The 1,124,217-nt window shown below is 44.4% G+C and overlaps 3 protein-coding genes and 2 long non-coding RNA genes across 10 annotated transcripts; 2 read left to right on the top strand and 3 right to left on the bottom strand.

The window, feature by feature from the left end:
* Window positions 1-45,599: 45,599 nt before the first annotated feature.
* LOC134359754 (immunoglobulin lambda-1 light chain-like) lies at window positions 45,600-51,282 on the bottom strand. The gene is made up of 3 exons (XM_063073344.1): window positions 51,234-51,282; window positions 50,805-51,146; window positions 45,600-45,922 (listed from the first exon to the last, which is right to left on the bottom strand). The coding sequence occupies exons 1-3, from the start codon at window positions 51,280-51,282 to the stop codon at window positions 45,600-45,602; spliced, it is 714 nt and encodes a 237-aa protein (XP_062929414.1).
* An 18,949-nt stretch (window positions 51,283-70,231) lies between these two features.
* On the bottom strand, window positions 70,232-80,905 carry LOC134359751 (immunoglobulin lambda-1 light chain-like). Its single transcript, XM_063073332.1, has 3 exons — window positions 80,771-80,905; window positions 80,307-80,636; window positions 70,232-70,861 (listed from the first exon to the last, which is right to left on the bottom strand). Exons 1-3 carry the CDS (start codon window positions 80,817-80,819, stop codon window positions 70,539-70,541), a joined length of 702 nt encoding a protein of 233 aa, XP_062929402.1. The 5' UTR covers window positions 80,820-80,905; the 3' UTR covers window positions 70,232-70,538.
* A 493,159-nt stretch (window positions 80,906-574,064) lies between these two features.
* On the top strand, window positions 574,065-777,637 carry LOC134359743 (uncharacterized). 2 transcript variants are annotated; one of them, XR_010021190.1, is made up of 4 exons: window positions 574,065-574,402; window positions 704,458-704,516; window positions 707,615-707,641; window positions 715,085-715,172. It is a non-coding gene; the product is annotated as an uncharacterized LOC134359743 (long non-coding RNA). The 2 variants fall into 2 exon arrangements; XR_010021191.1 differs by lacking the exons at window positions 707,615-707,641; window positions 715,085-715,172 and adding an exon at window positions 777,536-777,637.
* A 115-nt stretch (window positions 777,638-777,752) lies between these two features.
* Window positions 777,753-1,072,094, top strand: LOC134342577 (sialate:O-sulfotransferase 2-like). 4 transcript variants are annotated; one of them, XM_063040888.1, is made up of 9 exons: window positions 777,753-779,072; window positions 928,931-929,045; window positions 931,328-931,512; window positions 958,973-959,094; window positions 984,459-984,633; window positions 986,066-986,230; window positions 1,011,312-1,011,512; window positions 1,066,929-1,067,289; window positions 1,070,756-1,072,094. In XM_063040888.1, exons 1-8 carry the CDS (start codon window positions 778,652-778,654, stop codon window positions 1,067,279-1,067,281), a joined length of 1,737 nt encoding a protein of 578 aa, XP_062896958.1. In that variant the 5' UTR covers window positions 777,753-778,651; the 3' UTR covers window positions 1,067,282-1,067,289; window positions 1,070,756-1,072,094. The 4 variants fall into 4 exon arrangements, with proteins under 4 accessions (XP_062896958.1, XP_062896957.1, XP_062896959.1 ...); XM_063040887.1 differs by lacking the exon at window positions 1,070,756-1,072,094 and having other exon boundaries at window positions 1,066,929-1,068,514; XM_063040889.1 differs by lacking the exons at window positions 1,066,929-1,067,289; window positions 1,070,756-1,072,094 and adding an exon at window positions 1,013,197-1,013,249.
* On the bottom strand, window positions 891,498-916,598 carry LOC134342578 (uncharacterized). 2 transcript variants are annotated; one of them, XR_010017043.1, is made up of 3 exons: window positions 916,201-916,598; window positions 915,224-915,301; window positions 891,498-891,694 (listed from the first exon to the last, which is right to left on the bottom strand). It is a non-coding gene; the product is annotated as an uncharacterized LOC134342578 (long non-coding RNA). The 2 variants fall into 2 exon arrangements; XR_010017042.1 differs by lacking the exon at window positions 891,498-891,694 and adding an exon at window positions 910,199-910,457.
* Window positions 1,072,095-1,124,217: the final 52,123 nt, after the last annotated feature.

The raw sequence follows: 1,124,217 nt of genomic DNA, 5'->3' as shown, positions 1-1,124,217 counted from the left end.
AGAGAGAAACACAGCGAAACGGTCCAGGCAAATAGTGCAAAGCGTCAGGGTAAACCGTATGACAAAGCAGGAAGGAACAACAGATTCTTTGTAGATGCGAGCGATAGAGACCAAATATTACTTCAGACGGGAGTAGCTGAATTGTTTCAGTTGCTCCAGGCGAAGGGCTCATGCACAGCCAAGAGACACATTGTAAACCGAATAAATTGTTGCATGGAAACAAACATTGAAGATGTAAAGATAAAAAAAAATCACGTGTGCTATCCGGAGTGGGGTGGCACAGGATAACGTTCAAAGCAATTATCTTAGGTTTCCGTTCAACTGCAATTTAAGAACTTAAGCCAGGTTTTCTCTTTTAGATAATCTTGGGGGTAGTAGTTCCTTGAAAGAATGCACCCAGTGAGACTGTAGATCAAGGTCACTTTGGGGGCTTTGGCTATAGGGTGGGGTTGGTACGTCTGTTGGTGCAACTGGCGAGAGGGGAGGGTTGGGTGGATGCTTCCGCTTTTGCTTTTGCGTTGGGGGACAGGGTTCGGGGTTGTAATATCACTATCAGTCATTCTTTGGGGTTTCTTTCTTCTGGTTGACTCTGTGAAGCGTAACAATTTCAGGTTGGATGTGGATTTTTTTGATATTAAATTGAACCACTTTAAAGCCAGGAAGTACGACCATCTTAACGTTGACACCACAGTGGGCGAGTAAACGGGTAAGAGAGCGAGTGTGACGAAGCTTGAGGAGCTGAGAGGTGGGGAGACAGATATTTCTGCGCCTGTAAGAATGGAATGAATGTTCAGAAACTATCAACACCGGGCGTCTAAATGAAAGCGATGGAAGCTATTGTATAAGAAATGGCAACGCTATCACAGGGTTGGGTGGTGTCGTGGAGGAACGTCTCTAGCAAAGGCGGTGTAAGGCGTTCCTTCGCTCTGCTAGCCTGCAGTTCACCTTTGGGCAAGATGTCGCACCAGCATCTGCTTAACCCCTCCCCCCATCAGGGACACGTGAACCATAGGGGCAGGTGGGGGATGGTCGTATGAGCATCAGGAGCATATCACAAGTCCTGGTTATACGACCAACGACGCCATGCAGTTAATCTACCGAAGAGTATTGTTAATTGCTGGGGTCACTCGTTTTGTAAAGATACTTCCCAGAAGAAGACAATGACAAACCACTTCTGTAGAATTTGCCAAGAGCAATCATGGTCACAGACTTATGTTCGACCACGTCATAGGACGTGGCACATAATGACGATGACGATGAACACAAATTGGGGAGTTGCATTGAAAGGTGTGACTGTCGAGAGGCATCGATTAACGTTCAAAGAAGTGCTGGGTAAATTAACGCAGACGAAACTCCGAATATCAGCAGATAATAAGCAACCATGTTTACTGAAGTAAGTAGACGTGATGGATCGGATTCACTGGTTGCTCCGTTCCCAAACTTTTGCAGGTGATAGAAACTTTGGCGTTCGCAAATGTAAGCAGATTGCCTAGGATAGGAGGTGGAAATTACAGGCGAATAGTTTGTAATAATGTTGTGCCTCATAGTTTAGTGTCGAAAAGTAAATCACATGGAACGGGGGCAAGGTACTGGCAAATTTGAATATCTTGACTGACAGGGATCTTATACCTGTACTAGGACTTAAAGAGAAGGAAGTCATTAATTGCAGGAACCAGTGCTTAAGCCACACCCATTTGCAATGTATTCCAATGAGTTGGTTGAAGGAACCGAGTGCAATATTTCTAAAATTGCAATGCCCTGAAATTGGGTGGGATCTATTTGCCATAGAAGGGATACAAATAATTCCTGGGATTCGGGACTACTGTTTAGGAGTGACAACACGACATTCAAATTACGTATCAGTCATAATCGCGATACATGGAAAAAGACCTGAAGGTTTCAAAGGCCAAATAGTTTTCTATTTTACTAACGTTCAAATATTCCATTCTGTGGTACTCTAATGACCGAAGACTGTGAGGGTCGCTTGGGATTAAACAAAAATTACGCGGTGAATTATGAAAACCTGCTCCACAACATCCCCTGTAAGGTTTGCGCGCGAGAACGCATCTTTTGCTACGAGCGCACAAGGGAATTTAAACTGGGCACAAAAGCTTGTCTCCTTCTGCCTCACTGGCATGTTAGGTATATTTCACGGTCGTACACAATCACATTTTCGTTTCTAATGCGGACGGTGTAGACAAGGTGAAGTTTGCGAACTGGCTTATTTATACTTTTTTGTACGTCTTTATTAATTCCCTAAGCCGAATTCCAAAGAAGCAAAGGGCGTTACGCGCAAAAGATCTGCTAGTTCATTTAAGACGAAACGGTTGAAGGAAACAGTAGAAACTGCTACACCGAGACGTCATGAGGCCAGGAATGTGCAGCTCCGAGAAATACTAATGTACAATACAGAAATTGGTGTTACCTGCGTCCATTGCCGCGAGCAAAAGTTGCTGGAGAATTTGCAAGTGGGAAGAAGTGGAGTTATATTTGGAAACTTGACTCTGTAAGGTGTCATTTAGCAAGTAAGTCACATATGGGCGAGGTGTACAAGCTCATAGAGCATAGAAATCTACAGCACATTACAGGCTCTTTGGCCCACAATGTTGTGCCGATCACTTACAGGCCAGAAAATCCGACGAGAAAATCCTTCATTACTCGCTACAGGTCTGCTACGTATGTTTTGTGCGAGTGCAGATGAACATGACAGAAAACGATCAAACCCAGAGGAGATCAAAGTTCTTACTGACAGCTGTTTTCTATCTTTTAGACAATGAACAACAACGGGACTTGGTAGTTTATTATCTTTTGACTAGCTTCATGTTTACTTCCACTTTAAAATTCACTGTGCACATGTTGTTAGCAAAAAATGGCATAGCACAAGATATTTGCGCAGACTGTTCATGACAAATTAGAGGGAACATAGCTCCTACAGATGCTTTTCTTGTGGCCTGTTTTATGTTCACCCGTTTAAATAGAGCATATTAGCTATAAGCCCCTTCACTGCATTTGGAAGGTACTGACTCACTGGTAGCCTGAAGAGTTTGAGATAATGATTAATTTCAGTGGTTAATAGATTACTTAAGTATGTGAAAGGAAGAAATGTAGAAACATAGAGCGACTTTGGGTAATTCTTTCGAACATCGCCGGGAAGTTATGAAAACAGTGCCTTTTAGAACAGTAAACTTTTCAGTGACTTACAGATTTTTATTTTTACCTTATCCGATGCTTTGGTTACAAGAGTGATTGAAAGGATTTTTGTGAGTGGTGTTTACTTTACCCATCTCATCCAGCTCCATTGTTAGACGCTATGCTGATACACAAAACGTCCGGTCTTGGGGCTATCTGATACTTTTGGAGTCCTTGAGGACAAGTTCCGTGGAATAGGTAGCACAAGCAGCGAGGAGGTTTGCCCGTCCCTAATTTTTCAGCTTGGGAACACTGCGCAGGAACTGCTATTAACATGGAAGTCTCCTCTGCCAAAGCTGAATTTAAACCTAGATGCTGACTGACCTGCTGAGTTCCTCCAGCATTATGTGTGTGTTGCTTTGGACTTCCGGCATCTGCAGAATTTCTTGTGTCTATTATTTCATCCCGTATAGTCCGGCATGCAAAATGCAGAGAACACCATTTCCAGCTACTGGCCAAATGTAGATGGCGCAATATCAAATGATAGTTGCTTTTAAATTAATGATGGGACTCCAGACCCACCAATCCAGCGGTTGTTTGTCTCCCAACCGTCTTCAGTATCCTAACAGATTTAATCGAACTGCAGCCGGAGACTAATATGTAAGAACCCAAATAATCTACGCTCTGGATAATCTTCGCACTCCAAAAGCAAACTTCACAAGACTGTTAATGTAAGCAAATAAAAGACAGGCCCTGGTCAGTCAATCCGACCGTTGTGTCTGCCCAAAGAAGAGGTGGTATCTTCCATTAGCCAGAATCACAAAATTAAACTAAATTCAGATTTTATATATGAAATATTTTCCCTATTTATGGCCATTTCTCCAAGAGGACTGACACACCAAAGATGCTAAGAGCAAAATGATGAACATTTCGGATGAAGTTACTCGAGGAACTACCATTTACCTCAATCCAATGATGTATTATACATGGATATCACGCAGAAATTAAACACTATGCTGTACGTCATCTGCTTCTCCCCACCGGCTGACTAAGCAGAAGTGGCTGATGTCGATGATTACAATTAAGAAATGAGATCGCAAAGAATGCATGTAGTTGGGCGGAGAGGAACAATATTGCGAAGAATTGCTGTAAGGATTACAGTGAATACAGAATGGCATTCCCAAAAGGAAAATACTGACTGACAGACCTACTGCAGTTTTTTGAGGAAATTACAAACCAGGGTAAACAAAGGAGATGCAGTAGATTTGGCCTACTTGGATTTTCAGAAGGCCTTTGACAAGGTGCCACATGAGGTTGCTTAGCAAGATAAGAGTCCATGGAATTTCAGGGAGGTTACTAGCCTGGGTGGAGCATTGGCTGGTCGGCAGAAAGCAGAGAGTAGGAATAAAGGGATCCTATTCTGTCTGGCTGCTAGTTACCAGTGGAGTTCCACAGGAGTCGGTGTTGGGACCACTGCTTTTTACCATGTATGTCAAAGATTTGGACTATGGGATTATTGGATTTGTGACTAAATTTGCCAATGATACAAAGATAGGTGGAAGAGTGGGTAGTATTAAGCAAACAAAGAGCCTGCAGAGAGAATTAGATAGCTAAGGGGAATGGGCAAAGAAGTGGCAAATAAAATGCAATTTTAGAAAGTGTATGGTCATGCACTTTGGTGGAAGAAATAAATAGGAAGACTATTATTTAGATGGAAAGAGAACTCAAAATGCAGAGATGCAAAGGGACTTGGGATTCCTTGTGAACGATACCCTAAACGTTAACCTCCAGGTTTAGTCGGTGGTGAAGATGGCGAATGCAATATTGGCATTTATTTCTAGAGATATAGACTATAAGACCAGGGCTATGAAGTTGTGACTCTATAAGGTACTAATGAGACCACACTTGTGCACAGGTTTGGGCTTCTTATTTTAGAAATGATATACTGACATTAGAGAGGGTTCAGAGAAGATTCTCGAGAATGATTCCAGGAATGAAAGGGTTACCATATGAGCAACGCCTGGCAGCTCTTGGTCTGTATTCACTGAAGTTCAGGAGAATGGTGGGGAATCTCATAGAAACATTCTGAATGTGAAATAGCCTGAACAGATTAGATATGGCAAAGTTATTTCCCATAGCAGGGGAGTCTAGGACAAGAGGGCCCCACTTCAAGATTGCAGGACGTCCATTTAGAGATGCGGAGAAATTATTTTAGGGTCAGAGGGTGATAAATCTGTGGAATTTGTTGCCACAAGCGGATGTGGTGGCCAAGTCATTGGGTGCATTTAAGGCAGAGATAGCTAGGTTCTTGATTAGCCAGGGCATGAAAGGGTATGGGGAGAAGGCAGAGGAATGGCAATGACTGGAAGAATTGGATCAGCCCATGATTCAATGCTGGAGCAGACTCGATCAGCCGAATGGACTACCTCTGCTCCTATAGCTTGTGGTCTTATAGCAGAACAACAAATGAGGAAGAACAGAGCAAACTTTTCTGAAAGACTGTCCGAACAGGCAACGTATGAGATGTGATGGGATGATTGAAGTTTTGGATCGAGATCCTGCATTGGGAAAAAACTTTGATTCTCATGGATGGATTTGATCAAAAACACTGACCCAAAATAGTTCTCGAGTTATCAGGCTTCGGATTTACAATATATTGGCAGAGAATAGGTTTACTGGGCTTAAATAAGAGTCACACTGGTCTCAGTGAAATAAATGCAAATGTTTATGTCATCCCAGTGATGGCTTGCAACTTAGGTGTGCATTCATTTTTCTATGACTGAAGTTAAAATTCAAAGTAAATTTGATTATTTAAGTATATATGTCACAATATCTTACCCTGGAATTCATTTTCTTGCAGGCATTCACAGTAAATATGAAGAAACACAACAGAATCAGTGAAAAATGCATTCAAACAAAACATAGAAGCAATGTGGCAAAGACAATTTGTGAAAATGCAGAAGAAAAATAAGAAAATAAGAACAATAAAAATATTGAGAGCATGAGTTCTTGAGTTCTTGAAAGTGGGTCAACAGATTGTGGAACCAGTTCAGTGCTGGAGTGAGTGAAGTTATCCCCTCTGGTTCAGTAACGTTAAGGTGTAATAACTCTGCCTGAAACTGGTGGTGTGGGACCCAAGACTTCTGTATCTCCTTCCTGGTGGCAGTAGCGAGAAGAGAGCATAGCCTGGATGTTGTGCATGCTTGGTAATGGATACTGCTTTCCTACGATAGCACTCCTTATTGTTGTACTCAGTGGCTTTACCTGTGATGGACTGCATTGTGTCCACTACTTTTTATAGGCTTTTCCGTTCAAGCGCATTGGTGTTTCCATACCAGGCAGTGCTGCAAAGAGTTAATAAACTCTCCACCACATATCTATAGAATTTTGTCAATTTTTTAGCTGCCATACCGAAAAAGTAGAGGGACTACCATCCATTCCTTGTAATGGCACCTACCTGCTATTCACAAGTCAGATCTTCTGAAATGAGAGGAATTTAGTTGCTGGTCTGAAATTATAATACAGAGTAATTTGAAGTGGCTGACCCTCTCCTCTTATGATCCCTTAATGAGGAATGGCTCATAGACCTCCGGTTTCGTCCCCCTGTAGTCAATCATCAGTTCCTTGATTTTTCTGACATTGAATGAGAAGTTGATGTGGCACCATTCAGCCAGCCAGCCAGACAGGCAGACAAACCCTAATTTGACTCAAACTAATTTGTTAATCAGCAGGGATAGGCTTCCAGGTAATTTGATTGTTTGACTTGGGCAAGAATTATCAGCCAGAAGTTGCAACAACAGTTACACACTCACTTACACATTGAAGAAGAATATTATGGATTAATGCTCCTCTCAATGTGCTCTATGCTCCACAAGATCTGTTGAAATCAGAGATTTGAATTTCTGTTACATCCTGTGATTAAAAACTAAAAAAATAGTGAAACTGGGTGACACATTGTGTCAGAAAGCAGGATGTGAGCAAGAGAGCAAAGACTGAATTGTTTTCAGCCGGAAACACCAGATGTTCAGTTCTTGTCAACCTCTTCATTAGATTGTGCAATCAAAGAAGAAACTTTTTAGTCAACTCTATGCAATGTCAAGGAAGGTCTAGCCACAGAGGATATAGTGAATTCCCATAAAACCCACAACATCCCGAGGACATTCTATTCTAGGTCCTGTATAAATTCAGCTGCAGTGTTTATCTCCAGCAGAGCACAATCTCAGCTAACATTTTTGAGCAACTGTTGTTGCTGACATTAGTTGTTGCTTGCGATTGTATTGCGAAATCAGGCAGAAAAAAAGAGTGCATGCCGAGTTTTTGGCTCTGGTGATGATTGCTAAATATACCCAGGTGCTTCAGAATATAAAATAAATTTTTTGCCCGATCTTGAATAGACTTTTGAGCAAATATCCAACAACTGCTGCATTAACCACAATTACGTTGTTCATTGAGCTTACAGGTGCATTTACATGCCGCCCTCCCTGAATATAAACTGCTGGTTGTTATTGCTAATGTTGCCAAAGTACGAAAGAGCTCTTGAAAGAGTTTTCAAAACAACATACGTGTTCCTTATCCATATGAAATGCAAAATTCCGTAAATATTAAAGTAAAGAATTATTTTGAACCTCAGTAATATTGTTGACTATTATCAATTGATCTGTGTGAGGCAATTAATTGAAGATTGCATTTATCATCTCTGCACAAACACCAACATAACTGTGCTGACAGCAGGACAATGACTTAAACATGAGCTGTACTGTTCCCTTGGAACTAATACTGGTTCCGACCACTTCTCCAATTTATAACAACAATACAAAGGATCTCCCATTGTCTTTCTTCCCGTTGAAAAGATCCTTCTTCTCGCAGCCCCGAGCGTGGGAGTCTTCCTTGCAATAGTTAGTCTCCGGAGTTCTTGCTGATTTGCATTCAAAGCGCCATATTCTTATACTCAGTTCAAATGTTATGTATCAATCTCGTTGGCTCGTGATTATCTGACTGAACTGCGTGAGGTTCCTAATGGATGTAGCCAAGAGATACACAACAACTTCAGGCCTCTGGTAACTTCTTTTGTACTGTTCAACTCTGGTTCAAACCAGTAAAACCGGGTTACCCAGACACTGGCTGAAATAACGACAATACTCCTGCAAAGCTGCCACTATACACAATGAACAGTTCAGCTGAGAACGTTCTCAAGTTTAGCAGATCATTATCAGAAATTCTTAGTGTTCACATTTAATTTCTCTGATTCATGTTACAGTCATCCCACCCTGCAAAAACTCATTTCAGGGAGGTAGCACCATCAATTTGCGGGAGACTTCCGGGAGAGGTGGGATGTCTGCAATAGAGTAGCTCCTTAGCAGCTGGCCAGCTAGTTTAAATAACGTTAGCTATGCTAATAAACGAATGACACCCGTTAAACTCACCTCAACATGTCTTTTACAGTCTTAACCCACCATGGGCAATAGAAAAGTCACTGTTGCAAACAGTGCAGCGAGCAACACTGTCATTTTTTTGACCCCTATTAGGCAGGGGTACACTTTAGTGTAGTCTGAGGTGACGTACGGTTTATATTTTTTTGGAACACTCTGCCGCGGCGCGCTCTCGCTCGCTCTCTCTCGTGGTCGCTCGCGCGCTCTCAAGCGCTCTCGCTCGCTCTCTCTCGCTCTCTCTCCCTCTCTCGCTCGCCTTCGCTTTCGCTGTCTCTCTCGCGCGCGCTCTCTCCCTTGCTTTTCTCTCGCTCGCTCTCAAAAAATTGATTTCCGTGATATTGTATATAATATGCGGGCATCAGGCAGCCACTATTACTATACGGGAGACTCCCGGAAGTTCCGGGAGAGGTGGGATGTCTGATGTTATCCCAGAGCAAGAACCAGTTCATCAAACAGTTCATAACATCCTGGTTCCAGAGCAGCCTTTCAAAATGACAGACTCCATTCCTTCAAGCACATGGCCAGAACAAAGACCCCTGGCTTCTCTACTTCCACTGTCCTTGATCCATTGAAGTTCTAATCAAATCAAATAAAGTTTAATTAGCATTCAAAATATAGATGGATATAGCTGAATGAGGCCAAGCTCCCCAGGGGCCAAGATGCAAAAACATGCCCTCGCATTCAAAATGATGACCAAGGAAAAAGAAGATAACAATTTCTTAAGAAATCAAACTTTAGAAAACAAATTTAAGAAAGCAATTTAATGATTCCCAGACATCCAGTCTGTAATTTCACCATCCCGCCATTGGTGCCACCCTCAAGCGAGCCCGGACTGACTCTATAACGCAACCTGAGGACTGAGGCCTAGTTCTAGTTACAACCACGGCGACACTGCCTCCTCACCGCCTGTTCCTCACCAAATAAGGGAAACAGGTCTGAGGCAATCAATTTCCAACAGGGTCTTGCGATCGTAAAACAAAAGTGCAAGACAGTCATTCACAGTTACACTAAACGCCGCCTTTGCGTCAACTCCGGCGCCACAGAGTAAGCAGACAGCAGCACCCTAATCACCCAGGTCTACTCTTCCGAACCGAATCCAGTTTTGCCCGGCCCCATGGGCCGATTTGACCTCTCCCCAGGCCCTACCAGCCGATTCGACCTTTTCGCCGGCCTAGCTGGCTGATTCACCTATTCCGAACCACTGTCAGGCTCTTATGACACCCGGCTGGCTAGTCCTAACAGTGAGTAGCTCTCTGATGTGATCGACTTGCTGTAGAAGTAGTTCTTATTGTAAAGAATTAATACTATTCATAAAAACTTATTTAACAAGGGAAAACAAGCATCCTCGGTTGGCCCCCGAGGGGGTGCTACGTGTACACACGCCGCCATCTTACCGGAAGCTCGAAGTTTTCTTCTGTATTTTCATTTCTTCATGGACAACATATCCCCCTTTCTAATCCATAAAACATTGTAGGGATCACACTATTGTTTATGTGTCTGGGTGAAGATCCTGGAGGCTGATTCCACACTAGCTAGGAATTTGTAGTCCTGTCACACTTATACATAGAGTACAACGCTTATACACCTGGTACAAGAATAATTCGTTCGTCTGTTTTACTAATACGTGTCCTACTTCTTTTGTATCTGTCTGAAACTCATCACTCAACAAGGAGCTGGCAACAGTGGACACTGCAATGGTTGTGATATCAATAGTTGTCTACTCCACCACGGGTAAGTTGTATACGGAGGATCTTAGAGCTCTGGTTGTAAAATCCAATACTGATAATACAGAAGATGAAGCGGAAGAAAACAAAACTGTCATAGATGCTTTGATTTATTGTATCATTCACAACATTATCTATGACATAATCTTTCTGTTATCTTGCATTAACTTTAAGATAAATGGTTGGGATGGAAAGCAGAATTACTGTTTTAAGATAAAGCATCCACGTGGTACATTGAACCATAAGCAGTAGAAAAAATACTCATTCTAGAAAAATCTTGCCATGTCTATATTCCAAATTTTTCACTAAAATTTAGTAGTCAATGGGAAGTGCCAATCACGCCTACCAATGCACAGAAGTAGAAATTTATGCACTAGTGTTTCACTGTCCATGGTCCATAGGCCTCAGCAAGTCAGTGAGATGAAAGTTGTGATTCCATGAACACGGTGTATAAAAGAAAAACAGAATGCTAACATAAGAAAGACTGAAACTTTCACAAAACTCTCCGGAATGAAACACCAATTGCATGCATGACTTCAGCCTCCATCCTCGGAACCCAATTACTTTTAGCCAGCACAATGCGATTCTAAGATCATAAGATATAGGAGCAGAAATAGGCAATCTGGCCCATCCGGTCTGCTCCTTTTGTCGTGGTTTCTTGTTTCTCACAAATGACAAGGAGACACGGAAAACTCGTCAAGACGTTTGAAACTTTAATTTGCAAATGAAAGCTGAGACAATCAGAAAGCTAGTAGCTGACTGCCTGTCGAGGCTTGTATACAGCATTTTTATAGCAATTTTCCTATCTTAGCTACATTATCATATCCAGTCGGCCTGTGATTACATATCATCAATATATCCGCTCTCGACTTTCCACTATTGTTTTACTCCCCAACTTAATTATATACTAGTTTACATTTTAGACCATATGTCCTCTCATCCCTAACCACAGTTATTTCTTAATTAGTCTTGAGTTGACATACTGCCGCATATTTCATCACCTTACTCGCCACCGTTATCTTTCTACTTGATTTCATTCTAGTTCTCTTCATGAATTAATAGTGAACAGGTTAAAAGTCATGGCTACATAGTGAATACCTTCTATTGAGCTAGCAGTGGTTACATGGTAAATATAGAAAATACAATGTGTGCATTTGAGTAAATGCTGTTGAGTAAATATTATAATACATAGAAAATACAATGCATGCATTTGCATTTTTCAATATAATAAGCCCTTTGAGACCTACAGGGTCTCATACAGAGAGAGAGAGGACTGAGAGTCTATGCACAAAAGCTCAAATAAAGCCCCGCATTTACTCCCAAATTTGGGTTAAACTATAGTTTCCTGCGCTTAGGACTCAAAGCGTTCTCTCCCTACCTCCCTAGGCCGCTGAGCCAAAAACCCATCCCTTCGTATCTGAGACAGGGAAAAAGACTCAGGAGCCTTCACAGTCTAATCCCCACATATTTCATCTCTCTCCTGTTTGTCTTGCGTGTCTCGTAGACTCTACGAATACATCATCGGTGCTTCTTTCTCTGTAGGGCTCGACCCAATAATTTCCAGCAGCATCGGAAACCGTTTCATTGCAGCACGCACTACAAGCGACTTGAGGCATGGAAGAAAACAGCACAGAATGACCGCACAGCTTAGTAATACAATACCGATGGTTACTGCAATCTTGGTCAGCCATGCTCCCCACCCTCCTACTTCACTATTTAACCAGTCAAAGAACTGGTGTCCAAACCCTGCATTTTGTTTAACTTGTTTTCTTAGATTTTTCAGTTTATTCATTGCTCTGGTAAACGATCCCTCCAGACTAGTGTTATTCGGTATAAGAGTACAGCACAGTTCCCCAAATATTACACAAACTCCTCCTTTCTCTACCAATAGCCAGTCTGGTACCTGTCTATTTTGCCATGCCACTCTACTGGTTGCATCTAGCTGCTGTCCCAAAACCTCTAGCGCATCATCGGTGTAGTTAATGAATCTCTGTTGATTATAATATATATAATTTATCCACTCAACATTTTTGTTAATCACTATTACATGTATAAGTGCTTCCCAGCCCGCAGCAATCTCATTTCTTGCCTTAAACTCGTTAGGTATACCCCTCGGCTGTCCTATTCTGTCGATCCGAATTGTCAGGTTGGGCTCATATTTTCTCTTCCTCCGTTTTAGTGTCTGTTGCCTTGAGGTGTCAAACTGTATTTCAGGGGATACTACAACTTCTTGAATCAGCATAACACGCGTACATGTACCCGCCCAATTAAGGGGAAGTGTGGATCTCAGATCCCCCTCTTGTCCACACAGCCACGAGGTATCTGCTAACGGGATGGTCTGGGAGTTCAGTGCACCCTTGGGCAGAGGGGCACCTGTCTGGTATCTTCGGCCTGGGGTTACATCCCAAATCTTAACACAGTGGCCGCTGAAATGCCCAACCGAGAGGTCACCTGTCTGCGTGAAACATTCATAACTCAAATGTTCCTGCATTTTAAGCTTTCCCAATGTGAGTGTCTGGCTTCTTTTATTTATAGCCCACGGTCTGCTGTAATTACAGTTAGAGGCAAGCTTGTTTTGATCAAACTGCGAGGAAGCCTGGTATAACATACAGCAATAAGGGCACATTGGTGTGTTATCAATACATTTCTGATAACAAGGATCTGTCCTGCTACAAATTCCCGTACTGCAGGTCTTGACTACAGTTGGACACTGCCGCACACACTGCCCCCTCTGCTCCTTTCGCCATTGTGTGCAGGTGGAGGAGTTATAAGGCATGGGGGCTACGTGTTGCACCGGACTTGCCCTTGAGCATAGAAAACACTTCTGTCTCTTCATCATCCCTGCTGTAAAATTTGCCCATTGGTACCACATGTTCTGGTACCATGGTACGGAGGTAACCGTTGTGCTCCTCTTACTCCTTTCTCTCAGATTTTGTGGGATCCTAACAGTCCGATGCCACATCTGCCAAATTAATGGTCTCCAAATCTGCACAAGAGTATCTGAGTGTATCATCCCGGGGGACGGGACTGGTCACCCCCAAGTCGTCCCCATTATCTGAAAGAGTACTACCATCCATAACCCATCCTTAAGGTCTTCGGGCCTGTCCTCAGGACCAAAAAATTTCCCGTATTACTTGGTCAAGTTCCTGCGGTTCAGTATCAGCTTCTTATTGCTCCTGCCTGTCCCCTACTGTTTGTTCCTCTTCACCACTTACCTCAGGTGGCCCACCTGACTGTACCTGCGGGATTGCTCTAGCGCAGTGATTGAGATGATAGCAGGTGGAGCATCCTTCCACTTGAACTGCAGTGGGTGATGCTTTGGTTACTATAAAGGGCCCTTCCCTTCTGGGTGTGTTCCACTTTCTTCGAAACGCTCGCACGTAGACCTGATCGCCTGGCTTGATTGGTCCTTCCCCTTGATTGATCTCTGACTCTTTCTGTTTTTCCTATGCATAAATAGACTTATGTATCATAGTTGATTGCCGCACGTATTGTTTTAATTCCATTTCCAATTGTTCCAAACTAGGCCCTTTATATGGTCCTCTTCACTGGGGCACTGGCATGGGCCTTCCGGTTAACATTTCATGCGGTGTTAGACACGTCATCCGATTAGTCTGCATGCGGTAACTCATTAATGCTAATGGTAATGCATCAACCCAGTTGAGTTTATTATCTGCAGAGATTTTGTTCAGTTTGGTTTTTAAGGTCCCGTTAATTCTTTCCACCATACCCTGCGACTGAGGGTCATACACACATCCAAATCTTTGCTTTATTCTCAGTGCTTGCAGTATTAACTTGACCACTTTTTGGGTGAAAGCTGAACCATTGTCTGAGCTAATTTCTGTCGGTATCCCAAACCTTGGGATCACTTCGTTTGTCAGGAATTTCACCACTGTTTCTGCCCCTTGATCTTTCGAGGGTACTGCCTCTACCCACCTGTTGAATCTGTCGATTACCATCAACATGTATCTTTTCCCTCTTACTGTTTTTATCATGTCTACATAGTCAATCACTAGGTGTTTAAATGGCCCTTCAGGTATGGGTATATGACCTATTGGGGTTGTAATTCCTTTCCGAACATTATTCTGCGCACATACCTCGCACTGTGACAATACATGGTCTACTGAAGCCTGTAAATAAGGCGACCAAAATCCATCCTTTTTTATTTTCCTTATTACTTCCCCCCTTGCACAATGATCCATCCCATGTGCTTCTGAGATCAGGATAGTCAGTAAAGGGGTGGGAGCTACCAGTAGGCCATCTTCCGTCGTCCATAGGCCTTATGGGTTCTGCCTGGCCCCCCTTCGTCTCCACAGTGTTTGTTCTGCCAAAGTTGCCTTCCCCTGTATTTCAATTAGGTCCTCTACCATAGGTTCCAGCTCTAGACTTAACAGCGGATGTACACCCAGACGCTTTCCTGGCAGTTTCATCTGCAGCTTGATTTTCCATTGTTACTGAATCATTGCTTTTTTAATGTGCCTGGCATTTTACTATAGCCAGTGCATTAGGTTTCATCAATGCTTTTATTAGATCTAAACTCTGCTGACAGTGCTGTATGGGATCTCTATTGCTCTTTTTAAATCCTCTTTGTTTCCACACTGCCCCAAATAAATGACACACTCCATGAGCATATGCTGAATCTGTATAGATATCTACTTTCTCTCCTTCCATCATTTCACACGCTGCTGTCAAAGCTCTGATTTCCGCCAGCTGGGTGGAGCACGGTTGGGGACATGCCTCTATTCCGATGACCTTGAAGCCTGCATGATCCTGTTGCACTATTGAGAACCTGCGTGATTCCCATCGTGATCCCTGTAACAAGAGCCATCTACGAACAGGACCTTTTTATCTTCGTCCTCTAATGGTTCTGATCGTAAATCTGCTCTCAATTTAACGAATGTCATTGTTTTCCCTACACAATCATGGGGTTCTCCTTCATACCCTAAAGGTACATAATCAGCTATATTACTGGTGGTGCATCTCTGTATAGTTATATCTGGAAATATCAGTAGTATCTGATATGCTGCTATCCTGGCTGGTGTCAATACGAATTTCCCTCTTTCCAGTAATTCTGCTACCTTGTGGTGTGTGTACAGAATCACAGGATAGCCCATGGTTACGGATGAGGCCTTTTCATATGCACAGTATAGTGCCGCCAATCCCTGGTAACAAGGTGGGTACCCCTGAGCCACCTCATCCAGTTTCACACTGTAGTATGCTATCGGCTGCTTTGCTTTACCTGTGCCAGTCTCCTGCATTAGAACTGCCGTGGCATAACCTTCCTGTCGGTTGCATACGTACAGATGAAAGGCCTTCTTGTAGTCAGGCAAAGCTAATGCTGGGGCTGACTGCAATTCCTGCTTTATAGTATTGAAAGCCACTTCCGCCTCCTCATTCCACTATAGGCTATTCCTCAAGCTTGTATGTCCTGCTTCCTTCATTAGTTGCCTTAGTGGCGTTACAATTTCAGCATATTCCCCAATCCAATCTGAACTATATCCTGTCAGTCCCAGAAACGTCATCATCTATCTCACTGTCTGGGGCTTGGGAGCTTTAGTTATAGCCTTAATTTGATCTGGCGCTATCGCCTTCGCTCCCTTGGATATCACTCTACCTAGGTATTCTACCTGTTGCTTACAAAATTGCAGCTTCTTTCCAGATACCTTATGCCCTCCATGCACCAGTCTCTCTAAAAGGGTTATGGTATCCTGTTCACACTGTCCCTCACTTTTGGAGCAAATCAACAAATCATCCACATACTGTATCAATGTACTTTCCAACGATATGCCCTCTTGGTCTGCCTTTAACACTTGATTAAACACGTGTGGTGAATGTTTAAATCCTTGCGGCATTCTAGTGTAGGTATACTGGTTGTCTCTGTATGTAAATGCAAATAGGTACTGACACTGATCTGCCAGGGGAACGCCAAAAAAAGCCGAACACAAATCAATCACTGAAAAATAGTCTGCCTCTGGTGGAACATTAGTCAAGAGCATGTGTGGGTTGGGAACTACCACTGGCCAGTCCTCCACTACCACATTCACCGCTCGCAAGTCATGCACCAGTCTCCATTTAGATTTATCCGCTTTAAGGACAGGTAACAGTGGGGTATTACATGGTCTGTCTGTCTGTCCTTTAGAGTACTCCTGCCTCCAGTAGCCCCTGCATCGTTGGCGCTATTCCCTCTTCTGCCTCTGGTTTCAAGGGATATTGTGGTCTCCTGGGTGGAATTGCTTCCTCTTTCAGCTGTATTTCTACAGGACTGGCTGTTCTTATTCTCCCTACATCCCTGTCATGTTGTGACCACAGAATAGATGGTAACCTATCCAGCCTGTTATCTCTCTGCTGGCCTTCCTCCTTTCCCAATAACGTCAGGTGTGGTTGGGGAGTTACTTCAACCTCCTTTGTTGTTCCTACTATATCTATATCTACCTCTATTTTAAAATAGTTGTTGTCTCCTGATGCCCACACCTGTGGCATAATTTTCCTCCACACTGTCACGGTTCCAGCGTGCTTTACTAAGGGTCCTAGGTCTTTAGACTGATGTCCCTCATTTACCAGCAGTGTTATGTGGGGCTCAGCTTCCAGTATCCTGTATCATTTCTCCAAGAAGGTATTCCACCTGACTTGCAGGGCTGCCCCTTGTCTCCTAATTATTATAGCTTCTCCTCTTAGATGCTGCCGGTTGCCTGCCTCCTTGTGCCATCCCTCCTCTAGCTCTTCATTCTGAGTTTCGTCAAAAATCACTGTGCAATGTAACTCAGATTTGGGCGCTACAGCCTGGGGCAATATAGCCTGCACGCTCTTTTTCCATTTTTCCCAGGTTTCCCAGATCTGATCTTCTATGTCTCCTATCCAAAAGTCATTAGTTTTCTTGACGTCCCGCACTAGTAATTGAGCATTTACTCTTTCCACACTCAACCCACTTCTGGTAAATTCTAATTTTAATTCTAGTTTTAATAGGGCATCTCTGCCTAGCAAATTCATCGGAGTTCCTTTGGACATTAATATCGGCAAAACTATTCCTTTGCTGCCCATCCTTAATCTCACTGGAGCTGTACATTGTGTCAACTGTGTTTTTCCCGAGAACCCTGCAGTCTTAATAAATTTTCCTGACATGGTTAGGTGAAGGGCATACTGTGGCTGTACGCAAGTATACGTGGCTCCAGTATCTATCATCATTGGTGTCAGCTGCCCTTCTAACACAACCTGAACAATCGGTTCCTCTTCTGCCTCCCTTGTTATCACTGGGTAGTGTCCCTTCCCACCTGGGTTCTCTGGGCACCCCTAATGTCTTGCATAGGGGTTCACAGGTCCACTCGAGCCTGTGGGGTCTGGTCCTTGGCTAGACTGTGGTTCCCATCTCATTGGTTCCCGCTGGTACGTGACGGCCCATGGCTTACGTGGGCAGTCCCTTCTCATGTGTCCTGGCTGGTTACATCCCTAGCACAGTCTCTGTATCTCTCTTTCCCCTCGTTTCCTTACTGGCCCTTCCTGCCCATAACCTCTCTGCCCCCCTGCTTGGGATTTCCAGTCCTGTCTGGGCTGCTGTTTAAATCTATCCTGTCCCTGATAGGGCATTTGCAGAAAAGCTCCCCGAAAGACGTTTATTATTAGTATGGGGTTTTCTGGGCTCTGTCTTAAGGCACGACCGGTCCCTCCATATAATGGCATTTCATTCATTTCAATGGCTGTGCTTAAATCGGTCACTGCTGGCAGCACCTTCTTGCCTTTTTCTTTTTCCTTCTTTTTAAGTTCTTCAAGCTGCATTTGTATCAGCTTTCTTTGCACTTCTTCTTGCTGCTCAGTCAACTTTCGTTTGTCATTTCGATATCTCTCGACCGCATGGACTACGTGGTCCCTGAATTCCTGTGGGGTCATTGACATCAGTCCAACTACTTCTTCAAGTTTAGACTTAACTTGGGGAGGCATTGCATCCAAAACAGCATTTCGGAACATCCAGGTCATAAACGGGTTGCCTTCCACCTCTTGTTCAGTTTCCAGTCTCCACCTTTTCAAGTGATTTTCTATATAGGCTGCTGGATTTTCAGTGTCTCCCAGTGGATCCCCTTTCATGGCTTTGGGGTCCATTTTGGGTGGGTAGAGCTCCCTGAGGGCCCCCCGTACCCTCTGCCTCGCTGTGCCAAATCTGGCCCCGTCAATCAGTGTGCTGTCCGCATTCTGTATGCCAGCCACTTCCATCAACTCTTGTAGTTTGGAGGTTCCCATCAGCCTTATCAGCAGCGCCTTCAAATCTCCCATAGCCAACATTTGCCCCGTGGTTTCTTCCCCAAAGGCCCTAATCCACTTCCCTGCACCCTCATGTAGACTGGGTAGGGTGTTTTTCAAACCTTCCAGGTCCTGGGATCCCCAAGGAATATACTGTACTTGTCCCAATCCTTTTACTAACAACGGCATCATTCTCCCTTTCCTTTTCCACATCTCCTGACTCTCCTCCTCGCCTGACTCCCCATTTGTTTCTGAGCACGTTTTTACTGGCTGCCACATGATTCTTTCCGGGGTTTCCTCTCTCCCTTGGCCTCCTTGTGGAGTTCTTCCTTTCTGCCTTGAGCTAGCATTTGCTTGGGCCCGTGTGAAATCTTCAAACTCCTGTTGGAAATTCAGTCTCCGCTGTAATTTCCTAATCTCTCCCTCTGTTTCTAATATCTGCCTTTTCACTCTCTCTTTTTCCCCTTCAAGGCTTTTATCTCCGATCCTCTGCCTTCACTCTCTGGCACCCTCCCTTTCCCTACTTAACTCTTGCTCTCCCGACAAGTCTCCTTCTGCTCTGGCCTGTTCAGTTCCGTACCCATATAACAAAGATTTCTCTTCATCCCTTTTCGCTTTTAATTCCTGTAACCCTTTGATCTCTTCTTCTATTTCCCTTCTCTCCTGCTCTATCTTTGCCCTATCTTCTTCTAATATCTTCCGTAGTTCCTCCTGCTCCTTTTCGTGATTCTTTCTTTCCTCCTCGGTATCCCAGACTTTAATTTCTCCATTTAGATCCACTGTTCCTGTTATCATCGGACACTGCTTAAGGGTTTCTTTCTCATAATGGGGAGGAGGTTTTTCTACGTCTTTCAGGTCTGGGTATAGAGCCGAAGCCGGCCCCCTGTTATGCTTTTCCTTTTCTTTATCAGACTGCTCCTTTCGTTTCTCGGTGTCTTTTTTACTTACTATTAATATACTTCCCGTCTTTCTTAACCTTTACCTTTCTCCCTCCATCCTAAAGAGTTTTAACACTTCCATTCCTTGTTCCCTTTTTTCCCCTCTCTTTCCTTAGATTTATCTTTGGGTTTGTGGTTTTTAATTAGGGCTTCCATTTCCTCACATTAGCTTACATCAAACATTCCTTCTCTTGGCCATTTCGTAACCAGTTTTTCAGTTCTCTTTTCCCATTTTTCTGAAATTTCCGCGATCTTACCTTGACACACCGGGAATTTTCAGCTCAATATTTCTACTGCTGTTCCTGTCTCTGTCATGTTGTTCTCTTTTTCCTTTTTCTATTATGGTATTTTTAGAATCTCACGACTTGCGTATTTAATAATACTACTTCTCTATCTCTATTTCTATGCCTAGCCTTATGGTTTATCTCACCAGCGTATGAATTATCTATTAAACTATCTTTATTTCTTATTACGTTCTGCCCGTGCAGACCCCTACTTAGGGCGGTATCCGCAGAACCTTTTCCTTTTACACCTCGCCTATGCAGACCCTTACACTTCTGAAGGCGGTATTCACGAGGATTTTTAATTCTCTTTCCCTGCCGGTTCAGACCTTCGTTTCGTGCGAAGCGGTATCCACAGGGACTTACCAACACCACGTGGAATTTCCTTACTTAACTTATTATTATTTTATTCGTACTTACCCCCACTGCCGTGCTCTTGATTAATCCTCTTAGCCTCCTTTTATTCCCAATTCTGCCAGATTCTTTGGATCGGAGAGACCCTTTGGCAGTTGCTTCACACTTCGGAGTCCCCGAGACCCCCCAAAACCAACAGAATTCTTAGTCTGAATTATCGCAAAAAGCGCTCACCGTTTTATCTTTGGGTGCACCCTTAATTCTGTTAGCCCCGTGAGGGTTCCCGAGGGACCGGGAAGCGTCCCAATCTGCCGTTCGCTTCCTCGCGGGTCTCTATCCGATCCTGTTCGTGACGCCAATTTTGCCGTGGTTTCTCGTTTCTCACAAACGACAAGGAGACGCAGAAAACTCGTCAAGGCGTTTGAAACTTTAATTTGCAAATCAAAGCTGAGACAATCAGAAAGCTAGTAGCTGACTGCCCGTCGAGTCTTATATACAGCATTTTTTATACCAATTTTCCTATCTTAGCTACATTTTATATCCAGTCGGCCTGTGATTACATATCATCAATATATCCGCTCTCGGCTTTCCACTATTGTTTTACTCCCCAACTTAATTATGTCCTAGTTTACATTTTAGACCATATGTCCTCTCATCCCTAACCACAGTTATTTCCTAATTAGTCTTGCGTTGACATACTGCCGCATATTTCATCACTTTACTCGCCACCGTTATCTTTCTACTTGATTTCATTCTAGTTCTCTTCATGAATTAATAGTGAACAGGTTAAAAGTCATGGCTACATAGTGAATACCTTCTATTGAGCTAGCAGTGGTTACATAGTAAATATAGAAAATACAATTTGTGCATTTGAGTAAATACTGTTGAGTAAATATTGTAATACATAGAAAATACAATGCATGCATTTGAATTTTCCAATATTCCGCCATTCAATCATAGGCTGATCTAATCCTTCCAGTCATCCCCTCTCCCCTGCTTTTACCCCATACCTTTTCATGCCCTGGCTAATCAAGAACCTGTTTATCTCTGCCATAAATGCACACAATTGCTTGGCCTCCACAGCTGCTCGTGGCAACAAATTCCACAGGTTTACCCTCTGACTAAAATAATTTCTCTGCATCTCAGTTCTTCAAGGAGATCGTTCAATCATGAAATCGTGCTCTCTTGTCCTAGAACCCCGTACCCTGGGAAATAACTTTGCTATCTGTTCAGGCCTTTGAACATTCGGAATTTTCTTTGAGATCCCCCCTCATTCTCCTTAACTCCAGTGAATACAGCCAAGAGCTACCAGACGTTCCGCATGCGGTAACCCTTTCATTCCTGGAATCATTCTCACGAACCTTCTCTGAACCCTCTCTGATGTCAGTATATCCTTTCTAAAATAAGGAGCCCAAAACTGCACATAATACTCCAAGTGTGGTCTCACGAGTGCCTTATAGAGCCTCAACATCACATCCCTGCTCTTATATCGTATACCTCAAGAAATGAAGGCATTCGCCTTCTTCACAATCGACTCAACCTGGAGGTTAACCTTTAGTGTATCTTGCACAAGGACTCCCAAGTTTCTTTGCATCTCTGCATTTTGAATTGCCTCTCCATCTAAATAATAGTCTGTCCGATTATTTCTTCCACCAAAGTGTGCGACAATACACTTTCCAACATCGTATTTAATTTGCCACTTCTTTGCCCATTCCCCTAGACTATCCAAATCTTTCTGCAGATTCTCTGTTTCCTAACACTACCCGCTCCTCTACCTATCTTTGTATCATCAGCAAATTTAGCCACAATTCCTTTAATACCACAATCTAAATCATTGATATACATTGTAAAAAGCAGCAGTCCCAACATCGACCGCTGTAGAGCTCCACTGGTAACCGTCAGCCAGCCAGAATAGGATCCCTTTATTCCCACTCTCTGTTTTCTGCCGACCAGCCAATGCTCCACCCACTCTAGTAACTTTCCTGTACCGTGGGCTTTTACCCTGCCAAGCAACCTCATGTGTGGCACCTTGTCAAAGGCCTTCTGAAAATACAAGTACACCACATCTACTGCATCTCCTTTGTCTACCCTGTTTGTAATTTCTTCAAAGAATTGCAGTCGGTTCGTCAGGCAGTATTTTCCTTTCAGGAAATCATGTTGGCTTTGGCCTATCTTGTCATGTTGCTGCTGGTACTCCGTAACCTCATCCCGAACAATCGATTCCAACAACTCCCCAACAACTGATTTCAGGCTAACAGGTCTATGGTTTCCTTCCTGCTGCTCCCTCCCTTCTTAAGTAGCGGAGTATCATTTGCAATTTTCCAGTCATCTGGTACAACGCTAGAATTTATCTATTCTTGCAAGATCAACGTTAATGCCTCTGCAATCTCTCCAGCTACTTCCTTCAGAACACAAGTGTGCATTCTATCAGGTCCAGGAAATTTATCCACCATCAGACCATGAAGTTTCCTGAGCACCTTCTCAGTCGCAATTTTAACTGCACAAACTTCATTTCCCTGACACTCTTGAATGTCCAGTGCATTGCAGATGTCTTCCACTGTGAAGATTGATGCAAAATACGCATTCAGTTCCGCTGCCATATCTGCATCTCTCATTACAATATCTTCAGCGTCATTTTGTATTGGTCCTATATCTACCCTCGACTCGCTTTTACGCTTTATATACTTAAAAAAGCTGTTGTATCTTCTTCGATATTAGTTGCTAGCTTCCTGTTGTAATTCATCTTTTTAATCTGAATGACCTTCTTAGTTTCCTTCTGCAAGTTTTTAAAAGCTCCCCAATCTTCTATCTTCCCACTAGCTCTGGTTTCCTTGTATGCTCTCTCTTTTACTTTTACTTTGGCTCTGACTTCACTTGTCAATTATCAATAAATTGGTCAGGTCACTGGTCTGAGTGCTGCTGGTGCCAGGTAACCCAGTGTTACCTGTTGCATGGTCGAGTGGTCGGTGACTAAACCGACTGCCCCACCAGGCTTGCCTGGTGAGGAGGGTGGCTAGACACCCTGCAGGACGAAAAACAAGACCTGTCAAAGGGTGGATGAATCCTGTCATAGGGGCAACGGCCATCTAGCAAACACGTGCCATGAAGCGCAGAAAGGCCATCCCTTGCATCGAAGCTTGGTCTGGCTATTCACTGCAAGAGAACTTCCCCCAGCCACCTTGGACCCCACCATGCCGCTGGATCCGGGAGGGGATGTCGAGAGGGTGGGTCTAGACCTGTGCAACCCCATACTCAGCTAAAATCCACTCACGCACACTCCTTTCTGAGGAGTGGGGTACCACCCACTAACTGACTGAAAGGGACCATCATCATCCTATAGGTTGGGTAGCCAGAGAGAGATCAATTAATCATCGGCCACACTAGAAAAAAACAGGACATTGACTGTGGTCATGAAGGTCAAAGGAAGTCCCACATAACTTGGCCATTCTCTCTCAACTTCAGGGCATCAAAGTATATGGAAAGAATGCAAGTGTATGGGTTGAGTGGGATCCGGGATCAGCCATGATGGAATGGCGGAGCAGGCTCGATGTTCTGAAAAGCCTAATTCTGCTCCAATGTCTTATCTCCTATTTCCTCAAGACAGAAATTTCAGAATGTTCTTTGCATTCTTGACGTTTCAGAAGAACTCTTATGATGCATCTAATTGATGTCTGTGTGTCTGTATTCCAAATAAGAAGAAACAGAGAGGGGAAGACTTCCGGGTCATCAAGGGAATGGCGGCGTAAGGAAAAGGGCTGTCGACAAAAAAGAAGGTAAACTGCCCCAAAATCGAAATTAGACAAATACTTACTGTAGTATAACTATATTAATAAAAGGGTCAAGGCTGATGTCTAAGAACAAGATTAAAAAGTCCGCTCAGAAGGCTGATAAACACAAAGAGACGCAGCAAGGCGACGGGCCTCGCTCCCCCACGGCGAGCCAGGACGGAGATAATGAGGAGGAATCGGTGAATCTGTCTTTGATTCTCAGAGAAATTCGCGAGTTCCGACAAGATAACAACAAACAGCCGGAAGATATTAAAGGAGAAATAGTAAAAACTAATTCGAGGATAGATGAAGCCGAAGCGAGGATTGTTGGAATTGAGGAGAAGCTATAAAACGCAGAGGAAGTGATAGCAGAAATGCTAAAGCTACAAGGGCAGCTCCAGTGGAAACTAATAGACCAAGAAGTTCCACTCAAAAACGGAAAATGTGAGGATCTACGGAGTTCCCGAAGGAACTGAAGGTAAACCCGGATTGATGATTCCCTTCGTGGAGAAGCTGCTTAGAGAGAACCTTGATATACCGGCCGCAAAAGACCTACAGATAGAAAGGGCTCACCGCGCGTTGGCACCACAGCCTCCGGCAGGCGCCCAGCCCAGATCGATTCTGATCAGATTTCTCAGTTACAGAACGAAGGAAGAGGTGCTTAAAAGAGCATGGCAAAAGAAAGGTTTCATGTGGAACAACTGGAAAATCAGTTTAGACCACGACTACGCACCGGGGATTCTTGCCAGACGGAAGGAATATACGGAAACACGGAGAGTCCTGAAGGAAAACAACATCAGATTCCAGACCCTGTATCCAGCTCGGCTGAGAGTCTTTTACGACGAAGGGACAAAAACTTACGCTACGGCTGAGGAGGCAACGTCGGACCTGGCGGACCGGGGACTACCTATTAAAATTATCACCCAACCGGAGTCGCTACTGGAGAGGATTCGGCAGAAGTCGTGGCAGCCAGTGTGGCGAGGACGCTCCACACGAACCAAAGTGTCAAACTACAAGGAAAAGCTGCAAATATTCAGACGCGAATGTACAGAGAGTACAGATTAATTAAGAGAAATGACTGAAAAGACTAAATCGGACTTAAAGGTAAAATGAAAGCTGGTAGCTGAAAATAAACTGGACGGAATAACTTGAATGATAGCAATATGGTCGAGACATAAATAGGAGAAAATTCTCTATGATTATTCACACTGCTGAGGGCCCTCTAACACAGGGTGAAGATAGAGGTTATCCCTCTGAACTGAGGCGGGTCAGTGCTCAGGCCTCACCGTTGGAAGTCGGGAAAAATTTCAAAATGTTATATGTTCAAACATGTCGAGGGTGTGGTTATATGTTTTGGTTTACTGTTGAGAAGGGATTGCTTACTGTTTGGTTAGAAAAGGAGAATTTTTTTCTGTTAGAAAAAATGCAAATTGAATTGGTAAAAATAATTTCCTATAATGTTAATGGGGTTTTGAATCCAATTAAAAGAAATAAGATTATGTCTAAATTGAAAAAAGAGAGGGCACAAATAACTTTCCTCCAGGAAACACATATGAGCCAATCCAAACATGAAAAATTAAAAAGAATGGGCTTTAAGCATGTATTTTATTCATCATATAAATTGAGCCACAAAAGAGGGGTAGCTACTTTATTATCAAGTACTCTTAATTATGAACATATTTCAGAGACTAAAGACAAAGATGGACGATTTGTAAAAATTACCGGAAGAATAGAAGGTACAGAAATAACATTGCTGAATGTTTATGCTCCGCCAGGTTGTGAATGGTCATTTTATAGACACATTTTTGACCTAATGTTCAGTTCTCAAGGGGTAGTAATCTGTGGAGGGGATTTTAATATTAGGTTAAAATCCTGCATTAGATTCTTCAAGAATAGTTACTCAGAATAACCCTCTGACTCGGAAAATGAATTTATTGATGGAGGAGTTGGGAATTATAGATGTGTGGAGAGAATTACACCCCACAGGTAAAGATTATACATATTACTCTTTCCCTCATTCAGCCTGTTCAAGGATAGACTATTTCTTTATCTTTAATACAGATGGACGCAGGATAAAAATCCGTAATATTGCAACAATTGATCTGTCGGATCATAGCCCAGTCTCTATGCCTCTAATCCTGGAAAGGAAAATGGAGGTTAAATTCACATATACTCAATAACCTCAAAGTAATGGAGAGATTAAGGGGAGAAATCAAACTATACCTAGGCCTTAATGACACGGGAGAAATATCACCAGTGATCTTATGGGATACAATGAAAGCTGTACTGAGAGGAAAAATTATTTCCATTACCACTCACATGAAAAAAAATCAATGCACAAAAATTAGCAGACCTTCAAGGAAAATTAAAACAACTACAAGTTGTAATTGTAACAAAAGTAATTCTAATTTAAAACAGGAAATTAGGAAATTGCAGAGTGAAATTGATGATATTTGTACATTGGAAACTCAAAGAAATTTTCTTTACCTGAGACAGAAGAATTATGAAGTAGGAGGTAAATCAGCTAGATTATTAGCATATAAGTTACGAAAACAACAAACAGACAATACAATTCATAAAATTAAGAATCCAAAGACAAAGCTTGTGGAGAATACAATAGGGAAAATTCAAGAGAGTTTTGAAACATATTATCAAGAGCTGTACTCCCAACCCCAGGCCTCCAATGAGGGCTAAATAGACACTTTATTGAATTCTTTAGATCTAAAGTCAAGCTAACAGATTTACAAAATGAATGCCTATTTGAACCAGTAACTGTGAAATAACTGAATGTGGCCATCCCTAGATTAAAGGCTGGAAAGTCTCCAGGTTCTGGTGGGTTTACCACAGAGTGGTACAAATCGCTGAAGTCACAGTTAGCCCCATTACTACCTGTGACAAAAATACACATAGATTAAGGTGTAGCTGTCCTGTGCCGGCACCAGTGGGATCAGCAGTTGGTCTGCCACCTGTTTTCAGGAGTGAGAGAGATAAGGAAAAAAATGGAGCAGCATTTGGAGATGTTAATGAAGGGGAAGGAGAACTGTCAAGATCGGCTCCCCCTTTGAACCCTGAACTGTTTGAAGTGATGGACAGGCGATACCCCAGCAGGGGGATAAAAAGGGACAGGTTCGCTAAGGCAGGACACACACGACACCCGAGGTAACAAGACCCTGGAAACGGTGCGTCTCTCACAAGTCGGTGGGAAGTACTTGGCCATAGACGCACAGGGTGGAAAGGCACGATCGGTGGGAACCTGGTGTGTGTCCACCCTTGCCTGGGTGCCAGGTTCACCGCAGGGAAACGATCGTATCTGGAAACGGAGGGGTCACGGTCGGTGACCTCAGATGACATCACAAAGGACTCGCCCGAAAGCTGACTGCGAAGGTCTGTGTGGAAGCCTTGAATATTCATTCGTTTTGCTCTCTCTCTCCTTCCCCCCACTGTCCATCGCCACGGCAACGATTACTGCGAACTGAACTGAACTAAATTGAACTGAGCTTTGCGTCACTTTGAAACTGGTCATTTACCCCTAGACAACGATAGAGCTTGATTGATCCTGTTATCTTAATTCTGTGCACATGTATGTTTATCATTGCTGAACTGTTGCATTCATTATCCTTTTGATTAGAGTACTGTGTTGCTTGTTTCTTTAATAAAACTTTTTTAGTTCTAGTAATCCAGACTCCAACTGAGTGATCCATTTCTGCTGGTTTGGCAACCCATTTACGGGGTACGTAACATAAGTGGGGGCTCGTCCGGGATTTTGAACGCTAAATTTGTGACGAAGTAAATTGATTGGGTCAAAATTCCCGAAAGAAAGAAAAGACAAACAGCAGAAATGGAGGCTGAGGAAATTATAAAGGCGCCGACCTTGGAGGCATTAGAGGATGCCAGGAAATCGGAATTGGTAGCTGTGGCCAAACAGTTGAATCTTGCTAAGGGGAAGTCGACAATGAGGAGAGAGGAGATACACAGAGCTATCGTAGAGCACTATGTATCTAAAGATGTGTTTCCCCAAGGCGAGCTGGAGGTGGTGTCTATTGAAAATCCGGCCGGAGACGCGATACAGGTGCAGCTTGAAAAACTGAGACTCGAGCACGAGTTCCGGGTACGGCAGTTAGAACACGAAGAGAAGCAGTTAGAAAGGCAGGAGAGAGACAGAGAGAGCTGTTGGAGAGAGAAGAGAAAGAGAGGCAATGGGAGCGAGAAGAGAGAGAGAGGCAGAGGGAAAGGGAATTTGAGCTGGCGAAGTTAAAGATAAGATCCGAGCAGGGGCCTGTGCCGAACCAAGGTGGAGGGTTCCGGGCGACCCAAGAGGTTAGGCCGGTTCCCCCATTTGACGATACCGACGTGGATCGGTACTTTCTGCATTTCGAAAAAGTTGCTACAAGTCAGGACTGGCTGAGGGATAAGTGGGCTGTCTTGCTTCAGAGTGTACTGAAAAGGAGAGCCCAACAAGCTTACTCAGCTTTGTCTGCGGAAGATGCCCAGAGGTATGAGGTGGTGAAAGAGGCCATCCTCAGGATTTATGAGTTGGTCCCGGAGGCATACCGGCAGAGGTTCTGGAATGCGAAGAAGCAGTGGGACCGCACGTATTTAGAGTTTACCCGTGAGATGCAGACATATTGTGAGCGTTGGTGCGCCACGAAGGGAGTAGAGGGGGATTATGACAGACTGCTACAGCTGATCCTGATTGAGCAGTTTAAAGGTTGTGTCCCTGAGGGTATGAGACCCTACTTAGATGAGAAAGAGGCAGCCACGTTAGCCGCAACTGCTAAGTTAGCGGATGAGTATGCGTTGACGCATAAAATGAAGTTTGCCCCGAGTAAAGGCTACCAGAAGGGTAGTCAGGACGGCGCGGAGAGTCCGCCGGAAAAGTCAGAAAGTAAGCCGGGGACTAGTGAGAAGGATAAGGTAGACCGGGAGCAGTCTGGTAGGAATTCTCCTGGGGTTGTCTGTTATAATTGCGGGAAAGTCGGACACTTTGCGTCCAGGTGCTTTGCCCCAAAGAAGGAGACGGGAAAAGGAAAAACGGTGATTTCGACTGGCTGTATCGAGCTGGTAAACGAAGCACTAAGGAAGGACAGGTCTGCCAAAGTTCAGGAAAGGTGCGAGAGGTTTATCTCGGCCGGATTGGTGTCAGTGAAGGAGGGGTTAAAACCAGTTCCAGTGCGGATCTGGAGAGACACGGGAGCGTGTCAGTCAATAATACTGAAGAGTGTATTAGAGTTTAGCTCAGAGACCCAGACTGGGGAGGTCAAGGTCAAAGGTTTTGGGGAAGGGACGGAAGCCGTGGCTTTGCACCAGATACACTTACAAAGCAACCTGGTCTCTGGACTAGTCACGATCGGGGTGAGGCCCGAATTACCGATGAAAGGCGTGGAAGTCTTGCTCGGTAATGACCTCGCCGGGGGAATCGTGTTCGAAGCAGTGAGATTGACAGGTCAGCCTGCCAGCATTGAGGCCCCGCCCATGGACTCACAGGTTCATCACGGGACTGTGGTAGGAAATTTAGCTGAGACGTTTCTGCCAGCCTTGTACGAGAAGGGGGTAGAAAGTGAAAAGAAGGAGTGTAGTGAAACAAGAGGTAGTGAGGGAGCTGAGACAGACTTAGAATTAGCCAGGAAAGAATTTGTGCAGGCGCAGGAGCGGGACGAGGGGCTGATGGTTTTGGCAGAGACAGCTCTCTCTGACACAGACTTAACAAGGGAACTAGTAGGCTATTGTGTGGAGGAGGAAGTGCTAAGGAAGCAAGGGAGACCAAGTACCGTACCCGCAGATGAGGAATGTGGGGTGGTGCAAAAGAGTTATGGGGATGAGGTTTTTAACCTGGCCCACAAGGTACCCCCCGGTGGACATTTTGCGGTACTGGAGGGAACAGTTGGTGGAATCAAGAAAGAGGTTTACTGGCTGCACCGGAGGAAGGATGTTATTGATTATGGCAGACGCGAACTGAGACGGTCACAGGCTTTTGATATGCTAACAGACCTAGTCGGTGTTAGTGCGGAAATCAAGGAAGCTAGGGTCCCCCCGATAAGAGAAAAAAAAACATTTTGAAAAGATGAGTATGGTATCGACCAGATGGGAGAAGGCTATTGTTTTGGCCAGATCTGCTGATGAGGTCTCTCCCTTAATCCCCGAACAAAGCGACTCTTTAGGAGAAATAATTAAACGACTCGCACACGTGTGTTTGATTGTCCCGAGGCGATGCAAATAACTGGGACGTTGGGTGGTGTTTGTTGCACTAGGTCAGCCTAGCGAGCAACAACCATATAGAATGAGTAATTCAGTGACTAAAGGGCTGACGAACACAGAGGTGTGTATTGGCGATGTAATACGGCTGTCAAAAGCCAGCTTGATAGTGAACCTTGAAAAAAATGAGTTTGGCCACACGGAGGTCACTTACCTGGGAATTGTGGTGACACAGGGGCAGCTGGCAGCGATGCAAGCTAAAGTGCGGGCTACCTCTGACATCCAAACCCCAACAGACAAGAGGGCCCTCAGAAGGCTCTTGGAGATGGTGGGGTACTGTAGGAAGTTTTGCAATAACTCCGCGGTTACTACCCCTCCCCCTCCTACTAAACCCTTGCGAGAGAAAACTAAGTCGGAATGGGACGACCCTTGTCATTGTGGTCCGGAACGAAACCCAATGAGAGGTTACATTGATCGCAATTCATCAGTGTCTTTGGCCACTATGAAGTTTGCTAAGTTGGAGCCTGGTCTAAGGGATTGTTAATAACACATATAAAAGGAACAGAAAATATGATGGCTGTCTGTCTGTCAGGTGTTGACAACTTCAAACTCGCTGTATTAGCCAAATAGCTGATAAAGATGTATATTTGTGTGTGTATCAAATAATGTATTCATGTTTGTAATTTTTACCCCCCGGTAAAAATCCTTAAAGGGGGGAAGTGTGACAAGAATACACATAGATTAAGATGTAGCTGTCCTGTGCCGGCACCAGTGGGATCAGCAGTGGTCTGCCACCTGTCTTCAGGAGTGAGAGAGATAAGGAAAATAATGGTGCAGCATTTAGAGATGTTAATGAAGGGGAAGGAGAGCTGTCAAGATCGGCTCCCCCTTTGACCTCTGAACTGTTTGAAGTGATGGACAGGCGATACCCCAGCAGGGGGATAAAAAGCGACAGGTTCGCTAAGGCAGGACGCACACGACACCCGAGGTAACAAGACCCTGGAAGCGGTGCGTCTCTCACAAGTCGGTGGGAAGTACTTGGCCATAGACGCACAGGGTGGAAAGGCACGATCGGTGGGAACCTGGTGTGTGTCCACCCTTGCCTGGGTGCCAGGTTCACCGCAGGGAAACGATCGTATCTGGAAACGGAGAGGTCACGGTTGGTGACCTCAGATGACATCACAAAGGACTCGGCCGAAAGCTGACTGCGAAGGTCTGTGTGGAAGCCTTGAATATTCATTCGTTTTACTCTCTCTCTCCTTCCCCCCACTGTCCATCGCCACGGCAGCGATTACCGCGAACTGAACTGAACTAAATTGAACTGAGCTTTGCGTCACTTTGAAACTGGTCATTTACCCCTAGACAACGATAGAGCTTGATTGATCCTGTTATCTTAATTCTGTGCACATGTATGTTTATCATTGCTGAACTGTTGCATTCATTATCCTTTTGATTAGAGTACTGTGTTGCTTGTTTCTTTAATAAAACTTTTTTAGTTCTAGTAATCCAGACTCCAACTGAGTGATCCATTTCTGCTGGTTTGGCAACCCATTTACGGGGTACGTAACATAAGTGGGGGCTCGTCCGGGATTTTGAACGCTAAATTTGTGACGAAGTAAATTGATTGGGTCAAAATTCCCGAAAGAAAGAAAAGACAAACAGCAGAAATGGAGGCTGAGGAAATTATAAAGGCGCCGACCTTGGAGGCATTAGAGGATGCCAGGAAATCGGAATTGGTAGCTGTGGCCAAACAGTTGAATCTTGCTAAGGGGAAGTCGACAATGAGGAGAGAGGAGATACACAGAGCTATCGTAGAGCACTATGTATCTAAAGATGTGTTTCCCCAAGGCGAGCTGGAGGTGGTGTCTATTGAAAATCCGGCCGGAGACGCGATACAGGTGCAGCTTGAAAAACTGAGACTCGAGCACGAGTTCCGGGTACGGCAGTTAGAACACGAAGAGAAGCAGTTAGAAAGGCAGGAGAGAGACAGAGAGAGCTGTTGGAGAGAGAAGAGAAAGAGAGGCAATGGGAGCGAGAAGAGAGAGAGAGGCAGAGGGAAAGGGAATTTGAGCTGGCGAAGTTAAAGATAAGATCCGAGCAGGGGCCTGTGCCGAACCAAGGTGGAGGGTTCCGGGCGACCCAAGAGGTTAGGCCGGTTCCCCCATTTGACGATACCGACGTGGATCGGTACTTTCTGCATTTCGAAAAAGTTGCTACAAGTCAGGACTGGCTGAGGGATAAGTGGGCTGTCTTGCTTCAGAGTGTACTGAAAAGGAGAGCCCAACAAGCTTACTCAGCTTTGTCTGCGGAAGATGCCCAGAGGTATGAGGTGGTGAAAGAGGCCATCCTCAGGATTTATGAGTTGGTCCCGGAGGCATACCGGCAGAGGTTCTGGAATGCGAAGAAGCAGTGGGACCGCACGTATTTAGAGTTTACCCGTGAGATGCAGACATATTGTGAGCGTTGGTGCGCCACGAAGGGAGTAGAGGGGGATTATGACAGACTGCTACAGCTGATCCTGATTGAGCAGTTTAAAGGTTGTGTCCCTGAGGGTATGAGACCCTACTTAGATGAGAAAGAGGCAGCCACGTTAGCCGCAACTGCTAAGTTAGCGGATGAGTATGCGTTGACGCATAAAATGAAGTTTGCCCCGAGTAAAGGCTACCAGAAGGGTAGTCAGGACGGCGCGGAGAGTCCGCCGGAAAAGTCAGAAAGTAAGCCGGGGACTAGTGAGAAGGATAAGGTAGACCGGGAGCAGTCTGGTAGGAATTCTCCTGGGGTTGTCTGTTATAATTGCGGGAAAGTCGGACACTTTGCGTCCAGGTGCTTTGCCCCAAAGAAGGAGACGGGAAAAGGAAAAACGGTGATTTCGACTGGCTGTATCGAGCTGGTAAACGAAGCACTAAGGAAGGACAGGTCTGCCAAAGTTCAGGAAAGGTGCGAGAGGTTTATCTCGGCCGGATTGGTGTCAGTGAAGGAGGGGTTAAAACCAGTTCCAGTGCGGATCTGGAGAGACACGGGAGCGTGTCAGTCAATAATACTGAAGAGTGTATTAGAGTTTAGCTCAGAGACCCAGACTGGGGAGGTCAAGGTCAAAGGTTTTGGGGAAGGGACGGAAGCCGTGGCTTTGCACCAGATACACTTACAAAGCAACCTGGTCTCTGGACTAGTCACGATCGGGGTGAGGCCCGAATTACCGATGAAAGGCGTGGAAGTCTTGCTCGGTAATGACCTCGCCGGGGGAATCGTGTTCGAAGCAGTGAGATTGACAGGTCAGCCTGCCAGCATTGAGGCCCCGCCCATGGACTCACAGGTTCATCACGGGACTGTGGTAGGAAATTTAGCTGAGACGTTTCTGCCAGCCTTGTACGAGAAGGGGGTAGAAAGTGAAAAGAAGGAGTGTAGTGAAACAAGAGGTAGTGAGGGAGCTGAGACAGACTTAGAATTAGCCAGGAAAGAATTTGTGCAGGCGCAGGAGCGGGACGAGGGGCTGATGGTTTTGGCAGAGACAGCTCTCTCTGACACAGACTTAACAAGGGAACTAGTAGGCTATTGTGTGGAGGAGGAAGTGCTAAGGAAGCAAGGGAGACCAAGTACCGTACCCGCAGATGAGGAATGTGGGGTGGTGCAAAAGAGTTATGGGGATGAGGTTTTTAACCTGGCCCACAAGGTACCCCCCGGTGGACATTTTGCGGTACTGGAGGGAACAGTTGGTGGAATCAAGAAAGAGGTTTACTGGCTGCACCGGAGGAAGGATGTTATTGATTATGGCAGACGCGAACTGAGACGGTCACAGGCTTTTGATATGCTAACAGACCTAGTCGGTGTTAGTGCGGAAATCAAGGAAGCTAGGGTCCCCCCGATAAGAGAAAAAAAAACATTTTGAAAAGATGAGTATGGTATCGACCAGATGGGAGAAGGCTATTGTTTTGGCCAGATCTGCTGATGAGGTCTCTCCCTTAATCCCCGAACAAAGCGACTCTTTAGGAGAAATAATTAAACGACTCGCACACGTGTGTTTGATTGTCCCGAGGCGATGCAAATAACTGGGACGTTGGGTGGTGTTTGTTGCACTAGGTCAGCCTAGCGAGCAACAACCATATAGAATGAGTAATTCAGTGACTAAAGGGCTGACGAACACAGAGGTGTGTATTGGCGATGTAATACGGCTGTCAAAAGCCAGCTTGATAGTGAACCTTGAAAAAAATGAGTTTGGCCACACGGAGGTCACTTACCTGGGAATTGTGGTGACACAGGGGCAGCTGGCAGCGATGCAAGCTAAAGTGCGGGCTACCTCTGACATCCAAACCCCAACAGACAAGAGGGCCCTCAGAAGGCTCTTGGAGATGGTGGGGTACTGTAGGAAGTTTTGCAATAACTCCGCGGTTACTACCCCTCCCCCTCCTACTAAACCCTTGCGAGAGAAAACTAAGTCGGAATGGGACGACCCTTGTCATTGTGGTCCGGAACGAAACCCAATGAGAGGTTACATTGATCGCAATTCATCAGTGTCTTTGGCCACTATGAAGTTTGCTAAGTTGGAGCCTGGTCTAAGGGATTGTTAATAACACATATAAAAGGAACAGAAAATATGATGGCTGTCTGTCTGTCAGGTGTTGACAACTTCAAACTCGCTGTATTAGCCAAATAGCTGATAAAGATGTATATTTGTGTGTGTATCAAATAATGTATTCATGTTTGTAATTTTTACCCCCCGGTAAAAATCCTTAAAGGGGGGAAGTGTGACAAGAATACACATAGATTAAGATGTAGCTGTCCTGTGCCGGCACCAGTGGGATCAGCAGTGGTCTGCCACCTGTCTTCAGGAGTGAGAGAGATAAGGAAAATAATGGTGCAGCATTTAGAGATGTTAATGAAGGGGAAGGAGAGCTGTCAAGATCGGCTCCCCCTTTGACCTCTGAACTGTTTGAAGTGATGGACAGGCGATACCCCAGCAGGGGGATAAAAAGCGACAGGTTCGCTAAGGCAGGACGCACACGACACCCGAGGTAACAAGACCCTGGAAGCGGTGCGTCTCTCACAAGTCGGTGGGAAGTACTTGGCCATAGACGCACAGGGTGGAAAGGCACGATCGGTGGGAACCTGGTGTGTGTCCACCCTTGCCTGGGTGCCAGGTTCACCGCAGGGAAACGATCGTATCTGGAAACGGAGAGGTCACGGTTGGTGACCTCAGATGACATCACAAAGGACTCGGCCGAAAGCTGACTGCGAAGGTCTGTGTGGAAGCCTTGAATATTCATTCGTTTTACTCTCTCTCTCCTTCCCCCCACTGTCCATCGCCACGGCAGCGATTACCGCGAACTGAACTGAACTAAATTGAACTGAGCTTTGCGTCACTTTGAATCTGGTCATTTATCCTTAGACAACGATAGAGCTTGATTGATCCTGTTATCTTAATTCTGTGCACATGTATGTTTATCATTGCTGAACTGTTGCATTCATTATCCTTTTGATTAGAGTACTGTGTTACTTGTTTCTTTAATAAAACTTTTTTAGTTCTAGTAATCCAGACTCCAACTGAGTGATCCATTTCTGCTGGTTTGGCAACCCAGTTATGGGGTCCGTAACATACCTAACACCTTTAATTGGATCTTGCAGAGAGAAGAAACTCCACCTTCCTGGAGAGTAGCGATTATTTAAATTATTCCTAAAGAGGGTATAGATAAACTAGAATGTGGTAATTTTCGGCCAATTAGCGTTCTTAATTTAGTTAACAAATTATTTACATCTATATTAGCGCGCAGATTGGAAAAGCTTTTACCGGGCCTAATTCATTTAGACCAGAGTGGATTTATTCAGCAAAGAGAAACACAGGACAACATAAAGAGAACTCCGCATATACTGGAACAGGTTATTAAGAACGACACAGAGACAATGGTAGTGGGATTAGATTCAGTTAGTTGGGCATTCCTATACAGAGTGTTAAGAAGATTCGGCTTTCAAGAGAAGTTTGTTAAAGTAATCCAGACTTTATATGCCAGCCCTACAGCCCGAATTAAGATAAATGGGGACCTCTCTGACTCCTTTATTTTAGAGAGAGGCACTAGACAGGGATGCCCAATTTCTCCTCTCCCTTTTGCGCTATATATTGAACCGCTTGCCTAACTAATAAGACAGAACGAAATTGTAAAAGGTATCAAGGTGGCAGGGATTGAACAGTAGGTGGCGTTATTCGCAGATGATGTTTTAGTCTATCTGAGTGAACCAGAAAAATTATTTATAGGATTGTTTACACTGTTGAATGACTTTGGGAAAATATCAGGTTATAAAATAAATGTAAAGAAAACGCAGGTTATGTCCCTAAATTATACACCATCCAAAAAACTGCAGGATACATCTGATCTTAAGTGGGAAACTAAATCATTAAAATATTTAGGAATAACCCTGCAGAAGGATCTTTCAACGCTGTCACAGGTAAATTACAGGCCATTAATTTCAGAGATAAAAGCAGATATGCATAGATGGAATCTTATCCCCTTTTTAAGTTTAAATTCAAGGATAAATACCATAAAATGAATATTCTCCCTTGGTTACTCTATCTTTTCCGGACTTTACCTGTGGAAGTGGATGATAATCAATTCAGTGAATGGGACAAATGGATTTCCCACGTTATCTGGCAAGGAAAGAAACCTAGAATTCGATATAACACCTCACAGTTAGGGAAGGAAGGAGGAGGTATGGTACATCCTTGCTTGAGAAATTATTTTTATGCTTCACAGATAACCCCTCTGTTATATTGGTGTAATAGGGATATCAGGCTAGATGGAAGGAAATAGAATTTGGATTGGTTGACAATTTTCCACTACAGGCTCAATAGCAGACAAAGGATTGATGGCCCAATTGGAAAAGTTTAAAAACAGCTGGATAATTCTTACCTTAAAAGAATGGCAGAAGGTGGTTAATTCATGTGGAATCAATAACATGTTAAAACTTTTCAGATGGTGTGCATATGATACCGAATTCTTTCCCAACAGAGGAGATAAAAGATTTGAACTATGGATAAAGAAAGGTCTTACAACCTACTCTCATTTATACATAAAAGAATATTACAAAGTTTCCAATTCCTGCAGGACAAACATGGCCTAGAACACAATGACTTTTTAGGTACCTTCAAGCACCACACTATGTTAACCAGAGTTGTATACGTACAGACTTATCAACAGTAGAATTAGAATTTTTCAAGATTCTGAATTCGGCTTACAGTTCAATACTAAGTCAATCAGTTTCTCGATTATATAATGCACGTTCCCATGCTAAAAATGTAAACACATTGTATATTAAAGAGCAGTGGGAGAAAGAAGCGGGGTTGGTGCTTTCAGAGGAGGCCTGGGGGAAAATATGCAGCTTTCAGTGGTCTTTGACTAACTCTTTGACTTGCAGAGATCATTGTTGGAAAAATATTATAAGATACTTCAAGACCCCATATCAGGAAAAGTATAAAGATACAAACGTGACGTGTTGGAGAAGGTGCGGCTCCAAGGAGGCAAATCATTTCCATATATTCTGGGATTGTCCTAAATTAAGTTTATATTGGAATGGTATTCATAAAACATTAGTTAAGGTACTTAAGACCCAGATACCTCTGAACTTTGAGACGCTCTATTTGGGGCATGTATTGTTTCTTGAACAGAAGAAAGATATAAAGTTGCTGCAGGCCCTTTTAGCGGCAAGTAAGAAATCAATCACTAGGAAGTGGCTAAATCCAATGCCACCTACATTAGAAGATTGGCACGAAATTATCTTGGAAATATTTAAAATGGAAAAGATGACTTACTCCCTGAGAATTCAAAAAGAAAAAAATTCTCAAATTTGGAAAAAATGGATTGAATATATAACCCCAAAGCTAGCAGACTTTAGATGACTCTCCTAATGATTTATACTGCTCTTCTCATCAACACAGTAATATTGCCAACGGAAGCACCACTGGTCTAAATGTTTCCTGTTTTTGTTTTGTTTTGGAAAATGGAGAATCAACACAAGTAAAGGAAAAGATTTGGGAAAGGGATAAGAAATGATAAAATTAAGTAAATAAGTACATAGGGATTGGATAATGTTTGGGGGTAGGAGCAAACATGAACAAGTTAGGATATAAACACCTACAATGGTAGTTACATTGGCTTACATACAACATTTTGGACCAGAAAGAAATGGTCCAGAAGAGATGTATGGAAATTATTATTAATCCACTATTATTACTATTTTTCTTAACAACTAATATCATTACTTAGCCTAATAGAGTAGAATTTCAACTGCACATAATTATCTATTTGTGTCTAATTTCTTTTTGTATCGTCTTATTGTGTACTTAGAAATGTATAAATAACTACAGTTTTATACATATATTAAAAAATGGAAAAGGTTATACATGTAAAAAAAGTTCATGATACTTGTGAATTCCTTATCCAAATAAAAATAAAAAATTAAAAAAAAGAAGAATAAGCAACAGAGAATAGATAGGGAGTTTATGGCTGGTGAGCTTGTGGATGTGGCAACGAAGTAGTTGTACCAGGACAGGCTGCTGGTGAAGGTCACTCCTAAGAGCTTGAAGCTACCCTCTTACCCTCAGTAGTGTTGAGGTAGACAGGAGCATGTACTCCACAAACACCCCCCCCCCACCCTTTCTGAAGCTTTTTGATCTTTTGTCCTTTCAAGGTCTTTTGTTTTGTTGACATTAAGGGAAAGGCTGTGGTCACGGCACGATGTCATTAAGCTCTCTATCTCTTTCATGTACTCCGACTGATCGTTATTGGAAATGCAACACATTACAGTGGTAATATCTGCAAACTTGAAGGTAAGAGCTAGAGCAGGATCTGGCCATGAGTGTCCAGGGAGTAGAGTAGGGCGCTAACGGCGCAACCTTCTGGAGTGCCAGTGTTTAGAATAATTCTTGTGGAAGTGGGGCGGCCTATCTTTGATGACTGTAGTCTATTGGTCAGAAAGTCAAGGATCCCGTTGCAGAGGGCGGCATTAACTCCCAATGTACGGACTTTGGTGATGGATTTGATTGGAATAATCTTTAGTTAGTAAACAATATCTTGACGTCGGGGTCTTTACTATTCAAATGCTTCAAAAGTAAACGTAAGGATAGGGAGCTCCATCCCGGTGGTGAGATTGCGGTGGGTTGGGGTTATCTGGAAAGCTGAGGGTTGATGCGTGCCATGAGCAGCTTCTCGAAACACCTCGTGTTCAGTGTTGCAGCCACTGAGTTGTAGTCATTAAGATAACATATCGTGCTTTTCTTGAGTACCAGGCTGACAGTGGTCTTCTTAAAGCAGGAGGGAACTCCATCCCGAAGCAGGGAGAGGATGACATTTCTGCAAATATCCCTGCCATCTGATGCGCATGGGATCTAAGAACACGGGCAGAGACATCATCCGGGCTGGATGCTTTCCGCTGCTTCATCCTCGGAAGCCTGATCTTACGTCCCCGACAGTGAATGTACATTCACGTTCTCCGGATACTGCTGGGGTGCGTCATGTCATATCCGCTGCCATCTGCATAAAGCGTGGATAGAATCTGCCAAACTCTTCCCGAAGGGCCGTGCTTTTTTTTTGGCGAAGGTGCCCACTTCGTTTTGCAATCCTTCAAATTATGCAAGGACTGCCGCAGCTGACGGCTGGATCGAGACTCGATTTTGGACTGGCATTGTCTCTTAATGTCTCTGAAAGCTTTATGGAAGTTATAACTTTATTTCTTTTTAAGGTCAGCGGCACATGATTTTAATGCTGCAGATCTACACTTCAGAAGAAAGTGGATCTCCCAGTTCATCCACGGTTTCCGGTCTGGAAACACTTGGATGCCCTCTTTAGTAACCGTCCTCAACATACTTTCTGATAAAACCTGTGTTGGCAGTGACTGGAGGCTGAGTCTGGGGATATGGTCCAGTCTACCAACTCAATCTCATCTGCTTCCTGAGACCAGCACGGTATAACGTTCTGTTCTGGAGCCTCCCGTTTCAGCTCCTGGTGCTAAATTCAGCTTCTGTTGTTAATATTACTACTATAGGTATCGTAAACAGTTGTTAAATGTCTTGAGGTCTACTTGCTCACGGAAGATAAGTTCTTTGTTGTTAACTGCAGAATTGCCTAACGAAGGGATCTCGGTCCGAAACGTCGACTGTTTACTCTTTCCCATAGATGCTGCCTGGCATGCTGAGTTCCTCCAGCATTTTGTGTTCATTCCTTTGATTTCCAGCATCTTCAGATATTCTCGTGTTTGCGAAATAAATGCGTAATTATTATACTCGATGATAGTTACAAAATATTATTTAATGTTTTTCTGCCATCTGCTGGTCAAGATACCCATGACAGAAAGACCAGAACTATTTAGAAATGCTTTATTGGCATTTCCATGAAAATCCGTCTGTGTATGTATACCATGTAACATCTGACCGGAATCTTGGAAATCGACAGAAACGCGAATAACTGGAACTTACCGGAAACCCTCTTCAGAGGATTCCATAGAATCCCCAAAAATAAAGTTCTACTCGGAGTTCACGTGAGGTCCAGAAGTGAAGGAGAAAATCATTAAAGTCAGAGGTCGTTAATCTGGTAATCGAAGCAAGAGCGAGAAACGGGAACGAGATCAAGAGTTCGTGAAGCCTTTCATAACTGGAAAGGATTCAAAGCCATTCTCCGTCTTGCCAAATGAAATTGAGAATGTGATTTAAACATAAGTAAAACTGTAAGATTTTGCATTCTAGCGTGGCCGTGAATTATAGCAGAGACTGATGTAAGCAAATGTCCGCTATAAAAGTTGAAATGCGTGCCCCTACCACGACGATTTCAGAGAGCGGGTTGAATGATAGGAATATAAGATCATATACCTCTTAAGTTGCATGAGTTTATGAAGGTAAAGATAGGGGTGTGACCGGGCAGTGCGGAGCTGTAAAATACCGTGGTAAAAATAGGGGGGAAAGGTCGGAAATCTAGAAATGCCAGAAAAAGCAATTTCAAATGTGGTCACTTTAGTTTATTTAAGCCATGGCTTGGAGATTGTATTGGCTACGATAACGCAAAATTTAAGGGATTCCCCTGAACTCCTGACTAAGGAATGATCTGTATGGATGAATAGTTGTGTCGTTGACACGCTGTTTTTAATGAGCCTCGAGAGGACATTTCGCGGCCGTTTTCATTCTAACCAGCGAGCCAAATTCAGTTCTCACATCAATTCTATTTGTCCCGTCTTATACTATTTCGTTCTAATACATGCTTTCAGCAAGGGAATAATTTATATTGGCCAATTAATGAGCAACCAATATTTCTTTGAGGCGTAGGTGAGCCCAGAGGACACGGAGACCGGGGGTTGGAGAGGGGAGGAGAAATTCAGACGGTCACAGGCTGTACGTGCAAATTCCATACAGACCGGTGCAGATGTGACACCGCTGGTGAACGCAGCAGGCCAGGCAGCATCTCTAGGAAGAGGTACAGTCGACATTTCGGGCCGAGACCCTTCGTCAGGACTAACTGAAAGAAGAGCTAGTAAGAGATTTGAAAGTGGGAGGAAGAGGTGGAGATGAGACAGCTTCTTTACACGCAGTGTCGATATTTTCCATCTCAGGACATTCCATAGAGGTCAGAGACAGAGCTCATGTCCCCGAGAATTGTAAGATTGTGCTTAAAGCTTCCATTCGATCCCTGATTGTTCCTTAACAAACCTTGTGAATGTAAAAGGCAAGCAAAGGTAGATTACATTAGTTTTATTTCCCGCTTCTCCTCATCTGTCTATCACCTCCCCCAGTGCCCCTCCTCCTTCTCCTTCACCTATGATCCACTCTCTCCTATCAGATTCCAGCTCATTAACATTTTCACCGATCACCCCCCATCCTCAAGTATACTTAAGCCAATGTTGGATAGATTTTTGCATAGTGGGGGAATTAAGGGTTATGGGGGAAAAGCAGGTAGATTGAGATGATTTCATGGCCAGATCAGCCATGATCTTATTGAATGGTGGAGCATGCTCGATGGGCCAGATGGCCGACTCCTGCTCCTATTTCTTATGTTCTTATGTTCTCATTAGCTTCTTACTTCATTCCCCTCCCCACCTCCCACCTGGATTCACCTTCTAGTTTATCTTCCTTCCCCTTCCCCTCCTTCTTACTGGGGCATTGTCCCTCTTCCTTTCCGGTCCTGATGAAGAGTCCCGACAGGAAACTTCGACTGCTTATTCACTTCCATGGATGCAGCCTGACGTGCCGAGTTCCTCCAGCATTCTGTGTGTGATGCGCTGGATTTCCAGCATTCTGCAGATCCCTTGTGTACACGACTTGTTTATTTGAATGGAGATGGTGGGTGTGTAAATTCAGTTTATTTTAATTATTCAAGGTTTCATTGCACTCAGCGGTTCACTGCTTTTTTTTTTAACTTGGTCGGATTCGAGCAGAGAGCGTGGTTCTTCCAGATGCAACTACAACAATTTCTGTGAGTGGTGAATACAGATGACATATCGTGTCCTCAGTAAGGAATACCTGGAGGTAAAAATAATCCCATCCCCATATCTCTTCTCATCGCCGCGCACCTTCATTTTGCTTATCAAGTCTATCTATTTATTTTCTCATTTCACCAATCCACCCATATATAACCATATAACCAGATAACAATTACAACACGGAAACAGGCCATCTCGGCCCTTCTAGTCCGTGCCGAACCCTTACTCTGACCTAGTCCCACCGACCTGCACTCAGCCCATAACCCTCCATTCCTTTCCTGTCCATATAGCTGTCCAATTTAACTTTAAATGACAACATCGAACCTGCCTCAACCACTTCTGCTGGAAGCTCGTTCCACACAGCCACCACTCTCTGAGTAAAGAAGTTCCCAGTCACGTTACCCCTAAACTTTTGCCCTTTAACTCTCAACTCATATCCTCTTGTTTGAATCTCCTCCACTCTCAATGGAAAAAGCCTATCCACGTCAACTCTATTTACCCTCCTCATAATTTTAAATACCTCTATCAAGTCCGCTCTCAACCTTCTACGCTTCAAAGAATAAAGACAAAACTTGTTCAAACTTTCTCTGTAACTTAGGAGCTGAAACCCAGGAAACATTCCCGTAAATCTCCTCTGTAGTCTCTCAATTTTATTGACATCTTTTCCCTATAACTCGGTGACCAGAAATGTACACAATACTCCAAATTTGGCCTCACCAATGCTTTATACTATTTCAACATTACATCCCACCTCCTATACTCAATAGTCTGAATTGTAGAGGCCAGCATACCAAAAGCTTTCTTCGCCACCCTATCCACATGAGATTCCACCATCAGGGAACTATGCACCATTATTTCTAGATCCCCCTGTTCTACTGCATTCTTCAATGCCTTACCATTTACCATGTATGTCCTGTTTTGATTAGTCCGACCAAAATATAGCACCTCTCATTTATCAGCATTAACCTCCATCTGCTATCTTTCAGCCCACTCTTCTAAGTGGTCTAAATCTCTCTGCAAGCTATAAAAATTTACTTCATTATCCACAACTCCACCTATCTTAGTATCATCTGCATACTTACTAATCCAATTTACCACCCTATCATCCAGATCATTAATATATATAACAAAGAACATTGGACCCAGCACAGATCCCTGAGGCACACCGCTACACAGCATCCTCCAATCTGACACACAGTTATCCACCACTACTCTCTGGCGTCTCCCATCCAGCCACCGCTGAATCCATTTTACTACTTCGATATTAATACTCAACGATTAGAACCTTCCTGTCTAACCTTCCGTGTGGAACCTTGTCAAAGGCCTTACTGAAGTCCATATAGACAATATCTACTGCTTTACCCTCGTCAACTTTCCTAGTAACCTCATCAAAAAATTCAATACGATTTGTCAAACATGGCCTTCCACGCACTAATCCATGTTGACTGTTCCTAATCAGACCCTGCCTATCCAGATAATTATATATACCATCTCTAAGAATACTTTCCATCAATGAGCAACACATGAGCACCCACCTCGTTATGTTTTGCAATCAGTAGGCTGGTACTCATCTCTCCTTGCCCTGACCCTAAAGCAACTCCACCTATACAGAAAATCAGGGACAGATTTGAATCCCAGCTTTTTGTCTCCTATTTCAAAAACAACCGCCAGTCCATACTTTCAAGCAATTATACAGTTGACCCACATAAGATGAAGCCTTAGATTGATCGAATTCCATTCTAGACTCGCCCATCGTGGAATCGCCTTCTCCAAGTCACATTGCCTCACATTTCTTATACTAAATCTCCCTTTATATTTCCTTATCAAAGCAAATTACTCCAGCTATTCATTCCACCCGACTGTTGCTTACCCCAACTAGGGTAGCTACAGTATAAATTTATGAGCGTTTCAGTGTGACGTGAAACACCGAACAATTCTGCAGAAATCTAGCTCTTTCCACCGATTCTGTACTCTAGACCCCTCCCCTAGAATTCTACCGGACATAAGCTCGATTCTTCAAGGAGAATGGTACTTACGTTATTACCAGTACAGAGAAATTAATTGGAACAAATAATATGGCCCTGGCGGATGTTGTAGCGAGGTTATCAGTATTATGAAACAGTGTTTAACGAGGACGATTGTTCAAAACTGCGTGTCTGTGATTCAAATATTCTATAAAAATAAACCCGAGGTGCATAAATGCAAAACACTAAAATGCGCTTGAAAGTCATTTGACAGTTTGGAAATATATATGTATATTAATTAAATTCTGGATTTTATATCGCGTGCTCGAATACACACACACATACACAGACAGACACAGACACAGACAGACAGACACACACACACGCACACACATCTGTGAAGATTGAAGGCTGAAGGGATTTTGTTTGTCAACTAAAACACTCGAAAACGGCTATAGATGTACCACGGAGAGCATTCTGACAGGCTGCATCACTCTCTGGTATGGGGGGGGGAGCGGGGTTGTTGCTCCTCAGGAAGGTAAGAAGCTACAGAATATTGTAAAGTTAGTCAGTTCCATCTTGGGTACTGCACTTCGCAGTATTCAGGAAAAGGAGCGGTGTCTCAGAAAGGCGACGTCCATGATTAGGGACTCCAGTCTTCCAGAGAATGCCCTCTTTTCATTGTACGGAAGCCTGAAGGCACACACTCAGCGATTCAGGAACAGCTTGTCCCCTGTGCCATACAATTCTTAAATGAACTTTGAACCCATAAACACTGCCCCACTTTTGTACTATTTTAATCTGTTCAGTATGCATACATACATACCTACATATATATATATCTGTTTAGTTACCTGTTTTTATCATGTATTGCATTGTACTGTTGCTGCTAAGTTAACAAATTTCAGGACACCTGCCGGTGATAAGAAACCTGATTCTGATATTACAAAGTCATCGATCAATATAGGAGATAATAGCGATTTATTGCAAGTCTCTTGTAAAATTACACCCGTGTTCTGATCAATTCAGAACAAGTTTGGATCGGTAGATTGAAGCGGATACACTGCGCATCACCTGTGCTTTACAAATAAGATTGAAAGGTATTTATTTTCAGGAGCAACAAATCAGTACATCTATCGCTTGACTCACAGACAACCGGATCGTGCAACGTTTACTTTAACTGGGTTTGCCTGAGCCTCGTGTTTAACCACACAGGTGTAAAGATCGTGTGAGTTCCAATCTGAGGCAGACAGAGTCAGGTAACTGCTTGAACTGAATGTGTTGTCCCCCTCCAGCTGGACCCGGCTCGACTCAACGCCATTCTTCCTCGGGCTGCCGTCCACCGTCCACTCGATGTCCACAGCTCCCGGATTAAACCCGCTCACCAAGCACACCAGGGTGGCGGTGCCGTTTCTCGTGATTTCTTCAGCTGAGGGCCGGAGGACCAACACCTTAGGGGGCAGAGGATCTGAAAAATAGGAAGATGTTCAATAAGATAAACTACTGATTGACAATAGTGTCCGAAACAAGTGCCTTTCTTCGGAGATAAGAGAGACAGCACATGCTGGGATCTTGAGGAGGAGAACAACTTGCTGCAGGAATTCAGCGGGTCAGTCGCATTTCTGGAAGCAAATCGATACTTGACGCTTCGGTGTGTGTGTGTGTGTGTGTGTGTGTGTGTGTGTGTGTGTGTCTGTCTGTCTGTCTGTCTGTGTCTGTGTGGGGGCGCGCGGGGTGGGGGTGCGGTGCGGGTACATCGGAACATTGCTTCCACAGATGCTGCCTGACCTGCTGAGTTCCTCCAGAAGCTTGCTTCTTTTATTTATCGCTGCTCTGTCTTTCTTCGTTGGGTTTACAATCGACAGCGCTGGAACCGCACGAAAACCTTCATTCAACGGAACCGCATTAATACGATTTGGAAACATTGAAACGTAGAAAATTGGTGCAGGAGTAGGCCATTCGGCCCTTCGAGTCTGCACCACCATTCAGTATGATTATGGCTGATCATCCAACTCAGAACCCTGTACCTGCCTTCTCTCCATACCTCCTGATCCCTTTAGCCACAAGGGCCATATCTAACTCCCTCTTAAATATAGCCAATAAACTGGCCTCAACTGTTTCCCGTGGCAGAGAATTCCACAGATTCACCACTCGGTCCTAAAAGACTTCCCCTTTATCCTCAAACTGTGCCCCTCGTTCTGGACTTCCCCAACATCAGGAACAAATACATCTTCCTACATCTAGCCTGTCCAATCCCTTTAGAATTTTATACGTTTCAATCAGATCCCCACTTAATCTTCTAAATTCCAGCGAGTATAAGCCTAGCCGATCCAGTCTTTTTATGAAAGTCCTGCCATCCCAAGAATCATAGAGGTAGAACAGCAGAGATCTGGAAATGCAATAACCTGGGGATATTTTCAGAGCGCGACCACGTGTCAAATTCAAAAAAATAAACCTTACATTTTCAAAGAAAACAATTTGGATTAATCACACGTTTTGTATTTCAAAATTAATGTTGTTCTCAAAGTGACTTAATATTTTGGTGCTATTTCTTCTCCGTGAACGTTTGGAATGACATTTGGAATTAAAAATCCCTTTGAGGAGTGGGGATCGATTTAAAAAAGAAATGGTTACTAAGCTGTTTGCTACCTCATTGTATTTTCAGTCGAATTCCAGTTTCCTCAATATATGTAGAGTGGCGGTGTTAACAAGTTATGAATACTGATTCTGGATAAATGACTGGAAATATTCTCTAATATTGAGCACAAAATATTCAGTTCTATTCAATGTACCACCACGCTCATTTATGTTTCTGCCTCACCTTCTGCACTAATTTTGCTGATAATGACAAATTTCTATTTAACCTTCTACCAGTGTTTACCAATGAGGAGCAAGTATTCCAAATTCAAACCGGCAATCCTGTTACATTTGGAATCCGAATCGGGAAGACAGGTACAAGCAGGTATTTTCTTACAAAGCCAGGCAATACTACATATAGCTTCCCGGAGGTAATCTGTAGTTGACACCAGAAGTGCTCTGGTCATTATTTATTATTATTTATTCAGCATCCTAAAGTGCTGGAACAAATTCTCTCCTCAGTATCTGAGACAATATACCCGCGATTTGCTGCAACGTTTCCCAGATTGTGGTGCTTGGTGCACACACACACACACACAAACACACACACACAGACACACACACACACACACACACACACATACACACACACACACACACACACACAAACAGACACACACACACACACAAACACACACAAACACACACAAACACACACACACACACACACACACACACACACACACACACACACACACACACACACAGATATACCTTAATATCACACAATCCACCAACAGTGAGTTAACTGCGAAACTGGAACTGATAAACTTGAGTTCGGGAATATAAGACCATAAGACATAGGAGCAGAATTAGGCCATTTGGCCCATCGAGTCTGCTCTGCCATTCAACCTTGGCTGATCTATTTTCCCCTCCCCAGCGCCGTTCCCCAGTCTTCATCCCATAACCTTTGATTCCGCCTCCAATCAAGAATCGATCAAGCTCTGCCTTAAATATATCCAACCACCTGGCCTCCGCAGCTGCCTGTGGTAATAAATTCCACAAGTTCACCACCCTCTGGCTAAAATGTTTCGAAAGGAATATTGTGTTTCCAAATATTATCTTAAACCCGCGTAATTATGAGCCAGAGGTAGAATGGCTGCAAATGTCTGATATTGAGGTGCACTGAAAGGTAAGACAACATGTCTCGGCCATAACGCAGATTCGCGTCAGGCGCCAGTCAAGCGTTGGTTCGAAGGATTAGAAGGTTCAAATGCAACATTTTCATTGTATTCCTATTCGAAAATTGAAATGTCGGACAGGCTGAAATGTGAGCCGCTTAAAATTGTGATACCTGATTAATCTAAAATGAAGACGAAATTTGAGAGGCTGAAAAATATATTGATCAGTTTTTACAGTCGGTTTAAATCGCCAACCTTCATCAAGAGATTGACAGTAAGTACGCATATCAGAATACTATTTAATGTTGTGAGGGATGATAGGCACATCTGTCACAACCGCGGACCTTGCTGTGGGGTCTGCGCGCCCTTGCTGGCGGGCTGCGGAACGGGTTCGGCAATCACGTTCTCCCAGCCAATTAGTATTTCATTGTGGTGGTATTTCACTCACTTCCTCTCGTTTCAGTTTTGTCAAGACTTGACCAAAAGCACAGCAAACTTCAGTGCTCCCTGCTTACTGCTGTCCTGGTTCCGGGAAAGAAAAGATACCGTTTATTGTGACACTATTAAAGACTGGTATTTATTTGCTATTAAAAGCTACTGCTTCCAAGGCGCTTTGTCGGCGTTAGCTTTACTTGGAATATTCTGGTTAATGGATGATTGGTCTTGCGTTTATTGTTTTTATTTAAATTTCTGCACAGTTCCTATTAAAGCCAGCGAACTGTTGATCCGATTCAGTGCCTCTCTCTCTCGGGGCTTGGCAATAACAGCGTACCTCGTGTCAACACCCTTCGATATTAAACTTACAGTGATGCGAACCACGGAGCCAGCTATAGACTCCGCTGAAGTTCGTGCACAGGAAGTCTGACAGGATCGGTAATTCAGGCGTGTGCCGATCAAAGGGGTGTAACGTTACTATGGCATTAAGTCTCACGGGGTTCATCTGTGTGATTTCAGAGATGACTGAGATCTGCAGTAACTTGACACACTTCCCCCTAAACTGTTAATGTTCTAAACTCACGGAGTCGTTTTCATGGAAATTAAATGGTATAACATCAGGGTTTCGTGATTCGGTTTTCAGTTTTTGCTGAATAGAAATTTATGCAAAAACTGTTCAGAAACCATTCAAAAGGCAACCCGGCAGTCGGATGCTTATACAATTTAAAAGTTCAAAAGCAAGTCCATCTTGTAGTTCTGTTTTCCTTAAACCCACTTCATTCACTGGCTTTGTTAATTCTTTATCTACTTCCATTCAAACTTTCCAAGCGCACAATAAGATCTTTAATTGCAGATGGGTACTACCGGTTCTCAGATTAATTTGGTTACAGTGGAACCGTAATCTTTCTTTGGCAACACACAAAATACTGAAGGAACTTAGCAGGCCAGGGAGCGTCAATGGAAAAGAGTAAGTAGTCGAAGTTTCGGGCTGAGACCCTTCATCACGAAATCATGAGTCCTGATCAAGGGTGTCGGCCCGAAACGTCGACGGTGTATTCTTTTGCATAGACGCTGCCTGGTCTGCTGAATTTCTCCAACCTTTTGTGTCGGTTGCTTAGATTTCCAGCATCTACAGATTTTCTCGTCCCAGTAATTTTTATAATCGTCTCAAGAAATTTCAAAATAATCCTATAAATTGCGCTTTCAGAGATCCAGAAATAACTCAGAAACACGTTGAGACTAAAATTGAGTCCCAAACATTTGAAGCAAGACCAGCGGAATTTTAGGCAAAACCATAACTTTAAAAAAATTATTTAACAGTGACAAAGTGGTAACGATATAGGGATGGACTTCCAGCTCGGACTACTTACAGCAAAAACGCTGTTAACACGGTTAAGGCTCTCTATTTGCTGACGAGCACATGGTGAAAATTAGATCTTAAAGAGTTAAAGGTCCAAAGATGAAAGACATTGAACTGTTTGAACTCCGAGATTGTCATAAGAAGGGCGATAAATTTCACATTAAGTGATTTCTTAACTGGGAGTTAACAAAAATTCACAAATTCGGAAGGGGATCGACGATGAGAGGGGATTGGGGGCGAGTTAAGAAACAGAATTCAGAAGATATCAAGTTCCTGGAGTACAGAGCGAAGAAAGATAATGCGTAAATAGGAAATGTCAAATCGGGTGATACTGCAGAGGGAAAAGGGGAGAGGGGTGGGCAAGTTTCATTCTCAGCTTGGAACTTCCTTCGCACTTGTTCTGCCTCAGTCGTCCGCTGGCGAAAACTGATCTATGCTTTTGCTATTTTCTTTGATGGATTTTACAATCTATTCTCAAATTTGAAGCCAGGTAGTGATAACATGTCAATAACTGGAGCGTATGTCCTCTCAGGATTCAACGGTATCAACAATAGTAGGGGCCATTTAGTCTTGTTTTGCTTACAAACTAGTTTGAACACTGAATTCAAAACTACATCAGTACAATTTGATTAAATTTGAGCCAATTTATCTTTTTGTTGTTTTAGTGGTTTATCTTCCAAACATGAAGACAAAAAGATTACTGGTTTTCAAAACGAATGAAGGTAATGGACACAAACTATTGCTCAAAGATTTGCAATTGAAAGGGGAAAAAGCTGGAATGTTGAAAATGTACTTACTGCCCAAATTCAGTTTGGTTCCTTTCCCGAAGTTCAATCTATCATTGGCCCATATACCACAGTAATAATCGGCGACATCCCCCGATTGCAAGTTTCCGATGGTTAAGTGCATCTGGTTGCTAGATGAGTCTACGGTACCGGTAAATCGATCTGGTATTCCGGAACCTCTGCCATTGCGTTCACTCCACACGAGTCCAGGAGTGCCGCTGGGTTTTTGCCAGTACCAGTTCGCATAGTAGCTGCTAATGCTTCCTCCTGACATGGTACAAGTAATCTTTGTAGATTGACCCGGAGAAGTTGAGACAGACGGGGACTGAGTCAAAACAATCTCAGCGACTATACCTGATGAAAAACAAATTAATCATAGCGTCGTCAACCATCAACAGAATAGGAAATGTAGCGATATTATGGATTATGCATTGTACTTACTGTGGAAACAGAACACCAGAGCGACAAAACCCGGAATCCATTCAGCCATGGTGAAGGAGATGAAGGGATGCTTTGCCTCACAAGTTCGGCTCTGGGCTCCTTCCAAGCCTCCCTTTAAGTAGTCTGAAATATCGTTACGTCACAAGATATTGATTATTCATACAAATTTCTATCCACGTGTTATCAAAATGCCAAATTGTGGGCGGGACATTTACATATATTTACATAGCATGAGCCCTTCAGTGAAATTCAGAGAGAAACACAATGAAGTCAGCAGATAAGTAATAGAAAGCAGAGTAAATACTATTGTAAAACAGGAGAAACACTGGAGTCACTATAGATGTGTACGAGACAAGCCCAAATTCTCCAGTTACCTTGGCAGGAGTGACTCATACCTTGGCAAGAGTCGGGCAGATAAATAAACTTTTAAGCGAAAGCAGCAATTGGAGAGTTAAAGACGAAAAATTCCTGTGTGCTATCGGCGCAGTATACCCTTAGAATAATTATCTTAGATTTCTGCTTCAGTGAAATGTTAGTGCCTACATCTGGCTTCTCTTTTGAACATTGTTGAAATCCTTACTTGCTTGAGGATATGAGGTTGGAGCAGGACAGTATTAGCACTTCGAGCCAAGGGCACAGCGACCGAGCATAGAGAGTGACAAAGCAACAGTGAGGAAGGTTCCATGGCTGGTTGAGAAGTTGGGGGTTGGGCAAGTTGGAGGAAAAGGTCACTTCTGTGACAGTGGCAATGTGAATGTGCAAAATACATTTAAACTAGGGACAATATATTGGCTTGTCGTCAATAAATATTTCCTAAAAGGAATCTTAGACTAGCAATAAACAGCAGGCAGACTAGTTGTATGAATCAGTGCTTGGGCCCTGCTTATTTACAATGTATTTCAGTGAGTTAGATGAAGAGACTGATGCAATATTTCTAAATTTAGCAATGACATGGAACTGGCTGAATATACCTGCCGTAGAGAGGGTTCAAAGAATTCCTCCGATAGCGCGGCTGTCATGTAGATTGCATCTGCTGCATCGTCTGCATAGTAACATCTAGAACAATGAGAGTAAATCTCAATAATATTACCGCAGTGCACTGCACAAGGTTTTCAGAGTTCCAGCCAGGCTAGGTGCAGGAAAGATGTTCCCCATGGCTGAGGATTCTTGCAAAGAGAACACAGTCTCATAATACGGCAAGGGGCATTTATTTCTAAGACGCAATGAAATGTTTTCGCTCAGACAGAAGTGAATCTCGGAAATTTTCCACAGAAGTCTTGTGAAGACAAGTCTCTGAATATATTGCAGAGATAGTTCCTCATATGCAAACCCAAGCAGAGGGTGTGGATAGAGTGGAAATCGGATACTGTATTAGCCGATGAGACATGATCACACTACAATGATTACCAGCCCGGGAAAATGGCAGTGCTGAATGACAGAGTTCAGAGCTAATGTAGTGAGGCTATATGGGTGGAACAGAGAAATAAAGGGACGAGCGCGTTAATGGGATTATATTACAGACCATTCAATAGTCAGTGGGATTTAGAGGAGCAAATATTGTAGAGAATTCACGGACAGTTCCAAGTAACATAAGGTTATGATAGCAGGTGTTTTAATTCTCACATATCGACCTGGTCTCCCGTGCTGTAAAACAGCTGGGTGGTACAGAGTTTGTTACAAGTGTTCAGAAAACGTTCCTCCATCAATATATAGAGAACCCAACGAGAGAGAGCCGGTGATACTGGACTACAATTAGGGAAAAAAGGCAGGACAGGTGACTGAAGTGTGCCTCGGGGAACACTTTGGATCTAGTGATCATAATTTTATTAGTTTCGAGATAATTATGCAGAAGGATAGGTCGACCCACCGGGAAGAAAAGAGAATTTTGATGGTATCAGAGAGGATCTGGCAAGTGTGGCTCGAGACATGTTGTTTTCTGGCAAAGGAGTTTTTGGTAAGTGGGAGGCATTCGAAAGTACAAATTTGAAAGTACAGACCTTGCATGTTTCTCTCAGAATTAAACGCAGCGCTAACAGGCTTAGGAAACCTTGGTTTCGAGAGATATTGAGACTCTGTTTGAAAAGAAGAAGGGGGTGTACAGCAGTTTTTAACAGCAGGGAACAATTAAGGTGCCTGAGGAGAATAAGATATGCAAGGGAACACTTAATAAAGGAACCAGGAAGGCTAAAAGAAGGCATGAGGTTGTTCTAGCAAACAAATTGAAGCAGAATGCCGAGGGCTTCTACAGATTAATGAAGAATACAAAAGACCTGTAATGTTCAAACGGTTGGAGTGTTCACTGATATCTGTAATCTCTCGCTTTGGCAGTCTGCCGTACCCACTTGCTTCAAGCAGGCTTCAGTTATACTGGCGCCGAAGAAGAACGTAGTAATGTGCCTCAATGACTATAGTCTGGTAGCACTTACATCCACTGTGAAAAGACCATAAGACCAAACAACACTGGAGCATAATTCGGCTATTCCATCCACTGAGACTTCTCCGTCAAACCATCATGGCTGATTAATTATCGCTCTCACCCCTATTAACCTATGCAACCCTAATAAAGAACCTATCACCCACCGCCCTTAATATGCCCAATAAACTGTCCTGCCCAGCTATCTGTTGGTATCAATTCCACAGATGCTCCAGTTTCTGTCTCAAGAATTATTTTTTCTCATTTCTTTTCTAAATGGGCGTCCCTCAATTCTGAGGAATCTGATGAAGTGCTTTGAGAGGTTGGTGATGAAACATGTCAGCCCCCACCTGAGAAGCAACTTGGATCGCATCTTGAGAAGCGTCTCAACAGGGTATCAGCAGATGCCATTCCATTGTCTCCTACAAAATCTGAAGAGCGAATATGCATACGTGAGAATGCTCTTCAGTGACTACAACGGGACATTCATTCGATCAAAACTAATTAATTAACCTTGGCGTCAGTCCCTCTTTGTGTAACTGGATTCTCGATTTCCTCACTTGGAGACCCCAGTTATTTCAGATTGGCAACAATATCTCCTCCACAATCTCCACCAGTACAGGTGCACCACAAGGTCGTATTCTTGTATCCTTGCTCGACCCGCGTGTGAATCTGAGACTAAATTTGATCACCACGCCACTGTCTTTGACCGAATCAAAGTTGGCGAGGAACCAGCATGTAGCAGGGCTATTGAAAATCTGGTTGAGTGGTGTCACAACAACAGCCTCTTATTTAATGTCAGCATGAACAAGGAGCTGATTATTGACGTGGAAAGGAGGATACCAGAGGTCCATGAACTAGTTCACATCGGGGGATCAGAGGCAGTGCGGGTCAACAACTTTAAATTCCTCCGTGTTATCATTTCAGAGGATCTTTCTCTGCTGCAGCACATAGGTGCTATTACGAAGAAAACACGGCAGTGCTTCTACTTTGGTAGAAGTTTACGATCTAAAAATTTAACTATCTTCCACAGATGCGTCGTGGAGAGTAAATTGATTGTGTTGCATTATGGCCTGGAACAGAAACACCGATGTCGTTGAACCGACTGCTTACAAAAAGTAATACGGTCCAGTCCATCACGGGTAAAATACTCCCCACCATTTGGCACATACACACGTAGAACTGTCGTAGGAAAGCAGCATCTATCATGAAGAACCGCCATCATGCTCTCTTCTTGCCGCTACCATCAGGAAGAAGGTGCAAGATCCTCAGGACACACACTGCCAGGTTCAGGAGCAGTTAGTACCCATCAAATATCAGGCTCTTGAACCAGATGGGACACCTTCACTCAACTTCACGAGCCCCATTACTGAACTGTCCCTCAATCTATGGACTCGATTTTAAAAACTCTTCATTTCTTGATCTCGATATATTATTGATTATTTATTATTATAATCATTACAGTTGCTGTACTCTTTTCTCAGCTAAATCTGGTAAAACCTGAGGCGTGGGCCTAGTCAAGCGCATATATTTCTCAATATCTAGGAACGTTCGTACTATTTCAGTGGAGTGTTTCTGTGTTTGCCGAATTGCTTAATGCTAATGTGCAGTGACTTTTGGATGATACCAGCTGTAAATATTACCACGAGGACAATGTGTACCATGTTCATCTTCCACAGTTTTCTATTAGCACTTTTCATTCAGCATACTTCTGTTGTTGTTTATTTATTTATGTCTGTATGTTGTGTGTATTTGGAATGGCTGTATCTATTAAGTAAGTTATGCTGTGATATTATGCCTGAAAGGTCGTTATGGATTGTCCTATCTACAATAATGGATCAGTCACAATATAATTTGGAGGACTCTGACTCTAAAACTGGATCTCCCTTACATTTATAGTATTGTGTGTTTCTTTTATGAGTTGTATTTTAAAGCCAGAATGTGGTGAATGATGTTTGCCACTTGATTGTCCCTGTGGAAGTAATCAGATTGAGTTAAACTGTTGCAGGATCCTGTAATGTGTTGGATTGCTTCTGGTTTCTCTTGGCATTTTCCGCATTCATCTTGTTGAATTTGTTGGTCTTTAATTATGCTTTTCTGTTAAGTTTTTGTGTTAAACATCTGGTGCTGTATTGCCACATGAGTCCTTGGTTTTATTTTTTCGTGTTGTGTTTTCTTTTAAGTTTTGTGTTGTGTATTTCTTATCAGAATTATATATGCTTGCGTTGAGTGCCGAATCCAGTTTTCGTTGATGAAAATATATCGTTAGAAGTTTTATCTGACAGTTGTGTAAATTCTTTAACCCTGTTAATCCACCCCAACCCCTTCTGTCCCAGGTAGTGTTAATCTATGTACGTTCGAGTGTACGTACTGTTTTCTAGTATTTTTCATGTCAGTTCATATTGTTCTTTGCAAAATTTTCAAATTCGTTTTGGACCATGGTATTACCCCAAAAGAATATATTAATATAGGTATAGCGTAAGTGTTTATTGCCTTTGTTATATTTTTGCTATGCAATTCTGTTTTGCAGATTTTCTTAAGCCTGGTAGTAAATTCTGTAGAAAGTTTTTCTTCATCACAATATGATCTATTTTCTTTGCTTGCAAGTATCCCAGATACTTACAGGTTTCATTTTCATCCATCGGTTGTACTGTACCGTGCTGCTCTGTTTTATATATATTCTACTAGCTCTATTGCACCTTTGTTTATGTTTCATGTTCTGCACTTATCTACGGCAAAGTTCATGTTTATATCTTTAGAAAATAGTTCCACTATTTAAATTAGTTGCTTTAGTTTTACTGATAAAGAGGGTATAATTTCAAATCGTCCATGTATAGAAGGTGTGTCAGAGTATAGTTTCTTTGGTTGTTTCTGATTTGATACCATGTTTCATCATAATGATTTCATTTTGTTCTTTTTGCATTTCCATATTTTGTTGTCTTTTGCACAGTACTTGTTTGTCCATCTTGTTGGGTGTAGTCCTCAACTAATTGCATCGTGTTTATTGTATTTACTCTGAATTCCCGCAAAAAGTGAGACTCAGAGTTGTGTATAGTGATATGTTTCTTGTTGTTATATCTGCGGATGCTCCCAATGGCATGCGTCTCAAACAGCTTCTGACAGCTGAGTCCAGCGCCGCCATTCACGTATGGCTTAGCTGCTAAGCCTGGTGGAAGTGTTCCTACTTACAGGGGAAGAGGTAAAGACGGGTCACTCGCGCCGTAAACCAGTCGCTTCTGTCCGACGGGGCTCGTCATCTGTGGTTGGTTGTTCACCCATGAAAAGGAAAACGCTGATCTCAAACGCCCTATGCCTTGCCGGTATACCCACTCATTGGGAGGGCTTCGCGAGTAAATCCTGAGGAAAAATCAGGAACTGGAGTCCCTAATGTTGAGTTCAAACCTAACTGGCGTCTCCTGCGACGCCGCTTGTGCCAACCTGCATCGGCTTCTGTCATTCCTTTGGAATAATCAGCTCCGTGGTGAGGGGGAGCCTGCTACAAGCATAACAACAGCTTGCTCTGCACAGCGTACTGCCCTGCCTTCCTCAATACGTAGACAGCTGGGACACAACAGCCACGGTCGACTTCGACCAACGGAAGGGCTCCTTCATATGGTGACATATATGCACTTAGAAAAGAAATGTGTTTCGAACTTTGAGTATTTAAATGAAAAAGGATAACACAGGATAAAATTTGTCCTCGATAATCAGTGTGCTTATCTATGCATGGATCCGAAAGAGGTGGTGCAGGTCTTATATATATAGTTTTTCATCTGGATTTCCTCGGGAGCCGGGCGCAGATCTATAGAATTAAGGCAGAACAGCAGTGAAGTAATGGACTATATACGAATTACAGTGGAGGACCTTATGGGCCCTGAGCAGAGGAACTTAATTTTTTGTTAGTCACGGGTGAGGTGCCGGTGTACTGGAAGGTAGTAATATTGCTAAAGAAATCCTCGAAGAACAAGACGGCAAATTACAAGACAGTGAACTTGACGTCAGCCGTGAGTAGGTTGTTGGAAAGCATTCATAGGGACTGGATAGATAAGTATTTGGACAGACGGGGCAGATTAGGGTTTGTCAACATGGCTTCGTGCAGGATATGTTTTATCTATTCAATATAATACAGCTTTTGAGGAGGTTACCAGCGAAGTTGATGAAGGAAAGGCAGTGGATGTTGTTTACATGGACTTGACAAGGCCTTTAACAAGGCCCCGCATGGTAGGTTTGTCAAGAATTTTCAATCACTTGGCATTCAGGATGAGGTAATAAATTGGATTCGATATTGGCTTTGTGGGAGACGCCAGAGAGTGGTAGTAGGTAGATGCCACTCTGACTGGAGGTCTGGGATCTGTGCTTTGTCCGTTGTTGTTTGTCATCTACGTCAACGATTTAGATCATATTGTAGGTAACTGGATCAACAAATTTGCAGATGACAAGATTGGAAGCGTAAAATGGCATAAATTATTTAATGTAGGCAAGTGTGAGCTGTTGCACTTTGGAAGGACACAGCAGGGTAGGACTTGTACACTGAACGGCAGGCCACTGAACACTGGGGTAGAACAGAAATTTCTGGCTATAAAGAACCACAATTCATTGAAAGTGGCGTCACAGTTTGACAAGATCGTTAAGAGAACATTTGGCACATCGGCTCTCATAAATCAAAGTATTCAGTAACAAGAATGGATGTTATGTTGAAGTTTTATAAGACGTCGCTATGACCTAATTTGAGCTGCGTGTGCAATTCTGTACCTGCAGGAACAATAGCAGTAAGATTGAAAGAGTACTGAAAAATTTCCAAGGACGCTGCCAGGACTTGAGGCCCTGAGTTATAGGGAAAAGTTGTAAAGTTTGGGGCTTTATTCTATTGACCATGGAAGATTTGGTAGAGATAATCAAAATTATGAGGGATATAGACAGGGGAAATGCAAGCAGGCCTTTTTTATTCGCCGAGACAGTGTGAGACTAGAACTAGTGGTTATATGTTAAAGGTGAAAGCTGAAATGTTTAAGGAGAGGATTGCGAGAGTGTGGAACGGACTGCCAGTGGAAGCTATGCGGGTTTGATTTCAACAGGTCAGAGAAGTTTGGATACATACATGGATGGAGAGCTGTCGTCCAGGTGCGAGTCAACTAGCCGGAATAATAGATCGTCGCGGACTAGATCGGCCGCTCGGCCTTTTTTCTATGCTCTCGTGCTCTATGACTCTAAGACTAGGACGAAAAGGTCTCGAAAAGCTTCCGCTTTTACAATTCTACGTTTCAATCTTCTGGACTGTCTGCTTTTCGGTATCCTTGTGACTGGAGATAATTGAGAAGGTGTGTGTTTAATCGACGTTGCACGGAAAATGTTATCTGAAACTGTTACGTCAGTTGCTTTCCATGTGTCCTGCTTTATGTTCATAGAAACTCTGTAGTAACTTTGGAGACAATTCTTCAGAGTATCGCCGGAATTCCTTTAAAAAATCGTTGTTCATTTACGCATCCTAAAACAGAAAATATTCCACGTGATTTCAAGTTTTTATTATTCTGAAACTTTAGCTGCTGGTGTTATTGACAGTTCACCAAGTCTAGGGGTTGGATGAAGTAGTACCCGGTGTCATGACAACCAAACGACTAATATATTGGTACATTGCATTTTCTGAATTGCAAGGAATTTTCCTTAGATCGATTACAGTGAACTTCTGTGCAGTCTCTGCCTGTTCTTCACTTTCGTGATTCTTTTCCTGATGCTGCCTGTGCCAGAATGTGTCTGCAGTTCTGCGGGAATGCAGCAATCCATGCACTGAACGGCTGCTCCCCGCTGGTCATTTAACCTAGCCGCACCCAACTGTGGTCCGTATTTACTCCGCGTTTCCCCAGAAATTACAAAGCAGTCTGATCTCTGATCCCACCACGCAAGGCCAACGAGCCTTTTCATTTAATTGAGAATTATGCAGCAGCGGGGAAGAAATGGTTCAGAATGACCTGACTGGTATTTTAACATGCTTCCGTTTGCTATAATATTTTAACAAGTTAAGAGTTTTATTGGATCAAACTGTAAAGCTCTTTAATATTTTTTGTTTTTAAATCTTGTCGATCTTTCTTAATAATATATAAATGCCAATGCGTGTCTAAAATAGCGAAATATTTAAAATTCTCACTGTGTGCAAAGCTCACTTTAGAGGGTATGGACTGTACCAGTCTTCCAGAGATTCTCCGTGAGTGGGTTTGTTTTAGCCAGGTCATTTGGTTCAGTTTTTGACCACATGGTGATACACAGGGCGTCCAGTCAGAGCCTCTAGATCCATTCCGAAGTTAGGTTCAGTGGAACGAGTAATACAAGCGGTGAGGTGGGGAGTAGACCTCTTTGGGGAAAATGCAGGACAACTGCTTTGTAGGACAGGTGTTTTTGAACTAGGGAAACACTGCACAGAATCAGCGATTTCGTTCTTGCTAGTTGGAGTCCGGTACGAAATATGCATGGAACAGGACTGCCACCTACTGGCCAAAGATAGATGATACAGGAAGTAAATCATCATACCTTTAAATTAAAGGCAACTGAAAATGAATGGAATTCCAGACCGAAAATAACGTTCTTGCCTCATGACAATGCCCAACAGTCTAACAAGCTTAATGAAATTGCTGCAGAATAGTGTAAGAACCCAAATAAACTTGTACTGGATAAACTTCGCACTCCTCAAATAAACATTACGATACATTATTATGGACAAATAAAAGACGAGCAAGACCAATTAGACCGACCGGGAGGTTTGCACATACATGCGGAGAAGTCCTCCTTCAGGTAGAATTACAAAACTGACCAAAACACATACTTGATGTTGCATATCAAATATTTTCTCTATTTATGTTCGGTTGCACCAGATGCTGACGAATACGGATGTACAATTGGAAGGAAATGATTCGAGGAACAATCAGAATTTCTGTCAGACCCAATTATGTCTTGGACCATAGATGAAACGCAGAAGTTAAAACTACTTGCCGGTTATCATCTACCTCTGTCCTTCCGCTGACCAATCTGAATTTCCAATCCTATGTTTGCCCTGACAGTCAAATGATCAGAGAAGTAGACTTCCTGCAGCTTGTTACAGAATTACAGCGAAACAAGGCACCGCCATTGGACGCACGTAGAATCCAGTTCTAGAAAAGAACGATACATGTCTTCTGTGTATTTTGGACTGCGTTACGTGGAATACGAGCATGATCGTTATAGAACTACCAGTCACAATCAATATACTTTGAAGTAAAGTATCATATTGAAATTGTAATATCACAATGCCATGTGTAGTGTCTACAGCTTGTTCGACTTCCCTTCCAACAGTACCAACCTGACCACCGTGGAGAATCAGTATTTCTGGCGAATACTGATTAAAAAGATCAGGTATACACAGTTACTGTCCCATAACCTTTCACCAGAACACTCTTTCTCTTCACAGATGCTAACTGGGTGATATAGGTGACAAGAAGGTTTCGCTCCAACGTGAGCTCAATGCATTTGATACTCGCTTTGATGATCAAAACGTAGAGGCACCTTCACGAACGCCCATAGCCCTTGATGACCCCGTGTTTTCAGTCTCTGAGGCTGACATGAGAGCATCTTTCAGGAGGGTGAACCCACGGAAAGCACCCGGCCCAGACAGGGTAACTGTCCAAGTAATAAAACCCGTGCTGGTTATTTGGCTGGAGTATTGGTGATGAAACTAATCAACTCCTCCTTGAGACGTGACTTGGATCCACTTCAGTTTGCCTACCGTCACAACAGGTCACCAGCCGATACCACTTACATCGGCTCTGTTCTCAATCCTAGAACACCTGAACAGCGAAGATGCATACATCAAGATGCTCTTCACTGAGGACCGCCCGGCATCCGATACTGTCGTGCCCTCAATACTAATCAATAAACTTTAGGCCCTAGTCGCAAATACATCCTTGTACACTGGTTCCTCGATTTCCTCACCTACAGGCTCCAGACAGTTGGGATTGACAACGTTTCCTGCACAATTTCCTTCAGCACAGGTGCGCCATAAGGTTGTGTGTTAGACCACTGCTCTACTGTCTTTACACTTATGACTGTGAGACTAAGTACAGATCCAATGCCGTATTTAAATTTGTCGACGACACCACTGTCGTTGGCCGAATCAAGGGTGGCGACGAGTCAGCACATATGAGGGAGATTGAAAATCTGCTGGATGGTGCCACAAAAACAGCCTCTCACTCAATGTCAGTAAGACCAAGGAGATGATTATTGACTTCAGGAGGAGGAAACTTGAGATCCATGAGCCAGTTCTCATCGGGGATCACAGGTGGAGAGGGTCATCCACTTTAAATCCCTCGGTGTTGTAATTTCAGAGGATCTGCCCTGGATGCAGCACGTAAGTTGCATTACGAAGAAAGTACAGCAGCGCCTCTACTTGTTTAGAAGTTGCTAAGATTCAGCATGTCATTTAAAACTTTGACAAACTTCTTTAGATGTCGGATGGAAAGTGTATTGATTGATTGCAGCACAGCCTGGTGTGGAAACACAAATGCCTTTGTATAGAAACACCTACAACATGTAGTGGATACGGACTAGTCCATCACGTGTAAAGCCCTCTCCACTATCGAGCACACCTGCAGGTAGCGCTGTCGATGGAAAGCAGCATCCATCATCACGGTGCATCAGTATCCAGGCCACGCTATCTGCTCGCTGATGCCACCAGGAAGAAGGTACAGAATTCACTGTACTGACATCACCATGATCAAGAGAGCAGGTACCACTCAACCATTAAGTTACTGAACCAGACGGGATAAGTTCAGTGAACTTCAGTCGCCCCAACACTGAACTGGACTCACTTTCAAGGAGTCTTCATTTTATCTATCTATCAATATATGTATATGTATGTATATATATATATCTACCAATTTATTCAATCAATTCATTCATTCAAGTTTAGTTATTTGTTTATTTATTTCACCAATATGTTTATCTATCCATATATTAATTTATTGATGTATCCATTAATTTATTATTTCTTCTTTTTCTCTTTCTTTTTATATTTGTATCACTTGTTGCTTTTTTTGCATTTCATTTGGGTATGGTCTTTCATTGGTTCTATTATGTGTATTTTATTCATTGAGATTGGCCACGAGAAAATATGTCTCTGGTGACACATATATCCCTTGATAATAAATTTACATTGTTTTGAACTCTGAACTGAGCAGCTGGATGTGAATATATTCAAGCATTTCTAGTTATTTTTCCAGAATTACAACTATATGGGGCAGCTATTGTTAAGAACAGCATCTATTCGGGCTCTAAATGGAAAAGTATGACAGTTTTATCAGAATAGAGTCAGGGGACTGTTCCCTCACAGCAGCGCGGGTTACAGGCCTGAAGAGTAACTGAAATGATTCCTCACATATAGCCTTCATTGACCCGTTCCTGGAGGTTTCTTTTATATATTTTAATATAATTTTGAATCAATTATTAATATATTTGCGAAATATCCTGTAGTTATAGTATTACTTATTACTTAATTACTATTACTTATAGTAATTAACATAATCCATCAATTTTCTAAATAATAACTGTACCACAGCTTTTACTTTGAAATATTTTAGAGCTTTAACATATTTACATTGTAAGTGTTTCAAGTTGCAACTCTGTCCAAATAGCAACAATAAACACGGAAGAGAAGTCACTAGTTCATAACCTGCCTGCCCGCTGAACTCTGATGCAGTTTACTTTTGCCATGGTGCCTGTCAATTGTTTTGACTGGCTGACATCCTTCACTTGTATTGTGAGTTGTGGTTTGCATTTGTTTGATGTAAAAAAATGTATATTTAGATTTTTTGGTAAGTAGTCTTTCAAAAAATCACAACCCGATAAGAATTCTAATAAAGAAGATTAGCACAATGTAAAAAATCGTTTCTATAAAATTAAATATTAATTTTCAATATTCATTTTAAATAATCACAGTATGTAGATTACAGAAATAAAACATTTAAAGTGCCGTTCAGTTTTCAGGCCGTGTAAGAAAATCCTGCTCAGAGCAATGGATGGTCCACTCAGCTGTAGAACAATATTGGAGCATTGTCGCAAGGAATTGGTGGAAAAAAGAGGAAAATAAAGTGAGAGAGAGAGAGAGAGAGAGAGAGAGAGAGAGAGTTAGAGAGAGAGAGGAGAGAGAAATGGGGGGGTGTTGGAGAGAGAAGAGAGAGGGAGACAGGGGGTGGGAGGGGAGAGACAGAGAGACAGGGGGAGAGAGAGAGAATGACCATGTCATTGCATCTCTACATATCGAAAACATTCATGAAATGCACAATTCAGCATCCATGGATAGGAATAACTAGTTCACATGTCAGGCCGAGACCCTTCATCGAGTTTGAAATAAATAACTAGAGGCCATAGTTTTAAGGAGATGGGTGAGAGATTTATAAAGAGCCTGATGGGCAAATTCTCACCTAGAAGACGGTCAGTATTTGGGATGAGTTCCAAGAGGAAATGTTTGGGGCAGATACAGTAAAACATTTAAAAGAACTTGAGCAGTGCATGGACAGGTAAGGTTTACAGGTAAACGTTTAGACATTTAGGTCCTGTTGAAGGGTCTTGGACGAAGTGTCGGCTGGTTATTTCTCTCTATAGATGTGCCGGAACTCCGGAAATCTGTGTAGGTACTTCTGGATTTCCAGCATCTGCAGAATCTCTTATGTTAATGTCGAAAACATTAATACTCCTCTGATGCATAACGTTCTCCTTAAGGGAATAAGCTAGAACGCCAATATGCCATAGTTTAACATTTTGGTGGTGTGTCTGGAAAGAAAGCGAATTATGATTGACTTTGCCTCTCTGTGGTGTTTTGGAAGACGAGATTTACGCAGCTTCATTGGGCTGTATGCATGTGCATGGCTGAATTACAATTAAACTTGAACTTGAACTGGAAATTAAAGAGGTGAGGTTGCCATTACTGACGGAGAAACAGTACCACACTCAACTTTCACAAGCATTCAGACGCACGAATTTAACCAACATTAACTACCAGTTTAGTATACAAATTGTTGGGGGTTCTGTTAGGAAGACATTGAAACTCTGAACACCGTGGAACCTCCTAATGTCGAAATTTCTAGAATCGAGTGAAGAGGACAAAATAACAGTCCAAAGGTAAAATAACATAATTACATTACAAGTACCAATACAGTATTTATTAAACAACAATAAAACAGACTCTTTTCGCTCAATACACAGTACATGTGTACACATGTATCCGCCCCAAACACTTCTCTGGGTGATCATTCCATATACTGAAACCCATCTGGGTGAAATGTTTCCCCATCCGGCTCCGATTAGCTCTCTCGCGTCTCACCTTAAACCTGGGGCCTATAGTTCTTTCCTCCCCAGCCCGAAGGAAAAGACTGTACACATTCACATCGTCAAAGCTACTCCTGATGTTGTATACCTCTGTAAAACACAATCCCTTGTTGTCCTACGCTCTCCTCTCATTCCTCAGTCACTCGATTCCCGACAGCGTCATCGTATCTGAATCACATGCTCATTTGGTAGCATTCCCTAACAGCCAATTCACTTGGTTTAAGTCCCATGAATTGGACTTACAATGGACTGGTCTTCTTTTTAAGGAAAGCATAACTTTCTTCTCCACTGGAGACAATTGTGAGAATTTCTTGCTGCAAGCTGGTTTTGATAAGGTCATACGACCATAAGACATAGGATCGGAATTAAGCCATTCGGCCCATCGAGTTTACTCAGATCTTCCATCATAGCTGATTTATTAGCCCTCTCAACTCATTCTCCTCTCTTCTCCACATAACCTTTGACACCCTTACTAATAATAAAACTAACAATTTCCGCTTTAAACGTGCCCACAGACTAGGCTTCCACGGCGATCTGAGGGAATGAATTCCACAAATTCTCCACACTCCGGCTAAAGAAATTCCTCCTCACCTCAGTTCTAAATCTGGAACAAAATCCGCGAATACAGGGAGTACTCAGCAAGCCACATAACATTTGTAGTTGCAAGGGGAAAATAGAGTTTAACATTTCAACCGAATGGCGTCTACGACGTATATTTCTTTGCTTTTCTTCTCCGTTTTTGTTTGAAGATTTCTATTCCTTCCATAGGCTCTTACTTAGGGAGAAATAAAATGAGAGGAAGCTGTAGTGGGCTCATGCAGTTCTAAACGTCAATGTCACTATGGATTGAGAATGAAAAAAAAACTGAACTACCGCAAAGTTAATGACAAAAATACCAAAATTACGTAAAATTTTGTTGTGTTCAGTTACAGTTCCTATAAAATGTATTCACTCCCCCCGGATGTTTTTGATGTTTTGTTGTTTTACAACATTGAATCACAGTGGATTTAATTTGGCTCCTTTTGACACTGATCCGCAGAAAAGACCTTTTCTTGTCAAAGTGAAAACAAATCTTTACAAATTGATCTACATTAATTACAAACATAAAACACAAAATGGTTGATTGCAAAAGTATTCGCCTCCTTTAATATGACACAGCAAAACAGTACAGGTGCATCCAGTTGGTTTTAGAAGTCATATAATTAGCTTAATGGAGATCTGTTTTTGGAAGCTTGTGCACAGTCAAGGTGCTTTGATTGATTACAGTAAATATATACCTGTATCTGGAAGGTCCTGCTTCTGATGAGGAAGTATCGTGGCAAAAACTACACCATGAATACAAAAGAACACTCCAAGCAACTCTGCAAAAAAAAAAAAAAAACACAAGCCAGGAGATGGATACAAGAACTTTTTCAAGTCACTTTTAAGCCAGTCATCAAGAAATGGAATAAATATGGCACAACTGGAAATCTGCTTAGAGCTTGTCGTCCTCAAAAACTGAGTGATCACCAAGAGAACTGTGATAACTGTGACAACTCTGGAGGAGTTACAAGCTTCACTGGCTGAGATGGGAGAGACTGCGCATACAACAACTACTGCCCGGGCACTTCACCAATTGCAGCTTTATGAGAGAGTGGCAAAGAAAGCCTCTCGTTGTCTTCAAAGAGAAAGAAAAGAAGGTCACATGAAATCTCTGCTAGAGTTTGCCAGAGGTCAGCTCGAAGAAGGTTCTATGGTCTGATTGAACCAAAATGATGCTTTTTGGCCATCAGACGAAGGGCTACATTTGGTGTAAGCCAAACACACCATAATATCAAAAACACCCGAACCTACCAGGAAGCAGGGTGCTGGCTGCATTATGTTGTGGGGATTCTCCAGTGCAGAAGGCCCTGGAAAGCTTGTGAAGGTTGAGGGTAAAGTGAATGCAGCAAAACAGAGAGGAATCCTGAAGGGAAACCTAATGCCGTCTGCAAGGTAATTGTGACGTGGGAGAAGATTTGTATCCCAGCAATGGAATGACCCCAAGCAAAAAGCCAGAACTACACAGGAATGGCTTAAGACAACGAAGTTAATGTCCTAGAATGGTCAGGTCAGAGTCCAGACCGCAATTTGACAATTTGTGCTGGACTTGAAAAGGGCTGTTCGCTCACGATCCCCATGCAATCTGACAGAGCCTGAGCAGTTTTGTATGAAGATTAGAGATAAAATTGTAGTGTCCAAATGTGCAAAGCTGATGGAGACTTATCCACACAGATGCAAGAGTGTAATTCCTGCCAAAGATTCATCTACTGAATAGTGACTTGAAGGGAGTGAATACTTATGCAATCAATTATTTTGTGTTTTTTATTTGTCATTCACTTAGATCACTTTGTAGAAATCTGTTTTCACTTTTTACATAGAAACACAGAAACATAGAAAACATACAGAACAATACAGGCCCTTCGGCCCACAAAGTTGTGTCGAACATGTTCCTACCTTAGAAATTACCAGGCTAACCTATAGCCCTCTATTTTTCCAAGTTCCATGTATCTATCTAAAAGTCTCTTAAAAGACCCTATCGCTGTACCCCCACCACCATTGCCGGCAACCCATTTCACGCACTCACCACTCTCTAAGTACCCTTGACATCTCCTCTGTACCTACTCCCCAGCACCATAAACCTGTGTCCTCTTGTGGCAAGCATTTCAGCCCGGGAAAAAGCCTCTGACTATCCACACGATCAATGCCTCTCATCAGTTTGTACACCTCTATCAGGTCACCTCTCATCCTCCGTCGCTCCAAGGAGAAAGGAACGACGAGATCACTCAACCTATTCACATAATGTGTGCTCCCCAATCCAAGCGACGTCCTTGTAAATCTCTTCTGCACCATTTCTGAGGCTTCCATATTCTTCCTGTAGTGAGGCGACCAGAACTGAGCACAGTACTCCAAGTGTGGTCTTACCGTGGTCCGATATAGCTGCAACATAACCTCCCGGCTCGTAAATCCATTTCTACGTATGCCTTCTTAACCACAGAGTCAACCTGCGCAGCTGCTTTGAGTGTCCAATGGACTCGGACCCCTAGATCTTTCTGATCCTCCACACTGCCAAGAGTCTTACCATTAATACTATATTCTGCCATCATATTTAACCTACCAAAATGAACCACTTCACACTTATCTGGGTTGAACTCCATCTGCCACTTCTCAGCCCAGTTCTGCATCCTAACAATATCCCGCTGTAACCTCTGACAGCCCTCCACACTATCCACAACACCTCCAACCGTTGTGTCATCAGCAAACTTACTAACCCATCCCTCCACTTCCTCATCCAGGTCGTTTATACAAATCACGAAGAGTAAGGGTCCCAGAACAGATCCCTGAGGCACACCACTGGTGACCAACCTCCATGCCGAACATGACCTGTCTACAACCACAGTTTGCCTTCTGTGGGCAAGCCAGTTACATTTTTCACGAAATAGTCTTTTTCTGTTGATCAGTGTCAAAATGCCAAGAAGCCAAATTTAATCCACAGAGATTTAATGTTGTAAAACATTAAATCACTTGTGGCTGGGGGTCGGATATTTTTATAGACAATGTATTTTCTCATCCACGTATAGCTTGAAAGTATGTTTTTCTGTGTTGAATCAGGCTCATTATGAAGATGGTACTTTGAACATCAATTTAAAATCTAGGAAGTGGATTCCATTTCCTAAAATATAACAAAAGTGTTTGCATGATCTCCAAAGGTGGCTATTTATCAGTCAATCACTTTAGGTTAATTCCAAACCGCATGGTTTCCGTAAGCCTCCCACTCCTCAGAATGGCAGCAACTTGAGGCCAATGAATCGTAAATCGGGAACCGAAAGAAGAAGCATTCCCAGATGTCAGCGATTTCGAAATCTTGTTTCTTTTGTGCACACTTCCAGCTGCCAGTTCGGTATTATTTATTGTGAATTTAAATATGAGAGTGAGAGAGAGCTACATCCATCTGATATCGGACATTAATGCTAGGTAATGCTCTAAGACTTTTGATGCAAGAAATGTCTTTTGGCATGTTTATTGTTTTACTTTTTAAATGTTCAACATAATAATACACTTCCTTTTATTCCTAAATTTTGATAGTTTTGTTTTGTAAATCTGAGGGGCGATAGAGTCATATCAGAGAAATGCACGATTTTGCAAGATAGAAAGGACTTGAATAGATAAAACGTCTACTTCTTCTGTCCTATTCTTCTTACCTTTTTTATAGGGCATCTGTTAGTCTCGTAAGACCATGGATTTGCGCCTTGGAAGGTTTCCAGGGCGCAGGCCTGGGCAAGGTTGTATGGAAGACCAGCAGTTGCCCATGCTGCAAGTCTCCCCCCTCCACGCCACCGATTTTGTCCAAGGTAAGGGCATTAGGACCCATACAGCTTGGCACCGCTGTCGCCTCATCGCAGAGCAATGTGTGGTTAAGTGCCTTGCTCAAGGACACAACACGCTGCCTCAGCCAAGGCTCGAGCTGGTGACCCTCAGATCACTAGACGAATGTCTTAACCACTTGGCCACACGCCAACACCTATTGATCTGAAAACGGGTCGACGTTTTACAGTTCTATTGAACCAAATGCATCAAAGACAGTTCTGTATAAAATGTAAAAATTATTGGTTTTATTTCAAAGAAAAATAAACAATGCGAATGCACTGATCATGTGAATATGTCGGGCACAAGTATGTTTTTCCGTACCTACCGGGCTTGTAACTATTCAGGCATGTCAGTTCAGAGTGCCACTTGTCCTCAAACTTCAAATCACTCGATTGCACCTTTGTCTGAGTTAACAGTCTTTACAGCGATCCCCTTCTCCGGGGCTCTCTGGTCTGCTGAGTGACTGTAGTATCTTCGGATTCTGATTATAATTTCCAGAATATGCAGATTTGTATTTCCTTCCAAAATTTCAGTTTTCATTAATAGTTTTATCCAGCTCCATTCAATGTCCATTCCATCTATCCCAACACATACACAGAAGGACGCAGACCCTCGCGCGCACAGATAGAGGGAAACACACACGCACACATGGCCACACTCAAATAAACGCACAGGTTACTGCATTTATAAATGAGTCCGCCTTGCTAAGGACAAGTGGAATTTTCTAATTTAGTTACCCCCTTTCTCCAGAGCTCCATAATAATCTCACTATTCCACGAGCTCATCAAATATGGAAAAGCGCGACTCATTGGGACAGAGCCATCTGCCAGGAAAAAAAACAACAGTTTGTGAGTTAATCCAAACGACAGTTTATTATTCAGGTTCGTTTATCAAGTTTCATCGAACTTTAATTCATATTGGAGTTCGCAATATCCTCGTGAAAATACTCAACTCTTCTGATTCGACAGATTCTTCCCAAAAAAAGATATAGATTGGAAAATAAAGATTAATGGATTGAGAGTACATTTGTTATCAAAGGTATAAATTATACACCCTTGAATTTTGTCATAGCAAGAAACCCGAAAAGAACAATAAAAGATCAAGACCAACACGCAATGCGCAGAGAAAGAGAATAACAGAATAGTGAGAAGGATCCTTGATTAGGTATAACCAGATCTCGCGATCGTTGCCTGCAGCGGGGTTGCACGAGTCTCGTGGTTCACCACACACGAGAATTGCTCTTGTGCGCTCCATTCTGAGGCAGTCAGAGTCAGGTAGCTGTTCGCACTGAATGTGTTATCCGGTTCCTGCTGTACCCGGCCAGTCTCGACACCATTCCTTCTCGTACTGCCGTCCACCGTCCACTCGATGTCCACAGTTTCTGGATGAAAGCCGCTCACCAAACACACCAGGGTGACGGTGCTCTTTTTCGCGATTTCTTCCTCTGAAGGCCGGAACACGGACACAACCGGAGGTCGAGGAACTGAAAATAGAAGGAAATGTGCATTTAAGAATAAATTCATTTTTAATGGCTTTGAATTTAGAAGTATTACAACTGGTAGCAGTCGGCACTTCGTGCTCCCGCTCCTGCTCCGACATTGATAACGTCATATGGTCATGAGATATCGGTGCGGAAGTACGTCATGTGGATCTGCTTCTTTATTCCACCGTGGCTGATTTATTTTGCCACTCGACCCCAATCTTTGCCTTCACTCGGTAACCTTTAAAAGAACATAGAACATAGAATGGTACAGCACAGTACAGGCCCTTCGGCCCACAATGCTGTGCTGACCCTCAAACCCTGCCTCCCATATAAGCCCCCACCTTAAATTCCTCCATGTACCTGTCTAGTAGTCTCTTAAACTTCACTAGTGTATCTGCCTCCACCACTGACTCAGGCAGTGCATTCCACGCACCAACCACTCTCTGAGTAAAGAACCTTCCTCTAATATCCCCATTGAACTTCCCACCCCTTACCTTAAAGCCATGTCCTCTTGTATTGAGCAGTGGTGCCCTGGGGAAGAGGCGCTGCCTATCCACTCTATCAATTCCTCTTATTATCTTGTACACCTCTAACATGCCTCCTCTCATCCTCCTTCTCTCCAAAGAGTAAAGCCCTAGCTCCCTTAATCTCTGATCATAATGCATACTCTCTAAACCAGGCAGCATCCTGGTAAAACTCCTTTGTACCCTTTCCAATGCTTCCACATCCTTCTTATAGTGAGGTGACCAGAATGGGACACAGTGCTCCAAGTGTGGCCTAACCAGAGTTTTATAGAGCTGCATCATTACATTGCGACTCTTAAACTCTATCCCTCGACTTATGAAAGCTAACACCCCATAAGCTTTCTTAACTACCCTATCCACCTGTGAGGCAACTTTCAGGGATCTGTGGACATGTAACCCCAGATCCCTCTGCTCCTCCACACTACCAGGTATCTTGCCATTTACTTTGTACTCTGCCTTGGAGTTTGTCCTTCCAAAGTGTACCTCCTCACACTTCTCCGGGTTGAACTCCATCTGCCACTTCTCAGCCCACTTCTGCATCCTATCAATGCCTCTCTGCAATCTCTGACAATCCTCTACACTATCTACAACACCACCAACCTTTGTGTCGTCTGCAAACTTGCCAACCCACACTTCTACCCCGACATCCAGGTCGTTAATAAAAATCACGAAAAGTAGAGGTCCCAGAACAGATCCTTGTGGGACACCACTAGTCACAATCCTCCAATCTGAATGTACTCCCTCCACCACGACACTCTGCCTTCTGCAGGCAAGTCAATTCTGAATCCACCTGGCCAAACTTCCCTGGATTCCATGCCATCTGACTTTCTGAATAAGCCTACCATGTGGATTCTTGTAAAATGCCTTACTAAAATCCATATAGATCACATCCACCGCACTACCCTCATCTATATGCCTGCTCACCTCCTCAAAGAATTCTATCAAGCTTGTTAGACACGATCTGCCCTTCACAAAGCCATGCTGACTGTCCCCGATCAGACCATGATTCTCTAAATGCCCAGAGATCCTATCTCTAAGAATCTTTTCCAACAACTTTCCCACCACAGACGTAAGGCTCACTGGTCTATCATTACCCGGACTATCCCTACTACTTTTTTTGAACAAGGGGACAACATTCGCCTCCCTCCAATCCTCCGATACCATTCCCAACGAGGGCATAATGATCCTAGCCAGAGGCTCACCAATCTCTTCCCTCTCCTCGTGGAGCAGCCTGGGGAATATTCCGTCAGGCCCCGGGGACTTATCCGTCCTAATGTACTTTAGCAACTCCAACACCTCCTGTCCCTTAATATCAACATGCTCCAGAACATCAACCTCCCTCATATTATCCTCACTGTCATCACGTTCCCTCTCATTGGTGAATACCGAAGAGAAGTATTCATTGAGGACCTCCCTCACTTCCACAGCCTCCAGGCACATCTTCCCACTTTTATCTCCGATCGGTCCTACATCCACTCTTGTCATCCTTTTGCTGTTCAGATAATTGAAGAATGCCTTGGGGTTTTCCTTTACCCTACTCGCCAAGGCCTTCTCATGCCCCCTTCTTGCTCTTCTGAGCCCTTCTTAAGCTCCTTCCTTGCTTCCCTATATTTCTCAATAGACCCATGTGATCCTTGCTTCCTAAACCTCATGTATGCTGCCTTCTTCCACCTGACTAGATATTCCACCTCACTTGTCACCCATGGTTCCTTCATCCTACCATTCTTTATCTTCCTCACCGGGACAAATTTATCCCTAATATCCTGTAAGAGATCTCTAAACATCGACCACATGTTCATCGTACATTTCCCTGCAAAAACATCATCCCAATTCACACCCGCAAGTTCTAGCCTAATAGCCTCATAATTTGCCCTTCTCCAATTAAAAATTTTCCTGTCCTCTCTGATTCTATCCTTTTCCATGATAATGCTAAAGGCCAGGGAGCGGTGGCCACTGTCCCCCAGATGCTGACCCACTGAGAGATCTGTGACCTGACCCGGTTCATTACCTAGTACTAGATCTAGTATGGCATTCCCCTCGTCGGCCTGTCCACATACTCTGACCGGTATCTGTCCTAGACACATTTAACAAACTGTGCCCCATCTAAACCCTTGGAACTAATCAGGTGCCAATCAATGTTAGGGAAGTTAAAGTCACCCATGATAACAACCCTGTTATTTTTGCACCTTTCCAAAATCTGCCTCCCAATCTGCTCCTCTGTATCTCTGCTGCTACAGGGGGCCTATAGAATACCCCCAATAGAGTAACTGCTCCCTTACTCTTCCTGACTTCCACCCATACTTACTCAAAAGAGGATCCTGCCACATTACCCACCCTTTCTGTAGCTGTGACCTTAATTAAGAGACTAGCAACCTCTGATTTCAAGGTACCAAATGACCTGGCCTCCACAGCCGTCTGTAGCAATAAATTTCACAGATTTACCACATTGTGGTTAAAGAAATTCCTCCTCGCGTGTGTTCTAAAGGGACATCCTTCGATTTCGAGACAGTGCCGTCGGGTTGAAGATTCTTCCGTTGCTGAAAAGGCTTTTTTTACTTCTACTCCTTCAAGGTCTTTCAATATTCGGCAGGTATCAATGAGATTCTCCTTACCGCCACTCATTCATTTCAACTACAACAATCACATACTCAAACTATCAAACGCTTCAAACAGGGTACATAATCATTCACCTCCATAGGCTCTGTTGCATTTGCCCCTTCTTTACCCATTTTCCTCATCTGTCCAAGTGGTTCCTCAACCTCCCTACTTACTCAACACTGTCTGCCCCTCCAACTATGTTTCGCATCATCCGCAAATCTGGCAAGGAAGCCATCAATTTCGTCCTCCACTTTATTAACATAAAAGGTGAAAATTACCGGACCACTTACGGCCCCCTGCCAATTATCACTAGTCTCAGGCAGCCAAGTATAAAAGTGAATCCGTTATTCCAACCCTTTGCCTTCTGCCATTCAGCCAATCTTAATACGAGGGGTGATTGATAGGTTCGTGGCCTTAGGTAGAAGGAGTCAATTTTAGAAAACTGGGCACAATTATTTTTCAATATGCCCCCCTCCTACATGTACACACTTAGTGCAGCGGTCGTCGAACATATGGATCCCTTCTTTGCAGAAATGGTCCACAGCAGGGGTGATTGATAAGTTCGTGGCCTATGGTAGAAGGAGATGAACTATTAACTTCAAACTTTCTGCATTACCACTCAAAGAGTTGAACTGCACGTGCATGTAATGAGAGCGTATTGGAAATTCAGCAGGGGTGATTGATAAGTTCGTGGCCTAAGGTAGACGGAGATGAGTTATACCGCTCTCGTTACGTGCACGTGCAGTTCAACACTTTGCGTGATAATGCAGAAAGTTTGAAGTTAATAACACATCTCCTTCTGCCTTAGGCTACGAACGTGTTAATCACCCCTGCTGTGGACCACTTCTACAAAGAAGGGATCCGTATGCTCCACAACTGTTGGACTAAGTGTGTACATGTAGGAGGGGCCGACGTTGAAAAATAAGTGTGCTAGGTTTTCTAAAATGGACTGCTTCTACCTTGGGCCACGAACTTATCAATCACCCCTTGTACAGTTGGCTGTTATCTTCCTTAGCAGCTTCGTGTGCGGAAAGTCGTCAAAGACCTTCTGAAAGTTCAAGTAAACCTTTGCCTATCCTGCCCGTTGATTCCTGAAATAATTCCAAAAGATTTGTCAGGCGAGTTTTTTCCCGGAAGGAAAGAATGTTTACTTCGGTCTATTTTGTCTTGTACGTCAATGTATCCGGACGCCTCATCTTTAATATTGGATTCTAACATCTTGCAAACCATTTAATTCGGGGGAACTGGCCTATAATGCCTGCCTTTTGTCTTCCTTCCGTCTTACAAGATGGAGTGACATTTGCAGTTGCCCAGGCTTCCAGAATCGAGGGATTCCTGGTTGATCACTGCGAATGCCTCCACAATCTCTTACTCTGTTTATTTCAGAATCCTGTGGAGTAGTCCATCTGGTTGACCTGACTCATGTACTTTCAGACCATTCAGATTCCCAAGAGCCTTCTCAATTGTAATAGCGACTACATTCAGTTTTGTGCACGGACTGTCGAATTTCTGGCATCTTCCATAGCGAATACTAAAGTAAAATACATATTCACTTCATCCATCGTTTCTTTGTCTCCTACTCATATCCCTCTTGTGCGATTTTCCAGCACTCGTGCCTCTCATATATATATATATATATATGTATATCTTTAAATAAGCCTTTGCCATCCTCTTTTATTATTGGACATATAATCTTCTTTTTCATCCTTTTTATTCCTATCTACTTACTTCTCTTCTCTTGTTTTTAACAGCTTCCTAAATCCCTACTTCACATTTTTGCTGCTTTTAATATTTGGCTAATTTACCTTCATATTTCATCTTTTTTTCTCCAGATGGCTTTTTAGTTGCCTTCTGATTTATAAAAGCGTCCCAACCCTCCATCCTCTTACCAATTTATGTTGTGGTATATTCCCTCTCTTTTGCTTTTATGCTGTCTTTGACTTCAACCACGAATGTGGTATCCTCCCTTTATTGTTCTTCTTTGGGATGAACAGATCTTGGTCTTCCGAATTATTCCCAGAACTGCATCCATTACTGCTTGCCCATTATCTCTACGAGTATCCATTTCCAATCAACGTCGGTCAGCTCTTTTCTTATGCCTCTGTATGTACATTTACTACATTGAAAAAACGATACATCCGAATTTCGCTTCTCCCACTCAAACTGCGTGGCCGTCCATTATACAACGACCGCTGCCTCCTAAAGGTTGCTTTAGGTAAAACTTTCTAAAGAAATCTGCTTCAGTACACAGTAGCCAATGCAGAATTGCCTTTTCCCTATTGGTACCTTGCAGGCATTCTACAAATTAATTCCCTTGAGATCTAGCATCAAAATGATTTCCCCAATCTACTTGAACATCACATTCCCCATGATTGTCGTAAAACTACACTTTTACATGCCTTTTTATTATATCCAGTTATCAATGTACCCCCTATCTTTGCCACTGTTTGGAGGCCTTTAATTAACTCGGATTACGGTGGTTTTGCCCTTGTGTTTTCTAAACTCTACTAGCAAGGATTCTACATTTTCTGATCCACTGTCACTTCCTCTAAGGATCTGATTTCCTATTTTCTCAACAAAGCCGCCCATCTCGTCCATCCAAATATGATTTTTTTGAGCCAAGACTCGGTGATGCCACATTCATAATACCAATTTCCAACTAGGCCAGGAGACCATCCACTGTATTCAGTTTACTGTGTACATTCAAATATAACACCCTCAGTTCTATATCCAAGAACTTTCTTTTCAATTTTGTCCCCATATTGCTTGAAGTTAAATTCTAAACGTTTTATCGTATTCATTGTTCTGGAAACTTCATTAACATCTCCTCACTCTTCTTTCCTTTCAATTTATCCATGCTTCTCCAAGATGTTGAACTCATCCCACAACATTTAGGTTAAAAGTCTATCCACGGCCCTGATGTGATTCACCATGACCTTCGTCTCAGTATGTTTTATGTGGAACCCGTCCAATCAAATCAATCCTTTCCTTCCCTGGTACTGTTGCTAATGTACCACGAACTCAGACACATTTCTCCCACACTAATCATTGAACCATTGATAAGGTACACCATGCAAGGCTTATTGCGAAACTGAGGAGGCATGGGAACCAAGGGGATATTGCTTTGTAGATCCAGAACTGGCTTGCCCACAGAAGGCAAAGAGTGGTTGTAAAGACGGGCCATATTCTGCACGGAGGTCGGTCACCAGTGGAGTGTCTCAGGGATCTGTTCTGGGACCCTTACTCTTCGTGATTTTTATAAATGCCCTGGATGAGGAAGATGAGGGATAGTTTAGTAAGTTTGCTGATGGCACAAAGGTTGGAGGTGTTGTGGATAGTGTGGAGGGCTGTCAGAATTTACAGCAGGACGTTGATTGGATGCAAAACAGGGCTGAGAAGTGGCAGATAGAGATCAACCCAGATAAGTGTGAAGTGGTTCATTTTGGTAGGTCAAATATGATGGCAGAATATAGTATTAATGGTAAGAATCTTGGCAGTGTGGAGGATCGAAGGATCTTGGGGGATCGAGGCCATAGGACGCGCAAAGAAGCTGCGCAGGTTGACTCTGTGGTTAAGAAGGCGTATGGTGTATTGGTCTTCAGCAATCGTGGTATTGAATGTAGGAGTTGAGACGTAATGTTGCAGCTATATAGGACCCTGGTCAGACCTCACTCCGAGTACTGTGCTCAGTTCTGGTCACCTCACTACAGGAAGGTTGTGGATGCCATAGAAAGAGTGCAGAGGAGATTTACAAGGATGTTTCCTGGATTAGGGAGCACACGTTATATGAATAGGTTGCGCGAACTCGTCGTTCTTTTCTCCTTGGAGCGACGGAGGATGAGAGGTGACCTGATAGATGTGTTAAAGATGATGAGAGGCATTGATCGTGTGGATAGTCAGAGGCTTTTTCCCAGGGTTGAAATGGTTGCCACAAGAGGACACAGTTGTAAGGTGCTGGGGAGCAGGTACAGAGGGGATGTCAGGGGTACTCAGAGAGTGGTGAGTGCGTGGAATAGGCTGCCGGCAACGACGTGGAGGCGGATACGATAGGGTCTTTTAAGAGACTTTTAGATAGGTACATGGAGCTTGGTAAAATAGAGGGCTATCGGTAAGCCTAGTGATTTCTAAGGTTAGGACATGTTCGGCACAATTCTGTGGCCTGAAGGGCCTGTATTGTGCTGTAGGTTTTCGATATTTCTATATCACAACTCACCTCCTCATTAAGCCTCACTTTCCCACACCGACCCTCATAAACCTGGATTCTCCTAATGCTGAAAAGAAACTCTCCGGAATATATCTCCTGCTACTGGCCACAATCCCCCTTGGCAAAGTTTCCCTCTACCCGCTGGTTGAATATAATTTTCAGCCCTGAATAACAGACTTGTTATGTCCAGAATGTCATCCCCTGGTTCGAGACATTCAATCAAGAGACATCTCACATTCCTCGCATCTACACCGTGAGACCACACCTGGAGTATTGTGTGCAGTTTTGGTCCCCTAATCTGAGGAAAGACATCTTTGCCATAGAGGGATTACAAAGAAGGTTCACCAGATTGATTCCTGGGATGGCAGGACTTTCATATGAAGAAAGACTGGATGAACTGGGCTTGTACTCGTTGGAATTTAGAAGATTGAGGGGGGATCTGATTGAAACGTATAAGATCCTAAAGGGATTGGACAGGCTAGATGCAGGAAGATTGTTCCCGATGTTGGGGAAGTCCAGAACGAGGGGTCACAGTTTGAGGATAGAAGGGAAGCCTTTTAGGACCGAGATTAGGAAAAACTTCTTCACACAGAGAGTGGTGAATCTGTGGAATTCTCTGCCACAGCAGACTGTTGAGGCCAGTTCATTGGCTATGTTTAAGAGGGAGTTAGATATGGCCCTTGTGGCTACGGGGGTCAGGGGGTATGGAGGGAAGGCTGGGGCGGGGTTCTGAGTTGGATGATCAGCCATGATCATAATAAATGGCGGTGCAGGCTCGAAGGGCCGAATGGCCTACTCCTGCACCTATTTTCTATGTTTCTATCTCTCATTATTCGGAGCTTCAGGAAGCGAAGACTCAGTGTATTCATTCTTCAGTTACTGCCGAATTTATCAGCCTGCGCAATTACGCATCCGAACGTAAATCTCGATTGAAGCAAGAAAAGACTAAAAAATGCGAGGGTGTTTGCGAACCCTTAGCATTAATGTGTAAATGTTATAAACACTGCAATGAAAATTTTAAAACTTTCATAAGGGAACGTGGCTTCAGGAGAAAAAAAAACATGCAGCCAAATTCAACTGAAAATAAAACATTGTCTTTTCAGCCCTTTGCAAGTTGCAAATATTTTCGTACCTCAGAAAAGAAGGCATTAAAGTTTCGAACTAAAAGAAATTAGTAGCTCGACGTAATATAATGGAACAATTACATATGATTATGGTCTCAGTGGCAACATTCCCATCGGTGGATATCAGGACTTGGCACCAGAAGTCTGAAAAGTCGTAATCATGTTAAAGTAACTTTCTCGTGGCTCCCAAGAGTTTCCACGGGTTAAATTACGAAAACCTCTATAGAAAGTATATTCCTACGAACATGTAACCCTACCATGTTAAGATCAATCGGAGTAATTGCTACATAATGTTTCAAAAAGGTGGAAAACACTGCACGAACTCAAATTCCCGGGCAGCTGCTATTGAGAGAGGAAGAATGTTAGCCTTTTCTACCCGTCCTTGACTACTGCTGCGATTTTCCATAATTTGTATTTGTATTCTGATTCCAAAGATGTATCATATTTGCCTTTCGCGAATGGCCAGTGGAAGAGGAAAGCCATTAATAAATAAAATGCAAGTCGCGGATTTCAACGAAAGCACTGTTAATCAGAACCACATTTTAAAAAGACACAAGTCGCCGGGTCGATGTTTTATCCAACACAAATTGTCACCGACTTGAATTTGAAATGAAAAACAGGACCTCCAGGTTAATAATCTTTGGATCGCTGCCTGTGCCCCGCGCCACTGAGGGTAAGAACATGGTAAACAGCCGGCGTTTCGGCCAAGACTCTTCATTAGGACTCATGATGAGGTCCCGATGAAGGGTCTCGGCCCCAAACCGCGACTGTTTACTCTTTTCTATAGATGCTGCCTGGCCTACTGAGTTCCTCCAGCATTTTGTGTGAGACCTGACGTGTATTATCCGCTGTGGGGAACTTGTTTTTAAGTAGAGCAACGTGGGCAGATCTGTTCCACGAAATCCGCTGTGAAAAATTCCTGACAAAACTGCAATGAAAGGAACGGTAAACGCGTCGCTGAAACGATTAATTTAGATTGCGAATAAATTACTTACTAATCACATTGAGCTTCGTTCCTTTACCAAAGGTGCGTGCAGCATAACAATAGTAATCAGCAGCGTCTTCGGATTTTACGTTCGCGATAGTTAAAAACATCCCGCGTTCCGATATTTTTACAGAACCTTGTAATCGATCTGAAATTCCCGAGGGTCTGCCGTTTTTCTCAGACCAGATCAGCCGTGGAATACTGCCGGGCTTCTTCCAATACCAGCTGGTGAACCAGTTATCGATGCTGTCTCCAGACATGATGCAGTTGATCTTGACGGTTTCCCCCGGAGCGGCCGAGACCGATTTCACCTGCATCAACGTAGCAACAGCGTCTGTACCTGGTGTAAATAAAGTCCTTTTATTTAATCGAACTCGGTGCAACTGGGAAAACCAATTGCTATTCGTATTCACAGAACACATGTACGATTGGGAAACAACGTAGAACGCCAATGTTACACAGTACTGTACTTACTATGAAGACAAAGGACCAGTGCAGCGAGAACTCCAATCCACGATCTCATTCTGGAGATTTTGGCTGAAGAGCTGACTCAGAATGTTTCCGAATAGGAAGCTACTGCGTCTCGTTCTGAAAAGCATTTAAAACAGTCCGAACTTTGTTATATATGGTTTCGGTCATTAATTATGCAAATACATGCTGACGTAGCGCTGGCTTCTCATTTTGTGACAACACATACAAATCTGCACAGCAGGCACGCTTTTATATTGGAAAAGAAAGAGGTGAAAAGACTGAAATAGAGCATAGGCTTGGTGGAACTGGGGGAAACTCGAGGACCAAAGCGATCAGGCAGTTGCTAAGAAATACAATTCCAAACTTTAAAAAAACTTTGAAAGGTTGGAAAGTGAATAACATGATCGACGATTCTCAGACTTGGACAAGGAATAAAACGGACAGAAGTTTCAATTTCTTTGGATTCCATGACACAAAACAAAGAATATAAGAAAGACAACAAGGGAGAGGATATAAGAGGGTGGGTGAAGCGTGTTCTCCCAACCCTCAAACCACCTCCAATATCAATTCGACCGTGCAGCTCAACTTCAGTTAGTTGCCTCGGGGAGTGATGACGGGCCAAAGTGAAGGAACAAGCATTTTAACGCCTGTAGCGACAACCCATCTAAACCCACCCCGCTCTTTCCCAATCGATCGCTTATCCACAAATGATGTCCAACTCATTTCTGAATGTCTGGTTGAGTCTGTTTCTGAAACCTCTCCTCGTGTTCCAGATTATCACGGGTCGCTGCTCTGCAGTAAAAACATTTCGAGAAAACTTGCTACCATCTACGTTCTCGTTGTGATTTCACTCTTTAATTATACTTTGTTCACGGGTCCTTGTCCTATCATCTGATGGGACCGGGTTCCAACGTATTCTTCCTATTTGCAGTATAACCGTCGCGATCTTGTGCACTTAGATCAAAAAAATGTTCTGCTCTAGGGAACACTCAAGTTTCGCAAGTTGACGTTGTCAAGGATGAGCAAGGATGAGATAGAGTGGGAAGGAATTGAACTTACAGCCTGATTTTGCACGAAGAAGGCATAACTCTTAACAGTCGCCACGCTGTATCACCTTGGTGCTGATCCAGATATATCAATATTGAGGATGATCCAAACTGTACTACTTTGTGATGAAATGGCAAATAATGTCAGTTGTACTGAAATTTATGTTCCTTCTGCTTCCAAGATATATGAATCCCCCCTCCAAATTTATAGATTCATAGAATAGTCAAACGAAGAAGCAGAGCTACACTGACGAACCTTGGGTGATCGGGATTTCTGTGCGAGCTCGGGGACAGGAAGAAATGCTGACGCTCAGCTGTCAGTACACCCTACAGTGCACTCCGCTGCCGTTCAACGCAGCGGCGTAATTACAAAGCGTCCCATTTATTTTCCACCAGTTTAATATTAAAAGGAAAACCGAAGCATGGGTTTGCGTATTGAGCTTGTTTTATTTTAAAATTATTTTCCCACTTTAATGTTTTCTTTTATTATTACTATTATTTGTCTGTTTAGATTCAAATTGAATCGCTTGCTTCAAATATCTCAATTGACTGTTGCAGAGAGTTGAAAATAACATTGGCAACTGGAAATCCGGCATAGCCCTCCGGAAACGGGGCCTCTGGTCTGATCTCTATTCGGATTCTTCTTTGCCCTGCTAGTTAGCTGTCGGCGTTGGTGGTGGGATCACTAATCAGAGCATTCCAATCGGAGAAAAATAATCGCGACTGGCCGGGCTACGGGACGTCCAGGTGGCTCATCAATGATTCTTAAATTCTCTAGTTCTATGAATACTGCAAAAACCACGAGCGCAAAAATGACTAAATGCCTAAGCCACGGAGCATGTTTATTATTATTACTTAAAGTGTATTTTCCTTCAGCATTTACCAAGGAAAACAATATTGAGGGCCAGGAAATTAGTGCTGAGTGCATAAATGCGTTAGGGCGTTCCGAGTTCAAGGGGGAGGAAGTGTTGGGCCTCCTAAAGTGTATTAACGTGGGTAAATCCCCAGTGTCTGGTGGGATTTACCCTAGATTATTGAAAGAGGCAAAATCCGTGATTGAGGGGGCATTGACCAGTACCGTCCTGTCCTCTCTAGCCAGAGGCGAGGTCCCGGGGGACTGGGGTGTGGCTAAAGTTGTACATCTATTTACGAAGGGAACAAGGGAAAATCCTGGGGAACTATAGACCAGTGATTCTCACGTCAGCTGTAGGGAAATTAGTGGAGAAAATCATTAGGAATAGGGCATGTGAGTACTTGGAAACTCACGACCCTCTTAGGGAGAGCCAACACGGCTCTGTGTGGAGCAGGTCCTGTATTATCAACTTGACAGTGTTTTTGACAAGGTGACGAGAGAGATTGATGAGGTTAGGGCAGTAGATGTTGGTTGCATAGATTTTAGTAAGGCGTTTGACAAAGTCTGTCCTGGGAGACTAATATTTAAGATGCATGGGGTCCGTGATGAATTGGCTGTTTGGATTCAGAACTGACTTGCACAACGGATAGTGGTTGAAGGGATATAATCAAGATGGACGGCTGTAATTACTGGTGCTTCGCGGGGATTTGTCGTGGGACCTCTGCCGTTTGCGATGTACATAAATGACCTGGATGCATATGTAGATGGCCATGTTAGTAAGTTTGCGGATGATATTAAGATTGGTGGAGTTGTGGATGGTGTAGAAAACTGGCAAAGATACACTGTACTATAGATCATTTGCCAATATGGGTAGAGAAATGGCAGATGGGATTTAACCCAAATAAATGTGCGGTGTTACACTTCGGTTGTGGAAACGCTAGGAAACTGTACACTATTAAGGGCAAGATGCTTAGCAGTGGGATCCAAATTCATAGCTCTTTGAAAGTGGCTACATAGGTCGATAGGGTAGTTGAAAGGCTTATGGAATGTTTATTTCTAATAGCCGAGGTATTGAGTTCAAAAGTCAAGAGGTTATGTTGCAATTTTATAAAACTCTGGTTAGGTCACATCTTGAGTACGCATTGCATACCGTTCTGGTTGTCACACTGTTGGAAGAATGTTGAGGCTTTGGCGAGGATGCTGCCTTGTTTAGAGGGCAAGGGCATCATGTAAGGATGGATAAATTGCTTTGTTTCCTCCGGAATAGCGGTGGCTGAAGGGAGATATGCTAGAGGTTTATTAGTTTATGGGAGGGATTGACAGTATAGACAGTCCGTAGCTGTCTCCCAAGGTTAAATTGTCCAATACCAGAAGGCATGCATTGAAGTTGAGGGGGTATAAGTTCAATTGGGTTGTGAGGGGTATTTTTCTTTACTCAGAGAGTTGTGGATGTATGGAATGCTCTGCCTGATATGGTGGAAGATGCAAATGCATTAGAGGGTTTGAAGAGCCGTTTGGATAGGCACAGGGATGCTATGAAGATGGAGGGATATGGACATTGCGTTAGTAGAATGGATCAGTATTTGGGTGTTTATGATTTACTTTTTAGCTGGTTCGGCACAGCATTGTTCTGTAGTGTTCTATGTCTATATCTATATCTATCCATTACACTATTTATCTCGTCCTTTAGCACACCAGTCTCAAAGTAACAGAACATGAATGAATGTCTACACTGCCGTATTTGGAGGCATTTGCAATCCTCTCTGCGCAGAAAAAGAAATGTTCCCAAATGTTTCCCGGAATCGCAGTAAAAAGACGTCCGACTTGGGGTACTGGGGCGGGTAACTGACGCGAATGGGTCTTTAGAAAATCAACTGAGCATCCAGTTAAACTGTGGGTTGACGTTGCTTTATTACAATGGCCACCCGAGGTTTTAATTTACAGAACGGAAGGATAGAACAGCTTTTGCAACTCAGAAGTATTGAACTGCTCAATTCGCATCAAGAACAAAAGGATAAAATATGACGATATTTTTACAATCAAGATTAGGGACCAGTTCAGTATTGCTAAAAGTGGGAAGAATGGAAGACTAATTAATTAAAATGACAGCTTAACTAAATAATTCACATAGATACAGTTACCAAATTACGGAACCAGAAGAAAAGTGGTATTTTGCGCATGCTGACGGGTGGGATTTGCCACAGGTTATGGAAGGAGGAGAGATACCAGATTGCTAGGGCCTTGACCAGTACCTTCCTGTCCTCTCTAACCACAGGCAAGTCCCAGAGCCCGATTCTGCGGCATCCGGATTGTGCCAATCAGAACTGACCAGAAGACCGGTGGAATATGATGAAACGTACGGGTGCAAAGATGTCCTATCCACATGTGACTGTTTATCGGTCTGTCATGCATCATCACGTGATCGGTGGATTCCGCGGGCTTGTCCATCCATCAATTAACGTTTGAACTACTAATTCTGCGCGCGCGGACGTGTTCAGAGTTTCAGGGTGACCGCGAGTCAAGAAGAAGACCTATTCGGCTACACTGTGCACGAATAACGTCTCCGAGTTTTGCCTTAATTGTAGCAGTTAGCAACTAAAATTATCCCTAGATTTCAGGAAACGGGTAACTTGGTGACTATCCGGCGATGGAAGGGTACACCGTCGCGCAGAGTACACATCTGAATGATGGCATGTGTATGCGTGGCTGAGGAACTGGTGCAGAAAGCAGGGGCTCATATTTATGGATCATTGGGATCTTTTCTGGAGAAGGTATGGCCTGTACAAAAGGGCCGTGTTACACCTGAGCATGTGGGGGTCCGATATCCTTGCGGGCAGATATGCTGGATTTAATCAGTGGGGTTTAAAGTAACTTGGCCGGGCGATGGGAACCGGAGCGATAGTACTGAGAATGAGGAAGTTGATTTAAATCAAAGGGAAGGTGTAGTGAGACAAATGCAAGGAGTGGTTGATGATAGGGCAAATTTATTTCAACAGGATGAGTTACAATGTAAAAGGCAGACAAAATCCAAAAGGGTGAATACAGGACTGAAGGTGTTATACTTGAATGCGAACAGTACACTGAAAAAGGTAGATGAACTTGCAGCATAGTTACAGATTGGCATGTATGATGCAGTAGACATCGTGCAATTGTGGCTGGGACAAGATTAGAACTGGGACCTAACGTTCAAGGATACACGTCGCACTCACCTCAATAATATGCTAATGCTTTGAGACGCTGGTCAAGGATTACATCTGCAGCAGGCTGCCACCCACACTGGACCTCCACAATTCGCCTACCGACACAACAGATCGAAAGATGACGCAATAGCTACTGCTCTACATACCGTCCTTACACATCTGGAGAAGATGGATGCTTATTTGAGAATGTTGTTCTTGGACTACAGTTCAGTATTCAACACCATAGTCTCATCCAGGGTCGACAAGAAGCTTAGGGACCTCGACCTTGACCCTGCCTTGTGCAGCTGGATCCTGGACTTCCTGTCAGATCATTTGCAGTTTATAAGAGGGAGCTCCCTCACCTCCAACCCTCACCCTCTGACTCTCAAAACAGGAACCCCCCAGGGCTGCGTACTGAGTCCCGTCCTTTACTCCCTGTTTATCTATGACTGTATCGCCACTCACAGCCTTATCTGATTGGCTTTATCTCAAACAATAACGAGGTGGTCTACAGGGGAGAAGTCAGTTCTCTGAAACCATGATGTTAAGAAAACAACCTCTCCCTCAATGTCGGAAAAACAAAGGAGCTGGTTGTGGAATACAGGAGGAATGGAGACAGCTAACTCCGATTGACATCAATGGATTTGGGGATGACAGGGCAAACAGCTTTAAGTTCCTCGGCATGCACATCACCGAGGATCTCACGTGGTCTGCACACACCAGCTGTGTGGTGAAAAAGGCACAACAGCCCCTGTTTCACCTCAGTCGGTTGAGGAAGTTTGGTCTGGGCCCCCAAATCCTAAGGACTTTCTACAGGGCACAATTGAGAGCATCCTGACTGGCTGCATCACTGCCTGCTATGGGAACTGTACCTCCCTTAATTGCAGGACTCTGCAGAGAGTGGCGCGGACAGCCCAGCGCATCTGTAGTTGTGAACTTCCCATGATCCAAGAAATTTACAGGGTCAGGTGTGTAAAAAGGTGTGTAGGATCATTGGGGACCCAAGCTATCCCAACCACAATCTAGTCCAGCTGCTTCCATCCGGGAAGTGGTACCGCAGCATAAAAGCCAGGATTAACAGCCTCCGGGGTAGCTTCTTCCACCCTGGCCATCAGACTGACGAACCCACGCTGACTTGAGTGCACTCTATATTACATTGACTGTTCTACTTATTATAATTTATTATACTTATTATAGATTGTACATGACACATTTAGATGGAGACGTAACGTAAAGATTTTCCCTCCTCAGGTATGTGAAGCATGGAAAAAATAAAGTCAATTCATCGTAAGTTTCTTCAGAAACATAAAGTGTAAAAGGAGATGAGAATGGATAACGGACAACCGGAGAAGCAGTAATGACGGAGAAGGAAATGGCGGATGAAGTGAATAAGTTCATCAGTTTGCATCAGTATTCACCGTGGAAGACACGAGCAGTATGGTGGAAGTTCCAGATTGTCAGGGGTCAGGAGTGCCATTTTAAGGGAGAAAGTTCTTGGGAAACTGAAAGGTCTGCAGATAGATAAAACACCGGGTCCATATTGTGTATGCCACAGTGTTCCGAACGAGGAGGCTGATGAGGCTGCGGTAAGGTATTTGGTAATTATCTTTCAAGACTCATTTGATTCTAAAATCGTTTTGGAAGACAGAACAAAAATGCAATTGTCACTCCACACCTCAAAATGGGAGAGAGGCAGCAGAAGGAAATTATAGGCCAGTTAGTCTGAACTCAGTTGTTGGGATGGCACCGATTGTTACGGATGTGCTTTTGGGGTATTTGGAAACACGTGATAAAATAGGACGTAGTCAGCATAGTTTCCTTACGGGAAAATATTGCTTGACAAATCTATTGGCATTCTTTAACGAAATAACAAACAGGGTAGACAAAGGAAATTCGGTGAATGTTGTGGACTTGAATTTTCAGAAGGCCTTTGACAAGATGCCACACACGAAGCTGCTTAACAATTAAGAGCCGATGATATTACAGGAGAGATACTGGATGGAGAGAAAATTCAAAAATCTGAGGCACAGAGAGACTTGTGTGACTTGTGCAAGATTCCCTAAAGGTTAATTTGCAGGTTGAGTCTGTGGTGAAGAAGGGAAATGTGTTGTTAAAATTCATTTCACGAGGTCGAAAATATAAAAAGAAGGGTGCAATGTTGAGGCTTTATAAAACATTGATCAGTGCTCACTTAGGGCATTGTGAGCCGTTTTGGGCTATATTGGAAATGATGTGCTGACACTTGAGAAAGTTCAAAGGAGGCTCACGGAAATGATTACTGGATTGAACGGTTTGTCATATGAAGAACGTTTGAATGCTCTGGGACTTTATTCACTCGAATTTGGAAGAATGAGGGGTGACTTAATTGAAACCTATCGAGTGGTGAAAGGTCTTGGTAGAATTGATGTTCAGAAGGTGTTTCATCTGATGGGAAAGTCTAGGACCAGAGGGCACAGCCTCAGAATAGAGAGGCGTTCTTTTAGATGAGGAGGAATTTCTTTAGCTAGAAAAGACAGTTTTTGGCCACTGGCAGCTGTGGAGGTCACATCTTTATGAATATTTAACGCTGAGGTAGGCAGATCCTTGAATGGTCAGGGGTTGATGGGATGCCGGAAGAAGGTTGGAGATTGGGCTGAGAGGAATAATGGATCAACCATGACGAAATGGCAGAGGAGACTAGATGGGCCAAATGGCATAATTCTGTTCCTATATCTTGTGGCCTTATGGTCTAATGCTTCTATGCAGTCTATGCAAGAAATTGATGGCCATGTGGTCAAATATGTAAATATACCAGAGAGTTGCTGCAGCAAGAACTGTGCATTAGAATTTGTTGAGTACGTCAGTGATGTGCTTCAGAAACAGGTAATGGCATAATTGCTGAAATCCTCTTTACATATGCTAATTGATGACGCAGGTACGGGCACTTCTATACAGAAAATGTTAATGTTATGTATCAGCTTTCGACCGAAAAATGAAACGTCCGCACAAACTGTCTTTGCTGGTTTTTGTAATTGACTGCGTGAGGCAGTATCGCTATTGTTGAAGCAATAAAAATTATATCAACAACAATCTTGATATTCATTACCTGGTGATGTTTATCTCAGACGGGGCAAATGTTTTGGTTAGAAAGACTAATGTTGTGGCAGCAGTTCTTGGACAAGAAATAAAGCATCTGTCTGAGCAACATTGCGGTCTACACAGAGAAGACCTGGAATGAGAGGATGCATTGGAAAAATATGAATTATATGTATGTAGAAACATTACTACGACCTGTGTTCAACAGTTAGTCGGGTGAAAAAGAAAATCTTAGTAGAATTGGCTAGTATCAGAGAATGTGATGTTGTCTCATTTATACCACTAAACAAAGTTACATAGCTGTCAAGGCGTTTTGTCATTACTGGTTTTATGAGGATTTATGACGATTTGATCGAGCATTGCAAATAGGAAGTTAACGAATGTAATGATCAAATCAACAACTACTGCCTGAAGATTTTGGCCAACACATAATATCGGGTAGAATTAATTGTCCTTAAAAATGTTTATAATATCTGGCACGCTTTGTAAATTCCATTAGAGAAGCTGTTTGAATACACTCGAAGGAACGCAGCATGCAGAAACAAAAATGAACACATTATGGTAGGGTCTCATTATCATGCCGATACTATTTATTGGCGTGACAAAAGTAAAGGCTCTGCCGGCATCTATATGCTCTGACTTCGATTATCCGCATACTCTATACATTCAACGTGTGCGCAATCACTTGGACAAGAAATTTACTGATGACTAAGAGAATCGTCAGCTTTTAACCCTGGTGCTGTTGTGCGACTGAGAGAGAGTTATTCAGCTACCATTACGAACTACGACGGAAGCGTTGCCTAAAAAATATAGTAGAAATACTGTGATTTGAAATTTGTAATTTATGACAAGTTATTGGTACCATTAAGAGGTTGACTGATATGCTGAATTACCTGCGTAGAAACAAAGAATTTGAAGAACTATCAATCCTTGCAAACGTGGATTCAGTCTTAGGAATTCTTTCAAATGGAATCACAGAAAAAGATGACTGTAGAAGTGCAAAATCTGAATGATCCAACGAGGATTAAGGCATATCTTTCATATAACCATATAACAATTACAGCACGGAAACAGGCCATCTCGGGCCTTCTAGTCCATGCCGAACTCTTACTCTCACCTCGTCCCACCGACCTGCATTCAGCCTATAACCCTCCATTCCTTTCCTGTCCATATATTTATCTAATTTAACTTTAAATGACAACATCGAACCTGCCACAACCACTTCTGCTGGAAGCTCGTTCCACACAGCTACCACTCTCTGAGTAAAGATGTTCCCCCTCATGTTACCCCTAAACTTTTGACATTTAACTCGCAACTCATGTCCTCTTGTTTGAATCTCCCCCACTCTCAATGGAAAAAGCCTATCCACGTCAAGTCTATCTATCCCCCTCATAATATTAAATACCTCTATCAAGTTCCTCTTCAACCTTCTAAGCTTCCAGAAAATAAAGACCTAATTTGTTCAACCTTTCTCTGTAACTTAGGAGATGAAACCCAGGCATCCTTTTAGTAAATCTCCTCTGTACTCTCTCAGTTTTATTGACTTCTTTCCTATAATTCGGTGACCAGAACTGTACACAATTCTCCAAATTTGGCCTCACAAATGCCTTATACAATTTCAACATTACACCCCAACTCCTATACTCTATGCTCTGATATATAAAGGCCAGCATACCAAAAGCTTTCTTCACCGCCCCTATCCATATGAGATTCCACCTTCCGGGAACTATGCACCATTATTGCTAGGTCCCTCTGTTCTACTGCATTCTTCGATGTCCTACCATTTACCATGCATGTCCTATTTTGATTAGTCCTACCAAAATGCAGCACCTCACATTTTTCAGCATTAAACTCCATCTGCCATCTTTCAGCCCACTCTTCTAACTGGTCTCAATTTATCTGCAAGCTTTAAAAACCTACTTCATTATCCACAACGCCACCTATCTTAGTATCATCTGCGTACTTACTAATCCAATTTACCACCCCATCATCCAGGTCATTAATATATATGACAAACAACACTGCACCCAGTACAGATCCCTGAGGCACACCACTAGTCACCGGCCTCCAATCTGACAAACAGTTATCCACCACTACTCTCTGGCGTCTCCCATCCAGCCACTGCTGAATCCATTTTACTACTTCGATATTAATGTCTAACGATTGAAACTTCCTAACTAACCTTCCGTGTGGAACCTTGTCAAAGGCGTTACTGAAGTCCATATAGACAAAATCCACCGCTTTGCCCTCGTCAACTTTCCTAGTAACCTCATCAAAAAGTTCAATAAGATTTGTCAAACATGACCTTCCACGCACAAATCCATGTTGACTGTTCCTAATCAGACCCTGTCTATCCAGATAATTATATATACTATTGCTAAGAATACTTTCCATCAATTTACCCACCACTGACGTCAAACTCACAGGCCGATAATTGCTAGGTTGCTCTTACAACCCTTCTTAAACAATGGAACAACATGAGCAATACGCCAATCCTCTGGCACCATCCCTTTTCTAATGACATTTGAAATATTTCTGTCAGAGCCCCTGCTATTTCCACACTAACTTCCCTCAAGGTCCTAGGGAATATCTTGTCCGGACCCGGAGAATTATCCACTTTTATATTCCTTAAAAGCTCCAGTACTTCCTCTTCTTTAATCATCATACTTTCCATAACAACCCTTCATGTTTCCTTTACCTTACACAATTCAATATGCTTCTCCTCAGTGAATACCGAAGAAAAGGAATTGTTCAAAATCTCCCCCATCTCTTTTGGCTCCGCACATATCCGTCCACTCCGATTCTCTAAGGGACCAATTTTATCCCTCACTATCGTTTTGGTATTAATATAACTGTAGACACCCTTTGGATTTATTTTCACCTTACTTGCCAAAGCAGCCTCGTATCTTCTTTTAGCTTTTCTAATTTCTTTCTTAAGATTATTTTTACATTCTTTATATTCCTCGAGAACCTCATTTACTCCAAGCTGCCTATATTTATTGTAGATCCCTCTCTTTTTCCGAATCAAGTTTCCAATATCCCTTGAAAACCATGGTTCTCTCAAACTTTTAACCTTTCCTTTCAACTAACAGGAACATAAAAATCCCTTACCCTCAGAATTTCACCTTTAAATGACCTCTATTTCTCTTTTACATCCTTCCCATAAAACAAATCTATCTGGATTGAAAATTAATCCAGCAGTTACTTCAAACAGTGGCGGCTCCGCCCCCAAGGGGGCAGTTACGTGTCCTAAGGGTGCATTAGGGGAAATGAAAGTCGTCGGGGAAATTCAAGATTCTTCGGGACTTGGGTTGTGGTCGGCGGCACCCCAACCTGAGGCATGAGACCAGACAGACCGTTAGTAGAGGAGGCACTTCCTAACAAAAAAAAGTGTGGCACTGGACACGGGAAGAGCCGTAGCTCTGCAGTCGGTGAGCCCTCGTCTTCACAATGTGTCTGTAAGTGGGCAATCTCATCCGAACTTACCAACCAAACTTATATTATTGGAGATGTATAAATTAGCAGCTAGAGTGTCCGACAGTTCCACTTGAGTCGTGGCACGGAAAGAGTTCATTTAAAAGTTGGTTGGCCAAGTATACCCTCTCAACGTTCTCTGCAGATCTGAAGGAAACAGGTCGCGCAATAGAGCTGGACGGAACCAAACGGTGAAATAGAGCCAATCAGTGAACTTGCGGACCTCGAGGATTTCTCTTAAGATGTTCAAAGCGACCTCGTCTTCTTTGGGAATTATGATATCTTGCGGGTCAACTTGAACAATATATTTCAAATCTTACTTAAAACAATCCATCAAGCTCAAGGATCACATTGATATCGAAGCTGCAGGGCAGCGCACAGGTACCTTGAAAGCTAGATTTAAGGACTAATAAAAATTTAAAGCATGTTTTTCTCATGTTTGTCACATGGGGGACTGGTAACGGACCCGGATGCAAGACACAGACACTGAAGTACAAGGAACAGGACTTGACTAGAGTAGGGTCCTGACAGAATTCAGACCAGGAGCAGGAACAAGAACGCAGACTTGGGCTAGGGAAAGCGGGACCAGGACTATAAACCATGAACAAGGAGACAAGGCTACGGCTCCGAGCCCGAGACTGAACAAGGAAACAGAACCTGGGTCTTGCCTCGGGCTCGGACCCCAGAACCAGGCAAAGACATGACATGGTTTCAGGACAGGACGTGGCTGCGGTCCAGATGCCTGAGCTTGAAGACAGGCTGGGGTCTTGGGTCTTGAGCTTGAAGACAGGCTGGGGTCTTGGGTCTTGAGCTTGGCTGCAGGCTGGGGTCTTGGGTCTTGAGCTTGGCTGCAGGCTGGGGTCTTGGGTCTTGCGCTTGGCTGCAGGCTGGGGTCTTGGGTCGTGCGCTTGGCTGCAGGCTGGGGTCTTGGGTCATGCGCTTGGCTGCAGGCTGGGGTCTTGGGTCGTGCGCTTGGCTGCAGGCTGGGGCCTTGGGTCGTGCGCTTGGCTGCAGGCTGGGGCCTTGGGTCGTGCGCTTGGCTGCAGTCTGGGGCCTTGGGTCGTGCGCTTGGCTGCAGGCTGGGGACTTCAGGCTTGTGTTCTTGGAGCTTGGCTTGGGATCTTCGAGGCTTGGGTTCTTGGAGCTTGGCTGCGGGATCTTCGTCTTGAAATGCGGAGGCTGATAACTCGGAGGCTGGAACTGAGAGACAGACTGGGAACTGAACATCAACATAGAACCAGGACTTATCCTTCGAAAAGCCGGGACTCATCGTTAATACGACACCAACATGAGAAAGGACAGTACATAGACATAGAGCCAGGACTTATACTTAGACAAGCCCGGACTGAACCTCTCCACACCAAGGTGGGACAGGTCCACCTGTTGGGTAACAGCAGAACGGCCGGACTTACCCAACAGAGGGAACGACAAGATATTTCCCCCCGCAGGGCAACGGAAAAACGGCCTGACTTACCCCACAGAGGCGAGGACAGGAAGAGACAAACACCAAAGAACAACAGACTGCCATCTCTGCTTCGGGGTTGCTCCGAGTCGCAGTTACAGCCAGCAGCCTCCACTGTCTACGGAAACAGCCGGAACCCTTCCTAGCTCGGAGTGGCTGATGGCCACTCAGCTGGACCGGGAAACAGCTGAATCCATACGGCAAAGACTACTCCAACGAATGGCATAAATGCTCCATGATGCGGTGGTCTTCCAACTAGGCCTAGAGATCACGAATGGTTTCACTAGCCATCCATCAGCAGGTTGCTCCAAGGGGGACTGACAAGACCAACCAGCAGTCCACATTCAACCCCAAGACTACTTATATTCCAAGCCCCAAGATGGGAATCAGGTGTCTGTGATTAACTCAAGCAAACGAGGGACAGCCGGAAGACCCGGAGTCCTGAGTCCACAGACCAGACCGTGAACCAGAATGCAGTCATCACGGACCGGACCATGACAATGTTAGCATGTAGTAGACATGTTTGTTTACACTATGTAGGGCTGGAAAGTATATTGTGCCTAAGAGGGGAGTTGGCAAGTATGAAAGTACTTTAGTGAGCCGATGTCAAGTCTGAAAGAGCTTCAGGGTACCGTTGGGATAAAAAAAAATATTGGGACGCACTGATCTAGAGTGCATTTATGGTCAATGGATTTGTAATCAGGGCAGAAGAGGAAATGTTTATGAAACGCGGAAGATACAGCAGAACAGCATATTACACAACCGGTAGCTTTATAATAATTATTAAACAACAATAAAACAGCTAAAGGATATGAGAGAAGAGACTCCTCTCGCTCAATAAACAGTGCGCATGTAACACTGATAGTTCACTGAATCACACAGAACCATCGACCTGACGATGTTCAAATCTAATTCTGCTTTAAAAAAGCCCTGGGTCTGAGATTCATACAGCATGGAATACAGCCCATGGTCAAGATTCCCATCTAAGATCGTCCTATTTGTCTGCATTTGTCTCAAAACCTTTCCTATCCATGTACTGCCCAAGTTTCCTCTAAATGTTGTTAACGTATCTGCCGCAAACACTTCTCTGGTTGATCGTTCCATATATTGACGACCATCCGGGTGAAAAGCTTACCTCGGGCTCTTATAAAATTTCTCGCCTCTCTCCTTCAACCTATCACCTCTAGATCTTTCTTTCACGTTGACAAAGCCACTCCTGTTGTTATATACCTCTATAAATCATATCCTCCATTGTCCCATGGTACAATGTAGGAACTCGTAGCCTGCACAACATATCTCCGTAACTCAGCCCGGAAGCGTCCACGAATCTCAACCAAATCTTCCTTTGGTAGCATTCCCGAAGAGCTACTTCACTTGCTTTGGACTTACACTGGGCTCGTCTTCTCTTTAAGGAAAACAGCATTTTCCTCTCAATTGGAAGCAATTGTGAGAATTTCTTGACGCAAGGTGGTTTTGATAAGACACTAAGACATATGATCGGAATTAAGCCATTCGGCCCATCGGGTCTGATCGGCCAGTCCATCCTTGCTGATTTATTATCCCTCTCAACCCCTTTCTCCTGGGTTGTCCCCTTAACCATGGCACCCTTGCTAATGATGAAACCAACCATTTTCGCTTTGAACATGCCGAAAGACTGAGCCACGACAGCCATCTGTGGCAATGAATTCCACAGATTCTGCACACGCTGTCTTAAAAATTTTCTCCTAATCTTTATTCTAGATCTGAAGCAAATTGGCGAATGCAGGGAATACTCAGCAAGTCACTTAGCATCTATAGCTGTCAGGGGAATATAGAGCCGAACATTTCAACTGAATGGCTTTTCGTAAGTATACCTTGTTTGCATTTTTTCGTGTTCTGCTTAAAGATTTCAGTTGCTTCCATCGACTCTTAAGGAGAAACAAAATGACAGGAAGATGGAGAGAGACAGAGACAGAGAGAGAGAGAGAGAGAGAGAGAGGCGGGTGGATCAGATGTCGGGCATTAATAACTTTCGGTTCGTTTATTGTTTCAATTTTTAAATATAAGTCACTCTCCGTTCGGTTACCGGCTTAAACTTAGAGAAGACAGCCCTGGTGCCACATACGCCAGCCTATCCGGTGATATCCTAATTCTGTGCCACCTCCCCATCCCTTCATGTAACTCTTCAGGTTCAGACACTACTGGGGACACTTCTGGTCTACCTGGCGAGGCAACTCGGCTGTCCACAGATAGCCACACCTCCCCCCCCCCCCCCCACATTTCACCTGACTGAGCGGAAGAAGGGCTGGAAGTCTCTTCCTCAGACAACGGGGTGATAGCCAAAGGCAGCATATACCACACATCCAGGTTCTCATCCTCCGAATCAGTATCCCTCTCAGGGGTGGGGGCCGGTCTAACCTCTCCTGCCGTGGGCCCTGCAGCTGTTCCGCGTTTCTGCAGCATCTTCTTACCAGGTATAAGTTCCAAGTCGGGCTCTGGGTCTACCTGCACCTCTTGTCCAAGGGGCAGCAGGTGGTTCCGATGGAGAATATTGACAGGCCCTTTCCCATCCTCTGATCTCACCGGGAAAACTAGTAGGCTTGGCATTTGACTCTCCACCATTCAGGACTTAGGCGCCCAGCAGTCCGGCAACTTACGTTTCCCAGGTAGTCCCAAATTCCTTATGAAGTCCCGGTTTCCTGGCAGGAGCTGGGAGAACCTCACCTTTTGATCATACCTCCTCTTATTTCCTTGATTCTGCTTGGCCGTCGCGACCCCAGCTAATTCATAAGCCCTTTTTAGCTCTTTTCTCATGTCCGACAGATACTTCAGTTAAATCTTCGGTGGGAAGTCGCCCTCGTCAGTCCAAAAACAAAGGTTAATGAGCAACTTCGCCTTGCGCAAAAACATGAGTGAGTACCTGGTAGCTTCATTTCAGGCACAGTTGTAGCTGTGGACCAGGAGTCCAATATGTTGACTCCACTTGCTCTTCTTGCTGATCTCCAAGGTTCCGAGCACATCTAACAAGGTCGATTAAACCTCTCGGGCTAGGGATCACCCTTCCGATGATAGGGCGTGGTCCTCGACTTCTCGATTCCAAGCATGACCAGTAACACTTGGATGAGTCTGCTCTCGAAATCCCGTCCCTGATCACTATATATCTGCCTGGGAAGGTCATAATAAATGAAATATTTCTCCCATTGCACTTTGCCACCGTAGACGCCCTCTGGTCTTTGGTAGGAAAAGCCTGAGCATGTCTAGTGTAGTGGTCCATGAACACTAAGAGCTTCGCCGTGTTGCTGGCATCGGGCTCAATTAGCAGGAAATCCATACACACAAGGTCCAGGGGCTCCGCACTCTGCAAGTGGGACAAGGGAGCTGCCAGCCTAGGCAGCTTTCCGTCTTATGCATCGAACACACGACTTGCAGTATTCTTCAACTTCCATCTTCATTCGGGGCCAGTAAAACCGGTCTCTGAGCAACTCAAAGGACTTTTCGACCCCCAAATGTCCAGAATCATCATGAAGTGACGCGAACGGAACCCTCCAATACTTCGCCGGCAGAACCAACTGGCAAGGCCGAGGTTGGCCCGGTGGTGAAGAGACCCAATCCGGGATCTGGTTCCGCAACTCCAGCCGAGGCCATTCTCTCAGTAATGGGGGCACCATCGCATGGTTTGTCTTCTCTGCCTGAACAATGTCTCTCTTTTCGACCGCTGGCCAAATGGTACCGATGCGTGTCTCGTCTCGCTGAGCAGCTGCCAGTTCCCAGAGCTCAATTCCGGCAGTTGATGTGTTTTCAGAGCAGCCAGGTTACTGTAAGCTTGGAGAATCGCTTTATGTGAAGCTCCCAATTGATCCACCGCTCAATCTTGCCTCTCCTTTCCTTCTACCTTCACGGTGATGTCAAACTGACATATGCCCTTCACTCCTGAGGCAGGAATATTCTCCCATTCCTCGTCCCTGACCAGTCCCTCATGCGCCCGTCGGGACAAAGCATCAACATCAATGTTGCTGCTTCCCGGCCGGTACCTCAGGCTGAAATCATAGGCAGACAACGCTGCCAACTACAGATGGCCTGTGGCATCCATTTTCGCCGAGGTCAGGATGTAAGTTAGGGGGCTGTTGTCCGTCCTCAGCTCAAACTTAGTCCCGTAGCAGTTGTCACTCAGCTTATCCACCACAGCCTATTTCAATGCCCGATATTCCAATGTGCATGGGATAGTTTTTCTCGGAGGACAACAGACTCCGGCTGACAAATGCAACGGGACTCCGATCCTGATACAGGACGCCAGCTAAGCCCTCTCGGCTGGTATCCGTTTGCAGTACATACGGCAATCAGGGATCTGCAAATCTAGCACCAGCGCCTGGGTCAACTGCTCTTTCAGCGATTGAAAGGCCTTCTCACATTTTGCATCCCACCTCGGTCCAAAGAGCTTCAACGGGCTAAGATACTATCCACACTCCTGTCATCCTCCCCCCCCCCCAACCTTTCTTCCCCAAGGGAGGGTAATCGCACAGAAGCTGATTCAACGGGTGACTTTCGCGTAGCCTTTAACGAACCTCTTGATAGTAACCAAAGAACCCGAGGAACGAGTGCACAGCGCTCACAGTCTGGGGTCTTGGCCAAATGGTCACTGTCTCTAGCTTAGCCGGATCTGTAGCTACCCTGCCCATGAGACTATGTGCCCAACATAGCTAACAGACGTTTGGCAGAACTGGCACTTGTCCAGGGAAAGTTTTATCCCTTCAGCTTTCACGCGGCCCAGCACCTTCAGCAGCCTCGCTTCATGTTCTTCCAAGGTGGATCCAAACACTATAAGGTCATCTAGACACACAATACCTGAAGCAAGTTCTTATCCCCTACCGTCTTCTCCATGACCCGCTGGAAGGTTGCAGCGGATCCCAATATGCCCCGGGGAATTCTTTTGAACTGGGAAAATCCCAGGGGACATATAAATACCGTCTTCACTTCGTTGGCCTCACTCATGGGGATCGGGTAATATCCACTCCTCAAGTCTAGCACACTAAACCACTTCGCAACACTCAGGCAGGCCAGCGCAGTCTTCAATCCTCGGGACCATATACAGGTCAGGGTCCTATAGTCCACACACGTCCGTACCTTCCTATTCTTCTTTCCGGCCACTATTATTGCGGACGCATAGGCGTTTCGGCACTCGGTGATGATCCCAGCTTCCTTTAAATTACACAAATGCTGCCGAACATCTGCAAGGGCCAGCCTCCGCGACGACTTTCTAAACGGGGTGTATTCGGTCACCCCAATAGTGTGACGAGTGCTCTTTAAACAACCCACATCAAACTCATCAGTGCAAAAGACATCTTCTGGCTTCAACATCTTCTCTACCAACCTTCTGTTCCAACCCGCCGGAACCGAGGAGTCCTCGACGTTGAGTGACTCAGCGGTCAACTTTCCCCTTTTTTCAATAGTTTCCCCCCGGCTTGTCTCACAATGTCACTGGACATTACCGTCGCCAGGAACAGATGCGCCAGCGGCATCTCCCGCTTGAAGGTGACCTCCTTCTTCGTAGTGTTCCTGACAATCACTGCCACCCTGCTCGCCTGTACCACTGAATTATACTCCGGGTTACTGCTGCTACTGTTGTGGTGAATTTCACCAGAAGCCTACAGACTGTCAACACCGAAACTCCATCTGCCGAGCTTGCCAAGAGTTAGAAACATAGTAAAACTACAGCACAATACAGTCCCTTCGGCCAACAAAGCTATGCCTAACATGTCCCTACCTTAGAACTACCTAGGCTTTACCCTTAGCCCTCTGTTTTTCTAAGCTTCATGTAGTCATCCAGGAGTCTCTCAAAAGACCCTATCGTTTCCGCCCCCACCAGCGCCGCCGGCAGCCCATTCCACGCACTCACCACACTCTGCATAAAAAACCTACCCCTGACATCTCCTCTCTACTTACTTCCAAATACCTTAAAACTATGCCCTCTCGTGCTAGCCATTTCAGCCCTGGAGAAAAAGCCTCTGACTATCCACACGATCAATGCCTTTCATTATCTTGTACACCTCTATCAGGTCACCTCTCATCCTCCGTCGCTCCAAGGAGAAAAGGCCGAGTTCGCTCAACCTATTCTCATGAGGCATGCTCCCCAATCCAGGCAACATCCTTGTAAATCTCCTCTGCACCCTTTCTGTTTTTTGTAGTTTATTTTTTTTTATTAAAGTTCATCATCAAACAAACATTTCCATAAAATGTATTTCAGATATTGTACATATATATCATATAATCATATTTGCCACAAATCTCCACAAAATAGTTATCTGAGGTATACACCTATAGCAAAAAGAGCAAATACAGAACAAGCAAAAGGAGTAAGCTATGTACAAGTAGGGAGTGATCTTTTATTTTTACAACATATTCATTGATTTCTGAGAATAAAATCAGGCCTATGAGGTGTTAAGTAGTTGAACCATTTTTCTTGGTATGAATCAAATTGTTCCAACTTATGATTAACAGATACTTTATACTTTATACTCCTTATTGTCACCAAACAATTAGTACTAGAACGTACAATCTTCACTGCGATATTTATATCTGCGCTTCACACTCCCTGGATTACAAAGATTAAATATTAAAAAATAGTCAAAATTATTAAATATTAAAATTTAGATTATATATCATAAATAGAAAATAGAAAAATGGGAAGTAAGGTAGTGCAAAAAAACCGAGAGATAGATCCGGATATTTAGAGGGTACGGCCCAGATCCGGGTCAGGATCCGTTAGCTGTTCCCAAATCTGGCCGTACAAGTCTTCAAGCGCCTAAACGTTCTCCCGGAGGGAAGAGGGACGAAAAGTGTGTTGGCTGGGTGGGTCGTGTCCTTAGTTATCCTGGCAGCACTTTTCCTAAAGCGTGCGGTGTAAAGTGAGTCCACGGACGGAAGATTGGTTTCTGTAATGTGCTGCGCCGTGATCACCATCTTCTGCAGCTTATTTCGGTCTTGGACAGGACAATTTCCATACCAGGTTGTGTTGCACCCTAGAAGAATGATGTTATCTTCTCCATTTTGTAAATGTCCTTTATAATTTCCATCCATGCGTTTAAAGCTGGGCTCCCCTGTGATAACCATTTCCTGGTAAGAGTCTTTTTACCAGCTACCGGCAGTATATTCATTAAATATTTATCTCTTTTCAGCCATTCTTGAGGTACATACCCAAAATATGTGGTCTTACTTTCTAAGAGTATGTCACATTTAAAAATGTCTAGTAGGGCATTGTGTATCTCACTCCAGTAGTCTTTGATAACGGGCAATTCCAGAAAATATGATAATGGTTTGCATTTTGATTTCCACAATTTCTGCAGCAAACACGGAGGTTACTATCATAATGGGATTTCTGAGAGTGTGTAATAAAATATCTTATCAAGTTTTTCCATCCAAACTCCCTTCATTTCTGTGAACTGGTACACTTCCATTGATACCTCCATATTAATCTCCATTCTTCCTCAGATATAATTATCCCTCCTTCCTTCTCCCATTTTGTTTCAATGTATGAAGTCGAATGTGTTTTAAGATTTGACAAAATCTTATACAGGCTTGAAATCATTCTACTACCGTTATCTGAATTATATACTTTTCTAAATAACTCTATCAAACATGTACTTGCCTTGGTTACATTTTAATCCTCCTATTAACATACTGTCGCATCTGTAGATACCGATAAGAGTCTTGTTTTTCTAATAAGTGTTTCTCTTTAAGCGTTTCAAAACTGAACAGTGTTCCTTCTTTCATTATATTGCAAAGAACAGTTATTCCTTTAACTGCCCAGTCCTTAAATTTGGCATCCAGTTTATTCGGCGTAAAATCCGAGTCATATGCACACCATTTAAGAATTGCAATGTCTCTCTCTAGTTTATATTCCTTTATAATAGTTTTCCATATTTTAAGAGTCCATTTCACCCACAGATTGTCAATATTATTTATGTAACTTTGTAGGTTGTTATCAGCTAAAATTGCCTATATGGGGATGGAAAGTATCCTCTCCTCAATGTTTTTGCATTGAGTGTCATATGATGGGTTGCACCAGCATATCACAGCTCTCAACTGTGCTGCAAAATAATAATCTGTAGGAAAAAGTGGTCCCCATCCCCCCTTTTCTCTGGCTAATTGCAAAGTTTTGAGATGAACCCTAGGCCTTTTACCTTGCCATATATATCTTGATAGCATCTTGTTCCATTCACTGAATTGATTTTGGTTAATCTCTATTGGTAGGGTCTGAAAGAGATATAGTAGTCTGGGCAGTATATTCATTTTAATAGATTCAATCCTTGAATTGAGACCAAGAAAAGGAATTAGGTCCGTCTTATTATATCTTCCTTAATTTTTTACATATAGGCTGATAATTTCATTCTGATAATTTTGCCAAAGCTTTTGGCATAGTGATGCCCAAATATTTGACAGACTCTGTTTGCTATGCCCAGAGATATCTACTTCCAATTTCTCTTGGTGGGCTATAGTTATATGAAAGTAATTGGGTTTTATCTGTGTTGATCTTGTATCCTGATAATTGACCATATTGCTCAAAGGATTGCATCAACTTAGGTAAAGAGTATGTTGGTTGCCCTACATAGATCAAAATGTCATCCGCATAACAGGCCAATTTATGCTCTGTCCCTTTAATAGCAATTCCCCTGATATCTTCATTTTGTCTCATGTAGTGAGCTAATGGTTCCAGATATAATGCGAAGAGTAGCGGTGAGCATGCACAAACCTGTCTCATGCCGCTTTCTAGGGTAAAACCACTTGATTTAATAACCATTGATTTTAATTCCAGCTGTCGGGTTGTCATATTGTGCCTGTATAGTGTTAATAATTGTGTCATGGAAACCAAATCCATGTAGAATTCTGTGAAGAAAATTCCAATTAACTGAGTCAAATGCCTTTTCAGCATCCACGCTTATCACTATTGCTTCGATTTTTTTTCCTATATGATCCATAATGTGAAGTGTCCTTCGTATATTGTCTTGTGTTTGGCGCTGTTGTATAAAACCTGCCTGATCCTTATCTATCAGTATGGGTAGAAACTCTACTAATCGTTTGGCCATTATGGAGTTAAATAACCTATAATCTACATTAAGAAAGTGTATTGGTCTAAATGACTCACATTCCATTTTTTCCTTGCCTTCTTTCGGTATAACTGAGATTATTGCTTCCTTCCAGCTGGGTGGCATTTGTGCCTTTTTTAGAGCCCAGTTCAGTGTGGGGAGTAAGACAGGAATTAACTCATTTTTAAATTCTTTGTACCACTCTGCCGTATAACCATCTGAACCTGGTGACTTGCTTAATTTAGGCCTACTAATTGCAGCTTTTAGATCAACTTCAGTTATGTCCGCAGTCATCATTCTATTTTGTTCTTCGCTTAAAGTGGGTAACTCTAGAGGATTCAGGGAAGTGTCAATTTGGGTCATGCTTCCTCCTGTCACTTTGGAATATAGAGTTTGGTAAAACACTTCAAAAGCTTCTTCAATTTCACTTAGCTTATTTTTTAAAATCATTTTAGTTCTTGGATCCCTAATTCTATGAATTCTATTTTTTGTGATCATTTTCTTCAGTTTCCATGCCAGTATTTTCATAGACTTGGATCTACTTTCATAATATCTCTGTTTCAGAAACTTTAAACTTTTCCTGATTTCTTGCATAGCCAAACTATTAATTTCATTCCTGTTTTTTTAAAATTTCCTCTAATGTATCCTGTGCCCAATTCAATTTGTGTTTTTTCTAGTTCTTTCAGCTTGCTTTGTAATTCCTCTAACGCTTTATTCCTTATTTTTTCTTATATGAAGATATCCCTATAATTTTCCCTCTTAAGACAGCCTTCAGAGTATCCCATAGAACATTATCATTGTAATTGTAAATTTAAGTCACCTCCACATATCAGGAGACCTTCTGTTTCTGTTACCATAATATTAGTAATTTTCTTAACAATTTAATATCACTTCCTCTGGGTGCATATATATTCAATAGAGTAACTGAATTTCCATCTATTTTCCCCCTTACCAGAATATATCTGCCCTCCTTATCTCGCATTTCGAATACCTTTTCAAAATTTAGCTTGCTTGAGATAAGAATAGCAACTCCTCTCCTATGTCCTGATTTATATGAGGAGAAAAACAAATTAGTGAAGCCCATTCTCTTTCATTTCCCATGCTCATTATCAATTAAGTGAGTTTCCTGTAAATATATTACATGGGCTTCCTTTTTTTCATTTTTGATAGAATTTTACTGTGTTTGATGCATTTAACAGCTCATTGACATTAAAAGAAATGAATTTTACTTTGTCCTTCACCATTTGTATTTAGACCATAAGACCATAAGACAAAGGAGCAGGAGTAGGCCATTCGGCCCATCGAGTCTGCTCCGCCATTTTAGCATGAGCTGATCCATTTTCCTATTTTGTCCCACTCCCCCGCCTTCTCACCATAACCTTTGATGCCCTGGCTACTCAGATACCTATCAATCTCTGCCTTAAATACACCCAATGACTTGGCCTCCACTGCTGCCCATGGCAACAACTTCCACAGATTCCATTTATCTGTCAATATATCATTGAAATTAGCAGAATAAGACTTAATCGATCTACTCCCTGAACAAATTAGAAACAAGAAACGCGAATAATAAAAAAAGGCAACGAAGGTGTGATTCCAAGGCCAAGGTCTCTAGTAGATGACCCTGGGTTGAGCTAGAGGGAACGTCTATCCGTGGGGAATAGCCCCTCCTCCCTGTGAGTTGGGGAACTCCATTATAGAACCCATAAATGTAGGTGAACAAGTCTACGTCCATTACACAGAAAAGATTTCCCTGCGTATTCCTACCATATATATATTCTCATTCAGGTGGGGAAAAAGGAGTGAATGAATGAATAAAAAATGTGTAATATAAAATCCCCATTATAATAAGCATTTCTTGAAATAGGTACAGCACCGTGCTTTTTTTTTGCTTCCATTTATCGTATCAACACTTTTAAAGTTAGCCAAACCTTATGGCTCTTCTAGAGGGGGTGAAGGCTGTCTTCGGAAAATTCACAGTCTCTTCCTTATATTCTCTCGCCCTCCTCCCGTCCCCTGCTTTCTCAGTTCTCTTACAATTTCCCAAGCAGGTTGGGATGACTGCTCAGCCAGGCTTTCTCTGCACCCTTTCTATGGTTTCCATGCCCTTCCAGTAGTGAGGCGACCAAAATTGAGCACAGTACACCAAGTGGGGTCTGACCAAGGTCCTATATAGCTGCAATATTACCTCTCGGCTCTTAAACTCAATCCCAAGTTTGATGAAGGGCAATGCACCGTATGCATTCTTAACTACAAAGTCAACTAGCGTAGCACCTTAGAGTGTCCTATGACTTTTAGATAGCTACATGGAGCTTAGTAAAATAGAGGGTTATAGGTAAGTCTAGTAATTTCTAAGGTAGGGACATGTTTGGCATAACTCTGTGGGCCAAAGGGCCTGTATTGTGCTGTAGGTTTCTATGTTCCTATGTTTCTATAAGGAATAGGAGTGTATTATTAGCAAAACATTGGGAGAGGAATGTTCTCACTGTTTTCCTGCATGGAAAGTATGGCAATCTCTTACACAGACAGTAATTTGCAGGAGATCTGGGTACACCTGAAGTTACTGAAGAAATATTTTTGGAATCGATTCAAGGATCTGAACGATTTGGAAATTCCGGACTGGGTAACTAACCAACTTCTTTACACGGAAGAACAACAGGAAGAGAGCTTGCAAGAAGAAATGATCGATATTCTGAATCATGAAAAAGCAAATATGTGGCAAAACAACATATTACATAATAAGTAACAATGCAGTAATTATTAAACAGCAAAAGGATTTGTGAGAGCAGACTCCTCTCGCTCAATATACTGCACTGAACAATCGACCTGATGATGTTCAAAAAATTCAGCTTCAGAAAAGCCATGAGTCATAGATTCATATAGCACGAAATATAGCCCTTCAGCCCATCTGGTCTGTACCGACAAGATTCCTATCTAAGATCGTCCTAATTGTCTGTATTTGTCTCAAATACCTCTGAGCCTTTCCTATCCATGTACCGCCCAAGTTTCTTCCAAATGTTGTTAATGTATCTGCCCCAAACACTCCTCTGGGTGATCGTCCATATACTAACCACCATCTGCGTGAAAAGCTTCCCCTCTGGCTCCTATTAATTCTCTCAGCTCTATAGCGTCTTGTTCTTTCTTCCCCACTGGAAGGAAATGACAATTCGGATTCACATTATCAAAGCCACACCTGATGTAACTTACCTCTATAAACCACACTCCCCATTGTCGTACGCTACAATTTATAAACTTGTAGCCTGCACATCCTATCTCCATAAAGCAGCACCCCGGCTATGCCTTCGTATCAAAAACAAATGTTCGTTTGGTAGTATTTCCAAAGAGTCGCATTCTTTAAATCCCATGAATTGGAATTACTTTGTGCTCGTCTTCTTTTTAAGTAAAGCAGCAACTTCATCCGAATTGGAGACAATTGTGAGAATTTCATGTCGCAAGATAAGACAACAAGACTATAAGACATAGGATCGGAATTAAGCCATTCGGCCCATCGTGTCTGATCGACCATTTCATATTAGCTGATTTATTATCCCTCTCAACCTCATTCTCCTGCGTCTTCCCTTTAACCTTTGAGACCCTTACCAATGATAAACTATTTCCGATTTAAACATGCCTAAAGCCGAGTCCTCCACAGCCAACTGAGCGAATGAATTCCACGGGCTCTTTACACTCTGGCTAAAAAAATTCCTCCGTGTCCCTGTTCTAAATCTGGAACAAAATCCGCGAATCCAGGAAATACTCAGCAAGTCACATAGCATCTGTAGCTGTCAGGGGAAAATAGAGCCTAACATTTCAACTGAATGGCTTTTAGTAAGTTATTTCTTTGCTTGCATTTCTTGGTGTTCTGTTTAAAGATTTCTATTACTTCCATAGGCTCTTTCTTAAGGAGGAACAAAATGAGAGGAAGATGTAGTGCACTAGTAGTAGGCAGCCGTCGATCCCAGGGGGTCTTGGGTTTGCGCCTCTGCTGGACTGTGTCCTCTCCAGGGCGCAAGCCTGGGCGGGAAGATTTGAAATACCGGCTGTGGCTCATGCAGCGGGATCACCCTCTCCGCGTCACTGACGTATCCAAGGGAAGGGCAAGCGCCGATACAGCTTGGCACCAGTGTCGTCGCAGAGGTTGCCAAAGTGAAGTTGTAAACAACATCAAACTGCCTTAGGGACCCCGGTTCCGAATTTCTTCCTCGGGGTTTACTCCCTAAGCCTCTCCCATGGGTGGGTATGGCCGCAAGGCAGTGGAGGTTTAAAATCAGAGTTTTCCTTCTCCTGTGCGGGCTGCCGTCCAAGGCTGACGAGCCCCACCTGCCTGAAGCGAATGGTTTTGAGGCGCCAGTGGCCCACCTTTGCCTCTTCTCTTGTCAGTAGAAACAGCTCCGCCAGGCCAGGTAGTTAAGCCACAGTTCAGGGCCAAGAGTCGGACTTGGTTGTCAGAGGCTGTTAGAGACGCACGCCATTTGGAGCACATTATAGGTAGTGGGAGCTTATCCCCATTACCACTCCCGGCCATGACAACTTCAGGAACCAAGTGCACTAATACAGTATTAAACTACGATGTCACTATGGACTGAGACTGAAAACTTTTATAAGGTAATTGTCAATGACAAAAATATCAAGATTATGTGTAATTTTATTGCAACGCAAAATACTGTTGAGTATATTTATGTACTTATCCACGTATAGCTTGAAAGTATAGTTTCTTTTGTTGAATCGGATTTATTATGAGGATGGTACGTTGAAGACCAATTAAAAATAGTACCTAGAATCCGTTTGCTAAAATTGAACAAATGTTTTTGCATGCTCTCTGAATTGTGGCTGTTTACCGCAGATCATCAATCAATCACTCTAGGTTAACTCTAGAGAGGTGGCTTCTGTGAGTTCCCCGCTCCTCAGAATGGCAGCAACTGGGGTGAATGAACCATAAATCAGGAACCGAAAGAAGAAGCATTCCCAGATGTCAGTAATTTCGCAGTTCGGTATAATTTAATGAGCTTTCATTAACAGTTTTATCCAGTCCCATTCAATGTCCACTCTATCCTTCTAAACACATACACAGGAGAGACGCAGACATTCGCGCGCGCAAATAGAGGGAACAATACACGCACACATAGCCACACACAAATAAACGCACAGGTTATTTCATTTTTAAATGTGTCCGTTTTTCTAAGGAGAGGTGGAAATTTTTCATCTAGTAATCCCCTTTCTCCAGAATGCCTGAATAATCTCACTACTGAGTTCATAAAATTTGAAAAATCCCGATTATTACAGAGCCATCTACCAGAAAAGGGGAACAATTGTTGGGATAATCCAAAAGGGAAATTTATTACTCCGGGTCATTTATCAAGTTACGTCGAACCTTTAATTCTTACCGGAATTCGCAATCTTCTCGTGAAAACACACACTTCTGATTCGACAGATTCTTCTGAAAAAAAGAGATATAAATTAGAATATAAAGATTAATAGATTCGAGGTACATCTCTTATCAAAGGTATAAATTATACATCCTTGAGTTTTGTCTGTTTACAGGCAGCCATAAAGCAAGAAACTCGAAGGAAAACAATTAAAAAAAATAAAGACCAACACCGAATGCGGAGAGAAAGAGAGAAAAAAAACACAAATCATGCCAACAATAAAGCGAGCAACCAAACTGAGTGCTTAGATCCAAATCCCCGGAGCAGCCCGTGGAAATAAGACATGGTGATAAGAATTACAGAGCAGTGAAAAGGATCCTTAATTAAGTATAGCCAGATGTCGTGATCGTTGCCTGAAGCGGGGTTGACTGAGTCTCGTGTTTCACCACACGGCAGCATTCCCTGCTATGGTCCCAGTCTAAGGCTGACAGAGTCAGGTTACTCCTCGCACTGAACGTGTTGTCCGGCTCCTGCTGTACCTGGCTAGTCTCAACGCCATTCCTTCTCTTACTGCCGTTCACCGTCCATTCGATGTCCACAGTTTCCGGATGAAACCTGGTCACCAAACGCACCAGGCGGTATTCTTTTTCGCGATTTCTTCCTGTAAAGGCCGGGACACGGTTACCGCCGGGGGTCGAGCAACTGAAAATGAAAAAAAAAAGTATAGGTACGGATGAATTCATTTTTAGTGGCTTTGATGTTAGAAGGTGACAACAGTAGCAGTCGGCACTTCGTGACTCCTGCTCCTTCGTTCATAAGATCATATAATCATGTGACATTGATGCAAAAGTCATTCGGACCGGCTTCGCTATTCCATCATGGCTGAGTTATTATCCCACTAAACCCCAGTCTTTGCCTGCGCCCCGTAACCTTTGTGGCCCTGTGACCTTCGACTGATCAAGAGCTTATCAACTTCCGCTTTAAATTTATCAAATGACTTGGACTCCGCAGCAGTCTCCACACAGATTTACCACGTTCTGGAGAAAGATATTCCTCCTCCCGTCTGTTCTAAAGGGACGTCCTTGTATTCCGAGACTGTGGCCTCTGGTCCAAGGTTCTCCCACTATTGAAAACGTTCTCTTTACGTCTACACTCCATCCAGATCTTTCAATATTCGGCAGCTTCCAATGAGATAGTCCTTACCATCACTCATTCATTTCAACTACAACAAGCAGAGGCCCAAACTATCAAACGCTCCTCATACGTTAACCCTTTCATTTCTGGGATCGTTCTCTTAAACCTCCTCTGGACCCTCTCCAATGTCAGCACGTCCTTTCTTAAATACTGGTCACCATAACTCACAGGTGGACTGATCAATAGCTTATAGAGCGCTGTCCTTACGCTCTTGTTGCTATATTACAGTCCTCTCGAAATAAATGCTATCATTGCATTGCCTTCTTACTACTGACTCAACCGGCAAGTTACCTTTCGGGAATCCTGCACTAGGACTCCCGAATCCCTTTGCGTCTCTGAATTCTGAATTTCCCCGTTTAGAATATAGTCTACGCCTTTATTTCCTTTAACAAACTACATAACCTTAGACTTTCATAGGCTATGTTCCATCTGCCCTTTCTTTACACACTTTCCTCATCCTCATCTGTCTTTGTGGTTCCACAAACTCTCTACTTACTCAACACTGCCTGCTACTCCAGCTATCTTCGTATCACCCGCAAATTTGGCAAGAAAGCTACCAATTCGGTTCTCCAGATCAGTTATGTATAATGTGAAAATTGCTGGAGCATACATGGACCCCTGCCGATTATCACTAGTCTCAGGCAGCCAAGCAGAAAAGCCAAAGCATTATCCCTATTTGCCTTCTGCCAGTCATCCAAGCTTCAGTGCATGCTTTTGTCTTTTCTGTGATACCCTGAGCTCTTATCTTGTTTAGCAGCCTCATGTGCGAAAATTGTCAAAGAGCTTCTGAAACTCCAGGTGAACAACATCCACAGTAACACACACAAAATTCTGTAGGAACTCAGCAGGCCAGGCAGCATCTATGGAAATGAGTATTTTCGACGTTTCGGCCCAAAACCCTTCGGCAGGACACCATCCATTGCCTCTCCTGCCGTTGCTTCCTCAAATAATTCTAAAAGATTTGTCAGGCGAGATTTTCCCTGAAGGGAACAATGTTGGCCGGCCTATTTTGTCGTGGACTTCAAAAGACCCAGACACCCCATTTTGAATAATAGACACTAACATCTAGCAAACCACTGAATTCTTTGCAACTGGCCTATAATTCCTTGTATTTTACTTTACTCCCTTATGATAGAGTGGGGCGACGCTTGAAAATTCCCAGCCCTCCAGAAACATTCTAGAATCTAGAGATTCTTCACTGATCACTAGTCATGTCACTAAAATCTCTTCCTCTACTTATTTCATAATCCTGGGGTGTTGTCCATCTGGTCCAGGTGACTCGTGTGCCTTCAAACCATTCAGATTCCCAAGAACCCTCCCAATCGTAATAACGACTACATGCACTTCTGCTCGCTGTCTGTCGAAATTCTGGCATGCTGGTAGTGTATTCGGCAGTGAAGACTAAAATATAATACTTATTCAGTTCATCCGCCGTTTCTTTGCTCCTCGTTACTATTCCTGTCGTGCAATTTTCCAGCGATCCAATCTCGACTCTTGCTTCTTTTTTATTCCTTATATATCTTTAAATAAACTTTTGCTATCCACTTTTGTTTTATTGGCCAGGCTATCTTGATATTTCATCGTTTCTATTCCTGTTTATTTGGTTCTTTTCTCTTGTTTTTAATGACTTCCCAAATCTCGAGCTTCACATTGTTGCTGTTTTTTGTAAAATTGGTTACGTTTCCTTCATATACAACATAGAACATAGAATAGTACAGTACAGTACAGGCCCTTCGGCCCACATTGTTGTGCTGACTCTCAAACCATGCCTCCCATATGACCCCCCACCTTATATTCCTCCATATACCTGTCTAGTAGTCTCTTAAATTTCACTAGTGTCGCTGCTTCCACCAGTCACTCAGGCAGTGCACCAACCACTCTCTGAGTAAAAAACCTTCCTCTAATATTCCCCTTGAACTTTCCACCCCTTACCTTAAAGCCATGTCCCCTTGTATTGAGCAGTGCTGCCCTGGGGAAGAGGCGCTGGCTATCCACTCTACCTATTCCTCTTAAAATCTTGTGTACCTCTATTATGTCTCCTCTCATCCTCCTTCTCTCCAAGGAGTAAAGCCCTAGCTCCCTTAATTTCTGATCATAATCCATACTCTCTAAACGAGGCAGCATCCTGGTAAATCTCCTCTGTACCCTTTCCAATGCTTCCACATCCTTCCTATAGTGAGGCGACCAGAACTGGACAAAGTATTCCAAGTGTGGCCTAACCAGAGTTTTATGGAGCTGCATCATTACCTCGTGGCTCTTAAACTCTATCCCTCGACTTATAAAAGCTAACACCCCGTAACCTTTCTTAACTACCCTATCTACTTGTGAGGCAACTTTCAGGGATCTGTGGACATATACCCCCAGATCCCTCTGCTCCTCCACACTACCAAGTAGACTGTCATTTACTTTGTACTCTACCTTGGAGTTTGTCTTTCCAAAGTGTATCACCTCACACTTCTCCGGGTTGAACTCCATCTGCCACTTCTCAGCCCACTTCTGCAACCCATCAGTGTCTCTCTGCAATCTTCGACAATCCTCTACATTATCTACAACATTACCAACCTTTGTGTCGTCTGCAAACTTGCCAACCCACCCCTCTACCCCCACATCCAGGTCGTAAAGGTAGAGTTTCCAGAACCGATCCTTGTGGGACACCACTAGTCACAACCCTCCAATCCGAATGTACTCCCTCCACCACGGCCCTCTGCCTTCTGCAGGCAAGCCAATTCTGAATCCACCTGGCCAAACTTCCCTGGATCCCATGCCTTCTGACTTTCTGAATAAGCCTACCGTGCAGAACCTTGTCAAATGACTTACTAAAATCCATATAGAGCACATCCACTGCACTACCCTCATCTATATGCCTGGTCACCTCCTCAAAGAAATCTATCAGGCTTGTTAGGCACGATCTACCCTTCACAAAGCCATACTGACTGTCCCTGATCAGACCATGATTCTCTAAATGCCCAGAGATCCTATCTTAAGAATCTTTTCCAACAGCTTTCCCACCACAGGCGTAAGGCTCGCTTGTCTATAATTACCCGGACTACCCATACTACCTTTGTTTGAGCAAAGGGACAACTTTTGCCTCCCTCCAATCTTCCGGTACCATTCCTGTAGAAAACGAGGATATAAAGATCCTAGCCAGAGGCTCAGCAATCTCTTCCCTTGCCTCATAGAGCAGCCTGGGAATATTCCATCAGGCCCCGGGGACTTAACCGTCCTAATGTATTTTAATAACTCCAACACCTCCTCTCCCTTAATATCAACATGCTCCAGAACATCAACCTTACTCATATTGTCCTCACCGTCACCAAGTTCCCTCTCATTGGTGAATACCGAAGAAAAGTATTCAATGAGGACCTCACTCACTTCTACAGCCTCCAGGCCCATCTTCCCACCTTTATCTCTAATCGGTCCTACCTTCACTCCTGTCATCCTTTTGTTCTTCATGTAATTGAAGAATGCCTTGGGGTTTTCTTTACCCTACTCGCCAAGGCCTTCTCATGCCCTCTTCTTGTTCTTCTCAGCCCCTTCTTAAGCTCCTTTCTTGCTACCTTATATTCCTCAATAGGCACATCTGATCCTTGCTTCCCAAACCTCATATATGCTGCCTTCTTCCACCTGACTAGATTTTCCACCTCACTTGTCACCCATGGTTCCTTCACCCGACCATTCTTTATCTTCCTGACTGGGACAATTTATCCATAAGATCCTGCAAGAGATCTCTAAACATCGACCACATGTCCATAGTACAATTCCCTGCAAAAACATCATCCCAATTCACACCCCCAAGGTCTAGCCTTATAGCCTCATAATTTGCCCTTCCCCAATTAAAAAATTTCCTGTCCGCTGTGATTCTATCCTTTTCCATGATAATGCTAAAGGCCAGGGAGCGGTGGTCACTGCCCCCAGTTGCGCACCCACTGAGAGATCTGTGACGTGAATCGGTCACCTTTTCATCTTTTGTCTTCTTACGGCTGTTTTGGTTGCCTTCTGGTAGTTTATAAAAACCTTCCTTCCTCTATGTCCTAGTAATTTTTGTTGCGTTGATCCGAATTTTGCCTCTCCCGAATGGTGAAGTCTATTTCCAACGATCACTGCATCCTAAATGTTCATATAGGTAAAGCTCCCGAAACAAATATGCTTTATTACACAGTAGCCAATCCAGAATTGCGTTTTGCTACTGGTATCTCGTACGCATTCTAAAATTTCCTTCCCTTGGGATCTGGCCCCAAATTAATTTTCGCAATCTACCTGAATATTCAAATTCCCCATGACTATCGTAACATTGCTCATTTTACATGCCTTTGCTACCTCCGGTTCTAATTTGAACCTTGCATTCTGGCTACTGTTCGGAGGTCTGCATGTAACTTCCATCAGGGTAGTTATGTCCTCGCAGTGTCTTAACTCTACTCAGAAGAATACCGGTACCAGATTGATACCAGTCAGCGGCATGTGCTACCGGGCCGCGAGGAAACGATATGAGACAGCTGCACCTTTCCTAATTCCCTTTCACGCACTATTGAACTTGAACACAGGGTTGCCAACTGTCCCGTATTTGCCGGGACATCCCGTATATTGGGCTAAATTGGTTTGTCCCATACGGGACCGCCCTTGTCCCGTATTTCCCCCGCTAAGGTAGAACGTTCCTATAAAACCTTTCGTGCCGAAATGGCATAAAGCGAGGAAGCAATTATCATTAATTTAAATGGGAAAAATTTTTGTGCGCTCCCAGACCCAAAAAATAACCTACCAAATCATACCAAATAACACATACAACCTAAAATAACTCTAACATATAATAAAAGCAGGAATGATATGATAAATACATAGCCTATATAAAGTAGAAATAATGTATGTGCAGTGTAGTCGGTAAGATTAAGGCAAACCCGATTTGAGGGGGGGAAATCGGCACGTACGCGCATGCACGCGTCACATATGCGCACGACACGCATGCGCACGCATGTGTCCTCTCAAGGCTTCATGGTCATGGTAGTCTTTCTCGGGGTAAACACAAGTGTCTTGTCAACACACACAAAGAATGCTGGTGAAGACAGCAGGCCAGGCAGCATCTACAGGAAGAGGTATAGTCGACGTTTCGGGCCGGGACCCTTCGTCAGGATTTGACTGCACTTTTGTCCCTTATTTGGAGTGAGAAAGCTGGCAACCCTGACTGTAAAAGACATGTTGAAGTGAGTTTAACCCTACTTGAACACCACCCCCCCGCAACCCGGTCGGCCGGTCCGCAAGAATATTGTCAATATTAAACCGGTCCGCGGTGCAATAGCGGTTCGGGACCTCTGCCGTAGACAATCGCTCCATGTCTTCCTCCTTTTCTGCAGCCGTGACGCTATCTCTGATCAACAATGCTATGCCCCCACCTCTTTTTCCTCCCTCCCTGTCCTATCTGAAACAGCTAAAGCCTGGCACTCGAAGTAGCCATTCCAGCCCCTGTAGCATCGAAGTCTCTGTAATAGCCACAGCATATAGCTCCAAGTACTGATTCACGCTCTAAGCTCATCCGCTTTGTTCACAATACTCCTTGCATTAAAATAGACACATCTCAAACCATCGGTCTGAGTGCGTCCCTTCTCTGTCACCTGCCTATCCTCCCTTTCGCACTGTCTCCAAGGTTTCTCTATTTGTGAGCCAATCGCCTCCTCCTCCGTCCCTTCAGTTTGGTTTCCACCCACCAGAAATCCTCGGTTAAACTGTCCCCAATAGCCTTAGCACACCTCCCGCCAGGATTTTGGTCCCACTGAGATTCAAGTGCAACCCGTCCTTTTTGTACAGGTCACTCCTGCCCCCAAAGAGGTCCCAATGATCCAGAAATCTGAATCCCTGCCCCGTGCTCTAATCCCTCAGCCACTCATTTATCCTCCATCTCACACTATTCCTATACTCACTGTCACATGGCACAGGCAGTAATCCCAAGATGACTACCTTTGTAGTCCTGCTTCTCAGCTTCCTTCCTAACTCCTTGTAGTCTTCTTTCAGGATCTCTTCCCTTTTCCTGCCTATGTCGTTGGTACCACAACCTCGGGCTTTTCTCCTTCCCACCAGAAATAGTGGATGTAGTAGATGCGATCAGAAACATCCCGGACCCTGGCGCCTGGGAGGCAAACTACCATCCGTGTTTTTTTCTGCGACCACAGAATCACCTGTCTAACCACCTAACTATGGAGTCCCCTATCACTGCTGCCATCCTCTTCCTTTCCCGACATTTCTGAGCCACAGGGCCAGGCTCTTGCAAAGTCTGTGATCTCTCAACAAATATGTTCCTCTTAGTCTCTCGGACCTGTGGGTAGCCTGTAATATCGCCGCATTTACGTGGTCATACCTTTCTTATTTCTCACTTCAATAGACAATAGGTGCAGGCGTAGGTCATTCGGCCCTTCAAGCCAGCACCGCCAATTACTGTGATCATGGCTGATCATCCACAATCAGTACCCCGTTCCTGCCTTCTCCCCATATCCCTTGACTCCGCTATCTTTAAGAGCTCTATCTAACTCTTTCTTGAAAGCATCCAGAGAATTGGCCTCCACTGCCCTGTGAGGCACAGCATTCCGTAGCTCCACAACTCTCTGTGTGAAAATGTTTTTCCTCAACTCAGTTCTAAATGGCCTACTCCTTATTCTTAAACTGTGGCCTCTGGTTCTGGACTCCCCCAAAATTGGGAACATGTTTCCTGCCTCTAGCGTGTCCAAACCCTTAATAATCTTATATATTTCAATCAGATCCCCTCTCATCCTTCTAAATTCCAGTGTATACAAGCCCAGTCACTCCAATCTTTCAACATATGACAGTCCTGCCATCCCGGGAATTAACCTCGTGAACCTACGCTGCACTCCCTCAATGACAAGAATGTCCTTCCTTAAATTTGGAGACCAAAACTCCACACAATTCTCCAGGTGTGGTCTCAGCAGGGTCCTGTACAACTGCAGGAGGACCTCTTTGCTCCTATACTCAACTCCCCTTGTTATGAAGGCCAGCATGCCATTAGCTTTCTTCACTGCCTGCTGTACCTGCATGCTAACTTTCAGTGACTGATGAACAAGGACACCTAGATCTCATTGTACTTTCCTTTTTCCTAACTTGACACCATTCAGATAGTAATCTGCCTTCCTGTTCTTGCCAGCAAAGTGGATAACCTCACATTTATCCACATTAAACTGATGTGCCATGCCCACTCACCCAACCTGTCCAAGTCACCCTGCATTCTCATAACATCCTCCTCACATTTCACACTGCCACCCAGCTTTGTGTCATCTGCAAGTTTGCTAATGTTACTTTTAATCCCTTCATCGAAATCATTAATGTATATTGGAAATAGCAGCGATCCCAGCACCGAAACTTGTGGTACCCCACTAGTCACTGCCTGCCATTCTGAAAGGGACCCGTTAATCCCTACTCTTTGTTTCCTGTCTGCCAACCAATTTTCTATCCATGTCAGTACCCTACCCCCAATACTATGTGCTCTAATTTTGCCCACTAATCTCCTATGTGGAACCTTATCAAAGGCTTTCTGAAAGTCCAGGTACACTACGTCAACTGGCTCTCCATTGTCCATTTTCATAGTTACATCTTCAAAAAATTTCAGAAGATTGATCAAGCATGATTTCCCCTTCGTCAATCCATGCTGACTCAGACCGATCCTGTTACTGCTATCCAAATGTGCCGCGATTTCATCTTTTATAATTGACTCCAGCATATTCCCCACCACTGATGTCAGGCTAACTGGTCCATAATTCCCTGCTTTCTCTCTCCCTCCTTTCTTAAGCAGTGGGATTACATTAGCTACCCTCCAATCCCCAGGAACTGATCCTGAATCTATATAACATTGGAAAATGATTACCAATGCTTCCACCCATAACAACCAACTAGACGAGCTGTGCCTGAGCACCGCCGAGACATTTTCCCTGACTGGTAACACCACACCTTATCCTTTACTCCCTCTCACTCTGTCATGTCTAAAACAATGGAGCCTCGAAATATTGAGCAGCCAGTCCTGCCCCTCCTGCAACCATATCTCACTAATGGCTACAAAATCATAACTTCAGTTGTTGATCCATGCCCTGAACTCGTGCGCCATTCCTACCATACTTCTTACACTGAAATATTCACAGCTCAGGACTCTAGTCGCAACATGCTCAACCTTGTCCTTCCTGACTTTGGCTGAGGTCTTACCAACATCTGTCTCCTCAACATCTCCCTTAACTGTCGTGGAACACTGGTTCCCATCGCACTGCAACTCTAATTTAAACGTCACGGTGCAGCACTAGCAAACCTTCCCTCCAGGATATTAGTCTCCTTCCCCTTCAGATTTAAACATTCTCTTCTGTACAGGTCACACGTTCCCTGGAAGACGGCCTAGTGATCCATGAATCCGAATCCCTCCATCCAACAACAGCTCCTTAGCCACGTGTTAAACTGCAGAATCTTTCTATTTCTGGCCTGACTGACACGTGGCATGGGTAGGAATCCTGCGATCACAACACGAATCCTACCATTTAATTTAGCACGTAACTCCCTGACCTCCCTTTCCAGAACCTCGTCTCTCTTTCTACCTGTGTAATTGTAACCTACGTTGTCCACGACCTCTTGCTGTATGTCCCCTCACTTAAGAATGCTGAGCACTCGATCGAAGATGCCATGGACCCTGACCGAAGGCTGACTGCGAATATAAAAAGAGCAGATTGGGATAAATCTGTTTTTTTTGTCAGCACTTCAGGTGTGAGTGTTAGTCTCAGATCCCGACTGAAGGTGGGAGAGAGAGAGTGGGAAAGGAGCACATTCGGGTAAGGCTGGCCTTTTACGGCTATGCAAGCTCAATAAGTGTCGGCATCAGAAACCGAAGTTCAGATGCAAATAAAAGGAAGGTAGGGTCAAGCAGAGCGGCAATTGCTGGAGTGTCCCAGTGACAAGAATGCAAAAGCTTTGGCTTAACAGGCTACAGCCTGGACAGGCAGAGACATAGTTAAGAAGAGATAAGCTTTTTTCTTAGTACAAAGGAGTCCTGTCCTCTGAGGATACTGATCATTTCCCTGATGACTACATCTGCGGAAAGTACACTAAACTTCAGCGGTTGGTTGACCGGGTCGAGGAGTTGAATGTACTCAGTATCATTTAGGGTGCTAAATATATTATAGATGAGATGAAGAGATGAAGAGATGGTCAGATGCAGATACAGGATTCCGATGGTAGGTGTGTGACCACCAGCACGGGTAAGGGGATTAGCAAGTCATTGCAGGGTTCCCCTGTGGCCAGTCCCCTCAGCAACAAGTATACCTCTTTGGATACTGCTGGGGAAATGACCCATCAGGGCACGGCAGCAGCAGCCAGGCTGGTGGCACTATGGCTGGTTCTGAAGCTCGACAGCGAAGGGTAAAGTCAAACAGTGCGGTGGTTTTAGGGGACACGATGGTTAGGGTGGCAGAAAGGAGATTTCATGGCCAAAATGAGACACCAGGGTGGCGGGTTGCCCTTCGTGTGCCAGGGTCCAGCATGTATCAGATCGGCTGCAAGATATTCTCAAGAGGTTGGGTGAACAGCCAGATGTCGTGGTGCATATTGGCCCCAATGACAATGACAGAAAGGGGACAGAAGTCCTACATTATGAGTATTTACAGTTAGGAAAAAAGCTGAAGAGAAGGATCTCCAAGGCAGTAATCTCTAGTGCTAAGGGCTAGGGCAAATAGGAATGGGGTGATATCATGGATGAATGAGTGGCTGAGGAGATGGTGCAGGGGATAATGGTTTCAAGTTCTTAGATCATTGGAACCTTTTCTGGGGAAACGGTGACCTGTACAGGAGGGACAGGTTGCCCCTGAAACGGACAGAAACCAATATCCTGTCGGGAACGTTTGCTATTGCTACGCAGGAGAGTTTAAACTAGTTTTGCAGGGATCTGGGAACAGAAACAATGGGTCAGTAAGGAAAGGATCGGACTAGAAGGTAAATGTCAAGTAAAGTATTGAAAGGCAAAAATGAAATAACAACTATGGTGCGTCGGATCTTTTGGTGTGTGTGTATTTTAGGTAAAACTCAAAGATAGGAAGTGTGCAATCATACTGATGGGATTGTACTACAGGGGCCACCCCCTCCAAAAAAGATAGATACATCGCAAAGGAAATTACAGTGTCAGAGTAGCATTGCATATGCACAGATATGCAATTATTAAAAGAAAAGTAAGAAAGAATAAAAAATACTGTTACTTCAAAAAGAGTAGCATGAGCAGGATATCGCTTCCCTGGCTATAGGTTGACCCATTTTAGAGACTTTTGGCCGAGGGTAAGAATGACCTCACATAGTGCTCTATGGAGCAGCAGAGTTGTCTTAGTTTGTTACCAAAAGTGGTCCTCTGCTCACCCAAGGTGGCATGCAGAGGGTGAGAAACATTGTCCAGAATTGACAGGATTTTCCGTTCAGTCCTTTGTTCTACCACAGCCTCCAGTGTGTCTAGTTTAACTCCTATAACAGAGCCAGCCTTTCTAATCAGTCTATTGAGCCTGTTGGCATCACCTATGTTGATGCCATTCTCCCAACCCACCACCACATAGACGATTGTACTGGTGACAACAGACTGCTAGAACATGTGAAGGAGAGGCTTGCATACCCCAAAGGACCTCAGGCTCCCCAGGAAGTTGAGGCCACTCTGGCCCTTCTTGTATACTGCCTCTGTGTTGGTGCTCCACTCAAGCCTGACAGATAGCTTCATCCCCAGATATTTGTAGATCCTCACCACATGCACTTTCTCACCATTAATTGTACAGGGAGTAGTGCAGGATTAGTCTTCCTAAAGTCCATCACCACCTCCTTTGTCTCCCTGAATTTGAGCTGCAGATGGTTCAGCCTGCACCATTTGAAAAACTTATTCACCAGAGCCCTGTATCCATCCTCCCGTCCTACCTTTATACACCCAACTATTTCTGAGTCATCAGAGAGTTTCTGCAGATGACATGACTCAGTGTTGTATATAAACTCCGAAGTATACAGGGTAAACAGGAAGGGAGCTAACACAATCCCCTGTGGGACCTCAGGGCTGCTTATAGCCATGTCTGATACATAGCTCTGAAGCTGCATATACTGTGGTCTGCCAGTCAGGTAGTACATTATCCAGGGTGCAATGAAACTGCATAGAACAGAGCTCTCTCCCCCGGCAATGAGGGCTATATGGTATTGAAGGCATTAGGGAAATTAAAAAATAAACATGATCCTCACTGTGCAGCCCTCCTTATCCAAATGGGAGTAGGCTCTGCTTAGCAGGTATATGACAGTATCCTCGACCCCAATGTGCACCTGGAATGCAAACTGCAGGGGATCAAGGGCTGATCTGACTAGGGGTCGGAGGTGAGCCAGGACCAGCCTGTCTAGGGTCTTCATGATGTGTGAGGTCAGGACCACTGAATAGTAGTCATTCAAGACATTTGGTTGGTCCTTCTTGGGTACTGGGATCACATATGGTTTTTTCCATACAATCGGGACCATTTCCAGGCTGAGATTGACAATGGACTAGAGAACTCCCAACATCTCCTCAGCACCCTGCTCCAGGACCTTCGGGTCGCAATGCCTTGCCGTGTTTGAGTTTCCCCAGAGGCCTTCTGACCTGTGCAGTAGTGAAGTGGAGTCTATGCTGACTGGGAAATTGGTGGAAGTTGGAGGCTGGGGGATTTGAAGATCGGATGACAGCAGTTGATATGCGGAAGTGTGGACTGTAGGTGCAACTCAAGGAGGGGAAGTAAACGGTGGTAACCTGTGTTGTTCGTCCAAATATTGAACTGGAGGGGGAGGAGGAAGGCTGGAGGTGTTAGTTCTGAGGAAGCATTGGGTACTTTAGCACATAGACTGGTATGCTGTGTGAATGAGAGTGCAATTCTCAAACATACTGAAGAACTGGTTTAACTCACCAGCCTATTCACACTTGTATTCCGAGGCTGTAGCAACCGGGGCATTGAGGACAGATGTGTAATCAGATTATGGGAATGTGTAAATATGAAAGGGTTGTTGCAAGGGGGGGTATTACAACTTCCCAAGTATAAGGTAGGACCCTGTTAGTGCAAGGGGTTTATTTGGGGTACAAATTTTTAAGTGTATCGAGGAAGGTTTATTGAACCAATGTGTGGATGGTTCAAAGAGAGGAGGGCCGTATTGAGCCTGAAGTTGGCTGACGATCCTGGCCAGGTGACTGATTTTTCAGTGGGAGAGCAGTTAGGGAACAGTGACCACAAATCCTTACCTTTCAGGGTAACTATAAATAGGGATAAATATGGTCCTTGTGGAAGAGTATAGAGGTAGGATAATGGAACATTGGATGTCCAGAAGGTTGAGGATTTTATTCAAGAAGGAAAAGGGAAAGTATGTAAGGCTTCAAAAGTTAAAATCAAACAAAGCATATGAGTAGATTAAGGAGGCCAGAAACGAACTAAAGAAGGAAAATAAAAAAGCCAGGAGGGGCCATCAAAAGTTCTTGGCTAGCGGGATTAAGGTGAATCCCAGGGCATTCTATACATACATCAAGAGCAAGAGGATAAATAGGTGTGATCACAAACAAATAAAGACCAAACATTTGCTTGGATGCTGAGAATGTGAATGAGGTACTCAATGAGTATTTTGCTTCAGTATTTACCAAGCAAAATGACTGGCGAATAGCCAGTGCTGTACCCGATTTCAGAAGGGAACATGGGAAAATCTTGGGAATGATACGCTGGTGAGCCTCAAGTAAGGTGTAGGGAAATGGCTGGAGAACATTCTTAGGGATAGGATATATGAGCATTTGGAAACCCATGGCCTAATTAGGGATGGTCAGCCTGGCCTTTTGTGGAGCACATCATGTATTATCGACTAGAGTGAGTTTTATGACAAGGTAACGAGAAAGATTATTGAGGTTAGGGCAGTGGATGTAGGCACATGGATGTAAAAAAGCTACAGGGATATGGACATTGTGTTGCTAGGAGGGTTCAGTGATTGGGTGTTTTTGATTTGGTGTTTAGTTGGATTGGCACAACTTTGTGGATTGAATGGCCCGTTCCTGTGCAGTAGTGTTCTGTGTCTATGTCTGTCCATTTCTCTGGATGTCCTTCAGCACACCAGACTCATGGTAATATAGGAAAATGAATGACTACACTGCCATATTCAATGGCATTTGCAAACCTCTCCACGCAGAAAAAGATACTTTCCCTAATGTATCCTAGAATTGCAATTTAAAAAGACATCCAACCCAAGATGCTGGGCAGAGTAACAGATGTGAATGCGTCTTCAGAATGAGGTTTTGGAGTACCTGGTGACACAGGACAAGATAGGACAAAGTTAGCATGGTTTCCTTATGGGAAAATCTTGTCTGACAAATCTGTTGGAATTCCTTGAGAGATTACAAGTAGGAGAGATAAAGGGGGTGTAGTTGAAATTGTATATTTGGATTTTCAGAAGGCCTTTGACAGGTGCCACACATGAGGCTGCTTACCAAGTTAGGAGCCCAATGGTATTACAGGCAGGTTACTGGCATGGTTAGAGCAATGGAGGCAGTGGGTGAGAATAAATGGATCCTTTACTGGTTGGCTGCCAGTTTCACAGTGGTTGGTATTCTGACCGCTACTTTTTTATGCCGCATTTCAGTGATTTAGATGATGGAATAGATGGCTTTGGTGCTATGTTTGCAGATGATACGAAGATTGGTGGAGGGGTATTTAGTGCTGAGGAAACAGGTAGGGTCCAGAAAACCTTAGGCAGATTAGGAGAATGGGCAAGGAAGTGGCAAATAAAATGCAATGTTGGAAAATGCATGGTCATGAACTTTGGTAGTAGAAGTAAATGTGCAGACTATTTCCTAAAAGGGGAGAAAATCGAAAAATTTCAGATGGAACTGTACTTGGGAATCCTTGTGCAGAACACCCTAAGGTTTAACTTGCAGGTTGAGTCAATGGTAATGAAGCCAAATGCAGCATTAACATTCATTTCAAGCTGTCTGGAATACAAGAGCAGGGATGCGATGTTGAGCCTTTATAAAGCACTGGTGAGGCCTCTCCTTGAGTACGGTGAACAGTTTTGGGCTCCTCATCTAATAAAAGATGTACCGGCATTGGAGAGGTCTCAGAGCAGATTCACAAGGATGATTCCAGGAAAGAAAGGGTTATCATAGGAGGGAGGGTTGATACCACTGGGTCTGTACTCGCTGGAATTTAGAAGGATGAGCAGGGATTTCATTGAAACCTCTCGATTGTTGAAAGGCTTAGACAGAGTAAATGTAGAAAGGATGTGTCCCATGCTGGGGAAGTCCAGTGCAAGAGGGCACAGCATCAGGATAGAGTGTCGTACATTTAAAACAGAGAAGCCGAAACATTTCTTGAGCCAGAAGGTGATACATTTGTGGAATTTATTACCACAGGCAGCTGTTGAGTGTAATAAGGAAGAGCTAGATAGGTTCTTGATTGGACACAGCATCAAAGGTTATGGGTGAAGGCCGTGGCGTGGGGCTGAGGAGGGAAAAAAAGGATTGGCCATGACTGAATGGCGGAGCAGATGGCCTAATTCTGCTCCTATGTATTATGGTCTTGTGGTCTTAAACTTGACTGTGCAATGGCATGACTACAAACAGCAGGACGTAAAAACAGACAAATCTCAAGGTGCCCAATATCAATATCCGACTATAATTGATACGTTGATTATATTACTGTATATTACTGTCGTGACGTGCTGCTGTCATCAACATCCGATAGGCATTACCAGTGTGCATTATTTTTTTTATTTTAATTTAGCCCAGTTAATGATGGATTGATACGTACCATGTGATCTCCATGAGTCTGAAGGTGCTGAAGCCTAGAAGTCTAATCCTGCTAAGAAACAGAAACTATAGAAAGTGCGTCAATACAGTGTTACATACCAGGAGCATGGTTTTATTGCGTTCCCGTCAGTTCAGCAACTCCCCGTGTTGTCTTATTTGTAAAGCTGTACTGTCTGATGCATCCATGAAGCCATCAATATTGCAGGAACACTTCTGCAAAAGAAACCTTGAAAAGGCTACTTATGGAAATACACAATTCCAGAAGATGAGAGGACTTGAAAAGCGTTGAACCCTCAAGTCGTTTGTCAGGAAAGCTAAAAATGACCTTGATAGTGGTCTCATTGTTTCTTATATCATTTCCAGAATGATAGCAAAGAGTTACAAATCTCATGCAACTGGTGAAAGATTAATAATAGCAGCTGTTTCAGAAGCATTCACCACCGTTCCAAAATGGTTACCAGTATTTTAAAGTCAATTACACTGAGTAATAACTCTCTAGTTAGATGTGTTGACGAAATGAGTGAAGAAATTGAGTATCAGCTATGCACAGCGCTGCAAAAAGCAGAATTAGGGATAAAACTGTGCGAGACAATGAGGCATGCTTATGGCCTCTGTACAGTTTATCAAGTATGGAAAAAGTTTATGAAGAGTTTCACTTTAGTTAAAAGTTAAAAACAAATATCAATGGAAAATAATCTATGATGAACTCAAAAATGAATTCTGATTAGGAGCATAATTTCTTGTGCTACAGATGGAGCACCACAGGTCAGCATGCTGGTTCAGTGGTTTTTATGAAAAAAAGAAATTCCAAGTCTGTTTGCAATCCAATGTGTAATTCATCATCAACATCTCACAGCTGAAAACCTCAGCCAGTGACTTAGTATTATCTGTTCTCAACAAATTTAATACTCAGCCATTAAATAGCAGAATATTTTGCCAGGTATGCCAAGATACCAATGAAGAATTTTAACACTTGCTTTTTCACACTGACCTGCATTGGCTGTCAAAAGGCTGCTGCTCAAACAATTTCTTTGATCTTTTTGACACTGGAGTTGAATTTTTGCTCAAAGTCGACAAGAGAATAGGAAACAAGTTTGAACTTTTACATGGAGATGTGGCATACCTGGTTGACCTATATGACAAAATGAATGTTCTAAATTTGAAAATGGAGGGTGAGAATTTCAAATTAATCGAGGCAAAATGTGCAATATCCATTTTTATGGCAAATTGGAAATATATAAGCAAAACATTGGGAGAAGAATGTTCTCACAGTTTCCCTGCATGGGAAGTATGAAACTCTCTTTCATGCTTTTCGCATGGTAGCATATGGTAGACATGGTTTTACTCTGTGGGGGTGCTGTAAAGTATATAGTGTATAAGAGGGGCTTTGGCAAGTATGAAGATACTTTAGGGGGACATTGGCAAGTATGAAAGAACCTTAGAGGGGTGCTGGGCTACAAAATGTTGGAAAAGGCTGAATTAACCAATTCAGGTGCTCTAGAAATCTCAGAGTCCAACACTGTCCGACTCTCTGCACAGGCCCGAAGAATTTATTACACTGAAGAGTGTTGGTCATCAGAGGGATCTTGATGTCCAAGTTAATTGTTGCCTGAAAGTGGCTATACAGTTTGGTTGGATGGTTAAGAAGGCATTTGGCATGATTGCCTTCATTATTAGAGGCATTTAGTTCAAAAGTCAGGAAGTTATTTTGCAGCTTTATTAAACTCTGGTTAGACTGCATCTAGAGTATTGCAAACAGTTCTGTTGCCCCATTAAAGGAAGAAAGTCACAGCTTGGAAAAGGTGCAGAAGAGGTTTATCAAGGAGCTGCCTAGATTGAAGGACACGTAATATAACGAGAGGCTGCACAAAATTGTGTTGATTTCTCTGGAGTGGTGGAAGCTAAGGGAAGATCTGATCAAAGGTTGAGATTATAAGGGGCATAGGTAGAGTAGACAGGCACTTTCTTACTCCAGGGTTGAAAAGTCTAACACCAGACAGCATGCATTTGAGGTGAGAGAGGGTAAGATCAAAGGAGAAATGAGGAACAAAAAATTTACACTGAGAGTGGTGGGTTTCTGAAATGCACTGCCTGCGGCGATGGTCCAGGCAAATACATTTGGGACTTTTAAGAGCCTTTTAGATAGGAACACAAATGTGAAGAGAATGGAAAGCTGTGGACATTGCCTCGGCAGAAGGGGCTTGTTTATTTGGCCATTTGATATAATTGGTTTGGCACAACATTTTGGTCTGAAGACCCTGTTCCTGTTCTGTACTGTTCTATGTTCTATGTTTGGAGTGAACAAGGAGGTGAAGGAAGTTAGAATTAGTTAAAAATGGTGAAAATGGTGGCTACACTGGATATCAACCTTCAAAGCTCCACAGGCAGTACAGAGAGTTATTAAGTGGTAAAATCTTATTAGTAAACAATATGATTAGACAAGCCACGCTAGCTTTAATTCTCCAATATGAAGTTTAAAAATAAATGTGCAAGGGGTTAGATATCTAATCTAATTTTGATGAGAACACAATAACACATGAAAACTCTTTAGAATTTCCTGCTCAAAGGGGTGGTGGAGGTGCAGTTACTGAGCATATTCAAGCTGGTGATTATCTGTTATTTTTATATATCAGGGATATAGTCATAGTCATAGTCATAGTCATGCCTTATTGATCCTGAGGGAAATTGGTTTTCGTTACAGTTGCACCATAAATAATAAATAGTAATAGGACCATAATAGTTAAATAGTATTATGTAGATTATGCCAGTAAATTATGAAATAATTCCAGGACCAGCCTATTGGCTCAGGGTGTCTGACCCTCCAAGGGAGGGGTTGTAAAGTTTGATGGCAACAGGCAGGAATGACTTCCTATGACGCTCTGTGTTGCATCTCGGTGGAATGAGTCTCCGGCTGAATGTACTCCTGTGCCCACCCAGTACATTATGTAGTGGATGGGAGACATTGATCAAGATGGCATGCAACTTAGACAGCATCCTCTTTTCAGACACCACCGGGAGAGAATCCAGTTCCATCCCCACAACATCACTGGCCTTACGGATGAGTTTGTTGATTCTGTTGGTGTCTGTTACCCTCAGCCTGCTGCCCCAGCACACAACAGCAAACATGATAGCACAGGCCACCACAGACTCGTAGAACATCCTCAGCATCATCCGGCAAATGTTAAAGGACCTCAGTCTCCTCAGCAAATAGAGACAGCTCTGACCCTTCTTGTAGACAGCCTCAGTGTTCTTTGACCAGTCCAGTTTATTGTCAATTCGTATTCCCAGGTAACTGTAATCCTCCACCATGTCCACACTGACCCCCTGGATGGAAACAGGGGTTACGGGTACCTTAGCTCTCCTCAGGTCTACCACCGGCTCCTCAGTCTTTTTCACATTAAGCTGCAAATAATTCTGCTCACACCATTTGACATATTAGGTGAATCAAGGGAAATGTGGTCTCTGCAGCAAATTGCAATGTGGTAAAGTATCAGCCATCAACTTATTGAATAACAGTGAAAGCTTGGGGAGCTGAATGAGTGCTATTATTTCTCCTGTTCTTATTTTCTCAGCTGACTACACGACATATGAGGGGTGATTGATAAGTTTGTGGTCTAAAGTAGAAGGAGTCAATTTTAGAAAACCTAGCACATTTATTTTTCACCATAGTCCCCTCCTACACGTACACACTTAGTCCAGTGGTCGCGGAGCATACGGATCCCTTCCTTGTAGAAGTGGTCCATAGCAGGGGCGATTGATAAGTCTGTGGCCTAGGGTAGAAGGAAATGAGTTCTACAGTTCTCGTTACATGCACGTGCAGATCAACTCTTTGAGTGAAAATGCAGAAAGTTTGAAGTCAGTAACTCATCTCCTTCTACTTTAGTCCACGAACTTATGGGATCCGTATGGACTAAATATAGGAAAAATAATTGTGCCAGGTTTTCCAAAATTGACTTTCTACCTTAGGCAATGAACTTATCAATCACCCCTCATATATTAAAAGAAAACAATATGTTTTGTTCAAGCGTTAAAATTTAATTCCAAAATGCAAAAAAAAAAATACCTGTACACTCTCTGTTATTCTCTAGATTTACCTAATCAAATGCAGCCTCTCTGGGCCACACTTTGTTCTAAAAATGTACCAGTTTCTTCTAGGAATAAGCAGTAATGATTGAAAATGAAGGTAATTTCAGGTTGGCACCCTATGCCCAATGTGATGTCGCAGGGATCAGTGCTGGCTCAGGGATTGATATTGTGCATTTAGAGCAGGGCTTCCCAACCTGGGGTCCACAAATCCCTTGGTTAATGTTCGGGGCCCATGATATAAAAAAGGCTGAGGACCGAGTCAGTCAACACAAAAGTAACAGTGAAACTAATTTGAGAGGATGCAAACAAGGTGTGGAAGGAGATTGATGTGTTAAGTTGGTAGGCAAAAACGAGGCAATTGGAGTATAATGTGGACAAATATGAGTTGTTCTTTACCTGATGGAAAGATAGAATATCGAAATATTAACATTATTTAAATACACAAAAGTCATAGGCTAAAAAAGGGATTTAGGTGTCTTGTTTAAGTGCAGCCATAATAGTGAAGGCTACTTAAAGTTGATTTAGGTTGGCCAAGGTCTGAAGTGCCGGGGTGAGACGATCCAATGTAAATGAAGAAGACATTTGTCAGACTGAATAGATTTGGACCCACAATATTTGAAAAAATATCATGGAAAGTTTAAAAAGAGTGTAGGGGAAAGTGTCAGATGGATTTAAACGAACAGCTGGAACGAGAGGTGGGAATCAGTGAGTCAAAAGGAGCACAAAGACGGGGGCCACAGAGAGTCCGGCGGAGGTGAACAACTAGATGCTGATCTATAGGCGTTTCATACAGTTGGTGTCGAACATCGGAGTTTTACAGTATTTTTCAGTGTAGGATTCTGCACAAGAAGCAACCCAGTACTAATGCTGGGAATTTGAAACTCTGGTCTCTTCTTCTACATATTTTATATGTACGTGTCCAAAGGAAGCCTTCCCATTGGGTGGAAATTACCAAGCTGCAAAACATATTCAGAAGCAAGTTAACATTAAATAATATCCAACAAGGAGACAGTGGCACATATTACTATGAATTGATGACTCTTCATCTGCCACCCGCTCATGGGTAACGGAAGCTGATTGATGGTGACAGGTAAGATTTGTGATTAAGTTCATACATGTGGAAATATACAGTTTTGGGGATTTTAGTGAAATACGGCTTGCATTCATGATTACATGTTTATCAGCATTGTAAAAAGTCAGTCGAAATTCGGACTGAGTTTATGATGCCAATAATAAAAAAAAAGTTTTATGATGCCACTGATCAACAAGACTTCATTGGGATTTGGGGAGGAGGACTTTTGAGAAGGGATGTCAGCTGGATTGCTCGCCTTGATCCTTACTGTAATGGTTGTTCAGGTGTGCCGGTTTGTAGGGAGGTGAAGGCAGGAGCTGGCTATGCCAAACAGCGAGGATCATAGAGAGTGTGAGGTACAGTGTCCTTCTGCAACATTAAAGCATGGGCAGCATTTCAAAATGAATTGCCATCCAGCAAAACAAAAGAGGCTCCTGAGGAGACAGAAGGGAACCGGACAAAATATACGTGTGTTCCCCTTAAAACTGGTTTTAGAGAATCTAGGTAGAGAATCTAAAGATATTTGGCTTCATCTGCACTGTATGTAAGCATTTGAATTGGTGTGTGTGGTAGATCTAGGTTAAATTAGCCTCACTAATTTGACCTAAATATTGATAACTAATCAGAAAAATTAGCAGGCAATGTCACTGTTTCCTCTAAGCTGCTTGGGGCGTGGCTGCACAATAACTAAAATGTTCCCACCCATGTAGCCTTTGTTCCTGTACAGCTGTTTTAAAGGCAGTCCAGAAAAAGTATATGAAATGTAAAAGATATTTTTGTTGTACTCTATTTCATTATACCCTCCAATTAATGAATAAAATCAAATGCATGTGGTGTTTCTAGTTTTGATCTAAATATCACAGTGTATATATTACAAAAAAAAACATTAGAAGTGCCCGGCACTTTTCAGACCATGTAAAAATTTCCTGCTCAGAGCAATCGTTGGTGCAGGCATCTGTAAAAAAAGAGGAATCATAGGTTAATTTCTACGGAAATATATTATCAAGGTGCTATATATCACTATATTTTACATTGAAATTCATTTTCTTAGAGGCAATTACAGGAAAATAGTGAAATACAGCAGAATTTGTGAGAAAAAAAACTATAGATAAAAACTGAGAAATACACACGCACACACACAGGACAGGAAATTGGTGCGTGTGGCCACACCTCACATTTCTCGTCATTCGAATCATTCACACACTACTTACAGGGAAGCGGGTACGGGTCGAATGACTTCCTCTTTACAGCAATGGATCAGGAAAGTATATACCGCAACCCCCGATTCCCATTCTGGCGAACCGATATCCTTTGCATGGAACCCTGAATGGAATGCGAGGAATCTGGCAGAGGACAAAAGGAATCATTCTCTGCAGAGGACTTGAAAATGGCCCTTCCCCCTCAACAGTCTCCCTTCTTCAAAGTTGCTGGTGAACGCAGCAGGCCAGGCAGCATCTCTAGGAAGAGGTACAGTCGACGTTTCAGGTCGAGACCATTCGTCAGGACTAACTGAAGGAAGAGTTAGTCCTGACGAAGGGTCTCGGCCCGAAACCTCGACTGTACCTCTTCCTAGAGATGCTGCCTGGCCTGCTGCGTTCACCAGCAACTTTGATGTGTGTTACTTGAATTTCCAGCATCTGCAGAATTCCTCGTGTTTACGTCTCCCTTCTTTGCTGTTTCGTACAGAACTTCGTCCACATTGCATTGATGGTGAGGATACGAACCCCAGCTTAAAACAACACTGAAAACATTTCTTTACGGGATATGCGGGATCCCCCACTCGCCGTTTGCTTATCTAAGTTCTGTCAATGGCTACGCGCAGCCTTTTCTACATTCTCTAAACCTTGCAATAATTGAATCGCTGTGCTGAGAAGACGGCCAACAGCTGGTACTATAAAAGGCAGCACAACTCCTTTAATCAGAAAACTGCATCTGTAGCCACGTGTCCTGCCATTCCAGAAGTTAATTCAATATTTCCTGATGAGCTACCGCTATCGCAGTGTATTTCTATAATAAGAGCCCACGGGGATGAAATGTCTGTAGTTTACTCCCAGTTGCTGCTTAAAGAGGAACGCCACGCTGATGTTCCGACGCCCTCCTTCCAGCAACTGCAACTCACGATCACTGCTTTCCGACAAGTCAGTCAGCACCGAAGCAAAATAAATGCTGGGAATCTGCAATGAAACCAGAAATCGTGAAAGTCGCGTAGCGTGTTAGCTAGATCGTGTTACAAACGGAGCTTGGTTGTTGTTTCCCTTGCCGTGCATCGTCATATCATTTTGCATTTTTTAATCAGTTCGCACTCAGCAAATCTCTGCGAACCATTTACTGTTCTCACCTCCTTTTGCTTGTAACACCTTTTATCTGAATTTTGGTTCTGGTGAAAGGTGATGAGCCTCGGTGTCTGTTTTGTTCCTCACTCTGAAACTACTGTTTGATTAAAGGAATATGCCCAATTTTTCAGATTTTACTGCAAACGCCGTAACATGACTGAACAGGCATGGAAAATTTCCAGTCCAATGTGTGATTACGCCATTGAACGATCAATTGTTTCTGACACGAATGGCGCTCAGTCTTGAACCAAACATCTGTGAAACCTGAGAGGCGGAGACTAATCAATGCGGAAAGAGTTCGCTATTGACTACCGGCTGTCCCGTTTCAGGAAGGCATTCGTATTTTGTAATTTCACGCTAACTTGGAATCCGCGTCAAATAGCACAAAGTTAATCCCCATCAATATCAGGGCGACCCACCACCCAGGACATGCTCTCCTCTCGCTGTTGCTACCCAGAAGAAGATACAGGAGCCTCAGACTCATACCACTAGGTTCAGGGACAGTTACTACCCCTCAGCCATCAGACTCTTGAACCAAAGGCTGAAATCTAAGTTTAAAAGAAAGCAGAAAATGGTCGGCGGTGGGGGGTGGGTGGCAATAAGTCTGACTATGCCTTCCGCAAGAGAAACGGTCAATGATTCGGTCCTGCGACCTTTCCTCAGAACTGTGAGGGAGTCCTTCTGTTCGCTAGTCCGAATTTTGCTCTGATTCCGCCGACCAAGTTTATAAACGGGGAATCGACATGGCAGCGTCCCACTATCATGCTCTCCGCAATCACCAGACACGTATAAACCTACACTTACAAACTTATCATCAACATTAGCTTTATTTCCTGAAACCAATAGTACGATACAGAAATGTCCCGGCACTTACTGGTTCAGATGAAGCCAGCCTGCAGTGGCCCCTCCTTCGCTTTGAAACTGTTGCAGTGCTCACCCCTGTTGATATTTTAGACCTATTCAAGTCTCCGCCACTATTTTCTGACTCCTTCCTTTCCCGATACTGATACTCGACCTACACTTTCACATTAACACGGCGGTCACACACTGGCGCTCCGGGAAATGGTAATATTCGAGAGCAATCATTGAAGTTCAGACGCAGTCTCGATATTCGCGTGCAGACAGCGCTAACCGGATATTACAGACATTACATAGAGAAAAATACCTGTGACCTAACGCCTCCAATTAGCTTCTCGCTACACAGTCATAGCAAGACTTGTATGATACGCCGACCAAGCTAATTATTTATTTTCTTTATAGGCGGCACCAAGGCGCAGCAAGTAGGGACACTTCCTCCAACCCCCCGAGAAATGGGTTCAATCGCGACCGCTGAACCTGACTCTGGGGAGTTTCCGAGATGTTCCTATGGGAACCTCTTGTTCCCGCACACAAAAGACGAGCGGCTTGTGATCTTTATATCCACTATAATTTTCCCCAAGGTAAAGGGCGGGGGGGGGGGGGGAGGTAGAAAGATAATAGGAATGCATGCGAGGACAATAAAAATGGGATTGTGATAGGATTAGTGAAAATAGGTAGCTGCTGAGACAGAAACACTTCCTGCTAAACTACTTATCTTTTACCCTTCCACAATACTCTTTCCGCGTTCTGCAGGGAATAAAGCATTTTTCTGCTTATAAAACCTTTCAGCTGCTGGGTTATCGTCGGCGTTATTTTGATACAACTCAAAATTCTCTTCCACTCATTTCTTCCTTAAATATCCACCAGTTTAATTCTGTCTGAGATCATCGGTGTCTGTCCTAGATCTACAGCATCTACTGGAAAGGCAGCGAATGGAATCTATTTGAAATTAATCCTAGCAGAGATTTATTTTCTGCCTGTTTAGTTTCACTCTTAACGAAATACTACAATTAGACAAATACCGCGTTTTCTTTTGCGAACTATTTTACTCTTCTGGGTAAAAGTAACTCCGTGGTACACTGACAGCAGTATGTTAATTTTTCCCTTATTCCGGGAATTATTCGGCTATGCATGCAAGAGGAACGTTTAAGAAAATCATGGGAAATTTACTTTTCCTCCTTTTTATATTTCAGGATGAGGCATTTGTGTTCCGTTTCCTATTGTATGTTTTAGGAACCCTGGATTGTCTTCTCTCACCTTTCCCGCTCATTACCAGCATCCTCTCATCTCACTAAATTTCCTATTTACGGTCACCACAACCATTGCCCAGAGTGACATCTTCCGTATTCAGATCTACCAATCCTTCCCCAAAATCCGATATGCCAACTCTACTGACCCGCCCCCAAATCTTCCCTTCCATTGCCAGCTGTTGTCATCCTTCCCCCTGAATCCCCAGCCATCTTCCAACTTTCCAACCTGCCCCCAAACATCCCCTACTCAGCGAATGAATGTCCGCTGTCACCCTTATGTGCCCCAACCACCCGACAATTCCTCGTCCAGCCCCCAATCTTCCCACCTCCTCCTATTTAGCAGTTTTTCCCACTTTATTCCCAATTAGCGTCTTGATACATCGTATACTGGAGGTTTGTATTTCAAGTATGCTTTCCTTGTTTTAGCTCGGCATCGGTGATTTTATCGGATAAATAAAACTGGATGTTAGAAATAACACCGAACATATAACCGGAGATTTAAGTTCCCAATGGTACAAATAGGAATTTATGTTTGCTGCTACTGCTGGACGGTCAGAGAGTCGGCGACTAGCCAGCGATCCCACCGCCGCGACTGTCTTCCGATCGGCTGGTGGCAGAGCTGCTCGTCCAATGTAAGCATCAGGTTAGCAATTAAATCTGATCGCTGGTAAGGGAAAGCCTGGAAAAGATAGAGTGCAATTTAAGGTTGAGGCGAAATGCTAAACGGGCAGAGAATGTAGTTTAGAACGATGGGAGATTAATGCAAGGAATGTATCTCAAAATTTTCTTTGCAGCCTATCGGCAGAATAGTTGTTATCTCATTTACGAAAACCGATGCTATCTTTACAAAGGTGTGAATATAACAAGTCTAGCAAAGCTGGTGAAATTTCAACAGCTCTGCTACAATACGTCTACTTATTGTAGTTCTCACGTAAGGTGTTGCTTTGTTGTTTCAACATCAAACGGATATTAGTCATAGCAAGACACAATAAAGACATAAAGGTCACAATAGCCTGGCTATATAAAAACACTATTCTCTGACGGCGAATGTTCTCGCCGCGGAGTGCAGTATGTTCTGTCTACCTGCGAGCATGCTTTTAAAGTGGCTAAGATGTGTGAAATTTGCAAACGTAAATGAAGGTCATCATAGCGTTGCATCGGCCAATTATTTAACCACAGCTTTGCCTTAAATCTGTTTAATTCTGCAGTTAAACATTTGCTACTTCGAGCTCTTTAACAAAACAGTGGCAGCCGAATCATTAGTTTAGTTGAGTGTTTGGTGATTTTCCCATCTTTCATTATGTATATTATTAAGCACATCTGTAATTCTGGAGAGCAATTCCTAACGCATTTTCTGCCACATCCAAACTCCTAAACCGCCATGAATACCGCTGTAAGCCTCGCCTGCGTGTTTAGGCACAGCCATTAAACATTAGCGCTGAAAGCTGATTTGGGTTGTTGAGGTGGTTGGGGTAAAGAGCACCTATGCTTTCTCACACTTTTCCCGCAAAATAAACTATCGGCTGCGAGAAGGAGTTATATCATTGCACAGTTTATAATTTGGCTTCATTTTATGCCTGGTTATATTTAACGCCGTTATCTTCTCTGACATATTGAAGTAGTGTTTCAATGTGCCATATCATCCGACCCATACACCGGCAGTTTATTGCTCCCTGAAAGAAAGTTGGCAGATTGGCAACTTCTTTCCAATCACTGAGCCACTGATTTCCAGCGAGAATCTTGGGAAGGGACACAGGTGTCTTGCGCCCTCTGGCCCCGGGGGTTTGGGACTAATTCATTGTTAGTATTTGCAAGATCCCTGCGATTTTTCAAAGAAACGCAAAATCTATATTCTTTCTTAAACCTAGCTAACAGCACTTTCATGTACACTATATTCACCTGCTTATTGAGATGACGGAGGAAAAAAAAAACTATTGGGAAACGTTGAAGAACATACTTCTATTTTTAGTTACAGTGGAGAAAGACGTAAAGGTTTCACAAATTGAAATAGTTAGTGGGGAAGTCTTGTGGAAAGCCCGCATCACAGTAGAAGAGGTGTTGGGCGTCTTAAAATGAGTGCAGGTAAATAAACCTCCGGGCTCCTGATCAGGTATCTGTATATCCAAGAATATTGTGGAAGCGAGAGCAGAAATTGTGAGAGCCGTGGCTGAAGTATTTTCATCGTCGTTAGTGTCGGCTGAAGAACTGGATGTCATGGTCCGGTCCGTGAAATCCGCATTCTGGTTCACGGTCCGGCAGAGATTCCTTATTCCAGATTTTCCGGTTTCCCCCAGTTTCTGTTGAGGCAGCTGATTCTCGCTTGTGCTGACTTGATAAGTAGCTTCAGGATTCAGCCTCTGGCTGCTGGATTGCTCCTCTCCATACCCCCTGTCTGAATTCCTTCTCTGCCCCTTTTTCCTGAAGTCTTGCCATGCCCCTGCAACCTGTGTCTGAAGCCTTGCCTCGTCTGAAGCCTGGCTTCGCCTTGGGTCATCTGAAGCCTTGCCTCGCCTTGCCTTGTCTGTAACCCTCACCTGCTCCACTGTCTACTTCAATCACCGCAGCAAGATAAGGAACTGTCTATCGTTGTTTTGAACTGCCTCTGTGTCCATGCCTTCGCTAGGTAGGTCCGGCCGTCTGCCGCTACCTTGTGTTGCAAACCGTCTCGTCGTATTCTGCATTCTGTGTAATGAGTCCCAAGAAGGGGTCCCGCTCTGTGTTCTGTGTATGAGTTCCGGCCCTACGTCCTGTTTCCAAGGAGGGGTTCCGTCTCTGTGTTCCATGTTCCTGTCTCTCCCTCGTTTTTGTCTTTTCCATGTGTCTCGTCCAGCCCAGAAGTACCTTGCCCAGTCCGTTGCTGGGGTTCCATCGCACTGGGTTGGGGTTCCCTTGTCCAGTCCAGGAGTCTCACGTCCAGTCCTGTTGACTCTTCTTGTCCCGTAGCCACGTCTTGCCCTCGCCTACTTCTGGAGTCCGAGCCCGAGTCAAGTCCCAGGTTTTGGGTCCTTGTCCAGTCTCTGGCTCGGAGTCCAACTCCAGGCTCCTAGTTCCAAGTTCCATGTCCTGGTTCCGCTATCCTAGTCAAGTCCTAGCCCAGGCCCTGTATCCTTGTCTTGTCCAGGGTCTGTATCATGTCCAGCGTCCTTTCTTCCCCATTTCCCTTGCTTCCTTGACACGCCTAGTCCTGTTCCTAGTGCTACAGTGTCTGTGTCTTGCAGTTGGGTCCGCTCCCAGCCGCCCCCTTATGACAGAACAATCCAGCCAGACTTGGACCTAGCGCACAGACACTGTCGTTTAACTCTCGCTATCCTGGGTCATCTCCTGTTGAATTTCCCCCATCCCCCACCCGCCTGTGTCGTCCATAGTCTGGAGAAGCCTTTTGGGTCGCCAGAAGGCTCCCATAGAGTGGGGGGTGTTACCATGGTCCGGTCCAGGCTCCTTATTCCAGGTTTTCTGGTTTTCCCCAGTTTCTGTTGAGGCAACTGATTCTCGCTTGTGCTGGCTTCATAAATACCTTCAGGATTCAGTCTCTGGCTGCTGGATTGTTTCTGTCCATACCCCCTGTCTGAAGTCCTTCTCTGCCCCTTACTCCTGAAGTATTGCTATGCCCCTGCAACCTGTGTATGAAGCCTTGCTTCGTCTGAAGACTTCCCTCGCCTTGCCTCGTCTAAAGCCTTGCCTCGCCTTGCCGCATCTGAAGCCTTGTCTCGCCTCTAACCCTCGCCTGCATCGCTGTCTAGTTCAATCGCCGGAGCAAGATAAGGAACTGTCTATCGTTATTTTGAACTGTCTCTGTGTCCACACCTTCACAAGTTAGGTCCAGCCGTTTGCCACTACCTAGTGTTGGGAACCGTCTGTGTCCACGCCTTCGCTAGGTAGGGCCGGCTGTCTGCCGCTGCCTTGTGTTGGGAATCGTCTCGTCGTATTCTGCATTCCGCGTATTGAGTCCCGGCCCTACGTCCTGTTTCCAAGAAGGGATCCCGGCTCTGTATTCCATGTTGCTGTCTCTCCCTCGAGCAAGGCTCTGCGTTCTTGTCTCTCCCTCGACCTAGTCAAGGCTTCCGGGTCTTGTCCAGTCCTAGCCATGATCCAAGAATCTTGGCCTGTCCAAGCCATGGCTTTGTTTTCTTGTCTTGTCCATGTGTTTTCCCCAGCCCAGGAGTACCTTGCCCAGCCCGGTGCTGGGGTTCCCTCGTCCTGTACTGGGATTCCCTAGTCCTGTCCAGGAGTCTCACGTCCAGTCCCGTTGCCTCTCCTCGTCCTGTAGCCATGCCTTGTTCTCGCCTAGTTCTGGAGTCCGAGCCCGAGTCAAGTTCCAGGTTCAGGGTCCTTGCCCAGTCTCTGGCTCGGAGTCCAAGTCCAGGCTCCTAGTCCCAAGTTCTGTGCCCTGGTTCCGCTCTCCTAGTCAAGTCGTAGACCAGGCCCTGTATACTTACCTCCTCCTGGGTCATGAGCCCTGCGGGTCTGTGCAGTTGTATTCATTAATCGTTGCCTTGTCTGGAGTCAGGAAGCCATTGGACTTTCTGTTTAAACTTGTCAAGTTTATTTTGACTGGCATGGGTTTTCCACGTACTCTGATTATTTAAGGCAGGCTCCCAATTAGCGCTTACTGTGGCTGCTTGTGTGTTGAGAATGATTCGTCTTGTGGTGTCCCTTAGTAAAGCCACCGATATTCTGATTGAATTAGCATGAATAAACTCTTGTTTCTGTCTCTACATGGGAGTGTCCACACCTGGGTTCAGTCATCTGACTGTGCACACTGTGACAGTCGGACCCCGCCATAAATGGACCCAGAGGAGGTGCGACAGCACTTCAGACATCTGCCAGCAGAAGGCGAGGGTTCCTTCTATTCTCTGTGTTCATCCCAAGGCTACCTTCCGAGCTTCTCAAGTACATGTTGGAAATCCACGCTCCCAGCATCTCTCGTTTACGTTCAAGGTCATCAAGGTTTCCCAGGCCTCCCATGGCCCTCCAGGTTTCCAAGGACTATTAGAAGTTCCAGAGTTCAGTTTCATGCCCAGAAAAGATTCGCGAAGATGTTACAGGGACTTCATGCTTGAGTTAGAAGGAGAAACTGGAGAAGCAACGGGTGTTTTCTGTGGAGCTAGGAGGCAGTCGGATTATTTACAGAGGTATACACTGTATAATCATAGCGGTTTAGATAAAGTGAAGGGTCCCAGTCATTTCCTCGGGGTAGAAGAGTCTAAAGCTGATGTTGTAGTCTCAGATCAGAGGAAAAAGTGCAGCAAGTTATAGTAGGTGGTGAGTTTATGGAACGGGCTGCTAAAGGAAGCCCCAGAGGCGGGCGCATAAAGAGCGTTTAGATACATTTAGACAGCTACACAGCTAGGAAATGTTTGGCAGGAGATGGGTCAAACGCAAGCAAATAGGATTAGCTCAGAAAGGTACGAGTTGTGCCAAACGGTCTGTTTATGCGCTGTATAATTCTTTGACTCCATGACTCCAATACCACAATGCAGACCGATTACTACTCTCGACAGGGAAAAGACAACTTGCGATTGAAAATCCCGTCGACGTAAATTAAAATGCCAATACCTGCTTAACTATTTTAAGCATACTTAATACCCCGCTGGTGAATGCACAAATTTTAAATGTAATCAATGATCCTAGATCATTCCTAAACTGTTGCCTGATATCGTTACAACTGACTGACATAACCCGGCCTGGCACATTCTAACGATTGCTAAGGAGCCATGTACCGCTCAACATATCTAAATGAGCAAGTGATCTCCTTATTTCATGTAAATTACTAAACCACTTGGAACATTTTCGAATTGAAGAACATCATCAAAGATTCAAAGTATATTTATTAGCTAAATATGTACACAGAATACAGTCTGAGATTCGTGCTTCCGCAGGTGCCACGAAACAAAGAAACACCATGGAACCCGTTCAGATTGTACGCAAACAACCAACGTGTGGAGGGGGAAAAAGCAAATTGAGCAAACGGCAAAAAGCGTGCCAACAACACATAGAATATCAGAATCGGAATCAGAATCAAGCATGACACCAGGAGTCGAGGAGCATTCAGCTGAGTCCAGTTCAGCACCGCCCTGCTAGCCGACTGCAAGCCGCAGATCCCGCGTCCACCCCAGTCCGCAGCGATGTGCCCCGATCTCACTCAAAAACTGCTAACCCAAGATTTACGAGAATTCAAAAGCACATGCAAAATTACTCTCAAAGTCTGCTAAAACGAGTCCACAGCAACGAGACTCGCAGTTCAATCCTCGCACCGTGGAACACAAGACTCCTGCACTTTCTCCCGACAGCAGCTAGTGAAGGGGAGATAAAGACCGGTCAAACGCAAGCAGACTGTGCCGAGCACCCGCCCGCCGTCCGCTCTCGACTTGGCAACTATAATCTTACTCGATTGCTAATGCATGTGTTTTATCAGCAGTAAGTACAAAATAGTCGCCTCCGGGATCGGTGCGAGACATTAAACATTAACACTAAGGGTAACATGGCATTTTGAAATCCATAAGACCATAAGACAAAGGAGCAGAGGTCGGCCATTCGGCCCATCGAGTCTGCTCCGCCATTTTATCATGACCTGATCCATTCTCCCATTTAGTCCCACTTTCCCGCCTTCTCATCATAACCTTTGATGCCCTGGCTACTCAGATACCTATCAATCTCTGCCTTAAATACACCCAATGACTTGGCCTCCACTGCTGCCCGTGGCAACAAATTCCATAGATTCACCACGCTCTGGCTAAAAAATTTTCTTCGCATCTCTGTTCTGAATGGGCGCCCTTCAATCCTTAAGTCATGCACTCTTGTACTAGACTCCCCCATCATGGGAAACAACTTTGCCACATCAACTCTGTCCATGCCTTTCAACTTTCGAAATGCTTCTATGAGGTCTCCCCTCATTCTTCTAAACTCCAAGGAATACAGTTCAAGAGCGGACAAACGTTCCTCATGTGTTAACTCTCTCATTCCCGGAATCATTCTAGTGAATCTTCTCTGTACCCTCTCCAAATTCAGCACATCCTTTCTTAAATAAGGAGCCCAAAATTGCCCACAGTACTCCAAGTGAGGTCTTACCAGCGCCTTATAGAGCCTCAACATCACATCCCTTCCGCTATACGCTATTCCTCTAGAAATAAATGCCAACATTGCATTGGCCTTCTTCACCACCGACTCAACCTGAAGGTTAACCTTAAGGGTATCCTGCACGAGGACTCCTAAGTCCCGTTGCATCTCAGAACTTTGAATTCTCTCCCCAAGTCGTACCTGTCTCAATGGAATCCTCCTCCTGGGCATTCTGTCCTTGGAAACTACCCCTTCCCTTTCCCCCTTTCTTGAATATTCTGCAGTTTCCAAACGTTTTGCCATCTTATCCTTTGTTTCAACGCACATAAATCAGAATTTCACCAGGGAAGACATTGTATCTAAGTCAACTTCTTGTTTAGTGACAGGGATATTCTACCTATCACAACTCTTGTCCTTCTTGACCTGCCTGTCACTTTCGAAAGCAATGAAACCGCTTAACATAGAATTAATATTGATTATCCCCTCTAAAATCTGCCCGTGTAAATGCAAAGGAGACAGCCTAGCCCGGGCTCGCTTACCCGCGCACACAGATGCCTATCAGTTTGCATGCGTGGTTGAAGGAAGTTTTGTTGATGATGTACCCGACGATAATTCGATTCCGGATTTCCATTGAGTACCTTCTGCAGCAATATTTTAAGGATAAGATTATTGTCCTTTAACGGTAAGAACAATCTTCCCTTTCGTTAACTGGAATGTATTAGAACCTTTGAACCCAACACTCCCTTCCACTGGAACATCGATTCACTTTTACGTTGCATTCGAAGTTCATGATGTGGTCTGCTGTATATTAGAAGAACCAAAATTAAATTGGGTGTCTGCATTATAGAACATCTCCATTCAGTCCTCAGTGGTTACTTTGCACTTTCAATTTCTTATCCCATTAATTGCCAATCCAACACCCACTCAAACTTCACTGCTTTGGCATATTATAATATTTCAATGAGGACCTAGCTGAACTTCAGGAGCAACATCTCAGCTTGCAGCTGAGCATGATGCAGCAGCCAAGGCTCAACAATGAACTCCACGATTTCAGATAACAAGACTTTCCAGTGTGTGCAAAAGATTCTGAAATGATGCCATCGACTGATACTATTTTTTTCTATTTCCATAAATATTTCCCAACCTGGTGCATCTCATATTTCACAGTTTTTATGTGATTTTCACTCTCTGTGTGCTATCATTATCCTTCTCTATTTACACCTCCATCAGACAGATCAGCTTTAATTAACAGTTCTACTACTGTATACATTGTGTCCTTGAGTCTCAGTTTCTCGTAAGAGTGGTTCAACATTTATGTGATGACAGCATCAACCGGAGTGTAGCTCCAGAGCCACGAAAATCCTGCACCCTTAAGGTGCACTAGTCTTCTAGGCCACGTCCTTGGCAGATCTAAAAGCGGCCAGACGTGAGGCCCGGAGAGCGGGTCGCATTCCCGCAAAGAACCGATGACAGTGTGTAACTCCAGGTCTTCAAAGAACCCTGAAAAGGGAAAAAAAATATTAAAGATAGAAATGGAGCTGTTTCCGAAGATACAAACAAAAGAGTCGCCGGTAGGCGCCATCAGCCTAAGGTCTGCCCTCAGCTCAGATTCACGTGAATTGCTGCTGGTGCTTGGCCTCCTCTGGTTATCCCGACATAACCCACGGATTGATTGGTCCCTTAAAGCACTCCACGAGTGGGGACTGACTTGACTCTGTACCTGTATGGGTCGAGCTCAAGCTCCAGCCCGCGGATCCTCTCTTGTGTCAAACACTGATGTGGATCTATCCGGCCTTCCGGCTGAATACGCTGACCTTGTTGAGTTCTTCAGTGAAAAGAAGGCCACCTTCCTGCCTCCACACCGGTCATGTGACTGCACCTTTGAAATCTTACTCGGTACTAGTCCTCCGAGGAGCTGGCTCTTTCCTCTTTCTCTCTCTCCCAGAAACGGTGTCCATGGAGGAGTACATCAAGGCGGCACTGATCTTGGGGTTTATCTGTCAGTCAAGCTCGCCAGCAGGATTGGGCTAATTTTTTGTGAGCAGGAAAGATGGCAGACTCCGTCCCTGCATTGATATGCCCCCCAAACATATCACTATGAAGAACTCCTACCCTCTTCCCCTGCTTGCCTCTGCGTTCAGACATTCTCCGGGAGGAGTCATGTTTTCCAAGATAGGCATGCGCAATGCTTGTTACCTTGTTCGTATCAGAGAAAGAGTTGAGTGGAAGGCAGATATCAGCACCTCCACTGACAGCTGTGACTACCTTGTGATGCCCTTCGGACTGGCCAGCGCCGCCGCTGCTTTTCAGGCCCATGTACGATGTGCTCAGGGATATGTTGGATCGGTGCGTTTTGGTAAATTTGGACGACATTCTGATCTTTTCCCGCTCCCACCGGTAACACGTCCAGCATGTCCGGAGCGTTCTCAAACTGCTCCTCGAGAATAACCTGTACGCCAAACCAGAGAAGTGTGAGTTCTATAAAGACCAGGTGCCATTTTTGGGGTATATACTTACCACGTCTAGTGTTCAAAGGGATGAAGTTCAGGTGGTCACGGCGTGATCCAGACCATCTACAGTCAAACAACTGTGACGCTTCATGGGGTTTGTGAGCTTTTATCATGGCTTCATGCAAAATTTTAGCTCTATCCCAGCACCGATAACTGCACTCACCTGGAAGACCTCTGCAGGACTTCATTGGACAAACGAAGTAGACTGAGCATTCTCGGAGCTAAAGCGACGCTTTACCACTGCCCCAATGCTGCAACGCCTAGATCATTCATTGTCAAGGTAGATGCATCCGATGTCGGCATCACAGCTGTCTCTCTCAGCGATCTTCTGCGGATAGTCGGCTGCACCCTCGTGCCATTGTTTCCCGTTTCTTAATTTTGGCTAAGAGCAACTACGGCCAGGGACACTTAGACCCAGAGGAAGCCTTGAGACCCGGGGCAAGCGTTGAGTGCGGAAATGGCCTTGAATTTAGACGTAAGGAAAGCTCGGAACGTAGACTCGAAGCATTCGAAACATAAACTCGAAACTTGGAGTTGAGAATAGTTAGCATTCTCACGCAAAGCCGAACGATGTCAAAAGGCTACTGTTCAACTTCCCGCGGGTCCATTAATTGGCGGGATCCTTCTGTCATGATGTGCGCTGGCATTGCGGAGGAAAGACAGACTCTGATGTTGGCACAGTGAGAAAAGTTTATTTGTAACAATTCCAACAGAACATCGGTGCCTCGGCCGAACGACACCACGAGGCGTAACATTCTGAAAACTAAGACCCCATGGTTAGCGCTAATCGGGTATCCACTTAATACCAGCAATGCGGAAACCTAGAACCTATCAAAATGAAATGAACAAGATGAAACAGAAAGGACTAGGAGACCGCATTACAAAGAGCGGGTCACTCGAGGAAAACCAAGGAATGGTAAACGATTAATGACCCACTTTAAACAACAATTAACCAATGCACGTTCTCTTAAAACCTTGGAGACCTCAATGCTCTCTAGGTACCTATGTTGCAATGAGCGAATGAAGTGAACCCAGGTGAAGGACACAGGCACGGAGATTGAGTTAGGATGCTTACGCAGACGTGAACGTTGGACAGCAAATAAGAGGGATCTTGACATGAAGCCTTAACACAGAGAGAAAGAGATTCATAGGTAAATCTTTAAACTGGAGCAAAACTTAGAACGCACGGTCCTAAGCGGCCGTGAAACGTTAGTTACCACACAGGAAAAACCAACGATCTGGGGACTAGTGGTTGTAACGCCGGGGTTCTTATGGTGCAGTCTGGATGGAAACTAGGTGTGTCGTCATCAAAGAGAGTTAGAAGCAAATGGGAAATTAACGGTCAAAACCGTGGCACAATCAAAGCAAATTAGGAGAAAGATATGGAGTAACGATCTAGACCGTGACTGCATTCGCCCCCCCCCACCCCCGCAACTGGAGCCTCCAGGCGAACTACCGGTCTTGTCCGCATTCTCCCGATGGAAATCGCGGAACAGGGGACGGTCCAGGATGAAGGAGCGGGGAATCCAGGAGCGTTCCTCCATGTCGTATCACTTCCAATCGACCAGGTACTGGAGACCCCTGCCTTGGAGGCGCACATCCAGTATTCATAGAATATAGAACATAGAATAGTACAACACAGTACAGGCCCTTCGGCCCACAGTGTTGTGCCGACCCTCAAACCTTGCCTCCCATATAAGCCCCCACCTTAAATTCCTCCATATACCTGTCTAGTAGTCTCTTAAACTTCACTAGTGTATTTGCCTCCACCACTGACTCAGGCAGTGCATTCCACGCACCAACCACTCTCTGAGTAAAAAACCTTCCTCTAATATCCCCCTTGAACTTCCCACCCCTTACCTTAAAGCCATGTCCTCTTGTATTAATCAGTGGTGCCCTGGGGAAGAGGCGCTGGCTATCCACTCTATCTATTCCTCTTATTATCTTGTACACCTCTATCATGTCTCCTCTCATCCTCCTTCTCTCCAAGGAGTAAAGCCCTAGCTCCCTTAATCTCTGATCATAATGCATACTCTCTAAACCAGGCAGCATCCTGGTAAATCTCCTCTGTACCCTTTCCAATGCTTCCACATCCTTCCTATAGTGAGGTGACCAGAACTGGACACAGTACTCCAAGTGTGGCCTAACCAGAGTTTTATAGAGCTGCATCATTACATCGCGACTCTTAAACTCTATCCCTCGAGTTATGAAAGCTAACATCCCATAAGCTTTCTTAACTACCCTATCCAGCTGTGAGGCAACTTTCAGGAATCTGTGGACATGTACCCCGAGATCCCGCTGCTCCTGCACACTACCAAGTATCCTGTCATTTACTTTGTACTCTGCCTTGGAGTTTGTCCTTCCACTGTGTATTACCTCACACTTCTCCGGCTTGAACTCCATCTGCCACTTCTCAGCCCTCTTCTGCATCCTATCAATGTCTCTCTGCAATCTTTAACAATCCTCTACACTATCTACAACAGCACCAACCATTGTGTCGTCTGCAAACTCGCCAACCCACTCTTCTACCCCCCACATCCAGGTCGTTAATAAAAATCACGAAAAGTAGAGGTCCCAGAACAGATCCTTGTGGGACACCACAAGCCACAATCCTCCAATCTGAATGTACTCCCTCCACCACCACCCTCTGCCTTCTGCAGGCAAGCCAATTCTGAATCCACCTGGCCAAACTTCCCTGGATCTCATGCCTTCTAATTTTCTGAATAAGCCTACTGTGTGGAACCTTGTCAAATGCCTTACTAAAATCCATATAGATCACATCCACTACACTACCCTCATCTATATGCCTTGTCACATCCTCAAAGAACTCTATCAGGCTGGTTAGACACGATCTGCCCTTCACAAAGCCATGCTAACTGTCCCTGATCAGACCATGATTCTCTAAATGCTTATAGATCCTACCTCTAAGAATCTTTTCCAACAGCTTTCCCACCGCAGACGTAAGGCTCACTGGTCTATAATTACCCGGACTATCCCTACTACCTATTTTGAACAAGGGTACAGCATTCGCCTCCCTCCAATCCTCTGGTACCATTGCCGTGGACATCGAGGACATTAAGATCCTAGCCAGAGGCTCAGCAATGTCTTCTCTCGCCTCGCGGAGCAGTCCGGGGAATATTCCGTCAGGCCCCGGGGACTTATCTGTCCTAATGTATTTTAACAACTCCAACACCTCCTCTCCCTCAATATCAACATGCTCCAGAACATCAACCTCACTCATATTGTCCTCACCATTATCAAGTTCCCTCTCATTGGTGAATACCGAACAGAAGTATTCATTGAGGACCTCACTCACTTCCACAGCCTCCAGGCACATCTTCCCGCCTTTATCTCTAATCGGTCGTACCTTCACTCCTGTCATCCCTTTTTTCTTCACATAATTGAAGAATGCCTTGGAGTTTTCCTTTACCCTACTCGCCAAGGCCTTCTCATGCCCCCTTCTTGCTCTTCTCAGCCCCTTCTTAAGCCCCTTTCTTGCTTCCCTATATTCCTCAATAGACCCATCTGATCCTTGCTTCCTAAACCTCATGTATGCTGCCTTCTTCCACCTGACTAGATTTTCCACCTCACTTGTCACCCATGGTTCCTTCACCCTACCATTCTTTATCTTCCTCACCGGGCCAAATTTATCCCTAACATCCCGCAAGAGATCTGTAAACATCGACCACACGTCCATAGTACATTTCCCTGCAAAAACATCATCCCAATTCACACCCGCAAGTTCTAGCCTTATAGCCTCATAATTTGCCTTTCCTCAATTGAAAATTTTCCTGTCCGCTGTGATTCTATCCTTTTCCATGATAATGCTAAAGGCCAGGGAGCGGTGGTCACTGTCCACTAGATGCTCACCCATTGAGAGATCTGTGACCTGACCCGGTTCATTACCTAGTACTAGATCTAGTATGGCATTCCCCCTGGTCGGCCTGTCCACATACTGTGACAAGAATCCGTCCTGGACACACTTAACAAATTCTGCCCCATCTAAACCCTTGGAACTAATCAGGTGCCAATCAATATTAGGGAAGTTAAAGTCACCCATGATAACAAATCTGTCATTTTTGCACCTTTCCAAAATCTGCCTCCCAATCTGCTCCTCTATCTCTGCTGCTACCAAGGGGCCTATAGAATACCCCCAATAGAGTAACTGCTCCCTTCCTGTTCCTGAATTCCACCCATATTGACTCAAAAGAGGATCCTGCTACATTACCCACCCTTTCTGCAGCTGTAATAGTATCCCTGACCAGTAATGCCACCCCTCCTCCCCTTTTTCCACCCTCTCTATCCCTTTTAAAGCACTGAAATCCAGGAATATTGAGAATCCATTTCTGCCCTGGTGTCAGCCGAGTCTCTGTAATGGTCACTACATCATAATTCCATGTATGTATCCAAGCTGTCAGTTCATCACGTTTGTTCTTGATGCTTCTTGCATTGAGGTACACACATTTCAGCCCTTCTACCTTCCTGTCTTTACGCCGTTTATTCTGCTTCTCTTTCCTCAAAACCTCTCTGTATGTTAGATCTGGCTTTACTCCATGCACTTCTTTCACTGCTCTATCGCTCATGGTCCCATCTCCCTTGCAAATTAGTTTAAACCCTCCCGAACCATGCTAGCAAACCTACCTGCAAGGATATTGCTCCCCCTCGAGTTCAGGTGCAACGCATCCAACATGTACAGGTCCTACCTTCCCCAGAAGAGAACCCAATGATCTAAAAATCTAAAACCCTGCTCCCTGCACCAACTCCTCAGCCACGCATTCAACTGTCATCTCCTCCAATTCTTACCATCACTGTCACGTAGCTCTGGCAGCAATCCTGAGAACGCCACCCTTGAGGTCCTGTTCTTCAGCCTTCTGCCTAGTTCCCGAAACTCACACTTCAGGACCTCATCCCTCTTCCTGCCTATGTCGTTGGTCCCAACATGTATCACGACTTCTGGTTGCTTTCCCTCTCGTACCAGGATGTCGTGCACCCGGTCAGAGACATCCCGGACCCTGGCACCTGGGAGGCAAAAAACCATGCGGGTGTCCTTCTCACGTCCACAAAATCTCCTGTCTGCTGCCCTGACTATAGAGTCTCCAATGACGACAGCTCTCCCCTTCTCCGTACAACGCTTCTGCACCACTGGTTCAGACTCAGTGCTGGAGGCCCTGCCACCGTGGCTCACACCTGGTCGGTCGTCCCCGCCAACAGTATCCAGGACAGTAAACTTATTATTCAGGGAAATGGCTACAGGGGTGCTCTGCACTACCTGTCTGCTCATCTTCACTTTCCCCCCACTGACTGTCACCCAACGACCTGCTTCCAACAGCCTAGGTGTGACTACCTCCCTGTAGCTCTCATCTATGACTGCCTCATTCTCCCTTATGAGTCGAAGGTCATCCAGCTGCTGCTCCAGATTCCTTACACGGTCTTCCAGATCGCCCAGCCGTATGCACTTCCGGCAGATGTGACTCTGCGGGAGAGGGGAGTTCCCCCAAGACTTCCACATCTCACGTCTCAGGAGACATTGTAAAAACTAACTACGAGCAAGCTTGTCCTCCGCCCGTTCTCGTCGAAGTCTCTCGAGTCAAAGCCTCAAAGCTCCACTCCTTCACTGGCCCACTCACGCACGGATGGTGTACGCTGGATGGTCGTCAATGAACCGGGCGGGTGGCGGGGTTCGGCGGGAGGGCACAAAGATACAGGTTTCAATTGGACGACGTGAAACGCGTGATGAATCTGCATGGATCCGGGCAGTTTGAGTCTGACCACCGAGGGGCTGATGACACTCTCAACAATCTCGAATGGTCCCAGGTAGCGAGGTGCGAGTTTCTTGGGTTCATTCTTGATGGGGATGTATTTTACCGAGAGCCAAACCTTCTGCTCAGGCCGATAATTTGGTGCAGGAATTCGGCGGCGATCGGCAATCCTCCGGTTGCGGTCGGCTGATCGGAGCAGGGCCGCGCGTGCATCCTTCCAGATCTTGTGGCACCGGCGAAGATGGGCCTGAACAGAAGGCACAGCAATGTCATCTTCATGAGCAGGAAACAGAGGGTGTTGATAACCGAGGGAGCATTCGAAGGGAGACATTCCGGTGGCGGTGCTGACCAGGGAGATGAGGGCGTACTCGACCCAAACGTGATGGGTGCTCCAGGCTGCCGGGCTGTTGGCGTTTATGCAGCGTAATGCTGCTTCCAAATCCTGGTTTGTTCGTTCTGTTTGACCATTACTCTGCGGATGGAAGCCGGCAGACAGGTTTATTGAGACTCCAAGGGCTTAAAAAAAGGATCTCCTGACTTGAGAGATGAATTGGGGGCCCCGGTCAGAAATAATGTCAGAGGGATTTCCATGAAGGGGAAGACTTGATGAACAAAGAGGTCGGCTGTCTCACGGGATGTAGGGAGTTTGGGAAGGGCTACGAAGTGCACAGCTTTGGCGAAGCGGCCCACCACGGTGAGTACGGCATTGTTCCTATGTGAAGGGGGTAGTCCAGTACCGAAATCCAGCGCAATATGAGACCAAGGGCGGCTAGGGACAGGTGGGCGACGAAGCAACCCAGCAGGTGGTCGGTGGGAGGCTTTTCCGCGGGTACAAACAGAACAGGCAGAGACGAAGGAACGGGTGTCAGCGTCCATGGAGGGCCACCAGAAATGTCTCTTCAGAAGGGACAGAGTTCGATCGATTCCGGGATGGCAGGAGAAACGAGAAGTGTGCCTCCACTGGAGAACCTAAGACCGAACCGAGTCAGGCACGAAGAGGCGATTGGAAGGTCCATTGCCTGGGTCAGGTTGAGTCCGTTGGGCCTCTTTGGATATTGATTCGATCTCCCAGGTGAGGTCAGCCACTACACAGGATGGTGGAAGGGTGGTTTTGGGTTTGGGAAGGCCCTCCTCGGAGACGTATTCACGGGAGAAAGCATCGGGCTTCCCGTTCTTGCATCCCGGACGATAGGTGAGTGTGAATTTGAAACGGCCAGAAAATAATGCCCAACGGACTTGGCGGGAATTCAGGCGTTTGGCGGTTTGGATGTATGCGAGATTCTTGTGATCAGTCGATACGATGAATAGATGTTCCGCACCCTCCAACCAGTGCCTCCACTCCTCCAAAGACAGTTTGACGCCCAGTAACTCCCGGTTCCCAACGTCGTAGTTTCCTTCGGCGAGGGATAGCCGGCGAGAAAAGAAGGCGCAGGGATGGAGTTTTTGGTCTGGGCCAGAGCGTTGGGAGAAGACCGCTCCCACTTCAGAGTCGCAGGCGTTGACTTCCACAATGAATTGGCGAGCGAGGTCTGGTTGGACCAGGCGGAGGTGAAACGCCTCTTCAGCTCCGAGAAGGCTGAGTCCGCTTCGGGGCCCCAGTGAAAAGGGGTCGAAAGGAGAGGTGAGTCGAGTAAGGGGCGCTGCCACCCGGCTGTAATCCCGATAAAAGTTTGCGAACCCCAGAAATCGCTGGAGTTGCTTGAGTGTCGTGGTTTGGCCGTCCTCACTTGCCCGGTCTCAATGATGTACCCTAAGAAACTGACGGAACGGACATGAAACTCGCACTTCTCAGCCTTCACAAATAGTTTGTTCTCCCAAAGCCTCTGCAGAACCTGACGGACATGGTGGATGTATTCCTGAAGACTGCGGGAGAAGATTAAGATGTCGTCCAAATAAACAAAAACGAAACGGTTAATAAAGTCCCTAAGGACATTGTTTATCAGAACTTGGAAGACGGCGGAGGCATTGGTGAGACCGAATGGCATGACCGGGTATTCGAAGTGACCAAGAGGGATGTTAAAAGCTGTTTTCCACTCATCTCCCTCCCTTATCCTGACCAGGTGGTAGACATTTCGTAGGTCCAACTTAGAGAGAATGCTGAATCCATGAAGGGGTTCGAAAGCAGAGTTGATAAGGGGCAGTGGAAACGTATTCTTTATGGTGATGCTATTCAGGCCCCGGAAGGCAATGCAGGGAAGCAGTGAGCCGTCTCTCTTCCCCACAAAGAAGAAACCTGCGCCTACAGGGGAAGATGAGGATTGGATAATGCCAGCCCCGAGAGAGTCATTTAGGTAAGCGTCCATTGCCTCCCTTTCTGGCCGGGACGAGTTGTACAGCCGACTGGTGGGTAGAGGGGCTCCGGGAAGAAGGTCAATTGCGCAACCGTAAGAGCGGTGTGGAGGCAGGGAAAGGGCCCCTTCTGTTATGTACCCCTAGGGTTTGGACTGTCACTTTAAGGAGACAGAGAGAACTGAGACTGACTTTTGGGCTCTGTGTGAATTTCTACTCTCTGCAAAATTGCTTGGTTGCTACGGTGACCAACTCGTGTTATGATTTCTCTGCAGCGTGTTTACTTTTTACAAGGACAGTTACAGACACAGAGAAACACATGCTCGGAGTCAAGATGGATTCGATCAATGAAAGACACCAGTGAGTGAGGTCCTGGTTTAAACTTTCAGTAGCTCAAAAGGGGTGAGTTGAGATCGATCCTGAGTGTTGATAAATGACTCTCACAAATTTTCTCCAACTAGAACAAGTTTGCAGGAAGAGAAGAGAGGAGAGAAGGTTTGAAACAGAAGAAACCTAGTGACAAAGAGGTCACTGTTTTGACTCTCTCTCTAAGTAGCCCGTGAGGGTGACTTTGTTTCCATTCGACTACGAAAGTGTGATCATCACTTAGTTAATCCACAGGAGTGGGTTCTCTGGTGAGGGAAAAACCTTTATGAATACCACGTGTGTATCTACCCTTTTTCTGGGTGTGGTAGTTCACTGAAGAGAGGCACCCCTGTGGCAAATCACTGTTGAAGTTATTTCGTATGTCATGGAACTGGATAAGTCGCTATCACAGTTGTGTGTTTGGGGTAATCTTGTGTGGAAACTAATCTTGTGTGTGATAATCCTTGCCTGGGTTGGTAGTTTTACCACTTGAAGATGGTTCGTCAGTGATAAGACTACTGTTGGTGATAACCCACGCATGGATTCCGTTTGAGTTACCTGTGGCCACCGCTTTGGGATGACCCGTAGCTGAATTCGGGTGTGGTACCACTTGTGCTGAAAGGATATTCGTTGAAGATCCCTGTCGGTGATACTTCGTGTGTGGAGTGGAACAACTTCTGAGATAAACCTACTACTATGGTTATCTGTATTGCTGTCGTCGAATCTGTGGAATATCGACGTAATTGCCTCCTCACAACATTCACCTTTTGGATTACAAACATCTCACATTAATTCACCTGAGCATTGAACTGAACTATCTTACATTCCATCGTAAGACTTTATCACTTACCATCTAAGCTTGAAGAAGTTTGGGTTCTGTATTTACACACCTGTATATGCATAAATTCTGCTAACTTGTTTGATTTACCTGGTTATATATTACTGTATTGCGTAGTTACTAATAAAAATAGCATTAGTTAACAGCAAAACCAGACAGAGGCAGGGACTTTTGGTTGTAACGTAAAGTAGCTTGGATCTGCATCCAGGTTCGGGGAATGGAAGAAAATGTTGTCTGGCTCACCAGGACCCCCTTTCTACTGGTGAACCTTCCCTTTTGGCCGATAGGAACAGAAAGCAAGAAAGTGGCCGGACTGGCCACAATAGAGACACTCCCCGACTCTCAATCTCTGGAGTCGCTGTGTGGGAGAAGGACGGTTCAGTCCCAGCTGCATGGGTTCCTCTCCCGGGGCGGCGGAAACGGCCGGGCTGGGAGCTATTCTAGGAGTAGGAGGAGAAGAGAGGCATGTGCTGGTGGGAGACGGTAATGAGTCCCTTGGAATGGCCAAAAGTGGTGGACGACCAATTCTTTCCCGATGGCGTTCTCGACGATGATTGTCCAAACTGGTAGCTAGGGAGGTCAAGGAATCCAGGCTGTCGGTGTCATCTCTTGCCGCCAATTCGTCTTTCACCATGTCGCTGAGACCATTCCGAACTACCCCTTGGAGTTCCCCAACGTTCCACCCCGAGTCGGCCGCTAACGTCCGGAACTGCACAAAATATTTGGCAACACTGCGGGAGCCCTGACGGCAAGTAAGTAGACACATAGCGGCACCTTTACCACGGACGGGGTGGTCAAAGATCTTTCTCATTTCCTCGATAAAGGTGGAGAAAGAAGATCAGATATCCGGTTGATCATCCCAAACAGCTGTAGCCCACGCTAAGGCACTTACCCGCAACAACCACATGATATAAGCTATCTTTGACATGTAGGTGGAGTACATGGATTAATGCTGTTCTGACACCAAGGAGCATTGCAGAAGGAAGGCCCGGCACTTCCCCAAATCCCCAGCGTAGTGTTCTGTTTCAGGTACGTGCGGCTCTCTTGGCGGAGGTGTTGCTGACACTTAGGGAGTTGCCACTATAGGATGTCTGGGCTGGTTAGACAGAGTTCCAGGAGTGGATGGGGTAAAATGAGTGGTATACGGTTCACCTGGTCACGGATCTTCGTTACATTAGCAGACAGGGAACAGAGGTTCTCCATGACATCCCGGAGAGGTTGATCGTGCAGAGCCAGTAGGGAGCCCTGGCTGGCGAGGGCTTGTTGCAGGGCATTCGTGTCCATTGAGTCCATTGCGACCAGATCATTTTGTTGCAATGAGCGAATTAAGCGAACACAAGTGCAGGATACAGGCAGGGAGATTGAGTTAGGATGCTTAGGCGGACGTGAACGTTGAACAGCAAGTAGGAGGGATATTGACACGGAGCTTTGACACAAAGAGATGGAGTTTCATAGGTAAATCTTTAAAATGGAGCAGAACTTAGAACGCACTGTCCTAAGTGGCCGGGAAACGTTAATTACCACACAGGGAAAACCAACGATCTGGCGACTAGTGGTTGTAACGCCAGGGTTATTATGATGCAGGCCTTGATAGAAGCCAGGTGTGCCGTCATCAAAGAGAATAAGAAGCAAATGGGAAATTAATGGTCGGAACCGTGACACAATGAAAGGAAATTAGGAGAAAGATAGGGAATTAACGATCAGGACCGTGACAACCTGTACAACCCGGAGAGCTCATTACATTAATATTGCTGATGAGCACAAGGATCATGAGGTCCTAGTCCATAGCTGCCTGTAAATGGCTACACAGATGGATAGGATGGTTAAGAAATCACATGATAAGCTTACTTTTATTAGTCGAGACATTGAGCTCAAAAGTGAGAAAACTATATTAAAACTTTATAAAACTCCGCATCTGGGCTACTGCAGACAGTTCTGCTTGCACCAATATTTGAAGGATGTGGAGGCTTTGGAGGGGATGCGGAAGACATTTAACAAGATGCTGCCTGGATTAGAGGGCAAGTATAATATTGAGAGTTTGGGAAAATTGGGTTGTTTTCACTAGAGTGGCGGAGGCTGAGGGGAGATCTAATAGAGGGTTATAAGATTATGAGAGGCATAGACAGAGTAGAGAGACGGTATCTTTTTCCCAGGGTTGAAATGTCTAATACCAGAGGGCATGCATTTAAGGTGAGATGGTGTAAGTTCAAAGGAGATGTGAGGGGCAAGTTTCCGTATACAGAGAATGGTGAGCTTCTGGAATGCACTGCCTGAGGCAGTGGTAGAGGCAAATATATTAGGGACTTTTAAGAGACGTTTAAAAGGACACACACACACATACACACACCCGATTGTACCACTTATGGACACATAAGTAGTAAAATCTTATCAGTTAACAATATGGTCAGACAAGCCACACCAGCTTTAATGATCTAATATAATCATTTAAAATAATCATGCAGGACGATGGAAAATTAATCTAGTTGCGATGAGAACACAAGAATACATGAAACATCTTTGGAATTCCCTGCTCCAATGGGCAATGGAGGGACCGTTACTGGGTGTATTCAACCTGTCGATGAGCTGATTAATGTATATCAGGTGAATCAAGGGATATATGGTCTACATAGCATAATGCACTGTGGAAAAGAAGGAGCCATCAACTTATTGAATTACAGATAAAGCACGAGGAGTTCAATGGCCTACTCCTATTATTGCTTCTGTTCTTGTTTTCTCAGGTGACGTTGTTATATATATTATAAAAGCAACATTATTGCAATTTAAATGTGCAAAAACAATTACATTTACACTATCTGTCATTCCCTAAATGCACCTTTATTGATGCAGCCTCAGGACCCTGGTTTACACTGGGCAACACTTTTTTTTCGGAAGAGTATAGTAATTTCTTCCAGGGGAGTATCCAGGTGGATGCTCTGTGTTCTGATATCAAATTATTAACAACACTGGTAATCATGAATGCTACGAGCAAATAACGGAATGATGAAGTAGCGTCTGTGGAGAGAGCAATTGCTGATAATTCAATGCAAACTCACGCCAGAAAAAATGACCATTCATTTAACTCGTTGATCTTCCTGCCCTGTTCCATGTTGAATCATTTACAACATACGTACGCTAATTCTAAGAGAGAATTGCAGCACTGTAATTGAGCATCACAAAGAGGCAAATAGAATGTACAGAGATAAAAGAGATTCCACAGATTCACGACATCTTGAGCAAATACTACTTCCGGTAAGATGGTAGCACGTTTGGTCGCAGCGGCTTCTCCGCAGTCAACAAAGGTGCTCCTGTCGTATTTAAACATATTTGAACGAGCGCAAGACGCTGCTGAATATTAAGAAATTGGAAGTACTTCAGGCCTACCCCATCAGCTAGTTGCTCATTGGCGGAGAAAGTGAAAGAGCGGTGCATCGTGCTGCTGCCTGAATTTAAAGAGGTTTACAGTCTAATAGCGAGTGACTGCCTTGGTCACTTTTGCTGGGGATGGCAAGACACACTTGAATATAGTTAATGTGGAATGCTGCATGTTTGACTCTCTGATTTATTGGAGAGCAGGGGCGGACGGCGGCTGAGTACGTCTCCTCGGTCGTTATGGGGGCTGGGTCTCAAGCTGCGGTGTCACCTGTTTACAGTCGCCAGAAGAGAAGCGTCGGAGCCAGTGCGCTCCACCACGGGAGGTGAGGTGCAGCTGCCTTCTATGTGCCAGGACTAGGCCTCAAGCCGTGCTATTGCCTGTTTACAGCTGCCAGGGAGAGGCGCTGGAGGTGGGTCACTCCACCAGAGGCAATGTGGTGTGGCGTCCAGGCTGGAGATGGTTCTCACCCCTTCCCCCGCTCCCCAGTGTTCGCTGAGCAGAAGACAAGCTGTATTGTTGCCCTCTGCAGCTTTCGGCCGCATTGGATGGCCTGAGTTAGGACTCGCTTACTGAGTGGCTGTATCTTTCTGTCTTATATGCGCTATGTGTGCGACTGTTGGTACTGTGTTTTTCATCTTGACCAGGAGTAACACTGTCTCGTTTTGTTGCATTCATGAGTGTTCATCTATGGTCGAATGACAATTAAACTTCAATTTAGTTGAACTGAATTGAATGCACAAAGTGCTGAAGGAATTCAACACGACAGACAGCATCTATGGAGGGAAATGAACAGTCGACACTTCAGTCCAAGATCCTTCTGGTAGTGATTCCACAGTAACATGATTGAATGGGTTCTTGTAGAAGCAGGAAAGCTTCTTAAATGTAAAGGCAAACATAAATTTACCGCCAACACACATCAAAGTTGCTGGTGAACGCAGCAGGCCAAGCAGCATCTATAGGAAGAGGCGCAGTCGACGTTTCAGGCCGAGACCCTTCGTCAGGACCGCCACCTTTATTGTCCAGACACAGCCTTTGATTGATTAAAGAAAAGGATATTTGAAAATAATTCACATCCATTGATAATGCCTGACCTGCTAAGTTTCTGCTGCATGTGGTGTGTTCCTTTACAATTAAGACGGCAGACCTGACGCTAAACTCATGATCTACAGGACTTCAGAGGTCCTTGCCTTCTTGGATTTTTCTGCAATATGGACTACCTACAGCACGGATTTCAAAACACTGAAGATATGTCAACAGCTCTGCCTCCATAGAACCCTCCAAAATGACCAAAATGATGAATATACCAAGGGACCAGCATGCAGCTTCGAGTAACTTTTAGTCTGAATTAATACACAGGTGAATTCGCTCATATGCCGCATATTGGAGTTCTTAAACTGACCTTCTTTTCTAAGAAGACATAAGAAACTGCAGGTGCTGGAACCTGGAGCAGAAAAATTAACTGCAGGAGGAACGCAGTCTGTTAGCAGCATCAGTGGAAGCTGAGGTATGGTCTCCAAGTGAAAAGTGGACCAACTCACCCACCTCCACAGATGCTGCCCGCCCAACTGACTTCCTCCACAAACTTTGTAATTCATTCTAATCTGAGCTCTGTCGCAGAAAGAAGTTACCAGGCAGATAGGTAAAATGATTAAATAATGTGATCAAAGCTTCTTGATGGAAGCCCAGAACACCTTCTGAATCAATCCAGCATTTCTAGTAACTCCTGGGGATCCATATCCTGGGGACCATTCAAAGTGAAAAAAAAAAGCATTTGGATGGTACTGAGAACCTCCAGACTATGAAGCAGGAATATACAGAAACTGTCATGGGTGGGTGGGGGGGGGGGGATGCTGGGAATGGACACAAATGCAAGTCACAGACACTGAAGTACAAGGAACTGGACATGGCTAGAGATTAGAGACGAGACTAGAAGCAGACTAGGAGCTGGGACAAGAACACAGACTTGGGCTAGGACTAGGTTAATCAAGGAAGCAAGGGAAGTGGGTAAGAAAGGACGCTGGACATGACACGGGCCCTGGACGAGACAAGGATCCAGGGCCTGGGCAAGGACTTGACTAGGATAGTGGAACCAGGACATGGAACTTGGAACTAGGAGCCTGGAGTTGGACTCCGAGGCAGAGACTGGACAAGGACCTGAAACCTGGGTCTTGACTCGGGTTCAGACCCCAGATCTAGGTGAAGATATGACAGGCTTGGGTTCTTTGAGGCTAGGGTACTTCGAGGCTTGGGTATGGGCTCCGAGCCAGAGACTGCGCAAGGACCCAGAACCTGGGACTTGACTCGGGCTCGGACTCCAGAACTAGTCGAGGACAAGACGTGGCTCCAGGATGAGGAGTGGCAACAGGACTGGACGTGGACTCCTGGACAGAACAAGGGAACCCCAGCATAGGACGGGGGAACCCCAGCACCGGGCTTGGCAAGGTACTCCTGGGCTGGGCGAGACACATGGACAAGACAAGAACACAAAGCTGTAGTTTGGACAAGACAAGGTTCTTGGATCGTGGCTAGGACTGGACGAGAGCCCGAAGCCTTGACTTGGTCGAGGGAGAGACAGAAACGCAGAGCCTTGGTCAACGGAGAGACCGGAATATGGAACACAGAGCTGGGACCCCTCCATGGGTACAGGACGTAGGGCCGGGACTCATTACACAGCATGCAGAATACGACGAGACGGTTCATAACACAAGGTAGCGGCAGACGGCCGGACCTACCTAGCGAAGGCGTGGATACAGAGACAGTTCAAAACAACGATAGACAGTTCCTTATCTAGCTCCGGCGATCGAACCAGACAGCGGTGCAGGCGAGGGTTACAGGCAAGGCAAGGCTTCAGATGAGGCAAGGTGAGGCAAGCCTTCAGACGAGGCAAGGCTTCAGACGAGGCAAGGTGAGGCAATGCTTCAGACGAGGTGAGGCAACAGAAGGAAGGGGAGCAGAAGGGATTCAGACAGGAGGTATGGAGAGGAACAATCCAGCAGCCAGAGGCTGAATCCTGAAGGTATTTATGAAGCCAGCCCAAATGAGAATCAGCTGCCTCAATAGAAACTGGGAAAAACGGGAAAACCTGGAATAAGGAATATGGACCGATCCGTGAACCGGAATGCAGATTTCATGGACAGGACCATGACAGAAACACTGCAGGAGGTGCGAAAGGAATCAGAAACTATCCAACCTCCTGCCCCTCTATGGAAGTCTTCGGAATCACATTAGCCCCAGTCGCCATGATAGAACCCACAGAACTAGAATGTCAGTCATCATCAATCCTGAGGGCATGCTGAAGAAGATGACAAATATTTGAAAGAAGAGAAAACATGTGCAAACTACTGCAGCATCAATAACAAAAGTACAAAGTTCACAGATAATTTTATTATGGCATCGTTGAGGTATACAGAATGAAAGCAGGCCCTTAGGCCCAACGCATCTCTGCCGACCAAGATGCCTGTCTGTTAATCTCACTTGTCTGCCTTCGGCCCACATTCCCACTAAAGGTTTCCTATCTATGACATGTCCAAATTTCTTTTAAACGTTGTCATTTGACCCACCACTGCCATCCTTCTGACAGCTCGTTTCTTTTACCACCATTCTCTGTATGAAATATCTGCCCCTCGGGTCCCCTTCAAACCATTCCTATTTCTTCATAACATTGTGCCTTCTACTGTACCCTATACCAAGCCCGATAAGACAAAAAATTATAAAATACATTTAGTTACTTTTCCTCATATATTCTTAAACTACTCCCTCTTTGTTGAATAATGTGTGTGGAAAAGATGGGATATTTAAATATGTGACAAAAATGCAGCGCATCTGCAAATATATCTATAATGTTTACCTAATCGTTTTATGTCCGTTTTATGAACAATTTGTCAAAGGTTCACGTCCTGTTTACAGAACACCCGGGTCATCCGCACACCACCAATTGGTTGCAACTGCTGCCGATGATCCATACCTGAGGACTTTAAACATGAAGCGTTTCCAGATTAGATTAGATTATGAGGACACTCAGTCCTCGTTTATTGTCATTTAGTAATGCATGTATTAAAAAATGATACATTGTTCCTCCAGTATGAGAACACAGAAACTCAGGACAGACCAAGACTAAAACTGACAAAAACACATAATTATAACATATAGTTACAACAGTGCAAAGCAATACCGTAATTTGATGAAGTGCAGACCATGGGCACGGTAAAAAAAAAGTCTCTAAGTCCCGATAGCTCCAACATCTCACGCAGACGGTAGAAGGGAAAAACTCTCCCTGCCATGAACTTCCAGCGCCGCAAACTTGCCGATGCAGCATCCTGGAAGCACCCGACCACAGTCCGACTCTGAGTTTTTCCAAAAACTTCGAGCCTCCGACCAGCCCTCCGACACCGAGCACCAAGCACCATCTCTGCCCAGCGCTTCGACCCCGTCCCCGGCCACCAAGCAACATTCAAAGCCAAGGATTCGGGGCCTTCCCATCCGGAGACTTCAGATCACACAGTAGCGGCGGCAGCGAAACAGGCATTTCAGAAGTTTCACCAGATGTTTCTCTGTGCTCTCACATCTGCTTCCATCAAATCAGCATTTTACTTGACAGATTACAGATACTCATTACCGGAGAGACCGCGTACGCTGCGTCGCACCGCCATCTTCTCCTCCCGTCGCTTTGAAATATTATTATTTTCTTATACATTCTCATCAACAGAATTTGTGCTTTATTGAGAGTTCATTTCAATAAATCTGAGGATAAGCAATTAGGCATTGAAGAGTATAAACTACTGAATTTGTGTGGTGAATAAAGCAAGCGTTGCTATCGTCAAAACGCTGGTGGAATGCAGCAGGCCAGGCAGCATCTATAGGAAGAGGTACAGTCGACGTTCGCCAGGACTAACTGAACGAAGAAGTAGTAAGTGATTTGAAAGTGGGAAGGGGAGGAGAGATCCAAAATCATAGGAGAAGACAGGAGGGGGAGGGATGGAGCTAACAGCTCGAAAGTTGATTGGCAAAAGGGCTATGTGAAGATCATGGGACGGGAAGCCTAGGGAGAAAGAAAAGGGCAGGGGAGTCCAGAAGAAGATGGAGAGCAGGCAAGAAGTTATAGTGAGAGGGACAGAGGAAGAAGAGAGCGAGAGAGAAAAAAAGGCGGGGAATATATAAATAAATAAGGGATGGGGTAAGAAGGGGAGGAGGGGCATTAGCGGAAGTTAGAGAAGTCAATGTTCATGCCATCAGGTTGGAGGCTACCCAGACGGAATGTAAGGTGTTGTTCCTCCAACCTGAGTGTGGCTCCTTGTCTCAATCATGGTAAACTTCATGGTGAAGGCGAATTAGCCTGGCACTCGTGGTAAGAAATATAAGGATAGAATTAATTATTGAGGTAGTTATATCATTGAGGCTGTAGGGTTCAACATAGGAGATAGAAGGGGATAAGTGAAAGTATTTGGACTTCCAATATTCCTCAAAAGGATAACGGTGCCTGTTGGCAGAAGTAATGTATTGGCGTGATACAGTATTGGCTAACGCGCAGGAAACAGTAATTATCGAAAACGAAGGATAATTTCAGGTTGTCAACCTATGACCAATCAGCTGTCGCAGGGATCCGTGCTGGCATAAAGTATACAAATGATTTAGAGCAGAGGTTCCCAATCTGGTGTCCACGGATCTCTCGGTAAATGGAAGGAGTCCACGGTATAAAAAAGGGTTGGGAACCCCTGATTTACCGGAAGAAAGAAACTCTTCTTCGGGCTGTGGGGAAGAGTCAGATAGATTTAAAGAGAGAGAGGAGAGGTGGAAAGGGGCGCGGGGAAGGCGGGGTGGTTTCGATGAGTCGGAAAGACCACGAGGACTGGCGTCATTGTGTGTTGGGATGGAGTTGACAAAGCAGATGCTAAACTATCGGCATTCGGAATGGCTGTATGTTGGATTTCAGAGTTTTACCGTACCTTTCAGCGCCTGATTCTGCAAAAGGACCAGCCCAGTTTTGTAATGATGCTGTGACGTTCAAACTCCGGGCTCGGCTTCTGTCAGTATTTTTGAGCAAAAGTTGTTCACGATCGTTTTCAGCAGATGCACTCATGTGAGTTTCAATGTCATTGGTAGTGGTTATCACTTATTCGATTATCTCCGCTTATATTCAGAGTAGGCGTGTTGGAAGAAAAACAACTTTTCCAATGACCTGATTAACAAGTAAGTATGAATCGCAGCGCGGAACGAGTTAAGGCTTTGCTTTGCCGCCCTGGAGTGGGCGGTACTGGCAGACTTGGGCCCCACGTTGCTACTTCGATGGAGAAAGCTACTTTCAGAAAGCAGGTCAACAGCTCATTGAACCTCATTTATGAACTTATTTAGCAGCGGTTATCTCTGCAGTGCGCCAGAATCTGCGGAAACCACATCCGCCCCAAAACTTTAGAAGGTGAACAGTGATCGGTGCTTCAGACTCTGGTAACTCAAGCAAACCTCGGTTATTCCAACACTAACAGCCTCCGGTAGAGTCTCGTAAGCATGAATCTTGTTACATTTATATCAGTGTATGTATCTACTTTCTGCACAGGCTGGTCACAAAGTGTCACCGAAGGGATTCGAGTTCACCAAACCCCCAGTTATCTCACAGTGCCCGAAGGGGGGAGGGCACATCTGACCTGCAACATTTCTGCTGACAACATTCTCGACTTTGGGACTTCCGGTAGCGCTCATGGAGTGAAGTCGCGTTCTTGACTCGCTCCATTACCTCTGAGTTTTTTCTCTCTATGGTCAGCTATACTTTAATTAACTATTAAGGCATCAATTTTTACAATACTTTGAATTAAACTGAATTCTCTGACAATTGGATGATACTGAGATCGGCTATGTCTAAGAACGGGAAAGACGGCAAGGATGGTAAACCTCCGGTTAAACCGAAAGCTACGGATCTCCCTCCGACTGAATCACCGGTGACTTTGAAAGCTATATCGGAGTTAATTCAGAGGGAAATTTCAACCTCTGTTAGGGAGATGATTCGTACAGAAATTATGGGCTCTGTTAAAGACCTGATTCATACGGAAATCTCAACTAAGTTCCAGAAAATTGCCGATTTAATTGATAAGATGCAAACATGTATTGCGGAACATCAGTCGGCTATATCTGGTCTTCAAAAATCCGCGCAACAAAGTGAGCTTAAGTTGGGGAAAGTCGAAGAAACAATTAATGTAATGAAGAAGAAACTTGACTTTTTGACTTTTAAAAACTCTGACTTGGAATCTAGAATGCGACGGCAGAATTTACGAATGATTGGCGTCAGGGAAGCCGTGGAAGCTAACAACCCTATGAAATATTTCTCCCAACTTTTAAAAGATGCATTCCCTACTGTATTTCCTGACCAACCACCGCTACTGGATCGTGTTCACAGAATCCCATCATACTCGTCTAGGTCAGATAGACCTAGGCATGTTATCTTACGTTTTCATTACTTTCAAGACAAGGAGAGACTGTTTCGATTCGCTCGATCTAAAGGTTTCATTGATTTTTCGGATCTTAAGTTCCGATTCGTGGAAGATTTCAGTAAACCAATCTGGGACCAACGGGTCCGTTACAGATCCGTGATGTCGGAATTCTATAAGATGGATTTAAGACCAGCGCTGCTGTACCCTGCACGTCTAAGGATTCGCATGTTAGATGGAGCCCTTCGTTTTTTTGATTCTCCATCGGATGCCCAGAGTTATCTGGATCAACTTTCATCTTCAACATCTTAATTGCCTTTTTTTTAATTTTCTCCGTTGATCGGAGGCTGTGAATTGGTTGGTTTTAACTTTTCTGTGCCCTATTTGGGCAGAAAAGTTTACTTTCGATTTCTTAATATGGCTGCTAAACTTTCTTTTTAACTGCGTCATTTCTTTCTTTTCCCAGGGGATTCTGGGTGGTTACTTCCCTTTTGTCATCTTACGTATTTCCTGTGCGGCCTTAAATTTTGTAGTTTTTTTTAAATTTTATTCTGTTTTGCTTTTTATAATCATTTTATGTTAATAATCCTATTTTTTTTGTTGCTGTGTCTATTCATGAGTTTGAGGTTTATTGTGGTTTTTTTTTAATATATACTTTCCGGCTTTTGTTCTGTTCTGTGTGTATTTTAATTGAGCTAACTTTTTTTTTACTTATTTTTTTACTGTTTTACAATTAGCTGATCCTTTTCATATTTATACCTTTTTTTTAGGGAGCGTATACCGGAAGTCATGGGGGTAGTTTTAGCGCTTGCTTCTTTCTGGCGGGTCTGCTTTAGATTTCGCCTTGGGGTCCTGGGGTGGGGGGCGGTGGGAGGGGCTTCACGTTTTAGTTTGTTTCTCTTTGGGCTATATACATTATTGAAGTATTGGTTGCGTCCTTTTCCCCGGTATCTTTTGTATGTTCTGTTTCCTCTCCGGGTTTGTGGGTCGCGCCTATTGTCAATCCTCCTTGTTATGGGTTGACTTTAGGATTTATGGAGTCTATTATTAATTTTGTCTCCTGGAATACTAATGGTCTTAATCATCCTATTAAAAGGAAAAAAGTTTTTAAAGTGTTCCGGAGACTTAAAGCACAAATTTTATTTTTACAAGAGACCCATGTACGGAGGGGGGACAGACTACGTTTTTTCAAATTCTGGAAGGGACAACAATTTCATTCGAACTCCAATGCTAAGATTCGAGGCGTCTCTATTTTTATAGACTCCTCAGTTACTTTTATACAACAGGATATTATCTCTGATCCGAATGGTAGATTTTTATTGGTTAGTGGTTTATTATTTAATAAAAAAGTAGTTTTGGTTAATGTTTATGCTCCTAATATGGATTGTCCGGAATTTTATAAATCATTGTTTGATCAGTTTCCGAATTTGAACGAGTTTTCATTGATTTGGGGTGGAGATCTTAATACCTGTTTATCTCCAGCTTTGGACCGTTCGGCTCCTTTACGGACTTTACCTAATAAATCTGCAAATTTGATTAATTTTTTCCTTTCTGATTCTGGGTCGACGGACATTTGGCGTTTTCTGCATCCTCAGGAAAAAGATTTTTCCTTCTTTTCACATGTTCATCATTCCTATTCAAGAATTGATTATTTTTTCATTGATTCTCGTCTCATTCCTTCAGTGATTAAATGTGATTATGATTCTATAACCATTTCGGATCATGCTCCACTTAAGCTTTCTATTAAAATTATGGCCAATATACCAAACAATAGACAATGGCGTTTTAATTCGCTGTTGCTTCAGGACTCGGACTTTGTTAATTTTATGAATGAACAGATTGAGCTTTTTTTTACAATTAACCATACAGAAGATATTTCGGTTAACACTCTTTGGGACACTTTTAAAGCCTATATTCGGGGTCAGATTATTTCGTATTCCGTTGCTTTGAGGAAGAAACAGAAGCAGGAGGAGATGGTAATTGTGGACAAGATTAAAGAAATTGATAAGAAATATGTTATGGCTCCTTCTGAGGAGCTATACAAACAAAGAACTGAACTTCAAATGGAACACAGTTTACTACTCTCGTCCTCGATTGTAAACCAATTAAAGAAAACAAGAAGTGATTTTTATGTTCACAGTGATAAAATTGGCAAGCTGCTGGCTAATCAATTGAAATCTAATTATGTTAAATCTCAAATCAATCAGATTTATAACCAAAATGATCGATTGATATTGGATCATGTGGGGATTAATCAAACCTTTTGTGATTTTTATTCTTCTTTATATCAATCAGAGTCTCCTCGAGATTCTAAATATATGAATGATTTTTTAGATAAGTTAGACTTCCCTCTGATTTCACAGGATATGTCTTCTTTATTAGATACTTCCATTACAATGGATGAGATTAAGAATGTTATTTTTTCTATGAATCTGGGGAAAGCTCCTGGCCCTGATGGGTTTACCGTTGAATTTTATAAATGTTTTGCTTCTTTATTGATTCCTTGGCTCTATAAGGTTTTTGAGGCTTCTTTGAAACTTGGTAAACTTCCGGAATCTTTTAATAGAGCATCAATTTCTTTAATACTAAAGAAGGATAAAGACCCTGCTCAATGTGCATCTTATAGACCAATATCTTTATTAAATGTTGATTCTAAAGTTTTTTCTAAGTTATTAGCAAATAGACTAGAAAAAGTACTCCCTTCTATTATTTCGGAAGACCAAACGGGTTTTATTAACGGTCGTTACTCTTTTTATAATATTCGTACATTGTTAAATATCGTTTATACTCCCTCACAAAATGTTCCTGAGTGTGTTATTTCTTTAGATGCCGAGAAAGCTTTTGATAGAGTAGAATGGCCTTATTTATTTAAGGTGCTTGAAATGTTTAATTTTAGCTTGAAATTTATATCCTGGATTAAACTGTTATATCACTCCCCTGTAGCCTCGGTTCGTACTAACTCCTTAAACTCACCTTTTTTTCCTCTCTTTCGTGGTACTCGACAAGGCTGTCCTCTTAGTCCCCTATTATTTGATATTGCATTAGAACCTCTTGCAATTGCTATTCGAGAATCTTCAAATATTACTGGGATAACTCGGGGATTAAAGTCCCATAAATTATCACTCTATGCTGATGATTTACTTTTATATATTTCTAATCCTGAGAGATCCATTCCTGCTGTTTTAGAGTTATTAGCACAATTTGGTCTTTTCTCAGGTTATAAATTAAATCTTAGTAAGAGTGAACTTTTTCCGATTAATAAACATCTTCCCTTATATTATAAATTTCCATTTAAATTGATTAATAATTACTTTTCATATCTTGGGATTAAAATTACTTGTAAACATAAAGATTTATTTAAGACTAACTTTTTACCATTAATAGACCATATTACTCAACTTTCATCTAAATGGTTTCCCTTATATTTAACTTTGATTGGTCGTATTAATGCAGTTAAGATGTTTTTTTTGCCAAAATTTTTATATGTGTTTCAGGCATTACCAATTTTCATTCCTAAATCTTTTTTTGATAAAGTTGACTCTAAAATTTCTTCATTTATTTGGCAGAATAAGAATCCGAGACTGGGTAAAATACATTTACAGAAAGCTAAGAGAGATGGAGGTTTAGCATTACCTAACTTTAGATTTTATTATTGGGCTATTAATATTCGACATATGAAATTTTGGTTACTTGACCGGGACATACTATCTATTCCTAAATGGGTAGCATTGGAATTACAATCTGTTCAGGGTTATACACTTGGTTCTATTTTAGGTTCCTCTCTTCCTTTTGATTCGAAACGTCTTAAGCAGGTCTCTAACCCGATAGTTAAATATGCTTTGCGCATTTGGTTTCAATTCAGAAAATTTTTTGATCTTAATCAATTCGGGTTAGCGATTCCTATTTTAGGTAACATATTTTTTCCTCCCTCTTTTACGGATCGCGCTTTTCAAACTTGGAAGACTAAGGGTATTTTACGGTTTTTGGATTTATTTTTAGATGGTTCCCTTATGTCTTTTGAACAATTATCTAATAAATATAACTTATCAAGAATACATTTTTTTAGATATTTACAAGTTAGAAATTTCCTAAGTACTATACTTTCTTCCTTTCCAATGCTTCCTCCTATATATATTTTAGATTCGATAATTAACCTTAATCCATGTCAGAAAGGTGCATCGGCTATGATTTATAATATTATTATGAAACTTAGGAAAGCTCCATTTGATAAGATTAGGGTAGATTGGGAACAGGAATTGGGGCTTACCATTTCTGTGGATGATTGGGGGCAGATTTTACAATTAGTTAATACTTCCTCTATTTGTGCTAAACATTCCCTAATTCAATTTAAAGTGGTTCATAGAGCACATATGTCCAAAGATAAGTTAGCGCGTTTTTACTCGCATATTAATCCTTTCTGTGATAGATGTTCGGGGCAGATAGCCTCTTTAACTCATATGTTTTGGTCTTGCCCTACTTTGGAAACTTTTTGGAGAGATATTTTTAATATTATTTCTAAGGTATTAAATATAGATATCTCTCCTCACCCTATTACTGCTATCTTTGGACTACCTAAAATTTCTAGTAATCTTTCCCCTTCAGCCCGTAGAATGATTGCATTTCTTACTTTAATGGCGAAAAGATGTATTTTACAACATTGGAAAGAGCTTAATGCTCCAACTACCTTTTTTTGGTTTTCTCAGACGATTTTATGTTTGAATCTGGAGAAAATTAGAAGTAACCTTTATGATTCTTCATTTAAATTTGAACAGATTTGGGGACCTTTTATTCGATATTTTCATTTAATGTAATATTTACCCTTCTTGTTTTTTCTTCACTGTTTTAATGGAGGTCGGGATTGAGGACGTGATTTTAAGTTTAACTCTGTTTGGTTTCAAGTTAGCCCATTGCTTTGCTTTGCTTTTAGTTAGTTGCACGGTGGGTTTTTTTTTGGGGTTTTTTTTTCTTTTTTTTTCCATTGATATATATAAAATCTAGTATACTATTATGTTATCTTGGTTTCTTATGCTTAAATTACATTGTTTGTAGTATTTTCTTTTTGGTATTGTTATCTTTTGGAATTTTATTATACTTTAACATTGTATTAATGTTTATATGGCTTACCTTTTTTGTATACTTACTCAATAAAAAGATTTAAAAAGAAAAGAACATTCTCGACTTTGTAGTCAACTGGCTTCATCGATCAGAAAAGTCAACGAATCAAACATACATAATTTACATGAACAACGTATACAAAAGAAACCTTTCCACCGAGGTGGAAAATACCAATCAGCAAAGCATAATCAGAAGCGAGTTATCAATAAATAATCTTCAGCAAGAAGACAGCGGCATATATTACTGTGAACTGATGACTCTAAATCCGCCATCCACTGGGGGTTTTATGGGCAACGGAAGCCGTTTGATCGTGACAGGTAGGATTTATGATTAACTTTATACATGTGGAACTATACTGTAATTGAATTTTATTGAAATTCAACTTGCATTAAACGATTACATATTTATCAGCGACGTAAACATCCAGTGGAACAGCGGACTGAGTTCATGATCCGAAAATTTTAAAAAAAATGTTGGAGCTGCCACTGATCAACAGTACCAGCTCGGGATTTGGGGAGGAGGACTTGTGTGAGGGGGTGTCAGCTGAATCGTTCGTCCCGATCTTTCCTGAGTGTCGGTAAAGGGTGTTGAGGTGCACCAGGATGTAGGGAGGTGAGGGCAGGAGCTAGCTCGACCATACAGCCAGATTCGCAAAGTGGCCGAGAGACACTGTCCTTCTGCAACAGTAAAGCCTGGCCAGCATTTCCAAATGAGTTGTCATCCGACAAAAGCAAAGCAGGCACCTGGGGAGACGGAAGCGAACGGAACAAAATATAGGTATGTTCCACTTACAAGCAGTTTTACAGAATCAATGTAGATAACTTAAAAATATTTGCCTTCAGCTCTATTGTATTTACGTGGTTAGCATTAATGCATGTGGTGGACCTGGGTCAAGTTGGGCGCACCAATTTGACCTAAACATTGCCACCTAGTCGTTAAAATTACCAGTCAAGGCCACTTTTTGTTCCCTCTAAGCTGCGCGGGTGCGTGGCCGCACAGTACAAGCAATGCTCCCGCGCACGTCGCCTTTATTGCCGCGCAGCTGGAATAAAGACAGCCGAAAAAATGCTTACGAAACATGGAAGTTGTTTTCTTTGTTGTGCCATATTTCATGATTCCAATTCAGTTATTAAATAAAATCAAAAGTATTCAAAAGTATGAGGTTTTTTGATGTTTCTTTTAAATATTCACAGGTATCACGCAGATTTCAGGCTGTGCAACAATTTCCTGCTCAGAGCAATGGCTCATTGGCGCAACTATAAACAAAAATAGAGGGAACGTTAGTCAAAATAAATTTATTATCAAAGTGCCTATATATTACTATAGCTGCATTGAGATTAATTTTCTTGCAGGGAATTTCAGGAAAATAAAGAAATACATTAGAGTTTATAAAAAATTATACAGAAAGACTGACAAATCAATGTGCAAGATAGGTAAATAACTTCTCTCCTACACGTAATTTGTTCTTCTCATAGGTATATTCAATCAGAGTTTCTTGTTCTTCTTAAGCCCAGCACCCCCTGCGCGGCATAAAGCGCCGACAGAAGCTCGCCAGTCTTTTTGAAGTTATCCCCAGGTGTCTTACGTCTTCTAAGCGAAGAACTTCCCTCTCGCAGGGATGAACTCTTCGGAGCTTAGTTCGCGTTCCTCTCGCTCCAGTTTCATTACAGAATGGGGTTCCTAGCCCCACGCCAATTCCGCCTCTTTTTGCATTTCAATCAGAGCTTGAATCATTTTTTGACCGGTTTGAGGATACCAAATGTCAATGGTGCTCTTATGTTTGGAAATGAAGAGGTTTGCTAATTGCAGTTCTGATAACTGGACCGGCGATCACTTGATGAAAAGGGTGGATGACTGTCTTCAAACCTTTGCATAAAGTAAACACAACCGCTTTGAATCGTCCTAATTTTACTCGAACTTTCGGCTTTTATATTTAATTTTTCTGAAAGTCGTCGCACAATTTATTCAAGGATAGCCGCAGAGCTGCAAAAGCAAGCAACAACATAAACCGGGAGATCTGGACATATGATGATTTAAAGAAATAAACGGAGGAAATCTGAGATAAAACCCGAAATAAATAAGTACAGTCAGTAGGTACAGCAACAAATGCTACTAAACTATATAACTCTACTCTAATATTTTATTCATCTAATTCTATAACAGGTGCCAGGTAAAAATGTAAACACGAGGAATTCTGCAGATGCCGAAAATTCAAGCAACACACATCAAAGTTGCTGGTGAAAGCCGCAGGCCAGGCAGCATCTCTAGGAAGAGGTACAGTCGACATTTCGGGCCGAGATCCTTCTTCAGGACTAACTGAAGGAAGATCTAGAAAGAGATTTGAAAGTGGGAGGGGGAGGGGGAGATCCAAAATGATAGGAGAAGACGGGAGGGGGAGGGATGGAGCCAAGAGCTGGACTGGTGATTGACAAAAGAGATATGAGAGGATCTTGGAACAGGAGGCCCAGGGAGAACGAAAAGGGGGAAGGGGGGGCCCAGAGGATGGGCAAGGGGTATAGGCAGAGGGACAGAGAGAGAAAAAGGAGAGAGAGAGAGAGAAAGAATGTGTGTATATAAATAAATAACGGATGGGGTACGAGGGGGAGGAGGGGCATTAGCGGAAGTTAGAGAAGTCAATGTTCAGGCCATCAGGTTGGAGGCTACCCCGACGGAATATAAGGTGTTGTTTCTCCAACCTGAGTGTGGCTTCATCTTTACAGTAGAGGAGGCCGTGGATAGACATGTCAGAATGGTAATGGGATGTGGAATTAAAATGTGTGGCCACTGGGAGATCCTGCTTTCTCTGGCACTCTGTCCGATAATGTTTTGAGATCTCTTCACAATACTGTGTAATCTACATCAAATTAATTTAGTTAACAGTCTGGGTCTTTATTGAGGTGAATTTCTCTTCTTAGTGGAAGTGCTTTTTGTTAAAAGACAACAGATAACATATGCCTATCCACGGCCTCCTCTACTGCAAAGATGAAGCCACACTCAGATTGGAGGAACAACACCTTATATTCCGTCTGGGTAGCCTCCAACCTGATGGCATGAACATTGACTTCTCTAACTTCCGCTAATGCCCCACCTCCCCCTCGTACCCCATCTGTTATTTATTTATATACACACATTCTTTCTCTCTCTCTCCTTTTTCTCCTTCTGTCCCTCTGACTATACCCCTTGCCCATCCTCTGGGTTTTCCCCTCTCCCCCCTTTCCTTCTCCCTGGGCCTCCTATCCCATGATCCTCTCATATCCCTTTTGCCAATCACCTGTCCAGCTCTTGGCTCCATCCCTCCTCCTCCCGTCTTCTCCTATCATTTCCGATCTCCCCCTCCCCCTCCTACTTTCAAATCTCTTACTAGCTCTTCCTTCAGTTAGTCCTGGCGAAGGGTCTCGGCCCGAAACGTCAACTGCACCTCTTCCTATAGGTGGTGCCCGGCCTGCTGCATTCACCAGCAACTTTGATGTGTGCTGCAACGGTAAAAAATGCAGGTTCTGTGTGTTGACGCCATGCCAGCCAGTGAACACAGAGTCTGAAACACTAACGTGCGATTACCAATTGATCATTTCTCAGAATTCAGGAAACTCTCTCCTGGACCTTTTAAAAATAGATGTAGTCTGTTGTATTTTAATAAAAAGCACTTCCGCTAAGAAGAGAAATTCACCTCAATAAAGACCCAGACCGTTAACTAAATTCATTTGATGTAGATTACACAGTATTGTAAGCGATCTCAAAACATTATGGGTCATCTTGCTGCGATAATAGCATTGATCATTTTAGTTGTTTTTTTAAAGTTTTAGTTATATTTGTTGAAGTAAATATAGTTTGCTATGATGGTTACACAAATAATAGCTATTATTATCTTCATTCTTGATAAGGATCCGATTTCCAGACGAACAAATTTCAATGGCTTTACTTGCTGATGGGCATGCTCCTACCGGTTATTTTGCTCTTAGCCGCAAGGCGTTGGAATGCGAAACGTGAGTATTGTGCTTTCAGCACCAATATTAGATGCACACGCAATTTTTGCTGTAAATAACCATTATAGTCTTTATATTGTAGTGGATTTTTAACAAAATATCACGTTAAAATGGACACGATTGGCAGTCAGTTTCAAATATTGATCATGAATCTGAGAAATGTACAGGATAAAGGATCCGACTTGGCGCATCTTATCTGTCCTGGCATGTGTTTAAATACGGCAATTAAACATATGGAAGGGCGTAACACTGTAATGATTTTAAAATCAACTCTGAGAAAATATCAGTTTGATATATCAGTCGCACCTTTTATTTTATTGATCCGAGATAGAATATTAAAAGAATTCCTCCATTGATTCTGATGTCGGTACTTAACACCTTCACTGCAGTAATCAATGCTTCGCTTAGCCCTGTCATCTTGTCTCATAGTCTAATACTGTAGTATGTTTTGACTTTATTCAAAAAAAAACAATAGTCGCTAACTTTCGTCATAACACTGAAAAAGTCCTATAGTCCTAAACTGATCGGATGTTTTGTTATTTTGTTCTAAGTTTCCTTGTTTCTTTGTTTTCAACTTCTCGCTACTCAGTTCATACTGCGCAATGTCCTTCAGGTCTTTAAGAATTAGATGTTGATCATGCTTTAAATGTAACATATGAGACTGAATATCACCAGTAATGTGTTCTCAACACGGCCCAACGCATAGTTTGCGGAGATAAAGCGTAAGACCGTTATCCCTTATATTTATTTGTACTAATGACCAATGTCATTTCCATGTTTATAATAGCGTTGCTAGATTCCATGGCCTTTCCCCTTATAGAAACATAGAAAATAGGTGCAGGAGTAGGCCATTCGGCCCTTCGAGCCGCACCGCCATTCAGTATGATCATGGCTGATCATCCAACTCAGAACCCCGTACTTGCCTTCTCTCCATACCCCCGATCCCTTTAGCCACAAGGGCCATATCTAACTCCCTCTTAAATACAGCCAATGAACTGGCCTCAACTGTTTCCTGTGGCAGAGAATTCCACAGATTCACCACTCTCTGTGTGAAGAAGGTTTTCCTAATCTCGGTCCTAAAAGGCTTCTCCTTTATCCTTAAACTGTGACCCCTCGTTCTGGACTTCCCCAAAATCGGGAACAATCTTCCTGCATCTAGCCTGTCCAATCCCTTTAGGATTTTATACGTTTCAATAAGATCCCCCCTCAATCTTCTAAATTCCAAAGAGTATAAGCCTAGCCGATCCAGTCTTTCATCATATGAAAGTCCTGCCATCCCAGGAATCAATCTGGTGAACCTTCTTTGTACTCCGTCTATGGCAAGGATGTCTTTCCTCAGATTAGGGGACCATAACTGCACACAATACTCCAGGTGTGGTCTCACCAAGGCCTAATACAACTGCAGTAGTGCCTCCCTGCTCCTGTACTCGAATCCTCTTGCTATAAATGCCAGCATACCATTCGCCTTTTTCACCGCCTGCTGTACCTGCATGTCCACTTTCAATAACTTGTGTACAATGACAGCCGGGTCTCGTTGCACCTCCCCTTTTCCTAATCGGCCACCATTCAGATAATAATCTGTTTTCCAGTTCTTGCCACCAAAGTGGATAAACTCACATTTATCCACATTAAATTGCATCTGCCATGAATTTTCCCACTCACCTAACCTATCCAAGTCACCCTGCATCCTCTTAGCATCCTCCTCACAGCTAACACTGCCGCCCAGCTTCGTGTCATCTGCAAACTTGGAGTTGCTGTATTTAATTCCCTCGTCTAAGTCATTAATATATATTGTAAACAACTGGGGTCCCAGCACTGAGCCTTGCGGTACCCCACTAGTCACTGCCTGCCATTCTGAAAAGGTCCCGTTTATTCCCACTCTTTGCTTCCTGTCTGCCAAGCAATTCTCTATCCACATCAATACCATACTCCCGATACCATATGCTTTAAGTTTGCACACTAATCTCCTGTATGGGACCTTGTCAAAAGCCTTTTGAAAATCCAAATATATCACATCTACTGGTTCTCCCCTATCCACTCTACTAGTTACAACCTCAAAAAGTTCTATGAGATACGTCAGACATGATTTTTTGCTTTCACGAATCCATGCTGACTTCGTCCAATGATTTCACCACTTTCCAAATGTGCTGTTGTCACATCTTTGATAACTGACTCTAGCATTTTCCCCACCACCGATGTTAGGCTTACCGGACTATAATTCCCCGGTTTCTCTCTCCCTCCTTTTTTAAAAAGCGGGGTTACATTGGCCACCCTCCAATCCTCAGGAACTAATCTAGAATCTAGTTTTGAAAAATTATCACTAATACATCCACTATTTCTTGGGCTACTTCCTTAAGCACTCTGGGATGCAGACCATCTGCCCCTGGAAATTTATCTGCCTTTAATTCCTTCAATTTACCTAACACCACTTCCCTACTAACATGTATTTCCCTCAGTTCCTCCATTTCACGAGACCCTCGGTCCCCAACTACTTATGGAAGATTATTTATGTCCTCCTTAGTGAAGACAGAACCAAAGTAGTTATTCAATTGGTCTGCCATGTCCTTGTTCGCCATAATCAATTCACCTGTTTCTGACTGTAAGAGACCTACATTTGTCTTAACCAATCTTTTTCTTTTCACTTATCTATAAAAGCTTTTACAGTCAGTTTTTATGTTCCATGCCAGCTTTCTCTCATAATCTTTTTTCCCTTTCCTAATTAAGCCCTTTCTCCTCCTCTGCTGGACTCTGAATTTATCCCAGTCCTCAGGTGAGCCACTTTCTCTGGCTAATTTCTATGTTTCTTCTTTGGAATTGATACTATCCCTAATTTCCCTTGTCAGCCACGGGTGCACTACCTTCCCTGGTTTATTCTTTTGCTAAACTGGGATGAACAATTGTTGTAGTTTATCCATGCGATCTTTAAATGCTTGCCATTGCACATCGACTGTCAACCCTTTAAGTATCATTTGCCAGTCTATCTTAGCTAATTCACATCTCATACCTTCAAAGTTACCCTTCTTTAAGTTCAGAACCTATGTTTCTGAATTAACTCTGTCACTCTCCATCTTAATGAAGAATTCCACCATATTACGGTCACTCTTACCCAAGGGGCCTCGCACAACAAGATTGCTAACTAACCCTTCCTCATTGCTCAAGCAACAGGAATTCTGCAGATGCTGGAAATTCAAGCAACACACATAAAAGTTGCTGGTGAACGCAGCAGGCCAGGCAGCATCTCTAGGAAGAGGTACAGTCAACGTTTTAGGCCGAGACCCTTCGTCAGGACTAACTGAAAGAAGAGTGAGTAAGGGATTTGAAACGTCGACTGCACCTCTTCCTAGAGATGCTGCCTGGCCTGCTGTGTTCACCAGCAACTTTATGTGTGTTGCTCATTGCTCAAGACCCAGTCTAGAATGACCTGCTCTCTAGTTGGTTCCTCGACATGGTGGTTCAGAAATCCATCCCGCATACGTTCCAAGAAATCCTCTTCCTCAGCACCCTTACAAATTTGGTTCACCCAATCTATATGTAGATTGAAGTCACCCATTGTAACTGTTGTTTCTTTATTACACGCATTTCTAATTTCTTGTTTAATGCCTGTTATATGTTCACTGATATTGTCCCTGTAAAGTGAGTGCCCTGTATTCTGTGCAGGTATATGTGATTCAACACCTAAATAAAATGGAACCCTTTATGGTCTACACTCTTCATGTTTCTGCAGCAATAGGGTCACGTAATATGATTCACATTGAATTCTGCCTTTAATCGTTTGACCGTTTACCCCAACATCCAGTTCCCCATTGATTCAGTGTGTGTTAGACTGAGTTAAAGTTACCAATGTGAAAAGTAGTGTGCGATTATCCAGTGTGCACATGGATAACGGACTTGAGTGGAGAACCAACCTAGAGGATGTGTACAAGGGCCAGAGTCGCCTCTACTTCCTAAGGAGACTGCGGTCTTTTAGAGTGTGCAGGCTTCTCCTTCACATGTCCTACTAGTCTGTTGTCGCCAGTACCATCTTCTATGCTGGGCAATAGTATTATCGCGGGTGATGCCAACAGGCTCAATAAACTGATTAGAAAGGTAGGCTCTGTTATAGGAGTCAAGCTGTACACACTGGAGGCTGTGGTAGAACAAAGGCCCTACGGCAAATCCTGGCATTTCTGGACAATGTTTCTCAGCCTATGCATGCCATTTTAGTTGAACAGAGGAGCAATTTTAGTAATAGACTAAGACAACTGCGCTGCCCCAAAGAACACTGTATGAGGCCATTCTTACACTCAGCCATTAGGACTATAATGACTCAACCTATGGACAGGGAAGTGATGACCTCCTCCTGTTAGAGTGTTTGAGGTTATATACTTTCTACTTCTCTTGTAATATTTATATCTGTGCACTTGCAAAGCTACTGTGACACTGTAATTTCCTTTGGGATCAATAAAGTATTTATCTATCTAATGAGCCTCAGTAATATAATTTGATATATGCTGTGATAATCTACTCTATTGCTGCATGTAACATTACACAATTTAGAACATAGAACACAATACAAACTCCTTGGCCCTCGAAGGCGTGCTGACCTTTAACCCTGCTCTCCGCTGTGGTAGAGTATTTCTCAGTAAATATCAGTTAATTTACTGTATATTACAATCTATTGCACTCAAATGCTTACTACTGTTTGACACATGACTATGCTTTTCCTGCACGCATTCATGCTGCAAACGTTCTTGATTCATAATGTACAGAATTATGAATAGCTTTGATTCTCCTATACCTCTGTGGCCAATCTAGAGTTATGAAACATGAGAATGCTTCCGTGTTGGAATTATGCTTTTACGAAGGATAAGTGTAATTGCATTTGCAGTCTTGGCATAACGTTACTTAGAAATCTCCCTGGTTATTTTGTAATTTCAGAAATTCAGTCAATTGTGCACGGTAACTCGGCTCCTGCAACAACTCTGCAGGTACTGTTTAACACCACCATGTTGCTTTGTATACTGTGCATTTTTGTGTAAACAAAGTGCTATATCCGTACTTCACAAAACAAGGATTATTAGTTGGTTTTCTTCAGCGTTTTCGTTGTTTTCAATCATATTTGGAAATATGACATATTCATTAAAAGCAGCGTTATATTTGAATTAACTCCAAAATATTTTCTTGGAACATTTATCGTTTTGATATACTAAATCGATGGTCAACTGTCATGGTCCGGTCCGTGAAGTCTGCGTTCCGGTTCATGGACAGGTTCAGCGATCCTTATTCCGGGTTTGCCAATTTTCCCTTGTTCTGTTGGTGCCTTAACTGAGGCACATGACTCTCTTTTTGGGCTGGGTACATAAACAGCTTCTGGGTTCAGCTTCAGTTGCTGGACTGTTCCCTTCCCTTCCCTTCACCTTCCTCCTGAAGCCTTGCCTGCAAGATCTGCCTGAAGCGTTGCCTGCAGCCTCGCCTGCGTCCTCCCCTGTATCACTGTCAATTTCTACTGCCGGAGCAAGACCAGAGCCTTGCGGTGTCTAGATAAGGAACTGTCTTTTTGTTGTTTGGAACTGTCTCTTTATGTCCACACCTTTGCTAGGCAGGTCTGGCCGTTTGCTGTTACCTTGTGTTGGGAACCATCTCTGTGTCTCTGCCTTCGCTAGGTAGGTCCAGCCGTTTGCCGCTATCTTGTGTTGTGAAGCGTCTTGTAGTGTTCAGCATTCTGTGTATGAGTCCCGGCTCTACGTCCTGTTCCCAAGAAGGGGGTCCCAGCTCTGTGTTCCATGTTCCTGTCTCCCAAGATTACCAAGGTTCTGTGTTCTGCGTTCCTGTCTCCCAAGATTACGAAGGCTCTCTGTTCTGCATTCCTGTCTCCCAAGACCAAGTCTTAGCTTCGTGTCCTCATTCAGTTCTGGTCCCGCTTCCTGCCCAGGAGTCCCGCGTCCTGCCGTCACGTCCAGTCCTGTTGCCCTGTCATGTCTTTTCCTCACCTGGATCCGGAGTCTGAGCCTGAGTCAAGACCCAGGTTCCGGGTCACTGTCCAGTCTCTAGCTCGGAGTACTTGGCCAGGTTCCAAGTTCCTTGTTTCTCGGCCAGGTCACGCTTTCCTAGCCAAGTCCTAGCCCAAGTCTGTGTTCCTGTCCCAGCTCCTAGTCTGAGTCCTTGTCCTGTTCCAAATACTTCAGTGTCTGTGTCTTGCATTTGGGTCCGGCACCAATGGCCCACTTATGACAACAACAGCTGATAGGAGAAACAGAAATTGAAAAACAAGACAAAGCAAATAGACTGGATAAGCAATATTGTCAACGTTGGTATGAAGAAAACACACTTTTGAGGACTTAGCCAGGCTACAGAATAATTTCTACCTCATATTGCGCAAAGAGAATGGGTTTGTTGATATTCTGGCAATTAGGTTGAATTTAGGGAAAGGCAATAATATGGGGAAATGTTATATAAAATTTGACAGTGATTGACAAAATTAGAAATACCCGTATTAAATCGAAACAAAAAAACAAGAAAAGTACGAGGCATAAACTAGATGTAATAAATTGAGAAATCCTATTAAATGTATGACAGCGAACTACCATTGAGTAACTTTTAATGAAATATAGATTACTGTTAAAGCAAACGAGTCTATACAGTAGACATATATATATCTTCCGATAACATTTTAGGCACTTCTACATCACTGGATCTCAATGTAATTAATATATTTATTGATTCTGTTGGTTTCTCCAAGGAAATTTCAGGACCTGAAAGATCAATGTATGCGACTTTATCTTCTGCAACAGTGGCGGAAGCCTCGCACAACGCAGCTTTGGAAGTCGTTTATTCTCATCCTGTGATAAAAAATACTACCCATATTTCAGCAGAGACGGTATGCTGTCTTACACAATAAAATATTTCAAGCGAACTGAGGAAACAGACAGCTAGATATCGAGCTATGTGGGACTTACTGGACCGATAAACAATTAAGGGTAGATGTCCTGTTCAAGATGACACAATAGCTCTTGTGGTAGAGCTGCTGGTTCACAGCTCCTGCGACTTGTGTTCTGCTGCTGTACCTTTAGACTTTGGACATTCTCCCTCTGACTGTGTCGGAATCCTCTGGGTGTTCTGTCACCCTTCCGCAACCCAGAGATTAACTGGCCAGTGTAATTTGGACCCAATGTGTAGGGAAATGGAGGGATATGAGAACTGGGTATCTGACTAGGCCACAAAGAAATTAGAGGAAGAATGGAGTTACTCTTTATACCATCAGAGATGCGGAAACAAATTATGTCGCTTTGAATAATAATTATATAGGTAAAGGGTGAAGGACAGACATGTTATAAAGGCGAGTTAGCATTGTCTGGAAATGTGCTTACTGCTACATTCCAGATCACAGCCATGACAGGACTAAATTGCTAGAATTTGTAAAGACTAATCAATCATCTATCTATTTATGTATGTATGGATGGATAAGTAGATATATACGTGTGTGTGTGTGTGTGTGTGTGTGTGTGTGTGTGTGTGAGTGAGTGTGATAAAAGGCAATGAAACTGTCACTATTCCCTATACCTACAGGCAGAATATGCAGCTTTGAAAATCTGTAAAGCAGCCCCCAAGGCACAGAGCGGAGATGAGGATGAAATGTGTGTAGTTTACTCCCAAGTGCTGCGTAAAGAGAAAATTTAGGCTGATGTTCGGACACCCTCCTTCCAGCAACTGCAACTCGCGATCACCGCTTCCGACAGGACTTTGACCAGCAAAGCAAATAGATTCTGGGAATCTGCAATGAAATCAGAAATCGCTGAAGGCGTGTAGTGTGTTAGATAGATTGTGTTACAAGCGAAGCTTGGCTGTTATCTCCCTTGCCATGCATCATCATAACATTTTGCATTTTAATCAGTTCGCCCTCTGAGAACCATTTGCTGTTTTCACCACCTTTTGCTCCGTAACACCTTAAAGCTGAATTTCAGTTCTGATGAAAGGTCATGAACCTTGGTGCTTTTGCTTTGTTCCTCACTCTGAAAGTACCGTCTGATAAAATGAACATGCCCAATATTCTTGATTTTATTGAAAATGCCGTAACGTGACTGGCCAGGCATGGGAAATTTCCAGTCTAATTTATAATTGTACTATTGTACTTCCTGACACGAATGGCGCTCGGTCTTGAACCAAGCATCTGTGAAATGTGAGAGCCGGAGACTAATGTTCAATGGGGAAGGATTGTTCTATAGATTGCCGCCTGCCTCGTTTCACGGAGGTATGTCTATGTTGAGGTTTCACATTAACCTGTAATCCGCGTCAAATAGCAACGACATCGATCCCCGTCAACATCAGTGAGACCCACCACACAGGACATGCTCTCCTCTCGCTGCTGCCGCCAGGAAGAAGGAAATGGAGCCACAAGACTCATACCACCAGTTTCAGGAGCAGTTACTATCCCTCAATCATCAGGCTCTTGAACCAAAGAGAATGACTTCACCCAGCTTCACTTGTACCATTTTTGAAATGTTCCCATGACCAATGGGCTCACTAGTCATCTCATGTTCTCGATATGTATTGTTAAATATTTATGAATTCTATTTCTTATTTTTCTATGCAGTTTGTTACCTTCTGCACTCTGATTGATCTCCCTAGTTGGGCGGTCTCTCATTGACTCATTATGGTTACTACTCTATAGGTTTATTTAGTATTATTTAGGAAATGATTCTCAAGGTTGTATGTTGTGACATATATGTGCATTGATAATAAATTTGCTTTGAACTTTGAATTAAACACTCCCTGATTAATGAGAATGTAAATTCCTGAATCTAGAGTTCCGTGCCGACAGAGAGTGAAAATCACAAGAAAAACTCCAGATGCTGAAAACCTGAGCTAAAAAAAAAACAAAATGCTCACTGGGGTTTGGGGAAGGGATCCAATAGGTCCGGCAACTCGATGGCAAGAGAAACGGTCAAAGTTTCGGGTCTGCGATCCTTCATCAGAACGGTGAGTGACTACTTCCGTGCTCAAGTCGCGAAATCTGTTCTGACCCCGCGGTCTAAGTTTATAAACGGGAAAGCAAAATGGCAGCCTTCCACTACCAGGCTCTCCGCGGTCACCAGATACTGATAAACCTACACCCACGCACACATCACCAATACCCTGAAACCAAAACTAGGAGACAGAAATCTCCCTGCACTTATTGGTTCAGCTGAAGCCAGCAGCTACACCTCCTTCGCCTCGAAACTGTTGCAGTTCCAGGCCCCGTCGATATTTTAAAATTACTTAAATCTCATCACTACTTTCTAACTCCTTCCTTGCCAGATACTGTTACTCGACTAGCACTTCCACATTAACACGGCGCTTTCACACAGATTCAGACTCGATAGGTATTTGCGTGCAAATAGCGGTGATCGGATAAATTTACCCACAGACATTACAAGCAGAAAAATGCCACCGCAGTCTGTGGCCTAACGCCTTCAATTTGCTTCTGGCCCATACAGTCATAGCAATTCTTGTATGTTATGCACCCTAACCTAATTATTTAATTTTTATATAGATGCACCGAGTAGAGGCTCTTCCATAAACGCCAGAGAACTGAGTTGAAATCTGACCTCTGACCCTGACTCTGCGGAGTTTGCAAGCTCTCCCCGTGGGTGCTCCGCTTTCTTCTTTTCTTCTAAAGACGTGCGGCTTGTGAGGTTCATTACCACTATAATTTTCCTGAAAGCGTAGATGAATTGGGGATGGGTAGCGGAGAGAGAACGCGAATGTGAGAACAACAATAAAAAATGGGATTGTTATAGGACTACTGTAAATCGGCAGTCGATGAGACAGAAACACTATCTGTTGAGCTACTCGCTTGTTACCCAATACTCTTCCCATATCCTATGTCTGTCCGGCAGGGATTACAACTTTTCTCTGCTCATAAAGCATTTAGCTGCTGGGATATCGTCGGCGTTGTCTGGACACTACTCAAAATTATCCTCTCCTCGATGCAACTGTTCTCTCCAATGAACAGTCTTAATTATCCCACCAATTTAAATCTACTTCAGATCCTTGTTGTCTGTGCGGGATTTGCAGTATCTGGTGAAACTAAAACTGCATTGAAATGAATCTTAGTAGAAATTTATTTCCTGCCGGTCCAGCTTCACTCTTAACGATGTCCTATAATTAGACAAATACCGCTTTTTCTTTTGCAAACTATTTTACTCTTCTGGAGCAAATTAACTCCTCAGTTCACTGGCTGCATAACGTTAATGTTTTCTTTATCCAGGGAATTATTTGGCTATGAATGCAAGAGGAACGCAGAAGAAAATCATGGAAACTTTACACTTTCTTGCTTTTTCAAGATGTTTCATTTGTGATCCGTTTCCTATAGTATGTTTTAGGATTCCTGGAATGTCTTCTCTCACCTTTCCCGCTCATGAAGAGCATCCTCTCACCTCACTGATGCCCCCATTAACCAGAACTACTCCCCAGAGTGTCATTTTAGTCTCCAGATCTACCAATCATTCCTCCAAATCCATATCCCAACTTTACTGACCCATCCCCAAATCTTCCCTTCTATGGCCAGATCTCGCCATCCTTCTCCTGAATCCCCAAGCATTCACCCAACTTTCCAACCTGTCCCCCAATCTCCCCTACTCAACGAACCTATCGTCCGTGAGTACTACAACCGCCCCTCACTTCGTCGCTCAGCCCCTAATCTTCTCACCTCCCTCTATTCACCTATTTCTCGCACTTTATTCCCAGTTAGCGTCTTGAAACATCGTATTTCGCAAGTTTCTGTTTTAAATATGCGTTACTTGTTTCAGCTCAGCCTCGGCAATTTTATCAGATAAATAAAACTGTGGATGTTAGAAATAACACCGAACAAATAACTGGCGATTTAAGCATCCAGTGGTACACATAGGAATTGATTTTTGCTGCGAAGGCCGCACGGTCAAGGAGTCAGCGGCTACCCAGCGATCCCACCGCCGCGACTGTCTTCCAATCGGCTGGTGGCAGAGCTGCTCGTCCAATGTACGTATCAGGTTAGCAATTAGATCTGACCGCTGGTAAAGGAAAGAAAGAGTGCTGTTTAAAATCGGGCAAAATGCTAAACGGACAAAGAATGTGGTTAAAAATGATGGGAGATTAATGCAAGGAATGTATCTCAAAATTGTCTTTGCAATGTATCGGCAGAATAGTTGTTGCTTTTTACGGAAATTGGTGGTATGTATCCGCTCAAAGGTGTGAATAAAGGAAGTCTAGTAAAGTTGGTGAAATTGCAACAGTTCTACTGCAGTGCTTCTACTTACTGGAGTTCTCACGAAAGGTGTTGCTTTGTTGTTAGTCAGAGCAAGAGACACAAAAAGGTCACAATACCTCAACTCTGTTTTATACCATCCTCCGACTGCGAAAGTTCTCGCCATGGAGTGCAATATGCTCTGGCTACCTGCGAGGATTGTTGTTAAAGTGACTAAGAAGTGTGAAGTGTAAATGAAGGATATTTCAGCCAATTATTTAACGCAGAGCAATGTTTCAATTCAATTTAATTCTGCTGTTATAAATTTGCCTCTTCGAGCACAATCTCAAATCACTGGCTACCGAATCATTCATTACTAATTTTATTATTCTCCAATTCATCCGTTCCATTTTTTTTCAGCTTTTCAGCTTCCCATCTTCCATTGTCTACTCGACATTATAATTCTGGCAGGTAAATCATAAAGCATTGCTCCCCTGCATGTTCTGCCACATTCAGACTCCTAACCCACCATAAATACATTTTAAGACGCGCCGACACGTTTACACCCCACCATGAGCAAACAGCGCAGAAAGCTAATCTAGGGTTGGTGAGGCGGCAGTACAGGGTTCGGGTGGGTTAAACAGACCACGCTCTCTCCCACTTTTCCCATAAAATAAACTTATGGCTGCAAAAGTCATGGGTTCGTTTTTAGGGCCCCGTTATAATTGACACAGTTACCTTGCCTGATATATTGAAGTAGTGTTTTAACGTGGCAGATCATCCAACCCATATATCATAGAAACATAGAAAACCTACAGCACAATAAAGGCCCTCCGGCCGACAAAGCTTTGCCGAGCTTGTCCTTACTTAGAACTACGTGGGCTCACCCACAGCCCTCTATATTTCTATGCTCCATGTATCCATCCAGGAGGCTCTTAAAAGACCCTATTGTATCCACCACCTGCAGCCCATTCTAGGCACTCACCATTCTCTGTGTAAAAAACTTACACCTGACATCTCCTCTGTACCTATTTCCAAGCACCTTAAAACTATGCCCTCTTGTGCTAGCCATTTCAGCCCTGGCAAAAAGGCTCTGACTATCCACATAGTCAATGTCTCTCATTATCTTGTACACCTCTATCAGGTCACCTCTCATCCTCCATCGCTCCAAGGATAAAAGGCCATGTTCACTCAACCTATTCTCATAAGGCATGCTCCCCAATCCAGACAACATCCTTGTAAATCTCCTCTGCACCCTTTCTGTGGTTTCCACATCTTTCCTGTAGTGAGGGGACCAGAACTGAGAACAGTACTCCAAGTAGGGTCTGACCAGGGTCCTATATAGCTGCAACATTACCTCTCGGCTCCTAAACTCAATCCCACGATTGATGAAGGCCAATGCACTGTATGCCTTCTTAACCACAGAGTTAACTTGCGAAGCAGCTTTGAGTGTCTTATGGACATGGACCCAAGATCCCTCTGATCCTCCATAATGCAAAGGGTCTTGCCATTAATACTGTATTCTGCCATCATATTTGACCTACGAAAATGAACTTCCTCACACTTATCTGGGTTGAACTCCATCTGCCACTTCTCAGCCCAGTTTTGTAACCTATCAATGTCCCGCTGTAACCTCTGACAGCCCTCCACACTATCCACAACACCCCCAACCATTGTGTCATCAGCAAATTTACTAACACATCCTTCTGCTTCCTCATCCAGGTCATTTATAAAAATCACGAAGAGTAGGGGTCCCGGAACAGATCCCTGAGGCACACCACTGGTCAGCAGCCTCCATGCAGAATGTGACCCGTCTACAATCACTCTTTGCCTTCTGTGGGCAAGCTGGTTCTGGATCCACAAAGCAATGTCCCCTTGGATCCCATGCCTCCTTATATTTTTCAATTAGCCTTGCATGGGGTACCTTCTCAAATGCTTAGCTAAAATCCATATCTCTGGTTCTACCTTCATCAATGCGTTTAGTCACATCTTCAAAAAAAATCAGTCAGGCTCATAAGGTATGACCTGCCTTTGACAAAGCCAAGCTGACTATTCCTAATCATATTATGCCTCTCCAAATGTTCATAAATCTTGCCTCTCAGGATATTCTCCATCAACTTACGAACGACTGAGGTAATACTCACTGGTCTATAATTTCCTGGGCTCTCATAACTGCCTTTTTTGAAAAAGGGAACAACATCCACAACCCTCCATCCTCCAGAACCTCTCCCATCCTCATTGATGATGCAAAGATCATCACCAGAGGCTCAGCAATCTCCTCCCTTGCTTCCTACAGTAGTCTAGGGTACATCCTATCCGGTCTCGGTGACTTATCCAACTTGATGCTTTCCAAAAGCTCCAGCACATCCTCTTCCTTAATATCTACATGCTCAAGCTTTTCAGTCCACTGCAAGTCATCCCTAAAATCGCCAAGATCCTTTTCTGCAGTGAATTCTGAAGCAAAGTATTCTTTAAGTACCCCTGTCATCTCCTCCAGTTCCATACACAATTTTCTACTGTCACACTTGATTGGTCTTATTCTCTCATGTCTTGTCCTCTTGCAATTCACATACTTGTAGAATGCCTTGGGGTTTTCCTTAATCCTGTCCGCCAAGGCCTTCTCATGGCCCCTTCTAGCTCTCCCAATTTCATTCTTAAGCACCTTCCTGCTAGCCTTATAATCCTCTAGATCTCTGTCAGTCTTAGTTTTTTGAACCTTTCATAAACTCTTCTTTTCTTCTTGACTGGATTTACAACAGCCTTTGTACACCCCGGTTCCTGTACCCTACCATCCCTTTCCTGTCTCACTGGTAGGTATATACGCAGAACCCCACACAAATGTCCCCTGAACATTTGCCACTTTTCTTCCATACATTTCCCTAAGAACTTCTGTTTCCAATTTATGCTTCCAAGTTCCTGCCTGATAGCTTCATACCTCTCCTTACTCCAATTAAACGTTTCCCTCTCCAATGGTATGGTAAAGAAGATAGAATTGTGATCACTATCTCCAAAGTGCTCTCCCACTGAGAGATCTGACACCTGACCAGGTTCATTTCCCAATACCAGATCAAGTACAGCCTCTCCTCTTGTAGGCTTATCTACATATTGTGTGAAGAAACCTTCCTGAACACACATAACAAACTCCACCCTATCTAAACCCCTCACTCTATGGAGATGCCAATCAATATTTGGGAAATTAAAATCCCCCACCACAAGAACTCTGTAATTATTACTCCCTTCCAGAATCTGTCTCCCTATCTACTCCTCGATGTCCCTGTTACTATTGGGTGGTCTATAAAAAACACCCAGTAGAGTTATTGACCCCTTCCTATACCTAACTTCCACCCACAGTGACTTCGTAGACAACCCTTCCATGGCTTCCTCCTTTTCTGCACACGACACAATCTCTGATCATCAGTGCCATGCCCCCACCTCTATTGCCTCCCTCCATGGCCTTGCTGAAACATCTAAAGCCTGGCACTTGAAGTAGCCATTCCTACCCCTGCACCATCTAAGTCTCTGTAATGGCCACAACATCATTGCTCCAAGTGCAGATACACGCTCTAAACTCATCCACTTTATTCATAATACTCCTCGATTTAAAATAGACACATCTTAAACCATTGGTCTGAGCGCATCCCTTCTCTATCACCTGCCTATCCTCCCTTTCACACTATCTCCAAGCTTTCTCTATTTGTGAGCCAACCTCCCTTTCCTCCATCAGTTCAGTTGGGTTCCCACCCTCCAACAATTCTAGTTTAAACTCTCCCCATTAGCCTTTGCAAATCTCCCCGCCAAGATATTGGTCCCCCTCAGATTCAAGTGCAACCCGTCCTTTTTGTACAGGTCACGCCTGCCCCAGAAGAGGTTCCAATGATCTAGAAATATGAATCCCTGCCCCCCTGTTCCAACCCCTCAGCTATACATTTATCCTCCACCTCATTCTATTCCTATACTCACTGTCATGTGGCACAGGCAGTAATCCCGAGATTACTACCTTTGAGGTCCTGCTTCTCAACTTCCTTCCTAACTCTGGCAGTTATTGGCAGTTTATTGTTTCATGTTGGAAAGTTGGTAGATTGGCAACTTCTTCTGGAGGAAAAGCAGAAATCTTTCATGGAAGATTTATTTAAAGCTAATTTTTTTACCTTTAATTGATCAGATTAAACTTTTGTTTACTAAATATTCATCAATCTCTTTGTCTCGGATCGGTCGGATCAATGCTATTAAGATGATTATTTTGCCTAAATTTCTATATGTATTTCAATCGGTTCCAATTTTTATTCCAAAATCTTTTTTTGATAATGTTGATCCAAAAATTTCTTCATATGTATGGCCGAACAAAAACCCTAGGCTAAGTAAAAGGCATTTACAGAAATCTAAAAAAGAGGGGGGGCTAGCGCTCCCGAATTTCAGATTCTACTATTGGATATTCAATTAATATTCGATTTAAAATTTTGGTTACAAGACTTGAATGCAATTTCATGTCCACATTGGGTAAATCTTGAATGTAATTCGTTACAGGGGTTTTCATTGGGTTCTGTTTTAGGGACTTCGCTTCCTTTCATTCTTTCTAAATTGTATAAACAAGTGAATAATCCAATAGTTAAGCATACCTTACATATATGGTTTCAATTTCGAAAATTTTCGGGTTGAACCAATTTATTTTAGCAAATCCTATTACAGATATACCTAATTTCTTTTTCCATCCTTCCATTATGGATCAAGCTTATTTAGATTGGAGAATCAAAGGCCTAGTACGATTTCGTGATTTATTTTTGGATAATTGTTTTATGTCCTTCAATCAACTATCTATTAAATATAATTTACCTAGGTCTCACTTTTTTAGATATCTACAGGTCAGAAACTTTTTATTTTCTGTTTCTCCTAATTTTCCACACTTATATCCAATGGATATTTTGGAAAAAAATTTAGATTTAAGTCTTTCTCAGAAAGGTGTTGTAGCAATTATTTATAATATATTATGAATTTATGTCCTGATGTATCTAATAAAATTAAAATTGATTGGGATAGAGAACTTAAGATCACTGTACCAATTGAAAAATGGGAAAAAATTCTTTAATTAGTTAATTCTTCTTCTATATGTGCTAAACATGCGTTGATACAGTGTAAAGTACTGCACAGGGCTCATATGTCCAAAGATAAATTACCTGGTTATTACTCTTATATAAATTCTATATGTGATAGATGTCACTTCAAGATAGCTTCTTTAACTCACATGTTTTGGTCATGTCCTTTGTTGAAAAAATATTGGAAAGATATTTTTGATATTATTTCAATGGTTCTGAATATAGATTTACAACCTCACCCAATTACTGCTATTTTTGGATGACCGATGATATCTAATCAGTTAACCTTTTCAGCTCGTCAGATGATCGCATTTCTTACTTTAATGGCTAGAAGATCTATTTTGCTGAATTGGAAAGAGATTAACCCTCCTACCATATTCCATTGGTTTCCACAAACTATTTTGTGTTTAAATTTGGAAAAAATTAGAAGTGTTGTTTATGACCCTTCCATTAAATTCAAAAAGACTTGGAGGCTGTTTATTCAGTATTTTCATATGATGTAAGTTGACTATTTCCAAATTTAGTTTACTTCTCTGTAATTTTGGTTGAGTGGAACGGAGTCGTCGACACTAAGGTTTTCTTTTCTCTCATTTTTTACAATGTTAAAACAGTCCAGGTCTTTTTTTTAGTTTAGTTGATTAATTCTGTTTTGATTAGTTTTCTTTTGGGGGGGGGGGGTATTTTTTTTTCCTTTTTCATGATTTTTTTTAGATATTTTTCTTTGTTTCATATTATTCATTTGTATCCTATATTATTTGGAGTTTTATCATTTAAGTATTACTGTATCTGGCTTTATAATCACTCATGTTAATTATAACAATGTATTCCCATAAACTTTGTACTACTACCATGTTATGTTTGTATCTTTATAAAACTAATAAAAAGATTGAAAAAGAAAGAAATCATTCATGTTGTTATGCTGACTACCCAATAAAAAAATATTTGATTCTGTCCCACACGCATGGTTAATACATGTTCTTAATATATATAAACTACACCCAATACCTGCGAAATTCCTACAACATCTTATGAATTACCCTATCTACTGACAACCATATCAAAATAAACTGATGCATTTTCCAGGGCAACTCCCTAATCCCACCGTGGTTTTGTCTAGATTTAAATATGCTCTTTAGTTTATAGAATCGAATGAAAATAGGCTATTAAATCAGAAACAATCACGCAAACTATACCCAGATAATCTGAAATTATACGCTCCTTCATCAGTAAAACTAAAGAACTCAATTCAATTACTGGAACTATTTTCTATAGATATAAACATGAACTTTGGACTAAATAAGTACAGAACATCAAACATAAAGAAAGGATCAATTGTGCTGGTAGAACATACAAACGTTTGTAGAACAGAGAAGCAGGATACAATGCAACTGATGGATGAATATGAACCGTATAAATATCTGGGATATCAATAAGCAAAGGAAATAGATCATAGTGTAACAAAGGGACTTTTTGACAGAATTTACTTGAAGGCTTAAGAAAATCTGCCAAATAGAGCTCAATAGTAAACATATATCAAAGATAATATACACCTTTGCTATACCCATATTAACATATCCTTTTGACGTAATTTCTTAATCCAAAACCAATCCGGAAAAATTTCAAATAAAGATAAGAACTAAAATGACAAATTTTAAAAAGCATTACGTACATGCAAATGTGCTAAGATTAACATAACCTAGGGCGGAAGTGGGCTAGCTGGTGGTGTAATTCAAGGCAGATGGTCCTGAGTTCAAACACAGCCAGGTCTCAAAATGACCAGCAGCAGTATCTGCGCAGAAGAAATGCCTAGCAATCTACTTCTGTATCTTGCCATGATAAACCCTATGGTTCCATGAAGTTACAAAAAGTCAGATTTGACTAAACGACTGAACAACAAGGAACAGATGTAAGAAGAGGAATAACAGATACAAAAAAGAACACAACAGAAAGATAATATTTTAATGATATATTTTCATCATCAAAAGCAGGACTCTTCACAAGCATATGCAATTCTGGTAAGAAGCACACACCACTAAACTTAAATGAAAGTACAAATCAGAAAAAAATGAAGAAGTTATCACTGCAGAAGAAAATTTAACCAATGGATGAGCTGGATGCTCCATGGAAGACATCCCCATGATCCAGATCCACATCCAGACTAGATGTCGAATACCTGGCTCAGAGTTGGACCCCTCTTCCCAGAAACAGAGGGGTTCCTTGTGGAAATTGAGAACCAGGTAGTTAACACAAAAATGATTAAAAATACATAATAAAAGACCAACTTATAAATGCAGAAAATGCCAAGAAAAAACAGAAACAATCCAACACATTACAGGATCATGCAACAGTTTAACTCAATCTGATTAATTACACAGGCACAAACAATTGGCAAACATCATTCTCCAAAATCTTGCTTTAAAATACAAACTCATGAAAGACACCATATCTTTCTGTAAATAAAAGACTGATCCAGGTTTAGAGTCCAAATCCTACAACTTATATTATGACCAATCCATTATATTAGACAAGGCAATCCATAATAAATATCCAAATATAAAAAAAACAGAATAAACAAGGATACAGCCATTCCAAGCACACACGGCATATGGTCAGTTCAAGTCAGGTCAAGTTTATAGCCATTTAACTATATACACGGATACTGTCAAATAAGACAGCATTTCACCAAACCAGGGTGTAAAGTACTGTAGTATACATAACACACATTACACATTATAACTTATGAAAGTACGGATGAAATCTACAGATGGATTACATATAAATAAACAAACTAAAGTGCACAAATTAAATATTGTAAGGTACAGAACAGATTAACCAGTGACACTTTGCAGGCAGTATGACAGGAATTTCAGAAGCCAAATGACCTGAGGGAAGAAACCATTTCCCATCCGAACTGTTCTAGTTTTTTATGCATTGGAGTCTCCTGCCTGATGGTGTAAAATCAAAGAGGATGCTGGATGGATGGGTAGGTGGGACCCTTGATAATACTGTAGGGTTCTCAGTAATATTAGCTGGACTGTTACCTGTTAATTGCCTATTACAAAATGGTTTCTCTGAAGTGATAAACTAAAATGGTCTCTCATACTGTTAACTGCTGAGTAAGGAATTCTCTGTGGCGGTATGTTTGGCTTATAGTTAGTGATACTGGAAATCGTATTCATTTGCTAGCCAATGAAAGTCATGTTATGCTATCTCATATGTGTGTGCTCAGCTGAGGATCGGGAGCTATTACGGGAGGCAAGCGGAGAGGACGGATGTGCAGGGAATGGACAGCGGTTCCAGGGCAGCAGATACCAGACCTCGGGGGTTCAGATGGTGGCTGGAGTCTCGGAGGGACGTTGTGGATGGAATCAGATGCGTGAGCTCCAACATATTAAAATATTATGTGCACAAGACTGATAAGTTACTTATGTGGCGCCTTTTCTTTTAGTTGTTGCTACTAGCCCATCACCAAAAATTGCTATAAAGTATATCCATGACAGGAACTCCCAGGAACCAGGTACACTTAACTCCCTCTGTGGAGGAGACATACAACCACAGAGGGGGACAGTTCATCTGCACCTTCTCGAAGTCCACAATGATTTCCTTTGGTGATTCCCACTTTTAGACTTAGATTGTTCTTCTCACACTGGTCCACTCGCCACTCTACTTCCGCTCTGTACTCTGACTCAACATTTGAGGCCAACCACGACTGCATCATCTGTAAGCTTGATGACATAGTTTGAGCTGAATCCTGTGACACAGTCACGGGTTGGCAGTGTGAACAGAAGCAGGCTGAGCATACCACCCTGAGGAGTGTGAGTGTTCAGCATAATGGAACTAGAAACATTGCTTGCCCACACGGACTGATTGTGGTTTTACCATTAAGAAGTCCAGGATCCAGTTGCAAAGGCAGATGTTGAGGCCCAGTGAGGACAGTTTCCCCACCAGCTTCTGGGGTATGATGGTCTTAAATGCTGAACTGGTTGATGTTAATGCCACTGAACGATAGTCAATTAGACTGACTACTCCTCACTTTCTTTGGCACAGAAATCAATAAGTGAAATACACCAGAAATATACTGAATTAAAAAGGAAATTGAAAGACTATAGAACATGAACAAGGTATACATTGTCTCAATAGTAATATCTACAACAGGTATCATCCCAAAGGCACTACACAATTAGGTCTATTCAGCAATACTTATGTTAACTTTCAGAAAGCCACAATACTAAACATGACGAGAATAGTCAGAAGTTTTTAGCAATTGAGGGATGAGTGCACTGGCTATGCCCATCCCTCAGGTTTTACCAGCTTGAGCTGAAAAAAATTAAAATATAATAATAATAAGTAGAAGTATCCACCACTAAACGTAAATGAGAGCACAACCCAAAAATCCACAATTTTTCATTTTTATTGATTCTGAGTGCATGGTATTTGTGGCCTTTGTGTGGATGAGTCCACGAATAATGAATATTTTCGTGCAATAGTGCAGTCATTTTGGCAAATCAAAATTATTGTTTTCTTAAATCAAATCTCAAAATTAGCATTTAGTCCTGACGAAGGGTCTCGGCCTGAAACGTCTACTGCACCTCTTCCTAGAGATGCTGCCTGGTCTGCTGCGTTCACCAGCAACTTTTATGCGTGTTGTTAGCAGTTAGTACTCAGGCAAGATTTTCATTCATGTGGCATAATTTATGGAGCAATCAGAATTCAGCAGAAATAAATTCTGCAGCTTATTAAACTTCAGCATTTACTTTTATTGTCTGAACGTAGGTGGCTGATTCTCTTGGTTAAAAGAACCACAGATCAATAATCCATCAATTAGGTATCTGTCAGCACAATAACTTAGTTGTGTTCCATGACTTGATACACAGAATCACAGGAGGCTATTCTGCCCCTTAAAACTGTGATAGCATTCTATTAGATGATGGATAACCTGTAACTATTCCATATATCTACTTTTCCTACATAAACTACTACCCTTAGTTAAAAAAGATCAATCAATCTCAGATTAATCATTAACAATAGACCCAATAACAACTAGTAACACAAGAGTGAAGAAAGGAATCTGGGATAACAAATAAGATGCTGAGACCTTTCATCAGGACAGGACAAGCATAACTGATACTTGCTGAAGAGAATTCCAAATGTATCTTAACTAAATAACCTGGTCATAACTATTAGACAATACCTCATGGTCTAAGATTTTCAAACTAGTTTCTCTAAATGGCTTGAATATTTCAATCAAAGCATTACTTTCCAAATTGTAAAGAAAGTAAATTTAGTTCTCCTGGAGACTAAATATCAAACTGGTGGGATGACAGTGCACAGCCTCCTAAGCCAATGTACTCCTCCCCTAGTGTGGTACTTGGAAATGAATTACCTACATTTATATTATCAATCTTGAAAAGTTCAAAGTTCAAATTAATTTTGTTATCATATATACATGTATATGTCACCACATGCCCTGAAATTCATTTTCTTGCAAGAATCATAGTAAATACAAGAAACACAATAGAATTAATGAAAGAATATTCCTAACAGGACAGACAACCAATCAATGTGCAAAAGACAACAAACCGTGCAAATACCAAAATAAAAGAAATAATTTAATAATAATATCTTTCATGCTGCTTTCTTGCCCACCAGAAGGCATTTGACTCTGCGCCACATTCATGCTTGATAGAAGTTCTTAATATATATAAACTACACCCAATACTTGTGAAATTCCTGCAATATCTAAAGAAGCATTGTGTACTGTAATTACTGTATCCATTAACAACCAAGAAAGAAGAACCACCATTATCAAAATAAACCAAGGTATTTTCCAGGGTGACTCTTTAAGTCCACTATGGTTCTGTCTTGCTTTAAAACTGCTCTCTAATTTACTGAATTAGACAAAAATTAGGTATCAAACCAGACACAGCAAAATGAGCTATACCCTTGCACCCCTTCCATACATGGAATATTTGAAATTACTCCTTCATCAGTTAAGCTAAAGTAATTAATTCAAATAGTAGGACATTTTTTTAAGGATATAAGTCTGGACTTTGGACAGGATAAATGCAGAACATTAAATTTAAAGAAAGGTTCAATAGAGTTAATAGAATATAAAACAGAGCAGCAGGATACAATACAATTCATGGATGATCGTGAAACATATAAGTATCCGCAATATCATTAAGGAAAGAAAATAGATCATAGTATGATAAAGGAAAAACTTTTGACAGAGTTTATTGCAAGGCTTAAGAAAATCTGTCAAACAGAGCTTAATAGTAAAAATATAACAAAGGCAATAAATATCTTTGCTCTACCTATATTAATGTATTATTTTAGCATAATATCATGGTTCAAAATTGATCTGGAAAATTACAAAGAAAAATAAGAACTGAAATGACAAATTTCAGAAAACATTATGCACACTTGAACACGCTTGGATTAACACTGCCTAGCACAGAAGGGGGAGGATGAATAACAGACATTAAAAGTCTACACAACAGTCAGATAAAACTTCAAAGGCTATACTTACATTAATGATAACAGGAATCAGCACCACGCAAGCATATGCAATTCTGATAAGAAGTACACACCACTAAACTTAAATGAAAGCACAACCCAGAAAAATGAAGACATTATCACTATTGAAAAAAAAGATTAACCAATAGAGGAGCATGACCATCCATGGAAAACATCCCTATGATCTGAGCAGACTAAATGTTGACAAGGAAGCATTGACTGCGTGGCTCAGAGTTAGAGACTTCTTCCCAGAAACAGAAGAGTTCCTAGTGGCAATACAGGACCAGGTAGCAAACACAAAAAATTATGAAAAATACATAATAAAAGACCACGATGATAAATGTAGGGACTGCCAAGAAAAAAAAACAGAAACAACACAACACATTCCATGATCCCGGAGCAGCTTAACACAATATCATTACCTACACAGGCACAATCAAGTGGCAAACATCATTCATCAAAATCTTGCTTTAAAATATAAATTGAAATACAAACTCATAAATGAAATCACACATTGGTATAAATACAAGCCGGATCTGATTTTAGAGTAAGAATACCCCAAATTATATTATGACTGATCAGTTATTTCTGATAGAAGAATCCACAACAACTGTCCAGATATAATAGTATAGGGTAAACAAGCAAGAACAACTTATTTAATAGATAAAGCCATTTCAAACACACAGAAATCAGTAAGTGAAAAAGACCAGAAATATGCTGAATTAAAAGAGGAAATTGAAAGACTTTGGAATATGAACAAGGTATACATTGTCCCAATAGTAATATCTACAACAGGTGTCATCCCAAAGTCACTACACAATAGCATTAAACAATTGGGGCTACATAGCAGTACCTTTGTAAATGTTCAGAAAGCCACAGTACTAAACACCACTAGAATAGTCTGAAAGTTTCTATCAATTAAGAAATGAGTGTGCTTGGCTGTGCCTGTACCTCAGGTTTTGCCAGCTTCAGCTGAGAAAAAATAAAAAGGTTAATAACAAATACACAATAAATATCAAGAACATGAGGTGAAGAGTCCTTGAGTCCTTAGGTAGTGGGAAAAGTTCAGAGATGTTATCCCCTCTTGTTGAAAAGCCTGATGGGTGAGGGTTAATAATTGTTCCTGAACCTGTGGTGTGGGTCCTGACGCTCTGTATGTGAAATATAATATGTGATATATTTCCTTGAGACCATTGTCTGAACAGAGCCATTTTAACCCATTGAGTCAATGCCAGCTCACAGCAGAATTCCATTCCCAATTAATTGTTCCAGTAAAGCATTCTTCCTTGGCTCTGAGTTCCCGATGCATTGGCAACATCTTCTTTGTATCATGATTGCCTTCTCCTGTGGTGATCTTACAGATTCCTATGAGATTCCCCTTCACTCTTCAAAACTCCAGTGAATAATAGACCTGATCAATCCAATGTCTTCTCATACATCAATCTAACTATCCTAGTAAACCTCTGCTGCACAAATAAATTGTTGAAAGGGGATGTACTTGCTGATTTCTAAACATGTTGTTACATTTTGTGTGTCACCAATAGTGATAATGAGTGAGGATTTTCAGGGAAAGCATGCAAGAGATTCTGCAGATGGTGAAAATCTTCAGCAACACACATGAAATGCTGAAGGAATTCTCAACAGGTCAGGCAGCAACTACAGGGAGAAACAGTCGATGTTTTAGGCCAAGACCCTTCATCAGGACTGCATTCCCTCCATAACAAGACTACTCTTCCTCAGGACAAGGAGACCAAAACTGTACACAATGTCTAATGGGGCCCTGTGCAGGTGCTGCAAGATATCTATGATCCTGTATTCAAATCCTCTTGCAATGAAGGCTAATGCACCATGTGTCATTAGCACTAACGCATATAGTTACTCTGACTCTCTGCACATGACTATTACATTACCTGAAGCATCCCTTACTGATCTTGCATTCATTTGTCATTTGACTGCTCAGTGTTACATCTAAAGAACTAAACAACTCTGTGAAATTAAACCACTAATCAGACATAAAAAGTACAATGTCTGTTGGCATATCAATTACAAGGCTTTAGTTTTAATGAACTAGGCTAATTTAACCCTTGAGTACTAGCACTGATCCGCATTGGTGAATCAAAGACTTCATTTTCTACTTTTCAAATGCTCTCTCACCCTTTCCATTCACTGTGCTTTGGTGCATTTTTGCTGTCATAGTGACACCACTAAGAATGAGAGAATATTGACAGAAAACATTTCAGCAGGGTAACACTGTCAGCTTTTTGTGTATAGATTTGTTTTGTTTTTTTTCTGTCACCAATTCTTGCAATAATTCTTAAAATCTCTTCAAGTCATGTTCAGAGTTCTGCAATCATCAACCCTGTGAGTCCACATGACTGCAACTTTCTTAAGAGATTCTTTAATAAAATTGTCCAAATCCGTCACCTACTTTCCCAGAATTCCACATATGGAGGTTTGGAAAAATGGGTCGAAAAATAGCAGATAGATTTTAAACACAAGAGATTCTGCAGATGCTGGAAATCCAGAGTAACATGCACAAAATGCTGGAGGAACTCAGCAGCACAGGTGTAAGAGGGGATCCAGAATGGGTAATGGAATAAAAGGAGGAGTGGAAGGGGCAATTCACCAGAAGTGGTGACTTTATGGGATTTAATGTGGACTGGTGAGAATTGTTGTACTTTGGGAGGACAAACCGGGGTAGGACTTACACAGTGAACAGCAGGGCACAGAGGGCTGCAGAAGAAGAAAGGAGTTTGGCAATGTAGTTCAATAATACTTTGGAAGTAGCATCACAGATAACCAGGGTCATTAGGAGAGCTTCTGGCAAATTTACCTTCATAAATCAGAGATTTGAGTAAAGAAGTCAGCATGTTGCGTTGAAGTTGTATAAAATGTTGGTGAGGCCATATTTGTGGCATTGTGTACAGCTCTGGTCACCCTTTTACAGGAAAGATGTCAATAACCTTGAAAGAACACAGAGAACATTTACATCGATGTTGCCAGGAATTGAGGACCTGAGTTCTAGGGAGAGGTTGAACAGGTTAGGATTTATTACCCTGGAGTAGAGGAGAATAAGGAGAAATCTTACAGAGGTATACAAAATTATGAGGGGTACAAATATGGTGAATGCATGCAAGCTTTTCCCCCTCAGGTTGGGTGAGAATAGAACTAGAGGTTGTAGGTTTCGGGTGAAAGGTTGTATATTAAGGAGAATCTGAGGAGGAAATTATTTCACTTAGAGGAGGGGCGAATGTGGAACAAGCTGCCACTGGGAGGAGTTACAGGAGCCTGAATATTCACTATCAATGATTTAGGATTATCTTCTTCTCCTCCACCATCAGGTTTCTGAACAGAACATGAACACTACTTCATTACTCCTTATTTTTGTCCTGTTTGTTTTATAAATTAAGATAATTTTATGTTTTTGCATTGCACTGCTGCTGCAAAACAACAGATTTCACATCATATAAGACAGGGATAATAAATATGATTCTGACAATCTAATGATGCATACAACTTGCTCAGAATTGAAAAGACGCTGTTTTAATCAATCGTAATGTGATTTAAAATACTTTCCAATATTTTCCAATGATAAAATGGATTATCATTCTTCTCTTCAATTTTAGAGATCTGAAGGATATCTCAGCATTTCATTTAATAGTCTTAAGAAGCTCTCAAATGTTGTCCTTGGCTCCTCATAATGCTTAACAAATACATCACTAATTTTGCTAAATCAATAACTTATTAATTCTTATTTCTTAATGACCTGCTGATGGCTATGACTTTTGACACCTTAGCCTCATTTCTTCGCCAATCAGTTGTTGTTTTTATAGGCTTAGTTGATATACCGCATACTCATACCATATTAATGTTACCAATTCTTCCTAAATGGAAAAAATAATGATGAGATATATAGAAAATAATTATAGTTTTACGATGTTTTGTTTCCTCAATTAAGAGATTTTTCTTTAATAAATTTGCTGCAAATTTTCTAAAGAACCTCATAATCATTTTTCTTAATTTTGTTTTTTCATTTTTGAGTACCATTCCATTTTCTTTTACAGTACTATGCAAAAGTCTTGGGCACCCTAGTTTTATATATGTGCCTAAGCTTAAGATCTTTGTATTTCACTGTACATCTGCATAATTTATGGTAGTCTGTGTAATCCGAGCTATTTTTAATTCACTGAAAATTTTGCCCACTTCACATTACTTTTTTCATTTAATCTTTTCAACCATTATCTTTAGATTAGATTCAACTTTATTGTCATTGAGTACAGATACAAAGTCAATGAAATGCAGTTAGCATCTGACCAGAAATGCAAAGAATAGTGTTATTTATAAAATAAATGTGAATGAAAAGTAAGTGCTACAGCACACAAATATAAAAGTACTGAGACAGTACAGTATGGGTGCAATACTGCTTAGTACTGTGATGTGAGATTCAATGGGGTCACAGCCTCAGGACAGAAGCTCTTTCTGAGCCTGCTGGTGCGGGAGCAGAGGCTCCTGTAGTGCCTACAGGATGGGAGGAGAGTAGAAAGTCCATGGTTAGGTTGAGATGCATCCTTGAAAATGCTTTTCACCCTGCCCAGGTAGCGTTTATGGTAGATGTTCTCAATGGTGGGCAATTGGGTGCCAATATTCCGCTGTGCAGTTTTCACCACACGCTGGAGTGCTTTGTGGTCCGATGCAGGACAATTGCCATACCACACTGAAATGCAGTTGGTGAGTATGCTCTCAATGGTACAGCAGTAAAAGTCTGTCAGTATTCTGGGACAGAGGTGAGCTTTCTTCATGCTCCGCAGGAAATAAAGGCGCTGTTGTGCCTTTTTGATCAGGATGGAGGAGTTCACGGACCAGGTGAGATCCTCGGAAATGTGGACACCAAGGAATTTGAAGCTTGATACATGCTCCACTACAGCTCCGTTGATGTAGATGGGGACATGAGTGTGGCTCCTAGCATGCCTGAAGTCCACAATGATCTCCTTGGTCTTCTGGGTGTTCAGGGCCAGGTTGTTGTCGGCACACCATGTGGCCAGGTGCTGAACCTCGTCCCTGTAGGCTGTCTCGTCATCCCCTCTAATCAGACCAACCACCTTGGTGTCATCTGCGAACTTGATTATGGAGTTAGAACCATGTACAGCAATGCAGTCATAGGTGAAAAGGGAGTACAGAAGAGGGCTCAGCACACAGCCTTGAGGCATGCCGGTGTTCAGGGTGAGAGTGGAGGAGGAGAGGTTGTCTAACTTAACTGAATGGGTAAATAAACTTGCATTTGTATAAACCCAAGAATGAAAGGAATAATATATGAGGAAAGCGCAGGATATAAACATCTCAAAGAGGAAGAAGCATTCTAAATGCAGGATGACACAACTGTCGCTGACAAAGGCGGTCAAAGCTTTGTCAAAGCTAATGAGAGAGCATATAATAGAACAAGAATTAGTGGGAAATTAGAGGACTGGGGAGCTCTCTAAAAACCAACAGAAGGCAACTAAGAATTCATAATAAAGGAAAATATGAATAAGCTAGTCAATAATATTAAAGAGGATACCAAACGTTCTTCAGAAACATAAAGTGTAAGAGAGAGACGGGAATAGATATCGGACCACTGGAAAATGATGCTGGTGAAGGTAGTAATGTGAACCAGGAAATAGTGGACAAATTGAATAAGTATTTTGCATCGGTCTTCGCTGTGGAAGACACCAGTTGCATTCTGGAAGTACGGAAATGTGTGTGAAGTTGCCATTACTCTGGAGAAGGTTCTTGGGGAATTGGAAGGTCTGAAGGTAGATAAGTCACCTGGACCAGATGGTATGCACACCAGGATTCTGAAAGAGCTGGCTGAAGAGATTGTGGAGGCATTAGTAGTGATCTTTCAAGATTCAATTGATTCTGGCATAGTTCCAGAGGAATGGAAAATGCAAATGTCACTCCACTCTTCATGAAGAGAGAGTGCCAGAAGAAAGGAAATTGTAGGCCAGTTAGTCTAACCTCAGTGGTTGGGAAGATGTTGGAGTTGATTGTTAAGGATGTGGTTTTGGGTATTTAGAGACACACGATAAAAGAGCCATTAGTCAGCATGGTCTCCTCAAGGGAAAATCTTGCCTGACAAATCTTTTGGAATTCTTTGATGAAATACCAAGCAGGATAAACAAAGGAGAATCAATGGATGTTGTGTACTTGGATTTTCAGTATGATTTTGACAATATGCCATACATGATAATGCTTAACAAATTAAGAGTCCATGGCATTACAGAAAGATACTCGCATTAATAGAGCAGTGCCAGATAGGCTAGAGGCAAAGAGTTTTCTGACTGGCTGCCGGTGACTGGTGGTTCCACAGAGGCCTGTTTTGGGACCACTTTTTTCTACATTTTATGTCAATGATTTGAATGACAGAATTCAATAGGTTCATTTAATGTCAGAGAAATGTGTACAGTATACATCATGAAATTCTTTTTCTTTGCAAACATACATGAAAACAGAGGAATGCCCCAAAGAATGAATGACAGTTAAACAGTATAACCCCAAAGTCCCCACCTCAGCTCCCCCCTCTCACGCTCAAGCAGCAGCAAGGTAATGACCCCCTCCAACACCCACCAGCAAAAAAACACCAGTGCCCTCCACTGAGCATTCAAGCATGCAGCAAGTCATCAAGAAAGACACAGACTTGCAGTACCCCAAGAATTGATAGCATTGTTGCCAAGTTTGCAGATGATATGAAGATAGGTGGAGGGGCAGGTAGTTTTGAGGAAGTAGAGAGGGTACAGAAAGACTTACACAGATTCAGAGAATGGACAAAGAGAGTGGCAGATGGAACATAGTTTCGGAAAGTGTACGGTTATGCACTTTGGTAGAAGGAATAGAAATGTAGACTATTTTCTAAATGGAGAGAATATCCAAAATTCTGAGGTGCAAAGAAACATAGAAACATAGAAAACCTACAGCACAATACAGGCCCTTCGGCCCACAAATTTGTGCTGAACATGTCCCTACCTTAGAAATTACTAGGCTTGCCCATAGCCCTCTAATTTTCTAAGCTCCGTGTACCTATCCAAAAGTCTCTTAAAAGACCCTATCGTATCCGCCTCCACTACAGTTGCCAGCAGCCCATTCCACACACTCAGCACTCTCTGCGTAAAAAACTTACCCCTGACATCTCCTCTGTACCTACTCCCCAGCACCTTAAACCTGTGTCTCTTGTGGCAACCATTTCATCCCCGGGAAAAGACCTCTGACTATGTACACGATCAATGCCTCTCATCATCTTATACACCTCTACCAGGTCACCTCTCATCCTCCGTCACTCCAAGGAGAAAAGGCCAAGTTCACTCAACCTATTCTCATAAGGCATGATCCCCAATCCAGGCAACATCCTTGTAAATCTCCTCTGCACCTTTTCTGTGGTTTCCACATCCTTCGTGAGGCGACCAGAACTGAGCACAGTCCTCCAAATGGGGTATGACCAGGGTCCTATACAGCTGCAACATTACCTCTCTGCTCCTAAATTTAATTCCATGATTGATGAAGGCCAATACACCGTATGCCTACGTAACCACACAGTCAACCTGTGCAACTGCTTTGAATGTCCTATGGACTCGGATCCCAAGATCCCTCTGATCCTCCACACTGCCAAGAGTCTTACCATTAATACTATATTCTGCCAAGGAGACTTGGAAGTCCTTGTATAGGATTCTGTAAAGGTTAAATTGTAGGTTGAGTTGGTGGTGAAGAAGGCAAATGCAATATTAGCATTCATTTCAAGAGGACCAGAATATAAAAGCAAAGATGTAATGTTGAGACTTTATAAATCATTGTTGAGTCCTCACTTGGAGCATTGTGAGCAGTTTTGGGCCCCTTATCTAGGAAAGGATGTGCTGACATTGGAGAGGTTTCAAAGGAGGTTCACAAAAATGATTCCAGGATTGAAAGGCTTGTCATATGAGAAGAGTTTGATGGCTCTGGGCCTCTACTGATTGGAATTCAGAAGAATAGGGGGTGACCTGATTGAAACCTATGGAATGGTGAAAGGCCTTGATAGAATGGATGTTGGGAGATGTTCCTATGGAGGGGGAGTCTAAGACCAGAGTACCTAACCTCAGAATTGATGTGCATTTTCTTATAATGGAGATGAGGAGGAATTTCTTCTGTGGAATTCATTGCTAAAGTGGCACTGGAGGCCAAGTCATTGGGTATATTGAAGGCAGAGTTTGATAAATTCTTGATTAGTCATGGCAAGAAAGGATAGAGGGAGAGGGCAGGAGATTGGAGTTGAGAGGGAAAATGGATCAGCCATGATGAAATGGCAGTGCAGATTCAATAGTCCAAATGCTCTTATATCTTATGGTCTGATGTTCTTACTTGAAGGCACTGATGCAGATCAGGACATGAGAAGCACAGTGGAGCTGTTGGTGGAGATGGTGCCTCTCAGTACCAAAGACCTTGGTTTGATCTTGACTTACAATGCTGTCAAAGTTGAAAGTTTAATGTAAATTTTATTATCAAAGAGCACATATGTTACTAACTTGAGATTAATTTTCTTGCAGGCATTTATAGGAAGATAAAGAACTACAGTACAATAGAATAGATGAAAAACTATACTTAAAGATTGACAAACCAATGTATAAAGTCATGCAAATAAAAATAATGCTGAGAACATGAGTTGTAGAGTCCTTGAAAGTGCATCTTTCAAAAAGGGACTGTATTGGCTCCCTTACTGTTTATCCTGTATACCTCAGGTTTTAGATACAACACTGAGTCATGTCATCTGCAGAAATCTCTGATGACTCAGCAATAGTTGGGTGTATAAAGGGAGGACGGGAGGATGGATACAGGGCCCTGGTGAAGAACTTTTTCAAATGGTGCAGGCTGAACCATCTGCAGCTCAAAATCAGGGAGACAAAGGAGATGGTGATGGACTTTAGGAAGACTGAACTTGCACTGCTCCCTGTTACCATTAATGGTGAGAACGTGCATGTGGTGAGGATCTACAAATATCTGGAGGTGAAGCTGGCTGGCAGGCTTGAGTGGAGCACCAACACAGAGGCAGTGTACAAGAAGGGCCAGAGTTGCCTCTACTTCCTGAGGAGGCTGAGGTCCTTTGGAGTATGCAGGTTTCACCTTCACATATTCTATCAGTCTGTTGTCACCAGTACATTCACTATGTAGAGGTGGGCTGGAACAATGTCATCAACATAGGTGATGCCAATAGGCTCAATAGACTGATTAGAAAGGCTGGCTCTGTTATAGGACTCAAACTGGACACATTAGAGGCTATGGTAGAATGAAGGACCCGATGGAAAATGCTGGCAATTCTGGACAATGTTTCTCACTCTCCGCATGCCAATTTGGCTGAACAGAGAAGCACTTTTAGTAATAGACTAAGACAACTGCTATGCTCTAAAGAGTGCTATATGAGGTCATTCTTACCCTCAGCTATTAGGCTCTATAAGGAGTCAACCTATAGCTGGGAAAGTGATGACTCCTTCTTGTTAGACTTCTTGTAGTAACTTATTTTTTATTCCTTCTACTTCTCTTCTAATATTTTTATCTGTGCACTTGTAATGCTACTGTCACACTGTAATTTCCTTTGAAATCAATAAAGTACCTATCTATCTGTCTGTAGTTTATAGAAGCGGTGCAGTGTAGTGGTGAATTAAGTTATCCATGCCAGTTCAGGCAATAACTGTTCCTGCATATGCTGGTGTGGGACCTATGGCTTTTTCACCTCCAGTGTGAGTCTGTGTGAGGTTTGCACAGTCTCCCTCATTGGATGCCAATGTTTTCAAGCCAAGGATCGAAAGTCAAGAAAGAGGCATAAATCTCTGTCCTTACAATAATTTATTAAGCCTTACCAGAACAAAATGAGGGGAAATAAAACAATGAAGCATGAGTGTGAGAGGGAGAGAGAGAAAGAGGGAAAGGAGACCCTAGAGGAAGGGAAAAGAACAAAGAGACCAATCCAACATGGTTTTGTCATTTTATACCAGATTAACAATTCCATTGAATTTCCATAGATAATAGCTAACCAATGAGTTTGTCCATATTCAAGTAATATGATACCTACCATAGAAAGTAAGTAGTTACAAAGGAAACTGGAATCTCTACAAAACACTGTGAACAATTACATATATATAAGTGATTATAGAAAAAGTACAAAGCAAGCATAAGAAAGTTAAATTACAAGGAAGAGAACAACTACACACTCCAACCTATTACCCTGTTACTGCTTCAGTTTTCCTCCCACATCCCGAACTCATGTGGATTAACTGGCCATTGGTGAGTGGCAGAGTCTGAGGAGGAGCTGATGTGGGAAAAATAGACCAGGATTACTGAAAATACATTGTTTATGGTCAGTGTGGGCTCAGTGGGCTAAGGATCTTGTTTCTATGCTGTTCCTTTCGATGACTATAAATTTCAATATGAATGACAAAGTTTTGGTTTGTTTGAAGAGGAAATTAAAATACAATATAGATTTCTAAGTCAAGTCAAATTGAGTTTACTGTCATGTGCACAGATACAGTGAGGTAAAGGTACACTGAGAATCTTGCTTGCAGCAACATCATCAGTTGATACAGACAACACACAGAAAATAAATTATACAAGTCATGGAAGAGAGAGAGAAAGAGAAATAAGACTGTACAAAAACAAGAATAATATAACATGTCATCAGTGACAAGGCCAGGGTAATGCAATGGTTGGTATAAGGTTATTCTGTTATGCCACCCCTGTGATGATTCTAGGAATCAAGACTACAGCTGAGAGTAAACACTTAAGTTACTTGGAGTATTTACAGTTATAGAGCAGTTTGGAAATAATGGAAGTTTGATGTCGTGAGCAATATTGTGAGTCCTGTATTTAAGTGAAGATGTGCAGGCCCTGGAGAAGGCCCAGAGTAGGTTCACAAGAGTCAACTCAGGAATGAAAGGCTTGACTTATCTAGAGTGTTTGATGCCTCAGTATTTGATGCAGTTCAGAAAGCTGACAGTGAGATCTCATTGAAACCTAGCATATACTGTAGGACCTGGGTAGACTGGATGTGGAGAGAATGTTTCCATTAGTAGGAGAATCTTGTATCTGAGGGCACAGCCTCAGAAAAAAAGGGATTTCCATTTAAAATTGAGATGCAGAGGAGCTTCTTCAGCAAGAGGGTGGTGAATCTGTGGAATTACTTGAGACAGAGGGCAGTGGAAATCAAGTCATTGGGTGTATTTAAGGCAAAAACTCGGGATCTTGATAAGGGGGTGTTACGTACCCCGTAACTGGGTTGCCAAACCAGCAGAAATGGATCACTCAGTTGGAGTCTGGAGTACTAGAACTAAGAAAGTTTTATTAAAGAAACAAGCAAAACAGTAATCGAAAGGTTAATAAATGCAACAGTTCAACAATGATAACCACACATGTGCACAGAATTAAGATAACAGCATCAATCAAGCTCTATCGTTGTCTAGCGGTAAATGACCAAATTTCAAAATGACTCAAAGTTCAGTCCAGTTAGTAGTTCAGTTCAGTAATCGTTGCCATGGCGATGGACAACGTGGGGGGAAGAGAGAGATAGAACAGGAACAACTGATCATTCAGCACGACTTCACTCACAGACCGGCGATTTTTGGGCGGGTCCTTGGTGATGTCACCTGAGGTCACCGACTGTGACCCCTCCTCCAGATGCGGTCGATCCTCTGCAGTGAACCCGGCACCCAGGCAAGGGCGGACACACACCGGGTTCCCGCTGATCGTACCTTTCCACCCTGGTCGTTGTCTGATACTTCTCACCCACTCGTGAGAGGCGCACCGGTTCCAGGGTCTCGTTACCTCGGGTGGCATGTGTGTCTGTCTTAGCGAACCTGTCCCTTTTTATCCCCCTGCTGGGGTATCGCCTGTCCATCACTTCAAACAGTTCAGGGTTCAAAGGGGGAGCCGCTCCAGACAGCTCTCTCTCTCCCACGTCCCTTCATTACACATCTTCAGACGCTGCTCCATTGTTCCTTATCTCTCCTTCCCCTGAAGGCAGGTGGCAGACCAACTGCTGATGCCACTGATGCTAGCCCAGGCCAGCAAACATCTTAATTTTATGTGTATTCTCGTCACACTTCCCCCCCTTTAAAGGATTTTTACCGGGAGGTAAAAATTACAAACATGACTACATTATTTGATACACACACAAATATGCATCTTTATCAGTTATTTGGCTAATACAGAGAGTTTGAAGCTTGTCAACACCTTGACAGACAGTCATCGCATTTTCTGTTCCTTTTACACGTGTTATTAATAATCCCTTAGACCAGGCTCCAACTCAGCAAACTTCATAGTGGCCAAAAACACTGATGAATTGTGACCAATGTAGCCTCTCATTTGGTTTGGTCCGGACCACAATAACAAGGGTCGTCCCATTCCGACTCAATTTTCTCTCGCAAGGGCTTAGTAGGAGGGGGACGGGTATTGACCGCAGAGTTATTGCAAAACTTCCTGCAGTACCCCACCATCTCCAAGAGCCTTCTGAGGGCCCTCTTGTCTGTCGGGGTTGGGAGGTCAGCGATAGGCTGCACTGTAGCTTGCATCGCTGCCAGCTGCCCCTGTGTCACCACAATTCCCAGGTAAGTGACCCTCGTGTGGCCGAATTCATTTTTTCCAAGGTTCACTATCAAACTGGCTTCAGACAGCCGTATTAAATTGCCAATACACACCTCTGTGTTCATCAGCCCTTTAGTCACTGAATTACTCAAAAAATATGGGTGTTGTTTACTTGGCTGCCCTATTGTAACCACAATCACCCAACGTCCCAGTTCTTTGCATTTCCTCGGGACAATCAAACACACGGGTGCGAGTCGTTTAATTACTCCTTCTAAAGATTCGCTTTGTTCGGGGATTAAGGGAGAGACCTTATCAGTAGACCTGGCCAAAACAATAGCCTTCTCCCATCTGACCGATCCCATCCTAATCTTTTCAAAATGGTTTTTTCCTCTTATCAGGGGGCCCCTAGCTTCATTGATTTCCACGCTAACACCGACTAGGTTTGTTAGCATATCAAAAGCCGGTGACCGTCTCAGTTCGCGTCGGTCATGATCAATAACATTTTTCCCCCTGGGCAGCCGGTAAATCTCTTTCATGATTCCACCAACTGTTTCCTCCAGCACCGCAAAATGTCCGCTGGGGGGTACCTCGTGGGCCATGTTAAAAACCTCATCCCCATAACTCTTTTGCACCACCCCCCATTCCTCATCTGCGGGTACTGTACTTGATTTCCCTTTCTTCCTTAGCACTTCCTCATCCGCACAGTAGCCTACTAGTTCCCTTGTTAAAGCTGTGTCAGAGAGAGCGGTCTCCGCCACAACCATCAGCCCCTCGTCTCGCTCCTGCGTCTGCACAAATTCTTTCCTGGCTACTGCTACGTCCGTCCCAGCTCCCTCACTACCTCTTATCTCACTACACCCCGTCTCATACAAGGTTGGCAAAAATGTTTCAGCTAAATTCATGTCGGCCTCTGCAGCTTTCCTCGCCATCCGCCGAGTTACTGCGCAAACGGGATAAACCTGCGAGTCCACGGGCGGGGCCTCCATGCTGGCAGGCTGACCTGTCAATCTCACGACTGGGAACACAATTCCTCCGGCGATGTCATTACCGAGCAAGACTTCCACGTCTTTCATCGGTAATTCGGACCTCACCCCGACCGTGACTAGTCCAGAGACCAGGTTGCTCTGTAAGTGTATCTGGTGCAAAGGGACTGACTCTGTCCCTTCCCCAACACCTTTGACCTCTACCTCCCCAGTCTGGGTCTCTGAGCTAAACTCTAATACACTCTTCAGTATTAGTGACTGACACGCTCCCGTGTCTCTCCAGATCCGCACTGGAACTGGTTTTAACCTCTCCTTCACTGACACCAGTCCGGCCGAGATAAACCTCTCGCGCCCTTCCTGGACTTTTTCAGACCTGTCCTTCCCTAGCGGTTCGCTTAACAGCTCGATACAGCCATTCAAAATTTCCGCTTTTCCTTTCCCCGTCTCCTTCCTTGGGGCAAAGCACCTGGACGCAAAGTGTCCGACTTTCCCACAATTATAACAGACGACCCCAGGAGACTTCCTACCAGACTGCTACCTTATCCTTTTCACTAGTCCCCGGCTTACTTTCTGACTTTTCCGGCGGACTCTCCCCGCCGTCCTGACTACCCTTCTGGTAGCCTTTACTCGGGGCAAACTTCATTTTATGCGTCAACGCATACTCATCCGCTAACTTAGCAGTTGCGGCTAACGTGGCTGCCTCTTTCTCATCGAGGTAGGGTCTCATACCCTCAGGGACACAACCTTTAAACTGCTCAATCAGGATCAGTTGTAGCAGTCTGTCATAATCCCCCTCTACCCCCTTCGAGGCGCACCAACGCTCACAATATGTCTGCATCTCACGGGCAAACTCCAAATACGTGCGGTCCCACTGCTTCCTCGCATTCCGGAACCTCTGCCGGTATGCCTCCGGGACCAACTCATAAATCCTGAGGATGGCCTCTTTCACCACCTCATACCTCTGGGCATCTTCCGCGGACAAAGCTGAGTAAGCTTCTTGGGCCTTCCCTTTCAGTACACTCTGAAGTAAAACAACCCACTTATCCCTCGGCCAGTCCTGACTTATAGCCACTTTTTCGAAGTGGAGGAAGTACCGATCCACGTCGGTATCGTCAAATGGGGGAACCAGCCTAACCTCCTGGGTCGCCCGGAACCCTCCACCTTGGTTCGGCACGAGCCCCTGCTCGGCCCTTATCTTTAACTTCTCCAGCTCTAATTCCCTTTCCCTCTGTTTCTCCTCTCTCTCCAACTGTCTGTCCCTCTCTCTCTGTTCTCTCTCCAACTGTCTATCCCTCTCTTTCTCTTCTCTCTCCAACTGTCTTTCTCTCTCTTGCCTTTCTACCTCTTTCTCTCTCTCCCGCCTTTCTAACTGCTTCTCTTCGTGTTCTAACTGCCGTACCCGGAACTCGTGCTCGAGACTCAGTTTTTCAAGCTGTACCTGTACTGCGTCTCCAGCAGGTTTTTCAACAGACACCACCCCCAGCTCACCTTGGGGAAACACACCTTTAGATACATAGTGCTCTACAATAGCTCTGTGTATCTCCTCTCTCCTCATTGTCGACTTCACCTTAGCAAGATTCAACCGTTTGGCCACAGCTATCAATTCCGATTTCCTGGCATCCTCTAATGCCTCCAAGGTCGGCGCCTTTATAAATTCCTCAGCCTCCATTTCTGCTGTTTGTCTTTTCTTTCTTTCGGGAATTTTAACCCAATCAATTTACTCCGTCCCAAATTTAGCGTTCAAAATCGCGGACGAGAACCCCACTTATGTTACGTACCCCGTAACTGGGTTGCCAAACCAGCAGAAATGGATCACTCAGTTGGAGTCTGGAGTACTAGAACTAAGAAAGTTTTATTAAAGAAACAAGCAAAACAGTAATCGAAAGGTTAATAAATGCAACAGTTCAACAATGATAACCACACATGTGCACAGAATTAAGATAACAGCATCAATCAAGCTCTATCGTTGTCTAGGGGTAAATGACCAAATTTCAAAATGACTCAAAGTTCAGTCCAGTTAGTAGCTCAGTTCAGTAATCGTTGCCATGGCGATGGACAACGTGGAGGGAAGAGAGAGATATAACAGGAACAACTGATCATTCAGCACGACTTCACTCACAGACCGGCGATTTTTGGGCGGGTCCTTGGTGATGTCACCTGAGGTCACCGACTGTGACCCCTCCTCCAGATGCGGTCGATCCTCTGCAGTGAACCCGGCACCCAGGCAAGGGCGGACACACACCGTGTTCCTGCTGATCGTACCTTTCCACCCTGGTCGTTGTCTGGTACTTCTCACCCACTCGTGAGAGGCGCACCGGTTCCAGGGTCTCGTTACCTCGGGTGGCATGTGTGTCTGTCTTAGCGAACCTGTCCCTTTTTATCCCCCTGCTGGGGTATCGCCTGTCCATCACTTCAAACAGTTCAGGGTTCAAAGGGGGAGCCGCTCCAGACAGCTCTCTCTCTCCCACGTCCCTTCATTACACATCTCCAGACGCTGCTCCATTGTTCCTTATCTCTCCTTCCCCTGAGGGCAGGTGGCAGACCAACTGCTGATGTCACTGATGCTAGCCCAGGCCAGCAAACATCTTAATTTTATGTGTATTCTCGTCACAGGGGTTAAGGGATTCAGGGAGAAGACAGGAGACAAGGGTTGTGAAAAATCAACCATGATTGAATGACAAAGCAGACTATGGGCCAAATGGCCTAACTCTGTTACAAAATCTTATCTGATGGTCTCATGATCCTATGATGGTGGTAAATGTCTATTTCATCTTAAACACAAGAGATCCTACAGATGCTGAAAATTTTGAGTGTAAAGACTTAGATAGTGATGGCCAGTGTATAGAACTGAGAGAAGGAAAGGACAGGCTGGACAATGAAAGACATAAACATAGAAGATGGACCTTTTAGCTCACTATGTTGTGCCGAACCAGCTAAAAAATAAATCAAAACCCCCATACCCTAATGCCTCCTACCAACACAATGTTCATATTCCTCCATCTTCCTCACATCCATGTGTCTATCCAAAGGTCTCTTAAAAGCCTCTAATGTATTTGCCTCTCCCACCATTTCAGACCGCGCATTCCAGGCGTCCATCACTTTGAGACTTACCCCTCACATCGCCTTGAACCTACCCCCTCTAGTATTAGACATTTCATCCCTGGGAAACAGATACTGCCTGTCTACTCTATCTATGTCTCTCATAATCATATAAACCAATATCAGATCTCCCCTCAGCCTCTGCTACTCCAGAGAAAACAACCCAAGTTTATCCAGCTTCTCATGATAGCACATGTCCTCTAAACCAGGCAGCATCCTGGTAAACCTCTTCTGCACCCTCTCCAAAGCCTCAACATCCTTCCTATAGTGGAACGAACCAGAACTGAATGCAGTACTCCAGACGTGGCAAAACCAGGGTTGTAGAAAGCTGCAACGTAACCTCTTGACATTTGAACTCAGTGCCTTGACTAATAAAAGCAAGCATTCCATAAACCTTCTTAACCACCTTGTAGCCACTTTCAAGGAGCAATGAACTTGGATCCCACGAGTCCTCTGCTTAGCAACACTATTAAAGATTTTGCCCTTAACAGTGTACTGATTCTTAGTATTTGCCCTACCAATATATAACACCTCACATTCATCTAGGTTAAACTCTATCTTGAATTTCTCTGCACAAATATGCAAATGATCTATCACACTGTATTCTTTGTCAGTCTTCTGCACTATTGACAACTCCACCAATCTTGATATCATCCACAAACTTAGTAAGCCACCCATCTACATTTTCATTCAGGTCACTTATATACAATACAAACAGCAGAGAGCCCAGCATAGATCTCTACAGAACACTACTAATTACAGACCTCCAGCTAGAATAAGTCGCTTTAACCACTACTTGTTGTCATCTATGTGCCAGACAGTTCAGAAACCAAGCAGCCAATTTGCTGCAGACCCCATGCATCCTAACCTTCTAGATTAGCTTTCCATGAAGGACTTTGTTAAAAGCCTTGCTAACATCAGCGTAAACAACAACCACTGCTCTACTCTCATCAATCTGTCTCAGCACCTTGTCAGAATACTCAATTATGTTCATAAGACACGACCTACCCGAAACAAAGCCATGCTAGCTCTCCCTAATTAGGCCATAGGTTTCCAAATACTCATATATTCTACGCCTAAGAATTTTCTCCAACAATTTCCCTATAAATGACATGAGATTCACCGGTCTATAGGTCCCAGGATTTTCCTTTATTCCCTTCTTAAATGGAGGTGCAATATTGGCCTCTCACCAGTCCTCCAGGACCATGCCTGTGGCTAAAGAGGACATGACGATACAAGTCAAGGGATCAGCAGTCCTGTCTCTTGCCTTCTTTAATAAGCTGGGGTAAATCCCATCAGGGCCTGGAGACTTATCCAGCTTAATACACATTAGGTAGTCAACTCCTCCTCCTCCTTCATCTCTAAATATTCATATACTCAGCACTGGTCTCTTGGTCCTCCATATCCTTTTCCTTGGTAAACACTATAGCAAAGTACTCATTTGGTACCTCACTCATATTCTCCACATCCATGCAAATGTTCCCCCCTTTATCCTTGAGTGATCCCACCCTCTCTCCAGTTATCATCTTGCTCTTGGTATATGTATAGAATGACTTAGGATTCATCTTAATCCTACTTGACAAGGAGTTTGCATGGCCCCTCCTGGCTTTTCTTATTCGCTTCTTTAGTCCTTTTCTGGCTTCTTTATACTCCTCATTTGCTTTGTTTGATCCTAACTTCTGAAGTTTTACATACTTTTCTGTCTTATTCTTGACTAAATTCATCACCCTCTGGACATCCAAGTTCTCTTATCTTTCCATCCCCATCCTTCCTTCTAACAGGAACATACCTTTCCAGTACTCCTAAAAACCCTCTATATGTCTGATGTGGACTTGTAAGAGAAAAGATGTTCCAAATTAATTCTTCTTAATTCTGCCTAATTCCCTCATAATTTGCCTGACTCTAATTTGAAGTTCTCACACAAGGACTATGCTTACCTAAAGCTACGCTGAAAGTTAAGGAGCTGTGGTCGCTGTTCCCTAATTGCTCACCCACTGAATGGTCAGTCACCTGTCCAGTACACCTCTACTCTCTTTCGACCAGAAGGCTGTGGACGGCTGTCAGAGGTTACAGCAGGACATTGATAGGATACAAAACTGGGCTGAGAAGTGGCAGATGGAGTTCAATCCAGATAAGTGTGAGGTGGTTCGTTTTGGTAGGTCAAATATGATAGCAGAATATAGCAAGTCTCTTGGCAGTGAGGAGGATCAGAGGGATCTTGGGGTCTGAGTCCACAGGACACTCAAAGCTGCTACACAGGTTGACTCTGTGGTTAAGAAGGTCTTCATCAATCATGGGATGAGTTTAAGAGCTGAGAGGTAATGTTGCAGCTATATAGTTTGTCCTGGGTATGACTCTAAACTACAACCGGTGATGAGGCTCTGATTGGGGACTTTCAGAGCTTTGGGGAAAGTGGAGTTACCCCTTAGTCATTCATTGCTCCCAGGGCCACTCTGACCCGGAACAGTAGCACCTGCAAGGGTTCCTGTTCAGGATACGAGCGAAGGACAACAGCAGATCCGGCAGGTTCAGTAACTAAACTTATGACAGAGAAGGCTGATGAGCTAGGACCTCAAATGTCAATGGCTATAGTACAGGCAGGTGAAGATTTGGGAAGAGAAATGGTGATTTCTTTAGTTCGCCCAATGGAAGGCAATAGCAAACCACCGTTGCTAGATATTAGGTTTCCTAGAATCTATTTGCTAAGACCATGGTCAAACTCACAAAATGTATCACACAACAACAGCATCAAGAGGATCTTCAAGACAATTCTGAAGATGCTTCGCTCAGTAGTGTTGATTCTGGTCAGCAGGGGATCCCCAACTGTCATCAAGCTACTGCTCATAAAATTCAAGTAACACAAAAGAATATTATTGCCACTTGGAATATAAGAACCCTATATCAAGCAGGAAGATTGGACAATATGATAAATGAAATGGAAAGACTAAAGAATAACATCATGGGAATTAGCGAAATTCGTTGGATAGGAGCTGGGACATGTCAGAGTAGAAATATAACACTAATTTATTCTTGTGGAACATCCCATACTAATGGAGTTGAGACAGAGGCTGGTGGGTGAAAGGTGGAACACATGGTGTGAGGTGGATTGTGGGATGACGGGAAGATAGAACCAGGTGGGAAGGAGAGAATGGGGACTGTTGAGGTAGAGGTTGGTAGGTGATAGGTGAAACTAGATAAAGGAGGACAGCTGACAAATGACCACAGATTGACGAAGGAACAGGAAAGACTGCATAACAACAAAGAAACACAAATAGACAGATATGTGAGTGATAGGCAGATGAGGGACGGTAATGAAAGAGAAGGTGTGGAGAAAGAAACTGGGTGGATTGGTAGTATGTTGCCCTCTGAAGATGGGAAGAAGGAATGAGCTCATGTTCATCCATACCTACGGCTTGCCTGTTCACTTCTTGATTCCAACCTTAATTAAGAAATTCAGTGACTGGAATGTGTAGACGTGTTCATTGTTAGAATGATGAGAATGTATTTAGAAAAAAATTGATTTCACTCAATGAGTGGTGGGGAAGAGGAACACACTAATCATAGAGTCACAGAGTCATTGTATCATAGAGCTATAGAGCATGGGAACAGTTGGTCTAACTCATCCATGCTAACTAAAATATCTATCTACTCTAATCCCATTACCAGTGTTGGCCAATACCCTTCTCAACCTTTTCTTGCAAGTGACTGTCTAAATATCTTCAAATTGTCTTCCTCTGGCAGCTCATTCCACATACCCATCATTCTTTGTGTGAAAAGGCCCCTCATGTCTCTTTACATCTTTACCCTTCTCACTTTAAACCTATGCCCTCTGGTTAGAGACTCTCCTCCGCTGGAGAAAATTAGCATAGTTGTTAGTGCGACGCTACTATAGCTTAGGGCGTTCTGGAGTTTGGAGTTCAATTCCGGTGCCATTCTGTCCTTGCCATGGAATGCGTGGGCTTTCCCTTCGTGTTCCAGCTTCCTCCCAAAGACATACTGGGTAGGTTAATTGGTCATTGCAAATAGTCCCATGATCAGGTTAGTGTTAATCAGGGTTGTGGGGTTGGTGGGGCAGCATGGTTCAAAGGGCCAGAAGGACCTACTCGACATTGTATTGCGAAATAAAAATAAATAAATTATGTTATAAATCTGTGTAGCGTCAACCCTCAGACTTCTATACTCCAGCAGAAAATGTCAGCATATCCAAACACTTCTCCTTCCAGTTCAGGTAAGAGCCCCTTACATCTTTTCAAAGGTACATTTAATCTCAGAGGAATGTATACAATATACATTCTGAAATTCTTTTTCTTTGCACCTTCTCCAGTTTAATGGCATTCTCCCCACAGCAGGAGAACCAGTGCTGCACATCGTTTCCAAACATGCCCTTACCTACTGTAACGTTGAATCAGGTTTGTGCGTCTGGCAAATTGAGACAGAAAACGCTGACCACAAATAAGTATATTAATCATTTATTTACAAACAGTAAAAATTCAACCAATCATTTATGTTCCCCAAGTTACAGACTCTACAAAGCTGAATATTCAACAAACATACTTAGTTAAAAGCACGTGCAGAGCATACCTTCCCAATCGTCATATGCACTGCTTGCCTTAAACAAAGGAAGAGAGGGAGAAAACGTCCCACATGTGTTCTCTGTATACCAGGATATTTGAAATTGGACACCAGGCAGCTAACCAATGGTAAAAGCACCTGCAGTTTCTAAACTAACCAATCACAACAAGGAAACTTTCGACAGGCAGAAATTCCCCCACAGGACACCAACATCCGGTATAGCTGAATCATAACATCCCAAATCTAGAACTCAATGTCTGATAGATGAAGGTACGTGTGCCAGATCCCTCCCTTACTGCTCTGACTACCACTGCCCCTACTTTCAGAAATATGTACCTGCATCCTGAGGCCTCACGTTACCCTCAAAAGTGGTGGGGTTAGCAACTCCCATCACTGTTAAAATGTAACTGATGTGGCAGGCTATAGGCGGAGAGCCGTGAGGTGGGAGTAACTACAAACTGAGAACATAGCACAGTGCAGCATAGTCTGGGACCTTTGGCCCATTATGCTATGCCAACCTATATCAACCTGCTCCGTGATTAATCTAACCATAGGACCATAAGACCATAAGACATAGGAGCAGAATTAGGCCATTTGACCCATCAAGTCAGCTCCGCCATTTTACCACGGCTGATTTATTATTCCCCACTCTCCTGCCTTCTCCTTCTAACCATTGACACCCTTGCGAATCAAGAGCCAATCAACCTCTACTTTAAATATATCTAATGACATACACAGATGTCTGTGGCAAAGAATTCAATAGATTTACTATTCTCTGGCTATTAAACCTTTCCCTGACCTATGTAAATCTATTCCACAATTAATCTAACCCTTCCCTCCTACACAGCCCTTAACCCTCCACGTTGCTTATATCCATAGGCTTATCTAAGAGTTTTTAGATGTCCCTATTGTATCAGCCTCTACCACATCTGCTAGTACATTCCAGGCAACCACTGCCCTCTGTGTGAAATAACTATCTCTGATATCTCCCTTAAACTTTCTTCCATTCACCTAACTTGAAGACTATTTTAGCTAGTATATGAGTATGATGAGCTGATTGGCCACCTTCTCTGAGAATAATTATTATAAATGTTTTGCTGCAATGCAGACCAAACTTTGAGTTTATGTCTGCATGGTCACATAATTTCTACCTTTTTTGTACAGTATTGTTCGAGTTGCTTTAGACTCTGAAGCCATTTGGTCACTAGCTGGCTTCTCTTCTACAGTTTATATCTTCTCAGCTCCTCCTGTAATGTTTCCAAATTAATTCTGCTACAATCTGCTGCCTTTATTTTATCATCCCAGACCTCAGTGTAGAACCTGATGACACTGCGATTGCTTCTCTTCAAGTATTCCCTGCTCTCCAATTTGTCCACAGGCTCATTACATTACTAAATATTAAATGAAGTACATTCTCTTTATTGTCCATTCTTTTTATTAAAACAATCAGCAGCAGAAAGCATTCCTGTGTGAATTCATTTCACCTCCTCCTCTTCCTTCAATGAGAGCCCAGCCTCACTGAACCATGATTCAACTCTTTTAAAATGACTCTTTCTTTTCAATGTTCTTTATCTTCCCACATAATACCTATTGATTTCAACCTTCATCTGAATACTGAGCTAGTCGTGTTCCTTAATTTACTAACCTAGCTTCTGGAAGAAGCTTTCTGATGGCTTCTTTATTCAAGTTGGTTGGCAGACAATGCCTCCTTTTCTCATCTGTCTCCTCAGATTCCACACTATAGAGGATTTGCTTTCTTGCCACTTTAATCACCTCCCTGTGAAGTTGAAATTCTCCGTCTCAGTGGTGTGGAGGAAGAGAGGGATCTTGGGGTCCAAATCCATAGATCCCTCAAAGATGCCACACAAGTTGATAGGGTTGTTGGAAAGGTGTATGGAATGGTGGTCTAGAATAGTTGGAGGATTGAGTTCAAGAACTGTGAGGTAATGTCGCAGCTCTATAAAAGTATGGTAAGACTACGCTTGGAGGATTGTGTTTAGTTCTATTCACTTCATTATAAAAAGGTGTGGAAGCTTTAGAGAGGATGCAGAGAAGATTTACCAGTAAGGAAGCATGGGATCCAAGGGGAAATTGCTTTGTAGAACAGAAGGCAAAGAGTGGCTGTAGACAGGTCATATTCTGCATGGAAGTTGGTCACCAGTGGTGTGCCTCAGGGATCTGTTCTGGGACCCCTACACTTTGTGATTTTTATAAATGACCTGGATGAAGAAATGGAGGGATGGGTTAGTAAATTTTCTAATGATTCAAAAGTTGGAGGTGTTACGAATATTGTGGAGAGCTGTCAGATGTTACAGCGGGACATTGATAAGATGAGAACTGGCAGATGGAGTTCAACCCAGATAATTGTGAGGTGGTTCATTTTGGTAGGTCAAATATGATGACAGAATATAGTATTAATGGTAAGACTTTAGGCCAGTATGGAGGATCAGAGGGATCTTGGGGTCCGAGTCCATAGGACGCTCAAAGCTGCTATGCAGGTTGACTCTGTAGTTAAGAAAGCATACAGGGCATTGGCCTTTATCAATTGTGGGACTGAGTTTAGGAAACGAGAAGTAATGTTGCAGCTATATAGGACCCTAGTCAGACCCTACTTGGAGTACTGTATTCAGTTCTGGTTGTCTCACTATAGGAAGGATGTGGAAATCACAGAAAGGGTGCAGAGGAGATTTACAAAGATGTTGCCTGGATTGGGGAGCATGCTTTATGAGAATAGGTTGAGTGAACTAAGGCCTTTTTTCCTTGGAGCGATGGAGGATGAGAGGTGACCTGATAGAGCTGCATAAGATGATGAGAGGCATTGATCATGTGGACACAAAATACTCTGCAGATGCTGGGATCAAAGCAACATGCACAACACAATGGAGGAACTCATCAGGTCGGGCAGCATCCGTGGAAACAAACAGTCAATGTTTCAGTCGTGACGAAGGATCTTGGCTCGAAACGTTGATTGTTCATTTCCACGGATGCTGCCCGACCTGCTGAGTTCCTCCAGCATGTTGTGCGTGTTGCTTTGATCGTGGGGATAGTCAGAGGCTTTTTCCCAGGGCTGAAATGGCTAGCACGAGAGGGCACAGTTTTAAGGTGCTTGGAAGTAGGTGCAGAGGAGATGTCAGGGATAAGTTATTTATGTAGAGAGTGGTGAGTGTGTGGAATGGGCTGCCTGAGACGGTGGTGGAGGCGGATACGATAGGGTCTTTTAAGAGACTCCTGGACAGGTACATGGAGCTCCGAAAAATTGAGGGTTATTTCTCAGGTAAGGACATGTTCGGCACAGCTTTGTGGGCCAAGGGGCCTGTATTATGATGTAGGTTTTCAATGTTTCTATGCTGGTGCCTCAATTGGAAAGCATATCTTAAATGGATAGATTGAGTGAACTTGGGCTGTTTTCTTTGGAGCGAAGGAGGATGAAAAGTGACTTGATAGAGGTGTACAAGATTATCAGAGATATAGAGAGAGTGGATCGCAAGAGACTTTTTCCAGGACAGAAATGGCTAATATGAAGGGGCACATTTGTAAGGTGACTGGAGAAACATATGGTGGGAATGCCAGAGGTAAGGTTTGTACAGACAGAGTGTTGGGTGTGTGGAATGTCCTGCCAGGGGTGGTAGTGGAGGCAGATATATTAGAGGCATCGAAGAGACTCTTAGATGGATGATTGAAAACTGGATGGCTATGTGGGAGAGAACTGTGGGAGTCAGTTAAAGGGGTTAGCACAACCCAATGAACCAAAGGGCATGTATTGTACTATATTGTTCTCTGTTCTACCATATCCCTATTGTGCACCCTCTACGTGTTAACACTGATGAGAAGATTCCCCTGTCCTAGAAATGGGTTAATGAGCTTAAAGACCCCATTACCCTTGAGATTCTCTCTATTCCCTCTCTCATTGGGTAAAAAATAAAAACGACTGAAAGCACATAACAGGTTCAAGGACAGCTTCTATGCTGCTGCTTTAAGACTATCAAATGGTTCCTCAGCACAATAAGATGAACTCTTGGCCTCACACTGTTGATGTCAAGGCCAAGAATGTTCACCGATTCCTCTACTTCCTCAGGAGGCTAAAGAAATTTCCCATGTCCCCTTTGACTTTTTCCAGTTTTTATTGGTTTACCATAGAAAGCATTCTGTCTGGATGTATAACGGCTTGGCATGGTAGTTGGTCTGAACATGAAGGCGAGAAACTGCAGAGTTTTGTGACACAGCTCAGGAACCAGCTTCTCCTCTAGGGACTCTGTCTATACTTCTCACTGTCTCAATAAAGCAGTCAGCACCATCAAAGACCCCACCTACACCAGACATTCTCCCTTCTACTCTATGTGACAATAATAACTCAATACCAATACAAACGCCAGACATTTATATCAATACCATAGTGGAAAAAGATAGGATGAGCTTGTTCCAAACTAGTGTTGAGGGTCTTCCTGTCACCACCTCCCAAACACTCCCCACTAACCACGTTCTCTTTCTGCTACCCCGTTTGCCCTACTGCTCATGTATCCCTGAGGGAGGAGAATTGGAAAAGCAAATACAGGTCCAATAATTCCTGTCCTCGTCCATCAGATAACTGGTTGCAGTCTGGAAGATTTATTTGGTGATAAATCCCGACATTAATTTTTCAAAGTGCGCTGTTGTTAATGGGATTAAACAGAGAGAGTTAGAGATGAATCTTCCTCAGAAAGTAGAGGCGTTAGTGAGCTTTCTTGACTGTGACATCAATGAGGTCGACCAGGACTGACTATTGGTGATAATGGATAGTCACATCAAGGGACTTGTACGTTTCTACCCTCTCAGCCTCAGTACCATTGATGTAGACAGGACCAATTTCCTGAAGTCAATGACCAACTCTTTTATTTTGTTGACATGCCAACTTTCTTTTGATTTCCATTGTGTCTATACTTGTTGGGGTTTAAAAAGATGAGAAGTGATCTTAAGGGATTTTAACAGAATTGATACCAATGTGTCTGCTTCTTGGACAATCTAAAGCTGGGTTTCACAATACAGGGTTGTCTTTTACGATGGTATATCAAGCTCCTCAAGGTCTGTAATCAATGACTGGGGTTAGTACTGAGTCCAGTGGTGGAGCAAGAGGTTACACAAGCCACTATTACACCTCCAGCTCATTTCTAACTACCACTTTTCAATACGCACTATCAGAAATCTAAAATCTGTTGAGCAAGGAAAGTCAGATTAGCCTGCAACTCTCTACAGGACCCACTTGGTAAAGAGAAGCAGGATATGGTGCATCAATCTTGCTTCCCTTCCCCAGATGCTGCCTGACTTGCTGAGCATTTGTAACATTTTATTTCAGAATTCCTTCATCTGTAGTGTTTAATTTTTGGGCAGAGGACAATCATTTAGACCCCTCTCTAGGAGAAAGGTCATAGAGTTATATAGCATGGACCTAGGTCCTTCAGCACAACTGGTCCATGCTGATCAGGATGCCACATCCAAGCTAATCCCATTTGCCTGCATTTGACCTATAATCTTTCAAAACTTCCCAATCCATCTATTAAAAATTGTTACTGCATCTGCCTGAACCACTTCTCTAGCAGCTGATTTAACAAATATACCACCCTTTGTGTAAAAAGTTGTACCTCAAGTTGCTCGAAAATCTCTCCCTTTTCAACGTGAGACCCCAGCTCTGGGAGAGAACTGAAGGAGTTCACCCTAAAGGTAAATTGGTGCTATGGTAGCTTAGCAGTTAGCATGATGCCATTACAGCTTGCAGCGTTGGAGTTCGGAGTTCATTTCCGATGCTGTCTCTAAGGAGTTTTATGTGAATGCATAGGTTTCCTCCAGGTGCTCTGGTTTCCTTCTACAGTCCTACTGGTTAGTAGTCAATGTAAATTGTCTTGTGATTAGGCTAGGGCTAAATGGGTGGGTTGCTGGTCAGTGCAGCTCATTAGGCCTAAAAGGCTTGTTCCATGTTGGATCGCTAAATAAAAATAAATAAGTTAATTAAAAGAAAGACATAGAAGGTGCTTAGTATAGTCAAGTATTCCACCACCCCCCGCCCTTTTAGAGCTTTTCTTTAATAATTTTTATTTATTCATTTATAGTACTTTAAAGTACTTTCAATATTCTTGGAATTATGTAAAACTAAACAATTACTTGTCAACGGATTTCACTGTATGTTTTGATGTACACGTGATAAATAAATTAGAATCTGAAATAGTACACATTGTGCAATGATGCACCAGTGGTGGGGATGTGAATGCTTATTACCACGGATGTAACACCATTCGAATGGACTTTTTTATCCTGATAGAATACAGTAAAAAAAAAACACGTCCCACTCACGGAGTCCTTAAACAATACAGAATTCGAATCAAAGTTGTTATCGCTGACTTAAATAACATGAAAATTATTATTTGACTGCAGCAGTACAGCGCAAAGGCATAAAGTTACTAATAAATTACAAAAAATAATGAATAGTACAAAAAAAACAGATAAATAGCGTTCATGGGCTCATGGACTGTTCAGAAATTTCATGGTGAAGCTGTCTCAGAATCGTGTGGGTGCCTCCACCTTGATGGTCGTAATGAGAAGAGGGCAAGTGATGGAAGCCATCTTCTCAAGATGCTGCCTCTTTAAAATGGCCTTGATGGTAGGGAGGGATGTTTTGGTTATGAAGCTGGCTGAGTCGACAACTTTCTGCAGCCACTTGCGATCCCATCCGTTGGATCCTCCTCGCCATGTGGTCATGCGGCTAGTCAGAATGCTCTGCAATGTCCATCTGTGAACATTTGTCAGAGTCTTTGATGACACACCAAATATCCTCAAAATACTAATGAAGTGGAGTTGCTGGCTTGTCTTCTTTGTGACTCCATCAATGTGTTATTCTTGTTTGTCTCAAAAAATACGTGCCCAATTGAACTGAGATGTACAGTAGCAGTCCACACATGGTGGTGTTTGGCAAAAGCGTGCCTGGGCTAACAATATATTAATATGGGGCTCTGCTTTTGCATTTAAATGCTACCATTTGTTTCATTTATAGTAGGAAAGTCTTTACAAAATGACAATGACATTAAGTACCATTATCAGAGCTTGAAGTCTGAACTTCTTCAAATTGTCAACCTAATGCATGAGATACATCAAAAATGATAGAGGTGTGGAGTGAGTTGAGGTTCTTGCTTGAGGACTGGAGGACTAATATGGAGAACTTAGTCTGATCCCAAAATCAGTGGTGAACCCTCACCAACAATGGGCCATGTCCTTGATCTGGACAAACTTGCTGGGCTGCAGGAAGGGGGACTCATCGTTCTGATCCCTGAAAGGCCTACAGGGGTAGAACAATCCAGCTTGCTCCCTGCCCTCCTGCACTGGGTGATTCTATGAGTTTGAACTTTCACACTGTTCAAATTCACAAGAAGCATGATTTGGAAATAGATTTAGTACAGGAACAGATCTTTCAATCCATGGTTTTGTGTCTAACTATTATTCCTTTCTGCCTCTGGGAGTCCATATCTATCCATTCCTGCATATTCACATGCCTACCTAAGAGCCTTTTAAATTATTGCATCTGCCTCTTCACCATCCCTAGCAGAAGCTTGCAAACATTCACCATGCTCAGTGTATAAAACTGACCCCCTCATATTTTCTCTTAACTTTACCCTGTCTCACCTTAAATGCATGCCCTCATGAACTAGATAGTTTGACCCTGGAAATAGATACCAGCTGTTCACTCCATCTTTTCCTTCATAATCTTATGAACTTCTGTCAGGTATCCTCTCAGCCCCTGTGACATTTTATTCTGCATTCTGTTACTTATTTTCCTCGACTACCTCGATATACTGATTGATGAAATGATCTATATGGATAGCATGCAAAACAAAATTGTTCACTGTACCTCAGCACATATGACAATAATAAATCTATTTAAGTGAGCTTTGGTTCTCGCCCAGAGATGTGACCTCATCAGGTTAGGCTGCATTTGTGAGAATAGAATCAGAGTTCACATCAGGACGCAAGAGAATGCAGATGCTGGGACCTGGAGCACCAACAAATATTCTCGAGGAATTCAGCAAGTCAGGGAGCATCTGTGGAGGGAAATAAACTGCTGATGTTTCTAGTTGAGATGAAATTTTTGACTTACTAGTTCCTCCAGTTTCTTCTCTGGTGCTGGATGAACTCAAGCAGCATCTGTGGAGGCAAATACATCCATGGTCACTTTATTAGTTACACATCTGTATTTGTTTGTTAATGCAAATATCTAATAAGCCAATTATGTGGCAGAAACTCAATCCATAAAAGCATGCAGACATGGTCAAGAGGTTCAATTGATGTTCACACCAAACGTCAGAATGGGGAAGAAATGTGATCTAAGCGTCTCTCCAGCAGATGCTTTGCTGAGCCAAATTCCAGTGTCTAGACACTCACGTGTCTCCAGCATTTAACGTTATGGTTTGTCTATGCTTTGCACAATCTGGAATTCCAAAACCAGCGGATGATGAATCTGTGGAATTTGCTGCCACAGACGGCTGTGGAGACCAAGTCGTTGGGTGTATTTAGAGTGATTAGGTTCTTGTTTGGTAAGGGGGTTAAGGGTATGAGGAGAAGGAGGGAGAATAAGGTTATAAAATCGAGCATGATTGAATGGTGGTGAATTCTGCTCTTGTATTTTATGGTCCGATGGTGCCTGGAACAGACTGCCAGGGGAAGTGTGGAAGCAGACGTGATAACAATGTCTAAGGGGCATTGAGACAGTCAGGGAATGGAGTGATATGGACCATGTCCAGACAAATGGGATTAGTTTGATTGGCAGTATGTTTGGCACCAACAGCATGGACAAGGGTCTGTCTCTGTACAGGCAGTGAATGGAGCGACATAGACCACGTCCAGGTAAATGAGATTAGTTTGATTGGCATTGTGTTCAGCACACACATCATGGACTAAAGTGTTGTCCCTGTACCGTACTTCTATGTCTGTGTTTTACTCCTGGCTCAGTAGGAATCTCTAATATACCTGCAACCCTCAGGTTCGGTCGGTGGATTTAGTCCGGGGGAAGACTGTGTCCAGCCCCGCCAAACTTGTGAAATCTCATTTGTGTGGATGCTGCGCGATGTTTCCCCCATACAAATCAGTACCATGAGATAACAAACAGTACACCATATGCAATTAAATGATTGAGCTTTATAATTCTTAATTTGACAAAAGGGTTAGTAAAGAAAAACAAAAAGAAAAGGGCCAATTTTAATGAAATAGTCTAATGTGCACATTGGAGCTCACAGTTTTCCTGTCCGTTAGTTCTCCATCGATTTGACCTCTCCGGTCTTGCATCTTCTCTCTCTATCTTCTGCCGAACAAAAGCCCATGAATCCCTTGTTCTCAGGCACACAAGAAAGAAAACACTCCCCTCATTGGACGCTGCACATTCCAAAGCCTCCGTTATCTCTAGTCATAACACAAACACTGTTACTACAGGGAAACCATCACACTAGCAGTGAAACCTATCCCAAGGCATCACATACCATATTCAGAGTAGTCTGTGGTGAGAAAGGCTTGACCACTTTCTCATTGTTAATGCAAAAACAGTGCTGAGGTACAAATTGAGAAAGGTCAGAGGAAGCCAACATCTCTATAAATATTTATGGTCATCACTCTGAATACCATTTCCTGTAGGGAGACTGAGTTCATCTCATCATGATGTGCATTCAGAAAGCAGAATGTTGACACAACTCTGTTCAGTGTTTTATGAATTACTCATAAACAACCAAAGGTTCTTGTGAACAGAAGCCGGGGGCTAGGTTAGTGGAGTACTTTTACACTGCTAGTCACTCAGAGCTGGAACATGCTCTCAGAACAGCAAATTCATTAGTGAGTTCTGAAAGAGAACTAGACAGGTAGCAGATTGGGGAATATTACAGCTCTGGTGCTGCAGGGCTTGGAAGCTGTGTTGCTCTTTCAAACAGCAGACTGGTTTTCTTTGTTGTATCTTTTCAGGATTTGTTAAGACCCCTATTGGAGTTCTTTCACTGCTGACTCTTTCAGCAGCTGTAAATATACATGTTACAGTTGGTTTCTGGTAACACGTCAAATTCTGTCTGGGTAGCCTCCAACTTGAGAGAATGAACATTGTTCTCCACCTTCCTTTAATTTCTGCCCCCTCCCCCTTCCTCCTTCACTCCTTTTCCATTCCCCATTCAGGTTTTCCCTCTCACTCCTTCTCTTCTCCTCACCTGCCCATCACCTCACGATGGTTCCCCTTCCCCTTCATGGTCCACTGTCCTCGCCTATCAGATTCCTTCTTCTTCAACCCTTTACCTCTTCCACCAATCCCCTCCAAGATTCTTACTTCATCCCTTTGGCCCTCACCTGGTTTCACCTATCACCTATATTCTGTCCCCTCTCCCCACCTTCTTATTCTGGCTTCTGCCCCCTTCTTTTCCAGTGCTGATGAAGGGTCCCATTCTGAAACGTCGGCAATAACATCAGAATTAACTTATTTCCTGAACCAATCTGGAACAAATGTCTCAGATTCATTCTGTTGAAAGTACGCTGACTGGTCTCATCAGGATCTGCTATGACTATTTCAATGCATAGGAAGGTATGAAGATGTAGAGGGCAGTGAACTCAGCCCAGTGTATCTCTGGCACAGCCCTGCTTACAGCCTCAAGAGGGCAACATCCATCATCAAGGATTCCCACCATCTGGCCATGCCATCTCTCATAGCAACCATTGGGCAGGAGGTACAGAAGCCTAAAGTCCCACGTCACCAGGTTCAGGAACAGCTACTGCTCTTCAACCATTCAGTTTTTGGACCAACTCGCGCAGCCCGAATTACACTTTGACCACTTTGACTTTGTTTTTGTTCTTTCTTGCAAAAATTGTGTACAATTTATGTAAACTGTTTCCTGTGGCAGAGAATTCCACAGATTCACCACTCTCTGTGTGAAGAAGTTTTTCCTAATCTCGGTCCTAAAAGGCTTCCCCTTTATCCTCAAAATTTATGTATTTCGTGTGTTAAAGCTGCATATATGCTGCCAAAAGAAACTGCAGAGGGTTGCAAATTTAGTGGGCTCCATCTTGGTTACTAGCCTACAAAGTACCCAGGACACCTTCAGGGAGCGGTGTCTCAGAAAGGCAGCGCCTATTAAGGACCTCCAGTACGCAGGGCATGCCCTTTTCTCACTGCTACCATCAAGTCGGAGGTACAGAAGCCTGAAGGCACACATAAGTGATTCAGGAACAGCTTCTTCCCCTCTGCCCTAAATGGACATTGAACCCTTGGACAGTACCTAACCTTGAAACATTGAAAACCTACAGTACAATACAGGCTCTTTGGCCCACAATGCTGGGCTAAACATATACGTACTTACTTTAGAAATTACCTTGGGTTACCCATTGCACTCTATTTTCTTAAGCTCCATGTACCTATCCAGGAATCTCTTTAAAGACCCTATCGTATCTGCCTCCACCACCATCGCCAGCAGCCCATTCCACACATTCACCACTCTCTGCATAAAAAAACTTACCACTGACATCTCCTCTGTATCTACTTCCAAACACCTTAAAACTGTGACCTCTCATGTTAGCCATTTCAGCCCTGGGAAAATGCCTCTGACTACCCACATGATCAATGCCTCTCATCATCTTGTACACCTCTGTTTCTCCATTGCTCCAAGGAGAAAAGGCCAAGTTCACTCAACCTATTCTCATAACGCATGCTCCTCAATCCAGGCAACATCCTTGTAAATCTCCTCTGCACCCTTTCTATATTTTCCACATCCTCCTGTAGTGAGGTGACCAGAACTGAGCACAATATTTCAAGTAGGGTTTGACCAAGGTCCTATATAGGAGTAACATTACCTCTCAGCTCTTGAACTCTGTCCCACGGTTGATGAAAGCCAATACACCGTATGCCTTCTTAACCACCCAGTCAATCTGCGCTTTAGCTCTCAGTGTCCTATGGACTTGGACAACAAGATCCCTCTGATCCTCCACACTGCCAAGAGTCTTACCATTAATACTAAATTCTGTCATCATATTTGACCTCCCAAAATGAACCACCTCACATTTATCTGGGTTGAACTCCATCTGCCACCCCTCAGCCCAGTTTTGCATCCTATTGATGTCCTGCTGTAACCTCTGACAGTCCTCCACACTATCCACAACACCCCCAACCTTTGTGTCATCAGCAAATTTACTAACCCATCCCTACACTTCCTCATCGAGGTCATTTATAAAAATCACAAAGAGAAGGGGTTCCAGAACAGATCTCTGAGGCACACCACTGGTCACCAACCTCCATGCAGAATATGGTCCATCTACAACCACTCTTTGCCCTCTATGGGCAAGCCAATTCTGGATCCACAAGCAAGGTCCCCTTGGATCCCATGTCTCCTTACTTTCTCAAAAAGCCTTATGTGGGGTACCTTATCAAATGCCATGCTGAAATCCATATATTAAATGAATATGTATTATTTCTGTTTTTGCACAATTTTTAATTATTCAATATGTGTATATTGTAATTAATTTACTTAATTATTATTATTATTATTTTGTTTTTTTCTTCTATATTATATATTGCATTGAACTGCTGCTGCTAAGTAACAAATTTCATGACACATGCCAGTGATAATAAACCTGATTCTGATTTATGATGTTATGTGTCTGTGTGTTTGTGTTGTATGTCTTTATTTTCCTGAAATGCTGCAAGAAAGTGAATCTGAAGGTAGTATATGGTGACATATATACAGTATACTCTAATAATAATAAACTGACTTTGACTTTGGTGCTGTTGCAGGTTTTATTTTCATTGCATCTGCGCATACATGAACTCGAGCATGTATGACTGTGCTTCAGCTGTAAAAATGCACTTTCCACATGAGTGATTGTTCTGTGAGATTTCCTTGGAAAAAGAAATTGTAAAAATGTACTGTGCTGTTCTGAAAAAGAATGTACTGAAATGAACCACATTTTTCCTTTAAAGCATAATGTTAAGTTAAAGATAAAAGTAAAATCAGTTGCCAAGAGCCTTGGAGAACGGTCGGCTGAGCTATTACTCTGGAGAGTAGCAGCGACATTCTGCAAAGCTGCAATGACATCTCCTGTGCTCTTATGGTAATGAGAGCTCCCCTCACACCATTTACAATAAGCTCCTGCATCAACACCTTATCTCCAAGGAAGCTGGGCCTCAAATCAAACACACCCGTTATCTCTTCAACCCCGTCACTAATTTAAAAACAGCAGATGCTCAAAAGAGGAGAGATAAAATTAAACGAAATTGAGATAGTGATTGTCAGGAATTAAAAGAGTATAATGGAACTTCAGGGCCACTTAATGCTTTTGAAATGTCATACTTGTGATCGCAGAAGAAAATGGTGGCTTTCAGATGTGCACTGCGAATGACAATGGACGGCATTTAACATCCAATGTGAAATCAGTGGAGTCTGAATATTATGAAGTTTATATTAGAGTTAAGAGATAATTTATATTATTTATTTGCTTAAACTATACAGCAAAAAAAGATAAGGAAAGATATAACTTATGATAAAATGGACCAGCTTATTTTTAAAATACCTTCATTGACACAAAAAACAAGAATGGTGATTTCCCAGGAGGGACAGCATGTGGTCCATTAGCTCTGAAGGCCAAGGCAAGAAGAGAAACTGCTTGGCATGCTCAGACTTTGATAGCTCAAAAGTCAGTAATACGTGAATCTTCAGCATGTGATTTTTTTTGCTTTCTGGCATGTTCAAGCAGACTCACCACTCTCACTGCTGTGGAACGACTGAGCAAAGCTGCTACAGTACATAATATCTGGTGTCATCCGAGGAGATTCTTCACTGTGTCAATTGGGCTTTGGCTCATACAAACTGAGCAGCGTCATTTTGCATCCAAAACCCCAGCAGTTTCAAAGCGACCACACTGGCCAATGTGTTCAAAAACTCTGGTGTTGTCCTTGACCATCAGGGTCGCCAGCGTGGGTTTTCCTAAATAAAAAGGCAGAGGCACTTTACATTTGTTGTTTTATTTTTAAAGAACTCTTGATGCAGCAAATGCCTGATGAAGTTTGCATAGCCCTCATTAATGTACCCATCAATGACTATAGGGAGCTGGCTAAAATGGCTGATAGTCTGCACTCAGACAGGCAGAAGTGCATAGTTCCTCATCCTTTCTCTGCCTCTATAAGCTCAGTCAGCAGGGCCTCCAAATCATGCACGCCTGGGGCTGCAAAAGAGACAACACTGGGTCTGTGCTTTGCTATGAGTGCCAGGAAGTGCTGACCATCTTACAACTTCAACAGTGCCAGCACGTTGGCACATCAGATGTCTGTGAACACCATGGGTTCCAGCTGCCAGGGCCACCCACTGTTCATTATGGTTGCACTGTTAGGGTGATTCTTGCTGTGTGGCATCAGTGATCGATGCTGCCAGCATCGCCGATTAATGAGAAGGCACAGAGCAACAAAACCTCACTGGAGGCCACCAATGGCAGCAGGATCCAGACTTATGGAACATGACATGTGATGCTCTGCTTCAGAGGGTGACATTATACTTGGGTCCTTGTCCTGGCTAAAGTGGCTAGATCTCCGCTCGGCACAGATTTCTTGTGTGCCCAGGGACCAATAGTTGATCTTAAGAACTGCTGGCTTGTGGTTGTCAAGGACTTTGGGTCATTACCCTACTCCCCCAGGAAGTTCCCCAAATGGTGCATGCACCACTGCGGGTGAGTTCACTCAACTGCTGGGCAAATTCCCAAACTTTACCAAGCCCACATTCTCCAGTACAGTCACAAAACGTGGGATTGAGCACCACCTTTCCACATCTGGCCCACCGGTCCATACCTGTGCTTGTAGACTGGATTGATAAAAGCTTGCAACTGTGATGTGTTCGCTGACATGGAAAGGCTTGGCATTGTATGCAGGTTCAATAGCCCCTGGTCTTCACTCCTCCCGAAGCTCAGTGGTGTTTGCCACCCATGTGACAATTACTGACACCTTAACAAGGTCACCACCCCCAGTGGTTACCTGGTCTCACGCATCCAAGACTTTTTGTCACGTTTAGCCGGAAAGTTAACCATTTCTGAAGTTACATGCTGACTACGGTTCTTTGCGTAAATGAGACCCGCTCTCGGGTTTTCATAACAACCGTTAAGCAACACGCCAAGGGCTCGGCCTAAGAGCTCCGCACGCCTTTGGAGGACTGAGATTTCATGGCTCTGGAGACGGGGGGATCGGTGGTCGGTGTTCGCGCAAGAGATCAGTGTGTTGTGGGAGATGGAAGATCTAAGGCTGTGTGCCCAGAGACCCGAGATCTTTGGGCAACGAGCTTGGAAAAAGCGACACAATGGACTTTTAACATCGCAACTCAGCGAGTTGTTTGTTATGCCTCCCCTCTTGTTGTGAAACGGAGACACCTCTTTCTCCCTCAAAAGGGAAAAAGAGAGCCTGTGGTATGTTGGATACCGGGTGAACAAGTAGTCTTTGGAGTTCTGCAAGACTGTGGCTTTGCTGTTGCCTTGCTCACACTTGCGCGCTTGGTGGTGGGTGCCGATGCTTTATTTTGCCATTGGTGGGAGTGGGGGATTGTTGCTTGCTGCCATTTACATGTGCGAGGGAGCGGGAGCTGGGGGGGACTTTGAGGTTCTAACATTTAACTGTCATTCATTCTTTGGGGGCACTCCTCTGTTTTTGTGGATGGTTGCGAAGAAAAAGCATTTCAGGATGTATATTGTATACAGTTCTCTGACATTAAATGTACCTTTGAAACTTCTGAATAGGAGCTACCATCAGGTGCCGTGTGCTCGGGGGAAATGTATGATAATACATTTTGCTAAAAGGAACAATAGTGCAGATTATCATCTAAATGCGGAGAAGCTTCAAACTTCAGAGGTGCAGAGGGACTCAGGAATCCTCGTGCAACTCCCTCCAATAACAACACATCCTTTCTGAGGTATGGGGCCCCAAACTGTTGACAATACTCTAAGTGTAGCCCGACTAGTGTCTCAGCATTATCTCCTTGCTTTTATATTCTATTTCCATTGAAATAAATATCAACATTGTACTTGCCTTCTTTACCACAGACTCAACCTGTAAATTAACCTTCTGGTTCACAAGGATGATTCCGGGAATTAAGGGTTTTTGCAGCCTTGTACCCACTGGAATTTAGAAGAATGTGGGGAATGTTGAAAGGACTATTCAGGTTGATGTGAAGAGGATGTTTCTATGCTGGGGGTATTCTAAACTAGAGGGCACAGCCTGAAAAATTGAGTGTGACATCTTAGAACAGAGGTAAGGAGGAATTTTTTTTGCTGAAGGGTAGTGATCCTGTGATCCAAAAATTTCAGATCCAAATGGACTTGTGCAGAACATCCTAAAGGTTAACCCATAGGTAGAGTCAGTGGTGAGGGAGGCAATGTTGGCATTCATCTCAAGAGGTCTGGAATACAAGAGCAGGGATGTGATGCTGAGACTTGGTAAGGCACTGGTGATGCCTCACCTTCAGCATTATGAACAGTTTGGGCCCCTCATCTATGAATGTGCTGGCATTGGAGAGGGTTCAAAGGAGTTTCACAAGGATGATGCTGGGAACGAAAGGGTTATCGTATGAGGAACGTTTGATGGCTCTGGGTCTGTACTCACTGGAGTTTAGAAGGATGGGGGGAGGATTTCATTGAAACCTTTCGAATATTGAAAGGCCTAGACTGGGTAGATGAGGAAAGGATGTTTCCCATGGTGGGGGAGTCTAGGACAAGAGAGCACAACCTCAGGATAGAGGGGTGTCCATTTAAGAGAGAGATGAAAGGAAATTTCTTTAGCCAGAGGGTTGTGAATTTGTGGAATTTATTACCACAGGCAACTGTGTAGGCCAGGTCATTGGATGTATTTTAGGCAGAGCTTGATTGTTTCTTGATTGGACAAGGCATCAAAAGTTCCGGGGAGAGGACAGGGGAGTGGGGCTGAGGAGGGAAAAAAAGGTCAGCTGTGATTGAATGGTGGAGCAGACTTGATGGGCCAAATGGCCTAATTATGCTCTTCTATCTTATGGATTAACTATCTATTCAACTGTTCCATTCAGCCTTTGTTGGTTCTTTCAAGCTGGTGCTAGAAGCATGGCAACACCTGCAGGCTACCCCCAGCACATCCTCGGACTGTGTTGGCTATTGTCGCAAATGGCGCATTTCACTGTGTGTTTCGATGTACATGTGACAAATAAAGCTAGTCTTTATCTTTATCATTACAATGTTTACCGGCAAAACACAGGCAAAAACCCAGGACTTCGGGAGGGTTTGTCAATGATACAACAAGGCGTCTTCATCTCCCATTGGAAGGAGGTGTTACCGCACGAGGGACAGTTGTGGAATACTGGCAGATCTCTGGGTGGGGCCGCTAGGATGGAGACTGGGACAGGAAGGTTGAAGGAGCCCATCAATTCAAGAGACAACAAATTAACTTGACAAAATTAGAGATGACAGAAGAAACAAAACCATCAGACACATCGCAGATCCAAAACTCAAAATATAAACTCCGCTGTTTGACCACCTGACCTGTACTTTCCGATTTATTAATGGACAGAGGTTTCACTGAGAACGTGTCCTGTAATGTGAATTCTACTGTGCTAATAGAGTCATAGAGCACAATGGCACAGAAACAGACCCTTTGAGAGACATAGCAAGACAATTTCAATGTACAGGAATACAAGAGACTGTAGGCAGTAGTGGACGTAGTGTGGTCCATCACAGGCACAGCCCTCTACACACCATCTACAGGAGGCACTGGCTCAAGAAGGTAGAATCTGTCATCAGGAATCTCCAGAATCCTGGTTGTGCTCTCTTTCTGTTGCTACTGTTGGGCAGGAGTTACAAAATGTTGAAGTCCCACACCACTAAGCTAGAGTACAGATACTCCCTTTCAACCATTCAGTTCTTAAACCAACAGGCACAGTCCTAGCCCTCCCTCAGCTGTGGAACACTATGGACCATCTCTTGCACGACCATGGACCTGTCTGACTGAGATTTTATTAGATGCTAAGGAACATACACAAAGTGCTGGAGAAACTCATCAAGTCAGGTAGCATCTATAGAGAGGAATAAAGGGTCAGTGAAGGGTCTCAGCCCATACTGCCTGGTATAGAGGTTCTAATGCACAAGAATGAAAGAAGCTGTAGTGTGCTGAAGACTCAACCAGTTCCATCATAGAAATAAGTCTCCCCACCATCGAGGACGTCTTCAAAAGGGAGTGCCTCAAGAAGGTGGCATCCATTACTGAGAAGAGGATATGTCCTGAATGTTGCTGGTGGCACCTTTACCATCCTGGACATGTCCTTTTCTCAATATTACCATCAATGGGTAGGTAGATATAGGAGCTTGAAGAACCACACCCAACATTTTAGGAACAGATTCTTCCCCTCTGCCATCAGACTTCTGAATGGTCCATGAACACTACCTCACCACGCCTCTTTCACATTAAAATCTACCTATCTATTGTAACTTATACGAATGTTTTATGTCTTTCACTGTACTGCTGCCACTAAACAACAAATTTCACAACATATGTCAGTAATCATAAAGGTGAATCTGATTTATGACAGGAAGAAACCGGAGTACTCAGAGACACTCCACATGGTCATGGGGAGAATGTACAAACTCCTTACAGACAGTGACAGGAACCGAACTCCAATCGCTGGCACCATAAAGCATTGCCACCATACCATCCATCTACCTTGGAACTACACTTGCAGGAATCCTCTCCACACCACAGTAACACATCTGATCAGTATTAACAGGAAAAATACATCACAATATTACGTTTTTTCACTTATAAACAAGCTGTGTCATCACCCAGATACAGACATTTAAATCTGATTTTTGAGAACAATGGTATCTTTCTTCATTAAATACATTGTGAAGTCTTGCTAACAGAGGTGAGGTTCAAACCAATGTTAATTAAGATGGAATTTGCATGGCTGATTTGAGTATGGCCAATATTGTAATCTTATCACTGACAGCATGCAAACAAAACCTCACACAGTGCTTCATTTCATCAATTCAATTGCAGAATACGTTCCAAATAACAGCTTGCAGAGATTGCATCTGAAACATTATCTTCCTGTTAGGGCAGCATAATACCACAATGGATCAGGGTCATGTATCCAACTGGCACTAGAGTTTGTCATTCATTCCAAATAAGGCTGTCTCTACAGATAGTGGAGAATTCTTTACTCATTCAATGTAATTATTAGTACTTGAATTTGTGGTTCACCTCTCTGAAACCAATTTATTGTCTTTATCAGTTCTGTGCAGTATCCTCTTCCACCTATCACTTCCCAGCTTCTCACAGTATTGTGATCACCTCCCCCCCGCCCCACCAATCATCTGTCTTCCCACCAACCTCCAACCTGGTCTCACCTATCACTTGCCAGTTTGTACTCCTTCACTTCCCCCAACCTTATTTTTCTGGCTTCTACCCACGTCCTTTCCAGTCCTGATAAAGGATCTTGGCTTGTTTATTTCCCTCCATAGCCTGACCTGCTGAGTTCCTCCAGCATTTTGTTTGTGTTCCTCAACGTTTTTATCCAGGTACATGATTGTTTAAAATGTGGAGAACAAATTGAGACTTTTTATTTGTCTTATCTGATATACAACCCTGGATATGACATAATATCCAACAGCTAGAGTGCACAAAGGACATCTGTACTCTCTACACAAACTCTGCATCCATCTCACACCCAATCCCATCCTGAACCATTGTGTTCAATTTATCCCAAGATGAGTTTCTAGATCCGACACAGAGGACCCCCATTCCCATTTCCTAGATTCCGCCACCATCATTGGGAGTATCACTCTTGACTTAAGGTGTGCATGGATATTCAGAAGATTTCCAATAAAGTATGATAGAAGAAATCTGGTTAAGAAGATCACAGCACATACATTTAATATACTGATCTGTATAGAGATTCAGTTATTTGAGAGAAACAGAGTGAACAAACAGATCTCAGGTCGGTAGGCTGTGACTGGTGGGATAACCAAAGGATTGGTGCTTGGGCCCCAGCTATTGACAATCTATATGAATGGTGTGTTTGAGGGGACCAAGTGTAGTATATCCAAGCTTGCTGGCAATACAAAACTATGTGCGATCATCAGTTGGTGTGAGAGAGGGTTCAAGGAGATAAAGGCAATCTGAGTGAGTGAGCAAAGATGTGGCAGTTGGAGTATAATATTTAAAAAGTGATTATCAGGTTTGATGCATGAAACAGGAATAAGAGTATCTATTAAATGATGAGGGAATAGATGTTGTTGACCATAACAGCACAAAGGCATAAGATACGGGATATTTATCTATGACTCTATAGTGGTATGAGTAGAATTTGGTCATACACTCATGGTGTCTTCTCTGCCACTCATGTTGATCCAAAAGAAGACATAGCTGAACAATCTAGGACTGTGACTCAGTCTTACTGGTAAACAGCATATGGTGCATCTCAGCTATTGGAAACATAATCGCTTCTGTCAGAGGGTTGTAAGTTGATTTCCTTCCCGTCAGAACCCAGAGGAAACCACAAGGAGGATGTCCAGAGACTCCTTACAGAACTATGCAGGAAGTGAACTCTGAACACTGGAGCACCCTGAGCTGCAAGTGTCACACTAACTGCGACACTACTGTGGCTGCATCATCTATAACTTGTTGCTTTGTCACTGAGCAAATCTACATGGTATTGCCACAAGAAAACAGACTCCATCATCAAGAACCTCCACCATTTAGGCCATTCCCTTTTCTCACTACTATCATTAGGCAGGAGACTTCAATCCCAACCAGCAGATTCAGGAACAGTTATTAACCCTACAACCATCAGGCTCCTGAAACAGCAGGAAAACTTTACTACCTCGACTCTGAACTGATCCCACAACCTACAGACTGACTTTCAAGGACTCGACAATACACCTTAACAGTATTTTTTAAATTGTACAAATTGTTTTCTTTTTCACTTTGGTTGTTGTCAGTCTTTGTGTATAGTTTTTCATAAATTCTGTTGATTTTTAAAATCTTCTTGCAAGAAAATGAATCTCAAGGTAGTGTATGGTAGCATACTGTATATGTGCTTTGATAATGCATTGACTTTGGGTGGTGTTAATGTCTTGGTGCTGTTGGAGCTGCACTCACCCAGGCAAGTGTAGGGGATTTCATTATCCCCCCAAATTGTTCGAAGTAGATGGTGGAAAGGGTTTGTGAAATTGGGAGATGAGTCACTTGCTGCCTGATCTCCAGCCTCAACTACTACTCTGACAGCCACAGTACTCATGCAGATGTACCAAGCAGGGACCTCTGAAACTCACCAGCTGTTTGATGAACTCACGTGCACTGGGCTGTTTGATAAACTCATGCACACCGAGCTGTTTTAAGAAAACATGCCGCACTTTGTTCTCTGCAGGACCATAAGACCATAAGAACATAAGACAAAGGAGCAGAAGTCGGCCATTCGGCCCATCGAGTCTTCTCCGCCATTTAATCATGAGCTGATCCATTCTCCCATTTAGTCCCACTCCCCCGCCTTCTCACTATAACCTTTGATGCCCTGGCTACTCAGATACCTATCAACCTCTACCTTAAATACATCCAATGACTTGGCCTCCACTGCTGCCCGTGGCAACAAATCAACAAATTCCATAGATTCACCACCCTCCGACTAAAAAAATTTCTTCGCATTTCTGTTCTGAATGATCACCCTTCAATCCTTAAGTCATGCCCTCTCGTACTAGACTCCCCCATCATGGGAAACAACTTTGCCACATCTACTCTGTCCATGCCTTTCAAAATTCGAAATATTTCTATGAGGTTTCCCCTCATTCTTCTAAACTCCAAGGAATACAGTCCAAGAGCGGACAAACGTTCCTCAGATGTTAACCCTCTCATTCCTGGAATCATTCTCGGGAATCTTCTCTGTACCCTCATCAATGTCAGCACATCCTTTCTTAAGTAAGGAGACCAAAACTGCCCACAGTACTCCAAGTGAGGTCTCACCAGCGCCTTATTGAGCCTCAACATCACATCCCTGCTCCTATACTCTATTCCTCTAGAAATGAATGCCAACATTGCATTCACCTTCTTCACCACTGACTCAACCTGGAAGTTAACCTTAACGGTATCCTATACGAGGACTCCCAAGTCCCGTTGCATCGCAGAACTTTGAATTCTCTCCCCATTTAAATAATAGTCTGCCCATTTATTTCTTCTGCCAAAGTGCATAACCATACACTTTACAACCTTGTATTTCATTTGCCACTTTTTTGCCCATTCTTCCAATCTATCCAAGTCTCTCTGCAGACTCTCCGTTTCCTCAGCACTACCGGCCCCTCCACCTATCTTCGTATCATCAGCAAACTTAGCCACAATGCCATCTATTCCATAATCCAAATCATTGATGTATAATGTAAAAAGAAGCGGCCCCAACACACACCCCTGTGGAACACTACTGGCAACCGGCAGCCAACCAGAAAAGGATCCCTTTATTCCCACTCTCTGTTTCCTGCCAATCAGCCAACGCTCTATTCACGTATGTAACTTTCCTGTGATTCCATGGGCTCTTATCTTGTTAAGTAGCCTCATGTGTGGCACCTTGTAAAAGGCCTTCTGAAAATTCAAATATACAACATCCACTGCATCTCCCTTGTCTAGCCTACTTGTAATTTCCTCAAAAAATTGTAATAGGTTTGTCAGGTAGGATTTTCTTTTAAGGAATCCATGCTGTGTTCTGCCTATCTTGTCATATGCCTTCAGGTACTCTGTAACCTCATCCTTGACAATCGACTCCAACAACTTCCCAACCACAGATGTCAAGCTAACAGGTGTATAATTTCCTTTTTGGACCTTGAATGGATCACAATTAGATCATAATGATGTCAAAATTGTGTCTCTCACAACAGACCAGAGTATGTACTGAGCATAATTATGAACTCCACTTTCATAAGAACTTAGTTACTCAGAGACTTTCATAAATCTGAGGTCTGTTCACTTTGGAGAGAAAATAAAAAGGTGATCTGATGGAGCTGAAGAGTATGTGAATTAAAGATTCAGGTTATAAGATTCAAGATTTTTATGATCATTCTGCAGTACACCAGTTAAAAGGAGAATAAAATGATTGTTACTCTGAATCCAGTGCAGCATAAAAACACACAATAAGCATAAAGATCACAATAAAACAGCAATAAATAGACAAACATAAGATTACCTTACAGTATATACATAGATTGACTGTATGAACATAAAGTGACAGTAGGTATCTGAACATAAGGTAACTCAAGCAGGAAATGAGTAGTGGTGGTAGGGTGGGTTAGTGGGTGCTGGGGTTGATCAGTCTTACTGCTTGGGAAAAGAAACTGTTTTGGCGTCTAGTGGTCCTGGTGTGGATGCTGTGTAACCTCTTCCCTGACGTGAGTGGGACAAACAGTCCGTGAGAAGGGTGGGTGGATCCTTAGAACGTAGAACATATAACAGTACAGCACAGTACAGGCCCTTCGGCCGAGAATGTTGTGCCGACCCTCAAACCCTGCCTCCCATATAAGCCCCCACCTTAGATTCCTCCATATACCTGTCTAGTAGTCTCTTAAACTTCACTAGTGTATCTGCCTCCACCACTGACTCAGGCACCATGCACCAACCACTCTCTGAGTAAAAAACCTTCCTCTAATATCCCCCTTGAACTTCCCACCCCTTACCTTAAAGCCATGTCCTCTTGTATTGAGCAGTGGTGCCCTGGGGAAGAGTCGCTGGCTATCCACTCTATCTATTCCTCTTATTATCTTGTACACCTCTATCATGTCTCCTCTCATCCTCCTTCTCTCCAAAGAGTAAAGCCCTAGCTCCCTTAATCTCTGATCATAATGCATACTCTCTAAACCAGGCAGCATCCTGGTAAATCTCCTCTGTACCCTTTCCAATGCTTCCACATCCTTCCTATAGTGAGGTGACCAGAACTGGACACAGTACTCCAAGTGTGGCCTAACCAGAGTTTCATAGAGCTGCATCATTACATCGCGACTCTTAAACTCTATCCCTCGACTTATGAAAGCTAACATCCCATAAGCTTTCTTAACTACCCTATCCACCTGTGAGGCAACTTTCAGGGATGTGTGGACATGTACCCTGAGATCCCGCTGCTCCTCCACACTACCAAGTATCCTGCCATTTACTTTGTACTCTGCCTTGGAGTTTGTCCTTCCAAAGTGTATCACCTCACACTTCTCCGGGTTGAACTCCATCTGCCACTTCTCAGCCCTCTTCTGCATCCTATCAATGTCTCTCTGCAATCTTTGACAATCCTCTACACTATCTACAACACCACCAACCTTTGTGTCGTCTGCAAACTTGCCAACCCACCCTTCTACCCCCACATCCAGGTCGTTAATAAAAATCGCGAAAAGTAGAGGTCCCAGAACAGATCCTTGTGGGACACCACTAGTCACAATCCTCCAATCTGAATGTACTCCCTCCACCACCACCCTCTGCCTTCTGCAGGCAAGCCAATTTTGAATCCACCTGGCCAAACTTCCCTGGATCCCATGCCTTCTAACTTTCTGAATAAGCCTACCGTGTGGAACCTGGTCAAATGCCTTACTAAAATCCATATAGATCACATCCACTGCACTACTCTCATCTATATGCCTGGTCACCTCCTCAAAGAACTCTATCAGGCTTGTTAGGCACGATCTGCCCTTCACAAAGCCATGCTGACTGTCTCTGATCAGACCATGATTCTCTAAATGCCTATAGATCCTATCTCTAAGAATCTTTTCCAACAGCTTTCCCACCACAGACGTAAGGCTCACTGGTCTATAATTACCCGGACTATCCCTACTATCTTTTTTGAACAAGGGAACAACATTCGCCTCCCTCCAATCCTCCAGTACCATTCCTGTGGACAACGAGGACATAAAGATCCTAGCCAGAGGCTCTGCAATCTCTTCCCTCACCTCGTGGAGCAGCCTGGGGAATACTCCGTCAGGCCCCCGGGACTTATCTGTCCTAATGTATTTTAACAACTCCAACACCTCCTCTCCCTTAATATCAACATGCTCCAGAACATCACCCTCATCCTTCATGAAATTGGTGTCCCTTTCCCATCACCTTTCTGCATAAATGTCCTCGATGGTGGGTAGGCTGGTCGCAGTGTTGGGTTGTGCAGTTTTAACTACCTGCTGTCGAGGCTTCCCGTCGGCTGCAGTGCAGTTTCCGTATCACACAGTGATGCAGCATGTTAGGATGCTCCCAACTCCACCTCTATAGAAAGAAAGGGTCAGTTTGTGATACTTTTAATGGATTATTCCAGTGTGAATAGAACCAAGAGGTGTAGGATGTAACAGACATAAGGGTGTAGTTTGGATATAAATTTAATGGTTCATCTGTTCCCCCTGAGCTGGGTACTGGGTTATGACATTTGCACGTTCTTCTCAAGACCATGTGTGTTGTGGGAACTTTGGATTCTTCCCACAGCCAAAAGGTGTGCTTGAAAAAGCCGTTCGCTATTATAAAAACTATCCCCCATTGTAAGTAAGAAGCAAAAGAATCAAAAGGTGAACAGGTGAGCAAGTCTAGGGCTAGAGGAGAAAAACTGAGGTTGTGAATGGGAGTGATGAGGTTCCTCTGTTGGGATCTCCAATCAGATTCAGATTCATTTATTTATCAAAACATATATATCAAAACACACAGTGAAAAGTGTCATTCGCATTAACAACCAACGCAACCTAGGGATGTGCTGGGCAGCTTGCTAGTGTCACCTCCCATTCTGGCACCAACATAGCAGATCCACATTGTTCAGCAGAACAACACAAGCAGCAACATCAGCACAACAGCAGCAACAAAACACCAGCAGCAAAACAAGCCCCTTTCCTCCCTCCCACCACTCACCCACACGGACAGCCCACAATCCCAGGACAGACCGTCTCTTGGGTCCTTGGCCCTGGACTCTCAAAGCTCGCAGGTACTGGACCTGGACACAGTTGCAGACTCGTAGACATCAGGCCTCTGACTGTGGGACATGCTGACACAAAGGCTTTGACTATCGGGCCTCAACTTCTGCATTCACCAACATTGGTGTTCAACCTTTGGACCTCAACTTCCAGATTCACTGACTTCAATCTTCAACCTCTGGTATTGATCCCCTGTCTTCAATAAGGTTCAATAAGTACACTTAATGTCAGAGAAATGTATACAATATACATCCTGAAATTCTTCTTCTTCGTAAAACCTATGAAAACAGAGGAGTGCCCCCAAAAATAAATGACAGTTAAACATTAGAACCCCACAGCACCCCCCCAGCTCCCCCTCCCACACACAAGCAGCAGCAAGGCAACAACTCCCCCTCCCCCACTTGCAAAAAAAAACATTGGCGGCCTCCACCGAGCACTCAAAGATGCAGCAAAGCATCAAGAAAGACACAGACTTGCCGTACTCCAAAGACTACTCGTTCATCCAATAATTTGATATACTGCAGGCTGTCTCTCTACCTACTAAAGGAAAAAGAGGTATCTCCATTTCGCAGCAATAGGGGAGACACAACAAGCAACTTGCTGATTACGGTTTTAAAAGTCTGTTGCATCACTTTATCCAAGCCCTGTGCCCAGAGAATTGGCCCCAGAAAGGCTCACATCTCTGGATACACAGTCAGCAGCTAACCAACTTCTTTTATAGTCCTTTGGACCTACTCTAGTATCAATCTAGCCCTTCTCTCCTACATAGCACTTCATTTTTCTATCATCTATGCGCCTGTCTAAGGATTTCTTATATGCTTCTAATGTATCTGCCTCTACCACCACCTCCGGCAGGTCGTTCCACACACTCACCACTCTGTGTAAAAAAGCTTTCTCCTGACGTCCCCTTGTCTGTGTGTGTGAGTGGGTGGTGGTGGTGGGGGTGGGGGGGAGGTCGGCAGGATAGGGGCTTGTTTTTCTGTTGTTGTTTGGGCTTGTGTTGTTCAGCTGAACGTGGTGGGCATGCTATGTTGATGTTATCCCACAACCCGAACATCTTTGGAATGTGGGAGGAAACCAGGCGGCCTCAAACTCCTTCCAGACAGTGGCGGGTCTGAAACCCAATTGGTGATTGATTGTGCATGTAAAGCAGACTCTAACCTCTTTGCTACTGTAGCCCCTGGGTCACTTGGATGTGTACTGGCATGGCCGGCAGCACTATCCTGATCTTGTAAACTGGAATTGTGGGGCATTTAATGTGGGGGTTTAACTACTGCACTGGTGAGCCCCCACCTGTGTCATGTGAGCTTGCTTAAGACAATGAGTGCTCAAAGTCTCGATCCTCCCTATTTCCACTGGGTCACAGCCTGGCTGAAAGAATGAGAAAGATAAAGAACTCTTGTCAGAATGTGAATGATTCGATTGTGGTCAAACTCTATCTGGCTCATTAACGTCCCTCAAGGAAGGAAATCTGCCGACGTTCACTGGATCTGCTCTCAGTAGGCAAGAAACGTAATGTGAACGACTCCTAAATGTACTCAGTCTCACAAACCACTGAGTTCAAGAATGACTTGAGGAGGGAAATAAGTGCCATTGACGTCAGTGTCCCCGAAGGAATTAAGAAATACCTGTGACAGCGGAAAATTAAACATTGTGCAGCAACATCTCACAGCAGACTTCAAAGCCAGCACACTGTCATTTCACATGTGGTTTCTACTTTGATTGAATTAGATCAGGATCAGGAGATAGCAGGCAACTGCAGGAAACATAAAGTTGTGGTGGTAGGGGATTTTAATTTTCCATATATTGATTGGGACTCCCATACTGTTAGGGGTCTAGATGGTTTAGAGTTTGTAAAATGCGTTCAGGAAAGTTTTCTAAATCAATATATAGAGGGACCAACTAGAGGGGATGCAATATTGGATCTCCTGTTAGGAAACGAGTTAGGACAAGTGACAGAAGTCTGTGTAGGGGAGCACTTTGGTTCCAGTGATCATAACACCATTAGTTTCAACTTGATCATGGACAAGGATAGATCTGGTCCTAGGTTTGAGGTTCTTAACTGGAAGAAGGCCAAATTTGAAGAAATAAGAAAGGATCTGAAAAGTGTGGATTGGGACAGGTTGTTCTCTAGCAAGGATGTGATTGGTAGGTGGGAAGCCTTCAAAGCAGAAATTTTGAGGGTGCAGAGTTTGTATGTTCCTGTCAGGATTAAAGGCAAGGTGAATAGGAATAAGGAACCTTGGTTCTCAAGGGATATTGCAACTCTGATAAGGAAGAAGAGGGAGTTGTATGACGTGTATAGGAAGCAGGGAATAAATAAGGTGCTTGAGGAGTATAAGAAGTGCAAGAAAATACTTAAGAAAGAAATCAAGAGGGCTAAAAGAAGACATGAGGTTACCTTGGCAGTCAAAGTGAAGGATAATCCAAAGAGCTTTTACACGTATATTAAGAGCAAAAGGATTGTAAGGGATAAAATTGGTCCTCTTGAAGATCAGAGTGGTCAGCTATGTGCGGAACCAAAGGAAATGGGGGAGATCTTAAATAGGTTTTTTGCGTCTGTGTTTACTAAGGAAACTGGCATGAAGTCTATGGAATTAAGGGAAACAAGTAGTGAGATCATGGAAACTGTACAGATCGAAAAGGAGGAGGTCCTTGCTGTCTTGAGGAAAATTAAAGTGGATAAATCCCCGGGAGCTGACAGGGTGTTCCCTTGGACCTTGAAGGAGACTAGTGTTGAAATTGCAGGGGCCCTGGCTGAAATATTTAAAATGTCGCTGTCTACAGGTGAGGTGCCGGAGGATTGGAGAGTGGCTCATGTTGTTCCATTGTTCAAAAAAGGATTGAAAAGTAATCCGGGAAATTATAGGCCAGTCAGTTTAACGTGGGTAGTAGGTAAGTTATTGGAGGGAGTACTAAGAGACAGAATCTACAAGCATTTGGATAGACAGGGGCTTATTAGGGAATGTCAACATGGCTTTGTGCGTGGTAGGTCATGTTTGACCAATCTCCTGGAGTTTTTCAAGGAGGTTACCAGGAAAGTGGATGAAGGGAAGGCAGTGGATATTGTCTACATGGACTTCAGTAAGGCCTTTGTCAAGGTCCCGCATGGGAGGTTAGTTAGGAAAATTCAGTCGCTAGGTATACATGGAGAGGTGGTAAATTGGATTAGACATTGGCTCGATGGAAGAAGCCAGAGAGTGGTGGTAGAGAATTGCTTCTCTAAATGGAGGCCTGTGACTAGTGGTGTGCCACAGGGATCAGTGCTGGATCCATTGTTATTTGTCATCTATATCAATGATCTGGATGATAATGTGGTAAATTGGATCAGCAAGTTTGCTCATGATACAAAGATTGGAGGTGTAGTAGACAGTGAGGAAGGTTTTCAGAGCCTGCAGAGGGACTTGGACCAGCTGGAAAAATGGGCTAAAAATGGTAGATGGAGTTTAATACTGACAAGTGTGAGGTATTGCACGTTGGAAGGACAAACCAACGTAGAACATACAGGGTTAATGGTAAGGCACTGAGGAGTGCAGTGGAACAGAGGGATCTGGGAATACAGATACAAAATTCCCTAAAAGTGGCGTCACAGGTAGATAGGGTCGTAAAGAGAGCTTTTGGTACATTGGCCTTTATTAATCAAAGTATTGAGTATAAGAGCTGGAATGTTATGATGAGGTTGTATAAGGCATTGGTGAGGCCGAATCTGGAGTATTGTGTTCAGTTTTGGTCACCAAATTACAGGAAGGATATAAATAAGGTTGAAAGAGTGCAGAGAAGGCTTACAAGGATGTTGCCGGGACTTGAGAAACTCAGTTACAGAGAAAGGTTAAATAGGTTGGGACTTTATTCCCTGGAGCGTAGAAGAATGAGGGGAGATTTGATAGAGGTATATAAAATTATGATGGGTATAGATAGAGTGAATGCAAGCAGGCTTTTTCCACTGAGGCAAGGGGAGAAAAAAAAACAGAGGACATTGGTTTAGGATAAGGAGGTAAAAGTTTAAAGGGAACATTAGGGAGGGCTTCTTCACACAGAGAGTGGTGGGAGTATGGAATGAGCTGCCAGACGAGGTGGTAAATGCGGGTTCTTTTTTAATATTTAAGAATAAATTGGACAGATACATGGATGGGAGGTGTATGGAGGGATATGGTCTGTGTGCAGGTCAGTGGGACTAGGCAGAAAATGGTTCGGCACAGCCAAGAAGGGCCAAAAGGCCTGTTTCTGTGCTGTAGTTTCTATGGTTTCTATGGTTTCTATGGAAGTCCGGACATGAAACTAAACTAGATTCAGTACTAGAGTTCAAAGATATGAATTTGACTGCAAAGCTGGATCGGGTTTATACCTGGTATAAACAAGGTATCAAGTTGGGAACTGTTTCCTGGACATCGGGACATTATGACCTGGAATTCACAGAGCACAGCTCCTTCATTTGAGGGCAGATGAAGAAACCATGGATTCGTGCAATCTTGGATGTGCCTGTCAGAGTGAAATCCAAGATGCTTGAAAGAACAGGGCGGGTTTTGTTTCTGTGTCAGTATTGTTTGATGTTCAAGACATCTTCAAGGAGCGGTGCCTCAGGAAGTCGGTATCCATCATTAAGGATCCTCACCAGCCAGGACATGCCCTCTTCACACAGTTACTGTTGAAAAGGTGGTACAGATGTCTGAAGAAACACACTCAGTGATACAGGGAAAGCTTCCTCCCCTCTGCCATCCTATTTCTAAATAGACATTGAAACCATGATTATTACTTTTTATGTCTGTTTTTTGCACTCCTTATTTTAACTAACTTTTTAATAGACATATATATATATATATATATATAATTCAGTTTTGTTTTGTGCTCCACATTTACTTATCATGCATTTCATTGTGCTACTGTTGTAAAATGTCACGACATATCCCGGTGATATTAAACCTAATTCTAATTCTGATTCTGATGAGGAGTGATTCTGGAGAGTAGGAGAATAAGGAGAAATTTGACAGAGGTATAGAAATTAAAAGGGTTATAGATAAAGTTAATATAAGCATGCTTTTTCCACTGAGGTTGGGTGAGATTAGAACTAGAGGTCATAGGTCATAGGATAGAAAAATGTTGTCATGCAGAAGCAGTACATTGTAATACATAATGAATGATAAAATTAGATTATATAACTATAAGATTAATTACAATTACAGTGAAACCTTGTTAATTGGGCCACCAGTTAATTGGGTCGCCACTTACCTAGGCCACCCCTTATAGAACAAAAACTAATTGAGACAATAGCCGGGATTCCCTTGGTTTGTTTGGGGCACTATCCGCTTAATTGGGACAGAAGACTGTTGCTAAACAGCTTTTATCTAGCACCAGTCATGTGCACTTGCTGTGCTTCGAGAGAACAGTTCTTAAATAATGTCAGTTGCAAGAGTTTGTGTTCTTTGTCACAGATAGCTGTGAGAAATAAGCAGTAAGACAATTGAGAACTTTTTTTTCAAGCAATCAGGCTTGGAGATGCCACAAAATGGCCAGAAGTGAAAATGAAATGATTTCACTACTTCAACAAGTAAGGAACAATGAAGAATTTGAAGGTCTCGATGATCATCTTGAATATTACAATGAAAATGAAGATTTAGAAGGTGAAATCATCAAAGGCGTTGTATGAAGGTAGTCCATTATTTATACAAGGGTGTCTGCAGTGATTGTGTTCATTTATAGTCAATCAAAAGAACATGGCAGGGCACACTGTATTAATTCCTCTGTTGATAGCTATTAGGAACTAATAAACAGCTTATAGTACTGTGGTAGTATTGAGTGTGTTCTAACTTGTTCTGTTTTTCATTTAAATACATAATGTATTACTCAGTTAAACGGTAGTTTGTCTTATTTATATCTTTTTTAGCTATTTCCATGAAACTTCAGCTCACTGGGGCAGCCGTTTACCTGGGACAAAATGTACTGGTTCCAATACATCCCAATTAATTGAAATCCACAGTTATATATGAAACCCCTCTTTACTGGGCATCTCTAGAGGTGTAATACACACAGAATGTAGGAGGAACTCAGTAGGCCAGGCAGCTTCTGTGAAATAAAGTACAGCTAATGTTTTGGGAAGGTCTCAGTACGAAACTTCAACTGTACTTTTTTCCATAGATGCTGCCTGGCCTATTGAGCTCCTCCAACATTTTGTCTGTTGGTTGGATTTCCAGCATCTGAAAATTTTCCTGTTTGTCTCAAGAGATGCGTTCATTAGCCCCGTGCTAACAACCACTAGACTCAGCGGTGAGAGAACCACCTTTATCAGACTCTATACATCGAGGGTCGGTATGACTTAGGTCCCAGAAAACCAAGAAGTTGGGATGTCTTACCCACCCGAACCGCAATCCCTGTGAATACTGCCCCCGTGCAATTAGCTGTCGGCAAGAAATAACAGATCATACACTGCATACTATTATAAGAAAGTAATTTACAAATGTCAACCTTACCAAATAGTTAGTAGGAAAAAGAAAAGAAATTTAAAAGGGCCCATTAAAGGTAACCTAGTCCAAATACCCAGCTCCCGCAAAAAAAGACCTTGACCCACACCAGTGTCCATCACAAAACCCTCTCTGCCCAGTGTTCTCTGGAACCATCTCCTAAATCCACCATCCTGATTGGCTGACACAACATTCCTAAGTGGAACAACATAGCCCCTTATCTTTAGCTCAAACCAAACATGCTGAAAGCAGAACAGACTACTCTCACAGAACTGCTAAAAGGAAATACCTACAGCATAGCAGTAAAAATCTTAACCAGGATGTTACATAAATATAATAATTAATTTAAGTAAGAAGTGCAAACAGGGAACAAAAAAAGGGAAAGAAATATTGAGTTCGTGTACATGGGTTTATTGCCCAGTCAGAAACCTGAATGGAATGAAGTGGAAGAAGTTGTTCCTGAAATGCTGAGTGTGTGGAATCTAGTGAATTTTTGACCCCCAGATTCTTTTGGGAGTCCAGGAATGAGTGAAAACTTATTGCTTCATGGTGATTCGTTTTAAAGGTTAAGCAAAGGAACAGATGCTGAGCATGTGAACTAAAGAGAATGATTGAGATGAAGACACAGACAAGGTGGCGAATTTTGCAGAGGCTGACACTTTTATACTGAGCTAAGGGAAATTCCTGAGAACTTACAAGGACCAGTTAAAAGACACAGGCATACCATGTTTACTTACCACTTAGCCAATGAAAAATAAAGGAGATAAATGGTTATATAACTGCTATACAACTTTGCCCCCAGCTGGTGGAGACAAACACCGTATACAGTAGCTACATTCAGTCTTGCATTAATTCAACTAATACCTTATTAAAAGCCTAAAAAACAGCTAATTCCCACAAGTGTGAGGGTGAAAGGTGAAATGTTTTAGGAAAGCCTAAGGGGGATCTTTTTCGCTCAGAGGGTGGAGCAGGCTTGGAACAAGCTGCCAGTGGAAGTGGTGGATGCGGGTTCAATTGTACCATTTAAGAGATGCTTTGAAGGAGAACATGGGTGCGGGGTGAGTGTACAGAGGGCTATGATCTGACCGCTGGTCGATAAGACTAGGCAGAATGATGGTTCGGCATGGACTGTATGTGCTGAAGGGCCTGTCTCTATGCTGTAGTGCTCTGTGATTCTATGCGCTACCCTGAAATACCGTTATGTTAGTTCAAGCAGAGTTGGTGAATGACATCACTGTGATTATCCTCAGAACAGACAAGAGGCATCAGGAGGAGATGTTTGAATAGATGGAGAGAATGGGCTCTGGGTGCAAAGTCTGGCAAGAGGCATCAGGAGGAGATGTTTGAATAGATGGAGAGAATGGGCTCTGGATGTAAAGTCTGGCAAGAGGCATCAGGAGGAGATGTTTGAATGGATGGAGAGAATGGGCTCTGGATGTAAAGTGATACACTTGTTCAGCTCCACTCAGCCTCCATTGATTCAGAGAGGATCTTCCTTTCACTGACAGCTCACAAGCTCATTTCTGCTGACTTACTTCAAGCAGATTCTGAAATGTGTCAGAAAGTATTTGAATCGAGGCCCTTTCCCTGTGCATACAGAACAGCGTAATTCAATCCAATCCACTAACAGCCATCATAGTGAGACACCACTCCCAGCTGCATAGGAACTGTGGTTTGCAACAAGGTGTACAGCAAGGAGCTGTGATCTCCTCTGACTGACATTGTGTCTGTGTGCCGCACATTGTAATACCACAACACAAGAGGAATTGTGACAATTGGATCGGATAAAGCTGCAGAGGATTGTAAACTCATGCAGACCCATCATGGACACTAGCCTCCCCACCATCAAGGACACGTTGGAAAGTTGATGCCTCAAGGAGGCAGCATCTATCGTGGACCCTAACCGTCCTGGACATGCCCTCTTCTCATTACGGCCATATGTACGATTTTATTTATTTATTATTGTAATTTGTCATTTTTTATGTATCGCCACAAAGCAACACATTTTGTGTAAGGTGCTAATGATATTAAATCTGATCCTGATGCAAATTCAAACCAGAGAACAAATGGACATCACAGCTCTTGGCTTTCTGTACCATGAATTAACATGTAAATGAGGGCTTTCTTCTGTCAAAGTTCCATGCAGCAACATTCTATTATATGGAGCCTTTGAAATAGCTCAGAATATGGTGCTTCAGAAAGATGAGAACATCACCAATAGTGTGTCCTGGTCCAAACATGATGTACAGTGGCCAATTAACCATATTAATTATTTAGTTGATATTGACTGAGGGATCAATACTGCCCCAATACACTTGAGACAAGGATCAAGGATTATATGCCATATATATTGACATGTATAGTCAGGGTGAATCATACAGCAAAAATACAACAATCAACAATTACAAAGAATAAAGAATTATATAAAAATGAAGTTAGAGGTTAATGATTGTGAGGCCAAGAGTTCATCTTATCAGGCAAGAAGTCCATTCAAGAGTGTGATAACAGCAGTATAGAAGCTATCCCTGAGCCTGTGGTATGTGCTGTCAGGGTTTTGTATCTTCTGCCTGATCAGACAGAGAACAGAGAATATCTGGAGTGGGTGGGGTCTCATATTATGCTGGCTGTTTTACTGAGGCAGCGAGAAGTGTAGACAAAGTCCACGGACCAGTGGCTGGTCCCCATGATGTGCTGAGCTGTGTCCACAATTATCTGCAGTTCCTGTAGTGACATCAGGAGCAGTTGCAATACCAAGCTGATACACATTCAAAGATGGAATGCTTTTCGAGTGCATTATTTATCAGGTTTTGGTCAATGCATTGTGTAAAAACACAGCAGTGCTCGGGAAAAGACGCTGATGGAAAAGACAGCTCTCTGACTGGTTGCATCATGGCCTGGTGTGGGAACTCCAATACATGGGAACCCAAGAGGACACAGAGAGTGTTGGACCCAGCCAGTTCCATCACTGAGGACAGTTACTAGAGACGACATCCCAGGAAGGTGACATCCATCATTAAGGACCCCAGCATCCAGGCCACAGTTTCTCCCCATTGCTACCCTCAGACTGTAAGTACAAGAGCCTGAAGACCCACACAGCAAGTTTCAACAGCGGCTGCTTCCACACTGCCACTCGGTTTTTTAACTAAACTAAAAACCAATATTGCCTTAGACTATGTATATTGGATCAACTTGCATTCATGCATTATGTTTATTCTGTCATGTATAATTTTATGTTAATTTATGCTTATCTAAATCATATTTGTTCTATTTGTTATCTAAGGTGCTGCTGCTGTAAACACTAACCTCTGCGGTATTTTAACCTACATCTATGACAATGAACTTGAACTTGAAACTTCAGGCAGGGACACACCAGTTTTCAGCGTGAGTGGCTATTGTTGATGATGCTTCTCCCACTGAATTCAGGAGTTAGTCCTCTGCTTTGTGAATTGTGTGCTGCTTGCTGGGGAATACACAGCAGGCCAGAAAACAACAGTGGAGAATTAACTGCTTACATTGATGACTTTTCATTTGGCGAAAGTTTCAGCTTTGAATCTTCATTTACTGATTAGGGGTTACTAATCTGAGCCATTCTTTAAATGGATAAGCCCTAACTGCCAGAAATGCACACCATTTGGTGGGGATAGTGATGAAGCTCACAGGTTTCACCCAGATTTCAACCAACAGTTGAGATGTTCCAGTACGTTGTATGAAACTTTGGTGAGGCTGTAGGATTTTGTGAATAAAACATGCAAGAATCATTTCATATGCTTACAAAAGCTGCAGTACTTAACTTCCATTACAAACAAACCAAAAGCAGTTGCCTTAAACTGACCTCATTATGTTAGTCACCGTCTCTCAAAGTGAACGCAAAAGCGCAATAACAGTGTTTGTGGATTATTGCAGATCAACTTCTATTATGAACAATATGTGTCATCTGTTACACATTATGTTACCCTAACACAGTTCCCCCACCCCCAGAATTCACCAAAACCACCTTTGCAAGCTCAGAGTGACAGTAGGTGCCTCTGGCTCATCCACAGATTTGTTGACACACACACATGGTCATGTCATGATGCAGGAGGTATGATAGTGAAACAGGCCAGGTCCAGATGGGTGGAGGAGAGACCTCAATGATTCTGTCAGCAATCCTCATAATCCTTTGTAGGGACTTGTGGTCAGATGTCTCAATGGTTCTCCTGTAAAAGTTGGTTGGTGGGGGGGTGGAGAGAAGAGCTTCACTCACCTCAACCTCCACAGGTGGTGGAGAAGCTGCTGTGCTTTCTTGATTATTGAGGTGGTGTTGAGGGACCAGGTGAGATCATCTGTTGTCTGCACTTCCAGAAACCTAGTGCTCCTCACTCTCTCCATAGAGAAGCCGTTTATGTGCTTTGAGGAGTGGTCATCCTGTATCTCCTAAAGTCCACAATGATCTCTTTAGTCTTGAAATATTGAGATTCAAGTTGGTGCCAGCCACTCCACTTCCTCTCTGTACACTGTTTCTTCATCGTTGCTGATGAGGCCAGTTACTGCTGTGTCATCAGTGAACTTGATGATTCGGTTGGAAATTAAACTAGTAGGACAGTCTTGCATCAGCAGCATGAACAGCAGTGGGCTGAGCACACAGCCCTGGGGTAAGCCAGTGCTCAGAGTGATGGAACTGGAGCTGTTTCTGCCAACACAGACTGACTCTGGCCTTTCTTCCAAGAAGTTCAAGATCCAAGTACAGAGAGAGGGTTTGAGACCCAATAAGGCCAGTTTACTCACTATCTTCTGAGGGATGATCATATTACACATGGAGCTGGAGTCAATAAACAGCCTCCTGACATATGAGGCACCATTTTTGAGATGGGACAGGATGAAATGGAGTGCAGAGGCTATGACATCATCAGTTGTCCAACTTGAGTGATAAGCAAACTGGTAAGAGTCCAAGCTCGAGTAAGCCTGTGTGGGACAGCACGGTAGCATAGCAGTTAGCGTTACGCTTTACATCGCCAATGATCGGAAGTTCGAGGTTCAATTTCTATCACTGTCTTTCAGGAGTTTGCACATTTTGCCCATGACTGTGTGGATTTCTCACAGATGCTCCAGTTTCCTTCCACATTCCAAAGACATATGGGTTAACATTAATGAGTTATGGGCATACTATCTTGCTGCTGGAAGCTTGTGGGCTGCCCCATGCACATCCCTAGATTGTGTTAGTTATTGATAAAAACAATACATTTCAGTGTATGTTTCAATGGACATGTGACAAATAAAGCTAATCTTTAGCATTTAATCTTAAAGCCATCTGGTTCATCAAGCCTGCTCCTCTGTGCATTAAGATCCTGACTGATCTCCTGCCCAATCTTCCTCAATTATCCCTGTATTCCTTGTTTCACTTAATGTTCAGAAATACACTCAGTGGCCACTTTATTAGGTACCCCCTGTATCTAGTAAAGTGGCCACTGAGAGTATATTCATGGTCTTCTGTTGCTGTGGCCCGTCCACTTTAAGGTTTGACGTGTTCAGAGTTGATCTTCTGCACACCACTGTTATAATGTGCGGTTATTTGAGTTACCGTCACCTTCCTGTTAGCTCAAAGCAGTCTGGCCATTCTCGACTGACCTGTCTCATTAGCAAGGTGCTTTCACCCACAGAACTGGCATCCACTGGGCGTTTTTTGTATTTCCACACCTTTCTCTGTAAGCTGTAGAGATTGCTGTGTAAAAATCCCAGATCAGTAGTTTCTGAGATACTCAAACCACCCCATCTGGCACCAACAATTATTCTATGGAAAAATCACTTCGATCTCATTTCCTCCCCATTCTGAACAACAACTGAAGCTCTTGACTATATCTGCATGCTTTTATGCTTTGAGTTGCTGCCACATAATTGACTGATTAGATATTTGCATCAACAATCAGGTGTACTTAATAAACTGACCACTGAGTATACAGGTTTTGAATTAATCCAATGATTGAGTTCACAGGGTTCTAGGATAGACTGTTTCAGCCCTCTTCCCCATTCAAATGTACATGACAATAACCTCAATTTGACATCGCCTGCAGTCTCTTGTCTCTCAACAATTGAGAACTTGCCCAGGAAAGCTCTGGGCTATGGTGACAAAGCAGGGGAATGAGCATGTCTGGCAGCTGGCCTTGGGGGCTCTGTGACGTGAGGGAAAGGTCTTGGATCTGGCTCACTCAGGACTTTTCAGAGAACTTAAGCAGCAGCTGCCAATGTATGGTGGGGGTAACAGATAACCCAGGTAAAGAGCTGATCGAGGGATTATGAAAGACAGTAACTGATGTATTGTTACGGGAGGTTGAGGAAATAATTTGCACTTGGTAGGTAGGAGGTTCAAATCTAAATTTTATTGTCAAAGGCAAGCACTGGTATTGATACTGATTTATTTCTGTCACATGTACCACAATAGTGAAAAGCTTCTCTGACATAGTTTATACAGATGAAATCAATACACAGCATATCGAGTTAGAATAAGATAGAACGGTATCAATGCAGTATAAAATGTAAAAGCTACAAAGTAAGTGCAGTGTAGGTAAATGATAAAGTGCAAAATCATACAATGTAGGTTGTGAAGTCAAGAGTCCAATTTATCACACAAGAGGTCCGTTCAAGAGTCTGTTAACAGTGGGATAGAAGCTGCCCATGAACCACAAATGACCAATCTGCTTCATTAATAGATCAGACACTTCAGAGAGTGATTGAGAGTTAATTACAAAGTAAATAAGATAAACATTCAAAACAGAAATATCATTCACCCTTCTCGTTTACTTGGCTATTCAATAAAATTACAGGGATTTTTGTGTTGGCAATGCTAATTCTCCCGCTGACCTTGCCCCTTTGCCCGGTTAGTCTCTCCTCGTTCCGTCCCTGGTCTCGTTTCCCCAGCAGTTCACACACTTTGCCCTCTCGTTCTGTAGTTCTTGGGAGGTCACCACCTACACACCCCAACAGTAAAACAATTGCTAGCTTGGCTAATCAAAACAATCCCTTCAGTTAACGTGCTCTGCTGGTTTATAACTGATAAAAATAAGGATTCCAGACACAGACATTCCAGTTTCATTTATTTTCACTCACACCGTTACCTCAGTTTGTAGACAGCAGGACAGCCCCAAAAGACCCGAGGGATGGTTTGGGGCGTCCTAAAATAATATCTGTGTTAGTGGGGGCAGGCGCACCACACTCTACGCAGGTAACACCACTGGTGGGGAGGCATTATTCTTTTATATTCATCGGAGCTGTGGATAAAGATCTATAGATCTAACTAATGCATTTGTTGTGGAAGATCTCACTGGAATGCTAGAACCTCCTTTAAAATATTCCCATTCTGCGTATGAAATAATTATTTTGTTCTGGTCACGTGATTATAATCCCCCCTCCCCTCAGACCAATAGTAGAATTTCCTGGTCCTTCCGGGCCAGGTGGAGGCAGATTTAAACAACACACACAAAATGCTGCAGGAAATCAGCAGGCCAGGCGGCATCTGTGGAAAAGAGTATTGTTGATGTTTCGGGCCGAGACCCTTCGGCAGGACTGGAGAAAAAAAGCAGAGTAGATTTAAAGGGTGGTGGGAGGAGGGGAGAGAGAAACACAAGGGCGATGAGAAATGGTGAAGTGGGGTGGTGGTATTGATAGAAAAAGAATCCAGTGTTTTCCCGGCGTATAAGATGAATAAACTCTTCTCGGGCTTCCAACTAAGTACAGGGAGGGAGGGAACATCGACTCTGACCATGAGAGGCCTGCATCGGGCATTTTCATGCCTTACAAGGTGCAGATTGGAAGTCTGTGTGGGGCGCCACTCCTCGCACAGACACTAGGGCAATGTGTGATTAAGTGCCTTGCTCAAGCACACAAAACACGCTGCCACAGCTGAGGCTCGAACTAGCAACCTTGAGGTAACTAGATAAATGCCTTAACCACTTGGCCACGTGCCCAGGTACAGGTATCGATTATCATCGCAACGTTGGTTGTAAACTCTGACATCTTCAGCAGGGATGATACCTGGGCATGTCTCGTCCAGTGGTATTTATACCCCTGTCGTCTGTCCCTACTGAGGTTACAGATTTAAACCCTCAGCCTGGCTTTGCTGGAGAGATGTGGAGGTTGGAGTTGATGGTTGGTGAATAGTTGTAGTGGAAAATTAACGATAGTGTGTGACATGGAGAAAGCTTCTGTATACTTGTAAAGTTTTATACAAGTATTTGTCTGCTTATAAATATTTTTTTTCTTCGCAACTTTCGGGCAGTTTTTGCACTTGTTCCTGTGGCACTGAATAAAATCTATTTGCTCTAACGTGCTGTTGCAGCTTACCATCTGTGTTTTTTTTTCCCAATTGGTCACCCTCGTTGGGCACACCTACCCACACCTGAGAATGAGGCATACCAATCTTACTCATCTTGGTTTATAATATTCACAGTAACTGACCCCCCACAGCCTTCAGAAGAGAATTTCAGGGATTCACCACCCTCTGGATGAAGAAACATCTCCTCACAGAACATGCCGTAGAACATTACACAGTCCACAATGCCGTACTAACCTTTTAGCCTAATCTGAGTAATCTACATCTTCCCTCCCACATAGCCTTTCATTTTTCTATCATCCATGTGCCCATCTAAGATTCTCTTAAATGTCCCTAACGTAACTAGTACCCTGGGCAGAGCATTCCACACACCCACCACTCCATGTGTAAAAACAAAAAAAAAACACTTACTTTTAATACCCCCTCAATACTTTCCTCCAACCATCTTAAAATTTTGCCATTCCCCTTTTCCTATTTTCCTTTCCTACCCTGGGAAAATACCTCTTGCTTTCACTTGATTGATCTCTGCCTCCTATCATCTTGTACACCTCTATTAAGTCACTTCTCATCCTCACCTGCTCCAAAGAGAAAAGCCCCAGCTTGTGCAACCTATCCTCAGAAGATCTGCACTCCAATCCAAGCAGCATCCTGGTAAGTCTCCATTGCACCTTCTTTAAAGCTTCAACACCCTTCCGATAATGAGGCAACCAGAACTGAACACAATATGTCAAGTGTGGTCTAACCAGGATCTTATTGAGCTACCTCCTAAATGACCCAAACGTTCAGAAACTTCTCTTGAGATGGCGACCACTGGTTTGACATAACCCAGACTGAGAAACACATCCCACTTCCATTCAGTCAGAATTTTGTGCATGGCTTCTATAGACCTAGACTTACATACAGGCCAGGCTAGGTGTGGGTCCATAAGACCATAAGATAGAGTCACAGAATTAGGCCATTCAGCCCATTGAGTATGTCTTCCATTTCATCACAGCTGACCCCAGATCCCATTCAACCCTTCTCACCGTATCCCTTGATGCCCTGACCAATCAGGAATCTATCAACTTCTGCTTTGAACATACCCACAGCCTTGCCCCCACTGCAGTCTGTGACAGAGTATTCCAAGATTCACCACTCTTTGGCTAAAAAAAAAAATCCTCCTTGCTTCTGTTCTAAAAGATCGCCCCTCAATCTTGAGGCTGTGCCCTTTCGTTCTGGGTACCCCCACCAGCGGAACATCCTCTCCACATCCACCCTTTCAACATTCGGTGGGTTTCCGTGAGATCCCCACACATTCTTCTAAATTCCAGTGAGTACAGGCCCAAAATTGCCAGATACTCCTCATATGTTAACCCCTTCTTTCCCGGAATTATTCTCGTGAACCTCAACTGGACTCTCTCCAATGACAATACACTCTTTCTGAGATCAGGGGCCCAAAACTGTCGATGATATTACAACTATAGCCTAACAAGAGTCTTACAATGCCTCAGCATTATCTCCGTGGTTTTATTTTCTATTCCCCTTGAATGCCAACATTGCATTTTCCTTCTTTAACACAGATTCAACCTGTGAATTAACCTTCTAGGAGTCTTGCTCAAGGACTCCTAAGTCCTTCTGCGTCTCTGATGTTTGAATTTTCTCCCCATTTAGACAATAGTCTGCACCGTTGTTCCTTTTACCAAAATGCATGATCATGCATTTCCCAACACTGTACTCCATCTGCCAAAAAAATTCCACTTTTTGCCCATTCTTCCAATTTGTCTATGTTCTGCTGCAATCACAATGCTTCTTCACATTACCTACCTCTCCACCTGTCTTCGTATCATCAGCAAGCTTTTCCCCAAAGTCATCAACTCCACTTTCTAAATCATTGACAAATAATGTGAAAAGTAGCAGTCCCAATACTGACCCCTGAGGAACACCTTTAGACACTAGCAGCCAACCAGAAAAGGCCCCCTTTATTCCCACTTGCTGCCTCCTGGCTGTCAGCCATTCCTCTAGCCATGCCAGTATCTTTCCTGTAACACCATAGCATTTTATCTTGTTAAGCAGCCTCACGTGAGGCACCATATCAAATGCCTTCTGAAAACCTAATGATACCCACTGCCTCTCCTTTGTCCACCATACTTGTTACTTCCTCAAAAAATTCTAACAGGTTTGTCAGGCAAGATTTCCCTTTACAGAAACCAAGCTGACTTTGACTTATTTTATCATTAGTCTCCAAGTACCCCAAAACATCCTTAATATCCAATACCTTCCCAACCACTGAGGTTAGACTCTTTTATCTTCTTCCTTCTTTAAGAGTGGAGTGACATTTGCTATTTTCCTGTCCTCTAGGACCATGCCAGAATCAAGTGATTCTTGAATGATCATAATCAATGCATCTGTTCTCTCTTCAGCAACCTCTCTCAGGACTCTAGGATGTAGTCCATCTAGTCCAGCTGACCTTATCCACCTTAAGACCTTTGAGTTTGCCTTGCACTTTTTTCTTTGTAATACTGACGGTACTCACGCCTGCTCCCTGCCACTCACAGACCTCTTGCATACAGCTAGTGTCTACCAGAGTGAAGACTGAAGTAAAGTACTTATTAAGTTCAGCTGCCATTTCTTTATCCCCCATTACTACCTCACCAGCATCATTTTCCAGTGGTCCAATATTAACTCTCTCTTTATATAACTGAAAATACTTTTAGTATCTTTCTTTATATTATTGGTTATATTGACGACTACATTGGTGCTGCTTCCTTCACCCATGCTGAGCTCATCAATTTCATTGACTTACTTCAAACTTCCACCCAGCCCTCAAATTCACTTGGTCTATCTCGGACTCTTCTCTCCCCTTTCTCGATCTCTCGGTCTCCATCTCTGGAGACAAACTGTCCACTGACATCTTCTGCAAGCCCACTGACTCTCATAACTACCTCGACTATACCTCTTCCCACCCGGCCACATGCAAAAATGCCATTCCCTATTCCCAGTTCCTCGGTCTCCACTGCATCTGCTCCCAGGATGAGGCTTTCCGTTCCAGGACATCTCAAATGTCCTCTTTCTTTAAGGATCATGGTTTCCCTTCTGCCGTCATCAATGATGCCCTCACCCGCATCTCCTCCATTTCCCACACTTCGGCCCTCAAACCCCATCCTGCCACCACCACAACAGGGACAGAGATCCCCTTGTCCTCACCTACCACCCCGTCAGCCTCCAGATCCAGCACATTATCCTCTGCAACTTCCGCCACCTTCAACAGGACCCCACCACTAAGCACATCTTTCCCTCTCCACCCCTCTCTGCTTTCCGCAGGGATCGGTCCCTCCGCGACTCCCTGATCCACACGTCCCTCCCCACGAATCTCCCACCCGCACTTATCCCTGTAAGCGTAGGTGCTACACCTGTCTCTATACCTCCTCTCTTGCCACCATTCAGGGCCCCAAACAGTCCTTCCAGGTGAGGCAACACTTCACTTGTGAGTCTGTTGGGTTCATCTATTGCATCCGGTGCTCTTGGTGCGGACTCCTCTACATTGGTGAAACCCGACGCAGATTGGGGGACCGCTTCGTCGAGCACCTCCACTCCATCCGCCACAACAGACAGGATCTCCCGGTTGCCACCCACTTCAACTCTGCTTCCCATTCCCATTTGCATATGCCCATACATGGCCTCCTCTACTGCCATGATGAGGCTAAACTCAGGTTGGAGGAGCAACATCTCATATACCGTCTGGGTAGTCTCCAGCCCCTTGGTATGAACATAGAATTCTTCAACTTCTGGTAATTCCCTCCCCTTCCCTTCCCCTATCCCTATGTCACTCTGCCCCCTCCCCCAGCTGCCTATCACCTCCCTCATGGTTCCGCCTCCTTCTACTACCCATTGTGTTTCCCCTTTTCCTTCTTCACCTTTCCTGCCTATCACCTCCCTGCTTCCCCTCCCCCACCCCTTTATCTTTCCCCTTACTGGTTTTTCACCTGGAGCCTACCAGCCTTCTCCTTCCCACCCTCTCCCACCTTCGTTATAGGGCCTCTGCCCCTTCCTTCTACAGTCCTGATGAAGGGTTCCGGCCCGAAACGTTGACTGATCATTTCCACGGATGCTGCCCGACCTGCTGAGTTCCTCCAGCGTGTTGTGAGTGTTGCTTTGACCCCAGCATCTGCAGAGTATTTTGTGTTTATATTATCAGCTAGTTTGCCCTCATATGTCATCTTTCCCCACCTTATAGCTTTTTTGAGTTGCTTTTTGTTGGATTTAAAAAATTTCTCAATCCTCCAACTTCCCACTCACTTTTGTTACCTTATATGCCCTTTCCTTGACTTTTATGCAGTTCTTAACTTCCCTTGTTAGCCATGGTTGCCTTGACCTGCTATTTGAGAACTACTTCTTCTGTGGGACCTATCTATCCTGCACCTTGTGAACAATTTCCAGAAACTTCAGACAATTCTGTTCTGCCGTCGTCCCTCCCAGTATACCCCTTCAATCTGCCTGGGCAAGCTCCTCTCTCATGCCTGCCTCTGTAATTCACTTTATTCCACTGTGATACTGATACATGTGACTTCTGCTTCCCCCTTTCAAATTGCAGTATGAATTCAATCATATAATGATCACTGCCTCCTAAGGGTTCCTTTCTGTTAAGCTGACAAATAATATCTGGTTTATTATACAACACCCAATCAAGCTACTCTAAAAAGCCATCTTGTAGGCATTCAACAAATTCCATCTCTTGCAATCCGACACCAACCTGATTTTCCCAATTCCCTCATATATTGAAGTTCCCTGTTACAATTGTGACATTGTTCTTATTGCATGCTTTTTCCAATTCCCTTTACAATCTCAACCCCACATTTTGATTACTATTTGGAGGCCTATATGTGATTCCCATAATGATTTTTAACCCTTGCAGTTTTTTGACTCCACCCACAAATATTCGATATTCTCTGACTCTATGTTACCTCTTTCTCAAGATTTAATTCCATCTCTTAGCACCAGAGCCACATCACCGTCTAAGCCTTCCTGACTGTCCTTTCGGTACAAGGTATATCCTTTAATGTTAAACACCCAACTATGATCTTCCTTCAGCCACGAATCTGTGGGATGCCCACAAGATCATACCGATCAATCTCGATTTGCGCTATAAGTCTGTCCACTTTATTCCAAACGCTACATGTATTTAAGTACAGCACCTTCAGTCCTGCTTTCTTCACCCTTATGAATTTTGCCTCTGTGGTACAATTTAAATCTTTTCTCTGTCTGTAGTTGTTCACAATCATTGGCTTGTCCTTCCTAACATTCATGTTACATCCATCAGCTGCTTGTAAACCTACTGGTTCATCCTCAGCTCTATCGTACTGGCTCCCATCCCCTGCCATATTAGTTTAAACCACTCCCAACAGCTCTAGCAAACCTGCTTACAAGGATATTGGCTTTGCTGTGAATCATTGTTATCATATCATTTACATGCAGTGAGAGTGCAGATGGATCCTCAGTCTCCAAGATGGCACCCAAAACATCAATTTCAAGTTCAAATTCAAGTTTATTGTCCCCTGACTACATATATACAACCAAATGAAAACAACATTCTTCTGAACCGCAGTGCACTCACAAAACATATATCATAATAGATAAGTTAATATAGTTCAAAATGTATGTAATGTGTAGCAAAAGTAAACAGTAAACAGCTTGGCATCTATATCCAGGCAGCACCCCTTCACCACTTCACTGCAGTGTTGCATTTCTGTGCTCATACAGTATGTCTGTAGTAGAACCTGGTCTCTGACATGTAAGATTATCAGACAAGTGACACGTCTTTTGCACTGCCATGCTCTCTTCTCTCCCTTCCTTTCTCTTTCTCAATAGTACACATTTTTCTCTCCATCTCACTGTATTTCTATATATCCATTTCTGAAACGTTCATTCTCTGTATTTCCACCTGTCGATATTTCTACATCTGCTTATCTCTCCATCATTCAATATTTCTCAATAATAATATTCTGTCTCATTCTCTATATCTTTCCCTCTTTCTTATGGTCTCTCTGTATCTCTCATTGTGTCACTTCTCATATATCTACATCTCTGACTTTATCTTCCTCCCAGTACAGTATCTCTTTCTTTGTAACTCTATATCTCTGCGTCTCTCTAATTACAACTCTTTATATTTGAAATCTACCTATTTATTTCTCTGCATCTCTGTTCTTTCTATATTTCTCTAAATCTATTTTCTTCACTTTATATCTTCCTATCTATTTTTCTATGCCAATATCTATCTGTTTTCTCTCCTCCATTCCCCCTTTCTCCCCCCTCCTCTTACACTCTCTCACCCTCATCCCCTCTCTCTCACATAAACACACATCTCCCTCTGTATTTATAGGAGATGAGTAAGTTACTGTAGGTTTTGCCGTCATTTTCTGTTGCAGATTTGACAGTCTCTGTGACATTTGTTTCCAGATTGGAGGTGACAGAATGAGTGAATGGTATTGGCTGTGGTCCCTGTCCCCACCTGTGGAAGAGCAGGCTGGGGCAGGCTTGTGCTGGAGGACCTCGGAGGTTCTGTGGTTCATCAGAAGAGGCGCATTTACCAAGGGACTGGTTTAATTGTTAACACTGTGTGCTTATTTACACAGCCGTGAGTCTTCATGAACACTCCAGAATTTTATTAATGATTAAACATTCCCAAGGGCTCCTTGTGAAATCAATTATGATGAGTCACAGTCAAATGCCCATATGCGTCACTAATTTGAATAGTGTAACAGCTGTAATAATTAAACTGTTTATAGTATTTGGATTTGATTAAATCCAAACCTTTCATTTTGTTCCATCCACTTGCCGAATGTCTGCTGATGAAGATAATGTCATTTCTATTAGCCCCATCCTGACCCACCACCTACAGAGTGTCTGCTGATGAGGCTAATGTCTTTTCCATTATTCCGATCCTGACCCACCACCTACAGAGTATCTGCTGATGAGGCTAATGCCATTTCTATTATCCCCATCCTGACCCATCCACCTACAGAGTGTCTGCTGATGAGGATAACGTCATTTCCATTATCCCGATCCTGACCCATACTGTTCATCAGTTCCCTTGCCTTGCCTTTTAGTCCAAAGTCAGTGCATTGAAGGGACCCCTTTACAAAAATCTGGTTCATTGTTCGAACCCTGTACCAAATCGGTGTCTCTCTGTTACCAGCGCTGCTTCGGTTGTGATGACCCTTTGGCCGATGTTGTGCCGATCTTTTAACCTATTCGAAGACCAATCTAACGTTTCCCTCCCACATCGACCCCAATTTCCTCTCATTCACGTATCTTTTAAATGTCCCTGCATGTCTACTAGCACCTCTGGCAGTGTGATCCACCTTACATTGAGATCTAGTCTGCTTCCCTTAAACTCGATAGTCATACATGATTTAGCAGAGACGGTTATGATGGGGGTTCAGGAGAAGACCGACTCCTCAGCTGGAAGGGCGGGCGTTCTATTTCATCTCTGTGCTCTAGAAAGCGTATGGCGTGCTTGCCTTTGTTTGTCAAGCCATTGAGTTCAAGAATCGGGAAGCGTCAAGATATCGCACTGCTGGAAAATGACACTGGAGGGGTGGTAATGGCGGTGGGGTGTGCGCAAAGAAATAACGGAGGAACTTGGTGAGAATTTTGCATCAGTCTTCTCAGTCTTCACTGTGCAAGATGCCAGCAGTATGCCAGAAATGCGAGAGTGTCAGGAGGCAGATGTGACTGTTGTTGCTATTGCAAAGGAGAAGGTGCTTGGAAAGATGAAAGGCCTGAAGGTAGATAAGTCAGTGGACCAACTGGACTACACCCCCAGGGTTCTGAAAGAGGTAGCTGAAGAGATTGTGGAGGTATTAAAGTTTCAAAGTGTACTTATTAGCAAAGAATGTATAAATTATGCGACCTGCAGATTTGTGTGCTTACAGGCAGTCGCAAAGCAAGGCACCCGAAATAACCCAATTAAAAGAAATAAGACCAACACCCCGAGTGTCCACAGAAAAAAAAAGAAACAAAACAAATCATATAGAACGAGCAACAACAACAACAGTATTCTGAACCAAGCTGAGTCCTTAGATCCAAAGCCTCGGTATTCAGCTCATCATATTAGCAGGGCAAATCGCCACAAAGCTCATCAGCCAGGGGCCGTATCACAGCCTTAGCATCACGGAGAAGCCCCACACCATCTGGGCCGGTGTTTACAGTGTTTGAACCACACACTAGGACCCGGTCCCACTGCCGGTAAATCACTCCGGGTCTGGGTCTGGCCGAAGCAGCCGTTCTCGACCTCTCCAAATCGGCTCGGCGCCCAGAGCGATCCATCCTCTCCTTACGCTTAACAGCCTGCCTTTCCAGTCTATATGGGCCGGCATCTAGATTGTCCGAACCGCGAATTGAACCTCGCATTAGGGCCCGGGTCTCACCGCGGCGAGTTGCTCCAAGCTCAGAACATGCCACCCAACGATTCGCTTCAGACCTGGATTTCTTTGCCGAAGAAGGTATTCTCAACTTCTCCAATTCGGCTCGGTACTTAGAGCGATCCACCCTTGACCAGAGGTAATTGGACGGGCATCGGAACTCCTCTACCTCGTCTTCTCCTCTGCGAATCGTTCTCTCCAAGCAGCATGGCTCCAACTCCAAGTTAGTCGATTGTGCAGGGCATATCCACAAATTCGCCTTGCCTTCACTCATTGTTTGCGGTGATAATTTACTTTAAAAGAAGTGTTATTAATAATGGTTTTAATCTTTTGCTTTCATCCTACCAGTAAGCTGTCGCACGTCCTTGGTAGCACCATATGAAACCAGAAGTTCCTTATCACCAGATTCTGGAATGGTTTTGGAGGACTGGAAAATTGCAAACGTCGCTCCGCTCTTCAAGAAGGGAGGAAGGGAGAAGAAAGGGAATTACTGGGCAGTTAGCATGATTTCAGTGGTTGGGAAGATGTAGGTGTTCATTATTTAGGATGAAGTTTCTGCGTACTGGTCTCGCATGATAAAATTGTCCGAAATCAGCATAGTTTCCTGAAGGGAAATCTTGCCTGACAAATCTGTTGTAATTTGAGGAAATAAGAAGCAGCATAGACAAAGCAGACTCAATGGATGTTGTTTCACTTGGATTTTCAGAAGGGATTTGACAAGCTGCCACACATGAGACTGCTTAGCAAGATAAAAGCCCATGGTATTACAAGAAAGAAACTAGCATGGATAGAAGTTTAGCTGACTGGCAGGAGGCAAAGAGAGGAAATGAAGGGAGCCTTTTGTGATTGGCTGCCAGTGAGTAATGGTGTTCTGGAGGGGTTGCTATTGGGACCTCTTCTTTACAGGTTATATGTGATTGATTTGGATGACAGAATTGATAGTTTTGTGACCATCTTTGTAGATCATATCTAGATATGTGGAAGCACCAGTAATGTTGAGGAAGCTGGGTGTCTGCAGGAGTTAAACAGATTGGAAGAATGGGCAAAGTGGCAGATGGAATATAGTGTAGGGAAGTGTATGGTCATGCACTTTGGTACAAGGAATAAAGGTGTATTATATTTCCTAAGCATGGAAAGAATTTAAAATTCAGAGGTGCAAACAGATTTGGGAGTCCTTGTGCAAGATACCCTAAAGGTCAACTTGCAGGTTGAGTTGGTGGTAAGGAAGGCAAATGCAGTGCTGGAATTCATTTTCAGAGGACCATTGAATTGAGTTGATTTTATTACTTACATCCTTAGTATACATGAGGAGTAAAACTCTTTATGTTATGTCTCTGTCTAAATGTGCAATGTGCAATTTATAGTAATTTATAATAAATAGTATGTACAACAGGACAGTCAATATAACACAGAAATACAGTTGTGTCAGCATGAATTAATCAGTCTGATGTCCTAGTGGAAGAAGCTGTCCTGGAGGCTGTTGATCCTGACATTTATGCTGTGGTACCATTTCCTGGATGGTAGCAGCTGGAACAGTTTGTGTTTGGGGTGACATGGGTCCCTAATGATCCTTCGGGCCCTTTTTACACACCTGTCTTTGTAAATGTCCTGAACAGTGGGAAGTTCACATCTACAGATGAGCTGGGCTGTCCACGCCACTCTCTGCAGAGTCCTGTGATTGAGGGAAGTACTGTTCCCATAACAGGCAGTGATGCAGCCATTCCGGATGTTCTCAATTGTGCCCTTATAGAAAGTTCTTAGGATCTGGGGGCCCATGCGAAACTTTTTCAATCTTCTGAGGTGTAAGAGGTGCTGTTGTGCCTTTTTCATCACACAGCCAGTATCTACAGACCACGTGAGATCCTCAGTGATGTGCACGCTGAGGAACTTAAAGCTGTTCACCCTCTCAACTCCAGATTCATTGATGTCTAAGGGGCTAGCCTGTCTGCATTTCTCCTGTAGTCTACAACCAGCTCCTTTGTTTTTGTGACACTGAGGGAAAGGTTATTTTTTTGGCACCACTGTGTCAGGGTGATGACTTCTCTGTAGGCTGCCCCATTATTATTTGAGATTATGCCAATCAGTGTATTATGGTCAGCAAATTTAATTAGCAGATTGGAGCTGTGGGTGGCAACAAAGTCATAGGTGTACAGAGAGTAAAGGGGGGGGGGTGTCACATGGATGTGCTCGGAATGGACCCAAATGCGAGACACAGACACTGAAGTACAAGGAACAGGACTTGACTGGAGTAGGGACATGAATGCAGACCTGGGTTAGGAAAAGTGGGACCAGGACTAGGAACCATGGACTAGGAGACAAGGCTTGGACTCCGTGCCCAAGACTGGACAAGGACACAGAACCTGGGTCTTGCCTCGGGCTTGGACCCCGGAACCAGGCAAGAACATGACATGGCTTCAGGACAGGACGTGGCTGGGGTCTAGAGGCCTGAGCTAGGAGACAGGCTGGGTTCTTAGCTCTTGAATCTTGAGGCTGGGGTCTTGAGTCTTGAGCTTGGCTTGGGATCCTCAAGGCTTGGGTTCTTGGGTCTTGAGCTTGGCTTGCAGTTCTTGAGGCTTGGGTTCTTGAGTCTTGAGCTTGGCTGTGGGATCCTCGAGGCTTGGGTTCTTGAATATTGAGTTTGGCTGCGGGATCTTCAAGGCTTGGGTCCTTGAATCTTGAGCTTGGCTGTGGGATCCTCGAGGCTTGGGTTCTTGAGTCTTGAGCTTGGCTGCAGGATCCTCGAGGCTTGAGTTCTTGAGTCTTGAATTTGGCTGTGGGATCTTCGAGGCTTGGGTCCTTGAATCTTGAGCTTGGCTGTGGCATCCTTGAGGCTTGGGTTCTTGAGTCTTGAGTTTGGCTGCGGGATCCTCAAGGCTTGGGTTCTTGAGTCTTGAGCTTGGCTGCGGGATCCTCGAGGCTTGAGTCCTTGAGTTTTGAGTTTGGCTGCGGGATCTTCGAGGCTTGGGTCCTTGAATCTTGAGCTTGGCTGTGGGATCCTCGAGGCTTGGGTTCTTGAGTCTTGAGCTTGGCTGCAGGATCCTCGAGGCTTGAGTTCTTGAGTCTTGAATTTGGCTGTGGGATCTTCGAGGCTTGGGTCCTTGAATCTTGAGCTTGGCTGTGGGATCCTTGAGGCTTGGGTTCTTGAGTCTTGAGTTTGGCTGCGGGATCCTCAAGGCTTGGGTTCTTGAGTCTTGAGCTTGGCTGCAGGATCCTCGAGGCTTGAGTTCTTGAGTTTTGAGTTTGGCTGCGGGATCTTCGAGGCTTGGGTCCTTGAATCTTGAGCTTGGCTGTGGGATCCTCGAGGCTTGGGTTCTTGAGTCTTGAGCTTGGCTGCAGGATCCTCGAGGCTTGAGTTCTTGAGTCTTGAATTTGGCTGTGGGATCTTCAAGGCTTGGGTCCTTGAATCTTGAGCTTGGCTGTGGAATCCTCGAGGCTTGGGTTCTTGAGTCTTGAGCTTGGCTGCAGGATCTTCGAGGCTTGGGTCCTTGAATCTTGAGCTTGGCTGTGGGATCCTCGAGGCTTGGGTTCTTGAGTCTTGAGCTTGGCTGCAGGATCCTCGAGGCTTGAGTTCTTGAGTCTTGAATTTGGCTGTGGGATCTTCGAGGCTTGGGTCCTTGAATCTTGAGCTTGGCTGTGGGATCCTTGAGGCTTGGGTTCTTGAGTCTTGAGCTTGGCTGTGGGATCTTTGAGGCTTGGGTTCTAGGAGCTTGACTGTGGGATCCTCGAGGCTTGGGTTCTTGGAGCTTGTCTGCGGGATCCTTGAGGCTTGGGTTCTTGGAGCACAGAGAGACTGGGAACTGAACATCAACATAGAGCCGGGACTTATCCTTCAACAAGCCGGGACTCATCTTTAACACGACACTAACGTGAGACAGGACAGAATAGAGCCAGGACTTATCCCAAGACAAGCTGGTACTCAACTATTCCACACCAACGTGGGATAGGTCCATCTGTTGGGTAATGGCAGAACGGCCAGACTTACCCAACAGAGATAAAGGCAAGACATGTCCTCCTGCGGGGTAACGGCAAAATGGCCTGACTTACCCCACAGAGGCGAGGACAAGACAAGACAAGACCCCCTGCAGGGCAAGGGCAAAACGGCCTGACTTACCCCACAGGGGCGAGGACAAGAGACAACACCAAAGTACGACAGACAGATCCATCTCTGCTCTGGGGTAGCTCTGAGTCTCAGTTCAGCCAGCAACCTCAGCTGGCTATAGAAACAGCCGGATCCCTATCTAGCTCAGAGTGACTGGCAGCCACCCAGCTGGCCCGGGAAACAGCCGAATCCATACCGCAAAGACAGCTCCAACTACTGACAGCAAGGCTCCATGAGGGGATGGTTCCCCAACGCGGCCTAAAGATGGCAATTGGCTGCTCTAGCCTTCCACCAGCAGGTTGCTCCCAGGGGATCTTGACAAAACAAACCAGCAGCCCACACTCAACCCCAAGGTGACTTATATTACAAGCCCAAAGATGGGAATCAGGTGCCTATGATTAACTCAAACAAGGGACAGCTGGAAGACCTGGAGTCCTGAGTCCACGGACCGTACCGTTAACCGAAATGTGGACTTCACAGACCGGACCATGGCAGGGGGCTTAGGACATAGCCCTGAGGGGCATCTAAGTTGAGGGTCAGAGGGGTAGAGGTGAGGGAGCCCACCCTTACCACCTGTTATCGATCTCAAGCAGGGTGAAAGCTGAGGTCTCTGAGCTTCTTGTCGAGCCTCGAGGGAATTATGGTGTTAAATGCTGAGCTGTAGTCCAAGAACAGCTTTCTCACATAAGCATACCTCTTCTCCAGGTGTGTAGAGCTGTGGCTATTGCATCATCTATTGATTGGTTGTGTCGGTAGGCGAATTGTAGGGGGTCCAGTGTGGGTGGCAGCATGCTGTAGATGTAGTCCTTGACCAGCCTCGCAAAGCATTTGCTTACTATTGAGCTGAGTGCGACAGGATGCCAGTTGTTCAGACATGTTACCTTGGTCTTTTTAGGTACAGGAACAATGGTGGATGTTTTGAAGCAGGAAGGCACTCTATATAGGGAGAGAGAGAGATTAAAAATGTCTATAAACACACCCGCCAGTTGTGCCATGCACATCCTGAGTACTCGCCCTGGGATGCCGTCCCGTCCCGTCCCACAGCCTCATGACTGTCCACTCATTGGAAACACCTGTGTACTTCGGCCTCAGAAATGACTGAGGTGCAGGTTGCATCAGCAGCTCTCCACAGGGGCTCAGTGTTGGCGATACTGAACCGAGCGTAAAAAAGGTTTAGCTCATCTTGGAGAGATGCAGTGATGTTGGAAACTCCACTGTGTTTAGCTTTGAAGTCTGCAATGGTGTGCAGACCTTGCAGTAAGCTGTGTGTGTTGTTGGTGGACAGTTGAGTCCAAATTTTGTTGATGTATTGTTGTTTCACTGCCTTGATGAATTTGTGCATATTGTAGCTGCATTTCTTGAGTTCCTGTTGGTTACCATCAACATAAGCTCTGTATTGCGTGGTTAGTGCTGCTCGCACAGAACTGTTGATCCAAGGTTTCTGGTTTGGATAGACCTGACTAATTTCTGGGGGACAACATCCTCGATGCGCTTCCGGAAGAAACTCGTGACTCCATCCGTGATTTTGGAGACATCCTCATCATGTACGACATTCCAGTCAATGTCATCAAAATAATCCTGTAGAATGGAGGCCAATTGGTCAGACCAATGTGGATGGTTTTAACTATGGCCACCTCTTGTTTCAGCTTTTGCCTGTACTTTGTCAGCAGCAAGATGGAGGAGTGATCTGATTTTCCAAATAGTGCACTTTCCATTTCAGGGGGTGAAGGAGCGCTTTGTAAGCATTGCGGAAGGCTCAGTAGCAGTGATTGAGTATGCTATCTCCCCGTGTGCTCACCTGGATGTGTTGGCAAAACTTCAGAGAGACAGTCAGCGACGCTCTATTAGAGTCACTGGTGATGATGAAGGCAGTCTCCAGGGTGCTGATGGTCTCGTGCATTTCCTTGAGAGCCAGGTTAGTATCCACCTGTGGCGGAATATACACAGCTGTGATAATAACAGCCGTGAACTCCTTAGGCAGCCAGAAAGGTCTACACAGCAGCGCAAGGTACTCCAGATCAAGGGAACAAAAGGATTTGAGGGCATGCACGTTCCAGGGGTTTTACCAAGCATTATTGACCATGAAGCATACCCCACCTCCTTTGCTCTTCCCAGAGAGGTTTTTTGACCTGTCTGCATGGAACAGGGAGAACCCAGAGGGCTCAATGGCAGGATCTGGTATCCCCTCCATCAGCCAGGTCTCCACAAAGCACAAAATGTTGCATTCCTTGGTTTCCCACTGTCTCTCAATTTGTACAGCTTATTGTCTAAGGTCTGTGTACATACATCTACTGATACTTTTGGACACATCTTCAGTGATGTTCCTGGAATCATCGGGTGTTTTGGGTCTTTCAACATCATACAACCTCCTCCAGGTGACCCAGCTGGGGCTGATCAGACCCCAGCTTGTGTCCAGATGGCTAGCTACTTATGACTCCATGGCTCCCCTCATTTGAGCCACAGCCATCTTGAGGCCCTCTCTGCCGCATTGGTGGTACTGCAGATGGCTCTCTATATTAGCCAGGAGTATACTAGGGAGTGGTGGGAGATTAGCTCTCTGTCTCAACCTCACCAGGATGCCAGTCCTTCTCCCTTGCCTCCAGCGCCATTTCTGAGGTAGCGACGGTGTAGTAGATGAGCCTCCCGTTGATTGCGCAAGCAGGGGTTCCCAGTGTAGAAAAGGTGGCACGTAGTGGGTAAATGCCAGGTTCCCGATGTTCAGAAGAGACAGTCTATCGTATCTTATGTGACTATCAACTACTTGAACAAGAAATGTGAAGAAAATTGTAGAAATTAACAATATACTGTAAAGTCAGAATATAAGATCAAGGATGTGACGCTGAGGCTTTCTAAGACATTCGTCAGACCACACTTGGAATACTGTGAGCAGTTTTGGGCCCCTTATCTAAAAAAAGATGTGCTGGCATTGGACAGCGTCCAGAGGAGGGCAGTTGTCACTGGAATCAAGAATCAGAGGGATCTCATAGAAACCTATCGAATATTGAAACTTCTGGATAGAATGGATGTAGGAAGAATGTTTCCTATAGTGAATGAGTCTAGGGCCAGAGGGCACAACCTCGGATTAGTGTGACCTCCATTTAGAACAGAATCTTTAGCTGTAAGGAAGTGAATTTCTGGAATTCATTGCCACAGTTGGCTGTGCAGGCCAAGTCATTGAGTATACTTAAAGCGGAGATTGATGGCTTCTTGAATAATCAGGTCATCAAAGGCTTCGGAGAGAAGGTAGGAGAATAGGGTTGAGAGGGATAATAAATCACCCGTGATGGAATGGTGGAGAAGACGTGATGGGCCGAATGGCCAATTCTCCTTTTCTGTCTCATGGTCTTATTGTTAATGTTCTTCAGCACACCTCAGTAGCCTACCATTCATTGTGTAAATCTTTCTCTGATTTGTCCTCTCAAAGTGCAATATCTCACACTTATCCATGTTAAATTCCATCTGCCTTTTTTGTGCCCATTATACCAGCTGGTCACAGATCTCACTGCAAGTTTGCATAGCCTTCTTCATTGTCCACTATGCTCCCAATCTTGGTGACATCCACACATTTGCTGATGCAGTTTGAATCTAAATCATTAATAAATCATTAATGGTCTGTTCTTCATCAAATTACGGTATTGTTTTGCACTGTTGTAACTAGATGTTAAAATTATGTGGTTTTTGTCAGTTTTTCAGTCAGTTTGTCTTGTGTTTCTGTGATATCATTCTGAAGAAACATTGTATCATTTCTTAATGCATGCATTACAAAATGACAATAAAAGAGGACTGCGTGTCCTCATAATCTAATCTAGTCTAATACAGATGATAAACAACAACGAGACCAGAACTGATCCCCATGACACAACATGCTGGAAACTTCCAGGATATTGCTAGGACTCAGGGTACTGGGTCACAGGGACAGGATGGTCAGACTGCGACTTCATTCCTTTCAGCATCAGAGAATGAGAGGTGATCTTATAGAAATACATAAGATCATGCAGGGCATAAGGTTTTTACCCCAGGGTGGGTAATCAAGAACTTGAGGGCATAAACTTAATGTGAGTGTTGAAAAATATAATAGAAACTTGAGTGGCACATATATGGAACGAGATGCCAGAGGAAGTGGTTGAGGCAGGTACAATAACAACTTTTAAACTTTTAAAGGAGAGTTGGACAGGTACACAGATTGTTAAGGTTTAGAATGCTATGGGCCAAATGTGGGCCAAGGGGACAATGTAGAATTGGCACCTTGGGCAGCATGGACCTGTTTCTGTGCTGTATGACTCTGTGATTGATGACCGATTCTGAGCTCTAAATCCATCAGTTTGTTCTGCTCTTCTCCCATCCTGTGGAACAGATTGATCCCTGTCATCAACAGAGAAGGTGTTCATGTTCAAAGCAGAAGGTGACCTTCAGTAAGGGAGGCTTTGGGAGAACAGAGGAAGCTGGATATGAAGGATCAGCAGGGGGATCATGGAAACCAGGTGAGTGGACCTTCACGGTAACCTTTTACTCAAGATAGATGTTTTTACCTTGTGGGACAGTCAGAGTGCTTAGGGCAGGAACCTAGGAGTGGAATGATGGTCACAAGCTCCCAGAAGTGTGGCTGTGCTCACAAGGGGTTGCAAGTGTAAGAATGGATTTAAGAAGTCAGCAGAGAGTGGGATTGTGTTAACAAGAGATCCTCAGTAACGCCATTGCTTTTTCCCGGGGATCAAAGACGGTGGGACAGTGTTCACGAGAAGCCTTTGCAAATGTCATTTTCATCACTCTTTTATGTTTTCACCTGCAGTATTTCACTTTATTTCACAGTTCTTTAATGATAAATTAAACTGGGAAGAATGGAGCCGACTTAATTTATGACCCTCTGCAGCTTTTCTCAGTCCTGTGCAGTAGCCCCTCCATACCAGATAGTGATGCAGCCTGTCAGAATGCTCTCCGTGGTACATCTATGGAAGTTTTTCAGTGTTTTTATTGACATACCAAATCTCTCAAACTCTTAATGGAGTATAGCTGCTGTCTTGCCATCTCTATAACTGCATCGATATGTTGGGACCAGGTTAGGTCCTCAGAGATCTTGACACCCAGGAACTTGAAAGTGCTCACTCTCTCCTCTTCTGATCCCTCTATGATGATTGGTATGTGCTCCTTCATCTTACCCTTCCTGAAGTCCACAATCAGCTCTTACATCTTACTGATGTTGAGTGCCAGGTTGTTGCTGCGACACCACTTCACTAGTTGGCATATCTCGCTCCTGTACACCCTCTCGTATCCATCTGAGATTCTACCAACAATGTTTGTATCATCAGCAAATTTATAGGTGGTATTTGAGCTATACCTAGCCACACAGTCATGGGTATAGAGAGAGTAGAGCAGTGGGCTAAGCACACATCCCTGAGGTGCACCAGTGTTGATCATCAGCAAGGAGGAGATATTATCACCAATCTGCACAGATTGTAATCTTCCCATTAGGATTTAATTGCAGAGGGAGGTACAGAGGTCAAGGTCCTGTAACTTATCAATGGATACAGTACACCAGTGGTTCCCAACCACTGGGCCGCGGACCGGTACCGGGCCACAAAGCATGTGCTACCGGACCATGAGGAAACGACATGATTTGGCGATATGAAACGATATGAGTCAGCTGCACCTTTCCTCATTCACTGTCACACACTGTTGAACTTGAAATAACCTACCAAATCATACCAAATAACACATAAAACCTAAAATAACACTAATATATAGTAAAAGCAGGAATGATATAATAGATACACAGCCTATATAAAGTAGAAATAATGTATGTATAGTGTAGGTTCACTTAACAGAATCGGGAAGATTAAGCCAAAACTGATCTGTAGAAAAAAAAAATTGGCACGTACACCCATGCGCGCGTCACGCATGCGCACACAGGTGCCCGCGCAAGGCTTCATGGTCATGGTAGTCTTTTTCGGGGTATACACAAGGGTCCCGTATTTGACTGCTAATTTTGTCCCTTATTTGGGCGTGAGAAAGTTGGCAACCCTACTTGAACACCACCCCCCACCCCTGGTCAGCTGGTCCGCAAGAATATTGTCAATGTTAAGCCGGTCTGCGGTGCAAAAAAGGTTGAGGACCCCCGCAGTACACAACCGGGAGTACTTGCTTTTTGCAGACATCTACGAAAAGAGGACCACAAAGAGCTAATAACAGAAAAAATATTAGAACCTCAAAGCCTCCCTTGCACAAGCAACAGCAAAGCATCAACCACCTCCCTCCCCTACTTATTTCAGTAGGAAACATCAGCAGCCACCACCTACCAAACAAGCAATAGCAAGGCTCCTAAAGAGAGAACATAATCTGTAGTCCAAAACGCTATTGTTTACCCAAAAATTCAACATGCCACAGGCATCCTCTCTCAACAACAAAGGACAGAGGGGTGCTGCCCCTTTCACAGTGAGAGAGGTTACCAACAAAACAAACAGCTCGCTGTTACGATGTTACAGTCTGCTGCATCACTTGTATTCTGAATTGCTCTGACTCGAGAATTGGCCTCAGTTATGATAGAACCATTTAAGAGGCTCTTAGATAAGCCCATGAATGTTCAAAGTCTGGAGGGGTATGGATGTTGTGTAGGCAGAAGGGGTTAGTTTAGTGAGGCATTTAAGTACTGGTTTAATTAGTTTAGCACAACATCATGGGACAAATGGCCTCTCCCTGTGCTGTACTGTTCTATGTTCTGTGGACTTATCCAGTCCAACACAATAGCAGTGTTACCGCTAAGAAAGCTGCCAAAGACAAGGCTGTTGGGTTAGAATAGATAAGACCAGGTTCAATCCTGACCTTTGGTGTTTGGGAATAATTTGGGTGTGTTTCCTCTGGGTGCTCTGGTCTCTTCCAATATCTCAAAACCTTGTAGGCTGGGAACTTATTTGGCCTTTGTATGTTAGAAGTGATGGTAATGTGGAAAGAATGCATTATAGGGAACATTAATCAAGTAATGGAGTTACTCTATGAGTTAGCATAAACTAAATGGGCTGAATTGCCACCTTCAATGTCATGTGGAAATATGGAAGTCCTCGCTGCTGAACCTCCATGGAGACCATACCAGCCTGTTGCTAAAACTTCAGTAGAGGGAACTCTGGCTTCCATGAACTAAATTTGGGCTTAATAGTTGGTGCTCATGCCAGCTGTTAGTTTGGAGAATCACCATGAAGGTTCGAGTGTGATGCTGAGGGAATATTGTATTGTTGAATTGGCATTCTTATTCTGACAGCATGCATGTCCTCTCAAACAATGGTAGAAGATCCTGTGACATCACTGGGTAAAGTGCTATTAGTGTCTGGACCAAACATCATGCAAGGTAGCTACCAAGATTAAAGATTAAAGCTTTATTTGTCACATGTACATTGAAACACAAAGTGGTAACACTGAACTTGCTTGCATTGTCTGATTCACTGAAGTCCTTTGGGCAGGGTAATCTGCCATTCTTACTTACTCTGGTCTGTGACAGACTCCAGACTCATCCTTAACGGCTTCCTCAGTTACACCATTAAACCGTAAGACAAAGGTGCAGAATTAGGCCATTCAGCCCATTGAGTCTGCTGCACATTTCGTAAGGGCTGTCAAGCCTATTCTCCTTTCTTCTCCCCATAACCTTCAGTCTAATCAAGAGCCTATCAACCTATGCTTTAAATATACCCAATAACTTGGCCTCTACAGTTACCTGTAACAATTATTTCCACAGATTTACCACTCTCTTGCTAAAGAAATTCCTTCTCATCTCCATTCTAGTAGGTCATCCCTCTATTCATTCTGAGGTTGTGCCCTCTGGTCCTAGACTCCCTCACCATAGGAAACATCCTCTCCACATCCACTCTTTTGGGATCTTTCAACAGGGCTTCATTGATTTCACTGCCCCCCTCGTTCTTCTGAGTTCCAGTGAGAACAGGCCTCATATATGTCTTGTGCGAGGTGTGGCTTATTCTGGTTGTCTAAAGTCACTTTGTCAGGATTGGTTAGTTTAGAAACTGCACCTGTTTTTCCCATTGGTTCACTGCCTGGTGTCCAGTTTCAAATATCCAGTATAAAATAGCATGTAGAAGGGGCTTGCTCTCTCTTCCTTTGTTAAAGGCAAGTGGTGCACATAACCATTGGGAAGGTATGCTCTGCGTACATATTTAATTGTGTTCGTTGAATATTCAACTTTGTAGTTTGTCTAACTTGGAGAACATGAACATTTGGTTGAACTTTTACAGTTTGTAAATAAATGATTAATATACTTATTTGTGGTAAGTATTTTCTGTCTCACTCACCAGACCCACAAACCTGATTCAGCATTATATTTTGACACAGCTTTTTGAGCAGAAATGCATTTATTTAAAAGGTTATTTAAAAGAGAAGAATATCAGTATGTGAGATGCAGAGTCCAGGTTGGAGAGATAATAGTGAGATAATACTGATGGGTTATGGAGTGCCAGTAGAATGGTCAGACCAGTTAGATTTCACCGGGGTTGAAATGAGGGATCACATTGTTTCTATACTTAAATCACTGGGTTTTGCCAGGAGAGAGGATAGCCGCGGGATGCTTTCTGGCTGTTTGCAGTGATTGTAAGACATCAGTGTAAAATGACAGCGAGTCTTAAGAATGAATTGGAAAATCTTAGTCAGCGCTGTATTAATCTGTGAGAATCACTATCGATTGCTCAGAGTAGAGCTGCAAACTTGGAGGAAAAGAATATAGAGATAGCTTGTCATCTGACGAAGCTACAGCAATTAGATGCTACGTGCTGAGCTGGTTAGCACCTGGACCCTGTTCAGGTTTGAGCCATGATGAGGCAGGGCAATGGTCCTACTCTGGGGCTGGGAGATGGGGATGTCTGGCTGAATGATGAAAATGAGGGAGAGAGGGTAGTGTGGACCCTTCAGTTCTATCCTTGAAATTATCATCCTCTCCCCTGCATATCTGAAACAGTATGGGCCAGGCCAGTGATCACACGTTCCCACATTCACCATGGGGGTCTCCGGCCCGCGGCTTCTTCCCCTCAGGAGGGCGAGGCTCAGGAAGGTGTGGGGTTGGTGTAATGGGCATCTTTGAGACAACAGAGCTCAGAGAATTCTCTGCTAAGGAATTATCAAGTTTAGGGTACAGACAAAAGGTGGGGGAGTCTTTGGCTACATGGTTATTGGGATGAGGGGGTACTGGAGTGAGCCTATCAAATAGAGAGATGGGTGCCTTAAGGAGCCTATCACCCCAACACGAAGGACACTGCTTACTTTCCCCAGGCATAATGCATCACATTGGGATCGGGTAATAGCAGCAGTTAAACTTGAGTATCAGTCTCTTACTGAATGGAATTCAAAACCCCAAGTAGAATGGAACACAGTAGAAGGGGGCACTAAATTGCTTTGTCAGTGGGTTCTTATCAGAGAGTTACACCGAGGTAGTGGTATCCCACCGGAGAATATTGAATTAACTTCTGGAATGATAGGACTTGTGGTTATTGAGGCAGCTTTTCCAATAAAAGGGGTAGTGCTATTTTTAATAGCACCAGCTGTTGGTCACCCTATAAGTACAGTGATTCTTGTGTCATACACTGGGGTGCTCTCTTCAGTTACCTGATGAGGTAACCATAGCCGTTGGCCAGGAGCAGATGTCGTCAGGTGGTGCCCAACCTAGACAGACTGTCTTGACCCTTAACCACTATGCTCTCCAGTTGGTGGGTGAGCTGTGGTGGCCAAGTCATTGCCCATCTGCTCCTGACTTCCAGATCAAAAACTCTCACCTGCTCCATATCCAGCGAGAGGCTCTTTCTGTTTCTTCCCCTGTCCTGTGAGCTGCTCCGTTCTTGCTCTTTTCATCAAGGCCCTGCGCAGACAGCAACCTCCATGTTGACCTTGACAGGAACCCTCTTCAGTCGATCTCCACAGGGAATAGCCATGTCTGCCATCCTTTATCCCTGCACTCCTGGACTAAGGACTGGTACTTCAGGGCCTTTCTCTCATGAGGCTCCTTACATCCTTCCTCCCATGGTTCTGTAAGCTCCACCAGGATGACTTTCTTGTCTTTGGTGGACCACAGTACAATGTCTGGTTAAAGTGTGCTTTGTACCACCTATGGGAATTGCAATGTCCTCCCTACATCGACACTCATCTCCCATGATTTTGTAGTTTGCAGCAGAGTGGATTTAGGCCTCTTTGATATGACTGGCATGGCCCTCTCCTTGATGAAAATGACTGCCCTGTTTGCCCCTCTGCCAGCTGGTCTCTTTCAACACCTCTCCCGCTCCAGTGTGTCAGCAAGGGACAGCAGGACCTTATAGACAATAGACAATGGAAAATAGGTGCAGGAGTAGGCTATTCGGCCCTTCGAGCCAGCACCGCCATTCACTGTGATCATGGCTGATTATCCACAATCAGTACCCCGTTCCTGCCTTCTCCCCATATCCCTTGACTCCGCTATCATTAAGACCTCTATCTATCTAACTCTTTCTTAAAAGCATCCAGAGAATTGGCCTCCACTGCCTTTTGAGGCAGAGCATTCCACAGACCTTGTCGTGGCATCATCTATACTGACCTTGTGTTAAAGCTGTTTTGCATCCTGACAGTATGGGTGCCAGTGAACCCTGCTGACCACAAACCTTGCATTTAGGGTCCTCTCTCAGCCCCCATATGTGCAGCTCTGATGGTGTAGGGAGAGTGTCATACACGAACCTCAGGAGGAAAGGAATGTGGAAGGGCTCCAGTCTCCAAAGCTCTGCCCGAGTGATGTTGCGTTTAGGAAGATCCCATTTCATCCAGGCATCCTGTGACCCTAGCTATCTCTTGCACTTAAATTCCCCTATCATTGGAAGTGTGCTGAGCCAAGGCCTTGCCATCGCAGGCATGGGTTTCCGATGCTGTCTCTCAATTTTAGGGAGCTCACTGCCTGGTCTATGGCTGAGTTGGCAGCCTACTTTTGTCCCGATCTTGTTGTGACTCTTGCTTGGTTTGTTAGCTTGTTATCGGAGACCCTCAGTGTTAACACTGAGCTACCTTGAATTCCTCCACTACCGATGACAATGGCAGCTGTACCTGGCCTGATCTTATGAAGAGCTCCACTGAAGAAAAACTTGGAGGAATTACAAGGTTTAGAGTATACAGAAGAGGGTGTGCATAGCCAGGTATGGAAGTTGGATAAGCAGACAGGGAGTGGGGGAACCCGTATATCCTGTAAAGAAATGTTTTTAGCATTGCTTAAAGCTGGGGTCCTAAAGGAGCAGGTAAATGATGTTCCCATCCCCTCCCTCTATGCAATGTGGAGGAAGTACTGTCAGGGGAAGCAAGAGTGGGAGACTGTTAAGGAGGACGGGTCATTCCTCAAGCCCTCTGCAGATATGTTCCTTCTGTTCTCTGCTATATTCCTCACATTCCATTCAGGATTCCCTATATCCTGCACTGGAGACATTACAAATGGCTGTGCCTGACCTTCATCAGCAGTGGGGATTGTGTGTGTGTGTGGGAGGAGGGGTGGGTGGTGTTGCTAGCACATTTGTGCCTCATTGTTGTAGGGAGGGGTTTATTCAACCTGCATCTCTCTTCCCTGTAAATATTGTAAATGATTTGAACGCAGAGGAACGTGAGGGGTGGCCACATGCATCAGTTTGCTTTTGTGTGTCTTTGGCTTTAAGAGACACTGTGAATGTGTTGGGCCTGGCTCAGTTGCCTTTTCCTTCTCAGTTGTTCTCAGGTAAGTGTGCTATTTCTCTGTGAGAAATTAACTGTATGCTTTTGAGCTTCTGTAGTTCCATACCAAGTTTTTTAAAAAGGAGTACAGCCTGGGTTTTGTGTTTTGTGTTCTATTCTGTTACTTCCTTTCTTGTTTTTTTGTTTTAGTCAGTTAATTTGTTTCTTGTTTTTTTTCCATCTGTTACATGTTTATTCTGTCTCAATCTGTTACTTTGTTACTTGTCTTTCCATGCAATATAGGTTTAGGGATGATTCACATTTCATACTGGCCGTATGAAATTTAAGTTGATGGGGTAGAAATTTGGGCAACTTTATTTTGGATATGAGATGCCCATATTTCAGAAGGACATAAGCATTTGGGGATCAATTCCAGAAGGGTTGTCATGTGTTTTCTTAATACCTGGTGTGACAATATCCTGAGTTATTTGTTGCTTTGTCACAGAACTGTAGTGCAATACCTAAAATATACTTTAAATTACAGTGAGAAATATACAGTATATATAACATTAAATACATGGAGCAAAGATAGTGAGGTAGTGTTCATAGCTTCATTGTCCTTTCAGGTATCTGATGGCGAAGGGGAAGAAACTGTTTCTAAAACATTGAGTGGTGCACAGGGGAGATCTTTCGATATCTGATCAAGTTGCAAGATATGAAGATAAGGATGAGTGAGCTAAGGAGGTGGAGCAGTACAACAGGGAAGTTCCAGGGCTTCAGCAGCTGAAGACATGCCCTTCAAAGCTGGAGAGATTTGATCACACATGCAAGAATTCGAGGAGCTCAAAGAGTGTGGGGTATTGTGGGGCAGTTGAGGATTCTGCGATAGGAAGTCGTCACTCGGAGGGCAGTGAGTACATCGATCGAGCTGCCAGAGAACGTGGGGTCTTGTGGGGGAGTTGAGGATTCTGCGATAGGAAGTGGTCACTCGGAGGGAAGTAAGTACATGGATCGAGCTGTCAGAGGACATGGTTGAAGCAAGTACAGTGGTAAATTAGGAACAAGACTAACGGCATTGACTTCCACAAACTGGCCTCCCCTTGCTGTTCACTTAGACTATTTCTCCCCCAGCCCGTCTCTCTCTCCCCCCAATCCCAAAAAACGCGGTCACTGAGCGGACTAGTAAAGTGGTCACTGAGTGGATTTGGTATTCTGAACAGTAATCTCAGACCTTTAACCTTCCATTTTAGTCTCTCAGTAAAGAGCTTTTTCTTGCACAGTCCTAGCTCAGTCCTGATGAACAATGGAATTGGGTAACGTGGGATAAAATCTGATCCAGTACTGATAGCATTAGCTCTAATATTAATGTTTCTTATTTTTTCTATGAATAAGTCAACCTGTCTACTCTCAATCTCTTCCACACATTATCCCACCACTCTCCCCACCACCACAACTCCTGTCGGAGTCACCTTCTCAGACTCTCCTGTACCAAGCATCACCTTATGTACATACAATCAGTTTATGTATATAAGCAAATCTGATGTATTTTTATTTATTGTGTTTTTTATAATACTGCATCAGATCCGGAGTAATGATCATTTCGATCTCCTTTCCACTTGTGAACTGAAGAATGACAATAAACAGTCCTGACTCTTGAGTCCTATTGGGGAATCAGGATCAGATCTGTTTTATGTATTATCACTGATATACGTTGAGAAACTTGTTGTTTTGCAGCAGCAGAACAGTGCAATACATAAAAAATACTATAAGTTACATAAATAGTGAAATAATGAATAGTGAGGCTTCATGGACTGTTCTGAAATCTGATAAAGAACATAGAACAGCACAGCACAGGAGCAGACCATTTGGCCCAGAATATTGTACTGAATGAGCTAAAAAGCAAATTTAAATATTCCAACACTAATCCCTCCTACATACACAATGCCGATATCCCTCTGTCATGTGACTGTCCAAACATTTCTTAAAAGCCTCAAATGTATTTGATTCCCTTATCTCAGTTTCAATGTTTCCACCGCATCTGTTCTCAGGATGAGACTTTTCATTCCAGAACCAAGGAGATGTCTTCCTTCTTCAAGAAAGGGGCTTCCCTTCCTCCACCACCAACTCTGCCCTCAACTGCATTGCTTCCATTTCACGCACTTCTGCCCTCTCCCCATCCTCTTGTCACCCCACCAGTGATAGGGTTCCTTTTGTACTCACCTAACACCCCACCAGCCTCTGCATCCAGCAAGTAATTCTCCATAAATTCCACTGCCTCCAACAGGATCCCACCACCAAGCATATCTTTCTTCCCCCACCCCCCCCGCCCGCTTTCTGCTTTCCACAGGGATCACTCCCTACATGACTCCCTTGTTCATTCGTCCCTCCCCACGGATCTCCCTCCTGGCACTTATCCTTGCAAGTGGAAGAAGTGCTACATCTGCCCCTACAGCCCCTCCCTCGCTACCATTCAGGGCCCCAAACAGTCCTCCCAGGTAAGGCGACACTTTACGTGTAAGACATTTGGGGTCATCTACTGTATCCAATGCTCCCAGTGTGGCCTCCTGTATATCGGTGAGACCCGACTTAGCTTGGGAGACTGCTTCACCGAGCAACTACACTCCATCCACCAGAAAAAGCGGGATCTCCCAGTGGCCACCCATTTTAATTCCACTTCCCATTCTGACATGTCACTCAGGTTGGATAAGCAACATGTTATATTCTGTCTGGGTAGCCTCCAACCTGATGGCAATGAACATCAATTACTTGAACTTCCAGTAATGCCCCCACCCCCTCACCATTCTCTATTCCCATTTCCCTCTCTCACCTTATCTCCTTACCTGCCCATCACCTCCCTCTGGTGCCCTTATCCCATTCGTTTTTTCCTACAGTTGTGATAAAGGGTCTCGGCCTGAAGTGCTCTTTTCTATAAATGCTTCTTGGCCTGCTGAGTTCCTCCAGCATTTCGTGTGTCTTGCCTGGATTTCTAGCATCTGCAGATCTTCCCTGGTTAATGTATTTGCCTCTGCCACCATACCAGGGATTGCATTCCATGCATCCAGAAACTCTCTGAGTAAAATATTTTACCCCTTACACCCCCCTTGAACCAAATCCCTCTCACCTTTAATGCATGCCCTCTGGTATTAGACATTTTAATCCTGGGAAACATGTTTTCTCTGTCTACTCTATCTACGCCTCTCATAATCACATAAACCTCTGTCAGGTCTCCCCTCATCTTCCAGTGCTGCAGGGAAAACAACCCAAGTTTATCCAGCCTCTCATGATAGCACATCATGAACCTGTCATGGTCCGGATCGGGGTCCCTTTAAATTTACTTTGTTTATGTTACGATCCGGACCGTTAACTCCCTGTTTCCCTTTGGTTCCCTGTTTTCCCATGTCCCTCGGCTTTGGTGATTAGAGGCAATTTATTCTCGGCTGAACCGGTAGTTTATAGTCTCCGGCCTTCAGCTGTTCAGTGCAAGAGTGTCTGCAAAGTCATCAAAGGTACGTCGTGCCAATGTCATCTGGCCGGAGCAAACCTTGTCTCTGCCCGAATCGAGTGCCGGTAATTCGCCTTCCCTCACCGGAGCAACCCTGTCAAGTTACCTCGCCAAAGCGAGCCTGCCAAGTTTCCTCACCGAGGTGGGTCCGTCAGTTAACCCGCCAGTGGGAATCAAGAACTGCTGTCTACTGTTCCTGGGCCGAGTCGAGAGCTCGCCACTACCCAGAGGCTCCAAGTCAAGTCCTGGCTCCGGGAGCATTCAAGTATTAAGTCCAGTCCTGTCCCTGGCAGCATCCAAGTTCCGAGTCGAGTCCTGGCCCTGGCGGCAACCAAGTTCCGAGTCAAGTCCTGGCCCTGGCAGTCTGTGATTCCTGTCCTACCCCTTGTCTGAATCCCTTCTCTGCCCCTCTTGCTCTAGCCCTCGTCTGCAGCCCTCGCCTGCATCTCGGTCTAGTTCTATTGCCGGAGCTAGATAGGTACTGTATGGTGTTCTTTCGTCTTGGTCTTGTATTGTCTTCGCCTCCGTGGGGTAAGTCAGGCTGTCTTGCCGTTGCACCGTGGGGGGTCATGTCTTGTCTTGTCTTGTCCTTGCCTCCATGGGGTAAGTCAGGCTGTCTTGCCGTTGCACCATGGGGGGTCATGTCTTGTCTTGTCTTGTCCTCGCCTCCATGGGGTAAGTCTGGCTGTCTTGCCGTTGCCCTGTGGGGGGGTGGGGTCATGAGTCCCGGCCCTATGTCCTGTACCCAAGGAGGGCTCCCAGCTCTCTGTTCTGTGTGTGAGTCCCGGTCCTATGTCTTGTTCCCAAGGAGGGGTCCCAACTCTGTGTTCTATGTATGTGTCCATGGTTCCATGTACCTGCTCTCCTGAGACCGAGGCTCTGTTTTTCCATGTTCCTCCTCTCCCTAGCCCATGTCACGTCCATGCCTGGTTCTGGGATCCGAGCCCGAGGCAAGACCCAGGCACTGGGTCCTTGCCCAGTCTCTGGCTTGGAGTCCATACCGTAGCCTCTTCATGTCGCCCCTAGTTTTGGGATCCGATTCCGAGTCCTAGCCCAGACCCTTAGTCCTAGCCTAGTCGTAGTCCTGAGTCCTTGTCCAGTTGGCTATTCCTGTTCCTGCCTTGCTCTCCTGGTATTGAAAAATAAACTAAATTTAATTAACATCACAAGATGTGTCTTGCATTTGGGTCCACCATTGCTCCCAATGCCCCACAACTGTGACAGAACCAGGCAGAATCCGGGTAAACCACCCTCTCCAAAGCCTCAACATCCCTCCTATAGTGGGGCAACCAGAAATATGTACAATGCTCCACATGAGATTGTGGAGCTGTGGAGATTGTGGAGGCATTAGCGATGATCTTTCAAAAGTCGATAGATTCTGGCATGGTTCCTGAGGACTGGAAGATTGCAAATGTCACTCCGCTATTTAAGAGGGGGGCAAGGAAGCAAAAAGGAAATTATAGACCTGTTAGCTTGACATCAGTGGTTGGAAAGTTTTTGGAGTCGATTGTCAAGGATGAGGTTATGGAGTACCTGGAGGCATATGACAAGATAGGCAGAACTCAGCCAACTTAAAGGAAAATCCTGCCTGACAAACCTATTATAATTTTTTGAGGAAATTACATGTAGGCTAGACAAGGGAGATGCAGTGGATGTTGTATATTTGGTTTTTCAGAAGGCCTCTGACAAGGTGCCACACATGAGGCTGCTTATCAAGATAAGAGCCCATGGAATTATGGAAAAGTTACATACATGGATAGGGCGTTGGCTGATTGGCAGGAAATGGAGAGTGGGAATAAAAGGATCCTATTCTGGTTGGCTGCCGGTTACCAGTGGTGTTCCACAGGGGTCCGTGTTGGGGCCGCTTCTTTTTACATTGGACATCAACGATTTGGATTATGGAATAGATGGCTTTGTTACTAAGTTTGCTGATGATACAAAGGTAGGTGGAGGGGGCGGTAGTGCTGAGGAAACAGAGAGTCTGCAGAGAGACTTGGATTGGGAGAATGGGCAAAGAAGTGGCAAATGAAATACGATGTTGGAAAATGTATGGTTATGCACTTTGGCAGAAGAAATAAATGGGCAGACTATTATTTAAATGGGGAGAGAATTCAAAGTTCTGAGATACAACAGGACGTGGGAATCCTCGTGCAGGATACCCTTAAGGTTAACCTCCAGGATGAGTCAGTGGTGAAGAAGGCGAATGCTATGTTGGCATTCATTTCTAGAGAAATAGAGTATAGGAGCAGGGATGTGATGTTGAGGCTCTATAAGACGCTGGTAAGACCTCACTTGGAGTACTGTGGGCAGTTTTGGTCTCTTTATTTAAGAAAGGATGTGTTGACGTTGGAGAGGGTACAGAGAAGATTCACTAGAATGATTCCGGGAATGAGAGGTTTAACATATGAGGAACATTTGTCCGCTCTTGGACTGTATTCCTTGGAGTTTGGAAGTATGAGTGGGGACCTCATAGAAACATTTTGAATGTTGAAAGGCATGGAGAGAGTGGATGTGGCAAAGTTGTTTCCCATGATGGGGGAGTCTAGTACGAGAGGGCATGACTTAAGGATTGAAGGGCGCCCATTCAGAACAGAGATGGAAAGAAATTTTTTTAGCCAGAGGGTGGTGAATCTATGGAATTTGTTCCCACGGGCAGCAGTGGAGGCCAAATCATTGGGTGTATTTACGGCAGTGATTGATAGGTATCTGAGTAGCCAGGGCATCAAAGGTTATGGTGAGAAGGCAGGGGAGTGGGACTAAATGGGAGAATGATAAAATGGCGGAGCAGACATGATGGGCCGAATGGCTGACTTCTGCTCCTTTGTCTTACGGTCTTGTCTTATGAAGCCTAACCAGAGTTCTATAAAGTTGCCATATAACCTCCTGACTTTTGAATTCATTTTCTCAACTAATAAAAGCAAGCATTTCAGAAGCTTCCTTAAACACATGATCGTCCTGTTTAGCCACTTTCAAGGAGCAATGAAATTCGATCCCAAGATCTTTCTGCTCAGCAACACTGTTAAGGATCTTGCCCTTAAGTGTACTGTCTCCTTGCATTTGTCCTGCCAAAATGCAACACCACACATTTATTTGGGTTAAACTCCATCTGCTATTTCTCAGCCAATATCTGCAACTGATCTATATCACACTGTATTCTTTTCCAGTCTTCTGCACCAGGGGTCCCCAATCTTTTTTGCACCGCGGACCGGTTTAATATTGACAATATTCTTGTGGACCGGCCGACCGGGGAGGGAGTGTTCAAGTGGGTTTTATCTCAACATCTCTTTTACACTTTGGGTTGCCAATTTTCTCACTCCCAAATAGGGACAAAAGTAGCAGTCAAATCCTGGGACACTTGTGTTTAATCCAGAAAAGAATACCATGACCATGAAGCCTTGCAGGGGCACCTGTGTGCGCATGCGTGAGTGACGTGCACATACATGTACGTGCCGAATTTTTTCCCACAAATTGGTTTTGGCTTAATCTTCCTGACTATACTGTACATACATTATTTCTACTTTATATAGGCTGTGTATTTATCATATCATTCCTGCTTTTACTGTATGTTAGTGTTATTTTAGGTTTTATGTGTTATTTGGTATGATTTGGTAGGTTAGTTTTTGGGTCTGAGAACGCTGAAAAATTTTTCCCATATATATTAATGGTAATTGCTTCTTTGCTTTACACCATTTCAACACGAAAGGTTTCACAGGAAGGCTCTGCCTTAGTGGGGGAAATACAGGACAAAGGCGGTCCCGTATGGGACAAACCAATTTAGCCCAATATACGGGATGTCCCAGCAAATATGGGACAGTTGGCAACCCAATGTTCAAGTTCAACAGTGCGTGACAGGGAATGAGGAAAGGTGCAACTGACTCATATTGTTTCCTCGCAGCCCAGTAGCACGTGTTTTGCGGCCCGGTGGTTGGGGACCGCTGTTCTACACTATCCATAACTCCACCAATCTTGGTATCATCAGCATACTTACTAACCCACCCATCTACATTTTCATCCAGATCATTTATATACATCACAAACAGCAGAGGTCCCAGCACAGATCCCTGCAGAACATCTCTAATCACAGACCTCCAGCTCGAATAGGTCCCTTCAACCACTACTTTGTCATCTATGCGCAAGCCAGTTCTGAATCCAAACAGCTGATTTGCTGTGGACACCATTCATCTCAGTTTTCTGAATTAGCCACCCATGAGGGACTTCGTCAAATGCCTTACTAAAATTCATGTAGACAACATCCACTGCCCTACCTTCATCAACCTCTTTCGTCACCTTGGTAATCAAGTTGGTAAGACGCGACCTGCCCCACACAAAGCCATGCTGGCTCTAAATAGAGGTACAACATTAGCTACATGCCAGTCCTCCGAGACCTTGCCTGTGGTTAGAGAGGACATGAAGTTATTGGTCAAGGCCCCAGCTATCTTGTATCTTGCTATCTTCAATGACCAGGGGTTACAACCATTAGGCCCTGAGGACTTATCCACCTTAATATTCATTAGGAGGCCCAGCACTTCCTTCAGCTTGAACTCTAAATGCACTGACATATTTATACACTCAGCACTGTTGTCCTGGTCCTCCATATCCTTTTCCTTGATAAACACTGAAGCAAAGTACTCATTAAGTACCTTACTCACAATTCTGGGCATCCAAGCAAAAGTTCTCCCCTTTATCATTAAATGGTCCTACCTTCTCCCTAGTTATCGTCTTGCTCTTGATTAATGTTTAGAATGCCTTAGGATTCACCTTAATCATGCTTGCCAAGGACTTATAATGGTCCTTCCTGGCTCTCCTTATTCCCTTCCTTAGTTATTTTCTGGCTTCTTTATATTCATGTGTTTCATTTGAACCTAACTTCTGAAGCTTTACATATTTTGTCTTTTTCTTCTTGACTATGTTCCTCATCTCTCTGGACATCTAAGGTTCTCTCATCTTTCCATTCCTGCCCTTCCTTCTAACAGGAACATGCCTTTCTTGTACTCTGTGCAATTGATATTTAAACACTCTCCACATGTCTGATATGGACTTGCCAGAGAAATGGTGTTCCCAATTAATTCTTCTTAGTTCCTGCCTAATGCCTTCGTAATTTGTCCTATTCCAATTTAAAACTTTCTCGTGAACAAACCTATCCTTATCTACAGCTATCCTGGAAGTTAAAGAGTTTTGGTCACTGTTCTCTAATTGTTCACCCACAGGAAGGTCAGTCATTTGGCCAGGCTCATTACCCAACACCAGCTCCAGTATAGCCTCTTCTCTTAGTGGACTGTCCACATATTGATTAAGAAACCTTCCTCAATACACTTAACAAATTCTGCCCCATCTAAACTCCTTGCACTAAGAAGGTGGATGATGGATGGGAAGTGTTCATGGGCTGTTCCAAAATCTGATGGTAGATGGGAAGAAACTTTGAGTGCACTGATTACTATAAAGGAGGGGACGTAGGTCATTGACTACACAAAAGATCTATCTAGCCTTCCTCCTCTTCCTTACAGTCCCACGGATACTTTTCTTTTGTATACTTGAGTGCTCCATTAGAATTGGCATCCAGTACTGTTTCTAACAGTATATTTTATGTTGATGAAAGTTCTGCAAACAATCAGGGACAGAATTAGCAGTCACTTGAATCAATGTGATTGATTAAGGAAATCCATCACAGGTTTGTTAAAAGCAAATCGTGTATAACTAATTTAATAGAGTTTCTAAATGAACTAACAGTCAGGATCAAAGAGGGTCACGTGGCTGGTATAAGGACTTGTGGAAGACAAGTGCCATGTAGTTGACACAAAGGATATGTTATCTTCTCAGTATAATCAATTAATTATTAGGCTTTTCTCAATTTGCAGTTGTCTTTTACACATTGATTGTCAGTCTTTGTAGGTTTTCACAGATTTTATTGTATTACTTTGTACTACTGAGAATGCCTGCAAGAAAATGAATCTCAGGGTAATATATGGTGACATTTATGTACTTTGATAATAAATTTACATTGAACCTTGATATGAGGGAGGATTGGTGTGGGTGTAATCAGCATGGATAAAAAAATAGCTAAATAACAGTGGTAGTGAAACATTGTTTAGCACGGGGAAGTTTACAATGGAATAAATGGGGTATCAGTAATAGAGCCACAACTTTCCCTTAACATAGATTATTGACTTATACTTACAGTGGATGTATTGAATATAATTTCCAAATTTGCCAGATTCGATTTGCATCCATTTTCCCCCTTTTCTGTGGTACCTTCCTGTACTCAGCCTCTGCCACCTTCTCTACTGCCAGAGTGGGGCCCAGTACCAACTGAATCACCTCATATTCTGTCTGGGGTGTCTCTACAACCCAGTGACATGGACATTCGGTTTCCGTTTTAGACAACCTTCCCCTCCTGTGGGACTTTTCCACTTCTTCCCCCTCTCTTTTCTGATCTCTTTTTCGTTCCCTTTCCTAACACCGTCTCCAATCTACCATCTCCCCTAACGTCTCCCATTATTAGCTCCTGATCAGAGTCCAGTACTGCTACCACTTTGTGTTACTGCTTATCTCTCTCCAGCAGCTGTCTCCCCTTTCACTCCACTCTTTCTGCCTCTCTTTTTTTTCTCTCTGTCATCCACCCTATCTATCATCATCATCCACCCTGTCAATCATCTTTGTCGTCCACCGTGTCGATCATCACCGCCGTCAACCCTATCGATCATCACCGTCATCCACCCTATGGATCATCATCATCATCATCATCATCATCATCCACCCTGTCGGTCACCACCACCATCATCATCATCATCACCGTCATCCACACTATGGAGCATCATCATCATCATCATCCACCCTGTCGGTCACCACCATCATCATCATCATCACCATCATCCACCCTATGGATCATCATCATCATCCACCCTGTTGGTCACCACTGCCGTCCACCCTGTCGATCGTCATCATCCACCCTATCAATCACCACCATTGTCTGCCCTATCGATCACCACCGTCATCCACCCTATTGATCTCCACCATCTATTGGTACTATTGGTACAGAGGAACAGTAGAATTCACATTCGAAGTTGTTGGCCCGGTTTCAGTATAGTTACATTGTTGTAATGAAGGCCACCAACCACTACCTTCCAATTCCACTTCCTCCGCTACCTGATCTGCTGCACCCTGCCTGTCACCTTTCACCCCTCTTGAACTCTGACTCCTTCCTCAGCACTTCTTTTTATACCAGCCATCGCCCCTCCTACTCCCAGTCGTAATGCAGGATTTCAACCCAAATTGTTGACAATTCCTTTCCACAGATGCCACTGAGTTCCTCCAGCGGATTGCTTGGTGGTCCAAGTTCCAACATCTGCAGTCTTTTGAGTCTGTGTGTCTATATTTGTGTGTGTGTGTGTGTGCGTGCGTGTGTGTCTGTGTCTGTGTCTGTGCATGTACGTATGTGTATATGTGTGTCTCTCTATGTGTCTATGTGATACTGTTGACCGTTCATCAGCAAAACTTGGTTAGGAAATTCACTACTCAACTCGTAATTAATCAAAGCTCACACTTTGTCCTGACGAAGGGTTCCGGCCCAAAACGTCAACCGATCTTTTCCACGGACGCTGCCCGACCTGCTGTGTTCCTCCAGCGTGTTGTGAGTGTTGCTTTGACACCAGCATCTGCAGATTATTTTGTGTTCACACTTCATTGTCTCTGCACAAACAATAATGTAACTATGTTGACCCCAGGCCAACAATTTCGAACATAATTTCTACTATTCCTCTGTAGTAATAGTCAGGTCAGACCACTTGTCCAACTTATAACACCAAAATAGGGGATCTCATTTGGCCAGATGATGGATCCTTTCTACATCCAGCCCCTGACGTGGAGATTCTTCTTTGTGATGCTGGGCCTCTAGAAAGAGTTATCGATAATATCTCACTTGAAGTGTCCACTTTTATATTCGTTCCTTACCAGGTCAAATATTGCATTCTAGTGCCATTGGCTGTAGGACATCTGACTGACCTTTAACACCTTTCTATTGGCTCTGCTGCAGGCCTTGCATCCATTTACTGCCCTCTTCCCAGCAAATAACATTCAGTAATTTACGATTCTTTGTTCTCAATTAGCAACGAGCTCGAATCACTCCAGGCAGGCACCAACCCCAACATTCACAAACCTGCATGTTATATTATATCAAAGAACACCTCACAAATAAATTCTTTGGAGATCATCTTCAGTTTCGCAGATTACCTGAAGCTTCATTGTGTCTACTTTAAGACACAGAAAGCAAAGCAACTCCATCTCACAAAATGAAGGACGTCAAACAGCTCTACAAAATGTCAGCCTCCAACCCAAGCACATGGCTGGAACAAAGACAATTGGTCTGTCTGCTTCCACTGTCCTTGACTCATTTGTGTTCAACGTTTTCTTCCACATTTTAAATCTGCCATGGCCAACAATATTGTATGTGTTTGAACTCTTGAGGGCATTGGTAAGAGGAACAGATAGTGTTGACAGCCAGTGCTTTTTTTTCCATGGATAGCAATGACTAATACATATTTTAAGGTGATCGGAGGAAAGTGTGGGGGAATGTCAGAAGTAGGTATTATTACACAGAGTGGTGGGCATGTGGAACACACTGCCAAAGGTGGTGGTAAAGGCAAATACATTAGGGACAGTTATGAGACTCTTAGATAAGCTCATGGATGGTAGAAAAATGGAGGGCTATGTGTGGGAAGGAAGGGTGAGGTTGATCTTGGAGTAGTTTAAATCATTGACACAACATTGTGGGCTGAAGGGCCTGTACTGTGCCATACCTATGTTCTATTGAGTGAGTTTGTGTCTGTCTGTATGTGTCAATGTGTGTGTGTGTGTCTGTCTTTGTATCCTTGTCCCTGTTGTATTTACTATGTGTCACAGAGCTTGAGGTGTTCATGCCTTGAATCATCTTTCCACTGGACTGAGCCATCTCTGTGACCAGTGTCCCGGTGTCCCAGTGTGTGGTGGCTGGTGTACATCATACACCCTACATTAGTAGAATCCATACCAGGACATTTCCCATTGCTCAAGATGAGTGGAGGCATCATTGGTGGCTCCCTGAGAGACTACCCGAGGAGGAGAAGATCACGTGACAAATGCAGGACATTTCCTCGTTTTCACAAGCAGCTCCATCACTTTTCCCATTTTGTGAAATAATTCACTGAGTTAAAGTTGCCTCTCATGATTTTGGTTTTGGTCAGATCTTTGAAGAGCTTGATTCACTTGCTTACCAGCTCCTTAATGTACTGTCGTGATGTGTCTGTGTATAAAGGGAAGACTGACTGACTGACTACCACACTTGTTTATGTCATGATGTTGGAAGGAGGCGAGAACCCTTTGTTCTTTTTGAAAAATAAGATAATTATCGACTGTGCAAGACTCCAGCAAAGATTCCAGCAGTTAAGTGCAGCCTAAAAGAACAAGTTGATTATAAACATGAAGATTCTGCAGATAGTGGAAATCCAGAGTAAAACACACACACACATACACACAATGCAGGTGGAACTCAGCAGATCAGGCAGCAATATAGAAAGGAATAAAGTGTTGATGTTTTGGGCTGAGACCCTGTTACCAAGACTGGAAAGGAAGGCGGGAAAAAGCCAGAATAAGAAGGTGGGGATGGGGTGGGGAGGAGGACAAGCTGGCAGATGATAGTCAGGAGAGTGGGCAATGTACGTAAGAGAAGGAGGGGAACCAAAGGGAAGTAATATGCAGATGAGGAGAAGGGGATAAGAGGGGAGCCAGAATGGGGAATTGAAAAAGGGAGAAGGGAGGGGGCAGGTGAAATCACTGGAAGTTAGAGAAATCGATGTTCATGCTGTCAGGTTGGAGGCAACCCAGAAGGAACATGAGGCACTGCTCCTCCAACCTAATTATAGTTCTTTTTGGTTTTATTGTGTATAAATAGCTTTGTGCCAGTCAGGTTGAGCAATGATTTGCATATTGAATGATCACAGAAGTCAAAAACCTGCTGGAAATGAAAACAATAGCCCCTGACGAAGGGTCTCGGCCTGAAACGTCGACTGTACCTCTTCCTACAGATGCTGCTTGGCCTGCTGCGTTCACCAGCAACTTTGATGTGTGTTGCTTGAATTTCCAGCATCTGCAGAATTCCTGTCGTTTGCTCCTCTTTCTTCATCCCTGTGCTTTGCAGTTCTAGTCACTCCATTACAGAAAGCTTTGGACACGGTACACAGTGACACAAAGGAAGTGCTGGAGGAACTCGGCAGGTCAAGCGGTATCAATGGAAAGCAATAAGCAGCGGCATTTCATCCCGAGACCTGACGAGTTCTTCCAGCATTTTGTGTGTGTTACTCTGGATTTCCAGCCCCTGCAGAATCTCTTGTAGAAACGGAACATAAACTGTTTACCAGGATACTGCCTGGATTACTGGTTATGAACACAAGAGGAGGTGTATACCATGTGGCCTTTCGAGCCTGGTCTCCCATTCAATAGGATTGTGGCTGATCTGGCCATGGATTCAGTTCCATGTACCTGCCTTACCCCCATAGTCTTTAATTACCTCTGCTATGCAAAAATCTATCCAATTGTGTCTTACAACTGTCTTACAAACCCCGGATAGAATCCTATTTATATTTAATAGAAAATAACTCTGTTCTTGAAAGGAAAATAATGGTATTCTCATCCTCAGAACATTAGAAAACTATCGTTAGGTCCACATGCCCAAGATGCAACAATGTAGTATCTGTGCATTGGAATCTGACATCAGATAAGTCAACAAGACTAAGGTTCAGCGAAACTTGCTGTTTTTGCTATGCTGTGCGTTCAGTCATGTGACTGAGGATCAATCTCTACTTGAAAGAAGAATTAAACGTATGAATATGCAGCAAGAGGAGACTACTCGTCCCCTCATTTCTGGTCCACATTTAATAAGATTATGGTTGATTGCACTCTGTCTCTTTTGCACTATTTTATTGTAACTTATACTGCAGTGTCTCCTGTAACCACAGCAGGTGCAATTTTTCTGACTCCTCACTCTGCTGTAGACAATTTGTGACAGTATAGGGTTCAGTGTTTTAAAAAGTCCTAAACTCAGAAGATTTTAAGTTCTATCTGATTGTAGGTATCTACCCTCATTACAGGCAGGTTATACTGTATTATCCTACTCTTCAAAGACTAACTTACTTCCCTGTCCAGTCTCTGTGGTGAGGTCTAGCTGCCAATACCCACTATTTGATTGGTGGCTCCTCCAACCTAACTACGGGGTGATTCCAGCGAAGAAAGTAATTGAAACAGTTTATTTTAATGACACATGTTTAAATTTAGACAAATAGTTATTAACTCTAAGGGAGTAATTTAAAACTCACAAAGATTTCTAATCTATAAAAGCCTTTTGTATTAGAAGAGATTTATAAACTAGGAAGGATTTCCAATCACGGGTACAATTCTTGCAAACTAAAAGAACATACCCATGAGTTGCAGATGAATGTGTTATCCAGAATAGAAACGAAAGTTTGAGGAATGAATTCCAGTTTTCTTTCTTGACCCCTCTTTCTCTCTCATTCTCTTTGTCGTCCCTCACAGTTCCCAATGCTTTCTAACATTTAAACTGCTTTGGTACTAGTTGACATTATTTGTATGTGATGTTTCCAGGTACCTTTCTTAGGACCAAATAATTCACTAAGATGGTCTAAAAGTGTCTGGGAGCAGAGATCCCAGGCACCCAAAATTAATGCTGGCAGGCTGACTCCCTGAGTACACAAATATCTCAATTATTGATTAATCAGCTTTACCCATGACCATATTTGATGTGTTAAATCACAAGATCAGTTTGGACTGCCAGCTTCCTTGAGCTCAGTCACAATGGTTCAAATAACTTAGTCAGTGCCATCTGGCTCAATTAACATAACCCCATTGTTCTATAGTGATTAACCATGGGCCTCATTATTTACTTGTTCACAATAAAAAGCTGAACAAGGAATACTGGTTAAAGTTTATGAAAAGTTCAAAAAAACTAGATAATAATGATAGAGATCTAGAAAATTATAAAACTAGCAGGAAGGAGTTTAAGATTGAAATTAGGAGAGCCAGAGGGGTCATGAGAAGGCCTTGGCAGACAGGATTAAGGAAAACCCCAAGGCATTCTACAAATATGTGAAGAACAAGAAGATAAGATGTGACAGAATAGGACCAATCAAGTGTGACAGTGGATAAGTGTGTATGAAACCGAAGGAGAAAGCAGAGGTACTTAATGAATACTTTGCTTCAGTATTTACTACGGAAAAGGATTTGGCGATTGTAGGGATGACTTACAGCAGACTGAAAAGCTTGAGCACGTAGATATTAAGAAAGAGGATGTGCTGGAGCTTTTGGAAAGCATCAAATGACTTGGATGAGGAAGTGGAGGGATGGGCTAGTAAATTTGCTGATGACACAAAGGTTAGGGGTGTTATGGATAGTGTGGAGGGCTGTCAGAGGTTACAGTGGGACATTGATAGGATGCAAAACTGGGCTGAGAAGTGGCAGATGGAGTTCAACCCAGATAAGTGTGAGGTGGTTCATTTTGGTAGGTCAAATATGATAGCAGAATATAGTATTAATGGTAAGGCTCTTGGCAGTGTGGAGGATCAGAGGGATCTTGGCGTCCAAATCCATAGGATGCTCAAAGCAGCTGCGCAGGTTGACTCTGTGGTTAAGAAGGCGTACAAATCGTGGGATTGAGTTTAGGAGCCATGAGGTAATGTTGCAGCTATATAGGACCCCACTTGGAGTACTGTGCTCAGTTCTGGTCACCTCACTACAGGAAGCATGTGGAAACCATAGAAAGGGTGCAGAGGAGATTTACAAGGATGTTGCCTGGATTGGGGAGCATGCCTTATGAGAATAGGTCGAGCGAACCCTTCCTCCTTGGAGCGACGGAGGATGAGAGGTGACCTGATAGAGGTGTACAAGATGATGAGAGGCATTGATCATGTGGATAGTCAGAGGCTTTTTTCCAGGTCTGAAATGGCTAACATGCGAGGGCACAGTTTTACGGTGCTTGGAAGTAGGTACAGAGATGTCAGGGGTAAGTTTTTACGCAGAGTGGTGAGTGTATGGAATGGGCTGCCGGAGATGTTGGTGCGGTGTATATGATAGGGTCTTTTAAGAGACTCCTGGAAGGTACATGGAGCTTAGAAAAATAAAGGGTTTATGTAAGGACATGTTTGGCACAGATTTGTGGGCTGAAGGGCCTGTTTTATGCTGTAGGTTTTCTATGTTTCTATGGAAAGGGCATGCTGCAGTACAGTACTAGACAGCTAAGGTTAGCAATAAGCCTCTCGGGCCCTGGAAATCGAATATCCATCACACACCTGGACAACATATACGTCAGAGTGCTGTTTATTGACTATACTTCAGGATCCAACACAATCATTCCATCCAAATGCATCATTAAGCTTCAAGACCTAGGCTTCTGTAAGTCCCTTTGCAACTGGATACTCAACTACCTCATTGACAGATTGGAGTCAATAAGGACTGGTAACAACTTCTCCTCATCACAGACCACCAACACTGGTGCTTAGCCTACTGCTCTTCTCCTTAGATACAAATCACATCATGGCTAAGCACAGCTCCATTGCCATGTTCAAATTTGCCAATAACACCACTGTTGTTGGGCAAGTCATATGTGCATATGACAAGAAAGTTGATTTTGATTTTAACTATGGAACAGACCATTTTCTTTCCCAGAGTCTACAGATCAAATAAAATATTTTCCCACATTTTGCAGACTGAATATCAGTGGACTTTCATGGATGTTTACAGACGTTGCTGGGATTTAAAAACCTGAGTTACAGGGATAGGTTGATTATGGTAGGCCTTTTCCCCAGGAGCGCAGGAAAATGAGGGGAGATCGGATAAATGAATACAAAATGATGAGGGTACAGATCAGGTGGATGCTTGCAGGCTTTTCCCCCTCAGGTTGAGTGAGATTAGATCTCGAGTTCATAGGTTCAGACTGAAATGTGCAATATTTGATGGGAATCTGGGGGGCGGGGGGGCACGGAATGTCTTCACTCAGTGGACGGTGTCAGAGTGGAGTGAGCTGCCAACAGAAGTGGTAGATGCAGGTTCACTGGTAACATCTAAGAGAAGCTTAGTTAGGTAGAGAGATGAGAGGGGTATCAAAGGCTTTGGTCAGGGTGCAGGTAGATGTGACAAGATAGAAAACCATGCCAGCATGGACTAGATGGGCCAAAGGGCCTGCTTCAGTGTTGTAGTGGTCTTTAACTCCACGACTCTCTGTCCAGCTCTGTAAATCTGCTCCATGGTTACAGACATTATGATTACAGTGCCTTGAAACAGTATTCACCCCCAACCCTTTGTTCAAATAAATTAGTATTACAACCAGGGATTTTGATCAGTTTAACTGATATTTTTTATTTGTGAATCATATGCTCCTTTCTCCCAGTACTGCCCAAAAAATTGAAAATTGTGAAGCATGAAAATGTAAAAATTCAGACACTGAAATGTTAGCAGTTCAAAAGTATTCATCTCCCTCTGTTCAGTACTTAGTTGAACAACCTTTCATGACTATTACAACCAGTAATCTTTTTGGATAAGTGTCTATTATCTTTGCACAATGTAATGGAGCCAGATTTGCCCATTCCTTCTTGCAAAATTGCGAATGTGTGCCAGGTTAGATGGGGAGCAGCAGTGGACAGCAATCTTGAGGTCTTGCCAGAGATGTTTGATCAGGTTAAGGTCAAGGTTCTGACTGGGCAACTAAAGAACATCAATTTTTTTCATTTGAAGCCACTCGATGGTTGCTCTGGCAGTGTGATTTTGGTCCTGTTGAAAGATGAACTTTCTTGTTAGTTTAAGCTTTCTGGCAGAGGCGAGCAGGTTTCTATCCAGGATCTCTCTGCATTTAGCAGTGTTAATCTTCCCATCAATGCTAACCAGATTTCAAGTCTTTGCTACTTAAAAGCATCACCACTGCATGACGCTACCTCCACCATACTTTACAGTGGGGATGGTGTTACCTGGCTGATGTACAGTATTAGATTTACACCACACATACTGCTAAAAAGAAAGAATACCCTTGCCCATAAAGACTTTGCAAAGCGCAAAGATACTGTAAAGATGTGGAAGGTCGTCATTTGGTTGGATGAGACTAAAGTGGAACTTTTGGGCCTGAACACTACGTGGTACATGTGGTGTAGATCTAATACTGTGCATCAGACAAGTAACTGTGAAAAAAGGAGCATGTGACAGACAAATAAAAATTCTCAGTTACATTAATCAAAATTCCTGGTTGTAATACTCATTTATGTGAACAAAGGGTTGGGGGCTGAATACTTTTTCAAGGCACTATACGTATATGCCACCATACACTACTTCGAGATTCATTTTCTTGCACGCGTTTACAGAAAAGTAAAGAAATACTAGATAATTTATTTTAAAAATCCATAAACAAAGACTGATACTGTATATTCTACAATGCATTATGTCCCAGAGCACACAGCTAAAGGCAGCTGCCTTGTGCAGGGCCTCAGGCTGTGGTTCCCTCAGGCTTCCTGCTAGAACAGAAATCATTTACATGTGAATAGAGACTGGTGTTTGTTAGCTGGGTTTATGATTTTATTTTGAACTTCAAATAGAATCCCACTTTCTCATTCTACTTTGATCAACAAAGGGAGAGAAATACAGGGGACCAAAGAAGTAAAGTAAGCTTTAATATTCTCCTGAATTTGATATGTGTTTCTCTTCCACAGATGCTGCTTGACAGGCTGAATATTTCCAGCATGTGCAGATCTAGAGGTAGCACTGCTGCATAACACTTAACACAAAGCTCTTTCAGTGCCAGTGACATGGGTTCAACTCCTGCCTCTGTCTGTAAGGAGAGTGCACATTGTCCCTGCAAACGTGTGAGTTTCCTCTGGTTGTTCCAGTTTCCTTCCACTTTCCGAGGACGTACGGATTAGTAGGTTAATTGGTCACGTGCATGTAACAAGGGTGGCATGGGCTCATTGGCCTGGATGGCCTGTTACTGTGCTGCATCTCTAAAATAAAAAAAACATTTAATTTTTCCACTTAAATTTTTATTCCTTAATACAAATACTGCTTTGCCCTGCACTTACTACCTGTCCTTAATTGCCCAAGGGATTAGGGTGGTGAGCTGTCCCCTTCACATTGCTACCATCAGAAAGGGTGCACAGGAGCCCGAAGATACACACTGAACATTTCAGAACCAATTTCTTCCCTTCTCTCATCAGATTTCTGAACAATCAATGAACCAACCTCTGAGCATAACCTCATGAACACTCTCTTCTCCTATTAGTTTCATTCTTCTTCAGCTCTTTACCTTTTCCTCTCATAAAACTGTCTTGAATATACAGTATTAACTGGATCAGAGCCCTATAATAACTAGTATTTTCAACACTGTGTAATGGTCAATTAAAATGCCATGGGTAGAGAAAAGTAGCTCCTGTTGTGAAACAATTGTTCTCTTGTTGGATATTTAACTTTAATGCCACTGAAGAATCTTTCCTCTTTGTCAGATGACCCCACTCCCAGATGACAAGCTAATATGAAGGCTTACATTTATTTCCCAGCATTCATCATCAATATAGCTGACCTTCATCTCCGCTTCCCTGCATTATTGTCATTTTCCTTTATTTCCTCTTCATATCCAGAAATCAGCTTTCAATGAACATTGAACTGCTGGGTTGGAAAATCTGATTCTTCATCTTCTGAGCAAAGAACCTTACTCCTTGTCTTATTTCCAAAGGATTGTTGCCTACTCTAAAGTTGTCCCCATTGTTCCAGAAACTTCAGCCAGGGTAAATCCTCTCTACCCATCCACACTGTTAGGTCATTAAGAATTTAAGTTCCAGTGTGATTGTCTCCTGTTGGTTTAGACTATAGTTGTTCTCCACAACTGTTCTCAGAAGGAAAACTGCATTCCATTAATGTTAGTTACACTCAGTAGCCACTTCATTAGGTTCCTCCTTTACATTCATTGTCTTCTGTTGCTGTTGCCCATCCACTCCAAGGTTTGATGTGTTGTGTGTTCAGAGATGCTCTTTTGCACACCACTGTGGCAGCTCATGGTTATTTGAGTTACTGTTGCCTTCCTGTCAGCTTGAACTAGTCTGACCATTCTCCACTGACCTCTCTCATTAACAAGGCAGTTGTGTCCACAGAACTGATGCTCATTAGATGTTTTTGTACCATTCTTAAACTCTAGTGGCATGTGAAAATACCAGGAGATCAGCAGTTTCTGAGATACTCTAACCACCCCATCTGGCACCAACAATCATTCAATGGTCAAATTCACTTAGATCACATTTCTTCCCCATTCTGATGTTTGTTCTGAACAACAATTGAAATTCTTGACCAGTCATTATGCATTGAGTTTCTGCCACATGATTGGCTGATTAAATGAGCAAGTGTACCTAATCAAGTGGCCACTGGGTGTATTTCCTTTGTGTACGGAAGCAATCTGAATGTATCTCTGTGCAGTCTGCAGTCTCACCAAGCTCCTGTATAATTTCAGCAAGACAACATTACCTCTAATAGAATCATGAGATAGAAGTCAACATGCAATTTGTCTTCTTAATTGCTTGCTTTTCTTGCATGTCAGCAGTGACTTTTGTACAAAGGATTGTCTGTACACTGGATTGGAGGGCATGTCTTATGAGGATAACCAGATAAAGTAGGACTATTTGGAGTGGCAGAGGATGACAGCTGACTTGATTGAGGTATAAGGGAAGGAGCATAGATAAAATGACACAGACTGTTTCCCAGGGTGGGAATGACTTTTATACGGGTGCTCAATTTTGAGGCGATTGGAAGAAAGTATAGGGGGAATGTCAGGGTAGGTTTTACAGAGTGGTGTGTGCACGGAGTGTGCTGTCGGCGTGGTGGTAGAAGTAGATACATTGGGGGCATTTAGGAAGCTGTTAGATAGGCACATGGATGAAAGGAAAATAGGGGGCTATGTAGAAGGTTAGATTGATCTTGGAGTGGGTTAAAAGGTTGGTACAACAATGTAGGCTGCAGGACTTGTACTGTACTGTACTGCTCTGTGTTCTACCAGCCTTGCCCACTCTATTTACGGAAATACCCAATTCCATTTATTATATCAAGTTTCATTCTCTCTCACATTCCATCTGCCATGTTCTCACTTGGTTTGTGGATATTGCCTTGAGAATTCTTTACATACTCCTCTCTGCTTGTAGACCCATTTAGCTTTGTATCATCAGTGAGATGATTTTGCAAGGTCTGAGGGGATAGGTTTTTCCTCATTGGACAATGCTTTATTGGATACCTTTATGAATAAAACATCAATAAGACCATAATGTATAATCTCTTATCAGAAAATTAAGCAGCAATCTAGGCTGCCCTTCGGAAGTGTTGCTGAGGGAGTTTGCATCATTGGAGGCACCATAATTCAGAAAGAACAGTCCAACAATATTCCATCAAATTCCATGGCACAACTTCGAGAAGCTGAGTTTTTCCTACTGGAGGAAAATGGACAGTTAACAGTTGGATTGAAACCCTTGACCTGGACTGAGTCCAGATGAAGTACCTTGGCCAAAATATCAGCCATCAGTTCTCTTCAACAGAGCTGTCTGACCTGCCAGTTGCTCTGGCAGCTTGTTTAATCCAGATTCCTGCAATGGCAGCCTTATGTCTGAGATATTCCTGGTTGTTTTCCCCTCATATAACATTAATAACAAAAATAATCCGTGCATTGCTGTTAGTGGAAGCTTATTGTGCACAATTACTCTTTCCTGTATTCGTCTTTTAGAAATACTTCAGCTGTAAAGACCTTTGGGAACCTCATATAATCATGAAAGGACATAAACAGGATTTACTGTCAAATGGTATTATCACATTGACAGAATTTCCTGCCAGCGGGACCAATTTCTCCCAATCGAATAGTGTCATGATCACCTCAATCACTTCAATTAGATCAGCCTTCAGAGGAAATTAAGTCAGCTTCAGCCAAACAGACTTCAGGATTAACCCCCAAATTCTGGTTTTACCCAGTGAAATTAGTTCACTTTTTTTTCTGTCGATGTCACTTTCATGACCTGTTTGTTGCCCTTAAGACTTGGTGAGCTACCTTAGTGAACATCTGCAGACCTGCTTTATGAAGGTGATCCCTCCATGCTATTGGGAAGGGTTCTCCAGGATTTGGGCACTCCTGAATGAAGCTGTCCTGTTCTGAATCCAAGAGTTCTGCTGGGGAGGGGCTTTGGATCAATGAAACTGAAGAGTTATTGCCTCACCGTAGGAACTCCACGTCCTTGATTGTACCTTCTTTGTTCAGTGTTCATTAAAGAAAATGCTGGAAATACTGTAATTGGTCAATGTCTGTGGCAAAACTTAATACTTCAGTTTGGTAGTCATTCATCAGAATTAGGAAAATGCAGTCAGAGTGGGCGAATAGAAAGAACAAAGGAGGGTTGAAACATTGACTGACAAATGGTGTTGGGCTGGATGAGGATGATTGGCTTGTCTGTAACTGAATTGTCATTTAGAGAAGGCAAATAAGAAATGCCAGAGGAGTTTAAAGAATCTGGAAAATGTGACATAGAGTGGACTAATTGTTAAACTTTACCTGGTCTGCGGGCTGCAGGGAAAGTTGGAAGTCTTTACCAACAAGATTTTCCTTATTGGGAAATAAGGTACTGTTCACAAACTTGCATTTACTTTTGAGGAAACAGTGTAAGCCAAAGTCAGAAGTGTGAATTGGATGGACAATTAACAAGACAGGAGACTAGAAGCTTGGTCATCCCTGTGGACTGAGTGCAGTCACCTAATTAGCATTCAGTTTTTCCAAACTGGAGATGGAATGCCAACCACAATAAATTGTAAGCATGTAAGTGAATTGATGCTCCACATTGTAATTCACCCATATCCTTAAGTTCATTGAATATAGTGGTGTTTCTGCATCGTACTCTGTTCGCCAATTTGTGTGTGAAGCTGAGTGATTCCAAGAGGGTGAAACTCTCTTCTTCACCTAGCTTTGCAGGCCTATCTTTAATCAGCTGAAGTATATCCTCATTGTTTCTTTCCCCCTTGTCCAGTCTTGGGCCAAATACATCTACTCAATACTCTGATATGGTGCAGGACATTATAAATGTCATCATTCAATATAGCCTTTTTAAGGCCAAGATGTACTCAACTGAGCTTAATTCTGTTGCACAAGAGGAAACATCTGACATCCTGCAGACCATAAATAGATGCACTTCCTGAAGATACCGTCTCTAAATCCCGCTGATAACGTCAATCATCCTTTTGATGCTGTTATTCTTGTCTGCAGGCGAAGTGAAATGTCACAAAGCCTTTTTCAAGCTGACAGCTGTTAGGAAATTGCTCTGGGTATCAAACTGAAATTGTTCACTGGCACAAAGACTATAATGTGATGTCACCAAAAACTCTTGGTGGAGAACACCCTGACACAGTGTTGTACTGTGGCTCTGGTACACAGGATTGCAAGTGACCACAGAGGGTTGTAGACTCAGCAGGCCCATCACAGGCACAATCCTCTCGACAGTGGTGGGGGAGGGTTGTAGACTCAACAGGTCCATCACAGGCACAATCCTCGCGACAGTGGGGGGGGAGGGTTGTAGACTCAGCAGGTCCATCACAGGCACAATCCTCTCGACAGTGGGTGGTTGGGGGGGACGGTTGTAGACTCAGCAGGTCCATCACAGGCACAATCCTCTCGACAGTGGGCGGGGGGGCGGGGTTGTAGACTGAGCAGGACCATCACAGGCACAATCCTGTTGACAGTGGGGGGGGGGATGGGGGATGTGGACTCAGCAGGTCCATCACAGGCACAATCCTCTCGACAGTAGGGGTGGGGGTTGTACACTCAGCAGGTCCATCACAGGCACAATCCTCTCGACAGTAGGCGGGGGGAGTGTACACTCAGCAGGTCCATCACAGGCACAATCCTCTCGACAGTAGGGGGAGGGTTGTAGACTCAGCAGGCCCATCACAGGCACAATCCTCTCGACAGTAGGGGGGGGGGAGTGTACACTCAGCAGGTCCATCACAGGCACAATCCTCTCGACAGTAGGGGGAGGGTTGTAGACTCAGCAGGTCCATCACAGGCACAATCCTCTCGACAGTAGGGGGGGGGATTGTACACTCAGCAGGTCCATCACAGGCACAATCCTCTCGACAGTAGGGGGAGGGTTGTAGACTCAGCAGGTCCATCACAGGCACAATCCTCTCGACAGTGGGGTGGGGGTGGGGGTTGTAGACTCAGCAGGTCCATCACAGGCACAATCCTCTCGACAGTGGGGACATCTTCCAGAGGTTGTACCTCAAGAGTGCAGCATCCATCACTAAGGACTGTAACTGTTCAGGACACGTCCTCTTCTCATTCCAACCATCAAGGAGGAGGTACAGGAACCCGATGTCCTACACACAACAACTTAGGGACGGCTATCCTTCTGCCAAGAAAGAAGATGCCCTGCTCCCCCTTCCCATTGGGCAGAAGATGCAAAATCCTGAAAGCTTGTTACCACCAGGCTGAAGGACAGCTGCTGTCCCACTGTTGCCACACTCTTTGATGGACTGCTTGTACAATAAGATGGTCTTTGGCTTCACAATCTACGTTGTTATGATATTGCACTTTATCGTTTACCTGCTTTTTTAGAAGCTCTTACACTTTATTCTGCATTTTTATTGTTTTACCTTATCCTACCTCAATGCACTGTGTAATGATTTGTTTCTATATGAACAGTACACAAGACAAGCTTTTCACTGTATTGTAGTATGTGTGACAGTAATATACCAAGCAACATACATCAAAGTTGCTGGTGAACGCAGCAGGCCAAGCAGCATCTATAGGAAGAGGCGCAGTCGACGTTTCAGGCTGAGACACTTCGTCAGGACTAACTGAAGGAAGAGTGAGTAAGGGATTTGAAAGCTGGAGGGGGAGGGGGAGATGCAAAATGATAGGAGAAGACAGGAGGGGGAGGGATAGAGCCGAAAGCTGGACAGGTGATAGGCAAAAGGGGATACGAGAGGATCATGGGACAGGAGGTCCGGGAAGAAAGACGGGGGGGGGTGACCCAGAGGATGGGCAAGAGGTATATTCAGAGGGACAGAGGGAGAAAAAGGAGAGTGAGAGAAAGAATTTGTGCATAAAAATGAGTAACAGATGGGGTACGAGGGGGAGGTGGGGCCTTAGCGGAAGTTAGAGAAGTCGATGTTCATGCCATCAGGTTGGAGGCTACCCAGACGGAATATAAAGTGTTGTTCCTCCAACCTGAGTGTGGCTTCATCTTTACAGTAGAGGAGGCCGTGGATAGACATGTCAGAATGGGAATGGGATGTGGAATTAAAATGTGTGGCCACTGGGAGATCCTGCTTTCTCTGGCATACAGAGCGTAGATGTTCAGCAAAGCGGTCTCCCAGTCTGCGTCGGGTCTCACCAATATATAAAAGGCCACATCGGGAGCACCGGACGCAGTATATCACCCCAGTCGACTCACAGGTGAAGTGATGCCTCACCTGGAAGGACTGTTTGGGGCCCTGAATGGTGGTAAGGGAGGAAGTGTAAGGGCATGTGTAGCACTTGTTCCGCTTACACGGATAAGTGCCAGGAGGGAGATCAGTGGGGAGGGATGGGGGGGACGAATGGACGAGGGAGTTGTGTAGGGAGCGATCCCTGCGGAATGCAGAGAGAGGGGGGGAGGGAAAGATGTGCTTAGTGGTGGGATCCCGTTGGAGGTGGCGGAAGTTACGGAGAATAATATGTTGGACCCGGAGGCTGGTGGGGTGGTAGGTGAGGACCAGGGGAACCCTATTCCTAGTGGGGTGGTGGGAGGATGGAGTGAGAGCAGATGTACGTGAAATGGGGGAGATGCGTTTAAGAGCAGAGTAATATACCAATACCAGTTTCTGAGTAGTCCATGAACACTACCTTGTTTTCCTTTTGCTCTATTTTGTAACTTGTAGTAATGTTGGTCTTCACACTCTACTATTGCCACAAAGCAACTGTCATGGTCCAGTCCATAAAGTCCGTATTCCGGTTCATGGTCCAGTCCATTGTTCCTTATTCCAGGTTTTCTGGTTTTCCCTTGTTCTGTTGGGTGCTCTAATTGAGACACCTGACTCACATTTTGGGCTGGCTACATAAATAGCGCCTGGGTTCAGATTCATTTGCTGGACTGTTCCCTTCCCTTCCCTTCCTTCTGAAGCCTTGCCTGCTACCTCATCTACACCATCACTGTATTGCTGTCCAGTTCTACCGCTGGAGCAAGACTGGAGCCTTGCTGTGTCTAGATAAGGAACTGTCTTTCATTGTTTGGAGCTGTCTCTTTGTGTCCTCGCCTTCGCTAGGTAGGTCCAGCCATTTGCTGCTACCTTGAGTTGGGAACTGTCTCTGTGTCCATGCCTTTACTAGGTAGGTCCGGCCGTTTACCGCTACCTTGTGCTGGGAACCGTCTCTTTGTGTCCTTGCCTCTGCTGGGTAGGTCCAGCCGTTTGCCGCTACCTTGAGTGGCGAACTGTCTCTCAGTGTTCTGTGTATGAATCCCGGCCCTATGCCCTGCTCCCTAGGAGGGGTCCTGACTCTGTGTAGAGCCTCGGCCCCAAGTCCTGTTCCCAAGCAGGGGTCCTGGCTCTGTGTTCCATGTTCCTGTTCTGCCAAGACCAAGTCCCTGTGTTCCTGTTCTGCCAAGACCAAGTCCCTGTGTTCCTGTTCTGCCAAGACTAAGTCCCTGTGCTCCTGTTCTGCCAAGACCAAGTCCCTGTGCTCCTGTTCTGCCAAGACCAAGTCTCTATGTTTCCTGTTCTGCCAAGACCAAGTCTCTGTGTTCCTGTTCTGCCAAGACCAAGTCTCTGTGTTCCTGTTCTGTCAAGACCAAGTCTCTGTGTTCCTGTTCTGCCAAGACCAGGTCTCTGTGTTCCTGTTCTGCCAAGACCAAGTCAAGGCTTCGGATTCTCGTCCTGTCCATGTGCCTCATCCTGTGCAGGAGTTCCACGTCCAGTCCTGTAGCCATGTCTTGTCTTCACCTAGATCCAGGGTCCGAGCCAGAGTCAAGACCCAGGTTCCGGGTCCCTGTCCAGTCTCTGGCTTGGTGTCCTAGGCCAGGCTCCTAGTTCCTAATTCCTTGTCCTGGTTCTGCTTTCCTAGTCAAGGCCTAGCCCAGGCCCTGTATCCTAGTCTCGTCCAGGACCTGTGTCAATGTCCAGCGTCATTTCTTCCCCACTTCCTTTGCTTTCTTGACAAACCTAGTGCTGTTCCTTGTACTTCAGTGTCTGTGTCTTGCATTTGGGTCTGCCCATCAACGTCCACCTTATGACAGTGTCCCCACAAAATCATTCAGTCTTCCCCAACTAGAAGCACTAGATGAACCATGAGATCCACAATTTGCTGAGAACCAGATCAAATGCATCCAAGTCTAGTGACCAAGAATGGTACAAGCGGTCCAGGTATGACCTCTGAAAAGCCATCTCACGGGCAAAGTGGCAATTCATTGAATCAATGAAGGATGCTTGACAAATGAAACAGGGCTTGAATAATATCAACTGTTATAAAGCAAAATCAAGTGACATAGGCAACGGCAGGGCTTCACTTCCAGATGAGCTCAATGGCTTCTACGCTGACATTGACCATCAAAATACGGAGGAAACATCACAAAATCCCTCAACCCCCAGTGACCCTGTGATTTCAATTTCAGAGGCTGACGTGAGAGTGTCCTTCAGGAGGGTGAACGCAAGGAAAGCATCTGGCTCAAATGGGATACCTGGTTGAGTACTAAAGATCTGGCTGGGGAGTTCACTGAGATCTTTAAACTTTTGCTCGGCAGTCTGAAGAAATCACCGACTTCAAGCCGGCTTCAATTATACTAGTGCCTAGAAAAACATGCTAACCTGCCTCCATGTCTACCATCTAGTAGTATTTATATTCACAGTGAAGAAGTGTTTTGAAAGATTGGTGATGGAAAATATCAATTCCATTCTGAGAAATGACTTGAATCTGCTCCAATATGCCTACTGGCACAACAGGTCCACAGCAGATGCCAACTCATTGGCTCTTCACTCAACTCTGGAACATCTGGACAACAAATTTACAGATAGGGTAAATGCATGCAGGCATTTCCTCAGTGAGGTTCAGTGACTCTAGAATTAAAAGTCATTGGTTAAGAGTGAATGGTGAAATATTTGAGAAGAACATGAGGAAGAAGTTCTTCACTTAGAAGGTGATGAGATTGAGGAACAAGCTGTCATCAGAAGTGATGGGTGTGGGTTTGATTTTGACATTCAGAGAGCTATTTAGATCTTTACATGGATGGGAGGGGTATGGAGGGCTATGGTCTGGCTGTAGGTTGATGGGTCCAGGCATATTAATGGTTTGGCATAGACTAGATGGGCTGAAGGGTCTGTTTCTGTACTGCATTCTATGACTGTCTCTATGTGTAAACACCTGCTGTTTAACCTCATCAATTCTTTCATATGGAAAATAACTCAGTTTCTCTATCAGAGATGCTTCCTGCCCTGCTGAGTACTTCCAGCATCTTCTGCTCATTATATGGGATTGCATTTAATTTCCTGACTATTTAACTTTGTCATATTTGTTTTATAATTTTAGCAAGATAATAAATGTATGTTAAAATGGGAGGTAATGGGTAGATGGGACTGTTGGCAATGTCTGTCTCTTTCCCCACTGACTAATTTCCCACTGTCTGATTGTTTAAAGGAAGCAATTATTTTGTACACAGGGTTATCAATGACTTGCAGAAGTAACATTAGGCAAATTCTCATTTTCAAAACATATTTCATGCTGATAATGTTTGTGGTATTCATGGCTAGATACAGTATGTTTGATTATAGCCAGTACGTGGGTGAGTTCATGAAATGAGAATTGTGACAAACATGTAAAACAATTGTGACATTTGTAAGTATGGAAAAATATTTCTCCCTTATAGAGAAATCTGTGCAGAGTTCTCAAGGAGTACCTGTAGTGCCTTTTACCTTGACTTCAAAGCCAATGCCGTCAATATTGTAATACATCAAAATCAGAATCAGGTTTATTATCACCGGCATGTGATGTGAAATTTGTTAACTTAGCAGCAGCAGTTCAATGCCATACATAATCTAGCAGAGAGAATAATAATAATAATAAATAAACAAGTAAATCAATTACGTATATTGAATAGATTTAAATAACATGCAAAAACAGAAATACTCTCTATCAAAAAAAAGTGAGTTTATCCTGTCCTCTTCACATGCCTTGCATGAATTAACAGACAGATGAACTCCATCCCCAATTACTACACTGACAACGACGTTCCGAATTGACGTTCTTTTATGTAACAACTGGCGGTAGGGTAAAACTGACAGAAAGAAAAACATACAATCAAAAGATGTCCAAATTCCCATTATGCTAAGTACAAGGCAAGCATTAAGTATACCACAAATGATACAAAATAATACACAAGATACTGTATACAAATAAGTTCCAAATATGTCATAAAGATAGGCTACTGGTAAGCAATATGTTGCTACATACAATGTATCTTATGCACATTTTCTCACTACAGGTTAGCCAGAACATGCATGAATATTCTCAGACATCCCACCCTGCAAAAACTCATTTCAGGGAGGTCTCACCCAGAAGTCTCAACCTCATAGCAGTCTGTGGCAGTGAATTTGTTAATTTTGCAAGACATCAGATTCACAAGTGTTTTGTGAGACAGTTGACTTCTGAATTGGATTATTGTGCCAATAGCTGCTGTCTTGGTTGATGAGCAGGCATAGATTTTTGCTATTTCTGAATCAGGAAATATTTTCCTGAATATCTTGCCTGTGTGCTTACACACCTGGAATGGTAGGTTATGCTCAATGATGAAAGATGTAAAGTACACCTCAGCTCCAGTGACCTTCTCTGTCAGACTTTGATTTTCTGCTGAAAAGAACTGTGAAATACTTGAGCAGCCTTCCCTGCATTTAGCCTCCCTAATATATTGTGGTCCCTAAAAGAAATAAAAGCATAAGGTGTATCCTTATTGCAGGTGTACGCCGCTTAACGTTCGTTCGGACAACGTCCGATCACATATACTTCCGCAGTCTCTCTCTCTCTCTCTCTCTCTCTCTCCCTCTCTCTCCCTCTCTCACACACACACACACACACACACACACACACACACACACACACACACACACACCCTGCAATAGCTGGGATCAGAACATTTTTACATCAAAATGGGGGATTTTAAATGAGTGATTTAGAAGTTCTGTATCTTCAAGTTCAAGTTTATTGTCATCTGACTGATTGTCCACAAACAAAACAACCTCTGTCTGGACCACGGTGTAGCCACAATACATATATCACGCATACCACATAAAACAACATATTACCATACTATTTAATAAAGTGTAATTCAAAATGCACTTAAAGTGTGCAGCACAGGTAAACAGTTCGCTGTCCTAATGAGGAAACTTCGGTGGGGGATGGGTATTTATTAAAATTGTTTTTTCTTCTGAAAACAGCTGCGCTTAAACCCAGCCCATTGCGGGCTTTCATGTACCTGTAAGTGGAAGTGTTTCAGGAAAAAAAAACCCGGAAGAATTTGCTTACTGCGAGCGTGTTTTTAAAGATATCTTAGTGGATGATTTTGGAATTTCACTCCAATTTAAACTCCGCTCTAATCCCCTTTAAGACGCCAACACGCCCTGCCTGTGTAGGACAGCCTCGCATAGTCAGGTTGTCACCGCCAGCCTTGGGAATTTCTTCACCAGGCTTTTGTACTTCATCACCGACACTTGTCCAGATGATTTCAGCGTCATTACAGATGGCAGTAACTGAACTGATGGAATATGGAAGAGGGAGGGAGAGGTTGACTGTAAAGCCCGCCCACAGAGAAAACTGATAGGTCTGCTTAGCATAAAGAGAGATCAAGCAGGATTTATTCATTTTCTTTCTTTCTTTTTTTCTCCCTCTCCCTCTCCCTCTCTAAAAAATCAATTTCCGGGATATTTTATATAATTTGCGGGCATCAGGGAGCCGCTATCAATATGCGGATGACTCCCGGAACTCCCGGGAGAGGTGGGATGTTTGTATTCCATCTGTATTTTATCTGCACACAAACCGTTCAAATATCTCTGAATCGTGGAAATATGCATATAGATCAATAAATAATAAACCCAAAGATTACTTTTACATACTGACGATGCTTTCAAAGACCTAAACATGTCGGATGAAAAGGCCCAAGCTCTCCCTCAACTCTACATGGAGAACTGTCTTGACACCTACTGATGATGTCATCAACTAGAGACACAGATCACATGACCTAAATGACTGCTATACAAAACTACCAGCAAAGGGTGCTAAATAACAAATAAAATAACTGACTACTAAGGCAGCACAGAGGTAGTGTCCAAAGTTTCTATGTCCATTTAGGGATCAGATGGCGGAGGGGAAGAAGCTGTTCCTGAATCACTGATTCTGTGCCTTCAGCCTTCTGTATCTCCTATCTGATGGTAACAGTGAGAAAAGGGCATGCCCTGGGTGCTGGAGGTCTTTAGTGATGGACGCTGCCTTTCTGAGATGCTGCTCCCTGAAGATGTCCTGCGTAATTTGTAGGCTAGTGACCAAGATGGAGCTGACTAGATTTACAACCTTCTGCAGCTTCTTTTGGTCCTATGTAGTAGTCCCTCCATACCAGACAGTGATGTAGCCTGTCAGAATACTCTCCACGGTATAACTATGGAAGTTTTTGAGTGTATTTTTTGACATGCCAAATCTCTTCAAACTCGTGATAAAGTAAAGCTGCTGTCTTACCTTCTTTATAACTACGTCGATACGTTGGGACCAGGTTAGATTGTCAGAGATCTTGACACCCAGGAACTTGAAGCTGCTCATTCTCTCTGCTTCTGATCCATCTTCTGATCTTGAATTCCACAATTAGCTCTTTCATTTTACTGACATTGAGTGCCAGGTTGTTGCTGCGGCACCACTCCACTAATTGGCATACCTCACTCTTGTATGCCCTCTCGTCACTACTCGAGATTCTGCCAACAATGGTTGTATCATCAGCAAGTTTGTAGATGGAATTGAGCTATACCCAGCCACACAGATTATGTGTATATAGAGAGTAGAGCAGTGGGCTAACCACGCATCCCTGAGGTGTGCCAGTGTTGATCGTCAGCAGGGAGGATATGTTAGCACCAATCTGCACAGACTGTGGTCTTCCGGTTATTAGGAAGTCGAGGATCCAATTACAGAGGGAGGTACAGAGGCCCAGGTTCTGCAACTTCTCAATCAGGATTTTGCGAATGATGGTATTGTGAAACTTGGCTATCAACTTGGACACAGCAAGGAGCTATAGACCATCAGACATAGAAGCAGAATTAGGCCTCAGGTCCGCTCCAGCATTAGATCATACCTGATTTATTTTTCCGCTTAACCACATTCTCCTGCCTTTTCCACGTAACCTTTTACATCCTTACTAAAGAATTTAACAGCCTCCCTTTAAATATACTCAATGGCTCGGCTTCCCCTGTTGTCTGTGGCAATGAATTCCAGCTTCACCACCCAATTCTGTCATCTATTCTAAAAGGATATTCTTGTATTCTGAAGCTGTGCTCTCTGCTCCTAGATTCCCCAACTATTGAAAACATCCTCTCATTACCCACACTACCTGAGCCTTGAAACCTTCTGTATGTTTAAATGATAAGCCCCTCATTCTTCTCAACTGTCTCTGAGTATAAGCCTAGAAATCAACCCTTTCATTCTCAAACCTCATCTGGACCCTATAAGTGGCACTATGGAAAGGCTGAAACTTTAATGTACAATTAAATTGAATTTTCCAAATGGTTGGCATTCAACTCATGTAGTTCTCCCAACAACCCCCCCCCCCACCTCCTACAGTCACTTAGGCCCTGTCCCTGAGCTTCTGCATCCAGCTTATCATGTCGTTTCCCCACCACCCCCGACCCCACCAACACACGCACTCACTTAGGCACTTAGGCACTTGGGCCCTGTCCTGTGCTTCTTGATACTCAGGGCCCTGTTCCCACAGATCTCCGGGATCTAATCCCATGCCTCCTTACTTGGGTGATGCACATGTTCATTGTTTGAGGATGTTGTGTTTTGTAACTTCAAAACATTAAATTAATTCAATGAAAGATATGGGAGTCCAAAATACGGGTGTACTTGGTCTTTACTTTAAGCAAAATGTCCGCATATCTCATGGTAGTGTGATGACGTATGCAATTAATGTATTTTTACATATAATCCATAATGAATCATTTAAATGAACAACATTGCTTAATCAAACTATATACAAGGTTACTCAAATACTACTGAAATATTAAATACACAACTCATCCCAGCTTAGCTATAAACTCCAGCTCAACAGAGAATGCATCTCAACTATATATATATAGAATACTACATAATATAACTACTACATATGGACATCCACAGCATTGCCAATTTTTAAAATAATCCAGTTCAGGTTTAAAGATTTAATTGCTGTGGAGGGTTTCTTATTCTTGTGGGATAAAGTCTTTACTGATAAGGTGATCACTCTGCTCGGCAGGTGAAACTTGTGGCTGTGCAACAACCTCAGGTTCTGGGGCCTCCTCTGTGTTGGTTGTGGGAGTTGACTCTGAGACTGCAGCAAGTGGTTCTGACAGCTCTGGATACTTTTCTTTTCCTTCCTCCTTCTTCTAGTTTGTGCATCCTGATCTTGGGAAGATGCATTTAGTTCACTGGTGTATTCTCTTATTAATCTTTCTATTGCTCCCTTATGATCTGATCTCTCCTCTTGGTTTCCTCATTCACAACATCATCTGATGAATCCTTTGTTTTCATATCTCCATTGACTCCTTTCTTTTTGGCCTTCCATTCATCCAGCTGAGCTTTAGTATTTGCATCTACATTTACGAGCCTTTTTGTCTCCCACTTGAAGTTCATGCAATAACCGTGATGCTCACAGAGTAGAGTCTGGTTCCTGAAAGTCACAAAATCTGAATGCTTGCAACTTTCCTGAAGCCCCTTGAACTCTCTTCCAGCTTAAAACAAGCCACATTTTGCAAGTAACTGCTTGATTAACATATCAGAAGCTTTCTCAGATATGTTGCCTACAAAAGCTGTTGTAGTCAGATCACTGCTTCCATCACTTTCACATTTCCTCAGAGCTTCCTTCCTTGGTCCAATATGCTTTCCAACCAGAGTCGGCACCAATATCTGTTGGTCCTCTATTAGGCAACAGTTCATCATGTTCAGCAGTTGTGGCATCATCTAGTACCTTTCTGAATTCGCTTTCATATGGCTTCATCGTAGGGGATGTGGTTATGCAAATTGTGGATGGATTGCCAATCAGATTCTAGTTGTCTCAGCCAAACACACCCTCTCCTTGCTGGTCCTCCTGTTTTTACCACATACAAGCTCAATGTAGCTTGTTGGTTGTTGTATTTCCCTGTTACAGATGTCATTCCCACAGGAGTTATCTTTTCTCCAGTATAAGTTCTTAGCTGAAGGCTTCAGTTTATATCTTTGAAATACTTCTCAAACATTTTGTGGAATGACTGAAACAGCTGAATCAATGTCCAATTTCATTTTAATTAATTTGTTGTTCACTTCTGGTGTAAGCCATATTGCTTGTCTATTGCTAATTTTCACACAGTAAATCTCTTTCTTTTTCAATCTTTTTATTAATTTCATAACATAGAAACAAAACATAGCAATAATACAAATAGTAGGAGATATATTGTTACACTTAAAATAAGTAATTGTAAGACCAAATAGTGTAAATTAACAAAGCTCCCAATTGCGTAAAACTAACAATGAGTAATACAAAGCAAAAAAAAACTGGAAAAAAAACATGAAAAAGAAAAAAAAAATTTGAAAAAAACCAAACCCCATCCCCAAAAAGAACTAAACAGAATTAATCAACTAAATTAAAAGACTTGGGCAGTACTAACAACTTGAAAATGGGAAAGAAGAAAACCTTAGTGTCGACGACTCCATTCCTCTCAACCAGCAGTACAGAGAGATAAAACAAGTTTGGAAATGATCAAGTTACATCAAATGAAAATGCTGAATGAATGGCCTCCAAGTTTTTTCAAATTTAATGGAAGGGTCATAAACTGCACTTCTATTTTTTTTCCAAATTCAAACACACCATAGTTTGTGAAAACCAATGAAATACAGTAGGAGGGTTAATCTCTGTTCAATTCAACAGAATGGATCTTCTAGCCATTAAAGTGAGAAATGCAATTATCCTACGTGATGAAGAGGTTAATTATTTTGAATCTATCATTGGTAATCCAAAGATAGCAGTAATTGTATGAGGTTGTAAGTCTATATTCAAGACCATTGAAATAATATCAAAAATATCTTTCCAATATTTTTCCAACAAAGGACATGACCAAAACATGTGGGTTAAAGAAGCTATCTCGGAATGACATCTGTCAGATATTGGATTAATATAAGAGTAATAACGAGATAGTTTATCTTTGGACATATGAGCCCTGTGCACTACTTTAAACTGTATCAACACATGTTTAGCACATACAGAGGATGAATTCACCAATTGAAGAATTTTATCCCATTTTTCAATCGGTATATTAATCTTAAGTTCTCTTTCCCAGTCAGCTTTAATTTTATTAGAAGCATCAGGACATAAATTCATATTTGTATTATATATAATTGCTACACTTTTCTGAGAAAAATTTAAATCTAAAATTTTTTCCAAAGTGTCCATTGGATATGGGTGTGGAAAATTAGGAGAAACAGTAATTAAAAAGTTTCTAATCTGTAGATATCTAAAAAAGTGAGATCTGGGTAAACACAGTAAATCTCAAAAGCTACACAATACCAGACTCATCATTATCACATTTTTCATCAACAGCATGCAGATTAGTGCTCTTCTTGAAATTGCAACTTGACATTTTAGCATTTTCTCTTCCCTGAGCAGTCCATCTGTTTTGGTCTATTCAGCATGCTCTTCGTATGTGACCTACTTTGTTACATTTCTGCAATTTTCACCTTTAAATCTGCATCTGTTTAGTGTATATGAGCTCCTGCCATAACAGTAACACAATCTGTTCAGCCAGGCTGCTTTATGCTTGGACACCGCAATTCTATTCACACTCACTTTCATTCCTGACTGCAATCAGTTGTTTTCTGTTTACGGTTTCCATTGAAACAGCAATTTCCACTGCTCTTTTAAATGTAAACTGTGCTTCAGTTAGGAGACATTTTTGAATGTTTTCTTTTAAGGCTCCACAAATGATCTCTCAGTAGATCATTAAGCCCATTACCAAACTGGTAATGTTCAGACAATCTCTTTAATTCAGCTGCATATGCTTAAATGGATGCCTCTTCTTTTTGATTCCACATATGAAACCTAAAGTGTTCTGAAATAAATAATGACTATATTTCTAAATGTTCCTGCATTATTTTGACAATATCAGGAAAGCTCATTTTTGATGGGTTGGTTAGAGCAGTGAAACTTCGAAGTAAACTGCATGCCTTTAAACCCAATGCACTGAGCAAAAGTGGCACTCAGTTTTTATTGGCTATTTCATTTGCTTCAAAATACTGTTCCAATACTCAGTATACATGTGTAATCAAACTCATCAATCTTTCCAATGTATCTAGCCATTTCTGCTCTTTTTAAAAATGATTATTATCACCCAGTACTTGCTTTTTATGAACCCATAATCCTTCCTTTTACAGACGTTTTTTAAAAACTCGATCATGTCTTCCCTTCCAAAGAACATGTGCTGCTTTATTTCGAAGTTGCTGTCTGTGTATTTGATTTTATTTCGAATACCTCCATAAGCCCATAAGAGCATAAGACAAAGGAGCAGAAGTAGGCCATTCGGCCCATCGAGACTGCTCTGCCATTTTATCATGAGCTGATCTATTCTCCTATTTCGTCCCACTCCCCCGCCTTCTCACCATAACCTTTGATGCCCTGGCTACTCAGATACCTATCAATCTCTGCCTTAAATATACCCAATGACTTGGTCTCCACTACTGCCTGTGGCAACAATTTCCATAGATTCACCACCCTCTGACTAAAAAAATTTCTTCGCATTTCTGTTCTGAATGGGCGCCCTTCAATCCTTAAGTCATGCCCTCTCGTACTAGACTCCCCCATCATGGGAAACAACTTTGCCACATCCACTCTGTCCATGCCTTTCAACATTCGAAATGTTTCTATGAGGTCTCCCCTCATTCTTCTAAACTCCAAGGAATACAGAGCGGACAAACGTTCCTCATATATTAACCCTCTCATTCCCGGAAACATTCTAGTGAATCTTCTCTGTACCCTCTCCAACGTCAGCACATCCTTTCTTAAATAAGGAGACCAAAACTCCCCGCAGTACTCCAAGTGAGGTCTCACCAGCACCTTATAAAGCCTCAACACCACATCCCTGCTCCTACACTCTATTCCTCTAGAAATGAATGCCAACATTGCATTCACCTTCTTCACTACTGACTCAACCTGGAGGTTAACTTTAAGAGTATCCTGTACGAGGACTCCCAAGTCCCGTTGCATCTCAGATCTTTGAATTCTTTCCCCATTTAAATAATAGTCTGCCCATTTATTTTTTCTGCCAAAGTGCGTAAGCATACGCTTTCCAACATTGTACTTCATTTGCCACTTCTCTGCCCATTCTTCCAATCTATCCAAGTCTCTCTGCAGACTCTCTGTTTCCTCAGCACTAACGACCCCTCCACCTATCTTCATATCATCAGCAAACTTAGCCACAAAGCCATCTATTCCATAATCCAAATCGTTGATGTACAATGTAAAAAGAAGCGGCCCCAACACTGACCCCTGTGGAACACCACTGGTAACTGGCAGCCAACCAGAATAGGATCCCTTTATTCCCACTCTCTGTTTCCTGCCAATCAGACAACACTCTACCCACGTATGTAACTTTCCTGTAATTCCATGGGCTCTTATCTTGATAGCCTCATGAGTGGCACCTTGTCAAAGGCCTTCTGAAAATCCAAATATACAACATCCACTGCACCTCCCTTGTCTAGCCTACTGGTAATTTCCTCAAAAAATTGTAATAGGTTTGTCAGACAGGATTTTCCTTTAAAGAATCCATGCTGAGTTCTGTCTATCTTGTCATATGCCTCCAGGTACTCTGTAACTCATCCTTGACAATCGAATCCAACAACTTCCCAACCACCGATGTCAAGCTAACAGGTCTATAATTTCCTTTTTGCTTCCTTGCCCCCTTCTTAAATAGCGGAGTGACATTTGCAATCTTCCAGTCTTCCGGAACCATGCCAGAATCTATCGACTTTTGAAAGATTATCGCTAATGCCTCCGCAATCTCCACAGTTACTTCCTTCAGAACACGAGGGTGTATTCCATCTGGTCCAGGAGATTTATCTACCTTTAGACTATTCAGCTTCGTGAGTACTTTCTCTGTCGTAATTGTGACTTCGCACACTTCTCTTCCCTGCCACCCTTGAGTGTCTGGTATACTGCTGATGTCTTCCTCAGTGAAGACTGATGCAAAATACTTGTTCAGTTCCTCTGCCATCTCCTTATCTCCCATTACAATTTCTCCAGCATCATTTTCTATCGGTCCTATATCTACTCTCACCTGTCTTTTACTCTTTATATACTTGAAAAAGCTTTTAGTATCCTCTTTGATATTATTTGCTAGCTTCCTTTCATAGATAATCTTTTCTCTCCTAATGACCTTCTTAGTTTCCTTTTGTAAGGTTTTAAAAACTTCCCAATCCTCTGTCTTCCCACTAATTTTTGCTTCCTTGTATGCCCTCTCTTTTGCTTTAACTTTGGCTTTGACTTCTCTTGTCAACCCCGGTTGCATCCTTTTTCCACTCAAAAATTTCTTCTTCTTTGCAATATACCTGTCTTGCACCTTCCTCATTTCTTGCATAAACTCCAGCCACTGCTGCTCTGCTGTCTTTCCCACCAGTGTCCCTTTCCAGTCAACTTTGGCCAGTTCCTCGCTCATGCCACTGTAATTTCCTTTACTCCACTGAAATACCGACACATCAGATTTCGGCTTCTCTATTTCTAATTTCACAGTGAACTCAATCATGTTATGATCACTGCCTCCTAAGGGTTCCTTCACCTCAATCTCTCTAATCACCTCCGCTTCATCACACAATACCCAATCCAGTACAGCCGATCCCCTAGTGGGCTCAACAGCAAGCTGTCCTAAAAAGCCATCTCGCAGACATTCTACAAATTCTCTCTCTTGAGATCCAGTGCCGACCTGATTTTCCCAATCTACTCGCATGTCAAAATCCCCCACAATGATCATAACACTGCCCTTCTGACAAGCCTTTTCTATTTCCAGTTGTAATTTGTAGTCCATATCCCTGCAGCTGTTTGGAGGCCTATAAATAACTGCCATAAGGTCCTTTTACCCCTGCTATTTCTTAGCTCAACCCATAAAGATTCTGCACCTTCCGATCCTGTATCACCTCTTTCTAATGGTTTAATGTCATTTCTTACCAATAAAGCCACACCTCCCCCTCTGCCTACCTTCCTATCCTTCCGATACACTGTGTATCCTTGGACGTTCAGCTCCCAGAGACATACATCCTTTAGCCAGGTCTCAGTGATGGCCACACTATCATACCTGCCAATCTGTAGTTGTACGACAAGATCATCCACCTTATTCGTTATGCTGCGTGCATTTACGTACAACACCTTAAGATCAGTACTGCAACTCATCCCAATGGCTACAAATTTGCCCCATCACCTGCCTGTCTTTCCTGACATCTTTACTGCTCACTATCTTAGATTTATTTCTGTTTTCCCCTTCCTCCGCTCTATCATTCCGGTTCCCATCCCCCTGCCAAATTAGTTTAAACCCTCCTAACAGCTCTAATAAACTTTCCCGCCAGGATATTGGTCCCCTTCTGGTTCAGGTGTAACCTGTCCTTTTTGAATAGGTCATACTTCCCCCAGAAGAGATCCCAATTATCCAAGAATCTGAAGCCCTGCCCCCTGCACCAGTCTCTCAGCCAGGCATTCATCTGCCTGATCCGACTATTCTTGCCCTCGCTAGCACGTGGCACAGGTAGCAATCCCGAGAATACTACCCTGGAGGTCCTGCTTCTCAGCTTCCTTCCTAACTCCTGGAAATCTCTCTTCAGGACCTCCTCCTTTGTCCTATCTATGTCATTGGTACCAACATGTACCAAGACAACTGGCTGCTCACCCTCCCCTTTAGAATATTCAGGACCCGATCCGAGACATCCCGTACCCTGGCACCTGGGAGGCAACACACCATGCGGGTATCTCTGTCAGGCTCACAGAATCTCCTGTTTGTTCCCTTGACTATGGAATCCCCTACGACTATCGCATTTCTCTTCTCCCTCCTTCTCTCCTGCACAACAGCGTCAGGCTCAGTGCCAGAGACCCGGTCACCGTGGCCGTCCTCTGTCAGGTCATCCCCCTTAACAGCATCCAGAACAAGATATCTCACAGCACTTTAACAGGTCAGTAGCTGTGTCAGGTTTGTTTTAAAAATACCTTCTTGCCAATGTTATATTTTACAACTTCAAAGCATTAAATTAATTAAAGAAAGACAGGGAGTCTGAAAATACGGGTGTACTTTGTCTTCACTTTAAGCGAGGCATGTATGTATCACATGGTAGTGTGATGACGTATTCAATGAATGTATTTTTACATATAACATGTAATTAATGATTTAAATGAACAAGAATGATTAATCAAACATATATATACTGTGTGTGTGCATATAAATATATATATATATACATGTATATGTGTGTGTATCCATCCCTCTTGCTCCAGAGGCCTTCCCTCCATTGGAGTAAACATAAGAGATTCTGCAGATACTGGAGAAGAACTTGAGCAACACATACAAAATTCTGGAGGAATTCAGCAAGTCAGGCCTAAAGCTCATCCCAAGCGTGGAGGTTTATTTGCCTCTATAGATGCTGCCTGACCACCTTGGTTCCTCCAGCATTTTGTGTGTGTTGTCCTACACAGGAGTATTCGGTTCCACGGACTTGAGCCCCACTGTAGTCAGTCTTTAAGGCACACTTCTCTTGGAATTAGCGAATCTAAAAGTACATCTAACAAGTACTACTTGAGATACTTCTCCAGTATGTGGCAAAGCTATTAACAAAAATGCATTATTTCCATCTCATTATCCTATAATTTGCATGCCATCCTTGACTGGCAGGTGTCAGATTGTACTTGTATTTGCACTGGAGATAAAGGCCATAATTACATGCAGTAAAGTTCATCGGGAATCAAGTGGATGCTAAGTGCAGATCACTTCAAAGTAATTTTCCATTAAATTATGGGGTCAGTTCCTCAAACCCTTTGTTACACACTCTTTTACTCTGCAGATAAAATCCACCAGTAGAATGCAACTTTTATTTACATCCTCCTTAATCGAGATTTCAAAACATTTCCATTGCAAAGCTGAAATCAAAACATGAAACTCTCAATGGGACAGGCAGCATCTGGGAGAAAACTCATACAGTCACAGGGAGATCATACAAACTCCATACAATATCGGAGGACAGAACTGAACATGGTTGGTGTTGAACTCTTAACAGTGTCATCTCAATACAACTCACATGAGAACCAAAAATTTAATGCTGATAACTTTAGATACTATTGAGGGGGAGAACCTACCGGGGGTGGGGGTGGGGAGCCACAGTGACTGGGTCTCTAGCACTGAATCTGCTGCTGTGACTCATAGGAGCAAAGAGGTGAAGAGGACTGTAATGTTGAAAGGAGATTCCTTAGTCAGGGGAACAGAGTCAAGGTTCTGTGGGAGCAATAGACACCGGATGACATGTCGCCTCCCTGGTGCCAGGATCAGGGATGTCTCAGATCATGTCCATGGCATGCTCAAGGGCAAGGTTGAGCAGTCAGAAATCTTGGTACATATTGGCACCAATGAAATGAGAGACAAGATGAGAAGGTTCTGAATAGAGATTTTAGGGAGCTAGGTAGGAAGCTGAGAAACGAGACCTCCAGGGTGGTAATCTCTGGATTGCTGCCTGTGCCATGCAACAGTGAGGGTAAGAATAGGATGAGCTGGCAGGTAAATCTGTGGCTGAGAAACTGGTGCTGGGGCAGGGTTCAGATTTGTGGATCACAGGGATCTCTTCTGGGAAAGGTATGGCCTGTACAAAAGGGACAGGTTACATTTGAACCCAAGTGGGTCCAGTATCCTTGTGGGCAGGTTGTTAGTGTTGTTAGAGTAAATTTAAGCTAATTTTGCAGGGGGAGCAATAGTACTGAAGGTGACGTAGTTGGTTTACAAACAGGGACAATGTGTAATTGGACTCCTAGCAAGGAGAGGCTGATAATAGGGCAAAATTGCAATCAACAGAATGAGTAGCAACATAAAAGGTGGACAAAATTGGAGAGGACTGAAGGTGTTATATTTGAATGCGTGTGGTATACAGAATAAGGTCACTGAACTTTTGCAGATTGGCATGTATGATGTTGTAGGCATCACTGGATCATGGCTAAAAGAAGATTATATCTGTGAGATTAATGTCCAAGGCTACATATTGTATCAAAAGGACAGGCAGAAAGGCAGAGGAGGTGGTGTTGCTCTATTGGTAAAAAATGAAATCAAATCATTGGGAAAAGATGACAAAGGGTCAGGAGGTGTTGAATCATTGTGGACAGAGATAATAAACTGCAAGGGTAAAATGACCCTGGGTAAAGTGACCCTGAAGGGAGTTAAATAGAGACCTCCCCCCAAACAGTAGTAAGGATGTGGTCTTCAGGTTACAGCAGGATATAGAAAATCCATGCCAGGAGGGCAACGTAAAATAGTAATGCAGGATTTCAATATTCAGATGGATTGGGAAAATCAGGTTGTTGCGAGATTCCAAGAAGGGGAATTCCTAGAATGCTTATTGGAGCAGCTCATGGTTGAGCCCACGAAAGAATCAGCTATTTTGGAGAGGGTGTTGTGCAATGAACTGGAATTGATTAGAGAGTTTAAGGGGCAATTGATCATAATATGATTGTATTCACCCTGAAATTTGAGAGGGAGAAGTTAAAGTCAGATGTATCAATATTATAGTGGAGTAAAGGGAATTACAGAGGCATGAGAGAGGAGTTAGCCAGAACTGATTGGAAAACAGCACTGGCAGGGCTGATGGCAGAGCATCAATGGCTGGAATTTCTGGAAGCAATTTGCAAGGCACAGGATGTATATATCCCAATGGGGAATAAGTATTCTAAAGGCAAGATGACACAACCATGGCTAACAAGAAAAGTTAAAGCCAACTGATGAGAGGGCATATACTAGAGCAAAATGTTAGTGAGCAGTTAGAGGATTGGGAAGCTTTTAAAAACCAATAGAAGGCAGCTAAAAAGTCATTAAGAAGGTAAAGATGGCAAATGAAAGCAAGCTAGCTAAAAATATTAAAGAGGACACCAAAAGTTTCTTTAGATAAGTGTAAAAGACAGGCAAGAGTGGATTTTGGACTGTTAGAAAACAATGCTAGAGAGGTAATAATGGGGGACTGGGAAATTGCGGATGAACTGAATAAGTATTTTGCATCAGTCTTCACAATGGAAGACACAAGAGTGTGGTGGAAGTTCCAGGTGTCGGGTCATGAGGAGTGTGAAACTACCATTATGAGGGAGAAGGTTCTTGGGAAACTAAAAGGTCTGAATGTAGATAAGTCACCTGGACCAAATGGTGTACACTCCAGGTTTCTGAAAGAGGTGGCTAAAGAGATTATGGAGGCATTAATTATGATCTTTCAAAAATCAAAAGATTCTGGAATGGTACTAGAAGATTGGAAAATTTCAAATGTCACTCCGAGAAGGGAGAGAGGCAGAAGAAAGGACATTATAGGCCAGTTAGTCTGACCTTAGTGGTTGGTAAGATGATGTAGTCGATTGTTAAGGATGTGGTTTTGGGGTACTTGGAGGCACATGATAAAATAGGCATTAGTCAGCATGGTTTCCTCAAGGGAAAATCTTGCCTGACGAATCTGTTGTAATTCTTTGAAGTAATAACAAGTAGGATAGACAAAGGAGAATTGGTTGATGTTGTGTACAATACTTGGATTTTCAGAAAGCCTTTGACAAGGTGCCACACGTGAGGCTGCTTAACAAGCTACGAGCCCGTGGTATAACAGAAAAGATTCCAGCGTGGATAAAGCCGTGGCTGATTGGAGGAGGCAAAGAGCGGGAACAAAGGGATCCTTTTCTGGTTGGATGTTGGTGACTAGTGGTGTTCCGGAGGGGCCTGTGTTAGAACTGATTCATTTTACATTATATATCAATGAGTTGCATGATGGAATTGATGACTTTGTTGCAAAGTTTGTAAACAATACAAAGATAAGTGGAGGGGCAGGTAGTTTTGAGGAAATAGGGAGACTACAGGTTAAACAGATCCTTTTAGGCACATCAGGAGAATGGGCAAAGAAGTGGCAGATGGAAACTGTTGGGAAATGCATGGTCATGCACTTTGGTCGAAGAAATGGAAGGATTGACTATTTTCCAAATGGAGAGAAAATGTAAAAATCCGAGGGACAAAAGGATTTGGGAGTCCTTGTGCAGAACACCCTGAGGGTTAATTTGCAGCTTGAACCGGTGGTCAGGAAGGCAAATGCGATGTTAGCATTCATTTCAAGATGTCTAGGATATAAAAGCAAGGATGTAATATTGAGACTTTATAAAGCACTGGAGTATTGTGAGCAGTTCTGGGTGCCTTAAGTACAAGCACACACCGCAGGACAGCCATCCTCCGACTCCTTGTACCACATGCTGAGACTGGAGAGGGTTTAAAGGAGCTTCACATAAATTATTCCAGGATTGAATGGCTTGTCATGTGAAGAGCTTTTGATGTCACTGGGGCTGTGTTCACTGAAATTCAGAAGAATGAGGGGTGACCTAACTAAAACCTATCAGATGGTGAAAAGCCTTGGTAGTGTAATTTGGAGAGGATGTTTCCTGTGGTGGGAGCATCTAAGAGTCTCAGAACAGAGGGGCCTCCATTTAGAATCGAGTTAAGGAGGAATTTCTTTAGTCTTTAGTGGTGAATCTCTGTAATTTGTTGCCACAGGCAGCTGTGAAGATCAAGTCTTTATGTATATTTAACGGAGATTTTGATAGCTCTTGAATTGTCAGTGCATGAATGGATATGAAAGGTGGTGGGGGGGGGTGGGAGGGGAAGGCAGGAGACAGGGGCTAATGGAAAACTGGATTAGCCATTTAGCCATGATTAAATGGTGGAGCAGATTGCATAAACCGGATGGCCTAATTCTGCTCCTATATCTTATGGTCTTATAAACATTGACTTAAAAACTTTCAGATTGATTCAATCTCCATCCTTAAATTCTTTACCTCTGCCTCCCTGCCTCTATGGTATTGGTATATTTTTGTCAGATGTGCCCGGATAGTGAAAAGCGTCTCTTACATACTGTTAAAGTTGTTCAGATCATTACACAGTGCGTTCAGGTAGGACAAGGTAAAATAATAACAGTGCAGAAAAGTGCAGTGCAGATAAATATTAAAGGGTGATCATAATGATGTAGCTTGATGTCAAGCGTCTAATTTATTGTAAAGAGGTCTGTTCAAGAGTCTGATAACAGTGGGATAGAAGCTGTCCTTGAGCTTGCTGACACGTGACTCTTGTATCTTCTGCCTGATGAGAGAAGGAATGTCCGGGGGCGGGGGGGTCTCTTGATTTTGCTGCCAGCTTTACTGAGGCATGCTCCACCATGCCTGCAAATTGACCCCCTCAGTAACAAATTCCATTTGATATTTCTTTTCTAGATAGCAGCTTCTTCATCTGTGGAAACAGCTTATTTTCTACTTTAACGTCTCTTCTTTTTCCTTTTCAAGGTGTGTGGGTTCTGTCAGTGCCCTTGACCTGCAGCTGCACTCAAACCTTGGTTCCTCTCAGCGATGGGCCCCGCTCGCAATGCGCGGCCTGAAGACGGGCGCGCCTTTGGGGTTCTGAGGCTTTGCGGCCCTGTGGATGAGCCAGTCCTATGCTGACTGAAGTGTTGCGAGAAAAATGGAATACTGGGAACAGCGGATCAGCTGTTGGAGGGCTCTGTACGCGGATCGCTCTGTCTTTCTTTCATTGATGGAGGAGCGTTTGCTGCCGATTTTTGAGTCAGAGAACTTGGAGGGAAAAGCAACACGGCAGACCTTAACACTAAATCAGTGAGTTGTTCGTTCTTGTTGGTCTCCCCCCTCACTGTGTGACACCTGTCCGCTCCTTTATTAGGGAGAGGAAGAGCCTGTGGCATGTCAAACTGGTCTGGGGAATGATTAGTTTTTCTGTACTGCAAGATCATGGTCTCTCCTGGGGACTTTGCTATTACTTTATTAGTGGGTTGTGGGTGCTGATGCTTTTCTGCTGAAATAAGTGGGGAGGGGGGAGGGGGCTGACGCTTTGCTTTTGCCTGCGCACTGGAAGGGGGAGTAGGGGGGCTTTGGGGCTCTAATATTTTTACTGTCATTCATACTTTGGGGTACACTTCTGTTTTCATGGATTCTGCGAAGAACAAGAATTTCAGGTTGCATATTGTATATATTCACTGACATTAAATTGAGCTATTGAGCTATTCAATGCAGAATCAATAAGTTCCTTGGTAACCCACACAAAATGCTGGAGGAGCTCAGCAGGTCAGGCTGCATCTATGGAGGGAAATAGAGTCGACGTATAAGGCAGAGACCTTTCATCAGGACAGGGGATGAATGTGGAAGAAGCCAGAAAAAGAAGGTGGGGGTGTGGAAAGGGAAAAGAGTGCTCCAGCTTCTTTGTGGTGTTGTTTTTATGAATCCTATTTTGTTTTGTTGTTTTGTAGCTGCCTGTTAGAAGGTGAATTTCAAGGTTAAGTATGGTATACATACTTTAATAATAAATGTACATTTGAACAAGCTGGAAGGTGATAAATGAAGGCAGATGAGTGGGAAGGTAGGTGTGTCGGGGAGCGGGGGCTGAAGTGAGAAGCTGGGAGGTGGAAGGTGGAAAAAATAAAAGGGTGAAGAAGGAGGAATCTGATGGGAGAGGAGAGTGGACTATGGGAGAAAGGGAAGGAGGTGAGTTCCCAGCATCTGCAGAATCCCTTGTGTCAATGGACATGGAGAATCTCAGACTATAGTCCTTCTAGAGAGCCTCTTAGTGTTTGTGCAAGGACAGATCCATACATACGCAAATTGGTCCCATACAGATTCGGTTCTTCTAACCTTTAATCACATCTGTTTCACTAGGTCAATGTTTCTCCATGGTTTGAGTTCCAATGCTCCAACCACACAACAATAATGTGGGTCCAAGGAGTCGGAGGCTGGCTGTCCCATGGTAAGTGATAGAATCCTGAAGCTCCAGTTATCCAACTCAAGAGCATTGTAGGATATTCTTCGTTTCATTAGCTGCAACACCAATTGTTGGGGACTCCATCCAACTCAACTCAAGCCCGTTGAAATCCTGGTTCTCCTTATCAAGTACAACTGTAGAGCACTTCTCCAGAAGAAAACATGATTCACAATGGCTCCAGCTTCCCCTCAAGGACAATGTAAAATAAAAGTTATCTTTGACAAGGTCCCGCATGGGAGGTTAGTTAGGAAAATTCAGTTGCTAGGTATACATGGAGAGGTGGTAAATTGGATTAGACATTGGCTCAATGGAAGAAGCCAGAGAGTGGTGGTAGAGAATTGCTTCTCTGAGTGGAGGCCTGTGACTAGTGGTGTGCCACAGGGATCCGTGCTGGGTCCGTTGTTATTTGTCATCTATATCAATGATCTGGATGATAATGTGGTAAATTGGATCAGCAAGTTTGCTGATGATACAATGATTGGAGGTGTAGTAGACAGTGAGGAAGGTTTTCAGAGCCTGCAGAGGGACTTGGACCAGCTGGAAAAATGGGCTGAAAAATGGCAGATGGAGTTTAATACTGACAAGTGTGAGGTATTGCACGTTGGAAGGACAAACCAACGTAGAACATACAGGGTTAATGGTAAGGCACTGAGGAGTGCAGTGGAACAGAGGGATCTGGGAATACAGATACAAAATTCCCTAAAAGTTACAGAGAAAGGTTGAATAGGTTAGGACTTTATTCCCTGGAGCGTAGAAGAATGAGGGGAGATTTGATAGAGGTATATACAATTATGATGGGTATATATAGAGTGAATTTACTGAGGAAGGTGCAACATTGTTGAGAGGCCGACCAGGCAGTCATAGCATCTGGAATAAAATCACTTGGCACTCGTAGTGGCTGCCTGTATACCAACTCAATGACAACCACAGAGCCCCAATAAGACCCACGGGAGGTGATCATGCCAACGCTCATTGGTGAGGGAAGCCCTCAGAGCAGCCTTTAAGGAGTAGCAAAACCGCTCACATAGGGCATTGGACTGTGGTTGAAATGCCATGGTGTGATTTAGCCTAACACCAATGTTCTGGGCCATTGCAACCCAAGGTCTGATATGAATTCGGGACAGTGGTCAGAGGAAATATCAAATGGGGTGCCAAACCGAGCAACCCAGGTGCTGGTGAATGCCCTAGCCACGTCTACGTCTGTCATCGATGCTACAGGAATGACCACTGGTCATCTGGTGTAACAGTCCATGGTGGTAAGGAGGTGCATGAAACCATGGGAAGGGGAAGAGGACCAACAAGGTCCACATTGACATGGTCAACCCATCACACAAGGACCTCAAAAGGTGCCAGTGGCACCTGAACATAACGGTTAAGTTTTGCCCGCTGGCATTCCAAACAGGCTGCAGTCCAACCATGCTTGTACTTTCCAAGTCAATGACACACAAATCAACCAGTTTCTGTAAGGTCTTCCAGCCCAAATGTGAGAGCCAATGTATGGAGCTAAAAACAACCCATCTCCAGTTTGCAGGAATGATGAGGTGAGGCCGACCAGTTGGGACATTGCACAGGAGAGAAACTCCAGCTTCCTCAAACTTAATGTCAGCCAACTGCAGACCCATGACTGCTGTTCAGTAAGCCTGGACCTCTGGGTCAGCAGCTATGCCGGCATAGTCAACCCCTATGTGTATGGTTTCAACAGCTGGCCAGGAGAGGCAACCAGCCACAGCATTATTTTGCCCTTGATTTATTGTATATCTGTTATGAACTCAGATATGTAGGCCAGGTGGCATTGCTGTCCATGCAGAGCAAGGGTCTAATACCTTGGTCATCATGTGCATTAGAGGTTTGTGGTCAACGAAAGCTGTGAAATGGCAACACCCAAAACAACCGAAAATGGTGGACAGCCAGACAAACAGAGAAGCTCATGGACAAACGTGCTGTATTTCCTTTCAGGAGGACAGAGCTGTTGGCTGAAGAAGGCAAATGGCTGCCACATGCCTCTGACCAACTGCTCGTGCACAGCATTGTCTGAAGCATCAGTAGTAATTGCTATAGGTACACTGGGGAGTGGGTACACCAGTAGGGGTGCACTGGAAAGAGCTTGTTTGGTATGATCAAGTGCTCTGGTTTTGTCCGCTGACCAGTGAAGCAGTGTGCAGGAAGAGAATAAGTTCCGCAGCTTGCAGATGGAAGCAATGATAGAAATTCATCATACCTAAATAGGTTCTTGGAAATAGGTGCTGAGGGGATGTCAGGGGTAAGTTTTTCACACAGAGAGTGGTGGCAGTGGTGGAAGTGAATACAATAAGGTCATTTAAGAGCCTCTTAAATAGGAACATGGAGCTTAGGGAAATAGAGGGCTATGCAGTAGGGAAATTCTAAGCAGTTTCTCGAGCAGGTTACATGGTCGGCACAATATTGTGGGTCTTGACAGGTAGCTGGGTGACTGTAAGGAGAGGGAAGGGGAATAGACAGAATGAGCAGAGCACCCCTGTAGCCATTTCCACCAATAATAAGTATACTGTTTTGGATTCTGTTGATGGAGACAACCTACCAGGGACAAGTTGCAGTGGTTGCATCTCTGGCACCGAGATGGGACCCTCAACTCAGAAGGGAATGAGGGAAAAGAGGAGAGCAGTAGTGATAGGGGATTCGATAGTTAGGGGGACAGATAAGAGGTTCTGTGGAAGAGATTGAGAATCCTGGATGGTCTGTTGCCTCCCTGGTGCCAAGGTCCGTGATATCTCGGATAGAGTTCTCAGTATTCTCAAGAGGGAAGGTGAGCAGCCGGATGTTGTGGTCCATGTAGGGACCAATGACGTGGGTAGGGAGAGTGAGGAGGTCCTGAAAGGTGAGTTTAGGGAGTTAGGCGCCAAGTTAAAGGACAGGACCTTCAGGATAGCAATCTCAGGATTGCTACCAGTGCCATGTGCAGGCGGGTTTAGAAATAGTCAGACAGCGCAGATCAACACATGGCTGAAGACATGGTGCAGGAGGGAGGCCTTCAGATTTATAGATAATTGGGCAGTTTTCCAGGGAAGGTGGGACCTGTTCCAGAGGAACAGTTTGCATCTGAACTGGAAGGGAACAAATATTCTTGCAGGTAGGTTTGCTAGAGAGGCTCCAGTGAATTTAAACTGGATATGAGGGGGGAGGGGAACCAGAGTGTAGGAACAGATGCAGGGAAGAAGGAAGAAAAAGAAAATAGTAAAGTTGTTTGCACCGTTAGTGATAAACAAAGAGTAAGAGGTGGAAAATTTCTTACATGCACTTATTTTAATGCTAGGAGCATTATAAGAAAGGTGGATGAGCTTAAAGCATGGACTGATACCTGGGAGTATGATGTTGCAGCTATTAGTGAAACATGGTTACAGAGGGGTGTGATTGGCAACTAAATATTCCTGGATTTAATTGCTTCAGGTGTGATAGAATCGGAGGGACAAGAGGGGGAGTTGTTGCATTGCTTGTCAGAGAAAATATTAAAGCGGTGCTTTGGCAGGATAGATTAGAGGGCTTGTCTAGGGAGGCTATTTTGGTGGAATTGAGGAATGGGAAAGGTGTAGTAACACTTATGGTGGTGTATTATAGACCACCAAATGGGGAGCGAGAGTTGGAGGAGCAAATTTGTAAAGAGATAGCAGATATTTGTAGTAAGCACAAGTTTGTGATTGTGGGAGATTTTAATTTTCCACACATAGTCTGGGAAGCCCATACTGTAAAAGGGCTGGATGGTTCGGAGTTTGTAAAATGTGTGCAGGATAGTTTTTTGCAGCAATACATAGAGATACCAACCAGAGAAGGGGCAGTATTGGATCTCCTGTTAGGGAATGAGATAAGTCAGGTGACGGAGGTTTGTGTTGGGGAGCACTTCATGTCCAGTGATCACAATGCCATTAGTTTCAATATAATTATGGAGAAGGATAGTTCTGGACCCAGGGTTGAGATTTTTGATTGGAGAAAGTCTAACTTTGAGGAGATGCGAAAGGATTTAGAAGGAGTGGATTGGGACAATTTGTTTTATGGGGAGAATGTAATTGAGAAATGAAAGGAGAAATTTTGAGAATACAGAATCTTTATGTTCCTGTTAGGTTGAAAGGAAAGGTTAAAAGTTTGAGAGAGCCATGGTTTTCAAGGAATATTGGAAACTTGGTTCAAAAAAAGAGAGAGACTTACTATAAATATAGGCAGCATGGAGTAAATTAGGTTCTCGAGGAGTATAAAGAATGTGAAAAGAATCTTAAGAAAGAAATTAGAAAAGCTAAAAGAAGATATGAGGCTGCTTTGGCAAGTAAGGTGAAAATAAATCCTAAGGGTTTCTACCATTATATTAATGTAGCCCCCGGCAAGCCTCAGGGTCGCTCAGCTCACTGTTGTCTAGGAAAACAGCCCTTGGTCCAGCCAAACTGGGTAATAGTTTGTGTGGATGCTGTGTGATGTACCCCACTCTGCCCAAATAACAGACAATACACCAGATACGATTAAATGAATTACAGTTTATAGATATTTTTGGAACTATCTAATTAATAGAGAATAAAATATAAAAGGAAAATAAAAGGAGCCACACTTATCAAAGTTCAATCTCTTCGTGCACAAACAGTTGGAGCTCTGGACCCTCCTCCTTCACCCTGCGATCCCCTCGGACCAACTTGATCTGTCGCCTGGGACCAACAATGGTGGTCGACCAGAACTCCACACGTGTCCGTCTTCATCTCCTCTCCTCGCCGAACACCCTGAACCTTGGACTCTTGCTCGGGGTCCGACCCCGATAGTCAACTCATAGCACCTTGTCCATACTCTCTCTCTCTCTCTCGCGCCTTCTGCCCAAAAACCCACGCATCGCAATAACTTACAGACACACAGAAAGAATAACATCTATCCCAATTGGTTCGTTCATCCTCTTATCAATAACATAATCCAAAATAAAATGCTAGCGGGAGGAACTTCTCAGCAGTTAACATAACAAAGAAGCCATTTCAATTATAACATAACAAAGAAGTCATTTTATTTGGCCCACGCAGTAACATAAAAGAAGAAACCCCTTACATTAATAGCAAAAGGATAGTGAGGAATAAAATTAGTCCCTTAGAGAATCAAAGTGGACAGCTATGTCTGGAGCCAAAAGAGATGGGGGAGATTCTGAACAATTTCTTTTCTTCGGTATTCACTAAGGTGAAGGATATTGAATTGTGTAAGATAAAGGAAACAGGTAGGGAAGTTATGGAAACTATGATGATTAAAGAAGTGGAAGTACTGGAGCTTTTAAGGAATATAAAAGTGGATAAGTCTCTGGGTCCTAACAAGATATTCCCTCGGACTTTGAGGGAAGATAGTGTGGAAATAGCAGGGACTCTGACAGAAATATTTCAAATGTCATTAGAAACGGAGATGGTGCCGAAACATTGGCTTATTGTTCATGTTGTTCCATAGTTTTAAAAGGGTTCTAAGAGTAAACCTAGCAATTATCGGCCTGTGAGTTTGACGTCAGTGGTGGGTAAATTGATGGAAAGTATTCTTAGAGATGGTACATATAATTATCTGGATAGACAGGGTCTGATTAGGAACAGTCAACATGGATTTGTGTGCGGAAGGTCATGTTTGACAAATCTTATTGGATTTTTTGAAGAGGTTACTCGGAAAGTTGACAAGGGTAAAGTGGTGGATGTTGTCTGTATGGACTTCAGTAAGGCCTTTGACAAGGTCTCACACGGAAGGTTGGTTAGGAAGGTTCAATCGTTAGGTGTTAATATTGAGGTAGTAAAATGGATTGAGCAGTGGCTGGATGGGAGATGCCAGAGAGTGGTGGTGGATAACTGTTTGTCAGATTGAAGGCTGGTGACTAGTGGTGTGTCTCAGGGATCTGGACTGGGTCCAATGTTATTTGTCATATACATTAATGATTTGGATGAAGGGGTGTTAAATTGGATGAGTAAGTATGCAGATGATACTAAGATAGGTGGAGTTGTGGATAATGACGTAGGTTTTCAAAGCTTGCAGATAAATTTAGGCCAGTTAGAAGAGTGGGCTGAAAGATGGCAGATGGAGTTTAATGCTGATAAATGTGAGGTGCTACATTTTGGTAGGACTAATCGAAGTAGGACATACATGGTAAATGGTAGGGCATTGAAGAATGCAGTAGAGCAGAGGGATCTAGGAAAAATGGTGCATAGTTCCCTGAAGGCGGAATCTCATGTGGGTAGGGTGGCGAAGAAAGATTTTGGTATGCTGGCCTTTATAAATCAAAGCATTGAATATAGGAGTTGGGAAGTAATGTAGAAATTGTACAAGGCATTGGTGAGGCCAAATTTGGAGTATTGTGTACAGTTTTGGTCACTGAATTATAGGAAAGATGTCAACAAAATTGAGAGAGTACAGAGAAGATTTACTAGAATGTTACCTGGGTTTCATCACCTAAGTTACTGAGAAAGGTTGGACAAGTTGGGTCTTTATTCTTTGGAGCATAGAAGGTTGAGGGGGGACTTGATAGAGCTATTTAAAATTATGAGGGGGATAGATAGAGTTGATGTGGATAGGCTTTTTCCATTGAGAGTGGGGGAGATTCAAGCAAGAGGACATGAGTTGAGAGTTAAAGGGCAAAACTTTAGGGGTAACATGAGGGGGAACTTCTTGACTCAGAGAGTGGTAGCTGTGTGGAATGAGCTTCCAGCAGAAGTGATTGAGGCAGGTTCGATGTTGTCGTTTAAAGTTAAGTTGGACAGATATATGGACAGGAAAGGAATGGAGGGTTATGGGCTGAGTGCAGGTCGGTTGGACTAGGTGAGAGTAAGAGTTCGGCATGGACTAGAAGGGCCGAGATGGCCTGTTTCCATGCTGTAATTGTTATATGGTTATATGTTAGGGCCTGTAATGTGCTGTAGATTTCTATGTTCTATGTTATGTTCTAAAATCTTGTGCAGTTTTTTAGTAGGGCAGGGGAGTGGGAAATGAATAATTACTGCTACTTTTGTACTTTCTATGGAGATGCGACGGCTAAGGAAGTCAATGGTTGACAACACAAACTGGTATTTAGCAGAGTTAATAATCAACCCGTGTCAGCTTAAACGCAGAAAATCTGTGCAGAAATGCAATACGTGTTCAGGTTTAGATGCATTAGCAACAAGTTTGTCATTCAGGTAAACCAAATGGAGCCTAAGTCTTTTAATGCAGCTGTCGGAAAATCTGTGCTGCATTTTTCAGCCCAAATAGCATGCATAGAAACTCAGAGGTCAAATCGGGTTATCACAACTGATTTGGGAGTGTCTTCTGAGCATACAGACACCTGATGGTAGCCCTTAAATAGATCAACTTTGAAAACATATTAACTTTCCAGATGTGCTAAAAAGTCTTGGATTTGTGGGACTGGGTAACGATCAGGGGTTAAAGCATTGGTAATTGTCAGATGGGCAGCAAACACCATTGGATTTTGGAACCATGCGGAGGGATGAAGCTATTTGATTGGCATACAATGGAAAGTCTTTCCATGTTGGTAAGCTCAGCCTTCGTGGTTGCCAGCTTTTCAGGGTCCAGTCTACACACATGGGCACGGACTGTGGGCCAGTTGTAGGAATGTGGTGCTCGTCCCCATATTTTGTGACTGTAATGGAGAATATGGACTTGCTGAGGTTTGGGAATTCGCCCACCTGTTGAGTAAATTCATATGCGATAGTGTGTGTGCTTGACAGAGTTGTTGTGGGGAACTTACTGGGGAGCAGGGTAATGATCCAATGTTCTTGACATCTATAAGATGGCAGTTCTTAAGGTCAACTGACAGACCTTGGACACTCAGTAAATCTACACCGAGCAGAGGTCTAGCCTCTTCAGCCAGGATGAGGTCCCATGTGTAATGTTGCCCACTGAAGCAGAGCATCACCCTTGTGTCCCGTAAGTCTGGATCCTGCTGCCATTGACCCATCTAGTGAGGTTTCACCACTCTTTGCCTTCTCATCAATAGGCGATGCTGGCAGCGCACTCACCTGAGAGCTGGTGTCACACAGGAAATGTCTCCGTATAAGGATGTCCATAGTGAACAGTAGATGTCTCTGGCAGCTGGAAGTCACAGTATTCACAATCCTCTGATGTGCCGATGCTCTGGCACTATCAAAACTCCAAGGCGGCTGGCACTTCCTAGTGTTCATACCAATGTCGGTGTAGTAAAAACACAGGCCTGGTGTCATCTGTTTTGCAGCTGTAGGCACCCTTATACAGGGGGCCTTGCTGACTGGGCTTGTTGAGGTAGAAAAAGGAGGAGAAATGATGCACCACTGCCGATCAGCCATTTTAGGAGGCTTCCCAAGTCCTTCACGGGAGCCTTAGCGAGAGCTATGCAAACTGGATCAGGTGTTTGCTCCATGATGAGTTCTTTAAAAATAGAACTAGGATGTTGATTTCCCAGGAGAGACAGCATGTGATCCATTAGCTCTGATGGCTTAGCATCACCGAGGTCATACAAGGAGAGCAACAGTTTGGCGTGGTCAGACTCTGATAGTCCAAAAGTCTGTAAAAGGTGAGGTTCAGCTATTGGTATTTATCATGTTCTAGTAGACTCACCACTCTCATAGCCGTGAAGTTTCCGAGCGGCGCCACCATGGAGTACAGCTTTGTGTTGTCTGTGGACATTTCTCCCAGCGCAAGTTGGGCCTCGGCTTGTAAAAACCAAGCAACAGCATTTTGCTCTCAAAACTCCAGCAGTTTCAAGGCAACTGCATTGGCCGACATATTCAATACCTTTGGAAGCCGGAGGATTGGGAAACTTTTAAAGAGCAACAGAAGGTAACTAAAAAGGCAATACATGGAGGAATAATGAGATATGAAGGTAAACTAGCCAAGAATATAAAGGAGGATAGTAAAAGCTTCTTTAGGTATGTGAAAAGGGAAAAAATAGTTAAGACCAAAACTGGGCCCTTGAAGACAGAAGCGGGTGAACTTATTATGGGGAACAAGGAAATGGCAGATGAGTTGAACAGGTACTTTGGATCTGTCTTCACTAGGGAAGACACAGACAATCTCCCAGATGTAATAGTGGTCAAAGGACCTAGGGTAATGGGTGAATTGAAGGAAATTTATATTAGGCAGGAAATGGTGTTGGATAGGCTGTTGGGTCTGAAGGCTGATAAGTCCCTGGGACCTGATGGTCTGCATCCCAGGGTACTTAAGGAGGTGGCTTTAGAAATCGTGGATGCATTGGTAATCATTTTCCAATGTTCTATAGATTCAGGATCAGTTCCTGTGGATTGGAGGGTGGCTAATGTTGTCCCTCTCTTCAAGAAGGGGGGAAGAGAGAAAACAGGGAATTATAGACTGGTTAGCCTGACGTCGGTGGTGGGAAACATGTTGGAGTCAATTATAAAAGATGAAATTACGGCACATCTGGATAGTAGTAACAGGATTGGTCTGAGTCAGCATGGATTTACAGAGGGGAAATTGTGCTTGACTAATCTTCTGGAATTTCTTGAGGATGTAACTATGAAAATGGACAAGGGAGAGCCAGTGGATGTAGTGTACCTGGACTTTCAGAAAGCCTTTGATAAAGTCCCACATAGGAGATTAGTGGGCAAAATTAGGGCACATGGTATTGGGGGCAGAATACTGACATGGACTGAAAATTGGCTGGCTGACAGAAAACAAAGAGTAGCGATTAACGGGTCCCTTTCGGAATAGCAGGCGGTGACCAGTGGGGTACCACAGGGTTCAGTGCTGGGACCGCAGCTGTTTACAATATATATTAATGATTTAGATGAGGGAATTAAAAGTAACATTAGCAAATTTGCTGATGACACAAAGCTGGGTGGCAGGGTGAAACTTGAGGAGGATGTTATGAGAACGCAGGGTGACTTGGACAGGCTGGGTGAGTGGGCAGATGCATGGCAGATGCAGTTTAAATAAATGTGAGGTTATCCACATTGGTGGTAAGAACAGGAAGGCAGATTATTATCTAAATGGAGTCAAATTAGGAAAAGGGAAAGCACAACGAGATCTAGGTGTTCTTGTACATCCGTCACTGAAAACAAGCATGCAAGTACAGCAGGCAGTGAAGAAAGCTAATGGCATGCTGGCCTTCATAACAAGGGGAATTGAGTATAAGAGCAAAGAGGTCCTTCTGCAGCTGTACAGGGCCCTGGTGAGACCACACCTGCAGTACTGTGTGCAGTTTTGGTCTCCAAATTTAAGGAAGGACATTCTTGCTATTGAGGGAGTGCAGCGTAGGTTCACAAGGTTAATTCCCGGGATGGCGGGACTGTCATATGTCGAAAGATTGGAGCGACTGGGCTTGTATACTCGGGAATTTAGAAGGCTGAGAGGGGATCTTATTGAAACATATAAGATTATTAAGGGATTGGACACACTGACGCTGCAGGCAGGAAGCATCTTCCCGCTGATGGGTGAGTCCAGAACCAGAGGCCGCAGTTTAAGAATTAGGGGTAGGCCATTTAGAACAGAGTTGAGGAAAAGCTTTTTCACCCAGAGAGTGGTGGATATATGGAATGCTCTGCCCCAGAAGGCTGTGGAGGTCAAGTCTCTGGATGCTTTCAAAAAAGAGATGGATAGAGCTCTTAAAGATAACGGAATCAAAGGTTACGGGAATAGGGCAGGAACTGGATACTGATAGTGGATGATCAGCCATGATCACAGTGAATGGCGGTGCTGGCTCAAAGGGCCGAATGGCCTACTCCTGCACCTATTGTCTATTGTCTATTGAATCGTCCTAGGGCATTGGAGTCACCAATGTAGACTTTCACAAATAAAAGGACGTGAGATGTTTTATGTTTAAGAGAAACTGTAACTGAAAGATTTACATAATTATATCATCTTGCCCGACCAGCCTTTTAAAGTGAACCCCAACTTAATGTCGGTGTTTGTGAATTCTGCGCATTTCCATGAATTACATTACCCAACAGTCCACTCTGCATCAGTCTTCGAAAATTCAATAGATTTTAATAAGATCCCTGCTTAATTCTTCTAAACTTCAATGAGTACAGGCGACCATCAAACGTCAACCCTTTCATTCCTGGGATAATTCTTGTGAACTTCCTCTGGACCAATTATAATCTTACAGTCTTGCTTTATTGCTTTATTGGGTTGCAATAAAGGCCAGTGTGTACTGGATAAACTCTAACTTGCAGGAGGTTAAGTAAGTCCAAAGTGTTGGAATATCTAAGAGTTGTGGATCCCTAAAGATAGATATAGAAACATAGAAACATAGAAAATAGGTGCAGGAGTAGGCCATTCGGCCCTTTGAGCCTGCACCACCATTTATTATGATCATGGCTGATCATCCAACTCAGAACCCAGCCTTCCCTCCATACCCCCTGACCCCTGTAGCCACAAGGGCCATATCTAACTCCCTCTTAAACATAGCCAATGAACTGGCCTCAACAGTTTGCTGTGGCAGAGAATTCCACAGATTCACCACTCTCTGTGTGAAGAAGTTTTTCCTAATCTCGGTCCTAAAAGGCTTCCCCTCTATCCTCAAACTGTGACCCCTCGTTCTGGACCTCCCCAACATCGGGAACAATCTTCCCGCATCTAGCCTGTCTAATCCCTTTAGGATCTTATACGTTTCAATCAGATCCCCCCTCAATCTTCTAAATTCCAACGAGTACAAGCCCAGTTCATCCAGTCTTTCTTCATATGAAAGACCTGCCATCCCAGGAATCAATCTGGTGAACCTTCTTTGTACTCCCTCTATGGCAAAGATGTCGTTCCTCAGATTAGGGGACCAAAACTGCACACAATACTCCAGGTGTGGTCTCACCAAGGCCTTGTACAACTGCAGTAGTACCTCCTTGCTCCTGTACTCGAATCTTCTCGCTATAAATGCCAGCATACCGTTCGCCTTTTTCACCGCCTGCTGTACCTGCATGCCCACTTTCAATGACTGGTGTATAATGACACCCAGGTCTCGTTGCACCTCCCCTTTTCCTAATCGGCCACCATTCAGATAATAATCTGTTTTCCTATTTTTGCCACCAAAGTGGATAACTTCACATTTATCCACATTAAATATAGATACTTTGTTGATTCCAAAGGAAATTACAGTGTCACTGTAGCATTACAAGTGCACAGATACATAAATATTAGAAGAGAAGTACAAAGAATAAAAAAAAGTTACCTCAAACAGTCTAACAGGAGGGGATCATCACTTCCCCAGCTATAGGCTGACTCATTATAAAACTTAATGGCTGAGGGAAAGAACGGCCTCATATAGTGTTCTTTGGAGCAGCACAATTATCTTAGTTTATTACTAAAAGTGCTCCTCTGTTCAGCCAAGGTGGCCTCCAGAGGGTGAGAAACACAGTTCAGGATTGCCAGGATTTTTTCTGTTGGGTCTTTTGTTCTACCACAGCTTCCAATGTGTCCAATTTGACTCCTACAACAGAGCCAGCCTTTCTAATCAGTTTATTAACCCTGTTGACATCACCCATGTTGATGCAATTGCCTCAGCACACCACTGTATAGAAGATTGTATTGGTGACAACAGACTGGCAGAACATGTGAAGGAGAGGCCTGCATACTCCAAAGGACCTGTCTGCGCAGGAAGTAGAGGCAACTCTGGCCCTTCTGGTACCCAGCCTCTGTGTTTCTGCAGATGACATGACTCAAAGTGTTGTACCTAAAGTCTGAAGTATACAAGGTAAACAGGAAGGGAGCCAGTACTGTCCTCTGTTGGGCCCCAGTGCTGTTTGTAGCTGTGTCTGACACACAACCCTGAAGCTGCATAAACTGTGATCTGCCAGTCAGTCGTCCAATATCCAGGATACAATGGAAGTGCCAACCTGCATTCAACAATCTTTTCCCTCAGCAGTGAGGGTTGTATGGTATCGAAGTGGCAGAGCTGAGTGATGATGGCGCTAAACAGCAACTCCTTTGCTTGCATCTTCAGAAACAGCTTTATTTCTATCCTTGATATCTCTCTTTTACCTTCTCAAGGTTCTTTTGAAGACCCTGAACTGGAGTTACACTCTGACTTCGATTCTTTGTGGGAATGGGACCCACTCTCAGGGCCTCACGACCAGCCGCTTTTCGATATCCCGAGGACGTGGCCTGGAAGACTAATGAGCCTTCAGGGTGCCGGATTTTCGTGGCTCTGGAGATGGGCTGATTCAAGGCTGGTGGCCGCTGATTGATGCACCACGACGGAACAAGGAAGATCGGAAGCAGTGCTACGGGTGGCTGTGTGCCCAGAGGCACAGAGCTCGGAAAAAGCGATGCCACAGACTTTTAACACCATAAATCAGTGAGTTGTTTTGTTATGTCTCCCCCTCGCTGTGAAACGAGGACATTGCTTTTTCCCTTATTAGGGAGAGAGAGAGCCTGTGACCGGGTGAATGAGTAGTCTTTGGGGTACTGTAAGTCTGCATCTTTATTGATGCTTTGCTGCATATTTGCGTGCTCGGTGGGGGGGGGGTGCGGGGTGCAGATGCTTTTTTGCTGGTGGGGAAGGGGGTCATTGCCTTGTTGCTGCTTAAGCGTAGGGGGGAGCTGGGGGGGATTTTGGGGTTATACATTTAACTGTCATTCATTCCTTGGGGCACTCCTCTGCTTTTGTGGATGCTTGTGAAGAAAAAGAATTTCAGGATGTATATTGTATACATTTCTCTGACATTAAATGTACCTATTGAAGCTGATTGAAGACTCTTGAGAAATCAAAAAACATGACCCTCACAGTGCTGCCCTGCTTATCCAAGTGAGGGTAGGCTCTGTTCAGCAGGAGGATGGCAGCATCAATGACTCCAGTGTGATCTTGGTCGGTAAACTGCAGGGAGTTGAGGGCTGTTCTGACCAGGGATCGGAAGTGAGCCGGGACCAGCCTCTCTAGGGTATTCATGATGTGTGAGGTCAAGACCACTGGACGGTAGTCACTCAAGACTTTTGGATGATCCTTCCAGGATACTTGGACCGCACATGATGTTTTCCATGCAGTCGGGACCCTTTCCAGGCTGAGATTAAAACTGCACTGGAGAACTCCACACAGCTGCTTAGCACACTCCTTCTGGACCTGGGGGTTCACTCCATCTGGCCCCAATCCTTTGCCATGTCTGAGTTTCCCCAGAGCCCTTCTACCTGCTCAATAGTGAAGGTGAGTCCACACTGACTGGGGAGCTGGTGGAAGGTGAGGGATAGGGGAGGTAATGATGTAAGAGACACCCTACAGAAGGTAGTTGAGCAAAGGCTGGAGTTGAGGAGGGTTTGGGAACATCATGAAAGAGACATGAAGTGATGTGAGTCTGTTTATGTTCTTTGCCAATCTTTGTTTATGTATAGTTTTCATAAATTCTGTAGTATTTCATTATTTTCCTGTAAGTACCTGCAAGAAAATTTATCTCAGGGTTGTATATGGTGACATATATGTACCTTGATAATAAATTTACTTTAAGTTTGAATTCTTACTAAATGGTGCTAAACTTGTGATTGAGAAATGGGTCAGTGTCTCCAAAACAAAAGGCTTGAAAGAGGAAGCACTGAGGGGTGAAAGTAGGGGGTGCAATATTTTGTCTGCCGATTCTACTCCTCGTAAAGAACTGAAGAAAAGCTGCATCAGAAAATAATGCTCAGACTTCTTTGAAATATTATAGATTGTTTAACTGCATTTCTAAATGTCAGGAATTACGGCAAACCTAAAATATGTTAATATACAGAACACGGTTTGGTGCCTTGAATCAGAAAGAATGAACAGTGACTTGCCTGTTGTATGAGTCTTCCTGTACTGTGGATTACCCTGCACACACATCCAGACCACAATATCACTGTAGCTTGGAACCTGCTACATGTTTTGCTGCAGTGGTCTGAAGTCATCACAACGGACTGCATGGTTCTGTGACTTCCCATTCAGTTGTGTAACACTTGCTAACATGGAGAAGGTGCAGAGGATTGTCCAGTGGGACTGAACCCACGAATATAGGAAGGAGGATTGTGATACTTTTGAATGTGGGTAGTGAGCCTACATTGCTGATTATAAAGGTTGTGGCTCCAGCGGTAATGTCTTCAGCTATCTGGTGTGCTTCACCAGGAGACTAATGGAATTGTTATTATTGTCCCAGGTATTCAGATACAGTGAAAAGATTGCTTACATGCTTTTCAGACATATCAAATCATTGCACAGTGCATTCTAGTGGAACAAGATAAAATAATAACAATGCTGAAAAAAGTGTAACAGCTACAGAGAACACAAGAGATTCTGCAGATGATGGAAACCCAGAACAACACATTCAAGATATTGGAGGAACTCAGCAAGTCAGGCAGCATCTATGCAGGGGAATAAGTAGTCAATGTTTCAGGCCTAGACCCTTCATCAGGACAGGAAAGGAAGGGGGAGAAGTTAAGAAGATGGGGAGGGAGGGAGGGAGGGAAGTACAAGCTGGCAGATGAGACCAGCTGAGGGGGGAGGCGGGTGGGTGGGAGAGGGGTATGAAGTGAGATGCTCGGATGTGATAGGTGGAAGAGGTAAAGGGCTGAAAGAAATCTGATAGAAGAGGAGAATGAACCATGGGAGAAAGAGAAGGAGGAGGGACACCAGAGGCAGGTGGTAGGCAAAAGATGGGAAGAGAAGGAATAAAAGGGGATCCAGAACATGGAATGGAAAACGAGAGAAGGGGTGGGGGTTAAGAAATTACAGGATTACAGAAATTGATGTTCCTGCTGTAAGGTTGAAGGCTTCCCAGAGAGAATATGAGGTGACCTCATCGTGACAGTACAGGAAGCCATGGGCAGTCATGGCAGAGAGAGAATGAGGAGTAAGATAAAAAACATTGGGCTACAAATTTTTCAAAAATATTGCTTCTTCAGGATTTTTCTTGTTTATAATAAACTGAGGCGGAACAATTCAGACTACTTGTATCACGCAGGAATTTGGGAAAACAAGAAATGAAGTTTTATTGAAGAGAATGTGTTTAATTGTATAGTGGTGCTGAAGCTTGCAATAGTTCAACTAAGCTAAAATGTTTTGTTGATGATTTTCGTTTCTAATCTGTGTCTGAAGCTTCTCAATTAAGTTTAATAATCAGCCAGCATTGATGGATTCCAGTTGCCCTGATATAGTTTCTCATGACCATAGTTTCCTGGTGAAACCTTTCACCATGCTCATCACTGAGAGTGCCAAGATTTGCAGGGAAGAAATCTAAGTGGGAATGCAGCAAATGAATGGTTGTGTATGCTTGAAGCATGTTGTCAACCGGCGGCACGTAGTTTGGTGCTCTGTGATTGCCAAGAAAGTTTTCAACAACATCCTTAAATGCCTTCTCCAGTCCTACTAGAAGCTCTTCAAATTGCCTGTCACTGATGACCTGTTTGATTTATGGACCAACAAAAGTGTCTTCCTTAATCTTGGCATCAGTTATTCTGGGAGGCATCTATCTCAAATATTGAAATCTTTCACGAAAATTTTTGTGCCTGGTGAATGCGGATTCCACCCTTGCAGTTTGAACCCTGCAATTCTGCTTTTGTCTTAAACAAACCCAAGTCTCTGAGCAGGTCATTTAACTCAGACTGAGTTATCAGATGAGGCTCATTCAATATTTGTATCAGTGTCGTTTTCCATTCCTGGCTCGTGCATCTGTCTGCTCTAGACTCCATGTCCTGTTTTTCTAAAACCCGTCCTACGATACAGCACCCACCCTGCCTAAGCATGTCCAGGCATGCCTGGACAAGATAGAAAGCCTTTCAGCTTACATTGTGGGTAACATTTTAATTGACTTGAATAACAAATATCGGTGATTTCAGAAAATGATGTGTGATAGGGAAATTTGATGGCGACTTTCATGATCAGCAGCCCAAAATCCATAAAATGCACCCCAAAGTATTCAGGAAGCTAAATCTTTGTTGTCCAGTGAAATTGGTGGCCTCCAGAAAATCCTGTCTGTTACACACAGAGTGAAGGTGCTTGAAGAAGAGTCCAGCTTATCATACTAGAGAACTATTTAATAGCTTTATAACAAGAAGTTGGGAGGTGATAGGTCTATGCCTCAAAATCCCCCCCACCACCTTCCCCCTCACCTGTCACCTGCCAGCTTGTACCTCTCCTCCTCCCCCACTTATTGGTTTCTGCCCTCTTCTTTTCCAATCCTGATGAAGGGTTTTGGGCTGAAACTTTAATCGTTTATCCCCCTCCATAGATGCTGTCTGACTTGCTGAGTTTCTCCAGCATTGTTGTTCAATATTGCCAGCATCTGCAGAATCTTGTGTGTAGTTGAAAACCTTTTCTTTCTTCCCACCTCTGTCCCTTGTACTTCCTCCCCATTGCCTCCCTTTTCAAGATGCCCCTGTTAGGCACGCTTCTCCTTCTAATTGTGCTGCATCCCATGTACAATGTTTCCAAGTCCAGGAGTCCCAGGTTAATGAATATGCCTCTTATCAACAAGAATACCCCTGGTACCTGTAACACCTTTTCATACTAAATATGACATTGAGTCTAGAGATCTTCCAAAGACTTGAAAAAACCAAATGTGAAGTGACTACAAGACAGAATCAACCAGTAATTAAAACTTGTGGGTAGCAGGGTAGTGCAACAGTTAGTGCCACTATTTACAGTGGGTTCAATTCCCACTGCTGGCTGTAAGAAATTTGTGTGTTCCTCCACGTGCTCCCATTTCCTCCCACATCCAAAGATGTACATGTTAGTACATTGTGGTCATACTATGTTGGTGCCAGAACCTTGGTAATACCTGCGGGCTGCCCCTAGCACAGCCTCGGTCTGTGGTCATTCACTCAAACGATGAACTTCATGGTATTTTTTGACACATGTGACAAATGAAGCTAATCTAGATCATCTAAGAAATTCAGGTAATGGTTAATCCCTTTAAGTGGCTTTGCTTTCTGGCTGCTGCTGAATCCTTACATGTGGGTATTAATTGAAATGTTAACATCCATAATTTCAGCAAGTCTATTCAGCACACTTGCAATGTGTTTTCACTGCCCATTATAAACAGTGTGAATTTGAATGCCCAAAACGTCGACTGTACTCTTTTCCTAGATGTTGCCTGGCCTGCTGAGTTCCTCCAGCATTTTGTGTGTGATGCTGCTATCCCTATGAGTATGGTGTCTGGCCCGCTATTGTACTCACAAATAGGCATTTTACATTTAAAGTTCACACATATGGTAGTTAGAGTGTAAATACCCTTGCCAAAGAGGCAGAGTGTGTGCTAGTGTCTTAACAAATGTTATCTGGCATTTTAAATGAATAGAGTAGCCTGGTGTCCAGTGTGGCTCACAGCTGTATGTGTGCATTTTGGGACCCAAGATGTCCAAACAATAGGTGCTACTAAGCTAAATTCCTTACAAGTTATTCATACGTGCAAGGGAGAACAATTATGGGAATGAGGGAGAGGAGAAATGGAAAGACTTCTTGAAGTGCTTTCCAGTACTTTGTATTCTTTGCCAAAATAATGGAAAACTGTTTTATTATCGTCACATGCACTGATATACCATGAAAAGCTTGACTGAGACCGAGACACTACAGCTCAGAGAAAGGCCACTTGGCCCATCTAGTCTGAGTCAAAATGTTTTGCTGCCTAGTCCCATTGACCTGGACCATGCCCCTCCACATCCTTCCCATCCATGTACTTATACAAACTTCTGTCTTTTTTTTAAATACTTTATTTTCAAAATTTTCAAATAACAGTAAAATCAACTAGAACGTATAAGCTCAGACATGTGTAAAATAAAATAAGCAAAAAAAAAGAAAAAAGGGACATAATATTGAAAGGGTGCCTGTTGTACAAAGTGCTCAAAAGTGCTGAACATCAAGTCTTGTGTTACATACCTCATGGATATCTTAGGGATGTCTTACGACCATGACGTAATGGTTTTATTGTTGGAGGTCACCTGATGTAATTTTCCCGCCGATGTGAGGTCACATGATGACCTGTTCTCAACAGGTATATAAAAGGGAGACCCCAGTGACGCAGTTTAGTTTTCCAGTTAGAACTTTAGCCAGAGACTCTGTTCCGTTGCGTATTTGCTTTATGATGCAGCTTCAACTTAAAACGGTTTTACATTCTACTGTAAGGTACAACAGTGCTGGACTGGCAGTTTACCCATTTCTGCCAGAATTGTTGATGTACCTTTTCAGTAGTATTGGAGAGTGAAGACTTTATCGAAGCACAGGACCTGAAGGATTAAGAGAAGTTGGTATCGTTCGGCAGTTTAATAAAGGATCTACCTTACTGAGTCTTCGTTGAAGAAGTAGTGACCTGCATCGAAGATAACTCCCGCCAAAATAGAAAGGTAGTTCATGTAGGATTTGCTCGCCAGAAGAAAGGTCAGTTGCTTTTAAGCCGTTTATTTCCTTCGTCGTGAATCCTTTTTCAGAACCAGCAAGAAAGTCGCGTCTATGAAGAAATCCTTCTCCAGAGAAGTCTCTCCTAATTAACTGTATAAATCTCTTGGACTTTCAAATTTACCATTTTAAGAACTGTGTTTGACTTTACCGCTTTAAGAACTGTTTTTGCATTTATCGCTTTAAGAACCAGTACTGAGTGACGGTTTGTGGAATGGCCGCACAGCGGTTAATTTCCAGTTAAGGTTTTCGTTTTTTTATTATTGTTTATCAGTGTTTAATAAATGTTTGATTGTTTTATATAACCTGACTCAATTGATATTCATTGTTGCCGGTTACATAACACTTGAATGAGGGCCGTGAGAGATTAGCTGGGGGGAAATTGTTCATCTGTCCCCAGCCTTGTCTAAGTAGGCAAGAAATGGATCCCAGCTAGCTGAAAATTTTATAATTTAATTGGTTCAATTATATTCAAACTTCTCTTAATTGTTGCAATTGAATCTGCGTGCGCCTCTACGCGCGACAGCCAGTTCCACACTCACACCAACCTCAGAGTGAACAAGCTCCCTTTCAGTTTCTCCTTCAATATTTCACCTTTTACCCTTAACCTGTGATCTCTAGTTGCAGTCTCACCCATCCTCAGTAGAAAAAGCCTGCTTGCATTTACTCTATCTATGTCACTCATAATTTTGAGTAGTTCTTTCAAATCCCCCCTCCTTCTCCTACACTCCTATGAATAAAGTCCTAACCTCTTTAACCATTGAGACCAATTAGACAGGCTGCATCACTGCCTGTTACGCGGTGAGGGATCCTGCACAGGACCGAAAGAAGCTAGAGGTAGTCGTAAAATTAGTCAGCTCTGTCAGGGTACAAGCTCCAGAGTATCTAAGACATCTTCAAGGAGCAGTGACTCAGAAAGGTGATGTCCATCATTAAGGACTCCAGCACCCAGGGCATGCCCTTTTCTCACTGTTACCATCAACTAGGAAATACAGAAGCCTGAAGGCACACACTCAGTGATTCAGGAACAACTTCTTCCCCTCTGCCATCCGATTCCTAAATGCACATTGAACCAATGAACACTATCTCACTTGTTTTGATATATATTATTTCTGTTTTTGCACTACTTTCATCTATTCAATATAGCTATATATGCTTACTGTAATTGATTTCCTTTTCTTCTCTTCTTTCTATATTACCCTGTATTACATTGAACTGCTGCTGCTGAGGTAACAAATTACATGACACATACCAGTGATAATAAACCTGATTCTGATTCTGATTCTTTCCGACCTATTCAGTCCTTTAATTCAGTTTCTCAAGTCCTGGCAACATCCTTGTAAATTTTGTCTGTACTCATTCAATCTTCTTTATATATTTCCTGTAGAACAATAACAATGCAGAATAAAGTGTAACAGCTCCAGAGAAAGTGCAGTGCAGTTAAACAATAAAGAGCAATGTTGTTTCAAGGTAGATTGTGAGGTCAAGAGTCCATCTCGTTGTTGTAGGGAACTATTTAATGGTCTTTCAAGTTAAAATCTATCTTGTGGATATACTTGGACATCCTGATCAGAATACTCAGCACAGCCAGATTCCCAGTTGTAATTAAAATATCTGTTCAGCTTGACATTGCATTTTGCATTAACAGTTTCAACTAATAGCATGTGGGATATTTATTTGGTTACTGAAGACATACAAACAACAAAAATACCTCAGTAGGCAGCTCAGCAACATGGAGCTTTGGGATCCAAACATGGATATTTCATAAACAACCTGTCGAGAAAGCTTTAAGTCTCTTAATGTGCTTGAAAGGAGTGTGAAGAGCTGGAGAGGTAGAAGGTGTAATGAACTTCACATGATACAATGATAATTGCAAACTGACATGATTCAATGGAGCATTATTTGCCTTGATTGCCTTTGATAGTTCCATGAAATAGGCATTTTCAGCCTCACTGAGCCAGGCTACAAAGTTAGGTGCCAGCTCAAAGGTTAATCTGCCAATGCTGCTGAATGCTCTCTATCTAGATTCCATGATACATTCCTTAACTGTCCCCGTTCACCTGAGCATAAAAGATAGCCTCCTTTGTAAAGCCTAAATCCAATCATCATGGTCATGGTCCAGACTGAAATGGATACAGGAGAAATGTGACAGATAGGGATTCACTAGTGTGGATACAGGGATATTTAAAAAAACACTTAGATAGGAAGGTGAATGATAGAAAAATGGAGGGATATGTTGGAGAGAAGGGCTAGGTTGATCTTTGTTAAAAGGTCGCATAACATCGTGGGCCAAAGTGCCTGGATGCTGTAGTGTTCTATGTTCTTCTCTGATGAGATATCATTGATGAGGCTCTGTTATCCTCTGAGGAGATATATTGACCAGAAACATTAACTCTTTCTCTCTCTACAAATATCACTGACCTGATTTGCAGTATTAGTTTTTTTTCTGATTGTGTCACTAAGTTCAAGTTGAAGTTTAATTGTCATTCAACCATACATGTGTGTACAGCTAAATGAATCAGCGTTCCTCCAGGACCAAGGAGCAAAACACAGTACATAGCACATATAGTTACGACAGCACATGCCGTCACAAACAAATATATTAGTCCCAGTCCCTGAGTCCCCGAAATGTTCTCTCTCGCTGTACGTGGAAGGAGTCTGACGTCCCTCTACCTTTCTCACTGCACAATCCCACTCTTTATTTCGGACTAAAGGTCACATGTTCCAAACACCCACTATTCCATAGAAATATTCCCCCACACTTAACTTTGGCTATTCATGTGTCTCATTGTTCAATGAAAAAATAACTTCAGAATTAATCAGAATCAGGGTTAATACCACTGGCATGTGTCATAAAATAAGTTATTTTGCAACACTAGCACAAAGCAATACATAAAAAGTCTATAAATTACATTAATGTATATATATATCAGACACCCTGAGCCAATAGGCTGGTCCTGGACTTATTTCATAATTTACTGGCATAATTTACATATTACTATTTAACTATTTATGGTTCTATTACTATTTATTATTTATGGAGCAACTGTAATGAAAATCAATTTCCCCCGGGATCAATAAAGTATGACTATGACTATGACTATATATATATATATATATATACACACACACACACACACAGTATTAAGACATCGGTTATTGAGGGCAACTCTTAAAGAACAAAAACTAATCGTGAAAATAGTGCGGATTCACTTTGTTTACTTGGGACACTATAATGCTTAACTGAGGCAGGAGACTGTTGGCAAACAGTTTCTAACTAGCGTCAGTCACATATACTTGCATGGTCATTAGACCTTACACCATGCTTCAAGTGAACAACTTTTAAATAGCATCGTTTACATGTGTTAGTCATCAAAACACAGTGATTTTTATCACTAATTGTTGGCGGGAATTAAGCAGTAAGACAATTCAGAACTGTCTTGCTCACCATGGTTTCAAGTATTCAGGCTTGGAGATGCCAGACGTAGCTGGGAGTAAAAATTAAATAATTTCGCTACTTCAGCAAGTCAGGAACTATGACAAATTTGAAGGTATCAACAATCCATCTTGAACGTTACAATGAAAGTGAAGATTTGGAGGATGCAATCGTCACTAACATTGTACGAGTGCACCTATCTGCACAAGGTGACTGCACTGATTTTGTTCATTTAAAGTCAAAAGAACATGACGCGGATGAATTCCTCCATTGATAAGTATTAGCAACTAAAGCAGAGTTTTATAGTACCGTAATAATATTGGTTGTGTTCTAATTTGTCCTGTGTTTTATTTAAATGCATAATATGTTACGAGGTTTGTCTTTTTTTATTCCTTTTTAACTATTTCCATGAAACTGTGGCTAATTAGTGCAGCCACTTAATTGTAGTGGTCCTGATGTGTCCCAATTAACTGGAATGGAATCCATTGGATATTTAAAAACAATTAAATAAGTAGTATAAGAAGAGAGAAAATATAAAGGAAAAAATATAGTGAGGTAGTGTACATGGTCTCATTGTCCATTCAGAAATCTAATGGCGGTGGGGAAAGAACTGTTCCTAAAAAGTTGAGTATGTGTCTTCAGGCTCCAGTACCTTATCCTTGATGGTAGACAGAAATGGTCATATCCTGGATCAAAAGGAACCGTAAGAATGGACGTTGGACCTTTTCAAGAGTGTAGTTTCACCAGACATAGATCACTGATTCATTCAGGGGTGGTACAGCTGTTGGAGCCACTGCTAAGCTCTTCCAGTGACCCAGCTTCATTCCCAGCCTTGGGTACTGCATGGAGTTTGCCTGCTCTTCCCATCACTGGGTTTCCCCCAGCTGCTCTGGTTTCCTCCCAAATCCTGAAGATGTGCAGGTTGGTAGGTTAATTGGCCGTGGTGAATCAGACCCAAACTATTCGAGTGCTGAGGAGATGTAATTAGATTAGATTATGAAGACACTTAGTCCTCTTTTATTGTCATTTAGTAATGCATGCATTAAGAAATTGTACAATATTTCCTCCGGTGTGATATCACAAATCACAGGACAGACCAAGACTGAAAAAAACTAACAAAACCACATAATTATAACATATAGTTACAACAGTGCAACAATACCATAACTTGATGAAGAAGTTCATGAGCACGGTAAAAGTTCAAAGTCTCTCAAATGTCCCACATCTCACGCAAATGGAGAGAAGGAAGAAAAACTCTCCCTGCCATACCCGACCATGGTCCGACTCTGAGTCATCTGAAAACTTCGAGCTCTGATCAGTTGTCCGACACCGAGTACTGAGCATCATCACTATCCAAACGATTTGACCTCCTTCTCGGTCGCCAACAGCAGGCAAAGCCGGGGATTTTGAGGCCTATCCTCTGAAAGATTCCTGACCACGCAGTAACGACAGCAGCGAACGAGCGTTTCAGAAATGTTTCCAGATGTTCCTCTGTGCTTTCACGTCCATCTTCATCAAATCAGAATTGTCCACGGCCCCTATTTAACAGATACAATATCATTTTTCATCAGAGGGCTGCGCACGCGCGGGGCACTGCTTCTCTTCTCGTCCCGCCAACAAAGTAATTTAAGCCTAAAGTATTATAAAATAAAAAGCATAAATGCAACACCGAAAATATTAAGTAGCAAGACACAAAGATTTCAGTGCTCACTATTCTTAGTTACCACTTCATTGTTGCTGTGTCAGAGGAACTCCGAATTCTTGACTCACCCATAAAACCACCCCTGGGTCCTAAGGACCCATCACGATTTCTGGCCCTCGGTTGAAGTCCGACAGGGAAGGTCACCCCAATAAATATGAATTTCACAAGGGCATAGATACACACAGAGACAGACCAGCTCATTGATCTTTTGTTCTCATACCATTAACTCAGCCTGATTTCTGTCATTCAAACAACATGTGTTCATTAACATAGTGCTCAGCATACCCTTATAAATCAATTAGACACTGCAATGGTCACCCTTCATCCATTAGGCCACCAAAGTCTTAGACATAAGGTTCCTTTAGACATACAAAACAACATTAATATTATATATAAACAATAAGACAAATCCTAAAAAGAATCCATCAAGCCAACTTGAGAGACATTTGCATTCTAATGGTGCCTGAGACTAAGAAAAACAGCTGCTCTCAGCAAACTTTCTACAGTCACTAACAGTGTTTACTCTGTACAGACACTCTGCAAACATTACCCACTAACAGACATATAGTTCCCACATGCTAAGAGTTCAGAAAGAGTTAAATTGTCATTTGATCCTCCAGGCATTCATCCAATGTTTTACAAAATTAATTATAATGCACCCTAGTGTGTGGGTGAGTGATAGAATTAGGTGTGGGGGAGAGGGAATTGATAAAAATGTGGAGACAATAAAGCAGCATAGGCAAGGGTTCGTGTAAAAATATACTCAGTGGCCACTTCATGAAGTAAACCTGTACACTTGTTCATGAATGCAAATATCTAATTAGCTAATCATGTGGCCGCAAAATGATTGTTGGTGTCAGACAAGGTGGTTTGAGTACCTCAGAAACTGCTGATCTCCTGGGATATTCATGCACAAAAGTCTCTAGTGTTTATAGAGAACGGTGTGGATAAAAAAATCAAGTGGCAGATCTGTGGGCAAAAATGCCTTGTTAATGAGAGATGTCAGAGGAGAATGGCTGGACTGGTTCAAACTGACAGGAAGGTGACAGTAGAAAATCTGCAGATGTTGGAAATCCAAGCATCACACACAAAACACTGGAGGAACTCAGCAGGTCAGGCAGCATCTATGGAAAAGAGTACAGTCGACATTTCAGCTGGGACCCAGCTGAAGGCCCAAAACCTCAACTGCACTCTTTTTCATAGATGCTGCCTAGCCTGCCAAGTTCCTCCAGCATTTTGTGTGTGTTGAAGGCGACGGTAACTCAAATAACCACGTATTACAACAATGGTGTGCAGAAGAGCATCTCTGAATGTACAACACGTTGAACTTTGAAGTAGATGGGCTACAGCAGCAGAAAACCATGAACAAACACACAGTGGACGTCTTTACCTTATAAAGTGGCCACTGAGTCTATGCCTCTGATCATCTTGTACACCTCTGTCAAGTCACTTCTTAGCTTCCTTTGTTCCAAAGAGAAAAGCCTTAGATCATTCAACCTATCCTCATGATATCTTCATAATACATGCCCTGCAATCCAGGCAGCATCCTAGTACATCTCCTCTGCAGCCTCTTCAAAGCTTCCTTCCAATAATGGGTGGCCAGAACTGAACCCAATACTCTTGAACTTAATGCCTTGACTAATGAAAACCCACACAACATACTCCTTCTTAAACAGCCTATCAACTTGCTCAGCCAGTTTGAAGGATCTACAGTATGGACGTGGGCCATGAGATACCTTTGTTCAAACACACTGCCAAGAATCATGCCATTAACCCTTCAAACTTGACCTTCCAAAGTGAAACACTTCACATAACTGGTCTGAACTTCATTTGCCACTTCTCAGATTAATAAATAATGCTGAGAACATGAGTTGTAGAGTCTTTGAAAGTGAATCTGTGGGTTATGGAATCAGTTTAGAATTGAGCTGAGTGAAGTTATCCACCCTGTTTCCGGAGCCTGATGGTTGTAGGGTAATAACTGTTGCTGAATCAGAATGGCTATGGGGATAATCAGTCACATAAAAAAATTATCAAAGGGATAGATTATCCTTTCATAAATTTCATAATTGCAGACTTTTTCAGAACTTTCATAAATTTCAGAATTTTCATCATAGTTTTTGCCCTGGGCTCCTGGACTGGTTTCATTTGCCTCAGCACTGAACCAACTCTACAGCTGTGGACTCACTTCCAGGGACTCTGCAGATCAGTTACTTCTGTTTACCATTTACACCATTCGTCCTCTTTTGCTCATCTGAAGTTTGCTGTGTGAAGTCTTTGCTGTGTGTGCTTCCTTATGGATTCTATTGTGTCTCTTTGTTTTGTGGGTGCATGGAAGAAGATGAATCTCAAGGTTGTATATGGTGTACATACTTGATAATAGGTTTGAACATTGAGCTTTGAGATAAAATAGAGGCAGAAAAGTTGCTTCCACTGGTAAGGGGGTGGCACTATAACATAGTGGTTAGCGAAACATTATTACCGCGTCAATGACATGGGTTCAATTCCACTGCTGTCCATAAGGAATTAATACTTTCTCCCTGTGACTGTGTGGGCTCCTTCCAGGTGCTCACCTCCCACATTACAAAGATGGTTGGCATGTTGTCGACATGCTGTGTTGGTGGCAGCAGGCTGCCCCAGCACAGCCCTCAAGCTGTGGTCTTTGATGCAGATGATGCCTTTCACTGCATGTTTTGATGTAAATATGACAAATAATCTTTAATATTTTTGTGAGACCAGAACTAGGGGATATTGCTTCAAGATCTGGCGAAATAGATTTAGGACAGAGATGAGGAGAAACGGCTTTTCCCAGTGAATCTGAGGAATTCTCTGCCCAGAGAAACTGTGGAGGCTACTTGATAAATATATTTAAGACACAGATATATTTTCCATAGTGTGGGAATTAAAGTTTATGGGGAAAAGACAGATAGATGAAGCTGAATTCACCACCAGATCAGCTATGATGTAATTGAATTGCAGACTTGGCTCAATGGGCCACATGGCCTAGTCCTGCTCCTATTTCTTATGTCCTTGAGTTCTCTTTTAATCCAAGTAAAATGAATAGGTGTTTAGAAGAACATATTTTAAAATATAATTAATATTTCACACTGTATATTTCCTGATTCTCTATAAATAACAGTCAGTTTGTCATATTGAATATTGAACAGTGGTTGGAAGCTAAGGGAAAGGATGAGTTGTAGTAAGGTGAAGCAGATTTGCTATTAATTGGAGTGAATTTCAGAAGCATAGTGCAGTACAGTGATCCCAGGGTGAATGGACCTCAGTGAAGCTAAGTGAGGGCAGATGTTGACTAGACAAACAGAATAATCCTCCTACTCTCAGAATCGAAATCTGGTTTATTATCACTGACAAATGTCATGAAACACAGTGAAATATTGCAATACAGTGCAATATTTAAAAGTCAATGAATCACAGTAAGAAATATCTATTAAAATTGCCTTGATCGTAAAGAATCCCTCATTGGGAAACATGGTAACATAGCGGTTAGTGTAACACTATCACAGTGTCATTGACCTGGGTTCAGTTCCTGCCGCTGTCTGGACTGAGTTTGCATGTTCTTCCCATGACTGGACTGTGTGGGTTTCCTCCAGGTGCTCTGGTTTGCTCCCACATACCAAAGTCATGGGGGTGTAATTGGGTGATGCGGTCTTGTTGGACGTGAAGGGTCTCTTACCACACTGTATCTCTAAAGATAAACAACACTCAGAGAAGTAATTGAATTTGCTTTGACTGTTTGCAGCAGAACACCAATGGGGAGGGAAACTGGGTAACCCTGACAACAGCTTCTACGTTTCACATTTAGCTGAGTATGTGCAGAAGTTCTCATATGGGAGTGTAATTAGGCAGCCTGAGTCCATTGGACGGGACCAGAAGAGCTTGTTATCATGTTGTATCTCCGAGTCCTAAATTAAATTTTAAAAAATGCTATAGAATGCAAGCAAGAGAAAAGCTGCAGATGCTGGAAATCAAAGCAGTCCTACTGAAGGGTCGCGGCCTGAAAAGTCGACTGTTTACTCTTTCCCATAGATACAGCTTGGCCTGCTGAGTTCCTCCAGCATTATTTGTGTGTGTGTTGCTATAGAATGCAAGTCCTTCTGGACTCCATCCCCACCCAAATCCTGTTCTCAGCACGCTCTGAGGAAAGCTCTCATTGTATCTCTGGAGGTTTATCCATCATCTGTTCTGCTTTCCTTTCTTCTCCTGATCTTCAGTAACCTCCACCAGACCTCATCACATGACTGTGGTATTTGCTTACCTCATTCACTCTCATTCAACATGGCTTCCCTTTGTGAAGAGGCTTGGCTGATTTCTGTGTCATAAAATGTGTCAGGTAAATAGAGGTTTCTTTGTATTCACATCAAAATAAATGAGTCCTTGAGCGTGTTAAAATTGCATGTACAGAGGATTTATATCAGAGTTCCCAGCCTTTTTTATGCCATGAACCAACGCCATCAAGCAAGGAGTCTATGGACCAGGTTGGGAACCCCTGATTTATACAGAGAAGCTCTACCAAAAGAAATTTAAATTCCTGAGTAGTTTGTGCTAGGTAAATCCAATAATGGTTTTGTTGAAGTTAGCCTATGGGAGGTTTGGCTGAGTACCACTGGGCTGGGAGCCATTCTAACATTAAACCACTGAACCAATTCTAGGTCTAAATCAATGTTGAAAGGCAGGTTCCATTTACAAAGAAAATCTCACTTTGTGTTGGCAACTTTCAAGCTGTTATAGAGTCAGAGAGCATGACAGCTCAGAAACATACCCTTTGACCCATCTAGTCCATGCAATAGTAGTCTACTGCCTAGTCAACGCAAACGTAGTCTACTGCCTAGTCCACATAAACTTAGTCCACTGCCTAGTCCACATAAACTTAGTCTACTGCCTAGTCCACATAAACATAGTCTACTGCCTAGTCCACATAAACGTAGTTTACTGCCTAGTCCACGCCAACTTCCTCTATTGCCTAGTCCACGCAAACGTCGTCTACTCCCTAGTCCACGCAAACGTCGTCTACTGCCTAGTCCACATAAACTTAGTCTACTGCCTAGTCCACGCAAAAGTAGTCTACTGCCTAGTCCACATAAACTTAGTCTACTGCCTAGTCCACGCAAAAGTAGTCTACTGCCTAGTCCACGCAAACTTAGCCTACTGCCTAGTCCACGCAAACTTCGTCTACTGCCTAGTCCACGCAAACTTCGTCTACTGCCTAGTCCACGCAAACTTAGCCTACTGCCTACTCCATATAAACTTAGTCTACTGCCTAGTCCACATAAACTTAGTCTACTGCCTAGACCACGCAAACTTAGTCTACTGCCTAGTCCACGCAAACTTGGTCTACTGCCTAGTCCACGCAAACGTCGTCTACTGCCTAGTCCACGCAAATGTCGTCTACTGCCTAGTCCACGTAAACTTAGTCTACTGCCTAGTCCACGCAAACTTAGTCTACTGCCTAGTCCACGCAAACTTAGCCTACTGCCTAGTCCACGCAAACTTAGTTTACTGCCTAGTCCACGCAATCATAGTCTATTGCCTAGTCTCATCTAGAGGACCTGGACCATAGGCCTCCATAACTCTCTCATCTATACACTTATCCAAACTTCTCTTAAATCTTACAATTGAACTCACATCTATCATGTCCACTGGCAGCTCGTTTCACACTTGCATCTCCTACTGAGCGAAAAAGTTTCCCCTCAGATTCCCCTGAAATATTTCACCTTTCACCCTAAACCTATGACCTCTAGTTCTAGCCTCACCCCATCTGAGGGGGAGTAGCCTGCAGGCGTTCACTTTATCTGTACCCTCATGACTTTTGTCTACCTCAGATCCTCCCTCATTCTGAATCAAATTTTACCTCCAATCTGTATTCATCAGTGCCTGGTTTGTTATGCAGAAGTCACATTGAAGCAATTTGCCTTAGTTTGGATGGCACTTGTGATTATTTCCAGGTAACTGGGACGGGTGCTAATGCACTCAATTTTCAGCTCCAAGTGAAGTCAGCCATTAAATGACAGAGCTCATACCCGTACTGAAGCATGTTGCATCAGCTTAGTGGAATAAACAATGATCAGGTGACAGCCCGAAAAATAACTGAGGAACAGTTCTATCTGATTTCACCAATAAGATGTGGCTTAACAAATCTGCTGATTACCTACAGCAGAATTGATAATGCTTCCGGATAATCTCAAAGCTCTCCAACAATGTGACTTCTGCAGTCTCGTATTTTAACAATATGACACTAGGAGCACCATAGCAAGTTTAATTTATTGATTGTTTATTTATTTAGAGGTACAGTGTGGAACAGGCTCTTCCAGCCTGAAGGGCTGCAATGCCCACCAACCGCCCAATTTAACACCGGCCTAATCACAGGACAATGTACAATACCCAGCAACCCCCCAATTTAACACCAGCCTAATCACAGGACAATTTACAATGACCAATCAACCTACAAACCTGTATGCCATATATAACCATATAACAATTACAGCATGGAAACAGGCCATATCGGCCCTTCTAGTCCGTGCCAAACCCTTACTCTCACCTAGTCCCACCGATCTGCACTCAGCCCATAACCTTCTATTCCTTTCCTGTCCATACAGCTATCCAATTTAACTTTAAATGACAACATCGAACCAGCCTCAACCATATCTGCTGGAAGCTCGTTCCACACAGTTACCACTCTCTGAGTAAAGAAGTTCCCCCTCATGTTACCCCTAAAGTTTTGCCCTTTAACTCTCAACTCGTGTCCTCTTGTTTGAATCTCCCCGACTCTAAATGGAAAAAGCCTATCCACATCTACTCTATCTATCCCCCTCATAATCATAATTTTAAATAGCTCTATCAAGTCCCCCCTCAACCTTCTACGTTCCAAAGAATAAAGACCCAACTTGTTCAACCTTTCTTTGTAACTGAGGTGATGAATCCCAGGTAACATTCTAGTAAATCTTCTCTGTACTCTCTCAATTTTGTTGACATCTTTCCTATAACTCGGTGACCAGAACTGTACACAATACTCCAAATTTGGCCTCACCAAAGCCTTGTACAATTTCAACATTACTTCCCAACTCCTATACTCAATGCTCTGATTTATAAAGGCCAGCATACCAAAAGCTTTCATCACCACCCTATCCACATGAGATTTCACCTTCAGGGAACTATGTATCATTATTCCTAGATCCCTCTGTTCTACTGCATTCTTCAATGCCCTACCACTTACCATGTATGTCCTATTTTGATTAGTCCTACCAAAATGTAGCACCTCACATTTATCAGCATTAAACTCCATCTGCCATCTTTCAGCCCACTCTTCCAACTGGCCTAAATCTCTCTTGCAAGCTTTGAAAACCTATTTCATTCTCCACAACTCCACCTATCTTAGTATCATCTGCATACTTACTAATCCAATTTACCACCCCATCATCCAGATCATTAATGTAAATGACAATCAACATTGGACCCAGTACAGATCCCTGAGCAAACCACTAGTCACCGGCCTCCAATCTGACAAACAGTTATCCACCACTACTCTCTGGTGTCTCTCATCCAGCCACTGCTGAATCCATTTTACTACTTTAATACTAATACCTAACGATTGAACTTTCCCAACTAACCTTCTGTGTGGAACCTTGTCAAAGGCCTTACTGAAGTCCATATAGATAACATCCACTGCTTTACCCTCGTCAACTTTCCTGGTAACCTCTTCAAAAAATTCAATAAGATTTGTCAAACATGACCTTCCACGCACAAATCCATGTTGATTGTTCCTAATCAGACCCTGTCTATCCAGATAATTATATATACCATCTCTAAGAATGTTTTCCATCAATTTACCCACCACTGACGTCAAACTCACAGGCCGATAATTGCTAGGTTTACTCTTAGAACCCTTTTTAAACAATGGAACAACATGAGCAATACGCCAATCCTCCGGCACCATTCCCGTTTCTAAAGAAATTTGAAATATTTCTGTCAGAGCCCCTGCTATTTCCACACTAACTTCCCTCAAGGTCCTAGGGAATATCCTGTCAGGACCTGGAGACTTATCCACTTTTATATTCCTTAAAAGTGCAAGTACTTGCTCTTCTTTAACCATCATAGTTTCCATATCTTCCCTACCTGTTTCCCTTATCTTACACAATTCAATATCCTTCTCCTTAATGAATACTGAAAGGCGCACAGCACGCACAGCCCTCTGGTGAAAATGATATTGTATCCGTTAATTAGGGGCCGTGGACAATTCTGATTTGATGGAGACAGACGTGAAAGCACAGAGGAACATCTGGAGAAATTTCTGAAATGCCAGTTCGCTGCCGTTGTTACTGTGCAATAGAGAAATCTTACGGAGGGAAGGCCCCAAAATCCTTGGCTTTGCCTGCTGCTGGCTACTGAGATTGAGGTCGAATCGTTCGGACAGAGATGATGCTCAGTACTTGGTATCAGAGGGCTGATCGGAGGCTCGAAGTTTTCGGATGACTCATAGTCGGACTGTGGTCGGCATGGCAGGGAGAGTTTTTCTTCCTTCTCCCATCTGAATGAGATGTGGGACATTTGAGAGACTTGGAACTTCTACTGTGCCATGGACTGTTCTTCATCCAGTTATGGTATTGTTGCACTGTTGTAACTATATGTTACAATTATGTGGTTTTGTTAGTTTTTTCAGTCTTGGTCTGTCCTGTGTTTTGTGATATCACACCAGAGGAAATATGGTATCATTTCTTAATGCATGCATTACTAAATGACAATAAAAGAGGACTGTGTGTCTTCATGATCTAACAAAAAAGAAAAGAAATTGTTCAGAATCTCCCCCATCTCTTTTGGCTCCACACATAGCTGTCCACTCTAAGGGACCAATTTTTGCCTTTGGACAGTGGGAGGGAACTGGAGGAAACCCAGGCATTCATGGGGAGAGCATACAAACTCCTTACAGAGAGCACTGGTATTGAACCTTGAACACTAAAATGCCCCAAGCTATAGCAGTGTTTCCCCAACCGCTACACCACCCTGGTACCCTCAACAAGGGAATCCTGAAGGGAATCCAAAAAAAGGTGTGCTTCAATTTCCAGGCTACCTTAAATTTATTCATGAGATGTAGGCCCTATGGGCGGGGACCAGCAGTTGATGTCCTTCCTTTGTTATCTTAGAGGAAGTGAAGTCGAGCCACCGTCCTGATCTGCCCTGCTCCTTTGACTGGGGAGGGCATTACTGTAAGTAAAGGCAGAGATGAAAGAACACCCCTGTATTTGCCTGTCAAGAAAATCTGCAACCTGGACAGAATTGTCAGGGAGTTGTGCTCGTTTATGTCTGATCCCATGTCCATCAGGGGTTTGAGATAGTGATGCGTTTTTACTGAGTTAATTTTTATTACCCCTTGGGGGCAATATATCTGGAGGCACAGTCTTTGAGGAAGTAGAATTTATTATCAAAGTACATCATCAAATAGTACTCTGGGATTCATTTTCTTGCAAGCATTCAGAGTAGAACAAAGAAATACAATAGAATCATTGAAAATATACAAATAAAGATTGACAAACAAACAATGTGCCAAAGAAGACAAACTGTTCAAATAAAAATAAATAATACTGAGAAACTGAGTTGAGCTCTGTCATTGGATATATTTAAAGCCAAGGTCGGCAGATTATTTGCCTATGACGAAGTAAGAGGGAGGAAACTGGAGTTGAGGTGAAGATCAGATTGGCCATGATCATACTGAATGACGGAACAGGCTGTACATCTCCCACAGCTCCTATTTTTTTTATATATTAAAAAAACCAGGATCTGAGACCTCCCTCCTATCAGAAGAGATCAGATTCCAGTGAAAGCTGAAGAGAGACCTGATAAGGTCTTTACTTACTTAAGCCCATCACCCCTACTGGGGGATTGGCCACCAACCGGAGCTCACCGGAGTCCTCTGTCCTGGGACAGTTTTTCATGTTATCCCTAGGTTTAGTCCATCTTCAAAGATCCTTCCTTTCCCAGGAACATGGTCTTTGGATCTTCTGTAGCTTCAGGTTTTTGCATGATGGAGCTGCTGCCCCCATACCCAACCCTCATTCTTTCACAGCCAGGCTCAGGCCTGCCCGTGGCAGAGTGGGAAGGTCTCTAAGGTTCTGAAAAATGCAGGGTAGATGGTTGGAGGTTTGGAAAGTTCAGTACAGATGAACTAAGGGTTTTCTTATCACGGTAACACTACAGTATATCTCTGCAATTCTGTGTCTTAACATGGAAGTGTATGTCATTGTAAGAGAAAGTTAAATTTAATAGAATTCCATGACTGACTGAACAAATGATTAAATAATTATTATTCTTTCACTCTGCATATTGCTTTGGTTTGAAGCTTGTACATGTGTGTGGCCTGTTGTAATGGAGAAAGTCAACTGTTGGCATCGAAATTTAATTTGAAATTCGTGCTCACTCATGCTCTCCAGAACACCATAGGTTGACTGTAAAGGTCATTAAGTGTATTGTAAAATTGTTTTCTTCGACAGTAATAGCTCATTTGCTTTTAATGTCAACTGTGAGAGGGAGCTCCATGCTAGTTAGTTAAAGTTTATGGCCTGTGTCTTGCTGGTTTGGTGTAGGTGACAATTCTTCACTATGATCGATTGATTTCCCTGACTGATGCCCAGAGTTTACAGGAATCAAATGTTTCACTTAATAGAGCCACTAAGTTCACAGCTCCAGTGACCTGTGGTCAGTCCTAATCTCTGTTGCTGTTTGTGTAGAGTTCACATGTGTTTATTCCTCCAAGTGTTCTGATTTCCACTTTCCAAAACCTGCCAATCTGCACAATTTCAAAGTGGGGGGAAGCTGGATTACTCATGGTAAACCCTCACAGTGACAGGGAGAATGTGCAAACTCCACATAGACAGCATTGGGATTCAGAATGGAACCCAGGTATCTCGATCAAAGCGAGAGGAAGCTGGATTACTCATGGTAAACCCTCACAGACACAGGGAGCATGTGCAAACTCCACATAGACAGCATTAAGAGTCAGGATGGAACCCAGGTATCTGGATCAAAGTGAGAGGAAGCCAGATCACTCATGGTAAACCCTCGCAGTGACAGAGAAAGCGTGCAGACTCCACGTAGTCAGCACTGGGAGTCAGATGTTACCCAGGTATCTGGATCAAAAGGCAGTGACTCCACTAGCTGTGGTCTACTCCACTTTTGGCCTTTTTCACTCATTCACAGGAACAGGACATTACCACTGAGGCCAGCATTTATGTCCATCCTTGTCCCTGAGCTGAGTGGCTTGTTGGACCTTTTGAAGTAACAGTTAATGGTAAATTGGCTTATAATTATCACATGTACTGAGGTACAATGAAAAATGTATGTGGCTCTCCATCCATACAGATTAATTCATTACAACAGTCGTAGAAAAACAGAATGCATCATTGCAGGGAAAGTGTGGAGCAGTAGACAGTGAGGTACAAGGTCACAATGAGGTGGATTGTGATGTCAAGAGTTCATCTCACCACACTAGGGAAACGTACGTGTCTTTTAACAGTGAGGTAGAAGCTGTCCTTGAGCCTGGTGGTACGGGCTTTCAGGTTTTTCCATCTTCAGTCTGATGGGAGTGGGAAGAGGAAAGAGAATGCCTGGGGTGGGTGTTCAATTATGTTGGCTCCTTGCCTGAGGCAGTGAAAAGTATAGACAGTGTCCATGTAGGGGCGGCTGGTTTCCATGAAGTACAGAGCCGAGTCCACAACTCTCTGAAGTTTTCTACTGTCATAGACAGAGCAGTTACCATAACATGCATTGTCAGTCACAGGGCTGTGGGTCAGGAGTCACTCCTGGAACAGACTGGTCAACGACAGCCGATTCTCGCTCTGAAGGACTTTAGTGAACCTGTTGGGTTTTTACAGGAATCCGACAGCTTAAACATCAACATTATTGGTATCATCTTCTAACGCCAGATTGATTACATTATCTGAATGTAAATGCAAGGTGCTGTTGCAGAGTTTGAATTCAGACGTGGGTTATCATGGCTTGAGCTTTGAATTGCAAAGCAGAGTTACATTCACCTTCATTTACTGACGGAAGTTGTGCTTCTGTCAGTTTGGGTGACTGAGCAGTAGTTAGAACGATGTCATTATCGATAGGGGCATGTTAACATCTCATAATTCATACATGGCCAAGCCAGTGTTTACTGCCCATCTCTCATTGCTGCTGAGAAGGTCCCAGCTTGAACTTCTCTTGTCCTTCAGGTGAAGGTGCTCCCACAACCGGGGAACTTTGTCTAGCGTTTTCACTTAGCAATGAAAGAAAGGCAATACATTTCTCAATGGACACACACAAAATGCTGGAGGATCTCAGCAGGTCAGATGGCATAGGTGGAAAAGAGTAAACTGTCGACGTTTTGGGCTGAGACAGTTTACTCTTTTCCATAGATGCTGCCTGGCCTGCTGAGTTCCTCCAGCATTTTGTGTGTATTGCTTTGATTTCTGCATTTGCAGATTTCCTCTTGTTTGACATTTCCAAATGAGGAAGTTCTGAAACACTGAGGGACACCTGCAGGAGGCAAAAGTGTTTCCATGGTCATCTGAGTAAGTAACTCCAGTGTGTTTTCCAGATGATGCATGCTGCAGGCAAGGGGAGAGGAAATGAGTTTGTGTGATAGATAGAGTTCCAAAAATAGACTGCTTTGTCCTGGATGGTATCAAGAGTTGGATTTACTCTCATCCAATTCCAATCAGATTCTTTCTTCTTCAGCCCTTTACATTTTCCACCCATCCCAGCTTCTCACTTCAATCCCCCTCCCCCACCCACCTACCTTCCCTTCATCTGGCTTCACCTGTCACCTTCTAGGTTGTACACCTTCCCTGCCCCCATATTCCTATTCTGGATTTTCCCCCTTTCTTCCAGTCTGATGAAGGGTCTTGGCCCAAAACATCGACTATTTATTCCCCTCCATAGATGCTGCCAGATCTGCTGAGTTCCTCCAGCATTTTATGTGTTCAGGTATGCAGGCAACTGGAGAGTATTCCATCACGTTCCCTGGCTGTACCTTGTGGAGATGTAGAATTGGCCATCAAGCCCTCAAAAGTAAAGAATGACAATGGAATTCAACTCTTTTGGCAGCTTGGCCGATGGGGAAAGTAGTGAGAGCAGTTTGATTGCTCAGAGGACTGGTAATGTTTCTGCTTACAGAGCAGTCTTCATGTAAAACGTTCTCTCAAGGGAAATGATGGGATGTGAGGAATTCTGAGCCGGGAGGAGGGATGCAGCTTGAGGACACTCATGTGGGGTGGAGCATAGAGCAGTAAAACACAGTGCGGGCTCTTCAGCCCACAGTGTTGTGCCAACCGACTCATGATCAACGTAACCCCTCCCTCCTACACCGTCCATAAACCTCCAGGTAGGACCATAACCCTCATGGTCCATCACTGGACCTGCTAACCATGCCACCTCCAGCCGGGAGGTCTAGCGATCAAAGTATAAATGTATTATAAAAGTACGTATATGTCACCATATACTATCCTGAGATTCATTTTCTTGCAGACATTACAAGAAAATAAAGAAATACAATAGAATTTATGAAAAACCATAAGTAAGAAAGACAAACAACCAATATACAAAAGAAAACAAATCATTTAAATTAATTAGATAAATAAATAATAGTGAGAACATGAGGTGTAGTGTAGTTGAAACTGAGTCTGTAGGTTGTGAAGTCAGTTCAGCATGAGGTGAGTGAAGTTACCTACACTGCTACAAGAGCCCGATGGTTGAGTGTAATAAATGTTCCTGAACCTGGTGGTGTGGGACCTAAGGCTCCTGTACCTCCTGCCCAATGGTAGCAGTGAGAAGAGAGCATGACCTAGATATTGGGGGTCCTTGAAGATGGATGCCTCTTTCTTGAGCCAGCAATCCTTGTAGAAATGCTCAATGATGAGGAGGGTTTTGCCTGAGATGGACTGGGCCGTTACCCATCACTTTTTGTAGCCTTTTCTGTTCCTGGGCATTGGTGTTTCTACACCAGTAGGCTATAGAGGCTTGTTAGGGCAGAGAGATATGGAGCATTTGGGGGCATCATTCAGCTTAGCAACTGAAGAGGGGTTTGGGGTAGAAAGAGAAAGAGGCTTATTGAGATGAGAGCCAAGAACACATTTGAATTTGGTGTTCTGTGTAAAAATATTGGGGTTCCACACCACGTATGGAACTTCTTGCATCAGTTATTATGGTGCTTCTGGTTTGCAACATGGATGGCAGTAGGAGAGAGTTCCCTGTCAATGGTCTGTGTGCACAATTTAACGTGAGCTCGATTGTAATACCAAAGGCCACAGTCTGCCCTTAAATTACTTGCACTCATTTAATCAAACTGGGTTTTGCTCCAGTATGTGTGGAGTGATCTATAAATAGCTCAATTCTGCTCTGCACATCGACCCAGAGCTTGAGATGTCGCAATGAGATGTGAAAGCTGAAGGAATTTATTAATCTGACCAGGCTTTCATCAATTAATCAAGATAATGTTTCTACGCAAGGTTCTCTGGCCAGCGCCAAATATTTTACATTCTGTGACAAGCCTGGTGTAGAGAGATAATGGTTGTGTAAAGAACGCATCTTGGCTAAAAACAGTGCAACAGGCAAGTGATGAAGAAGTGTGTTTATGTTCAAGGAGGCAGGAGATGCAATTTTTATACACACTCATGTGAAGCCCATGCTTTAATTTCATTATTAAAAATAAATCAGGTCAGAGTTAGACCTCATTATTAAAAATAAATCAGGTCAGAGAAAGATCTTGAAGCATAACCCTTCAAGTGCAGTGAACATTTTCATAGAGCTTTCAAAACCTCTCTCAGAGAGAGATGATTTCAGGGTAAGCTTTGTGATATTTGCTATGTCACTATCTGACTGATTATATCACTGTCTGGTATGGAGACGCCAATGCACAGGATCGGAAAAAGCCCCAGAGGGCTGTAAGCTCAGCCAGATTCATTGTGGGTACCAGCCTCCCAACCAGTGAGGACATCTTCAAAAGGTGATACGTCAAAAAGGAGGTATCCATCTTTAGGGACCTCTAGTACTTAGAATATGCCCTCTCTTTATTACTACCATCAGAGAGGAGGTACAGAAGCCTGAAGACACACACACAATGTTTTTGGAACAGCTTCTTCCCCTCAACCATCAAATTTCTGAGTGGTCCATAAACCCATGAACAATCCCTCACTAGTTTTGTTCTTTTTTTCTACTGATTTATATATATTACAATAAGATATATGTACAGGAATACAGTGATTATTGCCTGTGCCACGTGGCAGTGAGTATAGGAATAGAGTGAGGTGGAGGATAAATGCATGGCTGAGGGATTGGAGCAGGGTACAGGGATTCAGATTTCTGGATCATTGGGACCTCTTTTGTGGCAGGAGTGAACTGTACAAAAAAGGACGGGTTGCACTTGAATCCCAGGGGACCAATATCCTGGAGGGGAGGTTTGCTAAGGCTATTGGGGTGAGTTTAAATTAGGATTGCTGAGAGGTAGGAACCAAACTGAAGAGATGGAGGAAGAGGTAGTTGGCTCACGAATAGAGAAAGCTTGGATGCAGAGTGAGAGGGAGGATAGGCAGGTGATAGAGAAGGAACACGCTCAGACCTATGGTTTGGGATGTGTCTATTTTAATGCAAGGAGTATTATTAACAAAGCGGTTGAGCTTACAGCATGGATCAGCACTTGGAGCTATGATGTTGTGGCCATTACAGAGACTTGGATGGCTCAGGGGCAGGAACGGTTACTTTGAGTGCCAGGCTTTAGATGTTTCAGAAAGGACAGGGAGAGAGATAAAAGAGGTGGGGGCGTGGCACTGTTGATCAGAGATAGTATCACGGCTGCAGAAAAGGAGGAAGACATGGAGGGTTTGTCTACGGAATTTCTGTGGGTGGAAGATAGGAACAGGAAGGGGTCAATAACTCAACTGGGTGTTTTTTATAGACCACCTAATGGAGAGACATGATCGTCCACGCCGAACGGCAAGGTACCTGAATGAAAATAGTAACAGGGTCATCGAGGAGCAGATAGGGAAACGGATTCTGCAAAGGTGTAATAATAACAGGGTTGTTGTGGGAGATTTTAATTTCCAAGTATCGATTGGCATGTCCCGAGAGCGAGGGGTTTAGATGGGGTAGAGTTTGTTAGGTGTGTTCAGGAAGGTTTCTTGACACAATATGTAGTTAAGCTTACAAGAGGAGAGGCTGTACTTGATCTGGTATTGGGAAATGAACCTAGTCAGGTGTCAGATCTCTCAGTGGGAGAGTATTTTGGAGATAGTGATCACAATTCTACCTCCTTTACCATTGCATTGGAGAGGGTTAGGAGCAGATAAGTTAGGAAAGTGTTTAATTGGGGTAAGGGGAAATATGAGGCTATCAGGCAAGAACTTGGAAGCATAAATTGCAAACAGGTGTTCTCAGGGAAATGTACAGAAGAAATGTGGCAAATGTTCAGGGGATATTTGCATGGCATTCTGCATAGGTGCATTCCAATGAGTCATGGAAAGGATGGTAGGGTACAAGAACTGTGGTGTACAAAGTCTTTTGTAAATCTAGACAAGAAGAAAAGAAGAGCCTATGAAAGGTTCAAAAACTAAGTAATGATAGGATCTAGAGATTATAAGGCTAGCAGGAAGGAGCTTAAGAATGAAATTAGGAGAGCCATAAGAAGGCCTTGGTGGACGGGATTAAGGAAAACCCCAAGGCATCCTACAAGTATGTGAAGAGGAAGAGGATAAGACATGAGAGAATAGGACCAATCAGGTGTAAAAGTGGAAAAGTGTGTATGGAACCGGAGGATACAGCAGAGAGATTGCTGAGCCTCTGGGAAGATGCTTGCATCATCAATGGGCACGGGAGAGGTTCCAGAGGATTGGAAGGTTGAGGATGTTGTTCCATTACACAAGAAAGGGAGTCGAGATAGCCTAGGAAATTATAGACCAGTGAATCTTATTTCAGTGGTTGATAAGTTAATGGAGAAGGTCCTGAGAGGCAGGATTTATGAACATTTGGAGAGGCATAATATGATTAGGAATAGTCAGCATGGTTTTGTGAAAGGCCGGTCGTGCCTTACGAGCCCGATTGAATTTTTTTAGGATGTGACTAAATGCATTGAAGAAGGTAGAGCAGTAGAAGTAGTGTATATGGATTTCAGCAAGGCATTTGACAAGGTACCCCATGCAAGGCTTATTGAGAAAGCAAGATCCAAGGGGACATTGCTTTGTGGATCCAGAACTGGCTTGCCCACAGAAGGCAAAAAGTGGTTATAGATGGGTCATATTCTGCTTGGAGGTCGGTGACCAGTGGTGTGCCTCAGGGATCTGTTCTGGGACCCTTACTCTTCATGATTTTTATAAATGACCTGGATGAGGAAGTGGAGGGATGGTTTAGTAAATTTGCTGATGACACAAAAGGTTGGAGGTGTGCGGATAGTGTGGAGGGCTGTCAGAGGTTACAGCGGGACATTGATAGAATGCAAAGCAGGGCTGAGAATTGGCAGATGGAGTTCAACCCAGACAAAGATAAACCCAGCTAAGATAGACTGGCAAATGACACTTCAAGGATTGACGGTGGATATGCAATGGCAGGCATTTAAAGGTTGCATGGATGAACTACAACAATTGTTCATCCCAGTTTGGCAAAAGAATAAATCAAGGAAGGTAGTGCACCCGTGGCTGACAAGAGAAATTAGGGATAGTATCAATTCCAAAGAAGTAGCATACAAATTAGCCAGAGAAAGTGGCTCACCTGAGGACTGGGAGAAATTCAGAGTTCAGCAGAGGAGGACAAAGGGCTTAATTAGGAAGGGGAAAAAAGATTATGAGAGAAAACTGGCAGAGAACATAAAAACGGACTGTAAAAGCTTTTATAGATATGTAAAAAGGAAAAGACTGATAAAGACAAATGTAGGTCCCCTGCAAACAGAAACAGGTGAATTGATTATGGGGAGCAAGGACATGGCAGACCAATTGAATAATTACTTTGGTTCTGTCTTCACTAAGGAGGACATAAATAATCTTCCTGAAATAGTAAGGGACAGAGGGTCCAGTGAGATGGAGGAACTGAGCGAAATACATGTTAGTAGGGAAGTGGTGTTAGGTAAATTGAAGGGATTGAAGGCAGATAAATCCCCAGGGCCAGATGGTCTGCATCCCAGAGTGCTTAAGGAAGTGGCCCAAGAAATAGTGGATGCATTAGTGATAATTTTTCAAAACTCGTTAGATTCTGGACTAGTTCCTGAGGATTGGAGGGTGGCTAATGTAACCCCACTTTTTAAAAAAGGAGGGAGAGAGAAACCGGGGAATTATAGGCCGGTTAGCCTAACGTCGGTGGTGGGGAAACTGCTGGAGTCAGTTATCAAGGATGTGATAACAGCACATTTGGAAAGCGGTGAAATGATCGGACAAAGTCAGCATGGATTTGTGAAAGGAAAATCATGTCTGACGAATCTCATAGAATTTTTTGAGGATGTAACTAGTAGAGTGGATAGGGGAGAACCAGTGGATGTGGTATATTTGGATTTTCAAAAGGCTTTTGACAAGGTCCCACATAGGAGATTAGTGTGCAAACTTAAAGCACACGGTATTGGGGGTAAGGTATTGGTGTGGGTGGAGAATTGGTTAGCAGACAGGAAGCAAAGAGTGGGAATAAACGGGACCTTTTCAGAATGGCAGGCGGTGACTAGTGGGGTACCGCAAGGCTCAGTGCTGGGACCCCAGTTGTTTACAATATATATTAATGACTTGGATGAGGGAATTAAATGCAGCATCTCCAAGTTTGCGGATGACACGAAGCTGGGTGGCAGTGTTAGCAGTGAGGAGGATGCTAAGAGGATGCAGGGTGACTTGGATAGGTTGGGTGAGTGGGCAAACTCATGGCAGATGCAATTTAATGTGGATAAATGTGAAGTTATCCACTTTGGTGGCAAAAATAGGAAAACAGATTATTATCTGAATGGTGGCCGATTAGGAAAAGGGGAGGTGCAACGAGACCTGGGTGTCATTATACACCAGTCATTGAAAGTGGGCATGCAGGTACAGCAGGCGGTGAAAAAGGCGAACGGTATGCTGGCATTTATAGCGAGAGGATTCGAGTACAGGAGCAGGGAGGTACTACTGCAGTTGTACAAGGCCTTGGTGAGACCACACCTGGAGTATTGTGTGCAGTTTTGGTCCCCTAATCTGAGGAAAGACATCTTTGCCATAGAGGGAGTACAAAGAAGGTTCACCAGATTGATTCCTGGGATGGCAGGTCTTTCATATGAAGAAAGACTGGATGAACTGGGCTTGTACTCGTTGGAATTTAGAAGATTGAGGGGGGATCTGATTGAAACGTATAAGATCCTAAAGGGATTGGACAGGCTAGATGCAGGAAGATTGTTCCCGATGTTGGGGAGGTCTAGAACGAGGGGTCACAGTTTGAGGATAGAGGGGAAGCCTTTTAGGACCGAGGTTAGGAAAAACTTCTTCACACAGAGAGTGGTGAATCTGTGGAATTCTCTGCCACAGCAAACTGTTGAGGCCAGTTCATTAGCTATGTTTAAAAGGAAGTTAGATATGGCCCTTGTGGCTACAGGGGTCAGGGGGTATGGAGGGAAGGCTGGGTTCTGAGTTGGATGATCAGCCATGATCATAATAAATGGCGGTGCAGGCTCGAAGGGCCGAATGGCCTACTCCTGCACCTATTTTCTATGTTTCTATGTTTCTATGTAAATGTGAGGTGGTTCATTTTGGTAGGTCAAATATGATGACAGAATATGGTATTAATGGTAAGACTCTTGGCAATGTGAAGGATCAGAGGGATCTTGGGGTCTGAGTCCATAGGACACTCAAAGCTGCTGCACAGGTTGACTCTGTGATTAAGAAAGCATTAGGGGCATTTGTCTTCAACATTCGTGGGATTGAACTTTGGAGCCGAGAGGTAATGTTGCAGCTATATAGCACTCTGATCAGACCCCACTTGGAGTACTGTGCTCAGTTCTGACCGCCTCACTATAGGAAGGATGTGGAAACCATAGAAAGGGTGCAGAGGAGATTTACAAGGATGTTGCCTGGATTGGGAAGCATGCCTTATGAGACTAGGTTGAGTGAACCCAGCCTTTTCTCCTTGATGCGACCGAGGATGAGAGGTGACCTGATAGAGGTGTATAAGATGATGAGAGGCATTCATCATGTGGATAGTCAGAGGCCTTTTCCCAGGGCCGAAATGGCTAGCACGAGAGGGCACAGTGCTAATGTGCTTGGAAGTAGGTACAGAGGAGATGTCAGGGGTAAGTTTTTTACACAAAAAGTGGTGAGTGCTTGGAATGGGCTGCTGGCGATGGTGGTAGAGGCGGATACGATAGGGTCTTTTAAGAGATTCCTGGACAGGTACATGGAGTTGTTGAGTTAAAGAGCTTCCTCATCTGTCATTATGGACCAAATGCTCACCACAATATTGTAATTTAAGTTTATTTTATGTATTAAGCTGTACTGCTATGGCAAAACAACACATTTCACAACATACTGTATACCTGCCTCTCGGTTTTTTTGTACTACCCTACTTTCCCTTTTCTATTTTCTACTTATGATCTATATTTTAAATTTTTAATATTTACTATCGATTTGTACTCCAGGGAGCACAAAGAGCAGAATCAAATATTGCTGTGATGATTGTACGCTCTAGTATCAATTGTTTGGCGACAATAAAGTATAAAGTATAAAGTATCTGTGATAATAAACCTGATTCTGATCTGATCATTTATCAAGTTGATCTCCTCAGTGAAAGGATGAGGAGGGACAACCAGCTCATCTTCATTGTTCATTCAGAGCCAGATAGTACTGGGGAAGGACTTGCCAAAGAACATTCCTCTTCCTCACCTCCATGTATTTTTATTTTTGATTTTTATTTCAACTTTCAGCAGGGTACCAGGCTGCAGAAACCACAGAAAAGCCGGCTTGGTGACAGCTGGACAGTTGCAAGAACACGGGACGCGGGATGATGTGTTTTGAAATCCTCACGGAGCTGGCTTTCTCATCCGTCTTTGGATATAAACAGTTGTCATTGGCTTCACTCTGCTTGTTTGCCTTCTATCATTCGCCAGGGAACACAGGATATTCAGTGATAATAATAGAAAAACAGGTTTTCACAAATGTTTCATTTCAATCTGTCTCTGTTGTGCCTTTATAATTAGCAAAACAATAAATAAGCAACAGGATTTAAAACCGTCCATAATTATTGTTATTAATTCATTAATCAGTGAAAATCTCTGCACATAATTACCATGGCATGTGAGAGAATTTTTTTAGAGGTTTGTCACCAATTTGGGCAAATACTCTGAGAAAGGTTTACCACCCCTGGTTATGGAGAAAGGACAACTAAAAATAATTCATTTTCCATGATCTTGAGGGGGGCAAGACTGAGGAAGGACAAGATTGAGGGGCTCGCGGGCCTGTTCCTGCCCTTGGTTATGTTCTGTTGAACCTATCAGCCATTGTATAATGATTTGCGCTGATGTTGTGATGCGGTGCAGAACAAAGACTTTGTCATGGTAATGCAGCCCCGGAACTGTACAGTCAGACTGAGTTTTCTAAGCGATTGCCAATGAAAGAACCAGTAACATCATGAAGGATCCCATCACCCTCCTCATGGATTGTCCCACTCTCATCAGGGAGGAGGCTATGTTGCATCCATGCCAGGACCACCAGACTCAAAAACAGTGACTTGCACCAAATAGTAAAGCTGAACAATCCACTAACCTATCCCACCACACCCCCAACTGCCACTACTTTATCATTTCCTGTTAGAGTCCCCTTATGTACAGACATTCCTGTGTTTAATGTCACTTTATGGTCATACAATCCAATCTATGTATGTGAGCTAATTTATGATTTATATTTATTGTGTTTTTTGTTATTGTGTTCTTTACTTTATTGGTTTTTTTACTTCATCAGATCTGGAGTAGCAATTAATTTATTCTCCTTTGCACTTGTGTACAGGAAATGACATTAGATCTTGAGACAGCGAAGGGATTCTGTGCAACATCAGCACCACTGCCGGCTTCATTCCAGAGATCACTGAGTGGTTTGTGTTGTTAAATCTCAGCTGGGTGAATCATTCAACCTGCCACCGGAGTTAATTAAAGCATTTTATTGTACAAGAAGTAATTTGTTGGGAAAAGGAAGGTGTGGTAGTGTCCGACTGACTGACGTGATTCATTGTACTGAATAAGTAAGGGACGTATTTGATGTTTGGTTTGACAATATTGGTTGGAAGTGAAGTAACTCCAGGCAACGGAGTGTTCAGCACCAGGGAGATTTGTCCTTGGTCTCGGTGTTTACCTGAATGCATTCTGGTGGGTAATTTTCTGATCTGAAATGTTTCTGACCACCTTGTGAACATAGTAGGCAAACTTCCAGAAGCAGCCACTCGCATAAATGCTCATGGTGTTGCCATGGTAACTTTAGTGCTCTGATCTGTAAATGGATTACATCTGGAGGGTATTTCTACAGGGGGTGATGGGTCTATGCAATGGGTGACCAGAGGTAAGTACAAATACATTTAAAAATCAACATTCACAAAATACTAGAGGAGGTCAGGATGTCAGGCAGATCAGGTTTCAGGCCTAGACCCTTCACTAGGACTGTGGAATCTGCTTCACCTGCTGAGATTGTGTGTAGCTTTTCATTGATCCTGTCGTATCTCTTTGTTCTACAAGGAATGCCCACGAGAAAATAAACCTCAGGGTGGTACAGTATATGGTGACCTATACAGTATTTACTTTGAACTTTGAGATCCTCTGGCAGTTTGTTCAAGATTTCCAGCATCTGCGGGATCAGTATCAGCTTTATTAACACTGACATATGGTATGAAATTTGTTGTTTTGAGTCAGCAGTTGAGTGTAACATATAAAAAGATACGCTAATTGCCATGTGACCATGCTGCCCCCTTGATGGGCAGAAGGGCCAGTTTCTGTGTATGATTCTAAATGATATTCTCTAGGTACCTATCAACAAGGTCTCAGCACTTACGAAACACCAGTCGTGTCATAAATCAACTGGAGTCGTAAATGTACCTCAGGATTAATGTCAGTCTGCTGGAATATATTTTATTATTTGTTAATTTATTTGTGGTAATTATACTTTCTGTGTTGTGTGTGAGTTATATGTACTGTGTTGTGCACCTTAGTCCAGAGGACCGTTGTTTTGGTTGGTGGTACACTTTATGTGTTGTGTGTGTGAGTTATACGTACTGTGTTGTGCACCTGGTCCAGAGGAACATTGTTTCATTTGATGGTATAAATGTGTAAGGTGAATGACAGTGAACTGGAATTTGAACAAGTGGTGGAGTACTGAATGAATTAGGAAATGTTATTTATCCCACTGAATGTCACAGATTCACTGTGGAAAAAGAAGGGATGTTAGAGAAAAGGGATTTAAGTCTCCAACAGTCACAAGTAGGTCTGGTGTGGTCTGCCATTTTCAGCTCTGCTTTATTCTCCAGGGTTCTGAGTGTATTGTCTTTTCAGTGTGTAGTAGAGGGCTCTCCTTGGGGAACAGGCAGCTCCATTATTCAATCAGTTTGTTTCAACGCGGTCTCTGGTCGGTGAACCAGAGTCAGAAGGAAATAATTGGAAGTATCAGCCCAACCCGTGGGAAATGGGGTGATCAGTTCCATTTGTTACATTACTGAGCTGAATTAATTTCACTCAGAAACGCGCTTGGGGACGCCGAGAAATTGGCCAGCCTTTCGAAACTTGCCAGAATTCTACAGACCTCCGGGTGAAATCTGATTCTCGGGATACCTCCCTTTTTCTTTTATGTTCCTTTCATTGTGAATAGACTGACCAAAGGGGCATTGCGTATACAGTCAAGCTACTGAGAATGGGGCACAGGCCAAGGGAGAGGGAAAGAAATCTCCTGCCTCTCCTCATCAAGTGTCTACTAAATATGAAAAATAACTTGTTTTGAGCAATGTTTATTTAGTGATTCTCACTTTTTACTAAAGAATGGTGAATTCAGAACGGTGTCACATCAGCTGTGTCAATCCTGAGGAAGTGAACATGAGCATTAGGCCTGATCTGAGTCAGAGTAACACAGTAAGAAATAGGCCCTGTGACCCAACTGGTCCATGCTGGCCAAGATCCCAGTGTCATTCAGTCCCATTTATCCAAGTTTGGCCCATATCCCTCCAGACCTTCCCTATCCTTGTATCTGTCCAAGTACAATATTAAATGTTGTCATTGTACCTGCCTCAACCACGTCCTCTGACAGCTCGTTCCACTTACTGGCCAACCCCTGGGTGAAAAAAATGACCCTCGGGCTCATATTAAATCTTTGCATCTCATCCGAAACCCTTGCTCTTTAGTTCTCAATTCCTCAGCCTGTGTGTGTTGGCTCTATCCAGGCCCCTCATTTTAGACGCGAGAATGGTTGGCCACTAGGCATGGGAGCAGAACTAGGACATTAACTCCATTCAGTCGGCTCCAGCATTTGATTATGGCTGGTTTATTTTTCTTCTCAAATCCATTCTTCTCCCTTCCTCTCCTCTTGCCCTTTGACACCCTTACTAATTAAGTACCTATCAACCTCTGCTTTAAATATACCCAATGACTTGGCCTCCACAGCTGTCTATAGAAATGAATTCCACAGATTCACCACCTTCCGGCTAAAGAAAATCCTCCTCATCTCTCTTATTGAGGGATTTCAAGTCTGAGGCAGTGCCCCCTGGTCTTAGACTCTCTGTTTGTTGGAAATGATTTCTGTATGTCAACTCTATCTAGGCATTTCAGTGTTTGGTAGGTTGCAATGAGATCCGCCTCAGTTTCCAAATTCCAGTGAGTCCATCAAATGCTCCTCATACATAACCCTTTCTTTCCTGGGATCACTCTTGTGAACCTCCTCTGGTCCCTCTCTATTGACAGCACATTTCTTCTTACAATGCTACAAGTGTGGTCTGATAATGCCTTATAAGCTCTCAACATAAGATCCTTGCTTTTATATTCTAGTCTTCTTGAATGTTGGTGTCCTGAAGATGAAAGGAGGCTGCTGATCATGTGCTGGAGTATCAGCCATTGCCCTCTACTCCTCACGTTTACTTAATCCCATCGGATAGAAGGGGAGTGCCAGTAATGTTAATTTTTTAAAATTTATGGACAGCACAGAATATGCACTACTGGTCCTTTAAGACACGCCACCCAGCAATCCCTCAATTTAATCCTCACCTCATTACAGGATTTTAAATGACAGATGACAATTACCAATTGACCTATCAAGCAGTACATCTTCGGGAGGAAACTGGAATTCCGGAGGAAACCCACGCGCTCACAGGGACAACGTACAAATCCCTTACAGGGAGCAGTGGGAATTGAACCCTGGTTGCCTGTACTTTAGAGCGTTGTGCTAACCACTATGCTACTGTGCTGCTGGTAGCAGTACCACATACTTTGAATATACACTTCCTTTCAAAGTTCAAAGTAAATTTATATCTAAGTACATATATAGAGTATGTCATTATATACTACCCAGAGATTAATTTTCTCAGGCATTCGCAGTAGAAGAGAGAAAGAAATGCAATAGACTAAATGAAAAACTACACACAAAGACTGACAAACAACCAGTGTGTAAGGATGACCTGTTGATGAATGTTGTTCCGGTCAGAGTGCCTGGGCTGAGGGTCTCTGAAGCAGAGGGAGCTGTTCCTGTGAATGGAACTACCTTGAAGATCAGCACCCGCAGGCAGCTTAAAAACCCAGCAGTACTTGCATTGGCAGGATTGGATTCCTTTACTCATTGAAATATTGACGTCACCTCACAGTGCAGATTGCTGAAAAAATATTTCCTTCATTATGAACCAAAATTCATTAGTGTGCACTCTTACTGTAAAGGAGCTGAGATTTTAGTGTCAGAAACAGAAGAAATCCAAGCAGCACACACACATAGTGCTGGTGAAGGGACACTGAGGAAGGGCCTCGGTCATTGACTGTTTACTCTTTTCCACCAATGCTGCCTGGCCTGCTGAGTTCCTCCAGCATTGTGCGTGTGTGTGCCTGAGATTGTAGCATTGTGTGTTCACAAGTTTCTTTCCTTACATGTGAATCAAGGCAGATGCGATTCAGTGACTTGTGTACATACTGTGACAAATGCTCGTGTAAAGCTTTTAATGGTGTTCTGTCAATGTCTGACCCCACAAGCCTAATTTTGCCTCATCTCTCAATTTCAAATTGATAAAATTAATATAGCTAATGTTTTTATGCTGAAATTGCTTAAAATACACATCTTTGTAGCTTCGCACTAAAAAAAGTGCAATGTATAAAATTAAACGTTACTAAGCCTGGCTATGTGGTCACGACAGAAATCTGTTATGCCTCTGGAACTTGTTCCATTTTGCTACAGACAGATGTTGTAAGTATAAAACTCATAAATAGTATGTTTGATAAAACTAAACAGACTTGACCTTCTGCGGTCAGCGTTTGTGATTGGTTGATCGTGCTGTTAATCATAAAAAGAAACTTTGAAATTACCCTGAATGAATGGCAGACCTATCCTGGGTTTAAGGTTATATTCACACACATGCACCCACACTGCTTCATGCTGCAGGGGCCTGTGGGCCCTTCCTGTGCTGAGCAACTCTGTGACTGTACTCTCATGGGCCTGGTGATGTAGATGTGGAGTTAATGTTTCCCTGATTGGGTGTTGGAAATGGGGTTGGAGTTCATTCAGGACTGAAATTGGGGTGTAGGTGTGGTGGGGAGCCTTTTTACCCAGAGAGTGGTTGGGCTTTCGAGTTTTCTATTTCATACTGTCATGGAGCTCAGTTATTGTGTATATTCATGAAAGAAACTGATCGATTTTTAGATAGACCATAGCTTATGGACTGGTCCTTTGGCCCACAATATTGTGCCAGCCTAATTAACCCAGAGCCACACACACAAAATGCTGGAGGAGAGTCTGGCAGCAACGATGGAGACGAATAACCAGTCAATGTTTCGGGCTGGAGCCCTTCCATCGATGCTGAGTTCCTCCAGCATTTTGTCTTTGTTGCTCAAGATTTCCAGCACCTGCAGAATCTCTTGTGATTATAACCTTGAGTAAACCCTTCTGTCTCCAAATGTCCATATCCCTCCGTTCTCTGAACATTCATGGGCCTATCTAAGAGCCTCTTAAACAGCTCTGTTATATTCACCTCCATCAGTGCCCCCACAGTGCATTCCCGCCACACTCCACTCTGTGATTCCTTTTCACAAACAGAGCCTACCCCACACATCTCCTTTGACCTTCCACCTCTCACCTTAAATGCATGCCCTCTAGTATTGAAAGTTTTGATCCCAGAAGAAAGATACTGGCTCTTAAACACAAGAAATTCTGCAGGTTGGGCTAGAAATCCAGAGCAATACACACAAAATGCTGGAGGAACTCAGCAAATCAAGAAGGGTTTCAGCCCGAAATGTTGACTGTTTATTCATCCCCATAGCTGCTGCCTGATCTGATAAATTCCTCCGGCACCTTGTGCAGAAGATATCAGGTGCCTACTCTCTCTATGCCTCTCAAAGTTAAGCTTCTATCAGCTCTAATAAACTGAATCCTCTACCAGATCTCCCCTCAGCCTCCGCACTTCAGAGAAATCAACTAATGTTTGTCTGGCCTCTCACAGCACAGACCCTCTAATCCAGCTAGAATCCTGGTGAACCCCTTCTGCAGCCTCCCCAAGACTAGTAATGGTATGTGGGATTATTGGAAAATTTTGCTGAGAGCATAGAATGATATCTATACCAACACGATGCCAACGTAAACAGCACATCTGAGAGCATAGAATGATATCTATACAGATATGATGCCAATGTAAACAGCACATCTGCCAACACGTGGGCTCCTTCCCTCCATCCCCTGCCTCCTGATGTGCTTATGGAAATGTCTCTTCAATGTTGCTCTCGTGCCCATTTCCACCACTTCCGCCAGCTCCTGCAGCCTGGAGTTTGCTTTACTGTGGGTGGAACAAACACGAGGGGCTCAGTGGCCTGTTCCTACTTCGGGATCTGTACAGACTCACACTTCCTCTCAGTTAAAATCCATTCCCTCTACCCACCACCACGTGCCAGGCCGGCATGAGAGGCCAACAGCAGACACAGCTCTGTGCATCACAGAGGCAGTAAGAAGTACAGTCAGAGTCTACAGAGTGGGGGCTGGTTCCTGTGATGGTCCATATGAGGGGAGCCCATAGTTAGTGGGCATAGGTCTAGGATGAGAGCAGAATAATATAAAGAGGCCTACTTAATTGTTGCTGGGAGGTGGGGGGAGGCCTTGTTGAAAACTTTTGTAGTTTTGGAGAGAACATGTAAACTCCACACAGACAGTGTAATTTATACACCAACGTTAGTAAACCATCCCAATGTGCTTCACAGGAGTGGGTAACAAGCAACATTTCACAACAAGCAGCACAAGGGGTTATCAGTGCAGGTGGCAAGATGGGGACCATCAAAAGGAAGTAGAATGGTTTGGGGTTGTGGAGGTGGTTGGTAAGGGGATGATAGTCCAGAGACAAGAGCCCAGGAAGCTGGAGGAGTGGAGTCCTATGGTTTGTGAGTGTACTGGTGCAGAAAAATAAGATAAAAATAAAACACAAGAGATTCTGCAGATGCTGGAAATCTTGAGCAACACACACAAAATGCTGGAGGAACTCAGCAAGTCAGGCAACACCTATGTAGGGGAATAAACAGTTTAGGTTTCTCACCGAACCCCATCAACCGAAGGTTGGCTTTTTATCCAAAGGTTTTTAGCCGGGCTATCAGCTTTGTTGGTTCATAGGTTTGACCTTGGTGAAAAGGTCAAGCAGAACTGGGCTTCAGTTCTGAATTGGGATGAGGTGCTAAAATCATGTTAATAAGGTCAAATGCTTGGTGCTGATTGGATGCTAAAACATGTTAATGAGGTCACATCCTTGCATAGGGTGAAAAAAGATAGATTAATTGTGTATCAATTGGGGACCTTCCATAGACCTCAAGAAAGTACACAATTTTGGTGCTGTCATTCATTGATGCAAAAGTTTTATCGCTGCCTTCAGAAAGAAAATATGTTTTGGTCAGTTTTGTTGCAAACTTTTTCATTACCATCCTTCAGAGTACAAAGATCTTGCCTTTAACTGTGCCTTTCTGTGGTTTAATGCACAGCCTGACACAGGAACAACTACCCTTTTGCCCTGAACAACCACAATTACTGAGAAGGATCAATTATCTTCCCTTAATACCTCACTGAACTGATCATGTCAAATTGAGACTCTCCCATTAGTGCACACTCTGAAACCGCACAAGAGTTTCTGCATTTCAATTGGATCAATTTGCTGCCATGAGGGGGAAGATATCAGTGAGATCAACTCTGCAATCAAGGCCCAATTACTTGTTTATGTGGTTGATCTTGAGATCTCCATCTCTCATGTCAGCAGCTGCTTGGGGTCTCTTGTCCTCAGTATCTCAAATTTGCATAAATTGGTTCGAGACTCTTTGCAATCTTTAAAGATTAGTTTAGTTCTCATTTGGCACACATACATTGAAACATACAGTGAAATGTGTTCTTTGTGCCAATGGCCAGCACAGTCCGAGGATGTGCTGGGGGCAGCCTGCAAGTATTGACATGCTTCCTGCACCAACACAGGACGGGCACCACTTACTAATTAAAACCCGTACGTCCTTGGAATATGGGAGGAAACTGGAGCACGCAGAGGAAACCCACTTGGTCACGGGGAGAACATACCAGTGGTGGGAATTGAACCCTGATCTTCCAACTGGTGTTGTATGTAGAGCATTGCACTAACCACTACGGTAACGTGCTGCCCCCTCTGCTTAAAGGCAATCACTCTAACACAATGTCTGCTCATTGTTACAGACAAAACCAGCACTGGTTGATGAGTGAAACCACAACCTGGAGCTGCTTCACTGCCTTTTGATGGGGTTAAAATTGCATTGCCTGCCTCCCCACCACTGTTTTGTAAAGCTCCCTTTCCCAGTGGGCAATGACTGATACCAGAGGACACCCTCAAATGTGAGTGGAGGAAGGTTGAGGGGTACTGTTGGAGGTAGGTTTTTTTTTATTATTATACACAGATTGGGTAATACCTGGAATGTACTGCCAGAGCTGGTGGTAGGGGAGGATACAAAAGGGAGATTTGTAGGGGAGAAGGATTAGATTGACAGTAGAGTAGGTTAAAAGTTGGCACAACATTCTGGGCTTCATACTGTCCTGGAGAGTTCTATGTTCCACTGAAGCTTTGGTCTACATTTGAGAAGCTTACAGAATGGAGTTGCTGGGCTTCCCTGTGTAACCCACAGTGTGTCAGTTCCAGGCTGAGCCAGTCCAGTGATCAACTGGTAAGTTTTCACAGTTGCAAACTCGGCAGTCGTAGGTGAAGAGCCCAGTAGCTGAGCTGTGGGAGTTTCTCATTGCAGCATCCAAGGCCGGACAGCTTCAGTCACTTTATCAATGATCTTCCTCCCAGCACGAGATCAAGGGTGAAGATTTTCACTGAGCAGTGTGTCCTGCTCACCCCACAGCTGCTTGGGCCTTGCCTCAATGCAGCAACTCTCAGACGGTGTTCAGGCAAAGGGTGAGAGGCGACAAACAGTATTTTTCCACAGAAGTGCAAGACAACAACCATCTCCAGCAAGGCAATGTATAACATTTGGGCAAGGGCTAATAAACTTGCCAAAAACAAGTGCCCAGCAGTTATAATTTTATTTGATTCAGATACAGCACGGTAACAGTAACAGGCTCACTCCACCCAATTATACTGGAGCGACCCATTAATTTACTAACCCACACATCTTTGGAATGTGGGAGGAACTCCACGCGGACACAGGGACTATAAACAAACTCTTTACAGACAGCACAGAAACTGAACCTGCATCACTGGCACTGTATTAACGTTATGTTAATTGCTACACTTCCGTGCGCCTCAATCATTTCCCACAAGTCTAAATGTGGGCACTTAATATTCAAAGGCACGTTCCCCACCATCGATATCCAATGTCCAGAAGCCAAGTAAGTAACTGCAATAAGCACTGTGCCCTCAAGAGCAGGTCAGAGGTTAGGTATCCTACAGAGGCTAACATCATAATGTCATTACACCATCTACAAGAACAAATTCAGGAATGTTCAGATTCACTCACTCATCACATCTACATCCAGACATACAGAGAAATGCATTGCTTGCATCAACGACAAATGCCACTCAAGGATGTGCTGGGGGCAGCCCACAACTGTCATGATGTTCAGCAGATCAACACCAGCAACAACGGCAGCAGCAGCAAAACAACCCTCTTTCCTCCCTCCCGACCACCCACACACTATCAGGCTCCAACCCCAGGGCAGGCGGACTTTGTGCCTCCAACCTCCACTCCCTGGCCCTGACCTGTAGCCACTGCACCAAGCCCACCTATCTCATCGAAATGTGAAAAAGCAATGAAGAAGGGAATAGTTGGACCACTAATGTACACTGTAAAGTTGTTGATGAAAAGTTCTTATTGTTATTAAATAATCATTTTATTTGTAGCTTTAAATAGATTTGAATAACTTTTGCAATCACTTGTCACTGCTTTGAATTTTCAGTTTCTAATTTCTTTCACTGTCCATTGAAAATCATAATTCTTTATAATTTTTTTCTGTAATGACCAGGAGAGGGAGCTGTGGTCTGTAAGCCAAGCAGATGGTAACCCAAGAAAGTTTGGGAATGACTAATGTAGCCTCACGCACAGGTTCTCACCAGTGCCCTGCATGAAAGTAGCTCCAATGGTACTCAAAAAGCTGGGCACCATCCAGAACTAAGCAGTGTCATGTGACTACTTCCTCTCCCTCTGGTGCCCAGTGGACCAGAGTGGGTAATATCAACAAAATGTACCACACTCACTCACACAGACGACTCTGATAGTATCTCCCAAACCCATAGTCTACACAGCCCAGGAGGGCAAGGCAGCTTTAGAGATGTGGGAGCACCACCACCTGCAGGTTCCCCTCTAATTCACTCACTGCCTGACTGGAAATAGATCGTTGCTTCTTTATTGTTGATCAACTCTCTAAAGCCTGGAACTCCGTCAATGCCACTGCGGGAGCATCTTCTTAAAGGACTGCAGGTCTCCAAACCTTCTCAGGGGCACCCAGGATGGGAAATAAATGCTCTCCTTGTCAGTGACGTCCAGTTCCAGAAACTGGAACAAAAGCCAAACTGTCACTATATGAGAAACAGGAACTATGTCACCTCTTTAACTCCCTCTCCCTTACTAAATAGAAATAAGAACCACATGACTCCTTTGACACCCCCCCCCAACCCCTTGCTAATGAGAACTAGGAACAATGTGTCCCCTTTATCTCACCTACTTCACCCACTAATGAGAAATAGAATCCATGTGACCTTATTAACCCACTCCTCCCCCCTTCCTGATGAGGACAATGAATGATGTGACCTGTTTAATCCACCCCTCCCCCCTTCCTGATGCCTAGTGAGCACCAGACTAATTGCATTAGTAATTGGTTTATTGTTGTCACATGTACTGAGATACAATGGAAAGCATTTCTTATCCTACCATCCAGACAGGTTATTCCATTCAGACATACATCAGGTAGTGCAGGTAAGACTGTTTATTTTATGTCCACACAATTGAATATGGAACGTTTCCATGGAGTGAAATGCAGTTGTCCAGTGTTACTGGAATGGGAACTTCCCAATGTGAGTTGACTTGTCCATCCAGTGCAGTTTCCCTGTCAACAAAGGGCACGAGGTCCCATGCAGAGTTTGGAAAGCTGGTGCTTGTTCTGGGATAGCATGGCCTGGGTCCTTCCTAGGGATACTGCATTGCTTCAATGCTTGGCTGGACTGGGATCCCACTGAGGCAAATCCCACCATGGCAATGTAGCGATTAGCACGATGCTGTCACAGCTCGGGGCTTGCCGGAGTTCAGAATTCAGTTCCGGTGCTGTTCTTTTTTTACAATATTTTTATAGTTTCTACATAGAAGAATACAGAGTACAAGAAAGTGTATATAAAAGGTCAAAAAAAATTTAAAAACCTACCAATTACATTATATCTATTCATAATAATCTCATTACCCCATACTCATGCAAGTTAGTCAAGTTATATTGAAATATACTAATTTATTACAAAAAAGTCTAACCCCTACCAAGAGCGAAGCTGTTTATTGAGAAAAAGGGTAAAATATCTTCTCGTATAATAAAAAATTAATAATAGCCAACATCTGAATTTAAACAGGGAATTGAAAGTTTTGAAAGTTTTGAAAATAATTCAGAAATGTTCCCCACAATGTTTGAAAGTCTTGACGAGATTCAGAAACTGAACAACGAATTTTCTGTAAATCTAAGCATGACATAATGTCACATAACTATTGAGCACGAGTAGGAGGAAAAACATCTTTCCATTTAAACAAGTGCCCTACTAGCTACAAGAGAGCTAAAGGCCAAAATATGTAAATCAAATCTCTTCACCTTGATATCTTGTCCTGCAACAATACCAAATAGGGCTGTCAGAGGATTAGGCTTAAAATCGACTTTGAAAAGGAAAGAAAAAGTTTGAAAAACTTCCTTCCAATATTTTTCAAGACACAGACAAGTCCAAAACATATGAATTAATGAAGCTTCTCCATTATTACATCTGTTACAGTAGGGAGGATATCCAAATAAAAACAAGATAGCTTATCATTAGTCATATGTACCACCTTAAATTGTATGAGGGAATGGCAAGCACATAGCGATGAAGTATTAACCAGTTTAAAAATTTCATTCTGTTTCCTCAGATATTGATGTCTCTAAATCTTGTTCCCAGAGATTCTTAATTTTGTCTAAAGGAACATTCTTTGTCTCCAGTAACATGTCATAAATTTTAGATATTGAACTGTAATGAAAAGGTGTCAAATTAAAAATTATGTCTAGTAAGTTCTTGTCTGAGCTTATAGGAAATGTGCATAATTAAGATCTTAGAAAGTCTGATTTGTAGGTATCTAAAAAAGTGAATTTTGGGTAAGCTATATTTAGCTGACAATTGCTCAACTGAAAAAAGATTTCCTCAAACAAATAGATCCCAAAAACATTTAATACCCAACCTGTCCCATTCTTTAAAAACTAATTCAGTCATGGAGGGTTTAAAAAAATTAGAATAAATGGGACTAGAAAGGGAAAATCTCAATAAGCCAGAATGTTTTCTAAATTGTATCCAGATCCTCAGAGTATGTTTAACTATGAAATTATCAGTTAGTTTACTTACAGATAAAGGAAGTGAGGATCCAAGAGAAATAATAGAAAATTTATTAACAGAGTTAGCTTCTAAATAAGCCCATACCGGACAGTCCACATGATTAATATAATATAGCCAAAACATAAGATTATGGTATATTAACTGCCCAGTCTCAAGAACCATCCTTCGACAAGCCAGGACTCATCTTTAACACAACACTAACATGAGACAGGACAGAACATAGACATAGAGCCGGGACTTATCCTACGACAAGCCAGGACTCAACTTCATCTCCACACCAAGGTGGGACAGGTCCACCTGTTGGGTAACAGCAGGATGGCCAGACTTACCCAACAGTGGCAAAGACAATTCATGTCCCCCCGCAGGGCAACGGCAAGACAGCCTGACTTACCCCACAGACGCAGGGACAAGACAAGACACGACATGACTAACCGCAGGGCAACAGCAAAATGGCATGACTTACCCCACAGAGGAGAGGACAAAACAAGACAAAACATGACCCCCCACTGGGCTATGGCAGAACAGCCTGACTTACCCCACAGGGGCAAGGACAAGACTAGACAAGACATGACCCCCCCCCCCCACAGGGCAATTGCAAAACAGTCTGACTTAACCCACAGAGGCAAGGACAAAACAAGACAAGACATGACATGACTCCCCCACAGGGCAACAGCAAGGCAGTCTGACTTACCCCATGGAGGCAAGGACAAGACAAGACATGATCCCCCACTGGGCAACAGCAGAACAGCCTGACTTACCCCACAGAGGCAAGGACAAGAAGAGACAAACACCAAAGAACAACAGACAGTTCCATCTCTGCTCCAGGGTAGCTCCAAGTCTCAGTTCAGCCAGCAACCTCAGCTGGCTACAGAAACAGCCAGATCCCTACCTAGCTCAGAGTAGCTGGCAGCCACTCAGCTGGCCCAGGAGACAGCCAAATCCATACTGCAAAGACTACTCCAACAAGTGGCAACAAGACTTCATGAAGCAGTGGTCCTCCAACCAGGCCTAGAGATCACAAATGGTTCCATCAACAGGTTGCTCCAAGGGGGACTGACAAAACAAACCAGCAGCCCACACTGTCTGTATCTTGTTTTACGGCAGTTGGCATCCAGCTTAATGGTGCATTACCACCACCCTCTGCTCCAGAATGTACACTAGACATACATTCTAAATCCCTTCACCCAATCACACACACACGCGCGCACACACACACACACACACACACACACACACACAAACCTACACTTCACCCTCCCATCTTTGACCATCCTAGTATCCTATTCCTGTTTATTCGTCATATTCTATAAAAAACCCCTGTACCCCTTAAAAACACTAAAAATACCCGGACTTGTGCTCTCTCACCCATGCCCAGCAACCTTTTTAATGTAAATTCCTGCATCCCCAACTCCCTTAATTTATTTCTCATCATCTCTCTCTGTATCCCATACTTCCTGCAACTCAGAACTACATGTTCTACTGACTCCTCTTCCTGACATTCCTCACACAATCCTGTCTGGTGTTTCCCTATCATTTTCAATGTTTTGTTTAATGCACAGTGCCCCAGCCTTAACCTAGTCCACACAATTTCCTCTCTTCTGTTTCCATTACCTACCCTAGTAACTGCAATACTCTTTTGTATTTGATATAAATGCCTCCCTTTCCCCTCCCTGTCCCATCTTTCTTGCCACATTCGGTTGACTTTTTCCCAGATTACACACTTAACCTCTGCTTTACTGATACTAATGTGCATTTCCACATTTTCTTTCTTTAACGCCCTCTTTGCCAACTCATCCACCCTCTCATTCCCCTTCACCCCTACATGTGCTGGAACCCATTGAAATTTTACCTGACCTCCCTGATTTGCAATTCTTGTAACTAACTGAAGGACTTCATAAAGTACATCTTGCCGACTGTTTGTGTGAAAAGACCTTAAACTTGCTAGAACTGAGGATGAATCTGAACATATCAATGCTTTGGATGGTCTGGCTTTCTGCACCCATTGCAATGCAACCAACACTGCCAGCATCTCCACTGTAAACACCCCTAACTTATTAGATGTTCTTCTGCTGATTCCAATTTCTTTCGCTGGTATTACCACCCCAAACCCTGTCACTCCTGTTTCAGGTTCCTTCGCACCATCTGTATAAATGTGAGTATAATCACTATACTTTTCCATCACATGACAGTTAAATACATTTACCAAATCTGTTTTATATCTTTCTTTCCTTTTTACCTCTAACAAATGCCAGTCTATGTCAGGCCATACAAGCTTCCATGGAGCTACAACCGGATAAACTACTGAAGGACTTATCCTCAGATCAAACACTCCACATTCTTTCGCGATATCATTCCCTACCCGACTAAAGGTATCCCTCTGAAACCTCCCATTTTTCCAGCACTCCTGCAACACTCCTTTAGTAGGGTGAGAATCATTGTGCCCCTGCAAGTTAGCCCAGTAGTTTGCCATCAGTTGCATCCTTCTTAGTTCCAAAGGCATTATTCCCATTTCTACCTGTAGGGCTGACACTGGTGACATTTTAAAAGCCCCACTGCACACTCTCAAGGCCTGAGCCTGAATCACATCCAGTTTCCTTATAAGAGACCTAGCTGCTGATCCATATACTATATTTCCATAATCCAATACAGATCTTACTAAAGCCACATACATTCTCTTCAAAGCTGAACAACTTGCTCCCCATTCCCTACCAGTCAAACATCTCATCACATTTATTACTTTTTTACATTTCTCCTCAACTTTCCTGATATGGTCTGCCCATGTTAATCGTGAATCAAATATAACTCCCAGAAATTTAAATGATGCAACCCTTTCTAATTCAACCCCATACATCCTTAACTTCTTCCCTACCTCAACCCTTTTCCTGGTAAAAAAAAATACAGTTTGAGTTTTATCTACTGAAAATCTACATCCCCAATCATAACCCCACTCCAACACTTCATCAATTGCTTCTTGTAGTTTCCTGATTATATAGTCCATGTTCCTGCCTCTTTTCCACAAGGCTCCATCATCCACAAACAGTGACCTACCTATATCCACTGGTACCTTTGTGAAGACATCATTGATCATAATCATGAAAAGTAACGGGCTAATCACACTACCTTGAGGTGTGCCATTTTCCACTATGTACTGTTTTGATAATTCTGATCCAATCCGAACTTGAATTTTTCTACCAAACAAAAAATCTTTAATCCAATTAAAAACTCTCCCACCAACCCCCATCTTGTGCAGTTTAATTAATAATCCTTCCTTCCACATCATATCATAGGCTTTTTCAATGTCAAAGAACACTGCCACTACTGACTCTCTATTTGCCTGGGCCTTCCTTATTTCAGTCTCTAACATAATCACTGAGTCCATGGAATTCCTTCCCTTTCTAAAACCACTCTGATAACTTGCCAGCATTCCCCTTTTCTCAAGCTCATATGATAACCTTTCTGTTATCATCCTTTCCATTATCTTACATATACTTGATGTTAATGCAATTGGTCTGTAGCTAGTGGGTTTTGACAGATCCTTGCCAGGCTTCCTTATTGGAATTACTACTGCTTCTTTCCATGCACTTGGTAATCTTCCCTCCTCCCACACTGTTATAAAAATGCAGCAACTTCAAGAGCGCTTCTTCTCCTAGATTTTTTAGCATCACAGAGCATATCAGATCTTTCCCTGGGGAGGTTGGTCTCGATCTCTTTATTGCTCTCACCATTTCTGCTAATGTAAATGGATCATCAATTATATCATCTGTTCCTTCCCTCCTGCTTAACACACCTGGGTGTTGGCTCATTATTCTTTCCCTCCTTCTTCTCCCTTCTTCAGACAAGTTTTCTGAACTGTGTATCAGTACAAATGACTTGGCCATGACCTCAGCCTTATCCCTACTGGAGACTGCAGTTTCCTCCTCAGATATCATTACTGGATATTCCCATTCCCTTCTATCTCCTCCCATCCTCTTAATCATTCCCCATATCTCTCCCACAGGTGTTGTTCTTCCTACCTTGTCGCAAAAACTCCTCCAACTTGCCCTTTTAGCTTGACGTATAGTTCTTCTCACCACTGCCTGTGCTTTCTTATATTGAACCAAATGCTGCATATTATGGGTTCTTTTAACTAGCCTGAATGCTCTATTTCTGTTTTTTACAGCCTGACAACATTCCTCTGTCCACCATGGTACCAGTTTTCTATTCATCCTATTTTTACTCCTGGGTATAGACCCTTCTGCTGCCATGATAATTGCTGAAGTCACCTGACTGTTTAATTCATCTACATTTCCAGAAATATCAATCTTTGTCAACCCTTCTTCACTCAACTTCTGGAACTTACCCCAATCAGCTTTTTCAAACACCCACTTTGGGGTTCCGCCACCTGGTCTAACTTCAACTCTTTCACCCACTGAACATAAAACTGGGTAGTGATCATTGCCTACTGTTGAAGCAGTCCAAACTCCCCAGTTACTAATGCCAGCCAAGGTATTAGACACTAACGTAATATCTAACACTGACTCAGTTCCTGTTGTTATATCTATCCTTGTGCCGCTACCATCATTCATACACACCAAATCCCTTTCTTCCATCAAATCTTCAATTACCTTTCCATTTGGATCTGTAATCTGATCCCCCCATATTGTGCTATGAGCATTGAAATCTGCACACCACACTACTTTATGTCTGTTTTGTCCTTGTATCTTTAATAGGCTGTCCAAATCCAACCTTTTACATGGATTGTAGTAGTTAATTATAACCACTCCCTCCCTTCTCTCCCACACTTCCACCACTATGTATTCCTGATCATCTCCTTTCTCCAGTACCCTATATGGTATACCTTGCTTGATTAACATAGCACAACCCCCTCCTCCCCCTAGATTTCTATCTTTCCTTATCATTGTATACCCATATACCACAAAATCTAAAGTTGGTTTCAACCAAGTTTCCTGAATACACACTACATCCGGTTTTACAACCATTTCTTTAATAAAGTGCTTGAATTCCTGGCTATTGGCCAGTAAGCTCCTTGCATTCCATTGTAAAAGAATCACCATAATTAGTATTAACCAACACATGACACTTCCTGGCTTGACTGATTACTGAGGTTCTCCCTCACTTCCTCCCATGTCAGTCATACTAACCCTAAATGGTTTACTGCTGCTTTTACCACCAGCTGAATTTTGTCACTTTTTGACTTTACCTCAGCCGTACTATTAATCACTCCTGCAATGAATGTTACTAGAGCCTTCTTGTCTACATAAATCCTGTCATTTGTTCTTTGTTGCATCTCTCGTATCCCTATTGCTCCCTGTTCATTAGGAGCATTATTCTGTTCTCTTGACATTCTTACAGCTTCTGCATAAGTGATCTTTCTTTTCACTCTTATTTCTTGAATTTTAGTCTCCCGTCTCACAACCTCACACCCACCATATGCCACATTATGAGCTCCTCCACAATTGCAGCATTTTGGTTGAACTCCTGTTCCGCACTTTCCATATTCATGATCACCCCCACATCTAGCACATCTCCTCTGCCTTTTACAGTTTTTAGCCACATGTTCAAACCTTTGACAATTATAGCACCTCAATGGCTTTGGCACATACACCCTTACTGGGTAACTCATGAAACCCAGGAACACCTTCCTTGGCACTCTTTCTTCTTCAAATTCAATCAATACTGATTCACTTTCCTTTTTCACTCCCTCCTTTGTTGTTTTCAGTCTTTGAACATTCATTACTTTCCCTCCTTTGATATTCCTCTTTAACTCCTCCATATTTATACGCATTGGTATCCCCGTGATCACTCCTTTACAACCACTGTTATGTGCTCCCACCCTCCCAGTGTATTCCACCTTGCATTTTCCTATCTCTTTTAGCTTGAGTGCTTTCTCAAGTTGTTCCTCATTCGCACATCTTACCAATAAGTTGCCATCATTAAGGACTTTTGCAAATACTATTTCCCCTATCTTATTTGTCAGAGTTGTTGTTAGCACAAACGGGTTAATTTTCTTCATATGTCCCTGAGCCTTCTCATTAAACCTAATTATGACAACACCTCCTCTCTGAGCTTGTTCATCTTCCTCACTTTCAGAGCTTTCTCCACTATCATTTCTTATTCTTTTATTCCCTTTGTCTTGGTTTTTATTCATTCGACCCCTCACTACCTCCTCATTCCCTTTATTTCTCCCTTCACAATAATCCACCTCTCCCCAGCTGCCTACCTCTGGTCCCAAGTCTCTATCCCTCTCCTTCTCCACTTTCTTTCCCTCAACCCCACCTCTTATCTTGTCCACCATTACCAGACCCACATGACCCCCTCCCAGCAATTTCTGTTCCTTCCCCACTCTCTTTCCCTCAACAGGTTCCAAAACACACTCACGCATCAAGCAAAACACAGCCAGCTTCCAGCAGCAGCCCACACTCAATCCCAAGGCTACTTATATTGCAAGCCCAAAGATGAGAATCAGGTGCCTTTGATTTAGTCAAACAAGAGTCAACTGGAAGACCTGGAGTCCTGAGTCCACGGACCGGACTGTGAACCGGAATGGGGACTTCATGGACCGGACCATGACATACACAGCATATATTAAAATAGGAATGTCGGTTTTTAATAAATCCAGTCTGATCATCAGAAATAATAGAAGGTAAAATATTTTCAATCCTAATAGCCAGAACTACAGAAAAAATTTTAGTATCAACATTGAGTAATGAAATTGGCCTGTATGAAGAGCATTCAGCTGGGTCCTTGTTCTTTTTTAGGATAAGTGAAATAGAAGCTTCATAGAAAGACTGAGGCAAGCTACCCAATTTGAAAGAATCCAAAATGACTAAGTGTAGCTGCGGTATAATTAATGAGGAAAAACCCTTATAAAATTCTCCAGAAAATCCTTCTGGACCCGAGTGCCTTCCCCGAGTGTAATGAACGTATAGCCTCGGCGATTTCCTCATAAGAAATGGGTTGATCCATCTGTTTGTAATTATCTGCAGAAAGTGCAGGGATATTTAATTGATCTAGAAAATTATTCATTACGGTACTACCTTTAGGGGAATCAGAGCTATAAAGTTTAGAATAGAATTCTCTAAAGGTATCATTTATTTCAGAGTTATCAGTTGTCCTATCACCATTAGTTCTGCAAATTTCTTTAATTTGTCATTTAACTACAGAAGTTTTTAATTGGTTGGCCAATACTTTGCCTGATTTATCTCCATGAATGTAAAATTGAGTTTTATCTTTAAGAAGTTGAGTTTCAATTGGATATGTTAACAGAAGATCATATTTAGTTTTAACTTCAACACATCTTTTATATAAAACTGGATCTGGAACTATAGCATATTTTTCATCTAATTGTTTCAATTGATTGGCTAATTCAATTTGGTGCTGTTCTACAAGAAGCCTCTGTACACTGTGGAATGCATGGGTTTCCTCTGGGTCCTCTGGTTCCTTTGGTTCTTCCAACAGTCCAAAGGCCTACCTGGTATGTTAATTAGTCATTGTAAATTGTCCCATGATAAAGTTAGGGTTGGTCAAGTTTGCTGAGGCAGCGTGGCTTGAAGGGTCAGAAGGTACTATACTATGCTGTATCGCTAAATAAATAGATAAATAAACAAATAAATAGATAGATAAATAACTTTCTACTTTTTGCTCCCAAATCATGGTAATACCACCACTCCCACCCACTGTTCATCCAAAATCAGACACCATCCTTCTTACCAAATGCCCTTGTCTATAAGCTCCCTGATTGTCTCTCAATGATTCCTGATCATCAGCTGTCCCACTCTCCCCAGGAGTATTGGGGTGTTGTGTTGAAGTTGTAGGAAACATTGGGGAGGCCAAATTTGGAGTATAGAATAGAATGAAACTTTATTGTCATTGCTCAAGTCAACAAGATTGCAGTGCTACTCCAGTCCGTGTAAAACAGATATTTACAATATATGTGGTACAGCTTAATTAAAAAGCAATCCCATGTTTGCATGCAACTAGTTACTTTAATAGTCCATAAAACATTGACAAGCCTGGGTGTAGCATTATTCAGCTGCACAACCGCCCTTGGGAAGATGCTATTTTTTCAGTCTTACTCTCTTGGCTAAGATGTTTCTGTATCTTCTACCAGGTGACAGGAGATTGAATAGACAGTGTCCAGGATGGGACAGGTCTTTAATACTGCTACGAGTGTGTTGTAAGCATCGAGATCTGTAGATTGTTTCTAGATCTGGTAGTTGAGCCCCAGTGATGTGCTGAGTTGTCCGAATCACCCGCTGGAATGCTTTGTGATCTGTCTTGCTGCAGCTAAAGTACCACACTGTCTTTCCACATGTCAGTATGCTCTCTATCACACATTGTTAAAAGTTGGCTAGCAATTTTCGGGGCTGGATAGCTCTCCATAAGCACATCAGGTAGTACAGTCACTGTTGTGACTTTCCTACTATCAAGATTGTGTTGACAAACCAAGGGAGCTCCTCAATGATGTTCATCCCCAAAAACTTGAAGCTGGAGACCTTTCCATGACATCGCCTTTTAGGGATAATGGGGCTTGTTCAGGCCCTCTTGCCTTCCTGAAGACAAAAGTATTGTGTGCAGTTCTGATCTCCTACCTACAGGAAAGATATCAATATGATTGAAAGAGTACAGAGAAAATTTGGAAGGGACTTGAGGACCTGATTTATAGGGGGAAGTTGAATAATGTAGGACTTTATTCCCTGGAGTGTATGAGGATGAGGGGAGATTTGATAGAGGTAGACAAATTATGAGCGCAAGCAGGCATTTTCACTGAGGTTGGGTGAGAGTAGAACTAGAGGTCATGTGTTAAGTGTGAAAGGTGCAATATTTAAGGGGAGCCTCTTCACACAGAGGTCGGTGAGAGTGTGGAATGAGTTGCACATTGAAGAGATGGATGCGGGATTAATTTCAACATTTAAGAAAAGTTTGGATAGGTGCATGGATGGGAGGGTTATGGAGGGCTGTGGCCTAGGAGCCGGTTGATGGGACTGGATAGAATGACGGTTCAGCACAGACTAGATGAGCCAAAGGGCCTGTTCCTGTGCTGTAATGCTCGGTGACTCGAGGAAATAAAGTTGGCTGAGGTGAGCCCTTGATCAAAATGGGTGGTGGGATGGAGTGGTGACCACAGAGATGACAACGGATGACCACTGGGATGGAATGGAGTGACCACTCGGGTGACAAGGGATGACCCTGGGAAAGAGTGGTGACCACTGGGATGACAATGGATGACCCTGGAATGGAGTGATGTGACCACTGGGATGACAACGGATGACCCTGGGGTGGTGTGGTGACCATTGAGATAACAAGGGATGACTCTGGGATGGAGTGAAGTGACCACTGGGATGACAGGGAATGACCACTAGGATGGAGTGAAGTGACCAGTAGGATGACAAGGGATGACCCTGGGATGAAGTGAAGACCACTGGGATAGCCTGAAGTGACAACTGGGATGACAAGAGATGACCACTGGGATGGACTGAAGTGACCACTGGGATGGACTGAAATAACCACTGGGATGACCCTGGGATGGAGTGGTGACCACTAGGATGACAACGGATGACCACCGGGATGACAAGGGATGACCCTGGGATGGAGTGATGACCACTAGGATGACAAAGGATGACTCTGGGATGGAGTGAAGTGACCACTGGGATGACAGGGAATGACCACTAGGATGGAGAGAAATGACCAGTAGGATGACAAGGGATGACCCTGGGATGGAGTGAAGACCACTGGTATAGCCTGAAGTGACAACTAGGGTGACAAGGGATTACCACTGGGATGACAAGGGATGACCCTGGGATGGAGTGGTGACCACTGGGATGACAAGGGATGACCCTGGGATGGACTGAAGTGACCACTGGGATGACAAGGGATGACCCTGGGATGACAAGGAATAACCCCGCAGCACATTGTATATCCCACTGAACAATTCTGAGATCTATCTAAACACCAGTTGACTTTGCTTGGGTGATTTGATCCAAATCTGGAGAACAGGGAACCATAATTTAAATTCAAAACAGTTTCCAATTGATTGTTAGTGCAAATTCACTAAAAAAAATTACACTCCTTCAATGGACAAATGAATAATTGAGATTCTAACTCCCAGTAACAAAATATCTGAAAATCCAGTAAAATGTAACACTAAGTATTGTGTGAATCAATGTAATAATGAGTGAAACTAAAGCCGATGTGAAAGATGATGGGTGATTGTGAGTTTACAGTCCTGTTCCTGTTCTTGTTCTTGCTGTCCAGTTTGTGAAGTCAGGAAGGACCACTGCAGTTCCTTGGCTAATTTCCTCTGAAACATGAGACTAAAATCAAAGTTCAAAGTAAATTTATTATCAAAGTACATATATGTATGTCACCATATGCTACGTTGAGATTTATTTTCTTGCCAGTATTTGCATAAAAATAAAGAGACACAATGGAATTTATGAAAAGTTGTACATAAGCAAAGACTGATGAACAATCAATATGCAAGAGAAGACAAATCATGCAAATAAAAATAAAAAATGAATCAGTGCTCAGCTTCCAGAGAAAATCCTGGAGCAAAGATCGATGGTGCTGAGAATAAAATAACCATTGGTTTATCAGTGAATGTTTCCAGGACTTCACGTCCTGGGTTACAGGGAAAGGTTAGGTTCAGTAAACTAGGACTGTACATTTATTTCTCGAAGCGTGTAAGGCTGAAGGGTGACGTTATCTAGGTGTATAAAATCATGAGGGGTATACAGCAGATCAAGGTGCTACGGTAGCGTAGTTGTCAGTACAATGCTGTTATAAAATCATGAGGGGTATACAGCAGATCGAGGTGCTACGGTAGCGTAGTTGTTCGTACAATGCTGTTACAGCTCAGAGCATCAGAGCTCAGAGTCAAATTGCAGTTTTGTCTGTAAGAAAGTTTGTACATTTGTCCGGTGTGTGTGTGGGTTTCCTCCGGGTGCTCTGGTTTCATCCCACATCCCAAACATGTACTGATTAGCAGGTTAATTGGTCATTGTAAATGGTGCTGTGATTAGGCCAGGGTTAAATCGGTGGGTGGCTGGAGGACACAGCTCATTGAGCCAGAACGGCCTATTACGTGCAGTTTCTCTAAATAAAAGAAAGAAAAACAATCGCACAGTCTGTTCCCCAGGGAAAGGGAATCAGATAGGACAGGGCTTGGAGTTAACGTGAAAGGGAAATGATTTTAAAGGAAATGGATGGCAACTTCACACAGGAGGTGGTATGTGATGCAGGGAGCTGCTGGAGAAAGGAGATAATGCAGTTCCAATAGGGACAATTGGATAAGTACATGGATAGGAAATGGTTCTGGGGATAGGAGTGGTTCTGGGGATAGGAGTGGTTCTGGGGATAGGAGAGGTTCTCGGGATAGGAGTGGTTCTGGAGATAGGAATGGTTCTGGGGATAGGAGTGGTTCTGGGGATATGAATAGTTCAGGGGATAGGAGTGGTTCTGGGGGATTGAAATGGTTCTGGGGATAGGAGTTGTTCTAGAGGTAAGAATGGTTCTGGGGAAAGGAGTGGTTCTGCGGATAGGAATAGTTCTGGGGATAGGAATGGCTCCGGGTATAGGAATGGTTCTGCAGGCAGGAATGGTTCTGAGGATAGGAGTGGTTCTGGGGGATAGGAATGGTTCTGGTGATAGGCGTGGTTCCGGGGATAGGACTGGTTATCGGGATACGAATGGTTCTGGGGATAGGAATGGTTCTGGGGGATAGGAATGGTTCTGCAGATAGGAAAGGTTCTGGGGACAGGAAAGGTTCTGGGGGATAGGAATGGTTCTGGGGGATAGGAATGAATCTGGGGATAGGAGTGGTTCTGGGGTTAGGAGTGGTTCTGGGGATTGGAATGGTTCTGCGGATAGGAGTGGTTCTGGGGGATTGGAGTGGTTCTGGGGGATTGGAGTGGTTCTGGGGGATTGGAATGGTTCTGGGGATAGGAATGGTTCTGGGGATAGGAGTGGTTCTGGGGGATAGGAATGGTTCTGGGGTTAGGAGTGGTTCTGGGGATAGGAATGGTTCTGGGGATAGGAATGGTTCTAGGTATAGGAATGGTTCAGGGTATAGGAATGGTTCTGCAGGAAGGAATGGTTCTGAGGATAGGAGTGGTTCTGGGGGATAGGAATGGTTCTGGGGATAGATGTGGTTCCGGGGATAGGAATGGTTCTGTGGATAGGAATGGTTCTGGGGATAGGAGTGGTTCTGGTGATAGGAGTGGTTCTGGGGGATAGGAATGGTTCTGGGGATAGGAGTGGTTCTGGCGATAGGAATGGTTCTGGGGATAGGAGTGGTTCTGGGGATAGGAGTGGTTCTGGGGATAGGAGTGGTTCTGAGGTTAGGAATGGTTCTGGGGATATGAGTGGTTCTGGGGATAGGAATAGTTCTGGGGATAGGAGTGGTTCTGGGGATAGGAATGGTTCTGGGGATAGGAGTGGTTATGCGGATAGGAGTGGTTCTGGGGATAGGAATGGTTCTGGGGGATAGGAATGGTTCTGGGGGATAGGACTGGTTCTGGGGATAGGAATGGTTCTGGGGATAGGAGTGGTTCGGGGGATAGGAATGGTTCTGGGGGATAGGAATGGTTCTGGGGATAGGAATGGTTCTAGGGGATAGGAATGGTTCTGCAGATAGGTGTGGTTCTTGTGGATAGGAATGGTTCTGGGGATAAGAATGGTTCTGGGGATAGGAATGGTTCTGGGGATAGGAGTGGTTCTCGGGGATAGGAATGGTTCTGGGGATAGGAGCGGTTCTGGTGATAGGAATGGTTCTGGGGATAGGAATGGTTCTCGGTATAGGAATGGTTCTGAGGATAGGAGTGGTTCTCAGGATAGGAATGATTCTGTGGATAGGAGTGCTTCTGGGGATAGGAATGTTTCTGGGGATAGGCGTGGTTCTGGGGATAGGAATGGATCTGGGGATAGGAGTGGTTCTCGGGGATAGGAATGGTTCTGGGGATAGGAGTGGTTCTGGCGATAGGAATGGTTCTGGGGATAGGAATGGTTCTCGGTATAGGAATGGTTCTGAGGATAGGAGTGGTTCTCAGGATAGGAATGATTCTGTGGATAGGAGTGCTTCTGGGGATAGGAATGTTTCTGGGGATAGGAACGGTTCTGAGGATCGGAATGGTTCTGGGGATAGGAATGTTTCTGGGGATAGGCGTGGTTCTGGGGATAAGAGTGGTTCTGGGGATAGGAGTAGTTCTGGGGGATAGGAATGGTTCTGGGGATTGGAATGGTTCTGGGGACAGGAATGGTTCTGGGGATAGGAATGGTTCTGGGGATAGGAATGGTTCTGGGGATAGGAACGGTTCTGGGGTTAGGAACGGTTCTGGGGATAGGAGTGGTTCTGGGGGATAGGAATGGTTCTGGGGATACGTGTGGTTCTGGGGATAGGAATTGTTCTCAGTATAGGAATGGTTCTGGGGCATAGGAATGGTTCTGGGGATAGGAATGTTTCTGGGGATAGGAACGGTTCTGAGGATCGGAATGGTTCTGGCGATAGGAATGTTTCTGGGGATAGGCGTGGTTCTGGGGATAGGAATGGTTCTGGGGATAGGAATGGTTCTGGGGATAAGAGTGGTTCTGGGGATAGGAGTAGTTCTGGGGGATAGGAATGGTTCTGGGGATTGGAATGCTTCTGGGGACAGGAATGGTTCTGGGGATAGGAATGGTTCTGGGGATAGGAACGGTTCTGGGGTTAGGAACGGTTCTGGGGATAGGAGTGGTTCTGGGGGATAGGAATGGTTCTGGGTATACGTGTGGTTCTGGGGATAGGAATTGTTCTCGGGATTGGATTGGTTCTTCGGCAGAGGAATGGTTCTGGGGATACGAATGGTTTTGAGGATAAGAATGGTTCTGGGGATAGGAATGATTCTGGGGCATAGGAATGGTTCTGGGATATGAATGGTTCTGGGGATAGGAGTGGTTCTGGGAATAGGAGTGGTTCTGGGAATAGGACTGGTTCTGGGGATAGGAGTGGTTACAGGGGATAGGAGTGGTTCTTGGGATAGGAATGGTTCTGGGGATAGGAGTGGTTCTGGGGATAGGAATGGTTCTGGGGATAGGAATGGTTCTGGCGATAGGAGTGGTTCTGGGGATAGGAGTGGTTCTGGGGATAGGAATGGTTCTGGGGATAGGAATGGTTCTGGCGATAGCAGTGGTTCTGGTGATAGGTGTGGTTCTGGGGATAGGAGTCGTTCTGGGGATAGGAGTGGTTCTGGGGATAGGAATGGTTCTCGGGATAGGACTCGTTCTGGGGATAGGAATGGTTCTGGGTATAGGAGTGGTTCTGGGGATAGGAATGGTTCTGGGGAATAGGAATGGTTGTAGGGATAGGAGTGCTTCTGAGGATAGGAGTGGTTTTGGGCATAGGAATGGTTCTGGGGATAGGAATGGTTCTGGGGATAGGAATGGTTCCGGGGATAGGAGTGTTTCTGAGGATAGGTATGGTTCTGGGGATATGAGTGGTTCTGGGGATAGGAATGGTTCTGTGGATAGGAGGGTTCTGGGGAATAGGAATGGTTCTCGGTATAAGAGTGGTTCTGGGGATAGGAGTGGTTCTGGGGATAGCTGTGGTTCTGGGGATAGGAAAGGTTCTGGGGATAGGAATGGTTTTGCAGATAGAAATGTTTCTCCGGATAGGAATGGTTCTGGGGATAGCAGTGGTTCTGGGGATAGGAATGGTTCTGGGATATAGGAGTGGTTCAGGGGTGTTGGAGTGGTTCTCGGGATTGGAGTGGTTCTGAGGATAGGAATGGTTCTGGGGATAAGAATGGTTCTGGGGATAGGAATGATTCTGGGGCATAGAAATGGTTCTGGGGATATGAATGGTTCTGGGGATAGGAGTGGTTCTGGGGATAGGACTGGTTCTGGGGATAGGAGTGGTTCTGGGGATAGGAATGGTTCTGGGGATAGGAATGGTTCTGGCGATAGGAGTGGTTCTGGGGATAGGAATGGTTCTGGGGATAGGAATGGTTCTGGCGATAGGAGTGGTTCTGGGGATAGGAATGGTTCTGGCGATAGCAGTGGTTCTGGGGGATAGGAATGGTTCAGGGTATAAGAGTGGTTCTGGGGATAGGAGTGGTTCTGGGGATAGCAGTGGTTCTGGGGAGAGGAATGGTTCTGGGGATAGGAATGGTTTTGCAGATAGAAATGTTTCTCCGGATAGGAATGGTTCTGGGGATAAGAGGGTTCTGTGGGATAGGAATGGTTCTGGGGATAGGAATGGTTCTGGAGATAGGAATGGTTCTGGGGATAGGAGTGGTTCTGGGGATAGGAGTGGTTCTGGGGATAGGAGTGGTTCTGGGGATAGGAGTGGTTATGGGGATAGGAGGGTTCTGGGGGATAGGAATGGTTCTGGCGATAGGAGTGGTTCTGGGGATAGGAGTGGATATGGGGATAGGAGGTTTCTGGGGGATAGGAATGGATCTGGGGATAGGAGTGGTTCTGGGGATTGGAGTGGTTCTGGGCATAAGAATGGTTCTGGGGATAGGAATGGTTCTGGGGATAGGAATGGTTCTGGGGATAAGAGTGGTTCTGAGGATAGGAATGGTTCTGGGGATATGAGTGGTTCTGGGGATAGGAATGGTTCTGGGGATAGCAGCGTTCTGGGGGATAGGAATGGTTCTGGGGATAGGAGTGGTTCTGGGGATAGAAGTGGTTATGGGGATAGGAGGGTTCTGGGGGATAGGAATGGTTCTGGGGATAGGAGTGGTTCTGGGCATAGGAATGGTTCTGGGGATAGGAATGGTTCTGGGGATAGGAGTGGTTCTGAGGATAGGAATGGTTCTGGGGATAGGAGTGGTTCTGGGGATAGGAATGGTTCTGGGGATAGGAGTCGTTCTGGGGATAGGAGTGGTTCTGGGGATAGGAATGGTTCTCGGGATAGGACTGGTTCTGGGGATAGGAATGGTTCTGGGTATAGGAGTGGTTCTGGGGATAGGAATGGTTCTGGGGAATAGGAATGGTTGTAGGGATAGGAGTGCTTCTGAGGATAGGAGTGGTTTTGGGCATAGGAATGGTTCTGGGGATAGGAATGGTTCTGGGGATAGGAATGGTTCCGGGGATAGGAGTGTTTCTGAGAATAGGTATGGTTCTGGGGATATGAGTGGTTCTGGGGATAGGAATGGTTCTGTGGATAGGAGGGTTCTGGGGAATAGGAATGGTTCTCGGTATAAGAGTGGTTCTGGGGATAGGAGTGGTTCTGGGGATAGCTGTGGTTCTGGGGATAGGAATGGTTCTGGGGATAGGAATGGTTTTGCAGATAGAAATGTTTCTCCGGATAGGAATGGTTCTGGGGATAGCAGTGGTTCTGGGGATAGGAATGGTTCTGGGATATAGGAGTGGTTCAGGGGTGTTGGAGTGGTTCTCGGGATTGGAGTGGTTCTGAGGATAGGAATGGTTCTGGGGATAAGAATGGTTCTGGGGATAGGAATGATTCTGGGGCATAGGAATGGTTCTGGGGATATGAATGGTTCTGGGGATAGGAGTGGTTCTGGGGATAGGACTGGTTCTGGGGATAGGTGTGGTTACAGGGGATAGGAGTGGTTCTGGGGATAGGAATGGTTCTGGGGATAGGAGTGGTTCTGGGGATAGGAATGGTTCTGGGGATAGGAATGGTTCTGGCGATAGCAGTGGTTCTGGTGATAGGTGTGGTTCTGGGGATAGGAGTCGTTCTGGGGATAGGAGTGGTTCTGGGGATAGGAATGGTTCTCGGGATAGGAGTGGTTCTGGGGATAGGAATGGTTCTGGGGATAGGAGTGGTTCTGGGGATAGGAATGGTTCTGGGGATAGGAATGGTTCCGGGGATAGGAGTAGTTCTGAGGATAGGTATGGTTCTGAGGATATGAGTGGTTCTGGGGATAGGAATGGTTCTGGGGATAGGAGGGTTCTGGGGGATAGGAATGGTTCAGGGTATAAGAGTGGTTCTGGGGATAGGAGTGGTTCTGGGGATAGCAGTGGTTCTGGGGAGAGAAATGGTTCTGGGGATAGGAATGGTTTTGCAGATAGAAATGTTTCTCCGGATAGGAATGGTTCTGGGGATAAGAGGGTTCTGTGGGATAGGAATGTTTCTGGGGATAGGAATGGTTCTGGAGATAGGAATGGTTCTGGGGATAGGAGTGGTTCTGGGGATAGGAGTGGTTCTGGGCATAAGAATGGTTCTGGGGATAGGAGTGGTTCTGGGGGATAGGAGTGGTTCTGGGCATAGGAATGGTTCTGGGGATAGGAATGGTTCTGGCGATAGCAGTGGTTCTGGTGATAGGTGTGGTTCTGGGGATAGGAGTCGTTCTGGGGATAGCAGTAGTTCTGGGGATAGGAATGGTTCTGGGGATAGGAGTGGTTCTGGGGATAGGAATGGTTCTGGGGATAGGAGTGGTTCTGGGGATAGGAATGGTTCTGGGGATAGGAATGGTTTCGGGGATAGGAGTAGTTCTGAGGATAGGTATGGTTCTGAGGATATGAGTGGTTCTGGGGTTAGGAATAGTTCTGGGGATAGGAGGGTTCTGGGGGATAGGAATGGTTCAGGGTATAAGAGTGGTTCTGGGGATAGGAGTGGTTCTGGGGATAGCAGTGGTTCTGGGGAGAGGAATGGTTCTGGTGATAGGAATGGTTTTGCAGATAGAAATGTTTCTCCGGATAGGAATGGTTCTGGAGATAAGAGGGTTCTGTGGGATAGGAATGGTTCTGGGGATAGGAATGGTTCTGGAGATAGGAATGGTTCTGGGGATAGGAGTGGTTCTGGGGATAGGAGTGGTTCTGGGCATAAGAATGTTTCTGGGGATAGGAGTGGTTCTGGGCATAGGAGAGGTTCTGGGGATAGGAATGGTTCTGGGGATAGGAGTGGTTGTGAGGATAGGAATGGTTCTGGGGATATGAGTGGTTCTGGGGATAGGAATGGTTCTGGGGATAGCAGCGTTCTGGGGATAGGAATGGTTCTGGGGATAGGAGTGGTTCTGGGGATAGGAGTGGTTATGGGGATAGGAGGGTTCTGGGGGATAGGAATGGTTCTGGGGATAGGAGTGGTTCTGGGCATAGGAATGGTTCTGGGGATAGGAATGGTTCTGGGGATAGGAGTGGTTCTGAGGATAGGAATGGTTCTGGGGATATGAGTGGTTCTGGGGATAGGAATGGTTCTGGGGATAGCAGCGTTCTGGGGGATAGGAATGGTTCTGGGGATAGGAGTGGTTCTGGGGATAGGAGTGGTTATGGGGATAGGAGGGTTCTGGGGGATAGGAATGGATCTGGGGATAGGAGTGGTTCTGGGGATAGGAGTGGTTCTGGGCATAAGAATGGTTCTGGGGATAGGAATGTTTCTGGGGATAGGAATGGTTCTGGGGATAGGAGTGGTTCTGAGGATAGGAATGGTTCTGGGGATATGAGTGGTTCTGGGGATAGGAATGGTTCTGGGGATAGCAGCGTTCTGGGGAATAGGAATGGTTCTGTGGATAGGAGTGGTTATGGGGATAGGAGGGTTCTGGGGGATAGGAATGGTTCTGGGGATAGGAGTGGTTCTGGGCATAGGAATGGTTCTGGGGATAGGAATGGTTCTGGGGATAGGAGTGGTTCTGAGGATAGAAATGGTTCTGGGGATATGAGTGGTTCTGGGGATAGGAATGGTTCTGGGGATAGGAGTCGTTCTGGGGATAGGAGTGGTTCTGGGGATAGGAATGGTTGTAGGGATAGGAGTGCTTCTGAGGATAGGAGTGGTTTTGGGCATAGGAATGGTTCTGGGGATAGGAATGGTTCTGGGGATAGGAATGGTTCCGGGGATAGGAGTGTTTCTGAGGATAGGTATGGTTCTGGGGATATGAGTGGTTCTGGGGATAGGAATGGTTCTGTGGATAGGAGGGTTCTGGGGAATAGGAATGGTTCTCGGTATAAGAGTGGTTCTGGGGATAGGAGTGGTTCTGGGGATAGGAATGGTTCTGGGGATAGGAATGGTTTTGCAGATAGAAATGTTTCTCCGGATAGGAATGGTTCTGGGGATAGCAGTGGTTCTGGGGATAGGAATGGTTCTGGGATATAGGAGTGGTTCAGGGGTGTTGGAGTGGTTCTCGGGATTGGAGTGGTTCTGAGGATAGGAATGGTTCTGGGGATAAGAATGGTTCTGGGGATAGGAATGATTCTGCGGCATAGGAATGGTTCTGGGGATATGAATGGTTCTGGGGATAGGAGTGGTTCTGGGGATAGGACTGGTTCTGGGGATAGGAGTGGTTACAGGGGATAGGAGTGGTTCTGGGGATAGGAATGGTTCTGGGGATAGGAATGGTTCTGGGGATAGGAATGGTTCTGGCGATAGCAGTGGTTCTGGTGATAGGTGTGGTTCTGGGGATAGGAGTCGTTCTGGGGATAGGAGTGGTTCTGGGGATAGGAATGGTTCTCGGGATAGGAGTGGTTCTGGGGATAGGAATGGTTCTGGGGATAGGAGTGGTTCCGGGGATAGGAATGGTTCCGGGGATAGGAATGGTTCTGGGGATAGGAATGGTTCTGGGGATAGGAGGGTTCTGGGGGATAGGAATGGTTCAGGGTATAAGAGTGGTTCTGGGGATAGGAGTGGTTCTGGGGATAGCAGTGGTTCTGGGGAGAGGAATGGTTCTGGGGATAGGAATGGTTTTGCAGATAGAAATGTTTCTCCGGATAGGAATGGTTCTGGGGATAAGAGGGTTCTGTGGGATAGGAATGGTTCTGGGGATAGGAATGGTTCTGGAGATAGGAATGGTTCTGGGGATAGGAGTGGTTCTGGGGATAGGAGTGGTTCTGGGGATAGGAGTGGTTCTGGGCATAAGAATGGTTCTGGGGATAGGAGTGGTTCTGGGGGATAGGAGTGGTTCTGGGCATAGGAATGGTTCTGGGGATAGGAATGGTTCTGGCGATAGCAGTGGTTCTGGTGATAGGTGTGGTTCTGGGGATAGGAGTCGTTCTGGGGATAGGAGTGGTTCTGGGGATAGGAATGGTTCTCGGGATAGGAGTGGTTCTGGGGATAGGAATGGTTCTGGGGATAGGAGTGGTTCTGGGGATAGGAATGGTTCTGGGGATAGGAATGGTTCCGGGGATAGGAGTAGTTCTGAGGATAGGTATGGTTCTGAGGATATGAGTGGTTCTGGGGATAGGAATGGTTCTGGGGATAGGAGGGTTCTGGGGGATAGGAATGGTTCAGGGTATAAGAGTGGTTCTTGGGATAGGAGTGGTTCTGGGGATAGCAGTGGTTCTGGGGAGAGGAATGGTTCTGGGGATAGGAATGGTTTTGCAGATAGAAATGTTTCTCCGGATAGGAATGGTTCTGGGGATAAGAGGGTTCTGTGGGATAGGAATGGTTCTGGGGATAGGAATGGTTCTGGAGATAGGAATGGTTCTGGGGATAGGAGTGGTTCTGGGGATAGGAGTGGTTCTGGGTATAAGAATGGTTCTGGGGATAGGAGTGGTTCTGGGCATAGGAGTGGTTCTGGGGATAGGAATGGTTCTGGGGATAGGAGTGGTTCTGAGGATAGGAATGGTTCTGGGGATATGAGTGGTTCTGGGGATAGGAATGGTTCTGGGGATAGCAGCGTTCTGGGGATAGGAATGGTTCTGGGGATAGGAGTGGTTCTGGGGATAGGAGTGGTTATGGGGATAGGAGGTTTCTGGGGGATAGGAATGGTTCTGGGTATAGGAGTGGTTCTGGGGATAGGAGTGGTTCTGAGGATAGGAATGGTTCTGGGGATATGAGTGGTTCTGGGGATAGGAATGGTTCTGGGGATAGCAGCGTTCTGGGGGATAGGAATGGTTCTGGGGATAGGAGTGGTTCTGGGGATAGGAGTGGTTATGGGGATAGGAGGGTTCTGGGGGATAGGAATGGATCTGGGGATAGGAGTGGTTCTGGGGATAGGAGTGGTTCTGGGCATAAGAATGGTTCTGGGGATAGGAGTGGTTCTGAGGATAGGAATGGTTCTGGGGATATGAGTGGTTCTGGGGATAGGAATGGTTCTGGGGATAGCAGCGTTCTGGGGGATAGGAATGGTTCTGGGGATAGGAGTGGTTCTGGGGATAGGAGTGGTTATGGGGATAGGAGGGTTCTGGGGGATAGAAATGGTTCTGGGGATAGGAGTGGTTCTGGGCATAGGAATGGTTCTGGGGATAGGAATGGTTCTGGGGATAGGAGTGGTTCTGAGGATAGGAATGGTTCTGGGGATATGAGTGGTTCTGGGGATAGGAATGGTTCTGGGGATAGCAGCGTTCTGGGGGATAGGAATGGTTCTGGGGATAGGAGTGGTTCTGGGGATAGGAGTGGTTATGGGGATAGGAGGGTTCTGGGGGATAGGAGTGGTTCTGGGGATAGGAGTGGTTATGGGGATAGGAGGGTTCTGGGGGATAGGAATGGTTCTGCAGATAGGAATGGTTCCTGAGTGTGTTATCTCTTTAGATGCTGAGAAAGCTTTTGATAGAGTAGAATGGCCTTATTTATTTAAGGTGCTTGAAATGTTTAATTTTAGCTCAAAATTTATATCCTGGATTAAACTGTTATATCATTCTCCTGTGGCCTCGGTCCGTACTAACTCTTTAAGTTCACCTTTTTTCCCTCTTTTTCGAGGTATTCAACAAGGTTGTCCTCTTAGTCCTTTATTATTTGATATTGCATTAGAACCTCTTGCAATTGCCATTCGAGAATCTCCAAATATTACTGGGATAACTCGGGGTTTAAAGCCCCATAAAATATCACTCTATGCTGATGACTTACTTTTATATATTTCTAATCCCCAAAAATCCATCCCGGCTGTTTTAGAGCTATTAGCACAATTTGGTCTTTTTTCAGGTTATAAATTAAATCTTAGTAAGAGTGAACTTTTCCCGATTAATAAACAACTTCCCTTATATCATAACTTTCCATTTAAATTGATTAATAATTATTTTTCATATCTTGGGATTAAAATTACTTGTAAATACAAAGATTTATTTAAGATTAACTTTTTACCATTAATAGACCATATTATTCAACTTTCATCTAAATGGTTTCCTTTATATTTAACTTTGATTGGTCGTATTATTGCAGTTAAGATGTTTTTTTTTGCCAAAATTTTTATATATATTTCAGGCATTACCAATCTTTGTTCCAAAATCTTTTTTTGACAAAGTCGACTCCAAAATTTCTTCATTTATTTGGCAAAATAAAAACCCAAGACTGGGTAAAATACATTTACAGAAAGCTAAGAGAGATGGAGGCTTAGCATTACCTAACTTTAGATTTTATTATTGGGCAATTAATATTCGACATATGAAATTCTGGTTACTTGACCAGGATATACTATCCATTCCTAAATGGGTAGCATTGGAATTACAATCTGTTCAGGGTTATACACTTGGCTCTATTTTAGGTTCCTCTCTTCCTTTTGATTTGAAAAGCCTTAAACAGGTGTCTAACCCGATAGTTAAATATACTTTATGTATTTGGTTTCAATTCTGAAAATTTTTTGATCTTAATCAATTTGGGTTAGCGATTCCTATTTTAGGTAACATATTTTTTCCTCCCTCTTTTACGGATCGTGCTTTTCAAATTTGGAAGACTAAGGGTATTTCACGGTTTTTGGATTTATTTTTAGATGGTTCCCTTATGTCCTTTGAACAATTATCTAATAAATATAATTTATCAAGAATGCATTTTTTTAGATATCTACAAGTTAGAAATTTCCTAAGTACTATACTTTCTTCCTTTCCAATGCTTCCTCCTACATACATTTTAGATACTATAATTAACCTTAATCCATGTCAGAAAGGTGCATCGGCTATGATTTATAATATTATTATGAAACATAGGAAAGCTCCATTTGATAAGATTAGGGTAGATTGGGAACAGGAATTGGGGTTTATCATTTCTGTGGATGACTGGGGGCAGATTTTACAATTAGTCAATACTTCCTCTATCTGTGCTAAACATTCCCTAATTCAATTTAAAGTTGTTCATAGAGCACATATGTCCAAAGATAAATTAGCGCGCTTTTATTCTCATATTAATCCTTTTTGTGATAGATGTCCGGGGCAGATAGCCTCTTTAACTCATATGTTTTGGTCTTGCCCTACTCTGGAAACTTTTTGGAGAGACATTTTTAATATTATCTCTAAGGTATTGAATATAGATATCTCTCCTCACCCTATTACTGCTATCTTTGGACTACCTAAAATTTCCAGTAATCTTTCCCCTTCAGCCCGTAGAATGATTGCATTTCTTACTTTAATGGTGAAAAGATGTATCTTACAACATTGGAAAGAGCTTAATGCTCCAACTACCTTTTTTTGGTTTTCTCAGACGATATTATGCTTGAATTTGGAGAAAATTAGAAGCAATCTTTATGACTCCACATTTAAATTTGAACAGACCTGGAGATCTTTTATTCAATATTTTCATTTAATGAAATATATACCCTTCTTGCTTTTTTTTTACTGTTTTTAATGGAGGTCGGGATTGAGGACGTGATTTTAAGTTTTTTAACTCTGTTTGGTTTCAAGTTAGCCCATTGCTTTGCTTTGCTTATAGTTAGTTGCACGGTGGCTTTTTTTGGGGTTTTTTTTTTCCTTTTCTCCATTGATATATATATAAAAATTAGTAAACTATTATGTTACCTTGGTACGTTATGTTTAAATTACATTGTTTGTATTATTTTTTTGTATGAATATCTTCTGTAATTTTATTATATTCTAACAGTGTATTAGTGCCTATATGGCTTACCTTTTTGTATACTTATTCAATAAAAAGATTTAAAAAGAAAGAAAGAAAGGACTGGTTCTGGGGGATAGGAATGGTTCTGGGGATAGGAATGGTTCTGTGGGATAGGATTGGTTCTGGGGGATAGGAATGGTTCTGGGGATAGGAAAGGTTCTGGGGGATAGGAAAGGTTCTGCAGATTGGAATGGTTCTGGGGACAGGAAAGGTTCTGGGGGATAGGAATGCTTCTGGGAATAGGAGTGGTTCTGGGGATAGGAGTGCTTCTGGGGATAGGAATGGTTCTGGGGATAGGAGTGGTTCTGGGAATACGTGTGGTTCTGGGGATAGGAATTGTTCTCGGGATAGGAATGGTACTGGAGCATATGAATGGTTCTGGGGATAGGAATGGTTCTGGGGATAGGAGTGGTTACAGGGGACAGGAGTGGTTCTGGGGATAGGAGTGGTTCTGGGGGATAGGAATGGTTCTGGGGGATAGGAATGGTTCTGGGGATAGGAATGGTTGTGGGGATAAGAATGGTTCTGGGGATAGCAATGGTTCTGGGGGATAGGAATGGTTCTGGGGATAGGAATGGTACTGGGGATAAGAGTGGTTCTGGGGATAGGACTTGTTCTGGGGATAGGAGTGGTTACAGGGGACAGGAGTGGTTCTGGGGATAGGAGTGGTTCTGGGGGACAGGAATGGTTCTGGGGGATAGGAATGGTTCTGGGGATAGGAATGGTTCTGGGGGATAGGAATGGTTCTGGGGATAGGAATGGTTCTGGGGATAGGAGTGGTTCTGGGGATAGGAATGATTCTGGGGATAGGAGTGGATCTGGGGATATGAATGGTTCTGGGGTATAGGAATGGTTCTAGGGATAGGAGTGCTTCTGGGGATAGGAGTGGTTCTGGGGATAGGAATGGTTATGGGGATAGGAGTGGTTCTGGGGATAGGAATGGTTCTGGGGATAGGAGTTGTTCTGGGGATAGGAATGGTTCTGAGGGATAGAAATGGTTCCGGGGATAGGAATGGTACTGGGGATAAGAGTGGTTCTGGGGATAGGACTGGTTCTGGGAATAGGAGAGGTTACAGGGGATAGGAGTGGTTCTGGGGATAGGAGTGGTTATGGGGATAGGAATGGTTCTGGGGGATAGGAATGGTTCTGGGGATAGGAATGGTTCTGGGGGATAGGAATGGTTCTGGGGATAGGAATGGTTCTGGGGGATAGGAATGGTTCTGGGGATAGCAGTGGTTCTGGGGGATAGGAATAGTTCTGGCGATAGCAGTAGTACTGGTGATAGGAGTGGTTCTGGGGATAGGAGTGGTTCTGGGGGATAGGAATGGTTCTCGGGATAGGAGTGGTTCTGGGGATAGGAATGGTTCTGGGGATAGGAGTGATTCTGGGGTATGAATGGTTCTGCGGTATAGGAATGGTTCTGGGGATAGGAGTGATTCTGGGGTATGAATGGTTCTGCGGTATAGGAATGGATCTAGGGATAGGAGTGCTTCTGGGAATAGGAGTGGTTCTGGGGATAGGAATGGTTCTGGGGATAGGAGTGGTTCTGGGGATAGTAATGGTTCTGGGGATAGGAGTGATTCTGGGGTATGAATGGTTCTGCGGTATAGGAATGGTTCTGGGGATAGGAGTGATTCTGGGGTATGAATGGTTCTGCGGTATAGGAATGGTTCTAGGGATAGGAGTGCTTCTGGGGATAGGAGTGGTTCTGGGGATAGGAATGGTTCTGGGGATAGGAGTGGTTCTGGGGATAGGAATGGTTCTGGGGATAGGAGTGGTTCTGGGGATAGGAATGGTTCTGGGTATAGGAGTGGTTCTGGGGATAGGAATGGTTCTGGGGATAGCAGTGGGTCTGGGGATAGGACTGGTTCTGGGGACAGGAGTGGTTACAGGGGATAGGAGTGGTTCTGGGCATAGGAGTGGTTATGGGGATAGGAATGGTTCTGGGGGATAGGAATGGTTCTGGGGATAGGAATGGTTCTGGAGGATAGGAATGGATCTGGGGATAGGAGTGATTCTGGGGGATAAGAATAGTTCTCGGGATAGGAGTGGTTCTGGGGATAGGAATGGTTCTGGGGATAGGAGTGGTTCTGGGGATAGGAATGGTTCTGGGGTATAGGAATGGTTCTAGGGATAGGAGTGCTTCTGGGGATAGGAGTGGTTCTGGAGATAGGAATGGTTCTGGGGATAAGAGTGGTTCTGGGGATAGGAATGATTCTGGGGATAGGAGTGGTTCTGTGGATAGAAATGGTTCTGGGGATAGCAGTGGTTCTGGGGATAGGAAGGGTTCTGGGGGATAAGGATGGTTCTGGTGGATAAGAATGGTTCTGGGGATAGGAATGTTTCTGGGGATAGGAATGTTTCTGGGGATAGGAGTGGTTCTGGGAGATATGAATGGTTCTGGGGAAAGGAATGGTTCTGGGTATAGGAACGGTTATGGGGATAGGAATGGTTCAGGGGATAGGAGTGGTTCTATGGATAGGAATGGTTCTGGGGATAGGAGTGGTTCTGGAGATAGGAATGGATCTGGGGACAGGAATGGTTCTGGGGATAGAAACGGTTCTGGGGGATATAAACGGTTCTGGGAATGGGAGTGGTTCTGGGGATAGGAATGGTTCAGGTGATAGGAGTGGTTCTGGAGATAGGAATGGTTCTGGGGATTGGAGTGGTTCTGGGGATAGGAAGGTTCTGGGGGATAGGAGTGGTTCTGGGGATAGGAATGGTTCTGGCGATAGCAGTGGTTCTGGGGGATAGGAATGGTTCTGGGGTTAGGAATGGTTCTGGGGATAGGAGTGGTTCTGCGGATAGGAATGGTTCTGGGGATAGGAGTGGTTCTAGGGATAGGAATGGATCTGGGGATAGGAATGGTTTTGGGGATAGAAGCGGTTCTGGGGGATAGGAACGGTTCTGGGAATGGGAGTGGTTCTGCGGATAGGAATGGTTCTGGGGATAGGAGTGGTTCTGGGGATAGGAATGATTCTGGGGATAGGAGTGGTTCTGGGGATAGGAATGGTTCTGGGGTATAGGAATGGTTCTTGGGATAGGAGTGCTTCTGGGGATAGGAGTGGTTCTGGAGATAGGAATGATTCTGGGGATAGGAGTGGTTCTGGGGTATAGGAATGGTTCTGGAGATAGGAATGATTCTGGGGATAGGAGTGGTTCTGGGGATAGGAATGGTTCTGGGGATAGCAGTGGTTCTGGGGATAGGAAGGGTTCTGGGGGATAGGGATGGTTCTGAGGGATAAGAATGGTTCTGGGGATAAGAATGGTTCTGGGGATAGGAATGGTTCTGGGGATAGGAATGGTTCTGGGGATAGGAGTGGTTCTGGGGATAGGAATGGATCTGGAGATAGGAATGGTTCTGGGGATAGCAGTGGTTCTCGGGGATAGCAGTGGTTCTGGGGATAGGAGTGGTTCTGGGGATAGGTGTGTTTCTGGGGATAGGAGTGGTTCTGGGAGATAGGAATGGTTCTGTGGAAAGGAATGGTTCTGGGGACAGGAATGGTTCTGGGGATAGAAACGGTTCTGGGGGATATGAACGGTTCTGGGAATGGGAGTGGTTCTGGGGATAGGAATGGTTCAGGTGATAGGAGTGGTTCTGGGGATAGGAAGGTTCTGGGGGATAGGAGTGGTTCTGGGGATAGGAATGGTTCTGGCGATAGCAGTGGTTCTGGGAGATAGGAATGATTCTGCGGATAGGAATGATTCTGGGGTTAGGAATGGTTCTGGGGATAGGAGTGGCTCTGCGGATAGGAATGGTTCTGGGGATAGGAGTGGTTCTGGGGATAGGAATGGTTTTGGGATAGAAACGGTTCTGGGGGATAGGAACGGTTTGGGAATGGGAGTGGTTCTGGGGATAGGAATGGTTCTGGGGATAGGAGTAGTTCTGGGGATAGGTAGGTTCTGGGGGATAGGAATGGTTCTGGGGAAAGGAATGGTTCTGGAAATAAGAATGGTGCTGGGGATAGGTGTGGTTCTGAGGATAGGAGTGGTTATGGGGGATAGCAGTGTTTCTGGGGATAGGAATGGTTCTGTGGATAGGAGTGGATCTGGGAATAGGAATGGTTCTGGGGAAAGGAATGGTTCTGGGGATAGGAATGGTTCTGGGGATAGGAACGGTTCTGGAGATAGGAATGGTTCTGGGGATAGGAGTGGTTCTGGGGATAGGAATGGATCTGGGGACAGGAATGGTTCTGGGCATAGAAATGTTTCTGGGGGATATGAACGGTTATGGGAATGGGAGTGGTTCTGGGGATAGGATGGTTCAGGTGATAGGAATGGTTCTGGAGTTAGGAATGGTTCTGGGGATAGGAGTCGTTCTGGGGATAGGAAGGATCTGGGGGATAGGAGTGGTTCTGGGGATAGGAAAGGTTCTGGCGATAGCAGTGGTTCTGGGGGATAGGAATGGTTCCGGGTATAGGAATGGTTCTGGGGATAGGAGTGGTTCTGTGGATAGGAATGGTTCTGGGGATAGGAGTGGTTCTGGGGATAGGAATCGATCTGGGGATAGGAATGGTTTTGGGGATAGAAACGGTTCTGGGGGATATGAACGGTTCTGGGAATGGGAGTGGTTCTGGGGATAGGAATGGTTCAGGTGATACGGGTGGTTCTGTGGATAGGAATGGTTCTGGGGATAGGAACGGTTCTGGGGATAGGAATGGTTCTGTGGATAGGAGTGGTTCTGTGGATAGGAATGGTTCTGGGAATAGGAGTGGTTCTGGGGATAGGAATCGATCTGGGGATAGGAATGGTTTTGGGGATAGAAACGGTTCTGGGGGATATGAACGGTTCTGGGAATAGGAGTGGTTCTGGGGATAGGAATGGTTCAGGTGATAGGAGTGGTTCTGGAGATAGGAATGGTTCTGGGGATAGGAGTGGTTCTGGGGATAGAAATGGTTCTGGGGGATATGAACGGTTCTGGGGGATAGGAATGGTTCTGGGAATGGGAGTGGTTCTGGGGATAGGAATGGTTCTGGGGATAGGTAGGTTCTGCGGGATAGGAATGGTTCTGGGGAAAGGAATCGTTCTGGAAATAGGAATAGTTCTGGGGATAGGAGTGGTTCTAGGGATAGGAGTGGTTCTAGGGATAGGAGTGGTTCTGGGGGATAGGAGTGGTTCTGGGGATAGGAATGGTTCTGGGGATTGGAGTGGTTCTGGGGGATAGGAATGGTTCTGGGGATATGAATGGTTCTGTTGATAGGAGTGGTTCTAGGAGTAGGAATAGTTCTGGGGATAGGAATGGTTCTGGGGATAGGAGTGGTTCTGGGCATAGGAATGGTTCTGGGGATAGGAATGGTTCTGGGGATAGGAGTGGTTCTGAGGATAGGAATGGTTCTGGGGATAGGAGTGGTTCTGGGGATAGGAATGGTTCTGGGGATAGGAGTCGTTCTGGGGATAGGAATGGTTCTGGGGATAGGAATGGTTCTCGGGATAGGACTGGTTCTGGGGATAGGAATGGTTCTGGGTATAGGAGTGGTTCTGGGGATAGGAATGGTTCTGGGGAATAGGAATGGTTGTAGGGATAGGAGTGCTTCTGAGGATAGGAGTGGTTTTGGGCATAGGAATGGTTCTGGGGATAGGAATGGTTCTGGGGATAGGAATGGTTCCGGGGATAGGAGTGTTTCTGAGGATAGGTATGGTTCTGGGGATATGAGTGGTTCTGGGGATAGGAATGGTTCTGTGGATAGGAGGGTTCTGGGGAATAGGAATGGTTCTCGGTATAAGAGTGGTTCTGGGGATAGGAGTGGTTCTGGGGATAGCTGTGGTTCTGGGGATAGGAATGGTTCTGGGTACAGGAATGGTTCTGCGGATAGGAATGGTTCTGGGAATAGGAATGGTAATGGGGATAGGAGTGGTTCTGTGGATTGGAATGGTTCTGTGGATAGGAATGGTTCTGGGGATAGGAATGGATCTGGGGATAGGAATGGTTCTGGGGATAGAAACGGTTCTGGGGGTAGGAAAGGTTCTGGGAATGGGACTGGTTCCGGGGATAGTAATGGTTCAGGGGATAGGAGTGGTTCTGGGGATAGGAGTTGTTTTGGGGATAGGAATGGTTCTGGGGATATTAAGGATCTGGGGGTTTGGAATGGTTCTGGGGATAGGAGTGGTTCTGTGGATAGGAGTGTTTCTGGGGGATAGGAGTGGTTCTGGGGATAGGAATGGTTCTGGGGATAGGAATTGTTCTGGGGATAGGAGTGGATCTGGAGATAGGAATGGTTCTGGGGCTAGGAGTGTTTCCGGGGGCTAGGAATGGTTCTGGGGATTGGAGTGGTTCTGGGGATAGGAGTGGTTCTGTGGATAGGAATGGTTCCGTGGATAGGAATGGTTCTCGGGATAGGAGTGGTTCTGGGGATAGGAATGGTTCTGGGGATAGGAGTGATTCTGGGGTATGAATGGTTCTGCGGTATAGGAATGGTTCTGGGGATAGGAGTGATTCTGGGGTATGAATGGTTCTGCGGTATAGGAATGGTTCTAGGGGTAGGAGTGCTTCTGGGAATAGGAGTGGTTCTGGGGATAGGAATGGTTCTGGGGATAGGAGTGGTTCTGGGGATAGGAATGGTTCTGGGGATAGGAGTGATTCTGGGGTATGAATGGTTCTGCGGTATAGGAATGGTTCTGGGGATAGGAGTGATTCTGGGGTATGAATGGTTCTGCGGTATAGGAATGGTTCTAGGGATAGGAGTGCTTCTGGGGATAGGAATGGTTCTGGGGATAGGAATGGTTCTGGGGATAGGAGTGGTTCTGGGGATAGGAATGGTTCTGGGGATAGGAGTGGTTCTGGGGATAGGAATGGTTCTGGGTATAGGAGTGGTTCTGGGGATAGGAATGGTTCTGGGGATAGCAGTGGGTCTGGGGATAGGACTGGTTCTGGGGACAGGAGTGGTTATAGGGGATAGGAGTGGTTCTGGGCATAGGAGTGGTTATGGGGATAGGAATGGTTCTGGGGGATAGGAATGGTTCTGGGGATAGGAATGGTTCTGGAGGATAGGAATGAATCTGGGGATAGGAGTGGTTCTGGGGGATAAGAATAGTTCTCGCGATAGGAGTGGTTCTGGGGATAGGAATGGTTCTGGGGATAGGAGTGGTTCTGGGGATAGGAGTGGTTCTGGGGATAGGAATGGTTCTGGGGATAAGAGTGGTTCTGGGGATAGGAATGATTCTGGGGATAGGAGTGGTTCTGTGGATAGAAATGGTTCTGGGGATAGCAGTGGTTCTGGGGATAGGAAGGGTTCTGGGGGATAAGGATGGTTCTGGTGGATAAGAATGGTTCTGGGGGATATGAACGGTTCTGGGAATGGGAGTGGTTCTGGGGATAGGAATGGTTCAGGTGATAGGAGTGGTTCTGGAGATAGGAATGATTCTGGGGATTGGAGTGGTTCTGTGGAATTGAATGGTTCTGTGGATAGGAATGGTTCTGTGGATAGGATTGGATCTGGGGATACGAATGGTTCTGGGGATAGAAACGGTTCTGGGGGATAGGAACGGTTCTGGGAATGGGACTGGTTCCGGGGATAGTAATGGTTCAGGGGATAGGAGTGGTTCTGGGGATAGGAGTTGTTCTGGGGATAGGAATGGTTCTGGGGATATTAAGGATCTGGGGGTTTGGAATGGTTCTGGGGAGAGGAATGGTTCTGGAGATTGGAATGGTTCTGGGGATAGGAGTGGTTCTGTGGATAGGAGTGTTTCTGGGGGATAGGAGTGGTTCTGGGGATAGGAATGGTTCTGGGGCTAGGAGTGTTTCCGGGGGCTAGGAATGGTTCTGGGGATTGGAGTGGTTCTGGGGATAGGAGGAGTGGTTCTGTGGATAGGAATGGTTCCGTGGATAGGAATGGTTCTCGGGATAGGAGTGGTTCTGGGGATAGGAATGGTTCTGGGGATAGGAGTGATTCTGGGGTATGAATGGTTCTGCGGTATAGGAATGGTTCTGGGGATAGGAGTGATTCTGGGGTATGAATGGTTCTGCGGTATAGGAATGGTTCTAGGGGTAGGAGTGCTTCTGGGAATAGGAGTGGTTCTGGGGATAGGAATGGTTCTGGGGATAGGAGTGGTTCTGGGGATAGGAATGGTTCAGGTGATAGGAGTGGTTCTGGAGATAGGAATGGTTCTGGGGATTGGAGTGGTTCTGGGGATAGGAAGGTTCTGGGGGATAGGAGTGGTTCTGGGGATAGGAATGGTTCTGGCGATAGGAATGGTTCTGGGGATAGGAATGGATCTGGGGATAGGATTGGTTCTGTGGATTGGAATGGTTCTGTGGATAGGAATGGTTCTGGGGATAGGAATGGATCTGGCGATAGGAATGGTTCTGGGGATAGGAGTGATTCTGGGGTATGAATGGTTCTGCGGTATAGGAATGGTTCTAGGGGTAGGAGTGCTTCTGGGAATAGGAGTGGTTCTGGGGATAGGAATGGTTCTGGGGACAGGAGTGGTTCTGGGGATAGGAATGGTTCTGGGGATAGGAGTGATTTTGGGGTATGAATGGTTCTGCGGTATAGGAATGGTTCTGGGGATAGGAGTGATTCTGGGGTATGAATGGTTCTGGGGACAGGAGTGGTTATAGGGGATAGGAGTGGTTCTGGGCATAGGAGTGGTTATGGGGATAGGAATGGTTCTGGGGGATAGGAATGGTTCTGGGGATAGGAATGGTTCTGGAGGATAGGAATGAATCTGGGGATAGGAGTGGTTCTGGGGGATAAGAATAGTTCTCGCGATAGGAGTGGTTCTGGGGATAGGAATGGTTCTGGGGATAGGAGTGGTTCTGGGGATAGGAATGGTTCTGGGGATAGCAGTGGTTCTGGGGATAGGAAGGGTTCTGGGGGATAGGGATGGTTCTGAGGGATAAGAATGGTTCTGGGGATAAGAATGGTTCTGGGGATAGGAATGGTTCTGGGGATAGGAATGGTTCTGGGGATAGGAGTGGTTCTGGGGATAGGAATGGATCTGGAGATAGGAATGGTTCTGGGGATAGCAGTGGTTCTCGGGGATAGCAGTGGTTCTGGGGATAGGAGTGGTTCTGGGGATAGGTGTGTTTCTGGGGATAGGAGTGGTTCTGGGAGATAGGAATGGTTCTGTGGAAAGGAATGGTTCTGGGGACAGGAATGGTTCTGGGGATAGAAACGGTTCTGGGGGATATGAACGGTTCTGGGAATGGGAGTGGTTCTGGGGATAGGAATGGTTCAGGTGATAGGAGTGGTTCTGGGGATAGGAAGGTTCTGGGGGATAGGAGTGGTTCTGGGGATAGGAATGGTTCTGGCGATAGCAGTGGTTCTGGGAGATAGGAATGATTCTGCGGATAGGAATGATTCTGGGGTTAGGAATGGTTCTGGGGATAGGAGTGGCTCTGCGGATAGGAATGGTTCTGGGGATAGGAGTGGTTCTGGGGATAGGAATGGTTTTGGGATAGAAACGGTTCTGGGGGATAGGAACGGTTTGGGAATGGGAGTGGTTCTGGGGATAGGAATGGTTCTGGGGATAGGAGTAGTTCTGGGGATAGGTAGGTTCTGGGGGATAGGAATGGTTCTGGGGAAAGGAATGGTTCTGGAAATAAGAATGGTGCTGGGGATAGGTGTGGTTCTGAGGATAGGAGTGGTTATGGGGGATAGCAGTGTTTCTGGGGATAGGAATGGTTCTGTGGATAGGAGTGGATCTGGGAATAGGAATGGTTCTGGGGAAAGGAATGGTTCTGGGGATAGGAATGGTTCTGGGGATAGGAACGGTTCTGGAGATAGGAATGGTTCTGGGGATAGGAGTGGTTCTGGGGATAGGAATGGATCTGGGGACAGGAATGGTTCTGGGCATAGAAATGTTTCTGGGGGATATGAACGGTTATGGGAATGGGAGTGGTTCTGGGGATAGGATGGTTCAGGTGATAGGAATGGTTCTGGAGTTAGGAATGGTTCTGGGGATAGGAGTCGTTCTGGGGATAGGAAGGATCTGGGGGATAGGAGTGGTTCTGGGGATAGGAAAGGTTCTGGCGATAGCAGTGGTTCTGGGGGATAGGAATGGTTCCGGGTATAGGAATGGTTCTGGGGATAGGAGTGGTTCTGTGGATAGGAATGGTTCTGGGGATAGGAGTGGTTCTGGGGATAGGAATCGATCTGGGGATAGGAATGGTTTTGGGGATAGAAACGGTTCTGGGGGATATGAACGGTTCTGGGAATGGGAGTGGTTCTGGGGATAGGAATGGTTCAGGTGATACGGGTGGTTCTGTGGATAGGAATGGTTCTGGGGATAGGAACGGTTCTGGGGATAGGAATGGTTCTGTGGATAGGAGTGGTTCTGTGGATAGGAATGGTTCTGGGAATAGGAGTGGTTCTGGGGATAGGAATCGATCTGGGGATAGGAATGGTTTTGGGGATAGAAACGGTTCTGGGGGATATGAACGGTTCTGGGAATAGGAGTGGTTCTGGGGATAGGAATGGTTCAGGTGATAGGAGTGGTTCTGGAGATAGGAATGGTTCTGGGGATAGGAGTGGTTCTGGGGATAGAAATGGTTCTGGGGGATATGAACGGTTCTGGGGGATAGGAATGGTTCTGGGAATGGGAGTGGTTCTGGGGATAGGAATGGTTCTGGGGATAGGTAGGTTCTGCGGGATAGGAATGGTTCTGGGGAAAGGAATCGTTCTGGAAATAGGAATAGTTCTGGGGATAGGAGTGGTTCTAGGGATAGGAGTGGTTCTAGGGATAGGAGTGGTTCTGGGGGATAGGAGTGGTTCTGGGGATAGGAATGGTTCTGGGGATTGGAGTGGTTCTGGGGGATAGGAATGGTTCTGGGGATATGAATGGTTCTGTTGATAGGAGTGGTTCTAGGAGTAGGAATAGTTCTGGGGATAGGAATGGTTCTGGGGATAGGAGTGGTTCTGGGCATAGGAATGGTTCTGGGGATAGGAATGGTTCTGGGGATAGGAGTGGTTCTGAGGATAGGAATGGTTCTGGGGATAGGAGTGGTTCTGGGGATAGGAATGGTTCTGGGGATAGGAGTCGTTCTGGGGATAGGAATGGTTCTGGGGATAGGAATGGTTCTCGGGATAGGACTGGTTCTGGGGATAGGAATGGTTCTGGGTATAGGAGTGGTTCTGGGGATAGGAATGGTTCTGGGGAATAGGAATGGTTGTAGGGATAGGAGTGCTTCTGAGGATAGGAGTGGTTTTGGGCATAGGAATGGTTCTGGGGATAGGAATGGTTCTGGGGATAGGAATGGTTCCGGGGATAGGAGTGTTTCTGAGGATAGGTATGGTTCTGGGGATATGAGTGGTTCTGGGGATAGGAATGGTTCTGTGGATAGGAGGGTTCTGGGGAATAGGAATGGTTCTCGGTATAAGAGTGGTTCTGGGGATAGGAGTGGTTCTGGGGATAGCTGTGGTTCTGGGGATAGGAATGGTTCTGGGTACAGGAATGGTTCTGCGGATAGGAATGGTTCTGGGAATAGGAATGGTAATGGGGATAGGAGTGGTTCTGTGGATTGGAATGGTTCTGTGGATAGGAATGGTTCTGGGGATAGGAATGGATCTGGGGATAGGAATGGTTCTGGGGATAGAAACGGTTCTGGGGGTAGGAAAGGTTCTGGGAATGGGACTGGTTCCGGGGATAGTAATGGTTCAGGGGATAGGAGTGGTTCTGGGGATAGGAGTTGTTTTGGGGATAGGAATGGTTCTGGGGATATTAAGGATCTGGGGGTTTGGAATGGTTCTGGGGATAGGAGTGGTTCTGTGGATAGGAGTGTTTCTGGGGGATAGGAGTGGTTCTGGGGATAGGAATGGTTCTGGGGATAGGAATTGTTCTGGGGATAGGAGTGGATCTGGAGATAGGAATGGTTCTGGGGCTAGGAGTGTTTCCGGGGGCTAGGAATGGTTCTGGGGATTGGAGTGGTTCTGGGGATAGGAGTGGTTCTGTGGATAGGAATGGTTCCGTGGATAGGAATGGTTCTCGGGATAGGAGTGGTTCTGGGGATAGGAATGGTTCTGGGGATAGGAGTGATTCTGGGGTATGAATGGTTCTGCGGTATAGGAATGGTTCTGGGGATAGGAGTGATTCTGGGGTATGAATGGTTCTGCGGTATAGGAATGGTTCTAGGGGTAGGAGTGCTTCTGGGAATAGGAGTGGTTCTGGGGATAGGAATGGTTCTGGGGATAGGAGTGGTTCTGGGGATAGGAATGGTTCTGGGGATAGGAGTGATTCTGGGGTATGAATGGTTCTGCGGTATAGGAATGGTTCTGGGGATAGGAGTGATTCTGGGGTATGAATGGTTCTGCGGTATAGGAATGGTTCTAGGGATAGGAGTGCTTCTGGGGATAGGAATGGTTCTGGGGATAGGAATGGTTCTGGGGATAGGAGTGGTTCTGGGGATAGGAATGGTTCTGGGGATAGGAGTGGTTCTGGGGATAGGAATGGTTCTGGGTATAGGAGTGGTTCTGGGGATAGGAATGGTTCTGGGGATAGCAGTGGGTCTGGGGATAGGACTGGTTCTGGGGACAGGAGTGGTTATAGGGGATAGGAGTGGTTCTGGGCATAGGAGTGGTTATGGGGATAGGAATGGTTCTGGGGGATAGGAATGGTTCTGGGGATAGGAATGGTTCTGGAGGATAGGAATGAATCTGGGGATAGGAGTGGTTCTGGGGGATAAGAATAGTTCTCGCGATAGGAGTGGTTCTGGGGATAGGAATGGTTCTGGGGATAGGAGTGGTTCTGGGGATAGGAGTGGTTCTGGGGATAGGAATGGTTCTGGGGATAAGAGTGGTTCTGGGGATAGGAATGATTCTGGGGATAGGAGTGGTTCTGTGGATAGAAATGGTTCTGGGGATAGCAGTGGTTCTGGGGATAGGAAGGGTTCTGGGGGATAAGGATGGTTCTGGTGGATAAGAATGGTTCTGGGGGATATGAACGGTTCTGGGAATGGGAGTGGTTCTGGGGATAGGAATGGTTCAGGTGATAGGAGTGGTTCTGGAGATAGGAATGATTCTGGGGATTGGAGTGGTTCTGTGGATTGGAATGGTTCTGTGGATAGGAATGGTTCTGGGGATAAGAATGGATCTGGCGATAGGAATGGTTCTGGGGATAGAAACGGTTCTGGGGGATAGGAACGGTTCTGGGAATGGGACTGGTTCCGGGGATAGTAATGGTTCAGGGGATAGGAGTGGTTCTGGGGATAGGAGTTGTTCTGGGGATAGGAATGGTTCTGGGGATATTAAGGATCTGGGGGTTTGGAATGGTTCTGGGGAGAGGAATGGTTCTGGAGATTGGAATGGTTCTGGGGATAGGAGTGGTTCTGGGGATAGGAATGGTTCTGGGGATAGGAGTGGATCTGGGGATAGGAATGGTTCTGGGGCTAGGAGTGTTTCCGGGGGCTAGGAATGGTTCTGGGGATTGGAGTGGTTCTGGGGATAGGAGTGGTTCTGTGGATAGGAATGGTTCCGTGGATAGGAATGATTCTCGGGATAGGAGTGGTTCTGGGGATAGGAATGGTTCTGGGGATAGGAGTGATTCTGGGGTATGAATGGTTCTGCCGTATAGGAATGGTTCTGGGGATAGGAGTGATTCTGGGGTATGAATGGTTCTGCGGTATAGGAATGGTTCTAGGGGTAGGAGTGCTTCTGGGAATAGGAGTGGTTCTGGGGATAGGAATGGTTCTGGGGATAGGAGTGGTTCTGGGGATAGGAATGGTTCAGGTGATAGGAGTGGTTCTGGAGATAGGAATGGTTCTGGGGATTGGAGTGGTTCTGGGGATAGGAAGGTTCTGGGGGATAGGAGTGGTTCTGGGGATAGGAATGGTTCTGGCGATAGGAATGGTTCTGGGGATAGGAATGGATCTGGGGATAGGATTGGTTCTGTGGATTGGAATGGTTCTGTGGATAGGAATGGTTCTGGGGATAGGAATGGATCTGGCGATAGGAATGGTTCTGGGGATAGGAGTGATTCTGGGGTATGAATGGTTCTGCGGTATAGGAATGGTTCTAGGGGTAGGAGTGCTTCTGGGAATAGGAGTGGTTCTGGGGATAGGAATGGTTCTGGGGACAGGAGTGGTTCTGGGGATAGGAATGGTTCTGGGGATAGGAGTGATTTTGGGGTATGAATGGTTCTGCGGTATAGGAATGGTTCTGGGGATAGGAGTGATTCTGGGGTATGAATGGTTCTGGGGACAGGAGTGGTTATAGGGGATAGGAGTGGTTCTGGGCATAGGAGTGGTTATGGGGATAGGAATGGTTCTGGGGGATAGGAATGGTTCTGGGGATAGGAATGGTTCTGGAGGATAGGAATGAATCTGGGGATAGGAGTGGTTCTGGGGGATAAGAATAGTTCTCGCGATAGGAGTGGTTCTGGGGATAGGAATGGTTCTGGGGATAGGAGTGGTTCTGGGGATAGGAGTGGTTCTGGGGATAGGAATGGTTCTGGGGATAAGAGTGGTTCTGGGGATAGGAATGATTCTGGGGATAGGAGTGGTTCTGTGGATAGAAATGGTTCTGGGGATAGCAGTGGTTCTGGGGATAGGAAGGGTTCTGGGGTTAAGGATGGTTCTGGTGGATAAGAATGGTTCTGGGGGATATGAACGGTTCTGGGAATGGGAGTGGTTCTGGGGATAGGAATGGTTCAGGTGATAGGAGTGGTTCTGGAGATAGGAATGATTCTGGGGATTGGAGTGGTTCTGTGGATTGGAATGGTTCTGTGGATAGGAATGGTTCTGGGGATAAGAATGGATCTGGCGATAGGAATGGTTCTGGGGATAGAAACGGTTCTGGGGGATAGGAACGGTTCTGGGAATGGGACTGGTTCCGGGGATAGTAATGGTTCAGGGGATAGGAGTGGTTCTGGGGATAGGAGTTGTTCTGGGGATAGGAATGGTTCTGGGGATATTAAGGATCTGGGGGTTTGGAATGGTTCTGGGGAGAGGAATGGTTCTGGAGATTGGAATGGTTCTGGGGATAGGAGTGGTTCTGGGGATAGGAATGGTTCTGGGGATAGGAGTGGATCTGGGGATAGGAATGGTTCTGGGGCTAGGAGTGTTTCCGGGGGCTAGGAATGGTTCTGGGGATTGGAGTGGTTCTGGGGATAGGAGTGGTTCTGTGGATAGGAATGGTTCCGTGGATAGGAATGATTCTCGGGATAGGAGTGGTTCTGGGGATAGGAATGGTTCTGGGGATAGGAGTGATTCTGGGGTATGAATGGTTCTGCGGTATAGGAATGGTTCTGGGGATAGGAGTGATTCTGGGGTATGAATGGTTCTGCGGTATAGGAATGGTTCTAGGGGTAGGAGTGCTTCTGGGAATAGGAGTGGTTCTGGGGATAGGAATGGTTCTGGGGATAGGAGTGGTTCTGGGGATAGGAATGGTTCAGGTGATAGGAGTGGTTCTGGAGATAGGAATGGTTCTGGGGATTGGAGTGGTTCTGGGGATAGGAAGGTTCTGGGGGATAGGAGTGGTTCTGGGGATAGGAATGGTTCTGGGGATAGGAATGGTTCTGGGGATAGGAATGGATCTGGGGATAGGATTGGTTCTGTGGATTGGAATGGTTCTGTGGATAGGAATGGTTCTGGGGATAGGAATGGATCTGGCGATAGGAATGGTTCTGGGGATAGGAGTGATTCTGGGGTATGAATGGTTCTGCGGTATAGGAATGGTTCTAGGGGTAGGAGTGCTTCTGGGAATAGGAGTGGTTCTGGGGATAGGAATGGTTCTGGGGACAGGAGTGGTTCTGGGGATAGGAATGGTTCTGGGGATAGGAGTGATTTTGGGGTATGAATGGTTCTGCGGTATAGGAATGGTTCTGGGGATAGGAGTGATTCTGGGGTATGAATGGTTCTGCGGTATAGGAATGGTTCTAGGGATAGGAGTGCTTCTGGGGATAGGAGTGGTTCTGGGGATAGGAATGGTTCTGGGGATAGGAGTGGTTCTGGGGATAGGAATGGTTCTGGGGATAGGAGTGGTTCTGGGGATAGGAATGGTTCTGGGTATAGGAGTGGTTCTGGGGATAGGAATGGTTCTGGGGATAGCAGTGGGTCTGGGGATAGGACTGGTTCTGGGGACAGGAGTGGTTATAGGGGATAGGAGTGGTTCCGGGCATAGGAGTGGTTATGGGGATAGGAATGGTTCTGGGGGATAGGAATGGTTCTGGGGATAGGAATGGTTCTGGAGGATAGGAATGGATCTGGGGATAGGAGTGGTTCTGGGGGATAAGAATAGTTCTCGGGATAGGAGTGGTTCTGGGTATAGGAATGGTTCTGGGGATAGGAGTGGTTCTGGGGATAGGAATGGTTCTGGGGTATAGGAATGGTTCTAGGGATAGGAGTGCTTCTGGGGATAGGAGTGGTTCTGGGGATAGGAATGGTTCTGGGGATAAGAGTGGTTCCGGGGATAGGAATGATTCTGGGGATAGGAGTGGTTCTGTGGATAGAAATGGTTCTGGGGATAGCAGTGGTTCTGGGGATAGGAAGGGTTCTGGGGGATAAGGATGGTTCTGGTGGATAAGAATGGTTCTGGGGATAGGAATGTTTCTGTGGATAGGAATGTTTCTGGGGATAGGAGTGGTTCTATGGATAGGAATGGTTCTGGGGATAGGAGTGGTTCTGGGGATAGGAATGGTTCTGGGGATAGGAATGGTTCTGGGGATAAGAGGGTTCTGGGGGATAGGAATGGTTCTGGAGATAGGAATGGTTCTGGGGATAAGAGTGGTTCTTGGGACAGGAGTGGTTCTGGGCATAGGAATGGTTCTGGAGATAGGAATGGTTCTGGGGATAGGAGTGGTTCTTGGGATAGGAGTGGTTCTGGGCATAGGAATGGTTCTGGGGATAGGAATGGTTCTGGGGATAGGAGTGGTTCTGGGGATAGGAGTGGTTCTGGGGGATAGGAAATTTCTGGGAATAGGAATGGTTCTGGGGATAGGAATGGTTCTGGGGATAAGAATGGTTCTGGGGATAGGACTGATTCTGGGGATAGGAATGGTTCTGGGGATAGAAACGGTTCTGGGGGATAGGAACGGTTCTGGGAATGGGACTGGTTCCGGGGATAGTAATGGTTCTGGCGATAGGTGTGGTTCTGGGGACAGGAGTGGTTCTCGGCATAGGAATGGTTCTGGGGATAGGAATGGTTCTGGGGATAAGAGGGTTCTGGGGGATAGGAATGGTTCTGGAGATAGGAATGGTTCTGGGGATAGGAGTGGTTCTTGGGACAGGAGTGGTTCTGGGCATAGAAATGTTTCTGGGGACAGGAATAGTTCTGGGGATAGGAGTGGTTCTGAGGAAAGGAATGGTTCTGGGGATAGGAGTGGTTCTGGGGATAGGAGTGGTTCTGGTGAATAGGAAAGTTCTGGGAATAGGAATGGTTCTGGGGATAGGAATGGTTCTGGCGATAGCTGTTGTTCTGGTGATAGGAGTGGTTCAGGGGATAGGATTGGTTCTAGGGGATAGGACTGGTTCTGGGGATCAGAATGTTCTGGGGGATAGGATTGGTTCTGGAGATCGGAATGGTTCTGGGGATAGGAGGGTTTCTTGGGATAGGAATGGTTCTGGGGATAGGAGTGGTTCTGGGGATAGGAGTGGTTCTGGGGATAGGATTGGTTCTAGGGATAGGAGTGGTTTGGGGATAGAAGTGGTTCTGGGGGATAGGAATGGTTCTGGGGATAGGAATGGTTCTGGGGATAGGAGTGGTTCTGGGGGATAGGAATGGTTCTGAGGATAGGAGTGGTTCTGGGGATAGGAATGGTTTTGCGGTATAGGAATGGTTCTGGGGATAGGAGTGCTTCTGGGGATAGGAGTGTTTCTGGGGATAGGAATGGTTCTGGGGATAGGAGTGGTTCTGGGGATAGGAATGGTTCTGGGGATAGGAGTGGTTCTGGGGATAGGAATGGTTCTGGGTATAGGAGTGGTTCTGGGGATAGGAATGGTTCTGGGGATAGGAGTGGTTCTGGGGATAGGAATGGTTCTGGGGATAGGAGTGGTTACTGGGGATAGGAGTGGTTCTGGTCGTAGGAGTGGTTATGGGGATAGGAAGGTTCTGGGGATAGGAATGGATCTGGGGATAGGAATGGTTCTGGGGATAGAAACGGTTCTTGGGGATAGGAATGGTTCTGGGAATGGGAGTGGATCTGGGGATAGGAAATGTTCTGGGGATCGGTATGCTCTGGGGGATAGGAATGGTTCTGGGGATAGGAATGGTTCTGGAGATAGGAATGGTTCTGGGGATAGGAGTGTTTCTTGGGATAGGAATGTTTCTGGGGATAGGTGTGGTTCTGGGGATAGGAGTGGTTCTGGGCGATGGGAATGGTTCTGGGGATAGGAATGGTTCTGGGGATCAGAGTAGTTCTGATGGATAGGAATGGTTCTGGGGAAAGGAATGGTTCTGGGGACAGGAATGGTTCTGGGGATAGAAACGGTTCTGGGGATAGGAGTGGTTCTAGGGGATACGTGTGGTTCTGGGGATAGGAATTGTTCTCGGGATAGGAGTGGTTCTGGGCATAGGAGTGGTTCTGGGGATAGGACTGATTCTGGGGATAGGAGTGGTTCTGGGGATAAGAGGGTTCCTGGGGATAGGAATGGTTCTGGGGATAGGAGTGGTTCTGGGGATAGGAATGGTTCTGGGATTAGGAGTAGTTACAGGGGATATGAGTGGTTCTGGGGATAAGAATGGTTCTGGGTGATTGGAATGTTTCTGGGGGATAGGAATGGTTCTGGGGATAGTAGTGGTTCTGGAGATAGGAATGGTTCTGGGGATAGTAGTGGTTCTGGGGATAGGAATGGTTCTGTGGATAGCAGTTGTTCTGGGGATAGGAATGGCTCTGGGGGATAGGAAAGTTTGTTTGGATAGGAAGGGTTCCTGGGGATAGGGATGGTTCTGGGGGATAAGAATGGTTCCTGGGATAGGAATGGTTCTGGGGATAGGAGTGGTTCTGGGGATAGGAATGGTTCTGGAGATAGGAATGGTTCTGGAGGATAGGAATGGTTTTGGAGATAGAAATATTTCTCTGGATAGGAATGGTTCTGGAGATAGCAGTGGTTCTGGGGATAGGAATGGTTCTGCAGTAGAGGAGTAGTTCGGGGTTTAGGAGTGGTTCTGAGGATAGGAGTGGTTCTGGAGATAGGAATGCTTCTGGGGATAGGAGTGGTTCTTGGGTCAGGAGTGGTTCTGGGCATAGGAATGGTTCTGGGGATAGGAATAGTTCTGGGGATAGGAGTAGTTCTGAGGAAAGGAATGGCTCTGGGGATAGGAATGGTTCTGGGGATAAGAGTGGTTCTGGGGGATAGGAATGGTTCTGGGGATAGGAGTGGTTCTGGGGATAGGAGTGGTTCTGGGGGATAGGAAAGTTCTGGGAATAGGAATGGTTCTGGGGATAGGAATGGTTCTGGCGATAGCTGTTGTTCTGGTGATAGGAGTGGTTCAGGGGATAGGATTGGTTCTAGAGATCGGAATGGTTCTGGGGATAGGAGTGGTTCTGGGGATAGGAATGGTTCTGGGGATAGGAGTGGTTTGGGGATAGAAGTGGTTCTGGGGGATAGGAATGGTTCTGGGGATAGGAATGGTTCTGGGGATAGGAGTGGTTCTGGGGATAGGAATGGTTCTGGGGATAGGAACGGTTCTGGGGATAGGAGTGGTTCTGGGGATAGGAATGGTTCTGGGGATAGGAATGGTTCTGGGGATAGGAGTGGTTCTGGGGATAGGAATGGTTCTGGGGATAGGAGTGGTTCTGGGGATAGGAGTGGTTCTGGGGGATAGGAGTGGTTCTGGGGATAGGAATGGTTCTGGGGAAAGGAATGGTTCTGGAAATAGGAATAGTTCTGGGGATAGGAGTGTTTCTGGGGGATAGGAGTGGTTCTGGGGATAGGAATGGTTCTGGGGATTGGAGTGGTTCTGGGGGATAGGAATGGTTCTGGGGATATGAATGCTTCTGTTGATAGGAGTGGTTCTAGGGATAGGAATGGTTCTGGGGATAGGAATGGTTCTGGGGATAGGAGTGGTTCTGGGGATAGGAATGGTTCTGGGGATAGGAATGGTTCTGGGGATAGGAGTGGTTCTGGGGATAGGAATGGTTCTGGGGATAGGAATGGTTCTGGGGATAGGAATGGTTCTGGGGATAGGAATGGTTCTGGGGATAGGAATGGTTCTGGGGATAGGAATGGTTCTGGGGATAGGAATTGGATCTGGGGATACGAATGGTTCTGGGGATAGAAACGGTTCTGGGGGATAGGAACGGTTCTGGGAATGGGACAGGTTCCGGGGATAGTAATGGTTCAGGGGATAGGAGTGGTTCTGGGGATATGAGTTGTTCTGGGGATAGGAATGGTTCTGGGGATATGAAGGATCTGGGGGTTTGGAAAGGTTCTGGGGAGAGGAATGGTTCTGGAGATAGGAATTGTTCTGGGGATAGGAGTGGTTCTGTGGATAGGAGTGTTTCTGGGGGATAGGAGTGGTTCTGGGGATAGGAATGGTTCTGGGGATAGGAATGGTTCTGGGGATAGGAGTGGATCTGGGGATAGGAATGGTTCTGGGGCTAGGAGTGTTTCCAGGGGCTAGGAATGGTTCTGGGGATTGGAGTGGTTCTGGGGATAGGAGTGGTTCTGTGGATAGGAATGGTTCTGTGGATAGGAATGGTTCTGGGGCTAGGAGTGGTTCTGGGGCTAGGAGTGGTTCTGGGGCTAGGAGTGGTTCTGGGGCTAGGAATGGTTCGGTGTATAGGAATGGATCTGGGGATAGGATGTTTCTGGGGATAGAACGGCTCTGGGTATAGGAACGGTCTGGGGATAGGTGTGGTTCTGGGGCATAGGAACGGATCTGGGGATACGTGTGGTTCTGTGGATAGGAATTGTTCTGGGGATAGGAATGGTTCTGGGGATAGGAATGGTTCTGGGGATAGGAATGGTTCTGGGGATAAGAATGGTTCTGGGGATAGGACTGGTTCTGGGGATAGGAGTGGTTCTGGGGATAGGAATGGTTCTGGGGATAGGAGTGGTTCTTGGGATAGGAGTGGTTCTGGGCATAGGAATGGTTCTGGGGATAGGAATGGTTCTGGGGATAGGAGTGGTTCTGGGGATAGGAATGGTTCTGGAGATAGGAATGGTTCTGGGGACAGGCGTGTTTCTTGGGATAGGAATGGTTCTGAGGATCGGTGTGGTTCTGGAGGTAGGAACGGTTCTGGGGATAGGGGTGTTCTGGGGGATAGGAATGGTTCTGGGTATACGTGTGATTCTGGGGATAGGAATTGTTCTCGGGATTGGATTGGTTCTATCGGAGTGCTTCTGGGGATAGGAATGGTTCTGGGGATACGAATGGTTTTGAGGATAAGAATGGTTTTGGGGATAGGAATGGTTCTGGGAGATAGGAATGGTTCTGGGGGATAGGAATGGTTCTGGGGATAGGAAAGTTCTGGGGATAGGAATGGTTCCGGGTATAGGAATGGTTCTAGGGATAGGAGGGCTTCTGGGTATCGGAGTGCTTCTGGGGATAGGAATGGTTCTGGGGATAGCAGTGGTTATTGGGATTGGAGTGGTTCTGAGGATAGGAGTGGTTCTGGGGGATAGGAGTGGTTCTGGGGATAGGAATGGTTCTGGAGATAGGAATGGTTCTGGGGACAGGCTTGTTTCTTGGGATAGGAATGGTTCTGAGGATCGGTGTGGTTCTGGAGATAGGAGTGGTTCTGGGGGATAGGAATGGTTCTGGTGATAGGAATGGTTCTGGGGATCAGAGTAGTTCTGGGGATAGGAATGGTTCTGGGGATAGGAGTGGTTCTGTGGAATTGAATGGTTCTTGGTGTGGATAGGAATGGTTCTGTGGATAGGAATGGATCTGGGGATACGAATGGTTCTGGGGATAGAAACGGTTCTGGGGGATAGGAACGGTTCTGGGAATGGGACAGGTTCCGGGGATAGTAATGGTTCGGGGATAGGAGTGGTTCTGGGGATAGGAATGGTTCTGGGGATAGGAATGGTTCTGGGGATAGGAATGGTTCTGGGGATAGGAATGGTTCTGGGGATAGGAATGGTTCTGGGGATAAGAGTGGTTCTGGGGGATAGGAATGGTTCTGGGGATAGGAGTGGTTCTGTGGATAGGAGTGTTTCTGGGGGATAGGAGTGGTTCTGGGGATAGGAATGGTTCTGGGGATAGGAATGGTTCTGGGGATAGGAGTGGATCTGGGGATAGGAATGGTTCTGGGGCTAGGAGTGTTTCCGGGGGCTAGGAATGGTTCTGGGGATTGGAGTGGTTCTGGGGATAGGAGTGGTTCTGTGGATAGGAATGGTTCTGTGGATAGGAATGGTTCTGGGGCTAGGAGTGGTTCTGGGGCTAGGAGTGGTTCTGGGGCTAGGAATGGTTCGGTGTATAGGAATGGATCTGGGGATAGGATGTTTCTGGGGATAGAACGGCTCTGGGTATAGGAACGGTCTGGGGATAGGTGTGGTTCTGGGGCATAGGAACGGATCTGGGGATACGTGTGGTTCTGTGGATAGGAATTGTTCTCGGCACACGAATGGTTCTGGGCCATAGAAATGGTTCTGGGGATAGGAATGGTTCTGGGGATAAGAATGGTTCTGGGGATAGGACTGATTCTGGGGATAGGAGTGGTTACACGGGATAGGAGTTGTTCTGGGGATAGGAATGGTTCTGGGGATTGGAGTGGTTCTGAGGATAGGAGTGGTTCTGGGGGATAGGAGTGGTTCTGGGGATAGGAATGGTTCTGGAGATAGGAATGGTTCTGGGGACAGGCGTGTTTCTTGGGATAGGAATGGTTCTGAGGATCGGTGTGGTTTTGGGGATAGGAATGGTTCTGGGAGATAGGAATGGTTCTGGGGGATAGGAATGGTTCTGGGGATAGGAGTGGTTCTGGGGATAGGAATGGTTCTCGGGATTGGATTGGTTCTTCGGCAGAGGAATGGTTCTGGGGATACGAATGGTTTTGAGGATAAGAATGGTTTTGGGGATAGGAATGGTTCTGGGAGATAGGAATGGTTCTGGGGGATAGGAATGGTTCTGGGGATAGGAAAGTTCTGGGGATAGGAATGGTTCCGGGTATAGGAATGGTTCTAGGGATAGGAGGGCTTCTGGGTATCGGAGTGCTTCTGGGGATAGGAATGGTTCTGGGGATAGCAGTGGTTATTGGGATAGGAATGGTTCTGGGGATCGGAATGTTCTGGGGGATAGGAATGGTTCTGTGGATAGGAATGGCTCTGGAGATAGGAATGGTTCTGGGGACAGGCTTGTTTCTTGGGATAGGAATGGTTCTGAGGATCGGTGTGGTTCTGGAGATAGGAGTGGTTCTGGGGGATAGGAATGGTTCTGGTGATAGGAATGGTTCTGGGGATCAGAGTAGTTCTGGGGATAGGAATGGTTCTGGGGATCGGAATGCTCTGGGGGATAGAAATGGTTCTGGGGATAGGAATGGTTCTGGAGATGGGAATGGTTCTGGGGATAGGAGTGGTTCTTGGGATAGGAATGGTTCTGGGGATAGGAATGGTTCTGGGGATAGGAATGGTTCTGGGGATAGGAATGGTTCTGGGGATAGGAGTGGTTCTGGGCGATGGGAATGGTTCTGGGGATAGGAATGGTTCTGGGGATCAGAGTAGTTCTGGGGGATAGGAATGGTTCTGGGGAAAGGAATGGTTCTGGGGACAGGAATGGTTCTGGGGATAGAAACGGTTCTGGGGATAGGAGTGGTTCTAGGGGATAGGACTGGTTCTGGGGATAGGAATTGTTCTCGGGATAGGAATGGTTCTGGGGATAGGAGTGGTTCTGGGGATAGGACTGGTTCTGGGGATAGGAGTGGTTACAGGGGTAGGAGTGGTTCTGGGGATAGGAATGGTTCTGGGGATAGATGTAGTTATGGGGATAGGACTGGTTCTGGGGATAGGAATTGTTCTCGGGATAGGAATGGTTCTGGGGATAGGAGTGGTTCTGGGGATAGGACTGGTTCTGGGGATAGGAGTGGTTACAGGGGTAGGAGTGGTTCTGGGGATAGGAATGGTTCTGGGGATAGATGTAGTTATGGGGATAGGAATGGTTCTGGGATTAGGAGTAGTTACAGGGGATAAGAGTGGTTCTGGGGATATGAATGGTTCTGGGCGATTGGAATGGTTCTGGGGGATTGGAGTTGTTCTGGGGATAGGAATGGTTCTGGGGATAGGAATGGTTCTGGCGATAGCAGTGGTTCTGGTGATAGGAGTGGTTCGAGGGATAGGAGTGGTTCTGGAGATAGGAATGGTTCTGGGGATAGTAGTGGTTCTGGGGATAGGAATGGTTCTGTGGATAGCAGTTGTTCTGGGGATAGGAATGGCTCTGGGGGATAGGAAAGTTTGTTTGGATAGGAAGGGTTCCTGGGGATAGGGATGGTTCTGGGGGATAAGAATGGTTCCTGGGATAGGAATGGTTCTGGGGATAGGAGTGGTTCTGGGGATAGGAATGGTTCTGTGGTTAGGAGTGGTTCTGAGGATAGGAATGGTTCTGGGGATATGAATGGTTCTGGGGATAGGAATGGTTCTGGGGATAAGAGGGTTCTGGGGGATAGGAATGGTTCTGGGGATAGGAGTGGTTCTTGGGACAGGAGTGGTTCTGGGCATAGGAATGGTTCTGGAGATAGGTGTGGTTCTTGGGACAGGAGTGGTTCTCGGCATAGGAATGGTTCTGGGGATAGGAATGGTTCTGGGGATAAGAGGGTTCTGGGGGATAGGAATGGTTCTGGAGATAGGAATGGTTCTGGGGATAAGAGTGGTTCTTGGGACAGGAGTGGTTCTGGGCATAGGAATGGTTCTGGAGATAGGAATGGTTCTGGGGATAGGAGTGGTTCTTGGGACAGGAGTGGTTCTGGGCATAGGAATGGTTCTGGGGATAGGAATAGTTCTGGGGATAGGAGTGGTTCTGGGGATAGGAATGGTTCTGGGGATAGGAGTGGTTCTGGGGATAGGAATGGTTCTGGGGATAGGAATGGTTCTGGGGATAGGAGTGGTTCTGGGGATAGGAAATTTCTGGAAATAGGAATGATTCTGGGGATAGGAATGGTTCTGGCGATAGCTGTTGTTCTGGTGATAGGAGTGGTTCTGGGGATAGGAATGGTTCTGGTGATAGGTGTGGTTCTTGGGACAGGAGTGGTTCTGGGCATAGGAATGGTTCTGGGGATAGGAATGGTTCTGGGGATAGGAGTGGTTCTGGGGATAGGAGTGGTTCTGGGGGATAGGAATGTTCTGGGGGATAGGAGTGGTTCTGGGGATAGGAATGGTTCTGGAGATAGGAATGGTTCTGGGGACAGGCGTGTTTCTGGGGATAGGACTGATTCTGGGGATAGGAGTGGTTACACGGGATAGGAGTTGTTCTGGGGATAGGAATGGTTCTGGGGATTGGAGTGGTTCTGAGGATAGGAGTGGTTCTGGGGGATAGGAGTGGTTCTGGGGATAGGAATGGTTCTGGAGATAGGAATGGTTCTGGGGATAGAAACGGTTCTTGGGGATAGGAATGGTTCTGGGAATGGGAGTGGTTCTGGGGACAGGAATGGTTCTGGGGATCGGAATGCTCTGGGGGATAGGAATGGTTCTGGGGATAGGAATGGTTCTGGAGATAGGAATGGTTCTGGGAGATAGGAATGGTTCTGGGGATAGGAATGGTTCCGGGTATAGGAATGGTTCTAGGGATAGGAGGGCTTCTGTGTATCGGAGTGCTTCTGGGGATAGAAATGGTTCTGGGGATAGGAATGGTTCTGGAGATGGGAATGGTTCTGGGGATAGGAGTGTTTCTTGGGATAGGAATGGTTCTGGGGAAAGGAATGGTTCTGGGGACAGGAATGGTTCTGGGGATAGAAACGGTTCTGGGGATAGGAGTGGTTCTAGGGGATAGGACTGGTTCTGGGGATAGGAATTGTTCTCGGGATAGGAATGGTTCTGGGGATAGGAGTGGTTCTGGGGATAGGACTGGTTCTGGGGATAGGAGTGGTTACAGGGGTAGGAGTGGTTCTGGGGATAGGAATGGTTCTGGGGATAGATGTAGTTATGGGGATAGGAATGGTTCTGGGATTAGGAGTAGTTACAGGGGATAAGAGTGGTTCTGGGGATAGGAGTGGTTCTGGGGATAGGACTGGTTCTGGGGATAGGAGTGGTTACAGGGGTAGGAGTGGTTCTGGGGATAGGAATGGTTCTGGGGATAGATGTAGTTATGGGGATAGGAATGGTTCTGGGATTAGGGATAGTTACAGGCGATAAGAGTGGATCTGGGGATATGAATGGTTCTGGGCGATTGGAATGGTTCTGGGGGATTGGAGTTGTTCTGGGGATAGGAATGGTTCTGGGGATAGGAATGGTTCTGGCGATAGCAGTGGTTCTGGTGATAGGAGTGGTTCGAGGGATAGGAGTGGTTCTGGAGATAGGAATGGTTCTGGGGATAGTAGTGGTTCTGGGGATAGGAATGGTTCTGTGGATAGCAGTTGTTCTGGGGATAGGAATGGCTCTGGGGGATAGGAAAGTTTGTTTGGATAGGAAGGGTTCCTGGGGATAGGGATGGTTCTGGGGGATAAAATTGGTTCCTGGGATAGGAATGGTTCTGGGGATAGGAGTGGTTCTGGGGATAGGAATGGTTCTGTGGTTAGGAGTGGTTCTGAGGATAGGAATGGTTCTGGGGATATGAATGGTTCTGGGGATAGGAATGGTTCTGGGGATAAGAGGGTTCTGGGGGATAGGAATGGTTCTGGGGATAGGAGTGGTTCTTGGGACAGGAGTGGTTCTGGGCATAGGAATGGTTCTGGAGATAGGTGTGGTTCTTGGGACAGGAGTGGTTCTCGGCATAGGAATGGTTCTGGGGATAGGAATGGTTCTGGGGATAAGAGGGTTCTGGGGGATAGGAATGGTTCTGGAGATAGGAATGGTTCTGGGGATAAGAGTGGTTCTTGGGACAGGAGTGGTTCTGGGCATAGGAATGGTTCTGGAGATAGGAATGGTTCTGGGGATAGGAGTGGTTCTTGGGACAGGAGTGGTTCTGGGCATAGGAATGGTTCTGGGGATAGGAATAGTTCTGGGGATAGGAGTGGTTCTGAGGAAAGGAATGGTTCTGGGGATAAGACTGGTTCTGGGGGATAGGAATGGTTCTGGGGATAGGAATGGTTCTGGGGATAGGAGTGGTTCTGGGGATAGGAGTGGTTCTGGGGGATAGGAAATTTCTGGAAATAGGAATGATTCTGGGGATAGGAATGGTTCTGGCGATAGCTGTTGTTCTGGTGATAGGAGTGGTTCAGGGGATAGGATTGGTTCTAGGGGATAGGACTGGTTCTGGGGATCAGAATGTTCTGGGGGATAGGATTGGTTCTGGAGATCGGAATGGTTCTGGGGATAGGAGGGTTTCTTGGGATAGGAATGGTTCTGGGGATCGGAATGTTCTGGGGGATAGGAATGGGTCTGTGGATAGGAATGGTTCTGTAGATAGGAATGGTTCTGGGGACAGGCTTGTTTCTTGGGATAGGAATGGTTCTGAGGATCGGTGTGGTTCTGGAGATCAGAGTAGTTCTGGGGGATATGAATGGTTCTGGGGATTGGAATGGTTCTGGGGATAGCAGTGGTTCTGGGGATAGGAGTGGTTCTGGGGATAGGAATGGATCTGGGGATAGGAATGGTTCTGGGGATAGAAACGGTTCTTGGGGATAGAAATGGTTCTGGGAATGGGAGTGGTTCTGGGGACAGGAATGGTTCTGGGGATCGGAATGCTCTGGGGGATAGAAATGGTTCTGGGGATAGGAATGGTTCTGGAGATGGGAATGGTTCTGGGGATAGGAGTGTTTCTTGGGATAGGAATGGTTCTGGGGATAGGTGTGGTTCTGGGGATAGGAGTGGTTCTGGGCGATGGGAATGGTTCTGGGGATAGGAATGGTTCTGGGGATCAGAGTAGTTCTGGGGGATAGGAATGGTTCTGGGGAAAGGAATGGTTCTGGGGACAGGAATGGTTCTGGGGATAGAAACGGTTCTGGGGATAGGAGTGGTTCTAGGGGATAGGACTGGTTCTGGGGATAGGAATTGTTCTCGGGATAGGAATGGTTCTGGGGATAGGAGTGGTTCTGGGGATAGGACTGGTTCTGGGGGAAGGAGTGGTTACAGGGGATAGGAGTGGTTCTGGGGATAGGAATGGTTCTGGGGATAGATGTAGTTATGGGGATAGGAATGGTTCTGGGATTAGGAGTAGTTACAGGGGATAGGAGTGGTTCTGGGGATAGGAATGGTTCTGGGATTAGGATTAGTTACAGGGGATAGAGTGGTTCTGGGGATATGAATGGTTCTGGGCGATTGGAATGGTTCTGGGGGATTGGAGTTGTTCTGGGGATAGGAATGGTTCTGGGGATAGGAATGGTTCTGGCGATAGCAGTGGTTCTGGTGATAGGAGTGGTTCGAGGGATAGGAGTGGTTCTGGGGATAGGAATGGTTCTGGGGATAGTAGTGGTTCTGGGGATAGGAATGGTTCTGTGGATAGCAGTTGTTCTGGGGATAGGAATGGCTCTGGGGGATAGGAAAGTTTGTTTGGATAGGAAGGGTTCCTGGGGATAGGGATGGTTCTGGGGGATAAGAATGGTTCCTGGGATAGGAATGGTTCTGGGGATAGGAGTGGTTCTGGGGATAGGAATGGTTCTGGAGATAGGAATGGTTCTGGAGGATAGGAATGGTTTTGGAGATAGAAATATTTCTCTGAATAGGAATGGTTCTGGAGATAGCAGTGGTTCTGGGGATAGGAATGGTTCTGCGGTAGAGGAGTGGTTCAGGGGTTTAGCAGTGGTTCTGGGGATAGGAGTGGTTCTGTGGTTAGGAGTGGTTCTGAGGATAGGAATGGTTCTGGGGATATGAATGGTTCTGGGGATAGGAATGGTTCTGGTGATAAGAGGGTTCTGGGGGATAGGAATGGTTCTGGGGATAGGAGTGGTTCTTGGGACAGCAATGGTTCTGGGCATAGGAATGGTTCTGGAGATAGGTGTGGTTCTTGGGACAGGAGTGGTTCTCGGCATAGGAATGGTTCTGGGGATAAGAATGGTTCTGGAGATAGGAATGGTTCTGGGGATAGGAGTGGTTCTTGGGACAGGAGTGGTTCTGGGCATAGAAATGGTTCTGCGGATAGGAATAGTTCTGGGGATAGGAGTGGTTCTGAGGAAAGGAATGGTTCTGGGGATAGGAATGGTTCTGGGGATAAGAGTGGTTCTGGGGGATAGGAATGGTTCTGGGGATAGGAGTGGTTCTGGGGATAGGAGTGGTTCTGGGGAATAGGAAAGTTCTGGGAATAGGAATGGTTCTGGGGATAGGAATGGTTCTGGCGATAGATGTTGTTCTGGTGATAGGAGTGGTTCAGGGGATAGGATTGGTTCTAGGGGATAGGACTGGTTCTGGGGATCAGAATGTTCTGGGGGATAGGATTGGTTCTGGAGATCGGAATGGTTCTGGGGATAGGAGGGTTTCTTGGGATAGGAATGGTTCTGGGGATAGGAGTGGTTCTGGGGATAGGAGTGGTTCTGGGGATAGGATTGGTTCTAGGGATAGGAGTGGTTTGGGGATAGAAGTGGTTCTGGGGGATAGGAATGGTTCTGGGGATAGGAATGGTTCTGGGGATAGGAGTGGTTCTGGGGGATAGGAATGGTTCTGAGGATAGGAGTGGTTCTGGGGATAGGAGTGGTTCTGGGGGACAGGAGTGGTTCTGGGAATAGGAATGGTTCTGGGGATATGAATGGTTCTGGCGATAGCTGTTGTTCTGGTGATAGGAGTGTTTCTGGGGATAGAAGTGGTTCTGGGGGATAGGAATGGTTCTCGGGATAGGAGTGGTTCTGGGGATAGGAGTGGTTCTGGGGATAGGAATGTTTCTGGGATATAGGAATGGTTCTAGGGATAGGAGTGCTTCTGGGGATAGGAGTGGTTCTGGGGATAAGGAGTGATTCTGGGGATAGGAATGGTTCTGGGGTTAGGAATGGTTCTGGGGATAGGAGTGGTTCTGGGGATAGGAACTGTTCTGGGGATAGGAACGGTTCTGGGGATAGGAGTGGTTCTGGGGGATAGGCGTGGTTCTGGGAATAGGAATGGTTCTGGGGATAGGAATGGTTCTGGCGATAGCTGTTGTTCTGGTGATAGGAGTGTTTCTGGGGATAGAAGTGGTTCTGGGGGATAGGAATGGTTCTCGGGATAGGAGTGGTTCTGGGGATAGGAGTGGTTCTGGGGATAGGAGTGGTTCTGGGGATAGGAATGTTTCTGGGATATAGGAATGGTTCTAGGGATAGGAGTGCTTCTGGGGATAGGAGTGGTTCTGGGGATAAGGAGTGATTCTGGGGATAGGAATGGTTCTGGGGTTAGGAATGGTTCTGGGGATAGGAGTGGTTCTGGGGATAGGAACGGTTCTGGGGATAGGAACGGTTCTGGGGATAGGAGTGGTTCTAGGGGATAGGAATGGTTCTGGGGATACGTGTGGTTCTGGGGATAGGAATTGTTCTCGGGATAGGAGTGGTTCTGGGGATAGGAGTGGTTCTGGGGATAGGACTGATTCTGGGGATAGGAGTGGTTACAGGGGATAGGAGTGGTTCTGGGGATAGGAATGGTTCTGGGGATAGATGTGGTTATGGGGATAGGAATGGTTCTGGGGTTAGGAGTGGTTACAGGGGATAAGAGTGGTTCTGGGGATATGAATGGTTCTGGGCGATTGGAATGGTTTTGGGGGATAGGAATGGTTCTGGGGATAGTAATGGTTCTGGGGGATAGGAATTGTACTGGGGACAGGAGTGGTTCCTATGATAGGAGTGGTTCTGGGGGATTGGAGTTGTTCTGGGGATAGGAATGGTTCTGGGGATAGGAATTGTTCTGGCGATAGCAGTGGTTCTGGGGATAGGAGTGGTTCTGGGGATAGGAATGGTTCTGGGAATAGTAGTGCTTCTGGGGATAGGAATGGTTCTGTGGATAGCAGTAGTTCTGCGGATAGGAATGGCTCTGGGGGATACGAAAGGTTGTTTGGATAGGAAGGGTTCTGGGGGATAGGGATGGTTCTGTGGGATAAGAATGGTTCCTGGGATAGGAATGGTTCTGGGGATAGGAGTGGTTCTTGGGATAGGAATGGTTCTGGAGATAGGAATGGTTCTGGAGGATAGGAATGGTTTTGCAGATAGAAATATTTCTCTGGATAGGAATGGTTCTGGAGATAGCAGTGGTTCTGGGGATAGGAATGGTTCTGCGGTAGAGGAGTGGTTCAAGGGTTTAGGAGTGGTTCTGGGGATAGGAGTGGTTCTTGGGATAGGAGTGGTTCTGAGGATAGGAATGTTTCTGGGGATATGAATGGTTCTGGGGATAGGAATGGTTCTGGGGATAAGAGGGTTCCTGGGGATAGGAATGGTTCTGGGGATAGGAATGGTTTTGGAGATAGGAATGGTTCTGGGGATAGGAGTGGTTCTTGGGACAGGAGTGGTTCTGGGAATAGGAATAGTTCTGGGGATAGGTATAGTTCTGGGGATAGGAGTGGTTCTGAGGAAAGGAATGGTTCTGGTGATAGGAGTGGTTCAGGGGATTGGAGTGGTTCTAGGGGATAGGACTGGTTCTGGGTATCAGAATGTTCTGGGGGATAGGAATGGTTCTGGCGATAGCTGTTGTTCTGGTGATAGGAGTGGTTCAGGGGATTGGAGTGGTTCTAGGGGATAGGACTGGTTCTGGGGATCAGAATGTTCTGGGGGATAGGAATGGCTCTGGGGATAGGAATGGTTGTGGAGATCGGAATGGTTCTGGGGATAGGAGGGGTTCTTGGGATAGGAATGGTTCTGGGGATAGGAGTGGTTCTGGGGATAGGAGTGGTTCTGGGGATAGGAATGGTTCTGGGGATAGGAGTGGTTCTGGGGATAGGAATTGTTCTGGGGGATAGGAATGGTTCTGGGGATATGAATGGTTCTGGGGATAGGAGTGGTTTTGGGGGATAGGAAAGTTCTGGGAATAGGAATAGTTCTGGGGATAGGAATAGTTCTGGCGATAGCTGTTGTTCTGGTGATAGGAGTGGTTCAGGGGATTGGAGTGGTTCTAGGGGATAGGACTGGTTCTGGGGATCAGAATGTTCTGGGGGATAGGAATGGTTCTGGCGATAGCTGTTGTTCTGGTGATAGGAGTGGTTCAGGGGATTGGAGTGGTTCTAGGGGATAGGACTGGTTCTGGGGATCAGAATGTTCTGGGGGATAGGAATGGCTCTGGGGATAGGAATGGTTGTGGAGATCGGAATGGTTCTGGGGATAGGAGGGGTTCTTGGGATAGGAATGGTTCTGGGGATAGGAGTGGTTCTGGGGATAGGAGTGGTTCTGGGGATAGGAATTTTTCTGGGGATAGGAGTGGTTTGGGGATAGAAGTGGTTCTGGGGGATAGGAATGGTTCTGGTGATAGGAATGGTTCTGGGGATAGGAGTGGTTCTGGGGGATAGGAATGGTTCTGGGGATAGGAGTGGTTCTGGGGATAGGAGTGGTTCTGGGGATAGGAGTGGTTCTGGGGGATAGGAGTGGTTCTGGGAATAGGAATGGTTCTGGGGATAGGAATGGTTCTGGCGATAGCTGTTGTTCTGGTGATAGGAGTGGTTCTGGGGATAGGAATGGTTCTGGGGATAGGAGTGGTTCTGGGGATAGGAATGGTTCTGGGGTTAGGAATGGTTCTGGGGATAGGAATGGTTCTGGCGATAGGAGTGGTTCTGTGGATAGGAATGGTTCTGGGGATTGGAATGGTTCTGGGGTATAGGAATCGTTCTGGCGATAGGAATGGTTCTGGGGACAGGAATGGTTCTGGCGATAGGAGTGGTTCTGTGGATAGGAATGGTTCTGGGGAGTGGAATGGTTCTGGGGGGATAGGAATCGTTCTGGGGATAGGAATGGTTCTGGGGATAGGAGTGGTTCTGGGGGATATAGGCTAGTTGGTTAAATGTGTGGCTACGAAATTGTCTGGGGGATATGGACCATTTGATTCAATGTGTGATTAGAAACATAGAAACATAGAAACATAGAGAATAGGTGCAGGAGTAGGCCATTCGGCCCTTCGAGCCTCAACGGCCGTTCAGTATGATCATGACTGATCATCCAACTCAGAAACCTGTACCTGCTTTCTCTCCATACCCCATGATCCCTTTAGTCTCAAGGGCCATATCTAACTCGCTCTTAAGTTTAGTTAATGAACTGTCTTCAACTGTTTCCTGTGGCAGAGAATTCCACAGATTCACCACTCTCTGTGTGAAGAAATTTTTCCTCATCTCGGTCTTAAAAGGCTTCCCCTTTATCCTCAAACTGTGACCCCTCGTTCTGGACTTCCCCAACATTGGGAACGATCTTCCTACATCTAGCCAGTCCAATCCCTTTAGAATTTGATACGTTTCAATCAGATCCCCCCTGAATCTTCTAAATTCCAGAGAGTATAAGCCTAGTCAATCCAGTCTTTCATCATATGAAAGTCCTGCCATCCCAGGAATCAATCTGCTGAATCTTCTTTGTATTCCCTCTATGGCAAGGATGTCTTTCCTCAGACTAGAGGACCAAAACTGCACACAATACTCCAGGTGTGGTCTCACCATTAGGAAATTTTCTGGGGCATATGTGCCATTTGGATAAGAACAAAGATAGGAATGTTTCTCAAACAAATGGGTCATTTGGCCAAGTCATAGATAGGAATGGGTCTGAGGGATACTCGCCAAATTTGGCAGATGGCTGCAGTATAAGTGGGCGTCTTGGTCGGCATAGATGAGTTGGGCCGACGGACTTCTAGCCATGCTGTAGACTCGATTGAAGTCGCTGCAATGTTACTTGAGCAATACATCACAGTGACTGCAGGGACATTACATGACACAGAGTGAGGAATACATTGACTACAGGGACAGAAGATCACACAGAGTGAGGAATACAGTGACTGCAGGGATATTACATCACACAGTGTGAGGAATACAGTGACTGCAGGGACATTACATCACACAGAGTGAGGAATACAGTGACTGCAGGGACATTAGATCACACAGTGTGAGGAATACAGTGACTGCAGGGACATTACATCACACAGAGTGAGGAATACAGTGACTACAGGGACATTACATCACACAGAGTGAGGAATACAGTGACTACAGGGAAAGAAGATCACACAGAGTGAGGAATACAGTGACTACAGGGACAGAAGATCACACAGAATGAGGAATACAGTGACTACAGCAACATTACATCACATGGTGTGAGGAATACAGTGACTGCAGGGACATTACATCACACAGAGTGAGGGATACATTGACTACAGGGACATTACATCACACAGAGGGAGGAATACAGTGACTACAGGGACAGTACATCCACAGAGTTAGGAATACAGTGACTACAGGGACAGAAGATCACACAGTGTGAGGAATACAGTGACTGCAGGGACATTACATCACACAGTGTGAGGAATACAGTGACTGCAGGGACATTACATCACACAGAGTGAGGAATACAGTGACTGCAGGGACATTAGATCACACAGTGTGAGGAATACAGTGACTGCAGGGACATTACATCACACAGAGTGAGGAATACAGTGACTACAGGGACATTACATCACACAGAGTGAGGAATACAGTGACTACAGGGAAAGAAGATCACACAGAGTGAGGAATACAGTGACTACAGGGACAGAAGATCACACAGAATGAGGAATACAGTGACTACAGCAACATTACATCACATGGTGTGAGGAATACAGTGACTGCAGGGACATTACATCACACAGAGTGAGGGATACATTCACTACAGGGACATTACATCACACAGAGGGAGGAATACAGTGACTACAGGGACAGTACATCCACAGAGTTAGGAATACAGTGACTACAGGGACAGAAGATCACACAGTGTGAGGAATACAGTGACTGCAGGGACATTACATCACACAGTGTGAGGAATACAGTGACTACAGGGACATTACATCACACAGAGTGAGGAATACAGTGACTGCAGGGACATTAGATCACACAGTGTGAGGAATACAGTGACTGCAGGGACATTACATCACACAGAGTGAGGAATACAGTGACAACAGGGACAGAAGATCACACAGTGTGAGGACTATGGTGACTTCAGGGACATTAGATCACACAGTGTGAGGAATACAGTGACAGCAGGGACATTACATCACACAGAGTGAGCAATACAGTGACTGCAGGGACATTAGATCACGCAGTGTGAGGAATACAGTGACTGCAGGGACATTACATCACACAGAGTGAGGAATACAGTGACTACAGGGACATTACATCACACAGAGTGAGGAATACAGTGACTACAGGGAAAGAAGATCACACAGAGTGAGAAATACAGTGACTACAGGGACAGAAGATCACACAGAATGAGGAATACAGTGACTACAGCGACATTACATCACATGGTGTGAGGAATACAGTGACTACAGGGACATTACATCACACAGAGTGAGGAATACAGTGACTACAGGGACATTACATCACACAGAGGGAGGAATACAGTGACTACAGGGACAGTACTTCACACAGAGTGAGGAATACAGTGACTGCAGGGACATTACATCACACAGTGTGAGGAATACAGTGACTACAGGGACATTACATCACACAGAGTGAGGAATACAGTGACTGCAGGGACATTAGATCACACAGTGTGAGGAATACAGTGACAGCAGGGACATTACATCACACAGAGTGAGGAATACAGTGACTGCAGGGACATTAGATCACACAGTGTGAGGAATACAGTGACTACAGGGACATTACATCACACAGTGAGGAATACAGTGACTACAGGGAAAGAAGATCACACAGAGTGAGGAATTCAGTGACTACAGGGACAGAAGATCACACAGAATGAGGAATACAGTGACTACAGCGACATTACATCACATGGTGTGAGGAATACAGTGACTACAGGGACATTACATGAGACAGAGTGATGAATACAGTGACTACAGGGAAATTACATCACACAGAGGGAGGAATACAGTGACTACAGGGACAGTACATCACACAGAGCGAGGAATACAGTGACTACAGGGACAGAAGATCACACAAAGTGAGGAATACAGTGACTGCAGGGACATTACATCACACAGAGTGAGCAATACAGTGACTGCAGGGACATTAGATCACACAGTGTGAGGAATACAGTGACTGCAGGGACATTACATCACATAGAGTGAGGAATACAGTGACTACAGGGATATTTCATCACATAGAGTGAGGAATGCAGTGACTACAGGGAAAGAAGATCACACAGAGTGAGGAATACAGTGACTACAGGGACAGAAGATCACACAAAATGACGAATACAGTGACTACAGTGACATTACATCACATGGTGTGAGGAATACAGTGACTACAGGGACATTACATCACACAGTGTGAGGAATGCAGTGACTGCAGGGACATTAGATCACACAGTGTGAGGAATACAGTGACTACAGGGACATTACATCACACAGAGTGAGGAATACATTGACTGCAGGGACATTACATCACACAGAGTGAGGAATACAGTGACTGCAGGGACATTAAGGGACATTAGATCACACAGTGTGAGGAATACAGTGACTGCAGGGACATTACATCACACAGAGTGAGGAATACAGTGACTACAGGGACAGAAGATCACACAGTGTGAGGAATACAGTGACTTCAGGGACATTACATCACACAGTGTGAGGAATACAGTGACTGCAGGGACATTACATCACACAGTGTGAGGAATACAGTGACTGCAGGGACATTACATCACACAGAGTGAGGAATACAGTGACTACAGGGACATTACATCACACAGAGTGAGGAATACAGTGACTGCAGGGACATTAGATCACACAGTGTGAGGAATACAGTGACACATTAGATCACACAGTGTGAGGAATACAGTGACTGCAGGGACATTACATCACACAGTGTGAGGAATACAGTGACTGCAGGGTCATTACATCACATAGAGTGAGGAATACAGTGACTACAGGGACAGAAGATCACACAGTGTGAGGAATACGGTGACTTCAGGAACATTAGATCACACAGTGTGAGGAATACAGTGACTGCAGGGACATTACATCACACAGTGTGAGGAATACAGTGACTGCAGGGTCATTACATCACATAGAGTGAGGAATACAGTGACTACAGGGAAAAAAGATCACACAGAGCGAGGAATACAGTGACTACAGGGACAGAAGATCACACAGAATGAGGAATACAGTGACTACAGCGACATTACATCACATGGTGTGAGGAATACAGTGACTACAGGGACATTACATCACACAGAGTGAGGAATACAGTGACTACAGGGAAATTACATCACACAGAGTGAGGAATACAGTGACTACAGGGACATTACATCACACAGAAAGAGGAATATAGTGACTATAGGGACTACATCACACAGAGTGAGGAGTACAATGACTACAGGGACAGAAGATCACACAGAATGAGGAATACAGTGACTACAGGGACATTACATCACACAGTGTGAGGAATACAGTGACTGCACAGTGACTGCAAGGACATTAGATCACACAGTGTGAGGAATACAGTGACTGCAGTGACATTACATCACACAGAGTGAGGAATACAGTGACTGCAGGGACATTAGATCACACAGTGTGAGGGATACAGTGACTGCAGGGACATTACATCACACAGAGTGAGGAATACAGTGACTGCAGGGACATTAGATCACACAGTGTGAGGGATACAGTGACTGCAGGGACATTACATCACACAGAGTGAGGAATACAGTGACAACAGGGACAGAAGATCACACAGTGTGAGGAATACGGTGACTTCAGGGACATTAGATCACACAGTGTGAGGAATACAGTGACTACAGGGACATTACATCACACAGAGTGAGCAATACAGTGACTGCAGGGACATTAGATCACACAGTGTGAGGAATACAGTGACTGCAGGGACATTACATCACACAGAGTGAGGAATACAGTGACTACAGGGAAAGAAGATCACACAGAGTGAGGAATACAGTGACCACAGGGACTGAAGATCACACAGAGTGAGGAATACAGTGACTGCAGGGACATTAGATCACACAGTTTGAGGAATACAGTGACTGCAGGGACATTACATCACACAGAGTGAGGAATACAGTGACTGCAGGGACATTAGATCACACAGTGTGAGGAATACAGTGACTACAGGGACATTACATCACACAGAGTGAGGAATACAGTGACTACAGGGACATTACATCACACGGTGTGATGAATACAGTCATTACATCACACGGACTGAGGAATACAGGGAATGCAGTACAGGGACATTACATCACACAGAGTGAGGAATACAGTGACTGCAGGGACATTACATCACACAGAGTGAGGAATACAGTGACTGCAGGGACATTAGATCACACAGTGTGAGGAATACAGTGACTGCAGGGACATTACATCACACAGAGTGAGGAATACAGTGACTTCAGGGACATTAGATCACACAGTGTGAGGAATACAGTGACTGCAGGGACATTACATCACACAGTGTGAGGAATACAGTGACTACAGGGAAATTACATCACACAGAGTGAGGAATACAGTGACTACAGGGACATTACATCACACAGAAGGAGGAATACAGTGTACAGGGATATTTCATCACATAGAGTGAGGAATGCAGTGACTACAGGGAAAGAAGATCACACAGAGTGAGGAATACAGTGACTACAGGGACAGAAGATCACACAAAATGACGAATACAGTGACTACAGTGACATTACATCACATGGTGTGAGGAATACAGTGACTACAGGGACATTACATCACACAGTGTGAGGAATGCAGTGACTGCAGGGACATTAGATCACACAGTGTGAGGAATACAGTGACTACAGGGACATTACATCACACAGAGTGAGGAATACATTGACTGCAGGGACATTACATCACACAGAGTGAGGAATACAGTGACTGCAGGGACATTAGATCACACAGTGTGAGGAATACAGTGACTGCAGGGACATTACATCACACAGAGTGAGGAATACAGTGACAACAGGGACAGAAGATCACACAGTGTGAGGAATACGGTGACTTCAGAAACATTAGATCACACAGTGTGAGGAATACAGTGACTGCAGGGACATTACATCACACAGTGTGAGGAATACAGTGACTGCAGGGTCATTACATCACATAGAGTGAGGAATACAGTGACTACAGGGACAGAAGATCACACAGTGTGAGGAATACGGTGACTTCAGGAACATTAGATCACACAGTGTGAGGAATACAGTGACTGCAGGGACATTACATCACACAGTGTGAGGAATACAGTGACTGCAGGGTCATTACATCACATAGAGTGAGGAATACAGTGACTACAGGGAAAAAAGATCACACAGAGCGAGGAATACAGTGACTACAGGGACAGAAGATCACACAGAATGAGGAATACAGTGACTACAGCGACATTACATCACATGGTGTGAGGAATACAGTGACTACAGGGACATTACATCACACAGAGTGAGGAATACAGTGACTACAGGGAAATTACATCACACAGAGTGAGGAATACAGTGACTACAGGGACATTACATCACACAGAAAGAGGAATATAGTGACTATAGGGACTACATCACACAGAGTGAGGAGTACAATGACTACAGGGACAGAAGATCACACAGAATGAGGAATACAGTGACTACAGGGACATTACATCACACAGTGTGAGGAATACAGTGACTGCAAGGACATTAGATCACACAGTGTGAGGAATACAGTGACTGCAGTGACATTACATCACACAGAGTGAGGAATACAGTGACTGCAGGGACATTAGATCACACAGTGTGAGGGATACAGTGACTGCAGGGACATTACATCACACAGAGTGAGGAATACAGTGACTGCAGGGACATTAGATCACACAGTGTGAGGGATACAGTGACTGCAGGGACATTACATCACACAGAGTGAGGAATACAGTGACAACAGGGACAGAAGATCACACAGTGTGAGGAATACGGTGACTTCAGGGACATTAGATCACACAGTGTGAGGAATACAGTGACTACAGGGACATTACATCACACAGAGTGAGCAATACAGTGACTGCAGGGACATTAGATCACACAGTGTGAGGAATACAGTGACTGCAGGGACATTACATCACACAGAGTGAGGAATACAGTGACTACAGGGACAGAAGATCACACAGAGTGAGGAATACAGTGACCACAGGGACAGAAGATCACACAGAGTGAGGAATACAGTGACTGCAGGGACATTAGATCACACAGTTTGAGGAATACAGTGACTGCAGGGACATTACATCACACAGAGTGAGGAATACAGTGACTGCAGGGACATTAGATCACACAGTGTGAGGAATACAGTGACTACAGGGACATTACATCACACAGAGTGAGGAATACAGTGACTACAGGGACATTACATCACACGGTGTGATGAATACAGTGACTACAGGGACATTACATCACACAGAATGAGGAATACAGTGACTACAGGGACATTACATCACACAGCGGGAGGAATACAGTGACTACAGGGACATTACATCACACGGACTGAGGAATACAGTGACTACTGGGACAGAAGATCACACAGAGTGAGGAATACAGTGACTACAGGGACAGAAGATCACACAAAATGACAATACAGTGACTACAGTGACATTACATCACATGGTGTGAGGAATACAGTGACTACAGGGACATTACATCACACAGAGTGAGGAATACAGTGACTACAGGGACAGAAGATCACACAAAGTGAGGAATACAGTGACTACAGGGACATTACATCACACAGTGTGAGGAATGCAGTGACTGCAGGGACATTAGATCACACAGTGTGAGGAATACAGTGACTGCAGGGACATTACATCACACAGTGTGAGGAATACAGTGACTACAGGGACATTACATCACACAGAGTGAGGAATACATTGACTGCAGGGACATTACATCACACAGAGTGAGGAATACAGTGACTGCAGGGACATTAGATCACACAGTGTGAGGAATACAGTGACTGCAGGGACATTAGATCACACAGTGTGAGGAATACGGTGACTTCAGGAACATTAGATCACACAGTGTGAGGAATACAGTGACTGCAGGGACATTACATCACACAGTGTGAGGAATACAGTGACTACAGGGAAATTACATCACACAGAGTGAGGAATACAGTGACTACAGGGACATTACATCACACAGAAGGAGGAATACAGTGACTGCAGGGACATTAGATCACACAGTGTGAGGGATACAGTGACTGCAGGGACGTTACATCACACAGAGTGAGGAATACAGTGACTGCAGGGACATTAGATCACACAGTGTGAGGGATACAGTGACTGCAGGGACATTACATCACACAGAGTGAGGAATACAGTGACAACAGGGACAGAAGATCACACAGTGTGAGGAATACGGTGACTTCAGGGACATTAGATCACACAGTGTGAGGAATACAGTGACTACAGGGACATTACATCACACAGAGTGAGCAATACAGTGACTGCAGGGACATTAGATCACACAGTGTGAGGAATACAGTGACTGCAGGGACATTACATCACACAGAGTGAGGAATACAGTGACTACAGGGACATTACATCACACAGAGTGAGCAATACAGTGACTGCAGGGACATTAGATCACACAGTGTGAGGAATACAGTGACTGCAGGGACATTACATCACACAGAGTGAGGAATACAGTGACCACAGGGACAGAAGATCACACAGAGTGAGGAATACAGTGACTGCAGGGACATTAGATCACACAGTTTGAGGAATACAGTGACTGCAGGGACATTACATCACATAGAGTGAGGAATACAGTGACTGCAGGGACATTACATCACACAGTGTGAGGAATACAGTGACTACAGGGACATTACATCACACAGAGTGAGGAATACAGTGACTACAGGGACATTACATCACACGGTGTGATGAATACAGTGACTACAGGGACATTACATCACACAGAATGAGGAATACAGTGACTACAGGGACATTACATCACACAGCGGGAGGAATACAGTGACTACAGGGACATTACATCACACGGAGTGAGGAATACAGTGACTACTGGGACAGAAGATCACATAGAGTGAGGAATACAGTGACTACAGGGATATTACATCACACAGTGTGAGGAATACAGTGACTGCAGGGACATTACATCACACAGTGTGAGAAATACAGTGAATACAGGGGCATTACATCACACAGAGTGAGGAATACAGTGACTACTGGAACAGAAGATCACTCAGAATGAGGAATACAGTGACTACAGGGAAATTACATCACACAGAGTGAGGAATACAGTGACTACAGGGACATTACATCACACAGAAGGAGGGATATAGTGACTACAGGGACTACATCACACAGAGTGAGGAGTACAATGACTACAGGGACAGAAGATCACACAGAATGAGGAATACAGTGACTACAGGGACATTACATCACACAGTGTGAGGAATACAGTGACTGCAGGGACATTAGATCACACAGTGTGAGGAATACAGTGACTGCAGGGACATTACATCACACAGAGTGAGGAATACAGTGACTGCAGGGACATTAGATCACACAGTGTGAGGGATACAGTGACTGCAGGGACATTACATCACACAGAGTGAGGAATACAGTGACTGCAGGGACATTAGATCACACAGTGTGAGGGATACAGTGACTGCAGGGACATTACATCACACAGAGTGAGGAATACAGTGACAACAGGGACAGAAGATCACACAGTGTGAGGAATACGGTGACTTCAGGGACATTAGATCACACAGTGTGAGGAATACAGTGACTACAGGGACATTACATCACACAGAGTGAGCAATACAGTGACTGCAGGGACATTAGATCACACAGTGTGAGGAATACAGTGACTGCAGGGACATTACATCACACAGAGTGAGGAATACAGTGACTACAGGGACAGAAGATCACACAGAGTGAGGAATACAGTGACTGCAGGGACATTAGATCACACAGTTTGAGGAATACAGTGACTGCAGGGACATTACATAACACAGTGTGAGGAATACAGTGACTGCAGGGACATTACATCACACTGTGTGAGGAATACAGAGACTGCAGGGACAGATGATCACACAGAGTGAGGAATACAGTGACTACAGGGACATTACATCACACGGTGTGACGAATACAGTGACTACAGGGACATTACATCACACAGAATTAGGAATACAGTGAGTACAGGGACATTACATCACACAGCGGGAGGAATACAGTGACTACAGGGACATTACATCACACGGAGTGAGGAATACAGTGACTACTGGGACAGAAGATCACATAGAGTGAGGAATACAGTGACTGCAGGGACATTACATCACACAGTGTGAGAAATACAGTGAAGACAGGGGTATTACATCACACAGAGTGAGGAATACAGTGACTACTGGAACAGAAGATCACTCAGAATGAGGAATACAGTGACTACAGGGACAGAAGATCACACAGAGTGAGGAATACAGTTACTACAGGGTCCGAAGATCACACAGAGTGAAGAATACAGTGACTACAGGGACAGAAGATCACTGAGATTGAGGAATACAGTGACTACAGGGACAGAAGATCACACAGAGTGAGGAATACAGTGACTACTGGAACAGAAGATCACTCAGAATGAGGAATACAGTGACTACAGGGACAGAAGATCACACAGAGTGAGGAATACAGTTACTACAGGGTCCGAAGATCACACAGAGTGAAGAATACAGTGACTACAGGGACAGAAGATCACTGAGATTGAGGAATACAGTGACTACAGGGACAGAAGATCACACAGAGTGAGGAATACAGTGACTGCAGGGAAATTACATCACACAGTGTGAGGAATACAGTGACTACAGGGAAATTACATCACACAGTGTGAGGAATACAGTGACTACAGGGACATTACATCACACTGTGTGTGGAATCCAGTGACGGCAAAGACATTACATCACACAGACTGAGGAATACAGTGACTGCTGGGACATTAGATCACACAGAGAGAGGAATACAGTGACTACTGGGACAGAAGATCACATAGAGTGAGGAATACAGTGACTGCAGGGACATTACATCACACAGTGTGAGAAATACAGTGACTGCAGGGACATTACATCACACAGTGTGAGGAAAACAGTGACTGCAGGGACATTACTTCACACAGTGTGAGGAAAACAGTGACTGCAGGGACATTACATCACACTGTGTGAGGAATACAGAGACTGCAGGGAAATTAGATCACACAGTGTGAGGAATAGAGTGACTACAGGGACAGAAGATCACACAGAGTGAATAATACAGTGACTACAGGGACATTACATCACACGGTGTGAGGAATACAGTGACTACAGGGACATAACATCACACAGTTTGAGGAATACAGTGACTAGAGGGACATTACATCACACTGTGTGAGGAATACAGTGACTGCCGGGACAGAAGATCACACAGAGTGAGGAATACAGTGACTACAGGGACATTACATCACACGGTGCGACGAATACAGTGACTACAGGGACATTACATCACGCAGAGTGAGTAATACAGTGACTACAGGGATATTACATCACACAGAGGGAGTAATACAGTGACTACAGGGACATTACATCACACAGAATGAGAAATACAGTGACTACAGGGACAGTACATCACACAGAGTGAGGAATACGGTGACTACAGGAACAGAAGATAACACACACAGTGAGGAACACAGTGACTACAGGGACATTACATGACACAGTCTGAGGAATACAGTGACTGCAGGGACATTACATCACACATTATGAGGAATACAGTGACTGCAGGAACATTACATCACACAGTGTGAGGAATACAGTGACTACAGGGACATTACATCACACAGAGTGAGGAATACAGTGACTGCAGGGACATTAGATCAAACAGTGTGAGGAATACAGTGACTACAGGGACAGAAGATCACACAGAGTGAGGAACACAGTGACTACAGGGACATTACATCACACAGAGGGAGGAATACAGTGAGTGCAGGGACATTAGATCACACAGTGTGAGGGATACAGTGACTGCAGGGACGTTACATCACACAGAGTGAGGAATACAGTGACTGCAGGGACATTAGATCACACAGTGTGAGGGATACAGTGACTGCAGGGACATTACATCACACAGAGTGAGCAATACAGTGACTGCAGGGACATTAGATCACACAGTGTGAGGAATACAGTGACTGCAGGGACATTACATCACACAGAGTGAGGAATACAGTGACTACAGGGACATTACATCACACAGAGTGAGCAATACAGTGACTGCAGGGACATTAGATCACACAGTGTGAGGAATACAGTGACTGCAGGGACATTACATCACACAGAGTGAGGAATACAGTGACCACAGGGACAGAAGATCACACAGAGTGAGGAATACAGTGACTGCAGGGACATTAGATCACACAGTTTGAGGAATACAGTGACTGCAGGGACATTACATCACACAGAGTGAGGAATACAGTGACTGCAGGGACATTAGATCACACAGTGTGAGGAATACAGTGACTACAGGGACATTACATCACACAGAGTGAGGAATACAGTGACTACAGGGACATTACATCACACGGTGTGATGAATACAGTGACTACAGGGACATTACATCACACAGAATGAGGAATACAGTGACTACAGGGACATTACATCACACAGCGGGAGGAATACAGTGTCTACAGGGACATTACATCACACAGAGTGAGGAATACAGTGACTGCAGGGACATTAGATCACACAGTGTGAGGGATACAGTGACTGCAGGGACATTACATCACACAGAGTGAGGAATACAGTGACAACAGGGACAGAAGATCACACAGTGTGAGGAATACGGTGACTTCAGGGACATTAGATCACACAGTGTGAGGAATACAGTGACTACAGGGACATTACATCACACAGAGTGAGCAATACAGTGACTGCAGGGACATTAGATCACACAGAGTGAGGAATACAGTGACTACAGGGACAGAAGATCACACAGAGTGAGGAATACAGTGACTGCAGGGACATTAGATCACACAGTTTGAGGAATACAGTGACTGCAGGGACATTACATAACACAGTGTGAGGAATACAGTGACTGCAGGGACATTACATCACACTGTGTGAGGAATACAGAGACTGCAGGGACAGATGATCACACAGAGTGAGGAATACAGTGACTACAGGGACATTACATCACACGGTGTGACGAATACAGTGACTACAGGGACATTACATCACACAGAATGAGGAATACAGTGAGTACAGGGACATTACATCACACAGCGGGAGGAATACAGTGACTACAGGGACATTACATCACACGGAGTGAGGAATACAGTGACTACTGGGACAGAAGATCACATAGAGTGAGGAATACAGTGACTGCAGGGACATTACATCACACAGTGTGAGAAATACAGTGAAGACAGGGGCATTACATCACACAGAGTGAGGAATACAGTGACTACTGGAACAGAAGATCACTCAGAATGAGGAATACAGTGACTACAGGGACAGAAGATCACACAGAGTGAGGAATACAGTTACTACAGGGTCCGAAGATCACACAGAGTGAAGAATACAGTGACTACAGGGACAGAAGATCACTGTGATTGAGGAATACAGTGACTACAGGGACAGAAGATCACACAGAGTGAGGAATACAGTGACTACTGGAACAGAAGATCACTCAGAATGAGGAATACAGTGACTACAGGGACAGAAGATCACACAGAGTGAGGAATACAGTTACTACAGGGTCCGAAGATCACACAGAGTGAAGAATACAGTGACTACAGGGACAGAAGATCACTGATATTGAGGAATACAGTGACTACAGGGACAGAAGATCACACAGAGTGAGGAATACAGTGACTGCAGGGAAATTACATCACACAGTGTGAGGAATACAGTGACTACAGGGAAATTACATCACACAGTTTGAGGAATACAGTGACTACAGGGACATTACATCACACTGTGTGTGGAATCCAGTGACGGCAAAGACATTACATCACACAGACTGAGGAATACAGTGACTGCTGGGACATTAGATCACACAGAGAGAGGAATACAGTGACTGCAGGGACATTAGATCACACAGTGTGAGGAATATTGTGACTGCAGGGACATTACATCACACAGTGTGAGAAATACAGTGACTGCAGGGACATTACATCACACAGTGTGAGAAATACAGTGACTGCAGGGACATTACATCACACAGTGTGAGGAAAACAGTGACTGCAGGGACATTACTTCACACAGTGTGAGGAAAACAGTGACTGCAGGGACATTACATCACACAGTGTGAGGAATACAGTGACTACAGGGAAATTAGATCACACAGTGTGAGGAATATTGTGACTGCAGGGACATTACATCACACAGTGTGAGAAATACAGTGACTGCAGGGACATTACATCACACAGTGTGAGAAATACAGTGACTGCAGGGACATTACATCACACAGTGTGAGGAAAACAGTGACTGCAGGGACATTACTTCCCACAGTGTGAGGAAAACAGTGACTGCAGGGACATTACATCACACTGTGTGAGGAATACAGAGACTGCAGGGAAATTAGATCACACAGTGTGAGGAATAGAGTGACTACAGGGACAGAAGATCACACAGAGTGAATAATACAGTGACTACAGGGACATTACATCACACGGTGTGAGGAATACAGTGACTACAGGGACATAACATCACACAGTTTGAGGAATACAGTGACTAGAGGGACATTACATCACACTGTGTGAGGAATACAGTGACTGCCGGGACAGAAGATCACACAGAGTGAGGAATACAGTGACTACAGGGACATTACATCACACGGTGTGACGAATACAGTGACTACAGGGACATTACATCACACAGAGTGAGTAATACAGTGACTACAGGGATATTACATCACACAGAGGGAGTAATACAGTGACTACAGGGACATTACATCACACAGAATGAGGAATACAGTGACTACAGGGACAGTACATCACACAGAGTGAGGAATACGGTGACTACAGGAACAGAAGATAACACACACAGTGAGGAACACAGTGACTACAGGGACATTACATGACACAGTGTGAGGAATACAGTGACTGCAGGGACATTACATCACACATTATGAGGAATACAGTGACTGCAGGAACATTACATCACACAGTGTGAGGAATACAGTGACTACAGGGACATTACATCACACAGAGTGAGGAATACAGTGACTGCAGGGACATTAGATCAAACAGTGTGAGGAATACAGTGACTACAGGGACAGAAGATCACACAGAGTGAGGAACACAGTGACTACAGGGACATTACATCACACAGAGGGAGGAATACAGTGAGTGCAGGGACATTAGATCACACAGTGTGAGGAATACAGTGACTGCAGGGACATTACATCACACAGAGTGAGGAATACAGTGACTACAGGGACAGAAGATCACAGAGAGTGAGGAATACAGTAACTACAGGGACAGAAGATCACACAGAGTGAGGAGTACAGTGATCACAGGGACATTAGATCACACAGTGTGAGGAATACAGTGACTGCAGGGACATTACATCACACAGAGTGAGGAATACCGTGACTGGTGAACATTACCTCACACAGATGATGAGGAATAATGTGAGTGGAACCACCCAAATGAAACCCCCATGGACACGGGTGAACGTACAAACTTCTTACCAGGAGCAACTGGAATTGAATCCTGTTCTCTGGTACTGAAGGGCATTGTTACCAACCTTCATACTACTGTGCTACCCCGATATAGGATCTTGATGGACTGGTGGTGAAATGGTCTGTGTGGATATCTTGCCAGGATCTTTGTGATTGAAAATGATTTTCCTGTTCACTGTTTGCACTGACTATCAAGCATCTGCTTACACTAATCTCATTCTATCTCCTCACATCCACCGCTCACCTGCAGACAAGTGACAGTTGTCATTTCATCAACCTACCAAACCGCTCATCTTTCGGAAATGGGAGCAACTAGAGCACCCAATGAAATCCACATCTTCACAGCGAGAACGTGCAAACTCCACACCGACAGCAACTGAGGTCGGGATTGAGCAACAAGGCAGTGGCTCTACTGGCCGAGCCACTGAGCTGCCCAGCTGTTGATGGGGAGAGAAGAAAGTGATTGGGAGATGATGTGTACAGGAACTAAAAACCAGCACAGACAGAGGGAGCAAATACCCTGTCTCTGTGATGTAAATACTGTGGTATCTAATTAGTTTAACTAAATCAATGTGCAATTTACCACTGAACTGTATTCACCATGTGGTAATTTTGCAGCTCTAGAAAACTCTGTGTAGACCACACTTGGAATATTCTGTTTTGGTCGCGAAGGTTAAGGAAGTTTTAGAGAGAGTGCAGAGAAAATTTACCGGGATACTGCCTGGATTAGAGAGCATGTCGTAAATGTATAGATTGAGCGAGCTCGGACTTTTCTCTTTGGAAGAAAGGAGGATAAAAAGTGACCTGTGAGAGGTGAACAAAATGATAAGAAATACTGTACAGAGTTAACAGCCAAATACTTCTTTCCTCCAGGGTGGAAGTGGCTAATACAATGGGGCATCAGTCTAAGGTGCTTGGAGGAATGTATGGGGAGGATGTCACAGCTAGATTTTTATACACTGAGGATGGTGAATGAGTGGATCACTTCAAACCATCTTCAAAGCTTCTTCCCCCAGGCAGTTCATCTGATCAAGCATTCTAATTAGACACCTCACTCTCTTCTATCTTTCACTGCATTGCACCTTAAACACTTTACCCAATTTTTATAATGCTGCTAATATTGCAAGTACATGCTGGTATTTGTGTATTCATTCCATTGACGTACTTTAACGTCTAACTTAATTTTACATAATTCTTTATTTTGTATGATTGTTGAATGTTGTTTTGTGTTGCATGTCACATCCTGACCAACAGCAGATTCTGAATAAATGTAACTGTATATGGGGAATAAAATTGATCCTTGATCACGTTGCCAGGGGTATGGTGAAGATGGACACATTAGGGACAACAGAGATTCAGGTAGATGGAATAGATGAGAGAAACATGTTGGGCTCTGAGGGAGATGTTATGTATGCGCAGAGCAAAAACTACAGTATAACAGAGTAGTATGGTTACTCGTTTTTACTGATTCTTGTTAGTATCAGTACACACTGTGCCAATTCCAGTGTGGCAGTTACGAGCCGGGCCTGCATCAAAAGACAGTGCCTCCGGTACGTATGAGGCCGAAGCAATTTGTTGCATGATCGATCGGCTGCATGTGTATTCACCATATTCTCACAATCAATCTGATACGGTATGGGAGGGAAGGGTCAGATGGATTTCAGAGAAGGTTAAAGGGTTGTCACAATATAGTGGGCCAAAGGGCCTGTACTGTGCAGTAATATTCTATGTTCTCTGTTAACTGCAAACACCTACGGGACATAAATAACTTCATGTGCGTGCACTTACGAGGTTAAACAAGATCCCACCCATTCTGCAAGCTCTGAACCTGTCAGATGGGCTACAAATTTTCAGCTTCCTAGAGAGCTCATTCCCCTTTAGTCTGTGCCTGCTCCTTAACTGATTTAATTCTGATCAAGCCTGACTATAGGAGCTGTTGTATTATAAAGGACAATCCTCAGCCCGTGAACAAACCATAGCTGGAAGCTTCACTCTCATTGAGAAGTGTTTGGAAACAGGAGGTGACATGCTGGGAAAGGGAGTCACTGCAGGGTTCTGTGAATGTTTGGTTCATTCATTAATGTTCCTGGATGTTCACTGATCTTCTCTGGCTCAGATTCTGATTTATTTATCACATGTGCATCAATACATACAGTGGAATGCATTAACTCACCAAAATGATGGTGGAACTCCGCAGGTCAGGCAGCATCTACAGAAAGGGATAAACAGTTAACGTTTCCAGCCGAGACTCTCCATCAGGACTGTAATAGTCATATCAGGGTTTTCGCCCAAAAGCTCTGGAGTTCCTGCATCTGCAGAATCTCTTGTGTTGGTGAAATGTGTTATTTGCTTTAGTATCCAACACAATCTAATGATGTGCTTTTGTCACCACATGTTCTGCTGCCAACATAACATGCGATTTAGCTGGATGAAACTGAGCTGGTTTGAACTCTTTTCACTCCCCTCATCTTCTAACGGCTTCGGAAATGTAGTAAGATTCAGAGAGTCCATTCAGCCCGTCAGGTCTGCATCACTAGTCAATGGAATCAGAGTCCATCTCCCTCTCCACTGACATTCCAGTCTTGCCTCTATATCCGAGGCACAGGACACTGCAGGTTCTGGAATCCGGAGGGACAGATGGTCTGCTCGGGGAACTCAATGGGTCAGGCAGCTTCCATGGGAGGGGGAGAGGAGGTGCTGACATTTTGGGTTGAAAGCTTGCATCAGGATCTCAGTGAGAAGGAAGGAATTGTTGACAAGTTTTGATGCTGGGATTTGACCTGAATTTTGAACAATTCATTTCCCGAGTCTCCCTCTGCAGATTCTGCTCAGCCCAATAAGGTCTTCAAGCTGATAGTTTGTTGTTTAGCTCCATGTTCCCGGTAATCGTCACGTAGTAATAATCAATTCATGTCGGTCTTTAAAGGTCTATCTGTAATGGTTGGATGCAGTTTACTTGACTGAGAGAGTGCTCCCTGAGTGTATCCCTCCACAATTACACAAACCCCTAGCTCCATGTTCCCAGTAATCCTCATACAGCTATAATCAACTCATGTTGATGTTGAAAGCTCTGTCTGTAATGGGATGCAGTTTACTTGACTGAGAGTGTGCTCCCTGAGTGCATCCCTCCACAGGTACACACGCCCCTTGCTCCATGTTCCTGGCAACCCTCACATATCAATAATACAAAACATAGAAACATAGAAAACATCCAGCACAACACAGGCCCTTTGGCCCACAATGCTGTGACGAACTACCTAGGCTTACCCACAGCCCTCTATTTTTCCAAGCTCCATGTACTTGTCCAGGATTCTCTTAAAAGACCTTATCGTTTCCACCTCCACCACTGTCACCGGCAGCCCATTCCACACACTCATCACTCTCTGCATAAAAAACTTACCCCTGACATCTCCATGAGGCAGCTTGAGTATTTAAAAGAGAGCAGTTTGACGGAGCGAGCGACATTGTAGGGGGCGACGGAGTAGAGGGAGACAGAGTAGGAAGGCTTTGTCTCGAGAGGCTTCGGCGAGCAGAGGCTGAGGATGAGCTTCACTCGAAGTCAGGTAAGGCCGGGTAAGTTCCTTTAAAAGGAGAATGGTCTGCAGCGGTATTTTATTTGAAGCAAGGAAGGCGGCGAGTCTGTAGCGTATTGGGTAGGTCATGACAGCTGAGATCGGCCCTGTGGTCTGTTCATCCTGCAGCATGTGGGAAATCAGGGATACTTCCAGTGTCCCTGACGAATACGTGTGCAGGAAATGTGTCCAGCTGCAGCTTCTGGCAGACCGTATTGAGCGGCTGGAGCTGTGATTGGATTCATACTGGAGCATCTGCGATGCTGAGAAAGTTGTGAATAGCACGTTCAGTGAGTTGGCCACACCGCAGGTAAAGGCTACGCAGGCAGAAAGGGAATGGGTGGCCACTAGACAGTGTAGCAGTAGACAGGTAGTGCAGGAGTCCCCTGAGGTCATCGCCCTCCTAAACAGATATACTCTTTTGGATACTGTTGGGAGAGATGTCTCATCAGGGGAAGGCAGTAGCAGTCGAGTTCATGGCACCATGGGTGGCTCTGCGGCACAGGAGGGAAGGAAAATGAGTCGGAGAGCTAAGTGATAGGGGATTCGATTGTAAGGGGAATAGATAGGCATTTCTGCAGCCACAAACAAGACTCCAGGAGGGTATGTTGCCTCCCTGGTGCAAGGGTCAAGGATGTCTCTAAGCGGCTGCAGGACATTCTGGAGTGGGAGGGTGAACAGCCAGTGGTCGTGGTGCACATAGGTACCAAAGATATAGGTAAAAAACGGGATGAGGTCCTACAAGGTGAATTTAAGGAGTTAGGAGATAAACTAAAATGTAGGACCACAAAGGTAAGAATCTCTGAATTACTACCAGTGCCACGTGCTAGTCAGAGTAGAAATAGGAAGATATTTCAGATGAATACGTGGCTTGAAAGTGGTGCACGGGGGAGGGATTCAAATTTCTGGGGCATTGGAACCAGTTCTGGAGGAGGTGGGACCAGTACAAACAGGACGGTCTGCACCTGGGCTGGACTGGAACCAATGTCCTAGGGGGAGCGTTTGCTACTGTTGTTCAGGAGGATTTCAACTAATGTGGCAGGGGGATGGGAACAAGTGCAGAGAGACAGAGGGGTGTAAAAAGAGGGTAGAAGCAAAAAGTAGTAAGGTGAAAAGTAAAAGTGGCAGGCCGGCAAATCCAGGGCAAAAATCAAAAAGGGCCTCTTTTCAACACAATTGTATAAGGGCTAAGAGTGTTGTAAAAGCAAGCCTGAAGGCTTTGTGTGTCAATGCAAGGAGCATTCGTAACAAGGTGGATGAACTGAATGTGCAGATAGTTATTAATGAATATGATATAGTTGGGATCACAGAGACATAGCTCCAGGGTGACAAAGGATGGGAGCTCAACATTCAGGGATATTCAATATTCAGGAGGGATAGACATGAAAGAAAAGGAGGTGAGGTGGCATTGCTGGTTAGAGAGGAGATTAATGCAATAGAAAGGAAGGACATTAGCTGGGAGGATGTGGAATCGATATGGGTAGAGCTGCATAACACTAACGGGCAGAAAACACTAGTGGGAGTTGTGTACAGGCCACCTAACAGTAGTAGTGAGGTTGAGGATGGCATTAAACAGGAAATTAGAAATGTGTGCAATAAAGAAACAGCAATTATAATGGGTGACTTCAATCTACATATAGATTGGGTGAACCAAATTGGTAAGGGTGCTGAGGAAGAGGATTTCTTAGAATGTATGCGGGATGGTTTTCTGAACCAACATGTCGAGGAACGAACTAGAGAGCAGGCCATTCTAGACTGGGTATTGAGCAATGCAGAAGGGTTAGTTAGCAATCTTGTTGTGCGCGGCACCTTGGGTAAGAGTGACCGTAGCATGGTGGAATACTTCATTAAGATAGAGAGTGATATAGTTAATTCAGTAACAAAGGTTCTGAACTTAAAGAAGGGCAACTTTGAAGGTATGAGATGTGAATTCGCTAAGATAGACTGGCAAATGATACTTAAAGGGTTGACAGTGGATATGCAATGGCAAGCATTGAAAGATCTCATGGATGAACTACAAATATTGTTCATCCCAGTTTGGCAAAAGAATAAACCAGGGAAGGTAGTGCACCCGTGGCTGACAAGGGAAATTAGGAATAGTATCAATTCCAAAGAAGAAGCATACAAATTAGCCAGAAAAAGCGGCACACCTGAGGACTGGGAGAAATTCAGAGTCCAGCAGAGGAAGACAAAGGGCTTAATTAGGAAAGGGAAAAAAGATTATGAGAGAAAGCTGGCAGGGAACATAAAAACTGACTGTAATAGCTTTTATAGAAAAGTGAAAAGAAAAAGATTAGTTAAGACAAATGTAGGTCCTTTACAGTCAGAAACAAGAAATGATCATGGGGAACAAGGACATGGCAGACCAATTGAATAACTTCTTTGGTTCTGTCTTCACTAAGGAGGACATAAATAATCTTCCGGAAATAGTAGGGGACCGAGGGTCTAGCGAGATGGGGGAACTGAGGGAAATACATGTTAGTAAGGAAGTGGTGTTAGGTAAATTGAAGGGATTAAAGGCAGATAAATCCCCAGAGGCAGATGATCTGAATCCCAGAGTGCTTATGGAAGTGGCCAAGAAAAAATGGATGCATTAGTGATAATTTTTCAAAACTCTTTAGATTCTGGATTAGTTCCTGAGAATTTGAGGGTGGCTAATGTAACCCCACTTTTTAAAAAAGGAAGGAGAGAGAAACCGAGGAATTATAGACCGGTTAGCCTAACATCAGAGGTGGGGAAAATGCTAGAGTCAGTTATCAAAGATGTGATAACAGCACATTTGGAAAGCGGTGAAATCATCAGACAAAGTCAGCATGGAGTTGTGAAAGGAAAATCATGTCTGATGAATCTCATAGAATTTTTTGAGGATGTAACTAGTAGAGTAGATAGGGGAGAACCAGTGGATGTGATATATTTGGATTTTCAAAAGGCTTTTGACAAGGTCCCACACAGGAGATTAGTGTGCAAACTTAAAGCACACAGTATTGGGTGTATGGTATTGATGTGGATAGAGAATTGGTTGGCAGACAGGAAGCAAAGAGTGGGCATAAACGGGACTTTTTCAGAATGGCAGGCAGTGACTAGTGGGGTACCGCAAGACTCTGTGCTGGGACCCCAGTTGTTTACAATATATAATAATGACTTAGATGAGGGAATTAAATGCAGCATCTCCAAGTTTGCAGATGACATGAAGCTGGGCGGCAGTGTTAGCTGTGAGGAGGATGCTAAGAGGATGCAGGGTGACTTGGATAGGTTAGGTGCGTGGGCAAATTCATGGCGGATGCAGTTTAATGTGGATAAATGTGAGGTTATCCACTTTGGTGGCAAGAACAGGATAACAGATTATTATCTGAATGGTGGTCGATTAGGAAAAGGGGAGGTGCAACGAGACCTGGGTGTCATTGTACACCAGTCATTGAAAGTGGGCATGCAGGTACAGCAGGCGGTGAAAAAGGCGAATGGTACGCTGGCATTCATAGCAAGAGGATTCGAGTACAGGAGAAGGGAGGTGCTACTGCAGTTGTACAAGTCCTTGATGAGACCACACCTGGGGTATTGTGTGCAGTTTTGGTCCCCTAATCTGAGAAAAGACATTCTTGTCATTGAGGGAGTACAAAGAAGGTTCACCAGATTGATTCCTGGGATGGCAGGACTTTAATATGATGAAAGACTGGATCGACTAGGCTTGTACTCTCTGAAATTTAGAAGATTGATGGGGGATCTGATTGAAACATATAAAATTCTAAAGGGATTGGACAGGCTAGATGCAGGAAGATTGTTCCTGATGTTGGGGAAGTCCAGAACAAGGGGTCACAGTTAGAGGATAAAGGGGAAGCCTTTTAAGACCGAGATGAGGAAAAACTTCTGCACACAGAGAGTGGTGAATCTGTGGAATTCTCTGCCACAGGAAACAGTTGAGGCCAGTTCATTGGCTATATTTAAGAGGGAGTTAGATATGGCCCTTGTGGTTAAAGGGATCAGGGGGTATGGAGAGAAGGCAGGTACAGTCTTCTGAGTTGGATGATCAGCCACGATCGTACTGAATGGTGGTGCAGGCTCGAAGGGCTGAATGGCCTACTCCTGCACCTATTTTCTATGTTTCTATGTTTCTATCTCCTCTGTACCTACTTCCAATCACCTTAAAACTGTGCCCTCTCGTGCTAACCATTTCAGCCCCGGGAAAAAGTCTCTGACTATCCACATGATCAATGCCTCTCATTATCTTATACACTTCTATCAGGTCACCTCTCATTCTCCATCGCTCCAAAGAGAAGGCCAAGTTCACTCAACCTATTCTCATAAGGCGTGCTCCCCAAACCTGGCAATATCCTTGTAAATCTCCTCTGAACCCTTTCTGTGGTTTCCACGTCCTTCTGTAGTGAGGTGACCAGAATTGAGCACAGTATCCCAAGTGGGGTCTGACCAGGGTCCGATATAGCTGCAATATTAACTCTGAGCTCTTAAACTCAATCCCACGATTGATGAAGGCCAATGCACCATACACCTTCTTAACCACAGAGTCAACCTGTGCAGCAGCTTTGAGTGTACGATGGACTTGGACCCGAAGATCCCGCTGATCCTCCACACTGCCAAGGGTCTTACCATTAATGCTATATTCTGCCATCATATTTGACCTACCAAAATGAACCACCTCACACTTATCTGAGTTGAACTCCATTTGCCACTTCTCAGCCCAGTTTTGCATCCTATTGATGTCCTGCTGTAACCTCTGACAACCCCTCACACTATCCACAACACCCCCAACATTTGTGTCATCAGCAAATTTACTAACCCATCCCTCTACTTCCTCATCCAGGTCATTTATAAAAATTACGAAAAGTAAGGGTCCCAGAACAGATCCCTGAAGTACACCGCCGGTCACCGACCTCCATGCAGAATAACCACTCTTTGCCTTCTGTGGGCAAGCCAGTTCTGGATCCACAAAGCAATGTCCCCTTGGATCCCATTCTCCTTACTTTCTCAATAAGCCTTGCATGGGGTACCTTATCAAATGCCTTGCTAAAATCCATATGCACTGCATCTACAGCTCTACCTTCTTCAAGATGTTTAGTCACATCCTCAAAAAAGTCAATCAGGCTCAAAAGGCACTTTGTGGATTTGACAAAGCCATGCTGACTATCCCTAATCATATTATGCTTCTCCAAATGTTCATAAACCCTGCCTCTCAGGATCTTCTCCATCAGCTTACCAACTACTGATGTAAGACTCACTGGTCTATAATTTCCTGGGCTATCTGTACTCCCTTTCTTGAATAAGGTAACAACAGCCACAACCCTCCAATCCTCCGGAACCTCTCCCATCCTCACTGATGATGCAAAGATCAGCGCCAGAGGCTCAGCAATCTCCTCACTCACTTCCCACAGTAGCCTGGGGTACATCTCATCTGGTCCTGGTGACTTATCCAACTTGATGCTTTCCAAAAGCTCCAGCACATCCTCTTTCTTATTATCTACATGCTCAAGCTTTTCAGTCCACTGCAAGCCAAGATCTTACAATCGCCAAGATCCTTTTCTGTAGTGAATACTGAAGCAAAGTATTCATTCAGTACCTCTGCTATCTCCTCCGGTTCCATACACACTTTTCCACTGTCACACATGATTGGCCCTATTCTCTCATGTCTTATTCTCTTGCACTTCACATACTTGTATAATGCCTTGGGGTCTTCCTTTATCCACCAAGGCCTTCTCACGGCACCTTCTGGCTCTCCTAATTTCATTCTTAAACTCCTTCCTGCTAGCCTTATAATCTTCTAGATCTCTATCACTACCTACTTTTTTGAACATTTCATAAGCTCTTTTTTCCTTCTTGACTAGATTTACAACAGACTTTGTACACCACGGTTCCTGTACCCTGCGATCTTTTTCCTCTCTCATTGGCACATACATTGGCACAACCCCACGCAAATATCCCCTGAACTTTTGCCAAATTTCTTCTGTATGTTTCCCCAACAACATCTATTTCCAATTTATGCTTTCAAGCTCCTGCCTGATAGCCTCACATTTCCCCTTACTCCAATTAAATGTTTCCCCAACTTGTCTGTTCCTATCCCTCTCCCATCGTTGTCATGGTTATCCCTCGAGGTCGAGGATGATGGTCTTCATTCTGTTGATCTACTTATAGGCTCTCAAGTGGCTTATGAGTCTAATCTTGGCTCCAATGCTATGGTAAAGGAGATGGAATTGTGATCACTATCTCCAAAATGCTCTCCCACTGTGAGATCTGACACTTGACCAGGTTCATTTCCCGATACCAGATCAAGTACAGCCTCTCCTCTTGTAGATTTATCTACATATTGTGTCAGGAAACCTTCCTGGACACACCTAACAAACTCCATCCCATCTAAACCCCTCACTCTAGGGAGATGCCAATCAATATTTGGGAAATTAAAATCTCCTACCACAACAACCATGTTATTATTACACCTTTGTAGCATCTGTCTTCCTATCTGCTCCTCGATGTCCCTGTTACTATTGGGTTGTCTATAAAAAACACCCAGTAGAGTTATTGACCCCTTCCTATTCCTAACTTCCACCCACAGAGACTCTGTAGATAATCCCTCCATGTTTCCTCCTTTTCCACAGCCGTGACATTATCCCTGATCAACAGTGTCATGCCCCCACCTCTTTTGCCTCCCTCCGAGCCCTTTCTGAAACATCTAAAGCATGGCACTTAAAGTAGCAATTCCTGCCCCTGCACCATCCAAGTCTCTGTAATGGCCACAACATCATAACTCCAAGTGCTGATCCACGCTCTATGCTCATCCGCTTTGTTCATAAGACTCTTCGTGTTAAAATAGACACATCTCAAACCATCAGTCTGAGTGCATCCCTTCTCTATCACCTGCCTATCCTCCCTTTCGCACTGTCTCCAAGCTTTCTCTATTTCAGAGCCAACCTCCCTCTCCTCTGTCACCTCAGTTTGGTTCCCACCCACAACAATTCTAGTTTAAACTCTCCCCAATAACCTTAGCAAACCTCCCCGCCAAGATATTGGTCCACCTGGGATTCAAGTGCAACCTGCCTTTTTTGTACAGGTCACACCTGCCCCAAAAGAGGTGCCTATCTGCCCCTTGCTCCAATCCTTCAGCCACACATTTATCCTCCACCTCATTCTACTCCTATACTCACTGTCACGTGGTACAGGCAGTAATCCCTAGATTACTATCTTTGAGGTCCTGCTTCTCAACTTCCTTCCTAACTCCCTCTAGTCTGTTTTCAGGAGCTCCTCCCTTTTCCTGTCTATATCATTGGTACCAATATATACCACGACCTCTGGCTGTTCACCTTCCCACTTCAGGATATCGTGGACGTGATCAGAAACATCCTGGATCCTGGCACCTGGGAGGCAAACTACCATCCGTGTTTCTTTTCTGCATCCACAGAATTGCCTGTCTGACCCCTAACTATAGAGTGCCCTATCACTGCTGCCATCCTCTTCCTTTTCCTACCCTCCTGAGCCACAGAGCCAGTGGCACAGAGGTGCGACCACTGTTTCTCCCCCCAGGTAGGTCGCTCCCCCCAATAGTACTCAAACGGGAGTACTTATTGTTAAGGGGGACAGCCACTGGAGTACTGTCCAGCATCTGCCTCTTTCCCTTCCCTCTCCTGACTGTTACCCACTTATCTGTCCCAGTGTGACTACTTGCCTATTGCTCTTCTCTATCACCTCCTCACTCTCCCTGACCAGACGAAGGTCATCGAGCCGCATCTCCAGTTCCCTAGCGCAGTCCCTTAGGAGCTGCAGCTCGATGTACCTGGTGCAGATGCGGCCATCCGGGAGGCTGGGAGTCTCCAGGACTTCTCACATCTGACACCAAGCACAGAAAACCGGCCTCACACACATACTTTCTGTCTGCATTCTACACAGGTAACCTACCTCACCACGACCCTTTATCACCGAAGACCCGTTGAGCCAAAACCTTCCTTCTCTGTCTCCCTCTACACCGTCGCCCGCTTCTCCGATGCCCGCTGTATAAATCTTTTTAAGCTCTTCGCTGTTCTCAGTGGCTGACATCCACGTGCTTGCGCAGTCGTATCCCATTCAAACCACTGAAAAAATAAATGGCCCTAATGAATCTACCTTTACCATTACCCCGGCAGTGCATTCCTCGCACCCACCACTCTCTATGTCAAAACTTATCTTGCTGGCTTCTGTGTTTTATCTTAGATTATGGATGACTGAAGGACAGGTTGTTGAATGATAAATGTTTCTGATCTCTGCCCCCCAACACTCCTTAGGGAACTACATTTAAAATTGCAACATTTAAAAGACACATGCTTGAGTACTTGTATAGCAGACGTGTAGAGGGATGTGGTCAAGCACAGGCAAATGGTCATGTGTAGGGGGGCAGTCTGGTTAGCATGGATGAGTTGAGATGGAGGGCCTGTTTCCATGGTGTATGATTCTATGGCCTGGACTGCCTGTAGCAGTTACCACAAAACACTAGAGAGACATCACCAGAAAATGTTCCAAATCCATGAACAGAGTAAGTGAACCATTCCCCAGGGAAAGGGAACCAAAGGCTAGAGGGGATATGTTCAAAGTGAGAGGGGAATGATTTGAAAGGGACCTGAGAAGTAACTTCTTCACTCAAATGGAATAAACTGTCTGAATGAGTGGCTGAGGCAGATACCTAACAACACTAAAACGTCATTGGGACAGGCACAAGGATAGGTGTGATAAATTGGACCTTATTGTTTACCTGCTTTGTAGCTGTTACACTTTATTCTGCATTTTGTTGTTGCTTTTCTCTCATGCTCTCATCATTACTTTTTTATCTACACAGTTTGTTCTGCTTTATTTTGCATTGGTATTATTTTATATTGCTCTACCTCAATACACTGTGCGATGATTTGATCTGCATGAAGAGTACGCAGGACAAGCTTTTCACTGTGCCTCGGTACGTGTGACTATAATAAACCAATACCAATACCAGGCATTTAAAGTGGAGATTGATACATTTTTGAACGCTCAGCGAGTCGAGGGTGATGGGGAACTGGCAGAGGAGTAGATGGGACCTGGGGCATATCAGCCATGATCTTATTGAATGAGGGGGCAATTCCATCTCCCTTTGCCTTGCATACTTCTGTCCACCTCATTTACTGTTACCATGACTGAACTTGGTAAGAGCCCTCTCTGCAGGCAAGGTTAAAGCACTGTAACACACATCAAAGTTGCTGGTGAATGCAGCAGGCCAAGCAGCATCTCCAGGAAGAGGTACAGTCAATGTTTCAGGCCGAGACACTTTGTCAGGACTAACTGGAGGAAGAGTTAGTAAGAGATCTCCCCCTCCCCCTCCCACTTTCAAATCTCTTACTAGCTCTTCCTTCAACTAGTCCTGACGAAGGGTCTCGGCCTGAAACGTCGACCGTACCTCTTCCTAGAGATGCTGCCTGGCCTGCTGCGTTCACCAGCAACTTTGATGTGTGTTGCTTGAATTTCCAGCGTCTGCAGAATTCCTCTTGTTTGCGAGGTTAAAGCACTGCTGCCTGCTACCTCCGACTCAGTGAACAATGTCATTACTCTGATTAAGCAGCGTGAACCCTGCCTGTGAAGCTGTGACCCAAGTACAGAGACTCCGCTGTGAAGCAGAGACAATCCCATTTAGAATTCCAGTCTCTCCCCAATGTGTAAAGCTCTGGGATATAAAAATGACTTATCTCACTCATGTATTCTTGTCCTTCCTCCCCAACTCACACTTGCTGTGATTGTCGGTGGGATCTGTCACAGCACCAACTAAATGTCAAAAACCAAAGCTGAGGGTTTGTGACTGGTTGTTTTTGGACTGTTGACCATGGTTGTGTGGTGGAGCCTGACTGCACCGTTGGCTCTCTTCAGGCTTTGTTTGTGGTGATGGTAGAAAGAGCTCCCACATAGATAGCATCTTGAGAGCAATCTCCTCTTTCTGCACAGGGAGGTTCTTGTCTAGCATTGTGGGGATTTCCCTGGAATACTGGACAGAAGCAATGTGAGAACAGGACTGATCAATATGTCATTACTCATCAGCTGTATGAATCATACATCTTCACAGAGGGCTTTTACTGAAGTCTCCTATGTAATGTTCAAAATTACTTTGTATCGTAAGTGCAGAAGAGCTGAAAGTCACTTTGACCTCATTGTTTTCTGTTCCCAAGTATGCTCATTAAATATACCTCTGAATAGAAGAAGAGGGAAGGGAGGAGGGATATTATTTCTTATCCGAAGGAAAAAATGATATTCATGCCCTCAGTTTGGAGACCCCCCGAGATGGAATATAAAGTGTTGCTCCTCCACCCTGAGGTTGGCCTCCTCTCGGCACAATAGGCAGCCATGGACTGACCTGTCTGAATGGGAACGGGAACGGGAATAGGAATTAAAATGGCCACTGGGAGGTTACGCTATTGGCAGATGGAGTGGAGCTGTTCGACAAAGCAGTCCCCCAATTTACAATGGCTCTCATCAATGTAGGGGAGCTCTGGAGAGAATAGGTGAGCCCAGCAGATTCATAGGTGAAGTGCTACCTCACCTGGAAGGACTGTTTGGGGCCCATAATAGAGATGAATAGGCAGGTTAGCACAAAGGCCGCACCCAGGGATAAATGCCGGGTGGGGGGAGATTAGTGGGGAGGAATGAACGGACAAGGGGATCACGGAAGGAGGAAAGCGGAAGGGGGGGAGGTAAAGATATGTTTAGTGGTAGGATCCCTTTGGAGATGGCGGAAGGGTTGGAGAGGAGTGGAAGACGGAGAGGAGTTGAGTGACGGAGAGGATGATGTGTTGGATGTGGAGGCTCCTGGGGTGGTTGGTTAGGAGAAGAGGAACTCTATCATTGTTGCGGAGCAACAATGTGAGGTGAGCGCAGATGTTCAGGAAATGGAGGAGATGTGCGTGAGGAAAGCATTGAGTGAGGAAGGGACATTGAAGAAAAGAAAGGACATTGTTTGTTGAAGAAAAGGACATCTCTGATATCCTGGAAACAAAAGACTTATCCTGGGAAAAGATGTGGTGGGAGTGAAGGAACTGAGAAAATTGAATGGCAGTTTTACAGGAGGTAGGAGTGGGAAGAGGAATAGTCAAGATAAACATGTAAACTGATAGGTTTATAAAGATGTCGGTTGACATTTTGTCTTCAGAGGTGGAGACAGAGAGATCGTGAAAGGGAAGGAAAGTGTTAGAAAGTTAATTTTATATCCCAGAGCTTTACACATTGGGGAGAGACTGGAATTCTAAATGGGATTGTCTCTGCTTCACAGCGGAGTCTCTGTACTTGGGTCACAGCTTCACAGGCAGGGTTCACGCTGCTTAATCAGAGTAATGACATTGTTCACTGAGTCGGAGGTAGCAGGCAGCAGTGCTTTAACCTTCCTGCAGAGAGGGCTCATACCAAACCCTGACATCCACAATTACACCTGGATTTTATTGGGTTGTAGTTTATTGGTGTGCGTTGAGTGCCCTTGACAAATCAGTAAATGTTCCAGTGACAAATGGGTAGTTAAAATCTGGCACCCACGACCTTCCCAGAATTAACAAGGCTTCTCATGATGAGATGACCTGTAGAAATTTACGGCACAGAAGGGATCTCTTCAATCCATTGTGTCCATGCCAGTTCAACACACTTCCCCACTCTCAGCGGGCAGCCTAGTTGGTTAAACAACACCAGGCACTCATCATAAACACAAGAGATTCTGCAGATACTGGAAATGCACAGTAACAAACACAAAATGCTGGAGGAATTCGGCAGGTTAGGCAGTATCTTTCAGGAAGAATGAACAGATGTTCTGGGCCTAAACCCTTCACCAGGACTAGAAAGGACGAGGAAAGAAGCTAGAGTAAAAAAAAAGTTCTCATCATGGTACTTTCTGAAAATCAAAGTTCAAATTGAACTTCTTATTAAAGTACATGTATGTTATAATACACTATCTTGAACACGGATGTTAGAAATCCAGAGTAACACACAAAAACTGATGGAGCAACACAGCAAATCAGGCAGTGCCTATGAAAAGGAATAAAAACTCAATGTCTTGGGCTGAGACCCTTCATCCGGACAAAGGCTCTCAGCCCAAAATGTCAGCTCTTTATTCCTTTCCATAGATGCTGCCTGACCTGCTGAGTTTCTCTAGCATTTTGTAAGTGTTACACTACCTTGAGATTGATTTTCTTGCAGGCATCTACAGGGAAAAAATACATAAAATGGAATTTACAGAAAACACTATACATAAACACAAAAAGATAGAGGGTGGTTTCAACAGCTGGGATCATTATGGGTAACATAAAATGGATGGAGTGATGGAGAGTGTCAGACACAGATAATGTAGAAGGGTAGGAGAGTGACAGAGAGTGATGGAGAGTGTCAGGCCCAGAATACCCTTTATCTAATGCCTCAATTCGATCTTTAGTCCAGCTATTGAGATTTGTGCTCAGGACAATAATTGTACACGCACGCATACGAACAGAGTAATCTCTTCTTTATCAATCTTTTTATTAATTTAAAAGAAGTACATATATGTAAACAAGAGGAGAATTATCTCAAATATCTATATTGATAACAATTCAAATAAAAGGTAAAATAAACATTATCAAGATCATATATAGTATTAATCTAATAATATATAATAAAAAATAAGATAATCACTTCTCCTCTAATCATTTCATAAAGAGAAAAAGGAGAAACTTCTATAATTTTTTTATATATCTAAAAAAAAGAACCCCACTATTCTCTATAAACAAAAACAAAAGATATAAAAAAAAGAGAAAGAAAAAAAAGGACTGGGCAGCCCATACTGAGAGTAAAAGCAAGAAGAAAGAGAAACTTTCTGATCAAATCCAAAATTTTGAGAAAGTAACTGAAAGAGCAATTAATCAAACCATATGAAAATATTGAATAAAAGGTCACCAGGTTGCTTCAAATTTAAAGGATGTATCAAATGTCTGACTTCTTATTTTCTCTAAACTTAGGCAGGACATAATGGAGGAAAGCCAATAGAAAACAGTAAGTGGATTAGAGTCATTCCATTTAAGCAAAATGGCTCTCCTAGGCAAAAAAGTTGTAAAAGCTATCATCCATTGAGCAGAAACAGGAATATATCCTGCTTCTGGTGGAATGATCCCAAAAATTGCTGTAAATAAATTCGGTTTTAGGTCCAAGTTCAAGACTTTTGAGAAAGTTTTAAAGACACCTTTCCAAAAATTATCTATCTTGATACAAGACCAAAACTTATGAGTTAAAGTAGCCACCTCAATATTACATCTGTCGCAAATAGGATTAATATTTGGAAAAATACAGGCTAATTTATCCTTTAACGTATGTGCCCGATGCACAAATAGATGAAGTATTTACCAAATGAAAAATTTTATCCCATTGATTATCTGAAAGTGGAACAGAGTAATCTCAAGGTAGACAATCAAGCCGTAGACTTCTCTCCACAGGGTTCAGAAGCCCTCAGCTCTTTCCCACCTCTGACCAAGGGCTGCAGACCTGCTTCTCCTTCCACAGATGCTGATTGACCTGCTGAATTTTCCAGGATTTTCTGTTTTTCTTTCAAATTTCCACCATTGTGGTTTCTTTGAAATTCATTTCCCATCGACCTCACTGCTCCTTCTTTTCCAGAAACATCAGCCTGGAGGAAGCTCGCCTCTGGTCTTCAGTGGGACTTTCACCATTCCCATTTGCTCTGTTTTTCCTGAATAGTTTCTCTTTCCCCTTCAGTTTGACCTAAACTCATCTCCGCAGCCATTATCTGTTTCTGTAGAGACAATCCCCAGCTCCAACGTATCCCACATGGATTTCTATTCAAATTCCGCCCTTCACATTTCAGATCCAGCGAGGATCATAGGCACGTTCAAAACTTCCAGCACCTTCACTAGTTCTGATAAAGGGTTACAAACCCAAAACATTGATGGCTTCTCCCTCCACAGATGCTACCTGATGTGTATATATGGGGTCTTTCCTTTTGTTAAATTTAAAATGGCTTCTCTTGTTATGTTATACTGAGGAATGCTGAGACAGTCTCTAACTAGACAGTTGCTTGGGTTATTAGAGATAGCAGGGTGCTATTAACCAATGGGTGGTCAGGTATCGTTTTGTTTTCGGATGCAATGCTGTATCATATGACTGTGGACCGGGTTTTTTTTGGGGGGGGGAGTCGGAGGAGAGACGAGGAGGACGGTGGAGAGACGGGGAGTCGGAGGAGAGAGGGGGTGGACCGCGGACGTGCGGAAAGGCTCCGGTCGATCACTCCGGGTGGTCCCGAGCAGGGAGTCGACAGGATCCGGGTGGTCGTCTGAATTCGATTGCGCGCGAAGAACTTGGACTTTGATAAGTGTTGGCGCCTTTTTTTTCATTACTTTTCTCTCTGTATCAAATTTATATTAATGCCATAGAATTAGTAACATTTATAAAGTGTACCTGTTAAAATTTACTGGGTGTGCTGGTTGATGATTGATGTTTGGGATTGATTCGCGCGGCGACCGATCCTGTGGGGAGTGTTGAGGCGGATGCTGGGTGGGATTTCCCCTACACATACACGAGCCAATATAACGGAACGTTACAAGTGGCGGCTCGTCCGGGATTTGGATTTTCGGTAAAGCTGTAATAGTCGTCGCGTTAAGTGGTGCGAAGATGGATCGAGATAAGATTGTAAATTGGTGTGAATTAGAGGACGTACCGGTGAATCATGCATGTGTGGTAAGCGGGGTCGATTATCGCATTCCGGGAGATGTACTGGTGCGAGGGTTGAGTTTGATTAAAGGTATCGGGCAGGTAGAATTTATAGCTAGAAGAGGTGGGAAAGAACTGGAGTCCAGCTGGATGTTGGTGCGGACGAGTGCTGACGTCATGACGTTGGAACTACCACCGAAAGTCCACGTCCAGGGGGAGGCGGGGCCGTGGGGTCTCCACACCCTCCCCGAGGACGCAAGTGAGGAGGTGCCCGAGGAGGAGCTAGATGAGGCCCCAGGGGAGGTGCCAGTAGCCAGGGGTGGAGGTGTGGAGTGGGAAGGCTTGGCCAGGCCCCGTACCCCTGGACGTGCTGAGACCTCTGAGTTAGCGGCTGCCATTACCTCCCTGGCGAGAAGGGTTGAGGGGCCCCGCCCGAAGCTGAGAATTTTCTCGGGAGCGAGGCCCACCCCGGAATGGGACGATGGATAGGAGATTTGGGTTGAGGATGTATCCCAGTTGTTAGAGGTGTGGCCAGTTTCGGATGAGGAAAAGAGACAGCGATTGGTGGAAAGCTTAAGGGGCGGGGCGGCCCATGTGGTCCGCGATTTGAGAGCGGAACGCCCTTCGGCTTCCCTATCGGAGTGTTTGGAGGAAGTGTTTGGACTGTCAGGAGATCCTTAGAAACATTTAGCGGAGTTTCAACAAATGGGACTGAGAAGAGGGGAAAAGCTCTCAGAATATGTTTTCCGGCTGGAAAGGAAGCTTACGGGGCTGCGGCGACGAGGGGTAGTGAGGGCGGACGAAGTGGCGAAGTTGAGGATGAGCCATATATGTAGAGGTTCCCGGGAGGATGACAGGGTGGCTTAGAGTATCCGGCAGTCATTTAAGTGGAGTTCCCCTCCATCATTCGGGCAGCTGATTAGAGAGGTACGGGCAGAGGAGAGTGCTTCGGGCCGACCAGGGGGCTCGGACCCCCGGGCCAGGTCTTCAGCGCTTCAGGAGGTGGCAGCCGGGATGAGATCAGAGAAATCCAAGGGGTCCCCGGGGGGGGGGGGTGAGGGGCGTATCGGGAGGAGAGAGGCGGCTGGTAGCGGGTGCTATAACTGTGGGAGAGAGGGGCATTTCCGGCGGGAATGTGAGTGGCCGACGGTGTGCTACAGCTGTGGGGAAGCGGGTGAGAGACGAGATGCTCCGAGGGGGGAGGGCCCCCGGGCCACTAAGAAGGGAGAGGTGTCGGGAAACTTAGGAAAGGCTCAGTGAGGGGACGGACTGGAGTCTCGGGAGGAACACGTTCCCAGAAAACAGCTATGGAACCCCAGAAAGAACAAGCCCAAATTCCTGATGGACTGGTGGGACCCCGTTCCAGCGTGTCCCTACGAATAGAGGGAATCTTTGCGAAAGCCATCCTTGACACCGGGTCGCAGGTTACCTTACTGTACCGGTCGTTCTACAACAAATATCTGAAGCATTTGCCAGTAACTCCGTTTAATGCACTGGAGATTTGGGGCATAAGTGATGGTGATTACCCGTACGATGGGTACTTGTCAGTGAAGATTGGAATTTTCGGAGGGAGATGTGGGAGTGTCGGAAGCCTTTGACACGCTGGTGTTGGTCTGTCCGGACCCGGTGGAAACCAGTAGTGCTGCCCTGCTAGTGGGGACTAACTCCCCTCTGGTGCGACGGCTCTTGGGAGCCTGTAAGAAGAAAGCGAGGGAGAACTTTCTGGAGACCCTCTCGGTACACCCAGTGTTCCGAGCGGTGTACGAAGGAGTGGGTGACCCCCAGGGGCTGGATCCTGAGTGCAAACGAGGGGCGGTGTGGTGCACTCAGGCGAGGCCTAAGGTGATACGGCCAGGGGATGCGGCATTAGTGATGGGGACCCCCAGATTCCCCGGAGAACCGCCGGGCGAGGCCCTGCTAGTAGACGCCCCAGATGACCTGGAAGGGGATTCCCGGTTCCCGGCTGGGGCGCTGGTGAGACCTGAATTGCAGAGGCCCTCAGCTGTACAGCCCGTGAAGCCCACTGGAGGAAAACTATTGGAGAACGGGGGGCGGCTGACCGAGGAGGCCTTTAATTTTGAAAACTCCCCTGTACCGCCGGCGTACAAGAGCAGGCTGGTGGAGAAGATGCTGAAATTAGGAGATGTCTTTTCTCAGGGCGAGTTTGATGTGGGATGTTCCAAGAGCACTCGGCACACTATTCGGGTGTCAAATGACACCCCGTTTCGAGAAAGGTCGCGGCGGTTGGCCCCGGCAGATGTGGAAGATGTGCGGCAGTTGAAGGATGCAGGGATTATCGCGGAGTCCCGAAGCCCCTATGCGTCCCCCATAGTGGTGGCAAGGAAGAAAAATGGGAAGGTACGCATGTGCGTGGACTATAGGACCCTGAACCGGCGCACTGTTCCCGACCAATATACGGTCCCGAGGGTGGAAGACGCATTGGCCTGTTTGAGTGGGGCGCAGTGGTTTAGCGTATTGGATTTGCGGAGTGGGTATTACCAGATTCCGATGAGTGAGACCGATAAAGAGAAGATGGCCTTTATCTGCCCCCTGGGTCTTTTCCAGTTTGAACGAATGACCCAAGGCATATCGGGGCCCCAGCCACCTTCCAGCGACAGTGGGGGACATCAACCTGCTGGAGGTATTGGTGTACCTGGACGACCTGATAGTGTTTGGATCTACGTTGGAAGAACATGAGGAGCGACTGCTGAAGGTGCTGAGTCGGCTGAAGGAGGAAAGGTTAAAACTTTCCCTGGATAAATGTCAGTTCTGTAAGACGTCGGTCAGTTATGTCGCGCACATAATCTCTCGAAATGGAGTGGCCACTGATCCGGGTAAAATAGCCGCAGTCACCACCTGGCCGAGACCTCAGAAGGTGAGCGCCTTACGCTTGTTTTTGGGGTTTTGCGGATATTACCGGCGATTTGTGAAAGGATATGCGAAAGAGTCATCCATTGAACCAGCTGTTGTGTGGTTATCCACCTGTGGGGAGGAGGAGGAAGTGAGACCGAGGTCTGGAGGTAGGAGGATACTTGAACCCGGGGGAGCCTTTTGGATTGAGGTGGGATGCTCAATGTGAGGAGGCGTTCCAATCTCTGAAAAGGGCGCTGACGCAGGCCCCAGTGTTGGCCTTTGCTGATCCCCGGAAGCCGTATGTTCTACACACTGATGCCAGCCACGACGGTCTGGGGGCTGTCCTGTACCAGGAACAGGGCAACGGATTGAGGCCGGTGGCGTTTGTCAGCCGGAGCTTGTCGCCATCTGAGAGAAACTATCCCACTCACAAGCTGGAGTTCTTGGCGTTGAAATGGACGGTGGTGGACAAGTTGAGTGACTATCTATACGGGGCCCAGTTTGAGGTGAGAACTGACAACAACCCCCTCAATTATATCCTGACCTCGGCAAAGCTGGACGCCACTGGGCACCGGCGGTTAACAGCCTTGTCTGCCTATGAGTTCAGCCTGAAGTACCGCCCGGGGAGTCGGAACATCGATGCAGATGCTCTGTCTCGTCGGGCGCACGACGAGTCGGGCACGGCCGAGGAGTGGAGGAGTGTCCCCGCCCAGGGAGTAAAGGCCATGTGTCAAGTTGGGAGTGACGGGGAAGTAGGAGCACAGATGGGAACAGATCGGGCAGTAGATCAACTGGGGGCTGACGATGACGCGCTGCCCACTGTTTACTGTAATGTGACTGCTCTGAGGAACAGGCAGCTGCCGGAGTTGAGCCCCCAGGAAGTGGGGGCGGCTCAGCGTGATGACCCGAGCATTGGCACGATCTGGTACGCGGTTAGCCGGGGTGATATGGGGCAGGTGGAGAAGGCGAAACACGCCTCCGTTCCCCTACTACTGAAGGAGTGGCCCCGGTTGAAGCTGAAGAACCACGTCCTGTACCGGGTCACGTCGCCTCCGGACCACCCCCGGCGCTGGCAGCTGGTCATGCCTGAGAAGTATTGGAAGACTGTGCTCCAGGCTCTACATGATGATTCCGGGCACTTAGGGGTAGAGAAGACCTATGGATTAGTCAAGGACCGGTTTTACTGGCCCCGGATGAGGGGGGAGGTGGAAGAATACTGTAAGACCTGTAGTTGTTGCGTCAGGAGGAAGACCTTGCTTGCGCAGGCGGCCCCGTTATCCCATTTGCAGAGTGCGGGACCCATGGACCTGGTGTGTATGGATTTCCTGTCTATTGAGCCAGACACCAGCAACACCGCGAATGTCTTGGTCCTCACGGATCACTACACTAGATATACGCAGGCTTTTCCTACTGTGGATCAGAAAGCGACTACAGTGGCGAAGGTGTTATGGGAGAAGTACTTTATTCATTATGGCCTTCCCCGGCGGATCCATAGTGATCAGGGACGGGATTTCGAGAGCAGGCTTATCCATGAATTATTGGGTATGCTTGGGGTTGAGAAATCCAGAACCACCCCCTATTGCCCGCAGGGTGATCCTCAACCCGAGAGGTTTAACCGGACCCTGCTGGACATGCTTGGCACCTTGGAGATTGGACAGAAGAGTAAGTGGAGTCAGCACATGGCCCATTTGGTTCACTGTTACAATTGTACTCGCAATGATGCTACAGGGTACTCTCCCTACTATCTGATGTTCGGACCGGAAGCGAGGTTGCCCATTGATCTGTGTTTTGGGACTGAAGCGGGGGAAATACCTTCGAAGCCATGTCTGAGGTACATGTCTGATATGAGGAGAGAGCTGAAAAGGGCGTACGAGTTGGCTGAGGCGGCAGCCACCAAGCAGAACCAGCGGAATAAAAGGAGGTATGATCAGAAGGTAAAGTTCGTCCAGCTATTGCCGGGAGACCGAGTCCTTATCAGGAATTTAGGACTACCTGGTAAGCACAAGTTGGCGGACCGTTGGGCAGCCACCCATTATGTGGTGGAGAGTCAGATGCCGAATCTCCCGGTTTACCGGGTGAGACCCGAGGACGGGAAGGGGCCTGTCAAGGTACTCCATCGGAACCACCTATTGCCTCTGGGTCGAGAGGTGAAGGTAGACCCAGAGCCCGAATGGGAGTTTACGCCTAGTACGAGGACTCTGCGAGGGCGAGGGAAGAGCCCGCTGCGAAAGAGACGGGGCCGATCCCCTCCTCGAGAAGGGATACGTCATCGGAAGATGATGATTCGGACGTGTGGTACCTGCTTCCGTTCGCTGATTCCCCGGTGCCGGGAGAAGAGACTCCTGGCCCTTCCATCACTGAGTTAGGGGAACCGAGGGAGGGTGTTGCAGAGCCGCCTGTATTCCAGCCGGGATTGGGGGAGGAGAGGGTGGAGGCAGAGCCGCCTGTATTACAGCCGGGATTGGGTGAGGAGAGGGTGGAGGCAGAGCCCAAGCCAGAGGGCTCACAGGGGCTGAGGGGTCCCGGTGAGGGGCAGGGTCGGACAGATAGGCCCGGGGGGTCACCTGGGGTGTCTGAACAGGGAGAGTCAGCAGAGGAAGTACAGAGGCCTCAGAGGAGTAGGCATCCCCCGGAGAGACTAACTTATACAGCTCCGGGAGAGCAGGGGGTGATCTCTATTGCCCTGCAAAGTTATGTCACCGCTTTATGCACCTGGGCTGGGTTTTGTGTTTTACAAGGAGCACTGGTGAACTCTATTAACGTCATGAGGGCATGACTTTTATTGGTGGGGAGAGAGTGTACGGGGTCTTTATTTTTGTTAAATTTTAAATGGCTTCTCTTGTTATACTGAGGAATGCTGAGACAGTCTCTAACTAGACAGTTGCTTGGGTTATTATAGATAGCAGGCTGCTATTAACCAATGGGTGGTCATGTATCATTTTGTTTTCGGATACAATGCTGTATCATATGACTGTGGACCGGGGTTTTTGGCGAGGAGTCGGAGGAGAGACGGGGAGGACGGCGGACGTGCGGGGGTTTTTGACGGGGAGTCGGAGGAGAGACGGGGAGGACCGCGGACGTGCGGAGAGGCTCCAGTCGATCACTCCGGGTGGTCCCGAGCCGGGAGTCGACAGGATCCGGGTGGTCGTCCGGATTCGATTGAGCTCCAACGTAGCGCGCGAAGAACTTGGACTTTGATAAGTGTTGGCGCCTTTTTTTTCATTACTTTCCTCTCTGTATCAAATTCATATTAATGTCATAGAATTAGTAATACCTATAAAGTGTATTTGTTAAAATTTACTAGGTGTGCTGGCTGATGACTGATGTTGTGATTGATTCGGGTGGCGACTGTCCCTGTGGGGAGTGTTGAGGCAGGTGCTGGGTGGGATTTCCCCTAGACATATACGAGCCAACATAACGGAACGTTACAGCTGAGTATTTCCAGAATTTCACTGTGTTTTATTTCAGTTCAGAGGACTGTCCTTAGACCGCAAGACATAGGACCAGAACTAGGCTATTTAGCCCAGCGAGTTTCTACAGCATTCAATCATAGACGTTTTATTTTCCCTCTCAACCCCATTCTCCTGCCTTCTCCCCATAACCTTTGACACTGTGACTAATCAAGAGCTTATCAACTTCTGACCCTTCTCGGGCTTCCAGCCAGGTGCAGGTATCGATTATAACCGATGTTTCAATGACAAACTCTGCCATCTTCGTCAGGGATGATACCAGAGTATGCCTCGTCCAGGGGTATTTATACCCCCATAGTCCACCCCTCCTGATTGGTTAGTCCTCATTCAATCAGGCCTCCGCTGTCCCACTTTGTTTACAATCGAATTCCAGTTCTTACTTAGAGTGAGATCTTCATCTTTGTTAAAATTCTTTTTCTTTAGTTCTATTTCAATGGCTTATTTACCAGGCGGTCCCAAAAACTATTGGTGCGGCACAGTAGTTTTGTGCCGTCAAGCTCAATCCAATGGCCATTGTGAATGCAATGTTATGCTACCACCGGTTCCTGCCGGTAGCCATAACTGATACACCTCCTATGCTCCTTGATGCGTGTTTCCACCGTGCGACCTGTCTGGTTGATATATGTTGCCCCGCATTCACAGGGAATCCTGTAAATGCCAGCTGATCTGAGACCCAGGTCATCTTTGACCCACATAAGCTGTCATCTGAGCTTCCTTCTGGGTTTATGGATGGTATTTATCCGGTACTGTATTGCTTCAGGATCCTGGCGATGCTTTCACAGACCTTGAAAATATAGGGAAGACAGGAGGAAACGACGAGTTCTTCCTCATCATTAGGTTTCCTGGTTTTTCCATTGGCCCTTTTAATGGCCAGTTGATTTCCTTCACCTTGTAGCCATTCTGTAGGAATGTCGCGTGAGTTGTCTTATTTCCTCAGGGAGACTCTCCGGGTCTGAAATAGTTTTCGAACAGTTAATCAAAGTAGAAAGAAATGCTCTACATTAGGAGGCATGATGGTGGCTGTTATTGTTGAGGTATAAGTCCATGTGAGTGGGTTTCCGATAGACGCCATGCCTGAAGCTACCATCTGGTTTCCATTGTATTAGAATGCCCAGGAACAGGAAGCAACCATTCTTCTCCATCTCCATCATAAATTGAACATTTAGATGTATACTGTTCAGATGGTCATGGAACTGTTGGAGTGCCTGGAGTCCATGAGGTCACACTATGAAGGTGTCATCGATGTATCTGAAGAAACATTTGGGGCACAAGGGTGATGAACTCAGAGCCCTCTCCTCAAAGTCCTCCATGTAGAAATTAGCAATAGCCAATGACAAGGACGATTCCACAGCCACTCCATCCAGTTGCTCATATTAGTTCCTCTTAGAGAGGAAATATGCTGATGTAAGGGTGTATTCAAAAAGGTCAATGGCAAAACCTTGATTACAGGAGGACCAAGCCGTCCTTAATGGGAACTCTCATGAACAGGGACATCATGTCGAAACTGACTGTTATGTCCTCCAGGTTCATCTGGATGTTGGTTATTGTTTTAATGAAATTGATCAAATTCGTAAGAACTGGAATTCAATTGTAAATAAGGTAGGAGAGCAGAAACCTGCTTGGATGAGGACTATCCAATTAGTAGGGATGGACCACAGGGGTATAAATACCACCAAACTGGACATGCCCAGGCATCATCCCTGATGAAGATGGCAGAGTTTGTCATTGAAAAATCGGTTATAATCGATACCTGTACCTAGCTGGAAGCCTGAGAAGAGTTTATTCATCATATATGCTGGGAAAGCACTGGATCCTTTTTCTATCAACCTCTGCGTTAAATATACCCAGTGACTTAGCCTCCACAACCATCTGTGGTGATGAATTCTACAGATTCACCACCTCTAGCTAAAGAAATTCCTCCTCATCTCCTTTCTAAATGGATGTCCTTCTGTTCTGAAACTGTGCTCTCCGGTTGTAGACTCCCCTATTTTTGGAATATCCTCTCAACCTCAGGCGTTTCAATATTTGATAGGTTTCAATGAGGTCCCCTCTCATTCTGCTAAACTTCAGCGACTACAGTTCCAGAGCCATCAAACACTCCTCATACATTAATCCTTTTATTTCGGGATCATTATCATTGACCTCTCCAATGGACCCTTTCCAATGGCAGCAATCCTTTCTTAGATTAGGGACCAGAAACATTGACGGATTGTGAATGAAATGGGAAAACTTTGACAATCCCAAGGCACATTCTTCACTGCACTGCCGCTGGGGTGCAAATTGATGTTTATATTAAACCCTGTCACAGCACCTTAAGCCTGAAGGGTCATAATAACAGACTATTCCAGATCACAAAGCTTAAACGCCCAGTTATGGCGCCATGCTATGAAGTTTGAAGATTGTATCAGATTTGTGCCTCATTGCTGCCTTCAGTTGGTATCAACAGCTAGGGGGCGACACAGTAGCGTAGCAGTCAGTGTAATGTCTTTACCTGGGTTCAGTTCTGTTGTTGTTTGTGAGGAAATTTTGTACATTCTCCCCGTAAAAACCTGGGATTCCTCCTCGTGCTCCAGTTTCTTCTCACATCCTGAAGTCATACGGGTCAGTAGGTTACTTGGTCACCTGGGTGTAATTGGGCAGTGCGGCCTCACTGGGTACCACACTGTATCTCTAAACAATATCAATATAAGAGTAAAAAACACTTCATAAAATGGGCTCCGAACTTTCTCTCGTAGGTGATTCAGAATGAGTAACAACTACAGGCCTCGCCCTTAAATCCCAGATTTGGTTTGGTTTGCTTTGATTTATTATTATTGTAACTTGTGCCCCATCACAGACACCAGACTTCCCAATATCGAGATTATTGTCACGTGTGCCCCATCACAGCCACCAGAATCCGCAATACCGAGATTATTGGCACATGTGCTCCATCACAGACATCAGACCCCCCAATATCGAGATTATTGTCACGTGTGCTCCATCACAGACATCAGACTCCCCAATATCGAGATTATTGTCACGTGTGCCCCATCACAGACACCAGACTTCCCAATATCGAGATTATTGTCACGTGTGCCCCATCACAGCCACCAGAATCCGCAATACCGAGATTATTGGCACATGTGCTCCATCACAGACATCAGACCCCCCAATATCGAGATTATTGTCACGTGTGCTCCATCACAGACACCAGACTCCCCAATGTCGAGATTATTTTCATGTGTGCCCCATCACAGACACCAGAATCCCCAATATCGAGATTATTGCCACTTGTCCCATCACAGACACCAGAATTCCCAATATCGAGATTATTGTCACTTGTCCCATTACAGACACCAAACTCCCCAATATCGAGACTATTGTCACATGTGTCCCATCACAGACACCATACTCCCCAATAACAAGATTATTGTCACATGTGCCCCATCACAGACACCAAACTCCCCAATATCGAGACTATTGTCACATGTGTCCCATCACAGACACCAGACTCCCCAATATTGAGATTATTGTCATGTGTGCTCCATCACAGACACCAAACTCCCTATTATCGAGATTATTGTCACGTGTCCCATCACAGACACCAGACTCCCCAATATCAAGATTATTGTCACGTGTGTCCCATCACAGACACCAGAATCCCCAATATCGAGATTATTGTCACTTGTCCCATCACAGATACCAGACTCCACAATATCGAGATTATTGTTACGTGTTTCCCATCACAGACACCAGAATCTCCAATATCGAGATTATTGTCACTTGTCCCATCACAGACACCAGACTCCCCAATATCGATATTATTGTCACGTGTGCTCAATCATGGGGACCAGACTCCCCAATATCGAGAACATCTTCAAAGGGCGACATCTCAAAAAAGCGGCATCTTTCTTTGAGGACTCCCATCACCTAGGATGTGTCTGCTTCTCATAGCCACTTCAAACATGAGCTACAGGAGCTTGAAGGCACACACTAAACCTTTTAGGAACAACTTCTTCCCCACTAACGTCAGATTACTGAATGGACAGTGAGTCCATGTACACCACCTCACTATAGTTAATTTCCTTTTTTTTGCTCACTTTTTGCACTACTTATTTAATTTAGTTTTTTTATACATCTCTTATTGTAAATCATAGTTATTTTTATTTTGTATTGCAATGTTCTGCTTCTACAATACAATATGTTACACTACATACAGTATGCCAATGATCTTAAATCTGATTCTGAGGTACTGTAACAAGTTTTGTTTGCATGTCTTCCAGACAGATAATTCCAAGTAGTACAAAAGATAGAAAAAGAAACAGAATGCAGAATATAGTGTTACAGCTTCAGAGAAAGTGCAGTGAAGGTTTGCTATTACAAAGGAAAAAGTGCTAGGCAAATTCAAAGGTCTTAAGGTGGAAAAGTCACCTGGGTCAGATGGACTACATCCCAGAGTCCTGAGAGAGGTTGCTGAAGAGATAACGGATGTATTAGTCATGATCTTTCAAGAATCACTTGATTCTGGCATGGTCCCAGAGGACAGGAAGATTTCAAATGTCACTCCACTGGTTAGAAAGGGAGGAAGACAAAAGGAAGGAAATTATAGGCCAGTTAGCCTAACCTCAGTGGTTGGGGAAATGTTGAAGTCCATTATTAAAGTTTTGACTAATGAGGTTAATAATAATATTAATAATAATAATAAGGTCAAATTAATAATTTAATAAATTAATAATGTCAAAGTCAACATGGTTTCTGTAAAGGGAAATCTTGCCTGAAAAATCTGTCAGAATTCTTTGAGGAAATGACAAGCAGGGCGGACAAAGGAGAAGCAGTGATGTCATTTACTTGGATTTTCAGAAGGCATTAGATAAGGTGCCACACATGAGGCTGCTTAACAAGGTAAATTCCCATGGCATTACAGGAAAGATACTGGCATAGATAGAGGAATGGCTGATAGGCAGGAGGTAGCAAGTGGGAATAAAGGGGGCCTTTTCTGGCTGGCTGCCAGTGAGTAGTGGTGTTCCTCAGGGGTCAGTATTGGCACCGTTACTTTTCACATTCTTTTGTCTATGATTTAGGTAATGGAATTGATGCCAAAGTTTGCGGATGATATGAAGATTAGTGGAGAGGTAGCAATACTTAGACCAATTGGAAGAATGGGCAAAACAAGTGACAGGTGGAATACAGTGCTGGAAAATGTATGATAATGCGTTTTGGTAAAAGGAACAATAGTGTGGACTATTATCTAAGTGGGGAGAAGGGTCAAACTTCAGAGTTGCAGAGGTACTTTGGAGTCCTCATGCAAGACTCCCAGAAGGTTAATTTACAGTTTGAGTCTGTGGTAAAGAAGGCAAATGCAATGTTATCATTTATTTCAAGGGGAATAGAATATAAAAACAAGGAGATAATGCTGAGCCTTTATAAGAAACTAGTCAGGCCACTGTTCGAGTGTTGTCAATAGTTTTTGGTTGAATATCTCAGAAAGGATGCGATGTCATTGGAGAGAGTCCAGAGGAGGTTCATGAGGATGATTCCAGGAATGAAGGGGTTAAAATATGAGGAGCATTTGGCAGCTGTGGGCCTGTATTCACCAGAATTTAGAAGAATGTGTGGGGATCTCATTGAAACCTACCGAATGTTGAAAGGACTAGATAGGGTGGATGTCAGAGGATGTTTCCTCTGGAGGGGGTATCCAGAACTAGAGGGCACAGCCTCAACATTGAGGGGTGACCTTTTAGAACAGAGGTAAGGAGGATTATTTTTAGCCTGAAGTCTGTGGAATGCTCTGCCACGGACTGCAGTGGAGGCCAAGTCCATATGTACAAACGGTATATTTAAAGCGGAAGTTGATAGTTTCCTGATCAGTCAGGGCATCAAAGGATATGGCAAGAAGGCAAGTGTATGGGGTTGAGTGGCATCTGGGATCAGCCATGATGGAATGGTGGAGCCAACTCAATGGGCTGAATGGCCTAATTCTGCTCGTATGTCTTATGGTCTTATGGTCTAAGGTACATGAGTAGGGTGCAAAGACCATTAAGTTCAAAGTTCAAAATAAACTTATTATGGAAGTATGTAAATATTACCATATACTACTTTGAGATATATTTTCTTGCAGATATTTACAAAAAATACAATAGAATTTGCAATAAACTATACATAGACACAGAGACTGACAAATAAACAATATGCAAAACTGTGAAACTGAGAGACTGGTAACTGTTCTGATGCTCAGTGCAGTAAACAGTCTTAGTAAATTCATGACAATCGATATTAAACTGGTGTATTAGAATTGGCTTATTACTGTCACATGTACCAAGATACAGTGAAAAGCTTGGCTTGCATGTTAGTCAGATCATTACACAGTGTATTGAGTATGAACAAGGTTAAGACGATAACAAATCAGAGTAAAGTGTAACAGCTACAGAGAAGTGCAGCACAGGTAAAAACTGAAGTTTAAAATCATAACGAGATAAATTGTGAGATGTTATCAGACTAGGAAACCACTTAATAGTCTTATAACAGCAGGTTAGAAGCTGTTCTTGAGCCTGGTGTTATGTGCTTTCAGGCTTTCACATCTTCTGCCTGATGGGAAGAGCGGAGTTTGGGGAGAAAAGGGAATGTCCTAGGCGGATGGGATCTTTGATTAAGCTAGCTGCTTTTCTGAGGCAGCCTGAAGTATAGATAGAGTCCATAGAGCGGAGGCTGGTTTTCATAAAGCGCTGGGCTGGGATCATTAATTACCCCTCCCTCTTCTTAAGTACCGGTAATTGAGTGCAATTTGCAAATTCCCTCACCAGAGCTAGAAATCCTTCCTGTGTGTACATTCACAGACTATGGGTGTCACTGGTTGGGCCAGCATTTATCACTCATCCTAACTTGAGTTTGATGACTTGTCCAGTCGTGGGTCAAACCCACACACTGGTCCACACTATGGCCTGTTTCCTTACATAAAGAACACAGTGATAGATTTCTACAGCAGTACAGCAGTTTCACAACCTAACCAGTCTCCCCTCTAGTGACTCTCTACACTTCCTGCTGTCTTGTTGAATCAGTCAACATAGTCAAACACCCGTCCCATCCCGGACAACCTCTCTTCTCCTCCCTTCCATCGGGCAGAAGACAGAAAAGCCTGATAACACACACCACCAGGAGGAAGGACAGCTTCTATCCCACAGTTGGGAGACCCCTGAATAGACCTTTTACCCGATAAAGATGAACTCTTGATCTCTCAAGCTCCCTCTTTGTGGCCCTTGCACTTTATTTGTCAAAGTGAACATTTTCTCTGCAAATGTAACACTGTCTTCTGTGTTCTGTTAATGTTTTCCTTTCGTACGACCTCGCTGCATGTAGGTACACAGTGATTTGAATGGATGGGAAGCAAACAAAAGCCTTTCACTGGATCTCAGTCTGTGAGACAATAATAAATTAAAGTCCAATGTTGATGGCGGATTTTTATTGCAGATTAGTTAGTTAACAAAGTTACCGAGGTGAGGTTTGACCATGTCTAATAACAGCCTAATAATGTTACTCTGAAGGTAGAGATGAGTTTTATTTGTCACATGTAATCAATATATCTTAACGTACAGTGGAGAGCATTGCTTTGAGTTAATGTCCAACACAGTCTAAAGATTGTGCTGGGAGCAGCCACATTCCCGGCACCCACGTAGCTTGCCCACAACTCACTAACCCTAACCCTAACCTTGGGAATGTGGGAGCACCCGGAGGAAACCTACGCAGATACTGGAAGAATGTACAAGCCCCTTACAGACAGTGACGGGAATCGAGTCCTGCTCAGTGAAGCCATTGTGCTAACTGTTGTGCCACCACGGTTACTGTACCTCAGAGTCTAGGATGTGTTCATCTATCCATTTCATCACCTACTCCTTGGTCTACGGTGAGTGAAAACCAGCAGATCTTTGAGAAATGGCGCATTTTAAATACATTATTTGTTACATGGCCTGTTTTTGATACACATTAAATCAAATGAAGGTGTTGACTTATTTTGTAGCTTCTCAAGTACCAATGGCCTCCACGCTGCAAACATACAAACTGCTCATTTAATAATTCTGATATTAACAGTGTCTATTATGCTCCTGTGTTTATCTGTCTTTAATGAGGCAGCATTCGATGAACAATGTTTAGTAACAAGGGAAAAGTGTCTGACCGTGAGTTATATTTGAAGAACAAATGCAATGAGCGAGATTTGTCAGACATTAGTCTCCCTGATCCTGAAGGACTGGGTGACTTTGAGCACAAAAATGTCGAATTGTGAACAAAAATTGTCCTTTCATCCTTCCCATTCACGATCCTGCCACTTTATGAACACAAGGGACACTGTTACTCTGCTGAAGCAATCGCAATTAGATATTGCCTGTAGTGTAATTGTTAAAGGAATATTGACTGGTGATTAATATACCACACAGGTAACCAGCTACAGTATTTTCTTAACCTCCATTAGCATTAAAATATGCTGTTGCTAGAAATAAGTTCGGTAATAATGATAGTTTTGTTTAACTAGTTAGTTCAAGGCCCGAGGGTCAAGGCTCCTAGAACAATGAGTCCGGAGGTCAGGGGCCCAATATCAGCAAGGCTCAGGCTGCCACCTGGGGGCTGAAGGCCCAGTGGAGGCCTGTCCTGGGGTTGAAGCTGTGTATGTCTGTGTGGATGGGTGGGGGGGAATGTATGGGAAAGAGGTTTGCTTTGTTGTTGCTTCTTGTTGTACATTAACTGTCTGCTGGTCTGCTGAGCGATGTGGGAGTGCTATGTCGGCGCCAGAAAGTGTGGTGACACTTGTGGGCTGCCCCCAGCACATCCTCAGACTGTGTTGGGTGTTCAAATAAAAGATGCATTTCACTGCAACAGGTCCACAAAGCTGCAGGAACTCAGCAGGCCAGGCAGCATCATGGGGGAGAGTAAACAGCCGATGTTTCGGTCGAGATCTTTCTTCAGGACTGGAAAGAACGACGAGAAGTCAGAGTAAGAAGGTGGGGGGAAGGGAGGAAGAAGTGCAGGGCAGGGCAGGCATATTACTCTTTTCCATAGATGCTCTCTGACCTGCTGAGTTCCTCCAGCATTTTCTGTGTGTTGCTTTGGATTTCCAGTATTTGCAGACGTGCATTTCACTGCATGTTTGATGTACATGTGATTAATAAATCCACCTAAATCTAACTCAGTTCTGGGCTCTTAAATAGAGGTATAAACTTAAATATTGTCTTGAAATAAACAGAATAATCACAGAATTTCTAGAAACACAAGATCTTCAAATACTAAAGCCGTTTTCTCCTTTCAATCTCAGGCCAGCCTGGTGCACGTCACAGAGCGTGAGAATGAAATGATATAATAGCTAAGATTTCAGGTACTGGTGTAATCAGCTACCAAAATGTTCACAATGATGAGCTACTTAACAGCCTGCCATTATATGTAGAATGTTGGGGAATGGTACAACAATTGTAGAATTACAGAGTTGTAAACACAGCCCAGTCCATCAGACAAACCAGCCTTACCTCCATTGCCTCCATCTACACTTCCCGCTGTCTTGGGAAAGCCACTAACATAACCCTCCTTTCTCCCTACCCCACCCAGTTGTTACCTTTTCACCCCTCTCCCTTCAGGCAGAAGGTATATAAGCTTGAAGATTCAAGGACAGATTGTATCCTGCTGTTATCAGACAATTGAGTGGACCCCGCAATGTTAAGCTGAATTCCTGATCTCCCAATTTAACCCCGTAGTGACCCTTGAGCATTATTTGTCTACTTGCACTGCACTTTCACTGTAACTACAACACATGGTGACACTTGTGGGCTGCCCCCAGCACTGATTTGATTGGACACGAATGACACTTTTCACTACATGTTTCCACGTATACGTGACAAACAAAACTAATCTTTAAATCTTTAACCTCCCTTTTCCACGTGGTCGAGCAGAACAAAACTAGAGGGCATAGGGTTCGGGTGAGAGAGGTAAGATTTGAAAGGGACCTGGGCAGAAACTTTTTCACACAGAGGTTGCTGAGTCTACGGAATGAGCTGCCAGAGGAAGTGGCTGAGGCAGGTTCAGGAAGCATTTGCGTAGATACATGCAGGTTGGGGTTTAGAGGGATATGGGCCAGATTGGGACTAGTTGCATAGACAACATGGCTGGCCAGATTGGCTGGGCCAAAGGCCCCGTATCATCCAGTATTACTGTATGACTCTCAGATCACAAACTGCCACATGTGTGTCCTGAGGATATACCAGACACCTCTGTAAGTGTGTGGGGAGATGTGGAATGGAGGATTTGCAAGATTGCGGGTACATGGTGTGGTATGAAAGGCGGCAGAGAAAGGATTAGTGGGAGTTTGGATGCAGTGGGAGTCAGACAGGGAACTAACACTTTCTGAATTAAAGTGTCTCTGCAAACCCATTACCTTCGGGTGACTGAATTTCAAAACTTTTGTCTCAAATGAATAAAAAGACAATTCAGACAGGATGCCTCAGGAAGCCCACAATGTTGTGCCAGACTAATTAAATTAGTAATCAAATACCCAACTGAATTAATCCTTTCTGCCGACACAATATTCATATCTTTTCATTCCTTGCACATTCATTGAGCTATCGAGACACCTCGTGAATGCCTCTATCATATTTGACAATACCACCACATTCCTGACATGCACACTGCTTTCTGTGCTACAAACTGGCACAAAATGTCTCCTTTGAACGTGCCCCCTCTAACCTTAAATGCATGCCCTCTGGTATTAGACATTTCAACCACAGGTAAAATATACTAGCTGGCTATCTGTGACTCCCATAAACTTATAAACCTCCAACAGATCTCCCCTCAGCTTTGGCCACTCCCGAGAAAACACCCCAACTTCTCCTTATAGCACATGCCCTCTAATCTAGGCAGCTTCCTGGTAAACCTCATCTGCACCCTCTTCGAAGCCTCCACATCCTTCCTATAATGGGGTGACCAGAACTAAATCCAATGCATCCTGATTTAACAGTATTTGTGGAGACGCTAGAATCTACTATTCAATTACTAGAATAACAAGGAGTGCTGAATTCATTGCCTCTCCAGATTAGAGATAGGCCCTCCGGCACAATGGGCTGTACCACTCGGCAATCCACTTATTTAACCGAAGCTTAATCACAGGACAACTTACAATAACCAATTGACCTACTAACCAGTTCATCTTTGGACTGTGAGAGGAAACCAGAGCACCTGGAGGAAACTCACGGGCTCACGGGAAGTACATACAAACTTATTGCAGAACTGAACTCCAAATTCCAACGTTTGAGCTGTCATAGTGTCACACTAACTGCTACACTACCATGGCACACCATGTTTTTATTTATTCCATGCTCCAGGTGTTGTTAAACCAGAGTGTGAAGATACGTCAAGCCACCAGAAAACTGAAGAAAAGGAAATGTGCTTCATCGAGTGTCCCTGATAGGAGTCTGACTCTGCATGGGTGTCCCTGATAGGGGTCTGACTCTGCATGGGTGTCTCTGATAGGAGTTTGACTCTGCATGGGTGTCTCTGATAGGGGTCTGACTCTGCATGGGTGTCTCTGATAGGGGTCTGACTCTGCATGGGTGTCTCTGATAGGAGTTTGACTCTGCATGGGTGTCTCTGATAGGAGTCTGACTCTGCATGAGGGTACCTGACAGGAGTTTGACTCTGCATGGGTGTCTCTGATAGGGGTCTGACTCTGTATGAGGGTACCTGATAGGGGTCTGACTCTGCATGAGGGTACCTGACAGGAGTCTGACTCTGCATGGGTGTCTCTGATAGGGGTCTGACTCTGCATGGGTGTCTCTGATAGGGGTCTGACTCTGCATGAGGGTACCTGACAGGAGTTTGACTCTGCCTGGTTGTTTTCAACACGTTTAGAAAGGTAGTTGGCACCAGATTCCCCACAGGAATTAATCCAAGCACTAACAGACAACTCTTTGTGAGTGTAGTGTGGGGTGGGTAATTGGAGTGTTAGACCACCGGCTGAACAGTCCAATTTATTTGTGACTTTGCCCCATGGAGGGAGTTAAATGCAGCTTACATTGGGGTTTGGAGCATTAAAATACAGTCTGGATCCTAATTCATGCTGAGCCTAATTCATCCAACAGCCTTCTCCTTGTCGACCTTCCATGACCACCACCCCCCACTCCAATCCTATTACCTGAGATTTCCACTCCCTTCCAACTCTGCCCTCTCGACCATCCCTGAATTTAATGTTCCACCACAGATGGAAGTGGTGAGTTCACTCCCCTCTGAAGGAAATAGTAGATTGTGGCTAAAATTAGACAAAGACGCTATAATTTCCCAGCCTTCCTTAACTTAGACATGGCCACTCCAGTATCCTTGTCCGTCCCACTGATCTACCACCAGTTAAGGTCAACTTCACAAATCCCAAAGTGCCAGCCACTAATCTCTGCTCACTGCAGCTGCTTTATAAGTAAAGACGCCACTGTGAGGTTGTTTTAATGAAAGTGAAATGTAAAGAGATGGCTGGATATAAAGTCATCAATTGAACAGAGAAGCAGACTTCTTCCCTGATTCTGGTCAGATTTAATCCTTGGAAATTCCAAATTCAAACCTCTGCTGTTAAGTATTGCATATATCCAGAAAGTTCATACTAAAAATCCAGAGATGTCTGTTCCAATAAAACCTTGCTGATGCTTTCACAGATTTTACTAACACCCTTCCAGTTTTAAACCAATGTTTAAATCCAGTTTTAAACCATGAATTAGAGTCCAGAGTGGAGGTGGACACCCGTAAACTGGTCGGTTATGAACCGCTTGATTGAAATGGATCACCTTTCCAATCACAATACACAGCAGTGGCCCAGTATTGCTTGGGTTACCAAACTGGATTTTATCTGAGCAAAGCACTTAAGAGTCTTTCTCAGCTGATAAAATACAGTAACGTGGATGTTAATTGGCTGGACTACAATCGGGTGTCTCGATTAGTTATACAGAGATGTGAGTTTGAATCCCGCCATGGTAATGAAGAAAATTAAATCCAATGTGTGTGTAAAACTATAGGTTGTCGTAGAATACAAGAGATTCTGCTGATGCTGGAAATCTAGAGCAATACAAACAAAGTACTGGAGGAATTCAGCAGGTCAGGTAACATCTACGGAAAGGAATAGATTGTCGACATTTCAGGCCAGGAACCTTCATCAGGGCTGGAAAGGAAGGGAAAGGAAGGCAGAATAAGAAAGTGGGAAGAGGAGCAGTATTGAAGCTGGCAGGTGAGACTAGGTGAGGGGGAGGATAAGTGGGTGGGGGAGGGGGATGAAGTGAGAAGCTTGGAGGTGATTGGTGGAGAAGGTCAAGGACCGAAGAAGAAGGAATTTGATAGGAGTGGACCATTAGAGAAAGGGAAGGAGGAACAAAACCAGAGGGAGGTGATAGGCAGGTTAGGAGAAGAGAAGAGGGGAGTCAGAATGGAGAATAGAAGGAGGGAGGTGGTGGGGTGGGGAGAAATTACCTCAAGTTAAAGAAATCGATGTTCACGCCATCAGGTTGGAGCCAACTCAAGCCAAATATGATGTGTCAGTCCTCCAGCCTGTGTTGCCTCATCATGGCTGTAGAGGAGGCCATGGACTGACATGTCGGAATGGGAATATGGATTGGAATTAAAATGGTTGGCCATGAGGAAATGCTGCTTTAGATTAGATTATGAGGACGCGCAGTCCTCCTTTATTGTCATTTAGTAATGCATGCATTAAGAAATGATACAATATTCCTCCGGTGTGATATCACAGAAACACAGGACAGACCAAGACTGAAAAACTAACAAAAACCACATAATTATAACATATAGTTACAACAGTGCAACAACTTGATGAAGAACAGGCCATGGGCACAGTAAAAAAGTTCAAAGCCTCTTGAAAGTCCCACATCTCATGCAGACGGGAGAAGGAAGAAAACTCTCCCTGCCATGCCCGACCACAGTCCGACTCTGAGTCCTCCGAAAACTTCGAGCCTCCGACCAGCCCTCCGACACCGAGTACCGAGTGCCATCTCTGCCGAATGCTTCGACCTCAGACTCGGTTGCCAGCAGCAGGCAAAGCCAGGGATTTTGGGGCCTACCCTCCGGAGATTCTTGATCGCACAGTAGCAGAGGCAGCAAACCAGGTATTTCAGAAGTTTCTCCAGATGTTCCTCTGTGCTTCTCACGTTTGTCTCCATCAAATCAGAATTGTGCATAGCATCCTACTTACAAATACGATATCATTTCACCGGAGAGCTGCGCGCTGCCATCTTCTCCCGCTTGTTGTGAATGGATTGAAGGTGCTTGATATAGCGATTCCCCCAATCTATGTCGGGTCTCACCAATGTAGAGGAGCACCGGTGTAGAATATCCATCAGGAAAGGAAATTTGCCACCCCTTCCTGGTCTGATCTACTTCTGATTTCAGACCAAACCCATATGGTTGAGTCTGTATTGCCTCCTGAGCTGGTGTTTAGTTCAGAGAACAGGGGCAGCTTAGTGGCACAGGTTGTAGAACCACTGCCTTACAGCGTCAGAGACCTGGGTTCAATCCTGACCTCAGATGCTCTGTTCCCACAACAAGCAACCTGCTGGAGGAACTCCGTGCGGAGCACTATGTATGACAGTGTTTTGGGTCAAGTCCTTGGTGTTAGCAAATCAGAAGGTCTGTCCTGGGACCAGCGCATAAGTGTCGTGATGAAGAAAGCACAACAGCACATCTTCTTTCGTAGAAATTTGCATAGATTTGCCATGTCACCAAATCTTTGAGAAACTTCTATAGATGTACACCAGAGAGTATCCTAACTTCTTGCATCATGAGCTGGTATAGATGTACCAATGCCCAGAGATGGGAAAAAAAACTACAAATAGTGGTGGATATAGCCCAGCCCATCATAGGAAAATCCTTCCCCACCACTGAGTGCATCTACAAGGAGCACTGCCACAAGAAAGCAATATCCATTGTCAAAGACCCACACCATCCAGCCCATGCCTGGATCTCGCTACTACCACCGGGCAGGAGGTACAGAACCATCAGGTCCCACACTACTAGGTTCAGGAACAGTTACTACCCCTCAACCAGGTACCTGAAATGGCGTGGGTAATTTCAGTTACCACAACACTGAACTGATTCTACAACCTACAGACTCACTTTCAATGACTCTACAATTCATGTAATCAGTATGATTTTTATTTGCACAGTTTGTCCTCTTTTGCAAGTTAGTTGTGTGTCAGGCTTTATCTGTTTATGTATATATTTTCATAAAATTCTATTGTATTTCCTTGTTCCTTTAAATGCCTGCAAGAAAATAAATCTCAAGGTAGTATATGTGATATACACAAACTTCGATCATGAATATATTTACTTTTGAATCAGGTTCCTGCTAACTAGCACAAAATCTTGTTCATCCCAGTGCCCTGTCCTTGCGGAGTGACACCAATTAAACAATGGCTTGTTCTTAAACATCTCAGCCCAACTTTCAATCATTTCCATTGCCAGGTGACACAATAAAGTAACAGAACTTTCAATCATTTCCATATCAGGTAACAAGATAAAGTAACAGTTAACATAACTTTCACTCACTTCCATATCGGGTGGCACATTAACATAAAGGTTAACACAACGCTTTACAAGTGCAACTGTAAGATCAGGCTTCGATTCCTGCCGATGTGTGTAAGGAGTCTGTATGTTCTCCTGTGACCGTGCGGGTTTCCTCTGGGTGCTTCAGTTTCCTCCCACATTCCAAGAGTGTACAGGTTAGGGTTAGTGAGTTGTGCTATGTTGGAGCCGGAGGTGTTACAACCCTTGCGGGCTGCCCAGCACAATCCTGGCTGATTTAATTTAACACAAATGACCCATTTCACTCTATGTTTCAATGTATGTGTGACAAATAAAGCTAATCTCTTTAAAACCTCATTAATCTTTCCCCACCTTAAAAGTGCAGTTTCCCTCAACCTTAAACCATGCTTTAGGTTTTGGATTATTCATAAATTAATCATGCCACTATTGGCAGCCGTGCCTCCAGTCACCAAGCTCTTGAAATCTCTTCCTAAACCCCTCGACCTAATTCACTCTGTCTCTCTCTCCCTTTAGGACACTATTAAAACCAAAATCTGTGACCAAGCTTCTGATCAGCTGCTTTAGTATTTCCTTAGCATCTAATCTTGTTTTTTGAATCTCTTGTAAAGCTTCTTCAACCATTTTACGATCTTAAATAGGCACAGTGCATCAGTTGTTGTTCTGTAATAATGGGAAGCGCCTATTCACAGTGACATTTTAATGCTAAGGCTTAGTTTGTACATCAGGGTATCCGAGACAGATTCTGTCAATGCTGCTATAATATTAAACTTGGAAGAAAACTAATTTTCATCTGTAAGATGGTGCTTCATGTTTAGAAAGGCTGAACAGCTGGAGAGCTAAATCTTCCTTTACCTCTTAGACATTGTAACTATTGCCAGTTTGCTTCCAATGGTATAATTTGTTGTGTGTCACTGCATGTAGCTGGTGCTGTGTCGCAGTTCCATAAATCTGACCGGAGATTTTTGGCTGATGAGGGAAATGAAGAGCAACAAACAAGTTGCTGGAGGAGCTCAGGGGGTCGGGCAGCATCTGTGGGGTAAATGGACAATCGAAGTTTCAGATCGCGACCCTTTATCTATCCTGAAAGATAGAGGGGGGTGAGGGGATGGCGAACAGCCATTATAAAGAGGTGTGGAGCAAGAGCTGGCAAGCGATAGTGGATCCAGGTGAGGGGGGATGTTAGGCAGATGGAGAAAGGAGAGTAGAAATAGAGTCTGGGAGGCAATTGGTGCTTGCCCCTGTCACTATTTTTACTGTCTTCTACCATCGCTCCTCACCTGGATCCATCTATCACTTGCCAGTTCTTATTCCAGCTCTTCCCCTTGCACATCTAAACGAGTTATCTCCCCTCTACCATTCAGTCCAGATGAAGGGTCTCCACCCAAAGTATTGACAGTCATTTCCCTCTCCTGATGCTGAATTCCTCCAGCAGATTGTTTGCTGCTCCAGATTGCAGCACCCACAGCCTCTTGTGCCTCTGGAGCATGGATTCCCAGCCTTCATTATGCCATGAAGCAGGGGCTCTGTGAACCCCTGTTTAGGAAACCCTCCTCGAGAGGAAGTGTTTTTTTAAATTAAATCTTTGTTAGAAGGTTTTACAGCATAGTTCCTAGTGGTGTGCAGATATGGGAGGTTGCACTTTGCCGTGGATGGACATGATGAAAATAAGCATAAAAAGGTAGATTTTGAGTTATTGGTGAGATCCAATAATTCTTACCCTCTCCCACAACCTTCTTATTGGGGCTTCTACCCCTTTTCTTTCCAGTCCTGATGAATAGTATTCACCTGAAATATTGACAGGTTATTCTCCTCCATTAATGCTGCCTGACTTGCTGAGTTCCTCCAGCATTTTGTGTATGTTTGCTCTGGACTTGCAGCATCGGCAGATTGTCTTGTGTCTCTGAAACACAATGTCACCATGTAGTTTCCTGTTACCTGCTGTTTCTGCACATCAGGGATTTGTAACAGGGATTCCAGAGTTATGGAAAATTGCAACATAAATGTAAATTTTTCTTTTCTTTTTCCTTCTACCTGTGCAGAGGAGATCTGTGAGGATTTTGCGCAGACTCGGGGGGGCTGAGTTATGGAGAGAAGTTGAAGAGGGTGAGATTTTCTTTCGCAAACATGAGGAAATCTGCAGATGCTGGAAATTCAAGCAATACACACAAAGTATGCTGGTGAACGCAGCAGGCCAGGCAGCATCTATAGGAAGAGGTACAGTCGATGTTTCGGGGCTGAGACCCCTCGTCAGGACTTCCGAGACCCTTCATCAGGACTGACAAAGGACTGACGTGAGTCCTGACGAGGGGTCTCAGCCCGAAACATCGACTGTACCTCTTCATATAGATACTGCCTGGTCTGCTGCGTTCACCAGCATACTGTGTGTGTGTTGCGGGACTTTCTTTCGATTGGAGCAGAGAAGAATGAGTATAGGGAGATGTATAAAATCATAAGGGGCAGAGATAGGGTGAAGACATACAGTCTTTATCCCAAGGTTGGTAAATCAAGAACTAGAGGACATAAGTTTAGAGTGAGAGGGAACAGATTTAATAGGGCAACATTTTTTTGTAAGTGGAACGAGCTGCCAGAGGAAGGGGTTGAGGCAGGGACAACGACAACATTTAAAAGGCACTTGGACAGGGACGTGGATTGGCAAGATCTAGAGTGATAAGGGCCAAATGCAGGAAATTAGGACTAGCCTGGATGGGTATGTTGGTCAGCATGGAGCAGTCGGGCGGAAGGCTCTGTTCCTGTACTGTGTGAATCTACAACGAATGCTCATCTGCCCTGAGGTGGTTTCTGCCCCTGCGCATTCCGATCCCATCCACAAGGTGAGGGGCCGCCGTCCGTGACTCGGAAAGTGGGATGGTGGGAAGAGAGATTGGGTGCGGACACAGAGCAGCTCTGGGTCTCAGGGTTTCGCTGAACCCGTTTTAATGAATGATTGTATAACTCCACCAGGGAAGTAGCCTCTGAATATGTGGAAGGTAACTGGCTGGTTCACTATCAAACCCCTGTGTCTCAGCTTCCTCGGGGGTTTCACACCTCACTTTGAATTAAATCATATTTAAGCATGAATGGATATCACTGCCTTGCAGCCATCTTCACAGAATCATGTCAACCTCGTCCACTGACAAGTGAAATCTAGTGACCTTTCAGCTGTCTGTACAAATTAAACTATCAAAATGAGAATTCTTTGCCCAGTCAGACAGTAACACATTACTTTAACCTTGCTGTAGCAGACTGTAATGGACTGGGGTTCCTCTGTCCCTTCCTTGCTCCTTCTGTGAGCACCCCTGGGTGGGAGGATGTGGATCAGCACTCTAGTGTTGCATCCAAGGTGCCGTCTTTTGGATGACACACACACTAAGGTCTCTGTCAGTCCCTGGCTCGTGGAGATCCAAGTGATCACTTCCTCTACATGCCCAAGTTTCCTCCCCCAAACCAAGGAAGTACAGGACGGTTGATTAAGAAAATAGCATTATTTTGGAAAAGAACAGAGGCGGGTGTTGGGATGGGATCCAGCCAACACTTGTCCCCCAGTCAACATCCAGTCATAGTGTCAGAAAGCCCGGAAGCAGACCTTTCGGCCCAACTCATCCATTCTGACCCTGTTACCCAGTGAGCTTGTCCCACCTGTCCACATTTGGCCCATTGCCCTCTAAATCTCTCCCACCCACGTACTGCTCGTATTATGGGTGGGTTTTTAAACATCACAAAGTGCCTGTCTCAATGGCCACGTATATGGCAACACTTGGGCACTTACATGTACATTGTGTTTTATAAGATTGCTTTCATATTTATATTTGTTGTTATCTTTATGCTCGTTGTGTATTTTTTTTATGCTGCATCAGATCCGGAGCATCATTTCGATCTCCTTACACTTGTGCAATGACGAATGGCAATAAACAATCCTGGATCACTGCTTCTGGCTGCTCATTCCAAATACACGCCATCCGCTGTGTGAAGAAGCTGCCCCTGATGTCCCTCTGCCTTCTGATGTTTAAGCCTGTGCCTTCTTGTTTTTACCATAACTCTACTGGGAATGATGGTGCAGGTCATTGTCACCCTACTGTTTGTGGGATCTTGCTGTGTACTCTGTCAATGTCTTCCTCATGTTACTACAGGGAACAGATTACAGTCAGTGCTCCAGTTGTTGTGGGATACCAGCAAAGGGATGTCGAAGATGCTATAACTATTTTGTCTTTTACTATCTCGGCCAGCATAATTAGATTCAGATTTATTTATCACATGTACGTTGAGACATAGAGTGACATACACCAATTGTGTTAATAACCAACCCACCCAAGGAAGGTTTGCATGCAGATCATCCGGTTACACGTGTTGGTGTGTGTGAGAAAGATCTGAAAATGTGTTGGAGACCACATTTTGGGTTGCACGGTGGCAGTAATTAGCGCAACACTGTTGTTACGGTACCGGTGACGTGGCGTCAGTTCCTGCCGCTGTCTGAGAAGGGTTTGTACGTTTTCCCTGTGATTGCATAGGCTTTCTCCAGGTGCTCGGGTTTTCTGCTACGTACCAGAGGTGTACCGGTCAGTAGGTGTGACTGGGCACTGCATATAATGACACAGTGCTGAACCCAAGTGCAGAGCAAGATCTCAGACTCAGACTCGAAATCCAAAGGCAAAATCACACACAAATACAAATGGAACTCCTATGATTGAGCACTGAGTGCTCGGTGCGAGGACTTTAAGCACAGACATTCCATGAAGGAACATAGTAGGCAATAGTTGGCAGTCGGAGTCTTAAATGGACAGCAGAAGCTGACCGTGCTCCGGGGAGATGGAGCACCGTAACATGAATGCCTGTCACCGATCATTCGGGCTACCATGACACCACGGGCTCATAGGCTGGAAGGGCCTGTCATTGGGCCATATCCCTAAATAAAATAAAATTTTAAATGTACTGGGGCCAGAAGCATTGGCACACATTCTGACATCAACATAGAATGTCCAATAGTGCACGACATAACTAATACAATACAGCAGAAGGGGAGATGTATTTAAGTAAACTGTTAACCTGAGACCCCCTAATCCTCTCATATGTGTGAGAAAGTTCCTGTGAGAGTGAGTTTTCGGGTAGATGATTCATTTACACTTAAGTGGCTTGGCCACCAGTCTCCTGTTTGACAAAGTACTGTGGATTGAGTTCACAACAATGTATGTCCTAAAAGCTGTGTATATCGGAATACTAGCCAGACGCTGCGGATGGAAGTGTGAAGTTTACAGGTAGTTTCGAAGACAGCCTTATCCATACTTTATAAATATTAATTGTCCTCTATGTTAGCACGTAAAATGCCAAATAAATGTATTGTGGATTTGACTTGCACTCCTAAAGGCTGTGAGTACCAACCCAGACATGTTGGTGTCAGGAGGAAAGGATGAAGTCAGAAGGTGTGATGTTTTGTATGTAGCTTCAAAAGGAAGCATTGTCTATAAATTTGTAAGTAGCGATTGCCTTTTTTGTTTAGCATATAAATATCGAGCCCACTTTGGGCTAGCAGACCTTTCTACCGAAAGCGTCTCCATCCGTATGATGCCTGCTGTACCTTGTTGTATCGAATAAAGAAGCTGCTTTGTATCTACCAGTGACTCTGTCTCTCCGGTGACTTCATCCACGTTACAACAGTTCCTATGGAGACATTTTGAAAACAAGACCATTAGCTCCTGGGTATCTGATGCCTCATTCATGCCCTGTGTATGTATGCCTATCACAACAATAAACTTGAATTTTAACTTCAGTTTTAAAGGTTTTACTTTCAAGTCCTCCATTGTTTACTTCCTCCATATTTCTACCTTCCCCGCTGCTCTTATAATCCTTGGAAACTCTACGCATCTTCAGATCTGGCCTTTTGGTCATGCCTAATTTTAAATGTTCCATCATTGTTGGCTTCCTGAGCCCCATACTCTAAAGTTTCCTCCCTAAACCTATTTCCTCCTTTGTGATGCTCCTTCAGACATATCCATGGTCGAGGAACTTCGCCTTTTTCTTCAGAGTTGGCCCAAGGCCAGATTTTGTTTGATAGCTCTCTTGTGAATTGCCTTGGGATATTTTACTATTCAGTGAAAAATGCAGTCTGGACACAAGAGAATGAAATATTTTGAAAGGGAAACATAAATGGAATTCCAATTTTATGAGGCTAGGTTATTCAAGAACTCTTTTGCACTGTCTCCCAAATCCCTGGAAACACTTTCTTCTGTCTCAGAGTTGACAGCTGAGAATGCTAGATTAGGAAGAGGCCCTCACGATTGCAAACACACTGAGCTGCTGAAGTCAATTATGTCTTTGTAGCTACTTCCCATGTTACTGTTCGATAACTCCAGGCAGGAGCAGAATCAGAATCAGGTTCATTATCACTGACATATATTATAAGACTTGTTATTTTGCAGCACCAGTACAGTGCAACAGATGAAATATACTGTATAATAAGAAATATATATATAAATTTTATATAAGTTGTGCGAAAATAGTGAGGTAGTGTTTATGGGTTCATTATCTGTTCAGAAATTTGATGGCAGAGGGGAACAATCTATTTCTAAAATGTGCAGAGTGTGTCTTTAGGCTCCTGTACTTCCTCCCTGATGGTAGGAATGAGAAGAGGGCTTGCCCTAAGTGATGGGGGTCCTTAATGATTGACACCGCCTTTTTGAGGCATCGGGTTATGAAGATGTCTTTGATGCTGTGGAGTCTAGTGCCCATGATGGATCTGGCTGAACATGTAACCCCTGTCTGCTTTTTCCAATCCGATTCCAGGTGATGCAACCAGTCAGAATCCTCTCCTCTCCAGAGTCTTTGGTGATATGCCAAATCTCTTCAAACTCCTCATGAGATGTAGCTGCTGGTGTACCTTTTTCATAATTGCTGTGCCTAGAATAGATCTTCAGAGATATCCTCACTCAGGAACTTGAAACTTAACCTCCCCTCCTCCCATTTCCACTACTGACCCCTCAACGAGGACTGGTATGTGCTCTCCTGACTTCTCCTTCCCCTTGATCAGGACATGGTGTCAGGGTGGACCATGAGTACCTTTTGGAACTCTGCATGCGTTCAAGCTCAAATGACATCTTGTGTCCTGCATCCAACTGTTGTACGCTGCTGAGGAGTGCTTTATTAAAGTCAACAGGTCCTCGACAGCGCTGTTGTGCTTTGGGAGAGGGCTGAGTCGTAGGGTGCCCCATGTTGGGGCAGTGGTACTCTGTTTGTGTGGAGCCATTCCTGTCCCTCCACCGTAAGAGGTTGGCGTGTTTGGTTTTATGTGAAGTGGACATGGAGTTTGTCTTTTTGGCTTACACCAATGACTTCTTCCTCATGGTCACTGACTCCATTGACTTGCAAAGGATGCGAGATTGCCTTTAGAACTTCTTGGCTGTGTGCTCTGCAAGCATCAACTGGGAAAAGTGTGCTTGCTGGCCTCTTGGAAGGATCATTGGCAGGTGGGCTCCTTGCCGGAGGGGTTACGACCCTTTGAGTGGAGCACCAGCACCTCCTCTGTCTGGGTGTCTACCTGACCTCCACTGAGGAGGGCTGGCCGGCCAACTGGTGAGACTTAGAGATAGAAGTCTCCGCCTGGCTGCAACGTTGGTCAGGCCTACTTCATGCAATTTCATACCGTAGGAGGGAAGACTCAATCAACTTCTGCCTTAAATATATCCAATGACTTGGCCTGCACGGCTGCCTGTAGCAACAAATTCCACATTCACCACTCTCTGGCTAAAGAAATCCCTCCTTATCTCTGTTCTAACAGGCTGTGCCCTCTATTTTGAGGCTGTGACATCTGGTCTTAGATTCCCCCACTACAGGAAACATCCTCTCCACATCCACTCTGTCGAGGCATTTCAAAATTCAATTGGCTTCACTCAGGTCGCCCCTCAGCTTTCTATATTCCAGCGAGTAGAGGCCCACAGTCGTCAAATGTTCCTCATATGACAAGCTTTTCAATCCCAGAATCATTTTTGTGAACCTCCTTTGAACCCTCTCCAATGTCAGCACATCCTATCTTAGATAAAGATCCCAAAACTGCTCACAATACTCCAATTGAGTCCTCACATATGCTTTGTGAAGCCTCAACATTACATCCTTGCTTTTATATTCTCGTCCTCTCAAAATGAATGCTAACATTGTATTTGCCTTCCTCACCACTGACTCAACCTGCAAGTTACCCTTTAGGGAATCTTGCACAAGGACTTCCAAGTCCCTTTGCACCTCAGATTTTTGAATTTTCTCTCCATTTAGAAAATAGTTTAAGCTTTTATTTCTTCTACCAAAGTGCATGACTGTTCACTTCCCGACACTATATTCCACCTGCCACTTCCTTGCCTATTCTGCTAATCTGTCTAAGTCCTTCTGTAGCCTCTCTACTTCTTCAAAACTACCTGGCCTTCCAACCATCTTTGCATTGTCTGCAAACTTGGCAACAAAGCCTCAATTCCATCATTCAGATCATTGAATTCAGATCACCTCCAACAGGATCCCACCACTAAGAACATCTTTCCCTCCCCGCCTCTCTCTGCTTTCCGCAGGGATCGCTCCCTACGCGACTCCCTTGTCCATTCGTCCCCCCCATCCCTCCCCACTGATCTCCCTCCTGGCACTTATCTGTGTAAGCGGAACAAGTGCTACACATGCCCTTACACTTCCTCCCTTACCACCATTCAGGGCCCCAAACAGTCCTTCCAGGTGAGGCGACACTTCACCCGTGAGTCGGCTGGGGTGATATACTGCATCCAGTGCTCCCGATGTGGCCTTTCGTATATTGGCGAGACCCGACGCAGACTGGGAGACCGCTTTGCTGAACACCTACGCTCTGTCCGCTAGAGAAAGCAGGATCTCCCAGTGGCCACACATTTTAATTCCATATCCCATTCCCATTCTGACATGTCTATCCACAGCCTCCTCTACTGTAAAGATGAAGCCACACTCAGGTTGGAGGAACAACACCTTATATTCCGTCTGGGTAGCCTCCAACCTGATGGCATGAACATCGACTTCTCTAACTTCCGCTAATGCCCCACCTCCCCCTCGTACCCCATCTGTTACTTATTTTTATACACACATTCTTTCTGTCACTCTCCTTTTTCTCCCTCTGTCCCTCTGAATATACCCCTTGCCTTCCTCTGGGTTCCCCCCCCCACCTTGTCTTTCTTCCCGGACCTCCTGTCCCATGATCCTCTCCTATCCCTTTTGCCAATCACGTGTCCAGCTCTTGGCTCCATCCCTCCCCCTCCTGTCTTCTCCTATCATTTTGGATCTCCCCCTCCCCCTCCAACTTTCAAATCTCTTACGCACTCTTCCTTCAGTTAGTCCTGATGAAGGGTCTCGGCCTGAAACGTCGACTGCACTTCTTCCTAGAGATGCTGCCTGGCCTGCTGCGTTCACCAGCAACTTTGATGTGTGTTGCTTGAATTTCCAGCATCTGCAGAATTCCTGTTGTTTGCGTAATATAAAACGAAGCGATTTCAACACAGACTGCTGAGGAACGCCACTTGTCACAAGCAGCCAAATCAAAAACGGCTCACTTTATTCCCGCTCTTTGCCTCCTGACAATGCTCTCTTTTCATAAACACCATGAGCTTTTAACTTGTTAAGCAGCCTCATGGGTATCACCTTGTCAAAGGCCTTCTGAAAATCCAAGTACACAACTTCCAGCAATTCTCTATTGTCCATCCTGCTTGTTATTTCTTCAAAGAATTCCAACAGATTTGTCAGAAAAGATATTCCTTGAAGGAAACTGTGCTGACTACGGACTACTTTATCATCTGCCTCCAAGAACTCTGAAACCACATCCTTAACGATCAGCTCCAATATCTTCCCAACCACCTGAGGTCAGGCTAAGTGGCCGATAATTTCCTTTCTTCTGTCTCTCTCCCTTCTTGAAGAGCAGAATGACATTTGTACTGTGTGCTGGAGAGGGGAAGGTTGAGATTTCTGAGTCTATCTTCAGATCTGAGGCAGTTCTACATAAACGGTAATAGAAATCTGGAGCTCATAATGTCAGAGAACATGGAAACAGGCCCTTCTGACCATCAACTGCCCATTTACACTAATCCTACATAGATCCTAAGTCAATTCTCCCAACACATCCATGACATCCACCCACATTCTACAGCTCCCCTGCACTAGGGGTGATTTACAATGGCCAATTAGCCCACCCACCTGCACTTTTTTGGGCTGTAGAAGGAAATCAGAACACCCGGCGGAAGCCATGAGGTCACAGAAACCATGACAGCCTACAAATTCCATACAGACAGCACCCGAGGTGAGAATTGAATCTGAGTTATTGAAACTGTAAAGCAGCACCTATCTCACAGGGAGAACGTGCAAACTCCATACAGACAGCACCTGAGGTGAGAACTGAATCCGAGTTATTGGAACTGTAACACTGCACCTATCTCGTGCCGAGCAGACATTTGAAACATTGCAGTATTAGTGATTTTAAATTATGTATTCTGGGATATGGAGCAAAGACCAAGCACTGTTGTTGGATGCTGGAAGAGTCTCAAGTGACCTGTATGAACATTTGGATAGTCGTTGAGCTTGCTACCTGCTGAGAGGCACTAAGGTTTAGCCAAATTCCATACTGTATTCCCCGTCCACCACCACATTTTTCCTGTGTAAAAAATATTAAATTGGACCTGGTGACTTACCCACATCCCAGATCGAAAGCAAATAAAGTGCCTGATAAGTGTTTTGGAAAAAGTGTCAGGTAAGTGGTGCTTTCGGTATGTTATGTTGTGAGTAATTAAAGATTGAAAGAAAAATTAGTTTTTTTTTGTCACACATACATCGAAACATACAGTGAACTGTGTCAAGGAAGCCATGGCCCAAAAGTGTCGCCATGCTTCCAACACCAACATAACATGCCCACAATCCCCTAACACCTGTACATCTTTGGAATGTGGGAGGAAACAGGAGCACCCAGTAGAAACCGATGTGGTCACAGTGAGAACATGCAAACGCCTTACAGACCACAGCGGGATTTGAACCCAGATCACGAGGGCTCTAAAGTGTTATACTAACCGCTGTGCTACTGTGAAGTAAGGCTAATGCGTCATTGTGGTTAAGTAACTGGTAGACCAGGTCAGTTGAGATGTGAATCTGAATCCCACAGCAACTGGGCAATGTAAATTTCGGTAATGATATTAATCTGGAATGTATTGGTAAAGGTCACTGTGAAACTACCACACTGGTTTGTCAATGTCCTTGAGGGACAGAATTCAGTCTGACCTGATTTTGACTCCAGTTAATATCAATGTGACTTGGTACTGAGTGTTGGGTAAGCAGAGATGTCCTTCTGCCCAGCAATGGTTACAGCAAATAAAATCAATGAAAAAAAGCCTAACTCATAAGAGAATTATGACAAAAATTCAGAATTCTCTTCCAACTACTCACATTTAGTTTAATGGGCTGGAGTTAAATTAAAGCAAGGGCATGTCCTATTGATGGAACCTTGCAAATGGTACCAATATATAACTGAATCACTATTCCTTTTGTACTCCCAGCCAGTCTCAGATTGATTGATAATTACACAATGAAAGCCCTGGATCTGATAATAAGTATTTCTCTCAGAGTCAGTCAATACCAGTAACAATGTAGATCAGCATTTGTCTGCAATCATACTCTCAAAGGCTATGTGTCATTGGCTCTGACATTGAAATCTATTCATTAATCGAGTGTGTATTTACAGGTTCCTGCACCAAGAAGATTATAATTTTGCATGGCACATTTAAAAGATAGCAACACAGAGACATTTCAGCTTGTCCTATCATGGACATTCCCTTTGTTCTACATACCCCTCCAGCAACTGCCCCCCTCCTGAAAACTAACATGCATCAGTTTCTCCCTCTCTCTATTCTACAGAACCCAAAGCATTGACAGTTACATTTTCCACAGATGCTGCCTGACCTATCGGTTTTTCGACTTTTATTTCAGATTTGCGGCATCTGCAGGTTTAATCTTCTTACATGTTTGAGGGACACTAATACACCAGGTCCAACACAACCCTTCTTTCATTGAGGTTGTGGAGGGCACTAGGAGCTGAGTGTGCCTGTCAAGTTATTTTAGATCTGAAATTGTATATATTCACATATCAAACGTTAGAGATTTGTCGGCACTTTGAATTGGATTGAATTGACTTTACATCTGACATCCTTCACGTACATGAGGAGTAAAAATCTTTACGTCTCCCTCTAAGTGTGCAATGTGCAATTTATAGTAATTTGTAATAAATATTATGTACAACAGGACAGTCAATATAACATAGAAATACAATTGCATCAGCATGAATTAATCAGTCTGATAGCCTGGTTGAAGAAGCTGTCCCGGAGACTGTTGGTTCTGGCTTTTATGCTGTGGTACTGTTTCCTGGATGGTAGCAGCTGTAACAGTATGTGGTTGGGGTGACTTGGGCCCCCAATGATCCTTTGGGCTCTTTTTACACACCTGTCTCTGTAAATGTCCTGAATAGTGGGAAGTTCACATCTACAGATGCGCTGGGCTGTCCGCACCACTCTCTGCAGAGTTCTGCAATTGAGGGAGGTACAGTTCCCATACTAGGCAGTGATGCAGCCATTCAGGATGCTCTCAATTGTGCCCCTGTAGAAAGTTCTTAGGACTTGGGGGCCCATTCCAAACTTCTTCAACCATCTGAGGTTAAAGAGGGGCTGTTGTGCTTTTTTCACCACACAAACCATGTGAGATCCTCGGTGATGTGTATGCCGAGGAACATAAAGCTGCTCACCCTCTCAACCCCGGATCCATTGATGTCAATAGGGGTTAGCCTGTCTCCATTCCTCCTGTAATCCACAACCAACTCCTTTGTTTTTGCAACATTGAGGGAAAATTTGTTGTCTTGACTCCACAGTGTCAGGGTGATGACTTCTTCTCTGTAGACTGCCTTGTTATTATTTGAGATGAGGCCAATCAATGTAGTATTGTCAGCAAATTTAATTAGCAGATTGGAGTTGTGGGTGGCATCACAGTCACGGGTGTACAGGGAGTAAAGGAGGGGGCTTAGGACACAGCCCTGAGGTGCTCCTGTATTAAGGGTCAAAGTGGCAGAGGTGAGGGAGCCCACTCTTACCACCTGCCGGTGATCTGACAGGAAGTCCAGGATCCAGCTGAACAAGCCAGGGTGAAGGCCAAGGTCTCTGAGCTTCTTGTCAAGCCTGGAGGGATTTATGGTGTTGAACGCTGAACTGTAGCCTAAAGAACAGCATTCTCACATAAGCATCCTTCTTCTCCAGATGTGTAATGACAGTGTGTTGAGCTGTGGCTGTTGCATCATCTGTCGATCGGTTGTGTCGGTAGGCGAATTGTAGGGGTCCAGTGTGGTGGTAGCATGCTGTAGATGTAGTCCTTGACCAGCCTCTCAAAACATTTGCTTATCTTTGAGTGAGTGTGATGGAGAGAAAGAGCTTACTGGACTCATGACTTCATCAAAGAAACAATTAAGATTTGCATCAGTAATGTAAGTCTTCTAATGATTGGGGGGAACTTAGTGAGTGTCCTCCTAACCTCACCCAGCAGCCTTGGTACTTTGTATTGTTCTGCACCGAAATATCCATTGACTGAAAATGTCTTTAAGTGGACCATGTGGTGAGCCTTTGTTTGAAATCTGTAAATGGGAAAAGCTGCTTGCCACAGATTAATTCAAGCTCCAGCAAGTGAAGGTCGTGTGCGTACAATGAAAAATAACATCTGTATTTTTTACAAGGCTGGATGATAATGACAAATGGACCTATTCAATTAAGCCTTTGTTTTTGAGCATGCCATTGTTGGAAGTTAGGACTGTAAATAGATTGGTAGCTTCGTCTCCCTGCATAAGGAAGAGAAGAGATACGTCTGTAAGGAACGCTGCCTGTACAAAGCAGTATCCGTTGTCAAGGGCTTCCACCATCCAGGCCAGGCTCTCTTCCCACTGTTGGTGCAGGAGCCTCAGGACTCACACCACCAGGTTCAGGAACAGTTATTACCCCTCTACCATCAGACTCCTGAATCAGCATGGATAACTTCACTCACCTCAACACTGAACGGATTCTACAACCTATGGACTCACTTTCAAGGACCTGACAACTCAATTTGTCACTATTATTAATTTATCTACCTATCTAACCATCTATTTATTTATTTATTTATTTATTTATTATCGGTTTATATATTTACTTGTTCATTATTTATTTATTCGCACAGATTGTCTTCTATTGTCCATTGGCTGTTTCTCAGTCTCTGGGTGTAGTTTTGCCTTGATGCTGTTGTACGTCTTCGTTCTGTTGTGAATTCTGCAAGAAAATGAACCTCAGGTTTGTATATGGTGACTTAGATGTACGTTGATAATAAATTTACTTGGAAGTTTGGACATCCATCAATGCTTTCTTGAGCAGCAATTTGCAGGACAAACTCAGCAGCTCGAGCAGCATCTACAGGGGGAAAGGAAATGTTAGCGTTTCAGTTCTTCATCAAGACTCACACTGGAAGACAACAGTGAGAGAGGGTCTCACACAACTCCCAACTGAGAGAGAAGAAAATCTCCTCAAATTCCACGCACCTTCAAGATACTTCACAGTGGAGCCCTAAGGTGTGGACACAAGAGACTGCAGGTGCTCAAATCTGACCAACAAGCAGTCAGCTGTCAGCTGAAAGAACTCAGCAGGTCAGGCAGTATCAGTGTGGGGAAAGGAATTGTTCACATTTCAGATCAAAATCCTACATAGGACTGCGAGAGAAGAGGTGAGATAGCCAGTATAAGGAGAAGGGAGGGGGGGAAAGGAGTCCGAGGTGATTTGTGGAGTGGAGGGGGTGTAAGATGGCAGACAGATGGTGCCAAGAGGGGAGGGGAGCAGGAAGGGAGATGGGAGACAATGACAGATGAATGATAGATGGAGAGAGACAAAGAGAAAGGCCTTTCCCTATGTTCAATTCAAATGATTTTTTATATTTAATTTGGGGACAGCAATTGTCATTGCACGTTGACTGAAAATTAAAACTCTACATTTGGTTAAAAAGCTTGCAAGGTTTAGGGTAATTGAAAGTGATTTGTACTGGACAGGGTAAACATCACCGGGCTGAAAAGGACTTGCAAATCACGAAGAGCTTTGACAGGTTGAATGCAGGAAGTCTTTCCCCAGGTCTGAGGAATCAAAAACTAAAAGGCATAGGCTTAAAGTCAGAGGAGAATGATTCAAAAGAGATCTGAGAGCAACTACTTCACACAGAGGGGGGGATGTGGATGGAACAAGCTGCCAGAGGAAGTGGTAGAATTAAAGAATCAAAGTACATTTATTACCAAAGAATGTATAAATTATACAAATTTGAGGTTTATTTGCTTACAGGTCACCAGAAAGCAAGAAACCCAAAAGAACCCAATTAATAAAAAATAGAAGGGCCATACTCGATGCACAAGAGAAAGGGGAAAAAAAAACACAAATCATGTAAACAATTAAAGTGAGCAACAACATTCCGAACCAAACTGAGTCCTCAGATCTAAACTCCGGAGCAGTCCAGAGCAGGCCCGAAGCCTCACATATCGATTCATCATATTAGAGGGCACAGAGCACAGCTGATACAATAACAATATTTAACAGATTTGGACTGGTACATAGATAAGAAAGGTTTTGAGGTATGTGGGTCAAATCCAGGCAAATGGGACCAATGTAGAAGACATCTAGGTCAGCAAGGTTGAGTTGAGCCATATAGAGCCATTTTTCTTGTTGTTAAGGGCAACATGGTAGCGTAGCGGTTAGTTCATCGCTTTACGGTGCCAGCAACCCTGGTTCAATTCCCACCGCCATCCATTAGGGGCTTGTATGTTCTGCCTGCGACCAAGCAGGCCTCCTCTGGGTGCTCCAGTTCTCTTCCACTTTCCAAAGATTTATGAGTTGGGGTTAGTAAGCTTTGGGCAAGCTGTTTTGCTGGGTCTATGGAGAGAAATGAACGGCTGATGTTTTGGGCCAGTCCTGACAAAGAATCTCAGCCTGAAACGCCGACTGTTTATTCCTCTCTAAAGATGCTGCTTGACCTCTCGAGTCCCCCCAGCATTTTGTGTGCTGCTCGGGAGGAATCAGGGACAGGAGATCGAGTCCAACCGAAAGCAATGTTCTAAAGTATAGGCCATATTAAATGGCATGTGCAAAATAAGGGAAAACCTGCATTTATATTATTCCCATCATGACCTCAGGAAATTATAATTTTAAGAGCAGTTGTTATTGGAACATAGGAAACTTGGCAGCCAGTCTACACCCATGGTAGTGGCACGCTGGTGTAGCAGCTAGCGTAACAGCATTACAGCTCAAGCGATCGGGATTCAATTCCTGCCACTGGCTGTAAGGAGTTTGACCACGTGGGTCTCCCCAGGGACTCTGGTTTCCTCCCCCATTCCAACGGCATACAGGTTGGTAGATTAATTGGTCACATGGGTGTAATTGGGCTTGTTGTGGTGAAATGCCTGTTACCATGCTGTGTCTCTAACCCCTAAGATGTACGAATGAGGGTTAGCAAGTGTGGCATACTCTGTTGATGCCAGAAGTGTTGCGACAATTGCGTACTGCCATTACAACCTCGCTGATTTGACTTGACACAAATGACGCATTTCACTGTACGTTCCAATCTTTCAATAAACACATGCCAAATAAAACTAATCTCTCACATTGTCACGCAGTTATGGTAACATTGCTTCCCGATGATATGAGTGTGAAGGGTGAATATTGCACAAACCAATGAGCTTGACCTTCTTCAGTTTGGAACAAAAGTGCCGGACGATCTGCTCTTCCATGGGAAAGAATGAGCAAGCACTTATGGTCTTATCTGAAAGCAACACCCCAGTCAGTGCACAGCTCTTTGGGGAGGCCAGTGAGACTTCTGTGCTTAAGTAGGAACTGAGCCACCCAGCGTTCGGACTTTGAAGTGAAGGGTCCACCTACAGAACTGTGTGTAACATCTCCCTCAGTTGCTCCTCAGCGCAGATCCAGTTGTAAACCCACAGTGAAGCACATTGTGCATTCATCAGTTTTCATACACTTGGGACCAGCAGAGGCTCCTGCTTAATCTTTGTAGGAGTGTGGTGTCAAATTGTTTAGGTTTAAATACATATGCATATTTCCACTGCGTTTGTTATACAGTATGTTAAAATATGCCAGAGTACTAAACCATGACTACAAAGCAACGTAGAACCAATCTAACAAAAACCTTTAAATAAACCACTACCACCGATTAATCATCCAGCAATTAACTAACCGTGGTGAGACCTACCACACTGTAAGGCAGAATTTGTGCTGTTGATTCACTTGTTTCTTAGCCCATGTTTGTATCTCCCCCTCTCTCTCCCATATAAATATAACTATTTTTGTATTTACTGCCCTTCCTTCCTGGCCTGTGGGTATATTTTCATTTACAGCTTTAATAATGAAGGAATAGTCATTGAAAAGCAAATTGTCTGGGTTTAACTGCTGTTCACCAGGCAACTGAATCCTTCTGCATTTTTCTTCCTCTGAGCTTGTCTCATACTTGCAGCTTTATCAGACTCTCTATTGTGTTTCCGTCTAATTCAGCATTCAAATGCTATCCTATGTCTCACTGTCTCTGTGCATCTGTGTGTGTGTGTGTGTGTGTGTCTGCTTATAATATAGTAAAGAGCGTGAGTATATGTGAATGTGTATGGACTCACCCGTGTGTGTTTGTGTGTATTTGTGAATGTCTGTGTATATTCAGATTCAGATTCATTCATTCATCACATGCACATTGAAATATGCACTGAAATGCATCATTTGCATTGACAACCAAAACGCCCAAGGATTAGCTCAGAGGCAGCCCACAAGTGTTATCACATATTCCAGTGCCAACACAACATGAGCACAATGTTTGGCAGAACAACAAAGCAATAAGAGCCGCAGAATAACAGCATCTAAACACTAACAGCAGTATTTGTGAATGTGTGTGTGTGTGTGTGTGTGTGAGTGAATTTGATATTTGTGAATGAGTGTGAGTGTGTATTTGTGAATGTGTATGTAGTGAGTGTGTGTGTAGTTGTGTGTCTGTGTGTATTTGGTATTTGTGAATGTGTGTGTGCATTCATGTGTGTGTGTATTTGTGTGTCTGAGTGTAGTTAGTACCCTGTATTTGCGAATGAGTGTCTGTGTGTGTGTGTGACTTTTGTTTTAAAGCACATGAAGTCAATTTTGTAATGAGCTGAAATGCAGGCAAGAGACCCTGCGTGATTCGGTGCAGATTGGAATAATGTCCAAGAAATCTGTACACATGAAAAAAATATTTTCTGCTTTACTGGGAAATGACCAAACTTTCCAGTGGAATATGTGAATGATCCAGAGACATTAGGCATTTAGAATTACGAAGCCAAGTAGAATTTCCAAGTTCAGGAAGGAAGGACCCTTTATCATTCAGAAATTATTTGGCATAACCTTTTGCCTCGGAGTTTCTGAGTTAATGATTTTTTTAACGTATTAAACGTGTAAATTTTATCCATTCAGCAGCCAAACCCAACCAGTTATCATAATTGTGCATACGTCATCATGAATTTAGTGACAAATTCATCACAGATGGTAATTAATTGATTTGAGGTTATTACTGTATTGAACCTGACATATTCTGATTAAAATGTTGCCATCACAGAATAAATTCCAGCTAAAAGAATTGTTTCATGTGATTGCAAGAGAAAAGGACTTTGATAACTGCAACTGTAATTCTTGGGTTGTCTATTAAGTATTTGAATGGACAATGGATGGCATAATACAGGCAAGTGTGTAAGATGATTGTTGGATTAAACTGAAAAGGTACCGGGTCCTTATCATTCATCAAAGGATAAAAACCACCTGCTCGTCTCCAAGACCTTAACATAACTTCATTCATGGTTTTCCCTGTTAATCACTAGTCGCATCACCGTCTGGTGGGGAGAGGCCACAGCACAGGAGCAGGAAAGGCTTCAGAGGGTTGTAAACCTAACCAGCTCCATCATGGGCGTTTGTCTCCCCAGTATCAAGATCAAGACATCTTCAACAGATGGTGCCTCACAAAGGCGGCATACATCTGTAAGGACCTCCATCACCCAGGACAAACCAGGACATCCCTCTTTCTCACTGCCACCGTCAGGGAGAAGACAATAAAACCATAAGACAAAGGAACAGAAGTAGGCCATTCGGCCCATCTAGTCTGCTCTGCCATTTTATCATGAGCTGATCCATTCTCCCATTTAGTCCCACCCCCCCCCCCCACCTTCTCACCATAACCTTTGATGCCCTGGCTACTCAGATACCTATCAACCTCTGCCTTAAATACACCCAATGACTTGGCCTCCACTGCTGCCCGTGGCAACGAATTCCATAGATTCACCACCCTCTGACTAAAAAAAATTTCTTCGTATTTCTTTTCTGAATGGGTGCCCTTCAATCCTTAAGTCATGACCTCTCATACTAGACTCCTCCATCATGGGAAACAACTTTGCCACATCCACTCTGTCCATGCCTTTCAACATTCGAAATGTTTCTATGAGGTCTCCCCTCATTCTTCTGAACTCCAAAGAATACAGTCCAAGAGCGGACAAACGTTCCTCATATGTTAACCCTCTCATTCCTGGAATCATTCTAGTGAATCTTCTCTGTACCCTCTCCAACATCAGCACATCCTTTCTTAAATAAGGAGACCAAAACTGCCCACGGTACTCCAAGTGAGGTCTCACCAGCGCCTTATAGAGCCTCAACATCACATCCCTGCTCCTATACTCTATTCCTCTAGAAATGAATGCCAACATTGCATTTGCCTTCTTCACCACCGAGTCAACCTGGAGGTTAACCCAAGTCCCATTGAGACTCCCAAGTCCCGTTGAATCACAGAACTTTGAATTCTTTCCCCATTTAAATAATAGTCTGCCCGTTTATTTCTTCTGCCAAAGTGCATAACCATACACTTTCCAACATTGTATTTCATTTGCCACCTCTTTGCCCATTCTTCCAATCTATCCAAGTCTCTCTGCAGACTCTCCGTTTCCTCAGCACTACCGGCCCCTCCATCTATCTTCGTATTGTCAGCAAACTTAGCCACAAAGCTGTCTATTCCATAATCCAAATCGTTGATGTACAATGTAAAAAGAAGCGGCCCCAACACGGACCCCTGTGGAACACCACTGGTAACCGGCAGCCAAACAGAATAGGATCCCTTTATTCCCACTCTCTGTTTCCTGCCAATCAGCCAACGCTCTATCCTTGTATGTAACTTTCCCGTAATTCCATGGGCTCTTATCTTGTTAAGTAGCCTCATGTGTGGCACCTTGTCAAAGGCCTTCTGAAAATCCAAATATACAACATCCACTGCATCTCCCTTGTCTAGCCTACTTGTAACTTCCTCAAAAAATTGTAATAGGTTTGTCAGGGAACATTTTCCTTTAAGGAATCCATGCTGAGTTCTGCCTATCTTGTCATATGCCTCCAGGTACTCTGTAACATCATCCTTGACAATTGACTCCAACAACTTCCCAACCACTGATGTCAAGCTAACACGTCTATAATTTCCTTTTTGCTTCCTTGCCTCCTTCTTAAATAGCGGAGTGACGTTTGCAATCTTCCAGTCCTCTGGAACCATGCCAGAAACTATCGACTTTTGAAAGATCATCGCTAATGCCTCCACAATCTCCACAGCTACTTCCTTCAGAACACAAGGGTGCATTCCATCTGGTCCGGGAGATTTATCTACCTTTAGACTATTCAGCTTCCTGAGTACTTTCTCTGTCGTAATTGTGACTGCGCACACTTCTCTTCCCTGGCACCCTTGAGTGTCCGGTATACTGCTGATGTCTTCCTCAGTGAAGACTGATGCAAAATACTTGTTCAGTTCCTCCGCCATCTCCTTATCTCCCATTACAATTTCTCCAGCATCATTTTCTATTGGTCCTATATCTACTCTCACCTGTCTTTTACTCTTTATATAGTTGTAAAAGCTTTTAGTATCCTCTTTGATATTATTTGCTAGCTTCCTTTCATAGTTTATTTTTTCCCTCTTAATGACCTCCTTAGTTTCCTTTTGTAAGCTTTTAAAAACTTCGCAATCCTCTGTCTTCCCAGTAATTTTTGCTTCTTTGTATGCCCTCTCCTTTGCTTTAACTTTGGCTTTGACTTCTCTTGTCAACCACGGTTGCATCCTTTTTCCACTCGAAAATTTCTTCTTTTTTGGAATATACCTGTCTTGCACATTCCTCACTTCTCGCATAAACTCCAGCCATTGCTGCTCTGCTGTCCTTCCCACCAGTGTCCCTTTCCAGTCAACTTTGGCCAGTTCCTCTCTCATGCCACTGTAATTTCCTTTACTCCACTGAAATACTGACACATCAGATTTCGGCTTCTCTTTTTCAAATTAAACAGTGAACTCAGTCATGTTATGATCACTGCCTCCTAAGGGTTCCTTCACCTCAATCTCTCTAATCACCTCCGGTTCATTACACAATACCCAATCCAGTACAGCCGATCCCCTAGTGGGCTCAACAACAAGCTGTTCTAAAAAGCCATCTGGCAGACATTCTACAAATTCTCTCTCTTGAGATCCAGTGCTGACCTGATTTTCCCAATCCACTCGCATGTTAAACTCCCCCATAATTATCATAACACTGCCTTTCTGACAAGCCTTTTCTATTTCCTGTTGTAATTTGTAGTACACATCACTGCAGCTGTTTAGAGGCCTATAAATAACTGCCATCAGGGTCCTTTTACCACTGCCATTTCTTAGCTCAACCCATAAAGATTCTGCACCTTCCGAGCCTATATCACCTCTTTCTAATGATTTAATATCATTTCTTACCAATAAAGCCACGCCTCCCCCTCTACCTACCTTCCTATCCTTCCGATACACCGTGTATCCTTGGATGTTCAGCTCCCAGAGACATGCATCCTTTAGCCACGTCTCAGTGATGGCCACAATATCATACCTGCCAATCTGTAGCTGTACGACAAGATCATCCACCTTATTCCTTATGCTGCGTGCATTTAAGTATAACAGCCTAAGACCCGTACTACAGATTTGCCCCATCAGCTGCCTGTCTTTCCTGACATCTTTACTGCTCACTATCTTAGATTTATTTCTGTTTTCCCCTTCCTCCGCTCTATCATTCCGGTTCCCATCCCCCTGCCAAATTAGTTTAAACTCTCCCTAACAGCTCTATTAAACTTTCCCACCAGGATATTGGTCCCCTTCTGGTTCAGGTGTAACCTGTCCGTTTTGAACAGGTCATAGTTCCCCCAGAAAAGATCCCAATTATCCAAGAATCTGAAGCCCTGCCCCCTGCATCAGTCTCTCAGCCACGCATTCATCTGCCTGATCCTACTATTCTTGCCCTCACTAGCACGTGGCACAGGTAGCAATCCCGAGATTACTACCCTGGATGTCCTGCTTCTCAGCTTCCATCCTAACTCCCAGAAATCTCTCTTCAGGACCTCCTCCTTTGTCCTATCTATGTCATTGGTACCAACATGTACCAAGATAACTGGCTGCTCACCCTCCCCCTTCAGAATATTCTGGACTCGATCCAAGACATCCCGTACCCTGGCACCTGGGAGGCAACACACCATGCGGTTGTCTCTATCAGGCTCACAGAATCCCCTGTCCATTCCCCTGACTATGGAATCCCCTACGACTACTGCATTCATCTTCTCCCTCCTTCCCTCCTGCACAACAGCGCCAGGCTCAATGCCAGAGACCCGGTCACCGTGGCCATCCCCTGTTGGGTCATCCCCCTCAACAGCATCTAGAACAAGATAATTGTTGCTGAGGGGGACAGCCACAGGGGTGCTCTCCACTATCTGGGCATTTCCCTTCCCTCTCTTGACAGTGACCCAGTTTTCTGACCCCTGTAGCCTAGGGATGACTACCTCCCTGTAGCTCCTGTCTATCACCTCTTCACTTTCCCTGATAAGTAGTAGGTCATCAAGCTGCAGCTCCAGATCCCTAACACGGTCTCTGAGGAGCTGCATCTCGGTGCACCTGGCACAGATGTGGCCATCAGCGAGACTGGAGGTCTCCCAGGATTCCCACATCTGACACCCTGAGCAAAGCACTAACCCTGCAGGCATGCTATCTAATTCTACAGGAATGAAACAAGAAGAATAAGTCGACTCACCCACTTACCTCGCTAAAAAAATGAACTTTTTAAATCATTAGCTCCTCCCGTTAGCTGTGAGAGACCTGCTGTTCCTGTCTGTCCGGGCCGATTCACGGTGGGGGGGGTGAGAAAAAAAGAGTTGGTGCTTCGCTCTCGCCTCTTACCGTTTACCGCTGAAGCCCGTTGAAGCCAAAGCCCTACACTCTGCTCCCACTCACTCCGCTGCCTGCTCCGACAACTGCCCGCTGTATGGGGTGGTCTCCTTTTTAAACTCTCCACACTGTCCTGTTACATCACACGCCTGCGCAGTCCCGTCCTTCTTGCACTTGAAGTTTTTAAAAAGCTGCCTTTCTTTAGAATTCAGCTCCCACGCCGCTCTGTAGTTCTGATTCAAAAGAAGGAGCAGGAGCCTGAAGACACACTATCGATGTTTTAGAAACAACTCCTTCCCCTCTGCCATCAGATTTCTGAATGGACAATAAACCCATGAACACTACTTCACTACTTTGCTCTCTTCTTGTGCTAATAATATATATAATTGCAATTAGAATCATATGTTTTATATTATAGTAATTTATAGTTTTTTTTGTGTATTTTGTGTATTTCATGACCTAAGTCAGTGATATTAAACCTGATTGTGATTCACTGTGCGGAACATGCTGCCCAACTGCCTTGGTCTCGGTTTTTGTAATTTCTCCTTTTTTCCATAGGTGCTGCCTGGCCTGCTGAGTTCCTCCAGCATTTTGTGTGTGTTGCCCGGAGGATGTTTGTGTGCTGGGAGGTGAAACGAGCAGTTACGATGCGTAGCAACACCACACACAATGCTGGAGGAACTCAGCAAGCCGGGCAGCATCTATGGGAAACAGTGAACAGTCGATGTTGGCCGAGACCCAAGCATATCCAGCATATTCTGTGTGTGGTTTGGACTTCCAGCATCTGCAGATTTTCTCGTCATTACGATACGCAGCCTGGCAGGGTTACATTGCTTGGAGACAGATCTCAATAAGATTCAATGAGATTCGCAAACACATTTTACGGACATTTTCCTTTCAGATTTTGATAGTTAAAATATTGGATTTTTACTGAACATTAGATGATTTAGGAATCCCTGTTGCAGGCGTAACTGCAATTCCTCGTGTTTGTAATCAATTAGTGCTGGTATTCATCCAGCCCAGAAATAATCTCAGTTCTCTCTCCAGTTGACAATTATTCGAAGCCTTTTGCTGTGTTAAAAATGTGAGACGTGGCCATATCTCTACTATTCAAAAATACAAGTCTCCCAAACAGAGGTTGTACGGGGGTCATTGGTAAGAGTTTGTCAGCCAGGGACGTTGTACTGTAGTACAGTAACGATTTAATGCGCCCTCCTGTGGCCAACAGTGAAACAGCAATAGAGACCGACCAGGCACCCGGAGAGTCCATGTATTCAATGCTTCCAAATATACATTTAAGCTCACACATTTGGTCTCTTTCCAAACATTTTACTTTCTTCTGCCTTCCTACTTATTCCCAGTCCTCATTAGTCCGATAATTATTCTGTGCTCTGGCTCCTAATTTTTTCTCAAAGCTCTCATAAAAACATAAAATGTAAGATATCAGAGAAGGACTATGTCATCTGGCCCCTGACAGAGTCAAAGCCTAATACATGCAAGCAAAGCCTAAATATCTGGTTAAAATGCTCATCTTGTTTTCAAATCCCTGGAGTTCAGGTGTAGGGTGCGGATCTGAAATATGAGCTGTCCATTTCCTTTCACAAATAACGCACACAAAATGCTAGAGGAATTCAGCAGGCAGGCAGCATCTATGGAAAAGAGGTTTCAGGCCAAGACCCTTCAACCATTCACAAATGCTGCCTGACCATCTCAGTTCCTCCAACATTTTGTGTGTTGCTCCAGATTACAGCATCTGCAGTGTCTCTGTCTTCCAATCCCCCAGATGGACCCGCCAATCATCTTGCAACACTCCTCAGTCCACCAATCACCTATAGCCCCTGTCTCACCACTCCCTCCCCTTCTTTCCACCAGCATCTCCCCTCTCCACTCTCAGTCCTGATGCTGGGTCTAAAACCTAAATGTCAACAGTTCCTATCACCTCGCACAAATGCTGCTCGACCTTCTGAGTTCCTCCAGCAGACTGTTGCTTCACATTCCAGCATCTGCAGGGTTAAGAGGCATTTTGTGGATTTTGATGAAATATTGTGAGCTCAGCCTATTCTAAGTGTGGACAGATGGCAGGAGGCATGCTGTCCTCTCTTTTACCTGACTGTTTACATCGTGTCTGAGCATCATAAACCCACAAAGGAAAGCTGGTCCTTTGAAGACAAAGGGCAATTATTCTGGTTACCATAGCAGTCAGGTGATGACATTACACCCACAACTGCAACAATCTTCCAAGATCTCTGGGTTTCTCCAACTCTTCCCTCCTATATGTTCCCAGTTCTCATTATTCTGATAATCATTCTGTGGCCTGACTCCTAAGTTCTGTAACCCTTCCTCAAAACCTTTTTGACCCTCATAAAAACACACAATGTAAGATGTAAACACAAAATATTCTGCAAATGCTGGAGATCTTGAGCAACTCAAACAAAAATTTGGAGGATCTCAGCAAGTCAGGAATAAACAGTCTTTTCAGGCCAAGACCCTTCGTAAGGACTGGAAAGTAAGGGTCAGACGCTAGAATAAGATAAAATATAAGATACAGGAGCAGGAGTAGGTCCTCTGACCCCCTCATAGAGACAGAGAGTTGCTTAGCATGAAAACAACCCCTTAGACCCAACTCATCCACGCCGATCGTGATACCCACCAAGCTGGTCCCATTTGCCTGCATTTTGCCCAGCTCCTTCTAAACCCTCCCTAACCATTTTCTTATCAAAGTATCTTTTAAATGTTGTTATTGTACTTGGCTCAACAGTTCTTCTGGCAGCTTGTTCCATATTCACCCCATCTTTCACCTGAAGAACTTTCCCCTCAAATCACTTTGAAATCATTCACCTCTCACCTTAAACATTTACCCTCCAGATTTTCATTGCCCTTCCCTGAGAAAAAGATGAGAAGCATTCCCTCTATCTAAACTCCTCACGATTTTATTCACCTCTGAAAGGCCACCCCTCAACCTCTTATGTTCCAAGAAATAAAGTTCTGACCCGCCCAACCTTTCCCTTTAACTTAGGAGCTTGAGTCCCGGTAGCATCCTTGTAAATCTTCTCTGCACTTTTTCCAGTTTAATAAACAAGGGATTTTGCAGATGCAGGAAATCTGTTCAATGATGTCTTTCCTAAAACAGGGAAAACAAAACTGTACATAACTCTACAAGACACTCCAGTGTCTTGTAGAACAGCAACAGAACGTCCCTATTCCATTCTCAATGGCCTGACTCATGCCCACTCTGGCATTTTATACGATAGTGGTTGATCTTTTACCTAACCACCATGTTCCTGCACAAACCACCTTTGCCATGATTTCCTCAATATCCGAACTCCATCAACCTCTGTCCTGAATGTACATGGCAACTGAGCCTCCACAGACATCTCCTTTAAAACATATCTCTTTGATGAAGCACATGTCTCAATACACACTCATATCGAATGTTATCTAAATGTTTCCTATTATGTCCCTTGTAACATTTGCTATGTCAAAGGCACTATATACATTGAATCTAATGAAAGCAAATTTCTTTGCACATTAAAGAGAAAATAACTTTTACAACAGTTCAGCATGGAGTAGATGGGCTGAAGGGCGTGCTTCTGTGCATAGTACTCTATGGTTCTGTGACTGAACTTTGTCCAGAAGCAGACTGTGACATGCATTTAAGGTAAGAGAGGAAAAGTTTAAAAGAGATAAGTGGAGCAAGTTTTTATGTCTAAAGTGGTAGGTGCCTGCATTGTACTGCCAGAGGTAGTGGGGAAGGCAAGGTGATAGTGGCATTTAAGGGACTTTTATATATAGACATGCAGGGAATGAGACTATTAAGCCATTCAGCCTTGATGGAAGTGCCGGATGCAGATGCCGGAAATCTTGAGCAACACACACAAAATACTGGAGGAACTCTGTAAGTCAGGCAGCATCTATGGAGGAGGAATAAACAGTCATTGTTGCAGCCCGAAACCCTTCATAAGGACTGGAACAGAATGGGACAGAAGTCAGAATAAGAATGTGGGGGGAAGGAAAGGAGTTCAAGCTGGCAGGTGATAGATGAGACCAGGTGAGGGGGAAAATGGTGGCTGCAGGAAGGGGATGCAGTAAGAAATTGGAACGTGATTGGTGGAACAGGTAAAGGACTGAAGAAGAAGGAATCTGATAGGAGCGGTCAGTGGACCATGGAAGAAAGGGATGGAGGAGTGGCACCAGAGGGAGGTGGTGACCAGGTGAGGAGAAGAGAAGGGATGACAGGGTAACCAGAATGGAGAGTGGTAAAAGAGAGAGGGAGTTATCAGAAGTTGGCCCAGGAAGGACATGTGACTGTGTTTTCTACAGTCTACCTTCTTCCCCATTCCTTTCCTGTCCTGACGAAGGGTCTCAGGCCAAAACATTAACTGTTTCTCCCCCTTCATAGATGATGCCTGACATGTTGATGGAGCATTGATGGTAATTTTCTGCTTCAGTCCCTGAGAGCTCTTCAGAGGGAGAATGGACCGAGAACTCACTGGAACCAGAGAGCTCTCCGGAGTGACAGAGGGTTCCCCACAGATTCACAGGCTGAGATCTTCTCAGAGAGACACTGAAAGAGATATCTCCACAGAGACAGAGGGTTCCCACAGACTCATTGACGGAGGTTGCCCTACAGAGATAGAGTTCAGTAGTGTCGGTTCTGTAGTGCCTCGGTGGGGAGCCTCTGTCAGTTCAGTAGTGTCTCTGTGGGGAGCCTCTGTCAGTTCAGTGGTGTCCCTGTGGGAAGCCTCTGTCAGTTCAGTAGTGTGTCCGTGGGGAGCCTCTGTCAGTTCAAAAGAGCTCCCCACATACACAGTACTGAACCAACAGAAGCACCTCACAGAGACACTACTGAACCGACAGAGGCTCCCCACGGACACACTCCTGAACTGACAGAGGCTCCCCACGGACACACTACTGAACTGACAGAGGCTCCCCATGGACACATACTGAACCGACAGAGGCTCCCCACGGACACACTGCTGAACTGACAGAGGCTCCCCACGGACACACTACTGAACTGACAGAGGGCTCCGCACGGACACACTACTGAACTGACAGAGACTCCCCACAAGGACAGTACTGAACTGACAGAGGGTTCCCCACGGACACACTACTGAACTGACAGAGGGACCCCACGGACACAGTACTGAACTGATGGAGGCTCCCCATGGACACAGTACTGAACTGACAGACGCTCCCCACGGACACAGTACTGAACTGATGGAGGCTCCCCACGGACACACTACTGAACTGACAGAGGCTCCCCATGGACACACTACTGAACTGACAGAGGGCTCCCCACGGGCACACTACTGTACTGACAGAGGCTCCCCACAGGGACTGCTACACCAAAGCAGTTTGACCTGATTGAGGTCAGAGCAGAACCAAATGTAACACGGGTTGGCTTTTTATCTTTTATTAACCCGGCAGCCTGGAGGCCAAGCTGTATTGAAACTAAAATTATAAAGAGTCAGTACATAAAATATGTACACAATGAATTAATTAATTACAATGAACACCGAATCAATAAAACAGGAAGCACTAATGCATCCAAGCAGAAAGCAAATTCCTTGCTGCTCCCTCTGCAATAATTCACCAGAACGTTCTACGTGATCTGTGTTGGTCCTATATTCTCAAGGAGGTTGGTCGTGTCAGTGGCTTGGAGGAGATATATAGATTGGTGGACGCCATGGCCAAGAAAGAGCACCGGCACTCTACTACGTCAGAAAGCTGAAGAAATTCAGCATGTCTCCATCAAATCTCACCAATGATTATAGATTCACCGCAGAAAACATCCTATCCAGACGTACCGCGGCTTAGAATGACAACTGCTCTGCACGTCACCACAAGGAGCTGCTCACAGCTCAGCACGTCACAGATACCCACTTCACCTCTATAGACTCTATCTATACTTCTTTCTGCCTCAGTAATGCAATTAAGTGCCCCCACACTCCCCAGACATCCCACATCCTCCCTTTTCTCCCCGTCCATCAGGTATACGTATAATACAAAAACCTGAAAGCATGTACCACCAGGCTCAAAGACAGCTTCTGCACTGCTGTTATGAAACTATTGAATGGTCTACCTGTACGACAAGATGGGCTCTTGTCCGGGTAGATGGAGCTCGTCAGCCTGAGAAAGCAGTCCATCTAAGAGAAGGAAAACTCTGATTTCAAACCTTCTCTGCCTTGCAGCCATACCCACTCATGGGAAAGGCTTCGGGAGTAAACCCTGAGGACAAATCCGGAGCTGGAGTTCCTAAGGCAGTCCGACGTTGCCTTCAACCTCGTTCTGGCAACTCCTGCAACGACACCGGTGCCAAGCTGTATTGGCCCTTGCCCTTCCCTTGGACAACATCGGTGTCGTGGAGAGGAGAGACTTGCTGCATGGGCAACTGCCGGTCTTCCATACAACCTTGCCCAGGCCTGTGACCTGGAACTTTCCAGGTGCAGATTCATGGTCTCGTGAGACTCATGGATACCACCACCACCACCACTGTCCTCGTTATGGCCTGGCACCTCACTGCCTGACTGCAGAGCAATTTTTTTTTGTAACTGCAAACTTTAGTTTGCATTCCATTATTGTTTACCCTTGTTTATGTTAAATGGTGGCTACAACCAAGTCCATCACAGCCAAAGCCAACTCTACCACTGAGCGCATCTAGATGGAGCGCTGCCACATCCAGGCCATGTCCTCTTCTCACTACCACCATTGGGCAGAAGGTAGAGACACTGGTATTTCCTCACCAGGTTCAGGAACAGTTATTACCCTAAAACCATCAAGCTCCTAAACCAATAAGGGTAACTTCACTCACCTCACTTTGAAATGATTCCACTGTCTAAAGACTCACTTTCAAGGACTCTACAATTCATGTTCTCTGTATTATTTTTTACTTGTACAGTTTATCTAATTTTGCAGAGAGAGAAAGAGAGGGAGAAATCAGGTACAGAGGCAAGTAAAAATTATATGGAGGGGGAGATAATACTGGCGGGGGGGGGGGGGGAGGTTTAATTCTCAGAACCTTGTATCAGTAATTTACTGCCTGATGGAAGACACTTCACTTTTTCCTTTGTCTCCATCCAGCCGAGTGGCATTACGGGAACACAAGTATTCTCAGTGAAAAGGTATTTCTGCTGTTAATTGCCAGCTCTGACCTTTTGTGCCAGGTTCAACTGTACCACAATTGCAGTAAGCTCATAAAACTCACGAGAAGGTTTGACAGGCGGCTGCCATTCCAAAAAGTCAGCCAGTGATCTCTGGTGATTTGGGTATCTCTTCCTCACCACACGTTACAGGGTGATTTTCACACTGGTCCACTCTCTTCTCCTATCACATCCTTTCTTCTTCTTCAGCCTTTACGTTTTCCACCTATCACCTTCTAGCTTCTTAATCCATCTCCGCCCTACCTACCCCCTCACCTGCTTTCCCTTGTCACCTTCTAGCCTGTACTCCCTCCCCTCCCTCACCTTCTTATTCTGGCTTCTTCCCTCTTCCTTCACAGGCCTGATGTGGGTCTTGGCAGTTTATTCCTCCCCATAGATGCTGCCTGACTTGTTTAGTTCCTCCAGCGTTATGTGTGTGCTGCTGTGATCGTTCACACCAATAGCTGTAAGTTCCATTCACCCTGCTGTCACTTGGGCAACTTGTTCTGTGTTAGGCTGTCAACCCTTTGAGCTCTCCATTAGAGACAATTTATAAAGATGTTGCGGAACCTGGGGACCTGACTTATAGGAAAAGGAACCACCAAACACATCTTTCCCTCCCCCCACTTTCTGTTTTAAACAGGGACCGCTCCCTACACGACTCCCTTGTCCATTCATCCCTCCTCTCTGATCTCACTCTTGGCACTTATCCTTGCAAGTGGAACAAGTGCCACACCCGTCCCTTCACCCACTCCCTCACTACCATTCAGGGTCCCAAACAGTCCTTCCAGGTGAGGCAACACTTCACCTGTGAGTCTGTTGGAGTCATCTACTGTGTCTGGTGCCCCTGACGTAGATTAGGAGACGGTTTCGTGGAGCATCTACACTCCATCCGCCAGAACAAGTGGGTTCTTCCAGTGGCCACCCATTTTAATTCCACTTCCCATTCCCATTCCGACATGTCAGTCCATGCCCTCCTCTACTTTTGCGATGAAGCCACACTCAGGGTGGAGGAGCAACACCTTATATTCTGTCTGGGTAGCATCCAGCCTGATGACGTGAAAATCGATTTCTCAAACTTCCGGTAATGCCCCACCCGTCCTTCATCGTTCCCCATTCCAATGACCACTCTCGCCTTATCTCCTTATCTGCCCATCGCCTCCCTCTGGGAGGTAATGGGCAACTTTTCTTTCTACTGTGGGCTTCTGTCCTCTCCTATCAGATTCTCCCTTCTTCAGCCTCGTATCTCTTTTGCTTATCAACTTCCCAGCTCTTCACTTCACCACCCCCCCCCCACCCAGTTTCTGTTCCTATGGCCTTGGTCTAACATCACTCTAAATGGTGGTCGCTCCAGTGCAACACTCCTGTACATCTCTGGGGACAGCTGAAGTGTTTCTACCCACGTCTTTAGATCAGAACCCACAGACTTCTGACTCCCAGGCAGTTGATTGATCCTCTCATCCACGGGCTCAGTTACATCCCAGACACAAACACAATAACAGCGATTGCTTTATGCACAGTTCTGTCCATTTTACCCAACGGAGTTGTTTTGAGAACAACCCAACATCCTATTTAGGACGTCATCAGAGAGAGTGAGGGGATTAATTTATTCAATTCATTCTGAGCTCAGTTGAAACTCACACGGTTGTGGGTTTCCTAGTTCACAGCTTCTCCTTGGATCCAATACTCTCTCCATTCCTGTTTGATTTACGGGTTGTTGTTTGGGAGTGTTCACTGTTTTACCATTTTTAATGTTTTGCCAATATATCACGGGAATGATCCCACAGAGAGTGTGGAAATTGCATTTGTGTTCAATAGCAGATGCCTCTTTCCCCACTGATATGACGATTTATAACAGCCAACACATATCCTGGCCCTTTCATTTCACATACTGGCTTTGCACTTCAATACAAGCATCTGTTCCTCTCCACTGCGTATTGATTATTTCTCTTCCACCTTCAGGCACTTCATCAGTCAAATGCCCAGAAAATTGCTTGTGGAAGGTCCTTGTTGATTTTGACGAGGACGCAAGATGATGCTGTGTGTAAAATTGTACAGTAGACTAGCTCAGAGCTAAATTGATAAGAAGCATTCAGAATTGAGAGGGCTTTTGCTGACGTTAACAAGAAGGAAACACTGTCAATGTTTGAGGATGAAACATAAGACCATAAGACATAGAAGCAGAATTAGGCCATTTAGCCCATTGAGTGTGCTCCACCATTCTATCATGGCTGATCCTGGACCGCACTCAACTCCATACACCTGCCTTCGCACCATATCCTTTGATGCCTTGACTGATCAGGAAACGATCAACTTCTGCCTCAAATAGACCCACAGACTGGGTTTCCACCACAGTCTGTGGCAGAGCATACCATAGATTCACTACTCTCTGGCTAAATAAAATCCTTCCTTACCTCTTCTAAAATGTCAGCCCTCAATTCTGAGGCTGTCCTCTAGTTCTGGATACCTCCACCATAGAAAACATCCTCCCCACATCCACCTATCTAGTCCTTTCAACATTTGGTATGTTTCTTCTAAATTACAATGAGTACAGGCCCAAAGCTGCCAACCGCTCCTCATATGTTAACCCTTTCATTCCCAGAATCATCCTCGTGAACCTCCTCATGACTGTCTCTAATGACAACACATCCTTTCTGAAAAATGTGCCCCAAAACTGTTGACAATACTCCAAATGCGGTTTGACTAGTGTCGTATAAAGGCTCAACATTATCTCCTTTCTTTTATATTCTATTCCCGTGAAATAAATGTCAACATTGTACTTGCCTTCTTTAGCAGAGACTCAGCCTGTAAATTAACCTTCTGGGAGTCTTACACAAGGACTCCTAAGTCCCTCGGCACCTCTGATGTTTGAATCTTCTCCCCATTTAGATAATAGTCCTTTAACCAAAATGCATTATCATATATTTCCCAACACTGTATTCCATCTGCCACATCTTTTGCCCATTCTAATAATTTGTCTAAGTCATGTTGCAATCACATTGTTTCCTCAGCACTACCTACCCCCCCCACCTATCTTCATATCATCTGCAAACTTTGCCACAAAGCCATCAATTCCGTTATCCAAGTCATTGACAAACAATGTGAAAAGTAGCAGTCCTAATACTGACCCCTGAGGAGCACCACTAGTTACTGGCTGCCAACCATAAAAGGCTCCTTTTATTCCCACTCGCTACTTCCTACCTGTCAGCCATTCCTCTATCCATGCCTGTATCTTTCCTGGAACAACATAGGATTTTAACTGCAGCTCCAGTTTCCTAACTCGGTCCCTAAGGAGCTGCAACTTGATGCACCCGGTGCAGATGTGGCCATCAGGGAGGCTGGAAGTCTCCTGGAAATCCCACATCTGACACTTAGAACAGAACAATGGCTCTGTAGACATACCCACTATTTTCTCAAAATTTAAATAAGAAATAAAGAATGAACTCACCTACTTACCTTGCCTCCGCCTGTTCTTGCCGAACCCTTGTTGAGCCAAAACCTTACTGCTCCGACTCAAAACTACTCTGACTTTGTCGACTCTTGTGGTACCTCTCTTTTATTATGACTGGGTTTTCTAAAGCTTTGTTGGACCTGTGCAGGAACACTTCTGTTGTGTTTCCGCAGTACTCCAATCGAAGACTCCCAACGAAAAACTTCCTGCTTTTAAAACCTCTTCGCTGGACCTACAGAGAAATGCTTCTGTTGCATCTACGCAGAAACAGTTAGAGGTGAGCTAAGGGAAATATTGTTTAGTTCTGAGGAAGAGGCACTGACCAAAAACTTTGACTGATTTCTCTTTCCACAGATGCTGCCTGATTAGTTGACTTCTTTTGATATTCCCATCAATGACAAGCAAAACCCTCCTCACCATTAAGCATGTTTACATGGAGTGTTGCCACAAGGAAGGAAAATCCATCATCAAGGACCCCCACTCTTCTCACTCCTACTATTGGGCAGGAGTTACAGAAGTCTGGGCTCCCATGCCATCCCCTATGTTTGTTCTTAATAAAGTCAAACTTGGCATGGGTTGACATTGGAACATTTTATTATTCCCTCATATTATCCACTGGGAACTGGAGTTCTTTATTATGCACATATAATAACACGACCCCCCCAAAGAAAAACAAACACAACATTATATCATTATAAACCTGCAAGAAACAATAAACCTTTCCAACAAAGAAATCTAAATTCTGTTCAAAGTCTTTTTTTCTTTTTTTTCAAGCCTTCAATTGTTCAACATTTCATCATCAATATTAATTAACAACTACAGTCCCCAGTCCACTCATAAACTTTCAATCAGTCTCTGAGGCAGTTAAATGATCCTTTTTGCTCTACTATTTGACTCCACAGGTGTATTGCTTGCATTTACTGCATTAATATTTGTGTCTTTCTGAGAACTCTGATCAACATGTTCATTTTTTACATATGCTGGCCCCTTTGGTGTACTGACAGGTGACAATCACAGCTATGGGTTCGAACTTGTGGTCATAGATCCTCATGGTTCCTTCCCAGAGGTGATCTTCAGAGTAGGTCCAGATTCCTCTTGCACATATCCTTTCATGGACCACATTCCAGAGTTCTGATCTTAGCTTTGCACTTGATCCCCAGGCTTCAGGACTGGTAAGCTTTTTACACTCTTATCTAGACACTGTTTCTGGTTTACTTTCCCTTTCTCCTCAGCCGATTTGTCATTGTGTGCTCCTTTGGCTCTCAACATGTTTTCCTGCATTGGAAGGTTACTGTATGCTTCGACCCATCAGCAACTGGACTGGTGAAAGGCCATTCTGCAGTGTTACAGTTCTGTAAATCATCAGACTTTAGTGGAAATTTTCTCACCCATCTTGTGCTTTCATCACGAGGCCCTTCATTACCTTGACCAGACACACTTCTCGACCTTTAGACTTTGAGTGGTGTGAGCTTGATGTTGAAACCCCCAAATATTTGCAAAGGACTCAAATTCACAGCTCGAAAATTGCAGACCATTGTCCACTTCACATGGAACTCCATACCTCGCCAACACAGTTTTCAGGAAAGTGATGACCGACTGTTTTGCTGGATGTCGATTGCAGTTTTGCAAACTCTGGGTAACTGGAAAACTAGTCTGTTACAACAATATGACTCTTTTAATTGCAATGAAACAAATCCACTCCAACTTTGAAGTATGCCCTGTCTGTACAGGTTGTGGTGAAAGTGGTTCTGCTTGTTGCTTTGGTCTGTGGGTAAGACATATCTTACATGAAGCAGTCGTCTGGCTGATGTCTTGGTTCATTCTTGGCCAGTATATCACCTCACAATCTCTACATTTACATTTTTCCTCACCAAAATGCCCTTTGTGTATCTTTTGGAGCACTTCCTTGCCTAGCATCACAAACCTGATCCCTTTGAAGACCATATCTTTCACTACTGGCAGTTCAGCTCTGCATGCCCAATAATCCCAAATACACATTGGACAGTCATTCTTAGCTGCTGGCCATCCTTTCCATATTGTATCATTGAGTACCTTCATTGTTTCATCTGATTCTGCTGCTTTCCTAGTCTGCTGTGTTCTATCATGAGATACTGGAAGAAAGGTCAACATTGGCCTGTATATCTGCATTAACCTCTTAGTCGCTCCTTTCTTTCTTGTCAACTGCTCGAGACAGCGCATCAGTAGAAACATTTATTTTCCCGTAGATCATATTCACATCATGTTTCTACAGCCTTATCAACATGCGCTGTATCCTCAAAGGACAGTCATTCAGTGGCTTGGATATAATTGAGACCAGTTGTTTATGGTCTGTCTCTACTTCAAAAGCTCGTCCATAGATGTACTGATGGAACATTTCACATGCCTATGTGTTGGCGAGAAGCTCTTTCTCTATCCGTTCATAGTTGGCTTCCAAACTTGTTAAACCCCCTTGGTGCCTAGGCCATAATATGTAATTATGCGGCTGCAGTAGTATTGCTTCAAAGCCATGCCGGGATGCATCAGCAAAGGCTTTAGTACACCGTTCCAGAAATTGAAACTTCGGCATGGGCTCTTCAGTTATAACTCTTTTCAGCATCTGGAAGCACTCTCTTTGTTCTTGAGACCAAATCCACTCATTTCGCTGTTCAAAGGGTGACCTAAATGGTGCTGATACCATTGACAGTCAAGGGACGATCTTAACCAGGTAAGTCACCATTCCTAAGAAACCTCTCACCTCCTCTTTGTTTTGGGACCTCTCCATGTTCTCAAAGGCTGACATTTTTCTTGGGTCAGGCTTCACTCCCTCTTCTGATATGACATCTCCTATGAAAGTCAGCATCTTAACACCAAAATCACATTTCTCTTTATTTAATCTCGAATTGACATTGTGTGTCACATCAAGCTCTTGTTTCAGTTGTGCATCATGTTCATCCTTGGTTGACCCCCAGACAATGATGTCATCCACCATTGTCTCGACACCAGGTATGCCTTCTAAGATCATGTGGATAGTTTTATGTTAGACTTCTGGTGCAGATAGAATCCCATACAGTAGCCAAAGAAAGTGATATCTTCCCTGTGGTGTGTTAAAAGTACATAGTCTCAAACTTGCTGCATCATGCTTCATCTGCCAAAACCCGGATGACGCACTGAGCTTGCTAAAATCACTTGGCACATGCAACTCGGGACATGATCTCTTGTCATGTTGGGTTATTAAGATCTCTTGGGTCTAGGCACATCCACTGGTGAGCTCTCCCAGTCTGTTGGTTCTTCAATTTTATGTTTGACATTCATCCATTCCATGCATGCTACCTCTTGTTTAAGTTTGTCTCTAAGTGGAAACAAAACTTTCTTCCATACATGGACAACAGGAGTCACTGTATCATCTATGTGAATGTTGTGTGCATCAGGTAAGCATTAAAGACATCTGTATACTCTTTCGTGATTGTTGTGTGGACGTCTTAGGTCTGTGAAGCCACTATGACCACTTTTTTCACCAGGTTGAGCTTTTCACATGCACTCAGATGTAACATTGGCTGTACTCTCTTTTCTACAACCAGTAGCTGTGACTTTAGGAATTGCACCTTGAGCCTAAAGGTCACTATACTGTTTCTTTTTACTGGAATGTTCTGTTCTGTTTAGTCTGACTCTTTTAACTTCATTGGGTAAATTTTGCTCTTTACTGTGAGAGTCTTGTAATCATTGATGGACAACAGATTCACTTGGGCTCTGGTGTCAAGCTTGAATGGAATTACTGTCTCATTCACGATCACTGGAACAATCCTTTCCATTTTACCAGCACCAGCTGTCTATGGAGAATCCACAAAGGATTCCTTCATTTCCTCATCAACTGCGTGCACCCTTCTCTTGGTAGCCCCAGCTTTGCAGCACTTTGCAAAATGATTCTTCTTCCCACAGTTATTGCAGGACTTTCCATAAGCAGGACATGTCTTTGGAATGTGACTACCTCCAGGTTTGCTGCATTTGCTGTTTGAGCCTTCCTCTGTGCTTTGCTGTTGGTTTGGGAAATGCCTCATGCATTGCTTCTCTGTTTTCACAGCATGCACTGTTGTGTCTGCCCTGTGCAGCTCCTTAGCTTGTGATCATGTGGTCTCTTCTGCCCTGCACATATTCACAGCCTTTTCCAGCATCAAATCTTTTTCACACAGTCGTCTTACTCTGAGTCCATTATCTGGAATTCTGCAAACTATTCCATCTCTAACCAGTGAGTTTCTCAAATCTCCAAATTCACAGATAAGTATTGGTGGAAGCTAACACTTTGTTTCTGGTCATAGGAAAGAAAAAAACATATCTCTCAAACGTGATGTTTTTACCTGGGACAAATAGTCCTCAAATTTTGTCATCAGGGTGTCCAATGTAAAAACTGTTTCATCAATTTGAAAGCAGATATAGATGTCCAAAGCATCTTCAGTTACAAAGGTGGGTGTAGATGGTGGACCCAAGTGCAAGACACAGACACTGAAGTATAAGGAACAGGATTTGACTAGAGTAGGGACGTGACAGGATACAGACAAGGAGCAAGGACAAGAAAGCAGACTTAGGCTAGAACATGGACAAGAAACAGGGAAACCGGACAAGAAACTATGAACTAGGAGCCTGCGCTTGGGCTCTGAGCCAGAGACTGGACAAGGACCCAGAACCTGGGTCTTGCCTCGGGTTCGAGCCCCAGAACCAGGCAAGGACATGATATGACTACCGGCTCTTGAACTTGGAGACAGGCTGGGGTCTTGGCTCTTGAACTTGGAGACAGGCTGGGGTCTTGGGTCTTGGGATGTGGAAGCTGATAACTTGGAGGCTGGAGCTCGGAGACAGACTGGGAAATGTACATCAATATAGAGCTGTGACTTATCCTTCAAAAAGCCAGGACTCATCTTTAACATGACACCAACATGAGACAGGACAGTGCATAGACATAGAGCCAGGACTTATACTTAGACAAGCCGGGACTCAACCCCTCCACACCAAGGTGGGACAGGACCATCCGTCGGGTAATGGCAGAATGGCAAGACTTACCCAACAGAGGCAAAGGCAAGACAAGACAAGACAGGTCCCCCTGCAGGGCAACGGCAGAATGCCTTGGCTTACCCCACGGAGGCGAGGACAATACAAGACAGATTCCCCCCACAGGGCAATAGCAGAAAGGCCGGACTTACCCCACGGAGGCAAGGACAAGAAGAGACAAACACCAAAGAACGACAGACAGTTCCATCTCTGCATCGGGTTGCTCCGAGTAGCAGTTACAGCCAGCAACCTCAGCTGGCTACGGAAACAGCCAGATCCCTACCTAGCTCTGAGTGGCTGACGGCCACTCAGTTGGCCCAGGAAACGGCCGAATCCATACTGCAAAGACAGCTCTGACTGCTGACAGCAAGGCTCCATGAGGGGATGGTTCCCCAGTCGCGACTTAAAATGGCAAGTGGTCGCCCCAGCCTTCCACCGGCAGGTTGCTCCCAGGGGATCTTGACAAGACAAACCAGCAGCCCACACTCGACTCCAAGGCCACTTATATTCCAGGCTCCAAGATGGGAATCAGGTGCCTATGATTAACTCAACCAAAAAAGGGACAGCTGGAAGACCCAGAGTCCTGAGTCCATGGACCGGACTGTGAACCGGAATGCGGACTTCACAGGCCCGACCATGACATCTTCACCAATTACATGCAGAAAAATATGAACTTTCAATTTTTCATCAGTCCCTCCCACTCCACCAGCAGCTAAATATTTATTGAATTGCTGTTTGAAGTGTTTCCAGTTATCAGTTAGATTGCCAGTAAAATACATTCAGTAGTTGTGGGAGGACTTAGCTTATCCATGACAGGAACTCTCGGCCTCTCACTGGAATCTCTCTTGCTGAATCCGGTGACTGCTGAACTTCAGGAACAATGTGCCCTCTCACTTTGTTGGCCATCTTCTCTCCATCGTAACAAACATCCAACCTCACTTGCTGCTCACATCAAAGTTGCTGGTGAACGTAGCAGGCCAGGCAGCATCTCTAGGAAGAGGTGCAGTCGACGTTTCAGGCCGAGACCCTTCATCAGGACTAACTGAAGGAAGAGTTAGTAAGAGATTTGCAAGTGGGAGGGGGAGGGGGAGATCCAAAATGATAGGAGAAAACAGGAGGGGGAGGGATGGAGCCAAGAGCTGGACAGGTGATTGGCAAAGGGGATATGAGAGGATCATGGGACAGGAGGTCTGGGGAGAAAGACGGGGGGGGGGGAACCCAGAGGATGGGCAAGGCGTATAGTTAGAGGGACAGAGGGAGAGAAAGGAGAGTGGGAGAAAGAATGTGTGTATAAAAATAAATAACGGATGGGGTACAAGGGGGAGGTGGGGCATTAGCGGAAGTTAGAGAAGTTGATGTAAATGCCATCAGGTTGGAGGCTACCCAGACGGAATATAACGTGTTGTTCGTCTAACCTGAGTGTGGCTTCATCTTTACAGTAAAGGAGGCCGTGGATAGACATGTCAGAATGGGAATGGGATGTGGAATTAAAATGCGTGGCCACTGGGAGATCCTGCTTTCTCTGGCGGACAGAGCGTAGGTGTTCAGCAAAGCGGTCTCTGCGTCGGGTCTTGCCAATATATAGAAGGCCACATCGGGAGCACCGGACGCAGTATATCACCCCAGCCGATTCACAGGTGAAGTGTCGCCTCACCTGGAAGGACTGTCTGGGGCCCTGAATGGTGGTAAGGGAGGAAGTGTAAGGGCATGTGTAGCACTTATTCCGCTTACAAGGATAAGTGCCAGGAGGGAGATCAGTGGGGAGGGATGAGGGGGACGAATGGATAAGGAAGTCGTGTAGGGAGCGATCCCTGTGGAAAGTGGGGGGGGGGAGAGGGAAAGATGTGCTTAGTGGTGGGATCCCATTGGAGGTGGCAGAAGTTACGGAGAATAATATGTTGGACCCGGAGGCTGGTGGGGTGGTAGGTGAGGACCAGGAGAACCCTATTCCTAGTCGGGTGGCGGGAGGATGGAGTGAGAGCAGATGTGCGTGAAATGGGGGAGATGTGTTTGAGAGCAGAGTTGATAGTGGAGGAAGGGAAGCCCCTTTCTTTAAAAAAGGAGGACATCTCCCTTGTCCTGGAATGAAAAGCCTCATCCTGAGAGCAGATGCGGCGGAGACGGAGGATTGCGAGAAGGGTATGGCATTTTTGCAAGAGACAGGGTGAGAAGAGGAATAGTCCAGATAGCTGTGAGAGTCAGTAGGCTTATAGTAGACATCAGCGGATAAGCTGTCTCCAGAGACAGAGACAGAAAGATCTAGAAAGGGGAGGGAGGTGTCGGAAATGGACCAGGTAAACTTGAGGGCAGGGTGAAAGTTGGAGGCAAAGTTAATAAAGTCAATGAGCTCAGCATGCGTGCAGGAAGCAGTGCCAATGCAGTCGTCGATGTAGCAAAGGAAAAGTGGGGGACAGATACCAGAATAGGCACGGAACATAGATTGTTCCACAAAGCCAACAAAAAGGCAGGCATAGCTAGGACCCATACGGGTGCCCATAGCTACACCTTTAGTTTGGAGGAAGTGGGAGGAGCAAACGGAGAAATTATTAAGAGTAAGGACTAATTCCGCTAGATGAACATCACCTTATATTCCGTCTGGGTAGCCTCCAACCTGATGGCATGAACATTGACTTCTCTAACTTCCGCCAATGTCCCACCTCCCCCTCGTACCCCATCCATTATTTATTTTTATACACACATTCTTTCTCCCACTCTCCTTTTTCTCCCTCTGTCCCTCTGACTATACCCCTTGCCCATCCTCTGGGTTCACCCCCCCTTGTCTTTCTCCCCGGATCTCCTGTCCCATGATCCTCTCATATCCCCTTTGCCAATCACCTGTCCAGCTCTTGGCTCCATCCCTCCTCCTCCTGTCTTCTCCTATCATTTTGTATCACCCCCTCCCCCTCCCACTTTCAAATCTCTTACTAGCTCTTCCTTCAGTTAGTCCTGACGAAGGGTCTCGGCCTGAAACGTCGACTGTACCTCTTCCTAGAGATGCTGCCTGGCCTGCTGCGTTCACCAGCAACTTTGATGTGTGTTGCTTGAATTTCCAGCATCTGCAGAATTCCTGTTGTTTGCTCACTTGCTGCTAGCACCTTTCATACTCACGCAGTCTATTTCTCAGTCACGCACCAAATTCATTTACTCTTCGTGTTCAGACCTCACGCCATCTTCAGACACCATGTTATGTTTTTAATAAAGAAAAATGTGTCATGGGTTTGTGTTAGAACATTTTATTACTGAGCTGCTGCTCAACCTGTGTACTTGCATTCCTGTCACCAGCTTCCGGTTCCGGGTGAACCCCTTGCATTTCCCACTGGGAATTGAAGTTCTTTATTACACACATACAGTAACACACCACCAGGTTCAAGGACAGTTATTACCCTACAACCATCAGGATCCTGAACCACTGTGGGTAACCTGAATCACTACTACTCTGAACTGAATCTAAGGTACAACCAATGGGCTCTCCTCTTTCAAGAACACTTTGCAATTCATGTTCTCAGTAAAATGTATTTAATTTGTGCAATTTTTCTTCTTTTGCATATTGGTTGTTTTTTTCAGTCTTTGTTTATGCATAGTTTTGTAAATTCTATTGTGTTTCTTTATTTTTCTGTGAACACCTGCAAGAAAATGAATCTCAAGGTAATAGGGACATACTTTGATAATGACTTCGACATTTTCTGTCTTTTTGTGTCAGATTTCATCATATGTAGCTGTTTTAGGAGTTGTTAAGACCCACAACAGAAAGGGCAGGAGACAGATTCAGCTGTAACTTCCCAGTGGACAAACAGTCAGAAGGGAGATTGTGCAGGATAGTGGATGAAGGGAGACGGGAGACTAACTGAAGAGTTGCTGAAGAGTCAGCAGGAGAGTATTGACCCAGGCAACCTCCTCCGAGTCCACAACAAAAGCTGGTGTGAATCCAGACCGTCTGGTGCTATTTTTAGTTTCCTGCTTGTCCATCAGTCTCTTTGGATGGAGCCTGTTTCTATCTTGACTCCATTATAGCCACAACCCAGAGCTAAAGAAAGAAAATAAAACCTGAGTTTGCAAATACACATTCCTGAAATAGATCACAGCCACAAAGAACGGACCAGTTTAATAATGGGCTTGGTGAGAGAGATTGTGTTATGCAAGAAGAGCAGACTTGTAGCTATCCAACCCCATTTAAGAATATCACCAACAGGGACACTCTGTAACAGAAGTGGAGCACAGTTCCCTGGGTAAAGAAAACTTACATGAAAAAAACAACTTAAATATCAAACGAATCTCCTCACAGTGGCTGAATGGGAATATTGTCTGGATGCTTTATCCCAAAACTATCAGCTACACTCATGGTTTATGATCAACAATAATCAGAAAGAAAATATGGCCATGAACTTGTGTTTAACTCAGCACAGAGCAGGCCAATCTGACCCTTCGAGGCACACTGCCCCAGCAACCTCTCTCTCACTCCCATGCCCCCACTCTGCCCCAGCAACCCCTCTCTCACTCCTATAGGCCCCAGGCTGCTCCAGCAACCCCTCTCTCACTCCCATGGCCCCACTCTGTCCCAGCAACCTCTCTCTCACTCCTATAGGCCCCACACTGTCCCAGCAACCCCTCTCTCACTCCCATAGCCCCACACTGTCCCAGCAATCCCTCTCTCACTCCCATGGCACCACGGTAGTGCAGTGGTTAGCGCCATACTATTTCAGCTCAGGCTGTCGGAGTTCAGAGTTCAATTCCAGTGCCTTCTGTGAGCAAGTTTGTACTTTCCTTCCCATGTGCGAGTGGGTTTCCTCCCACATTCCAAAGACGTACCAGTTAATAGGTTAGTTGGTCCCTATGATTAGGCTGGGTGAATTGCTGGGAAGGTAATACTTTACAGCACTAGTGAACAGTGATTAGTGTAACACTTTACAGCACTAGTGATCAGCGATTAGTGTAACACTGTACAGTACTAATGATCACTGTCTGAGTTCACTTCCTGTTTCTGTTTATAAGGAGTTTGCACATTCTCCCCACAACCACTGAGGTTTTCTCTGGGTGCTCCGGTTTCCTGTCACACTCCCAAGAGGCACGGGTTAGAGTCAGGGTTGGTAAGTTGTCAGTGTGTTGTGTTGGTGCTGGAAGCGTGGCCACACTTGTGGGCTTGTCCCCAGCACATCCTCGACGTAAACAGCGCATTTCTCTCTATGTTTCAATGTACATGTGGCAAATAAAGCTAATCTCATTTTAAATGGTTTATATTCAAGATAAAGGATTAAAGATTGTTTAATGTCATTTCCAGACACAAGTCTAAAGGAGAACAGAATAATTGTTACTTCAGATCTGATGCAGCACAAGAAACAACACAATAAGATAAAGACAGAGATTTTATATATATGTTTGTGAATCAATGTCAAATTAAATTCATTATCAACATGCACATACAGTGGTGTATATTAGGTTCAGGAGTGGAACCCAGTGTGCAATAACCACCAGGTTTACAGTGTCCCTAATAAAGTGGCCGCTGAGTGTATGTTATCATATGCTTCCCTGAGATTCATTTCATTGTAAGTGTTTACAGGAAAATGAAATATAATAGACTTTATGAAAAACTACACATAAACAGACTGGTGATGGTATGTGCCTCTGCGTTGCTGTACGGAGGTCTGTATGCATACATGTTTGTATATGTCCCTTTTGCCATTCACATAACACCTCCCCCTTTATTCCCATTGCTCCGGTCTCACTTTCTGTTGAAAAGTAATTATACGTAACACATTCGGCTCCCCCTGTGTGGCTCAATAAGATTTGACCTTTACCTGGCAGCACCTAAAACCAGTTGGAGAGATGGTTATTAGAGCTATGAGCCATCTGAAGCCCACATATCCACACAGCAGCTGATCTCACTAAGGGGCTCCTGGGATCTGATGAGGACCTGCAGATGATTTTTTTCTGTAAACACAATTGAAAAGATAAACTAGTATCCGTGGAGAAATGATTCAGTCAGAGCTACCTAATCCTGCATTAACTTTATGCACTGTGATTCATTGCTTTTGTCAGGTGATATTGTGCCGGCCAATGGAAAGAAAGGTCACAAGATGAGACAGGTTATAAATAGCGTGTTCAACTGTGATTCGTCAAATATGGAGTTTGATTTAAGAGGCAAAGGTTATCAAGCAGTGAGGGGATGCAGACATCACTGGTGATGGAATAAAAAATATACTTAATTGTTTGAGATTTTATTTATTTTATCCTGTATTTAGAGATACAGAGTGGACAGGCCAGATGAACTACACCATCCAGCAACCCACCTAATCAGAGGTCAATTCTGAATGACCTCCTAACCGGTACGTCTTTGGGCTGTGGGAGGAAATAGGAGCACTTGGAGTGAACCCTCGCGCCCGCGGGAAGAATATACAACTTTCTCACAGAGGACGCTGGAATTGAACTCGAAATTCTGAAGCCCCAAGCTGTAATAGTGTCACACTAACTGCTTCACTACTGTGGCGCCCAATGATAAATGAAAGATAAACTGGGAAAAAATAAATAAAATCAACACAATTCAATTCAATGATTTTGAAAGTAGTTGCCAGAATTCCAGCTTATGAGATACTAGAACAACAATTTTCTGTGTGTGGAGAGTATTCCATCATGTTAGGGGGCACCATAATGTAATGGTAGTGTGACCACCTCGTACTCAGGTTCAGTCCCACCGCTGTCTATAACGAGTTTGTACCGTCTCCCATGACTATGTGGGTTCCCACCGCTGTCTATAACGAGCTTGTACTGTCTCCCCATGGCTACGTGGGTTTCCACCGCTGTCTATAATGAGTTTGTACCATCACCCCATGTCTACGTGGGTTTCCACCGCTGTCTATAATGAGTTTGTACCATCACCCCATGTCTACGTGGGTTCCCACCGCTGTCTATAAGGAGTTTATACCATCTCCCATGTCTACGTGGGTTTCCACCACTATCTATAACGAGCTTGTACCTTCACCCCATGACTACATGGGTTTCTACTGGTGTCTATAATGAGTTTGTACCATCACCCCATGTCTACGTGGGTTTCCACCGCTGTCTATAACGAGTTTGTACCATCACTCCATGACTACATGGGTTCTCACCGCTGTCTATAATGAGCTTGTGACGTCTCCCCATGACTACGAGGGTTTCCTCCGGGTGCTCTGGTCTCCTCCCACTTTACAAAGACGTTCAGTTTAATTGGTCACATAGCTGTATTTGGGCAGCACAGGTTCATTGTGCTGGATCTCTGAACAAAACATTCCCAACTTGTGCTATGTAGATGGTAGACAGATGCTGAATATGAGGAGTTGGGTCACTCATTGCTGGATATCTAACCCCTGACCTTGTCTGGGCCTTTGGTATTTATGTATCTGATTTAATTGAACCTAGAACATAGAACATAGACATTAGAGCATAGTACAGGCCCCTTTAACATCAATCTAACCCTTCCTACCCTGATAACCCTCCATTTTTATCATCCATGTGTCTATCTAAGAGTTTTTTAAATTCCCCTAACGTATCTGCCTCAACCACCAACATTGGCAGGGTGCTCTACACACTCACCACTCTCTGTGTAAAAAAAAACTTACCTTTGACATTCTCCCTGTTCTTTCCTCCAACACCTCAAAAATATTTCCCCTTTATTAACCATTTCTGCCCTGGGGAAAAGTCACTGGTGGTCCCCTCGATCTATGACTCTCATCATCTTGAGCATTTCTATCAAGTCCTCTCTCATCCTCATTCACTCCAAATTAAAAAGCCCAAGCTCACTCAAACTATCCTCATAAGACATGTTCTCTAATCCTGGCAGCATCCTGGTAAATCTCTTCTGCACCCTGTCTCAAGCTTCTAGATCCTTCTGATAATGAAGAGACCAGAACTGAACACAATATTCCAAGTGTGGTCTGACCAGGGTTTTATAGAGCTGCAGTATTAACTTGTGGCCTGTGGTCTCCGCTGAGTGTCTGGTTCCTCGTGACTTCCAGGACATTAATTCTCGAAGATCATATCCTGTTTATGACAAGTTATGTGCTGACATCTTCCCATTTGTGATGACACACTGCCTTAATCTTTAAAGAAAATACTATTAGATAGATTAGCATGCCATGGGATTCCCTCAGTGTGCTGGGATTCTGCAGGACTTTTCTGAAGATGTTTAGATAAAGGAAGAACAAGGTAGATTCTGAATGGAGTTTCTCAGTGTCAGAGATTAGTTTGGAGAAAGCCGCTAGGCGAGACAGAATGTACTTTTGTCCCCTGTCTCATTGACCTGAAAATGGGTGGTGGTAGAAGCAGAAACATTAGAGACATTTAAGAGTCTCTTAGACAGGCACATGGATGCGAGAAAAACGGAGGACTCCATGGGAGGGTTGGGTTGGATGGAACTTGGAGTTGGTTAAAAGGTCGACACAACATCTTGGGCCAAAGGGCCTGTAGTATATTGCAGTGTTCCATGTTCTATGATCCTAAAATGGACTTCCCTCTTTTTACATCCACAAAATGGTGTCCTGTGTGTGGGACTGTTGCCCAGTCTAATGACTACGATAACTTGGGAAACCTGCATAAAGAATGGTTAGGCTGGTCTTCACCCTCATCCATGTGTGAAGCCAAACTGCCCTGCACTTTCTCTGTAACTGTAACACTTCCATCTGCATTTAGTTTTCCTTTTGTTTCTCCACACTCCACTTGTTTATGGAATTAGCTGTCTGCGAACTATGTAAACAAAAGCTTTTCACTGCATCTTGGAACCTGTGACAATAATGGACCAACTACATTAAAGTCTTTACTTGTGTGGTCCACACGGGCAGAATTTGCAATGGCCATGTCAGCACCACAGTGTCAGAGCCTGAATAAAGCCCTTTCCCCAACTCCAGTGGGTGGACGCAGATCAAGCTGTAATGGAGGTAATGAAATAGTGGGGATGGGAGTACACCAACAGCCCCAACCAATGTTGCACTTGCCTCCCAAATTGACACCTGAGTCCCAAGTGTTGTGGAAGTTAGTGGGTGAATCCTATATCACTCAGACAGTTACTCCCACAGAGGAGGAATTCACATATTTTACAAGCAAGGTTATCAGACCAACAAGACGCAAGTTGCAGTCAGTCTGTTTTGTTCGCATATATCCATGAGAGGTGTCTAGGGGCTTGTCGACCTGGACTGCCTATGCTTGTCACTAATTGTATGCAACATGAGGCATGAGCTAAGAAAGGGCCAGGGTTGTTAGACAATGCCTTTGAGTTGCACCCAAAAGAGGGGAAAATTGTAATAATCAGTGAGCTACTAGCCTGGGGAAGTGCAGAGAGACACAGACACAGCAGAGAAGTCAGAGAAGACAGTCAAACTCTCAGGGAGAGAAAAGAAGACTTTTTTAGTTCAAATAAATAAAATACTAAACAAACAAACAGGAAAATGGAGGAAATAATTACAGTACCTACATCTAGTAACCAAATAAAACCCTCTGAGACATTTGATTTCTCTAAACCAGGAGGCTTTAAGAGATAGACCAGACACTGAGAGATTTAGGGTTGCAAGCAGTCTCACTCAGGCTTCAGAAGAATTTCCAGTAAGCATGCTGATATACTAGATGGGGGACAAAGCAGATGACATCATGGTTGGATTAGGACTGATAGATGCTCAGGAAAAGGAATACAAAACAGTGCAGGATAAATTCAAAGGATATTTCACAGGAAAATGAAATGTGATATATGAGAGGATAAAGTTCAACTCCAGAAAACAGGAACCGGATGAAAAGTGTAAATGACTTCATCACAGCATTGCATGTCCTGTCAGACATCTGTACATATGGAAATCTGTGAGATGAGCTCATTAGGGACAGGATTGTTGTCAGACTACTAGACACCAAATTGTCAGAGAGACGTCAGTTGCAAGCAAATCTCACACTAGAGAAAGCTATTACTTTCTCTAGAAAGAGTGAGAATATTCATCAGTGCCAGGCAGAACTCAGGCACAAAAATGATGCTGAGGTAAGGCAGGAAGCTGTACCAAAAGAAGGGTACAAAGAAGGTGCAGTCAGAAAGACTACAGAAAAAGGTGACAGTAGAGTTCAGCTCAAGCAAAACAGACAAGTGAAACAAAGAGCAGGTAAGATGTCAAACTGCAGGAGATGTGGCAAATCTCAATTCCATGTCAAAGAGCTCTGTCCTGCAAAAGAGGTGAAATGCCACCAATGCATTAGAGTTGGCCATTATAAAAACCAGTGTCATTCAAAAACTATTCTTCAGCAAGTCAAAGAAAACCATGATTTAGATGAAGAGAGAGCTTTCCTTGTGGTTGTGTATTCAAACAGACAAGGCTAGTGACTACAGTTCAGTTGCAAAATGAGGCAGTGATATTCAAAATGAATACTGGGGCAGATGTCACAGCCATGCCCGAATATCTGTTCACAAAAGTGGTGAAGAAAACAGACGTCACATTAAATCCAACAAAGAGAGTGCTCATGGAGCCAGGGAAACATAAGCTCCCTGTGAAAAGAATGTTTACTACCTCCATCCCTAAAAATAAGAAACGGTTAAAAACGGATGTCTATGTTGATCAGAATCTCTTCTCATCACTACTGGGATGACATGCCATCGAGAAGCTGAACCTCACTGCAAGGTTGGATTTGCTAAACAATGTTCAGCGGCAGGAGAAATGCCCACAGTTGTTCACAGACTTGGGGGAACTGAAAGAAGAATATCTTATCCAATTGAGGACAGGAGTGATGCCCTACTTTCTGACCACAGCAAGGCACATACAAGTCCCATTTTTGAACAAGGTCAAAGCTGAAGTGGAGAGAATGGAGGCACTTGACATCATAACTAAAGTGAATGGACCTACTGACTGGTGTGCAGGCATTGTTCCTGTTCCTAAGCCGGAGGGCACAGTGAGGATCTGTGTTCATCTAACAAAACTGAATAATGCAGTGAGGCGGGAGAAGTTTATTCTGCCCTCTGCTGGGCACACATTGGGTATGCTGGGTGGAGCAAAGTCCTCCACCAAACAAGATGCAAAGTTAGGGTTCTGGGAGATCCATTTAGCTCTTGAGTCACAGAAGCTCCAACCTATATCACATCATATGGACGCGATGCCTTCAAGAGACTCTCTTTTGGCATCTTGTCAGCCCCTGAACTCTTTCAGATGATAAAGAACCAGATTTTGGAGGGAATAGAAAGAGTAGTCCACCACATGGATGATATACTCATCTTTGGAAGCTCAAGTGAGGAAAGTGACAAAAGGGTAGAAGCTGCAACAGGCTGGAATCACACTGAACAAAAGGAAAAATGAATTTGCAAAGTTGGAGGTAAAGTTCTTAAAGACAGTGCAACCAGATTCAGCCAAACTGGCTGGAGTTCGGAACATGAAACAACCTACGAACGTATCAGAGATCTGCAGTTTCCTTGGCATTACAAAACATGGAACAACCTACGAATGTATCAGAGATCTGCAGTTTCCTTGGCATTACGAACCAGCTGGGAAAGTTCATTCCAGATCTGGCAGATTAAACAAAGTCACTATGATACCTCCTCTCTCAGAGAACCATTTGGATCTGGGACACACCACAGGAGAAGTCACTGTAATCACTTAAAGCAAAGCTTATCTCTCTGCCAATATTGGTGTTCTTTGATCTAATCAAAGCAATCGAGGTCTCAGTAGTCTCTTCTTTTGGCCTAGGGAGAGTACTCACGCAATACTCTAGTGGTGTATGGAAACTACTGGCATATGCATCAAGAACACTGACTCTTACTGAACAGCATTATGCCCAAATTTTAAAGGAGACGCTGGCTCTCATGTGGGCCTGTGAACACTTCAGCTGCTACTGAAAGGCACTAAATTACTACTTCAAACAGACCACAAGCCACTTGTCAATATCCTCAACTCAAAGCACTTGAATGACTTCACCCCATGTTTGCAATGACTCAGAATGAGGATTATGCGATACTGTAACGACATTGCACATGTCCCCAGCAAATCTTCCGCAACACCAGACGTTCTGTCAGGATGCCATGCAAAAGTGAGGGAACGGAAGCTGACTCTGCCCTCATGGAAGATAGCAACATCCATTTAGCTCAGGTACGTGAGAGCTTTCTTGCATCACAGAATAAACTGGATGGAATTCACTCGCTTCAGAAAAAGATCAAATCTGCAGCCTGGTCATGCAATACTGTGAGCATGGATGCAGTGGTTCCAAAAGGAGCTCACAAACTCAGACCTTCCTGGCTTGAAATAGACTTACTTACTATTTTTAATGGTTTGCTGCTAAGAGGATCCAGACTTGTCATTTCTGACTCTACACACGCCAATATCATCAGCCAAATCCACTAAGGATATTAAGGCATCACAAAATGTCGCCTAAGAGCAAGGCAATCCATGCGGTGGGCTGGCCTGAGCACACAGCTGGAGAACGTAAAGCAATGGGAAGCATGCAGACAACTGCACAAAAACCATGCGGAACCTCTCAGTGTTCCTGGACTTTCCATGGCAAGTTGCAATCACAGACATTTCCAAGCTGAAAAGAGACAAATATTTTCCAACTGTGGTTTACAACCTATGGAATGTTGGGGTGTCCAAGCTGTCCGCTACATCCTCAGCAGCCGTTACACAGCACCTGAAAGCTGTACTCACTCACCATGGAATACCAGAGACACTTGTGTCAGACAGTGGTCCCCAATTCAGCTGCTCAGAGTTCAAATACTTTGTTAGGAACAATGAGTTCAAACACCAGACAAGCAGCCCACAGTACCCACAGGCAAATGGAGAAATGGATAGAGCTGTGCAAACTGTTAAGAGTCTCTTACTGAAGGCAAAAAAAAAACCCTACAAAGCACTGCTGGCTTATCACTCCACACTTATTTTGAATGGCTACAGTCCATCAGAGCTTCAATGAGCTGGAGAACAAGCCTACCCATTTCCCCCTCCCTTCTCCAACCTCACTTATCAGAATTAGGCAAAGTGAGAAATTTTGAGACAACACAGCATGAGAAAAGGACGAGCGTGCATGATCTGAGACACAGAGTAAAATCTTTGTCGCTGCTCAGGAGTGGTGAAGCTTTTTGGGTTTCAGACCAACTCACCAAAGGAACAATAGTCCGGCAGCATGGACCACGATTGTTTGTGATCAGAACATCACAAGGTGAAATTGGGTGGAACAGGTGTGCAGTTGTGTGCCTTCAAAGTCAACGAAAGGTAGAGGATGAAATAGAGTGGCCTGACCCCTCTGACAAGGACCACTTTCCTGAGGTGGATGCACTTCTTCAAGAATCTCCATCCACTCCAACACTTCCAGGAACTGAAACACAATCGGGCCATTTATCTGTCCCACCACAGAGATATAGTCCATAGCCTAACAGTTTAGGGTAAGTGACCAAAGAGTCAGAATAATCCTCTCACTTTGCCAGACTGTTCAGGTAGTCTACCCTGACCTCCATTAGGTTAGTGATTTTTAAAAGGAGTCATAATGTTGAAAACATTTCACAAAATGAGACTGCTCTAAAAAAAGGGAAAATTGGTGAAAAAGGGTGGAAAACAAAGAGAGAGAGACAGAGAGACTTAAAAACAAAGAGAAATATAATTATAATGTTGGCAATTCTATTTTATGTCGATGTGAGGAGTGTAAGTTACGTGCTGTGGGTGAAGTGAACTGAATCACTCAATTTCAGTGACTATAATTTCAATGCAGCTCAATAGACAAGAAGTACATACCCAGTTTTCCTTTTTTTTCAAGAAGGGGAGATGCTCCGGTAGTTAGTGGATTAATCCTGTGCCACTCAGTTAGACACCCCCACACGGGAGGAGTTCACAATCTGTTCAAGCAAGGTTATCCATTAAGTTCTGTTGAAGATCCTACAAGCTGCCATGCTGGTGTGCTCTGCCCTCTCCCTCATTAATGAACATACCACCAAGTGGTCCCATGCCACAGGCACAAGCTGTTCAAAGCGAAAATCAGCTTTATTTGTCACATATACGTTGAAACGTACAGTGAAGCGTGTCAATTGCATCAATGAACAACAAGAGCGAAGATGTGCTTGGGCACAGCGCGTAAGTGTCAGCATGCTTCCGTGCCAATAGAGCATGCCTACTAACCAATAAGTCTTTTGAATGTGGGAGGAAACTGGAGCACTCAAAGGACCCATATGCTTACGGGGAGAATGTACAAACTCCCCACGGAGAACAGTGGTAATTGAAGGCTGCTCGCACGTCGGACTGAAATCACAGGATCATCTGGGCGTTCATGATGATTCATCTGTGTTTTGACGATCAAAGTGAGCACAGAAAAAGCATTGAGCTCATCTGGAAGTGAAGCCCTGCTGTCACCTAAGTCACTCAATTTAACTTTATAAGAGGTGATAGTATTCAAGACCTGCCATTACTGTCCAGCATCCTTCGTTGATTCAAGTTCAGTCTGGAATCGCCACTTTGCCTGTGAAATTGCTTTCCAGAGATCATACCTGGGCCTCTTGTAACTTTCTTGGTCACCAGACCTGAATACCTCTGAGATGGCCCTCAGCAAATTGCAGATCTCATGGTTCATCCAGAGCTTCTGACTGGGGAAGACCCTGAATGATTTTGTGGGGACACATTTGTCTACAACTGTTTTAATAAAATCCATTACAACTATGGTGTATTCATTCAGATCCTCAAATGACTCCGTGAACACAGCACAGTTCTTCATCTCAAAGTAATCCCATCGACACTCCTCTGCCTCCCATGACCACCTGTTTGTTGTCCTAATTTCTGAAGCTTTTCTCTTTATCCTCTGCCTGCATGCGGGTAGGACAGCCATGTGCTCTGATTTACCTAAAGCAGTCTGGGCATGGAACAGTAGGCATTCCTTATCTTACTGTAACAGTGGTCTAAGTGTGCTGGGACCTCTGATGCTACAGGTTATGTGCTGATGGAAATTGGGCAGGGTTTTCTTCAAACAAGCCTGTTTGGAGCCCCCAACTATGATTGAGATACATCAGAGATGGACTGTTCCTTGTTTGAAGATGCCATCATGCAGTATCTCAAGAGCCTGATTATAGTTGCTGCTGGTGGTATGTAAACTGTGGTCAGGATTATGGAGGAGAACTCCCTGGGTAAATAGAACGAACAGCCTTTGACTGTTAGGTGTTCAACATCAGTGTAAAATGAGTATGACAAAACTGCCATATCGGAGAACCATTGAGAGTTTATCATGAAAGGCACACCTCTACCTTTTGCAGTTTAGACCATTCAGTAAATCAAGAAGCCTTCTGGATTGACCTCTGTATCCTGCATGCTGGGAGACAGCCAAGTCTCACTTAGACATAGAATACAACAGTGCCTCATTTCCCTCCAATACAGCAATCTTGCCCTCAGGTCCTCAATCTTGTTCTCCAGCGACTGCACATATACTAACAAGATGCTGGGTAGGGGGTTCTCATCTCTCTGTGAATCAGCCTGGCTTGGAGTCCCTCCCTCCTGGCTCACTTCCAGATAGGGCAAGGGATCCTTGTCCACTTAATAGTGCCGTACTGCCCGGTCCACTGACACCTTCAGATGATCGTGAAATCTGTAGATCATTAAGCTGATTTAAGAGTACATTGCTTAGAGGGAAATTACATGCTGCAGATTGCCGTGGGAGTAATTCAAAGAGCTATATTTAAAAGTATATTTAGAAGTAATATACATACTAATAGGGATCGCAACGTGCATCTCTGCAGGGATTTGTGTAGGAAGTTTGCTATAAATTACGGCAGATATAACAATACCGGCAGAAATATACCATGAATGATAACTAGTGCTACATTCAGGTTAGGATCAGGATTAGTGCAGATGCATCACTGGAGGCACGTGCTTTGTCATTAACTGGCACAAGGCAAATACCAGCAATAAAATGGTACTTGGAAGTACCATGGCAACTTTTAGATGGACTGAGTTGAAAATGATATGGGGAGCAATGCAGGTCATATCCACAAAACAGCTTTGTGCCTGTAAAGAATGTTCAAAACGTTTGGTTCACAGGCACTGATTATCCGTTCATCAACACACTGATGTTTCTGAAGAGTTTTCAGTGTATAAATTTGTTTGTTTCCTCTTCTCCTCACATGCCCATTACCTCCCTCTGGTGTCCCTCCTTCTTCTATTTCTCCCAAGGCCCACTCGCCTCTTGTAGATTCCTTCTTCGTCAACCATTTATCTCTTCCACCTATTCCTTCCCAGCCTCTGACCTCATCCACCCTCTCCCACCAACCTACCTTCCCCCTCACCTGGTCTCACCCAGTTTGTACTCCTTTCCCTCCCCTCACCACCTTATTCTGGCTTCTACTCTCTTCCTTTCCAGTCTCGATGAAGGGTCTCAGCCCAAAATTGTCTGTTTATTCCCCTTCATAGATGCTGCCTGACTTGCTGAATTCCTCCAGCATTATGTGTGTGTTTTGTTCAAATGACCAGGCCGCCTTTTGTGGCAGTGATTAATTCTTGTGGAGTTCCTCAGATTCTGTAGAGCCACCATCTCACAGCCCCAGAGACCTGGGCTTGATCCTGATCCCGGGTGCTGTCTATGTGGAGTTTGCAGTTCCTCAGATTCTGTAGAGTGGTACAGCTGGTAAAGCCACCACCTCACAGCCCCAGAGACTCAGGTCTGATGCTGATCCCGGGTGTGGTCCATGTGGAGTTTGCTCTCTGTTGCTGTGTGAGTTTCCTCTGGTACTCCAGCTTCCCACATCCCAAAGGCGTGCAGATTTGCCAGTTAATTAACCTCTGCCTATTGCCCTGAGTGTGCAGGTAGGGGGTAGAATTGGGAGAAGTTGGTTGGAACGTGGGGAGAATTGCAAATAGGTTTAATGTAGGATTAGTGTACTTGAGTGTTTGAGGGTCAGCACAGACTCAGTGGGCTGAAGGGCCTGCATCCCTGCTGTATAACTCTATGAGTTCCTACGCTATCCTGCAATGGTCACTTTCAGTTCCGGCTATTGAGAACAACAAGTGGAACAACAATTTTTGCAACTTCATTTCACAATTCCAAGCTGTGCTCGCATTAATGTTGCAGTTTGCCAATGCTGGAGGCTTTTTGCAACTCATTCTTCATGTTGTTAATGTAGAGTGTTCAAAATCTGCTTGGGCTCATCTGGTAAGGTTTGACAAAAGTTATTTACAGCAATGGCATCCTGGTGAGCACTGGCTTCAGCTTATTTAGTTGTATCTCACCTGCAGGTTTCTTAAAATCTACAACAGCATTCTGATATACTCAGAGATAACTGAACCAAGGGGCTTAAATCTTTTTTTTTGCAGCTCTGGGATGTGTGATGTCCTGTGCTAGACACTGAAAGTTGATTATATCTGATTTTCCTGCTTCAGGACAGGAATAGATTCTAAACTATGGCAGTGTGTCTGTAAGGTAATCCGGGGATTTGGATCCAAGTTTTGGGGTTTGTATTGACTATTGGATGCCAATGCCCACTGCAAATCTTGTGCCAAAGCCTTTGGTTTTATAAAAGAATCTCAGAAAAATTACATCAGGAGAATTTCTTGTAAGTGCGAGTTTTCAAATTTAGTCTGGGAAAAGCAATGGGGAGTTTGAACAAACTTATTTTGACCCTAAACTACCAGAAGAGTGAAATTTGTTAACAGGGTCGATAATTTTAGTGGGAGGTAGAGAAAGGCTGAAGAGATAATTGGATAGACATCCAGAAAGAGTGGGAGTTGAGGAAATCATGAAAGCGCAGATAGAACATCGAACAGTACAACACAGGAACAGGCCCACAATGTAGTGTCGGAATAATGAAGCTAATGACACCTAATCCCTTCTGTCGTTACCAACTCCTTATCCCTTCATTTCCTGCACATTCAGAGAACGTCGAACTTCGAACCATACAACACAGGACCAGGCCCTTCGGCACATTATGTTGTGCTGTAACATCAATCTCACCTTTCCCATCCACATAGCCCACAATTTTTCCTTCATTCACAATCCTGTCTAAGAACTTCTCAAAAACACCTGTATTCTATCTGCCACCACCACCCCCGGCAGGACATTCCAGACACCCACCACTCTCGACGTAAAATACAATAAAACTTGTCCCACACATCTCCTTTGAACTCCCCCTCCCGCCCCCGCCAATTAAAATGGTATTAAGCAATTCAACTCTGGGAACAAAAAAGATACTGGTTCAGGATCAGGATGTTTAGCCCATCAAGTCTGCTTCACCATTCCATCATGGCTGATTTATTATCCTTTCAACCCCATTCTCCTGCCTTCTCCCCATAACCTTTGACACCCTAATTAATCAAGAACCTATCAACTTCCACAGATCCCTGTGGCAATGAATTCACAGATTCATGTTGATGTCTCTCATAATTTTAGAAACTCAGGTATTCAGGAATAATCTGTCAAAAAATAGAACATAGAATATAGAACATAGAATCGTACAGCACAATATAGGCCCTTCGGCCCACAATGTTGTGCTGACCCTCAAACCCTGCCTCCCATACAAGCCCCCACCTTAAATTCCTCTATATACCTGTCTAGTCAGTGCATTCCACGCACCAACCACGCTCTGAATAAAAAACCTTCCTCTAATATTCCCACCCCTTACCTTAAAGCCATGTCCTCTTGTATTGAGCAGTGGTGCCCTGGGGAAGAGGCGCTGGCTATCCGATCTATCTATTCCTCTTATTATCTTGTACAGCTCTATCATGTCTCCTCTCATCCTCCTTCTCTCCAAAGAGTAAAACCCTAGCTCCCTTAATCTCTGATCATAATGCATACTCTCTAAACCAGGTAGCATCCTGGTAAATCTCCTCTGTACCCTTTCCAATGCTTCCACATCCTTCCTATAGTGAGGCGACCAGAACTGGACACAGTACTCCAAGTGTGGCCTAACCAGAGTTTTATACAGCTGCATCATTACATTGCGACTCTTAAACTCTATCCCTCGACTTATGAAAGTTAACACCCCATAAGCTTTCTTAACTACCCTATCCACCTGTGAGGCAACTTTCAGGGATCTGTGGACATGTACCCCCAGATCCCTCTGCCCTTCCACACTACCAAGTATCCTGCCATTTACTTTGTACTCTGCCTTGGAGATTGTCCTTCCAAAGTGTATCACCTCACACTTCTCCGGGTCGAACTCCATCTGCCACTTCTCAGCCCACTTCTGCATCCCATCAATGTCTCTCTGCAATCCTTGACAATCCTCTACACTATCTACAACACCACCAACCTTTGTGTCGTCTGCAAACTTGCCAACCCACTTTTCTACCCGCACATCCAGGTCGTTAATAAAAATCTTGAAAAGTAGAGGTCCCAGAACAGATCCTTGTGGGACACCACTAGTCACAATCCTCCAATCTAAATGTACTCCCTCCACCACCACCCTCTGCCTTCTGCAGGCAAGCCAATTCTGAATCCACCTGGCCAAACTTCCCTGGATCCCATGCCTTCTGACTTTCTGAATAAGCCTACTGTGTGGAACCTTGTCAAATGCCTTACTAAAACCCATATAGATCACATCCACTGCACTACCCTCATCTATATGCCTGGTCACCTCCTCAAAGAACTCTATCAGGCTTGTTAGGCACGATCTGCCCTTCACAAAGCCATACTGACTGTCCCTGATCAGACCATGATTCTCTAAATGCCCAGAGATCCTATCTCTAAGAATCTTTTCCAACAGCTTTCCCACCACTGACGTAAGGCTCACTGGTCTATAATTACCCGGACTATCCCTACTACCTTTTTTGAACAAAGGGACAACATTCACCTCCCACCAATCCTCCGGGACCATTCCTGTGGACAACGAGGACATAAAGATCCTAGCCAGAGGCTCAGCAATCTCTTCCCTCGCCTCATGGAGCAGCCTGGGGAATATTCCACCAGGCCCCAGGGACTTATCCGTCCTAATGTACTTTAACAACTCCAACACCTCCTCTCCCTTAATATCAACATGCTCCAGAACATCAACCTCACTCATATTGTCCTCACCATCATCAAGTTCCCTCTCATTGGTGAATTCCGAAGAGAAGTATTGATTGAGGAGCTCGCTCACTTCCACAGCCTCCAGGCACATCTTCCCACCTTTATCTCTAATCGGTCCTACCTTCACTCCTGTCATCCTTTTGATCTTCATATAATTGAAGAATGCCTTGGGGTTTTCCTTTACCCTACTCATCAAGGCCTTCTCATGCCCCCTTCTTGCTCTTCTCAGCCCCTTCTTAAGCTCCTTTCTTGCTTCCCTATATTCCTCAATAGACCCATCTGATTTTTGCTTCCTAAACCTCATGTATGCTGCCTTCTTCCACCTGACTAGATTCTCCACCTCACCATGGTTCCTTCACCCCACCATTCTTTATCTTCCTCACCAGGACAAATTTATCCCTAACATCCTGCAAGAGATCTCTAAACATCAACCACATGTCCATAGTACATTTCCCTGCAGAAACATCATCCCAATTTACACCCACAAGTTCTAGCCTTATAGCCTCATAATTTGCCCTTCCCCAATTAAATTTTTTTCTGTCCTCTCTGATTCTATCCTTTTCCATGATAATGCTAAAGGCCAGGGAGCGGAGGTCACTGTCCCCCAGATGCTCACCCACTGAGAGATCTGTGACCTGACCCGGTTCATTACCTAGTACTAGATTTAGTATGGCATTCCCCCTAGTCGGCCTGTCCACATACTGTGACAGGAATCTGTCCTGTCACAGTATAGCACAATACAGGGCCCTCAGCTCACAATGTTATGTCAACATTTTTATCTACTCTAAGATCAGTTGCTCTTACATAACCCTTCATTTTTCTGTCATCCATCTATCTAAGAGTTTCTTAGATGCCCTCAGTGAATCTGCTCTGCCACCAACCACAGCAGTGCATTCCACACATCTACTAATCTATGTAAAAAGACATCTCTGACATCACCCCCCCATACTTTACTCCGATCACCTTAAATTCCAGCTCCCTGGTATTATCCATGGAGGTGTGATCACTCAACTCGAGTATGATGTCCTCCGTAGGGGTTGTCTACTGGGTCCTCAGGAGGCTGTAGAGGCTGATTGGGATCCACAGATTCTGGTGGAGTGTCGGTAATAGGAAGCAGTAGCTGTGGTTAGCTGTTGGGTTTTTTGGCTGTTCAGTGTCTCCTTTCACAGCTATAACACAATTACTGGCCCCGTTCTGTTTATTTCATTCATAACACACATGGGCTTGATGTTGCTAGAACAAAATTAGTGTGTGGAAAGACATTTCTCTTCCTCAGGCTGCTTCTATTAGGTGTGAGAAAGTATTATGTCCACCAACAGCACTCTGCAATATTGGAAACAAGAGAAAATTATTTATAAGTGGTTTGGGTTTAGCATTCATTCATTTTCCTTTCCTGTTGCCAACAAGTATCATCAACTCTTAGCTAACCTCTATTTTCTCCTCGTCTTTTCAAGGGCTGAGGTTGAGAATGTGTCAGCCTTGAGCGGGAGCCCATGATGTCTGAGGAAGCATCAGGAGCAGATGGGACCTGGTGTGCTTTACCAAATTATCACGGGGGGGGGGAACGTCGACTCAGACCACGCGTCGGACATTTTCATACCTTACAAGGTGCAGATTGGAAGTCTGTGTGGGGCGCCACTCTTCACACAGACACTAGAGCAATGTGTGGTTAAGTGCCTTGCTCAAGGACACCAATACACTGCCAGAGCTGAGGCTCGAACTAACGACCTTCAGATCACTAGACGAACGCCTTAACCACTTGGCCACATGCCCAACGCTTGGTGATTAATTCCCACTCTGGGGACTTGAGTGACTCCAAAGTTATCCTGACACTGCAGTGCATTAACAAAGAGGGGACTGGACGTTAAACTAATGTGGGGGGCAGCACATTATCATAGCAATTAGCGCAACACTTTACAACGTGCCAGAGGTCAGCTAGCGGTCCAATTGCTGCCCATGTCTGTGAGGAGTCTGTGTGTTCTCTCCATGACTGCACGGGTTTACTCTAGGTCACAAAGTTTGGTTCAGTATGCTGTGGACAAGCTGTGTTGGTGCAGGAAACATGGTGACACTTGCGGGCTGCCCCTAGCACGTCCTCAATGCAAGCGACACATTTCATTGTAAGTTTTGATGTACATGTCATAAATAAAGCTGATCTCTAAGATATTTAATGTCACCAGTTTGAAGAAGTCCCAAAAATTCCGGCCAACATACATCCCTCAGCCAATGTTGCTCAAATTGATGATCTAGTCTTTGCCACGTTGCAGTTTCTGGAAGCTTGTTATCTGTAGATTGACTGTGTTTCCTACATTACAACCAATACTCTGCTTTTAACTTCTTGATGCTGGATTTTTCACCCAAAACAATTCCTTTCTAGAGCCATGTGCAAATTGGCATACGGTCAAGAAGATGAGACAGTTAAACGTGGCTCAAGGATTGGTGTGGGAGAAGTGGATTTGAATTCATGGGAAATTGGCACCAGTATTGGGGAAGGAGGGAGCTGTACCAACAGGACAGGCTACACCTGAACCGTGATGTGACCCGGATCCTAGTGAATCGCATAACTAGGGCTGTGGATAGGGCTTTAAACTAAATAGTAGGTAGGTGGGTTCAACAGATTGAAGAAGTAAAGTATAAAAGAAAAGTGTTGATAAAGATAAATAAAAAGTAAAAGATAAAAGAAGAATTAAAGTTAGAGTGGAGTGAAGAAAACTCAAGTGCAAAAGAGCAAAAGGTTACAAGCTTTTAAAAGCACAATGAGTGTAAGGGCACTTCATTTGAATGCCCACAGTATTTGAAACAAGGTCAGTGAACTTGTGGCACAAATCAGTACAAGGGAGTATGATTTAGTGGCCATTACAGAGATGTGGTTGCAGGATGGACAGGATTGGGAATTAAATATCCAAGGATATCTGGTAATATGGAAGCATAGGCAGGAAGGTAAGAGAGGTGGGGTAGCACTCTTCATTAAAGATGAGATCAGGCCAATAGTGAGAGATGATATAAGATCAAAGGAGCAGAATGTTGAATCCATCTGGGAAGAGATTAGGAATGATAAAGGGATAAATATCATCGGTGGGCGTTGTCTATCGGCCACCGAATAATAACATTACAGTGGCTCAGGCAATAAACAGAGAAATATCTGAGGCATGTAAGAATAAAACAGCAATTATCATGGGGGACTTTAACTTGCACATAGATGGGTGAATCAAGTTGGTCGAGGCAGTCTTGAGGAGAACTTCATAGAATGCCTCTGTGATGGTGTGGTAAACCATATATATGTTGTAACTGGGTTACCTGTCTGGACACGCCCCTTTGTTGACTGCCCCTGTGGCTCCTCCCACAGAGTCCTGTATAAAGGTGTTTCACCTTGCCCTTCCCCCTCAGTCCGGGGGCAGACACTCAGCATGGAGGTCGTATTGTACGGCGAATAAAAGCCTTTCAGTATTTTACCAAACCTCAGTCTTTTGCAGTTATTGAAGGTGCTTCAGATGGGTTTCTTGAACAGCATGTTACTGAACCTACGAGGGGATGTGCTATCTTAGATCTGGTCCACTCCTCCCACACCAATCCTTGAGCCACATATTTAACTGTCTCATCTTCTTGACCCTATGCTAATTTGATAATTTTATTAATTTTACTTGATCTCTCAAGAACAAGTAAAATTTGTGATCTTGTAGTTAGTAATCCTCTTGGAAAGAGTGATTACAGTATGATAGAATTTCTCATACAAATGGAGGGTGCAATAGTTCAATCTAAAAACAGTGTATTATGCCTACGCAGTGGAGACTACAGTGGGATGAGGGAGAATTTGGACAGTGTAGACTGGGAAGACAGGCTATGTGGTGGGGTGGTTGAGCAACAGTGGAAGACTTTCAAAGATTTTTCGCGATGCTCAACTAAAGTATATTCCAGTTCAAAGCAAGGATAGTAAGGATGGGAGAGCCAGTCTTGGATAACTAAGGATGTAAAAGAAGTCATCAAACTAAAAGCTTGTGCGTATAAAGTCACCAAGAGTAGTGGAAAACTGGAAGGTTGGGAAAACTTTAAAAAACAACAAAGAACCACTAAGCGAGCAATAAAGAAAGGGAAACTAGATTGGGAAAATAAACTAGCACAACATATAAAAACAAGTAGTAAAAGTTTCTATAATTATATAAAGCAGAAAAAGATGGCTAAAGTGAATATGGGTCCCTTGGAGGACAAGAAGGGGGAATTGATATTGGGTAATGAGGACATGGCAGAGGCTTTGAATGAATATTTTGTGTGGTCTTTACAATAGTGGACACATCTAACATGCCAAAGAGAGATGTTACTGATGCAGTGGGAGGTGAGGATCTTGATACAATAGCTATCACTAAAGAGGTAGTGCTGAGCAAACTTGTGGGCCTGAAGGTAGACAAGTCCCCTGGTCCTGATGGTAGGCATCCCAGGGTGCTGAAAGAAATGACAGAAGTTATAGTAGATGCTTTGGTGATAATTTACCAAAATTCTCACACCACTGTTCAAAAAAGGATGTTAGCAAAAGGCAGGTAACTATAGGCAAGTTAGTTTAAAATCTGTAGTTGGGAAAATGCTTGAAGTTATCATTAAAGAAGAAATAGTGAGGCATCTGGAAAGAAATGGATCCATCAAGCAGACGCAACATGGATTCAGCAAAGGCAGGTCCTATTTGACAAACGTATTGGAGTCCTTTGAGTATATAATGAGTGCAGTGGATAGAGGGGAACAGATGGATGTTATTTACTTGGATTTCCAAAGGTGTTCGATAAGTTGCTGCATAAAAGACTTAACCATAAGATTTGGGGGTGATGTATTAGCATGGATACAGGATTGGTTATATACTAGAAAGCAGAGAGTTGGGATACATGAGTGTTACTCTGATTGGCAATAAGTGGTGAGCGGTGTGCTGCAGGGGTTGGTGTTGGACTTGCAGCTGTTAATGATATACATTAACGATCTGGAGGGGATCAAGTGTAGTGTAGGATCAAGTTTGCTGATGATACTAAATTGAATGGAAAAGAAAATTGTGCAGAAGATACGGAGAGTCTGCAGAGAGGTATAGATAGGTTAGGTGAGTGGGCAAGGGTCTGGCAGATGGAATAAAATGTTGGTAAATGCGAGGTCATTCACTTTGGAAGGCAAAAATTGAAGAGCAGATTATTATTTAAATGGTAAAAAATTGCAGCATGCTGCTGTGAAGAGTGATTTGTGAGTGCTTGTGCATGAATCATAAAAGGTTGGTTTGCAGGTGCAGCAGGCTATTGAGAAGGCAAATGAAATGTTGGCCTTCATTGCGAGAGGGATTGAATTTAAGAGCAGGGAGGTTATGCTGCAACAGGACAGGGTACTAGTGAGGTTGCACCTTGAGTACTGCATGCAGTTCTGGTCTCCATACTTGAGGAAGGATATACTGACTTTGGAGGCAGTGCAGAGGAAATTCACCAGGTTGATTCCAGAGATGAGGGGGTTAGACTATGAGGAGAGTTTGAGTCACCTGGGACTGTACTCACTGGAATTCAGAAGACTGAGAGGAGATCATATAGAAATCTATAAAATTATGAAAGGGATAGATAATATAGATGCAGAAAAGTTGTTTCCACTGGTAGGTGAGACTAGAACTAGGGGACATAGCCCCAAGATTTGGGGGAGCAGATTTAGAACAGAGATGAGGAGGAACTACTTTTCCTAGAGAGTGGTGAATCAGTGGAATTCTCTGCCCAATGAAGCAGTGGAGGCGACCTCAGGACAAGGTTGCATAGATTTTTCAACAGTAGGGGAATTAAAGGTTATGGGGAAAAGGCAGGTAGGTGGAGATGAGTCCATGGCCAGATCAGTCATGATCTTATTGAATGGTGGAGCAGGCTCGACGGGGCAGATGGCCAACTCCTGCTCCTATTTCGTGTGTTCCTTCCCTCCAAAGATGCTGCTCAACCTGAGTTCCTTCAGCAGTTTGGACACTGATCTGATTTAAAGAATCCCGATGGGAATATGAAACTCCCATCTTTGCATTTAATTTGTCTACCTGCACTGAACTTCCTCTGTTACTGTAATACTATATTCTACATCCTGTTAGTTTCCATTCATGTGACCTCAAAGTAGGGAGTGATCAGTCTGATAGCATGCAAACTAAGTTTTTCATTGCACCTCAATACATGTGACATTAATAAACCAACTACCACTTGATGATTACTCTCGTTTGTGACAGGTGCTACTTCAACGCAAGTCTTCCTTTCCTCAGCTTTCCCATTAGATTCAGGTCTTGTCCTGGTTTGTGAGGAGGAGTGCAGTGTGTGGTGAAGTGTGCTGGTCTATTACCGGAGGGGCAGAGATGCTGAAAGTAGGAATCCACCAGAACCAAGACAAAGGAAGCAAACAACAGGAATTCTGCAGATGCTGGAAATTCAAGCAACACACATCAAAGTTGCTGGTGAATGCAGCAGGCCAAGCAGCATCTCTAGGAAGAGGTGCAGTCGACGTTTCAGGCCGAGACCCTTCGTCAGGACTAACTGAAGGAAGAGTGAGTAAGGGATTTGAAAGTTGGAGGGGGAGGGGGAGATCCAAAATGATAGAAGAAGACGGGAGGGGGAGGGATGGAGCCAAGAGCTGGACAGGTGATGGGAAAAAAGGATACGAGAGGATCATGGGACAGGAGGTCCGGGAAGAAAGACAAGGAGTGGGGGGGGACCCAGAGGATGGGCAAGGGGTATATTCAGAGGGACAGAGGGAGAAAAAGGAGAGTGAGAGAAAGAATGTGTGTATAAAAATAAGTAACAGATGGGGTACGAGGGGAAGGTGGGGCATTAGCGGAAGTTAGAGAAGTCGATGTTCATGCCAGCAGGTTGGAGGCTACCTAGACGGAATATAAGGTGTTGTTCCTCCAACCTGAGTGTGGCTTCATCTTTACAGTAGAGGAGGCCGTGGATAGACATGTCAGAATGGGAATGGGATGTGGATTTAAAATGTGTGGCCACTGGGAGATCCTGCTTTCTCTGGCGGACAGGGCGTAGGTGTTCAGCAAAGCGGTCTCCCAGTCTGCGTCGGGTCTCGTATATATAAGGCCACATCGGGAGCACCGGACGCAATATATCACAAAGGAGGCAGATTGTTTCCATCCACTGTGGCCGAGCAAAGATGTGAATGTGGAATGTACTAATAAATTAAGTTCAGATTGCCAAAAAGGCTCTTATAGAATATCATAATGACTTCAGATAACTCGTCTGTTATGATGGTGTCATCTCTCATCATTTCCCAATTATTGCCTTCTGAAGCACAGCACTGTGCCAGATGCTGTGAGGTGTATCTAAGGGGGATTAAAGTTTAGACAGAGGACTGAGTTGCCTATGATAAATTTCCAAGTTAAAAATATTTGTGTAATTGCGGGGCAATTTAATCTATCAAACCAGATGCCTGTGAGTGTGTGTTAGATGTATGTTGAGGGCAGTTTCTGGGATGTATTACTCATTATTTCAGTTGTGACTTCACAGGTGAGACTCTTGTCTCCGGCATTGAAAAGATGAAGGAAATTGGTTTATTATTGTCACATGCTTCAAGATACAGTGACAAACTTTGTGTTACATGGCACCTGTACAGATCATTTCACAACATAACTACATCGAGGTAGCGGAAAAGGAAATACAATACCAAAATGCAGAATAACTTGTTACAGTTACGGAGAAAGTGCAGAATAAGTAGAAACAAAGGTGTAAGGCCATTGGCAAAGGATATCGTGAAGTCAAGAGTTCACTTCTTTCATTGCAGAGTCTGATAACAGCAGGACAGAAACTTGAGCCTGGTTGTGCATGTCTTCAAGTGTTTGTACTTTCTGAATGGGAATAGAGGGAGGAATGTCTGGGTTGGTGGGATCCTTCTACCATATGGAAGGGAATACAAAGGAGAATGTCTGGCTTCTTTCCTGAGGCAGCAGGAAGTTTAGACAGATTACATGGAAGGGAGGCCAATTTTCATGATAAACTTGGATGTGTCCAAATCTCTGTGAAATTTCTCGCAATTTTTTTTCATCCGTCGTGATAAAGGGCCTCAGCCCAAAGTATCAGCTCCTCTCCATCAATGCTGCCTGACCTGGTTGGTCCCCCTGCATTTTGTGTGCGTTACTCTGCAATCTCTTGTGGTCTTGGACAGAACTTGAGCCACAGTTTTGCTGCACTGAGGGACAGCCATTTTACCTGATGTTCCAATTCTCAGGTAAAATATTAAACAGTAGCATAGTAGTTAATGTTGCACTTTATAGCAGTAGCAATCACTGATCAGGGTTCAATTCCTGCTGCTGCTTGTATATAGATTGCCCATTCTTCCCATGACATATGAGTTTCCTCCGGGTGTTCCTGTTTCCTCCCACATTCCAAGAAGGTACGGATTAGGGTTAGTGAGTTGTGAGCGTGCTATGAGAGCGTCAGAGGCGTGGCGACTCTTCTGCACTGCCCTGCACGAACAGCACTGATTTGGTTTGACGCAAATGACGCACTTCACTGAATGTTTCGATGTACATGTGACAAATACATGTAATCTTATCTTAGAATAATGACCCCTGAACTCTATCCAGGGGTGATGCAAATGATCCACTGGAACAGGAGGACAGGGTACATTGTGCTTGGGTGTGTATACCTATCCGTCACCACTGGTGCGACAAGCTATCCAGCTAAATTCATGTTGTTCCTTGTGGGAGCTTGTTGTGCACAAGTTGCCTGTATGTTTACTATCCTACAACATTGACTAGTTTGGGATATCCTACAAGGAATATTAAAAGGTTTTGTAGAAGTCCAGGTTTTCCTTTTACCTTCTCTGAGAAGATTTTGGGAGGAAGTAAAAGTCCGCATATCATTCATAAAGTTTAGCACTCATTTCAAGAGGTCTAGAATACAAAGGCAAGGATGCAATACTGAGACTATATGAGGCATTGGTCAGACCACACGTGGAGTATTGTGAGCAGTTTTAGGCCCCTTACCTAAGAAAGGATATGCTGCCATTGGAAGAGATCCAAAGGGTTAACGTATAAAGAGTATTTGGTGGTTCTGGGCCTGTATTCACTGGAGTCTAAAAGAATGAGTGGAGTTCTCATTAAAACTTATCAAATACTGAAAGACCTACAGAGAGTGATGTTTTCTGTGCGGGGGGGGGGAGTCTAGGACCAGAGGGCACCACCTGAGAAAAGAGGGACGCCCCTACATTCCTTTGGAACAGAGATGGGGAGAAATTTCCTTTGACAGAGGGTGATGAAACTATGGAATTCGTTGCCACAGGCGGCTTTGGAGGCCAAGTCATTGGGTATATTTAATGTGGAAGTTGGTAGGTTCTTGATTAGTAAGGGTGTCAAAAGTTACTGGAAGAAGGCAGGAGAATGGTTTGAGAAGGATAATAAATTAGAGTTGAGAGAAAGGCAGAGCAGACTCGATGGGCCAAGTGGTGCTCCTATGTCTTATGGTAAATGAAAATCGATAAGATACATGACAGATACTGGATATCTGGGCTAAAGATATCCGGACTGATTATATGAAGGTTTTGCACAGCATTTCAAATCTGCCGGAATGCAAGAAGCTGCAACATATTGGGTTCAGCCCAATACATCAGAGACACATTCCTCCACACGATTGGAAGTACGTAATTCATGCCCTGCCATGAAAAGGCAACATCCATCACTGACGATCGTCTCCATCTAGGCCAGCGGTTCTCAACCTGAGGTCTACGGACCCCTCAGTTAACGGTAACGATCCATGGCATAAAAAAGATTGGTCTAGGCTATGCCATCACCTTGCATCAGCCGTTGAGTGGGAGGTACAGATGCCTGAAGTCCTACATTACCAGCATCAAGAACCACTACATCCCTTCAGCACTTCATTCTTTAGTGAACTGTTGGAGCGATCTTGGATGAGCACATGTAGCAATTAACTTAACTGACTTCAGCCACTAGCCTTCAGATTCGAATATGCATTTGAAGATTACATTTAAAATGCAGCTCAAAATAGTAAAATGCAGGCCAGACAGACTCTCTGTCTTTCTTTTTTTGTTTTAACGATGTTCTTTTGTGTATAATTTTATATAATTTATGTTCATGTGTGTTTTCTTGTGAGTGGTGCGTCTCTGATGCTCTGCGCCCATCACGCTGTGCCCCTGTGCGTGTGGCAGCAAATTTGATTTTGACTAAAAACAGAAAACTCTGATAACACTCAGCAGGCAAGGCAGCATCTGTGGAAAGAGGAACAGAGCTGAGACCCGTCTTCAGAATTGAGTAAGATTTCCTGGCTTGAAACATTTTCCGTTTTTGTTTTCTACAGTTGCTGCCTGACCTGCTGAGTGTTTCCTGCATCTCCTGTTTATATTTCATATTAAAATTAATCCCTAGTTTCTATATTTTATACTGACTCAATGCAGGAATTTAAGTTAGCTCCTCAAAGCATGGTGACACAGGTGAGTTCACCTTGGGCCAGTAGTCAACCTAAGATAAATTAGGAATATTTCAAAGGAGAAAGAGAATGCCAAGTTTCAAAACAGCATGGCTGTATTACAGCAGTTCATGTAGTCATAGATTCACTCCACTGCTTTTTCATAAATACTGGCACTCACTGAAAAATCTCAAATGTGGCTGATATCTAGCAGCGCACACAAAGTGCTGGAGGAACTCAGCAGGCCAGGTAGTATCTATGGTAAAAAGAACAGTCAACATTTCGGGCCGAGATCCTTCGCTCAGCAGCTGCCTGGCCTGCTGAGTTCCTCCAGCATTTTGTGTGTGCTGCTTGGATTTCCAGCATCTGAAGATTTTCTCTGTTTGTGATATCTAGCAGTGTGTTTTGATATCAACTACTGACTGGGTAGAATGAATCAGGTTCATTATCATTGACACATTGTGAGATTTGTTTTTTTGTGGCAGCAATAGTGTACAATACATAAAAGAATTACCATCAGTTACAATAAGAAATGGGAAGATAAATAAATGAACAGTGTAAGAAGAGAGCAAAATGGTGAGCTAGTCTTCATGGACCATTCAGAAATCTGATGGCACAGGGGAAGAAGCTGTTCCTAAAACATAGAGTATGTATCTTCAGGTTCCTGTACCTTCTCCTTGATGGTTGGAATCAGTATTATTATCACTGAGATATGTCATGAAAGCTGTTATTTTAGATAAGTAGTGCAAAAAGAGAGCAAAAATAGTGAGGTGGTGTACAAGGGTTCAATGTTCATTCAAAAATCTGTAGACAGAGGAGAAGAAACTATTCCTAAAATATTCAGTTTGTGCCTTTATGCTCCTGCACCTCCTCGCAGATGGTAGAAATGAGTAGAGGGTTGCAATCCAAAAATTTCCCCTCACAAATGCTGCTTGATAGGATGCTCTCGCTAGAATCTGTTGAGTTCCCTCACCAGATTGTTTGTTAATAATCCAGCAGTTGAGAATACAGAGATCCATTATTAACCCCTACATGTGAAATGGAATCAGTCATTGCAGAAGGAAGTCATACAATCCGTTATGAACAGCCTTTGGAACAATGCACCACTTGGTCTCGATATATAGTGTATTCACCTCACCCTCCCCTGGGAAGTGCACCACTGCACTACAATACACCACTTGTAAACAGACATCTACAAAGTGTTCCAAATTAACTACAAACATAAAACACAAAATAATTGATTGCATAAGCATCCACCTCCTTCAAGTCAGTATTTAGTAGATGCACCTTTGGCAGCAATTGCAGCCTGGACTCTGTGTGGATAGGTCTCTATCAGCTTTGCACATCTGGTCTCTGGAATTTTTCCCGATTCTTCCTTACAAAACTGCTCAGATTGCATGGGGATTGTGAGAGAACAGCTCTTTGCAAGTCCAGCCACAAATTTTCAATTGGATTGAGGTCTGGACTCTGACTTGGCCACTCCAGCACATTAACTTTGTAGTTTTTAAGCCATTCCTGTGTAGCTTTGGTTTTATGCTTGAGGTCATTGTCTTGTTGGAAAACAAATCTTCTCCCAAGTTGCAGTTCTCTTGCAGTTTTCCTCCAGGATTTCCCTGCATTCATCTAACCCTTTACTTTTACAAGCCCTCCAGAGTCTGCTGCAGTGAAGTATCCCCACAGCATGATGCAGCCACCGCCATGCTTCACAGCAGGGATAGTATGTTTTTAATGATGTGCAGTGATTGACTTACACCAAACATAACATTTAGTCTGGTGGTCAAGATGCTCAATTTTGGTTTCATCAGATCATGCAACCTTCTTCCAGCTGACTTCAGAGCCTCCCACATGCCTTCCGGCAAATTCTAGCCAAGATTTCATGTGAGTGCTTTTTTTCCAAAAGTGGCTTTCTCTTTGCCACTCTCCCATAAAGCTGCGACTGGTGAAACACATGGGTAGCAGTTGTTGTATGTGCAATCTCTCCCATCTCAGCCACTGAAGCTTGTAACTCCTCCAGAGTTGTCATAGATCTCTTGGTGGCCTCCCTCACTAGTCCCCTTCTTGCACAGTCACTTAGTTTTTGAGGATGGTCTGCTCTAGGCAGATTTACAGCTGTGCCATATTCTTTCCATTTCTTGATGATTGACTTAACTGTACTCCAAGGGATATCCAGTGACTTGAAGATTTTCTTGTATCCATCTCCTGATTTGTGCTTTTCAATGACCTTTTCATGGAGTTGTTTGGAGTGTTCTTTTGTCTTCATGGTGTAGTTTTTGCCAGGATACTGACTCACCAGCAGTGGGACCTTCCAGACACAGGTGTATTTTTACTACAATCAATTCAAACATCCTGACTGCACACAGGTGATCTCCATTTAACTAATTATGTGACTACAAAGCCAATAGGCTGCACCAGTGATGATTTGGTGTGTCAGATTAAAGGGTTTGAATACATATGCAATCAATAATTTTGTGTTTTATATTTGTAATTAATTTAGATCACTTTGTAGAGATCTGTTTTCACTTTGAGAAAAAAGTCTTTTTCTGTTGATCAGAGTCAAAAAAGCCAAATTAAATCCACTCTGATTCAATGTTGTAAAATAATAAAACATGAAAATTTCTGGGGGGGGGGTGGTGAATACTTTTTATAGGCACTGTACATTGCTGAGATGAAACTTTAGTGCTTTGTTTCTCTCTCCTCAGATGTAGCTTGACTTGCTGAGTGTTTCTAACATCTTCTGGTTTTATTTTATTTGCTGAATTATATAATAAAATCTGCAGTTGTTTTTGTTTCAGTAGTTAGTTCCATTTTACTGCCTTTATGTTTAACCTCTCATGGTGCCAGAACACATTCTACACAATCAGGAAAACTTTACTTTCTGTGGAAGCTCAAGAGAGGTTGGACTTTGCACATCTATACTCAGGTCATTCTACAGATTGTGGTAGAGAACATCCTAACAAGCTACATCACTGCATGGTATGGAATCTACTTGGATAGTCAAAAGAGCCCAACACATCACTGGCATCAACCTGCACACCATCAAGGACATATATGCATTCAGATTAAAAGAGTATACATTTCAATTTTACTCAAAAGTACTGAGTGCTAACTTGATGTAAACCTCTTAACTTTACTTACCATATGATTGAGTTGTCTGCAACCAGTTTTATGTGTGTTCTCCTGAAGTTACAAAAGTTACTTTCACAATGTGCACACAGTAGAAAGTAATGCTGTCAGATTCACATTTCAATTTTGCGCAAATGTACTACATGCTAACGTGATGTAACCTTTTACTTTTACTTAGCATATGATTTAGAGTGGACTGCAACCAGTTTTATGTGTGTACGCCTTAAGTTACAATAGATATTTTCACAAAGTGCACACAACAGAAAGTAATGCATTCAGATTAAAAGAGTATACATTTCAATTTTACTCAGAAGTACTGAGTGCTAACTTCATGTAAACTTCTTAACCTTACTTACCATATGATTATGAGTTGTCTGAAACCAGATTTATGTGTGTGCTCCTGAAGTTACAAAAGTTACTTTCACAGAAAGGTGTTGGAAAAGGACCAGTAACATCACTGAGAATCCCACCCACCCTGCCCATGGACTGTTTGACCCATTCCCATCAGGGAAGAGGCTACATGGCAACCACACCAGGACCAGCAGACTCCAAAGCATTTACTTTCCTCAAGCAGTAAGGCTGATCAACACTTCCTCCCAGTAAAACACTCCTCCACACCCCAACTACCACTACTTCATCATTTCCTGTCAGTCACCTTATGTACAGACACTCCTGTGCCTAGCGTCGCTTTATGGACGTATAATCAACCTATGTATATAGGCTCTCGTATGTATTTATATTTGCTGTGTGTTTATTAATATTGTGTTTATTCTTTATCTTATTTTGTTTGTATATGCTGCATCGGATACCGAGTAACAATTTTTGTGTTCTCCTTTACACTTGTGTACTGAAAATTACAGTAAATAATCTTCAAACTCTTCTCCTATACATATTTACCAAATTCTTTATGGCTGAATTTGGATGAAAGCCCCACCCGTTCCGTTGAACCTCATGTCCATAAATTGCCCTGGGAACGGGTGCAGGCCGTGAGATGAGGCGATGAGTGTATCCAGTGAGTTCAGGTGTCGATTAGTAGCAGACAGCCCCTCACCCCGTGCTCTTGTGGAACTGAACCCCTCGCCTGTTTCTCATCGATTCTCTATCGGATGCTATTCCCGATTCTCTGAGAGAGAATTACCTAATCTTTGTGTGAAGGATCGCTACCTGATTGATCTTGGTTTAATGCGGCCACTCACACCTCAGTCTGGTCACCATTTCAAAGCTCTTCCGGGTTCTCCCCACGCTGGTATTTACTGGGAGATACATGTGAGGGGAGGTAAAGACGGGGCAGGAAATATTTTTCTTTGGTGGGAGACGGACGAGCAGTTGAGAGTTGATCCGCGTTAAGCGGCGTGGCTGTGCTTAATGCGCTTGCGTGCTGGCTGAGAGCCGGGGGGGGGGGGAGGCGGGGAGGAGGGGTGCGTTTAAATTCAGATACCAGATAACTGCTGGAGAAGAGAGGTGTGAGCGGGGGAGGGGGAGCAAGGTGGAATAACGAAACAACAATAATAATAATAATGAATACCAGATCCGTCGGGTGGCCCATATTTATCTCCTGAAATATCAGATGGAATTAGCCTAACTGCTCCGCTTCTTCATTAGAATCAAGACCCAAAGCCCATTGAGGCTTTTGGAGCGCGGTGTTCTTGCTACCCGAGTTGGTGAGATTATACGTGGAGTTATGTGCTCGGCCGCCACTCCTCTCCCTGGCCACGTTCGGTAGAGAAGAGGGGAGAGTACCGTGGGAGAAGAGAGCCGAACATCCCGAAGCTGCGGCGACGCCGGGGCTCCTTCCGACTTGGCTCCCGAGCAGGTAGGATAGTCGATTCGCGGTTCGGCTGAGCCGATGTCCGCGTCCGGTCGTGAGGGGCAGCTGTCCCTCGCGAACTGATGGACAACTTCAATTCGCTGGGTGACGACTGTCCCCCTTCCCGCCCCCATTCAGACCACTGTCAATTGCCTGAAATATTTAAATACTTAAATATTCTTTCTCCCTCTTCGGTTGTCTTCAACTCTGAGCTGCTTTTAACTTCGATCCTTGAAAGATTTGCTCTTTATTTACAGCAGCGTCCTTTCCGATGGAAACTCCGCCTGTTTCTTGGTTGCTCCTGCGGGATATACTGAATGGGTTCTGCCGTTAGAATGGACGGCGTGGCTCAGTCCCCGGCCGAGGGGTTAGGGTGGGAGGTCGAATGGAGAGAGGGTAAAAATAAACCATAGGTTGTTTGGGGGGCGAGGGACTGAATGCGGCGGTGAAGGAGGAACGGAGAGGGAGATAATTGGGGGAAAGGCTGTAGACGTGGGAGAGGGAGTTGTATGATGGAGTGGTGCCGGTCCTAAAGCGAGGTGTGTGGGATGAGTTCAGTTGTAGCAAACATTCCGTCTTGTCCAAACAGGCGAGGAAAACGTTTGACTTTTCCAGCTAATTGTAAATAAATATTCATTTTTAAGGTGCAGGAGCCTTGTTATAATTAAACAATACGCTGGGATGGAACAGCGCGTAAAATAGGCTGTCTGTCAATTAATCTGTCATTACAGAGGGCCGTAGAGTCCGATGAAAAACTTGAAACAAATGAGAAATCAGACTGTTCCTCGCTGACACTTTTTGACATCTGCATTGACAAACACTTCATACTCTGACTTTTATACATTCAGTGATTATAAAGTGGCGCGCACACACACACACACACTATTACAGCTCTGTGCTGTGTCGGGGATTTTTTTCTCAATGCCACAGAGAGAGAGAATCACCGCTGCACCTTGTACCTTGCGAAAGGAGCTGCTTGTAATAATGAATGGTGTCGCTTTTTCTCGCAAATAACGCTCAAGGCGAACTGCACTCTCTCCTAATAGCACATGAAATGCAACATTTTAAACCGAGGGGACGGTTTAATTTCACAGCGAACTGGAGACTACGTGCCTTTGATCGGAATCTCCCCGCAGTTTCTTTTGTAGACGTGCTACTGGGGACTGGTAATTAAATGGTTGTTATTTCCTACAGCGCAATTAACAAAACTTGTAATCAGGAGGGCGGAATTATTTGAAAGAGTTAAATATTGCAATTCCCGGCTGGGACGCGGGTTTGATCATCTCATTGAGGGCAGTGTATCGTTTACAGCAGTTGACGGCGGGGTTCACTCTGGTCCGGAGAATGCAGTTCCCCAATACAACAGAGCTGTGATGAGGCGGTTTCAGAGAGAGCGGGCTGGACTTGAGAAACGCTTCTCTGCCTTTCGCTCAGAAGTGACACAACGCCGATGGAGGAATTAGTACCGCGGGATGTTTGCTGATCATTTTAGAGAGAGTTCAAGGGCTCGATTTACCACCCCTCCCTCTGGAGGTAGATTCTTCGACGGCGTTGCTCTCCCCCTCCAGAGGGTCAGCCTGAATGTATTTCAGTTTCTGGAGCGGGACCTAAACTCGCAGGGTTTGAAGGCAATCGTGCTGAACGCCGCAGTCTCGCAGCCGTCCCCAGAGCAATCCACTTCAGCCCACGTCCTTAACTCTTCCCCTGCCGCCCTGCAAATACTGTAGGTGTTTTCTTTTAGTTATTCCTGTTCCCTCTGTGAAAGTTGGATAGAAAGTGCGTCCGCTGCCCCTTCCGTTTACAACATGAAACTTAATGCTAGAACAGTTTCAGTAAAGGACGGCATACCACCCGTGGACAGTTAAAAACAGTTCTGCTCTATTCAGACCCCTTTGGTCGGAGTGGAGGTTTTGCTTTGTTTAGAGTTCAAGGTCAATGGCTGAACTCCCGCGATTCCGCGTGGTCCCGAGAAGATGCTGTTGAAACAGTCTGTCTAGAGCAGACGGTGTTGGTCACCCAGAGTAGACCAGTACATTCGCTTCCCAACAGGGCTTTTGTTTTTCCAATGATCTCCGTCACTTCAACAGGCTCTTTATTTATAAATTAGAATTGAATTCCCTTTTACAATGTGTTGGGGTCAGGATTTGGCGTCATAAAGCACGGAAATAGGCCCTTCGGCCCTTCGTGTCCTTGGTGACCAAGGTATCTGTCTGAGCTCGTCCCACTGCCTGCATTCGACTCATCATCTCTAAACTTAACTATTCTAGTTGTACTTGACTCTGCAGCTTGTTCCATATACCCGCCACTGTGCTTAAAGCGTTACCCCTCGGGTCCCTTGCAATCATTCGCCTCGTACCGTAATGCTACCCGCTCCAGTTTTACACTCCACTCCCTTACCCTGGTGAAAAAGACCACGACTTTTCACCTTATCTGTGCCTCTCATGACTTTAGAAGCTTCCAGAACATCGTGGGGGGGGGGCGGGGGGAACCCAGCCTCATTTCTCAATCCTCCAGTCCCAGTAACATCATCTTGCCGTTGAGCTTACCACGCTGGGTCTCAAGATCTCCACTGTTCCCTCACTGTGTTCAATCTGACAAGATGCAGATCCACCAGGAAGTATTTAGAAACCACAACTAATTACCCCACTGGTGCAACTCCCCCTTCTTTCTCCCATGATCTACTCTCCACTGCTATCAGAGTTTTCTTTCTTCACCCTTTACCTCTTCCACCCATCCCCTCCCAACTTCTTACTTCAACCCCCATCCTACACCCACCCACCCCTCACCTGGCTTCACCCATCACCTGCCAGTTTCTACTCCTTCCCCTCCCCCATCTTTTTATTCTGACTTTTGCCCCCCTCCTTCCAGTCCTGATGAAGAGTCTTGACCTGAAACATTGACTGCCTGTTCCCCTCCATCGGTGCTGCCTGACCTGCTGAGTTCCTCCAGCATTTTAAGGATGTTGCTCTGGATTTCCAGCATCTGCAGAATCTCTTGTGTGTATGATTGCCACACTATGGCTGTCAGCTTTGCCCTGGGTTCCATCCCTCCTCCAGGGGGACTCTTCCCTCACCAGATTCCAGCTTCACAAGCCTGCAAAACCATGGGTGAAGGAGGAGATACTTTGCTCATTGGCCCTGGAGTTTGCAATGTTGGAAAAGAGGCCAACACCTCATCACCTCCTTTTATAAATAATATAATGACTTCGCACTGACAACCCGAGTCCAGGCAACAATGATATATTGCATTTTGGTATGAATCATCCAAGCTTGGCTGTTTCTGAGCAAACATGAAACCATAAGACATAGGAACAGAATTAGACCATTCGGCTCATTGGGTCTGTTCTGTCATTCCACCGTGGCTGATTTATTATCCCTCTCAAACCTGTTCTCCTGTCTTCTCCTTATAACCTTTGATATACTGATTAACTAAGAACCTGTAAACCTGTCCTTTAAATATACCCATGACTTTGCCTCCACAGCCATCTGTGGTAATGAATTCCACAATTCACCACTGTCTGGTGAAAGAAATTCCTCCTTGTCTCTGTCCTAAAGGAAGATGCTAAGACTGTGCCCTCTGGTCCTAATCTCCTCCACCACAGGAAACATCCTCTCCATATTCACTCAATCTAGACTGTTCAACACTGGGAGTAGCACCACACTGTAAGGGTACCCTCACTCACCACCATATGTGGCCTCAGGGTTCATCACATGACTCCTGGCACCCAGCACATCATTGTCTTCTGAAACCTCCCCACCCCAGGTGCAGAGTGGGAAGGCTTATTCTTCTTTTAGGGTGGTACAGTAGTGTAGCAGTCAGTGTAACACAATTCCAGTGCCAGTGCCTCGGGTTCAATTCCCAACGACTACACTGGTTTCCCCCAGCTCCTCTGCTTTCCTTCCATATTCCAAAGATACATGCGTTAGTTGGTCACATCGGTGGGATTGATGGTGCGGGGCCTGAAGGGCTGGAAGGTCCTGTTCCTGTGCTGTATCTCTCTTAAAAAAACGGCAAAGTAAGACTCTTCGCTGCTCGATTTGATTGTTTAATTGATGGTCAAGCCACAATTTCCCCCCAATTGAAGATGGTGTTCAAAGGAGGTGGAAAGTGTTTGATTTTCGATGCATTTTAAAAGAAATGTCCTGAACGTTTTAACAAACCAATGTCTAAACTGTTGTTTTATTGTTGCCATGTGTACCGAGATACAATGGGTGGGAGGAGAGGGAACTTCTGCCTGCCCTACAATGAGGTAGGGAAGAGAAAACATTGCAGAACATTGTGCAGTTACAGAGAAAGTGCAATGCTGGCAGGTCAATGCATAAGGGCCACAGCAAGGTCAATTCTGAAATCAGGAACTAACCTTCGGTGTACGTGGTTACAACTGTTGCAGGGTAACTACTTCATCATTGATAATCATTACCTGAGTGGAACAGGCCAGTTCTCGCCGAGGACAACAATGTTCAGCTTCACAACTGATATGTCTGAGCAAATGTGATGCTATCAAGCTGAATAGTTACAGGAATGGAGGGTCTTCGTCTTTGACCCCACACTGTGAGTGGTTACAGGAATGGAGGGTGTTTGTCTCTGATCCACACAGTGAACGGTTACAGGAAAGGAGGGTGTTTGTGTCTGATCCATACTGTGAATGGTTACGGGAATGGAGTGTGTTTGTCTCTGAACTCACTCTGTGAATGGTTACAGGAATGGAGGGTGTTTGTCTTTGATCCACACTGTGAAGGGTTACAGGAATGGAGGAGTTTGTCTCTGATCCACACTGTGAGTGGTTACAGGAATGGAGGGTGTTTGTCTCTGATCCACACTGTGAATGGTTACAGGAATGGAGGGTGTTTGTCTCTGATCCACACTGTGAATGGTTACAGGAATGGAGGGTGTTTGTCTCTGATCCCACACTGTGAATGGTTACAGGAATGGAGGGTGTTTGTCTCTGATCCACACGGTGAATGGTTACAGGAATGGAGGGTGTTTGTCTCAGATCCACACTGTGAATGATTCCAGGAATTGAGGGTGTTTGTCTCTGAACCCACACTGTGAATGGTTACAGGAATGGAGGGTGTTTGTCTCTGATCCACACTGTGAATGGTTACAGGAATGGAGGGTGTTTGTCTCTGATCCCACACTGTGAATGGTTACAGGAATGGAGGGTGTTTGTCTCTGATCCACACTGTGAATGGTTACAGGAATGGAGGGTGTTTGTCTCTGATCCACACTATGAATGGTTACAGGAATGGAGGGTGTTTGTCTCTGAACCCACACTGTGAATGGTTACAGGAATGGAGGGTGTTTGTCTCTGATCCACACGGTGAATGGTTACAGGAATGGAGGGTGTTTGTCTCAGATCCACACTGTGAATGATTCCAGGAATTGAGGGTGTTTGTCTCTGAACCCACACTGTGAATGGTTACAGGAATGGAGGGTGTTTGTCTCTGATCCACACTGTGAATGGTTACAGGAATGGAGGGTGTTTGTCTCTGAACCCACTCTGTGAATGGTTACAGGAATGGAGGGTGTTTGTCTCTGATCCACACTGTGAATGGTTACAGGAATGGAGGGTGTTTGTCTCTGATCCACACTGTGAATGGTTACAGGAATGGAGGGTGTTTGTCTCTGAACCCACACTGTGAATGGTTACAGGAATGGAGGGTGTTTGTCTCTGATCCACACGGTGAATGGTTACAGGAATGGAGGGTGTTTGTCTCTGATCCACACGGTGAATGGTTACAGGAATGGAGGGTGTTTGTCTCTGAACCCACTCTGTGAATGGTTACAGGAATGGAGTGTGTTTGTCCCTGATCCACACGGTGAATGGTTACAGGAATGGAGGGTGTTTTTCTCTGATCCCACTCTGTGAATCGTTACAGGAATGGAGGGTGTTTGTCTCTGATCCACACTGTGAATGGTTACAGGAATGGAGGGTGTTTGTCTCTGATCCACACTGTGAATGGTTACAGGAATGGAGGGTGTTTGTCTCTGAACAAACTCTGTGAATGGTTACAGGAATGGAGGGTGTTTGTCTCTGATCCACACGGTGAATGGTTACAGGAATTGAGGGTGTTTGTCTTTGATCCACACTGTGAGTGGTTACAGGAATGGAGGGTGTTTGTCTCTGATCCACTCTATGAATGGTTACAGGAATGGAGGGTGTTTGTCTCTGATCCACACGGTGAATGGTTACAGGAATGGAGGGTGTTTGTCTCTGATCCACACTGTGAATGGTTACAGGAATGGAGGGTGTTTGTCTCTGATCCACACTGTGAATGGTTACAGGAATGGAGGGTGTTTGTCTCTGATCCACACTGTGAATGGTTACAGGAATGGAGGGTGTTTGTCTCTGAACCCACTCTGTGAATGGTTACAGGAATGGAGGGTGTTTGTCTCTGATCCACACTGTGAATGGTTACAGGAATGGAGGGTGTTTGTCTCTGATCCACACTGTGAATGGTTACAGGAATGGAGGGTGTTTGTCTCTGACCCCACACTGTGAATGGTTACAGGAATGGAGGGTGTTTGTCTCTGATCCACACGGTGAATGGTTACAGGAATGGAGGGTGTTTGTCTCTGATCCACACTGTGAATGGTTACAGGAATGGAGGGTGTTTGTCTCTGAACCCACTCTGTGAATGGTTACAGGAATGGAGGGTGTTTGTCTCTGATCCACACGGTGAATGGTTACAGGAATGGAGGGTGTTTGTCTCTGATCCACACTGTGAATGGTTACAGGAATGGAGGGTGTTTGTCTCTGAACCCACACTGTGAATGGTTACAGGAATGGAGGGTGTTTGTCTCTGATCCACACTGTGAATGGTTACAGGAATGGAGGGTGTTTGTCTCTGAACCCACTCTGTGAATGGTTACAGGAATGGAGGGTGTTTGTCTCTGATCCACACTGTGAATGGTTACAGGAATGGAGGGTGTTTGTCTCTGATCCACACTGTGAATGGTTACAGGAATGGAGGGTGTTTGTCTCTGAACCACACTGTGAATGGTTACAGGAATGGAGGGTGTTTGTCTCTGATCCACACGGTGAATGGTTACAGGAATGGAGCGTGTTTGTCTCTGATCCACACTGTGAATGGTTACAGGAATGGAGGGTGTTTGTCTCTGAACCCACACTGTGAATGGTTACAGGAATGGAGTGTGTTTGTCTCTGATCCACACTGTGAATGGTTACAGGAATGGAGGGTGTTTTTCTCTGATCCCACTCTGTGAATCGTTACAGGAATGGAGAGTGTTTGTCTCTGATCCACACTGTGAATGGTTACAGGAATGGAGGGTGTTTGTCTCTGATCCACACTGTGAATGGTTACAGGAATGGAGGGTGTTTGTCTCTGAACCCACACTGTGAATGGTTACAGGAATGGAGGGTGTTTGTCTCTGATCCACACGGTGAATGGTTACAGGAATGGAGGGTGTTTGTCTCTGATCCACACTGTGAATGGTTACAGGAATGGAGGGTTTTTGTCTCTGAAACCACTCTGTGAATGGTTACAGGAATGGAGGGTGTTTGTCTCTGATCCACACGGTGAATGGTTACAGGAATGGAGGGTGTTTGTCTCTGAACAAACTCTGTGAATGGTGACAGGAATGGAGGGTGTTTGTCTCTGATCCACACTGTGAATGGTTACAGGAATGGAGGGTGTTTGTCTCTGATCCACACTGTGAATGATTACAGGAATGGAGGGTGTTTGTCTCTGAACCCACTCTGTGAATGGTTACAGGAATGGAGGGTGTTTGTCTCTGATCCACACGGTGAATGGTTACAGGAATGGAGGGTGTTTGTCTATGATCCACTCTGTGAATGGTTACAGGAATGGAGGGTGTTTGTCTCTGATCCCACTCGGTGAATGGTTACAGGAATGGAGGGTGTTTGTCTCTGTTCCACACGGTGAATGGTTACAGGAATGGAGCGTGTTTGTCTCTGATCCACACTGTGAATGGTTACAGGAATGGAGGGTGTTTGTCTCTGAACCCACACTGTGAATGGTTACAGGAATGGAGGGTGTTTGTCTCTGATCCACACGGTGAATGGTTACAGGAATGGAGGGTGTTTGTCTCTGACCCCACACTGTGAATGGTTACAGGAATGGAGGGTGTTTGTCTCTGATCCACACTGTGAATGGTTACAGGAATGGAGGGTGTTTGTCTCTGATCCACACTGTGAATGGTTACAGGAATGGAGGGTGTTTGTCTCTGAACCCACTCTGTGAATGGTTACAGGAATGGAGGGTGTTTGTCTCTGATCCACACGGTGAATGGTTACAGGAATGGAGGGTGTTTGTCTCTGATCCACACTGTGAATGGTTACAGGAATGGAGGGTGTTTTTCTCTGATCCCACTCTGTGAATGGTTACAGGAATGGAGGGTGTTTGTCTCTGATCCACACTGTGAATGATTACAGGAATGGAGGGTGTTTGTCTCTGATCCACTCTGTGAATGGTTACAGGAATGGAGGGTGTTTGTCTCTGATCCACACTGTGAATGGTTACAGGAATGGAGGGTGTTTGTCTCTGATCCACACTGTGAATGGTTACAGGAATGGAGGGTGTTTGTCTCTGATCCACACGGTGAATGGTTACAGGAATGGAGGGTGTTTGTCTCTGATCCACACTGTGAATGGTTACAGGAATGGAGGGTGTTTGTCTCTGAACCCACACTGTGAATGGTTACAGGAATGGAGGGTGTTTGTCTCTGATCCACACGGTGAATGGTTACAGGAATGGAGGGTGTTTGTCTCTGAACCAACGCTGTGAATGGTTACAGGAATGGAGGGTGTTTGTTTCTGATCCACACGGTGAATGCTTACAGGAATGGATGGTGTTTGTCTCTGATCCACACTGTGAATGATTACAGGAATGGAGGGTGTTTGTCTCTGAACCCACTCTGTGAATGGTTACAGGAATGGAGGGTGTTTGTCTCTGATCCACACGGTGAATGGTTACAGGAATGGAGGGTGTTTGTCTCTGACCCCTCACGGTGAATGGTTACAGGAATGGAGGGTGTTTGTCTCTGATCCACACTGTGAATGGTTACAGGAATGGAGAGTGTTTGTCTCTGAACCCACTCTGTGAATGGTTACAGGAATGGAGGGTGTTTGTCTCTGTTCCACACGGTGAATGGTTACAGGAATGGAGGGTGTTTGTCTCTGATCCACACTGTGAATGGTTACAGGAATGGAGGGTGTTTGTCTCTGACCCCTCACGGTGAATGGTTACAGGAATGGAGTGTGTTTGTCTCTGATCCACACTGTGAATGGTTACAGGAATGGAGGGTGTTTTTCTCTGATCCCACTCTGTGAATGGTTACAGGAATGGAGGGTGTTTGTCTTTGATCCACACTGTGAATGGTTACAGGAATGGAGGGTGTTTGTCTCTGATCCACACTATGAATGGTTACAGGAATGGAGGGTGTTTGTCTCTGATCCACACTGTGAATGGTTACAGGAATGGAGGGTGTTTGTCTCTGATCCACACGGTGAATGGTTACAGGAATGGAGGGTGTTTGTCTTTGATCCACACTGTGAATGATTTCAGAAATTTAGGGTGTTTGTCTCTGAACCCACACTGTGAATGGTTACAGGAATGGAGGGTGTTTGTCTCTGATCCACACGGTGAATGGTTACAGGAATGGATGGTGTTTGTCTCTGATCCACACTGTGAATGATTACAGGAATGGAGGGTGTTTGTCTCTGAACCCACTCTGTGAATGGTTACAGGAATGGAGGGTGTTTGTCTCTGATCCACACGGTGAATGGTTACAGGAATGGAGGGTGTTTGTCTCTGATCCACACTGTGAATGATTACAGGAATGGAGCGTGTTTGTTTCTGATCCACACGGTGAATGGTTACAGGAATGGAGGGTGTTTGTCTCTGATCCACACGGTGAATGGTTACAGGAATGGAGGGTGTTTGTCTCTGAACCCACTCTGTGAATGGTTACAGGAATGGAGGGTGTTTGTCTCTGATCCACACGGTGAATGGTTACAGGAATGGAGGGTGTTTGTCTCTGATCCACACTGTGAATGATTACAGGAATGGAGGGTGTTTGTCTCTGAACCCACTCTGTGAATGGTTACAGGAATGGAGGGTGTTTGTCTCTGATCCACACGGTGAATGGTTACAGGAATGGAGGGTGTTTGTCTCTGAACCCACTCTGTGAATGGTTACAGGAATGGAGGGTGTTTGTCTCTGATCCACACTGTGAATGGTTACAGGAATGGAGGGTGTTTGTCTCTGATCCACACTGTGAATGATTACAGGAATGGAGGGTGTTTGTCTCTGAACCCACTCTGTGAATGGTTACAGGAATGGAGGGTGTTTGTCTCTGTTCCACACGGTGAATGGTTACAGGAATGGAGCGTGTTTGTCTCTGATCCACACTGTGAATGGTTACAGGAATGGAGGGTGTTTGTCTCTGATCCCACACTGTGAATGGTTACAGGAATGGAGGGTGTTTGTCTCTGATCCACACTGTGAATGGTTACAGGAATGGAGGGTGTTTGTCTCTGAACCAACTCTGTGAATGGTTACAGGAATGGAGGGTGTTTGTCTCTGATCCACACTGTGAATGGTTACAGGAATGGAGGGTGTTTGTGTCTGATCCATACTGTGAATGGTTACAGGAATGGAGGGTGTTTGTCTCTGATCCACACCGTGAGTGGTTACAGGAATGGAGGGTGTTTGTCTCTGATCCACACGGTGAATGGTTACAGGAATGGAGGGTGTTTGTCTCTGATCCACACTGTGAATGGTTACAGGAATGGAGGGTGTTTGTCTCTGAACCCACACTGTGAATGGTTACAGGAATGGAGGGTGTTTGTCTCTGATCCACACTGTGAATGGTTACAGGAATGGAGGGTGTTTGTCTCTGATCCACACGGTGAATGGTTACAGGAATGGAGGGTGTTTGTCTCTGATCCACACGGTGAATGGTTACAGGAATGGAGGGTGTTTGTCTCTGAACCCACACTGTGAATGGTTACAGGAATGGAGGGTGTTTGTCTCTGATCCACACTGTGAATGGTTACAGGAATGGAGGGTGTTTGTCTCTGAACCCACACTGTGAATGGTTACAGGAATGGAGGGTGTTTGTCTCTGATCCACACGGTGAATGGTTACAGGAATGGATGGTGTTTGTCTCTGATCCACACTGTGAATGATTACAGGAATGGAGGGTGTTTGTCTGTGAACCCACTCTGTGAATGGTTACAGGAATGGAGTGTGTTTGTCCCTGATCCACACGGTGAATGGTTACAGGAATGGAGGGTGTTTTTCTCTGATCCCACTCTGTGAATTGTTACAGGAATGGAGGGTGTTTGTCTCTGATCCACACTGTGAATGGTTACAGGAATGGAGGGTGTTTGTCTCTGATCCACACTGTGAATGATTACAGGAATGGAGGGTGTTTGTCTCTGAACCCACTCTGTGAATGGTTACAGGAATGGAGGGTGTTTGTCTCTGATCCACACGGTGAATGGTTACAGGAATGGAGCTTGTTTGTCTCTGATCCACACTGTGAATGGTTACAGGAATGGAGGGTGTTTGTCTCTGATCCACACTGTGAATGGTTACAGGAATGGAGGGTGTTTGTCTCTGATCCACACTGTGAATGGTTACAGGAATGGAGGGTGTTTGTCTCTGAACCCACTCTGTGAATGGTTACAGGAATGGAGGGTGTTTGTCTCTGATCCACACTGTGAATGGTTACAGGAATGGAGGGTGTTTGTCTCTGATCCACACTGTGAATGGTTACAGGAATGGAGGGTGTTTGTCTCTGACCCCACACTGTGAGTGGTTACAGGAATGGAGGGTGTTTGTCTCTGATCCACACGGTGAATGGTTACAGGAATGGAGGGTGTTTGTCTCTGATCCACACTGTGAATGATTACAGGAATGGAGGGTGTTTGTCTCTGAACCCACTCTGTGAATGGTTACAGGAATGGAGGGTGTTTGTCTCTGATCCACACGGTGAATGGTTACAGGAATGGAGGGTGTTTGTCTCTGATCCACACTGTGAATGATTACAGGAATGGAGGGTGTTTGTCTCTGAACCCACACTGTGAATGGTTACAGGAATGAAGGGTGTTTGTCTTTGATCCACACTGTGAATGATTTCAGAAATGGAGGGTGTTTGTCTCTGAACCCACACTGTGAATGGTTACAGGAATGGAGGGTGTTTGTCTCTGATCCACACGGTGAATGGTTACAGGAATGGAGGGTGTTTGTCTCTGAACCCACTCTGTGAATGGTTACAGGAATGGAGGGTGTTTGTCTCTGATCCACACTGTGAATGGTTACAGGAATGGAGGGTGTTTGTCTCTGATCCACACTGTGAATGGTTACAGGAATGGAGGGTGTTTGTCTCTGATCCACACTGTGAATGGTTACAGGAATGGAGGGTGTTTGTCTCTGAACCCACACTGTGAATGGTTACAGGAATGGAGGGTGTTTGTCTCTGATCCACACTGTGAATGGTTACAGGAATGGAGGGTGTTTGTCTCTGAATGCACACTGTGAATGGTTACAGGAATGGAGGGTGTTTGTCTCTGATCCACACGGTGAATGGTTACAGGAATGGAGGGTGTTTGTCTCTGATCCACACTGTGAATGGTTACAGGAATGGAGGGTGTTTGTCTCTGATCCACACTGTGAATGATTACAGGAATGGAGGGTTTTTGTCTCTGAACCCACTCTGTGAATGGTTACAGGAATGGAGGGTGTTTGTCTCTGATCCACACTGTGAATGGTTACAGGAATGGAGGGTGTTTGTCTCTGAACCCACTCTGTGAATGGTTACAGGAATGGAGGGTGTTTGTCTCTGATCCACACGGTGAATGGTTACAGGAATGGAGGGTGTTTGTCTCTGATCCACACGGTGAATGGTTACAGGAATGGAGGGTGTTTGTCTCTGATCCACACTGTGAATGATTACAGGAATGGAGGTTGTTTGTTTCTGATCCACACGGTGAATGCTTACAGGAATGGATGGTGTTTGTCTCTGATCCACACTGTGAATGATTACAGGAATGGAGGGTGTTTGTCTCTGAACCCACACTGTGAATGGTTACAGGAATGGAGGGTGTTTGTCTCTGATCCACACGGTGAATGGTTACAGGAATGGAGGGTGTTTGTCTCTGATCCACACACTGAATGGTTACAGGAATGGAGGGTGTTTGTCTCTGATCCCACTCTGTGAATGGTTACAGGAATGGAGTGTGTTTGTCCCTGATCCACACGGTGAATGGTTACAGGAATGGAGGGTGTTTTTCTCTGATCCCACTCTGTGAATCGTTACAGGAATGGAGAGTGTTTGTCTCTGATCCACACTGTGAATGGTTACAGGAATGGAGGGTGTTTTTCTCTGATCCACACTGTGAATGATTACAGGAATGGAGGGTGTTTGTCTCTGAACCCACTCTGTGAATGGTTACAGGAATGGAGGGTGTTTGTCTCTGATCCACACGGTGAATGGTTACAGGAATGGAGGGTGTTTGTCTCTGATCCACACTGTGAATGATTACAGGAATGGAGGGTGTTTGTCTCTGATCCCACTCTGTGAATGGTTACAGGAATGGAGGGTGTTTGTCTCTGATCCACACTGTGAATGGTTACAGGAATGGAGGGTGTTTGTCTCTGAACCCACTCTGTGAATGGTTACAGGAATGGAGGGTGTTTGTCTCTGATCCACACTGTGAATGGTTACAGGAATGGAGGGTGTTTGTCTCTGATCCACACTGTGAATGATTACAGGAATGGAGGGTGTTTGTCTCTGATCCCACACTGTGAATGGTTACAGGAATGGAGGGTGTTTGTCTCTGATCCACACGGTGAATGGTTACAGGAATGGATGGTGTTTGTCTCTGATCCACACTGTGAATGATTACAGGAATGGAGGGTGTTTGTCTGCGAACCCACTCTGTGAATGGTTACAGGAATGGAGGGTGTTTGTCTCTGTTCCACACGGTGAATGGTTACAGGAATGGAGCGTGTTTGTCTCTGATCCACACTGTGAATGGTTACAGGAATGGAGGGTGTTTGTCTCTGAACCCACTCTGTGAATGGTTACAGGAATGGAGGGTGTTTGTCTTTGATCCACACTGTGAATGATTTCAGGAATGGAGGGTGTTTGTCTCTGAACCCACACTGTGAATGGTTACAGGAATGGAGGGTGTTTGTCTCTGATCCACACTGTGAATGATTACAGGAATGGAGGGTTTTTGTCTCTGAACCAACTCTGTGAATGGTTACAGGAATGGAGGGCGTTTGTCTCTGATCCACACTGTGAATGGTTACAGGAATGGAGGGTGTTTGTCTCTGATCCACACTGTGAATGGTTACAGGAATGGAGGGTGTTTGTCTCTGATCCACACTGTGAATGGTTACAGGAATGGAGGGTGTTTGTCTCTGCACCCACACCGTGAATGGTTACAGGAATGGATGGTGTTTGTCTCTGATCCACACTGTGAATGATTACAGGAATGGAGGGTGTTTGTCTCTGAACCCACACTGTGAATGGTTACAGGAATGGAGGGTGTTTGTCTCTGATCCACACGGTGAATGGTTACAGGAATGGAGGGTGTTTGTCTCTGATCCACACTGTGAATGATTACAGGAATGGAGGGTGTTTGTCTCTGAACCCACTCTGTGAATGGTTACAGGAATGGAGGGTGTTTGTCTCTGATCCACACGGTGAATGGTTACAGGAATGGAGGGTGTTTGTCTCTGAACCCACTCTGTGAATGGTTACAGGAATGGAGGGTGTTTGTCTCTGATCCACACGGTGAATGGTTACAGGAATGGAGGGTGTTTGTCTCTGATCCACACTGTGAATGATTACAGGAATGGAGGGTGTTTGTCTCTGAACCCACTCTGTGAATGGTTACAGGAATGGAGGGTGTTTGTCTCTGATCCACACGGTGAATGGTTACAGGAATGGAGGGTGTTTGTCTCTGATCCACACTGTGAATGATTACAGGAATGGAGGGTGTTTGTCTCTGATCCACACGGTGAATGGTTACAGGAATGGAGGGTGTTTGTCTCTGATCCACACTGCGAATGGTTACAGGAATGGAGGGTGTTTGTCTCTGAACCCACTCTGTGAATGGTTACAGGAATGGAGGGTGTTTGTCTTTGATCCACACTGTGAGTGGTTACAGGAATGGAGGGTGTTTGTCTCTGATCCACACGGTGAATGGTTACAGGAATGGAGGGTGTTTGTCTCTGATCCCACACTGTGAATGGTTACAGGAATGGAGGGTGTTTGTCTCTGATCCACACGGTGAATGGTTACAGGAATGGAGGGTGTTTGTCTCTGATCCACACTGTGAATGATTACAGGAATGGAGGGTGTTTGTCTCTGAACCCACTCTGTGAATGGTTACAGGAATGGAGGGTGTTTGTCTCTGATCCACACGGTGAATGGTTACAGGAATGGAGGGTGTTTGTCTTTGATCCACACTGTGAATGATTACAGGAATGGAGGGTGTTTGTCTCTGTACCCACACTGTGAATTGTTACAGGATTGAAGGGTGTTTGTCTTTGATCCACACTGTGAATGATTGCAGGAATGGAGGGTGTTTGTCTCTGAACCCACACTGTGAATGGTTACAGGAATGGAGGGTGTTTGTCTCTGATCCACACGGTGAATGGTTACAGGAATGGAGGGTGTTTGTCTCTGAACCCACTCTGTGAATGGTTACAGGAATGGAGGTGTTTGTCTCTGATTCCACACTGTGAATGGTTACAGGAATGGAGGGTGTTTGTCTCTGATCCACACTGTGAATGGTTACAGGAATGGAGGGTGTTTGTCTCTGATCTCTCACGGTGAATGGTTACAGGAATGGAGGGTGTTTGTCTCTGACCCCTCACGGTGAATGGTTACAGGAATGGAGCTTGTTTGTCTCTGATCCACACTGTGAATGGTTACAGGAATGGAGGGTGTTTGTCTCTGAACCCACACTGTGAATGGTTACAGGAATGGAGGGTGTTTGTCTCTGATCCACACGGTGAATGGTTACAGGAATGGAGGGTGTTTGTCTCTGATCCACACTGTGAATGGTTACAGGAATGGAGGGTGTTTGTCTCTGATCCACACTGTGAATGATTACAGGAATGGAGGGTGTTTGTCTCTGAACCCACTCTGTGAATGGTTACAGGAATGGAGGGTGTTTGTCTCTGATCCACACTGTGAATGGTTACAGGAATGGAGGGTGTTTGTCTCTGAACCCACTCTGTGAATGGTTACAGGAATGGAGGGTGTTTGTCTCTGATCCACACGGTGAATGGTTACAGGAATGGAGGGTGTTTGTCTCTGATCCACACGGTGAATGGTTACAGGAATGGAGGGTGTTTGTCTCTGATCCACACTGTGAATGATTACAGGAATGGAGGGTGTTTGTCTCTGAACCCACACTGTGAATGGTTACAGGAATGGAGGGTGTTTGTCTCTGATCCACACTGTGAATGATTACAGGAATGGAGGGTGTTTGTCTCTGAACCCACTCTGTGAATGGTTACAGGAATGGAGGGTGTTTGTCTCTGATCCACACGGTGAATGGTTACAGGAATGGAGGGTGTTTGTCTCTGATCCACACTGTGAATGGTTACAGGAATGGAGGGTGTTTGTCTCTGAACCCACTCTGTGAATGGTTACAGGAATGGAGGGTGTTTGTCTCTGATCCACACGGTGAATGGTTACAGGAATGGAGGGTGTTTGTCTCTGAACCCACTCTGTGAATGGTTACAGGAATGGAGGGTGTTTGTCTCTGATCCACACTGTGAATGGTTACAGGAATGGAGGGTGTTTGTCTCTGATCCACACTGTGAATGATTACAGGAATGGAGGGTGTTTGTCTCTGAACCCACTCTGTGAATGGTTACAGGAATGGAGGGTGTTTGTCTCTGATCCACACGGTGAATGGTTACAGGAATGGAGGGTGTTTGTCTTTGATCCACACTGTGAATGATTTCAGAAATGGAGGGTGTTTGTCTCTGAACCCACACTGTGAATGGTTACAGGAATGGAGAGTGTTTGTCTCTGATCCACACTGTGAATGGTTACAGGAATGGAGGGTGTTTGTCTCTGAACCCACACTGTGAATGGTTACAGGAATGGAGGGTGTTTGTCTCTGATCCACACTGTGAATGGTTACAGGAATGGAGGGTGTTTGTCTCTGATCCACACTGTGAATGATTACAGAAATGGAGGTTTTTGTCTCTGATCCCACACTGTGAATGGTTACAGGAATGGAGGGTGTTTGTCTCTGTTCCACACGGTGAATGGTTACAGGAATGGAGGGTGTTTGTCTCTGATCCACACTGTGAATGATTACAGGAATGGAGGGTTTTTGTCTCTGAACCCACTCTGTGAATGGTTACAGGAATGGAGGGTGTTTGTCTCTGATCCACACGGTGAATGGTTACAGGAATGGAGGGTGTTTGTCTTTGATCCACACTGTGAATGATTACAGGAATGGAGGGTGTTTGTCTCTGAACCCACACTGTGAATGGTTACAGGAATGAAGGGTGTTTGTCTTTGATCCACACTGTGAATGATTGCAGGAATGGAGGGTGTTTGTCTCTGAACCCACACTGTGAATGGTTACAGGAATGGAAGGTGTTTGTCTCTGATCCACACTGTGAATGATTACAGGAATGGAGGGTGTTTGTCTCTGAACCCACTCTGTGAATGGTTACAGGAATGGAGGGTGTTTGTCTCTGATCCACACTGTGAATGGTTACAGGAATGGAGGGTGTTTGTCTCTGATCCACACTGTGAATGGTTACAGGAATGGAGGGTGTTTGTCTCTGATCCACACTGTGAATGGTTACAGGAATGGAGGGTGTTTGTCTCTGAACCCACACTGTGAATGGTTACAGGAATGGAGGGTGTTTGTCTCTGATCCACACTGTGAATGGTTACAGGAATGGAGGGTGTTTGTCTCTGAACCCACACTGTGAATGGTTACAGGAATGGAGGGTGTTTGTCTCTGATCCACACGGTGAATGGTTACAGGAATGGAGGGTGTTTGTCTCTGATCCACACTGTGAATGGTTACAGGAATGGAGGGTGTTTGTCTCTGATCCACACACTGAATGGTTACAGGAATGGAGGGTGTTTGTCTCTGATCCCACTCTGTGAATGGTTACAGGAATGGAGGGTGTTTGTCTCTGATCCACACTGTGAATGATTACAGGAATGGAGGGTGTTTGTCTCTGAACCCACTCTGTGAATGGTTACAGGAATGGAGGGTGTTTGTCTCTGATCCACACGGTGAATGGTTACAGGAATGGAGGGTGTTTGTCTCTGAACCCACTCTATGATTGGTTACAGGAATGGAGGGTGTTTGTCTCTGATCCACACTGTGAATGGTTACAGGAATGGAGGGTGTTTGTCGCTGATCCACACTGTGAATGATTACAGGAATGGAGGGTTTTTGTCTCTGAACCCACTCTGTGAATGGTTACAGGAATGGAGGGTGTTTGTCTCTAATCCACACGGTGAATGGTTACAGGAATGGAGGATGTTTGTCTTTGATCCACACTGTGAATGATTACAGGAATGGAGGGTGTTTGTCTCTGATCCACACTGTGAATGGTTACAGGAATGGAGGGTGTTTGTCTCTGATCCACACTGTGAATGATTACAGGAATGGAGGGTGTTTGTCTCTGAACCCACTCTGTGAATGATTACAGAAATGGAGGTGTTTGTCTCTGATCCCACACTGTGAATGGTTACAGGAATGGAGGGTGTTTGTCTCTGATCCACACTGTGAATGATTACAGAAATGGAGGTTTTTGTCTCTGATCCCACACTGTGAATGGTTACAGGAATGGAGGGTGTTTGTCTCTGTTCCACACGGTGAATGGTTACAGGAATGGAGGGTGCTTGTCTCTGATCCACACTTTGAATGATTACAGGAATGGAGGGTTTTTGTCTCTGAACCCACTCTGTGAATTGTTACAGGAATGGAGGGTGTTTGTCTCCGATCCACACGGTGTAAGGTTACAGGAATGGAGGGTGTTTGTCTTTGATCCACACTGTGAATGATTACAGGAATGGAGGGTGTTTGTCTCTGAACCCACACTGTGAATGGTTACAGGAATGGAGGGTGTTTGTCTTTGATCCACACTGTGAATGATTACAGGAATGGAGGGTGTTTGTCTCTGAACCCACACTGTGAATGGTTACAGGAATGGAAGGTGTTTGTCTCTGATCCACACTGTGAATGATTACAGGAATGGAGGGTGTTTGTCTCTGAACCCACTCTGTGAATGGTTACAGGAATGGAGGTGTTTGTCTCTGATTCCACACTGTGAATGGTTACAGGAATGGAGGGTGTTTGTCTCTGACCCACACTGTGAATGGTTGCAGGAATGGAGGGTGTTTGTCTCTGATCCACACGGTGAATGGTTACAGGAATGGAGGGTGTTTGTCTCTGAACCCACACTGTGAATGGTTACAGGAATGGAGGGTGTTTGTCTCTGATCCACACTGTGAATGATTACAGGAATGGAGGGTGTTTGTCTCTGAACCCACACTGTGAATGGTTACAGGAATGGAGGGTGTTTGTCTCTGATCCACACTGTGAATGGTTACAGGAATGGAGGGTGTTTGTCTCTGATCCCACACTGTGAATGGTTACAGGAATGGAGGGTGTTTGTCTCTGAACCCACACTGTGAATGGTTACAGGAATGGAGGGTGTTTGTCTCTGATCCACACGGTGAATGGTTACAGGAATGGAGGGAGTTTGTCGCTGACCCCTCACGGTGAATGGTTACAGGAATGGAGGGTGTTTGTCTCCGATCCACACTGTGAATGGTTACAGGAATGGAGGGTGTTTGTCTCTGAACCCACACTGTGAATGGTTACAGGAATGGAGGGTGTTTGTCTCTGATCCACACGGTGAATGGTTACAGGAATGGACGGTGTTTGTCTCTGATCCACACTGTGAATGGTTACAGGAATGGAGGGTGTTTGTCTCTGATCCACACTGTGAATGATTACAGGAATGGAGGGTGTTTGTCTCTGAACCCACTCTGTGAATGGTTACAGGAATGGAGGGTGTTTGTCTCTGATCCACACTGTGAATGGTTACAGGAATGGACGGTGTTTGTCTCTGATCCACACTGTGAGTGGTTAGAGGAATGGAGGGTGTTTGTCTCTGATCCCCACGGTGAATAGTTACAGGAATGGAGGGAGTTTGTCTCTGACCCCTCACGGTGAATGGTTACAGGAACGTAGGGTATTTGTCTTTGATCCACACTGTGAATGATTACAGGAATGGATGGTGTTTGTCTCTGAACCCACTCTGTGAATGATTACAGAAATGGAGGTGTTTGTCTCTGATCCCACACTGTGAATGGTTACAGGAATGGAGTGTGTTTGTCTCTGACCTCTTACGGTGAATAGCTACAGGAATGGAGGGTGTTTGTCTGTGAACCCACACTGTGAATATATTGGCGGGCCACTTAGTAGATAAAACTCTGATTGGGAAGGGTTTTTCATCAAAAACTAATTTCGTGACTTAGAGGAAGCTCAACAGTCTGGACAGATTGTTCACCCTTCAAGCAAAGTAACTGTTTCACAGCTCTAGTGATTCAGATTTTGTCCGGAGCTGGGGTGCTGTCTGACTGGAGTCTGCATGTTCTCCCTGAAACCACAAGGGTTTCTTCCAGACGTTCCACTTCCTTCAGAACCAGAATCAGATTTAATATCACCGATGTATGTGATGAGATTTGTTATTTTGCTGCAGCAGTACAAAATACTAATAACTATAAATTAACTTCGAATAAGTATGGAGGAAAAATGGAGAACTGTGTGTGAGGGGATGGTTAGATTGATCTTACAGAAGATTAAAGGTTTGGCACAACATTCTGGGCTGAAGAACTTCTATTGTGCCGTACTGTGCTATGTTCTATAATATTGGTGGTCACACTACTGAAGGAACCTGGATTCCATTGATGTCTATAATTCGTTTGCACTTCCCTGCCAGTCATTGCTTGTGTGGTGAAATGCTCCTCATACTGTTGGTTCCCGTGCATTGTTTGCCCTTTATGTCATAAACACTGTTCTTGCTGTAAATTAATGTTAGCCATCAAATGAACTGCCTCATCTGAGACTGGATGTGCATCCATGGCAGGTACACTAGACTCAAAAACAGTTACTTTCCCCAAGCAGTAAGGCTGATCAACACCTCAACTCTCTAACTCCACCACTACTTTCTTATTTCAAGTTACCTGATGTACAGCCTCACATCATTTTATGAACATATAGTTAATCTATATATCTAAGGTATCTCATATATTTATTATTGTGTATATTTTTATTATCATTATTTGTTCTTTACCTTTTGTGGGTTTTTTTTGTGCTGCATCTGATCTGGAGTAACAATTATTCTGTTATCCTTACACTTGTGTACAGGAAAGAACATTAAACAATCTTGATACATCCTGAGTGTCTTCTCTGTAATGGTGTCTCACTGGTGTCAAGGTCTTTGGTGTCAGTTACAACAATGTCCAATCAACGTAATAATGGTAATGGTGCTTTGGATCACTTTAAAACCATATATTTATACTGCACATTGAAAGTTGCTTTCCAAGGTGTTCTATTCATCATGCTATCGAGCTAACAAAGGTAGTTGATGACATTGATTTATTGAAAAGGAAGTAGAGAATTTATTTGATGATACATGCAGTTGACATGCATATTGACAATATTATTTAGAGAGCAGCATGTAATCTTGCAAAGTGAAGCAGTCTATTGAGATGAGGTTAATCGCCCCTTCCAGAATCACTGGGTCACCATTGTGAGGGTCCTGTGTCTTGGGCACGTCAGCCTTGCAGATTTTCCTTGTCTTACCCAATCAGGGAAGCAGGAATTTGTAAATTGTACAGTTTTGTTTGTGCTGTGCAGACTCTCAAGTATGAGAAGACGACCTTCAGACCAATTTCTTATTTTCAATTTAACATTCCCATTCCAAAATCTTGTGTCCTGCCTATTCTCACGCCAATCCCAGTAAACTGATCGACACAGTAGCATAGCAGATAGCATATTGCTTTACAGTGCTAATCTTACAATGTTGTCACTAGAAATGTAGACACAATGTTGACAGGTGATGAAACTCTTCTCTGAGTGGAAGGTTTCTGGTTGGAATCTCTTTCAGTTTTGCGTAGATGAGCGAATAAGTGGGTACCCCTGTGAACATTCGGAAATCCCTCAGCACTTTCATGAACTGTTCTGAGTGTTGTCTGTACTTGTGTGTCTGTGATACTGCTGCAAGCAGCTTTTTCCTTTTTTCTGTATCTGCACTGTACTGTGTGCAGGTAATAAATGACGTGTTGCTCTCGTCTGAGTCACGTGGGTTTGGGGTCAAAGGTCACTCTCCGTACAGGTTCTGCATTGTTGGAGGCGTCATTGTCCTGTTCTCTTAGTGGGACATCAGGCACACCAAGACACAGTTTCAGATAAGACCAGGTATGGTGGCCACGTCAGTGTGATACGCGTGGTGTAAATGATATTGGGTGTATACCCCCTTAAGAATTGTGACATGTGACCTGCTGGTCTGTGCATTCGCTCCAGTGAACAACTTTACAGAAATAGTCTATACTTGTACACTAAACCTCAAGGAAAAGCAGCTTTACACAGTGTAAGTTCTTTTTTACATATAAATTCCCTTTGTTGTTTAAATTATTGATTACTCTCCAGACCCTGAGTGGATGAATGAGAGAGGGAGACTGAGAAGTGGTGTCAAACATGCTGATTAATGAAACTTTGAAACTTGGATCCTGTGTCTGAATCTAAATATTGTCCATCAAAGCTGTGTTAATTCTTGTTTTGCCTTCTTCAAACATTGCAGGGAGGAAAAGTCCCTTCATTATCTGACTGTGGCATGTGGTTAAGGTGTTCGACTAGCGATCTGAAGGTCATGAGTTCGAGCCCCAGCCGAGGCTGCGTGTTATGTCCTTGAGCAAGGCACTTAATCACACAGTGCTCTGCGATGACACCAGGTCCTATGGGTCCTAATGCCTTTCCCTTGGACAACATCGGTGGCGTGGAGAGGGGAGACTTGCAGCATGGTCAACTGCCAGTCTTCCATACAACCTTGCCCAGGCCTGCGCCCTGGAGAGTGAAGACTTTCCAGGTGCAGATCCATAGTCTCACAGGACTAATGGATGCCTTTACTTTATCTGACTGTGGGAACCTGCTTAAATGGACAGGAGAGGTTTGGAGTGGTATGGGTCAAACCCAGGCTATTGGTGTGCATTGTGGTCAGTATGGATAAGTGGGCCGAAGGGTCAGTTTTCATGTTGTGTTACTCTGTGACTTCATGTTTAAATTGATTGGCGCATACTGTAGACATTTTACAGCAGCTATTTGCAAAATGACACAATTTAAAAATAATTTCATTGGCTGTAATATGTTCCATGGTAATAAAAGGTGCCAAATAAATGCAGATTGTTTTTGTTTCTTTCTTGCTGTGGATTTCTGAGATTTTAATTAGAACCGTTACCCTTTTGAAAGGGATAGATCAGATAGAAGTGGGATAGATCAGATAGAATTAGGAAAGCTGTTTCCATTGGTAGGTGAGGTTAGAACTAGGGGACATTGCCTCAAGATTCAGGGGAGAAGAGTTAGGACGGAGATGAGGAGAAACTGTTTTTCCCAGAGAGTGGTGAACCTGTGGAATTCTCTGCCCAGGGAAGCAGTTGAGGCTTCCTCACTAAATATATTTAAGAAACAGTTAGGTAGGTTTTTACATAGTAGGGGAATTAAGGGATTATGGGTAAAAGGCAGGTAGGTGGAGCTGAGTTTACAGACAGATCAGTCATGATCTTATTGTATGGCGGGGCAGGTTCGATGGGCCAGATGGCCTATTCCTCCCATTTCTTATGTTCTTTTCGAGTACGTGGACTGTCTTTTGTAGGGGCACAGCAGCCCACCACAGTCTACCGACACCTCCATTTCTCACTCGCTACCTTCCGTGTGACCATCGGCAGGGAGCTCGCTGAATCTCTGCTAATTAATGCCGGGCTCGACAAGAGTCACACTGGGCAGCCTGGTCTCCCTCCAGGGGCAGATTGAACTGTCCAGACCTCCGAGCAAGGCTCATAAATGATCATCAACGTGAATTCACGGGGAAGGATGTACGGAGCCCATAAATCGGTCGTCCGTGTCTGTGTCAACTTCAGCACCGCACAAACAAAATAATAAACAGTGAAGATAAAATCTGATTTGGATTGTAGAGTTTGCATTTACACTGGATCTTCTGGTTCCCAATTCAATATGCTGATATTAAATTTGTATCCCTGTTATTTTAACTCAGGCATTAACTTCTTTTGGGTTTTATGTGAGACCAGCAGAAGGTAGATAATCCAATTCCTTTATGTCTTTTGAAATTAGCTTTGCAATAATCTTCAATAAGCGATGCCGCTCGTTGCGGGGGCTGTCCGTGATCCACTTACTCCTGGCTCGGTTTGAAGTCGTGCTCCTGGGTCCCAAGCACAGAAAATGAATCAGCGAGCGCTGTCATGGCTCACAGGCCTGGCGGTGACAGTGGACAGAGACGGTCGAGGGGCCGGGGTGGGGAGAGGAATAAACTGTACGGTGTTGAGTCGTAAGGTTCAGGAACCGTTATTACTCTTCAACTGCCAGACTCCTGACATCTTCACTCCCCTCCACACTGAACACAACCCGAGGACTCACTTTCAAAGACTCTATAACTCGTTCTCAGCTTTATTGATGTATTATTGAAGTAGTTTTTGTATTTGCAGTTTCAGTGTATAGTTTTTCATTCATTCTTTTGTATTACTTTGTTCTACTGTGAATGCCTGCAAGAAAATAAAGCTCAGGGTAGAATTTCGTGATGTACGTACTTTGATAATAAATTTGAACATGAATCTCGGGGTCGAATTTCGTGATGTATACGTAATTTGTTTTGAACTTTGAGCGGTTGGAGGAAGGCAGGGAACCAGACAGAAGGTGGATGATAGAGTGGAGGCTGTGATGGAGGTGGTAGTTGCGCGTTTGATAGCGATGGGAGAGGTTGGTCGTAGAGTCATAGGGCATAGGTCAAAGAGTCATGGGGCGTCACAGTAGTGGAGCGGTCAGTGTGAAGCTGTTACCCCTGGGGGCGTCGAAGTTCAGAGTTGAATTCCAGCGAGCTCTGTAAGCAAGTTTGTAAATTCCTTCGCGTGTGGGAGTGGGTTTCCTCCAGCAGTCTAAAACTTGGGCAGGTAGATTATTCCACACACGCATCATTCTCTGAGTGAAGAAACTCGCTTAAACATTTCACCTCTCACCCTTACCCTGTGAGCTCTAGTTCTAGTCTCATGCAACCTCAGTGGGGGAGGGGGGGCGTTCTCGTGTTTACTCTACGTGCCTCATAATTTTGTATACATTAAATCTCCCCTCATTCTCCTCTGCTCCTCTTCATTGGTTAGAATATGTTTTGGTGGTTTAACATACTCCATGTTCTATTTTAATTCGGTGTTGTGTTTGGCCTGCAATGTCAGTGCTGTATACGAGGTTGAATTACTCTAAAACTCTTCTGCCAGCATGTGATGCACCCCCCCCATTCCCCGTACCTATACTTGCATCTATCTAACAGCCTCTTAAACACACTGTCATATCTGTTTCCATGGCACCCACCACTCTGCTTTTTTAAAAGAAACTTGTCCCACCTATCTCCTTTAAACCTCATCCTCTCAGCTGAAATGATGTCTTCTGGTACTTGACATTGCGAAGCTCTGTACAAAGATTATGATTCTCTATCTTGTCCAGGGTTGTTAAAGGTACTGACGAAATATTGGTTGTCATTTCGTGGTACAACACAGTGACAGGCCCTTCCAGACCAACGAGTCTGTGTTGCCCAGTTACACCCATGTGACCAGTGCACCTACTAATCCATATGCTTTTGGAATGTGGGAGGAAACCGGAGCACCAGGAGGAAACCCACGTGGACATGGGGAGAGCGTACAAACCCCTTACAGATTGCGGCAGGATTGAGTCTGGGTTGCTGGCACTATAATAACGTTACACTAACCTCTACACTACCATGTCGCCCCTGTTGAATATGCTTTATTAAGTGGTTTTCTGCATTATTTTATAGAGTCAGAGAGTACTACAGCACAGATACAGGCCCTTGGACCTCCGAATGATCCTGGGAATGAAAGGGTTAACATAGGAGCATTTGATGGGTTGCTGGAGTTTAGAAGAATGAGGTGGGAATCTCATTGAAACTTATTGGATATTGAGAGTCCTCGAGTGGATGTGGAGATGCTGTTTCCAATAGTGGGAGAGTCTAGGATCAAAGGGCACAGCCTCAGAACACAGGGCATCCCTTTAGAACAGAGGTGAGGAGGAATTTTTTCGCCGAGGATGGTGAGTCTGGATTTATTGCCATAAACGGCTGGGGAAGCCATGTCCTTGGGTCTATTTAAAGAGGAAATTGATAGCTTCTTGATCAGTCAGGGTGTCAAAGGATATGGAGAGAAGGCAGGAGAATGGGGATGAGAGGGATAATAAATCAGCCATGATGAAATTATGGAGCAGATTCAATGGGTGGATTGTGCACCTATGTCTTATGGTCTAAGCACAGAAACATCTTGTCCATGCTGACAGGGAATAAGTATTCGGAAGTGAGTAAGTCCTATCTGTCTGCACCTGGAAAAGAGAATTCCATATGGCTGAAGTCCATGTCCCTTTGCAGGTATCCTTCCAGGGTATTGAGAATTCCATAAGTAAATTCCATAGGTAAAGAGAATTCCATACGGCTCAAGTCCATGTCCCTTTGCAGGTACCCTTCCGTGGTATGACTGCCATTCTGGTGGTAATGTCCCCATGTGAAATACAGAATAGTCAATTCCTGCTACAGAAAACTCCAGTCCTTTTTGATCAGAAATGCCCATCCTTGAGTATCTCATTAATCAGTAAATCCTCACTGCAAATTCTGCAATGGTTTCGTTGCTCTGTCGTGGAATTCAAAAACACTAATTCCCTGACCTTTCTGCTTTAGAAGCTTTTGGTAATTCAATTGACCTTAATTCTGTCCTCTATTGCTAGCCAAATGCAGATTATCACTTGATAATCCTGTCGTGATTATGTTCCCATTGTCCATCCTTCAGAGGGGTGGATAGCCCTGTCCAGAAAGCTCTGTAATAACTCACTGCCGTCAGCATTAACTGCAGTGCAGTGTTTGCAAAGGGAAGAATTTGGAGGCAGCCACCCAGTCACAGTCCAGACAGCTGTACTTCAGTAAAAGGAATACAAAGTAAACGCAATCCAAAGAGTAGGTGGAGGAATTCCTATCAATTAGTGGTGGCCTATATTCAATTGTTGATTCGGTGGTTGAAGATCTTGTCGGAATAATTGTTTACTAATATTCTTAAAACAGATGAACTCTCTATGATCTAGGTTGGATATACTTGGAAGCACATTTTGCAGATGAAGGCTCTTCAGCCCTCTATGTTGATGCTAGCTCCTTGAGAGAACCATCCAATTAATACAGCAGCCCACCTCTGCACTTCTCCCGTTTTCTCTACTTTGTCAGGACGCTAAAGGAATTTGGCATGTCCCCTCGGATCCACACCAATTTTTATTGATGCGCCATAGAAAGTGTCTAATGCAGATATATCATGGCTTGATAAGGCAACTGCTCTGCTCATGATGGCAAAAAAACAGCAGATTATTGTGTACACAGCTCAACACATCACAGAAACCAGCTTCGCCTCCACAAATCAGCAATGCAAAATGTAATGAAAAGACTTTCATAATAGCCTCATACTTCTAATAGGTCAGGAATTGGGCTTGTGAGAGTTAGGAACAGATACCCTTGTGTTAGGTGGTAATTAGAGCCAAAGAAGTTTTGTTTTCACTGAGGTGGTGGATATTGAGATTGTAGATCACCTGATTACAGGGCTCAAAGAGAAATGATGGCCAGAAGAGCGCATGTTTTGAGTAGATAAATCACAGGGATCTTCTGTACTGCAGCCAAGGATCAGGAGAGAAACCAGGGAAAAGCCTGTTAACTGAAGCACTCACTGAACTGTTGTTACAGTATTGCTTTTCAAATCTGGTCGCCTCACTACTGGAAGTAGCGATGACCTTAAGAGTGCATGCAGAGAAGATTTAGTACAGTGGGACTTCACTGGTGACCTGGAAGTATTCTCATCAGATCAGATAGGAAACAGACCTTTCAGCCCATTGAATCCCTACTGACTATCCTACGCTCACTTACACTGACCCCATGGTGTGCTGTCCACGTTCCCTTCAACCCTCCCTCCAGATTCTACCACTCACCTGCATGCAGGGGGCAATTTGCAGCAGCCAATTAACTGACCGACGTGTGGGAGAAAGCCAATGGTTACAAGGAGAGCCTGCAAACTCCACACAGACAGCACCAGAGGTCAGTGAGCCATGTCACTGGAGTTGATAGGCTGCAGCTCTACCACCTGGATCACTGTGATGCCTAAATTAATGCAAGGAACAGAATGAGAGGTCATTCGACAGGTTACAGGAGGCATAGGTATTAGGGACAGGCAGAGACTTTTTCTCAGGATGGAAATGGCTGATACAACGGGGCATAATTTTAAGATGATTGGAGAAAAGTATGCAGCTTGGCATTCAATGCCATCATCCCCTCAAAGCAGATCAATAAGCTCCAAGTCATTGGTCTCAATACCTCCTTGTGTAATTGGATCCTCAATTTCCTCACTTGCAGACCCCAGTCAGTTTGGTTTGGCAACAACATCTCCATCAGCACAGGTGCTTCGCAGGGCTGCGTGCTTAGCCCACTGCTCTATTCATTTTATATTTATGACTTGAATGCTACATTCAAATTTGCTAATGATACCACGGTCGTTGGCCAAATCAAAGGTGGCGATGAATTGGCATATAGGAGAGAAAGTGAAAACCTGGCTGAGTGGTGTCAATACAGCAACCTCTTACTCAACGTCAGCAAGACCAGGGAGCTCATTACAGATGTCAGGAGAAGTAAACCAGAGGTTCATGAGCCAATCGACATTGGACGATCACAGGTGGAGAGGGTTAGCAATTTCCAGTTCCTCAGTGGTATTATTTTAGAAGATCTGTCCCGGATCCATTACATAAGTACAATTATGAAGGAAACACAGCAGCTCCTCTCCTTCCTAAGGAGTTTGTCTAGATTCAGCATATCTAATACATTGACAAACTTCTACAGATGTATATTGATTAGCTGCACTACAGCCTGATATGGAAGCACCAATGTCCTTGAATGAAAAATCCTTCAAAAAGTAGTGGATATGGTCCAGTCCATCACTGGTAAAGCCCTCCCAACCATAAAGCACGGCTACATGAAACCCTGTTGCAGGAAAGCAGCATCCATCATCGGGGACCCTACCACCCAGGGTGTTCACCCTTCTTGTTGCTGCCATCAGGAAGAAGGTACGGGAGCCTCAGGGGACACACGACAGGTTCAGGATCAGTTACTAGCCTTTAACCATCAGGCTCTTGAACCAAAGGGGATAACTTCACTCAGCTTCACTTACCTTATCATGGAAAGCTTCCACAACTAATGGACTCTCATTCAGAGGTTTCAATAGGTACATTTAGTGTCAGAGAAATGTATACAATATACATCCTGAAATGCTTTTCCTTCGCAAACATCCACAAAAACAGAGGAGTGCCCCAAGAATGAACGACAGTTAAATGTTAGAACCCCAAAGATCCCCCCCATCTCCCCTCCCTCCCACGTGTAAGCGGCAGCAAGCAACAATCCCCACTCCCCATCAGCAAAAAATAAAGCTCACCCACTACTAGCACTCAAGCGTGAGCAATAGCAAAGACCCAGACTTGCAGTTACCCCAAAGACTACATTGTTCACCCAATAATTCAACGTGCTGCAGGCTCTCCCACTCCTAATAAGGGAGAACGGTGACTCCATTTTCCAACGAGTGGGGAGATATAACAAACAACTCATCGGTTTACAATAAGGCTCGTCATGAGGCGCCTCAGGACCCTGCTGCCCCCCTCACTGGACCTCCTGCAGTTCGCGTACCATCCCAACTGTTCAACAGACGACGCCATTGCCATCACTCTCCACCTGGCCCTAACCCACCCGGACAAAAAAGACATGTACGTTCAAATGCTATTCATAGACTTCAGTTCAGGATTCAACACAATCATTCCTCAGAAACTGATTGGAAAGCTGAGCCTGCTGGGCCTGAACACCTTCCTCTGCAACTGGATCCTAGACTTCCTGACTGGGAGACCTCAGTCAATCCGGATTGGAAGCAGCATCTCCAACACCATCACACTGAGCACGGAGGCCCCCCAGGGCTGTGTGCTCAGTCCACTGCTGTTCACTCTGCTGACCCACGACTGTGCTGCAACACACAGCTCGAACCACATCATCAAGTTTGCCGATGACACGACCATGATGGGTCTCATCAGCAAGAACGATGAGTCAGCATACAGAGAGGAGGTGCAGCGGCTAATGGACTGGTGCAGAGCCAACAACCTGTCTCTGAATGTGAACAAAACAAAAGAGATGGTTGTTGACTTCAGGAAGGCACAGAAAGACCACCCTCTGCTGAACATTGACGTCTTCTCCGTAGAGATTGTTAACAGCACCAAATTTCTTGGTGTTCACCTGGCGGAGAATCTCACCCGGTCCCTCAACACCAGCTCCATAGAAAAGAAAGCCTAGCAGTGTCTCTACTTTCTGCAAAGGCTAAGAAAAGTCCATCTCCCACCCCACCCCCTGCCCATCCTCACCACATTCTACAGAGGTTGTACTGAGAGCATCCTGAGCAGCTGCATCAGGCCTGGTTCAGAAATTGCACCATCTCGGATCGCAAGACCCTGCAACAGATAGTGAGGTCAGCTGAGAAGATCATCGGGGTCTCTCTTCCCGCCATTACAGACACTTACACCACACGCTGCATCCGCAAAGCAAACAGCGTTATGAAGGACCCCACGCACCCCTCATTCAAACTCTTCTCCCTCCTGCCATCTGACAAAAGGCACCAAAGAATTCAAGCTCTCACAACTAGACTATGTAACAGTTTCTTCCCCCAAGCCATCAGACTCCTCAATACCCAGAGCCTGGACTGGCACCAACCTACTGCCCTCTACTGTGCCTATTGTCTTGTTTATTATTTATTGTAATGCCTGCACTGTTTTGTGCACTTTATGCAGTCCTAGGTAGGTCTGTAGTCTAGTGTAGTTTTGTGTTGTTTTACTTAGTTCAGTGTAGTTTTTGTATTGTTCATGTAGCACCATGGACCTGAAAAACATTGTCTCGATTTTACTGTGTACTGTACCAGCAGTTATGGTCGAAATGACAATAAAAAGTGACTTGACTTGACTTGAAAAGTCTATTATGTCGCTTTTTTCGAGCTCTGTGCCTGAAGATCGCAAAGATCCAGGGTCCCCAGGCACACAGCAAATATTCCGACTCCCCCAACGACACACGGGTTTCCTGTGGCGACACCGACCCTTGATCCGCCCGTTACCCGAGATCCCAGGCTTCTGAATCTGTGCCGAAATCTTAGACCAAGCCTTTGGTGTGCCGAATAGTGGCCGATTGTGGAACCCTGAGAGCGCGTCCCATTCCCGCAAAGAACCATAGTCAGTGTGTAACTCCAGGTCAGGGTCTTCAAAAGAACCCTGAAAGGGAAAAATAGAGTTATTAAAGATAAAATAGAACAGTTTTCGAAGATGCAAGCAAAGGAGTTGCTGTTGGGCACCATAACTATTTAGTTCCACCTCCTCTTTCCCTCATGTTCTCAATATTTAATGCTTATTTGTCATTATGCAGTCTTCCATTGATTCATTTATGGTTATTATTATAAGACCCTAAGATATAAGAGCAGAATTAGGCCATTTGGCCTATTAAGTCTGCTCCACCATTTCATCATGGCTGATCCAATTTTCCTCTCAGTCCCAATCTCCTGCCTTTTCCCTGTATCCCTTCATGCCCTGACCAATCAAGAATTTGTCAACCTCTGCCTTAAACATACATAGTGACTTGGCCTCCAGGGCTGCCTGTGGCAAAGAATTCCACAGATTCACTACTCTCTGGCTAAATAAATTCCTCCTCATCTCCGTTTTAAAAGGATGCCCTTCTATTTTGAGGCTGTGTCCTTTGGTCTTAGACTCTCTCACCATAGAAAACATCTTCACTGCATTCACCCTGTCAAGGCCTTTCACCATTCAATGGGTTTCCATGAGGGCACCCTCATTCCTGTAAATACAGGCCCTGAACCATCAAACACTCTTCATGTGACACGCCATTCAATCCTGGAATCATTTTTGTGAACCTCCCTCGAACCCTCTCCAGTTTCAGTGCCTCCTTTTATAAGATAAGGGGCCCAAACCTGCTCACAATTATGCAGGACCTCACCAGTGCTTTCAATAGATTCAACATTATATCCTTGTTTTTATATGATTCCAGAAGAATGGAAAATTGCAAATGTCACTCCACTCTTCAAGTAAGGAGAGAGACAGAAGAAAGGAAATTATAGGCCAGTTAATCCGACCTCAGTGATGTGAAGATGTTGAAGTCAATTATTAAGGATGAGGTCTCAGGGTACTTTGGAGGCACATGATAAAATAGGCTGTAGTAAGCTTGGTTTCCTCAAGGGAAAATCTTGCCTGATAAATCTGTTGGAATTTTTTGAAGAAATAACAAGCAGGTTAGACAAAGGAGAATCAGTTGATGTTATGCAATTGGATTTTCAGTAGGCCTTTGACAAGTGCCACACATGAGGCTGCTTAACAAGCTATGATCCCATGGTATTACTGGAAAGGTTCTAGCATGGATAAAGCAGTAGCTGATTGGCAGGAGGCAAAGAGTGGGATTAAAGGGAGCCTTTTCTGGCAAGCTGCTGGTGACTAGTGGTATTCCACAGGTCTCTTCTGTGTGACTGATTTTTTACATATATGTTATATATCATTGATTTGGATGATGGAATTGATGGCTTTGTTGCAAGGTTTGCAAACGATCTGAAGGTAGGTACAAGGGCAGGTAGTTTTGAGGAAGTAGAGAGGCTGCAGAAGGACTTAGACAGATTAGGAGAATGGGCAAAGAAATAGCAGTATCGAAAAGTGTACGATCATGCACTTTGATAGAAGAGATGAAAGGGTTGACTATTTTCTAAGTGGAGAGAAACCCTGTTATTTTTGCACCTTTCCAAAATCTGCCTCCCAATCTGCTCCTCGGTATCTCTGCTGCTACCAGGAGGCCTATAGAATACCCCCAGTAGAGTAACTGCTCCCTTCCTGTTCCTGACTTCCACCCATACTGACTCAAAAGAGGATCCTGCTACATTACCCACCCTTTCTGTAGCTGTAATAGTATCCCTGACCAGTAATGCCACCCCTCCTCCCCTTTCCCCCCCTCTCTATCCCTTTTAAAGCACTGAAATCCAGGAATATTGAGAATCCATTCCTGCCCTGGTGCCAGCCAAGTCTCTGTAATGGCCAGTACATCATAATTCCATGTATGTATCCAAGCTCTCAGTTCATCACCTTTGTTCCTGATGCTTCTTGCATTGAGGTACGCACACTTCAGCCCTTCTACCTTACTACCTTTACATCGTTTATTCTGCTTCTCTTTCCTCAAAGCCTGTCTGTATGTTAGATCTGGCTTTACTCCATGCACTTCTTTCACTGCTCTATCGCTCTGGATCCCATCTCCCTTGAAAATTATTTTAAATCCTACCAGACTTGCTAGACAACTGGCTGAAGCTTTTGAAAGACGTTGTGGGGTGAATCACAGGTGACCACAGTGTTCAGGAAAATGAAATTTTATAGTCTGCTAGGAGTGGGGTTCAATGTTCCCACTTCTCAGTGTGGGTCTTGTCGTTCAACTTAAGGAGCTGAAGAGCAGAGCACGCCAGTACGTGTCCGTGGAGATGATGTGTTGTCACTCGTGCTGTGCTCTGGGTGACGTTCTACTGGTTTTCTCACCCCTAAGTACCATGATTAAATAGGCAGCTGAAAACCCTGCGAACTGGGCAAGGTCAATGTGAACAGCATCTCCAACACGAAGAGGCAACGCCAACTCTGATGTTGGGTCAGACCAGCTGGATACCCGACTCGGGGCTCCTCAAACAGATAATTTATTCCTAGTTAAAAGAAGGTCAACAAGCCCCTGTTGTGCAAAGAAAACACTTCAAAGATAATATCAAAATGAGCCTGAAGAAATTCAACATGACATTTAAAACTGGGAAGACCTGGCACTCAACAGATACACCTGAAGGAAATCTGATCTAGAGGGAGCTGCGCTGCATGAGAGCGACTTCCGTGTGCCACAGCTGCAGCTGGGAAAGGAGAGACTGAACGACCGAAAGGCCCAACCACTAACCATAGCCACCACTTTCTCCTGTCTACACTGCACAAGAATCTATCGGCTTCTACAGCCACCTGAGGAGACACCGATTTATAACCCTGAAGAAGAACATCATACTCATTCGAGTGACTGCACCGCTGAATGCCACAAACCCCATGGCTTTCTGGCCCACTTCAGATGGCAATTGGGACTCAGAATTATTAACATACAGTAAGTCCATGAAGTTTATTGTGTTGAGGCTGTAAGGTCCTGATGAATGGTCTCAGCCTGAAATGGCAACTGTTTATTCCCTTCTGTTGGTGCTGCCTGACTTGCAGAGTTCTTCCAGCAGTCTGTGTGTAGTGATTTTTAAAAAAAATACTATAAGTTACAATAAGAAGTAAAACAAAGAGTGAAAGAAAGAAATAGAGAGGTAGTGTTCATGGACCATTCAGACATCTACTGGCAGAGGGGAAGAAGCTGTTTGTGAATCGTGGAGTGTATGTGTCTTCGGGCTTCTGTTTGTCCTCCCCGATGGTCATTTTGGGAAGTGGGCATGTCCCAGATGCTGAGGGTCCTTCATGATAGATGCCACTTCCCTGAGGGACTGCCATAACCACATTGTCTAAGTGTGGAGGGCAGACTGGATAAGGACAGCATATTTAAGTTGGACCAGGATGATGTTGGGTCAAACTCATTAATTTAATGGTATTTACTGCTTGTAACCTGAGGCATTTAACCCTATTATTTTCACATGTATCAGAATCAGGTTTATCATCACCGGCATGTGTCGTGAAATTTGTTAACTTAGCAGCAGCAGTTCAATGCAATATATAATATAGAAGAAGAAGAAGAAAAAAAATAAGTCAATTACAATATACGTGTATTGAATAGATTAAAAATCTTGCAAAAAACAGAAATAATACTTATTTAAAAAAAGTGAGGTAGTGATCAATGCCCGTTTAGGAATCGGATGGCAGAGGGTAAGAAGCTGTTCCTGAATCGCTCAGTGTGTGCCTTCAGGCTTCTGTATCTTCTGACTGATGGTAATAATGAGAAAAGGACATGTCCTGGGTGCTGGAGGACCTTAATAATGGATGCTACCTTTCTGAGACACCGCTCCTTGAAGATGTCCTGGGTACTTTGTACAGAACTGTACAGTTTTGTGACTGAGGTACAGTAACAAAAACTTTGCTTTCCATGCCATCCAGACAGATCATTTCACCACATCGATGCAGTGAGGTAGGACAAGGGAAAACTAATAACAGAATGCAGGATATAGTGTTAGAGATAAAGAGAAAGCACAGCGCAGGCAAAGGTCTATGGTTGTGACGAGGTAGATTGAGAGATCTAGATTCTATCTTATTGTAGAAACCATCCATTCCAAAGTCTGATAACATTGGTCCACGTTCCTCCATTCTGTACATACTCTGTGCTTATCCAGCACCTCCGACACAAACAGCCCTACCACTCTCTCTCTACTTATTCAAAACCAGGCTGTGCTGCTCCTCTTCTGGGGTATGTGGTAGTTAGCAATTATCATAACGGTACTGTAGTGCCAACAACCCTCATTCAATTCCTGCTGCTGTCTGTAAGGAGTTTGTACAATCCCGCCATGACCATGTGGGTTTCCTCTGGGTGCTCTGGTTTCTCCCACTGTCCAAAAGCATTAATTTGCCACAGATGGGCTTGTCACAATAGATTGATTGGTCACAGGTGCAATTGGGTGGGTTGGGCTCATTGGGCTGGAAGAGTCTGTAACTGTGTTGTGTCTCTAATAAAAAATCAACAAAAATTTCTGACTGAACGACTGAAAGAGAGAAATAACAGAATGCAGGATACAGTGAGTGTCAGAGTGAAAGGCAGTGTACAGGTTTTTCATTTGGGTTCAAGAACCAGATGGCAGTGGGGACCAAACTGATGTTGAACATGAAACTGTGGGTCTTTAGGGTCCTGTACCTTTTGACTTTCGGCAGCAATGAGAAGAGGGCAGACCCTAGATGGTGAATGCTGCCTTCCCAAGACATTCCTCTTGTAGATACAAAATGCTAGAGGAACTCAGCAGGTCAGGCAGTGTCTAAGGAGAGGAATAAATAGTTTTGGACTGAGATGCTTTGGACCAGTCCTGATGAAGGGGTTCGGCCTAAAATGTTGACTGTTCATTCACTTCAATAGATGCTGCCTGACCTGCTGAGTTTCTCCAGTATTTTGTGTATGTTCTCTGGATATCTCTTGTGTTTGTGAAGTGCCTCTTGTAGCTGTTCTCCAGCACCCTGGTGGGAACTGAATGCTTGGCTCCGGATTCCAATGGAATACTTTAATCCTTGATCTACAGTAATATGAGAAGGGTTCTGTTTTAAATTAGAGCTGGGCTGTTCTCCATCATGCCTCATCAGTGTCTATCCATCAATGAATTACAATCTGATTCTTCGATGGGAACTTGCTGTGTAAGGACCAGATGCTGTTACCTCTGGCACAGCAGTGACTTTGCTTCAGAAGAACATCTTTGTCTGCAAAATGCTTTGGAACCATATAACATAGGATTAGCTATTCAGCCCATCGAGTCTGCTCTGCCATTCCATCATGGCTGATGTATTATCCCTCTCAGCCCCATTCTCCTGCCTTCTCCCCGTAACCTTTAGCGCCCTGACTAGTCAAGAACCTATCAACCTCCCCTTTAAATATACCCCATGACTTGGCCTCCACAGCCGCCTGTGGCAACAGATTTCACATATTCACCACCCTCTGGCTGAAGAAATTTTCCAATGCCAGATGTGTCAGACTGTCCGACATCCCAGGAGTGGTAACACTACACTCTTCATTTCTGCCGAGGGTGTTTTTATTCTGTGTAATGGGGCTTTCAAGCCAGTAGTTTGCTTTTGTTCTGTGAAATGTGCAATCCAGCATCAAATGAAAATGTTCAACAGAAACAATCTGATGAGCTGTCAGGTCTGTAGGGCAACAGAATGAGAACGTAGCATGAAGAAAATTCCTGTGTTCCAGCTGAAGCTGAAAGGTGTAAACATGATCACACACAGACAGAATCCCCCCTCTCTCCCCCACCTCTCTCTCTCTCTCTCTCTCTCTCTCTCAACCTCTCTCTCTCTCCCCTCTCTCTCACTCCCCTCTCACTCCCCCCTCCCATTTTATTACTTTCCCAGTAAACCCTTCCTGACTTGCATCTGGCGTGCCAATAGTTGGTGGAGCCGGGGTGAAGTTGTCCTTGGCTGCACCACACTTGCTTTAACATGGGTTTAGATGAAATTGAGGCACGATTCATTGACAGTTGCATAATTCTTGCTGTGTGGTCAGGCAGGGGGATCTCCTTCCTTGCTCCGAATACATGCTGAAGTTGTAAAAAAAAGAGTGTGGTTCTCTGCAGCGGAATCTGGTGGGGAACTCTTGGCAGACGATGCTATTTGCCAGCCTGCTAGAATCCAGTTGCCTGGTGATGGGACAAGTGGTCGGTGCTTGTGTCAGCTGCACTTCTAGGCGCGAGATGCTGTCTTGGTAAAAGTGAGTGTTACACTGACCAGCTGCTATCCTCTGTTCCACTGTCCTGAGACTCTCAATAATCTGCTGGACACTACTTACAGCACCCTGCCAGAGAAAAAAACACCTGTGACAAGTTTATTGAAACTCAAAAATGATTTAAAATATGGTGTACCTTAATTGTACAAAGACCACTAGAGACTGTATTTCCTGGAATCTTAAAATCTTTATTATATGAACCAAATTTGTGCTTAGAGATCAGTCAGTCACAGGCAGCTATTGGCAGTACAGGGTTTTGGGTCAGAAGTACAGAACAGAATGAATATTTATGGAATATAGCCACGTTTTATAAATAGCAGAAGTACTTGCCATACTTATATAATCTCCTTACCAGCTACAGTGCAATACATCAAAAAACTAAGTTACAATAAAAATCGTATATTAAAATAGTGCAAATTAATGAGGGTTCACAGACTGTTCAGAAATCTGATAGCGGAGGGGGAGAAGTTTTTCCAAAAATGCAGTGTGTCTTCCTCAGGCTCCTGTACCTCTTCCTTAATGGTAGTAATGAGAAGAGGTTATGTCCAGGATGATGAGGTCTGTAGTGATGGATGCCGTCTTTTTGAGGCACTGCCTTTTGAAGATGTCCTCTGGTGGGGAGGCTAGTGCTTACGGTGGAGCTTGTTGAGTCTACAACCCTCTGTCGCTTTTTCTGATCCAGTGTGTCGACGCCTCCATACCAGACAGTGATACAAGCAATCAGCATTCTCTTCCTGCTACAAGTGTAGAAATTTTCTAGAGTATTTGACATACCAAATCTCTTCAAACTCCTGATGAAGTGTAGCTGCTGGTATGCCTTCTTCATGCAGCTCCTCAGTCCTGCAATGCCTCAGTTATAAACATCTCAACTTATTTTCACCTTCCACTATGATCTCCATTCTCACTATCTCTAAAATTCTCCTCTAAGTAGACATCCTCTGAGATTTCTGCCTGTAGTCATTTCTGACCTCTTGTACAACTTTTTAAATACTGCAATCCACCACTGGTAGCAGTACTCTCCTTTGTCTGGGCCCTAAGTTCTAGAATTCCCTCTTTATCTCAGTCTATGTCCACACTAGACTTGGTGCGCATTTGTCCAGTTACAGACTAGAAAAACTTAAAAGGAAATTGCCAAACGAAAGACTTGGTGCGCGATTATCCAGAAACATTTCCTACAGCCATAGTCTCTTCACCGATGAAAGGGACGACAGCTACAACTAAATGCAATAAGACTTGTTGCTGGGCAAAAGTGAAATTTGCTGTTACCTCATTTGTTTACCTTTACTTTTGCCATGTCTTTGTGTATTATTTTGCTGTATTTAACATGTGCAATAAAATGAGTTACTGGGCAAAAGTGACAATTGCATCTATTGAATGTTGCACAAGCAATACATTAATAAAGCAACTTGTCTGCATCAGTGTTATCTTGTATTTCCATACAATGTTACATTAGGCTGTTACACATCTATTGTCAGATATCGTTGTTGTGGTGTTGGAGGTTGCGTTCAGGAAAACAATGAAATGCCGCACTGCCGCCACCATTTGTTCCGGCACGTCATGACAGCAATTTTAAATTAGCTGGTTACCCCGTACACACTACAACGGCCAACAGGTGTTTTCAGATTTAAACACTCTGGAGAGTGTTTTAGAATAGCTCTGTTTTAGTTGGAGGAAAACGCTGTTTCAGTGTGGACGGAGGGTCAAAACGAAGAGAAAAAGCTTCGGTTACGGATTTATCTGGCCTAGTGTGGATGCAGCCTTAGTTCAGATGCTCCTTAAACCAGAGCCATTAACTTCCTGTTGGGCTGCTTAGCCTATACAATGTTCTGGGTAAATTATTTGTCTGTGAAAGATCTTCTGAAATGCTTAATGGTGTTATTAACACTTGTAACACGTACTCCTCTGTGTTGATCAGGTCAAACACAGACAGGGAAAATACTTTGCAGAGAGTTTCCATTCAGTCAGCAAAGTTGAATCCAATGGTTTATCACACTGCCTCTCTGCCCTTCACCTTGTTAACTGTTTCTATGAAACTCTGCATAAACTCTCAGAACAGCATATTCATAGCCGACTGTCATGGTCCTTGTTTATGTTACCATCCGGACCGTTGATTCCCTGTTTTCCCGTGTCCCTCGACTTTGGTGATTAGAGGCAATTAACGCTCGGCTGAACCGGTAATTTATAGTCTCTGGCTTTCAGCCATTCAGTGCGGGAGCGTCTGCAAAGTCACCTAAGGTATGGTGTGCCGATGTCATCTGGCCAGAGCAAGCCTACTCCCTGCAGAAGTAAGTGCCGGTAATTCGCCTTTTCCTCACCGGAGCAACCCTGTCCAGTTACCTCGCCAAAGTGAGCCTGCAAAGTTTCCTTACCGAGGTGGGTCCGTCAGTTAACCTGCCGGAGGGAATTAAGAACCGCTGTCTACTGTTCCCGGGCCAAGTCGAGAGCTCGCCACTACCCGGAGGCTCCAAGTCAAGTCCTAGCTCCAGCAACATTCTGGCACCAAGTCAAGTCCTGGCCCTGGCGGCATTCTGGTACCAAGTAAAGTCCTGGCTCTGGCGGCATTCAAGCATCAAGTCAAGTCCTTTTCCTGGCGGCATTCAAGCACCAAGTCAAGTCTTGGCCCTGGCGGCATTCTGGCACTGTCAAGTCCTGGCCCTGGCGGCATTCTGGCACTGTCAAGTCCTGCCCCTGGTGGCATTCTGGCACTATCAAGTCCTGGCCCTGGCGGCATTCTGGCACTGTCAAGTCCTGGCCCTGGCGGCATTCTGGCACCAAGTCAAGTCCTGTCCCTGGTGACATTCAAGCACCAAGTCAAGTCCTGTCCCTGGAGACGTTCAAGCACCAAGTCAAGTCCTGTCCCTGGAGACGTTCAAGCACCAAGTCAAGTCCTGGCCCTGGTGGCATTCAAGAACCAAGTCAAGTCCTGGCCCTGGCAGCTTCCCAGTTCTAAGTCAAGTCCTGGCCCTGGCGGTCTGTGATTCCTGTCCTACCCCCTTGTCTGAATCCCTTCTCTGCCCCTCTCGCCTCTAGCCCTTGTCTGCAGCCCCCACCTGCACTTCGGTCTAGTTCCATCGCTGGAGCTAGATAGGTACTGTCTGGTGCTCATTCGTGTTGGTCTTGTCTTGTCTGGTCCTCGCGTCCATGGGGGTAAGTCTGGCCATCTTGCCATTGCCCGGCGGGGAGTCATGTCTTGTCCTGTCCTTGCCTCTGTAGGGTAAGTCAGGCCATCTTGCCGTTGCCCCGCGGAGGGTCATGAGTCCCGGCCCTATTTCCTGTACCCAAGGAGGGGTCTCGACTCTGTGTTCTGTGTATGTGTCCGTGGTTCCATGTATCGGCTCTCCTGAGACCGAGGCTCTGTGTTCCCATGTTCTTCCTCTCCCTAGTCCATGTCATGTCCATGCCTGGTTCTGGGGTCCGAGCCCGAGGCAAGACCCAGGTACTGGGTCCTTGCCCAGTCTTGGGCTCGGAGTCCATACCCTAGCCTCTTCATGTCTCCTCTAGTTCTGGGAGCCGATTCCGAGTCCTAGACCAGACCCTTGGTCCCAGCCTAGTCGTAGTCCTCAGTCCTTGTCCAGTTCGCTACTCCTGCTCCTGCCTAGTTCTCCTGATATCGAACAGTAAACTAAATTTAATTAGCCTCACAAGATGTGTCTTGCATTTGGGTCCACCCTTGCTCCCAGTGCCCCGCCATTGTGAACTGACTCACTACAGAATTCCAGACCCAACAATTGGAGGCAATTATTCTGTTATTTACAAACTTCTGATCCAAAGTTCGAAGTAAATTTATTATCAAAGTATGCGTGTTTCATCCAATATTACTCTGAAACTCTTGTTCTTTGCAGGCATTCACAGTTGAAAAAAATACAATAGGGTCAATGAAAAACTAAACAAAAAGACCGAGAAGCAACCAATGAGCAAAAGAAAAACAGTACAAATACAAAAGAAAAACAATAAATAAATAAATACTGAAAACGTGAGTTGTAGAGTCCTTGAAAGTGAATCCATAGGTTATGTTCAGTGATGCTTGATTTAAAGAATTCACATTGTGCTCTGAGCCCATAATCGTTTTCACACTGTCTTGAGGTTTTGGTGATCTTCCTTGTCATCTTTACTTGTGATAATGATGTTATCCAGGTAACACTGAGTGCCTGGACACCCTTGTAGCACCTGGGCTATAGCTTTCTGCCAAACTACAGGTTTGGATGCCATTCCAAAAATAAGCCTATGACATCGATAAAGCCCTTTGTGCGTGTTTATGGTGAGAAACACTTTGCACTCTTTGTCTAACTCCATTTCCAAGTAGACCTCAGCTAAGTCCATGTTGCTGAAGTGCTTTTCTTCTGAAATGTTTGCAAAGATAATCCTGGGCAGAGGGTATTGATCTATTTTCAGTAGTTATAGTCATAGTCATAGTCATACTTTATTGATCCCGGGGGAAATTGGTTTTCGTTACAGTTGCACCATGAATAATAAATAGTAATAAAACCATAAATAGTTAAATAGTAATAGAACATAGAAACATAGAAAATAGGTGCAGGAGTAGGCCATTCGGCCCTTCGAGCCTGCACCGCCATTTATTATGATCATGGCTGATCATCCAACTCAGAACCCCACCCCAGCCTTCCCTCCATACCCCCTGACCCCCGTAGCCACAAGGGCCATATCTAACTCCCTCTTAAATATAGCCAATGAACTGGCCTCAACTGTTTCCTGTGGCAGAGAATTCCACAGATTCACCACAATAATTTACAATAATATGTAAATTATGCCAGGAAATAAATCCAGGACCAGCCTATTGGCTCAGGGTGTCTGACCCTCCAAGGGAGGAGTTGTAAAGTTTGATGGCCATAGGCAGGAATGACTTCCTATGATGCTCAGTGTTGCATCTCGGTGGAATGAGTCTCTGGCTGAATGTACTCCTGTGCCCAGCCAGTACATTATGTAGTGGATGGGAGACATTTTCTAGGATGGCATGCAACTTAGACAGCATCCTCTTTTCAGACACCACCGTCAGAGAAACCAGTTCCATCCCCACAACATCACTGGCCTTACGAATGAGTTTGTTGATTCTGTTGGTGTCTGCTACCCTCAGCCTGCTGCCCCAGCACACAACAGCAAACAAGATAGCACTGGCCACCACAGACTCATAGAACATCCTCAGCATCGTCCGGCAGATGTTAAAGGACCTCAGTCTCCTCAGGAAATAGAGACGGCTCTAAACCTTCTTGTAGACAGCCTCAGTGTTCTTTGACCAGTCCAGTTTATTGTCAATTCGTAAGGTATTCCAGGTATTTGTAATCCTCCACCATGTCCACACTGACCCCCTGGATGGAAACAGGGGTCACCGGTACCTTAGCTCTCCTCAGGTCTACCACCAGCTCCTTAGTCTTTTTCACATTAGGCTGCAGATAATTCTGCTCACACCATGTGACAAAGTTTCCTGCCGTAGCCCTGTACTCAGCCTCATCTCCCTTGCTGATGCATCCAACTATGGCAGAGTCATCCGAAAACTTCTGAAGATGACAAGACTCTGTTCAGTGGTTGAAGTCCGAGGTGTAAATGGTGAAGAGAAAGGGAGACAAGACAGTCCCCTGTGGAGCCCCAGTGCTGCTGATCACTCTGTCGGACACACAGTGTTGCAAGATCATGTACTGTGGTCTGCCAGTCAGGTAATCAAGAATCCATGATACCAGGGAAGCATCCACCTGCATCGCTGTCAGCTTCTCCCCCAGCAGAGCAGGGCAGATGGTGTTGAACGCACTGGAGAAGTCAAAAAACATGACCCTCACAGTGCTCGCTGGCTTGTCCAAGTGGGCGTAGACACAGTTCAGCAGGTAGATGATGGCATCCTCAACTCCTAGTTGGGGCTGGTAGGCGAACTGGAGGGGATCTAAGTGTGGCCTGACCATAGGCCGGAGCAGCTCCAGAACAAGTCTCTCCAGGGTCTTCATGATGTGGGAGGTCAATGCCACCGGTCTGTAGTGATCGAGGCCGCTGGGGCGCGGTGTCTTCGGCACAGGGACGAGGCAGGACGTCTTCCACGGTACAGGAACCCTCCAGAGCCTCAGGCTCAGTTTGAATACATGGCGAAGTACTCCACATAGCTGAGGGGCACAGGCTTTGATCACCCTAGTACTGACACCATCCAGTCCTGCAGCCTTGCTTGGGTTGAGACGTTTCAGCTGTCTTCTCATCTGTTCAGCTGTGAAGCCCACCGTGGTGGTTTCGTGTGGGGAAGAGGTATAGTCATAAGAGCAGGATGGGGGACTGTGAGGAGGGGTAGGAGGGGAGAGTGGAATATGTGTTGGTTGGGGGCCGACAACAGATGACTCATGTGGATGGGCACGGGCCACAATGTCAAATCTGTTAAAGAACAGGTTAAGTTCATTGGCGCTGTCCACACTGCCCTTGGGTACTGGGTTGATGGTAACCTTAAAATCACCACAGATCCTCACAGACCCGTTCTTCTTGGTTTCTGGGACCACTGGCTTTGCCTCAACCTTGGACTGAATTCCTTCAGCCTTCGTACGATCTTGCTTACTGGTTACTCTATCACAGATGGTAGAAGGAACCTGAAGGGCTTTGCAAGACTTGGCTGCAGTATTTTCATTTAGCACTATTTTACCCATGATATGTTTGAGTTTTCCAATACTGCCCTTGAACGCTGTCGTGACATCATCCAGTATGTTTCTTAATTCGCTTTCATATGGCTTCATTGCTGGGGATGTGGCATGCAAATGGTGGCTGGATCTCCAATCAAGTTGTAGTTGTCTCAGCCACTCATGACTCCACAATGTTCGACCTTCTGTTTTTACCACATACGAGCACCAATGTGACTTGATGATTGTTGTATCTCACTGTTAAGAATGTCTTTCCCACAGGAGTTATCTTTTCTCCAGTTTAAGTTCTTAGTTGGATACTTGCAGGCTTCAGTGTAGTTTCTTTGAAATTGCATTCAAACTCATTTTGTGGAATATCTGAAACAGCTGAACCAGCATCCAATTCCATTTTAATTAATTTGCCATTTACTTCTGGCATAAGCCATATTGCTTGTCAGTTGTTAGTTCTTACATCATAAATTTCCAGGCTACACGGTCCTGTTCACTCTCATCATTATCAGAGTTTTCATCAACAGCAGATTAGTGCTCTTTTTGAAACTGCAACTTGACGTTTTATTTTTCCCCTGTTCAGTTTAGTTATTTTTGTCTGCCCAACGTGCTTTTTGCATGTGTCTTACTTTGTTGCGTTTTCTGCAAGTTTTGCCTTTAAACCCACATTTGTCTGGTGTGTGTGAACCCCTGCCACAACAGGAACACAACTTGTTTGGCCAGGCAGGTTTCTGTTTGGACATTGGAATTTTGTTCATGTTTGCTTTCATCCCAGACTGCAACTCCATTGCCTCTCTGGCTGTGGTTTCCATTAATACAGTGATTTCAACTGTTCTTTGAAATATAAACTGTGTTTCAGTTAGGAGCTGCTTCTGAATGCTTTTGTGTAATGTTACATGCCCCAAGGAGACCTGTTTTTTTTTATGAGAATGATGTAATGGTCTTTTGGAGGTCACCTGATGTGATTATCCCGCCGATGTGAGGTCACGTGATGACATATGCACCATTGGTATATAAGGGTAGACCCCAGATGATGCAGTTAGTTTTTAGTTTGTACATTTCCAGGTAGAATGTGCTGTGTCTCCGTTTCTGTTGCGTGTTTGTTTTTGGTACGCAGTTTCATTTTTAAAATGAAGTGTTGCGTTCTATTGCAAAATACAATATTATTGGACTGGAAATTTTTGGCTAGGTGTGCTGATTTACTCAATTTCAGCTGTAGAAGGGAGAGTGAAGACTTCATCGAAGTACAGGACCAAAGGATTGAGAGGAGTCGACATCTTTCGGCAGTTTAACAAAGGATTGACCTATTGAGTCTTCGTTGAAGGAGTAGCGACCTGCATCGAGATAACTCTTGCCAAAAGAGCAAAGAGTTCATGCAAAGGTTTGCTCTCTCTGAAAGAATTTAAGGTCAGTTGTTTTAAACTGTTTATTTACTGCCACGTGAGTCCTGTGGACAGAACCAGCAGGAAAGTCGCGTCTATGAAGAAATCCTTCTCCAAAGAAGTCTCTCCCAATTGAACGTATAAATCTGTTGGACTTTCGAACTTACCATTTTAAGAACTATATCTGACTTTATCGCTTCAAGAACTGTTTTTGCATTTAATGCTTTAAGAACCAGTGCCGAGTGACTATTTGTTGAAGGGCTGCATATCGGTTAACTTCTGGTTAAAGTTTTTATTTGTTTTTTCTTTATCGTTTTTCCGTGTTTAATAAATGTTTGGTTGTTTTTATATAACCTGTCTCGATTGATATTCATTGTTGCTGTTTTCGTAACAGTAAGATTCCACAAATTAAGCCCATCGCTGAACTGACAATGCTCAGGCTTCTCTTCAATTCAGCCACATCGGCTGAAGTAAATTCCCCTTCTTTTTGATTCTGCTTATGAAACCTAAAGTGTTCTGAAATCAACAATGGTTTTGGTTCTAAGTGTTCCTGCATCACTTTTACAATAGTAGCAAAGCTGATGGTTTGGTTCAGCAGTCAAACCTGAAGCAACTGTCTGCCTTTGAACCTAAGATGTGATAACAGCACATTTGGAAAGCGGTGAAATCATCGGACAAGGTCAGCATGGATTTGTGAAAGGAAAATCATGTCTGACGAATCTCATAGAATTTTTTGAGGATGTAACTAGTAGGGTGGATAGGGGAGAACCAGTGGAAGTGGTATATTTGGATTTTCAAAAGGCTTTTGACAAGGTCCCACACAGGAGATTAGTGTGCAAACTTAAAGCACACGGTATTGGGGGTAAGGTATTGGTGTGGGTGGAGAATTGGTTAACAGACAGGAAGCAAAGAGTGGGAATAAACGGGACCTTTTCAGAATGGCAGGCAGTGACTAGTGGAGTAACGCAAGGCTCAGTGCTGGGACCCCAGTTGTTTACAATATATATTAATGACTTGGATGAGGGAATTAAATGCAGCATCTCCAAGTTTGCGGATGACACGAAGCTGGGCGGCAGTGTTAGCTGTGAGGAGGATGCTAAGAGGATGCAGGGTGACTTGGATAGGTTAGGTGAGTGGGCAAATTCATGGCAGATGCAATTTAATGTGGATAAATGTGAAGTTATCCACTTTGGTGGCAAAAACAGGAAAACAGATTATTATCTGAATGGTGGCCGATGAGGAAAAGGGGAGGTACAACTAGACCTGGGTGTCATCATACACCAGTCATTGAAAGTGGGCATGCAGGTACAGCAGGCGGTGAAAAAGGCGAATGGTATGCTGGCATTTATAGCAAGAGGATTCGAGTACAGGAGCAGGGAGGTGCTACTGCAGTTGTACAAGACCTTGGTGAGACCACATCTGGAGTATTGTGTGCAGTTTTGGTCTCCTAATCTGAGGAAAGACATCCTTGCCACAGAGGGAGTACAAAGAAGGTTCACCAGATTGATCCCTGGGATGGCAGGACTTTCATATGATGAAAGACTGGATGAACTAGGCTTATACTCGTTGGAATTTAGAAGATTGAGGGGGGATCTGATTGAAACATATAAAATCCTAAAGGGATTGGACAGGCTAGATGCAGGAAGATTGTTCCCGATGTTGGGGAAGTCCAGAACGAGGGGTCACAGTTTGAGGATAAAGGGGAAGCCTTTTAGGACCGAGATTAGGAAAAACTTCTTCACACAGAGAGTGGTGAATCTGTGGAATTGTCTGCCACAGGAAACAGTTAGGGCCAGTTCATTGGCTATATTTAAGAGGGAGTTAGATATGGCCCTTGTGGCTAAAGGGATCAGGGCGTATGGAGGGAAGGCTGGTACAGGGTTCTGAGTTGGATGATCAGCCATGATCATACTGAATGGCGGTGCAGGCTCGAAGGGCCGAATGGCCTACTCCTGCACCTATTTTCTATGTTTCCATGTTTCTATGTTTAATGCACTTAGCAAAATTGGCACTCGCTTCTCATTGGCTTCAAAATACTGTTCCAATAGCTTAGTATACATGAGCTAATTACTTCTCATGAATCAAACTCATCAATCTTTCTGATGTAACCAGCCATTTCTGATTTTTAAAAAATGATTAGTATCACTCAGTACTCACAGTTAATGAACCCTGAATTCTTCTGTTTTACTGCCTTTTTAAAAAAAGACTCGATCATATCTGCCCTTCCGAAGACCATGTGTTATCTGCTTTTTAAAAAAAAATGAACCATCTCTCCACATGCTGGGGAGCCCTTTTTACTTGCTAATGCTTCCGCTGCATTTTATTTTATTTCAAATGTCTCACTGCGTTTAACAGGTCGGTTGTCTACTCCAGTCTGTTTTAAAATACCTCACCAATGTTATGTTTTGTAACTTCAAAGCATAGTACTAATTCAAAGAAGAGATGGGGAATCCAAAATACTGGTGTAACTTTGAGTTTACATCAAGCAAAGTGCGCATGTATCATGTGATAACATGATAACCTATTCAATTAATGTCTTTACATATAACCCAAAATTAACGATAAAAACAAAACGAGAAAGGTTAATCAAACACACACACACACACACACACGCACACACAAGATTACTCAAATGTTATTGAAATATTAAATACACAACAGGCAGGAAGTAAGAAGCAGGAAGGTGATAGGTGGAAAAGGTAAAGGATGGATTTGATGGGAGAGGAGAGAGGATGTGGAAGGAGGAGGGGCACCAGAGGGACATGATCGGCAGGTGAGGGGAAGGTGAGAGGTGAGAGAGGAGCCAGTGGGGAATGGATGTAGAGGGATGAAGGACGAGGGGGGAAATTACCAGAAGCTAGAGGAATCATTGGAGAATCCTTTCCAGCTGGAGTTTGCCTTATTGCCAATGGTAAATGCAGCAAGATTGCAGCCAGTTCCACCCAAAGTCCTTTGACCTCCTGTTTATAATGGTCAGGGTGGGGGAGAGATAGAGTGAGAGAATGACCTTAATGTCCTTTCACCATAGCACTGAATGTGTTAGCCTGTATTTTTAACCTGCTCATATTGTTAATGCAGTGCTTGAAAATATCTGAAGCAGTAATTCCCTTGGCAAAAGCAAGCCTCCAAGTCAAAATGTTGTAGATTGAAGTCCCATTGCATAGAGCTGAGGGCAGAAAACTAGGCAGGACCATTGGCGCAGGGCTAAGGGAGAGCTGTATTGCTGTCTTCTATATGAGGTAGTAAACTGACAGTTGCATGGCTGGAAGAGATCTTAGTCCATCTTTTCAAAGAACATCTCTTCAAGCATGTTATCAAGTGAAGCTATCAGGCCATTTTTACGTTGCCAATGCAAATGGACTTTGATGTTCTAATTTACAAGAGTGACTGTACTGTGTTACTGAAGCACTTTGGGATACCTTGAGGGGCTGAATTATTTTCATATAGATTTGCATTGGTTCTGCAAGTGTCAGCGGCCTGGACTATCATCCTGAAGACCCAAGTCCAATTCCCACCGCAGCGATTTAAATTCCATTCATAATCTGGAGTTTATTATTGATAACTTTTGTATTAATGGCCACAAAACAACTGGATTGTTAAAAACTTACCCAGTTTACTAATGTTCTTCAGTATATGTGACTCCAGAACCATCAATGCAATTAATTCTTAATTGCCCTCAGAAGGGGCCTAATAAGCCAAGGGCAATAAGAAGTGGGGAACAAATGCAGGTTTGCCAATAACGTCCACGTACTGAAAAAAGATTTAAAATTAACAGAATGAAGCCCAGCTTACTTGGAGTCGCCCAGCAAGGAAACAGGCCCTTCAGTTCAACACGTCTCCTCTCTATCTACTTACCTAGGTGGCTTTTATTGGCGTCAATGTGTCTGACTCAGCTGCTACTTCATTCTAAATACACAACACCCTTTGTGTGAAAGCATTGTCCCTGATGTCCCTTTTTAATCTATCTCTGATCTTAAATCAATTCCTTCTAATTTTAGCACATCCCTCCCGGGCAGAAAAGTCCCTGCCTGCGACCCTCGTGGTCTTGTGTTATTTAGAGATACAGAGAAGAACAGGCCCTTTCCAGCCCAAAGAATTGTACCACCCACCAACCCACCCATTTAACGCCAGCGTAATCACAGGACAATTTATCTTGTATACCTCTATCATGTTGCTCCTGAATTTCCTACGTTCCAAGACTGAAGTCCTTGTCTGCCTGTCCTCTTCTTGTAACCCAGGGCCCCACGTCCAGGCAACACACTGAGCACAAAATTATTTCTGCACTCTTTCTAGTTTAATAACATTTCTCCAGGGTGGCCAAAACTGTAGGCAATCTGCCAAGTGAGGCTTTGCCAGTGTATAATATATCTGCAGTATAATATTCCAACTCCTGGCCTCAGTGCTCCAACTGCTGACAGTCACTTGTAGCAAACTTTACTTGTGAAAGGACAATATTACACTTGGCATTGTACCATTTTGTTTCCTTACAGAGCAGCTGGGGGGTGGTGTCCTGGGGTGTTCTATCACAGGCTTGAGGGGAGCAAATGCCCCCTCAAATTGCCGTGACTTGCTGTAGATTTTGAAAGCTGCAATGAGTGGTGGGTTGTCGGAAGCTGGTTTCTGGAGGGATTCGTCATGGAGTCACACAGCATAGAAACAGGCCCTTCAGCCCGATGGGTTCATGCTCTGTCCAGGCTAGTCTGCTACATCTGCATTTGGCCCATAACCTTCAAAACCTTTCCTATCTGAGGACCCGTCCAAATACTTTTTAATTAGTGGCCATTGCTTCTTTGTGGCAGCTTCTCTGAACCAGGCCCTGGAACTGTCCCTGTTACCAGCACTGATCTACTCCCTTTATACCCATGACTGTGTGGTTAGGTGTAGCTCAAGTACCATCTCTAAATTTGCTGATGATACAAACGTTGTGGGTAGAATCTCAGATGGAGATGAGAGGACATACGGGAGAGAGGTAGACCAGCTAGCTGAATCATGTCACAGCAAAAACCTTGCACTCAATGTCAGTGAGATGAAAGAGCTGATTGTGGACATCAAGAAGGGTAAGATGAGGGAACACATACCACTCATAGAGGGATCAAAAATGAAGACAGAGAGCAACTTCAAGTTCCTGGGTGTCAAGAAAGGCAACGTCCATTATTAAAGACCCCCATCACCCCGGACGTGCCCTTTTCACATTGTTACCATCAGGAAAGAGGTACAGAAGCCTGTAGCCACACACTCAGCGATTCAGGAACAGCTTCTTCCCCTTTGCCATCAGATCCCTAAATGGACATTGAACCCATGAACACTACTGCACTTTTATTTATATGTGTGTGTGTGTGTGTGTGTGTATATTTTCCATTTTTGCCCTATTTTAAATCTATTTGATATATTTATTGTAATTGATGTACAGTACTTATTTTTTCCTACTGTGTTATCATGTATTGCATTGAACTGCTGCTGCTAAGTTAACAAATTTCACCACACGAGCCAGTGATAATAAACCTGATTCTGATTAGGTTGTGCTGTTGTTCTGGGAAAGGAGGGGTAGGTGGAATCTTACCTCCACGGGCTTCATTTCAGGTTGCCTGCATGGTTCTGGGGGAAAGTTGCCAGCTTATAAATAAAATATCACTGAGATGAACAATGTTGCAAATCATCTGGGGACCGCAGTGTGGATCAGTGAACAACTCTTGGAGATGAGCAGTTGATGAATTGGCTTTGTGTTTGAAGTTTGACAGTTTCTTCCATTAGTTTACTGGAAATAATAATCCCTCTGTAACTTCACTGTTCTGAGGCAGGGTGCAGCAGCCTAACAGTAAATCCTTGTCCCAGGATGGAAATGTCCAGTACTAGAGGCCATGTATTGAAGGAGAAGGGGGCAAGTTCAAAGGAGATGTACATCGAAGTGGTCATGATCTGAAATGCACTGCCCGGTGTGGAGGTGGAGGCAAATATGAAGAAGGCATCTAAGAAGTTCTTCGATGGGTATATGTGCAGAGAATGGAGGGACTGTTCCATGTTCCATGTGAATCTGACATGGGATCCTTCACTGTGTTCGCCAGGTGAGCCTGTATGGGGTGCTGAACCGATCCAGGTGGCTGACACACTCCACACCCTGGCCCTGCACCCCCCTCTGGCCGAGTGACAAATTGATGGAGCATGTGGTTGTGAAGGGGAGAGTGTGCACAGGAAGTTCACTAGGATGTTGCCTGAGTTCAAGGACTTCTCTGTTGTGCCGAGAGTTGGCAAGGTTGAACGAGAGAGGTTGAGCGGAGATCTGATAGAGGTGGGTAAGATTATCAGAGGCATTGATTAGGTAGAGAGTTGAAATCATTTCCCATGGTTAGTGGGTAACAAGCAACACACACAAAATGCTGGAAGAACTCAGTAAGTCAGGCAGCATCTGTGGAGGGAATAAGCAGTCAATGTTTTGGGCTGGTTGGATTCTATTGCATTTCTTTGTTTTGTGGGTGCCTGCAGGAAGGTGAACCCCAAGGTTTTATGTGGTATACATACTTTGATAATTTGTGAACTTTGAACCTTTGATCAGCACTGAAAAGGATGGGGGCAGAAGCCAGAGTAAGTCGGGGGTGGGGAAGGAGTATAAGTTGGCAGCTGATAAATGAGACCAGTGGAGGAGGAAGGTAGGTAGGTGGGGGAGGGAGATGAAGTCAGCATGTGAGAGACGATGGCTGAAGAAGAAGGAATCTAATAGGGGAGAACAGTGAACCATGGAAGAAGGGGAAGGAGGGACACCGAAGGGAGGAGATGGACAGATGAGGAGAAGAGAAGGGGTGAGAGGGAACCAGAAAGAGGAATGAAAGTAGAGAAGGGAGGGGGTGTAGAAGTTACCAGAAGTTAGAGAAATTGATGTTCATGCTGTCAGGTTCGTGCCTGACCATGCAGCCTGACTTTTCTAAGCTCCTACAACATTTTGTGTGGATTGCTCAAGATTTCCAGCAGCTGTTGAGTCTCCTGTGTTAGGAGTAACAAAACAGGCTGGTGTGGGTTTAAGATGAGAGGGAGGAATTTTGAATAAGTTGTATTTTTACACAGAGCGTGGTAAATATCTGACACTTGCTGCCAGAGATGGTGGAATTGGAAACAATCTCTGCATTGAAGAGGTCTCAGACAGACCTGAATAGGCAGGGCACAGAAGGATTTGGTCCTAATAAGGCAAATAGGTTTATTATGAATGGGTAAAAATGGTTGGTGTGGATACGGTGAGGTGAAGGACCTGTTTCTGTGCGGTACTGTGAGACATTACATCAGATTTGCTTTATTTGTCACATATAATTGAAGCAGAGTAAAATGTGGCGTTTGATTCGACAACCAACACGGCCCGAGGGCTGGGCCAGCGGGCAGCACAGCCCGAGGGGGTCTGGGTCAGTTCAACGATCGTGCTAGAGGCAGCCCCCAAGCTTCTGGTGCCACAATAGCATGCTGCAACTCACTATTCCGAACTGTAGGTCTATGGAATATAGGAGGGAATATAGTGTTGTGCTAACCTATACGCTACTGTGCTGTGCGTGTCCTCATGGAAAGCAGCCTTGATAAATCCAGCGAGGCTTAGACCAGTCCTCTTGCCTTTGAGTCAGGAAGCTTGTTGGGTCTATTCCCACCATGGGGAGTTGAACCAGTGTGTTATGGTCAAGAGTTTTGATCAGCCTTGAATTGGTTCCTCTGTGGTTGGGGAGTCAGATGCTTGGAGTGCCTAAAGGAGATAACGGAAATATTGCATAACTCTCAGCACTGGCCCCTAAGTTCCCATTTATATGAGACAGTAGGTCACACTCTCAGGTGGAAGTAAGTTACTCGCAGGTTACAGAGAATCATCAAGTCGTGAAGGGATATAGATAATGTGAGTGGTGCAGGGAGGTCTAGAACTAGAGGCAATAGGTTTAAGGTGAGAGGAGAAAGATTCAAAGGGAACTTGAGGGGCCACGTAGAAGATGGTGCATATATGGAACGAGCTGCCAGGGGAGTGTTTGAAAGAGTACAATGAAAGTGTTTAAAAGGTACTTGCATGCGTACATAAATAGGCAGGGTTTAAAGGTTTTATGGGGCAAATGTGGACAAAATGGGATTAGATTTAGTAGGCAACTTGGTTGGCAAGGACAAGTTGGTTTGAAGGGTCAGTTTTCATTGTGCCCAAATCTCTGACCACATGGTTCTTGTCAGACGAAGAGGGGGGTCTCGGAGAATGCTATAAAGGCATTATTCCTCACCCCAAACTATTACCCTCCTCCGTTCAACATCCCAAAAACAGGTGAATTGGCTGTTGTTTGTGGGAGCTTGCTATGCATTGTTTTGCTGCCGCTAGTCTCGAAGCTGCTTCACTGGATGGAAGACATTTTGGGATGCACTTCTTACCCACTTAAGGCCGTCACTCCTACTGGGACATAGGCTCCCAACCGTAGCTCACCAGAGTCCACTGTCCTGGGCCAGTCTTTCAAGTTGTCCCCAGGCGCAGTCCATCTTCGCAGAGTATCCTCCTTCTGCAGGGACGAGGCCTTTGGTGCTTCTGTCGGTGTTTCTGCAGCACTGCGTTTCTAATGGGATGGGCTTGTCAGCCGGGTGCAGTTACTTTGGGATGTCCCATTGTCTAAATTTAGCTATAGAAATGGAGCAGAGTCTGGCAGCTGGGAAATGTTTGGTGTCTGTAAATCGGGGCAGAGAAACTCGGATGAATTCAGAAGGAGGAACACGGAGAGATTTGCAATTCCTCTGTAAGAGCAGGAAGCGTATTTACTGATGGAGTCACCTGGGGACCAATGGCAGCTGCACTTCTTTACACTGGGAATCTGTAGCCTGAAAGAAATTAAACACTGTCAAACTAGTAACAACTTTTAGGATAAAGGATGCAATATGTGCTTTATGTAAACACTCCGGCCTGCCCTGTGCACTAGGCAGTTGGCCGATGAACAATGAAACAAACTAGGAGGCTGCTTTGCCAGGCACTCACGCTCCATCCGACACGGCCGTCCGGAGCTTCTGACTATCAGCCATTTTAACTCACCTCCGCACTCCCACGCAACATGGAGACCAGAACGAGAGGTCATAGATTAGGGTGAAATGTGAAATATCTCAGGGGAATCTGAGGGGGCACTACTTCACTCAGAGTGGAACGAGCTGCCGGCGGAAGTGGTGGATGTGGGTTCGGTTTAAGAGAAGTTTGGATGCGTACTTGGACAACAGGGGTTTCAAGGGCTATGGCCCCTGTACAGGTAAATGGAACTAGCAGAAACACGGGTCAGCATGGACTAGATGGTCTGAAGGGCCTGCTTCTGTTCTGTGGTATTCCATGACTTTGTGACATGTCTGTCCTCTGCCTCCTCTACTTCCAGGGCGAGGCTAATCGTTTAAAGGGACAACACCTCATTCTGGCTGGGAAGTCTACAAGCCAACAGCATGAGCATTTGAACTCTCCAACTTCTGCTAACCTGACACCCCCCAACCCCGTCCCTTTTCTCTCTCTTCCTGATTCGCCCAGTTCTTTTCAGCCCCACCACTTCCTTGCCGCTCCTGCCTCTGCCCGTCAGCCAGTGTGTCCCTTCCCCCGTACTGTTCACATCTGCTCCCTCCACTGCTGTACCTTTCTCTCCTACTTGCAGCATCACAGGCATATGGCATTATAAAAGCAGCATCCATAAGGTAAATCTTAATTAAATATAAATCAAACATGGAGTTTTAACAGGAAAGAACACAACTGGAATAAAACAAACAACACACATCAAAGTTGCTGGTGAACGCAGCAGGCCAGGCAGCACCTCTAGGAAGAGGTACAGTCGACGATTCAGGCTGAGACCCTTCCTTAGTCCTGACAAAGGGTCTCGGCATGAAACATCGACTGTACCTCTTCCTAGAGATGCTGCCTGGCCTGCTGCGTTCACCAGCAACTTTGATGTGTGTTGCCTGAATTTCCAGCATCTGCAGAATTCCTGTTGTTTGCGTGGAATAAAACAAAAGCAGGAAGTCCACTTAAGTGCAAAGTAGTCGCAATGGTTGTAGTGTTGCTAAATTGTGATTAGCGTTGTACCATTTTGTTCAACGTTTGGATAGTTGAACCTTGTGGGTTTTTGTACCTCCTGCCCAATGGTAGTTGGGAGAAGATAGCATGGTCTGGGTGGTGGGGATCACTGGATCTTGCCTTCTTGAGGCATAACCTCTTGCAGATAGTTCTGATAGTGGGGAAGGATGTGCCTGTGGTGTATTGGACTGAGTCCGCCATTCTCTGCTGCTGCTTCTATTCCTGCTCATTTGAATTGCTTACTAGACCATGATGCACCTATATCGAACAGTTCGTTTCCTTTAATTAATTCTGTACAAGTCAATTAATGCACCCCTTTCACTTTATGTTCTACTGAGCTCCGTGTTTCCCTGTGATGGAGAATGAACACACCTTGTTCTAACTCTCTTTGTGATTTAGGCTGGTTTCTGAAGCAATCAACAAATCTGGCGGGCACTAGGATCTCAGGGAGTTCCTTTCCAGCGTTATTGGCTCCCAGACCTGTCAGGTTGCTATGCATCAGGAGGCCAAGATAACTGTATTACAATGACAGCCGAGAAGAGACAGAATTGTCATGGGCTTATTGATTTGATAAAGAGCCCGATTACAACTCTGAAGGCTTCTATAGTTGATCACATGCAGGTTAATAAAAGTTCAAAGGTTTCATTATTGGTGTTTATCGTGCTAAATGCAGAGATTGTGAGGGCTGTTCTCCCTTTGTGGCTGCCCTGGTGTGTGATGTGTGGTTGGGGAGCTTCCTACACCTTGACTCCGTGGCTGTCATGCTCTTCATCCACCAATCATCATAATGACCTCTTGCCTCTTGGACAGGGCCAACTTTTCTCTCCTTGGAGGTGAGGAAGCTGTTTCTTCTTGAAGTTAGGCCTAAGATTAAGGAACTTATTTATTTTTATTTGGTGATAGAGCTCAGTAACAGGCCCTTCTGGCCCAGCGAGCCCATGTTGCCCAATTAAACCGATCTGACCAATTAATCTTCTAACCTGTGCGTCTTTGGAATTTGGGAGGAAACCAGGGCACACAGGGAAAGCCTGAGATAGCTGTGGAGGCCAAGTTTTTGCGTACGTATAAAGTGGAGGTTGAAAGGTTCTTGATTAGTAATGCTGTCAAAGAGTACAGGGAGAAGGAAGGAGAATGGGATTGAGAGAGAAGATAAATCAACCGTGATTGAATGGCAGAGCAGACTGGATGGGCTGAATAGCCTAATCCTGTTCCCATGTCTTATGGTCGTAAGGAGCCCACATATGGGCAAGAGGAGAACGGACAGAGAGGGATTGAACCTGGTTTGCTGGGGCCGAAACAGCATTATACTAATGTACTGTCCGAAAGCAGTGATGGGATCTGAACCCACAATTTCCTGTTTTACTGGGCAGGTGCTTTGACCAGTGAAGCCACAGACGTGTACTAGTTAGTCAGTGCCAGAAACTGGGGGTCAATTCCTGCTGCTCTCTGCAGTGCTCTGTGACTCTATGGCCTGTAAGGGAGACCCAGCTCCACAGAGCTAATGGATACCCTGTTCAGCTGGCATAATCCTTCCAGAAAGCCAGGTTGCGATCTTTGCATGTGGTTATTAAGAGGTTAACTAGCTACCAGTTCAAGGAATTAGGTTGTGAAGTCAAGAACATCCAGAACTTGCTGCTCCATTTACACCGATCCATTTTACTCCAAGATTCACGATTGTTTAATGTCATTTCCCGTATACAAGTGTAAAGGAGAACAAAATAATTGTTACTCTGGATCTGATTCAGCACAAAAAAAACAAGATAAGGAACACAAATGGAATTAAAAAAACACAATGAATATAAGATAGCTTGTATGAATAGATTGAACATATGTCTATGAAATAACGCTAGACAGAGCAGTGTCTGTAAAATACTGACAGGAGATGATAAAATAGTTGTGTTGGGGGTGTGGAGGTGTGGGTTAGTGGGTGGAGGTATTGATTAGTCTTACAGCTTGGGGACAGTAATTGTTCTCAAGTCTGGTGGTCCTGGCATGGATGGTACCGTACATAGACATCTCCCTGATCTGAGCAGGACAAACAATCCATGAGCAGGGTGGGTGGGGTGCTTTATGATGGTACTGGTCCTCTTCTGGCACCTTTCTCCATATATGTCCGTGATGGCAGGTAGGCTGGTGCTGGTGATGAGTTGGGCAGTTTTGACTACCCGCTGTAGAGCCCTCCTGTTCTCTCTGTGTAAGTCACACCCAAGGTCCAAGAACTTTCGAATATGATATAAGGGTACACTATTGCTGATGGGAAAAGGGATTGTGACCATCCTGAGTAAAATTAAACCTTTGATCATTTCCAGCCACAAGTTAGAATTATTAATTAAAATTTGAGGCAGCGAGGGAGGTTTGGTCGAAGAGGGAGATCTGATTGAGTTTCTGAAAGGTAATTGGGATGGTAGAGAACTTCATGAAAGGCATTTTCAGAGTCTGGGGCCAGGGAAGGTGGAGATATGTCCGACAACAGTGGAGCAAGTGAAATTCAGATGCCGAAGAGGCCAGAATTAGCAATGTTCAGGGATCTGAAATGGTTGCAGCTCTGAAGTTGAGCACAGAGTTGGCGAGGAATAAGGCTGTGGAGGAGAGTTAAGAGCAGATTGAGAAGTTTACAAACAGATTGTTCAACATGGAAACTGCGAACGTCTCAGGAATGATGAATGATCAGAAGTTTGGGCCGGATTGCTGTCCACAGTTTTGGATGGTCTTGTGGTTGTGGAGAGCGAGCTGAGGATACCAGGCCAGGCACGTGTTACAGAGATAGAAGCATAGAAACATAGAAAATAGGTGCAGAAGTGACGATAGATGAGGATTAGGTCAGCTGTGTGTGGGAGCTTACTGCCTGCAGAATTCTCCAATGTAAAAGATAACTAAAAAAGTAATTAGTGGGTTCACGAAACTGAACGGGAAACCCCCAGGGGCTTTGATGACACTGCATCAAAGTGAGTTCTGTTTTCTTCTTCATAGACTCCCCCCACATGCAACACTTCTGTGTTAACATGCTTATTTAAAGTCATTTGGCGGCTTTGAATGGAACGTCATAATGTGCTTCTCCCTGCTCTGTAATAACTGTGTTTTGTGCGTCGGTGATGCTGCATGGTTTTCAGAAGCCCAGCGTGAAATACGGTTGTGCGTGAATTGCGAAATAAATTGCACTGCCGATTTCCCATCTCATCCCTTTATCAGAGGTGCAGTTCAAGCATTAACCTCCATTTCTTCATCACCCTTGTTCACTGAAAGCCCCAGTATGAGGTCTCTGAAAGCAGAGATATGCTTTTTATGGCTGGTTGAAGTCAAACATATTTTAAATCTCTTTCAATCAAAGCATTTGTTGGAGAACAGAGATGATGGAAACCAGCTGATTAAGGATAGCTCATCGAATGCAAGCTATTTAAAATTGGGAAATGGAAATATCTGAAGCCTAACAGCACTGTTGCATTGTAAAGTCAAAAACAGCTGAACTGAATATTAACACTCTGGCCGCTTTATTAGGTACAGGAGTGGAACCTGGTGTGGTTTTCCACCACTGTAGCCCAACCACTTCAAAGTTCAACGTGTTGTGCATTCAGAGATGCTCTCCTGTGTAGCACAGTTGTGACATGTGGGTATTTGAGTTACTGTCACCTTCCTGTCAGCTTGAACCAGTCTGGCCATTCTCCTCTGACTTTTCTCGTTTACAAGGACTTTTCACCCACAGAACTGCTGCTCACTGGACGTTTTTTGCTTTTCACACCAGTCTTTATAAACTCTAGAGACTGTGTGTGAAAATCCCAGGAGATCAGCAGTTTCTCAAATACTCAAACAACCCCGTCTGGCACCAACATCCATTCCACAGTCAAAGTCACTTTTCTTCTCCGTTCTGATGTTTGAACAGCAACTGAACCTCTTGACCATGTCTGCATATTTTTATGCAGTGAGTTGCTGCCACGTGATTGGCTAATAAGATACTTGCATTAACGAGCAGGTTTACCTAATAAAATGGTCACTGAGTGTATTACCCTGCAGGTAACAGACACTGTCCTTTTTATCCTGCAGCTTAGTGATGGAGGCATTCCTTCTGGATTGGAGCAATCAAGTAATACCTTCCATGCTTTTGGTCAACAGCTCTGCCTTTAGTTGAACAGAGAAGTGATTGCCAATCAGTGGGGCATAAACACAAGAGATTCTGCAGATGCTGGAAATCCCGAGTAACGTATACACAGTGTTAAATAAATCAGCAGGTCAGGCACATTCCAGAGAGAGGAATAAGCATTCAACATCCTGGGCTGAGATCGTTTGAGTCTTGATAAAACTATTTATGCTGCCCAACCTGCTGAGGTCCTCCAACATTTTGTGTGTTGCCAGTCGGTGTGAGGGGGGAGGGGGAGAGAAACAGAGGAGACTCAGATCCACATACAGAAGGCAGCCTCCCTCACCCAACCCTGCCACGTCCACCATTCCCCGTTCTATGCCCAACCACACCAGTCCTGCTTTTGAGAGTCTCAAATGCTTCAGGCAAAATTAGCCGGGTGGGACTGTCCCAGACTAACACACAGAGGATAATTGGACAAAACCGCATCGACGTACATTGTTACATACATCAAAGTTGCTGGTGAACGCAGCAGGCCAAGCAGCATCTATAGGAAGAGGTGCAGTCGACGTTTCAGGCCGAGACCCTTCGTCAGGACTAACTGAAGGAAGAGTGAGTAAGGGATTTGAAAGTTGGAGGGGGAGGGGGAGATCCAAAATGATAGGAGAAGACAGGAGGGGGAGGGATAGAGCCAAGAGCTGGACAGGTGATAGGCAAAAGGGGATACGAGAGGATCATGGGACAGGAGGTCCGGGAAGAAAGACAAGGAGGGGGGGGGTTGACCCAGAGGATGGACAAGAGGTATATTCAGAGGGACAGAGGGAGAAAAAGGAGAGTGAGAGAAAGAATGTGTGCATAAAAATGAGTAACAGATGGGGTACGAGGGGGAGGTGGGGCCTTAGCGGAAGTTAGAGAAGTCGATGTTCATGCCATCAGGTTGGAGGCTACCCAGACGGAATATAAGGTGTTGTTCCTCCAACCTGAGTGTGGCTTCATCTCCACAGTAGAGGAGGCCGTGGACAGACATGTCAGAATGGGAATGGGATGTGGAATTAAAATGTGTGGCCACTGGGAGATCCTGCTTTCTCTGGCGGACAGAGCGTAGATGTTCAGCAAAGAGGTCTCTCAGTCTGCGTCGGGTCTCGCCAATATATAAAAGGCCACATCGGGAGCACCGGACACAGTATATCACCCCAGTCGACTCACAGGTGAAGTGTTGCCTCACCTGGAAGGACTGTTTGGGGTCCTGAATGGTGGTAAGGGAGGAAGTGTAAGGGCATGTGTAGCACTTGTTCCGCTTACACGGATAAGTGCCAGGAGGGAGATCAGTGGGGAGGAATGGGGGGGACGAATGGACAAGGGAGTTGTGTAGGGAGCGATCCCTGCGGAATGCAGAGAGAGGCAGGGAGGGAAAGATGTGCTTAGTGGTGGGATCCCGTTGGAGGTGGCGGAAGTTACGGAGAATAATATGTTGGACCCGGAGGCTGGTGGGGTGGTAGGTGAGGACCAGGGGAACCCTATTCCTAGTTGGGTGGTGGGAGGATGGAGTGAGAGCAGATGTACGTGAAATGGGGGAGATGCGTTTAAGAGCAGAGTTGATAGTGGAGGAAGGGAAGCCCCTTTCTTTAAAAAAGGAAGACATCTCCCTCATCCTAGAATGAAAAGCCTCATCCTGAGAGCAGATGCGGCGGACAACTCCCTTGTCCATTCGTCCCCCCCATCCCTCCCCACTGATCTCCCTCCTGGCACTTATCCGTGTAAGCGGAACAAGTGCTACACATGCCCTTACACTTCCTCCCTTACCACCATTCAGGGCCCCAAACAGTCCTTCCAGGTGAGGCATCACTTCACCTGTGAGTTGGCTGGGGTGATATACTGCGTCCAGTGCTCCCGATGTGGCCTTCTATATATTGGTGAGACCTGACGCAGACTGGGAGACCGCTTTGCTGAACATCTACGCTCTGTCCGCCAGAGAAAGCAGGATCTCCCAGTGGCCGCACATTTTAATTCCACATCCCATTCCCATTCTGACATGTCTATCCACGGCCTCCTCTACTGTAAAGATGAAGCCACACTCAGGTTGGAGGAACAACACCTTATATTCCGTCTGGGTAGCCTCCAACCTGATGGCATGAACATCAACTTCTCTAACTTCCGCTAAGGCCCCACCTCCCCCTTGTACCACATCTGTTACTCATTTTTATGCACACATTCTTTCTCTCACTCTCCTTTTTCTCCCTCTGTCCCTCTGAATATACCTCTTGCCTATCCTCTGGGTCACCCCCCCCCCCGTCTTTCTTCCCGGACCTCCTGTCCCATGATCCTCTCGTATCCCCTTTTGCCTATCACCTGTCCAGCTCTCGGCTCTATCCCTCCCCCTCCTGTCTTCTCCTATCATTTTGCATCTCCCCCTCCCCCTCCAACTTTCAAATCCCTTACTCACTCTTCCTTCAGTTAGTCCTGACGAAGGGTCTCGGCCTGAAACGTCGACTGCACCTCTTCCTATATATGCTGCTTGGCCTGCTGCGTTCACCAGCAACTTTGATGTATGTTGCTTGAATTTCCAGCATCTGCAGAATTCCTGTTGTTTGTTGTCGACGTACATTGTTGGAAGCTTTGTTTTTGGAGAGGAGTTTGAGCTGCGGCTGTGTGGTATGGAGAGTGAGGAACATAAAATGGTTGAGTGGAAGGCGTTCCTTGGTTGTCTTGTTGAGAACTGGAAGGTGGTAGCACCCGTAACCCAGACCAAGCATGAAGTGGACCGTTTGATTCTGAAGGCAGTTACAGAGGTGTGGAGAAATGTCTCCTCCCGGACTGAACACTCACCAAAGATGATCACGTGCTCCCCAAGATATAAAATAATGGTGTAAATCATTACTGCCAAGATAGTAAAATGCAATGCAGTTCTCTAGTGATGAGGAGTCACATTGGATTTTGTCTTTTTAGGATGTCGACTTTACTGGCGTGCAGGTGAACGAGCGGAAGTATTACAGAGGTATTCACAATAATGAGGGGTATGGATAGGGTGAGTGCATGCAGACTTTTTCTCCTCAGATTGGTGTGTGTGTGTGTGTGTATGTGTGTGTGTGTATGTGTGTGTGTGTGTGGTGTGTGTATGTATGTGTGGTGTATGTATGTGTGGTGTGTGTGTGTGTGTGTGTGGTGTGTGTATGTATGTATAATACACTCCCAGTGGAAGTTTCAGATGCGGTTTCCATTGTAACATTTGACAGCACTGGATAGGTGCTTGGATACAAGGGGTTTGCTGGGATATGATCCGGGTGCAGGTGGATGGGACTAGGCAGAAGGTTGGGTAGACATGGACTAGATGGGCCAAAGGGCTTGCTTCTGTGCTGGAGTGCTCTTTGATTCTATGCCAGGGGTTGCCAACCTTTTCAATGCTATGGATCAATACCATAAAGGAAGGGGTCCGCAGATAGTTTGTTGTTTTGGATTCCAGCAACCGCAGTCTCTTGTGTCTCCACTCCCAGAGTGCTGTTGGGTCAGGAGCTCCAGGAATTAGATCCAGTGATGATGAAGGAACGTCAATACATTTCCAAACCAAGATGAAGGGACACTTTCATGGTGGTTTTGTATTCAATCTCTGTCCTTGTCCTCCTTGGTGGTAGAGACCGAGGACTTTGGAGATGCTGTAAGGAGTAACTGCAAGGTATTTTACAGATGGTATACATTGCACTCAGTGTTTGTTACTGTAATCACATTGAAACATTACCTTTTACTTACAATATATTTCTACTGAAGATTGTAAACTATTGCTCACCTTTTGCTACAACTTAATGTACTTTATTGGCTCTGACTGACCTGAGATGTTTTGGGAATTGGAATCATAGGGTAATACAGCACAGAAACAGACCTTCAGCCCAGCTTGTCAACACCGACCACAGCATCCTCCCTGCTAGTCCCAATGGTCCATGTTTGGCCCATAACCTTCCAAGCCCCCTCCCCCCTTCTATGAAGTTATCAAAATATCTCTTAGATGTTGCAATTGTACCACCTTGACCACTTCCTCTGGCAGCTCATTCCAGGTATTCACTGCCCTCTGTGTTAAATCTTTCTCTTCTTATCTTGTATCTGTGTCCTCAGGTTTTGGTCTCCCCAAACCTGGGGAAAGACCCTGACAGTCCACCTTATCCATATCCCACAGAATACAGATTTTATAAACTTCTCTGAGGCCACCTCTCCGACTGTCAAAGGAATAAAGATCTAGCAAGGCGATCTCTCCCTATAACTCCATCTCTCTTGTTTGGGCAGAGTCCTCACTCGTCCCTTCTGCACTCTCTCCAGCTCCACAGTCCGTCTCCAATAACAGAGTGACCAGAGCTGTATACGATGCTCCAACTGGGGCTTCACCAGTGATTTGTGTTACTGCAGCATAATGGCCCCACTCCTGAACTCCATATCTTGACTGATGAAAGCCATTCTGCTCAGCGGCTTCTTCACTGCTGTCTTCTTGCACAGCTGGTTTAGAGAACTGTGCACTTGTGAATTCAGGTCCCTGTGCTCCACAACACTTGTCTGTGTCCTGCAATTCACTGTATAGGCCCTGCCCTGGTTTCGGCAGCCACAATGTATCACCTCACACTTTAAGTTGAAATCCATTTGCCATTCCTCAGCCCAACTCCCTGCCTGATCAGGATCTCTCTGCAGTGGTGAAGAACACCCCATGAATGCAAGTCTTTGGGGATTCCCTCTGTGTCTGAATCCAGGATCGAAGGACAGCGGGCAATGATCTGGTTAAGTATTGGTACTAGTCAGCATGCCATCACCTATGGATTGTTCCCTCCTGTGAATGTGGCCAATGAACCACACTGTGCATTGTTGAATAGATCATATAGTGTCTGAGCTTACTAATGGGGTGAAATTCCTTTGGTAATGAAGTGTTTAACAATTCATGTAAAATTTGAACTTCATCATTAAAATGTTTATCTTAAACGCACGAGTAACTGTGTTGTGCAGAGAGTAATTCTACATAAACTCACCAGTATGAATGGAATCCCAGTGTAAAGCAGCAAAGGAATTGTGTATAATATTTCAATAAAGAAATGTGGGGAGCCAGTAACACTTTATAATTAATGGTTCACATCCAAAGCATCCTCTACAGAGGTGTCATGTGCCCATTTCAAGTCCCACAGTCACTGGTCAGAAACTGGTCAGGACATTAGCAATGACACATCTGACTTATTAAGTATAAACTGATCACCAAGGAAGAACAAGTCACCAGCAGAAATCTCAGTCATAAATTCCTCAATTTATTTTCTGAAGCTTCCAACAGATTGACTTTCCCTGTCGTCCAAAATTCAAGGTTATGTGGAACAAGTTACAAGAATAGGGCAGTGATTTAAAATGGAGGTGGGAGAGACTTCTCACAGGGTGCGAAACCTGTCTGCATCTACATTTGGCTGTATCCTCTTTGGATTCATTTCGAGAGAGGAATTTGAGGAAAATGTCAGCATTGATGTGTACTTAAAACTAGCATATTTTTTCTTACAACCCAGTAATTTTGAGTTTGTTTGTTGCAACGGTAATCTGGCCATCATCTCACCACCTTGTCCATTTATTGATCGTGAATAGGGTGACTAGTATTTAACGATATGCTCATTAATTTGAGAATATTTTGTTTGAGAAAATTCTCGGCAATGTACAACTGGAGATTGGCAACTTCACCACATGTACCTGCGCAGGGTGGAATGTTTGATGGGATTATCGGGTGCTCGTGAAGCAGCCTCGAGGTTTCCACTGAGCTGATATCAGTATCATTGAAACTTGGCAGTGGAGTTGTACCAGACTTGGAAACAGATTGAACATCCTCTGAGATCGAGAGAAAAACATGACCATTAACGTGAGCCTGGTGATCTGTAACCCTCTGTAATATTGGTCTTGACCTTGAAAGGAAGGTGGCGGAAGCAGAGAAGTTTTAATTTTACACCCACTGAGAACAACTCACAGCAAATATGGCAAATAAATTAAGTATAGCTGACAGCTTTGAGGTTGACTTTTGGAATTTGGAATGTGTCGAGTCTCAATCTATAGAAATAAATCTGTGGTTATTGAAACTTCAAAACAAAATCAGCAAAGGGGATTGTGAGTCTTTAAAGTTTGATTGTTGTTGAATGAATCTTTGAAGTCAAATCAGAATAGCAAAGGAGAAATGATAATATAGACCATTGGAAAATGACAATACAGTAGTATAAATCCATGGATATTATTAGTGGCTCTGTAGTACTAGAAATTACACCTAAATTACTGTGTAAAGTTTTGTTTATCACTGTAAATATTATTCCATCTGTTTATGACCTCCTGTCCTTTAAGCTGGAATGGCTTCAGAAAGAGTTGGATGAAATACACTCATTCCAGATAGAACAGACAGCAGTGTAGCAGAGAACAGGCCTTTCAGCCCACAATGTTGTTCTGTCCTGTATAAACCTACTCTACAAAGATGGCAACTTTATTTCACTGTAAACTTTACTCACTTTCCTAAAGAAATTTAAGGATAAGGAACAGTTATTTTTCCCTTTAGTGTCATGTAATAGAAATTATTTCCAGGCCACTTCACTTAACTGTAATATTCAACTGGGCCCCTCATGATGTGAATGACAATTGTGCCCTCAGAATTCCTTGTGCAGCAATCCTTGGGGAATGTTTAAGGGGATTTATGGACCAGGCTATCAAGAGGCTCATTTACTGTCTTTGGGAGAACTAGACATGTCCAAAAGCCACCTAAGTACCCAGAAAAGTGCATAGATTGAAGGATAATCGTGTATTAATTAATGTGGGAACACAGTAGCGTAGGGGACAGAATGGTTGTGTAGCGGTTAGTACATCACTTTACGGTGCTGCAGTCACTGATCAGGGTTCAAATCCTGCTGCTGTCCGTAAGGAGTTTATATTCTCCCGTGACCGCGTGGGTTTTCTCCGCTCCAGCTTCCCACGCACTCCAAAGACATGCACTTAGTGAGTTGCGCCATGCTGTGTTGGTGCCGGAAGTGTGGCGACACGTGTGGGCTGCCCAGCACAATCCTCACTGATTTGATTTGATACGATCGATACATTTTACTGTATGTTTCGATGTACATGTGACAAAGTTAACCTCTTTATCTCTGTCTCTACAGTAACAGGAATCAGGTTAATCATCACTGACTTGTCTGGTGAAATCTGTTGTTTCTGTGCCAGCAGTATCGGGCAAGACTACGAAAAGCGACAATAAGTTACAATAAAATAACATTCATAAACAGTTCAAATAAATGTTTCCTCATTCTTAATTTTCATCATTCTACTCAACACCCCACCAAAGTCCTGATGGAATCCTTGATCTCAGACGATCACTGGCTCTGTTCCCAACTTTTACTAAATCTGCAACTTCAAATGCCGTCCCTCATTCCTCTCCCATCCCTGTTCCAAGCACTGTTGTTCCCCAGACCTCATTGACTAGTTCTTGTTCCTCATTTCCCCAATACCCACCCCAACCTAACAATTTTAACAGAAGTAAAGTTTTAGCTGGAGGAGGGAGAATATCTATATTCCCGTTGCTACTCAGTAACGGATCAGAACCAGCTGATTTTGAAGCACGAGCACAAAATGGTGACATGGTGGAATATCTGGACATCAGGTAACTTGTGCCTCATATGTCCGATGACCCTGGTTCAAACTGACCACAAACATGTCTGTGTGGAGTCTGCAAGTTCTTTCCTCCATCAAGTGTGTTCTGTCTGCGTGTTCTGATTTCCTCCCACATGCCAAAGTTGGTAGATCAATTGGTTTACTATAGACTACCCTTGGTAATGAGTAGATTGCAGGAGAATCGGGGTGGAATTGGGTGTGTGATGGTGTAGCTTGTAGAACGAAAGTTGTGAGTATGAGATTGATGGCATTCCTCAAAGACATGAATTTCTTCCTACGTTGCAAGGAAGCATCTTCGAAGAAAATGAAATGGAGAAACAAGATTCAGGATTGTTTAATGTCACTTCCAGTACACAAAAGTAAAGGAGAACAAAATAACTGCAGCGCAACTGAAAACACAATAAGATGAGGAGCACAATAGTAAATATACAGAACAAATATAAATACAGAAGGTAGCTTATGCACATTGATTGTACAACCATCAATTGACACTGGTCACAGGAGTGTCTGTACGTAAGCTGACTCTGACAGAAGATGATAAAGCAATGGTTATGGGGGTGCAGTGGGGTGGATTCATGGGAGGAGGTGCTGATCAGTCTTACTGCTTGTGGGAAGTAACTGTTTTTGAGTCTGGTGCTCCTGGCATGGACGCTACGTAGCCTCCTGCCTGATGGGAGTGGACAAACAGTCCATGAGCAGGGTGGGTGAGATCCCTCGTGACATTGCCAGCCTTTTTCTGACACATTACTGTGTCTTCGACCATGATATCAGGTAGGATGATACTGGTGAGATGTTGGACAGTTTTGACTACCTTGTAGAGCCTTCCTGTCTGCTGCAGTTCCCATACCAAGCAGTGACACAGCTTGTTAGGGTGCCCCCTGCTGCACTTCTGTGGAACAACATGAGCATGGATGTGCAAAGTCCAGCTCTCTTCAGCCTGCTCAGGAAGTAGAAGCATTGGTGAGCTGTGGCACTTTTGTGCAGGACGCCTAGTTGCAGGCATCAAACATGAAGTCAGGTCGCTCTGTCTTACCATTCATAAAATCTGACCTATCTTTGACCTGAGTTACTCATCTTCAGCTTCAATGAGGGTCATCCTGCTCTATGGCACTAGAGGATTCCATTTGGATTGTCTGAAGATTCCTTGTGTAGCTTTCTTGGTGCAGGTGTATTGTTCCATTAACAGCAAGGTTATCGACCCCTACATAGCAGAATCTAGCATGTTCCGTGTGTCCACCTGAAAGGCTGACTTTACTTGAGGGATAACTGTTGTGGCAAAGTTTTGTGAGCCCCTCCATATGAGATCATCTACTTGGCAGGCAAGTATTCAAATCACATGACATTCTGAATCTTGCCCCCTAAAATAAACAGCTGGATGCACTTGTGACATCTTTCCACCTGTTTTCAACATTATTTCCTTGACCTTTTTCTACCAGCAGAGTGACACATCTGCGAGACCACATGCACATTTTTGAGTTTCAGTAGTGTTCCTTCACAGGCAGCACAGTAGCATAGTGATCTGCGTGACACTACGATAACGCCAGTGTCCCAGGTTCAATTCCCGCTGTTGTCCGTAAGGGCGTTGGTTCTGCATGTGTTTCCTCTGGATTTCCTCCTGCAGGTTAGTAGGTTAATTGGTCACATTGAGTCGGAAGTTGAGAGGTCTGAACTGATGAAGTATCTAGGCCTGAAACAGTGACTGTTTATCCCCTCCATAGATGCAGTCTGACTTGCTGAATTCCTCCAGCATTTTGTGTATTGGCATTGGTTTATTATTGTCACATGTACCAAGATGCAGTGAAAAGCTCGTCTTGTACGCAGATCACAATCATTACACAGTGCACTGAGGTAGAACAAGGTTAAACAATAATGCAGAATAAAGTGTAAAAGCTACAGAGGAAGTGCAGTGTAGGTAGACAATGAAGTGAGGTAGATTGTGAGGTCATGAGTATTTTTCCAAATTCCAATGAGTGCTCTTCAACTTGAAACATTAGCTCCTCTTTCTCTTTGTACAGATGCTGCATGACCAGTTTTTGTTTCTGATTTCCAATGGCTGCATAATTTCAGTGGGAGAGGATTTGCTCCCTTGCCCCACACCACCTTGTCCCAGTATTTCTCCCTCATTATTACATATTAGGCTGTGGGAAAGAAGTGTTTTCCTCTACTGAGTTACAGTAACGTCAGCCCCTGATGTTGCAATAGTAACAATTTTGTGATGACTGTGACTTTAGAGGGGTGTTGGGGACAAGGAGCGGCAATGAAGGGCTGATTAACACAAGGCCTTCATGTCCCAAAGATGGAGATTTGTTGAACTGCAGTGTCAGTGACTAAAGTTGAATTGACTGAATAGAGTGAAAGGAAGGCAAAGGAAAACTGCTGATTCTGAAAGGAAAAATCTGTTCTGTCTGTTAAAAGCTTGATGGATTGGAGCTCTGAGTTCTTTCAAAACTTTATGGCTTTCAATTTATTCCATCCCAGGCCTGGGCATTTATAGTCACAATTATGTCATTTCTCTCTGAGGGCCCAACACATAATTACTTGTTCAGAAGGAGCCTTTTAAATAGGCAGTTCAATGAACAGTTGAAATCTCTTGTCAGTCATTTACAACTTACGGAGAATGGTTCAGGAGCATGCTGCAAAAGTTAGAGTGGGTAGGGGGAGCGTGGTTTGCAGGTGAAATTTGCCGTCTACCTTGGTGACAAGAACATGAAAACCTACAAAAAAGAGGTGGATACAGCCCAGTCCGTCACAGGCAAAGCCCTCCCCACCGTTGAGCACACCTACAAGGAGCTATCATCAAGCGCTCCCCACCCCTCCCCTGCCCCGTCACCCAGTCCATGCTGTCTTCTCGCTGCTACCACTGGAAAGGAGGTACAGGAGTTTCAGATCCCACACCACCAGGTCCAGGAACAGTTATTACCCTGCAAACACCAAGCTTGTGACCTAACGGAGACAACTTCATTCACCTCAAATCTGAACTTATTCCACAACCTGTGGACTCACTTTCAAGGGCTCTGCAACTTGTGTTCTGAGTATTATGATTTATATATTTCTCTTAGCTCAAGCTGGTAAAACCTGACGTATGGGCATAGGGAAGCACACTCATTTCTCAATTGCTAGGAACTTTCAGACTATTCTTGTGGAGTTTAGTATTGTGGCTTTCTGAAGATCTACATAAATTGAGTTGTGTGGGCCTAATTGTTTAATGTTATTGTGTACTGACTCTGGGAAGACATCAGTTATAGATATTACTATTGGGACAATGTATACCCTGTCATGTTCCATAGTCTATCAATTTCCTCTTTTAGTTCAGCATATTTCTGCTGTTTTGCACATATTGATTTCTGTATGTTATGTATGTTTGGAATGGCTATATCTATCAAGTAAGTTGTTCTTGCATGTTTATCCTGAATTATTATATCTGGATGGTAATTATGGATTGTCTTATGTGTAATAATGAATCAGTTATCATATATTTTGTGGACGCGGATTGTAAAACTGCATCAGACTTGTATTTATAGTAAGGTATGGTGTCTTTTATGAGTTTGTATTTTTAAATCAAGATTTTGGTGAATGATGTTCAACACTTGATTGTGCCTGTGTAAGAAATCAGACTGAGTTAAACTTCTGCACGATCCTATAATGTGTTGGATTGTTTCTGGTTCCTCTTGCCATTTTCTGCATTTGTCATCTATTATTAAGTATTTTTGATACTTTTTTTTTATGAGTTAATCACCTGGTCCTGTATTGCCCCAAGTAATCCCTCTGTTTCTAGGCAACAGCTAAATGTTAGATGTTTCTTTGTCAACATCTGTTCTGCTCAGTTCATTAGATTATCTTCCACGGAGGGTCATGTTCTTCCACTGGTTAATAGTATTATCATTATTATTTTGTATTTGCACAGTTCATCTTTTGCATATTGGTTAACAGTCTTTCTGTGTAATTTTTTATTGATTCTATCATATTTCTGTTCTACAGAGAATATCTGCAAGAAAATGAATCTCACAGTAGTGTATGATGACATATACCAACTTTGATAATATATTTACTTTAAACTTTGTGATGTTTAAAGGGCAAAGAGCGAGCTGCGGTCCCGTGGAAAGCTGAGTGCTGGTCTTTGGAAGACTTTTTGATCAACAAAACCTTCATGAGAAAAGTTCAGGAGTGTGTAGGCTTCAAGATTAGCCTTGGGAGGGCTCTGTGGCTAATGAAAGGCTGAGTGCCTGTTGTTGTTGTGTGAGCTGCACTTTTTCATGAGGCCCAAAGCTTTTGGAAACCAATGTCTGAATGAGACAAACTTAATGAAGGTAATCACACTCCAGAAAACGTTACCACGTAGTTCTCCGGGTGCCTGGGGAGGACATTTCACAAATTTAAAAAAAAGGCTGGTAGAATTAGGGAATTAAATCACAGCAGAGAAGTGTGCTCTGTGATGCCCATGAGACCCCTCCCCTTCCACCTCAACTTGTCCTTGTGTGAGGGCTCGCCTTAATTCTGACAGCTTCTCTTGGCTTCATGCAGTGAGTGACATAACGTGACAATTTCTTTCTGAATTAATTTTCAGACATCACATCTACCAACCTGCACCTCTTTGCGATGTGGGAGGAAACCAGGATACATGGGGGTGGGGGGATCCCATGAGATTGCAGAGAGAACATGCAGATTCCAGGCAGACAGCACTTGAGGTGGGGATTGAACCTGGGTTCTCTGGTACTGTGAGATGGTGACTCTAGGAGCTGTGCTTCTCCGTAATCCGTGAGCTCAGGCAAATACCTCTCCTCTGGCCCAGGTTCTGCTTCCCAGGTCCAGAACTGGCCCCATCTTACTCCGTACCACACCATCCCTTCCACTCGAGCCTCTTTCTGCAGACTCACCATGACAACAGTAACTGTTTTCTTAATTGCCATGATAAAGATACTAAACTGCTCATTATCTTTGAGAGGGAATCCAGATCTTGGTTTTTGACAGGGAAGTATAACAACAGGATATGTATCTGTATTGTGTGATTCCATGAAGAAGACAACTTTAATTACAAAGGATCTTAGCTCTTCACTTGAAGAGACATGGGAGCCTGGAGACACACACTTGACATTTTAAGAATGGCCTCTTCCACTCCGCCATCAGATTTCTGAACAAAGTTACAGTACTGTGCAAAAGTCTTGGGCACATGTAAAAAAAGAATCTGTAAAGCGAAGATGCTTTCAAAAATGAATGAAAAGTTTCTAAATATCAAAAAAATTATAGAGAGCAGTAAACAGTAAAAAGACCAAATTAAATCAATATTTGGCCAGACTACCCCTTGCCTTTAAAACTGCATCAATTCTCTCAGTTGTGCAGTTTTATAAGAAAATTGGCTGGTAGCTTGTTCCAAGCATCTTGGAGAACTTGCCACTGTTCTTCTCCAGACTTTAGCTGTCTCACTTGCTTCTGTCTCACCAGGTAACTCCAGATATCATTGATGATGTTGAGATCAGGGCACTGTAGAAGTCAGAATCAGAATCAGAATTAGTATCACCGGCATGTGTGGTGACATTTATTGACTTAGTGGCAGCAGAACAATGCAATAATTGATAATATAGAAAAAAATAAGTAAATTAATTACAATGAGTGTACGTATATTAAATAGTTAAATTAAAAGTAGTGCAAAAACAGAAATAATAAAGAAGTGAGGTAGTGTTCATGGGTTCGCTGTCCATTTAGGAATCAGATGGTAGAGGAGAAAAAACTGTTCCTGAATCGCTGTGTTGTGTCTCCTGGCTACTGTACCTCCTTCCCAGTGGCAACAATGAGAAGAAGACTTGTCGTGGGTGATGGGGTCCTTAATAATGGATGTCGCTTTTCTGAGGCACTGGTCCTGGAAGATGTCTTGGATACTACGGAGGCTAATACCCAAGATGGAGCTGACCAATTTTACAACTTTCTGTAGCTTTTGATCCTGTGCAGAAGCTTCCCCCAACTGCAACCCGCCCCCCCCCCCCATACCAGACAGTGATAGAGCCTGTCAGAATGCTCTCCACGGTACACCTGAAAATGTTTCCAGTATTTTTGGTGCCAAACAAAATCTCCTCAAACTAATGAAATATACTGCATTGCTCTGTTTGGACCAGGTTAGATTCTCAGAGATCTTGACACCCAGGATATTGAAACTGCTCACTCACCTCACTTCTGATCCCTCCATGAGGATTGGTTTGTGTTCCCTTGTCTTACCCTTCCTGAAGTCCCCAATCAGCTCTTTTGTCTTGCTGATGTTGAATGCAAGATTGTTGCTGCGACACCACTCAACTAGCTGGTAAATCTCGCTCCTGTACACCCTCTGATCTCCATTTGAGATCCTGCCAACAATGGTTGTATCATCAGCAAATTTATAGATGGCATTTGAGTGATACCTAGCCACACAATCATGGGTATAGAGGAAGTAGAGCAGTGGGCTACCACCTGAAGAACAGAGAGAACTGCAATGGTTTCTTACCATCTGAAACCAAATAGGATGCCTGAGACTTTTGCAGAGTACTGCATATCTGTGATATTAAGCCAGATTCTAATTCTGAATGATATAGTTTGTAAAATAATTGGAATGACAAATTCCCATTATTGAACAAAGTAAAAATAAATCTCAGCCTTTGACTGAAAGGTCATCAAAACTTTAACTGGGAAGATGATTAGTGACCAGAAACCATCGGTTTTCGGGAGTATGTATGTGAAAGGGGCCACAGTTTGAGGATAAATGGGAAGCCTTTTAGGACCGAGATTAGGAAAAACTTCTTCACACAGAGGGTGGTGAATCTGTGGAATTCTCTGCCACAGGGAACAGTTGAGGCCAGTTCATTGGCTATATTTAAGAGGGAGTTAGATATGGCCCTTGTGGCTAAAGGGATCGGGGGTATGGAGGGAAGGCTGGTACAGGGCTCTGAGTTGGATGATCAGCCATGATCATACTGAATGGTGGTGCAGGCTCGAAGGGCCGAATGGCCTACTCCTGCACCTATTTTCTATGTTTCTATGTTTCTGTAAAGATGGAGGCACTCAGGATTTAAATTCATGGTGCTTGTGGGGAACTGGGGATGACCAAGAGGCTGGAATTGAAGGAAGATAACGATAGCAGACGGATGTGACCCGGCAAAATGGAGAGGTGGATCAAGGTCTTTCTCACGGAACATCGACACCTTCTAGTTGATAATGTGAGTTTTCTAGGACTATCAATGTGTGTGCAAAGCTCGTTAGTCTGCCAGCACATGGAAGTGTTTATGCAGGAATGCTGCTGACTGGCACATTCCAAGTTGCAGGAGTACGCGCTGAGGGACATGCTTAAGGCTGGTGCAGCCACAGCAAGGAGTCAGTAGGAGAGGACCACCAGATAGGCTTCCTCCTCTACTGGACAGGGATGGGCTACATTGGTGAGGAAGCCCCTCAACTGATGTAGTGGTGAACACCACTGGGGTGGGGGGCACAAGAGCTATTGGTTTTAAGGAATATAATAGATCATGACATAACACATTATCGATGTAGAAAAGCTATTGCAGATTTATGCTTGTAGATATTTTTTATTGTGAATAAAGCTTATTTTGATCTTTTGAAAATGTGAAACACACGTAACATGCTGGAGGAACTCAGTAGGCCTCAGGCAACACCCCTGGAAAGGAATAAACAGTGGATATTTTGGGCTGAGACCCTTCAGCAGTGGATGTGAATCCTTTCCTGCTTCCGTTGAGCCACTGGAACAAGTGTTCAGGGGGAGTGCTGTGAAATTCCTGGCGCTGGTATTGACAGGGTCAGGATCTTGCCGGTTTTTATTCTGTCTCGTGAAGAGAAGTGTCACGTTGAGTAGAATGGTGCTGAATGGAAGTGTGTCTGACAGCAAGAGCAGCCAAGAAACTATTATTTCCTCCCCCCCAACCACACCGCGCATAAAGGGAAAAACAAACTGAGTTACTGCTTGAAATTAAAGTTGACAGGTGTGGATTTGAGAGTGCACAGGGCCACACTGGAATTCTCTCTGCCTGCTCTCAGTGGGCCATTGTCAGGTACTGTTTGGGGGCTTTGAGACTGAATGCCAGACCACGTTGTTTGAGGGGGCATACTTGCAGATTTTATTCCCACCCCCTTGGGGCACAGCCTCGGTCTTCCCCTGCTGACACCAGCCTCCGTAAGCCTGGATCTGGTTTATTAGTCTGTAGGTGCATCAAAGCGTGCAGTGAGGTGCTTCCTCAGCATTAAGGAGGACGTGCTGGGAGTAGCCCGCAAGTGTTGTCGTGCTTCTGGTGCCAACATGGCATGCCCACAATGTTCAGCAGAACAATATATAACAAGACAGACACAACATCAGCAAAACAAATCCTTTCCTACTCACACCCCCACACCCTGGCCATCGAGGATCAGCAACCCTCATTGTCAGAGCCTGCTGGCCTTGGGCTTTGGCCTCAGGAATCGCAGGTCTTCATTCTCAGCACCAGCCTCTATCCTCGGGGATCACTGGAGTCCAACATCCGTACCCTCTGACCAGTCTCAGATTTCCAGATCTGCTGAATGACCTTGGGTCCCCGGACCTGCTCCGCATGGACTCCTGACCCCAGCTCTTGCCATCCTTGACTGAGTCATTGGCCTTCGATCTCTGGGCCCAGCAACTTCAGAGATCACTGGTCCTCCCCATCAGCACTTGCCATCACACCCACACTTGCAGGCTGCCCCCAGCGTGTCTTTGAATTATAAAAAATAAAGTGGATGAGCTAGAGGATCAGTTGGAAATTAGCAAGTATGATATTGTAGGAATAACAGAGACATGGCTGCAAGAGGACCAGGGCTGGGAAATGAATATTCAAGGTATATGTCCTATTGAAAGGACAGACAGGTGGACAGAGGGGGTGGGGTGGCTCTGTTGGTGATGAATGAAATCCAGTCCCTTGTGAGAGGCGACATAGAATCAGGAGATGTAGAGTCAGTATGGATAGAACTGAGAAATTGTAAGGGCAAAAAGACCCTAAAGGGAGTTATCTACACACCCCCAAACAGTAGCCTGGATATAGGGTGCAAGTTGAATCAAGAGTTAAAATTGGCATGTTGCAAAGGTAATACTACGGTTCTTATGGGGATTTCAACATGCAGGTAGACTGGGAAAATCAGGTAGGTACTGGACCCCAAGAAAGGGAGTTTGTGGAGTGCCTCCAAGATGGATTCTTAGAGCAGCTTGCACTGGAACCTACCAGGGAGAAGGCAATTCTGGATTTAGTGTTGTGTAATGAACCGGATTTGATAAGGGAACTCGAGGTAAAGGAGCCATTAGGAAGTAGTGACCATACTATGCTAAGTTTTAATCTACAATTTGAGAGGGAGAAGGGAAAATCGGAAGTGTCAGTATTACAGTTGAGCAAAGGGGACTATGGAGCCATAAGGGAGGAGCTGGCCAAAATTGACTGGAAAGATACCCTAGCAGGGATGACAGTGGAACAACAATGGCAGGTATTTCTGGGAATAATACAGAAGGTGCAGGTTCATTCCAAAGAGGAAAAAAGATTCTAAGGGGAGTAAGGGCGATTGTGGCTGACAAGGGAAGTCAAGGACAGTATAAAAATAAAAGAGAAGAAATATAACATAGCAAAGATGAGTGGGAAGCCAGAGGATTGGGAAACTTTTAAAGAGCAACAGAGGATAACTAAAAAGGCAATACGGGGAGAAAAGATGAGATACGAAGGCAAGCTAGCCAAGAATATAAAGGAGGATAGTAAAAGCTTCTTTAGGTATGTGAAGAGGAAAAAAATAGTTAATACCAAAGTTGGGCCCTTGAAGACAGTAACGTGTGGATTTATTATGGGGAACAAGGAAATGGCAGATGAATTGAACAGGTACTTTGGATCTGTCTTCACTGGGGAAGACACAAACAATCTCCCAGATGTAATAGTGGCCGGAGGACGTAGGGTAACGGAGGAACTGAAGGAGATTCACATTAGGCAGAAAATGGTGTTGGATAGACTGATGGGACTGAAGGCTGATAAATCCTCAGGGCCTGATGGTCTGCACCCCAGGGTACTTAAGGAGGTGGCTCTAGAAATCGTGGACACATTGGTAATCATTTTCCAATGTTCTATAGATTCAGGATCAGTTCCTGAGGACTGGAGTGTAGCTAATGTTATCCCACTTTTTAAGAAAGGAGAGAGAGAGAAAACAGGGAATTATAGACCAGTTAGCCTGACATCAGTGGTGAGGAAGATGCTGGAGTCAATTATAAAGGATGAAATAGTGGCACATTTGGATAGCAGTAACAGGATTGGTCGGAGTCAGCATGGATTTACAAAGGGGAAATCATGCTTGACTAATCTTCTGGAATTTTGTGAGGATGTAACTATGAAAATGGACAAGGGAGAGCCAGTGGATGTAGTGTATCTGGACTTCCAGAAAGCCTTTGATAAGGTCCCACATAGGAGATTAGTGGGCAAAATTAGAGCACATGGTATTGGGGGTAGGGTACTGACATGGATAGAAAATTGATTGGCAGACAGGAAACAAAGAGTAGGGATTAATGGGCCCCTTTCAGAATGGCAGGTGGTGACTAGTGGAGTACCACAAGGCTCGGTGCTGAGACGGCAGCTATTTACACATTTACACATTAATGAGTTAGATGAAGGGATTAAGAGTAACATTAGCAAATTTGCATATGACACAAAGCTGGGTGGCAGTGTGAAATGTGTGGAGGATGTCGTGATAATGCGGGATGACTTGGACAGGTTGGGTGAGTGGGCAGATGCATGGCAGATGCAGTCTAATATGGATAAATGTGAGGTTATCCAATTTGGTGGCAAGAACAGGAAGGCAGATTACTATTTGAATGGTGTTAAATTAGGAGAAGGGGAAGTACAACGAGATCTAGGTGTCCTTGTTCATCAGTCACTGAAAGTAAGCATGCAGGTACAGCAGGCAGTGAAGAAAACTAATGGCATATTGGCCTTCATAACAAGGGGAGTTGAGTATAGGAACAAAGAGGTCCTTCTGCAGTTGTACAGGGCCCTGGTGAGACCACACCTGGGGTATTGTATACAGTTTTGGTCTCCAAATTTGAGGAAGGACGTCCTTGCTATTGAGGAAGTGCAACGTAGGTTCACGAGGTTAATTCCCGGGATTCCAGAACCAGAGGCCACAATTTGAGAATAAGGGTTAAGCCATTTCGAACGGAGTTGAGGAAAAACTTCTTCATCCAGAGAGTTGTGGATCTGTGGAACGCGCTGCCTTAGAAGGCAGTGGAGGCCAATTCTCTGGATGCTTTCAAGAAAGAGTTAGATAGAGCTCTTAATGATAGCGGAGTCAAGGGATATGGGGAGAAGGCAGGAACGGGGTACTGATTGTGGATGATCAGCCATGATCACAGTGAATGGCGGTGCTGGCTCGAAGGGCGGAATGGCCTACTCCTGCACCTACTGTCTATTGTCTATTGAATTGTTTGTCTTTGACACAAATAACACACCTCAATATATGTTTTGAGGTACGGGTGACAAATGAAGCTAATCTTCTTACGGATGCTACAGAAAAGGTTCTCAGACTTCAGGCTGGTCTCTGTCTGGTTGTTTGAGCTGTCCCATGGATCTGCAGAGGGTAACAGGCAGTTTCACCACAGCCTGATAGAGAATGGTTTTGCTGAGCCCGAGGATATCCTTTGCTAGAGGAACCCGTGCAACTTTGTCAGAGGTGCTGTCTTCCAGAGGAAGATGTACACTCGTGACGTCTGCTCCAAGATGAGCAGAAAGTGATAGACACAGCCCAGTCCACCTCAGGCAAAACCCTCCCCACCGTTAAGCACAGCTACAAGCAACACTGCCACAAGAGTGTAGCATCCATCATCAAGGACTCGCACCATCCAGGCAATGTTTTCTTCTTGCTTCTACCATTAGGTAGAGGATAGAGTGGCCTTAGGTCCCACACCATCTGTGATGGTATCGGGTTTGCTGACTGCGAAGTCTAAACTCATCTGGTGACTTTGAGCTCTACGGGATATAAATAGGCATGAGTAACCACACTAAAGGGGGATTTTACTGTAACTACCCAATCTTCAAAGGGCTGTTTACCCCCTGGTTATTCTCCACGGTGAGTTTAGCTGCAAAATCCCACTATTTGAGTGGTAAATCCCTTCTTACCAAAGAGAAAATACGTCCAGGTAACAAAGTAGTTTAAAAACACATTTAAATCCAAACAATATTCTTAAAATACATTTAAAATTCACAGAGGATTTCTATCTAAAACATTTCAAAATTCTTATGGAGCATTTTTATCTTATCTTGAATCATTGAATCATAATCTTGAATCCTGAAACATTATTAAACCATTTCCAAATTACAGTCCATTTTTAAAACACAAGGCATAAAGCACAAAGAATTAAAGAAGTCTTAAACTCAAAAGATTTCCAAAACACAAAAGATTTCTTGTACTCAAAGGATTTCTAAACAGGTACAATTCCTATAAACTAAAAAGACATATTGAAATAAGTCACCCATCTTAGAAACCAAAGCTGGGGGAATGGAATCTAGTTCACCCTGTGTTTCTTCCGTGATTCTTCTTGATGTTTCTTACCCCATTCCTAATAAGCCTGAACCATTCTCTACATTTATGGTATAACCCATTTCTCTCACTCGGGTAACTTCACAAGCATGTGGTATTTCCTCAGATATCCTTCAAACACAAATGGTCTAAAAGCATTTTTTTGAGATATAGATGTCAACTAAAGCTGTAAATGCCGTGAAGCTAACTTCCTTCACCACATAACGTTTCCAAACTATAAACACATCAGTTATTGATATGCTAAATGATATTATCCATGCATTCTACAAGCTTCCATTAACTAACCAATTTAAGAGTCAGCTTGTTTGTTTGAAAAAACTCAAATTAAACAACCCACTGTCTTACAATCTACCTTGATACCTTGAGCAGTTACAAAGCAGGTGCAGTGACAAGCATTTGCTTCTACACAGACAGGGCATCTGCAAAATACACAGTTTATTTACAAAGCTGTTCTACAGACAATGCTTTGTTTTAACTTCAAACTGATTACAGATTTCCATGTACATTTTAAGAACAGAAGACCAACTGTCGCTTATGACCAGAAGTTAAACAAAGCAATATAGTTGAAAGTTTACTTACAACTGTTTTTGAACTTAGAAGTTGGAGATCTATTCAGAAAACAAGCCTAGCAAAAAAAAACAAGTGAATATCCATCACACACCAGGTTCAGGAACAGATATCACCCTACAACCATTAGGCTCCTGAACTAGTGTAGATAACTTCACTCATCATAATGCTGAACAGACTCCACAACCTATAGACTCACTCTCAAGGACTACAGCTCACGTTCTCAGTTATTTGTTTACTTTTAAAATTTTCATATTGGCATGATTTATCCTCTTTTTCACAATGAATGCTTGTCAGTTGTTGTTGTATATAGTTTTCCATTGTATTTCTTTATTTTCCTGTAATGTCTGCAAGAAAATTAATCTCAAGGTAGTATACAGTGACATGAATGTACTTTGATAATAAACTTACAGTTGATATGATTAGCTATTCTAGAGGGAGGAGGCAGGTTCTGGAACCAGTGAAGAGATACTGGAACAAGATCTAAATGTGCAAGTAATGAGCTACATTAAAACACTTATCAACTTGTTTTATTTAATCAAATCCCATCATCTCATTATATTCTTGGCCACTTTCCCTTCATAAAATTCCTTCTAATTGTCTTTTACATCTATTTGCACTGTCTGCATTAGGGTAATTTACACTGATTTATTCCACAGCTCCCTTCTCCTCAGATGGAGATGTATCATCTGATGTTCCTGGGGCTTCGTGTTTCCTTCACTTGCTTTGGAGTTGTGCAACTAATGATGCTGGAGGAACTCAGCAGGTCAGACTGCATCTATGGAGGGGAATGGGCAGTTGACATTTCACCTGGGCCCATCTCAACCCAAAATATCGACTGTCCATTTCCCTGCAGAGATTCTGCTGGACCTGCTGAGTTCCTCCCAGATCCCATTGTTCAAGATTCCAGCTACTGCAGTCTTCAGTTTTGGAACTGTCCACTTACTTAAGTTGTCTTCATTGTTTCTTTTAAATGTCTTTCTCCTTTTCTTTGTTAATGTTCTACCATTTTTAAGGTGGCATCCATCATTAAGGACCCTCACCATCCTGGTCATGTACTCTCCTCACTAATACCATCAGGGAGGAGGTACTAAAGTTGGTAGATACACATTCAACATCTTAGGAGCTGCTTTTCCCCTTTCAGTATCAGGTTTTTGAATAGTTCATAAACCTGACCCGACTATTTTGCTCTCTTTTTGCACTCTAATTTTTTTGTAAATAGCTCATTGTAACTTACGGATGTTTTTGTGCATTGCAGTGTACTGCTGCAAGCAAATTTCATGACATATGTAAGTGACAACTAACCTAAATATTTATCATCTTTATCAGGACTGTCCTATGTAGAACTCTCTAAGCTCCTGCTCAACAGTAGCTGCTGGATATCCACATGGTCCAGATGGTGGACTTCTTTGATGATAGATGTTGCCTTCTTTTGATAGTGCCTCCTGGATATATCACTGATGGCAGGAGTGATGTACCAGAAATGTATTGGACTATGTCTACCAATCCCCTGTGCTTTGCAGTATAGACCATGATGCAACCAGTCAGAATACGTCATAGTTCTCATATATTTCAATCTGCATAGTTCTCAAGTAGTTAGAGGGAAAGAGGGTGAACATATGCCTAAATTATTTAGTGTCAGGATGTAATGGTCAGTAAAGTATAGTGGATCCTTAGTTTCATAAATAAGATAGAAAAACATGACATTTGTCCTGGGACCAGCACAAAACTCCCAGTACAAAGGAGATATGACAGCACCTCGACTTTCCTTGAGACATGCGCAGATTCAGTGTATCATCAAAAATGTTAACGAACTTCTGTAGATGCACAGTGCAGAATATGCTAACTGGTTGCATCATGACCTGGTATGGAAACACCAATCCCAAGAACAGAAAAGGTGACAGAAAGTGATGGATACAGCCCAGACCATCACAGGCAAAGTCCTCCACACCATTCAGCAAAATTAGAGGGAGTGCTACCTCGAGAAAATAGTATCCATCATCAAAGAACCGCACTATCCAGCCCATGCCCGCTTCTCACCACTGCCATTGGGCAGGAGATACAGAAGCCATCAGGTCTCACACCACCAGGTTCAGGAAGAGTTACTACCCTAAAACCATCAGGTCCCACACCACCAGGTTCAGGAAGAGTTAATACCCTACAACCATCAGATCCCATGCCATCAGATTTAGGAACAATTATTACACTAAAACCATCAGGTCCCACACCACCAGGTTCAGGATCAGCTGTTTCCCTACAACCATCAGGTCCCACACCACCAGGTTCGGGAACAGTTATTACCCTATGACCTTCAGGCTGCTGAACGACTGATCTTCACTCACCACAGCACTGAACTGACTGACTGTATAACTATATAACCTACAGACTCACTTTCTATGACTCTACAACTCATGTAATATTTTTATTTGAATAGTTTGTCCTCTCTTCCACTTTGGTTGTTTGTCAGTATTTGTTTATGTCGAGTTTATTAAAGATTTTACGGTACTGCTTTACTGTAAATACTTGCAAGAAAGTGAATCTCAAGGCAGCATATGGAAATGTGTATGCAATAAACTGAACTTTGAGGGATTTCAGCTGCAACATTAGACTAGAGAAACTGGGGTTGTTCTCCTTAACAAAGAAATTTGAGGAGATTTGATAGAGGTGGACAAGTTAAGTGAAGGTATTCCTTCCTATTGGTGATGGTTCAAGGACAGGGTTTTGCCCTTTAAAGGGTTTTGCCCTTTATTGGATGAAAGATCCTGAGGGGATTTGAGCAGAGAAAATACTTTACACTGTGTTGTTAAGTTGTGGAATTCATTTTCTGTAGAGGTGGTAAAAACATTCACTCAACTTTTCAAGGTGCAATTAGACAGGCACAAGGATTAATTGACAGGATTCTGGGATTTGGTATCAGAATGGGACTGATGAGATGTTATATTCAACGTGGGCTCAGTGGCCTCCTGTGCTGGCAAAATACTGATTTAACTTTTCCAGCTCAGAACAATTTGTCCACTCATTTTGACATTTCAATGTGCTTTGTTGAACTGGGTCCAGATCTGGTTCCCTTCATTTCACTCCTCCATCCATCTCCAACCACCCTACTCCTCTCACCGCTCCGCAACTATCGGACGCTGAACAAGCTCCTCACAGCTTTAGTGACCACATGAATTTCCAACTGTGGAGAAACAGTACAGAGTTGTGGACACGGTTCAGTAGATGACAGAAACCAGTCTCCCCTCCATGGCTGCTTTACTAAAGCAGTGCGAAAGGGAGACAAAGACACCACCTAGCCCAGACATTCCCTCTTCTCCGCTCTCCCATCAGACAGAAGATACAAAAGCCTGAAAGCACGTACCATCAGCTCAAGGACAATGTCTACCCTGCCGCTGTAAGACTATCGAACAATCCTCTAATACAATAAAGTGAGCACTTCACCTCACAATCTACCCCATTCTGGAACTGCTGCTTATTGTCTGCCTATACTGCACTCTCCCTGTAACTGTAACACTCTATTCTGTTCTCTGATTTTGCTTTCCTTTTGTACAACCTCACCTCATTGTGGTAATGAAATGGTCTGAAGGAACAGTAAAACAACCTCACTGTATTGTGGTAATGAAATGGTCTCTATGGACAGTAAAACAACCTCACAGTATTATCGTAATGAAATGGTCTGTATGGACAGTAAAACAACCTCACTACATTATGGTAATGAAATGGTGTCTATGGACAGTAAAACAACCTCACTGCATTGTGGTAATGAAATGGTGCCCATGGACAGTAAAACAACCTCACTGCATTGTGGTAATGAAATGGTCTGTACGGACATACAAAACAATGTTCTACCCTGCACCTCAGTACACGTGGCAATAGTAGACCAATTTACCAATTAGTTAGAAGCAAGTGTAAATCAGATGACCTAGTAGCCTGTCCAACATCCAACTGTGACATCAGCCTTGCAGTTTAGTTCACGCACTGTAATCTTGCATCTCCTTGATTTAGATGAAGGAATTAAAAATAACATTAGTAAATTTGCAGATGACACAAAGCTGGGTGGCAGTGTGAAATGTGAAAAGGATGTTATGAGAATGCAGGGTGACTTGAACAGGTTGGGTGAGTGGGCAGATGCATGGCAGATGCAGTTTAATGTGGATAAATGTGAGGTTATCCACTTTGGTGGCAAGAACAGGAAGGCAGATTACTAACTGAATGGTGGAAAGTTAGGAAAAGGGGAAGTACAACGAGATCTATGTGTCCTTGTTCATCAGTCACTGAAAGTAAGCATGCAGGTACAGCAGGCAGTGAAGAAAGCTAATGGCATGTTGGCCTCCATATCAAGGGGAGTTGAGTATAGGAGCAAAGAGGTCCTTCTGCAGTTGTACAGGGCCCTGGTGAGACCACACCTGGAGTATTGTGTGCAGTTTTGGTCTCCAAATTTGAGGAAGGACATTCTTGCTATTGAGGGAGTGCAGCGTAGGTTCACGAGGTTAATTCCCGGGATGGCGGGACTGTCATATGTTGAAAGATTGGAGCGACTGGGCTTATATACACTGGAATTTAGAAGGATGAGAGGGGATCTGATTGAAACATATAAGATTATTAAGGGATTGGATATGCTAGAGACAGGAAACATGTTCCCGATGTTGGGGGAGTCCAGAACCAGAGGCCACAGCTTAAGAATAAGGGGTAGGCCATTTGGAACGGAGTTGAGGAAAAACTTTTTCACCCAGAGAGTTGTGGATCTATGAAAAGCTCTGTCTCAGAAGGCAGTGGAGGCCAGTTCAGAGTTAGATAGAGCTCTTAAAGATAGTGGAGTCAAGGGATATGGGGAGAAGGCATGAACAGGGTACTGATTGTGGATGATCAGCTATGATCACAGTGAATGGCGGTGCTGGCTCAAAGGGCCGAATGGCCTACTCCTGCACCTATTGTCTATTCAGGTTTCTACCAATCCTGATGCAGGGTCTCCGCCTGGAATGTCGACTCTGTCTTGGCCTCCCCTGATGTTTGATGCACTGAGTTACACAGCACTTTGTCGAGGCTTTATAAGACATGGGTCAGACCACACTTGGAGTATTGTGAGCAATTTTGGGCCCCTCATCTGGGATGTGCTGGCATTGGAGATGGTCCAGAGGAGGTTCACAAGGATGATCTTGGGAATGAAAGGATTAATTTATGAGGAGAATTTGATGGCTCTGGACCTGTACTCACTGGGTTAGAAGAATGAGGAGAGATCTCATTGAAACCTATCAAATATTGAAAGACCTAGACAGGGTGGACATGGAGAGGAGGTTTTCAATAGTGAGGGAATCTAGGACCACAGGGCACAATGTCAGAATAAATCTGTCCCTTTAGAACAGAGGTGAAGAGGAATTTCTTTAGGCAGAGGTTGGTGAATCCATAGATGGTTGTGGAGGCTAAGTTAAAGGTATAATTAAAGTGGAGGCTAATAGGTTATTGATTAGTAATGATGTTAAAGATTAAAGAGAGAAGACAGGAGAATGGGATTCAGAGGGATATTAAATTTGTCATGATGGGAATGGCAGAACAGACTCGATTCTGCTCCTCTGTCTTATGGTCTTAAATACAATTTGTTTCTAATTGTTGTAAATGGTTCTATACTGAGAAATGTGTGTAGATTTTACAATATGGAACCCTGGGGAGATGGTACATTGTAGAACCTAGTTTCTTATGCCAGTTTGAAACCACAGTTCAATACATTTCTGGCAACAACTTGTGAATGGTGAAGCCAAGTTCCACACTGCTGTTGACTGACTTTCCCAATACAGTCATGTTAAAGGCATTTATCAGTTGCAGGGTCTTTCCTCTGGAAATTCCACATTAAAGACTGGTTTGGTTTATGGGCAGAGTTCACTCAAAACCTCAGGCAGATTCCAAAAACTCTGGTGAACAGGTTTTTGCCACTCAGCTGCACACTAGGGACAGTTCAGAGCCACCAATTTACCTAGCAACCTGCATGTCTTTGGGATGTGGGCAGAAACTGGAGCACCCGGAAGAAATCCACGCAGTCACAGGAAGAGCATGCAAACTCCACAAAAAGAGCATCCTTTGGCGCTACGAGGCAGCGGCTTTACCATCTGCTAGCTAGTTCCCTACAATAAATTTCTTTTTAAGGGTAATTTAAATTTTAAATCTGATTACAAATAAGTGATTGAGAAATCCAAACATGAGGAAATCTGCAGATGCTGGAAATTCAAGCAACACACCCAAAATGCAGGTGGAACACAGCAGACCAGGCACTATCTATTGGAAGAGGTACAGTCGACATTTCGGGCCAAGACCCTTCGTCAGAACTAACTGATAGTAAGAGATTTGAAAGTGGGAGAGGGAGGGGGAGATCCAAAATGATAGGAGAAGACAGGAGGGGGAGTGATGGAACTAAGAGCTGGAAAGTAGACTGGCAAAAGGGATACAGAGCTGGAGAAGGGGGAGGATCATGGGACGGGAAGCCTAGGGAGAAAGAAAGGGGGAGGGGAGCCCAGAGGAAGATGGAGAGCAGACAAGGAGTGAGAGAGACAGAGGGAGAAAAAAGAGAGAGGGAAAAAATAAATAAATTAGGGATGGGGTAAGAAGGGGAGGAGGGGCATTAACGGAACTTAGAGAAGTCAATGTTCATGCCATCAGGTTGGAGGCTACCCAGACGGAAGAAACCCAATCTGCTTATCTAAAATCTTTTTTTTTGAAGTGATAAATGCAGCAGATGTATTAGTCAGTCATGGCCATTTTGCGAAGCCATATATCAAAGGATATTTTCTAAGGTGACTTTTCAAAACTGTTGATGATGCTTTAAGATGCAATTTTATCACAGTGGTTGAAGTGAGAATCTGTGCTCAAACGAAGTTCAGCAGAAGTTGGAGTAACAAATAAAACGTGGGTCCACACCACGGCAATTTTTGGATGTATTTATTCCAAGTGGAAAACTTGAGCACAATGCTGCTAGGATTTTCCTGAAACCTGCCTGTTTTTCACATCTCCTTGCTGGCGGCAGTAATGTTGCTGCCTCTGAGTCTTTTATAACGTTACAATCCTTTAAAAAGAGATTAGATTTTGCTCTTCAGTTCAGATTGTAAAGTGGCAATGCCAGTGATGTCAGAACCTTTCTCCCAGCGTACAGCAATTAGACTGGCCTCCCAAAGCACTTAAGCTTAATAATGTACAATCCAATCTTATTTTTACCTGGAGATTAAAAAGGATCAACGAAGCCAATACATCAGTCGGGGTTTAGTCATCCAGGTCATCATAGAGTTATGCAGTGTGGAAATTCATCCAATCTGATCAGATGGTGACAAGGAAGCATGCAGGAGTGAAATAGATACAGCCTCGCACTCAATGTCAGGAAGACCGAGAAATTGATTGTGGGTTTCAGGAAGGTGAAGTTGGGACAACAACACCAGTCCTTATTGTGGAGGCAGAAGTGGAAAGGGTGAACAGCTTCAAGTTCCTGACTGTCAGTACCTTGGAAGATCTGTTTTGGGCCCAACACAAAGATTCAGTCATGAGGAAGGGATGTCAGTGCCTCTACCTCATTTGGAGTTTCAGGAGATTAGGTACGTATGTCACCAAACACTGGAAAATCTCGACACTCGTACCATGGAGACTATTCTGCATCACCTCTCTGTTCAGAGGCTCCATTACCCAGGATCGACAGAGGCTGCAGAGGGCTGTAGGCTCAGCTAGTTCCATTACAGGCTCGTCTCCTCACCATCAAGATCATCTTCAAAGGTCAGTGCTTCAAGAAGGCAACATCCACTAAGGACTCTCACGTCCAGGACATTTCCTCTTCTTGGTGCAGGAGCCTGAAGACTCACACTCAATATTTTAGGGACAGCTTCCTTCCCCTCCTCCATCAGATTTCTGAATAGTCCATGAACCCATGGACACCACCTCATCTTTCCCCTTTTGCACAATTTATTTAATTGTGTAACTCACAGTTCTTTAAAATCTACCTTGCACTGCACTGTTACTGCGAGATGTGGCAATTAATGTAATGTTTGTAAAGGAGATGGGAGGCCTGTCCTGGTGTTGCAGGACAGTTCGTGGGTGACGGACGGAGGGAGGGAGGAAAGGAGCATGTTTTACTGTTGTTTTGTTGCTTGTTGTGGTCTGTGTTGTTCTGCCGTCACTGTGGCCATGCTTTGTTGGTGCTTCAGGTAGATGATACATCAGTCAGATCTGATCCTGGTCTTTCCCATCACTGAGACAGTCACGTCTTTCCAGTAAGCAAGATGAGGGGTGGGTTGTGGATGGTAGGGCAGCAGGGAGTTGAAGGGTGGGGGGAAGCGGTGTGACGAAGGCCTGTGACTGATTACGGACAGCACATGGTGCACTCGGTAAAACACTCATCCCCAGCAGTAATAGTGACTGGGTCTGAATCAGAGCTGCTGCATGGAGCGATCTCATATGGAGGCAGCAGCAACCTGCACAGGTGTGCTGATGGTGGAGGATACCATCCTTAATTGGATAATTGAGTTAATTAGCTTTTGGTTGGTCTAGGGGGAGGGGCTTAGCAGTTATAAGCCTCAGGTTACCAAGGCTTTGAGTTTAGTTTTCTTTTGTGTTTAGTCTGAGGGTGGCTATGTATATTGTTTTTTTTCCAGTTTTTGTTTGTTTTGAGGTAAATAAAAGCACCTTAATCTATTTTTGTGACTCAAGCCATCTTGTTATTTTTCTTAAACAATTGACCCACAGTTTTTTGTGACAGGCGGTCAGGGAGGGGGGAATGGGGTTAATTGAGATGGATTGGGGTGCATGTGGCTGACTTGATTGCTTCCACCCTGAGATTTTCCCACTGTGAAACACCTCAGCTATGAAGCCATCCATGAGGACTAATTGGAGACAAGAGATTGCAGATGCTGGAATCTGCAGCAATACAGAAGACGCTCGGGGTGATCAACGGGCCAGTCGGAGCTGATGAGTGCGTCAGGACGCATCAGCGGAGGTAAACAGATCATCAGTGTTTCGGTCAACACCCTTCATCTGGACTGGGGAAAAGCAATCTCTGCAAGTCCACTGAGAAATCCAAAGCCCAATGTTTGTGAGCCTGAGTCTTCTGGAGGCAGGAGGCTGAAGAAGACACCCAGTCCTGGAGTTAGAGGAGCATGTGGGTGAGGGGGAGGAATGAGGATTGTTTTGTTGCTTATTGTGGTCTCTGTTGCTCTGCTGGACATTGTGGGCATGCTATGTTGGTGCCGGAATGTATAGCAACACTTGTGGGCCGCTCCCTGCATGCCCTCGGGTGTGTTTGGCTGTTAATGATACAGATCACTGGATGTTTCAATGTACACGCGATAAATAAACTTAAATTGTGAATGTATGGAGGGCTGATGAAACATTTGAGCTTATATGTCAATTTCCCTTTTTTTAAAGATGAGCTTCATTTACTATGTGCTTGGAAAGCTTTAGACATACAGTGCAATGTGACTTTTGTGTCAACCACCGACGCAGACTGAGGATATGCAAGGGGCAGCCACAAGCCCGCAGCCTGCCAGGATTCCAGCGCTAACATAGCATGTCCACAACTTGCCAACACCGACCCCTTTGTCTTTGGAACGAGAGAGGAACCTGGAGCCCAGGGGAGGCCCATGTGGTTTTGGGGAGAATGTACACACTCCTACAGACAGTGGTGGGAACTGAACCCCGATCGCGGGCGCTGTAACGTGTTGTGCTAACCGCTACGCTGTGGATTTCCCTCCACAGATGTTGCCTGACGTTGTGTACACGATGGGAGCTAGTCATCTCCCTGGTCTGTAAGCCTGAACAACACTCAGTAAGGTTTGAAGCCAGTTATAGATCTTGCCAATTCGTATATTCATTTCACAAGAATAAATATTTAGAGGGAGAAGTTTTGGAAGTGTTACAAGAGAATTCAACACTTTCTGGCAGTGCGTTGGTTCCTTCACATCAACCAGTTTTTGCTGGCAATTCCCTTGTGGTTTTCCCAAAATCATCACAGTAAAATACATCCTTGGGTCAGGTTGTGCATTTGAATGACGGAGTCCATAGCCGTTGCTTACACTCACTCTGAAAGCAACCATTGGCTCTCATTTAGTCAAACAGGCTGAGGAGCTTTCAGTAAGAGAAAAGAGGCTGATCAAAGGGAAGTCAGTGATTACAAAGGAAGGCCTTGGACACGATGGGTGAGACACGACGCAGACACAGACAACGGGTGGATTCCTTTAATGGAGAATGTCTGTGCATGACTTTGTTTAACCTGGGGAGGCTGATGGAGAGGCAGCCACCACATGGTCATTGACAGATCGGGGTCACGGTCCAGTCGAGAGGAATGTGGCCCCTTCAGCAATGAAAGGCTTTTCCTGCTATGTACTTGTTCCTTGAAATATTTGCCTTTCTGAAATTTAAGATCAAATGAGACCATTCGGCCCCTGGTATCCCTGCCTGCAAGGTCGGAACTCTTACTTCCTCATGGTGTTAATGGTCTACCTGGTTTCCTGCCGTCTTTCAGCAATAGCCTTGACCCATTTCTTAACTGCAAAATGACGCTGCAGGGAGATGTCTCAATCATTAATGGCAATGGACTCAGGGGAATGAGTGACAGAGAGAGGCTGTGCAGAAAGGGATTTTATTCATTGGAGCCGAGGAGAAGGAAGGACAATCTTACAAAGGTGTATAAAATCAGGAGGGGCATAGATAGGGCCTTTTTCCAAAGATTGGGGCATCAAGGACAAGAGAGCAGTTGTTTAAGGTGAAAGGGGAAAATTTTAATATAAACCTGAGAGACAGTATTTTCACTCAGAGTATGGTATGTACATGGAATGAGCTGCTGGATAACATTGTTGAGCCAGATACATTAACAGCATTTGAAAGGTATTTGGACAGGTGCTCGGGACAGGCACATTCCTCTTAATTCATCCCAGGCTCTCACACTCACCTGCACACTGGAGCAACTTACAGTCCAAACATCGCTGGGGAATTCACAGAGAGAACGTACAAACTGCAGACTGCCAGAACTGGAAAGCAGTATTAAACCTGGGTCACCAGTATTAAAACTGGTCCAACACCCCCCTGGGTCACTACCTGTGTCCAACAACCCCTGGGTCAGTGGTCAGACAGCTGTACCACAACCTGTGTCCAACACCCCCTGGGTCACAATCTGTGTCCATCATTCCCTGGGTCACTGGTCAGACAGCTGTCCCACAACCTGTGTCCAACACCCCCTGGGTCACCGGTCAGACAGCAGCCTTTGCAACCTGTGTCCAACACCCCCTGGGTCACTGGTCAGACAGCTGTCCCACAACCTGTGTCCAACACCCCCCTGGGTCACAACCAGTGTCCAACACACCCTGGGTCACTGGTCAGACAGCAGCTTCACTACCTGTGTCCAACACCCCCTGGGTCACCGGTCAGACAGCAGCCTTTGCAACCTGTGTCCAACACCCCCTGGGTCACTGGTCAGACAGCTGTCCCACAACCTGTGTCCAACACCCCCTGGGTCACTACCTGTGTCCGACACCCCCTGGGTCACTGGTCAGACAGCTGTCCCATAACCTGGGTCCAACACCCCCCGGGTCATGGGTCAGACACCCAGCAGCTTCACATCCTGTGTCCAACACCCCCTGGGTCACTGATCAGACACCAGCCCCACTACCTGTGTCCAACAGCCCTCTGGGTCACAACCTGTGTCCAACACCCCCTGGGTCACTGGTCAGACAGCAGATTCACTACCTGTGTCCAACACCCCCGGGTCACTGTTCAGACAGCAGATTCAGACCAGTGATCCGGGGGGGTGTTGGACACAGGTAGTAGAGCTGCTGTCTGACCAGTGACCCGGGGGGTGTTGGACACAGATAGTGGTCAGACAGCAGATTCACAAACTGTGTCCAACACCCCGCTACTCCCATTCATAGATACAGGATTATAGAAGGAAGATTTGTTATCGTGAGTGAAAAGATTTAAAGATTAGCTTTATTTGTCAAATGTGCATCAACATCCAACTCGGTCAGAGATGTGTATTACGATGCTTCTGGTGCCAATTCAACGTGCCCACATTAAACATTAAACATGCCCACATCTTACTACCCCTGAGTGGAATGTGGGAGGAGACCCCCATGTTACAGAGGGAGCATGCTAACTCCTTACCGACAAATTCAACCCCGATCTTACAGCTGCCACTATAAAGCGATACCCTAACCATTTCACAAGTGTGCTGCCCTAAACTAACAATCAAAATAGTAAATATCCTGCAGACACTTAAAATTTCCCATAAATACTTAAATAGGCAGCAGGAAAGCGGAGTCTTCACATTCAGATCCAGATTCTCACTGGAGGTCAGAGGTTTAAGCCTGGTTGCTGAGGGAATTCAGCCTGACACTGTCAGACTTTTGCAGAATAATGTTATTTTTTTATTCATAGTTCTAACATTTTGTATCAGTTGTTTGGCTAAAATTAATGAGTACTATTGTGGTCTGCAGTGTTTCTACCCAAAGTCTCACTGTGAATGCACATCATGAAGCAGGGGAACACACCAATGACCTGTCAGAGCAAAGACTGAGGGATGAGAAGATAATGAAACAAATAATTTGAGACAGGTGAAAGAATGACAAATATTATTCAGTGGTAAAGTCGGTAGATTAAGTGAGAACAACTAGAAAAGCGAAAGTTGAAGAATGTCTGTGATTTATTTTAATTTTCTTTACAAGGATTCTGCCAGTGAAAACCTGAGTTTTTGGGAAAGTTTGAATAAGTTTTCCCTGGAGCGTAGGAGGTTGAGGGGAGACTTGATAGAGGTATACAAACCAAACCAAAAGCCGTGGATGAACCAGGAGGTACATCGTCTACTGAAGGCTAGACCTGTGGGATTCAAGTTCAGCAACCCAGGCCTGTACCAGAAAATCAGGTATGATTTGCGGAAGGCTATTTCAAGGGCGAAGGGACAATTTTGAACGAGGTTGGAGGTGATATCAGATGCACGGCAACTCTGGCAGGGACTGCAAGACATTACTTCCGACAAAGCGAAACCCAGAAGTATGAATGGCAGCAATGCTTCACTACCAGATGAATTCAATGCCTTCTATGCACACTTTGAAAGGGAGAACACAGCTACAGTTGTGAAGATCCCTGTTGCAGCTGATGACCCTGTGATCTCTGTCTCAGAGGCCAATGTTAGTCTGCCTTTAAAGAGAGTGAACCCTCGCAAGGCAGAAGGTCCCGATGGAGTACGTGGTAAGGCTCTGAAAACCTGTGCCAACCAACTAACGGGAGTATTGAAGGACATTTTCAACCTCTCACTGCTATGGGCAGAAGTTCCCACTTGCTTTAAAAAGGCAACAATTATAGAAATGCCTAAGAAGAATAATGTGGGCTGCCTTAATGACTATCACCCGGTAGCACTCACATCGACAGTGATGAAATGCTTTGAGAGGTTGGTTATGACTAGACTGAACTCCTGCCTCAGCAAGACCCATTGCAATTTGTCTATCATCACAATAGGTCAATGGCAGACGCAATCTCAATGGCTCTCCACATGGCTTTAGACCACCTGAGCAACACTAACACCTACGTCAGGATGCTGTTCATTGACTTTAGCTCAGTATTTAATACCATCGTTCCCACAATCCTAATTGAGAAGTTGCAGAACCTGGGCCTCTGTAACTCCCTCTGTAACTGGATCCTCGACTTCCTAACCAGAAGACCACAGTCTGTGTGGGTTGGTGATAACATATCCTCCTCGCTGACGATCAACACTGGCGCACCTCAGGGGTGTGTGCTAAGCCCACTGCTCTACTCTCTATATACACATGACTGTGTGGCTAAGCATAGCTCAAACACCATCAACAAATATGCTGACGATACAAGCATTGTTGGTAGAATCTCAGGTGGTGACCAGAGGGCTTACGGAGTGAGATATGCCAACTAGTGAAATGGTGCCACAGCAACAACCTGGCACTCAATGTCAGTAAGATGAAAGAGCTGATTGTGGACTTCAGGAAGGGTAAGATGAAGGAATACATACCAATCCTCATAGAGGGATCAGAACTGGAGAGAGTGAGCAGCTTCAAGATCTCTGAGGATCTAACCTGATCCCAACATATTGAGCAACATACATCAAAGTTGCTGGTGAACGCAGCAGGCCAAGCAGCATCTATAGGAAGAGGCGCAGTCAACGTTTCAGGTCGAGACCCTTCATCAGGACTAACTGAAGGAAGAGTGAGTAAGGGATTTGAAAGCTGGAGGGGGAGGGGGAGATGCAAAATGATAGGAGAAGACAGGAGGGGGAGGGATAGAGCCGAGAGCTGGACAGGTGATTGGCAAAAGGGGATACGAGAGGATCATGGGACAGGAGGTCCGGGAAGAAAGACAAGGGGGGGGGTGACCCAGAGGATGGGCAAGAGGTACATTCAGAGGGACAGAGGGAGAAAAAGGAGAGTGAGAGAAAGAATGTGTGCATAAAAATGAGTAACAGATGGGGTACGAGGGGGAGGTGGGGCCTTAGCGGAAGTTAGAGAAGTCAATGTTCATGCCATCAGGTTGGAGGCTACCCAGACGGAATATAAGGTGTTGTTCCTCCAACCTGAGTGTGGCTTCATCTTTACAGTAGAGGAGGCCGTGGATAGACATGTCAGAATGGGAATGGGATGTGGAATTAAAATGTGTGGCCACTGGGAGATCCTGCTTTCTCTGGCGGACAGAGCGTAGATGTTCAGCAAAGCGGTCTCCCAGTCTGCGTCGGGTCTCACCAATATATAAAAGGCCACATCGGGAGCACCGGACGCAGTATATCACCCCAGTCGACTCACAGGTGAAGTGATGCCTCACCTGGAAGGACTGTTTGGGGCCCTGAATGGTGGTAAGGGAGGAAGTGTAAGGGCATGTGTAGCACTTGTTCCGCTTACACGGATAAGTGCCAGGAGGGAGATCAGTGGGGAGGGATGGGGGGGACGAATGGACAAGGGAGTTGTGTAGGGAGCGATCCCTGCGGAATGCAGAGAGAGGGGGGGAGGGAAAGATGTGCTTAGTGGTGGGATCCCGTTGGAGGTGGCGGACGTTATGGAGAATAATATGTTGGACCCGGAGGCTGGTGGGGTGGTAGGTGAGGACCAGGGGAACCCTATTCCTAGTGGGGTGGTGGGAGGATGGAGTGAGAGCAGATGTACGTGAAATGGGGGAGATGCGTTTAAGAGCAGAGTTGATAGTGGAGGAAGGGAAGCCCCTTTCTTTAAAAAATGAAGACATCTCCCTCGTCCTAGAATGAAAAGCCTCATCCTGAGAGCAGATGCGGCGGAGACGGAGGTATTGCGAGAAGGGGATGGCGTTTTTGCAAGAGACATGGTGAGAAGAGGAATAGTCCAGATAGCTGTGAGAGTCAGTAGGCTTATAGTAGACATCAGTGGATCATTTCCCAACATATTGATGTAGTCATAAAGAAGGCAAGACAGCAGCTATACTTTATTAGGAGTTAGAAGCGATTTGATATGTCAACAAATACGCTCAAGAACTTCTATAGATGTACCGTGGAGAGCATTCTGACAGGCTGCATCACTGTCTGGTATGGAGGTGCTACTGCACAGGACCGAAAGAAGCTGCAGAAGGTTGTAAATCTAGTCAGCTCCATCTTGGGCACTAGCCTACAAAGTACCCAGGACATCTTTAGGGAGCAGAGTCTCAGAAAGGCAGAGTCCATTATTAAAGAACACCAGCATCCCGGGCATGCCCTTTTCTCACCGTTACCATCAGTCAGGAGATACAGAAGCCTGAAGGCACACACTCAGTGATTCAGGAACAGTTTCTTCCCCTCTTCCATCCAATTCCTAAATGGATATTGAAGCTTTAGACATGACCTCACTTTTTTAATATACAGTATTTCTGTTTTGGCACGTTTTAAAATAACCTATTCAATATATGTTATTGATTTCATTTATTTATTATGTTTAATTTAATTTATTTTTTTCTCTCTCTGCTAGATTATGTATTGCATTGAACTGGGGATCAAACAAAAGAGTCTAGGAGAGAGGAAGTTAGTTCACAACAGGGGGATGGGAACCAGAGCAGAGAGACAGAGGGGTGTAAAATGAGGGTAGAAGCAAAAAGTAGTAAGGTGAAAAGTAAAAGTGGCAGGCCGGCAAATCCAGGGCAAGCATCAAAAAGGGCCACTTTTCAACATAATTGTATAAGGGCGAAGAGAGTTGTAAAAGTGAGCCTGAAGGCTTTGTGTGTCAATGCAAGGAGCATTCATAATAAGGTGGATGAATTGAAAGTGTAGATTGTTATTAATGATTATGATATAGTTGGGATCACAGAGACATGGCTCCAGGGTGACCAAGGATGGGAGCTCAACATTCAGGGATGTTCAATATTCAGGAGGGATAGACATGAAAGAAAAGGAGGTGGGGTGGCGTTGCTGGTTAGAGAGGAGATTAACGCAATAGAAAGGAAGGACATTAGCTGGGAGGATGTGGAATTGATATGGGTAGAGCTGCATAACACTAAGGGGCAGAAAACGCTAGTGGGAGTTGTGTACAGGCCACCTAACAGTAGTAGTGAGGTTGGGGATGGTATTAAACAGGAAATTAGAAATGTGTGCAATAAAGGAACAACAGTTATAATGGATGACTTCAATCTACTTATAGATTAGGTGAACCAAATTGGTAAGGGTGCTGAGGAAGAGGATTTCTTGGAATGTATGCGGGATGGTTTTTTGAACCAACATATCAAGGAACCAACTAGAGAGCAGGCTATTCTAGACTGGGTATTGAGCAATGAGGAAGGGTTAATTAGCAATCTTGTCGTGAGAGGCCCCTTGGGTAAGAGTGACCATAATATGGTGGAATTCTTCATTAAGATGGAGGGTGACATAGTTAATTCAGAAACAAAGGTTCTGAACTTAAAGAAGGGTAACTTTGAAGGTATGAGACGTGAATTAGCTAAGATAGACTGGCAAATGACACTTAAAGGGTTGACAGTGGATATGCAATGGCAAGCATTTAAAGATTGCATGGATGAACTACAACAATTGTTCATCCCAGTTTGGCAAAAGAATAAATCAAGGAAGGTAGTGCACCCGTGGCTGACAAGGGAAGTTAGGGATAGTATCAATTCCAAAAAAGAAGCATACAAATTAGCCAGAAAAAGTGGCTCACCTGAGGACTGGGAGAAATTCAGAGTTCAGCAGAGGAGGACAAAGGGCTTAATTAGGAAGGGGAAAAAAGCTTATGAGAGAAAACTGGCGGGGAACATAAAAACTGACTGTAAAAGCTTTTATAGATATGTGAAAAGAAAAAGATTGGTTAAGACAAATGTAGGTCCCCTACAGACATTAACAGGTGAATTGATTATGGGGAGCAAGGACATGGCAGAACAATTGAATAATTACTTTGGTTCTGTCTTTACTAAGGAGGACATAAATAATCTTCCGGAAATAGTAAGGGACAGAGGGTCCAGTGAGATGGAGGAACTGAGTGAAATACATGTTAGTAGGGAAGTGGTGTTAGGTAGATTGAAGGGATTAAAGGCAAATAAATCCCCAGGGCCAGATAGTCTGCATCCTAGAGTGCTTAAGGAAGTAGCCCAAGAAATAGTGGATGCATTAGTGATAATTTTTCAAAACTCTTTAGATTCTGGACTAGTTCCTGAGGATTGGAGGGTGGCTAATGTAACCCCACTTTTTAAAAAAGGAGGGAGAGAGAAACCAGGGAATTATAGACTAACAACATACATCAAAGTTGCTGGTGAACGCAGCAGGCCAAGCAGCATCTATAGGAAGAGGCGCAGTCGACTGCGCCTCTTCCTATAGATGCTGCTTGGCCTGCTGCGTTCACCAGCAACTTTGATGTATGTTGCTTGAATTTCCAGCATCTGCAGAATTCCTGTTGTTTGAATTATAGACTAGTTAGCCTAACATCGGTGGTGGGGAATGTTTCTAAGTTTCTATGCTGCTGCTAAATTAACAAATTTCACGTCACATGCCAGTGATAATAAACCTGATTCTGATTCTGTAGAAATTCCATGTGTTACTAAAGGACCAGAGGAGAATTTGGGTATAAATATAAACTCAAACCCAAATATAAACAATTTAAACCCCTCCTGAGTCTGGGCTCTTTAGCCTAACAAAAACTTCTCCTGAGGAATTTGTTCCTGATTCAGTCTGGTTGTGTGAGGTCAGTTTAGTCTGGTTGTGTAAGGTCAGTTTAGTCTGGTTGTGAGAGGTCAGTTTAGCCTGGTTGTGTGAGGTCAGTTTAGCTTGGTTGTGTAAGGTCAGTTTAGTCTCGATTCCTGGATTGTATTTGCTACACCATGCAGAGATGAAACCAAAGTATCTCAGCATTGTAGCAAGTTGGGGAAGGTTATTCCAGGAGCAGGAGTCAAGCTTGCTTTGTCAGTCAGTAAGATTATGATGGCCTGATCATTAGCTCTGGACTCTCACTGGCGAGTTTCTCTGTGCTAGGTGATAAATTGGAGTAGAACATACAGGGCACTGAGGAGTGCAGTAGAACAGAGGGATCTGGGAATACAGATACAAAATTCCCTAAAAGTGGCGTCACAGGTAGATAGGGTCGTAAAGAGAACTTTCGGTACATTGGCCTTTATTAATCAAAGTATTGAGTATAAGAGCTGGAATGTTATGATGAGGTCGTATAAGGCATTGGTGAGTCCAAATCTGGAGTATTGTGTTCAGTTTTGGTCACCAAATTACAGGAAGGATATAAATAAGGTTGAAAGAGTGCAGAGAAGGTTTACAAGGATGTTGCCAGGACTTGAGAAACTCAGTTACAGGGAAAGGTTGAATAGGTTAGGACTTTATTCCCTGGAGCGTAGAAGAATGAGGGGAGATTTGATAGAGGTATATAAAATTATGATGGGTATAGATAGAGTGAATGCAAGCAGGCTTTTTCCACTGAGGCAAGGGGAGAAAAAAACCAGAGGACATGGGTTAATGGTGAAGGGGGAAAAGTTTAAAGGGAACATTAGCGGGGGCTTCTTCACACATGGTGGGAATATGGAATGAGCTGCCAGACGAGGTGATAAATGCGGGTTCTTTTTTAACATTTAAGAATAAATTGGACAGATACATGGATGGGAGGTGTATAGAGGGATATGGTCCGTTTGCAGGTCAGTGGGACTAGGCAGAAAATGGTTCGACACCACCAAGAAGGGCCAAAAGGTTTCTATCATTGTTACATGTAGTGAGATACAGTGTAAAACTTCGTTCGCACACTGTCTGTACAGATTGATGCATTACAGCAGTGCATGGAGAGAGTACAAGGAAAGACAATAACCATCTGGTGTGGTGCTCCCTTATCCTTCCCACCATCAAGCACACCTTCAAATGGCGATGATGCTTCAGGTAGGTGGCATCCATCATGGACCAGTGTCACCATCCAGGACATGTCTTCTTCTCTTTAGGGAGGAGGTACAGGAGCCTGAAGACCCACATACAATGTTTGGTAAATGCTTCTTCCCCTCTACCATCAGATTTCTGAACAGTCCATGAGTCCATGAACACTAACTCAATATTTTGCTTTCTTTTTGCACTATTTATTTTTATATATTGTGATGTATAGTAATATTTATGTTTTGCACTGCACTGCCACAAAGCAACAAATTTCACGACATACTGTATGTCAGTGATAATAAACCTGACCGAAAATTCAGGTAACTGGAGATCCTGTGCAGGGTCTGTGACCAGATAAGGTGGGCACGGGCAGGGGCAGTGTAGGACATTAATCAGACGGAACCAGAGTTAGGGAAGTAGTCATTAACGTAGTCCGTTAAAAACACCATTACTGTAAGATTAAAAAAAAGTACTTTCATCATTCTAACTGAATTGTAGAAAGCCGTCAGTTTTGATGAACCATTTTAAACTCATTGGGCCGACTCAGTTTACTTTTTTATTTAATGATTTCATTAGGGTAATGGTTAATCTCTTTCCAAAGATAAAACAGATTTGTATTAATGATTGTGAAATTTAGACTAATCTTTCGTTCGAGAAAAATAATTTTGTTCTCCATTCTTATTGTGTTGTATGTACCGATGGAAGGAGCAGTTGTCACCAATCTTACTCTTGTTCCCTGTCCTTTCTTCCTAATTTTCTTTTCATTGGAAATATACACTCAGTGGCCTCTCTATTGGGTGCAACTCTACACCTGCTTGTTAATGCAAATATCTAATCAGCCAATCCTGTGGCAGCTGCTCAATACATAAAAACATGCAGACACGGTCAAGAGGTTCAGTCGTTGTTCAGACCAAACATCAGAATGGAGAAGAAATGTGATCTAAGTGGGTTTGACTGTGGAATGATTGTTGGCTCCAGACAGAGTGGTTTGAGTATCTCAGAAAATGCTGATCTGCTGGGATTTTAAAGCGCAACAGCCTGGAGAATTTACAGAGAATGGTGTGAAAAACAAAATATACATCCAGTGAGCGTCAGTTCTGAGGGTGAAAATACCTTGTTAATGAGAGAGGTCAGAGGCAAATGCCCAGGTTTCTTCAAACTGACAGGTAGGCGACAGTAACACAAATAACCACAGCGGTATGCAGAAGAGCACTTCTGGTGACAACAACACTCGAACCTCGAAGTGTAGGCGGAAGACCATGAGCATTCACACAGTAGTACCACTAAGTGTATTATCTGTGTCTGGAGTGTATGTTCCAATGAAAGGAGTAGTTGTCTCTGATTTCACTCTTACCTCTGTGCTTTCTCCTTGGATGTCTTTCTGATGCAAACACCTTTCCCCTTGTGGAGATTAGTCATTTAAATTGAAACACTTGATACCTGGGTTTGAGCTGTTTGGTTAATGTGCTTAAACCACTTCAGGCATTGCCAAAAATTCTCTCCCTTTTGACAATTCATTCTGGATTCTGGCGGTGATGCAAAGGTTAAATCACCATAGACACAAGAGGCACTGCAGATGCTGGAAGTCCGGAGCAATTAGCAGGCAACTGTGCTAACAATCTAGAAATTTCATTTAACGATTGCGAAATTTGGGTAGTTAAAGACATCAGCCGTTTTGTCAATCAGAAGTCGAGTTTATTATAAGATGCATGAGTACATGCATGCACAGCTATAATTGTCATACGGCGGTGGCTGGGAACAGACCCAAGTGCAAGACACAGACACTGAAGTACTAGGGACAGGACTAGGATACAGGCTGAGCCCTGAGGGCAAGGACATGGACAGGAAAACCGGGAACCCGGAACAGGACTGGACAAGAGAACTAGGAGCCCTGGCTTGGACTTCGATCCAGAGACTGGACAAGGACCCAGTATCTGGGTCTTGCCTCTGGCTCGAACCTCAGAACTAGGCAAGGACAAGGCTTGGCAGGCAAGCAGGACGAGGCTGGAGTCTTCAGGCTTGAGGCTAGAGGCAAGGCTTGGCAGGAGGCAGGAGGCTGGAGTCTTCAGGCTTGAGGCTAGAGGCTAGAGACGAGGCTTGGCAGGAGGCAGGAGGCTGGGGCCTTCAGGCTAGAGGCTAGAGACCTGAGGCGAGTCTTGGCAGGAGGCAGGAGGCTGGCATCTTCAGGCTTGAGGCCAGGCAGGAGGCTGGAGTCTTCAGGCTTGAGGCTAGGCAGAAGGCTGGAGTCTTCAGGCTTGAGGTTAGGCAGGCGGCTGGAGTCTTCAGGCTTGAGGTTAGGCAGGAGGCTAGAGTCTTCAGGCTTGAGACTAGGCAGGCGGCTGGGGTCTTCAGGCTTGAGGCTAGAGGCTAGAGATGAGGCTTGGCAGGAGGCTGGGGTCCAGGCTTGAGGTTAGAGGCTAGAGGCTAGAGACCTGAGGCGAGGCTTGGCAGGAGGCAGCAGGCTGTAATCTTCAGGTTTGAGGCTAGGCAGGAGACTGGAGTCTTCAGGCTTGAGGCTAGGCAGGAGGCTGGTATCTTCAGGCTTGAGGCTAGGCAGGAGGCTAGCATCTTCAAGCTTGAGGCTAGGCAGGAGGATGGAGTCTTCAGGCTTGAGGCTAGGCAGGAGGCTGGATTCTTCAGGCTTGAGGCTAGGCAGGAGGCTGGAGTCTTCAGGCTTGAGGCTAGGCAGGAGGCTGGGGTCTTCAGGCTTGAGGCTAGAGGCTAGAGACCTGAGGCGAGTCTTGGCAGGAGGCAGGAGGCTGGCATCTTCAGGCTTGAGGCCAGGCAGGAGGCTGGAGTCTTCAGGCTTGAGGCTAGGCAGGAGGATGGAGTCTTCAGGCTTGAGGCTAGGCAGGAGACTGGAGTCTTTCGGCTAGAGGCTAGAGACGAGGCTTGGCAGGTGGCAGGAGGCTGGCGTCTTCAGGCTGAGGCTAGAGGCCTGAGGCGAGGCTTGGCTGGAGGCTGGAGTCTTCAGGCTTGAGGCTAGGCGGGAGGCTGGAGTCTTCAGGCTTGAGGCTAGGCAGGAGGCTGGAGTCTTCAGGCTTGAGGCTAGGCAGGAGGCTGGATTCTTCAGGCTTGAGGCTAGGCAGGTGGCTGGAGTCTTCAGGCTTGAGGCTAGGCAGGAGGCTGGAGTCTTCTTCAGGCTTGAGGCTAGGCAGGAGGCTGCAGTCTTCAGGCTTGAGGCTAGGCAGGAGGCTGGTGTTGAGGCTATGCAGGAGGCTGGAGTCTTCAGTCTTGAGGCTAGGTAGGAGGCTGGAGTCTTCAGGCTTGAGGCTAGGCAGTCTCCTCCTGGGCAGGGCGCGGTTCACCTGGGCAGGGCGTGGTACTCCTGGGCAGGGTGCGGATCACCACCCGACGGAGGCAAGGGACAGGAAGGGACAGAACCAACCGCAGGTAACGGCAGGGTGGCCTGGCTTACCCGACGGAGGCAAGGGATGGGAAGGGACAGAACCAATCGCAAGTAATGGCAAGACGGCCTGGCTTATCTGGGTGGAGGCAAGGGACAAGAAGGGAGCTAGGTACAGGGTGGCTCCAGGAGAAGACTACAGGCAAAACGAGGCGAGAGTTACCAGCAAGACAAGGCAAGACTTCAGGCAATGCAAGGCGAGACGAGAATTTCAGGTGAGGTGAGAGTTACCGGCAAGACAAGGCAAGGCTTCAGGCGAGGAAACAGGAGGCAGAGGAAGGGATACAAGGAGTAGGACAAGAACAATTCAGCAGCCACACCCTGGTCTCTGTAGGTATTTATGCAGCCAGCCCCAACAAGCATCTGCTGTCTCAATTAGAGCTCAGCAAGAACAGAAACAGGGTAGACTGGAAAACCTGGAGCAAGGGTCGATGGACCAGACCGTGAACCGGAATACGGACTTCACGGACCGGACCATGACAATAATGAAATGTTTACTCACAGGTGCATAGCATCATATAAGCAGCATTCATGAAAAAATGTAATTTAATCATAAATTTATATATTTTTTCAAGAAAGCATACCATTGGAACAAAGAAAAAGTCCATGGTTTCGCACAGTGGTTTTAGAGCGTTGCTATCCTGGGGTAGTGCGGGTTGGTTCCACTGTATTGGTGGTCGTCGTTCACTAATTTATTTTAGTGGTGGAACTCTGATCCACTGAGCTGTAATTCATGAAGGGTCTCTTGTGTGTTGCTAACAAATTTTATCCTCCTCCTTCAAACGCTTTCTGAACCAATGAGTCTGGAACTTGACTGCAGGATGTTTTGAGTAAGTGGTGATGTGGTTCTGAGTTATCAGACTGCAAGAGTGCATTGTCCTTTTATTTTCCAGAAAGTTTTTTTTAAAAATTAACCTTCCAGACTAAGCTCAACAACCAAGTTAGGATTCAGTCGTCACTGGGAGAACATACAGTAGGTAGAATCTGGTGATGTAGTAGAGAATGTGCAAAATCATAGAACATAGAAAGGTACAGCACACGAACAGGCCATTCAGCCCACAATGTTGTGCCAGGTTATTTATGTCAGTAATCAACTAAACTAATCTCTTGCCCCTACAGAGTGTCCATATCCTTCCATTTTCTGTACATTCATGTGCAATCTGAGACACCCTTCTCAACCTACTGCACTCCAGTCTCACCCAACCTGAGGGGGAAAAGACTGTTTGCATTCACCCCTGATAATTTTATATGACTCTATAAGATCTCCCCGCATTCTCTGCATTCCAGAGAACAAAATCCTAACCTATTCAACATTGCCCTGCAACCCAGATCCTCAAGTCCCAGTAACATCCTTATGAATGACTATAAGATCTCCTCCTGTATTCAATGGTCCAATAAAAAGAAGTCCCAAACTGCTTAATTTCTCACTCTCTCCTTCACCCTCTGCTCTTTAAAGGTTCACTTTATTTGCACGTGTATATCAAAACATAGTTAAATGCGTTTGCATCAACACCCAACACAGTCCGAGGAGAAGCTGGGGGCAATCACAAGTGTCACAATGCATCCTGCGCCAACATAGCATGCCCACAACTTACTGTACATCTACTGTACAACTTACAGCTACTGTACATCTTTTCAGTGAGGGAGGAAACCAGAGCACACGTTCACGGGACAAATATACAAACTCCTTACAGACAGCAGCGGGAATCGAACCACAATTGCTAGTTCTGTAGAGTGCCACCCCTAAAATGTCAGGGCCCAACATGGGGTAAAGACCTTTAGAGTGAGGAGTGAGTACAGGAGAGGATATCTGACTTTGATCACTGCAGTGCCGCCTGGAGACAGAATTAAACAGCTGCTCTGCAGTAGCGTTGAAAATAAATGAAAGGCAGAATTAACTGGACTCAATTAAAGCGCAATCCCACGCATCAAACCCGTTGTGAAACCAAGAGACTCTTTTGTGGGCTACCAACGCAGATGGAGCATGGGGAGCCAATATCAGAATTTCTGACCTGAAGTTCCCAGGTCCCAAACTATCATATTCTGAGCAGGACAACCTCACCTCAATTGAAGTGATAATTTATGACAGAGCTGTTTTCAGTCCCATTCCCCCCATCATATACAGTACTCGATGCTGTGGAGCGACCTTATGTAATGATGGCTGCATTCAAATAACGAATGTGAATTCACCACGCCCTTCTCGCCAAGAGCACCGGCGTGGTTCCTGGTTTGTCAGGCACTCACGCTGTCGTGCACCCGGTGTGTCTCGTCCAGAGGAAACGCCCTAAGTCACAGGTGGTGACCGAAGGGCATTTCTCTGTCCAGTGGTGTGACCCAACGGTTGTATGGGAGGCCTGGAGAGCGTAAATACCCGCCTAGTGCTGATTAGTTACAAGGCGGTTGTTCAATTCTTTAATAAAATGTTATAAAATGACAAAAATTCATTCTAAACAAATTAAAATTTCTCGAGCGGCCGCCATTAAGTAATTAGCCAATGGGAGCGCTTCACACGCCACTCTCAGCCAATCACATATTAGTTCGTGCTCTGCCCTGCCCCGCCCCCCGGCCAGTGTAAACGTTCTTGCTCCGTCGCCAATTTGTTCCATTTTTCACCCATCATGTCTGGAAAACGGCCCGTAACTCCCAGTGAGGTGAGAACATGTCAGATGTCTGGGGAAAGGGCTGTCAAACTGGAAGTGAGGGTGTTAACGATGGTGATGTTGAAGAGTTACTGCATTCTCACAGTGACAGCATTCACCACCATCAGCCTCGAGAACTGGCAGAGCAACACATCCTGGGTGAATCTGAGGACACGATGGAGAGGAGAAAACACCAAGAAACCTCACCACGAAATCCATCAGCACTGGCATCACCTCAACCAGCCACTCAAATCATGGACCAGTTCATCGATAATAAATCTGACTGGGAGCAAAGCAATCAGGCAATGAGAGGAGATCTCATCATGATTCCCTGCCACCAAGAACTGCTTCGTGAGGGGAAACTTAAGATAAGGCGGTCAAATCTCGACGTCGACTTGAAGAAGAAGCCAAAGTTAGGAGAGGTCCCAAGGCCTAGTCCCTCCTCTGAGCTGTGGCCAGCGCCCACTTCCCTCACTGCTGCCACTCAACTGATGTACAGGTTCGGCCTATTTGCGTATTTGTTACTTCACGAATTACCATGTCTACATAAAATAATATATATCTCGGGTTTGATTGTTTTAAATTCAGGCACACGTGACCCTGCATAGAGCTGATTTACATGGCGCTCCACCTCCGAGGAACGTATCCTCAGCGTTAAGTAGGGTTTGAGTAGTTAGAATCTTTATCCAGTGGCTGGGTATCAGAAACTGGAGGACATGGGTTTAAAGTGAGAGGAAGGAGTTTTAAAGGGGATAGGATTCTTTTTTACAGAGAGTGTTTGATATCTGGAACTTGCTACCAGAGGAGGAGATGGAATCAGGTACAAATACTAGGCTTTTAGAAGAAGTAATATCAGGGACAACTATGGCCCTTCAGCCCATCGATTCCATGCCAACCTGATCTGCTTAGTACCATCAAACGTACCAAGACCATTGCCTTTCATACCACTCTCAGCCATGTGCCTAACCAGAGTTTTCTTAAATCTTACAATTGAACCCACATCCATCAGTTCCACTGGCAGCTTGTTCCACACTATCATCACTCTCTGACTGAACTAGCTCCCCCTCAGATTCTGCTGAAATATCTCACCTTTCACCCTAAACCTATGACCTCTAGTTCTAGTCTCACCTAACCTGAGGGGAAGAAGCCTCTGTGCTTTAGCCCTACCTATATCCTTCATAATTTTGCTTACCTTTATAAGATCTCCCCTCATTTTCCTCAGTAGGCAAGGCCCACAAATATACAGACTTAATGAGGGCAAAGGGGACTGGTATAAATAGGCTAAAAGTTCAGCATTATTGTGATCGGCCTAAGGCAGACATCCCACCTCTCCCGGAAGTTCCGGGAGTCTCCCGCATATCGCTAGTGGCTCCCTGATGCCCAGAAATTATATACAATATCTCAAAAATAGATTTTTTGAGAGGGAGAGGGAGAGGGAGAGCGAGCATCCTGATTGGTCCCTCTTCGTGCTAAGAGTGGTCCCCAACCACCGGGCCGCGAGGAAATAATATGATTAGGTGATATGAAACGATATGAGTCAGCTGCACCTTTCCTCATTCCCTGTCACGCACTGTTGAATTTTAACACACGCGAGGTCATCAGTGACCCAAGACGTGTAAAGGAATGGGTCCGTGACCCGTTTGTGAATGTCCCCGGTGAATCATCCATGTCAGCGCGGGAAAAAGATCAACTCCTCGAGCTTGCAGATGACCGCGGGCTGAAAAGTATGTTTGACGTAACATCTCTGCCAGCATTCTGATCAAAGGCAAGGCTGAATATCCTGAGACAGCCACGAAAGCACTGAAAACGTTGCTTCCATTTGCAACATTTTCTGCAAAGCGGAGTTTTCCGCAATGAATGCAACGAAAGCTAAATTGCGGAATAGACTGGACAACAGGAACCCCCTTCGAGTATCGCTGTCTCCCATCACCCCTCGATAGGAACGTGTTGTTGCAGGAAAACAAGCCCAGGGCTCCCACTGATTCAGCGATATTGGTGTGTTGCAATGATTTTATATGTTCATACGGGGAAAATATGTGCTGTGTGTTTAATATCCAAATGTTACTTAAAATGTTATGATGCTATTGACTTATAAGTGACTTATTTTTCAGTGGTCCCCATCTTCCGGGCCACGAAGAATACAGCGGTGGCCGGAACGCCCCCAGTACATCTTTAAGAAAAGAGCCGAAATAAACAAGCTAATTAATTAGGTGCCGCCCAGCACGTAAATGTCGGCCCAGATAAGAAGCGATTGCCGATTGCGTCGCCTCTGATCTAGACCGACAGTTACGTGCCCGGCGGCACCTAATCAATTACCTTGTTTATTTTGACTTTTTTTCTTAAAGATGTGCTGGGTGTGTTCCGGTTACCACTGCATGCTTCGCAGCCCGGAGGTTTGGGACCACTGTTATAGACTTATCTCTACATTCATGCCAGGAAAATATGCGCTGTGTGTTTAATATTAAATTTGTTAGATAAACCCCTTTAGAAGCAAAATTGAGTGTATCAGCCACTTGCAAGTGACTTATAGTTGACTTATCACCTATATTCTGGTGGCGTTGAACACCCTCTCCCCCGGGTCGGCCAGTCCGCAAGAATATTGTCAATATTAAACAGGTGCGCGGTGCAAAAAAGGTTGGGGACCTCTGATTTAAACCAGCTGGCTGGTTGCCAAGGAGCTACGCTTTTGATGTCCTAAGTGATGAGTCCGGACTCCCTGTAGACCGACTTAAAGTTGTAATAGTATAAATATGATAATATAAGTACATATTTTAATGTCACATTTGCTGCATATACCCAACCTGGTTTACAGATTAGACAAAATCACTAAACAAAGTATTACATATACCCTTGGAGGTTGACGGGGGTCGGGGGGGGAGATGGTTGCTACCTCCCTGAAATGAGTTTTTGCTGGGTGGGATGTCTGCAAAGGACCTGTTTGAGTGCTGTACAAATTTATACTTTCATGAGAGTTTGGGCTTTGTTTGTCAGGGTTAGACTGTAGGCCTCACTGCTTGATTCAGAAATGCAGAGGAAATTCCTCTCCTCACCCCAAGCCTTCATTACTTCACTTGCTGGGAAATGGAGGCAAACCCCTGGGTCCTGAGGGCAGACCCACCAGAATCTGCTTCCCTCAGTCCTGGCTTCAAGGGTATTTCAGATTCCCGAGCAAAGGAGAAAATGTTGGACATTCAGTGGGTCAGGCAGCATCAGTGGAAAGGTGGGGATGGGATGGTTCAGAGGAAATATCAATGATAAGGTGAGCCCAAGTGACTTGAACTAGTTAAAAGCACAGTAACTTTCTTAACACTTAAAGATTTAGGAACAGATCCACCTACTGGCCGTCATTGGATTTCTGAACTGTCCGAGAACATGAGCTCAGTATTCCCCTTTTGTACTATTTATTTGTGTTGTAATTTATTGTAATTTTGTGTCTTTGCACTGTACTGCTGCAAAACAACAAATTTCACATAAAAGTCAGTGATAATAAAGCTGATTCTGATTCTGTATTGTGTTGCTTATAAAGGGACGTGTCCAAACATGGCAGACTGAACTAATGAAAGAGTAAAATGAAGAAATTTAGGGAAAGATGCCCTTTTTTTCTACACATCTCTCCCCCATGTTCTCTGCTACTGCAAACTGAAGTTCTCTATTTCTCAGTTCTGACAAATGGACCCCGATCTGAAATGTTAATTGTTTTTCTTCCCATAGATGCTGCCTGACCTGGCAAGTGTTTCCAGCATTTCCACTTTTTATCTTGGGTTTCCAGCATCTGGAGTGTTCTATTTTTCATGAGGATGCTCTTGCTTTTTCTACTTTTCTCTTTCACCCAATAACCATGTCTATGTGTGTGCCAGCCTTATCTCCACGGACTCTGTCTACATCTCCCACTGATCTGGGAAAGCATCCAACATCATGAAAGACCCCTCCCACCCCAGATATTCTCTCTTTTAGCCTCCCCACCAGGCAGACGATACAAAAGGTTGAAAGCCTCGACCATCAGGCTCATGGACAGCTTCTATCCCACTATTGAACAGTCTCCTTGTATGATAAAGATAAACTCTTGATCACTTGTTCTCCCTTGTTGTGGTCTTGTTCCTTAGTGTCTACTTCACTGCACTTTCTCTGCAACACTTTATTCTGCACTCGGTTATTGTTTTCCCTCTCAGTACTACCTCAGTGTATTATGTATGGATTGATGTGTTTGAATGGCAAGCAAAACAAAGTTTTTCGCTGCATCTCCGTACGTGTGACGATAATAAACCAATCAGTCAATTTTATACCAACCACCCCTCCCTGCCAACTGTACCCACATAGAAGAACGTTTCCTTCTGTGAAGTTCTTATCCTCTTGTGTGTGTCTCCTTGCATTGTGGGGGTGTTATTAACTGGTGAGGCAGATAGAATATTCTGTTCCGTTCTGGTCACCTCATTGTAGGAAGGACGGGGAAGCTGTAGAGAGGTTGCAGATGCTGCCTGGACTAAACTGCATTACTTTTGAAAGTAGGTCGAGCAAACGGGGGATTTTCTCTTTGGAGGGAAGGAGGACAAAGATGACTTGATAGAAGTGTGCAAGTTAATGAGAGGCAAAGATAGAGTAGACAGCCAGATACATTTTCCCAGGGTGAAAATAGGTACTAGGAGGCGACATCATTTTCAGGTGATTTGAGAAAAGTGTAGGGACATGTCAGGGACAAGTTCCATACGGTGAGATTAGTGGGTACGTGGAACGTCCTGCCAAGGGTGATGGGGAAATGGAGGTTTCTGTGGGAGGGTATGGTTAGATCGATCTTAGTTTAATTTGAAAGTTTGGCATAACATTGTTAGCCGAAGGGTCTGTACTGTGCTGTGATATTCTATGTTTAAAAATTCAGCACAATCATGGTTAAAGAGAAATGGGTCAACTTGTCCCACAGTTGTGGGGAAAATAAATGCGGTGTCCAGTTCAGAGGTATTCATCGCATCTTTTGACTCAGCAGAAAGTTCAGAGCAAGGTACTAACAAAAGAGGAGAAATCAGCCCAGACACACTTCTGAATATCAATCCCACCCAGTCCAGATTTTACTTGTACAGTGAGCCGAGGCTGATGTGAGTTAGCTGGTTATATGGGTGACTTGTCAAGAAATGGTTCCCTTCATTTGGGATTACACTAGCACTGGGACGACTTGTCCTGGTGAAGAGTAGACACAGTTTATAGACTCCTGTATCACTAAGTATGGCCCAGTCCTCTCGGTGATGAGACAGGGGCATAGACCAGCCAGAAATACTGATTGATCAATCATGCCTAGTAGACGAGAGCTGGCTCCACACACAGACTGATCTGTAAGGAGATTCCGAGAGATTGTACATGTTGGGAACTGGTGCATATCAAACAAACTGCTGGAGGAACTCAGCGGGTCAGGCAGCAGCTGTGGAGGCAAAGGGATGGTCAACATGTTGAGCTGCAACCCTGCATCAAGACTGGGACTGTGGCCTCTGGGCTTAGTGCTGAGTCAGTGTGGAAAGGAAGGAGAGTTTGCATTTCTCTTTGAATTCCTGTGGCCAGATAAGCAAAAGAAAGAAAGTGTCCCTTCACATTCTCGACGTTCCTCTGGGCTGTTGACTGTTGTATCATGGGAATTGTGCTAGCCAGTTTGTGTGCAGGAGGATCTCAACACTGTTCTGCCTTTATCCTACCTCACCCCTTGAAAGCTAAACACTGTTGGATATGGTGGAAAATATTGCTCAGGTCACCGAGAGCTTAAAACACTGCCAAAGGATCGTTTGTCCTCACCCAACGGGGCTGATGGGGCCCATTTGTAGATGTGAAATATTCCTTTATTATTGCATTGGACTCCCAACCCTGGGCTGGGTGCTGATGTCCTGGAGTGGGCTTGAACCCTTTACCTTAGAGGGGACCTGAAAGATCCTCTCTACTTTGGTCTATATTTCTCTCATTTGCACTGATGTCGTTATAAACACAAGGGATTCTGCAGATGCTGGAAATTTTGTGCAATACTCGAACTGCAGGAGGAACTCAGCAGGTCAGGCAGCATCGATGGAGGAAGGGGGAGTGGGGGGGAAACAGTCAACACTTTGGTCCGAGACCCTTCATCAGGTCTGCTGAAGTCATGATGGTCGTGTCCGAAACAGCGACTGTTTACTTCCCTCAATAGATGCTGCCTGGCCCACTGCGTTCCTCCAGTGTTTTCTGCTTCAGGTTATTATGTTATATTTGTTTAACCTGTCATATGAGCTATGTATAATTTATGTGAAATTTTAAGGTTTTGTAATTATTGTTGATCATGTTTGTAATGTACTGCAGTGCTGCTGCAAAAAGCTAATTTTCATGACACTTATACCATGGATCTGCATGTCCATCATAATACCAGGGCAGCACAGCAGTGTAGTGGTTAGTGTAACACTATCACAGTGCCACTGACATGGGTTCAGTTCCCACCGCTGTCTGTAAGAGTTTCTACCTTCTCCCCGTCGTGTGGGTGCTCCAGATTCCGCTAAAGGGTTAATTGGTCTCATGGTGTAATTGGGCTCATTGGGCCGGAAGGGCCAGTTACCATGCTGTGTCTCTAAACAGAAATATCTTGCAGTTGAATGTGAGCTCTGAGAATCAGAATCAGGTTTACTACCACTGACAAATGTCATGAAATTTGTTGTTTCGTGGCAGCCAATACATAATTGTGTTCTTCTATCGTCGACGTTGATGAGGACCTCGACACAACTATGATGGTGTCGAGACTAGCGCGTGATTTGGATTTAAGTGAGAGAGAGTTGCGCAGCGTCAGCCTCGCTCTCTCTTCCCTGTTCCCATCTGGATCCAGTGGCAAGATAGAGTTGAGACGGCTGGAGATGGGATAATATAATAATAATAAAACTATAAATTACAATAAGAAGACACCTGTACCACCTCCTCCTCAATGGTAGTAATGAGAAGAGGGACATCCTGAGTAATGGCGGTTCTGGTTGCCGCCTTTTTCAAGCATCGCCTTCTGAAGCTGTCCTTGATGGTGGGAGGCTCGGTTCTGTTCCCTTGCCAGTTTCCCTTCCTGCTGGTTAAAGATTGGGATTGCCTGACCATGTTTTAGCCTCATTGGCACACTGGCATTCAGTGCCCACTCTGGCCCAACTAGGCAGGGGAAATTCAACCACATTGTTGGGTCCCATAAGGCCAGACTGGGTAAGGGTGGGAGAGTTCTGGCCCTGAGGAGCATTAGTGGACCTGATGGTTTTTTGTAACTATTTGGAAGCTTTTGACCACCATCTCTGAAATACAATTTATTTAATTAGTTGAATTTAAATGTGTCCTTTTCCAAGATGGGAACTGAACTTACATTGGTCTATTAATGGTGACTAGTCCAGTCATTTAACCACTATGCTTCTGTTCCAAACAGGGTTATTTCTTGTTAATTCTTTCTCACAGAGCACAGTGCTCAGACCTGGAGAAGTGGATTGTTCAGCTAGGGGTAGGATGCAATGGGGGTTGTAAACACGAAATACTGGAGGAACTCAGCAGGTCAGGACATCCTGATGAAGGGTCTCGGCCTGAAACATGAACCGTTTATTCCTCTCCATAGATGCTGCCTGACCTGCTGAGTTCCTCCAGTACTTTGTGTGTGTTGTCTTCGATTTCCAGCATCTGCTCTTGTGTTTACAATGAGGGTCATGCAGTGATGTGTGGGTTTCCTCCAGGTGCTCTGGTTTCCTCCCACATTCCAAAGACGTACTGGTGTGGGCTTGTTGGGCAGAAGGGCCTGTTACTGTGCTGTACCTCTGAATAAATAAATAAACAAATAAATAAATAAATAGAGCCCGCTGAACAACGTCACTTGGGTTTAATAAATAGAGCCTGCTGGACAACGTCACTCAGGTTTAGTATCTGAAACACACCAAATTAGATGTTTTCCACTCTCAGTCTTTGAGTCTATCAAACCATCCAGTGGTTTCACTTTTCTGTTACCTTTTGTTTGCTACATCAGACAGGTTTCTGAAGCATGAGCTCTGAGCATGACTAGTATTAATAGCTGGACTTCAAGCACAGTTAAAAAGATTAAATACTTTTGTGAACTTTCTGTTCGAATTCTCAGTAATCAAGGAAAAGTAAAACACTACTTTATTAGTTCAAAAGAATCAAAATGTATGATTTTATTCTTTTAAAAAGCCCTTTGTCACATCTGTTACTGTTAACTCCAACTCTGCAGTGCTATGAGATCCGTGAGGTTGTGTTATTTCTGTAGTTGCCGTCTCCTGGAAGAGCATCAAACGTCTCTGACTGCACAGTGAAATTCCTTTGTAACTTATCTGTCCTTGCGTCAGTGAATGTTGCAGCTCAGTAGCAAAGGACAAAAACGCAAATTTGAAAAGAAAACAAATAAGAATTTATTGTCCCTTTTCTGGTGAGTTTAGTGTTGCTGGCAACGAACATGCTGTGTAGCTGAATGGTGTAATTTACAATATATCCTGCCAGGTTCTGTTTGAAATCATGTGGCCCTGGATAGTAGCAGTTCTTACGATTTCTGTCACAGTATTTTAATAAAGACCATAGACTTGGGAGCAGAATTAGGCCATTTCTCCTATTGAGTCTGCTCCGTCATTCCATCATGGCAGATTTATTATTCCTCTCAACCCTATCCTCCTGTCCTCTCCAAATAACCTTTGGCGTCTTTACTAATCAAGAACCCATCAACCTTCTCTTTAAAAATATACTGATGATTTGGCCTCCACAGCCATCTGTGGCCTTATTCCTTGTTCTTATTCCAAGGAGTTTTGCAATTTACACAGCTAAGAGCATCAGAAACATTGAAGCATTAGTGGTCCAGTGAGCCTGCTGCCCCACCACTCAACAACATCATGGCTGATCTTGCTCCTCAACTCCACTCTCCTTCCCTATCCAATCTCAGTTGATTCCCTTGGTGTCCAATCAACCTCAACTCTGAAATCTTAATGGGTCACAGGAAGGCAAGAGGAAGCTTTTATTTATTCAGAAAAGCACAATCAGAATCTGCCTTATTATCAAAGACGTATCTTGTGAGATTGGTTGTTTTGTGGCAACAGTACTGCACAAAGTATAAAATATACTGTGAGATACAATGTGAAGTCTCCTCAAGCTCCCAAAGAAATAGCCACTGGTACCGTCTTTGCAATTCCATCAACATGTTGGGCCCAGGGTGGATGTACAGAGACGATGACACCCAGAACCCTGGAACTGCTCACCCTCTCCACTGCTGATCCCTCGATGAGAACTGGTGTGTGTTCCCTCAACTTCCCCTTCCTGAGGTGGCCATTAATGGGGGAAGGAAAGGAGTGGTTTTAAGAAAGATGTCGTTATCCGGACAAACTGCAAAGTAAATGTACAAGAATGTTGCCATGGCTTAAGGAATAAGTTATAGGAAGAGGGCAGGCAGTAGAGTTTATTCTTTGGAGTGTAGAGGACTGCAGCCCTCTGCTTAGTATGTTCCATCTGTGGGTCAGGCTCCCTATTGCTTTGCCATGCTTGGTGACAGCACCTGCCAATATCAACCCGGATATCTCAGCTCTCAAATCTTCCACAAAATCCTGTGAAACCCCTGCTGAATGGGCATCAGGTAGCTTCAGCAACAGTGGCTACTACCGAAGACCGCGCCCTGCTGTCAGAGGCCTCCCGCTCCTCCATCACGTGTTCCTCCTCGCTAACTTCTCTGAGTAACTCGATAAAAGATGGAGGAGGGCGCATCTTGTGTGTCATACGAATATGTAGAGCAATCACATCCTGTGACAGCACACCCTTCACAACTTGCTCCATCCTCAAGCAATTTCTCTCAGATAGTTGGATTCCCCCCCGCCCCCCCAAGTAGCAGCTTCTCCAACCTGAAAATGTAGGCAGGCAACTTCGCTCCTTCCTCCTGAAATGTGAGCCTAAACTTCATCCTAAGATCGCTGCACTTCCAGCAGTGCCAAAAGCATCTTCCAGAGCGTGCAGATAATTAGCTGGCGTGGCTAATGGATTTTCTGCCTTGAGGAACCTCACTATATCAGCCACTGGTCCTTTTAAGTTCTCTATCAGTTTCAGTTCTTTCATAATATTACCTGAGCTCTGCCATTCATCCAGTAACTGAGATATCTGCTCAGCCCAAACCTCCTATTCTTCTTCCCCCTCAGTTATGGGCTTGACTCCAGAGAGCACTCCCAGCCTACAGTAACTTTGGCTCTCTGGAGATGTACTTCTGCATTTATCAACCTGTGATGTAATAGCCAAAATGAGCTCAGAATTTAAATCAACTGCTGAAGAACTCATTAGACCTTTCACATCAGACAACTCCTTCCTCTCACTTCACAGGAACAAGAGCAACTTTTCTTTAAAGTTTCCAGCCCCAGCTACGGGAAACTCGACTTTCAACTCGGCACCCTCGCCTACACTCCCCTCTTCTTTGAAAGTATGGATGGTCCATTGCCATTCCATGATCATAGCTTTCCCTGATGATCTAACAGTACTTAAAACCCTAATCAACAATTCATCTGGGCTGTGGATATCCACCCCGCTCAGAACACAAGCATTAGTTACGGGCAATCTCTTTGAATTGCACCAATGCTTAATCCCTGTGGAGTCCCTGTGGAGAGTACCTTAATCACTCTCCCAGAATTTAGTACAGGTTTGAATATAAACCCACTTAATTAATTCTTAGGGCAATCACACAGCGTTCCACAAATTCAATCCCTGGTGAGCCCCCACAATGAAACCCCCTTTTACTGCACATCTCTGAAAATGTGGCTTGTTAGCCCCTTGCTTACAGCCACTGGATTCTGCAGCAAGAAACCCACCTTTCTCAGACTTCATATGTGTAGGGTGTATACGACTTTGTTCCTGCCAAACCTGTGAGGTTGAGATGTCTCGCCCAGTCAAACCCCGGTTTGTGTGAATGCTGTGTGATTTACTGCCCCCTGCAATCGTCTGTCGACAAGAAATAACAGATTGTACACTGCATACAGTTAATATGAATTATATTGAAGAATGTTAACTTAAGCAAACAGTTAATAAAGAAAAGAAATAAAAAGCAAAAAGGGCTCATTATCCTTAAACAGTTGCATGTGCACGGTGGAGCTCAGATCTTGAACTTGTCTATAATTCACGCTCTGGACCCTTGATCTGTGTGAAAGCACACAACACCTTCCGAATGTTACTCAAAATCCATCTTGAACAAATGTCGTGTCTCGTAAATCTCAAATCTGCTGCCATTGGCAGCCTCCAGTGAGGTTTCATCGCTCTTTGCTTTCTCATCAGTAGGTGATGCTGGCAGCACACTCACTTGAGCACCCATGTCACACAGGAAATGTTGCCCTGAAAAGGTGTCTATAATGAACAGTAGACATTCCTGGCAGCTGGAACCCACAGTGTTCACAGATCTCTGATGTCCCGATGCGCTGGCACTGTTGAAGCTGCAAGATGGTCGGCACTTCCTAGCGCTTGTACTGAAGCAAGCCTGGTGAAAACACAGCCCCGGTGTCATCTGTTTCACAGCTGTGGTCATCCTTATGTGGGGTCCTTGCTGACCAGGCTTACTGAGTCTAGATTTGGACAAGCTCATCGTCCCTCATCAGAGGGTTCCATTATTGAGGTGGAGAGAGGAGGAGGAATGATGCACTGCTGCATGGCTGAGTGTAGACTATCAGCCATTTTAGCAAACTCCCTATAGTCCTTCAGGGGTGCATTAGTGAGGACTCTGCAAACTGCGTCACGAGTTCTTTAAAAATAAAACAAGGATGGTGATTTCCCAGGGAAGACAGCATGTAGTCTGTTAGCTCACCAAAACCGGGTTAGGAGAGCAATTGTTTGACATGCTCAGACTCCGAAAGTCCAAAACCCTGTAAAAGAGGAGTTTTCAGCCATCAGAATTTATCGTGTTTAGGCAGATGTTCAAGCACTCATGATGTGCAATACTTTGGTGTCTTCAGTGCTGATTTCTCAGAGAGCGAGCTGGGCCTCAGCTTGTACAAACCAAGCAACGGGGTTTTGCTCCTAAAACTTCCAACTGATTGTATTGGCCAACCTGTTCAATAACTCTGGAATCATCCTATAGCATCAGGGTCACCAATGGTTTTCACAGTTAAATGAAGTGAGGTGGTTTATGTTTAATGAAACCTGGAACACATTTTATCGAACTTCAAAACCTAAACACAAAAGCGCGCTGAAGCTTTTTATGTAGCAACATCATCATGTCAGATCAACCTCGTAAAGTGAAACGCCAACTCAATGCTGGTGGTTGTGAATTATGTACATTCCACCAATTACATTGCCCTACAATATTTCTGAAAGCTGGAAGTAGGTGAGGTGCAAGTGTGTGTCGTTTTTCACATTCTTTGATGTCGTTTTTCACATTCTATTCATAAGTTGCTGAGGTGGAAAACGCAACAGAATTGGGAACCAACTTCCATGAATCCAAAGCAATTTAGCTTTTTGACATTTTCCATGTCATACTTGGCTGTATTTATCTTTTTAGTTAAATAACTGATAAAACATGTAGAAATAAAGGAGGCAATCACCACAGCAACAAGCAGGGTGGGCCGTTGCCATGGGAACAAGAGACCTCTTGACTCAAAGAAGTAGAGTTTCCCTTTGTGACAAAATCAGGTGGTGGAAAAACATTTTTGAGTCCATCTGTCAATTCATTCAAAAGAACTATTTTTAAAAATTTTATTCCAGGAAAACAGCCAATAACAAATCTGTGGACCTATAGGCCATTTCTTTGTGCCCAGTCTTTGATGAATATGTTGAAATCATGACTGCAAGGTTTTTGTATGGCAGTGAGAAAGCGATAGCCTTTCACCGAACCAGTATATTTATCTCTTCTGTCAGCCTAACACGCTTTATTAGGTGCAGTGTAATACAATTCTGATATGAAAACATTTGAACAGCCCGTAGGGTGTGGGTGGGGAACAGATCACCAATTTAAAATACAAGAGGCAACCACTGACACAAATGATAAAAGTTTGTCTCTGTTTCTGCTTTCCTTCATTTTCAATGAAAAGAGACAGGAATGCTTATGTCTATTTTCATGAAATAAAAACCCTTATTTAAAGGCAGCTAGAGCTGGGATTTTGATATTCCGAATATGTGTTTTGGATTACCTGATGGGAAGTTTTTGTTTAGCATTCAAGGGATCTGTTGCTTCTCTGTAAAATGAATCTCAATGTCCTTGGAGAAACGGGAGAGGTTTTGGGGAACCTTACTGAAAGTATCAGGATTCTCCACCTTTGCAAGGACAATAAATGTTGCCGAGCCAAAGAGAAATATCGCTCAAGATTTACAGTAGCTTTCTTATTCAATCACAGTGGAGGATGGTATCCATGGAATTGAACCTTGGAATTCTCAGCATCTTTAGAATAGGAGGAGGAAAGAATTACAGGACATTAACAAACACACTCTCGAACCCTGAGCCAGTCAGTCGTGCATAAGGAAAGGCCATCCTAGTTTATAATCTTGCCGACGCTCTTGACAGGTATCTGATGTACTTCAGCAACCGAAGCTCTTAAAGAAGATTTGCAAATCGGCTTGGCAACAGAAAGCAGAGGTTGGTGATAAATGGTCTGAGCTCTACCGAGGGAACGCTGACTGGTACAGGTCAGCAAACATCTCTCTCAACCCTTTGACATTCATGCCTTTACTGAGGGATGTGGACAGACTTTGCTTATATTTGCATAAATGCTTCTACAAATAATAACACGTTATACAGTCAAAGTCGATGTATTATCACAGTGCCTATAAAAAATATTCAACCCCCCCCCCCCCGGAAGTTTTCATGTTTTTTTTTACAATATTGCACCTCAGTGGATTTAATTTGACTTTTTTGACACTGATCAACAGAAAAACACTTTGTGTCAAAGTGAAAACAGATCAATACAAAACGATCTAAATTAATTATTAATAAAGGTATGTTGCATCCAGAATTTTCTGGTTAGCGGGTGATTTCCTTCCACACCGTTCTGACGTATTGGGAAATCGTGTACGAGGCAAGTTACAGCAACGGTTTGCCATTGCCTTCTGCTGGGTGAGTTTTTTTTTTAAAGAGATCACCAACTCTTAACCCAGCATGGATGGAGAGCATGCAAGGGTGCCAGCTGGAATCGAACACGGGACTTCTCGCCTCGTAGTCCAGTGCTGATGCCACTACGCCACCAGCTGGTTCTAATTACTAACATAAAACACAAAATAATTGATTGCATAGGTATTCACTCCTCTTTAATATGACACACCAAATCATCACTGGTGCAGCCAACTGGTTTTAGAAGTCACATAATTAGTTAACTGGAGATCACCTGTGCGCAGTCAGGGTGTTTCAATTGATTATATTAAAAATACACTTGTGTCTGGAAGCTCCAACTGCTGGTGAGTCAGTATCCCGGCAAAAACTGTACCATGGAGACAAAAGGACACTCCAAGCAGCTCCACAAAAAGGTTATTGAAAAGGAAATTTCCAAGTCACAGAATATCCCTTGGAGTAGAGTTTAATCAATCATCAAGAAATGGAAAGAATGTAAATATGCCCAGAGCAGGTTGTCCTCAAAAACTGAGAGACTGTGCAAGAAAGAGACGAGTGAAGGAGGCCACCAAAAGACCTATGCCAACACTGGAGGAGTTACAAGCTTCAGTGGCTGAGATGGGAGAGACTGCACATACAACAACTGTTGCCCAGGTGTCTCACCAGTTGCACCTTTATGGGAGAGAGGCAAAGAGAAAGCCACTTTTGGAAAAAACTCACATGAAATCTTGGCTAGAGTTTGCCAGAAAGCATGTAGGATACTCTGTTTATAAAAAAAAAGACAGCTGGAAAAAGGTTCTATGGTCTGATGAAACCAAAATTGAGCTTTTTGGCTATCAGACTAAAAGCTGTATTTGGCGTAAGCCAAACACCACACATAGTCAAAAATACGCCGTCTCTACTGTGAAGCATGGTGGTGGCTGCATCATGCTGTGGGGATGCTTCACTGCAGCAGGACCTGGAAGGCTTGTGAAGGTAGAGGGTAAAATGAATGCAGCAAAATACAGGGGAATCCTGGTGGAAGACCCAATGCAATCTGCAAGAGAACTGTGACTTGGAAGAAGATTTATTTTCCAGCAAGACAATGACCCCAAGCATAAGCAAAGCTACACAGCAATGGCTTAAAAACTACAAAGTTAATGTCCTGGAGTGGTCAAGTCAGAGCTTGATGAGTTTTCTAAGGAAGAATGGGGAAAAATTGCAGTGTCCAGATGTGCAAAGCTGATAGAGACCTATCCACACAGACTCAAGGCTCCAATTGCTGCCAAAGGTGCATCTACTAAATACTGACTTGAAGGGAGTGAATACTTATGCAATCAATTATTTTGTGTAATATATTTGTAATTAATTTAGATCACTTTGTAGAGATTTGTTTTCACTTTGACATGAAAGAGTCTTCTTCTGGTGATCTGTGTCAAAAAAAGCCGAATTAGATCCATTGTGATTCAGTGCAGTAACACAATTAAAATACGAGCACTTCCGGGGGGGGGGGGGAATAATTTTTATAGGCACTGTATGTTATACTACTCTGACATTCATTTTCTTGCTGGCATTACAGGAAAATAAAGATATACAGTAGAATTTACAAAAAAAACTATACATAAACTGACAAACACTGACAAATACAAATGTGCAAAAGAAGACAAACTGTAAATAAAAAATAATCCTGAGAATGAGAGTTGTTAAAGTTCTTGAAAGTGAGTCTGCAGGTCATAGAGTCAATTCAGAGTAGTGGTGATTGAAGTTACCCACACCAGTTCAGGAGTCTAATGCTTATAGGATTCCTGAGTCTGGTGGTGTGTGTGTAAAGATTTTTAGCTCCTGCCTGGTGCGTGTATTGAGAAAAGACCATGGCCTGGGTGGTGGGGATCTTTAATGATCGATGCTGCTTTCTTGTGGCAGCGTTCTGCGTCAGTGTATTCAGTGGTGGGAAGAGCTTTGCCTTAGTGGACTGGACTATATCCACCACTGTCTGCTGGCTTTTCTGTTCCTGGGCATTGATGATTCCATATCAGGCCATGATGTAACTAGGTAGGTTATAAAACCATCTCTTCATGTCAAACTGTCTAAGGTAAGGAAGCTCAATCATCTTCAAACTGATGGGCTGAGGGCTTCAAATGAATTTTACTGGGGGTCATGATGAGATAGTGTGATCCTCAATTTAGAGATGCAGCTGTAGGGAAAGCCAACGTGATACTAACAAAACTGCTAATCAACGTGGATTAATCTCAAAGTGAGCCTGATTGTGGATGTACAGTATATACAGGGAGGTGTGTCTGTATGTGGAATTGCTAGTATTATAAACAATGTGTGGAATAGAGTCATAGAGCTTCTGTGTCCACCCAGCTAGTCCCAATGTCCACATGTCCACATGTCCCATATCCATCCAAACCCTGCCCCTTCCGTGTAAATAAATGTTACCTGTCTTAACCGCTTCCGGCAGCTCATTCCATACACTCGCCACCCTCTGCTTTACAACTTTGCCCCATGAGCCCTTTTCAAAACCTTTCCCATCTCAATCCAAGTCCAAGTTCTTCTGAAGAAACACAAAGAAACACAGTAGCCGGCCATGGAAACTGAGTGCAGCAGACGAGAGATATATCAAACCGACGTCCCTTCCAAGTCAGAAGAAGACCAGTGCTGTTATCAGCTCTAAACCCACAGAAACCACTGGAACCTGAAAACACACCTCTACAGTCCAGAGAAGTTCTGTCAGAAGTGGTCTTCATGGTAGACTTCCGGCCAAAAAGCCATTCATCTGAAGTGGAAACAAAGCCATTCCTCCAAAGTGGAAACAAATCCAGGTGACTCACCCACGCACAAAGACACAAGGACAGGGATGCTGAACAATGGCAGCAAGTGCTCTGGAGTGACGATTCAAAATGTGAATTTTTTGGCGCAAACAGATAGAAGGGCTGGAGAGCACTGCATGATGAGTGTCTGCAGGCAACAGTGAAGCACGGTGGAGGTTTTCTGCAGGTTTGGGGCTGCATTTCTGCAAATGGAGTTGGTGATGTGGTCAGAATTAATGAAATCCTTAATGCTGAGAAGTAGAAGCAGGTTCTCATCCACCATGTAATACCATCAGGGATGTGTCTAATCAGTCCCAACTTCAGTCTGCAACAGGACAATGACCACAAACACATGGCCAAGGTCATAAAGAACTACCTTCACTGAAAGGAAGGAGGAGTTCTGTAACAGATGGTATGGTCTCCACAGAGCCCTGATCTCAACTTCAAAGATTCAAAGTGCATTTATTATCAAAGAATCTATAGAGAGTACAACTCAGATTCTGTAAACATACTTTGATAATAAATGTAGTTTGAATCTTTGAATCATCAATGCTGTCTGGGATTACCTGGAGAGACAGAAGCAAATGAGACAGCCAAACTCTGCAGAAGAACTGTGGCAAGTTCTCCGAGATGCTTGGAACAACCTACCAGCCAGTTTTCTTATAAAGCTGTGCAACAGTATGCCTGAGGAAACTGATGCAGTTTTAAAGGCAAAGGGTGGTCACACTCAATATTGATTTCATTTAGTTTTTCCTGTTTACTGCTCTTCATAGTAATTTTTTGATATTTAGAAACTTCGCATTTCATCATTTTTGTAAGCACCTTCACTTTACAGAAATTTTTTAACATGTGCCTAAGACTTCTGCACAGTACCGTTCATACAGTCAGTCTATATCTCAGCTGATCCTATGGATATACAGCCATGCTCAACCGTTACTTGTACATTGTGTGTTATTGGATTGCATTTATATTTGTTGTGTTTTGTTCATGCTGCATTGGATCTGGAGTAACCATCACTTTGTTCCCTTTACACTCATGCACTGAAGAATGACAATGAACAATTTTCAATCTTGAATAAAATTAACCTCAGTCAGATACAAACAAAATGCTGGAGGAATTCAACAGGTCAGGCAGCATCAGTGGAGGAAAATATACTGTCGACTGGACCTCAGCCAGGATGTGGTCTGTCTATTTCCTTCCACAGATACTGCCTGTCTGCAAATGGAGTAGCAGCAGTTTTGTGCTGCTCTTAGTTTTGTTTCTCTCCCCCTAGTTTAAACTTCGAATTTAAAATTTTTATTTGCTGATTCTTGAGGGGGAACAATATGTCTATGTTTACGAGGAGTGGGAAGAACTTGTCTGATCCTAGTGACAAAGGCAATGCGAAAAGGAAATATCTGATGAAATGCCACAATGGGCTGAAGATATGGTTCGGACACTGAACTCAATTAAAGATCAGAAAGGGTTAATTAAAGACCAACTGGAAAAGAATAGTAATGAAATGAAGTCATTTCTGGGAAAACTTAAAAGGCTTGGCCCACTTTGTTGTCATTGTAGGCTAGTTTGTAACCAGTGTAGTTTTGAAGTGCTGTTGTACGTAGTAAACATGACAACCAATCTGTGTACACTTGCACTTGCATAAACTGCATCTGATGTTAATCAGATGACCTGCTTTTCATACATTTTGATTTTGGGGATAAATATTGGCCAGAACACTAGGGATAACTACCCTTCTGTAAATAGGTGTATAGGTGTCTCTGTATAAAATCTCTTCCAACAGCTCACTCCTCAGGCACTGCAGCTCCTCCTCGGGTAAGCACCAGAACATCACCCCACATTGTGGTTTGACAGGAACACAGAATCCTCAGACACAGAGACTAAACTGTTGTGAGGAGCAGAACTCCCAGCAGTGCCTGTTCCAGCAGGTTCACAGTGTCATTTAAAACTTCGAAAAACTTGCTGCAGATGCGCAGTGGACGGTACCCTGACTGGTGGCAACATGGCTTGGTGTGGAAAGATTCAAAGGTTCAAAGATTCCAAGTTCATTTATTATTAAAGAATATGTAAATTATACAACCTTGAGACTTGTCTGCTTGGAATGATTAATGCCCATGAATGGAAAAAGCCTATAAAAAGTAGTGGATACAAGCCCAGTCCATCACAGGCAAAACTCTCCCTATCACTGAGCACACTTACAAAGAGCGCTGCCACAAGAAAGCATCATCCATCATCAAGGACCCCCACCATCCAGGCCATGCTCTCTTCTCGCTGATGCCATTGGGAAGGAAGTAGAGGAATTTTGGTTCCACACCACCAAGGTTACATAGAACATAGAACGTAGAATAGTACAGCACATTACAGGCCCTTTGGCCCACAATGTTGTGCCGACCCTCAAACCCTGCCTCCCATATAACCCCCCACCTTAAATTCCTGCATATACCTGTCTAGTAGTCTCTTAAACTTCGCGAGTGTATCTACCTCCACCACTGACTCAGGCAGTGCATTCCACGCACCAACCACTCTCTGAGTAAAAAAGCTTCCTCAAATATCCCCCTTGAACTTCCCAACCCCTACCTTAAAACGATGCCCTCTTGTATTGAGCAGTGGTGCCCTGGGGAAGAGGCGCTGGCTATCCACTCTATCTATTCCTCTTATTATCTTGTACACCTCTATCATGTCTCCTCTCATCCTCCTTCTCTCCAAAGAGTAAATCCCTAGCTCCCTTAATCTCTGATCATAATTCACACTCTCTAAACAGGCAGCGTCCTGTTAAATCTCCTCTGGACCCTTTCCAATGCTTCCACATCCTTCCTATAGTGAGGCGACCAGAACTGGACACAGTACTCCAAGTGTAGCCTAACCAGAGTTTTATAGAGCTGCATCATTACATTGCGACTCTTAAACTCTATCCCTCGACTTATGAAAGCTAACACCCCGTAAGCTTTCTTAACTACCCTATCTACCTGTGAGGCAACTTTCAGGGATCTGTGGACATGTACCCCCAGATCCCTCTACTCCTCCACACTACCAAGTATCCTGCCATTTACTTTGTACTCTGCCTTGGAGTTTGTCCTTCCAAAGTGTACCACCTCACACTTCTCTGGGTTGAACTCCATCTGCCACTTCTCAGCCCACTTCTGCATCCTATCAATCTCTCTCTGCAATCTTCAACAATCCTCTACACTATCTACAACACCACCAACCTTTGTGTCATCTGCAAACTTGCCAACCCACCCTTCTACCCCCACATCCAGGTCGTTAATAAAAATCACGAAAAGTAGAGGTCCCAGAACAGATCCTTGTGGGACACACTAGTCACAATCCTCCAATCTGAATGTACTCCCTCCACCACGACCTCCTTCTGCAAGCAAGCCAATTCTGAATCCACCTGGCCAAACTTCCCTGGATCCCATGCCTTCTGACTTTCTGAATAAACCTACCGTGTGGAACCTTGTCAAGTGCCTTACTAAAATCCATATAGATCACATCCACTGCACCACCCTCATCTATATGCCTGATCACCTCCTCAAAGAACTCTATCAGGCTTGTTAGACACGATCTGCCCTTCACAAAGCCATGCTGACTGTCCTTGATCGGACCATGATTCTCTAAATACACATAGATCTTATCTCTAAGAATCTTCTCCAACAGCTTTCCCACCACAGACGTAAGGCTCACTGGTCTATAATTACCCGGACTATCCCTACTACCTTTTTTGAACGAGGGAACAACATTCGCCTCTCTTCAATCCTCCGGTACTATTCCCGTGGACAACGAGGACATAAAGATCCTAGCCAGAGGCTCAGCAATCTCTTCGCTCGCCTCTTGGAGCAGCCTGGGGAATATTCCATCAGGCCTCAGGGACTTATCCGTCCTAATGTATTTTAACAACTCCAACACCTCCTCTCCATAAGTATCAACATGCTCCAGAACATCAACCTCACTCATATCGTCCTCACCATCATCAAGTTCCCTCTCATTGGTGAATACTGAAGAGAAGTATTCATTGAGGACCTCGCTCACTTCCACAGCCTCTAGGCACATCTTCCCACCTTTATCTCTAATCGATCCTACCTTCACTCCTGTCATCCTTTTTATCTTCACATAATTGAAGAATGCCTTGGGGTTTTCCTTTACCCTACTTGCCAAGGCCTTCTCATGCCCCTTTCTTGCTCTTCTCAGCCCCCTATTAAGCTCCTTTCTTGCTTTCCTATATTCCTCAATAGACCCATCTGATCCTTGCTTCCTAAACCTCATGTATGCTGCCTTCTTCCACCTGACTAGATTTTCCACCTCACTTGTCACCCATGGTTCCTTCACCCTACCATTCTTTATCTTCCTCACTGGGACAAATTTATCCCTAACATCCTGCAAGAGATCTCTAAATATCGACCACATGTCCATAGTACATTTCCCTGCAAAAACATCATCCCAATTCACACCCGCAAGTTCTAGCCTAATAGCCTCATAATTTGCCCTTCCCCAATAAAAATTTTTTCTGTCCTCTGATTCTGTCCTTTTCCATGATAATGCTAAAGGCCAGGGAGCGGTAGTCGCTGTCCCCCAGATGCTCACCCACTGAGAGATCTGTGACCTGACTCGGTTCATTACCTAGTACTAGATCTAGTATGGCATTTCCCCTAGTCCACCTGTCCACATACTGTGACAGGAATCCGTCCAGGACACACTTAACAAACTCTGCCCCATCTAAATCCTTGGAACTAATCAGGTGCCAATCAATATTAGGGAAGTTAAAGTCACCCTTGATAACAACCCTGTTATTTTTGCACCTTTCCAAAATCTGCCTCCCAATCTGCTCCTCTGTGTCTCTACTGCTACCAGGGGGCCTATAGAATACCCCCAATAGAGTAACTGCTCCCTTCCTGTTCCTGACTTCCACCCATACTGACTCAAAAGAGGATCCTGCTACATTACCCACCCTTTCTGTAGCTGTAATAGTATCCCTGACCAGTAATGCCAAACTTCCTCCCCTTTTTCCCCCTCTCTATCCCTTTTAAAGCACTGAAATCCAGGAATATTGAGAATCCATTCCTGCCCTGGTGCCAGCCAAGTCTCTGTAATGGCTACTACATCATAATTCCATGTATGTATCCAAGCTCTCAGTTTATCACCTTTGTTCCTGATGCTTCTTGCATTGAGGTACACACACTTCAGCCCTTCTACCTTACTACCTTTACACCGTTTACTCTGCTTCTCTTTCCTCAAAGCCTCTCTATATGTTAGATCTGGCTTTACTCCATGCACTTCTTTCACTGCTCTATCGCTCTGGGTCTCATCCCCCTCGCAAATTAGTTTAAACCCTCCCGAACCATGCTAGCAAACCTACCTGCAAGGATATTGCTCCCCCTCGAGTTCAGGTGCACTCATCCAATCTGTACATGTCCCACCTTCTCCAAAAGAGATCCCAATGATCTAAAAACCTAAAACCCTGCTCCCTGCACCAGCTCCTCAGCCACGCGTTCAACTGCTATCTCCTCCAATTCTTACCATCACTGTCACGTAGCACTGGCAGCAAACCTGAGAACTCCACCCTTGAGGTCCTGTTCTTCAGCCTTCTGCCTAGTTCCCGAAACTCACACTTCAGGACCTCATCCCTCTTCCTGCCTATGTCGTTGGTACCAACATGGATTACGACTTATGGTTGCTTTCCCTCTCGTACCAGGATGTCGTGCACCCAGTCAGAGACATCCCGGACCCTTTCACCTGGGAGGCAACAGACCATGCGGGTGTCCTTCTCAGATCCACAAAATCTCCTGTCTGCTCCCCTAACAATAGAGTCTCCAATGACGACAGCTCTCCTCTTCTCCGTCCCACCCTTCTGCACCACTGGGTCAGACTCAGTGCCGGAGGCCCTGCCACCATGGCTCACACCTGGTCGGTCGTCCCCACCGACAGTATCCAGGACAGTAAACTTATTATTCAGGGGAATGGCTACAGGGGTGCTCTGCACTACCTGTCTGCTTACCTTCGCTTTCCCCCCTCTGACTGTCACCCAACGACCTGCTTCCGACAGCCTAGGTGTGACTACCTCCCTGTAGCTCTCATCTATGACTGCCTCATTCTGCCTTATGAGTCGAAGGTCATCCAGCTCCTGCTCCAGATTCCTTATATGGTCTTCCAGATCACCCAGCCGTATGCACTTCTGGCAGATGTGACTCTGCGGGAGAGGGGTGTTCCCCCAAGACTGCCACATCTCACATGAGAGGCACATCACCGTCTCAGGAGGCATTGTAAATTCTAACTGCGAGCAAGCTTGTCCTCCGCCCCTTCTCATCGAAGCCTCTCGAGTCAAAGCCTCAAAGCTCCACTCCTTCACTAGCCCACTCACTCATTGGCCGCTTTCCACTGATTAGAAACAGTTGCTACCCTTCAACCATCAGGCTCCTGAAGCAGTATCAATAACTTCACTCACCTCAACTCTGAACTGATTCCATAATCTCATTATTGTTTGTTTATTTATTTATTATTTTTTAATTTGCAGAGTTTGTCTTTAGCACATTGGTTGTTTGTCAGTCTTTGTGTCCAGTTTTTAACTGATTCTAATGCATTCCTTTGTTCTACTGTGAATGCCCACAAGGCAATGAATCTCAAGGTTGTATATGGTGACATACGTGTACTCTGATAATAAACATACTTCGAACTTTGAATTTGAGCTGGTGCTGTGCTTGCTAGTCATCAGATCCAGACTCAATCTTTCCATTCAGTAAGATGCATTCAGTGGGCTGAGAGTTCTCAGTTGACTTGACAATTTTATAATAATTTTTTGCCACACTTGATCATCCTTTCCTTGTGTAGTCAGTGTGCTTTAACAGTTCCAGTTTTATACCTGTATACTGGTTAATTCTATTCTCTGTTGGAATCTCAGTACTAAAAGTATTCACAACTATGCACGAGAGATACTGCAGATGCTGCAAATCCTGAGTAACAGCACACTAAGAATGCTGAAGGAATTTAGCATTTACTAGGATTGGTCTTTGCCCGAAACAGGATCTCGGACTGAAACTTTAACAGTTTATTCCCCTGCAGAGATGTTGTCTGACTACTTGAGTTTCTGCAGCACTTTCTGTGTGTTACACACTATCATGCATGTGCTTTTACCTTAGTAACTTAATTATAAGTGAAGTTATAAGTTAATTATGACTGTTTGGAAAGTTAGGGGTTTGATGTTCTTACAGCTATTTCTTTTATTCACGTTTCAGGTTGCTATAAATCTCTCCTTGGATCAAGAGTGCAGAATCACAATGGCAATGGCTACCTGGTGAGTGAAATTATCGCACTATGTAATGGCTGTATGTACTCTGAATGTAAGAGAGGTGTTGTCTCGTCTTGGAGGTCAAGTGAAACTGCATCAATGTTGAGTTTATTACTGAATGCACAAGTATCTGTGTGCACAGGTGCAATGAAAAGCTTGCTTGCAGGAGTGTCACAGGCATCTAGCATCACATCCAAAACATTCACAACAAAAACAAAAATTAAACAAGAAAGAACACAATTAGAACAAAATCGCAATGTCCATTTTAGTGCAAAGTGGTCAAAGTGTTCATGGTGTTGCTGTTCTGAGGTTGTGATTAGGGTTGTACCTGTTGGTCCAAGCATCAAGTAGTTGAAGGGAAGTAGCTGCTCTTGAACCTGTTGGTGTGGGACTTCAGGCTTCAGTACCTTCTGCACAATAATATCTCTGAGGACATGACATCTCCTGGATGGTGAGGTCTTTACTATAAACGTGATATCATGGAGAGAGTAGCCTCATTCTTCCTCAGCGTGTTCTTTCTTGATGATGACCTGCCTCAGGAAGAGTAACTCTCACACACAATGCTGGAGGAACACATCAGGCATTGTGTCCCAATATGAACACATGTGAACACATATGAACACATCACACATGTGTCCCAATCCTCAGTTCCTAATTCCTCCAGCATATTGTGTGTGTTACTCCGGATTTCCAGCCTCTGTAGAATCTCTGGTGTTTCTGTCTGAGGAAGAGGTTAGGGTGAATACTTTTACAAGTGAATGAATAGCTCTGGGATGGTGGTGAATTATCGTGGATTGTTTCAGATAACAGACACTGACACATATTGTCTGTGATATATTCCCTTGATTGGCTATTTGAACGCATTGCTTTCATATCAGTTGTGCTAAGTTGGGAGTCTGTATACCCTTGAGACAAAATGGTATCGATTTGAGCCGTATTCCTGAGTGTGTTTTACTGAGATTTTCAGTATTTCATTTTACTCTCAATGCCCCTTTACCTCTTATTTCTCCACTCCAATATCAAACATCAAATCTAAGTTACTTGCTTTACAGTGTGACCCTTTCCAAACTTTGCCACTTCCCCAGGGGAGAGAGGGGGACAATGGTTTGTGTATGTGTCATGAACAGAGCAAATTAATATGAACAAAATGTAACCTGCAGAGAGTGTTTAGTGGTTTGCATGTGACATTGTGCCGATTTAAAAAAAAATTACCCCCTTGGAAAGTATTCAACCCCCTGCAGAAAGGGTTTGGTGGTTTGTATAGGATATGTGAATCTTGTCCATTTAAGTCTGAGATGTACTCAGCATCAGTCAATAGGTGAAAATGACAACTGCCCTGTCCCTTTCTCCCCTGCTTGGATACTGTACCATATTTCCATAGATATTAACATGGATGTTAATACTGTACCATATTTCCATAGATATTTGCATGAATGAAAGAAAAGTGAAGGGATATGTAGGAAAGAAGTGTTAGATTGATCTTGGAGTAAGTTAAAGTTCAGCACAGAATTGTGGGCCGAAGGACCTGTACTCTGCTCTATTGTTCTGTTCTATGTACATTGTGGGCTGAAGGGCCTGTACTGTGCTGTACTGTTAGGTCACCTTGTGATAGATCTCCATTTGGTCCATTGAGTCCCAGGCTGGTTCATTTCCCTATTCATTTTTCTCTAACCCATTCTGCTCATATTTTTAACAATTATCCCAGATTCTGTCATTCAACTACACACCAGAGACTAGTTACAGTGGCCAATTACCTGGCCATCTACATGTCTTTCAGATGTGACAGTAAACTGGAGCACCTAGAGAAACTGTTTTCTTTTGTACATTTGTCAGTCTTTATTGATTTTCGTAATTTCTATTGTATTTCTTTATATTCTTGTAAGGAAGAAAACAAATCTCAAGGTAGTAAATGGTTACGTATGTGTGGATTGATTAAAAATTACTTTGAATTTTGAGCACACGTGTTCACAGGGAGAACATGCAAACTCCACACAGACAGCACCAGAGGTCAGGATCAAACAGGGCAACTGGAGATGTGCCATAGTCTTCGGTTTGTTGTCAGCTGTCACGTAATGGGCTGCTCTCTCCCTCGAGTCAGACAGTTTTGAGTTTACAGGTTCAAGGATGAACATGATTTTCCATAATTACATGTATTAGGAGTTTGCTGTGGTGTGTAGGTCAGGCTGCAGCATGCAACAAAATACAACATCCAATAAAGAGTAATATAAAATATCAAGTTAGAGATTAAACCACAGATATGGAGGAAAATGTGCATAAATACATAAATAAGTGTGTAAACAATATAAACAGCATTATAAAAAGTGGTTTGAAGTGTTCACAGTGCAGTGATGGGTAATAGATAGACGGGGGTGTGGAAGTACCAACTAGAATGGTTGCTCAGATTAACTACCTGAGAGAAGAAACTTTTAGGATGGTATGAATTTATTGTTTTAATAGCTTTCCAGAAGGCAGCTTTTAGAAAAGACAGTGGGTTGTGTCTGCAACAGTTTTTCCTGCCTGTTTCTTTGCCCTGGACACGTACAAGTGCTGGACAAACAAGTGAGCAGACACTCTACTCTGGAGATTGGAAGTACAACAGTTCAGCTTGCCTTTCCAATCCCGGACTGCGGGAGCACTGCCCAGCTAGAGCTTCCATATTTCAGATCCATTGTTAATCTAACAGATCCCATAACAATAATTCAAAAGGCAGGTGGGTTCTCCCTGACTGGTATTTAGTTCTTAATGAATATAATAACAAGTTATTTGTCTCAGAGAGTGGTTGGTGCGTGGAATGCACTGCCTGAGTCAGTGGTGGAGGGAAATACACTAGTGAAGTTTAAGAGACTACTAGACAGGTATATGGAGGAATTTAAGGTGGGGGGGTTATATGAGAGGCAGGGTTTGAGGGTCGGCTCATCATTGTGGGCCGAAGGGCCTGTACTGTGCTGTACTATTCTATGTTTAATTATGGATTTTGGCTTGTGGGAGATTGCTGAACACAGCTGGCTGAGGAAGCTTGATACTATTACATCAGTGACTGCATTTTAATTCCCCTTCCTGTTCCACCATGTTTGTCCATGGCTGCCTCTACTGCCACTCTCAAGTTGGAGGAGTAACGCCTCATATTCCGTGTAAGTAGCCTGCAACCTGACAGCATGAACATTGATTACTCTAACTTCCAGTAATTTTGCCTCCTTCCCCCACCCTCCTTCTCTCCCAATTCTGGCTCTCCTCTTACCTCTACTTCTCACCTGCCTATCACCTCCCTCTGGTGTCCCCCCTCCTCTCCTATCAGATTCCTCCTCCTTCAGCCCTTTATATTTTCTACCTTTCACTTCCTTGCTTCTCACTTCATTCCACCTTCACTACCCACCTACCTTCTCCCTCACCTGACTTCATCTATCACACTTGACAACAAACATTTTGCTTCCCAAATGCTTTTGGGCGCATCTTATGGATTTTGGGCTGCTGATTATGAAAATTACCACAAAATTTCCATATCATGCACCATTGTTTTTAAATTGCCTTTTTTGTTATTTAAATTCATCATTCAAGTCAATTAAAATCTTGCCCACAACATAAGCGGAAAGGTTTTCTACCTTGTCCAGGCAGGGTGGATGCTGCATGGCAGGACGGGATTTAGAAAGGGTATGAAAGCACCATGCACACATCATTCTATGCATTGTGTTTGCATGTATATCGGTTTGTGGTCGCGTTGATGCACATGGTCTACGTGTGTAATGTATTGTGTGTACTCATTGTAATAAAGTAATTGTATTTACAGGAGTACTTGTGTTGGCAAAATGTCTCACCAGTGTTAATAGTCATGATACTTCTGTTATATTTGTGGCAAGTATGCTTAGATCTCAAAGACGGAGCATGACTCCTCTTATTAACAAAGCCTACGAGCTTTACTTTGGGTGTAAGTTTGGCAACAAAAGCAAGGCCTAGGCTTCTCACATTTGTTGCGCAACTTGCACTGTTGATCTTAGTGCTTGGCTCAGAGGTACTCAGAGATCAATGCCATTCGCTGTCCTGATGATATGGCGAGAGCAGAAGGTTCATGTGACAGACTGCTACTTCTGTCTGACCAGCGTCTGGTTTCTCTGCTAAACAGCAAATCCATTGAATACCCGAATCTCCCTTCAGCTGTGAGACCTGTGCCACATGATGATGGTCTTCCAGTATCGAACCCATAAGAGACATGGAGTCTAGAGGAGGCAGACGAAGATGCCATGTTGCCCGAGCCAGGAATGGAAAACAACACATACTGATACAGGTCTTGAACCCTTTGTGTCGAGTGAGCCTGATCTGATAACTCAGTCTGAGCTACATGACCCGGTCAGAGATTTGGGTTTGTCAAAGGCAAAAAGTAGAATTGCAGAGTTCAAGACTGAAAATATGGAATCTTCTGTTGCCAGGCACAAAAATTTCCAAGAAGGATTTTGATATTTGAGATAGATGTCTTCCAAAATAACTAATACCAAGATTAAGAAAAGTATTTTTGTTGGTCCACAATTCAAACAGGTCATCAATGACAGGCAATTTGAAGAACTTCTGCTGGGACTGGAGAAAATTGCATAGAAGGCATTCAAGGATGATATTGAAAGTTTTCTTGGCAACCACAGAGCACCAAACTACATGCCACTGGTTGACAACATGCTTCAAACATGAAAAACCATGAAGTGTAACATGCCACTAAAGATACATTTTCTGTATCCCCATTTAGATGAATTCCCTGCAAATCTTGGCATTGTCAGTGATGAGCATGGTGAAAGGTTTCACCAGGACATTGTGGTCATGGAGAAATGGTATCAGGGCAACTGGAATCCATCAATGTTGGCTGATTATTGTTGGACAATTAAGCGAGAAGCCTCAGACACAGATTAGAAATGAAAATCATCAATAAAACATTTTCAGCTAAATTGAACTATTACTAAGCATCAGCACCATTATGCAATTAAACAAATTATATTCAATAAAAGATCATTTCTTCTTTTCCCAGATTTCTATGTGATGGAAGTAGTCTGAGATTATATCTGAATTCAGGGTTAAACAGTCTAGTTTCTCACCAAAGGTTTCAGAGGAAGCCACACTTCTGTAAAAAAATTGTTGTCCAGTGTCACCTTCTAACTTGTACTCCTTCCCCTCCCCACATCTTCTGATTCCAGTTTCTTGCCCTTTCCTTTCCAGCCCTGATGAAGGGCCTCAGCCTGAAACGTGACTCTTTATTTCCCTCCATGGATGCTGCCTGACCTGCTGAGTACCTCCAGCATTTTGTGCATGTTACTCTGGATTTCAGAACTGCTGCAAAGTACTTTGCAGTGACCTGAAAACTGTATCGATGCAAGACTTCATTTGTTTTTTTTCCAGCAACCCTTGAGTGTGTCAACTGTTTGGTTGTTAGTTTTAAGAACTGCAGGCAAAATATAAATCTGCCAATGTTTGGCAGGGCCATAGATTGTCAAAGCCATCCCAGAGCAGTTTTAAAAAGGCTTTCAATCAGAATTGTCCAACCCAGAGGGTCTTTCTACTAGTATTGAAGGTCAGAATGATTCTAAAAATACATTACACAGTTAGCATACCAAGTAGCAAAATCAATATGTCAATATAAAGTACAGGAATCTAACCAGCTTTAGGTTTTCCCATAAGACATAGGAGCAGAATTAGGCCATTCGGCCCATTGAGTCAGCTCCTGTATTCTATCATGGGTAATTTATTATCCCTGTCAACGCCACTCTCTTGCTTTCTCCCCCATAATTTTTGACACACTTACAAATCAAGAACCCATCAACCTCCACTTTAAATATACCCAATGACTTCATCCTTCACAGCCGTTTGTGGCAACAAATTTCCACAGAGTCACCACTCTCTGGCTAAAGGAATTTCTTCTCATCTCTATTCTGAGGCAATGCCTTCTGGTTCCAGATTCTCCCAATAGAGGAACTGTCCTGTCCATGTCCATCTCCTCGATTTTAAAGGAAGAGAGATTCTCTTGAAGGGGAATGAGTTCAGGGAAGCAGATCAGGAAGGCTCATGGCAGGATGTGTGATACAAGTGTGATCACTACAAGTATAAACAATGCAGTGGTTTTGCTCTGATGTTTCTGAGTTGTGGGACAGGCTTGGGGAATCATGAATTAAAAGTCCTTGATGTATTCGCCTCTACCATCACCCCAGGCAGCGCATTCCAGGAAACCACCAGACTCTGCTTGCTTGCTTACTTGTATGCATTAATAAATAAATAAATTTATTTATTCGCCCCTCACCTCAAATTCATGCCCTCTGGTATTAGGCATTTCTACCCTGGGAAAAAAATACTGTCTACTGTATATATGCCTCTCATAGTCTTATAAACTATCAGACCTCCACGCACCCTCTGCCTCTCCAGAGAAAACAACCCAATATTGTACAACCTCTCATTATAATACATGTCGTCTAATCCAGGCGGCATCCTGGAAAACCTCTTCTGCACCCTCTCCAAAGTCTCAATATCCTTCCTATAATGAGGCAACCAGAACTGTGTGCAATTGTCAGGATGTGGCCTGACTAGAGTTTTATAAAAGCTGGAACATAGTTCCTGGCTTTTCACTCAATGCCTCGACTAATAAAGGCAAGCATGTCATATGGCCTCTTAACCAACCTTTCAACCTTCGTAGCCGCTTTTAGCGATCTATGAACTTCGACCCCCATGATCCATCTGCTCATCATTACTGTTAAGGGTCTTGCCCTTAGCAGTGAACTGTCTCTTTATATTTTACCTATCAAGGTGCAACACTTCACATTTGGCTCAGCTAACCTCCACCTGCAATTTCTCTGCCCATCTGCAACTGATCTATATCCCATTGTATCTTTGCCAATCTTCTCTGCTATCCGCAACAACACCAATCTTCATATCATCAGTAAACTTACTAACCCACCAATCGACATCTTCATCCAGGCCATTTAAATACATCACAAGCAGCAGAGGTCCGAGTAGAGATCTTTGTGGAACACCGCTAACCACAGACCTGCATCTAGAATAAGTGCCTTTGACCACTACCTCTGTCTTCAATGGGCACTCAGGTTCCAAATCCAAATATTTAATTTATCATGGATACCATACATCTTAATCTTCTGGATGAGCCTTTCATGAGGGACCTTGTCAAATGCCTTACTAAAATCCATTAAGCTACATTCATGCCTGTACCTTTATCAATCACCCTGGTCACCTTGTCAAAAAACTCAAATCAAGTTAGTAAGACATGACTTGCCCTGCACTAAGCCATGCTGACTCTCCCTAATTAGACCGTGAGTTTCCAAATGCTCATAAATCCCATCTTTAAGAATTCTTTCCCATAACTGATGTGAGACTCAATGGTCAATAGTTTCCAGGATTATCCCTGGTTCTCTTCTTGAGTAATGGAAAATTAGCTACTTGCCAGTCCTCCAGGATCTCGTCTGTAGCTAGAGAAGACATGAAGATATTGATCAAGGCCTTGGCAATTTCTTCTCTTGCCTTTCTCAATAACCCATCATGCCCTGAGAACTTGATACGCTTAGAGACCCAACACTACCTCCTACTTTACATTGAAATGTCCAGCATATTAATACACTCGGCACTGATCTTCCTACTCTCCACATTCTCTGCATCCATGTAAATGTTCCTCCCTTTATCCTTGAGAGGTCCTCCCCTCTCCCTAGTTATCCTCTTGCCCTTGATGTATGTATAGAATGCCTCAGGATTCTCTTTAATCCAACTTGCCAAGGACTTTTCATGGCCTGTTCTGGCTCTCCTAATTCTCTTCATCAATTCTATTCTGGCTTCTTATCATCCTCAAGGGCTCTGTTTGATTCCAACTTCCTAAGCTTTACATACTTCTCCTTGACTAAATTTATTACCTCTCTCAGCATCCAAGGTTCTGTTAACTTGCCATCCTGTCCTTCCTTCTGACTGTAACATACTGTCCTGTAATTCTGTGTCAGGTTTTAGAACAAACCATTGAATGGAGGTGGTCATTACCAAAATTATCAATGACCTTAGGCTCAGCACTGATGCCAATGGGTTCTCAGTTAAAATTCACCAAGGTCCTTCCACACAATTGACCACAACGTTCTCCTAGATCACCTTGAGAACTGGGTTGACCTCTCTGGTACTGCCCTTCATTGGTTTCACTCATATATCTCAGAGAGAACATTTTTTTGTCTGTCTTGGAAGCTATTTTTTTTAAAAAGATATGATGAAAGTTTTTGGTGTTGCTCAAGGAAGCAGTCTTGGTCCCCTACTCTTCCCCTTAGGAGGCATCATGAGAGAGTACTAACTTGATTTCCACAGTTATGCAGAGACATACAGTTGTATATCTTGGTTGAGCCCAATGATGACAGCACCTTATATTCTCTGACTTCTGGTATGGCTGATATAAATAAATGGTTGAGCAATAATTTCTGAAAACTAAATGAAAATAAAACTGAAATGATTTTAGTTGGTTCCAAAGCCAAAAGAGATAAACTTCTTGATAAACTAGGGATCCTGGCTCCCCTTGGTAAAAGCAGAAGTACAAGGCTGGTGTTATCCTTGATTCAGATTTGAACTTTAAATCCCACATCAAGAAAGTGACCAGAACAGCATTTCTACGCTTAAGAAAAATTGCAAATATATGTCCATTTCTGTCACCTAATGATACGGAAAAACTAATTTACATCGTTCTGTCAAATAAACCGGACTGTACTAAAAGTACAGTGCACTTCTAACTGGCCTTCCCAAGCAATCTATTGATAAACTTTAACTCATTCAGAATACTAGACTTTCAACTCTGCATTGGCTTCCTGTATGTTTTAAAATTGATTTTAAAGCTCTCTTACTTGTTTTCAAAGCTCTTCATTGTTTGGGTCCTGAGTACAACACAGAATGACTTTTGTTTTATAATCCTGCTCGAGCTCTCAGGTCGTCTTCCACCGGACTCTTAAATTTAAACAATCTGCCTCAAAAAAAATTGGCAGCTCAGCTTTTTTGAACTGTACTCCTAAACTGTGGAACTCAATACAATACCTAAAACTATGAGGGATGAAGATTCAGGTGACTCTTTTAAACACCAGCTCAAAACTTTGCATTAACTAACATATTTTTATTTTTTATTTTTATGTTTGCACTTTATCCTATCGTAAAGCACTTTGAACTACATTGTCTGTAACAAAAGTGTTTCATAAGTAAAGAATTTGTTTTTAGTTTTTTCTCTGTTAAAGCTGGTAAAATCTGAGGTATGGGCAAAGCCACGTACATTCATTTCTCAATTGCTAGGAACTTTCGGACAATTCAAGTGGTGTTTAGTATTGTGGCTTTCTGGAGATTTACATAAATATTGTTGTGTAGGTCTAATTGTTCAATGCTATTGTGTAGTGACTTTGAGATGACACCAGTTTTAGATATTGGACATTGTATACTTTGTTCATGTTCCACAGTCTTTCAATTTCCTCTTTTAATTCAGTATATTTCTGTAAGTTTTTTGCTTAATGATATATTTTTGGAATGGTTATATCTATTGAGTAAGTTGTTCTTGCTTGTTTGTCCTGCATTATTATATCCAGACAGTTATGATGGATTGTCCTACCTGTAATAACAGATCGATCATCATATAATCTGTAGGACTCTGACTCTAAAACTGGGCCAGGCTTGTATTTATAGTAAGGTATTGTGTCTTCTATGAGTTTGTATTTTAAATCAAGATTTTGGTGAATAACGTTTCCCACTTAATTGTGCCTCTGTAAGTAATTAGATTGTGTTAGAATGCTGCAGGATTCTGTAATGTTTCAGATTGTGAAACACTGCAGTTCTGTCGGCTGCGTGAGTCTCAGGAAGGCAACCTCCGGCCCCGCCAAACGTGTGAGATTGAGGCCCGAGCTCACCTCGAACCCTCTGTTTGTGTGGATGCTGTGTGATTCGTTACAAAGGAGTGCCCCGAAATAACAGACAGTACACTGCATACAATTAAAAGATTTAGCTTTATGATTCTTAATTTGACTAAAGGGTTAGTAAAGAAAGAATATAAAATGACAAGAGCCCATTTTAATGAAATAGTGTAATGTGCACAAGTTGGAGCTCACGGTTTCCCCTTTGCTGATCTCGCCCTGGGTTTTAACGAATTACGGCCCCGAATTACGTGCACAAGTTGGAGCTCACGGTTTCCCCTTCGCTGATCTCGCCCTGGGCTTTAACGAATTACGGCCCCGCTCCAGGTTGACTCCTACGACCTCTTCTCCCCAGTGTCTTCTCTCTTCAATGCCTTAACAAAAGCCCCAAGCTTAACTTTAGTGTCCCTCACCAGAGAAACCTCCCCTTAATCCGGCCATCTTAATTGGATGGCACACAATCTTCCTATCTCTTATCTTCGACAGTAACCCAACCAAGCAGTTTACACAGAACAGCACAAAATGAAATACAGAACAGCATAACAGTTTAAAAAAAATGAACCATGGCATTACAGTTGTTTTTGGTTTCTCTTGGCTTTTCTGCATTTATCATATAAAATTTGTTGGTCTTTAGTTATGTATTCTTGATATATTTTTTGTCTTAACCACCTGGTCCTGTATTGCCTCAAGGAACCCCTCTGTTCCTGGGAAGGGATTTCCAGTGCTAAGCCAGGTGTTCGATGCTTCCTTGGTGACATCTAGTCCTCTCAGAGTGTGGGGATGTCTTCTATGGAGGGTCATGCTCTTCCATTGGTTAACCTTTTCTTGAATAGTGATAATGTCTTCATTTTTTGGTTTGTGCTTTCATTAAATTTATGATTTGTACTTCTTACCAGAATTGCATATGCTCGTGTGGAGTGTTGAACCTGTTTTCATTGATGTAATTGTATCCTTAGTGTTTTCTAAGATTTGCCATTTCAGTTCTTATTATTCTTGGTAAATTTTCTAGATTGGTTTCGGACCAGGATATTATGCCAAAAGAATATGCAAATGTGGGTATAACGAAAGTGTTTATTGCCTTTGTTATATTTTTACTATTGAGCACTGTCTGGCAGATTTTCTTAAGCCTTGAAGTAACTTCTGTTGAATGTTTTTTTTAATCACGCTATGATCTATTTTCATTACTTGTTGATATCCCAGATACTGATATAGAAAACCTACAGCACAATACAGGCCCTTCGGCCCACAAAGTTGTGCCAAACCTGTCCTTACCTGAGAAATTAACTAGGGTTACCATACACTTCTATTTTTCTGAGCTCCATGTACATGTCCAGGAGTCTCGTAAAAGACCCTATCGTATCCGGCTCCACCACCGTCACCGGCAGCCCATTCCACGCACTCACCCCTCTCTGCGTAAACAAACAAACAAGCAACAACAACTTACCCCTGTCATCTCCTCTGTACCTACTTCCAAGCACTTTAAAACTGTGCCCTCTCATGCTAACCATTTCAGCCCTGGGAAAAAGCCTCTGACTATCCACATGATCAATGCCTCTCATCATCTTATACACCTTAAATATGTTTCATATTCATCCATTAGTTGTATCCTGCTGCTCTGTTTTGTATTCTGTTAGCTCTACTGCTCCTTTCTTTGCGTTTCATGGTCTGCACTTATCCAGTCCAAAGTTCATATTTACTGAATACCTTTAGAAAGCAGTTCCAGCATTTGAATTAATTAGTTTAGCTTAACTGATGAAGGAGCATATAATTTCAAATCGTCCATTCACAGAAGGTATGTCAAGCTATAATTCCTTTGGCTGTGTCTGATTTGATATCAATTTTCATCTGATTCAGTCAACTAGAGAGCAGGTTTTAAGCTAGACAGAACCATAGTGGGTTTACCAAGTTTCCCTGGAAAATGCCTCAGTTTATCTTGACAACAGTAGTTGTTCTTTTCTGGTTATTAATAGATAGTATTATATGGATAATAATATGTTTATAAATAGTTAATTGAAAGTTATTATCTTTTAAATTTATTTTTCTCAGCTCAATCTGGTAAAACCCGAGGTATGGGCGTAGCCAAGTGCACTGAAATTTATTTCGAATGCTAGGAACTTTTGGGCTATACTAGTGGTGTTTAGTATGAAGGCTAGCTGGAGATTTGCAGAAGTATTGCTGTGTAGGCCTAATTGTTTATTGCTGCTGTGCAGTGCCTTTGGGATAACACCACTTGTAGATATTACTATCGGGGCAATGTACACCCTGTTCGTCTTCCATAGTCTTTCAATTTCCTAGTCTAATTCAGCATATTTCTGGTGTTTTTCACTTATTGATTTCTGTATGCTATGGAATGGCTTTATCTATTAAATAAGCTGTCCTTGCGTTTATCCTGTATTTTTATATCTGAACAGTTATTATGGATTGTCCTATCTGTAATAACAGATATGTCGTAATATAATTTGTAGGACATCCGACTCTCAAACTGGATTTTTATTATCATTACTAGTAGTAATTGTATTAATTGGGGCCTGTTACTGTGCTGTATCTCTAATGTGACGCCAAGCAGAGCTATCGGACGATTGATGCTGATGAGAGAGATAAGAAAGACAATGGAGAAACATTCAAAATGCTAATAAGAGAGAAGAGAGGGATTAATGGAAAAGAAACACAATTCAGAATATTGACAGACCGGTTGCTTTGAACCTGAACTGTTTGAGGTTTGATGGACAGGTGATACCCCAGCAGGGGGATAAAAAGAGTAGGTTTCTAAGGCACGCAACACACCACGAGACCACGAGACCCTGGAAAGAGCAGTGTATCCCCACAAGTGGTGGGAGTTTGGAGGTCCCGTTTGCGGGAACCAACCAGAGGCTCACAGGGTGTAAAGGTACAATCGCTGGGAACCTGGGGTGTGTGTCCGCCCTTGCCTGGGTGCTAGGTTCACCATGGAAGAACGATCGTATCCGGAACGGAGGGGTCACAGTCGATGACCACAGCGGGATTAGAAGACATAAAAGGGTCTGCCCGAAACCAACTGCGAAGACATCAAAGGTCTGCCTGAACCAAATTGCATCTCTCTTTCTCTCTCTCTCTCTCCAACGGTACAACAACAGCGATTGCTGCGAACTGCACTAAACTGAACTGAACTCTGCTTCACTTAAGACTGATTATTTTACCCCTAGACTGCGATAGAGCTTGATTGATTCCTATTACCCTATTTCTGTGTACATGTGTGTATCATCATTGCTAACCTGTTACATTGATATCCTTACGATTAGAGTACTGTATTACTTATGCCTTTAATAAAACTTTATTAGTTCCTAGTAATCCAGACTCCAATGAGCGTTCCATTTCTGCTGGTTTGGCAACCCAGTTACGGGGTACGTAACACTAAATTTAAAAAAATGAAATCGAGTAGATAAATTGTTACTCTTGTGCATCAATCTGTGGCCAGTCTCTGCAAGCTCACAGTGATGTCACTAGATATTCATGCACACCAGCCCTTGACTGGCTTTATAACAGCTCTCAGCCCAGCAGCTAACATTAAGTGACATTTAATATTTAAGAACTCATTAAAGTGCAGCCACGGGCGTGAAAGATATCACAAGCTAAGCCTCAGATGCAATAGACAACTTGATAAGTTTACGGAGTTGGAGTTAACAGAAGAACCCAAGTAGAGGAGAGGTCTAATTGAGTTTGACAACCTTTCCTTTTCATAAAAAAATCATCCTCACTTAGGTTTTACATTTTTCCTGCTCCGCTTACTATCTACTTGCCTGGGTTGTTCTGTGTCCCAGTCTATACCTATAACATATACTCAGCTCTTGGTTTCAGTCCCTGCCTGGGGAAATACAGGTCTGTATATCAGCCTGGTTGTACTTAAATCCTGTTGAGTTGCAGAAACATCAGTATCTCAAGATTAAGTACCCTCGCTATCCAGGACATGCCCTCTTCTCATTGCTGCCATCGGGGAGGGGCAACAGGCACCTGAAGACCCACACTCAACATTTTAGGAACATCTTCCCCTCTGCCTTCAGAACAGACACAAACCCGTGGACATGACCTCATTATCCTTCTTTCGTACTTTCAGTCTATCTAGATGTTATATGCCATATATATAAATAAAACGCACACATATAGGGTTTTCATGGCAAGGTACAGAAGTAGATTGCCAACTCTTCCTTCCATACAGATACTGCTGCTGCCCAGGTTGGGACCCGGCTGGGTTTGAACTCAGGACCATCTGCCTCGAAGTGCAGTGCTGATGCCACACTGCGCCACCAGCCAGCCTGGAAACAGCTCAGTGCAATATATAAAGTTACTACAACACAGTGCAAATGTCCTAGACACCCGGGCTATATATATGTGCCTTAGACTTCTGTACAGTGCTGTATGTATATAAACATTTTTTGTCTATCTACTTATTTATTTATTTTTGTGACTCACTGTAATTTTTTTTCAGTACATTGTATTGCTTCCACAAGATAATAGATTTCATGACATGTATCAATGACAATAAACTTGATTCTGATTCAAAATTAAAATGAGATTGTTTGCTGTTGAGTGTGCACAAGGAGAGACAGTTCTGACCTTGTGCACATAACTGCTGGTCCCTGTATCTGACTTCTAGAACATTGCATATGCAGCTGCTTCCAGGAGATTTCTGTTTTTGCAGAGCTGATTCTTTTTCCATTCATATTTAAATAACTTCAAGCTATCTTATTGTTCTGAGGCTTGTTTAACAGACAGTGCGGTTTGACTGAAGAGAAACTTCCTGTTTGTTTCTGTTCAAAGTGCTTTGCTGTGGCTGTCGACTCTGACATGATCTTTGCCACGTGCTCTTTCCAGAGGAAGGACTGAGATGTGATGTGTAAAACCTTACTCCTGGAGTAAGGCCCTCCTGAGGCCGTTGGCCTGGGTGGGGGAAGAGATCAGATGCTTCCTGTCCACTTAAATGTTTCCAGCTCACTTTGTTTTTATTTCAGACTTCCTGCATCTGCAGTTTTTACTTAAACTTTCATTCTGAATCACATTTGATGCTGGGTCCAGTGCTTATCCCAAATGTTAATAGAAGGATAATTATCTTGTTGCTATTTGTGGGAGCTTCCTGTATTACTGGCTCGACATCACAGCAGTGACTTTTCTTCAAATGTCGACCATAAGCATTGGTGTGGATGGCATGGTAACACGGTGGTTAGTATAATGCTACTCCAGCCCTAGCAACTGGGGTTCAATTCCTGTTGTTGTCTGCAAGGAGATTGCACATTCCCCCCATGACTGTGTGGGTTTCCTCCTGGGCTTCAGTTGCCTCCAACATCCCAAAGACACATGGTTGGTGGGTTAATTGGTTACATGGGTGTAATTGGGCAGTGGGGGCTCATTGGACCAGAAAGTTCTTGTCACCGCACTGTATATCTGAATAAGTAAATTAAATAAAGCTATCTTGGGCATCCCCACTGGATGAAAGGGGAAGGAGCCAGGCATGTGTTTGTTTCAGCAGGTAGTGACCGGTGGATGAGATCTGGTGCTGTTAAAAGTCAACATCACTGATGAGCCACAGGAAACAACCCCTTCAGCCCACCCGATCCATGTTGGCATTTTGTCCATCAGCACCAATCCCATTCGGGCTTTATCATTCTCTGCCTTACCTACTGCAGTGTCTGTCTAAATGCCTCTTATTGTAGTGATTGTATCTGATTCCACCACCTCCTAGGGCAGGGAGTTCCAAATATCAGCCATTCTCTGTATGGAACAAAAACTTTTTAAAAACTCCATCCTCTCACCTTAAACCCATTCCCCCTTTGTTTCCAATACCCCTTTCATGGAAAACAGATTCTGTCTGCATCTTCTATGGATCTCATCACTTGAGGTACTTCCAGCAGGTCACATCTCGGCTTCCTTCCCTCGAGGGAAAACAAGCACAGCCTTTCCCATCTTTCCCCAATAACCAAAATCCTCCAGTCCAGGCAACATCCTGGTGTTTCTCCACTGCATTCTTTCCAGTGCAATCATTTCTTTCCCATCACGTTGATGTCATGACCAAAAAAGTTCACCAACGCCTCTACTTCCTGAGGAGGCTAAAGAAATTCGACACATCCCCATCAACTCTTGCCAGTTTATATTGATGCACCATAGAAAGCATTCTGCTGGGTTCATTACAGATTGGTATGGCCACTGCTCTGCCCGTGACCACAAGAAAGTGCAGAGAGATGTGGACACAGCTCAGCACATCACAGGGATCAGCCTCCCCTCTGTGGACTCTGTCTGTACTTCACTCTGCCTCTGTAAAGCAGCCAGTTTAATCAAAGACCCCACCCATCCTGACCGTTGTCTCTTCTCCCCTCTCCCGTCGGGCAGGAGATACAAAAGCCTGAAAGCACGTATCATCAGTTTCAAGGACAGCTTTTATCCCGCTGTTATGGGACGCTTGAACGGACCTCGCGTAGGATAACAGTACTGGTGTTGGTTTATTATTGCCACCTGTACCAAGGTACACTGAAAAGCTTGTCTGGCATACTGCTTATACAAATAAGCCATTACTCATTGCATTGATCTCCAATAAGGCAGAACATTAACTCTGTAGAATAAAGTGTAAAAGCCACTGAACAGTGCAGTGCAGACAAATGATGAAGTGCAAGATCATCGGGGGGAGAGAGTGAGGTGAAGAGTCCACCTGTCAGCATCCTGTCTGGATGAATAATGGATCTCTTGTAATAGTAGTGTGAACACTAAAGATGTATGATGTTCTCCTGAGGGGTTGTCTATTGGTGGGTCCTCAGGGGGCTGTAGAGGCTGATCCAGGATCCACATATTCTGCTGCAGTGTGGGCAGGAGTAAGTGGTGGCTGGGGTTAGTGTTTGGGCCTTTTGGTTGTTCAGTCTCCTCTTTCACAACGGCCACTTGTACTCTGCAGCGCCATTCTCCTATAGCATCGCTCCCTCCTGAACAGATTTCTTCCAGGTGTATCTATTGAGTGCATTGTCTTCCCAGTTTTTAGATGTCATGTTGAAGGTCTTCAGGCTCATTTTGATGTTATCTTTGAAGCTTTTCCTTTGCACACCAGGGGCTCACTGACCTTCCCTCAGCTGTGAGAAGCTGAGACCTCCACATGGGATCGGGTCCAGCAGCGAATGTAGTTGGAAAGGAATTGTCATTGTTTCGGGGTGAATCAAAACCTGCATCAAAAGACCAGTGAGAAGCCCTGCATTTGGTGCTGATGCAGGATTTTCACCTGAAACACGGACAATTCCTTTCCTCCTTTGGATGCTGCTCGAGCCAGTGGAATTGCCCAGCAGTCTGCTTTGTGCTCCATGATGAATTCTGAACTTTCAGAACTATCTTCTTCCTCCTCTCCCCCCCCCCCAATCCCCCGTAACCTTTGTTATGAGAGGTGACAAACTAAGGAGAGACCTTTGGGGAGTCGCACGATTTTCTGGACATGACTGAAATACGCAATGACAGAGTTGATGCACAAGGTCATAGAGCGACAGATGAAAATGCACAGCAATTTGTCAGACACCCTGATCGTGCACACGTAAAGAAAAAGTCTGTTCACACTTGTATCAAAATTTCAGTCTGTCCTAAAACCGGAGTGAGAGATGGAGGGAAACCTTTCTTACCTGACTTGTATTGACACTGGATTCATAGGAGACTGTGCATGTTGGAATCTGGAGCTACAAATAATCTGCTGGAGGAACTCAAAAGAATTGTTGATGTTTCAGGTCAAAAGCTAGTGTAAGGTTTCGACTTGAAACATCGATGATTCATCTTCTCTCCACAGATGCTGCTCAATTGGCTGGCTTGCTCCAGCAGGTTGTTTATTCCCATGGAAGTGACATTGTAATTCCACGGCAGCGATGTCCTGACACTGGGGAGAATGACCTCTGATAACCATCACCACCTTCCTGTCTGTGAATCATGACTCCAACCGCCAGAGGGTTTTGCAGCAGCAAACAGTCTTCAGGAGGAATTTATTGGATCCAGCAGCATCTGTGGGAGGAGAGGAACATGGATCAGAGAACAGTAAAGCACAATACAGGCCTTTTGGCCTATGATGATATGCCATCAAATATCAATCTGAATCTTCCCTCCATTTTTCTTTCATCGACGTACCTACCTAAGAATCTCGTAAGTGTCATAGAAACACAGAAAACCTACAGCACAATACAGGCCCTTCGGCCCAGAAAGCTGTGCCGAACATGTCCCTACCTTAGAACTACCTAGGCTTTACCCATAGCCCTCTATTTTTCTAAGCTCCATGTATCCATCCAGGAGTCTCTTAAAAGACCTTATCGTTTCCGCCTCCACCACCACCGCCAGCAGCCCGTTCCACGCACTCACCGCTCTCTGCATAAAAAAAAACAAACAACTTATCTCTGACATCTCCTCTGTACTTACTTCTAAGCACTTTAAAACTATGCCCTCTTGTGCTAGTCATTTCAACCCTGGGGAAAACCCTCAGACTAGCCACACGATCAATGCCTATCGTCATCTTATACACCTCCATCAGGTCACCTCTCATCCTCTGTCGCTCCAAAGAGAAAAGGCCGAGTTCACTCAACCTATTCTCGTAAGGCATGCTCCCCATTCCAGGCAACATCCTTGTAAATCTCCTCTGCACCCTTTCCACATGGTTTCCACGTCCTTCCTGTAGGGAGGCGAGCAGGGTTGAGCACAGTACTCCAAGTGGGGTGTGACCAGGGTCCTGTATAGCTGCAACATTACCTCTTGGCTCTTAAACTCAATCCCACAGTTGATGAAGGCCAATGCACTGTATGCCTTCTTAACCACAGAGTCAACCTGCGTAGCAGCTTTGAGTGTCCTATAGACTCGGACCCCAAGATCCCTCTGATCATCCACACTGCCAAGAGTCTTGCCATTAATGCTATATTCTGCCATATTTGACCTACCAAAATGGACCATCTCACACTTATCTGGGTTGAACTCCATTTGCCACTTCTCAGCCCAGTTTTGTATCCTATCAATGTCGATGTAACGTCTGACAGCCCTCCACACTATCCACAACACCCCCAACCTTTGTGTCATCAGCAAATTTACTAACCCATCCCTCCACTTCTTCATCCAGGTCATTTATAAAAATCACAAAGAGTAGGTGTCCCAAAACAGATCCCTGAGGCACACCACTGGTCACCAACCTCCATGCAGAATATGACCCATCTACAACCCCTCTTTGCCTTCAGTGAGCAAGCCAGTTCTGGATCCACAAAGTAATGTCCCCTTGGACATTAAGTGTCCCTAATGTATCTTTTGTTGTGGCAGTAGAGTGCAGGATTTTTAAAAAGTAGTATGTTACAATATAAATATGCAAGAGAGGAGTAGCGCAGTAGTGTTCATTGCAGGAATTGAGATGGCAGAGAGGAAGAAGGTGTTCCTAAAATGCTTAATGTGAGTCTCCAGGCTCCTATGCTGCCTTCTACCTGATGGTGGCACTGAGTAGAGGCATGTCCTGACTGGTGTGGGTCCTTCGTGATGGATGCTGCCTTCCTGAGACATCACCTTTTCAAGATGTCCCAGATCAGGAGTTCCCAACCTGGGGTCCACAGACCCCTTGCTTAATGGTATTGGCCCACAGCATAAGAAAGGTTGGCAATCCCTGTCTTAGATGGTGAGAAGGTTAATACCCGCAATGGATTTGGCTAAATCTCGAAACCTCTGTCTATCCAGTGATTGGAGACTCCCTGCCAGGAGGTGATGTAATAATAAAGGTTGAAGATTAGATTTATTCATCACACGTATATTGAAACAGCGAAATATCAATGAAATGTGTTCTTTGCGCCAAATTAAATCAGCAAAGGTTGTGCGGGGGCGGGGGGGGGGCAGCCTGCAGGTATCGGCACACTTTCAGTGTCAATACAGCAAGTCCACAGCTCACAAATTCTAACCTGAACTGTGCATCTTGGAATGCAGGAGGAAACGAGAGCACCAGTAGGAAATCCACGCGGCCATGAGGAGATGGTACAAGCTTGTTATAGACTGCGGAGGGGATCGAATGCCAATCAGTGATTGCTGGTGCTTTAAATTGATTGAAATATCCGCTACGGTACCATGCCGACCAAATGGGAATGTGATGGTCAGTATGGGTGACTGAACTTGCTCCCATGTTGTGTGACACTGTTACTTTATGTAAACTGTTTCCAATTTTTTCTGGTTTCAGAATTCTATATGTTGATCTGAAGCCCAAGGTCCACCATATTGTAAGGAATTCTGAAGAAATGTCTTTACCCAGTGAGAACGTGGAGCCGGATAGCATGGAGAAGGATCAGTGTTAATATTTCTGTGTTACAGAGTGACTAGGTAAACATATGAGTGTTTGTTCATTCTCTCCATGACTGTGTGGGTTTCCTCCAGGTGCCACAGTTTCCTCCCACATTCCAAAGACACATGGGTTAGGAAGGATTAGTAAGTTGAGGCTGTGTTATGTTGGTGCTAGGAGCATGGTGACGCCTGCGGGCTTCCCCAGCACATCTCGGATGATGTATTTTGCTGTACTGCATGTTTCAATGTACATGTGACAAACGAAGCTAATCTTTAAACTTTACAAAACTATATCCGAAATTCCATGTTTGGTCAAAAGCCCAGTATTGTTCTATTTCTATGTTAACCCCTCCCTATAGATTAGGCCCTCGCATTCTGGCGGTGTTCTGGTGAATCTTCATTTTCTGAGAACCCACTTTAAGAACATATCCTCAAGCTCCCATTTTCAAATGAAGTGCTGCTATTTCCAACCTGACTCGCCCTCTGCTCCCACATTCAAAGTGGGTCAAGGTAATCTGGATTGGCCATCAGTCTGTCAACAGATTGGGGTGGAGACATTGACACTGGTGTTCCTGCAATTTTCAGATTGCCCTTGTCCTCATGAGAGCAGTGGGCTATCAACAAAGCTGAAATAGATTGTAATTGGGAAGTCAGGTTTAGTTAGGTCCCCTTGACATTGTAATTTTTCGGATGTCTCCATTTCGCCAGAGCTGTAGACCTTTGAGAGGAATTGGCATGAGACATCCACATTAAGAAGAGAATGTGGGATGGAGCACCAATTTCTTAAATATAGAAAGTTACAATGGTCAATGCTTCAGACCGAGGCCCGTCATCAGGACCTGAAGGGTCCCAGCCTAAAATAACGACCATTTATCCCCGTTCATTGCCGCTGACTGACCTGCTGAGTTCCTCCATCATTTCGTGTGTGATGTCCCTTCCATATGCTCTGTTTACACTTCCTGCTGCCTTGCTACTAACATAATCAAAGATCTCTCCCACCATAAACATGCCCTCTTCTCCCCCTTCCATTGAGCAGAAGGTACAGAAGCCTGAAAGCACGTTCTGCCAACTTCTGTCCCACTCTTACTAGACTATCAAACAGTCTCCTCGTGCACTAAAATGGACTCTGAACCTGACAACCTGCCCCACCATAGCACTGCATCTTACTGTGTGTCTGCACTTCACTTTCTCTGTGACACTTTACTCTGTATGCTTTCATTGCTCTTCCCTTCTACTGCCTCGATGTACTGATGTGATGAAATAAAGGCTTACAAAACAAAGTTTCTCACTCTAGCTTGGTACCTGTGACCACAATGAACTAATTTACCATCAGACCCAGAACCATGGATTGTGTTTCAGTTGTTTAACACAGGACCTAGTGCTCTCTAGGTACACACCGAGGCAAACATTGACCGCTGCTTGGAAAATCATCAGGTTGGTGAAAAAGAAAACGCCCAGGTCTTCTTTAAACTTGCTGGCCTTCCAGCTTGGGGAGGGGTCCACTAGCGAGCACTGCCATGGTTGGGACAATGTCCTGAGGGATGCAGGCGAATCCCGGCAGACAGTGTCAGCCGTGCTGCCCTGAGGGAACTACATCGCTTCTACTGGGAACTATGGAGGGGATGGGGTCTGGCCTCATCCAGGTAGGTTGGACGGTGTTCTGGCTGCTAGGGGGGGCATGGGTGGGAACTGGTCCCGATCCTATTACGGTGGGTGTCGGGAGGATTCGGGGAAGTGGAGGGGTTTCGGCTGCACCACCACCTGATCGGCTGGAATTGCCTGTCGGACACAGGCCTCGGGAGACCATGCGGGAGAGGGTCCCACACAACGTGAGCTGTCTCATGGGAATGCCCGCCGTGCTGACCCGTGACGATCCAAAGCGTTTCTTGTTTGGGCTGCTCCCGCTCACCTTGCACTTCTTTGCCTTCGTCTGCCAACCAGACTCGCCTTGGCGGTCTGTGTTACCATCTGACAGCGGAGGCAGTCCCCAGTGGAAATCTCTTCATGCAGGGGTCCTTCCCCCTGTACATTGGGGACCCAGGGTGGAAGGTGTTGCATCGGGCAGTACCGCGCACCAAGTCTTTAAGCGGGTTCACTGATACCCCATCTACCTGTCCATTCTGTGGCCGGGAGGAGTCAGTGTACCACGCTGAATAGGAGGGTGAGAGGTTGCAGCCCCTGTGTGAGTATCTGAAGGGGCTGCTGCTCAGGTTCTGGTTGCACTGCGGCCCCGCGCTCCTCATATACAGGCACCTGGTGCGGAAGGCAGTGAGTCGGGAGGAGGATCTGCTGGTGGGCCTGGTCCTGGGCCTGGCCGAGACGGCCATTCATGGGTCCTGGGCCTGGCTGAGACGGCCATTCACGGGTCTGGGTCCGGGGCCTGGCCGGGACGTCCATTCACGGGTCCGGGGCCTGGCCGAGACGGCCATTCACGGGTCCTGGGCCTGGCCGAGATAGCCATTCATGGGTCCTGGGGGCGAAAAGTCGAGAGTGCTGCCCAGGCCAACTGCCTGCCACTCTTCCGAGGATATGTTTGTGCCCGGCTGTCCTTGGAGAGGGAGCATGCAGTCACAATGGGCACATTAGGGCACTTCCTGAAGTAGTGCCCCCCCCCCCGGGTATTAATTGTCTAAGAGACGGTTGTAACCATATTTTAATTTGAGTGTACTCACTGGATTGTGCCTTGTGTATTTGTCATGTAAATAAACTTTTATAGTTTTGTAAAAAAAAATGCACTTAAAGCTGTTCCATGAAGGCGTTGAGTAGATAGGTTCAGTGTAATGATCTCTAAAGCTTAATCTCTGCTGGAGTTTTTTGTGATGAAAATGTGATGCCCTGCCACTATAGCATGAATTTATTTTATTTCGAGATAAGCAAGGTAACAGGCCCTTCTGGCCCAACGACATCACCCAATTACACCCATCTGACCAATTCACCTACTAACCCGTACATACTTCGTGTGCCTGGAGAAACCCCACACTGACATGGGGAGAATGCAGAAAATCCTTACATTTGATATTCACTAAATGATTATAATGAATATTCAGAGTGTTAACTGAATATTTAATGTGCTTGGCAGAGTGATGAAGGCACCGTAACACCTTAGGTTGTTGCTGAATGAAAAGCATTGTAGTGTAGATTTGCCCCGAAGTGACAGCTTGATGAAGAGATTAATCTCCAGTCCAACAGGACATCACAGCATCAATGGTGGATGTTCAGGGACAGAGACTGTTGCAAGAAAAGATGTACAACAAATAAAGATGTCCATCATCATAGAACCCCACCATCTGGTCCATGCCATCTTCTCACAGCTGCCATTGGGCAGGAGATACAGAAACATGAGCTCCCACAACACCAGGTTCAAAAACATCTTCTTTCCTTCAACCATTTGGTTCTTGAACCAACCACCAGCTCAGTATAACAACACAGTAACCACTTTGCCCTACAATGACCTATGTCCTTTATGTTCAAAATGTGCTCTCCCTTGAATAGTTTTCGTGTAGTATGACTAGTTTATGTTTTTCAATTGATGTGTGCATGCTTTTATTGTGAAAGCTGCTTATATGATGCGATGTTCCTGTGATGCTGGTACAAGCAAATTCCTCATCGTGTACGTACGCACATATACTTGTGAAAGTGACAATAAGCTCGACACTTGACTATTGTTTGATGATGAATAAGGAAACAGGTGCAAACCCAAGGAAACTGAGTGGCTTTACAACCCATCTCCTCCACCAACGACTCTCACTGAATCCTAACCCGATACAGAAATTGACACGCTGTTAAAGTCCTACATTTGTAGCCTATGCCTTCAGTGAATAATTTTCAGATTTGCCATCTAACCCACGTACCGTTGTTTTTATTACTTCTAATTGACGCGCTGTGGATTTCCTGTTTAAGAGAATGAACCCACTCACTTTCCTCACTCACCTCCAGTTATCTTTGATAGTAGAGGGTTATTATAGAACACATGTCTCCATGGCAATAAGAATTTCTTGACTGCTAACAGCACACCAATGAGGCAATGGAACTGCTGATTATCAAAGGATACAATTCTCTTCCCCTTCATAACCTGTTCCGTTGATACAGGGATTACGGAGCAGAGAGTGGACATATTTCTTTGCTTACACCCATCAATATTATGTTTTCCCATTGCTGACCAGCGAGAATAATGGTCAACTCCAGTGCTGTAAATCTTTTATTTTCTTTATAACTGTTATGGGGGATGAAACTATATGTTTCACTCAGAAAAAGAAACTGCCTACTTGCTTCACTGGCACCACAGGAGTGGTGGCCCTGCCACAATGCACTTCATAATTGAAATGAGGGTGAAAAGTTTATTAGAGTTTATGTGTTCAAGTGTGCATTGCCTGGCTGCTTTGCTGTTAATTGAATATAAATACCATCCATTAAAATTTTATGTGGCTCGCCGGGTCTTGCTGTGCATAAGCACTTGCTGACTGTCTATAATGCAGTGTGCTTTGTAGAATTTAGCTTTAAGAAAGACAAAGGAAGGGAATAGTGTTGGTTCGAGACCTAAACACAAGAGGTTTTGCAGATCCTGGAAATCCAGAGTGACACACACAAAATGTCGGAGGTCAGGCAGCATCTATGGAGAGGAGTAAAGAGTTGACATTTCAGGGTGAGATAGGGTCTGGTTGGTGATAGGTGAAAGGAGAAGAATTGGAATTTGCCTTTTTGTGGCAGTGATATAGTACAAAAACATAGACATTGTTTTAAGTTACAAAATAAACACAACATATCGGGTTGAAGTTGAATGATAAGGTAGTATTCATCTCTTCATGGACAGTTCAGAGATCTGATGGTAGAGGGGAAGAAGCTACCCCTAAATCTTTGAGTGTGTTTCTTCATGCTCTTGTACCACCTCCTTCATGTTCATAATGACATAATGGCTTGTTCTGGGTGGTGATGGCCCTTAATAATGGATGTCACTTCTAGAAGACGTCCTTAATGGTCAGAAGACTTGTGCCCATGATGGAGCTGGCTGACTCTACAACCCTCTACAGCCGTTGGGATCTCCATGCCAGGCAGTGATGCAACCAGGCAGAATGCACTCCACTGTAGATCTGTAGAAATTCACCAATCTGGTGACATACCGAATCTCCTCAAACTCCTAATGAAGTGGAGCTGCAGGTGTGCCCCCTTCATGATTGCATCGGTATGCTGGGCCAAAGACACATCCTCTGAGATGTTGACAGCCAGGAATTTGAAGCTGCTCACCCTTTTCACCACTCACCCAACACTGAGGGCTGGTGTACGTGTTCCTGACTTTTCCCTCCCGAAGTCCGCAATCAATTCCTTGCTGTTAGTTCCTCAGCATGAACATTGAAAGTTCAACGTTGATACCATTTACATTGGCACCCGTTGGTGTGAGCACTGAGAAAGGAAAGGACAAGGATGGTGCAGTGGCACAGCCAGTAGAGACTCTGTCTTACATCCCCAGTAACCCAGGTTCAGTCCTGACCACCAGTACTGTCTCCTTGCAAGTTACATTTTATCCCTGTGACCTTGTGGGTTTTCTCCCACATCCCAATGACACGCAGGTTGGGAGATTAGTTGGTCACTGTGAATTGTCCCTGGGGTGTCAGTGAGTGGAAGGAGCTGATGAGAATGTGAGGACTGGAGTGGAACTTGTGTAAGTGGATGGTCAGTGGTTAGCACTGACTGGATGGACTGAAAGTGCTGTTTCTCTGCTTTATCATTCAGTGGTCTATGACAACAACTTTCCACATGCAATATGAAATCTTAATTAGTGAAATGTAGACTAGAGTTACGTGGAACAGATGAGAGAAAATCTGCAGATGCTGGAAATCCAAGCAACACACACAAAATGCTCGAGGAACTCAGCAGGCCAGGCAGCATCTGTGGAAAAGAAAGTACAATCGATGTTTTGGGCTGAGACCCTTCGGCAGGACTGGCGAATTGAAAAGATGAGGAGTAGATTTAACATTTGGGGGAGGGGAGAGAGAAACAGAGGATGATAGATGAAACCAGGAAGGGAGGGGTGAAGTAAAGAGTTGGGAAGTTGATTGGTGAAAGAGATACAGGGCTGGAGTAGGGGGTGTCTGATAGGAGAGGACAGGAGGCTGTGGAAGAAAGGAAAGGGAGGGGGAGCACAGAGCGTCTAGGCCCAAAATGCCGACTGTACTTTTTTCCATAGCTGTTGCCTGATCTTCTGAGTTCCTCCAGCATTTTGTGTGTGTTACGTGGAACAAACTGTATCCTCAGTCAGATTGGTGGCTGGGGAATCCCAGCACTGAGCCAGGTCTGAGCATAGCTGTGCTGGAATTTGTGTCCCAGCCTACTGACTTTCATTATTGTCTTGAGCCATGAAGGAGTCAGCTGATAGAGGGAAGTAAAGGGGTGGAATGCTTCAAGGGTTTGTTGAAAGAGGAACGATATTACTGACCGGATTCAGCTTGTGCTGGCACTTGCTGACCGATTCATCTACACTGAGATCTCTGAACATCACAAGACCAACAGGCGAGGTAAGAGCTTTAGCACTGATAATTTATTGGGACGCCATAAAACAAACTGACAGTTCCATGGTACTATCTACCTTCTCTGGTTCAACACTCTGCTGGAGGAACTCAGCAGGTCAAGCAGCATCTCTGGGAGGGATGCGGGAAGGAGTCATCGATGTTTTGTGTCAGAATTCCACGTCACCAACCTCGGAATCTGCTGCTCCAGATTCCGACGTCTGCTGTCTCTTGTGAGACCACCTCCGGATATATCAGTGCTTTTAAACTGTTCTGACATTGACGAGGACGCAGTTGACCAAGTCATACACAAGATGATCCCAACGTGATAGTGACCTTGCTTTGTGATTTTGAGCGAGCGATAAATATCAGCTGGAGACAGTGTCCCAGTTCTTCTATGGGTTGGGAAGTGCAACTCTGTCATCTCAGGAGGCTTCTTATCCACCAACATGACCTTCAGGTGTACAGTGTGGTAAATGGATGTAAATACCCCAGCTATCATGATGGGATTTCAATCTGCCTCCGGATTAATTGCCTGGAATTACTAGGCTGTCGTACGCCTGTAAATGTGCAAAGAGTTCTACGAGCTCGTTTATGGCGTGGTGTGTAAACCCAACAGCTACACAGTGATCCATATCTAACAGAGATTGTGCTCTTGCTAACCTCCCGCTGGACAATCAACAGTGTGATGCTCCTTCGTAGCTGTTCCAAGGCATCGTCCTAATGTGCCTCTGTCACTGGAGTAGAGCTCCACAGCCTCCTGCTTCAGACACAAGCATGTCTCCACTGGTAAGCGGGTGTCATGGTAACGGAGCGGGGTCCATGCAATGCTTTACAGCGCTAGTGATTGGGGTTCAATTCCCACCACTGCCAATACTCTCCCCATCACCAGCTGGGTGCCCCACATTCCAAAGAGGGTTAGGGTCAGTGTCACTGAGTTGTGGGCATGCTATGTTGGTGCCAGAAGCATGGCAACTCTCGCAATCTGTCTCCAGCTCCTCCTCTGACTGTGTTGGTCACTGACACAATGACACATTTCTCTGTACTGTATGTTTTGATATGTATGTTGCAAAGAAAGCCAATCTTTACTTCATCCAATGAGCACTAACTGGCCTGGCCCTGTATCAGTCTCTGGTGAGCCCTGATTTAACAGCTGAAAACAAAATGTTGGAGAAACTCAGTGGGACAAGCAGCATCTTGGTGGGGGAGAGGAAGTGGCAATGTTTCAGATCGAGACTTTTCATCAGGAATACTTTGTTTTTGCTCCAGATTCAACATCTGCAGTCTCTTGTGTCTTCCAGTTGTATAACTGGATGCGGACAATTGGTTTGGATGCATCTGAGCTAGAGAGAAAAGAAAAATTAATAGGTTTCTCTCTCCTGATCACAGTCCCTTTATAGAATGTGAAGTCATTTATAGAATGCAAATATGTGAAGTGTTTTATGTAATGTCTACACAAGTATGTGTGCACTTGTGTCTGTAGTTGGGGTGAGGATTGGTTGTCAAGATCAAAGACCTCATTTTTAATGGGACGTCATTCTTGACAAGCCTGTCACCAGAAGGTCCTGTCAAATTCGGCTAGCCTGTAATTTAATGGTCTGCTTTTAGCTTAATGTCATCTCAGTGTCTCACTCTCATGGCTTCAGTGAACTGATGACAAAAGTAGAATTATTTACTAATGAGTTGCACAAGAGGTTGCTGTGGGACCATTGCAAAGTTCTAAGTAAATGTATTATCAAAGTCCTTATACTGTATGTTTTGGGTGGCGGGGTGGAGATACGTCTCTAACAAAGGAGGTGTAGGGTGCTCCTTCCCTCTGCTAGTCTGCAGGTCACCCTTGGGCAAAGTGTAGCACCTGTTTAGCCGGCTGATTAGGGTCACATGAAGCCACGGGATCAGGTGGTGGATGGTCGTGTGAGCAGCCGATGCATATCACAATCCTGGTTATACAACCACTGATGCCAGGCAGACAATCTCTGAAGAGTATTGACAATGGCTGAGGTCACCCATCTTGTAAAGACACTGCCCAGAAGAAAGCAATGGCAAACCACTTCTGTAGAAAAATTTACCAAGAAAAATGTGGTCAAAGACCATGATCGTCCATGGCATACAACACAGGATATGATGATGATATACTGCCTCAAGATTCATTTTCTTGCATGCATTTACAGGATAAAAGAATTGTAATATAATTTTCATGAGAAATTATATAAATAGGAAAAGACTAACAAACAACCAATGTGCAAAAGAAGACACACTGTAAAATAAAAATGATACTGAGATCATGAGTTGTAAAAAGTCCAGCACCAACATGGGAAAGTTTCCTGCATCTACCCCTTCCACAGCCATCAACATTTATAACCTCAGTCACATTTTTGAGATGTGGGAGGAAACCAGAGCATGCGGAGGAAAGCCTCACAGTCACAGCGAGCACATGCAAACTCCACACAGACAGTGCTCGAGGTCGGGATTAAACCCAGCTCAGAGGCCCTGTGAGAAATTGGCTCTTAGCCATTAAGTCACTGTTTGTTTTGGCAGTGCAGCCTCTTTGTGTGTTGCCCTTATCCAACTCTCCCGACACCAGCTTCCTCTAAAAATCAGCAGGATGGTTCACCTCAACTATGTGTGGTTCCAAGTCCCGTGATTTTTTTTTATTAAGTGCAATCGTGAACAATAGCTAGATCAGAAATGCTGATCAAGTCAACTAGTTCCCAAAGAGAACTCTGATAGGCCAATCAGCTGGTTCACTGCTGCTCAGTGATAGAACACAAAGAAATTATATGTACAATTAAGAAACATTAAAAAATAGTAGAATACTGGAGTCATGATGATCATGATGAAGTCTGCTGGAGAGAGACATTTATACACATGCTGTCCTCCATAATTCAAAGAGATTGAAGGATAAGGTTGCAGGGTGACAAAACGTGGCAAAAGCACTTGGAACTAAAAACTAATCCCTACTGGGAGAAAACAGCACCTGTTCTTTCTGCACTGTTCTCCAGCAGTTTAAGGACTAAGTCCAGCCGGAACGTAACTCACAAGTGCTCTTGAAAGTCGGGTATTAACTCTACCTATCAACAACCAAGCATTGCCATCCTGGTCCCCTTCATGATAGCTTATGAAGAAGCATGTGACTTCCCTCTCAGAGATGATAGGTGTTTGTGCACTCGACTCTTGAAGGCTTGGACCCCATTGTCGCAGATGTTTCCAACCACAACATCTGGAAGGCTGTTCCAAATTCTGATAGCACAGTGAAGGAATCTTATATCCAGTGTGTAGGTTCTCGCATCAGGCATAGAAACAGCATGTGCAGGCATAGATAAACTTGATCGTGTGGTGCGCCATCTCTCATAAGGTGAAGGCAGCATGGTGCGACGGTCTGCAGGGCTGTGGCTGGTGTGCATTTTATATAGCACAGTAGCTGCAGCAACCTGTCGTCTGTGGTGTAAGCTACTGGTGGCTATCTTCTCACAAGCTGTGGCCTCATCTACACCTATAATCCTGAGAGCCTTTCTTTGAATGGAATCAAGCTGGCTGAGGACACTCTGTGAGGCTTTCATCCATGATAAGCAGACATACTCTATGATGCTTCGTACCTGGGCTTTGTAAACCGTGGCTCTGCCCAATTTGTCTAGTTTGGTTGCTACTTTCCACAGAGCTCCAAGCCTTTGTCTAGCCTTGTTTGAAATAGTGGAAAGGTGTTTATCCCACACCAACTTGCTGTCAATATTAACACCAAGGATTACTAGCTCCTTCTTTAAGTCCAGCTTGCAGTTCGCAAAATACAGGTCGGGGTTAGATGGATTCCTCTTCCTAGATATCACCATCGCCTTGCACTTAGTAGGCTCAAAGGTGACATTCCAGTCGTCTGCCCAGGCTTTCATCCTGTCAAGATCCCTATTCAGGCCTGCTGCCACTGTATCACTCTCTCCTGCTCTAATGGGTGCAAATAGTGTGGAGTCATCAACATACAGGTATAGCTCGTTACTGCATGCATCAACCAAGTCATCAATAAAGATGGAAAACAGAAGTGGCCCAAGTATTGAACCCTGTGGTACAGATGCATTGATGGTTGAAGAATCAGAAGCCTGACCAGAGATGACAACTTTGACGGTCCATCCGTGAAGGTAGCTCTGCAGCCATCTAAGCAGCTTTTCAGATATTCCTTTGGATCTCAGCTTACCACAGAGTCCATTATGCCAGACCTTGTCAAGTGCTCCTTTGATATCCAGGGCTATGACACACACTTCTCCACCTTTGTCTAAGAAGGTGTTCCATGTTTGAGATAAGGTGGCGAGGAGATCGGCTGTACTGTGATCAGGTCCAAATCCATACTGCCTACTTGAAATTAAGTTGTTACGGAGTAGGTAGTTCTGAACTTGTTTGTGGACTGCTGCTTCCATTACCTTGCTGATGACACTGAGTAAGGATATGGGGCGGTAATTTGTAGGATCAGCTCTGGAATCCAGCTTGTGTACTGGTGTTACTGATGCTATTTTCCATTGTTCTGGGAATACACCACTCGAGAAGTATAGCTGGAAGAGGTGGCAGAGAGGACTTGCAAGTTCTGCACTGCATTCCTTTAAGACCCTAGTTGGAATCTGGTCAGGGCCAGATGCTTTATCAGGCTGAAACTATTGCATAATTTTCCTGACGTCTTTAGGTTTGAAGATGATTTTGTTCAGCGAGGTGGTAGTAAGCTGCTTGACATTTGGTGGCTGGTCATTAGCATTTGCGAGCTGACATCCTAGTCATCTAGTCATCCTCTTGGTAAATCTCCATCAATACTTCAGTACTGAGTGTGGGAATTAAATCGCAAGCAGACCCTCTCAAAACTTCTCAGTGGGCTTGAGATACTATAATCCGTCAATTGTTTAGTGGTGAGTGAGCATGGGAATTAAAATGCGAGCGAGCCCTTCTGGACCTTTGCGGCAGGCTAGAGGTATCACGGTTTATTAGGCACTTGGCAAGGGCCGATGAAAAGAATTTCAAAATAAGTAGAGTGGTCATTATGGGAATGGATAGGGTTAGAATGTGGAGTTTGATGCTTTGTCTCAAATAGGCTTCAGCAAGAGAAGGCCTCCCCCTTCACCTAGTTATCTCAAAGTCAATGCTAACATGGCAACTTTGGAATTGGAATTGGTGTACTATTGTCAAGTGTACTGAGATATAGTGAAAAGCTTGTGTGTGTTACAGTGAGTAACACACACAAAATAGTGGAGGAACTCGGCAGGTCAGGGAGCACTGATGGAGGGAAATAAGCAGTTGACGTTGTGGTCTGAGACCCTTCACCGGGACTGGAAAGAAAGGGGGAAGAAGCTGGAATAAGAAGGTGGGGGGAAGGGAAGGAGAACAAACTGGCAGATGGTGGGTGAAAGCAGCTGAGGGGGAAGGTGGAGAGATGGGGAGGGGAAATGAAGTAAGAAGCTGGGAGGTGATAGGAGGAAGAGGTAACGGCTGAAGAAGAAGGAATCTGATAGGAGAGGACAGTGGACCATTGGAGAAAGGGAAATTGGGGGGGGGGGAGGGAACCAGAGAGATGAAGGGCAGGCAAGGAGAAGAAATGAAGTATGAAGAGAGCCAGAATGGGGAACAGAACAGCAGAGAAGTGGGAGGGTGAGAATTTTCCAGAATTGGAGAAATTAATTTTCATATCAGTAGGTTAACAAAAACAATGAGAATAGAGAATAGAGTGTAATGATTACAGAGAAAATGCAGTGCAAGCAAGTAAGAAGGTACAAGATCATAATGAGGTACTGTAGGTTGTGAGGTCTGAAGTCCACCTTATCTGGTACAGGAAGGAGGTGCAGGACCCTGAGGTCCCACTCCACTAGGTTGAGGAATAATTATTACCCCTCATGATATCCGATCCCAGGTTCTTTTAGGAGTCCAAGAATGAATTGAAAACTTGTTGCTTCATGGTTGTCTATCATAACCTTAAAACAAAGAAGCAGGCACAGAGCATGTGCCCATAGTTACTCCTAGGAGATGAGCAGAAACTAAAGAAGCAACGAGCTAAGAAAAAAGATGGCAATTTTTGTAGAAACAGGCACTTTTACATTGAGTGAGTCAAATTCCTGAGATAAGGGAGAGCCTATTGGAAGACACACAGGTATATCAGGACTAACAATTAGCCAATGGAAAATGAAAGGTGGTAACCCATTGTGTAATTGTTACATCATTTTGCCACTAGTAGGCAGAGCCTAACACCACATATTGTGAAAGATGCAGGTTAAAAATACAAGTTATATGTTAGTGAAGCTACATATTCAGTCTTGCTAAAACTCATTAATTCAATTAACACATTTATTAAAAGGATAAAGAACAATCAATTCCAACAATCCCTCCATTGATTCAAAATCAAACATTTAAAATCATAACTTCTGAAAGTTCAGAGACAGAAAAACTTAAAGTATCTATGTTGCAGAGTAAGCAAAAACATCTTCAGTTGTATAATATCGAAGAATATATGCATGTTCTTCAATGTTTATAGCATTATGTCACGATTGGATACATCAGGCACACTTATACAAGTTTGGATTATTCTGTTGATGATCGCCTTAAAACAAACACAAACTTAGATTATAATATTGCATATTAATATGAATATTAGGACTTTTAATATTGAGTAACCCCAGCTTCTATGAATGAGTCGAATTAAATGAAACCCATCCATCAGTTTGTAGATCTTTAAGAATGTGGTCAGCCAGATTAGTTATATCGTCATACATTTGTATTTGTACAGTTTGTCTTCCTGTGGTACAATTTAATATCAGAGAATGTATACAGTATACAGCCCGAAATCCTTACTCTTCAGAGACATCCACAAAATGAGAGAAAAAACCCAAAACCTCAATGGCAGAAAAATCCCAGAGTCCTCCTCCCCCCTCCCATGCACAAGCAGCAACAAAAGTATCAACCCTCCTTCCCCCCCCCTTACTTCAGCAGGCATCAGCCCCCCCACTACCAAACAAGCAATAGAAAACACCGAAAAAAAGTCCATCGAAAATGACTGTCCATCCTAACACTTCACTATCTCAACAGGCTCTCAATAATAATGGGGGGGGGGGAGACAGAGAGAGAAAGAGACATATTATTCCTGTCATAGTGGGAGGGTAGACCAACAGCTCACCGTTTCGATGTTACAGTTTGCAGTGACGCTTATTCGAGCTCCCTGACTCGAGGTCCAGCAGAGTCACTCTCTCTCTCTCTCTCTCGCTCTCTCACTCGTGCAGAGGCCTCCGACTGATGGTCCCGTTATCTTCCTGTTTTAATCTCGCGCGACAATTCAGTTGGTGTCATCGGTGAGGTATTGTCTCATCCTGAAGACACATGTCTTCCAAGCTGCCCCTGGAGATATCGAAGCACAGGCCGCTCAGTGAGTTCCAAACAGCGAGAACCCACTGTCCATGAAGAAAGCAGTCTGAGTGCAACTCTGTTAGGGCCCCAGACACATTGAAAGGGAATAAAGAGACATGAGAACAGGAAATTTAAACTGTTTTGCAAATGAACTGGAAGAAGTCGCACAGGTCTGCAAAAACTGCTGGCACCATCTTTAGTTCCTCCCATCAGGATCTATTGCATATTAGTTGTTTGTCCATCTTTGTGTGCAGGTCTTCACTGATTCTTTTGTGTTTCTTTGTATTCATTGCGAATGCCAGCAAGAAAATTAATCTTACTGTAGTAAATGGTAATATATGCGTACTTTGATAATTTTTTCTTTGCACTTGGAGCATATCTTACTAGGGAACTATTCAATTGTCTTACATCAGTGAGGTCGAAGCTGTCTTTGAGCCTGGTTTACGAGCTTTCTGGCTTTTGTAGTTTTGCCCCAATGGCAGGGGGAGACGAGAGAATGCAGGTGTGATCTTAATTTACATTGGCTGCTTTACTGAGGCAGCAAGAAGTGTAGATGAAATTCATGGAGGAGATGAGGGGAATTGAGAGGAAGTTGCCTTCCTTACTACTTCTTTACAGACTAGGTCATGAGTAATAGGGTAGACATTTACACCTCAAACCAGCACTGCCATTCACTGCAATCAACGATGACCCACACAGTCCCCTTTGCCCAGTCAATCCCTCAGATGAAGGATTGGATTGGAAAGGAGTTTCAGAAAACAAAATCAGCTTTGTAAGGCTTTTGAGAGCCTTTCCATATCTGCTCGTCATCACATTGAAGATTCTGAGATCCTGCTGTGTATTTATTGGCCTTCCCCTGCACTCTCACCTGGATCGTGAGCCAGTGATTTCACTAACTCTCAAGTGCTGTGGGACATCCTAGCACAACTACAGAAATGTGAGCTCATTCCACACGCCTAGTGCTCAGTTGACACTGTTCAATCAGGTCTCTTAGCCAGCAGATGATGTTGTGGTAATTTAGGCAGCCTTTTTCTCAAATCTCAGAGCTCTGTCCTGTTGGCATGGAAATGGTGGTGTTTATGTTGCAAGGTGATGTTTTCAGCTGTCAGGCTGATGTAAGAGCAGGACACAGTTGTTTTATACTTGCTGCTTGTGATTTCTTCATTGGTGGGGTACCTGCTCTCACTGGCCAGTGAAGGTCTAAGTATGAAAGTAGCAGTAACAACACGGAGCATAGAGCAGAACCAGGGGCCAAGAGCAAGCACAAAAGGAGGTGTGTGTGGCCTGGCTCTTACCTCAGTACGTTGGCTCCTGCTACTTTTACTGAAGGATTGTGAGCAAGGAAACCACAGAGATAGGCACTCAATGTCAACACATGTAACTTGCCTCCATTTCACCCGGCACCCATTGTTAGCCAGAGTCAGGAGCAATGGAACGTTTTAAGCCTGTGACTGATTGAAAGACATTTTCTTTGGCAATGAGGCAAAGATCAAACAACTGAGACTATCAAACCACTTAACCACGTGTGGAATTGCACCCTCCATCTTTTAAGTTCATCTACTCATTGTGAACATTATTGGCAGGACCTGGATTCATTGCCCACCCTAACGATCCTTCAGAATGTGGCAGTAAGTCATTCTGCTGAGCTGCAGCATTTCCTCTGGCGAACATAGATCCATGGACTGCTGAGTAGAGAGTTCATTGACAGTAAAAGACTGGGCAATTTATTTCTATGATAAGATGGTGTGTAACTTCCTATATCTTGCAGCTATTGTCCCTCACCTACTTGAGCAATGCTGTTAATGAAGACTTCTTGAGTTGCTGAGTGAACTGTGTCCATGGGGTGATAAAGTTTAAGGGAATGGGGGATTCTCAGATTCGTGTAAACAATGGATTCAGTACTGACTATGTCTGTGACTGCAGTGTGTTTGAATAATGTCTCACAGCTGCTTTCTTTGGAGCAAGATAAGTGTTAAAGTTCACCCAGAACCACATAATATGTCTCTGGGCTTTTGATTTTGACAAAAAGCAGTACCTGATGGAAATTAGACAGAACATTTCTTTCTTAATTAAAGCACAAATTTGACGGATGTTCTTATCTTTGTTCTTAAGTTGTGGCTCCAGCAAACCAGGTAGGACATTCCTTTCTTTAATTAAGGTGGCTGGAGTGTCTAACAAATTGATTGTACTTTTGTATCAATAGTTCATTGACTTGGCTAGAATAGTTATCAAACTGATTGTTCTCTGTATCAATAGTCCCTTGACTTGACCGGAATAGTTATCAAACTGATTGTTCTCTGTATCAATAATCCATTGACTTGACTGGAATGGTTATCAAACTGATTGTTCTTTTGTATCGGTGGCCTTATAACTTCTGATAATTCTGACATCGGGCAGTGAACTGGTAGAACCGCCGGGGAGATGAGAAAGGGTCTCTCCCTGATGTTGGGTCCAAGTTCACTCGCTGGCTGAGCTCGAAGAAATATACGGGTGAAAAGATAAGTAACGGTCCTTTTGTGCTGTCGTTATTTGATCCAGCAAAATTACGTTTACAGGGGCACACCGCAGCTATGGTGCAGAGTTGTGAACAGTGAAGGTGGAAGATAGAGCGTGGATCAAGTAGGCTACTTTAACCTACATGATGTTGAACTTGGTGGGATGGGTGGGCGCTTGGTTCCTTGTTGTTGTTGTTCCATTGAACACTGTAGGCATGCTATGTTGGTGCCAGAATATGTGACGACACTTGCAGGCTGCCCCCAGCACATCCTAAGGTTGGGTTGGCTGTTAACACAAATGACACATTTCACTGTATGATTCGATGTACGTGTGATAAATAAAATGAAACTGAATCTGAAAAGTGAATTTTTGTACTCATTTAGGCAAATGGAGTGTATCCTAACATGAGTCTGAGCTGTATTATAAATCAGGAACCCCAATGGAGAACTACAGAATACGTTTCACCTGTTCACGATTGTTTAATATCATTTCCAGTACACAAGTGTAAAGCCGAACAAAATAATTGTTACTCTGGATTCAATGCAGCACAAAAAACACAATAATAGTTAAAAAACCAATACGTATAAATAGGTAAGTTAGTTTTTATACTTAGATTGACTGTATGTCCATAAAGTGACACTAGGCATAGCAGTGTGTGTACATAAGGTGACTGACAGGAAATGATAAAGTAGTGGTGGTGGGTGGCAGTGTGTGGAGGGGTGTGTTAGTGGGTGGAGGTGTTGATCAGCCTTACTGCTTGGGGAAAGTAACTGCTATTGAGTCTGGTTTTCCTGGTGTGGATGCTACGTAGCTTCCTCCCTGATGGGAGTGGGGCAAACAGTCCATGAGCAGGATGGGTGAGATCCTTCATGATGTTACTGGCCCTTTTCTGACATCTTTCTGTACTATATATATGTCCTGGTAGCAGCAGCGGCCTTGGTAAAGCAGCCAACATAATCAAGAGCTACCCACCCTTGACGTTCTCTCTTCTCCCCTCTCCTGTCAGGCAGAAGATCCAAAAGCCTGAAAGCAGGTTCAGGGACAGCTTCATCAGTATTCAAGACTGAGGATTGATTAGTGTCAATCTTCAGTACTCGAGAATAAAAGAGAACGAATTGATTGTTACTCTGAATCCGATGCAGCATAAAAAACATAAATATAAATATGAAAGCAATTCTATAAGATGCAATGAGCAGTAATGTGACAGTGCATGGAGAGATGAAGGGGGTTGAGGGGCTCTGGAGAGGAGTGGCTGATGTAGATGCAGAGGTGAAATAGTTCCCTAATGCAACACGATAGACTCCTGACCCGTTAATATGCCTTCTGATGATATTGCATCTCGCTGTGTACCCCCACTGTACTTGTAACACTATATTCTGCACTCTGTCATTGTTTTACCTTGTCCTACCCTCAATGCACTGTGTAATGAATTGATCTGTACGAATGGTATGCAAGACAAGCTTTTCACTTTACCTCAGTGCGTGTCCATAATAAACCAAGTTACCAATGTCCATTGTCTGGCTCCTGTGCTCTCTGCACTATTGAAAATATTGTAAGAGCTCTGAAAGCTTTTCCTGGAGAGCAGTTGTTAACAACAGTCACTGGGTAATAACCTGTCAGAACAATTTGCTGATTCATTGCTGAATTTATTGGATTTTCCATTGCATTTAAGGTTACAGTTCCTCTCCTGCTTCTGTAATGAGAGCAATTTCATTCCTTTATTGTTGTTGACTTGACACTGGGTGATCAGAGCTTCCTGCGTCTGATTCCAGCAAATTTACTGAGATCACCATTAGGTTGTGATCCTTAACCAATGTTGTTACTTGCTAATGTATCTGTAGCAACAGGTACCAAGTGGTGGGGGAACTCAGCAAGTCAGGCAGTATCTATGCAGAGGAATAAGTAGTCCATGTTCCAGAACAAGGCCCTACTGTTTATTTCCCTTGATCTGCTGAGTTCATCCAACATTTTTTGGGAGTTGCTCAAGATTTCCAGCATCTTCATCTTGGTGTTTATGATGAATCAGTAGAACAGGTTTGCCATTCATTTAAATTTGAGCCATACTTACTGACTTACTTGGTGCCGTAGCTCTTAAGTGGAGCATAGGTCATCAATGACCTCGCAAGTCCATCGTCCTCGATGGTATGGTTGGAGTTCATCAATGCTTCTGTCATCCACTATACAGTGTATTGCCCTACACAGCTTCACCAGAGCCCTTACCCATTTCCAACTCTCACAACGGGGACTTTGAGAGGCAAATTAGAGCCATGGTGAACCTTTCTGTTCAGAAATTTCTGGGCGGCTGAGTTTTAAACAAAGTTGCTTGTTTAAGTATTTCTTGTCTCTGTTGGAAGTAGATCTCATGGGTTTGGTAGTGGAAGCAAATATGATAGAGGTCTTTAAGAAGCTCTTCAATAAGCACATCAATGTACTGAAAATGGAGGCATATGGATGTGGTGACTTAGTTAGCAGTTTAATTGCTAGTAGAAATAGTTTGGCACAACATTGTGGATCAAAAAGCCTGTTAGTAGTAGTAGTAGTAGTAGTAGTAGTAGTAGTAGTCATACTTTATTGATCCCAAGGGAAATTGGTTTTCGTTACAGTTGCACCATAAGTAATAAATAGTAATAGAAATAGTAATAGTAATACTACTGTTAGTAAATAATAAATAGTAATAGTCATGGAAATAATAAATAGTAATAGAATAATAGTAGAAAATAGTAATAAATAGTTAAATAGTAATATGTAAATTATGCCAGTAAATTATGAAATAAGTCTAGGACCAGCTTATCAGCTCAGGGTGTCTGACCCTCCAAGGGAGGAGTTGTAAGGTTTGATGGCCACAGGCAGGAATGACTTCCTATGACGCTCTGTGTTGCATCTCGGAGGAATGAGTCTCTGGCTGAATGTACTCCTGTGCCCACCCAGTACATTATGTAGTGGATGGGAGACATTGTCCAAGATGGCATGCGACTTAGGCAACATCCTCTTTTCAGACACGACCGTCAGAGAGTCCAGTTCCATCCTCACAGCATCACTGGCCTTACGAATGAGTTTGTTGATTCTGTTGGTGTCTGCTACCCTCAGCCTGCTGCCCCAGCACAGAACAGCAAACATGATAGCACTGGCCACCACAGACTCGTAGAACATCCTCAGCATCGTCCGGCAGATGTTAAAGGACCTCAGTCTCCTCAGGAAATAGAGACGGCTCTGACCTTTTTTGTAGACAGCCTCAGTGTTCTTAGACCAGTCTAGTTTATTGTCAATTCATATTCCCAGGTATTTGTAATCCTCCACCATGTCCACACTGACCCCCGGATGGAAACAGGGGTCATCGGTACCTTAGCTCTCCTCAGGTCTACCACCAGCTCCTTAGTCTTTTTCACATTAAGCTGCAGATAATTCTGCTCACACCATGTGACAAAGTTTCCTACCGTAGCCCTGTATTCAACCTTACTGTAATGCTCTATATTTGGAAAGGACTATTAAAGAAAGCCTTAGAATCAGGATATTTATTATTGACGTGTATCATGAAATTTATTGTTTTGTGGCTGTAGTACAATGCAAGACATTAAAAATGCAGTAATTTTTATAAGAAATATAAATAAATAAATACATAGTGTAAAAAAGGAGCAAAAATTGAGGTTGTGTGTGTGGTCCATTCAGAAATGTGATGGTGGATTATTCCTAAGCATTGAATGTGTGTCATCAGACTCCTGTACCTCCTTCCTCTCAGGGAGTCCACACCCCAAACTATTGAATTATAATTCTTTTCTCACTAAACCTACCAATTAACTCAAAGGCCATCCCGAGATTTTAACGCCTCTACCTACAATATTAAAGACACAATTCAAATGAGCTGTGGGTTTTTGAAGGAGTTGTGTATACAGCCCAGTCCATCCTCAGAAAAGCACTCCATACCATTAAGCACACCTACAAGGACCGTTGCATCCATCATCAAGGGTCCCCACCATCCAGGCCACGCTCTCTTCTCGCTGCTGGTATCAGAAGGAGGTACAAGGGCCTTGGGTCCCACACCGCTAGTATCAGGAGCAGTTATTACCCTACAACCATCAGGTTCCTGAACCAGCATAGATAATTTCACTCATCTGAACTATGAGCTGAATCCACAACCTACAGACCCACTTTCAAGAACTCAACTATTCCTGTTCTCAGAATTATTTATTATTATTATTATTATTATTAGTTTTTTCTGTATTGGCATAGTTTGTCTTCTTTTGCTCATTGGTTGTTTGTCTGCAGTTTTTCATTGATTCTGTTGTATATTTGTTCTACCATGAATGCCAGCAAGAAACCGAATCTCAGTCATATGTGGTGCCGTACACAGTACGTACTTTGATCATGAATTTACTTTGACCTTTCTTGGTCCTGTTGAACAGTAAGGATGTACATGTTCTTTGTGTGGAGAGTTTTGGGGAATATGACCTGACAACTTACAACCCTGACTTCAAAAATGAATCTTCCGTCCCGATTGAATAGCAATGCTGATTTGAGTCCATCTCCCCTCACAATCTTTGCATTTTATCAAATTATTCCAACACCTTCAATCATGAATTCCCCTTGACATCTTACATTTCAATTAAGTGATGACCTTGAAAAAATGTGTAATTGATTTTAAGCGCCAACATTTTCCCCAAGCTTTTAACAGGTTTTGATGTCTCATGCTTGAATAACGATCCCATAACAATTGATTTAAATTTTTCCTTTTTATGTCCAGATATCTGACTGTGCAAAAATTCTGAAGCAATTTCTGAAGGATACATTATGCATACAGAGTGTTTAAGACTACAGTCATGTTTTCCTGGTATTGGCTTCCTGTCCATCAGAAAGAAAGTTTCAAATTCTCTGCATTGGTTTACTTAACAAGAACCTATTTTGCTTTTTCTGCAGTTATATGTGTTCAGGTTTCTGTTGTTCCTGACATCTAAACTTAAGTACAATTGGAGAAAGAGTCATAAGACCATAAGACATAGGAGCAGAAGTGGGACATTCGGCCCATCGAATCTGCTCTGACATTCTATAATAGACAGATGTAGCAGGGGAACAGGCCTTTCGGCCCATCGAGTCTGTGCCAACCAGCAACTGTCCACTAATATGTTAGTTAATCTGCTGACTGACCGTAAGACAAAGGAGCAGAATTAGGCCATTCACCCCATACACCATTTAATTGTGGCTGAACCCAGATCCCATTCAACCCCATACACCTGCCCTCTCACCATATCCTTTGGTGCCCTGACCAGTCAGGAACCTATCGACCTCCACTTTAAATATACCCACTCTATGGCAGTCTATGGCAGAGCATTCCACAGATTCATCACTCTTTGGCTAAAAGAAATTCCTCCTTTCTTCTGTCTTAAAAGGTCGCCCCTCAATTTCGAGGCTGTGCCTTCTAGTTTTGGATACCTCCACCACAGGAAACATCCTCTCCACATCCACTCTATCTAGTCCTTTCAACATTTGGTAGGTTTCAATGAGATCCTCACGCATTCTTCTAAATTCCAGTGAGTACAGGTCGAAAGCTGTCAAACACATGTCATATGTTAACCCCTTCATTCCCAGAAACATCCCTGTGAACCTCCTCTGAACTCTCTCCAAAGACAATACATTCTTTCTGAGATAAGGAGGCCAAAACTGTTGATAATACTCCAAGTGCGGCCTGACTAGTGTCTTATAAAGGCTCAGCATTATCTCCTTGCTTTTATATTCTATTCCCTTGAAATAAGTGCCAATATTGCATTTGCCCTTTTTACCACAGACTCAACCTGTAAATTACCTTCTGGGAGTCTTGCACGAGGACTCTAAGTCCCTCTGCACCTCTGATGTTTGAATTTTCTCCCCATTTAGATAATAGTCTGCAATATTGTTCGTCTTACCAAAATGCATGATCATACATTTCCCAACATTGTATTCCATCTGCCACTTTTTTGCCCATTCTTCCAATTTGTCTACGTCTTGCTGCAATCGCATTGCTTCCTCAGCACCACCTACCCCTCCACCTATCTTTGTACCATCCACAAACTTTGCCACAAAGCCATCAATTCCACTATCTAAATTATTGACGAACAAAGTGAAAAATAGCGGTCCCAATACTGACCCCTGTGGAACACCACTAGTTACTGGCAGCCAACCAGAAAAGGTCCTTTTTATTTCCACTTGCTCCCTCCTGCCTGTCAGCCATCCTGTATCCATGTCAGTACATTCCCTGTAATGCCATGGGATTTCATCTTGTTAAGCAGCCTCATGTAAGGCATTTTTTCAAATGCCTTCTGAAAATCGAAGTGAATAACCTCCACTGCCTCTCTTTTGTTCACCCTACTTGATACTTCCTCGAAGAACTCTAACAGATTTGTCAGTCAAGATTTCTCTTGACAGAAACCATGCTGACTTTGACTTATTTTATCATTTGTCTCCAAGTACCCTGAAACCTCATCCTTAATAATTGACTCCAACACTTTCCCAACCATTGAGATTAGGCTAACTGGCCTAAAAATTCCTCTCTTTTGTCTTCCTCCCTTCTTTAAAGAGTGGAGTGATATTGGCAATTTTCCAGTCCTCTGGGACAATGTCAGAATCAAGTGATTCTTGAACGATCATAAACAATGCATCCATTATCTCTTCAAAAACCTCTCTCAGGACTCTGGGATGTAGTCCATCTGGTCTGGGTGACTGGTCCACCTTAAGACCTTTCAGTTTGCCTAGCACTTTTTCCTTTGTAATATCAGTGACACTAACTCTTACTCCCTGACACTCACAGACATCTGGCATGCAGGTATTGTCTTCCACAGTGAAGATTGATGCAAAGTACTTGTTAAGTTCATCTGCCATTTCCTTCTCTCCCATTACTACCTCACCAACATCATTTTCCAGTGGTCCAATATCAACTCTCACCTCCCTTTTATTCTTTATATAACTGAAAAAAACTTATACTGCTTTATATTATCAGCTAGTTTGCCCTCACATTTAATCTTATCCCTTCTTATAGCTTTTTTTAGTTGCTTTTTGTTGGATTTTAAGTAATTCCCAATCACCGACTTCCCACTCACTTTTGCTACCTTTTATGCCCTTTCCTTGCTGTCATGCAGTCCTTAACTTCCCTTGTCAGCCACGGTTGCCTATCCCTACCATTTGAGAACTTCTTCCTCTGTGGGATATATTTATCCTGCGCTTTGTGAACTATCCTTAGAAACCTTAGCCACCTCTGCCCTGCCAGAATCCTCCTCCAATCCACCTGGGCAAGCTCCTCTCTCATGCCTCTGTAATTCCCTTTATTACATTGTGATGCTGATACATGTGACTTATGCTTCTCCCTCTCAAATTGCAGTAGGAATTCAATCATATTATGATCACTGCCTCCTAAGAGTTCCTTTATGTCAAGCTGACTAATAAATTTGGTGTTATTACACAACACCCAATCTAGATAGCCTTTCCCTGAGTAAACTCAAGCACAAGTTGCTCTAAAAATCCATCTTGTAGGCATTCAACTAATTCCCTCTGTTGCGATCCAATACAAACCTGGTTTCCCAATCCCCTTGCATATTGAAGTCCCCCATTACAATTGTGACATATACATTATGACATGCCTTTTCCACCTCCCTTTGCAATCCCCATCTCACATCATGGCCGCTTATTTTTTTACCCTTGCAGTTTCTTAATTCCACCCACCAAGATCTGACATTCTCTGACCCTATATCACCTCTTTTTCAAGATGTAAATCCATCTCTTACCAACAGAGCCACACCACCACCTATGCCTTCCTGCTTGTCCTTTCGATACGAAGTATATCCTTTGATGTTAAGCTCCCAACTATGGCCTTCCTTCAGCCACGTCTCAGTGATGCCCACGTCATACTGACCAATCTCCAACTGCGCCGCAAGTTCATCCACCTTATTCCAACTACTACACACACTTAAATACAACACCTTCAGTTCTGCATTCTTCACCCTTAAGAATTTTGTATCTGTAGTACAATTTAACTCTTTACTCTCACTGCATTTGTACCCAGTCATTGGCTTGTCCTTCCTTACATTCATCTTATATATTACATCATCTACTTGTAAATCTGCTGGCTCATCCTCAGCTCTGTCATACTGGCTCCCATCCTCCTACCATATTAGTTTAAACCACTCCCAACAGCTCCAGCAAACTTACCCACAAGGATATTGGTCCCCCTCGGATTCAAGTGCAACCCATCCCTTTTGTACAGTCCCACTTACCCCAGGAGGTCCCAATTATCCAGAAACCTGAATACCTGACCCCATTCCAATTTTTCAGCCATGCATTTATCTGCCAATTCATTCTATTCCTATCCTCACTGTCGTGTAGCACAGGCAGCAATCCCCAGATTACTACTCTTGAGGTTCTGCCTCTCAGCTTCCTTCCTAACTGCCTGTATTCTGTTGTCAGGAACTCCTTCCTTTCTCTACCTATGTTATTGTACAAATATACAATGACTTCTGACCACTTACCCTACCTTTTCAGGATATTGTGGACGTGTTCAGAAACATTGTGGACCCTGGCACCTGGGAGGCAAACTACCAATCGTGTTTCCATCTTGCATCCACAGAATCCCCTATCTGCCCCCCTCACCCTCCATTAGTCAAATCTTTCATATTTCCCACATTTCCCTCAGCTTCTGCCACTCACCCACACGAGGAATGCTTCACAGTGGCCAGTATAACTCACCAACCTGTACGTGTTTGGGAAGTGGGGAGAAATGGGATGTGGGAAGGAAAAGGAGCACCCGAGAAAGCCACACAGACACAGGAAGAACAAACAAATTCCACCCGGACAATGTCAGAGGTCAGAATTGAACCCAGGTTCCTGGCACTGTGAGGTAACGGCTCTACACCCTGGTCCACTGGGTCACTCTATAGTGAGACAACAGCCCCCCTCCCTGGGTCAGTCTATAGTGAGACAACAGCCCCCCTCCCTGAGTCACTCTATAGTGAGACAACAGCCCCTCTCCCTGAGTCACTCTATAGTCAGACAACAGCTCCCCTCCCTGAGTCACTCTATAGTGAGACAACAGCCCCCCTCCCTGAGTCAGTCTATAGTCAGACAACAGCTCCCCTCCCTGGGTCAGTCTATAGTGAGACAACAGCTCCCCTCCCTGAGTCACTCTATAGTGAGACAACAGCTCCCCTCCCTGGGTCACTCTATAGTGAGACAACAGCTCCCCTCCCTGAGTCACTCTATAGTGAGACAACAGCCCCCCTCCCTGAGTCAGTCTATAGTCAGACAACAGCTCCCCTCCCTGGGTCAGTCTATAGTGAGACAACAGCCCCCCTCCCTGAGTCAGTCTATAGTCAGACAACAGCTCCCCTCCCTGGGTCAGTCTATAGTGAGACAACAGCTCCCCTCCCTGAGTCACTCTATAGTGAGACAACAGCCCCCCTCCCTGAGTCACTCTATAGTGAGACAACAGCTCCCCTCCCTGAGTCACTCTATAGTCAGACAACAGCCCCACTCCCTGAGTCAGTCTATAGTGACACAACACCCCCCCTCCCTGAGTCACTTTATAGTGAGACAACAGCCCCCCTCCCTGGGTCACTCTATAGTGAGACAACAGCTCCCCTCCCTGGGTCACTCTATAGTCAGACAACAGCTCCCCTCCCTGAGTCAGTCTATAGTCAGACAACAGCTCCCCTCCCTGAAAAACTCTATAGTGAGACAACAGCCCCACCTCCCTGCGTCACTCTATAGTCAGACAACAGACCCCCTCCCTGGGTCACTCTATAGTGAGACAACAGCTCCCCTCCCTGAGTCACTCTCTAGTCAGACAACAGCCCCACTCCCTGAGTCACTCTATAGTGAGACAACAGCCCCCCTCCCAGAAAATCCGAGGTAACATTTCAGCTCAATGACTTTTCTTTTGACACCATCAGTATATCCTTCTTTTGTTCCCTCTCCTACCTGTACTCCTCCTCCCCTGCCCCACATTACACCATTTGCTAAATTGTTAAATTTATTCAGGAAGAGGTTAGATACTGTTCTTAAGGTTGGAGGGATGGAGGGTAAGAACTGAGCCGGACAGAATTTCAATGCTCAGCCCTGATGATAAAGAGTGGCAGAGTAGACTTGATGGGTCAAATGGCCGACTCCTGCTCCGATTTTCCATCTGTTATCTGTAATGAAACTTAAATATTCCAGCTGCCGTGGTGTAACTTGGTTCCATATGAATCTTTTGGGAACATTTTTAAAAAAGAATTGTCAGAGACGCTCAACAGGTCGGCCGGCAACTACAGAGGGAAGGAGATGCTGGTATGTGGCAAGAAAAGGGGTGATGGTGAAGCAGGTGTAGAAACAGGACATAGTGAGGCGGAGGTGCTAATGATTACATGAATGGACCAGTAGAGAACAGAAGTTATTGTAAGAAAATGCTTTCTGGTTTAGGAATAGCAGAAGAAAGATGGAGACCCCAGAGATTAGGCTTGTTCTCTCTGCAACAGATGCCATCGCAAATGAATCTGATGGAGCGATTTAAAATCGTGAAAGCTTCAAACAGTAGGCAGAGAGAAACTGTTCTCAGCAGCTGAGAGATATGTTGAATAGGTTAGGACTTTCTTCCCTCGAGTGTAGGAGAATGAGGGGAGATTTGATAGAGCTATATAAAATGATGAGGGGTTGTGATAGGGTAAATGCTTTTTCCACTAAGGTTGTGTGAGTCTAGATCTACAGGTCATGGATTACGGATGAAAAGTGAAATGTTTGTGGTGAACCTGAGAGGAAACTTCTTCACTCAGAGGTCAGTGAAAGTGTGGAAAGGCTGCCAGCAGAAGTGGAGGATGAAGGTTCGATTTCAACCAAGTTTGGATGAGTAAATGGATGTAGGGGTATGGAGGGCTGTGGTCCAAGTGCAGGTTCATGGGACAAGGCAGAATAATAGTTTGGCATGGACTAGATGGGCCAAAGGGCCTGTTTCTGTGCTGTACTGTTCCATGACCCTGTGACTCTATGTGCAGTTAAGGACCAAAGGTCTAAAATGACCATGATTGGCTAAACAATGCAAAGCAACGTTTTGTCTTTGTTTTTGTACAGAGAGTGGAAGGTGTGTGGAATTAGCTGTCAGGGGTGGTGCTGGAGACAGATACACGAGGGACATTGAAGAGAATCTCAGATAGGCACATGGATGAAAGAAAAGTAGAGGGCTGTGTAGGAGGGATGGGTTCGATTGGTCTTGGAGTAGGTTAAAAGTTCACACGTTGTGGGCCAAAGGGCCAGTAGTGTGTTGTACTGTTCCATGTTCTGTGTCTAATGTTCTATATTCAATGTTCTGTGTTGGTGATTGGTTATAATCCAGAATACAGTGCCGGTGGAGGTAGATTTGATTGTGGCATTGAACAAGAATTTGCAGAGCTCTGGGAAGTGGGTAGAGGAGTGGACTCTTCACTCTTGACAATAGACAGCATTGACTCAATCGGCTGAGTAGCCTCCTTCTGTGCTGCAACTCTTTGTGCTTCTGAGTGTTGATTCCTGTCACAATCACCAGCCTGGAGTTCTGTATTCCCGTATCCTGGAGTGTAAAGAACCAGGAGGTATTGTCAGGATAATGGATCAGCTCTGAGATGAGGAGGGATCGACACTAGGAGGGCTGAAGTTTTTCGGGATTCTCTAGTGCAGAGGTCTGTTGGTGGCCAGTTGCTTAAAGTGGGGATGAGTGAAATGTTTTGGGATATTGGAAATAGGCAGGAAAGTGGACAGTATACTGGATCAACAATGATATCATTGAATGAAGATTCAGACCAATAAAGATGTACAGCCTGTTCCTTCATCCACTTTGTGTTGCTGAAGGGAAGATTGGCTGATCACTGTACACTGGAAACTAACTTCCCCGGCCACACACTGACATAAAATTTCCAGCCCTGTTAGGTGCTAAATGCTGAGCCTCTCAGTCCTACGGACAAATTAAAATGAGTGGCAGTCTAGCTGCAGGGTTTTGCTTAGAGCTGGCTGTTCTGCAAAACCTTCCACTTCACTGAGCTTCCTCAGCTGAGATTCATAACCAAATGTACATTAGTATTAATGGAATTTTTCTCTGGTCTTTCATAAATTATGGAAGGAGCTGAAACAAGCCAGACATCATTCACACTGGAGTAATTCTTGTTTCAAGCCCAACACCGAAACTCAGCTCTGATGTGGAAATATGTCACCACTCTTTCAACATTGCTGGGTTCAGACCCTGGAGCTCCCTCTCTAACGGCGCAGTAGGAGCAATTTTAACACAGATTCAAGAAGGTAGCCCACTGCCAAATTCCCAGGATGGGCAGTAAATAGTGGTCTCGCCAATGATGCTCACATTCTGTAAATACAACCCCCAGATGAGCTCATAGGCTTCTAATTCCATGCATAGTTGATGGAACTGTGTCTGTTGTATAACATACTGAATTGCAGCATGAATTGATAATTGATTTACCATTGTCACATGTTCTGAGCTACAGTGAAAGTCTTGTTTTTGCATGTTATCCATACTGATTATTACAAACAAAAGGCCATGGACGTAGCACAGGGGAAAAACAGTAACAGAACACACGATATACTCTCACAGTATTGAACTGGTTGGCCCAGCTAACCTTTAATGACAACATAGTCAAGTTGTGTCAGCTCAGATTTATTGTCCTGTTCAGTCCCAAAGTCCCAGGATCCCTTAGTGTCCAAGCCAAAACTGGGAATGATTGAAATATTGGGGTTGCACCATCTCAATGTGATAACAATCAACAGATCTTTGAATGCTTATTCAGTGGCTCAACACAAACAAACTGGTGCAGTGCTGGCAGTAGGTAGAACTTAACATTTCACTGCATTGTTTTAGTTTGAGTATGTAGGAGTTTTTTGTTAATATGCGGTAAACTGTGAAATGCATCGAATTTTGTTTTTGATAAAACACAAGTAAATCAAAATTGTGTATAATAACAATTAGAGACCAATCTTCAGGATTTAATTTAATTATGTCATAGACCAGTACAGTTCAGTACAGACCCCTTGGTCCATGATATGCCAACTAACCTAAACTTACTCCACAATGAACCTAACCCTTCCCTTCTACACAGCCTGTACTCTCCATTTTCTATACACCTATCTACGACACTCTTATAAATCTGTATTGTACCAGCCTCTATCAGCATCCCCAATAACGTGTTCCATGCACCCACTGTGACGTATAGATCTATTTCTTTTAGAGCAATGACTCCTCTTGGCACTATGTATGATCTGTGGTCTACACATGCTTATTGATCTGTTGTCTGTGCATGTACACTGTTCCCTCGCTTTTTCTCTCTTTCTCGCTGCAGTATGAATACACCAGTTAAAGTCATCTCCTATGTGCGTGCTTTTATTTAGTTGATATGTAGTTGTGCACAGACACAACAAACTGACGATGAGTACGAATCTGAATGTCAGAATATTACCAACTGCATCGAGAATTACGGGATGAAACAATGAGAGTTAAGCAGTACAGAAAGCCGTCACGGACACTTAACAAAGGGATGCATGAGTAACTGTATAGCACACTGTGAAAGATGCAATTAGCAAAGTTAAAGTGAAAATAACATGGCAATGGCATCATTTGGGAAAGATGATGAATTTGATGGTGTTAATGAAGCCTGGGAGTTGTATATCGAGAGCGTGGAAATGTATTGTAACGTGAACAACATGGAGGAGAAAAATAAAGCCCCGACACTTCCTAGCTTAATGGGTGCTGGGACGTACAGTCTCTTACCCAACTTAGTAACCCTTGCAAAGCCAGCAAGCAAGATCTTCAATGAAATTGTTACAATTTTACAAAATCACTTGAGCTCTAAACTGCTGGTAGTAGCTGGAATTTTAGATTTTACAAAAGGAAACAGTCAAAAGATGAAAGCATTTCTAAATATGTTCTAGGACTGTGCATACTTTAGAGATGGACTTTCTGATGGATTAAGGGACGGACCTCTATGTGGCATGCATACTCAAAACACTTAAAAGAGGCTACTGTCAGAAAGAGACCTAACCATAAAACAGACATTGACCATTGTAATATTGTTAGACACTGCAGCAAAGGGTGCAGCAGAACTATAGAAAAAGAGGTTAGAATGTGAAATGCAAAAAATATTCCTGAATGATGCAAAAAAACCAAAAAAAAGTATCAATGTTTCAAATCATTGTAACTGGCAAGAATGATGAAGAGCACCTCCAGAACCTTGGCTGAGTGAGTATGGTCTGCATGCAAAGAGAGAGAATGAAATTTTCAAGAATGAAATCTCACATTGTGGGCATGTCATTGACAAGCATGACTTATATAAGTCAAAAGACAAGACTGAAGCAGTTCTGCAGGCATCCAAACCTGAAAATGTGTCACAACGCAGGTCATACTTGGGCCTTGTAAACTACTACCACAGGTCTCTCCCAAACATTGCTACTGTGCTGCACCCATTGAACACACCGCTACAGACAGGAGCAAAATAGGAGTGGTCAGAAAGATGTGAAAGATTATTCAAGGAAACAAAGAGACTAATAACATCAGATGAACTGCTCACCTATTACGACCATCGCTGCTCATCAGACTGGCGTGTGATGTACCCCCTTATGGCACTGAAACATAAACACATAGAAAACCTACAGCACAATACAGGCCCTTTGGCTCACGATGCTGTGCCGAACATGTACTTATTTTAGAAATTATCTAGGGTTACCCATAGCCCTCTATTTTTTAAGCTCCATGTACCTATCCAGGAGTGTCTTAAAAAACCCTATCGTATCTGCCTCTACCACCGTAATTGGCACCCATTCCACACACTCACCACCCTCTGTGTAAAAAAACTTACCCCCGACATCCCCTCTCAACCTACTTCCAAGCACATTAAAACTGTGCTGTCTCGTGCTAGCCATTTCAGCCCTGGGAAAAAGCCTCTGACTATCCCCACAATCAATGCCTCTCATTATCTTGTACACCTCTATCAGGTCACCTCTCATTCTCCGTCACTCCAAGGAGAAAAGGCCAAGTTCACTCAACCTATTCTAATAGGGCATGCTCCCCAATCCAGGCAACATCATTGTAAATCTCCTCTGCACCCTCTCTATAGTTTCCACATCCTTCCTGTAGTGAGGTGACCAGAACTGAGCACAGTACTCTGAGTGGGGTCTGACCAGGGTCCAATAAAGCTGTAACATTACCTCTTGGCTCTTAAATTTAATCCCATGATTGATAAAGGCCAATGCACCGTATGCCTTCTTAACCACCCAGCCATCCTGCGCAGCAGCTTTGAGTGTCCTATGGATTCGGACTCCAAGATCCCTCTAATCCTCCACACTGCCAAGAGTCTTACCATTAATACTCTGTCATATTATTTGACCTACCAAAATGGACCACCTCACAGTTATCTGGGTTGAACATCTGCCACTTCTCAGCCCAGTTTTGCATTCTATCAATGTCCCGCTGTAACCTCTGACAGCCCTCCACACTATCCATAACATCCCCAACCTTTGTGTCATCAGCAAATTTACTAACCCATCCCTTCACTTCCTCATCCAGGTCATTTATAAAAATCACGAAGAGAAGGGGTCCCAGAACAGATCCCTGGGGCACACCACTAGTCACAGCCTCTATGCAGAATATGACCCGCCTACAACCACTCTTTGCCTTCTGTGGGCAAGCTTGTTCTGGATCCACAAAGCAATGTCCCCTTGGATTCCATGTTTCCTTACTTTCTCAATAAGCTTTGCATGGCGTACCTTATCAAATGCCTCTCTGAAATCCATGTACACTACACCTACTGCTCTACCTTCATCAACTTGTTTAGTCACATCCTCAAAAAATTCAATCAGTCTCATAAGGTGCGACCTGCCTTTCACAAAGCCATCCTAATCATATTTTGCCTTTCCAAATATTCATAAATTCTGCCTCTCAGGATCTTCTCTATCAACTTACCAACCATTGAAGTAAGACTCACTGGTCCATAATTTCCTGGGCTATCTCTACTCCCTTTCTTGAATAGGGGAACAACATCTGCAACCCTCTAATCCTCCGGAACCTCTCCCGTTCCCATTGATAATATAAAGATCATTGCTAGAGGATTAGCAATCTCCTCCCTTGCCTCCCACTGTAGCCTGGGGTATATCTCGTCCGGTCCCGCTGACTTAACCAACTTGATGCTTTCCAAAAGCTCCAGCACATCCTCTTTCTTAATGTCTATATACTCAGACTTTTCAGTCCACTATAAGTCATCCCTACAATTGCCAATGTCCTTTTCTGTAGTGAATATTGAAGCTAAGTGTTCATTAAGTAACTCCGCTATCTCCTCCGGTTCCATATACACTTTTCCACTGTCACACTTATGACGATATCCTGAGTTATTCATTATGGACTGCGCTTTTAAAAAGAGAGAGAGCGTGCAGCTGTACAGCACAAACAACTTGCTACTGAGAGGTAGAGGAGTGAAGACTGCTCACTGTTTGGGATTTCTGCAAGGACACTGCCAGCTTCTGAGTTCCTACAGAGAGAGAAGGGAGGAGCTACTTGATGGACAGCTGGTGTTCAGCACAACAGTATTTAAACCAGAGTAATTGCTTGTTTCACAGGACAGGATGCAGTCGCACAAGGGTGTGGTGAAATTACCACTGTCCTGTTCAGGTGACCACAAGCGTGAGACTGAGGATCGATTGAGAGGAATCGATCTGTGATTATTAGTGTGAAAGAGCAACCCTGTGGAGTCTACTAGTGTGTCTAACCTTTGCCTGGGTTGGTAAACTATCACTTGAAGACGGTGCTCTTAAGTTGGTCAAGTTTGGCTAACTTAGAAGTTTCAGATGACAACTGGAAGAATCAACAGCATCGGCTTACTCAGACAACCACAACACCTCTCTTTGTCCATCGCTACTCAACTCAATACCACGAACTGAACTGATTTCATTTACCCATCATCCCATCATCGTAAGACTGTATCCATTTACTCCCTAAGCTTTGAGAAGCTTGACTTCTATATTTCCATACTTATATATGCATGAACTTTGCTAACCTGTTTGATTTATCTGGTCTTATATTACTGTATTGTGTAGTTACTAATAAATACTATTAGTTAACAGCAATACCGGACTCCAAGGTGTTTTCCATTTCTGCTGGTTCTTTAACCCATTACAGGGTACGTAACACACTTGATTGGTCCTATTCCCTCATGTCTTATCCTCTTGCTCTTCACATACTTGTAGAATGCCTTGGGGTTTTCCTTAATCCTGCTCGCTAAGGCCTTCTCGTGGCCCCGTCTGGCTCTCCTGATTTCATTCTTAAACTCCTTCCTGCTAGCCTTATACTTTTCTAGATCTCTTATCATTGCCTAGTTTTTGAAACTTTCGTAAGCTTTTCTTTTCTTCTTAATGAGATTTTCAACAGCCTTTGTACAACACGTTTCCTGTACACTACCATCCTTTCCCTATCACATTGGAAAGTACCTATGCAGAATGTCACACAAATATTCCCTGAACATTTGCCACATTTCTTCCATACATTTCCCTGAGAACATCTGTTCCCAATTTATACTTTCAAATTCCTGCCTGATAGCTTCATATTTTCCCTTACTCCAATTAAACGCTTTCCTAACTTGTCTGTTCCTAACCCTCTCCAATGCTATCATACAGGAGATAAAATTATGATCACTATCTCCAACATGCTCTCCCACTGAGAGACCTAACACCTGACCAGGTTCATTTCCCAATACCAGATCAAGTACAGCCTCTCCACTTGTAAATTATCTATATATTTTAGGCTTGTAGGCTTATCTATAAACCTTCCTTGAACACACCTAACAAACTCCACCACATCTAAACACCTCGCTCTCGGAAGATGCCAATCAATATTTGGGAAATTTAAATTTCCCACACCTTTCCAGAATCTGTCTCCCTATCTGCTCCTCAATGTCCTTGTTGCTATTGGCAGGTCTATAAAAAATCATCTAGTAGAGTTATTGACCCCTTCCTGTTCTAATTTCCACGCACAGGGACGAGGAAATCTGCAGATGCTGGAATTTCAAGAAACACACATAAAAGTTGCTGGTGAACACAGCAGGCCAGGCAGCATCTCTAGAAAGAGGTACAGCTGACGTTTCGGGCCGAAACCCTTCGTCAGGACTAACTGAAAGAAGAGCTAGTAAGAGATTTGAAAGTGGGAGGGGGAGGGGTAGATCAACAATGATAGGAGAAGACAGGAGGAGGAGGGATGGAGCCAAGAGCTGGAAAGTTGATTGGCAAAAGGGATATGAGAGGATCATGGGACAGGAGGCCTAGGGAGAAAGAAAAGGGGGAGGGGTGGAAAAACCAGAGGATGGGCAAGGGGTATAGTTAGGGGGACAGAGGGAGAAAAAGGAGACAGAGAAAAAGAATATGTGTATATAAATAAATAATGGATGGGATACGAGGGGGAGGTGGGGCATTAGCGGAAGTTTGAGAAGTCAATGTTCATGCCAGACAGAATATAAGGTGTTGTTCCTCCAACCTGAGTTTGGCTTCATCTTTACAGTAGAGGAGGCCGTGGATAGACATATCAGAATGGGAATGGGAGGTGGAATTAAAATGTGTGGCCACTGGGAGATCCCACTTTCTCTGGCGGACAGAGCGTAGGTGTTCAGCGAAACAATCTCCCAGTCTTCATCGGGTCTCGCCAATATATAGAAGGCCGGATCGGGAGCACCGGATGCTGTATATCACCCCAGCCGACTCACAGGAATCTCCCTCCTGGCACTTATCCTTGTAAGCGAAACAAGTGCTACACATGCCCTTATACTTCCTCCCTTACCACCATTCAGGGCCCCAGACAGTCCTTCCAGGTGAGGCGACACTTCACCTGTGAGGCGGCTGGGGTGATATATCAGTTTAAATGTAGTCAAGCCTGATGCATTTTGGAAACTAGTCCAATGGACTGATGAAGTCGTAATAGAACTTTTTGGCAGCAATGAACAAAGGCACTGTATGTTTGGAGAAAAAAGGGTGCAGAATTTCATGAAAAGAACCCTCTCCAACTGTTAAGCACGGGGGTGGGTCGATCATGCTTTGGGCTTGTGTTGCAGCCAGTGGCACGGGGAACATTTCACTGGTAGAGAGAAGAATAAATTCAATTAAATACCAGCAAATTCTAGAAGCAAACATCACGCCGTCTGTAAAAAAGCCGAAGATGAAAAGAGGATGGTTTCTACAACAGGATAATGAACCTAAACACATCTCAAAATCCACAATGGACTCCTCAAGAGGCACAAGCTGAAGGTTTTACCATGGTCCTCACAGTCCCCTGACCTGAATATCATTGAGAATATATGGATAGACTCAAAAGAGCAGTGCATGCAAGACCGCCCAAGAATCTCACAGAACTAGAAGCCTTTTGCAAGGAAGAATGGGAGAAAATCCCCCAAACAAGAATTGAAAGACTCTTAGCTGGCTACAAAAAGCGTTTACAAGCTGTGATACTTGCCAAAGGGGGTGTTACTAAGTACTGCCACGCAGGGTGCCCAAACTTTTGTTTCGGGCCCTTTTCCTTTTCTGTTATTTTGAAACTGTAAAAGATGGAAATAAAAAAGTTTTCTTGCTTAAGATATTAAAGAAATGTGTCATCTTTAACTTTATGCATTTTGGAAATCAGATCATCTTTTACTCGCTTAGCTATTCACAGTAACAGAAATTTTGACCAGGGGTGCCCAAACTTTTGCATGTCACTGCAGACTTCAAGGGTACCTAACAACACAGTTATGCTGCTGGCTTGTCCTGTCATCCACTACTGGCAACAGAAGAACAGAAGTCTTCATATTGTGACCCAGCAGAATTATTCCACACTGCATTGGTGGACCAGTTGCTGGTAACAAATTCTGAAACAGAAAGGGAAACAGGGAATGTCCTGACATTGTCAAAAGTCTATGAAATCACCATGCAAGGATGGCCAGCTCAAGGTAACCCTATCTTTCCAGATTTCTCAATGAGATGAGACCAACTGTCTGTATGTCAAAGAATGCTGATGTGTGGATCTCATGTTGTGGTCCCCTCTAAACTGTGCACCAGAGTGTTAGAGAATCTGCATGAAGGATACCTGGGTACAGTCAAGATGAGGAGTCTCACCCAGAACTACGTGTGGTGGCCAGGAATAGATAAACAGATTGAAGACTTGGCCAAAAGCTGTTTGGAATGCTATAAAGTTCAAAATGCACCCTGACAGGCACTGTTACACCTGTGGGAGTGACTGTTGTCACCATAGTAAAGAGTGCATATTGACTTTGCCAGGCCATTCATGGGCTCCATGTTTCTGATTGCTGTGGATGTTCATTCAAAGTGGCTGAAGGGTAGACCAATGAAGTCAACCACCTCAGCAAAGACTGTGTCTGCCCTGAGGACTATCTTTGCCAGAAATAGCTTAGCAGAACAAACTGTGAGTGACAACGGACCACAAAACAAGTCAGAAAAATTCTGAGTGTACGTGACTAACAATGGCATCAAACATTTCATGTCAGCTCCTCACCACCCAGCTATGAATGGATTAGTTTTATACAAACCTTCAAGAAGTCCATTAAAGTGCTGGACAATGAGGACATTTCTCCACAGGAGAAAATGGACAACTTCCTTTTTGTGTATCGGAACTCCGTTCATGCGACGACAAATCAAACAGCTGCAGTGCTGTTCATGAGCAGGAATCTGAGATCCCCCATAGACCTCCTGAGACCAGACCTCCGGAGAGAAGTGCAGAGTGAACAGTTCAATCAGTTGCCAAGTGAAGCAGCAAGGAGTTTTGAGGATGGACAGGAAGTCCGAGCATGTGATTGCCGATAAGGCAATTGGAGACCCGATAGGATAGTTACAAGAACTGGACCTCTGATGTACACAGTGGATGTTGCAGATCAGACATGGAGATGTCATGTGGACCAGATACTGGATGCTCAAACGAAGAACACACCTAATTTGATTGCATCCAATAAGACGGACACATTACAGTCACCAGATTTACCTCTCAGTGATGATCATGCCACTGACAGCAATATGACACTGGAAACTGACAACAGTGTCTTAGACAAGACACCTACCAAACCTGATGCTGCTCTATAGATCCAGAAACGCTATCCTGAAAGAAACAAAAGACTGAATCTTTAGAACTGTGAAGTTGTTACGGAATGTTATTGTGAAAGCACATTTACTTAGGAATATGGGTTGTGAAAGGGAAATTGAATGTTTTGTATTATATTCATCTAAAAGGGGAGGCAGTGTAATGTATGGATCTATTGCTTTTAGAGCAATGACTCCACCTAGCATTATAACTTAGCCACGAACATTGATCTGTTGTCTACGCATGCACATTGTTCTCTCTCTCTGTCTCTCTCTCACGCTCTCACTCTCTCTCTCTCTCTCTCTCTCTTGCTCTCTCTCCCAGTTAAAACCTTCTTCCACATGTGTACTTTTATTGAATTGATATGTGGTTGTGCACAGACACAACACCCACCACTTCCTGTGTGAAAAGAACCTACCATTGACATCTCCCCTAAATTTTCCTTCACTCAACTTAAAAGGATATCTTCTGGTATTGGCCATTGTTCTCCTGGGAAAAAGTTACTGGCTCTCCACCTTATCTATGTCTCTCATAATCTTAAACATCTCCATCAAATTGCCTCTCACCCTCCATCATTCCAAAGAGGAGAGCCCTACCTCACTCAACCTATCCACTTAAGATATGTTCTCTAATTCAGGCAGCATCCTGGTAGATCTCCTCTGCACCCATTCTAAAGCTTCCACATCCTTCCTATAATGAGGTGACCAGAAGTGAGCAGAATACTCCAAGAAAGTCTTCAGTTCCAACAAAGATTCTGTATATTTGCAACAGCCCATTGTCCTTGTTTTCTGATTTCCAACTACCATTGCAAACCTTCATCATTTCCAACACCACTCTTGTGGAAGTCACAGCAAGGCAAGGGTTAAGTAATATCCAAGCAAGGTAGGCTGCAGATAGAGTGCAGACAGCCCAGGTAAGAAATATGTCTTTGAAAAGTATAGCTTCCCTTTTTACAACAGCAAACTGGAGCCATTTGGCTTACTGCGACGAGGTTAGGATGTCAGGGGCACCCTCACCAGCTCGGGGACAATTACCTTACGAACTTTAATGTAGCATCAGTTGTTAACTTGTAGTTTCTATTGATTTTTAGCACTTGTATTGTGAATGACAATTGATCTTCCAAGTAAGGAATTCAAACATCCACAATTTACCAGACAGTCAATATCCATAACAGCTAGTCAATTCTGTATAAAAATGCCATTTCTCTGTTCAGACTTCAGAACAGTGTGGTGACAGGGGCCACACTTCTCCCTGTGCAAAGTAAATAAAGTGTGAGTTTTCAGAGTTGAGTTAATTGGTGACGACACGCTGATGGGCAGGTCCCACAGTCGAGCGGTGTTGGTGATGAGAGCCACGTACGGTCCTGTCAGTGCAAAATGACCAAGAATGCCACTTGTGTATTGCTGCCTCAGAGATTGATCGGTGAAAATTAAAGCTTTCTTTTTGTTCCCAGGTGAGTCTTGTGGTTGAAAGTTAACATTTAAACCCTAGGGATCAGGCAAGTGAGAGGGGAACATGAAGTAAGTTTGGGGTGTGGGAGGCACCCTCATTAGGCACAGGAAAGTAGATCAGTACTTGTGGAGAAGCAAGATTGTATTTATTTATTGAGATCAGCGTGGAATAACCCTTCCAGCCCTTCAGGCCACATTGTCCAGCAACCCCCGATTTAACCCTAAAGAGTTAAAAGATCCAGGTTTAGTAATCGTTGAAGAGCAAACCCCATGAGGGTGGTAGGATATGGTGTAGGGTCCTCAATCTAAAATGTTTAGTGTCCCAGTTCACAGATGCTGTGTTTCCGTTTAGCATTTCCGACATCAGCAGTTTTTAAGATTTTCAGGGGTGACAGAGTAGAAACATAGAAACATAGAAAATAGGTGCAGGAGTAGGCCATTCAGCCCTTCGAGCCTGCACCGCCATTTATTATGATCATGGCTGATCATCCAACTCAGAACCCCGCCCCAGCCTTCCCTCCATACCCCTTGATCCCCGTAGCCACAAGGGCCAAAAAAATTTTTTTTGTTCTCATCGTTTCTGCTAATGTAAATGGATCATCAATTATATCATCTGTTCCTTCCCTCCTGCTTAACACACCTGGGTGTTGGCTCATTATTCTTTCCCTTCTTCTTCTCCCTTCTTCAGACAAATTTTCTGAACTGTGTATCAGTACAAATGACTTGGCCATGACCTCAGCCTTATCCCTACTGGAGACTGCAGTTTCCTCCTCAGATATCATTACTGGATATTCCCATTCCCTTCTATCTCCTCCCATCCTCTTAATCATTCCCCATATCTCTCCCACAGGTGTTGTTCTTCCTACCTTGTCGCAAAAACTCCTCCAACTTGCCCTTTTAGCTTGACGTATAGTTCTTCTCACCACTGTCTGTGCTTTCTTATATTGAACCAAATGCTGCATATTATGGGTTCTTTTAACTAGCCTGAATGCTCTATTTCTGTTTTTTACAGCCTGACAACATTCCTCTGTCCACCATGGTACCAGTTTTCTATTCATCCTATTTTTACTCCTAGGTATAGATCCTTCTGCTGCCATAATAATTGCTGAAGTCACCTGACTGTTTAATTCATCTACATTTCCAGAAATATCAACAAATATCAGAGTGAAAATACTGAGCTGGTGTTCATTGGATAGTGGTTGTAAAGAAAAGATATCATCTCCTGTGTTGTTTGTGTGTGTGTGGGCAGGGAGCTAGTTTTCGTTAACCTGTAATGAAACACTAGCTCTGTTTCCCTCTCCATAGATGCTGACTGATCTGTTGCGAAGTTCTATTTTTATTTTAGATTTTCAGTATTTGTTTTTTTTTGCTCTTTGATGGATTTTATTTGTTGATGACATTAGTGTCGCTGAGCCAAGGCAGGTACACTCAGTCGACAGAGAGACACGTCCAATTGAATAATGGAACAGGTTTCCTGAGGAATCATACCCATTTGATCTTTACAAATACGAAGAAGCTCTCCAGGGTACAATGCCTGCTGTGAGATAGTAACCTGGATGAAATCCAACATCTGGACAAGGGCAGATGGAGAAATATCCTGTTAAACACAGCAATAGTTATTTTCAGAAAGCCACTGTGAAAGGTAAATAAAATACAACTTGAGTCCTCAGTTTCTTTCCCTAGGATGATGGGAAGTGATTTTGGAAAGGAATTCGATTCAATTCAGTTTTAAATGTCATTCAACCATAAATGAATACTCACGAATACAGTCAAATTAGACAGCGTTACTCCAGAGTCAAAATGCAAAACACAGCACCAGCAGTCACACACAGCACAAAGTATACATAGTACGCATAAGATACAAGATGCAGCCACTCAATTCAAAGAGTCCAAACTCAGGCCAGCCAACATTGCCGCAATCTGCAGATGACCAGAATAGAGCCTGTCATCTGCCGAATGAACACTGGAGGGCAGCACCAACTCCAGCCTGGATGCTGCACCACACTGCCCCTGGTGGAGTGCTCGGGTTCCTATGCTTCTCTCCCAGCAGCTGCAAACAGGTAACACCGTGGCTTGAGGCCTAGTCCTGGCACATACAAGATATCAGTAATACAGTCACACAAAATACATATGTACATAGCCCAGACCTTGAGACCATTGTTCTGTGGAGCAAACACTTGGGGGGGCAGATAGGGTTGCCAACTTTCTCACTCCCAAATAAGGGACAAAAGCAGCAGTCAAATACGGGACACTTGTGTTTATCCCAAGAAAGACTACCATGACCATGAAGCCTTGCGCGGGCACCTCTGTGCGCATGTGTGATGTGCCGATTTTTTTTTCTACAAATCGGTTTTGGCATAATCTTCCCGATTCTGCTTTTACTATATGTTAGTGTTATTTGGTATGATTTGGTAGGTTATTTTTTGGGTCTGGGAATGCACAAAAATTTTTCCCATATTAATTAATGGTAATTGTTTCCTCGCTTTACGCCATTTTGGCTTATGAACGGTTTCATAGGAACGCACTACCTTGGCGAGGGAAGTGCGGGGCAAGGGCGGTCCAGTATGGGACAAACCAATTTAGCCCAATATACGGGATGTCCCGCCTAATACGGGACGGTTGGCAACCCCAATGCTGTGCCACACCATCCTCGGTGGAGCATGCCAGTTGTGTTGCCTCTCACCCAGCAGCTGTTAGCAGGGGACCCCATGCCCTGATGCCTAATCCTTGCTACAGCCGAGGCCTCACAGTGTCCCTGCCATCCACCCCTGCTCTCGGCCAATATCAGTGACCCGAACTTGCAGTATTCCACATTAACAATGTCCAAAGGTTCTTGTGATCACAAGAAAAGTGTCGACGACAGTCACTTGCTATTAGACTGTAAGCCTCCTTCAACTCAGCCAGCAGCACCATATGCAGCTCCTTCATTATATCCACCAGCAGCAACTCATCGACACGGTAGACCTGCAGTACTTCAAGTTCTTAATATTCAGCAGCAACTTGCGATCATTAAAGATGTTTAAATAGGACAGTAGCACCTTTTGCTGACCCTGTAGAAGCTGCTGTGACTGAACCCGCTGCCATTTTACTGGAAGGTTTATGATATAGTTTTAATCTTCTGACAGTCCTCTGACACGCTGGCCAACTCCGCCGACACCTAGTCCAGCTACTCTGATCATCGAGCGGCTTACTGATAGGATAGACCTGCAACACCCAAAGTTCTTGGAGTCCAGTATAGCTTTGCGATGTAAAAATCACATTTAACAAAGAAAAAAAGAAAGATAAAACAATAAGATTAAAATATAGCTTTAATCAGAACTTCTCTTTGGTATTTATTTCGTGAAATTTGTTTTTTTGAGGCAGTGGTTAGTGCAATATGTAAAATATACTGTAACTCACAATAAGAAATATACATTCAGTGGCCACTTAATTAGACACAGGAGTGGAATCTGGAGTGGTCTTCAGTGGCTGTAGCCCATCCACTTCATGGTTCCACATGTGCATTCAGAGATGCTCTTCTGCACATCACTGTTGTAACCTGTGGTTATTTCAGTTACTGTCGCCTTCTTGTCAGCTTGAACCAGTCTGGCCATTCTCCTCTGAAATCTCTCTCATTAACAAGGCATTTTCACCACAGAACTGCTGCCCATTGGATTTTTTCTGTTTTTGCACCGTTCTCTGTCAACTCCAGAGCAGGAGTTCCCAACCTGTGGTCCATGGACCCCTCAGTTAATGGTACAAGTCAATGGTATAAAAACGTTGGGAACCCCTGCTCTAGAGACTGCTGTGAATGAAAATCCCGGGAGATCAGCAGTTTCTGAGATACTCAAACCACCCCGTCTGGCACCAATAATCATTCCACAGTCAAAGTCACTTAGATCCCATTTCTTCCCCATTCCCCAAACAGAGCATGTTTGGTCTGAACAACAACTCTTATGATTGTCTTTATGATTTTATGCACTGAGTTGCTGCCACATGATTGGCTGATTAGATATCTGCATTAACGAGCAGGTGAGAGTTTCTCTGTGGTGTTGTTTTGTGGAGCTAACCCAGTACGACCCTGTGTATTTCCAGTAGCAATCTGGGTTGGTGTTCACAATAATGAAACTACATTCCCTGACTCTCTCAAAGTGCTGCGGATCAATGCTACAAAGTCTGCTGGATGTGACTTGCCACTGTTGTGCTGACCCACATTCTGATGTCTTTCGAAGCTCTAAGCACGGCAGTGCAATGCATTTCCTGCAAGGACCACCGAATCAGGCTCATTATCCACAACTTAAAAGACGGTGAGATGTATAAGATGATGAGAGGCATTGATCGTGTGGTTACTCAGAGGCTTTTCCCCAGGGCTGAAATAGTTGCCAGAAGAGGCCACAGGTTTAAGATGCTGGGGAGTAGGTACAACGGAGATGTCAGGGGTAAGTTTTTTATTCAGAGAGTGGTGAGTGCGAGGCATGAGCTGCTGGCAACAGTAGTGGAGGTGGATACCATAGGGTCTTTTAAGAGACTTTTGGATAGGTACATGGAGCTTAGGAAAATAGAGAGCTATAGGTAAGCCTAGTAATTTCTAAGGCAGGGACATGTTCGGCACAACTTTGTGGGCTGAAGGGCCTGTATTGTGCTGTAGGTTTTCTATGTTTCCAAGTGAAATTTGAGGCTTTCTGGCAGAGCAAACTCAGGAAAATAAATAGTGCAAAAAAAAAGGAATAACAAGGCAGTGTTCTTGGGTTCATGGGCCATTCAGAAATCAGATTGTTGAGGGGAGGAAGTTGTTCCTGAATCATTGATTGTGGGTCATCAGGCTTTGGGAAGATAGGGCTAATCTTTCTCCCTGATGGTAGGAACAAGGACTGGGCATGTTTTAGATGGTGAGGGTCCTTAATGATGATAATGGATGCCATCTTTTTGAGGCATCACCTATTGATAACAGCATCAATAACACTACCTCATAAATTCTTTTGTCACACTGGTTACTTTTTAAAAAAGGAATAATGAGGTATTACTCTTTCTTTCCAAGTCTTTTTATTGTATATATATATAAGATGAAGTTATATATATATATAGGAAAAATAACGAGTACATCGAAGTAACAACACTTAGAATGCCTCAAAAAAAAACTTCATCTTAAAGATTGAAAACAAAATTTTGTGATAACAAAAAAAACCTACTAAGCAGGAAAGTGAGAAAAAAAAGAGAACCCATTAGGTGTACAACCCCGGAGCCATGCCTCATACAGAAAGCTTCTAAAAATAAACATCAAACCACCAGCAAGAAAAGAAAATATACTAAAACAATTTACAATTAGATCGTGGAAAAATTATATCAATTAACTCAAATGATAATAACGAGCAAATGAGCCCCATCTTTTCTCAAAATCAAATAGTTTCAAAGGTTCGACTTCTAATTTTCTCCAAACTAAGACATAGCATCACTTGAGAGAACCATTGTGACAAAGTGGGAGCTGATGTATCCTTCCACTGCAACAAAATGGCCCTCCTAGCTATCAATGTAACAAATGCAATAACATGTTGGTCAGACACAGAAATACCATGAATATTTTGAGGAATTATTCCAAAAAGCACAGTTAATTTATTAGGTTGTAAATTAATTTTAAGTGCTTTAGAAATTGTTGAGAAAACCGACTTCCAGAACTGTTCCAATATAGAACAAGACCAAAACATATGTGTCAGTGTAGCTATCTCAGTTTTACATCTACCACAATGACTATCAACATTAGGAAAGATTTTAGAAAGTCTCTCCTTTGTCAAATGATAACGATGTACAATTTTAAATTGAATCAATGAATGGCTAGCACAAATTGAAGAAGAGTTAACCAATTTCAATATCCGCATCCAATCCTCCATCATAAAAGTCAAATTGAGTTCCTTTTCCCGATCCTGTTTAATGTTAGACAAAGGACGCTTATCCCATTGTAATGATAAATTATAAATTCTTCCAATAGAACCCTTAATCAAAGGATTCATACTCATAATAGTATCTAACAGGTCAGCCTCCAATATGTAAGGAAAATTACTTAAATATATTTGTAAAAAAAGTCTAACTTGAAGGTATTGCAGAAAGGGTGAGTATGAAGGAGAATATTTATCAGTTAATTGTTCAAAGGACATCAATCTATCTTCTTTAAATAAATCCAAAAAAGAATTAATACCTTTATTTTTCCAAAGTAGAAAAATTGGATCACTCAAAGAAGGCTTAAAAACGTAATTTCGGTAAATTAAACTACAAAGACCAAGAATTAGTAAATGTCATTTACAAAAATTGAAAAAGGATAGAGGTCTTACTTTGCCTAATTTTAGAATGTATTATTGGGCTGTTAATCTGCGATCTATGTCTCTTTGGTTACACTACGTTGATAAGGCTGATCGGCCAGTTTGGGTAGATCCGGAACTAAAAGTTGTGAAACAGTTTTATCTAACTTCGTTATTGGGGCTCCTTTACCTATGCAATTAGATAAAGTTGTTAATTTAAACTTATATCCTGTGATTAAATATTCTTTACAAATTTGGCTCCAGTTCCGCAATTCTTTTAATCTTACAAAATTTTAACTTTGTAGTTTAATGAGGTATTACTCATCGGTTTGTGGACCGTTCAGAAACCTGATGGCAGAGGCAATGAACCTGTTCCTTAAGCTTAGAGATTGGGTCTTCAACCTCCTTCCTCTCTCTGATGGTAGTAACAAGAAAAGGGCACATCACAGATGTTGATGGATGCCTCCATCTCGAGGCACTGACTTTTGAAGATATCCTCTGGTGTGACGGATCAACCCTTTGCAGCCTCTTGCGATCCTGTGCGTTGGAAGCTCCACCAATCGGAATGCTCTCCACTATATTGAGGCCCTCCATTGGTCAGGGTCAATCATAGATATTGTGTACCTGCACTATTGTCTTCATGATACACAAGCTAGTACATGAGCCAGGGCAGTACGAGATGGAGAGCAAACTGTTGCCCATGCAGCAGGCTCCACCTCTCTACACATCTGATGAATACAAAGGAATGGCAGAGACTGATACAGTTTGGCACCAGTGGAATCGCAGGAGTTGCCCATCAGCGTTGAACACAATATCATAGGACTGCCTTATGTACTCCAGCTCTGGATTTTTCCTCGGGATTTCCTCCTGAAGCCTTGTTCATGAGTACGTATAGCTACTATGCAGTGGAGGTTTGAGATCAGAGTTTTCCTTCTCCTTTCAGGAGAATCAAGGATTCCCAGCTGTTTTTATGCCACAGACTGATACCACGAAGCAAGGGGTCCATGGATCCCAGGTTGAGATCCATTGTTCTAGATGTGCTGCCAACCCCATTTCCTCGAAGCGGCTGGTTTTAAGGTGTTTGTAACCAGCCTTTGCCCCTTCACAGTAGAAATAGTTCTGCTGGGCTTAGTAGCTGAGCCACACAGGAGCTGGATTTGGTTGTCCAAGGCTATTTGAGAAATGGGAACATTTAATAGGTAGTGGGAGCTTATCCACACTGCCTCCCCTGGCTACGGCAAACTTAAAGAACCTCAGTAGAAATTTGCAAGAGTCTTTGCTGACACTAAATTTCCTCAAACTCCTAATGAAGCAGAGGCACTGTAAGTTCTACAAGGTAAACCTTTAAGCAAGCAAGAATAAAAGAGAGGAATTTATTAGCTGTTTTCTGTGATAACAATACAAGAAATAAACATTTCAGAATCAATCTGAACCAATTGGGAGAAATTTCCTTACACAAGCAGGGAAGTGCTGTGGTAGTTGTTGTTCAGGCCACATGAGATTTACTACATACAGATTTGATCTCTCTCTCTAAACAAGGATAAGCTTGCTCTCAAGGGATGGGAGGGAGAATTCATCAGCTTCATTCTTGGATGAAGGAATTGTTCTCAGTATTAGATAGATTTGGCCTTCATACTGTGAAGTTTAATGTATGAGAGTGTCCTCATAAACATAAACTTTAAGAAGGACTGATTATAGAATATATACCAAGGAGTTGTATCTCCTTGTGGGGCACTCTACAACAGAGGTGCAGTTTTAAAGGTGGTGGATACTCATGGTAAGAGAACGAAGAGGAGTTTCTTATGTCTGAGGGTTATGAATCTCCGGAATTGCCACCCCAGAGAGCAAAGGTGGCAGAATCATTGAATCAAGTTCAATTTCAAGTTTATTGTTATTTAACCATACACGTGTATACAGCTAAAAGAAGCAGCGTTCCTCCATGGTCACAGTGAAAGATGCAGAGCATACAGTCACACACAGTGCACAGTAAATATAGTTTCAATAGCACATGGAGTAACAAAATGTTATTAGCACAAGTCCCCGAGTGGCAAAGCTTGAAGATTAATGGTGCATGGAATGTTGTCTTGGAGCCACGTTTCGGCAACTTCAAGCACACAGCAGTTCCTCATCTCTTACTGAGTCAACTGCAGATGAAGGCAATCCAGCTTTTCTCCCAGATGGAGAAAGGTTACTGTTCATGTCAGGGATCAGGCAGAGTCAAGGCCACGAGGCACAGAATCGGCCATGATCTCACTGAAGAGGGAGCAGACCTAAGGGACCGTGTGGTTTGTTCCTGATACTATTGTATACTCTCAGTCAAATTCGGCATTAACTGGTGGTAATTTTCACTGGAATTGCTGACATTTTGCAAGTTTGTTTACAGCTGGAAAATGCAATCCCTGATCAATAAAGGTAATTTCCACTTTGGGGTTATAAATTGACATTTGCCATAATTCAGGATGTTCTTCAGATGCTTTAAATCTTGACCAGCACATAAAATATCTGGGGGAAACAGCAGATCAGGCAGCATTTATGGAGGGAAATGAACAGTCGACCCTAAGGGCCAAGACCCCTGATCTAGACTAGACAGGAAAGGGGGCACTAGCCAGAATATGAAGGTAGTGGGAAAGGAAGGACTACCAACTGGCAGATGATTGGTGAGACCAGGTGAGGGGGAGGTGGGATGAAGTAAGAAGCTGGAAGGTGATAGGTGAAGAGGTGAAGGGCTGAAGAAGAAGGAATTTAATAGGAGGGGACAATGGATCATGGAGGACAGTTGGCAGGAAGGGAACCAGAGGGAGGTGATGGGCAGGTGAGAAGAGAAGGGGCTGAAAGGCTTCTTACTTTATCTTCTGTCCCCCATCCATACACTTTCCTACTCACCTGGACTCACCTATCACCATTCTCCTTCTACTCCTTCCCTCCACCCACCCTATTCTGGCCCCTGATCCTTTCTGTCGTGCACTTGAGTAAATATTGTATATATGTATATATGTTGGTTGATTAAAGATTCTTATTTGTTTAAATAATTCATTACAGGTTACATGTAGAAATACTTGAATTGTATACATCATCACACTACCATGTGATATGTGCATCCCTCGCCCAAAGTAAACTTGAAGTTTGACACACATTTCGGACTCCTGTGTCTTTCTTTGAATTAGGTTAATGTTTTGAAGTTACAAAACATAGCACTTTCTTTTCCATTTCTGAAGAGGCTTGTTGACTGTTTATTCCCCTCCTTAAATATAGCCTGACATACTGAGTTCTCCCAGGGTTTTGTGAGTTGCTCAAAATTGCCATATTATCCTCTCTTTCTCCCTCTCCCTCTCTCTCTTCTCTCATTCTCTCTCTCTCCCTTCCTCTCTCCCTCTCACCTTCCCCTCTCTCCCCTCTCCCCCTCTCTCCCCCTCCCCTCCCCTCCCCTTTTCTCTCTCTCTTCCTCTTCCCTTTCCCCCCATCTCCCCTCTCCACCTGTCTCCCTCTCCCCCTCCACTCTTCCCCATCTTCCTCTCTCCCTTCCCCTACCTCCTTCGTCCCCTCTCCTCCTCCCCCTACCTCCTCTCTGCTTCTCTGCCTCTATGTTGGTCACTACATTATTTTTGTACAACACACATCAAAGTTGCTGGTGAGCGCAGCAGGCCAGGCAGCATCTCTAGGAAGAGGTACAGTCGACGTTTCGGGCCGAGACGCTTCCTCAGGACTAACTGAAAGAAGAGCTAGTAAGAGATTTGAAAGTGGGAGGGAGAGGGGGAGATCCAAAATGATAGGAGAAGACACGAGGAGGAGGGATGGAGCCAAGAGCTGGACAGGTGATTGGCAAAGGGGATATGAGAGGATCATGGGACAGGAGGCCTAGGGAGAAGGAAAAGGGGGAGGGGAGAAAAACACAGAGGATGGGCAAAGGGTATACTGAGAGGGACAGAGGGAGAAAAAGGAGAGAGAGAGAAAGAATGTGTGTATATAAATAAATAACGGATGGGGTACGAGGGGAAAGTGGGGCATTAGCGGAAGTTTGAGAAGTCAATGTTCATGCCATCAGGTTGGAGGCTACCCAGACGGAATATAAGATGTTGTTCCTCCAACCTGAGTGTGGCTTCATCTTTACAGTAGAGGAGGCCGTGGATAGACATGTCAGAATGGGAATGGGACGTGGAATTAAAATGTGTGGCCACTGGGAGATCCTGTTTTCTCTGGCGGACAGAGCGTAAGTGTTCAGTGAAATGATCTCTCAGTCTGAGTCGGGTCTCACCAATATATAGAAGGCCACATCAGGAGAACCGGACGCAGTATTACGCCCCAGCCGACTCACAGGTGAAGTTATACACTTCCGCCGTCTCCGTCTCCGAGCCTACTTCTTCGGCAAGGACTCTTCCACCCCCACCAATGACCCCTTCTCCCGTCTTCAACCCTCCTCTTCTTCATGGACACCCCACTCTGGTCTTCTGCCTGCTCTGGATCTCTTTATTGCTAACTGCCGACGGGACATCAACAGTCTCGACTTCACTGCACCTTGTCCCCATTCCAACCTCACTCCTTCGGAACGCTCTGCTCTCCACTCCCTCCGCACTAATCCTCACCTGCCGATAAGGGGGGTGCTGTTGTAGTCTGGCATACTGACCTCTACCTTGCCGAGGCACAGCGACAACTCGCGGATACCTCCTCTTATTTACCCCTCGATCATGACCCCACTAAGGAGCACCAGGCCATTGTCTCCCACACCATCACCGACTTTATCCGCTCAGGGGATCTCCTATCCACTGCTACCAACCTTATAGTTCCCACACCCCGCACTTCCCGTTTCTACCTCCTACCCAAGATCCACAAACCTGCCTGTCCTGGCCGACCTATTGTCTCAGCTTGCTCCTGCCCCATCGAACTCATTTCTGCATACCTCGACACTGTTTTATCACCCCTTGTTCAATCCCTTCCGACCTATGTTCGTGACACTTCTCACGCTCTTCAACTTTTCGATGATTTTAAGTTCCCTGGCCCCCACCGCTTTATTTTCACCATGGATGTCCAGTCCTTATATACTTCCATCCCCCATCAGGAAGGTCTCAAAGCTCTACGCTTCTTTTTGGATTCCAGACCTAATCAGTTCCCCTCTACCACCACTCTGCTCCGTCTAGCGGAATTAGTCCTTACTCTTAATAATTACTCTTTTGGCTCGTCCCACTTCCTCCAAACTAAAGGTGTACCTATGGGCACCCGTATGGGTCCTAGCTATGCCTGCCTTTTTGTTGGGTTTGTGGAACAATCTATGTTCCATGCTATTCTGGTATCTGTCCCCCACTTTTCCTTCGCTACATCGACGACTGCATTGGCGCTGCTTCCTGCATGCATGCAGAACTCGTTGACTTTATTAACTTTGCCTCCAACTTTCACCCTGACCTCAAGTTTACCTGGTCCATTTCCGACACCTCCCTCCCCTTTCTAGATCTTTCTGTCTCTGTCTCTGGAGACAGCTTATCCACTGATGCCTACTATAAGCCCACTGACTCTCACAGCTATCTGGACTATTCCTCTTCTCACCCTGTCTCTTGCAAAAACGCCATCCCCTTCTCGCAATTCCTCCGTCTCCGCTGCATCTGCTCTCAGGATGAGGTTTTTCATTCTAGGACGAGGGAGATGTCTTCCTTTTTTAAAGAAAGGGGCTTCCCTTCCTCCACTATCAACTCTGCTCTTAAACGCATCTCCCCCATTTCACGTACATCTGCTCTCACTCCATCCTCCCGCCACCCCACTAGGAATAGGGTTCCCCTGGTCCTCACCCACCACTCCACCAGCCTCCGGGTCCAACATATTATTCTCCGTAACTTCCGCCACCTCCAACGGGATCCCACCACTAAGCACATCTTTCCCTCCCTGCCTCTCTCTGCATTCCGCAGGGATCGCTCCCTACACAACTCCCTTGTCCATTCGTCCCCCCCATCCCTCCCCACTGATCTCCCTCCTGGCACTTATCCCTGTAAGCGGAATAAGTGCTACACCTGCCCTTACACTTCCTCCCTTACCACCATTCAGGACCCCAAACAGTCCTTCCAGGTGAGGCAACACTTCACCTGTGAGTCGACTGGGGTGATATACTGTGTCCGGTGCTCCCGATGTGGCCTTTTATATATTGGCGAGACCCGACGCAGACTGAGAGACCGCTTTGCTGAACATCTACGCTCTGTCCGCCAGAGAAAGCAGGATCTCCCAGTGGCCACACATTTTAATTCCACATCCCATTCCCATTCTGACATGTCTATCCACGGCCTCCTCTACTGTAAAGATGAAGCCACACTCAGGTTGGAGGAACAACACCTTATATTCCGTCTGGGTAGCCTCCAACCTGATGGCATGAACATCGACTTCTCTAACTTCTGCTAAGGCCCCACCTCCCCCTCGTACCCCATCTGTTACTCATTTTTATGCACACATTCTTTCTCTCACTCTCCTTTTTCTCCCTCTGTCCCTCTGAATATACCTCTTGCCCATCCTCTGGGTCCCCCCCCCCCCGTCTTTCTTCCCGGACCTCCTGTCCCATGATCCTCTCGTATCCCCTTTTGCCAATCACCTGTCCAGCTCTTGGCTCTATCCCTCCCCCTCCTGTCTTCTCCTATCATTTTGGATCTCCCCCTCCCCCTCCAACTTTCAAATCCCTTACCCACTCTTCCTTCAGTTAGTCCTGACGAAGGGTCTCGACCTGAAACGTTGACTGCACCTCTTCCTACAGATGCTGCTTGGCCTGCTGCATTCACCAGCAACTTTGATGTGTGTCACAGGTGAAGTGTCGCCTCACCTGGAAGGACTGTCTGGGGCCCTGAATGGTGGTAAGGGAGGAAGTGTAAGGGCATGTGTAGCACTTGCTCCACTTACAAGGATAAGTGCCAGGAGGGAGATCGGGTGGGGAAGGACGGTGGGTACGAATGGACAAGGGAGTCGCGTAGGGAGCGATCCCTGCGGAAAGCAGAGGGGGGGATGGAAAGATGTGCTTAGTGGTGGGATCCGTTTGGAGATGGCGGAAGTTACGGAGAATTATATGTTGGACCTGGAGGCTGGTAGGGTGGTAGGTGAAGACAAGGGGAACCTTATTCCTAGTGGGGTGGAGGGAGGATGGAGTGAGAGCAGATGTGTGTGAAATGGGAGAGATGTGTTTGAGAGCAGAGTTGATGGTGGAGGAAGGGAAGCCCCTTTCTTTAAAAAATTATTTTTGTATCTGGGACAGCAACTGCAGAAGCTGCAGGGAGTTGTGTGCACAGTTGAGTCCATCACCTCTACCAATCTCCTCTCCCTTCACTCCCTCTACACTTCCCACTGTCTCGGGAAAACAACCAATATAATCAAAAACTCCACCCCCTCCCCCACCCCAGACATTCTCTCTTCTCCCCCCTCACATTGGGCAGAAGATACAGAAGCTTCAAGTTCAAGGACAGTTTCTATCTCGCTGTTACCAGACTCTTGACTGGACTTATACTCTAAACGATGAATTCTTGATCTCCCAGTCGACCTCGGGACAGACCTTGCATTTATTTGTCTCCTTTGTCTATTGCAGCGACACTATAATCTGCTTTCTGTTTTCTTTTGTCTACCTCAATGTACTTCAGTGTGGTATGATTTGGATGGGGTGTTTTTCTCTGCATCTCGTTACAATATACTTCAGTGTGGTATGATTTGTATTGGGTACTTTTCTCTGTTTCTCGTTATGTGCGACAATAATAAACCATTGTCTTGTTCTCTTGCAGAGGTGAATCCTGGTGGATGAGGGTCGAGCTGCTGGAGAGAGACTGTCTCAGACTTGCTGCTTCTTACCCCTGAGTCCCCCCCCCCCCCGTGATCTAAACAAGCTTTGTTGGTATGAAAGGAAGGGGGTGGGCAATGGGAGAGTAGCTTGGGGAGAGGGGGTGATGGAATTGGGTGGGAAGCAGGGTCTAGGGGTATAAACTCCACAAGGTAGAAAAGATGCCCACAAGAATGCTGTGTCTGCCATTCAAAGGGAAATTGAGAAACGTGTCTATTCATCTGCTTTCAATCAGTCTCCATGCTCTTTAATTACCAGATAAACTTCCTCAGTCACTAGTCTGTCTCAGGGTTTCCAAAGAATTTAAACAGGGAGCAGATATCAAAATACTTTGCTAAGACAGCCCCTGAGTGGAATATAAAATTACAGCCTGCTCAACCAGTCACTATCTCAGTAGATAGAAATTTGGTCAACCGGATAACCATCTCCAGGTGGACCATTGTTGGGGGTGAGTGAGGGGTGAAGGCAGGTTAAGGTGAGAAAGGATTTGGGTCTGTCTGTCCCTTATTGATGGAGGGATACAATTAACTCCCTGAGTTTGATGACAATAATAGTGAAGTTGTAAGCGATTGGCCTGGAGGTTTACGAGGTTCATTTGGTGACTCTCTCCTGACACTGAAAGGTTTACGAGGCTCGTTTCGTGACTCTGTCCCGGCACTGAAAGGTTTACGAGGTTCGTTTGGTGACTCTCCCCTGACACTGAAAGATTTACAAGGTTCGTCTGGTGACTCTCCCCGACACTGAAAGGTTTATGAAGTTCGTTTTGTGACTCTCCCCTGACACTGAAAGATTTACAAGGTTCATTTGGTGACTCTCCCCTGACTCTGAAAGGTTTACGAGGCTTGTTTGGTGATTCTCTCCTGACACTGAAAGGAGGCACAAAACAGATGAAGCACAAAGTTGGGAGAAAGTCGATGCAGAGCAACACGACAATTGTGTGGCTGCGCTAGCCGTGGATTACAAAATATTTTGTACCTTTTCTTTCTTTGGAATGCTTGTCTGAAAGATCTATATTTTTACATATTTTTACGACGCACTAAAGGAAAGTTATGTGTTGGGAATGGCCAGACTAGCGATCAAGATACATCGCTGCTTCCACAGGAAGCCATTACGATTCTTCACCTTCATTATGGTTTACCTCATGGCTGGAAGTCTGTTGTTCCTGCACTCAGGCTTTGTAGGAGACAGCACTGTCGCTGGGAGGGCCTCACCCCACAGAGTGGGGGCACCTCACACAGCCTTGGGTTCTCCTCGTGGCCTCCAACATTTCTCCTTCCTGCCCTTCGGGAGGGCAAATCAGGAGGCACCACGGAAGGAGCAGTGGCCGGCCCTGCCTCCAGCCCTGCCCAGAAGGTACGGACCGCCGTGGCTGAAACCAGTCTTGCAGGACGCCCTGGACAAGCTGAGATCTGGGGAGCCCATCGGAAGCTGGAGTCGAGCGTTGAAGGGGAAAATGTCGAGGGATCAGGAAGAGAACAGAGGTGGGTGAGATCCTTCAACAGCAACAATTGCTCTTATACCTGACCTTCCTTTCATAGGAGTAGAATGGGTGGAGGGTGATGGCAATAGATCTCATCCTTTCACAAACTTGTTGGGATTAACACACAAGATGCTGGAGAAACTCAGCAGGTCAAGTCACATCTGCAGAGGGAAATATATGGTCAACGAATCGGGTCAAAACCCTTCATCTGGACTGAAAGAGTAGAGGGCAGATATCTGGAAAAAATTCAATTATAGTGAATAAATATGTGTATATATAAATGTATTAGAGTGGAAATAGAGACAGGCAGGGAGGTGATTGGTGGAGATGACAAAGGACTCTAGATGGTGGAATCTCATGGGACAGGACGATGGAGGATGGAATAAAGAAACTGGCCCTTTGTTCTATGTTTCACCTTCCTCTCCCATCAGATTCCACCGTCTGCAGCCCCTTGTTCCCTCCACCTGTCACCTTCCAACCTCTGTCCCTATTCCCAATCTCCCCTCCTCCATCTCCCTGTCACTCCCCCCTCACCTGATCCACCAACCTCCTGCCAGTTCTTGCTCCAGCTTTCCCCCTCTGCTCTTTATACCGGACATCGTCCCCCTACTCTTCCAGTCCAGAAGAAGGATTTCGACCCAAACATTAACTGTCCATTTCCCTCCACAGAATCTGCCAGGCCTGCAGTGTTCCTCCAGCTTTTTGTGTGTTGTGTTAAATACAGAGTTCACTTCTGTATTTCTGTTGCACCTCCCAGTCCTGCAGATCCAAGCAATCACCAGAATCCTATCCGGACCTCACCAAGTTTGAACACCTTCCCTCTGAACACATCTATTTAATTCCTCTCTGCCTTTGTACATGGTAACAACTTCCAAATCCTTTCAAAACTTTTGCTTAACAATTGACTACCTACTAAAACTGGAGAATCTGTGCAATATAACTGTAGGTTGTGTCCTTTTCAGTTTGTGTATTGGAGATGGTTTGTGACTCAGTTATATTGTTATCTGTGTCTGCATTGGAGATGGTTTATGACTCAGTTATATTGTTTCTGTGTGTGCACTGGAGATGGTATGACACTCAGTTATATTCTTTCTGTGTACACCAGGGATGGACTGTGATTCAGTTATCTTGCTTTCTGTGTGTGCACTGAAGCTGGTTTGTGACTCAGTTATATTGTTTCTGTGTGTACACTGGAGATGGTTTGTGATTCAGTTATATTGTTTCTCTGTGCGCACTGGAGATGGACTGTGATTCAGTTATCTTGCTTTCTGTCTGTGCACTGGAGATGATTTGTGACTCAGTTATATTGTTTTGGATCTCATTTGTGTTCATGTGGGCCTATTCTGATCTTCAAGCTGAATTATTAATGACCATAAAATCATTGTTACAATTTATGATAATCCTGCAGTTAAGTTATTTTGTAATGACAATTAGCCCTGTCAGATATTTGGTTGTCAGTGTGGAGGATACTGAGTGTGTATTTATACTGTGTATGAGTTTATGCTGAGTATGAGTTTATACTGAGTATGTATTTTGCAACCATTTGTCTGTGGGAGGAAACTGGAGCACCCGGAGGAAACCACTGGTTGAACATACAAACTCCTTACAGACAGCGGTGGAATTGATTGAATCCAAATCCCTGGCACTGTAAGAGTGTTACGCTCTCCGCTACACTACTGTGCCATCGCCATTACAGACAGCGGTGGAATTGATTTAATCCAAGTCCCTGGCACTGTAAGAGTGTTACACTCCCCGTTATGCTACTGTGCCGTCACCATTACAGACAGCGGTGGGAATTGAATCTCAATCACATCGCAATATTACGGGTGGTGTCAAGTGTTACGCTAACTGCTACATTACTGGGATTTTGTTATCCCCAGAGTTAGCAAGGGTTTTAGTTTGAACCATAATCGAATTTCAGTTTGAGAAAATGAAGATGCAATTTGATTAAACTTCCAGCTTGTATCTGTTGGATTCCGTTTCTGTTTTTGTGAATTTTTAGCTTGTATATGTAAGCGACGGGGTTTGAAATTCTGAGTCTGTTGTGTTTAATTTTACTGGCTGTGTCTCTGACCACTCTGATAGTGCTATGGATTGTTAAGTGTATAGTTTCTGTATGTTAGTGCTGGGGTTTGAAATTCGGAGTTTGTTGTGTTTACAGGTGTCCCCCGCTTTTCGAATGTTCGCTTTACGAAACCTCACTGTTACAAACGACCTACATTAGTTACCTGTTTTCACCAACAGAAGGTGTTTTCACTGTTACGAAAAAAGGCAGCGCGCAAAAAAAGCAGTGCGCGATAAAAGGCAGCGTGCACCCTGAGCAGCTAAGCTCCTCCCCCGGATTCGGAACTGCATTCTCACCGGCATTGCTTAAACACGTGCCTGTGATCAGCCGTTAGCAAGATGAGTTCTAAGGTATCGGAAAAGCCTAAAAGAGCTCGTAAGGGTGTTACACTTAGCGTAAAACTAGACATAATTAAGCGTTTCGATCGTGGTGAACGAAGTAAGGACAAAGTGAGTTTGGGTTGCGGAAGCTGATGAAGATGATGTTGGAGAGGTTTTGGCATCCTATGACCAAGAACTGATAGATGAAGAGCTGATGCAATTGGAATAGGAAAGGATAACAATCAAAACCGAATGCAGTAGCGAATGGACTGAAAGTCAAGTCGTCCAGGAACTGAATATGAAGCAACTGCATGAGATGGTAGAAAAATGCCTGAAGATAAGCAGTCAAGCATACTGTCATTTTTCAAGCCTTCCACATCAGCCACAGCAGAAGATGAACCTCGACCTTCGACATCGAGGTAGGCAGACATAGAAGAAGATGACCTGCCTGCCCTGATGGAAACAGATGACGATGAGATGACACCGCAGTGTCCCACCACCCCAACCCCCGGGCCGTGGACCGATACATTGCCGCGGAGAATGCAGCAGTAGCCAGGGTGCACCCAACACATCTTTAAGAAAAAAGCCGAAATAAACAAGCTAATTGAACATAAATGTCGGCCCAGATCAGAGGCGATTGCCGATTGCGTCACCTCTGATCTGGGCCGACATTTACGTTCCGGGCGGCATCTAACTAATTAGCTTGTTTATTTCGGCTTTTTTCTTAAAGACGTGCTGGGTGCGTTCCGGCCACAGCTGGACCCCCGCATGCTTCGCGGATCAGTATCAGTTCGCTGCTCGGAGGTTGGGGTCCACTGCACCACCCCAAACTCCGACAATTCAGTCTAACACACCATCACCAATGTGCTCGGCGCTGTCTTCCCAATTCCGGTAAGTGATACTACACTGTACATACATTATTTCTACCTTATATAGGCTGTGTATTTTTATGTGTTATTTGGTATGATTTGGCAGCTTCATTGCTTGAAGGTTACTGGAGAGAGTTTTTCTGCCGAGAGCTTCCACGAGATTTTTGTTACCAAGAACAGTGCAGCAATGATTGTAGAAAAGTACTTCTACTTTATATAGGCTGTGTATTTATCATATCATTCCTGCGTTTACTATATGTTACTGTTATTTTAGGTTTTATGTGTTATTTGGCATGATTTGGTAGGTTTTTTTTGGGTCTGCGAATGTTCACAAATTTTTCCCATATAAGGAAATGGTAATTGCTTCTTCACTTTATGACATTCTGGCTTACGAACCGTTTCACAGGAACGCTCTACCTTTGGATGGCGGGGGAAATCTGTAGTTCCAACTATTTCAGTTTTTATTTTAGATTTTCATCAGCTGCATTATTTTGTTGAGACAAGGTACTGAAGTTACTTTGGCCACATGCAAAAGATCATTACATTCATCTGAAACCATACCCTGTGTCAGCGCCGTGACCTCGCTGACTGGCCGCGTCACTGCTGTGACCTCGCTGACTTACTGCAGAAACTTATTTGACTCTTATTTATTCAATAATCTTTTCCAGATGTACAGCACTTTGCCAACAAAATGCATCAAGAACATATGTGCCTGGGAAGAAACTCTGGCAACTTCTAACAAAAATAATTAGCGGTAATTAGCATGCAAGGGAAATAGTGAGGGAGAGCTTCACAACATGTCTCTGGTGGCTGACAGAAAGAAAAGCCTTTGTTGTGTATTTAATATTTCAGTAATGTTTGAGTAATCTTGTGTATATATTGGTTGGTTAAGCATTACTGCTCATCTGAATAATTATGGGTTATATGTAAGAATATGTGAATTGCATATGTCATCATGCTAACACATGATATGGTTGCACCTCGTTTAAAATAAACACAAAGTTAGACCCACGTTTTGGACTCCCATGTCTTCCTTTGAATTAGTTTAATAATTCAAAGTTACAGAACATAACAGCTTTAATTAAAGAACAGAAATTATTTTACCTTTCAAAAATCTTAAATGATTTGCTAAGGGCGTCTTTCCTTGTAGTCATTGACATTCCCTGTTTATGTCCCTTCTACCTTAAGATTTCTCCTGGAGATTTGAAGCGAGGTTTGACAGTTTCACTACCACTTGGAGCCTTGAATGCTGAAATATTACATTATGGATAATAAACAGAAGCTCCCCCCACCAAACCTTTGCCCCCCCCCCCAGTGCATCCCTCACACATCGTCCTCTGATAGGGAAACATAACATCCCATTAGCAGTACAATCACACAGACCAACTAAAGCAACTGAAAAAAAACAATTTTCTGGAAGCTTCCCCAACTTACTGTGCCACCCGTGGGTTGGTTGTCCGTTGCATCAAGAAGTGAGGGAGGGCCCAGGAGCAAAGTTCATCTGATGTGTGGCCGGGAACAGAGTGTAGCCACCAAACTGGCACAGGTCTGTAATGAGGACAACTCTAGGTGACTTCCTACCTTGCCCTTCTTGTATTTCAGGGATGTCTAACCACCTGGCTGTCGAATCAGAATCAGAATCACTGACATATGTTGTGAAATTTGTTGTTTTGTGGCAGCAGTTCAGTGCAAGACATAAAAAAATACTTTAAGTTACAATAACATATCAAATAAAAGAGGAATAGTGAGGAGGTGTAAATGGGCCAGGAACTGTTCAGAAATCTGAACAGGTTTATACAGAGATACGGGAAGTGACTTGAAAGAGGTGTGTAAAATGATAAGAGACATCGATAGAGTGGACAGCCAGAGACTCTTCCCCAGGGCAGAAATGGCTAATACAATAAGAACAAGACATACTTGTAAAACTGATTGAAGGGAAGTATAAGAGTATATGTCAGATACATTTTTAAACAGAGAGTTGTAAGTGCAAGGAACACACTACTGGGGGTCATGATCGAGGCTGATGCGTTAGGGACATACAGAATTTTGTGGATAGGTACATGGATGAAAGAAAACTGGAGGACTATGTGCGGGGAACGGTTTGATTGACTGTAGAATTAATAAAAAGGTCAGCACAATATTGTGGGCTGAAGGGCCTGTGGTGTACTCAATGCTCTATGTTTTACAGAACATTATTTTGTTCTTAACTTCAGAAGAGTAGGTTTGGTATTCTTTTGTCAGGAATGAAGCTTGGCAAGGGTAATTTTATTTTGAAAGTGTTCTTGTTATTTTTGGTTTTACACTATCACAGTGTGAAACATATGCTGGGATCTCTTGAGAAATTATAAAGGAATTGAAGTTGTATTAATGCAAGCATCAGTTCTTCAAGAGGAGAACTTCCATGACTGGTTGTGTACAATGTCTTACAGCATCTCCACACTAATGGAGGGCTATGTAGGAGAGAAGGGGTAGATTGTGTACAATGCCTTACAACATCTCCACACTAATGGAGGGCTATGTAGGAGAGAAGGGGTAGATTGATCTTAGAGGAGGTTAAAAAGTCGGTAGAACATCATGGGTTGAAGGGCCTGTACTGTCTGCTAAGGTTCTATGTTCTAGTTAAATCTTTGTTCAATTCACCAATCTCAAAGAATGCAGTGACCCATATTTTGTCTTCAATGAGGAACGAAGACAGTTGAGACTTTCAGTGCCTTCACAATCACTTCTCCAGAGAGAGAGAGAGAGAGAGAGAGAGAGAGAGAGAGAGAGAGAGAGAGAGAAAGGTCATGGCCCAGGGATTCCCATGAGTCATGCAAGAATGTTGCATTTCTTCAAGAAAATTTTCAGCACATCCATGAACGTAGTTATGGATTGTGATTGAATTTGAATAAGCAGTAAGAATTCTGGCATGCTGATTTTCTGTCTGCCAGACTGCGGTGAGAGTGGGAGATGGTTGGGAGTTATTGTGATGCTGATCGCAGCACCTAAACGTTTGGGTCAAAAGTCCACCCTTCACGGTTGGTGCAAGGAAGCAAAGGGACAAGTATTAAAACTGTAGTCATAGAGCACTACAGGTCAGAAACAGGCCCTTCAGCCCATCTAGTCCTTGCCACCCTGGTTTTCAGTCTAGTCCCACCTACCTGCACCTGGACCTCCATATCTCTCAGATCCTTGCATCTCTCCAGTCTTCTCTTCAGACTTGCAGTTGAACCACTTCCACTGGCAACTCATTCCACAGTCACACCACCCTTTGAGTGTAGTATTTCCCGAATCAGGTTCATGGTCACAGGTGTATATTGTGAAATATGTTGTTTTGCAGCAGCAGTATGGTAAAATATCCAAGAAATAAGCCCCCCCCCTCAGATTTTCCTTAAATATTTTACCTTTCACCCTACACCTATGACATGTAGTTCTAGTCTCAGCCACCCTGAGAGGAAAAAGCCTGTAACCATTCACTCCATCTGTATTCCTCATACCACTGGCCGGTGGGCTCGGGAGCTTACAATCCCAAGGTGCTAAGTTCCTGTTTATTCTAGTCTCACCCATCTTGAAAGAATAAAGCCTGTAACCATTCACTCTATCTGTATTCCTCGTACCACTGGCCGGTGGGCTCAACAGCACACAATCCCCAGGGTGCCAAGTTCCTGTTTATTCTAGCTGTAGTCGGTGACCTGCAGGCAGTAAATCTTACTCTAGTCACAGACACAACAGCACCGAGCCAGCCCACTGTAACAGTGTTGACCACCACAAACCAATTACTCTAATCCAATCTTGTTCCTCTCTCATTCCCATCCTCTGTCCCTAATTCTCCAACACCCACCTACATTAAGGACAGCTTAGAGACTAAATGCTGGAGGAACTCAGCAGGTCAGGCAACATCTGTGGAAAGAAATACAGAGTTGATGTTTCAGGCTGTGACCCTTCATCAGGATTAGACCTGAGGAAGGGTCTCGGTCTGAAACAGTGACTGTTTATTCCTTTCCAGAGATGTTGCCTGACCTGCTGAGTTCCTCCAGCATTTTGTATCTGTTGGTCTGGATTTCCAGCATCTGCAGAATCCCTTGTGCTTGTGTGAAGTTTACAGATACCAGTTAACCTACCAACCAACACGTTAACCTTCCTGGGCATGTGGGAGGAGACAGGAGTTACCTGAGAGAACCCATGCAGGTTAACCTACCTGAGCATGTAGGAGGGGACAGGAGTTACCCAAGAAGACCCATGCAGGTTAATCTACCAGCACGTTAATCTACCTGAGCATGTAGAAGGAGACAGGAGTTACCTGAGAGAAACCATGCAGGTTAACCTACCTGAGCATGTGGGAGGAGACAGGAGTTAACCAAAAAGACCCATGCAGGTTAACCTACCAGCACGTTAACCTACCTGAGCATGTAGGAGGAGACAGGAGTTACCTGTGAGAACCCATGCAGGTTAACCTACCTGAGCATGTAGGAGGAGACAGGAGGTACCTGAGAGAACCCATGCAGGTTAACCTACCAGCACGTTAACCTACCTGAGCATGTGGGAGGAGACTGGAGTTACCCGAGAAGACCCATGCAGTCAGAGGGAGAACTTGCGAACTCCTCTCAGGGAGCACCGGAGGTCAGAATTGAACCCTGCTGACGGGAACTACAGTTTGTGACAGCTGCATTAAATATTGTGATTTGTACCGCGGTCAATGCCAATATAACAACAATTTAGGACAGAATGTGAAAATTGATGCATTTTCCTTTTCAAAATGTTCTTTCTTAGTAATCAACAATACCCAATTTTTCCAACCAATGTCAATAAATGTACATTACCACGGGCTGAATCAAAGATAAAACCCAGCTTAATATTAGTGATGATGTCCTTGGCTAGGTGGCATTGCAGTGCTTAGAATAATACAAAACTTATAATTATTTGTTTTGAAGGAATACGCTTTGATTCATGGGAAGTATGGATAGCTGTTGTTACATGCTCAAGGAGATCTGTTTTTTTTTGTGAGAATGATGTAATGGTCTTTTGGAGGTCACCTGATGTGATTTTCCCGCCGATGTGAGGTCACGTGATGACATGTGACCCATGACTATATAAGAGTCGACCCAGGTGACGCAGTGGGTTTTTTTTTAGTTTGTAGATTTCCAGGTAGAACGTGCTGTATCTCCGTTTCTGTTGCGTGTTTGTTTTTGGTGACACAGTGTCATTTTTAAAATGGAGTGCGCGTTCTGTTGCAAAATACCATATTATTTGGACTGGAAATTTTTGCTAGATGTGTTGATTTACCCAATTCCAACATTGGAAGGGAGAGTGAAGAATTTATCGAAGTGCAGGATCGAGGGATCGAGAGGAGTCGGCATCGTTTGGCAGTTTAATAAAGGATCGACCTTAATGAGTCTTCGTTGGAGTAGTAGCTACCTGCATCGAGATAACTCTTGCCAAAAAGAGCAAGGAGTTCATGCAAAAAGGTGCTCTCTCTCTCTAAAGGAATTTAAGGTCAGCTGATTTAAACTGTTTATTTTCGGCATCGTGAATCCTGTGAACAAGACCAGCAGTAAAGTTGCGTCGGTGAAGAAATCCTTCTCCAGAGAAGTCTCTCCCAATTGAACGTGTAAATCTGTTGGACTTTTGAAGTTATCGCTTTAAGAACTATATCTGAATTTATCACTTTAAGAACTGTTTTCGCATTTAACGCTTTAAGAACCAGAGCCGAGTGGCGAGTTGGTGAACGGCTGCATATCTGTTAACTTCCGGTTAAAGTTTTTGTTTGTTTTTTTTAATTGTTTATCAGTGTTTAATAAATGTTTGGTTGTTTTTATATAACCTGTTTCTATTGATATTCATTGTTGCCGTTTACGTAACACTGTAAATTAATTATTGTCTCCTCGCAACTAAATGTTTCACACATGAACTCTGGTGTATACTGAAGCATTGTGAGACCAGCTTGTCTTCATATTGCATTGGGCACTGGAATTGCTGTTGCTCTGTGTTTCATTGAGCAACATGTCCTGATTTACCAGCTGCTGGCATTCATGAGTCCTTTCAAACATGCCGCTCATAACTCCACTTATATCTAATGTCTCCTGCTCCCAGTCCTGAGGAAGCCCTGAAAAATGAGGTGGGGATCTCACTGAAACCTACGGAGTATTGAAAGGACTCGATAGATTGTACATGGAGAGGATGTTTCCAATCGTGGGAGAAGCTGGGACTGGGGGAGCACTCTCAGAACACCAATACTTCCTTTCAGAATAGAAATGTGGAGGAATTTCTTCAGTCATAGGATGGCGAATCTCTGGAATTTATTGCCACAGATGTTTGTGGAGAACAAGTCATTGGGTAGATTTAAAGTGGGGGTTGATAGGTTCTTGATTAGTAAGAGCATCAAAGGTTATGGGGAGAAGGCAGGATGTTGGGTTGAGAGAGATAGTAAATCTGCCATGATCCAATGGCGGAGCAGAGTCAATAGGCCGAATAACCTATGTCTTATGGTCTTGGCCTGAAACTTTGACTGTTTATTTCCCTCCATAGATGCTGCCTGACTTGCTGATTTCCTCCACATTTCACGACTGAAGAATATCTTCTGTTGATCTTCTGCAGGATGTGAGGGGATGTGATTTCAAGCCATCTTGCAGATGATGTAGAACACTCGTGGCTTCATGGAATGTGCATAAATATAAAACCATGAAGGAAACCACTAACATTATCCTGCTAAGTGGAAGACTTGGGGGTTTGGCAGTAGCTGTCAAAGAATATTGTTCGCCTTACCTTGAAGATGGGATGCACTTGCAGACATGGTGCACCAGTTTTGGTATCGGTATTAGTATTGGTAGCTAATTGCTTTTGTCTTCGGTCATTTATTGGCATTGTTATTGGTAGTTTATTGGTGTGGTATTGGTAAGTGATTGGATTGGTAGGTTGTAGGTTGTGGTATTGGTAGTGGTATTGATAAGTTATTATATTGATAGGTTATTGGTTGTGCTATTGATAAATTATATTGGTAGATTATTTGTAAGTTATTGTATTGATAGGTTATTGAGATACATTTGTCAATGATAAACCTTGTGAAAAGCTTGTCTTGCATATGTGTTCATACAGATTAAATAATTACACAGTGCATTGAGGTAGAACAAAGTAAAGCAATAACAATGCAGACCAAAATGTAAAAATGACTGAGAAAGTGCAGTGCAAGTAGACAATAAAGAGCAAGATTATAACGGGGTAGATAGTGAGGTCAAGAGTCCATCTGTTTGTACAAGACATTCATTCCAGCTTCTGGTAGCAGTGGATAGAAGCTGTCCTTGAGCTTGCCGGTACAGTTTAAGATGGCGGTGCTGATGACCAGCGACTACTTATTGGTGGCAAAATATGATCAATGCTAACAATGGAGAGGCTAGCAATGGCGGTGGCAGAGGTGGAGGCGGCTGTGAGAAATTGTCAAAGAAAATGGAGGAGTAGGGAAGGCGTGGTTGAGGCAAGTGGAGGTGGGGTTGAAGCAGAGTCATGGCCTTCCCGACAATGAGGGAGGTCCCAATGTCTGATTGATTTAAACGTTGGGCCAAGTTGGAAATGTCAGCAAGGGCCAAATCATGGCAGCAGGGTTCAGGCCCTAAGCAGTCCAAGACCGAGGACTGACCCAGTTTGGACGATGTAAGTACTGGGCCAGATTGAAAAGGTCAGGCTGTTGGGACAGGAGGTGAGGCGAGGGCTGGTTCTGCTTGCTGCTGAGCAACATTTACTCAGCTCTGCACTGAACTGAGGCTGTGGCCTGTTACAGTGATGCCTGGCTTCACGTCCGAAGTCCCACCACATTTACTCAGCTCTGCATTGAACCAAGGCGGTGGCCTGTTACAGTGATGCCTGGCTTCACGTCTGTAGTCCCACCACATTTACTTGGCTCTGCACTGAACTGAGGTAGTGGCCTTCTCCAGCTGCAGTGATGTCCTGTGACAGTTCAGAAATCAGTGATTGTATTTGGACATCCAAGTCGAAATATGATTGTTCTTATTCTTTCATCTTCAAACTCTGTCCGCTTTTGCCTGAGCAAATTCCTTCACGCAGTATTGGATACATTGTACCCTGATGGTGAAATGCCTCTCTTCACTGCAGGTTTAATCTTCGTTAGACAGGGAGACTAACGAGAGGGCAGGGAAATAACTAGGCCATGCAAAATCTGTGTGAGGCACGCTATATTTACAGCTCAAACAACATGAAGCCTACTTTTCAAAACCTGGAAAGCCATAATGGTTGAGCAGATTAATGGGTTATGAATGTTAATTAGATTAATTAAAAGTCTTTTTTTGCTAGAGTTCCAAACTGGATGTTTTATGAGTCCAGAACTGTTGTGATGGGAAATATATGTGCACTATAAATAGCAAATCCTGTCAGTCTCTCTAAAGGGAAAAGTGAGGTGAGTTTTATTTCAACTCAATGCATGTTTTATTTATTTAAGATTCAAATACAGAACAGTTCAGTATATACTTTCATTATATGTCATATTATTACAATTATTTAACAGTAGCACCTCCTCAGCTATCATTTGTCTGCAACCCTTGAGCAATAGTTCATGGGGTTTGAACACAGATTCTAATATCGTTCTGCAATGTGTGAGAATGTGAGCCTTACCCTGAGAACACTTGCCGAGGTTGCACACAGCTTCAGCACAAACCTTAGCACTCAGTCCTGGGCCCTAGTGCAGGCAATTTGCAGTACAGTGGATTCTGTTTAATTGGGCCTTTGGTTAATCGGGGCAGCTGCTTATTTGGGACAACTCTTAAAGAACAAAACCTAATCGAGAAAATAGCCGGGATTCTCTTCATTTATTTGAGGCACTTTGCTGCTTAATAGGGACAGGAGACTGCTGCTGAACTAGTGCCAACCACATGTACTTGCCTGGCTGTTCGATAATGCCCTGTGCTTCAAGTTAACAGTTTTTAAGTAGCATCAGTTGCATGTTTGTGTTCAAAAAGCAGCGATTTTAGTCACTGATAGTTAATGAGAAATAAGCATTAAGACAATTCAGAACTGATTTGCTCACTGTGGTTTCAAGCATTCAGGCTTGGAGATGCCAGAAATGGCCTGGAGTGAAATTGAAAGGATTTTGCTACTTTTAGGAACTATGAAGAATTTGAAAGTATTGACAATCACCTTGAATGTTACAATGAAAGTGAAAATTTGGAGGGCATTCAGCGAAGGCAGTCCATTACAGTATCTGCACCAGGTGTCTGCATGGATTTTGTTCATATACAGTCAATCAAAAGAACATGACAGCATACACCCGATGAATTCCTCTCAATAACTATTAGGAACTAATGCACAATTTTATACTACTGTAATAGTATTGGTAGTGTTCTAATTTGTTCTGTATTTCATTTAAATACATTATTTGTTATTCAGTCAAATGGTAGTTTATCCTTTTTTATACATTTTGTTTTGTTTTGTTTGCTTTTTGATTCTGTACAGTGAGAACTCAGGGAAATCGGCATCAAATTCCCTGTATGTGTCCACATACTTGGCGATAATAAAGGATCTTGATTCTGATTCTGATTTTAAACTATTTTGGGGAGGAGAAGATGGCAGCATGACGCAGCACGTGCAGCCACTCCGAAATGATATCAGTATTTGTAAAGTAGATACCGTGCACAATCCTGATTTGATGCAGACAGACGTGAGAAGCACAGAGGAACATCTGGAGAAACTTCTGAAATGCCTGCTTCGCTGTTGTTGCTACTGTGCGATCGAGAATTTCCAGAGGGGAAGGCCCCAAATCCTCGCCTTTGCCTATTGCCTGTTGCCGGGGCCAGGGTCGAAGCATTTGGCAGAGATGGTGCTCGGTGTCAGAGGGCTGGTCGGAGGCTCGAAGTTTTCGGATGGACTCAAGAGTCAGCTGTGGTCGGGTGCTTCCAGGGTGTTGCATCGGCAAGTTTGCGGTGCTGGAGGTTCATGGCAGGAAGAGAGTTCTCTTCCTTCTACCAATTGCGTGAGATGATGGGACTTTCGAGAGACACTGAGACTTTTTTTTTACTGTCCCCATGGTCTGTTCTTTATCAAATTATGGTATTGCTTTGCACTGTTGTAACTATATGTTATAATTACGTGGTTTTTGTCAGTTTTTTTAGTCTTGGTTTGTCTTGTGTTTCTGTGATATCATTCTGGAGGAACATTGCATCATTTCTTAATGCATGCATTACTAAATGACAATAAAAGAGGACTGCGTGTCCTCATAATCTAATTAAAATCTAATCTATTTCCATGAAACTTCAGCTAATTGGGGCAGCTGCTTAACTGGGTCAAAATGTGCTAGTCTGGATGTGTCCCAATTAACCGGAATCCACCATTCTTGGTAATGGACAAAACCTTGCTTAGGGACACCAGTGAGTTCTGGGCTTCTTTCACCATGTCAATGGTTTCTCTACAGCAGCTGACACTGAGAGTCCCCGATGACAACACTGAGCATATGACTAGTGGGGTACCGCAAGGCTCAGTGCTGGGACCCCAGTTGTTTACAATATATATTAATGACTTGGATGAGGGAATTAAATACAGCATCTCCAAGTTTGCGGATGACACGAAGCTGGGTGGCAGTGTTAGCTGTGAGGAGGATGCTAAGAGGATGCAGGGTGACTTGGATAGGTTGGGTGAGTGGGCAAATTCATGGCAGATGCAATTTAATGTGGATAAATGTGAAGTTATCCACTTTGGTGGCAAAAATAGGAAAACAGATTATTATCTGAATGGTGGCCGATTAGGAAAAGGGGAGGTGCAACGAGACCTGGGTGTCATTATACACCAGTCATTGAAAGTGGGCATGCAGGTACAGCAGGCGGTGAAAAAGGCGAATGGTATGCTGGCATTTATAGCGAGAGGATTCGAGTACAGGAGCAGGGAGGTACTACTGCAGTTGTACAAGGCCTTGGTGAGACCACACCTGGAGTATTGTGTGCAGTTTTGGTCCCCTAATCTGAGGAAAGACATCCTTGCCATAGAGGGAGTACAAAGAAGGTTCACCAGATTGATTCCTGGGATGGCAGGACTTTCATATGAAGAAAGACTGGATGAATTGGGCTTGTACTCGTTGGAATTTAGAAGATTGAGGGGGGATCTGATTGAAACGTATAAAATCCTAAAGGGATTGGACAGGCTAGATGCAGGAAGATTGTTCCCGATGTTGGGGAAGTCCAGAACGAGGGGCCACAGTTTGAGGATAGAGGGGAAGCCTTTTAGGATCGAGATTAGGAAAAACTTCTTCACACAGAGAGTGGTGAATCTGTGGAATTCTCTGCCACAGGAAACAGTTGAGGCCAGTTCATTGGCTATATTTAAGAGGGAGTTAGATATGGCCCTTGTGGCTACAGGGGTCAGGGGGTATGGAGGGAAGGCTGGGGCGGGGTTCTGAGTTGGATGATCAGCCATGATCATACTGAATGGCGGTGCAGGCTCGAAGGGCCGAATGGCCTACTCCTGCACCTATTTTCTATGTTTCTATATACTGAGGTAGTGTTCATGTGTTTAATATCCATTCACAAATCTGATCGTGGAGGGGGAAAAGTTGTTCCGAAAACATCCAGGCTGTCTCTTCAGCCTCCTGTACCTCCTCTCTGATGGTAGTAAAGAGAAAAGTGCATGCCCTGGGTGGTAGGGGTCCTTAATGACAGATGCTGACTTTATGAAGCATTGCCTTTTGAAGATGTCCTCGATGGTGGGAAGAGTCTACAGCCCTCTTGAGTAATTTCCAATCCTCTGAAGAGGTCTCTCCATACCAGACGGTGATGAAAAAAGTTAGAATATTCTCCATCGTCTATCTGTAGACATTTGCTAGAGTCTTTGGTGACATGCTGACATCTCTAACCTATACCTTCTTGGCAAAAGCGCATCCTAGAAGAAGATGAGCAACATTCTTGATTCCAGCATAGTCAAGCAGGAAATGTGGAGTGTGGTCAATATTTCAAGTAGTTCTATAGGAACTGACCAGAATGACCTTTCTCACCATTAACCAGTCTTATTGCACATTTCAGTGAGTGTTCAGTTAGTGAATTCACTCCAAATGTCAATGGTTAGATAAATAGTTCTGTTGAGCTCTGAATATCAGTCATAGGTACTGAACAATCGATTTCCATGAAATTTTATGTATGTTTTTAGATTGCCAGTTTTTCTATGATATTTTTACATATGTTTTTAGATGGCCAGGAATTAAATCTTAATTTAATTCCTGCTACCTACCACTTAGGGCTTTTGAAGAGCTATCCCGAGTTTTTTTGTATGCTCTATACTGGAATTAGACGGGAAATGAACATAGATGAGAAAATAGATGTTGAGTCTGAATGGAGAAGTGAGAGCACAGAGCATCGAATAGTATCACACAGGAACAGGCCCTTCAGCCCGTGATATCTGTGCTGACACTGATTCCAATCGAAACTGATCCCGTCTGCCTTCTCCCTACCCACCCAGCAAACTGCCCTTTCCATAAACTCACTTCCAGAAAGTGCTCTAGGGTAATTAAAACCAAAGACTTTGCACCATTTTCAAAGTTTCTTCTCCCAGGCTGTCAATCCGATCAACTGTTCTAGTTAGCCACCCCACCCCGATCTAGTTTACACGTCAGTCACTGTACTGTAACCACTTGTGATAATGCTGTTTACACTGTAAAAACATGCTGGTATTTATTAAAGTTGCTGGAGAAGGCAGCAGGCCAGGCAGCATCTCTAGGAAGAGGTACAGTCGACGTTTTGGGCCGAGACCCTTCGTCAGGACTAACTGAAGGAAGAGCGAGTAAGAGATTTGAAAGTGGGAGGGGGAGGGGGAGATCCAAAATGACAGAAGAAGACAGGAGGGGGAGGGATGGAGCCAAGAGCTGGACAGTTGATTGTCAAAAGGGATATGAGAGGATCATGGGACAGGAAGCCGAGGGAGAAAGAAAAGGGCGGGGGGGGGAACCAGAGGATGGGCAAGGGGTATAGTGAGAGGGACAGAGGGAGAAAAAGGAGAGAGAGAAAGAATGTGTGTATATAAATAAATAACAGATGACATACGAGGGGGAGGTGGGGCTTTAGCGGAAGTTTGAGAAGTCAATGTTCATGCCATCAGGTTTGGAGGCTACCCAGATGGAAATATCAGAGGTCTTCTGGAAAAACATTTTGATGTCTTCTTCGTCATCAGTGCTGGGCTCAGCCAGGTCCATCACAGGTTTATCTCTCCCCACCATCAAGGACATCAACACGAGGTGATGTCGATGTCTCAGGAAGGTGACGTCCACCATCAGGAAACATGGCCTTTTCTCACTGCTGCCATGAGGCAGGAGGTGCAGGACCCTGAAGATCTGATCCACAGGGCAGGAGGTGCAGGACCCTGAAGATCTGATCCATGGGGCAGGAAGTACAGGACCCTGAAGATCTGATCGATGAGGCAGGAGGTGCAGGACCCTGCATATCTGATCCATGGGGCAGGAGGTGCAGGACCCTGCATATCTGATCCACGGGGCAGGAGGTACAGGACCCTGCATATCTGATCCACGGGGCAGGAGGTACAGGACCCTGCATATCTGATCCACGGGGCAGGAGGTACAGGACCCTGCATATCTGATCCACGGGGCAGGAGGTGCAGGACCCTGAAGATCTGATCCATGAGGCAGGAGGTGCTGGACCCTGCATATCTGATCCATGGGGCAGGAGGTGCTGGACCCTGCATATCTGATCCATGGGGCAGGAGGTGCAGGACCCTGCATATCTGATCCACGGGGCAGGAGGTACAGGACCCTGCATATCTGATCCACGGGGCAGGAGGTACAGGACCCTGCATATCTGATCCACGGGGCAGGAGGTACAGGACCCTGCATATCTGATACATGGGGCAGGAGGTGCAGGACCCTGAAGATCTGATCCATGAGGCAGGAGGTGCTGGACCCTGCATATCTGATCCATGAGGTGCTGGACCCTGAAGATCTGCTCTTCAAGGTTCAAAAGCAGCTTCTTCCCCACTGTATTGACCCAATCTGAAAAACCCAAATACCAACTCGGACCATATTTCCCTCAGTTTAGATAAAGTTTCGCTTTATTTGTTACATGTACATTGAAACATACAGTGAAATGGGTCAACAGTCCTAGGATGTTCTGGGGGAAACCCACAAGGGTCACACACTTCCAGTGCCAACATAGTGTCCACTACTTACTCACCCTGACCAGTACATCTTTGGAATGTGGGAGGAAACCGGAGCGTCTGGTGGAAACCCACACAAAGAAGAACGTACAAATTCCTTACAGACATCAGTAGGAATGGAACCGCTCTCACTGGTGCTGTGAAATGTTGTGCTAACTGCTACACCAGCATGGCACCCATTGTTTATGTTTATTTTTGTTTGTTTTGCTGTATAAATTATAAATGTCAATTTGTGTTGGACACGTTTGTGATGTATTGTGCTGCTGTTGCTACCACAAGCTAATTTTCATGACAATTATACTCTGGGCATGTAAACCATGGCAATAACGTTAAAAACAAATAAACATGAACTCGAATAATGTAGGAAAATATGATGGACTGAATGTCCTCCTCACTGTTTCATCCTACGATTCAGTATCTGTGACATTATCCGTAAAGGTTGTGGACGTGTTGTGTTGGTGCCAGAAATGTGGTGACACTTTTGAGCTGCCCAGCACAATGCTCCCTGATTTGACTTGGTGGAAACAATGCATTTCTCTGTATGCCTCGATGTATATGTGACAAATAAAACTGACCTTGAAGAGAGCAAGTTAATTTCTGTGGTAAATTTTGTTTCCCAATTATTGTCTGTTTTATTAGCCTTGTGTGTACATGTAGCAGGAAAGTTTAAAGTAAATTTATTCTCAATATGTCATCATCTTCTACCCTGAGATTCATTTTCTTGCAGGCGTTCTCAGTGGAAAAAAAGAAATACAATAGAATCAGTAAAAATCTATACTGAAACAAAGACTGACAGACAAACTGCAAATACAAAATGGGTAAATAAATAAACAACACTGAGAACATGAGTTGTAGAGCCCTTGAAAGTGGGTCCAGAGGTTGTGGAATCATTTCAGTGATGAGGTGAGTGAAGTTATTCACGTTGGTTCAGGAGCCTGACAGCTGAAGGGTAATAACTGTTCCTGAACTTGCTGGTGTGGGACCTAAGGCTCGTGTACCTCCTTCCTGATGGAAGCAGCGAAAGATGGACAAGACCTGGATGGTGGGGTCCTTGATGACGGACGCTGCTTTCTTGTGGCAGTGCTCCTTGTGGATGTTCTCAGTGGTGGGGAGGGCTTTGCCTGGGCTGGACTGGGCTGTGTCCAGCACTTCCTGTAGTCTTTTCTGTTACCATGACTATTGTGACAGCTTGGAAATTAGCAACAGTATTATAGCCAGAGCCTTGTATGTTTTGATGTAGATACCAACGTCAATACTAATTATGTTGCTATGGCGCTTAGGGAAATCAAGATACATTGTTCAGCAAAGCATGAGAGCAGATAAACAGCAGAGTACACTGAGAGGCAGAGCTGGGGTGAAGGCTTGACATGTTTTGATGCATTCATGTAGAAGCAGTGTTTGAAAGCAAGGCGGATTACAATTATCACCCCTGTTTGAAATGTCCCTTTTTTTTTCAGTTCTGCAGTTTGCTGCGTGCTCAAAGAGAAGGGCAGGATGTGGCTGTAATCTTCCTGTCATCGTTTCCTGCAGGTGTCCGTGTATCGGGATGTTGTTCCGGGAAACTTCTCTGTCGGGTGATCTGCTGACACTGTTGGTCTGTGAAGTGAATGAGACACATGAGACTGAGCAGAGTATACCAGAGACAATGGCACATCAGGGGCAGCAAACTCTCCATCTCTGTGTCCATGTCCATGTATCGGGATACTGTCCTAGGAAACCTCTCTGCCGGGGGATCTGCAGACACTGATTGGGGCAGCAAACTCTCCATCAAGCGAAAGTGAGCTAATCACCAAAGGCAAATGTCGAAACACATTTGAGGCTTTCATGAGAATGCTGGTGGCAATGGGAGCTGTCACACGTGAACTTTTGTCCTTCGGGGTCTCTCCTAGATCATAAAAGATGGAACATTACAGCCAGTAGTCACACGTTTGCTGTGTGTTAGGCTTGGGGACCCTGAGGCAATCTCCACCAAACCCTTCCCTCTTTTTTCCTGTCTTTAACTTGGTTCCTGTTTCCTTCTTTCTGTCTCTCCCCTTCTCTTTCCTTGTCTTTGTCTCTATTTGTCTGATTTCCATCTTCCCACTCTCTCTCCCCTCCTTCTTCCCCAACCTCTCCCCTCTCCCTTTCCCTGTCTCTTACTCCCATTCCCTCTCTTTCTCCACTTCTCTCATTCCCCTTGTCTATGTCTCTCTCTTCCTTTGTCTTTTTCCCTATTTTCTCTCATTCTCCCTCTCCCTCTTTCCCTCCTCCCACAACACTGATTAAGTAACGTGGTATTCTGAATGAATTGTTCATAAAATCTTTGGAAAAGGAAAGGGCTGCATTTCAGTAGCAACTTTCCCGGTTTGAGAATGTATGAATATACTTTGCAGCCAGTGACACCTTTCTAAATTGTACTTACTCTGTACTTGACAAATTTGTCTTCTGCAATTCTTGTAACAATAATTTCTTGTGTGTGTGTGTGTGTGTGTGTGTTTGTTGGTGTGTATGTGCATGCATACATGCTTATGTACTTGTTCTCCGTATCAAAGCCCGTTCCCCAACTGTCTGGAACCTCTTTGCCTCTGGATGAAAATCTGAAGATCTCACCCTGTCGACACCACTCAGTGACCAGTATTCAAGAACAACATCACTGTAATGGGTTCAATGCCTCTGGATGAAGATCTGAAGATCTCACCCTGTCGACACCACTCAGTGACCAGTATTCAAGAACAACATCACTGTAATGGGTTCAATGCCTCTGGATGAAGATCTGAAGATCTCACCCTGTTGAAACCATTCAGTGACCAGTATTCAAGGACAACATCACTGTAATGGGTTCATGCACGGGCATCTTCCGCCCCTTCAAATGCTGGAGGGGAAGAAAGTATCTTCAGTTCCACATGGTGGCAGAGCAGGTAGAGCCGCTGTCTCTCAGCTCCAGTGACCTGGGTTCAATTCTGACCTCTGGAGCTCTCTGTGTGGATTTTATTTAGGGAAACAGCCCAGTAACAGGCCCTCTGGTCCAATGAGCTCGCACTGCCCAATTAACCAACTAACCTGCATGTCTAGTGAATGTGAGAGAAAACCGGAACACACGGAGGAAACTAACATAGTCGTGGAGAGAACGTACAAACTCCTTACAGACAGCAGTGTTACTGAACTAGGGTCATTGACGTTGTGATAGAGTTCCACTAACAGCTACATTACCATTCCACCCTCAAGGAGAACAAACAAACTCCACATTGAGGAGGGGAGGAGAGACTGGGAAGGTTCAGAGAGAGGGGGAGAACATAATGTCTGAGAATAAACAACCATGGGTATGCTGTTGCGGAGGAAGTAAGGGAACAAATTTCACGACACTTGCCGGTGATAATAAATCTGAGGCTGAGGTAAAGGGACCCCAGTGGAGGAGGTGGAAGAACCAGTGGCAGTACAGGAGGAGGTGTAGGCAGCCACAGCTGAACAAGTGCAGGAACTGTGCTTTCAGTCAGACACTGCTGATTTCAAAGGCGTTAAACAACAAGTTGAACAAAATGTTCCCACTCTGGCTCTCTGATTCGGAAAGGTTTGTAATAAGGCAATCGTTTCAGTCACCCTGACCGCGTGGGCTTAAGGGCAACATGGTAGTGTAGTGGTGACTGTAATACTATTGCACTACCAGTGACCCGGGTTCAAATCCCATCGCTGTCTGTGTGGAGTTTGTACGTTCTTCCCGTGACTGTGTGGGTTTCCTCCGGGTGATCCGGTTTCCTCCCACAGTCCAAAGGCATTTGGGTTGTAGGTTAAATGGTCACATGGTTGGTATTGGGCAGTGCAAACTCATTGGGCTGGAAGGGCCGCTTACAGTGCTGTATCGATCAATCAATAAAACAATAAATAAACTGATCAGTCAAAGTAGATGGATAAAAAAGACAGCCCAAGCCTTTCATCCACTGCACACCACATATGGGGGTACTTTTCCTATTCAGAAGCAGGTCACACTCTAAAAGTGATGACAAACACACGGACATCTGCAGATGCTGGAAATCCAAAGCAACACACACTCCTTTCCATAGATGCTGCCTTCCTGCTGAGTTCCTCCAGCAGCTTGTGTGTGTTGCTCTGTAAGAGATGCTGTGGTCTTGCAGACGTGCCGATGTACAAGTACAATGTTCCCTCCTGACAGGGAAAATCCCACCTGCCTCTTATTATTGTCTTGCAATTACCTACCGTCTCTCTGCAGAAATAATGAAAGCTGGAACCTCTGTGTGTGTCTCCCTTCTCAGCAGTGGAGGGTGCAGCAAGTCCACTAAGTGATGACTATTGATCGGTTGACTGCTTTACCAGGATCAGAAATATGAAATAATTGCATTCCTTTCTGACTGATGAACTCAGCATCACCTCTCTCCCTGAGCCAGGTGACACAGCATTTAATAGTCTTTTCCAGATGCATTGATTGCCGGCTATCTTTTATCAGCTTTTGTCAGACCGGTTCCCTGACATGAACCTCACCGCTTTGGACTTCCTAGGGTCGATAACCATCTGCTTCAAATGCAATAAATGTTTCTGTAGAAGCACATCAGGACTCAATTGAAACGTAAACATTCTATACAGAATAAGCTGCAGCCCATTGTTGCGTTCAGAATCAGAATCCCGTTTATTATCACCGGCATGTGACGTGAAATATGTTAACTTAGCAGCAGCAGTTCAATGCAACACATAATCTAGTAGAGAGAGAAAAATAATACAATAAAGCATAATAATAAATAAACAAGTAAATCAATTACGTGTATTGAATAGATTTTTTAAAAATGTGCAAAAACAGAAATACTGTATATTTAAAAAAAAGTGAGGTAGTGTCCAAAGCTTCAATGTCCATTTAGGAATAGGATGGCAGAGGGGAAGAAGCTGTTCTTGAATCACTGAGTGTGTGCCTTCAGGCTTTTGTATCTCCTGCCTGATGGTAACAGTGAGAAAAGGGCATGTCCTGGGTGCCGGAGGTCCTTAATAATGGACGCTGCCTTTCCTGAGACACCGCTCCCTAAAGATGTCCTGGGTACTTTGTAGGCTAGTGCCCAAGATAGAGCTGATTAGATTTATAACCTTCTGCAGCTTCTTTTGGTCCCCTCCATAGCAGACAGTGATGTAGCCTGTCAGAATGCTCTCCACAGGAGTTTTTGAGTGTATTTGTTGAAATGCCAAATCTCTTCAAACTTCTAATAAGGTATAGCTGCCGTCTTGCTTTCCTTATAACTACATCGATATCTTGAGACCAGGTTAGATCCTCAGAGATCTTGACACCGAGGAACTTGAAGCTGCTCACTCTCTCCACCTGATCCCTCTATAAGAATTGGTGTGTGCTTCTTCGTCTTACCCTTCCTGAAGTCCACAATCAGCTCTTTCGTCTTACTGACGTTGAGTGCCAGGTTGTTGCTGTGACACTATTCCACTAGTCGGCATATCTCACTCCTGTACGCCCTCTCCTCACCACCTCAGATTCTACCAACAATGGTTGTATCGTCAGCAAATTTATAGATGGTATTTGAGCTATGCCTAGCCACACAGTCATGTGTATACAGAAGGTTGTGCAGTGGGCTAAGCACACACCCCTGAGGTGTGCCAGTGTTGATCGTCAGCAAAGAGGATATGTTATCCCCAAACTGCACAGACTGTGGTCTTCTGGTTAGGAAGTCAAGGATCCAATTGCAGAGGGAGGTACAGAGGCCCAGGTTCTGCAACTTCTCAATCAGGATTGTGGGAATGATGGTATTAAATACTGAGCTATAGTTGATGAATTACATACTGACGTAGGTGTTTGTGTTGTCTAGTGGTCTAAAGCCATGTGGAGAGCCATTGAGATTGCATCCGCCATTGACGTATTGTGGCGATAGGCAAATTGCAATGGGTCCAGGTCCTTGCTGAGGCAGGAGTTCAGTCTAGTCTTAAGCAACCTCTCAAAGCATTTCATCACTCTCAATGTGCGTGCTACCAGGCAATAATCATTAAGGCAGCCCACGTAATTCTTCTTTGGCACTGGTATAATTGTTGCCTTTTTGAAGCAAGTGGGAACTTCTGCCCGTAGCAGTGAGAGGTTGAAAATGTCCTTGAATACTTCCTCTAGTTGGCTGGCACAGGTTTTCAGAGCCTTACCAGGCACTCCATCAGGACCTTCCGCCTTGCGAGGGTTCACTCTCTTTAAAGACAGACTTAACGTTGGCCTCTGAGATGGAGATCACAGGGTCATCATATGCAGCAGGGATCTTCACAGCTGTAGTTGTGTTCTCCCTTTCAAAGCGTGCACAGAGACGCTGAGTTAATCTGGTAGTGAAGCATCGCTGACATTCATGCTGTTGGGTTTTGCTTTGTAGGAAGTAATGTCTTGCAGACCTTGCCAAAGTTGCCGTGTATCTGATGTCACCTCCAACCTCATTCAAAATTGTCTTGCCATCCTTGAAATAGCCCTCCACAAATTATACCTGGTTTTCTGGTACAGGCCTGGGTTGCCAGACTTGAATGCCACAGATCTAGCCTTTAGCAGATGATGTACCTCCTGGTTCATCCACGGCTTTTGGTTTTGGAATGTGCAGTAAGTCTTTATCTGCACTGTGCCAGGAACTGTGTGAATCCATCACAGTGTCTCATAGAGATTGAAATTCATTGATAACTAGCTGGTTTGCATTTATATTTTTAAATGGTGATACATTTGTTATATATTTTTCAGAATGTGTTCCAGAAGTGTACAAGATTATGAATTAAGATAGGGCAGGTAGTCAGAAGCAAAAACAAGAGCCAAAGGAAGGATTTTTAAAGGGGGTCTGAGGATATTTTGTTTTACACAGAGTGAGAGTGGTTGATATCTGGCGTACAGTGCCAGAGGGGACAGTGTAGTCAGATGCAATCTCCATGGTTTTATGTGGTACCATGGGAAACGGGCTGGTTTCGCTGTTGTCTTGTTCAGTTCTGTTGCTTGTGTTCTTCCACTGAACGTTGTGGGGACGCTGCGTTGGCACTGGAAGCTTGGTAACACTTGCGAGTCGTCCCCAGCAAAACCCTGGGTGTGTTGGATGGGTGACACATCTCACTGATTGTCTCAATGTAGATGTGATTAATAAATCTGACTCTTTCGGAGGCACAGCATACTGTATAAGTCAGATATTTAAATAGGCAGGTCATGGGCCACAGAATTAATGTGGACAAATGGGATTAGTTAGATGGGGAAAGAAAGGGAGCATGGATGTGATGGGCCAAATGGTCTTCACCTCCACGTCTCACTGCATTTTCCACCCAGTGGAGTAATCTTGAACTGTCGTAGGAAGCAAGCTGCCACCTACTGCAGTGGGATAATGTGATGACCGTTAAGAGTCAGGAATCAGCAGCGTCGGTGATTCTGGAGTCACACACATACATAGTGGCACAGTGGCACAGCTGGTCGAGTCGCTGCCCCACGGTGCCAGAGAACCAGGTTTGATCCTGCCCTCGGGTGCTCTCTGTGTGCCCTCCTTTGACCCAGCCATCTCCCACTGGGTCCTCTGGATTCCTCCCACATTCCCAAGGACTTTGCATCTCAGTATTGCCATTTGAAAAAGCCCCAAGTGTGTAGGTGAATTGTTGAACCTGAGGAAATTACAGTGATGAAGGGCTTGTGGAAATGGGTGGTTAGTGGTCGGTGTGGATTCAGAGAACCAAGGGCATAATCAGTTTTGTATCTCTCAATGTCTCAATGCCAGGCTGGTTAAAGATGGCAGATTTCCATCAATGAAAGACATGACTGAAGCAGATGGGTTTTCATGATAAACTGGTGATTTTATTGTTTACCAGATTTTTTTGAGGTCCAGGTTAATTCTTGCATTTAAGCTCCAAGCTGCCATTCTGGGAATGCAAACTCCTGTCTCCAGATCTGCAACTGAAGCCTCTGCCTGTCAGCTTGACACATGATCCTGTCCCACAAGGTTTGGGACGAGTTTGCCATCTCTCATTCCAGGGAAGGTTTAGTCTTGGTGTCTTGGTATATTTGCAGGGGGGCAGGGGATAGTTCACCAGCATAATAATCCCCCTCATTCTCCACCAGCTGAAATGAACCAAACACTGGGTAGCACAGTGGAGCTTTGGGTAGAGCCTCTGCCTCTCAGTGTCAGAGATGAGGGTTTGATCCTGTCCTTGGGTGCTGTCTGTGTGTGGAGTTCACATGTTCACACGGTGACTGCGTGACAAGGTTCAAAGGAGATGTGAGGGGCATTATATACTTTTACATTGGATAGTACACAATTCACTATATATAATGTACTAATAATACACTCAAATATTATTTAAAAAGCACTTTGATAAGGACATAAAGGGCCGGACCTTAGAGGGATATGGGTTCAGAGGGATATGGATCAAATGCAGGAAATGGGGACTAGCTGTGTAGCACCATGGTCTGCAAAGACTTGTTGGGCTGAAAGGCCTGGATCCATATATTGTTCTATAACTCCATGTACTGAGGTCCAGTGAAAACCTTGTCTTGTCCACTGTCCATACAGATACAACTGCACTGAGATAGAATATGGTCCAGTGAAAACCTTGTCTTGTCCACTGTCCATACAGATACAACAGTGCACTGAGATAGAACACGATCCAGTGAAAACCTTGTCTTGTCCACTGTCCATACAGATACACGGTGCACTGAGATAGAACACAGTCCAGTGAAAACCTTGTCTTGTCCACTGTCTGTACAGATACAACGGTGCACTGAGGTACTACACAGTCCAGTGAAAACCTTGTCTTGTTCACTGTTCATACAGATACAACAGTGCACTGAGGGGGTACATGGGAAAAGAAGAACAGAATGCAGAATAAAGTGTAACATCTACAGAGAAAGTGCAGAGCAGGTGGACGTGTGGGACAAGTTGTTTACACAGAGTGAGGGCTGGGTGTCTGAATGTGCTAGGTGGAGGTGGAGGTGGAGGCAACTCCACCTGAGGTGTTCAGGAGGCTCTTACACAAGCACATGGATGTGCAGAAAATGTAAGGATATGGACACAGTGTAGGCAGAAGGGATTACGTTAGTTGGCCACTTGACAATAATTTAATTACTTTGGCACAATATCTTGTGCTGAAGGTCTGTTCCTGTGCTCTACCGTTCCATGTTCTCTGATGTAACAGGTTCACATTCAGTAACGGCTCAGTGGCTAAACGATTCGACCTCTGGTCCGCAGACCTGAGTTCCGATCCCCACAGCACAAGAAGCATTTGCCTTCTGTTAATAATCAAGTATGAAGAAATAAAAATCGTAACCACAGAACTACCAGATCCTTATAAAATTTAATCTGGTCCACAAGCGTCACAGGGAGTAATCTGTCACCTGTACACATCTCTTGGTGTCTGATTCCGGAACCATTTACGATTGAGGGTTGAATCTGAGAAGCCCTCTAAAATAACCCTGCACACTGGACATGTCAAAGGTAAATAGGGATGGGAAGTAAATGCTGGTCTTTCCATAACAGGTCCTGCAAATAAAAAAAAAACATCAGATGATAGCAGACGATGGCACTTGCTGAACAATGTACCTTCAGAGATTTATGATACCAAAATGAAATAAGGTCCTATATTTATTACAGTGACTTATACCTCTGCTGGCTAAGCAAATTTTCATTATAATGTAGTTTTCGATTAGGAACTGGTCCCATTGTTCCATTTTACAAGTACAAATGTATAAATCTAGTTTTCTACATTTAATTATTTACCACTCTACGCACACTTTCTGAGACCCAGAGCAGATAACCAAAGGTGACATTTCAGTACAGTAAATGGGATTGTTGCTCTATCAAAGACACTGTATGTCAGACGTACCATTAAACTGAAGTGAGTGTAAATGATATCAAGGCTTTAGTTCAAAGGGGAGTGACCTGACCAATATTTAGACATCACTGTCACTGACTTCATTAAAACATGTGTGGATGAGTGTACGCCTACGAGAACTACGAGTACATTCCCAAATCCAAAACTGTGGATGAACCAGGAGGACTGTAGTCTGCTGGGGATAGGATCTGTGGCATTGCAATCTGGTGACCTAGGTCTGTATAGGAAAACCAGGCTTGATTTGCGGAAGGCTATTTCAAGAGCGAAGAGACAATTCTGAGTGAGGTTGGAGGTGACGTTGGAAGACTGTCAACTCTGGCAGGGTTTGCAGGACATTACTTCCTACAAAGCAAAACCCAATAGCATGAATGGCACTGAGGCTTCACTCCCAGACGAGCTCAATGCCTTTTCTGTTCGCTTTGAAAGGAAGAGTAAAGCCAAAGCTATAGGGATCCCTACAACATCCAGTGACCCTGTGATCTTTGTCTCAGAGGCCAATGTCAAGCTGTCTTTCAGGAGAGTGAACCCTCACACAAGTTGAAAGGCCTCGATGGACAATATGATAGGGTTCTGAAAATCCGTGCCAACCAACTGGCCTGGAGTGTTCAAAGATATTTTCAGTTTCTCATTACTACAGTTGGAAGATTCTACCTGCTTCAAAAGAGTAACAATTATACCAGTGCCCAAGAAGAGCAGTGTGAGCTGCCTTAACGACTGTCATCCAGTAGCACTCACATCTATGATGAAATTCTTTGAGAAGCTGGTTATGGCTAGAATCAACTCCTGTCTCAGGAAGGACCTGGACCCACTGCAATTTGACTATCGCCACAATAGGTCCATGGTGGATGCAACCTCATTGGCTCTCCAAGCAGCCTTGGATCATCTGGACAATACGAATACCTATGTCAGGATGCTGCTTATTGACTACAGCTCAGTGAAATCTCAGATGGTGATGAGGGGGTGTACAGGAGGGAGATATACCAGCTAGTTGAGTGGTGTCACAGCAACCATCAGCAAGACCAAAGAGCAGATTGCGGACTTCAGGAAGCATAAGAAAGAAAGCTTGTAGGCGCTGCGAGAGGGAGGTGATAGAGAAGGGATGTGCTCAGACTGATGGTTTGAAATGTGTCTGTTTTAATGCAAGAAGCATCATGAACAAAGCGGATGAGCTTAGAGTGTGGATCAGTACTTGGAACTATGATGTTGTGGCCATTACAGAGACTTGGATGGCTCAGAGCAGGAATGGTTACTTCGAGTGCCAGGCTTTAGATGTTCAGAAAGGACAGGGAGGGAGGCAAAAGAGGTGGGGACGTGGCACTGTTGATCAGAGATAGTGTCAGGGCTGCAGAAAAGGAGGAAGTCATGGAGGGATTGTCTATGGAGTCTCTGTGGGTGGAAGTTAGGAACAGCAAGGGTCAATAACTCTACTGGGTGTTTTTGTTATAGACCACCCAATGGAAACAGGGACACTAAGGAGAAGATAGGGAGACAGATTCTGGAAAGGTTTAATGATAACGTGATTGTTGTGGTGGGACATTTTAATTTCCCAAATATTGATTGGCATCTTGCTGGGACAAGGGGTTTAGATGGGGTGCAGTTTGTTAGGTGTGTTCAGGAAGGTTTCCTGACACAATATGTAGATAAGCCTACAAGAGGAGAGGCTGTACTTGATCTGGTATTGGGAAATGAACCTGGTCAGATGTCAGGTCTCTCAGTGGGAGAGCATTTTGGAGATAGTGATGCAACCCCATCTTCTTTACCACAGCATTGGAAAGGGATAGTGTCACAAAAAATTGTGGGTCAGTTGTTTAAGAAAAATAACCAGATGGCTTGAGTCGCAAAAATAGATTGAGGTGCTTTTATCTACCTCAAAACAAGACAAAAACTGGGGAAAAAAACATATATATATATATAGCCACCCTCAGACTAAACACAAAAGAAAACTAACTCCAAAGCCTTGGTAACCTGAGGCTTATAACTGCTAAGCCACTCCCCCTAGACCAACCAAAAGCTAATTAACTCAATTATCCAATTAAGGATGGTATCCTCCACCATCAGCACACCTGTGCAGGTTGCTGCTGCCTCCATATGAGATCGCTCCATGCAGCAGCTCTGATTCAGACCCAGTCACTATTACTGCTGGGGATGAGTGTTTTACCGAGTGCACCATATGCCGTCCATAGTCAGTGACGGGCCTTTATCACAGATAGGAACAGACAAGTTAGGAAAGTGTTTAATTGGAGTAAAGGGAAACATGAAGCTATCAGGCAGGAACTTGAAAGCATAAATTGGGAACAGATGTTCTCAGGGAAATGTACGGAAGAAATGTGGCAAATGTTCAGGGGATATTTTGTGAACTTCTGCATAGGTACGTTCCAATGAGGAAGGGAAAGGATGGTAGGGTACAGGAACCGTAGCGTGCAAAGGCGGTTGAAAATCTAGTCAAAAAGAAAAGAAAAACTTACGAAGGGTTAAAAAAAGTAGGTAATAATGATAGAGATCTAGAAGATTATAAGACTAGCAGGAAGGAGCTTAAGAATGAAATTAGGAGAGCCAGAAGGTGCATGAGAAGGCTTTGGCAAGTAGGATTAAAGAAAACCCCAAGGCATTCTACAAGTATGTGAAGAGCAAGAGGATAAGACGTGAGAGAATAGGACCAATCAAGTGTGACAGTGGAAAAGCGTGTAGAACCGGAGGAGATAGCAGAGGTACTTAATGAATATTTTGCTTCCGTATTCACTACAAAAAAGGATCTTGGCAGTTGTAGGGATGACTTACAGCGGATTGAAAAGCTTGAGCATGTAGACATTAAGAAAGAGGATGTGCTGTAGCTTTTGGAAAGCATCAAGTTGGATAAGTCACCGGGACCGGACGAGCTGTACCCCAAGCTTCTATGGGAAGTGAGGGGGGAGATTGCTGAGCTTCTGGCGATGATCTTTGCATCATCAATGAGGATGGGAGATGTTCTGGTGGATTGGAGGGTTGTGGATGTTGTTCCCTTATACAAGAAAGGGAGAAGAGATAGCCCAGGAAATTATAGACCAGTGAGTCTTTCTTCAGTGGTTGTTAAGTTGATGGAGAAGATCTTGAGAGTCAGGAATTATGCACATTTGGAGAGGCATAATATGATTAGGAATAGTCAGCATGGCTTTGTTAAAGGCAAGTCGTGCCTTACGAGCCTGATTGAAGTTTTTGAGGATGTGACTAAACACGTTGATGGAGGAAGTACTCCATGCAAGGCTTATTGAGAAAGTAAGGAGGCATGGGAGGCATGGGATCCAAGAGAACCTTGTTTTGTGGATCCAGAACTGGCTTGCCCACAGAAGGCCAAGAGTGGTTGTAGACGGGTCATATTCTGCATGGAGGTCAGTGACCAGTGGTGTGTCTCAGGGATCTGTTCTGGGACCTTTACCCTTTGTGATTATTATAAGTGATCTGGATGAGGTAGTGGAGGGATGGGTTAGTAAATGTGCTGATGATACAAAGGTAGGGGGTGTTGTGGATAGTGTGGAGGGCTGTCAGAGGTTACAGCAGGACATCGATAGGATGCAAAACTGGGCTGAGAAGTGGCAGATGGAGTTCAACCCAGATAAATGTGAGGTTCATTTTGGTGGGTCAAATATGATAGCAGAATATAGTATTAATGGTAAGACTCTTGGCAGTGTAGAGGATCAGAGGGATCTGGGGGTCCGAGTCCATAGGACTATCAAATCTGCTGCAAAGGTTGACTCTGTGATTAAGAAGACATATGGTGCATTGGCATTCATCAACCGTGGGATGGAGTTTAAGAGCTGAGAGGTAATGTTACAGCTATATAGGACTCTGGTCAGACCCCGCTTGGAGTACCGTGCTCAGTTCTGGTCGCCTCGCTACAGGAAGGATGTAGAAACTATAGAAAGGGTGCAGAGGAGATTTACAATGATGTTGCCTGGATTGGGGAGCATGCCTTAGGCGAATAGGTTGAATGAACTTGGCCATTTCTCCTTGAAGTGACAGAGGATGAGAGGTGACCTGATAGAGGTGTATAAAACGATGAGAGGCATTGATGTTGTGGATAGTCAGAGGCTTTTTCCCAGGGCTGAAACAGCTATCACGAGCGGGCAAAGGTTTAAGGTGCTTGGAAGTATATACGGAGGAGATGTCAGGGGTAGGTTTTTTTTGCAGAGAGTGGTGAGTGTGTGGAATAGGCTGCCGGCGACGGTGGTGTAGGCGGATACGATAGGGTCTTTTAAGATACTCCTGGACAGGTACATGGAACTCAGAAAAATAGAGGTCTATGGGTAACCCTAGGTAATTTTCAAAGTAAGTACATGTTCAGCACAGCATTGTGGGCCAAAGGGCCTGTATTGTGCTGTAGGTTTTCTATGTTTCTATGTAAGATGAGGGAACACAGACCAATGCTCATAGAGGTATCAGAAGTGGAGAGAGTGAGCAATTTCAAGTTCCTGGTTGTTAATATATGAGGACCTAGCATGGTCCCAATATATCGTTGCAGCTATGAAGAAGGCAAGACAGCAGATATATTTCATTAGAAGTTTGAGGAGATATGGTATGTCACCTGAAACACTAGCAAGTTTCTACACATGTACCAAAGAGATCAATCTGACAGGCTGCATCACTGCCTGATATCAGGAGACTACTGCACAAGATTGATGTAAAGTGCAGACAGTTGTAAAATTGATTAGCTTCATCATGGGCATAGTATCAAAGACATCTTCAAGGAGCAATGCTTCAAAAAGGCAGCATCCATAATCAGGGACCCCCAACACCCAGGACATGCTCTCTTCTCATTGTTGCCATCAGGAAGGAGGTACAGAAGCTTGAAGGTTAACACTCAGTGATTCAGGAACAGCTTCTTCCCCTCTGCCATCTGATTTCTGAATGGACACTAAACCCTTGGACACTACCTCACTACTTTTTTATTTCTGTCTTTGCACTACTAATTTAATTCAACTCTTTAATATATATGTACTTACTGTAATTTTTCCATATCTTCATGTATTGCATTGTGCTGCTTCTGCAAAGTTAACAAATTTCACAAATGTATTAAATCTGATTCTGACTCTGAAGGAAATTGTTTGATCTGTGTTATAACTTTCCTCCATTTTAAAATGTTCCCCTCTAGGGAAAGTTACTCTTTTTTCCTAATTATTGAATAGCAAAGCAGTCAAGATCACAACATGGGAACAGATCCTTCGACACATTGCATTTATGCTAATCAAGCCTTCATTTCCACTAGTTCTTTCTTAATTCCAATTTATTCTCCTCATGTTCCCATCAGTTCCCCACAGGCTGTACCACTGATACTCTACATGTAGCAGTAGTGCGAGCACTTGAGCATGAGGTTCTCCTAAGAGGTTGTCTATCAGGTGGCTGTGGAGGCCAGTCCAGAATCCACATACTGTATCCAGGATGTTTAGCTGGGTCCCTTAATGGAGAATGCCTGTGCGTAACTTTATTTATCAGGGGAGGCTGATACACAGTCCTTGACCGATCAGGCTCAGGGTCCAGTGGCGTGGAATGCAAAATGACTGGGGACCCTTCATACTGCAGCCTTCCTCTGTCTTCACCACCATTGTGACGTGTCATCATCTTCCGCCAACTCTTCCACTGAGGTCTTGGTTGGATAATTTTTTTTGTCTGGAACCTCCCGCTTGACCTTACCACCATGGGTGACCCTATAATGAGCAAAGCAGCAGAAGGCTAAGCTCCAGATGACATTGCTTTCGAGATCTCCGGAACTCACAAGACTCCACCGCAACAAGGTGACAATCCTCGGAGAAGAATAGTAGTCAATCAAAGTCAGCTATTTCATTATGGTCTCAAAGGGAAGGAGTATTTAGCTAAGCAAAGTGCCTTGAGAGCTCAATCCATAGCTTTATCATTTTCACTTTGGCAGGTGGTAGAATGGGATGCACGTGTTTGCATCTCATTTTTGAAGGGATATTTTCTCTCACTGACTAATTCTCCCCAGATCTTGCATCAGTGTTCAGGACCAAGATGACTCTGTGGATGACACTTCCTGCACATTTGGACACTGAACCGAGATGACTTCGCATCTTGCCACATCAGGCAATGGGACAATTTTGTGCAGGAAGAGCTATGAAAGGAGGAAGCAGTGGAGTGGAGATGTGGTAGGAGGAGACTGCCGTAAGTTTCCTCCCTGTGCTGCACATAACTAAAGCCTACCTTTGCTTATAGAATCTCACAATGCAGAAGACCATTCAGCCCATGTACCTATCCCAGCTTTTTGAGGGAGCAGAACATTTTATGAACCCTTCATATTCTGTATATCTGAAATAAAAGCAGAAACTAATGGAAACTCTCTGCAGGTCAGACCACATCTGTGGAAAGAGAAGCTATTAATGTTTCAGCTGGAAAAGAGAATAGTTGTGGTGAAGGTGGAAAAAGGATGGGATTAATATTTCAGGTTCAAGGCATTCTATCACAGCTGGAAAAGAGAGAAAATAGTTGGAGTAAAGGTGGGAAAGAGATGTGATTAATACAAAGCGGAACCCAATAGTATGATTAGCAGCAATGCTTCACTACCAGATGAACTCAACTTCTTCTATGCACGCTTTGATAGGGAGAACACACCTACAGCTGTGAAGATCCCTGCTGCACCTGTTGACCATGTGATCTCTGTCTCAGAGCCGATGTGAGACTTTCTTTAAAGAGAGTGAACCTTTGCTAGGCAATAGGTCCCAATGGAGTACCTGGTAAGGCTCTGAAAACCTGTGCCAACCAACTAGTGGGAGTATTCAAAGACACTTTCAACCTCCATTGCTACAGGCAGAAGTTCCCACTTGCTTCAAAAAGGTAACTATTATACCAGTGCCAAAGAAGAATAATGTGAGCTGCCTTAATGACTATCCCCCAGTAGCACTCACATCGACAGTGATGAAATACTTTCAGAGGTTGGTTATGACTAGACTGAACTCCTGCCTCAGCAAGGACCTGGACCCATTGCAATTTGCATATCGTCACACTAGGTCAACAGCAGACACAATCTCCATGGCTCTTCACACGGCTTTAGACCACCTAGACAACACAAACACTTAAGTCAGGATGCTGTTCATTTAGCTCAGTATTTAATACCATCATTCCCACAATCCTGATTGAAAAGTTGCAGAACCTGGGTCTCTGTACCTCCCTCTGTAAGTGGAACCTCGACTTCCTAACCAGAAGGCCACAGTCTGTGCAGATTGGTGATAACGTACCCTCCTCGCTGACGATGAACACTGGCGGACCTCAGGGGTGTGTGCTCAGCCCACTGCTCTACTCTTTGTATACACATGACTGTGTGGCTAGGCATAGCTCAAATACCATCTATAAATTTGCTGACGATACATCCATTGTTGGCAGAATCTCAGGTGGTGACGAGAGGGCGTACAAGAGTGAGATATGCCAAATAGTGGAGTGGTGTCGCAGCAACAACCTGACACTCAACGTCAGTAAGACGAAAGAGCTGATTGTGGACTTCAGGATGGGTAAGATGAAGGAACACACACCAGTCCTCATAGAGGGATCAGAAGTGGAAAGAGTGAGCAGCTTCAAGTTCCTCGGTGTCAAGATCTCTGAGGATCTAACCTGGTCCTAACATATTGATGTAGTCATAAAGAAGGCAAGACAGCAGCTATACTTTATTAGGAGTTTGAAGTGATTTGGCATGTTAACAAAATCACCTTTAGTTGTACCATGGAGAGCATTCTGACAGGCTGCATCACTGTCTGGTATGCAGGGGCTACTGCACAGGACCGAAAGAAGCTGCAGAGGGTTGTAAATCTAGTCAGTTCCATCTTGGGTACTAGCCTACAAAGTACCCAGGGCATCTTTAGGGAGCGGTGTCTCAGAAAGGCAGCGTCCATTATTAAGGATCTCCAGCACCCAGGGCATGCCCTTTTCTCACTGTTACCAACAGGTAGGAGATACAGAAACCTGAAGGCACATACTCAGCGATTCAGGAACAGCTTCTTCCCCTCTGCCATCCGATTCCTAAATGGGCTTTGAAACTTTGGACACCACCTCACTTCTTTTAATATACAGTATTTCTGTTTTTGCAAATTTTTAAATAATCTATTCAATAAACATAATTGATTTACTTGTTTATTTATTATTATGTTTTATTTTATTTATTATTTTTTTCTCTCGCTGCTAGATTATATATTGCATTGAACTGCTGCTGATAAGTTAACAAATTTCATGTCACATGCTGGTGATAATAAACCTGATTCTAATTCCGATTTAATGTTCAAGACACTTCATCATAGCTGGAAAAGAGAGAGATTAGTTGTGAAGGTGGGGAAGGGATGGGATTAATATTTCAGATTCATGGCACTGTATCACAGCTGAAAGACAGAGAGAATAAGTTTAGTTGCAGTGAAATTGGAGGAGGGATGGATAGGACAAAGGAAATTATCTCTTAGGGTGAAACCAAACTCATCAATGTGCTAGTTACATGCCAGTTATGCCTCTTTGTGGGATGTATGGTTATTGGCAGAGCTAACGGCCATACACCGCAGGTCAGACTTTACTACTGGAGAGAAACACTGAGCCAAACCACAATTCTACCATCCCCCACCTCCCCCCTCACCTTCTCTAGTACTAAAACTTTGTCTCCTCTCTTCCCTGGTTCTGACGAAGGTTCTCAGTCTTGAAACATTAACTCTGCTTCTCTTCCAACAGATGCTGCCTGACCACTAATTATTTCCCTCATTTTCTATTTTTCTGGAGTTGTAAAGTCATAGCTCAGAGATAAGGGCTTTTCCGCCTGTACTTCTCCAGACTGACTGAGTTGTACCGTACAGTCAAGCTAATGCCATTTCCCAGCACTTGACCCATATCCCTCTAAACTCCTGGCATCGATATACTGTACCTGTCCACATACTTCTGACCTGTATCTTAACTCTATCTAATATATCTTTGAACAAACAGTTATATATTTTACACTCCCCCTGCTCCTAATAGCTGTCTAGATTCTTTTTCCGTTCCATATTTATCCAGTTCCTTTTCTGATTTACAAACTTATCCTTCTCTCCACAAAGTTGCACAAAAGAGTTTGATCTTCGACCCCGGTGGCAGCAACTGAAAGATAAGATATTCATTTGCTACCCAGGACAGGCCAAACACATTTTGTCAGTCCTCTACCTAATTAACAATGTCATATTGCTGATGACAGTTGTGAGGCTGCATGAACTTACATTATAGAAAAGAAATTCAAGTTATCAATATTTATGTGTTTTTTGTTCTGTTAAATGCAATGTTCTGCCAGTTTTATCTTTCCTTTCCATTTTGATTCCATTTTGTGGTTTTTATCTTATTAATTTTTTAGAAACTTGTTCTTTAATTCAATTTTGAAGCCCACATTTGTTTTATCGAAGGCAAAAGGTCAATGTAGACCTTCGAGCCACAGAGTTGTAGAACACAACAGCACAGAAACAGATCCTTTGGTCCATCTAGTCTATGCCACACTATTAATTTGCCTAGTCCCATTGACCTGCACCTGAATCATAGCGTTCCATACCACTCCCATCCATGCACCTATCCAAATTTCTCTCAAATGTTGAAATCAAACCCACATCCTCCACTTTCCAGTGGCAGCTCGTTCCACACTCTCAGCACCCTCTGAGTGAAGAAGTTTCCCCTCATGTTCCCCTTAAGCATTTCAACTTTCATCCTTAACCGTGACCTCTAATTCTAGTCTCACCCAAACTCAGTAGGAAAAGCCTGCTTGCATTTACCCTATCTATATCCCTCATAAGTTTGTATACCGCTATCAAATCTCCTCACATTCTCCTATACTCTAGAGAGTAAAGCACTAACCTATTCAACCTTTCCCTGTAACTCAGAGAAGCATAGAAACATAGAAAATCTACAGCACAATACAGGCCCTTTGGCCTACAAAGCTGTGCCAAACATGTCCTGGCATCCTTGTGAATTTTCTCTGCATTCTATGAACCTTAATGATATCTTTGATGCAGGTTGGTGACTAAAGCTGCACACTAAATTAGACCTCACCAATATTTTATACAACTTCAACATAACATCCCAACTTCAGTACTCAGTACTTTGATTTATGAAGGCCAATATGCCAAAAGCTTTCTTTATGATTCCACCTACCTGGGATACCACTTTCAATGAAATATGGAACTGCATTTGCAGATCTCTCTGTTCTACTGCACTTACCACTCACCATGTAAGTTCTACTCTGGGTTGTCCTTCCAAAGTGCAACACATCACACTTGTCTGCATTAAATTCTATTAAAATCCTCCTCATTATGAACACCTAGGAGTGGGTCCAGATGAGGTTTATGAGAATGATCCCAGAAATGAATGTGTTAACATATGAAGAGCGTTTAATGGCCTGTACTTGCAGAGCTTAGAAGAATGAGGGAGGGTTTTATTGAAACCTACCAAATATTGAAAAGCCTAGATAGAGTTGATGTGGAGAGGATATTTTCAATAGTGGGGGAAGTCTAGGACCAGAGGGTACAGGCTCAGATTAGAAGGATGTCCCTTTAGAACTGAGATGAGAAGAAATTGCTTTAACCAGTGGGTGGTGGCCCTGTGGAATTCATTGCCGATGGCTGTGAAGGCCAAGTCATTGGATATATTTAAAGTGAAGGTTGATAAGTTCTCGATTAGTAAGGGTGTCAAAGGTTACGGGGAAGAAGGCAGGAGAATCGGGTGGTGAGAAATGATGGAATGGCAGAGCAGACTTGATGGGCCGAATAGCCCAATTCTGCTCCTATGTTCTATAGTTTTATGGTCTCATGGACAATTCTCATTTGGCTCTTGGTGTACCTAGTCATTTTCACGCAAAGCAAAGAGTTGTTACTCCATGTTCAAAAAAAACAACATCCCTTATGTTAGCAGAGTGAACAGATTTGTCTGGCTCCACTGGCTCACTTGTTTGTTCTGTGGTTGTAGTCCCTCTGCATAGTTTCCTGTGGAATTAGAACAGGGTGATGAAGATTGATGTGACTGCCAGAACACTTTAAAGGTGCTTTTTTAGAATATCCTTTCCCCACTCTCCCCACCTCTCTAATTCTCAGGCTGTTCATTGTCACCGGGTTCGGATATGGCCCAAGTGCAGAGTGACAGACACTGAAGCAGGTTGATAGATCACAGACTTTAGTTCAAACAGAGTTAAAAGGGAAAAGAAAATGGTAAGTGCTAGGCCAAACAGGGCCGTCAACTAAAACTCTCAAATGGAAAATGAAGCCTACACCACGGCTGAAAGGAATAACTAAATATAAAATGATTATTGCTAGTCTTCAGACTCAGTTGACTCGACGGTGCATTTTCTCAGGCAAGGCTAAATGCAAGCAGGCAGCGAAGCATTGCTGTGTCCAAGTCTCGACCAATACTATGACTGAATGATCGAAATTAAATACTATCACAATGAAATAATAATTAGCTGACACGTGCATATTCATGAGCGCAATTGCCGTTATGTGCTGAGCTGCCGAATTCATGGTTGTGATACTCCTGGGGAATTTAAGCCCAGCCAGATAGTAAACTTTTACAAATAGTACTCCTGACGTGTGTAACAAAAGTCAATAAGACTGCGCAGATTTTGAAGGAAGGAAAATGATTAAGCTCCTCTCTGATTCGTAACTCAGCTTGTCACGATAATTAAAGCTGGCACTTGGAATATCCCTAACAGATGGTTGGGAAAACTTATTGTGAGTCAGAGCAGATGTACGTGTTCCCTCTTCTGTTTCAGGCCACATGTGATGTGTCTGAGACAATTAATGTTGAAGGAAGTGACCTGTTTCTGAAACTGATGTGAACGGGTCCTGACGGGCTTGGATTTTGCTCTCGGGAAGAGATGCTGATCAGGATGGAGGCGGGTCTCGACTGTTCCTGCCAGTGGGGTTTGTGTTCACCGTCGTCTGGCGCAAAGCTGCCCCCCCCAAGTGATGTGAGAAGTGGCACTGGATGTGAAACTCAGCTGCAGTGATTTTTGTTTAATTGAGAGGCCCTTCAGGCCTTTCCAGCTGCACCACCCAGCAATTAATCTGAGCCTAATCACAGGAAGAGTTACAATGACCAATAAACCTCCCGACTGGTGCATCTTTGGACTGTGGGAGGAAACTAGATAACCTGGAGAAAACCCACGCAGTCACGGGGAGAACATACAAACTCCTTACAGATAGCGGCGGGAATTGAAGCCGGATCTCCTGTACTGTGAAGCGTTGTGCAAACTACTATGCCACCCCAGGGAAAGAGGGAAAAAAAAAATCCTCAGTCAGTAGCAGGAATGTCTAACACGGTCATCACCAGCACTTTGTTGGAAAATGAGAGTTATTACATAACGGGAGGATGTGAGGCAACGGGACAAGGTACTGTAGTGGTTTTGAAAGGAAAGACATTATCCTGGCTGACAGCAGGCAAACAGACCTGCCAAGCTGTGAAAAAGACAGTTCTCGAGCAGAGTGCTGTTTCTCGGCAGGCAACCTGCCAGTCACAGACTGGTGGAAGCAGTGGTCGCTGTTCTCGGGTGGAAGTTATAAATGATGGACAGAGGTTTTTACAGCAGCACAATAAGGCTGCTGGTGATTTCTGAGCTTAACACGGCTTGCTTACAGGAGGGGAGAATGCAGGGAAGCAGATGAATTAGTGTTGTAGTCACCTTTAGTCACAATGCTTTGTACATACAGCTCATTTTACACAACTCTTTCAGAAGTAAATGTTACTTCAGTATTCCCAAAACATGCACCAAATATCAGCAGCAAAGGGAAAGCACATTGTATTTGCTTTTATAAATGCAAGAGATTCTGCAGATGTGAGTTTTGAGCAACACACCCACAATGCTGGAGGAACTCAGCAAGTCAGCCGGCAACTATAGAGGGGAACAAACAATCAATGTTTTGGACAGTCCCCACCCTCAGCTGGAGTGAGTAGAAAGAGTCAGGATATTTTGATGAAAAGAATTCTGAATGGCAAAATAGACAGTGGCTGAATAACATATACTGAGTGACTGAACATCCTATTGAAGGGTCACGGCCCAAAACATCAACTATTTATTCCTCGCGGTCGATGCTGCCTGACCTGCTGAGTTCCTCCAGCACTTTGTGTGTGTTAGGCTGAATGGCAGATTCAATTTTCTATATTCACTCAATAATTAATTGGAAAAACCATTTTAGATAGTTCCAATCCTTTTCCTGAGTTTCTCACTCAGAGTTCAACCATAAAGAGTGGAGTGGGTTTTAGCTCCAGGCTCTTTCATGTGTGGTTTAATGAGAAATTTAATGAAGTTTGAGCTCATCATCATATCCTAAAGACTGAAGTCTCCATGAAGGTCAGAGCCAATTATAATCCATCATTTTATCAACTTCACAGACCGCTTATTTTTCTTTAGAATGGCTTTTGAGGAGTGGCTGTTGAAGTTCATCATTCACAATAGAAACAGAGGTCTGACCACAACCAACAATCAAATCAGGAACCTTGAAGAAAGACAGAAAGTTAAATTTGCATTTATTTGGAGCCTTTCATAAATTTGGGGCATCTTTTAGCAAATTAATTACAGTTGCTAGTGTAGACCTGAAATACATCCATCAGCTTCTAGGCAGCAAGTTCTCACAAACAACAATATGTTCACAACTGTTAGTTTTTTTATTAATGTTGTTCAAACTTTAAAGTGAATTTATGATTAAAATATGTATGTGTCAACATGTACTACCTTGAGTTACAGGCATTCATGGAAAACAAAGAAATACAATAGAATCAATGAAAAACTACACACAAGGAAGGACTGTCAAACAACCAATGCGCAAAAGAGGACAAACTGTGCAAATAAATAACACTGAGAACTTGGGTTGCAGAGTCCGTGGAAGTGAGCCCATAGGTTGTGGAATTAGTTGAAAGTTGAGGTGAGCGAGGTTATCCACACTGGTTCAGGAGCCCCATAGATGAAGTGTAATAATGATCCTGAACCTGGTGGTGTGGTACCCAAGGCCCTTGCACTTCCTTTACGATGGCAGCAGCGAGAAGAGAGCATGACCTGGATGGTAGGGGTTCTTGATGATGGATGTTGCTTTCTTAGTGGTGCTCCTTGTAGATGCTCTCAGTGTTTGGGAGGGCTTTGCCTGTGATGGGGACAAAGCAAAAGATGAGATCCCTTGGTAAATATTTTGCCAGTTTCACAGGACCTCCTACGTCCTTTCACGATTCAAGAATCAAGTTTATTTCTCATGTGTACATTGAAACATACATGTTCTGCTGTCTTCTGTGTTGTTTGCTTTAAAGACCGGCACACCCTCGGGTGTGCTGGGGGCAGCCCGCAAGTGTCAACACGCATTCCGGCGGCAACATAGCATGTCAACAACGTTCAGCAGAACAGTGCAGAATGCAGCAAATTGGAACGTTCCAAGCAATGAAGCAACAACAGCAAAACAAGCCCCACTTCTCCCTTCCACCCACCCATTCATCCCAGTATGGGCCATCTTGGGTCTCCAGCCTCCAGTAGATTCAGACCCAGCCTCACAGACATTGGGCTTTGACTTTCCCAGTGGACTCTCAAAGATTCTCAGACTTGGTGGCTCTGACCATCAGTCCTTGATTTCCGGACTTCTAATTAACCCTCAGGCCTTGATACTCAGCACTGATCCCAGGACAAAGGGAGCAGATTCTGGGTGAGCTCATCTGAAATGAGGCATCAGCAACAATGCAGCGGTCCCTCTGCCCCACTTGCTGGACTGCCAATCCGGGTTGTATGCCATCTAGTGTCTCATGGCCCAGCACTGGGAAAAGGTCCACTCATGTCATTTTAAGATTAGAGGTGAATGGTTTAATAAGAATCTCAGGTACAAAAGATAAACGGAGCAACACACACTAAATACTGGAGGAACTCAGCAAGTCAGGCGGCATCTACGGAGTGGAATAAACAATTAGCGTTTCAGACTGAGAACCTTCATCAGGATCAGAAAGGAAAGGGGGAAGAAGGGAGAATAAGAAGTTTTGGGGGGGAGGGGAAGGAGTATCAGCTGGCAGAGATGGGTGAAGCCAGGTGGGTAGGAAGTGAGAAGCTGGGAGGTGATCAGCGGAAAAAGCTGAAGCAGGAAGAATCTGATCGGAGAGGAGAGTGCACCATGAGAGAAAGGGAAGGAGAAGGGGCACCAGAAGGAGGTGATGGGCAGAGAAGAACAGAATGGCTAAGGGGGATGCTAGAATGGAGAATAGAAAAAGAGACAGTGGGAGGAGGGAAAAATTACCAGAGAAATCGTTCTTCCTGCCATCAAGTTGGAGGCTACCTGGATGGAATATGAGCTCCAACTTGAGAGAGGACGGGAGGGCATGGGCCAACATGTCAGAATGGAAATGGGAAGTAGAATTAAAATGGGTGGACACTAGGAATTCCTGTCTGTTGTACGTAACCAGCTGCCAGAGAAAGTGGTTGAAACAGGTATATCAGGTACACTTCTGAAGTACGTGGGCTCTTATTGAGATGCCAAGAGTTTGGAGGGATGTGGGCCATGAGCTGTGAAATGCAATTAGCATGAACGAGGGTCTTGGTTGGCGTGGACAGCTATGGAAGAAGGGCCTTTCTCCACACTGTACACACGATGACCCTAAGAGCCTGTCTTCTTATTCAGTCCCTCTGGATCCGGGATGACCTGCTTCCGGTCACAGCTGGCTAACAAGGCCAGTTGAGTATAACTGGGAGCAACAGGATCCAACTGCCACTGGAAGGTGGCATCCAACACTGAGGACCCCCACCACCCAGGACATGCCCTCTTCTCATTACTACCATCAGGGAGGAGGTACAGGAGCCTGAAGACACACGCTTAGGATCTGCATCTTTCCCTCTTGTCATCAGATTGCTGAATGGTCCCATGAACAGTACCTCACTATTTTGGGTCTGTATTTGCACTAATAAATATATACAGCAATGGCTGAAGAGTTGACAGCCACCAGCAGTGCCTAGGAGTACCTGGGGTGGTGTGTGATGGCAGCGTTCAGTCCATAAGCTTAAGTGGCAAGCTTGTGATTGAGTTGACTGCAGGGATAACGTCTCAATTCGCACCATTTGTCACAGTGAGGTTTGCCGCCCTTTAATCAGTCACACTGTGGTTCTGTGACCCCAGCTGCCATCTCTATTGAGAAACAACATGACAAGCTCATTCTGCAAGAGTTCCTGTTGCAAGAACAACCCGTCAGTCATTTACACAAAGGGTATTCAATCCATCAGAGCAGCCTCTTTCTTCAAAGGAACTATTTTGGACACTGCCTTGGCAAACAGCGCTAGATTACAAGGACAACAGCACAGACATTTTGTTTTCAGTGGTGGGGCAGGGGATGTGTATCTGGGCATTGTGAAAACGTCCTGCATTTGTTGCCCACCCAGTAGTGCCCGCGAGAAGGTGCTGGTAGTGTAGAAGGTATTTGTGAAGAAGGTCATTGTAGGTCACAATAGGATATACACGGGATGCAGAGCTGGGCGGAGAAGGGACAGATGCAGTTAATTGGGTGGTTAAGAAGGTGTATGGTGTGTTGGTCTTTATTAGTCTGGTGAATGAGTTCAAGAGCCAGGAGGTAATATTGCGGGTCTATAAAATTTCAGAGTATTGTATATTGGGTTTGAGTATTGTGTTCTGTTGGAGTACTGTATATTGGGTTTCAGTATTGTGTTCAGTTGGAGTATTGTACACTGGGTGTGAGTATTGCGTTTAGTTGGAGTATTGTACATTGGGTGTGAGTATTGTGTTCAGTTGGAGTATTATACATTGGGTTTGAGTATTGTGTTCAGTTGGAGTATTGTATATTGGGTGTGAGTATTGTGTTCAGTTGGAGTATTGTATATTGGGTTTCAGTATTGTGATCAGTTGGAGTATTGTATATTGGGTGTGAGTATTGTGTTCAGTTGGAGTATTGTATATTGGGTTTTAGTATTGTGTTCATTTGGAGTATTGTATATTGGGTTTTAGTATTGAGTTCAGTTGGAGTATTGTATATTGGGTGTGAGTATTGTGTTCAGTTGGAGTATTGTATATTGGGTTTCAGTATTGTGATCATTTGGAGTATTGTACATTGGGTGTGAGTATTGTGTTCAGTTGGAGTATTGTATATTGGGTTTCAGTATTGTGATCAGTTGGAGTATTGTATATTGGGTGTGAGTATTGTGTTCAGTTGGAGTATTGTATATTGGGTTTTAGTATTGTGTTCAGTTGGAGTATTGTATATTGGGTGTGAGTATTGTGTTCAGTTGGAGTATTGTATATTGGGTGTGAGTATTGTGATCAGTTGGAGTATTGTATATTGGGTGTGAGTATTGTGATCAGTTGGAGTATTGTACATTGGGTGTGAGTATTGCGTTCAGTTGGAATATTGTGTTCATTCTGGTTACCTCAGTATTGGAAAGGTGTGAAAGCTTTAGAGAGGGTGCAAAGGAGATTTTTCAGGATGCTGCCTGGATTCGAGAGCATGTCTTCTGAGGAAAAGATGAGCCAACGTGAGCTTTAGGAGATTTACCAAGATGCTGCTGGGATGAGAGACCATGCCTTCTGAGGAAAGCATGGGTGAACTTTTCTCTTTAGAGTGGCAAAGGATGAGATGTGATTTCATAGAGGTGTATAAAATTATGTGAGACATGGACAGTGTGAACAGCCTGCACCTTTTTCCCAGAGTGACAATGGCTAATACTGGAGGAGCAACGCACATAAAAGATGCTGGTGAATGCAGCAGGCCAGGCAGCATCTATAGGAAGAGGTAGAGTCAACGTTTCAGGCCGAGACCCTTCGTCAGGACAAACTGAAAGAAGAGTGAGTAAGAGATTTGAAAGTGGGAGGGGGAGGGGGAGATCCGAAATGATAGGAGAAGACAGGAGGGGGAGGGATGGAGCCAAGAGCTGGACAGGTGATTGGCAAAAGGGATACGAGAGGATCATGGGACAGGAGGCCTAGGGAGAAAAAAAAGGGGGAGGGGGGAAGCCCAGAGGATAGGCAAGGGGTATAGTGAGAGGGACAGAGGGAGAAAAAGAAGAGAGAGAGAGAGAGAGAGAGAAAAGAATATATATATATGTATGTATGTATGTATATAAAAATAAATAACGGATGGGGTATGAGGGGGTGGGGCATTAACGGAAGTTAGAGAAGTCAATATTCATGCCATCAGGTTGGAGGCTACCCAGACGGAATATAAGGTGTTGTTCCTCCAGCCTGAGTGTGGCTTCATCTTTACAGTAGAGGAGGCCGTGGATAGACATATCAGAATGGGAATGGGACGTGGAAATAAAATGTGTGGCCACTGGGAGATCCTACTTTCTCTGGCAGACAGAGCATAGGTGTTCAGCAAAATGGTCTTCCAGTCTGCGTCAGGTCTTGCCAACATATAGAAGGTCGCATTGGGAGCACCGGACGCAGTATATCACCCCAGCCGACTGACAGGTGAAGTGTCGCCTCACCTGGAAGGACTGTCTGGGGCCCTGCATGGTCGTGAGGGAGGAAGTGTAAGGGCATGTGTAGCACTTGTTCGGCTTACAAGGATAAGTGCCAGGAGGGAGATCAGTGGGGAGGGATGGGGGGGACGAATGGACAAGGGAGTCACATAGGGAGTGATCCCTGCGGAAAGCGGAGGGGGGGAGGGAAAGATGTGCTTAGTGGTGGGATCCTGTTGGAGGTGGCGGAAGTTATGGAGAATTATATGTTGGACCCGGAGGCTGGTTGGGTGGTAGGTGAGGACAAGGGGAACCCCATTCTTAGTGGGGTGGCGGGAGGATGGGGTGAGAGCAGATGTGCGTGAAATGGGGGAGATGCGTTTGAGAGCAGAGTTGATGATGGAGGAAGGGAAGCCCCTTTCTTTAAAAAAAGGACATCTCCCTCGTCCTGGAATGAAAAGCCTCATCCTGAGAGCAGATACGGCAGAGACGGAGGAACTGCGAGAAGGGGATGGCATTTTTGCAAGAGACTCAGGGTGAGAAGAGGAATAGTCCAGATAGCTGTGAGAGTCAGTAGGCTTATAGTAGACATCAGTAGATAAGCTGTCTCCAGCGATAGAGACAGAAAGATCTAGAAAGGGGAGGGAGGTGTCGGAAATGGACCAGGTAAACTTGAGGGCAGGGTGAAAGTTGGAGGCAAAGTTATTGAAGTCAACGAGCTCAGTATGCGTGCAGGAAGCAGCGCCAATGCAGTCATCGATGTAGCGAAGGAAAAGTAGGGGACAGATACCAATACTGTATAGGTTAGAAACATGGATTGTTCCACAAAGCCAGCAAAAAAGCAGGCATAGCTAGGACCCATACGGGTGCCTATGGCTACACCTCTAGTTTGGAGGAAGTGGGAGGAGCCAAAGGAGAAATTATTAAGAGTAAGGACTAATTCCGCTAGACGGAGCAGAGTGGTGGTAGAGGGGAACTGATTAGGTGTGTTACTTGAAATTCCAGTATCTGCAGATTTCCTCATGTTTGCGTAATACTGGAGGATACCAGTTTAAGTTGAGTGGAGGAATGTTTAGGGGAGATGTCAGAAATAGATTTTTACACAGACGGTGGGGATCTTTCACAATCACAGTGTTGGTAACTTCACTCACCTCAGCTCTGAACTGATTCCACAACCTACAGACTCACTTTCAGGAACTCTACAACTTATGTTCTCAGTATTATTTACGTACATGTTTTGTATTTTCACAATTTGTCTTCTTTTGCCCATTGGTTGTTTGTCAGTCTCTGTGTGTGATTTTTCATTGACTCTATCGTATTTCTCTGTTCTATTGTGACTTCCTACAAACAAATAAATCTCAAGGTAGTATATGGCAGCGGTCCCCAACCACCAGGCCGCGGATCGGTACCGGGCCGCAAAGCATGCGCTACCAGGCCGCGAGGAAACGATATGATTTGGCGATAGGAGTCAGCTGCGCATTTCCTCATTCCCTGTCACGCACTGTTGAGCTTGAATGCATGCGAGGTTATTACCTGCGCGTCATCCATGTCAGCGCGGGAAGGAGATCAACTCCCCGAGCTTGCAAATGACAGCGGGCTGAAAAGTATGTTTGACATAACATCTCTGCCGGCATTCTGGATCAAAGTCAAGGCTAAGTATCCTGAGATAGCCACGAAAGCACTGAAAACGTTGCTTCCATTTCCAACATATCTCTGCAATGAATGCAACGAAAACTAAATTGTGGAATAGACTGGACATAAAGAACCTCCTTCAAGTATCGCTGTCTTCCATCACCCCTTAATAGGATTGTCTTGTTGCAGGAAAACAAGCCCAGGGCTCCCACTGATTCAGCGATATTGGTGTGTTGCAATGATTTTATATGTTCATACGGGGAAAATATGTGCTGTGTGTTTAATATCCAAACGTTACTTAAAATGTTATGATGCTATTGACTTGTATAACCATATAACAATTACAGCACGGAAACAGGTCATCTCTGTCCTTCTAGTCCGTGCTGAACGCTACTCTCACGTAGTCCCACCGAGCTGCACTCAGACCATAACCCTCCATTCCTTTCCTGTCTATATACCTATCCAATTTTTCTTTAAATGATAATACTGAACCTGCCTCTACCACTTCTACTGGAAGTTCGTTCAACACTTACTTCAAGCTCCCTTGACAATTGACTTAGCGCTATATTCATGCAAGGAAAATATGCGCTGTGTGTTTAATATTAAATTCGTTAGATAAACCCTTTTAGAAATGAAATTGAGTGTATTAGCCACTTATCACCTATATTGCGTTCGTGATTAACACCCCCCCGCAAACAGGATCGCCAAAAACGATTTGTAGAAAAAAAATCGGCACGTACATGCATGCGCAAATCACACATGCACACTGGTGCCCGCACAAGGCTTCATGGTCATTGTAGTCTTTCTTAGGGTAAACCCAACGTATTTGACTGCTACTATTATTCGTTGGCACCCCTACCTTCCCCCTTCCCCCTCCCCCTGGTCGGCCGGTCCGCAAGAATATTGTCAATATGAAACCTGTCCGCAGTGCGAAAAAGGTTGGGGACCCCTGGTATGTGGTGAATCGTATGTACTTTAATAATAAATTTAGTTTGAACTCCGAAATTTGATGGATTTTGCCTTCTGGAGACAATGCCTCATGTGGATATAGTCAATGGTGGGGAGGGATTTGGGGGTAGAGTATTGGGCAGAGTCCATTCTCTGCAGCTTCTTACAGCAATGGAAAACAAGCCCTTTGGCTCAACTCATTCATTCTGACCAAGTTACCCATCTGAGCTGGTCCCTCTTGCCTGTGTTTCGGCAGCATACTGTCGCTAGTCTCATTATGTATTGTTTTAATTTCCTGTCCCAATATCTCTATTCCAACGGGGAGACCAAATGGTTGATCACAAAGCTAGTTCTAGGGTGTATCTTCTAAAAGGAGTCGAGAGAGAGAACTGCAGAGCTGAAATGGTGATGTTATAGCCACCAGGAACTCAGGATCCCAGAAGACTGGAGGGAAAACATATTCTTTTAGAATCACAGGGCTGGAGCAGACAGAGGTGGTCAAGGATATTTATGGTGTGTTGTTCTGATGTCTGGTCCTCACTGTGATTGCCAATACCTCGGTTAGTCACATACACCTTGCTGCCTTTTGTTATATGCTGTCTTTATCACTGTCTGCCACCTTAACGATGGGTCAAAGCAATATTAGCTGTGTGGCTGGCCTTTCATGGCTTTTGTCGCTCTTTGCAAAGTAAAAGGGATGAAAGCATTAAATAGACATTTTATCGGAGATAGCACAACAGTGTCTTTACATGAAAGCTATAAAGTTAAGTGAGCTGTTGCTGCTTCTCATTTATAGTGCCACGATGTGTTGAATTTATATTGCATCTGCTTTCTTTACCAATTAAAGTAAACGATAGGCATTAAACTATCTTCTCCTTCCATTTGTTCCATCGCTGCTAATTTCCCAACTTTAGTTAATGCTGTTACTTTACTAACATTGGGGAAGTGTTAATGCAGCAATTGTGAACTGTTTGTCATTAAGCAAGCACTAAAATTACTGTGATTTCTTACTTTATTTCCTTTAAACTTCCTTTGGAAGCTCAGAGGTTTGATCCCAAGATCAGACCAAGCTAACTCCAGGCAAAATCAAAATAATAGGTATGATGGATCTACTCGTTTGAAATGTGTATATTATAATGCTAGGAGTCTGATGGGTAAGGCTGATGCACTCAGAACATGGATCGACCATTACTGAAACTTGGTTGAGAGAGGTGCAGGAATGGGTGATAAATGTACTAGGTTTTCAAAGTTTTAGGAAAGATAGAGGAAGAGGTAAAAGGGTAGGGGAGGGAGTTGTTCTACTTACCAGGGGCAATATCACAGCTGCGCTCAGGGAGACAAAATGGAAGGGTCAGACTCTTGAATCCATTAGGGTAGAACTCAGGAATAGGAAGAGTGCAATCACTCTGATGGGATTGTACTACAGACTCCCCCAATAGCCACTGGGACATTGAGGAACAGATATGTAATCAGATTAGGGAAATGTGTACAAATAATAAGGTGTTGTCATGGGGATTTCAACTTCACTTGTATAAACTGGGGCCTTCTTAGTGCAAGGGGTTTAGATGGGGCAGAATTTGTTAAGTGTATCCAGGAAGGGTTCATAAGTCGATATGTGGACAGTCCACCAAGTGGACCTGATGTTGGGTAATAACCCTGGCCAGGTTTCTGAACTTTTAGTAGATGAGCAGTTAGGGAACGGTGACCGCAACCCCAGGAAAGGTATGTTCCTGTTGGAAGAAAGGACAGGGATGGAAAGATAAGAGAACGTTGGACGTCCAGAGAGGTGATGAATTTATTCAAGAAGAAAAAGGAAAAGTATATAAAGCTTTGGAAGTTAGGATCAAATGAAGCACATGGATATAAAGAAGTCAGGAAAGAACCAAAGAAGGGAATAAGGAAAGCCAGGAGAGGTCATGAAAAGTCCTTGGCAATTGGATTAAGGTGAATCCCAGGGAATTCCATATATAGATCAAGAGCAAGAGGATAACTAGGGAGAGAATGGGACCACTCAAGGATAAAGGGGGTAACGTTTGCTTGGAAGAGGAGAATGTGAGTGAGGTACTTAATGAGTACTTTGCTTCAGTACCTACCAATGAAAAGGATATGGAGGACCAGGAGGTCACTGCTGAGTGTATAAATATGTTAGGGCATTTACAGGTGAAGGAGGAGGAAGTGTTGTCCCTCATAATGAATATTAAGGTGGATACGTCCCCAGGGCCTGATGGGATTTACCCCAGGTTATTGAAGAAGGCAAGATATGAGATAGCTGGGACCTTGACCAGGACCGTTGTGTCCTCTCTAGGTGAGGTCCCAGAAGACTGGTGAGTGGCTAATGTTGTACCACTATTTCCGAAGGAAACAAGGGAAAATCCTGAGAACTCTTGGCCGGTGAGTCTCAAGCCAGATATAGGGAAATGGCTGGAGGACATTCTTAGGGGCAGGATGAATGAACACTTAGAAACCGATGGCCTAATTGGGGAGAGCCAGCGTGGCTTTGTGAGGGGCAGGTTGTGTCTTACTAACTTGATTGACTTTTGTCAAGCTGATGAGGGAGACAGATAAAGGTAGGGCAATGGATGCTGCCTACATGGATTTCTGTCAGGTAGTTGACAAAGACCCTCATGGGGGGCTAATCCAGAAGGTTAAAATTCATGGGCCATGGCATATTGGCTGCTTGGATTCAGAACTGGCTTGTGCATAGAAGACAAAGGGTAGTGGTTGAAGGGACTTATTCAAGCTGGAGGTCTGTAATTAGTGGTGTTCAACAGGGATCTGTGCTGGGACCTCTGCTGTTTGTGATGTTTATCAATGTATGGGTTGAATATGTAGATTGTGGGTTAGTAAGTTTGTGGATGATACCAAGATTGGTTGAATTATGAATAGTGTAGAAGACTGGCAATGAATACGGCATGATATAGATCAGTTGCAGGTATGGGCAGAGAAATGGCAGATGGAGTTTAACCCAGATAATTGTGAGGAGTGTCACCTTGGTAGGGCCAAGGAGACAGTACACCATAAAGGCATGACCTTTAATGGTGTTGCGAGCAGGGAGATCTTGGGATCCAAGTTCATAGCTCCTTGAAAGTGACTACACAGTTCAATAGGGATAGGGTGGTTAAGAATGCTTGCTTTTATGAGTCAAAGCATTGAGTTCAAAAGTCAAGCAGTTATGTTGCATGTGCAGAAAGCAAGACTGCGTCACTCAGCATTTGTGTGTGTGGTTAGAGTGGGCACTCCCATTGTGACAAGAGACATCGATGAGCCAGCACTTCACACTGGGAAGCAAGGTCTTGAATTAATGCTGTGGGGCAACTCGTTGTCCAATGCTTTGCTGGAGTTGTAGAGTCATACAGTGTGGAAACAGGCCCTTCGTCCCATCTGATCCATGCTGAGCAGAATTCTCATCTGAGCTTGTCCATTTGCCCATGTTTGGCCTATATCCCTCTAAACCTTTCCTATCCATGTACCTGTCCAAGTGCACTCTAAATATTGTACTTGCCTCAGCACTTCCTCTGGTAGCTCATTCTAAATGTACATTTTATTCTATATTTGTACTTTAAACTCCACTTTATTTTTTAAATCTAATTCTTTATTCTTTATGTCTCTATCTTTTGTTGCATGAGCCCAGAGCAGCACATCACAGCAAATCCCTCATGCATTTGAATGTATATGGTGAATACAGTTGACCCATCATCTTCGAATGTTTAAAATTCATCCAAATCAATGCGTCTGCTCTAACTCCATTCTAACAATGTGACATAAGATTAATTTTCCTACATTGTAGCTGCGAGTACTCCTTAAAAAAAAACTGTCATTGGATGTGAAGCACTTGACAATGTCTAGGAGTTGTAAAGACACGATAGAAGCACGAGTCTATTCACAGAGTGAAAGCAATGGAGCTGAGTCAGTGCCTGACATCATTGTCTCAGGCTGTTCAACAGCTTTAATCAGAGATATAATTACTCCTGTCCCTCTAGACTGTTACCATGCTAATTGTCCTTCACATATTTCTGCAGACTTTTCACTTAGAAAATTTGATAATGAAATTTTATCTATCAAGGCCTGTACTGCTGGAAATAATCGGATTCACTTTCTCCATTTTAACTGAAACTTGCAGCTGTGTGAAGCAAAGAATCGGCTGGCAGTTTTCGCACCTCTAATGGATTGCCCAGACAGACTGTGGGGCTGTACCTCACAGCACTTGTGACCCAGTTGAATCCTCGTCTCTGACACTGTCTAAGTGGAGTTTCAACGAACTCCTTCTGAACTTGTGAGTTTCCTCTGGATCAGGAGTTCCCAACCTGGGGTTCATGAACCCCTCAGGTAATGGTGTGGGTCCATGGACCCCTCAGTTAATGCTGTTGGTCCACAGACCCCTCAGTTAATGCTGTTGGTCCACGGACCCCTCAGTTAGTGGTGTTGGTCCACGGACCCCACAGTCAATGGTGTTCATCCATGGACCCCTCAGTCACTGGTGTTGGTCCACAAACCCCTCAGTTAATGGAGTTGGTCCATGGACCCCTCAGTTAATGTTGTTGGACCAGGAACCTCTCAGTTAATGTTGTTGGACCAGGAACCTCTCAGTTAATGGTGTTGGTCCACGGACCCCTCAGTTAATATTCGGGGTCCACGGACCCCTCAGTTAATATTCGGGGTCCACGGACCACTCAGTTAATGATGTTGGACCATGGACCCGTCGGTTAATGGTGTTGGTCCAGGAACCTCTCAGTTAATGGTGTTGGACCACGGACCCCTCAGTCAATGGTGTTGGACCACGGACCCCCTCAGTTAATGGTGTTGGTCCATGGACCCCTCAATTAATGGTGTTGGTCCACGGACCCCTCAATCAATGGTGTTGGTCCACGGACCCCTCAGTTAATGGTAGGGGTCCACGGACCCCTCAGTTAATGGTAGGTGTCCACGGATCCCTCAGTTTATGGTGTTGGTCCATGGATCCCTCAGTTTATGGTGTTGGTCCACGGACCCCTCAGTTAATGGTGTTGGACCACGGACCCCTCAGTTAATGGTGTTGGTCCATGGACCTCTCAATTAATGGTGTTGATCCATGGACCCCTCAATCAATGGTGTTGGTTCACGGACCCCTCAGTTAATGGTAGGGGTCCACGGACCCCTCAGTTAATGGTAGGTGTCCACGGATCCCTCAGTTTATGGTGTTGGTCCACGGACCCCTCAGTTAATGGTGTTGGTTCACGGACCCTTCAGTGAATGGTGTTGGTCCACGGACCCCTTAGTCAATGGTGTTGGTCTGCGGACCCCTCAGTTAATGGTGTTGGTCCAAGGATCCCTCATTATTGGTGTTGGTCCACGTATCCCTCAATTAATGGTGTTGGTCCAGGAACCTCTCAGTTAATGGTGTTGGTACACGGACCCCTCTGTTAATGGTGTTGCTCCACGGACCTCTCAGTTAATGGTGTTGGTCCACAATCTCTCAGTTAATGTTACGGGTCCACGGACTCATCAGGTAATGGTAGGGGTCTGTGGACCCCTCAGTTAATGGTGCTGGTACACGGACCTCTCAGTTAATGGTGTTGCTCCACGGACCTCTCAGTTAATGGTGTTGGTCCACAATCTCTCAGTTAATGTTACGGGTCCACGGACTCATCAGGTAATGGTAGGGGTCTGTGGACCCCTCAGTTAATGGTGCTGGTCCACGGACCCCTCAGTTAATGGTATTGGTCCACCGACTCCTCAGTTAATGGATTTGGTCCACGGAGCCCTCAGTTAATGCTCGGGGTCCACGGACTGCTCAGTTAATGGTGTTGGACAATGGAACCATCGGTTAATAGTGTTGGACCATGGACCCGTCGGTTAATGGTGTTGATCCAGGAACCTCTCAGTTAATGGTGTTGGTCCACGGATCCCTCAGTTAATGTTCGGGGTCCATGGACCGCTCAGTTAATGGTGTTGGACCATGGACCTATCGGTTAATAGTGTTCGACCATGGACCGGTCGGTTAATGGTGTTGGTCCAGGAACCTCTCAGTTAATGGTGTTGGACCACGGACCCCTCAGTCAATGATGTTGGTCCACGGACCGCTCAGTCAATGGCGTTGGACCACGGACCCCTCAGTTAATGGAGTTGGTCCATGGACCCCCAATTAATGGTGTTGGTCCACGGACTCTACAGTTAATGGTGTTGGTCCCCGGACCACACAATTAATGGTGTTGGTCCAAGAACCTCTCAGTTAATGGTATTGGTCCACGGACCCCTCAGTTAATGTTGTGGTCCACGACCTCTCAGTTAATGGTGTTGGTCCATGGACGTCTCAGTTAATGGTGTTGGTCCACAAACCCTTCAGTTAATGTTAGGTGTCCACGTATCCCTCAGTTAATGGTGTTGGTGCAGGAGCCTCTCAGTTAATGGTATTGGTCCACAGCTCCCTCAGTTAATGGTGTTGCTCCATGGACCTCTCAGTTAATGGTGTTGGTCCACGGATGTCTCAGTTAATGGTGTTGGTCCACAAACCCCTCAGTTAATGGTTTTGGTCCACAATCTCTCAGTTAATGTTATGGGTCCAAGGGCCCCTCAGTCAATGGTAGGGGTCCGTTGGCCCCTCAGTTAATGGTGCTGGTCCACGGACCCTTCAGTTAATGGTGTTGGTCCAGGACTCCCTCAGTTAATGGTGTTGGTCCACGGACCACTCAGTTAACGGTATTGGTCCACGGACTCCTCAGTTAATGGATTTGGTCCATGGACCCCTCAGTGAATGGTGTTGCTTCACGGACCTCTCAGTTAATGGTGTTGGTCGACGGACGTCTCAGTTCATGGTGTTGATCCACGGACCCCTCAGTTAACGTTTGGGGTCCACGGACCGCTCAGTTAATGGTGTTGGACCATGGACCCATCGGTTAATGGTGTTGGACCATGGACCCGTCGGTTAATGGTGTTGGTCCAGGAACCTCTCAGTTAATGGCGTTGGACCACGGACCTCTCAGTCAATGATATTGGTCCACGGACCCCTCAGTTAATGGTGTTGGACCACGGACTCCTCAGTTAATGGTGTTGGTCCATGGACCCCTCAATTAATGGTGTTGGTCCACGGACCCCTCAGTTAATGGTGTTGGTCCACAGACCAGACAATTAATGGTGTTGGTCCAGGAACCTCTCAGTTAATGGTCTTGGACCACAGACCCCTCTGTTAATGGTGTTGGTCCTTGGACCCCTCAATTAATGGTGTTCGTCCACGGACCCCTCAGTTAATGGTAGGTGTCCAGGGATCCCTCAGTTTATGGTGTTGGTCCACGGAGCCCTAAGTTAATGGTGTTGGTCCACGGACCCCTCAAATAATGCTGTTGGTCAATGGACCACACTATTAATGGTGTTGGTCCAGGAACCTCTCAGTTAATGGTGTTGGTCCAGGAACCTCTCAGTTAGTGGTGTTGGTCCACGGACCCCTGAGTTAATGTTGTGGTCCATGACATCTCAGTTGATGTTACGGGTCCACGCACCCCTCAGTTAATGGTGTTGGTCCATGTATCCCTCAGTTAATGGTGTTGGTCCAGGAACCTCTCAGTTAATGGTATTGGTCCACAGATCCCTCAGTTAATGGTATTGGTTCACGGACCCCTCAGTTAATGGTGTTACTCCACGGACCTCTCAGTTAATGGTGTTGATCCACGGATGTCTCAGTTAATGGTGTTGGTCCACACACTCGTCAGTTAATGTTAGGGGTCCACGTATCCCTCACTTAATGGTGTTGGTCCAGGAACCTCTCAGTTAATGGCATTTGTCCACGGATCCCTCAGTAAATGGTGTTGGACCACGGACTCCTCAGTAAACAGTGTTGTTCCATGGACTTCTCAGTTGATGGTGTTTGTCCACTGACATCTCAGTTAATGGTGTTGGTCCACAAACCCCTCAGTTAATGTTAGGGGTCCACGGAACCCTCAGTTATTGGTGTTGGTCCACAAACCCCTCAGTAAGTGGTGTGGGTCCACAATCTCTCAGTTAATGTTATGAGTCCACGGACCCCTCAGTTAATGGTGTTGGTCCACACACCCCTCAGTTAATGTTAGGGGTCCACGTATCCCTCAGTTAATGGTGTTGGACCAGGAACCTCTCAGTTAATGGTGTTGGTCCACGGACCCCTCAGTTAATATTTGGGGTTCACGGACCACTCAGTTAATGATGTTGGACCATGGACCCGTCGGTTAATGGTGTTGGTCCAGGAACCTCTCAGTTAATGGTGTTGGACCACGGACCCCTCAGTCAATGGTGTTGGTCCACGGACCTATCAGTCCATGGTGTTGGTCCACGGACCCCTCAGTTAATGGTGTTGGTCCATGGACCCCTCAATCAATGGTGTTGGTCCATGGACCCCTCAATTAATGGTGTTGATCCACGGACCCCTCAATCAATGGTGTTGGTCAATGGACCCCTCAGTTAATGGTAGGGCTCCACGGACCCCTCAGTTAATGTTCGGGGTCCATGGACCACTCAGTTAATGATGTTGGACCATGGACCTGTCGGTTGATGGTGATGGTCCAGGAACCTCTCATTAATGGTGTTAGACCACGGACCCCTCAGTCAATGGTGTTGGACCACGGACCCCTCAGTTAATGGTGTTGGTCCATGGACCCCTCAATTAATGGTGTTGGTCCAAGGACCCCTCAATCAATGGTGTTGGTCCATGGACCCCTCAATTAATTGTGTTGATCCATGGACCCCACAATCAATGGTGTTGGTCCACGGACCCCTCAGTTTATGTTGTTGGTCCACGGACCCCTCAGTGAATGGTGTTGGTCCATGGACCCTTCAGTGAATGGTGTTGGTCCACGGAACCTTCAGTGAATGGTGTTGGTCTGCAGACCTCTCAGTTAATGGTGTTGGTCCATAGATCCCTCAGTTTATGGTGTTGGTCCATGGATCCCTCAGTTTATGGTAGGTGTCCACGGATCCCTCAGTTTATGGTGTTGGTCCATGGATCCCTCAGTTTATGGTGTTTATCCAAGGACCCCTCATTTAATGGTGTTGGACCACGGACCCCTCAGTTAATGGTGTTGGTCCATGGACCCCTCAATTAATGGTGTTTATCCACGGACCCCTCAATCAATGGTGTTGGTCCACGGACCCCTCAGTTAATGGTAGGGGTCCACGGACCCCTCAATTAATGGTAGGTGTCCACGGATCCCTCAGTTTAAAGTGTTGGTCCACGGACCCCTCAGTGAATGGTGTTGGTCCACGGACCCTTCAGTGAATGGTGTTGGTCCACGGACCCCTCAGTCAATGGTGTTGGTCTGCGGACCCCTCAGTTAATGGTGTTGGTCCAAGGACCCCTCATTATTGGTGTTGGTCCACGTATCCCTAAATTAATGGTGTTGGTCCAGGAACCTCTCAGTTAATGGTGTTGGTACACGGACCCCTCAGTTAATGGTGTTGGTACACGGACCCCTCAGTTAATGGTGTTGCTCCACGGACCTCTCAGTTAATGGTGTTGGTCCACAATCTCTCAGTTAATGTTACGGGTCCACAGACTCATCCGTTAATGGTAGGGGTCTGTGGACCCCTCAGTTAATGGTGCTGGTCCACGGACCCCTCGGTTAATGGTATTGGTCCACCGACTCCTCAGTTAATGGATTTGGTCCACCGACTCCTCAGTTAATGGATTTGGTCCACGGAGCTCTCAGTTAATGCTCGGGGTCCACGGACCGCTCAGTTATTGGTGTTGGACCATGGACACATCGGTTAATAGTGTTGGACCATGGACCTGTCGGTCAATGGTGTTGGTCCAGGAACCTCTCAGTTAATGGTGTTGGTCCATGGACCCCTCAGTTAATGCTCGGGGTCCACGGACCGCTCAGTTAATGGTGTTGGACCATGGACCCATCGGTTAATAGTGTTGGACCATGGACCGGTCGGTTAATGGTAGGGGTCCACGGACCCCTCAATTAATGGTAGGTGTCCACGGATCCCTCAGTTTAAAGTGTTGGTCCACGGACCCCTCAGTGAATGGTGTTGGTCCACGGACCCTTCAGTGAATGGTGTTGGTCCACGGACCCCTCAGTCAATGGTGTTGCTCTGCGGACCCCTCAGTTAATGGTGTTGGTCCAAGGACCCCTCATTATTGGTGTTGGTCCACGTATCCCTAAATTAATGGTGTTGGTCCAGGAACCTCTCAGTTAATGGTGTTGGTACATGGACCCCTCAGTTAATGGTGTTGGTACACGGACCCCTCAGTTAATGGTGTTGCTCCACGGACCTCTCAGTTAATGGTGTTGGTCCACAATCTCTCAGTTAATGTTACGGGTCCACAGACTCATCCGTTAATGGTAGCGGTCTGTGGACCCCTCAGTTAATGGTGCTGGTCCACGGACCCCTCGGTTAATGGTATTGGTCCACCGACTCCTCAGTTAATGGATTTGGTCCACCGACTCCTCAGTTAATGGATTTGGTCCACGGAGCTCTCAGTTAATGCTCGGGGTCCACGGACCGCTCAGTTATTGGTGTTGGACCATGGACACATCGGTTAATAGTGTTGGACCATGGACCTGTCGGTCAATGGTGTTGGTCCAGGAACCTCTCAGTTAATGGTGTTGGTCCACGGACCCCTCAGTTAATGCTCGGGGTCCACGGACCGCTCAGTTAATGGTGTTGGACCATGGACCCATCGGTTAATAGTGTTGGACCATGGACCGGTCGGTTAATGGTGTGGGTCCGGGAACCTCTCAGTTAATGGTGTTGGACCACGGATCCCTCAGTCAATGGTGTTGGTCCACAGACCCCTCAGTCAATGGTGTTGGTCCACGGACCCCTCAGTCAATGATGTTGGTCCATGGACCCCTCAGTCAATGGCGTTGGACCACGGACCCCTCAGTTAATGGTGTTGGTCCATGGACCCCCAATTAATGGTGTTGGTCCACGGACTCTACAGTTAATGGTGTTGGTCCCCGGACCACACAAGTAATGGTGTTGGTCCAAGAATCTCTCAGTTAATGGTGTCGGAACACAGACCCCTCTGTTAATGGTGTTGGTCCTTGGACCCCTCAATTAATGGTGTTCGTCCACGAACCTCTCAATTAATGGTGTTGGTCCACAGACCCCTCAATCAATGGTGTTCGTCCACGGACCCCTCAGTTAATAGTAGGGGTCCACGGACACCTCAGTTAATGGTAGGTGTCCACGGATCCCTCAGTTTATGGTGTTGGTCCATGGACCCCTCAGTGAATGGTGTTGGTCCACGGATCCCTCAGTGAATGGTGTTGGTCTATGGACCCCTCAATTAATGGTGTTGGTCCACGGACCCCTCAGTTAATGGTGTTGGTCCACGGACGTCTCAGTTAATGGTGTTGGACCAGGAACCTCTCAGTTAATGGTGTTGATCCACGCACCCCTCAGTTAATGTTCGGGGTCCACGGACCGCTCAGTTAATGGTGTTGGACCATGGACCCATCGGTTAATGGTGTTGGACCATGGACCCTTCGGTTAATGGTGTTGGTCCAGGAACCTCTCAGTAAATGGTGTTGGACTACGGACCTCTCAGTCAATGATATTGGTCCACGGACCCCTCAGTTAATGGTGTTGGACCACGGACTCCTCTGTTAATGGTGTTGGTCCACGGACCCCTCAGTCAATGGTGCTGGTCCACGGACCCCTCAGTTAATGGTATTGGTCCACGGACCCCTCAGTTAATGTTGTGGTCCACGACCTCTCAATTAATGTTACGGATCCACGGATCCCTCAGTTAATGGTGCTGGTCCACCTATCCCTCAGTTAATGGTGTTGGTCCAGGAACCTCTCAGTTAATGTTATTGGTCCACGGATCCCTCAGTTAATGGTGCTGGTCCACGGACCCTTCAGTTAATGGTGTTGGCCCAGGACCCTCTCAGTTAATGGCATTTGTCCACGGATCCCTCAGTAAATGGTGTTAGTCCACGGACTCCTCAGTTAATAGTGTTGTCCCATGGATTTCTCAGTTGATGGTGTTGGTCCACTGATGTCTCAGTTAATGGTGTTGGTCCACAAACCCCTCAGTTAATGTTAGGGGTCCACGGAACCCTCAGTTATTGGTGTTGGTCCACAAGCCCCTCAGTAAGTGGTGTTGGTCCACAATCTCTCAGTTAATGTTACGAGTCCACGGACGCCTCAGTTAATGGTGTTGGTCCACGGACCCTTCAGTTAATAGTAGTGGTCCACGGACCCCTCAGTTAATAGTAGGTATCCATGGACCCCTCAGTCAATGGTGTTGGTCCACGGACCCCTCAGTAAATGGCGTTGGTCCACGGACCCCTCAGTTAATGGTGTTGGTCCATGGACCCCTCAGTTAATGATGTTGTTCCACGGACCTCTCATTTAATGGTGTTGCTCCACGGACCTCTCAGTTCATGGTGTTGGTCGACGGACGTCTCAGTTAATGGTGTTGGACCAGGAACCTCTCAGTTAATGGTGTTGATCCACGGACCCCTCAGTTAATGGTGTTGGACCACAGACTCCTCAGTAAATAGTGTTGTTCCATGGACTTCTCAGTTGATGGTGTTGGTCCACTGACATCTCAGTTAATGGTGTTGGTCCACAAACCCCTCAGTTAATGTTAGGGGTCCACGGAACCCTCAGTTATTGGTGTTGGTCCACAAACCCCTCAGTAAGTGGTGTGGGTCCACAATCTCTCAGTTAATGTTATGAGTCCACGGACCCCTCAGTTAATGGTGTTGGTCCACACACCCCTCAGTTAATGTTAGGGGTCCACGTATCCCTCAGTTAATGGTGTTGGACCAGGAACCTCTCAGTTAATGGTGTTGGTCCACGGACCCCTCAGTTAATATTTGGGGTTCACGGACCACTCAGTTAATGATGTTGGACCATGGACCCGTCGGTTAATGGTGTTGGTCCAGGAACCTCTCAGTTAATGGTGTTGGACCACGGACCCCTCAGTCAATGGTGTTGGTCCACGGACCTCTCAGTCAATGGTGTTGGTCCACGGACCCCTCAGTTAAAGGTGTTGGTCCATGGACCCCTCAATCAATGGTGTTTGTCCATGGACCCCTCAATTAATGGTGTTGATCCACAGACCCCTCAATCAATGGTGTTGGTCAATGGACCCCTCAGTTAATGGTAGGGCTCCACGGACCCCTCAGTTAATGTTCGGGGTCCATGGACCACTCAGTTAATGATGTTGGACCATGGACCTGTCGGTTGATGGTGATGGTCCAGGAACCTCTCATTAATGGTGTTAGACCACGGACCCCTCAGTCAATGGTGTTGGACCACGGACCCCTCAGTTAATGGTGTTGGTCCATGGACCCCTCAATTAATGGTGTTGGTCCAAGGACCCCTCAATCAATGGTGTTGGTCCATGGACCCCTCAATTAATTGTGTTGATCCACGGACCCCTCAATCAATGGTGTTGGTCCACGGACCCCTCAGTTAATGGTAGGGGTCCACGGACCCCTCAGTTAATGGTAGGTGTCCACGGATCCCTCAGTTTATGGTGTTGGTCCACGGACCCCTCAGTGAATGGTGTTGGTCCATGGACCCCTCAGTCAATGGTGTTGGTCTGCGGACCTCTCAGTTAATGGTGTTGGTCCATGGATCCCTCAGTTTATGGTGTTGGTCCACGGACCCCTCAGTTAATGGTGTTGGACCACGGACCCCTCAGTTAATGGTGTTGGTCCACGGACCCCTCAATTAATGGTGTTGATCCACGGACCCTCAATCAATGGTGTTGGTCCACAGACCCCTCAGTTAATGGTAGGGGTCCACGGACCCCTCAGTTAATGGTAGGTGTCCACGGATCCCTCAGTTTATGGTGTTGGTCCATGGATCCCTCAGTTTATGGTGTTGGTCCAAGGACCCATCAGTTAATGGTGTTGGACCGCGGACCCCTCAGTTAATGGTGTTGGTCCATGGACCCCTCAATTAATGGTGTTTATCCACGGACCCCTCAATCAATGGTGTTGGTCCACGGACCACTCAGTTAATGGTAGGGGTCCACGGACCCCTCAATTAATGGTAAGTGTCCACGGATCCCTCAGTTTAAAGTGTTGGTCCACGGACCCCTCAGTGAATGGTGTTGGTCCACGGACCCTTCAGTGAATGGTGTTGGTCCACGGACCCCTCAGTCAATGGTGTTGGTCTGCGGACCCCTCAGTTAATGGTGTTGGTCCAAGGACCCCTCATTATTGGTGTTGGTCCACGTATCCCTAAATTAATGGTGTTGGTCCAGGAACCTCTCAGTTAATGGTGTTGGTACACGGACCCCTCAGTTAATGGTGTTGGTCCACAATCTCTCAGTTAATGTTACGGGTCCACGGACTCATCCGTTAATGGTGCTGGTCCACGGACCCCTCAGTTAATGGTATTGGTCCACCGACTCCTCAGTTAATGGATTTGGTCCACGGAGCTCTCAGTTAATGCTCGGGGTCCACGGACCGCTCTGTTATTGGTGTTGGACCATGGACCTGTCGGTTAATGGTGTTTTCCGGGAACCTCTCAGTTAATGGTGTTGGTCCACGGACCCCTCAGTTAATGCTCGGGGTCCACGGACCGCTCAGTTAATGGTGTTGGAACATGGACCCATCGGTTAATAGTGTTGGACCATGGACCGGTCGGTTAATGGTGTGGGTCCAGGAACCTCTCAGTTAATGGTGTTGGACCACGGATCCCTCAGTCAATGGTGTTGGTCCACGGACCCCTCAGTCAATGGTGTTGGTCCACGGACCCCTCAGTCAATGATGTTGGTCCATGGACCCCTCAGTCAATGGCGTTGGACCACGGACCCCTCAGTTAATGGTGTTGGTCCATGGACCCCCAATTAATGGTGTTGGTCCACGGACTCTACAGTTAATGGTGTTGGTCCCCGGACCACACAATTAATGGTGTTGGTCCAAGAACCTCTCAGTTAATGGTGTAGGTCCACAGACCCCTCAATCAATGGTGTTGGTCCACGGACCCCTCAGTTAATAGTAGGGGTCCACGGACACCTCAGTTATTGGTAGGTGTCCACGGATCCCTCAGTTTATGGTGTTGGTCTATGGACCCCTCAATTAATGGTGTTGGTCCACGGACCCCTCAGTTAATGGTGTTGGTCCACGGACGTCTCAGTTAATGGTGTTGGACCAGGAGCCTCTCAGTTAATGGTGTTGATCCACGGACCCCTCAGTTAATGTTCGGGGTCCACGGACCGCTCAGTTAATGGTGTTGGACCATGGACCCATCGGTTAATGGTGTTGGACCATGGACCCTTCGGTTAATGGTGTTGGTCCAGGAACCTCTCAGTAAATGGTGTTGGACTACGGACCTCTCAGTCAATGATATTGGTCCACGGACCCCTCAGTTAATGGTGTTGGACCACGGACTCCTCTGTTAATGGTATTGGTCCACGGACCCCTCAGTTAATGTTGTGGTCCACGACCTCTCAGTTAATGTTACGGATCCACGGATCCCTCAGTTAATGGTGCTGGTCCACCTATCCCTCAGTTAATGGTGTTGGTCCAGGAACCTCTCAGTTAATGGTGATGGTCCACGGACTCCTCAGTTAATGAATTTGGTCCATGGACCCCTTTGTTAATGGTGTTGGTCCTTGGACCCCTCAATTAATGGTGTTGGTCCACGGACCCCTCAGTTAATGCTGTTGGTCCACGGACCACAAAACTAATGGTGTTGATCCAGGAACCTCTCAGTTAATGGTCTTGGACCACAGACCCCTCTGTTAATGGTGTTGGTCCTTGGACCCCTCAATTAATGGTGTTCGTCCACGGACCCCTTAATTAATGGTGTTTGTTCACAGACCCCTCAATCAATGGTGTTGGTCCACGGACCCCTCAGTTAATGGTAGGTGTCCAAGGATCCCTCAGTTTATGGTGTTGGTCCACGGAGCCCTAAGTTAATGGTGTTGGTCCACGGACCCCTCAATTAATGGTGTTGGTCTATGGACCCTTCAATTAATGGTGTTGGTCCACGGACCCCTCAGTTAATGTTGTGGTACACGACCTCTCAGTTAATGTTACGGGTCCACGCACCCCTCAGTTAATGGTGTTGGTCCATGTATCCCTCAGTTAATGGTGTTACTCCAGGAACCTCTCAGTTAATGGTATTGGTCCACGGACGCCTCAGTTAATGGTAGGTGTCCACGGATCCCTCAGTTTATGGTGTTGGTCCACGGACCCCTCACTGAATGGTGTTGGTCCATGGACCCTTCAGTGAATGGTGTTGGTCCACGGACCCCTCAGTCAATGGTGTTGGTCTGCGGACCTTTCAGTTAATGGTGTTGGTCCATGGATCTTTCAGTTTATGGTGTTGGTCCACGGACCCCTCAGTTAATGGTGTTGGACCACGGACCCCTCAGTTAATGGTGTTGGTCCACGGACCCCTCAATTAATGGTGTTGATCCACGGACCCTCAATCAATGGTGTTGGTCCACAGACCCCTCAGTTAATGGTAGGGGTCCACGGACCCCTCAGTTAATGGTAGGTGTCCTCGGATCCCTCAGTTTATGGTGTTGGTCCATGGATCCCTCAGTTTATGGTGTTGGTCCAAGGACCCCTCAGTTAATGGTGTTGGACCACGGACCCCTCAGTTAATGGTGTTGGTCCATGGACCCCTCAATTAATGGTGTTTATCCACGGACCCCTCAATCAATGGTGTTGGTCCACGGACCACTCAGTTAATGGTAGGGGTCCACGGACCCCTCAATTAATGGTAAGTGTCCACGGATCCCTCAGTTTAAAGTGTTGGTCCACGGACCCCTCAGTGAATGGTGTTGGTCCACGGACCCTTCAGTGAATGGTGTTGGTCCACGGACCCCTCAGTCAATGGTGTTGGTCTGCGGACCCCTCAGTTAATGGTGTTGGTCCAAGGACCCCTCATTATTGGTGTTGGTCCACGTATCCCTAAATTAATGGTGTTGGTCCAGGAACCTCTCAGTTAATGGTGTTGGTACACGGACCCCTCAGTTAATGGTGTTGGTACACGGACCCCTCAGTTAATGGTATTGCTCCACGGACCTCTCAGTTAATGGTGTTGGTCCACAATCTCTCAGTTAATGTTACGGGTCCACGGACTCATCCGTTAATGGTGCTGGTCCACGGACCCCTCAGTTAATGGTATTGGTCCACCGACTCCTCAGTTAATGGATTTGGTCCACGGAGCTCTCAGTTAATGCTCGGGGTCCACGGACCGCTCAGTTATTGGTGTTGGACCATGGACCCATTGGTTAATAGTGTTGGACCATGGACCTGTCGGTTAATGGTGTTGTTCCGGGAACCTCTCAGTTAATGGTGTTGGTCCACGACCCCTCAGTTAATGCTCGGGGTCCACGGACCGCTCAGTTAATGGTGTTGGACCATGGACCCATCGGTTAATAGTGTTGGACCATGGACCGGTCGGTTAATGGTGTGGGTCCAGGAACCTCTCAGTTAATGGTGTTGGACCACGGATCCCTCAGTCAATGGTGTTGGTCCACGGACCCCTCAGTCAATGGTGTTGGTCCACGGACCCCTCAGTCAATGATGTTGGTCCATGGACCCCTCAGTCAATGGCGTTGGACCACGGACCCCTCAGTTAATGGTGTTGGTCCATGGACCCCCAATTAATGGTGTTGGTCCACGGACTCTACAGTTAATGGTGTTGGTCCCCGGACCACACAATTAATGGTGTTGGTCCAAGAACCTCTCAGTTAATGGTGTTGGTCCACAGACCCCTCAATCAATGGTGTTCGTCCACGGACCCCTCAGTTAATAGTAGGGGTCCACGGACACCTCAGTTAATGGTAGGTGTCCACGGATCCCTCAGTTTATGGTGTTGGTCTATGGACCCCTCAATTAATGGTGTTGGTCCACGGACCCCTCAGTTAATGGTGTTGGTCCACGGACGTCTCAGTTAATGGTGTTGGACCAGGAACCTCTCAGTTAATGGTGTTGATCCACGGACCCCTCAGTTAATGTTCGGGGTCCACGGACCGCTCAGTTAATGGTGTTGGACCATGGACCCATCGGTTAATGGTGTTGGACCATGGACCCTTCGGTTAATGGTGTTGGTCCACGGACCCCTCAGTTAATGTTGTGGTACACGACCTCTCAGTTAATGTTACGGGTCCACGCACCCCTCAGTTAATGGTGTTGGTCCATGTATCCCTCAGTTAATGGTGTTGCTCCAGGAACCTCTCAGTTAATGGTATTGGTCCACAGATCCCTCAGTTAATGGTATTGGTCCACGGACCCCTCAGTTAATGGTGTTGCTCCACGGACCTCTCAGTTAATGGTGTTGGTCCACGGACGTCTCAGTTAATGGTGTTGGTCCACACACCCGTCAGTTAATGTTAGGGGTCCACGTATCCCTCACTTAATGGTGTTGGTCCAGGAACCTCTCAGTTAATGGCATTTGTCCACGGATCCCTCAGTAAATGGTGGTGGTCCACGGACCCCTCAGTTAATGGTGTTGGACCACGGACCCCTCAGTTAATGGTGTTGGTCCACGGACCCCTCAATTAATGGTGTTGATCCACGGACCCTCAATCAATGGTGTTGGTCCACAGACCCCTCAGTTAATGGTAGGGGTCCACGGACCCCTCAGTTAATGGTAGGTGTCCTCGGATCCCTCAGTTAATGGTGTTGGTCCATGGATCCCTCAGTTTATGGTGTTGGTCCAAGGACCCCTCAGTTAATGGTGTTGGACCACGGACCCCTCAGTTAATGGTGTTGGTCCATGGACCCCTCAATTAATGGTGTTTATCCACGGACCCCTCAATCAATGGTGTTGGTCCACGGACCACTCAGTTAATGGTAGGGGTCCACGGACCCCTCAATTAATGGTAAGTGTCCACGGATCCCTCAGTTTAAAGTGTTGGTCCACGGACCCCTCAGTGAATGGTGTTGGTCCACGGACCCTTCAGTGAATGGTGTTGGTCCACGGACCCCTCAGTCAATGGTGTTGGTCTGCGGACCCCTCAGTTAATGGTGTTGGTCCAAGGACCCCTCATTATTGGTGTTGGTCCACGTATCCCTAAATTAATGGTGTTGGTCCAGGAACCTCTCAGTTAATGGTGTTGGTACACGGACCCCTCAGTTAATGGTGTTGGTACACGGACCCCTCAGTTAATGGTATTGCTCCACGGACCTCTCAGTTAATGGTGTTGGTCCACAATCTCTCAGTTAATGTTACGGGTCCACGGACTCATCCGTTAATGGTGCTGGTCCACGGACCCCTCAGTTAATGGTATTGGTCCACCGACTCCTCAGTTAATGGATTTGGTCCACGGAGCTCTCAGTTAATGCTCGGGGTCCACGGACCGCTCAGTTATTGGTGTTGGACCATGGACCCATTGGTTAATAGTGTTGGACCATGGACCTGTCGGTTAATGGTGTTGTTCCGGGAACCTCTCAGTTAATGGTGTTGGTCCACGACCCCTCAGTTAATGCTCGGGGTCCACGGACCGCTCAGTTAATGGTGTTGGACCATGGACCCATCGGTTAATAGTGTTGGACCATGGACCGGTCGGTTAATGGTGTGGGTCCAGGAACCTCTCAGTTAATGGTGTTGGACCACGGATCCCTCAGTCAATGGTGTTGGTCCACGGACCCCTCAGTCAATGGTGTTGGTCCACGGACCCCTCAGTCAATGATGTTGGTCCATGGACCCCTCAGTCAATGGCGTTGGACCACGGACCCCTCAGTTAATGGTGTTGGTCCATGGACCCCCAATTAATGGAGTTGGTCCACGGACTCTACAGTTAATGGTGTTGGTCCCCGGACCACACAATTAATGGTGTTGGTCCAAGAACCTCTCAGTTAATGGTGTTGGTCCACAGACCCCTCAATCAATGGTGTTCGTCCACGGACCCCTCAGTTAATAGTAGGGGTCCACGGACACCTCAGTTAATGGTAGGTGTCCACGGATCCCTCAGTTTATGGTGTTGGTCTATGGACCCCTCAATTAATGGTGTTGGTCCACGGACCCCTCAGTTAATGGTGTTGGTCCACGGACGTCTCAGTTAATGGTGTTGGACCAGGAACCTCTCAGTTAATGGTGTTGATCCACGGACCCCTCAGTTAATGTTCGGGGTCCACGGACCGCTCAGTTAATGGTGTTGGACCATGGACCCATCGGTTAATGGTGTTGGTCCAAGGACCCTTCGGTTAATGGTGTTGGTCCACGGACCCCTCAGTTAATGTTGTGGTACACGACCTCTCAGTTAATGTTACGGGTCCACGCACCCCTCAGTTAATGGTGTTGGTCCATGTATCCCTCAGTTAATGGTGTTGCTCCAGGAACCTCTCAGTTAATGGTATTGGTCCACAGATCCCTCAGTTAATGGTATTGGTCCACGGACCCCTCAGTTAATGGTGTTGCTCCACGGACCTCTCAGTTAATGGTGTTGGTCCACGGACGTCTCAGTTAATGGTGTTGGTCCACACACCCGTCAGTTAATGTTAGGGGTCCACGTATCCCTCACTTAATGGTGTTGGTCCAGGAACCTCTCAGTTAATGGCATTTGTCCACGGATACCTCAGTAAATGGTGGTGGTCCACGGACTCCTCAGTTAATAATGTTGTTCCATGGACTTCTCAGTTGATTGTGTTGGTCCACTGACATCTCAGTTAATGGTGTTGGTCCACGGACCCCTCAGTTAATGGTGTTGCTCCACGGACCTCTCAGTTAATGGTGTTGGTCCACGGACGTCTCAGTTAATGGTGTTGGTCCACACACCCGTCAGTTAATGTTAGGGGTCCACGTATCCCTCACTTAATGGTGTTGGTCCAGGAACCTCTCAGTTAATGGCATTTGTCCACGGATCCCTCAGTAAATGGTGGTGGTCCACGGACTCCTCAGTTAATAATGTTGTTCCATGGACTTCTCAGTTGATTGTGTTGGTCCACTGACATCTCAGTTAATGGTGTTGGTCCACAAACCCCTCAGTAAGTGGTGTGGGTCCACAATCTCTCAGTTAATGTTACGAGTCCACGGACACCTCAGTTAATGGTGTTGGTCCACAAACCCCTCAGTTAATATTAGGGGTCCTCGTATCCCTCAGTTAATGGTGTTGGTCCAGGAACCTCTCAGTTAATGTTATTGGTCCACGGATCCCTCAGTTAATGGTGCTGGTCCACGGACCCTTCAGTTAATGGTGTTGGCCCAGGACCCTCTCAGTTAATGGCATTTGTCCACGGATCCCTCAGTAAATGGTGTTAGTCCACGGATTCCTCAGTTAATAGTGTTGTCCCATGGACTTCTCAGTTGATGGTGTTGGTCCACTGACGTCTCAGTTAAAGGTGTTGGTCCACAAACCCCTCAGTTAATGTTAGGGGTCCACGGAACCCTCAGTTATTGGTGTTGGTCCACAAGCCCCTCAGTAAGTGGTGTGGGTCCACAATCTCTCAGTTAATGTTATGAGTCCACGGACCCCTCAGTTAATGGTGTTGGTCCACAGACCCCTCAATCAATGGTGTTGGTCCACGGACCCTTCAGTTAATAGTAGTGGTCCACGGACCCCTCAGTTAATAGTAGGTATCCATGGACCCCTCAGTCAATGGTGTTGGTCCACGGACCCCTCAGTAAATGGCGTTGGTCCACGGACCCCTCAGTTAATGATGTTGTTCCACGGACCTCTCATTTAATGGTGTTGCTCCACGGACCTCTCAGTTCATGGTGTTGGTCGACGGACGTCTCAGTTAATGGTGTTGGACCAGGAACCTCTCAGTTAATGGTGTTGGTCCACACACCCGTCAGTTAATGTTAGGGGTCCACGTATCCCTCACTTAATGGTGTTGGTCCAGGAACCTCTCAGTTAATGGCATTTGTCCACGGATCCCTCAGTAAATGGTGTTGGTCCACGGACTCCTCAGTTAATAATGTTGTTCCATGGACTTCTCAGTTGATGGTGTTGGTCCACTGACATCTCAGTTAATGGTGTTGGTCCACAAACCCCTCAGTAAGTGGTGTGGGTCCACAATCTCTCAGTTAATGTTACGAGTCCACGGACACCTCAGTTAATGGTGTTGGTCCACAAACCCCTCAGGTAATATTAGGTGTCTTCGTATCCCTCAGTTAATGGTGTTGGTGCAGGAACCTCTCAGGTAATGTTATTGGTCCACGGATCCCTCAGTTAATGGTGCTGGTCCACGGACCCTTCAGTTAATGGTGTTGGCCCAGGACCCTGTCAGTTAATGGCATTTGTCCACGGACTCCTCAGTAAATAGTGTTGTTCCATGGACTTCTCAGTTGATGGTGTTGGTCCACTGACGTCTCAGTTAATGCTGTTGGTCCACAAACCCCTCAGTTAATGTTAGGGGTCCACGGAACCCTCAGTTATTGGTATTGGTCCACAAGCCCCTCAGTAAGTGGTGTGGGTCCACAGTCTCTCAGTTAATGTTACGAGTCCACGGACCTCTCAGTTAATGGTGTTGGTCCACAGACCCCTCAATCAATGGTGTTGGTCCACGGACCCTTCAGTTAATAGTAGGTGCCCATGGACCCCTCAGTCAATGGCATTGGTCCACGGACCCCTCATTTAATGGTGTTGCTCCACGGACCTCTCAGTTCATGGTGTTGGTCGACGGACGTCTCAGTTAATGGTGTTGGACCAGGAGCCTCTCAGTTAATGGTGTTGATCCACGGACCCCTCAGTTAATGGTGTTGGACCACGGACCCCTCAGTCAATAGTGTTGGTCCACGGACCCCTCAGTTAATGGTGTTGGTCCACGGACCTCTCAGTCAATGATGTTGGTTCACAGACCACACAATTAATTGTGTTGGTCCAGGAACCTCTCAGTTAATGGTGTTGGACCACAGACCCCTCTGATAATGGTGTTGGTCCTTGGACCCCTCAATTAATGGCGTTGGTCCACGCACCACACAATTAATGGTGTTGGTCCAGGAACCTCTCAATTAATGGTGTTGGACCACAGACCCCTCTGATAATGATGTTGGTCCTTGGACCCCTCAATCAATGGCATTGGTCCACGGACCCCTCAGTTAATGGTGTTGGTCCATGGACCCCTCAGTTAATGGTGTTGTTCCACGGACCTCTCATTTAATGGTGTTGGTCCACGGACGTCTCAGTTAATGCTGTTGGTCCACAAACCCCTCAGTTAATGTTAGGGGTCCACAGAACCCTCAGTTATTGGTGTTGGTCCACAAACCCCTCAGTTAATGTTAGGGGTCCACGTATCCCTCAGTTAATGGTGTTGGACCAGGAATCTCTCAGTTAATGGTATTGGTCCACGGATCCCTCAGTTAATGGCATTGGTCCACGGACCCCTCAGTTAATGGTCTTGGTCCATGGACCCCTCAGTTAATGGTGTTGGACCACGGACCACTCAGTTAATGGTGTTGGTCCATGGACACCTCAATTGATGGTGTTGGTCCACTGAACCCTCAGTTAATGGTGTTGGTCCACGGACCCCTCAATTAATGGTGTTGCTCCAGGAACCTCTCTGTTACTGGTGTTGATCCACGGACCCCTCAGTTAATGTTCAGGGTCCACGGACCCCTCAGTTAATGGTGTTGGTCCACGGACCCCTCAATTAATGGTGTTGGTCCAGGAACCTCTCAGTTAATGGTGTTGATCCATAGACCCCTCAGTTAATGTTCGGGGTCCACGGACCGCTCAGTTAATGGTGTTGATCCACGGACCCTTCAGTTAATAGTAGTGGACCACGGACCCCGCAGTTAATGGTAGGGGTCCAAGGACCCCTCAATTAATGGTGTTTGTCCAGGAACCTCTCAGTTAATGGTGTTGATCCATAGACCCCTCAGTTAATGTTCGGGGTCCACGGACCGCTCAGTTAATGGTGTTGATCCACGGACCCTTCAGTTAATAGTAGTGGACCACGGACCCCTCAATTAATGGTAGGTGTCCACGGATCCCTCAGTTTATGGTGTTGGTCCACAGACCCCTCAGTCAATGGTGTTGGTCCACGGACGTCTCAGTTAATGGTGTTGGTCCACAAACCCCTCAGTTAATGTTAGCGGTCCACGGAACCCTCAGTTATTGCTGTTGGTCCACAAACCCCTCAGTTAATGTTAGGGGTCCACGTATCCCTCAGTTAATGGTGATGGTCCAGGAACCTCTCAGTTAATGGTATTGGTCCACGGATCCCTCAGTAAATGATGTTGGTCCACGGACCCCTCAGTTATGTTAGGGGTCCACGTATCCCTCAGTTAATGGTGATGGTCCAGGAACCTCTCAGTTAATGGTATTGGTCCACGGATCTCTCAGTTAATGGTGTTGGTCCACGGATGTCTTAGTTAATGGTGTTGGTCCACAAACCCCTCAGTTAATGTTCGGGGTCCACGGACCCCTCAGTTATTGGTGTTGGACCACAATCGCCTCAGTTAATGGTTTTGGTCCACAATCTCTCAGTTAATGTTACGGGTCCACGGACCCCTCAGTCAATGGTAGGGGTCCGCGGACCACTCAGTTAATGGTGTTGGACCACGGACCACTCAGTTAATGGTGTTGGACCACGGACCCCTCAGTTAATGGTGTTGGTCCATGGACCCCTCAATTAATGGTGTTGTTCAATGGACCACACTATTAATGGTGTTTGTCCAGGAACCTCTCAGTTAATGGTGTTGGTCCAGGAACCTCTCAGTTAATTGTGTTGATCCACGGACCCCTCAGTTAATGGTGTTGGACCACGGACCCCTCAGTTAATGGTGTTGGTCCATGGACCACACTATTAATGGTGTTGGTCCAGGAACCTCTCAGTTAATGGTGTTGGACCACAAACCCCTCAGTTAATGGTAGGGGTCCACGTATCCCTCAGTTAATGGTGTTGGTCCAGGAACCTCTCAGTTATTGGTATTGGTCCACGGATCTCTCAGTTAATGATATTGGTCCACGGATCCCTCAGATAATGGTGTTGGTCCAGGAACCTCTCAGTTAATGTTACGGGTCCACGGACCCCTCAGTTATTGGTGTTGGTCCACAAACCCCTCAGTTAATGGTTTTGGTCCACAATCTCTCAGTTAATGTTGTGGGTCCACGGATCCCTTAGTCAATGGTAGGGGTCTGTGTACCCCTCAGTTAATGGTGTTGGTCTACGGACCCCTCAGTTAATGGTGTTGGTCCACGGACCCCGCAGTTATTGGTGTTGCTCCACAGACCTCTCAGTTAATGGTGTTGGTCACGGACCCTTCAGTTAATAGTAGTCGTCCATGGACCCCTCAGTTAATGGTAGGTGTCCACGGATCCCTCAGTTTCTGGTGTTGGTCCACGGACCCCTCAATCAATGGTGTTGGTCCACGGACCCCTCAGTCAATGGTGTTGGTCCACACGCCCGTCAGTTAATGTTAGGGGTCCACGTATCCCTCAGTTAATGGTGTTGGTCCAGGAACCTCTCAGTTAATGGTGTTGGTCCACGGACCTCTCAGTTAATGGTGTTGGTCGACGGACGACTCAGTTAATGGTGTTGGACCAGGAACTTCTCAGTTAATGGTGTTGGACCACAGACCCCTCAATTAATGGTGTTGGTCCACGGACCACACAATTAATGGTGTTGATCCAGGAACCTCTCAATTAATGGTGTTGGACCACAAACCACTCTGATAATGGTGAATTCCTTGGACCCCTCAATTAATGGTGTTCGTCCACTGACCCCTCAATTAATGGTGTTGGTCCACAGACCCCTCAATCAATGGTGTTGGTCCATGGACCCCTCAATTAATTATGTTGGTCCACGCACCACACAATTAATGGTGTTGGTCCAGGAACCTCTCAATTAATGGTGTTGGACCACAGACCCCTCTGATAATGATGTTGGTCCTTGGACCCCTCAATTAAAGGTGTACGTCCACGGACCCCTCAATTAATGGTGTTGGTCCACGGACGTCTCACTTAATGGTGTTGGTCCACAAACCCCTCAGTTATTTTTAGGGGTCCACGTATCCCTCAGTTAATGGTGTTGGTCCAGGAACCTATCAGTTAATGGTATTGGTCCACGGATCCCTCAGTTAATGGTGTCGGTCCACGGACCCCTCAGTTAATGGTGTTGCTCCACGGACCTCTCAGTTAATGGTGTTGGTCCACGGATGTCTTAGTTAATGGTGTTGGTCCACAAACCCTTCAGTTATTGGTGTTGGACCACAATCGCCTCAGTTAATGGTTTTGGTCCACAATCTCTCAGTTAATGTTACGGGTCCACGGACCCCTCAGTCAATGGTAGGGGTCCGTGGACCCCTCAGTTAATGGTGCTGGTCCACGGACCCTTCAGTTAATAGTGTTGGTCCACAGACCACTCAGTTAATGGTGTTGGTCCATGGACCGTTCAATTGATGGTGTTGGTCCACGGAGCCCTCAGTTAATGGTGTTGGACCACGGACCCCTCAATTAATGGTGTTGGTCCAGGAACCTCTCAGTTAATGGTGTTGATCCACGGATCCCTCAGTTAATGTTCAGGGTCCACGGACCACTCAGTTAATGGTGTTGGTCCACAGACCCCTCAATTAATGGTGTTGGACCACAAACCCCTCTGATAATGGTGAAGTCATTGGATCCCTCAATTAATGGTGTTCGTCCACGGACCCCTCAACTAATGGTGTTGGTCCACGCACCACACAATTAATGGTGTTGGTCCAGGAACCTCTCAATTAATGGTGTTGGACCACAGACTCCTCTGATAATGATGTTGGTCCTTGGACCCCTCAATTAATGGTGTTGGTCCACGGACTCTTCAGTTAATAGTAGTGGTCCACGGACGCCTCAGTTAATGGTAGGTGTCCACGGATCCCTTAGTTTATGGTGTTGGTCCACGGACCCCTTCGTCAATGCTGTTGGTCCACGGACCCCTCAGTAAATGGCGTTGGTCCACGGACCCCTCAGTTAATTGAGTTGGTCCAGGAACCTCTCAGTTAATGGTATTGGTCCACGGATCCCTCAGTTAATGGTGTTGGTTCACGGACCCCTCAGTTAATGGTGTTGCTCCACGAACCTCTCAGTTAATGGTGTTGGACCACAGACTCCTCTGATAATGATGTTGGTCCTTGGACCCCTCAATTAATGGTGTTGGTCCACGGACTCTTCAGTTAATAGTAGTGGTCCATGGACCCCTCAGTTAATGGTGGGTGTCCACGGATCCCTTAGTTTATGGTGTTGGTCCACGGACCCCTTAGTCAATTGTGTTGGTCCACGGACCCCTCAGTAAATGGCGTTGGTCCACGGACCCCTCAGTTAATGGAGTTGGTCCAGGAACCTCTCAGTTAATGGTATTGGTCCACGGATCCCTCAGTTAATGGTGTTGGTTCATGGACCCCTCAGTTAATGGTGTTGCTCCACGAACCTCTCAGTTAATGGTGTTGGTCCACGGATGTCTTAGTTAATGGCGTTGGTCCACAAACCCCTCAGTTAATGTTCGGGGTCCACGGACCCCTCAGTTATTGGTGTTGGTCCACAATCGCCTCAGTTAATGGTTTTGGTCCACAATCTCTCAGTTAATGTTACGGGTCCAGGGACCCCTCAGTCAATGGTAGGGGTCCGTGGACCCCTCAGTTAATGGTGCTGGTCCACGGACCCTTCAGTTAATGGTGTTGGCCCAGGACCCTTTCAGTTAATGGTGTTGGTCCACGGACCACTCAGTTAATGGTGTTGGACCACGGACCACTCAGTTAATGGTGTTGGTCCATGGACCCCTCAATTGATGGTGTTGGTCCACGGACCCCTCAATTAATGGTGTTGGTCTAGGAACCTCTCAGTTAATGGTGTTGATCCACGGACCCCTCAGTCACTGTTCAGGGTCCACGGACCCCTCAGTTAATGGTGTTGGTCCACAGACCCCTCAATTAAGGCTGTTGGTCCAGGAACCTCTCAGTTAATGGTGTTGATCCACCGACCCCTCAGTTAATGTTCGGGGTCCACGGACTGCTCAGTTAATGGTGTTGGTCCATGGACCTTTCAGTTAACAGTAGTGGTCCACGGACCCTGCAGTTAATGGTAGGTGTCCAAGGACCCCTCAATTAATGGTGTTGGTCCACGGACCCCTCAATTAATGGTGTTGGTCCACGCACCACACAATTAATGGTGTTGGTCCAGGAACCTCTCAATTAATGGTGTTGGTCCAGGAACCTCTCAATTAATGGTGTTGGACCACAGACCCCTCTGATAATGCTGTTGGTCCTTGGACCCCTCAATTAATGGTGTTCGTCCATGGACCCTTCAATAAATGGTGTTGGTCCACGGACCCCTCAGTAAATGGCGTTGGTCCACGGACCCCTCAGTTAATGGTGTTGGTCCATGGACCCCTCAGTTAATGGTGTTGTTCCACGGACCTCTCATGTAATGGTGTTGGTCCACGGACGTCTCAGTTAATGGTGTTGGTCCACAAACCCCTCAGTTAATGTTAGGGTCCACGTATCCCTCAGTTAATGGTGTTGGTCCAGGAACCTCTCAGTTAATGGTATTGGTCCACGGATCCGTCAGTTAATGGTGTTGTTCCACAGACCCCTCAGTCAATGGTGTTGGTCCACGGACCTCTCAGTTAATGGTGTTGGTCGACGGAAGTCTCAGTTAATGGTGTTGGACCAGGAACCTCTCAGTTAATGGTGTTGATCCACGGACCACTCAGTTAATGTTCGGGGTCCATGGACCACTCAGTTAGTAGTGTTGGACCATGGACCCTTCGGTCAATGATGTTGGTCCAGGAACCCCTCAGTTAATGGTGTTGGACCACGGACCCCTCAGTTAATGGTGTTGGTCCATGGACCCCTCAATTGATGGTGTTGGTCCACGGACCCCTCATTTAATGGTGTTGGTCCACGGACGTCTCAGTTAATGGTGTTGGTCCACAAACCCCTCAGTTATCCCTCAGTTATTGGTGTTGGTCCACAAACCCCTCAGTTAATGTTAGGGGTCCATGTATCCCTCAGTTAATAGTGTTGGTCCAGGAACCTCTCAGTTAATGGTATTGGTCCACGGATCCCTCAGTTAATGGTGTTTCTCCACGGACCTCTCAGTTAATGGTGTTATTCCACGGATGTCTTAGTTAATGGTGTTGATCCACAAACCCCTCAGTTAATGTTCGGGGTCCATGGACCCCTCAGTTATTGGTGTTGGACCACAATCACCTCAGTTAATGGTTTTGGTCCACAATCTCTCAGTTAATGTTACGGGTTCACGGACCCCTCAGTCAATGGTAGGGGTCCGTGGACCCCTCAGTTAATGGTGCTGGTCCACAGACCCTTCAGTTAATGGTGTTGGTCCACGGACCACTCAGTTAATGGTGTTGGACCACGGACCACTCAGTTAGTGGTGTTGGTGCATGGACCCCTCAATTAATGGTGTTGGTCCAGGAACCTCTCAGTTAATGGTGTTGGTCCACGGATCCCTCAGTTAATGGTGTTGGTCCATGGACCCCTCAGTTAATGTTTTGGCCCACGACCTCTCAGTTAATGTTACGGGTCCACGGACCCCTCAGTTAATGGTGTTGGTCCACGTATCCCTCAGTTAATTGTAGGGGACCATGGACCCCTCAGTTAATGTTGCTGGTCCACGGACCCCTCAGTTAATGGTGTTGGTCCAGGAACCTCTCAGTAAATGGTGTTGGTCCAGGAACCCCTCAGTTAATCGTGTTGGTCCACGAACCCCTCATTTAATGCAGTTGGTCCACATACCCATCAGTTAATGGTGTTGGTCCAGGATCCTCTCAGTTAATGGTTGGGGTCCACAGACCCCTCAGTTAATGGTGTTGGTCCAGGAACCTCTCAGTTAATGGTGTTGGTCCACGGACACCTCAGTTAATGGTTGGGGTCCACAGACCCCTCAGTTAATGGTGTTGGTCCATGGACCCCTCAGTTAATGGTATTGGTCACGGACCCTCAGTTAATGGTAGGGGTCCATGGACCTCTCAGTTAATGGTGTTGATCCAGGAACCTCTCGGTTTATGGTATTGGTCCACTGACCACTCAGTTAATGTTCTGGTCCACGACCCCTCAGTTAATGTTACGGGTCCATGGACCCCTTAGTTAATGGTGTTGGTCCATGTATCCCTCAGTTAATGGTAGGGGTCCATGGACCCCTCAGTTAATGGTGTTGGTCCATGAAGCCCTCCGTTAATGGTGTTGGTCCATGAAGCCCTCAGTTAAAGGTGTTGGTCCAGGAACTTCTCAGTTAATGGTGTTGTTCCAGGAGCCTCTCAGTTAATGGTGTTGTTCCAGGAACTTCTCAGTTAATGGTGTTGGTCCACGGACCCCTCAATCAATGGTGTTGGTCCACAGACCCCTCAGTCAATGGTGTTGGTCCACGAACCCCTCAGTTAATGGTGTTGGTCCACGAACCTCTCAGTTAATGGTAGGGGTCCACAGACACCTCAGTTAATGGTAGGTGTCCACTGATCCCTCAGTTTATGGTGTTGGTCCTTGGACTGCTCAATTAATGATGTTGGTCCACGGACCCCACAATTAATGGTTTTGGTCCACGGATCCCTCAATCAATGGTGTTGGTCCACGGTCCCCTCAGTTAATGGTGTTGGTCCAGGAACCTCTCAATTAATGGTAGGGATCCACAGACCTCTCAGTTAATGGTATTCGTCCACGGACCCTCAGTTAATGGTAGGGGTCCACGGACCCCTCAGTTAATGTTGTGGTCCACGTCCTCTCAGTTAATGTTACCGGTCCACGGATCCCTCAGTTAATGGTGTTGGTCCATGTATCCCTCAGTTAATGGTAGGGGTCCATGGACCCCTCAGTTAATGGTGTTGGTCCATGGACCCCACAGTCACTGGTGTTGGTCCATGGACACCTCAGTTACTGGTGTTGGTCCACGGACCCCTCAGTTAATGGTGTTGGTTCATGGACCCCTCAGTTAATGGTGTTGGTCCATGGAGCCCTCAGTTAATGGTGTTGTTCCAGGAACCTCTCAGTTAAAGGTGTTGGTCTAGGCACATCTCAGTTAATGGTGTTGTTCCAGGAACCTCTCAGTTAATGGTGTTGGTCCAGGAACTTCTCAGTTAATGGTGTTGGTCCACAGACCCCTCAATCAATGGTGTTGGTCCACAGACCCCTCAGTCAATGGTGTTGGTCCACGGAACCCTCAGATAATGGTGTTGGTCCACGAACTCCTCAGTTAATGGTGTTGGACCACAGACCCCTCTGATAATGATGTTGGTCCTTGGACCCCTCAATTAAAGGTGTACGTCCACGGACCCCTCAATTAATGGTGTTGGTCCACGGACGTCTCACTTAATGGTGTTGGTCCACAAACCCCTCAGTTATTTTTAGGGGTCCACGTATCCCTCAGTTAATGGTGTTGGTCCAGGAACCTATCAGTTAATGGTATTGGTCCACGGATCCCTCAGTTAATGGTGTCGGTCCACGGACCCCTCAGTTAATGGTGTTGCTCCACGGACCTCTCAGTTAATGGTGTTGGTCCACGGATGGCTTAGTTAATGGTGTTGGTCCACAAACCCTTCAGTTATTGGTGTTGGACCACAATCGCCTCAGTTAATGGTTTTGGTCCACAATCTCTCAGTTAATGTTACGGGTCCACGGACCCCTCAGTCAATGGTAGGGGTCCGTGGACCCCTCAGTTAATGGTGCTGGTCCACGGACCCTTCAGTTAATAGTGTTGGTCCACGGACCACTCAGTTAATGGTGTTGGTCCATGGACCGTTCAATTGATGGTGTTGGTCCACGGAGCCCTCAGTTAATGGTGTTGGACCACGGACCCCTCAATTAATGGTGTTGGTCCAGGAACCTCTCAGTTAATGGTGTTGATCCACGGATCCCTCAGTTAATGTTCAGGGTCCACGGACCACTCAGTTAATGGTGTTGGTCCACAGACCCCTCAATTAATGGTGTTGGACCACAAACCCCTCTGATAATGGTGAAGTCATTGGATCCCTCAATTAATGGTGTTCGTCCACGGACCCCTCAATTAATGGTGTTGGTCCACGCACCACACAATTAATGATGTTGGTCCTTGGACCCCTCAATTAATGGTGTTGGTCCACGGACTCTTCAGTTAATAGTAGTGGTCCATGGACCCCTCAGTTAATGGTGGGTGTCCACGGATCCCTTAGTTTATGGTGTTGGTCCACGGACCCCTTAGTCAATTGTGTTGGTCCACGGACCCCTCAGTAAATGGCGTTGGTCCACGGACCCCTCAGTTAATGGAGTTGGTCCAGGAACCTCTCAGTTAATGGTATTGGTCCACGGATCCCTCAGTTAATGGTGTTGGTTCATGGACCCCTCAGTTAATGGTGTTGCTCCACGAACCTCTCAGTTAATGGTGTTGGTCCACGGATGTCTTAGTTAATGGCGTTGGTCCACAAACCCCTCAGTTAATGTTCGGGGTCCACGGACCCCTCAGTTATTGGTGTTGGTCCACAATCGCCTCAGTTAATGGTTTTGGTCCACAATCTCTCAGTTAATGTTACGGGTCCACGGACCCCTCAGTCAATGGTAGGGGTCCGTGGACCCCTCAGTTAATGGTGCTGGTCCACGGACCCTTCAGTTAATGGTGTTGGCCCAGGACCCTCTCAGTTAATGGTGTTGGTCCACGGACCACTCAGTTAATGGTGTTGGACCACGGACCACTCAGTTAATGGTGTTGGTCCATGGACCCCTCAATTGATGGTGTTGGTCCACGGACCCCTCAATTAATGGTGTTGGTCTAGGAACCTCTCAGTTAATGGTGTTGATCCACGGACCCCTCAGTCACTGTTCAGGGTCCACGGACCCCTCAGTTAATGGTGTTGGTCCACAGACCCCTCAATTAAGGCTGTTGGTCCAGGAACCTCTCAGTTAATGGTGTTGATCCACCGACCCCTCAGTTAATGTTCGGGGTCCACGGACTGCTCAGTTAATGGTGTTGGTCCATGGACCTTTCAGTTAACAGTAGTGGTCCACGGACCCCGCAGTTAATGGTAGGTGTCCAAGGACCCCTCAATTAATGGTGTTGGTCCACGGACCCCTCAATTAATGGTGTTGGTCCACGCACCACACAATTAATGGTGTTGGTCCAGGAACCTCTCAATTAATGGTGTTGGTCCAGGAACCTCTCAATTAATGGTGTTGGACCACAGACCCCTCTGATAATGCTGTTGGTCCTTGGACCCCTCAATTAATGGTGTTCGTCCATGGACCCTTCAATAAATGGTGTTGGTCCACGGACCCCTCAGTAAATGGCGTTGGTCCACGGACCCCTCAGTTAATGGTGTTGGTCCATGGACCCCTCAGTTAATGGTGTTGTTCCACGGACCTCTCATGTAATGGTGTTGGTCCACGGACGTCTCAGTTAATGGTGTTGGTCCACAAACCCCTCAGTTAATGTTAGGGTCCACGTATCCCTCAGTTAATGGTGTTGGTCCAGGAACCTCTCAGTTAATGGTATTGGTCCACGGATCCGTCAGTTAATGGTGTTGTTCCACAGACCCCTCAGTCAATGGTGTTGGTCCACGGACCTCTCAGTTAATGGTGTTGGTCGACGGAAGTCTCAGTTAATGGTGTTGGACCAGGAACCTCTCAGTTAATGGTGTTGATCCACGGACCACTCAGTTAATGTTCGGGGTCCATGGACCACTCAGTTAGTAGTGTTGGACCATGGACCCTTCGGTCAATGATGTTGGTCCAGGAACCCCTCAGTTAATGGTGTTGGACCACGGACCCCTCAGTTAATGGTGTTGGTCCATGGACCCCTCAATTGATGGTGTTGGTCCACGGACCCCTCATTTAATGGTGTTGGTCCACGGACGTCTCAGTTAATGGTGTTGGTCCACAAACCCCTCAGTTAATGTTAGGGGTCCACGGATCCCTCAGTTATTGGTGTTGGTCCACAAACCCCTCAGTTAATGTTAGGGGTCCATGTATCCCTCAGTTAATAGTGTTGGTCCAGGAACCTCTCAGTTAATGGTATTGGTCCACGGATCCCTCAGTTAATGGTGTTTCTCCACGGACCTCTCAGTTAATGGTGTTATTCCACGGATGTCTTAGTTAATGGTGTTGATCCACAAACCCCTCAGTTAATGTTCGGGGTCCATGGACCCCTCAGTTATTGGTGTTGGACCACAATCACCTCAGTTAATGGTTTTGGTCCACAATCTCTCAGTTAATGTTACGGGTTCACGGACCCCTCAGTCAATGGTAGGGGTCCGTGGACCCCTCAGTTAATGGTGCTGGTCCACAGACCCTTCAGTTAATGGTGTTGGTCCACGGACCACTCAGTTAATGGTGTTGGACCACGGACCACTCAGTTAGTGGTGTTGGTGCATGGACCCCTCAATTAATGGTGTTGGTCCAGGAACCTCTCAGTTAATGGTGTTGGTCCACGGATCCCTCAGTTAATGGTGTTGGTCCATGGACCCCTCAGTTAATGTTTTGGCCCACGACCTCTCAGTTAATGTTACGGGTCCACGGACCCCTCAGTTAATGGTGTTGGTCCACGTATCCCTCAGTTAATTGTAGGGGACCATGGACCCCTCAGTTAATGTTGCTGGTCCACGGACCCCTCAGTTAATGGTGTTGGTCCAGGAACCTCTCAGTAAATGGTGTTGGTCCAGGAACCCCTCAGTTAATCGTGTTGGTCCACGAACCCCTCATTTAATGCAGTTGGTCCACATACCCATCAGTTAATGGTGTTGGTCCAGGATCCTCTCAGTTAATGGTTGGGGTCCACAGACCCCTCAGTTAATGGTGTTGGTCCAGGAACCTCTCAGTTAATGGTGTTGGTCCACGGACACCTCAGTTAATGGTGTTGGTCCACAGACCCCTCAGTTAATGGTGTTCGTCCAGGAACCTCTCAGTTAATGGTGTTGGTCCACGGACACCTCAGTTAATGGTGTTGGTCCACAGACCCCTCAGTTAATGGTGTTCGTCCAGGAACCTCTCAGTTAATGGTGTTGGTCCACGGACACCTCAGTTAATGGTGTTGGTCCACGGACACCTCAGTTAATGGTAGGTGTCCACTGATCCCTCAGTTTATGGTGTTGGTCCTTGGACCGCTCAATTAATGGTGTTGGTCCATGGACCCCTCAGTTAATGGTATTGGTCACGGACCCTCAGTTAATGGTAGGGGTCCATGGACCTCTCAGTTAATGGTGTTGATCCAGGAACCTCTCGGTTTATGGTATTGGTCCACTGACCACTCAGTTAATGTTCTGGTCCACGACCCCTCAGTTAATGTTACGGGTCCATGGACCCCTTAGTTAATGGTGTTGGTCCATGTATCCCTCAGTTAATGGTAGGGGTCCATGGACCCCTCAGTTAATGGTGTTGGTCCAGGAACCTCTCAGTTAAAGGTGTTGGTCCAGGAACTTCTCAGTTAATGGTGTTGTTCCAGGAGCCTCTCAGTTAATGGTGTTGTTCCAGGAACTTCTCAGTTAATGGTGTTGGTCCACGGACCCCTCAATCAATGGTGTTGGTCCACAGACCCCTCAGTCAATGGTGTTGGTCCACGAACCCCTCAGTTAATGGTGTTGGTCCACGAACCTCTCAGTTAATGGTAGGGGTCCACAGACACCTTAGTTAATGGTAGGTGTCCACTGATCCCTCAGTTTATGGTGTTGGTCCTTGGACTGCTCAATTAATGATGTTGGTCCACGGACCCCTCAGTTAATGGTGTTGGTCCAGGAACCTCTCAATTAATGGTAGGGATCCACAGACCTCTCAGTTAATGGTATTCGTCCACGGACCCTCAGTTAATGGTAGGGGTCCACGGACCCCTCAGTTAATGTTGTGGTCCACGTCCTCTCAGTTAATGTTACCGGTCCACGGATCCCTCAGTTAATGGTGTTGGTCCATGTATCCCTCAGTTAATGGTAGGGGTCCATGGACCCCTCAGTTAATGGTGTTGGTCCATGGACACCTCAGTTACTGGTGTTGGTCCACGGACCCCTCAGTTAATGGTGTTGGTCCATGGAGCCCTCAGTTAATGGTGTTGGTCCATGGAGCCCTCAGTTAATGGTGTTGTTCCAGGAACCTCTCAGTTAAAGGTGTTGGTCTAGGCACATCTCAGTTAATGGTGTTGTTCCAGGAACCTCTCAGTTAAAGGTGTTGGTCTAGGCACATCTCAGTTAATGGTGTTGTTCCAGGAACCTCTCAGTTAATGGTGTTGGTCCAGGAACTTCTCAGTTAATGGTGTTGGTCCACAGACCCCTCAATCAATGGTGTTGGTCCACAGACCCCTCAGTCAATGGTGTTGGTCCACGGAACCCTCAGATAATGGTGTTGGTCCACGAACTCCTCAGTTAATGGTGTTGGTCCAGGAACCTCTCAGTAAATGGTGTTGGTCCAGGACCCCCTCAGTTGATCGTTTTGGTCCTTGGACCCCTTAGTTAATGGTGTTGGTCCATGTATCCCTCAGTTAATGGTAGGGGTCCATGGACCCCTCAGTTAATGGTGTTGGTCCATGGACCCCTCAGTTAATGGTATTGGTCACGGACCCTCAGTTAATGGTAGGGGTCCATGGAGCCCTCAGTTAATGGTGTTGTTCCAGGAACCTCTCAGTTAAAGGTGTTGGTCTAGGCACATCTCAGTTAATGGTGTTGTTCCAGGAACCTCTCAGTTAATGGTGTTGGTCCAGGAACTTCTCAGTTAATGGTGTTGGTCCACAGACCCCTCAATCAATGGTGTTGGTCCACAGACCCCTCAGTCAATGGTGTTGGTCCACGGAACCCTCAGATAATGGTGTTGGTCCACGAACTCCTCAGTTAATGGTGTTGGTCCAGGAACCTCTCAGTAAATGGTGTTGGTCCAGGACCCCCTCAGTTGATCGTTTTGGTCCTTGGACCCCTTAGTTAATGGTGTTGGTCCATGTATCCCTCAGTTAATGGTAGGGGTCCATGGACCCCTCAGTTAATGGTGTTGGTCCATGGACCCCTCAGTTAATGGTATTGGTCACGGACCCTCAGTTAATGGTAGGGGTCCATGGACCTCTCAGTTAATGGTGTTGATCCAGGAACCTCTCGGTTTATGGTATTGGTCCACTGACCACTCAGTTAATGTTCTGGTCCACGACCCCTCAGTTAATGTTACGGGTCCATGGACCCCTTAGTTAATGGTGTTGGTCCATGTATCCCTCAGTTAATGGTAGGGGTCCATGGACCCCTCAGTTAATGGTGTTGGTCCATGAAGCCCTCAGTTAATGGTGTTGGTCCAGGAACCTCTCAGTTAAAGGTGTTGGTCCAGGAACTTCTCAGTTAATGGTGTTGTTCCAGGAGCCTCTCAGTTAATGGTGTTGTTCCAGGAACTTCTCAGTTAATGGTGTTGGTCCACGGACCCCTCAATCAATGGTGTTGGTCCACAGACCCCTCAGTCAATGGTGTTGGTCCACGAACCCCTCAGTTAATGGTGTTGGTCCACGAACCTCTCAGTTAATGGTAGGGGTCCACAGACACCTTAGTTAATGGTAGGTGTCCACTGATCCCTCAGTTAATGGTGTTGGTCCATGGAGCCCTCAGTTAATGGTGTTGTTCCAGGAACCTCTCAGTTAAAGGTGTTGGTCTAGGCACATCTCAGTTAATGGTGTTGTTCCAGGAACCTCTCAGTTAATGGTGTTGGTCCAGGAACTTCTCAGTTAATGGTGTTGGTCCACAGACCCCTCAATCAATGGTGTTGGTCCACAGACCCCTCAGTCAATGGTGTTGGTCCACGGAACCCTCAGATAATGGTGTTGGTCCACGAACTCCTCAGTTAATGGTGTTGGTCCAGGAACCTCTCAGTAAATGGTGTTGGTCCAGGACCCCCTCAGTTGATCGTTTTGGTCCTTGGACCCCTTAATTAATGGTGTTGGTCCACGGACCCCTCAATTAATGGTAGGGGTCCACGGACACCTCAGTTAATTGTAGGAGTCCACGGACACCTCAGTTAATGGTAGGTGTCCACTGATCCCTCAGTTTATGGTGTTGGTCCACGGACCCCTCAGTTAATGGTTTTGGTCGAAGGATCCCTCATTAATGGTGTTGGTCCAGAAAACTCTCAGTTAATGGTGTTAGTCCACGGACTCCTCAGATAATGGTGTTGGTCCACAGACCCCTCAGTGAATGGTGTTGGTCCACGGACCCCTCAGTAAATGGTGTTGGTCCACGGATCCCTCAGTTAGTGGTGTTGGTCCACGGATCCCTCAGTCAATGGTGTTGGTCCACAGACCCCTCTGATAATGGTGTTGCTGCATGGACCCCTCAGTTAATGGTAATTGTCCAGGAACCTCTCGGTTAATGGTATTGGTCCACGGACCCCTCAGTTAATGTTTTGGTCCACGACCTCTCAGTTAAAGTTACGGGTTCACGGACGCCTCTGTTAATGGTGTTGGTCCACATATCCCTCACTTAGTGGTAGGGGACCATGGACTCCTCAGTTAATGTTGCTGGTCCACGGACACTTCAGTTAATGGTGTTGGTCCAGGCACCTCTCAGTTAATGGTGTTTGTCCACGGACCCCTCAGTTAATGGTGTCGGTCCACGGACCCCTCAGTTAATGGTGTTGGTCCACGGACCCCTCAGTTAATGGATTTGGTCCACGGACTGCTCAGTTAATGGTGTTGGTCCACGGACCCTCAGTCAACGGTGTTGGACCATGGACCCCTCAGTTAATAGTGTTGGTCCACGAACTCCTCATTTAACGGTAGTGGTCCACGAACTCCTCAGTTAATGGTAGTGGTTCACAGATCCCTCAGTTAATGGTAGGAGTCCATGAATCCCCATGTTAAAGGTTGGGGCCTACGGACCCCTCGGTTAATATAGGGGTCCATGGACCCCTCGGTTAACGGTAGGGGTCTACAGACCTCTTGGTTAATGGTAGGTGTCTAAGGACCCCTTGGTTAATTGTAGGGGTCTACCGACCCGTCGGTTAATGGTCGGGGTCTAAGGACCTCTCGGTTCACGGTTGGGGTCTAAGGACCTCTCTGTTAATGGTAGGGGTCCAGGCACTCCTCGGTTAATTGTAGGGGTCCAGGGAACCCTTGATTAATGGTAGAGGTGTACTGACCCCTTGGTTAATGTTTGGGGTCCAGGCACCCCTCGGTTAATGTTTGGGGTCCAGGCACCCCTCGGTTAATGGTAGGAGTCGATGGACCCTTCGGTTAACGATTAGGGTCGATGGATCCCTCAGTTAATGGTAGGGGTCGATAGACCCCTCGGTTAACGGTAGGGTCGATGGCATAAAAAAGATTGGGAGCTCCTGCTCTGGGTGCTTTGGTTTTCTCCAACACACAAAGCAGCAGGTGCTGGGTTGTTTGTCTGCTGTGAACTACCCCAGGTGAAGGTGAATGGCAGAACTGGAACTGGAACTGGTTTGTTCTTGTCACCTGTACTGAGATACAGTGAAAAGCTCCTCTTACATACTGTCCATATGGATCAGATCATCACACAGATAAAACAATAACAATGCAGAATAAAGTGTAAACGCTACAAGCAAGTGCAGTGCAGGTAAACGATAACATGCAGGATCATAACGAGGAGATTGTGAGACCAAGAGTCTGCTTTAGTGTCTCTGGTGTCCATTCAAAAGTCTGATAACAGTGGGATAGAAGCAGTGCTTCAACCTGGTAGTATATGTTTTCAGGGTTTTGTTCCTTCTGCCTGGTGGGGGAGGGGAGAAGAGAGAATCAGGAGGGGAGGAGTTGGTGTGAATATGGGGAGAATAGAACGGGATTAGCGTAGATGGGTGCTTGATGGTCAATGCAGACTAGGTTGGACCAAAGGGCAAGTTTGCACGGTGTGGCACTCAGTAACTCTGACCGGTGAAGAAAATCACTGACTTCAAAAAAAACATTTTTAGTGGTGACAAGGATGTGTGTTTCAAGACTCAGTTTGGGTCTAACATTGAGCTGGATGTTAAATTTCGTTAAGAATGTTTCCACAATGAGCCATCCGATCTTTCTGCCTTTTTAAAAGCTTTATAAATGAAAGTCTCTGTCACTGGTTCATGTGAATTGATGTGGTTTGGAAAGTGTGAAGAGAATAAATGTTCCATGAAGGGAATGTTGTCGTTTTATTCCTTTGCTATAGATTCCAATTTAACTGCATCAGATGCATTCAGTCTTGAACACAGCTTGGAATTGTGATGTTAAATCATTTGTGACCAAAAACCACGGTGAGGTCTGTGTAAATGAATCAATTCCAATTGAATGATTGGCTGCAATTTTAATCAGCAGTTACTGACACAATCAATTAATCTTGCCTTCATTTATTATGGGGCCAGTTGCTCAGAGACTGCTCGACCCAGCCTGGCTCCTGCTCTGAGGTGAGGAATGAGGAGGCACCAGATCTTTGGCCTCATGAGCTGAAGAGAGGTCTGATTTATTTGCCAGTGAATCAGCAGTTCAGTGCAATTGTGATTTAGTCCAAGTTGAGGATTATGTACTTTGAAATAAATGAGATTTTGTGTGATTTGAGAGTGGGTGTGGACAAATAATTGATCCAAAACAGACGCTTGTCCAGTGGAGGTATCTTATAAACTTAATATTTCAATTCCAGTTTTCCACATAAGTACCACCAGGCTCCTGAGCAGCTTCTATCCCACTGTATGATGAGGGAGAACATCTGATCTCTCAATAACACACCCACAGTGATGAGGAATTCAGCAGGTCAGGCAGTATCAACGACGAGGAACAGACAGTTAATGATTTGGGCTGAATCCCTTCATCAAGACTGGAAAGGAAGCGGGTAGAAGCCAGAATAAGAAAGTGGAAAGGGAGGGGAAAGTGATGGGTGATAGGTGACGTTCCCAGGAACCCTCTCTCACTGCTGTAATCACTAGTGTTCTCTCATTCCTTGACCTTCTGTTCACCCAGCATCACTACCAGAGCAATGGGTCCTTTCAGGGGATTTGTCACCCATCACCTTCCAGCTTTCCACTTGCACTTGTAGATACTGGTTTTCTTCAACCCGGGATCTCCACTTTGTTTATTAATGATATCAAATTAAAACAAATGCCACCTTTTGTCCGTCAGGGGTTTGTACATTCTCACTCCTCTGTGTGCTCCGATTCCCTCCATCATTCCAAAGAGTCTAGGTCAGTAAGGGTTAATGAGTTGTGGTGTCAGAAACAGAGCAACACTTGCAGGCTGCTCCCAGACAGTTTCAGACTGTGTTGGATGTTGATGTAAATGATGCATTTCACTCTATGTTTTGATATTCAGGTAACAAATAAAGTTAATTTTTAAAACTCTCAGTCTTCATCCAGGTGGTTGACCCTGAATATTGCCCATTCCCTCTGCTTCCCGCTGAATTAGGCCCGCAGTTTGTCTTTTAATCAGGAATGTAATGATGGGTTTCGTACAGCGTATGAAGACAATGCACTGTCCCTAGAATACCACAGTACAGGTGTCCCCCGCTTTTTGAACTTTCGCTTTACGAAACCTCACTGTTACGAAAGACCTACATTAGTTACCCATTTTCGCTAACAGAAGGTGTTTTCACTGTTACGAGAAAAGGCAGCGCGCGAAAAAAAGCAGTGCACGCCCCAGGCAGCCGCTCCTCCCCGGGATTCGGAACTGCGTTCTAGCCGGCATTGCTTAAACACGTATCTGTGAGCATCCATTTGCAAGATGAGTTCTAAGGTATTGGAAAAGCCTAAAAGAGCTCGTAAGGGTGTTACACTTAGCGTAAAACTAGACATAATGAAGCGTTTCAATCGTGATGAACGAAGCAAGGACAAAGTGAGTTCAGCTTGTGGAAGTTGATGAAGATGACGTTGAAGAGGTTTTGGCATCCCATAACCAAGAACTGATAGATGAAGAGCTGATGCAATTGGAAGAGGAAAGGATAACAATCGAAACCGAATGCAGCAGTGAACGGACCGAAAGTGAAGTCGTCCAGGAACTGAACGTGAAGCAACTGCGTGAGATTTTCGCTGCAATGATAAAGTACGACATTAATTTTGAAAAGGTACGTAGGTTTAGGGTATATTTGCAAGATGGTTTGAGTGCTTACAAAGAACTGTATGATAGAAAAATGTGCGAGGCTAGCAGTCAAGCATACTGTCGTTTTTCAAGCCTTCCACATCAGCCACAGCAGATGAGGAACCTCGACCTTCGACATTGAGGCAGACAGACATAGAAGAAGATGACCTGCCTACCCTGATGGAAACAGATGACGATGAAATGACACCTCAGTGTCCCACCACCCCATCCCCTGAGCTGCGGACAGATACCGCTTCGTGGAGAACGCAGTGGTAGCCGGGAGGCACCCAGCACATCTTTAAGAAAAAGAGCCAAAATAAACAAGCTAATTAATTAGGTGCCGCCCGGCACGTAAATGTTGGCCCAGATCAGAGGCAATTGCCAATTGCCAATTAGGGCGGCACCTAATTAATTAGCTTGTTTATTTCGGCTTTTTTCTTAAAGATCTGCTGGGTGCGTCCCAGCCACCGCTGTACCCCTGCATGCTTCGTGGATCGGTATCGGTCAGTGGCCTGGAGGGTGGGGGCCATTGCACCACCCCAACCTCCGATGACTCAGCCTAACACATCATCATCAGTGTGCTCGGCGCTGTCTTCCCAATTCCAGTAAGTGATACTACACTGTACATATATTATTTCTACTTTATATAGACGGTGTATTGTTATGTGTTATTTGGTATGATTTGGCAGCTACATAGCTTAAAGGTTACTGGAGAGAGTGTTTTTGCCAACAGCGCTTGCGTGAGATTTTTGCTACAGAGAACAGTGCAGGCAATGATTGTAGAGAAGTATTTCTACTTTATATAGGCTGTGTATTTATCATATCATTCCTGCTTTTACTATATGTTACTATTATTTTAGGTTTTATATGTTATGTGGCATGATTTGGTAGGTTATTTTTGGGTCTGCGAATGCTCACAAATTTTCCCCATATAAATAAATGGTAATTGCTTCTTCACTTTACGACATTTCAGCTTACGAACTGTTTCATAGGAACGCCCTACCTTCGGATGGCGGGGGAAACATGTATTTTAATGGACAACATATATTTTTGGAAGTATAATACAGGATGTTCTAAAGGGAATTTTGAAAGGTGTTAAATGAATGAAAGTCTTTGTTTTCTTTATTTCCTGCACATTTGAGTTCCAGTTTCTTTATAAAATAAAACTCAGGCACTGACAGAGGTAAAGTAGCACATTATTACTGATAATATTTTTCAAAATAAGGAAGCCCGAGGAATTAGTCCTGTGATTAATAGGATGCTTTCCACTCAGACATTGACACTGGAATAAGACTTAATAATTCAGGTCCAAAGCTTCAGGAAATCAGGCTTGTTTACTAAAATATAAACCTTGCACAATGAAGATACCAAAAATATACCAACAAGGTGCAGGAGTACAATGTTTATGTCCTTGGAGGCACTATACAGCAGTTCAAATCTCACCAAGGCAGTTTGAGGAATTTCTATTTGGATATAAAAATACAGAATTGTCATCATCATCACTGCTTCACCCAATGAGGTGGAGATATCATGGTGCACAGGGGATGAGTCATCACTGCTTCACCCAATGAGGTGGAGATATCACGGGGGTGGGGGGGTAGCATGACTCATCACTACTTCAACCAATGAGGTGGAGATATCACCGGGAGGTGTGGTTGACTCTTTTCTGCTTCAAACAATGAGGCGGAGATATCACAGGGGGGATGACTCATGCCCATAAAATAAACTGCATCAAACAAAATCAGTTTAAGGTGAACAAGGCTGGGGGTGGGGTGATATCTTGTTCTCTCTGATGGTGGTGAGAGTGTGGAATGAGCTGCCATTGGAAGTGGCAGATGTAGGTTTGATTTCAACATTTAAGAGAAGTCTGGATAGGTACATGGATGGGAGAGGTGGGGAGAGCTATGGTCCAAGTGTGGGTCGATGGGACCAGGCAGAATAATAGTTTGGCATGGACTAGCTGGGCCGAAGGGCCTGTTTATATGCTATAGTTCTCTATGACTCTAGTTTAATCAGACAAAAGAGTCTAATTTAAAGAACGATGGTAAGAAACTGAAGCAACTTCCCCTGATACAAGCGGAGCAATTTCTCCAGGACAATAGAAGATTGATCTCAGTCACTTACAGCAGTGGAGTCACGAAATGAGACGGGTGAGGTTGGATTTACCCTCTCATCTCATGGCCCGGTCAACAGCATTGAGGCTGGATTCAGGCATAACAAGTGCTTGGAAATGAAAGGCTATTGATCAAAGCAGGCACTGAGCTGTTGGACAGTTGGACGGACCTGTCCGGTTTCTGTCCTTACAGTTTTCTGTGGTTTGCAGCTGACAGGTATCAGATGACGGCAGGTTGGTGTTGTATTGGATTGTCAGTCTGTTTCCTCAGTGTGAAGTCCATCCAGGTTTAGCAGCAACATGATGTGGAACATTACAGCACAGTACAGGACCTTCAGCCCACAATGCTGTACTGAGACTTTCACCTACTCTAAGATCAATCCTGCAGAGCCTTCCATTTCTCTATCATCCATGTACCTATTTATTAAATGCCCCTAAGGTATCTGTCTCTACCCCCACCCCTGGAAGGACATTCTACGCACCCACCACTCTCTGTGTAGCCCTCTTACATCCCCCACCCCTGTGCTTTGCTTAAAATTATGCCTCTTGTATTGGCCATCTCCACCCTGGGAAACAAGTTTCTGCCTATTCTGTGAAGGACTATTTCATTTCAGAGACTCAGTAATAGTTTGTTGAATGAGGTTACAATTATAAACCTGTCCTTTGGTGTGTAAACTATGAAAATAACTCCTCATTTATCTCTCTTACTGAAGTCTTAGTGCTATCAGTAAGTAAAACCTTGTCATTGAAAACTCGCCAGAGTAGTTGATGGAAGTTCAGTGGATGATAAAAAAAAACTGCATCAGCTATTGACAAATGACACCAGAGTAAATTACATTGTGAACTTACACTGACTTACAGACAGGGGCTCCTGGGTATTTGATGGAGACACCCTGGGCAAGTTTTCTTGCATTGTTTGGGTGTACTAAGCCCCCTCCTTTACTCTCTGTACACCCATGACTGTGATGCCACCCACAGCTCCAATCTGCTAATTAAATTTGCTGACAATACGACATTGATTGGCCTTATCTCAAATAATAATGAGGCAGCCTTCAGAGAAGAAGTCATCACCCTGACACTGTGAAGTCAAGAAAACAACTTCTCCCTCAATGTTGCAAAAACAAAGAAGCTAGTGCTAACCCTATTGACATCAATGGATCTGGGGTTGAGAGGGTGAACAGCTTTAAGTTCCTCAGCATATACATCACCAAGGATCTCACGTGGTCGGCTGTGTGGTGAAAAAAGCACAACAGTGCCTCTTTCACCTCAGACAGTTGAAGGAGTTTGATATAAGTCCCCAAATCCTGAGGACTTTCTACAGGGCACAATTGAGAGCATCCTGACTGGCTGCATCACTGCCTGGTATGGGAACTGTACCTCCCTCAATCACAGGACTCTGCAGAGAGTGGTGCGGCCAGACCAGCACATCTGTAGATGTGAACTTCCCATGATTCAGGACATTTACAAGGACAGGTGTGTAAAAAGGGCATGAAGGATCATTGGGGACCCATGTCATCCCAACCACAAACTGTTCCAGCTGCTACAATGCGGGAAACGGTACCACAGCATAAAAGCCAGGACCAACAGGCTCTGGGACAGCTTCTTCCTCTAGGCCATCAGACTGATTTGTTCACGCTAATGCAATTGTATTTCTATGCTATATTGACTGTCCTATTGTACATACTATTTATTACAAATTACTATAAATTGCACATTGCACATTTAGACAGAGACATAACATAAAGATTTTTACTCATGTATGTGAAGGATGTAAGTAATAAAGTCAATTCAATTCAATTCAATAAATGTTTGGGCAACATGGTCGTGTAACAGTTAGCATAACGCTTTACAGTGCCTGCTGGAAGACTGGGGTTCAATTCTTGCTGCTGTCTGTAGAGAGTTTGTGCACAAGTGAGATAGATTGGCAAGCTGAGGGGTGTTACCACTTTGCACTCAACATCATAATTGATGTGGACTTCAGGAAGGGGAAAGCAGGGGAACACACACCAGTCCTCTTTGAGGGGCTAGCAGAGGCAAGGCTGAGCAGTTTCAAGTTCCTGGGTGTCAACATCTCTGAAGATCTATCCTGGGCCCAGCATATTGATGCAGTTACAAAGAAGGCACACCGGGGGCTAAATCTCATTTGGTGTTTGAGAAGATTTGGTGTGTCACCAGAGGCTCTTGCAAATTTCTACTGATGTACCATGGAAAGCATTCTGACTGGTTGCATCACGGTCTGGTATGGCAGGGTCACTGCACAGGCTTGGAAAAAGCTGCAGAAAGTTGTAAACTCAGCCAGATCCAGTGTTGGCACCAGCCTCCCCACCATCCAGGACATTTTCAAAAGATGGTATCTCTGATGAAAGACCTCCACCACCCATGATGTGTGCTGCTCTCTTTGCTGCCACCAGAGAGGAGGGACAGGAGCCTGAAGGCTCACACTCAATGTTTTAGGAAAGCTTCTTCCCACCCACCATCACATTTCTGAATGAGCAATGAACCCTTCAGCAATACCTCACTGTTCTTGCTCTATTTTTACACTACTTACTTAATTTTATATATATATTATATTATATCTATCTATCTTATGGTAATTATAATATTTTATTGTATTCTACTGTACTGCTGCTGCAAAACAACAAATTTCATGACATATGTCAATGATTATAACTTGATTCTGATGCTGACTGTCACCATGTAGGTTTCCTCTTGGTGCTCTGGTTTCCTCCCACGTTCCAAAGACATACATTTAGAGCTAGTAAGTTATGGGCATGTTATGTTGGCACTGGAAGCACGGCGGTACTTGCAAACCCTCACTAATTTGATTTGATTTGACGCATATAATACTTTCGATGTACATGGACAGATAAAGCTAATCTTTAAATGATCTTCAAATCTTCGTATGAAAGCAGTTTTCAAGAAAGGAAATAAGTCCAGTTGTGGTAATTATTGAAGGGTCTCTCTGACATCTGTCACAAGGAAAACCATTTCAAGGGTTCTACTCTACTGGACCACAGGGCAGTTTCTGTCCATTCAGATACATGGTCTTCACCATGTACTGAGCCCAAGAATATGTCTTGGACTCATTGTGAGGGGTTATGGAGGTCCCTTCTCAACATCAGTTGTCCTCAATAATTCATTACCTTTCCCCATCTGCCCTTGGATGCTATGGTAGCTGTGATCTTCAGAATGGATCCACATAGGATCCTGTACAAGTGCAACCTGGAGTGAAGTAAGGCTGTGCTCTTGCACCAGCCATCTTCTCAGTCTTTTTCACTATATCACAACACCTCAGCTGAAACAGGTTTCCTGGTAGAAAGTGGGAAATTTCTTCAGCCAAAGGGTGGTGAATTTGTGGAATTTGTTGCCGCGTGTAGCTGTGGAGGCCAGGTCATTGGGTGTATTTAAGGCAGAGATTGATAAGTTCTTGATTGGACATGGCATCAAAGGTTACAGGGAGAAGGCCGGTAACTCGGGTTGAGGAGGAGGAAAAAAAAGGATCAGCCACGATTGAATGGCGGAGCAGACAAATGGCCTAACTCTGCTCATATGTCTTATGGTCTTATGGTCTATGGTCTTATGGTCTAATTCAAAATACTGTTGACTATCTCAAGGGCATGCTTTGCAAGTACACAGGAGCCCTGTATAAGCAATGGAAGAAGATGATCTGTAGAAGCAATAGAGGTTACCACAACAATCTCATTATTCTACAAAACGAGAGCGGGTGCAAGTCTACTTAATCCTGGTGGATTGCTTAAGAAGGAAGAGGACATTGACATGCTTGCTGGGTCTAAGGCAAACAATAATGCACACTTTTCATAATGTATCAAATAGAGCAGTGGAGATACCAACACCCTCCTCTTTATTCCCCTTCAGAATCATGCTTGCTTTAGTGATAATAAGTTGTGTGCACTTTTACTCACCGGGTAACCAGCTCACACAGATAAAAGTTGTCCACAATATAACCAGAAGGCTATGTGACCCTTCTGTCCACCCACAACATTCCCCATCCAAAAATAAGAACAAGACCATGCCTTGTCTCGACACTTTTGAAGGTTACTGATTGATGTGATTGGCATCTCCTTGGTACTGCCAGTGCCAAGGCACATTGCTGTGGGTGGTGGTGAGTGTTTGGTTTACAACTGCTGTACTAAATTGGGCTAAGGAAAGCTTTTGATTCATCTATTCGCATTGCAGTGGATGGATTTTCTGCTCTGAACAACTATCATGGCTTAGTTCAAGCTTGATATTGCTGCTGTCACTTTGATTTACCCACGTTAATGTGTGCCATCCTGACTTCTATTTGGTCTCTGTTGACCAGCGGAGAGGGAATCCCTCAGGACTGGACGTTTTCTGGAACGTGACTGGCTGGGTAAACGTCCTTGGGCCACAAAGTTGTCTCCATTTAGAGACTTGAGGGCAAAAAATCTGGGGTGACACTGCATTGCGATGCTGAGTGAGGGACTGATGGCTTTTGAAGCCTCGTGGAGATAAAAGAATCAAAGTTCAAAGTAAGTTTATTATCAAATTTATCAAAGTGCATATATGTCACCAAGATTCATTCTCTGGTGGGCATTCACAGTAGAACAAAGAAATACAACGAAAAACACACACAGAGACTGACAAACAATTGATGTGCAAAAGAAGACAAACTGTGCAAATACAAATAAATAAACAACACTGAGAGCTGAGTTGTTGAGTCCTTCAAAGTGAGTCCATAGGTTGTGGGATCAGTCCGGATTTGACGTGAATGAAATTACAAATCATATTTTCAATATTATTTGTTTTTTACTTTCTTAATATGTCTTCTTTTGCACATTGGTTGTTTGTAAGTCTTTGATTATGTATAGATTTTCATTAAATGTACTTATTTATTTTCCTGTAAATGCCTGCAAGCAAATGAATCTCAATGTAGTATAACAAATACATACTTAGATAATAAATTCACTATGACTTTGACTTTGAAATATTGAGGCTAAAGTGTTTTTGACTGTTAGTTTTCCTTTGGTTTAGGTTGTTCTTTCCTTTGTTTTGTGATACTTGGTTTAGTTGGAGGAAAGTCAGGCTCTGACCTGCTATGTTGCTTGATTGAAAATCAAACAAACACAAAAAACTGCAAATGCTGTGAAGCTGAAAAGATGCTGGAAATACCCAGCAGGTCAGGCAGCAGCTGGGCAGAGAAACTGTTAAAGCTTCTGGTTGTCGGAGGCTTTTTGTTAATGGAGGAGAAATGGTTCTCCCACATGAGGTCCTGTAAAATAATGACGCCCAGGATCTGAATGTTGAAACAGTCTAGCTGTCAATTTATTTTCGATGAGTGGGCAGAGGGGAGACACATTTCTAGTGAAGTTGACATGCATCTCCATGGTTGTTAGGACATTCAGCTCCAATTTGTTGTGATTGTATGCTGCCAGTTTGCGCTGTGAGTGTTCTCCCTAACGTCATGGACAGGGTACATCTCTCACAGGATGGCACTGAAACTGTTCATTGTCATGCTGCATTCTGTGGGATCTCACTGTGCACAAGTTGACAGCGATGTCTACTTTCAAACTGTGACTATTCCAAAGTGCAAAATATTTGGGTTAGGGTTAGGGCATGAGAAGAGATTGAAATGCATTTCTTTATTTGGATGGAACGTAGGCACAGATTTTCATTGTACACAATTTAACAAGCTGAATGGGCTAAAATACTTCTGATTAAAGTAGTTTCTGTGCAATAAGTTTAGAGCACCATAAAACCCTGGTTACACCATACTTGGAGTACTGCGTTCAGTTTTGGCACCTCATTATAGAAAGGATGAATAGGTTTTAGAGATGGTACAGAGAGGATCTGAATGCTGTCTGGATTAGAGATCTTGTCTTATGAAGGTAGGTTATATGAGCTAGCGGTTTTCTCTTTGGAATGAAGATGGATGAGAGGTGACTTGAAAGACGAAAGCAAGATGATAAGAGATATAGTTCGACTGGATAGTCGGAGACTGTTTCACAGGATGGAGGTGGCTCATATAGGGGGTGTAATTAAAAAGCCATTGGACAGAAGTTTATGGGGATGTCAGACGCAAGTTTATTACACAGAGAGTGGTGTGTCCATGGAATACACTGTCAGGGGTGGTGGTGGAAGCAGATACATCGGAGACATTTAAAAGATTCTTAGATAGGCACAAGGATTATAGAAAAATATGTGGGAGGGAAGGGTTAGATTACTCTTAGAGTGGGTTAAAATATTAGTACAACAACATTGGTTAAGGACTTGTACTTGCTATAATATTCTGCATTCAATGTTCTATGTTCTCTGAACATCCCTGGACTCTGGATCTATTTGACTCAAGTAGACAACTTGATAATGACCAATTATGATCATATCTTTGTTCTAAAATATTCCTCTGTCCTTACTAAAAAGAGTTCAAATGTACAGTGTGACTGAAACTTGAACCCTGAAGTGAACTAAAGAATATTTATAAATATATATTTATCAATTTTCAGCAGAAGTTTACAAAATAAAACAAAATATGCATAACAACATAAGTGTAAATTAAGGGAAATAAGTTCAAGGTAGAATTAGAGTTTTTGAGGTGGGTTCAAGAACCCAATGGTAGTGGGGAAGAAGCTGTTGTTGAAACTTGAGGTGTGGGTCTTCTGTACCTCCTGCCTGATGGCAGCAGCAAGAACGGAGCATAACCTAGATGGTGGGGGTTCCCAGATGGTAGATGCCACGTTCCTGTGACCGATGTCTTCGATGGTGCAAAGAGCTCACATTACTGAATGTTTCTAAGCAGTACTACTACTGCATATTTTTTTTCTCCTGTAAGGACACCAAAGGAATGGGGACTTTTTTGTTTGCAAAAAAATGAGATTGGTATGTCTAAAATCACAGGATGTCCTTCACAGTTACTGATTCAAAAAATACATTCGGTGGTCACTTTATTAAGTACAGGAGGTACCTAATAAAGTGGCCACTGAGTGTATATTGTAATCAGTTTTTTAAATATACCACCAAATATTGTATGATTATTATTGCTATCCTGAATATTTATTTATTAAAGGAGAACTTCCATGAAGTTGGTTTTGGTACCTGAAGGATTCCTGTACAATTATTTAGATTTATCAATGATTGGGCTGGAACACCATGATATAGGGCTGAGGCTCCTGTACTTGCCAGAAAACTCAGAGGGAAATACAATCATACTTTTTAAGAATCTGTTGTGATGAGATAGTTCTCCACAGCCAGCCTTATCCTAATTGACTGGAGCAAGAAGCAACCTGGAAAGCTTTGGCAGTTTCTCCAAGGCTTAGTCAGCTGTCAAATGTATTAATAACCATCAATGTCTCTGAGATCTAAAACTATTAAAATCAATGAAACCATCAAAGCATTTTTATAATTATTACATTACAAAAGCATAAGGCATGTTAAATCATTGATACAAACTTAGACCAAACATTTGTTTCTTGTTCTTACATAGAAACACACATCCGAAGTTTTTGAACTTTGAAGTTATCACAATGACAGCTGCAAATTAAAATCAGGATATGAGCTGTAAGACAACTTAATAGACTGAGGTTAAGGGTGATAATCCTGAATATTTTCTTGTCGCAGACTCTCAGTGGGAAATGGGAGGCCCAAGGGATTTGAAATCTCAAGTTTTGACATTTTCCAACTTGTGATAATCCATTTAGCAGAGAAGAACAATGAGAAGAAGATGAGGTCAAGACACTACAGTGAATGTGGCATCTGTAATGAAGCTTCGGAATATGTTTAAAGGAACTCGTGCCTGTGTGAGACTGAACGGTGTGATCTATGGCTGTGTTGATTGCTTGTGGAGGCTGAAATTTAGTACACAGCCCACCAGTGTGCACTCTGGCAAATTAACTGCCCTCACACTGATCTTTGTTAATTCCTGACAACAGGGAATTATGGAGACTTTATATTGTAGAGCTGCCGGCTTGACAACTGATACATAATTCATTTCCGATGCTAGGTTATTAACCTTGGAGTAGTGGTTAAGTGTGAAGGCAAAGCTGACATGTTCGGTGCTTATGAGAAAAGAAACTGTTTCCAGTGCATGGAGCTTCAATGGCCAGGGAGGAGGAGGATTTAAGGTAATTGGCAAAGAGAACAGGAGGGGGCATGAGGGAAAATATTGTTACACGGTGTGTGGTTGGCACTTAGAATGCAGTAGCTGATGGAAACTCAGTGGAAGCGATGGGAATGTAATCGCGTAAATACTTGAAGAGGAGAATCTTGCCAGAGGAGTAGGAAGTCCATCACAGGAAAATAAACCTGGAGAAATATAGAAAGAATAGGCCGCACAGCTCCTTGAGCCTGCTCACCATTTAATAAGGCCGTTTCTAGAATCAAGGGTGACAGATTCACACAATACAGGAGGAGGCCCTTCTCCCTGCCAGCCCTGATGACTGTCTACGCCAATTCAATTTGCCTGTAATAGACTCATATCCCTTTACAACTTTCCAGTCTATGTACCTGTCCACATGCATTTTGAGAAGGCAGAATCAACCATCAAAGATCCCCACCATCCAGGCTGTGCCGCCTTTCTACAGTCATCAATGGGCAGGAGGTACAGAACCTTGAGGTCCCACATCGTCAAGTTCAGGGACAGTTGCTTAACTTTGGTCCTTGAACCAACTGGCATAGTCACTGAAGTTTAGAAACACCACGACTACTTTGATCACTTTGATCTAAAAGGGACGATTTTTAATTCCGACCATTCTTTCTTGTAAAATTTATGTTAATTTATGTTTTCCTTGTGTATGTTGTATCTTTAATGCTCCGTGTCTGTTCATGCTACAAATAAGGTTTTCATTACCCCTCTGCATACATATTCTTGTGCACATGGCAATAAACTGAACCTTGACTTTAAAGTTGATCTTGGTCTCAGGTCCACTTTCTTCAATTACAGGTTTCCCCTGCCATCTGAAGGTAGAGCATTCCTATGAGACAGCTCGTAAGCTGGAATGTGGTAAAGTGAAGAATCATTTACCATTTATTTATATGGGAAAAATTTGTAAGCATTCACAGACCCAAAAAATAACCTACCAAATCATGCCAAATAACACATAAAGCCTAAAATAACAGTAACATATAGTAAAAACAGGAATGATGTGATAAATATACAGCCTATATAAAGTAGAAATACTTTTCTACAATCATTGCCGCACTGTTCTCTGTAGCGAAAATATTACGCAAGCGCTCTTGGTAGAAACACTCTCTCCAGTAACCTTTAAGCTATGAAGATGCCAAATCATACCAAATAACACATAAAAATACACAGTCTATATAAAGTGGAAATAATGTATGTACAGTGTAGTATCACTTACTGGAATTAGGAAGACAGCGAGCACACTGATGATGGTGTGTTAGGCTGAGTCGTCGGAGGTTGGGGTGGTGCAGTGGTCCCCAACCTCCAGGCTGCCAACCGATACTGATCCACGAAACATGGAGTGGTGCAGCGGTAGAAGGGACACACCCAGCATATCTTTAAGAAAAGTTGAAATAAACAAGCTAATTAATTAGGTGCCACCCGGTACGTAATTGTCAGCCCAGATCAGAGACGATTGCCGATTGTGACGCATTAGGGTTAGGGTTAGCCTATGATCTGTCGCCTCTGATGTGGGCTGGCATTTATGTGCTGGGTGGCACCTAGTTAATTAGCTTGTTTATTTTGGCTTTTTTCTTAAAGATGTGTTGGGTGCGTCCCGGCTACTGCTGCATTCTCCGCAGCAATGTATCGGTCCGCAGCCCGGGGGTTGGGGTGGTGGGACACTGGAGTGTCATCTCATCATCGTCTGTTTCCACCAGGGCAGGCAAGTCATCTTCTTCTGTGTTTGTCTACCTCAATGTCAAAGGTCGAGGTTCATCGTCTGCTGTGGCTGATGTGGAAGGCTTGAAAAATGACAGTATGCTTGACTGCTTAGCCTTGCTCATTTTTCTATCATACAGTTCTTTGTAAGCACTCAAAACATATTGAAAATATGCCCTAAACCTACGTAGCCTTTCAAAATTAAAGTCACACTTTATCATTGCAGTTAAAATCTCATACAGTTGCTTCACATTCAGTTCCTGGACGACTTCACTTTCGGTCCGTTCACTACTGCATTTGGTTTCGAATGTTATCCTTTCCTCTTCCAATTGCATCAGCTATTCATCTATCAGTTCTTAGTCATGGGATGCCAAAACCTCTTCAACATCATCTTTGTCAACTTCCACAAACCCAACTCACTTTGTCCTTACTTCGTTCACCACGATCAAAATGCTTAATTATGTCTAGGTTTACGCTAAGTGTAACACCCTTACGAGCTCTTTTAGGCTCTTCTGATACCTTGGAACTCATCTTGCTAATGGCTCTCCACAGGCATGTGTTTAAGCAATCCCGGCTAGAATGCAGGTCTGGGGGAGGAGCCTGGCTGCTCGGGGTGCGTACTGACTTTTTTCGTAACAGTGAAAACACTTTCTGTTAGCGAAAACAGGTAACTAATGTAGGTCTTTTGTAACAGCGAGGTTTCATAAAGCGAATGTTCGAAAAGCGGGGGACACCTGTATTTTCATAACCTTTGGCCTTCCTGTAGACCTAAAACCCAACAACTATGAACGTTCTCAATGAATCCAATTCCAAAGACTCACACCTCCTGAAAAGAAATTGCTCCTCATTGCCTTAGATAGTTAGCCCCTGATTTTGAGACATTGCCCCCTGGTTTTTGACTCACCCACTCAGAGATAAAAACATCTTCATGAATCTTCTCCTTCAAGTCATCTCACAGTCTTGTATCTAAATGAGATTAGTCCTTGTTGGTTGGAGTGAATGGGTTCACCTGTTACAGTTTCATCATGTTTACTCCAGGGACCCTAGTGTTTTGTCTTCAACAAAGTGAAGACTGAGTCAGTGGGCCGAGCAACCTCATTCTGTGTCATTTTATGATTAATGATCATTATCTGGTCCAAGTTCAGGACATCAATTCTATGGAATTTATCATTAAACTGTTTATGTCATTATAGAGCTACCTTTCAGTCAAGTCCATTTTCAAGATTTATAAAGCAGAGCGTCACACAGTTTTTTCAGAGTTGGACAATCCACGTCAGGAGTGCGTAAAATGAGCTAGCTTTTAACCGGGGGTGATCGAGATTTTAAAGGCAGAGTTTTGTGTCAAGTTCTCTGAGTTGAGGAGCAACCAATCAGCAAGAGGGATTCATTAGAAAGGCCAATAAAAATAACTCAAGTGCAAACGGTGTGGCCATTCTTGAGAGTGTGCCAGTGTTTCCAGTGGCTTTGGCTTATCAGACTTGAGGTGAGGTAAATTGTCTTGTAAGTTACTCTCTCTCTGTGTTCTTATTTGTTCATTTCCCATCTGTTAGGGCATCTCCTTACCTGCCCATCACCTCCCTCTGGTGCTCCTCCTCCTTTTCTTTCTTCCATGGGCTTCTGTCCTCTCCTATCAGATTCCCCCCCTTCTCCATCCTTGTATCTCTTTCACCAATCAACTTCCCAGTTCGTTACTTCACCCCTCTCCACCTCCTGGTTTCACCTATCACCTCGTGTTTCTTCCTCCCCTTCTCCTACCTTCTTATCTTTTTTTTCCTCCAGTCCTGATGAAGCCCGAAAAGTTGACTGTACTCTTTTCCATAGATGCTGCCTGGCCTGCTGAGTTATTCCTGCATTTTTTGTGTGTTGCTTGGATCTGCAGATTTTCTCTTGTTTGTGAAAAGGGTGAATACAGGACTGAAGGTGTTATATTTGAATGCACGCAGTATACAAAATAAGGTAGATGAACTTGCATTACAGTTACAGGTGGGAATGTATGATGTTGTGGGCATCACTGAATCGTGGCTAGGAGCTTACTGTCCAAGGATACACATTGTATTGAAAGGACAGGCAGGAAGGCAGAAGGGGTGGCATTGCTCCACTGGTAAAAAATGAAATCAGATCATTAGAAAGAGGTGTTGAATCATTATGGATAGACCTAAGGAACTGCAAGGGTATGATGACAGTTATAGACGGACCCCAAACAGTAGTAAGAATGTGGTCTACAAACTACAATGGGAGACAGAAAGTGGATGCCAGTAGGCCAACGTTACAATAGTCATGGGGGATTTCAATATGCAGGTAGATTGGGAAAATCAGGTTGGTTCTGGATTCCAGGAGGGGGAGTTTCTAGAATGCCTACAAGATGGCTTTTTAGAGCAGCTCCTGGTTGAGCCCACTAGGGGATCAGCTATGCTATATTGGGTGTTGTGCAGTGAACTGGAATTGTTTAGAGAGCTGAAGGTAAAAGAACTCTTCTGGGAAAGTGATGACAATATGATCGAATTCACACTGAAATTTGAGAAGAAGAAGCTAATGTCATAGGTATCATTATTACAGTGGAGTAAAGGGGATTACAGAGGCATGAGAGAGGAGTTGGCCCGAATTGATTGGAAAAGAACACTCTCAGGGATGATGGCAGAGCAGCAATGGCTGGAATTTCTGGAGCAATTCAGAACGCACAGGATATATACATCCCAAATAGGAAGAAATATTCTAAAGGCAAGATGACACAACCGTGGTTAACAAGAGAAGTCATAGCCAACATAAAGCCATAGGGCAAATAATAGAGCAAAAGTTAGTGGGAAATTAGAGGATTGGGAAGCTTTTAAATACCAACAGAAGGCAACTAAAAAAAGTCCTTAAGAAGGAGACTGGAGAATAATATGGAAGTATCAATGGAAGTGTACCAGTTCACAGAAATGGGGGGAGTTTGGGTGGAAAAACTTGATGATATTTTATTACACTGTCTCAGAAATCCCATTATGATAGTAACTCTCCTGTTTGCTGGAGAAATTGTGGAAATCAAAATGCAAACCATTATCATATTTTCTGGGATTACCCTGTTATCAAAGACTATTGGAGTGGGATATATAATGCCCTACAAGACATCTTTAAATGTAAAATACCCTTAGAGAGTAAGACCATATATTTTGGGTATATACCTCAAGAATGGTTGAAAAGAGACAAATATTTAATGAATGTAGTGCTGGTGGCTGGTAAAAAGACCCTTACCAGGAAATGGTTATCACAGGAGAGCCCAACTTTAAATATATGGATGGAAATTACAATGGGCATTTACAAAATGGAGAAGATAACAACATCTGTTAATCATAAGTTGGAACTATTTTATTCATACTGGAAAAATGATTTAACTACATAAAACCTCATAGGCCTGATTTTATTCTCACAAGTCAATGAATATGTTGTTAAAGAAAGATCACTGCCTACTCTGTACATAGTTTTCTTCTTTCGATTGTTCTTTCTTTCCTCTCTTTTCTATAAGTGTATACCTCAGATAAATATAATGTGGAGATTTGTGACAAATATGATTATATGATATATATGTACAGTATCTGAAATACATCTTATGGAAATGTTTGTTTGATGATGAAATTCAACAAAAAATAAATTACAAAAAAAAAGGTAAAGAAGGAATAGGAACGTAAGCTAGCCAGTATTATTAAAGAGGATAGTAAAAGTTTCTTCGGATACATTAAGTGTAAAAGGGAGGCGAGAATGGATATTGGAGAGTGGAAAACGATGCTGGCAACGTAGTACTGTAATGGGAGACAAGGAAATGGCGGATGAACTGAATAGATATTTTGCATCAGTCTTTGCTGTGGGAGACACTAACGGTTTGCTGGAAGTTCCATGTGTTTGGGTTCATGACTGTATGACATTACCATTATTAGACCATAAGACTATAAGATATAGGAGCACAAGTAGGCCATTCGGCCCATCGAGTCTGCTCCGCCATTCAGTCATGGGCTGATCCAATTCTTCCAGTTATCCTCACTCCCCTGCCTTCTCTCCATACCCTCTGATGCCCTGGCTAATCAAGAACCTATTTATCTCTGCCTTAAATACATCCAATGACCTGGCCTCCACAGCCACTCGTGGCAACAAATTGGACAGATTTACCACCCTCTGACGAAAGTAATTTCTCCACATCTCTGTTCTAAATGGATGTTCTTCAATCCTGAATTCATGCCCTCTTGTCCTAGACTCTCTACCAGTAGAAATAACTTTGCCATATCTAATCTGTTCAGGCCTTTTAACATTTGGAATGTTTCTATGAGATCCCCCCTCATTCTCCTGAACTCCAGGGAATACAGCCCAAGAGCTGCCAGACGTTCCACATACAGTAACGCTTTCATTCCTGGAATCACTCTTGTGAATCTTCTCAGAACCCTTTCCAATGTCAGTATATCCCTTCTAAAATAAGGAGTCCAAAACTGCACAAAATACTCCAAGTGTTGTCTCATGAGTGCTTTATAGATCCTCAACATCACATCCCTGCTCTTATATTTTATGCCTCTAGAAATGAATGCCAGCATTGCGTTCGCCGCCTTCACCACCGACTGAACCTGGAGGTTAACATTTAGGGGTATCCTGCACAAGGACTCCCAAGTCCCCTTGCATTTCTGCATTTTGAATTCTCTCCCCATCTAAATAATAGTCTGCCCATTTATTTCTTTCACCAAAGTGCATGACCATACACTTTCCAACATTGTTATTTCACTTGCCACTTCTTTGCCCATTTCTCTAAACAATCTCTCTGCAGGCTCTCTGTTTCCTCAACACTACCCGCTCCTCCATCTATCTTTGTATTATCGGCAAACTTAGCCACAAATCCATTAATCCCATAGTCCAAATCATTGACATACATCGTAAAAAGTGGCGGTCCCAGCACCGCCCCTGTGGAACTCCACTAGTAACCAGCAGCCCTCTAATCCCACTCTCTGTTTTTTGCAATTAGGCAATGCTCCACCCATGCTAGTAACTTCCCTGTAATTCCATGGGCTCTTATCTTGCTAAGCAGCCTCATGTGTGACACCTTGTCAAAGGCCTTCTGAAAATCCACTGCATCTCCTGTGTTTACCCTGCTTGTAATTTCCTCAAAAAATTGCAGTAGGTTAGTCAGACAGGATTTTCCTTTCAAGAAATGGTGCTGGCTTTGGCGTATCTTGTCATGTGCCTCCAGGTACTCCGTAATCTCTGTCCCTAACAATCGATTCCAACAGCTTCCCAACCATTGATGTCAGGCTAACAGGTCTATAGCTTCTTTTCTGCTGCCTCCCACCCTTCTTAAATAGTGGAGTAACATTTGCAATTTTCCAGTCATCTGGTACAATGCCAGAATCTATCATGCTTGAAAGATCATTGTTAATCCCTCCACAATCTCTTCAGCTACTTGCTTCAGAACCCGAGGGTGCATTCCATCAGGTCCAGGAGATTTATCCACCCTTAGACCATTCAGCTTCCCGAGCACCTTCTCAGTTGTCATTTTCACTGCACATACTTCACTTTCCTGACACTTTTGAATATCCGGTATAATGCAGATGTCTTCCACTGTGAAGACTGATGCAAAATATGCATCAGTTCCTTTGCCATATCTGCGTCTTTCATTACAATATCTCCAGCGCCATTTTCTATTGCTCCTATATCTATTCTCAGCTCTCTTTTACCACTTATATATTTTAAAAAGCTATTAGTATCTTCTTTGATATTAGTCACCAGCTTCCTTTCATAATTCATCTTTTCCTTCCTAATGACCTTCTTTGTTTCCCTCTGCAAGTTTTTAAAAGCTTCCCAATCCTCTAAATTCCCTTTGGCTTCCCTGTATACCCTCTCTTTTGCTTTTACTTTGGCTCTGACTTCACTTGTCAACTACGGTAGTATCCTTCTTCCATTCAAAAATTTATTTGGAAAATATCTGTCTTTTGCTTCCTTCGTTTTTCAGAGAAACTCCAGCCATTGCTGCTCTGTTGTCCTTCCTTTGGTGTCCCTTTCCAGTCAACTTTGGCCAGTTCCCCTATCATGCGAGGGAGTTAGATATGGCCCTTGTGGCTACGGGGGTCAGGGGGTATGGAGGGAAGGCTGGGGCGGGGTTCTGAGTTGGATGATCAGCCATGATCATAATAAATGGCGGTGCAGGCTCGAAGGGCCGAATGGCCTACTCCTGCACCTATTTTCTATGTTTCTATGTTTCTATGCCATTGTAATTTCCTTTATTCAACTGAAATACTGACACATTGGAATTTAGCTTCTTCTTCTCAAATTTCAAAGTGAACTTGATCATGTTGTGATCACTGTTCTCTAAGGGTTCCTTAACCTTAAGCTCTCTTATCACCTCCGGATCATTGCACAACACCCAATTCAGCACAGCCAATCCTTTAATGGGCTCAACAACAAGCTGTTCTATAAAACCATCCTGTAGACATTCTACAAGTTCTCTCTTGAGGTCCTGTAGAGGCCTGGTTTTCCCAATCTACTTTCATGTTAAAATCCCCAACAATTATCATGACATTGCCATTCTGACATGCCTTTTCTATCTCCTGTTGTAATTTGTAATCCACATCCCGGCTGCTGTTTGGAGGCCTGTATACAATTGCCATTAGGGTCCTTTTACCCTTGCCATTTCTTAACTCAGCCCATAGAGACTCTACACTTTCTGATCCTATGTCATCCCTTTCTAATGATTTAATATTATTTCTTATACACATGGCCACACTACACCCTCTGCCTACTAGCCGATCTTTCCGAGACACCATGTATCCTTGGACGTTCAGCTTCCAATGGCAGCCATCCTTTAGCTAAGTTTCAGAGATGGCCACAATGTCATACTTGCCAATCTGTAGCTGCATGCATTTTCTGTCCAGTATTTGTAGTTTTCTGTTTTAACTGCACCATACCTCTGTTGCTCTGTAACTCATCCCACCGGTTGTGATTATGCCTCATCTCCTGCCTGTCCTGTTTATCATCTCTGTTGCACGCTACCTTTGATTTATTTTAGTTTTCCCTTTCCTCAGCCCTGTCACTCTGGTTCCCATCCCTCTGCCAAATAAGCTTAAGCCCTCCTTAACAGCTCCATTAAACCTGCCTGCTGGGATATTGGGACCCATTTTGGTTCAGGTGCAACCTGTGCTTTTTTGTACAGGTCATACCACCGCCCCTCTCCCCAGAAGAGGCCCCAGTGATCCAGAAACCCGAAGCCCTGCCTCTACACCAGTCTCTCAACCTTCTCAGGGAGAAGGTTCATGGGAAACTGAAAGGTCTGAAAGTAGATAAGCAACCTGGACCGGATGGCGTACACCCCAGGGTTCTGAAAGAGGTGACTGAAGAGATTGTGGAGCCATTTGTAATGATGTTTCAACAATCACTAGATTCTTGAATGGTTCTGGAAGAATGGAAAATTGCAAATGTCACTCCACTCTTCAAAAAAGGAGAGAGGCAAAAGAAAGGAAATTGTATGCCAGTTAGTCTAACCTCAGTGGTTGGGAAAATGTTGGAATTGATTGTTAAGGATGTGGTTTCAGGGTACTTAGAGTCACAGAATAAAATAGGCTATAGTTTCCTCAAGGGTAGTCTGGGGTGACGTACGTTTTGTATTTTTGTTTGGAACACTCTGCCATGGCGCGCGCTCTTTCTCTCTCTCTCTCTCATGCTGTCTCTCTCGCACTCTCTCTCTCGTGGTTGCTTTCTCGCTCTCTCACTCGCACGTTCTCTCGCTCTCGCTCGCTCACTCACTGTCAAAAAAATTGATTTCCGGGATACTGTATATAATTTGCAGGCATCAGGGAGCCACTATTAATATGCGTGAGACTCCCGGAACTTCTGGGAGAGGTGGGATGTCTGACATTGGTTTCCTATTCATTGCTCCAATTTACTCGCAGACTTCAAAACCATGCAGGTCAATAGGGTAGCTGTCCTGAGTGTGAGAGGGTCTTGGGAGAGGAGTCAATATGGGAAGAATAAAAGTTGGATTGGTGTACGACTGGTGTATGTTGGTACTTGATGGTCATCACAGGCTCAGTGGGGCTATTTCCCTGCTGTAGGACTCTGTCACAGAAGTAAGGTGTCTCCAGGCTTGAGAACGTGACTAGCTAGTTGGAGGGAGGGGACGGCATGTGGTGCAGAGGTCCTGAGGCAAGCCTGAGGCAGAGGTAATGATTGTTCTGTCACATGTAGGAATGAGAAAGTGGATGCAATAAAAGAACAGAAGTACCAAATGCCTTTCTCACACCAGGATGTCCCAGAGCCAAATGGCCATGTCTAAGATGTGTGTGACAAGGAACGAGGGTTTCTTTAAATGTTGATATTACCTAATCACACACCGTCTTAAAATATGTCCTGCATTGAGATATGTATGTCAAAATAGATGACTAGAGATTTTTCACATTGTATTCCATCGGCCTTGACCATTGTAATGTTAGAAATGGAGCACACAAGAAAACTAACAGATACCCGTTTTGTTGATAATGAATGAAAGGATGAATATTGGTCGGAGCACAAGGGAGAACATTCCTGTGTACATCCACCTTAGAGAGAAGAAGGTGCTTGTCATCGCAGTTCCCTCAGCACTGAACAGTCAGGGTCAACCTGGGGTTTTATACTCAGGTCAATGATGTGCTTGGCCCTACTGATTTGACTGAGGAGCTTGAAAGCTATGATTCCAAGTTTGCTAACAGTCAACATTTTGGGCCAAGGACTGTCATCCATCCTGATGAAACGTCTCAGCCTGAAACGTCGACTGTTTATTCCTCTCCATAGATGCTGAGAGCCTCCAGTGTTTTGTGTGTGTCACTCGCCATTTAGGAATCAACTGCATTGTTGGGTGTTGAGATGCATGTAGGCCAGATTGGGCAAGGATGGCAGATTTTTGTTTCTGAAGGACATTCGTGAACCAGCTGGGATTTTACAACAATCTGTTACCTTTGCAGCCATCATTACCAACGAAATTTTATAAGAACATGTTCCAGAATGTTAACTGAATTTAAATTCCACAGCTGTCACTGTGGGTTTGGTCTCGAGTCTCTGGATTGTTAATACAAGTCTTGATGTACCAGTCCGGCAATCTAACTGCTGTACCACCAGCATAGTCTAATGGCTGCTTTCATTATCTTAAATATCTCCACCCCCTTGGTCTTCCATCTGTCCAGTTGATGAACATATTACAGGCAGGAGTTTATGAGCAGAAGGAATCATCCTCTGTTTTTCAACTCCGTGAGCATTTTCTGTTTCTCACACTGAGCCTGTAGGTTGTGTTGTCAGTTCAGCGTTGCGGTGCGTGGTTATCCACGCTGGTTCAAGAGGCTGATGTTTGCAGGGTAAGCCTGGTGGTTGAGGTGGGCACCATAACATCATTTAAAAGACAACTGGACAGGTACATGGATAGCAAAGGTTTGGGAGGTTATTGGCCAAATGTTGGTGAATGGGACTAGCATGGATGGGGCATCATGGTCAGCATGGACCAGTTGGGCCAAATGGCCTGTTTCCATTCTGTATAACCGTGATTCTATGCCTCTAATGTCTTCCTTTGCACATTCCTTTTTCCTGAACTGTCTGGTATAACTTATATCTATTTATTGTCTGTGTATTGTCTGAACCTACGGATCCTTGGTGCTGCTGCAAGCCAAGTTTTTTCTCTGCATCTGTGCCTCACTGTACTTGTGGACATGAAAATAAACTTGACTTGGACTGGTACTGAGAGCTTCTCCTGTGGAATGTGATTGTATAGTTCTGTAGAACCTGTCAGCTTCAGAGCATTCGAACCGTCCAGTTTATACTCCACAAGGCTCTCAGTCCAGTCAGCTCGATGACAAAAATATAAATTAGTTTCTTTTCATAACAACAAGAGATTCTGCAGGTCCTGGAAATCCAGAGCAACACAAACAAAATGCTGGAGGTCAGTCAGTATCTAAGAAGAATAAACAGTCAACTTTTCGGGTTGAGATCCTTTATCTTCTTTGTTAAATAAAGATATTTTGAGCAAAAAAATGGACAATGCACCATTCAAAATATCAGTGAAATAAACGACAGTAATAAAAATGCAGACTGTACTGGTCAGGTCAGTAACTGAGTAACAATTGAGTAGCAGTTGAGACTCTTGAAAGATGCATCTTTCCATTTCAAATTTATTCAGCTCTATCAGCAGTTTGTGTTGGATTCCATTGTTTGAGGTCTTGCCTGTTCTTAGATAAATCATTAGGAAAATCTTGGCATGTGGTGCATTAATCTTCCAAGTGAAACTTGGCAAAGGAACATTCCATTTCATCTGTGAAATCCTGCAGAATCCCCTCCTCTGAGCAAGGCTTGGCACGGTGCGCTGAAGGTATAGTTAGAGGCAGGAATGTGAGAGTTTGGTGGGTTGTGTTCAGGCTCTGACCATTCCTGTCCGCGGCCGGCCACTGATTCCGCTGGCTGTATGTGTCAGACATGTTGCAGAGAGCAGATCCAGGCACAGGCGCTGAAAGCTTTGCATCTTCAGTTTGCCAGTGGGGAATAGACTGAAGCTTGTTAGTTTGTATAATTCATCAGGTCTGCGTCAAGGGGAGCAGATGTTTCCTTACCGTACTGGCACTTGACACGGAGAGTCTTTTTTTAAACAGCTGGATTTTTTTAAAAAAAGAATGTAAGGTAAGATCTAAATAAAACAAAAATATTGGGAAAGCCTTGGATGGGTCTGGAGTTGAGCGATTCCATGAGGAGTTGACAGCAGGGTTTTCCCCAGGTTGCAGTAGGTCTCTCCTCCCGTGAGCTGTTCATAAAACGAACAATCTGCAAGTTGGAAAGGTAGCTGTGAAGTGAGTTCCTTCACAGAGAAAATGCCTGTGGCTGGCAAATCCTTTCGCTGCTCTCCCAAATGTTCACTCGTATGTGTTGGAATTGGTTTATAGTTTTCACAGGTATCGAGGTACAGTGAAAAAGCTTGCCTTGAATACTGTTCATACAGATCAGATCATTACATAGTGCATTGAAATAAAACAAGATAAAGCAGTAGCAATGCAGAATTGAAGTGTAACAGCTACAGAGAAAATGTGGTGTAGATAAACAAAAGTGCAAAATCATAACAAAGTATATTGTGAGGTCAGGAATCTATCTTACCAACTTTAAAAAAAGTCCATCCAAACTGATCAGTCTGTTATAGATATCCCTGCAACACACACAAAGTCCTGCCAAAGTGTCTCAGCCCGAAACATTGACTGTACATTTTTCCATAGGTGTTGTCTGGCCTGCTGAGCTCCTCCAGCATTTTGTGTGCATTGCTTGGATTTCCAGCATCTGCAGATCCTCTCTTGTTCCAGATATCCCTGGGTCCCTTTGGATGGGAACATTGCAAATGTAGTCTCAGAATCGAAAAAAAAACAGAAAACAGGGAACTAAAATCCCATGCACATAGCAGTAATTTGTGCTGATGGCATGAACATTGACTTCTCAAATTTCCGCTAATGCCCCACCTCCTCCTCGTACTCCTTCCGTTATTTATTTATATACACACATTCTTTTTCTTTCTCTCTCCTTTTTCTCCCTCTGTCCCTCCCACTATACCCCTTGCCCATCCTTTGGGCTTCCCCCCCCCCTTTTCTTTCTCCCTAGGCCTCCCGTCCCATGATCCTCTCACATCCCTTTTGCCAACCAACTGTCCAGCTCTTGGCTCCATCCCCCCCACCTCCTGTCTTCTCCTATCATTCTGGATCTCCCCGTCCCCCTCCCACTTTCAAATCTCTGACTAGCTCTTCTTTCGGTTAGTCCTGACGAAGGGTCTCAGACCGAAACGTCGACTGTATCTCTTCCTAGAGATGCTGCCTGGGCTGCTGCGTTCACCAGCAACTTTGATGTGTGTTATTTGTGGTTAGGAACCTGGTAATGATTCGAAAATGGTCTGACTGCTGGAGGAACTCTGCAGGCCAAGCAGCATCTGGTGGGAACAAGGAACTGTCGACATTTCGGGTTGAAAACCTGTGTCGGGAGAGTGGAGGGGGGAAATAATTGCTTTAAATTGGATAAGGGGAGCACGACAGCGTAGGGGTTAGTGCAATGCTGTGTAGCACCAGCGATCGAGGTTCAACTCCTGCTGCTGTCTGTAAGGAGTTTGTACATTCTTCCCTTTGACCACGTGCTTTCCTCTTGGTGCTCTGGTTTCCTCCCACATTCCAAAGAGGAAAGGGTTATGGCTAGTAAGTTGTGTGCATGCTATGTTGGTGCAGAAGAATGGCAACACTTGCGGGCTGTGTCTAGTGGGTTATCATCTGCAAGGGCCATTGTGTTGGTCATTAATGGGAATGACGTATTTCAATGTTCAGTACAAAGCTAATCTTTGAGTGATGATGGGGGCAAGGAATGATTGGTGGACTGAGGCTGAGGCAGGAGGGGGTATTGAGTGATTAAACAGAGGTGAGGGATGATCAGTGGACTGAGGCAGGAGGGAAAGATGGAACAGGGGTGAGGGATGAGTGGTGGGCTGAGGCAGGAGTGGGTGTTGAGTATTGATAGTTATTCTCATTGTCTTTAATTTGAGACATTGCGTTTGTCCCTCCTCGCCTGGCCTGAGTTAACAATGATCAGAGCTACTTTACCCTCTCCCACCTGGTGTTTGTGTCAGCTCTTCTCATTGCCACCGTTAGTGAGGAGGTACAGGAGCCCGAAGACACACATGCAACATATCAGAATTACTGGTAGTTTCTTCCCCCCCATCATCACATTTCTGAATGGACAATGAAACCATGAAAACTACTTCACTTTGCAATACTTACTTAATTGATTAATATATATATTTCTTAACCTAATGTATAGCTTTATTATTATTTTGTATTGCATTGTACTGCTGCTGCAAAACAACAAATTTCACAACATATGCCAGATATTTAAACTGACTCTGATTCAGATCCTGTCTGATACAACCTTTAATGTTGTAATATTTCTGACATAATTTCTGAGATACTTTCCATTTGGTCAGTCTTAATAAACTTTTTGCTTCAATGAAGCTTCAAATGGAAAAATACTTTTGAGTCAATTACACGTTCACAATGCTGTGTATTCCAGATGGGAGATAAAAATTTCCAAAGCTTCCCACCACCTGTTCAGTTTTGATCACTGATGAGTAGCACAGACACAAGTTCACGACAGACTGCTCCTGAAGTACCAATGTCTGATGTCAAGACGGAAGAAAAAGAAGAAGAGGAAGCAACTGAGCCAGAAACTGTGGAATAAAACAACAAATTAAACAAGAGGTTCAAAAATGTTGTTTTGCTTGTTTGCTAGACTGGTGATCTTTCTGTGTGTATTTTTTTCAACAGTTTTTGACTCAATAGTTAATGATTTTTGGAGCCTTTATAACAATATTATCACTATGAATGGTGAAAATGACAGAATCAAAGGCACCTCTCCGTGTCTCTCAGTGTTTTCACATAGAACACTACAGCAGAGTACAGGCCCGTAGGCCCATGATGTTGTGCCAACATTATAACCTACTCTGAAATCAATCTAACACTTCCTTCTTGCAAATATCTTTAGATTTTAAGTCATTTGTGTGCCTATCTAAGAATTTCTGAAATATCCCTAATGTATCTGCCTCTACCTCTGCTCCTCACAGGACTTTCTACACACCCAGCAATCTCTGTATAAAGAACATACCTCTGACATACCCTCACCAATCTTTCCTCCAATCACTTTAAAATTACGCCCCCCTCGTATTAGCCATTTCCACTCTGGGGAAAAGTCTCTGGCTATCCATTTGATCCAAGTCTCTTATCCCCTTGTACACCTCTATCAAGTCACCACTCATCCTCCTTCACTCCAAAGAGAAAAGCCCAAATTTGCTCAACCTATCCCCATAAGACTTGCTCTCAAACTCAAACAGCGTCCTTGTGAATCTCTTCTGCACGCTTTCTAAGGTTATATAAAGCTCTCTATTTCTCTGAACCATGTTTCCCTGCTGGGATACCATGGTTAGTTTCTGGGATTGTGGTTACTTGTTTTCCTCTGTGCAGATAGCTGATCCCATTGATGTTGGTTCAGTCAGCCATTCCTTACAGTATCTATGTGGCTGGAAGGTCTTACTTTTATGGTAAAACCCTGTAAAGCAGGAAAGTAAAGCCAAGTCAAGATCACATTGATGACAGCAGAAGAATGATGCCCTCACCCTCATCTCCTCCATTTCCCGCACTTCGGCTCTCACCCCATCCTCCCGCCACCACAACAGGGACAGAGTTCCCCTTGTCTTCACCTGCCACCCCACCAGCCTCCGGATCCAGCACATTATCCTCCACAACTTCCGCCACCTTCAACAGGACACCACCACTAAGCACATCTTTCCCTCTCCACCCCTCTCCGCCTTTCGCAGGGATCGGTCCCTCTGTGACTCCCTGGTCCACACGTCCCTCCCCACAGACCTCCCACCTGGCACCTACACCTGTCCCTACACCTCCTCTCTTGCCACCATTCAGGGCCCCAAACAGTCCTTCCAAGTGAGGAAACACTTCACTTGTGAGTCTGTTGGGGTCATCTATTGCATCCGGTGCTCCCGGTGCGGCCTCCTCTACATTGGTGAAACCCGATGCAGATTGGGGGACCGCTTCATCGAGCACCTCCGCTCCGTCCGCCAAAACAGACAAGATCACCCAGCAGCCACCCACTTCAACTCTGCTTCCCATTCCCATTCAGATATGTCCATACATGGCCTCCTCTACTGCCATGATGAGGCTAAACTCAGGTTGGAGGAGCAACACCTCATATGCCGTCTAGGTAGTCTCCAGCCCCTTGGTATGAACATTGAGTTCTCCAACTTCCAGTAATTCCCTCCTCCTCCCTTCCCCTATCACTATGGCACTCTGCCCCCTCCCTCAGCTGCCTATCACCTCCCTCATGGTTCTGCCTCCTTCTACTACCCATTGTCTATTCTTTCCTCACCTTTCCTGCCTATCACCTCCCTGCTTCCCCTCCCCTACCCCTTTACATTTTCCCTTACTGGTGTTTCACCTGGAACCTACCAGCCTTCTCCTTCCCACCCTGCCCCCACCTTCTTTATAGGGCCTCTGCCCCTTCCCTCTACAGTCCTGATGAAGGGTTCCGTCCCAAAACGTTGACTGATCGTTTCCACGGATGCTGCCCGACCTGCGGAGTTCCTCCAGCTTGTTGTGAGTGTTGCTTTGACCCCAGCATCTGCAGGTTATTTTGTGGAGCAATCCCGTTCCCTGTTTCCTATTCTCCCCACATCCACATCATCTCCTTCCTGAATCTACACTCACCTACACACCAGTGACATTTGTAGTGGCCAATTAACCAATCAACCCACATGTCTTTGGGATGTGGGAGGAAGATGGAGCACTTGAAGGAAGCCCACACGGTCACAGGGAGGATGTACAAACTCTACATAGAGAGCTCCCGAGATCAGGATTGAACCAGCTTCCTCTACTGGCTGCCCTGGATAGCAGAACTCTCAGAAAGTTAATCAGATCAAATGTGACTACCAATGGCACTCTAGGGGTTGAACATCTTGTGGCAAGTGACTCCCCAAAGTGCTTCTACTGTGTACAAGACAGAATTCAGGAGTGTGATGGAATATCTCCACTTGCCGAAAGATGAGGCTCCAACAATACTCAAGAAGGTCAGTGACAACTAGAAAAACTAACATGATTGGCTGCCCACTGACCATCTTAAAATTTGTCTCTGAACAGAAATGGACTCTTTGACCCAGCACTTCCACAGCAAAATCTTGCCAAGGCTTCCTCAGCAGACCCGTGACTCCCGTAATTGTTGAGGGTGTCAGCCGCAGATGAACAGGAGCACTTCAATGTCATGCACCAAACTGACTTGAATGTATATCACTACAATTCCTCTTTCATATTGCTGGGTCAAACTTTTGGAACTTCCAGCCCAATAATTCCACAGAAGGATATTCACCACATGATGGCTACAATTCATGAACTGTCACTTTCTCAACAGCTGTTATGGACGGGCAATGAATTCAGACTTTGCCCACCTTCCTTGGAGAAATAATTTGTTTCCCAATGTGACCTTTTACTTTCAGCCTGCAATCTAATGAACAGTGACCGATTTCTGCTCTTCACAAAGGTGATGATTAAGGGTATTCCAACTTTCATGCCTTGATTGCTTCCCTGGATCTCTCGATCAGCTTTAACAACTCATACATCCCTGAAAAATAACATTTCTGATCATGCCGAAGGTACATAGGTTTATAGAGTGATGCAGCACAGAAACAGGCCCTTTGGCCCATCTAGTCTGTGCTGAACTATTGTTCTGCCTAGTCCCATCGACCCACAGCCAGACCATATCCCTTCACACCCCTCCCATCCATGTACAGATCCAGATTTCTCTTCAGTGTTGAAATCAAACCCACATCCAGCGCTTACACTGGCAGCTTGTCCCACACTGGCACCACCTTCTAAATTAATCATTTCTTCAGATAGATACAAAGAGTGCTTAGAATGTGATATTCACTACACATGAAATAGTTCAGCCAACAAGGTTAGGGACTTGCTGAAGGACACTAGATGAGTATTTGAGATAAAAGGGATGGAAAGAGATGCTGAGAGACAGAAGAGGATACAACTGACCAAGACTCATGCAGAGAATGAACTCCAGTAGAGACAAGCGAGACCAAATGGTTTAGTTCTGAGTTGCAATTTGTGTAATTACACACAATGTGAACCTTGCATCTGTAATTTTTCAGTCTGATCGGATTCTCAACATTTCCCAAATCAAATGACTAACAATTCAGCTGTCTAGTGAAATGTAGGTTTCCCAGGTAATGAATTATTAGATTCGTCAATCCATTGTTTTCTAGTGTAAACATTGTGCTAATTGTATCTGGTTGACACTTTCACTCGGTTTGCAGGGATAAAATTGTGCTTACAGTCAGGATTGAAGCAGAAGGTTTCTGCTTGCTGGGGACATTAGTCAACGAAACTCAAAGATAAAATCTTATTTGCTGATGTGAACAACTCCAGTGAAGACAAGCTGGGAAAACTGATGTCTCCATGGTAGAGAAAGCTTAAGGCTCTGGAAGGGATTGGATTGCAAACAGTAAATGATTTTAGAATAACACAGCATGAACACAGGCTGTTCTGCCCATCGAGCCCATTCTAACGAGCTGGCACTACTTACACTAATCCCATTGTATTCTGCCCACCTTTCCCTCAACTCCCCTTTAACACTACCTTGCATTTATTACTTTTCTGTCTTTCTCTCTGTTTGCATGAACATTATTATGTTAATTTTGTTGTGTGAGTTATAATTTATGTTATTTTATGTTAATTTATGTTTGTCTTATTTATAACGGACAGAGCTGCTTCCTCATGGCATCCACACCCTGGCTGTGACAACAAATTTGAACTTGAATTTGAAATTCCCTTCAGACCTTGCCACTCAGGGCCATACACAGGGGCAAATCAACCTACCAATTTTAAATTGCAAAGCCCTGAGAATTCCCCTTTTAATGGGAACACTGTCCAGCAAGGGATGAAAACTTTCACACAACTATGTTGTTGAATTTAGCTTCTGGTCCATTCTAAAGTATGGCAGACAGAGTCTTTAGCTCTGAAGTTCTAGCTGAAGCTGAGATTGGTCAGCTGATGTTCTCACTCCTGACTGCTGTCCAATCACATTTTGGATTTGTTGAGTCTCAGTGGGGAGTGAGAAATCTAGGCCAGAGGTCTTCTCATTACAACATACATTTCTTAAGCTGATGGCATGAACATTGATTTCTCTAACTTCCAGTAATCCCTCCCTCTGTCCTCTCCCCCCCCCCCACCTTTGTTTTCCCTCATCCTGGTGGCACTTTTACTCCTTGTGTTCCCCTCCCTCAACCTCATGACCTGCCTATCACTTCCCTCTGGTTTCCCACCTCCTTCCCATTATTCCATGTTCTACAGTCCTCCCCAATTAGATTCCTCCTTCTTCAGCTGTTCACCCTTTCCACCTATCATTTCTTAGCTTCTTACATCATTCTCTTTCATCCCCACTCCCCAACCCACCTATCTTCCCTCCTCACCTGAACTCATTTAATACCTGCCTGTTTGTCGTCCTCCCCCTCCCCTTACTTCTTATTCTGGCTTCTTCCCTCTTCCTTACCAGTCCGGACGAAGGGTCTCAGCCTAATACATCAACTGTTCATTTCCCTCCATAGATGCTGCCTGACATGCTGAGTTCCTCCAGCATTTTGTGAGTGTTGCTTATAGATTCCGTCATCTATAGAATCTCTTGTGCCAATATTTCTCAGAAGGCAGGATGAAGAGAAATTTATTTAGAAAGCTGTGTACATTTGATGTAAGGCTTGTCAATACTGAGACGGAAGTATATTTGGACACTAAGTGAATCCAGGAGTATGGAAATTGTTTGAGAAGGTGGAGTTGAGTGATACATTGGACCATGATCTTATTGAAGATAGAAAATCCTTCCCATCATCAAGGACATATATATAGAAAGATGCCAGAAAAAGGCCAGTAACATCATGAAGGATCCCACCCACCCAACTCATGGACCGTTTGTCCCACTCTCATCAGGGAGGAGGCTATGTAGCATCCACACCAGGACCACCAGACTCAAAAGCAGTTACTTTCCCCGAGCAGTAAGGCTGATCAACACCTCCACCCACTAACCAAGCCCTCCACATTCCAACCACTACTACCTTATCATTTCTTGTCAGTCACCATATATACAGACACGCCTGTGCCTAGCATCATTTTATGGGCATACAATCAATCTATGTATTTGAGCTATATTACGTATTTATATTTATTGCATTTATTTTTATTATTATGCTATTCCTTACCTTATAGTGTGTTTTTTTTTTGCTGCATCAGATCTGGAGTTACAATTATTTCTTTCTCCTTTACACCTGTGCAATGGAAATGACATTTTTTAGGCATCCGTTAGTCTTGCGAGACCATGGATCTGTGCCTGGAAAGTCTTCACTCTCCAGGGCGCAGGCCTGGGCAAGGTTGTATGGAAGACCGGCAGTTGCCCATGCTGCAAGTCCCCCCTCTCCACGACACTGATGTTGTCCAAGGGAAGGGCATTAGGACCCATACAGCTTGGCACCAGTGTCGTAGCAGAGCAATGTGTGGTGAAGTGCCTTGCTCAAGGACACAACACACTGTCTCGGCTGGGGCTTGATCTCACGAGCTTCAGATCGCTAGTCCAATGCCTTAACCACTTGGCCACGTGCCCACTTTACATTAAATAATCTTGAACTCTTCAAGTCTTTAACACCTGGGTCTAAGGTTGTTCATCTTTAGATGGTACTGGTGTCACCATGTTCAAATGATTAATGCCCTGGACACTGAAGCCAAAAACATAGAGGAAGGATTATTGGAGTGTTCACATCTTTCTTCCCATTCACTCTGAAGACGTTCCTCTCTCAGGTTGCTTGATCGACAGTGCAGAATAATTGTGTGTATTGGCTGTCCACTTGACTTGAGCAGGTTAAGTTGGGAACCAATACAGAGAATGATGAGAGCCTGGGAAGGTTATGTGAGGGACTGATGAAGTGTGAGACCCTGGAGGGTCTTGTGGTTCTGTCTCCATAAAGGAATATTGTCAAACTGCCCCCTCCCACCCCACCTGGGAACTAATGGGTAGTTAAGAAGCTCCAACATTTCCAGCATTTGAAGGGAGCTCAGAGTGAGCTCTCATGTTGACTGTAACCTTCCCCATTATGTGAGGAGCCCCCTGGTGTACCAGAGGGATCACTGAATTGACCTCAGCTGAGAAAAGTTGAACATTTGTACCATCAGAGCTCTTGGTTTGGAAGAAAGATCAAATTTGATATTGAATCAAGATTGAATTAACATAGACATTAGAGCAACAAACAATCTCTGGAGGAACGCAGTGGGTTGAGCAGCATTTATGGGGAGAGGTAGTGGCTTGTCGTAAAGAATTGTTGTGTTTTAGGTTGAATATTCCAACATCAGGCCTTTATACCATCTTTTTATTTCATAGCAGCCATTATATAATTATAGTTTTCATTATTTAGTGCGTAGCATCCAAAGGCTGGTGGATTTAATGCTCCTGAATAGACTGCATGGGTTATACTGTGTACAGTTCTGGTCACTATATAATGGAAAGACTACATCGTGGGTCCTGAGTTAAGGTTTAGACCAGAAATGGTGACATCATTCTACTCTCAGTCCGTATGAAAGGCCTCGACCTAAAACATCGATTGTCCATTTCCCTTCACCGATGCTGCTCGACCCACTGAATTCCTCCAGCAGATTGCTTGTTGCTCCCGATTCCAGCATCTGCCGACTCTAACATACAATGGACATTAGTTTCAGAGTAACCTCTGAAATGAAGGAATGACAGCCTCCTGGGCAGATTCACATCGCACGACCACCAACGTGTCATCTCTTCTGCAGAAGCTTCTGAGTTTTAGCAAAGAATCATGCTCAGAGTATTGCTATAGTTTTATTTACACAAATCTGTCGAAGTAAAAGCGAGATTAACTCAAGATTAACTGGATGTCTGCTGTTTACAAAAGTAAACTTCTGGGGATTATGTGAAGTGCAGCACTCTGAATTTTTATAAAGCTTGAAGCAGGACTAGGAGTCCCAGAAAGTTTACGTGGATTATGCTGCTGTAATTCCCAGGGAGATGTAGAAGTTGTCCTGGCAGATGACCTTTCATCTTCATTAACCATCTGTAGACAGCAACCTCACCAGTCTCTGCCAACTCTTGCTAATTGCGATTTAATAGATGGAACAATTTGTGAGCCCAGTATGCATGTGAGTTTGGTTTAAAATGTCAGTGCTTTTCTGCTGACCCCCAACAGTGCACTTTGACCCATTGCTGTGGAGCATGCTTACACATTTGCCCCATAACACCAAGGTCCTGTGTGTGTGTGTTTTCCAACAACTGGCAGATTTAAAGTCCCTGGTTAGATTGCTCTTGTAGTAATGTGTACAGTTCGGGCCACTATACAACTCCAGGACTACAGGAGCGTAATAGAAAACTCAGAAAGAATAAATAAATTTCCTCCTGGAACTCACTATCAGGCTTTAAAACAAAATAATTTTACACCATCTAGAGATTTCTTCCCCCAGGCAGTTAATGTGATCAACCATTCTGGTTAGCCTCGCCCCCCACCCCCGCCATCTATTACCCCAGTCACTACACTACACTTTAATTCATTTTTTATAATCCTTTGTGGATTTCAGCTTAAGCTTTTCTTCTGTACAAGTTATGACTCAGGGAGAATGTCTGTGGATCAAGTTGACACTGGGGTTTGCTAAGCTAATGTGGGTCAGCATTTACTCCAAGATAGAAAGGAGATCTATTATATAAAGGATCAAAATGAATATTCTGCTCATTTTGTCGGACATAAGGTGGAATGGGTAAAGGAAGAACGCACACAAAATGCTGGAGGAACTCTGCAAGTCAATCAGCATCTACGAAAAGGAATCAAGTGTTGAGGTTTTGTGCCAAGACCTTTCATCAGGAGTTCCTGCAGCATTTTGTGTGTGTTCCTCTGAATTTCTAGCATCTGCAGAGGCTCTCATGTTTAGGTAAAGGAGGGTTTTTATACAGTCTGTCCATAACATACAGTACATTGAAGCTCTAGGTTTAGAAATCAAGTAAACTGCAGATGTTGGAAGTCTGAAAGAAATACTAAAAATACCAGAAACTCTCAGCAGGTGAGACAGCATCTGAGTTACTGGTTCAGGGCAGTGAACCTTCCTCAAGGATAAAATGTTAAACTCTGTCTCCCTTTGCACTGATACACCCAAACCTGCTGCATGTTTCCTGCACGTTCTGTTGATTTGTTTGAGATTTAAGGTCTATTAGGTGTGTATCACGAACATTCAGGACTAAAAAATTAATCAGCTCTGGTAGTCTTCAGGAATAAGACAGTAAGACATAGGAGCAGAATTAGGCCATTCAGCCCATTGAATCTGCTCTGCAATTCAATCATGGCAGATTTATTTTCTCTCTCAATCCCATTGTCCTGGTTTCCCTCTGTAACCTCTGATGGCCTTACTAATTAAGAACCTACCAACTCTTATTTTAATGACCTGGCTTCCACACTGTCCATGGCAATGAATTCCACTGATTCACCACCCTCTGGCTAAAGAAATTCCTCCTCATCTCACAGAGTAACTTCCCTCCATTGTTTAACCCAGAAATAAGCCTTGCATTTTTATAGCACCTTTCATAGCCACTTCTGAATCCTTCAGAGCTCTTTGTAGCCCTTTATTTTTGGAAAGAACAGCTCAATTTACACACAGCAAACTCCTACAAACATCAATCTGACAATGACCAGGTTTCGGATTTGTAGAGATATTGATTAATACAGAACACCCAAGGACGACTTCTTTGAAAAAATGACAAGCAGAATAGATGAAGGAGAGTCAGTCAATGTTGTGAACTTGGATTCTGAGAAGGCTGCTTAACAAACTCTGAGCCCTAAGTATTACAGGAGGCAAGTCTAGCATGGATAAAGCAGTGGCTGATTGGCAGGAGGCAAAGAGTGGGAATAAAGGGAGCCTTTTCTGGCTGGCTGCAGGTGACTAGTGGTGTTCCACAGGGGTCTGTGTTGGGACTGATTCTTTTTACCTCATATGTCAATGATTTGGATGATGGAATTGATGGCTTTGTTGAAAAGTTTGTAGATGATACGAAGATAGGTGGTGGGGTAGGTTTTTTGAGGAAATAGGGAGGCTACGGAAGGATTTAGACAGATTAGGAGAATGGACAAAGAAGTGGCAGATGGTATACATTGTTGGGAAATGCATAGTCATGCATTTCAGTAGAAGAAATGAAAGGGTTGACTATTTTCTAAATGGACAGAAAATAAAACATTCTGAGGCGCAAAGGGACTTGGGAGTCCTTGTGCAGGATTCCCTAAAAGTTAATTTTGTAGGTTCAGTCTCTGGTGAGGAAGGCAAATGAGATGTTGGCATTCAATTCAAGAAGACTACAATATAAGAACAAGGATGTAATGTTGGAACTTTATAAAGCACTGGCGAGGCCTCGCTTGGAGTATTGTGAGCAGTTTTGGGCCTTTTATCTTAGAAAGGATGTGCTGAAACTGGAGAGGGTTCACAGAAGATTCATGAAAATGATTACAGGATTAAACGGCTTGTCATATGAAGATGGTTCTAGACCTGTATTCACTGTAATTTAGGAGAATGAGGGGTGACCTAATTGAAACTAATTGAATGGTGACAGGCCTTGATAGGAAAGGATGTTTCCTATGGTAGGATTGTCTAAGACCAGAGGACACAGCCTCAGAATAGAGGGGTGTCCTTTTAGAATGGAGATGAGGAGGAATTTCTTTAGCCAGAGAGTTTGTGGAGTTCATTGCCATGGGCAGCTATGGAGGTCAGGTGTTTATGTCTATTTAAGACAGGGGTTGATGGATTCTTGACTGGTCAGGGCATGATCGGATACAGAGGGAAGGCAGGACATCGAAGCTGAGGGAGAAATGGAACAGCCATGGTGAAATGGTGGAGCAGACTCGATGGGCCAAATGGCCTAATTCTGCTCCTATATCTTGTGGTCTTATGGTCCTATCATCCCTCAGGATAGCCCAAGGGATCCTTTATATCCACCTGACAGAATATGCGTGGCCTCAGTTTATGTTCATGTGTAATGTAAGATCTCCTATCAAGCAATTCTCCTGAAAACTCCAGAGCAGGTGTGAGCATTTAAACGTGGTGGAGTGGAATTTGAATCAAGAATCTCAGTTCAGAGTTCCAGCTCCTCAAGCAGAGACAGAAAGGAATTGTACAGCGGTGTAACTGAATCAGTAATGATTACCAGTCCAATTTACCCAATGGTACCCAGTCAGAACTGAACTCCTCCCATCTGTCCTCGTTCCAATCCCACTCCCTCATCTGAAGAGCGGTCTGAACCATGATCAAATCTCACAGCAGAGTACGGTGATGGGAAACTCGAGTGGTTAAGCCACTTAACTTGTCGATGCTAAGAACACCCTGTGGTAAGGAAATTGGATGGTTGCCTCCTTTGGCACTGCTGATGTGGACAAACTGCACAGAGAGAGAGTTTAGTTCATTTGTTCCAGGTATCACATGTCAGAGCAAGTTAACTACAACATGACCAGAAAGATCGTCAAGTTAAAAGATCTATTTTGCAATCTGTGAAATAAATGCCTTACCCTCTGAGGTAACCGTGTGGGGGGGAAAAAAAGCTACAAGTGATCCAACTGAGATTACAATCCACGACGTTCAGCTTCAGATGCATCTGTCTGACACATTACACTCCTCACGAAGAGTAAAATCCATGTGCTCAAAACACGTAGACTTTCCAACCTTGCCTGTTGTTTTAACCCAAAGGGAAGGCAGGAAGCTTCAGTTCTACAATGCTGGAAAGCACTCTCCCCTCATATAGAAGAGTAAAATACCTGATGTAGTTACAGATCCTAAGCTGATTTAAAGGGACAAATAACAGGAATTCTGCAGATGCTGGAAATTCAAGCAACACACATAAAAGTTGCTGGTGAACGCAGCAGGCCGGGCAGCATCTCTAGGAAGAGGTGCAGTCGACGTTTCAGGCCGAGACCCTTCGTCAGGACTAACTGAAGGAAGAGTGAGTAAGGGATTTGAAAGTTGGAGGGGGAGGGGGAGATCCAAAATGATAGGAGAAGACAGGAGGGGGAGGGATGAAGCCAAGAGCTGGACAGGTGATAGGCAAAAGGGATACGAGAGGATCATGGGACAGGAGGTCCTGGAAGAAAGACAAGGAGGGGAGAGGGGACCCAGAGGATGGGCAAGGGGTATATTCAGAGGGACAGAGGGAGGAAAAGGAGAGTGAGAGAAAGAATGTGTGTATAAAAATAAGTAACAGATGGGGTACGAGGGGGAGGTGGGGCATTAGCAGAAGTTAGAGAAGTCGATGTTCATGCCATCAGGATGAAGGCTACCCAGACGGAATATAAGGTGTTGTTCCTCCAACTTGAGTGTGGCTTCATCTTTACAGTAGAGGAGGCCGTGGATAGACATGTCAGAATGGGAATGGGATGTGGAATTAAAATGTAGGCCACTGGGAGATCCTGCCCCCTCCGGCGGACAGAGCGTAGGTGATTTAAAGGGGTGTGGTTTTGCTGGCCTGGACTTCGATTACACTTACAGCTGTAAATGTTAATGAAAAAATGCCGTTGCTAGGTTTGTGGAATAAGAGCAGAGACCACTGGATACACACTGCAGGTTAGAGAGTATCTGAACCAGGGGTGACACGGTGTTGTAGCAGTTAGCGTTACACTGTTTCAGCGCCAGTGACGCGGGTTCAGTTTCTGCCGCTGTCTGTCAGGAGTTAGTACGCTCTCCCCGTGACCGTCTGGGTTTCGTTTGGGTGCTCTGGTTTCCTCCCACATTCCAAAGGTGCACGGGTTTGTAGGTTAACGGGTCACATGGCGCAACTGGGCGCCGTGGGCTCATTATCACTAAATAACGGTAATTTACCGAGGCAGTGGGGAGTGTAGACAGAGTCCGTGGAGGGGAGGGGAGTTTACATAAAGTGACACTGGGCCCGATCATCCGATGTGTGCTGAGCTAAGTTTAGCCGAAAGGCGAGTGTGGAGGGACATCCCAGCAGGTAATTATCTTCCTGAGCTGGACAAAGGGGCAAAGGCCTAGCCACGAGTGCTGGCATCTGTCTGGAAAGTACAGTCAGTCAGATAGAGGGGGAGCTGGACATCCGCTTCTTGAGGAACGGAAGAGTTGAAAGGACGATACAGGAGAACGGGTGCATCTTTCCTGCCTAACGGGAGCACCAAGTTTCATCTTCCTCCAAGAGAACTTGGAGACAAATTTCAAACGTGTTCATCTCAGAACACAGAATATCACAGCAGTGGACCAGGCCCTGTCTGTGCTGAACTTATTAAGCTAATGGCACCTAATCCCTTCTGCCTGCATGTAGAATCATCGAGCACTATTGCACAGAAACAGGCCTTCGGCCCATCTAGTCTATGCCAGCCTGGTCTGCCTCATTCCATCTACCTGTAACCAGACCATATCCCTCCATACCTTTCTCATCCCTGTGTTTATCCAAACATTTCCTAAGTTTGACAATCGAGCCCCCACCTACCACTTCTGCTGGCAGCTCGTTGCACAGTCGAATCACCCTCTCCATTCACTGCACATTCACGTGCCTGTCTGATAAAAGCATTAAACGCCTCTGCCACTAACCCAGACAGCGCTTTCCAGCCAGCCATCCCTTTTTGAAAGAAACACTCAAGCTACCTTGTAAAAGGATGTAATCTGCTCCTCCATTAGGACTACATTATTCCATTTGTACATTTTATTTTTTTATAATGTAACAGAAAGACTCTATCAAAATGAAAAATGTATACAGCCTGCCATTTCCTCCTGACCTCTCCCAGCAGCAGGTACATCAATTTGAAGTCTGGAAGCTTTATTAAAGATATATTTCTCTCTGCTGCCCTGACCTGGGAGAGCAGATGATGTTTTCCATCACATTTCCTTCATGGTCCGTCTTTAAATCATTGCAATACATCGTGAAACGACGTGAAGTTACTTCCCCATTGGTCAAAGCATCTGCAGAATGTTCTTGATCACTTCCCCAAGGATACAGAACACTTACGCTGGAATCACCAAACAGGGGGAATTAAACTTGTGGCTCTTTGCTGTCCTTGCTTGGACGGTCATTCACTGGAATATGGTGGGGTGCTGTCCACCACACCCAAATGGATAATGTCACTCGGAAACCACCTGACTTCTCCCTCCTCCTTTCCGTGGCTTTTTTAAACTGCTGCTAACAGTCACAGAGTCAAACAGAATAGAACCAGGCCATTCAGCCCTTCAGTCCATGCCAGCCAGGACTCCCATACAAGTTTGTCCCATTTGCCGACATTCCAAACTTTTCCTACCCATGCACCTTTTAATTTTGTTATATTGTTCCTACTTCAACTACTTCCTTTGGCAGTTCATTCCATATACTCACCACCCTCTGTGGGAAACATAATTGCCACTCAATTCCCGGTAAAATATTCCCCTTTCACCTCAAACTTCTGCCCTCTAGTTTTTGATTCCTGACCCTGGGAAAAAGTACTGTGTGCATTCACTCTATCTATGCCCCTCGTGATCTTATACACCTCTATAAGATCACTCCTCTGTCTCCTACACTCCGAGGAGTGAACTGCAAACCTGCTCAAGCTCTCCCTGTAACTCAGTCCTGGTGATATCCTTGTCAACCTTCTGTGCTCCTTCCAGTTCAGTAACACTTTCCTTTCAAGGGGCGACCAAACCTCCAGATTCAGGATTGTTCATTGTCATTCATCAGTACACAAGTGTAAAGGAGAACAAAATGATTGTTACTCTGGTTCCGATGGAACACTAAAAAAAATAGCATAAGGAACACAATAAAACACAGTAAATATAAATACATCAGATTTAACTGATCCACATAGAATGATTGTATGTACACGAAGTGACAGTAGGTGCTGGAGTATCTACACATAAGGTAACTCTGAAAGGAAACAATAAAATAGAACCAGAGGTCATGGGTTAAGGGTGAAAGGTGAAACGTTTAAGGGGACTATGAGGAGGAGCGTCTTCACTCACGGTGGTGAGGGTGTGGAACAAGCCGCCAGTGGAAGTGGTGGATTCAGGATTGATTTCAACATTTAAGAGAAGTTTGGATAGGTACATGGATGGGAGGGTATGGAGTGGAGGGCCATGGTCTGGGTGCAGGTCGATGGGACTAGGCAGATTAATAGTTCAGCATAGACTAGATGGGAAGAAAGGCCTGTTTGCATTCAGTAATATTCTATGACTGTAGTGGTGGTGGGGGTGTGGGGTGGTGTGGTGTGATAATGGGTGGATTTAATTAGTGGAGGACTGAACCCAAGATTTAAATTTATTAAGATATTAAGGAGGTGTACAAACGAAATCTCATCTACTCACAACCATTATCAGCACAGAGAACCGTGCTTCAGCTAGCATTGTTTTACAACTTTGAAGCCCAATTTACTCACCATAATGTGTCCATCGTTTAATTCCCAGAACCTGAAGTGTTCTAACATTAAAATGCTTTGCACAAATTTAATGTGTCCTTGTTAACATTTAAAAGTAGATCTAGCAAAATTTAACAAAGATGTAAAAAAATCAAGTTATAAATCTGTTACAGTATTAATAGGGAATAACTTACAGCACAGTACAAGCTCTTCGACCCACAATGTTGTACCAAACCTTTAACCTACTCTAAGATCAATCTAACTCTTCCCTCCCACATCGAATAATCTGCAATCTCTGTTCATCTGACAGCAGTAGAGTCCCCAGCCCGCTGGAATAAGTGTATATAACTGTGGTGACATCACTGTACCAAGGAGCTGTGAAAGCGATTGGATAATTTCCCCATCAATTAAACTTGCTACCTGAATTACTATACCTGACTGAATGCATGCACTTTATTTCAGAATATCAGATCACAAGAAATAAGAGCAACAATTCCAAGGTGCTGAGCTCCGGGGATGGATATAGCTTTATACAGATGTAGATACATCACGTTATACACCCTTCATCCGGCCCATCAGTACCACAAAGATGTCCATCTACTTGAATCCACTCACCTGCAGTTGCTCATATCCCACTAAACCTTTACTAGCCATGGTCTGTTAAACATTGTAACTGTTCCCACCTCTACCACTTCCTCTGGTACCTTGGTCTATATCCCCCAGCCTCTGTGTGAAAAAGTTGTGCCCCAGGTCCCCTTTAAAACTTTTCCTTCTCTCCTAAACCCCATGGTCTTTAGTTTTAGTCTCCCTATTCTGTGAAAGACTTTGACGATCAACCCTGTCAATGCTCCATATAATTTTATAAATGTCTGCAAGGTTACATCTCGGCCTGCTTGTAAGTAGAACATAAGGGAGTTGATTTGAATAGGGTGACTAATGTTAATTAGAAAGGTAAATTTAGCAAAGGCTTTGCTATGTTTCTTACTAATCCCAGCAGATTTGTGTTCTGATTAGTAGTAATTTAAAATCAAATCAGCCTTGGTTTTTAGAGAATTTACATTTAAAAATTATTCCAATTTATTTGAAATTTGTAAATGCTGTCCTTGGCCTGACGCTTAGATCTTCAAAATCAGGTTTATTATCACTGACATATGTTGCGAAATTTGTTGTTTTGTGGCAGCAGTACAGTCAATAAAATATACAATAAATTATAATAAGAAATATATTAATGTTAATAAGTTCCAAAGAAAGCAAAAAGATAGTGAGGTGACGTTCATTGTCCATTCAGAAATCTGATGGTGGATGGGAAGAAGCGGTTACTAAAGTGCTGAGTGTGTCAGGAGTCTTCAGGCTCCCGTACCTCCTCTCTGGTGGTAGCAATCAGAATAGAGCCTGTCCGGGGTGGTGACTGAACCATTCAAAACAAAACATTTAAACATTTCCTTGAATCTTAATCTCAAGAGAGGGATACGAAGAATGGAAATGAAGTTACAGTTGTGTGAAGCTTTGGTTAGCTCTATTTTAGAATTTAGCGGTCAGTCCGCACACCACTTGTAAATCGAAAGTTGCTCTAAGAAAGTTGTCCAGTTGCTGAAAATGAAAGAAGGAAAAATCATTTCAGTTATGAAACGGTAGACAAAGGGGGTAAAAGAAAGACTCAAGAAATCAGTTAAACTGAGGAATGATCTCACAACCTACAGACTCACTTTCACAGACTCTACAGCCCATGGGCCTACAATCCGTGTTCTTAGAATTATTATTTTATTTGCATAATTTGTCTTCTTTTGCACATTGTTTGTTTGTCAGCCTTTGTTGATGTAAAGTTTTTCATAAATTCTATTGTATTTATTTTCCTGTAAATGTCCACAAGAAAATTAATTGTGATTGTCTATGGTAACATAAACACACTTTGATAGCAAATGGACTCTGACTGGAGTTTGATTTTGAACAGAAGAGAGAAGACAGAAATGATGGGGTGGGGCTTTACAAGTGAGTGTCCCGTTCTTGTCTTCTCTGTGTTCCTGTCAGGCTCCTCATTTAGCTCCCCCGTCCCCAGGTCAATCCATTCATTCGGGAGTGGCTTCTAATGTCTTGGCCACAACTTATAGAAGGCAAATTCACATGAGACTTTCAAGGACGTCAGAGCTCAGATCTGGGGATGGAAAGTAGCAATTTCTTACCATTAGCCTCATAGTGGAGAGCCCTGGGGTTATAATTTACTCATCAGAAATGGTGGGGAAGAATGTTTTGTTTATCATTCAGGAATGGTATTGAGGATCTGGGGCCTAAAGCACAGAGAACATTGTTCATGGACAAGGCTTCTTGCTACCTCGGTAAAGCTCTTTGGCAGGACCCACCAGGGTAGGTCTTACACAGTGAATGGCCAGGTACTGAGGAGTGTGGAAGAACAAAGGGATCTGTGAATACTCGTCTATGGTTCATTGAAAGTGGAGGCACAGGCAAAAAAGATCATCAAAAAGCTCCTGATACATTGGCCTTCATACATCAAAGTACTGAGTACAGGAGATGCCATGTTATGTTGAAGTTGTATAAGACGTTGGTAGGGCCTAATTTGGAGTATTTTGGCAACACACATCAAAGTTGCTGGTGAACGCAGCAGCAGGCCAGGCAGCATCTCTAGGTCTCGGCCTGAAACATCGACTGTACCTCTTCCTAGAGATGCTGCCTGGCCTGCTGTGTTCACCAGCAACTTTGATGTGTGTTGCTTGAATTTCCAGCATCTGCAGAATTCCTGGTATTTTGGGCGGCTTTGGTCACCTACCTACAAGAAAGATTTGGATAAGGTCGAAAGAGGACAGAGAAAGCTTACAGGGATGTTGTCGGGACTGGAGGACTTGAGCTATAAGGAAAGATTGAATAGGTCAGGATTTTATTCCTTGAAATGGAGAAATTGAGGGGACGTATGATAGAGTACAGATATGGTAAATGCAAGCACACTTTTTCCACTGAAGTTGTGTGGGACAACAACTGGAAGTCATGGGTTAAGAGTGACAAGTGAAAAGTTTAAGGGAAACATGAGGGGAAACTTCTTCACTCAGAGGGTTGTGAGAGTGTGGAACCAGCTGCCAGCACAAATACTCCATGTGAGCTTGATTTCAACATTTACGAGGAGTTTGGATAGGTAAATGGATGGTAAGGTTATGGAGGACAATGGTCTGGGTGCAGGTCGATGGAACTAGCAGTTTAAGTGCTTGGCATGCACTAGATGGGCTGTAGGGCCTGTTCATGTATTGTATTTTTCTACAACTCTATGACTAACAGTGTGGGCATGTGGCCAAGTGTTTAAGACATTGGACTAGCGACCTGAAGGTCGTGAGTTCGAGCCCCAGTCAAGGCAACGTGTTGTGACCTTGAGCAAGGCATTTAATCAGACATTACTCTGCGACAGCATTGGTGCCAAGCTGTATGGGTCCTAATGCCCTTCCCTTGGACAACGTTGGTGTCATGGAGAGGGGAGACTTGCAGCATGGGCAACTGCTGGTCTTCCATACAACCTTGCCCAGGCCTGCGCCCTGGAGAGTGAAGACTTTCCAGGCGCAGATCCTTGGTCTCGCAAGACTAACGGATTCCTCTACTTTACTTTATGACTAACAGTATTCTTGAGTACAGGGTGGAATAGCAATATAGAGATGATTATGTTATCTTTCCTTACAAACCAGAAGACCATTTGGCCATCCTCTCCATGGACTCTGTCTGTGCTCCTTGCAGCCTCAGTAAAGCAGCCAGCATAATCGAAGCCCCCACTCGCCCCGGACATTCTCTCTTCTCTCCTCTTCCCCTGGGCTGAAGATACAACAGCTTGAAAGCTGGTACCACCGAGCTCAAGTCAGAGTCTAACCCGCTGGGGTCAGACTATTAACAGTTTCCTTGTACAATAAACTGGGCTCTCGACCTCACAGTCTATCTCGTTATGAGTTTGCACCTTGCTGTTCCTGCACTGCACTTTCACTGCAGCTGCTACACTTTATTGTTATTCTTTTACCTTCTGCTTCAGTGTAAGGATCTGATGTGTATGGACAGTATGCAAGACAAGCTTTTCATTCTATCTCAGTATGTGACAATAATAATCCATTCTAATCCAATTCCAATTCCGATCCATTGAGATTATGCCAATAAATCACATCACCTGCTTATTTCCCTCTAACCTTCTCTGCACACTGAATAAATATTGCGTTCAGTTTTGGTCATCTTGCTATAGGAGACATGGTTAAACTGGAAAGAGTACAGAAAAGATTTACTTTTTGGGGTTTTTTCCCTTTTCTCTATTGATATATATATATAAAAATGAGTATACTATTATTTTACCATATTTTTTTATGTTTAAATTGCACTGTTTGTATCAATTTTTTCTTCTATATTAATATCTCCTGTAATTTCTAACAGTGTATTAGTGCCTTTATGGTTTACCCTTTGTATACTTATTCAATAAAAAGATTTAAAAAGAAAGAAAGAAAAGATTTACAAGGATGCTGCCAGGACTCGAGGAACTGAGCTATAGGGAGAGGTTGGTCAGGCAAAATAACTGTTTGGCATGAAGTAGAGGGGCCGAAGGACCTATTTCTGTGCTGTACTTTTCTCTGACTCTGTGTCCCACGACATCTACTTCCACTCCCAGCAAACCTCAGAGAAAAAAGCCTGTTTGCATTTACCCTGTCTATACCCCTCATAATTTCGTATACCTCGATCAAGTCTCCCCTTATTCTCGTACACTGCAGGGAACAGTGTGGCATATAATTAGAAATAAGACAGATAAATATGAAGAAAAGCTTTAACAAAGAGCGGGGCTCTGGAGTAATAAATCACTTGCTGCCATAACCAGTGCCAGAGAAAGTTAGCTCAGGAAATCCACTGACAGTTTCTCAATACAAGTACTGTAGCAGAGTGTTCCTTGTTGTTGGGGAAAATGAGCACATGAGAAGTCCATTGTGATAGACTATTATTCTCATGCAAATCCACACTTTGTTTATTGAGGTGTTAATCATAATGCATTTTCGTGGGGAAAAATAATAATCATAATCATGCAAAATACGTATTACAGTGAGAGAAGGATATTCTATATACTGCTGGTATGATTAAACATACCAAAGGGTCAAAGTCATTGACTGCTGTTGTCGGAGTACATAAGAATGTTATGCATAAAATGCTAATTTGTTGTGATGAGAGTCTCTCTCACTGGTTAAACCTGGTTATTAGCATAGAGATGCAAATAAGCAGCAATTTGAACACCTATGCATCATAGTAATTATCCAGAGTTCTTTATGAGCTCCCGGTACTTCAATTGAGATTATATCCCAATAAAGAGTGTAAAGAAACCATTATCCATTCTGCCCACAAAAGAGCTGGTGATATAAACAGGAGTCACAGGCCATTCAGCCCAACTGCTTTCTGCTGGTACAGTGACCGACGGGACATAACGTGCTCACAGTGACCGATGGGACGTATCGTGTCCACACTGACTGATGAACGTAGTGTGTCCACACTGACCAACAGAACATAACGTGCCCACAATGCTCAGCAGAAAAATAAGCAAAAAAAAAGGTCACTAATCTTAATGGAACAAATACATGTGAAACACTAAGGTCTTGCTCAAATGTCATCGAATCATAGAGCACTACAGCACAGAAAAAGGCCCTTCAGCTCATCTAGTCCATGCCTAACTGTTATTCTGCCTAGTTCCTTCGATCTGCACCTGGACCACTGCCCTCCAAAACTCTCCCATCCATGTACTTATGCAAATCTTCTCTTCAAGTGTTGCAATGAAACCTGTATCCAGCACTTCTGCTCTCAGCTCATTCCACACTTGCACCACCCTCTCTGAGTGGAGTAATTGCCTCTCAGGTTTCCCTTGAATATGTCACCTTTCACTCTTAGATCTAGTTCTTGTCTCAGTGGAAATAGCCTTGTATTTACCCTATCTACATATACCCTTTCATAATTTTGTGTACTTGTGTCAAGTGTCCCCTGATTCTCCCACACTCCAGGGAACAAAGTCCTAAGCTATTCAACCTTTCCCTGTAAATCAGTACCTCAGGTCCCAGCAACACCCGTGTAGACTTTCTCCATACTCTTTCAATCAAATTGATACCTTTCCTCTGGGTAGATGACCGTGTCACCAGGAGATAAATCCAGGTGACATTTATAGATGCTCATTGAGAAGTTGCCGTATGGGATGCTGAAATCTTTTTTTAACATCATCTTTGCAAAGCATTCACAGTTCACATACGGTGTAGTGTCTCCCTAATGTACAAGGGACAGCCCAGTGTTTATCCACAGCAGAGAGACATGACTAGTAGTGCTGATGCCTCACAGCACCTGAGACCCAGTTCAATCCTCACCTGGGGTGCTGTCTGTGTGGAGTTTGCAAGTTCTCTCAGTGACCAGAGATTCATTGAGATTCATTTTCTTTCAGGTATCTATAGAAAAGTAAAGAAATGCAATAGAAGTTACAAAAAAAACTGTTAAATACTGACAAACAACCAATGTACAAAGAAAACAAATTGTGGGGGGAAAACTATTGATAACAGGAGATGTAAAGAGTTTTTGAAAGTGAGTGTGTAGTTCTTAGAATCAGAGTTGAGGTGAGTGAAATTGCCCACGCCGGTTTGGGAGCCTGGTAGTTGCAGGGGTAATAACTGTTCCTGAACCTGGTGCCGTGGGACCTAAGGCTTCTGTACCTCCTTCTCTAGCGAGAAGAGAGCATGACCTGGATGGTGGGGGTGGGTCTTTGATGATTCATGTTGCTTTCATCTGGCAGTGCTCAGTGTGAATGTGGTCACTGGTGGAGAGGACTTTGCCTGTGATTGGACTGGGCTGTATCTGCCACGATCTGTAGTAAAATGTGAATGAGTGGTTAATGGTCAGTACTCACTCAATGGGCCAAATGGCTTGATTCCAAGCTGATTTTTTCTATTACTTCTAGATAGATAGATAGATATACTTTATTAATCCCGAGGGAAATTTGGTTTCGTTACAGCCGCACCAACCAAGAATAGAGAGTAAATATAGCAATACAAAAACCCCAACAATCAAACAACAAAATGCAAACTATGCCAGATGGAAAATAAATCCAGGACCAGTCTGTTGGCCCAGGGTGTCTGACCCTCCACAGGAGGGGCTGCACGTTCGATGGCCACAGGCAGGAACGACCTCCCGTGCTGCCAAGTGTTGTATCACGGTGGAATGTGGCCGAAGTCCAACAGTAAAAAGTTCAATGTCCAGTCTGCAAACACGTTCCTTGATCGTAATATACCCCAGACTGCACCATCCGTTGTTAACCAGATCAGTAAGCACCCCACTCCTTCACGCCGCTTACCACTCTCGGTGCACTTCCGGTCAGGCGGAACGGTATTAACAATCGAACTCCTCTTCTCCAAAAGTCTCTGTTGTCTCGACCCGGTCCTCTTTCCTCGGCTTTGTGATCCCCGTCTGTGTGTTTTCCTCCGGATTTCAGCAGGGGTGTCTGCCGCTCTGTTCACTAAGCCGGCCGGAATTTGCTGGTCCGTGGGATACACAATGCGACCTTGTTTCTGTCCCACGTATCGGGATGTAACCATTTCCAGCGCTAAAGAAAACCCAAATAAAACTCTCTTTACCAGCATATTAGAGAGGGTGCAGCTTTGTCGTGTTACTGTGAGAAAAAAAATACAAAAAATAACGTAAATTAAAAGTAAGAAGAAGAAAGTAAAAGAATAGATCAGAACGGCTGTACCAGGCTGCATGCATGACCGGCACATGCGCACAAAGTAGATGGAATGTATATCTATGACTTCTATAACCATTGCTTCAACATTAAGCAAAGTTAAATTCAAACCCTCACGATAAAAGCCTGTTCTGTATCAGAGAGACAACACTCACTCACTCACTCATAATGCATCCATCTGTGCCATTCTGTCAGTTATTACCTTTTGTCCTGTAAGTTATATCTGTGTCAAATCCGGTGTAACACACAGTGTCTACTGGCTCGGCCAGAGTATATTGTAGGGAGTAGTGTTGTCAATTACATAAAGTTCAAAGAGAAAGTGCCACTACCTCTATGACAAACTTCCTGAAGGACTGAAGCACTATCGGAGAGGACATCTGTCAGTTGTGTTCAGGAACTGCTTACGGTGCAGTCTAGTTGGTGAGAGGCCGGTGATGGGGATAGATCAGTGCACGGCCCAGTTGGAAGAAGCTTTGAACACACCTCTGTGTTTGTGTTCATCAGTGAAAGCAATGGGAACGGAAGGTATATTTTCCACTTGGCTGCCCTGATGAGAGCATCAAGTAATTTTAGTGTAAGTACGTATCAGGAATAGTTCCCACTGTTTTACTGTGACACGGGGTTGGAATCCCCTGTACTTTAACAAATGCAGTGCTTCGCACATTCAGGTCAGTTGTGCACAGTAGTCATTGCAGTAAAGTTATGAAATAACTCCAGACATGGATGCAGAAGTACAGACAAACACAACCACACAGTCGTGGACACATATTCAGACACACAGTATCTGTCTGTCTGTCTCCCTCTCTCTGTCTCTCACACACACACACACACACACACAATCTATTTCCATTTTCCCATGCTTTCATCAATACTGCCCGCCTCCCAGGGGAATGGATACGATTTGTGCACATTTTGAATAACCTTGACCAATCCATTTGCGTGTGTGATTGCTTCCCAACCCCACTGCTGAGAGGGCTGAACAACAGGGTCAACCCACTAAATGTAGAAGTACGAAATAACAATAATAACAGAGAGAATGGCAATCTGTCAGGAGGTTTGATCACACCTTTAATCAGTGGGAGCTATTGCCAGAACTTTCAGCTTGGGTCAGGTGAGATTGCTGATGCAAAGAGGAAAATGTTCATACCTCGACCCCCTGATTAGTATTGGCTTCCTCTGAATGCACCAGGGCAAAATTCAGTAGTACCAATGAAGACAGGTATCCACTCGCACACCTCATAAGCAACAAGAACCAACGTGTTTGAATTGTAAAATGAAAATCTGCCACAGTAGCATAGCCATTAGTGTAACAGTATTACAGTGCCAGTGACCCAGGTTCAATCCTACCACTGTCTGCAAGAAGTTGGTGCGTTCTCAGCATGACCACATGGGTCTTCCTCTGGGTGCTCCAGTTTCCTCACGTATTCTAAAGACGTATGGATTAGTTAGTCACAAAGATGTAATTTATTATCTGGAACATGCCACCCAAGGAATTGTTGTTAACAGGCGCCATCTTGTCTGGTAGGGCTGTTTGGTCTTGACAGGCCTGTTATCGTGTTGTATATCTAAATAACAGTCTCACTGGGTCTGGACAGACCTGTTATTGTGTTGTATATCTAAATAACAGTCTCGTTCAATCTGGACAGGGCTGTTATTGTGTTGTATATCCAAATAACAGTCTCACTGGGTCTGGACAGGCCTGTTATCCAGTGGTATATCTAAATAACAGTCTCGTTCAATCTGGACAGGGCTGTTATTGTGTTGTATATCCAAATAACAGTCTCACTGGGTCTGGACAGGCCTGTTATCCAGTGGTATATCTAAATAACAGTCTTGTTCAGTCTGGGCTGGCCTGTTATCGTGTTGTATATCTAAATAACAGTCTTGTTGATGTGAGAATCTGGGAGCTGATGGGTGAAGGAGGTTAAAGGGCTGAAGAAGCAGGAATCTGGTATGATAGAGAGCGGACCATGGAAAAAAGAGAAGGAGATGAGATAGTGGGAGGCAATGACGTCACAAGGGCAGTGGGGGAAAAGAGAAGGCATGAGAGGGCCATGAAAATGAGGAATGGGAAAGGGAAGGGGGAAAGTAAAAAAGGGGAGTATTCAGGATCGGAATCAGAATCAGGTTTAATATCACCTGCATAGGTCATGAAATTTGATAACTTTGTGGCAGCAGTACAATAATGACAGCATGATAATAGAGAAAAGACTGCGAGTTACAGTAAGTGTATATATGTATATGAAATGGGTAAAATAAGTAGTAGAAAAACAGAAATTGTAAAAAAGTACTGAGGTAATGCTCATGGTGTGTGGGCACGTGGCCAAGTAGTTAAGGCTTTGGATTAGCGACCTGAAGGTCGTGAGTTCGAGCCCCAGCCAAGGCAACGTGTTGTGTCCTTGAGCAAGGCACTTAGTCACACATTGTTCTGCGACGACACCGGTGCCAAGCCGTATGGGTCCTAATGCCCTTCCCTTGGACAGCATTGGTGTCATGGAGAGGGGAGACTTGCAGCATGGGCAACTGCTGGTCTTCCATACAACCTTGCCCAGGCCGCGCCGTGGAGAGTGAAGACTTCCCAGGTGCAGATCCATGGTCTCGCAAGACTAATGGATGCCTTCAAATGCTCATGGGTTCAATGTCAATTTAGGAATCAGATGACAGAGGGGAAGAAGCTGTTCCTGAATTGCTGAGTTTGTTCCTGCAGGCTTCTGTATCTCCACCCTGGTGGTAGCAATGAGAAGAGGGCATGTCCTGGGTGGTGGGCGTCCTTAAAGATGGATGCCGCCTTCTTGAAGCAATGCTCCTTGAAGAAGTTTTGAATACTACGAGGTCAGTGCCCATGATGGAGCTCGCTAATTTCACAAGTTTCTGCAACTTACTTTGATCCTGTGCAATAGCAACCCCCGCCCTCCCCTGCCCCATCCTCCCCATACCAGACGGTGATGAAGCCTATCAGAATGCTCTCCATGGCACATCTGTAGAAGTTTTTGAGTGTTTTGGATGACAAACCAAATCTCCTCAAACCCCTAATGAAATCTAGCTTAAATATAGTTGCTGTTTTGCCTTCTTTATAACTGCACCAATATGTTGGGACCTTCAGATATATTGACATACAGAAACTTGAAATTGCTTGCTCTCTCCACTTCTGATCCCTCTATGAGGATTGGTTCACGTTCCCTTGTCACAGAGATGTTACTCATTATTTTATCTCCCTCATGTACTTATAAGAATAAGAATGAGCAGCACAAATAACCTTTTTGGACATAAAATGTTGATCTAATTCAGCTTGACTTTCTCTCCATGATCCTTCACTTTCACATCACCCCAACAATATATATATAAAAACTTTGGGATTTTGTTTCTCACTGTTTGAAGCAAGACGAGTTTCTGGAACTGTATCCAGAATATTAAACTCCAGTGCTATTGAAGGACAAAAACAAGCCCCAATGGAGAGATGTTTGTCGCGTAGCAGCAACAACACTAACAAAAGCCAACCCTTACAAGCTGAAACCTACTGAATCCCTTCCCACACACCTCCACCTGAATTCACTGGTGGTACAATTCATTGATGTTTTCATCACCAAAGCTAAACCTTTAAGAGGTTGCGGAGAATATTTTATAATTAGAGAGCTTGGGAACTTTACGTTGGGATCCCATATGCATTCCCTTCCACTGCAGGTTTCAGGAGTCACGTAGTTCTGAAGAAAAATTTTAACAATTCTCCTTTATTGCTTTTCTACGTTATGTTTATGGTATCTCTTTAAATTTTGCTTTGTTTTGTGCTCATGCCTTTATTGCAGTGGAAAGCTGAGATTAGTCCATCAGAAAATTCAGACAGTGTTTGAATTCTCGGAACAGACACCTGGAATGTGAATGGGTCCGGCTGAACTGGCACAATTAAATCTGATGAATGAAGTGCCCATTGGAATACAAAGCTTAACAGACTCATATCTCAAAGGGATGGGCCATTTAGTATGTGAGGCAGGGTCTCGTGGTGGTCCAAATGATAGCTTCAGACTAGAATTATTATGTGCATAATAATAATAACTTTCAACTGGATTGCTCTGCCTCAGAAGGAAGTGGAGGCCGATTCTCTGGATTCTTTCAAGAAAGAGTTAGATAGAGCTCTTAAAGATAGCTGAGTCAAGGGATATGGGGAGAAGGCAGAAAAAGGGTACTGATTGTGTATGATCAGCCATGATCACAGTGAATGGCGGTGCTAGCTCAAAGGGCTGAATGGCCTACTCCTGCACCTATTGTCTATTGTCTATTGAATTCCCAAATATCATTCCTTCATGGTGAGATAGGAGATAAAGTGAGATAAGAAATGCTTGGAGCCAGCAGATTCCCATTAGGGTGAAGGGCAAGATGAAAATTGGGAAACCTTGGTTCATTAGGCATGATGAGGATCTGGTCAAGAGAAAGAAGGCATCTACCTGATTAGACCATACTTGGAATATTGTGTTCAGTACTGGTTGCCTCATTATAGCATGGATGTGGAAACTTCAGAGAGGTTGTAGAGGAGAGTTACCAGCTGTCTGGACCTGAGGACATGTCATATGAAGACAGGTTAAGTGAGCCAGGGCTTTTCTCTTTGGAGTGAAGGAGGATGAGAGATAACCTGACAGAGGTGTACAAAATGATCAAATACATCTTGAGTGGATACCCAGAGAATTTTTCCCAGGGCTAATACAAAGGGCATAATTTTAAGGTGATTGGAGAAAAGCATAGGGAGAATGTCAGAGTGGTGGGCGAATGGAAAACACTGCCAGGGATGATGTTAGAGGCAGAGAGATTGTACACCTCTGACTTTCAGTACAAATCTGAGTCTAGTCACTTGCAGAAGTTCTCTGATGACTCTGTGGTGGTTGGGTGTAACAGAGATGGGCAGGAGTCAGAGTACAGAGGACTGGTGGACAGGTTTATGGATTGGTGCAGGAGGAATCACCTGCTACTGAATGTGGCCAAAATCAGAGAGATGGTGATTGATTTTGGGAGGAAGAGGACTGTGACCAGTCCTGTATACATTTTGGGAGAAGAAGTTGCAGTGGTGGAGGAGTACAAATACTTGTGTGTTCACCCTGACAACAGACTTGACTGGAAAACCAACACCAAGGCTGTTTACAAGAAAGGGATGAAAAGACTCTATTTTCTAAGGAAGATGAGATCCTTCAATGTGTGCAGCAAGATGTTGGAGATCTTTTACCAGACTGTTGTAGCGAGTGCAGTCTTCTTTGTGGCTTTGTCTTGGGGGAGTAACATCGGTGTTGGTGATGCAAAAAGGCTAAATAAACCCATCAGAAAGGCTGGATTCATCCTTGGCTAAAACCCAGACTCTTTTGAGTTAGAGGTGGAGAGGAGGTCACTGAACAAACTGTCACCCATTGTGGACAATCTGGCACATCCTCTCCATGCCCTACTGAATCAGCAATGGAACACCCTTTCAGACAGACTCATTCAGCTCTGCTGTCACAAAGATTGTTACAGAAAATCTTTCCTACTAAATGCAATAAACATATACAACAGTTCATCTCTGTATATTTATTATTATTATTATTATTAGAGACATTTCAGAAACTCTTAGATAGGCACATGGAAAAGTGAAGTGCTCTGTAGGAGAAAAGGTTAGGTTGACCTTTGAGTAGGTTAAAGGGTTGGCACAACATCGTGGGCCGAAGGGCCTGTATTGTGCTGTTCTATGTTCTGGATGCCACACCTAGGCAGCTGAGGTCAGAGGATTGAAAGGATTTAGTGCACATTCAAGAAGGGAATTAGGAGGGCATAAAGAAGTCATTATATATTCTTCCAGGGTCAGGGGCTGGAAGTTGGAGGCCCAATGTGTACAAGTCTGAGTGTCTGGGACCAAGGACTGGAGATGGCCTGTCCTGGGTTGGAGACCAGTCGTGTGTATATGTGAGTGAGCGGGTGGGTGGGTGTGTGTGAGTGGGTAGGTGGATGTGTGTGTGATTGAGTGGTTGGGTGAGTTTGGGTGGATGTGTGTGTGATTGAGTGGTTGGGTGAGTTTGCTGGGTATGTGTGTGAGTGAGTGGTTGGGTGAGTTTGAGCGGGTGGGTGTATGTGTGAGTGTGTGTGTGTGTGTGTCTGTGGTTAGGTGTGTGTGTGTGTGAGTGAGTGGTTGGGTGAGTTTGGGTGGGTGGGTGTATGTGTGAGTGGGTGTGTGTGTGTGGTTGGGTGTGTGTGTGTATGAGTGAGTGGTTGGGTGGGTAGGAGTGAGTGTGAGTGGGTGTGTGTGTGTGTGAGTGAGTGGTTGGGTGAGTTTGAGTGGGTGGGTGTATGTGTGAGTGGGTGTGTGTGTGTGGTTGGGTGGGTGTGTGTATGAGTGAGTGGTTGGGTGAGTTTGAGTGGGTGTGTATATGTTTGAGTGGGTGTGTGTGTGTGCGCATGTGTGGGTGTGTGAGTGGGAGTGTGGGAAAGGGGCTTGTTTTGCTGTTGTTTTGTTTTGTTGTCTGCTTGTGCTGTTCTGCTGAACATTGGGGGCATGCCATGTCGTGTGGCAACACTTGCGGGCTGCCCCCAGCTCATCCTGAGGTTAACACAAACATTTCACTGTATGTTTCTATGTACCAGGATACAGTGAAGAGCTTGTCTTGCATAGTGTTTACACGCATCAAATCATTACACAGTGCATTGAGCTAGAATATATCATTAGAAAAACAATGTAGAATAAAGTGTAAGGGTTATTGAAAAATTGGAGTGCAGGTAAACGATAAAGTACGAGATTGTAATGAATGTAAGGGCAAGGGTCCATCTTATTACACAAGAGTCTGATAATGATGGGATAGAAGCTGTCCTTGAGCCTGGTGGTACATGTTTTAAGGATTTTATACCTCTTGCCTGATGGGAGAGTGGAGAAGAGAAACTATTGATCAACTGAAAATGTGGGCAAAGGAATGAGAGATGAAATTTAACTCAGACAAGTGCAGGGCAATGCATTTTGGGAGGTTGAAATAGGGCAGGGCATGGAAAGATAATGGCAGGGTCCTGGACAGTGCTGTTGAACAGAGACCTCAGGTACATAAATACATTCAGCAGAAACATAGAAACACAGAAAATAGGAGCAGGAGTAGGCCATTCGGCCCTTCGAGCCTGCACCGCCATTCAGTATGATCATGGCTGATCATCCAACTCAGAACCCTGTACCAGCCTTCCCTCCACACCCCCGGATCCCTTTAGCCACAATGGCCATATCTAACTTCCTCTTAAATATAGCCAATGAACTGGCCTCAACTGTTTCCTGTGGCAGAGAATTCCACAGATTCACCACTCTCTGTGTGAAGAAGTTTTTCCTAATCTCGGTCCTAAAAGTCTTCCCCTTTATCCTCAAACTGTGACCCTGTAGATCCCTGAAAGTTGTATACATAGTGGTGAAGAAGGTATGTGGCATGCTTGACTTCATCAGCTTTAGTACTGAGTATAGAAACAGATATAGACCATCTCACTCCTTCATATAGAAACAGGTGCAGTCCATCTCACTCCATATAGAAACAGGTATAGACCATCTCACTCCATATAGAAACAGGTATAGACCATCTCACTCCTTCATGTAGAAACAGGTGCAGACCATCTCACTCCTTCATATATAAACAGGTATAGACAATCTCACTCCTTCATATAGAAACAGGTATAGACCATCTCACTCCATATAGAAACAGGTATAGACCATATCACTCCTTCATATAAAAACAGATATAGACCATCTCACTCCATATAGAAACAGGTATAGACCATCTCACTCCTTCATATAGAAACAGCATTGGACCATCTCAACCCCTTCATATACAAACAGATTAGGACCATCTCACTCCTTCATATAGAATCAGGTGCAGACCATCTCAGACCTCGATATAGAAACAGGTGAAAACCATCTCACTCCTAAAGCCACTCTTCGTCAGTGATTGAGGTTCAATTCCCGACACTGTCTATAAAGAGTTTGTACATTCTCCTGGTGATCGTATAGGTTTTCTCCGTGTGCTATGTTTTCCTCCCACTTTCCAAAGATGTGTGGGTTAAGGATAGTAAGTTGTGGGCCTGTCATCTTGGCACCAAAAACATGGCAACACTTTCGCGTTGCCCCCAGCATATCTTCTGATTGTGTTGTTCATTGACGCAAACGACACATTTCATTGTATGTTTCAAAGTTTTGATGTGCATGTGACAAATAAACAATTTAAATATTTATCTTTATTTAGATATTGGCAGTTACACATCCCAAACTCATCTGACAACATTAATATCAGTAATGCATCAACACAATACCAAAAAGGGCAGTTCTCTGTTTAGGGCAATTGAGTAGAACGAGTGAAGGTGATGCCCATTTGTAAATATACCTCCCATGCATTTTCTCAGCTGGTTCAGTGCAACCAAGATCTTCATTGTAAGGACCACAATCTGTTAATGACTTTGTCGTTCAATTGTTTCCTGATGGAGATATTGATTGCCTGGTTTGGTGCCTGTCACATGTTCCTCACTGAGTTCACACTTGCAGCTCTTGCAGGGAGAGTACATTTTCAGCAGTCATTCATTCCAAGTCCTGCAGTATAATGTGTGTGAGACTGACAGGACAGCCAGCACCGTTTTCTCAGGCCAGAGATGGTGAACACCAGGTGGCATAATTTTCAGGTGATTGGAGGAAAGTATAGGGGTGATGTCAGCTAGCTTTTACTCAGAGTGGTGGTGCCAGGATGGTGGAGACATTTAAGAAACTCTGAGGTAGGCAAATAGATGGTAGTAAAATGTAGGGCTATGCAGGAGGGAAGGGTTAGATTGATCTTGGAGTGGGTTAAAAGGTCTTGGACTATGTTATAGGAAAAGATTGTATTTCCTCAATGTATTATTAGGAATAAAGTTAATTTTTTAAATTAAAAAAAAGTCAGCAAAATATTTCTGAGATACTACATTTTATCACTGGAATGGCAGAACATAAAAAGGGAGGATTTAGAAATCTTTTGGCCAAGCTCATTGTTCCTGGTTGGACCCCATTGGAAACTTTGTACACCGGGCACTCACTACATCTTCCAAAAAGTTATCAGTCTTAGGAGGGCAAAACCATTCCACCCAAGCTCACTACAGCTCCTGGGGTTAGATTATCTAGACTAGGCATGTGTGATCTTCAGGGGTGAATAATTTGAGACGTTTACGATCTTGAAATAAATTGACAGGGAAACACTAATTATAATAAGAAATAGGTCCTTTACTCTTTTGAGTGAATGTTCCACCTCTGCTTTCAGCAGCCCTGGTTCTCAGATCTTGATGGGGATGTTGCTTTTCGTCAAAGAGGCATAGAGAGAAAGTCAGTCTGCACAGGTTTAAATCTCATCACATCCTCTGTAGGAAGAAGAGTGGGGAATAGGAACCTACTCACTCATTTACTAAAGCCTTCTCTCCTATTTTAAGTTCCATTCAATGTGCCCTCTGTATCCCGAGCTTCCCTAATTAATATAAATCAGTGAATATCCATGGCCATCCTACATGGAGAATACCAAGGATTCCCAAACTTCTGAGTGAGAAAAGAATCCTTCTCACATCATTCCCAGAAGTTCCACAATTTACACTAAGACTATACCCTAAGTACTTGGTTGAGTTGTATGAGGGACTATGGTCCAGGTGCAGGTTGACTGGGGCTAGTTTTGAATTTGTACTAGAGCTTTCATTCAGCTGGGACTATGCAGAATAACAGTTTGCACAGACTAGATGGGCCAAAGGGCCTGTTTCTGTGTTATAGTGCTCTATGACTCTCTGACTCTTGCAGGAGAGGCGCTCAATATCTACACTGCCAAACACTATTAAGAATTCTATATATTTCATCAAGGTTTTCTAAAGTTGAGAGGTTTGTGTCTTACATTAATCAGTGGACTATTCTCCCAATCTGTAAAGTGAGCATATTTGTTGTTAACTAAAGGAACCAAAACTGTACAGAAATTTTGCATGGGCCATTTGTAACCATTACTTGGAAGCTGTCAAATTCTTCAATCCCTTTCCACCTGGAGCGCATGGGGCTCGCAAACCCAATAATGCCAACTTCATTTACTCAACGTGGCCAGCAATTTGATCTAAGCTGCTCTACGATTAAAAAGGAAATTAAAAACATAAGCCATCCTGTCAGTGTGTTTGAACAAGTGGTTAATCTGCTAATCTTCCCCATTTTTCAGCAAATTCAACAATTCTAATCTTTAATTTATGAATAAGATGCTCTCCAGCCTCACAAATCATGACTCTGTGAAGTTAACTTTAAAACCAAATTAGCATGAGGTTGTTTATACAAGGGTTTATGATAAATAGGTCACTGTGTGACACAAGAGTATTTGCTGTAATTACTCGGTGCCTTTTGGAAGAATTCCAGTTTCCTATGTTTAATATTCATTGAAGAATTCCCTGAGATTCAGTGAAACTTAATTTACCATCCGTCAGAGATCTATATATCTAGAGCCCCAAAATCCAGGACTAACTCAGTCAGAGTTAAAAACACAATCCTTTTAAAATATTGATGTGCAGTCTTTTTCTGCTTTAGTTATCATTGAATTTCATAGGATTCCTGGAACTCTGCAGGGAAATGACTTGTTATATTTTACGGGACACTTAAAGAAGAGATTAGTCTTCTGGGATCTTATCATCTGGTTGTCTTACCTGCTCCTGGTTCCCCCTCATGTGTGTTGCATTTCTCTGGGTTAGTTACCAAACCATTTTTATTGTTACCCTTTCCACTATCTGGTGTGTTTTAATAATAGTGGTATTTCCAATGATCTCCGCAAGATATTTCACAGAATGCAAAAAGCAGTAAATATTCAGCTTACACATTACTTTCAACCACAAAAATGCCAGTCAATGTCTATCTGCAATAAGAGAGCTCAAAGACAAAATCAAATTTATTATCAAAGTACATATATGTTACCACATTCTATCTTGAGATTGATTTACTTGCAGATAAATAAAGAAATACAATCAGATTTTTGAAAAGCTATTCAAAAGCAATGACAAAGAACTGATCTGGGAAAAAGATATTTAACAAGCACTTGGATTGGTAGAGGTGGGGGAGGCTGGGCTGGTGATGGGCTGAATGTGGGCAGAGAGGATGCTGCGGTCAGTATGGACCAGCTGGGCTGAAGGGCCTGTTTCTGTCTGTAACACTCTATGACTACTTAACATTTCTATCCTGTGGAAAAGATTCTGTTTGACTACACTAACTAAACTCACTATCAGGGTCCTTCATAGAGTGCTGGCCAGTTGCTTTGCACAAATGTAGTTGGGATTCTCAAAACTGGAAGCGAGGAAGGGAACTGGTGATGAGGGGGAATAGGAACTAGCCTGTACTGGGAGGAAGGGTTAACAGTTTCCACTGATTGTATTGTTTCAGTTCAGCACTGATTCCTTTTCTATTTCCTTCCTCCTGATGAGGGATATTTACAAGAATCAGCAAACATTACAAGTCTTATCCAAGTTGCCTTGCTTCAAGCTTGGAAGGATAATCTTTCCTGAAATAGGTGTCCTGGGTAGGCAAGGTGGTGAAGAAGGCTTTTGGCAAACTCGTCTCTCAGTGGAGTTTTGGACATCCAGGACTGTTTGGGAGAACAAGAGACCATGGAACCCAACAGGGACCATCTTTTTGTCTTTATGCCTGTTCCTGACATCCTGAATGACAGCACAGCCCCCGTTAACATTTCAGAAATACATGCTCCCTGTCATTATCACAGTCTGTCCATGCACCACAAGTAAGATGTCCATGTCTGCCTCTGTTCCAATTTGCAGCACTGTTGATCACCTGTAACTGGCATGCTGTGAAACAGAAGAAGTTTTATCATGAAGCAGCAGTGGGAATTTTTCGCCCCAGGACAGAACTTGTGTCGTGTGAGGGAGGGGATCTCATTGAAACCTATCGAATATTGAAAGGCCAGGTCAGAGTGTTTGTGGAGAGGATGTTTACTATAGTGGGTGTCTAGGACCAGAGGGCACAGCCTCAGAATAGAGGGACGTCCATTTAGAACAGAGATGAGGAATTTCTTTAGCCAGAGGGTGGTGAATCTGTGGAATTCATTGCCACAAACGGCTGGGGAGGCCAAGTCATTGGGTGTATTTAAAGTGGAGGTTGATAGGTTCTTTATTCGTAAGGATGTCAAAGGTTATGGGGAGAAGACAGGAGAATGGGGTTAAGACAGATAATAAATCAGCCGTGATGGAATGATAGAGTAGATTCAATGGGCCAAATGGCATGATCCTGCTCCAATGTCTTATGGTCTTACGATGAACCTGCACACTGCATCTTCAAGTTTTAATTATTGGTATTGTGTGACAATTTGTTTACTTTCTTTCTCTCTATCCATCCTAGCAAGATATATCGGTTGTTATCTCGACAGCAACAAGCAGAGGGCATTAAGGGGAACAGCGTTCTTTGACTACAGAAAGATGACCATATTTCGTTGCCAGGACAACTGTGCTGAAAGGTAGGGTCATGGAATTCCATTTACTGTGTATGAGGGTGGTGAACGAGGGCAGGAAAATCTCCGGGGCTGGTAATCTCAGAGTCATAGAGCAGTACAGATCATTCGGCCCAGTGAGTCCATGCTGACCCTGGTGACGTCCGGCTCGTCCCAATTTCCTGCATTCGGCCCGTCTCCCTCTCAGCCCCACCTCTCCATGTCCCAATCCAATTGTTTCTTAAACACTGCTACTGTTCCTGCCTCAACCACTTCCCCTGGCAGCTCTTCCCATTCACACCTTCCCATGCGTGAAAAATTACCCCTCAGGTCCCTTTTAGATCTTTCCCTTCTCACCCGAAAGATAACCCCATTTTGTTGCCAGGAGAACTGTGCTGAAAGGAAAGGTCTTGGAATTCCATTTATCATTCTCTTTCATTCATGCTCATCTCTGTAATAAGGACATAATAATGCATGAAGGTATTTAACTCTAAGGAGACAACGACAATTTGTTTATGCTCTGCTTCACCAGTTTCTTTGGAACTTAATTAGAAACAAAAAAACCAAGAGCAAGATAGAAGAATGATAAAGAGCCAAGGACATGGACGTGGCTGGAAAGACAGGCCCATTTTGTCCATTCAAATTTCCCTTGAGAAAGCGACTTCTTGAACAAGTGCAGCCCTTCCAATGACTATACCCCAACGGTACCAATGAGGAAGAAATTCCAGCTTTTAGATCCAATGGGAACGAAGGACCAGTGACACATTCTTTTTCTCTCTCTCCTTTTTCTCCCTCTGTCCCTCTCACTATAGCCCTTGCCCATCCTCTGGGCTCCCCCCCCTCAGCCTTTACTTTCTCCCTGGGCCTCCTGTCCCATGAACCTCTCATATCCCCTTTGCCAATCACCTGTCCAGCTCTTGGCTCCATCCCTCCCCCTCCTGTCTTCTCCTATCATTTCGGATCTCCCCCTCCCCCACATTTTCAAATCTCTTACTAACTCTTCCTTCAGTTAGTCCTGACGAAGGGTCTCGGCCTGAAACGTCAACTGCACCTCTTCCTAGAGATGCTGCCCGGCCTGCTGCGTTCATCAGCAACTTTTATGTGTGTTGAGTGACATATGAAGCTGTGTGACCACCAAGAACAGGAAAATCTCCGGGGGTGGGGTCCCCAGAGTCACAGAGCAGTAGAGCACGAATTCAGGCCCTTCAGCCCAATGAGTCTTTGCTGACCGTGGTGACCTTCCAGCTTGCTCCAATTCCCTGCATTTTCCCATATCCTGATGAAGCCCACCTCTCCAGGTCCTTGATCACAGCTGTTATATTTAAAGATGATCCCTTGATCCCACAAGCTACCTCGGTCATGACCCTTGCATCTCACTGTCAGCCTGCACTGCACTTTCTCCGTAACTGTATCACTCTATTCTGCATCCTGTTGTTGCTTCTCACTTGTACTACCCAATAGACTTATGTTCTGAAATTATCTGTTTGGAAGCCGTGCAAATTTAAGTTTACTACTATATTTTGGTACATGTGACAATAACAAACTAATTTACCAATTAGTTAGATTCCTAAACTGTGAAGTTTGTCCATTTTGAAATGATCTTTTCCTTGTGTGCCATTCTGTTGCCCTGCTGCTGATGTGATAGAGTGACCGAGAGATACAACACAAATACAGGCCCTTCGGCCCATTGAGTCTGTGCTGACCATTTATGTTAACCCTACATTAATCCCACTTTATTCTCTGTACATTCCATGAATTTTGCCCGGATTCTACCGCTCACCTACACACTAGAGGCAACTTAGGCCAATTAACACACCTGCCCACGTGTCCTTGAGATGTGGGATGAAACCAGAGCAACCAAGGGCAAGATTAAAGATAAAAGATCAGTTTCATTTGTGACGTGTAGATTGAAACATTGAAACACAGAGCGAAAAGCGTCGTTTGCATCAATGACCAGCACAGTCTGAGGATGTGCTGCAAGTCGAACCATGCCTCTGTTGCCAACACTGCACGCCACAGCTCACTAACCCTAACCCGTATGTCTGTGGAACATGGGAGGAAATCAGAGCACCCGGAGAGAGCATACACACAACTCACGGATCACAGCAGAATTGAACCCCAATTGCCGACACTGTACAGTGTTACACTGACCACTCCGCTACCAAACCACCTGTATAGGAATCCACATGGTCACTGGGAGAACATGCAAACTCCACACAAACAGCGGCTGAGGTCAGACCTGAACCCAGGAGGATGGAGCAGCGGGGTTGCACCACCGTGTTAACAGCCTCTCTCATTTGTATCTGCAGGGGCTATCAGTACGCGGGCCTGGAGTTCGGAGCTGAATGTTACTGTGGACACAGGATCCAAACCCAGAACACCACTGAGTCCGAGTGCAACATGGAGTGTAAGGGGGAAAAGAGCAGCACGTGCGGAGGCCCAAACCGGCTGTCCGTCTACCGACTGGAGCTGACCAATGACTCCGCCAGACGCTGTAAGCCCAGTAACAGTTGTTCAGCATGTTCACAGTCCATTCCCTCCATAGCACTGAAGTGTGAAACGTTCTCACACATATACACCAACTTCTCAATCAAACACTGCGCAGAGCGACTTCTCTTGTCTTTAGGTGGAACAGAGCTGGTTGGGCAATAACCTGTCAATCATGCCTAAAGACCCGGGAATGGGATGATTGAGAAGATCTGATTTACAAAATTCAGTCTGCTGTACTGTACATAATCACCCCTCCCCCTTTCATTGCTGGATCAATAATTACCGAAACACTTTGCAGTAGTTTTGGTGATGAGTTCCTTTTGCTGGTGTTTGCAAAATGGACCATGTTTTGCTGTTAGTTTAGAATCAAAATCAGATTTATTATCACTGACATATGTCAGTAAATTTGTTTTTGCACACTCAGTGATTCAGGAAGTTTCTTCCCCTCTGCCATCAGATTTCTGAATGGACATTGAACCCAAGAACATTATCTCACTAGTTTTTATTTCTGTTTGTTTTTGCACAACTTATTTTAACTTACCTAATATATATCCAGAGGCATGCAAAAGTTTGGGCACCCCTGGTCAAAATGTTTGTCACTGTGAATAGCTGAGCGGGTAAAAGATGAGCTGATTTCCAAAAGGCATAAAGTTAAAGATGACACATTTCTTTGATATTTTAAGCAAGAAAACTTTTTTATTTCCATCTTTTGAAGTTTGAAAATAACAAAAAAGGTTTGGGCACCCTGCATGGCAGTACTTAGTAACACCCCTTTGGCAAGTATCACAGCTTGTAAACGCTTTTTGTAGCCAGTTGTAGTCTTTCAATTCTTGTTTGGGAGATTTTCGCCCATTTTTCCTTGCAAAGGGCTTCTAGTGCTGTGAGATTCTTGGGCCACCTTGCATGCACTGCTCTTTTGAGTTCTATCCACAGATTCCCGATGATGTATTAGACCCAGGAGAGATCTTCAGAGATATTGACATCCAGCAACTTGAAACTGCTCTCCCTTTCCACAGCTGTCTCCTCAATGAGGACTGGCGTGTGGTCCCTTGTCTTTCCCTTCCTGAAGTCCACCATCGATTTCTTTGATTTACTGACGTCGAGGGCAAGTTTGTTGTTGTGACACCTCTCAACCAGCCAGTCTTTCTCACTCTTGGATGCCTCTTTGTCACCTTCTGAGATTCTGCCTACAACAGCTGTTTTTTCAAACTACAATCACAGGTATCCTGGAAAGAAATGGAGTCTTCCTGTGCTGTTTCACAAAGGCAATCAAGCTTTAATGGAAAACATGGTACCAGCCGTGGGGTCAATAGGAAAGCCAAATATGCTGGAAACACTCAACAGGTCAGCCAGCATCTGTGGAAAGAGAAGCAGTCTTACCGTTTCAGGTCAAAGATCTTCCCTCAGAGCTGGGCCAACAGTTCATTCTGTTAGAAATATTCCCGTTGTCCTATCCAAACCTCCTCTTTCTCAGTTCTGATGAAGACTCTGTGACCAGAGGTTTTAACAGCATCTCTCCACAGCTGCTGCCTGACCTGCTGAGTATTTCCATCATCTTTTCAGCTCCACAGTATTTGCAGATTTTTTTTTTGTGATTTTCAATCAAACAACAGAGCAGCTCAGAACCTGATTTTCCTTCAACTAAACCCAAGTATCAGAAAATAAAGGAGAGAGCTACTCAAACTAGAGGAAAACTAACACTCAAAGACACTTTTGCCTCAATATTTCAAAGCCAAAGTAAAGTACGTATTTGTTACCGTATAGAAACCTGAATTCATTTGCCTGCAGGCATTTACGGGAATATAAATAAACACAATACATTTATGAAAATCTATACATAACCAAAAATTGACAAACAACCAATGTGCAAAAGAAGACATTGTGTCAATAAAAAATAAATAATACTGAGAATATGATTTGTAACATCATTCACGTCAAATCTGAACTGATCCCACAACATATTGGCTCACTTTCAAGGCCCTCAACGATCATGTTCTCAGTGTTGTTTGTTTGTTTGTTTGTTTATTTATTTATTTGTATTTGCTCAGATTGTTTTCTTTTGCATATCAATTGTTCGTCTGTCTCTGTGTATAGTTTTCACTGATTCTATTGCATTTTTTCATTGAAAAAATTATTTCAAAATTAAATATTAATTGATGCTAAATTTTTTATTATGAATGGAAACAATTGTATTGTAGTTAACTGACTACGTGTGAAGTCTCATCTGCATTCAGGGTGCAGGAACAGCAGTGCTTAAGTCATTTATATTACGTCTGGTTGAAGATCAAATGTGCTGATGAACTTTGTCTGGAGACTTGAGAGAGTTATCCAACAAATCTATGCATAATTTAAAGACAATAATTACAGTTACTTTCCTAATAATAATCTTGTGTTCTTTCAGAATTATTTTTAATTACTTTTACCTTCGTTAGCGAATTATCATTCAGTTCCATTTTCCCCCCGCCCTGGTGTTATTAGTCTCATGTTACTGCTTCTGTAACGGGGGTAAGTACTGTATTGGCCAATTCTCCGTGGTTGGACAGGTTCACCCTTGGCTGTTTATTCTCGATGTACTCGATGTGAACAGGGGAAATGTGGAATGTTCGGTTTAATTGCAGTGACATATTGACCAAATGGAATGGGTATCAATTAATATACAATAGGCAATGCCCTTTGTAACTTGGGAAGGGTTTGAAATGATCCCTGAAGTCCTAGTTCCATTTTCTTCAATGCCTTTTCATTCACATTAAACTAGATACTGCACACTGCAGTGTTCTATTGACCTTCAGTTCAGTTTCAAACTACATGTCCTCATCAAAGCTTTAGACCATAAGACCATAAGCATAAGGAGCAGAATTAGGCCATTCAGCCCATCGAATCTGGTCCACCATTCTATCATGGCTGATTTATTATCCCTCCCAACCCCATTCTCCCTGCCTTTGCCCCATGACCTTTGACATCCTTGCAAATCAAAAACCAATCAATCTCTGCTTTTAATATACCCAGTGACTTGGCCTCCATAGTGGAAATGGCAGTGAATTTCACACTCACCATCTCTGGCGAGAGAAGTTTGTCCTCATCAGTATTATAAAGGGTTGTCCTTCTATTCTCTGGTCCCAGACTCCCTCATTATCCTTTCTGCATTGTCTCTGTCTAGGCCTTTCAATATTCGATAGATTTCCCCACTCATTCTTTTAAACTCCAGCGAGTGCAGGACCAGAACCATCAAATACTCCTCATACATTAATCCTTTCATTCCTAGTATAATTCTCGTGAACATCCTTTAGATCCTCTACAACTCCAACACATCCTTTCCTACATAAGGGGCCCAGAATTGTTCATGAAACTGCAAGTACTGTCTTTATTAGATCTGCAATTTATATCGTCACCTGAGTCAGACACAGATTTCTCTCATTGACTGACACTCACTCAGACTATACTCTGTGACACCTGTGTGTCTGTGCATAACTACCTATCAACTAAATAAAAGCACACATGCGGGAGATGGTTTTAACTGGTGTATTCACAGTGCAGCGAGAGAGAGACAACAACGTCCATGCATAGACAACAGATCAATACGTAGTGCTAAGAGAGGTGGGGGGGTGGGTGTCATTGCTCTAAATGAAATACTTTACTTTATACTTTATTGTTGCCAAACAATTGGTACTAGAAAGTACAATCATCACAGCGATATTTGATTCTGTGCTTCACACACCCTGGATTACAAATATTAAATATTAAAAATAGTAAAAATTAGTAAATATTAAAAATTTAAATTATAAATCATAAATAGAAAATAGAAAAATGGGAAGTACGGTAGTGCAAAAAAACCGAGAGGCAGGTCTGGATATTTGGAGGGTACGGCCCAGATCTGGGTCAGGATCCATTCAGCAGTCTTATCACAATTGGAAAGAAGCTGTTCCCAAATCTGCCTGTACGAGTCTTCAAGCTCCTGAACGTTCTCCCAGAGGGAAGAGGGACGAAAAGTGTGTTGGCTGGGTGGGTCGTGTACTTGATTATCTTGGCAGCACTGATCCGACAGCGTGCAGTGTAAAGTGAGTCCACGGACGGAAGATTGGTTTGTGTGATGTGCACGATGTACATCATGTTCACGATCTTCTGCAGCTTCTTTCGGTCTTGGTGGTGCCATGCATTACAACATCCACTACATCAAGACCAAAATCCAGATGCTGCTCTATAAATCTTTCTGGGATTTTGGTCCTTTATGTTTCACAGTCACCTGCATCTCCACTGAATCCACCTTCCTGCCCCGTCCCTTCATCATACCCAACCCTCTGGTGGCAGAGCTATCATTACAACTACATTGCATTGGGTATAAGCGTTGGCAAGATATTGCAGTGGTAGAAAACCCTGTTTAGGCCATGTTTGGAGTACTGTTTGCAATTCTGACTGAGCATTACAGAAGGATAAAGAGGCTCTGGAGAGGGTGCAGAACGGGTTCACTTCAATGTGGTCTCGATCAGAGAGTGAGTATCAGCTACAAGGAGAAGATGGATTAAACTTGGAACAGGTTTAAGGACGATCTGATAGAAGTATGTAAAATTATGAGAGATATAGTCAAGGTGAATAAGAAGAGCCTTTTTCCCAGCGTGGAATTGTCAAAAGGATTGCTCAAATATTTTCTATTTATCAGAATCAGGTTGATTATTCCTGACAACATACATCAAAGTTGCTGGTGAACGCAGCAGGCCAAGCAGCATCTATAGGAAGAGGCGCAGTCGACGTTTCAGGCCGAGACCCTTCGTCAGGACTAACTGAAGGAAGAGTGAGTAAGGGATTTGAAAGCTGGAGGGGGAGGGGGAGATGCAAAATGATAGGAGAAGACAGGAGGGGGAAGGATAGAGCTGAGAGCTGGACAGGTGATAGGCAAAAGGGGATACGAGAGGATCATGGGACAGGAGGTCCGGGAAGAAAGACGGGGGGGGGGTGACCCAGAGGATGGGCAAGAGGTATATTCAGAGGGACAGAGGGAGAAAAAGGAGAGTGAGAGAAAGAATGTGTGCATAAAAATAAGTAACAGCTGGGGTACGAGGGGGAGGTGGGGCCTAGCGGAAGTTAGAGAAGTCAATGTTCATGCCATCAGGTTGGAGGCTACCCAGACGGAATATAAGGTGTTGTTCCTCCAACCTGAGTGTGGCTTCATCTTTACAGTAGAGGAGGCCGTGGATAGACATGTCAGAATGGGAATGGGATGTGGAATTAAAATGTGTGGCCACTGGGAGATCCTGCTTTCTCTGGCGGACAGAGCGTAGATGTTCAGCAAAGCGGTCTCCCAGTCTGCGTCGGGTCTCACCAATATATAAAAGGCCACATCGGGAGCACCGGACGCAGTATATCACCCCAGTCGACTCACAGGTGAAGTGATGCCTCACCTGGAAGGACTGTTTGGGGCCCTGAATGGTGGTAAGGGAGGAAGTGTAAGGGCATGTGTAGCACTTGTTCCGTTTACACAGATAAGTGCCAGGAGGGAGATCAGTGGGGAGGGATGGGGGGGACGAATGGACAAGGGAGTTGTGTAGGGAGCGATCCCTGCGGAATGCAGAGAGAGGGGGGGAGGGAAAGATGTGCTTAGTGGTGGGATCCCGTTGGAGGTGGCGGAGGTTACGGAGAATAATATGTTGGACCCGGAGGCTGGTGGGGTGGTAGGTGAGGACCAGGGGAACCCTATTCCTAGTGGGGTGGTGGGAGGATGGAGTGAGAGCAGATGTACGTGAAATGGAGGAGATGCGTTTAAGAGCAGAGTTGATAGTGGAGGAAGGGAAGCCCCTTTCTTTAAAAAATGAAGACATCTCCCTCGTCCTAGAATGAAAAGCCTCATCCTGAGAGCAGATGCGGCGGAGACGGAGGAATTGCGAGAAGGGGATGGCGTTTTTGCAAGAGACAGGGTGAGAAGAGGAATAGTCCAGATAGCTGTGAGAGTCAGTAGGCTTATAGTAGACATCAGTGGATAAGCTGTCTCCAGAGACAGAGACAGAAAGATCTAGAAAGGGGAGGGAGGTGTCGGAAATAGACCAGGTAAACTTGAGGGCAGGGTGAAAGTTGGAGGCAAAGTTAATAAAGTCAACGAGTTCTGCATGCGTGCAGGAAGCAGCGCCAATGCAGTCGTCGATATAGCGAAGGAAAGTGGGGGACAGATACCAGAATAGGCACGGAACATAGATTGTTCCACAAACATTATTCCTGACATTTGTTGTGAAATTCGTTGTTTTATGGTAGCAGTACAGTCCAAGGCATAAAAAGTTACAATCAATTGATCAATCAATCAATAAATAAATAAGTAATGTGAAAGAGGAACAGTGAGGTAGTGTTCATGGATGGTTCAGCATTCTGATGGCAGAGAGAAAGAAACTGTTCCTAAATCACTGAGTGTGGGTCTTCAGGCTCCTACGTCTCTTCTCCAATCGAAGTAATGAGAAGACAGCACATCTCGCGTGGCGAGGATCCTCAACGATGGATGATGTCCCCTTCTTGAGGCACCATATTTTGCAGATGTCCTCAGTGGTGGGGAGGGTTGTGCCTGTGATGGAGATGAATGAATCTCTGACCCTCTGATGGTCTTGTGATCCTGTGCTTTGGAGCCTCCATACCAGCTCTGAGAGAATGGGCAGAATGTGGGATATGCAGGTTGGTCACTGGCACAGAAACAGGTGAAAGGTCATGTTGTGATCAGGATATCATGACTACAATGGGATATAAATAGCAGATGATCAAGATGCTGAGGAACTCAGTGGGTCAGGCAGCATCTGTGGAGGGAAATAGTTAACATTTCGGTCGAGACCCCTCATCTGAACCCTCCGTTTGCCTCCACAGATGCTGCCTGACCCACTGAGTTCCTCCACCAGCTCAGAGTCCTGGTCCAGATTCCAGCTTCTGTCATCTCTTGTCTCTCTAGAATAGAGATAGTTTAGGTGAAATGGAGCTTAATGTGAGGAAGTGTGAGCTGATGTTCTTACTAAGTAGAATCAAAAAGCAGACTGTCAACCTAATAAAGAGAGATTGTAAATGAGTGAATTGTGGCGGGATTTAAGTGTTCTTTTGCATAAATCAAATAAAACAGTTGCCAGGCAGGTGCAGTGAGTAAAGTAGGGTGAAGACAGTATATCGGTCTTTATTGTAAAGGGGTTGGAGTTTCGAACAGAGAATCGTTGTTACAATAACAACAACTTCTCACTCAATGTCAACAAAACCAAAGAGCAAGAAGCCAGAGGCCGATGAGCCAGTCCTCATTCGGGGATCAGAGATGGAGAGGGTCAGTAACTTTAAATTCCTTGTTGTTGCCATTTCAGAGGATCTGTCCTGGGACCAGCATACAAGTGCCATCACAAAGAAGGCATGGCAGCAGCTCTACTTTCTTTGAAGTTGGCGTAGTCATGTCATCTATCTTTGAAAAACTTCAGTAGAAGCACAGTAGAGAGTGTCCTGATTGGTTGCACCATGGCCTGGTATGGAATAGAAAAGTCTACAAAAGGCAGTGGATACAGCCCAGCCCGCCACAGGCAAAATCCTCCCCATCATTCAGCACATTTACGTGGAAAACTATCACAAGAAAGCAGCAGCCATCGCCAAGGACCTCCACCATTCTCTCTTCTCTTCTCGCTACTACCAGGAGGTACAAGAGCCTTAGATCCCACACCACCAGGTTCAGAAACCATCAGGCTTCTGAATCAGCATGGATAACTTCACATACCTCAATTCTGAACTGACTTCACAACTGTAGCAACACACGTAAAAATTGCTGGTGAACGCAGCAGGTCAGGCAGTGTCTGTACCTCTTCCTAGAGATGCTGCCTGGCCTACTGCATTCACCAGCATTTTTCATGGGTGTTGCTTGAATTTCCAGCATCTGCAGATTCCATCGTGTTTGCGTTTTTAAATTCACAACTATAGCTTCACTTTAAGGACTCTACAACTCATGCTCTCAGTATTATACAGTCAGAGAGTCATAGAAAAGCACAACACAGAAACAGGCCCCTGTGCCCATCTAGTCCATGCCAAAACCATTTAGGTTTAATTTTTAGATTTTAGATTATGAGCAATGTTCCCTCTAATGTTTAGTAGTCAGTGTGCGCAAAAATCTTAAGTTGTGCAAATTTTTTTCCTGTGACAAAAGTATGTGCACATTGAATGCACACATGGTGCAGTTTATGTAGCTTTACAAAATATTTGACATAAAACTGCACAGAATAACAACAAAATAACATATTTAAGTCACTCAGTTATTTTTTCTCTCTCCTGTCTTTGGCATTTACCCATTCTTTGTAAACTCTATCTAGACTAATCTACATAACTCCATCCAATTGATATGGTCTTACTCTCAAAGGGTATTTCACATTTAAAGATGTCTTGTAGGGCATTATGTATCCCATTCCAATAGTCTTTGATAACAGGGTATTCCCAGAAAATATGATGATGGTCTGCATTTTGATTTCCACAATTTCTCCAGCAAACAGTGGGGTTATATATTTTGGGTATATAATATGAAATTTTGGGTATATAATGGTTGAAAAGAGGTAAATACTTAATGAATGTACTGCTGGTGGCTGGTAAAAAGATTCTTACCAGGAAATAGTTATCACAGGAAATGTATGGATTGAAATTACTATGGACATTTACGAAATGGAGATAACAGCATCTGTTAATCATAAGTTGGAACAATTTTATTCATACTGGAAAAAGTGGTTTAACTACATAACACCTCATAGGCCTGATTTTATTCTCACAAGTCAATGAATATGTTGTAAAAAAAAGATCACTCCCTACTCTGTACATAGTTTTCTTCTTTCGATTGTTCTTTTTTTCCTCTCCTTTCTATCAGATAAATATTATGTGGAGATTTGTGACAAATATGATTACGAAGGTAAAAAATACACGTGAACTAAGATATTCACTGTCCTGTGCTATCACCAGTGCGATCATCAGTTGATGTGCCACCTGTAGATCAACTGATTATATAATATATGTACAGTATCTGAAATACATCTTATGGAAATGTTTGATGATGAAATTCAATAAAAAATAAGTTACAAAAAAAAAGAAAAACTTGGACAGGTACATGGATGAGAGGTGTATGGAGGGATATGGTCCAAGTGCAGGTCAGTAGGACGAGGCAGAAAAATGGTTCGGCACAGCCAAGAAGGGCCAAAAGGCCTGTTTCTGTGCTGTAATGTTCTATGGTTCGATGATAGCTTTTGATTCTCATTAACATATCCAAATGACATTCACCTAAACAGTTTCTCAGCTTGTTTTTGAGTTGATTCATTAGGCTAAGACCTCGTTCACAGTCTGTACTAGATGCAAGAAAGGTTCCCCCAATGTCCATCAACTGTGCAAGGTCGCAAAACTGTTCATTTTGAAGTACAAATGCCACCGTTTGAGCAAAGTTTGAAATCAGTTTGGATTTAATTTTTTCTTGCACGGAAAATTTGAAATCATTAAACTTTCTAACTGCTACAGTATTTTAACTTGTTCATCGCCAAGTGTGAAGTCACAATCTGCAATTGCGGAGAAATCAAAAGTTGACCATTCTTGTACCTCATCTTCAGGAAGCCTATCTTCTAAATGAACACAAAGACTATTTATAAAAGTCAACAGCGAACTTGTATCTACTGTGATGTTTTCTTCGCGTTGTTGGCTTAGCAAAACTTTAACTTTGTCATTCCACGAAACATTGTCTCCGAGATCCCGGAACAGGAAAGGTGAGGTGACGTAAATTAGTGACATGCATTGTGGTATGTGAAAAACCGACTAACTAGTTAACAGAAACATTTAGCTGAAAGATTATTTTCAATAAGTATAATTATTAATTGCTACATTATTTTAGGTAACTAACCTTTTGTGCGCACAGTAATTTCCCTTGTGCACTGGTTGAAAAACGTGTGTGCGCACACACACGCACAACTTAGAGGGAACATAGATTATGAGGACACTCAGTGCTCGTTTATTGTCATTTTGAAATGCATGCATGCATTATGAAATGATACAATGTTCCTCCAGAGTGATATCACAGAAAAACAGGAGAAACCAAAGACTAACACTGACAGAACCACATAATTATAACATATAGTTACAGCAGTGCAAAGCAATACCATAATTTGATAAAGAACAGACCATGGGCACAGTAAAAAAAAGGTCTCAGAGTCCCGATCGACTCCCGAGTCTCCAACAGCAGGCGGCAAAAGGGAGAAACTCCCTGCCATAAACCTCCAGGCACCGACAACTGCCAGTGCATTGGAAGCATCTGACCACAGCCAATACTGAGTCCGTCCGTCCAAAAACTTTAAGCCTCCGACCAGCCCCTCCAATACAGCCTCTCGAGCGCCATCCTCTGCTGAGCGCCTTTGACCTCGCCCTGGCTGCCGAAGCAAGCAAAGCCGAGGATTCGGGGCCTTCTCCTCCGGAGATTCCGGACCACACAGTAGCAGCGGCAGCGAAGCGGGCATTTCAGAAGTTTCTCCAGATGTTCCTCTGTACCCTCACGTCTGTCTCCATCAAATCAGAATTGTGCACAGTACCCTACTTGACACATAACAAATATCATTCCCGGAATGGCCATGAGCGCTGCGTCGCATCACCATTTTCTCTTCCTCCTCCAGTTTAAGCTGCCTACTCCCATCGACCTGCACCAGGGCCATAGCCCTCCATACCCCTACCATTTGTGTACCTATTCAAACTTTGCTTAAACCTTAAAATTGAGCTTGTATCCACCACTTGTGCTGGCAGCTCATTCCACACTCTCACCACCCTCTGAGTGAAGAAGTTTCCCCTCAAGTTCTCCTTAAACTTTTCACCTTTCACTCTTAACCAACTACCTCTAGTTGTAGTCCCACTCTTGCATTTACCCTGTCTACACCCCCTCTGAAATCTCCTCTCAATCTTTTACAGTACATTCTAAGGAATAAAGTCCTAACCTGTTCAATTTTTCCTTATAATTCAGGTCCTCCAAACCCAGCAACATCATTGTTAATTTGCTCTGTACTCTTTCAAGCTTGTTTACATCTTTTCTGTAGGTAGATGATCAAAGCTACATACAATACTCCAAATTAGGCCTCACCAATATCTTATTCAACTTCAACATAACATACCTTCTCCTGTACTTAATACATAGATTTATGAAGGTCAATGTGCCAAAAGCTTTCCTTACGACCCTGTCTGCCTGTGATACTATTTTCAACGAATTATGGAGTTGTTTTCCCAGATCCCTTTGTTTTACCACAGTCCTAAGTGCCCTGCCATTCACAGTGTAAGACCCACCCTGGCTGGTCCTACCAAAGTGCTACACCTTGCACTTGCCTGCACTAAATTACAATGGCCATTTTTCATCCCATTTTTCCAGTAGATGCAGGTCCCTCTGCAAGCCATGATACCTTTTGTCGTTGTCCACTACACCCCCAATCTTGGGGCCATCTGCAAATTTGCTGAACCAGTTAACCATATTATCATCCAGATCGTTGATATAGATGACAAACAACAATGGACCCAGTACTGATCCCTGCAGCACTCCAGTCAGAGAGGCAAACCTCTACTACTATTCTCTGGCTTCTCCCACAAAGCCAATGCCTGATCCAGTTTCACACATAAAAGTTGCTGGTGAACACAGCAGGCCAGGCAGCATCTTTAGGAAGAGGTACAGTCGACGTTTCGGGCCGAGACCCTGATGAGTCCTGATGAAGGGTCTCGGCCTGAAACGTCGACTGTACCTCTTCCTAAAGATGCTGCCTGGCCTGCTGTGTTCACCAGCAACTTTTATATGTGTTGCTTGAAATTCCAGCATCTGCAGATTTCCTCGTGTTTGCGCCTATTCCAGTTTACTACTTTATTTTAAATGCCAAGTGACTGACCTTCTTGACAAACCTCTCATGCAGGACCTTCTCAAATACCTTTCTATGTAGACAACATCTGCTGTCTTGCCTTCATCCACTTTCCTGATAACTTCCTCAAAAAACTCAGTAAGATTTGTTAGACATGAGCTACCATGCATGAAGCCATGTTGACTATCCTCAATCAGTCCATGTCAATCCAAATACTTGCAGTGTTTATGAAAAGTATTTACCCCCCGCCCCCGCAACTCCCATTGGAACTTTTCAGGTTTTATTGGATCACAGTGGATTTAATTTGGCTTTTTTGACACTTTTTGACTCTGCCTTTAATGCCATCATTCCAAATAAACTGATTCCTTAGCTCCAGAACCTGGGTCTTAGCACTCAGATCTACAGCTGGATCTTCAACTTCCTCACAGACAGGACCCAGGCTGTAAAAATAGGGGACAAGCTCTCCTCTACAATCACTCTGAGCACCGGTGCCCCACAAGGCTGTGTACTCAGACCCCTGCTGTACTTACTGTACACCCATGATTGTGTAGCCAAGTTTCCATCGAACCGAATACATAAGTTTGCTGATGACCCAACAATTGTAGGCCGTGTCTCGGGTAATGATGAGTTTGAGTACAGAGAGGAAATAAGGAACCTGATGGCATGGTGCGAAGACAATAACCATCCCTCAATGTCAGCAAGATGAAGGAATTGGTTGTTGACTTCAGAAGGAGTAGCAGACCACGCGGCCCAATTTACATTGGTGGTGCGCAAGTGGAACAGGTCAAAAGTTTTAAGTTCCTTGGGGTCAATATCACAAATGACCTGACTTGGTCCAACCAAGCAGAGTTCACTGCCAAGAAGGCCCACCAGTGCCTTTACTTCCTGAGAAAACCAAAGAAATTTGGCCTGTCCCCCAAAACCCTCCCTAATTTTTATGGATGCACCATAGAAAGCATTCTTCTAGGGTGCATCACAACTTGGTACGGAAGTTGTCCTGTCCAAGACCGAAAGAACTGCAGAAGATCGCGAACACGGCGCAGCACATCACACAAACCAATCTTCCGCCCGTGGACTCACTTCACACCGCACGCTGTCGGAGCAGTGCTGCCAGGATAATCAAGGACACGACCCACCCAGCCAACACACTTTTCGTCCCTCTTCCCTCCGGGAGAAGGCTCAGGAGGTTGAAGGCTCGTACGGCCAGATTTGGGAACAGCTTCTTTCCGGCTGTGATAAGACTGTTGAACGGATCCTGACCCGGATCTGGGCCGTACCCTCCAAATATCCGGACCTACCTCTCGTTTTTTTTGCACTACCTTACTTTCTATTTTTCTATTTTCTATTTATGATTTATAATTTAAATTTTAAATATTTACTAATTTAACTATTTTTCATATTTATTTGTAATCTAGGGAGCGGGAAGCGTAGAATCAAATATCACTGTGATGATTGTGAGTTCTAGTATCATTTGTTTGGCGACAATAAAGTATAAAATATGATCAACAGAAAAAGACTCTTCATGTCAAAGTGAAAACTGATCTCTGCAAAGTGATCTAAATGAATTACAAATAGAAAACACAAAATAATTGATTGCCTATTATTCACCTCTCCCCCCTTAATATGACACAACAAATCATCACTGGTTTTACAAGTCACATAATTAGTTAAATGGAGGTCACTGTGTGCAGTCAGTGTGTTTCAATTGATTGTAGTAAAATTTACCTGTATCTGGAAGGTCCAACTGCTGGTGAGTCAGGAAGACAAAAGAACACTCCAAGCAACTCTGTGAAAAAGTATTTGAAAAGCACCAGTCAGGAGATGGATAGAAGAAAATTTCCAAGTCACTGAATATCTTTTGGAATACAGTTAAGTAAAACATCAAGCAACGGAAAGACAAGCAGCACACATCAAAGTTGCTGGTGAATGCAGCAGGCCAGGCAGCATCTCTAGGAAGAGGTACAGTCGAAGTTTCGGGCCGAGACCCTTCGTCAGGACTAACTGAAAGAAGAGATAGTAAGAGATTTGAAAGTGGGAGGGGGAGGGGGATCCGAAATGATAGGAGAAGACAGGAGTGGGAGGGATGGAGCCAAGAGCTGGACAGGTGATTGGCAAAAGGGATATGAGAGGATAATGGGACATAATGGGGAGGGGGGAAGCCCAGAGGATGGGCAAGGGGTATAGTGAGAGGGACAGAGGAAGAAAAAGGAGAGAGAGAGAGAGAGAGAGAATAAATAAACAAACAAACAAATAAATAAATAAATAACGGATGGGGTACGAAGGGGAGGTGGGGCATTAACAGAAGTTAGAACAATCAATGTTCATACCATCAAGTTGGAGGCTACCCAGACGGAATATAAGGTGTTGTTCCTCCAACCTGAGTGTGGCTTCATCTTGACAGTAGAGGAGGCCGTGGATAGACATATCAGAATGGGAATGGGACGTGGAATTCAAATGTGTGGCCACTAGGAGATCCTGCTTTCTCTGGAAAGAATATGGTACAGATTAAATCTGCCTAGAGCAAGCTGTCCTCAAAAACTGAATAACCATGAAGAAGGGGATGAGTGAGGGAGGCCACCAAGAGACATATGCCAACTCTGGAGGAGTTACAAGAACAACTGTTGCCCAGGTGCTTCACCAGTTGCGCTTTCTGGGAGAGTGGCAAAGAGAAAGCCACTGTTGAAAAAAAACTCACATGGAATCTTGGCTAGAGTTTGCCTGAAGGCATGTGGGAGACTTTGAAGTCAGCTGGAAGAAGATTCTATGGTCTGATGAAACCAAAACTGAGCTTTTTTGGTCATCAGACTAAACACTGCACACCATCCCTACCGTGAAGCATGTCAGTGGCTGCATCATGCTGTGGGGATGCTTCACTGCAGCAGAGCCAGGAAAGCTTGTGAAAGTAGAGGGCAAAATGGAAACAGCAAAATACAGGGAAATTCTGGAGGAAAACTTGATGCAGTCTGCAAGAGAACTGCAACTTGGGAGAAGATTTGTTTTCTAGCACCAAGCCAAAGTTACACAGAAACGGCTTGAAAACAGCAAAGTTAATGTCCTGGAGTGGCCAAATCAAAGTCTAGACCTCAATCCAATTGAGAATTTGTGGCTGGACTTGAAAAGGGCTGTTCACTCACGATCCCCATGCAATCTGACAGAGCTTAAGCAGCTTTATAAAGAATAATGGGGAAAAAATGCAGTGTTCTGATGTGCAGAGTGGAAAGAGACGTAGACTCAAGATTGTAATTGCTGCTAAAGGTGCATCTACTAAATACTGGTTAAAGGAGGTGAATACTTATACAATCAATTATCTTGTGAATTGAATTGAATTTTTTGAATTAACTTGATTTCTTACATCCTTCACATACATGAAGAGTAAAAATCTTTATGTTACATCTCCATCTAAAGGTGCAATGTGCAATCATAGTAATTTATAATAAATAGAACAGTCAATGTAATATAGAGTATACTCAAGTCAGCGTGAGTTCATCAGTCTGATGTCCTGGTGGAAGAAGCTGTCCCGGAGCCTGTTGGTCCTGGCTTTTATGCTGCGGTACCACTTCTCGGATGGTAGCAGCTGGAACAGTTTGTGGTTGGGATGACTTTGGTCCCCAGTGACGCTACACCCCTGTCCTTGTAAATGTCCTGAATCATGGGAAGTACACAACTACAGATGTGATGGGCTTTATATTTGTAATTAATTTAAATCACTTTGCAGAGATCTGTTTTCAATTCGACACAAGTCTTTTTCTGTTGATCTGTGTCAAAAAAACCAAATTAAATCCACTGTGGTTAAACATTGTAAAACAATAAAACATGAAACCTTCTATGGGGAGTGAATACTTTTTATAGTCACTATATATATATCTGTTCCCTGAGAATACCTTCCAATAACTTTCCCACAACTGATGTCAGACTCACCCACCTATCATTTCCTGGTTTATTTTTAGAGCCTTTCTTAAACTGTGGAACAACATTGGCAATCCTCCAATACTCTGGTACCTCTCTTGTCACACATACCTCAGAGAGCAGGTCTCAGTTCAATATTCCACTGAGTTACAAGAATGCCAGACTCCCTCAATACATCAACCCTGATGTTCGTACTCAACCGCTGGAGTAATTTTTTATTTATTTTGATATACAGCACAGTAACGGGCTCTTCCAGCCCAACAAGCCCATGCTGTCAAAATACACCCAAGTGACCAATTAGCCTTCTAACCCAGGCATCTTTGGCATCAGTTGCATGAAATTCCTTACAGACAATGGTGGGAATTGAACCCAGGTTACTGGCACTGTGAAGCGTTACGCTACCAGGCCATCTCAATATTTGACCCCACAGCCTTCAGTATCTGAAGTAAGATTATCACCCACTGAGGCGCAACCGATGGACTTACAAAGATCAGCCCAAATGGATCGGAGGTCTTTACTGAGCTGACATTGTTCCTGTGCTCTTTACCTACAGATAGGAAGTATTCAGATATACAATCCCTCATTACAAATTCCACAATCATTGCGCTTATGTATGTAAAAGGTCATTAAAAACTAATGATATCTTGCCTATTTTCAATTTCTGTGCAGCCTGTGATGAAAGAAATGTTATAAAATTTGATATATTGTCCATTATTAGGCCCAGTACCTGTAAATAAATCTGAAACATCCTTACAGCCTCCTCGTGAGAGTAATTAAAATGATACGTGGCTCTCCTTTCTCAGAATAAGGGGCTGGCATTTAGGACTCAGAAGAGCCTTTGGTCCCACATCACCAGGTTCAGGAATAGTTATTACCCTGCGATCATCAGGTCCCTGAACTGGCATGGATAACTTCACTCACATCAAATCTGAACTGATTCCACAACCTGGTGACAATCGAGTGCGGCCTATCCAATTCCTTCTGCCCCAGCTGCCTTTCTCTGCAACTTCATATTTCTAACTTTCCCCTGTTGACCTGAAATATTACCTCAGTTTATATCTCTCTATAAGTGCTGTGTATTTATGACATTTTATGTTTTTGTTGCTGAAAATAACACCTGTTGTAAAGTTTGTGGAGGGAGTGAGCAAAGGCACTAAGGTAGCACGCAATGAAGGCACCATGGTCTTGTCTCTGTCCATAATTTATTCTTTCATCCCTTCTGCGTAGATACGTCAGAGTGCCTGGACCATTTTAAAGAGAATGAAGCTTTTGAGTTAACTGTGAGCTTTTCTTGAATAGATGCGGAGCAGAACAATGTCTCTGCAAAATCAGCTTGCAGCCTGAGTTTCTTCAGTCACGTTGGACGCTACCTACTGCATCTTGCACTTAATGAATTCACCCATTTCCCAGCTGTTTGTTCAAAAATGAGAGGCCACAGGGTTAAGCAGATGGATTCAGGGATAGTTTGCTTTCAGATATACTGTATGCTTCAAAGAGCTTCTTTGACACATTGGAATCTGGGGAAAGAGGAGTTAGTTTAACAAGCAAAATCTCTGCTGTTTATTTCACTTCAGTTGTCTCAATACTTCTTCAAATTCATTTTCCAATATTGTTTTATAATTGTTCTTCAACATGGACATTGTGAACTTCCCATGTAGAGAGCTCACAACAAGCTCTACTGCAGCTTCTATTTAAAGATTCAACGATTAGTTGCAATTATCACATTTACATCGAAGCATACATTGAAATACATTGATTGCGTCAACAGCCAACACAGTCTGAGAATTGTGCTGGGGACAGCACACAAGTGTCTCCACGCTTCCAGCACCAGCATAGCATGTCTACAACTTCCTAACCCCGACCCAAATCCGAACGTCTCTGGAATGTGGAAGGACCTGGAGGAAGTCCACACAATCATGGGGAGAACATGCAAACTCCTTACAGACAGCGATGGGATTGAACCTGGATCGCTGACACTGTAAAACATTGTGCTAACCACTAGGTCAATATGCCGCCTGAGTAACTCAGCATTAAAATTCTCATGTGCATTTTCAGTGATATGACCCTCTCCTCTCTCTCTGTAAACTCCCCAATCAGCACTAGACCCTCCCTTACATCATTAATTCCTAATGCGACAGGTCTCTAATCTTTAATCCAATATTGACAGCCATGCCTTCAGCTGGCTGGATCCTGACATCCTGAATTCTGTCTTTTAACCCCTCTGCTTCTCTCTCCTCTTGTTTGAATGAAATACACCCAGTGGCCACTTTATTAGGTACACCTGTACGCCTGCTTGTTCATGCAAATATCTAATCAACCAATCGATGGCAGTAGGTCCATGCATAAAAGCACGCAGGCATGGTCAAGATGTTCAGTCGATGATCAGAAGAAATGTGATCTCAGTGACTTTGACCATGGGATGATTGTTGGTGCCATACTGCGTGTATCTGAGTATCTCAGAAACTGCTGATCTCTCGTGATTTTCACGCACAACAACCTCTAGAGTTTACACAGAAAAACAAAAAAGGCATCCAGTGTGTGGCAGTTCTGTGGGTGAAAATGCCTTGTTCATTAGAGAGATCCGAGGAGAATGGCCAGACTGGTTCAAGCTGACAGGAAGGTGACAGGAACTCAAATAACCATGCATTACAACAGTTGTGTGCAAAAGAACGTCTCTGAAAACAACACATCTCCTGAACCTGAAAGTGGACGGGCTACAGCAGCAGAAGACCATGAACATACATTCAGTGGCTACTTTATTACCTACAGGAGGAACCTCTAATAAAGTGGTCGCTGAGCATATTTACACAAACTTACCTCTTTGACTGAGGTTGTTCCAGATGGGTCATTAGCTCCTTATTTTGCTTGATCTATTGTTGTTGTGATTGATAATGTTACACTGAAGCACCTTGAAATAGTTCAGTGTGCCAAAGAGACAATGTAAAGCAGATTGTTGTGGTAATGTGGAGGCTTTGAAAAATCTCTCCAGAACTCACAGAGGGTCCTTCCTGCCAGCTGAATACAAAACAAGCACAGCTCATAATTGGTTTCCATCGCCTTGATTAAATTACAAAAGGGAGATTGTAGGATATCGAGGAAACTGGAAGGGTTTTGTGTGTTAAATTCTTCCCTGACAGCAATTATATTTGTTTAGTGAAGTGTTATTCCACCAGGGAAACAACTTACCGTCTCTCAGCAATCTCAGCTTCCCACTAAAGACATCCTGCTTCTCGAGAATGGATTCACCAGCACGTTTTCTCTGGAGATGTTTTATAGGTCATACTGGTAACTCAGCTTTAATTAGAACTGCTGATAAATGAATTCCCCTTTTTGGTCTGTGCATTATTACTCATCTGAAGATTTCAGCAGAAGACTGTTTACACCTTCCACATGGCGCAGTTGACTCCAGACTAACTTGTTTGCCTTTTCCCGGAAGTGTGGTAACTCACTTCCCTGAAATGGGGCACCACGGTAGCGTAGTGGTTAGGGTGATGCTGTTACAGCTTGGCACATTCCAGAGTTCAGAGTTCAATTCCAGCACAGTCAGTAAGGAGTTTGTATGTTCTCTCCTGAACTGTGTGGGCTTCCTCCCACAATTCAAAGACCTACTGGTTAGTCGGCTAATTGGTCATTGTAAATTGTCCTGTGATTAGGCTAGAGTTAAATGGTGGGTTACAAGGCCACGTGGCTCGTTGGGCTGGAAAAGCCTATTCAGTGCTGAATTTCTAAATAAATTCATAATAAATCTTGGAGACTGTCAGCATTACAGGCACACTCTGAAAATTCAGTATCTCAATAAAGAGCTGGGAAGTTATCCATCCCTGACATCCAATTAGAGCCATAGTGAGTCATAGAACATGGAAATAAGCCCAGTGGCCCACCAGACTCACACTGACTATCAATACTAATCCCATAACCTGAAATGCCTGAGTGATTCAACTGCTCATTCAGCTACTTTCTAAGCGTGCTGAGAGTACCTGAGTGCAAAGCAGAAGCCATTAGAGGCCCAGATGGGTTTTTACAACAGTCCAGTAGTTTTACTGTCACCGTTACTGAGACTCACTACAATTCCAGATTTATTTAACGAGCTGAATCGAAGTCCCCAGCTGCTGTGCTGGGATTCGAACTCGCGTCTCTGAACCAGTGGTCCGAAACACTGGCTGCTTGCTCAGTAACTGCACCTCGCAGTCAGCCCAGGCATATGCTCTCAAGTTCCCGGAGTAAGATCCACATCTGCACGGCAGAGCAAGGGTCTGACCCACTCGGACAGGACTGACACCTGAGCAGAAACCACAGAATAAAACAAAAAGCAAATGTATTAAAAGTATTTTGACCACCTTGTGATTTTCCAAGAATTCAATCAAGCGATACTAGCTTCAAATAAATCTCTGTGTGGAGTAGCACACGTGTTAATTTGTTTGCACGACACTAAGTGAAATGTAATTTAGTTCTGAATACCTTAGTTCAAGTAGATGGTAATGATTGTTATTTAATACATCATTTTCTGTAATTTGCTTCTCCTCTGAGGCGTACATTAGCATTTACTCAGTCAGTCACTAGAATGACATAATCAGCTCCTTCAATCAATGTACAGAATATCAGAATGGCTCACAGCAATAGAGGAATCAATCCACTCACGTGGGTAACGGCTACCAAAGACATTGAAGGGGGATTTTTTTGATGTGACAGGGACATGCATCAACAGATCGCCGCCACTCCCCCACGTCCCTACGCTGTGCGTGATCCGATGCTCTTACTCCTCCTTTGTCACTCTATTCCACCCCCATGCTGTATCGGAGTCAGGCCCGGAGATGAGACCCTTTTTGTCTATAAGTTTTTCATTTCCCTTTGTGACTAAAATCTGGAGAAAGGTACAATATTCAAGAATTCCAGAGATTGTTTAATGTTATTTCCAGTACACAAGTGTAAAGGAAAATGAAATAATGTTTTCTCCGGACCCAATGCAGAACAAGAAAAAAACAATAATATTAGGAATACAATAAAAACAGTAAATATAACAACATAAGATACATATCTTATTCACATAGATTGACTGTATGTCCATGAAGTTACGCTAGGCACAGGATTGTCTGTACGTAAGATGATGACAGGAAATGATTAAGTGGTAGTGGGGGTGTGGAGGGTGGGTTAGTGGGTGGAGTTGTTAATCAGCCTTACTGCTTGGGGAAAGTAACTGCTTTTCAGTCTGGTGGTGCTGACGTGGATGCTACGTAGCTTCCTCCCTGAAGGGAGTGTGTCAAGCAGTCTACGAGCGGGATGTGGGATCCTTCATGATACTACGGGCATTTTTCCAGTCCCTTTCTGTATATATGTCCCTCATGCTGGGTAAGCTGGCACCGGTGATGCACTGGGCTGTTTCAACAACCAGTTACAGACTATGTTCCCTCTAAGCTGTGCACGTGTGCGCACTCACACACATTTTTCAACCAGCGCACAAAGGAAATTACTGTGCGCACAAAAGGTTAGTTACCTAAAATAATGTAGTAATTAATAATTAAACTTATTGAAAATAATCTTTTAGCTAACTGTTTCTGTTAACTAGTTAGTCGGTGTTCAAATACCACAATGCATGTCACTAATTTACGTCACCTCACCTTTCTTGTTCCAGTTTGTACAGCTGCATCACGGCGGCAGCCATGTTTGGCAGACAGTGTTCATATCATAAAGTTTACAAAGATCTGTTTCAAATCCTGTAGATAGCTTACTATCCAGTTATGTTATATGGCTCAGAATGTTGGACAATATCTAGTAACATGAGGAAACAAATTGTAGCAGCAGAGATGTGGTTTTTGAGGAGGATACAAAGAATATCATGGACGAAACGAATATCTAACGAGGATGTCATGAACAGAGCAAACACAAAAAGAGAAATAATGTACGAGATCATGAAAAGGCAACGTAACTTCATTGGACATGTGATAGGAAAGAAGAGTTAGAATGCACAGTAATTATGGGAAAGATTGAAGGGAAGAAAGCAAGAGGAAGACAAAGACAAATGATGATGAAGACAGCAGCCAGAGAACTAGAAATGAATATCAATGAATTGATGCACTTGACCCGAAACAAGAGTGTGTGGGCCATGGCAGTCAAAGCTCAAACTGGGTGTGGCACCTGATGATGATGATGGGATAGCTTACTAAGTTTTTATTGAAAAAAATATTGATTCACTATGTCGAATTCAAAAGAAGCGAAGAGCGTGAAGTGCTAAAGAACTGTAAATTTGTTTAAAGTTGAATGCCTTGACAAAATAGTAGAAACTGCTACACGGAAAGCTCATGAGGCCATGAACGTTCAGCAATGAGAAATATTTATGTATGATTCAGAAATTGGAGCTATCTGTTTGTATTGTTGTGATGCAAAAGTTGCTGGAGAATTTGCTAGTGGAAAGAAGTGGGATGATATCTGGAAACTAGACTTTTTGAAGCGTCATTTGGCAAGTAAATCGCAAGTTCGCTGTTGACTTTTACAAATAGTCTTTGTGTTCACTTAGAAGAAAGGTTTCCTGAAGGTGAGGTACAAGAATGGTCAGCTTTTGATTTCTCCGCAATTGCAGATTGTGACTTCACATTTGGCGATGAACAAGTTAATGCCTTATGTCTAAAATATCATGATTTTCCAACTGAAAATACTGTAATAGCTAGACAGTTTAATGATTTCAAATTTCCCGTGCAAGAAAAAATTAAATCCAAACTGATTTCAAACTTTGCTCAAATGGTGGCATTTGTACTTCAAAATGAACAGTTTTGCGAACTTGCACAGTTGATGGACATTGGGGGGAACTTTCTTGCGTCTAGTGTGGACAGTGAGCGAGGTTTTAGCCTAATGAATCAACTCAAAAACAAGCTGAGAAACCGTTTAGGTGAATGTAATTTGGATATGTTAATGAGAAATAAAAGCTATCAATTGGATGGAAGTTCTATTAGTCTAGATAGAGTTTACAAAGAATGGGTAAATGCCAAAGACAGGAGAGAGGAAAGAATAACTGAGTGACTTAAACATGTATGTTATTTTGTTGTTATTCTGTGCAGTTTAATGTCAAATATTTTGTAAACCTACATAAACTGTGCTCTGTGTGCATTTGGTGTGCACTTACTTTTGTCACAGGAAAAAAATTTGCACAACGTAAGATTTTTGTGCACATTGACTACTAAAAATGAGAGGAAACATTGGTTACCGAGCCCTCCTGTTTGCTGCACTATGAATGTCACCGTGCAGTAATGCAGCATGGTAACATGCTTTGTACTGCACTTTGTAGAAAATCGAGATTCTTTTTGGTGGTGATGCAGGCATGCATCAGCCATAGTCTATCACTCACCCACATTGCTGCCTCTTGTTTTATCAGATGCTGGTTCTCCTCCTCTGTCCACCCCCATTCTCTATACAGGTTCCAGAGATGAGACCCTCAATGTCTATACAAATTATAATTTCTATTGGTCAGATAAAACCTTGAGGAAGATGTAAAACAGACTGATTTTTCACTATTGGTAAATTTGATGTTGTTACAGTGAACAACAGAATCAGTTGGCCAAAGAGCCTGTTGCGAACGGTATGCTGGCATTTATAGCGAGAGGATTCGAGTACAGGAGCAGGGAGGTACTACTGCAGTTGTACAAGGCCTTGGTGAGACCACACCTGGAGTATTGTGTGCAGTTTTGGTCCCCTAATCTGAGGAAAGACATCTTTGCCATAGAGGGAGTACAAAGAAGGTTCACCAGATTGATTCCTGGGATGGCAGGTCTTTCATATGAAGAAAGACTGGATGAACTGGGCTTGTACTCGTTGGAATTTAGAAGATTGAGGGGGGATCTGATTGAAACGTATAAGATCCTAAAGGGATTGGACAGGCTAGATGCGGGAAGATTGTTCCCGATGTTGGGGAGGTCTAGAACGAGGGGTCACAGTTTGAGGATAGAGGGGAAGCCTTTTAGGACCGAGGTTAGGAAAAACTTCTTCACACAGAGAGTGGTGAATCTGTGGAATTCTCTGCCACAGCAAACTGTTGAGGCCAGTTCATTAGCTATGTTTAAAAGGAAGTTAGATATGGCCCTTGTGGCTACAGGGGTCAGGGGGTATGGAGGGAAGGCTGGGTTCTGAGTTGGATGATCAGCCATGATCATAATAAATGGCGGTGCAGGCTCGAAGGGCCGAATGACCTACTCCTGCACCTATTTTCTATGTTTCTATGTTTCTATGTTTATGGAGCATGATTCTGTGACTTGACACTCAGTGGCCACTTTATTAGCTACACCTGTTCACCTGCTCGTTAATGCAAATATCTAATCAGCCAGTCATGTGGCAGCAACTCACTGCATAAAAGCATGCAGACATGGTCAAGAGGTTCAGTTGCTGTTTAGACCAACCATCAGAATGGGGAAGAAATGTGATGTAAGTGACTTGCACTGTAGAATGATTGTTGGTGCCAGACAGGGTAGTTTGAGTATCTCAGAAACTGCTGACCTCCTGGGATGTTCACACAGCACAGTCTCTAGAGTTTACAGAGAATTGTATAAAAAACAACAAACATCCAGTGGCAGTTCTGTGGGCAAAAATGCCTTGCTAATGAGAGAAGTCAGAGGAGAGTGGCTGGATTGATTCAGACTGAAAGGAAGACGACAGTAATCACATAACCACACATTTCAACAGAGGTGTGCAGAAGAACATCTCTGTGCACAACAGTGGATGGGCTACAGCAGCAGATGACCACGAATGTGCTGTACACTCAGTGGACACTTTATGAGGAGGTACTTAATGAAATGGCCACTTAGCGTATACCGCTGTCGTTTAAAACTATAGACACCGGAGATTCTGCAGATGATGGAAATCTTGAGTTACACACTCAGAATTCTGGAAAAACTCAGCAGGTCAGGCAGCCTTTACAGAGGAAAAGGAATGGTCGATCTTTCAGGCTGAGACCATTCAGTGGGACTGATGCTTCCTGAGTCCCAGCTGAGCTCCTACAGTACTTTGTTTGTGTTTAGAATCGTGTTGGGTTGGGAGGAGAGATGGTGTTTGGAGGAGTTTGAGTTTGAAGTGGGGTCCAGACCCACATTTGATCAGAACCTTGAGTACAGGTAGTATCGCCCTGATATACTGCCTGCACATCAGCCCCACAGCAGTGTGCAGAAATGGAACATCTTCATTAATCTAGCTTGAGTGGCTCATGATCTGCTTTGAAAGTGTTGAAGCAGTGTTACTACAGGTGTACACTGTGGAGTTTCATTACTCATTCCTGATGGCGAGATCACATTCTGCAAATATTACACATTTAACAACCAGTGATTTCATAGTGTAGTGGAGTTTCTTTATTCATTTCTAATGACGAGATTACATTCTGTGAACAGTGTATAACCAGTGATTTCACAGTGTAGTAGAGTTTCTTTATTCATTCCTGATGATGAGGTCACATCTTGTGAATGTTACATGTTTAATAGCTGGTGAATTCATTAATGGTTTGTAAAATGGCAATGAAAAGAAACTGATTCAGAACAGAGTGGGGGAAGCCGGTAAAATTGGAGTTGAAAGAGGACCTCGATTTGTTGAATACAAATCATTGAAAGCAGTTCTGTGTTTTGACACCAAGTGGAAAGCTTTCACTCCACTTGGCGTTCTGTCTGTTGTTTCTTCAGTTTCCCAGCAGCTTAGATTCAACTTTACTTCTAGGGCCATAACCAACAATTTTTAAAGAAGCCTCTATAATTTTACCTGATGAAGGGTTACCGAGATGTTGACTGTTTATTCCTCTCCATAGATGCTGCCTGACCTGCTGAGTTTCTCCAGCACTTTGTGTGGGTTCTCTGGGTTTCCCTTGTGTCTGTAATTTTACACAAACTTTCTGTCCCCGTTTTTATTTTGCTGCTGTCTCAGCTCAGCATCGGTCAGAGTTACTCAGCAGAGCCGGAGAGACTCTGGAAACATTCCAGCTGAGGTTTATAAAGCATTGGTCAGGCCGAATTTGTTTCAGCTCAGCATCAGTCAGAATTACTCAGCAGAGGCTGAGAGACTCCAGAAACATTCCAACTGAGGATTATAAAGCATTGGTCAGGCCGCTCTTGGAGTATTGTGATCATTTTTGGGCCACTTATTGAGAAAGGGTGTGCTGGCATTAGAGAGGGTCCAAAGAAGGTTCACAAGAATGATCCTGAGATTGAAAGACTTAATACATGAGGAGAGTTTGATGGCTCTGGGCCTGTACTCACTGGAGTTTAGAGGAATGAAGATGGGAGTGAGGGAATCTCATTGAAAGCTATCGAATATTGAAATGTCTAGATAACAGGGCATGCAGCGGATATTTCCTGTGGTGGGGTAGTCCAGGACCAGAGGCTACAGCCTCAGAATAGAAGTTCGTCCCTTTAGAACAGAGATGAGAAGGAATTTCTGTAGCTAGAGGGTGATGAGACTGTGGTGGAATTCATTGCCACAGACAAATGTGGAGGCCAAGTTATTAGGTATGTTTATATACAACATAGAACATAGAACATTGTAACACAGTACAGGCCCTTTAGCCCATGATGTTGTTAAATTCAATCTAACCCTTTCCTCTTATATAGTCCTCTGTTTTTATATCATCCATGTGCCGTCCTAAGGTTTCTTAAATGCCCCTGTCATATTTGCCTCTACCACCACCCTGGCAGGGCATCTCACACACCCACTACTCGATGTAAAAACCCTACCTCTGTCTTCCCCCAATGCCCTTAAAGTTATACCCCCTTGTATTCGCTATTTGGCACTGAGATAAACTCTCTGGTTGTCCACTCAATCTATGCCACATATCATTTTGTACGCTTCTATCAAGTCATCTCTCATCTCCCTCTTTTCCAAACAGAAAAGCCCCAGCTCACTCAACCTATCTTGATTAGACATGCTGTCTAATCCAGACAGCATCCTGGTAAATCTCTTCTGCACCAACTTAAAGCAGAGGTTAACCGGTACTTATTTAGCGATAGCATCAGTGACACAGGGAGAAGGCAGGAGAATGGGATTGAGAGGGAAATTAAATAAGACATGTTCAAATGGCAAAGTAGACTCAATGATCTGATTGCTCTAATTCTGCATTTATGGTCTTGTTGATTTCTCTTGCAATGACTCATCTTTTGGGTGTGACACCCCCTCCTGACATCATTGTTTTGTCCTATAGAAATACTTGTACTGCTGGAGTCATTTGGTATCTGATATTTGCATGTTGAGAGTTCAGTAGAGGAACTGTATGGGAGACAGACTCAATGTTTGGCTGTAATAGCACTACAGTTCAATTCCAGCAGTATACGTAAGGAGTCTCTGTACATTCTCCCTGTATAATGTGTGGTTTTTCCTGTCTGCACTGGTTTCCTATTGCAGTTCAAAGTCGTACTGTGTAGCTTAATTGGTCATTATAAATTGCCCTACGATTAGATTCGGGTTAATTGGGGTTGTTGAGGTTACTGGGACAGCATGGCCAGAAGGGCAGAAGGGTCTACTCCACACCATTTGCTAAATAATTAAATAACGCTGAGAACATGAGATGTCGAGCCCTTGAAAGTGAGTCCATAGGCTGTGGAATCTGTTCAGTGTTGAGGGGAGTGAAGTTCAGGAGTCTGATGTTGATAGGGTAATAACTGTTCCTGGACCTGGTGGTGTGATCTTGAGATTATTAACCATTAGACACATGCCTACACAAAAGAGAGTGTATAATGTTCACTCTGACTTCCCATCTTCTTTGATGTCTGGTTCCAGATGGCAGTGCCTTGTTCCGAGGATGTTTCAAAAGACCAGCGAACGTTTCCCTCGCCCTGCCCACCAGCACCATCCTGCTGAACATGTCCGTGCATAAATGTGTGGACCACTGCACCGAGAAGGTAACTTACCACCCACTAATTTACACTGCAGTAGATACCTACTGAAGGATTTGGCATTGAAACTCTCGGTATTGCTGTCATTGTTCTGAAATGAAAAGGCAAAAGGAAAGTCTGGACAAACTTGGATTGTTTTCTCTGGAGTGTCAGATGCCAAGGGAAGACAAACGCCAAGGGGAGACCTGACAGAAGACAGATGACAAGAGGAGACAAATGCCAAGGGGAGACCTGATAGAAGACAGATGAAAAGGGGAGACCTGATAGAAGATAGCTGACAAGGGGAGACCAGATAGAAGACAGATGAAAAGAGGAGACCAGATAGACGCTTACAAAATGTTGAAAGACATAGGTGGGGCAACAGTCAGAGTCCTTTTCCCAGTGTAGAAATGTCAAACACTAAGGGACATAGGTTTAAGGTGAGAGGAGGAAAGTTTAAGGTTTATTGGGAACCTAAATTGGAATTTCTTCATTCAGAGGGTGGTGCGGAACAATCTCCAACTGGAAGTGGTGAATGTAGGTTCAAAGTGAAATTAAGAGAAGCTTGGATAGGTAAATAACTGGGAGGGTTATGGATGGTTATGGTCCACGAGCAGGTCGATGGGACGAGGAAAAATAACAGTTTGTCATGGACTAGATACACAAAAGGGCCTGTTTCTGTGCTGTCGTGTTCTGTGATTCTGTGTGTAAGGGAAGTTTTACTAACATGGAGTTTGGGAGGGGACTAGAGTACACTATCAGGGAACGTGTTTGAAATACAGGTACGATGGCAATATTTAAAATAATTTAGACAGATACATAAACAGGCTGGGAATGGAGGGACACTGACAATGTGCAGGCAGTTGGGGATTAATTTGACTGGTATCACAATCAGAACTGACCTTTAGCCAGAGGGTGGTGAATCTGTGGAATTCATTGTCACTGACAGCTGTGGAGACCAGGTCATTGGGGAAATTTAAAGCGGAGGCTGATTGGTTCTTGATTAGTAAAGCAGTCAGAGGTTACGGGGAGAAGGCAGGAGAATCGGATTGAAACAGAAAGTAATTTCGTTGTGATAGAATGGCAAAGCAGACTCAATGGGCTGAATGGCCTAATTCTGCTCCTATGTCTTATTGCCTTGTGGAGCTGGTTCCTGGTCCTCCTGACTATACAGGAATAGACTCAATGGGCCAAGTGGCCTAATTCTTCTCCTATGTCTTACTGCCTTGTGGAGCTGGTTCTTGGTCCTCCTGACTAAGGATGTCCCATCAGAAAAATTGCACAGTGCACCCTGGAATAGGATTACTTCAGCTGGTAAATTGGTTTATTTTTATCACTTGTACTGAGGTCGAGTGAAAAACTGAGTTTTGTGTGTCATCCATACAGATAATTTCATCTTATCAGTGAAGACAACTGCAGAATGCCTACTACACAGAAAGTGCAATGCAGACAGACAATAAGGGGCAAGGTCATAATGAGGTCAAGAACCCATCTTAATGTATTGTTAAATCGTCTTACAACAGTGGGATTGAATTTGTCCTTGAGCTTGGTGGTGTGTGTTTTTAGACTTTTGTATCTGCGCAATGGGAGGTGGGAGAAGATAGAATATTGCCCATGGTGGGTACAATTGTTGATTGTGTTGGCTGCTTTACCGAGACTGCAAGAAGTTTGGACAGAGTCCATGGAGGAGGAGTTGGATTTCATGATGTGCTCAGCTGTGTTCACAACTTTCTGCAGTTTATTCCGGTCTTGGGCAGAGCAGGTGCTAACCCAAGCCCTGATGTATGTGGACCTGATGCTTTCTAAAGTACATCGGCAAGCTGTGATATATGTGAATCGGATGTTTCCATGGTCCATCACCGAGCTGTGATACATGTGGATCGGATGTTTCTAACGTCCATCACTGAGCCGTGATACATGTGGATCGAATGTTTCTAACGTCCATCACTGAGCCGTGATGCATGTGGATCGGATGTTTCTAACATCCATCACTGAGCCGTGATGCATGTGGATCGGATGTTTCTATCGTCCATCACTGAGCCGTGATGCATGTGGATCGGATGTTTCTATTGTCCATCACTGAGCCGTGATGCATGTGGATCGGATGTTTCTATCGTCCATCACTGAGCCGTGATGCATGTGGATTGGATGTTTCTATCGTCCATCTCTGAGCCGTGATGGATATGGATCGGATGTTTCTAACGTCCATCACTGAGCCGTGATACATATGGATCGGATGTTTCTATTGTCGATCACTGAGCCGTGATGCATGTGGATCGAATGTTTCTAACGTCCATCACTGAGCCATGATGCATGTGGATCGAATGTTTCTAACATCCATCACTGAGCCGTGATACATGTGGATTGGATGTTTCTAACGTCCATCACTGAGCCGTGATACATGTGGATTGGATGTTTCTAACGTCCATCACTGAGCCGTGATGCATGTGGATCGAATGTTTCTAATGTCCATCACTGAGCGGTGATACATGTGGATCGGATGTTTCTAACGTCCATCACTGAACCGTGATGCATGTGGATCGAATGTTTCTATCGTCCATCACTGAGCCGTGATGCATGTGGATCGGATGTTTCTATCGTCCATCACTGAGCCGTGATACATGTGGATCGGATGTTTCTAACGACCATCATTGAGCCGTGATGCATGTGGATCGAATGTTTCTATTGTCGATCACTGAGCCGTGATGCATGTGGATCGAATGTTTCTATTGTCGATCACTGAGCCGTGATGCATGTGGATCGAATGTTTCTATGGTTCATCATTAAGCTGTGATGCATGTGGATCGGATGTTTCTATTGTCCATCTCTGAGCCGTGATGCATGTGGATCGGATGTTTCTAACGTCCATCACTGAGCCGTGATGCATGAGGATCGAATGTTTCTATTGTCGATCACTGAGCCGTGATGCATGTGTATCGAATGTTTCTCACGTCCATCACTGAGCCGTGATGCATGTGGATCGGATGTTTCTAACATCCATCACTGAGCCGTGATGCATGTGGATCGGATGTTTCTATCGTCCATCACTGAGCCGTGATGCATGTGGATCGGATGTTTCTATTGTCCATCACTGAGCCGTGATGCATGTGGATCGGATGTTTCTATCGTCCATCACTGAGCCGTGATGCATGTGGATTGGATGTTTCTATCGTCCATCTCTGAGCCGTGATGGATATGGATCGGATGTTTCTAACGTCCATCACTGAGCCGTGATACATATGGATCGGATGTTTCTAATGTCGATCACTGAGCCGTGATGCATGTGGATCGAATGTTTCTAACGTCCATCACTGAGCCATGATGCATGTGGATCGAATGTTTCTAACATCCAACACTGAGCCGTGATACATGTGGATTGGATGTTTCTAACGTCCATCACTGAGCCGTGATACATGTGGATCGGATGTTTCTAACGTCCATCACTGAGCCGTGATGCATGTGGATCGAATGTTTCTAATGTCCATCACTGAGCGGTGATACATGTGGATCGGATGTTTCTAACGTCCATCACTGAACCGTGATGCATGTGGATCGAATGTTTCTATCGTCCATCACTGAGCCGTGATGCATGTGGATCGGATGTTTCTATCGTCCATCACTGAGCCGTGATACATGTGGATCGGATGTTTCTAACGTCCATCATTGAGCCGTGATGCATGTGGATCGAATGTTTCTATTGTCGATCACTGAGCCGTGATGCATGTGGATCGAATGTTTCTATTGTCGATCACTGAGCCGTGATGCATGTGGATCGAATGTTTCTATGGTTCATCATTAAGCTGTGATGCATGTGGATCGGATGTTTCTATTGTCCATCTCTGAGCCGTGATGCATGTGGATCGGATGTTTCTAACGTCCATCACTGAGCCGTGATGCATGAGGATCGAATGTTTCTATTGTCGATCACTGAGCCGTGATGCATGTGTATCGAATGTTTCTAACGTCCATCACTGAGCCGTGATGCATGTGGATCGGATGTTTCTATTGTCCATCACTGAGCCGTGATACATGTGGATCGGATGTTTCTAACGTCCATCACTGAGCCGTGATGCATGTGGATCGAATGTTTCTATTGTCGATCACTGAGCCGTGATGCATGTGGATCGAATGTTTCTATTGTCGATCACTGAGCCGTGATGCATGTGGATTGGATGTTTCTATCGTCCATCACTGAGCGGTGATACATGTGGATCGGATGTTTCTAACGTCCATCACTGAACCGTGATGCATGTGGATCGGATGTTTCTATCGTCCATCACTGAGCCGTGATGCATGTGGATTGGATATTTCTATCGTCCATCACTGAGCCGTGATACATGTGGATGGGATGTTTCTAACGTCCATCACTGAGCCCTGATGCATGTAGATCGAATGTTTCTAACGTCCATCACTGAGCCGTGATGCATGTGGATCGAATGTTTCTATTGTCGATCACTGAGCCGTGATGCATGTGGATCGAATGTTTCTAATGTCCATCACTGAGCGGTGATACATGTGGATCGGATGTTTCTAATGTCCATCACTGAGCCGTGATGCATGTGGTTCGAATGTTTCTAACGTCCATCACTGAGCCGTGATGCATGTGGATCGGATGTTTCTATCGTCCATCACTGAGCCGTGATGCATGTGGATCGAATGTTTCTATTGTCGATCACTGAGCCGTGATGCATGTGGATCGAATGTTTCTATTGTCAATCACTGAGCCTTGATGCATGTGGATCGAATGTTTCTATTGTCGATCACTGAGCCGTGATGCATGTGGATTGGATGTTTCTATCGTCCATCACTGAGCGGTGATACATGTAGATCGGATGTTTCTAACGTCCATCACTGAGCCGTGATGCATGTGGATCAGATGTTTCTAACGTCCATCACTGAACCGTGATGCATGTGGATCGGATGTTTCTATCGTCCATCAGTGAGCCGTGATGCATGTGGATCGGATGTTTCTATCGTCCATCACTGAGCCGTGATAAATGTGAATCGGATGTTTCTAATATCTATCACTGAGCCGTGATGCATGTAGTTCGAATGTTTCTATTGTCGATCACTGAGCCGTGATGCATGTGGATCGAATGTTACTATTGTCGATCACTGAGCCGTGATGCATGTGGATCGAATGTTTCTATGGTTCATCATTAAGCCGTGATGCATGTGGATCGGATGTTTCTATCGTCCATCTCTGAGCCGTGATGCATGTGGATCTGATGTTTCTAGCGTCCATCACTGAGCCGTGATGCATGTGGATCGGATGTTTCTATCGTCCATCTCTGAGCCGTGATGCATGTGGATCTGATGTTTCTAACGTCCATCACTGAGCCGTGATACATGTGGATCGGATGTTTCTATTGTCGATCACTGAGCCATGATGCATGTGGATCGAATGTTTCTAACGTCCATCACTGAGCCGTGATACATGTGGATCGGATGTTTCTAAAGTCCATCACTGAGCCGTGATGCATGTGTATCGAATGTTTCCTACGTCCATCACTGAGCCGTGATACATGTGGATCGGATGTTTCTAACGTCCAGCACTGAGCCGTGATACATGTGGATCTGATGTTTCTAACGTCCATCACTGAGCCGTGATGCATGTGGATTGGATGTTTCTATCGTCCATCACTGAGCCGTGATGCATGTGGATCGGATGTTTCTATCGTCCATCACTGAGCCGTGATGCATGTGGATCGAATGTTTCTATTGTCGATCACTGAGCCGTGATGCATATGGATCGAATGTTTCTATTGTCGATCACTGAGCCATGATGCATGTGGATCGGATGTTTCTAACGTCCATCACTGAGCGGTGATACATGTGGATCGGATGTTTCTAACGTCCATCACTGAGCTGTGATGCATGTGGTTCGAATGTTTCTAACGTCCATCACTGAGCCGTGATGCATGTGGATCGAATGTTTCTAATGTCCATCACTGAGCGGTGATACATGTGGATCGGATATTTCTAACGTCCATCTCTGAACCGTGATGCATGTGGATCGGATGTTTCTAACGTCCATCGCTGAACCGTGATGCATGTGGATCGGATGTTTCTATCGTCCATCACTGAGCCGTGATGCATGTGGATCGGATGTTTCTATCGTCCATCACTGAGCCGTGATACATGTGGATCGGATGTTTCTAACGTCCATCACTGAGCCGTGATGCATGTGGATCGAATGTTTCTATTGTCCATCACTGAGCCGTGATGCATGTGGATCGAATGTTTCTATGGTTCATCATTAAGCCGTGATGCATGTGGATCGGATGTTTCTGTCGTCCATCTCTGAGCCGTGATGCATGTGGGTTGGATGTTTCTAACGTCCATCACTGAGCCGTGATGCATGTGTATCGGATGTTTCTAACGCCCATCACTGAGCCGTGATGCACGTGGATCGGATGTTTCTATCGTCCATCACTGAGCCGTGATACATGTGGATCGGATGTTTCTATCGTCCATCACTGAGCCGTGATGCATGTGGATCGGATGTTTTTATCGTCCATCTCTGAGCTGTGATACATGTGGATCGGATGTTTCTAACGTCCATCACTGAGCCGTGATACATGTGGATCGGATGTTTCTAACGTCCATCACTGAGCCGTGATACATGTGGATCGGATGTTTCTAACGTCCATCACTGAGCCGTGATACATGTGGATCGGATGTTTCTATCGTCCATCACTGAGCCGTGATACATGTGGATCGGATGTTTCTGACGTCCATCACTGAGCCGTGATACATGTGGATCGGATGTTTCTAACGTCCATCACTGAGCCGTGATGCATGTGGATCGAATGTTTCTAACGTCCATCACTGAGCCGTGATGCATGTGGATCGAATGTTTCTAATGTCCATCACTGAACCGTGATACATGTGTATCGTATGTTTCTAAAGTCCATCTCTGAGCCTTGATGCATGTGGATAGGATGTTTCTAACGTCCATCACTGAGCCGTGATGCATGTGGATCTGATGTTTCTGACGTCCATCACTGAGCCGTGATGCATGTGGATCGGATGTTTCTATCGTCCATCACTGAGCCGTGATGCATGTGGATCGAATGTTTCTATTGTCGATCACTGAGCCGTGATGCATGTGGATCGAATGTTTCTATTGTCGAGCACTGAGCCGTGATGCATGTGGATCGGATGTTTCTAATGTCCATCACTTAGTGGTGATACATGTGGATCGGATGTTTCTAACGTCCATCACTGAGCGGTGATGCATGTGGTTCGAATGTCTCTAACGTCCATCACTGAGCCGTGATGCATGTGGATCGGATGTTTCTATCGTCCATCACTGAGCCGTGATACATGTGGATCGGATGTTTCTAACATCCATCACTGAGCCGTGATGCATGTGGATCGAATGTTTCTATTGTCGATCACTGAGCCGTGATGCATGTGGATCGAATGTTTCTATCGTCCATCACTGAGCCGTGATGCATGTGGATCGAATGTTTCTACTGTCGATCACTGAGCCGTCATGCATGTGGATCGAATGTTTCTATTGTCGATCACTGAGCCGTGATGCATGTGGATTGGATGTTTCTATCTCCATCACTGAGCGGTGATACATGTGGATCGGATGTTTCTAACGTCCATCACTGAGCCGTGATGCATGTGGATCGGATGTTTCTAACGTCCATCACTGAACCGTGATGCTTGTGGATCGGATGTTTCTGTCGTCCATCACTGAGCCGTGATGCATGTGGATCGGATGTTTCTATCGTCCATCACTGAGCCGTGATACATGTGGATCGGATGTTTCTAACGTCCATCACTGAGCCGTGATGCATATGGATCGAATGTGTCTATTGTCGATCACTGAGCCGTGATGCATGTGGATCGAATGTTACTATTGTCGATCACTGAGCCGTGATGCATGTGGATCGGATGTTTCTATCGTCCATCTCTGAGCCGTGATGCATGTGGATCTGATGTTTCTAACGTCCATCACTGAGCCGTGATGCATGTGGATCGGATGTTTCTATCGTCCATCTCTGAGCCGTGATGCATGTGGATCTCATGTTTCTAACGTCCATCACCGAGCCGTGATACATGTGGATCGGATGTTTCTATTGTCGATCACTGAGCCGTGATGCATGTGGACCGAATGTTTCTAACGTCCATCACTGAGCCGTGATACATGTGGATCGGATGTTTCTAACGTCCATCACTGAGCCGTGATGCATGTGTATCGAATGTTTCTAACGTCCATCACTGAGCCGTGATACATCTGGATCGGATGTTTCTAACGTCCATCACTGAGCCGTGATACATGTGGATCGGATGTTTCTAACTTCCATCACTAAGCCGTGATACACGAGGATGGAATGTTTCTAATGTCCATCACTGAGCCGTGATACATGTGTATCGTATGTTTCTAACGTCCATCTCTGAGCCGTGATGCATGTGGATCGGATGTTTCTAACGTCCATCACTGAGCCGTGATACATGTGGATCTGATGTTTCTGACGTCCATCACTGAGCCGTGATGCATGTGGATCGGATGTTTCTATCGTCCATCACTGAGCCGTGATGCATGTGGATCGAATGTTTCTATTGTCGATCACTGAGCCGTGATGCATGTGGATCGAATGTTTCTATTGTCGATCACTGAGCCGTGATGCATGTGGATCGGATGTTTCTAATGTCCATCACTTAGCGGTGATACATGTGGATCGGATGTTTCTAACGTCCATCTCTGAGCGGTGATGCATGTGGTTCGAATGTCTCTAACGTCCATCACTGAGCCGTGAAGCCTGTGGATCGGATGTTTCTATCGTCCATCACTGAGCCGTGATACATGTGGATCGGATGTTTCTAACATCCATCACTGAGCCGTGATGCATGTGGATCGAATGTTTCTATTGTCGATCACTGAGCCGTGATGCATGTGGATCGAATGTTTCTATTGTCGATCACTAAGCCGTTATGCATGTGGATCGAATGTTTCTATTGTCGATCACTGAGCCGTGATGCATGTGGATTGGATGTTTCTATCGTCCATCACTGAGCGGTGATACATGTGGATCGGATGTTTCTAACGTCCATCACTGAGCCGTGATGCATGTGGATCGGATGTTTCTAAGGTCCATCACTGAACCGTGATGCATGTGGATCGGATGTTTCTGTCGTCCATCATTGAGCCGTGATGCATGTGGATCGGATGTTTCTATCGTCCATCACTGAGCGGTAATACATGTGGATCGGATGTTTCTAACGTCCATCACTGAGCCGTGGTGCATATGGATCGAATGTTTCTATTGTCGATCACTGAGCCGTGATGCATGTGGATCGAATGTTTCTATTGTCGATCACTGAGTCGTGATGCATGTGGATCGGATGTTTCTGTCGTCCATCTCTGAGCTGTGATGCATGTGGATCGGATGTTTCTAACGTCCATCACTGAGCCGTGATGCATGTGGATCGGATGTTTCTATCGTCCATCACTGAGCCGTGATACATGTGGATCTGATGTTTCTAACGTCCATCACTGAGCCGTGATGCATGTAGATCGAATGTTTCTAACGTCCATCACTGAGCCGTGATGCATGTGGATCGGATGTTTCTATCGTCCATCACTGAGCCGTGATACATGTGGATCTGATGTTTCTAACGTCCATCACTGAGCCGTGATGCATGTAGATCGAATGTTTCTAACGTCCATCACTGAGCCGTGAAACATGTGGATCGGATGTTTCTAACGTCAATCACTGAGCCGTGATACATGTGGATCGGATGTTTCTAACGTCCATCACTGAGCCGTGATACATGTGGATCGGATGTTTCTAACGTCCATCACTGAGCCGTGATACATGTGGATCGGATGTTTCTAACGTCCATCACTGAGCCGTGATACATGTGGATCGGATGTTTCTAACGTCCATCACTGAGCCGTGATACATGTGGATCGAATGTTTCTATCGTCCATCACTGAGCCGTGATACATGTGGATCGGATGTTTCTAACGTCCATCACTGAGCCGTGATGCATGTGGATCGAATGTTTCTAATGTCCGTCACTGAGCCGTGATACATGTGGATCATATGTTTCTAACTTCCATCTCTGAGCCGTGATGCATGTGGATCGGATGTTTCTAACGTCCATCACTGAGCCGTGATACATGTGGATCTGATGTTTCTGACGTCCATCGCTGAGCCGTGATGCATGTGGATCGGATGTTTCTATCGTCCATCACTGAGCCGTGATGCATGTGGATCGGATGTTTCTATCGTCCATCACTGAGCCGTGATGCATGTGGATCGCATGTTTCTATTGTCGATCACTGAGCCGTGATGCATGTGGATCGAATGTTTCTATTGTCGATCACTGAGCTGTGATGCATGTGGATCGGATGTTTCTATCGTCCATCTCTGAGCCGTGATGCATGTGGATCGGATGTTTCTAACGTCCATCACTGAGCCGTGATGCATGTGGATCGGATGTTTCTATCGTCCATCACTGAGCCGTGTTGCATGTGGATCGGATGTTTCTATCGTCCATCTCTGAGCCGTGATGAATGTGGATCTGATGTTTCTAACGTCCATTACTGAGCCATGATACATGTGGATCGGATGTTTCTAACGTCCATCACTGAGCCGTGATGCATGTGTATCGAATGTTTCTAACGTCCATCACTGAGCCGTGATACATGTGGATCGGATGTTTCCAACGTCCATCACTGAGCCGTGATACATGTGGATCGAATGTTTCTATCGTCCATCACTGAGCCGTGATACATATGGATTGGATGTTTCTAACGTCCATCACTGAGCCGTGATACATGTGGATCGGATGTTTCTAACGTCCATCACTGAGCCGTGATGCATGTGGATCGAATGTTTCTATTGTCGATCACTGAGCCGTGATGCATGTGGATCGAATGTTTCTATTGTCGATCACTAAGCCGTTATGCATGTGGATCGAATGTTTCTATTGTCGATCACTGAGCCGTGATGCATGTGGATTGGATGTTTCTATCGTCCATCACTGAGCGGTGATACATGTGGATCGGATGTTTCTAACGTCCATCACTGAGCCGTGATGCATGTGGATCGGATGTTTCTAAGGTCCATCACTGAACCGTGATGCATGTGGATCGGATGTTTCTGTCGTCCATCATTGAGCCGTGATGCATGTGGATCGGATGTTTCTATCGTCCATCACTGAGCGGTAATACATGTGGATCGGATGTTTCTAACGTCCATCACTGAGCCGTGGTGCATATGGATCGAATGTTTCTATTGTCGATCACTGAGCCGTGATGCATGTGGATCGAATGTTTCTATTGTCGATCACTGAGCCGTGATGCATGTGGATCGGATGTTTCTGTCGTCCATCTCTGAGCTGTGATGCATGTGGATCGGATGTTTCTAACGTCCATCACTGAGCCGTGATGCATGTGGATCGGATGTTTCTATCGTCCATCACTGAGCCGTGATACATGTGGATCTGATGTTTCTAACGTCCATCACTGAGCCGTGATGCATGTAGATCGAATGTTTCTAACGTCCATCACTGAGCCGTGATGCATGTGGATCGGATGTTTCTATCGTCCATCACTGAGCCGTGATACATGTGGATCTGATGTTTCTAACGTCCATCACTGAGCCGTGATGCATGTAGATCGAATGTTTCTAACGTCCATCACTGAGCCGTGAAACATGTGGATCGGATGTTTCTAACGTCAATCACTGAGCCGTGATACATGTGGATCGGATGTTTCTAACGTCCATCACTGAGCCGTGATACATGTGGATCGGATGTTTCTAACGTCCATCACTGAGCCGTGATACATGTGGATCGGATGTTTCTAACGTCCATCACTGAGCCGTGATACATGTGGATCGGATGTTTCTAACGTCCATCACTGAGCCGTGATACATGTGGATCGAATGTTTCTATCGTCCATCACTGAGCCGTGATACATGTGGATCGGAATTTTCTAACGTCCATCACTGAGCCGTGATGCATGTCGATCGAATGTTTCTAATGTCCGTCACTGAGCCGTGATACATGTGGATCATATGTTTCTAACGTCCATCTCTGAGCCGTGATGCATGTGGATCGGATGTTTCTAACGTCCATCACTGAGCCGTGATACATGTGGATCTGATGTTTCTGACGTCCATCGCTGAGCCGTGATGCATGTGGATCGGATGTTTCTATCGTCCATCACTGAGCCGTGATGCATGTGGATCGGATGTTTCTATCGTCCATCACTGAGCCGTGATGCATGTGTATCGCATGTTTCTATTGTCGATCACTGAGCCGTGATGCATGTGGATCGAATGTTTCTATTGTCGATCACTGAGCTGTGATGCATGTGGATCGGATGTTTCTATCGTCCATCTCTGAGCCGTGATGCATGTGGATCGGATGTTTCTAACGTCCATCACTGAGCCGTGATGCATGTGGATCGGATGTTTCTATCGTCCATCACTGAGCCGTGTTGCATGTGGATCGGATGTTTCTATCGTCCATCTCTGAGCCGTGATGAATGTGGATCTGATGTTTCTAACGTCCATTACTGAGCCATGATACATGTGGATCGGATGTTTCTAACGTCCATCACTGAGCCGTGATGCATGTGTATCGAATGTTTCTAACGTCCATCACTGAGCCGTGATACATGTGGATCGGATGTTTCCAACGTCCATCACTGAGCCGTGATACATGTGGATCGAATGTTTCTATCGTCCATCACTGAGCCGTGATACATATGGATTGGATGTTTCTAACGTCCATCACTGAGCCGTGATGCATGTGTATCGTATGTTTCTAATGTCCATCTCTGAGCCGTGATGCATGTGGATCGGATGTTTCTAACGTCCATCACTGAGCCGTGATACATGTGGATCTGATGTTTCTGACGTCCATCACTGAGCCGTGATGCCTGTGGATCGGATGTTTCTATCGTCCATCACTGAGCCGTGATGCATGTGGATCGGATGTTTCTATCGTACATCACTGAGCCGTGATGCATGTGGATCGAATGTTTCTAACGTCCATCACTGAGCCGTGATGCATGTGGATCGAATGTTTCTAATGTCCATCACTGAGCCGTGATGCATGTGTATCGTATGTTTCTAACGTCCATCTCTGAGCCGTGATGCATGTGGATCGGATGTTTCTAACGTCCATCACTGAGCCGTGATACATGTGGATCTGATGTTTCTGACGTCCATCACTGAGCCGTGATGCATGTGGATCGGATGTTTCTATCGTCCATCACTGAGCCGTGATGCATGTGGATCGGATGTTGTTATCGTCCATCACTGAGCCGTTATGCATGTGGATCAGATGTTTCTATTGTCGATCACTGAGCCGTGATGCATGTGGATCGAATGTTTCTATAGTCGATCACTGAGCCGTGATGCATGTGGATCGGATGTTTCTATCGTCCATCTCTGAGCTGTGATGCATGTGGATCGGATGTTTCTAACGTCCATCACTGAGCCGTGATGCATGTGGATCGGATGTTTCTATCGTCCATCACTGAGCCGTTGTACATGTGGATCTGATGTTTCTAACGTCCATCACTGAGCCGTGATGCATGTGGATCGAATGTTTCTATTGTCGATCACTGAGCCGTGATGCATGTGGATCGCATGTTTCTATTGTCGATCACTGAGCTGTGATGCATGTGGATCGGATGTTTCTATCGTCCATCTCTGAGCCGTGATGCATGTGGATCGGATGTTTCTAACGTCCATCACTGAGCCGTGATGCATGTGGATCGGATGTTTCTATCGTCCATCACTGAGCCGTGTTGCATGTGGATCGGATGTTTCTATCGTCCATCTCTGAGCCGTGATGAATGTGGATCTGATGTTTCTAACGTCCATTACTGAGCCATGATACATGTGGATCGGATGTTTCTAACGTCCATCACTGAGCCGTGATGCATGTGTATCGAATGTTTCTAACGTCCATCACTGAGCCGTGATACATGTGGATCGGATGTTTCCAACGTCCATCACTGAGCCGTGATACATGTGGATCGAATGTTTCTATCGTCCATCACTGAGCCGTGATACATATGGATTGGATGTTTCTAACGTCCATCACTGAGCCGTGATGCATGTGTATCGTATGTTTCTAATGTCCATCTCTGAGCCGTGATGCATGTGGATCGGATGTTTCTAACGTCCATCACTGAGCCGTGATACATGTGGATCTGATGTTTCTGACGTCCATCACTGAGCCGTGATGCCTGTGGATCGGATGTTTCTATCGTCCATCACTGAGCCGTGATGCATGTGGATCGGATGTTTCTATCGTACATCACTGAGCCGTGATGCATGTGGATCGAATGTTTCTAACGTCCATCACTGAGCCGTGATGCATGTGGATCGAATGTTTCTAATGTCCATCACTGAGTCGTGATACATGTGTATCGTATGTTTCTAACGTCCATCTCTGAGCCGTGATGCATGTGGATCGGATGTTTCTAACGTCCATCACTGAGCCGTGATACATGTGGATCTGATGTTTCTGACGTCCATCACTGAGCCGTGATGCATGTGGATCGGATGTTTCTATCGTCCATCACTGAGCCGTGATGCATGTGGATCGGATGTTGTTATCGTCCATCACTGAGCCGTTATGCATGTGGATCAGATGTTTCTATTGTCGATCACTGAGCCGTGATGAATGTGGATCGAATGTTTCTATAGTCGATCACTGAGCTGTGATGCATGTGGATCGGATGTTTCTATCGTCCATCTCTGAGCTGTGATGCATGTGGATCGGATGTTTCTAACGTCCATCACTGAGCCGTGATGCATGTGGATCGGATGTTTCTATCGTCCATCACTGAGCCGTTGTACATGTGGATCTGATGTTTCTAACGTCCATCACTGAGCCGTGATGCATGTGGATCGAATGTTTCTATTGTCGATCACTGAGCCGTGATGCATGTGGATCGAATGTTTCTAACGTCCATCACTGAGCGGTGATGCATGTGGTTCGAATGTTTCTAACGTCCATCACTGAGCCGTGATGCATGTGGATCGGATGTTTCTATCGTCCATCACTGAGCCGTGATACATGTGGATCTGATGTTTCTATCGTCCATCACTGAGCCGTGATACATGTGGATCGGATGTTTCTATCGTCCATCACTGAGCCGTGATGCATGTGGATCGGATGTTTCTATCGTCCATCTCTGAGCCGTGATACATGTGGATCGGATGTTTCTATTGTCGATCACTGAGCCGTGATGCACGTGGATCGAATGTTTCTAACGTCCATCACTGAGCCGTGATACATGTGGATCGGATGTTTCTAACGTCCATCACTGAGCCGTGATACATGTGGATCGAATGTTTCTATCGTCCATCACTGAGCCGTGATACATGTGGATCGGATGTTTCTAATGTCCGTCACTGAGCCGTGATGCATGTGGATCGAATGTTTCTAATGTCCGTCACTGAGCCGTGATACATGTGGATCGTATGTTTCTAACGTCCATCTCTGAGCCGTGATGCATGTGGATCGGATGTTTCTAACGTCCATCACTGAGCCATGATACATGTGGATCTGATGTTTCTGACGTCCATCACTGAGCCGTGATGCATGTGGATCGGATGTTTCTATCGTCCATCACTGAGCCGTGATGCATGTGGATCGGATGTTTCTATCGTCCATCACTGAGCCGTGATGCATGTGGATCGGATGTTTCTATTGTCGATCACAGAGCTGTGATGCATGTGGATCGGATGTTTCTATCGTCCATCTCTGAGCCGTGATGCATGTGGATCGGATGTTTCTAACGTCCATCACTGAGCCGTGATGCATGTGGATCGGATGTTTCTATCGTCCATCACTGAGCTGTGTTGCATGTGGATCGGATGTTTCTATCGTCCATCTCTGAGCCGTGATGAATGTGGATCTGATGTTTCTAACGTCCATCACTGAGCCGTGATACATGTGGATCGGATCTTTCTAACGTCCATCACTGAGCCGTGATGCATGTGTATCGAATGTTTCTAACATCCATCACTGAGCCGTGATGCATGTGGATCGAATGTTTCTAATGTCCGTCACTGAGCCGTGATACATGTGGATCGTATGTTTCTAACGTCCATCTCTGAGCCGTGATGCATGTGGATCGGATGTTTCTAACGTCCATCACTGAGCCGTGATACATGTGGATCTGATGTTTCTGACGTCCATTACTGAGCCATGATGCATGTGGATCGGATGTTTCTATCGTCCATCACTGAGCCGTGATGCATGTGGATCGGATGTTTTTATCGTCCATCACTGAGCCGTGATGCATGTGGATCGGATGTTTCTAACGTCCATCACTGAGCCGTGTTGCATGTGGATCGGATGTTTCTAACGTCCATCACTGAGCCGTGATACATGTGGATCGGGTGTTTCTAACGTCCATCACTGAGCCGTGATGCATGTGTATCGAATGTTTCTAACGTCCATCACTGAGCCGTGATGCATGTGTATCGTATGTTTCTAACTTCCATCTCTGAGCCGTGATGCACGTGGATCGAATGTTTCTAATGTCCATCACTGAGCCGTGATACATGTGTATCGTATGTTTCTAACGTCCATCTCTGAGCCGTGATGCATGTGGATTGGATGTTTCTAACGTCCATCACTGAGCCGTGATACATGTGGATCTGATGTTTCTGACGTCCATCACTGAGCCGTGATGCATGTGGATCGGATGTTTCTATCGTCCATCACTGAGCCGTGATGCATGTGGATCGGATGTTTTTATCGTCCATCACTGAGCCGTGATGCATGTGGATCGAATGTTTCTATTGTCGATCACTGTGCCGTGATGCATGTGGATCGAATGTTTCTATTGTCGATCACTGAGCCGTGATGCATGTGGATCGGATGTTTCTGTCGTCCATCTCTGAGCTGTGATGCATGTGGATCGGATGTTTCTAACGTCCATCACTGAGCCGTGATGCATGTGGATCGGATGTTTCTATCGTCCATCACTGAGCCGTGATACATGTGGATCTGATGTTTCTAACGTCCATCACTGAGCCGTGATACATGTGGATCTGATGTTTCTAACGTCCATCACTGAGCCGTGATGCATGTAGATCGAATGTTTCTAACGTCCATCACTGAGCCGTGATGCATGTGGATCGGATGTTTCTATCGTCCATCACTGAGCCGTGATACATGTGGATCTGATGTTTCTAACGTCCATCACTGAGCCGTGATGCATGTAGATCGAATGTTTCTAACGTCCATCACTGAGCCGTGAAACATGTGGATCGGATGTTTCTAACGTCAATCACTGAGCCGTGATACATGTGGATCGGATGTTTCTAACGTCCATCACTGAGCCGTGATGCATGTGGATCGAATGTTTCTAATGTCCATCACTGAGCGGTGATACATGTGGATCGGATATTCCTAACGTCCATCACTGAACCGTGATGCATGTGGATCGGATGTTTCTATCGTCCATCACTGAGCCGTGATGCATGTGGATCGGATGTTTCTATCGTCCATCACTGAGCCGTGATTGATGTGGATCGGATGTTTCTAACGTGCATCACTGAGCCGTGATGCATGTGGATCGAATGTTTCTATTGTCGATCACTGAGCCGTGATGCTTGTGGATCGAAAGTTTCTATGGTTCATCATTAAGCCGTGATGCATGTGGATCGGATGTTTCTGTCGTCCATCTCTGAGCCGTGATGCATGTGTATCGGATGTTTCTATCGTCCATCACTGAGCCGTGATGCATGTGTATCGGATGTTTCTATCGTCCATCACTGAGCCGTGATACATGTGGATCTGATGTTTCTTACGCCCATCACCGAGCCGTGATGCATGTGGATCGGATGTTTCTATCGTCCATCACTGAGCCGTGATGCATGTGTATCGGATGTTTCTATCATCCATCACTGAGCCGTGATACATGTGGATCTGATGTTTCTTACGCCCATCACCGAGCCGTGATGCATGTGGATCGGATGTTTCTATCGTCCATCACTGAGCCGTGATGCATGTGGATCTGATGTTTCTAACGTCCATCACTGAGCCGTGATACATGTGGATCGGATCTTTCTAACGTCCATCACTGAGCCGTGATGCATGTGTATCGAATGTTTCTAACGTCCATCACTGAGCCGTGATACATGTGGATCGGATGTTTCTAATGTCCATCACTGAGCCGTGATACATGTGGATCGAATGTTTCTATCGTCCATCACTGAGCCGTGATTCATGTGGATCGGATGTTTCTAACGTCCATCACTGAGCCGTGATGCATGTGGATCGAATGTTTCTAATGTCCATCACTGAGCCGTGATACATGTGGATCGGATGTTTCTAACATCCATCTCTGAGCCGTGATGCATGTGGATCGGATGTTTCTAACGTCCATCACTGAGCCGTGATGCATGTGGATCGGATGTTTCTCACGTCCATCACTGAGCCGTGATGCATGTGGATCGGATGTTTCTATCGTCCATCACTGAGCCGTGATGCATGTGGATCGAATGTTTCTAACGTCCATCACTGAGCCGTGATGCATGTGGATCGGATGTTTCTCACGTCCATCACTGAGCCGTGATGCATGTGGATCGGATGTTTCTATCGTCCATCACTGAGCCGTGATGCATGTGGATCGAATGTTTCTAACGTCCATCACTGAGCCGTGATGCATGTGGATCAGATGTTTCTATCGTCCATCACTGAGCCGTGATGGATGTGTATCGAATGTTTCTAACGTCCATCACTGAGCCGTGATGCATGTGGATCGGATGTTTCTATCGTCCATCACTGAGCCGTGATGCATGTGGATCGGATGTTTCTGTGGTTCATCACTGAGCCGTGATGCATGTATATCAGATAATTATGAACTTAGAAACATGGTGAAAAGGAGGACTATTCTTTCCCCATCATATCTACAGATGACACTGGATCTTCTATGCACCTATTGGTCATCAAATTTTACCTACACTGATTTCTGCTCACGAGTCTTTAGATGTTGGTGTGATTTGATGTAACACCTTCTTATTTCAATTCTTGGAGATACCATGCTGTAAGTCACTGCCTGAGTCTGAAGTGTGATTCACATCAGTCCCCAGCAGCACATAATACTTATGAAGAAAGACTTGCTTTCCTTTTGCACCTTTCAGAACCTCTGAACATCAAAGCGCTTTGATTTCCTACCACCAAGCCCATGCACAGGAATCAAGAGGTTGTTGACAACAGTCTGAAAGTTTCATGGACACCAAACTTACCTTTTTTAGAAAAGATTCAGAACCAGAATCAGGTTTAATAGCACTGGCAAATGTTATGAAATTTGTTGTTTTGTGGCAGCAGTACAGTGCAATACATAGTAATAAAATATTACAATAAGAGGTATATTGGGTGTTGGCGTGTGGCCAAGTAGCTAAGGCATTGGTCTACTGATCTGATGGTCGCTAGTTCGAGCCTCAGCTGAGGCAGCGTGTTGTGTCCTTGAGCAAGGCACTTAACCACACATTGCTCTGTGACGACACCAGTGCCAAGCTGTATGGGTCCTAATACCCTTCCCTTGGACAACTTCGGTGGCATGGAGAGGGGAGACTTGCAGCATGGTCAACTGCCAGTCTTCCATACAACCTTGCCCAGGCCTGCGCCCTGGGAACCTTCCAAGGTGCAAATCCATGGTCTCACGAGACTAACGGATGCCTATAAAAAAGAACTATATATATTATATATATAAAAGAAGTGCAAAAAGAGAGTGAAAAATAGTGAGGTGGTGTACCTGGACTCATTATCCATTCAGCAATCTGATGGTGGAGAACAAGGAGCTGCTCCTGAAATGTTGAGTGTGCATCTTCAGTCTCCTGAACCCCCTCCTTATGGTGGCAATGAGAAAAGGGCATGTCCTGGGCGATGGGGGTCCTTAATGATGGATACCACCTTTTTGAGGCATTGCCTTTTGAAGGTGTCCTCGATGCCGGGGAGGTTGGTGCCCGTGATGGATCTGACTGAGTTTACAACTTCCTGCAGCTTTTTCCGATCCTGTGTTGCGTCCTCTCCATACTAGACGGAGTGATCCAGATTTATTCAATTGCTTGAATTATAATTCTTCTGCTACCCTGACAGGCTTTGAACCGAACAATGCAAGTCTCTTGATACTTGTCCACTATCTTAACCGTCCTGTTACTCTGTCCTTAATTGGAGATGTGCTCAGCCAGGTGAAGTAATGGCACTGAGTGATGATTCATCCCACTCTCTCAGCCAGTAATCGGATACAGGCAAAACAACTAATGCTCCAATTGTATTTCTACTTCAAAAATTTGAAATCTATTTGCCATGTTTCCTCTGTCCATACAGCCTTTAAAGTCTATTGATTTTAACCTTGTTTTATGAAATATTACATTTAGATAATAATGGGTTTGTGTTGGAAACACCCTCCTGTCGAAATAAAGTGAACCTGTCTTGTTAAAAGAGAAATAAGTGTGTCGACTGAGGGTGATCCCAGGATGTTCCGAGACTCTTGCAGTTCAGCTGCGATCACACAGGCATAACTTTACAGTACAGAAACAAATCCCCTTGTCCACTGAGTAATGCCAATATCAAAAACCTATTTTACCCTAATTCTGAGTAACACGGACAATACAAACAGTAAGCCAACACAAAGTATTTTATACTCCTCACATTGACATCTATCACTTACCTGCACACTGGGAATAATTTACAATGGACAATGAATTACCCCGGATTCTATCACCCACCTGCACACTGGGAATAATTTACAATGGACAATGAATTACCCCAGATTCTATCACCCACCTGCACACTGGGAATAATTTACAATGGACAATGAATTACCCCAGATTCGATCACCCACCTGCACACTGGGAACAATTTACAATGGGCAATGAATTACCCCAGATTCGATCACCCACCTGCACACTGGGAACAATTTACAATGGACAATGAATTACCCCAGATTCGATCACCCACCTGCACACTGGGAACAATTTACAATGGGCAATGAATTACCCCAGATTCGATCACCCACCTGCACACTGGGAACAATTTACATCCATTAACCTGCTCAGCATTGATCTGTGTGAGAAACCCACGTGGCCACCATGAGAACCAAAGGCTGGCATTGAAACTGGACTGCTGGAGATGTGAAGTTCTGGCTCTACTAGTTGCCCCCCCCACCCCCCGTGCTGCTCACAGTTGTGCTGTATGAACTTTGGATACACAGAAAGCTCCCACAAACAGCAAACTGTGTAAATGGACAATGTTTGGCATCTGAGTTTCACAGGAAGAGATGTATCTGGCATACGTTTCCCTGATTTTTCTTCAGGTATTGTGATGGGGTCTTGTTTGTCCATTGGAGCTGCAGGAAGCTTAGGTCCCAAATGACCAGGTTCGGGAACAGTTATTACCCACCAGCTGACAGCTTTCTGATCCAGTGGAGACAATTTCACTCACCTCAACTCTGAACTGATTCCACAACCTATGGACTCACTTTCAAGGTCTCTACAACTCATGTAATCAGTATTTCTTATTTATTTATTTACTTATATGTTGTTATTGTTATTTGTTCCTTTTTTTGAAATCACACATTTTGTCTTGTTTTGCACATTGGTCATCTACCTGTGTTTGTGAGCAGTTTTTATTTCTTTGTTCGATTGTGAGTGCCCACAAGAAAATTACTCTCAGGTACCATTTGGTGACATATCCCAATTTTGATAATAAACTCACTGTGATTGGTTCTCCCACGGCTCCTCATTTCTTTTCCAGCCAGCTTGGTGCCATCATAGTCATAGTTATAGTCATACTTTATTAATCCCGGGGGAAATTGATTTTTGTTACAGTTGCTCCATAAATAATAAATAGTAATAGAACCATAAATAGTTAAATAGTAATATATAAATTATGCCAGTAAATTATGAAATAAGTCCAGGACCAGCCTATTGGCTCAGGGTGTCTGACCCTCCAAGGGAGGAGTTGTAAAGTTTGATGGCCACAGGCAGGAATGACTTCCTATGACGCTCTGTGCTGCATCTCGGTGGATTGAGTCTCTGGCTGAATGTACTCCTGTGTCCAACCAGTACATTGTGTAGTGGACGGGAGACATTGACCAAGATGGCATGCAACTTGGACAGCATCCTCTTTTCAGACACTACCGTGAGAGAGTCTAGTTCCATCCCCACAACATCACTGGCCTGACGAATGAGTTTGTTGATTCTGTTCGTGTCTGCTACCCTCAGCCTGCTGCCCCAGCACACAACAGCAAACATGATAGCACTGGCCACCACAGACTCGTAGAACATCCCCAGCATCATCCGGCAGATGCTAAAGGACCTCCGTCTCCTCAGGAAATAGAGACGGCTCTGGCCCTTCTTGTAGACAGCCTCAGTGTTCTTTGACCAGTCCAGTTTATTGTCAATTCATATCTCCAGCTATTTGTAATCCTCCAGCATGTCCACACTGACCCCCCGGATGGAAACAGGGGTCACCGGTACCTTAGCTCTCCTCAGGTCTACCACCAGCTCCTTAGTCTTTTTCACATTAAGCTGCAGATAATTCTGCTCACACCATATGACAAAGTTTTCCCACCGTAGCCCTGTACTCAGCCTCATCTCCCTTGCTGATGCATCCAACTATGGCAGAGTCATCCGAAAACTTCTGAAGATGACAAGACTCTGTGCAGTAGTTGAAGTCTGAGGTGTAAATGGTGAAGAGAAAGGGAGACAAGGCAGTCCCCTGTGGAGCCCCAGTGCTGCTGATCACTCTGTCGGACACACAGTGTTGCAAGCACACGTACTGTGGTCTGCCAGGCATGTAATCAAGAATCCATGACACCAGGAAAGCATCCACCTGCATCGCTGTCAGCTTCTCCCCCAGCAGAGCAGGGCGGATGGCGTTGAATGCACTGGAGAAGTCAAAAAACATGACCCTCACAGTGCTTGCTGGCTTGTCAAGGTGGGCGTAGACATGGTTCAGCAGGAAGACGATGGCATCCTCGACTCCTAGTCGGTGCTGGTAGGTGAACTGGAGGGAATCTAAGTGTGGCCTGACCATAGGCCGGAGCAGCTCCAGAACAAGTCTCTCCAAGATCTTCATGATGTGGGAGGTCAATGCCACCGGTCTGTAGTCATTGAGGCCGCTGGGGCGCGGCGTCTTCGGCGCAGGGACAAGGCAGGACGTCTTCCACAGTACAGGAACCCTCTGGAGCCTCAGCCTCAGGCTGAAGACATGGTGAAGTACTCCACATAGCTGAGGGGCACAGGCTTTGAGCACCCTGGTACTGACACCATCCAGTCCTGCAGCCTTGCTTGGGTTGAGACGTTTCAGCTGTCTTCTCACCTGTTCAGCTGTGAAGCCCACCGTGGTGGTTTCGTGTGGCGAAGTGGTATATTCATGAGAGCAGGGTGGGGGACTGTGAGAAGGGGTAGGAGGGGAGAGTGAAATATGTGTTGGTTGGGGGCTGACAACAAATGGCTAATGTGGGGGATGGGCAGGGGCCATAATGTGAAATCTGTTAAAGAACAGGTTAAGTTCATTGGCCCTGTCCACACTGCCTTCCGCTCCTCTGTTGCTAGTTTGCCGGAACCCAGTAATGGTCCTCATCCCCCTCCAGACCTCTCTCATGTTGTTCTGCTGGAGTTTCCACTCAAGCTTCCTCCTGTACCTGTCTTTAGCCTCCCTGATCCTGGCTTTCAGGTCACTCTGTATTGCCCTCAGCTCCTCCCTATTTCCATCTCTAAACGCCCTCTTCTTAGCGTTCAGGATGTCCTGAATGTCCTTTGTCACCTATGGCTTGTTATTTGAATAACAAAAGACAGTTCTTGTCGGAACATTGCCGTGTAAAGATAATGATAAAGATTACTTTTATTCGTCACAAGTACACTGAAACATTAAAGCATACAGTCCGAGGATGCGCTGGGGGCAGCCTGCAAGTGTCGCCAAGCTTCCAGTGCCAACATAACCTGCGGAACCTCTCCTTACAGCACTTAAGCGCTAATCACGGCAACATCCCGGTAAACCTCGGCTGCATCCTTCCTGCAGTAGGGTGACCTTGGAGCTCCATTTTCAGAGACGGAATAAAGTTTGGAATAAGGGGGATCACATCAAAATCCCAGGGAAGAAACAGAAATCTTTGAGAATTTTTTCTTGGATGAGGGAACCATAAAACATACTTTTTCACTTTATTCATGAACAGGAAGTGGACAAACCTGAATTTATTTCCATCCTCGTGATGTACATTCAGTGTGAAACATGCAGTTTTCTCCATGTCTGCCTACGTGTTTGTATTGTGATCTAATATCGAATTGGGATGTTTAGCTCTCAATCAATGTAACTGTGTCACAAGTAGCCTGCCTTCCAGTCTCAGGCGTCAGCAATTAGTGTGTTGTCTTGTTAATAAACCTTCTGCTTTTGGCCGTCCATCCATAAGTCTCAATGTATTGAGGAAACATTGTGGAAACAGTCAGGGCATTGGAGTCACATATGGGCTAAATTGGGTAAGAGTGACAGATTTCTTTCTGTAAAGGTCTTTAATGAGTCTGAAGTGTCTTTCTTTTTAAGTTTCAACTTTACCTCTGTCACTAATAGCTCTATTAATTGGATTTATTTAGTTACTTGTATAGATTGACATTGAATTTCGGACTCAGATTAATGGTTTGGAAACTTAACTACTGCAGCACAAATACAAGTCAGGAGGATGCTGTACATTGCAGCTTTATAGAACTGTAGCCAGGCCACTTCCTCAGTATTACATCCAATTCTGTTCACCTCATGAAAGGAAGGGTGCAGAGGATTTGGAGAGGGTGCAGAAGAGGTTCACCAGAATACTGTCCGGATTAGAGGGCATGAAATATAAAGAGAGTTTGGACAGACTGGGTTTGTTTTTTCTGTGGCCGCAGCGACTGAGGGGAAACATGATAGACTTCTATAAGACCTTGAGAAGCAGAGATAGAGTAGAATAGTCTGTACCACTTTTTCCCCACGGTCAAATCCTCTCCAATTAGAGGGTATGCATTTAAACTGAGAAGGGGGGTAACTTCAAAAGCGGGGCCAGTTTTGACAGAGAATGGCGCGTGCTTGGAATGCACTGCCAGGGGTGGTAGTGGAAGCAAATACAATAGAATTTAGGAGGCTCATGAATGTGCAAAGTATTGATGGATACGGCCATTGTGCAGGCAGAGAGATTAGTTTAGTTAATCTTTTAATTACTAGTTAATCTTTTAATTAGTCCAGCACAGCATCACGGGCCCAAGGCCCATTCTTATGCTATACTGTTCTACGTCCTCAGTATCAGGATTCAATCTACAGTGATGTGTTTATGCAAAGTTTTTTTTCTTAAATAAGGGTTTTGTTTTGTGCTGAAGTACAGTGGCCTTCTCTCTCTGCAGGAGTACACGCTGGCTGTGCTGGGAGGCGTAACGTGTCACTGTGGCTTCCCTACCATGCATTTCACACTGCATACCCCAGAGGACGAGCACCTGTGTGCCCAGAAATGCACCGGTGAGGAATACGAGCACTGCGGGAATGTGGAGTACTACGTTGTTTATCAAACCCAAGTGCAAGGTAGGGTGTAAAATCAAAGGCAAGTTTATTCCCGTATGCACAAGTACATTGTACACAGGTGCATTACTCAGAGCAGCATTAGAGACACAAAATTGACAAGGAACACATAAATTATAGAGAAGCAACTCAATTTGAACAGAAATGAAAGCCCATTGCATTGCAATGGCCATAATAAGCTGGTGATTAGGAAGGTGCAGGTTGGTTCAAGAACAGAATGGTTGTGGGGAAGAAGCTGTTCTTGAACTTTCTGGGACTTCAGGCTTTTGTACCTCTTGCTCAATGGTAGCTGTGAGAAGATGGCATGGAGCAGATGTGGGGATCTTTGAGGATATGGTTGCCTACTTGGGGCTATGTCTCATGAGATACTTTGAACAAGGAGAAGGGATGTGTCTGTGATGCATTGGGCTGAATTCACTATCCTCTGCAGCTTCTTACGTTCCTCTGCATTCAAATTGCTGTGGCAGATAATAACTTGGCAAGTTTTTTACCAAAGGACATACAGCATTACAGCACAGTACAGGTCCTTCGGTCCATGATGTTGTGCTGACCTAATAATCTACTCCAAGATCAATCTCGCCCTTCCCTCCCACATAGTCTCCATTTTCTATCATCCTTGTGTCCAGCAGTTACCAGGTTATATTGGAGTTTTCCTGTAATTAGATTGATAACTTGATAACATGCACACACACACACACACACACACAACGAGAAAAAGAGAAAATGTATTTCCATAGCTCCTTGTACAAGCACTGTGCTTAACAGCCAGTGCAGTGTTGATTTCAGCGCAGATATTGTTGTAACCATGGAGGGAATTTATCTGCTCAATATGCCATGTCGCAATGTGTAGGTTGTGTTACAAACAACAAGTGTGTGTTGTACAATGTGAGCTCATATGGATGGGATTCTGGACAGGATTGACAGGACACTGCTGTCCCAGGTGGAGAGTCTGGGCCAGAAGGTTCAGGTTTAAGATAAGACATCAGCCTCTTGGATGTGAGAGGAGAAACCTCTTCACTCAAGACAGGGTGCAAGTGTTTCTTCCAAAGAGCTGTGAATGATCAGTAGTTGAGGATATTCATGGATTGGGAGATGGATGAAGGGAACTGGGGCTATAGGATCAGGCAGGGTTTTGGACAAGGTTCAGCCTCAGAAATGGAGATGCTCGAATCTGGAGCAATAAAACAAGCTATGAGGACAAGTCAGAGGGATGAGCAGCATCTGTGGGGGAAAGGAATTACCAATGTTTAGGATTAACACCCTGCACCAGGACCTGTCTTTTGTTAACAATTCCTTCCCCCCTCCCCGCAACAGATGGCCGTCACTTGCTGAGATCCTTCTTTCTTGTGATCTTACTGAAAGGACTGGACTCTGGATCAAATGGTCCACCGGCTCGATGCCTAATGCTTCAGTGAATGTCTGATTGTTCTTACAGATAACCGTTGCATGGATCGGCGGTTTCTGCCCGTACACTCAAAACGCCTTGTGGCCTTGGCCAGCTTCCCGGGAGCGGGGAACACGTGGGGCCGACACCTGATGGAGCTCACCACAGGCTACTACACGGGCAGCTATTACTTTGATGGCTCTCTCTACAACAAAGGTAGGATCCTTGGAAAAATACAGCAGCACCAGAGGCTTTGTCTGAGATGGATGTAGAGCTCGGGTTCAAGGCCCAACAGGAGTCTCCGGACAGGAGTCTGAGACCTGACGCAGAAGAAGCTTAAACCAAAATCATTGTTGGCATATGGTCACTGCTGTGCTACTAGCGATGGGATTGGTCGACCAGGAGCTGGCATGGACTGGCTGGGTTGAATGGCCTCTGTCACAGCAAGCAGCTTATCCCTAATGTCCATTGTTTCACCATTGGCAACCGTACCTTCTTTGTTCCTGTCTTCTGGAACTCTCCACCCACCCCTCCACATCTCTCGCTCTCTTGCTCTCTACCTCCCTCTCTCTCTCTCACTCTTTCTCAATCTCTCTCTTTCTATTTCTATCTCTAGATCTTACTCCCCCCTCTCTCTCCCTATCTCTTTCTCCCTCTCTCTCCTCTCTCTTTCTCTTTGTCTCTCCTTGCTCTTTTTTCTCATCTGTGCTCTCCCTCTCCTTTCCCTCTCTCTCTGTCTCCCTCTGTTTCTCCTTCTCTCTCTCCTCTCGGTCTCTTTTCCCTCTCTATCTTCCCCTCCCTTCCTGTCTCTCTTTCTCTCCCCACATCTCTTTCTTCCCCTCCCCTGCTCACTCTCTCCCACTCTCTCCCTCCCACATTCCCTCTCTCTCTCTCCCCCACTCCCCTCCTCGCTCTGTCCCAGTCTCTCCTCCTCTCTCTCTCTCCCCCCACATTCTCTCTCTCTCTCTCTCTCTCTCTCTCTCTCTCTCTCTCTCTCTATCTCCTCTATCTCTCACTTTCTCTCTTTCTTTGCTCTCTGCCATTCTCTCAATCCCTGCGTCTAGTGTTGTTTGTTGCCATTACACCATCAGTTAATTAAATTGGGCAAGGCCCATTTTGTTTCTCTCCTGCCATTTGTCGTCGTTCCAAAGAGTCACCAAACGCTGCAGACCCTTTGGCTCATCTAGTCTGTGACAAACCATTAATCTGCCTCATCCCATTGACCTGCACCCAGACCATGGCCCTCCAGACACCTCCCATCCATGTACCTATCCAAATTTCCCCTGTGTTGACATTGAACCCTCATCTGCCATTTCCACTGGCAGCTGGCTGCACACTCTCACCACCCACTGAGTGAAGATGTTCCCCTTTCACCCATAACACATGACCTCCAGTTATAGATTCACCCAACCTCAGTGGAAAATCACTTGTTTGTATTTACCCTACTGATACCCCTCATAATTTTGAATACCTCTCTCAAGTCTCCTCTCATTCTCCTACACTCTAGTGAACAAAGTCCTAGCATTCAACCTTTCCCCTTAGCTCAGGTCCGCAAGGGATTCCAATGGAAAGGGGCTTTGTGGGAGATCATTGTCGGGCAATGTAATTGGTGGAATGTACATAATTCACAACCACCAACATTTAGTTGGGGTTTCACTTTAAGAGGCTGGTCTGATGTGATGACGTTGTTACGTAAAAAACTTTAGTGCGCTTTTATGTTTAGGTTTTGAAGTTCAGTGGAATGTGTTACGGTTTTCATTAAACATAAAACACCTCACTTAATTTAATTACAAAAACCATTGGTGACCCTGATGCTGTAGGATGATTCCAGAATTATTGAACATGTTGGCCAATGCAATCACTTTGAAGCTGTCGGAGTTTTGGGAGCAAAACCCCATCACTTGGTTTGTACAAGCTGAGGCCCAGTTTTCTCAGTGAGAAACCACCACCGAAAACACCAAATTCTACTATGTGATAGCATCGCCCAACATTTCCACGGCTGTGAGAGTTGTAAGTCTGCTTGGACACCTGCCTGAACACGATAAATAACGATTGCTGAAAACTCACCTTTTGGACTTTCGGAGTCTGAATGCACCAAACAGTTGCTCTTTTTATCCGCTCTCAGCGATGCTAGGCCTTCGGAGCTAATGGGCCAGATGCTGTCTCTCCTGAGAAATCAGTATCTTTGTTTAATTTTTAAAGAACCCATTTTGCAGCAAATGCCTGATCCAGTCGCATAGCCCTCGGGATTGCACCTGTGATGGACTACAGGGAGGTTGCTAAAATGACTGATAGTCTAGACTCAGCGAGGCAGCGGTGCATCATTCCTCCTCCTCTCTCTACGTCAACAGACCTGGAGAGCAAAGCCCCCAACATAAGGACATTCACGACTCTGAAACAGATGACGCCGGGCGTGTGCTCACTTTGGTACGAATGCTACAAAGTGCCGACTGCCTTGCAGCTTCGACATCAGAAGTCTGTGAACACCGTGAGTTCCAGCTGCCAGGGTCACCTACTGTTCATTATGGACACCCTTTCAAGGCAACACTTCCTGGGTGACAGGGGTGCTCAAGTGAGTGTGCTGCCAGCATTGCCTATTGATGAGAAGGCAGAGCAAAGAAACCTCACTGGAGGCCTCCAAAGACAGCAGGATGCAGATTACGGGACAGGACGGGTGACATTCTGCATCAGTGGGTGACATTACACCCCCAGGTCACTGGCACTGAGGTACCGTGCCACCCTAAATTATATGAAGAAAATGTCTGTGAATTCCTGTTGCTTTAATTGAATGGATTATTTCTCTGACATGTTAGTTTAAATATGCAGTAAGTTTAAAATTATGGAGCTTTTGATGTCTCTGGGCCTGTACTCTGAGGAGCTCAGGAGGATAGGAGAATATCTCATTGGAATTTACTGATGGGTCTGGACAGGTTGGACATGGAGGTGTTTCCATTACCAGCAGAACCTAGGATCTGAAGCCACATTCTCAGAATACAAAGATGCCCCTTTAGAACACAGATGAGGAGGAATGTCTTTAGCCAGAGGGTGGCGAATCTGTGGAATTCGTTGCCACAGATGGCTGTTCAGGCACAATTATTGGCTGTATTTAAGGCAGAGATTGATAGGTTTTTGATTGGTAAGGGTGTTAAAAGTTACGGGGAGAAGGTGAGAGGATGGGATTGAAAAAACATCAGCTACGTTTAAGTGGTGGAGCAGACACAATGGGCTAAGTGGCCCAAATCTGCTTCTCTATCACATGTTCTTATGGTCAAAATTACCATAATTTGTTATTGTCATGAGGACGGAGGTACAGTGAAAACTTTGTTTTGCATGTCATCCACACAGATCCTTTCATCACATTAGTACATTGAGGTCGTACGAGGGAAAACAATAACAGAATGCAGGATAAAGTGTTATTGTGACAGAGAATGTGTGGAGCAGGCAGACAATAGTGTCCAAAGACAGTAACGAGTTTGATTGTGAGGTCAAGAGTTCATCGTATTGGACTAGGGCACCTTTCAATAGTCTCATAAAGATCCTTGAACCTGCTGGTACGTCCTTTCAGGGTCTTGGTGATGGGAGAGGGGTGAAGAGAGGATGTCCAGGGCGGGTACGGTCTTTAGGCCCGCTACTTTACCAAGGCACTGAGAAGTGTAGACAGATTCCATGGAAGTGAGGCTGTTTCACATGATTTACTGAACTCTGTTCACAATTCCCTGCAGTTTCCTGAGATTGTGAGCAGACCAGTTACTGTGATGGATCTGGACCAGATGCTTTCTATGGTGCATCAATAAAAATTGTTCAGGGTCGAATGGGACCTGCCAGATTTCTTAAACCTCCTGAGGAAGTAGAAGTGCCGTTTTCTTTTTTGTCCATGGTGTCCTTGGTTGGACCAGGTCAGACTGTTGGTGATGGAGAGATGCCATTTTCTTTCTTGTCCATGGTGAATCTGTGGTTGGACCAGGTCAGACTACTGGGGAAGTAGAGATGCTGTTTGCTTTCTGGTCCATGGTGTCTCCGTGGTTAGACCAGGTCAGACTGTTGATGATGGAGAGATGCCGTTTGCTTTCTGGTCCATGGTGTCTCCGTGGTTGGACCAGGTCAGACTGTTGGTGATGGAGAGATGCCATTTTCTTTCTTGTCCATGGAGATTCTGTAGTTGGACCAGGTCAGACTACTGGGGAAGTAGAGATGCTGATAAACTTTCTTGTTCATGGTGTCTCTGGTTGGACCAGGTCAAACTATTGGTGAAGTAGAGATGCCGTTTGCTTTCTTGTCCATTGTGTCTCTGTGGTTGGACCAGGTTAGACTATTGGTGATGTTCACTTTTAGGAACTTCTATCTCTCCACCCTCTCGACCTCAGCTTCCTCTGTGAACTGAGAATCAGTGAAAATCTCTGTATTTATTTGAGCAAGGTGTTACACAGACATAGACGAGTACAGCACAGTACTGGTCCCTCAGCTCTGGATGTTGTACCAACCTATATCAACCGGCTCCATGATCAAACTAATGCTTCCCCCGAACACATCCTATAACTTCATTTTTCTTACCTCCATGTGTTTATCTGAGAGGTTTTAAATGTCCCTATTGTCTCAGCCTCTACCATTACCGCTGACGATACTTTCTGGGTCTCACGTCCATAAACTGACACTTTCTGAGCCAGCTCTCCCGCCTGCTGATCACTGAGGCACCAGAAAGGAACATCAAAGCTCGGATTCCAAACCTGACAATGGTCCTTGTTCATCGAAACATCAAAACATACTGTGAAACGTGTTGTGTGAGTCAACGATCACCACAGTCTGAGGATGTGTGGGAGGCAGCCTGCAAGGTTGTTTATTAGAGATACTGCACGGTAACCGGCCCTTCTGGCCCAATGTCCCAGTGCCACCTAACCCATCTGTATGACTTTGGAAATGGGAGGCAACCAGAGAACTCAGAGGAAACCTACACAATGACGGGGAGAACTTGCAAACTCCTTGCAGCCAGCAGCAGGAATTGAACTCTTCACTGGCGTTGTAATGGCACTGTGATAAACACTACACTAGAGAGCCACAGTGTTTCCGGTGCACAGTCCTCCGACCCACAGGAAAGAATCAATTCCAGGCAACACACCGTACTCCGACCCATGGGAAAGAATCAATTCCAGGCAACACACCATACTCTGACCCACAGGAAAGAATCAATTCCAGGAAACAGACAGTCCTCCGACCCACAGGAAAGAATCAATTCCAGGCAACACACCGTACTCCGACCCATGGGAAAGAATCAATTCCAGGCAACACACCATACTCTGACCCACAGGAAAGAATCAATTCCAGGAAACACACAGTACTCCGACCCACAGGAAAGAATCAATTCCAGGAAACACACAGTCCTCCGACCCACAGGAAAGAATCAATTCCAGGCAACACACCGTACTCCGACCCACAGGAAAGAATCAATTCCAGGAAACACACCGTACTCCGACCCATGGGAAAGAATCAATTCCAGGCAACACACCATACTCTGACCCACAGGAAAGAATCAATTCCAGGAAACACACAGTACTCCGACCCACAGGAAAGAATCAAATCCAGGAAACACACAGTACTCCGACCCACAGGAAAGAATCAATTCCAGGAAACACACAGTACTCCGACCCACAGGAAATAATCAATTCCAGGAAACACACAGTACTCCGACCCACAGGAAATAATCAAATCCAGGAAACACACAGTACTCCGACCCACAGGAAAGAATCAATTCCAGGAAACACACAGTACTCCAACCCACAGGAAAGAATCAATTCCAGGAAACACACAGTACTCCAACCCACAGGAAAGAATCAATTCCAGGAAACACACCATACTCTGACCCACAGGAAATAATCAATTCCAGGAAACAGACAGTACTCTGACCCACAGGAAAGAATCAATTCCAGGCAACACACCGTACTCCGACCCACAGGAAATAATCAATTCCAGGAAACACACCATACTCCGACCCACAGGAAATAATCAGTTCCAGGAAACACACAGTACTCCGACCCACAGGAAATAATCAATTCCAGGAAACACACAGTACTCCGACCCACAGGAAAGAATCAAATCCAGGAAACACACAGTACTCCAACCCACAGGAAAGAATCAATTCCAGGAAACACACCATACTCCGATCCACAGGAAAGAATCAATTCCAGGAAACACACAGTACTCCGACCCACAGGAAAGAATCAATTCCAGGAAACACACAGTACTCCGACCCACAGGAAATAATCAATTCCAGGAAACACACAGTACTCCGACCCACAGGAAATAATCAAATCCAGGAAACACACAGTACTCCGACCCACAGGAAAGAATCAATTCCAGGAAACACACAGTACTCCAACCCACAGGAAAGAATCAATTCCAGGAAACACACAGTACTCCAACCCACAGGAAAGAATCAATTCCAGGAAACACACCATACTCTGACCCACAGGAAATAATCAATTCCAGGAAACAGACAGTACTCTGACCCACAGGAAAGAATCAATTCCAGGCAACACACCGTACTCCGACCCACAGGAAATAATCAATTCCAGGAAACACACCATACTCCGACCCACAGGAAATAATCAGTTCCAGGAAACACACAGTACTCCGACCCACAGGAAATAATCAATTCCAGGAAACACACAGTACTCCGACCCACAGGAAAGAATCAAATCCAGGAAACACACAGTACTCCAACCCACAGGAAAGAATCAATTCCAGGAAACACACCATACTCCGATCCACAGGAAAGAATCAATTCCAGGAAACACACAGTACTCCGACCCACAGGAAAGAATCAATTCCAGGAAACACACAGTACTCCAACAGTCCGACCCCCAGGAAAGGTTTCAATAATATTGAAAGAATGCAAAGAAAATTTACAGGGATGTTGCCGAGACTTGAGGTCCTGAATTATAGGGAAAGGTTGAATAGACAATAGACAACAGGTGCAGGTGTAGGCCATTCAGCCCTTCGAGCCAGCACCGCCATTCACTGTGATCATGGCTGATCATCCACAATCAGTACCCTTTTCCTGCCTTCTCCCCATGTCCCTTGAATCCACTATCTTTAAGAGCTCTATCTAACTTTTTCTTGAAAGAATCCAGAGAACTGGCCTCCACTGCCTTCTGAAGCAGAGCATTCCACAGAACCACAACCCTCTGTGTGTAAAAGTTTTCCCTCAACTCCATTCTAAATTGTCTACCCCTTATTCTTAAACTGTGGCCTCTGGTTCTGGACTCCCCCAACATCGGGAACATGTTTTCTGCCTCTAGCGCGTCCAATCCCTTAATAATCTTATATGTTTCAATCAGATCCCCTCTCATCCTTCTAAATTCCAGTGTATACAAGCCCAGTCACTCCAATCTTTCAACATATGACAGTCCCGCCATCCCGGGAATTAAACTTGTGAACCTACGCTGCACTCCCTCAATAGCTAGAATGTCGTTCCTCAAATTTTGAGACAAAAACTGTACACAATACTCCAGGTGTGGTCTCACCAGGGCCCTGTACAACTGCAGAAGGACCTCTTTGCTCCTATACTCAATTCCCCTTGTTATGAAGGCCAGCATGCCATTAGCTTTCTTCACTGCCTGCTGTACTTGCATGCTTACTTTCAGTGACTGATGAACAAAGACACCTAGATCTCGTTGTACTTCCCCTTTTCCTAACTTGACACCATTCAGATAGTAATCTGCCTTCCTGTTCTTGCCACCAAAGTGGATAACCTCACATTTATCCACATTAAACTGCATCTAGGTTAGAACATTTATTCCCTGGAGCGTAGAAGAATGAGATAAGATTTAATAGCAGTGTACAAAGTTAGCAGGGGTACAGATAAGGTAAATGCAAGCAGACTTTTTCTGCTGAGTTTGGTGAGACTACAACTAGAGGTCATGGGTTGAAGGTGAAAGGTGAAATATTTAACAGGAACCTGAGGGGGATCTTCTTTACTCTGATGGGTGGTGTGGAACAAGCTTGCATTGGATGTGGTGGATATGGGTTTGATTTCAACATTTAAGAGAAGTCTGGATTGGTACATTTTTGGGAAGGTTAGAGAGGGTATGGTCCAGGTGCAGGTCATTCAGACTATCGGAATAGGCAGAATGTCTGGCGGCACAGTGGTGTAGTGATTAGCACAACACTTCACCGTTCAGGCAACCAAGGTTCAATTCCTGCTGCTGCTCTTTGTACGTTCTCCCCGTGACCATGTGGGTTTCATCTGACCATTCCGGTTTCCTCCCACAGTCCAGAGACGTACCATTTGGTAGGTTAATTGCTCGTTGTAGATTGTCCCATGATTAGGCTGGCGTTAAATCGGGATTTGCTGGGCATCACATCTCAAAGGTCTGGTAGGATCTACTCTGCACTCTATCTCTAACTGGATGCAGGGTTTGGGATGGACTAGATGGGCTGAAGGGCCTGTTTCTGTGCTGTATGACTCTGTGTCTCTGTACACAATACCTCAGGTGTACTGGTGCAATAGACAAGTTGCTCAATTAACAGCCAGTATTCTGAGTTATTACACAAGTGGCCCGAGTTCAAATGGCAGCTGGGGAATTTAAATTGAAGTGACTACGTAAATAAAGATGCAGTTTTTATTTATTAAAGCATTGGCAACAGTAACCATGGAACCGGCAAATTGCTATAGAAACCCATCTGGCTCACTGATACCCTACAGTAAAGAAAAACTACAACCGTACCTTGGTCTGACCTACGTGACTCCAGACCTCTAATATAGCTGACTTCTCCTTTGCTCAGGTAATTCAGCATAGACAATAAATAGTGGCATTGCTGGCAGTGTCTGTGAATTAATAATAGGTTAAAGATGTCACAGTGACTTTAGAGATTATATTTAGTAAAGGCACGTTGTAATATTCCACTGGACAGCTGTTCACTGGTGACTGAGAAGCTCTCCATGACCCTGAGGCATCGGCAGCCTCCAGCCATCCGCTGCCAGTGTCACCATCAATTATGGAGACAGGGCTGGAGTGCTTCATTTCAGCCTTTAATGTAAAATACCGGATTTGATGCAGGATGCCCAGTACGTCAGCTCTTTTGAACTGCAAATTATGAATAAATCCAGCTGGTGAATCAGATAAAGGAACGGATAAACACAAGAAATTCTGCAAGTGCTGGAAATCCAGAGTAACACATACAAAGTGCTGAAGGAACTCAGCAGATCAGACAGCATCTATGGAGAAGAATAAACAGTCGACATTAACAGCCTCTTCATTCAGCAGTCCTGATGAGGGGTTTCAGCCCGAAATGTCAACTGTTTATTCCTCTTCGTAGATGTTGTCTGACCTGCTTAGATCCTTCAACTCCTTGTGTGTAGGTAAGGAACTGATTCCCCAAACCCTTAACTCAGGACTCAGAATTCACTGCTGTGTTTGCCAAGAGAAGAGATCCTGAAAGGCAGTCTATAGATAAATAAGGTAAGAATAATCAACTGGTTTTAAAGGCTGCAGAGTCCAAAGATTCTTCCCTCGGAATGATGTTGGAGAATGTGGGAATCTTTAGACTTTTGGTCTTTCTAAAGAATAGGCTTTAGTTTTTGGAATTCAGGAGTATTTCTGAAGAACCAGAATGAGATTTATTCTGACTGACTTACTGTCATACAGCAGTGATAATATATCTGATTCTGACATGAAATTTGTTGTTTTGGGCAGCAGAACAGTGAAAACTCATGGAGCCACAGAACAATAAAGCACATCTTTGGCCCATCTGTTCTGAACTGACATTCTGCCAAGTGGACCACAGCCCTTCATGCCCCTCTCATCCATGGACCTATCCAAACCTCTCGTAAGTGCTGAAATTGAACCAGCACCCACCACTTCCACTGGCAGCTCATTCCACAGTCTCACCACCCGTTCCCCTCAAACATTTCAGCTTTCACCCTTAACCCATGACCTCTCATTCTAGTCTCGCCCAAGACATAAAGTTACTAAAAATTGCAAAAATAATGTAAAAGAAGAAACATTGAGGGATTGTTCTTGGTTTCATGGACCATTCGGAAATCTACTGATTAGGGAGAAAAAGCTGTTTCTGGATTGTTGCGTGTGAGTCTTCAGGCTCCTGTACCTCCTCCCTGATGGTAGCAATGAGAAGAGAGTATGTTCCAGATGGCGAGGGTCCTTAATGATGGATGCTGCTTTCTTGAAGCACCATCGCTTGAAGATGTCCTCAATGGCGGGGAAGATTGGAGCTGGCTGACGCTACAACTCTCTGCCGTCTTTTGCCATCCCGGGCATTGGCATCTCAATGTTAGCCTGTGATGTAACCAGTCAAAATGTTTTACCCCATATGTCCATAGACATTTGCAGTCTCCTCAAACTGCAAACAGAATAGAGGCTTGTCCCATGATATTGATCCCTTGCTTGCCAGGTATCTATACACTTAACAATGTCACTTCCTCAAGCTGGCAGCTGTACCTGCTCATGATTCTGGCACTGGGGATCAGAGGCCCAGAACGGGGAGGCCCACGTGAGTCCAGGAACATTCAACATTCACCATTCTAGTTTTCTATCATGCTACACCGAAACCTGCAGTGAAATCTATCATTTGCATTAACACCCAACACATACCAGGGATTGCTGGGGGCAGCCGACAGGTGTCGCCATTCATTCCAGAGCCAATCCGACATGCCCACAATGTTCAGCAGACAACACAGACAACAACAAGCAACAAAGACACAACATCAAAAACAAGCCCCATTCCTCCTCCACACACACACACACACACACACACACACACACACACACACACACACACACACACACACACTGTTCTTTAACCCCAGGACAGGCATCCAACCTCCAGCCTCCAGTGGACATGGGCTCGGGCTTGCAGATATTAGTCTTTGAACTCCCCAGTGAACTCACAGAGACTCACAGACACAGCTCCAGCCAACGGGCCTCAACATCCAGACTTCCCATTTAACTCTTGAGCCTCGATCGTCAGCAACACTTCCAGGATACGCCAAGCACCAAATCCTAGGTCTCGAACTCCAGACTCGCTGATGACAGGATGCCGAACACTGGTCTCAGCTATTCACAAACCCAAGGGGGTCATTGGAACTTGTTTCTCCTGTCAGCCTGGAGCTCTAACTCCAGAACCCATGAACAACTTTCTGACCTGAGGCGATCTTCATCTACTCTCTGGCAGTCCAACATCTGATCAAGGATGTATCACATCCACGTCGTTGGTCTTCAAATGTAGAGCGAAGACTTAGACTCTGGCCTTACAATTTTCCTGTCTGTAATCCCTAGCCTGACCCCTAAGTCCCCTCCCTGTCCCCAAAACCATCCTCACAAACTCAAAAATCAAAACACAACATATCTGGGACCTGTGTGGCCAAGGGGAGAAGTATCTTCACTGAAAAAGCGATAGACTTTTGCAATCCTCTGGCCACAGCGCTGTGACTGGCGGGCTTCCATAGAGAATGATGTTTAAGCTCCAGTTAATCCCAGAACAGGAGATATTTTGCAGCAATTATATGGGCCCTCGGGGAAACCATGGCTACTGTACGGGGTGCAGATTTGGTCACTTTGCAGAGATATTTTTCACATATCATTGAAAAGTTGCAGCAAAGATTTAAAGATTGGTTCCTCGAATAGCAAAGTTGCTCGCGTCAGTTGAAGCTTGGATTTGGGACAAGAGGGAAACTCATTGAACCGTACAGAATTCTTACAGGGTCCATCAGACAGGGGTCATAGAAAACATAGAAAATAGGTGCAGGAGTAGGCTATTCGGCCGTTCGAGCCTGCACCGCCATTTATTATGATCATGGCTGATCATCCAACTCAGAACCCTGCACCAGCCTTCCCTCCATATCCTCTGATCCCCCTAGCCACAAGGGCCATATCTAACTCCCTCTTAAATATAGCCAATGAACTGGCCTCAACTGTTTCCTGTGGCAGAGAATTCCACAGATGCACCACTCTCTGTGTGAAGTTTTTCCTCATCTCGGTCCTAAAAGGCTTCCCCTTTATCCTCAAACTGTGACCCCTCGTTCTGGACTTCCCCAACATCGGGAACAATCTTCCTGCATCTAGCCTGTCCAATCCCTTTAGGATTTTATACGTTTCAATCAGATCCCCCCTCAATCTTCTAAATTCCAACGAGTACAAGCCCAGTTCATCCAGTCTTTCTTCATATGAAAGTCCTGCCATCCCAGGAATCAGTCTGGTGAACCTTCTTTGTACTCCCTCTATGGCAAGGATGTCTTTCGTCAGATTAGGGGACCAAAACTGCACACAATACTCCAGGTGTGGTCTCACCAAGGCCTTGTACAACTGCAGTAGTACCTCCCTGCTCCTGTACTCAAATCCTCTCGCTATAAATGCCAGCATACCATTTGCCTTTTTCACCGCCTGCTGTACCTGCATGCCCACTTTCAATGACTGGTGTATAATGACACCCAGGTCTCGTTGCACCTCCCCTTTTCCTAATTGGCCACCATTCAGATAATAATCTGTTTTCCTATTTTTGCCACCAAAGTGGATAACTTCACATTTATCCACATTAAATTGCATCTGCCATGAATTTGCCCACTCACCCAACCTATCCAAGTCACTCTGCATCCTCTTAGCATCTTCCTCACAGCTAACACTGCCACCCAGCTTCGTGTCATCCGCAAACTTGGAGATGCTGCATTTAATTCCCTCATCCAAGTCATTAATATATATTGTAAACAACTGGGGTCCCAGCACTGAGCCTTGCGGTACCCCACTAGACACTGCCTGCCATTCTGAAAAGGCCCCGTTTATTCCCACTCTTTGCTTCCTGTCTGCTAACCAATTCTCTATCCACATCAATACCATACCCCCAATACCGTGTGCTTTAAGTTTGCACACTAATCTCCTGTGTGGGACCTTGTCAAAAACCTTTTGAAAATCCAAATATACCACATCCACTGTTTCTCTCCTATCCACTCTACTAGTTACATCCTCAAAAAATTCTATGAGATTCGTCAGACATGATTTTCCTTTCACAAATCCATGCTGACTGTCTGATGATTTCACCGCTTTCCAAATGTGCTGTTATCACATCTTCGATAACTGAGTCCAGCAGTTTCCCCACCACCGACGTTAGGTCTATAATTCCCCGGTTTCTCTCTCCCTCCTTTTTTAAAAAGTGGGGTTACATTAGCCACCCTCCAATCCTCAGGAACTAATCCAGAATCTAAAGAGTTTTGAAAAATTATCACTAACGCATCCACTATTTCTTGGGCTACTTCCTTAAGCACTCTGGGATGCAGACCATCTGGCCCTGGGGTTTTATCTGCCTTTAATCCCTTCAATTTACCTAACACCACTTCCCTACTAACATGTATTTCGCTCAGTTCCTCCATCTCACTGGACCCTCTGTCCCCTACTATTTCTGGAAGATTATTTATGTCCTCCTTAGTGAAGACAGAACCAAAGTAATTATTCAATTGGTCTGCCATGTCCTTGCTCCCCATAATCAATTCACCTGTTTCTGTCTGTAGGGGACCTACATTTGTCTTTACCAGTCTTTTCCTTTTTATATATCTATAAAAGCTTTTACAGTCAGTTTTTATGTTCCCTGCCAGTTTTCTCTCATAATCTTTTTTCCCCTTCCTAATTAAGCCCTTTGTCCTCCTCTGCTGAACTCTGAATTTCTCCCAGTCCTCAGGTGAGCCACTTTTTCTGGCTAATTTGTATGCTTCTTCTTTGGAATTGATACTATCCCTAATTTCTCTTGTCAGCCACGGGTGCACTACATTCCTTGATTTATTCTTTTGCCAAACTGGGATGAACAATTGTTGTAGTTCATCCATGCAATCTTTAAATGCTTGCCATTGCATATCCACCGTCAATCCTTTAAGTGTCATTTGCCAGTCTATCTTAGCTAATTCACGTCTCATACCTTCAAAGTTACCCCTCTTTAAGTTCAGAACATTTGTTTCTGAATTAACTATGTCACTCTCCATCTTAATGAAGAATTCCACCATATTATGGTCACTCTTATCCAAGGGGCCTCTCACGACAAGATTGCTAATTAACCCTTCCTCATTGCTCAAAACCCAGTCTAGAATAGCCTGCTCTCTAGTTGGTTCCTCGACATGTTGGTTCAAAAAACCATCCCACATACATTCCAAGAAATCCTCTTCCTCAGCACCTTTACCAATTTGGTTCACCCAATCCACATGTAGATTGAAGTCACCCATTATAACTGCTGTTCCTTTATTGCACACATTTCTAATTTCCTGTTTAATACCATCCCCAACCTCACTACTACTGTTAGGTGGCCTGTACACAACTCCCACCAGCATTTTCTGCCTCTTCGTATTATGCAGCTCTACCCATATCGATTCCACATCTTCCCGGCTTATGTCCTTCCTTTCTATTGCATTAATCTCCTCTTTAACCAGCAACGCCACTCCACCTCCTTTTCTTTCATGTCTATCCCTCCTGAATATTGAATATCCCTGAACGTTGAGCTCCCATCCTTGGTCACCCTGGAGCCATATCAGGGTCATGCATCTCATCCTGATATGGGAACACAGGGATCAAAGTCAAAGAATGAGGGAGGTCCATTTGATTCTGAAAAGGGAGCGATATCTTCATGCAAGGGGCAATGGACTTTGGAATTCTCTGCACCAGAGATTTGCGGAGTTTCACCCATTGAGTTCATTGAGAAAAGGTTTCTGGCCATTGAGGAAAGTTGAAGATAATGTGATAGGGCAAGAAAATGCTGCAGGTAGATCAGCCAGGAGTTTGATAAATGGTGGGGTAGGATAGAAGGGCTGAATAGCCTAGTCTTGCTCCTCGTGCTTATATTCGCTATGCTGAAATCACCGCTTTCAAATATATCCAAATACTATTGAAATCAATGAGATTATAACATTTTAAATATTACTAAAATTTGACTAAAATAACCTTAATTACAAAATAATTTAATTAAATCCAATTTATTAAAGAAATAGAAATGACTCACTATTTTATCTGGTACAGCAATGCCTCACCCTGGAAATGAATGGAGTCGCTGTTCCGTGGGGTGATTCCTGAACTAATTTAAAGATAATCCAAAAACTAGGACACTTCAAAACCACATCTTTTATTAAAAGTTAATTTGAATAGTTTTTGCCAGTGTCCAGTCAGAGTCATGCGGCTTTAGCTGAAGTGTGTGTTTTATGAATGTCAGAGGCAGCTCACCCATTATTAATTTATTTCAATGCAAACGGTGATCATTTACAGGTTAATGATTGTGGTTTATCGCCTGTCAAGTGATGCATGGTTATTTATGGAGCTATCCACTCTTATAAACACAAAGGGCTCTTTTCAGCCTACCTCCATTAATAACTTTTAAAGAGGGGACTAGACTAATTCTTCAGAAGACAGGATAAAAGTTCTTTAGTGAAGTGAAGGTGGTGTAAATCCCTCCATCAACCTCCAAGCAGTGAATTGTTATCTACTGTCTCTGTTGTCTACTGTCTGTGTTTCAAATCTTGGTCCAGAATAAAATCTATGATTACTTTGCGAATAATTTACATCAGATACCGACAAACAAGCAAAGGCAGGTTGGTTTACCAAACCTGCTCTGTTCATCTGGCAGAAACAATCACCTCATAGCATGGCCTCAACTCATTAACCCCAACCATACACCTTTGGAATGTAGGAGGAAACTGGAGCACCCAGAGGAAATCAACGCGGTCACGGGGAGAACATACAAACTCCTTACAGACAGCAGCAGGAATTGGACCCCTGTCTGTGATTGCTGGCACTTAATGGTGTTACACTAACCACTACACTGTTATGCCAGATGGGCGACAAAGGTTTGGCATGGACTTGTAGGCCAAGTGGCCTATTTGTATGTGTACAGCTCTATGATTCTGTCTTCACCACATCCACCCATTCATGGAGTCTGCAGATGCTGGAATCTGGAGCAGCCTACAATGTGCTGGAAAAGGATCTCAGCGGGTCAGGCAGCATCTGTGGTGGGAAATGGGCAATCAGCATTTCAGGCCGAGACCTTCCAGCGCAGGTGAAGGTTTTGTGTGTTTATCTATGTAGCCATAACATCAGAGTCTAATATCATGTGACTCACTTAACTTAGTGAAAAGATCAGTGACATTCAGAGATATTCATAATTATTGATACGTTTGACAGCTGGTAAAGCCATGGGGATGTGATGTACTCGACAGCTAATATTTGTACCATTTGATCTGCAATCCCAGTCTTCAGTGAGAAACTGGACAGCTAACTCAAAAGTTCAAAAGTACAAAGTATATCTGTTATCAAAGTATGTATAAAATATACAACCTTGAGATTCATGTTAATTGATCCTCATCAACACCATTCATTACAATATTGTGGAGGTATGGTCACTGTATAGTCTCTGCCAGGATAATGAATGCCAGTGTATTCTGACCACTTACTGTCGAAGGATATTAATGAATGTTCTACAGTTTATCAGCTTAACAATTCCAAAGCAGCCTACTGCTTGAAGATAATTGCTAATCCTGCTAGAATTTATCCTCTCATTATCACTTTTAGCCATGGAATTTTTCACTTTGCGAAAGCAGTCAAAATTACTCATGCAAAAACACCAAGCTACACTGAGAGAAAACTTTCTTAAACACATTTCAGTAATATCCAATCAGTTGCAGTGTAGAGCACTATGTATCATTGCGGCTAAAATGTTTGAGGTTCTCTTAATCATTTGTCTATTCTTGATGGTCTATTGGGTGACAGTGGCTTCAGCTGGTGAGACATTTGCCTCGAGGAGGCAAATATATCCACAGAAAGATGCTGGAAGTAGGCCAGCAACTACATGAAGGATCCCACCCACCCTGTCCATGGATGGTCTGTCCTCATCCCATCAGGGAGGAGGCCACATAGTATCCACACCAGGCTCAAAAACAGTTATTTTCGCCAAGTAGTAAGGCTGATCAACACCTCCACCCATTAATCTACCCCTCCATGCCCCCAACCACCACTATTTTATCATTTCCCATCAGTCACTTTATGCACAGACACCCCTGTGCCTAACATCTCTTCATGGACATACGATCGATCTCTGCATAGAAGCTATTAAATTATTTATATTTATTGTGTTTTTAATATTATACGTTCTTTATCTTACTGTGGTTTTTGTGCTGCATCAGATTAGGAGTAACAATTATTGTGATCTCCTTTACACTTGCGTACTGGAAATGACATTAAACAATCTTAACTCTTGAATCTTGAATTGGCTTCTAAATCTCTGCATATCCCACCTCACTTTGTCCTGAGCATTTACCTATTTGATTGTACTTTTGCCCATTGATCTCAGAAATTGTCGGCAATGTGAGGCACCTATGCCTCTACATTATTGGGGTGATATACAAACGCAAGTTGTTGATGCACACAGGCCGTCTCCATGTCATGTCATTACAAGCGTCAATAAGCCAGTTTTTCCAATGCCAGAAAATGCACAAAATCACTGAATATCGTCTTCATACCTCCACAATATTGTCAGGAATGGTGTTGATGAAGGCCAGCTAATGTAAGTATTTATTTATTGTCTCCACCTGCCTAGTAACAAAGACACAAGATTTATTTATTTACTTCTTTTATTTAGAGTTACAGCACAAACAGTCCTGGCAGCCCAGTGAGCCGTGCCACCCAGAAATCCACCTCTTTATCACTAGCTTAATCGCAGGACAATTTACAATGCCCAATTAACCTACTCACTGCTATGTTATTGGACTTCTGGAAGAAACTGGTACAAAGTGGGGGAGAGCCAGTTGGTGACGAGGAGAACGTACAAACTCCCTTCAGATGGCACCAGAATTGAACTCTGAACTCCAATGACCCGAGATGTAACACTGTCACACTAACTGCTATGTTACTATGGCAACTTAAGATCTGGGTGTTGCCCCCACCCAGCGGCTGGTTTCAATGGTCTATTAGTGTTAGTGTATGTTGCATTGAGTAACCATCTAAAGAAGTAATTGAATATCAATTTCCAAAGCAAATCTCTTAAGTGGCCTGTCATGGTAAAATCAGAAGCCTGTGTTTCTCTGTTGCTTTAAGATGCATTGGTGCCTGATTCCTGCGGGGATGTGACATGGATCATGTTGTTTCTGCAAGACTAGCTCCTATTTGAGTTTAATAATATTAATGGGAGCTCATTCATATGAACAGTGTGTGCACAAGACTGGCATTTGTAAGCCAGGGAAGGCTTGGAGGGAAAATCCAACTTCAGTTAGTGCACAGTGAGATCCCACTATTGATATTGCAATAACTGGTAGTAGGAGCAATGCATAAACACAAGAGATCCTGCAGATGCTGAAAATGCAGAGCAAGACATGGAAAATGCCGGATGAGCAGCAGGTCAGGCAGCATCTATGGAGAAGAATGAACAATCGGCGTTTCAGCTGGAGCAGGGGTCCCCAACTTGTGGTCCATAAACTCCTTGCTGAATGATATCGGTCTATGGCATAAAAAAGGTTAGGAACCCCTGAGCTGGAGCAATGGTCCCAGGGCTGCGATCCTGGAGAACTGAAGTTTCTCAGTTGAGATGGCCATTTGAAAGGATCATGGGAGTTTTGGTCCCGTGTATTGGGAGAGTGTGGTGAGTGATATATGTGACAGGAGTTTTGGTTCTGTGTATTCGGAGACTGTGATGAGTGATTTATAATAGCAAAGAATAGCATCATAAATCAAAGAAGTACCCCAAATGATGAATGATGTCACAGGAAACATTGATAAATTGAGCATTTGAAGATAGAGGAATATCAGTAAGCTGGTCTTTGGGGAAGGAGTTGATGGATTGTAGCTGTCCAGAACACTGACAATAGAAACCAAACAGGGAGATTCCTTGTGATCATTAAGCCCACAGTTTATATTGTATTTCTGTGTTTCCATAAGTCACAGAAAGGAGGCCGTTTGGCCCACTGAGTGATGCCAGCTCACTGAGCAATATCACTCCCTGTAACCCTTATCCTCACATTCACATCCCTCTTACACAGGACAGAGTGGCCAATTGATCCAACGCCACACACAGCGTTGGCATGCTGGATGAAACCAGAGCTCGCAGGGAAACCCTTGCAGTCACAGGGAGAACACTGTCAGCACCACAGACACAGCACTGGGGGACACTGGAGCTGTAAGGCAACAGCATCACCCATTGTGCTGTCTGTCTCTAGCGACACAAACAAAATGCTGGAGGAATCCAACAGGGCAGGCACCATCATGGAAATGAGTAAACAGTCAACATTTCGGGCCGAGACACTTCTTAAGGACTGAGAGGGAAGGGGGAAGATGCCTGAATAAAAATGTGGGGAGTGGGGAACGAGGCTAGTTGAAAGGTGATAGGTGAAGCCAGGTGGGTAGGAAAGGTCAAGAGCTGGAGAAGGAGGAATCTGATGGGAGTGGAGAGTGGACCATAGGAGAAAGGGAAGGAGGAGGGGACCCAGGGGAAAGTAATAGGTAGCTGAGAGAAGTAAAATGTCTGAGTGGGGAATGGGGGGTGGGGGGTGAATTTAGTTCACTGGAATGGGAAATCGATATTCATTCCATAAGGACAGAGGGTACCCAGATGGAATATAAGATGTTGCTCCTCCACCCTGAAGGTTGCCTTATCTTGACATATGTTGCAAAATTCATTTTTTTCCAGCAGGAGTAGAATGCAGGACATAAAAATTAGCCACAGTAGTGTAGTGGTTAACATGATGCTATTACAGCTCAGGGCGTCACAGTTGGGAGCTCAATGCCAGCGTCCACTCCAAGGAGTTTGTATTTCCTCCCTGTGGAATGTGTGGATTTCATCCGGGTGCTCCAGTTTCCTCTCACGGCCCAGAGACGTACCAGTTAGTAGCTCATTGTAAATTGTTGCATAATTAGGCTAGAGATAAACTGGTGGGTTGCTTGTGGTGAGGCTCGAAGGGCTGGACAGGCCTGTTCCAGGTTGTATCTCTAAATAAAATAAAATCAGTGAAACCTACCTACCAACAATTTTATGTCCTGCACTGTAATCTTGCTTCAAAATAACAAATTTAACAACATATCTCAGTCAGGGATAATAAACCTGATTCTAATTCTGAGAGTTGATGGGAACACGAGAGAGAACAGGTAACAGAGAAACAACTGGGAGGAATAGAACAGATGGGATTGTTCTGAAATGCCAGTATACACTTGGTGGTCTCCTTCTAAGTCTTGACCATGAAACTACCAGATGGTTCACAGGTGTCCTTTGGGGAAAAGAATCTATCGTTCACTCTGGTGTGGTGTCTATGTGACTCCAGACTCACCAACATGGCAAAAGGTCCTGATCCAGTTTTGTTCTGCTCCATGTTCTCTGTGCCACCTTAGTTACAGATAACTGATCAGCTTTATTTGCCACAAAACATCGAAACATACGGTGATGGGCGTTGTTTGCGTCGTGCTGAGGGCAGCCCACAAGCGTTATCGTGCTTCCAGCACCAGCAAAGCATGCCCATAACTTACTGACCTTGGTTCAGTAGCAACTGGGGATGGGGAAATGCCAGCGTTCTCATGGTTGTCCAGAACCCGGGAGCGAAGAAACTGAAAAACAAACATGAAAGTTAGTTAGTGGGATTGACATTAACCTTAAAGCATCATCAGCCAATAATTACAGTTTTATTAATCAGGTTCAAAGTTCAAAGTCAAAGTAAGAAAAAGGGAAGAAAGCACGACAGGGCCTCTACTTCCTCAGGAGTCTGCTGAGGATCGGGGTGTCATCGAAAACTTTGGCAAACTTCTGTAGAATTATAGTGGATATTGTGCTGACTGGCAGCATTACGGCCTGGTTCGGGAACACCAATACTTTTGAGCGGAAAATCCTACAAAAGTTAGTGGATTCGGCTCAGTTCATCATGGGTGAAACCTTCCCAACCATTGAGCACATCTACATGAAGCACTGCCAGAGAAAAGCAACATCCATCATCAAAGATCCTCATCACCCAGGCCATGCTCGTTTCTCACTGCTGCCATCAGGTCAAAGGTACAGGTGACTCAGGACTCGTACCACCAGTTCAAGAACAGTTACTACCCCTCAACCATCAGGCACTTGATAAAAAGGGGATAACTACACTCATTTAAGGACTCTTGTTATTTCATACTCATTATTTATTGCCATTTATTTATATCTGCATTTGCACAGTTTGTTTATAGTTTACAGTTACTGTTGTACAAATAGATTTGCTAGATGTGCCCACAGAAAAAGAATTTCAGGGTTGTATGTGGTGACATGATTATACTCTGATAATAAATTTTACTTTGAACTAAGTTCATCATCAAGTATGTAAATATCACCACATGCTTAAGGGCTGTCACAGTAGAATAAGAAATTCAATAGTTTCAGTAAAAACTACACGCAAAGTCTGACAAATGATCAATGTGCACAAAGAGACAAACTGTGGAAAAAAACAAATATTAATAATAACTCAATAAATAATAGCCTAATAATACTGAGAACATGACTTGTAGGGTCCTGGAAAGTAAGTCTGTGGGTTGTGGAATCAGTTCAGTGTTGAGATGAGTGAAGTTATCCACTCTGGTTAGAACTGAGGTTGAAGTTTCTTGAGATAAACACAGACTGATCAAAAGAGACAATGTGATGCTGGGTTCCTCATTAACTGGCTGACATTCAGTAATGGATATCATGACCTAGACAGATTCTTTGGAGTTTTGTATTCAATACTTTTCCAGATCAGGGAGAAATCTTTGCATAATTTCCCTCAGGACATTTGGTAAGTGGAGCGGAGTGTGGAAGGGCAGTTCGAGCCTGATCTGTAGGATTAATGAGCAACATGACCTTTCCGAGGCCATTGTTCAACTTCTTGATGTTAGCAAAAGCATCTGCAGATTAAAAAGGTGTAATGTTCTGCTCATGTTTGGCTTCCTAACACTGAAAGATCTTGTACTCCTGCAAAGAGTCTTTGCTTTCTATGGCACAGCCATGAATGCACTTTAGAAATGCTTCATTTGTTGTAGACATTGGAGCATTGTGATAGGTTCTATGTAAATGTACCGTCCATTTTTCAGTGTGTCTATGGATGGTGTTCACTGACACTCCAAAACCATTCATACACTCAGTGGCCATTGGAGCGTAACCCGGTGTGGTCTTCTGCTGCTGTAGACCACCCTCTTCAAGACTGGACATGTTGTGCATTTAGAGATGTTCTACTGTTATAACACATGATTATTGGAGTTACTGTCACCTTCCTGTCAGCTTGAACCAGTCTGGCCATTGTTCTCTGACCTCGCTCATTAACAAGGCATTTTTGCCCAGGAAACTGCCGTTCAGGTCCCTTTTAAATCTTTTCTCTTACAACTCTCTAGCTTTTGATTCCGCAGCTCCAGGAAAAAGATTTGTTCATTCACTCTATCAATGCCCCACATGGTCTTGTACACCTTGATAAAGCCACCTCTCAATCTCCTATGTTACAAAGAAATCCTCGCCTGCCCAACCTCTCCCTATAGACAAAAACATGATTTAAGATTAAAAGATTTGTTTTATTTGTCAATTACATCAAAACATAGAGTGAAAAAGGATTGTGTTGGGCAGCCCACAAGGGTTGACAGGCTTCCAGCACCAACATAGCATGTCGACAACTTACTAACACTAAAGGAATGTCTGCTGAATATGGGAGGGGACCAGAGGGAACCTATACAGTCAAGGGGAGACCTTCAAACTCCTTACAGACAGCGGCAGGAACTGAACCCAGATCTTACATCTGGCATTGTAAACGTTGTGCTAACCACTATGTTAACCTGCTGTCGCTCAGACCCTCAAGTCCTGACAACACTGCAAGTGTAGGATAGTGGAGAAAAGTTACCGACAAGAGCCTCACAAGGGTACAGAGTCATGAGCGCTGAGTCTTGTACATGGGGGAAGACTCAAGACTTCATTGTAATAAGATTGCGAATGGGTCAACTTGTCTTCACAATAACAGATACACATTATGTAAGTTTTGTATGTTTTGAAATGACTATTTGAAAGTCAGAGAACCACTGGAATGCACAAAGAGAATAATGAGTAGTGGTTTATTTTAATTTCCTCAGGCCTGTAAACAGCACATCAAAAGAGATTTCCATCAGTCATCTCCTTTCAGTGGATTGTAACTTTCAGTGGAATGATGAAATGGAAGTTGAAATATTTGTGCGGTACCTTAACACTGACTTAGTGGCCACTTTATTAAATACCTCCAAAACCTAATAAAATGGCCGGTGAGTGCCATAGCCAGTCTACTTCAAGATTTGACATGTTGTGCATTCAACTGTGATGCATTGAGTTGCTGCCATATGGTTGGCTGATTAGATATTGCATTCATGAGCAGGTATACAAGTGCAACTAATAAAATGGCCACTAAGTGTATTTGTCAGCACTTTATTCAAGGTGTGGAAAGACCAAGAGATCTTTCTCGTCATTTATTGAACAGAGCCACAGGTCCCTATTATGTCAACCTGAACATGGACATTAAGCTATGGTTTAACAGACACAAAATTCTAGAGGAACTCAGCAGATCAGGCAGAACTTATGGAAAGGAATAAATAGTCAGTGTTTTAGGATGAAACCCTTTATCGTGGTTCCTGATGAGGGGTCTCAGCCCAAAACGTCAAACATACATTCCCATCCATAGATGCTGCCTGACCTGCTGAGTTCTTCCAGCATTTTGAGTGCTTTGCCTGGATTTCCAGTATCTGCAGAATCTCTTGTGTTTTGACAATGGTTTAATATCTCATATGAAACTAAATGTCTTTTAAAAGATCACAGTGTTCCCTTAATACTGAGAGTCGCTGTCAGTTTACCTCTGTCCTCCAAGTCTATAGATTGTACATTTAGCTAGACTGTTGAATTTAACAACCTCGATTCAATTGCCAGGGCAGTGCCTAGAGGTACACACTCCCTGGAGGTGAGACATCTCTCTCAGTGGACGTAGAAGATCCTATGACTGTATGTTGAAGACGAGCAATAGATTTATTCCATGGCTCCTATGTAATGTGGCCAAGTATCTGTTCACTGTACAAAGAAGTAGAAGCTGGCAGATAAGAGGTGAGACCAGGTGAGGGGAAGGAGGGAGGGTAGGCGAGGGAGGGATGAAGTGAGAAGCTGGGATGTGAGAGGTGGAAGAGGTAAAGGGCTGAAGAAGATGGAATTTGATAAGAGGACAGTGGACCATGGGAGAAGGGGAAGGAGGATATAACCAGAGGGAGGTGATGGACAGATGAGGAGAAAAGGAGGGGTGAGAGGGTAACCAGAAAGAGGAATGGAAAAAGAGTGAAGGGGGAGAGAGGAGAAATTACCAGACTTTGGAGGAATCGATATTCAAACATCGGGTCGGAAGCTACCCATACAGAATATGGAGTGATGTTCTTCCAACCTGAACGTGGCCTCTTTATGGCAGTAGAGGAGGCTGTGGACTGACATATTGGAATGGGAATGGGAAGTCAAGGTATGATGACTCCATTTTCAAGCAGTCTCACAGTCTGAGCGCCAGTAAGTCATAGTCATAGTCATACTTTATTGATCCCGAGGGAAATTTGGTACAAATTTGGACTGTACAAAGATTGGCCAACAGGACCCCTGTGGTTCAGTGCTCCAGGGTAAACCAGGAACTGACAGGGGGAGGAGGAGAGCCAGAGGCAGTATGGTAGCAGAGTGGTTAGTACAATTACTTTACAACACCACCCATCGCTGATCAGGGTTCAATTCCCACCACTACCTGTAATACTAAGGGTGTCTCAGTAGTGTAGTTGTTCGGACAATAGTGTTACAGTGCACTGATCACTGATCGAGTTCAATTCCCTCCCTGTCTGAACGTTCTCCCCATTACACCTTGGCTCCCTCCAGGTACTCCGGTTTCCTGCTGTGGGCAGGCTGTGTGGCACTGGAAGAATGGTGACACTTGTGGGCTGCCCCTCACTGATTTGATTTGATACAAATGATGCATTTCAGTTCATATTTCGATATATCTGTGATAAACACATTTAACCTTTAATCTTTAGGTCATGAACAATTCTGACCTTGTGACCTAGGGAACCTTTCCACACAATGTGAGAAGCTGGAAAGCAATAGGCAAAAGAGGTAAAGGGCTGAAGAAGATGGAAGCTTATAGGAGAGGACAGTGGAGCGTGGGAGAAAGTGAAGGAGAAGGTGTTAGGCAGATGAGGAAAAGAGCAGAAGTCCACTGTCCTCGTTTCCTTTGTCCAGAGGGTGACTTCACTTCAACCCAGAACTGCTCAGAGCCCAGCAGGATCAGCTGCTGATGGTGATGCCTGTTCTCTCCTTCATTCTCCCTCAGGTTTCAAGGGAGAGCGGGACCACTGGAAAAGTGGGCGGCTGATTTGTATAAAGACACACGAGAGTGGCAGGAAGGAAATCGAATCATTCGACGCTGCAATCCTTCTTATCCGGAATCCTTACAAAGCACTGATGGCTGAATTTAACCGCAAATACGGAGGTCACATTGGCTTTGCCTCCGAGGCCCACTGGAGAGGGAAAGGTAGGTTGTGGGGTGTTGCCTTTCGCTTGTCTGAAGACCAAGGGTTCATTTACTGGGTGAAGCCAAGGGAAGATGGAACCAGCACCAGACTGAATCTGATGTTAACAATGAGATATTGGTTTGGTACTGTAACATGTACGAGTTCACAGTAAAAAGCTTTTTGTATGTGTACCATCTAGATAGGTCATTCCACACATCAGTACATAGACGTAGTACAAAGGAAAACAGAACACAGTGTTACAGGGACAGAGAAAATCCAGTGCAGGTTCACAGATAAACGGCAAGGTTTAGATTGAGAGGGCAAGAATTCATCTTTATCGCATAAGAGATCTGTTCAATAAGAGGCTTGTAACAGTGGGATAGGAGCTGTCCTTAGCCTGGTGGTACATGCTCTCTGGCTTTTGATGGGAGTGGTGTGAAGAGAGAATATTCTGGGTGGTTGGGTTTCTGGATTATATTGGTAAACAGAGCCTATGGAGGGAGAGGCTGGTTTTTGTGATGGACTGAGGTGCGTACAGAACTCTCAGCAGTTTCTTATCATCACGGACAGGGTAGTTGCCGTACTACGCTGTGGTGCATCTGGATAGGATGCTTTCTGTGGTCCACCTGTAAAAAGTTATGATGGTCAGTGGGGACATGACAAACTCCCTTAGACAAGTAGAAGTGCTGATGCATTTGTTGGCCTTGGCATCTGCATGGCCAGACCAGGACACATTAGCATCCTTAGATTTCTGAATGGTCCATGAACCCATGGACACTACCCTGCTATTCTTCTTTTGCACAATTGGTATACATACAGTTTTTCATTTTTATTTTAACTTGTATGTAATTTCATATCTTGCCCTGTACTGCTGCCACTAAACAACAGATTTCATGATGTATGTCGGTGATAATGAACCTGATTTTGATTTGTCCTGCTTAGCTTTCCAGGAGATGGTCAGTTAGAGCCAGATGCCTCCCTTCACTCCTCCCGAGAGCTTTTGCTCACAGCATCACATGACAGATACCAGACTTCTCAAAACACTCACTTCACAGGAGAGGTGGGATGGCAAGTAACCATGGGGACAAAGGCACTTCTTTTTAATTGTGTTCTGATGGATAAAGTGCTGAGGAAAAGTACAACCGACAACCACAAGAGCACTCTGGGAGTTGTAAGAAGCAGCAAAATAATTAATGTTGTTACCATGGCGAAGTGATTGAGGAACACATGGAGGGTTACCCTGCCCTTGTTCAAACCAGGCTAGGCAAGGCAGCTTTTGTTTTCCTTTGTCCTGATTTATTTCCCAAGAATCTTGCAGAAATGAACATTTAATAGTTACAATTCCCTGGATCGTTGCACTGGTTTGTGAAATTGCCTTACCGTTATATGCATCCCTCTGCACCCCCCACCCTTTTCTTTCTTTCCCTCTCTCTTTCCCTCTCTGTACACAAAGAACCAGATATGGCTTGAAAGGGCTACTTCAAGAGTGAAGGGACGATTTCAAATGAGGTTGGGGGCAACATCGGATGTCTGACAACTCTGGCAGGGTTTGCAGGACATTACGTCCTACAAAGCAAAACTTAATATCATAAATGGCAGTGATGCTTTAGTACCAGATGAGCTCAACACCTTCTATGTCGGCAGAGTATAACCACAGCTGTGAAGATCCCTGCTGCACCATTTGACACTGTGGTCTCTGTCTAGGTGGCCGACGTCAGGCTGTCTTTAAGGAGTGAGAACCCTCGCAAGGTGGAACGCGCCAGCAGAGTACCTGGTAAGGCTCTGAAAACTTGTGCCAACCAACTGGCAGGAATATTCAAGGACATTTTCAACCTCTCACTACTACGGTCAGAAGTTCCCACCCACCTGCTTGAAAAGGGCAACAATTATACCAATCCCTAAGAAGAGCAGCCTGGATGACTCTCACCCAGTAGCACTCACATCTACAGTAATGAAATGCTTTGAGAGGTTGGTTATGGCTAGATTGAACTCCTGCCTCAGCAAGGACCTGGACCCACTGCAGTTTGCCTATCGCCACAATAGGTCTATGGCAGATGCAATCTCAATGGCTTTTTACATGGCCTTAGGTCACCTGGGCAATAGAAACACCTATGTCCGGGTGCTGTTCATTGACTATAGCTCAATATTTAACATCATCATTCCCACAGTCCTGATCAATAAGCTACAGAACCTGGGCCTCTGTACCTCCCTCTGCAGTTGCATCCTCGACTTCCTAACCGGAAGACTGCAATTTATGCAGATTGGAGATAAGTGAAAACTTCTTCACACAGAGAGTGGTGAATCTGTGGAATTCTCTGCCACAGGAAACAGTTGAGGCCAGTTCATTGGCTATATTTAAGAGGGAGTTAGATATGGCCCTTGTGGCTACGGGGGTCAGGGGGTATGGAGGGAAGGCTGGAGCGGGGTTCTGAGTTGGATGATCAGCCATGATCATAATAAATGGCGGTGCAGGCTCGAAGGGCCGAATGGCCTACTCCTGCACCTATTTTCTATGTTTCTATGTAACATATCCTCCTCGCTGACGATCAAAGCTGGTGCACCTCAGGAGTGTGTGCTTAGCCCACTGCTTTACTCTCTCTAAACCTATGACTGTATAGCTAGGCATAGCTCAAATACCATCTATAAATTTGCTGACGATACAACCATTGTTGGCAGAATCTCAGGTGGTAATGAGAGGGCGTTCAGGAGTGAGATATGCCAACTAGTGGAGTGGTACCGCAGCAACAACCTGGCACTCAACGTCAGTAAGATGAAAGAGCTGATTGTGGACTTCAGGAAGGGTGTGATGAAGGAACACATACCAATCCTCATAAAGGGATCAGAAGTGGAGAAAATGAGCAGTTTCAAGTTCCTGGGTGTCACGATCTCTGAAGATCTAACCTAGATCCTAACATATCAATGCGGCTATAAAGAAGGCAAGACAGTGGCTATATTTCATTATGAATTTGAATATATTTGGTTTGGTCAACTAATTCACTCAAAAGCTTCTATAAATGTAGATACTATAATTGATTAATAAACCTGATTCTCATTCTCTCTCTCTCTCAGTCTCTGTCTCTCTCTCTCTCTGACACACTCTCTCCCCTTTCTCTGTCTCTCTCTCTGACACACTCTCTCGCCTCTCTCTCTCTGTCATTCTTTCTCCCCCTCTCTCTCCCCTTTCTCTCCTATATCTCTCTCTCTCTCCCCCTCTACCCCGTCTCTCTCTCTCTCTCTCTCTCTCTCTCTCTCTCTCTCTCTCCCCTCTCTGTCCCACCATCCCACCATCCCTCCTTCCCCAGCCCAGATCATGGTATCTCTGTGATCATACACATCCACACTCAGTTAGTGGAGTGACTGTCCCTATTGCCTGGAGGGGAATCACCCTCATGTCGCCTCACCTTTTCACACAGCCACTGATATGGAAACCCATGCACCACACTTGCAGTTTAAGTGAGATGAGAAGCGGAAGTGATGAGAATTGATTCTCCCATGCACACTCCTACAGAAACGGGCACAACAGGCAGCACAGTGGCACAGCAAGTACAGCTGCTGCCTCACAGCCGCAGGTTCGATCCTGGCCTCCGGTGCTGTCTGTGTAGAATTCGTGTGTTCTCCCTGTGACCACATGTGTCTAATTGTATTCAGCCAGATTACCCCTACACCTTATCCCCACACACTCTATCGACCTATTCCTTATCCATCATTTCTGCAACCTCTCTAAAACTTAAAAATCCTTCAGGGCCTTTGATGGGAAATGTTAATCCCAATTCTCCCTCCACTGGTGCTGCCTGACCTGCTGAGTGTTTGCAGCAGGTCCTGATTTTGTTTCAGATTTTCAGCATCTGCAGTTCCATTTCACAGTTCAGAGGAGATTGAACATATAGATTCCTGGAAGAAAGAGGACAGTGAAAAAGTATCAAGTAGGTTGAAACATCAGAAAATGCTGCATATACCCAGCAGGTCAGGCAGCAGCTGTGGAGGGTGAACCATTATAAACGTTGCAAATTCATAGGATAACAATTTCCTTACTCAGGACACCATCTAGCTCATTTGTTTTCTGTGGGGCATCTGCTGAAAAGAACAGCCGAACCATTACTTGCTTGTGTGAGTAATTAATGGCTTATTGGATTGACCCGAGATCTTTAGATTTTATTAAGGGGAGGGCAGGTAGCTTTGCCCTGTGGTTTATGTGTGGTACACAGCAATGTGGATGTGAAAAAAAGGAGTGTCAGCCACAACATTTACAATGAAACAAATCCGATGTGGTCTGCACTCTGCTTATGGACCTGTTGACAACTTGGGGGAGACTAAGCCTGGGCTGGCTGACAGAAATCACCTCTGTACTGGAATTACATGCCCCTCAGCATTCACTTAAAATACAGCAGTGTGGCAAGAGGAGAGTCTCTGTGGAGCGTGCGGGGAGTGTGACACCAGGGAGAGATGAAGCTTTTCTCCAGCATTGTAGAGTAGCCTTACAGCACCAGCAACCAGGGACAAAGGGCTGTGTCCGTGTGTGGGTGGGAGGGAGGAACGGGATTTGTTGTGTTCTGTGTTGTTCTGCTGAGCGTTGTGGCTCTGCTATGTTGGCACTGGAGTGTGTGGTGACACTTGTGGGCTGCCCCCAGCACACCCTCAGGTGTGTTAGTTGTTAGATTCAAGATTCAAGATTAGTTAATGTCATTTCCAGTACATAAATGTAAAGGAGAATGAAATAATTGTTACTCCAGATTCTCTATAGCACAAGAAGGAACACAATAAAAAAACAGAACAACTATAAATACATGAGATGGTTTATGTATATAGATTGACTGTATGACCATAGTCACAGAAGAGTCTGTACATAGGTTAACACAAATGACTCGTTTCACTGTACTTTTCAATGTACACCTGACACATAAACTTGAATCTTGACTTCCCACTGCTGTCCGTAAGGAGTTTATCTGTCCTGGCTGTGAACATGCTGGTTTCCTCCCACGTTCCAAACACGATGGGTTATGGTCAGTAATGTGTGGGCATGCTACGTTGGTGCTGGAAGCCGGGCGACATTTGCGTTCTCCCCCTGCACATCCTCGAACTGTGTTGGTTGTTGGCACGAATGAGACTTTTCACATTGTTTCAGTGTTTTGATGTACATGTGACAAGTAAAGCTAATCTTTCATCTGTAACCACACTCAGGATCAGGTGCCGAGGTATCTGGGAATGACTCTCAGACAAAGCCTGTGTCGACTGAAGGTGTCATGCCCCTGAGGCCATGTGTTAGAAAGCCAGGGAAAGAGCCAGATAATATGACCTTCTTGTTCCCAGGTCAAGATTGGTTTTAAATCCCCAATCAGCCTCTGCTTGGGGAGAGATGCACTGTTTCATGCCTTGCCGCTTTTGAAAACAATCTCATTTTAAATCACTGCAGCCTCAAAGACACACGACTCAGACTCTCTCTTTCCCCTCCCATGTTACTATGTTAGTTCTATCTCAGAACAGTTTTAATAAACCATCCATCTTCCCTAAATTATTTCGAAGTGGTGGTTACAGTATCCAAAAGGACAGATGGTATCTTACTCTTCTGGTATTTTTTAAGCTTCTCTGTCAAATAAAGAGTTTTAAAATGTCAACTAAATGCTTGAAGCTGTCAAAGGAAGCTTGAGTTACATTCAGTGATGTCTTCCTCAGACTATAAGAAATAGATAATATGAACTGAATGCTATATTTTGATGAAATCAGTGCGTGAAGCGTAAAAATCTACAGCTGTCACACTCTAAAGATGTTTACCAGTGATGTCAATCCTGAGTAATGTAACATAGGCACAGGAACTATCAGTTCAGTATTTAAGTTAGGGATGGCACGGTAGTGTTTTAGTTAACACAACGCTTTACAGCGCTGGCAATCTGAAGATCGAGGTTAATTTCCCGCCATTGTCTGTACCATGTGTGTTTTCTCCAGGTGCTCCAGTTTCCTCCAAAGATGAATGATTAGCATTAGGGTTAGTGAATGGTGGGCATGCTATGTTAGCGCTGGAAGCCCGGCAACACTTGCAGGCTGCCCTCTCGCAAATTGTCGGACTGTGTTTGTCTTTGACGGAAATGATGCATTTCACTTTATATTTTGAAGTTTCAATAAGTCTGATTGTCTTTGTTCTGCTTTTTATGGACATGATAGACCCAGATAATTTTTCACATTGTCGAGTAGAAGCCAGCTTTGGTACTGTACTGGCATAGTGCAGCTAGAGGGGCAGCTAGTTGTGGAGTGCAGGCCCTCGGCTCTACAGCTGGGATGCTGTCTGGACCCTCACTGTTTCCATTGTTTTGTTGTGGAGTGCAGGCCCTCAGTTCTACAGCTGGGATGCTGTCTGGTCCCTATTGTATCCACTGCTTTCAGCTTTTCCTGGCCCCCTGTAGACTGAATGGAATTGGCTCAAGACTAACAATTATGATGGTAAGGATCTCAGGTAGGAGCCAGGATGGGTCATCTTTTTGGCCCTTCTGGCTGGGTGCAACTTCAACCTTGCTTTTAGCACTCATAATCTGGACCCCAGGTCATTGGGAATGGGCACGTTCTCTGAGCCTCCTTCACCCAGCCTTTAACTATCTATTGTCCACAACCACTCACGTTCTCTGAGCCTCCTTCACCCAGCTTTTAACTACCTGTTGTCCACAAGCACTCACGTTCTCTGAGCCTCTTTCACCCAGCCTTTAACTATCTATTGTCACAACCACTCACAATTATCTGCAGCAGAACAGCAGAGTTTCAGTCTGATCCACTGATTGGATTTGGTTTCTTCTTGTAATTGGTACTGAAGTACTTTGGTACTTTGAGACATTTTCTTACCGTGCCCATGGTCTGTTCTTTATCAAATTACAGTGTTGCTTTGCACTGTTGTAACTATATGTTATAATTATGTGGTTTTTGTCAGTTTTTTTTAAGTCTTGGTTTGTCATGTGTTTCTGTGATATCATTCTGGAGGAACATTGTATCATTTCTTAATGCACGCATTACTAAATGACAATAAAAGAGGACTGCGTGTCCTCATAATCTAATCAAATCTGATCTAAAGTAGAGTGAAAAACTGGTCTTGTTCAAACAGATTAAATCATCAGACAGTGCATTGAGGTAAAACAATAACAGTGTGCAGAATGAAATGTAAAAGCTACGGAGAAATTGCAGTGCCGGTAAACAAGTACAAGATCATAATGAGGTAGATTGTGAGGTCAGGAGTCAGTCTTATTGTATAAGAGGTCCAAATATTAGTCTTATAAGTGGGACAAACGCTGGTCTTGAGCCTGGTGGTAAGTGTTTTCAGGTTTATTCATCTTCTACTCAGTTGGAGAGGGAGAAAAGAGAACATTTGGGCTGGGTGGGCTCTTTAGTTATGCTGGGTACTCTTCCAAGGCAGTGAGAAATATAGACAGAGTCCACAGAAGGGAGCTGTATGTGCTAAGATGCACCCACAGCTCGGCACTTTCTTGTGGTTCTGAGCAGAACAGTTGCCGTATTTGCTGCACCAAGCCATTATGCAATCAGACAGGATGTTTTTCATCTGGTGCTTTGATAAAAATTGGTTGTGAGAATACTTGCTGTAGTCCTGTCCATTGCATGCTGTGTGTGCTGCCAGGCAGGTAGTGGTCCCAAGCTGCAGCTTCACCTGCTGGCATCTCCTCATTCAGACATGCCCATGTTGGACGCCTTCCTTATTTAGTTCAGAAATTTTCCTGCTAGTCTTGATCAGTAGTTGAGCGATCCGTCTCTCTCTCTCTTCTGATGGAGAGTGAGAGTCTGCCAGTCCTCGAGGCGGGGAGGCTAGGAGAAGCAACGTGGAAGATTGTAACGCCAGAACAGCGAATTGCTGGTTTTCACTCTTGTTGTTGCTGGAGCAACCTCTCTCTCCCTCTCTGGGAGAGAGATCCTGTCTGCGATACCGATGTACTAGCTTGTGGACTGTAGCTGTGTTGGACTCTGGATCAAGGACTCTTTAGTGGCGGGGCGGGGGGGGGTGGTTGCTTTTGCTGTTGCTTGTGTGAAGGGAGGGGGAAGGGGGCTTTGGGGCTTAGATGTTTCTAACATTGATTCTATGGGGTTTCTTGTTTTCTGGATGGCTGTGAAGAGTATGAATTTCAAATTGTATACTGTATACATTAAATGAACTATTGCACCTCTGAGCCAGTGCCTTATACAGCCTCAGCTTTACATACTTGCTTTTATATTCCAGTCCTCTAACTGAATGCCAATGTTGCATTTGTCTTTCTCACACTGATTCAACCTGAAAATTAACCTTTAAGGAATCCTTCAAGGACTCACTTTGCACCTCCGATTTTTGAACTTTTTTTCCCCATTTAGAAAATGGTCTATCCATTATCCAAATCGTTGACATACAGCATAAAAAAAGCATGGTTCCAACTCCTGTGGAACACCACCAATAACCAAGAGCCAATCCGAAAAGAATCCCTTTATTCCCACTCTTTGATTCCTGCCAATCAGCCAATGCTCTATCCATGCTAGTATCTTTCCTACATTACCATGGGCTCTTACCTTGTTTCATTTTCAATACCTTGTCAAAAGCCTTCTGAAAATCTAGACGAATGACATCCACCAATTCTCCTTTGTCTATTCTGCTTGTTGTTTATTCAAAGAATTCTAACAGATTTATCAGGCAAGATTTTCCCACAAGGAAATCATGCTGACTTCCAACCTCTGAGGTCAATTTAACTGGCCTATAATTCTCTTTGTTCTGCTAGAATCATGCCAGAATCTATTGATTCTTGAACGATCATTACTAATGCCTTCACAATTTCTTCATTTACCCTTATAGACCCCTGGGGTGTAGTCCATCATATTCAGATAACTTCAGATCTTTCAGTTTCCAAAGCACCTTCTCCCTAGTAACAGCAACTGCACTCACTTGTGCCCCTTGACACTCTCGAGCTTCCAGCATATACTAGCGTCCTCTGCAATGAAGACTGATGCAACCTAGTTATTTAGTTTGCCCGTCATTTCCCTCTCTCCCATTACTATCTTTCTGGCATCATTTTCCTGTGGTCCAATATCTACTCTCACCTCTCTTTTCCTCTTCGTAAATTGGAAACAACTTTTGGTATCATTTTTGATATTATTGGCTCACTTGTCTTTATAATTCATCTTTTTTCCACTTATGTTTTTTTTTAAGTTGCCTTCTGTTGCTGTTTTTAAATTTCCCAATCATCTAGCTTCCCACTAATTCTTGCTCTCTTTGATGTTGGCTTTGACTTCTCTTGTCAGACATGGTTGTGTCATCCTGCCTTTAGAACACTTCCTCTTATTGCTATGAAGATGTCAATGAAGACGTTAGTGAGCTGGTGTGCTCATTTCCTGAGAACACGGCCTGTTCTGTTGTCTAACCCAGCCACCATACAAGGACACTTATGTCAGAATGCTGTGTCTGGATTTCAACACTATTGTCCCACAGACATTGGTGAACAAATTCCTAATTCTTGATCTAAATACACCACTGTGCAACTGGACATTCAACTTCCCAACGAATTGGATGCACAACTACAACTCCCTCCCCATAAATTCTCAACATGCATGCTCCCCAGGGCTGCGTGCTGAGCCCAGTGCTGTACACCCTGCTCACACATGACTACACGGACAAACACCCGAGTAATCACGCCATCAAGTTTTCTGATGACACGACCGTGGGAGGGCTCATCACTGGCAATGATGACACAGCCTGCAGAGAGGAGGTGGAAGAGCTCGAGGCTTGGTGCAAGGCAGATAGCCTCTTCCTCAATGTCAACAAGATAAAGGAGATGTTTATCAACCAGTGAAACTCGCATCACTCACACACCTCGTTACGTCGGCAGCACAGCAATGGAAACTGTGAGCAGTTTCAAACTCCTGGGAGTGCACATCACACACAAACTCTCATGGTCACAGAACATATCCTACCTAATCAGGAAAGCTCACCAGTGCCCCTACTTTCTGAGGAGGCAGAAGAGAGCTGGACTTCGCACATCCGTACTCATGTCATTCTACAGATGTGCAGCAGGGGCACCCTAACAAGGTGTGTCACTGCTTGGTACGGAAACTGCACTGCAGCGGGAGGAAGCCTCTACAACGGATAGTCAAAACGATCCAAAGCATTACTGGCACCAGCCTACCCACCATCATGGACATATATACTGAAAGGTTCCAGAAAAGGGCCAATAACATCATGAAGGATCGAACACACTTTGCTCATGGATGGATTGTCCCATTCACATCAGGGAGGGGGCTACACAGCATCCATGCCAGGATCACCAGAAACAAAAACAATTACATGTCCCAAGCAGTAAGGCCAATCAACACCTCCACCCACTAACTCTGCCACTACTTTATTATTTCCCATCAGTCACCTTATGTAAAGCCTAATGTCACTTTATGGGCATACGCTGTATCTCCATTATGAAACATCTATAAGCTCTCTTATATATTTATATTTATTGTGTTTTTTACCTTTTATCTTTCTTTTGTGTTGCATTAAATCCAGAGCAGCAATTACTTCATTCTCCTTATACTTGTGTGCAGGAAATGGCACTAAACAATCTTGAATCTCCCAACCAGCTGAAAGATTCTGCTGACAACTGCCTTTAAATTAAAAGCACCAATTCTTTCTGCACCTTGCTGCAGATTGTTTTCTCTCTACTGTTAATCATTATGGTTCTGTAAATCTGTTATTACCAATCAATATACAGATTTCCCCGGTTATCCGAAGGTAGAGCATTCCTATGAAACAGTTCGTAAGCTGGAATGTCATAAAGTGAATAAGCAATTACTATTTATTAATATGGGAACATTTTTTGAGCGTTCCCAGACCCAAAATATAACCTGCAAAATCATGCCAAATAACACGTAAAGCCTAAAATAACAGTAACATATAGTAAAAGCAGGAATGATATGATAAATACATAGCCTATATAAAGTAGAAATACTTTTCTATAGCACTGTCTAGCGCAGTGAAAATCTCACGGCAGCACACTTGGTGGAAGCGCTCTCGTCAGAAACATGGCACAACAAGCGCTCTCAGCAAAAACACTCTCTCCAGTAACCTTTAAGCTATGAAGCTGCCAAATCATACCAAGTAACATATCATACCAAATAACACATAAAAATACACAGCCTATATAAAGTAGAAATAATGTATGTACAGTGTAGTTTCACTTACTGGAATTGGGAAGACTCCAATAAATTGCAGTTTCGTCACAGTTAAACATTTGCTTATACGAATAACAACCTTCTGTAATTATTTTCTTCAGTTCTGCTGGGAACTTTTCGGCAGCTTCAGTATCAGCTGAAGCACTCTCTCCGGTAAACGTTAAATTATGAAGCTGCCCTCACCTCGGAAACCGATCAAACCACCCATGACTACCTTTAAATTCCACTTTCACAACACTTTCATCACCACCTTCCAGTGCTTTCTGTTTCAGCTTATTAAGACTGACTGATTTCTCCTTAAGTATAAGAAAACTTAGCGGAACATCATGCTTTGTACACCCATCAATCCACACAAGCAGTAGACTTTCCATTTTATCGATTATTGGATGCCGACTAAGAGAGACCACTTTGCTACGAGCAGAACCAACAGTAACATCGGCAGCTCTTGAAATTCTTTCTCTCTGCGTATAAATAGTGCGAATGGTGGATGCAGGCAAGTTCAATGCACGGACAATGTCCTTACTTCGTTCACCACAGTCGAAATGCTTAATTATGTCTACTTTTATGCTAAGTGTAACACCCTTACGAGCTCTTTTAGGCTTTTCCGATACCTTAGAACTCATCTTGCTAACGGATGCACAAAATAAATCGAGGTAAAGCACATGTTTAAGCAATGGCGGCTGGAATGGAGTTCTGGAGGGAGGAGCTTGGCTGTTCAGGCGCGCACTGCCTTTTTCGTAACAGTGAAAACACCTTCTGTTAGTGAAAACAGGTAACTAATGTAGGTCTTTCGTAACAGCGAAGTGTCGTAAAGTGAATGTTCAGAAAACGGGGGCCACCTGTACAAGTAAATGCAACTTCACTTTTATTTCTTTTTCCAACATTTTTATTAATTTATATATAAGAATACAGAGTACAGGAAAAATATAAATGTCAATACATTAAACTAAATCGCATATAAAGACTCCTTACCCTATATTTGTACAAATCAATTAGTTCGTAACATTGAAAAATAATAATTTTTTATATAAAAAAAATCTAACTCACTACCAAGACTGAAGCTGATTAATAGAAAAAAAAGAAAACAGATTGTTAGTCATCATCTGTGCTTTAACAGCAAATCAAAGTTTTTGAAAATAATTCAGAAAGGGTCCCCACAATGTTTGAAAGTCCTGATTAGATTCAAAGATTGAATCAAATCTTCTCTAAATTTAAACATGACATCACATCACTTAACCATTTGACATGAATAGGAGGGGCCACATCTTTCCAGTTAAGCAAAAGCGTCCTTCTGGCCATAACAGACATAAAAGCCAAAATGTGCAAATCAGATGGCTCCAAAATAATATCCTTTCCTCCAACAATACCAGATAAAGCAGTCAAAGGATTAGGCTTGAAATTTACTTTAAAAAGTATCAAAGAGGTTTGAAATACTTCTTTCCAATATTTTCCAAGACTCGGACATGTCCAAAACATATGAATGAGTGAAGCTTTTCCATTATTACATTTATCATAATACAGAGATATATCTAAATAAAAACGAGACAGTTTATCATTAGTCATATGGGCTCTATGGACCACTTTAAATTGTAGGAGAGAGTGGCGGGCACATAACGATGAAGTGTTGACCAATTAAAAAATTTGATTCCAAGTTTCCTCAAAAATTGAAGTCTGTAAATTTCGTTCCCAAAGATTTTAAATTTTATCTAAAGGAACACTCCTAATTCTCAACAGCATATTATAAATATTAGATATAGGTACATTATAAAAAGGTTTCAGATTAAAGATTACATCTAGTAGATTCTTATCAGGACTTTTAGGAAATGTACTTACTTGAGACCATAAAAAATCTCTTATTTTAGATATCGAAAAAATGAGTTTTGGGTAAACTATATTTAGTTGACAATTGTTCAAACAAAAAAAAGACTTTCCTCTACAAACAAATCCTGAAAGCATTTAATACCTAATCTATCCCATTCTTTAAAAGCCTCATCAATCATAGAGCGTTTTAAAAAAATAATCAGAAAAAACGGGACTGGAAAGAGAAAATCTCAATAAGCCAAAGTATTTTTGGAATTGTATCTAAATCCTCATGGTGCGTTTAACTACCAGATTATCAGTTAACTTATCCAAAGACAAAGGAAGTGAGGGTCCAAGAAGAGAAATAATAGAGAATTTATTAACAGAAATAGCTTCTAAAAAATCCCACATCGGGCAATCCTCACGATTTATATAATATAACCAAAATGTAAGATTTCTTATGTTAACTGCCCAATAATAAAATCTAAAGTTTGGTAAGGCTAATCCTCCACTCTTTATATCTCTCTGAAGATGAATTTTACTTAAACTAGAATGCTTATTCTTCCATATATAAGAAGATACAATAGAGTCAAGAGAACAATTGTTCATCCCAGTCTGGCAAAAGAATAAATCAAGGAAGGTAGTGCACCCATGGCTGACAAGAGAAATTAGGGATAGTATCAATTCCAAAGAAGAAGCATACAAATTAGCCAGAAAAAGTGGCTCACCTGAGGACTGGGAGAAATCCAGAGTTCAGCAGAGGAGGACAAAGGGCTTAATTAGGAAGAGGAAAAAAGATTATGAGAGAAAACTGGCAGGGAACATAAAAACTGACTGTAAAAGCTTTTATAGATATATAAAAAGGAAAAGACTGGTAAAGACAAACGTAGGTCCCCTACAGACAGAAACAGGTGAATTGATTATGGGGAGCAAGGACATGGCAGACCAATTGAATAATTACTTTGGTTCAGTCTTCACTAAGGAGGACATAAATAATCTTCCGGAAATAGTAGGGGACAGAGGGTCCAGTGAGATGGAGGAACTGAGCGAAATACATGTTAGTAGGGAAGTGGTGTTGGGTAAATTGAAGGGATTAAAGGCAGATAAATCCCCAGGGCCAGATGGTCTGCATCCCAGAGTGCTTAAGGAAGTAGCCCAAGAAATAGTGGATGCATTACTGATAATTTTTCAAAACTCGTTAGATTCTGGACTAGTTCCTGAGGATTGGAGGGTGGCTAATGTAACCCCACTTTTTAAAAAAGGAGGGAGAGAGAAACCGGGGAATTATAGACCAGTTAGCCTAACGTCGGTGGTGGGGAAACTGCTGGAGTCAGTTATCAAAGATGTGATAACAGCACATTTGGAAAGCGGTGACATCATTGGACAAAGTCAGCATGGATTTGTGAAAGGAAAACCATGTCTGACGAATCTCATAGAATTTTTTTAGGATGTAATTAGTAGAGTGGATAGGGGAGAACCAGTGGATATGGTATATTTGGATTTTCAAAAGGCTTTTGACCAGGTCCCACACAGGAGATTAGTGTGCAAACTTAAAGCACACAGTATTGGGAGTAAGGTATTGATGTGGATAGAGAATTGGTTAGCAGACAGGAAGCAAAGAGTGGGAATAAACGGGACCTTTTCAGATTGGCAGGCAGTGACTAGTGGGGTACCGCAAGGCTCAGTGCTGGGACCCCAGTTGTTTACAATATATATTAATGACTTGGATGAGGGAATTAAATGCAGCATCTCCAAGTTTGTGGATGACACGAAGCCGGGCGGCAGTGTTAGCTGTGAGGAGGATGCTAAGAGGATGCAGGGTGACTTGGATAGGTTGGGTGAGTGGGCAAATTCATGGCAGATGCAATTTAATGTGGATAAATGTGAAGTTATCCACTTTGGTGGCAAAAAGGGGAGGTGCAACGAGACCTGGGTGTCATTATACACCAGTCATTGAAAGTGGGTATGCAGGTACAGCAGGCGGTGAAAAAGGCGAATGGTATGCTGGCATTTATAGCGAGAGGATTTGAGTACAGGAGCAGGGAGGTACTACTGCAGTTGTACAAGGCCTTGGTGAGACCACACCTGGAGTATTGTGTGCAGTTTTGGTCCCCTAATCTGAGGAAAGACATCCTTGCCATAGAGGGAGTACAAAGAAGGTTCACCAGATTGATTCCTGGGATGGCAGGACTTTCATATGAAGAAAGACTGGATGAACTGGGCTTGTACTCGTTGGAATTTAGAAGATTGAGGGGGGATCTGATTGAAACGTATAAAATCCTAAAGGGATTGGACAGGCTAGATGCAGGAAGATTGTTCCCGATGTTGGGGAAGTCCAGAACGAGGGGTCACAGTTTGAGGATAAAGGGGAAGTCTTTTAGGACCGAGATTAGGAAAAAATTCTTCACACAGAGAGTGGTGAGTCTGTGGAATTCTCTGCCACAGGAAACAGTTGAGGCCAGTTCATTGGCTATATTTAGGAGGGAGTTAGATATGGCCCTTGTGGCTACGGGGATCAGGGGGTATGGAGGGAAGGCTGGTGCAGGGTTCCGAGTTGGATGATCAGCCATGATCATAATAAATGGCGGTGCAGGCTCGAAGGGCCGAATGGCCTACTCCTGCACCTATTTTCTATGTTTCTATGTTTCTATGTTTGAATCAAAAAAGGACATAGGAATGAAAACCGGCAATGCCCGAAAAAGATATATAAATTTAGGTAATATATTCATTTTGTTCGAGTCAATTCAACCAATTAACCATAACAAAAGAGGCGACCAATTTAATGGTATTCTTTTATATGATTCAATAAAATAAGAAAATTTTCTTCAAATAGACACTTATAATTTTTAGTGACTAAATAAGTAAATTGGTTTCTTACAATTTTAAAAGGAAGGTTAGAATTTACTGGTATCAAATTGCTCAAAGGGAAAAGTTCACTTTAATGTAGATTTAATTTATAACCTGAAAACTGGCTAAAACAGGAGAGTAAAGAAAGCACATGGGGTAATGAAGTCTCAACATTAGAAATAAATAGCAGCAAATCATCAGCATACAACGAGACTTTATGAATAGTGTCTCTCCTGAAAATACTGGTGATATCATTAGATTCTCAAAAAGCAATGGCTAAAGGTTCTAAGGCCAGATCAAAAAGCAAAGGGCTCAATGGACAACCTTGTCTAGTATCCTGTTGAAGTTTAAATGGTTTGGAGTTATGAAAATTAGTGATAACCCTAGAAGAAGGGGCTAAATAAAGTAATTTAATCCATTGAATGAAAACAGGTCCAGAATTAAATTTTTCTAAAGTTTTAAATAAATAATTCCATTCAACTCTGTTGAAAGCTTTCTCAGCATCTAGGGATACCACACACTCCGACACCATGTTAGAAAGAGAATAAATAATATGTCATAACCAGTGAATATTAAAGTGAGAATATCAATTTTTGATAAATCCGGTTTGGTTATCAGAAATGACAGATGGTAAAATATTTTCAATCCTATGAGCCAAAACTTTAGATAACATCTTAGCATCAACATGAAGTAAAGAAATTGGTCTATAAGAAGAGCATTTAGTTGGATCCTTATTCTTTTTAAGAATGAACGAAATAGAAGCCTCATGAAAAGATTGAGGGAGTCTGCCCGACTTAAATGAATCTGAAAAAACTGAACATAAGTGAGGTATAAGCAGTGAAGAAAAGGTCTTGTAAAATTCTCCAGAAAATCCATCTGGACCCAGAGCTTTCCTCAAATGTAATGAGTGCACAGCCTCAACGATTTCCTCAAAAGAAATAGGTTGTTCCAACAATTTTCTGTTGTCGGCAGCAATTGTAGGAATATTTAGTTGATCTAAAAAATTGTTCATTACAGTATCATCCTTTAGTTAAAAGAAGATCATATTTAGTTTTACTTTCAACGCGTCCTTTATATAAAGCAGGTTCTGGAGCCAAGGCATACTTTTGGTCCAATTGTTTCAGCTGATTAGCTAAATCACTTCTCTCTTTATGAGCTTTCCTCTTAATACTTGCAGTATAAGAAATAATTTGTCCTCTAATGTATGCCTTAATAACATCCCATCTGATGAGCCTGGAAGTCTCCTCTAATGTATTCTCTTCAAATAAAAAGGTAATTTGTCTCTCCATAAACTTTTAAAAATCTTTATTGGATAACAAAGTTAGATTGAATTGCCAAAATCTATTTGTTTGAAGAAGACCAGGAAGATTTAAAGATAGAAATACAGGAGCGTGATCTGAAACAGCAATCTCTTTATATTCACAGGATCGAACTAATGGAATCATCTGGCTATCAATAAAAAAAATAATAAATCCTGGAAAATGTATGATGAACATGAGAAAAAAACGAATATTCCTTATCTACTAGATGAAAAGAAATGCCAGGCATCAACAATGCCACATTTCATTAAAAAAGACTTGATAAAGACAGCTGATTTATTTGGTATCATTGGTTTAAAAGATGAATGATCTAAAACAGGATCTAAGCAACAATTAAAGTCTCCACCCATCACCAATGAGTACAGACTTAGATCTGGCAAAAATGAAAAAAACCTGAGTCATCCATATTCGGAGCTTTTACATTGGCAAATACTATTAATTTGTTATTTGGTTTCCCTGATACTATAACAAAACACCCATTAGTATCAGAAATTACTTTATGTTGAACAAAGGGAACTTCATTATCTATGAGGATTCAAACCCGCTTGTCTTTCTCCCTAGGCCTCCTGCCCCATGATCCTCTCATATCCGCTTTGCCAATCACCTGTCCAGCTCTTGGCTCCATCCCTCCCCCTCCTGTCTTCTCCTATCATTTTGGGTCTCCCCCTCCCCCTCCCACTTTCAAATCTCTTACTAGCTCTTCCTTCAGTTAGTCCTGACGAAGGGTCTCGGCCTGAAACGTCGACTGCATCTCTTCTTAGAGATGCTGCCTGGCCTGCTGCATTCACCAGCAACTTTGATGTGTGTTGCGTAGATTAATACATTGATCCATTTTAAGGCTTTTTATAAGAAAGATTAAAAGAGCAATCAGAAAAACGTATATCAAACCCAAATAATAAACCTTGAAATATATTAACTAAGCAACAGAATTGACTAGATTCCCAAATCAGCTTCAAGAATAAAAGACTCCCCATCCCTCCCTCCCCTCCCAAAGAGAGAAACTCGGTCATAGAGCAACTACTATCTAATTCCCCTAAACACATTTCCTTAGAAAGCCTGTTGGAACCGCTCCATGAATTCAAGTTATTATACTACTCCAACCAAGACTAAATAATATACAGTGAGAAACAAGCTTAGATGGGTTTATCAAACAGAAATAACAATTATTCATACTAAAAAAATTAAACAGTCATTTTTAATATGTAGTATTTCTGCTTTTGCAAGATTTCTCGACTATTCAATATATATATACAGTCATTCTTGTTTTTTAAAGTCTACAAATTCTTCCGCCTGTTCCTTCATATAAAACCACTTAAATGATCCGTCTTCTAATGTAATCCTCAGTTGAGCCGGAGAATGAAGAGAGGGTTTAAAAATTTGACTGTATAACTCGGTCATAATTTTTTTGAACTTAGCACATTCTGCCATAACCTCTGATGAAAAATCTTGAACAATACATATCTTTTGATCTTGGTAGTCACTCATACCTTTTCCACGGGCAGCACGAATCAGACGATCCTTTATCTGAAATTCATGGAAACATATAATGACTGATCTTGGTTTAGATTTTGAAGCTGATCCATAGATAAGTGACCTGGGAGCACGGTCAATCAAAGGCAGAGACTTTACAATATCAGGGAATAATTTCATCAAAAGATTTGCAAAGAATTCTTCAGGATTATCTCCTTCCGTATGTTCTTTGAGTCCCAAGATTCATAAGTTGTTCCTCATACTTCTGTTTTCCAAATCAATAATCTTCTGTCTCATCATTTCATTGGTCTTAAATTGTTTTTCATATAGAGTTTGCATATCATCCATTCTCCCATCCAGTAAAGTAATAACACCTTCATGTTCCTTTATCTTCTTATCATGTTCGGTTAGAATTGCTTGAATATCTTCTAGTTTCGAACCTGTTTGTTTAATTTCAGCGCTGATTTCTTTTCTAAACTGTTGAAACTCCTCAGTAAGCTTTTGAATTGAACTTGTAATAGCTTCCAAAGCTGCTTTAGTCGTCATATTAAAGTAATATCCCGTCTAACAATAGCATTTCAAAAGGTTGGAGAGAAAAGTAAATAAATTAGGAGCAGCAGTAAAAAGCTGTTACTCCATCAGTGGCCAGCAGGCAGTCTCCTACTTTTATTTCTGATTGTAGTCACATTAGTTAACTCAATATCCTGGCTATTTCCCTTCTTGCTGCCGCCATCGCAAAGGAGATATAGGAGCCTTAGATCCCACACCACCAGGTTCAGGAATTGTTATTTCCCTTCAACCATTAGGCTCCTAATTCTGCATGGATAACTTAACTCACCTCAGCACTGAACTGATCACTGAACACAGCTTATGGACTCACTGTCAAGAACTCTACAACTCATGCTGTCAGTATTATTTATTTATTTATTTACTTATTATTTTTGTTCTATTTGCTCAGTTTGTTGTATTTTGCACATTGGGTGTTATCAGTTTTTGTGTGTAGCTTTTCATTGATTCTATTGTATTTCTTTGTTCTACGGTGAATAGAAAACATAGAACACAGAAAACCTACAGCGCAAAACAGGCCCTTCGGCCCACAAAGCTGAAAGAAAATGAATTCCAGGGCAGTCTAAATGCAGAATCAAATGTAAATCATTGCAAAAAGTGTAGGTGTAAAAACTACTAAAGAAGTGCAGACAACAGGAATTCTGCAGATGCTGGAAATTCAAGCAACACACATAAAAGTTGCTGGTGAACGCAGCAGGCCAGGCAGCATCTCTAGGAAGAGGTACAGTCGACGTTTCAGGTCGAGACCCTTCATCAGGACTAATGTTAGTCCTGAAACGTTGACTGTACCTCTTCCTAGAGATGCTGCCTGGCCTGATAAAGAGGTGCAGTGCAGGTAAAGTGCAAGATCATAATGAGGTAGACAGTGAGGTCAAGAATCCATCTTGTCATACAGTGGGTCTGTTCAATAGTCCTATATCAGTGCGATAGAAGCTGCCTTTGAGCCTGGTGGTACATGCTTTCAGGCTTTTGTATCTGCCCCATGGGAGAGGGGAGAAGAGAGGATGTTGAGAGTAGGTGGGGGTCTTTGATTGTGCAGGCTGCTTTACAGAGGCAGTGAGAAGTGTAGACCCAATCCAGAGTGGAGGAAGGTTTTATATCCAAGGCACCAGCTTGATTCTAAAACTCTCCTGTGCATCTTCTCAGAATGGTGACATCCATCCTCTGTGTTTTGACTAGAAGCATACACTGTCCGAAAAACACCAAATTCCTACAGCCCTGTTCACTTTGACATTCACCTAAATGCCTCAGTGTTGACTTGAATAAGACTTAAACATATGGGCTACTTTGCCTTGGAAACCTGCGATTGAATTATTGCCCTGGAACGCTGCCAAATCAAGAGGAAGTCCCAAGGGTTATTTTTAATGATATACACAACTGAGCTGTAAGCTTGTTAGAAATTAACTGTAATTCATTGAGTTGTACTTTCAGGATCCCTTTAAATAAAGAAACAAAATATTTTATTAGACTATTAAATGAAGTATTAACCAAGGTGAAATACATTAACCAGATAACGAAAAGGGGACTGGAAAGTAGCTTCTCCCATGTCGGGGACAAGGGTCTGAGGCTCATCCATAACAATGTGAGCAATCAATGATGGACATAAGTTTCCTTTCCCCTACAGTGGGATCACATGGATTATGCAGGCCATTCAGCCCAACTGGTCTCTGCCAGTCAGCAAGCTCCATGTCAGTCTCCACCTCTCAGCAAGTTAGTAAGGGTTAGTAAGCTGTGGATATGCTATGTTGGAGCCAGAAGCATGGCGACACTTGCGAGCTGCCCCCAGCACCTCCTCGAACTCTGCTAATCCTTGAAGCAAAAGATGTACTTTGCTGTATGTTTTGTTGTACATGTGACAGACAAAGCTTATCTTTACCTTTAAGCAACACCTTGATGTATAAACTCTTCTATTTGTTACCAAAGCTCCCCCCTTTCTTCTTTTATCAGTGACGTCCTCCAAATCTACAACATTCCAGTACAGAGCACTTCCAATTCTGTCCTGAATTAAACCATTCACTTTATCACTGACTGCCAAAGTCTTGAGCTCTGAAACTCACCCATTCCTCTTCTTCATCCTTGAATGCACTCCTTAAACTTGCCTCCTTAGGCATGGTCTTGGTAACTTTATCTAATAAGTGGCTCAGCATGAATCTCCTGTTCAATAATGCCACAACAAAGAATCCTGGAGGTTGAAGGCCGAACTGTTTCAATAAAACTCTTGGTTCCACTGACTTCACGAGCTCTTTTGGCTCCTACTTTAACACATTCTTCTTCCTGGAGCTGGTTATCCTTGCAGTCATCTTGGGGTTCACTGTACTTCTGGTGTGTCTTGTGGATTGCTAGCGTTCCATCAAGTTCTCTACAGCAAGTGTGAGCTTGAGACAACACAAGAGGCTCAAAATTCGACGTGCTTCTTTACTCAAGTACTTCACACAAACCGCCTGAGTGGAATTCCCTATGAATATTACAGCAGCTCAGAAGCAGAGAGTCTGAAGACACTTTTGATATTGAACGTTTCTGTCACGTTTACTGAGATACAGAGGGAAAACATTGTTTGCATGCACACCATTTCCAAACCTAAGTACAGCATAGAACATAGAACAGTACAGCACAGGAACAGGTCATTTGACCCACAATGTTGTGTTGAACCAGCTAAAAAGCAAATCAAAAACACCCGAAAACTAATCCCTCCTACCTATACCATGTCCATATCCCTCCATCTTCTTTGCATCCATGTGCCTATCCAAACAGCTCTTAAAAGCTTCTCATTTATTTGCTTCTACCACCGTACCAGGCAGCGCATTCCAGGCATCCACAACTCTTCAAGTAAAAAATTTACCCCTCACATCCCCCTTCAACCTACCCCCCTTTCACCTTGAATGCATGCCCTCTGGTATTAGACATTTCTACCCTGGGAAATAGATATTCTCTGTCCACTCCATCTATGCCCCTTATAATCTTGTAAACCTCTATCAGGTCTCCCCTCAGCCTCCCGTGCTCCAGAGAAAACAACCCAAGTTTATCCAGCTTCTCATTTTAGCACGTGCATTCTAAACCAGGCAGCATCCTGGTAAACCTCTTCTGCACTCTCTCCAAAGCCTCAATATCCTTCCTATAGTGGGGCGACCAGAAATACATGCAGTAGTCCAGATGTGGCCCAACCAGAGTTCTATAAAGCTGCAACATAACCTCTTGACTTCTGATCTCAATGCCTCGAGTAATGAGAGCAAGCATTCCATAAGCCTTCTCAACCACCCTATCAACCGGTGTAGCCACTTTCAATGAGCTATGATAAGGATGTTGCCTCTACTTGCATTTGGCCTACGACCGTGCAATACTTCACATTTATCTGGGTTAAACTCCATCTGCCATTTCTCTGCCCCCACCGGCAACTGATCTATATTGTACTGTATTCTTTGCCAGTCTTCTACACTATCCACAACTTCCACCAATCTTGGTGTCATCCACAAACTTACTAACCCACCCATCTACATTTTCATCCCTGTCATTTATACACATCACAAACAGCAGAGGTTCCAGCACAGATCCCTGCAGAACACCACTAATTACAGACCTCCAGCTCAAATAAGTCTCATCTACGCACAAGTCAGCTCTGAATCCAAACAGCCAATTCACTGTGGACCCCATAAATCTTAATCTTCTGGATGAGCTTCCCATGAGGGACTTTGTCAAACGCCTTACTAAAATCCATGTAGACAACATCCACTGCCCTACCCTCATCAGTCTCTCTCGTCACCTCATCAAAAGACTCAACAAGTTGGTAAGGCGTGACCTGTCACACACAAAGCCTTGCTGGCTCTCCCTAATTAGGTCATCAGTTAGGGACCCTCTGGTCCAATCCTTTCCTTACTGATCTGAGGCTCGTGTTCCCAGCCCCCTGCAAAATTAGTTTAAACTCTCCTGAAGAGCATCAGCAAGCCTCCTGGCCAGCATATTGGTTCCCCTCCAGCTCAGATGCAACCCATCTCTCTTGTACCTGCACTAGCCTGTTGCACAGGGAGGAATATGGAGATGACTACCTTGGAGGTCCTTCTCTTCAGCCTCTTTTCCATCTCTGTATTCTCACTGCGTAGAACATCCTCTTCCCCTTTTCTGACTATGTTATTGGTGTCAATATGCACAATGACCTCAGGCTGTTCTCCCTCCTCCTTGATAATATCCTGCAGCCGCTCTGACACATCATAGACCCGGAGGCAAAACACCAAGCTGGTGACTTTTATGCAGCCACAGGATCTCTTTTCTGTCCCCCTAACTATAATGACTGCACTGCTTGATATTACTCTTCCCTGTCGACCTCAGAGCTGCCGTGCCCTGATGGGTCATCTCCCCAGCAGTATCCAAAGAGGTATACTTGTTGCTGAGGGGAATGGCCACAGGGGAACCCTGCACTGACGACCTAATCCCCTTACCTGTCCTGGTCGTCACACATCTACTGTCCGAATCCTGTACTTTGGGTGTGATCTCCTCTTCAAAATCCTCATCTACAATATCTTCAGCCTCCCAAATGATCCTATAAACATCCAATTCCTTGACCTGGTTAGTCAGGTGCTGATGTTGGGTACACTTCCCGCAGATGTAGTCATCAGGGAAACGTCAGGTATCCTGAATTCCCACATCTGATGGGAGGAGAATTCTATCTTGACTATACTAAAAAATGGATTACTTATTCTTAACTGTGCCTCCAGCTGTGCAAACAGTAGTACAAGGGACAAACAATAGACTGCAGAATATAGTGTTTCAGCTACAGAGGAAGTGCAGTGTCGGTGGACAAATAAGGTGTAAGTACGAAGATGAAGTAGATTGAGAGATCAAGATTTCACCTTTATTGGGCAAGAGGTCCATTCAAGTGTGTTCTAACAGTGAGGTAGAGGCTAACCTTCAGCCTGGTGGTATGTGCTTTTAAGGTTTTTGTAGATTTTTCCCTACAGCAGGGAGGAAAACATAAAAGGACTAGGTTGGGTTTGATCTTCTCTGCTGTCCCGAGGCAATGGGAAGTGTGGACAGAGTCTGTGGAGTGGAGACTGGTTTTCATGACGCATTGAGCTGTGTCCACAACTCTGCGACTGTTACTGTTCACAGACTGTTTTAGATAGCTTACAAGCTGAAATCTGTTTAAACCAAGAACAGCACAGCCCCATTGTACCAACCTTTCAACCTACTCCAAGAGTAATCTAACAATTCCCTCCCACATAGCCGTCCATTTATTTCTTTTATCCGTGTGTCTAAGAGTCTCTGAAATGTCTCTACCACCAGCCTGGCAGTACATTCCATACACTTACCAGTCTCTGTGTAAAAAAACTACCTCTGATACCCGCCCCTCCCACCCTTCATAATTCTCTCCAATCTCTTTAAAATTATACATAGCAACATAGAAACATAGAAAATAGGTGCAGGAGTAGGCCATTCGGCCCTTCGAGCCTGCACCGCCATTTATTATGATCATGGCTGATCATCCAACTCAGAACCCCACCCCAGCCATCCCTCCATACCCCCTGATCCCCGTAGCCACAAGGGCCATATCTAACTCCCTCTTAAATATAGCCAATGAACTGGCCTCAACTGTTTCCTGTGGCAGAGAATTCCACAGATTCACCACTCTGTGTGAAGAAGTTTTTCCTAATCTCGGTCCTAAAAGGCTTCCCCTTTATCCTCAAACTGTGACCCCTTCTTCTGGACTTCCCCAACATCAGGAACAATCTTCCTGCATCTAGCCTGTCCAATCCCTTTAGGATTTTATACGTTTCAATCAGATCCCCCCTCAATCTTCTAAATTCCAACGAGTACAAGCCCAGTTCATCCAGTCTTTCTTCATATGAAAGTCCTGCCATCCCAGGAATCAATCTGGTGAACCTTCTTTGTACTCCCTCGATGGCAAGGATGTCTTTCCTCAGATTAGGGGACCAAAACTGTACACAATACTCCAGGTGTGGTCTTACCAAGGCCTTGTACAACTGCAGTAGTACCTCCCTGCTCCTGTACTTGACTCCTCTCGCTATAAATGCCAGCATACCATTCGCCTTTTTCACTGCCTGCTGTACCTACATGCCCACTTTCAATGACTGGTGTATAATGACACCCAGGTCTCGTTGCACCTCCCCTTTTCCTAATCGGCCACCATTCAGATAATAATCTGTTTTCCTATTTTTGCCACCAAAGTGGATAACTTCACATTTATCCACATTAAATTGCATCTGCCATGAATTTGCCCACTCACCCAACCTATCCAAGTCAATCTGCATCCTCTTAGCATCCTCCTCACAGCTAACACTGCCACCCAGCTTCGTGTCATCCGCAAACTTGGAGATGCTGCATTTAATTCCCTCATCCAAGTCATTAATATATATTGTAAACAACTGGGGTCCCAGCACTGAGCCTTGCGGTACCCCACTAGTCACCGCCTGCCATTCTGAAAAGGTCCCGTTTATTCCCACTCTTTGCTTCCTGTCTGCTAACCAGTTCTCCATCCACATCAATACCTTACCCCCAATACTGTGTGCTTTAAGTTTGCACACTAATCTCCTGTGTGGGACCTTGTCAAAAGCCTTTTGAAAATCCAAATATACCACATCCACTGGTTCTCCCCATCCACTCTACTAGTTACATCCTCAAAAAATTCTATGAGATTCGTCAGACATGATTTTTCTTTCACAAATCCATGCTGACTTTGTCCGATGATTTCACCGCTTTCCAAATGTGCTGTTATCACATCTTTGATAACTGACTCCAGCAGTTTCCCCACCACCGATGTTAGGCTAACCGGTCTATAATTCCTCGGTTTCTCTCTCCCTCCTTTTTTAAAAAGTGGGGTTACATTAGTCACCCTCCAATCCTCAGGAACTAGTCCAGAATCTAACGAGTTTTGAAAAATTATCACTAATGCATCCACTATTTCTTGGGCTACTTCCTTAAGCACTCTAGGATGCAGACCATCTGGCCCTGGGGATTTATCTTCCTTCAATCCCTTCAATTTACCCAACACCACTTCCCTACTAACATGTATTTCGCTCAGTTCCTCCATCTCACTGGACCCTCTGTCCCCTACTATTTCTGGAAGATTATTTATGTCCTCCTTAGTGAAGACAGAACCAAAGTAATTATTCAATTGGTCTGCCATGTCCTTGCTCCCCATAATCAATTCACCTGTTTCTGTCTGTAGGGGACCTACATTTGTCTTTACCAGTCTTTTCCTTTTTACATATCTATAAAAGCTTTTACAGTCAGTTTTTATGTTCCCTGCCAGTTTTCTCTCATAATCTTTTTTCCCCTTCCTAACTAAGCCCTTTGTCCTCCTCTGCTGAACTCTGAATTTCTCCCAGTCCTCAGGTGAGCCACTTTCTCTGGCTAATTTGTATGCTTCTTCTTTGGAATTGATACTATCCCTAATTTCTCTTGTCAGCCACGGATGCACTACCTTCCTTGATTTATTCTTTTGCCAAACTGGGATGAACAATTGTTGTAGTTCATCCATGCAATCTTTAAATGCTTGCCATTGCATATCCACCGTCAATCCTTTAAGTGTCATTTGCCAGTCTATCTTAGCTAATTAACGTCTCATACCTTCAAAGTTACCCCTCTTTAAGTTCAGAACCTTTGTTTCTGAATTAACTATGTCACTCTCCATCTTAATGAAGAATTCCACCATATTATGGTCACTCTTACCCAAGGGGCCTCTCACGACAAGATTGCTAATTGACCCTTCCTCATTGCTCAAAACCCAGTCCAGAATAGCCTGCTCTCTAGTTGGTTCCTCGACATGTTGGTTCAAAAAACCATCCTGCATACTTTCCAAGAAATCCTCTTCTCCGCACCTTTACCAATTTGGTTCACCCAATCTACATGTAGATTGAAGTCACCCATTATAACTGCTGTTCCTTTATTGCACACATTTCTAATTTCCAGTTTAATACCATCTCCGACCTCACTACTACTGTTAGGTGGCCTGTACACAACTCCCACCAGCGTCGTCTGCCCCTTGGTGTTACGCAGCTCTACCCATATTGATTCCACATCTTCCCGGCTTATGTCCGTCCTTTCTATTGCGTTAATCTCTTCTTTAACCAGCAACGCCACCCCACCTCCCCTTCCTTCATGTCTATCTCTCCTGAATATTGAATATCCCTGAACATTGAGCTCTCATCCTTGGTCACCCTGGAGCCATGTCTCTGTGATCCCAATTATATCATAATCATTAATAACAATCTGCACTTTCAATTCATCCACCTTATTACGAATGCTCCTTGCATTGACACACAAAGCCTTCAGGCACTCTTTTACAACTCTCTTAGCCCTTCTACAATTATGTTGAAAAGTGGCCCTTTTTAATGCTTGCCCTGGATTTGTCAGCCTGCCACTTTTACTTTTCTCCTTAGTACTTTTTGCTTCTACCCTCACTTTACACCCCTCTGTCTCTCTGCACTGGTTCCCATCCCCCTGTTGTGAACTAACCTCCTCACACCTAGCCTCTTTAATTTGATTCCCACCCCCCAAACATTCTAGTTTAAAGTCACCTCAGTAGCCCTCGCTAATCTCCCTGCCAGGATATTGGTCCCCCTAGGATTCAAGTGTAACCCGTCCGTTTTGTACAGGTCACGCCTGCGCCAAAAGAGGTCCCAATGATCCAAAAACTTGAATCCCTGCCCCCTGCTCCAATCCCTCAGCCACGCATTTATCCTCCACCTCATCGCATTCCTACTCTCACTGTCGCGTGGCACAGGCAGTAATCCTGAGATTACTACCTTTGCAGTCCCTTTTCTCAACTCCCTTCCTAGCTCCCTATATTATCCTTTCGGGACCTCATCCCTTTTCCTACCTATGTCATTGGTACCTATATGTACCACGACCTCTGGCTCCTCACCCTCCCACTTCAGGATATCTTGGACACGATCAGAAATATCCCGGACCCTGGCACCAGGGAGGCAAACTACCATCCGGGTCTCAGGACTGCGTCCACAGAATCGCCTATCTGACCCTCTTACTATTGAATCCCCTATCACAACTGCCCTCCTCTTCCTTGCCCTACCCTTCTGAGCTACAGGGCCAGACTCTGTGCCGGAGGCACGGCCACTGTCACTTCCCCCGGGTAAGCTGTCCCCCCCAACAGTACTCAAACAGGAGTACCTATTGTTAAGGGGCACAGCCACCGTGGTACTCTCTATTACCTGACTCTTCCCCTTCCCCCTCCTAACCGTGACCCACTTGTCTGCCTCCCGTGGCCCCGGCGTGACCACCTGCCTGCAACTCCTCTCTATCAACTCCTCACTCTCCCTGACCAGACGAAGGTCATCGAGCTGCAGCTCCAGTTCCGTAACGCGGTCCCTTAGGAGCTGCATCTCGATGCACTTGGCGCAGATGTAGACGTCCGGGAGGCTTGGAGACTCCAGGGCCTCCCACATCCGACACCGAGAACAGCAAACTGCCCTCACACTCACACTGCCCCTCTCCTCAAATAACAACAGAAAATGAATACCAAACCTATACCCCCTTGTATTAGCCATTTCCACCCTGGGAAAAAAGGTCTCTAGCTGTGCACTCAATCTATGTCTCTTACCATCTTTATACCTCTATCAGGTCACCTCTCATCCTCCTCCAAAGATAAAAAGCCCTAGCTCACTCAACCTATCCCCGTAAGACATTCTCACTAATCCTGGTAAATCTCCTCTGCACCCTCTCTAAAGCTTCCATATCCTTCCTAGAATGAGGTGACCAGAACTGAATACAATACTCCAAGTGTGGTCTAACCAGAGATTTATAGAGCTGTAACATTATCTCATGGCTCTTGAACTCAATTCCCCTGACTAATGAGGGCCAACACACCATATACCTTCTTAACCATAGCATCAACTTGTGTGGCAATTTTATGGGACCCATGAATGTGATTCCCAAGACCCCTCTGTTCCTCCACACTCCATTAACCCTGTACTCCACCTTAGGATGAAGATGAGTCTAATGAGCATATTTTAGGAGGTTTGCAAAGGCTAATGGGGAAAGTTTAAACTAGAATTGCTGGGGGGTGGGAACGGAACTGAAGAGACGGAGGAAGAGGCAGTCGGCTTACAAACAGAGAAAGCTTAGAGACAGCGTGAAAGGGAGGATAGGCAGGTGATAGAGAAGGGACGTGCTCAGACCAATGGTTTGAGATGTGTCTATTTTAATGCAGGAGTATTATGAACAAAGCTGATGAGCTTAGAGAGTGGATCAGCACTTGGAGCTATGATGTTGTGGCCATTACAGAGAATTGGATGGCTCAGGGGCAGGAACGGTTACTTCAAGTGCCAGGCTTTAGATGTTTCAGAAAGGACAGGGAGAGAGGCAAAAGAGGTGGGGGTGTGGCACTGTTGATCAGAGATAGTGTCACGGCTGCAGAAAAGGAGAAGTCTGGAGGGATTGTCTACGGAGTCTCTGTGAGTAGATGTTAGGAACAGGAAGAGGTCCATAACTCTACTGGGTGTTTTTTATAGCACACCCAATAGTAACAGGGACATCAAGGAGCAGATAGGAAGACAGATTCTGGAAAGGTGTAATAATAACAGGGTTGTTGTGGTGGGAGATTTAATTTCTCAAATATCAATTGGCATCTCCCTAGAGCTAGGGGATTAGATGGGGTGGAGTTTGTTAGGTGTGTTCAGGAAGGATTCTTGACACAGTATGTAGATAAGCTTACAAGAGGAGAGGCTGTACTTAATCTGGTATTGGGAAATGAACCTGGTCAGGTGTCATATCTCTCAATATTTTGGAGACAGTGATCACAAATTTATCATAGTATTGGAGAAGGATAGGAACAGACAAGTAAGGAAAATGTTTAATTGGAGTCAGGGAAAATATGAGGCTATCAGGCAGGAACTTGGAAGCATAAACTGGAAACAGATGTTCTCAGGGAAATGTACGGAAGAAATGTGGCAAATGTTCAGGGGATATTTGCGTGGAGTTCTGCATAGGTACGTTCCAATGAGACAGTGAAAGGATGGTAAGGTACAGGAACCGTAGGGTGCAAAGGCTGTTGTAATCTAGTCAAGAAGAAAAGAAGAGCAGGCTGACTCTGTGGTTAAGAAAGTATACGGTGCATTGGCCTTCATCAGTCGTGGGATTGAGTTTAAGGTAATGTTGCAGCTATAAAGGACCCTGGTCAGACCCCACTTGGAGTACTGTGCTCAATTCTGGTCGCCTCACTACAGGAAATATGTGGAATCCATAGAAAGGGTGCAGAGGAGATCGACAAGGATGTTGCCTGGATTGGGGAGCATGTCTTATGAGAATAGGTTGAGTGAACTTGGCCTTTTCTCCTTGCAGCAATGGAGGATGAGAGGTGACCTGTCAGAGGTGTACAAGATGATGAGAGGCATTGATCGTGTGGCTAGTCAGAGGCTTTTTCCCAGGGCTGAAATGGCCAGCACGAGAGGGCACAGCTTTAAGGTGCTTGGAAGTAGGTACAGAGGAGATGTCAGGGGTTAAGTTTTTTACGCAGAGAATGGTGAGTGCGTGGAATGGGCTGCTGGTCCCAGTGGTGGAGGCGGATATGATAGGGTCTTTTAAGAGACTCCTGGATAGGTACATGGAGCTTAGAAAAATAGAGGGCTATGGGTAACCCTAGGTAATTTCTCAGGCAAGGACATGTTCGGCACAGCGTTGTGGACCGAAGGGCCTGTATTGTGCTGTAGGTTTTCTATGTTTCTATGTTTCGAGCAGCCGCCATCCAGGACATCTTCATAAGGCAATGGTGCAAAAAAGTGTCATCTATCGTTCAGGGCCCCCTTCACCCAGGACATGCCTGCTTCTCATTACTACCATCAGGGAGAAGGTACAGTAGCCTGAAGACACACACTCAACACTTTAGGAACACATTTTTATATAAGCACACACAGAGAGATAAATATATATATATACACACACACACACACACACACACACACACACACACAGACTTGCTTTAATGCAAATATCTACTGAGCCAATCATGTGGCAGAAACTAAATGCATAAATGAATGTGGACATTAGTTAGATGCTAATTATTTTAGTAATTTTTTTTGTCAAGACATTGACTGATATTGATTTTATGTAACAAAATAAATAAGGCCTCTGCTGACCTTGTAGCTCAGTGAAAGCTGGCTCCATACGATTCCATTTTTCAGGCATCTGATATAATTCCCAAGTCTCTGCAGTAGGGAGCTGTGAACACCGCTCAGCACATCGGAAACCAACCCCCCCTCCATAAACTCTGTCTACACTTTTCACTACCTCAGTAAAGCAGCCAATGTAGTTAAAGATCCCACCCACCCCAGACATCCTCTCTTCTCTCCACTCCCATTGAATGGAAGGTACAAAAGCCTGAAAGCACATAACAGCAAGCCGAAGGACAGATTCTAACCTGCTGTTATAAAACTATTGAACAGTTCCCTCGTATGATAAAATGTTCTCTTAACCTCACAATCTACCTCGTTATGACCCTGCGCCTTATTGTCTGTCTGTACTGCACTTTCTCTGTAAGTACACTATTCTACACTCTGTTACTGTGTTCCCCTGTAGCCCCTCAACACACTGTTGAATCTGCATGAATAATATGGAAGACAAGTTGTTCACTGTGCCACAGAACATGAGACAATAATAAACCAATTTACAGCGACACATCCTAAGGGCCATTGGGATGTAGATTATCCGCGAATTATTTTATTGCACATGTTCCTAGTTTCTTGTTAACATTGACCCAAATGTGGAGGGGTCACAAGACTGACGATTGGTTATCATCATCCTTCAGTACTGGAGTGTAAGGGAGAATTAAATGATTGTTGCTCCAGATCCGATGCAGCATAATAAACACAACAGGCATAAAAACACTGTAAATATGAACATAAAATAAATATAAAAGCAATCCTATAGATTACAATGTACAAGTAACCTGAGTGTGCCATATATACATATGATTAGCTTCTATCCATAGACTGATTGTACGTACGTAAAGGGGATGTAGTGGGTGGGGCTGGGTTTATGGGTGAAGGTGTCAACCAGCCTGGCAACTTTGGGGAAGAAACTGTTTTTGGGTTTTGTGGTCCTACTGCGGGCGCTGCATTACCTCTTCCCTGATGGGAGTGGGCAGTCGATAAACATCGTAGATGGGGTCCTTCGTGATATTTCTGGCCCTTTTTCAGCACCTTTCTCTATATCCGTCCTTGATGGCAGGTAGGCTGGTGCCGGTGATGTGTTGGGCAGTTTTAACAACACATTGTAGAGCTTTCTCTTCTGCTGCTGTACAAGTTCTGGACCACACTGTGACAGTCAATACTTGTCCACCCATTCCTTCATAGCCCAGTCACAAGAAGGTTTGGGTTGCCCACCCTGGGATTATCAGTGCTCCTCTGATCTCTGAACCAGTGTTCCTCATTCTGATGAGAATAGCACTTCACTATCAATCCACTGAGGCAAAATTCTACCCTGAACGTTACGCTCACAAGTCAAGTTTTGCAAAGTTTTTTGATGATTAATGAGGTAGTTAGCAAAAATCATGTCCTCTGGAGACGGAAATCCTTTAAAAAGGCTGCTTAAATTTTGAGCCAGGCTCCTGTGGAGAGAGATCAAGATGCATCTCTCTATATAAAAGATAATGGGAGTTTGAGACTCCCTCAAGTGCTGTGGATCAAGTGAAAATCTCAAAACCTAGGACTGTTAAGTTTTTGATAGCTGACATTATTAAGGGAAATGAACAAAATTGAGTGGTTGTTGTTAGAAGAGTCATAGAGAGTCAGGCAACATTGAAACAGGATCTGCAACCCACTGTCAATGACCCATAGATCAGTATGCTCCAGGAACAGGCCCTTCAGCCCACTATGTCTGTACCAGATTGAACTAAAACTTTACGGCCTTTCCCACAGTCGTATCCCTCCATTCCCTGCATGGTCAGATGTCTGTCTAAAAGCCTCGTTATCGTACAAGCAAATTGATGTGTAATTATCCTCCACCAACTGTTATTAATGATAATGAATGATCAAGTTTATTAAAATAATGTAATAATTATTTAAAATTAAAATGTACAGTGGCATGCAAAGGTTTGGGCACTACCCCTGATCAAAATTTCTGTTACTGTGAATAGTTAAGTGAGTAGAAGATGAACTGATCTCCAAAAGTCATAAAGTTAAAGATGAAACATTCTTTTCAACATCTTAAGCAAGATTAGTGTATTATTTTTGTTTTGTACAATTTTAGAGTGAAGAAAAAGAAAGGGGCACCATGCAGAAGTTTGGGCGCCCCAAGACATTTGAGCTCTCAGATAACTTTTACCAAGGTCTTTGACCTTAATTAGCTTGTTAGAGCTATGGCTTGTTCACAGTCATTGTTAGGAAAGGCCAGATGATGCAAATTTCAAAGCTTTATAAATACTCTGACTCCTCAAACCTTGTTCCAACAATCAGCAGCCATGGGCTCCTCTAAGCAGCTGCCTAGCACTCTGAAAATTAAAATAAATGATGCCCACAAAGCAGGAGAAGACTATAAGAAGATAGCAAAGCATTTTCAGGTAGCTGTTTCCTCAATTTGTAATGTAATTAAGAAATGGCAGTTGACAGGAACGGTGGAGGTCAAGTTGAGGTCTGGAAGACCAAGAAAGCTTTCTGAGAGAACTGCTCATAGGATTGCTAGAAAGGCAAATCAAAACCCTGTTTGACTGCAAGAGACCTACAGGAAGAATTAGCAGACTCTGGAGTGGTGGTGCACTGTTCTATGACCTTCATAGAAGTGTCATCAGAAGAAAACCTTTCCTGCATCCTCACCACAAAATTCAGCGTCAGAAGTTTGCAAAGGAACATCTAAACAAGACTGATGCATTTTGGAAACAAGTCCTGTGGACTAATGAAGTTAAAATAGAACTTTTTGGCTGCAATGAGCAAAGGCATGTTTGGAGAAAAAAAAGATGCAGAATTTCATGAAAAGAACCCCTCTCCAACTGTTAAGCGGGGGGGTGGATCGATCATGCATTGGGCTTGTGTTGCAGCCAGTGGCATGGGGAACATTAACTGGTAGAGGGAAGAATGAATTCAATTAAATACCAGCAAATTCTGGAAGCAAACATCATACCATCTGTAAAAAAGCCAAAGATGAAAAGAGGATGGCTTCTACAGCAGGATAATGAACCTAAACACACCTCAAAATCCACAATGGACTACCTTAAGAGGCGCAAGCTGAAGATTTTGCCATGGTCCTCGCAGTCCCCCAACATAAACATCATCGAAAATCTGTGGATAGACCTCAAAAGAGCAGTGCATGCAAGACGGCCCAAGAATCTCACAGAACTAGAAGCCTTTTGCAAGGAATAGTGGGCAAAAGTCCCCCAAACAAAAACTGAAAGACTCTTAGCCGGCTACAGAAAGCGTTTACAAGCTGTGATACTTGCCAAAGGGGGTGTTACTATGTACTGACCATGCAGGCTGCCCAAACGTTTGCTTTGGGCCCTTTTTCTTTTTTGTTATTTTGAAACTGTAAAAGATGGAATTAAAAAAGTAATCTTGCTTAAAATATTAAAGAGATGTGTCATCTTTAACTTTATACCTTTTGGAAATCAGGTCATCTTTTACTCGCTTAGCTATTCACAGTAACAGAAATTTTGACCAGGGGTGTCCAAACCCTTGCATGTCACTGTATACAGGTGCACATTCCTTTATCCGAAATTCTGAAATCCAAAAAGCTCCGAAAACAGAAGTTTTTCTTGCCAACAGCTGATGTCACTCAGGTGTGACGTGGCAGCAGTAGCAGAGGCCGCCAGGCGTTAGTTGTGGCTCAGCGCTCGTACTGGTTACACGTGCATTTGCTGTCCTCTGATATTTTGTGTTCACTGTTGACTTTGCGTTTAATTTCACTGTGAAAATTTCAAAAAGAGCTGCAGATACCCCTATGGGTAACAATGAGAAAAAGAGAAGGAAGCACCTATAATTAACAATAACGCAGAAAGTGGAGTTATTGCAGAAGCTTGATCGTGGTGTGTCTGTGCGGCGTCTTACTGAAGAAAATAGTGTCGGAACTACCACTGTATATGATTTAAATAAACAGAAAGAAAAGTTACTGAAGTTTTATAGTGACAGTGACAGTGATGTTCTACATTATTCCAATAAGTCATTTACCATGTGTTTGATTCGGTTCATTTGAAGCTGTATATTTTTATGTTTTATTTAATGCTTTTGTTGGAAATAGAATTTTTTCTTGTCATTATTCCCTAAACAATACAGTATAACAACTATTTACATAGCATTTACATTGTATTAGGTATTATAAGTAATCTAGAAATGATCTAAAGTGTACGGGAGGATGTGCATAGGTATGGTGCGCCGCTAGATCCTAAAGTCCACCGCACTGAGCCAGGTTAAATGAGGGACTTGAGCATACGTGTTTTTTGGTATCAGGGGTGGGGGGGTGGCTGTGGGGGGGGGGGGTCTGAAATCTGAAAAATTCTGAATTCTGAAATGCAACTGGCCCCAAGGATTTCAGATAAGGGATTGTGGACCTGTATTATATTAAAATATAAAATAACATTTTGTCAAAAGTACAAAAAAATCTAATTATAATGCTGTATTTCTAGCTGAACCAAACATTCTTAGATTGGGAGATCTACTGAATATTGAAAGGCCTGGATAGAGTGGACGTGGAGAGGACGTTTACAATGGTGGAAGACCTGGGGGCACAGCCTCAGTATACAAGGACGTCCCTTTGGAACAGAGTTGAGGAGGAATCACTTTAGCCAGAGGGTGGTGAATGCTGAATCTGTGGAATTCATTGAATCCCACTGTCAATGAGCCATTAACATCAGTGCTGGCTTTTATTCTCCCTCTAATCCCATCAACACCCACCCTGCATGAAAATTCCACCATTCACCGACACGAGGGTCAATTAACCTACTGATCTACTTGTCTTTGGGATCATGGGGAGAGCACCATTCTGGTAAAGCCACAGCCAAGTTGCTGGAAGTGCGAGATGGTTGCTCTACTAGCTGTGCTGCTGGGGCGCCACAGTAACGTAGCAGTTAGCGTGATGCTGTTACAGCTCAGGGAGACAGAGTTCGAAGTTCAATTCTGGCCCCGTCTCTAACGTAGCAGTTAGTGTGATGCTGTTACAGCTCAGGGAGACAGAGTTCGAAGTTCAATTCTGGCCCCGTCTCTAACGTAGCGGTTAGTGTGATGCTGTTACAGCTCAGGGAGATGGAGTTCAAAGTTCAATTCTGGCCCAGTCTGTAAAGAGTTTGTACGTTCATGGGTTAATAGGTTAATTGGCCATTGTAAATTGTCCTGTGACTAGTCTAGTGTTAAAGAGGTGCGTTGCTGGGAGGCGCAAGACGGCCCAAGAATCTTACAGAACTAGAAGCCTTTTGCAAGGAAGAATGTGTGAAAATCCCCCAAACAAGAATTGAAAGACTCCTAGTTGGCTACAGAAAGCGTTGGGCTGGAAGGGCCTGTATCTCCAAATAGATAAATAAATAGCCAGTCAGCCATGACCTGATTGAATTGGGGCGGAGGATGAAGGGGTGTGAACTCCAGCTTCCATCTTTCCATTTCTCTCTTCTTCTGTCCCCACCCACCAGAGTCTCATTTCTCTCCAGTGATGAGCTGAGTCCAACTTTCCAGAACTGCACAAACCACCAAAGCAGAATTGGAATCGGGTTTATTACCATCGACAAATGTCATTTCCATCACTAACCCCAGCGATGGATTCCCAGCCCCTCGCTGAAACGTTTTGCCTCATCTCCGTTTCGTTTCTCTCACCAATCACCTTGGTCTTTTCATCCTTCACTCCTCCCACTCATCCTGGGCCGAAGGATCGCAGTTCCGCTGCTCCCGTACAACTTCAGACTGCTGTGGCGTGGGTCTGTCGGGTGACCTCTCAGTCTGTGTCATGGTGAGTGTCCTAGTGAGGACAAGCTGTCGATATTTATTCCAAGGACACCCTGACCACATGTCAGTGTCAATGCCATTCTGTTATGATGCTGAGCAGGTATTTACCCTCCCTGCCTGAATCTGACTGAAATCTCAGGAAGATAAATAACGGCGATACAACAAAACTCTAATTTTAAACATATTGTGAATTGCTGTTCTACCTGAAGGGAGGTGGAATTTAAATAAACTGTTGTCAGAGAATCAGGCAAATATTTGAAGGGAAATTAAGTTACAAGACTACAAAAAAAAAACAGGAAGCTGGGTTAATTGGATAATTTTGCTGGAGAGAGTTACAGAGGCTCAAATGGCTGAACTAGATGTTTGATTCCATGAAATACTCATTGAGGTAAAATACTTGTAGGATTTTCCCCAATTCAGAATTTTCTTTTACTTTCAAGTTGTAATTCAACATTAACTCAAGTTGTTTATGATTACAGTCAAGAAGGTGTAAGAGCTCTGGTTGTAAGCACAGCAGGTTCACTGTGATGCATCCAATATTGAGAAGTAATACTTAGTTCATCATGGTCTGCTCCTGGACATCCCCAGAGACTGGGCATCTTCTGAGGGAGACACAAGCTCACTGTACCCTGCTATGTCCTGTTAGCTACAGATTCACCCTCTTACCCTCTCTCTCTCGGTCTCATGCTTTTTTCTTTCTCCTGCTTTCTATCTCACTTGCTCCTATCTCTCTTTTTCAGTTCAAAGTCAAAGTAAATTTTTTGTCAAAGTGTATACAAGTCACCACATACAACCCTGAGATTCTCCTGCTCTTTCTTTCATTCTTTCTCTCTATCTTGTTCTTGGTTCATCTCCCCGCTCTCTCTCACTTACTTTCTCTTCCTCTCACTCTCTCTTTCTCATGCTCCTATCTCTCTTTCTCTCAGTCTCTCTTACTCTTTCTACCTTTCTTTTGTTCCCTCTCTCTTTCTTGCCTTTCCTCCCTTTCTCTATCTCTCTCCTTCACTTTCTATCTCTCCCACAACCCCCCCCCTCCAATTCCACCAGCTTTACATTTATTTTCTTTGATCATCACTGCTAACAGTCGGTTTCCTGAGTTACTTTATCCCTGGTCATTTAATGCTGACTAATTACTAGTCCCATTACTATGTGTTCAGATTGAAATGCTGTTTGCTTTCTCAGGAACCCCTAACTGAGTATCAGACATATTCCGACACAAATGTCAGTTGTTTCAGTAGTGTGCCCTTCGGATGTTTCAACCCCATCTTTGTCCACTGTATCTCGTAACTGTGTTCTGCCCCTAACTTACTTGTTTCGAGTGCATTGTTTCCACCTTCTTGGTAGATTTAATGCACTTTTTTACAACACAGCACAGTAACAGGCAGTTCTAGCTCACAAGCCCACGCTACCCAATTACACCCATGTTACTAATTAACCCCCGTCTTTGGAATGTGGGAAGAAGCCAAAGCACTGGGAGAAAACCACGCGGTCACGGGGTGAACATGCAAACTCCTTACAGGCAGCGGTGGGAATTGAACCCACATTGCTGGTGATGTAAAAAGCATCACACTAACTGCTACACTGCTGTACTGCACTTGGGCCATCTGTTAGCTTACAATGTAACACCACCATTCAAAATAGTGCCCTGACCTTCACAGTCTGCAGGCTTCAATGTTAATTCTGCTCAACACCTTCTGTTAACTGACCATCAGGCTTTGCCTCATGACCTTACACCATGTTAAACTTACTCTATCAATCTTTACAACGCTGTTCCGTTATAACAATATTAAAACACTAGGGCAGATCAGAAACATAGTAAATGAGTTTTGCACATTTAAAGAAGTTCACAGCCTGTTGAAATGACATTGTACGTGATGTCATGATGCAGTCTCCACACAGAAGGTCAGACAGTGGATGGTGGATTATAGGCACTGCTTGTGATTTGTTGAAACAACCTACTAAATGTCTAAATGGATGACTTGTTCTTCATCAAGGTCACAAAGAATACTTTGAACAGCCATAGAATACAGCACAGAAACAGGCTTCTTAGCCCACAGTGTGCCAAACTAATTAAATTATAATTAAACAGCAAACTAACTAATCCCTTCTGCTTACAAACATCCATATCCCTCCATTATCTACACTTTCTTTATTATTTACATGATTTGTCTTCTTTTGCACATTGGTTGTTTGTCAGTTTTTCTTATTAAGAGATTTTCATAAATTCTATTCTATTTCTTTATTTTTCTGTAAATGCCTGCAAAAAATGAATCTCAAGGTAATATATGGTGACATATATGCATTTGGTAATAAATTTAGTTTGAATTTTGAACTTTGAACATTCATATCCTGACCTGCCTGAACATCTCTTTCTCCCTCTCACCTTAAATGCATGCCCTCTAGTATTAGACATTTCAACCTTGGGAGAAAGATACCGACTCTCTACGTTACCTATGCCTCTCATTATCTTGTAAACTTCTGACAGATCTTCCCTCAGCCACCGTCACTCTAGAAAAAGCAACTCCAGTTTGTACAACTTCTCCCTGCAGTCCAGGTAGCATCATGGTAAACCTCTTCTGCACCCACTCTGTAACTACCTGAAAGGGCAACCAGAAATGAATGCAATACCTCACATGCAGCCTAACCAGAGAGTTATACTTGCTTTAAGCTTCTGAAGGTTGAGGAGATGGGCGGGGGGGGGGGGTGGGCGTGGTAGCAGAGGATGGTGGGGAGCTCTGTGGAATTTCAGCTGCATTACAAAGAAAGGCTTTGCAGATTAGATACATTGAATACGGTGGCTTTCGTATCAAAGTACACTTTGTGTTCTAACGTTTTCAGCATTGCAGTAAAACTGAAATGTGGAAGCCTACACTCAGTGATCACTGTATTAGGTACTCCTGTACATCTGCTCATTAACGCAATATATCATCAGCCAATCATGTGGCAGTAATTCAATGCACGCTGCTGGCTGGCGGTGTAGTGACATCCACACTGGACTTCAAGGCGAGTGATCCCGGATTTGAATCCAGCCGACTCCTTGCGCGCTTTCCAACGTGCTGGGTTGAGCATCAAGCAAGCGACTTGGCCTTGTAAAAGCTTATGAAAGGTTCAAGAGCTAGAAAATTACCAGGGTGCCAGGAAGGAGCTCAAGACTGAAATTAGGAGAGCCAGAAGGCGCCATGAGAAGGCCTTGGTGAGCAGAATTATGGAAAATCCCAAGGCATTCTACAAGTACAAGAGGATGAGCTGTGTGAGAATAGGACAAATCAGGTGCGATGTGGAAACGTGTGCATGGAGTTGGAGGAGGTAGCGGAAGTACTTAATGAATACTTTGCTTCAGTGTTCACCAGAGAAAAGGACCTTGGCAATTGTGGGGATAACTTACAGCAGACTGAAACGCTGGAGCATATAGACATTAAAAAAGAGGATGTGCTGGAGCGTTTGAAAAGCATTCAGTTAGGTATGTCTCCAGGTCCAGATGAAATATACCCCAGGCTACTGTAGGAAGCAAGAGAGGAAATTGTTGAGCTTCTGGTGATGATCTTTGCATCATCAATAGGGGCAGGAGAGGTACCAGAGGATTGGAAGGTTGCAAATGTTGCTCCCTTGTTCAAGAAAGGGAGTAGAGATAACCCATGAAATGATAGTCTTACTTCAGTAGTGGGCAAGTGGTTGTTGAAGATCTTGAGAGGCAGGATTTATGAGCATTTGGAGAGACATAATCACATTAGGTATAGTCAGCATAGCTTTGTCAAGGGCAGGTTGTGCCTTACGATCCTGATTAAGTTCTTTGAGGATGTAACAAAACACATTGATGAAGGTAGAGCAGTGGATGTAGTGTATATGGATTTCAGTAAGGCATTTGATAAGGTTCCCCATTCAAGGCTCATTCAGAAACTAAGGAGGCATAGAATCCAAAATTGGCTTGCCCACAGAAGGCAGAGGAGATTTACAAGGATGTTGCCTGGTTTGGACAGTGTGCCTTATGAGAATAGGTTGAGTGAACTTGCTTTTTCTCCTTGGAGTGACAGAGGATGGAGGTGACCTGACAGAGGTGTATAAGATGATGAGAAGCATTGATCGTGTGGATAGTCAGAGGCTTTTTCCGGGGCTGAAATGGCTAACACAAGGAGGCACAGTTTTAAGGTGCTTGGAAGTAGGTACAGGAGGAATGTCAGAGGTAAGTTTTTCACACAGCGAGTGGTGGGTGCGTGGATTGCACTGCTAGTGACGGTGGTAGACGCAGACACAATTGGTACATGAGAGGGCTATGCGGTAGGGAAATTCTAGGTAGTTTCTAGAGTAGGTTACATGGTCAGCACAACATTGTGGGTTGAAGGGCCTGTAATGTGCTGTAGATTTTTATGTTCTACGTAAAAAAACAAACGCAAAAGAATAAGAACCAGAATCAGCTGTAAAATCACCAGCGTATGTTGTGAAATTTGTTAACTTAGCGACAGCTCAATGCAATAAATGATAATATAGAAAGAAAAATAAACAAATAACCAAGTAAATCAATTACAGTGAGTATATATATGTATATTGAATAGATTAAAAATAGAAGTGCAAAAACAGAAATAATATATATTTTAAAAAGTGAGGTAGTGTTCATGGGTTCAATGTCCATTTAGGAATCGGATAGCAGAGGGGGATGAAGGGCTGAGTGTGTGCTTTCAAGCTTGTGTACCTCCTTCTTGATGGTAACAGTGATCAGAGGGCATTCTCTAAGTGATAGGGGTCCTTAATAATGGATATCACCTTTCTGAGGCACCACTCTTTGAAGATGTCTTGGACCCTACGGAGGGCAGTACCCAATGTGGAGTGGACTAATTTTACAACTTTCTGTAGTTTCATTTGGTCCTGTACATTAGCACCTCCACCCCGCCCACCCACCAGTACCAGACAGTGATGCAGTCTGCTGTCAGAAAGCTCTCCACGGTACATCGAGGGAAGTTTTTGAGTATTTAAGTTGACAAACCAAATCTCGTCAAACTCCTAATGAAATATAACTGCTGCCTTGCCTTCTTTATAGCTGCATTGATAATGTTGGGACAAGGTTAGATCCTCAGAGATCTTGACAAACTGGAACCTGAAATTGCTCACTCTCTCCACTTCTGATCCCTCTATGAGAATTGGTTTGTGTTCCCTCATCTTACCCTTCCTGAAGACCGCAATCAGCTCTTTCAACCTACTGACATTAAATACAAGGTTATTGTTGCGACACCACTCAACTAGCTGGTACATCTTTCTCCTCTACACCCTCTCATCTCCATCTGAGATTCTACCAACAACCGTTGTGTTATTAACCAATTTATGGATGGCATTTGAGCTATGTCTAGCCACACAGTCATAGTTATAGACAGAGTAAAGCAGTGGGCTAAGCACACACCCCTGAGGTGTACCAGCATTGATTGTCAGCGAGGAGGAGATATTATCACCAATCTGCATAGATTGTGATTTTCTGGTTAAGAAGTCGGGGATCCAGTTGCAGAGGGAGGTACAGAGGCCCAGGTTCTACAGCTTATTGATCAAACTGTGGGAATAATGGAGTTAAACACTGAGCTATAGTCAATGTACAGCATCCTGACCTACAGTAGGTGTTTGTATTGTCCAGGTGATCGAAGGCCGCGTGAAGAGCCATTGAAATTTCACCTGCTGTAGACCTATTGTGGCGATAGGCAAATTGCAGTGGGTCCAGGTCCTTGCTGAGGCAGGAGTTCATTCTAGCCATGACCAACCTCTCAAAGCATTTCATCTCTATAGATGTGAGTGCTACTGGACGATAGTCATGAAGGCAGCTCACACTACACTTCTCAGGCACTGGAATAATTGTTGCCTTTTTGAAGCAGGTGGGATCTTTGATAGTAGCAGTGTGAGTTTGAAAATTTCCTCAAATCCTGCCAGTTGGTTGGCACAAATTTTCAGAGCCTTACCAGTTACTCCATTGGGACCTGCTGCCTTGTGAGGGTTCACCCTCCTGAAAGACAACCTAACATCGGTGTCTGAGACAGAGATCACAGGGTCATCGGGTTCAGCTGGATTCCTCAGAGCTGTAGTTACGTTCTCTCTTTCAGAGGTGCAGTTTGAGTATCTCAAAAACCGCTGTTCTCCTTGGATTTTCACGCCCAATCATCTCTAGAGTTTACAGGGAATGGTGCGATGACCAAAGTGAGCAGCAGTTCTGTGGTCTAAAGCCCCTTGTTAATGAGAGGGGTCAGAGGAGAATGGCCAGACTGGTTCATGTGACAGTAACTCAAATAACCACGTGTTACACCAGTGGAGTACAGAAGGTCATCTCTGAATGCCCAACACATTGAACCTTAAGCAGATGGGCAGCAGCAGCAGAAGACCACAAATATAGAATCTATGACCTCTTTATTAGGTGCAGGAGGTTCCTAATAAAGTGGCCACTGAGTGTACATTATGTGTTCTAACATGACAGTGAAACTGAATTGTGCATTTTAAATGGGAGTCAATAAAATTGCCAACGAACTTCTTAAAGCTCTATATTTTCCCTTTCCCTTCATTTTATTATAAAGACACCAACAACACTTTCCAAAAGGCGTGGAACGAAACTGATCTGTAATACACGAACATTTGAACTTCTGTTTGATTTTAATATTGTGTGTTGCTGAAATCAAACCCAAAGCCTGTTAACCATGAAACATGCTTGTTATATATACAGCTAATTATTATCAACAATGTTGGGATTTATAGGACCTGACAGACTCTGTGAATAATTCACAAGCCCATGTCCAATAATAATGAAGGACAAAACTATTGCGTTGTGTTTGCTGTCTTCGTAACTTGGAGCACCTAATCCATTACTCCTTGTCTTCGTTGAAAGGCCAAAACCTTCATTCCACCTCGTCAGAATATAGAATATTTACTGCACAAGGAACAAAAAAAAAATCCAGTCACCATACTTGAGACACGGAGAAAGGAGAAACACTTGCATAAACATTCAGAACTGAACAGGTCGAGCAGTATCTGTGGGCAGGAAGGAATCTTTGACGTTTTGGGTCAAAACCCTGCATCAGCATGAAAACAATCTCCTGAAGCAGCGTCTTGTCCAGAAACATCGACATTTCCTTTTCTCCAATGGATACTGCTCGACCCGTTGAGTTCCTCCAGCAGACCGCTTGCTGCTCCAGATTCGACCATCTGCAAATCCCTTGTGTCTCCACCGTCTTTCCTGGAATTAATGGGCTGAGTGGCCTCGTCTTGTACCATACTGCACCAGAGTCTGTAAGGCTGTCAGAAATGTAAAGGGCAAGGCAGTGTTGTTAATCCTTCTCTCCCACCCCCAATCGTGGCAGGATTTTTTAACAGAAGACTGCAAACCAGCGGGAGCAATCACCGTTTTGTCTGTGGGAACGCTGATAGATTTAAGGCTCCGACAAGCAGCCCGTGCCTGAGTTAATCACGGGCTCAGTGACAAACAGAACAAAAGAAAGAACATTGTTACTGTTTCTATTACTGCAAAAATTCCTTGTTGCGTTGCGATGCCGCGAAGCTGATTTGAGTTCTCATGACACGCCAGTCTCACTTCTGAATCATTTGTACATTGAAACCACACTCCAGGTCTAGCAGGCAGTCGGGGCTGACATTTGCAGCAGTTTACTGAAACAGTATTACACTGTTTGAGTCCATCTAGAAGTTAATGCACAGGCAGTCGGGCTGACATTTCCAGCACGTTACTGAAGCAGTATTACACTGTTCAAGCGCGTCTAGAGGTTAATGCAACATCCTGTCTTTATCAGAGTAGTTCAGGCAAATCTGACACAAAATACCTCTCGTCTGCTCTGTATTATATCACTTATTACACTCGTTCCTCAAAGCAGAGTGCCAGAAGTGTTGTTACAGGTATTGCTACCATTCCCTGTCGGAACCGGGCGCATTATGTCAGGTGCAAAGCCGTACACAGGAGTCAGATGTAACAGGAAGACCTTGTTTGGCTGCGACCAATGGCCTCTTCAGGTGGAAGCAAAATAAAAAAAGAAATATTGTAGACCTCAGCAGCGCTCAGGGATCTTCTGCAGGGAATGAGAGCGGCAACATCACAAATCAAAGAGTCAAAGAGAGACAGAGCAGAGAAATAGACCCTTCGGCCTTCTGACTCGATGTTGACCATCAACCAGCCATTTACACCAATTGTTACTGGTAATGGTTTATTATTGTCACGTGTAGCGCCACGTGGCTGACATAGTAGTGTCATGGTTAGTGTAACACTCCTACAGTGCCCATGATCTGGGTTCAGTTCCCAGCGCTGTCTGTGAGGAGTTTGTACGTTCTCCCCGTGACCGCAGGGGTTTCCTCCGGGTGCTCTGGTTTCCTCCCACAGTCCAAAGATGTACCGGTCAGTAGGTTAGTTGGTCACTGTAAATTGTCCTGTGATTCGGCTGCGGTTGTTTGCTGGTGCAGCTCGTGAGGACAAAAGGGTCTGTTCCACATCGTATCTCTAAATAAATAAATACCTGAACCCAGATACAGCGGAAAGCTCGTCTTCTACACTGTTCATACACATCACCATTGTACGGTGTATTGAGGTGGAACAAGATTAAAAAGAATGCAGAATAAAGTTTAAAAGCTACAGAGAAAGTGCAGAGCAGATAAACCATGAAGTGAAAGACCATAATGAGGTAGGTAGTGAGGTCAAGTGTCCATTTGATGTACAAGAGTCTGACGGCAGTGGGATAGAATCTGACTGGAGCCTGGTGGTGTCTGCTCTCAGGCATTTGTATCTACTGCCCAGTGGGACAGGGGAGAAGAGTGAATGTCTGGGGTGGGTGGAGATTTTGATTACGCTGTTTGCTTTACCGAGCCAGCAAGAAATACACAGAAGTTTCATAGAGGGGAGTCTGGTTTCTGTGACATGCTGAGGTGTGTCCACAACCCCCTATACTGAGTGACCACAACTCCCTTTACTGAGCCAGCAAGAAGTACACACAGGTTTCATTGAGGGGAGTCTGGTTTCTGTGATGTGCTGAGGTGTGTCCACAACTCCCTATAGTTTCTTACAGTCACGTGCAGAGCAGTTGTCAGACCGAGCCATGACGCATCCAGATAGAATGCTTTTCATGGAGCATCAATGAAAATCGATAAGGATCGGGACCTGCCAAATTTCTTTAGACCCTGATGAAGTAAAGGTGGTGCTGAGTTTTCTTGGCCATGAACATAATACTCTGGTGTCCCTGGTGTGGCAAAGTGTCACATTAACAAACAGAGAGAGCAGAGGAACACTCCCTCCCATTTGTGCTTGTCTTCACTCTCAGGGTGGGGAAACAGAAGCAGGTTTACAGAGATATGGACCAAAACCAGGTGAATGGGACTAGCTTCGATGGGCATTTGGTCAAATTCAAAATTAACTTAACATCAAAGTGTGTGTTTTTTACTATATACTATCCTGAGAATCATCTTCTTGTGGGCATTCACTAGTAGATACAAAGAAACACAACAGAATCAATAGACAAAGTTTGAGCCTGTGCACAATGGATAACACTTCTGATGAGCGATCAGAAGATTGTAGGTTCGACTCCTACCTGTCTCACTGTCTCCTTTGCCCACTCTTTCGAGCGGCATGGTAGTGTAGTGGTTAGCACAATGCTTTAGAGTACAGGTGACCGGGGTTCAATTGTCACCACTGCCTGTAGAGAGTTTGTACGTAATCCCCGTGACCACGTGGGTTTCCTCTGGGTGCTCCGGTTTCCAAAGTTGTACCGGTTGGTAGGTTAATTGTTCATCGTAAATTGTCCTGTGATCAGACTGGGGTTAAATTGGGGGTTGCTGGGCAACGTGGCTCAAAGGGCCAGAAGGGCCTTTTCTGTAGTGTATCTCAGTAAATAAAAGATTAACGTGCCAAAGAAGACAAATTGTAATAAACAAAATAGTAAATAAATAAATAAGCAAATAAATGAACAAGCGAAAAAACAAACAAAATTTGGAACATCGGCAGTGAGAAGAGAGCATGGAACGGACTGGATGGTGGGGTTCCTGGATGACGGATGCTGTTTTCTCGTAGCAATGCTCCAAACAGATGTGCTTAATGATGGGGAGGGCTTTTTGTGATGTGCTGGACTGAATTGAATTGAAAATACACGTGGACTAAGATGCTAACTGTCCTGTGCTATCACCAGTGGGATCGTCAGTTGATCTGCCACCTGTCTTCAGGAGTTTCAGCCCACTTATGATCAAGACTCCCTCGAGGTGGTGGGCTGGCAGTGCTAAAGCACCACCTCCCACTGGTGAGCTTAAAAACTTGGCATCTGCCTCTATCAGAGTTGTTGGTCACTTCCATCCAAGAGATAGTCTACTCTTTAGGTGTCTATGCAACTACTGAAGGGTTTGCATGATATGTATACACTGTCTGACTATCTGCCCCTCTGGACATACTTGGTCCACACCCATGCTGATCCTGTCTCTGCTGCCTCAGCTACAGCCCTGCTGGTTGACTTGATCTCTCTTCTAGTGAAGCCAAGGTCACGCAGCCACTTCTGGAAAGTGAACGCAATAAAGCCACGGCAGCCTACTTTGAATGGATAGCATGAGACCTTCCACCCTCTGTCTCTGCACTCTGATCTTAATTCTGCATACTTGGTTAACTTGTACTCATGGGCTTCATCGATGTGGTCTTTCCAGGGGACTGTGAGTTCACCAATAACCACTTCTCTACTGGTGTCAGACCATACGATTATATCTGGACGCAATGTTGTGAAAGCTATTTGCTCCGGGAAACTGCCTTTCCCATCCAGGTCGGCCTTGACACACCAATCATTGGCTGAAGAAAGTATGCTTGATTGTGGGCTTGTGCCGTACACCCTTGACTTGGAGTCTTCTTTCACAAATGATATGCGATGTTCTGTGCAGCATGGGGCATGAGATAAGTTGTGCTGCAGTACTCTCTGCTCAGCCGCTTCTGTTACAACTTTGAGAACATTGTTATGTCTCCAAGTGTACATGCCACTGACTGTATCCACTACATTCTGTAGGGAATTTCCAAAATTCTTCACTATTGGCTTTTCCATACCAGGCCATGATATAACCAGTCAGGACACTCTCCCCTGTGCATCTATAGAAGTTTTTCAGAGTTGTAGATGGTGTGCCAAATCTGCAATTTTCTTTAGAAAGTTGAGGCACTGTCATGCCTTCTTTGTAATAGCACTTAGATACTGGTCTCAGGACAGATCCTCTGAAATGATAACACCTTAGAATTTAAACCAAGCCTCTCCATCTCCAGTTCCCTGATGAGGGCTGGCTCATCGATCTTAAGTTTCCTCCTCCTGAAGTCAGTAATCAGCTCTGTGCTTTTGCTGACATTGAGTGAGAAGGTGTTGTTGAGACATCATTCTGCCAGAATTTCAGTCTCCCTCCTGTGCGCTGATTCGTCACCACCAACTGGTCAGCATGCAAACCTGGCTGAAATATTTGCTGACTTGCTGCTTTTGTGACAGTGACAGGGGTCAGAATGAAGGAAGGAAGAAGAGCGACAACGTCCATTATGTGGTGCCTTTGATCCAGTAAAACCTCCCAAGGTGTTTCACAGAAACAACAATGAAACTGGTTTCAGATGGGGTCAGGGAATGAACATCAGGGGAGATCATCAAGGTTTGTCAAAGAAGTACAAACGTTGTAGATTTCAAGGAATGTCTTATAAATGTTAGTGTTGGGTTATCATTGTCACATGTACCAGGATGCAGTGAGAAGCTTCTGGTTACATGGGGCAGCACAGAGTTGAAGTAAATAATGCAATCATGTTACAGTGGCAGTGATCACTGAGCGGGGTCTGATCCCCACTGCTGTCTGTAAAGAGCTTGTACACTCACCCTGTGAATGTGTATGATTCTTCCAGGTGCTCCTGTTTCCTCCCAGATTCCAGAATTGTATGGTTAGGGTTCATGAGTTGTGGGCATGCTGTTGGCGACACTTGCGGGCTGCCTCCAGCTCATATTTGGACCATGTTGGTTGTTGGTGCAGATGATGCATTGCACTGTATGTCTCGATGTTTCGATGTACATGTGACCAATAAAGCCAATCTTTAAATCTAATCTTTATGTATCATCTAGGCAGATCACACCGTGCATAAGCACATCGAGGTAGTACAAAGGAAACAGTATGCAGAGTACACTGTTGAAAGCAGAATTCAGTCAACGTAGAAATAGGAGAGAAGGAGGAGGGAGAAATCCAGAGTGTAGGCTGAGGCAGCTGAAAATGCAAATGAAAAATTTTCGAGCGACTAAAGGCTGCATTGGGAAAGAGGCCAGAATTGGATGAGGGCTGAGATCTCAGAGAGTTATTGAGCTGGAAATCACTGAGGCAAAAGAGTCTGAAGCGATGGGGAGGTCAGATGTTTGAAATCACCAAGGATGATGATAAGTTGCTTGATATAGAGGAACTGGATGAAATCATCCTCGTGGGACAACAGGTTTTATATTTGTGTAGAGAACAAGAATTCTTTCAGAAGAATGAAACCAAGTGAGGTATTGAAAGTTTACAGAGGATGGTGCAAAAGACAAAAAAAAAATCCAGTGAGCTACTGTCCTGTGGGCAAAAGTGACTTGTTAACAAGATAGGTCAAGGGAGAATGGCCAGACTAGTTCAAGCTGACGGGAAGACAAACCTTGAAGTGACACACAGAGAAAATGCTGGAGGAAGTCAGCAGACCAGATAGCATCTATAGAAAGGAGTAAACAATCAACATTTCCAGCTGAGACCCTTCCTTAGGATGAAGGGTCCTGATGAAGAGTCTCGACCTGACACGTCGACTGTTTACTCTTTTCCATAGATGCTGAGTCCCTCCAGCATTATGTGTGTGCTGCTTTGGATTTCTAGCATCTGCAGTTTTTCTTGTCTTTGTGCAGATCCTTGAAGTGAATGGGCTGCAGCAGCAGAAGACCAGGAACATACACTCAAAAAGTGGCCAATGAGTGTATTTGCCAGTTTAGTGTTCATGGTCACATATTGAAGCTCTGATTTGCACTTTGATGTTGTGTGCCCACAGCAAGTGTACAGTATCTGCTACACAGGCAATAAAGAAAGCACTTCACACAAAGAACTGTGGTGAATCTGACACAGTAAGCCTTTTAAGCTTCTTGAGATATTTATGTGTTGAATTGGAAAAGAAGTGTTGGCAGAGAGATTACTTTCAGTTCCAGTGCCAGTCTTATGCCTTTGCTGTTAAGATATAACAGAAGGTTGGGTTTGGATTAAAATTTCTTCATTTAGATAAAATAGGATACATCCCAATTTGTAAGGACATGGGATTCATTTACTCAAAGACGATGGAACATCTGCTGTTGAGACAAAGCAGTTTCCCAAACCAACCATTTTATCATCCAAGTGAGATTGACAGTTCGTCTAGTTCGTGGCCTATGGCATTATATTGACGCGGCTGGCTTTGCTCGCACCCAGTGTGTAGCAAGTCTTGGCATTTACTAGTGGCAGCAGATTTTCACCCACAAAGAATGGCTTGGTTACAAAGCTCCAATACTCGAGTGATACGTATCACAACTACCTCAGTGACATTTACTACAATAATTGAGTTATATGTACACACCACCTCAGTGACATTTACTACAATACTCGAGTTATACGTATCACAACACCTCAGTGACATTTACTACACTCGAGTGATACGTATCACTCCACCTCAGTGACATTTACTACACTCGAGTGATATGTATCACTCCACCTCAGTGACATTTACTACACTCGAGTGATACGTATCACTCCACCTCAGTGACATTTACTACACTCGAGTGATACGTGTCACACCGTCTCAGTGACATTTGTCCGAGTGAAGAATCAGTATTAGGTTTGTTATTACTGTTAAAAGTTGTGAAATTTGTTGTGTTGTGGCTGAAGCACAGTGTCTGACATAAAACATTGTTGTAAGGTAAAAAAATAAATGAATATAAAACTAGTGTGAAAGAGGAAGAGCGAGGTTCACGTAGAGATGGTTAATAGTGATAGTTCATGAGTTCATGGATGGTTCAGCTGAGGTTCTCGGGATTATTTATTTGTTTATGTGTGTATATTTGCTCAGTTTGTCTTCGTTTGCACATTGGCTGCTCAGCTGTGTTTGTGTGCAGTTTATCATGGATTACATTGCATTTATTTGCCCTCCTACAAACACCTACAAGAAAATGAATCTCAGAGTAGTAATTGGTGACTTATACCAGGTGTATTTTGATAATAAATTTACTTTCAACTTTCAAATCTGATGGCAGAGGGAAAGAAGCTGCTCCTATAGCATTGGGTGTGCATCTTCAGGCTCCTGTACCTCCTCCCTGAGGGTAGGAACGAGAAGAGGGCAAGACCTGGACAGTGAGGGGCTGAAATAATCGATGCTTCCTTCTCGAGGCACATCTCTTGAAGATGTCCTCAGTGGTGGGGAGTCTTGAGTTTGTAGCCTCTTTGATCCTGTGCATTGGAGTCTCCATCCACAGCAGTGATGCTGAGAGAGGAAGCCGATGGAATTCCTACCATGGAACAGAAGAAGGAACAGGTGTTGGAAGATCCCAAGCTGAGATGGAAACCATTAAATTGATGGGTCTGAATTAGTTAAAGATAACATTAAGCACAATTTAATTGATCTTGACGTTCTATTGCAAGGGCTGGAATGTTCCAGTACATATACTCTAATAATCATGCAGACTTGACTAAGACCCCTGCCTTGTCGTACAGCTCCAGCTGTGTTGCCCCAGCTGTTCCATTTGACATGACTGAAGTGTCTGCAAAATTGTCACACTCTTCCATGACATTAGTTTTATGATCTCCTCAGGGCCATTGTAAAGCAAAGCTTTATGTGCTGTGATTACACAAGGTGGATTGCCCTGAATCTGCTTAATGAAACAGCTTCTGTCTCTGATGGTTCAGTGGGGAGTTAACGGCTTACTCAGGCATCTGCTCTGGTACATCTGATCACAGAGCAAGCAGCAACACTGGTTCTGTCCCAGCCCACTCCGAGCCAGTCAGCTGTGACACCAAGCTGAGAAATGTTTGCTGGCAACATGGTGAATTCATTATGGGGAGCAAGGACATGGCAGACCAATTGAATAATTACTTTGGTTCTGTCTTCACTAAGGAGGACATAAATAATCTTCCAGAAATAGTAGGGGACAGAGGGTCCAGTGAGATGGAGGAACTGAGGGAAATACATGTTAGTAGGAAAGTGGTGTTAGGTAAATTGAAGGGATTAAAGGCAGATAAATCCCCAGGGCCAGATGGTCTGCATCCTAGAGTGCTTAAGGAAGTAGCCCAAGAAATAGTGGATGCATTAGTGATAATTTTTCAAAACTCATTAGATTCTGGACTAGTTCCTGAGGATTGGAGGGTGGCTAATGTAACCCCACTTTTTAAAAAAGGAGGGAGAGAGAAACCGGGGAATTATAGACCGGTTAGCCTAACGTCGGTGGCGGGGAAACTGCTGGAGTCAGTTATCAAAGATGTGATAACAGCACATTTGGAAAGCGGTGAAATCATCGGACAAAGATTTGTGAAAGGAAAATCATGTCTGACGAATCTCATAGAATTTTTTGAAGATGTAACTAGTAGAGTGGATAGGGGAGAACCAGTGGATGTGGTATATTTGGATTTTCAAAAGGCTTTTGACAAGGTCCCACACAGGAGATTAGTGTGCAAACTTAAAGCACGTGGTATTGGGGGTAAGGTATTGATGTGGATGGAGAATTGGTTAGCAGACAGGAAGCAAAGAGTGGGAATAAACGGGACCTTTTCAGAATGGCAGGCGGTGACTAGTGGGGTACCGCAAGGCTCAGTGCTGGGACCCCAGTTGTTTACAATATATATTAATGACTTGGATGAGGGAATTAAATGCAGCATCTCCAAGTTTGCGGATGACACGAAGCTGGGTGGCAGTGTTAGCGGTGAGGAGGATGCTAAGAGGATGCAGAGTGACTTGGATAGGTTGGGTGAGTGGGCAAATTCATGGCAGATGCAATTTAATGTGGATAAATGTGAAGTTATCCACTTTGGTGGCAAAAATAGGAAAACAGATTATTATCTGAATGGTGGCCGATTAGGAAAAGGGGAGGTGCAACGAGACCTGGGTGTCATTATACACCAGTCATTGAAAGTGGGCATGCAGGTACAGCAGGCGGTGAAAAAGGCGAATGGTATGCTGGCAGTTATAGCGAGAGGATTCGAGTATAGGAGCAGGGAGGTACTACTGCAGTTGTACAAGGCCTTGGTGAGACCACACCTGGAGTATTGTGTGCAGTTTTGGTCCCCTAATCTGAGGAAAGACATCCTTGCCATAGAGGGAGTACAAAGAAGGTTCACCAGATTGATTCCTGGGATGGCAGGACTTTCATATGAAGAAAGACTGGATGAACTGGGCTTGTACTCGTTGGAATTTAGAAGATTGAGGGGGGATCTGATTGAAACGTATAAAATCCTGAAGGGATTGGACAGGCTAGATGCAGGAAGATTGTTCCCGATGTTGGGGAAGTCCAGAACAAGGGGTCACAGTTTGAGGATAAAGGGGAAGCCTTTTAGGACCGAGATTAGGAAAAACTTCTTCACACAGAGAGTGGTGAATCTGTGGAATTCTCTGCCACAGGAAACAGTTGAGGCCAGTTCATTGGCTATATTTAAGAGGGAGTTAGATATGGCCCTTGTGGCTACGGGGATCAGGGGGTATGGAGGGAAGGCTGGGGCGGGGTTCTGAGTTGGATGATCAGCCATGATCATAATAAATGGCGGTGCAGGCTCAAAGGGCCGAATGGCCTACTCCTGCACTTATTTTCTATGTTTTTATGTTTCTAACCTTGGCATAGAGAAGAGCAAATGGTTATTTTTAGTTCTGTCACTCGTTTCTCTCTGTTGTTATATACAGTCTTTCCCTGGGTTATCGACACCCAATTTACACTCAGTGGCCACTGTTTTCGGTACCTTCTGTACCTAATAAAGTGGGCGCTGAGTGTGCAGTATGTTTGTGGTCTTCTGTTCTGTCGCCCGCCCACCTCAAGTTTCAACGTGTTGTGCATTCAGAGATGCTCTTCTGCACATCACTGATGTAACGGGTGGTTATTTGAGTTAGTTATCTTCTTGTCAGCTTGAACCAGTCTGGCCATTCTCCTCTGACCTCTCTCATTTAAAGGTATTTTTACCCAGACGACTGCTGCTCACTGGATGCTTCTTGTTTTTCACACCATTCTCTGTAAACTCTAGAGACTTGTGTGTGAAAATCCCAAGAGTTCAGCAGTTTCTGAGATACTCAATCCACCTCCAATCATTCCACAGTCAAATTCACCTAGATGACATTTCTCTGTCCCATTCTGATGTCTGGCATGAACACAACTGAACCTATTGACCATGTTTACACATTTCTATGCATTGAGTTGCTGCCACATGATTGGCTGATTAGATATTTTGCATTAACGAGGTGTACAGGTGTACCTAATAAAGTGACCACTGAGTATATGTCCACCCACACATGTGAATATTATTTAATTCAACAATGTAATGCATGTACCTACTGTCTGTTCATTTCTATGAACAGCATAACTGGATTCCTCCCTCTCCATTTTTTGATGCTGTTCGTTACAACACTATGGAGGTTTGGTGGCAACACAAGTGATTTTTGATTACATCCCTGTTGTAACATATGGTTATTTGAGTTCCTGTTGCCCTCCTGTCAGCTTGAACCAGTCTATCCATTCCCCTCTGACCTCTCTCATTAATAAGATGTTTTCACCCACAGTACTCCTGCTCACTAGATTTTTGCACAATCCTCTGTCAACTCTAGAAATGGTTGTGCAAGAAAATCCCAGGAGATCAGCTGTTTCTGAGACACTCAAACCTCCCTGTCTGGCACTGAAAATCATTCCACAGTCAAAGTCACTTAGATCACATTTTTTCCCCATTCTGATGTTTGGTCTGAACAACTAAACCTCTTTACCATGGCTACATGCTCTTATGCATTGAGTTGTTGCCACATGATTGGCTGATTCGATATTTACATTAATGAAGTTTACCTAATAAAGTGGCCATTGAGATGTTGTCATAAAATTTATTGTTTTGTGGCAGCAGTATAGTGCATAAAAATTACTATAAGTTAAAAAAAGAGATATTAAAAAACAGATACCTAGTGCATCATTAGAGCAAATAAGGAGGTAGTGTTCATGGGTTCATGATCCATTCAGAAATCCAATAGCAGACAGGAAGAAGCTGTCCCTAAAACATTGAGTGTGTGTTTTCAGGGGTCCTCTACCTCCTCCCTAATGGTAGCAATGAGAAGTGAGTATGTCCTGGATGGTGAAGATCCTCAATGATGAATGCTGCCTTCTCGAAATGTCACCTATTGAAAATGTGTTGGCATGAATTAACCCAAAGAGGTCTTTAATATTTAATGATTTCCTTTGTTCTACAGAATGGCCTGAGTTTGTGAAGAACTATGCACCTTGGTGGGCATCCCACACCCTCGACTGGTTAAAGTACGGCAAGGAAGTCCTTGTGGTCCACTATGAAGATCTAAAGCACGATCTGTTCAACCAACTGAAAAAGATGGTGTCCATCCTGGGCCTCAGTGTCTCCGATGACAGGCTGCTCTGTGTGGAGAGCCAAAAGGATGGGAACTTCAAACGCTCTGGCCTCAGAAAACTGGAATATGATCCCTACACTCCTGAGATGAGGAAAATGATTGATGCTTTTGTCAAGACTGTAGACGTGGCCCTCAAACTGAGAAACCTAACTGGTGTTCCTGAGGATTACGCCCCCAGATGATTTTGTTGGTAAATGCTTTTGGGACATAGCTGTGTTCTCTCTTTCCCCGGTCAGTATTCCTTCTCCCACAGTGGGTGGCTTCTTTTAATATTCAACAGCTATTAGCTTCCTAAGTGCTTCCAGCATCTAGAAAGAAGTTCACCGGATATAAACAGCTGGGGGTGTCAGTAACTGTAGAGCGTTGTTATGCCAGGAAGCAGCCTTTAGGAAGTGGAGCATTGCCAGGATCAGTGACTGCCTGAAGTTCGCCACAATGTAGAAGGAAGTATTTGTATGATGCTTGAGCTTTGTGACCTGCAGGAGTCAGAGGTTGCCATGGTATGGAAGGAGATATCAGCGTGGTCCATGGGCTTTGTGACATGCAGGAACTGGAGTTTGCCACAGTGTGGAAGGAGATATCAGTGTGACTGGTGGGCTTTGTGACATTCAGGAACTGGAGTTTGCCATGGTGTGGAAGGAGATATCAGTGTGCTCCATGGGCTTTGTGACATTCAGGTACTGGCATTTACCGTGGTGTGGAAGGAGATTATCAGTGTGACCTGTGGACCTTGTCACATGCAGGAACTGGAGTTTACCATGGTGTGGAAGGAGATACCAGTGTGACTCGTGGACTTTGTGACATTCAGGAAGTGGAGTTTGCCACAGTATGGAGGGAGATATCAGTGTGGTCCATGGGCTTTGTGACATTTAGGAACTGGAATTATACCTTTGCTACTGTTTTTAATGCTGTTCTTGGACTGTCAAATCTGGAGCTGAGTTGCAGAGAAAAGTGGAGACTGTGATTGGTTGGAATGAATATGTGGAGGAACCAGCCAAGAGCCTTTTTACCAAGGAGGGAATGGGAAGAGAAGGGCAAGTTGAGAGAAAGCAAGTACTTATAATTTCAACCAACACCCACCCATCTGGATCACACCACGTGGTTTATCAGGTGCAAACCTATCCGGCTTTGATTGAGAACACAGCCACTGTCTTGCTCTTCCACACCTTCCTCAAAAACTGAATTGATTTTGGGCTGTTGTTTAGAGTTCAGGCCTGGCAAATTCATTCACGAAGAACATCTGGGATGATCAACATACTTAACATGACAGGACATCACAGCCTGTTTCCTGCTCCTTTCAGAACACGATCAACCACTTCTCTCCTCCACTACCTGCTAAGCCGTGGTGACACATTTCAGAATGAAATCAGTGTATTTTATAAACATGGCAGCAGATCTTACCTCACTGATATGACGCAGAGCCTTTGTTGTGGGGGGGGAGGGGGGAAGAGGGATGAGAGGGGAGGAGAGGGAGGGGAGGGAGAGAGAAAGAAAGAGACTGCAGATGAGAGACTAAAGAGAGGAGAGAGAACTTAGATATAATTCAGGTCAATTATTTACATTAGGTAACTCAATAAAACACTCATTTCCATTCAATTTTCTTTGAGAAGCTACATGAGTGGATTAGGAAAGTAATTAAATTCAAACTAGATAAAACTGCAGATAAATTGAAAAGACAGGGGAAGAAATGGACTCCTGCTGTGTTGTCATTTTCTTAAAGCTAAAATTGCTCTAATCATTCATTTGAGATCCATTAATGAACAGTTTTGGTGTTATAGTTTAGTTGGGTTTGCAGAATAAATAGCTTAGCACTGCTGAGCTGAGTATTGGATTTAGATTTCCAGCACCTGGTTTGATCTTCCACCTCTTCCTAAGCAGCAGGTAACTCAGAAACTGTTCAGTTTTGCACTGTCTGCCTGCTGATAGATGCTCTCTATGCTGAACTATGAGGAAACATACAGTTTGTTGTCACAGACACCAGGGTGCAATGAAGTTCCTGGCTCACGTGAAACTGACAGGGTGAACAGTTACACATGGTAATGAAAATTTCAACAATACGTACACTGACAAACACGAAACGAGATGGTGCAAAGCATAGCGGTGCAAACTGAAATAATGTAGGAATATGGGAGAAAATTAACCTATTGGTCTGTTGTCTACACACCTACAGATATATTAAATAAAAGCACGCATGCGGGAGATGGCTTTTACTGGCGTATTCACATTGTAACGAGAATGAGAACAATGCATATATGTAGAGAACAGTGCATGTGCAGACAGCAGATCAAAAGGTAGTGCTAAGGGAGGGAGGTCATTGCTCTAAAAGAAATAAATCCATATATTAAAATTCCTTGCCCTTTAGATTAATGCAACAAAAAAAGTGTATTCGTACAAGACATTCAATTTCCCTTTCATAAACACATACTCCAAGTAAACATGTTTTCACAGTTCTAAAGGTTCAGTCTTTTGGGTGGCACTGTTTCTTCTAGGATAACACCTGTGGACCTGCATCAGGTTTGGCAGGTGTCTTGTCTAAGACAATGTCCTCAGTTTCTGGTGTCACATTGCTGTCAGTGACATGAGCATCACTGAGAGGTAAGTCAGGTGACTATAATGTGCCCATCTTATTGGATGCAATCAACTCAGGTGTGTCCTTCGGTTGAGCATCCAATATCTGGTCCACATGACGTCTCTATGTATGATCTCTAACATCCACTGTGTACATCAGTGGTCCAGTTCTTGTAGGTATCCTACCGGGTGTCCACTTGTCTTCTTGGTAATCAGCCACCAGGACTTGCTGTCCAATCTCAAAGCTCCTTGCTGCTTCACTTAGCAACTCGTTGAAATGTTTATTCTGCATGTCCTCCAAGAGGTCTGGTTTCAGGAGGTCTATGCAAAATCTCAGATTCCTGCTCATGAACAGCAGTGCAGGTGTTTGATTTGTCGTCGCATGAACAGAGTTCCAATACACAAAAAGGAAGTTGTCCAACTTGTGCTGCAGAGAAATGTCCTCCTTGTCCAGCACTTTAATGGACTGCTTGAAGGTTTGGATAAACCTTTCAGCTAAACCATTCGTTGCTGGGTGGTGAGGAGCTGACTTGAAATGTCTGATGCCATTTTTCTTCATGAATAGTCAGAATTCTTCGGGTATGTACTGTGGTCCGTTGTCACTCACGATTTGTTCTGGTGAGCCATTTCTGGTGAAGGTGGTCCTAAGAGCAGAGAGTCTTTGCTGAGGTAGTTGACTTTATTAGTATAGCCTCCAACCATATCAAACGAGCATCCACAGCATGAGTCCATGAATGGTCCAGCAAAGTCAATATATAATCTATGCCATGGTGACGACAGCCACTCCCATGGGTGTTGGGGTGCATTTTGAACTTTTTGGCATCCCGAGCATCTTTTGGCCAAGTCTTCAATCTGCTCATTTATTCCCGGCCACCACACATACTGTAGTTCCAGGCGAGACTCTTCATCTTGATTGTACCCAAGTGTCCTTCATGCAGATTCTCTAACACTTTGGTGCACAGTTTAGAGGGGACCACGACATGAGGACTCTGGAAACATAGGATTACCATGAACTGGCCATCCTTGCATGGTGATTTCACAGACTTTTGACACTGTCGGGTCACTCCTTGTTTCCCTTTGTGTTGCAGAATTTCTTACTGACAACTGGTCCACCAGTGTGATGTGAAACACTCCTGCTGATCACAGTATGAAGACTTTCTTTCTTCGATTGCCAATAGTGGAAGATGTGACAAGCCATCAGCGTTGCTGTGTAGTTTGTTATCCTTGAACTCTGTCATTAATAGTGGGCTCCTGGGAAAAGCGCCCAACGTTGCAACCCGTTAGCAGTTGTCACTGGAATTCCCTTCCTGGGATTGAAAATGGACACAAGTGGCTGGTGATCTGTCACTAGTGGTAGAACTTCTTTATTCCCCATACTAGAATAAGGGTCTACATTGCAACGAGAGTGAGAACAATGTACATGCATAGACAACAGATTAATTCATAGTTCTAAGGGGCGGGGGGTGCCCTAGCTCTGAAACAAAATAGATCCATCCATCATAGGGAGAATATACAATCTCCTTACAGACCGCAGAGGAATTGAACTCGGGTCACTAGTGCTGTAATAACATTACACTTAACTGCTGCTCTAACGTACTCTCTCTAATCCCTTGTTTGGATCAGATGAAACAAGGGTATCGAGTACCATGGCACTCATTTCTGCTGGTTATTGTCCCCACTCATTTGGAAGGATCCCAAGACATGAAGGAGGGCAAGGGTTAATCCTCGCTGAAGGGACTGCAAGGTGGAAAAGAGTGGGGAGGAGCTGATGTGGCTGCTGATGCGATCGCGTGGCAGCTGGTGAAATGTTGGGTGCAGAGGTTCACGAGGTGAAAGGTGAAGACCAGGGAAACCGCTCGGTCTGATGGGAGGTGGGGTGAGAGTAGAAATGCAGAAACAGAGGAGATGTGAGAGTGGACTCTGTCAACCACCACAGAAAGCAAGCCACACTTCCTGACAGAGGACGACACTTCAGATGATCTGGAAAGATGACCTGAGAGCAGATTTGGCAGAGAATGTGAAATTGAGAGAAAAGGATGTTATCCTTACAAGAGACATGGTGTGGGAGTCAGTGTAGTTTGTCTTCTGAGTTGGAGACAGAGAGGGTGGGAAGAAGTCCAGTCTAAGAGGCTGTGAGAGTCGGTGTTAATAGTAATTATCAATGGAGAGCTTGTCTTCTGAGATGGAGACAGAGCGTCATAGAGTCATAAAGCATAAAGATCAGGAAGAGGGAGAGAAGTGTCAGAAATGGTCCACAAGAACTTGAGAAGTGGAAGCTAGTGGTGAAGGTGATAAAAATGATGGATTCTACACTGGTACAGAAGTCAGCCATCAGTACAGTGATCAATGTAGGAATTTGTCCATAATGTAAATGTTTTTTTGGAAATGACATGTTATGTTCCCACCATTTCTTGAAAATATATTGAATGTTAAACCCCAGCCCAGTCTGCTTTCATCAATTAAGTGGAATTTTCTCAAAGGCGGCAGGATTTCACTGTGTCAGATTTGCAGTACTCTTGATGCTGTTACACATAGGTTATGGAGTGATCTTGGTGGGATGGCCTAGGAAAATTCAGACCCTTTATGTTAAGAAAACATCTCTACACAGTAAATACAAGATATGTAAAAAACACGACAGTGCAGAGGAGTGCAATTTCAGAGCAATGCTAGTCTTGTGCATTGGTAAAATTCCTTTGTCAAAGAAGTGAGTCATTCCAAGAATTCACCACTGTTGTCAACGGCAACTGGAAAGAGGTATGGCGTTTCCAGAAGAATTGGTGATCAAAGTAAAGAGAAGCTTGAATCTTTTTTATAACTAATAATTCTAGTTTCCATGGGTAGCAAGGTAGTGGAACTAGAAATTTTGATTTTAAAAAATTCAATATATCGAGTAGGTCTGGCCAACAGAAAACATCCAATTTGGACAAAAGGACTTTGGGGTTGGAAGGTTTTGCCAATGGAGAGTTGAATAATAATTCCTCTGCTTGTTGCTTGTAGTGATTGCCTGGAGGTATTCATGATGGTTATTTTGCTGACAATATTCCTGGAACTGGGAATGTGCTGGATAAGAAGGTGGTAGTCAGAGATATCCCAATCTCTCTTATAACTGCTGTGACTCAAGGGTGTGGAGGACCCTATGTTTGTGTGCTCAGACACAAACACAGCTTTAATTGTATAGACTTTGCATGTCAAAGTCAAAGCCAGGTTTATTGTTACAAGCACAAGGCCATGTGTGAACAATGAAAAAGTTACTTGCAGCAGCATCACAGACACACAACAGATTCAAGTTTCATTGTCATTTAACCATCCATGAATGCTGGTGAATATAACCAAAGGAGACAGGGTCAAGGTGCTAAACACATTGTCAAGTCACACACAGGCTCACACTCACGGAATGAGAGTCCCAACGCCCTCCCCTCGCGATATGATGCCCAGTCTTCACACATACATCAACAAAGCCGTATAGAATATCAGTAAAATACAACAAGGCAGAATATGCATGTATATCGTCCGGACCACCCCACCGAGATCATCTGACGACCTGCCCTGCCACACGGCGCCTTTGAGGCCCAGTCCAGTCCTCACCCCGACGCTGGACTCCTGCTTGTTGAATCTGTGCATTTGAGGCACAGTCCTCGCATACACAAGCACATATAGAATATAGTAAAAATACAATGACACACAATATGTATGTAGTCCAGATCTCCCAGCCCACCAATTTCATATGTCGACCCACCCACCCCGACACCAGACACCCGCCAGGTGATATTGCGGCTTAGAGGCCCAATCCTGGCATATACAGGTTCATAAGGAATATTAGTAAAAAAAACCCAGAAAAAAAAAGTCCAGACCCCTCAGTTCAATTTAAATCTTCAGTCGACCACAACTACACTATGTCGTCCCCGGTCGAGTGCGACGGCTCGGACGCCTCCTCCTGCTGCTGCTGAAAAGCAATCGACCCCGTAGCGTGAGGCCTAAGTCTGTTGGGTGTTGCCACAATAAAATCCGTAGTCAGCCACAACAGAGCTTGTCTTCTTCCAAGAGAAACCAAACCCTGGGAAGGCACCGCCGACTCTGTCCTAGGCGCTGCCCCCAGTGAGGTCTGCTTGCTCCGGTGGCTGCAAATGGCCGACACTGTGGTTCCAGGCCCAGACCTCGCTGAGAGCAGAGGCCAGAGAGAAAGAGAGTCCCCCACCATCCCCACCCTCTCTCATCCTGTAAATCCCCATCCTCTCTCATCCAATAAAACCCCACCATCCGCACCCTCTCTCATCCAATAAATCCCCACCATCCCCACCCTCTCTCATCCAGTAAATCCCCACCCTCTCTCATCCAATAAATCCCCACCATCCCCACCCTCTCTCATCCAGTAAATCCCCACCATCCGCACCCTCTCTCATCCAATAAATCCCCACCATCCCCACCCTCTCTCATCCAGTAAATCCCCACCATCCGCACTCTCTCTCATCCAGTAAATCCCCACCATCCCCACCCTCTCTCATCCAGTAAATCCCCACCATCCGCACCCTCTCTCATCCAATAAATCCCCACCATCTCCCTCTCTCATCCAATAAATCCCCACCAACCCCACCCTCTCTCATCCAGTAAATCCCCACCATCCGCACCTCTCTCATCCCGTAAATCCCCACCATCCCCACCCTCTCTCATCCAATAAATCCCCACCATCCCCACCCTCTCTCATCCAGTAAATCCCCACCATCCCCACCCTCTCTCATCCAGTAAATCCCCACCATCCCCACCCTCTCTCATCCAATAAATCACCACCATCCCCACCCTCTCTCATCCAGTAAATCCCCACCATCCCCATCCTCTCTCATCCAGTAAATCCCCACCATCCCCACCCTCTCTCATCCAATAAATCCCCACCATCCCAACCTTCTCTCATCCAGTCAATCCCCACCATCCCCATCCTCTCTCATCCAATAAATCCCCACCCTCTCTCATCCAATAAATCCCCACCATCCCCACCCTCTCTCATCCAATAAATCCCCACCCTCTCTCATCCAGTAAATCCCCACCATCCCCACCCTCTCTCATCCAATAAATCCCCACCATCCCCACCCTCTCTCATCCAGTAAATCCCCACCATCCCCACCCTCTCTCATCCAATAAATCCCCACCCTCTCTCATCCAGTAAATCCCCACCATCCCCACCCTCTCTCATCCAATAAATCCCCACCCTCTCTCATCCAGTAAATCCCCACCATCCCCACCCTCTCTCATCCAATAAATCCCCACCATCCCCACCCTCTCTCATCCAGTAAATCCCCACCATCCGCACCCTCTCTCATCCAATAAATCCCCACCATCCCCAACCTCTCTCATCCAATAAATCCCCACCATCCCCACCCTCTCTCATCCAGTAAATCCCCACCATCCCCATCCTCTCTCATCCAGTAAATCCCCACCATCCCCACCCTCTCTCATCCAATAAATCCCCATCCTCTCTCATCCAATAAATCCCCACCATCCCCACCCTCTCTCATCCAATAAATCCCCACCATCCCCACACTCTCTCATCCAATAAATCCCAACCCTCTCTCATCCAGTAAATCCCCACCATCCCCACCCTCTCTCATCCAATAAATCCCCACCATCCCCACCCTCTCTCATCCAGTAAATCCCCACCATCCCCACCCTCTCTCATCCAGTAAATCCCCACCATCCCCACCCTCTCTCATCCAGTAAATCCCCACCATCCCCACCCTCTCTCATCCAATAAATCCCCACCATCCCCACCCTCTCTCATCCAATAAATCCCCACCCTCTCTCATCCAATAAATCCCCACCATCCCCACCCTCTCTCATCCAGTAAATCCCCACCATCCGCACCTCTCTCATCCAGTAAATCCCCACCATCCCCACCCTCTCTCATCCAATAAATCCCCACCATCCCCACCCTCTCTCATCCAGTAAATCCCCACCATCCGCACCCTCTCTCATCCAATAAATCCCCACCCTCTCTCATCCAGTAAATCCCCACCATCCCCACCCTCTCTCATCCAGTAAATCCCCACCATCAGCACTCTCTCTCATCCAGTAAATCCCCACCATCCGCACCCTCTCTCATCCAATAAATCCCCGCCATCCGCACCCTCTCTCATCCAATAAATCCCCACCCTCTCTCATCCAATAAATCCCCACCATCCCCTCCCTCTCTCATCCAATAAATCCCCACCCTCTCTCATCCAGTAAATCCCCACCATCCCCACCCTCTCTCATCCAATAAATCCCCACCATCCGCACCCTCTCTCATCCAATAAATCCCCACCCTCTCTCTTCCAATAAATCCCCACCATCACCACCCTTTCTCATCCAGTAAATCCGCACCATCCTCACCGTCTCTCATCCAATAAATCCCCACCATCCCCACCCTCTCTCATCCAGTAAATCCCCACTTTCTGCACCCTCTCTGATCCAATAAATCCCCACCAACCCCACCCTCTCTCATCCAGTAAATCCCCACCATCCCCACCCTCTCTCATCCAATAAATCCCCACCATCCCCACCCTCTCTCATCCAGTAAATCCCCACCATCCCCACCCTCTCTCATCCAATAAATCCCCACCATCCCCACACTCTCTCATCCAATAAATCCCCTGCCTCTCTCATCCAATAAATCCCCACCATCCCCACCCTCTCTCATCCAGTAAATCCCCACCATCCGCACCCTCTCTCATCCAATAAATCCCCACCATCCCCACCCTCTTTCATCCAATAAATCCCCACCCTCTCCCATCCAGTAAATCCCCACCATCCCCAACCTCTCTCATCCAATAAATCACTACCATCCCCACCCTCTCTCATCCAGTAAATCCCCACCATCCCCATCCTCTCTCATCCAATAAATCCCCACCATCCCCACCCTCTCTCATCCAATAAATCCCCACCCTCTCTCATCCAGTAAATCCCCACCATCCCCAACCTCTCTCATCCAATAAATCACTACCATCCCCACCCTCTCTCATCCAGTAAATCCCCACCATCCCCATCCTCTCTCATCCAATAAATCCCCACCCTCTCTCATCCAATAAATCCCCACCATCCCCACACTCTCTCATCCAATAAATCCCCACCCTCTCTCATCCAGTAAATCCCCACCATCCCCACCATCTCTCATCCAATAAATCCTCACCATCCCCACCCTCTCTCATCCAGTAAATCCCCACCATCCGCACCCTCTCTCATCCAGTAAATCCCCACCATCCCCACCCTCTCTCATCCAGTAAATCCCCACGATCCCCACCCTCTCTCATCCAATAAATCCCCACCATCCCCACACTCTCTCATCCAATAAATCCCCGCCCTCTCTCATCCAATAAATCCCCACCATCCCCACCCTCTCTCATCCAGTAAATCCCCACCATCCGCACCCTCTCTCATCCAGTAAATCCCCACCATCCCCACCATCTCTCATCCAATAAATCCCCACCATCCCCACCCTCTCTCATCCAGTAAATCCCCACCATCCGCACCCTCTCTCATCCAATAAATCCCCACCCTCTCTCATCCAGTAAATCCCCACCATCCCCACCCTCTCTCATCCAGCAAATCCCCACCATCAGCACTCTCTCTCATCCAGTAAATCCCCACCATCCGCACCCTCTCTCATCCAATAAATCCCCGCCATCCGCACCCTCTCTCATCCAATAAATCCCCACCCTCTCTCATCCAATAAATCCCCACCATCCCCTCCCTCTTTCATCCAATAAATCCCCACGCTCTCTCATCCAGTCAATCCCCACTATCCCCACCCTCTCTCATCCAATAAATCCCCACCATCCGCACCCTCTCTCATCCAATAAATCCCCACCCTCTCTCTTCCAATAAATTCCCACCATCACCACCCTTTCTCATCCAGTAAATCCCTACCATCCTCACCCTCTCTCATCCAATAAATCCCCACCATCCCCACCCTCTCTCATCCAGTAAATCCCCACTTTCTGCACCCTCTCTGATCCAATAAATCCCCACCAACCCCACCATCTCTCATCCAGTAAATCCCCACCATCCCCACCCTCTCTCATCCAATAAATCTCCACCATCCCCACCCTCTCTCATCCAGTAAATCCCCACGATCCCCACCCTCTCTCATCCAATAAATCCCCACCATCCCCACACTCTCTCATCCAATAAATCCCCACCATCCCTCTCTCATCCAATAAATCCCCACCATCCCCACCCTCTCTCATCCAGTAAATCCCCACCATCCCCACCATCTCTCATCCAATAAATCCCCACCATCCCCACCCTCTTTCATCCAATAAATCCCCACCCTCTCTCATCCAGTAAATTCCCACCATCCCCAACCACTCTCATCCAATAAATCACTACCATCCCCACCCTCTCTCATCCAGTAAATCCCCACCATCCCCATCCTCTCTCATCCAATAAATCCCCACCCTCTCTAATCCAATAAATCCCCACCATCCCCACCCTCTCTCATCCAATAAATCCCCACCATCCGCACCTCTCTCATCCAATAAATCCCCACCATCCCCATCCTCTCTCATCCAATAAATCCCCACCCTCTCTCATCCAATAAATCCCCACCATCCCCACACTCTCTCATCCAATAAATCCCCACCATCTCTCATCCAATAAATCCTCACCATCCCCACCCTCTCTCATCCAGTAAATCCCTAACATCCGCACCCTCTCTCATCCAATAAATCCCCACCATCCCCACCCTCTCTCATCCAGTAAATCCCCACCATCAGCACTCTCTCTCATCCAGTAAATCCCCACCATCCCCACCCTCTCTCATCCAGTAAATCCCCACGATCCCCACCCTCTCTCATCCAATAAATCCCCTCCCTCTCTCATCCAATAAATCCCCACCAACCCCACCCTCTCTCATCCAGTAAATCCCCACCATCCGCACCTCTCTCATCCCGTAAATCCCCACCATCCCCACCATCTCTCATCCAATAAATCCCCACCATCCCCACCCTCTCTCATCCAGTAAATCCCTACCATCCGCACCCTCTCTCATCCAGTAAATCCCCACCATCCCCAACCTCTCTCATCCAATAAATCACTACCATCCCCACCCTCTCTCATCCAGTAAATCCCCACCATCCCCATCCTCTCTCATCCAGTAAATCCCCACCATCCCCACCCTCTCTCATCCCATAAATCCCCACCATCCCAACCTTCTCTCATCCAGTGAATCCCCACCATCCCCATCCTCTCTCATCCAATAAATCCCCACCCTCTCTCATCCAATAAATCCCCATCCTCTCTCATCCAATAAATCCCCACCATCCCCACCCTCTCTCATCCAATAAATCCCCACCCTCTCTCATCCAGTAAATCCCCACCATCCCCACCATCTCTCATCCAATAAATCCTCACCATCCCCACCCTCTCTCATCCAGTAAATCCCCACCATCCCCACCCTCTCTCATCCAATAAATCCCCACCCTCTCTCATCCAATAAATCCCCACCATCCCCACCCTCTCTCATCCAATAAATCCCCACCATCCGCACCCTCTCTCATCCAATAAATCCCCACCATCCCCATCCTCTCTCATCCAATAAATCCCCACCCTCTCTCATCCAGTAAATCCCCACCATCCCCATCCTCTCTCATCCAATAAATCCCCACCCTCTCTCATCCAATAAATCCCCACCATCCCCACCCTCTCTCATCCAATAAATCCCCACCATCCCCACCCTCTTTCATCCAATAAATCCCCACCCTCTCTCATCCAGTCAATCCCCACCATCCCCACCCTCTCTCATCCAATAAATCACTACCATCCCCACCCTCTCTCATCCAGTAAATCCCCACCATCCCAACCTCTCTCATCCAATAAACCCCACCCTCTCTCTTCCAATAAATCCCCACCATCAGCATCCTTTCTCATCCAGTAAATCCCCACCATCCTCACCCTCTCTCATCCAATAAATCCCCACCATCCCCACCCTCTCTCATCCAGTAAATCCCCACTTTCTGCACCCTCTCTGATCCAATAAATCCCCACCCTCTCTCATCCAATAAATCCCCACCATCCCCACCCTCTCTCATCCAATAAATCCCCACCATCCCCACCCTCTCTCATCCAGTAAATCCCCACCATCCCCACCCTCTCTCATCCAATAAATCCCCACCATCCCCACACTCTCTCATCCAATAAATCCCCTCCCTCCCTCATCCAATAAATCCCCACCAACCCCACCCTCTCTCATCCAGTAAATCCCCACCATCCGCACTTCTCTCATCCCGTAAATCCCCACCATCCCCACCATCTCTCATCCAATAAATCCCCACCATCCCCACCCTCTCTCATCCAGTAAATCCCTACCATCCGCACCCTCTCTCATCCAGTAAATCCCCACCATCCCCAACCTCTCTCATCCAATAAATCACTACCATCCCCACCCTCTCTCATCCAGTAAATCCCCACCATCCCCAACCTCTCTCATCCAGTAAATCCCCACCATCCCCACCCTCTCTCATCCAATAAATCCCCACCATCCCCACCCTCTCTCATCCAATAAATCCCCACGATCCCCACCCTCTCTCATCCAATAAATCCCCACCATCCCCACACTCTCTCATCCAATAAATCCCCACCCTCTCTCATCCAGTAAATCCCCACCATCCCCACCATCTCTCATCCAATAAATCCTCACCATCCCCACCCTCTCTCATCCAGTAAATCCCTAACATCTGCACCCTCTCTCATCCAGTAAATCCCCACCATCCCCACCCTCTCTCATCCAGTAAATCCCCACCATCCCCACCCTCTCTCATCCAATAAATCCCCACCATCCCCACCCTCTCTCATCCAATAAATCCCCACCCTCTCTCATCCAATAAATCCCCACCATCCCCACCCTCTCTCATCCAGTAAATCCCCACCATCCCCACCCTCTCTCATCCAGTAAATCCCCACCATCCCCACCATCTCTCATCCAATAAATCCCCACCATCCCCACCCTCTCTCATCCAGTAAATCCCTACCATCCGCACCCTCTCTCATCCAGTAAATCCCCACCATCCCCAACCTCTCTCATCCAATAAATCACTACCATCCCCACCCTCTCTCATCCAGTAAATCCCCACCATCCCCATCCTCTCTCATCCAGTAAATCCCCACCATCCCCACCCTCTCTCATCCAATAAATCCCCACCATCCCAACCTTCTCTCATCCAGTCAATCCCCACCATCCCCATCCTCTCTCATCCAATAAATCCCCACCCTCTCTCATCCAATAAATCCCCACCCTCTCTCATCCAGTAAATCCCCACCATCCCCACCATCTCTCATCCAATAAATCCTCACCATCCCCACCCTCTCTCATCCAGTAAATCCCTAACATCCGCACCCTCTCTCATCCAATAAATCCCCACCATCCCCACCCTCTCTCATCCAGTAAATCCCCACCATCAGCACTCTCTCTCATCCAGTAAATCCACACCATCCGCACCCTCTCTCATCCAGTAAATCCCCGCCATCCGCACCCTCTCTCATCCAATAAATCCCCACCCTCTCTCATCCAATAAATCCCCACCATCCCCATCCTCTCTCATCCAATAAATCCCCACCCTCTCTCATCCAATAAATCCCCACCATCCCCACCCTCTCTCATCCAATAAATCCCCGCCATCCGCACCCTCTCTCATCCAATAAATCCCCACCCTCTCTCTTCCAATAAATCCCCACCATCACCACCCTTTCTCATCCAGTAAATCCGCACCATCCTCACCGTCTCTCATCCAATAAATCCCCACCATCCCCACCCTCTCTCATCCAGTAAATCCCCACTTTCTGCACCCTCTCTGATCCAATAAATCCCCACCCTGTCTCATCCAATAAATCCCCACCAACCCCACCCTCTCTCATCCAGTAAATCCCCACCATCCGCACCTCTCTCATCCAATAAATCCCCACCATCCCCACCCTCTCTCATCCAATAAATCCCCACCATCCCCACCCTCTCTCATCCAGTAAATCCCCACGATCCCCACCCTCTCTCATCCAATAAATCCCCACCATCCCCACACTCTCTCATCCAATAAATCCCAACCCTCTCTCATCCAGTAAATCCCCACCATCCCCAACCTCTCTCATCCAATAAATCACTACCATCCCCACCCTCTCTCATCCAGTAAATCCCCACCATCCCCATCCTCTCTCATCCAATAAATCCCCACCCTCTCTAATCCAATAAATCCCCACCATCCCCACCCTCTCTCATCCAATAAATCCCCACCATCCGCACCTCTCTCATCCAATAAATCCCCACCATCCCCATCCTCTCTCATCCAATAAATCCCCACCCTCTCTAATCCAATAAATCCCCACCATCCCCACCCTCTCTCATCCAATAAATCCCCACCATCCCCACACTCTCTCATCCAATAAATCCCCACCCTCTCTCATCCAGTAAATCCCCACCATCCCCACCATCTCTCATCCAATAAATCCTCACCATCCCCACCCTCTCTCATCCAGTAAATCCCTACCATCCGCACCCTCTCTCATCCAATAAATCCCCACCATCCCCACCCTCTCTCATCCAGTAAATCCCCACCATCAGCACTCTCTCTCATCCAGTAAATCCCCACCATCCCCACCCTCTCTCATCCAGTAAATCCCCACCATCCGCACCCTCTCTCATCCAGTAAATCCCCACCATCCGCACCCTCTCTCATCCAATAAATCCCCACCATCCCCACCTTCTCTCATCCAATAAATCCCCACCATCCCCACCCTCACTCATCCAGTAAATCCCCACCATCCCCACCCTCTCTCATCCAATAAATCCCCACCATCCCCACCCTCTCTCATCCAGTAAATCCCCACCATCCGCACCCTCTCTCATCCAATAAATCCCCACCCTCTCTCATCCAATAAATCCCCACCATCCCCACCCTCTCTCATCCAATAAATCCCCACCATCCGCACCCTCTCTCATCCAATAAATCCCCACCCTCTCTCTTCCAATAAATCCCCACCATCACCACCCTTTCTCATCCAGTAAATCCGCACCATCCTCACCGTCTCTCATCCAATAAATCCCCACCATCCCCACCCTCTCTCATCCAGTAAATCCCCACTTTCTGCACCCTCTCTGATCCAATAAATCCCCACCCTCTCTCATCCAATAAATCCCCACCATCCCCACCCTCTCTCATCCAATAAATCTCCACCATCCCCACCCTCTCTCATCCAGTAAATCCCCACGATCCCCACCCTCTCTCATCCAATAAATCGCCACCATCCCCACACTCTCTCATCCAATAAATCCCCACCCTCTCTCATCCAATAAATCCCCACCATCCCCACCCTCTCTCATCCAGTAAATCCCCACCATCCCCACCATCTCTCATCCAATAAATCCCCACCATCCCCACCCTCTCTCATCCAATAAATCCCCACCCTCTCTCATCCAATAAATCCCCACCATCCCCACCCTCTCTCATCCAATAAATCCCCATCCTCTCTCATCCAATAAATCCCCACCATCCCCACCCTCTCTCATCCAATAAATCCCCACCATCCCCACACTCTCTCATCCAATAAATCCCAACCCTCTCTCATCCAGTAAATCCCCACCATCCCCACCATCTCTCATCCAATAAATCCCCACCATCCCCACCCTCTCTCATCCAGTAAATCCCTACCATCCGCACCCTCTCTCATCCAGTAAATCCCCACCATCAGCACTCTCTCTCATCCAGTAAATCCCCACCATCCGCACCCTCTCTCATCCAGTAAATCCCCACCATCCGCACACTCTCTCATCCAATAAATCCCCACCATCCCCACCTTCTCTCATCCAATAAATCCCCACCATCCGCACCCTCTCTCATCCAGTAAATCCCCACCATCCCCACCCTCACTCATCTAGTAAATCCCCACCATCCCCACTCTCTCTCATCCAATAAATCCCCACCATCCCCATCCTCTCTCATCCAGTAAATCCCCACCATCCGCACCCTCTCTCATCCAATAAATCCCCACCCTCTCTCATCCAATAAATCCCCACCATCCCCACCCTCTCTCATCCAGTAAATCGCCACCATCCGCACCCTCTCTCATCCAATAAATCCACACCATCCCCACCCTCTCTCATTCAATAAATCCCCACCCTCTCTCATCCAGTAAATCCCCACCATCCCCAACCTCTCTCATCCAATAAATCCCCACCCTCTCTCATCCAATAAATCCCCACCATCCCCACCCTCTCTCATCCAATAAATCCCCACTCTCTCTCATCCAATAAATCCCCACCATCCCCACCCTCTCTCATCCAGTAAATCCCCACCATCCGCACCTCTCTCATCCAATAAATCCCCACCATCCCCACCCTCTCTCATCCAATAAATCCCCACCATCCCCACCCTCTCTCATCCAATAAATCCCCACCATCCCCACCCTCTCTCATCCAGTAAATCCCCACCATCCCCACCCTCTCTCATCCAATAAATCCCCACCATCAGCACGCTCTCTCATCCAGTAAATCCCCACCATCCGCACCCTCTCTCATCCAATAAATCCCCACCATCCCCACCCTCTCTCATCCAATAAATCCCCACCATCCCCACCCTCTCTCATCCAATAAATCCCCACCATCCGCACCCTCTCTCATCCAATAAATCCCCACCCTCTCTCATCCAATAAATCCCCACCATCCCCACCCTCTCTCATCCAATAAATCCCCACCCTCTCTCATCCAGTAAATCCCCACCCTCCCCATTCTCTCTCATCCAATAAATCCCCACCCTCTCTCATCCAATAAATCCCCACCATCCGCACCCTCTCTCATCCAGTAAATCCCCACCATCCGCACCCTCTCTCATCCAATAAATCTCCACCATCCCCACCCTCTCTCATCCAGTAAATCCCCACCATCCCCACCCTCTCTCATCCAGTAAATCCCCATCCTCTCTCATCCAATAAATCCCCACCATCCGCACCCTCTCTCATCCAATAAATCCCCTCCATCCCCACCCTCTCTCATCCAATAAATCCCCACCCTCTCTCATCCAATAAATCTCCACCATCCCCACCCTCTCTCATCCAATAAATCCCCACCATCCCCACCTTCTTTCATCCAATAAATCCCCACCCTCTCTCATCCAATAAATCACTACCATCCCCACCCTCTCTCATCCAGTAAATCCCCACCATCCGCACCCTCTCTCATCCAATAAATCCCCACCCTCTCTCATCCAGTAAATCCCCACCATCCCCACCCTCTCTCATCCAGTAAATCCCCACCATCCCCACCCTCTCTCATCCAATAAATCCCCACCATCCCCACCCTCTCTCATCCAGTAAATCCCCACCATCCCCACCCTCTCTCATCCAATAAATCCCCACCATCCCCACCCTCTCTCATCCAATAAATCCCCACCCTCTCTCATCCAGTAAATCCCCACCATCCCCATCCTCTCTCATCCAGTAAATCCCCACCATATCCACCCTCTCTCATCCAGTAAATCCCCACCATCCCCACCCTCTCTCATCCAATAAATCCCCACCATCCCCACCCTCTCTCATCCAATAAATCCCCACCATCCCCACCCTCTCTCATCCAGTAAATCCCCACCATCCGCACCCTCTCTCATCCAGTAAATCCCCACCATCCCCATCCTCTCTCATCCAATAAATCCCCACCCTCTCTCATCCAATAAATCCCCGCCATCCGCACCCTCTCTCATCCAATAAATCCCCACCCTCTCATCCAATAAATCCCCACGATCCCCATCCTCTCTCATCCAATAAATCCCCACCCTCTCTCATCCAATAAATCCCCACCATCCCCTCCCTCTTTCATCGAATAAATCCCCACGCTCTCTCATCCAGTCAATCCCCACCATCCCCACCCTCTCTCATCCAATAAATACCCACCATCCGCACCCTCTCTCATCCAATAAATCCCCACCCTCTCTCTTCCAATAAATTCCCACCATCACCACCCTTTCTCATCCAGTAAATCCCCACCATCCTCACCCTCTCTCATCCAATAAATCCCCACCATCCCCACCCTCTCTCATCCAGTAAATCCCCACTTTCTGCACCCTCTCTGATCCAATAAATCCCCACCAACCCCACCCTCTCTCATCCAGTAAATCCCCACCATCCACACCTCTCTCATCCAATAAATCCCCACCATCCCCATCCTCTCTCATCCAATAAATCTCCACCATCCCCACCCTCTCTCATCCAGTAAATCGCCACCTTCCCCACACTCTCTCATCCAATAAATCCCCTCCCTCTCTCATCTAATAAATCCCCACCATCCCCACCCTCTCTCATCCAGTAAATCCCCACCATCCCCACCATCTCTCATCCAATAAATCCCCACCATCCCCACCCTCTTTCATCCAATAAATCCCCACCCTCTCTCATCCAGTAAATTCCCACCATCCCCAACCTCTCTCATCCAATAAATCACTACCATCCCCACCCTCTCTCATCCAGTAAATCCCTACCATCCCCATCCTCTCTCATCCAATAAATCCCCACCCTCTCTAATCAAATAAATCCCCACCATCCCCACCCTCTCTCATCCAATAAATCCCCACCATCCGCACCTCTCTCATCCAACAAATCCCCACCATCCCCATCCTCTCTCATCCAATAAATCCCCACCCTCTCTCATCCAGTAAATCCCCACCATCCCCATCCTCTCTCATCCAATAAATCCCCACCCTCTCTCATCCAATAAATACCCACCACCCCCACCCTCTCTCATCCAATAAATCCCCACCATCCCCTCCCTCTTTCATCCAATAAATCCCCACCCTCTCTCATCCAGTAAATCCCCACCATCCCCACCCTCTCTCATCCAGTAAATCCCTACCATCCGCACCCTCTCTCATCCAATAAATCCCCACCATCCCCACCCTCTCTCATCCAGTAAATCCCCACCATCAGCACTCTCTCTCATCCAGTAAATCCCCACCATCCGCACCCTCTCTCATCCAGTAAATCCCCACCATCCGCACACTCTCTCATCCAATAAATCCCCACCATCCCCACCTTCTCTCATCCAATAAATCCCCACCATCCCCACCCTCTCTCATCCAGTAAATCCCCACCATCCCCACCCTCTCTCATCCAGTAAATCCCCACCATCCCCACCCTCTCTCATCCAATAAATCCCCACCATCCCCACCCTCTCTCATCCAGTAAATCCCCACCATCCGCACCCTCTCTCATCCAATAAATCCCCACCCTCTCTCATCCAATAAATCCCCACCACCCCCACCCTCTCTCATCCAGTAAATCGCCACCATCCGCACCCTCTCTCATCCAATAAATCCACACCATCCCCACCCTCTCTCATTCAATAAATCCCCACCCTCTCTCATCCAGTAAATCCCCACCATCCCCAACCTCTCTCATCCAATAAATCCCCACCCTCTCTCATCCAGTAAATCCCCACCATCCCCACCCTCTCTCATCCAATAAATCCCCACCATCCCCACCCTCTCTCATCCAATAAATCCCCACCCTCTCTCATCCAGTAAATCCCCACCATCCCCATCCTCTCTCATCCAATAAATCCCCACCCTCTCTCATCCAATAAATCCCCACCATCCGCACCCTCTCTCATCCAATAAATCCCCACCATCCCCAACTTCTCCCATCCAGTAAACCCCCACAATCCGCACCCTCTCTCATCCAATAAATCCCCACCATCCCCACCCTCTCTCATCCAATAAATCCCCACCATTCGCACCCTCTCTCATCCAATAAATCCCCACCATCCCCACCTTCTCTCATCCAGTAAATCCCCACCATCCCCACCCTCTCTCATCCAATAAATCCCCACCATCAGCACGCTCCCTCATCCAGTAAATTCCCACCATCCTCACCCTCTCTCATCCAATAAATCCCCACCATCCCCACCCTCTCTCATCCAATAAATCCCCACCATCTCCACCTTCTCTCATCCAATAAATCCCCACCATCCGCACCCTCTCTCATCCAATAAATCCCCACCCTCTCTCATCCAATAAATCCCCACAATCCCCACCTTCTCTCATCCAATAAATCCCCACCCTCTCTCATCCAGTAAATCCCCACCCTCCCCATTCTCTCTCATCCAATAAATCCCCACCCTCTCTCATCCAATAAATCCCCACCATCCCCACCCTCTCTCATCCAATAAATCCCCACCATCCGCACCCTCTCTCATCCAGTAAATCCCCACCATCCGCACCCTCTCTCATCCAATAAATCTCCACCATCCCCACCCTCTCTCATCCAGTAAATCCCCACCATCCGCACCCTCTCTCATCCAGTAAATCCCCATCCTCTCTCATCCAATAAATCCCCACCATCCGCACCCTCTCTCATCCAATAAATCCCCTCCATCCCCACCCTCTCTCATCCAATAAATCCCCACCCTCTCTCATCCAATAAATCTCCACCATCCCCACCCTCTCTCATCCAATAAATCCCCACCATCCCCACCTTCTCTCATCCAATAAATCCCCACCCTCTCTCATCCAATAAATCCCCACCATCCCCACCCTCTCTCATCCAGTAAATCCCCACCATCCGCACCCTCTCTCATCCAATAAATCCCCACCCTCTCTCATCCAGTAAATCCCCACCATCCCCACCCTCTCTCATCCAATAAATCCCCACCATCCCCACCCTCTCTCATCCAATAAATCCCCACCATCCCCACCCTCTCTCATCCAGTAAATCCCCACCATCCCCACCCTCTCTCATCCAATAAATCCCCACCATCCCCACCTTCTCTCATCGAATAAATCCCCACCCTCTCTCATCCAGTAAATCCCCACGATCCCCATCCTCTCTCATCCAGTAAATCCCCACCATATCCACCTTCTCTCATCCAGTAAATCCCCACCATCCCCACCCTCTCTCATGCAATAAATCCCCACCATCCCCACCTTCTCTCATCCAATAAATCCCCACCATCCCCACCCTCTCTCATCCAGTAAATCCCCACCCTCTCTCATCCAGTAAATCCCCACCATCCCCATCCTCTCTCATCCAATAAATCCCCACCCTCTCTCATCCAATAAATCCCCGCCATCCGCACCCTCTCTCATCCAATAAATCCCCACCCTCTCTCATCCAATAAATCCCCACGATCCCCATCCTCTCTCATCCAATAAATCCCCACCCTCTCTCATCCAATAAATCCCCACCATCCCCTCCCTCTTTCATCGAATAAATCCCCACGCTCTCTCATCCAGTCAATCCCCACCATCCCCACCCTCTCTCATCCAATAAATACCCACCATCCGCACCCTCTCTCATCCAATAAATCCCCACCCTCTCTCTTCCAACAAATTCCCACCATCACCACCCTTTCTCATCCAGTAAATCCCCACCATCCTCACCCTCTCTCATCCAATAAATCCCCACCATCCCCACCCTCTCTCATCCAGTAAATCCCCACTTTCTGCACCCTCTCTGATCCAATAAATCCCCACCAACCCCACCCTCTCTCATCCAGTAAATCCCCACCATCCACACCTCTCTCATCCAATAAATCCCCACCATCCCCATCCTCTCTCATCCAATAAATCTCCACCATCCCCACCCTCTCTCATCCAGTAAATCGCCACCTTCCCCACACTCTCTCATCCAATAAATCCCCTCCCTCTCTCATCTAATAAATCCCCACCATCCCCACCCTCTCTCATCCAGTAAATCCCCACCATCCCCACCATCTCTCATCCAATAAATCCCCACCATCCCCACCCTCTTTCATCCAATAAATCCCCACCCTCTCTCATCCAGTAAATTCCCACCATCCCCACCCTCTCTCATCCAGTAAATCCCTACCATCCCCATCCTCTCTCATCCAATAAATCCCCACCCTCTCTAATCAAATAAATCCCCACCATCCCCACCCTCTCTCATCCAATAAATCCCCACCATCCGCACCCTCTCTCATCCAACAAATCCCCACCATCCCCATCCTCTCTCATACAATAAATCCCCACCCTCTCTCATCCAGTAAATCCCCACCATCCCCAGCCTCTCTCATCCAATAAATCCCCACCCTCTCTCATCCAATAAATCCCCACCACCCCCACCCTCTCTCATCCAATAAATCCCCACCATCCCCTCCCTCTTTCATCCAATAAATCCCCACCCTCTCTCATCCAGTCAATCCCCACCATCCCCACCCTCTCTCATCCAATAAATCACTACCATCCCCACCCTCTCTCATCCAGTAAATCCCCACCATCCCAACCTTCTCTCATCCAGTCAATCCCCACCATCCCCATCCTCTCTCATCCAATAAATCCCCATCCTCTCTCATCCAATAAATCCCCACCATCCCCACCCTCTCTCATCCAATAAATCCCCACCATCCCCACACTCTCTCATCCAATAAATCCCCACCCTCTCTCATCCAATAAATCCCCACCAACCCCACCCTCTCTCATCCAGTAAATCCCCACCATCCGCACCTCTCTCATCCCGTAAATCCCCACCATCCCCACCATCTCTCATCCAATAAATCCCCACCATCCCCACCCTCTCTCATCCAGTAAATCCCCACCATCTGCACCCTCTCTCATCCAGTAAATCCCCACCATCCCCAACCTCTCTCATCCAATAAATCACTACCATCCCCACCCTCTCTCATCCAGTAAATCCCCACCATCCCCATCCTCTCTCATCCAGTAAATCCCCACCATCCCCACCCTCTCTCATCCAATAAATCCCCACCATCCCAACCTTCTCTCATCCAGTCAATCCCCACCATCCCCATCCTCTCTCATCCAATAAATCCCCACCCTCTCTCATCCAGTAAATCCCCACCATCCCCACCATCTCTCATCCAATAAATCCTCACCATCCCCACCTTCTCTCATCCAGTAAATCCCCACCATCCGCACCCTCTCTCATCCAATAAATCCCCACCATCCCCACCCTCTCTCATCCAGTAAATCCCCACCATCAGCACTCTCTCTCATCCAGTAAATCCCCACCATCCGCACCCTCTCTCATCCAGTAAATCCCCGCCATCCGCACCCTCTCTCATCCAATAAATCCCCACCCTCTCTCATCCAATAAATCCCCACCATCCCCATCCTCTCTCATCCAATAAATCCCCACCCTCTCTCATCCAATAAATCCCCACCATCCCCACCCTCTCTCATCCAATAAATCCCCGCCATCCGCACCCTCTCTCATCCAATAAATCCCCACCCTCTCTCATCCAATAAATCCCCACCATCCCCACCCTCTCTCATCCAATAAATCCCCACCATCCCCACCCTCTCTCATCCAGTAAATCCCCACCATCCCCACCCTCTCTCATCCAATAAATCCCCACCATCCCCACCCTCTCTCATCCAGTAAATCCCCACCATCCGCACCCTCTCTCATCCAATAAATCCCCACCCTCTCTCATCCAATAAATCCCCACCATCCCCACCCTCTCTCATCCAGTAAATCCCCACCATCCGCACCCTCTCTCATCCAATAAATCCCCACCATCCCCACCCTCTCTCATCCAATAAATCCCCACCCTCTCTCATCCAGTAAATCCCCACCATCCCCATTCTCTCATCCAATAAATCCCCACCATCCCCACCCTCTCTCATCCAGTAAATCCCCACCATCCCCACCCTCTCTCATCCAATAAATCCCCACCCTCTCTCATCCAATAAATCCCCACCATCCCCACGCTCTCTCATCCAATAAATCCCGGCCATCCGCACCCTCTCTCATCCAATAAATCCCCACCATCCCCACCCTCTCTCATCCAGTAAATCCCCACCATCCCCACCCTCTCTCATCCAATAAATCCCCACCATCAGCACTCTCTCTCATCCAGTAAATCCCCACCATCCGCACCCTCTCTCATCCAGTAAATCCCCACCATCCGCACCCTCTCTCATCCAATAAATCCCCACCATCCCCACCCTCTCTCATCCAATAAATCCCCACCATCTCCACCTTCTCTCATCCAATAAATCCCCACCATCCGCACCCTCTCTCATCCAATAAATCCCCACCCTCTCTCATCCAATAAATCCCCACCATCCCCACCCTCTCTCATCCAATAAATCCCCACCCTCTCTCATCCAGTAAATCCCCACCATCCCCATTCTCTCTCATCCAATAAATCCCCACCCTCTCTCATCCAATAAATCCCCACCATCCCCACCCTCTCTCATCCAATAAATCCCCACCATCCGCACCCTCTCTCATCCAGTAAATCCCCACCATCCGCACCCTCTCTCATCCAATAAATCCCCACCATCCCCACCCTCTCTCATCCAGTAAATCCCCACCATCCCCACCCTCTCTCATCCAGTAAATCCCCACCATCCCCACCCTCTCTCATCCAATAAATCCCCACCATCCGCACCCTCTCTCATCCAATAAATCCCCACCATCCCCACCCTCTCTCATCCAATAAATCCCCACCCTCTCTCATCCAATAAATCCCCACCATCCCCACCCTCTTTCATCCAATAAATCCCCACCCTCTCTCATCCAATAAATCACTACCATCCCCACCCTCTCTCATCCAGTAAATCCCCACCATCCGCACCCTCTCTCATCCAATAAATCCCCACCCTCTCTCATCCAGTAAATCCCCACCATCCCCACCCTCTCTCATCCAGTAAATCCCCACCATCCCCACCCTCTCTCATCCAATAAATCCCCACCATCCCCACCCTCTCTCATCCAGTAAATCCCCACCATCCCCACCCTCTCTCATCCAATAAATCCCCACCATCCCCACCTTCTCTCATCGAATAAATCCCCACCCTCTCTCATCCAGTAAATCCCCACGATCCCCATCCTCTCTCATCCAGTAAATCCCCACCATATCCACCTTCTCTCATCCAGTAAATCCCCACCATCCCCACCCTCTCTCATGCAATAAATCCCCACCATCCCCACCGTCTCTCATCCAATAAATCCCCACCATCCCCACCCTCTCTCATCCAGTAAATCCCCACCCTCTCTCATCCAGTAAATCCCCACCATCCCCATCCTCTCTCATCCAATAAGTCCCCACCGTCCCCACCCTCTCTCATTCAGTAAATCCCCACCATCCGCACCCTCTCTCATCCAGTAAATCCCCACCTTCCCCACCGTCTCTCATCCAGTAAATCCCCACCATCCCCACCCTCTCTCATCCAGTAAATTCCCACCATCCCCACCCTCTCTTATCCAATAAATCCCCACCATCCCCACCCTTTCTCATCCAGTAAATCCCCATCATCCGCACCCTCTCTCATCCAATAAATCCCCACCTTCTCTCATCCAATAAATCCCCACCATCCCCACCCTCTCTCATCCAGTAAATCCCCACCATCCGCACCCTCTCTCATCCAATAAATCCCCACCTTCTCTCATCCAGCAAATCCCCACCATCCCCACCCTCTCTCATCCAATAAATCAGAGAATTGAACTCGCGGTTTTCCAGATTAATAGCGTACAAAGGGGTCTTGCGATCACGAGGAAAATGACCGTGACGACCACTCACTATTTGTAAACAGCATTCACGAGAAAACACATAAATTATACACAATTTTCCATAAATTACACTATTAGAACCAAAGCAGTCCATCTGAATATGAAGTGATCAGAGTGTCATTGTGTTGTTACACTGATTAGGTTTGTATAGGCTGGAATGGTTGAAGGGTAGTAACTGTTCCTGAACCTGGTGATGTCTGTACCTCCTGCCCGATGGTCGCTGTGAGAAGGTGGCATGGCCCGGACGGTGGGGACCTTTGCTGTTGGGTGTTGCCTTCTTTAGGCAGAGCCCCTCCTGTAGATATCGCCGACAGGGAGGGATGTATCCGACAGGGTCCACTGCCCTGCAGCTTCTCACGTTCCTGCGCAGCTGAGTTGCCGTACGACAGCATGATGCAGCCATTCAGGACTCTCTCAACAGTGGTATATCACCGTGCTTCGATAACGTTGTCCATTTTGGGTTAAATATTGAGTGAGTCCTCCCTGCCCCTCTTTCCCATTCACTCAACTGTGTGCTTGGACTGAACTTTCAAAAAGTGCCATAAATCTGAAATTAAGAAAACATCCAGACGTGGTACAGAGGACAGAATTTCCACTCTATATAGTGTAGAAGTTACCTTCTCAAACTTTGGAGTATTTCTCAGTTTTAGACTGATAACATTCATGAGAATGATCGGGTAACAATAAGACAAAATAATAATAACGAGATTAATAATAAGAGTAATTAGCCAACCCCTTCTTTCCAGGAATTAATAAAAATAATCTCTCTTGGGAGCAGGTTAAAAAAAAGGAGAGCTATCACAAATTTGTGAAACTTTATCTTTCAACACTCTTTATCGAAATGCTGGAGTGGGAATTAGTAGCCATTTGGCTGTTGGTTGAATATCATACGTAGAGACAGCCAGTAGCACACAGAAACAGGACCTTCACCCGAAATGGCCCGTGTCATCCACAGCATCCTCCATGTTCGTCCCTGTGGTCCATGCTCGTCCCTGTGGTTTGTGTTTGGTCCCTAACCCTCCAAACTCTTTCCCTCCATCTACCTTTCTAAATGCCCTGTCCATCACCAGTAATGTCCACCCCACCATTGAACACATTGACACAGGGCAGAGTCGAAGCAAAGCAACATCCGTCATCAACGACCCCCACCACCCAGACCCTGCTCTCCTCTCACTGCTGCCATCAGGAAGAAGGTACAGGAGCCTCAAGACCCCCACCACCCAGACCCTGCATCTGGTCACTGCTGCCGTCAGGGAGAAGGAACAGGAGCCTCCGGACCCCCACCATCCAGGCTCTGCTCTCCTCTCACTGCTGCCATCAGGAAGAAGGAACAGGAGCCTCAGGACTCCCACCACCAGGTTCAGGAACAGTTACTTCCCCTCAACCATCAGGATTTTGAACCAGAGGGGATAACTTCACTCGTCCCATCACTGAGCTGTTCCCACAACCTATGGTCTCACTTCCATTTACTCTTCATCTCATGTTCTCGATATTTATTGCTTATTTATTTTTGTATTTGCAGTTTGTTGTATTTTGCACATTGGTTGTTTGTCCTGTTGGGTGTGGTCTTTCACTGATTCTATTGTGCTTCTTGGAGGATGCTCACAACAAAATGAATCTCAGGGTTGTATATGATAATATATATGTAATTTGATAATAAATTTACTTTAAACTTTGAAATGGACTTTGCCTCAGTCATTTCCTCTGGCAGCACATTCCAGGTACTCACTGCCTCTGTGTAAATAAGTTACCTGTCAAGTCTTTTTCAAATATCTCCCCTCTTATCTTGTATCTTATTTTGAGGAAGAAACAGTTTGCTGGCTGTTTGGTTGTCTTTGGGAAGATGGGACACAGGGAAGATGGACATGCCAGCTGACCAATGGAGATAGAGAAAAGGGGTGGGGTAAGTTAAGCGAGGAACCAATAGGATGGAATTTCTTGCAATCTATCAGGCAGAATGGCAACAACCCCAAGGCCCTAAAATACCAGCAAAACCAAGTCTGTTGAAAATATTCTCGACAAAAGTTATTTTGACTGAGTGATGCATGGAACAATCCTCAAGACAGATGGTATTTGCAAGGCAATATATTTATTTAAATGTTGAAACTCCAAGCTGTTGCTGCAAAACTGTAATAATTTTGAGAAGCAAACACACCACAGACTGGTGTTTCAATGGAATTAAAATAGGATTACTGGAAAAAATAGAAGTGGAATGCCTGGGGAAATGTTATCCAGGACTTTACAAATGACTGAAGTGCGAGTAATCAGGTACAACGGGTTAATTGGGATAAATAACCCACACATAGCTTCAGATTTTTCTTTCATCCGTGCACCTAGCTAATGAATGCCTGGATGTATCTGTCCCCAGCACTACCCACATCCACGTACTTCCCCCTGCGGCTGCTTGGTCTCACTCGTTCTGCGCCTAGTTGCCCTTTTGCTCTGTGCTTTCCTGCTCCTGGTTCAGGTGACAGTATCTGCCAGAGAAACTCCTGAGACACTTCCCCCACCCTGACTTTCCTTTCTCAGCTCCACCCTGCCGTGTCTGGATCGGTGACCCACGTCCACAATGGATCACCCTGCTGGCTCCGTGCTTCCCCCTGCCCCCTGCTGCCTCTATATCTTCAAAGTTCTCCATTGCTTCACTCTGTTCTCTCTGACAGATCAGGCCTCTCCCTGCCTGGGGCGTTGGTATCAGCCTGCACTTCCTCGGGTACACAGTGGTTAGCGTAACGCTCTGCAACACCAGCTGTAAGACTGGGATTCAATTCTCACTGCTGTCTGCAAGGAGCTTCTACGAACTCCCCATGGGTTTTCTGGGAGTTCCAGATTCCTCCCACATTTGTACGGGTTAGAGTTAGTGAGTTGTGGGCATACGTTAGAGTTAGTCAATTGCAGGCATGCGTTAGAGTTAGTGAGTTGTGGGCATACGTTAGAGTTAGTGAGTTGTGGGCATGCGTTACAGTTAGTGAGTTGTGGTCATGTGTTACAGTTAGTGAGTTGTGGTCATGTGTTACAGTTAGTGAGTTGTGGGCATGCGTTAGAGTTAGTGAGTTGTGGGCATGTGTTAGAGTTAGTGAGTTGTGGGCATACGTTAGAGTTAGTGAGTTGTGGCCATACGTTAGAGTTAGTGAGTTGTGGGCATGTGTTAGAGTTAGTGAGTTGTGGGCATACGTTAGAGTTAGTGAGTTGTGGCCATACGTTAGAGTTAGTGAGTTGTGGGCATGTGTTGCAGTTAGTGAGTTGTGGGCATGTGTTACAGTTAGTGAGTTGTGGTCATGTGTTACAGTTAGTGAGTTGCTGGCATGCGTTAGAGTTAGTGAGTTGTGGGCATGTGTTACAGTTAGTGAGTTGTGGGCATGTGTTACAGTTAGTGAGTTGTGGGCATACATTAGAGTTAGTGAGTTGTGGGCATGTGTTAGAGTTAGTGAGTTGTGGGCATACGTTAGAGTTAGTGAGTTGTGGGCATGCGTTAGTTAGTGAGTTGTGGGCATGCGTTACAGTTAATAAGTTGCGGGCATGCGTTAGAGTTAGTGAGTTGTGGGCATGCGTTAGTTAGTGAGTTGTGGGCATGCATTACAGTTAATAAGTTGCGGGCATGCGTTAGAGTTAGTGAGTTGTGGGCATGCGTTCCAGTTAGTGAGTTGCGGGCATGTGTTAGAGTTAATGAGTTGTGGGCATGCGTTACAGTTAGTGAGTTGTGGGCATGTGTTAGAGTTAGTGAGTTGTGGGCATGTGTTAGAGTTAGTGAGTTGTGGGCATACGTTAGAGTTAGTGAGTTGTGGCCATACGTTAGAGTTAGTGAGTTGTGGGCATGTGTTAGAGTTAATGAGTTGTGGGCATGCGTTAGAGTTAGTGAGTTGCGGGCATGCGTTAGAGTTAATGAGTTGTGGGCATGTGTTAGAGTTAGTGAGTTGTGGGCATACGTTAGAGTTAGTGAGCTGTGGCCATACGTTAGAGTTAGTGAGTTGTGGGCATGTGTTAGAGTTAATGAGTTGTGGGCATGCGTTAGAGTTAGTGAGTTGCGGGCATGCGTTAGAGTTAGTGAGTTGTGGGCATGCGTTAGAGTTAGTGAGTTGCGGGCATGCGTTAGAGTTAGTGAGTTGTGGGCATGCGTTAGAGTTAGTGAGTTGTGGGCATGTGTTAGAGTTAGTGAGTTGTGGGCATACGTTAGAGTTAGTGAGTTGTGGCCATACGTTAGAGTTAGTGAGTTGTGGGCATGTGTTAGAGTTAATGAGTTGTGGGCATGAGTTAGAGTTAGTGAGTTGCGGGCATGCGTTAGAGTTAATGAGTTGTGGGCATGCGTTAGTTAGTGAGTTGTGAGCATGCATTACAGTTAATAAGTTGCGGGCATGCGTTAGAGTTAATGAGTTGTGGGCATGCGTTACAGTTAGTGAGTTGTGGTCATGTGTTACAGTTAGTGAGTTGCTGGCATGCGTTAGAGTTAGTGAGTTGTGGGCATACGTTAGAGTTAGTGAGTTGTGGGCATGCGTTAGTGAGTTGTGGGCATGCGTTACAGTTAATAAGTTGCGGGCATGCGTTAGAGTTAGTGAGTTGTGGGCATGCGTTAGAGTTAATGAGTTGTGGGCATGCGTTAGAGTTAGTGAGTTGCGGGCATGCATTAGAGTTAATGAGTTGTGGGCATGCGTTAGTGAGTTGTGGGCATGTGTACAGTTAGTCAGTTGTGGGCATTCGTTAGAGTTCGTGAGTTGTGGGCATGTGTTACAGTTAGTGAGTTGTGGGCATGCGTTAGAGTTAGTGAGTTGTGGGCATGTGTTAGAGTTAGTGAGTTGTGGGCATACGTTAGAGTTAATGAGTTGTGGGCATGCGTTAGAGTTAATGAGTTGTGGGCATGCGTTAGAGTTAGTGAGTTGCGGGCATGCGTTAGAGTTAATGAGTTGTGGGCATGCGTTAGTGAGTTGTGGGCATGTGTTAGAGTTAGTGAGTTGTGGGCATACGTTAGAGTTAGTGAGCTGTGGCCATACGTTACATTTAGTGAGTTGTGGGCATGCGTTAGAGTTAGTGAGTTGCGGGCATGCATTAGAGTTAATGAGTTGCGGGCATGCGTTAGTGAGTTGTGGGCATGTGTACAGTTAGTCAGTTGTGGGCATTCGTTAGAGTTCGTGAGTTGTGGGCATGCGTTAGAGTTAGTGAGTTGTGGGCATGTGTTAGAGTTAGTGAGTTGTGGGCATACGTTAGAGTTAGTGAGTTGTGGGCATACGTTAGAGTTAGTGAGTTGTGGGCATGCGTTAGAGTTAATGAGTTGTGGGCATGCGTTAGAGTTAGTGAGTTGCGGGCATGCGTTAGAGTTAATGAGTTGTGGGCATGCGTTAGTGAGTTGTGGGCATGCATTACAGTTAATGAGTTGTGGGCATGCGTTAGAGTTAGTGAGTTGTGGGCATGCGTTACATTTAGTGAGTTGTGGGCATGCGTTAGAGATAGTGAGTTGTGGGCATGTGTTACATTTAGTGAGTTGTGGGCATGGGTTAGAGTTAATGAGTTGTGGGCATGCTGTGTTGGTACTGGAAGCATGGCGACTCTTGCAGGCTGCCCCCAGTCCAGCCTCGGACTGTGCTGGCTGTTGATACAAAACGGTGCAGTTCACTGTCTGGATGTCCGCGTGACAAATAAAGCTCAGCCTTACCTTCCACCGTGCACTCCCACTCATTCCGGTCACCCTGCTTCACCCCACAGCTGATCACCAGCACCCATTCCTTGCTTAGTTACCTCTTTGCCCCATCCACCCCTATCCCTGGTACCTCAAACCCTCCTTCCATACACCTGATTCCACAAGCCTCCCTGACCCTGACCAGCCAATCTCTGCATCCTTCTCTTCAAGCCTTCAGTGGTAATACATATCTCCTTAGCTATGCAACCTCTTCTCCCAGATCCAGTGCTTTCCCCCGTTCTGTATCAGTGGCATAACCACCCGAGTTCTTGCAGCAAGACGGAGACCAAAGAGAATCTGCAGATGCTGTAAACCTTGTGCAACACACACAAAGTGCTGTAGGAACTCAGCAGCTCAGGCAGCATCTACGGAGGGAAACAGTCACTGTTTCAGGCTGAGACCTTTCGATTCTTTCTTCTTCAGACCTTTGCCCCTTCTGCCTATGACCTACCAGCTTCTCACATCCTTTCCCCAACTTCCCTACTCAGCCACCTTCCCCCTCAGCTTGTGCTCTTTCTACTCACCCCACCTTTTTATTCTGGCTTCTGCCCCGTTCCTTTCCAGTCCTGATGAAGGGTCTTGGCCCGAATGTCGATTGTTTATTCCTCTTCATTGATGCTGCCTGACCTGCTGAGTTCCTCCATCATTTTGAGAGTGCTGCATGTGTGTTCTTTGTTGTTTCCACGGCAACCTGCTTTCCCAATCCTCGCTGAAAGTTGCATCACTGAAGGGTGCTGAAGAAGGCTTTCCATGCTGATCTTCATCAGTCAGGGCAATGAGTGTAGATGTCGGGATGTTACATTGTATTGTACAAATCATGGGCGAGGCTGCATTAGGAATATTGTAAACACGTGAAATTCTGCTGAGGCTGGAAATACAGGGCAATAAAACACAAAATGCTAGAGGAACTCAGCAGGTCAGGCAGCATCTAGGGAGAGGAATAGTCAGTTGATGTTTTGGACTGAGACATGTCATCAGGAATGGAAAGGAATGAGGAAGAAGCCAGAATAAGAAGGTGGGAGAGGGGAAGGAGAACAAGCTGGCAGATGACAGGTGAAGCCCAGTGAGAGGGAAGGTAGGTGGGATGAAGTGAGAAGCTGAGAGGTGACAGATGGAAAAGGGCAGAAGAAGAAGGAATGTGATAGTGGAGGAGAGTGAAGGAGGATGGGCACCACGGGGAGGTGATGGGCAGGTGAGACGAAGGGAAAGGGGCAAGAGGGTTCGGAATCTTGTATTCAGTTTGACCACTCTGATATAGGAAAGATGGGATTACAATGGGGAGAGTGCAGAGAAGATTTATGATGACTTACTAGAGAAGTTGAACAGGCTAGGACATTATTCATTGGAGCTCTGGAAAATGAGGGGTGACCCTATAGAGGTGTATAAAAACATGATGGGTCTAGGTACGGTATATACACTCAGTCTTTTACCCAAGGTTTGGGAATCAGGAATAAGATGGCAAAGGTTTAAGGTGAGGGAGGAAAGGTTTAACAGGAACTTGAGGGGCAGCCTTTCTGTATATGGAACAAACTGCGAGAGGAAACAGTTGAGGGAAGTGCAATAATAACATTTAAAAAGATATTCGGACATGAACAGTACATGGATAGGAAACGTTTAGAGGGATATCAGCCAAATGCTGGAAAATGGGACAGTCTGTAGCCTCCTCTTTTGACATGATCAGACCACTCTCAGTTTGGAGGAGCAACACCTCATATTCCTTCTATGTAGCCTCCAACCTCATGGCATGAGCATCAATTTCTCCACCTTCCAGTAAATTTTCCCTCCCCTTCCCCACTTCTTTAATTCTGCACTTTGGCCTCTTATCTCCTCTCCTCATCTGCCAATCACCTCTCCTGGTGCCCCTCCTCCTTCCCTTTCTCCATGGTTCACTCTCCAATTCTATCAGATTCCTTCTTGTCTACCCCCTAACCTTTACCACCTATCATCTCCTAGCTTCTTTCTTCATCCCCCCCCCCACTTCCCAACCCACCTGGCTCAACCTATCACCTTCTAGCTTGTCCTCCTTCCCCTCTCCAACCCACCTACTTATTCTGGCATCTTTCCCCTTCCTTTGCAGTCCAGAGGGGTCCTGGCTCGAAACTTTGACTGTCTGCTCATTTCCATAGATGCTGCCTGAGCTGAGTTCCTCCAGCACTTTGTATGGCACTCGCTTAGCACTAGCTGAGATGGGCATCTTGGTTGGCATCGAATGGTTGGGCTGAATGGCCTGTTTCAGTGTTGTATGTTAAATCACTTTTCTCAGGGTCTATTGCTCTGGCGATTGTTTCGGAACCCCCATTACCATCCTATTGTTCCACGAGGTCTCCCCTCAGTGCTGTGTCCCTGGGGCACTTTCTCTGTTAAATTCACAAACACCGTTGTTCATTTCCTTCTGAATAATATGGTGGAATTATTCATGGTTTTAGTGTTTTGTGCTGTCAGAATACAACTGACTTGATAACACTCTCCTGTAGGTGATCCCTGAATCATTAAATTAACTGTAAATAACATGATGTTCATTATTTTCATGATGACAAGGAGGTTCTGTAGCTTTTATTGTTAACCACGATGTCTCTGCTAGGTTTGTAATGTCCCTGGTATATTTCCTTCTCCTTACATTATGTACTTGCCTGAGGCAGTAACACTGCTGATAGTGCTGATTGATCAGATCTCCACTGAAGTTACACTTCCCAAGCTGTCCAGTCACAGTAGATCAGTCCGTTGGACCATTGGGAAGTCTCCCACTCAACACTCTGAAAGCAGCCTGGTGAAATGGTGACACAAGAGATGCAGCAGATGCTGGAATGTGGAGCAACAAACAAGTTTCTGGAGGAACTCAGCAGATTAGGCAATGTCTCTGGAGTGAAATGGACATTAGATGATTTGGTTCAACGGGTAACAGCCCGAAACATCCTGTCCATTTTCTACCTCAGATGCTGACTGACCTGTTGAGTTTCTCTGACATCTTGTTTTTTAATTCATCAAAGGTTTCTCTTTCCAGCATTAAAATAGATCTGAAGTAACTTTGAGGTATCTACAGGATTTCTTGTGACAATCAAGGTAAGACCATAAGACTATAGGACATGGGAACAGAATTAAGTCATTTGGCCCATTCAGTCTGTTCTGCCATTCCATCGTGGCTGATTCATAATCCCTCACAATTCCATTCTCCTGCCTCTTTCCTCTGATTCCCTCAATAATCAGGAACCTATCAACCTTGACTTTAAATATTTTCAATGACTTGGCCCTCACAGTCATCCATGACAATGAATTTGACAGATTCATCACCCTCTGGCTAAAGAAATTCCTCCTCATCTCTCTTCTAAATGAACGTTCTTGTATTGTGAGGCTGTGCCCTCTGGTCTGATACTCCCTCACTAAAGGAAACATCTTCTCCACATCCACTCTATTGTGTCCTCTGGTCTGAGGCTCCCCCACTGCAGGAAACATCCTCTCCACGTCCACTCTATCTGTGTCCTCTGGTCTGAGACTCCCCCACTAAAGGAAACATCCTCTCCACATCTACTCTACCTGTGTCCTCTGGTCTGAGACTCCCTCACTACAGGAAACATCCTCTCCACATCCACTCTATCTGTGTCCTCTGGTCTGAGACTCCCCCACTACAGGAAACATCCTCTCCACATCCACTCTATCTCAGTCTTTCAACATCTGGTGGATATCAAGCACAGTAGGCTTTGAGTAATCTCTCGTGGTCTCCACAAGCAATATGGAAGGTCCCTCCCACTTCCAGCTGCTTAATAACACAGTGCATTAAAGGACATTTGGGGGAGATACCGATCTATATCCAAGGTCTACTGACAAGATTCCCTCAGAGGTGCAATGGTTTGGGTTGATGCTGGGGATTTTTCACCCATTGTCCTTTCTATGCCCACAATCATTATGGAACTACTAACTTCGGTGAGTCTTTAATCCACCTTGCTAGCATTCAAGCTTTGTGCCGCTACATTTGTTTAGTTTCCTCTCGTTTTCTTGTCCATTGACTACGTCTCCCCTCCAGACTTTCTATTTAAAGGCAAGCACTGAGGAGTTGCAGTTTTGGATCCGATTGTTCAGTTTTACCAGAATGCCTACCAGCTGTACCTCTGAAGCAAGGCAGAGGCACAAAACAACATGAAGGTCAGATCAAGCTTTGATCAAATCCTCAGGAAATTGTTCCCAGCACACTTAGTGTTTAAATTCCTCAGCACACTGTGTTCAGGTCACTGACTAACATGTTGGCTCTGAGTCTCCTTCTGGTTTGATGAACTGCATTCAGACGAAAGGTCACAGGGACTGAATTCAAACTGGGCAGGTGATGCAAGTCAGCTGTGATCTGAGTGAATAGCAGAACAGGCTGAGGGGACTGACTGCCTTCCTGTGATCAAGCAGACAAATACCACAGCTGTTACGACCCAGCATTGAGTCCACGTCAGAATAACGGTTACGACCCAGCATTGAGTCCATGTCAGGAGTTCCGAGTCCCACATTTAGCATCCAAGGGCGATGTGGGCAAAAACATTTGTGTTTAAAGAGAGTGTTTATATGTTTTTTATTCAGCTGACACTTCATTACAACTTTGTGGGAAGTTATTTTACCTAAATATATTTAAGGCAAAATGCTGCATTTATTGATTGTGAGCAATAAGCAGTGTGATCAGAATTGGAATTAACCCTCTCCATCCCTGTGTGATGGGAAATAGAACTAACCCCCTCTGTCCCTGGGTGATGGGAAATAGAATTAGACCTCTCCATCCCTGGATGATGGGAAGTTGAATTATATCTCTCCATTGCTAGGTGATGGGGACTCAAATTAACCCTCTCTGTCCCTGGATGAAGGGAGGTAGAATTAACCCTCTCCATCTGTGGATGATGGGAGCAGTATTAAAGCTCTCCATCCCTGATATTTATGTTAAGCTTGAGGAGATATTTTTCAATGTTCCCAGTTGAAGGAAGATATCGGGTGTAGAGGAAGAGGTACTGTATCAAAGGTTGATTCTGTGATAACTTGTGCAGGCGTGGATATGCTGTTGGGATTAGGCAAGTGCTTCGAGGAGCTAGTCATGGCACACATTAACTCCAGCCTTCCTGACAACCTCTGCCTACTGCAGTTCACTTACCACTGAAACAGGTGAACAGCAGACACCTTCCACCTGGCCCGAGTCATATCCCTAGAATTTCTCCTATGTTAGACTAATGTTTATTAACTAGGACTGGGCCTTTAGTACAAAATCCCAAGATAACCAACTCCAAACTCCTAAACCTGGGACTCAGCACCTCCCTTTGCAAATGGATCCTTGCTTCTTAACCAACAGACAGCAATAGGAGAATGTACTTTGTCAGTGTCACAAGAAGCAACATCACCAGCCCAGACATGGATGGCTACCCAGTGCTCGCTTTGCCAATGATGCCAACCGGTGGGAATAAATAAAACTGGAAGCCTTTACATGGATGAATGTGACTTCGGTGGCAACTACAAAGTTCAAAAGGTCAAAGTGTAAAGTTCAAAATGAATTTATTATCAAAGTATGTATATGTTACCATATGCTACCTTGAGATTCATTTTCTTGTAGGAGTTTACAGGAAAATAGAAATACAATGGAATATTCCCAATAATGTATGTACATAAACAGAAAAAGACTGACAAACAGTCAATGTGAAAAAGGAGACAAACCATGGAAATAAAAATAGTAATTCTGAGAACATTATTTAAAAAGAGTCCTTGAAAGTGAGTTGGTAGGTTGTAGAATCAGTTTGGAGGAGTGAGGATTGAAGTTACCCACGCCAGTTCAGGAGCCACATGGTTGTAGGGTAATACTTGTGCATGGTGGTGTGGGAGCTACAATTCTTGTACCTCCTGCCCAATGGTAGGAATGAGAAGACAGCATGGCCTGGATGGAGGGGTTGGTGGGGGGGTGTCTCTAATGCTGGACGCTGCTTTCTTGTGGTAGCGTTCCCTGTAAATGTGCTCAATGGTGGGGAGGGCTTTGTCTGTGATGGACTGGGCCGTAACCACCACTTTCTGTAGCCCTTTCTGATCCTGGGTGTTGGTGTTTCCATGCCAGGCCATGGTGCGGCCAGTTCGGACACTCTCCACAGAGCATCTATAGAAGTTTGTCAAAGTGTCAAATCTATCCTATAGCCCAGCATGGAAGAAGAACTAGGTGTCCTTCAAGGAAATGATTCTGGCATTTGATCACCCACGTCCGTATCTCCTATTTCCCACATCGTGATCGGCCTGATTCCTAAGAGAGAACCTCGTCTTCTGACATGATGAGTTGTCAGACCTGGCTCAGTTCTTCATCATGTGACCAAAATCCTCGCACTCTCAGTCAACCTTATCCTCATCGCTGCCGTCACTAAATTAATTGATGAGCTGGTCATAAAATGAACATATAAAAATATCTCTTAGTGACTTTTTTTAATAAACTCTTAGGCATGTGGGTGATAGAAAAATGAAAGGCTTTGTGAAAGAGAAGTATTAGATTTATTTTAGAGTAGGTTAAATGGTCAGCATAACATGATGGGCTGAAGGGCCTGCACTGTGCTGTAATGTTCTATGCTTCATATTTAATATGATAATAATTCTTTACAAATGGCTTTCAGAAAAAGGAACAAGAGAGGGTGAGCCACTTTTCCATCTTCATTAAGAGAGGATGTTGGCACATGTGGCAGAGAGTTAAAGAGGCTCTTCACCAGCGATGTTGAAACAGGTTGAGCTGCCATTGGCAGGGGTCCACACAGACCTGAATCATTAGCAGGATTTACGGCAGCTAACGGGGGAGAGACAGAAGAGGACCCACAACGTCACCCAGACCTTCCATCAGTTTGCCAGTGAGTTTCACCACTCACCCCTGCCACCCTATTCCACTCGTCTCCTCATCACCACATGTACCTTTGCATCATTTCAGTCCTCTGCTCTCTGCTAAAACAGCAGGAGCTGTTGTTTCCTGTTGCACAGAAACAGATGGAATTAACAGCATAGAAACAGACCATTCTGCCCAACAATCCTATGCTAGGGTTTATGCCCTCCATCCCATAAGCAGATCATTTTTCCATCATACAGTTTTATTTATTTGCCCTCAAATACATCTATTATTTGCCTCAACTCTCCTAGTGAAATGGAGTTAAACTTTTTGTCCAGGCCCTGGGTGAAGACGTTTCTCCAGAATTCCCTGTTTAGTTGGAGTGCAGTGGGCACACTTTGGCCTCTCCCGCGGGTTTGTCGGAAACCCATCAAGTATTCAGATGTCCATATGGGCCGGTGTTATATAATCACACTGCGAGGAGCGGGAGGGGGAACTGGCACTTGGCTCCTCGGATCCTTTCTCAATGCCCCCTTGGCCCTGACCCCTTCACAAATACAGTGTCACTTTCTGCTCAGAATATACCATAAATACTGACTATTCTTAGATCCCCGTTCCATAATAAACTCACAAAGTTACTGAATGGATTGCACGTGATGCAAATGATTGTGTGAACTGGCTTTAACTCTGCTTCTTTGTCAGATTTAACATTGGTACGTGGCAAATCGTTGTCACTGTCCATCTTTGTGCAGAACACAGATATTCACACATATTTTATACTCGCAAAATGGGACAGGTTTTTACACAAAATGAATGAAACATTTTGTTATAAAGGGGGATTTAAAAAGTAATCATTTGATATGATATTTTTTCCAGATGTGAATTTCCTGAGAGGAAATGAATGAAAATAAATCTTGTTCAATTTCCTGAAGTCCAGTTCTTGTATTCATCTGAATTACCCTCAGGTCTGCATTAAAATATTCTTCTTATGATCTGCAGTGTTGTCTCTTGAGTGTTTACTTCATCAGTGAACTTCACGAATGGAAAATGGTGAGAATGACTCAGGTAGAAAGGTTATGTCAGTCAAATGGCCTGAGACAGTCTTTGACCTCTGGATAGTGGGTAAAAGTTCCATTCTCAGAAACAGGCAGCATCCTGGGAAATCTGCACCCTCTCTAAAGCTTCCAGATCTTTCTTGTAATGAGACATCCAGAAATGAACACAATACTCCGTAAGGTCTAACCAGGGTTTTATAGGTTACTCATTGCTCCTGAGGGTTTATAAACCTTCTTAACCACCCTCTCAACTTGCTTGGCCTGGGAATGCCTAGCAATAGATTCTCTCTGACAACACGGTACAACTTCCTACAATGATCCAAAGGGGGGAATGGCCTAAATGCAGAAATTGCATTCAGTAGTGTCCAATCGTAAATTTCATCCTGAGACAAAACACTCCAGAAAAGCTTGTTACCTTGTTACTTTCAGGGAAAATTAATCTTCATTTGTTCATAAAAAATCATGATGTGATTGGATTCTGGGCATGAGTCGTTCACCTGAGGTTTGTCACAGGATGGCAAACCTACTGGGTGAAAAAGAGGGTTGTGAGGACACAGAGAAGATAAAGCTTCAAGGAACAATTTAAAGGAGTGGAGTGAGGGAGAAATGTTTAAGAAGGGAATCCAGAGCTTAATATCCTGGCCAGTAAATGCAGAATATTCCCAATTTACAGACTGCTGCGTAGAAACAAGTTCCCATGATATTAAATTCTAAAGTCCGGTGTATGTCCACACACTCATTATGATTATGAGGACACGCAGTCCCCTTTTATTGTCAGTTAGTAATGCATGGATTAAGAAATGATAAAAATGTTTTTACAGAATGATATCACGAAAACACATGACAAACCAACTTAAAAACTAACAAAAACCACATAATTATAACATATAGTTACAACAGTACAAAGCAATACCGTAATTTGATACGAACAGACCATGGGACAGTAAAAGTCTCAAAGACTCTTGAAAGTCCCATCATCTCACGCAGACGGTAAACCTCCAGCACCGCCAACTTGCCGATGCAGCGTCCCGGAAGCATCCAACCACAGTCCGACTCCGAGTCTGTCCGAAAACTCCGAGCCTCCGACCACATCTTTGACACCGAGCACCGAGTACCATCTCTGCTGAGTGTTTCGACCCCGGCTCCGGCAACAGGCAATAGGCAAGGCCGAGGATTTGGGGCCTTCATCTCCGGAGATTCTCGATTGCACAGTAGCAGCGGCAGCAAAGCAGGCATTTCAGAAGTTACTCCAGATGTTCCTCTGCACTTTCTCACGGCTTTACCCATCAAATCCGGATTGTGCACGGCACCCCTAGTTGCACATATCGATATTCATTCAGAACGGCTGTGCGCACTGCGTCGCGCCGCCATCTCCTCCCTCCTATCTATGAACAACAGAACCAGTTTTGTCTCTCCCTCCACTTTAAATAATTGTCTTACTTAATGGTCATGTGTCCTCTTTATGTAATTCATTACAGTACTGTGTTGGTATAATTATTGCATTGAGTGATTTTGGTTTATTTTCTAACATTTTGACAAAATCAACTCATAGACATCTGTAGAAACAGAAACACAAGAGATTCTGCAAATGCTGGAAACCCAGACTAACACATACAAAATGCTGGAGGAACTCAGCAGGTCAGGCAGCATCTATGGAAAGGAACAAACAGTTGACATATCTGGCCAAGAGTCTTGATCAGGACTGGAAAAGAAGGGAGAAGAATCCAAAAGAAAAAGGTGGGGCGAGGGGAAGGAGTACAATCTGGAAGGTGATAGGTGAAGCTAGGCGGGCGGGGGAGGGCGGATGAAGTGAGAAGCTGGGAGGTGATTGGTAGAAAAAGTTAAGGGCTGAAGAGCAAAGCTCTGATAGGAGTGGAGAATGGACCATGAGAGAAAAGCATGGAGGGGTGTGCACCAGAAGAAGTAAGAGGGGAGTCAGAGTAGGGAATGGAAGAATAGGGAAAGGGTAGGGGAAAAATTGCCGGAAGTTAGAAAAGTTGATGTACATACCATCAGACTGGAGGTTACCCAGATGCTATATGAAGTGTTACTCCTCCAACCCAAGAGTGGCCTCATCATTGCCGGCCCAGGAGACCATGGACCAACACAGAATCAGTTCATTATCGGGGAGAGCCTGAACATAACTGCCTAGAGAAGAGCGAAGGAAATTGGGGAGTTTGCAAAAAGCCAGGATTGGAAGGGCGCTGAGTTCTCCAGTGGTTGGGAAGGTTGCTGAAAGGGAGAGAGTTGTATCCCTGAAAGGGCTCAAACTCATGAATGAGAACTTTAAAAACTGAAGAATTTTTCTGGAGTAAACTAGGTCACTGAACACAGGAGAACTTAGAAGAAATTGTTCAACCTCTAAAGATGTGCATTTGCTGCTGCATAACAGAAGTAGGTGTAAAGGCTAGGATAAAAATGAAAGCTTTTTACATCAGAACAAACCCTGAGAGCTTTATGTCACCAGTCATACCTAACAATGGAGAGTCACAGAGTCATTTAGCCCAGAAATAAGCCCTTCAGCCCAAGTAGTCCCTTCTCACCTAGATTCCCATCTAAGCTCGTCATATTTGACTGCAATTGACCATATCCCTTCAAATATTTCCTAATTATGAACATGTCCAAGTAACTTCTAAATGTTGTTAACGTACCTTCTCTGAACCACTTCCTCTGGCGGCTCATTCCATATACACTACCAACCAGCCTCTGGGTGAAAATGCTGCCCCTCAGCATTCTGTTAAATCTCTCCCCTCTCACTTGAAACCTAAATCCTCTGGTTCATGAATCCCACCGCTGGGAAAATGGCTGCAGACATTCACCCGATCTGTGCCCCTCATGGTTTAAAAGACCTTTATCAGATCACAACATATTCTTCAACGCTTCAATTAAAACACTCAACCTCTCTTCATAACTCAGTCCCACAAGTCCCAGCAGTATTCTCATAATTATCCTCTGTACTCTGTGCAAGTTAATGAGGGGGTGGCTACCAGTGAAAGCTTGGTTTTGCCCCATCTTCCACAACCTTTCCCCTGTGAGGCTGTGGGAGAACTTGTGCATAATAACCTCCTTCAAAGCTCAGGACATGGCAAATCACTTTCCAGCCAACAATGTCTGTTCCAATTGCAAATACTCTTATGATGTGGAAAACCCAGTGATTACAATGAATGGAAATCAAATTTACATGTGAGCTGATGTATGTCGTGAAGTTGGTTGTGACAGCAGTGTAGTGCCAGACATAAAGACTACTATAAGTTATGGTAACAAACCAACAAATGAATAAATAAACAAATAGAGCCGAAGAGGATTGGTGATGTCGTGTTCATGGGTTCATGGACCGTTCAGAAATCTGATGTTGGAAGGAAAGGAGCTGCTGCTGAAATATTGAGTGCAGATCTTCAGGCTCCTGACCCTCCTCTCTGGATAGCTAGAGCCTGTAAAGTCCACGTTGAAGTTTAGTCACGGAGACAGCTGACTTAAACACAACTCGCTATCGTAGAGAGCTCTGTGGAAATGAGCATTTAATTTGTTTTAGTGATGGTGATTGACAATACCAGAAATATCTCCATTGTTCTTTAAAACAGCACGGTACAGTTTCTTTCAAGACGGGGGTGGTAGCATTAGGTGGGCAGGACAGCTTGGTGGTTAGCATAATCCCTTTACGGCACCAGTGATCACCGGTCAGGGTGGATTCCAGATGCTGTCTATAAGGAGTGTGTACCTTACCCTCTGATCGTGTGGGTTTCCTCTTGGTGCTCCGGTTTCCTCCCATATTCCAACAACCTACAGTTTCAGGTTAGTGAGTTGTTGGCATTCTATGTTGGCACCAGAACTACGGCGACATTTGCAGGCTGGCCCCCAGCATTTCGCAGACAAGGACGCTAATGATGTGTTTCACTGTGTGTTTCGATGTTTCAATGTACATGTGACAAACAAAGCTAAGCTTTTAATCGAAAAACAATGTGTCCAAAAGGTTCAATGTCAAATCTAAAAGATAATGCTTACAATAGTTCTCTTGATGTTGAACTAGGGTATTAGCCCAGACTGGGACAAACCTACAATTTTCCTGTCAGAATCTATTGATTGCAAAGTCATAGTTAATACCATTGCAATAAAGCATGGTTTTAGAGGTTGTAACGTCTGTTTAACTCTACCAATAGGATGGTTAATATCTACAGTGGGATCCTTCAATGTTCATTATCAAATTAAATCAAAGTCAAATCAAGTTTAATTATCATTCAAACCATACATAGATACAGCTGAATGAGACAGTGTTCCTCTGGGGCCAAGGTGCAAAACAATCAAAATAGCAAGCAAACATTCAAAAATAGCGAGTAACTTAATTCAAAATAGCGAGCAAAAGAAGCATATTCACTCAAAAAAATACAACTATATACAGGCGAAGACCCTGAGCGAGAATGTCTGGCAATCAATAGTACAGTCTCCTGGCAGTGCGCTGATGCACGTAATCCAGCCTGTCATCCCACTGCTTGAATACAGGAGGGGAGCACAGATGAAAGCTGAAAGGTGAAAGACGCGTGCAGCAACATTGAGTTCTGCATCTCCAGAGATGTGAACCGGTTAAGATGAACACAAATTCAGACCACCACAAATCTGTGAGGGCAAAAGCTCCCTCAGGAAACGAAACTGTAAATGCCAAGTTCAATATGCACCAATCAAACTATATTGTGGATGGTGTATGGTGTCATACACTTTTAAATAATGCATTCTGGTAGAACTTTTAATATATCTATTTACTGCAGGGTTATAATACATTTTATAATGCATTGAACAACTGCAATCACCAGTCAGTTAATGGGCTGGATTAAAACCCCTGGATGCCTTCCTCTCATGTGTTCAATGCTAAAGCTGTGGGTCTCCTCCATGGCTCAGTGGCTAACACTCGTTCTCCTGAAGCAAGAGGATGCCAGTTCAGACTACTCTCTGGAGATTTGAGCCCAGTTGTCAATGCCGATGCGCTGTTAGAGGGGTGTTGGGTGTTGTGACTGACAGAAGCTGTAACTGGGGAAGATAGATGTCTTTATTGACAGCAAGCCTTCAGGAGCGAAGAAGTCCAGGAGGATCCAAACGAATCTTGCTCTCCTAACATAATGTTTTATATTTCTTCAACACAAAGGTAGAAATAAATGATAAACTATAGTTCCAATTGCTATCATCATTTACTTAACATTAACATTTGGAATATTGTTGGAAAAATGTACAAAATTACAAATTTACTATTGCAACACATACCAACTAACAGAACCTCTTTGAGTATTCAATACAAACTTGTAAAAGAAACCATACCTTACCATAAATAGAAGTCTGATCTAGTTTTAGAGTCAGTTCTACAAATTATATTACAGCTAATCGATTATTACAGATAGGACAATGTATAATGACCGTCCAAATATAATATTTCAAGATAAACAAGCAAGAACAACTTACTTAATAGATATAGCAATTCCAAACACACATAACATACAGAAATCAATAGGTGAAAAACTCCAGAAATATGCTTAATTAATAGTGGGAATTGAAAGACTTTGGAGCATGAACAGGGTACATACATGGTCCTGATTGTAATATCTACCACAGGTACCATCCGAAAGGATGAAAGATTGAACAATAGCATTTAGCAATCAGGGCTACACAGTAATATCTATGTAAATTTCTAGAAAGCCACAATTCTAAACACTATTAGAATAGTTCGAAAGTTCCTAGCAATTGAGAAATTAGGGCACTTGGCTATGCCTGTACCTCAGGTTTTACCAGCATAAACTGAGAATAAATAAAATTGCAATAATAATAATCATAAGGCATGGATGGGACGAGACAACAGCACCGGCCTCCAGCAACAGAGGGCAGAGTTTGGAGAGCCCATTAGATGGTGAGCCGCTTAACCGCATGGACTCAGAGGACAGGAGAGGAGCTGGGACTCTGTGGGACAGTCTGTGATGCTGGGGCAAAACATGTGGGGAGAGGACATCCAAGAATGTAAAATGAGCTGTGTCCAGCCCCCTCCCCACTCCGATCCATAAACAAATCCGGGCACGTCTGTACCCAGATTGGGCAGTGCTCCGGTCAGCATCTGTTCAAAGGTTCAAAGGTCAAATTTAATGTCAGAGAAATGTATAAAATATACATCCTGAAATGCTTTTACTTCACGAACATCCACGAAAACAAAGGAGTGCCCCAAAGAATGATCGACAGTTAAGCGTAAGAACCTCAATGTAACACCCCAGCCCTCTCCCCCCCCACATGTAAGCAACAAGCAATGATGTCCCCTCCCCCCACTAGCAAAGAAAAGCATCAGCACCTGCCACCGAGTGCTCAAGTGTGAGTAAAGCAATAGCAAAGACACAGGCGTCCAGTTACCCCAAAGACTTTATGTCTCACCCGGCATTCGACATATCCGGGTCTTTGGGCACACAGCAGTAGATTTTCCAAACTCCCCCGACGACAGACGGGTCTCCTGCTGTGACACCGACCCTCGATCCGCCATCTCCAGAGCCCCAAGATCTTAGGCTTCCAAATCTGAGCTGGACTCTCAGGCCGAACCCTTGGTATGCTGAACAGCAGCCAGTCCTGAAACCCCGAGAATGGGTTCCATTCCTGCAAAGATCCGTAGTCAGTGTGTAACTCCAGGTCAGGGTCTACAAGAGAACCCTGAAAGGGAAAAAATAAAGATATTAACGATATAAATAGAGCTGTTTCTGAAGATGCAAGCAAAGGAGTCGAGGCTACGTGCCATCTTGACTTGGCTCTGCCTCTCCCCTTTCAGGGACGGCAGAAATCAAAACCTGGCTGTAGGTATAAAAAGCTGCGTGCTACATAAAGAATTATCCATAAGATAAGGATACATCGAGTTGGGGTGATGTATTAGCATGGATTGAGGATTGGTTAACTAATAGAAAGCAGAGAGTTGGGATACATGGGTGTTACTGTGGTTGGCAATAAGTGGTGAGCGATGTGCTGCAGGGGCCGATACTGGGCCCGCAGCTGTTCAATATCTGGAAGAAGGGATCGGGTTTAGTGTATCTAAGTTTGCTGATGACACTAAATTGAGTGGAAAAGCAAATTGTGCAGAAGATACGGAGAGTCTGCAGAGAGATATAGATAGGTTAAGTGAATGGGCAAGGGTTTGGCAGATGAAGTACAATGTTGGTAAATGCGAGGTCATCCACTTTGAAAGGAAAAATGAAAGAGCATATTATTATTTAAGTGGTAAAAAATTGCAGCATGATACCATGCAGAGGGCCTTGGGAGTGCTTGAGCATGAATCACAAAAAGTTAATTTGCAGGTGCAGCAAGCAATCAAGAAAGCAAATGAAATGTTGGCCTTCATTGCTGGAAGGGTTGAATTTAAGAGCAGGGAGGTTATGATGCAACTGTACAGGGTTTTGGTGAGGCTGCACCTGGAGTACTGCATGCAGTTCTGATCTCCTTACTTGAGGAGGGACATACTGGCTTTGGAGGTGGTGCAGAGGAGGTTCACCAGGTTGATTCCAGAGATGAGGGGGTTAGACTATGACCAGAGATTGAGTCACCTGAAACTGTACTCGGTGGAATTCAGAAGAAAGAGAGGAGATCTTACAGAAACATATAAAATTACAAAAGGGATAGATAAGAAAGAGGCAGTAAAGTTGTTTCGACTGGTAGGTGAGACTAGAACTAGGGGACATAGCCTCCAGATTTGGGGGAGTAGATTTAGGACTGAGATGAGGAGTAACTGCTTTTCCCAGAGTGTGGTGAATCTGTGGAATTCTCTGCCCAATGAAGCAGTGGAGGCTCCCTCAGTAAATATAAGACAAGGTTGGATAGATTTTTGCATTGTACAGGAATTAAGACTTTTGGGAGAAGGCAGATTGATGTAGACGAGTCCATGGCCAGATCAGCCATGATCCGATTGAATGGTGGAGCAGGATCAATGGGCCAGATGACCGACTCCTGCTTCTGTTTCATGTTCACATGTTCAATACCCTTTCACTTTAGAAATGGAGACATGACTATGGAACAGAGCGACATGGCCACTGCCTGGGGATTGTCTGGGCATGCCTGGAACTAGTGTTAGGTATGTCAATAAGTGAACTGCTGAATAGAAGGGCAGGCACTCGGGAAACCTGAGAAAAGGTACAGGCTGTTCTCAAAGTAGCCCACCGACACCCCAAGGTGCAACTGCTGCAGGTGTCTCTCAGGAGAGCATCCACTTACAGTTGAGACCACTCAAGCAATTAAGAGAAGAGAGACGCACGGGAAATGATCATTAGAAGTAAACACATTCGTAATATGTGTATATCAGCGGTCCCCAACCACCGGGCCGCGAGGAAACAATATGAGTCAGCTGCACCTTTCCTCATTCCCTTTCACGCACTGTTGAACTTGAACATTGGGTTGCCAACTGTCCTGTATTTGCTTGGACATCCTGTATATTAGGCTAAATTGGTTTGTCCCGTATTTCCCCTGCTAAGGTAGAACGTTCCTATGAAACCTTTTGTGCTGAAATGGCATAAACTGAAGAAACAATTACCATTAATTTATATGGGAAAAATTTTTGAGCGTTCCCAGACCCAAAAAATAACCTACCAAATCATACCAATAACACATAAAACCTAAAATAACACTAACATATAGTAAAAGCAGGAATGATATGATAAATACAGAGCCTATATAAAGTAGAAATAATGTATGTACAGTGTAGTCAGAAAGATGAAGGCAAAACTGATCTGTGGGGAAAAAATCAGCATGTACGCGCATGCACACATCACATATGCACACATCACGCATGCACACAGGAGTGCCCACGCAAGGCTTCATAGTCATGGTAGTCTTTTTGGGTAAAGTGTCCCGGGATTTGATTGCTACTTTTGTCCCTTATTTGGGAGTGAGAAAGTTGGCAACCTTAACTGTAAAAGACATGTTGAGGTGAGTTTAACCCTACTTGAACACCCCCCCCCCCCCGGCTGGCCGGTCTGCAAAAATATTGTCAATATTAAACCGGACCATGGGGCAAAAAAAGGTTGGGGACCCCTGGTGTATATTATCGAGTAACGGAACTTGAGACTGATATGACAGGATACAGGGACAAACTTCCCCAACAGTTTACAGCACAAAATATCCCTCCATGCAAGTAAATGCACAGCAAATAACAGATCAACGTACAGTGATAGTTAAAAATAATGTAATCCCTATAGACATGTTAAACCAAATGAAACACGAAGTTCCACAAAAGCTGGAAAGAAGCCAAGCTAAAGACCACAATGATACTACGCAAGAAAATAATAAAGATGCAACCTATCAAAGCACTGATGAAAATACAATCAGTTCATCTGCTTCCCAATCATTTGGCAACAGCAGCAACACAGATTTAGAGCCTCTTCAGAAAGCTGATGACAAAGCTGAGCTTACAGACAAAGTTATTGCAATACTTACTGCCATACTAACAGAATGTATGGGCATTGACCCAACAAAAAGACCAAATAAATCATCAAAATTTTCAAAAATTGTTAATACTCTCAACAATATTTTATTACCACAACATTTAGGAAAACTCAAAACATTTGAAGAACTACACACAATAACATATTGTGCAGCATTAACAGCAGTGCAGTGCAATGGCTCCAAAATAGAGGGACTCATTAATAGAAACCTAAAATTGGGTAATGAAATGAGAACATCAAAATGGCAGAAGGGATTAAAAAACAAAATAAAATTGAAACCATAAGAGCAGAAATAGCCTGCCTAATGGAGTATAAAATGGTAACTCAAGCAAGAAAGTTAAGAGAATAGTTAAGGAAATACTAAGGAAATATAAGGTCCATAGAAGATACGATCAGCCTAATAAAAGCACCGCAGAATTCATCGATACACTAAAACAAACACTTGGTGCATACAAAGCCAGACTAAATATATATATATATATATATAGATATATATGAAATGCATGTGATGAAGAAAGCAGAAATATCAGTTCAGAAACAATGAAAAAGGTTTATGTAGGACATTGAATCTAAATTCAATGCACCAAAACGTCATGAACCCTAGCACAGAATTACCAATGAACAGAAATAATGCACTTTTGGTCTAATATCTGGTCAGCCAGGGTGGCACACAATCAAGAGGCAAGCTGGATTGGGGAGGAAAAAAAACACACATGCACAATCGAAGAAATGCAAATACCTGAAGTTACAATGCATATGCTGAAAATGGTTATAAAAAGTATCCACCACTGGAAAAGTACTGGCAATGATAATATTCATAATTATTGGTGTAAAAATTGAACTCGCCTTCATCCGTATCTATTAATGCATATCAACAATTTTCTTATAATTCCTGAAAAACTACTTGAATTTTTGAAAGAAGGTAAAACATATCTCTTACCTAAAGGTGAAATCACAAATGATTCATCAAAATATCGTCCTATCACTTGTTTACAAACTATATATAAAATTGTAATATCATGCATCTCGCAACTAATCACCACTCACTTAGATACCCACAATATACTTACAGAAGAGCAGAAAGGATGCTGTGAGGGTATGAAAGGATGTAAAGAACAACTGATAATAGATTCTGTAATTCCAAATCAAGCCTGGTGGAAAAGTAGATATCTTTCATGTCGTTATATTGACTACGAACGAGCATTTGACTCTGTCCCACTCTCATGGTTAGTAGTAGTTCTTAATGTATGTAAACTGCACCCAATACTTGTAAGATTCCTGCAACATCTGATGAAGCATTGGCGTCCTATAATCACCTTAACAATCAAAAACAAACAACCACCATTATCAAAATACACCAAGCCATTTTCCAGGGTGGCCCTCAAGCCCACTATGGTTCTGTCTAGCTTTAAACCCGTTCTCAAATTTACAGAACTGGATGAAAATTGGGTATCAAATCAGAAACAACCTTCTATACATGGATGATTTGAAATTATATGCTCCTTCATCAGTGAAGCTTAAGCAATTAAATCAAATAGTGGAACTATTTACAAAAGATATAAAATGAAATTTCAACATGAAAAAAGGTGCAATAGAGCTAATAGAATACAAACAGCAGCTGGATACAGTACAACCGATGGGTGAATATGAAACACATCTGGGATATCAACAAACAAAGAAAACAGATCATAGTGTAATGAAGGAAAATTTTTTGACAGAATTTACTTCAAAGCTTGAGAAAATGTGTCAAACAGCGCTAAACAGTGAAAACATAACCAAGGTAATAAACACTTTCGTTATACCCATATTAGCATATTCTTTTGGCATAATATCTTGGTGTAAAATCAATCTGGAAAAGTTAAAAGAAAAATAAGAACTGACATAAATTTCAGAAAACATTGTGTATTCTCGAACACGATTCAATTCACACCACCTAGGACAGAAGGGAGAAGTTGAATAATAGACATTAAAAATCCACACAATAGTCGGATAAAACTTCTAAGGATATTCTAAGATTTGGCACATGCGGCATAAGCAATTCTGAGAAGAAGGACACACCACTAGACTTATATGAAAACACAAACCAGAAAAACAAAGACATTATCACCAATATTCCCTCTAATTTTTAGTAGTCAGTATGCACAAAAATCTTATGTTGTGCAATTTTTTTCCTGTGGCAAAAGTATGTACGCACTGAATGCATACATGGCACAGTTTATGTAGCTTTACAAAATATTTGACATAAAACTGCACGGATTAACTACAAAATAACATATTTAAGTCACTCAGTTATTTTTTTTCTCTCTCCTGTCTTTGGCATTTACCCATTCTTTGTAAACTCTATCTCGACTAATAGAACTACCAACCAATTGATATGGTCTTACTCGCAAAGGATATTTCACATTTAAAGATGTTTTGTAGGGCATTATGTATCCCATTCCAATAGTCTTTGATAACAGGGCATTCGCAGAAAATATGATAATGGTTTGCATTTTGATTTCCACAATTTCTCCAGCTAACAGGGAGGTTATATATTCTGGGTATATACCTCAAGAATGGTTGAAAAGAGATAAATATTTAATGAATGTACTGCTGGTGGCTGGTAAAAAGACCCTTACTTACCAGGAAATGGTTATCACAGGAAAGCCCAACTCTAAAAGTATGGACCGAAATTACAATGGACATTTACAAAATGAAGATAACAGCATCTGTTAATTATAAGTTGGAACAATTTTATTCATACTGGAAAAAATAGTTTAACTACATAACACCTCATAGGCCTGATTTTATTCTCACCAGTCAATGAATATGTTGTAAAAAAAAGATCACTCCCTACTCTGTACATAGTTTTCTTCTTTCGATTGTTCTTTCTTTCCTCTCCTTTCTATCAGATAAATATTATGTGGAGATTTGTGACAAATATGATTATATATGTACAGTATCTGAAATACATCTTATGGAAATGTTTGATGATGAAATTCAATAAAAAATAAATTACAAAAAAAAAGAAGAAGAAAAACTTAGACAGGTACATGGATGAGAGGTGTATGGAGGGATATGGTCCAGGTGCAGGTCAGTGGGTCTAGGCAGAAAAATGGTTCGGCACAGCCAAGAAGGGCCAAAAGGCCTGTTTCTGCGCTGTAATGTTCTATGGTTCTATGATAGCTTTTCATTCTCATTAACACATCCAAATGACATTCATCTAAATGGTTTCGCAACTTGTTTTTGAGTTGTTTCATTAGGCTAAAACCTTGGTCACAGTCTGCACCAGACACAAGAACTGTACCCCCAATGTCCATCAACTGTGCAAGGTCGCAAAACTGTTCATTTTAAAGTACAAATGCCACCATTTGAGCAAAGTTTGAAATCAGTTTGGATTTAATTTTTTCTTACACAGAAAAATTGAAATCATTAAACTTTCTAACTATTACAGTATTTTCAGCTAGAAAATCATGATATTTTAGATATAAGGCATTAACTTGTTCATCGCCAAATGTGAAGTCACAATCTGCAATTGCGGAGAAATCAAAAGCTGACCATTCTTGTACCTCATCTTCAGGAAACCTTTCTTCTAAGTGAACACAAAGACTATTTGTAAAAGTCAACAGCGAACTTGTATCTACTGTGATGTTTTCTTCACATTGTTGGCTTAGCAAAACTTCAACTTTGTCACTCCACGAAACATTGTCTCCCAGATCCCGGAACAGGAAAGGTGAGGTGACGTAAATTAGTGACGTGCATTGTGGTATTTGAAAAACCGACTAACTAGTTAACAGAAACATTTAGTTGAAAGATTATTTTCAATAAGTATAATTATTAATTACTACAGTACTTTAGGTAACTAACCTTTTGTGTGCACATTAATTTCCTTTGTGTGCTGGTTGAAAAATGTGTGTGCGCACGCACACGCGCACAGCTTAGAGGGAACATAGATTATCACCATTGAAGAAAAAGTTAACCAATGGAAGAGCATGACCTCCATGGAAAACATCTCCATGATCTGAGCAGACTAGATGTCAACAACCAAGCATCAAACCAAGCCTGGTTCAGATTTGAAGACTTCTTCCCGGTAACAGAGTGGTCCCTTCTGGCAATACAGAACCAGGTGCTTAACACAAATTATTATCAGACCTACATAATAAAAGACCAACAAATTCAAAATGATAAATGCAGAAAATGTCAGGAGACAATCCAACACATTATAGGATCCTGCAGCAATTTAACTCAATCTGATTACTTACACCGGCACAATCAATTGGCAAACGTCATTCACTAAAATCTTGCTTTAAAATACAAACTTGTAAAAGAAACCATACATTACTATAAATACAAGCCTATTCCATTTTTAGAGTCTGAATCCCACAAATAACATTATGACTGATCTATTATTACAGATAAGACAATGCATAATAATGGTCTGGATATAACAATACAGGATAAACAAGCAAGAACAATTTACTTAATAGATATAACCATTCTAAACACTTAATATATAGAACTCAGTAAGTGAAAACTCTAGAAATATGCTGAATTAAAAGAGGAGATTGACAAAATATATAGTGTCCCAATAGTAATATCTACAACTGGCACTACACAATAGCATTAAACAAGTAGCCTACACAGCTACATCTTCAGAAAGCCACAATACTAAACATCACTAGAATAGTCCGAAAGTTGCTAATAATTGAGAAATGAGCATGCTTGGCTCATATCTCAGGTTTTACCAGCTTGGACTGATAATAACTAAATAATAATAGTAATGCATAGGCAATAAATTTTGAGAACGAGGTGAAGCGTCCTTGAAAGTGACTTTGTGGGATGTGGGAACATTTCAGTGATGGAATGAGTGAAGTTATGTCTGAGGTGTAATTTCTGCTTCCTGAACCTGGTGGGTCCTAAGGCTCTTGCACCTTTTTCCTGATGTCAGCAGTGAGAAGAGAGCATGGCCTGGATGGAGGGCTCGGAGGTACTTGACGATGAATGTTGCTTTCCTGCAACACTCTGCTCCATGTAGATGTGCTCAATGGTGGTGTGGGCTTTTCCCCGATGGACTGGCCTGTATCCACTTCTTTTTGTAGGCTCCTCCATTCAAGGGCATTGGTGTTTCCATACCAGGCCATGATGCAACCAGCCAATGAACCCTCCACACACATCTATAGAAGTTTGATAAAGTTTTAGACGACATGTCGAATCTTGGCAAATTTCTGAGAAAGTAAAGGTGCTGCCATGTTTTCTTCATTGTACCACTTACGTGCTGGACTTAGGACAGATTTAAAGTTGCTAGCCCTCTCCAACTCTGATTCCCCAATGAGGACTGGCACATGGACCTCTGGTTCATCCTCCTGAAATGAATAATCAGCTCCTTGCTGAGAGTGTGGTCAGTATCGGAGGCTGGGTAAACTTGGTTTGTTTCCTCTGGAGTGGTGAAGGTTGAGGGGAGATCCGAAAGAGGTTTATAAAATTATGAGAGGCATAGATAGAGTGGACAGGGAATAGTTGTTTCCCAGGGTTGAAATGTCTATACCAGAGGGCAAGCATTGAAGTTGAGAGGGGGTAGATTCAAAGGGGATGTATGGGGTAAGTTTTTTACTCAGAGAGTGATGGATGCCTGAAATGTGCTGCCTGGTGTGATGGTAGAGGCAAATACATTGGAGGCTTTTAAGAGATGCATGGATAGGCACATGGATGTAAGGAAGATGGAGGGATATTGACATGGTGTAGGTAGGAGGGATTAGTGTTTGGGTGTATTTGATTTGCTTTTTAGCCGGTTTGCAACAATGTTGTGGGCTGAATGGCCTGTTCCTGTAATGTACCGTTCAGGTGGGTAGAATTATAATGGTTCAAAGACATTTAGGGAGATACATGGATAGTGAAATTCAAAGTCGAGTTTATTATCATCTGCACAAGTACATATATGTACAGGTGCAATGAAATACTTCCTTGTTGCAACATCACTGGCACATGGCATCAGATAAGCAACATTCACTAAAAAATAAATTAAACATAATTAAGTACAATTTTTACAAGGAGGAACACAAAATGTCCATTTTAGTGTAAAGTGGTGACAATGGTCAGAGCGTTGCTAAACTCTGGTGATTAGAGTTGGTTGGTTCAAGAACTAAATGGCTGAAGGGAAGTCACTGTTCTTGAACTTGTGACTTCAGGCATCTGTACCTCAATTGAACGATAGTGAACTTCAGGAAAAGGAAGTTGAGGCACCACACACCAGTCCTCATCCAGGGCTCGGCAGTCTCTGAACATCTCTGAGGATCTATCCTGGGCCCAACATATGAATGCAATTATGAAGAAGGCACACTAGTGCCTGTATACTAATAGGAGATTGAGTTGATTTGATATGTCACCACATACCACTGTGTTTCTCAGTCACTGCAGAGTTATTCTATAACCATCCCTTCCCCTCCCGCACATACAGACAGATACACACACACACACACACACACACACACACACACACACACACACACTCACACACACACACACACACACAAAGAAATATAGACACTCAGCTTTTAACTATCAAACATCATGATATAGCTTACTTTCAAATACCTAATCTTGGCTGAAAGCAAACTATTGTGCATCGAGGCGATTCAAGATTGCAGGAACCATTTTCTTGGTTTTGTGATTTAAATTTATCTCTCTCACTTACCAATATCAACATGTGCTGACTGAGATATTTTTCTCTTTGCGTCTGTTATTGCTTCCCCCAATACAGATTATTCATTCAGCTGCCTTGCCGTTCGGCGTGGGCGATCAGATCTCTCCATCCATCACAGTCCCTGACCCTCCAAATTGTAGTTGTTGCCTCCCCTGTTTCTAACCATGATGTTATTCCGTCTATCATTTTCATTCTCTGTCTGCCTCTGCTTCTTTTTCCTCCCAGTTTTCCAGTTGTAACTAAATGTTCTAATGTCTCTCTTCACGTGATATGTCCAAAGAATTTTGATTGCTGTTTTCCGATTTTTTAAAGTAATGTGTGTTTTGTTTTTGCTCTCTGTAGAACTTCTTCGTTGGTTATCCTGTCTGTCTATGGTATGCATAGCATTCTTCTGAGGAACCACATCTCTGCTGCATTGATTCTTTTTCCCATTGCATTTGTGATGGTCCATGACTCGCAGCCATACATCAATATAGGAAGAATGTAGCAGCTGAGAGTTCTAAGGCGGATGTCAATTGCTATTTTCTTGTTCGTTAGAATGTTTCTCATTTCTGTAAATGCTGTTCTTGCCATTGCTATTCTTGCTTTTATGTCTGTTTCGCATTTGCCATCAGCTGTTACCCATGATCCTCCCCCCCTGCTTTCTGCAGGGATCTCTCCCTATGTGACTCCCTTGTCCATTCGTCCCCCGCATCCTTCCCCACCGATCTCCCTCCCGCCACTTATCCTTGTAAGCGGAACAAGTGCTACACATGCCCTTACACTTCCTCCCTCACCACCATTCAGGGCCCCAGACAGTCCTTCCAGGTGAGGCGACACTTCACCTGTGAGTCAGCTGGGGTGATATACTGCGTCCGGTGCTCCCGATGCGGTCTTCTATATATTGGCAAGACCCGACGCAGACTGGGAGACCGTTTCACTGAACACCTACGCTCTGTCCGCCAGAGAAAGCAAGATCTCCCAGTGGCCACACATTTTAATTCCACGTCCCATTCCCATTCTGATATGTCTATCCACGGCCTCCTCTACTGTAAAGATGAAGCCACACTCAGGTTGGAGGAACAACACCTTATATTTTGTCTGGGTAGCCTCCAACCTGATGGCATGAACACTGACTTCTCCAACTTCCGTTAATGCCCCACCTCCCCCTCGTACCCCATCCGTTATTACCCATCCTCTGGGCTTCCCCCTCCCCTTTTCTTTCTGCCTAGGCCTCCTGTCCCATGGTCGTCTCGTATCCCTTTTGCCAATCAACTGTCCAGCTCTTGGCTCCATCCCTCCCCCTCCTGTCTTCTCCTATCATTTTGGATCTCCCCCTCCCCCTCCCACTTTCAAATCTCTTACTAGCTCTTCCTTCAGTTAGCCCTGACGAAGGGTCTTGGCCCGAAATGTCGACTGTACCTCTTCCTATAGATGCCG

This window comes from Mobula hypostoma, chromosome 2 (assembly GCF_963921235.1).
Source record: "Mobula hypostoma chromosome 2, sMobHyp1.1, whole genome shotgun sequence".
NCBI classification, from domain to species: Eukaryota; Metazoa; Chordata; class Chondrichthyes; order Myliobatiformes; family Myliobatidae; genus Mobula; species Mobula hypostoma.
Note: the sequence above shows the minus strand (reverse complement) of the source record. Positions and strands in the feature narration are given on the sequence as shown.

Excerpts from the sequence above, each read along its gene's own strand:
- LOC134359751 (XM_063073332.1), bottom strand. The coding sequence starts at position 80,819 with ATGAGATCGTGGATTGGAGTTCTCGCTGCACTGGTCCTTTGTCTTCAT. Across the intron at positions 80,637-80,770 it reads ACTGGTCCTTTGTCTTCATA|GTACAGACGCTGTTGCTACG; the intron begins GTAAGTACAGTA and ends TATTTACACCAG. Across the intron at positions 70,862-80,306 it reads AACGAAGCTCAATGTGATTA|TTCCTCGACCTCCGGTTGTG; the intron begins GTAAGTAATTTA and ends TTCTATTTTCAG.
- LOC134342577 (XM_063040888.1), top strand. The coding sequence starts at position 778,652 with ATGGCCAGACTAGCGATCAAGATACATCGCTGCTTCCACAGGAAGCCA. Across the intron at positions 779,073-928,930 it reads GGATCAGGAAGAGAACAGAG|CAAGATATATCGGTTGTTAT; the intron begins GTGGGTGAGATC and ends TATCCATCCTAG. Across the intron at positions 959,095-984,458 it reads TGGACCACTGCACCGAGAAG|GAGTACACGCTGGCTGTGCT; the intron begins GTAACTTACCAC and ends CTCTCTCTGCAG.
- LOC134359754 (XM_063073344.1), bottom strand. The coding sequence starts at position 51,282 with ATGGCTGAATGGATTCCGGGTTTTGTCGCTCTGGTGTTCTGTTTCCAC. Across the intron at positions 51,147-51,233 it reads TCTGGTGTTCTGTTTCCACA|GTATAGTCGCTGAGATTGTT; the intron begins GTAAGTACAATG and ends GTTTTTCATCAG. Across the intron at positions 45,923-50,804 it reads AACCAAACTGAATTTGGGCA|ATCCTCTGCCCCCTAAGGTG; the intron begins GTAAGTACATTT and ends CCTATTTTTCAG.